The sequence below is a fragment of the Saccopteryx bilineata genome, chromosome X (assembly GCF_036850765.1).
Source record: "Saccopteryx bilineata isolate mSacBil1 chromosome X, mSacBil1_pri_phased_curated, whole genome shotgun sequence".
Lineage (NCBI taxonomy): Eukaryota > Metazoa > Chordata > Mammalia > Chiroptera > Emballonuridae > Saccopteryx > Saccopteryx bilineata.
The window spans coordinates 69,031,501-70,184,933 of NC_089502.1; the positions used below are offsets into that span (position 1 = coordinate 69,031,501).

The 1,153,433-nt window shown below is 40.4% G+C and overlaps 10 protein-coding genes, 1 long non-coding RNA gene, 6 other non-coding genes and 1 pseudogene across 30 annotated transcripts; 9 read left to right on the forward strand and 9 right to left on the reverse strand.

Annotated features, from left to right (window-relative positions):
• Window positions 1-36,415: 36,415 nt before the first annotated feature.
• Window positions 36,416-36,522, forward strand: LOC136317940 (U6 spliceosomal RNA). The gene has a single exon (XR_010727930.1). It is a non-coding gene; the product is annotated as a U6 spliceosomal RNA (small nuclear RNA).
• A 57,762-nt stretch (window positions 36,523-94,284) lies between these two features.
• CYSLTR1 (cysteinyl leukotriene receptor 1) lies at window positions 94,285-125,770 on the forward strand. The gene is made up of 3 exons (XM_066249042.1): window positions 94,285-94,699; window positions 119,469-119,554; window positions 123,391-125,770. Exon 3 carries the CDS (start codon window positions 123,418-123,420, stop codon window positions 124,435-124,437), a length of 1,020 nt encoding a protein of 339 aa, XP_066105139.1. The 5' UTR covers window positions 94,285-94,699; window positions 119,469-119,554; window positions 123,391-123,417; the 3' UTR covers window positions 124,438-125,770.
• A 15,260-nt stretch (window positions 125,771-141,030) lies between these two features.
• Window positions 141,031-222,442, forward strand: LOC136317589 (fibronectin type III domain containing protein 3C1-like). The gene is made up of 25 exons (XM_066250423.1): window positions 141,031-141,115; window positions 142,933-143,015; window positions 160,591-160,707; window positions 162,197-162,319; window positions 162,633-162,708; window positions 165,829-165,905; window positions 167,512-167,770; window positions 173,482-174,612; window positions 185,871-185,923; window positions 186,261-186,403; window positions 187,994-188,053; window positions 188,424-188,562; window positions 190,914-191,000; window positions 192,271-192,409; window positions 193,754-193,822; window positions 194,260-194,378; window positions 194,533-194,638; window positions 195,532-195,638; window positions 195,783-195,896; window positions 197,191-197,340; window positions 218,062-218,336; window positions 218,660-218,872; window positions 219,672-219,838; window positions 221,285-221,406; window positions 221,894-222,442. The coding sequence occupies exons 3-25, from the start codon at window positions 160,627-160,629 to the stop codon at window positions 222,221-222,223; spliced, it is 4,140 nt and encodes a 1,379-aa protein (XP_066106520.1). The 5' UTR covers window positions 141,031-141,115; window positions 142,933-143,015; window positions 160,591-160,626; the 3' UTR covers window positions 222,224-222,442.
• Window positions 222,443-226,094: 3,652 nt separating this feature from the next.
• TAF9B (TATA-box binding protein associated factor 9b) lies at window positions 226,095-240,680 on the forward strand. 3 transcript variants are annotated; one of them, XM_066249573.1, is made up of 8 exons: window positions 226,095-226,176; window positions 226,998-227,502; window positions 228,029-228,110; window positions 228,429-228,565; window positions 228,648-228,782; window positions 229,758-229,833; window positions 237,565-237,675; window positions 238,703-240,680. In XM_066249573.1, the coding sequence occupies exons 2-8, from the start codon at window positions 227,452-227,454 to the stop codon at window positions 238,864-238,866; spliced, it is 756 nt and encodes a 251-aa protein (XP_066105670.1). In that variant the 5' UTR covers window positions 226,095-226,176; window positions 226,998-227,451; the 3' UTR covers window positions 238,867-240,680. The 3 variants fall into 3 exon arrangements, with proteins under 3 accessions (XP_066105670.1, XP_066105671.1, XP_066105672.1); XM_066249574.1 differs by having other exon boundaries at window positions 228,702-228,782; XM_066249575.1 differs by lacking the exon at window positions 237,565-237,675.
• A 9,214-nt stretch (window positions 240,681-249,894) lies between these two features.
• PGK1 (phosphoglycerate kinase 1) lies at window positions 249,895-292,147 on the reverse strand. Of its 2 annotated transcripts, none has more exons than XM_066249742.1 (11): window positions 291,949-292,147; window positions 267,718-267,768; window positions 263,143-263,298; window positions 262,887-263,031; window positions 257,817-257,920; window positions 257,098-257,217; window positions 253,511-253,625; window positions 253,089-253,268; window positions 251,117-251,294; window positions 250,742-250,840; window positions 249,895-250,375 (listed from the first exon to the last, which is right to left on the reverse strand). In XM_066249742.1, exons 1-11 carry the CDS (start codon window positions 292,011-292,013, stop codon window positions 250,335-250,337), a joined length of 1,254 nt encoding a protein of 417 aa, XP_066105839.1. In that variant the 5' UTR covers window positions 292,014-292,147; the 3' UTR covers window positions 249,895-250,334. The 2 variants fall into 2 exon arrangements, with proteins under 2 accessions (XP_066105839.1, XP_066105840.1); XM_066249743.1 differs by lacking the exon at window positions 291,949-292,147 and adding an exon at window positions 291,586-291,603.
• Window positions 271,258-276,235, forward strand: LOC136317489 (uncharacterized). Its single transcript, XR_010727878.1, has 3 exons — window positions 271,258-271,311; window positions 273,626-273,726; window positions 275,763-276,235. It is a non-coding gene; the product is annotated as an uncharacterized lncRNA (long non-coding RNA).
• A 49,414-nt stretch (window positions 292,148-341,561) lies between the features above and the next one.
• On the reverse strand, window positions 341,562-343,413 carry LOC136317693 (toll-like receptor 13). The gene is given in 4 exon segments (XM_066250478.1): window positions 341,562-341,923; window positions 342,314-342,895; window positions 342,898-342,954; window positions 342,957-343,413. Coding segments are annotated over 4 exon segments (1,458 nt in total).
• Window positions 343,414-366,810: 23,397 nt separating this feature from the next.
• On the reverse strand, window positions 366,811-366,984 carry LOC136317905 (U2 spliceosomal RNA; annotated as a pseudogene).
• Window positions 366,985-400,331: 33,347 nt separating this feature from the next.
• On the reverse strand, window positions 400,332-954,904 carry ATP7A (ATPase copper transporting alpha). Of its 5 annotated transcripts, none has more exons than XM_066250421.1 (25): window positions 515,316-515,441; window positions 492,602-492,679; window positions 487,841-487,967; window positions 478,235-478,375; window positions 454,468-454,957; window positions 449,572-450,300; window positions 441,401-441,607; window positions 437,238-437,404; window positions 436,026-436,187; window positions 431,866-431,942; window positions 431,449-431,674; window positions 430,050-430,283; window positions 427,907-427,998; window positions 426,149-426,276; window positions 424,915-425,069; window positions 424,591-424,725; window positions 422,326-422,520; window positions 419,272-419,454; window positions 417,382-417,598; window positions 411,483-411,647; window positions 407,286-407,428; window positions 405,695-405,898; window positions 404,609-404,726; window positions 402,746-402,848; window positions 400,332-402,040 (listed from the first exon to the last, which is right to left on the reverse strand). In XM_066250421.1, exons 4-25 carry the CDS (start codon window positions 478,352-478,354, stop codon window positions 401,764-401,766), a joined length of 4,527 nt encoding a protein of 1,508 aa, XP_066106518.1. In that variant the 5' UTR covers window positions 478,355-478,375; window positions 487,841-487,967; window positions 492,602-492,679; window positions 515,316-515,441; the 3' UTR covers window positions 400,332-401,763. The 5 variants fall into 5 exon arrangements, with proteins under 5 accessions (XP_066106518.1, XP_066106517.1, XP_066106515.1 ...); XM_066250420.1 differs by having other exon boundaries at window positions 487,841-487,987; XM_066250418.1 differs by lacking the exon at window positions 487,841-487,967.
• Window positions 439,714-439,820, reverse strand: LOC136317944 (U6 spliceosomal RNA). The gene has a single exon (XR_010727933.1). It is a non-coding gene; the product is annotated as a U6 spliceosomal RNA (small nuclear RNA).
• Window positions 525,322-531,036, reverse strand: COX7B (cytochrome c oxidase subunit 7B). The gene is made up of 3 exons (XM_066250161.1): window positions 530,878-531,036; window positions 527,323-527,447; window positions 525,322-525,516 (listed from the first exon to the last, which is right to left on the reverse strand). The coding sequence occupies exons 1-3, from the start codon at window positions 530,915-530,917 to the stop codon at window positions 525,439-525,441; spliced, it is 243 nt and encodes an 80-aa protein (XP_066106258.1). The 5' UTR covers window positions 530,918-531,036; the 3' UTR covers window positions 525,322-525,438.
• On the forward strand, window positions 537,473-591,517 carry MAGT1 (magnesium transporter 1). Of its 2 annotated transcripts, none has more exons than XM_066249228.1 (10): window positions 537,473-537,670; window positions 554,741-554,910; window positions 560,250-560,367; window positions 577,059-577,199; window positions 577,894-578,034; window positions 578,549-578,638; window positions 579,421-579,484; window positions 583,164-583,238; window positions 585,967-586,057; window positions 588,876-591,517. In XM_066249228.1, exons 1-10 carry the CDS (start codon window positions 537,473-537,475, stop codon window positions 588,889-588,891), a joined length of 1,104 nt encoding a protein of 367 aa, XP_066105325.1. In that variant the 3' UTR covers window positions 588,892-591,517. The 2 variants fall into 2 exon arrangements, with proteins under 2 accessions (XP_066105325.1, XP_066105327.1); XM_066249230.1 differs by having other exon boundaries at window positions 537,531-537,670; window positions 554,741-554,758.
• TRNAI-AAU (transfer RNA isoleucine (anticodon AAU)) lies at window positions 588,586-588,661 on the reverse strand. Its single transcript has one exon. It is a non-coding gene; the product is annotated as a tRNA-Ile (tRNA).
• ATRX (ATRX chromatin remodeler) lies at window positions 619,567-833,946 on the forward strand. Of its 6 annotated transcripts, XM_066250415.1 has the most exons (37): window positions 619,567-619,828; window positions 631,662-631,751; window positions 652,951-652,988; window positions 657,900-658,012; window positions 662,687-662,742; window positions 664,159-664,211; window positions 672,692-672,816; window positions 675,516-675,629; window positions 680,862-680,989; window positions 685,053-685,120; window positions 685,433-688,503; window positions 692,238-692,310; window positions 708,914-709,047; window positions 710,433-710,609; window positions 722,089-722,182; window positions 725,764-725,866; window positions 727,190-727,411; window positions 732,469-732,610; window positions 733,532-733,641; window positions 735,459-735,605; window positions 735,755-735,932; window positions 745,097-745,234; window positions 746,452-746,627; window positions 748,515-748,632; window positions 751,219-751,349; window positions 751,849-751,937; window positions 752,059-752,231; window positions 760,210-760,363; window positions 771,048-771,154; window positions 777,183-777,291; window positions 797,116-797,293; window positions 798,571-798,765; window positions 824,767-824,916; window positions 826,153-826,278; window positions 827,536-827,631; window positions 828,153-828,281; window positions 830,194-833,946. In XM_066250415.1, the coding sequence occupies exons 4-37, from the start codon at window positions 657,997-657,999 to the stop codon at window positions 830,470-830,472; spliced, it is 7,359 nt and encodes a 2,452-aa protein (XP_066106512.1). In that variant the 5' UTR covers window positions 619,567-619,828; window positions 631,662-631,751; window positions 652,951-652,988; window positions 657,900-657,996; the 3' UTR covers window positions 830,473-833,946. The 6 variants fall into 6 exon arrangements, with proteins under 6 accessions (XP_066106512.1, XP_066106513.1, XP_066106511.1 ...); XM_066250416.1 differs by lacking the exon at window positions 652,951-652,988; XM_066250414.1 differs by lacking the exon at window positions 631,662-631,751.
• On the forward strand, window positions 839,985-840,060 carry TRNAA-UGC (transfer RNA alanine (anticodon UGC)). The gene has a single exon. It is a non-coding gene; the product is annotated as a tRNA-Ala (tRNA).
• FGF16 (fibroblast growth factor 16) lies at window positions 860,540-870,446 on the reverse strand. Its single transcript, XM_066249240.1, has 3 exons — window positions 869,941-870,446; window positions 862,975-863,078; window positions 860,540-861,537 (listed from the first exon to the last, which is right to left on the reverse strand). Exons 1-3 carry the CDS (start codon window positions 870,212-870,214, stop codon window positions 861,292-861,294), a joined length of 624 nt encoding a protein of 207 aa, XP_066105337.1. The 5' UTR covers window positions 870,215-870,446; the 3' UTR covers window positions 860,540-861,291.
• Window positions 954,905-1,078,116: 123,212 nt separating the features above from the next.
• LOC136318041 (small nucleolar RNA SNORA48) lies at window positions 1,078,117-1,078,260 on the reverse strand. The gene has a single exon (XR_010728008.1). It is a non-coding gene; the product is annotated as a small nucleolar RNA SNORA48 (small nucleolar RNA).
• A 68,949-nt stretch (window positions 1,078,261-1,147,209) lies between these two features.
• TRNAV-AAC (transfer RNA valine (anticodon AAC)) lies at window positions 1,147,210-1,147,285 on the forward strand. Its single transcript has one exon. It is a non-coding gene; the product is annotated as a tRNA-Val (tRNA).
• The last annotated feature ends 6,148 nt before the right edge of the window (window positions 1,147,286-1,153,433 follow it).

Sequence of the window (1,153,433 nt, forward strand, 5' to 3'; positions counted from 1 at the left end):
GTAGAATAACCTTTTAAATACTCTTATTATGCCAGTTAGGTGTCAATACCTTGCATGGCAGGGTCATTCTTCTCCAAAAGGCTTTATATGCTATAGATCAACATCCAACGTCTGATGCTGTTTCTCCCATAGCCAAAATTTAGGGATCCAGGATCAAGGGGTAGAAATTGGAGTGGTAACACTCACTATTACCCTTGGAAATTCACTGTCAATTTTTTTTTCTTTATGTCCCTGCAGTCCTATACTCTGTTGGCTTAGAGGTCTTAATTCCAAACAAAAGAAGTAGTCCACCAGAAAACACAACAATGATTATACAGAATATAAATTAAAACTGTCACACAGCCACTTTGGGCTACTTATGCCTCTGAATAAAGAAGCAAACAAGTATCTCTGGTGTGAGAAACACTCTACAGGCGTTATGGTGGCAGTCATCAAGATAAACAGTACTCAGGACATCTCCTTAAAATGTATGAATAAATAAGGTATGTAAAAACTAATGGACACTATATAATAAGTGACCCATAATCTAATAAAGTCACAAAAGTGAAAGAACAGTTTGCACTGGATTGGTTAACAAAGAGCTGGATAAATATGTGAGACTTTAGTTGTGTCATAAATATTAAGCTTATTCCCAGCTCTCCAAAATCTGAATTCTAGACTAATGAACAAGCTCTTTTTGGCCTAGAGAAACTGTATGAATGTTTATTATTTTTCATATATCTCTTGCATAATTCAGGGGATTTTGGCTCTCCCTAATAACACATATTTATAATCACTCGGGTGACTGAACTAAGCACAATCTATATGTAAGTACATGTTTTTGTACTCTCACTAGTTATATACATATTATGTGGTGAATCAGAGTAGAAGAATTAGTCCATATTTTTTATCAAAGGGCCTATCATAATGATTAAAAGACTGAAACCAAGTTCTTGAACTGGAATGTATTTGTAATTGCCATTTGGGGTCACAATTATTAAATCAAGCACAAAAAGTCTATGGGATTGGCAGAATAAGAAGGACATAAGAGAGTAGGAACATATGTAGGCAGAGTGTATACTATAAGATTTGGATTTTAAAAGTTCTGGGAAGAAGAATAAGACAGGGCTGGAGCTAAAAAGGGAGGGGACTTCAAACAGGTATCTTAAAACAGCTAAATCATTTTAGTGGTATTTTTATCATTATTTCCTTCTTTGCTTATCTTTCTGGCATGACCCTTCGGTTTGCTGACCCTTGCTCCTTCATTTATCTCTCGATTTGTCCCTGTGGAACATGGAAATTAAGTTTAAAAAAAAATGATCACAGCCAACAGACCCAAGTATTGTAGTTTTCCCCTTATGATGTTTTCATTCTTTACTGAACAAATAAAGGAACTGGAAACCTCCTTAGCATCCACAAAGAAGCTGTACTCAATCTAGGCAATTGTTTTTAAGAGTGGCTTTGTTGGTGGGCTCTTTGTGGTATCATGGGAAAAGAACTTCTAAGGGAACACACGTGGAAGAAGTTTAAATGGAGTGGTGAGTTTTATTCAGGTGAAGGGAAATAATACATCTTCGAGGATGTAGTGAGTCGACAGGCTCTAGCAGCAACTTCCCTGAGACTCCTGATAATCCTCCATATATTTTCTTGGTTCTTGGTAACAAGAACGTTGTCACTCAAACTATTCAACCCACTTCCTGATTTCTCCTAAATTTAAACTGTGCCCTCCCCCTAACCAATTCCTTTCCTGGGCCTACTGGGATTTGTACCTTTATGTAATCTGATTCTTTTTCCAGATTTTCCCAGATTAGGCTCGGCTCCTTATCGTCACTATCTTTGTTCCTACTGTGCAAGCTTCAAAGTAGAAGCACCTTCCCCATGCCACCTAGACTTCTATTGTGCATGTTCAAAGTTCTGCTGTCATCTGGTGTCTACTATACATGTACCCAACAGAAGAAATCCTCCCGCTGCCCCACTTTCCCTGATAATCCAGTACCAAGCAGGCAGTTCCCCAGGAAGATTTTTCCTGCCTGTTCCAAAGATTAAGTTCCCTTGGCAAGGGATGTGGTCATTTCCTGGAGTGTGTGACTAAATCTGTGAATACTAGAGCTTGCTAGGAAATCAAGCTTAATGGAATGCTGTGACTTCCTAATGAAGCAAGCCCAATACCAGATTCAGCTTGCCAGTTAATTAAGCTTACTATCTGATACCACTTGTTCTCTCCCTTTATCCATACTATCTACACTAACATATTTCTTCCCTGAAGAACCCTGGGTCCCTTGTCACCCTACAAGGGTAAATGGATGGAAGTTTCATCTTCTGGAACTTCTTCCTGCTGTCAAGAAGTGTGGTTCTGCCTATCCCTGGGCCCACGGCTTCTTACTATCTTACTATTCTTACTACCTGCCAAAGAAATAAAGGAGTGAAAGGGAACGGAAGCCTTTACGTAGGGAGAGGGGCTTGTGGTCAATTTATTGCTGTCCTTGGGAGGTAGCAAACGTGACATCAAGAGGATGTGCTGCTGAAAAGCTCGCATCCTTGTGGTGGAGTCATCTTCAGTGTGATAACTTCTAGATGGAAGGCTTTCTCTTTTTTAGAAGGAACTTCAAGCTCTTGGGGGCTTGGCAGTCAAAGGCATGTATATGGACTTCCTTTTCAGGACTTTTTGGAAATACTCAGAAGGAGCGGCTAGGAGGACCTAATAGGGGCCTTTCCATTTACGTTGTAGTTGATCGGTGGAAGAAACTTCCTTCAAGTTTTGAGAAGGACTAGGTCACCCGGTTAATTTGAGTGGGGAAGGAACTCTGGTTGAGCATAGGCAGAATTTTGTTGCCAAACTCAGTCAGAGCTGTTTGTACTTGCTTTAAGTTAGTTAAGTATTTGACAAGTTCATGAGTCTCAGTGCCTAATATAAATTTAGAAGTTAACAAAGGCCTCGTATATAAAATTTCAAAAGGGCTGAAATTAAGATTGGCTTTTGGGCCTGACTGGTGGTGGCTCAGGAGATAAAGTGTCAATCCTGAGTGCTGAGGTCTCTGGTTCGAAACCCCAAGGTGGTGCAGCTGGTATGGCTGTTGTGACTGGAGAATGGATTCAGCTTGAGCCTCCCTACCCCAGTCAAGGCACATAAAAGAAACCATCAAGTCATAACTAAAGTGAAACAACTAAGAGATGATGCTTCTCACCCTCTCTCTCTAACATCAATTTTTTTTTAAATGGTGCTGAAAACCTTGGAGATTTACATGCAAAAAGAAGAAGAAGAAAGAAGGATAAGGAAGAGAATCTTGACACAGAACAACTATCTTTCACAAAAAAAAATTTTGTTAAAAGATTAGTTTGGGGGGGATGCTCTTAGTCTAAGAAGAGCTGTGGGTAAGAGTTTCTTATGTCCCTTGATACAGCTTGGCTAGAATATTCTTGAGAGTCTAATTGACTCTTTAAACTTTTCCTGAGGATTGGGGTCTCCAACTAGTTTTGGAGATAATATTGGATGCCTAAGCAGAAGAAATTTGTTGGGTAATTCTAAAAACAAAGAACAGGACATTGTCACCTGTAAAGACTTAAGAAGTCCAAATAGGGGAATGATTTATTTTAGTTCTAGTAAAATATTCTTCTACCCAGCCTGTGAAAGTGTCAATAAACACTAGTAAATATTTCTGTGATAAGATGGCATTTGAGTCAAGTCTGTTTGCCAATCTTCTCTTGGGTATCTTTGGATATGGGCTAAGAGGCAGGAAGTCTGAGCCCTCCTCCCAGGGTATTAGTATAAGATAATTTGCAAGCCTTTCTAACTTCCTTGATAATCTTGTAGCCCAAGTCTCATAAAAATTCTATCAACTAGTGAGGTCATTGCATCTCTACTTAAATGAAAGGGATCGTGAAACCCCTAAATGATTTTCCACTTAGACATTTGAAGGAGGAATAGTTGGTGGTTTAGTCTCACCATCCCTCGAGATTTAACTGATATCTCTGTTTGTGAGCCTACTCATTTCCTTTTCCATGTATTGTGGCCTCTGTTGGGGACAGAGTTCTGTGGAAATGGGCCAGCCTGCAGCAGGGCCAATTATAAGGCAGCCCCTTTTGCTGCCATATCAGCTAGGTTACTTTCTTCAATAATATCTGTGTCTCCCTTTTGATGCTTTTTACAGTGAACTACAGCCTCCTCCACAGGTTTTAAAACTGTTGTCATTAAGGTGAGAATTTCCTGGTAATGCTGAATAGGGGAGTTCCTTGCTGTTAAGAGTCCCCATATTGCTGCATGGGCATGTAACATGAGGAAGTCACACTTTTTCTTTAATTTTTAAATTTTATTTAGAAAATTAACTTTAACAGGGTGACATTGATCAATAAAGTGTACATAGGTTTCTGGTGAACATTTCTATAGCACTTGAACTGTTAATTATGTTGTGTACCTATCACCCAAAGTCAAATCATTTTCTGTCACCTCATATTTGTCCCTCTTTACACCCTTCCCCCATCCCCACCCCCCTCCATCCACTCAAGTCCCCTTTCCCCCCTTTCCCCTTCCCCACGCTCCCTTCCTCATGATAACCACTTCACTTTTATCTGTGTCCATGAGTCTCAGTTTTATATCCCACCTCTGTGTGAAATCACACAATCCTTAGCCTTTTCTGATTTATACTTATATAGTCTGTGTAAATACTGACTCTTTGTCCCTCTCCCAGTTATAGGGCTCTAGTTAAGGCAATAAGCCAAGGTGTTAGGAAGCAATGGTCAGGCTTCAATTGATGGAGGTCTACGATCAAATATCCAGTGTTCTCAATTTCTTCCTTTCTAAAACTATTGCCATCAGTGAACCATATTTTACCTGGATTGTATAGTGGCTAGTCTATCAGATCAAGCCTACTTAAATAAACTTGTTCTATTACCTCTATGCAGAAGTGTAAAATCCCTCCTCTTTCCTCCACAGGCAGAGGGGTGGTTGGATTAACCATTTCGCATACTCTGGGAGTCACCTTAGAGGAATCTAGTAGTAAGGCCTGATATCTAGTGAGAGACCTTCTTGTTAAACATTGGCAACCCTTAATTTCTAAGACCCTCTGGACCTGGTGTGGGGTGAGGACTTCTAGTGGCTGTGCTAGCATTAATTTTGTGACTTTCTCTATGGACTGCAATGGCCCCTAAACATCCTGGCTATCCTCCTGCCACTGAGCATAATTGTTTTAAAAAGTAGGCCACTGGCTATGTTTCTGGCCCTAACTTCTGGGTAAGAACTCTTAAGGCTATTCTTTGTTTCTCAGCCACATGAAAGTAAAATGACTTCATAAGATTTGGAATCCCCAGTGCTGGGGCTGTTGTGAGTAAATCTTTAATTTTTTTTTTCTGAAGGCCTGCAGCTATGTGTTTGTTCATTCAATCAAGTCACTGTTAGAGCCTTTTAGGAACTCATATAGTGGGTTTGCAATGAGTCCAAATCCTGGTATCAAGATTCTACAGAAACTTGCCATGCCTAAAAAATGTCTTGAGGTGCTTTTTTGCTTGGGTTGGTCTCATATGTAAAGTAGCTTCTTTTCATTGGACTGAAAACTTTTGATGACCAAGGCTGACATGGCTAAGATAAGTTACTCTTTGTTTAAAAATTTAGGCTTTGGCAAAGGAGACTTTGTATCCCCACCCTCCCAAGAAATTGAGGACCTAAATGATGTACTGTTTGATTCCTTCAGGGTGAGGCTATAGATCAGTAATTATCTACCTATTGAAAACAGCCACAGAATTCAAAGTAAGTTTTCTGATTGCTTTTGCAACAATGTTGCCAAATAAATATGGGTTGTCCCTGAAGTCCTGCATCAAGACTGTCTATGTGATCTGTTGGGTTACCTTAGTGACTAGTTCAGTCCATTCAAAGGCACATAAAAATTGAGACTTTGGCTATAAAGAGATGGAAAAGAAAGTATCTGTAAGGTCTAAGACAGTAAACTTGGCCTTGCCATTTGTTATCTGGGTTAGAATAGTGTATGGATTAAGTACAATAGGGTACAAGGGAATGACTATCTCATTTATGACTCAAATGTCTTAAGCCATTTTATATTTATTATTTGGCCTCAAGATAGGTAGAATTGGGTATTGCAGGAAGATTGACATGGGATATGAGACCATGTTTTATCTACGTGGGGCTGGAACCTTGCTTGGCCTCTGGTCTAACAGGGCACCGACATTTACATGGGAATTTAGTCTGATTCTCGAAAGAAATTTTAACTGGTTGAGTGAACTTAATTCAACCTGGGATTCCCATGTCCCAAACCTGGGGGTCTAATTGGTCCCATATCTTAGGAAGATGGTGCGAGGCTAGGGTTCATCAATGGGACACAACCTAGCTAGAAATAAGCCATAGATTTCTTGTAGACTTAAAGTAGTTCCTAATATAGCCAAATACTGTGTGTGTGTATCTTCTTAACAACAGACATAGACATTAAGGCATAATTTAAAATCTACAATTCACTAAACTGTCTTCCCAAATACAAGGGAGAAGCTCAGTAAAGCAATTAGATGTGACCTTTTCCTCTACCCCATGATAGAGAATGTTTTTGAAGACAAAGGGAGAGAATAAGAAGTTAAAACAGAGCAAGTGGCTCCTTTATCAATTAAAAATTGAATAGGTCTGTCTACCATATCAAGGACTACCTGTGGCTCCTATTCTTTGATTTGGATGTTTCTTTGGAAAGCCTTCAAAAACTGCAGGCCATTTCAGTTCTCTAATACTAATACCATTTATGGAGATGAGCTTCCTCCGCATCCCCTTCAGAACAGAGGCATCTTCCAGTTCTCCTTTTTCTTATAGAAAGGTCAAAGTGCCATAGGTGTTTTGGAGCCATTGTTTTAGCAGCCCTTTTCATGACTCTCTCAACTCCTATGGTCTAGGCTCTCACAGGAAAAGCATACTCTCTCTCTTGGCAATTTCTGGGTAGGGCAACCAGTGGGCTGTCATTGAGGTGAATCTGCCATTCATAAAGCAACAGCCAAAAGTTTGGCATGCCTCCTTTTCTTGTCCTTCTCAACCCAATCTCAGTTATGGAAAACAGAGAAAGATAAGTCCATGTAGGATTAATGCTGGACATTGACCTTTCATACCTCTTGAAAGATGGTCCAGGGCCTGGGCCCATTCACTCTTGAATATGTGTCATGTTCTGCCAAAGAACCAAAGAACAAACAGACCTTGAAGAAGGCTTTAGTTCCCTGACTCCCAGCATTTACGCTTCTTGCCTTTGGTTTTTTGCCACAGTAGTCTACCTGCTTTATAAGTAAAACTGCCGCACATCCAATGTGGATTTTACTTGCTTGACCAGCCATCAGTGAGCCTCGAAAACATTGGTACATAAAGACACATGCACCCTCATGTTCATCACAGAATTATTCACAGGAGCCAAGACATAGAAACAACCAAAGTGTCCTTCAATAGAGAATTGAATAAAGAAGATGTGGTAATTATATACTACTCAGCCATAAGAAATGATGACATAGTGTCATTTATGACAATATAAATGGACCTTGAGAACATTATATTGAGTGAAATAAGTAAATCAGAAAAAGCTAAGAACTGTATGATTTTACACGTAAGTGGGATATAAAACTGAGACGCGTGGACATGGATAAAGGTGCAGTGGTTGCCAGGGGAAAGGGGTTATAGAGGAGGGGTGTTTGGTGGAGAGGAGCAAAGAGGAACAAGTATGAGGTGATGGAGAGTGATTTGACTTTGGGTGATGGGTATATGATATAATCAACAGTTCAAATGTTATAGAGATGTTTACTTGGAATCTATGTACTCTTATTGATCAATGTCACCCCATTAAAATTAAATTCCTAAATAAAAAAATAATCGTAAAAAGTAAAAGAGGACAAAGGAAGCTACTGTTCAATACAGGGCCTAGATCCCAAATGGTGAAGTTTTAGGCATTATGGAAGAATTATTTTGAAGTGGACCTTCCTGATCCATCCATCTATTACCAGGCTAAACATTAGTTCTCTGTATAGGTATATAGTTCTACAAAGATGATTTCCAATTTTAATCCAAAATTATATACCAGTTACCTAGAAGATGACATCTGAAACTAAATTGCTTAAAGCAACTATAGGAGTAACACTTTAGAAAGTGTGAAAAAATAAAAACCTTATTTTTTATATGGAATGTAACTCATTCAAAATCTTCATTTCAGAAAGCAATACTGAGGCTACAAAGCAAAACCACAGGTTCTTATTTCACTTCCCATAGAGCTTCCCATAGAGTAACCAGCCAACAGATTGTGAAGTTAATTTTTTAAAGGAACCGTACTTATTGGGTCACAGCCACAAGATCTTAAATATATGATTTCCATATTCACAGCTCAGTGAAAACAAAATCCTTATTTTTTGTGCTGATATGTGAGGCAAGTAGGAAATTTAGTGTTTAAAATGTCTCTGAGACTCATCCTACCACACCAAATCTATAAGAGTCACTAATTTCAGAATCATTTGAGAGTTCTGTCTTTGCCTGTTTGCGTGATATGTTGCTGAGCAGTTTTTTCTGGGAATTATAAATATGAGGGAGGAATAAAGTTGACATACAATAAACTTCTTATGTTTTTTTTTGTTTTTTGTTTGTTTGTTTTTTAATAAATTTTTATTAATGGTAATGGGATGACATTAATAAATCAGAATACATATATTCAAAGAAAACATGTCTAGGTTATTTTGTCATCAAATTATGTTGCAAACCCCTCGCCCAAAGTCAGATTGTCCTCCGTCACCCTCTATCTAGTTCTCTGTGCCCCTCCCCCTCCCCCTAACTCTCTCCCTCCCTCCCTCCCATGTCCTCCCTCCCCCCCAACCCTTGGTAACCACCACACTCTTGTCCATGTCTCTTAGTCTCATTTTTATGTTCCACCAATGTATGGAATCATGTAGTTCTTGTTTTTTTCTGATTTGCTTATTTCACTCCTTATAATGTTATCAAGATCCCACCATTTTGCTGTAAATGATCTGATGTCATCATTTCTTATGGCTGAGTAGTATTCCATAGTGTATATGTGCCACATCTTCTTTATCCAGTCTTCTATTGAAGGGCTTTTTGGTTGTTTCCATGTCTTGGCTACTGTGAACAGTGCTGCAATGAACATGGGGCTACATGTGTCTTCACGTATCAATGTTTCTGAGGTTTTGGGGTATATACCCAGTAGAGAGATTGCTGGGTCATAAGGTAGTTCTATTTGCAGTTTTTTGAGGAACCACCATACTTTCCTCCATAATGGTTGTACTACTTTACAGTCCCACCAACAGTGAATGAGGGTTCCTTTTTCTCCACAGCCTCTCCAACATTTGCTATTACCCATCTTGTTGATAATAGCTAATCTAACAGGAGTGAGGTGGTATCTCATTGTAGTTTTGATTTGCATTTCTCTAATAACTAATGAAGCTGAGCATCTTTTCATATATCTGTTGGCCATTTGTATCTCTTCCTGGAAGAAGTGTCTGTTCATGTCCTCTTCCCATTTTTTTATTGGATTGTTTGTTTGTTTGTTGTTGAGTTTTATGAGTTCTTTGTAAATTTTGGATATTAGGCCCTTATCTGAGCTGTCGTTTGAAAATATCAGTTCCCATATAGTTGGCTGTCTGTTTATTTTGATATCAGTTTCTCTTGCTGAGCAAAAACTTTTTTTTTTTATAATTTTATTTTTTTAATGGGGTGACATCAATAAATCAGGATACATATATTCAAAGATAACAAGTCCAGGTTATCTTGTTGTTCAATTATATTGCATACCCACCACCCAAAGTCAGATTGTCCTCTGTCACCTTCTATCTTGTTTTCTTTGTGCCCCTCCCCACCCCCTATCCCTCTCCCATTCCCCCCTCCCCCCCGTAACCACCACACTCTTGTCAATGTCTCTTAGTTTCATTATTATGTCCCACCTACGTATGGAATAATACAGTTCCTGGTTTTTTCTGATTTACTTATTTCGCTTCGTATCATGTTATCAAGATCCCACCATTTTGCTGTAAATGTTCCGATGTCATCATTTCTTATGGCTGAGTAGTATTCCATAGTGTATATGTGCCACATCTTCTTTATCCAGTCATCTGTTGATGGGCTTTCTGGTTGTTTCCATGTCCTGGCCACTGTGAACAATGCTGCAATAAACATGGGGCTGCATGTGTCTTTACATATCAATGTTTCTGAGTTTTGGGGATATATACCCAGTAGAGGGATTGCTGGGTCATAAGGTAGTTCTATTTTCAGTTTTTTGAGGAACCACCATACTTTCTTCCATAATGGTTGTACTACTTTACATTCCCACCAACAGTGGATGAGGGTTCCTTTTTCTCCACAGCCTCTCCAACATTTGCTATTACCTGACTTGCTAATAACAGCTAATCGAACAGGTGTGAGGTGGTATCTCATTGCCGTTTTGATTTGCATTTCTCTAATAGCTAAAGAAGATGAGCATCTTTTCATATATCTGTTGGCCATTTGTATTTCTTCCTGGGAGAAGTGTCTATTCATATCCTCTTCCCATTTTTTTATTGGATTGTTTGTTTGTTTGTTGTTGAGTTTTATGAGTTCTTTGTATATTTTGGATATTAGGCCCTTATCTGAGCTGTTGTTTGAAAATATCATTTCCCATTTAGTTGGCTTTCTGTTTATTTTGTTATCAGTTTCTCTTGCTGAGCAAAAACTTCTTAGTCTGATGTAGTCCCATTCATTAATTTTTGCCTTCACTTCTCTTGCCATTGGAGTCAAATTCATAAAATGCTCTTTAAAACCCAGGTCCATGAGTTGAGTACCTATGTCTTCTTCTATGTACTTAATTGTTTCGGTCTTATGTTTAGATCTTTGATCCATTTTGAGTTAATTTTTGTACAGGGAGAGAGACTGTAGTCCAGTTTCATTCTTTTGCATGTGGCTTTCCAGTTTTGCCAGCACCATTTATTGAAGAGGCTTTCTTTTCTCCATTGTGTGTTGTTGGCCCCTTTATCAAAAATTATTTGACTATATATATGTGGTTTTATTTCTGGACTTTCTATTCTGTTCCATTGGTCTGAGTGTCTATTTTTCTGCCAATACCATGCTGTTTTGATTGTCGTGGCCCTATAATAGAGTTTGAAGTCAGGTATTGTAATGCCCCCAGCTTCATTCTTTTTCTTTAGGATTGCTTTGGCTATTCGGGGTTTTTTATAGTTCCATATAAATCTGATGATTTTTTGCTCTATTTCTTTAAAAAACGTCATTGGAAGTTTGATGGGAATTGCATTAAATTTGTATATTGCTTTGGGTAATATAGCCATCTTGATTATATTTATTCTTCCTAGCCAAGAACAAGGTATATTCTTCCATCTCATTATATCTTTTTCGATTTCCCTTAACAATGGTTTATAGTTTTCATTATATAAGTCCTTTACATTCTTTGTTATGTTTATTCCTAAGTATTTTATTTTTTTTGTTGCAATCGTGAAGGGGATTATTCTTTTGAGTTCCTTCTCAGTTGTTTCATTGTTGCTATATAGAAAGGCTATTGACTTCTGTATGTTAATTTTGTATCCTGCGACCTTACTGTATTGGCTTATTGTTTCTAGTAGTCTTTTTGTGGATTCTTTGGGGTTTTCGATATATAGGATCATATCATCTGCAAAAAGTGATACCTTTACTTCTTCTTTTCCGATATGGATGCCTTTTATTTCTTTGTCTTGTCTGATTACTGTGGCGAGAACCTCTAGTACCACATTAAATAAGAGTGGAGAGAGTGGACAACCCTGTCTTGTTCCTGATTTAAGGGGGAAAGCCTTCAGTTTAGTGCCATTTAATATGATGTTAGCTGATGGTTTATCATATATGGCCTTTATCATGTTGAGATATTTTCCTTCTATACCCATTTTGTTGAGAGTCTTAAACATAAAATTGTGTTGTATTTTATCGAAAGCCTTTTCTGCATCTATTGATAAATCATGTGGTTTTTGTTCTTTGTTTTGTTGATATGGTGTATTACATTAACTGTTTTACGTATGTTGAACCATCCTTGAGATTCTGGGATGAATCCCACTTGATCATGATGTATTATTTTTTTAATATATTGTTGTATTCGATTTGCTAGTATTTTGTTTAGTATTTTAGCATCTGTATTCATTAGAGATATTGGTCTGTAGTTTTCTTTTTTTGTGCCATCCTTGCCTGGTTTTGGTATGAGGGTTATGTTGGCCTCATAAAATGTGTTTGGAAGTATTGCTTCTTCTTCAATTTTTTGGAAGACTTTGAGTAGAATAGGAACCAAGTCTTCTTTGAATGTTTGATAAAATTCGCTGGTATAGCCGTCAGGGCCTGGACTTTTATTTTTGGGGAGGTTTTTAATGGTTTTTTCTATTTCTTCTCTACTGATAGGTCTGTTTAGGCTTTCTGCTTCTTCTTGACTCAGTCTAGGAAGGTTGTATTTTTCTAGGAATTTATCCATTTCTTCAAGGTTGTTGAATTTAGTGGCATAAAGTTTTTCATAGTATTCTACAATAATTCTTTGTATATCTACGGTGTCCGTGGTGATTTCTCCTCTTTCATTTTGGATTTTGTTTATATGAGTTCTTTCTCTTTTTTCCTTGGTAAGTCTTGCCAAGGGTTTGTCAATTTTGTTGATCTTTTCAAAGAACCAGCTCCTTGTTCTATTAATTTTTTCTATAGTTTTTCTGTTCTCTAATTCATTTATTTCTGCTCTGATTTTTATTATTTCCTTTCTTCGGCTGGTTTTGGGTTGTCTTTGTTCTTCTTTTTCTAGCTCCTTAAGGTGGGAAGTTAAGTGGTTCACTTGGGCTCTCTCTTGTTTGTTCATAGATGCCTGAAGCGATATGAACTTCCCTCTTATCACTGCTTTTGCTGCATCCCATAGATTCTGATATGTCGTATTTTCATTTTCATTAGTCTGTATATATCTTTTGATCTCTGCACTTATTTCTTCTTTGACCCATTCATTTTTTAAAAGTATGTTGTTTAGTTTCCACATTTTTGTGGGATTTTTTTCCTCTTTTTTGCAGTTGAATTCTAGTTTCAAGGCTTTATGATCAGAAAATATGCTTGGTACAACTTCAATTTTTCTGAATTTGCTGATGTTCTTTTTGTGGCCCAACATATGGTCAATTCTTGAGAATGATCCATGTACACTGGAGAAAAATGTATACTCAGTCACTTTGAGATGAAATGTCCTGTAGATGTCTATCATATCCAGGTGCTCTAGTGTTTTGTTTAAGGCCACTATGTCTTTGTTGATTCTCTGTTTGGATGACCGATCTAGAGCCGTCAGCGGTGTATTGAGGTCTCCAAGTATGATTGTATTTTTGTCAGTTTTTGTTTTAAGATCAATAAGTAGCTGTCTTATATATTTTGGTGCTCCTTGGTTTGGTGCATATATATTAAGAATTGTTATGTCTTCTTGATTCAGTGTCCCCTTAGCCATTATGAAATGGCCATTTTTGTCTCTGAGTACTTTTCCTGTCTTGTAGTCAGCATTATCTGATATGAGTATTGCTACACCTGCTTTTTTTTGGATGTTATTTGCTTGGAGTATTGTTTTCCAGCCTTTCACTTTGAATTTGTTTTTATCCTTGTTACTTAGATGAGTTTCCTGTAGGCAGCATACAGTTGGATTTTCTTTTTTAATCCATTCTGCTACTCTGTGCCTTTTTATTGGTGAGTTTAATCCGTTTACATTTAGTGTAATTATTGATACTTGTGAGTTCCCTATTGCCATTTTATATCTTGCTTTCTGTTAGTTTTGTGTCTTGTTTGATCCTTCTCTTTCGTTTTTCTATCTTTTGTTTTTATTTGGTTGTATTCCATACATCTTTCCTCTGTTGCTATCTTTTTTATCTCATGTGCTTCTGTGGTGGTTTTTTCAATGGTGGTTACCTTTGAGTAATGAAAAGGGTCCCTACCCTGTTCATTGTAGCGAACTATTTTGTGAGTACTTTTGCACTCCATCGTCCTTTGCTACTGTTAATCTCCATCTTCTCCCCCTCTTTCTTTTTGTTGTTGTCACAGTTTAAATTTGGTATTATTGTGTTCTTCTTGGAGCTTTTACTTGTGGCTCTGTTTTTTTTTGTTCTTTGTATCTGATTGGAGAACCCACTTTAGTCATTCCTGGAGTGGGGGTTTTCTGATGATAAATTCCCTCATCTTTTCTGTATCTGTGAATGTTTTTATTTCTCCTTCATATTTGAAGGATAGCTTTGATGGGTATAGTATTCGTGGCTGAAAGTTCCTCTCTTTCAGGACTTTAAATATTGGGGTCCACTCTCTTCTAGCTTGTAGAGTTTCTGCTGAGAAATCTGATGATAATCTAATGGGCCTTCCTTTATATGTTGTATTCTTCTTTTCCCTGGCTGCCTTGAGAATTTTTTCTTTGCTGTTGGTTTGTGTCAATTTCATTATGATATGCCTTGGAGTAGGTTTGTTGGGGTTAAGAAAACTTGGAGTTCTGTTTGCTTCTTGAACTTGAGGCTTTGGTTCTTTCCACAGGCTTGGGAAGTTCTCATCTATTATTTGTTTGAGTATGTTCTCCATTCCATTTTCTCTCTCTTCTCCCTCTGATATACCTATTATTCTTATGTTATTCTTTTTGATGGAGTCAGATAATTCTTGTAGGGCTATCTCATTTTTTTTAATTTTTGAGTCTCTTTCTTCTTCTCTCTATTGTGCCTCAAGTTGCTTGTCTTCTATTTCACTAATCCTCTCTTCTATCTGACCTGTTCTATTAGCTAAGCTTATTACTTCGTTTTTCAGCTCGTGAATTGAGTTTTTCATCTCTGTTTGATTTGTTTTTATAGTTTCAATTTCCTTGGACATATATTCTTTGTGTTCATTGAGTTGTTTTCTGAGCTCCCTATATTGCCTTTCTGTGTTTTCTTGTATATCTCGGAGGACTTTTAAGATTTCTATCTTGAATTCTCTGTCATTTAGCTCCAAGGTTTCTAATATATTAAATTTTTTCTCCATAGATTTTTCCTCATCTAGCTGTGTTCCCTCTCTTTCTTTTGTATCCATGCTATTCGATTTTCTCTTCCTTAATGGCATCTGAGGGTGGTTTTGTTGATAGTATTAATGAGATTTAATAAAGAAAAAATAGTTAAAAAAATAAAAATAAATAAAAAATCGAAAAGAGTTGTTTTTTTTTTAAAAAAATTAATAATGAAATAAAGAAAAATAAAATAAAATAAAAATTTTTTAAAAAAGGAAATTATTCCCCCCCTCATTTTTCCTCTCCTCTCCTCTCCCCTCTTTCTTGAGAAAATCTTGTGGTGGAATGTGAGTTATAACAAACAATGCCTGTGATGGAGGGCCTGAATTGGGGAAAAGTAATAAAGGGGCAAAAAAGAAAAAAAGAAAAAAAAAAAAGAAAAAAAGAAAAAAAAAAGAGCATATGGACCCACAAAAAGCAAATAAGGAAAAAATTTGGGTCAAGAATAAAATGATTTGCTTTTAGGTGTTGGTTGTCTAAGAGTTATGATGAGAGGAATAAGAGGAAAACGGAAAAATGGGGAGACAAATTAAAAACTTACTATTGTATTTAGTGGAACAAGAACTAGATAATATGGAGAGCCAGGGATGGGAGCACTGCTAGTGAGTTAAAAAGGTGAAGTAAAAGCCCCCCAAAATGCCACAAACATAGGTTTGAGTCCCAGATAAGATAATTTGTTTGTTATTGAGGTTTGAATGAGAGGAGATTTAAAGGTGAAAGGAAGAAACTAATATAGAGGGAGAAAAGAAAGAGAGAGAGAGAAAAAAAAGAGGGAACCACTAAAAGAAGAAAAAAGAAAGGAGAGAGAGAGAGAGAGTTAAGGGTTTTGGAGTGCAATTCTCATAGAGAGAAAGGAAGAGAAGAGAAAAGATAATGGGAGATGTAACACTTATGGGTAGTGTAGTTCAAGGAGAGGAGAGAGTAAGACCAGTAGAGAGTTAATCGGCCAAATTGGAGGAAGAAAAAAAAGTATCAAGAATGAAGATAGAGATGACGTCAGAGTAATGGCGTAGTAGGAAGCGATACCGATAAATCTCCCCCAAAACTCAACAAGATCTTCAACCAGAAACAGAAAAACTTATACTTGGAGCTTCCAGATTCTTCGCAATACACCCAAAGGTATGATTGAGTGAAAAATTGGCTAAATATATAACCAAACCCCGAAGGAAATAGGGAGTAAGAAATGCTCCGCCTTCCTCACTAACCTAAACAGGGCGGCTTTCTCTGGTAACTGTGAATATAGAAACTGAGGCGGGCAAAGGGGGTGAATAGATCCAGGGCGCCGCAGCAAAAACGGCCGAACCAGGCTGTGGCTCAGAGATCCAAGCCGAGGAAAATCTGATCCTGTGGCAACCCGGGCAATACAAGCTAACACTCGCGCCAAACCCAAACAAAGAAAGACAAGCGGAGCGGCCATTTTACCCGGTCTCCTGGTCGGTGCGCAGTTAGTGGAAGAGAGATTTCTTCCTAAGCCGCGGAAGTGGGTGCCCGTGTTGCCCCACGGAGAGGCAGGGTCAGAGGCCTTTCTGTGGGCTGAGGGCAGAGTCTCTGGGCAGCCCCAGCGCCCTGGGAAAGCCACGCACGGGAAGGAGTGAGAACTAATCCCAACGGTGGAGATTTTCCGTGCTGGAGGCTGTTTCACTCAGAGGGAAGGAACCGCGGCCGGCCTCATATCCTGGTTTGCGCGCGCAGATAAGGAGTGAGCGATTCCTCCGAGTGCCTCGGCAGTGCGCGCCCGTGTTATCGCACAGAGGGGCAGAGTCAGGGGCCTTTGTGTGGGCCAAAGCGGAATCTCGGGCCGCCCCAGCGCCTTGCAAAAGCCGCACACGGGGAATGAGCGAGACTCAATTCCAACGCTGCAACTTTTCCCTGCGGTTGGGGGTTTCACTCAGAGCGTGAGACTGCTGGCCGGATATCCTGGTTGCAGACAGTGAGTGAGAGTTTCCTCCAAGCGCCCCCCAGAAGTGGGCGCCCGCTTGTGTTACCGGATAGAGTGGTAGAGCCAGAGGTCTTCGAGTGGGCGGAAAGCCCGCCTGATTATGCTAGCAGCTCTGACTGACTGAGCCTTACCCAGAGCCCTGTGCTGAGTGGAAATAGAGTGGGGAGTTGCCAGCAATTTGAGCCTCTTACTATCCAGGCAGAGGCAGCAGCAACCCCATACCTGGACTATCAGGCTACTAATTGAGGAAGGAAAGACTAGGAGAAAGGCTCCAGGAAGACGGACTCTCTCACTGTCGGAGCCTATAAATGCTAATGAGCCTCGAATCCCAACGAGAATAAAGCACAATACATGACATTGCCATAGAGACTTATCAACTGCAAACCTCTACCTGAGCGTGCCAAAGGGGCAGAACCCAGGGTACAGAGTCACCGACCAGGAAGAGGGAGAGAAAAGAAAAAGCAAGAAGATAACCTCTCAAAATCAAGAATAATCTGCAGACTTTATAACCTATCCCATTTTATTATATTTGTTCATTTGTTTCTCTTATCTTCATTCTTGAGACTTTTTTTTCCTCCTCCAATTTGGCCGATTAACTCTCTACCGGTCTTACTCTCTCCTCTCCTTGAACTACACTACCCATAAGTGTTACATCTCCCATTATCATTTCTCTTCTCTTCCTTTCTCTCTATGAGGGTTGCACTCCAAAACCCTTAACTCTCTCTCTCTCTCCTTTCTTTTTTCTTCTTTTAGTGGTTCCCTCTTTTTCTCTCTCTCTCTCTTTCTTTTCTCCCTCTATATTAGTTTCTTCCTTTCTCCTTTACATCTCCTCTCATTCAAACCTCAATAACAAACAAATTATCTTATCTGGGACTCAAACCTATGTTTGTGGCATTTTGGGGGGTTTTTACTTCACCTTTTTAACTCACTAGCAGTGCTCCCATCCCTGGCTCTCCATATTATCTAGTTCTTGTTCCACTAAATACAATAGTAGGTTTTTAATTTGTCCCCCCATTTTTCCATTTTCCTCTTATTCCTCTCATCATAACTCTTAGAAAACCAACACCTAAAAGCAAATCATTTTTTTCTTGACCCAAATTTTTTCCTTATTTGCTTTTTGTGGGTCCATACGCTCTTTTTTTTTTCTTTTTTCTTTTTTTTTTTCCTTTTTTTTTTTTTTCTTTCTCTCTTTTTTGCCCCTTTATTACTTTTCCCCAATTCAGGCCCTCCATCGCAGGCATTGTTTGTTATAACTCACAGTCCACCACAAGATTTTCTCAAGAAAGAGGGGAGAGGAGAGGAGAGAAAAAAAAGAGGGGGGGAATAATTTCCTTTTTTAAAAAATTTTTATTTTATTTTATTTTTCTTTATTTCATTATTAATTTTTTTAAAAAAAAAACAACTCTTTTCGATTTGTTATTTTTTTATTTTTTTTAACTTTTTATTCTTTATTAAATCTCATTAATACTATCAACAAAACCACCCACAGATGCCATTAAGAAAGAGAAAATCGAATATCATGGATACAAAAGAAAGAGAGGTAACACAGCTAGATGAGGAAAAATCTATGGAGAAAAAATTTAATATATTGGAAACCTTGGAGCTAAATGACAGAGAATTCAAGATAGAAATCCTAAAAATCCTCCGAGATATACAAGAAAACACAGAAAGGCAATATAGGGAGATCAGAAAACAACTCCATGAACACAAAGAATATATGTCCAAGGAAATTGAAACTATAAAAACAAATCAAACAGAGATGAAAAACTCAATTCACGAGCTGAAAAACGAAGTAACAAGCTTAGCTAATAGAACAGGTCAGATAGAAGAGAGGATTAGTGAAATAGAAGACAAGCAACTTGAGGCACAACAGAGAGAAGAAGAAAGAGACTCAAAAATTAAAAAAAATGAGATAGCCCTACAAGAATTATCTGATTCCATCAAAAAGAATAACATAAGAATAATAGGTATATCAGAGGGAGAAGAGAGAGAAAATGGAATGGAGAACATACTTAAACAAATAATTGATGAGAACTTCCCAAGCCTGTGGAAAGAACTAAAGCCTCAAGTTCAAGAAGCAAACAGAACTCCAAGTTTTCTTAACCCCAACAAACCTACTCCAAGGCATATCATAATGAAATTGACACAAACCAACAGCAAAGAAAAAATTCTCAAGGCAGCCAGGGAAAAGAAGAATACAACATATAAAGGAAGGCCCATTAGATTATCATCAGATTTCTCAGCAGAAACTCTACAAGCTAGAAGAGAGTGGACCCCAATATTTAAAGTCCTGAAAGAGAGGAACTTTCAGCCACGAATACTATACCCATCAAAGCTATCCTTCAAATACGAAGGAGAAATAAAAACATTCACAGATACAGAAAAGATGAGGGAATTTATCATCAGAAAACCCCCACTCCAGGAATTACTAAAGGGGGTTCTCCAATCAGATACAAAGAACAAAAAAAAAACAGAGCCACAAGTGAAAGCTCCAAGAAGAACACAATAAAACCAAATTTAAACTGTGACAACAACAAAAAGAAAGAGGGGGAGAAGACGGAGATTAACAGTAGCAAAGGACGATGGAGTGCAAAAGTACTCACAAAATAGTTCGCTACAATGAACAGGGTAGGGACCCTTTTCATTACTCAAAGGTAACCACCATTGAAAAAACCACCACAGAAGCACATGAGATAAAAAAGATAGCAACAGAGGAAAGATGTATGGAATACAACCAAATAAAAACAAAAGATAGAAAAACGAAAGAGAAGGATCAAACAAGACACAAAACTAACAGAAAGCAAGATATAAAATGGCAATAGGGAACTCACAAGTATCAATAATTACACTAAATGTAAATGGATTAAACTCACCAATAAAAAGGCACAGAGTAGCAGAATGGATTAAAAAAGAAAATCCAACTGTATGCTGCCTACAGGAAACTCATCTAAGTAACAAGGATAAAAACAAATTCAAAGTGAAAGGCTGGAAAACAATACTCCAAGCAAATAACATCCAAAAAAAAGCAGGTGTAGCAATACTCATATCGGATAATGCTGACTACAAGACAGGAAAAGTACTTAGAGACAAAAATGGCCATTTCATAATGGCTAAGGGGACACTGAATCAAGAAGACATAACAATTCTTAATATATATGCACCAAACCAAGGAGCACCAAAATATATAAGACAGCTACTTATTGATCTTAAAACAAAAACTGACAAAAATACAATCATACTTGGAGACCTCAATACACCGCTGACGGCTCTAGATCGGTCATCCAAACAGAGAATCAACAAAGACATAGTGGCCTTAAACAAAACACTAGAGCACCTGGATATGATAGACATCTACAGGACATTTCATCCCAAAGTGACTGAGTATACATTTTTCTCCAGTGTACATGGATCATTCTCAAGAATTGACCATATGTTGGGCCACAAAAAGAACATCAGCAAATTCAGAAAAATTGAAGTTGTACCAAGCATATTTTCTGATCATAAAGCCTTGAAACTAGAATTCAACTGCAAAAAAGAGGAAAAAAATCCCACAAAAATGTGGAAACTAAACAACATACTTTTAAAAAATGAATGGGTCAAAGAAGAAATAAGTGCAGAGATCAAAAGATATATACAGACAAATGAAAATGAAAATACGACATATCAGAATCTATGGGATGCAGCAAAAGCAGTGATAAGAGGGAAGTTCATATCGCTTCAGGCATCTATGAACAAACAAGAGAGAGCCCAAGTGAACCACTTAACTTCCCACCTTAAGGAACTAGAAAAAGAAGAACAAAGACAACCCAAAACCAGCCGAAGAAAGGAGATAATAAAAATCAGAGCAGAAATAAATGAATTAGAGAACAGAAAAACTATAGAAAAAATTAATAGAACAAGGAGCTGGTTCTTTGAAAAGATCAACAAAATTGACAAACCCTTGGCAAGACTTACCAAGGAAAAAAGAGAAAGAACTCATATAAACAAAATCCAAAATGAAAGAGGAGAAATCACCACGGACACCGTAGATATACAAAGAATTATTGTAGAATACTATGAAAAACTTTATGCCACTAAATTCAACAACCTAGAAGAAATGGATAAATTCCTAGAACAATACAAACTTCCTAGACTGAGTCAAGAAGAAGCAGAAAGCCTAAACAGACCTATCAGTAGAGAAGAAATAGAAAAAACCATTAAAAACCTCCCCAAAAATAAAAGTCTAGGCCCTGACGGCTATACCAGCGAATTTTATCAAACATTCAAAGAAGACTTGGTTCCTATTCTACTCAAAGTCTTCCAAAAAATTGAAGAAGAAGCAATACTTCCAAACACATTTTATGAGGCCAACATAACCCTCATACCAAAACCAGGCAAGGATGGCACAAAAAAAGAAAACTACAGACCAATATCTCTAATGAATACAGATGCTAAAATACTAAACAAAATACTAGCAAATCGAATACAACAACATATTAAAAAAATAATACATCATGATCAAGTGGGATTCATCCCAGAATCTCAAGGATGGTTCAACATACGTAAAACGGTTAATGTAATACACCATATCAACAAAATAAAGAACAAAAACCACATGATCTTATCAATAGACGCAGAAAAGGCTTTCGATAAAATACAACACAATTTTATGTTTAAGACTCTCAACAAAATGGGTATAGAAGGAAAATATCTCAACATGATAAAGGCCATATATGATAAACCATCAGCTAACATCATATTAAATGGCACTAAACTGAAGGCTTTCCCCCTTAAATCAGGAACAAGACAGGGTTGTCCACTCTCTCCACTCTTATTTAATGTGGTACTAGAGGTTCTAGCCAGAGCAATCAGACAAGACAAAGAAATAAAAGGCATCCATATCGGAAAAGAAGAAGTAAAGGTATCACTTTTTGCAGATGATATGATCCTATACATCGAAAACCCCAAAGAATCCACAAAAAGACTACTAGAAACAATAAGCCAATACAGTAAGGTCGCAGGATACAAAATTAACATACAGAAGTCAATAGCCTTTCTATATGCCAACAATGAAACAACTGAGAAGGAACTCAAAAGAATAATCCCCTTCACGATTGCAACAAAAAAAATAAAATACTTAGGAATAAACATAACAAAGAATGTAAAGGACTTATATAATGAAAACTATAAACCATTGTTAAGGGAAATTGAAAAAGATATAATGAGATGGAAGAATATACCTTGTTCTTGGCTAGGAAGAATAAATATAATCAAGATGGCTATATTACCCAAAGCAATATACAAATTTAATGCAATTCCCATCAAACTTCCAATGACATTTTTTAAAGAAATAGAGCAAAAAATCATCAGATTTATATGGAACTATAAAAAACCCCGAATAGCCAAAGCAATCCTAAAGAAAAAGAATGAAGCTGGGGGCATAACAATACCTGACTTCAAACTCTATTATAGGGCCACGACAATCAAAACAGCATGGTATTGGCAGAAAAATAGACACTCAGACCAATGGAACAGAATAGAAAGTCCAGAAATAAAACCACATATATATAGTCAAATAATTTTTGATAAAGGGGCCAACAACACACAATGGAGAAAAGAAAGCCTCTTCAATAAATGGTGCTGGGAAAACTGGAAAGCCACATGCAAAAGAATGAAACTGGACTACAGTCTCTCTCCCTGTACAAAAATTAACTCAAAATGGATCAAAGATCTAAACATAAGACCTGAAACAATTAAGTACATAGAAGAAGACATAGGTACTCAACTCATGGACCTGGGTTTTAAAGAGCATTTTATGAATTTGACTCCAATGGCAAGAGAAGTGAAGGCAAAAATTAATGAATGGGACTACATCAGACTAAGAAGTTTTTGCTCAGCAAGAGAAACTGATAACAAAATAAACAGAAAGCCAACTAAATGGGAAATGATATTTTCAAACAACAGCTCAGATAAGGGCCTAATATCCAAAATATACAAAGAACTCATAAAACTCAACAACAAACAAACAAACAATCCAATAAAAAAATGGGAAGAGGATATGAATAGACACTTCTCCCAGGAAGAAATACAAATGGCCAACAGATATATGAAAAGATGCTCATCTTCTTTAGCTATTAGAGAAATGCAAATCAAAACTGCAATGAGATACCACCTCACACCTGTTCGATTAGCTGTTATTAGCAAGTCAGGTAATAGCAAATGTTGGAGAGGCTGTGGAGAAAAAGGAACCCTCATACACTGTTGGTGGGAATGTAAAGTAGTACAACCATTATGGAAGAAAGTATGGTGGTTCCTCAAAAAACTGAAAATAGAACTACCTTATGACCCAGCAATCCCTCTACTGGGTATATATCCCCAAAACTCAGAAACATTGATATGTAAAGACACATGCAGCCCCATGTTTATTGCAGCATTGTTCACAGTGGCCAGGACATGGAAACAACCAAAAAGCCCATCAAGAGATGACTGGATAAAGAAGATGTGGCACATATACACTATGGAATACTACTCAGCCATAAGAAATGATGACATCGGAACATTTACAGCAAAATGGTGGGATCTTGATAACATGATACGAAGCGAAATAAGTAAATCAGAAAAAAACAGGAACTGTATTATTCCATACGTAGGTGGGACATAATAGTGAAACTAAGAGACATTGATAAGAGTGTGGTGGTTACGGGGGGGAGGGGGGAATGGGAGAGGGATAGGGGGTGGGAGGGGCACAAAGAAAACAAGATAGAAGGTGACAGAGGACAATCTGACTTTGGGTGGTGGGTATGCAACATAATTGAAAGACAAGATAACCTGGACTTGTTATCTTTGAATATATGTATCCTGATTTATTGATGTCACCCCATTAAAAAAATAAAATTATAAAATAAAAAAAAATAAAAAAATTTAAAAAAAATTAAAAAAAAAAAAAAAAAGAAATACAGACAGGGAGACATTAAAATACATATATATACCAAAAAAAAAAAAAAAAAAAAGAATGAAGATAAGAGAAACAAACGAACAAATATAATAAAATGGGATAGGTTATAAAGTCTGCAGATTATTCTTGATTTTGAGAGGTTATCTTCTTGCTTTTTCTTTTCTCTCCCTCTTCCTCGTCGGTGACTCTGTACCCCGGGTTCTGCCCCTTTGGCACGCTCAGGTAGAGGCTTGCAGTTGATAAGTCTCTATGGCAATGTCATGTATTGTGCTTTAGTCTCGTGGGAGTCGAGGCTCATTAGCATTTATAGGCTCCGACAGTGAGAGAGTCCGTGTTCCTGGAGCCTTTCTCCTAGTCTTTCCTTCCTCAATTAGTAGTCTGATAATCCAGCTATGGGGTTGCTGCTGCCTCTGCCTGGATAGTATCAGGCTCAAAGAGCTGGCAACTCCCCACTCTATTTCCACTCAGCACAGGGCTCTGGGTAAGGCTCAGTCAGTCAGAGCTGCTAGCATAATCAGGCGGGCTTTCCGCCCACTCAAAGACCACTGGCTCTGCCACTCTGTCAGGTAACACAAGCGGGCGCCCACTTCTGGGGGGCGCTTGGAGGAAACTCTCACTCACTGTCTGCGACCAGGATATCCAGCCAGCAGTCTCACGCTCTGAGTGAAACCCCCAACCGCAGGGAAAAGTTGCAGCGTTGGAATTGAGTCTCGCTCTGTCCCCGTGCGCGGCTTTTGCAAGGCGCTGGGGCGGCTCGAGATTCCGCTTTGGCCCACACAAAGGCCCCTGACTCTGCCCCTCTGTGCGATAACACGGGCGCGCACTGCGGAGGCACTCGGAGGAATCGCTCACTCCTTATCTGCGCGCGCACACCAGGATATGAGGCCGGCCGCGGTTCCCTCTGACTGAAACCCTCACCAGCACAGAAAATCTCCACCGTTGGAAGTAGTTCTCACTCCCTCCCGTGCGTGGCTTTCCCAGGGCGCTGGGGCTGCCCAGAGACTCTGTCCTCGGCCCACAGAAAGGCCTCTGACCCTGCCTCTCCGTGGGGCAACACGGGCACCCACTCTTGGGGCCTAGGAAGAAATTCTCGCCCACTAACTGCGCACCGACCAGGAGACCGGGTAAAATGGCCGCTCCGCTTGTCTTTCTTTGTTTGGGTTTGGCGCGAGTGTTAGCTTGTATTGCCCGGGTTGCCACAGGATCAGATTTTCCTCGGCTTGGATCTGTGTGCCACAGACTGGTTCGGCCATTTGTGCCGCGGCGGCCTGGATCTATTCACCCCCTTTGCCCGCCTCAGTTTCTATATTCACAGTTACCAGAGAAAGCCGCCCTGTTTAGGTTAGTGAGGAAGGCGGAGCATTTCTTACTCCCTTTTTCCTTCGGGGTTTGGTTATATATTTAGCCAATTTTTCACTCAATCATACCTTTGGGTGTATTGCGAAGCATCTGGAAGCTCCAAGTATAGGTTTTTCTGTTTCTGGTTGAAGATCTTGTTGAGTTTTGGGGGAGATTTATCGGTATCGCTTCCTACCCCGCCATTACTCTCAACTTCTTATGTTTAAAATGCACAATTTAACAAGACACATGTATATAGCCATGAAACTAATATGACAATCAAGTTAATAAATATATTCTCCATCACTAAAAGTTGTCTTATGCCCTTTGTAATAAATTCTTCCTTTCCCTCCCTCTATTCCTAGACAACCATAGAGCTGTTTTCTGTTTCTACAAATTAGTATGCATTTTCTAAAGTTTTCTACAAATGGACTCATATAAAATATATTCTTTTTATATGGCTTCTTTTATTTAGCATAATTACTCTGATATTCATTCATGTTGCTGAGTGTACATATAATTCATTTATTTTTATTACAGAGTAATATTTCTTCCTGAGCAGTTTTATTTGAGCTCCCTATATCTTGGTGACAGATTGAGATAATAGAATCCATGAAAGGCTCTCATTTACAAGCCCTTGTTCAGTTACACACACAGTGTAGTAAAGAATGTAGTTGTAGAGTCAGGCCTACTTAGCACTATCATTTTGTGTAACCTTAGACAAGTGGCATAAACTCTCTGAGTCTCTGCTTCCTTATAGAGTGGTATTGAAAAATACATTAGGTAATATAACTATGAGAACATGTAATATGCTTAGTCCAGGAGTTGTACATTATAAGGACTCAGTAAAGTATAGCTATTAAATTGCTCTGGAATACTGAGGACCCGTTCTGTCCTACCTCTACTCCAAGCATTGGCTCAAGTATAACAATTCCTTAAACTTTACTTCCACTCACACTTCTCAGCCCTATTGTCCTAGGCTCTTAGCTTCAAAATACTGAACCACTGCCATCCCTGGCTGAAGCAATGAAGGAATTGTTTCATTTGGTGATCCTTAGCCTGACATTGAAGTCCTTCCATGAATTGGCACTGATATACCTGTATCTTTTACCTGCTGTTATTTTCCTGCATCTGCATTATTGTCTCTGTCTACTCACAATGCTTCTTCATTTCACTCTATCTCTGCTTATCCAAATTTTGCCTGCACTTCAATGCAAGAAGTGAGACTGGAAAGATTCATATATCATAAGAAAACTTTAGTTGTACCTGACCAGGCAGTAGTGCAGTGGGTAGAGCATCAGCCTGGGACACTGAGATCCCAAGTTCGAGACCCCTAGGTGGCTGGTTTAAGCATGGGTTCAACAACTTGATCACAGGGTTACAAGTTTGAGTGGGATCATAGACATGATCCCATGGTCATTGGCTTGAAGCCCAAGGTCACCAGCTTGAGCTCAAGGTCACTGGATTGAGCAAGGGCCCACTGGCTCATCTGGAGTCCCCTGGTCAAGTTGCATATAAGAAAGCAATCAATGAACAGCTAATGTGTTCCAACTGTGAGTTGACGTTTCTCATCTCTCTCCCTTCCTGTCTATCTGTCCCTATCTTTCCCTACCACTCTCTCTCTCTTGCTAAATAATAAAAAGAAGAATAAGAAGAGGAGGAGGAGGAGGAAGAAGAAGAAGAAGAAGAAGAAAAGAGGAAGAGGAAGAAGAAGGAGGAGGAGGAAGGGGAGAAGAAAGAAAGAAAGAAAGAAAGAAAGAAAGAAAGAAAGAAAGAAAGAAAGAAAGAAAAAGAAAGAAAGAAACAAAGAAAGAAAAAAAGAAAGAAAGAACTTTACTTGATAAGTCATGGTGGTAAGACTCTTTTGTAACAGAGATTGTTTGATGCTATTACTTCTAATTCATTCTAATACCTTAACATTGAAGAGTTGAGTACTTATTGAAAGGAATTTTTATCTATTATTTTAGTTCTTTTTTGTAAGATTTCTTAACACTACCACTCTCAAATGCCATCAAAGAAGAAGAAATTAAACACCATGGCTACACACAAAAAAAGACATAGTTCAGGAAGAAATCTCTTAAAAACTTCCAGAAAGCAATCTGAATCACATGGAAAACTTGGAGGTAAATGATAGATAATTCAAAACTGAAGTTCTGGAACTACTCAATGAGATGTGAGAAAACACTAATAGGAAATTTAATGAGCTCAAAATATAAAACAAATTACTGAACAAAATGAATACAGTACTTCATCAAGGAGATTAAAACTTTTATAAAAAGAACCAAACAGAAATGAAGAAATTAATACATGAATTGAAAAATGAAGTAGCAAGTTTAGCTAATAAAACAGGCCAGATAGAGAAGAGAATCAGTGACATCAAAGATAGGCAACTACAAATGTTACAGAGAGAAGAAGAGAGACATTCACAAATTTTAAAAAATAATAGGGCTCTACCAGAATTGTCTGCCTCCATCAGAAACAGTAATATAATAATAATGGGTATATCATAAGAAGAGAGGGAGAAGGGAATGGAAAGCCTATTCAAACAAATAATTGATGAGAATTTTCTAAGCCTATGGAAAGAGTTAGAGCCTCAAATCCAAGAAGCAAACAGAACACCGAGTAACCTTAACCCAAACGAACCTTCTTCAAGGCACATCATAATAAAATTGTCAAAAATCAATGACAAAGAATCCTCAAGGCAGTTAAGGAAAAGAACATAACATATAAAGCAGGGGTCCCCAAACTACGGCCATTTATCTGGTCCCCGCTGCACTTCTGGAAGGGGCACCTCTTTCACTGGTGGTCAGTGAGAGGAGCATAGTGCCCATTGAAATACTGGTCAGTTTGTTGATTTAAATTTACTTGTTCTTTATTTTAAATATTGTATTTGTTCCCGTTTTGTTTTTTTACTTTAAAATAAGATATGTGCAGTGTGCATAGGGATTTTTTCATAGTTTTTTTTATAGTCCGGTCCTCCAACGGTCTGAGGGACAGTGAACTGGCCCCCTGTATAAAAAGTTTGGGGACCCCTGATATAAAGGAAGGCCCATTAGGTTTTCATCAGACTTCTCAGCAGAATCTCTACAAGCCAGAAGAGAGTGAACCCCAAACATTCAAAGTACTGAAAGACAGTAATTACCAGCCAAGAATACTATATCTAACAAAGTTATCTTTCAGATATGAAGGATAAATAAAAACATTTACAGACATATAGAAGCTAAGGAAATTTATCACCAGAAAACACCCACTGCAGGAAATACTCAGGGGGGGTTATTCAACCAGATATAAAGAACAAAACAAATGAAAATGACTGGCAAAAGATCCAACAATGTCACAATTTTAAAAAAGAATAATTTGGCCCTGGCTGGTTGGCTCAGCGGTAGAGCGTCGGCCTGGCGTGCGGGGGACCCGGGTTCGATTCCCAGCCAGGGCACATAGGAGAAGTGCCCATTTGCTTCTCCACCCCCCCTCCTTCCTCTCTGTCTCTCTCTTCCCCTCCTGCAGCCAAGGCTCCATTGGAGCAAAGATGGCCCAGGCGCTGGGGATGGCTCCTTGGCCTCTGCCCCAGGCGCTAGAGTGGCTCTGGTCGCGGAAAAGCAACGCCCCGGAGGGGCAGAGCATCGCCCCATGAGGGGCAGAGCATCGCCCCATGGTGGGCGTGCTGGGTGGATCCCGATCGGGCGCATGCGGGAGTCTGTCTGACTGTCTCTACCCGTTTCCAGCTTCAGAAAAATACAAAAATAAAAAATAAAAAAATAAAATAAAAAAGAATAATTTATGACAACAATAACACAAAAAGGGAAAGGATAAAGATATACGGTAGAAAAGGAAGACAGAGTGCAAAAGCACTAAGACAAAGGATTCTTGTACATATGAAAATTTTCCTCCTAATACCTTAATGGTAATTACCCACAAAAAAGCTACTACTAAAACACATAGCTTAAAAAAAAAGCAGAAACAGGAGAAAGAAGAATGGAATACTACCAGACAAAAACAACTAATAGAAACACAAAAGAAAAGAACCAAAGGAGACCCAGAGCTACCAGAAAACAAAAGATAAAATGGCTATAGGAAATCTTCAAACATCAATAATTACCCTAAATGTAAATAAAATGAACTCACCAATAAAGAGGCACAGAGTAGCAGATTGGATCACAAAAGAAAATCCAGCCATATGCTGCCTTGAAGAGACACATCTAAGCTGTAAGGACAAAAGTAGACTCAAAGTGAAAGATTAGAAAACAATCATTAAGCAAATAATACCAAAAGAAAATCAGGGATAGCCATATTAATATCTGACCATGCTGACTTCAAGACAACAATGTTAACAAGAGACAAAGACGGATATTTCATAATGATAAAGAAAACAGCGTATCAAGAAGACATAACACTTCTTAATATATATGCACCAAATCAGGGAGCAACAAAATATGTAAGACATCCCCTAGCTGCTCTAAATATAGATACAGACAAAAATACAATCATACTGAAACATCTCGACTCATCATTGATGGCTTTAGATAGATCATCCAAACATAAAATCAATGAAGAAATATTGGCCTAAAATGACACACTAGACCAAATTGACATAATAGACATTTAATGACATTTCATTCCAGAAGCCCAGAGTATATATATTCTTTCAAGTGTGCATGGAACTTTCTCAAGAATAGACCACATGTTGGGTCACAAAACTAACCTCAGGCCTGACCTGTGGTGGCACAGTGGATAAAGCGTCGACCTGGAAATGCTGAGGTCGCCGGTTCAAAACCCTGGGCTTGCCTGGTCAAGGCATATATGGGAGTTGATGCTTCCAGCTCCTCCCCCCTTCTCTCTCTCTGTCTCTCCTCTCTCTCTCTCTCTCTCTCTCTCTATCTCTCTCTCTCTCCTCTCTAAAAAAAAAATGAAAAAACCCCACAAAACTAACCTCAGCAAATTGAAAAAGACTGAAATTATACCAAACAAATTCTCTGACCATAAGTCTTTGAAATTTAGAATTCATCTGCAAAAAAGAATTAAAGAAACCCACAAAAATGTGGAAATTAAACAACATACTTCTAAAACATGGCTGGGTCAAAGAAGAAATAAAAGAAGAGATCAAAAGATAAATACAGACAAATGAGAATGACAACACATCATATCAAAACTTCTGAGATGCGGCCCTGGCTGGTTGGCTCAGTGGTAGAGCGCCGGCCTGGCGTGCAGGAGTCCCGGGTTCGATTCCCGGCCAGGGCACACAGGAGAAGCGCCCATCTGCTTCTCCACCCTTCCCCCTCTCCTTCCTCTCTGTCTCTCTTTTCTCCTTCCGCAGCGAGGCTCCATTGGACCAAAGATGGCCCAGGCGCTGGGGATGGCTCCTTGGCCTCTGCCCCAGGCGCTAGAGTGGCTCTGGTTGCAACAGAGCGACGCCCCGGAGGGGCAAAGCATCGCCCCCTGGTGGGCGTGCCGGGTGGTTCCTGGTCGGGCGCATGCAGGAGTCTGACTGTCTCTTCCCGTTTCAAAAAAAAAAAAAAAAACTTCTGAGATGCAATGAAAGCACTAATAAAAAAGGAACTTTATATCATTACAGGCTTATATCAAGAAACAAGAGATCCCAAGTAAATAATGTAGCATCACATCTCAAAGAACTAGATAAGAAGTACCAAAGAAACCCAAAGTCAGCAGAAAAAGGAAATAGTTAAAATTAGAGCAGAACTAAATGAAGTAAGAAGATAAAAATTATAAAATATTAATGCAATGAAGTATTGGTTTTTGAAACAATCAACAAAATTGAAAAAACCCTGGTTAGACTCACTAAAAAATTATATATATAAATGACTCATGTAAACAAAATCCAAAATGTAAGAGGAGAAATTACTACATACATCATAGATATACAAAGGATCATAGTAGAATATTATGAAAGATTATATACCCCCAAATTTAACAATGTTGAAGAAATGAATACATTTATAAAACTATACAATCTTCCTAGATAGAGTCACAAAGAAGTGGAATACCTAAATAGGTTCATAAGTGGGGAGGAAATAGAAACAACTATCAAAAACTTCTCCAGAAATAAAATTTGAGAACCAAATAGCTACACTAGTGAATTCTACCAAACATTCAAAGATTTGGTACCTATTGTTCTCAAAGTCTTCCAAAAAATAGAAAAAGAAGCAGTACTCTCCAACACATTTTATGAGGCTAACATACCTGATACCTGGCAAGGACAACACACACATACATACACACACACACACACACACACACAAAGATAACTACAGACTAATATCTCTAATGAATACAGATGCAAAAATCCTAAGCAAAATACTAGCAAATCTAATACAACAATGGTTTACAAAAAACAATACTTCATGATCAAGAAGGATTGATCCCGGGAATACAAGGATAGTTCAACATACAAAAATTGATCAAGGTAATACATACACCACATCAACAAAATAAAGAACAAAAATCATATGATCCTATCAATAGATGCAGAAAAAGCATTTGATATGATACAACATCCCTTTATGTTTAAAACAATAAAATCAAAATAAAAGGAAAGTACCTCAACATAATAAGGGCCATATATGACAAACCATCAGCTAATATTATACTAAATGGTGAAAAACTGAAGGCTTTTCTTCTAAAATCAGAAACAAGACAAGGCTGCTACTCTCTCCACTCTTATTCAACATAGTTCTGGAAGTTTTAGCCAGGAAAACAGGCAAGAGAAAGAAATCAAAGCATCCATATTGGGATAGAGGAAGTAAAGTTATCACTTTTTGCAGATGACATGATCCTGTAGATAGAAAACCCCAAGTCCACATTAAAGTATTAGAAACAAACCAATACAGTAAAGTTGCAGGAAACAAAATCAATATACAAAACTCTACAACTTTTCTATACACCAACAATGAAACTTCAAATAATAAACACAAAACAACAATTCCCTTTAGAATTGCAAAAAAAATAAAATAAAATTCCTAGAAATAAACTTAAAAAAGATGTGAAGACTTATATACTGAAAGCTACAAAGCATTATTGAAAGAAATTGAAAGGACAAAATGAAATGGGAAAATATGCCATGTTCATAAATTGGAAGAATCAACATAGGTAAAATGGCCATATTACCCAAAGCAATATACAAATTTAATGCAATCCCCATTAAAATCCCAATGCCATTTTTAATAAATAAAACAAAATATTACCAGGTGTGTATGAAGCCATAAAAAAACCACAAATATCAGAAGCAATCCTGAGAAAAAGGATGAAGCCAAAGGTATCAACACCCCCTGACTTCAAATTGTACTACAGAACCAAAATAATCAAAACAGGATGGTATTGGCAGAAAAACAGACATATAGGCCAAAGGAACAGAATTGAGAGTCCAGAAATAACACCACATATAAATGGACAAATAATCTTTGAGAACAACGCCAAGAAAATACAAGTGGAGCAAAGGAAGCTTTCTTTTAATAAACGGTGATAGGAAAACGGGAAACCCACATGTAAAAGAATGGCACTTGATTACAATTTGTCCTCCTGAACAAAAATTAATTCAAAATAAATCAAAGACTTAAATATAAGATCTGAAACAGTAATTTACATAGAAGAAAATATACATACTAAATTTATGGACCTTGGCCATAGAGAACAATTTATGAATTTGACCCCAAAGGCAAGGGAAGTAAAGGGAACAATAAATAAATAAGACTATATCAAGCAAAAAGCTTCTGCACAGCAAAATAAACCTACGGTAAACCAAAAAGGTAGCCAACTAAATGGGAGATAATATTTACAAACAACTGCTCTGATAAGGGATTAATATTCAAAATATATAAAGAACTGACAAAGCTCAGCAAAAAACAAACAAAAATAAAAGAAAATAATTCAATTTAAAAATAAAGATAGGACCTGAACAGATACTTCTCCCAAGAAGACATAGAAATGGCCAACAGATATATGAACTGATGCTCATCTCTGCCAGCTATTAAAGAGTTGCAAATCAAAACTACAATAAGAGAGCCTGACCTGTGGTGGCGCAGTGGATAAAGGGTCGACCTGGAAATGCTGAGGTCACCAGTTCAAAACCCTGGGCTTGCCTGGTCAAGGCACATATGGGAGTTGATGCTTCCAGCTCCTCCCCCTTTCTCTCTCTCTCTCTCTCTGTCTCTCCCTTTCCTCTCTAAAATGAATAAATAAAAAATAAAAATATTTAAAAAAAACTACAAAAAGATATCACCTCACACCTGTTAAGTTGGCTATTATCAACAAGACAGGTAATAACACATGTTGGAGAAGCTCTGGAGAAAAAGGAGCCTTCGTTCACTGCTGGTGAGAATGTAAATTGACCCAGCTATTATGGAGGAAGGTATGATGGTTCCTCAAAAAATTAAGACTAGAACTACCATTTGACCTAGCAATCCCTACAGTGTATCTCCTCAAAAAACTCGAAAACATTGGTTCGCAAAGACACATGCACCCCAATGGTCATCACAGCATTATTCACAGTGGCCAAGACATGGAAACAACCAAAGTGTCCCTCAATAGAGGATTGAAATACTACTCAGCCATAAGAAATGTTGAACTGTTGCCATTTAGGACAACATGAATGGACCTTGAGAATATTATACTGAGTGAAATAAGTAAATCAAAAAAAGCTAAGAACTGTATAATTTTACGCATAGGTGGGATATAAAACTGAGACTCGTGGACATAGATAAAAGTGAAGTGGTTACCCTGGGGAAGAGGTTGTGTGGGAGGAGTAGTGGAAGAGAGTACTGATGGATGAATATATGGTGACAAAAAATTATTTCACTTGGGTGATAGGTACAGAACATAATCAACAGTTCAAAAGCAATAGAAATGTTTACCCTTACGTAGGTGGGACATAAAAGTGAGACTAAGAGACATTGATAAGAGTGTGGTGGTTACGGGGAGAGGGGGGAGAGGGAGAGGGAAAGGGGGAGGGGGAGGGGCACAAAGAAAACTAGAAAGAAGGCGACAGAGGACAATCTGACTTTGGTTGATGGGTATGCAACATAATTGAACGACAAGATAACCTGGACATGTTATCTTTGAATATATGTATCCTGATTTATTGATGTCGCCCCATTAAAAAAATAAAATTATTTTTTTTAAAAAGAAATGTTTACCTTAAACTTATGTACTCTTATTGATCAATATTACCATGTTAATTTTAATTTTCTGAATAAAATTAAATAAAGAGGAAAAAAAAGATACTATAAATCATAATCAAGAGGGATTTATTCCAGAGAAGCAAGGCTAATACAATATTCACAAACCAAGAATGTATTTATCACAGAAACAAAATGAAGCGCAAAAATCACCTGATCATCTCAATAGATGCAGAAAAATGTTTTATAAAATCCAGTATCCATTTATGATCAAAACTCTCAGAAAAGTGGGAATTCAGGGAACATGCCTCAACATAATAAAGGCCATGTATGACAAACCAACAGGCAACCTCATACTCAGTAGGCAAAAAATAAAAGCTATTTCCTTGAGATCAGGAACAAGACAAAGTTTTTCCCTTTCACTACTCTTATTCAACATAGTTCTGGAAGTCCTAATCGCAGAAATAAGATAACAAGAAGAAATAAATGGCATCCAAATTGGAAAAGAAGTAAAACTGTCATTATTTCCTGATGACATGGTACTGTACATAGAATATCCTAAAATTTCAAGTCAAAAAACTACTAGACCTGATAAATAAATTTAGCAAGGTGACAGGGTATAAAATTAATATTCAGAAATGAGTGGAATTTTTATACAACAATAAACTGTGAGAAAGACAAATTATGGAAAAAATTATATTTACTATTGCAACAAATGTAAATAAGTAAAGTACCTAGGAATAAATTTAACCAAGGAATTAAAAGCCCTGTACTCAGAAAATTATAGGTCATTGAAAAAGTATATCAAGGAAGATGCAAACAAGTGGAAGCATATATCGTGTTCATGGATAAAAAGAATTAACATCATTAAATAGTCTATACTACCCAAAGCAATCTATAGATTCAATGCAATTCCTATTAAAATACTACTGGCATACTTCACAGATCTATAACTAATATTCCAAAAATTTATATGGAACCAAAAAAGAACTCAAATAACCTTAGCAATCTTGAAAATGAAGAATAAAGTGGGAGGTATCACACCTCCTGATATCAAGTTATACTACAAGGTCATTGTACTCAAAACAGCTTGATATTGGCATAAGAACAGGCATACAGATCAATGGAATGGAACAGAGATCCAAGAAATACACCTTTATGGTCAATTAATATTTGACAAGGAAGCAAGAGTATACAATAGAGTCAAGACAGTTTCTTTAATAAATGGTGTTGGGAAAACTGGACAGGCACATGCTATAAATGAAACTAGACTACCAACTTACATCATTCACAAAAACAAACTCAAAATGGATGAATGACTGAAATGTTAGACTCAAAACCAGGGGTCCCCAAACTGCGGCCCACAGGACGCATGTGGCCCCCTGAGGCCATTTATCCGGCCCCCTCCGCACTTCCGGAAGGGGCACCTCTTTCATTGGTGGTCAGTGAGAGGAGCATCCGCATCCTGTGCTCCTGGAGTACTGTATGTGGCGGCGGCGCAGCAAAGCGCTGAGTTGCTCACGTACAGTACTACTTCTGGTGACACAGGACGCACGCATTACGGCTCCGGAAGCACGTCATATCACTTGTTACGGCTAGCAGTGACAAATATGGAACCAGACAGTGACCATCTCATTAGCCAAAAGCAGGCCCATAGTTCACATTGAAATACTGGTCAGTTTGTTGATTTAAATTTACTTGTTCTTTATTTTAAATATTGTATTTGTCCCCGTTTTATTTTTTTACTTTAAAATAAGATATGTGCAGTGTGCATAGGGATTTGTTCATAATGTTTTTTATAGTCCGGCCCTCCAACGGTCTGAGAGACAGTGAACTGGCCCCCTGTGTAAAAAGTTTGGGGACCCCTGCTCAAAACCATAAAAATCTTGGAAGAAAACATAGGAAATAGACCCTCAGACATCTCTCATAGCTATATTTTTGCCAATTTACCTCTGTGGGTAACTGAAATACAGGACAAAATAAACAAATGGGACTATATCAAACTAAAAAGCTTTGCACAGTGAAAGACAATTAACAAAATAGAAGGACAACCCATTCAATGGGAGAAAATATTCACTAGTATATCTGATAAGGGGTTAAAATCCAACATTTAGTGCTCGCTTCAGCAGCACATATACTAAAATTGGAACGATACAGAGAAGATTAACATGGCCCCTGCGCAAGGATGACACGCAAATTCGTGAAGCGTTCCATATTTTAAAAAAAAAAAAAAAAAGAAAAAAATCCAACATTTATAAAGAAGTTATACAGCTCAACACCAAAATAACTAAAAATCTAATTAATACAAGAGCAAAGGATCTTAACAGACACTTTTCCAAAGACGATATACAGATGGCCAATAGACATATGTAAAGATGCTCAACATCACTAATCATCAGTGAAATGCAAATTAAAGCCACAATGAGATATCACTTCACCCAACAACAACTGTTAGTAAAGATATAGAGAAAAGGGAACTCTTTTGCACTAAAGGTGGGAATGCAAGTTGGTGCAGCCACTTTTGAAAATAGTATGGAGGGTCCTCAAAAAATTAAAAATAAAACTCTTTTATGACATAGCAACTCCTCTGGCATATGTTTGAAGAACCTGCAGCACTAAGTCAAAAAATGATATATATTTCTATGTTTATTGCAGCATTATTTACAATTACCAAGACATGAAAGCAATTCAAGTGACCATCAGTAAGCAAGGGGCTAATGAATTAGTGGTTTATATGAATAAATGGGATATTACTGGGTCATGAAAAATAATAAAATTGCCTGACCAGGTGGTGGTGCAGTGGATAAAGTGTCAGACTGGGATGCGGAAGGACCCAGGTTCAAGACCCCGAGGTCGCCAGCTTGAGCGCGGGCTCATCTGGCTTGAGCAAAGAGCTCATCAGCTTGGACCCAAGGTCGCTGGCTCCAGCAGGGGGTTACTCGGTCTGCTGAAGGCCCAAGGTCAAGGCACATGTGAGAAAGCAATCAATGAACAACTAAGAAGTCGCAACGCGCAACGAGAAACTGATGATTGATGCTTCTCATCTCTCTCCATTCTGTCTGTCTGTCCCTGTCTATCTCTGCCTCTGTTAAAAATAATAATAATAATAAAATCATAATTTCTGATAGTTTGGTTTGACATAGACAGTATAATGCTAAGTGAAATAAGTTAGAGAAATGCAAATACCTACTATTTTACTTATATTAAATAGCTGAAAAACAAAATAAAGAAACAAACAAAACAGAAATAGACTCATAGACACAAAGAACAGACTGATAGTTTCCAGATAGAAAGGGGTGGGGAACCTGGGTGAAAAAGGTCGTTTATGATGTACAAATTATTAGTTACAAAATAACCATGGGATATAAAGTCTAGCATAGGGAATATAGTCAATAATATTGTAATAACTAAGTATGGTGTTCAGTGGGTATTTGAAATATTTGGTGGATCACTTTGTAAAGTATATGATAGTCTAACCACAATGCTGTATACCTGAAATTAATATATTTCATGTAAACTGTAATTTAAAATAAAAGTTAAAAAGACTTTAAAATGTAAAAAACATTTAAATAGTAATAATTTTATCATACATGTTTAAGTTTATTTCCAGAGTCTCTATTCTATTCTATTGTTTTATTTTGTTTCTTTTTCTTAGCCTAATTTATCTGGCTAAGACTTCCAGTACTATGTTGAATTGTGGTGACTCTGTTATTCCTGATTTTAGAGGAAAAGCTTTCAGTCTTCTACCTTTAAGTATCATGTTAGATATAAGTTTTTGGTATATGGTATTTATTATGTTGTGGTGGTTTTCTTATATTTCTAGTTGGTTGAGTGTATTTATCATAAAATAGTACTGTATTTTGTTGAATTCTTTCTCTGCAAAAACTGAGAAAAATCATTTCTTTTCCCCCATTTTGTTAATGTAATGTTACATTGACTTATCTTCATGAGTTTAACCATCCTAGCATTCCAGGAGCAAATCCCACTTCGTCACAAAGTTTAATCTTTTAAATATTTGCTGAAATAAGTTTACTACTATTTTGTTAAGGATTGTTGCATCAATACTCTTAAAATATATTGGTCCTTTCTGTAGGGTCTTTATCTGGTTTTTGGTACCAAGGTAATACTGGCCTCATAAAATTCAGTTTGGAATTTTTCCCTTTTCTTCAATTTTTGAAAGAATTTCAGGAAGATAGTTATTAATTTTTTTAAATGTGCAGTAGAATTTATCATTTGATCCATCTGGTCTTGTACTTTCATTGTTGGGAAGTTTTTTATTAATAATCATATGGTACTTGTCTTTCTCTGACTAGCTTATTTCACTTAGCATGATACTTTCCAGGTTCATCCATGCTGTTGCAAAAGGTAAGATTTCCTTCTTTTTTGAAAGCATACTATTCCATTGTGTAGAACTATTACAGCTTTTTTATCCACTTATCTACTGATGGGCACTTGGGCTACTTCCAAATTTTGGCTATTGTAAATAACACTGTCATGAACATAGGGGTGCATATATTCTTTTGAATTAGTCTTTCAGATTTCTTAAGATAAATTCCCAGAAGTAGAATTCCTGGGTCATAAGGTAGTTCCATTTTTAATTTTTTTGAGGTAACTATACTGTTTTCCACAGTGGCTGCACCAATCTGCATTGCTACTAGCAGTGCACAAAATTCACTTTTCTTCACATTATCACCAACATTTGTTGTTTGTTGATTTATTGATAATAGACATTCTGGCACGTGTGAGGTAATATCTCACTGTGGTTTTAATTTGCATTTCTCTGATGATTAGTGACATTGAGCTTTTCTCATATGCCTATTGGCCATCTGTATGTCTTCTTTGTAGAAGTGTCTATTCAAGTTGTTTGCTCATTTTTTAATTGAATTGTTTATGTTTTTGGTGTTGAGTTTTATAAGTTCTTTAGAAATTTTAAATATTAACCCCTTCTCAGATGTATTGGTGAATATATTCTCTCATTCAGTGGATTGTCTTTTCACTTTGTTGATAGATTTCTTTGATGTACAAAACCTTTTTAGTTTAATGAAGTCTCACTTGTTTGTTTTATTTCTTGTTTAATTTGCCAAAGGAAGTATATCAGTAAAAATATTGCTATGATGAACATAGATGCTAAAATCTTTAACAAAATATTATCAAATCAGATCCAGCAATACATTAAAAAGATCATCCACAATGATCAAATGAGATTATTTCCAGGAAATTAAGGTTGGTACAATATCCCCAAAACATTGAACATGATACACGACATAAACAAAATGAAGGGTAAAAACCACATGATCATATCAATAGATGCAGAAAAGGCATCTGATAAAATCTAGCACCCATTTATGATAAAAACTCCCAGCAAAGTGGAAATAGAAGGAACTTCCTCAACAAAATAAAGGCCAACAAATCTACAGCAAACATGCTCAATGGGCAAAAACTATAAGCATTTCCTTTAATATATGTATTAATAATAAGACAGGGATGTCTGTTTTCATAACCTATTCATCATAGTACTGGAAGCCATAGCAATCAGAAAAGAATAAGATATAGAAAGCATCAAAATTGGAAAAAAGAAGTAAAACTGCCATTATTGGCAAATGACATAATAATAGAGAACCCTAAAGATTTCACCAGAAATCTACTAAAACTAATTAAAAATTCAGTAAAGTAGTAGAATACAAAATAAATACCAACAAATCACTGGCATTTTTATATAACAATAATGAACTATCAGAAAGGAAAACTAAAAAACAATTCCACCTATATTGCTTCAAAATGAACAAAATGCCTAGGAATAAATTTAACCAAACATGTAACAGACCTGTACTCAGAAATTTACAAAAAACTGAAGAAATTGAAGAAAATACAAATAAGTGGAAGTGTATATCATGTTTATGAATAAGAAAAATTAACATTATTAAAATATTTATAATACCCAAAGCAATCTACACATTTAATGCAATTCCTATTAAGATACCAATGGAATATTTCACAGAACTAGAATTAATATTCCAAAACTGTATATAGGCCACAAAAGACCCTAAATAACAACAGCAATCTTGAGAAAACAAAAACAAAGTTGGAGGAATCACACTACCTGATATCAAATTATATCACAAGACCATGGTAATAAAAACAGCATAGAACTGACATAAAAACAAAAACACAGGCCCTGGCCAGTTGGCTCAGTGGTAGAGCATCGGCCTGGCGTGCAGGAGTCCCGGGTTCGATTCCCAGCCAGGGCACACAGGAGAAGCGCCCATCTGCTTCTCCACCCCTCCCTCTCTCCTTCCTCTCTGTCTCTCTCTTCCCCTCCTACAGCAAAGGCTCCATTGGAGCAACGATGGCCTGGGCGCTGAGGATGGCTCCATGGCCTCTGCCTCAGGCGCTAGAATGGCTCTGGTTGCAACAGAGCAATGCCCCAGATGGGCAGAGCATCGCCCCCTGGTGGGCATGCCGGGTGGATCCCAGTCGGGCACATGCGGGAGTCTGTATGACTGCCTCTCCGTTTCCAACTTCAGAAAAATACAAAAAGAAAAAAATTTTTCTTTAAAAACAAAAACACAGATTAATGGAATGAAATAAACAACCCAGAAATAAACCTACAACTTAATAATCAATTAATATTTAAAAGAAGAGGCATAAATATACAATGGGGTAAAGATAGTTCAGTAAATAGTGTTGGAAAAATTGAACAGATATGTGCAAAAAAATGAAACCATACATAAGAATAAACTTAAAATGGATTAAAAAAATAAATATTAGACTTGAAACAATAAAAATCCTGGAATACATAGGCAGTAAAACCTCTTTTTATTTGTCAATCTGCTAATGTTTTATTAATTTTGTTGATCTTTCATTGATTTTCTATTCTCTATTTTGTTCATCTTCACTCTTATCATCATCATTTCTTTCTTTCTTCTTCTAGCTTTGAGTTTGTTTTTCATTTTCTAGTCCCGTTAAATATAAAGTAAAGTTGTTGATTTGAGTTATTCTTATTTTTAATGCCAACATTTACAGCTATAAATTTACTTTTAGCATTGCTTTTGCTGTATCTCTTAAGTTTTGGTATGTTGTATTTTTATTATTATTTGTTTCAAGATATTTTTTATAATCTTTTAATTAGTTGACACATAGGGTGATTCCTCAGGCATCCCACAGACAGGTTAGAAAGTTGAATATTCAGTCTGTTGTGCTCTTTTAAATTCAAGGAAGGAGATTAAGAATTTAGCATATGATTCCTCCAAACTATACTACACCAAGTTTAAGCATTTGGGAATGTGGTGAATAAGGGCTAAAATATTACCACAAAATTTCCTACCGTTTTTAATAGGGCTTTTTCCTCAATGGGCATTTGTTGCTTGCTGTATATCTTTTACTGATTTCCAGAAATCTTATACAATTATCTAATCAATTCTAATTGTTTTTTTAGTGTTTCCATTGGAGAACAAGAGCCTGATGTTTCCTACTCTGATTTCACTCTTATTAGGCATTTTTAAAATTAGAATTTACAAGTTCAGGATTGTAACTGACTGATTATTATGGTAGCTTTCTTATGTATCACCTACATTAAACTAAGTAATAATGAATTTTGGATTCAATTAATGATTCCTTTAGGAAAAATTCAATTGTTTTACACTCCATACAGAGGTATGCCTTTGTGTTTGTTGTAACGACAGCAGTTTGTTCAGGAGAAACCTCAAAGCTGCTAATTATTCTGTGTTAAACAATCCATTCTCCACATCTAATCCATAAATTTGCAGGCTGCCTATGAGATCTGTGGTCTGACTTAAAAATGTAATGAGAGAGCTGTTTCTCTACCCTGGTCAGCATATTATTCCTTTGCTGGTAATGATTTCCATTAAACTGTTTCTCTTACTATTCTCCTTTTCACTATTCCTAATTTGCCCTATCTGCTCATAATCAACATAATGCCTAGTTGATACAAAATGTGATTTAGTCTTGATTCCTCACAACAAAAACCTCATGAGGCTTAAATATATTTTATGCTTTTGTACAAAGTTTTTAGTTGTTCTCATTAAAGAAATGTTTGTCTCTACATAACATGGCTCCTTTTAGAAGGGTTATTTAATAAGTGAGATTTAAGTTTAGGCTTGTTTCATGGCTTGTGCCACATATACTAAAGTTGAATAAATTTTTTTAAACCATACTGAAGCCTTTGGAATTTACATTTAATTTAGGAGTTTTAAGGAAGTTTATTTTAAATATGTGTTTGACAGGCACATCTAGATTCTTTAATGGGGTTCAGGAAGTCCTTTTTTAAACAATATAAAACTCACATAAACTTTCTGACAACTATCAAGGTAACTGGCATCATTATTTAAAGAGTTCTATTTAATCACCAAAAAATAATAGTTTTCAGTTAGAATTTTGAGAGAGAATCAAGAACCCACAACTTGTATTTGATTGAAATGTTTTTTACAATATATTAAGATTTTGTGGTTTGTTTTTTCTTTGTCAAAGCTAAAGTCTCAGCCAAGGAGGAAGAAACTATTCATAACGACCCAAGAGTTGATTGTTGTTTTCACCACCCTCTTCCTTTTCCTTCCCAGAATCAAAGAGGCTCTGCAAGACCCAGAGTTGACCTAAGCCCATATGAGCTTATCTTAGGCAAGAGACAGACTGTACATTTCTTACGAGGCTTTACAACAGAACTGAACTTAAGGGAGGGAAAAATGCTGCTTTTTATTTCAAATTTGAGGAGGGATGGGTCCTCCTGCCTACTATGTACATTTTTCTTCCCCATTGTCTGAGGTCTCTATTCTCTTTCCAAGATACAAAACCTCAGAATGCAGACCCCTCTACTATCTCTGTTTGCCAGAGAGGGAACGAATAAACTAATAATTTGTTGCAAAAAGTGTCATTTACAAAAAGTCACTCTCACCAAAAGGTCCAATCCTTGCCTAAGACCTGCACGAAGGGGTGGAGGTGGGAAACCAAAATCAATAGAAGCCTCAGGAAAAAAATGGGATCATCAAAGTAAGATAGGTGGATTCTGGTAGAGGTATAAAGAATAGCCCTTCTCCCTCCTACTTTAGGACCTTCTTCTCTTCATTTAAAATCAGATTATACTTGAGAGCTCATGCAGTGACAAGAGTATCAGAGCAATCAGGCTGCTGAGGATATTGAACATACTCACAGTTAGAAAGATCTGTTGAGATCCAGGATCCAAAATGGCATTTCCAAAATATTTCTACATTGCAGCAGTTTCCAATTCAATATCATACACATACACACACACACACACACACACACACACAGGCAGCAACTGCAATATCAGCATCCAATGTAACTATGAGGACAAAAGATATGTGTCTTTGCACACTTCTTCCAAGCCCTTTGCAATTTAGCTTTTCTGGTTACTTTTGTGATGTTACCAACTTCTTCCCTTGATAGGAAACATGCATATACTCATGCACATACATACACAAGTGCCTCTCCAGTGGTCTACATCCCCTATTCATTAATTCTTGTTCCCATTGGGTTGTCAATTAATCCTTATTAATAATTAGTTGATTATAACAAGAGGTTCTTTCTTCTACAAGTAATTTGGTGGGGGATTGAAAAGACCAAAAATGTTTCACATTCGTTCCAAGAATGACTCTCTAATGATATACTGAAAGGTATTGGAAAGCAAAATCAGACACAGGCCAAAAAGTACCACCAGATTTATAAAAAAGACCTTGGTTCTCTGATGCAACCAATCTACTTTAGGGAAGTAATATTACTGTACTAAGCCTCAGTTTCCTCATCTGAAAAATGAAGATAAGAATAACTGTGCTTTGTAAAATTAAGCGTTGTTGATAATTTTTCTGCCAAGGATCAAAAGTATTGATGAAATATCCTTTGACCACATCACTTATCTATTTCCTCAGCTACCAGTAAGCATGGCTTTCCTTGATAAAAAAAAAAAAAAGCTATGGGATCATCTACCCATATATAGGAGACAACTCAAGATACACCCTGAGATTTATTTCAGAAAGTAAGAGCCTGAAACCATTTGCTTACTAGTTGAGAGTAAGATTGTAAATAGATGGCACATGGGATAAAGATGCTTCAATAACGGAATATGTCAAGAAAGCATTGAGAATAACAAGCAAGGAGGATCTGGCCTAACCAAAGTGTGAAGAAATAGAAGATTACTTAAATAAATTATGGTAAATCCAAGGAGTGAAACACCCTACCACTGTAAATAAAGATAAAAAACATTCTGTGTACTGATATAGTATGTTGTCATGAAATATTGTGTTTAAAAAAGCAGAGGAAAGAACAGTGTATGTAGTGTTACTTTTTGAAAAGTAAAAAATTTATTAAATAGAAACATACCTTAATATTTTCTTGTATTTGCACCAATAATTTCTGAACTATATTCAAGAAAACTAATACAAGTGATACTTGTGAGATGTCGTTGGAACTGAGCAGAGTGAGGGCAGAGATAAAAAGGAGAGTTTTCACAGTGTATATTTGTATGAGTATATATATTTATTTGATTATGTAAATATATTACCCATTGAAAACATTAAATAAAATAGTTCTTTGAAGTGAATAATGGTTTTCTTTTTTAAGATGACTTTTATTTTCTTCTTTGTATCTTTATACTATCTGTATTTCCCAAATCCTCTATAATGAGGATAGTTGGGAGAATGCTATCTGAGGAGGAGAGGCCTAGATAGATAGAACACAGCTCAACAGCCCTTACCAATATTACCAAAGATCAAACCATAACTTACCCCTTAAAATTATTTACCTTCAGAAGAGAGAAAAAGGTCCCAGAATATAATGGGAGGGGGAGGTCAACAGCCCCAAGGGTCCCCTATTACTTTGCATCAAAAAACCCATGTTCTTTAACCAACAAATATTTATCAAAAACAGCATCACTTTAAGTAGTGGCCATATAATTAGCAGATAAAATAGAGTATCTAGTCAAAACGGAATTTCAGATAAACAAATAATTTTATAATGAAATGGTATTAAAATTATTTCTATTTATCTATAATTCAAATTTAAGTGTTTGATTTAGTTGCTGACTATTGCTAAATCCCAAAACCCTGAAGTGGGCCAGATGTAAGCTAGATGCACAAGTTAATAAAGAACCATAGAGCCTCGTTGATAATGTTTATACAAATTAAGATAGTATGAATAGAAGACATTCTTTAATAAGTAGCCTGGGAAGGGAATAGAGATGAGAATGTTCAAGTAGCAAAAACAGAAGTTACATTTTTTTAAGAAGAGCAGGTACTGTTACTTTTAGAATTTTTGTCTTTGTTTTGCTGAGTTGGAGGTACAAGTTTCAAGATTGAGCTGAACGTAAGTGGTTCTTCCTTTTAAAGTATTTGCAATCTAGTTGTGGCGAAAAGGCTCACAATTACATATAGACAAATGCCAAACTGACATTATATCTAAAATGTATTGAGCACTTACTCTGTGCCAGACACTATTCCAGATGTTCAATTCATATTATCTTCATTAATAACTATAAGTAGAAGGGATTCAAGATGGCAGCAGAGTAGGTGGGAGTTACAATCACGTTTCAACTAAATTATAAAACAATCAACCTGAATGACCAACTAAAAACTAGCTAAACAGAAGTCTTATAACCAAGGTATACAGAAGAAACCACATTGTGACTGTTAGACAGGGCTGAAATCCAAAAAGGGCTGGCCTCGCACCCACATGCAGTAGCTGAGAATAGAGGTATATCCCAGGAACAAAGATCCCTATGAAGAAGGTAAGTTCTCAACCTCATGCCAGGCTCCCTACCCAGAGCAAGAGAGCCAAGAAGAGGAGCACCAATATTATCTGGCTGTGAAAATCGGTGAAGATTCTATCAATCAAGAAGAGACCAAAGTCTGCTAGAAACTTTGGTGCCCTCTTAGAAGGTTAAGGCACAAAATCTCAGCCCGGGCCAAATGGCTCAGTTGGTTAGAGCATCACCTTGATACATCAAGGTTGTGGGTTCGATCCTTGGTCGGGGCACATACAAGGCACAAAATCTCATTTGTAGCTACTCACTCTGGACTCCAGCAGGAGAGGAGCTCAGAGCAGACTGGAGTGGTACAAAGAGAGACAGGGTTTTGTGGCTCAAAGGATAGAGCTAAAGAGAAAACCACCAGGGACCCTGTCTGAGCCCTTCTCCAACAATACCCAAAGACCTGTTCTTCCCTGGGTCGAGCACTCACCTCGATACTCAGTCAGAGTGAAAGAATACACTAGCCCCATCCTCATGACTCCCTGTTGTCCAAGTCTTTCAAGCTCATGCTCTTCAGAGGAGTCAGCTGTCTGAGCCCATGGTGTAGACTTTCTTGAAGGGTCATTGAGGAGGTCCAGGCAGACTTGGGGGTTTTCAGAGAATGAGTAGTGCGGATGTGATGTGGGGGCCATTTTTCCCTACCACCACTTGCTTGAACAGCACCAGCTGCCCACAAGAAATCAATGAGCCCCACCCTCTCAAATACCAGTGGCTCTGCCTTTTCTACTTCATGTACTGCAAAAAAGTCAGCTGTTTGGCACAAACCTGGGCGTGTAGTGCAGCCTTTCTTGAAAGATTCTTGAGGAAGGCCTCACAAAGAGACTGACTTGTGTGGCTCTATGGCAAGATCATATTTCCTTTGCACACCTGACTGGCACCACCATTCCTGTGCAAAGCCCTCCATTAACATATCTACTCATGGTCTCTTTTGTTTTAGTCTGATGGACTCTGCTGGCCTCACTCTGATGATTCCATAAGACCTGCCACACCACCAATTTCCAAGAGCACCTGGCAGGTGACAGCATGCCTTGGTATAACCTAAAACTTTAGTGAATAGTCTCAGACCAACCACTGGCACTGAATTTGAATCTATCAATCTGGTGAAATTTACTCACCCCTACCTGGTGATTCACTAAGAATATACCTCTCACACAACACACATACTGCCAGAAGTTCTTTCAGTGACTGAGCCTAACAGGCAGCCAGCAAGTGGTGGTGAGTGTAAGAGTACTTTGGGCATTTTCTTACCTGGATCCAGGGTTAATGCTGATAGAAGTTTGCCTAGCTGCAAAGCTTGACAACTCTCATGCACACCCAGGCCCAGCAGAGGCAGCCACAAACTGTGGATTGCTTTGCAGCTCTGAAAAGATAGCCCAGAGTCAATCATAGGCAGTGGCTGGTATTGACCTGCACCAGAATTTCTTACAAGAGGCCCTAGAACCAATATAACTGATGGTAGGTTACAGACCACATCAAAGAATGACAAAATATGTGTTACAAGAAGCATACCCAAAGGGAGATCTTGGTAGGCACCAGATCTTGCTGGAATGCATTCTGCTTTGTTGGGCTAGCACCTATACAGCAGCTCCTACACTGTGGTCAAGTTTGATCATCATAGTCAGTCACCCAGAAAATCAGTCGCATCCACAGAAAGGCCAAACCAATCAAGACTCAACTACAACAAGAGGGTTCACATAATCAACAAATGAGATATTGTTGGAGCACTTAGCTCAGGTGATCTGGAAGAATGAACAACTGAGTTAAACAAGAAAACTATCACATAGTGCCACCAAACCAAGACTGAGAGATATAGCAAATACACTGAAAAATAAAGTAAAGAAGGGCAACAAAAATGAGGATGGAAAGAAACATGCTCCAAATAAAGGAGCAGGAAAAGTCCCCAGAAGAAAAGAACTAAACAAAATAGATGCAAGCAATCTAGCAGATACAATGATTAAAACAATGGTAAGAAGGTTGCTTAAGGAATTTAGGGAAATAATGGAAAAACTCAGTGAGAACTTAAACAAAGAGATAGTAAGCGTATAAATGACATAGAAATCATAGAAAAGACTAGTCTGAAATGAAAAAGACAATATTTGAAATAATGAATACATTACAACAAATCAACAGTAGGTTAGGTAAAGCAGAGGGTCAAACCAGCAATTTGAAAAACAAGGCAGCAGAAAACGTCCAATCAGAACAAAATGAAAAAAGAATGAATGTGAAGAGTTTAAGAAACCACTAAGAAAACATCAAGTATAACAATATCCAGCCTGACGAGGTGGTGGTGTTATCAATAGAACATCAACGTGGGATGCTGAGGACCCAGGTTCAAAACCCTGAGGTTGCCAGCTTAAGTACATGCTCATCTGGCTTGAGCGTGTGCTCACCAGCTTGAGCATGAGGTTGCTGGCTTGAACGTGGGATCATAGACATGACCTCATGGTCCTTGGCTTGAGGCCAAGGTCCGGGATAAAGCCCACCTGATCATGATGTATTATCTTTTTAATATGTTGTTGTATTCGATTTGCTAGTATTTTGTTTAGTATTTTAGCATCTGTATTCATTAGAGATATTGGTCTGTAGTTTTCTTTTTTTGTGCCATCCTTGCCTGGTTTTGGTATGAGGGTTATGTTGGCCTCATAAAATGTGTTTGGAAGTATTGCTTCTTCTTCAATTTTTTGGAAGACTTTGAGTAGAATAGGAACCAAGTCTTCTTTGAATGTTTGATAAAATTTGCTGGTATAGCCATCAGGGCCTGGACTTTTATTTTTGGGGAGGTTTTTAATGGTTTTTTTCTATTTCTTCTCTACTAATAGGCCTGTTTAGACTTTCTGCTTCTTCTTGACTCAGTCTAGGAAGGTTGTATTTGTTCTGGGAATTTATCCATTTCTTCTAGGTTGTTGAATTTAGTGGCATAAAGTTTTTCATAGTATTCTACAATAATTCTTTGTATATCTACGGTGTCCGTGGTGATTTCTCCTCTTTCATTTTGGATTTTGTTTATATGAGTTCTTTCTCTTTTTTTCTTGGTAAGTCTTGCCAAGGGTTTGTCAATTTTGTTGATCTTTTCAAAGAACCAGCTCCTTGTTTTATTAATTTTTTCTGTAGTTTTTCTGTTCTCTATTTCATTTATTTCTGCTCTGATTTTTATTATCTCCTTTCTTTGGCTGGTTTTGGGTTGTCTTTGTTCTTCTTTTTCTAGTTCCTTAAGGTGGGAAGTTAAGTGGTTCACTTGGGCTCTCTCTTGTTTGTTCATATATGCCTGAAGTGATATGAACTTCCCTCTTATCACTGCCTTTGCTGCATCCCATATTCTGATATGTCGTATTGTCATTTTCATTAGTCTGTATATATCTTTTGATCTCTGCACTTATTTCTTCTTTGACCCATTCACTTTTTAAAAATATGTTGTTTAGTTTCCACACTTTTGTGGGATTTTTTTCCTCTTTTTTGCAGTTGAATTCTAGTTTCAAGGCTTTATGATCAGAAAATATGCTTGGTACAACTTCGATTTTTCTGAATTTGCTGATGTTGTTTTTGTGGCCCAACATATGGTCAATTCTTGAGAATGATCCATGTACACTGGAGAAAAATGTATACTCAGTCACTTTGGGATGAAATGTCCTGTAGATGTCTATCATATCCAGGTGCTCTAGTGTTTTGTTTAAGGCCACTATATCTTTGTTGATACTCTGTTTGGATGACCAACCTAGAGCCGTCAGCAGTGTATTGAGGTCTCCAAGTATGACTGTATTTTTGTCAGTTTTTGTTTTAAGGTCAATAAGTAGCTGTCTTATATATTTTGGTGATCCTTGGTTTGGTGCATATATATTAAGAATTGTTATGTCTTCTTGATTCAGTGTCCCCTTAGCCATTATGAAATGGCCATTTTTGTCTCTGAGTACTTTTGCTGTCTTGTAGTCAGCATTATCAGATATGAGTATTGCTACGCCTGCTTTTATTTTGGATGTTATTTGCTTGGAGTATTGTTTTCCAGCCTTTCACTTTGAATTTGTTTTTATCCTTGATACTTAGATGAGTTTCCTGTAGGCAGCATACACTTGGATTTTCTTTTTTAATCCATTCTGCTACTCTGTGCCTTTTTATTGGTGAGTTTAATCCATTTACATTTAGTGTAATTATTGACACTTGTGGGTTCCCTATTTCCATTTTATAGATTGCTTTCTGTTAGTTTTGTGTCTTGTTTGATCCTTCTCTTTCGTTTTTCTATCTTTTGTTTTTATTTGGTTGTACTCCATACATCATTCCTCTGTTGCTACCTTTTTTATCTCATGTGCTTCCATGGTGGGTTTTTCAATGGTGGTTACCTTTAAGTAATGAAAAAGGGTTCCTACCCTGTTCATTGTAGCGAACTATTTTGTGAGTACTTTTGCACTCCATCGTCCTTTGCTACTGTTAATCTCCATCCTCTCCCCCCCTTTCTTTTTGTTGTTGTCACAGTTTAAATTTGGTTTTATTGTGTTCTTCCTGGAGCTTTTACTTGTGGCTTTGTTTTTATTTTTTTGTTCTTTGTATCTGATTGGAGAACCCCCTTTAGTAATTCCTGGAGTGGGGGTTTTTTGATGATAAATTCCCTCATCTTTTCTGTATCTGTGAATGTTTTTATTTCTCCTTCATATTTAAAGGGTAGCTTTGATGGGTATAGTATTCATGGCTGGAAGTTTCTCTCTTTCAGGACTTTAAATATTGGGGTCCACTCTCTTCTAGCTTGTAGAGTTTCTGGTGAGAAATCTGATGATAATCTAATGGACCTTCCTTTATATGTTTTATTCTTCTTTTCCCTGGCTGCGTTGAGAATTTTTTCTTTGCCATTGGTTTGTGCCAATTTCATTATGATATGCCTTGGAGTAGGTTTGTTGGGGTTAAGAAAACTTGGAGTTCTGTTTGCTTCTTGAATTTGAGGCTTTAGTTCTTTCCACAGGCTTGGGAAGTTCTCATCTATTATTTGTTTGAGTATGTTCTCCATTCCATTTTCTCTCTCTTCTCCCTCTGATATACCTACTATTCTTATGTTATTCTTTTTGATGGAGTCAGATAATTCTTGTAGGGCTATCTCATTTTTTTTAATTTTTGAGTCTCTTTCTTCTTCTCTCTGTTGTGCCTCAAGTTGCTTCTCTTCTATTTCACTAACCCTCTCTTCTATCTGACCTGTTCTATTAGCTAAGCTTGTTACCTCGTTTTTCAGCTTGTGAATTGAGTTTTTCATCTCTGTTTGATTTGTTTTTATAGTTTCAATTTCCTTGGAAATATATTCTTTATATTCATTGAGTTGTTTTCTGAGCTCCCTAAATTGCCTTTCTGTGTTTTCTTATATATCTCAGAGGATTTTTACAATTTCTATCTTAAATTCTCTGTCATTTAGCTCCAAGGTTTCCAATATATTAAATTTTTTCTCCTTAGATTTTTCCTCATCTAGCTGTGTTACCTCTCTTTCTTTTGTATCCATGATATTTGATTTTCTCTTTTAATGGCATCTGAGGGTGGTTTTGTTGATAGTATTAATGAGATTTAATAAAGAATAAAAAGTTAAAAAAATAAAAATAAAAGGGAGTTGTTTTTTTAAAAAAAATTAATAATGAAATAAAGAAAAATAAAATAAAAATTTTAAAAAGAAGGAAGTTATTCCCCCCCTCCATTTTTTCTCTCTGCTCCTCTCCCCTCTTTCTTGAGAAAATCTTGTGGTGAACTGTGAATTATATTGTACTAAATAGAACAAACAATGCCTGTAGTGGAGGGCCTGAATTGGAGAGAAGTAATAAAGGGGCAAAAAAAGAAAAAAAGAAAAAAAAAGAGCATATGGACCCACAAAAAGCAAATAAGAAAAAAAAAATTGGGTCAAGAATAAAATTATTTGCTTTTAGGTGTTGGTCGACTAAGAGTTATGATGAGGGGAATAAGATGGAAACAGGAAAATGGGGGATCAAATTAAAAAATTACTATTGTATTTAATGGAACAAGAACTAGATAAAATGGAGAGCCAGGGATGGGAGCACTGCTAGTGTGTTAAAAAGGTAAAGTAAAAACCTCCCAAAATGCCACAAACATAAGTTTGAGTCCCAGATCAGATATTGTTCATTATTGAGGTTTGAATGAGAGGAGATGTAAAGGAGAAAGGAAGAAACTAATATAGAGGGAGAAAAGAAAGAGAGAGAGAGAGAAAAAAGAGGGAACCACTAAAAGAAGAAAAAAAAAGAGGAGAGAGAGAGAGAGTTAAGGGTTTTGGAGTGCAACCCTCATAGAGAGAAAGGAAGAAGAAAGAAAAGATAATGAGAGATGTAACACTTATAGGTAGTGTAGTTCAAGGAGAGGAGAGAGTAAGACCGGCAGAGAGTTAAATGACCAAATTGTAGGAGGAATAAAAAATATCAAGAATGAAGATAAGAGAAACAAACAAACAAATATAATAAATTGGGATAGGCTATAAAGTCTGCGTATTACTCTTGATTTTGAGAGATTATCTTCTTGCTTTTTCTTTTCTCTCCCTCTTCCTGGTCAGTGACTCTGTACCCCAGGTTCTGCCCCTTTAGCACACTCAGGTAGAGGTTTGTAGTCGATAGGTCTCTATGGCGATGTCGTGTATTGTGCTTCAGTCTTGTTGGCAGTCGAGGCTCATTAGCATTTATAGGCTCCGCCAGTGAGAGAGTCCATGTTCCTGGAGCTTTTCTCCTAGTCTTTCCTTCCTCAATTAGTAGCCTGATAATCCAGCTATGGGGTTGCTGCTGCCTCTGCCTGGATAGTAAGAGGCTCAAAGAGCTGGCAACTCCCCACTCTATTCCCACTCAGCACAGGGCTCTGGGTAAAGCTCAGTCAGTCAGAGCTGCTAGCATAATCAGGCGGGGCTTCCACCCACTCAAAGACCTCTGGCTCTGCAACTCTGTGGGATAACATGGGCGTGCACTGCTGAGGCACTCGGAGGAATCTCTCTCTCACTATCTGCGCACGCAGACCAGGATATCAGGCCAGCAGTCTCATCTGAATGAAACCCCCACTCACACGTAAAAGTTCCGGCATTGGAATTGGCTCTCGCTCCGTCCCCGTGCGCGGCTTTCCCAGGGCGCTGGGGCGACCCAGAGATTCCACTTTTGGCCCACACAAAGGCCTCTGACTCTGCCTCTCTGTGGGACAACACGGGCGCACACTCTCGGGGCTTTAGAAGGAATCTCTCACCCACTATCTGCACACACCAACCTGGAGATTGGGGAAAATGGCTGCCCCGCTTGTCTTTCTTTGTCTGGGTTTGGCGCGAGAGTTAGCTTGTATTGGCCAGGTTGCCACAGGAACAGTTTTTCCTCGGCCTGGATGTCTGTGCCACAGCCTGGTTCAGCCGTTTGTGCTGCGGCCTGGATCTATTCACCCCCTTTGCCCGCCTCAGTTTCTATATTCTCAGTTCCCAGTGAAAGCCGTCCTGTTTAGGTTAGTGAGGAAGGAGGAGCATTTCTTACTCCCTATTTCCTTGGGGTTTGATTATATATTTAGCCAATTTTTTGCTCGACCATACCTTTGGGTGTATTGCAAAACACCTGGAGGCTCCAAGGATAGGTTTTTCTGTTTCTGGTTGAAGATCTTGTTGAGCCTGACCTGTGGTGGCGCAGTGGATAAAGAGTCGACCTGGAAACACTGAGGTCACCAGTTTGAAACCCTGGGCTTGCCTGGTCAAGGCACATATGGGAGTTGAGGCTTCCTGCTCCTCCTTTCTGTCTGTCTGTCTGTCTGTCTCTCTCTCTCTCTCTAAAATGAATAAATAAAAAATATTTTTTTTAAAAAAAAGATCTTGTTGAGTTTTGGGGGAGATTTATCGGTATCGCTTCCTACCGCGCCATTACTCTGAGTTTCATTTTTATGTATGAAATCATATACTTCTTAGTTTTTTCTGATTTACTTATTTCGATCAGTATAATGTTATCAAGGTCCATCCATGTTATTGTAAATGATCCGATGTCATCATTTCTTATGGATCAGTAGTATTCCATAGTATATATGTACCAAAGCTTTTTAATCTACTCGTCCACTGACAGACACTTGGGCTGTTTCCAGGTCTTCGTTATTGTGAACAACGCTGCCATAAACATGGGGGTGCATTTCTTCTTTCTAACAGTGCTATGATATTCTTGGGGTATATTCCTAACAGTGAAATAGCAGGGTTAAAAGGCAGTTTGATTTTTAATTTATTGAGGAATCTCCATACTGTTTTCCATAGTGGCTGGACCAGTCTGCATTCCCACCAGCAGTGCAGGAGGGTTCCGTTTTCTCCACATCCTCGTCAGCACTTACTCTGTGTTGTTTTGTTGGTGAGCGCCATTCTGACTGGTGTGAGGTGATATCTCATTGTGGTTTTAATTTGCACTTCTGTAATGATTAGTGATGTTGAGCATTTTTCCATATGCCTAATGGCCATCTGTATGTCCTCTTTAGAGAGTGTCTATTCATTTTTTTCACCCATTTTTGGATTGGATTGTTTGTCTTTCTGGTATTAAGTTTTACAAGTTCTTTATAAATTTTGTCTATTAACTCCTTATCAGGCGCACTGTCAAATATATTCTCCCATTGTGTAGTTTGTCTTTTTATTCTGTTCTTATTGTCTTTAGCTGTGCAGAAACTTTTTAGTTTGATATAGTCCCATTTGTTTACCCTGTCTTTTATTTCAGATGCCTGTGGAGACAAATCGGCAAATATATTGCTGCAAGAGATGTCAGAGAGCTTACTGCCTCTGTTTTCTGCTATGATGCTTATGGGTTCACTGCTTACATTTAAGTATTTTATCCATTTTGAGTTTATTTTTGTGAGTAGTGTAAGTTGGTGGTCTAGTTTCATTTTTTTGCTGGTAGCTGACCAATTTTCCCAACACCATTTGTTGAAGAGGCTGTCTTTACTCCAATGTATGCTCTTATTTCCTTTGTCAAATACCAGTTGTCCATAAAAGTGTGGGTTTATTTCTGGGTTCTCAGTTCTGTTCCATTGATCTATATGCCTGCTCTTATGCCAGTACCAGGCTGTTTGGAGTACAATGGCCTTATTGTATAACTTGATATCCAGAGGTGTGATACCTCCCACTTTATTCTTCCTTTTCAAGATTGCTGAGGCTATTCGTGTTCTCTTTTGGTTCCATATAAATTTTTGGAATATGTGTTCTATATCTTTGAAGTAAGTCATTGGTATTTTAATCGGTATTGCATTGAATTTATAAATTGCTTTGGGTAATATAGACATTTTAATGATGTTTATTCTTCCTAACCATGAGCTCGGTATATGCTTCCACTTGTTTGTATCCTCCCTCATTTGATCAATGTTTTATAATTTTCCAAGTACAAGTCTTTAATCTCCCTGGATAATTTATTCCTAGGTACTTTATTTTTTTGGTTGCAATGCTAAAGGGGATTGATTCCTTAATTTCTCTTTCTGACAGTTCATTGTTAGTGTATAAAAATGCCTCTGATTTCTAAATATTAATTTTATATCCTCCCACCTTGCCGAATTCATTTATTAGGTCTAGTAGTTTCGTGACTGCGACTTTAGGGTTTTCTATATAGAACATCATATCATCTGCAAATAATGATAGTTTTACTTTTTCTTTTCCCATTTGGATGCCTTTTATTTCTTTTTCTAGTCTGATTGCTGTGGCTAGAACTCCCAGAACTATGTTGAATAAGAGTGGTGAAAGGGGGCACCCCTGTCTTGTTCCTGATTTTAAGGGGATTGCTTTTAATTTTTGTCCTTTGAGTATGATGTTGGCTATGGGTTTGTCATAGATGGCTTTTATCATGTTGAGGTATGTTCCCTGTATTCCCACGTTGCTGAGAGTTTTGATCATGAATGGGTGCTGGATTTTATCAAATGCTTTTTCTGCATCTATTGAAATTATCATTTGGTTTTTGTCCTTCCTTTTGTTTATGTGATGAATCACATTGATTGATTTGCAAATATTGTACCAGCCTTGCCTCCCCAGAATAAATCCCACTTAATCATGGTGTATGATGTTTTTCATATATTGCTGGATCCGGTTTCCTAATGTTTTGTTGAGGATTTTAGCATCTAAATTCATCAGGGATATTGGCCTATAATTTTCTTTCTCTGTGTTGTCTTTGCCTAGTTTTGAAATCAGAATTATGCTCGCCTCATAAAAGGAGCTTGGAAGTCTTCCTTCCTCTTAAATTTTTTGAAATAGCTTGAGAAGGATAGGAGTTAGTTCTTCTTTGAATATTTGGTAGAATTCACTTAAGAAGCCATCAGGCCCAGAACTTTTCTTTTTGGGAGTTTTTTGATAACTGTTTATATCTCATTTGTTGTAATCGGTCTGTTTAGGTTTTCTGATTCTTCCAGATTAATTTTTGGAAGATTATATGTTTCAAGGAATTTGTCCATTTCATCTAGGTTGTCTAGTTTTTTGGCATACAGTTCTTCATAGTATTTTCTTACAATATTTTGTATTTCTGTTGTATCAGTTGTTATTTCTCCACTCTCATTTCTAATTTTATTTATTTGAGTCCTTTCTCTTTTTTTCTTGGTGATTCTGGTTAAAGGTTCATCGATCTTGTTTACCTTTTCAAAGAACCAGCTCCTGGTTTCATTGAGCCTCCGTATTGTTTCTTTAGCCTCTATGTCATTTATTTCTGTTCTGATCTTTATTATTTTCTTCCTTCTACTAGCTCTTGGCTTTACTTGATGTTCTTTTTCTAGTTCTTTTAGATGTAGGGTAAAGTTGTTTATTTGAGCTTTTTCTTGCTTCTTGAGGTATGCCTGTGATGCTATGAACTTCTCTCTCAGGACGGCTTTTGCAGTGTCCCATAAATTTTGAGTTGATTTATACTAATTTTTGTTCATTTCTAGGAATTTTTAATTCCTTCTTTGATCTCATTGTTAACCCATTCGTTATTTAATAACATGCTATTTAGTTTCCAAGTGTTTGAATATTTTTCAGTTTTTCTGTTGTGGTTGATTTCTACTTTCATGCCATTGTGATCAGAGAAAGTGCTCGATATAATTTCAATCTTCTTCAATTTGTGGAGACCTCCTTTGTGCCCTAACATGTGATCTATTCTAGAGAATGTACCATGAGCACTTGAAAACAATGTATATTCTGCTGCTTTAGGATGAAAGGTTCTGAAGGTATCTATTAGATCAAGTTGATCTAGTATGTCCTTTAAGTCTGCTGTTTCTTTGTTAATTTTCTTTCTTGAGAATCTATCTAGTGATGTTAGTGGGGTATTAAAATCCCCTACTATTACAGTATTGCTGTTGATCTCACCCTTTAAATCCATCAAACTCTGCTTTATATATTTAGGTGCTCCTATATTAGGTGCGTAGATATTTGGTTATCTCTTCCAAATATAGTTATAACCAATATAATAGTTATATCTTCCTATTGGATTGCTCCCTTTATCATTATGTATTGACCTTGTTTATCTCCTACTATAGTCTTTGTTTTAAAGTCCATTTTTTCTGATGTAAGTATTGCTACCCCAGCTTTTTTTTTCATTTCCATTTCCATGAAATATTTTTTTTTTCCATTCTTTTATCTTCAGTCTATGTGCATCTGTTGTTTTAAGGTGAGTCTCTTTTAAACAGTATATGTATGGGTCCTGTTTTCTTATCCATGCAGCTACCCTATGTCTTTTGATCGGATCATTTAATCCATTTACATTTAAGGTTATTATTGATATGTAGTTATCTATTGCCATTTTATTCTTTAAAACTGTATTCCTCTTTTGCTATATTCTTTTTCTCCTTTGATCTGTTTACAATAGGCCCCTTAGTAATTCTTGCAGCCTTGGTTTGGTTGTAGTGAATTCCTTGAGGTTTTTTTTGTCTGGAAAGCTTTTTATTTCTCCTTCAATTTTAAATGATAGCCTTGCTGGATAAAGTAGTCTTGGTTGTAGGCTCTTGTTGTTCTGCATTACTTTGAATATTTCTTGCCATTCCCTTCTGGCCTCAAGTGTTTCTGTTGAGAAGTCAGAAATCTTCCTTATGGGGGCTCCTTTGTAGGTGATAGTCTTTTTTTCTCTAGCAGCTTTTAATATTTTCTCTTTATCACTTAGCTTTGGTATTTTAATTATGTGTCTTGGTGTGGATTTCTTTGGGTTTCTCCTTAATGGAGTTCTCTGTGCTTCTTGAACATATGAGATGTTTTCGTGCCTTAATTGAGGAGTTTTCAGCTATGATATGCTTGAACAAAGTCTCTATCCCTTGTTCTTTCTCTTCTTCTTCAGGAACCCCTATGATGCGGATGTTATTTCTCTTCATGTTGTCACAAAGCTCTCTTAGATTTTCCTCAGAGTTTTTGAGTCTCTTTTCTTTTTTCTGCTCTGCTTCCATGCCTTTATTTATCTTGTCCTCTAACTCGCTGATTCCATTCTCAGCTTCATCCATCCTGCTTTTAATTCCTTTCATTGTGTTCTTCATTTCTGACATTGTATTTGTAATTTCTGACTGATTCTTTTTTTATTATTTTAATGTCCTTTTTTATATTTGCTATGTCTTTATTTAGGTATTCGTAATGACCATCTATTGTTGTTCTAATATCTTTGAGCATCCTATCAATCGTTATTTTCAACTCTGCATCTGGTAATTTGGTTATATCTGATTCATTCAGGTCCTTTTCTGGGGATTTCTCTTGATTCATTTGTGTTGCATTTCTCTGCCTTCACATTTTCTCTGTGTAAAAGAAGATTTTGGCCACTGGGGTCTACTGGGTGTGGCCTCTGTTCCCTAGCTATGGTCTGTCTGCAGGCCCGCCACCCCTTCTGCTGCTGCTGCCTAGGGCATTTGTGTATGAGTGTTGCCAGTGCCTGCCCACTGGGGTTGTTGCTGTGGTTTCTGCCTCTCCTTCACGAGAGTGGCTGTGATCACATGCTCGGGTGTACAAGCCTTAGTGGCCTTGGCCTTTGCCCCACCCCTGTGGGTGGCATTATGCTCAGCCCTGAGGGCAGTGGCGAGCACCTTTGTTCAACCACGGGTCTCTACCTGTTTCCAGGATTTTGCCCCACCCTTGTAGGAGGAGCCCACTCGTGGGATGGCTGCAATCTTTGGCTCCACAGGCCAGGCAGGACTGCATGCCCACACTCAGTAGCAGGACTCTGCCTGTTCTGGGCTTTTGGATTCACCCCCATGGGGGGAACCAGCTCCCAAGTCAGTCCACAAGCCTTGGTTCTGCAGGCGGGGCAGGGCTGTGCTCCTGCGCCCTTGCTCAAGGATGGGTCTCCACCCATTTTGGGGCTCCCGCCCTCCCCCCCCAAAGGCTGGATTACAGACAGCCCGCAGCTGGGCTTGACCACTTTTGCACGCCCCTTCCTCCCCAGCCAGGCAATATTGAGCTCACACCTGGGCCCAGTGGTGGCCAGCCAGCTTCCGCCCCTGCCAACTGAACTGCGCTTCCATGTCCCACCACTGCCCACCCTCCAGCAAGCCCTCAGCCATGTGGGTGGGGGCGCTGGAGCTCAGAACCTAAGACTCACTACTGTAGTCCCGAAAGCTCCCTCCTTCTAAGTGACTCTGCTCTGAGTGCTGCAGGAGAGCTTGTTTGGCTGGTGTCCTGCTTCCCTTTGCTGGTATTGCTGTTTCCAGGGGAAATATTCACTTCAGATTTGGTGAGTGACTCGTTTCAGGGGTTAGGGTGGCTGTCTCCCAAGTTGTTTCTCCGTGCCTCCTAGATTATACTCTCTTCCTCCTACTCTAATACTCTCCTCTCTCCCCATCCCCCGGAGCCCTGGGTAAGTGGTTATGAGAGAGGTGTTCTGCACGGTCCCTTTAAGAAGAATCCTAGGTCTGAGAAATCAGTCTCTTTCTCACAAACAGTATTGTGTCTTGTTTCCAGCTAAATACTGTCCATACGCCTCTTCTAGGCTCTGGGGCTGCAGGCTGGGGCTTTGTTCCTGGGATTCAGGACCCTCCCCTCTCTGCTAAACTCACTTCCCGCCACACAAGTCTCTCCTGGCTGCCGTTCACTTTAGGGAGCTGGGCAGCCCTCTCAGCATTTCTGCTTTTCCTACCAGTCTCGGTGTGGCTTCTTCAGTGTTCCTTGGTTGAAGAGTCCTCTTAGTTTAGTCCAAAGTTGGTTTTTCCAGATGATAGTTTTTAAAATTAGTTTGTAATCCACTTTGGTTCTGGGAGGTGGAGGTTGGTACGTCCGCCTATTCCATCACCATCTTGTCTTCTCCCCCTTTCCCCATTTTTTAATTGAATTGTTTGCTTGTTTGTCGGTGAGCTTTGTGAGTTCTTTATATACAGTACTGCTCACAAAATTTAGGGGATATTTTAAAATTAATATGCAATAAAAAAGAAGCATTTGATTTTTTATTAAACAAGAACATCAGAAAAGCAAAAGACAAGTCAAAGGAAGTTCAACTATGCAAATGAGATGCAAAACCATCTTTTATTTCATAGGCGAAAATGCACTATACAAAAGGCTGAAAAGACTGGATATCTGCACATTCCCTGATCCCATGATTTTTGTGACCAGTGTATATTTTGGATATTAACCCCTTATCAGAGCTGTTGTTTGCAAATATCTCCCATTTTGTTGGCTGTCTACTTTTTTTGTTGTCAGTTTCTTTTGCTGTGCAGAAGCTTTTCAGTTTAATATAGTCAGATTTATTTATTTTTACTTTATTTCCTTTGCCTTTGCGGTCAAATTCATAAATTGTTCTCTACAGCCAAGGTCCATAAATTTAGTGTTTATGTTTTCTTCTATGCAATTTGTTGTTTCAGATTTTATGTTTAAGTCTTTGATTCATTTTGAATTAATTTTTGTACATGGAGACAAACTGTAGTCAATTCTCATTCTTTTGCATGTGGCTTTCCAATTTTTCTAGCACCATTTATTGAAGATATTTTCTTCTCCCAATTGTGTGTTTTTGCCTCCTTTGTCAAAGGTGATTTGTCCACATATAAGTGGTTTTATTTCTGGGCTTTCAATTCTGTTCCATTGGTCTGTGTATGTCTCCTTTTCTGCCAATACTATGCTGGGTGTTTTTGTTTGTTTTCTTTTGTTTTGTTTTTTGTGGGATTTTTTATTCATTTTTAGAGAGGAGAGAGAGTGTGTGTAGGGGGAGCAGGAAGCATGAACTCCCATATGTGCCTTGACCAGGCAAGCCCAGAGTTTTGAACTGGTGACCTCAGCATTCCAGTCTGACACTTTATCCACTGCACCACCACAGATCAGGCCCCATGCTGTTTTGATTATAGTGGCTCCATAGTATAATTTGAAGTCAGGTATTGTAATACCTCCAACTTTGTTTTTGTTCCTCATGAGTGCTTTGGCTATTCAAGAGTTTTTTATGGTAAAAATAAAATTTAAAGAAAAAATTGTAAGCTGGATATTGAACCTCACAGGAATGCTTAGAGTAAGTCATCAGTGGAGATAAAGAACAATGACAGACAAAACAAGTGACAGAATAAAATGGCACAATCAACCAAGAAACTTGTAATTATATTTTGGAAGCCCCCCTAAGTTTACATTTTATATAACTTGATTACTGTTAATTGTCCAATGGCAGCATTCCAGCTTCCTCTTAGCATCATTTACAAGAAATGTCAGTTTGCCAAAAACACTTTGTTTCTTGTTTTGAATTCTTGAAGAACCTTTAATGTATTTGATTGTTCATTAGTCCTGAGATGTTTGAAAGCTGATTGTTCTGGGTCAGAAGCTCCATATGTCAGATAGTAAAAGTGATTCTAATCTTGGTAGCAATATTGGAACATAGTCAAACAGCAAGCACCTGGAGGAATATTCAACAAATAAAAGAGAAGCTCTATTGCAGGTTTACAACAGCCTATCCACCCCTCCCCCCTAGTAGTATATTGAAAGGGCACTTATTGGGATATTAAAGTCTGCAGAGGTTAAAACAGTTGTTAAGTAACCTTATCTGGTGTCCACAGTCTCAATCTGCAGAAATAGGGAAATTTGGTTATACACCTCTGGTGAAAAATAAAATCTAAGTTTCTCTGCCACTCTGACCTACATTGGGTTTCTTCATTTAGGGCATATAATACTTTGCTAGCTGAAGTTGAGTATTTTTTGCACAAACCTGTAAGAAGCAACATGTTTTACTATGTAGACTTCTCTCATGCTTATTCATCCTGTCTAATAATTTTTCCAGGATGCTCTTATCTTTATTATCATGTATCTGTCAAGGCATAAAAGCCTAAAAAACACTTGACCCATACTTTTCTATACCTTTTTGTAGGCGTACTCTGACATGTTATTGACATATTCCTACTACCTTTAGACCTAGATGCTTTTGATTGCTGGAGTGTACTGCTGCTAAGATATCAAGGTTTAATGCAACTATATGGTATCTTTTTCTATCATTTATATTTTAACCCCAGAAAACCACCTTTCAGGGATAAGTCAAAAGTCATAAACATAGAATAGTATCAGACATTCTCACAACTGAAGAAACAACTCTATGACCTGTTAATGGAGGGTCAAGGATATCATCTTTGTATATAGGGGAAGAGTCTTATTCAAACATTACCATATGCTTCATATTTTCTCTCCTCTAGTACCAAACTGGATATAGTGTTGTCCTTGGAAGAGGTGGGGAAAACTCCATGTTAGTTCTATCCACTGTTTGCCTGTATTCTTTGCCTTTAATTCAAGAGTATCTCAGCATGGTTGGCCAGGCTCTCAGCTTTCACTGCCCTCAGAAATAGGTATTTTCTTTATGGCAATAGTATAAGGAGTATAGTGACCCTTTTTATTTCTTATAGTAATTCAAGATAACAAAACTCTTGGACCAAAATTTGTTTTCACTTGATCTTAGCCAAAAGGCTGAGAAGTGATAAAAATTTGTCCTCACAGTCAATATATATTTATTTAACTCTTCTTAAGTATTATTGGGTAATGGCAAAATGTTCTATCCTTCAAAGTGATCACAATAAAACTATAGTAATAAATCATACAAAAGAGCATAATCTCTAAGAATTCAGTTCAATAAAATACAAATGTATACAAAGGTGTCAGTACAATCATGTAGACCAGTGGTAGTCAACCTGGTCCCTACCACCCACTAGTGGGCATTTCAGCTTTTATGGTGGTCAGTAGCGGAGCAACAAAAGTATAAATAAAAAGGTAGATTTAACTATAGTAAGTTGTTTTATAAAGATTTATTCTGCCAAACAGTGAAAATCTGACATAAAGTACTTGGTAAGTAATTATTATTATATGCTTTAACTGGCTGAAACTCTGCTTTATAAATTTTATAATGTTACTTCCCTACTTTATAAATCATCATTACTGTGGAACCGGTGGGCAGTTAGAAAATTTTACTACTAACAGAGATACAAAAGTGGGCGGTAGGTATAAAAAGGTTGACTACCCCTGATGTAGATTATATCATTGATTAATATAAAATAGCAAAAAATTCTAACTATTCAACAGTATGCAACTGTTTAAATAAATAGTGCAATAGGTATATAATAAAAATAAAACTATTATAATTATATTTTCCAGCATTACATGTAATATCTAAAGATTAAAAACAACCAAATGGCCACAAATGAAAGATTTGCTAATAGGAGACTCATTACATAACTTATGATATGATTCAAGATGGCAATGAAGTAGGGAGACAGAGGTTCAATTAACCTCCTTCCAGGACCAAACTAGAGTTATAGCTAAATTTAAAAACAATTATCCTTTAGCCTGACCTGTGGTGGCGCAGTGGATAAAAGCATCGACCTGGAAATGCTGAGGTCGCCAGTTCGAAACCCTGGGCTTGCCTGGTCAAGGCACATATGGGAGTTGATGCTTCCAGCTCCTCCCCCCTTCTCTCTCTCTGTCTCTCCTCTCTCTCTCTCTCTCTCTCTCTCTCTCTCTCTCCCTCTCCTCTCTAAAAAAAATATCCTTTATAAAAATGAGACTCATGGACATACATAAAAGTAAACTGGTTACCACGGAAACGGGAATGGGGGAAGGGGAGTAAAGAAGAACAAATATATGGTGATGGAAAATAATTTGAATTTGGGTGCTGGGCGCACAACACAATCAACAGTTCAAGTGCTATAGAAATATTTACCTGGAATCTATGTATTCCTACTGACCACTGTCACCCCATTAAATTTAATTTTCTAAATAAAACATTCAATAATTTTTTTAAAAGTTCTGACTGCCTCCGCGCTTCTAATTTTGTAAAAATACCCCCCAAAAAGAAAGAAAAGAATAATCATCCTGAAAAATCAGCTCAGAACTAAATAAAGAAGAACCTGCAACCAAGGATTCACAGAAGAAGCCACATTGAGACTGGTAGGAAGTGTGGAGATGTATAAAGGGCTACACTTTCTCCAAGCAAGTGGCGGCTGAGGGTGCTGAGGTCTCAGCTGCAGGGAAGATTTCCCTGAGAGGTGTGAGTACTAAGCCCCAGGCCAAGAACCACAGCCTAGAGCACCGGAGCTTAGAAGAGATGCTTATATTGCATTTGGTGGTGAAAAGAGGTGAGATTTCGGTCTGTGAGAAGGAGAGAGGAGATCTCAGAGATGCAGGCACCCTCTAAAAAGGCTGATGCAGAAAATCTCATTCATAGCCACTTACCATGGGCACAAGCAGAGAGTGGGTTGAGAAGACAGGTGTTAAGAGAAAAGAGTGTAAAGTTGGTGGCTTGGAAAGAGATATGGTAGAAGACAGCCACTGGAACCCATGTGTTGAATCATTCTCCAACAACACAGTCATCTTTCTGGAATGGAGCAATCCCCTCTGGTATGGCATCAGCCTGAGGTAAGGAAATAGCCCCACCCTTGGGAATTTCTCTTACCCCACCTTGTGGAAACTGGGCCTTCCTGAGAAGTAAGCAGTGTTGGCCAGGAAGTAAGGAGTTGAGAAGACTCAGGGGTGACAGTGACTCAGTTGTCTGGCATTGAGGCCAGAGTTGTTTCCTCCACTATCCTGAGAATATGACTGGTGCTTCTGCCTCATGGAGAATTTAGTAGAAAATCTCCACACTGTTGGCAGACCAAATCTCTGGGTTTCAGAGGCCAAACCCAATGGACTCCTAGTGGCCACACCCTACTGAGGTCTGTAAAATAATTCAGGACAGATCAACACAAGGAGCCCTCAGTTGGGAACCACACCCACCATCATTCCTGATGCCTGATTAGCCCCAGTCCCTATATTCTACCAGAGTGGGGTTTTTTCAGCGACCAAGCCTAACAAACAGACAGAGGCAACAGGGGACAGATCTCAAGGAACCTTGGGTCTTTTGCTGACTTGCTCCTAGGCCTCATGCCAGTAAAAGCCAGCTAGGTATGTAAGAAACTTGGTCTTTTCATGGGTACCTAAGCCCAGCAGAGGCAGCCACAAACTTTGAAATGAGTATAGCTCCAAAAGGTTGCTGAGAGCCAGTCATGAGAAGTATATTACACTGATCTGCACCAGGTATCTTCTTAAAAGACCCAGAACAAACACATCCAGTGGAAGACAACATCAGAGAAGGATCCAACTAGCATTATTAGCAGCATATCCAAAGTGAGAGCTCATCAGGCACCAAACCCAGCTGAGGCGAATTTCACATTCTGTGGTCAACACTTGTACAGCAGCTTGCACACATTGAACAAGATAGAACCTCAAAATCATCATAAATAAGCTTCAAATACCCTGCCACACTACACTAAGCTACACAGGGGGGAGGGAAAGAGACTTAGAGCTCAGACATTCAAAGTATGAGTTCCTTAGAGCCTATTGTTGAAGCCAGTTGAGGGACTTAGCCACCTCCTGAGAGAAGCATCACAATCAGCCCCAGTGGAGGACTCTCTCAATCTTTCTCCTGAGGTCAGGAACTCCTCAGCTGAAAGAACTTCTTCAAAGTGGACAATCATCCCTACCCAACCTGAACATGCTGTTCATCTCTCTGAGGAAAAATAATTGGAGTATCCAGCAGTGGCTGAAGGATGAGGCTCTGGACTGGGGCCAGTTACTCCATACCAAGAGACTTCACAGGTAGGGGGTCCAACTAATGTGTTCCTTCCAAGTTCAATTGCCCTAATCCACAAAGCTTGCAACCTTTGAAGAGGTTGGTGGGGTAAGGCCAGTCTGAGCTCATTCTATATTCTTTCTACAGAAGACTCTGCAGGAAGACCAGACAGCTACAAAAGTAAATGAAGCAGCTGAAAACTAGAGGCAACTCTTAAGGAATTTGGGCCATTTTATAAAGCTGTTGTCAGCTTTAAACAATATTAAATGGATCCTTATACACATGTTGGCCCTTCCTACACAAACCCAGGCACAGAAAATGCAAACACAATGAACAGAGTGGTAGCTCCAGACAGGTAGCCCACAGTGAGTTATAAACAACATCTGACATCAACCTGTACCCAAACCCTGCCCAAGACCCAAAACCAACATAACCAATAGTGGGTTGCAGACTATACTAATGCTAGAATCAAATAGCTACACAAATGGGAAGCCTAAGGGAGAGTCCAGCAGGCATGAGGCACTGCTGAGAATAACTATGCCCTATAGGAGAGATACTGCACAGCATTTAATACATGTGATCAAGGTTGAACCTTAGAGCCAGTCCACCTGAAAGGTTAACTCTACCCATGAAAATGCCAACAGCATTCAAGATTCACATACAACAAGAGGGTAACTGTAACCCTCAAGAAGCATTTCTAGAGCAAGGAGCTCAGGTGACCTGGGTATTAGTACCACTGAGCCCATCTTCCTCATAAATACAACACAACAAATTTGGAAGTCAAAGAAGAGCTACATAATACACAAACAAAATGGGCAGACAAGGAAATATGACCCAAAAGACAACAAGAGAAATCCCCAGAAAACAAATAAAATAAAATGGAAGTAACCAAATTACAAAACACAGAGATTAAAATAATGGTTATTAAGATGCTCAAAGTCTTAGAGTAACAATGGATGATCTCAGTAAAAACTTAAACAAAGAAATAGTAAGCATTAAAAAGAACATTGAAACCATTAAAAGACAACTAGACAGAAACTGCAAATACAGTAACTGAAATGAAGACTGCAAGGATTCAACAGCAGGTTGAATAAAGTGGAGAATCAACTCAGCAATGTAGAAAAAAAGACAAACTTTAACACAGAAGCAGAGCAGCAAAAAGACATGAGGCTCAAGAAGGCTGAGGAAAGAGTAAGAGACTTCTGTGAAACATAAAGAGAAATAACATCTGTGTCATAGGGGTTCCTGAAGAAAAGAATGAGCAAGGGATAGAAAGCTTGCTTGAAGAAATAATAGCTGAAAACTTACCTGATCTAATGGAGGAAAAACTCACACAAGTTCAAGGTGCACAAAGAGTTCCATTAAAGATGAATCCAGGCCCTAGCCGATTGGCTCAGTGGTAGAGCGTCAGCCCAGCATGTGGAAGTCCTGGGTCCGATTCCCAGCCATGGCACACAGGAGAAGCACCCATTTGCTTCTCCACCCTTGTCCCTCTCCTTTTTATTTATCTCTCTCTCTTCCCCTCCCACATCCAAGGCTCTGTTGGAGCAAAGTTTGCCCAGGCACTGAGCATGGCTTCATGGCCTCCACCTCAGGTACTGGAATGGCTCCAGAGCAATGGCCCAGATAGGCAGAGCATCGCCCCCTGGTGGGCATGCTGGGTGGATCCCGGTTGGGCGCATGTGGGAGTCTGTCTCTCTGCCCCCCCACTTCTCACTTCAGAAAAAAAAAACAAAAAAAAAAGATGAACACAAAGAAGCCCAACCCAACACACATCATAATTAAAATGCCAAAGATAAGAGAGAAAGAAAAAATCCTAGAAGCTGAAAGAGAAAAGTAATTACCTACAAAGGAGCCACCATAAGACTAACATCTGCCTACTCTACAGAAACACTTCAGGCCAGAAAGGGTTGGCAAGAAATATTCAAAGTAATGCAAAACAAGAACCTACAACCAAGACTATTCTATCCAGTAAAGCTATCTCTTAAAATTCAACAAGAAATAGAGTTTCCCAGAAAAAAAAATGGCTAAAGAATTTCATTAACACCAAACCAAGATTGCATGAAATGTTAAGGGCCTGCTTTAAAAAAAAGTAAAGAAAAAAATTAAGAGAAAAATGATTATAGGTTCAAAGAATAAAAGGGCAATAAATAAATACATATCAATAATAACCTTATATGTAAATGGATTAAATGTTCAAATCAAAAGATATAGGGCAACTACATGAATAAGGAAATAAGGTCTAATCTCAGGGATGACATTAGAGTAATGGCAGCATAAGAGATACTCCTGATCTATGCCTTTGAAATTTCAACAAATTGAACAACTGTAAAGCAGCAAAGGAAACCCAGCTGGGCTTGCAGGTGCACCAGAAAGATCCATGAACATAATGGACTAAAGGTGGGATGGGGTGAAAAGGAAGATGGAAGGTAAAATGCATTTGTGGTGGGCTGTGGAGAGGAGAGGAGACAAATCTGGAGTGACTGGGACGTTTTTTCTCTGCTGGACAATGGGGAGGAGGGAAGCTCAGGTTCTCTGGATTTTGTCTGAGGGGTACAAAGAAGGACACTCAAATTAACTGGGTCTCCTTCTCCTGAGAGGATCGGTAAAATAGAGGGGCAGAAGGGAAGATAAACCAAAGCCACCAGAATGCAAGGTCATGGCCAGTGTTTCTCTGGGCTCCTCACAGCCCACACTCCACAGAGAGAGATAAAGCTGAAGTGCAGCCCCAAGCCTCCCAAATCCTGCCTCCCTTATCTCATGGTACAGACACAAACCCCACAAGTAGCTCTCTAGAGCTGATCTCTCCCCTGAAGATGAGAGTGCTCCACGTCCTGTCCCTAGGTCTGTTCATATGTGAGAATGAGCAACAGAAAGTCTGAGATCATCATTGCTAGAGCCCTAAAGCCAGAAAGCTGAAGCCATAAAGCCAAAGCCAAAAAACCCTCAAAAGACACTCCACCCACTACAGCCCCGCCTACAACATGGCAACAGCAAAATCTCAGTGGAGGACAGTGCAGGAACTTCACAAAGCTAAAAGTTGTAATACAGTGACACCTACTGAAAGAAACTTCTGTCTTTTTTTATTTTTAAATTTTATTTAGAAAATTGACTTTAACAGGGTGATATTGATCAATAAAAGTATTATGCATAAGTTTTAAGTGAATATTTCTATAGCATTTGAACTGTTGATTATGTTGTATACCCATCACCCAAAGTCAAATCACTTTCCATCACTGTATAATTGTCCCTCTTTGCACTCTTCTTCTCACCCCCTAACCCCCTTTATTCACTCAAGTCCCCTTCCCCCTCCCCAACATTTCTTTCACCCTGATAACCACTTCACTTTTTTCTATGCCTGAGTCTCAGTTTTATATCCCATCTTCTCAAGGTCCATCCATTTTGTCATAAATGACACAATGTCATTGTTTCTTATGGCTGAGTACTATTTCATTGCATATATGTACAATTTCTTTATCTAATCCTCTATCGAGGGATACTTTTGTTGTTTCCATGTCTTGGCCACTGTGAATAATACTGTGATGAACATGGGGGTGCATGTGTCTTTACATACCAATGTTTTCCAGTTTTGGGAATAGATACCCCATAGAGAAATTGCTGAGTCATATGGTAATTCTATTCTTAATTTTTTGAGGATGAACCATATTTTCTTGCATAATGATTTTACTAATTTGCATTCCCACCAGCAGTGAATGAAGATTCCTTTTAATTCACAGTCTCTCCAAAACTTGTTATTATCTGTCTTGTTGATAATAACTCATCTAACAGGTGTGAGATGGTATCTAATTGTAGTTTTGATTGACATTTCCAAATAGCTAATAAAGATAACTATTTTTTTATACCAGTTGGCCATTTGTATGTTCTCACAGGGAAAAGTGTCTCTTCAGGTCCTCTCCCCATTTTTTAATTGGATTGTTTGCCTGTTTGTTGCTGAGATTTGTGAGTTCTTTATATATATTGGATATTAACCCCTTATTGGAGCTCTTTTCTGCAAATATCATCTCTCATTTACTTGGCTGCCTATTTGTTTTGTTATCAGGTTTTTTTGCAGTGCCGAAGCTTTTTGTTTGATACAGCCCAGTTTATTTATTTTGGCCTTTACTTCCCTTGCTTTGGTGTCAAATTCATAAATTGTTCTCTATGGCCAAGGTCTATGAGCTTAGTACCTATGTTTTATTCTATGTAATTTATACTTTCAGATCTTATATTTATGTCTTTGATACATTTTGAATGGATTTTTGTGCAGGGTGACAAACTGTATTCAGTTTTCATTCTTTTGCATGTGGCTTTCCAATTTTCCCAGTACCATTTATTGCAGAGGCTTTCTTTTCTTCATTGTGTGTTTTTCCCTCCTTTGTCAAAGATGAGTTGCCCATATATGTGTGGTTTTATTTCTGGATTCTCGATTCTGTTCAATTGGTCTGTATGTCTGTTTTTCTGGCAATACCATCCTGTTTTAATTATCATGGCCCTATAGTATAATTTGAAGTCCGGTAGTGTGATACCTCTGGCTTCATTCTTTTTCCTCAGCATTGCTTTGGCTATTCAGGGTTTTTTTATGGTTCCATACAAATCTGGTGATTTTTTGTTCTACTTCTTTAAAGAATAACATTGGGATTTTGATGGAGATTGCATTAAATTAGTATATTGCTTTGGGTATTATAGCCATTTTAACTATGTTAATTCTTCCAATCCATGAACATGGAATATTTTTTCATTTCATTGTGTCTTTTTCAATTTCTTTCAATAATGTTTTATAGTTTTCAGCATATAGGTCCTTCACATCCTTTATTAAGTTTATTCCTAAATATTTTATTTTGTTTGTTGCAACTGTAAAATGAAATGTTTTCTTTTTAATTCATTTTCTGAAGTTTCTTTGTTGGCATAAAGAAAAGCAATAGACTTTTGTATATTGATTTTTGTATCTTGTGACTTTTCTATATTGGTTTATTTTTTCTAATAGTTTTTTGGTGGACTCTCTGAGGTTTTCTATATACAGGATCGTGTCATCTGCAAAAAGTGATGCCTTTACTTCTTCTTTCCTAATATAAATACCTTTTGTTTTTTCTCTTGCCTGATCACTCTGGCTAAACCTTCCAGAACTATGTTGAATAAAAGTGAAGAGAGTAGGTAGCCTTGTCTTGTTCCTGATTTTAAAGCCTTCATTTTTATCATTTAGTAAAATATTACCAGATGGTTTGTTATATATGGCCTTTATTATGTTGAGGTACTTTCTTTCTATTCTGCTTTATTAAGTGTTTTAAACATAAAAAGATGTTGTATCTTATCAAATGTCTTTTCTGCATCTATTGATAAGATCATATGGTTTTGGGTTTTTGTTTTGTTGATGTGGTGTATTACATAGATTAATTCCCATATGTTGAATCATCCTTGAGCTCCTGGAATGAATCCCACTGGATCGTGATGTGTTATTTCTTTAATGTGTTGTTGTATTTGCTTTGCTAGTATTTTGTTTAGAAGTTTTACATCTGTATTCATTAGAGATATTGGTTTGTAGTTTTGTGTGTGTGTGTGTGTGTTGTTCTTGCCAGATTTTGGTATGAAGGTTATGTTGGCCTCATAAAATGATTGAAGAGTATTGCTTTTTATTCCAATTTTTGGAAGACTTTGAGAAAGATAGGAACCAAATCTTAAAATGTCTGGTAGAATTTACTAGTCTAATCATTTGGTCCTGGAAATTTGTTCTTGAGGAGGTTTTTGATAGTTGTTTCTATTTCCTCCCTGCTTATAGGTCTATTTTGGTTATCCACTTTTTTTCCTGGTTCAGTCTGGATGATTGTATAGTTCTAGGAATTTATCCATTCCTTCTAGGTTGTTGAATTTGGTGACATATAATCTTTCATAATATTCTACTATGATCTTTTGTATATCTATGATATCTGTGGTAATTTCTTTTCTTTAATTTCAGATTTTGTTTATATGAATCCTTCCGTTTTTTCCTTAATGAGTCTAATCAGTGGTTTTTTAATTTTATTGATCTTTTCAAAGATCCAGCTCTTTGTTGTATTACTTTTTTCTATAGTTATTTTTGTTGTTGTTGTTCTCTATTTCATTTAGTTCTGCTCTAATTTTTACTATTTCTTTTTTCTGTTGTATTTGGGTTGCCTTTGACCTTCTTTTTCTAGGTCCTTAAGGTGTGATGTTAGGTTTACTTGGGATCTCTCTTGTTTATTTTTTTATCTTATTTTTATTAATTTTAATGCAGTGGCATTGATAAATCAGGGTACATATGTTCTGAGAAAACATCTCCAGATTATTTTGACCTTTGATTATGCTGCATACCCCTCACTCAAAGTCAAATCGTCCTCCATCACCTTCTATCTGGTTTTCTTTGTGCCCCTATCCTCCCCCCACCCCCTCCCTCTCCTGTAATGATATAAGTCTATAATAAACTTCCCTTTAATTACTGTTTTCACTGCATCCCAGAAATTTGGATATGTCATGTCATCATTTTCATTTGTCTCTATATATCTTTTGGTCTCTGCTTTAATTTTTTTTTTGACCCAGTCATTTTTTAGAAGTATGTTGGTCAATTTTCACATTTTTCTGGGGGTTTTTTACTTCCTTTTTGCAGTTGAATTCTAATTTCAAAGCCTCTGGTCAGAAAATATGCTTGGTAACTAAGAGACATTGATAAGAGTGTGGTGGTTACGGGGGGGAGGGGGGAATGGGAGAGGGATAGGGGGTGGGAGGGGCACAAAGAAAACAATATAGAAGGTGACAGAGGACAATCTGACTTTGGGTGGTGGGTATGCAACATAATTGAATGACAAGATAACCTGGACTTGTTATATTTGAATATATGTATCCTGATTTATTGATGTCACCACATTAAAAAAATAAAATTATAAAAACAAAAAAAATAGCACAAAATAAAAAATAAAAAAAAAAAAAAAAAGAAAATATGCTTGGTATAATTTCAATCTTCTAGAATTTGTTGATGTTAGTTTTGTGGTCCAGCATATGGTCCATCCTTGAGAATGTTTCATGCACAAGAATATATAACCTGATGTTTTGAGATGAAATGTCTTATAAATATCTATTATGCCCATTTAATCAAGAATGTCATTTAAGGATGATATTTTTATTGATTTTCTGTTTGGATGATCTATCTAAAGTTATCAATGGTGTATTGAAATCTCCAAGTATGATCATGTTTTTGTTTGCTTTATATATTTTTAGATCAGTTAGTAGACATCATATATATATATATATATATATATATATATATATATATATATATGGGTTCCCTTTTTTGGTGCATATATATTAAGAAGTGTTCTGTCTTTTTGATACAAAGTCCCCTTTATCATTATGAAATGTCTATCTTTGTCTCTGGTTACCTTTGGTGTCTTGAAGTCAGTATTGTCAGACATGAGTATGGTTACACCTCCTTTTCTTTGGATATTATTTGCTTGGCAAGTGGTTTTCCAACCTTTTACTTTGAACCTACATTTGTCCTTGCAGTTTAGATGTGTCTATTGAAGGCATATATGGTTGGGTTTTGCTTTTTGATACAATTTGCTATTCTGTGCCTCTTTATTGGTGAGTTCAATCCATTTACATTTAGGGTAATTATTGATATTTGAGGATTTTCTATAGCCATTTTATGTTTTGTTTTTTGATAGCTCTGTGTCTTTTTTGGTTCTTCTCCTTTTCGTTTCTGTCAGTTGCTTTTGTTTAGAAGTATTCCATACTCCTTCCCACTGTTTCTTCTTTTTTAAGCTGTGCGTTTCAGTATTGGCTTTTCCTGGGTGGTTATCATTGGGTTAAGATATAAAGGTTTATATGTACAAAAGTCCTTTGTCATATGAGTGCATTCCATCCTTCTTTGCTATTAAGGATCTTTATCCTCTGTCCTTTTATGTTATTGTTGTCACAGATTGTACTTGTTTTTATTGTGACTTTGTTGGAAATTTTACTTGCAGTTTAATTTGTTCTGTTCTTTGTATCTGGTTGAATAACCCCCTTGAGTATTTCCTGCATTATGAAATTTTTAGTGATAAATTCTCTCAGCTTCTGTATGTTTGTAAAAGTTTTAATTTCTCCTTCATATTTGAAGGATAACTTTGATGGATATAGCATTCTTGGCTAGTAATTCCTCTCTTTTAGTACTTTGAATGGTTAGATTCAGTCTCTTCTAGCTTGTAGATTTTCTGCTGAGAAGTCTGATGATAACTTGATGAACTTTCCTTTATATGTTATGATCTTCTTTTCCTTAGCTGCCTTGAGGATTCTTTCTTTGTCATTGGTTTTCGTCAATTCTATTACAATTTACCTTGGAGTAGGTCTGTTTGGGTTGCAGTAACTTGGCTTTCTATTTCCTTCTTGGATTCAAGGCTCTAACTCTTTCCATAGGTTTGGGAATTTCTCATTATTTGTTTGAATAAGTCCTCCATTCTCTTATCTCTCTTATTTTTCTGATATACCTATTATTTTTCTACTATTCTTTCTGATGGAATCAGACAATTCTTGTAGCGCTCTCTCAATTTTTTTAATTCATGAGTCTCTCTACTCTTCTCTCTGTAACATCTCTAGTTGCCTGCCTTCAATGTCACTAATTCTTTCCTCTATTTGGCTTGTCTATTAGTTAAACTTGCTACCTCAATGTTAAATTCATGTATTGAGGTCTTCGTGTCTGTTTTTAAAGTTTCAGTCTCCTTGGTGAGGTATTTGTTTTGTTCATTAATTTGTTTTCTGAGCTTATTAAGTTGGTTATTGGTATTTTCTTGCAACTCATTGAGAATTTTAGAACTTCAATTTTGAATTTTCTATCATTTTACTTCAAACTTTCCTTGTGATTGAGATTTTTTGTTCTAGAATTTTTCATTTTTTTCTGAACTATGTCTTTGTCTTGTGTAACAATAGTATTTGATTTCTTCTTCCTTAATGGCATTTGAGAATGGTATTGTTAAGAACCGTAACAAAAGAACAAATAAAATAATGAAAAATTAAAATAAAAATATAAAAATTTAACAATTATGACAAGTAAAGTAGAAAAACCACAGGAAAAAAGATCTAAAGCAAAGGAAAAAGATCAACAGAAAAACACTCACAAAAAATAAGGATAAAAGTTTAAAAATTTTTAAAAATGAAATTCAAAAATGAAAAAGAGAAAAAAGAATCAGAAGAAAAAAATAAAAAAGGAAAAAAGAAGAAAAATAAATTTTATTTTGAGAAGTTTCTTTTAGTGAGAGATGAATGTTAAAAAAGAGTAAGGAAGGAAATGTGTCTTAGTGACATCAAATTAATGGCAATGTGAGAGAAGCCCTACTATCTATGATATCCCACCTATGTGTGAAATCATACAATTCTTAGTTTTCTCTGATTTACTTATTTCATTCAGTTTAATGTTCTCAAGGTTCATCTATGTTGTTATAAATAGTACTATGTCATCATTTCTTATAGTTGAATAGTAATCCACTGTATATATGTACTATATCTTCTTTATCTAATCCTCTATCAAGAGACTGGAATCATGTAATCTTAACATTAACAGAATTTCAGATATTCCACCAGTGGAAGTATTCTTTTTATTGCAAGCATGAAAGATATAGCTTTTAAACCCCTTAGGACAACTCTTATTGGACATTTACTTGTTAGGAAAATTTTTGTATTGTAAATTAGAACTGATTTCTGTTACTTTACCTTGTTGGTTCTAGTTCCACTCCACATAGATAGAATCATGTTTTTATTCTGTAGTGTACTCAATCTTGCTTGCTCATTTTTCTTCCCTGCAAAACGATACTTTTAGGTCAAGTACTATCATTGACCATACACAACTCAGTTTGCCAATATGTAAAATAAAAAAATCACAAGGATGGAGTAAAGATGAATGAGGTAGTATCTAATGATCTCTGAAAGAAATTATGAATCTATTAGAAGAATGGTGCTTCATCAAACCAATGTAATATTATATGTGGAAGTTGTTACACTTGTTTTAACAAGACTTTGTCTTAGGGAAAGAGGTCCCTTAGAATCTCATTCTTTTTCATTCTCTTGATTTGCTTGCTAGTGCATAATTCAATTTTCTCATGACTCATTTTGACTCTGTTATCATTTCAGAGTATATGACTTTAACATTAGATAAAACTCATGGTTTCTCAGAAACTGTTTAACCACACTCTTGGTTATATTTTTTAACTTTTGGGGGCCAGATAAAGATTTTTGGTGATAAGCTCACAAATAATACATTTTGAATCTAATTAAAACATCTGATGGCCTCCTATCTGTAAAGTAATTGCATCAATTAGATCCCTGTTTTTCAACTACAGGCCCACAGACTAGTGCCAGTCCACCAGAAATTTTCTACTGGTCTGCCAAAGAGTTAACTACCTGATGTTTTATGAACATTATAGACCAATGGTCTTGGTCAAATATGTGTATGCTCAGAGTGATTTCTGCACTCACAGTCTTTGAAATAATTATCCTATTTTCACCAGTCCCAAGTGTAAAAAAGTTGAAATGACTGATTTAGAGGACAAGATAGCAGAAAGTACCCAAGCGGAGCATCCAAAAGAAAAGTCTAATCATTGGGTCTATAATCTTCATACAGTGTCAGGTGGCTAACTATTTCGTTGACTGGCATGAAATTCCTGGTGGATTGTCACCAGTCTTCAGGCAGTGGTCTGGTCCTGGTTGGTTGTCTCAGTGGTAAAGCAACAGCCCACTGTGTGGATGTCCCATGTTTGAATCCCAGTCAGAGCACATAGGAGAAATGAACGTCTGCTTCTCCACCTCTCCACTTACACCTTCTCTCTCTTTCTTTCTTCCCCTCCTGCTGCCATGGCTCAACTGGTTGAAATGCATTGGCCTTGGGCACTGAGGATGGCTCCATGGAGCCTTAGCCTCAGGTGCTAAAAATAACTTGGTTGTGAGCATGGCACCAGATAGGCAAAGCATCAGCTCCAGATGGGAGTTTCTGGGTGAATTCCATTCAGGGTACATATGAGAGTCTGTCTCTCTATCTTCCCTCCTCTTTCTTGGAAAAAAGGAAAGAAAAACACTAGTCTATATATAGTATTGCAATAACTATGTATGGTGTCAGATGGGTACTAGATTTATCAGGGTGATCATTTCATAAGTATTAGAAATAGCTAATCATTGGGTTGTATACCTGAAACTAATATAATATTGTACAATAAAAAGTATTTTTAAAAGTAATTTAGTGGAGATATCTTTTTCTGCAATTCTCCCTCCCTTTATCATTTAACATTCTTGTGGTTTATTTATTTCTTCAACTTCTTTTACCTCTTGAATAACTTTGATATCATGGTATTAATATTTATAACCTGCAAATTAGTGACAGGGTTTGAATATACTAAAAAACAAAACAAAACAAATATATATATATATATATATATATATATATATATATATATATATATCTCCCAAAGCAGCATGGGTAAAAAATAAAAATAAATCATTAAATGTGATTGCAAAAAACTGAGAATGTTTCTGGTATTTTGGGAAAACAATACATAAGATTGTCTCACTGTAAGTGGTTTGCCAAAGATAATAATGAGCAACATTTTTGGTTTTGTGGTTGATTGTAAAGGGGACTGTAAAATGCCAGGCCAAGTTTAAACTTTACCCAAAAATTGTTAAAGATTTATTGAAAGTGTTTGAGCAGAAGTTGATTGACAGTAGCAGTGTTTTGGAGGGAAAAAAAATCATGAAACTAAGGACACACAAAATGGTTGAAAAAGGAAAGACATGGAAGATAGAGAAATTAAGAAGGTCATTGCAATGGCACAGGCAAACAGCAACTGAATTAGAAATGCAGAGTCAGTGGGTATGAATTAAAGAAGAAAAAAAATTTATGATGAAAAAAATCTTATCAGGTCCTGTGTACTGACATTTTCACATTTCTGAATGTACTCATAAAGATTGGTGCCCCTTCATATCTGAAGACCATGGAATAACTCTTAAGAGCTCAGTTAATCTAAAGATGCACTGTACAGGAAGAGCCCTAGGTGAATATTAACTGTTCAAATTAACTGGAAAGATGTGAAACACTCATAATCTCTTTAAGTCACTTAGGAGGTTATGTGGGTAATTGCTTTGGTTGTTAATGAAAAATAATAAATTTCTAATTGGGAACATTTTCTGTTCAATTATTGGTGTATCTGATAGATTTACCTCATTTGTGCTAGAAGAGAGCTTCTAGCTTCTGTCTTTACATCACCTCTTTTTGGGAGAGATAAACAAAAACATAGTCATTGGAAGAGCCTACAGGACATATATTCAAAGAGGAGAATTGACCTGGGAAACAGATAAGGTGATGCATTGGAGGTCTTATTGGTGGAAGGATTGCAAATTATCTGCTGATATTGTTCTCTATTTCATATATGCAAATTAATTGCCTTAGAAGTCTACAGGAACCTCCTTTCCAACCACTTAGGGTGAAAGATAATAGCAGTGGAGTTAGCTAACCCTGCACCTGAAATAACTAGAAAAAGAACAACAAACATAGCCCAGACAAAGTAGGAGAAAGGAAATAATAAAGATCAGAACAGAAAACCATGAGCTGGTTCTTCAAAAACATACAAGATTGACAAACCTTTAACCAGATTCATCAAGAAAAAAAGAGAGAGGACCCAAATAAATAAAATTAGAAATGAAAGAAGAAAAGTAACAACTGACATCACAGAAATACAAAGGATTGTAAGAAAATACTATGAAGAACTATATGTCAACAATTGGACAAACTAGGATCACTGGATAAATTCTTAGAAACATACAATTTTCCAAAACTGAATGTGAAAGAATCAGAAAACATAAGCAGACCAATTACAACAAATGAAATTACAACAGTTTTCAAAAAACTCCCAGCAAACATAAGTCCTGAATCAAATGGCATCACAGGAGAATTTTATCAAACATTCAGAGAAGAATTAACACCTATACTTCTCAAGATATTCCAAAAATTCAAGAAGAGTGAAGAATTCCAAGCTCATTTTACAAGACAAGCATTATCGTAATGCCAAAACTATGTAGAGACACTACAAAGAAAGAAAACTATAAGTCAATATCTCTGATAAACATAGATGCTAAAATTCTCAACAAAATATTAGGAAACCAGATCCAGCAATACATTAAAAGATTATACATCATGATCAAGTGGGATTTATTCTGGAGAGGCAAGGCTGATACAATATTCCCAAATCAATAAACATGATTCCTCACATAAACAAAATGAAGAATAAAAATCATATGATTATATCAATAGATTCAGAAAAAGCATTTGATAAAAATCCAGCACCTATATATGATCAAAACTCTCAACAAAGTGCAAATACAGGGAACATACCTCAACATGATAAAGGCCATCTATGACAAACCCACAGCCAACATCATACTCAATGGGCAAAAATTAAAAGCAATTCCCTTAAGATAAGGACCAAGGCAAGGGTATCTCCTTTCACCAATCTTATTCAACATAGTTCTGGAAGTTCTAGCCACAACAATCAGACAAGAAAAAGATATAAAAGGCATCAAAATTGGAAAAGAAGAAGTAAAACTGTCATTATTTGCTGATGACAGGGTACTGTACATAGAAAACACTAAAGCTTCAGTCAAAAAATCTACTAGACCTGATAAATAAACCCAAAAAGGTGCCAGGATATAAAATTAATATTCAGAATTTAGTGGTATTTGTATATACTAACAATAAACTGTCAGAAAGAGAAATTAAGGAAACAATTCCCTTCGCTATTGCAACAAAATAAAATAAAATAAAATATCTAGGAATAAATGTAACCAAGGAGATAAAAGACTTATACTCCGAAAATTATAAGACATTGAAAAAAGAAATAGAAGAAGATACAAACAAGTGGAAGCATATATCATGGTCATGGATAAAAAGAATTAACATTATTAAAATGCCCATACTACCCAAAGCAATATATAGAGTCAATGCAATTCTTATTAAAATACCAATGGCATACTTCACAGATCTAAACCAAATATATGTGGAACCAAAAAAAAAAAAGCCTGAATAGACTCAGCATTCTTGAAAATGAAGAACAAAGTGGAAAGTATCACATTTCCTGAAATCAAGTTATACTACAAGCCCACTATAATAAAAACATCTTGGTACTGGCATAAAACAGGCATAAAAATCAATAGAACAGAACATAGGACCCAGAAATAAACTCACACTTTTGTGGTCAATTCATATTAGACAAAGGAGGCAAGAGTATACAATCAAGTGAAGACAGTCTCTTTCATAAATGGTGTTGGAAAAATTGGACAGGTACATGCAAAAAAATAAAACTAGACTACCAACTTACACCATTCACAAAAGCAAACTCAAAATGGATGAAAGACTTAAATGTAAGTAGCAAAACCATAGAAATCCTTGAAGAAAACATGGGCAATAGACTTTCTGATATCTCTTGAAGTAATATTTTTGCCAATATATCTCTGCAGGCAAGTAAAATGAAGAACAAAATAAACAAATGGTACTATATCAAACTAAAAAGCTTTTGCATAGCAAAGAAAATCATCAACAAAATGAGAAAACAACCCACCGAATGGGAGAATATATTCGCCAATACATCTGATATGGGATTAATTTCTAAAATTTATAAAAATCTTATCAAACTCAACATCAAAAGAAAATGAACAATCCAATTAAAAAATAGCAAAGTATGTGAATAAACACTTTTCTAAAGAAGGCATTGTTATTTACAATAGCCAAGATTTGGAAGTAGCCCAGATGCCCATCAGTTATATGAGTGAGTAGAAAAGCTGTGGTACATTTATACAATGGAATACTATGTTGCCAAAAAAAGAAAATCTACCCTTTTTTAATTAAAAAAAATTAAAAGAATTTATTGATGTGACACTCATTAACAAAAACTTGAAACTATTGGTATGCAAAACCACACACCCTCATGTTTATTGCAGCATTACATTTTTTTACATTAGGTTTCTTCCTACAAAAAATTGTGTGGAAGTATAACTTTATTGTAGCATGGAAGTTGCTCTGTAGGTTAACCAGAATCATAATGTCCACAAATGGTTTAACATTACAATATTTTAATGATAAGAAACTGATAGAAAATACATTTAATATTATCAAAAGAAATTAGTAATATAACCTGACCTGTGATGGTGCAGTGGATAACACATCAACTTGGAATGCTGAAGTGAATGTTGAGGTCATCAATTCGAAACCCTGGGCATGTCTGATCTAGGCACATGTGAGAAGCAACTAGGAGCTCTTGCTTCCCGTTCCCACCCCCACCTTTCTCTCTCTTTCTCCTCTCTTTAAAATCAATAAATAAAATATTTTTAAAATAATAAAAAATAAATTTATAATATATTGCTAAATAAAAGTAGCAGGTTGATAATGCTAAATAGAAATAACAAGTTGATAAACATATAATGTAATCTCATTTTGATGAATATATCTATCTATCAGGATAGATATATCTCTCAAGATACATTTATCTATCAAAATAAGTGATAGAAGATGATAGATAGATGATAGATAGATAGATAGATAGATAGATAGATAGATGATAGATAGATAGATAGATAGATAGATAGATAGATAGATAGATAGACAGATAGAGTAAAATGTTATACCCATAGCCTGGTCTGTGGTAGTGCAGTCTGTGGATAGAGCCTGGTCTGTGGTAGTGCAGTCTGTGGATAGAGCACCGACTTGTAATGTTGAGGTTGTTGGTTCAAAACCCTGGGCTTGTCCATTCAAGACATATACAACAAGCAACCAATGAAAAGCTAGAGTGAAGCAACTCCTTCTTGTTCCCCACACTTTCCTCTCTCTGTAAAATTAATAAATAAAATCTTTTAAAAAATTATAAAGCTCTACACATAAATGTTAAAAGTGGGTTAATTCAAACATGGTGAGATCATGGTCTTTTTTGTTGTTGATTTTATTTTTGCTTACTAATATTTTGTAATTTCATATAACTATAATAAAATAGTCACTTCAGAAAAAAAGAGCAATTCTAATTAATTTACACTAAAATGTTAGTGATTGCTCAGATCCACTTTCCTTTAAAGAGTTAAAATGCTACCAGCATAAGAAGAGAAGCACTGGCCTGACCTGTGGTGGTGCAGTGGATAAAGCGTCGACCTGGAAATGCTGAGGTCGCCGGTTCGAAACCCTGGGCTTGCCTGGTCAAGGCACATATGGGAGTTGATGCTTCTAGCTCCTCCCCCCTTCTCTCTCTCTCTGTCTCTCCTCTCTCTCTCTGTCTCTCCCTCTCCTCTCCAAAATAAATAAATAATAAAAAAAAATTTTAAATGTTTAAAAAAGAAGAGAAGCACTGGATGCCTGGACAGAAGAAGAGAAACAAAAGAAAAAATGAGAGAGAGAGAGAAACAGAAAAGGGGTCTGTAAATAAAAAAAAGAAGTGAAGAATGCTCACTTCATTTGTTGCACAATTTTCCTCAAGGGTGACCCTGCTGTACTGACAACTTCAGAGTTAATTGCACATATTTTGCAGACAAATCATACCTCCAAGAAGACATACACAGAGTGGAAGATAAACTTCTGGATTTCTGAACCCTTTTCTTTTTGTTTAAAATGTTCTTCTGACTGGCTTTTCTGAGTACCAATTAAATACAAGACTAGCTGACACATTCTTAAAATCTGAAAGGAGACAACAGTTATGCAACATGGAGTGCTTATTTATATATAATGTTATCAGCACTTCCTGCCTAAAACAGGAAGAAGAAGAGAACTGACAGTTTACCCAAAATGAGTAAAATGAGAAGAACTCTTTATCTCAGGAACAAAAAGACAGACAATTACAGCAACCACTTGACTACTCATAACTGCTTGTTTGTTTGTTTATGTATTTGTTTAAATAATATTGGACTCAAGGCATCCTAGAGATTAAACAGTCATCATATTCAAGAATAGCCTTCATTTAAAAATATATCCCAAGAACATCATATCACTGACTGAAAAAAAGAAATGCACCCCCATGTTTGTGGCAGCATTGTTCACACTAGCGAAGATCTGGAAACAGCCCAAGTGTCCGTCAGTGGACAATTGGATTAAAAAGCAGTGGTACATATATACAATGAAATACTATGGGACCATGAAAAAGAAGGAAATATTACCTTTTGCAACAACATGGATGGACCTGGAAACTATTATGTTAAGTGAATAAGCCAGGCAGAGAAAGAAAAATATCATATGACCTCACTCATTTGAGGAATCCAAGGAACAATGTGAACTGAGGAACGGAATTAAACCTAAAGAGAAGGGGGGAGGGCGTGGTGGGGAGGGGGGCAAGGGAAATGTTGAAGGGAATACAGGGGAGGGGGGATGCAATCGGGGCAACACTAGAATTTATGTAAACACGATAAATTAAATTTAAAAATTCAATGTGGGCATTAGAACTATTTCAGAGGAGGAAGGATAGCAATAACATCTTTATGCAAAAATGGAAGTTCAACATTCTCTAACAAGAGCATTTCACAACCTAACACTAAATTAATAACAAATAATTTTAGGATGTTATAATGCATTTCCATTTTTAAGTGCTTTCTCATTTGATCAACAATGAGAAATTTAAAAAACAATAGCTCATGCTATATGTTAAGAAATATGACAAAAGTGAACAGCTTGAGTACTTGAGCATCAGATAAACATTTCCTTCTCATCCTGTTAGGTGTATTTTTCTTGTACAAAAATTTGTTTGTATCAAAGGAAAGTACCTCAACATAATGAAAGCCACATATGACAAACCACCAGCCAATATCATACTAAATGGTGAAAAACTGAAGGCTTTTCTCTCTAAAATCAAGAAGAAAAAGACAAGGCTGCCCTCTCCTTTCACTCTTATTCAACATAATTCTGGAAGTTTTAGTCAAAAAACAGGCAAGATAAAGGAATAAATGGCATCCATATTGGAAAAGAAAAATTAAAGGTATTATTTTTTGCAGATGACATGATCCTGTATGTAGAAAACCCCAAAGACTCTACCAAAAAACTATTAAAAATACTAAACCAATACCATAAAGTCACAGGATACAAAATCAATATATAAAAGTATACAGCTTTCTTATATGTCATCAACAAAACTTCAGAAAATGAACTCCAAAATACAATTCCATTTACAATTGCAACAAAAATTTATCTATCTAGGAATAAACTTAACAAAGGATGTGAAGGACCTATATACTGAAAACTACAAAAGCATTATTGAAAGATATTGAAAAAGATACAATGAAATAGAAAAATATTCCATGTCCATGGATTGGAAGAATCAACATGGTTAAAATGGCCATGTTACCCAAAGTAATATACAAATTTAATACAATCCCTATAAATATCCCAATGTCATTTTTTAAAGAAATAGAACAAAAAATCACCAGGTGTGTATGCAACCATAAATAACACAAATAGCAAAGCAATCCTGAAGAAAAAGAATGAAGCAGGAGGTATCACCCTACCTGACTTCAAATTATACTTCAGAGCCATGATAATCAAAACAGTATGGCATTAGCAGAAAAATAGACATACAGACCACTGGAACAGAATCAAGAGCGCAGAAATAAAACCACATATTTCTGGACAAATAATCTTCAACAAAGGAGGTAAAAATACACAATGGAGAAAAGAAAGCCTCTTCAATAAATGGTGCTAGGAAAATTGGAAAACCACATGCAAAAAGAATGAAATTTGACTAGACCTTGTCCCCCTGCACAAAAATTAATTCAAAATGGATCAAAGACCTACATGTAAGATCTGAAACAATAAAATACATAAAAGAAAATCTAGGTACTGAACTTATGGACCTTGGTCGTAGAAAGTATTTTATGAATTTGATTCCAAAAATAAGGGAAGCAAAGGCAAAAATAAATGAATAGAACTATTGAATATATCAAACTAAAAGGCTTCTGCACAGCCAAAGAAACTAACAGCAAAACAAAAAGGCAGCTAACTAAATGGGAGATAATATTTCCAAAAACAGCTTTAATAGGGGGTTAATATTCAAAATATATGAAGAACTCACAAAGCTAAGCAACAAACAAGCAACCAATCCAATTAAAAAATGAAGAGAGTATTTGAACAGACACTTCTCCCAAGAGGACATATAAATGGCTACCAGATATATGAAAAGATGCTTATCCTTGCTAGCTATTAGAGGAATGCAAATCAAAACTACAGTGAAATACCACCTCATATCTGTTAAATTGGTTATCATCAACAAGACAAGTAACAAGTGTTGGAGAGTCTGTGAAGAATAAGGAACCCTCATTTACTACTGGTGGGAATGCAGATTAGTACAGCCATTATGTAAGAAAATATGGTGGTTCCTCAAAAAATTAAGACTAGAACTACCATATGACCCAGCAATCACTCTACTGGATCTACCCAAAAACTGAAATATATTGGTATGCAAAGACTCATGCACCCCCATGTTCATCACAGCATTATTCACAGTGGCCAAGACATGGAAACAACCAAAGTGTCCCTCAATGGAGGATTTGATAAAGGAGATGTGATATATGTATATATAATGGAATACTACTCATATATATAATAGAATACTACTCAGCCATAAGAAATGATTATATATTGCCATTTACAACAACATGGATTGACCTTGAGAACATTATACTAAGTGAAACAAGTAAATCAGAAAAAAATCTAAGTAGTATATGATTTCACTCGTAGGTGAGATATAAAACTGAGACTTATAGACAAAGATAAAAGTGACGTGGTTACCCAAGTGAGGGGATTGTGGGGGAGGGTGGCAGTGGAGGAGAGGGGTGTAAAAAGGATCAAATATATGGTGACAGAAAATGATTTGACTTTGGGTGATGGGCACACAATGCAATCAACAGTTCAAATGCTATAGAGATATTTACCTGGAACCTATGTACTCTTATTTATCAATGTCACCCCATTAAACTTAATTTTCTAAATAAATTTTTAAAATATTTTTAAACCAATCAGTAACCATATATGTGTCCCCTTTTTACAATCTTGATCACAAATTTTCTCTGTTGATGAGAAATACATTGTTAGGTACAACTTCATGGAACCAAAGGAAGTGTGCAAATTGCCAAAGTGAATTTGAGGTTGATCCATAGAAGTGTGTTCCAAGTCAAAAATCATGAAATTAAACAAACTAGGCCCTTAGTTCCATTCCATACCTGTTGTAGTTCTAGTGATCCAGCCTAGACCTATGAGACATATACCGTCTTTTGTATTTCCTGAAGAACAGAAAAAAAAATCTTTATTTTTGTTAGTTTTAGTCAAGGTCAAAGCCTTGACCAGCCAATCTAAGCTCCAACCATCCAGTGGTCAGGGGGTTCCAAATAGAACAGTGATATACATATTTATTAGGAGATTATCAACAAGTAAAGCACTCTGATCATCTGTATGCAAAAGAAAAAAAACACACCAAAATAATGCAAATTGGGAAAGCTATGGACATATCATTGAAAAAATTTATATTCTATTTTGTGTTCAAATTTGTGCCCAATTTTGCCTGAGGACTGACTTGTACAGGCCATCAAACCAGTAAAGTTTCGATGTGGGAAAGTTTTTTAAACCCATATTTACTTGAAATATATATATATATTTGTTTATTTTCTTATTTTCTGGTCCAAATAGAATGCAAGACTCAAGTTTTTAATGCTCCAAACCAGAAGTTGTTCTTTGAGACAGTGCCTATTTCCTGGCTGATAACTTTAAACTATAAATAAATCTGAATTAGCAAAACCATAGTGTAAATAAAAATAAAGCTACATTTATTGAAAACATAATTTGTGCAAGATACTATTATATAAATATATATTTAAGGCTCATAACATTCCCATAAAGTAGTGTAGTCAATGGCCCCATTTTACAGACCAGGAAAATAAGTAGCTAAAAGATTTAATAACTTGTCCACAATCACAAATTGTAAATGCTAGAACCAAGACTCAGCCCAGATCTGTCTACCTCCAGAGCTTACACTACTGAACACTAGTACATACAACCTCTCAGTGTAGTTTCTTCTGCTACACTCTACTGCTTTTAGGAGGGGGTGCTGAAAAGTCAAAAGATAAAGGGGAGTTAGAAACATTAAAAACTTGCTTTATTTCCTTCCAAACTTTAGACCCAGTGCAGTTCTGTATGTATTTTTTTGAAAGTGAGGGTGGTGAAACTAGCATACAGCACTAGGCCTAAAATCAGATGTTTAAGTCAGTTTCCTACTTGTCTAGAGTGTTGGTTGGCCCTTGAGGAAATTTGCCGAAAACAGCTTCTGAGCAGGTCCCTGGGGGATTTCCCTTGATACTAGGAAATAATTATTAGGTTGTTTGTACAACTATTTCCAGTTCCCAAACATTTTCACATGCATTTGCTCACTTTGCTCTCTAGTGAAGTGACAGAGTGGTGATTATGAGCCCTTTACCATCAATTACAAATGGGACTTGCTCTCTCTCAGGTCACACCAAAAGGGAGGGAGCCATCATAAACCCAGGTCTTGGGACTCCACTTTCAAGTCAAATGAATATTTTCACCCTACCTATAGAGAGCTCCAACAGCTGAGGCAGTTTTACACATAGAATTTCATTAGCCCATACACACAGAAAATATTCCTGGCAGATGCTGTTATTGTGGCAAACCTAGCTCCAGATATAAAAGTGGGCTTTTGCAATAGAACTTCCCCTGTGCTGGAATTATAATACCCTACAGCAGTGGTCCCCAACCTTTTTTGGGCCATGGACCGGTTTAATGTCAGAAAATATTTTCACAGACCGGCCTTTAGGGTGGGACGGATAAATGTATCACGTGACCAAGACAAGCGTCAAGAGTGAGTCTTAGACGGATGTAACAGAGGGAATCTGGTCATTTTTTAAAAATAAAACATCGTTCAGCCTTAAATATAAATAAAACTGAAATAATGTAAGTTATTTACTCTTTCTCTGTGGACCGGTACCAAATGGCTCACAGACCAGTACCGGTCCACGGCCCAGGTGTTGGGGATGACTGCCCTTCAGGGTCCCAAATTATCTCAATGGTACTCAAATTTTTCTCTCAAAAAATTATAAGAACTTATGCAATATTTTGAGTGAGAAATAGCACTGTGAGGCTCTGGCTGGTTGGTTCAGGGGTAGAGCTTTGGCCCAGAGTGTGGAAGTCCTGGGCTCAATTCCCAGACAGGGTACACAGGAGAAGGCCCATCGGCTTCTCCACCCTTCCCCCTCTCCTTCCTCTCTATCTCTCTCTTCCCCTCCCGCAGCCAAGGCTCCATTGGAGCAAAGTTGACCCGGGCACTGAGGACAGTTCCATGGCCTTCACCTCAAGCGTTAGAATGGCTATGGCAGCATGGAAACAACGCCCCAGATGGGCAGAGCATCGCCCCCTGGTGGGCAAGCAGGGTGGATCCCAGTAGGGCACATGCAGTCTGTCCAACTGCCTCTCCACTTCTAACTTCAGAAAAATAAAAAATAAAAAAAAACAAAAAAAGAAATAGCACTGTGTAGGAGAGGAGGATGGAGAAACAAGGAATGAAATAATTTTACCTGCATATTATAATACTTTGAAATAGGCAGAGCTAATATTGCTATCATTTTTTTTTCTTTTTTTGGAGGGTTATTTTTTTGTTTTTGTTTTTTTTTTTACAGAGGCAGAAATAGACAGGGACAGACAGACAGGAATGGAGAGAGATGAAAAGCATCAATCATTAGCTTTTCGTTGCGCGTTGCGACTTCTTAGTTGTTCATTGATTGCTTTTTTTTTTTTTTTTTTTTACAGGGACAGAGAGAATCTGATAGAGGGATAGATAGGGACAGACAGACAGGAACGGAGAGAGACGAGAAGCATCAATCATCAGCCTTTCGTTCAGACACCGTAATTGTTCATTGATTGCTTTCTCACATGTGCCATAACCGTGGACCTTCAGCAGACCGAGCATCCCCCCGCTCAAGCCAGCGGCCTTGGGTCCACGCTAGTGAGCTTTTGCTCAAACCAGATGAGCCCGCACTCAAGCTGGCAACCCCGGGGTCTCGATCCTGGGTCCTTCCACATCCCAGTCCGACGCTCCATCCACTGTGCCACTGCCTGGTCAGGCTTATTGATTGCTTTCTCACATGTGCCTTGACCGTGGGCCTTCAGCAGACTGAGTAACCCCTTGCTGGAGCCAGCGACCTTGGGTCCAAGCTGGTGAGCTTTTTGCTCAAGCCAGATGAGCCCGCGCTCAAGCTGGCAACCTCAGGGTCTCAAACCTGGGTCCTTCCGCATCCCAGTCTGATGCTCTATCCACTGTGCCACCACCTGGTCAGGCTAGTTTTTATTCTTAATAAGAACACAAATATACCCCATCCATAGTGAATGACCTCTCCTAGAAGAGTCAGTCCTTGGGCTACTTCTCCTTAGTGGTTCTGAATTTAAAGATATCTAATAGAGAATTCTCATTGTGGAGTAAGTACCCTTAAAGGGATTTCAGGCTTCTGTGAGCAGGTTTGGAGTAGCAAAAGCTTTGAGGAGCTGTGGACTTCTTAGGAATACCTAAAATAACTTAGTAGATTATCTTCTAATTACAGAAGCGGAAGCATTTTTACCAGGAATTTATAACACAGGGATTTCTCAGGAAATTTTCATTTTCCTTGGAAAAACCTAAACAGCACACTTTTAAGTAGTTGTAGAAAGTCCCTTCAATTAAGGAAAAACCTAGTTCTCACTAAAGGCTTTTTTTACCTAATTCCTCCATTACTGATCCTCTCTGAGCAAAAATTGAGGGGGGGCAGTTCAAACTGGCCCAATTTGTAGTTTGTAAGCTATTAGCAGATTCCCTGACCACAAGGCACCAAGCAGACACTCTCTCACTTCAGTTGCCAAAATGACCATCAATCCTATTTCCTGATCCACACCCATCTCCAGCTATACTGAGGGACAAACACTATAGGAGGTAAAGCTCAAGTTTATCATCATTACTACACCTTGCATTTTAAACTTTTTTTTATTTTTTCACTGCAACTTTACATTTATTCTCTCTTTAGTCCTGTCAGGGGGGAAAGGCAAGTACTGTACAAATCTATGCAAAAATCTCCCCCATCCGTGCTAACCAGATGCCCTGCTCCTGAAACTTCAAAGCCCACACATAAAGTCACACACACTCACTGTGCCTCACTTATGCCTACAAAGCCACACTGAGATAGAAATAAATTCAAAGGGGGTGAAAATAAATCTGCCTACTCTTGACTGGAAATCCAAAAACCTGGGTTCTTTGCCCAATTTTGGCACCTAATTATATGTCCTTGTATTAACTATTATATTCCCTAATCCAAACACAGGATTAAATTTTTAAATATATTCTAAATCTGAGACATTAAATGCAGTAGCCACTATCCATATCTGAAATATAGCTGGTGTGATTGAAGGACATATTTTTTTAATTTTTTATTGAATTTATTAGGATGACATTGGTTGATAAAATTATATAAGTTTCAGGTGTACAATTCTATAATTCATCATCTGTATGTTGTACTATGTGTGTACCATCCCAAGTCAAGTCTCCTTCCATCACCATTTATCCCCCGTTACCCTCTTTGACCTACCCTTAACCTTTACCTCTGGAAATTGCAATATTGTTGTCTGTGTCTATAAAGTTTTGTGGGGAGAGGGGTTGTTTTTTTGTGTTGTTGCATTTTTTTTGTTTTTTGGGGTTTTTTGCTTAATCATTTCACCTTTTTCTCCTACCCCTAACTCTTCCCCCTTTGACAGCTGTCAGTCTGTTCTCTATATCTATGAGTCTGTTTCTATTTTTTAGTTTATTTTGTTTATTAGATCCCACATACATGTGAAATCATATGTCATTGTCTTTCTTCACCTGGCTTAGTCTCCCAGTCCATCCATGCTGTCACATAAGGTAAGACTTCTTTTTTACAACCACATAGTATCCATTGTGTAAATATACTATAGAATTTTTAATTTAATTTAAATTAGTTCACTTATATTTAAGTTTAAATAACCACATCCAGATAGTGGCTATTCCACTGGACAACACAAAATAATGAAGACATGTTGGCTTAAAGGATCTGCATCCCTTCTCATAGGTAGAGTAGTTACCCTGTTCAACAGAGTTCATTCAAACTCATCCAGAATTATCAAGTAAAGCATGTTTGCCTCACAAGAAATGGTAATCCAGTGTTGCATTATACCCCACTGAGTAAGACCTGGACCAGGAAGAGTGAAAGTGGCGAGAGCCATATTTCCACAGCTAGACTGATATGTTTCATTGCCTCTGGTTTTTATCAGCTGGAACTAAAGGTGAATCCAGGCAATACCAGTCTATGTGAATGAATGTACATGTGTGTATAGGACTAGGCTATGATTATAATAATACTTTTTATCCAACTTTCCAAAGTGCCATCAATATTGATTGTGGAAAATTTTCAGGTCTAGAAGAAAAAAAATAATTCTTCTTGATTCTGTGGTAAAACAAATACATCTTCAGAAAGTCTCTCTCTTTCTGGCCTGTCTCCTTATCTATTATATGAGATAGTTGGATTCAATTTATTAGACAAACCAAACAAGGCAATGAGCTAACAGCTAAGAACACAATGAGTTGGGGATCTGTCATAACGCAAGACCTCATTTTAATAAAGCGCCAAAACAAAATGATTTTTCAAGGCCCTTTTTCAGCTCTATGAGTTTATGTAAGCTATGAGTTCCACCACTAATAGTAATTTATGAAAATTGTATGAATGAAAATCCTTTAACTTTATATACCAATTGTACTTCACTAAGACAGTACCTATCAAATTACATGTTATTCACTCTCTCCCTCATCATTCCCTACTTGGAATTCTCTACACAATCATAAAGTAAGACCTGAAAGATTCTGAGAAAATGAGAAAGAGTGGAAAGATGGCAGCAGATAGGTATCCATCTAGACATTTCACCATTTGTTGAAATGACAGAAAATGTGAGAATACATATGTAAGGAAGATGTACAGAAAGGAAAAAAAAAGAAGAAGAGGTTAGGAAAGGAATTTTGTGTGTGTGTGTGTGTGTGTGTGTGTATGTGTGTGTGTGTGTGTGTGACAAAGACAGAGTGAGAGAGAGAGGAAAAGATAGGGACAGACAGACAGGAAGGGAGAGTGATGAAAAGCATCAATTTATGGTTGCAGCTCCTTAGTTGTTCAGTGACTGCTTTCTCACATATGCCTTGACTGAGGGGCTACAGCAGAGCGAGTGACCCCTTGCTCAAGCTAGCAACCTTGGGCTCAAGCCAGCGACCATGGGGTCACGTCTATGATCCCATGCTCAAGCCAGAGACCCCATGATCAAGCTGATGAGCCTGCGCTCAAACTAGTGAGTTTGCGCTCAAGCTGGCAACCTCGGGGTTTTGAACCTGGGTCCCCTGCATCCCACTCCAATGCTCTATCCACTGTACCACCACCTGGTCAGGCAGGAAAGGAAAAATTTTAAACCTGCTGTCAGTACACATGATATAAACTGATGTAGCTGTATGAGGCAGACCTAATTTGGGTAAGTGGAGTACTGCCCTTCCGATCACTCAGAAAGCAGAAAAGGAACTAAAGAAGAAAATGAATAGGGAAGGACACAGAAGCAACACAGGGTATCTCCTCTTGCCACAGCTGTTGTGGTACCATCTTGAAAGTCGAAAATCTAGCCCCTTATTCTTTTCTTCCTTACCTGAGCATGAACTACCACTCCACATAGCTCAAGATGGATATAACAGTCCAGATTGGAGAGGAAGTGATAGTTTACTTACTATCTCTCTTATGAACTTTCCCCTAGATATCTGGGGATCCAAATTTAGTTGAAGAAATTCTAGCTATGATGTAACTTTAGTTATCCCCAGGGATAATGAGAGTGTCTGGTCTTGGCTTCAAATGTTATCTACCCTTTTAATTTGGTTTGTTGGCCTTTTCCCCCAATCAACACCACAACCAATAATTCTGTGAACAAAGATGAATATTTCAGAAGCCTTAGAGCTTTGGCCTCAGTTTGGCTGTGAGATAATTCTGATATCTACAGATACAAAATTTGAGTAAATGGCTTTGTCCCTGCAGCACATAACAAGCCATAGGACTGTTGCTGGGCTCACATTTTACTAAGTACAGCCAAATTAGTTATTAGTTATTGGGCCATGTTTTTAAAGTGTTAAAATGAACATAAATATACTTATCTACCTGTAGACCATCCTATATAATATAAGTCCATGTAATTTATGTAACCAACTCTCATGAGGGTCTCTTCATTTGGTTCACTACATCAAGGAGCTACACCAAGCTTAAATTAGCACATAACAGATTGTCAGATTGTCATGTCCTTATTCTCCAGAAGCCAGACAGAGCATCCCATAGCTCCAATACTCCAGAGCCTAGCCAAAGTTCAAGAGCATTATCCTGGCTTCCAAACTCCTAACACAGGACTGCTGACAGCAAGCCCAGTCATTCCAGACCACTCTCAGTGGACAGAAAACAAACCATTCTTTTTGTTTGTTTGTTTGTTTGTTTGTTTGTGGGTTTTTTGTATTTTTCTGAAGCTGAAAACGGGGAGGCAGTCAGACTCTGCATGCGCCCGACCAGGATCCACCCGGCATGCCCACCAGGGGGCGATGCTCTGCACATCCTGGGGCACCGCTCTGCCGCAATCAGAGCCATTCTAGCGCCTGAGGCAGAGGCCACAGAGCCATCCTCAGCACCCCGGCAAACTTTGCTCCAGTGGAGCCTTGGCTGCCGAAGGGGAAGAGAGAGACAGAGAGGAAGGAGAGGGGGAGGGGTGGAGAAGCAGATGGGCGCTTTTCCTGTGTGCCCTGGCTGGGAATCGAAACCGGGACTCCTGCACACCAGGTGGACGCTCTACCACTGAGCCAACCGGCCAGGGCCAAAACAAACCATTCTTAATTCAGTGGAGGCAAATGTATTGTCATGAGGATTTCAGAAAATCAAGCTCAAACTAAAGTAATTATTTTCCAGAATGTAAGGCACCAGAAAGGAAAAGCCTTTTGGGAGTGTAGATAGAGCCACAAGCATAATTAAGTGAGAGAGAGAGAGAGAATATGAATAAATTTATCTTGCCTTAAATCATTTCACATAATGTCAGTTAGATTAGTCTATATGGTAAGATTATCTTTCTTCGCCTACAAATAATCTAACCACTCCCAAGTCAAAAATATCAGAGAGAACTAAGCTTGACAGAGTGTACTCCTTCCTGCTTCCCATCTCAGAGCAGCTGTGTGATTTCCTGAGGCTTCTGTTGCTAGAGCTAAGGATAAAAGCTCATTCACACACAATAACTTGCAAGTCTCCAGTTTCTATTTTTTCTCACTCCCTCTGCCTTCCCCTCACCCCATTCAGCACCAGAGAAGCCAAATTTAGGTATGCTTTTAAACCGTTTGAAGATTAATCTGAAAGAGGAAGAAGAATCTGTATACATTGTCTAGCATGCGCCCTAAACTCTCTGCTCTTAAAAACAGCAGAAGCCAGTCTTTTCAAAGAAGCTTGCCTAAAGAGCAGGCGCCCTGTGAATGAAGTGTGCTTTCAGGACTTCCAAATTATTTAGATTCACAGTGAAGACCATCAATAACGGCTTAGCTCTCCAAGAAACTGGTAGATTGGATTTACTGAAGACTTGGAACTTGCTTCTGAGACTGAATGCAACAGGACCCTAAAGTGTCAGCCTTGAACATAGCAGGTAAGAAGATTCAGTGTTTTAATGATAGGACCAGAACTGTATGTAGTAAAATTCTGCCGATTTTAGCAAATTCCTGAGAGTTTTGGGATCTGCCCTACCTGCTTTAAATTAGGCTGCCAGTATCAGTTCTTTCTGCTTTATTTATTGGTCAGAAATGTGATCTTCTAATCAGTCTGTCAAAAAGTATTGCTTGTGCTTCTACTAGGTAGGGGCTCAATGTGGCAAAATACAAAGGGGACATTCCCCAGCCTCTAGCATCTTTGAAATTTAGTCAAAAATGTACAACATATTTTAAAATTCTATTTTAAGGGCTTAACGGGTTTCTCTAATCTGTAGTGGCAATTGCCTTCAATATTGAAAAAAAATGTATAGTGACTGCTAAAGGTAAACCGGTGAAGAATTATCTGGTATTTTCATAAGGTAGTTTTATGTTCATTATCCCACTTGAATCTCTCAATATCCTGCAATTTAGACAGGGTAAATGTTGCTATCCCTGTTTTGCAAATAAGGAAATAGAGAGATTAAGAAATATTCTGCAAACACACCACACAACTAGAATTTGGCAAGTTATGACTATAAACTGCAAATAGAAAGCTTTCCGAACTATAAACAAATACAAAGAAATTTCATGATCTATTTAGCATTTTAGACATATCTGACATAGACCAGGTTTGCACAGAGCTAACACTTCATACATTTTAATCAAAATTGTTGACCTGGTGCATTCTTCTCTATTTAGCAGCAAAGAAGCTGTTTTCAAGGGTAAAAAAAAAATGGTTTTGTGGTTCCATCTATAGCTATAAAAAGAAAAATTCTTGAATTTTGAATTCAGTTGTTCTGCTTTCCAGTTCTCTGATTATTTCGAAATCTAGAGGGGAAACCATGACACTGTACATTTACCAGGTGATTATTCAAAAGAAAATATAATTAAACCTGGACTTGGGACTGCATTGTATGCCCATCAGTTCCTACAAATAAATAAATCAGCCTGGGAGCCAGTGAACCCAAAAAGAACGGTAAAGAAAGTTTGCAGATTGAGTCTAGTCTGAGTCCAGCATTTCTGCATCTTCCTAACCTAGAGCTATCCATTCCATTTTCTACTACCTTTTTCCTCCTTCTTTAATCAAACTTTTGATGTGCTTAGAAACTAGTTATCTGAGATAAAAATCAAGATATTTTCCATTGTGCAGGAAATCACACACAATGATGCCTTGACTGCATCATTTGGGTGATAATAAGGGAACAGCAGTGATCCTTAAGGTACATATCCAATCTTGTGATTTTAATGCCATGGAGGATAACTATCATAATCTTTCAAATAACATAGCTCTTTGTGGACCACTACTTTGATCTCTTTTGTTATTTCCCATGTTTTTTATTAAAAATCTCTCAAATACATTGTAATCCAGTTAAACAACTGTTAATTGAGCTCAATACAGTATGTGACACAAAGCAAGGTAAGTGGCAATTCTTGCTCTTGGGAAAGTTACAGGTGTGCCTGCAGGGTACACCAAGGAGCCTGATCTGGCTACATAAAGGGATTGAGTTGAGGAATAACAGAAAATTAATTTGGATAGAAATTTCAGACAAGATTTTTAGACATTAAATTCCAGGCACTTTTTAATCGGAAATCTTATCAGAAAACTTAGAATAACTAATGAAAGCATTTTGAGGAGATGAACCTGACAGAGTTTCATAGTCCTGACTACATTTGGAAAAAACTGGAGAACTGGAGATGGGAAACCACTTAACGAGTAGAATTTAATGAGGCTCTCAGTTAGGTTGATGGCAGTGGAAATGGATTTTAGGGGAACTCAAGAGACCTTTAAAAGGAATAGATGAAAGTTAGTAAGTGATGAGATACTGGCAGCATAGGAACAAAATAAGCCAGAGACATCTCTGAAATATTGAACATGTGATATTTGGGTAGTGGTGCTACTATTATTCCTAAAAAGAAGTAATTTGGGATAGAAATAAAGATAGGACATTATTAACTAAACTGAAAAGAGAGTGGCCCAATTTGATGAGTGTGATGTACTCCTTTTAAGTATGAATGAGCTACTAGAGAAGAAATGTGTTAGAACTATCAGCAATGCAGTATTAACTCCCCTGTAGTTTCCAATACCAGTGAGAATGTTGCTAAGCATGTCCCTGAAAATGCCAGATAAAAATTTATTTATTGTGATAGTAAGGCTACAGTGATGACAGGCCTCTCTGCTCCTTTCCCCAAGACCTTTTATTTCATGGATGAAAGCCCCTGGGATCATTAGTACAAGTCTGGTTGTTTACAGATTGAAAATCCATGACGGATGTATAGCTTTGCTTCAGTCAGTCAATACCAATCATTCAATTAACAGTTATTGCATCTTTTTTCTACGCGTGAAACACTGTGAGAGGCTAGGCTTTGGGTTCACAGGGCTTAAGAAGAAAAAAGATTTTTTCTCTCTGTCCTAGGGTAGTTCACAATCTACTTAGGGAGACAAGATTCTTACACATCAAAAAATACATACAAGATATTATAATGCTGACTTCCATACTGTCAGTATAAACAATAAACATAATACAGGTTCAAAAAATAGAGATGCAAGTGTAGAATGTGGTGGTCAAAGATAGTGTCAGCTTAGTATGAGCAGAAAAGAGAACCATAAAAATTTACATTTGTATAGTGCTTTATAGTTTAAAAAATACTCATATTTCCTGAATCTCCATTCATGTATCCATCCAGCAAATAACTGCTGTATCAAAAAAATAAAATAAAATAAAATATTGTCCCAGTAAATTAACTTGGAGAGAATCCCTTCACAACAGACGTGTATCAAATCATTATGTTGTACAGTTTAAATATCTTAAAATTGTATTCATCAATTATACCCCAATAAAGCTGGGGAGTGGGGCATTGTCCCTCACCTCCCTAAGCTCAGCCTTATAGGATAAACACCACAACTAACTTTTTTCATTTGACAATAATAAGATACACAGAGAATAGGGGAAAAAGGGCATTAGAGAGTTGACCAAATAAAAGTAGGGCCCCACTGAGCTGCACCCTCATGAAAATTAAGTTTCCTGCATCTTGCCACTGCTCAGTATAAGTGGAAGAAGTATGTGCCTTAGAAAGCTGAGACCTGAGTTGCAACTTCCCTCACTTCCTCTTCTGCCTTGGCCCTGCCTTCATCACACCAACCCTGTTGGCAGTCTTCCAACACACGTAGACCATCCGGTGCATGCTAACATTTACTAGAAAGATAAAGGAAGTCTTGGGGAGTCATTTAACTTAATAGAGTCATAAACCTACATCCAAATACTAATTTGATCTTTCAGTCTCTCCTGTGACTGAATTCAAAAACACCCATTGTCAGCTTCACTCAGACCTTACTGTCAGGGTCTTTAGGTTCTCGTCAATCTTTGGCCTAGACAACTTTTGAACTCTTCATCAGCCAGACCACTTTTGCCTTCCTTCTTTTTGTGTGTGTGTGTGTTAAGCTCTCTGGCTGTTGTTTCATCTTAAATGTGTGGATTTATCTGCCCACCCCTGTTCTTTTCTTCTTCAATGATTTGTAAGTTGTCCATTCACAAGGTATGGTCCACTATACTCTGATTTTTCACTTTTTTAATAGACTCTATCTTCTTAGAGGTGTCCACATTTCACTTCCACTTTATACTATTATCTAGATCATTGCACAATAGCGCCTGCATTTCCACACTAAAAAACATGATCTTCCCTTAACACCTTAGATGCCCCTACTCTGGGGAGTTAAATTATTTATTACTCAAAAGCACCTATTATCACAGTCACTCTTCCAAAGTTGCTCAATTAGAAGAGGAAGATCTGCATGAGTGACTGGAAGATTGTTCGTATCCATGAAAACAAGAAAAGAAAAATCAGTTGAAGAAGTTGATTTTGGAGGGAAAAGCTTATTTATCTATAAGTATTTGAAACTGAGAACAAGACATGTGATCCAAGAAAAGCAATATAATAGGCATTTAAAAATGAGAGACTCAAGTTTACATGAGTATTTTGTGACTAAGACAAAGATTTTGAGTCATTCACATGAAAGTGATCTTTTAATGCCATGGAAATTGATAGATTCTTGAAGGGAAATAAAGAAGCAAAAAAAACTATATATCAAACATTTGCATGTCACAGATTTTGGTTGCACTAACAACTCCAATTTACTGTCTAAAAAATCTGTCATTGATGAAGGGAAATCAAAAGGAAGAGCTGTTATTAGGGCAGCACTATGGTAGCACAAGTGGACTGATAACTGAAATGCCTGGGTTCTACTTCCAACCCTGTTCCTAGCTGTGTGCTATTGAGCAAGTCAACACCACTCTACTATCATCCCCAGGTTTCAGTTTTTTCACATGCAAAATTCCATGGGAACAGGATCTCAAAGATCACTTCTGGCTCAAACGGGCATCTATTTTTAAAATAACAAAGGGCACACTTTACTGACATGCGTCAATAATATTCTCTTATGTGCAGAAGGCATTATGTTGATCTGTACACTTGAAACCTTTATGGTTTTGCCAACAAATGTCATCCCAATAAATTCAAAGAGAAAGAGAGAGAATGGCATAGAATTTCACTACTCATTCGTTACATTCCTGATATGCAGAGCACAATGCTAACCACTCTAGAGGAAACATGGAAAAGTATAGTAAAAAAGAAAACATGAACATATAATCACTGTTTTCAAAGAACTTGAAATCTAGTTGATCCTACTGGACCCACTTTCAGCTGATCCACAGTAAATCATAACTCTGCTGCCATACTTGCATATCACTTTAGCTGAATAAGAAACAAGCAATTTAAAATTTAGCTTTCATACAAAGGTGTGCCTTTTTTGCTTTGGTAAGATGTTCTCAAAAAAACTCTGTTACTGTTTCAAAAGTTACACCAAAGGAAAAATTAAAAAGCAATATAATAAAAGAACTATAGATATCATATGCCTTAATAAAGCAATTCTGAAATAATTTAGTCTGGTTTTACACATTTACTGGACACCAAGCTTAATGCTCCTTGCCAGGTTCTACAAAAACTATTCATATTAATTAGATTCAGCTTTTGTCTTTAATAAGTTTATAATTTAGTAGTAGAGATTAGATAAATACAGATATTACTCTAAGAAAAAAGTAAAAAGAAATAGAAACAGCCTGACCTGTGGTGGTGCAGTGGATAAAGCGTCGACCTGGAAATGCTGAGGTCGCCAGTTCGAAACCCTGGGCTTGCCTGGTGAAGGCACATATGGGAGTTGATGCTTCCAGCTCCTTCCCCCCTTCTCTCTGTCTGTCTCTCCTCTCTCTCTCTCTCTCTCTCTCTCTCTCCCTCTCCTCTCTAAAATGAATTTTAAAAAAGCTTTTAAAAGCCTGACCAGGCAGTGGCACAGTGGATAGAGCGTTGGATTGGGACGCAGAGGGCCCAGGTTCGAGACCCCGAGGTCGCCAGCTTGAGCGCAGTCTCATCTGGTTTGAGCAAAAGCCCACCAGCTTGAACCCAAGGTCGCTGGCTCCAGCAAGGGGTTGCTCGGTCTGCTGAAGGCCCGCGGTCAAGGCACGTATGAGAAAGCAATCAATGAAAGACTGAGGTGTTGCAACACGCAATGAAAAACTAATGATTGATGTTTCTCATCTCTCTTCATTCCTGTCTGTCTGTCCCTGTCTATCCCTCTCTCTGACTCACTCTCTGTCTCTGTAAAAAATTAATTAATTAAAAAAGAAAAAGAAAAAGAAATAGAAACACAAAGTAAGAAGATACATAAAACTGAATTCTAGCCTGACCAGACAGTGGCGCAGTGGATAAAGTATCAGCCTGGCATGCTGGGGAACCAGATTCAAAACTCTGAGGTCACTGGCTTGAATATGAGCTCACCAGCTTGTGTACAGTGTCGCCGGCTTAAGTGTGGAATCATAGACATGACCCCATGGTCGCTGGCTTGAGCCCAAAGGTCACTGACTTGAACCCCAAGTTCACTGGCTTGAGCAAGGTGTCACTGGCTTGGCTGGAGCCCCCCGGTCTGAGCACATATGAGAAAGCAAAGAACAACTAAAGTGCTGCAACTGCCAATTGATGCTTCTCCTCTCTCTCCCTTCCTGTCTGTCCTTTTTTCTCTCTTTCTCTCTAAAAAATAATAATAAAATAAAATAAAATAAAAATGGAGTTCTGTAGTTGAACCACTGACCTCTGTGGTCAATTGTTTTTCAAGGTTCTAACATCGTGAGAAAACCTTGTACTTCCTCTGTCCTAGTTCTTCCTTACTCATCTTACCTTTCTACTAACCTTTTTTTCTCTTCACTCTCTGGAACCCTCTTTCTATTATAAGTAAGTTCTCCTACATCCTAAACCTTTTCAAATAATTTTCTCACCACCTCCTTGCCTTAAGAGAAACTTTGTCTTCCCCATCAAAAGTAGACTGCTTGAAAAAATGATTTTTGCCAGAGGAAAGGAGGGTTGGAGGGGTATAAAATGTGAAGGGATTAAGAAGTACAAATGGACAATTATAAAATAGTCACAGGGATGTAAAGTACAGTAAGGGGAATATAGTCAATAATACTGTAATAACTGGTGCCAAGGGGGTACTAGATTTATGGGGGAATCACTTTGTAATTTATATAAAGGTCTAACCACTATCTTGTATACCTGAAACTAATATAATACCAAATGTCAACTGTAACTGAAAGAAAGTGTTTGCTAAACACACAAAAAATAAGTTGCTTCTTTTTCTATGTTTCATGTACGGTGAGACCTAAAGAGTCTACTCTTTGTCTTCTAGATCCCTAGTGTCACTTTTTAAAACATTACTCTTTTGCCATAATGCAAAAGCCATTCATCTATGCCTCCCTATAATCTTCCTTATTAATGTCATCATCTATTGACCTCAGACATATTTTTCTCTAATTCACTGAATATTTTGGCATTTGGCTTGCAGTCTTCCTTTCTGCCCCAAATCCTGGTAATTTCATCTTCCGTGTGAACAACCACTAAACTGAGTTCACTTTTTTTTTTATCACCTTAACTGGAAAAATATTCATTTACATTCTACCTTGGTTAGTCATTCCATGGTCATTCTTGAGGCTTTATTTATCAGCAAACTTAAACCCCAGTGTACATACTCTGACTGTAAGCTCCTAGACTTTTGGTTCTTTCATTCCCTTATTGTTAGTACACCAGTTCTTAAATCTCAATGAATCTTCCAGTCTCCTGGTCCATCCCTTTTCTCCTAATCTGCTAAACTTCTTCATGGTTTTACTTTTAATCATTCTTTAGGTAGCATTCTCAGCTTTCTTTATCCCATTGTACTTCTATAACATTTGCTCTATGACACCCCTCCAACCTTAAATCAATTTAAGCATTTGCATTTTTTCTTTCTTATACCCATGCTTCTAAACACTATTGAAATAACTCATAAACCATGGAAAGTGACTCTATAAGGTTAAAATAGAATATCATTGCAGTTTTGAACAATGTTTTCAACTTAATAAGTCATTGGAGACCTTTGAAAGGGAAGTGATAAGATCACCACTGTGCTTTAAGATGAATAATTCGGTATATGTGATAAGGACCAACTCAACAGAAGAGAAACAAGAAAATTAATATGAAACCTAGAATTTCTAATGTTCAGTAAATAGTACTTCCATATTATTACCAAAGAAAGAACAAAATAATGCACCATTTCTTGGTTTATTGTGTAGTCTTTTACATACAGTTTATTCAACTTTCATGATTGGTACCAGTATGTGAGTATGTCTTACATCAGTGCTTAGTGACAGGTCTCGTAGAATCTGAAACTTAATAATGTGGTGTAATGAAAATAACACTGGATGTGAATCAGGCATCCTGGCTCTGCCACTAATTCTGTGTGTACTTTCTGGGTCATGAAGGGGGTGGGGCTGGATTAGATATCTTCTAAGTTTTCTTCTGGCTCTGACATTATATAAAATTAGGACATTCAATCCAAAACAGAGATTTTATAGCTACTTCTGAAAGCTTCTTTCAATGGAGTACCACTATTTTAAAATTGTTTTCAGTATCCTGGCACATACTTCCTTTTTACTGTATTGTCCACCTAACAGTTGTATAGAAACATATCTCTCAACCTTCTCATATGACTCACTCGGTGATCATGTCTAGTCTCAAATCTTCATGAAAACCTGAGCACTAGGACAGTACTTAGTTACTTTTTGTCCCAACATTTTGTGTTGTAAAGAGTTACCAGGTATCGCCAAAAACTTGAATATTGTTCAGAGAAGCAAATTTGATACTATGCTAACAGATTTACAGTAATAGAAAGGATTCAGAGAAGTAATTTAGTATAGACTAGTATGATTAAATTTATACTTTGTCCTATAGCCAATATGGAGATTCTGAGGTGGAAGTATTATCAAGGCAGTGCTCAGTCAAGACTACCTTCTCACTGCTAATTTATGAACAAGTTGAAACTTGCTTTCAACACTTATACCTAGTTTATTTGTTCTTTTTTTCCTTCCTCTTTCCCATACTCTCCTCCTTTCTTTTTTCTCTTTCTTTCATTTTAGCTGTACGTACAACAAAACAGTGTATTTCCTGACCTGGCATTTAACAAATTTATTGAGAGTTCATCTTCGTTACATCCTCCAATTTATTTAATTTTCCAAAATCATTTAGAGTTGTAACCCTCACCCACCAGTTTGAAACATCTGCATAAAATAATGATTCTGTTTCTTTGTCTGTTATCACAGATATTATTAACAGTGGAAAGTCAAGGTCAGCCTTGTGAAATACAATCATATCAGTACCAGAATAACACAGATGAATTATCATTCTCAAGTATAAGCTTGTCCAATTCAATGCCAGTCAGTAACACCTTTGAGGGCTTACCATTTCTCAAACTCGTAGCTAAGCTTACTGAGAACATGAAGGTGAGTGAAACAAGCTACTTGCCATAAAGAACTTCAGATAAGAAGAGGTAAGCCCAGGACATAAATAGAAATAAAAAAAGGCTTCAAAATATTCTGAGTGGATCAAGATAGTATAATATTGGGGATAAAGTAGTAAATTCTATAGTTATACCTTCTTTTTTTTGCTTTATTATTGAGTATGTTATGAAGTAGAGAATTTAAAGTTTTAAATCAGGTTGATGAGCTAGCTCTTCTGTTTACAAAACCAACTTAATTACTTTTTAACATTTCTTAGCACTTAATATAAACTGATATTGTATCTTTACTGATATCTTTCTAGATATAAAAGTTAAACTTAGTGATTTAGTTTTTAGACTTATCCTTTAAAAATTTCATTTTTTTTTTAAGCTGGAAACGGAGAGAGACAGTCAGTCAGACTCCCGCATGCGCCCGACCGGGATCCACCCGGCACGCCCACCAGGTTCGATGCTCTGCCCACCAGGGGGCGATGCTCTGCCCCTCCGGGCGTCGCTTCGCGACCAGAACCACTCTATCGCCTGGGGCAGAGGCCAAGGAGCCATCCCCAGCGCCCGGGCCATCTTTGCTCCAATGGAGCCTTGGCTGCGGGAGGGGAAGAGAGAGACAGAGAGTAAGGAGGGGGTGGGGGTGGAGAAACAAATGGGCGCCTCTCCTATGTGCCCTGGCCGGGAATCGAACCCGGGTCCCCCGCACACCAGGCCAATGCTCTACCGCTGAGCCAACCGGCCAGGGCTAAAAATTTCATTTTTAACCTCAGTAAGTTTGAAGCTAACTGAATATTTGATAGCTTGAGGTAACTTAAACAAGGTTCAGCAGACATTTCATTTTATTCTATTTATGACAGAACAATGAGCTGTTAATCATGTAATAAAAACCAGAAAAGGTGAAAAGGTATGTTCAATTAAATTAAATTAAATTTTAATGTGCCATTTACTTATATAGGCATAGACTGCTTTCAATTCTATTCACTTAGAATAGACATCTAGAGAGGTATTTGTCAAAGTCTCAGACCTATACGTATTCCTGAGAAGAATGTACATTACTGTTTCTGTAACATTCAAGGAAACAAGGTACAGTCTGCTCCTCCATACTAAAGGGAGACTGGATGGTCTGCTCTTTCCCCATGGGGTCTTTTTTTAGTGGCATATATGCCTTTTTAAGAGCTTCTTTCAACACTGCAAAACTCTACCTTTATCTGGAAACCTTCAGCTGCGTTTCCACATGTTGCTATATTTTAGCCTGCAGATTTCACCTGTACTCAAGGCAAGGATTTCTGACAATACCCTTCTGTTGGAGTATTTTAAAATTAAATTTATTGGGGTGACATTGGTTAATAAGATTATATAGGTTTCAAGTGTACAATTCTATCATACATGATTTGCAATATTGCATTGTGTGCCCACCGCCCAAAGTCAAATCATCTTCTGTCACCATATATTTGACCCCCTTTCCCCTTTCATATACTCCTTTCCTCTGGGAACCACCACACTGTTGTAGGTGTCTATGAATTTTTGTTTGCTTTTCTTTTTTGTTCATTTGTTGCTTTCAGTTTTACATCCCACATATGATTGAAATCCTATGGTTCTTAAGTTTTTCTGCACAACATTCTCAAGGTCTATTCATGTTGTCGCAAATGGCAGTATTTCCCTCTTTTCTTATGGCTGAGTAGTATCCTATTGTATTTTTGTATCATGTCTTCTTTATCCAATCCTCTATCAAAGGACACTGGTTGTTTCCATGTCTTGGTCACTGTGAATAAAGCTTCGGTGAACATAGGGGTTCATATATTCTTGCAAATGTTTTCAAATTTCTCAGGTAGGTATCCAGAAGAGGGGTTGCTGAGTCATATGGTAACTTTATTCTTAATTTTTTGAGGACATTCTATACTGTTTTTTATAGTGGCTATATCAGTTTACATTCCCACCAGCAGTGAATGAAGGTTCCTTTTTCTCCACAACCTCTCCAAAAATTGTTATTATCTGTCTTATTGATAACAGCCATACTAACAAGGATGAGGTGGTATCTTGTGGTAATTTTGATTTGCATTTCCCTAATAACTAGTGAAGCTGTACATCTTCTCATAAATCTGTTGGGAGAATTGTCTGTTCAGATCCTTTGCTTATTTTTTAATTAGATTGATTGTTTCATGTTGAGTTGTATGACTTCTTTATATATTTTGGATATTAACCCCTTGTCAGAGCTGTTGTTTGCAAGTATCTTGTCCTATTTGCTTGGTTGCCTTTTTGTTTTGTTCATAGTTTCTTTTGCTGTACAGAAGCTTTTTAGTTTGATATATAGTCCCATTCATTTATTTTTTCCTTTACTTCCCTTGTCTTTTGGGTCAAATTCATAAATCTTCTCTAAGACTATAAAGTACATAGTTTAGTACCTATGTTTTCTTTTATGTAATTGGTTGTTTCAGATTTTATATTTAGGTCTTTGATCCATTTTGAGTTAATTTTTTGTATATTGGGATAAACTGTAATCTAGTTTCACTAATTTCACTCTTTTGTATGCGGCTTTCCAATGTTCCCAGCACCATTTATTGAAAAGGCTTTTTTTCCTCCATTGTATGTTTTGGCTCCTTTGTCAAAAATTATTTGCTCATATATGTGTGGGTTTATTTCTGATACCAGGTTTTTTTATTGATTTTAATTTATTGTGTTTATATAGATTCTAGTGTTGCACCGAAGGCATCCCTCCTCCCTGTATTTCCCTCAACATCTCCTTTACCCCCCTCCCCATAGCGCCCTCCCCCCTTCCTTTCAGGTTTATCCCCTCCTATCATCCCCTTTCCCTCTGTCTTCTTTTCCTCTGGTCCCTTTGATCCCTCCTCTGTCTCAATTCCATTCCTCCGTTCACATTGCTCATTGGATTCCTCAAATGAGTGAGATCATATGATATTTTTCTTTCTCTGCCTGGCTTATTTCACTTAACATAATAGTTTCCAGATCCATCCATGTTGTTGCAAAAAATAATATTTCCTTCTTTTTCATGGCCCCATAGTATTCCATTGTATATATGTACCACTGCTTTTTAATCCACTCGTCCACTGACGGACACTTGGGCTGTTTCCATATCTTCACTATTGTGAACAATGCTGTCATAAACATGGGGGTGCATTTCTCCTCTAGAAACAGTGCTTTGGTGTTTTAGGGTATATTCCTAAAAGTGGGATGGTTGGGTCAAAAGACAGTTCCATTTTTAATTTCTTGAGGAATCTCCATACTGTTTTCCACAGTGGCTGCACCAGTCTGCATTCCCACCAGTAGTGCAGGAGGGTTCCCTTTTCTCCACATCCTCGCCAGCACTTATTCTGTGTTGTTTTGTTGATGAGCGTCATTCTGACTGGTGTGAGGTGATATCTCATTGTGGTTTTAATTTGCATTTCTCTAATGATTAGTGATGTTAAGCATTTTTTCATATGCCTATTGGCCATCTGTATGTCCTCTTTGGAGAAGTGTCTATTCATTTCTTTTGCCCATTTTTTGATTGGATTGTTTGTCTTCCTGGTGTTGAGTTTTACAAGCTCTTTATAAATTTTGGTTATTAACCCCTTATCAGATATATTGTCAAATATGTTCTCCCATTGTATATTTTGTCTTTTTATTCTGTTCTTATTGTCTTTAGCTGTGCAAAAGCTTTTTAGTTTGATATAGTCCCATTTTTTTATCCTGTCTTTTATTTCACTTGCCTGTGGAGACAAATCAGCAAATATATTGCTGCAAGAGATGTTGGAGAGCTTACTACCTATGTTTTTTTCTAAGATGCTTATGGTTTCACGGCTTACATTTAACTCTTTTATCCATTTGAGTATATTTTTGTGAATGGTGTAAGTTGGTGGTCCAGTTTCATTTTTTTGCAGGTAGCTGTCCAATTTTCCCAACACCATTTGTTAAAGAGGCTGTCTTTACTCCATTGTATGCTCTTACCTCCTTTGTCAAGTATTAGTTGTCCATAAAGGTGTGGGTTTATTTCTAGTTTCTCTGTTACACACAAAAAAAGGAAATTTAAGAAAGATTTGAAAAGAAAGATCTCTCTTCTGATGTATTGGAAGAAAGCAAACAGCTATGGTATGAGAGATGTGGGACATGTGTCAAGGACTCTAGTAGCTAAAAGTAGTTCCTGGCCAACAGTCAGCAAGAAAAAGGACCACAATCATACAATAACAATGAATGAATTCTGCTAACAACCAGTAATCTTGGAAGAGGATCCTTAGCCTCAAATGAGGTCACAGTTCTGAATGACTTGATTGCAGTCCTGTGGGAACCTAAACAGGGGACCCAGCTAACTTGTACCTGAACTCCTGACCCCTGGAAACTCTGAGGATGTGTGTGCTATTATAAATTAGTGATAATTTGTTACATGACAATAGAAAAATAATGTGTTTTCTTTCATTCTTTTTCTCTTCTTATTAATGACTAACTAAATGGAGACCAAAAAGTCTTATTAAAAGTTTTAACACTTGTATATTGATTTAAACTCAATATTTTATTGAAAATGTTTTCTCTAAGGTCAATACTAGCTTCCTAATTACCAAATGAAATTGCCATTTTTAAACTTCATTCTCTTTGGTCTTTTGGAAAAATTTAAAATCAGTGACCACATTAGTTCTTAAAACTGTTCTTAACTGTACACATTTTTTTTTTGTTTTCTTCTTGTGTCTCTGATACTCTTTTTCTGTCTCTTATCTTTTATAACCTTCATTTTACAGATAAGATAACTGAGTATCAGCAAGGTTAAGTAACACTTAACCTTACTTTTGGGCAAATGAGTTTGTAAAATCTGTATTTTCTGGTTTTGCTCACTTTTATTGTTAAAAATGGTGCTGCCCACGTGAATGGCCATAGCCCAGGTAAAACAGCTAATTACTTTCATGCTTGGGAAGGGGCTTGGTTATGCTAATGTGTGCTGGAGGAAGGACTTTTGCACCAAAAATTTTAAAAGAGGAGCTAGGAGGCCATTTTGGAGAGGAAACCACGTGGTTGCAGGGAATCAGGCAGCCAAGATGGCCATGTGTTGAAGGGGAACAGAGGTGAGGCGCTTTGTGACCTCCAGTGAGAACTGGTGGGGCCGTTGATTCTAGGAAAACTTGGAAAAGATTCTCCTGGTTGTGGTACTGGAGAATGTGTGATTGGGTTTTGGTGCCAATGTGTTTGTTTTTTTTTACTTGGTTGTCGAGTGCGAGGCTAGAAATAAAGAAAATGGCCCACCATTTCTTGGCTCCGTTGTTTCTCTACCATCTATCCAAATCAAATATGAACCTGCATGAGCCAGGCAGTTGTGATGGTGGCTGTAACCACTGGATTTACACTCACACAATTAGTAAGTGAAGAAACCACAAATGAAATTTAAACTTATCCTAACTTAAAGTCTATGATGTCTTTGTCATTATGCCCACATTGACCTTTATCTCAGAAAAAAAATTAAGCTGAATTCTTCTCCTTTCTTGTGGGGGGGTGGTTTAGTATAACCAAAAAGTTTTCATTTATAAAACAGAAAATTTGTGGTAAATAAGAGATGGTATAGAATATAATTAAAGTTAATCTCAAAATGAAATATAGAGATGATTGGTACATCAGGTAAACCAGGGGTAATCAACCATTTTATACCTACCGCCTACTTTTGTATCTCTGTTAGTAGTAAAATTTTCTAACCGCCCACCAGTTCCACAGTAATGGTGATTTATAAAGTAGGGAAGTAACTTTATTTTATAAAATTTATAAAGCAGAGTTACAGCAAGTTAAAGCATATAATAATAATTACTTACCAAGTACTTTATGTCGGATTTTTGCTAAGTTTAGCAGAATAAATCTTTATAAAACAACTTATTATAGTTAAATCTATCTTTTTATTTATACTTTGGTTGTTCTGCTACCGCCCACATTAAAAGCTGGAACGCCCACTAGTGGGCAGTAGGGACCAAGTTGACTACCACTGAGGTAAACAGAGTTGTTTTGCTTCATCTCTCACCAAGTCCTCCCATTCGCAGACAATGTCATTCTCAAATTCTCTCTATAACTACTCAGTGATTGTTGTCTGCTTGGCAATACCTGTCTACATAGATCTCTCAGATTGAAAATTTTAGTACTTTGTAAGAATTATGAGCAAGGAAAAGGACCAGACCATTAAAAATCACTGGATAGTCAGTTAATAAACAAGACAAGAAACAAGTTCTCTTTCTCTTTGCAAACTATTACGGAAGCAATTTGACCTAAGTACATAGTCTTCTGAAACTTATGTGGTTCTCATTCTTATTTTAAAAACTTAAACTAAGCATTTTTTATTTGGATCTATTTTTTAATCTTAAACTTTAAAATAACAAAAGTTTGTCATCTCAAGCAGAAGACCTGCATAGACAATTTTCCAAAGAGAACATACAGATGGTCAAAAGACATATGAAAAGATAATCAGTGTCACTAATCATTAGAGAAATGCAAATTAAGACCACAATGAGAAATCACCTCACACCTATCAACATGACTATCATCAATAAATCCACAAACAACAAGTGCTGTGGAAGATGTAGAGAAAAAGGGAGCCCTCATGCACTGTTGGTAGGAATGAAGATTGGTGCAGCCACTATGGAAAACAGTACAGAGCTTCCTCAAAAAATTAATAATGGAACTGCTTAATGACCCAGTGAGTCCTCTTCTTGGTATATATTCAAGAAAACCAAAGCAATAATTTGAAAAAATATATGCAACCTATGTTCATTGCAGTATTATTTACAATAGCCTAGACATGGAAGCAACCCAAATGCCTATCAGTAGATCAGTGGATAAAAAAAACTGAAATACATATATACAATGAAATATTACTTGACTGTATAAAAATAATAAAATCTTACCATTTGCAACTTCATAGATGGATCTAGATAGTATTATGCTAAGTAAAATAAGTCAGTCAGAAAAAGACAAATACTATATGATTTTACTTATATGCAGAATCTAAAGAACTAAATGAATGAACAAACAAAATTGAAAAAGACTCATAGGCACAGAGAACATACTGGTGATTGCCAGGAGAGAGATGGTTTTGGACTGGATGAAAGAGTCAGAGGAATTAAGAAGTACAAATGAATAGTTACAAAATAGTCCTAGGGATGTAAAGAACAACATAGGGAATATAGTCAATAATATTGCAATGACTGTGTATACTACCAGGTGGGTACTGGAAATATCAGGGGGGATACTTTGTAAAGTATATGATTGTCTAACAACTATGCTGTATACCTGAAACGAATACAAAATAACATTGAATGTAAACTGTGGTTAAAAACTAAAATTTTCAATAGTTTATCATCGCACTGTGAAATTTTGGGTGTTTTTATTTAGCAATATGTATTTATTTATTATTAAATTTTTAATTTATTATATTAACATGGATTTAAGTGTTCCACTCAATATAACACTCTCAACCCCCCACATCGTTCCCTCATTTCAACCCTTTGACTCCTCCTCCTACCTCCTACCTCCCTCCCTCCTCTCCTCTGGGAACTGCTGTCCTGTTATCTCTATCTATGTGTTATGTATATATAATTTGACTAATCCCTTCACCTTCTCTAATCCTGTCACAGATTTACATTCCTTACTCTTTTTAAAATTCTGCACAACAGCATATTCTAAGCGCCCATAGTAATGTTCATTCCATCCATAGGTGAAAAAAAATTGATGGAACTATGCTTGTAATATTTACTTATTCATTTCATAAAACTCATTATACCTTTGATTAAATACTACATTTTAATTCCTTTGCATTTGTTACTTCAGTAAACAACATAATGTAAAGATAAAAAGTGCCAAATAACCAGGGGGTGGCAAGCTGTCATTGGAAATACCTTAAGTAAAAGTTTTATTGGTTTTTTTCAGGTATTATTTAATATTTTTCATTAATATTTTAAAACTCTTTCTTATAACAATCTAGTTTTGTGTACCTCTTTTATTGTTCTTATTTAAGTATTAAATAAATGAAATAATAAACTATCTTTTGGTATATTGTTTTTTTATGCTTAAAACGGTCATTAGAGCAGAGAACTGGTTGTTAAATTATTTGAATCCCACTCCTGAATATATTCCTAGAAGATCTATATACTTGGGTCAAAAGGCAGATCCATTTTTAAGTTTTTGAGAAATTTCCATACTGTTTTCCACAGTGGCTGCACCAGTCTGAATTCCCACCAGCAGGGCAGGAAGGTTCCCTTTTCTCCACACTTGTTGTCTGTTGATTTGTTAATGAAAGCCATTCTAGTAGGTGTGAGGTGGTATGTGTTCCCTCTTGTTTTCCCATAATGTAAACTGAAGAGATTTCCTGTCGCCCCTTAATACCACATCTACCTTTTTTAAAAGTACATTTTTTAAACTTAACAAACTGACCTTAAAAAATACTATATTTTTCTTCTAATTTTGAATTTTTCCATTATCTTCCTATATTTTAGAAAACAAAGTAGGCTCAGTGTAAATTTTCACTTATCTCCTTGCCCCTTGTAGAAAATATATCTCTCCTATCATGCATACTATTTTGGCTCCTTGCACCTTTAATAACCCACAAGAGTGAGTTCTTTTTCCCAAGTAAAAATATTTGTAATTTGTTTTACTCGAACAAAGTGCAATCAGTAATGTAAAGTTATCAAATTTAGACTAACTCAGCAGCTCTTATTTGTCTATTTTTGGAATTTTTCTCAGTCTTCTGTGAACCAACTTTCAGAATTAATGTCATATCCTTACATCATGTTAGAGTCCAAGTGTTAGAAAGCAAACAAACTCCCACCTTTCACCCTGATAATCAAAGTTGTCCCTGGCATCTCCCTTGATTAAGGTTGTTAAAGATATCAAGTATACTTGACTACCTCCCAAGATCTTACTTTTAAGGAAACAAAAATGTTTACGATTTGTTTGGAATGGATAAATAACAAGGTCAAAATAGATGTTTCAGTATTCAAGAGATGATTCAGAGGCGGGATAAAAGGGACCAGAGGGACAGTGGTCAGAGAGAAAGGGGAGAAGAGGCTGGGATCAGAGAAGGGAAAGAGACTGGTGAAATTATATATACATAACACAGCGTTATAGAGAGCAGAGAGAGCAGGACAACAAATCCTAGAGGGAAGGGGGAAGGCATTGAGGGAGAGGGCAAGGGTGGTGTCGAGGGGAACACGGGGGTGGGGGGCAGATATATCCAGTTGGACACGTAAATCTATGTAAACACAATAAATTAAAATCAATAAAACTTTTTTTAAATGGTTAAAATAAGAAAGAAAGAGAGAGAGAAAGAAAAAGAAAGAAAGAAAGAAAGAAAGAAAGAAAGAAAGAAAGAAAGAAAGAAAGAAAGAAAGAAAGAAAGAAAGAAAGAAAGAAAGAAAGAAAGAAAGAAAGCAGGGGAGCGTGGGGGATGTGTTGGGTGGAAATCATGGATACCTTTAAATGATGATAGGATATCATAAAACAAAGTTTCCCTGTAAACTTTGGTACTTTAAGACATGGTATCAGTGTGTGGGGGGGAAGCATTGCTCTTAAAAGCAAGGATATTAGCGTACTTTAGTGAGTCACTATGTTAACATAGGCAGTTAGCTAATTACTAAGGGAGAAAAAGGTAGTCAGAAGGAGTCAAAATATTGAAGTTTAATAAAACTAAAGTGTCTGCTTCAGTAGGAAGCTTTAGTATCCCATTTTACTTAATTTGCTAGAAGGTTAAAGCATTCGTTGGTTCAATTGCACATTTTGGGAATCCACTGTGCCCTCACAGTTCATTGAGCCTCAGCCCTCCGGATCAGATTTGGAAGGTCTCCCTACGGCACTGCCTGTCAGGTGCTGTGGGGGAGGGGGTGTTTTCACTTTAAGCATGAGCAGTGAAAGCCAGTATGGTGACCACAGAGGCTTGTCAGTCTAGGCTAAAAGAAGGATCTGATTGGTTAGTGGGAGGAATCAGTGCAAACTTAAAATATTTTAAAGAAACTGATTGGTTAGCTTAAAGGGAAGGTAGTCCTTCCCAGCCCAAAAATATCAACACAGGTTTAGCAGAGATGCAGCCCTTTGTGCCCTTTTTGCACTTTTTGCACTTTTGTTCTCTCTGCGTTCCTGCTGGAAGAAGTGCACTAGGCACATTAGCAAGCATGCTGCGTGGACTAGGTGGGTTCTCAAGCACAGGCTTTGAGCCATGTCTGGACTGGACTAAACTGTGATATGGACTAAACCAAGGCACAGAATATCTGGACTTTTCCTTGGCAGGACAGATATAAGATATTTGGAACCTGTAGGCCATCTTCTACTTCATCTTCAAATAAATCTTACTGTAATAGCTTAAGCTTTTCCAAGTGAAAGTTTTATGAAAAGCTTTTTATATGACACCATACATAAACCCCATTAGAACTAGCATCAGAACCAATATCAACTATATCACACTCAAGGAATATACCTTGACATATCTCTTAACAATCAGAGTTTTAAACTACCATATAAAAGTAACTTTGTCCCTGAACCAAGTTTTCCTAAGAGTCACTATTCCAATAACTAAGGTGTCACTTTTGTTTTGCAGCATATGTTAGAGATAACTTGTACATCCAATAAAATGGCACAGATTGTTTCAGAGCTCTTTCTCAGGGCCTCAAGCTCTCCATAGTATTTACTAGTGGATTTCTTGTTTCTCCAGGTAGTAACCCTTGTTTGGCCTCTGCCATTAACACTTTTCTCTGTGAGACAGAAGGCTGGGTAAGATTCTAGGTCTAGCTTGTGGAGGGAATTTCCTGAATACAAGATTAGGACTTGATTTATAAGCATTTGTTAGCTTTTGAGTAACAAAAAGATGGCAAAACCAAAGACTAAGAATGATTAGTCTGGCAATAATGTGCAAGATGATCTTGAAAGAAAAGAAATTAATAGGGCATGAAAGGTATCTTCAGGAATTGCAAACAGTTCAGCATGACTAAAATACAAGGCACATTTGAAAAGTATAAGGTTATTATAAGTCATCTATGTCTGGGGTAATGAGAACCAGAGCTGAAGAAGCAGCAGTACTAATGAAGAATTAAAAGGAAAAATATCAAGATTTAGTATTAAATTAGATACAGTTTAGCGGAAACTGGAGTAAAATTGGAAAAGATTCAGATGTCTACTCCCTTCATCCCCAGCTTCCCAGATCTGTGCTATTTTCTCCATCCACAATTTTAATTTATTCATTTTTTAGAGAGGAGAGAGAGAGGGAGAGAGAGAAAGACAGAGAGGGAGAGAGAGGAGAGACAGAGAGAGAGAAGGGGGGAGGAGCTGGAAGCATCAACTCCCATATGTGCCTTGACCAGGCAAGCCCAGGGTTTCGAACCGGCGACCTCAGCATTTCCAGGTCGACGCTTTATCCACTGCGCTACCACAGGTCAGTCCATCCACAATTTTAACTGCAGTGTCTCAGTGCCTTTTCGCTCTTCCCTCTTGCCTTCAACAGACTCCTTCCATTTAACTGAGATGACAGGGTCTGATAAATTTATGACCTGATAGCCCTAAAGACAGTTATTTTAACAGGAAATCAAAGCTTGTTAGAAACTCTGCAGAATAGATTTTAGGCATCAGCTAAGATATGGATGGATAGATTGTTGGTTCTGGAATCCTGTATCCATATGATCAAGGAGGATGGTCATCTTATACAAGAGATATAAAAAGGAACCAAATAAGATGGCTTTAAAGATCTAAATAATGGTGACCATACTGCCACAGCCAGAGATGTTGTAACTTGTAAAACAAAAAGGGAAAGTCCAGGGAGTCCCAGGAAAAAAGGGAAAGTTCTGTGAACCCCAGAAAGTGGGACAGCTTTACACTTCATTGAAGCCATAGATCATTTTTACTGTTTGCTCTCTTTTTCCTAAGATCAAACCTATATAAAGGGGGAAAAAATACCCTGATCCTCATACATTTACAGAATGATGAACTACAAGGGAATTCAGACATTCTAGAATACAACCCCTTTGAATTGCAGATAAATGAAGAGATCATAGGGAAGAAGAAATTTACTCAAGATTATACAGTCAGTCATCCACCAGAGCCTGAGTCATGACCCAGGTTTTGTGTTGACCAGTCCTATGAATTTTTTTCTACTATGGCCATTGTTTTTCTTTATGCAAGGATTCCCTCTGCTATGATAAGCCATCAATGAAATAATATAGAAAACTAATTCATTCAAATCAACTAATGTTTAAAAGGCACAGTACTATGTACAGCATGAAACACAAAAAGAATACAACTTGGGCCTGATCAAGGGGGTGGCACCATGGCTAGAGCATCAACCTGGGAAGCTGAGGACCTAGGTTCAAAACCCTGAGAGGTCACTGCCTTGAGCACAACTTCATCCAGTTTGAGCACAGGCTCACCAGCTTGAGCACGGAGTTGCCGGCTTAAGCATGGGATCATAGACATGATCTCAAGGTTACTAGCTTTGAGCCCAAAAGTTACTGGTTTGAAGCCCAAGGTCACTGGTTTGAGCAAGGGGTCACTGGCTCAGCTAGAGCCTCCCCCCCCCCCCGTCAAGGCATGTATGAGAAGCAATCAATGAACAACTAAAGTGATGCAATTATAATTGATGCTTTTCATCTCTTTCTCTCTCTCTCTCTCTCTCTCCCTCTTTCTCTCTGTCTCTCTCTATCTGTATCTCACTTAAGAAAAAAGAATACAACTTGGTTATTGCCCTTTAATTCTAATGGAACTAGGGTAGAAAGAATTTAGAAGTTTAAATTGAACAACTGTAGAGATGAGTATAACAAAAAACAATAAATGAAAATTGTGAAGAATATTACAAACAAAATAGTACAAGACTTCAAAGGAGAGAAATATTAGATTGGGCTGAGAGAATTAGGAATGACTTTTTGTTTGACTAGAAACAAACAAAGTAGCACTACTATTTTCTTTCCTCACTTGTAGGTCACTCACTCTACCTGAACCACACTTAGAAAGCACAACAGTCCTTTTCATTCATAGGTAGTTCTAGTGCAGCAAAAATAAAGACTATCGTCTATGAATTGGGATTTTATATTCTTAGATTATCTCTGGGCTCTCTTATTTACATGATTAACTGGAGTTTAACCAAGTTACATGTTCAATGGAGGTTAAGGGATGATGGAAAGAGAGTATATATATCCAAATAAAAGATGTGAATAACTCCTAAATTAAATAATTGAAATCAAATTCTGCTGAAGCTGCTGTCAGAGACAAGAGTTCTCAAGGAAGCTAAAGAGAAAAGGAGTGAAAGTATTAAGTGTTTGCTAGGTGCAAAGCTCAAAATTACTAAAGGAAGCATAGGAAACACCTCATAACCTCAACCTTGAGGAAACACTATACTGTTGTTACCCAGACAATGGCAACATTTGCTCACATGTGTATGTAACGAGTGGGCCAAATTGTAATTGCATAGCTACCATGGAAATGGTTAACTAGTATATTAGCCTGGCAATATTCAACTTTTTATAGATGGATTTTAGAAATTTATTAGCTATCTTTCTCTTTCCATACTAGGGGTAAATATAGGTTTTGTCTAAACACAAAACTGTGAAAGAGCCAAAGTTAACTTTCTCCATATATAAGATGAGTGGAATCATACAATTTCAGGATTAGAAAGGATTTCCTTTATTCAACATTAAGTTATTATATCTTTATTGATTACAGAGACCTAGGACAAGCTAAACCAAAAAAAAAAAAAGTTTATTGCTTAAATAACAAAATATAAAAGCCAACTTCATTTCCCACCTTTTCCCACCTGCAACATATACTTCACCCTGATTGTTAGTGAAAGATTACCTATGTCAACTCCTTACCTGGCAAAGGAGGGAAAATTCAGAGAAGGAAAAGAAATTGAAGACGATACGAAAAATAATTATCAGAGTAGAGGGGAGACTCAAACATCAATAATGTAGCTGTAAGTTCAGGTTCCTAGTTTTAAAACTTACCTGTTTTATATTTTTGCATTTTTGTTATTTCCTTCTTTATTTCCATTTTTTCAATAGAGTTCCTTTGGAAAGTTCCAGGCTGTTGATACTTGCTAAGAATAAACTGAAGGGAGATGTTTAATTTGTTGGCACTTAGCACAGATAAATGAAAAGTGAAAAGCCTCTGGTGTCCTTGAAAACAGGGATAAAGTTGCCATAGGGCAAGACAAATTTAGAAGAAACATGTTCAAGTTGCTACTGTTCCAAGAAAGCCTTTCTTTATTCATTTCCTGAGGACTATATAAGGGGTCCTCAATTTACCACAATCTCTACATACAACGTTTCAAGTTTACGATGCTCAATCCCTTAAATACTTTTTAAAAATTGAGGCATATTTTCGATTATTCATTTGTTTTCATTTTCTGTTACTACAGTACAGTGTACAGTACAGTATAGTTATGCCCTTTTCCTTTTTCTGTGGTTTAGTTGTGTTTTATGTTCTAAACCAGGGGTAGTCAACTTTTTTATACCTACTGCCCACTTTTGTATCTCTGTTAGTAGTAAAATTTTCTAACCTCCCACCGGTTCCACAGTAATGGTGATTTATAAAATAGGGAAGTAACTTTACTTTATAAAATTTATAAAGCAGAGTTACAGCAAGTTAAAGCATATAATAATAATTACTTGCAAAGTACTTTATGTTGGATTTTTGCTAAGTTTAGCAGAATAAATCTTTATAGAACAACTTACTATAGTTAAATCTATCTTTTTATTTATACTTTGGTTGCTCCACTACCACCCACCATAAAAGCTGGAACTCCCACTAGTGGGTGGTAGGGGCCAGGTTGACTACCACTGTTCTAGACTATGAGTTTACAACTGTGTTAGAATAGGTAAGTGACTTAAGTCAGGGTTTGTTTCAACTTACACCAAAATTTGGGTTATATCACTGTCATAGGAACGAACTGTGTCATAACCTAAGGACCCCTGTACTGGCTTAGATTTTTATGATATAGTGTAATTGAAGAAAAGGGACATATACTCATGAAAAGTTAACTATATTAACTACAAAACCGCTGATCTCCAAAGGCATATAATATACACCAAATTAGTGATATAAACAATAATCGCCATTATGCGTTTCTAGGGATAAGAATCCAAGGTCCTCTAAACCAGTAGTCCCCAACCCCCGGGCCACGGACTGGTACCAGTCCATGGGCCATTTGGTACCAGTCCACAGAGAAAGACTAAATAACTTACATTATTTCCATTTTATTTATATTTAAGTCTGAACAATGTTTTATTTTTAAAAAATGACCAGATTCCCTCTGTTACATCTATCTAAGACTCACTCTTGATGCTTGTCTCGGTCACATGATACATTTATTCGTCCCACCCTAAAGGCCGGTCCGTGAAAATATTTTCTGACATTAAACTGGTCCATGGCCCAAAAAAGGTTGGAGACCACTGCTCTAAACCATCCTTATTCAGGAAAAACTATCCCTAAGCCACCCCACAAAGATATACTTGGTATTTTTTATATTTTAACTCTTTTTCCTAGGAAATTAGATCCTTGGACATAAACTCCTACATTGTTTTCCCTTTAAACTTTATAATGAACTATTTAGAAGAGAAAATAGGGAAAATACCATGATTTCATAGTGAAAAGAGTATTTTTTATATTACTGTGTTTATTTTTAGATACAGAAGCTACATGCACACAGAAGCAAACATCTGTAATCAGCCTTGGTCTGTATTCCAAGTTTGTCCCTGGGGATGTGAAACTGAATGACGAGAAAAGAATGAGTCGTGGAATTCAATAACTAGTCCTAAATTTGTCAGTAGAATTTTGATGTCCCATCATAAACTCTGGATCTGTTTCTAAGGTTGTTAAGCTCCCATGACCCTTCTGGACTGCTTCTAATATCATTCATTTTTATTTTAATCTTATAATTTCAGTTTAGACTTCATCTGATACTACATCATAAGAGGTACTGACCACAAACCAAGAACATCTGTGAACAGTACTGCAGTGCCACAAAGAGGTATGACTCCATTTTCTGAATGATTCTTATTTTTCGATTTGCAAAGTATCTTAACAAAGTAAATTCCTTCATCACCTCCACTAAAAATTAATTTCATTTATATTTATTGCTTGTTTACATTAATCAATTAATAACCCATTTATTTTGTGCTAATATATCTCTTACCTTACTGTACTGCAACCTCCCTACACTTCTGAGCCATCCCCTCTCTCTCTCACCAGACTATCAGCTGCATGAAGGCAGGGATGGGATAGTAGGCATCTCTGTACCACAAACTGTGGATTTCATTATTGGGGAATCACAGCAATTCTATAAAAATGAATTAAATGATGTTTAAGACAAGCAAAGCCATTCTCTGTGAAACGAGTGACTTGAACCAGGTGATTCCTACACCTTTAGAATTTATTTTTTGTTTGAGAGTTTTACAGTCTTTTTTAATGGCCTATTTTAAGTCATTGAATAATTAGTTACAAATAATCCATTGAATCTAAATATAGAAATTACTAGGAAAGCTTATTTTTGTCTATAAAGACTATAGAGTTTATTAAAAGGACTAAAGATGATGTTTCTTTGTCTGTTTTTTATTAATTACTTTATCAGTTTTATTTGGCATATTTCATTCAAAGATCAGAGAATTTCAAATGTACTTATAATACTTAACAAATAAACAAATGATCACTCTGTATCAAGATAAGGATTTGTTTGTTTGTTTTAATCTTACAGTTAATTTAGTGCAGGCTTAGTCAACCTTTTTTACCTACTGCCCACTTTTGTATCTCTGTTAGTAGTAAAATTTTCGAACTGCCCACCGGTTCCACAGTAATGGTGATTTATAAAGTAGAAAAGTAATTTTACTTTATAAAATTTATAAAGCAGAGTTACAGCAAGTTAAAGCATATAATAATAATTACTTACCAAGTACTTTATGTCGAATTTTTGCTAAGTTTGGCAGAATAAATCTTTATAAAACAACTTACTATAGTTAAATCTATCTTTTTATTTATACTTTGGTTGCTCTGTTACTGCCCACCATGAAAGCTGGAACGCCCAGTAGTGGGTGGTAGGGACCAGGTTGACTACCACTGATTTAGAGCTTCCTTAATACTTTAGGAAGCAATTTTACTTAACAGACCCACTTTAGGTTTTGAGGCTGGAAAGCTTTTTAATTACTGTAGAATGAAAAGATAACTGTAAGTGATTCTGAATGATAAATAATCCTTTCAAATGATAAACTTGTTTCATCATTCATTTACTCATTCACTCAATTAACATTTCCTGAGCACTTATGGACAAGGTATATGCGTGTTAGTCCTGTGTGTGACTCCTTTTTATATATTATCTAAAGAGTCTGTGAGGGAGGATAACATATGTATACAAATTGATGATCTGCAAAATATATTTAAAGTTCCTTAGGAGAAAAAAATAAAGAAATTACTTTGGATAGAGACTGAGGAAAAACTTTGTCAAGAAAGTATAATTTGAGCTGAAGGTAATTTTTGCACATACAGTAAGTATATGGAAGAAAGGACATTTCAAAAAAGAAATCCATGAAAAAATAGGCAGGTGGGAAAACATGTATAAAATCTCTAGTATAATAAAATAGTTGTTCTATTAAATATTAGGGTGTACAAAGAAGAGAAATGAGAAAGAAGCTAGGAAAGTTTAGTTGCAACCAGACTGTAGAGAGCCTTAATCAGGCCAAGGAACCTGTATTTTGTTCTGAAGACACATGGGAACCATTGAAGGTTTTACAGCAAGCACATGACATAATTGAAAGCTACAATGTATGGAAAATTATTCTGGAAAGAGTTTGTGGCAGAGCATAGTGAGTGGATGATGGTAGAAAGGACAAATGGTTATGATCTAATACCCTTCAAGTGCAATTCTTAAAACAAAGGCTATATCAAAAATGTCAATAACACTATCTAGTGCTTTACAACATAACAGTGCTCTATTTAGGGAAAACCTAATTCAAGACTAACATAATAAGACTAGATTAAGTTTAGGTAGTTTGCCTTTTTTCTACAAATAGTCAAAGAGGCAGGTACCTGGAAAGCAAACAGAAAGAATGCAGAGGTTGGGAATAGTGAACTCATTTTTCTCTATTTTCTTAAGCTATGCATCCTCAAAATGATGCATCTTTTTTTTTTATCATACACCAACAGTTCTTGGTGAAGATAAAGACTTTTTTAATGAAAGGGGAAAATGGAAAGAGTTTGGACAGATGAATGGGTGACACATCTTCGCAGCAAATATAATTGCTAGCAGTAGTAAATCTGGGAAGTTATATCCTACCAACAACCACTACCATAACTGTTTTTTTTTCCTTACTGCAGAGACAAGATTATTGCCCTTATTGCTGGCAGTTTTTACAAGCTCAAGTAGTTCTCTCACCTTACAAACTCTAACTTCTCTCCTATCATGGAACAAGAGATGTGTAAAAGGTCAACAAATTAGACTTCAATCAAAGGTTATCCACCATATTATAGTATATATTGATGACTTGCTCCCACCTTATTAAAGAATAAAGGAAAAGAATCTGAAAGAACACTAAAGAAACCACTGCTTCCGCACTATCTTACCCCAGTTTTAATCTGATCAGAGCTTGTTAATTGCCCTGATTAACTGCCCTGATATAGTTGAATTGGGCTAGATCAAGTAATAACTTCTTGCTGTAAGAGAAATCATGTATTTTTCAACAGTAAGGTTTTGAATGGGAGTCTAGGAAGAGAACAAGGATGAACAACTACAAAAATATCCTCACCCATAAAGTATATTCCAATGAGATACGCTAAGTCTTTCCTCAAAGCCTTAATTTATGGTACAAATTGTAGAAATGTATTTCACCTTTTTTTTAAGTATTTCCTCATTAAAATAATTGTATGGCTTCTATAATGTTTTCATCCTTGATGTTCTGTGGTTCTAAATAGAGTGAACCATATTCTAGATTAAGATTACCTCCCAGGGGAGTTAGTTCCATTAATAACAAATCCAATTATTTTCCCTAGGTGGGAGCATCACCCAGAAGATGTTACCTAGAAAGCCCTCTTCTTGAGAGACCCACACATTTTCACCAGATTTTATTCTCCAAGATAATTCAGTGTTTTTCCAATGGATGATAGATACATAGATTAATTTTTATGAAACTACTCTCTTTAGAGCTTTTCTCTAATTGAAAAACAAACTCACTTAAAAAGAAGCTGTACAGAATAGTACTGGAGTAATAAAACTCAAAATAAAACAGAGCGCCTGACCAGGCGGTGGTGCAGTGGATAGAGTGTTGGACTGGAATGCAGAAGACCCAGGTTCGAGACCCCGAGGTCGCCAGTTTGAGCACGGGCTCATCTGGTTTGAGCAAAGCTCACCAGCTTGGACCCAAGATCGCTGGCCTGAGCAAGGGGTTACTTGGTCTGCTGAAGGCCCAAGGTCAAGGCACATATGAGAAAGCAATCAATGAACAACTAAGGTGTCACAACGAAAAACTGATGATTGATGCTTCTCATCTCTCTTCGTTCCTGCCTGTCTGTCCGTATCTATCCCTCTTTCTGACTCTCTCTCTGTCTCTGTAAAAAATAATAATAATAAAATAAAACAGAGCTATTTTACCTAAGTCTTGAATATTAAGAGGAAGTTCATCAAGCAAACATGAATGGAAAAGGGGGGGAGTGCTTCTCCTAGGAACAAGGTGCAGTTGAATCCTTTATTGCTCCACCACCCTTGCTTCTTGCCTTTTTCAAAATATATACATAGTGACACTATAAAGTGAAACTTTAGTACTCTTGTTATTTATGGTCTGGTAAAAATTAACAAGATTTTTTTAAATCTATATATTGTAGGTACCAAGCAGACATTCCTAGAGAAACATGGATGGAGTTGGAAATCTAACCATATCTTCTACCAGTAACAACATATGTAACGACACTATTGATGACTTCCGCAATCAAGTGTACTCCACCTTGTACTCTCTGATCTCTGTTGTGGGCTTCTTTGGCAATAGCTTTGTGCTCTATGTCCTCATAAAAACATATCATGAGAAGTCAGCCTTCCAAATATACATGATTAATTTAGCAATATCAGATCTACTGTGTGTGTGCACACTTCCTCTTCGCGTGGTCTATTATGTTCATAAAGGCATTTGGTTTTTTGGTGATTTTTTGTGCCGTCTCAGCACCTATGCTTTATATGTCAACCTCTATTGTAGCATTTTCTTTATGACAGCCATGAGCTTTTTCCGGTGCATTGCAATTGTTTTCCCAGTCCAGAACATTAATTTGGTTACACAGAAAAAAGCCAGATTTGTGTGTGTTAGCATTTGGATTTTTGTGATTTTGACTAGTTCTCCATTTTTAATGTCGAAACCTTACAAAGATGAGAAAAACAATACCAAGTGCTTTGAGCCTCCACAAGACAGTCAAGCTAAAAATCATGTTTTGATCTTGCACTATGTAGCATTGTTTGTTGGATTTATCATTCCTTTTGTTATTATAATTGTCTGTTACACAATGATTATTTTGACCTTACTAAAAAATTCAATGAGGAAAAATGTACCAAGTCGTAAAAAGGCTATAGGAATGATTATAGTTGTGACAGCTGCCTTTTTGATCAGCTTCATGCCATATCATATTCAGCGTACCATCCACCTTCACTTATTACACAATGAAACTAAACCATGTGATTCTGTCCTTACAATGCAAAAGTCAGTGGTCATAACCTTGTCTCTGGCTGCATCAAATTGTTGTTTTGACCCTCTCCTGTATTTCTTTTCGGGCGGGAACTTTAGGAGAAGGCTGTCTACATTTAGAAAACATTCTTCATCCAGCATGACTTATGTGCCCAAAAAGAAGGCTTCATTGCCAGAAAAAGGAGATGAACTTCGTGAATAGTGTGCACCCATCTTCAATACAAATAAATGAAAAAGCATTTCCCGAGCAAGTATTTTTTCAAATAATTTACAATAAAAATAGCAAATTTCATTAATGATTTACATATATTCTGCTCATAAAAATTACGGGATATTTCAAAATGAATATGAAGCTATAAAATATCCCTAATTTTTGTAAGCAGTGTATTTAACTGAATATGTGCTTATAAACCTATTTCATTTATGCATCCACATTATTAGAGTTCTTAAAAGTATTTTAAGTGTTAAAATTTCAGTTCACAACTGCCAACTAAATTATAAATTTAATCATTTGCCAAAAGGTATATCTGTGTATTGGCACTCAAAAATTTGGTCCAAGATCAAGGTTTCTGCCTCAAATAAAAGCTTTACAGAAGATAAGAACTAGACTTTGAAGATAGAAAATTAGCAAATAGTTCTCAATCATACTAACCTATCCCTTTGCAGGCATGCCAACACATGAGAATGGGAATGACCCAGGAGCTACATAAAATGCACTGCCACCTTCTTCCTTTGAAGTATTGATTGGCTAGGGAAAGCAGGGCCATTTCTTCCAAAAGGGAATGTGCAAGTCTTACAACAGCCTAGTAGTCAGCCAAATTGCCATAAAGGCTCCATGCAATGTTCAATTTGGAAACTAAGGAAGATAAACTTGGTCCTTACTCAGGCCTCCAAAAGAGAGTGGTGGAGTTTTTGTTAATTACTGAGATTCTTATAGGGAATTCTCTCCCTACATGACACACAGACCTGCTATAAGAAAGCAGACAACTGTCATATTCATATATTTGACCAGAAGTAATTAAAATTTTAATTAAAAGAATATTAAAAAATATCTATTTTTCTACATGCTTATTACTGGGACCAAAATTAAGTAAAATGTATTTTTAAGTAAAATTTTGAATGTTGATATTACAAACTGTTTTCAAAAATACTTATTTTTATGCATATATGTACAACTACATGTAAGATATTTTGTTCTATGATATGCAGTTATGAATGGAAGTTAATTATAAGCTTTATTATTGTTTTGTACTCTTTACTTTTTATTGGCATGTTGACAGGAATATCAAGAATATGTTTACAGTGGTTTTTATATTACAGTGGAAACGTTGTTCTTAAAACAGCAAAAAGAACTTGCTTATAACTGAAATATAATATTCATGGATAAGCCTTAGACAAAGTGTGGACTGTTTCTTAATTCTGTGTTTCAAACAGTATATTACCTCAGAGTAACTAAATGATAATGGTAATGAAAAAGTAAAGTTATGAAAGGAGAAGTTCTTTCTAAATGTGTGTTATTTTTATTTCACATCTAATGCTGCAAACCTTTAAGAAAAAAATAAAAACATAAGCAAAAACATAGTAATAACTAATGCCCATTTTTTTCTTTCTTTTCATTAAATTTATAGGAGTGATATTGATTAATAAGATTATATAGGTTTCAAGTGTATATTTCTTCATGTGCCTGACCAGTATCCACCTGGCAACCCGTGTCTGGGGCCAATGCTCAATTCAACCAAGCTATCCTCACTGCCTGAGACCAACACTCAGACCAACCAAGCTATCCTCAGTGTCTGGGGCCAACACTCAAACCAATCAATCCACTAAGTATATATTATTATGATACATCATCTGTATATTGCATTCTGTGCTCTCTACCCGAAGTCAAATCATCTTCTGTCAACATATACAGGCAGTCCCCAGGTTACAAACAATATAGGTTCTCTAGGTTTGAAAATGTTTAAGTATTTATATTCATAGAAAGGTAAAAATAAATACTATGTTAAGACAAACATCTAAGTTGTATTTAATGGGAAAATGTACCTGTTCCAACTTACATACAAATTCAACTTAAGAGCAAACCTACAGAACCTATCTTATTTGTAACCCAGGAACTGCCTGTAGTTGACCCTTTACTCTCCTTCCACCCCTTCCCTCTAGTAACCACCATACTGTTTTTGTGTCTATGAGTTTTTGTTTGTTTGTTTTTATTGTTTGTTCATTTGTTGCTTAGTTTTATATTCCACATATGAGTGAAAGCATATAGTTTTTACCTTTTTCTGTCAGACTTATTTTGCTTTGCATGATATTCTCAAGATCCATCCGTCCATGTTGTTGCAAATGGCAGTATTTCATCTTTTCTTAAGGATGAGTAGTATTCCACTTTATATATGTATCATAAGGGCACTTTAGTTGTTTCCTTGTCTTGGCCACATCATCACTAGCTAGTAGGTTAATACAAATCAACCTACAATGAAATACCACCTCATACCTGTTAGAATAGCTATTATCAACAAGACAAATAATAACAAGTATTGGACAGGTTGTGAAGAAAAACTAATCCTCATTCACTTAAGATGGATATATAACCTGGCACAGCCACTATGGAGAACAGTATAAAGGTTCCTCAAAAAATTAACAATAGGCCCTGGCTGGTTGGTTCAGTGGTAGAGCATTGGCCTGGAGTGTCTGTCCTGGGTTTGCTTTCTGGTGAGGGCACATAGGAGAAGCACCAATCTGTTTCTCCACCCCTCCCCCCTCTTTTTCTCTCTCTTCCCCTCCCGAAGCCATGGCTCGATTGGTTCAAATGAGTTAGCCCTGAGCACTGAGGATGGCTTCATAGCCTCCACCTCAGGTGCTAAAATAGCTCAGTTGCTGAGCAACAGAGCAACTGCCCCAGATGGGCAGAGCATCAACCCCTAGTGGGCTTGCCAGGTGGATTCTGGTCTGGGTGCATGCGGGAGTCTGTCTCTCTACCTCCCCTCCTCTCACTACACTAAAAAAATTAAATAAATAAATAACAATAGATTTACCATATGACCCAGTAACTCCTTTTCTAGGTGTCTACTCAAAAAATTTAAAAACATTTACTTGCAAAAATATATACACCCCTATGTTCATTGCAGCATTATTCACTATGCTCATTTATTTTTGTTTAACAAACTTGAGATTTGGCAGAACCTATACTTTCATCCATACCACTTTTTCCTTGTTTCAGACAAAGATCAAATATAATATTTATCATAAATGTCAATCCTCATTTCTCATTTACTAAGTTTTCTGCTGTTCAGTAAGTATAGCATGGTAGAAGGTCACTACATTGGAAGCCAGAAGACCTTAATGTTCACTTAGTCTCTATTATTTATTAGTGATAGAACTTTAAGTAGGGACATAAATTCTGATCTTCACTTTTCTCATTTATAAAATGAAATAATACTTGTCTTTCTTACAGGGCATTTTTGAAATTCAAATGTGATCATAACATGCATGCATATGTTAAAGTGTTACCTTAAAAATATACAAGGTGGTCCTGGCTGGTTGGCTCAGTGGATAGAGTGTTGGCCCAGTGTATAGATGTCCTGGGTATGATTCCTGGTCAGGACACATATGAGGAGTGACCACCTGCTTCTCTCTCCCTTCCTCTCCCCTTCTCTCCCTTTTCCCCTCTTGCAGCCAGTGGCTTGATTGGTTCAAGGACAGCTTGGTTGGTCTAAACAGATCTGCCTCAGGTACTAAAAATAGCTCTGTTGATTCAAGCATTGGCCCAAGACAGGGGTCGCTGGATGGATCCCAGTTGTGGTGCAAGCGGGAGTCTGTCTTATTATCTCCCCTCCTCTTATATGGAAAGAGAAAAATAATAATAAAAATATATATATACAGTGTGTCCATAAAGTCATGGTGCACTTTTGACCGGTCACAGGAAAGCAACAAAAGATGATAGAAATGTGAAATCTGCACCAAATAAAAGAAAAACCCTCCCAGTTTCTTCAGGGTGATGTGGCAGCATGTGCGCATGCGCAGATGATGACGTAACACCGTGTATACAGCGGAGCAGCCCGCGGCCATGCCAGTCAAAATATGGACAGTACAGAGGAAAGTTCAGTGTGTTCTGTGGCTCACTAAATTCAAATCCGTGACCAAAGTGCAACATGAATGTCGGCACGTTTATAACGAAGCACCACCACATAGGAATAACATTACTTGGTGGGATAAGCAGTTGAAGGAAACCGGCAGTTTGGTGGAGAAACCCCATTCTGGTAGGCCATCAGTCAGTGACGAGTCTGTAGAGCAAGGGTCCCCAAACTTTTTACACAGGGGGCCAGTTCACTGTCCCTCAGACCATTGGAGGACCAGACTATAAAAAAAAACTATGAACAAATCCCTATGCACACTGCACAGATCTTATTTTAAATTAAAAAAAAAAAAAAAAAAAAAAAAACGGGAACAAATACAATATTTAAAATAAAGAACAAGTAAATTTAAATCAACCAACTGACCAGTATTTCAATGGGAACTATGCTCCTCTCACTGACCACCAATGAAAGAGATGCCCCTTCCGGAAGTGCGGCGGGGGCCGGATAAATGGCCTCAGGGGGCCACATGTGGCCCGCGGGCCGTAGTTTGGGGACCCCTGCTGTAGAGGCTATATGGGATAGCTACCTAAGGAGCCCTAAAAAATCTATGCATGAGCGCACATCGAACTGCATTGAATAGGTATAAAACTGGGAGAGTTTTCCTTTTATTTGGTGCAGATTTCACATTTCTATCGTCTTTTGTTGCTTTCCTGTGACCGGTCAAAAGTGCACCATGACTTTACGGACACACTGTATAAGATAATATCATTTTTAAGTATTTTTCTATGAATTTTTAAAATTAAATTTATTGGGATGACATTGGTTAATAAGGTTATATAGGTTTCAAGTGTACAATTCTATGATACTTCTTCTGTATATTGCATTGTGGTCCCACCATTTAAAGTCAAATCTCCTTCCACCACCATATATTTGACCTCCAATAAATTTACTTTTTTATTTATATAGAAGAAAGGGGTGAGGGAGAAAGAGAGAAAAAGAGAAAGGGAGTGAAAGAAAGAGAAGCATAAACTCATTGTTATATGTAGTTGTAGTTGTATGGCCATTGATTGCTTCTCATAAGTGCCTTGACCTGGGATCAAACCAATGACCTTGGGATCAAACCAGCAACACCAGGATCTAGCCGGTGACCTTGGATTTCAAACTGACAACCTTGACACTCCAGGTCAACACTCTATCCACTGTACAACCACTGCTCAGGCCCAATAAATTTAATTTTTTAAATTCATTGAAATAGCCTGACCAGGCGGTGGCGCAGTGGATAGAGCGTCGGATTCAGATGCAGAGGATCCAGGTTTGAGACCTTGAGGTCGCCAGCTTGAGTGTGGGCTCATCTGGTTTGAGTAGAGCTCACCAGCTTGGACTCAAGGTTGCTGGCTCGAGCAAGGGGTTACTTGGTCTGCTGAAGGCCCACGGTCAAGGCACATATGAGAAAGCAATCAATGAACAACTAAGGTGTCGCAACGAAAAACTGATGATTGATGCTTCTCATCTCTCTGCGTTCCTGTCTGTCTGTCCCTGTCTATACCTCTCTCTGACTCTCTCTGTCTCTGTAAAAAAAAAAAAAAAAAAAAAAAAAAAAAAAAAAAAAGATTAAATTCATTGAAATAATAAATAAATAAATAAATAAGGCAACAAAATTATTTAGAGATGGTTTTGTTACTTAAATATACTGATTCATATTTACTATACAAATTCTCAATTTTGAAATAATTAGAACAAAATATGGTAATGATTAAATTGTATTGCTTATACAAGAATCTGTTGTTTGCTTATTCTTATCTCAAGGCTTTTGCCTTTGTTCTCACTTTTATTCATTTTTCCACTTCCTCCCACATAAAAACATACCACACTTCAATCACCTGCAAGTTACCATGAATTTGTTCTTTAATGTCATATGTATTTATAGTCTATACCACATTGTTTAGTACTTTTTTCCCAATTTTCTATATGTGTTAATATTTTCTCCCAAAGTGGAATCACCACTTTGTGGAATTATCACTTACTTATGGATAAAAAGTATGCCTTTAAATCATGTTATCTAACATTTATTGAGCTTTTACTCTGTTTTAAGTACTTTACCTGTATCATTTAATGCTTACAACTTCCCTGTGAGATAGGGACCATTATTATCCCTATTTTGCTCATTTAAAACACTAAACCCATGCTAAATGAATAAGCCACCTAATTTATAAAAAATTTTAAAACTGACTTTAGGTGATGGGTACACAATGCAACAAATAGTTCACATGCCATAGAGATGAACAATTGAAATTTATGTGTTTTTACAGACCAATGTCATCCCATTAAATTTAATGACTTAAATTTTTTAAAAAGATTAAAAAATTAGCCCTATATCAGAACCAGGATTCTAACTTAGGCAGTCTGACTCTAGAACTCAATTTCTTAGTTCTCTATAATATCCTTCTGGACCATTTTCCAACTTCAAAATATAAATACTAGAAGCAAGATTTTTTTAAAATTTGGATTGATTGATGTGCTATTGATTAATAAATTATATAGGTTTCAACTATACAATTCTATAATACATCATCTGTATATTACACAATGTGTTGTTCGCCACCCCAAATCAAGTCTCCTTCCATCACCATTTATCCCCCCTTTACACTCTTCTACCTCCCCCCAACCCCCTTTCCCTCTGGTAATCACCATACTGTTGTCTATGAGGGTTTTTTTTCTTTGCTTAATCCCTTCACCTTTTTCACCCAGCCCCAAAACAACCCTCCTGTCTGACAGCTGTCAGTCTGTTCTCTGTATCTATGAGACTTGTTTCTATTTTTATGTGTTAATTTATTTTGTTCATTAGATTCCACATATAAGTGAAATGATATAATACTTATCCTTTTCTGACTGGCTTATTCATTTAGCAAGGGTCTAGTGTTTTATTTTTTAATGAGTAATTTGTTATTTTTAAAATCAAGTTTATTTAAACTATATGCTTGCTTAAGTTTTTTAATTGCATGAACACATGAACAATGACGTAATTTTATCTGGATGAACATCTTAAGAATATTGTATACTATCCTAGCACATTGACATTAGAAGGACCTTCATGCTTATAATTCCTAATGGCTATATAATACCCTGTGGCATTAACATGCCACAGTCTTCAAACACATTCCTCTGGTGTCTAACAGTCCTTTCAAACTTTATCAGCTATCAAAGCTCTCTTTCATTATACACATAGCTTTAAATAACAAATGGGTTAACAATGAGATCAAGGATGAGATAAAAAATTTCCTTGAAACAAATGAAAATGAACATACAACAACACAAAGTTTATGGGACACAGTAAAAGCTGTCCTGAGAGGGAAGGTCATAGCATACAGGCATATCTTAAGAAGCAAGAAAAATATGAAATAAATAATCTAATCCTGCACCTAAAAGAACTTGAAAAAGAACAACAAACATAGCTCAGAGGAAGTAGGAGGAAGAAAATAATAAAAATCAGAACAGAAATAAATGATATAGGGGTGAAAAAAAGTACAATACAAAAGACGAAGAAAATCAAGAGCCGGGCCTGGCTTGTGGTGGCGCAGTGGATAAAGAGTTGATCTGGAAAGCTGAGGTCGTGAGTTCAAAAGCCCGGGCTTGCCTAGTCAAGGCACATATGGGAGTTGATGCTTCTTGCTCCTCCCTACTTGTGTCTCTTCTCTCTCTCTCTCTCTCTCTCTCTCTCTCCCTCTATCCTTTCTCAAATGATTAAATAAAATCTTTTAAAAAATAAAGAGCCAGTTCTTTGAAAACATACAAGATTGATAAACCTTTAACCAGACTCATCAAGAAAAACAGAGACAAGACCCAAATAAAATTAGAAATGAAAGAGAAGTAGTAACAACTGACATCACAGAAATACAAAGGATTGTAAGAAAATACTATGAAGTAACTATATGGCAAAAAAATGGACAAACTAAGTAAAATAGATAAATTCCTAGAAACATACTGTGAAGGAACAATACATATATGAATTTGAACTCAGTTGAACATTAACAATAAGGGTCGCAAGAACGGTTACAGGAATAACTGAGTCATTTAGTCAGAGTGGAGTAAGACATCCTGCTTTCCACCAGGCTGCTCATGTGTGAAGTATCCCCTGAAACCAGGGAGGTAGTGGCAGGTTGTTCTTATCACTTGACTGCCGGCCCAGCTAACTATTCATAGCTCCAGAATATGGTGATCATTCTTCATTCCTAGAGGCTATGCCCAAAGGGCCCTTGCAGAGGACTACAGCCAAAATTTTCCCATAAAATGAGTAGGGTCCTATACTGCCCTGGAAGCTCTAGAGAACTCCTCCTAGTCGATGAGCAAAGGGAGCAGCCTACTTTGGAGCCCAGGCTGAGGCTTCCTGGTCTGGTGGTGTGTTCCTCCACAGTTTGGTGAAATTTATATATACTCATAATTCTTTTCTTCTTAGCCTATTGATTTAACTAGCTATTACTCTAAAGCCCAGGCTGATGTTTCTTCATCTGGTAATGCTGTGTAGCTTATTGATATGTTGATTATACTAAGCTTTTCCTTTACTCTTCCTTAGGTTACATAAGTTCAAACCCCTTTTTATTTTGCCTTGATTGTTTTTATTATTGTTATTAGTCATAATAAATTTCTCCCTAAATTCCATCTGTGAGTAATTGCATCTCTGTACCACACCTCTGGCACAGCACACATGCAATCTTCCAAAACTGAACCTGGAAGAATCAAAAACCTGACCAGACCAATTACAACAAATGAAATTGAAACAATTATCAATAAACTCCCAACAAACAGAAGTCCTAGACCAGGTATCTTTACAGGTGAATTTTACCAGATGTTCAAAAACTAACACCTATTATTCTCAAACTATTACAAAAAATTCAAGAGGAAGGAAGATTCCAAGCTCACTTTATGAGGCACACATTACCTTAATTGCAAAACCAGGTAAAGACACTACAAAGAAAGAAAACTATAGGCCAATATCCCTGATGAACACAGATGCTAAAATTCTCAACAAAATATTAGTAAACTGGATCCAGCAATACATTAAAAGATCATACATCAGCCTGACCAGGTGGTAGCACAGCAGATACAGTCAACCTAGGATGGTGAGGGCCCAGGTTCAAAACCCTGAGGTCGACAGAGGGCTCATCCGGCTTGACTGCGGGTTTGCCAGCTTGAGCATGGAATAATAGAAATGACCCCACAGTTGCTGGATTGAGCCCAAGGTCACTGGCTTGGGCAAAGGGTCACTAACTAAGCAAAAAAAAAACCCAGTCAAAGCATGTATGAGAAAGCAATCAATGAACGACTAAAATGCAGCTACTACGAGTTCATGCTTCTCATCTCTCTCTCTTCCTATCTGTCTCTCTCTCTCATTAAAAAGAAAGAAAGAAAGGCATCCAAATTGGGAAAGAAAAAGTAAAACTGTCATTATTTGCTGACAACATGATATTGTACATAGAAAATCCTAACATTTTAGCCAAAAAGCTACTAGACCTGATAAATGAATTCAGCAAGGTGGGAGGATATAAAATTAATATTCAGAAATCAGAGGCATTTTTATATACCAAAAATAGATTGTCAGAAATAGAAATTAAGGAAACAATCCCCTTCACTATGCAACAACAACAACAAAAATAAACTACCTAATAACAAATTTATCCAAGGAGGTAGAAGACTTGTACTCAGAAAATTATAAGACATTGAAAAAGAAATCAGGGAAGATACAAGCAAGTGGAAGCATATACTGTGTTCATGGATGTGAAGAATTAATATCATTAAAATATCCATACTGTTCAAAGCAATCTAAACCTTCTGTGCAATTCCTATTAAAATACCAATGGCATATTTCACAGATCTAAAACAAATATTCCAAAAATGTATATGAAACCAAATATCTCAGCAATCTTGAAAATGAAGAACCAAGTGGGAAGTATCACACTTCTTGATATCAAGCTATACTGCAAGGCCATTGTGATAAATAAATAAAAAGCCTAGTACTGGCATAAGAACAGGTATACAGATCAATGGAACAGAACAGGAAACCCAGGAGTAAACCTATGTCTTTACTTTCAATTAATATTTGACAAAGGAGGCAGGAGTATACAATAGAGTAAAGACAGTCTCTTTCATAAATGGTGATGGGAAAATTGGACAGGTACAGGCAAAAGAATGAAACTAGCCTAACCAAATGGTAGCACAGTGGACAGAGCATCCACCTGGAATTCTGAGGACCCAAGTTTGAAACCCCAAAGTCACCAGCTTGAATGTGGTGTTTCCAGCTTGAGTGTAGGACCATAAACATGACCCCATGGTTGCTGGCTTGAGCCCAATGGTTTCTGATCTGCAGCCCAAGGTTTCTGACTTGAGCCCAAGGTCGCTGGCTTGAGTAAGAGGTCACTGATTCAGCTTGAGCTCCCTGGTCAAGGATGAGAAGCAATAAATGAACAACTAGAATATTGCAACCACAAGTTGATCTTTCTCATCTGTCTGTCTGTCTATATGTATGTCTTTCTCTCTAAAAAGAAGAAAGAAAGAAAGAAAGGAAAGAAACCAGACTACCAACTTACACCATTCATAAAAACAAACTCAAAATGAGTAAAAGACTTACATGTAAGTCACTAAACCATAAAAATCTTGGAAGAAAACATAGGCGGTAAACTTTCAGCCATATCTAGTAACAATATTTTTGTCAATACAGCTCCATGGACAAGTGAAGTAAAGGAAAAAATAAACAAGTGGGACTATATTAAACTCAAAACCTTTTTGTACAGCAAAAGAAACTATTAACAAAATAAAAAGACAACCCACCCGATGAGAGAATATATTCACTAATACATATGACAAGAGGTTAATAACCAAAATTTATAAAGAACTTCTAAAACTCAAAACCAGGAAGACAAACAATCCAATCAAAAAATGGGCAAAAGAAATGAATAGACACTTCTCCAAAGAGGACATACAGATGGCCAATAGGCATATGAAAAAATACTCAACATCACTAATCATTAGAGAAATGCAAATTAAAACCACAATGAGATATCATCTCATACCAGTCAGAATGGCGCTCATCAACAAAACAACACAGAATAAGTGCTGGCAAGGATGTGGAGAAAAGGGAACCCTCCTGCACTGCTGGTGGGAATGCAGACTGGTGCAGCCACTGTGGAAAACAGTATGGAGATTCCTCAAAAAATTAAAAATCGAACTGCCTTTTGACCCAGCTATCCCATTTTTAGAAATATACCCCAAGAACACCATAGCACTGTTTGAAAGAAGAAATGCACCCCCATGTGTATGACAGCATTGTTCACAATAGCAAAGATCTGGAAACAGCCCAAGTGTCCGTCAGTGGACGAGTGGATTAAAAAGCTTTGGTACATATATACTATGGAATACTACTCAGCCATAAGAAATAATGACATCGGATCATTTACAACAACATGGATGGACCTTGATAACATTATACTGAGTGAAATAAGTAAATCAGAAAAAACTAAGAACTATATGATTCCATACATAGGTGGGACATAAAAATGAGACTCAGAGACATGGACAAGAGTGTGGGGCTTACAGGATGGTTTGGAGGAGAGGGAGGGGGTTGGGGAAGGGGAGGGGCACAAACCAGCTAGAAGGTGACGAAAGACAATTGGACTTTGGGTGATGCGAGTGCAGCATAATCAAATGTCAAAATAACCTAGAGGTGTTTTCTCTGAACATATTTACCTTGATTTATCAATGTCACCCCATTAAAATTAATTTTAAAAAAAACAGGCAAAAGACCTGAATAAACATTTCTCCAAAGAGGACATACAGATGGCCAATAAGCATATGAAAAAAATCCCAATGTCATAATCATTAGAGAAATCCAAATTAAAACCACAATGAGATATCACCTCACACCTACCCAAATGGCTTTCATTAACAAATCAACAAACAACAAAAGGGAACCCTCCTGCAGTGCTGGTGGGAATGCAGACTCCTGCAAACACTGGGGAAAACAGTATGACGTTTCTTCAAAAAATTAGAAATTAAACTGTCCTATGACCCAGCTATTCCACTTCTAGTAATATATCTTAATAATCCTAAAACACTAATTTAAAAGAAGATATGCACCCCCATGTTCACTGAAGCCAAGACCTGGAAACAACCCAAGTGTCTGGAGGTGGACGAGTGAATAAAAAAGCTATGCTACATTTGCACAATGGAATACTACATAAATACGAAAAAGAAGAAAATATTACCCTTTGCGATGGCATGGATGGACCTGGAGATTATTATGCTAAGTGAAATAAGCCAGGCAGAGAAAGATAAACAACATAGGATCTCACTTATATGTGGAATCTAATGGACAAAATAAAAAGTTGGACAAAATATAAACAGATGCATAGAAACATGGAACAAATTGACAGTTGTCAGCAGGGAGGTGGGTAGGAGGACTGGAGGATAAAGTAAAGGTAAAGAGGTTAGCCAAAAAAACATATTAATGTGTGGCTGAGTATATAACTATATTATACAAATAACACATAAACACAGATAACAATGCGTTGATAGCCAGAGGGAAAGGCAGGTGAGGATTGGGTGGAGGTGGGTAAAGGGGTGGGAAATTGGAATGCAAAGAGATTTTCCTTGGAGAAGTGGGCACACAATGTGGTTTGCAGATGGTGTTTTATTGAGTTGTACACTGGAAACATGTATGGTTTTACCAACCACTGTCATCCCAATAAATTCAATTAATAAAAAAATTTATTGAGATCTTCCCTGGAATCTCCATTTAAAATTAATTTCGCAAGGTGTAGGATTCAGTGAGGTGCTCCTTCTCTTGAGCAAGCCTGCAAATTTCCTCAACCACTTCTTTCCCCAGTGCATGCTTTCTCTCTCTGAAGCATACCTGTGCCTTTCCTTCTTTTCTTTCCCTAAGTGCGTTACCTCTGCTTTCCTTCTCCTAAGCACCTAGGTCCCTTCTTTTGCCTCTGTAACTTATTTCCTGGGCCCACATAGCCCAGCTGGGTCACTTCTTTCTACCTCTGTGACTTTCTAAAAAAAACTTTCTCTTATAATTTGAGTCTTGGATTTGAATTTTTTCTTAACCAGAACTCAAATACCAAGGTTCCCGAACTGAGAGGTTCAATCACTAGTAACGCCCTGGTGCCATTTCATCATTAACAGAGTTATTAAATTATTTGAAATACCTTGGCAGGTTTCAGGCAGAACAATCAAGAAATTTTAAAGTATCTGCTCAGATGGCCAGTTTCTTTTTTTTTTTTTTTTTTTGACAGAGACAGAGAGTCTGACAGACAGGAAGGGAGAGAGATAAGAAGCATTCATTCTTCATTGCAGCTCCTTAGTTGTTCAGTGCTTGCTTTCTCATATGTGCCTTGACCTGGGGGGCTCCAGCAGAGTGAGTGACCCCTTGCTCAGGCCAGTGACTTTGGGTTCAAGCCAGCAGCCATGGGGTTATGTCTATGATCCCACACTCAAGCCAGCAACTCCTCGCTCAAGCTGGTGAGCCTCCACTCAAGCCAGATGAGCTCAAATTCAAGCGACCTTAGGGTTTCGAACCTGGGTCCTCTGCATCCCAGTCCGATGCTCTACCACTGTGCCACTGCCTGGTCAGGCTGGCCAAAGTTTCTTTTTTTTTTTTTTTTTTGAAGGAAGTTTTTTTTTTAATGTTCTAGAATTATTATTTTATTTATTCATTTTAGAGAGGAGAGAGACAGAGAGAGAGAGAGAGAGAGAGAGAGAGAGAGAAGCAGGAAGCATCAACTCCCATATGTGCCTTGACCAGGCAAGCTCAGGGTTTCGAATCAGCAACCTCAGTGTTTCCAGGTAGATGCTTTATCCACTGCGCCACCACAGGTCAGGCAGTTTCTTTAGGCTTCAATTAGAAGTTATTTAGTCTCTAAGAAACTTTTGTTTATCAATTTAAAGTACATTTTATTATCTCTGAAAGGTTTGGATTCATCTTGTTATAAAATATTTTTTCTTATGATAAACAACGTAATATACAGAGACAAGAAGAGGGAACAATGAAGCACAACAAGTGAGTACTTCGCCATCAGGAGATGGCATCCTGTCGCTCCACGAGCATCCAATCACTTGTGCCACCCTGAGCTATTGCACCCATTGAGGGAAAAACTGCTCCCTTGAGGAAAAAAACCCTCCCAATTTCAAATAAAAGTATTTGACTTCTACCAAACAAGGAAAGAGGTCCATGAACCTAATAGAGCTTATGCGGTCAAGGAGAAACCATCCATGGAAGCAGTGAGTACAAAAGTCAGGGATGGGTGGGCTGTGAAGGTGAGGCCACTTTAGATTCTGTTTGACTGCATCAGATATGTTAACCTAAAAATAAAAAGGTCTTTCAAAATGAGAGGCAGCAAATTCTTACTAGAGATCAATAAGAATAGCTATTTGGGACTCACTGATTCAGGTAGAAGCCCAAATAGTGTTCTAATTTGAAGACAGAGGCAATGAGTAACTCTGAGAAAGGCAAGGGGCACAATTACATCAATAGAAGGTGCAGATAACGTAACAAAGTAATGTTAATTCTTTCTAAACAATGGTTCTAATTTTCAGTCTAAGTCAGGGGTCAGGAACCTATGGCTCACAAGCCAGATGTGGCTCTTTTGATGGCTGCATCTGGCTTGCAGACAAATCTTTAATAAAAAAAATAATAACATTAAAAATATAAAACATTCTCATGTATTACAATCCATTCATTTCCTACCGCTCATGTTCATGGTTGCGGGTAGCTGGAGCCAATCACAGCTGTTCTCCAGGATAACACCAAATTTTTATTGGATACCGTATAATGTACACGGGTTGTTGTATGGCTCTCACAGAATTACATTTTAAAATATGTGGCGTCTATGACTCTCTCAGCCAAAAAGGTTCCCAAACCCTGGTCTAAGTAGTCATCAATCCAGAAGTTCTAACTACTTCCTTGTTATTTTTGCAAACAATTTTTTGGGGACAAATGTCCTCTGTCCACTCCAAAGGTTATTTTGCCCTATTTTAACATTCTAAAGATTTGAGGCATGATATATGCAAGGCAGTTCCTCTGCTATTGCAGCTCTGGCTTCATTTTTAAAGTAGCTCTGTGTAAAGCCAGTTGCCTGATGTCTTCTGGCCTTGCCTCCTGTAGATACTCTCCAACTTTTCCAAACTTTTCATCAGGTTGCTCAGTTTAGGCAGTTGGGAAAACATCTCACCTTCCCTAGAAATGGTCTTCTTTCTCTGATGCCAGTACCAGTCAACTCTTAATAAAGGATGTTGAATTTCATTGAATTGACTGAATTCTCCTCTGAGAATCACCATTTCCCCCAACTCAGCTCCTGATACTTGTCTCCGGTTTAACATTAGCATCTCTATGACTCCTAAATAAGAGTTTGTTTACTCCTGCTTCAGCCAGGCTACAGAGACTCTCACACCAATTTACGGGAGAGCACAGGGGATTGGTAGGGAAGAGCACGCCTGGCCACACCGTCCATTGTGAGTTGTAGTATTTTTTAAGTGCCCTCGCCTTTTCCCCTCACAAATCCTTTTGTTAGCTAACACTTGTGTTCATTCCCTATGATTCAGCAATTTCCTCTTTCATTGGGGCCGCAGCTGCCGCAGACCCTTAAGGAACAAAATTCACACAATGAAACAGCTAAGGAGATAGGTTTGCAAATTGGGAGCGTTAATCTCAAGAGAACGGAAGAAAAGGTTGGCGGGTCCCACGATTGCTTGCGCAAATGAGTGAATAGATTGGTACACAATGAGGTAACGGCCCTCTTGTCAAAGCACTCGGGAGCAGGAACTCTCCACTCCCGGGCCTGAGCAGGCACACACTGAGGCCTTTCATGTCTCTCTTTAACAGGGCGAGGCCGCAGCGACTGGAATATGTGTTGGATATATCTGGGAAGGACCTGAAGGGACCTGTAAACTGGGAACTCTTACCCACAAGAAAGGGGGCCGCTCCACGGTCACTCCTAACTTCTGGGCTAAAAGGACTAGAGAAAAATGCAAAAGGACTATTTAGGGCCTGCAGAGAAATTTCCATCTGTTATAAAACCTTCCCAGGCGGGCAATGCTTTTCAAGAAACCCCTTTCATCCAACCTGGCACCCTGGGGGTTCACTTTGTCCTCCCTGCCCAGCGCTCAGAAGCAAAGGCATGAGGTGTCCAGGTCCTCCCCTGCCCACTGCTGGCCCCAGACGTTGAGGTCTGGGAGTTGCTCAGTCCACCAACCCACTTCTTTCCGAGGTAACTTGTTTCTTGGCCATCATAAAGATGATGATGATGTTCAAAGGACACTTAAGTTCTTAATGCGCAGAGACGGAGAAAATGGAAAAGAATAGGTTTTTTTCAGCACCCGGAGAGGGGAGACGGCCTAGCAGGGACCGCCATTCCCTTCCTACAGACCTGGTGACCTGTCAGTGCTCGCCCAAGCCGGCAGGGCCTGTGACCCCACTAAGGCCAATGCGGCCACTCTTTCTTTTCCTCTCACTTTTTCTTTCTTGCCCCTCCCCTCTCAGTTATTGGGCTAGGAACAGCTGCTGCTGTAGCTCCTAACTTTGTGCCTTTCTTCGGTCCCCAATGGCTGTTGGCGTGCTCGGAGATGCCAAGGCGGGGGTGGGGGTGGGGGGTGGCGGGTGGCGTGAACAGCCTCCGAGAGGACTTCTGCGCTGGGAGAGGACAGGGTCGAGGCGGTGACCCGATGAAATGCGCCGAGGAGCACGAGGCCCGGGGGGAGGGGCCCGGGGCCGCCAGGCTGAGGAGCCGAGCTCCTCTGTTGCCGGGATGCTGCTGGGTAAGGTTACAAGGCTGCTGGGCTGGCTCAAGTAGGTGAGGGGATATTTTCGGAGGGAAGAGTTTCCGAGTTGGGGGGCAGGGCGAGGGGAAACCAAAGGCTCCTTTTACATCTGGAGCCTCATTTAGATTGGGATCTTATAAAAGGAACGCTCCCTCGCCAGCCATTGGGTGCCGCGTGGAAGGACCTTCCTTCCACCTCCCCAAACTCCTCGCGTCCGCCACTGGGGCCACGTAGGTTCCTCCCGCGCCTCTCTCTTCGCTTAGCTTCCCTCCGCCGCTTGGCTTTGTATTTGGTGACTGCTTTTACAGCCTGCTCTTTTATCTTTCTTCATTTCGGAAAGGTCACTGGAGCTTGGTCTCTTTTCCTAAGGGGAGCTCACCGTCCCAACTGGGAAATAGCTGGGGTTTGGGCAGTCACCCTTTTTTCCTACTTTGTGTTCCTGAACTTTGCAACATCTCTATTTTTCTGTGCACTTTTACAATCTGGAGCTCCTAGGGTCGGAGGGCGGTTTTCAGAAAAATCTTGTCTATTTCTGCCCAGTGTTGACTTTAATCTGCCTTACCCCCCCCCTCCGCCGCCCCTTTTCCGTAGACATTGACTGGTAAGTGTTGGTTAGGTGCTTATTTTGTTGAAGGGAAAATTTTATTTCCTTGCGGAATGTACGCAAGAGCTTTGCCCAGTGCTGGCCTTTTTATTTTTATTTTTAACCACCTAAAGGATCTGTGTTTGTGGCTTAGGGTGGAGAGGTTGATTTGTTTGGAAATCATTGGGGATTTTTCTTTATTCTTTGCATCAAACCTTGAGGGTACCTGTTATTGTTTCTGTGAATCATTGACTTTTCGAACGCTAAAAAGAAAACTAATTAGTAACCTTTGCTTTTTCTACCTGTAATTTAGGAGTAGTAGTAGTAGTAATATTAAAGACCTATTTGAATGGGTGCCTTGTGAAATCCTTTGAATCAAGTTATCTTAGTTTCTCTCAGTGTTGTACTTGCAAGTTTTTTTCTTTCCCAAATTTGTCCAAATAAGCAATTCTTTGACAATAGTGTAATTGAAAACTGTTTTCAAGAAGTTTGGCTGATACTGACTCATTAAAGACAGTCATTATTTATAAGTATCTTGAAAATATTTAAAGGAATCAAGGACTATAAGCATTTATTCATGATTTACAATACCTTCCAGGGAGAGATTGACCCTTTCCTCCCTCCAGTCTGCACACACCACTACCCCCACTCCAGCCTGGCCTTGCTCCCGTCTCGTTGCCGCTCCTTTGACATGCCACTCTCTCTTAGAAGGCTGAAAGCATAATGCATATAAGTGAAACAATTCTTAAAATAACTATGTCATAAAGAGTGGGTGACAGAATACCAAGGAGCTTTCATGGTTTATGTTCGTAAGTTAAAACGACAATTTTAAAAATTGTTTTGTTACTTAAAAATTTGTTTTGCAAAAAATGAAAATTAAACTCTAATTTTTGGAAACTTTTATTTATATTTCCTTGGCAAATGATACTACAAATTGTTTTTAACTAAAGATAAAGAAATAAAGTAATCAGGCTCCTCATAAAGAACTTATAAAGATTCAATATACAGCTCATTTGTATCTTGAGAATACTTATAAATAACTCTCATTAACAAATTTTAAATGTTTACTTTATACTGCTTTTCAAGCTCAAAAATACATGACTTATTTTAAAAGTTTCTAATAACAATTCTTCATTAAACGCTAAATAGAAAGCTGAATGACAGAATTAGCAGCGCGCGGCTTTTTTTTTTTTTTTTTTTTTTAATTTCCCCACCTGTTTTTCTATCTCAGAGCAAGTCTGTGGTGAAACCTTTCGAGACTCGAGGTGACTCCATGCAGCTCATCACTGCTGAGTACCAGATTTTAGCCAAAGAGTAAGTACCTTTTCCAGCGCTAACTCCTTTTATTAAACTCTTTAAGTGCATATTGAAAAATCAGTTCCAGCTCCTAATTTAAATTGCTCTGCTCATCAGTATAAATCTAACAATCTCTAGGTCCCAAAATCAAGTTTTAAGATCTAGGCAATATTTCTTGTGTTTTATTACAGTAAAATTAAATTAGATTTGAATCTCAAACTTTCTACCATATTTCAATAGTGCTGTAAATGGAAATTGTAGCTCATAATGCAATTTGTTCTGGAAATACTTGAGGGAAGGTAAAAATATAATGATTTGCCACTTAAGGTCGCTAAAATCTTAACATTCTTTCTCTCTTTCTCTCTGTTGGGTTTTGTTTGTTTTGGCTGGTTTTGGTATTTTTGAGATTTAGAGTTTGGAGCTACCGCCAATATTTTATCTCTAAGTGAAAATAAAAATTTTCACAAATGTGTATTCTGTTTTAATGACACTACTTAGTAAATTAAATATGCTCTCTAAAAGGAAAAACATGGTGACTTTAAATTTATCAAACTTTCTTTCTAAAAGTAAGTAGGCAAGCTCTTCTTTCTACTTAAATCTCTCAGTCAATTAAAGATAATTCACCTACACTAAAATTTAAATGTTTGAAATGATAGAAATATAAAATGCCTTCTTTAAGATAATCTATTGCTATCACATTTTAAATATTCAGCATACTTCGATTTATATTGATAATATAAGATCACAAAGTTATTAGTAGCCTTTCTAAAATTAAATAATAAATGACATTTAAAATAAACCTTTTTTGGAGATTTTTTAAATTAAATTAACTCGGGTGACATTGGTTTGCAAAACCATATAGGTTTCAAGTGTCCAGCTTAGTAAAACATCATCTGCACACTGCATCAGGTGCCATTGCCCCAAGCAAAGTCTCTTTCCCCCCACCCCTCTCCCAATTTCCCCCCTTTTGCCACCTCCACTTAATCCCCCACCCTCTTTTCCCACTGGCTATCACCACACTGTTCTCAGAGTCTATGCTTTATATATATATATGTTTTTTACTTAATCCCCACATCTTTTTTTCATTCAGTCTTCCAACCACCGTCTCCTCGGACAACTGTCAGTCTGCTCCATGTATGCATGCCTTCATTTTTATTTTGCCCATCAGTTTATTTTGTTCAGTTCCACATGTAAATGAGATCATATGGCCCTTGTCTTTCTCTGACTTATTTCACTGAACATAATCATCTCCAGGTCCATCATGCTGTCACAAAAGTTAAGATTTCCTTTTTTACAGCCAACTAATAGTCCATTGTAGAGATAACCACAGCTTTTTTCGCTACTCATCTCTGCTGATGGGCACTTGGGCTGTTTCCAGATCTTGGCTACTATAAATAATGCTACAATGAACATAGGGGTGCATATGTTCTCTCCAATTAGTGTTCTGGGTTTCTTCAGATATATTCCCAGAGGTGGGATCACTGGGTCAAAAGGCAGTCTCATTTTTAATTTTTTGAGGAAACTCTATATACTGTTTTCCACAGTGGCTGCACCAGTCTGCATTCCCACCAGCAGGGCAACAAGGGTTCCCTTTTCTCCACATCCTCACCAGAACTTGTTGTTTGTTCATTTATTGATGATAGCCATTCTGACAGGTTGAGGTGATATCTCATTGTGGTCTTAATTTGCATTGTTTAATGATTACTGACATTAAGAATTTTTTCATATGTCTTTTGGCCATCTGCATGTTCTCTTTGGAAAAGTGTCTATTCAGGTCCTTTGCTCACTTTTTAATTGAGGTGTTTATGTTCTTGGTGTTGTTTTATAAGTTCTTTATAACTTTTGAATATTAACCCCATATCAGATGGATCATCGACAAATATGTTCTCCCATTCAGTGAGTTATCTTTTAATTTTGTTGGTTTCTTTTGTTGTGCGAAAGCTTTTTAGTTTGATGTAGTCTCAATTGTATTATTTTTCCTTTATTTCCCTTACTCGAGGAGATATACTGGCAAAAATATTACTATGAAAAATGCCTGAAATTTTACTGCTTATGTTTTCTTCTATGATTTTTATGGTTCAATACTTAAATTAAGAGTTTAATCCTTTTTTATTATGGTATAATTTGGTTGTCTATTTTCAATTTTTTTTGCACATATCTGTTTAATTTTCCCAACACTATTTATTGAAGGACTTTTTTTTATCCCACTGTATGTACTTGCCTCCTTTGTATTAATTAACCATAAAGGCATGGGTTAATTCTGTTGCATTGATCCATTCTGTTCTTTTATTATTACTACATTTATTGGAGTGACATTGGCTACTAAGATCATATTGATTTCAAGTGTACATTTCTGTAATACATGATCTGTATATTGCATTGTGTGTGTGTGCCTGTTCTTTTGCCAATATTATGCTACTTTGATTGCTATGTACTTGCAGTGAAGTTTGATATCAGGCAGTGTGACACCTCCCAACTTTTTCTTTCTTTCTCAATGTTGCTGAGGCTATTCAGTGTATTTTGTTGTTCCACATAAATACTTGGAATATATGTTCTATATCTGTGAATATGTTAATTTTTTCATTTAGATGTCCATAGTTTGTATCTTCCTCAATTCTTTTCTTCAGTATCTTTCAGTTTTCTGAGTACAGGTCTTCTTTTACCTCCTTGGTTGAATTTATTCCTAAGTGCCTTATTTTTTTGTGGTTGCAATAGTAAAAGGGATTGTTTCTTTAATTTATTGTTCTGATAGTTCATTATCGGTGTATAAAAGTGCCACCGTGTTCTGAATATTAAATTTTATCCTGCTATTTGCCAAATTTATTTTTTAGATTTGATAGGTTTTTGGTGGAGTCTTTAGTGTTTCCTATGTGCAATATCATGAAATCTGTGAATGATGACACTTTTCTTCTTCCTCTTTTGCCATTTGATGCATTTTATTTCTTTTTGTCTAATTGCTGTGACTAGACATCCAGTACTAGTACTATGTTGAATAAGAATGTTGAAAGTGAGCCTAACCGGGTGGTGGCGCACTGGATAGAGCATCGGACTAGAATACGGAGGACCCAGGTTCAAGACCTCAAGGTCGCCTGACCAGGCGGTGGCACAGTGGATAGAGCATCGGACTGGGATGCGGAAGGACCCAGATTTGAGACTCTGAGGTCACTGGGTCAAGCAAGGGGTTACTCGGTCTGCTGAAGGCCCACGGTCAAGGCACATATGAGAAAGCAATCAATGAACAACTAAGGTGTCACAAAGAAAAACTGATGATTGATGTTTCTCATCTCTCTCTCTGTTCCTGTCTGTCTGTCCCTATCTATCCCTCTCTCTGACTCTCTCTCTGTTTCTGGAAAAAAAAAAAGACCTCAAAGTCGCCAGCTTGAGCGTGGGCTCATCTGGTTTGAGCAAAGCTCACCAACTGGAGCCCAAGGTCGCTGATTTGAACAAGGGGTTACTTGGTCTGCTGTAGCCCCACGGTCAAGGCACATATGAGAAAACAATCAATGAACAACTAAGGTGTCGCAACGAAAAACTGATGATTGATGCTTCTCATCTCTCTGCGTTCCTGTCTGTCTGTCCCTATCTATCCCTCTCTCTGACTCTTGCTCTGTCTCTGTAAAAAAAAAAAAAAATGTTGAAAGTGGGCATCCTTGTCTTGTTTCTGATATTAAGGGAAACACTTTTTGGTTCTTGCCCATTGAGTATGATGTTGGCTGTGTTTCATATATGGTCTTTATTACGTTGATGTATGATCCCTTTATTCCCACTTTGTTGAGAGTATTAATCATAAATGGGAGCTGGATTTTTAAAAACTCTTTTTCTGCATCTGTTGATATGATCATGTGACCTTTAGCTTTCATTTTGTTTATGTGATGATGTATCACATTTATTGGTTTGTGAATATTGTACCAACCTTGCATCCCCAGAATAAGTCCCACTTGATCGTGGTGTATGATCTTCTTAATGTATTGCTGCCTCTGATTTGCTAATATTTTGTTGAGGATTTTAGCATCTAAGATTATCAGGGATATTGTTCTATAACTTCCTTTCTTTGTAGTGTCTTTATCTAGTTTTGGAATTTGGATAATGCTGGCCTCATAAAAAGAGTTTGGAAGTCCTCTCTTCTCTTGACTTTTTTTTTTAATAGTTGGAAAAGAATAGGTATTAGTTCTTCTTTGAATGTATAGTAATGCCTGACCTGTGGTGGCGCAGTGGATAAAGTGTTGACCTGGAACACTGAGGTCGCCAGTTCGAAACCCTGGGCTTGCCTGGTCAAGGCACATATAGGAGTTGATGCTTCCAGCTCCTCCCACCTTCTCTCTATCTCTCTCTCCTCTCTAAAGTGAATTAAATAAAATTTTTTAAAAATTACCCATGAAGCCATTGATTCAGGACTTATGTTTGCTGGGATTTTTTTGTTTGCTGCTTCAGTTTTATTAGTGGTAATCAGTCTATTCAGGTTTTCTGATTCAGCTTTGGAAGATTGCATGTTTCTAGGAATTTATCCTTTCACCCAGATTGTCCAATATTTTGGCATATAGTTCTTCATAGTATTTTCTTAGGGTCCTTAGTATTTCTGTGGTATCAGTTGTTACTTTTTCATTTCTAATTTTATTTATTTGGATCCTGTCCCTATTTTTCTTGATGAATTTGGTTAAAGGTCCGTTAATCTTGTTTAACTTTTCAAAGAACCAGCTCTTGATTTTATTGATCTTATGTATTGTTTTTTAAGTCTCTATGTCATTTATTCCCACTCTTATCTTTATTATTTCCTTGCTTCGACCTGTGGACTTTATTTGTTGTTCTTTTTCTACTTTTTTTAAGGCAGGGTTAGATTGTTTATTTCATACTTTTCTAGCTTCTTCAGGTATGCTTGTAAGGCTATGCACTTCCCCCCCAGGACTGCTTTTGCTGTGGCCCATAGATTTGGGATTGTTGTATGTTCATTTTCATTTGTTTCCAGGTAACTTTTGATTTCTTCCTTTTCTCATTGTTAACACATTTATTGTTTAATAATATGTTATTTAGCCCCTCCATGTGTTGGACTGATTTTCAGGGTTTTTTTAAAATATATATTTTAAATTCATTTTAGAGAGGAGAGGGAGAGAGAAAGAGAGAGAGAGGAGAGACAGAGAGAGAGAAGGGGGGGAGCTGGAAGTATCAACTCCCATATGTGCCTTGACCAGGCAAGCCCAGGGTTTTGAACTGGGGACCTCAGCATTTCCAGGTCGACGCTTTATCCACTGCGCCACCACAGGTCAGGCTGCTTTTCAGGTTTTTATTGTAATTGATATCTAGTTTCATACCATTTGGTCAGAGAAAATGGTTAATGTGATTTCAATCTTCTTGAATTTATTAAGACTTATTTTGTGTCCTAACATGTTGTCTATATTTGAGAATGTTCCATGTTTACTTAAGAAGAATATATGTGTTGCTGCTTTAGGATGAAATGTTTTGTAAATATCAATTAAATCCATCCAACCAAGTGTGTCATTAAGGTCACTGTTGCTTGTTCATTTTTTGTCTGAAAGATCTACCCATTGTTTATCTATTTAACACCACACACACTGATGTGTGGTGTTAAAATCCTTTACTATGACTATGTTGATGTTGAACTTTCCCTTAATGTCCACCATGATTTTATTTATATATTTAGGTGCTCTTCTGTTGGGTGCATATATGTTTACAAGGGTTATATCCTCTTGTTGGATCCATCTCTTTAGTATTATGTAGTGACCTTCTTTGTCTCTTGTTATGGCCTTTGTTTTGAAGTTTATTTTGTCTGATAAAGAATACTGCTACCTCAGCTTGACCTGTGGTGGCACAATGGATAAAGCCTCAACCTGAAATGCTGAAGTTGCTGGTTCAAACCCTAGGCTTTCCTGGTTAAAGCACATACAAGAAGCAGCTACTATGAGTTGGTGCTTCCTGTTCCTACACCCCTCCTCTCTCTCTAAAATCAATAAAGTAAGTCTTTTTGCTTATTGCTACCCCAGCTTTTCTTTTTCATTTCCATTTGCATAGTATATTTGTTTCCATTCCTCCACTTTCAGTCTGTGTGTATCCTTTGTTCTGAGGTAGGTCTCTTGTAGACAGCATATACATTGATTATGTTTATCCATTAAGCTACCCTATGTCTTTTGATTGGAGCATTTAATCCATTTACATTTATGGTAATTAGTGGGTACTTATTTATTGCCATTTTATTCTCTTTACTTATGATCCTTTCTATTTCTTTTCTTTTCTTCTTAAAGGAAGCCCTTTAACATTTCTAACAATACTCGTTTGATGGTAATAAACTCTTTTAGGTTTTTTTCTGGGAAGGTATTTATTTCACCTTTAATTTTACATGATAGCCTTGAAGGGATAGAGTAGTCTTGGTTGTAGATCCTTGCTTTTCATCACTTTGAATATTTTCTTTCAATCCCTTCTGTCCTGAAGTGCTTCTGTTGAGAATCAGCTGACTGCCTTGTGGGAGCACCCTTTTAGGTAACTAACTGTCTCCCTTGTAGCTTTTAAGATTCTCTCTTTGTCTTTAATATTTGGCATTTTAAAGATGTATGTGGGTCTTCATCTTCATTGGGAATTTCTGTGCTTTCTGAACTTGTGTGACTTTTTCTTTTATTAAGTTAGGGAACTTTTCAGCCATTATTTCTAAAAACAGATTCTCTATCCCTTGCTTACTCTCTTTTCCTTCAATACTCCTATGATGTAGAAGTTGTTACACTTGATATTGTCTCAGAGGTCTCTTAGAATTTCCTTATTTTTTAAAATTCTCTTTTCTTTTGGATGCTCTACTTGAGTGCTTACTGCTATCTTCACTAATTCCAACCTAAGTTTCATCTAACCTGCTGTTGATTTCTTATATTCTTCATTTCAGATATGGTATTCTTTATTTCTGACTGGTTCTTTTTTATGATTTCTATATCCTTATTAATGCTTTCTATCTCTTTAAGTTCTCACTGAAATCATCCATTCTTCCCCTGTGGTCCTTGAGCATCTTTATAACTTATTTTAAACTCTGCATCTGGAGTTATGGTAGCTTTTATTTTATTTAATTATTTTCTGAGGGTTTCTCTTGTTCTTTCATTTTGGGGCATATTTGTCTCCCCATTTTATCCCCATGTATTAGGTCAATCTTCTATGACTCGCAAATTTGTTGTGATGTCTTTATGAGGAAAGTGTCCTTTTGGGCTCAGTGGTACAAACCTGACTACCTGAGCTCTTGGCTCTAGGAATGTTTCTTGTGGGTTATGTACAACCTCCTGTTGTGTGTGGGTCTTGATGTTGGCTTTTTCAACAAGGTGGAGTTAACCCTTCAGGCTGGCTAGCTCTAAGGGTCAGTCTTGATCATTCTCTGTAAAACACTGTGTTATAGCTGTTCCCTGGGGCATAGTTATTATCAACATGGTCTAGTCCCACTAGACTCCTCCTTCAGGTGTGCTGCTTGGGTGACTAATTCTAGCACTTGTGCACTGTGCAACCCACCACTGGTTGTGTTGGTTCTGGGTTCTCTTGGGCAGGGTTTGGTTACGGATTGATGTCAGACATTGTTTGTAACGAGCATGGGCTACCTATCTGGAGCTACCATTTGTGTTCACTGTTTGTGTCTACATTTTCTGTGCCTGGGTATGTGTGGGAGGGGCCAACCTTTTTATAAGGCTTGTCTTTCGCTTTCTCAGAGATGACAGCAATTCTGTTAAAAAGCTCAAAATCTTTAAGATTTGTTTCCACTTTTCAGCTGCTCTACCTCTCCTGTGGCTGCTTAGTCTTTCCACAGAGCCTTCAGTAGAAAAATTGTAGAGTGGACTCAGACTGGCCTTACTCTACCAACAGCTTCACAGTTTGCAAACTTTGGAGAGTAGGGCAACTGAAGTCGTGAGGACAGTGTTAGTGGGATACCCTACTTTGGGGGGCTATCTTGGTCAGGACTTGAGGCAGGAAAAGTGGCCTCTACTCTAAAGCCTAATCATTCAGCCACTGTTAAATACTATGATTTTATTTCTCCCTCAAGGTATGAGCAGTTCGTTCAATTTGTGTTGGCTGATAGTCCTTTCTGCAGAAGTTCTTTGAGCTGAGGAGCCACTGGTCTCAGGGAGGAAGATTGAGAGAGTCTTTCACTGGGGTTGAATACGGCCCAGCCCCCAGAAGGTAGTTAAGTCCTTCATCCTGTCTCAACACTAAGCTCTAAGGAACTCACACTTTGAATATCTATGCTCTAAGCCTCTCATGCTTCCCCTTGTGGAACTGAGCTCAGTGAGGCAGGATATGCAGGGCTTGGCAGGGCTAATCCATACAGTTTCCCCTTGGGGTTTTGCCTGCAATTCTGTAAAAAGGGAGGAGGCACTTCTCTGCCTTCCCAGAGTAGCTTAGGTTGAGCTCACAGGGGTGGCAAGAGTCAACACCCCCACTATGAAGCTTCCACACACCCCTGCACGTGCCCATGTGGCTCTCAGACCAAAGTTTCCTTGGGGTGACAAGCTTAGAAGTACTGGCTCTCTGTGCAGCTTTGTGTTTTCTCAGCATTCCGTGCACTTCCCAACAATACTCCCACACTCTACAGCTTCTGTTTGTCTGACTCTGGGTTCAAAGCTTCCCCAGGATGATGGGCACAGAAGGCATAGAAAGTTCTGGCTCTGCAGGGATCTCTGCTCTCCTCGCATGCTGCATTCTTTTTCTAAGGCTCCTTCAACTTTCCCCCATGGGGATGGTGCCTGCCAACCTATAGGAGAGCTGAAACCTCTTCCCTTCTCTAGGATAGCAGGCACTGTGCTCACCTGGGAGGTAAGAGGTGTGTTCCCACAACAACTCCATACACCCCTGTTCTTGCCCATCTGGTTCTCAGACAAAAGTTTCTCTAGAGACAGCTGTGTAATTGGGGTGGGGGAGGCTGATTCTCTTTTGCGGATCTCACAGTTTAGTCACTTTCTGAGTCTCTTCCCAAAGCTTCGCCGGTAAAAGGGCATTGCAACGAACACTGCTAGGACTGAACACAGCAGAGCGGCCCTGCTGGCAGTCAGGAACAGGATGTGCACTCCACTGGCTGCGACAATAAGAGTGCTGGTAACTGGGAAGGTAGGGTCTGGGACTCTGATTTTCACCTTCAGATGCTATATGAGCTCTTCTTCCCATCTCTCATGTTCTGGGTTGTGAATTTTTGCATGGGTTTGAAACCTCCCACTCTCCTGGGGGGAATAAGCTTTGTGGACCCCATATCCTTCTATCTAGTCAGCAACTGCATGTGGGTTGCAGGGGTGAGCCTTTTCCATGCCTTTGTCTTCCTTACCAGTCTATATGTGGTTTATTCTATAAATCCTTGATTGTAATTTCTCAGTTCAGCTATCATTGAGTTTATTATTCCAGTTGAATGCATGATGTTTTAGCTATGAATCAGGTTTGCAGTCAGGAGCACGTTAAGTGAGTATAGCATTCACCTACTCTGCAGCTATCTTGGAAAATACAGTCTTGAACTGGATTCTTCTATGAATCCTTGCTTATAAGATTTCTTTTCATTCTGTCTTGAGTTGATTTTTCAGGATAATTGTTTTTAATTTAGTTATAATTTCAGTTTGGTCCTGGGAGGAAGCGAGTGGAACCATTCATCTACTCTATAATCATCTTGGATCTAATCAGAACTTACTCATCTTATAGCTGGAAGTTTATACCCTTTGACTAACATTTCCCCAGTTTCCATACCTCCTCAGTACCTGGAAACCACCAATCTACTCTGCAGTTCCTATGAATTTGGCTTTTTTAGATTACACAAATAAGTGAAATTATATGGTATTTGGCTTTCTCTTGTCTGAGTTACTTCACTTAGCATAATGCCCACATGGTTCATCCATTTTCACAAATGACAGATTTCCTTTGTTTTTATGAATGAATTATATTCCATTGTGTTGTGGATGAAAAAGGGACCACATGCTGACCCTGAGGAGCTCAGGGGAGGCCTGCATGGAGGCCTTATAGATTCAGGGACCTAAGTAACCACAACAGGATGCTCTGAAACTAAAACTTTCTAACTAAAAGCAGTTCACCATGGGTAGACAAGTCTTAGGGAGTTATTTTTCTTTAACAGAGGTAAATAATTACTTTAATCCAGCTTGTCTGTTGTCTTTTGCATCTATAATAACATACCTGATAACATACAGGTAATCTTTTCTAGCCCCCCCCCCAGAGCAGACATCCCACCACAGCAGGAACCAACAAACCTCCTCATTATATAGTGTCATTTTAATTAACTATTAACTATCTTATTCCTGCCTATTTAAAAGAAGTTTCAGTATACACATTTTTACTTTTTATCCAATTCCAGAGATTCCCCCCACACTTTGCTTTCTCCTGCTTCCCTAGTCTGTCAGCAGTCTATTTCATGTAACTTCCTTACATCTTTCCATCTCTACCTTTGGTTCCTATGTATTAAAATAAGTGGTGAAATCGCCATTTTCTGGAGAACTTTCTTAATCCCTTGAGACATTGCTTCCCAGCAATTGTCAACAGTTTGGCTCAAATAAATATATCTGTTGGATATTTGTATATCTTCTTGGGAAAAGTGTCTGTTTAGGTCCTCTGCCCATTTTTTAATTGGATTGTTTATTGTTTGATATTGAGTTGTTTGATGGAGGTTCCTCAAAAAATTAATAGAGTTGCCATATGATCCAAAAATCCCTCTTCTGGGTATCTACCCCAAATTTTTGAAAACATTTATTCATAAAGATATATGCATCCCTGTGTTTACTGAAACATTATTCACGGTGGCCAAGACATGGAAACAATTAAAGTGCCCTTTGATAGATGATAAGATAAAAAAAAGTATGTGGTGCATATATACAATGGAATACTACTCAGCCATAAGAACAGATAAAATGCTGCCATTTGCTATAACATAGTTGGATCTTGAAAGTATCATGCTAAGCGAAATAAGTCACTCAGAAAAAGTTAAAAACTATATGATTTTACTCATGTGGGATATAAAACTGAAAGCAACAAATGGACAAACAAAAACTCATAGACACAGACAACAGTATGATGGTTACCAGAGGGAAGTGGCATAGAAAATAGTAAAGGATAAAGGACAATCAAATATATGGTGATGGAAGGAGATTTGACTTTGGGTGGTGGGCACATAATGCAATATACAGACCATGTATTATAGAAATGTATACTTTGAAACCTATATAATATTTTTAATTCTTTTTTCTTTTTTATTGAATTTATTGGGGTGACATTGGGAACTTATATAATCTTATTGACCAATGTCACCCCAATAAATTCAATTTAAAAATTTTTTAAATGTACTTAATAGGGTTTTGAAGAGTACAGTTTAACTTTGGCATCTATATAATTAGATGTCAAAGTAATTATTTAAATATGTCCATTTTCTTACTATATGATAAATTTTAATATTGACACTTGACCAATAATTAAATTAAATATACTCTATAACAATTAATAAAGCAGGGTACATCCTTGTAGTCCTTGCCCTAATGATACACTTGCTTTTAGTGTTACTTCTACATAGTCATATAATTTAGCTTGGGCTTTATGCAGTGAGTCACAAAAACCCTATATTGAAACATGAAATAGGGCATGAGCACTTCTTAACTGTAGCATTCTCTATGTATATATGGAACCAGGAAGGTACTTACAAAATTAGTCTCAGCTTGAAATGAAAACATCAAAGCTATTAAGAAGCATGAATATATATTTTATCACTTTCCTTCCTGGCTTCATAAGATTTTTTTCTTCTCCTAAGGAAGCTATTGTTTTTTTTGTGTTCTATAATTCCTTGTTTCAACTGAAGTTAATGATTTTTGTTTGTTCATATGCATAGTTTATTAAGACAAAATTTGAGGATTTGAAGATTTGTGTTTCACTTGTTTTTTTTTCTTTGTTTTGTTTTGTTTTTCTGGTGCCAGAGACAGTCAGAAAGACAGATAGGGACAGACAGACAGGAAGGGAGAGATGAGAAGCATAAATTCTTTGTTGTGGCACCTCAGTTGTTCATTGATTGCTTTCTCATTTGTGCCTTGACCTGAGGGCTACAGCAAAACCAGTGACTCCTTGCTCAAGCCAGCAACCCAATGCCCAAACTGGTGAGCATGCACTAAAGCCAGTGACTTCTGAGTTTTGAACCTGGGTCTTCTGTGTCCCAGTCCAGTGCTCTACCCACTGCACCATTGCTGGTTTGGCTTGTGTTTCACTAGCAATGCCACTCAACATTTTACTTTTCTTTACATAGTATGTTCTTTTATTAGAGCTATTTCATGTTAAAACATTACATTTATAATCCAGCATCAGTGCAAAGTAGCAGAAAAGTAATGGTAAATTTGTTAAGAAAATAGAACAGCAAAATGGAAGCTTCAGTAGGATTTTATCAAGAGATTTATTTCAAGAGCCTCAAAAGCACAATTATTAAAGCTGCATTGATAAAGATACTTCACCTGGTAGAGTAGTTTATTGACCTAATTAATGAGATTAAAAAATAGATTTCGGCCTGACCTGTGGTGATGCAGTGGATAAAGTGTTGACTGAGAACACTGAGGTCACCAGTTCAAAACCCTGGGCTTGCTTGGTCAAGGCACATACAGAAAGCAACTACTATGAGTTGATGCTTCCTGTTTTTCCCTCCTCTTTCTCTCTCCTTCTTTATCTCTCTTTTTCCTCTCTCTTTAAAAATCAATAAATAAAATATAAATAAATAAATAAACAAAATATATTTTATTGAGGAGAGATATTTAAAGTAACCCTAGAAATTCTCTACACTGAAAAAAATCCTTGGCAACTAAGCCTTTGTTAAATTGTCCTTATATGCACCCCTATATTCACTGCAGTGTTCTTTGCAATAGCTAAGTTGTAGAAGCAACACAAGTATTTATCAATAGATGAGTAGATAAATAAACTTTGATACATATATACAATAGAAAATTACCTAACCTTAAAAATGAAATTTGGCCATTTGTGACAACAAGGGTGGATGTAGAGGGTATTATGTTAAGTTGATATAAGTCAGATAAAAAAAAAAAGACAAACACCATATGATTTCACTTGTATGTGGAATCTAAAGAATAAAATAAATGAACAAATAAAATTAAAACAGACTCAAATACAAAAGGAGAAATGGTAGTTACCACAGTGGAGGGGGTTGGGGTACTGGATGGAAGAGGTGAAGGAATTAAGAAGCACAAACTGTAGCTACAAAATAGTCACAAGGAAGTAAAGCATAGGGAATATATCAATAATATTGTGGGGAAATAAAGGCGAAAGATTTATACGATCTGAAGAGAAACCAGAGGATTAATATTGTGATAACTCTGTATGAAACCAGTTAGGGTAATGAAAATATTGAGGGAAACACTATGTAAAGTGTATGATTGTCTAACCATTAAGCTCTACACCTAAAATAGATAATAAAATTTGAAAAAATTGTCTCCTTAAAATCTATATAATTTTTCGTTCCTTTTTGTATTTTTCCAAAGTGAGAAGCAGGGGAAGGCAGTCAGACTCCCGCATGTGCTAGACCAGGATCTATAGGGCATGCCTGCCAGGGGGTGATGCTCTGCCCATCTGAGGCGTTACCCCATTGAGGCATTCTAGTGCCTGAGGCAGAGGACATGGAGCCATCCTCAATGCCTCGGCAAACTTTGCTCCAATGGAGCCTTGGCTGCAGGAGGGAAAGAGAGAGACAGAGAGAAAGGACAGGAGGAACGGTGGAGAAACAGATGGGTGCTTCTTCTGTGTGCCCTGGCTGGGAATCGAACCCAGGACCTCCATAAGCTGGGCCAATGCTCTACTGCTGAGCTAACCAACCAGGGCCAAAATCTATATAACTTTATTAACCAATTATCACACTAATAATTCAAGTAAAATAAATAAAATTTGACTTTCATTATGTAGTTATTTATCATTAATGTAATTAATGAAAGCTGTACTTAAAGATATTAAATTAGTTTCTAAATAAAAAAATTATATGTTGCCTTTACTCTACTTTTTCTTGTAATTATACCAGTATCTCTATACACGTTACTAAGTTCCATAGTTTCTGCATTTTGATTATTCAACTTTTTGCATATACTGAAAAGGATAAATGTATCTTTGTGAAAAAGTAATTGTAACTGTGATGCTATTCTTACTCTTAAGTTGCTGTTTTCTTATATAAATAATTGGTCATATCATTAATAGAAATTAAAGATCTAAACATGAATTTAGCATTTAACTTTAAAATAATAGAAGTGATGGCCAAAATATAAGGGGCAAGAACAAGAAGTTTTCCAAGTGCTAAAAGGAAATTTGAGTCCTTATATAGTAGAGGTAATTTTTAATAGGAACCATTTAAACTGCAAAATTGAAATAGTAAAATGTCTCTATATGGAGCACTTAATTGTCCATAACATTGATTGTTAACAGATAAGAATTTTTTTAAAAAACATCTTATTTATTGATTTTAGGGATAGGGGATGCAGAGAGAAGGGGGGAGGAGCCAGAAATATCAACTCATAGCTGCTTCTTATATGTGTTTTGACCAGCAAACCCAGAGTTTCGAACTGGCAACCTCAGCATTCCAGGTCAATACTTTATCTAATGTGCCACTACAGGTCAGACAACAGATAGGAATTTTTTTAACATTTATATTTTAGAGAATCTAATACCAATGAAATCTAACATCATTCAAAACAATTAAAACACCCTTCTCAATTTTTACTTAGGGGAGTTATCTACCTCAAGCTGTCTACTTAAGTGCTGATGTATGACTATCACCCATGATTGAATGAATGATTAAATTAATTCTAGTTCTAAGTTGGTGTACAGTTATAGAAAAGATACAGAATGAACAACAAAGTTAGAAAATTTAAAGGAAAGGTGACACCAATTTTTATATTGGATGCTTTAAAAATTGGAGGTGTAAGTCATCATTTGCATGCAGTAATTTTATCACTTTTTTTTTAATAAATTTTTATTAATGTTAATGGGATGACATTAATAATTCAGGGTACATATATTCAAAGAAAACATGTCTAGATTATCTTCTCATTAAATTATGTTGCATACCCCTCGCCCAGAGTCAGATTGTCCTCTGTCACCCTCTATCTAGTTTTCTCTGTGCCCCTCCCCCTCCCCCTAAATCTCTCCCTCCCTCCCTCCTGCATCCTCCCTCCCCCCACCCCTGGTAACCACCACACTCTTGTCCATGTCTCTTAGTCTCGTTTTTATGTTCCACCAATGTATGGAATCATGTAGTTCTTGTTTTTTTCTGATTTACTTATTTCACTCCGTATAATGTTATCAAGATCCCACCATTTTGCTATAAATGATCTAATGTCATCATTTCTTATGGCTGAGTAGTATTCCATAGTGTATATGTGCCACATCTTCTTTATCCAATCTTCTATTGAAGGGCTTTTTGGTTGTTTCCATGTCTTGGCCACTGTGAACAGTGCTGCTATCAACATGGGGCTACATGTGTCTTTACGTATCAATGATTCTGAGGTTTTGGGGTATATACCCAGTAGAGGGATTGCTGGGTCAATTAGATCTTTATCTGGCAAATCCATCCGTTTTAAATCATTGTGAATTTTTGTCAATTCTTTGTCAGCATTTAATTCATACAGAAATGTACAGAACATTTGGCAAAGTCCAATTAATAAACTAAATTATCCACCACCAAAAAAAAAGGAAAAGAAAGAAAAAGAAAAGATAAAGAGGTGAGGCAGTAACTTAATAATTTGACATACTATGTGCACCAATTATTGGCAGTAAATTAACCAAGGGATCAAGTCTCTACTTTTCAAATGTCATTGCAGGTTGTTTTAAATCTTGATCAATCCAGTTGTTAGAATGAGCTACACAGCAATGACTTTTGCAATGAATAAACAAATTTTGTGGTGATAAAAGAGAAATTTAATAACTTAGCCAAAGCACTTTTCACTGTTGATCAGATATTTAAAAACATTACATTTTCAGCTATTTCCTATATCCCTACCTTAAGACAACATATGTATTTTCCTGCTAGACACACTCCATACTTCTTTATAACTCTCAACAGTTTTCTTTTCAAAAGTATTAAGTCTTTCACTTATGAAAAGTTATATTCATAAGTAAAAAGTCTCTTCAGACTGCATCCAAAACTTGGTAAGGAAATGAAGTAATTGATGACTAGAATTTTGACATACTAACATTCCTCTGCATCGGCATTACCAAGGAGATGTGGAACCATAGCTGTACACTGAATTTGGAGGGCTTACCTACCTCCATGAAGCTCCTTTTTAAAAAAAAATTTTTAATTTATTCATTTTAGAGAGGAAAGGGAGAGACAGAAGGAGAGAGAGAGAGGAGAGACAGAGAGAGAGAAGGAGGGAGGAGCTGGAAGCATCAACTCCCATATGTGCCTTGACCAGACAAGCCCAGGGTTTCGAAACAGCGACCTCAGCATTTTCAGGTCGACGTTTTATCCACTACGCCACCACAGGTCAGGCCTGAAGATCCTTTTTAAGTATCCTTTCCTCCATCTTAAAAACAAACAAACATATTTTCCATTCTGACTTTTATGTAAGTATTTATGGAATCAAGTATCTGGACTAATACACTATCTACACATGAAGTATTTGAACCTAGAAAGTATTGCCTGACCTGTGGTGGCGCAGTGGATAAAGCATTGACCTGGAAATGCTGAGGTCACTGGTTCAAAACCCTGGGCTTGCCTGGTCAAGGCACATATGGGAGTTGATGCTTCCAGCTCCTCCCACCTTCTCTCTCTCTGTGTCTCTCTCTCCCTCTCTGTCTCTTTCTTGCCCTCTCTCTCTCCTCTCTAAAAATGAATAAATAAAAAAAAATGAACCTAGAAAGTATTTTAAGTTTAAGAGTTTGGATTTGAAGCTTTGGGTTCAATGTTTAAAATATTTAGTTTTAGTACCTGAAAGGGTTAAGGTAAATACCTATGTTCCTATAATTTTTAAAAGTATCTAGTTAATTCTTACAGCCTTCTAAACAAGGTAACATCATAGATTGGAAATTAATTGAACTTGATCTGAGTGGATCAAATGATCAATGACGTGTTTAAACCATTTTTTTAACTAAACCATTTTTACACTGTGAAATGGAGCTATCTTTGTCTTCATGAATAGTGAACAAGTCAAAACTGTTGACTCCAAATTTTATATTCTTTTATTTATGACAGTCAACAATTATTATTGAACTGTTGCCATGAAAATTTTCAGTTAATTGAACATTTCTGTGTTCTTCTATTCCTCTGGTCCCTTTGATCCCTCCTCTATCTCAATTCTGTTCCTCAGTTCTCATTATTCCTTGGATTCCTCAAATGAGTGAGAGGAAAAGAGGACAGAGGGAAAGGGGATGATAGGATGGGATAAACCTGAAGGGAAGGGGGGAGGGTACTGGAGAAGGGGGTTAGGGGAGTGTTGAGGGGAATAGGAGAAAGGGGGTGACCCTAGAATCTATATAAACAATTAAATAAAAAATAATTGAACATTTCTAAAGAGAAATATTACTTAAGATGGTTTTTCTTAGGAGTAATACATCAGGTTTTGTCACTACTTTGACTTCATTGGATTAATCTAAGATTTGACTTTCTTCTTAGAAACATCACTTGTTGTGAAAGCCAATATTTTTAAATATGACGGAATATGGGCTTGCATTTACTCTTAATGGAAGACCTCCTTTAGCTCCAGTTATCAATGGCAATCCCATGTATCAGGTAAGAATAACTTTACTTTTGTTTATCATAACTGGTCTTTTTTTTTTCTTCTTAAATTTAGTATTAGCTTTTCTCTGAAAAAGTATGTGACATTTTATGATTGGTCATTTAGTTGGAAGTTTTTAGCTTTTTCACCAACATTGATTTATGTTTCTTATAATCCTTTTAAAATTGTTTGAGAGATATTTAACACTCTAGCTTAGGCCACATAAAACCTGGCCTAAGGTTTTTTTGTGTTGATTTAGCTGCTTTTTCAGCCTCCTTTGATTGGCTTAAAAGCCTTACTGTCGTGTCTCTTTTTTTTTTTTTTTTTTGTATTTTTTTTTCTTCTGAAGCTGGAAACGGGGAGAGACAGACAGACTCCCGCATGCGCCCGACCGGGATCCACCCGGCACGCCCACCAGGGGCTACGCTCTGCCCATCAGGGGGCGATGCTCTGCCCCTACGGGCTTCGCTGGGTTGAGACCAGAGCCACTCTAGCGCCTGGGGCAGAGGCCAAGGAGCCATCCCCAGCGCCCGGGCCATCTTTGCTCCAATGGAGCCTCGGCTGCGGGAGGGGAAGAGAGAGACAGAGAGGAAGGAAGGGGGGTGGAGAAGCAAATGGGCGCTTCTCCTATGTGCCCTGGCCGGGATTCAAACCCAGGTCCCCTGCACGCCAGGCCGACGCCCTACCGCTGAGCCAACCGGCCGGGGCCAGTGTCGTGTCTTAAAGTTTATACTATCCACAGTTTCTTCTAATGAATGGTTTAAAAATATAACTTTAATGCATACTAAAGTTTCCTTATACTCATAGCTGCGAGTTCAACTATCCAATATTTAAAAGTATGGTTTTAAGCAACAATGACTTCTACCTATAGGATTGGTATCCAGAAAGAAAAAGAGGGTATAGTTTAGATTTAGCATTTACTCATTTAAAATAACCTATTCAAGAAGTCTTTATTGGCCCTGGCTGGTTGGCTCAGCAGTAGAGCATCAGCCTGCCGTGTGGAAGTCCCGGGTTCAATTCCCAGGTTCAATACCCAGCCAGGCACACAGGAGAGGCGCCCATCTGCTTCTCCACCCTTCCTCCTCTCCTTTTCCTCTATCTCTCTCTTCCCATCCTGCAACCAAGGCTTCACTGGAGCAAAGTTGGCCCGGGTGCTTGAGGATGGCTTCATGGCCTCCACCTCAGGTGCTAGAATGGGTCCGATTGCAGCAAAGCAACAACCCAGAGGGACCAAGCATCGCCCCCTGGTGGGCATGTCCTGTGGATCCCAGTCGGGCATATGTGGGAGTCTGTCTCTCTGCCTCTCCAGACCCTGCTTCTCACTTGGGGCGGGGGGGAGAAATCTTATTTACATATGTATGTAAAAAGATCACTTAACTTTTCTTTGGAGTTTAAAAATGAGCAAATATTACTTCCTGCTTATATATTTTTTCCATCATGTCAAAAGGCACTGAGATTTTTTTTAATGACCTTATTTAAATTAAAATTATTTTTTTTTACTAGATGGGAAGTTATCATCTGAACACCACTAATGGAACACAGTATACAACTAATTGTTCACAAATAATGACTCATCCCAAAAGATATACCAGATGGAATCATTGTCCTCAATACTGGATACAACAAGTATGTATGAATTTTATCGGAAGATGTTTTCTCTTTTCATATTTTGCAGGGTTTATTTTGGGGAGGGGACTTGGTCTTTCCATCTCAATGTACCCATTTTTTATGAACTTACTACATAAGTTTTACATGGGTGGGGAAGACCTGTTCTTACTTTGAATTTCTCCTATGGGCCCATTAACCCAATTGTAGTCTTCTCCATGAGCATTTAAAGTTCTCAATAATTACTGAGTCTGAATATTTATCAAAAGAAAAATAAAGATTTTTATAAATTAAAAAACAGGAAAGTATACATCAAAGAATGATTTCTTTCCAGATTGTGTTGGTGCAAGTTAATGCTGGGGAGACTCTCACCATCAAGTCTGATGATGGGAACATTCAGAATATTCAAGGTCAGTGAAAGTATAATTAAATATGTGCTGTTTGATAACAAATAGAGTGAATTCAAATATTAGTGTAATATTACTTTACTAGTAATCCATTTCACTAATATTCTTTCTTGTTTGAGCCAGATGGAATGCTCTTAAATTTATACTTTCCTCGGCCTGACCAGGCAGTGGCGCAGTGGTTAGAGCATTGGACTGGGATGCAGAGGACCCAGGTTCGAGACCCCGAGGTTGCCAACTTGAGCGTGGGCTCATCTGGTTTGAGCAAAAGCCCACCAGCTTGAACCCAAGGTCGCTGGCTCCAGTGGGGGGTTGTTCGGTCTGCTGAAGGCCTGCGGTCAGGGCACATATGAGAGAGCAATCAATGAACAGCTAAGGTGTTACAACGCTCAATGAAAAACTAATTATCGATGCTTCTCGTCTCTCTTTGTTCCTGTCTGTCTGTCCCTGTCTGTCCCTCTGTCTGACTCTCTCTCTGTCTCTGCAAAAAAAATAAAATAAAATAAATTTATGCATTCCTCATAGAAAGATTGTATCAATAGAACAACCAGAACTCACCTTGGTGTTCTTATTAGTAATCTCCTTGTAAGGTATTTTTTAAAGATTTTATTTATTCATTTTAGAGGAGAGAGAGAGAGAGAGAAGGAGAGAGAGAGAGAGAAGGGGGGGAGCAGGAAGCATCAACTCCCATATGTGCCTTGACCAGGCAAGCCCAGGGTTTTGAACCGGCGACCTCAGCATTCCAGGTTGACGCTTTATCCACTACGCCACCACAGGTGAGGCTCCTTGTAAGGTATTTTTAAAAATTGAAGAACTAACTCAAGAATTCCATTTGAAAAAACCCAGATAGTAACAGCCACTGATAGTTTCAGAGTGTTCTATGAGAGATGACTTCTGAGGCCTTCAGATGGCTTATTCATTCAAAAAGTACTTCTTTACAGCTAGTGCTCGACTTACCACCACGATTGATTTTGACAGACCAGTCATAACACAATTTGGTCATAAGTTGAGTAGGTGATATGTACAGTTCTGTGAAATGATGTTATAAAAATCTTTAAGTCATATTTTATCAATTTTCTTTCATTATTGTTATATATCATAATTTTCTTTGTTCATTTTATGCCATTTGTATCATCTCTACACCATTTTGTTTCTTATTTTTACATTTGTCAGGTTTAAGTAAAACACTGCATTACCAGTACAACTGGTTTAATATTTGCAAAGACAATTTCCTCTTGGTAGATATCTTGGGAGGGGTTTGATGAAAAATATCCAAGACACAAAACACAAATTGGTGTACCGAGTCTGGAATAACAGTTGAAATGGTGCATGTGGAGATGGTAGTGCCGCCAGAAGCTGGTCTGCTGTCGTATGCCCAGTTGGGTAATGCTTGCTCTGCCAGACACGGAGCAATCATGGCTAGCAATTGTGGTCGTAAAGTTGAATGGTTGTAAGTTGCATAGGTCATAAGTCGATCAATATTTGTAGTATTTTACACTGTAGTAGACATTTAAGATGTATAAGAGGGGAGGAATTATTTATATATATATATAATTTTATCCATATATTTATACATACATGTATATATAGCAAATGCATAACATATATAATTTAGTAGTGATATAAAATTAACAATATTAATTTTATATAAGATTTACTATTAATTATTTCCAAGTGAGACAATTGTTTTTGTTTTATGCCAATTATTTTGTATCCTAAAAGGATTTTGAGCTATGTTTCAAAATGCCTTAAAATATTATAATTTACCCAATAGATGTGAGTTTATTTCTGGGCTCTCAATTCTATTCCATTGGTCTGTGTGTCTGTTTTTCTGTCAATGCCATGCTCTTTTGATTATTGTCACTTTGTAGTATAATTTTAAGTCAGAGAATGTGATACCTCCAGCTTTGTTCTTTTTTATTTCTTCAGGATTGTTTTGGCTATTTGAGGTTTTGAGGGTAATAAAGGGTAAAGGGGGTCAAATATATGATGACAAAAGAATTTTTGACTTTGGGTGGTAGGCACAAAATGCAATATATACAGATGATGTATCATAGAATTGTAAACATGGAAACTATATAATCTTATTAACCAATGTCACCCAATAAATTTAATTAAACTTATCATTTAGTGATAAATTCCATGTGATTACAATATAAAGTTTATCATGGACTCATATTTATTATTTTCCCGATTAATAAAAGTAAGTTAGCATTCTAGACTTGAAAGCCCATATATTTTTAGAACTAAGCGCTAACTATAATAATTTCAAATAAACAAAAGAATTATGATATGTGTCTCCATCCTGTGTTGGATTTTTATTTCCTATGCAATTGTATGTTTAAGGTGTAAGAATACTAGAATAAATGCTAGGTACTGTATGAATGGCATTGGGGTTCTAAACTGTTTCACTTTAATATGTATTATTGGTGAAAAAGCCTTAAAATGAAAATTGATTTGTTTTATTATGTAAGATTACTATAAGAAATATATTTTAGCCTGACCAGGCAGTGGCACAGTGGATAGAGCGTCAGCTGAGGACCCAGAAACCCTGAGGTCACCGACCTGAGTGTGGGCTCACTAGCTTGAGCACAGAGTTGAGCATGGGATCATTGACATGACCCCCATGGCCACAGACTTGAGCCCAAGGTTGCTAGCTTGAGCAAGGGGTCACTCAGTCTGCTGTAGCTCCCCAGTCAAGGCACATATGAGGAAGCAATCAATGAACAACTTAAGAAGCTGCAATGAAGAATAGATGCTATTTTATGGTACAGAGTAAAAGTCTTATCACTCAATGTATAAATATTTCAGGTGAAAAAGAACAAGTAAGTAAAGTACAATTATACTGGATGACTGCTAGTTAATTTCTATTGGCAGTAAAATATGCCAACATTTTTATAATATCGATTTTACCCAGTTCTCATTATATGCCTTGGTTATTTTTCATCAGTCATGACGAATCTGCATTGATTCAGCTGCATCATTACCTATTCTCCTTTCAAGTAAGCAACATAACACTTTCCAAATGGCTGCCTGTTAAAGCTTGGAACTGGTTTTCACTGTGCAGAATGAAATGGACTTGGCTTAAAGTTATTAAATAATGCATTAATAATAATTTTCTTTTAGGACCCGCTGATGTACCTCTGATATCACCAAGTGGTACTTTGCCACCAATTCATCTTCCCCCTGGCTATATGTCTCAGGTATACTAGTGTGGTTTTACTTGGTGCTTACCACTAAGTCATTGTTTAATAATTTTCATTATGTTAATATATGCTAGGACTCTATTTATTTATTTACTTTATTATTATCATCATTACTAAAAAGCAATCACAGTGATGTTTAACCAAACCTCCCTTAGATTGCCTTCAAGATTGTATTGCTAAGTGTGAAAAGCAAAGTACAGAATAGTACAGATAATACTACCTCTGTTAATAAAAAGGAGGGAAAATAAGAACCCACCTTATGATTTGCTTGTAAAAGCAAAATAAATTCTGGGAGGATTCATAAGAAACTAATAACGGTAGCTATCTACTGGGAAACATAGAACAAAAAAAGGTTAAGAGGGAAACTTTCCATGTACATTTTTATACCTTGTGGTTTTGAACCATGTCAATATATTATCTATTATCAGAAACTACCTTTCTGAGGCCCTGGCCAGGTAGCTCAGTTGTTCAGAGCATTGTCCCGATATGCCTAAGTTTGGGTTCAATCTCCGGTCAGGGCACACATAAGAATAAACCAAAGAATACAAAAATAAGTAGAATAACAAATATCTATCTATCTCTCTTTCTCTCTCTCTCTCTCTCTCCCTCAAGTCAATAAATATATTTTTAAATTACCTTTTTAAGCCTGACCAGTGGTGGTGCAGTGAATAAAGTATTGATCCAGAACACTGCCGTCACTGTTTCAAAGCCCCGAGGTCAACAGTTCTGAATGTGGGCTCGTCAGCGGGGGGTCACCGGCTTGAACCTGGGAATCATCCACAGGATCCCAAAGCTCACAATCTTGAGCTCAGAGGTCTCTGGCATAAAAAGCCCAAGGTCAATGGCTTGAACAGGAGTCACTGGCTCAGCCAGTCAAGGCACTTATGAGAAGTAATCAACGCACAACTGAACTGAAAGCAACTACAAGTTGATACTTCTCACCCTCTCTTTCCCTTCCTGTCTCTCTCTCACTTTCTAAAACAAAAAACAAAAACAAAAATTACCTTTTTGAAAGCTACGCCCTGGCCGCTTGGCTCAGCGGTAGAACATAGGCCTGGAGTGCAGGGGACCCGGGTTCGAATCCCAGCCAGGGCACATAGGAGAAGCGCCCATTTGCTTCTCCACCCCCACCCCCTCCTTCCTCTCTGTCTCTCTCTTCCCCTCCCGCAGCCAAGGCTCCATTGGAGCAAGGATGGCCCGGGCGCTGGGGATGGCTCCTTGGCCTCTGCCCCAGGCGCTGGAGTGGCTCTGGTTGCTGGAGTGGCTCTGGTCACGGCAGAGCGACGCCCCGGAGGGGCAGAGCATCGCCCCCTGGTGGGCAGAGCTTCGCCCCTGGTGGGCGTGCCAGGTGGATCCCGGTCGGGCGCATGCGGGAGTCTGTCTGTCTCTCCCCATTTCCAGCTTCAGAAAAATACAAAAAAAAAAAAAAGAAAGCTACATGTGGGGGGGAAAGAATTACCTGTCTCCTGCTTGACATAGTTTCACTTGCTTATTGATTTTTGATCCTTTAGGTTTTCTAAATTGAAAGAAAAGGATTTAAATCTAAAACTTAGGAAAAATGCTAGTTTTATGGGTTCTGATATGATTCTGTATTTCATTTTAGGTGGTGGAGGAAAATGGAATTCACAAAATTATCATTGTGCCCCAGACAATTGACTATAACATCGCCATACCTGCTCCTATACCACAAATACCACACTTCATTGCACCATCCATTGCTATGTATCAACAAGCCCCTCAGCTGATGTATCCTCCAACTCAAGGAGAATTTCTACCACCTTACATCCAAGAGCCTGTGCCACAGCAGCTGCCGCCACCACCTCCACCACTACCACCAACATTCATATACCACGAGCAGTATGGTAGTATCTAATTTTCTTAACCAAGATATATTTTCTATTTGTTAAAATTAAAAGCTTTCAGCGGCCCTGGCCAGTTGGCTCAGCAGTAGAGTGTCGGCCCGGCATGTGGAAGTCCTGGGTTCAATTCCCAGCCAGCGCACATAGGAGAAGCGCCCATCTGCTTCTCCACCCCTTCCCCCACTCCTTTCTCTCTCTCTCTCTCTCTCTCTCTCTCTCTCTCTCTCTCTCCCCTCCCCCCACTCCTGCAGCTATGGCTCAAATGGTTCAAGCAGTTTGGCCCCAGGTACTGAGTATGGCTCCATGGCCTCACCTCAGGCACTAAAATAACTCAGTTGCTGAGCAACGGAGCAGTGGCCCCAGATAGGTAGAGCATCACTTTGTAGGGGGCTTGCTGGGTAGGTCTTGGTTGGGGCACATGTAGAAGTATGTTTCTGCTCCCTGCCTCCTGCCTTTCACTTAATTAAAAAAAACAGCTTTAGCAATTATAAAAATGATAAAAGTAGAGGTAGTAACATTTCTCTGAATGATTGCATTTTATGCATGTTTATTAGGATTAATGAAAATAAGTGCTGCTTTATGTCTTAGGCAAAATGTTCATAAACAGAATTTTATATAAATATTTATTTGTTTGTTTGTTTATTGTGTTTACATAGATTCTACTGTCTCCCTGAATGCATCCCCCCTCCCCCGTATTCCCCTCAACATCTCCCTTGCCCCCCTCTCAGCACCTCCCTCCCCCCTTCCCTTCAGGTTTAATTCTGTCCCTCAATTCACATTGTTCCTTGCATTCCTCAAATGAGTGAGGTCATATGATGGTTTTTTTCCTCTGCCTGGCTTATTTCACTTAACATAATAGTTTCTAGGTCCATCCATGTTGTTGCAAAAGGTAATATTTCCTTCTCTTTCATGACTCCATAGTATTCCATTGTATATATGTACTACTGCCTTTTTTTTTTTGTATTTTTTTTTTTTTTTTGTATTTTTCTGAAGCTGGAAACGGGGAGAGACAGTCAGACAGACTCCCGCATGCGCCTGTCCGGGATCCACCCGGCACGCCCACCAGGGGCAACCGCTCTGCCCACCAGGGAGCGATGCTCTGCCCCTCCGGGGTGTCGCTCTGCCGCGACCAGAGCCACTCTAGCGCCTGGGGCAGAGGCCAAGGAGCCATCCCCAGCGCCCGGGCCATCTTTGCTCCAATGGAGCCTTGGCTGCGGGAGGGGAAGAGAGAGACAGAGAGGAAGGAGGGGTGGGGTGGAGAAGCAAATGGGCACTTCTCCTATGCGCCCTGGCTGGGAATCGAACCCAGGTCCCCCACACGCCAGGCCGACGCTCTACCGCTGAGCCAACCGGCCAGGGCCTGTACTACTGCTTTTTAATCCACTTCTCCACTGACGGACACTTGGGCTGTTTCCAGATCTTTGCTATTATGAACAATGCTGACATAAACATGGGGGTGCATTTTTTTTTTCAGTCAATGATATGGTGTTCTTGGGATATATTCCTAAAAGTGGGATAGCTAAGTCAAAAGGCAGTTCAATTTTTAGTTTTTTGAGGAATCTCCATACTGTTTTCCACAGTGACTGCACCAGTCTGCATTCCCACCAGCAATGCAAGAGGGTTCCCCTTTCTCCACATCCTCGCCAGCACCTATCATGTGTTGTTTGGTTAATGAGCGCTATTCTGATTGGTGTGAGGTGGTATCTCATTGTGGTTTTAATTTCCATTTCTCTAATGATTACTGATGTTAAACATTTATTCATCTGTCTATTGACCATCTGTATGTCCTCTTTGGAGAAGTGTCTATTCATTTCTTATGCCCATTTGTTGATTGGATTGTTTGTCTTCCTGGTGCTGAGTTTTACAAGTTCTTTATAAATTTTGGCTATTAACCCCTTATCAGACGTATTGTCAAATATGTTCTCACATTGTGTGGTTTGTCTTTTTAATCTGTTCATATTGTCTTTAGCTGTACAAAAGTTTTTAGTTTGATATAGTCCATTTGTTTATCCAGCCTTTTATTTCACTTTCCCATGGAGATAAATCAGCAAATATATTGCTGCGAGAGATGTCGGAGAGCTTACTGCCTATGTTTTCTTCTAAGATGCTTATGGTTTCACGACTTACATTTAAGTCTTTTATCCATTTTGAGTTTATTTTTGTGAATGGTGTAAATTGGTGGTCTAGATTCATTTTTTCCCCCAGGTAGCTGTCCAATTATTCAAACACCATTTGTTAAAGAGACTGTCTTTACTCCATTGAATGCTCTTTCCTCCTTTGTCAAATATCAATTGTCCATAAAGGTGTGGGTTTATTTCTGGGTTCTCTGTTCTGTTCCATCGATCAATATGCCTATTCTTACACAGTACTAAGCTGTTTTGAGTACAATGGCCTTGTAGTATAACTTGATATCAGGAAGTGTAATATCTCCCACTTTATTCTTCTTTCTAAAGATTGCTGAGGCTATTCGTGTTCTTTTTTGGTTCCATATAAATTTTTGGAAAATGTGTTCTATGTCTTTGAAAACTGTCATTGGTATTTTAATTGGTATTGCATTGAATTTATAAATTGCTTTGGGTAATATAGACATTTTAATGATGTTTATTCTTCCTAACCATGAGCTTCCACTTGTTTGTATCTCCCTTGATTTATTTTTTCAATGTTTTATAATTTTCCAAGTACAAATCCTTAACCTCCTCAGTTAAATTGACTCCTAGGTACTTTATTTTTTTGTTGTTGCAATAGTGAAGGGGATTGTTTCCTTAATTTTTTTTCTGAGAGTTCATTGTTGGTGTATAAAAATGCCTCTGATTTCTGTGTATTAATTTTATATCCTGCCACCTTGCTGAATTCATTAATCAAGTCTAGTAGTTTTCTGACTGTGACTTTAGGGGTTTCTATATACAGTATCATACCATCTGCAAATAATGATAGTTTTACTTCTTCTTTTCCAATTTGGATGCTTTTTATTTCTTCTTCTTGTATAATTGCTGTGGCTAGGACTTCCAGGACTATGTTGAATAAAAGTGATGAAAGGAGGCACCCCTGCCTTATTCCTGATCTTAAGGGGATTGCTTTTAATTTTTGCCCATTAATTATGGTGTTGGCTGTGGGCTTGTCATAGATGGCTTTTATCATGTTGAGGTATGTTCCCTGTATTCCCACTTTGCTGAGAGTTTTGATCATAAATGGGTACTGGATTTTATCAAGTGCTTTTTCTTCATCTATTGAAATTATCATGTGGTTTTTCTCCTTCCTTTTGTTTATATGATGAATCACATTGATTGATTTAAGAATATTGCACCATCCTTGCCTTCCCAGAATAAATCCCACTTGCTCATGATATATGATTTTTTTTCATGTATTGCTGGATCCAGTTTGCTAATATTTTGTTGAGGAGTGTAGCATCTAAATTCATCAGGGATATTAGCCTATAATTTTCTTTCTTTGTGTTGTCTTTGCCTGGTTTTGGAATCAGAATTATGCTCACCTAACAAAAGGAGCTTGGAAGTCTTCCTTCCTCTTGAATTTTTTGAAATAGCTTGAGAAGAATAGGAGTTCGTTCTTCTTTGAATGTTTGGTAGAATTCACCAGTGAAGCCATCTGGCCCAGGGCTTTCGTTTTTTGGGAGTTTTTTGATAACTGTTTCTATCTCATTTGTTTTAATCGGTCTCTTTAGATTTTCTGATTCTTCTAGATTGATTTTTGGAAGATTATATATTTCTTTTTTTTAATTATTTTTATTTATTCATTTTAGAGGAGAGAGAGAGAGAGAGAGAGAGAGGGAGAGGGAGGGAGAGGGAGGGAGAGAAGGGGGAGGAGCAGGAAGCTTCAACTGCCATATGTGCCTTGACCGGGCAAGCCCAGGGATTTGAACCGGCAACCTCAGCATTTCCAGGTCGAGCGAGGCTTTATCCACTGCACCACCACAGGTCAGGCAACAATTATTTTCTCTGTAAAATTTCAGGCTGACCTTTGCTGAGAAGCTGCTGTGGGGATGATGGAGGTGGGACTGCAATCACAATGATGGGTGGGGCATACTGTGAGGTTTACAATGTTAACAATGGTGATCTCAAGCCTCTGGGTTATCCTCTCAGCATCTCAACAGACCAGAGGACCAGACAAAGAGCATCTTGTTCTTCTGGGGAAAGAGTGGTCCTGTATAACTAGCTGTGTAGTATGTCTCTTCTACTCTCCATATCATGTGAGGGGAGGGAGGCAGGATCTCAGAGGCTGGGTTTCTGTACTTAGAAATTTTTATGTCTCTGACCCCAGTGCAGGCTGCCCACAGAACATGGGAACACTAGCAGTAACCCCATATTCTGTAGCCACTTTAGTTCAGTATCTCTCCAAATCCCGAATCTTTGCTTCTCCTGACAGAGGACCTAACCACTCCAGTTTTCTCCCTCTCAAATTGAGTCAGAAAATGTTGGATAATACCTGTTTTTTCTAATTTTACTATATACCTGTATTAATATTCCACCATCTCTGTATTTGTTTGTTTCTTTTGAAATTGATCATAAGTCCATGGCTTGACTTTGTTCAGCTTTGCTTGGTGATGGGAAGATAACACTGAGATTGGTCTCAGTCACTCATGGTAAATTCTGAGCTACTAGGGAGAGGCACCACTATACTGTGACTCTTAGTTGAAGCTTCAAGGAGACCACAAGGGTTGCAATTTTCTGGATAGGTGGTATGAGCCAAAATCCTTATGTACAATTCTAGGAGGAGTGTTCTTCATTCTTCCTCTCATTTCTTAACTGTCATACGTGGGTGTGGGACTAGCCTGTTTTATACCTCTGCCTCTCCTACCAGTCTCCATGTGGCTTATCTTTATATCCTTAGTTATAGGAGTTCTCTTTAGCTAGTCTTCAGGTAGTGGTTCTCAATGGTGATTGTTTTATATATAACTTAGTTGTAATTTTGGTAAGGTAATGGGAGAGGTGAGCAGTGTTTAACATTTTTGTCACCTGACCAGAAGTCTTAAAAGAATGTGGGTTTTGGGTTTTTTTTTTTGTTGTTGTTTTTTTGTATTTTTCTGAAGCTGGAAACGGGGAGGCAGTCAGACAGACTCCCGCATGTGCCCGACCAGGATCCACCTGGCACGTCCATCAGGGGGCGACGATCTGCCCATCCGGGGCGTCACTCTGTTGCGACCAGAGCCACTCTAGTGCCTGAGGCAGAGGCCATGGAGCCATCCCCAGGGCCCGGGCCATCTCTGCTCCAATGGAGCCTTGGCTCCAGGAGGGGAAGAGAGAGACAGAGAGGAAGGAGAGGGAGAGGGGTGGAGAAGCAGATGGGCGCTTCTCCTGTGTGCCCTGGCCAGGAATCGAACCCGGGACTTCCACATGCCAGGCCGATGCTCCACCACTGAGCAAACCGGCCAGGGCAAAGAATGTTTTGATCATTAATGCCTACAGTGTGAATATAAAGGATCTGAGGGATCAACATTACAACCATCTTAGGACATTAAAATCTGAAAGTAGACTTATTCCCTAGGAAAACACTGCCTATATTTGCTCATGTTTTTCTTTCTGTACATATGAATTCATAAAAATACACACACATGTCTAATATCTATATTAAAGCAAAGTAGGAAAAAATTTGAAGTAAAACATGGTTTTTAGTGCTTTTTGTTGGTTTAAAAAGATTTAAAAGATCTTCATGTATGTAATTATTATAATTATTAAACAGCATTTCATTGTCTCCTTTAGAAACCTATTCCCACGGAAGAGCGAATTATAACCAACTTGATGAAAGGGCTGCAAAAATGGAAGAATATATGAAGAAAAATATGAGAGAACATCAAGTTGATGGACATAGGAATAGCTATATGCTTAACAATACCTCTTTGCTTGTAAGCAAAACTAATGATTTTTCTAGTATTCCTGGTACTCCAAGTACTTACACTGTGGACTATACTCTAAGCACCTACACTGTTGATAATACTTCAAGCATTTACACTGTGAACAATGCTCCAAGCACCTATACTGTTGACAATACTTTGAGCACCTACACTGTGGACAATGCTCTGAGTACCTACACTGTGGACAACAGTCAACACACCTACACTATTGACAGTACTTCAAGAACCTACACTGTGGACAATGTTCCAAGAACCTACACTGTTGACAATACTTTGAGCGCCTACACTATGGACAATGCTCTGAGTACCTATACTGTTGACAATACTTCAAGAACTTACACTGTGGACAATACTCCGAAAACCTACACAGTTAACAATACTTTGAGCACGAGCACGAGCACCTACACTGTGAACAATGCTTCATGCACCTACGCTGTGGACAATACTCCGAGTACCTACACTGTGAACAATGCTCCAAGCACCTATACTGTGAATAATAATGTGAACATTCACACTGCTGACAATACTCACAGTATTTACACTGTTGATAACCCTCCAAGCATTTATTTTGCTGACAATACTCCCAGGAATTCTACTGACCATGTTCCTAGTACTTCCACCACAGATAATGCTCTACATTCTTCTACTATTGATAGAATCTCCATCCCTTCCAGCATGAATTATGCCCCCCAAACTTCCACCTTTGACAGTACTCCCAGATCATCACCTATTGTCAATATTACAAGATCTTCCATTTCTGACAGTGCTCCCAACACAACCATCTTTGACAATTCTCCCAGCATGGCTGCCTCTGATGGAGCTCTCACTACTTCCAGTACTGCCACCATGTCCAACACTGCTAGTGCTCATGTTGAAATTAATCATACAAAAAAACGGAGTGCTATGAGAAGCAGAGATATCAAGCAGAAACTAGGTGGAAAACAAAACAAGAGCCCATCATCAAATGCAGCAGAAAAAGGTAAAGTCAGGAGATTCTTTTGTTGCCAATGAATAAGCATTTAATATTTACAAATCTCAGGATATTTTAAACATGTAGTTGCCATGTTCTGTGTCCATTTCCCCTTTTCTTCTTTGTACCCCATCTTTAAATTCTTAATGAGAACACAATTAAGATGCCTTTTCAAATCATGAAGAAATTTCAGTCTTTATGCAAAATGTGTCTGGTAACTCATGTGCACAACACATAGTTTTTTCTAGTTGTCTTCAGTGAAACATTGCAAATTACTCTACAGTCCTAACAAGTTCACATAATTTTATTTAAATTGAGAACTTCTACATCTTTTGTTTGAGTTTGTTTAATAGTATATACTTTAAATCATTTTTCTTTTTCATTTTTTAAAGTTTATTGAGGTGACACTGGTTAACATAATTATATAAGTCTCAGATGTCCATTTCTACAAATCATCTCTGTTTTTAGTGAAATACAGGGGAAAAGAGGGACAGACAGACAGACAGGAAAGAAGAGAGATGAGCAGCATCAACTTCTACTGTCTCTTTAGTTGTTCATTGATTGCTTTCTCATGTGTGCCTTGACTGGGGTGTTCCAGCTGAGCCAGTGACCTTGGGCTCAAGCTAACAACCTTGGGCTTCAAGCCAGTGACCACTGAGCTCAAGCTAGCAACCATGGGGTCAAGTCTATGATCCCATGCTCAAGCCAGCGACCCCGTGCTCAAACCAGCCATCTCAGGGTTTCAAACCTGGGTCCTCAGCGTCCCAAGCCAATGCTCTATCAACTGGACCCCTGCCTGGTCAGGCTTTATAATACATCTTTTTATGCCATATTGTGTGTTCAGAACCCCAAGTCAAGTCTTCGTCCATTACTATTTGTCTACCATATAATCTCTACCTCTCCCCCCTAGATAATCATCATACTGTTTTTTATGTCCACGATTGTTTCTTTTATTTTTTTTCTGCCCTTTTTGTTCAATCCCTACACCCCCTCACCCAGTCCCACCCCGACAGCTGTGAGACTGGTCCCTATGTATGAATCTGTCTTTAGTTTCTTTATTAGTTCATTTTGTTTAGATTTTACGTATATGTTAAGTCATGAGATACTTGTCTTTCTCTGACTGGCTGATTTCACTGAGCATATTGCTGTCCAGGTCCATCCATGCTATTGCAAAAGGTAAGAATTCCTTCTTTATTATAGCTGCATAGAATTCCATTGTGTAAATATACCACAGCTTTTTTATGCACTCCTCTACTGATGGACACTTGAGCTATTTCCACATCTTGGCTACTGTAAATAATGCTGCAATGAACATAGGGGTGCATATACTCTTTCAAATTGGTGTTTTGGGATACTTATAATATTTTCCCACAACTGGGATTGTTAGGTCAACAGGCACTTTCATTTTTAATTTTTTAAAGTTTATTTTATTTTATTTTATTTTATTTATTTTTAGAGAGGAGAGACAGAGAGGGAGAGAGAGGAGAGAGAGACAGAGAGAGAGAAGGGGGGAGGAGCAGGAAGCATCAACTCCCATATGTGCCTTGACCAGGCAAGCCCAGGGTTTCGAACTGGCGACCTCAGCATTTCCAGGTCGACACTTTATCCACTGCGCCACCACAGGTCAGGCTCATTTTTAATTTTTTGAGGTAACTCTATATTGCTTTCTACAGTGGTTGTACCAATTTGAATTTCCACCAATTGCATAAGGGTTCCTTTTGCTCCACACTCTTGACAGCACTAGTTGTGGATTTATTGATGATAGCCATTCTGACCTGTTTGAGCAATATCTCATTGTGGTTTTAATTTTCATTTCTCTGATAATTAGTGACATTCAGCATCTTTTCATATGTCTATTGACTCATCTGTATGTCATCTAGAAAACTGTCTATTCTGTTCCTTTGTCCTTTCTTTCTTTTTCAAGAGAGACAGAGAAAGACAGAGAGGGACAGATAGAGATGAACAGACAGGAATGGAGAGAGATGAGAAGCATCAATTCTTTGTTGCATCAGGTTAGTGTTAGGATTAGGGTTAAGGTTGACTACTTTCTCATATGTGCCTTGACTGGGGGCTACAAAAGAGTGAGTGACACCTTGCTTAAGCCAGCAACCTTGGGGTCATGTCCATGATCCCATACTCAAGCCAACAACCCTGTGCACAAGCTGATGAGCCCATGCTCAAGGCTGGCAACCTCAGGTTTTGAACCTAGGTCCTCTGCATCCTAGTCTGACGCTCTATCCACTGTGCCACCACCTGGCCAGGTTGTCCATTTTTAAATTGGATTGTTTGGGGGTTTTTTGGTGTTGATATTTTTAAGTTCTTTATAAATTTTGGATATTAATCCCTTATCAGATGTATTGGCAAATATATTATATTATCCCATGCCGTGGGTTGTCTTTTCATTTTTGTTGATGATTTTCTTTGCTGTGTACAAACTCTTTAGTTTGATATAGTCCCATTTGTTATTTGTTTATTTTTTCTTTTGTATCCTTTATCCAAGAAGATATATCAGAAAAAAATTTGCTATGAGAAATGCCCAAGATTATGCTGCTTATGTTTTTTCTATGATTTTTATAGTTTTGAGTCTAATATTTATATCTTTATTCCATTTTGAGTTTGAGTTTATTCTTGTATATGGTGTAAGAAGGTGGACCAGCTTCATTTTTTTGCACATATCTGTCCAATTTTCTGAACATTTATTGAATGGACTATCTTTACCCCATCGCGTGTTCTTCCCTCTTTTGTCAAATATTAATTGACTGCATCATATCTGGGCTCTTGATTCTGTTCCATCAATCTATATGTCTCTTTCTATGCCACTACCATGCTTTTTGATTAATATGTCCTTGTGAAATAGTTTGATATCAGGTAGTGTGATTCCTCAAACTCTGTTCTTCTTTCTCAAGATTGCTGTGGCTATTCAGGGCATCTGGGGTTCCATATAAATTTTTAGAACATTTGTTATAGTTCTGTGAAATATACCTTTGGTATCTTAATAGGAATTGCATTGAATCTATAGATTGTTTGAATAATATGGACATTTTAATGTTGTTGATTCTGCCTATCCATAAACCTGATATATGCTTTCACTTGTTTGTATCTTCTTCCATTTATTTCTTCAGTGTCTTATAATTTCTTGAGTACAGACCTTGTACATACTTGGTTAAATTTATTCCTTGGTATATATATTTTTTGAGGCAATTGTGAATGGTACTGTTCTCTTAGTTTCCCTTTCAGATAGTTCATTTTATGTGTATAAAAATGCAACTGATTGCTGGATATATATTTTGTATTCTGCCACTTTACAGAATTCATTTATCAGTTCTAGTAGTTTTTTATGGAATCTTTAGGGGTCTCTGTATACAATATCATGTCCTCTTAAATAATAACAATTTTATTTTGGCCCTGGTTGGTTGGCTCAGTAGTAGAGCATCAGCCTGGCATGTGGATGTCCTAGGTTCAATTCCTGGTTAGGAAACACAGGAGAAGTGACTATCTGCTTCTCCACCCTTCTCTCCCTCCCCCTTCTTCCACTCTCTCTCTCTTTTACCCTTCTGCAGCCATTACTTGATTGGTTCAAGTGCATTGGCCCAGGCACTGAGGATGGCTCCATGGAGCCTCTGCCTCAGGCACTAAAAATAGCTCTGTTGAGAGCATGGCCCCAGATGGGCAGAATATTGGCCCCAGATGGGGATTGCCAGGTAGTGAGGGAGCATGTGGAAATCTGTCTCTATCTCCCCTCCTTTCACTTGGAAAAGAAGAAAAAAAAACAGTTTTACTTCTTCCCTTCAAGTTTGAATGCCTTTTGTTTCTTCTTCTTGACTGATTTCTATGGCTAGGAATTTCAGTATTATATTGAATATTAGTGGTAAAAGTGGACATCCCTGGCTTGTTCCTGATCATAAGGAAAACAATTGTAGTTTTAGGCCATTCAGTATGATGTTGGCTCTGGGTTTGTCATATATGGCCTTTATTATGTTGAGGTACATTCCTTGTATTCCCACTTCACTCAGTTTTTAACACAAATGGGTGTGGATTTTATCAAATGCATTTTTTGTATCTATTAATATAATCATGATTTTTATCTTTCATTTTTTTTACATGGTGTATCACATTTATTGATTTGAGGTTGTTATACCAACTTGCATATCCTGAATAAATCCCACTTGATCATATGTATAATCTTTTTAGTGTATTGCTGGATCCAGTTTGCTAATATTTTGTTGAGGATTTTAACATTTATGTTCACCATGGATACTGACCTATAATTTTCATTCTTTGTGTAGTGTCTTTTTCGGGTTTTGGAATTAGGATAATGCTGACCTCATTAAATAAGTTTGGGAGTCCTCCCTCCTCTTGAATTATTTGTAATAGTTTGAGAATAATAAGTTTTCATTCTCCTTTTAATGTTCGGTAAAAGTCACCTGTGAAGCCATTCAGTCTGGGATTTTTGTTTGTTGGGAGTCGTTTTGTTTTGTTTTGACAGACAGAGTCACAGAGATGGACAGATAGGAACAGACAGGAAAGGAGAAAGAGATGAGAAGCATCAGTTCATCATTGGGGCTCCTTAGTCTTTCATTGATTGCTTTCTCATATGTGCCTTGACCCAGAAACTACAGCAGAGTGAGTGACTCCTTGCTCAAGCCAGCGACCTTGGGCTTCAAGCCAGAGACCTTGGGCTCAAGCCAGTGACCTTGGAGTCATGTCTGTGATCCCAAGCTCAAGCCAGCAACCCCACGCTCAAGCTAGTGAGCTCCTGCTCAAGCCAGACAAGCCCTCACTCAAGCCAGTGACCTTGGGGTTTCTAACCTGGGTCCTCTGCATCCCAGTCCAATGCTCTATCCATTGCACCACTGCCTGGTCAGGCTCCTGCATATTCTTGATATCAGATATTATATTCTTCATTTCTGACTAGTTGCTGTTTATGGTTTCTGTCTCATTTTTATGTTTACTATCTTTTTGTTGACATTCTTTCTTCCTTAAGCATCCCTTTAACCATTACTTTGAACTGCATATCTGATAACTGCTTATCTCTATTTCATTTAGTTCTTTTTATGGAGATTTCTCCTCTACTGTCATTAGGGAACTGTTTCTTTTTCTTCCCACTTTGGCTGCCTCTTTGTGTTTGTTTCTATGTATTATATAGATCTCTATTATTCCTCATTTTGTGGAGTGGCCTTAAGTAGTAGGTATTCTGGTGGGTCTGGTGGTATAGTCTCCTTTATCATCTGAGCTGGATGATCCAGGGATGTGCTTTATGTGGGTTATGTAACCTCCTGTTATAACTGAATCTTGATTACTATTGGCCTGTAGTTAATGGGATCAACCTTCAGGCTGGTTGACTGTACCTTGACCAAAGCATGCGAGTTGCTGTACAAAAGAAGTGGAATTTGCCTCAGCTGGGTTTGGTGCCTTATATGCTGATTGTGAAGTTAACTGGATTGCTCTGATGTTGTCTGAAGCTGGCTACTGGTTGTGTCAGTTCTGGGCCTCTTAGGAGGGAACCTGGTGCAAGCCAATGTAAGACACTGGCTGTGACTGGCCCTTAGCAACCTGTTGGTGCTACAAGTGATTCACAGATTGTTGCTGCCTCTTCTAAGCATAGGTATTTATAGGAAGGACCAAACTGAACACCAAGGCCAGCTTTTACCAGCACCAGGCTTAGGGGCAGGTCAACAAAAGTCCCAGGGCATCCTGAGATCCACCTCCAGCTCCTTTTGACTGCTGGTTGCCTATTAAGCTGTCTCTGAAAGAGCCCTCTGCTAGAGTCAGGAGGATGGAACTAGTGGATCTCTCCTGAGGGGGACATACAGGTCAGGTTTCAGGAAAGGTGGTGGATTTTCCCCCGCCCCAGAGCCACAGGTCTCAGTCTATCTGGGATTTTGGCTCAAACTCAACAGGGCAGAGCCAATAGGAATTGAGAAGATGAGGTCTCTGGAGCCTGAAAGGTAGGTCTGCCACTAGCCAGGAGTGTGGTTTGACTTAATCTCCCAAGAGGGGAATGCACCAGTCAAATTTTTTTTGGAAAGCGGGGTGAATGGTCCCTTCCTGAAAGCCAATCATCTGAGTTTCTGTCACCCCCTATGACTATCCAGACCTCTACTCCCTGGCCAAGGCTGCTGACTCCTCAGCAGGATCCTATCTCTGCAGGGTGGGGTGAGAGGGAGTCCACAGTGTGGGGCAATTGCTTCCCTCCAGGCTGATACTATATGCTACACCTAAAAGTGATGGTGACTGTGGTGTTGGAGAATGACTCAGAACAGGGATCCTGGTTTGTTTGTTTGTTTTTAACCTCATGTCTTTCCAGAGCTTTAAGCCTCATACTCTTCATGTGACTTTAGTCTACTCAGCCCTTCCTATGCCAGAACGCAGAGTAAGTAGCTATGAATGAGATTTTTATGTATTGACCCTTTAAGAGGGTGCCCACATCTCCACAGACTTCAGTCTCTGGCAGACAGAAACCTCACTCCTTTTCACAGCTGAATGCTATGTGGCTTCCACTTCCCAGCTTTGGTGCTCTGAGATGAGGAGCCTGGCTTAAGGTTTAGGCTGCACCTTCTCAGTGGGACCCCTTACACCTGAGATATGCCTCAGGAACCTCAGCTGCCACTTAATGAGAGTAAGGCCAGACTTTTAATGTGTCCACCCTTCCTACCAGTCTTCATGTGAATTCTTCTGTGAACCTTTGGTTATAAGACTCCTCTTCATTTAGTCCTGATTTGGTTATTTAGGATGATTGTTCTTAATTTAGTTATAACTGCAGTTTGTTCCTGAGAAAAGGTGAGTGTAAGTAACATCCACCTACTCTACTGCCATCTTGGATTTCCCTCATTTTTCAATGATAGTTGACATACACTACTATTATAGTTTCAGTAATATACCCCAGGGATTAACCATTATATAACTTACTAAGTGGAACTAGTGGATCTCTCAGCCCAGTAAAGCTCAAATTCATCTGAAACAATACATAGTTATTAGAGTATTATTGACTATATTCACTATGCTGTACTTTATATCCTCATGACTACTCTGTAACAACCACTTTGTACTTCTTAATCCCTTCACCGTTTTCACCCATTATCCCAACTCCCCTTACATCTGGCAACCATCAAAATAACCGTTGTATCTACGAGTCCATTTCAGTCTGCTTGTTCATTTATTTTGTTAGATTAAATTGTTGATACATATGTATTAATTGATATTTTATTTTTCATGTTTTTTATATATTTTTTTCTTCTTAAAAAAGACTAACGTTTTATCTAATACTGGTTTGGTGGTGATGAACTCCTTTGTCTTTTTCTTGTCTGGGAAGCTCTTTATATGTTCAATTCTCAATGCTGGGTGAAGCAGTCTTGTTTGTAGGACCTTGCTTTTTATTACTTTGACTATTTCTTGCCACTTCCTTCTGGCCTGCAAAGTTTCTGTTGAAAAATCAGTTGACAGTTTTTTTTTTTCTTTTTTGGCATGAGAGACAGACAGACAGGAAGAGAGATGAGAAACATCAACTCATAGTTGTGGCTCTTTAGTTCATTTATTGCTTCTCATATATGCCTTGGCTGGGAGACTCAAACCAAGCCAATGAACCCTTGATCAAGCCAGTGACCTTTGGAGCTCAAGCCAGAGACCTTGGGATTATTGCAATGATCCTGTACTCCAGCTGGCAAGCTTTCACTCAAGCTGGATGAGCCCACACTCAAGCTGGTGACTTTAGGGTTTCAAACCTGGGACCTCAGTGTCCCAGGTTGATGTTCTATCCACTGTGCCAACCACCAGTGAGGCAATCAGCTGACAGTCTTATGGGTGCTCCCTTGTGAAACTGGAAAAATGATCCACAGTTTTGGCTACCTGCTGTGATGAACAGTCAGTAATTGTGGGAGAGGCTCTGATGCAAAAGAAAGAGGGTTATTCAAGTGTGGACCACCTGAGGGAGCCCTGTCCTCAAAACTCCATCTTCCCCTTCTGCTCTGTGCAAGGGTTTTATAAGAAAAGAAAGGGGAATGAACAAAAAAGAACAAAGGAATCAAAGGAGAGAGTTGAAAATTTTTTGCTGCGGGGTGTCTATTGGGAGCTATCCCAGTATGTTTAAATAACTGATTGAAGGTCAACACATCTCTGGGAGCTGGCACATCTGAAGGTTGGAGTCTGTTCTGTTGGTTGTCAGGAACTAAAGCTAGCAAGTAACTTATAAATTAGGGTTTTTGTTTCATGTAAGAAGTGTCCAAAGATTTCCACAATTAGGCTGTCCTCTTGGCCTTGAACAAAAATCAGAAGTGTGCAAGCCTCAGCGTGGTGGGATTATTAAGGAAAAGGAAGAGGTGGCTGAGGTGCATGTAGCTCCTGCTTCTGTTTACTCACCTTGCTTGGATGTTACCCTTTATGTGCTTCAGCTGGAGGGTAACAGGGCTTTCAACTGTAACAACAGCTTGCCCAGTAGTGAAAGTACAGGATTGATTATATACCTTTGATTTCATACAGAATACATAACTGTGATCACTAAACTAGTAATTTTGAATCATGTTTATAAGAACAACAAACTGGATTTAACATTTTACAAATTTTTTTTTATAAACTTGCTTTGTTAGTAGATTCTTATTTAGCTCTATTTTATAGCGTGGTAGAGTAATATCAATAAATTGGTGATACAGCATATTTACTCCCAGTTACACTTGTAGGTAACTAGCTGCTTTTCTCTTGCTGCTTTTAATATTCTCTTTTTGTCTTTAATATTTTACATTTTAATTATGATGAGTCTTGGTTTGACCCTCTTTGGGTTCATCTTGTTTGAGACTCTCTGAGCTTCCGGGACTTGTATATTTGTATCTTTCATGAGGTATGGGAAGTTTTCTCTCATTATTTTTTCAAATAGGTTTTCAATTTCTTGCTCTGTCTCTTCTTATTCTGGCCACCCCATGATGTGAATATTGGTACATTTGAATTTGTCTCCGAGGGATAGTGTCCTTGTACTGTTCTCATTTTGGGGAGGGGGGATTCTTTTTTCTTTTTGTTCCAATTGGGTGTTTTTTGCTTCCTTATATTCCAAATTGTTGACTTGATTCTCAGCTTCATCTACTCTACTGTTGATTCCCTGTAAATTATTCTTTTATTTTGGACATATTTCTTTGTCTCATTTTGGCAGCCTCCGTGTGTTTGTTTCTATGTATTAGGTAGAGCTGCTACATCTCCTGGGCTTGGTCGAGTGGCTTAACATAGTAAGTGTTCTGTAGGCCCAGTGGCACAGCCTCTCCAGTAACCTCAGCTGGGTGCTCCAGGCACATCCTTTCCTCTATGTATGCTGAGCACACCCTCCTGTTATATATAGTTGAGCTTTCATTGCTGTTGGCATATTAATGGGAGGTATTTACCCCCAGGCCAGCTGGATGCCAAGGACTGGCTGTAACTGCCTACTTTACAGAGCAGGAATTACTTCAGTGGCTCTCTGGTGCCTGCTGAGTCCACTCCTTGAGTGTGCCATTTGTGGAGATATTTGGGTGGTACTTTTATGTGGTCTGAAGCTGTCCATTTGGTGCATTGGTTCTGGGGCCTCCCAAGAGATGAAGACCAAGATCAGTTACCACTTGTGTTTTGTCCAGGGCCACTGGCCATGAGCTAAAAAGTGATCTGCATATAGCTGCTTTTGTTCTGTACATGGAGGTATTCAGACCAAGATGTGAAGCAAGGCCAGCTGCTGCTAGTGTCAGTCCTGGAACCACTTATGAAGAGATACAGAGCACACTGAGGCCAGATGCTACTTGTTTTAAGAGATTTTAGGAAAGTCTGAAGCATGAGCCAAAACTGGCCATTCATATGGAAAAGTCACTGCAAACAGCTTATGTAGGCCCACAATTTGGGTGGGGCAGGCTCCTAGGGAATCACCAGGATGGAGCAAATAGTGTGAGACATGTTGGGAGTCTCAGATATGGCATACACCATCTGGCTCTGTGGGGGTGGGATGGTCTCAGAAAAGAAACAATGGCTTCTATCAGCACTTTTTTCTGGCAAGAAGCTGTCCTCCCAGCTCTCATTCTGATGCTGGACAATTCAGTTACTCCCTGCATGTTTCTGATGCCTTTCAAGCTGCTGTCCCAGTGCTGGAGCTCAGAGGAAGTGAGTCTTATTATGCCCATGTACAGGCCCTTTAAGAGGAACTACCTGGAACTCCACTCCAGTAGCCTTCCAATCGCACTCAGCTACAATCCCTGCTGGGGTTTTTAACAACTTTTTAAAAATTCATTTTAGAGAAGGGAAACAGAGAGAGAGAGAGAGAGAGAGAGAGAGAGAGAGAAGGGGGGCAGGAGCAGGAAGCATCAACTCCCATATGTGCCTTCACCAGGAAAGCGTGGGGTTTTGAACTGGTGACCTCAGTGTTCCAGGTCGACACTTTATCCACTGCGCCACCACAGGTCAGGCCCTGCTGGTTTTTACAGCCAGAAGGTATAGGAACTTCTCTTCCTGTCACTGGAACACTAGGCTGGGGGAGTCTGGGTATGAGGCTGGGATCCCTGGCTCCTCAGGGAGGATTTGCAAAGCCTAGATATCCTTCCTGATTTTTATCTGCCACACATAGGTGTGGGACCGGCTAGTTCCACATCTCTGCCCTTCTTACGAGACTCAATTTGGCTTTTTAAAAATCTTTAGTTGTAGGACTTCTGTTCACCTTGATTTTCATGCAGCTTTGCATGATGGTTTTCCTGTAGTTTCATTGTTATTTTGATGTGATTGTGGGAAGATGTGAGTACTTCATTTACTATGCCACCATCTTGACCAGAAATCCTTAACGGTATACACTTTAGACGGCTCTTTTAAAACTTTTTTTTTTTTTGTATTTTTCTGAAGCTGGAAACGGGAAGAGACAGTCAGACAGACTCCCGCATGCGCCCGACCGGGATCCACCGGGCATGCCCACCGGGGGTGATGCTCTGCCCACCAGGGGGCGATGCTCTGCCTCTCCGGGGCGGGGCGTCGCTCTGCCGCGACCAGAGCCACTCTAGCTCCTGGGGCAGAGGCCAAGGAGCCATCCCCAGCACTCGGGCCATCTTTGCTCCAATGGAGCCTTGGCTATGGGGGGGGGGGGGAGACAGAGAGGAAGGAGGGGAAGGCGGGGGTGGAGAAGCAAATGGGCGCTTCTCCTATGTGCCCTGTAAATTGCTACTAAGTGTTTAGAAGGTCTCTTGAAGATGATGTATTTGTAATTGTATAATAGCCATCTAACTTCTTTCCCTTGTTTTTTGCCAATGTAATTTTGTTTTTGTTTTTATTTTTACTTTTAGAATGCAGAACAGGACATGGGAAGTCATGCTGTTTTAGCGTTGAGAAACCTGTAGTAAGTAACTGAAGTGAATAATTAAATATTCCTTTTAATTTACTTTGTCATTTTTAAACATGCAAATTCCATGATATTTTTCTCTAGCAAAGTTATAATTTGAAGCTGTTATCTGGTTAAAATTTTATAATCTCTTTTAGCTATTTAATATATAACAATCCAGTGTGGCATTGCTAAAGATAATATTAATGGCTCATTGTCTAATCACAATATTTAAGCACCTAATATGAAGAGCAGGATATACTTAGCATCGTGTGAGACTTAGGAAAAGATTATATCATAAATTACAGATTATAATTTTTAGATACGCTACTCAAATTTTTATTATTTATTTTAGGTGTCTGATATTCGAACAAGATCTGCTATTATTTCATGGAAACCACATGGTTCTGAGAAATGTAATCATACTAAATCTCCTGTAACGTTTGAATTGGCAATATCTAAGAGCAGTAAAAATGGAAAATATAAAAATGTGTACAGGTAAATCTCTTTTTAATCATTTCTTCTTCAATTTAAATATGTGAGCTAAACATACGGATCTCAACTTAAATCTAGGCTAAGTCCTAAAGATTTTTCTGCATTTTTTCCAAGCTTTGAATGCAATTTTCTATAAAACTAGTTTTATTAAATGATACGTTGCCAGGCCAATCAACAAATTTTATTGAATCATAAGTATGTTAGAGCTAAGGAACATTTAAATATTAACTGGTCTGTTCTCCTAGTTTACAGTTTTTCTATTTAAAAAGTTTAGACTAAGGGAAGAAAAATTCCCCCTCAATTCTTAATTATCTTTTTTTTTCACTTATATCATTGTAGAGCAGCAGAAAGTTTCACATGATGATAGGGCTTGGGCATATAAGCGAGATAATTTGCATTGCATAGGAAATGTAAGACTTTGGTCTCCTGAAAATTTCATTATATGAGTTAGCTATCAAGTGGAGCAAGATGAGCTTAAGAATGTGTTCAGAAGATAGAACCAGGACTAGAGAAGATACAGTGGAGGACACAGCAAGAACATAGCCAACCTCTTCCAATAGCTTCTCAACTGGATAGGGACATGCAATCTAAAGGAGAAAAAGCTGAGAGAGGCACAGTAGAAAGGAACCCCTAAGTGGGGAAGAAAAGAGAAATTCCTTTGTACACCAAACAGCCAGGCAAGACAGAGAAGTGGATTTGTCTGTTCAATACTTTAAATATCATAACACGTTTTAAACTTTATTTGCTAGAATTTGTCATCTTTATTCAGATACTCAAAGGAAAGATTTGAATTCAGTTAGTTACTATGTAAAGTTTTGTTTATTTTATAAATAGTGACTAGAATTTTTAAATTTAAGTTATAATGTACAATCTTTTATATTGACTAAAGAAATAGGAATTGTAAAATATGATGAAAAATTATTTATAAAATTAAATTTTGCTTTAATTTACATGGTGGTCTTTTTCTGGTGTTATATACTTCACAGGAGTCATTTTTTAAAATAAAATATATACTTGCCTATATATCTGATTACCCTACAATTTTGAGCTGACTTTGCTTAGCAGTGACAAAATTTTAGCTCTTTTTGGAGGCTATTGCAGGGTTTAGAGCCTTAAGGAGCTCAATCAGGTGGTAGTGTATACCTAGGTACTTATGACTATTAATTAGCTCAGGAAAATGTAGGTGTGGGAGCATAGCTACTTTACTCACTATAGCAGGTACATGCCCACCCTAGAAATATTGCTCTATGTGGCTTCATGAACAAATTACATGATTTATGGTGTCTTTAAAACTTTTCACATCAACGTTATTTAAAGTAAGCCAGTTAAAGACAAATTTGTGTTATTACAATGTGAAGAAGTTGCAGTGATAAGATGATCAAGTTTCATTTCCTAAAGCTTTATTAATTTGGCATGAAAATGACAAATTTTAATTATTAATATCACTTTTTTGCATTCATATAAAATTGGTTAAAGTTACCTAAACTTCAAAGAGAATTGTGCTTCTTGATCCATTGACTACATAAGATTAAGAATGTTACTTAACTTTGAAATATGTGCAAAATCTATTATAAATAGAGATTATCTTCACAGTGGCAATGGAATTACATTTACTCTACTTGAGCTACAACCATCCATGGCCTATTTTGTAAGGTAAGAACTCCATCCTACACAACTCCCCCACACACACTGTAGCCAGCCAGATTCCGCAGTCTGTATCAGTTCACAGCTCACTACTTATGATTCCTGTAGTCAGCCTTGCTACTCTAGCAGGGTGGTCTTTCCTTCAAGCTTCAAAACAACCTCCCCCAATTCCAGCATTAAAGAAGTTCACTTTTGTTCATTCAGAACAGGTGATAGGGCCATTTGGGAACCATTATTCACAACAATCCAGCTTGATCTTATTAGAAAATATTTTATAATTATTTCCCAAGTAATGGATCTGGAAATTCAAATGTGCAATTTAATACATATATTAGGATAAATAGTTGAAAGCTTACAACAATTATCATTACATTTTTAGAATTACAACCATCAGAGGATCAGCACATAAAACTGTGTCTGAAGTGGTGAGCTTCACAACTCCAGGGTGCGAACCAAACCCTCCATTGGCACCTGCACTGATTAACCAATCCAAGAGCAGCCTGAATTTACAATGGAAAGTAAGAATTTTACTGCCAAAAACTCCTCAAACATGTTTTTTTTTCCATTTAAAAATGTTCTTTCTACTGTATCCTGAATTTTAAATATGAAAATATGCATGTCTTATCTGACCTATTTCCTTAACACTTTTCCTTCTCCAGGCTATGTTTCTCTTCTTTCTATATCAAGCATCAAGTAAATTGAGAAATGTCCATCAGAATTTCAATAATTTAAAAGTTGAAGTGTCAGTTTCTACAACTTAAATGTATTTATAATTGTAGCTACCAATAACTGTACCTCCCTATTTACTAAGTACCAACTTTCTTTTTTCTTTTTTTTTTTTTTTGTATTTTTCCGAAGCTGGAAACGGGGAGAGACAGACAGACTCCCGCATGCGCCCAACCGGGATCCACCCGGCACGCCCACCAGGGGCAACGCTCTGCCCACCAGGGGGCGATGCTCTGCCCCTCTGGAGCGTCGCTCTGCCACGACCAGAGCCACTCTAGCGCCTGGGGCAGAGGCCCAAGGAGCCATCCCCAGCGCCCGGGCCATCTTTGCTCCAATGGAGCCTCGGCTGCGGGAGGGGAAGAGAGAGACAGAGAGGAAGGAGGGAGGGGGGTGGAGAAGCAAATGGGCGCTTCTATGTGCCCTGGCCAGGAATCGAACCTGGGTCCCCCGCACGCCAGGCCAACGCTCTACTGCTGAGCCAACCGGCCAGGGCAGTACCAACTTTCTTTATTGCACAAAATTTGGAAGACACCAGAACAGAATTTGGGTGTGACTTATAAACTATAAAAAATGCATTTTAGTTTTAATATTTGTATTGCTTCAATAATAAAATTTAAGCAGATAATTTTTACAGTAATTTCTATCACTTTATAAGTATAGTATATATATTTATACACATACATAATTTATGTGAAAAAACAGCCCATCATAATCTTATCTTCCTAATATTTTTAGGGTTCCAATAATAATGGTTCCAAAATAAACAGCTTATTTTTGGAAATGGATGAGGTAAAAAAAATTATTTTAAAATTTGTTTTATTTTTATCTATTTATTGGGGTGACATTAGTTAATACAATTATATAGGTTTCAGGTGTACAATTCTATAATGCATCATCTGTATATTGTATTGTCTACTCACCACCCAAAGTCACATCTCCTTTCATCACCATTTATCACCCCTTTGCCTCCTAACAGTTTTATTTTTTAAATAATTTGGTTGTAAATGATTACTAATATAAATTTTTGTTATTTATAGCATCTTATAACATTCTAATATTTGTGTATACCATTAAGGCCAAAGGTAAAGACTTCAAAAGTTGCTATATGAGTACCAGGAAACAGCACAAGATCCTTAAACTGACTTCTACAAAATATTCAAATTATCTGGCAAAAAACTGTCTTGAGGTACACTGAATTAATGCAATATTGAAAATCTATACTTCAATAAGAACCTGAAACTCATTTCTCATCTTAATTTATTTCTGTGATTCTAGCAGTCTTCCATACATCAGAAATTATGCCTCCAACACCTTTATCCCCTAAGCTAAAAGAAGCAGGAATCTGCAAACTGTCACTAGAATGGTGTGCCCCAACTAACACAAACCTAAATGGCAGCCTTACTTATGTACTAAAAATGAAGGAATCGGGATCTGTAAGTTTTCTTTTCATCTGCTTTAATCTCCAGCCTCAGTCTTAGTTACATTTTTATATGCATTTTACACTGAAAAAAATAAATTTGATTAATTTCTACTCAATCAAACCGCGTGATTCCTTAGTGCCTGCGTTTTCGATAGGACCAATGGAGAGCCAACGTTAGCCAGATCTGCACAGGGAGATCTGAAGGTACCCAAGTCCTTGCAAATTAGCTAAAAGCAGCAGTAGCCGTAACACCAAATAGAGACTCAAATAAGTGTGTTAGTTCTTCAGTGTTGGGCCTCTACCAGATGTCCTTGTAAAAATTACACAGATTTTCTGCATACTTCTACCAGGGCAAACCCCTTCCTTATTTCCCTGGTAAACTAACTGTTTCATTCCATTCTGAACTTTCAAGTCCATATCTAACAGGTTAATCAACTTTAAAAGCTAGTATAAATTTTCTGTTATGTACATATTTTAACCACATTTTAAATAAAGCAACTAACAAGAAATGTTCTGCATAATATGCTAAGTGCTTTCACATATATTACATCCTGAAAAAAAGGAGATCCTTAAAGTAGAAACTACCTCCATTTTTTTATATAGAGAAACCAATGTTCAGAGAGATTAAGGGATTTGCCCAGGACCACCCAGATGGACAATAAGCTTAAATTGGAACTTGAACTCAGACCTGCCTGGTTCTTATACATTATCTTTCATTTCTAGGGGTTGAATTTTAAACCTAAATACAATGGAGAAGACCTCTCATGCAGTGTAAGAAATCTTCAGAGAAGTGCTACATACAAGTTCAGGGTAGGTGGCTATAATTTATTAATTTGTATCATTTTTTTATTATTTTTCTTCTTTTTTATTATTAATTTAAATGAGGTGACATTGATAAATCATGGTACATATGTTCAGAGAAAACATCTCTAGGTTATTTTGACATTTCATTATGTTGCATACTCATCACCCAAAGTCAAATTGTCTTCCATCACCTTCTATCTGGTTTTCTTTGTGCCCTTCCCTTTCACCTCCCCTCACCCTATCCTTCTCCTTCTTCCCACCCCCCCAGTAACCACCACACTCTTGTCCATGTCTTTGAGTCTCATTTTTATGTCCCATCTATGCATGGAATCATATAGTTCTTAGTTTTTTCTGATTTACTTATTTCACTCAGTATATTGTTATCAAGATCCCACCATTTTGCTGTAAATGATCCGATGTCATCATTTCTTATGGCTGAGTAGTATTCCATAGTGTATATGTACCCCATCTTCTTTATCCAGTCAACTATTAAAGGGTTTTTTGGTTGTTTCCATGTCTTGGCCACTGTGAACAATGCTGCATGAACATGGGGCTGCATGTGTCTTTACGTACCAATGTTTTTGAGTTTGGGGGGTATATATCCAGTAGAGGGATTGCTGGGTCATATGGTAGCTTTATTTTTAATTTTTTGAGGAACCACCATACCTTCTTCTATAATGGTTGTACGACTTTACATTCCCACCAACAGTGGATGAGAGTTCCTTTTTCTCCACAGCCTCTCCAACATTTGCTATTACCTGTCTTGTTAATAATAGCTAATCTAACAGGTGTGAGGTGGTGTCTCATTGCAGTTTTGATTTGCATTTCTCTAATAACTAATGAAGATGAGCATCTTTTCATATATCTGTTGGCCATTTGTATTTCTTCCTGGGAGAAGTGTCTGCTCATGCCCTCTTCCCATTTTTTATTGGATTGTTTGTTTGTTGTTGAGTTTTATGAGTTCTTTGTATATTTTGGATATTAGGCCCTTATCTGAGCTGTTGTTTAAAAATATCATCTTCCATTTAGTTGGCCTTCTGTTTGTTAATTTGTATCATTTTAATATAAAATTACACTCTTCACTCAAGATAAAAATGAGTGTGTTTTAGTTGAAATTAAACTATATTTTGCATTTAGTTCTCAGAAACTTTCAGTCAAATAACTTACTTTATATAATTTGCAAACTATAATGCATTTTCAAATCAGACATTTGTTTCCAGTGGTCAACCAATGTTTTTTTCTTCTTCTTCTTTGATATTCCTTTTTACTCAAACAGATATTTGCCTACAATGTGGAAGAAAGAAGTAACTCCAGTAGAGAAGTGAAATATACCACCTATCCACATAAGCCTGGATCCCCTAAAAAACCATATGTAAAAGGAAAGATCCATGCACATAGAGTAAAAATTGGATGGGGTAAGTAATGGTTTTGTATTTAAAATTTACTATCTGTGTCTTAATATTAACTATTAAGAAGAAATTTCTCTCCAATTGCCCTCAGTTTTATAAAATACTCCCTCAATTATTTGTATATCAATATTTCACCATATAAATCAGTTTAGTTGTAAACTAAATTGTTTTTTCTGGTTTTCTTTTGAGTTCTCTATTACTGCTTTTTTTTTAATTCATACATGAACAAATTACTGACCTTTATATGCATCCTTGAAATTATGATAATTCCAGGTAAGACTATATCTAATATAGAAGCCACAATTAGAATGATACATCAATGATAACATCAATGATAAATGTCAACTTGACATAAATTATATTCATGCAAATTATTTTGCCTCTAAACTAGCAAAATCAACAATATACAGCCTGAACAGGTGGTGGCACAGTGGATAGAGTGTAGAACTGTGATGTGGAAGACCCAGGATTGAAACCCCAAGGTCTCTGGCTTGAGAGCGGACTCATCTTGTTTGAGCGAAGCTCACCAGTCTGAGTCCAAGGTCACTGGCTTGAACAAGGGGTCACTCAGTCTGCTGTAGCTCCCAGGTCAAGGCACATTTAAGATAGCAATCAATGAACAACTAAGGCGTCACAACGAAGAATTGATGCTTCTCATCTCTCTCTGTCCCTCTCTGTCTCTCTCTGTCTCTGTCACACACACAAAAATATACATATATTTATAGCATGTCAGTCTCTTTCAAAGAACTTTAAAATATTAATTAAATAATTCATGTCCAAGATTCCAAGCATGTAACTTGGATTTTGTTTTTATAATCTTTATTAATATGTGAAAATTAATACTCTATTAAATTTCATGTTTGCCCTGGCCGGTTGGCTCAGCGGTAGAGCGTCGGCCTAGCGTGCGGAGGACCCGGGTTCGATTCCCGGCCAGGGCACACAGGAGAAGCGCCCATTTGCTTCTTCACCCCTCCGCCGCGCTTTCCTCTCTGTCTCTCTCTTCCCCTCCCGCAGCCAAGGCTCCATTGGAGCAAAGATGGCCCGGGCGCTGGGGATGGCTCTGTGGCCTCTACCTCAGGCGCTAGAGTGGCTCTGGTCGCAACATGGCGATGCCCAGGATGGGCAGAGCATCGCCCCCTGGTGGGCAGAGCGTCATCCCTGGTGGGCGTGCCGGGTGGATCCCGGTCGGGCGCATGCAGGAGTCTGTCTGACTGTCTCTCCTCGTTTCCAGCTTCAGAAAAAAGAAAAAAGAAAAAAAAATTTCATGTTTATCTATTTCCACATGAAAAAAATTTAAGATAACTTTTAAGGTTATTCTCAAGATAATTTTAATATTTTTTCTCTTTTCAGAACCACCCAAAGATGATGGTGGGACATACATTTCAAGTTACAGTTTAGAAGTTAGTGAAAATTCAAATGGTAAGTTAAGATATTGTATTTTTTTGTTTTTACTTTGAAATAATTTTAATTTTCCTAAAAGTCAAAAAATGGTATAGAGAATTCCCATATATAACCTTCACTCTGTGTCTCCAAATATTAATATCTTATATAACCACAATGCAGTTATCAAAACCAGGAAACTGGCATTGGTATAATACTATTAACTAAACCCCAGAACTTACCTGGATTTCTCCATTTCCAGTTTTTGGTAACAAATCACATTTACTTACTAATCTCTTATAATTGTATGATTAGTTCTATAGGGAATATAAATATTTACCTATTGTAAATAGGTAATTGAACCACAGCTAATTTACAAAATGGTTATTTCTATATCCATGGGATAACAGCGAGGACCCATAAAATTTTCAAGCTCCCTATAAATACATTGGATGAGTTTACTTTTATCCCTTCAGGGAATTCCTGGAATATAATCTACAATGGAACTGCAAAGGAATTTCTATATGATCGTCTGCAGCCTGGTACTACATATAATCTGAGAGTCTTTTGCACTTCTTATATAGGCCAAAGCCAGGTGAGGAAACAGGTAGAAAAGTTTTCAATTGAGAATTGAAATTAACTATGTCATACTAAATGAACTGTATCATACTAAACTGTAAAAACTAAATGTTTTTTGAAAACTGAACTTGAATTTGTTATCGTCATAAGGTATTTTGCATTTTTCTTAGCCTTCAGACATATTGACTATTCAAACACCTGCTCTTTCTCCTGCATCTTGCCGTCCCCCACCCTTGAATGGTAAAACGAAGTCCAGGCAAAACAACATCCAATCTGGTAAAGCTTCTTGTATGATTTGCATGACAATACCTAAATTTCCTGCATCGTAACCTCTGGTTTTTATGTATTAAATGTTATTAGAGCAGAGTAAATGGTTTTGTTTTGCTACAAAATCAAATGTTTAGAAAATTATTTCTGGCTGACCTGCGGTGACTCAGGGGATAAAGTGTCGACCTGGAACACTGAGGTCTCTGCTCCGAAACCCTGGTCTTGCCTGATCAAGGCACATATAGGAGTTGATGCTTCCTGCTCCTCCCCTTGTCTCTTTTCTCTCTTTCTGTTTTGCTCTCTCTCTCTCTCCTTTTTAAATAAATTTAAAAAATAATTTTTTTAAAAAATAAAATTATTTCTTGGTATTTAAAATATAATTTTTTTAAATGTCTGGAAATAAAATTTAAAAGTAAATTGAGTCTGACTAGGTGATGATGCAGTGCATAGAGCATCGGACTGGGATGTAGAGGACCCAGGTTCGAGACCCCGAGGTTGTCAGCTTGAGTGCGGGCTCATCTGGTTTGAGCAAAAATCTTACCAGCTTGGACCCAAGGTCGCTGGCTCAAGCAAGGGGTTACTTGGTCCGCTGAAGGCCCGCGGTCAAGGCACATATGAGAAAGCAATCAATGAACAACTAAGGTGTCGCAACGTGCAATGAAAAACTAATGATTGATGGTTCTCATCTCTCTCCGTTCCTGTCTGTCTGTCCTTTGTCTATCCCTCTGACTCTCTCTCTGTCTCTGTAAAAAAAAAAAAAAAAGTAAATTGACACAAATTAATAAAAGTTGATTTCTGTTACATTATTTTTACATAGTCTTAAATTATTTTCTATTATTTTGAAGAAGTACCCTTAAAATCATTTGAAAAAATTTTTACGTTTATTTTGTATATTTTTATAGACAACCTTCCCACTAATGGAAACTCTGAAGCATTTAGACATTTCAAAGAAGCAAAAGAGAACCAAAATGCCACACAACGGCATGCTGGCTGCAGAATGAAATACACAGTGAGTAAACAGGACTGGGGTAGTTATATTGTTCAGTTGATCCATTTGTAGTTCATTTTACTTTGGATGAATATATGCTTCTACTTTTTATCAAATTGGGGAGTGACTATGCTTGCACAATAATTTGTGTTTGCTTATTTTTAGTTTGGACCACATTCAACAAAGTATGTAACTATGCCAAGCCCAAGCCCTCCTTCTCAATGTGGTACACCTATGCTGGCCTGCAAAGGTTCAACATGTGTTGTTGTTACTTGGGAAGTATGTTATCAATTTACTTTTTTTTCAATTATGGTTTATATTCAATATTATTTTGCATTAGTATCAGGTGTACAGCAGAGTGCTCAGACAACCATATATTTTACGAAGTGTTCTTTTGGATATTGTCAGTGCCCAAATGGCACCATGCATAGTTATTACAATATTACTGACTATATTCCCTATGTGCACTTTACATCCTCATGATTATTTTGTAACTACCATTCTGTACTTCTTAATCTCTGAACCTTTTTCACCCAATCCTCCAGCTCCCTCCCCTCTGGAAACCATGCTGATCTCTGTATCAATGAGTTTATTTCAGTTAATTTAATTTTATTAATTTTGGTGATATAAAAGCACAGCAATTGGTTTACAATTTTTCTGAAAGACTAGAACTCTCCAAGAAGTCAGAGTTTAGATTAAGCTTCCACGAATTTTGACCACGGTACTAGAACACACTAGTGGTAGACCAGATACTAGTGCTATTAGGAAGGCGAAGGCCATGGTGATCCTTTTTTTTTATGGAGAATAATAAACTTGGAAAACCAAATATACTATTAACAGGTAACACAACAAACTTTTAAAATCAAAACAAGAGATAATAAAATTACATCAATTTATAGAAATTAGTATTATTTTAAAAGCATCACTGAGAAATCTCTGGCAGTGTTTGGATGTAACTCTATAATATGACACATAAGAGATAAGACTATTGAGGCTTTTAAAAAACAATTTTTATATCCATGTGTCTTTCTTCCCATTCAAACTTATCAAGCTCAAAAAATAAGAATTGGTTAGTTATTAAGCCACCTATGTATCTTTAAATTTTCCTTCCCTTCTTATCATTCTCTAGCAGAAGTTTTGTGACATTGACACAAAAGCTTTAATCTGTTAATAATAATGAATGACAAGTCTGACTACATCACTGTAAAAAAGCTAGAGTACTGGGCTTTGTGTTTGATCTAACTAATCAGTAGCAATATTAATCAACATTAATATAACTAAGTTTGCTCTTTTTTAAGTAACCTATTTGAAAATAATTTTAATTAATTAAAAATAGTAATTCATCAAATATGTGGGGTTAGTCAGTGCTTTATTTCAATTTCATTTGAGCCTTTTGATGTCAATTATAGTTTTGTAATTTTATGTTTAATAATTTCTATACTTGTCCATATTTTATACCACTTAATAAATTATAAACTATGACATTGAAATTAACATGTCATAACTCTCCACAGCATCTCGTAGAGTAAACACTTATAGAAAAAGCTCAATTTATTTTTGTTACATCTTTCAGATTCCTGTATGTAATGGTGCTGAAATCACTGAGTACAGACTAAAGTGGGGACAAACTGAAGAATCGATGCATTTAATCTACACTGGCCCTTGTCCGAATTATGAAGTTAAAGGTCTCATTCCGGCAACTACATACTTTTGCAGAGTTCAGGTAATCCTAAAAGTTCTTCCAATATATGTAAGACATTAGCTATTAACCTATGTTATCCACATTCATAATGAGTGAATTTCCATTTCTCTGAAACCTTGATAAGTTTTTCTTTGCCCTTTGTTTTCAGAAAATAGTTATGATGTGTTTTGGTGGCTGAGTCCATTTCCAATTTAGATACCAGAAGGGAGTCACACACTTCTAAATCTTAAATATTTCCAATATTTACAACAATATTCTGAGCTCTTTTAACTGGCACTCAACGGCCCACATAATCTGGCACCCACATTCTATTCTAACTCGATCTGCCATTTTTTTCTCTACAGTTCTGTTTCCCAAATTTCCTTGAACTTAACAGCTACTTAAAATGCTTATTTAAAAACACTGCTTCTCACACCTCCACTCAGACCCATTGAATCAAAATTTCTAATCCAAAGATTTGCTAATCTGTATATTTAAAAAGCACTCAAAGTGGCCCTGACCAGTTGGGTCAGTGATAGAGTGTCAGCCCAGAGTGTGGATGTGCCCAGTTCAATTCAGGGTCAGGGCACACAGGAAAAGTGATCAACTCCATCTCCACACCTCTCCCTGTTTATCTCCCTCTCCTGCAGCCATAGTTTGATTGATTTGAGTGTGTTGGCCTCTGGGACTGAGGATGGCTCTGTGGAGCCCCCACCCTCCCACCTGAGGCATTAAGAATACAGTGGTTGTAAACATGGTCCAGATGGGCCATGCATCGACCCTAGATGAGGGTTGCCAGATGAGCCCAATCAGGGAGTATGCGAGAATCTGTCTCTCTATCTCTCCTCCTCTCACTTGGAAAAGAAGAAGAAAAGAGAAAAAAGAAAGATAATGCATACTAAACAAAAAGATTAAATACAATACAGAATTTTATAATATAATATAAAAATGTCTAGAATAATCATTTATCATAATAAGAACCAGGAAAATCATTACTTAAATGATAAAACACAAACTCCATGATGAATCAGAGATGTGAATTATCTGACAAGAATTTAAGCAGCTATCAAAAAAATGCTTCAGCAAGCAATTATGAGTCATCTTGAAACCAATGAAAAATATTTTAAAATCTTAGCAAGGAAGTATAAATTATATAAAAGAAATAAAAAATACAATACCATATTTAAAACCTTACTGGATGGGCTTAATAGTATAATGGAGAGCACAGAAGATTTAGTCAGTGAACTTAAGGATAGATTAATCAAATTTACCCATTTGAACACAGAAAAGGAATTAGAAAGAAAGGAAAATGAGAAGAGTCTCAGGGACATATAGGATAATAACAAAAGAGCTAATATTCCTGTCATTAAATTTGCAGAAAGAATGGGAATGAAAAATTATCCAAAGAAATAAGAAAAACATCCTAATTTGCAGAAAAACATAATACCTTAGATTCAAAAAAGCTGAGACAATCTAAAATAAGAAAAACCTAAAAAAAAATCCATACCACCAAAACACATCATAACTATTTTCTGAAAACAAAGGGCAAAGAAAAACTTATCAAGGTTTCAGAGAAGATAAGGAGCTAGGGCCAGGCTGAACAATAAGGTTCAACTCCTATATGAGGCCACTCATTCAATACCTGGAGAGGTAGATGATTTCCCTAATGCCCAGAAAACAGCACAGAAAGTCAGAGAAAATGAAGAAATAGAGGAATATGGTCCAAAAACAAAACAAAAATATAAAAACTCCAGGAATAGTCCTGCATGAAATATGAAGATAAGCATTTTATATGATAAAGGGTTCAAAGTAATTATCAAAAACATGCACATAAAGGTCAGGAGAACAATGCATGAAATAAGTGACAATTTTGTCAAAGAAAAATTTTAAAAACCAAACAGAAATCACAAAAGTGAACAATATAACAACAAAGCTGAAAAAAATCAATAAAAGATTGAAAAGTAGATAAGATCAAGAGGAAAAGAGGCTCAGAAAACTTGAAACAAAGCAGTGGAATTCATCCGATCAGAAGAGCAAAAATAAAATGATAAAAAAGAAGAAAGAAAGCACAGAGGACTTATGAGGTAACATCAAGCAAACAAATATTTCTGTGTTATGAATACCACAAGAAGGAAGAGAAAAAGGCAGAAAGAGAAAAAGACTTCAAAGAAATAATGGTGGAAATGTCCTTAAACTGAGAAAGAAAAAAAAAAAAACAGACGTCCACAACCAGGAAGCCCAGAGCATTTCAATGTACAAAAATCCATAGAAATACAAGATGGCAGCAGAGTTGGTAGAAGCAACACTCTCCTCCTCCCAGGACCAAATTGGAATTACAACTAAATTATAGAACAATCATTCTGAATAGCCAACTGAATACTAGCTGAAGTCTCATAACCAAGGATGTACAAAAGAAGCCACATTGAGACTACTTCAAACAGGTTACCTAGGACCAGTCATAGGCAGTGTCTGACATTAGCCTGCACCAGATCCCAAGAGACACTCTCCCGAGAGACTCTCTCCCAAGAGACTCAGAATAAGCACATCCAGTGGCCAGCTTCAGACAAGATTAGAGCAGGACCCAGTAAGCTTCATAAGTGGCATATCCAAAGGAAGATTTCAACAGGAACCAAAATCTGCTGAGGTGAATTATGCTTCATGTGTTCAGCACCTGCAAAAGCTCACATTCTGTGGTCAGGGTTGAGTCTCACAGTCAGCATCCTGAGGATCAATCCCAAACATAAACAGGCCAATAGCTATCAAGACTCCTATACAAGAGGGCCCACTTAATTCCTGGAGTCCCTAGTGATCAATGAGACTGCACCAATGGAGCCCACAAGACACCAACTTCATAAGGTCACCCCACAAATACTGAGAGTTATAGCAGAACTAACACATAAAAACAATCACAAAGAGGCAGCCAAAATGGGGAGATAAAGAAACAGGCCCCAAATGATAAAAACAGAAGAAATCTCTAGAAAAGGAGTTAAATGAAATGCTTGCAAGCTATTAATATCAGCTCTCAAGTCCAAAGTAATGGTTATAAGGATGGTCAACAGCATGAAAAAGGACATCTTCAGAGCATTTCATACCAAAGCAGCAGAACATACATTCTTTTCAAGTACACATGAAACATTTTCTAGGATAGACCAAGTTAGGACACAAAAAAAGACTCAATAAGATTGAAATGATGTCAAGCATTTTCTCTGACCATAATGGTGTAAAATTATAAATAAATCACTATAAAATAGCCAAAAACACAGACAAAGACATGGAGGCTAAATAACATGTTACTTAACAATGAATAGGTTAAGATCAAGTAAGAAATCAAAAGATACCTTGAAACAAATTAAATAAACACAATAACCGAGAATTGATGGGACAGAGCAAAAGCAGTCTTAAGAGGGAACTTCAAAGCATGACAGACCTATCTCAGGAAACAAGAAAAACCTCAAATAACCTATCTAATTTTACACTTAAAGGAACTTGAAGAAGAACAAGGCAAAACACAAGAGAATAGAAGGAAAGAAATAATAAAGATCAGAACAGAAAAAATAAAATAGTTTAAAAAATACAATACAGAAAATGCATGAAACCGAGAGCTTGTTCTTTGAAAAGATAAACAAGATTGACAAACCTTTAATCAGATTCATCAAGAAAAAATAAGAGAGAAGACCCAGATAAATAAAATCATAAATGAAAGAGATGAAGTAACAAGTGACTCCATGGAAATCCAAAGGATTAAGAAAATATTATAAAATACTATATGCCAACAAATTGGATAACCTGGGGGGTAAAATGGATAATTCCTAAAAACATACAGTCTTCCAAAACTGAATTAGGAAGAATCAGAGGATATGAATAGATCACAACTTTTTTTTTTTGAAGCAGTAATAAAAATAAAAAAACACCAACAAACAAGTCTTAAACAAAATGGCTTTACAAGTGAATTTTACCAAACACTCCAAAAAAAATAACACATATCCTTCTCAAACTAATATTTCAAGAGGAGGGAAAACTCTCAAGCCATTTTATGAGGCAAGCAATATCTTAATTCCAAAACCGAGAAAGACCTATTAAGAAAAAAAGTTATGAATCTATGTACCCTAATTAATCGATGTCACCCCATTAAAATTAATTTAAAAATAAAAATTTTTTAAAAATCAAAAAAGAAAGTTATAGTCCAATATCCCTGATGAACATAGATACTAATCTCCTCAACAAAATATTAGCAAACCAGATCCAGCAATATCTGAAAAAGATTATACACCATGATCAAGTGGGCTTTATTCCTGGAAATTCAAGGTTGGTACAATGTTTGCTAAAAAATAAATATGATACACCACATGAACAAAATGATTAAAAGCACATAATTATAGCAATAGATGCAGAAAAGGCATTTGATAAAATCCAGCACCCATTTATGTTAAAAGCTCTCAGCAAAGTGGGAATAAAGGGAACATATCTCAACGTAATAAAGGCTATAAGTATAACAAATCCACAGCCAACATCATACTTAACGGACAAGAACTACAAGCATTTCCCTTAAGATCAGGAACAAGACAAAGATGTCCACTTTTCACCACTCTTAGTCAAGTTAGTACAGAAGGCCTAGCCACAGCAATCAATCGGACAAGAAGAACAAACAAAAAGCCTCCAAATTGGAAAGAAAGAAGTAAAGATGTCAGTAATTGCAGATGACATGATACTGCATGTAGAGAACCTTATAGATTCCATGAAAAAATTACTAGAATGGATAAATAAATTCAGTAAAGTAGCAGGATAAAAATAAATAAATATCCAGAAATCAGTTGTATTTTTATACATCAATAATGAACTATCAGAAAGGAAACTACGAAAACAATCCCACTGATGATTGCTTCAAAAAATAAATAAAAGGCCCTGGCCGGTTGGCTCAGTGGTAGAGCATCGGCCTGGCATGCAGAAGTCCCGGGTTCGATTCCCGGCCAGGGCACACAGGAGAAGCGCCCATCTGCTTCCTCTCTGTCTCTCTCTTCCCCTCCCGCAGCCGAGGCTCCATTGGAGCAGAGATGGCCCGGGTGCTGGGGATGGCTCCTTGGCCTCTGCCCCAGGCGCTAGAGTGGCTCTGGTCACAACAGAGCGGCACCCCAGAGGGGCAGAGCATCGCCCCCTGGTGGGCAGAGCATCGCCCCCTGGTGGGCGTGCCTGGTAGATCCCGGTCGGGCACATGCGGGAGTCTGTCTGATTGTCTCTCCCCATTTCCAGCTTCAGAAAAATACAAAATAAATAAATAAATAAATAAATAATAAATAAAATATCTAGGAAAAAATTAACTAAGGATATAAAGCACCTATATTCAGAAAATTATAACACACTGAAGAAAGAAATTTAAGAAGATACAAAAATATGGAAACATACCGTGGTCTTGGTTAGGAAGAATTAACATCAATAAAATATCCATACAACTCAAAGCAATCTATAAATTTAGTGAAATTCTTACCCAAATACCAATGACATAATTTTACAAATCTAAAAAAATAATCCAAAAATTTATATGGAATTACAAAAGACACCAAATAACCACAGCAATCTTGAGAAAGAAGAAAGTTGAAGGAATCACACTACTTGATATAGAATTATAATATAAGGCCATAGTAATCAAAACAGCACAATCAAAACATGCATGGTACATGCATAAAAGTAGACATATTGCTCAATGGAACAAAATAGAGACCCCCAAAATAAACCCACACATTTATAGTCAATTAATACTTGACAAAAGAGAGAAAAACATACAGTGGGGTAAAATAGTCTATTCAATAAATGATATTAGGAAAATTAGACAGATACATACAAAAATGTGAAAGTAGACCACTTCATTATACAAAAAAATAAACTAAAAATGGCTAAAGACTAAAATTTAAGACTCAATACCATAAAAATCTTAGAAGAAAACATAAGCAGTAAAATCTCAGACCTCATAGCAGCATTTTTTCAGATATATTACCCCAAGCAAGGGAAACAAACAAAAAAATAAAACAGTTGTGACTACATCAAAACTAAAAAGTTTTTGCACACAAAGAAACCATCAAGAAAATGAAAAGACAATCCACTAATAGGATAATGTATTTGCCAGTGATACGTCTGATAAGGGGTTAATATCTAAAATTTATAAAAACTCTTACAACTAAAAAAAAAAAAAAAAAACTTGTACAACTCAACACCAGAAAACCAAAAGTCCAATTAAAAACTGGGCAAAGGACCTGAACAGACACTTAATCGGAAGCAGACATACAAATGGACAACAGATTTATGAAAAGATGCTCAACTTCAGTAGCTCTCAGGGAAATACACATCAAAAGTACATTGAGATACCACTTCACACCTGGTAAAATGGCTATTATCAATAAGACAAGTAATAAGTGTTGCAGAAGTTGTGGAGGAAAAGGAAACCTCATATACTGCTGGTGGGAATGTAAAATGGTAGAGCCACTATGGAGAACAGAGTGGCAGTTTCTCAAAAAATTAAGAATAGGCCCTGGCCGGTTGGCTCAGCGGTAGAGCGTCGGCCTGGCATGCGGGGGACCCGGGTTCGATTCCCGGCCAGGGCACATAGGAGAAGCGCCCATTTGCTTCTCCACCCCCACCCCTTCCTTCCTCTCTGTCTCTCTCTTCCCCTCCCGCAGCCAAGGCTCCATTGGAGCAAAGATGGCCCGGGCTCTGGGGATGGCTCCTTGGCCTCTGCCCCAGGCGCTAGAGTGGCTCTGGTCGCTGCAGAGCGACGCCCTGGAGGGGCAGAGCATCGCCCCTGGTGGGCGTGCCGGGTGGATCCCGGTCGGGCGCATGCGGGAGTCTGTCTGACTGTCTCTCCCCGTTTCCAGCTTCAGAAAAATACAAAAAAAAAAAAAAATTAAGAATAGAGTTACCATACGACCCAGCAACCCCTCTACTGGGTCTCTTCCCAAAAATTTTTTAAAACATTTACATAGATATGTGCACCCTTGTGTTCATTGCAGCATTATTCATAGAGGCCAAGATATGGAAACAATAGAAGCGTCTTTTGAGAGATAACTGGATAAAGAAAATGTTTACCTGTATACAATGGAATAATTCTCAGCCATAAGAAACAATGAAATACTGCCATTTGCAACAAAATGAATGGACCTTGAGCATATCATGCTAAGTGAAATAAGTCCAACAGAAAAAATTAAGAACCATATGATTTCAGTCATGGGGGATATAAAACTGAAAGCAACAAGTGAAGAAAATGGCCTGACCAGGTGGTTGCACAGTGGTTAGAGCGTAGAACTGGGACACAATAGACCCATGTTTGAAACCCCAGGGTCAGCAGCTTGAACATGGGCTCATCTGGTTTGAGCAAGGCTCACCAGCTTGAGCCCAAGTTCACTGGCTTGAGCAGGGGTCACTCTATCTGCAGTAGCCCCCCAGTTAAGGCACATATGAGAAAGCAGTCAATGAACAACTAAGGTGCTGCAACAAAGAATGGACACTTCTCATCTCTCTTCCTTCCTGTTTGTCTGTTCCTATCTGTCCCTCTCTGTCTCTGTCACAAAAAGAAAAATTGAAACAAATAAAAACTCAGACACAGCCTGATCAGGTGGTGGCGCAGTGGATAGAGCATCGGACTGGGATGCGGAGGACCCAGGTTCAAGACCCCGAGGTCCCCAGCTTGAGTGCGGACTCATCTGGTTTAAGCAAAGCTCACCAGCTTGGACCCAAGGTCGCTGGCTCGAGCAAGGGTTACTCGGTCTGCTGAAGGCCCATGGTCAAGGCACATATGAGAAAACAATCAATGAACAACTAAGGTGTCACAACAAAAAACTAATGATTGATGCTTCTCATCTCTCTCCATTCCTGTCTGTCTGTCCGTATCTATCCCTCTCTCTGACTCTCTGTCTCTGTAAAAAAAAAAAAAATCAGACACAGACAACAGTATGGTGGTTACCAAAGAGAAGTAAGGTGGGGGAATAGGAAAAGATAAAGGAGGTCAAATATATAGCAGCAGAAGATAATCTGACTTTGAGTGGTGGGTCCACAATGTAATATAGAGATCTTGCATCATATAAGTATACACTTGAAACCTATATAATCTTTTTTGTGTGAGAGAGAGACAGATAGGGAGGGAGAGAGAAGAGATGAGAAGCATCAACTTATAGTTGTGGCACTTAAAACTTTTTTTGTATTTAAGTGAGGGGGGGATATAGAAAGACAGACTCCTGCATGTGCCCCAACAAGGATCTACCTGGTGACCCCCATCTGGGGACAATGCTCTGCCCATCTGGGGCTATGCTCACAACTGAGCTTATTTTAGCACCTGAGTCACGGGCTCCATGGTGCTATCAGTGCCTGGGGCCAACATACTCAAATCAATCAAGCCATGGCTGCAGGAGTGAAAGAGAGAGAGAGAAGGGGAGGGGGAAAGATAGAAAATCAGATATATGGTTGCTTCTTCGGTTTGCCCTGACCGGGAATCGAACCTGGAACTTCCTCACACAGGGTTAATGCTCTACCACTGAGCCAACCAGCCAGGGCCAGCTGAGCCAGTGACCCCTTACTGAAGCGAGTGACCTTTGGGCTCAAGCCAGTGACCTTGGGGTCATTTCTATGATCCTATAAAGAAATCGATGACCTCATGCTCAAGCTGGTGAGCCTGCACTCAAGTAGGCAACCTTAGGGTTTCAAACCTAGGTCCTCAGCTTCCCAGGTCAACACCCCATCCACTGCATCACCACTTGGTCAGGGAAAACCAATATAATCTTATTAACTAATGTTGCCCCAATACATTTAATAAAAAGGATAATACTAAAAGAGGACAGAATTAAATTCTATAAAGACAAGAAAAGAATCTTAAAGCAGGAACAGAAAAACTTTTTGCATACAAGAGAACCCCCTCCCTCCTCATGACTATCAGCAAATTTTTCAACAGAAACTTTGCAGGACAAAGATATGTTCAAAAAGCTGACAGAAAAGAACTGCCAATCGGGAATACTCTACCCAGCAAAGTTGTTCTTCATAGTTGAAGGAGAGACCAAGAGTTGGCCCAGGCACTTAGGATAGCTCGGTCAGTCCAAGCATCAGCCTCAGTCCTTGAGGATAGCTCTGATGATTCAAGCATCTGCCTCAGTCAGGAGTTGCTGGGTGGATCTCAGTCAGGGTGCATGTGGAAGAGTGTTTCTCTGTATCCCATCCTCTCACTTAATTAAAACAAATAAATAAAGTTAAAAACTTAAGGAGTTCATTACACTAGACTGTCCTTATAATAAATGTCAAAAGAAACTTCTTTAAGCTGAATGAAAGGACACTGATTTGTAACAGGAAAACATGAAAGTGTAAATCTCACTTGTAAAGGTAAATATAGTAGTTAAATCAGGTATATTCTAATGTAATGCTGGTGGGTAAGTCACTTACAAATCTAGTATGAATGTTAAAAAACAAAATTACTAAAAATCACTGTAAATTACAGTATACAAAATTACAACAATTCTTTAATGGATACCAAGTTAAAAAGATGTAAATCATGACATCAAAGACATAAAACAGGAGCAGAGTAAAAATACAACCCTTAAGTATACATTCAAGCTTAAGTTACCAACAGCTTTAAATAGATTATAAATGTATTTTAAATAAAGTTCAAAGTAATCACAAAGCAAAATCCTATAACAGACACCCTAAAGATAAAAATAAAGGATTCTAAAAATACAACTAGAGAAAACCACCAAATCATACAGTATGAGAGCAAGGGAAGAAAGGAACAAAAGAATTTTAAAGCAGCCAGAAAACAATTAATACAATGGCAGCAGTAAGTCCAAACCTATCACTAATTACAAGAGAAAAAACTGGAAAGCTCATAAATATAAGGAGATTAACATGATAATGAACAGCCAAAATGTCAAAGAAAAAGTCAAAGAAAATTCAAAGAACATCTTTAAACAAATTAAAATAGAAATACAACATACTAAAACTTAAAGAATGCAACAGAAGTAGTTATAAGAGGGAAATTGATAGTAATATATGCCTTCAATTAAAAAAGAGCCCAAGTAAACAACTTAACTTTACAACTCAAAGAATTAGAAAAATAAAAACAAACTAAGCCCAATAGAAGGATGGAAATAACAAAATAAACTAATAATAAGTTTCTGAAAGAAAGGAGATAATGATCACAGTGGAAATAAATTAGAGATTATAAAAATAATAGAAGAGATCAATAAAACAAAAATAAAAAACAGACAAACTCAAACCTAGACTTACCAAGAAAATAAGAATGAAGACTCAAATAAAAAATTAAAGATTATCACTGATACCACAGAAATTCAAAGTGTTATAAAAGACTATGAACAATTATATGCCAATAAGTTGAACAATGTAGAAGAAATGGATAAATTCCTAAAAAACATAAAACATAACCAGATTAAATCATAAAGAAATAGAAAATCAGAACAGACCAATAATGAATAGCAAATTAAATCCATAATCAAAAACCTTCCAGCAAAGTCCAGGACCTGACCACTTCACTAGTGAATTGCACCAAACATTTAAAGAAGAATTAATCCACCTGACCAGGCAGTAGCACAGTGCATAGAGCATCAACTGGGACACAGTCAGCCAGGTTCAAAACCCAGAGGTTGCCACCTTCAGCATGGAATAATTGACATGACCCTATGTTCACTGGCTTGAGCCTAAAGATCGCCGCTGGCTTGAGAAAGAGATACCTCCCTCTGCTGTAGCCCCCCCAGTCAAGACACATGTGAGAAAGCAATCAATGAACAACTAAGAAGTCACAACAAAGAATTGATGCTTCTCATCTCTCTTATCCTCAACAAAATGTTAGCAAACTGAATTTAAAGAATCATATACCATGATCAAGTGGTATTTACTACAGGATTGCAAGGAAGGTTCAACATCTGCAAATCAGCGTAATCCACCACATTAATAAAATAAAGAATAATAATCATATGATCCTTTCAATAGATGTAGAAAAAACTCTTGACCAAATCTGATGTTTATTCATGATTTAAAAAAACTCTCAGCCTGGCCTGTGGTGGTGCAGTGGATAAAGTGTAGACCGGGAACGTTGAGGTCGCCAGTCGAAAACCTGGACTTGCCTGGTCAAGGCATATATGGAAGTTGATGCTTTCTGCTCCTCCCCCTTTTCTCTCTCTCTCTCTTCTCTCTAAAACAAATAAATAATTTTTTTTAAATCTACAGAGTGTGTAGAGAGGGAACATAACTCAATATAATAAATGTCATACCGTATAACAAGTATAGATTTAATATACTGAATTGTGAAAAGCTAAAAGATTTTTCTGGTAAAATCAGAAACAAGACAAGGATGTCTACTCTTACCATTTGTATTCAACATCGTAAGTACTTACTACAAGTCCTAGCCAGATCAATGAGGCAAGAAAAAGAAAAGGTATTCAATCAGAAAGTATGAAGTTAGAAACAGCATACTTAAAGGACACACTAGATCAACTCGATTTAATAGATATCTTCAGAGCCTTTCACCCTAAAGCAGCAGAATATACATTCTTTTCAAGTGCTCATGGTACATTCTCTAGGATAGACCACATGTTAGGGCACAAAAGTGGTCGTCTCAACAAATTTAAGAAAACAGAAAGGAAGAAGTAAAACTGCCTCTAGTTACATGTTATTATATAGAGACCATCCTAAAGACTCCACCAAAAAAACTGTTAAAAGTAATCATTAAATTCAATAAAGTTGCATAATATAAAATCAATATAAAAATATCATTTGTGTTTCTATATGCTAATACATACTATCAGAAAGAGAAATTAAGAAAACGATCCCATTTACAATTGCATAAAAGAATAAAATACCTACATATAAAATAAATTTAACTGATATGAAAGGTCTGTACACTGAAATTATAAGACATTGATAAAAGAAATTAAGGAAAAGACAAATTAATGGATAGGTGTTTCATGATCATGGATTGGAAGAATTAATATTGTTAAAATGTCCAGCCTGACCAGGCAGTGGCGCAGTGGATAGAGAGTCGGACTGGTATGCAGAGTACCCAGGTTCCAGACCCTGAGGTCACCAGCTTGAGCGCAGGCTCATCTGGCTGAGCAAAGCTCACCAACTTGGACCCAAGGTTGCTGGCTCAAGCAAGGGGTTACTCAGTCTGCTAAAGGTCTGTGGTCAAGGCACATATGAGAAAGCAATCAATGAACAACTAAGGTCTCTCAATGAAAAACTGATGATTGATGCTTCTCATCTCTCTCCATTCCTGTCTGTCTGTCCCTGTCTATCCCTCTCTCCGACTCTCTCTTTGTCTGTGTAAAAAAAAAAAAAGTCCATACTACCCAAAGCAATCTACAGATTCAGTGCAATCCCTATCAAAATTCCAAAGGCGTTTTTCACAGAAATAGAACAAATAATACTAAAATTTATATGGAACCGCAAAATACCTAAGGCAATATTGACAAACAATAAAGTGAAGGAATCGCACTGCCTAATCTCAAACTATATTACAAAGGTATAATTATCTAAACTGTATAGTATTAGTATACAAACAGACATAAATGACTAGAACAGAATAGAGTGCCCAGAAATAAACCCATGTACATATGGTCAATTTGTTTTTGACAGAAGAGCCAATAATACACAAGGGGAGAGTGGATCCCCTTTTCTAAATGATAAACTGGGCAGCCACATGCAAAAGAATGAAATAGGACCTCTATCTTATACACAAAAAGGAATTAATTACTTGAACATAAGACTTGAAACTATAAGACTACTAGGAGAAAACAGGTGGTAAGCTCCTTAACAAGAGTCTTGGCAATGATTTTTTTTGTATTTGACACCAAAAGCAAAGGAAACAAATGCAAAAATAAACCAGTAGGAATACATCAAAAAGCTTCAGCACAGCAGGGGAAGCCATAAAAAAAATTCAAAGGCAACCTGTGAAGTGGCAGAAAATATTTGCAAATAATATATCTAATAGGGATTAATATCCAAAATACACAAAGTAACTCATACAACTCAATAGCAAAAAAACAAATAACTCAATTTTTAAATGGGCAGAGAAATTGAGTAGAAAACTTGTTTTCCAAAGTAAACAAAAATTGTCAACAGGTACATGAAAAGGTGCTCAACGTCACTAATTCTGAAGAAAATGCAAATCAAAACCACATGAGTTACTGGCAGGACTCTCAGCAGTACCCCGGATCTGTCTTGTTTCAACAGCATTTGAACAGAACAGACCCAGGGACACTGTACCTTCTTCCAGCCTCTGGCCACCCTCCAAACTCTTGTCCAGTCACCACCTTCAGAACCACCTCAGCTTCTGAGATCAGCACACAAAACTTTTTTGAGCTTAACTCCTATCGACAAGCAACATGAGCTCCCAAATTCATCAGAATAATTCCCTCCAGGTGGGGTCACCATCAAGCACCTGGTCAACCTGTATTGGTGGGCCTCCTACATGTACAGTACCTCTTGTCTTCTATTTCATCCAAGATAACGCAGCTCTGGAAGGCATGGGAGCCTGCTTCCACAGATTGTCCAAAAAGAAGCAGGAGGGTACCCAGCATCTCTTGACAATGTAAAACCAACCTGGCAGCCACACCCTCTCCAAGCACATGCAGATGGGTGAGGCAAAACTCAGGATGCCAGGTGTAATGCCAGTGGGTGAGGCCAAGCAGGTCCACACTGGATTCTGGCAGACAGTAGAGGAACCACGGAGCCAGAAAGCTGTGAGCCATTCCCATTTAATAGAGTCTTGCAACGGCAAACAAGCAGAGAGGCGGGGGAAAGCACTTCTCAAGCAAATGAACAGCAAAATGGCCACTCACAGTAGCAGGCAGGCCATCTGCCATCCACTGCCCTGAGCGCAAGCACCCTATGCGTTACATAGACTATACACATGTTGTGCTGATACGTGATCATCCACTAATCAAACAAAGTACAAGAAAGCAAGCCTAACACAGCTATTTTCCCAACACCAGGGAAGCTGCCGTGGTCATGGAGAAGAACCTGAACCAGACCCTTTTGGATCTGCATAGGTTCTGCCTACACAGACCCCAATCTCTTTGACTTCCTGAAAAGCCACTTCCTAGATGAGGAGGTGAAATTCATCAAGAAGGTGGCCAACATCCTGACTAACCACTGCAGGATGGCTGGCCCCTAGGCTGGGCTAGGTGAGTATTGCTTTGAAAGGCTCACCTTAGAGCACAACTGGGAGCTTTTGGAGCCCAAATGCTTTTGAGGGGCCCCTCTGCAATCCCTGATGTTGTGCTTCTTCCTGAGCCTCTCCCTAAAACCACTAGGCAGCCTTTTAACTACTTTGGAGTTCTCTCCCATGCCTTGGACCAAATAAAAACAATAAAGCATTTTGCAACAGCTATAAACAAAACCATAGGAGTTATCACCTCACACTTGTTAGAATGGCTGTCATCCAAGATACAAGAGATAACTAGTGTTGTCAAGGATGAGGAGAAACGGGAACCAATTTGCACTATTGGTAGAAATACAAAAGTCGGTGCAGTCACTATAGAAAACAGTATGGAGGCTCTTCAAAAAATTAAAAATAGAACTTCTGTATGATCTAGCAATCCCACTTCTGGATATATATCCAAAGGAAATGAAAACAGGAAATTGAAGAAACATCTGCATTCCACATTCATTGCAAAATTATTCACAATAAGCAAGATGTGAAAATACCTATGTGTTTTATTCAGCCATGAGAAAGGAAATACTGCATTTGCAACAATATGGATTGACCCTGAGAACACTATGTTAAGTGAAACTATCCAGACAGAGAGACAAATATTTATTTGTAGTATCTTTTTTTTAAAAAAAGTCAAACTCCTAAAAACAGATTGTAGAAAATTGATTGTCAGGACCTGGTGGTGGGGGACATAAGGAGAGATTGGTAAAAGGGCACAAAATTGTAGCTATAAGATTAATAAGTTCTGAAGATCTAATGTAAAATGTGGCTATTATAGCCTGACCAGGCAGTTGCGCAGTGGATAGAGCGTCAGACTGGGATGCGGAGGACCCAGGTTCGAGACCCCGAGGTCTCCAGCCTCAGTGTGGGTTTATCTGGTTTGGGCAAAGCTCGCCAGCTTGGACCCAAGGTCGCTGGCTTGAGCAAGGGGCTACTCGGTCTGCTGAAGGCCCGCGGTCAAGACACATATGAGAAAGCAATCAATGAACAACTAAGGTGTCGCAACAAAAAACTGATGATTGATGCTTCTCATCTCTCTCTATTCCTGTCTGTCCCTATCTATCCCTCTCTCTGACTCTCTGTCTCTGTAAAAAAAAAAAAAAAATGTAGCTATTACATAATAGAAATTTGCTAAGATAGAGAAATGTAAATGTTCTCTCCAAAAAGAAAAAAAAATATGTGAGGTTATGGTTGTGTTAATTCACTAGCTGGTGGTAATGTAGATTTATATAAAATCACCACAGTTTACTTTTTTAAAAATATCTGAGAATTTTATTTGTCATTTATACCTCAGTAAAGCTATAAAAATAAAATAAATTAGAATGGGTAAAAATAGGCATAAATATATAACAGACTATCTTTTTATAGGTTATTAAAATGTATTTGATGATTGATGTAAAAATTATAACACCATCTAATATGGTGTTCAATATATAGAGAGGAAATATATGGCTCACAAAAATTAGGGGATATTTCAAAATAAATACAAAGCTATAAAATATCCCTTAATTTTTGTGAGCCTTGTACTTAAGATAATCCTTTTTTAAATGGGATAAGTAAAGTTACCTACATTGAAGTAAAGTATCTAGATTTCACTCAGAGTGGTAAACTATCAATAACAGTAAAGTATAATAAAAGGGATACACACACACACACATATATATATATTTTAATACCTGGGAAACAACTAATAAAACTATATGAAGCAATATGATTAATATAAATAAATCCAATCAAATTAGTTTCCCAAAAAGTATTCAAAGTATACCACAGAAAGGTAAGAAATGAGCCAGAAGAGATATAGCAGGAGACCCCAGCAGTGACCAGGGAAAGGGGACGTAGCCTTTGTTGTCCAGGCCTTAATTTCACAGGTCCATGCCCTCAGACCTTGCCAGGAAGGAAACTGCTGGGGCCAGAGACACACATGCAATAAATTATCCTCAGCCTATGGGGAGGTGTCTTTTGGGGATGAGGTCATCATTGCCAGATTAGAAATGGAAGAGAAAGAAACAGAAGAAATGGGGAGAAATGGAAGGGCAGACATAATCCCTAGCATATCAACTATTTTACCTTAAATGTAAAATGGCCTAAATATACTAATTAAAATATTAAATATACTAATTAAAAGACAAAGATAAGCCTGACCAGCTGGTGGCACAATGGAAAGAGCATCGGAATGGGATGCGGGAGACCCAGGTTTGAAACCCCAAGGTTGCCAGCTTGAGTGTGGGCTAATCCAGCTTGAGCACAGGCTCACCAGCTTGAGCGTGGGGTCACTGGCTTGAGCCTAAGGTCTCTGGCTTGAGAAAGGGATCACTCACTCTGCTGTAGCCCCCTGGTCAAGGCACATGAGAAAGCAATCAATGAACAACTAAGGTGCTGCAATGAAGAATTGATGCTTCTCATCTCTCTCCCTTCCTGTCTGTTCCTATCTGTCCCTTTCTTTGACTCTCTCTATCTGTATTAAAAAAAAAAAAAGATAAAAATAGCCTGATCTGTGGTGGCGCAGTGGGTAAAAGTGTCGACCTGGAACGCTGAGGTCGCCAGTTTGAAACCCCAGGCTTGCCTGGTCAAGGCACATATGGGAGTTGATGCTTCCTGCTCCTCCCTCTGTTCTTTCTGTCTCTTTCCTCTCTCTATCTCTTTCTCTCTCTGTGTCTCCTCTCTCTAAAAAAATATGAATAAATAAAATGTAAAAAATATAAATAAGCCTGACCTGTGGTGGCGCAGTGGGTAAAGCGTTGACCTGGAACCCTGAGGTCGCCGGTTCGAAACCCCGGGCTTACCCGGTCAAGGCACATATGGGAGTTGATGCTTCCTGCTCCTCCTCTGTTCTCTCTATCTCTTTCCTCTCTCTCTCTTTATCTCTCTCTCTCTCTCTCTCTCTAATAATAAAAATGAATAAATAAAATTTTTAAAAAAAGAAAAAAATATAAATAAAAAAAGACAAATAAAAGAATGGATCAAAAATATAATAGAATGAATCTGTCTGTCTACAAGAAAATTACTTCAAATAAAATAACATAGGAAAGTTAGAAGTAAAAGGATGGGGAAAAGATATACCACGCATTAATAAAACCAAAAAGCAAGAATGGCTACATATATGTAGAATTTAAAACCAAGAAATCACTAAAGACAAAGAGGAACAAACATTACATAATGATAAAAGAACCAAGACACCTAAGCATCTCTCTCTTTTTTTTTTTTTTTTTTTTAGATTTTACTTATGGATTTTAGAGAGAAAAAATAAAAACAAGTGGGGAGAGAGAAGCAGAAAGCATCAATTTGCAGTTGCTTCCCATATGTGCCTTGACTGGGCAAGCCTGGGGTCTCAAACTGGTGACCTCAGCATTATCCACTGCACCATCTCAAGTCAAGCCAGCAGCTTAAATGTGACTCACCGATCAGCATAGCCTTAGAATATATGAAGCATAGACTTATACAGCAGAAAGGAAAAATAAATCCACATTTTTACTTGGGGATTTCAACACCCCTCTCAGCAACCGATAAAATTACTATACAGAAAATGATCAAGGATATTTAACAACTGAACAACAATCAATCAACAAGATCTAATACCATTATTTTAATATAACACCTGACAACAGCAGATTATATATTCTTTTCAAGCATCTATACACAGCACTTACATCCAAATAAGGCATATCCTGGGCCATAGTGCAAACCTCAACAAATGCAAAAAAAATTGAAATCATACAGAATCAAACTAAAAGATTACAAGAATATATGTGGAAACAGGCAGAAATTAAACTGCACTTTTAAATAATCTAGGTCAAAAAGGAAGTATCAAAGAAAAATATTTTAAATACATAGAACTGAATAAATATAGGTAGGATTCAGCCAGACCTGTGGTGGTGTGGTCAGTAAAGCATGGACCTGGAATGCTGAGGTCACTGGTTCCAAACCCCAGGCTTGCCTGGTCAAGGCATATATGGGAGTTGATGCTTCTTGCTCCTCCCCTCCTCTCTCTTCTCTCTCCCTTCTCTTTAAAGTGAATACATTTTTTAAATATTAAAAATTAATTAATTAATTAAAAGTTTTTAAAATAGGTGGGATTTACCTAAAGCAGTACCAAGAGAAATTTATAGCACTATATACTTACATTACAAAAAAGGGGGACTCAAATCAATAACTTATGCTTCTGCCTAATTAGTAGATATAAGAGCAAAATGAACCCAGAACAAGCAGAAAGAAATAAAAAAGTGTAAGTAGAAATCAATTAATTGAAAACAGAACAGTAAAGAAAATCAAAGAAACGAAAAAGCTGGTCTTTGAACAAAATCAACAAAATTGATAAACTACTTGAAATACTGGCAAAGATTTTTAAAAAGCTCATACAAATTATAAATTTCAGGAACAAAACAGGATATCACTATAGAGTATTCAATCATTAAGAGGATAATAAGGAAACACTATAAACAACTGTGTACTCATAAATGCAATAATACATTAGAAATGGACCCATACCTCAAAACTACAAACTACTACAACTCAGCCAAGATAAAATGAACCATCTGAATAGCTCCATAGTCATCAAATAAATTGAAATAATAAATTAAAAACCCTGAAATAGTTTCACTTAGAGAATTCCACAAAGCATTTAAAGAAAACTTAACACAATTTTAAATAATCTCTTAATCAAAATAGAGGATGAGAGAGCTTCCATTTCATTTTATGAAGACAGTAATATCCTAAAACCTAAATCAAAGATAGTATAAAAGAAAACTTCAAACAAATAAATCATTAATTTAGATGCAAAAATAATGCACAATAAAATATTGGCATGTACAATCCAGCATTGTAAAAAAAAGAATTCTACATCATGACCAAGTGGGATTTATTTTAGGTATGCAAGCCTGGTTCAAAATTAGAAACTCAACCAATGTAATCTACTGTACAAACTGGAAAAGAAAACCATATGATCATATCACTTAACATACATCTAATTCTAAAATTTCTTTGAATTATCACAGGACCTAGAATAGACTTAATAAATATTGAAACAAAAATAAAGTGAAAAAAATCACTCTACCTAATGTTAAAGCTTACTTTATAACTACACTAATCAAGACAGTGTAGTAATGGTTCTGGCTGGTTGGCCCAAAGGTAGAGCATCGGCCCGGCGTGTGGAAGTCTTTGGTTCGATTCCCGACCAGGGCAAACAGGAGAAACGCCCATCTCCTCCACCCATTCCCTTGTCCTTTCTCTATCTCTTCCCCTTACACAGCCAAGGTTCCATCCATTGGAGCAAAGTTGGCCCAGGTACTGAGGATGGCTCTGTGGTCTCCACCTCAGGTGCTAGAATGGCTCCAGTCACAACGGAGCAACGCCCCAGATGGGCAGAGCATCGCCCCCTGGTAGGCATGCCAGGTGGATCCCCGTCGGGCGCATGCGGGAGCCTTTCTCTCTGCCTTCCCACTTCTAACTTCAGAAAAATACCCCCCCCAAAAAAGACAGTAATACTGATGGAGGACAAACATATAACCCCCCCAAAAAAAGAATAAAGAAACCAGAAATCAACCCACAGAAATATGTTCAACTAATTTTTAACATGATACAAATGAGTTGCTGATCTCCTTTTAAACAAATGATGCTGGAGAAACTGGATATCTAAAATCAAAAAATTTTAAATTGGCCTGACCTGTGGTGGCGCCGTGGATGAAGCGTTGACCTGGAACACTGAGATCGCCGGTTCGAAACCCTGGGCTTGCCCAGTCAAGGCACATATGGGAGTTGAAGCTTCCTGCTCCTCCCCTCCCTCTCTCCCCCCTTCTCTAAAATAAATAAATAAAATAAAAAAAAAAGACTCTAAAAAAAATTTAAATTGACTTAAGCTTCATACCTTATACAAAAATTAACTCAAAATAGACCATAGAAAACTGAAAATTAAAACAAAACTTTTTTTTTAGATTTTATTTATTCATTTTTAGAGAGAGAGGAGGGAAGGGAGCAGGAAGCATTAACTCCCATTTGTGCCTTGACAGGGCAAGCCCAGGGTTTTGAACTGGCAACCTCAGCATTCCAGGTCCATGCTTTATCCAATGTGCCACCACAGGTTGGGCTAAAACATAGAACTTTTATTTAAAAATATTGCAGGAGAAAATCTTCAGAATCTAGGCTAAGCAAAGAATTCTTAACTTGTTACCAAAAGTACAAGCCATAAAACGAAAAATTGATAATTTGACCTCCCTAAATTTTAAAGCTTTTACTCTCCATGAGACCTTGTGGAGAGAACGAAAAGACAGCTATGGACTGAGAAAGAATCTTTATAGAACACATATCTGACAAACTACTAATATCTAAAATATATAAAGAACCCTCAAAACTCAACAGTTAAAAATTCAAACAACCCAGTTTAAAAAATGGGCAAAAGATATGAACAGACAACTCACAGAATAATACATACAGATGGCAAATAAGCACATGAAAAGATCTTCCATATCATTAGCCATTAGGGAAAATTTTTAAAAGAATTTTTTTTTGCAACACAATGGTTTCTGCACAAAAACAAGGTGATAATGAATCTCTAATATGGTATACTGTTTCAGGCTGTAAATATAGTTGGAGTTGGAATGTTTGGAGGAACTGGCAGGGTAACCACACCAGCAACTGTACCAGCGATAGTACCAATGATACATGAAGTTAAACACAAAGTTTCTGCTAAATTGGCCTCATCGTGCATTGCTATTCAATGGAAGGAACCAGACTGCCATGGCTCTCCAATCACTGGGTATAACATTGACTACGGAGACAAAAAAATGTTGACTGTTGGTAAAGTAACTGAATGTCTTCTGAAAAATCTCCAGGCTGATACCACATACAAGTAAGTTGCTTGTATCTTATTTTGGGTAGGTGGGAAGCTTTTTGAGAATTCTGAATGAATCTACATTTGTATTTTTCATATATTCTATATATTTCTTTTGAAAGAGAGTTTTGATGTTTAAAAAAAATAGCATTACTGAGAGCCAGTTTCTCCTCATAAAGAATTGTCAATAGTGAGTATGCAAATTGAAGATTTTTGTCTCTAATAATTAGTGTAATATGTCAATATTCTACATAGGCTTACAAGGGGCTTAGCTTAAATAAATTTATTTTCTTTTCTAAATAGAAATTAATATAGTTTAATTATTTCCTCCTCACCTCTAGAATCAGAATTCAAGCTATCAATCACTGTGGACTAAGCCCTTTTAGCCAATCAATAAGAACCAAAACCAAGCCACTTCCACCTGAGCCTCCACATCTTGACTGTGTGGTCTGTGGGCACCAGAGCCTCAAATTGAAGTGGGGTAACTCTTCAAGCAAAGGGTTACTTTCAAACCTTGTAAGCTACAACTTATTAATGGAAGATCAATCTGGGAGGTAAACTATTTTCATTATTTAACATGTAGTCTAATAAAAATGTTTACAAAATACCTTTTAGGCCCTGACCAGTTGGCTTAGTGGTAGAGCATCGGCCTGGTGTGTGGAAGTCCCAGGTTCAATTCACGGCCATGGCACACAAGAGAGGCACCCATCTGCTTCTCCACCCTTCCCTCTCTTCTTTCTCTCTGTCTCTCTCTTCCCCTTCCACAGCCAAGGTTCCATTGGAGCAAAGTTGGCCAGGTGCTGAGGATGGCTCCATGGCATCCACTTGAGGTGCTAAAATGGCTCTAGTTTCAATGGAGCGACGCTTCAGATGGGCAGAGCATTGCCCCCTAGCGGGCATGCCTGGTGGATCCCAGTCAGGCACATGTGGGGATCTGTCTCTCTGCCTTCACGCTTCTCACTTTAGAAAAAAAATACAAAACAATACCTTTTAATCTTATAATCGAAGTGGTTTCAATGAACTAATACATGTGAAAGCAGCCCATTATCATGTTAGATATACGTTCTTCAATTCCTACTGATAATTTAGCTCTCTATTTTTGCGTCTTTCAAAAGACTTCTTCCCTCTTACACCATACATTAATACCAAGGAATAGAAGTTACCAAGAAATATGAAAGTTAGCACCTTGCCATTATGATATTTAAAACCTGATTTTTTTTTTCTTTTGTGTTTTACCAATCTGGCCTTACTGAGGTTTTATAACCATTTTTAAGTCAGTTATATAGAGTTATTTGTATCTATATGACTGCTGATTAATAATACTACTTTTCCCTTCTGTACTTCCACTCCCAGATTTTCTGTCATTTACCATGGACCTCGTCAGACTCACAGAGTGCAAAGATTGAGTGAATATACTCCATACAAATTTAAAATCCAGGCATGTAATGAAGCTGGTGAGGGACCATTGTCTGATATCTATATTTTCACTACAACCAAAACACCACCAGCCACACTTAAAGGTAAGTGTTACAAACTATGGCAATAAAGATTACATTAAATTGAGTTCCAACAGCACAAATATAAAGTTCCACAGTAAAATTTCTTAAACATATTCAACGATATGATACAAAAATAAACAATTAAGGATTCAAAGGACAATGTAGAATTAATGAGACTCCCAGAATCATATTATTCTTTAAAATATCTTTCTAGGCTCCTTATTTCCATTGCAGTTCTCATTCCACTTTTTCATGATATTCTTTCCTTGCTATATCTCATATTTTCTCAAATGTACACAAAACTCATCAACTGAGAGGTGTGATTATACTAATTAATGCTGAAAAAATAAGACTGTAATCTTGGTACTTGACATATATTGAATATAAATTTGTAGTCTCATATTTGGTAATTTTTGAAACTCTGAATTTTTTCTCCTTATTTGAACAGTAAAATAAACTTGTTTGTAATATATAATGAAACCAATTTACAGTCATGAAAGCTTGAGTTCTGAGAATTTTTTCTTCCCAAATAAGAAATTCAGTTGTTCCTGTCCATCTATATGAATTCAATCACTATTTTAAAACCATTTGTTTTCAGGTAAAGTTAACTGTAACACATTAGAATTAAGCATGACAAACCACAATAATGCCTTGTTCTCTTCCTACATATTTATGCCCCATTTTCCTGAAATGTAGAGAGATTAATAACATTAAATAAATATCTTAGACTACTTCATCCACACAGTTGCTGTAATCCTAAAATAAAATAGGATTTTAATTAATTAATATAAATTTAATTAATAAATGAATATAGAAATGCTTCCAAACATATGGTGCACCATATAAACACAATGCAAGAGATTATACCAGTAGGGATTAAACAATAATAATAAAAGTTGTAATAAAATCTTACTAGATAAACAAAAATGATTCTAAAAATTTTGTTAACAGCCTGACTGGTTGATGGCACAATGGATAGATCTAGCTTCAACCTGGGACATTAAGGTTCCCTTTTTGAAACCCCAAGGTCGCCAGCTTGAGCATGGCCTTGCCAGTTTGAACATGAGGTTGTTGGCTTGAGCGCAGGATCATCAACATGATCCCAAGGTTGCTGGCTTGAGCCCAAGGCTGCTGGATTGAGTAAGGGGTCACTGACTCAACTTGAAACCCTCAAGGATGAGAAGCAATCAATGAACAACTAAAGTGAAGCAACTATGAAGTTGATGCTTCTCATCTCTCTCTCTCTCTCTCTCATCAGTTAAAAAAAATTATTTTATTACAATCCTTAAGATGCCTGATGGTATATAGCAAAGGCTTTACTGTAAGAACTATAACTATATATTTCTTAAATTAAACCTACATGGACTGTAATTTAATGGCCATGGAAAATTATACGAGATATTTCAATATGTTCAAGATCATCTAGGAAAAAATGGAACCCTCTAAACTGAAATTCTCTTTTTATAGCACCGAAATTACATCAAGTGAATAGCAGTATTTGTGAAGTCAAATGGGAATCTTTGGAGCCAATAAAAGGAGATCCCATTATTTACAATCTTCAACTCATCAGTGAGAAAGAAACTGTCCTGGTAAATTTTTGCAATTTTAGTCTTTAAAATGTTATGCTTTTATATCCTGCTGGGTATTGAGTATTTATATACTTATAGGATGTTTAAAATAACTAAATTCTATCCAGAAGTCATATCTGTTCCCTAAAGTTTTATGTACTTAATATTTATTATGGAACAATTTATTTATTTAATTAACTTACTATTATATTCAATGATTTGGTATTTCTAGATTCCACTGACCACATGCACAACTCATTGCAAACCAAATGCAATTAAATTTTAACAATTATAAGTCTTTGTTATTTCCTACAATGAACAAAATTACCTAATCAGTACTGGATCATCTCAGGACATTAGAGACTATAAAAGTAAACTTTTATTTTTTGTGTGAACATATTCATGAAATGAATGGATTAATTCATATTTTTCCTGCTATCAAAAAACCACACTATGCTATTTTTTTGGTAATAAAATATAATTTTCATTTTTATTTTCTTCCCATTAGATTTACAAGGGACCAGACACTTCATTCTTCTTTTCCAACTTTCTTACAAATTCACATTATCGCTTCAAGGTCTGTGCCGGACGCCAATATCAGAATTCTGCTGGGTTACAACAGATCTGGGGATCATATAGCCCCAGTGCTCTTTTCTCAACTCAAAAGCAACAACCAGGGACTGGCAAAGGTGGTGGAAGAAAGGGGAGAAGTTGCCCTAGCAAAGAAAAGCCCATGATAGAGATGAGCAATGATACATTTGTTCTAATCCTTATGATAGGATTTGCACTAGTTGCCATTCTGTGTGCTGTCACAATTCAATACTTCCTGATAAACTAATCTGTATTTATGGATATTTGTCATCTTAGGAAGTTCTAAAACAACTACATCAAATATAGAAATTGCTAGATACATTTCAGTTCTTACTGAGAAGTAAATCAGTAAGAAGGATTTCATTTGGTAGAAATCCTTACATTTACTTGATAGCAAAAGAACTGCTTTACATTCACGAAATTCATTGTGCCAGTAGAAGAGATTTTGTGGTTTTTTTTTTTTTTAGAAAATAGGTATATTTTAAATTTGAGAATTTTAGAAAGAAAAGAAAAAACACTTTCACTATTATGTAAAATTACCTAAAACCTCTCAGGAAAACTATTCCCTGCCTTAATTTTTCAAATGAATATTTTTTAAACTTTCTAGAACTATGAGAATAACCATATTTTGGGATTTTATTTAGAACAAAGTGGGGAAATCAGTTCTACATGTGAATTTACATTTATATGAAATAAAATATATCTACCAACCTTCTGTACTGTAATTTTTTTTATTTTTTTTATTTTTAATTTTTTTACAGGGACAGAGAGAGTCAGATAGAAGGATAGATAGGGACAGACAGACAGGAACGGAGAGAGATGAGAAGCATCAATCATCAGTTTTTCATTGCAACACCATAGTTGTTCATTAATTGCTTTCTCATATGTGCCATGACCGTGGGCCTTCAGCAGACTGAGTAACACCCCGCTCGAGTCAGTGACCTTGGGTCCATGCTAGTGAGCTTTTTGCTCAAGCCAGATGAGCCCGTGCTCAAGCTGGCAACCCCAGGGTCTCGAACCTAGGTCCTTCCACATCCCAGTCCGATGCTCTATCCACTGCGCCACCGCCTGGTCAGGCTGTACTGTAATTTTTTAAAGTAACATGCAGCTGTTTGGCTTATGCTTTGATTGCTTTAATAGTGGGAAGTAGAAGTAGGGGTGTGGGGAGTCATACCATTCTAAACTATTTAAAATATACCCAGTGTTGATTAACCTCTACCTAGAATGATTAAACATTACACATACAATGATTCACCTTTACATGCATATGAAAATGATTTCTTCTCAAAAGTGATGACTTCATATCCATTTCTAGTTACAAATGAAGAATCTCTTCTTTATTCACATAACCCATCCACCAGGAAAGGTTTTAGCAACCTTACAAGGAAGCTATTTCTCACTCCAAAAGGCTGTCTTTATTGAAAATCTTATCTTTATTGAAAATATTTAGGGCCTGACCAGGCAGTGGCACAGTGGATAGACTGTCTGCCTCAGACGTTGAGGACCCAGATTTGAAGCCATGAGGCTGCCAACTTGAGCACAGGCTCACCAGCTTGAGTGTGGGGGGTAACTGGCTTGAGTGGGATCATCAATATGATCCCATGCTTGCTGGCTTGAAATCCAAGGCACTGGCTTGAGCAAGGGGTTGTTTGTTCTACTATACCTCCCCAGTCAAGGCACATATGAGAAAGCAATCAAAAAACAGCTAAGATGCTGCAACAAAGAGTTGATATTTCTCATCTTTCCTGTCTGTCCTTATCTGTCCCTCTATATCTCTTTCTGTTTCTGTCACACCAAAATAAAATAAAACAGATATGTGCTTCCAGAATTCAGTTATTGATGCTTTGCAGGAAGAAGGTGGAGGTCTATCTAGTAGGCTATTCAAACACAAACTCTATGGGCTATCTATGCCAAGCAGGTAACAATTATAGCAAAATACATCCCCTAGTATGCCACTGTGTAGAGAACTTGTTTGAAATCCATTCTAATGGGAAACATTTCATTCTCAAAAAATATATGTGTGTGTATGTGTGTGTGTGTGTGTGTGTGTGTTACTTTTATTGGTAGGTCAAAATGTTAGATTTCTTTTTCACCATGGAGTCAAATGTACCTAAGTTTATGGTAGTGATTGAAAAAATTAGGTAAAGAAACAAGTATTGGCAAATTTTCTAAACTTCTATTTTTATGTGAATTTTAAATATAAATATGGGACATAAATTATTAATGCAAGACAAAATGATGCACTGAATAAGGTTATTCCATTGAACATCATACAATTATAAAGAATCCCTTAAATGTTCTGAATTTAATATCAAGCCCTGGCCAGTTTGCTCAGTGGTAGAGCGTCAGCCCAGAATGTAAAAGTCTCGGGTTCAATTTCCAGCCAGGGCACACAGGAAAAGTGCCCATTTGTTTCTCCACCCTTCTCCCTCTCCTTTCTCGTTATCTCTCTCTTCCCCTCCCCAGCCAAGGTTCCATTGGAGCAAAGCTATCCGGGCACTGAGGATGGCTCCATGGCCTCCTCCTCAGGTGCTAGAATGGCTCCAGTTGCAACAGAGCAACTCCCCAGATGGGCAGAGTATTGCCCCCTGGTGGGCATGCTGGGTAGATCCGGGTCCAGCATATGTGGGAGTCTGTCTCTGCCTCCCTGCTTCTCACTTCAGAAAAATAAAAAAAAAAATCATTTTTTAAATTATGACAATGTATACACAATAATTTCTCAACATTATCAGGTCCTAAATTGCTCCTGTGGTCACTATACTGTATATTTTGAATACTAAATTGTAGGGAATCACCTATCTAACCTTGGACCCTCTATGACTTGGATTGGGGCACTTTAGTTTAAAGCCCTGAATGAATGTCTCTTGGATACAAACACCAAGAAACTGAGTGAGTGACCTTTGTGCAGACACAAAGGAATGCATGTGGACAGGCTTTAGAAAATTAGCCTAGAAGTTCTAGATTTATGGATTATGAGTCATCTAGTACAGCTGTGTCCTGAGTTGCTCTCAAGAGGTCGGTCACCCAATGATTTAGTACCATTTGGGTAAGGGAACAAGATACAGATATTTGTAAATTACATACACAAAAGATTGGTAAAATGTAGTGCCTCTTGGGGATTAGCCAAATTTTATATACGTTACATATACAGTTCACAGGGCATCAAGTCCCACAGGGAAACGGGAGGGGGTGAGTGTAGGGGGAGGGTGGTCAGGGGGATGAAGTGGAAACAGAAAGACTGCCTGGGGCATGGGGGTAATGATGCCTGGTTCGAGGGTGTGATACTGAATGAAACATGTCAAACCACAATAAATTAATTTTAAAAAATAAATTTAAGGTCTGACCTGTGGTGGTGCAGGGGATAAAGCATTGACCTGGAATGCTGAGGTCGCCGGTACAAAACCCTGGGCTTGCTTGGTCAAGGCACATACGGGAAGCAACTACTACAAGTTGGTGCTTCCCATTTGTCTCTCCTCTGTCTAAAAATTAATAAATAAAATTTTAAGAAAATAAATAAAAATAACTTAAAAATAAAAAACAAAGAAAATGTGCAATGTGAGCATAAATTTAGAAATTTAAAAATACTTCTATATCTATCTAACCTAGAAGTGAGATGAAGAGTATTTGTGGGATGATCTAATGAGAACAAAAACAAATGTGAGAGAAAAATAAAAGTGGTACCTTCTATAAAAAAAAAGAAATGAGGCTCCGGCCGGTTGGCTCAGTGGTAGAGCATCCGCCCAGTGTGTGGAAGTCCCTGGTTCAATTCCTGGTCAGGGCACACAGGAGAAGCACCCATCTGCTTCTCCACCTTCCCCTTGTCCTTCCTCTCTCTCTCTCTCGCTAGAGCGAGAAATGAGTGGCTTGGACAAGCCAGAGATACTTTTTTGTTTTATGATATGAATTTTTTTAATTCTGTACCCTGTGCATAGGGGTCTTCAAACTTTTTATAAAAACCGCCCACTTTTGCAGTGCAGGTCAACCTGGTCCCTACCGCGCAACCAAACAGTGCTGCGATTGGCCCACCATGAAAGCTGGACCGCCCACTAGTGGGCGGTAGGGACTAGGTTGACCAGCACTGCAAAAGTGGGCGGTTTTTATAAAAAGTTTGACCCCTCCAAGAATATAAAGTTCTTGGGGAACCTGTGCAGAGTTCAAGATGGATGCCTGGCAGATGATATTTCAGATCCGTCCGATGAGGTCAGCTAGTGCCAAAATCTGAAGGGCCCGGTAAACCCAGAAATCAGTATGAATTTGTGTGTGTGAAGAAAGCCATTAGAGGACTTTTAAGGAAAGGGATAAAATTATTGATTAATGACTAAGAGACACTTCTGGTTGTATGTATAAGGGGGCACAGTTTGGGGACCTACTTCTGTAGTCTTGGTGAGGAGGCTGTTGGCTGGCACTGTTAGTGTGCTAATAATGCTTGATGGAAATATGGAGACAGATTTTGAGAGGTCATCCCAGACAGGACTTGTTGCCAGATTGAGTGTGGATTGTACGGGGAAAGAGCACAGCATGGCTGACTACAGGGTCAGAGTGCCTTTCCCTGTGATGGAGAATTCTAGGGCATTGGTGGATTGTGGAAGAGGTACCGAGTTCATTGGTGCCCATTTTTCTGACGTTGCTTAGGCCGTTCTGTGGAGACTGGGGAACTGGGGTGCATCGGGAACGCAAGTGAGGGCTGTGGAACAGAGAAAATTACTCAGGGCCAAGGAGCGAGGCCCAGCGGGGAGTCCTGCGGCGGTACAACACTTTAGCTTTTCATCAGTATACAATGGGCAGCCACGGCAGGGCTTTAAGTGTGACCACAGCTACCAAACGTCTGCTGTTTGGAAAACAGGGTATAGAATTGTCAAATTTAGCAAATGAAAACACAAAACATCGTGTTGCATTTGAATGTCACATCAACAACAAATAATTTTTGTGTAACATTTGGGATCTACTTATGCTAAAAATGTAGTTGCTTATCTGAGAGTCAAATTTTAACTGGTTTTCTGTTTCGTTTTTTTTATTCTTAGAAAGGTAGAGTAAGAGAGACATAAACTTCCGGGGGCGACCCTCGAACCAACTGAGCTACCCGGCTAGGACCGCGTGTTCCGCTACCGAGCAGGCAGCGCGGCCCCGGGAAGGGGGAGGCACCCCTGCAGCAGCTCCAGGAAAACCGCGGGGCCCGAGAGGCGGCGGGGAGGCCGGGGAGGGGCCCCAGAAAAGACAAGCGTGGCCCTTTTCGGTGCACTTTTGCGAAGCGCGGCTCTGGAAAGAGCTGGTTTCTTCAAAGTGTAGGCCTGGGCCTTGGGGAGGAAGTTGGACCTGCACCAGCGGAACCGGCCGCCCCCGGCTCAGTCCCCAGCGAAGAGCGCGCAGGACACCGCGCTAACCCCGCCCCCTGCCGGCGGGGGCGGAGCCTGAGCGGGGTTGTCGGGGTGGCGGGGGAGCAGCCTCCGCTCCGGGGTTGACTAGTGGCCGGAGAACATGGAGTCGGGCAAGATGGCGCCTCCCAAGAATGCTCCGAGAGATGCCCAGGTAAGTGCGAAGGCCGAGAGGCGGGGCACAAGGCCGTTGCAGCCGGGGAGCGGGGAGGCGGGCCGCGGCACGGGGCCTGCGCGTGGTCCGAGGGGCTGGCTCCCGTCCCGCCGGGATGCCCGGAAGGGCTGCGGGGGGTCCGGCCCCAGGGCGCTGTCCGCCCTCCCCGCGCCCCGCTAGGGCGCGCAGGCCGCCAGCTCGCCTTTGTTTCCGGGGCCCGGCCGCCCCGTCCTTCCGCCGAGTCTGCGCGCCCGGGCTTCTGATGCTTCTTCCCCCACGCCACATCCGAAAATGACAGCCAGCTGTGGGCACCCCTCCTCCCTCACCCACGCCCCACACTCCCCACCGCCCCAAAATAAGTTTTCACGGCGAGGGTGCGACGGCACATGGTGTGTTCTCGACACTCGCACTTGGGAAGAGGACAGTGAGTGCAAGTTCGCATCATGAAAACAAATGTTACCTGGGGTCTGGTCCCGAGTTCCAACACCTGGATTATGCAACTGGCCTTTTTTATGTGAATCCACAGGTGATGGCACAGATCCTGAAGGATATGGGAATTACAGAGTATGAACCAAGGGTTATAAACCAAATGTTGGAATTTGCTTTCCGTAAGTTAACAAAACACCAAGGAATGTGCCTATCTTGTGAATTTCAAAGGGTTGTTTTATTGTAAAAACATTTTTAACTAAATTATTTAACAGTTAATATCAGAATTTGGCCTAAAGCAGTAAAAATGAGCTCAAAATAGGGGGAAATAGTACTTATACTGTGATATATTTTCTTAAATTGCTCATATAAATAGGACAATTAGGTATTTAAAATGCCTAAAAATTTCTAGAAGTTAATGGAATCGTCCATTAAGAAAAGTGGCCATAACTACAAATCTATTTTCATACGTTTAAGAAAATAATGGTTTGTTCTTAAAGGATACGTGACTACAATTCTGGATGATGCAAAAATTTATTCAAGCCATGCTAAGAAACCTAATGTTGATGCAGATGATGTCAGACTCGCAATCCAGTGTCGTGCTGACCAATCTTTTACTTCTCCTCCCCCGAGAGATGTGAGCAAACTTTTATTGAAACTTCATTTTACTTATAATTTTTTCATTGTAGTTCTAATAAGGAGTTTTTTTCTTTCTTTAGTTTTTACTGGATATCGCAAGGCAGAAAAACCAAACCCCTTTACCTCTGATTAAGCCCTATGCAGGACCCAGACTGCCACCAGACAGATACTGCTTAACAGCTCCAAACTATAGACTGAAGTCCTTAATTAAAAAGGTAAAAATTTTGGGTCACTTTATCTTTTAAAAATATAAGATGTGAAGGGGAATTTGTAAAAAGCAAGTGTCTGTAGATAGTACAGTAGATTAAAAGCTAAAATAATTTACTAGGATTCTTTTAAAATTTACTGCTTTAAAAATACCATGTCTGCAGTTAGATGCTATGTTAAAATATAACATATAAGATCTAAGATTTTTAGCACTAAAAGGACCTGCATTGTTCAACTAACCCCACACTTACTTTTCACATTAGGAAAGTGAGCCTAAATTTATCTATGGAGTTAGTAGCAACACTAGGACTGGTTCTCAGGTCTCCTAACTCCAAGTCTTTCCATTATACCATTATACTAAAAACATAGTTTTTTAGTAATGTTCAATAACAGAGTAAATGATACACCATCAGGAATTGGACCTCCTTTCTGATATATGGCCTACAGATCTCCCACCACTGAAATATTTCTCCTCTCATTGGGCTGTGATTGATGTCTGAAATTCCACTATAGGAGAGTTTATTTTGGGGGTTAAGATGTTGACTAGTTATGATATCCCCAAATAAGACTCTACCTTAAACCAAAATACATAGTGAAACAAAAGTAGGATTATAATTTTTCATATGGAAAATGATACAGTAATTCATAAATTATAATACAAGACTAAACTAGTTCATGTACTCACAACTGTGAAGGTACCTTTGCCCCACCCTATATGTAGAATTTATATATATATATATATATATATATATATATATATATATATACACACACACACACACACACATACATATACTCATATCCGTTTATGAAAACCCTGGTTTTAATGTTAGACTAAGAACACAAAGAGATCAAAAACAGGACGTTCTTGCCATGGACATCCATTAATAATTCACATCAACAATCCTAATTTCATTCCTGGTAAATTTAGTAGGTACCAATCTGAACAACATTAAAGCTAATGCGTTCATTAAATCCTCTAGGGACCTAACCAAGGAAGACTAATTCCACGGTTAAGTGTTGGTGCAGTTAGTAGCAGACCTACCACCCCTACTATAGGTAAGTGAGAAAGGGAAATTCTTTTTCTGGCTGGTAAAGTGCCTCGGCACCTGGTTTTGAACTATAATCAAAGTCAAAAGGCGAGTCAGAAATCCCCATGTGTGCTGACATCGTTACATTTACTTGTCCTCTAGTAAATCTGTAAACATATATTTGATCAGATTTCAAAATCAAAGCCACAAGGAATAGATCATCCTAAATGAGTATAAATTTGGGCATTACTCAACCTTGTTGTACAACTATAATACCAAAGACACAAGTTTAAGCTGTCTTCTTTCTGCCTTCTATACAAAGAATTTGCCAAATACACTCATGGAATTAGCCAACTTATTATCAGAAATTCCTAAATAAAATGGCAACAGAATGCAGTAAAAAAAAAGTGTACAAAAAGCTTAAGGATATCAAAGAAAAAAATTAAGTTTTTAATACTAACCTTTTCAAAAGTTGTATTGGTTGTGCTATATAGAGCCTGTGGAGATAAATCGGCAAATATATTGCTGCAAGAGATGTCAGAGAGCTTACTGCCTCTTTTTCTTCTAAGATGCTTATGGTTTCACAGCTTACATTTAAGTATTTTATCCATTTTGAGTTTATTTTTGTGAATGGTGTAAGTTGGAGGTCTAGTTTCATTTTTTGCAGGTAGATGTCCAATTTTCCCAACACCATTTCTTAAAGAGGCTATCTTGACTCCATTGTATGCTCTTACCTCCTTTGTCAAATATCTGTTGTCCATAAAGTTCTGGGTTTCTTTCTGTGTTCTCTGTTCTGTTCCATTGATCTATACGCCTGTTCTTATGCCAGTACCAGGCTGTTTTGAGTACAATGGCCTTAAGTATAACTTGGTATCAGGAAGTGTGATACCTCCAACTTTATTCTTCCTTTTCAAGATTGCTGAGGCTATTTGTGTTCTCTTTTGGTTCCATATAAATTTTTGGAATATGTGTTCTATATCTTTAAAGTAAGTCATTGGTATTTTAATCAGGATTGCATTAAATTTATAAATTGCTTTGGGTAATATAGACATTTTAATGATGTTTATTCCTCCTAACTATGAGCATGGTATATATGCTTCCACTTGTTTGTATCTTCCTTGATTTCTTTGATCAATGTTTTATAATTTTCCAAGTACAAGTCTTTAATCTCCTTGGTTAAATTTACTCCTAGGTACTTTATTTTCTGGTTGCAATAGTGAAAGGGATTGTTTCCTTAATTTCTTTCAGACAGTTCATTGTTGGTTTATAAAGATGCCTCTGATTTCTGAGTACTAATTTTATATCCTGCCACCTTGCTAAATTCATTTATTAGGTCTAGTAGTTTTTAGACTGTGACTTTAGGGTTTTCTATATACAATATATCATTTGCAAATAATGAGTTTTACTTCTTCTTTTCCAATTTGCATGCCTTTTATTTCTTTTTCTTGTCTTCTTGCTGTGGCTAGGACATCCAGCACTGTGTTGAATAAGAGTGGTAAAAGGAGGCACCCCTGCCTTGTTCCTGATCTTAAGGGGATTGCTTTTAATTTTTGCCCATTGAGTATGATGTTGGCTGTGGGTTTGTCATAGATGGCCTTTATCATGTTGAGGTATGTTCCCTGTATTCCCACTTTGCTGAGAGTTTTGATCATGAATGGGTGCTGGATTTTAGCAAATGAGTTTTCTGCGTTTATTGAAATTATCATATGGTTTTTCTCCTTCCTTTTGTTTATGTGATAAATCACATTGATTGATTTGCAAATATTATACCGGCCTTGCCTCCCAAGAATAAATCCCACTTGGTCATGGTGCATGATTATTTTCATATATTGCTGGATCTGATTAGCTAATATTTTGTTGAGGAGTTTAGCATCTATATTCATCAGGGATATTGGCCTGTAACTTTTTTTGTGTTGTGTTTGCCTGGTTTTGGACTCAGAATTATGCTCGCCTCATAATAGGAACTTGGAGGTCTTCCTTCCTCTTGAATTTTTTGAAATAGCTTGAGAAGGATAGGCATTAGTTCTTCTTTGAATATTTGGTAGAATTCACTTGTGAAGCCATCAGGCCCAGGACTTTTCTTTGTTGAGTTTATTGATAATTTTTTCAATCTCATTTGTTGTAATCAGTCTGTTTAGGTTTTTTGATTCTTCCAAATTGATTTTTGGAAGATTGTGTGTTTCAAGGAATTTGTCCATTTCATCTAGGTTGTCTAGTTTTTTGACATACAATTCATCATAATATTTTCTTACAATATTTTGTATTTCTGTTGTGTCAGTTGTTATTTCTCCACTCTCATTTATAATTTTATTTATTTGAGTGCTCTCTTTTTTTCTTGGTGAGTCTAGTTAAAGGTTCATCGATCTTGATTACCTTTTCAAAGAACCAGCTCCTGGTTTCATTGATCCTCTGTATTGTTTCTTTAGCCTCTATGTAATTTACTTCCACTCTGATCTTTATTATTTCATTCCTTCTACTACGTCTAGGCTTTACTTGCTTTTCTTTTTCTAGTTTTTTTAGATGCAGGGTTGTTTATTTGAGCTGTTTCTAGCTTCGTAAAATATGCCTGTAGTGCTATGAACTTCCCTCTCAGGACTACTTTTGCTGTGTCCCTTATATTTTGAGTTTTATGCTCATTATTATTCATTTATAATTTTTTTATTTCTTCTTTGATCTCATTGTTAATCCATTAGTTATTTAACAGCCTGCTATTTAGTTTCCATGTGTTTGAGAATTTTTGACTTTTTCTGTTTTAGTTGATTTCTAGTTTCATGCCATTATGGTCAGAGAAAGTGCTTGATATGATTTATCTTCGTAAATTTGTTGAGACCACTATTTTGCCCTAACGTGGTCTATCCTAGAGAATGTACCATGAGCATTTGAAAAGAATGTATATTCTGCTGCTTTAGGGTGAAAGGTTCCAAAGATATATATTAAACCCAGTTGATCTAGTGTGTCCTTTAAGTCTGCTGTTTCTTTGTTAATTTTCTTTCTTGAGGATCTATCTAGTGATGTTAATTGGGTATTGAAATCCCGTACTATCATAGTATTGCTGTTGATCTCGCCCTTTATGTCCATCAAAGCCTGCTTTATATATTTAGGTGCTCCTATATTAGGTGCGTAGATAGTTATAATGGTTATATCTTCCTGTTGGATTGCTCCCTTTATCGTTATGTAGTGTCCTTCTTTACCTCTTACTATAGCCTTTGTTTTAAAGTCCATTTTGGCCTGACCAGGCGGTGGCGCAGTGGATAAAGCATCGGACTGGGATGCAAAGGACCCGGGTTCGAGACTCTGAGGTTGCCAGCTTGAGTGCAGGCTCATCTTGTTTGAGGAAAAGCCCACCAGCTTGAACCCAAGGTCGCTGGCTCCAGCAAAGGTTTACTCGGTCTGCTGAAGGCCCGCGGTCAAGGCACATATGAGAAAGCAATCAATGAACAACTAAGGTGTTGCAATGCACAGTGAATAATTTATGCTTCTCATCTGTCCGTTCCCTATCTGTCTGTCCCTGTCTATCCCCTCTCTGTGACTCACTCTCTGTCTCTGTATAAAATAAATAAATAAAAATTAAAAAAAAATTAAAGTCCATTTTGTCTGATGTAAATATTGCTACCCCAGCTTTTTTTTCGTTTCCATTTGCATGAAATATTTTATTCCATCCTTTTACTTTCAGTATAGGTCGTATTTTCTTATCCACGCAGCTACCCTATGTCTTTTTTTTTTTTTTTTACAGAGGCAGAGATAGGGACAGACAGACAGGAACGGAGAGAGATGAGAAGCATCAATCATCAGTTTCTAGTTGCGTGTTGTGAATTCTTAGTTGTTCATTGATTGTTTTCTCACATGTGCCTTGATCGTGGGCCTTCAGCAGACTGAGTAACCCCTTGCTGGAGCCAGCGACCTTGGGTCTAAGCTGGTGAGCTCTTTGCTCAAGCCAGATGAGCCCGCGCTCAAGCTGGTGACCTCGGGGTCTCGAACCTGGGTCCTTCTGCATCCCAGTCCGATGCTCTAGCCACTGCGCCACCACTTGGTCAGGCACCCTATGTCTTTTGATTGTATCATTTAATCCATTTACATTTAAGATTATTATTGATATGTAGTTGTTTATTGCCATTTTATTCTTTAAAGCTGTATTCCTCTTTTACTATATTCTTTTCCCTCTTTGATCTGTTTACAACAGGCCCCTTAGCCTTTCTTGCAGCATTGTTTTGGTTGTAGTGAATTTCTGGAGATTTTTTTTGTCTGGGAAGCTTTTTTTTTCTTTTTCAATTTTAAATGATAGCCTTGCTGGATAATGTGTCTTGGTTGTAGGTTCTTGTTCTACATTACTTTGAATATTTCTTGCCATTTCCTTCTGGCCTCAAGTGTTTCTGTTGAGAAGTCAGATGTCATCCTTATGGGGGCTCCTTTGTAGGTGATAGCCTTTTGTTTCTAGCAGCTTTTAATATTTTCTCTTTATCACTTAGCTTTGGTATTTTAATTATGATGTGTCTTGGTGTAGATTTCTTTGGGTTTCTCTTTAATGGAGTACTCTGTGCTTCTTGAACTTGTAAGAGTTTTTCCTGCATTAATTTAAGGGAAGGTTTCAGCTATGATATGCTTTAACAAAATCTCTATCCCTTGTTCTTTCTCTTCTTCTTTAGGAACCCCTATGATGCGGATGTTATTTCTCTTCATGTTGTCACAGAGTTCTCTAAATTTCCTCAAACTTTTTGAGTCTTTTCTTTTTTCTGCTCTGCTTCCATGCCTTCATTCAACTTGTCCTCCAACTCGCTGATTTGATCCTCAGCTTCATCCATCCTGTTTTTAATTCCTTCCATTGTGGTCTTCATTTCTGATACTGTATTTGTCATCTCCGACAGTTTCTTTTTTAATATTTCAATGTCCTTTTTTATACTTGCTATTTCTCTATTTAGGTGTTTATAATGAGCATCCATTGTTGTTTTAAGATCCCTAAGCATCCTTACAATCATTATTTTAAACTCTGCATTCGTAAGTTTGGTTATTTCCATATCACTCAATTCATTTCCTGGAGGTTTCTCTTGTTGATTCCTTTGGATTGCACTTCTCTGTCTCCTCATTATGTCTGTGTGTTTCGGTGTATTGTTTGTAGAGCTGGTTGAGTCTAGGCGTTGTCTGCCTCCATTTTTCAGTTTTGTTCTTTCTAGGTCTTCTTGGGTTGGCATCAGCTGTTGTTTTTAATCCACTTTCGGATTTGGCTTTTCTAGTAGAGCTGCTTTGAAGTCTTGATTTGTTTTCTTCTTAGTTTTCCTAACACGTGGTAGTCTTGTTTACTGATCTCAGCAGGGTCTTATTTGAAACTGTATCCAGGAATGCTTGGGGTAATCTGAGACTCTGATGGCCTGATCTGCCAGTTAGTCTCTCTGGGGGCAGGGTGCTTTCCCTGCTTCAGTAGGGGGAGATGTATCTCAGATCTCCATGGAGACCTGAGTTACTGCCCCTCCTCCCTACTTCTTGTTTTCAGCTGTTTCTTGTTGTGCTGGTTGGAGCTGGAGAGATATCTTGAGATGGGTGACCCAGAACCACTTTAGTCTTGTGTTATGTGGAAGGATCAACCCCTCCCCCGGCTATGGCCACCTCCAGCACTGGATGAGTCAGCTTCTCAGGTCTTCCCATGCATTCCTCTGCCCATCACCGTCTGTCTCTGTCTCCCTCCTTTCCTTTTGGAAGATAAGCCATCCCTTTCAACACACCTCATTCCCAGGTCCCCAGGCAAGTAGCTGTGAGCAATATTTTCTACTCTTTTCCTTGGAATGAGAGCCATTCTGGGCTCTCAACCTCACCCCCCCCCCCTCCGTTCCTGTAACCTGGAGACCCACTTCTCCTCAGCGCTCCTATCAGGCTCGGTGTGGCTTCATCTTTGCTCCTTGGTTTTTGAGAGCTCTTCTTGTAGTCCAGAGTTGGTTTTTCACACTGATTGTTCCTAAATAATTTGTGATCTGGTTTGGCAGTGTGAGCTGGGAGTCTATACATCTGCCTACTCCGCAGCCATCTTGGAATCTCCCTAAAGGTACAAGTTTTTAACTAAAATTTTTTCAATGTGTTTCATAACACATAAGACTTGAGCATCTATAAAAAAATTTTTTTAAAAAGCCTGACCAGTCGGTGGCGCAGTGGATAGAGCATCAGACTGGGATGCAGAGGACCCAGGTTCGAGACCCCGAGGTCGCCAGCTTGAGCGCGGGCTCATCTGGTTTGAGCAAAGCTCACCAGCTTGGACCCAAGGTCACTGGCTCGAGCAAGGGGTTACTTGGTCTGCTGAAGGCCCACGGTCAAGGCACATATGAGAAAGCAATCAATGAACAACTAAAGTACCACAACGAGAAACTGATGATTGATGCCTCTCATCTCCGTTCCTGTCTGTCTGTCCCTATCTATCCCTCTCTCTCTCTCTCTGTTAAAAAAAAAAGACTTGAGCATCTACTCTGTTGAATTTTAAAGCCTGACCTCCATACTTACTTAAATGTTAACAATTTCTCATAGTAATGGCCAAAAAAACACCTACCAACTGAATTTTCTTGACAAAATAAAATATGTCTTGACAAAATAATATGTCTTCATTAAGCTTCACAAATTCTTTGGACCACTTTCTAATACACGAGAAAACTTGCCTAAGGCCTGGGTTTGTGAGTCAAAGCAGTAGAACCCAGATTCCTGGGTACTTTTGGTCTTTCTTCCCTCAGATAGGCCTTCTTCTCCTTTGTCCCTGGAAATGATGATAGTTATAGTTTTTTTTTTAAATGATTGTTGTAGTCCTTTTTTGTTGTTTTTTAGTAACTCTGTCCCTGGGAAGATTGCTGGTTCCAGGGGAAAGGGATGTATAAAAAGCCTGCATCCCTGAAAAACTAGGAACATACGTTTCCAAAAATGCATTTTTTGAGATCTGTGACATCAATATGCATGCTGAGTCTTTGTGTCTTGCAAAATTCATTCTTTAAGCCAGTATTTGTTGAGTGCCTGCTAGGAGCTATGTGCTCATAAGGATAAAAAAGGTTACCTGAGACTTGTAATTTAGTGAACAATGTAATAAGACACTAATAATAAGGCTCCTATAATCTTTTTAGGAGATTTAAGAGGCAGGCAACAACTTCTGAACAAATAAAAAATTTTATAAAATGGGGTAGTATTTGAAATTTACCTTGGATTTAAAGGGTAGAGTTTAAATGACGGGGGTTGTACTACACTATCTTCAAGATCCCCTTCTACTTAAAAAAAATCTGGATATAGAAAAAGAATATTTTTGTGTCCACCTGAGTACACCAAATGGTATTATTTGAAAGGCTTTTGTTAGATGCATGTTGATTTCACTTCATGGGCATAGTAGATATCAAATTCTCAGCAAGTGACAGAGATGATGAAAGGTGCCACATAGGGTAATAGAAATCCTATGAAATATGTACTGTTGTTTCCCCATTTAACAGATGAGAAAACAGAGGTACATATTAAGTGACTTGCCCAAGGACACTCAGCTAGTAAATGATAAAAGCCTGGATTCAGACACAAACAGGAAGGCTCCAGAGCTGATATTCTTTACCACTCCCACTATCCGGAAGTTTTAGCATCTAGACTACTGAGCTTGTAAACACCTTTGAATTTACTTCACTCTTGTTTCTAATGATTTTTTCCTCACATTAGTTTCCTGTGCTTTGAAGGTAGTTTCTGGTAAGCTAAGGTGGGCAGAGTATGAACCTATAGGATAAGTCATCTAACTAACATGGTCTGTTGATTACAACTGTAGCAACCCCACAAACAGCGTCTGTCCCAACTAAAGTTGCACCTCCAGTGTCAGTGACAAGCCAAAGGTTTACAGTGCAGATTCCACCTTCTCAGTCCACTCCCGTCAAGCCAGGTAACGTCATGGGTGGGGGTGGTGATGTAAGTGGTTCTTTAAAAACATTTTTTCCTGGCCTGACCTGTGGTGGTGCAGTGGATAAAGCGTCGACCTGGAAATGCTGAGGTCGCCAGTTCGAAACCCTGGGCTTGCCTGGTCAAGGCACATATGGGAGTTGATGCTTCCTGCTCCTCCCCCCTTCTCTCTCTCTCTCTCCTTTCTAAAAAAAACAACAACATTTTTTTCTGGATTTTAAGTTTTCTGAATGATTTGTGACCATAGGACAGTCTGTGTTCCTCTAAGAAGAGTTAAATTGTTTCAGTATCCTAACATGAAGGTGGCAGTAGCCCTGCAAATCTCCAGAGGGGTTCTATGAGCCCACTAAAAATGTATGAAATTTTAAATATATGTAATGTTTGGAGGGGAGAGAGAGTATCCAGTGAGATCATCAGATTCTCAAAACACAGTTAACTAAAATCAACTAGGGCTCACAAATCTAAGGCATCTTCAGGGAAAAGCACTTGGAATTAAAGCTCAAGAAAATAATACAACTTGGTGTACACCAAATTAAAATTACACCTTTACTCACTTCGTGGAAGGAGACATACTAAAGTTGGAGTAATATAAGTAGCATTCTGTTATGGCCTAGTTTATTAATGCATAGTTTAGATTTGCATCTGAAACTTAACCACACACAGTAAATTACTTATATAAATAATGGCCTATAAGGGAAGCACGTTTCCTTACCTTGAGCATAAATGTCTTTGGTGTGTGCCATTATGAACTTAGTGTCCTGCTTCCCATGGCTAAGTATGTACTAAGTAAAATTTTAGGCAGTTAAAATAACTAATAGCACTGCTTTAAACCTTATACTAGATACTAATTCAACTTTTAATGCAGTATAATTACCTGAGTTTCTTCTATGATGTAGTTGGACTTCATGCTACTGAAATTATTAGAATTACACTCAGCTCTGTTGAATACTTTTTACCATGTTTCTGATCCTGGAAAATTCATAGCTTGTGTGTGTTTTCTCTGTTTACAGTTCCTGCAACAACTACAGTGCAAAATGTTTTGCTTAATCCTTCAATGATTGGGTCCAAAAATATTCTTATAACTGCCAACACGGTGTCATCACAGAACACGACCAGTGAATCAAACCCATTGAAGAGAAAACATGATGATGACGATGACAATAACACCATGTAAAGAACATAGTCAGGATGCATTTCAGATGCATAGTTGGTTTTGAGCCCAATATACTGTACTAGAACATTCTAGATCTTCTCAAGTTTATCTTAGAAAACTTAAGGTAGCTGTAATATTTTTCATATTCATGTAAGGCTGACAGTTTGTTTGTTTTTCCATTAGACTTCAATTAGGAAAAGTTAGGCTTTGTTTCTTAATGGTTTCACTAATGTTGAGTCCTGATGGCAATTCGAGTTTCAGAAGCAGTTTCCTGCCCCATATCAGCAACAGCAGCACTGAAGTTTCTATTTCTGCAGCCTGATCAGGGGACTCATCTTGAACAGCGTTAAGTTCTAATCTACATTCAATTTTTACTTTCTTTCGTCAAGTTCAATAGCCACTTTCATTGTCACCAACTTCTTTAACCAAATCTCTCAATTTAGGCAACATTTTTAGAGAAGATGGATGTAGAGGGATTCTGAATCCATTTGTGAATGTGTTGAAGTGGTTTCATGGTGTTCCCTAACCTCCTACCACCTCAACCCCGCTTCTACTTCGTTTCTGGCACCATCTCCTCCCCACAGGCTAAAGCTTCTCCCCATTGCTCCTAAATGTGAAAGGCCAAAGCTGGAATTTAAACAGTATCATTCCTGATAATACAGCTTAGTGTCACTTTCCTATTTTTAAAACCTACTGTATACGCCTGCTGTTGTACAGCTCACTGAACCCCAATGTCTCTCTTTGTCCTCTCCCCACACCAGAGCAGTGCGGTTTGATCCCTGACACGGCTTTTGGACAGGGAGTTTTGGGTCATTCACATTTTTTGTCTTAGGACATTACCACCACGTTTCACATCTCTAAATTTAACACAGATGATGCTATAGCTTAAAATCTGCCTTGATAAGTATATTTACACTGGACCTAGGCAAAACCACTACAGAGCAAGTGTTTTTCTTCCTTTTTCTACCACATGCATATGTGCTTTGATCGCTATTGCATGACCCGTCCTCCTACTGGTCTAAGACCACTTTTCTAGCTTGTTGCTGAAGATGTCACACTTAAGATGGTATCACACCTGAAAAGTTTATAGTGATCTTCCTTCCTCTAGAAGGCCAACAACAAAAACAAATTAGTGTGACATGAACTGCATTTCGATGCACTCAGCATAGGTTTCCAGTAATGTTACTAAACACCTTCACCTTTCTCCATTTGCATACATCTAAACACCTTATTGCGAAAGATTGCACAACTTTCTCAAGAATATAAGCAGGCTTGTGCACTTTTTGTTTTAGGTTTGATACGTATAGTCAACATAGGAGTACTTTTGCAGAATTTTCTAAAATAAATTATATTTGGGGATCCTCAAAATTTAAAACAACAAGTAAATTTCATCTTAGGATGCTGCTTGATGCATCAGAGAGAAGTAATCCAGTAACGGAAGAAATGTATCATCATGCTTTTAGTGTTTTTGGATGTTTGGAAAAGGTGGTAGCAAACTTACACAAACAGATCTGATCAACATTGTAGGAGAGAAATGTTCACTGTATATACCATACGATATCATTACTTGAATATTCTCAGGGAGGCAGCATGTCAAAAGGCCTAGGTTCTAGTCCTGACCCCATCATTTACCAACTGTGTGACCTTACTTCACCTCTGAGCTTTGTTCTCCTCACTAGGAATAGGAAGATAACACCGACCCTGCCTACCTCACAGGGATGTTGTGAGGGGTTAATTGATATATGTGAAAGTTCTTTCAAAATTGTAAAATGCTATATAACTAAAGAATTGTTAATGTATTTGTTCAAAGATTATTAATTTAAAAAAATAACCATCTCATTTGTATTTCCTTTTTGTCTTAAGAGATTCAAGGATGAACAAAGCCCAGCAGTTCTGAGTTCTAAAAAGCAATTAAGATTTGTTTAACCAGCCCTGGCCGGTTGGCTCAGCGGTCAAGTGTCGGCCTGGCATGCATGAGTCCCGGGTTCGATTCCCGGTTAGGGCACACAGGAGAGGCGCCCATCTGCTTCTCCACCCCTCCCCCTCTCCTCCCTCTCTGTCTCTCTCTTCCCCTCCCACAGCCAAGGCTCCATTGGAGCAAAGATGGCCCGGGCACTGAGAATGGCTCTGTGGCCTCTGCCTCAGGCGCTAGAATGGCTCTGGATGCAACGGAGCAACGCCCCAGAGGGGCAGAACATCGCCCTCTGGTGGGCATGCCGGGTGGACCCCGGTCAAGCGCATGCGGGAGTCTGTCTGACTGCCTTCCTGTTTCCAGCTTCGGAAAAATGAAAAAAAAAAATCTGTTTAACCCTTTGAGTAGCGCGAATGTTCGTTCATGTACGTCCTCATGCCTCCTGACCATCCAGAATACAATTTTTAAAATCAGTGGCGCAATGGATAAAGCGTCGACTTGTAACACTGAGGTCGCCAGTTCAAAAAAAACCTTGTGCTTGCCCAGTCAAGGCACGTATGGGAATTGATGCTTCCTGCTCCTCCCCCTTCTCTTTCTCTCACCCCCCTCTCTAAAATGAATAAAGTCTTAAAAAAATAAAAATGACCTCTTTAAAAAAAACAAAAAACATGTAAGGCAACATTAAAACAATCAAATATATGTTCTTCGTTTCCATTAATTGGTTATCAAACAAACATGACTTTAAGTGAATAAAACTAGAACTGGAACTAATTTCATTTTTTGAAAAAAAAACTCACTACTCAAAGGGTTAATGGATAAATTAATTATAAATCAGGGAATGGCTTGCTTTTATTTAGAATCAGCATGACTCATAAAATAAAAATGAAAGAATATAGGTTTAAATCTGTTAAAATCCTAACATGCTCTGGCTTTGGTGGAAATTTGCACATGTAATTGAGTGTTACTTACTAGGTCAGCCAGCGAGGCGGTTTGCTCTTTCCCATGAATACGGCCCTACCTCACAGACCTCCCTCCCTCCCTCTCCGTTCCTCTCCTTTCTTTCCGTCCCCTCCCTTCCCCTCCCTCCTTCCTCCGGTACTCCAGCTTATAGGTGGCATTTTTAAAAAGAGGTACTGATGATAATTGGGGTGAGGACATTGCTGTCTCAAATTCTTTTATGAGACAGATGTCTGATCTCAGTTTGAATACAGGAATACAGCCAGTCAGCGGGGGAACGGAAGCTATAATGCACACTGCAGTCTAAGGCATCCAGTGTGCAGGGAAAGACTCAGGAGGTAAGGAAGAAAACACTAATCAGAACAGCAGGTACAAAGTCATGTGTAAAATATGCCACTATATATATATTTAACATATCTATATGTACATACACACGGGTATGCTTTTTATATGCATTAAGTAGCTCCAGATTGAAGGGAACAGGTCTTAAGAGTAGTGGTTTCTAAGGAGGCTAGGGGCTCTGAGGTAGGAAGGAGTCTTCTCAATCTGTACCTCTTTTTGAGGTTTTGATCAGTGCTACCGGGAATGTTTGGACATGAAAAAAGAGAAGCAGAAAACACTGATCCAAAGAAGAGATTCAATTAGTTTATGACATGAAGATTATAACTTCTTCTATATACAGGCATGCATGTATTGTCTAGGGATTAAAAGTGAACTGGCTACACTTAAACCTAAACATTTCCCATGTTTTATCAGTAATTCATAATTCCATATTAAATCGGGAAACAGAGCCTTACACTAGCATTATATGCTCAAATTGTCCTCAGTAGGTTTAAATCACTTTAGGGCAAAAATGCTATCTTATATTCTCTCCATTATGTCTTAAGCATAAAGCAGGGACTCAAATATTTGACTATTTGCATTTCCCCATGCATTCTCTAGATTAATTAATAACCCAACATTATAAATGGGGGGAAACCCTGGAAGCAGAGTCTAGTAGAAAGTCCTTACAAGATACAATCGGATCGATAGATGGGTGAATGGGCAGTTGTAGAGTCTTAAGTGCTAGGTTTACAGTGTTTATAATTTTTTCAATTACTCTACATTTGAAATAATAAAATATTAGGGGAAAGGTAATCAGAAGGGGAGAAAAATCAGTATGCTAAACTTCTGGCCCAGTGGTGACATGAATTTTCTGGATCCACAGGGAGTATTGCTGGGTCTCATCTATGAAAAGAAAACTGACTAGAATTTCTGCTCAGACCAGGGTCCAGTGTACATTGGAGGTACGCAGAACATGGTGCATTTTAAAATTAACTACAGCTGTAGGGACAGTACTAATTCAAATAAAGGCATTTTTTTGTGACAAAGAGGGACAGATAGGAACAGACAGGAAGGGAGAGAGATGAGAAGCATCAATTCTTTGTTGCAGCATCTTAGTTGTTCATTGATTACTTTCTCTTATGTGCCTTGACTGGGGGGCTAACAGCAGAGCAGAGTGACTGACCCCTTGCTCAAGCCCGCAACCTTGGGGTTTTGAACCTGGGTCCTCCGTGTCCCAGTCCGATGCTCTATCCACTGCACTACCACCTGGTCAGGCCAAATGCATTTATTATTATTATTAATTTTAATGGGGTGACATTGATAAATCAGGGTACATATGTTAGAGAAAACATCTCCAGGTTATTTTGACATTTGATTATGTTGCGTATCCATCACCCACCAAATGCATTTTTAAGAAAATATTTGAGCCCTAAAATTTTTTGTTTAAAGCAGCCACCAAAATTTTCTTTTGTGATTTTCTGCAGAACTAAACAAGTCATAGTCTAAAAGCACCATTTCAGAGAGGCACAGTGAAGAACACCAGCCTGTGGAGTCTGCCAATCCGGGACCTCACTCCCTTGCTGTTACTTACTAGCTCTGTGATCGTGTACAAGAGTTCAAATATTTCTTTATCCATAAAAGTGGAATTCATATTTAGTATGTAAATGCCCAGCAGAAAAATTCTGGTTAAACAAGGGCTTTTGATATAGCCTATTTACCTCTGCTAAACCCAGAGCCAGGAAAGGGAAAGGAAGGAAAAATTACGAAGACAATAAAAGAGTCATTAGAATCACTTCTTGGCCTTTTTGGATAAAATCAAGTACAGAACCTGACCAGGCAGTGGCGCAGTGGATAGAGCATCAGACTGTGACGCAAAAGGACCCAGGTCCGAGACCCTGAGGTCGCCAGCTTGAGCACAGGCTTATCTGGTTTGAGCAAAGCTCACCAGCTTGGATCCAAGGTCACTGGCTCGAGCAAGGGATTACTCGGTCTGCTGAAGGCCCGCGGTCAAGGCACATATGAGAAAGCAATCAATGAACTAAGATGTCGCAACAAAAAACTGATGATTGATGCTTCTCATCTCTCTCCATTCCTGTCTGTCCCTATCTATCCCCCCCCCCCGTCTCTGTAAAAAAAAAATTAAAAAATCAAGTGCAGAATGTCATTAGATTTTCAGCAATGCCAATGAAATAAGCCTTCAATCTGAGAAATTGATATATAAGCTAAAATTCTAGACAGACAAGTATAAGGGTTGAAGACAAATTTTCAGACATGTAAGGCCTGAAAATTTTTGCTTCACAGGCACTCGATCTCAGGAAGCTAGTTGGAGACTTGTTTCCTAGAGAGAGTAAACCTAGGAGTAAGGGGGAAAAGGGTCCGGGAAATGGGAGGTCCAATGCAGGTGGAAGGAACCCCCAGGGTTGTGACCTACAGGGCAGCCAGGACAAACTGCAACAGGAGCCCACAGAACTCCTGCGGGGCCCTCCCTAAGAAAAGCGAACAGACTCTTCCATGTGTTTTAATATATCAGGAATGAATTAGGTACAGAGAAAAATAAAACAACTTTCAAACTATCAAGAACCATAAAAAGGTCTGCTAAACATGAGAGATCCCTTTGGTCTCTCCCCTTGAAGTTGCACCAAGTTGAACAGCTATAACTCAACAAAGGATTCCCTGCTCCACACACAAACACGCCTGAGAGATCTGTGCACTGAATCATCTACAGGTGGCCAAGTGGGAGCGACCCATGGATTCGAGAAGGGAGCAAAGCTAGGAAGAGCCATGGGTGCACCCCTCTAGCCAGGAACTGACAGTAGGGATCAGCCCTGAGAGGGAAGCAATCCTGTTGTGGGTGACTTTCCACTCAGCCAGGAATAGCAGAGATACTCAGCAAGCATTCCTGCAGAGTGGGGAATACGAGCTGCAGCGGAGCCCCAAGACTTGGACAAAGGCACAGAGATGCAGCCCCATTGGGCAGTGGTATTGCAGACAGAAACAAAGCCACAGAGCCTGGCTACCTCATAACTCCAGAGCTCACCTCCCTTCATCCCTGTGGTCAGACTGCAGAGCACATGATCTGAAAACCCAAGAACTGATACTACAGAACCACTGTTTTACTCGAGCCAAGGGTACACTCTGTGGCTGGACTGGGGTCAGGAGTCGGGTACGCCATGGAGGTCCAAGGTCATGATTACTGGGAGCGCAAAACAACACAGAAGCCTGCCAGGTCCCCGTCCCCCCCCCCCCATGCTCTGTGGCTACACCAACTGTAGCATCTAGCTATGAAGGACGGCACTGTGATTTCATGGATCTGGAGCCCATTGTCCACAGCCTTCCCCTCTGCACTTGGACCCGAGACCGGGTAACCAGATCTGAGCAAGGGCATTATCCCACCAGGGAACATGACCCCAGAGTATGGGAAAGCCAGACAAGTGAAAGACAGCTAAAACACGGGATGAAGCACCACCTACTAGAAAATATTACAGACATCTTCATATTAATCTTCTAGAGAGGTGCCACTCATAAACAGATACCTACCCAGAGAAGGAGTCCGCCAGATACCATGAGTAACAAAGACAACAAGGCAGCTCAGGAAACATTAAAAAACCCCAAGAAACAAACTGAAAGACATGGACATATGGGATATAAATGACAGAACTCAAGATTGCAGTTCTGAAAAAAATGAGAAAATACAATTTAATGACCTCAGAAGGCAAATCAACAAACAAAACTAGTACTTTGCCAGATAAAAACTTAAACCTGAGGTCACACAGACTCATCTGGCTTGAGCGCAGGCTCACCAGCTTGAGTGTGGAATCATAGACACGACCCCATGGTCGCTGCCTTGAGCAAGGGGTCACTGGCTCAACTGGAGCCCCCTGGTCAAGGCACAAATGGGAAAAGCAATCAATCAACTACTATAAGTTGATGCTTCTCATCTCTCTCCCTTCCAGTCTGTCCCTCTTGCTTTAAAAAAACAAAAACCCTCAATAAAAGAGGTCAAGAATGAACTTGCAAGCATAGGGAACAGAGCAGACCAGGTGAAATGATGCAGAGGGTAAGAGACTTGAGCATAAAAGAAAGTGAAAGAGGCCCTGGCCGGTTGGCTCAGCGGTAGAGCGTCGGCCTGGCGTGTGGAGGACCCGGATTCGATTCCCGGCCAGGGCACACAGGAGAAGCGCCCATTTGCTTCTCCACCCCCCCCTCCTTCCTCTCTGTCTCTCTCTTCCCCTCCTGCAGCCAAGGCTCCATTGGAGCAAAGATGGCCTGGGCGCTGGGGATGGCTCCTTGGCCTCTGCCCCAGGCGCTAGAGTGGCTCTGGTCGCAGCAAAGCGACCCCCCCGGAGGGGCAGAGCGACCCCCCGGAGGGGCAGAGCATCGCCCCTGGTGGGCGTGCCGGGTGGATCCCGGTCGGGCGCATGTGGGAGTCTGTCTGACTGTCTCTCCCCGTTTCCAGCTTCAGAAAAATACCAAAAAAAAAAAAGAAGAAGAAAGAAATCTATGAAATAAACTATCTGACTTTACCAGAAAAACAATATAAGAATAATAGGCACACCAGAAGAAGAAGAGGGGAGGAAGAGAACAGAGAGCCTATTCAAACAAATAACGGATAAGAACTTCCCAAGCCTATAGAAAGAGCTAGATCCCAAATCCAAGAAGCAAATAAGAACACCTAATTACCTCAATCCACAAAGGCCTTCTCCAAGGCACATTAAATTAAAACTGTCACCAACCAGGCAGTGACGCAGTGGATAGTGTCAGATTGGGATGTAGAGGATCCAAGGTTGCCAGCTTGAGCAAGGGGTCACTCAGTCTGCTGTAGCGCCGCCCCTTCCCCGTCAAGGCACATATGAGAGAGCAATCAATGAACAACTAAGGTGCCACAAGAAAGAATTGATGCTTCTCATCTGTCTCCCTTCCTGTCTGTCCCTCTCTGTCTCACACACACACACATACACACATATAAAACCTCATACAACTCAACACCAAACAAATACTCCAATTAAAATGGGCAGCCTGACCAGGCAGTGGCGCAGTAGATAGAGCATCAGACTGGGATGCAGAGGACCCAGGTTCGAAACCCCGAAGTTGCCAGCTTGAGCACAGGTTCATCCGGCTTGAGCAGACTCACCAGCTTGAGAACAGGATCCTAGACATGACCTCTCAGTCACTGGCATGATAAGGGGTCACTGGCTCTGCTGTAGCCCCACAGTCAAGACATATGAGAAAGCAATCGATGAACTACTAAGGCATAACAACGAAGAATTGATGCTTCTCATCTCCCTTCCTGCATGTCTGTCCCTCTCACTAAATAATAATGATAATAATAATAATAATAATAATAATAATAATTTGGCAGAGGGCCTAATCAGTGATGGCAGAGTGGACAGTGTCATCCTGGGATGCTGAGGTACTTGGTCCGAAACCCCAAGGTCGCCATCTTGAGGACAGGCTCATCTGGCTTGAGCATGGGCTCACCAGCTTCAGTGTGGGATCATAGACATGACCCCATGGTCACTGACTTGAGCCTAAAGGTCGCTGGCTAGAAGCCCAAGGTCACTGGCTTGAGCAAGGTGTCACTGGCTCGGCTAGAGGCCCCCTAATCAAGGCACATATGAAAAACAATCAATGAACAACTAAAATGCCACAATGAGTTGATATTTCTCATTTCTCTCCCTTACTATCTCTTTCTCACTAAAAAAAAATGAGTAGGGGGCAGAGGACCTCAACAAACACCTCTCCCCCAAGAAGACATACAAATGGCCAACAGATAAATGAAAAGACGCTCAACTTTACTAGCTATTAGGGAAATACAAATCTGAACCACAATGAGATACAACCTCATACCTGTTAAAATTAGCTATTATCAACAAGACAGGTAATAGCAAGTGTTGGAGAGGCTGTGGAGAAAAAAGAACCCTCATTCACTGCTGGTGGGAACATAAATGGACACATGCACTAAAGAACTTATGACAGTTCCTCAAACAATTAAGAATACTGTATGATACAGCAACCCTTGTACTTTGTGTCTACCCGAAAAAAAAAAATTTGCCAAGATATGCACCCTCATATTTATCGCAGCATTATTCATGATAGCCAAGACATGGAAACAACCCAAATGTCCTTTGATAGAAGACTGAATGAAGATTTGGTACATATGTACAATGGAATACTACTCAGCCATAAGAGGACATATTGCCATTTACAACAACACAGATGGACTTTGACACTATTATGCTAAGCAAAATGGGTCAGTCAAAAAAAGCTAAGAACTATATGATTTTACTCAAAAGTGGGATATAAAACTGAAACTCATAGCCTGGCCTGTGGTGGCAAAGCGGATAAAGCGTCAACCTGGAACACTGACTAGTTCAAAACCCTGGGCTTGCTTGGTCAAGGCACATACCTGCTCCTACTCCACCGCCTTCCTCAGTCTCTCCTCTCTCTAAAATCAATAAATAAAATCTTAAAAAAAAAACAAAAAACTGAAACTCATAAACACAGACAACAGTATAGTGGTTACCAGAGGGAGGGGGTGGGGGTCAGGTAAAGAAGGCCAAATATATGATGCAGGAGAAGGACCTGACTTTCCATGCTGGGCACACAATATAATATATAGATCGTGTACCAGAGAAATATATACTTGAAACCTAATGATCTTATAAACCAAAGTTACCCCAATAAATTTAATTTTTAAAAAGTACATACGTAACTATAATCATATGACATAGCTCAGATGTGAAAAGTATTTATAATCACAATGTAATCTAATCTAGAATCATGACAAAACTATGTTAGGAGAATGAAGATAGGAAGTATTATGGAACAGAGGTTATAAGAGAGCTAATTCATCCCATGTATGAAATTAACAGATAACATATTTTTTAAAAGTCGAGAAGTTAAAAGCATAAGCATGTTACTTACAAACATGGAGGGAAATATCACAAAAAAGCTAAGAGTTGGCCCTGGCCAGTTAGCTCAGTGGTAGAGTGTCAATGCAACATATAGACATCCTGGGTTCAATTCCTGGTCAGGGCATACAGGAGAAGCTACCATCCGCTTCTCATCTCCTCCCTTCTCTCTCTCTTCTCCTCCCGCAGCCATGGCTTGATTGGTTCAAGCGCATTGACCCTGGGCACTGAGGATGGTTCCTGTAGAGCCTCTGCCTCAAACACTAAAAATAGCTCAGTGTGAACAGCAGCCCCAGTTGGGCAGAGCATCGAGCCCAGATGGGGTTGCTGTGTGGATCCCGGTCAGGGTGCATGTGGGAATGAATCTGTCTCCTATCTCCCTTCCTCTCACTTAAAAAAAAAAAAAAAGGCTGAGAATTCTAAGTGGTCACCTCTGGGGAGTAGAAATCGTAAGTGGAAGGAATGAGATGAGGCCTATTTTTTTTGTCTTAAGCCTTGACTTTTTAAATTATGTTCATGTGTAACAGATAAAAATAAAATTTAAAGTATCTAACACAATATCTGCCATAAAGTAGGACCTCAATAAAAGCATAGACATTTATCTTATTCCCCCTACCTCCCAACACTGCTGACCCATTTCTGCCATTCAGAAATACAGGTAATTTTTAAAAAAAAAATTCTTCCATTGGTTTGAGAGAGAGAGCAGAAAGAAGGGGGGGAAGAGAGAGAAGCATCAATTCATTGTTTTCACTCACTGTTCCATTTAATTGTGTACTCATTAATTGCTTCTCAAACGTGCCCTGACTAGGGGTCAAACCCATGACCTCCGGTGCACCGAGTCAACACTATATTCACTGAAACCCGGCCAGGGCTGAAATGTAGATGATGTAATCATTTGAAGAGTCTGTTCTCGCCTTAACTAACAAAGTATGACAGGAAAAAAAATCCCAGTTTCAATGAATACTTTTATTATTTATTTGATAGATCACCAGCTTGGTCTCCCTCCTTCCCAACAATTGGAATTTCATCTTGTTTTCATGCTTGGTAACAAAACAATGACAAAGCTAATCAGAATAAGTGACTTTAGGAAGAGAAGCTAACAGCTTACTTTCTTTTAACAGGCAAAATATAAATATATGCACGCTAGAATGCACAATGGTTTAGTCACTAAGAAATTCAAAAGGGATGCTGATAAACGTAGGCAAGTCCAGGGTGCAGGTACAGATGGGCTGAGAGGAACAGTTTATGTGTTCCTGGGCTGCATCTCTTGGCCACTAGCTAAATCCTGACACAGAAGGACGATTTTAGCTAATCCCAAGTAGAGATGTGGAAAGCACTAGGTTGGCTTAGGGGATGTGCGCAGGAACCGAAAGGCAGGGAAAGCACTAAACATTGCTGAGCGCATCCACCCCAGGAAGGACTTTACCTGTTTTTGAGAGAGCACACACAGAGACAACATTACTATAGTGTCCACTAAGCCAGGTCTGTCGCTTTCTATCGTCCCAATAATGTCAGCTACTCTATGGGATGTACGCCCAGGAGTTGGGTATCTTCTACATTTCGGGTCCCAGGTCTACCAGGGCATAACATCTTAGAGAAGAAGTCTTCCTACCAGCTCCTTCCTACCTCAAATGAATGCCAGGAGTTTTGTCCGACATTCCTCCATTTGTACCACCCAGCTAAACATGACTGCTCATGACAACAACTGCTGTCTCCCCTCAGTCCTACCTATCTCGCTCTGCATAACCCCCGACCTTCCCCTGAAAAAGCCAAAAAAAGGAGAGAACCTCACCTTCCAGGAGCTCTAAGCTGGCGCCGCCCCCGGTGCTCACGTGGCTGACTTTATCTTCCGTGTTCCACTTGGCGCAGCAAGTGGCAGTGTCTCCACCACCTGGTGAATGAAAGCCAAGTAGAAATGAGAAAGGAGGAAAAAGAAAAGACTGTCACCAAAATGTCAGGGCAATGTCCTCTCAAGCCCAAACAGAAGCTGAAGAACTCCCAACGCCATCTTCCTAAGAGGCTCCTCCAGGAATTCCAGACCTGTTTTGCTCTCTGGACTCACCCAGTGCCAAGAAACATAGGAAAACTTACCCATTTCCCTTCTGCTTTCCTCTGATCAGAATTCTGACAGCTCACATGGCTATCGACTTTGTCCAGGCCCCCTTACCTATGATGGTGATGCAGCCCCTGGAAGTAGCTTTCACTACGTCATCCATGAGGGCCTTGGTCCCTCGGGCAAAAGCTTCCCACTCAAACACACCCACAGGCCCATTCCACACAATCTGCTTGGCCCTGGCCACTGCCTCGGCGTACTTCTTGCTGCTCTCAGGACCACAGTCCAAGCCCTACGGAGTAAACAGAGAGAATGAGCTACCAAGAGAAGCCTCTGACAGCAGCAAAGACCATCTCCACCCACCAAGACCAGAGCTCAAGGCTGGACACCGGAGTTTCTTCCAGAACCAAGATACCCTCCAGTCTTTTAAAATTATAACATTGTTCATGCTCTTTATGGAAGATCAAGTGGAGAGGGAAACCTCAAAAGTTATTTGATAAAAACATTCTCAGCCACACCGTTGTTATTGTGTATTATTGTAAAGAACTAGATTGGTGTTTCCAACCAGGGTCAGGTCAGCCCCTCCCCAGGGGACAGGCGGCAATGTCAGAGACATTTCTGGCTGTCACAACCGGGGCAGGGGAAGGTGCTGCTACTGGACCTAGTGGCCAAAGATGCCTTAAACATCCTACAATTCACCAACAGCCCTCCACAACAAAAACTACCTGAGATGTCAACAGGACCAAGACCAAGAAACAGTGTTTCTCAACCTCTGGCATGTGTCACCATCTCCAGGACGGCTGTCTGAGCACAATTACCGGGCTCCAGCTGGCCTTCAAACTCAGCAGGTCTGGGGGAGGCCCCAGGAACTTTCATTTTGTGTGTGTGTGTGTGTGTGTGACAGAGACAGAGAGAGAGACAGACAGAGACAACAGACTGGAAGGCAGAGATGAGAAGCATCAATTATCTGCTGCAGCATCTTAGTTGTTCATTGATTGCATCCTCAGACATGCCTTGACTGGGGGGGCTACATCAGACCCCTTGCTCAAGCCAGCGAACTTGGGCTCAAGCAGGCGACCTCAGGGCCTCGAACCTGGGTTCTCTGCGTCCCAGTCTGACGCTCTATCCACTGTGCCACCACCTGGTCAGGCGAACTTGCATTTTTTTTAAACAAATTCCAAAATGATGCTGATGCTATTGTTCTTGGGACCACTTTATGAAACACTGAACTAAATAAAACCTACATGCCTAACAGAAGAAAATTATGAAGCAAATTAGTGTGTCAACATGATACAGTTTTATACAGCTACTAAAACTGAGAACAGTGCAATCAACTAAATCAGTGTTCAGTCTTGGATATATACATACATTTTTCCCTGCTTGTAATCAGTATACTTTTACTATCTTTATGTTTTCATAGACGATTTCTTATACAGGTTTCCGGGTAGCAACATAATTCAGAACAGCCCAAACGCCAAACCAAGAATATACATAGCACCACCCCAGCATAGGTAAATACTTAATAAAAAATAAATTAATGAAGAAACAAAACATGATTTTGTCCCCACATTACTTATGAAGACAACAGCAATCTGAAACCACTGCTTTTCCCCCATGGATTCTCCAAGGAGGCTCATACTGCAATGTCTGGAGCCCTCTCTGACCGGTCCCCTGTACAGATTCTTTTAAAATGCTTGCTAGTTGGTCGAATGAATGCCAAAATATTTTTGTTCGATTCCCAGCCAGGGCACACAGGAGAAGCATCCATCTGCTTTTCCACCCTTCCCTCTCTCCTCTCTCCCTCTTCCCTTCCCACAGCCAAGGCTCCATTGAAGCAAAGTTGGCCTGGGCACTGAGGATGGCTCCATGGCCTCCACCTCAGGCACTAGAATGGCTCCAGTTGAAACAGAGCAACACCCCAGATGGGCAGAGCATCACCCCCTGGTGGGCATGCCGGGCGGATCCCGGTCCGGCACATGTGAAAGTGTCTCTCTGCCTCCCTGCTTCTCTCTTCAGAAAAATACAAAAAATATATGTATATATTTTTGTTCACTCATGCTACCTCCCAACAATCCAGGTAACTCACCATCCACCCAGCGGGTATGCCAGAGGCCACAGTGGCTTGGCCAGTCTTGGCATTCTCATCAAACTTGTCAGCAGTGACAAAGTCAACTGGCAAGGTAATCTTCACGCCATTCTTCTCAGCCTTGGACATCAGGTCTTTGACGATCTTGGCTCCCTCTTCGTCAAACAGAGAAGTGCCAATCTGCACAGGGGATCAATATGATAAAGAACAGCCTCTATACTAAGAACACGATTCCTTCACAAGGCAGACAGGAAGATACACCATGATAAAGGAATAATTCCAAGATAAAAGAAAAACAACTTGCCAAAATAACAAGGAGAGTTTTTAGGGCTCATGTCAAAAGCTGGTTTCTTTTTAAATGTTCACAGATTCCTATTTCTCACCAAGAACCAGTTCCCATGCACTTGGCATTGCTTTCCTACCTCCATGTTGTTGAGCACCTTAAGGAAGGTAAAAGCCATTCCACCACCAATAATCATCTCGTTGACTTTGTCCAGCATGTTATTGATCAGCTGGATCTTGTCCGCAACTTTAGCTCTAGAAGGGAAAACAAGATTTATCACCAAAAGAACAATGGACTAAAAAAAGTGATATTACATACAGCCTGAGTTTTTATATCAACGCACAGGAACAGAGAACTAGCTCACAATGTGACAAAAGTACTGGCTAACTTTGTGTATGTTTCACTAACCCAAAAGGTCAATTCATTACTAAGAAATCCTTTCGAGGTGTGGCCGTACACCAAAAAAGGCTAAAACCTACTATCACCTAAAGGAACCATGAGTTGCAAATAAGTCTCCTTTGCCTCTTCTCCCTACCCCCAAAAAATCAGAGGATGAACAATGCTAATTATACCTGAGTAAGATTGCTAATTATGGGATTCCCAGAGCCCACTCAGAACTGTCTTCACCCTAGAACATGGATCAGATTATATACCAAATGAATACATACTAAGCAAAAATAGAAAGATTCACATTTTTAAGTCTATTCTCAGTGCCTGGAACATCTGCTTTATGACCTTTATTATGCTCTTGGACCACCTGATTCAACATATTTATTGAGTCCCTACTCTGTGCCAAGCACTGTTCTAGGTCTCTGAGAAAAATCAACTGACAAAAACAAAGATCCCAACCCCTTTGGAGCTTATATTCTAGTAGGGGGAAATAAGACAATAAATACTGATGTCCTTTCACCTCCTTGTGAAAGAAAAAATATCTAAATTAAAGAAAAGCTAGGTCACTTGAAGCACAACCTTTAAAATCCCTCACACAAGTAACAGCTTGCCTTCCAAACATATTCCTATATATCCTATATATTTAAATCCCACTTAAATGAAGAAATCACCTTGGGCCTGCCTGCTCTTCATTCAGTAAACAAGATGGTAGCTACCCTGTGAGAGGCACTACACTAGGATTTGTGAAATGGGGGTTCAAAACAACAACGATATGGGGGAATGGATGACAAGAGACTTTATCTCACTGGTCACCATGAAGGCTAAGAATGTAGGAACTGTTATACAGAGACGGGAGGGACGGAGGGAGAGAGGGAGGTGGGTGGGTAGAAGAAAGGAGACTCAACCCCTTCTAAAGAATGTGGGATATTCTAAAGCTCAAATTCCCTATTTCTTCAATAAATCAATGGGATGAAAATACTAGAGATGACTATTACAGAATAAAAAGTATCTAACAAAATGTAGTGCATAGAGTTCATTTGGATCCTTATTCAAACAAACTGTAAAAAGACATTTCTGAGGCCTGACCTGTGGTGGCACAGAGGATAAAGCGTCGACCTGGAAATGCTGAGGTCACCAGTTTGAAACCCTGGGCTTGCCTGGTCAAGGCACATATGGGAGTTGATGCCTCCAGCTCCTCCCCCCTTCTCTCTCTCTGTCTCTTCTCTCTCTCTCTCTCTCTCTCTCCTCTCTAAAAATGTATAAATTAAAAAAAAAAGACATTTCTGAGACAATCGATGACTTCTGAATACACACTAGATAGTATCAGATGAAACTGTTAAATTTTATTAGGTGTGCCCTGGCCGGTTGGCTCAGCGGTAGAGCGTCGGCCTAGCGTGCGGAGGACCCGGGTTCGATTCCCGGCCAGGGCACACAGGAGAAGCGCCCATTTGCTTCTCCACCCCTCCGCCGCGCTTTCCTCTCTGTCTCTCTCTTCCCCTCCCGCAGCCAAGGCTCCATTGGAGCAAAGATGGCCCGAGCGCTGGGGATGGCTCTGTGGCCTCTGCCCCAGGCGCTAGAGTGGCTCTGGTCGCAACATGGCGACGCCCAGGATGGGCAGAGCATCGCCCCTGGTGGGCGTGCCGGGTGGATCCCGGTCGGGCGCATGCGGGAGTCTGTCTGACTGTCTCTCCCTGTTTCCAGCTTCAGAAAAATGAAAAAAAAAATTTTATTAGGTGCTTATTTAAAAGAAATCTCCATATCAGTTCTGAGATGCATAAAGAAGTAATATAAATAAAATTATATGATGTCTAAGGCTTGCTTTAAAATGCTTCTGATAAAAAAGTAGGAGGTGGTAGATGAAAGAAGATTGGCAAAAACACCAAAATTTGTTGAAGTAGGGTGACAGGGACCTGGGGGTTTGTTAATACCATTCTCTCAACCTCTGTACATGTTTGACTGCTTGCACAATAAATTTTTAAATAAAAATGTAAGATGGTCCCCAAAATTTTTATTGATCTAAGGAGATTACACTGCAAGAAAGGTGGTAAAGAGGAAAAAAGTGGCAAGGAAAAACAAAACAAAACATGCATATCAACTTCCCCAAAACGGTGATTTAAGGTTGATTCTAAAATCTAATCATAACCACTAGGTGGCGCTCGCTGCCAAATTCCAGGTCCACAGAAAGCTGGAGAACCAATCAGCTCAAATCTTAACCTCCAGGGAAGGAAAGAGAAGTCTGACCTTTATAACCCAGTGCAGAGGGGTGATGCTTCCAGGACCCAGCTAACCTGTACCCAACCTGAATTATTTTTAGGGCCCTGAAACTGGGCTCACAGAGCCTTGAGAGCAATATGCTCTGTGAAACTGACACCCAACTATGGAGTCAGCTTTCCTAGGGAAATGCTGAGTATGTCCTTTACCATGGTGGGGGGGGGGCTCCTCATAGAAGGGTCAGAGACACAGTCATAAAGAGACTGATGCCTAGATACCCATGCCAAGTGACAAGAAGTTATCTTTGCTAAGCAATTCCGGGGCCCTGTCCCTACTCTCTCACCTAAAATTTACCCTGCGAGCCTCTTGACCCACAACTCTGAAATTTCTATTTTTAACTAAGTCATCACAATGTGGTACTTTCACCCATAGGAGAAAATATAAAATGGTCTGTGACCTGGAGAAATGGGTTCTAAATGGTTTACGAAACACAAATGTGGAGATTCCCCTAGTTATTCCGTGCCAGGTTGTATGTATGTGAAAAGCTCAAATGCTTCAAAACTTGTTAGATGAGTGCCTATGGTGGATCTTTGCCCATCCACCCCTCCAGAACCATCTTTTATTCCTTCTTGACCCTATTCTCTGTGCCCAGAGGCTGGCCTGCATGGACTTCATCAGGGGACTCCCTTGCCCTCCGGCTTCCAGCTGGGTGGCAGCCAACTGGGGGAGGGAGGAGCACACTGGTATGAGCTTGAAGGGACATCAGGATATTTATTTCCCTGGCTCCCTCTCTGCCAGATGACTATCCTTGGGTTCCTTGACCAAAGGCTACAGTTTCTATCAGAGAGCCCTCTCCACACAACTACCCTCTCTTGAGTCTGGTAACCATTCCCTACCTTTGTCCCTTTAGGCCTAGAGATGGTGACACCTGTTACTAGCCCCAGATTCCTGCACTGTCCCTTGTGAGTTTCTCTAAATTATCTCCACCTTTGTATCCAGTCCCTTGGTTCAATCTGCCTCTGTTACCCACTTTGATTGTGCTACCTGACAATAAACCACCCATGTGACAGCCTCCTACTAGGCAAACATGCTATTGAAAGCCTAATCTTAAGGAGTTCTTCATACCCGCCCAGGATGGCAAGAAAAGGTCGCTCCGGGCTCTCCAGGGCCTTGGCAAAGTAGTTCAGCTCCTTCTTCATCAGAAAGCCTCCAGCTTTCTGCGGCAGACTGACTCCCACCATAGAGCTGGAAAAGACCAGAGACATTCAAACAGTAGTCAGTGCCCACTGATTCTACCATACAGGTTGTCTCCTCATCACTGAAATACTTCAAGGATTCCAGACTATGATATTTCATCCCTAAATGGACACAAAAAACAGACACCAGATAGGATTTTTTACTAATACTGCAGTATTAAGGGGAATAAAAAGTGATGACCTTAAGTAGAATTTAACATAATTTAACATGCCCAACTATTAGTAATCTTCAGGCCAAGGATTTAACCCCAGTAAATAATCCGCCAGTTGACAAAAAGAAAGGATTCCTCCATTTTCTTCCTACTGACAGCGTAAGAGTCCAATCCCCAGTGTGCACAGAGGGTGAGCTTTACAGGAAAACTGCCGCCGACTGACGCTCTACACAGGGCCCCACCTTTCTCAACTTCTACTTCCTCTCTGGATCAAACACTCAGCAAGAGCCACTGTCTAACTGGGAGCCCCAGTTAGGACAGGGCCAACAGGGTCACGGTAAAATAGAGACGGTTCCAACAGCAAGCCAGAGCTAGGGCCGCTAAAGGAAACGGAGGAACACTGCTGCCTGCGCAGCATAAACAAGATCCATAGTACCTGTGGGCGCGGTGAGCAGTGCCGAAGGCGTCATTGACGTACACATCCCCTAGCTTGGAAAGTGAGGCCCGGAACGCCTCTATTTTAGCTGGCTCGGCTTTAATCTGCAGAGAAAACCAAACAACGGAAAAGTCCAACAACAGTGAAGGTTAATGGCTGCAAACATAACTAACTGCAAAAGCACTGTATACCTGGAGTCCTCTTGAACAGGTCTAAAGACCCTCAGTTGGTGGGACATTAACTTTTATAAGTAGCGGCAGGGTCTTTTCTTTCTCCCAACTACTCTAGACTTTTTGGTCATTTTTGCATGTTGCAGAAAATTGCCAACTTCAAATTCCTGAGCCGTGGCTTAACCTCTCATCACATAAAGCTAACCACGTCCTAGTTTTCATTAGCTTCTCACCAACTCCTAAAACAAGATTCTGGCCTGATTGGGTGGTGGCGCAGTGGATAGAGCGTTGGACTGGGATGCGGAAGACCCAGGTTCGAGACCCCAAGGTCGCCAGCTTGAGCGAGGGCTCATCTGGTTTGAACAAAAGCTCACCAGCTTGAGCCCAAGGTCACTGGCTCGAGCAAGGGGTTACTCGGTCTGCTGAAGGCCCACGGTCAAGGCACATATGAGAAAGCAATCAATGAACAACTAAGATGTTGCAATGCACAACGAAAAACTAATGATTGATGCTTCTCATCTCTCCGTTCCTGTCTGTCTCTGTCTATCCCTCTCTCTGACTCTCTCTCTGTTTCTGTAAAAAAAAACAAAAAAAAAAACAAGATTCTGATTATTGTTCCCTCTCCTCATCTTGACAAGTTTCCCTGTTTTTAACATATTCCCCTTGTAAAAGAGAGGCAAGAATCCTGGCTACCAAGGCCTCTCTGCAGTTTGAGAGGGGACCTCACACACATGCCTCGTGAAAGCAACCAGGGCAGGCTGGGAGAGAGAAGACCGATAGAAAACAGGAGAAGAGAAAAAAGGACCTCAGAAACATTCACGTTGATTAAAAGGAGGTATGTTATATGGCCTTTCCTGAAGTTGGGCATCCGAGTAAACAAATAAATACATTTCTAGCCTGACCAGGCGGTGGAACAGTGGATAGAGCATCAGACTGGGACTCAGAGGATCAGAGGACCCAGGTTCGAGAACCCGAGGTCGCTAGCTTGAGCACAGGCTCATCGAGTTTCAGCAAGATTCACCAGCTTGAGCCCAAAGTCACCGGCTTGAGCAAGGGGTCACTCGGTCTGCTGTAGCCCCACGGTCAAGGCACATATGAGAAAGCAATCAATGAACAACTAAGGTGCTGCAACAAAGAATTGATGCTTCTCATCTCTCTCCCTTCCTGTCTGTCTGTCCCCATCTGTCCCTCTCTCTGTCGTTCTCTGTCACAAAAAAAAAATTAAAAAATAAAAAAAGAAATACACTTCTACAAAAAAGAGAGCATAAAGCTTTGACATGGCAGTTCACTACCCAGGGAGCCCCCAAAGGGTCCAGACGCAGGACGCAGGTAGAACTAAAGGGTCCGCGGGGGACTAAACGCAGATGTACAGACCCCAATGAAAGCGCCATGTCATGGAGGGGTCCACGGCCCAGAGCAGCTGCTCACTGGAATCACTGCTCACTCCCATCTTCTGACGTAACCAGAGAGACGGGGCTGCCACAGAGAACAAGGGCTTTCCTCTCATGACCCGAAGACTGCAGGGACACTAATGGTGAACCTGAAGACTGCACAGCCCCCATGGTCTCCCTAGAATGGAGTCCCATCTGCCACTGGCGAATGGAAGATGAGTCATAGAACAATGAAAACGGCGCCTGGATGGCAGGAGACCTGGGTTCTATGCCCAGCTCGGACACTATTCACAGTGTACCCTTTGACAACTTGCTCTCCATCCCTGAAATCTTCCCATATATTAAAAAGGCATAATAACCCCTTTTTACAAGAATTGTTTGAGAAGAAATGGCAAATTGAAAGCTCTTCATGAAAAAGTTGCTCATTTTTCATCTACCAATAACTAGAAAGCCTGACTAGGCGGTGGTGCAGTAAATAGAGCGTCAGGCTGGGATGCAGAGGACCCAGGTTTGAGACCCCGAGGTCACCAGCTTGAGCATGGGCTCATCTGGTTTGAGCAAAAGCTCACCAGCTTGAGCCCAAGATCACTGGCTCGAGCAAGGGGTTACTCGGTCTGCTGTAGCCCCACGGTCAAGGCACCTATGAGAAAGCAATGAATGAACAACTAAGGTGTTGCAACACGCAACGAAAAACTAATGATTGATGCTTCTCATCTCTCCGTTCCTGTCTGTCTGTCCTTGTCTATCCCTCTCTCTGACTCTCTCTGTCAAAAAAAAAAAAAAAAGAAACCTAGAAAGAAGAGAATGTTTTCATAAGACCAAGGCAGGGACACTGGATAGAGGAAATATTTTATATCCTCACTTTATTTACCCATTTAACTCATGCTCATGACTGCCTCCAGAAATGTCAAGCCTTGAAAGATACTGAATACCATAAAAACTCAGACTAGCAGAGCTATTTCATCACTTCCTGAATAAAAGGTTGTGCCTCAGTTTGCCAGTTGCCTCCTGTCTAAGTCCTAGAGTCTGTGCAGCTTGAGTTTCAGTCTGAAAGGGCACCGCATTTTAGATCAGCATTTGACTCCTGCTACAGCCAGACCATGCTAAAGGCAGGCCAAGGCAAGACCAGCCCCTTCAGTGCTAAGAAAAGAAACTGCGTGAAAGCAGGCACGCCCATGACCTTAAGAAATGTCAGAAGAACAGATTGAGACACTTGCCTCAGAGCACCTTGTTCCCTGAGAAACTAAAGACCTTAAGAGTGCAAGGTACTCGGAGGGTGACTTCAACTTCCCTCCTAGCAATAAGGAAAACTCCTAATCATCCTCAAAGGGTCAGCTGTACCATTTACTATTTAAATTCCAGTTGTCAGCTCACAGTGATCTGCTTTATGGGTTATCTATACAGTTGCTTTCAGAATTTGTTGTTTTATTGTTTTTTCCCCTATGGTTGTTTTGCATGACAAGGGCACAGTTGAGTAATTCCAACAGAGACCATGCACAGTCGTGACTGACTGTATGGTCCACAAAGCCTAAAATATTCACTGTCCAGCCTTTTACAGAAAAAGTCTGCTTATCTAATGGACTGAGCTATAAAGTCCACAACAGAACCACTGTCTCTAACGTTAGTCAAAGTCAAATGACTGCCTTTGAAAGTCTTAGTTTCTTCATAAAAGGATGACACTTGCACTTCCTTATCTTAAAGAGAAATTCGAAAGAAAATGCTTTACACTTCTTAGGAAGAAGACCTTAGAGCCAATGCAGTGTCATTACATTTACCTAACTACAATCAATCGTCTCTTTCCACTTGGCTTACAAAAGTACTTTTTCTGCTCACGAAATTCTTTTATAAGAAAATCAGAATTATATCAAATTCAATTTACTGTTTTAAAGATACTAAGCTCAAGCTTTAAGTTAATTCCCCTTCTAACTAAGATTGTCCCCCAATAACACACTAGAGTCTATTGCTTAGATTAACTTTCAGTCGTGACAAACAAAAAAAATCTAACAGTGGCTCAGCTGGAGGAACAGCTGGAGCAGCATAGACACTCACCCCAAACCCACCTGCCACGTCTGCTCTCAGCACTTCAGAACCACAGCCTACCCTTCAACAGGATGATCACACACTTCAGGAAGAAAATTCTTATGTACCACAGGCTAGGTGTATAACAAACGGACAATCACAAGTAGCATGTCCACTGAATACTTAATAGCCAAATGGGGCCCTGGCTGTTTGGCTCAGTGGTAGAGCGTTGGCCAGGCACATGGAAGTCCCGGGTTTGATTCCCAGACAGGGCACACAGGAGAAGCGCCCATCTGCTTCTCCACCCTTCCCCCTCAACCTTCTCTCTATCTCTCTCTTCCCCTCCTGCAGCCAAGGCTCCATGGGAGCAAAGCTGGCCTGGGTGCTGATGATGGCTCCATGGCCTCCGCCTCTGGTGCTAGAATGATTACAGTTGCAACAGAGCAACGTCCCAGATGGGCAGAGCATCGCCCCCTGATGGGAATGTCATGTGGATCCCATTCGGGTGCATGCAGGAGTCTGTCTCTGCCTCCGTTTCTCACTTCAGAAAAATACAAAAAAAATACACACACACACACAGTGTGTCCATAAAGTCATGGTGCACTTTTGACCAGTCACAGGAAAGCAACAAAAGATGATAGAAATGTGAAATCTGCACCAAATAAAAGGAAAACCCTCCCAGTTTCTGTAGGATGATGTGGCAGCATGTACGCATGCACAGATAATGACGTAACACCGTGTATACAGCGGGGCAGCCCACGGCCATGCCAGTCAAGATATGGACGGTACAGAGGAAAGTTCAGTGTGTTCTGTGGCTCGCTAAATTCGAATCCGTGACCAAAGTGCAATGTGAATATCGGTGCGTTTATAACGAAGCGCCACCACATAGGAATAACATTACTCGGTGGGATAAGCAGTTGAAGGAAACCGGCAGTTTGGTGGAGAAACCCCGTTCTGGTAGGCCATCAGTCAGTGACGAGTCTGTAGGCTATACAGGATAGCTACATAAGGAGCCCTAAAAAATCTGTGCGTGAGCCCACATTGAACTGCACTGAATAAGTATGAAACTGGGAGAGTTTTCCTTTTATTTGGTGCAGATTTCACATTTCTATCATCTTTTGTTGCTTTCCTGTGACTGGTCAAAAGTGCACCATGACTTTATGGAGTGTGTGTTTGTGTGTGTGCGTGCCAACGTATGTGTATCTCCAAATGGTATTCACCTATATTTCAAAACCATCTGAGTACAAGGAGGGCTTCTAAGATGCTGGCAGTATCTAATCCTTGAGCTAGGAGCTGGTTGCACAGGCTAGTTCACTTTTTGATAATCCATCAAGCCACGCAGCTGTGCATTTGTGTGTTCTTATATGTATGTTACACTTCAGTAAAATGGTGTCTGAAGAGAAAGAAACAAGAGCTTCCGGTATTCTTCAATCACAGTCTCACAGCCTCTACCCTCCTCACACCACTAGTGCCAGAGACCACAGGCCTACCTTGTTCCCGGAAGCATCTTTTCCCTTCCCTTCTTCCTCCACATGAAAGCGAAGGTTCTCCAGCAGGATGACAGACCCAGGGGTGGGGTCAGCGCAGGCCTTCTCCACGTCAGGGCCCACACAGTCCTTCAGGAACAGCACGTCCCTGAGGAGGGCAGGCAATGCAGAGACTTGAGCGGTCGGACAATTAGGAAGTGGTAACAATACGCTGGACAGTGCCTTGCATCCGCGTCCACCCACAGGAGCTGGCACTTACTTGCCCAGCAGGGATTTCAGTTCTGCGGCAACAGGCTCCAAGGAGTACTTGTTAGGCATGGGAACACCATCAGGCCGGCCCAGGTGGCTCATAAGAACAACTGACTTGGCTCCATTGTCCAAGCAGAATTTGATGCTTGGGATGGCAGCCTTGATCCTGCAACGAAAAAGAGACAGAGAAAGATCACTCCTAGGAATGAGTGAGGATTATATCATTCATGGCTTCATAAAACAGATAGCTCTTCCTCCAAAGTTCTTTGAATCTCCTTTTGGCAATTCAGTGATGGTACCTTCAGGTACATGCTCAGGGGAAGAAGTTAATCACAATGCCATCCCTCCACCTGGGATTGTACGTTCTCACCATGTCTGCCCCTTGTGCAGAAAACACCAATGACCAGGCCTGAAGCTGTTATCTTTAGAAGGACCTTCTTGCAAGGTCGACCCTTAGCTGGTATCTAGAACTTGGCTTCAAAGTGGTCCCTCGGGTTTCTGACTGACAAGAGCCCTTCCCTATTCCTAGACTGTGTATAAAAACATGGTGATTTACGCCCTGGCCAGTTGGCTCAGTGGTAGAGCATCAGCCTGGCATGTGTTAGCCCCAGGTTTGATTCCCCGTCATAGCACACAGGAGAAGCACCCATCTGCTTCTCCACCCTTCCCTCTCTTCTTCCTCTCTGTCTCTCTCTTCCCCTCCCACATGTAAGGCTCCAATGAAGCAAAGTTGACCTGGGCACTGAGGATGGCTCTGTGGCCTCTGCCTCAGGTGCTAGAATGGCTCTGGCTGCAACGGAGCAATGCCCCAGATGGGCAGAGCATCACTCCGTGATGGGCATGCTGGGTGGATCCCAGTCAGGCACATGCAGGAGTCTGTCTCTCTGCCTTTCTTCTAATCACTTCAGAACAAAGTGATTTATGCTGAACACCTGCTTCCCTCTAGGAATCTGGAATTTTGATAGATGCTAGGCAGATGGTAACTACATTACTGGCTCCCAATAAAAATCTTGGGGGCCAAGTCTCTACTGGGCTTTTCTGGGCAATAACACCACATAAGATCACATTTCTCAGTACTGGAAAGAGGAACACACTTGGTATGTCCTCAGGGGAGGGAGAGAGCATCAGAAGCCGATGCATGGATTTTTCCAAACTGTGCTGGTCTCTTCCCACCGTCGATCTTGCCGTGCTTCCTTTCAATGTAATAAACGTTAGCAGCAGGACCATACGCTGTCTCTTGAGTCCTAGCGAATCACCAAACATCTGAATGGTCTTGGAGACACTGAAACACCACTCTTATACAACTGTGGAAGAAATCTAAGATTCCTAAATCTTGAAACCATTAAAGCAGGGGTCCCCAAACTACAGCCCGTGGGCCGCATGCAGCCCCCTGAGGCCATTTATCCAGCCCCCCGCCGCACTTCCGGAAGGGGCTTCTCTTTCATTGGTGGTCAGTGAGAGGAGCATAGTTCCCATTGAAATACTGGTCAGTTTGTTGATTTAAATTTACTTGTTCTTTATTTTAAATATTGCATTTGTTCCCATTTTGTTTTTTCACTTTAGAATAAGATATGTGCAGTGTGCATAGGGATTTGTTCATAATTTTTTTTTATAGTCTGGCCCTCCAACAGTCTGAGGGGCAGTGAACTGACCCCCTGTGTAAAAAGTTTGGGGACCTCTGCATTAAAGGATATTTGGAGAGAATTGTAGTGACTTTTCTGTGCCCATTATAGATCTCAAGTCACTTTTTTGTTTAGGAAAAAATATATGCATTATACAGAGTGTGGTTTACATAATGTATCACATTTACTACATAATACATAGTTTAGATAAGTTATTAAATTCATTTTAACACTTCAAATTTGTTACAAACCTAATACTAACTTTCCATTGTTGCCAGTCTTTAGGAAATTAAAATTGATAATTAAGAATCATTTATTGCCTGGCCTGTGGTAGCACAGTGGATAGAGCACCGACCTGGAACACTGAGGTTGCCAGTTCGAAACCCAGGGCTTGCCTGGTCAAGGCACATATGACAAGCAACCAATGAACAAGCTAGAGTGAAGCAACTATTTCTTGCCCCCAAAACCCCATAAAATCAGTAAATAAAATCTTTTTTAAGAAAAGAAAATCTGCCCCAGGCGCTAGAGTGGCTCTGGTCGCGGCAAAGCGATGCCCGGAGGGGCAGAGCATCGCCCCTGGTGGGCGTGCCAGGTGGATCCCGGTCGGGCGCATGCGGGAGTCTGTCTGACTGTCTCTCCCCGTTTCCAGCTTCGGAAAAATACAAAAAAAAAAAAAAAAAAAAAAAGAAAAGAAAATCATTTTTTAACAAATATTTATCAAATACTTATTTTATATCAGGTACTGTTCCAGATTCTGAGACTATAACAGGAAATAAAATAGTCTCTGCTCTCATAGAAGTGAAATTCTAATAATGGGAGAGAAAAAAATAAAGTAAAATATATCTATCTCAGATGACGATAAGAACTATGAAAAAAATAAAAGCAATGAAAAGGGACAAGAATGACTGGGAAATAATGGTGGAGGGGAGTTTAAATATGGTAGCCATGAAAAGTCTCTGATAAGGTGACATTTCAGCAGCGTATGGAGTAATAAAAAAAGTTAGGACCCAGGTTCAAGACCCCGAGGTCGCCAGCTTAAGCACAGGCTCATCTGGTTTGAACAAAGCTCACCAGCTTGGACACAAGGTCGCTGGCTCAAGCAAGAGGTCACTCGCTCTGCTGTAGCCCCACGGTCAAGGCACGTATCAGAAAGCAATCAATGAAAAACTAAGGTACCGCAACGAAAAACTGATGATTGATGCTTCTCATCTCTCTGCATTCCTGTCTGTCTGTCCCTATCTATCCCTCTCTCTGACTCTCACTCTCTGTCAAAAAAAAAAAAAAAAAAAAAAAGAAAGAAAAAAAGTTATGGTTCTAAAATATCGTATGCTATTTGGCAGATATAAAAACTCATTTATAGCCCTGGCCAGTTGGTTGGCTCAGTGGTAGAGAGCAGGCCCAGGTGTGGATGTCCTAGGTTCAATTCCTGGTCAGGGCACACAAGAAATACAACCATTGCTTCCTCCACCCCTGCCCCTCCTACTTTTTTTCTTTTTTTTTCTCTCTCTCCTCCTCCCATAGCCATGGCTGATTGGTTCAAGTGAGTTGACCCCAGGCACTGAGGATGGCTCCACCGGCTCTACCTCAGGCTAAGAATAGTTTGGTTGCCAAGTAATGGAGCAATGGCCCCAGATGGGCTGAGTATCACCAGGTAGGGGACTTGCCAGGTGGATCCCAGTCAGTCAGGGCACATGTGAGGAGTCTGTCTCTGTCTTCCCTCCTCTCACTTAATAAAAAAAAAATCATTTTTATCAAATAAAGAAGAAACCTTGATCCGGTATCAAGTCTGACCAATGAAAACAAATTCATCTTCAGGCCTAACTTTCATTGGCAAGTTCCATTATTTCTAATACTTCATTTTGTTAATCAACTCATGAATTTCTGAAAATGAAAAGATCTACTCAGACATGCTTTTCTGCTTTTTATTCATAAAATACCTTCATAGGCAGGCATCCTTCCAATCTTTTCTACGTGCTGCACAAAATAATATAAACCAAGAAGGGGGAGAGCTGCCTTATACAAAGACCTCCCACTATGGTGCTGCAGAAGTGTGCTTGGCAGACTGCCAGGCTCTGTTCTGGGGCTAATACATGAAAATGTTCTGGGTCTGGACCAGCATTGACCAGCATGGTTAGCAATCAGCCACTTGTGCCTCTTGAATACTAGAAATGTGACTGGCCTAGACTGACTCTGCTATAGTGTGAAATGCATGCCAGATCTGAAAGACTTAATACCAAAAAGTTAAATGCCCCTTTGTTCTATCGTTTTACATATTAAAATGATTACTTTGGACTTACTAGAGTAAATAAAATATATTAAATTTTTAAGTTCACACATTTTTTTTTAATCTTTTTTTAAAATTTTTTATTTATTCATTTTAGAGAGGAGAGAGAAAGGGAGAGAGAGAGAGTCAGAGAGGGAGAGAGAAAGAGAGAAGGTGGGGAGGAGCTGGAAGCATCAACTCCCATATGTGCCTTGACCAGGCAAGCCCAGGGTTTCGAACCGGCGACCTCAGCATACGCATTTCTTTTTACTTTAACATGGCAATTAGATTTTTTTAAGCAAGTGAAAGAGACAGAGAGAGAGAGAGAAAGAGATGGAAGGACAGACAGGAACAGAGACATGAGAAACATCACTTCATAGTTGCAGCACCTTAATTATTCATTGATTGCTTCCTCAGATGTGCCTTGATGGGGGGGGGGTGCTGCAACCAAGCCTGTGACTTTGGGCTACAGGCCAGCAACCTTGGGGCTCAAGTCAGCATCCATGGGGTCATATCTATGATCCAACGATCAAGTCAGCGATCCCACACTCAAGCCGGATGAGGTCACACTTAAGCCAGCAACCTCAGGGTTTTAAACCTGAGTCCTCAGTGTCTCCGGCCAATGCTCTATCCACTGTGGCATCACCTGGTCAGGCAATGCACAACTTAAACCTAGATCAATGCTTAGCAGGAACCTTACCTCTGGTTGTTTGTTATCTGGTTATTCTTCATGGGAACATTGAAGTCCACTCTAAAAAACAAACAAAAGTTTCAGGTTCAGAGCTTTGATCAATGTACTGTTCCCTCAAAGATTAGAGAGGCAAATTCAGTGAACCAGCCAAATAAACTTTAAGTTCAAAAATCACCTTAACAATAATCAGTGGTGTTAGATATGGTTAGCCATAGGCAGGACGGTGGAGGAGTGCTAAGACAGGACACCTGAGTGGGCTCCCAGCATTCTATGGTTTGACCTGGGTGATTGTACAAATACTGAATGCTTCATTTGTGATCATTCTCTGAGCTCATGATTTGTGCCCTTTTTCAGTGTTTATCTCATACTTTAAAAAAGAAACTTTTTAAAAATTAAAAATAAAACCTAATTTAATCACAGAAACTAGCCCTGAAGACCTGGGCAGCTAAAACCTGTTCTATCGAAACAGATTTCTATGTGAACCTAGCATGACAGTATCTAAGAACAGTGGCAGCTGGAGATGTGAGGAATAAAAAGGAACGCATCTTGATTCTGATTCCTTTGACATTATTTCTGGGTCCTAATGAACTAACGTCACTCAAAAGAAAACCAAATTATCTGGAAAAATAAAACACACATCAAGACAAAATCATCTTTTGAAAAAAGCATAGGGCCTTGAGACCAAAAGAAACCCAGTGTCCAAGACCAAGCTTACACAGTATCCTTCAAGCAAAACACAGACAATAAAAATAAGATAGGCTCTTTCAAAAAGCCTGAGAGGAGTGAGGGGGACACATGACTCTGCCCACCAGACACACAGGCCATGAAAGAAGTGATCAGGACACTGAAGCAAAAATTTACTGCAGTCTCTCCTTTGTGACCCAACAGATTACTGCTTTACCATTTTAAAAAATCAGTACTTCCCTCCTTCTTGTGAACTCCTTGGAATCTCAGCCTGCTTCAATCTGACTGAAAACAACATGTGGTAGCTATTTGTAAGGTCTAAGTTTTGCCTGCCAATTTCCTTTTTAGGTGATTTCTTCCTATGTCTATAGAATGTGGATGATAGTATCTATCTCACAGTTGTTTTGGGAATTAAATGAAATAGGGGAATTAAATAAATTAGTGATTTGCAAAGTGCTTAGAAGAATACCTGGTAAGTAATATAAAAGTGGTAACTATTATTATATATGTTAATGTTTCTCCCAAATCATAATTCTGTGATTTAAAAGGCAGATCAGCCATTACTCATTTTAATCCAAAAATAAGAGGCCTTTCAAAGTGAAAGGCAACAAGCATTTACAGAGATCACTAGAAATGCTATTCAGGACTCACTAATTCAGGCAAAAGCCCAACCACTGTTTCGATTAGGGGACAGAGGAAATGGGTACTTATAAGAAACAGAAAAGGACCAATTACAACAATAGAAGGAATGTATCTCCATCCATGCGGATATTTAGTGACATTAATTCTAAGCAATGTTTTTCATTTTCATTTCAGTAGTCATTAATCCCTAGTTACTGATAACTGTTTTCCTGTTAACTTTGCAAACAGTTTCTTGGGACAAAATGTCCTCCTAGAGCCAGTCCAAAGGTTAGTTTGCCCTGTTTTGACACTGTAAAGATTTGAGGCAAAAAGTGCAAGGCAGTTCCTCTGGGATGGCAGGTCCGGCTCCGTGTTAAAATGGCTCCGTTTATATTACTCTTTACTAAAAACAGCTGCCACCACATGCTAAGGGACTACAGGAAAAGTATGACCAAGACAAGAAAACTGCTCCCATGCTTGACCATAAAGCCCCATTCCTAGGTCTTCCTCTCAAATACTAAGATCCGGCAGACGAATGTAAGACCCCAGACCTCCTTAGACCACCAATATCCTATCCCCTAGTCTTGCAGAGGCATACCTCAGAGATAATGCAAGTTCAGTTCCCAAGCCATCATAATAAAGTGAATATCAAAATAAAACGAGTCTCACAAACTGCTTGGTTTCCCACTGAATACAAAAGTATGTTTACATTATACTGTAATCTATTAAGAGTACAACAGCATTGTCTTAAGAAACAATGTACAAACCTCAATTAAAAATACTTTACTAAAAAAATACTTTACTGACAAAAAAAGAAAGTAGTAAACATCATCTGAGCCTTCAGCAAAGTCATCTTTCTGCTGGTGGAAGGCTTTGCCTCAATGTTAGTGGCTGAAGGCTGATAGATATATGAAATTCCAACTGCCCTCTTTTATTTATTGATTTTTTTTTTAGAGAGAGAGGAGTGAGAGAGAGAAAGAGACAGAGAGAGAGAGAAGGGGGAGGAGCAGGAAGCATCAACTCCTATATGTGCCTTGACCAGGCAAGCCCAAGGTTTCGAACCGGCGACCTCAGTGTTGCAGGTCGACGCTTTATCCCACTGCGCCACCACAGGTCAGGCTCCAACTGCCCTCTTGTTGTTCCGCCTGGCTGACTGACCTCACCCTTACTTACTGGATAATCGCCCCTGAGGCAGAAGAGTTCCAGAAAGCTAATCAACCGCCCAACCAGAGCATTCCAGAAAGCTGAAATCCTAAAACCATAAAAGGGAACATAACAGAATTTTTGACTCAGTACCCCCTCAGGCTCTCCCAAAGGGCTATAAAATTTGCTCATAGTCTGTAACCAGTGCGCTTCTCCCCTGCAGAAGTGCCTGGCAGGGTTCCTTTCATTCCTTTCAATAAAGCCTGTTACTCTGGTCTTTTCAGACTCCCATGGATTCCAACAAAGGCTGGGATGGCTGTGACAATTTGGATGGCTGTGACAATTTCTTAAAATAAGGCAACAAGGTGTGCCCCATTGATCGATTCTTCCTTGCATGAACTATTTCTCTGTAACATGCAATGCTGTTTAACAGCATTTTACCCAGAAGTATAACTTCCTTCAAAATTGGAATTAATCCTTGCAAACCCTACTGCTACTTTATCAACTAAGTTTATGTAATATTCTAGATCATTTGTTGTCATTTCAACAATCTTCACAGCATCTTTACCAAGGAGGAGATTTCATCTCAAGAAAGCACTTTGTGGGGTTACTGATAGATATATGAATTTACCAGAACTTCCAACTGCCCTTTGGTTGTCCCACCTGGCTGCCTGACCTCACCCTTACCTACTGGATAATCGCCCCTGAGGCAGAAAAGTTCCAGAAAGCTGATCAACCGCCCAAGGAGGAGCATTCCAGAAAGCTGAAATCCTAAAACCACAGAAGGGAACATAAAAAACTTCTGACTCAGTACCCCTTCAGGCTCTCCCAAGCCCTTTAAATTCACCCTTTAAGTCTGTAACCGGTACCCTTCTCCCCAGGAGAAGTGCCCGGCAGGGTTCCTTTCTTCCTTTCAATAAAGCCTGTTACTCTGGTCTTTCGGACTCCCATGGATTCCAACATTTGGTGCTGAAACCCCAGACAAGGTACTAACTGACTGCACAATCCCTCTTTGCCGTCCAAACTTACAACCAGGGAAGCAATGGGCAGTGGCAGCTCGTCCCAGGCTTACTCCCTGATTCTGTTGGGACGTGTAATTGTAGGTTGATTGGCTGGCAGTCTAACCCTGTCCTGAATCCCTGTGGGACCAGAAAGGTAAGGAGTTTCTCCCCCCCCTTCCCAGGTTGGCCTCCAAATTTCTCTCTAAAAACACCCCTTCCTGGTTGTACGGTTTTGACTTCAGACCCCATATCTACGGGTGGTCTACCTCTACTCCTTTATGGACTTCTACGAAAGTCTAGGCGTGCCTAGCCAGGCCCCTCTCCTATGTCCCGGGATCTCGGCCTTGGGGTGACGACCTCCTGTCTGAGACTCTCTTCCTATGGAGATATTTCTCCTCTCAGAACTGTGACTGAAGACGGAGACACCCCCCCCCTTTCTCACCAGTGTCCTCTACTGTGGGCTCCTCCCAGTCCAAACCGTCCAGCCAGACTCCCCTCGGAACATGGGCTCCTCCAAATCTCAGGCCTCAGAGACTACTCCTCTACCCCTTCGGGACTACTCCTTCGAGACTCACTCTACTCTCTGAGGTTCACAGTTTGGGAGGTTTCTACTCCGAGCGGCTAGCTTCTATGGACTTCCTCGAAAGTCTAGGCACCTAGCCAGGTTGCTTTCTACTACCATTGCAATATCCTAAGAGATCTTGACAATTTCTGCCACCAGACAGGGAAGGCATCAGAAATTCCTTACATGCAGGCTTTCTTCTCCTTTCGCTCGCTCCTGTCCTTAATTTCTGTGCCGCCTGTTCTACACGTAGGACATTTTTGGCCAGAGAAACCTCACCTAAAACCCCCACTCCTAATCTTTCCTTCTCTGCGGACTCCCAACTCTCTTCCCCTCCTGCCTGACCCTCGGGGGCACCCCTCTTTCGGGACTCCTATCTGGTCCCTCTGCAAATTTTTCGCTTGAGACTCTTCCCTCCAAAAAGCTCCCTCCCCTCTCTTCACTGAATCCTCTTCATTCACCTGCAAATACCATTCTCTCTTTCCTCTCCCCTGCTGGCCAGTGGCCCCTCCCTTCTCCACTGTGTTCTTAAACCCCTCCTGCCTCCTTACAGATGGGGCAGCTCTGTCTCTTTTTCTTCTTCAACCCATCCTTCTCCCTCCTCAGAGGCTGACTGTGCCTTCCACTACCCCTCACCCTCTCCCCTCTCCTCAGAGCTCTAAATCTTTTTGACTCCTCTGACCACGTGGAGTCACCATCAGCACTTTAATCCCCTCCTCCTCCTCCTGCAAATTCTGACCCTCCTTCTTTCCATCCAGCTGTTCACACTGTCCATCCATCTGCTTTCTCTCTTCCTCCCCTCTATGCTGACAACTCCTTGCCATCTCAAAAAACTTAAAAAAGCAGAGTTGTCTATTAAGCTGTGTGAATAATCTGTTTTGTCTTTTTGTTTGTCAGAAAATATCTCTAGTATAATTTTAACGGAAACAAGTAAAGCGCGCTCAGTTAAATTCCTTAATTCATACTTTGTGTGTGAAATCTTTAATGTATAACTGTGTCTATTTCTAAGGCAGTAATTACCCCACCTCTTAAATCAAGGCTTACTCATCCCCATGGACTGTCCCGGCAATACCCCCATCCCTCCTGTTCAAAAACCTTCAGGGCTTATCGCCTTGTACAAGCCTTACACCTAATCAATAAGGCAGTAATTCCCCTCCATCCAGTACAAGTTACTAATCTCTACAAGTTACTGTCACACATTCCCTCAAACACCACTTACTTCATGATCCTAGACCTCAAGAATGCCTTCTTTACCATTCCTCTACACCCTGACTCTTACTTTCTGTTCGCATTCACCTGGACTGACCCGGAAACTAATGCAGCCCAGCATTTACGGGGACTGTCTTACCCCAGGGGTTCAAAAACAGCCCACACCTGTTTGGGCAGGCACTAGCTCAGGATTTAACAGCATGCAATCTCAAAACTAGTACTCTCTTATAATATGTAAATAACCTACTCCTCTGCAGCCCCTCCCTGCCTGCCTCAAGGAAACACACCACCACCCTTCTTAACTTCCTCGCTATGAAATGATATCACGTCTTCTCCGCTAAGGCTCAAATTCACTCTTAGTCCATAGTCTATCTGGGCATCACTTTAACCCCCACCACCTGAGGTCTCACACTAAATCGAACTCAGACCCTCCGCAGTCTCCAACCACATACCATCACATATCAAATCCCTTTTTTTTCCTTAGTCTAATAGGCTTCTCTAAACACTGGATTCCCAATTTTACTCTCTTAGTCAAGCCCCTCAGTGAGATCTTCTGAGCATGGCTCTTAAGGTCTATAATGGCCAAGGAAGTAACAGAAAAGGCAAATAAGGCCCAAAAGAAGTCAGAAAATACCAGCTTTTGGCATACGCTCTTAAAGGCTCCAGCGCCCTAAAGAGCTTCATAGAATTCCATCAGGATCCTGCTCCAAAGTGGAAAGGTCATTGAACTGAACCCTGCCAAGCTTCCCAGCCCCACTGGTTTACACGTCTTTGCTGTGGAAAGAGGGACATGAGAAGGTAAGCTGCCCTCTTGCTCCATGGAGGAAGGGTTCAGTCTCTTCTAGCCCTGCTCCAGCTACCTGTGACCTGACCTTGCCCAGCATGCTGGGAATTGCCACTGAAGGCCCAAGGACATTGTTCACGAGCCTAAGGTATTTCTTCCAAGTAGCAGATAAACTGATCTCATTTCTGTAAACACAAGGGCCATCTACTATGCCTTGTCTGAATATTTGAGTTTTATTTATCCCTCGAAGATCTCTACTGTGGGTATTCACAGTCTGATTTTGTTACTTTATTGAATGTATAGCATCTCCTTTATTCCTCTTGTCTCAATGCCCCATGCCTATTATAGTCTGAGACCTGCTGCTAATTCCAGCTAGAAGCAGAAGCAGCGGTCACTAGGACTGAAAATCTAACTGCAAAGTGTAGAAATGTAACCACCCTTTTCCTAAGTACTTGTAGGATTTACAGGTTACTCAGCAAACTGTTCAAAGACTGTCCAAAAGGCGCTTCCAGCATTACATCACCCAAGGACTGACTTTCATGTGGACAGGTCCACACACCGTGATCCTGACAACTTCCACTGCTGCTAAAGTAGAAAAACAGCATAACACTTATATGTGTCTCCCTACTAATTAGACAGAAACCTGTACCCTAGTCTATCTCACCCCAAATATCAACCTAATCCCACCCTATGAGCCTCTTTCAGTTCCTAGTACAATACTCATCAACCTAAGGACCATACGAGCTATATAGATAATACCTGTACTTGTTGCTTTAAAAAATATCTATAGGCCCTGGCCTGTTGCCTCAGTGGTAGAGCGTCGGCCTGGCATGCAGGAGTTCCGGGTTTGATTCCCGGCTAGTGCACACAGGAGAAGCACCCATCTGCTTCTCCACCCCACCCCCTCTTCTTCCTCTCTGTCTCTCTCTTCCCCTCCCGCAGCCAAGGCTTGATTGGAGCAAAGTTGGCCCGGGCACTGAGGATGGCTCCATAGCCTCTGCCTCAGGCGCTAGAATGGCTCTGGTTGCAACAGAGTGACGACCTGGATGGGCAGAACATCGCCCCCTGGTGGGCGTGCCGGGTGGATCCCGGTTGGGCGCATGCGGGAGTCTGTCTGACTGCCTCCCCGCTTCCTACTTCGGAAAAATACAAAAAAAAAACTATAAAAATAGGTCTAGGGCCTGACCAGGCGGTGGCGCAGTGGATAGAGCATCAGATTGGCATGCAGAGGACCCAGGTTCGAGATCCTGAGGTCACTAGCTTGAGCGTGGCTCATCTGGTTTGAGCAAAAAGCTCACCAGCTTGGACCTAAGGTCCCTGGCTCCAGCAAGGGGTTACTCGGTCTGCTGAAGGCCCACGGTCAAGGCACATATGAGAAAGCAATTAATGAACAACTAAGGTGTCACAACGAAAAACTGATGATTGATGCTTCTGACCTCTCTCCGTTCCTGTCTGTCTGTCCCTATCTATCCCTCTCTCTGACTCTCTCTCTGTCTCTGTAAAAAAATTAAATTAAGCCCTGGCCATTTGGCTCAGCGGTAGAGTGTTGGCCTGGCGTGTGGAAGTCCCAGGTTCAATTCCCGGCCAGGGCACACAGGAGTAAGCACCCATCTGCTTCTCCACCCCCCTCCCTCTTCTTTCTCTCTCTCTCTTCCCCTCAAAAAGAAAAAAAAAGACAGAAAAAAAAAAGTATCTGAAAAATTAAATTAAATAAAAAAAATAGGTCTAGGCGCAGGGCAACTGGCCACTTCCCTGTATTATTCCTACTCTCTCTCTCTCTGAAGCCCAACGAATTCATAAACATGAAATGAGTGGTTTCACACAAACTGGGTGTCTTGACTATTGCCTTTCATTGGTTCACTCACTCTCCTACTTATTTTTCCAACTTTTGGACCCTGCCTGTTATGTTTGTTCACTAGTTTCTTACAGAACCACATTCAGACCTTCACCAATAAGAAAATTGGAAAAACCCCTTGTTCCTGATGCACCAATTATAGGATCAATCCTAATTTTGTGCCTAATTTTAATGCTTGCCCCTTTCTTTATCAAGTTCCTGCAGGCTCGAATGAGGGAAATATTCAGGATTACCTACAATCAAATGCTTTTACACCCCTACTCCAACAACCCCTGGGGGGGTCATGAAGGAGGCCCCCAATAGTGATAACAGCAGGAAGTAGCTCCAGAAGATGGCCAGTCTGAGACAAACCTCCTTCCTGAACCCCATACCCTTTCCTTCCCCCACCTGTTTTCCTTTTTATCACATCACAGAGTTGAGAAATGATAGATATATGAATTTACCAGAACTTCCAACTGCCCTTGTTGTCCCACCTGGCTGCCTGACCTCACCCTTACTTACTGGATAATCGCCCCTGAGGCAGAAAAGTTCCAGAAAGCTGACCAACCTCCCAAGGAGGAGCATTCCAGAAAGCTGAAATCCTAAAACCATAAAAGGGAACGTACTAGAACTTTTGACTCAGTACCCCCTCAGGCTCTCCCAAGCCCTATAAAATTCACCCTTTAGTCTGTAACCGGTACCCTTCTCCCCAAGAGAAGTGCCTGGCAGGGTTCCTTTATTCCTTTCAATAAAGCATGTTACTCGGGTCTTTTTGGACTCTCATGGATTGCAATAGATACCAAGATGGCAGAGGAATAGGCAGATACACAGACTCCCAGCTCACACCACCAAACTAGATTACAAATTAATTCAGGAACAATCAGCGTGAAAAAACAACTTTGGATTACAAGAACAGGTCTCAAAAACCAAGGAGCAAAGAAGAAGCCACACCAAGCTTGGTAGGGTGTGTGCAGGCACAGTGAGGCTCCCCTGCTTCCAGGAGCAAAGGGGGGTGAGGCTGAGAGCACAGAAGGGCTCTCGTTACAAGGAAAAGAGCAGAAAATATCGCTCACAGCCACTTGCCTGGGGACCTGGGAATGAGGTGTGCTAAGAGGGCTGGCTTGTCTTCCAAAAGGAAAGTGGAAAGAGAGAGACAGACGGTTAGAGGCAGAGGAATGCATGGGAGGACCTGAGAAGCTGACTCATCCACTGCAGAGGCAGCCATAGCTGGGGGAGGGGTTGATCTCTCCACACAGCAGAAGCCTAAAGTGGTTCTCCGTGACCCACCTCCAGAAAGCTCTCAAGCTCCAATCAGCCCAAGACACAGCTGAAAACAGGAAGTGGGGAGGAGGGGCAGTAACACAGGTCTCCATGGAGATCTGAGATACACCTTCCCCTACTGAACAGTGGAGAAAGTCCCAGGCCCCTGAGAGAAGTTGGCAGATCACACCTTCAGAGTCTCAGATTACACACACACACACACACACAGCATTGCTGGATACAAATAAGCCCCCTTCTGAGATCAGTAAACAAGATTACCACCCAGTTAAAAAAAAACTGAGAAGAAAACAAACAAATCAAGACTTCTCCAGGCAAGGGGACCAAAACTGGAAGGTAATGGGAAGACAGAGAAGCATAAGTCATATGCTTCAACAAGATAAATCCTCTGAAAAAGTCTTGGACGAATCAGAAGTAATCAAATTACCAGATGCAGAGTATAAAATAATGATTGTTAGGATGCTTAAGGATCTCAAAGCTACAATGGATGGTCTTAGTGAACATCTCAATAAAGAAATTGTAAGCATCAAAAAGGACACAGAAATCATAAAGAACCAGACAGAAATGACAAACAAAATATCAGAAATGAAGACTACACTAGAAGGAATTAAAAGCAGCCTGGATGAAACAGAGGATCAAATCAGCGACTTAGAGGACAAGATAAGCAAAAGCATGGAAGCAGAAAAGCAAGAAGAGGATTAAAAAGTCTGAGGAAACTCTAAGAGAGCTCTGTGACAACATGAAGAAAAACAGTATCTGCATCATAGGGGTTCCTGAAGGAAAGAGAAAGAATAAGGCCTAGAGAAGCTCTTTGAAGAAATTATACCTGAAAATATCCCTAAATTGATGCAGGAAAGAGTCACACAAGTTCAAGAAGCAGACAGAACCCCATTAAAAAAGAACCCAAAGAGACCCACCCACACCAAGACATATCATAATCAAAATACCAAAGCTAAGAGATAAAGAAAGAATATTAAAGGTTGTAAGAGAAAAACAGTCAATCACCTACCAAGGAACACCCATAAGGATGACATCCGACTTCTCAACAGAAACACTTGAGGCCAGAAGGGAATGTCAAGAAATATTCAAAGTAATGCAGAACAAGAACCAAGACTTCTTTATCCAGCAAGACTATCATTTAAAATTGAAGAAGAAATAAAAAGCTTCCAAGACAAAACAAAAAACTCAAGGAATTCATCACAACCAAACCAATGCTGCAAGAAATGTTGAGAGGTCTGCTGTACACAGAACAAAGCAAGGAAAACAAATACACACACACACACACACACACACACACACACGAAAGCCCGGTGGTCATATGAAATGACTGCTGTTCTAGATATTATAAATTGTAATTAAAATGATTTGTGCAAAGGTGTCTGCTAATTCAAACTAAATTACCCAGGACAGGCCGCGAGGATGCCCCTTTGCTTAGTGCCCCACGGGGTTTCCCCCTTCTACTTGCTTAATTGCTTAAAGTAGAGTGCAATGAAGGAAACCACTGGCAGTACATTTCTTAAGAGTCCCCGCTAGCTCAATAAATAAAGGTGATTTAAATAATAAAATGTTAATTCACATGTCAAAGATCTCTTTGTACACAACATTTCTTGTGTAGATCTTTCCATCATTTTCAAGCTCGCCTTGCAGAGGGCCATCAATTTTTTTCTTTTTTTTTTTTCTTTTTCCGAAGCCGGAAACCGGTGGAGACAGTCAGACAGACTCCCGCATGCGACCGGGATCCACCCGGCACGCCCACCAGGGGGCATACTCTGCCCCTCCGGGGCGTCACTCTGTTGCGACCAGAGCCACTCTAGCGCCTGGGGCAGAGGCCGAGTAGCCATCCCCAGCGCCTGGGCCATCTTCACTCCAGTGGAGCCTCGGCTGCGGGAGGGGAAGAGAGAGACAGAGAGGAAGGAGAGGGGGAGGGGTGGAGAAGCAGATGGGTGCCTCTCTTGTGTGCCCCGGCCAGGAATCAAACCCCGGACTTCTGTACGCCAGGCCAACGCTCCACCACTGAGCCAACCGGCCAGGGCCCATCAATTATTTTTAATTTTACGTCCGTTCTTTCACGAACTCTTGAATAGGCAACATAAAGTTGACCGTGTCCAAATGCAGGCTCAGGTAAAAAAATGCCAACACGCTTAAGCGTTTGGCCCTGAGAATTATTGATGGTCATAGCAAAGGCAAGTTTTACAGGAAATTGTCTACGTCTCAATTGAAACGGCAACCCTGTTTGAGATGGAGCCAAATCAATTCTTGGAATGACATGTATTTCACCTTTAGAGGAGCCAGTCAAAGACTTAGCTATTATGACATTATTTTTCAATTGGAGAACCTCTAGTCTTGTACCACTGAAAAGACACCTTCTGGTGTTAAGATTTCTTAACAGCATAAAAATTGCTCCAATCTTTAACCTCAATTTGTGAGGTGGCATGCCAGAAGGTGGGACTATTTGAATGCCGTGGCAACTTCACCCCATTGGCTAGTACAGTTACGCAAGCAACCAATAAGCTATTGGTGACAAACAGACACTTAAGCCGCATATAATAAAGATATATATAGTAAAAGAGAAATATAGACTTTTTTAAATGGCAATAAACAACTACATATCAATAATAACCTTAAATTTAAATGGATTAAATGATACAATCAAAAGACATAGGGTAGCTGAATGGATAAGAAAACGGACTGAAAGTAAACGAATGGAAAAAATATTTCATGCAAATGGAAATGAAAAAAAAAGCTGGGGTAGCAATACTTATATCTGAAAAAATAGACTTTAAAACAAAGACTATAGTAAGGGATACAGAAGCTCACTACATAATGATAAAGGAAGCAATCCAACAGGAAGAGATAACCATTATAAATATCTATGCAACTAATATAGGAGTACCTAAATATATAAAGCAGATTTTGATGGATATAAAGGGTGAGATCAACAGCAATACTATATTAGAGGATTTCAGTACCCCACTAACATCACTAGATAGATCCTCAAGAAAGAAAATTAACAAAGAAACAGCAGCCTTAAAGGACATACTAGATGAACAGGATTTAATAGATATCTTCAGAAACTTTCACCCCAAAGCAACAGAATATACATTCTTTTCAAGTGCACATGGTACATTCTCTAGAGTAGACCACATATTATAGCATAAAACAAGTCTCAACAAATTTAAGAAGACTGAAACCATATCAAGCATCTTCTCTAAGCACAATGGCATGAAACTAGCAATCAACTACAATAGGAAAATTGAAAAACACTCAAACACTTGGAAACTAAACTGCATGTTATTAAACACCAAATGGGTCAACAATGAGATCAAGGAAGAAATAAAATATTTCCTTGAAACAAATGAAAATGAGCAGACAACAACTCAAATCTGTGGTACACAGTAAATACAATCCTGAGAGGGAGGTTCATAGCATTACAGTCATACCTTAAGCTAGAAAAGGCTCAAATAAACAACTTAATCCTACAACTAAAAGAACTAGCCTGACCAGTGGTGGTGCAGTGGATAAAGCGTTGACCTGGAAATGCTGAGGTCATCGGTTCAAAACCCTGGGCTTGCCTGGTCAAGGCACATATGGGAGTTGATGCTTCCTGCTCCTCCCCCCTTCTCTTTCTCTCTCCTTTCTAAAATGAATTAAAAAATAAATAAATAAAAAATAAAAGAACTAGAAAAAGAACAGCAAGTAAAGCCTCGAGGAACTGAAAAGAAGGAAATAATAAAGATCAGAGCAGAAATAAATGACATAGAGGCTAAAGAAACAATACAAAGGATCAATGAAACCAAGAGCTGGTTCTTTGAAAAAGTAAACAAGATCGATGAACCCTTAGCCAGACTCACCAAGAAAAAAAAAGAACTCAAGTAAATAAAATTAGAAATGAGGGTGGAGAAGTAACAATGGACACAGCAGAAATACAAAGGATTGTAAGAAAATACTATGAAGAACTGTATGCCAAAAAATTAGACAACCTAGGTGACATGGCCAAATTCCTTGAAAAATATAATCTTTCAAAAATCAATCTGGAAGAATTAGAAAGCCTAAATACACCAATTACAACAAATGAGATCAAAACAGTTATCAAAAATCTCCCAACAGCTTGACCATGTTGTGGCAAGGTGGATAGAGCATCAGACTGGGATGCAGAGGACCCAGGTCAAAGACCCCGAGGTTGCCAGCTTGAGCGTGGACTCATCTGGTTTGAGCAAAGCTCACCAGTTTGGACCCAAGGTCGCTGTCTCAAGCAAAGGGTTACTTGGTCTTCTGTAGCCCCACGGTCAAGGCACATATGAGAAAGCAATCAATGAACAACTAAGGTGTTGCAACAAAAAAACTAATGATTGATGCTTCTCATCTCTCACCGTTTCTGTCTGTCTGTCCCTATCTGTCCCTTCTGTGACTCTCTCTTTCTCTCTCTCTCTGTAAAAAAAAAAAAAAAAAAAAAAAAAAATCCCAAGAAACAAAAGCCCTGGGCCAGATGGCTTCACAGGCAAATTTTACCAAACATTCAAAGAACTAACTCCTATTCTTCTCAAGCTATTTCAAAAAATTCAAGAGGAGGGAAAACTTCCAAGCTCCTTTTACGAGGTGAGCATAATTCTGATTCCAAAACCAGGCAAAGACAACACAAAGAAAGAAAACTATAGGCCAATATCCCTGATGAATTTAGATGCTAAAATTCTCAACAAAATATTAGCAAACCTGATCCAGCAATATATGAAAAAAAATCATACACCATGATCAAGTGGGATTTATTCTTGGGAGGCATGGCTGGTACAATATTTGCAAATCAATCAATGTGATTCAACACATAAACAAAAGGAAGGAGAAAAACCATGATAATATCAATAGATGCAGAAAAAGCATTCAATAAAATCCAGCACCCATTTATGATCAAAACTCTCAGCAAAGTGGGAATACAGGGAACATACCTCAACATGATAAAGGCCATCTATGACAAACCCACAGCCAACATCATACTCAATGGGCAAAAGTTAAAAAAAATCCCCTTACGATCATGAACAAGGCAGGGGTGCCCCCTTTCACCACTCTTATTCAACATAGTTCCGGAAGTCCTAGCCAAAGCAATCAGAAATGAAGAAGAAATAAAAGGCATCCAAATTGGAAAAGAAGTAAAATGATCATTATTTGCTGATGATATGATACTGTACATAGAAAACCCTAAAGTCACAGTCAAAAAACTACTGGACCTGATAAAGAAATTCAGCAAGGTGTCAGGATATAAAATTAATACTCAAAAATCAGAGGCATTTTTATACACCAACAATGATCTGTCTGAAAGAGAAATTAAGAAAACAATCCCCTTCACTATTGCAACAAAAAAATAAAATAAAATACCTAGGAGTAAATTTAACCAAGGAGGTTAAAGACTTGTACTCGGAAAATTATAAAACATTGATAAAAGAAATCAAGGAACATACAAACAAGTAGAAGCATATACCGTGTTCATGGCTAGGAAGAATAAACATTATTAAAATGTCTATATTACCCAAAACAATGTATAAATTCAATGCAATTCCTATTAAAATACCAAGGACATACTTCAAAGATATAGAACACATATTCCAAAAATTTATATGGAACCAAAAAGAACATGAATAACCTCAGCAATCTTGAAAAAGAATAAAGTGGGTGGTATCACACTTCTGGACGTCAAGTTATACTACGAGGCCATTGTACTCAAAACAGCTTGGTACTGGCATAAGAACAGGCATATATATAAATAATGGAACAGAACAGAGAACCCAGAAATAAACCCGCACCTTTATGAACAATTGATATTTGACAAGAGTGGTAATAGCATACAATGGAGTAAACACAGTCTCTTTAACAAATAGTGTTGGGAAAATTGGACAGCTACCTGCAAAAAAATTAAACTAGACCACCAACTTACACCATTCACAAAAATAAACTCAAAATGGATAAAAGACTTAAATGTAAGTCATGAAACCATAAGCATCCTAGAGAAAAACATAGGTAATAAACTCTCCAACATCACTAGCAGCAATATATTTGATTTATCTCCATGGGCAAGGGAAATAAAGGACAGGATAAATAAATGGGACTGTATCAAACTAAAAAGCTTTTGCACAGCTAAAGATAATATGAACAAAATAAAAAGGCAAACCACACAATGAGAGAACATATTTGACAATACGTCTGATAAAGGGTTAATAACCAAAATTTATAAAGAACTTGTAAAACTCAACACCAGGAAGAGAAACAACCCAATCAAAAAATGGGCAAATGAATAGACACTTATCCAAAGAGGACATACAGATGGCCAATAGGCATATGAAAAAATGCTCAACATCACTAATCATTAGAGAAATGCAAATTAAAACCACAATGAGATAACAGCTCACACCAGTCAGAATGACGCTCATCAACAAAACAACACAGAATAAGTGCTGGCGAGGATGTGGAGAAAAGGGAACCCTCCTGCACTGCTGGTGGGAATGCAGACTGGTGCAGCCACTGTGGAAAACAGTATGGAGATTCCTCAAAAAATTAAAAATCGAACTGCCGCCTGACCTGGTGGTGGCGCAGTGGATAGAGCATCGGACTGGGATGTGGAAGGACCCAGGTTCGAGACCCCGAGGTCCCCAGCTTGAGTGCGGGCTCATCTGGTTTGAACGAGGCTCACCAGCTTGGACCCAAGGTCGCTGGCTCCAGCAAGGGGTTGCTCAGCCTGCTGAAGGCCCGCGGTCAAGGCACATGTGAGAAAGCAATCAATGAACAACTAAGGTGTTGCAACGCGCAATGAAAAACTAATGATTGATGCTTCTCATCTCTCTCTGTTACTGTCTGTCTATCCCTCTCTCTGACTCACTCTCTGTCTCTGTAAAAAATAAATAAATTAATTAATTAAAAAAAAATCGAACTGCCTTTTGACCCAGCTATTCCACTTTTAGGAATATATTCCAAAAACACATTATCGAATCAAAAGGAGAAATGCACCCCCATGTTTATGGCAGCATTGTTCACAATCGCGAAGATCTGGAAACACCCCAAGTGTCCATCAGTGGACAAGTGGATTAAAAAGCCGTGGTACATACACAATGGAATACTATGGGGCCTGAAAAAGAAGGAAATATTATTTTTTGCGACGACATGGATGAAACTATTATATTAAGTGAAATAAGCCAGGCAGAGAACGAAAAATATCATATGACCTCACTCATCTGAAGAATCCAATGAACAATATGAACTGAGGAGTGGAGTAGAGACAGAGTCCGGATCAAAGGATCTAGAAGGAAAGGGGACAGAGGGAAAGAGAATGATAGGGTGATAGGATGGGATGAGAGCAAAAACGCAAATCTTAGAGGAAGGCGGGAGGGCGTTATGGGGATGGGGGCAGGGGGGATGTATTGGGGAACACAGGGGAGGGGAGGATGTATTCGGGGGGACACTAGAATCTATGTAAACACAGTAAATTAATTAAAAAAAAAGAAAAAAGAAGAAACCACTTTGTTGGCTCATCCATAAAAAGAAACTCCTTATTCATTAAAGTTTTATCATGAGGCTGCAGCAATTTGGTCCCATCTTCAAGGCTCCACTTCTAATTCTTGTTCACTTGCTATTTCCACCATAGTCGGTATTTTCTTTTTCCTGAAGTGAGAAACAGGGAGGTGGAGAGACAGATTCCTCCATGCGTCTGATGGGGATCCACCCAGCATGCCTACCAGGGGGTGATTCTCTGCCCATCTGGGACGTTGCTCTGATGCAACCGGAGCCATTCTAGCACCTGAGGCGGAGGTCATGGAGCCATCCTCAGCGCCCGGGCCAACTTTGCTCCCATGGAGCCTTGGCCGTGGGGGGGGGGGGTGGAGAGAAAGGAGAGGGGGAAGGGTAGAGAAGTAGATGGGTGCTTTTCCTGTGTGCCCTGACCGGGAATCGAAACTGGGACTTCCACACACCGGGCCGATGCTGTATCGCTGAGCTAGCCGGCCAGGGCTCCTCCAGCGAAGTCCTGAACCCTCAGAGTCATCCACGAGGGCTGCAATACACTTCCAAATTCCTGCCAAAGTTTGTATTTTGACCGCTTCTACTGAATCACGAATGTTAATGGCATCTAGAATGCTGGATCCTGTCCAGAGGGTTTCCAGATGACAGAGGAATCACTATCTACGGCAGCTACAGCCTTACAAAATGTATTCTTAAATAAAGCAGGAAAGTTGAAACTGCTCCTGGACCCACAGGCTGCAAAATGGGTGTTGTGCTAGCAGGAATGAGAGCCACACAGATCTCACTGTCTATCTCCATCCGAGCTCTTGGGTGACCAGCTGCATTATCAATGAACCATAATACTTTGTAAGGAATATTATTTTTTCTGAGAAGTGGGTCTCAACAGTAGGCTTAAAATATTTAGTAAACCATGCTGTAAATAGATGTGCTGTCATCCAGACTTTGTTGTTCCATTTAGCATAATTCTGAAGGGCCTTCGGATTTTCCTAATAACTGAGTATTGGCTTCAACTTCAAGTCACCAGTTGTGTTAACCCCTAACAAGAGGGTCAGCCTGTCCTTTGATGTTTTGAAACCAAGGCACTGATCTCTCTCTCCTCTCTAGCTATAACAGTCCTACAAATCCTGGCTGGACAGTCCGGTTGGTTAGAGCATCATCTTGAAGGACAGAGGTTGCTGGTTCGATCCCTGGTCAAGGCACATATGGGAACAGATGTTTCTGTCTGTCTCCTGCTCTCTCCCTTCCTCTCTCTAAAATCAATGAAATAAACATTTAAAAAGTCCTGGACAGCATCTTCCAGTATCAGGCTGTTTCTTCTACACTGAAACTGTTGTGTAGTGCAGCCACCATCATGAATTATCTTAGCTAGATGTGGATAACCCACGACAGCTTCTCTGTCAGCAAGTACTACTGCCCCTTGCTCTTTTATGTTATGAAGACGGCTTCTTTCCTTCAATCTCATGAACCAACTTCTGCTAGCTTCCAACTTTTCTCCTGCAGCTTCCTCACCTCCCAAACCCTTCAAAGAACTGAGGAGAGTCAGGGCCTTGCTCTGGACTAGGCTTTGGCTGAAGGGATGTTGTGTTGTGGCTGATTTGATCTTCCACCCAGACTACTACAACTTTCTACGAAGCAGCAATAACGCTGTTTCACTTTCCCTCCATCCATGTGCTCACTGGAATGGCACCTATAATTTTCTTTAAGAACTTTTCCTTTGCATTTAGCACTTGGCTAACTGTTTGGCACAGGAAACCTAGTATTTGGCCTGTCTCAGCTTTCATCACGCCTTCCTTGCTAAGTTTAATCGTTCCTAGCTTTTGATTTAAAGTGAGAGATGTGTGACTCCTCTTTTCACTTGAACGCTGTGCATTATAGACTTATTAACTGGCCTAATTTCAATACTGTTGTGTCTCAAGGAATAGGGAGGCCCAAGGAGAGAAAGAGAGATGGGGGAACAGTCAGCTGGTGGGGCAGTCAGAACACACACAATACTTATTAAGCCTGAATATGGAGAGTTCATGGTACCCCAAAACAATTACAATAGCAATGTCAAAGATCATTGATCACAGGTCACCATGACAAATTATAAAGAAAAACTTTGAAACATTGCAAGAATTACCAAAATGTGACAGGGAACTAAGTGAACAAATGCTGTTGGGAGATGGTGCCTATAGGCTTGCTCAATGCAGGACTGCAGACCTTCAACTGGTAACAAAAACACAGTATTTATTAGTGCAATAAGGCAAAAGACAATCAAAAGAGGTATGCCTGTACCCCAATCTACCTTACTGAAGAACAGCCTCTCCAAAGGTGGGTTGAGGGAATAAGTCTATATTCAAATATTTTAATTAAATAAAGCCTTCAAAAATAAAGGCAGTACATATGCCTGTGAAGAAAGAAATACCTTCTCCTTAGTTTCAGGTTACTTGATTCTGATTCGAAACTTCTTCTTTAAATATCCTGAAGAAGGTCCAGGCCCTTGCCAGCCATTCCAAAGAGGCCAGAGCGTCCAGTTACCACGGGTAATCCTCTCAGTCTGCAGCCTCCCAGAAAGCTCTGGTCAAAAGGGCTAAGGGCAGGAGTCCCAGCACAAGCCACCCTTCAGTGCTGCTCCTGGTCCCCAGCCCTCACAAGGGGGACACTCTCTGGACAGCAACGCTCATTCTGTCTCACCTCTCCAGGCTCACACAGCTTCCTGAAGGGACCTGGACTTGACCTCTCTTCTCACTGCCTGTGAATGACGTCCCCTCACCACCTTCGACTCTCAAAGACAGCTCTCCTCTCAGCGCCGTCTCTCTGCAGATGCCACCAAAGGAAAGGAGCTGCTCTTGCTGACACATTCCACTTGCTTGTTCTATGTACAGTCTGCACCCCTTCCTTTTCCACTTCCCTGAAATGCTCAGACATGAAATCAGGTATCACTACACACCTACCAGAATGGCTAAAATAAAAATGACAACACCGCCCTGGCCGCATGGCTCAGTTGGTGGAGCGTCATCCCGAAGCACAGAGGTTGCCAGTTTGATCCCCTGTCAAGGTACATACAGGAACAGCTTGATGTTCCTGTCTCTTCCCACCTTACTAAATTCAATAAATAATTTAAAAACAAATAAAAATCACAACAACAGGTACTGGCGAGGATGCGGAGAGACTGATCACTCATACACTGTGGACGGAAATGTGCCACGGTGTGGCTGCTCTGAAAACAGTACGGGAATTCCTCAAAAGGTCAAGCGTATAGCCCAGCAGTCCCACTCCTAGGTGTTTCCCCAACAGAAATGATGGTATATGCCCATACTAAGACTTGCGTATGAATGAATGTTCAATGGTCACGACAGTTTTATTTGGAGTGGCCCCAACTGGAAACCACCTAGACATCCTTTAACTGGCTAAGCACAGGGTAGACCATCCATACCCTAGAATGCGCTTCAGCAATACCAGGACTGAACGGATGCGCGCAACAACTTGGAGAAACCTCAGGGGCCTTACGCTGAATGAAAAAGCCAATGCTGCCCTGGCCGGTTGGCTCAGTGGTAGAGCGTTGGCCTGGCGTGCAGGGTCCCGGGTTCGATTCCCGGCCAGGGCACACAGGAGAAGCGCCCATCTGCTTCTCCACCCCCACCCTCTCTCCTTCCTCTCTGTCTCTCTCTTCCCCTCCCGCAGCCGAAGCTCCATTGGAGCAAAGATGGCCCGGGCACTGGGGATGGCTCCTTGGCCTCTGCCCCAGGCGCTAGAGTGGCTCTGGTCGCAATAGAGCGACGCCCCGGAGGGGCAGAGCATCGCCCCCTAGTGGGAAGAGCCTCGACCCTGGTGGGCTTGCCAGGTGGATCCCGGTCAGGCGCATGCGGGAGTCTGTCTGACTGTCTCTCCCCGTTTCCAGCTTCAGAAAAATACAAAAAAAGAAAAAAAAAGAAAAAGAAAAAGCCAACGCCAAAAGGTAATATACTGTGTAATCCCCCTTTTATTAAAATGTTTGAAATGACAATATTTTAGACATGGAAGATAGATTAGTAGTTACCAGACGTTAGGAACAAGGGAGAGGTCCCATGACTCCACAGGGGTAGCACAATGGAGATCTTCGTGGTGATCAAACAAAACAAATCTCGTATCTTGATTATGGTGCGAGTTACACAAATCTACACATTTGTTTTTTTGTGGTTTTATTTTTAACTTTACTCAGTTTTTTTAGAGACACACACACACAGAGAGAGAGAGAGAGAGAGAGAAGGGAGAGGAGCAGAAAGCATCAACTCTCATATGTGCCTTGACCAGGCAAGCCCAGGGTTTTGAACCGGTGACCTCAACGTTTCCAGGTCGATACTTTATCCACTGCGCCACCACAGGTCAGGCTACACATTTGTTAAGACAGCAGAGAAAGGCCCTGGCCGGTTGGCTCAGTGGTAGAGCGTTGGCCTGGCGTGCAGAAGTCCTGGGTTTGATTCCCGGCCAGGGCACACAGGAGAAGCGCCCATCTGCTTCTCCACCCCTCCCCCTCTCCTTCCTCTCTGTCTCTCTCTTCCCCTCCTGCAGCCGAAGCTCCATTGGAGCAAAGATGGCCCAGGCGCTGGGGATGGCTCCTTGGCCTCTGCCCCAGGCGCTACAGTGGCTCTGGTCGCAACAGAGCGACACTCCCCCCCCCAGGGGCAGAGCATCGCCCCCTGGTGGGCAGAGCGCCACCCCCTGGTGGGTGTGCCGGGTGGGTGGTCGGGCGCATGCGGGAGTCTGTCTGACTGCCTCCTTGTTTCCCGCTTCAGGAAAAAAAAAAAAAAAGACAGCAGAGAACTACACACTTTATTCTGAAGTCAACCTTCTCCTTTTGCTACTGTCCTATAAATATAAAAGAAATATCCAATGGGGGAAATTGGGTGAACACAGGACTTCTCTACTGTCTTTGCAACCTCCTATAAATCTATAACTATTTCAAAATAAAGTGTTAAAAATATTGATTTAATAGAAATATCAAGTCTCTATCACCTGAAATCTCAGGAGTCCAGGCCCAGGTCCATTAAGAGCTCTCAAACGAACCCTGTCCACCCTTGCTTCACTGCCTCTAACAAGAAAATCGGAATATTAGGGTTGTCTTAGAGACTTTATCTGCTCTGTTTTTCCTCTCCATTTATTTTTCCACTACTTCAAGCCTGTTGCTTTACAAGTTACAACAGGTCAGAGAAAAACCGCAAGGTTTTAAAAAAAAGGTGGAGGGCAGAGTAACAAAGGGGAAGTGTTTCACAGTCAGCAAGGGAGTGTGACTGGCATCCTATGACAGGAAGAAAGAAAATGACATTGCAAAAATATGCAGGAAGTTTATTCAAAGGTAAGGCAACTGGTGTCCTAAGAAACTGAGGTGGAATCTGGTAATTATTCAGTCATGTTTCTGGCTCTCTTCCCTCAACAACAACAAAAAAAGTCCTTTGACCATCATCAACACAGAAGATGCAACAAACATCAGAGTTCTCTTTTGCAAGACAAAGAGAGGAGGTAAGTGAAGCAGCCATAACTCAGGAGGCCCCACTTCCAAAACACTGCCAGCAAGGGCCACATAGCAACCACATAGCAACACTGAAACAAAAAGAAATGGGAGCTGACAAAGCATGGCTGCCTGGGCTCTTCCAAAAAGTAGTGCCATGATGTGACTCTCTCTCTGTTCAAAAGAGATACATTAATAATAAGGGAACAAAGTAACTTCCTGCCCTCAGCCCAAATAAATAGAACTTCTCCAGATTACAGGGGCAAAATTATAGATTGCAACCATCAGCAAACAAAAGGTCTATTTTAACCTTTGATCACTGTGTCCCAGTATTCAGAGGAGCTGGTTGGTAGCTAAGGAGACCCAATTCTAGTTCTGGCTCTGCCACCATCTTACCAGTTCAGTGACCTTGGACAGGTCACTTTCCATCAACCAATCAGGACTAGCCAATCATTTCAAGGCACAGGGTTAATTTGTGTTGAATGACACTTTGACTACTTGTGCAGAAAGATATTACATATTAGATCCACAGGGAGAAAAGATAAGTGCCTTCCCTAGTCCCACTCGCAGCCAGCCCAGTTAACTTCCCAAGCCAGTTTTCCAGAGGAGATAAAGCCCCAAACCAAAATTGTAGGAGGGTGACCTGCATAATGGCCCACCACTTGTCTTTCAGTTGCATCATCTGGAAAGGTCAAGCTTGAGCACAGAGAAGATGGGATCCAATAATTAAAATCTAGTTGCCAGTGTCCACCTGTTCTGTTTTTAAGCTTAAACATATAAGGCACTATGAATTAGAGAACTGTGGGTGCCCTAAAATTCATGTAGCTCTCCCCTCTAATTTTACAATGGTCACTACAAGTGGCCTTCTGTGTCTTTCTGTGGAAACAGAAAAACTCAGTAGCTTGTGACAGTGAAAAACACCCAGTGTCTACATTTCTCTGAATGACCTGGCCTTTGCAATCTGGAAAAAGTAGGAATTACAGTCATCCTGGTATTAGATAAAGGTCCTTTCTACCTCTCAGATGATGTTATGGAAGGTGATAGAGCCTCTTAAAAGATGCCCTCACTTGAACGAACCCAAATTAGGGAATAGGCTAAATCACATCCTTCACATGCCTGCCCATCAATCACCTCCCCAAAAGGTCAATCCCACCCGTTATCAAAGTAAGTCCTTATGGCACCCCCAAAACACCACCGTTGTACCATCTCAAGGTATGTAAGTCATGTGTGTCAGTTACATACCTACCTGTCTCATGCAGTTTGCCCCAACACGCACAAATGTAGCACACGTTACAAAAAGAATCAATGTAAAAGCTCCATACACCCTATTAGAAATGGGGGCAAATCCGGGAGAAGTCATATTTGTAAGTGAGCAGGGAGCAGGGATCCACATGTGCTGAGTAAGAGACAGCAAAGTGCATGGGGACTCCCCTACTTCTACTATCCCGGTTCTCTAGCCACCTCTGGGGCTGAGGCCAGAGAAATGCAGGAATGAGGAACCACACCCTGCTCTTCCTTTCCCCAGCATGTGTCACAACTCTGATGCAAATCCCACCGCCCCGAGTCCAAAGACCAGGTAGGGCGGCAGAGGTCTGTTACATAAGCTCTGCAGGGCCGTCTTTGGGGCGCCCCACCCCACTTCACCCTCCGACCCCCGCTGCTCGAGGGGGTTCAACTCCTGATCATCTAAATCAACACCCACTGGACCTTTGAAATGTGGGCTGTTTCTCATCTGCCTGGGATGGCGCAGGGCGGCAGGGAGGGGAGACTAACCGAATGACCTTTCAAGGTCCCTACCTTGGGGCCTAGAGATTTGCTGCTTAAGCCTTAGGTCCCATCCCACTTCATTGCCTGGGCACCGGAGGCATGGCAGGAATAGCAAACAGGGCAGAATGGGTCCGCAATCTGAGCTGCTATCGGTGGATCCGCCCTAAAAGGGCAACTCCAGCTCGCTCACTAGGCTGGGAGACATGAGATCAGGAACCATCAACTCCCGGCAAAGCCTCAGCCACAATGCTCGGCAGCCTCGCCCAGACGGCGAGACGCCGTAGAACCGAGTCCAGGACTAAAAGCAACTTTACCCACGCGGGAAAGCGCGTTGGCCCCGGCTATAGGCTGTGGCAGAGCCCCGAAGGCGCGTGGGCAGACGTACACAATTACCTCATGATGACCCGCTTCCCCTTCACGTCCAGCTTGTCCAGAGTCAGCTTGTTAGAAAGCGACATTTTGGCAATTCAGCAGCAGCGAGAGGCCCGGCAAGCACACAGCAGCGGAGACAGAAGCGAACGTCTGCCAGGGTATGCGTGCCGACCACTGAGCTGTGCGCCCGCCGTACCTCCCTGCCCCGCCCCTTCCTGGCCGGCACGCTGCGCGTGGCTCACGGCAGCTGCTATTGGACGAGGACCAGAGGCACCGGAGCGCTCCCATTGCCCGAAATCGCTGTCAGTCTGTCGAGGGCGCGGGTGGGACGTGCGGCTAGCGTTTGTCACGTAGCGCACGCGTCGACCCACTGGGAACTTGAGTGACTGAGGGCAGGACCCTGGGGTGGTGTCGCCGGTCCGCTGGCAGAGGAGAAAGAAGCGAGGTGGCGTCCCCAAGAGACGTGAAGGGCGTGAGAGGCCCAAGGTCGCAGCTCGCGTTCCCACCGCCGTCCCCACAGCAGCTGCAACGGAGCCGCGACATCCTGGGTTTTCCTCTCCACCCCTTTCCGCCCCTCCCAACGGATTCCCGGCAACCCTACCAGGGTCCATGCAAATGGAACTTCCCTTTGGAAAACTCTGGTTTCCTGGCTCCCTAAGATGGAATTCTCCATAAGGCTGCTAAGTGCAGTCAGTAATGGAGATTTCTTAGAAGTCCCAGGTCCCTTCCTCATCCCTACTTTTTTTATAATAAGAAGTGCTATGTAACTTCTGGTTCTGACACAATGCTTATGGCAAACATACAACATTTTTAATGTGTTAATGCTCACAAAACTCGGAAGTACTGTCATCCTGATTTCACAAATCAAGTAACTGATTCATGAAGAAGTTTACTGACTTACTTATGGTTTCAGATCTTATAATCAGGGGTCGGGAACCTATTTGGCTGAGAGAGCCATGCACACCACATATTTTAAAATGTAATTCCATGAGAGCCATACAACGACCCGGGTACATTACGCATATTCCAATAAAAATTTGGTGTTATCCCGGAGGACAGCTGTGATTGGCTTCAGCCACCCGCAACCGTGAACATGAGCAGTAGGAAATGAATGGATTGTAATACATGAGAATGTTTTATATTTTTAACATTATTATTATTATTATTGTATTTTTCTGAAGTTGGAAAGGGGGAGGCAGTCAGATAGACTCCTGCATGTGCCCGACTGGGATCCACTGGGCATGCCCACCAGGGGGTGATGCTCTGCCCATCTGGGGCATTGCTCTGCCGCAACCAGAGCCATTCTAGCGCCCAGGCCAATTTTGCTCCAATGGAGCCTTGGCTGCAGGAGGGGAAGAGAGAGACAGGCAGGAAGGAGAGGGGGAGGGGTGGAGAAGCAGATGGGTGCTTCTCCTGTGTTCCCTGGCCAGGAATCGAACCAGGGACTCTTGCACGGCAGGCCGACGCTCTACCACTGAGCCAACCGGCCAGGGCCCATTATTATTTTTTTTATTAAAGATTTGTCTGCAAGCCAGATGCAGCCATCAAAAGAGCCACATCTGGCTCATGAGCCATAGGTTCCCAACCCCTGTTATAAGTGGTGAATTCAAACCTAGGCAGGCAAGATGTAGAGTCCACACGCTTACCTATACTATATATCCAATACAGTCACCAATGCTGGAATCTAAGTACTTGGGTGTCCAACATGCTTACAGTTAGCTAAAATGAAGTAATTTTAGTCAGAAACATAAAAAGTTCCCACATATAGTACTCAAGGTCCAGATAAGATGTAGGAAATATTAATTCATAGTGCATTGGTGTAAAGCAGTAACCATGGCCACCATGACGGCCGCCTGGCCAGTGCAGGTTCGCATAGGATTTGGACAGACGGTAATGAAACAATGGAACCAAGAACTGATGGGCCATTAGCTTTAATCCTAGCTTGCACCCAGTGGGCAAGAAATACACACAGTGGGAAAACACTTCCCAGTCCATTCTTGGCTCCCAAAGCCACTGACTTATCTGAGTTTCCTAGAATCAAAGGTTTCTAGGTCACCAGCCTTATTCACCTCTGTTTCCCCATCTCCTTCTCTCTGCACAAACTCTGCACAAACTGGCTACTCCCTCAGCACTCCGCCATCTTGGCTGCTTCTCTTGGCCTCCTCTACGTGGCCTTTCTCTGCTCTCCTATCTAATGCTAATCTCAGGAACCTAAAGAGCAAGTTCCTGGTCTGCCCCATTTTATAGTATAGAAATCAAAACCTTTTTTTAAAATTTATTTATTTATTTTTACAGAGACAGAGAGAGAGTCAGATAGAGGGATAGATAGGGACAAACAGGAAGGAAGAGAGATGAGAAGCATCAATCAGTTTTTCGTTGCAACACCTTAGTTGTTCATTAGGGTCCAAGCTGGTGAGGTTTTTGCTCAAGCCAGATGAACCCACGCTCAAGCTGGCAACCTTGGGGTCTCAAACCTGGGTCCTTCCGCATCCCAGTCCGACGCTCAATCCACTGCGCTACCGCCTGGTCAGGCGAAATGAAAACCTTTAATCCAATACACAAACAAGGAAGTTCTGATACAAAGTCACTTCTCTGAGACATAATGGGATTCCTCATGAGAGTGCACCACCCTACATCAAAAAGGGTGGGAAAGGCTTAGTTTTAAGATTAAGCCTTTCCCACGCTTTTAATACTAAGATCTTCTCAACACTAAGTTTCTCCCTACACCTTTGACTGTTGCATGATCTGGGGTGGTGCACTTTTCTGATTTATTTAACACTTATTGTATGCCACACGCCCTTAAGGGCTGAACATACATGACTCAGTCCTGACAATGAGAACGTTGACTCTCATAAAGATCAGAAATCAGGCCCTGGCCAGTTGGCTCAGTGGTAGAGCGTTGGCCTGGCGTGCAGAAGTCCTGGGTTTGATTCCCGGCCAGGGCACACAGGAGAAGCGCCCATCTGCTTCTCCACCCCTCCCCCTCTCCTTCCTCTGTCTCTCTCTTCCCCTCCCACAGCCGAGGCTCCATTGGAGCAAAGATGGCCCGGGCGCTGGGGATGGCTCCTTGGCCTCTGCCCCAGGCGCTGGAGTGGCTCTGGTCGCAGCAGAGCGATGCCCCGGAGGGGCAGAGCATCGCCCCCTGGTGGGAAGAGTGTCGCCCCCTGGTGGGCGTGCCGGGTGGATCCCGGTTGGGCGCATGCGGGAGTCTGTCTGTCTCTCCCCGTTTCTAGCTTCAGAAAAATACAAAAAAAAAAAAAAGATCAGAAATCATTATCCACTACAGATCTGAAACAGCATCAGAGATGCAAAGATCCTGATGGGTGGGAAGTACCACAAAAAGTCCAGTGTTATCTCATTGTGGTTTTAATTTCCATTTCTCTAATGATTAGTTATGTTGAGCATTTTTTCATATGCCTATTGGCCATCTGTATGTCCTCTTTGGAGAAGTGTCTATTCATTTCTTTTGCCCATTTTTTGATTGGATTGTTTGTCTTCCTGGTGCTGAGATTTACAAGTTCTTTATAAATTTTGGTTATTAACCCCTTATCAGACCTATTGTCAAATATATTCTCCCATTATGTAGTTTGTCTTTTTATTCTGTTCTTATTATCTTTAGCTGTGCAAAAGCTTTTTAGTTTGATATAGTCTCATTTATTTATCCTGTCTTTTATTTCACTTGCCTGTGGAGACAAATCAGCAAATATATTGCTGCGAGAGATGTCAGAGAGCTTACTGCCTATGTTTTCTTCTAAGATGATGTTGGGCAGATAAAATATATTACGCTCACTTTATTAAAGATGGCGCTGCCCACATGGAAGCCCGACACACAGGTGATATTAATGTGTGTTGGGGGCAGGCTGTGGGCAGGCAGGATCCTTGTAGCCTGGGGCTTGGTTTTAGGACTAAGCCTTTCCCACTCTTTTTGATGTGGGGTGGTACAATCCCATCATGCCTCAGAGAAGTGACTTTGTATTAGAGACTTCCCTATGAGCAGAGAGGAGAGCAGAGAAAGGCCACGTGGAGGAGGCCAGGAGAAACAGCCAAGATGGAGGAGTGTTGAGTGAGAAGCCCGTTTGTGCAGTTTGTGCAGGGATAAGGAAGGAGATGGGGAACAGAGGTGGGGAATAAGGCTAGTGAGCTAGAAACCTTTGATTCTAGGAAACTCGGATAAAGTCAGTAGTTTTGTGAGCACTGACTGAGTGGGTTTTGGAGCCCAGTCTGTGTTTTACTTGCCTGCTGGGTGCAAGCTAGGATTAAAGATGATGGCCCACCAGTTTTTGGCTCCATTGTTTCTTTACTGACTGTCCGAATCCAATGCAAACCTGCATGGGCCAGGCAGCTGTGATGGTGGCCCTGGGTACTGGCTTTACAGATGCTTATGGTTTCACGGCTTACATTTAAGTCTTTTATCCATTTTTGAATTTATTTTTGTGAATGCTCATCAACAAAACAACACAGAATAAGTGCTGGCGAGTATGTGGAGAAAAGGGAACCCTCCTGCTCCACTGGTGCAGCCACTGTGGAAAACAGTATGGAGATTCCTCAAAAAATTAAAAATCGAACTGCCTTTTGACCCAGCTATCCCACTTTTAGGAATATACCCTAAGAACACCATAGAACTGTTCCAAAAGGAGAAATGCACCCCCATGTGTATGGCACTGTAAAGCCAGTAGCCAGGGCTAGGGCCACTATCACAGCAGCCTGGTCCATGCAGGTTCGCATTGGATTCGGACGGTCGGTAAAGAAACAACGGAGCTAAGAACTGATGGGCCGTCATCTTTAATTCTAGCTTGCATCCGGCGGGCAAGTAAAAACACACACTGGGCTCCAAAACCCAATCACATTCAGTGCTCACAAAGCCACTGACTTATCCAAGTTTCCTAGAATCAAAGATTTCTAGCTCACTAGCCTTATTCTCCTCAGTTCCCCATCTCCTTCCTTCTCCCTGCACAAGCTCTATACAAACTGGCATCTCACTCAGCACTCCACCATCTTGGCTGCTTTTCCTGGCCTCCTCCACGTGGCCTCCTTCCGCTGCTGGCTCTACTCTCTCTGCTCTCTCATGCTAACCTCAGGAACCAAGAGCACAAGCTCCCGTTCTACCCCTATTTTATAGTGTAGATTCAAAACCTTTAATCCAATATACAAAATAGGGAAGTCTCTAATACAAAGTCACTTTCTGAGGCATGATTGGATTGTACCACCCCGCATCAAAAAGGGTAGGAAAGGCTTAATCCCAAAACCAAGCCCCAGGCTACAAGGATTCTGCCTGCCTTTAGCCCACCCCAACACACATTAATATCACCTGGGCGAAGGCCTCCTCATGTTATCTTTAACAAAGTGAGCATAATACATTTTATCTGCCCAACAGGCAGCATTGTTCACAATAGCGAAGATCTGGAAACAGCCCAAGTGTCCGTCAGTAGATGAGTGGATTAAAAAGCTTTGATACATATATACTATGGAATACTACTCAGCCATAAGGAATGATGACATTGGATCATTTACAGTAACATGGATGGACCTTGATAACATTATACAGAGTGAAATAAGTAAATCAGAAAAAACTAAGAACAATATGAACCCATACATAGATGGGACATAAAAATGAGACTCAAAGACATGGACAAGAATGTGATGGTAATGAGGGGTGGGGGGGGCGAGGAAAAAGAGAGGGGGATGGGGGGATGGGAGGGGCACAAAGAAAATCAGTTAGAAGGTGACGGAAGACAATTTGACTTTTGGTGAGGGGTATGCAACATAATCAAATGTCAAAATAATCTGGAGTTGTTTTCTCTGATCATATGTACCCTGATTTATCAAGGTCACTGCATTAAAATTAATAATAATAATAAAAACACCACATTGCATTAAAAAAAAAGTCCAGTGTTGCTGGGAAATAGAATGGGAGAAAGAGAGAGCTAAAATTCTACTGAGGAGGCAAGGTTAGCAGGAACTATGAGGTCAGTTGGCAATGGGGGAATGTCACATGAGGAATCACCCATGCCCATGACTGCCAAAAGAAATGGCCCAGGAGCATTTTGAAACTGTCAGCCAATGAAATTTCGCCATGACCTATCACAGCCCCACCCTACCAACGCTATAAATCCCCCCTCCCCGCGGCAAGAGAAGCTGCACGCCTTTCCTGGCCCCTGTCTTGCAGACTAGTGAACCTCGTCCAGGAGCGTTCTAAATAAAGCTTTTGCTTGTCCACACTTGGTGGCTAGGTCCTTCTTTCTTCCTTGGCAGAAAATACCTTACATTTGGTGTCCAAAACTGGGAAGAGCTTGTGCCCACAAGGGCCACTCCTCTCCCCTTCCCTTCAGAGAAAGACCAGGGACTTTCCGACCTCCCACCCACTTTTGCACATGGTGCAGTAAGTCCCCTGCCTCCAGTCTCCTCTCAGATCTTGCCGACTCCGAGACTCCCTGTCCATAATCACAGCTGTGTCAGGGACCTCCTACCCTTTCTGAGTGTGTGTGTGTGCCCATGGAGATGTCCCGGACACTCCCACTCTGTCTCACTGTCCGGTGGCCAGAGATTGAGTTACGGGACACAAATTCTCATCTCTGATCACTCCAAGGCTGAGGGTGGCCAAGGGGGCACAAGAATCTAAACCTGACTCAAAAAGACCCCTTGGAGAGAGACAAGATGGTGCTGGAGTAGGTGGACGTACCAACATCTACCTCCCAGAACCAAAGTGGATTACAAACTAATTTTAAGAACTATCATCTGGAAAAACCAACTTTGGACTAAACTAAGAGGACTCTTCAACCAAAGAACACTGAAGAAGCCACACCGAGACTGGTAGGAAAAGCGGAAACGCGGAGAGGGCTGCCCAGCTCCCCGGAGCGAACAGCAGCAGGGAGAGACTTGTGTGGCGAGAAGTGAGTTTAGCAGAGGGGGAAGGGTCCTGAGCCCCAGGAACAAAGTCCCAGCCTGCAGCACCAGAGCCCAGAAGAGGCATAAGGATAGTATTTAGCTGGAAACAAGTAAGGATACTGTTTGTGAGAAAGAGTCTGATTTCTCAGACCCAGGATCCTTCTTAAAGGGACCACGCAGAACATCTCTCTCACAACCACTCACCTGGGGCTCCTGGGGACAGGGAGAGAGGAGAGGACCAGAGCAACAGGAAGAGAGTGTAATCTAGGAGGCACAGGGAGAAACTGTAAAGCCAGGAGCCACAGCCCGGCCCATGCAGGTTCACATTGGATTCGGACAGTCGGTAAAGAAACAGCGGAGCCAAAAACTGGTGGGCCATAGTCTTTAATTCTAGCTTGCACCCGGCGGGCAAGTAAAAATACACACTGGGCTCCAAAACCCAGTCACATTCAGTGCTCACAAAGCCACTGACTTATCCGAGTTTCCTAGAATCAAAGGTTTCTAGCTCACCAGACTTATTCACCTCTGTTCCCCATCTCCTTCCTTATCCCAAATACAAACTCTACACAAAATGGCATATCACTCAGCACTCCACCTTCTTGGCTGCTTCTCCTGGCCTCCTCCACATGGCCTTTCTCTGCTCTCCTCTGCTCTCTCTTCTAATGATAATCTCAGGAACCAAGAGCCCAAGCTCCTGCTCCATCCCCATTTTATAGTGTAGAAATCCAAACCCTTAATCCAATATACAAAATAGGGAAGTCTTTAATACAAAGTCACTTCTCTGAGGCATGATTGGATTGTACCACCCCACATCAAAAAGGGTAGGAAAGGCTTAATCCCAAAACCAAGCCCCAGGCTACAAGGATTCTGCCTGCCCACCGAGACACACATTAATATCACCTGGGCGATGGCCTCCTCGTGGGCAGCGCCGTCTTTAACAAAGTGAGCATAATATATTTTATCTGCCCGACAGAAACATTTTGAGAGCTAGCCACCCTAACCCCGGGGATGAGTCACTCCCCAAATCTGAAGTGAATATTTCCCCCTGAAACAGCAATACCAGCAATGGGAAGCAGGAGAGCAGCCAAACAAGCTCCCCTGCGGCATTCAGAGCAGAGTCGCTTTTTAGAAGGAGGGAGCTTTTGGGTCTACAGTAGTGAGTCTTAGGGTCCGAGCTGCAACGCTCCCACCCATGCAGCTGAGGGCTCGATGGAGGGCAGGCGGCAGCGGGAAACAAAAGCACGGTTCTGCTGGCAGGGGTGGAAGCCAGCTGGCCACCACTGGGCTCAGGTGTGAGCTCAATCTTGCCCAGCTGGGGAGAAGGGGGCGTGCAAAAGCGGGCAAGCTCAGCTGCCGGCAGCCTGTAATCCAGCCTGCGGGAGAAGGGCAGGAACCCCAGAAAGGGTGGAGACCAACCCCTGAGCAAGGGCACAGGAGCACAGCCTTGCCCCGCCCGTGCAACCCAGGCTTGCAGTCTGACTTGGTAGCTGGCTCCTCCCGTGGGATTGGAGCCAAAAGCCCAGAAGAGGTGGAGTTCCGCTACTGAGCTGAGCTTGGGCTCGCAGTCCTGCCTGGCGGTAGAGCCAAGGCTAGCAGCCGTTCCTCGAGCGGTCTTCTCCTGCAAGGGCAGGGCAAAAGCCCGGAAACAGGCAGAGACCCGCAGCTGAGTAAAGGTGCTCGCCAGTGCCCTCAGGACCGAGCATAACATCACACACGGGGGCGGGGCAAAGGCCAAGGCCACCAACACTTGTGCACCCAAGCACGTGATCACAGCCGCTCCCATGAAGAGAAAATGCGGAGGCAGAGAAATACAACACAAATAAACCAAGAGAAATCTCCAGAAAAGGACCTAAGTGAATCAGATATAACCAAATTACCAGATGCAGAGTTTAAAATAAAAATTGTTAGGATGCTCAAAGATATTAGAACAACCATAGATGGCCATTATGAAACCTAAATAAAGAGATAACAAATATAAAAAAGGACATTGAAATAATAAAAAAGAATCAGTCAGAAATGACAAATACAATATCTGAAATAAAGAATACAATGGAAGGAATTAAAAGCAGGACGGATGAAGCAGAGAATCGAATCAGCGAGTTAGAGGACATGATAAATAAAGGCACGGAAGCAGAGCAGAAAAAAGAAAAGAGACTCAAAAAGTCTGAGGAAACTCTAAGAGAGCTTTGTGACAACATGAAGAGAAATAAAATCCGCATCATAGGGGTTCCTGAAGAAGAAGAGAAAGAACAAGGGATAGAGACTTTGTTCAAACATATCATAGTGGAAAACTTCCCCCAATTAAGGGAGGAAAACATTTCACATGTTCAGGAAGCACAGAGAACTCCATTAAAGAGAAACCCAAAGAAACCAATACCAAGACACATCATAATTAAAATACCAAAGCTAAATGATAAAGAGAAAATATTAAAAGCTGTTAGAGAAAAAAAGACTATCACCTACAAAGGAACCCCCATAAGGATGACTTCTGACTTCTCAACAGAAACACTTGAAGCCAGAAGGGAATGGCAAGAAATATTCAAAGTAATGCAGAACAAGAACCTACAACCAAGACTACTTTATCCAGCAAGGCTATCATTTAAAATTGAAGGAGAAATAAAAAGCTTTACAGACAAAAAAGAAACTCAAGGAATTCACTGCAACCAAACCAAGCCTGCAAGAAATGCTAAGGGACCTGTTGTAAACAGATCAAAGGAAAAAAAGAATATAGCAAAAGAGGAATACAGTTTTAAAGAAAAAAATTAAATAAACAATTACATATCAGTAATAACCTTAAATGTTAATGGATTAAATGATCCGATAAAGAGACATAGGGTAGCTGCGTCGATAAGAAAACAGGACCCATACATATGCTGTCTACAAGAGACACACCTTAAATTAAAAGATGCACACAGACTGAAGATAAAAGGATGGAAAAAATATTTCATGCAAATGGAAATGAAAAAAAGCTGGGGTAGCAATACTTATATCAGACAAAATGGACTTTAAAATAAAGACCATAGATAGAGATAAAGAAGGTCATTACATAATGATAAAGGGAGCAATCCAAAAGGAAGATATAACCATTATAAATATCTACGCACCTAATAGAGGAGCACATAAATATATAAAGCAGACCTTGATGGACTTAAAGGATGAGATCAACAGCAATACTATAATAGTAGGGGATTTCAATACCCCATTAACATCATTAGATAGATCCTCAAGAAAGAAAATTAACAAAGAAAACGCAGACTTAAAGGACATATTAGATCAACTCGATTTAATAGATATCTTCAGAACCTTTCACCCTAAAACAGCAAAATATACGTTCTTTTCAAGCACTCATGGTACATTCTCTAGAATAGACCACATGTTAGGGCACAAAAGCGGTCTCAACAAATTTAAGAAGATTGAAATCATATCGAGCACTTTCTCTGATCACAATGGCATTAAACTAGAAATCACCCACAATAGAAAAATTGAAAAACATTCAAACACTTGGAAACTAAATAGCATGTTATTAAATAATAAATGGGTTAACATTGAGATCAAAGAAGAAATTAAAAAATTCCTAGAAACAAATGATAATGAGCATACATCAACTCAAAATTTATGGGACACAGCAAAAGCAGTCCTGAGAGGGAAGTTTATAGCATTACAGGCATACCTCAAGAAGCTAGAAAAAGCTCAAATAAACAACTTAACCCTGCATCTAAAAGAACTAGAAAAAGAACAGCAAGTAAAGCCCAGAGCTAGTAGAAGGAAGGAAATAATAAAGATCAGAGCAGAAATAAATGACATAGAGGCTAAAGAAACAATACAGAGGATCAATGAAACCAGAAGCTGGTTCTTTGAAAAGGTAAACAAGATCGATGAACTTTTAACGAAACTCACCAAGAAAAAAAGAGAGAGGACTCAAATAAATAAAATTAGAAACGAGAGTGGAGAAATAACAACTGACAGAACAGAAATACAAAATATTGTAAGAAAATACTATGAAGAACTATACGCCAAAAAACTAGACAACCTAGAAGAAATGGACAAATTCCTTGAATAATATAATCTTCCAAATATCAATCTGGAAGAATCAGAAAACCTAAACAGACCAATTACAACAAATGAGATTGAAACAGTTATCAAAAATCTCCCAAAAAAAAAAGTACTGGGCCTGATGGCTTCACAAGTGAATTCTACCAAATATTCAAAGAAGAACTAACTCCCATCCTTCTCAAGCTATTTCAAAAAATTCAAGAGGAAGGAAGACTTCCAAACTCCTTTTATGAGGCGAGCATAATTCTGATTCCAAAACCAGGCAAAAGACAACACAAAAAAAGAAAATTATAAGCCAATATCTCTGATGAACTTAGATGCAAAAATCCTCAACAAAATATTAGCAAACCGAATCCAGCAATATATGAAAAAAATCATACACCATGATCAAGTGGGATTTATTCTTGGTAGTCAAGGCTGGTACAATATTTGCAAATCAATCAATATGATTCATCACATAAACAAAAGAAAGGAGAAAAACCACATGATAATTTTAATAGATGCAGAAAAAGCATTTGATAACATCCAGCACCCATTCATGATCAAAACTCTCAGCAAAGTGGGAATACAAGGAACATACCTCAACATGATAAAGACCATCTATGACAAACCCACAGCCAACATCATACTCAATGGGCAAAAATTAAAAGCAATCCTCTTAAGATCAGGAACAAGGCAGGGGTGTCCCCTTTCACCACTCTTATTCAACATAGTTCTGGAAGTCCTAGCCACAGCAATCAGACAAGAAAAAGAAATAAAAGGCATCCAAATTGGAAAAGAAGAAATAAAACTATCATTATTTGCAGATGATATGATATTGTATATAGAAAACCCTAAAGTCTCAGTCAAAAAACTACTAGACCTGATAAATGAATTCAGCAAGGTGGCAGGATATAAAATCAATACTCAGAAATCAGAGGCACTTTTATATACTAATAATGAACTTTCAGAAAAAGAAATCAAGGAATCAATCCCCTTTACCGTTGCAACCAAAAAAATAAAGTACCTAGGAATAAATCTAACCAAGGAGATTAAAGACTTGTACTCGGAAAATTATAAAACATTGTTAAAGAAATCAGGGAAGATACGAATAAGTGGAGGCATATACCGTGCTCATGGTTAGGAAGAATAAACATCATTAAAATGTCTATATTACCCAAAGCAATTTATAAATTCAATGCAATACCGATTTAAATACCAATGACTTACCTCAAAGATATAGAACACATATTCCAAAAATTTATATTTGCCTGACCTGTGGTGGCACAGTGGATAAAGCGTCGACCTGGAAATGCTGAGGTCGCCGGTTCGAAACCCTGGGCTTGCCTGGTCAAGGCACATATGGGAGTTGATGCTTCCAGCTCCTCCCCCCTTCTCTCTGTCTCTCCTCTCTCTCTCTCCCCTCTGTCTCTCCCTCTCCTCTCTAAAAAATGAATAAATAAATAAAAAAAAATTAAAAAAATAAAATAAAATAAAAAGGCACATACGAGAAACAACTATGAGTTGATGCTTCCTGCTCCTCCCCACCCCCATCGCCACTTTCTCTATATATCTCTACTCTCTCTAAAATCAATACCTAAAAAAATCTAAAAACAAAAATTTATATGGAACCAAAAGAGAACATGAATAGCCTCAGCAGTCTTGAAAAGGAAGAATAAAGCGGGAGGTATCACACTTCCGAATATCAAGTTATATTATAAGGCCATTGTACTCAAAACAGCCTGGTACTGGAATAAGAACAGGCACATAGATCAATGGAACAGAATAGAGAACCCAGAAATAAACCCACAGCTTTATGGACAACTGATATTTGACAAAGGAGGTAAGGAAATACAATGGAGTAAAGACAGCCTCTTCAACAAATGGTGTTGGGAAAATTGGACAGCTACCTGCAAAAAAATGAAACTAGACCTCCAACTTACACCACTCACAAATGTAAACTCAAAATGGATAAAAGACTTAAATGTAAGCCATGAAACCATAAGCATCTTAGAAGAAAACATAGGCAGTAAGCTCTCTGACATCTCTTGCAGCAATATATTTGCTGATTTGTCTCCACAGGCAAGTGAAATAAAAGACAGGATAAACAAATGGGACTTTATCAAACTAAAAAGCTTCTGTACAGCTAAAGACAGTAAGAACAGAATAAAAAGATAAACTACACAATGGGAGAATATATTTGACGTTGCGTCTGATAAGGGGTTAATAACCAAATTTTTTAAAGAACTTGTAAAGATTAATATCAGGAAGACAAACAATCCAATCTAAAAATGGGAAAAAGAAATGAATAGACACTTCTCCAAAGAGGACACACAGATGGCCAATAGGCATATGAAAAAATACTCAACACACTAATCATTAGATAAATGCAAATTAAAACCACAATGAGATATCACCTCACACCAGTCAGAATGGCGCTCATCAATAAAACAACACAGAATAAGTGCTGGCAAGGATGTGGAGTAAAGGGAACCCTCCTGCACTGCTGGTGGGAATGCAGACTGGTGCAGCCACTGTGGAAAACAGTATGGAGATTCCTCAAGAAATTAAAAATCGAACTGACTTGTGACCCAGCTATACCACTGTTAGGAATATACCCCAAGAACACCATAGCACTGTTTGAAAAGAAGAAATGCACCCCCATGTTTATGGCAGCATTGTTCACAATAGCAAAGATCTGGAAACAGCCCAAGTGTCCATCAGAGGACGAGTGGATTACAAAACTTGCACATGTGAGAAAGCAATCAATGAACAACTAAGAAGTCGCAACGCGCAACGAGAAACTGATGATTGATGCTTCTCATCTCTCTCCGTTCCTATCTGTCTGTCCCTGTCTATCTCTGCCTATGTAAAAAAAAAAAAAAAAAAAAAAGAATTTTAAATTAAAAAAAAAAAAAAAAGAAATGATGACATAGGATCTTTTACAACAACATGGATGGGCCTTGATAACATTATACTGAGCGAAAGAAGTAATTAAGAAAAAACTAAGAACTATATGATTCTATACATAGGTGGGACATAAAGATGAGACTCAGAGACATGGACAACAGTATTAGGGTTACAGGGTGGGGGGAGGAGAGGGAGGAGGTTGGAGGAGGGGAGGGACACAAAGATCATGGCTTTTCAGCATTTGCCATATTCCCCCTTTAATCTATAGACAGACAGCAAATATTTACTTATGGTGTTTCCACTATAAAGACTGCTATCTTAGGGACAAATGCTGATGAATTATTTCAACAGTTCCTCCTTCTTCAAAGACTTATATGTCAACATAGAGCTCCATGTTTCATAGGACATACTCAAGCTCACTCCATGCTCCCTGGAGCTTTAGCACAAGGGAATGCCCCCTTTTTTTTTTTTTTTTTGGTTGTATTTTTTCTTTTATTTACTTATTTTTTGTATTTTTCTGAAGATGGAAATGGGGAGGCAGTCAGACAGACTCCCGCATGCGCCTGACCGGGATCCACCTGGCTTGCCTACTAGGGAAGAATGCTCTGCCCATCTGGGGTGTTGCTCTGTTGCAACCAGAGCCATTCTAGCGCCTGAGGCAGAGGCCATGGGGCCATCCTTAGTGCCTGGGGTGGCTTTGCTCCTGTGGAGCCTTGGCTGCGGAAGGGGAAGAGAGAGAAAGAGAGGAAGGAGAGGGGGAGGGGTGGAGAAGTAGATGGGTGCTTCTTCTGTGTGCTCTGACTGGGAATCGAACCCGGGAATCCTGCACACCAGGCCAATGCTCTACCACTGAGCCAACCGGCCAGGGCCTAGGAATGTCCTTGTTGATCAAGCTACCCAAAAGAAAATTATATGGAGCAACCATGACAGACCGCGCAAGTCAGTCTCATACTATTCATCACCAGAATGCTGCAGCCCGGTGTAAACAGTTTCAACTTTCTTGGGAAGCAGCACGGCAGATTGAGAAATCCTGTCCAAGGGGTCCTATACTGCCCCTTCATTTGGAGTTAACCCTCAAGGACCCCTACAGGACAACTTTCGCAAATGGATGTTACTCATATACCTTCATTTGGCAAACAGTCGTATGTCCACATTACAGTGGATACATATTCCGGATCTATAGTAACCTCTGTCAGAACAGGAGAGGCTGCTAAGCATGCTATAGCTCATTGTCTGTATGCATTGTTCTATTATTGGATTTCCTAAACTGGCTAAACTGAAAATGCTCCTGCATATGGAGCAAAAGCATTTACTGTATTTTGTCATGCTTACAATCTTTAAAGTTAAGGTATTATTAAAGTGTAGTCAGCAAACATTTTAAGGTCAATTTAAAAAAAAATTTAAGAGGGGTAGTCATATCCTGAAACTCCTACGGGTCTACCATATCATGTTTTTTACTTTAAAAAAATTTACATTTCTTTTGAATGCTGATGAACAGGAGACACCAAATCTTTTTCGCCTGCAAACTACTACCTTCTTTATTAGATCCAGCTAATAACACTGTTTTGTCTTTTTCCAAATAGCTCCAGATATATGGAAAAGATTTATATAGGCAGATGGGGATCCTCAAACCCCTCAGCGAGATCTTCTGAGCATGGCTTTTAAGATACCTAGAGGCAGAAAAAGCCCAATAGAGATCAGGGGAACTACCACCTTTTAGGATACACCCTTAAAGGCTCCAACGCCCCAAAGGGGTCTCATAGGATGCCATCTGGGTCCTGCTTCAATAGTGGAAAGGAAGGTCATTGAGCTAAAGCCTGCCAGGCTTACATGCCTCTGCTGTGAGGAAACGGGGACACTGGAAGGTAGGCTTCCCCCTTGCTCCTCTAAGGGAGGGTTCAGTCTCTTCCAGCCCTGCTCCAGCCACCTATGACCTAACCTTGCCCAGAAAGCTGGGGTTTCCCACTGAAGGCTGAAGGTGCCCAGGGCCATCGGCCCCATCTACGACACTATGGAGGAGCCTAGGGTATTTCTTCCAAGAAGCAGGTAAACTGATCTCATTTGCACAAGGGCCACTTAACTATGTTTTGCCTGAATAGTCAGGTTTTTTATTCTTCCCTCAAAGATCTCTGTTGTGGGTGTTGATAGTCCTATTATCTGCTGCTTTGCTTAATATATAGTGTTTCCTTTATCCCTCCTACCTCAATGACCCACTCATATTTCAGGCTGGGACCTACTCCTAATTTAGAGCTCTCTTTCCCCCTTTTGCCAACTTTTATTATGAATCTACCTTTGCCACAAAGCTTAGTATATCCCAAGGTTCTCTTTACCATGCTACAGTCACAGAGCTCCAGGGAAAAGCAACCTGGTCTCATCTCTCCAGGCAGAGGAGAACAGAAACTCCATATCCACGCATGCTGAAAATGGCTTTTCCAGTCTACCTGAACCATTACCAGCTAGAAGCAGCGGTCATTGGGACTTGGACATGAGCTGCAAAGTATAGAATGGTGACAACAATTCCAGTGCCATGAGGACTTTTCCTGGACTCCTGCTCCCTGTGACAGCTCCTAACAGACTGAACTGTGGTTGGGTTGCATTTTTCAGGGATTTGGCATGGTGATGGGGCCAACTTGGACTTGGTGAACATGTTAAGGACACTACTCTTTTATGGATTCTTGCTGTATTGACCAAGAGTTTGCTTAAAGGCTCTTAATCCCCTGGCCAGTTAGCTCAGTGGCAGAGCGTCGGCCTGGCGTGCAGGAGTCCTGGGTTCAATTCCTGGCCAGGGCACACAGGAGAAGTGCCCATCTGCTTCTCCACTCCTCCCCCTCTCCTTCCTCTCTGTCTTTCTCTTCCCCTCCCGCAGCCAAGGCTCCATTGGAGCAAAAGTTTGCCCGGGCGCTGAGGGTGGCTCCTTGGCCTCTGCCTCAGGCACTAGAATGGCTCTGGATGCAACAGAGTAATGCCCCAGATGGGCAGAGCATCGCCCGCTGGTGGGCATGCCGGGTGGATCCCGGTTGGGTGCATACGGGAGTCTTTCTGACTGCTTCCCCGTTTCCAACTTCAAAAAAATGCAAAAAAAAAAATTTTTTTTTAATGGCTCTTAATCATTGTAAAAAAATAGAAGACTGGATAAAGAAGATGGGACACATATACACCATAGTGTACTATTCAGCTAGAAGAAATGATGACATCGGATCAGTTACAGCAGAATGGTGGAATCTTGATAACATTATGCGGAGTGAAATAAGTGAATCAGAACAAAACAAGAACTGCAGGATTTCATACATTGGTGGGACATAAAAGCGAGACTAAGAGACATGGACAGGAGTGTGGTGGTTACGGAGGGTGGGGGGAGGGAAGGAGGGAGAGGGGGAGGGGGCGGGGGAGAGGTACAAAGAAAACTGGATAGAGAGTGACAGAGGACGATCTCTCTTTGGGTGATGGGTATGCAAGAGAACTAAATGACAAGATAACCTGGAAATGTTTTCTTTGAATATATGTACCCTGATTTATTGATGTCACCCCATTAAAATAAAAATTTATTTATAAAAAAAACACCCCTTAGGTGCCTTATCCGGGATCTCTCAAACACAGATCCCTCCCTAAAGAAGAATAAACTTATCTTCTCCACTGTGGCCTGGCCACAGTACCCATTGGATAACCAGAACAGGTGGCCTCCTCAAGGGACTTTCAACTTTAACACCCTCACTGATTTACGGAACTATTGCCAGAGAACTGGGAAATGGTCGGAGATCCCTTACATTCAGGGCTTCTGGTATTTGCACTCCCATCCTAATCTCTGCGCCACCTGCTCTATGCGCAGGTCCTTTTAGCCAGAGAAACCTCAGCTAAACCCTGCACTTCTGACCTTTCCTCCTTCAATGACCCCCTTGAGGAACTCTCTCCCCCTCCTGTATGACCCCTTCCATCCTATCAGGGTCCTCCTCTCCCTTCGCTGGATCCTGTTTCTCATTTGCCTGCAGATATCAGGTCCCTCTCTCTCCTCCCATCAGTGCTCACACCAGATATCGCTCTGAGCCACAAGAGGGAGACAACCTTCTCTGCCCTCTCTGTGAGGTGGCCAGAGTGGAAGAAGTTGTTCGGGTTCATGTTCCTTTTTCCCTCTCTGATCTGTCTGCGATCAAAAAGCATTTAGGCTCCTACTCTTCTAATCCCACCGCCTATACCCAGGAATTCCAATATCTCACTCAGGCACATGACCTCACTTGACATGATCTCTATGTTATCATGTCTTCTATTCTTACCCCCAATGAATGGGACCAAATCCAGATGGCGGCACAGACTCACGCCCATCAGGTTCACCTCACAAATGACCAAATTTCAGTTGGGATATAGGCGGTCCCCAACACGGGCCCCAACTGAGATTACCAGACGGGACAAACAGGTAGGAGGTGACAAGACCAAATGATTGAATGTCTCATATCTGGTATGCAGAAAGCAGCCCAAAAGGTAGTTAACTATGACAAATTGAAAGAAAACATTGAGAGACCTGAGGAAAACCCGGCCCTCTTCTTAAATCGCCTCACTGATGCTGTGGTCCTCCATACTCGTTCAGACCCTGCCTCCAATTCCAGGGCCACTGTTTTAGCTACTCACTTTATTTCCCAATCTGCCCCGGACATTCAGAAGAAACTAAAAAAGGCGGAAGAGGGCCCCCAAACCCCTATCCGAGACCTGATGAACATGGCATTTAAAGTTTTTAATGGTCAGGAGGAAAAGGCCAAGGCTGCTCTCCAGGCCCTTATGCAGCAGAAGGTAACACTCCAAACCCAGGTTCTTGTGGCAGCCCTGAGGCTGGCAAGGCATAGAGCAACAGGGGTAAGGCACAGGAGGTGCCTGACCCAAGTCCAGGCCACAAAGAGGAACCCCACCAGGAGCTTGCTTTAAATGTGGCAAAGAGGTAACTGGGCCCAGCAGTGCCCCTGCCCGAGGCCATCCACTAAACCGTGCCCTGACTGCAAGCAGCCTGGCCACTGGCGAAGCGATTGCCCCCTTCGGGTGACAGGCTTTTCCTCGGCGTCTCCACGTGGAGCACAAGCCACCCAAATGGAAGACCAAGCCAGCCAGGCCAGCCCATTGCTCGAACTTCTCGGACTCCTGGACAACTGACGTGGCCCAGACTCAATGACCCCCATCACCCTCTCCGAGCCCAGGGTAATGCTGCAACTAGCAGGTAAGTCCATCTCACTTCTTGTGGACATGGGGGCTACCTTCTCTGTTTTGCCATCACACTCTGGACCTCTAGTTCCCTCACAGGTCTCAGTTATGGGAATGGATGGGACCCCTTCTTTTCCTCTTCGCACACCACTCCTGACATGCAGTTTGGACGGATTCCCCTTTTCGCACTCCTTCTTAGTTATGCCCTCATGCCCTGTACCCCTCCTGTGTCTGGACATTCTACAAAGTCTCGGAGCCACTATCCAGTGACAACATGTTCCCACTTATTTCTACCACTCCTGACGAAGGCTCTCCCACTACCACAGATCACCCTAACCTGATCGCACCCCCTATTCCACCAGACGTTGTCAAGCCCCAAATTTGGGACACCTTGATCCCAGTGGTAGCTACCCACCACCCACCTGTTCACATCCGCTTGAAGAATCCCTCCCAATTCCCATCTAGACCCCAATTCCCCATTTCGGTGAATCATCAACAGGGCCTTAAACCCATAATTACCTGCCTCTTAAATCAAGGCCTACTCATCCCTACGGACTCCCCTGTAATACTCCCATCCTTCCTGTTCAAAAACTCTCAGGGGCCTACAGCCTCGTACAAGACTTACACCTAATTAATGAGGAGGTTGTACCCCTCCATCCGGTGATCCCTAATCCATACACGTTACTTTCACACATCCCCCCTGATACCACTCACTTCATGGTCTTAGACCTCAAGGATGCCTTCTTTACCATTCCTCATGACTCTTATTTTCTGTTTGCGTTCACCTGGACGGACCCGGACACTAACGCAGCCCAACAACTTATGTGGACCGTCCTGCCCCAGGGATTTAGGGACAGCCCACACCTGTTTGGGCAGGCGCTAGCTCGGGATCTAGCTGCATGCAATCTTGAGACAAGTACCCTCTTGCAACATGTAGATGACCTACTCCTCTGCAGACCCCCGCCCCCTCTGCCTCAAAGAAACACACCACCACCCTTCTTAACTTCCTCGCCGTGAAGGGGTATTGGGTTCCTCTACTAAGGCTCAACTTCACTCTCAGTCCATAGTCTATCTGGGCATTGCCTTAACCCCCACCACCCAAGGTCTCACCCTAGATCAAACTCAGACCCTCCACAGTCTCCAGCCACCTACCACTGCAGATCAAATTCTTTTTTTTTTTTTTTTTTTTTTTTTTTTTTTTACATAGGCAGAGATAGACAGGGACAGACAGATAGGAATGAAGAGAGAGATGAGAAGCATCAATCATTAGTTTTTCGTTGCGCGTTGCGACTTCTTAGTTGTTCATTGATTGCTTTCTCATATGTGCCTTGACCATGGGCCTTCAGCAGACCGAGTAACCCCTTGCTGGGGCCAGCGACCTTGGGTCCAAGCTCATGAGCTTTTTGCTCAAGCCAGATGAGCCCGCGCTCAAGCTGGTGACCTCGGGGTCTCGAACCTGGGTCCTTCCGCATCCCAGTCCGACGCTCTATCCACTGTGCCACCACCTGGTCAGGCCAGATCAAATTCTTTCCTCGGTCTAATAGGCTTCTTTAGACACTGGATTCCCAATTTTGCTCTCTTAGCTAGACCCCTCTACAAGGCTGTAAAACAGACTACCACGGGACCTCTCACATCCCCCAACACTATTAAAAGAGCTTTATCTACCCTTCGAGACGCCCTCGTCTCCTCTCCCCCTCTCGCTTTACCTGACCCCAGATGCCCCTTCTACCTTTTCACTGATGAAAAGCACGGTAATGCAATTGGAGTACTGACTCAACCTGTGGGGCCTACATACCGCCCCATGGCATACCTCTCTAAACAATTGGACACCAACATCAGAGGCTGGCAGCCCTGCCTCCAGACACTGGGCACAGCAGCAGAACTCACCAAGGAGACTACTAAACTCATCCTTTCCCAACCCATCACCGTCTTCTTCTCTCACAGGCTCACCGACCTCTTTCACACAAATCTCTTTCTCTATTGGGTCCTTCTACCTACAAGAATTTCACCTCCTGTTCATCGAAAACCCTTCAGTCACTCTTTTGCCCTCTCCTCGACTCAACCCAGCCACTCTACCGCCAGCTCCAATGACACTTCTGGAACCCACCCACTCTTGTACAGAGCTAATAGATTTCCTCAACAGACCCCGAGATGGATTATCAGATTCTCCTTTAAAAGATCCAGATCTAATACTCTTTGTAGATGGGAGCTCTGTACAGGGACCTGACAACAGGCAGCCTATGTGGTGGTCACCACCTCCTCCACCCTAGAAGCCCAACAGCTGCCAGAGGGCACCACCTCCCAGAAAGCAGAGTTAATTGCCCTCACGTGGCACTCACTCTGGCCCAGGAAAAATACGTAACCATACTGACTCTAAATATGCTTTTCTTATCACCCACAGCCACTCTGCCCTCTGGAAGGAAAGGGGCTTCCTCACTACCAAGGGCTCCCCCATAATCAATGCTACCATCATTTATAAGCTTTTGCAGGCATTACAACTTCCCGCTGAGGTGGCTATGGTACATTGTGGGGGCCATCAAACCTCTCAGGACCCCGTGGCCTTAGGAAATGCTTAGGCTGATGTGATGGCTCGAGACCTCACCAAAGGGACCTCCCCCACTCCTCTCATGTTTCTCTCCACCTCATTGAAACCTTCCTACACTCCTGAGGAAGAACAGGCCCTCTTCAGGAAAGGTGGAGACGTGTGCAACCAGGGATGGATATTTCTCAGAGATAGAATTGCCTTACCAAAAGGACAGGCTGAAACTCTCTTTTCTGATATCCACTGTTCCTTACACATAGGGCCAAAAGCTCTCTATTGATTCTCGCAACCACTCTTTTTCTTCCCAGGCCTCCAGCAGACTATTGAAAAGGTACATGCAGCATGCACTATCTGTTCCAAAGCCTCTACACAAGGGGGACTCTGTCCTTGCTTCCCCACTCATCAACTGAGGGGGCACAGCCTCTACACAAGGGGGACTCTGCCCCCACTTCCCCACTCATCAACTGAGGGGGCACGTGCCAGGCCAGGATTGGCAAATTGACTTCACTTATATGCCCCTCACAAAAAACTCCGTTATCTCTTAACTTTTGTTGATACCTTTTCAGGGTGGACAGAAGCTTTTCCCACTCTCGAGAAATGGCAGACATCGTTGCCTCCATTCTCGTTGAATGTATCATCCCGCAATTTGGACTGCAACTACCATCCAGTCAGACAACGTCCCAGCCTTCATTGCCCAAATAGTCCAGCAGGTCGCCACCTCTCTCAACATCACCTGGAGACTCCACATACCCTATCACCCTCAATCGTCGGGTAAGGTGGAAAGGCCCCATGGCATCCTGAAGGGTCAACTAACTAAACTCTCCATCCCTCTTGCACTCTCTAGAATCAGAGCAACTCTGCGAAACCCCACTGGACTCAGCCCCTTTGAGCTGGTTTACAATAGACCATTCCTAATCAATCACAACTTACCTGTCAGCCCCCCTCCTCTTGCCACATACCTCCGCTTTCTGTCTTTACTCCACCGTCTTCTTAGGGAACATGCGGACAGGACTCTCTCTCCCATAGGGGGTCCAAATGAAGCTCTTGCAGCAGTTCCCGTCCAACCAGGGGAGAAAGTTCTTCTAAGGGAACTACAACCGGCTCTCTACAGCCCAGGTGGACGGGACCCTGTATGGTAATATTGACTACTCCTACTGCAGCCAGGCTCCTAGGGCAAACACCTTGCTACCATGTTTCCCGCCTCAAGCTTGCCCCCATGCAGGACTGCTGGCAGTCGGAACACTGAGCCCTACCCATCTCTGGCTCACTAAAAAGTTGGGCCTTGCAGATCCTCCTGTTACTGCTGTCCCTCCCACAGGGAATTTGCCACCACCTTCTGACCTCCCTTCCCCACGAAGGCCCTAACCAGCAGGAAGTAGCCAGATGAATAGCTGTGCCCCTATCTAAGATAAAAGGTCAGGATATGAGCTTGGTTGGCAATGGGGGAATGTCACATGAGGAACTACTCAGGCACATGACCACCAAAAGAAACAGCCCGGGAGCATTTTAAAACTGTCTGTCAGACAATGAAATTTTGCCAAGACCTATCACACCACCACCACCTACCAACGCTATAAATTACCCCCCTCCCCCGGGCGGGGGAAGCTGTGCGACTTCCCTGGCCCCTGTCTTGCAAACCAGTGAACCTTGCCTGGGAGCTCTCTAAATAAAGCTTTTGCTTGTCCACACTTGGTGGCTACGTCCTTCTTACTTCCTCTGTGGAAAATACCTTACAGCAATGGTTCTCAACCTTTCTAATGCCGTGACCCCACAATACAGTTCCTCATGTTGCGGTGACCCCAAACCAAAAAATAATTTTGATGGCTACTTCATAACTGTAATTTTGCTACAGTTATGATTTGGAATGTAAATACCTGATATGCATATGTATTTTCTGATGGCTTTAGGCGAACCCGCCGGGGTCGCGACCCACAGTTTGAGAACCGCTGCCTTACAGGGACCTGATCCTGCAGCCTAATAAGCATGATAAAGAGGTGATTTTTATCCCAAGAGCAATGAGAAGCCGTTTGTTACATTCACTGTTGCCTACCCAATGGCCATTCCCCAGACACCACCTTTCTTACTAACAGAAACCTGATTTAATTATTGGGCCAGTGACAAGTATTCAGAGAAGATAGGCTTATTTCACAGCCACAAGGAAGATACATAATTTATCTAAATTAAGCATGGTTATCCTATTTTCCTTTGTCATGAATTGGTCTAAGAATGGGCATTGACTCATTCTAGCCAGTGATTATAAGGAAAAGGCCACTGACCCTTTCTGGCAAGAAATTTTCTCTCTAATAAAATAGCAGCTAGAGGCCTGACCTGATAGGTGGTGACTCAGTAGCTAGAGTGTTGTACTGGAATGCGGAGGACCCAGGTTCAAAACCCCAAGGTCGCCGGCTTGAGCCTGGGGTCACTGGCTTGAGTGTGGGATCATAGACGTGACCTCATTGTCCCTAATTTGAGCCCAAGGTTGCTGGCTTGAACAAGGGGTCACGAGCTCTGCTGGAGTCCCTCCCCATCAAGGCACATATGAGAAAGCAATCAGTGAACAACTAAAGTGCTGCAACGAAGTATTGATGCTTCTCATCTCTCTCCCTCCCTGTCTGTCTGTCTTTATCTGTCCCTCTCTCTGTCACACACACACACACACACACACAAATATATATATATATATATAAAATAAAATAGGCCTGACCAGGTGGTGGCGCAGTGGATAGAGTGTCAGACTGGGATGCGGAAGGACCCAGGTCCGAGACCCCGAAGTCGCCAGCTTGAGCGCGGGCTCATCTGGCTTGAGCAAAGAGCTCACCAGCTTAGACCCAAGGTCGCTGGCTCCAGCAGGGGGTTACTCAGTCTGCTGAAGGCCCGCGGTCAAGGCACATGTGAGAAAGCAATCAATGAACAACTAAGAAGCCTCAATGTGCAACGAGAAACTGATGATTGATGCATCTCACTCTCTCCATTCCTATCTGTACCTGTCTATCTCTGCCTCTGTAAAAATAATAATAATAATAAAATAAAATAAAATAGCAGCTAGAGGAGCAAGGTCTTGATTTGTTTGTTTGTTTGTTTGTTTGTTTTACTCCTACTCCAGACCTTCTTACTTGGGATGCTATCCTATGAGAACATTATGTTTGCAATTTATGATAGTTTTAAAATATGTCCACAAATTGTTTGATACTATGCTTTCAAATGGTGGAGGCTGATTCCCTCCCCTTGGGTGGGGCTATACTTACTGACTCAGTTCTGATGAATAGAATGTGGTAGAAATGACTATGCATGACTTCCCAGACTACATCATAAAAGGCATGGTGGATTCGCCTGACTTGTGGTGGTGCAGTGGGATAAAGTGTCAACCTGGGACACTGAGGTCGCCGGTTCAAAACCCTGGGCTTGCCTGGTCAAGGCACATATGGGAGTTGATACCTCCTGCTCCTTTCTTTCTCTCTCTCTCTCTCTCTCTCTCTCTCTCTCTCTCTCTCTCCTCTCTGAAAATTGAATAAATAAAGTCTTTTTAAAAAGGCATGGTGGATTCTTCCTTGCTCTCTCTCTCTTGGATCATTCACTCTGGGAAAGCCAGCTGCCATGGGTGAGGACACTCAAACAGCCTGATGAAGAGGTCCATGTGGTGAGGAACTGAGGCCTTAATTATTTCTTTGATTGCATCCCAGGTCGTAATTCAATTCAAAGATGTTATAATAATTATATCTATTCAAAAATGTAACTGTGTCCTTTAATGTAGTAAGTGGCCCATCATTGAATATTCAAATAGAACTAGATGCCTTAAAAGGCATTTTGTAGTACAGAAGGTAAAATTTGGGCCCTGTGGGACCTTCAAGATTGCTATCAACTGTCAAAATTTTTTTTAATTTTTAATTAATTAATTTATTTTTACAGGAACAGAGAGAGTCAGAGAGAAGGACAGACAGGGACAGACAGACAGGAACGGAGAGAGATCAGAAGCATCAATCATCAGCTTCTCGTTGCGACACCTTAGTTGTTCATTGATTGCTTTCTCATATGTGCCTTGACTGCGGGCCTTCAGCAGACTGAGTAACCTCTTGCTCGAGCTAGCGACCCTGAACACAAGCTGGGGAGCTTTTTGCTCAAGCCAGACGAACCCGTGCTCAAGCTGGAGACCTCAGGGTCTCGAACCTGGGTCCTTCTGCATCCAGTCTGATGCTCCATCCACTGTGCCACCACCTAGTGAGGCTGTGAAATTTTTATTACACAAAAATATCAGCACAGGCAAGACATGGTTATAAGTCTAGGTAGTGGCCACAATGGCTCAAATCTATTGTCTTTAATATTTGTCAAAGTTGGCCTGACCAGGCAGTAGCGCAGTGGACAGAGCATCAGACTGAGACGCAGAGGACCCATGTTTGAAACCCTGAGGTCGCCAGCTTGAGCACGGGCTCATGTAGTTTGAGCAAAGCTCACCAGCTTGGACCCAAGGTTACTGGCTTGAGCAAGGGGTTACTTGGTCTGCTGTAGCCCCCGGTCAAGGCACATATGAGAAAGCAATCAATGAACAACTAAGGAGCTGCAACAAAGAATTGATGTTTCTAATGTCTCTCCTTTCCTGTCTGTCCGTCCCTATCTGTTCCTCTTTCTGTCTCTGTCACACAAAAAAATAGTCATCAAAGTTGTTATGCCCATCTCTTCATGGACTAAGTAATGTATGTTATAAGAAATTACCAGGTCTATGCTTCAGCAAAATTAGGACCTAGGAAAAATATGTATGTTGGTTTTGATATGTGTCAATAAATTTCTCTATAATTTTTCTTTTCAAGAGGTGAAACCTAATTTCCCTTCCCCCAAGTGTGGGCTGGAGTTATTAGTTACTTCTAATGAATAGAATGTGGCTGGAATGATGGTGTGTGCTTTCTGAGACTAGGTCATAAAAGGCATTGTGGCTTCCTCCTTGTCCTCTCTCTTGAATCATGTATTCTGGAGGGAAGCTAGCTTCCATGTCATGAGGATATTCAAAAAGCCTTATAGGAAGGTCCATATGGTGAGGGACCGAGGCTCCTTTGTCAACAATCATGTGGATGTACCATTGATTTGTCTGATACTTTTTCATGATTCAACTCAGGCTATGTGTTTTGGGTGGGAATACTGTGTAAGTAATATTGTGTCCTCAATGCAATCATATTAGGAGACACATGATATTGCTTGGTATTATCAGTAATGTTAACTTTGATCATTTGGTAGAAGAATTGTCTGACAAGTTTTACTACTGTAAGGTTACTATTTTCCCCTTAGTGTAATCAGTAAGTAATTCATAGGGAGATATTTTGAGTACAGTGTATATGCAAACATCCGATTCCTTTAGTTTTAGCATCCACTGATGATTCTTTTTTTTTTTAAGATTTTGTTTATTGATTTTACAGAGAGAAGAGGAGGGAGACAAGAAGTATCAACTCATAGCTTCTTCACTTTAATTGTTCATTGCTAGCTTCTCGCATGTGCCTTGACTGGACAAGGCCAGGGTTTGGAACCGGCACCCTCAGCCTTTCAGGTCGCTGCTCTATCCAGTGTGCCACTGCAGGCCAGGCAACATCCATTGGTGATTCTTGCCTGAATTTAATGTTGCTATGATCACTGGAAATGAATTTATGACTACATCATTCCTTCTACATTTAGCAGTTGGCATACTACTGTGAGAAAAAGTTCCTTATTCCTTCCTTTATTTCCTGATTTATTATTCATATATACTTATGGATATTTATTTTATTCCACTATTTACAAGTCACTATTATCATTACTTTGTTGCTCAAATTACTCTTAATTTGACCCTCATGGGTTCTTTTGACATGTCTCCATCATTTTTTAAGTACTTCTTTAATTCTGGAATATCTTGTACTTTATCTTCCCTAGTCCTGGATCACCCATGACCCCCAAGAAGTCCTAGGTTTTTAAGGATGGAATAGTATTTAAAACTTAAGACATGGGTGGTAGGTGTGCTTACTGCCACTGGACACATCACTGCTTCTAGATCTTTTCAGCAAACAGAGATACTAAAATATTAGAAATTATATGATGTCTGGGATTTGCTTTAGAATATTGTAATAGGGATAAGAGGAAGTTGGTGGCGGTACATATGGAAAAATATTGGTCATATGTCTATATCATTGCTGAAGCAGAGTGATATGTATATGGCGTTTATTATTCAATTTCATCTACTTTTGTGTATGCTTGGAAAAGCCTTAAAATGTTTGAAGGTCGGCTAAGAGCTACTTCTTTTAACCCACCACTCCTGCCATTGATATTATTTTTATTATTGAATTTATTGAGGTGACATTGGTGAATAAAATTATACCTATCATTGATTTTAGTTCTGCCCTTTGAGGTCATACATAAACGCATGTGATCTTTCTGTGTTTCTGGTAGAAACAGAAATGTTTCTCCCAGATCCCCCTTTAAGGAATGACTTGCTATCCAGCTGTGGGGGAAGGATTAGCAGACAGCCTTGAGCTGTTAGCTCCTTCAGGATGGACCTCAACTGCAAGGAGCTGCTTCACCTGAGGCCACACATTTCCTGGGCCAGCCTGCATCTGATGACCGAGTGAGAATGGGATACACAGGCCTGGTGGCTTTGTCATGATGCAGGACACTCAAAGGCAGCACTGGTCCCAGAGTCTTTCACTGGGTTGAGCGAAGCTTTGCTGTACCTGCATAACAATTTGACTTCTTCTTCTGCCTAATTCTTTATTTTTATTCTTCTCTTACAGGCATGATTCCTGATAAAGAATGAACTGAAAATGGATCATAGCTCTACATGTAGATCTCTATCTACCTAAAACTATAAAACTTTTAGAAGAAAACATAAGAGAAAATCTTTGTGACCTGAGGTTAGAGAAAAAATTCTGAGACATGACACCAAAAGTATAACACATAAAAGAAAAAAATTAATAAATTAGACTTCAAAATTTAAAAACCACTGTTGGTAGAATACAGCAGCACATCGTATATCTGACAAAGGACTTGTACCCAGAATATATAAAGACTTCTCATAACTCAATGGCAAGAAAACAAACTCAATTTTTTTAAGCGATAGAGAGAAACAGACAGACAGACTGGAAGGGAGAGATGAGAAGCATCAACTCATAGTTGTGGCACCTTAATTGTTCATTGATTGCTTTCTCATATGTGCCTGACCAGGGGGCTCCAGCTGAGCTAGTGATCCCTTGCTTAAGCCAGTGACCTTGGGCTCAAGCCAGCAACCATGGGGTCATGTCTTTGATCTGACACTCAAGCCTGTGACCCCGTTGAGCCACATAAGAGAAAGCAATCACTGAACAACTAAGGTGCTGGAATGAAGAACTGATGTTTTTCATCTCTCTTCCTTCCTGTCTGTCTGTCCCTATCTGTCCCTCTCTGTGTCTCTCTCTGTCTGACTCTCTTGCTTAAAAAACAAACAAACAAACAAAAAACAATGAGATACAATTCTATACCTATTAAAATGGCTAAAATAAATATAAAAAATAATAATACAAATGTTGGCAAGGATACAGGGTCACTAGAACTCTCCTACATTGCTGGTGGAAATTCAAAGTGGTACAGCAAATCTGGAAAACAGCTTGGAAGTTTCTTATAAAATTAAACCTACCCTTACAATATGACTCAGCAGTCCACTCCTAGGTATTTACCCTAGAGAAATGAAGACTTATATTCATACACAAACATGTAGCCACATGTTTATAGCAGATCTATTCATAATTGGTGAAAACTAGAAGCAATCCAGATGTTCTTGAACAGATACTAACAATGAGGTACATTCTCAAGATGGAATACTGCTCAGCAATACAAAGAAATGAACCATTGTTAACAAAGAACAATTTGCATGGGAATCGTGTTGAATAAAAGAAGGCACATTTTAAGAGTTATATATTGGATAAGATTTCAAGTGTATGGCATTCTGGAAAAGGCAGAAACAGAAGGAGATCATTGGTTGCCAAGGACTAGGAATGGGGGGAATGTGTGACTACAAAGGAGATGCATGAAGAAAACTTTTGTGGTAATGGGACTATTCTGTATCCTGAGTGTAGTAAAGGTTGCATGAATCTATACATGTGTTAAAACTCATAGAACTATCCCCCAAATAAACATAGTGGAAAAAATGAGAAACCCCTATAAGCCAGTATTTTTTTATTATTATTATTATTATTATTATTATTATTATTATTATTGATTTTAGCAAGACAGGAAGGAAGAGAGAGAAAGAGAGAGAGAGAGAGAGAGAGAGAGAGAGAGACAAGAACATTGATCTCTTCTTGTATGTGTCCTGACCAGGGATTGAACTAGCAACCTCTGAACTTCAGGATGGTGCTTTAACCAACAAGCTATCCAGCCAGGGCTCTATAAGCCAGGATTGCATTAAGTGACTCAAACAGAACATGTCTAGCAGCTGGATTCAGCCCATGAGCCATGAGGTTGTAAATTCTTCTCTTTAGTTTATAGTGCTGGTATTAAAATACAAAATCTCAAAATAACCTATGGAGTTAGAAGTCAGGATAGTGGTTTCCTTTGGGGAACAGAATTGGGTAGAACTGACAATCCATAGAAGGGCTTCTAGGGTACTGGTAATGTTCTATTTCTTAATCTGGGTGGGTTAAACTATCTGGTTTGCCCAGGACCAAGGGGTTTGTGAGGATGCAAGATTTTCAGAGCTAAAACCAGGAGAGTCCTGGGGAAACTGGAACAGTTGGCCACCTTAGCAGTTTTATGGGTGCGTTCACTTTGTTAAGATTCATTGAGCTGTATATTTATAATTTGTGCACTTTTCAGTATGCATCATATACAATAATTTGCCTTGACTTGGGAACAGATGAGATCTGGTTAGCACAGGGTACCATAGACTGTTATTTACAATGACCTGGACTTCTATTAACTCTGCTTACAATTGCATTCTCATCTTCCTCAGTCATAAGGACTAAACCTTGTGGTAAATTAAACCTCTCAGATATTTTTCACATCAACTGCTATTTAGACATGGCTCCTCTCTCTCTCATTTAGACAAATAATTTCTAAACTTAGAGATGGCTTTTTAGATTTCTCCCTATTAAAGTTCATCCTGGTTCTGCCCTTATTCTATTATATTTTATTAAAATATATTTTTGGCTTTGAGGATTTAATGCCTTAGCCTAGACTCCCATGATCTTTTGCATGTTATTAAAAAGTATGAAAGAGATCTCAGCCACCCAACTCTCTCACCCTCATCCACCCTTGACATTATAGTCAATACCATCATTTTTTTCTAAACAACACCCCCTTCTCATTAACCGACCTGCCAATATAATCTCAAACACTTAGAATAATTTTATTGTTTGTTATAAGTTCAACTGAATTTTGTTTACAGTATTTGGAAAATATATGTACATATTAAGAAGATATTATTCTGGTTAACCAAGTATAGTGACAATGTGACATGTTACTCAGATCCTCTCTTCAGAATTTAGGCATTCATTTCTATCTACTGGGAATATCGGTGGTTGACAGCTCATAGCTGGCTCACTCCCTAGAAATTGCCTTGGGTTAAAGGGAGCTGCCTTCCCAGGGGCATCCACATGCAATGATTGCTCAGGGCGGGTCACAAAGGTTTGGATTTCTTGCTTCATTTTGGACATTTATGAAAAGATCATCTCAGATTCAGAGCTGACTGTGGCATTGGATGAGGCCTCTATTGGAACATCTCTCTATATATCCAGTCCTGATTTCCTCATACCTTTAAAAGTGTTATCAAAAGCAACCCCCAATAATCCACCTGCACATGAATCTCAAACACAGGGTCTATTTCCCAGGGTGATCTTGGGAAGAATTCTAAGATAGTGCCATAATTCTCAACCTCTGGTGTCCACCTTTTCATGTAATCCTTTGTGAGTGGGGCCTGTGATTTGATTCTAAACAATAAAATATGGGAAAAGTGATAGGATGTCATTCGCATGATTATATGATGTAGAGCTAAGACTCCCTCTGACTAGCATGCACTAGAGAGAGTCCCTTGCTGGCTTTGAAGTAAACTGCCATTTTGTAAAAGGGACTGTGGAGAGGGCCATATGTCAAGGAACTGAGTGACCTCTAGGAGCTGAGAGCAGTCACTGGCAAATAGCCAGCAAGAAGACAAGGCCCTCTGTCCTATTTTGTAAGGTGATGACGTCTGCCAGCATTCTGAGAAAAGTGGATCTTTCCCTGGTTGAACGTCTAATAAGACTGTGACACTGGCTGACATCTAGATTGTAGCATGATGAGATTTTTAGCAGATTACACAGCCAATATATACCCAGATTCCTAACCTACATAAACTGTGAGATAATAAATGTGTCCTGCTTTAAGCTGTTGTATTTGTTACACAGCAATGGAAAACTAATATACCAAACTATGACATCAAGAGTGAATACACTTGTAGAAAGAGGCAAGGAAGATTAGAGACTGCATAAGCCTTCATAGCAGACAACAATTTGATTTTGAAATTGTATAACGATATTTAGAGATATGTCAACATGTGAGCAAAATCTTCTCATGGGGATTCTGTTTGTTGATTTTTTTTTTTTTTTTTTAGAGAGAGAGGAGTGAGAGAGAGAGACAGAGAGAGAGATAAGGGGGAGGAGCAGGAAGCATCAACTCCCATATGTGCCTTAACCAGGCAAGCCCAGGGTTTCGAACCGGTGACCTCAGTGTTCCAGATCGACGCTTTATCCCACTGCGCCACCACAGGTCAGGCCATGGGGATTCTGTTTGTAATAAGGTAAATTGATAATTCTGCCCCAGAATGAAATGGAGACATCTTAAAATTTTGCAATATCTAGCCTGATCAGGTGGTGGTGCAGTGGATAGAGCATCGAACCGGGATGCGGAGGACCCAGGTTCAAGACCCCGAGGTCACCAGCTTGAGCGCGGGCTCATCTGGCTTGAGCAAAAAAAAAAAAAAAAAAAAAAAAAAAAAAAAAAAGCTCACCAGCTAGGACCCAAGGTTGCTGGCTCAGGCAAGGGGTTACTCAAGACACATATGAGAAAGCAATCAATGAACAAGTGAGGTGTTGAACAAAAAACTGATGATTGATGCTTCTCATCTCTCTCCATTTCTGTCTGTCTGTCCCTATCTATCCTTCTCTCTGTCTCTGTAAAAACAAACAAAAAAATTACAGTATCTAAATTTGTCAAAGTGCTCAAAAGAATTAAAAGTATAGATAACTCACTCTGGCCAGATAGCTCCGTTGGTTCGAGCATCGTCCCAAAGCACAGAGATTGCCGGTTCGATTCCCAGTCAGGGAACATACAGGAACAGATTGATGTTCCTGTCTATCTCTGTCTCCCTTACTATCTCTAAAATTAATAAAATAAACATTTTAAAGACTATAATTGGATCCTGGCCTGTGGTGGTGTACTGGACAGAAAGCCAACCTGGAACACTGAAATTGCCAGTTTGAAACCCTAGGCTTGCCCGGTCAAGGCAGATATGACAATCAATCAATGAAAATCTAGAATGAAGAAACTACGTCTCATCTTCTGCCCCCTCTCTCTGTAAAGTAAAAAAAAAAAAAAAGACTACATTGGAGAAAATACAGTAAAAGAAAAATGCTGGTAACATGGTGATAGAGATAGATGTGGCTAAGAAACTTATTAAAGTATATAAATATGGCCTGACCTGTGGTGGCGCAGTGGATAAAGCGTCGACCTGGAAATGCTGAGGTCGCCGGTTCGAAACCCTGGGCTTGCCTGGTCAAGGCACATATGGGAGTTGATGCTTCCAGCTCCTCCCCCTCTTCTCTCTCTCTGTCTCTCCTCTTTCTCTCTCTGTCTCTCCCTCTCCTCTCTAAAAAAAATGAATAAAAAAAGTATATAAATATGTTCCAAAAATATTCTGCATGTGTTATTTTTTGTTTTGTTTTTGTATTTTTCTGAAGTTCTGCATGTGTTATTTTTTAATGTTCAGGTAATTAATGTAAATAAGAGTATTGCTTTAATGTACAGAAATACATGTTGTTTTTATTTTTAGAAAAAAAATTTGTGATTAGTTTTCAAAAGAACTGTTTTATAGTCTACCAATATAATAAAGCCAATTTGTTGATCAATATGCAAATATTTCATGTACAATGAATTATTTTAGTGCTCCTTTCACTATTCAAATTACCCTTATTTAGGTGATATGGTCTCCCTAAGGCTTTAAGATCTGTCATTTTGGACTGTTCTGAGGGTTCCCTTTTCTCCACATCCTCGCCAACTCTTGTTGTTTGTTGACTTATTACTGATAGACATTCTGACAAGCATGAGGTGATAGCATGTTGTTGTTTTAATTTGAATTTCTCTGATGATTAATAATGTTGAGCATCTTTTCATATGTTTATTGGCCCTCTCTTTGGAGAAATGTCTATTCTGTTCTTTGCCCTTTTTTAAAAAATTTTCCCATTGATCTGGGAGAGACAGAAAGAAAAGGAGAAAGAGAGAGGAAGAGAAAGAGAAGCATCACTCATGTCACTTAGTTGTTCCATTTAGCTGTGTACTTACTGATTGCCTCTCATATGTGCCCGAACCAAGGGATGAACCTACAACCTTGTCACTTCATGCTACAGTTTATCCACTGAGTCACCTGGCCAGGGCCCCTTTGCCCATTTTTTTATTTTTATTATTTTTTTAAAGAAAGAGAGGGAGAGACGGGGACAGACAGGAAGGAGAGAGATAAGAAATATCAACTCATAGTTGTGGCATCTTAGTTGCTCATTGATTGCTTTCTCATATGTGGCTTGACTGGGGGGCTCCAGCCAAGCCAGTAATCCCTTGCTCAAGCCAGTGACCTTGGGGTCATATACATGATCCCACACTCAAGCCAAGGACCCTACACTCAAGCCAGATGAGCCTATGCTTAAGCTGGTGATCTCAGGGTTTCAAACCTGGGTCCTCAGTGTTGCAGACCAATGCTCCATCCAATGTGCCACTGCCTTGTCAGGACCATTTTTGTAATTGAGCAAGGGAAACAAACAAACAAAAAAATAAATAGATGGGACTACATTAAACTAAAAAGCTTTTGCACAGCAAAAGAAACCATCAACAAAATGAAAAGGGAACTCACTGAATGGGAGAACATATTTGCCAATGATACATCTGATAAGGGATTAATTCCAAAATATATAAAGAACTTACACTACTCAACACCAAGAAGATATACACACTTTTAAAATAAATTTATTATTAATATTTGTGTAAATATATATTCATAATTCCTACTTATTTCACTTAACATCTTACATAAGAGTATTCTTCATGTTATGTACACTCTTCATAAACATACTTTTCCATGATAAGATATTCCATCAGACAGATGAAACATAATTCACTCAACTTTTTTTTTTTTTTTTTTTTTTTTACAGAGACAGAGAGTCAGAGAGAGGGATAGACAGGAATGGAGAGAGATGAGAAGCATCAATCATTAGTTTTTCATTGTGCGTTGCAACACCTTAGTTGTTCATTGATTGCTTTCTCATATGTGCCTTGAACGCGGGCCTTCAGCAGACCAAGTAACCCCTTGTTGGACCTAGCGACCTTGGGTTCAAGCTGGTAGGCTTTTTGCTCAAACCAGTTGAGCCCGCGCTCAAGCTGGCGACCTCGGGGTCTCGAACCTGGGTCCTCTGCATCCCAGTCCGACGCTCTATCCACTGCGCCACCGCCTGCTCAGGCCAACTATTACTCTTTAAAAGTAGACATTTAAGGTGTTTCCAACACTCAAGAGTACCTTTTTTTTTAATTTATTTTTTTTTAATTTTTTATTTATTCATTTTAGAGAGGAGAGGGAGAGACAGACAGAGAGAGAGAGAGAGAGGAGAGACAGAGAGAAGGGGGGAGGAGCTGGAAGCATCAACTCCCATATGTGCCTTGACCAGGCAAGCCCAGGGTTTCGAACCGGCGACCTCAGCGTTTCCAGGTCGACGCTTTATCCACTGCGCCACCACAGGTCAGGCCAAGAGTACCTTTTTAAAAGAATGTGAACAATGTTTTTGTGCATAAAACTTTCAGTCTTCTGATTATTTCCTTAAAACAGACTCTTAAAGGTAGAATTACTGAAAAGAGGTGCATGATTGTTGAAGACTGCAAGCTGACAGGGTCTTTGCAGTTTAGATTTTTGGGGGACAAAGGTGTAGGGGATTGACAGTAAGCTGATAGTCTGCCCAACCCCCACCTCACTTGTTTGATTAGCTTGCTATAGGCAATTTACATGCCCTTCCTCTCACCCTTTGTTTGTACTGATGTTGGTTGATTTCAGTTATACAGGTTAAAGGGTTTTCTGCAACTTGGGAGAATTCTTGGGTTGCCTTGGAGATGTGTGATTTTGTATGGGAGACTTCCTTATTTGCATATGGCTCTGTACTATATAATAAAGCGGACGGGCCTTTGCTCTGCTGTGGCTTACCATCAGCTTGCAGAGACCTTCCTAACCCATCCTTTTTTTCTCTCTCTGAGTTTATTTCTTCATTCCGCACCATTTTCACTCAGGACCTGGACAATTATTAGCCACGCTGGTCCACAGCACATGATACATATGTAGAATTCTTCTCCAAAAAGATTTTACCAACTATACCAGTTTCACCAACAATGCTTGAGAGTGCCCATTTCCATAAAGTGTTTAGAGGGTAAGGACTACTCCCATTCATTTTATTAAAAACAAACAAAAGTTAAGTCTTGACTCAGCACCCCTTTCTTGCCTTTTCTTCCCCTTTCTTGCCTTTCTCCCACACTCATGTGCCCACAATCCTTCTGCTCTGCTTTCCGACCAACCAGGGCCTCTCACTGCACTTCCCCTCCCAGGCCTGCCTTCCCTAGAAGTTGACATTCAAGACATTTCTCGCAATATCCCATCCCCACACCCAAATGCAAAACTCAACATCCTGCATGCTATCCTCTCAGCCTACACTGGCAAATTGGGCATATATATTAATTACCAACAAGGAATAGAAAGATAATAAAGAATAGATGTGCATGTCAGGTTAAAACATGGTCCCCAAAAGATATCCATATCAAATCTCTAGAACCTGTGAATGTTACCCTATTACAAAGAGTCTTTGCAGACGTCAATTAAATTAAGCATCTTAAGATGAAGAGAAAATCCTGGATTTTCCATGTGGGCCCTAAATGCCATTACAAGTGTCCCTATAAGAGAGAAGTAGAGAAAGATCAGATACACAGAAGAGAAGGTCACGTGAACAAAGAGACAAAGATTGGAGTGATGCAGCAACGAGCTCAGGAGTCTAAACCAGCAGCCACCAGAAGTTGGAAAATGAAGGGGATGAACAGATTCTCCTCCAGAGCTTCTACAGGGACCACGATACTGCTCACACCTCGATTTTGAACTTCTGGCCTCCAGAACTGCAAGAGAATAAATTTCCATTATTTTAAGCCACAATTTTTGTAGTGATTTTTCACAGAAACCATAGGAAAAGAATACAATGCATCATCCTATTCTCTCAGTTAACACACTGGACTGGATCATGGCGGTGGGCAGGTTGGGGGTGGGAGAGTGAGGAGGTATTGTGATTTATTAAATAACCACCAGGTGGCAGTGCTATGCAGGGAATTGCATAAAAACCTGTTCTGTTACTTCACATTCTCCCTCTCCCCATGGAAATCAACTTCACTTTCATCACTCCAACCCACTGACCCAGAAACTAATTTCTGACCCTGAAAAGCTGCACACTTGAGCCCCGGTCACCCACAGGTAGCTTAGATATTAGGTTGAGCATGTCAGGGGTTGGTAAGCAATGAATGAAAAATTTGTCTTTTAGAACTCTACAAAGCTTCAAGCACTGTCAAAGCTGGAACCTTCTGTGGGCAACAGCCCAGGATTCCCTTTAAGGATGGCCCTCAGCAATAGTGAAATGGACAAAGCTAGCGATCCCTGTATTTCTGGCTGACTCTCTTCAGTAAGCTGGCTCATATGTCCGGTGCGCTTTCTCCCCAGACCCTTCAATCATGAGTTAGCTGAATTTCTTTCTTTCTTTATATAGAGATTTGTTTTTATGAAAGCTTGTTTTTTTAATTATTGATTTGAGAGAGAGACAGAGAGAGAGAGAGAGAGAGAGAGAGAGAGAGAAACATCAGTTTGTTGCTCTACTTATTTATGTACTCATCGGTTGATTCTTCTATGTACCTTGACCGGAATCAAACTGCAACCTTGGTGTATTTGAACAACTCCCTAACCCACTTTGCTATACAGTCAGGAGGAAGGTGAATTTCTTAGCTAACATCTATGGCCAGGCATCCTGCTAAGTCCTTTTATACATTATTTCATTCAATCCTTAAACAGCCTAGAAAAAGCTATTAAAATTATCCTGCTTCAAGTTTAGAGAGGTCAGGTGTAAAGCCAGTAGCCATAGCCACCATCACAGCCGCCTGGCCAATGCATGTTCACATTTGATTCGGACATATGGTGAAACAACAGAGCCAAGAATTAGTGGGCCATTAGCTTTAATCCTAGCTTGCACCCAGCGGGCAAGAAATACACAGTGGGAAAACATTTCCCTTTCCATTCAAGGCTCCCAAAGCCACTGACTTTTACGAATTTCCTAAAATCAAAGGTTCTACCTCACCAGCCTTATTCACCTTTGTTCCCCATCTCCTCTCTCTACACAAACTCTGAACAAACTGACTTCTCCTTCAGCACTCCACCGCCTTGGCTGCTTCTCTCCTCCACGTAGTCTTTCTCTGCTCTCCTCCAGCATGGACTCCACTGCCCCATTTTATAGTGTAGAAATCAAAACCTTTAATCCAATATACAAACAAGGAAATCCGTGATACAAAGTCACCTATCTAGGGCATAATGGGATTCCTCATGAGAGTGCACCACCCCACATCATGCAACAGTCAAGGATGTGGGGAAAAGCTTAGTCTTAAAACTAAGCTGTACGCTATAACCACCCTGCCTGCTTACAGCCTGTCTCCCACACCCAATGCAAACTATAAGCGAGCAAACATATATATCATATTTACAAACTTATTTGACCAACATCAGGTAACAGGGTTACAGTTCCTAAGAGGTTGAGTCAAGCTTCATACCTTGGTCAGCTAATATTAAAGGCCATACCTTAGTGCTACCTAGCTTCTATCTTTCCCTTCCCTAATTAACAGCATTTACTGTCTGTATTGCTCATTTGACACTTTAACCACATATTGCCTAGCATTTTATTTATCCTTTTACATAAATATGGTATCTACTCCTAATTAGATTGAAAACTCCATTAAGCTAGGGAACTTACCCAAGCTATGTTTATAGCTCACACAGCACCTGTGGCATTGAGCCTAAAAGTTGGAGCTTTTCACTAAATACTTGTTAACATCTCTCACCTTAGAAAACAGTTCCTTCAGTTAGAACTCCTGTTCATCTCACTTTATTTAATAATTATCCATTCAGAAAGATTCCATTGAGAACCTATTTGAAAACTACAAAGTTGTTAAGAGTGGACTTGCAGCTACCACAATGCACTACAGCTTTATCCCAGTTCCTCCTAAATGCTTTGGGTTGCAATAGGTCGCCTATAACAGGCTTACATTCCTCCTGGGGGTACAGTATAGGAAAATCAGAGGTTCGTAGTAAGTGACAGTATTGGGCAACTTCAACGTCTTCATACAAACCTTTACAGCAGTTCATGTTCAGACACATCTATAAACCTGTTTTTGTAGTTCCTAAGTTAAGAGGTTCTCTACACTGTACTTGTTTTTTGCATTGTGTATTTGCATTTTCTTAGGCTAACTCTAACTCACTCAAGTTAAGTTGCTCACTGTTTTCAATAAAGACACATGTAGCTTCTGCAGCCTCCACTTTTTTTTTTTTTTTACCTTAACAGGTAGTGAAATAGAGAAAAGAAAGGTTTGGTGTTGTTGTTGGGTTTTTTTTTTTAGCACATAGGTAATTTAAGGGATCTTAGCAAAAGTAACTCCATTTAGCTTCTCTCCTTATCTTAAACTGAACATTTCCCACTATTGTGGTGTCAGGGATAGGTTGTAAATCCTAGAATGTTGAGGAATGTTTTTTCTAGATAGGTGAAACATTTATCACTACTATGTTATCATCTTATGGTCTTAGTGTGTAGAAATGTTTGGGGTTTTTTCCTTTTAATGGGTCCTATAGAAAAACGTTGTAACAAGATGGTAAAATTCAATGAGCTTGTTAGTGAGATTAATGACTTTTGTACCATGCTCCCCCTCCTCCCCACCTCAACCAGTATGTGATTTTCTTTTTAAAAGCTGGCCCCAAACTGTTCGGGCTGCATGATTTGAAGACAGGTCTCAGAGTGGTCGCTGGCTTTAAAATAAAGACTCCTTAATTTGGCTTAATTGGTATGGCAAAACATCTGTTCCTCGCTGTTCTGATACAACAGTAGAATGAATGTTATTTTTAGAGAGAATAATTAAATCTCTCCAGTGATGAAAATTCCTTCTCAAAGTCTGTATATCATTTCATATTTTTATGCTTAAAACTATATCCTCACTATAATATCTTTATCTCATTATTTTTATATCTTATGTCAATTTGGCACTCAAAATTTATTTGAATTTCACTGTGTTTATATCTTATTCCTGGAATTTTTTTCCAGCTTTACTGAAATATAACTGACTCATAATATTGTGTAACTTTAAGGTGTACATGTTGATTTGATATACTTATATACTGCAAAATTATCTTTTTAAAGATTTTATTTATTGATTTTACAGAGAGGTGGGTAGTATGAACTATCAACTCATAGTTGCTTAACTTTAGTTGCTCACAGCTTGCTTGTTGCTTGTTATGTGATAAGGTGCCAAAGAACTGTAAAACTTAGTATTGGCAATGCCATTTTAATTATTTATTTATTCATTCATTTTAGAGGGGAGAGAGAGAGAGAGAATAGGGGAGGAGCAGGAAGTTTCAACTCCCATATGTGCCTTGACCAAGCAATCCCAGGGTTTTGAACTGGCGACCTCAGCATTCCAGGTCGACGCTTTATCCACTGCGCCACCACAGGTCAGGCCGGCAATGCCATTTTAAAGAGGAAAAGTCAGGCTTCCTGCCCCGGGAAAAGGATGTGGGAGCTTCCTGGCTTACAAGGACAACTGGGTCATCTAGTCACAGTTTAACTATAGTTCTCTGAAAGAATAAAGGTTATCTAAAGAACTTCCTTTGCCTTTCAATAAGAGACAATATTTATATACCCTACATTGATTTTAACTCTTCCTCCCTTCCTGGAGTCCTAAGAGTAATATATACCTCTAGACAAAGGGATAGGAGGTAGACACTAAAAGATTTGTGAATGTCTTTGATATGTAAAACAACATCACTATTGTGTTACCTTGTAGTTTTAATAAGTAGAAATGTTTTTTATAGATCCTATGGACAAATGTTGTAAGCTTGTTAATGATTGATTATTGTGTCATGCTCCCCCTCCTTTTCTCCCAACCTATACGTGATCAAGTCTATATAACTAGCTTTAGGGCTATTTTGGGGTCACATGATTTGGGTTAGCTATACCCCCTGTAAGTTATATGTAGCCAGCTTATAAATAAATCTCCAAAAATTCTTCTGTATCCTGCCTTGGTGTCTCTACGTAACCCGCAGAACTAAGGTATGCTACTTTATAACAGTTATATGTACCTTGACCAGGTAAGCCCAGGGTTTCAAACTGGTGGCCTCAGTATTCCGGTTGATACTCTGTCCACTGCACCACCACAGGCCAGGCTATACTGCAACATTATTACCACCATATTGGTCAAATAAGTTTGTAAATATGATATATATGTTTTTGTTCACTTATAGTTTGCATTGGGTGTGGAGAACAGGCTGTAAGCAGGCAGGGTCATTTTAGCCTAAGGCTTGGTTTTAAGACTAAGCTTTTCCCCACACCATTGACTGTTGCATGAAAGGGGTGGTGCACTTTCATGAGGAATCCTATTATGCCTCAGATAAGTGACTTTGTATCAGAGACTTTCTTGTTTGTATATTGGATTAAAGGTTTTGATTTCTATACTATAAAATGGGGCAGACCGGGAGCTTGCTCTCTCAGTTCCTGAGATTAGCATTAGAGAGGAGAGCAGTGAAAGGCCACATGGAGGAGATGAGAAGCAGCCAAGCCAAGATGGCAAAGTGCTGACGGAAAAGCCAGTTTGTGCAGAGAGGAGAGGGGGAACGAAGGTGTATAAGACTGGTGAGGTAGAAACCTTTGATTCTAGGAAATTCGGATAAGTCAGTGGCTTTGGGAGCCCTGAATGGAGAGGGAAGTGTTTTCCTACTGTGTGTATTTCTTGCCAGCCGGGTGCAAGCTAGGATAAAGATGATGGCCCACCAGTTCTTGGCTCCATTGTTTCATTACTCTCTGTCCGAATCAAATGCGAACCTGCATGGTCCAGGCAGCTGTGATGGTGGCCGTGACTAATGGCCATATACACCATAGTAATCTTGGAGTTTTTAATGGTCTTTATATAAAAGCAATACACTATTGACCTAACTTCATATTTATTGGTAAAATGATTAGGGTGCATTGATTTCATGGGTTACCCGTCATAGAAATATCAACTGAGATCATAGGTATATGTAAAGCCAGTGGTGACGGCCACCATCACAGCCACCTGGCCCATGCAGATTCGCATTAGATTCAGACCAACGGTGATGAAACAACGAAGCCAAGAACTGGTGGGCCATTACCTTTAATCCTAGCTTGCATTCGGTGGGCAAGTAAAAACAAACACTAGGCTCCAAAACCCACTCATTCAGTGCTCAAAAAGCTACTGACTTATCCGAGTTTCCTAGAATCAAAGGTTTTTAGCTCACTAGCCTTATTCACCTCTATTCCCCATCTCCTTCTCTCTGCACAAACTCTGCACAAACTGGCTTCTCCTTCAGCACTCTGCCATCTTGGCTGCTTCTTCTCTCCTCCATGTGGCCTTTCTCTGCTCTCCTCCCTGCTCTCTTCTCTCCTCCTAGAATGCAATCACTCTTCCCCTGGAACAATGTGATCTCTCTTCCATTTAAAATCTTTTGGAGTGAAAACCCTTCCCCAACACACATTAACATAATCACGGCCATCCCAAGCAATCACCTGGGTGACAGGCTTTCATGTGGGCAGTGCCATCTTTAACAAAGTGAGCATAATATATTTCATCTGCCCAACAATACACCACTATGCTCACTTTACTAGCCACAATCTATACCACCAGCTTCCCTATACAAGGAAATTAGGCACATTACACAAATTATAACAACATGACAAATCATACAATTTCAACAATTACAAAGGTACATTTCACCAGTCTCTGAGCACATTGCCAAAAGCATAAAATGTCCTTGGCCTTCTTTCTAGCCATTTTAAAGGCTTCCCAGGGCAGGGGAAGGGCCTCCAGCAAAGCCACCCCCCACCCCCATTAGGGTATTTCACATTGTCCAAAATCTATAAGTCCATCCAACAAAGGAGCCAGTGCTCACTCCGGTCATAGTCCAGGAATCAGTCAAAGCACATGGGGCCTCAGCCACCTCCTTCATTCCTGCCATCCTAGCAGGTCTTACATTGTCCTAAAGAAGAGCATGAGGTAATGGCAGTCAGTGTTTCCATCTCTGCTCTGGAGAGCATGATGGCATCCACCACTATGTCCCAAAATCACAGACCAACCAGGAGCGTAGTACATACTCCTTGCTGCTGGGCTCTCATCTTCTGGAGACTGCGGATTGCAACTCCTGCTTGATTCTCCTCATCCTCCAAAAGGAACTGAAAACATCAGCTCCTGCTGCCAGCCTTGCAGCCCCAGGCCCGGCCTCAGCCCTAGGCATGGCCTCAGCACTGGGCCTGGCCTCAGCCCCGGCCTCCTGCCACTGCTGACTCTCCACAAAGCCCAGGGAAATCTCCAACTCACGAACCTGTGATTCCTTCTCCAACAGCTGCTCCATTTCCAAGCGAATCTCATGAACCTGGAGAGCCTCTTGCAGTGCTTGCTCCAGCTCCAGGGTCAGCATCTCTTTCTTCCATGTTTGCTCAAGCTCCAGGGTTGGCATCTCTTTCTTCCATGTTTGCTCCAGCTCCTTCCACTGCTCGGTTTGTAGGTCCCAGGCATCCTCTTCCACAAAGTTCTTGGTTTCCTCACACATGGCTGTAAAAGTCAGCCAGCCTATGGCCACCAAAAGGACAGCCATGGGGAACAATAACAGCAACCAGTCCTCTACTCCACCACTGAAAGGTGGTGGTGGCTCCATACCAAACTGTATTGAATCCTGCCACAGACTACGCCAAATGTAAAGCCAGTAGCCATGGCCACCATCACAGCCGCCTGGCCCATGCAGGTTCACATTAGATTCAGACCGATGGTAATGAAACAATGGAGCAAAGAACTGGCGGGCAATCATCTTTATCCTATCTTATATCCAGCGGGCAAGAAATACACACAGTGGGAAAACACTTCCCTTTCCAATCAGGGCTCCAAAAGCCACTGACTTATCCAAGTTTCCTAGAATCAAATGTTTCTACCTCACCAGCCTTATTCACTTCTGTTCCCCATCTCCTTCTCTCTGGATAAACTCTGCACAAACTGGCTTCTCCCTCAGCACTCCACCATCTTGGATGCTTCTCCTCTCCTTCACATGGCCTTTCTCTGCTCTCCTCTCTAATGCTAATCTCAGGAACCGAGAGAGCAAGCTCCCAGTCTGTCCCATTTTATAGTGTAGAAATCAAAACCTTTAATCCAATATAAAACAAAGAAGTCTCTGATACAAAGTCACTTATCTGAGGCATAATGGGATTCCTCATGAGAGTGCACCACCCCCTATCATGCAACAGTCAAAGGTGTGGGGAAAAGTTTAGTCTTAAAACTAAGCCTTAGGCTATAACAACCCTACCTGCTTACAGCCTGTCCACCACACTGAATGCAAACTATAAGCGAGCAAACATATATTTCAAATTTACAAACTTATTTGACCAACAGGTCACTATATCAGATATTTTCTGATGGACCCCTGACTTCTTAATGGACTGTGCATACTAAAAGAAGCATCTCTGCTACTTGAGTTCCATAAGTCTTCATTTCACTATGCTCTCGAAGTCGGCTTAGGGCCATGATGACGAACCTTTTTATAAAAACTGCACACTTTTGGGAAGCCATAGCAACAGCCCCAGTGGGCTAGCACTGGCAACGCTCATACCCGAACATACTAGGCAGCAGCATCAGAGGGCGTGGTGGGTCTGCAGACAGACCACACAGAAGGAACACAGAAGCCACACTCAGCAGACCCCAGTGACTAAAACCTTCTTTTACACAGACAAAATGAGAAAGCAGAGAATTGCAACACAAATGAATCAAGAGAAATCCCCAGAAAAGGACCTGAATGAGTCAGATATAACCAAATTACCAGATGCAGAGTTTAAAATAAGGATTGTTAGGATGCTCAAAGATCTTAGAACAACAATAGATTGTCATTACGAACACCTAAGTAAAGAGATAGCAAATATAAAAAAGGATATTGAAATAATAAAAAAGAATTAGGCCCTGGCCGGTTGGCTCAGCGGTAGAGCGTCGGCCTGGCATGCGGGGGACCCGGGTTCGATTCCCAGCCAGGGCACATAGGAGAAGCGCCCATTTGTTTCTCCATCCCCCCTCCTTCCTCTCTATCTCTCTCTTCCCCTCCCGCAGCCAAGGCTCCATTGGAGCAAAGATGGCCTGGGCGCTGGGGATGGCTCCTTGGCCTCTGCCCCAGGTGCTAAAGTGGCTCTGGTAATGGCAGAACAATGCCCCAGGGGGCAGAGCATCGCCCCTTGGTGGGCAGAGTGTCGCCCCTGGTGGGCGTGCTGGGTGGATCCCGGTCGGGCGCATGTGGGAGTCTGTCTGACTGACTCTCCCCATTTCCAGTTTCAGAAAAATACAAAAAAGAAACCAAAACAGTCAGAAGTGACAAATACAATATCAGAAATGAAGAATACAATGGAAAAAATTAAAAGCAGGATGGATGAAGCTGAAGATCGAATCAGCAAGTTAGAGGACAAGATAAATGAAGGCAAAGAAGCAAAGCAAAAAAAAAGTAAAGAGACTCAAAAAATCTGAGGAAACTCTAAGGGAGCTCTGTGACAACATAAAGAGAAATAACATCCACATCATAGGGGTTCCTGAAGAAGAAGAGAAAGAACAAGGAATAAAGACTTTGTTCAATCATATCATAGCTGAAAACTTCCTAAATTAAAGCAGAAAAACATCTCACAAGTTCAAGAAGCACAGAGAATTCCATTAAAGAGAAACTCAAAGAAATCTACACCAAGACACATCATAATTAAAATACCAAAGCTAAGTGATAAAGAAAAAATATTAAAGCTGCTAGAGAAAAAAAGACTATCATCTACAAAGGAGCCCCCATAAGAATGACTTCTGACTTCACAACAGAAACACTTAAGGCCAGACGGGAATGGCAAGAAATATTCAAAGTAATGCAGAACAAGAGCCTACAACCAAGACTACTTTATCCAGCAAGGCTATCATTTAAAATTGAAGGAGAAATAAAAAGCTTTCCAGACAAAAAAAAAAACACAAAACACCTCAAAGAAATCACTTCAACCAAACTAATGCTATAAGAAATGCTAAGGGGCCTATTGTAAACAGATCAAAGGGGAAAAAGAATATAGCAAAAGAGGAATACAGCTTTAAAGAATAAAACGGCAATAAACAACTACATATCAATAATAACCTTAATGTAAATGGATTAAATGATCCAATCAAAAGACATAGGGTAGGTGCATGGATAAGAAAACAGGACCCATACATATGCTGTCTACAAGAGACACACTTTAAAAGAAAAGATGCACATAGACTGAAAATAAAAGTACGAAAAAAATTTTTTCACGCAAATGGAAACAAAAAAAAAGCTGGGGTAGCAATACTTATATCAAACAAGATGGGCTTTAAAACAACAGCTATAGTAAGAGATAAAGAAGGTCACTACATAATGATAAAGGGAGCAATCCAACAGGAAGATATAACCATTATAAATATCTACGCACCTAGTATAGGAGCACCTAAATATATAAAGCACACTTTGATGGATTTAAAGGGCGAGATCAACTGCAATACTATAATAGTAGGGGATTTCAATACCCCACTCACATCACTAGATCTTCAAGAAAGAAAATTAACAAAGAAACAGCAGACTAAAAGGACACACTAGATCAACTTGATTTAACAGATATCTTCAGAACCTTTCACCCTAAAGCAGCAGAATATACATTCTTTTCAAGTGCTCATGGTACATTCTGTAGGATAGACCACATGTTAGGGCACAAAAGCGGTCTCAACAAATTTAAGAAGATTGAAATCATATCAAGCACTTTCTCAATCACAATGGAATGAAACTAGAAATCAACCACAACAGAAAAACTGAAAAATACTCAAGCACTTGGAAACTAAATAGCCTGTTATTGAATAATGAATGGGTTAACAATGAGATCAAAGAAGAAATAAAAAAATTCCTAGAAACGAACAATAATGAGCATACATCCAGTCAAAATTTATGGGACACAGCAAAAGCAGTCCTGAGAGGGAAGTTCATAGCATTATAGTCATACCTTAAGAAGCTAGAAAAAGCTCAAATAAACAACTTGACCATGCATCTAAAAGAACTAGAATAAGAACAGCAAGTAAAGCCCAGAGGTAGTAGAAGGAAGGAAATAATAAAGATCTGAGTGGAAATAAATAACATAGAGGCTAAAGAAACAATACGGAAAATCAATGAAACAAGAAGCTGGTTCTTTGAAAAGGTAAACAAGATCGATGTACCTTTAACCAGACTCACCAAGAAAAAAAGAGAGAGGACTCAAATAAATAAAATTAGAAATGAGAGTGGAGAAATAACAACTGACAGAACAGAAATACAAAATATTGTAAGAAAATACTATGAAGAACTGTATGCCAAGAAACTAGACAACCTAGATGAAATGGACAAATTCCTTGAAACATATAATCTTCCAAAAATTAATCTGGAAGAATCAGAAAACCAAAACAGACCGATTACAACAAATGAGATCTAAACAGTTATCAAAAAATTCCCAAAAAAGAAAAGTCTTGGGCCTGATGGCTTCACAAGTGAATTCTACCAAATATTCAAAGAAGAACTAACTCCTATCCTCCTCAAGCTATTTAAAAAATTTCAAGAGGAAGGAAGACTTCCAAGCTCCTTTTATGAGGTGAGCATAATTCTGATTCCAAAACCAGGCAAAAAAACACAAAGAAAGAAAATTATAGGCCAATATCTCTGATGAATTTAGGTGCTAAAATCCTCAACAAAATATTAGCAAACCAGATCCAGCAATATATAAAAAAATCAGCCTGATCAGGTGGTGACACAGTGGATAGAGCTTCGGTCTGGAATGCGGAGGACCCAGGTTCAAAACCCTGAGGTTGCCAGCTTGAGCATGGGCTCATCTGGTTTGAGCAGGCTTACCATCTTGAGACCAAGGCCGCTGGCTTGAGCAAGAGGTCACTCGGTCTCCTGTAGTCCCCTGGTCAAGGCATATATGAGAAAGTAATCAATGAGCAACTAAAGTGCCACAACAAAAAATTGATGCTTCTCATCTCTCTCCCTTCCTGTCTGTTTAACCCTCTCTGATTCTCTGTCTCTGTCAAAAAAAAAAATCATACACCATGATCAAGTGGGATTTATTCTTGGGAGGCATGGCTGGTACAATATTTGCAAATCAAACAATGTGATTCATCACATAAACAAAAGAAAGGAGAAAAATCACATGATAATTTCAATAGATGCAGAAAAAGCATTTGATAACATCCAGCACCCATTCATGATCAAAACTCTCAGCAAAGTGGGAATACAAGGAACATACCTCAACATGATAAAGGCCATCTATGACAAACTCACAGCCAACATCATACTCAATGGGCAAAAATTAAAAGCAATCCCCTTAAGATCAGAAACAAGGCAGGGGTGCCCCCTTTCACCACTCTTATTCAACATAGTGCTGGAAGTCTTAGCCACAGCAATCAGACAAGAAAAAGTAATAAAAGGCATCCAAATTAGAAAAGAAGAAGTAAAACTATCATTATTTGTAGATGATATGATATTGTATATAGAAAATCCTAAAGTCTCAGTGAAAAAACTACTGGACCTGATAAATGAACTCAGCAAGGTGGCAAGATATAAAATTAATACTCAGAAATCAGAGGCATTTTTATATACCAACAATGAACTGTCAGAAAGAAATTAAGGAAGCAATCCCTTTCACCATTGCAAGCAAAGAAATAAAGTACCTAGGAATAAATTTAGCCAGGGAGATTAAAGACTTGTACTCGGAAAATTATAAAACATTGAAAAAAAGAAATCAGGGAAGATACAAACAAGTGGAAGCATATACCGTGCTCATAGTTAGGAAGAATAAGCATCATTAAAATGTCTATATTACCCAAAGCAATCTATGAATTCAATGCAATACCAATTAAAATACCAATGACATCCTTCAAAGATATAGAACACATATTCCAAAAATTTATATGGAACCAAAAGAGAACACGAATAGCCTCAGCAATCTTGAAAAGGAAGAATAAAGGGGGAGGTATCAGTTCTGGATATCAAGTTATACTACAAGGCCATTGTACTCAAAACAGCCTGGTACTGGCATGAGAACAAGCATATAGATCAATGGAACAGAACAGATAACCGAGAAATAAACCCACACCTTTATGGACAAATGATATTTGACAAAGGAGGTAAGAGCATACATTGGAGTAAAGAGAGCCTCTTCAACAAATGGTGTTGGGAAAATGGGACAGCTACCTGCAAAAAAATGAAACTAGACCACCAACTTACACCATTCACAAAAATAAACTCAAAATGGATAAAAGACTTAAATGTAAGCCGTAAAACCATAAGCATCTTTGAAGAAAACATAGGCAGTAAGCTCTCTGACATCTCTCACAGCAATATATTTGTCGATTCATCTCCACGGGCAAGTGAAATAAAAGACAGGTTAAACAAATGGGACTATATCAAACTAAAAAGCTTTTGCACAGCTAAAGACAGTAAGAACAGTATAAAAAAACTGCACAATGGGAGAACATGTTCGACAATACACTTGATAAGGGGTTAATAACCAAAATTTATAAAGAACTCGTAAAACTCTATACCAGGAAACTGAAAGGTTCTGCGTTTTAGAGTCCAAATATTGTTGTCTCCAAGTTCTAAACTCTCTAAATTTGGAAATTGAGCAAAGAAGTTTTTGTCAATTTCCACTATCCAGCACCCTGCCAAGTTGAGCTCCTTCAAAGACTACAGCCCATAGAAGGCCATGTCATTGAGTACTGTGATGGGATTTCTAGAGAGGAAGAGAGATTGTAGGTACCTCAAGGATGAAAATGCAAAATTTGGAAAACTTGTAAACCTGTTGTGGCTCAGATCTAGGGCTGTCAAGTTCTGGAGGGCACTCCAGGTCTCGTTGGTGACAAAGGAAAGTTGGCAGTTATTATTATTTTTTTTTTTTGTATTTTTCCAATGTGAGAAGCAGGGAGACAGTCAGACAGACTCCTGCATGCGCCTAACTGGGCAGGATCCACCCGGCATGCCCACCAGGGGGTGTAGCTCTACCCATCTGGGCTGTTGCTCTGCTGCAACCGGAGCCATTCTAGCACCTGAGGCAGAGACCATGGAGCCATCCTCAGTGCCCGGGCCAACTTTGCTCCAATAGAGGCTTGACTGTGGGAGGGGAAGAAAGAGAGAGAAAGGAGAGGGGAGGGGTAGAGAAGCAGATGGGCGCTTCTCCCATGTGCCCTGGCCAGGAACCGAACTCTGGACTTCCACACACAAGGCTGGTGCTCTACCACTGAGCCAACCAGCCAGGGCCAGTTGGCAGTTATTTAAATTCAGCCTTTGGAGGCTGGGCATAGCATTGAACTCACTGTCATTGAGGTAAACCAGATCATAGTTTTGACTCAGGTCAAGAGACAAAAGTCTGGTACAGTTGACAAGATGCTTTATGTCCTCTGCAACAGTGGCTTTTTTCCTAAAAACTAAAACCTCTAACATGGGCAAATGTCTGAGGAGGTGACACATGCTGGTCAAGTTTAAATGACCACCTCTAAACTCCTGGTCACTAAGGTCCATTTCCCTTAGATTCTGTAGGTGTTTGGCTGGAAGCATCTCCAGTTTCATCAGTGTTCCACTCAGATTCAAGCTCTTCAGGTGAGGCAAAGTTTCCAAAGCCACATTCTGGATGACTCCATGGCTATTCTGAGAGACATTTAGAGTGGTCAGATTAGGCAGTGACAAAGCAGAGAAATTTAATTCTATTAGGTTGTTCTTCCAAAGGCTGAGCTGGGTCAATGAGACTGATGACCTGGGGATACGGTCCAAGAAGGTGATGAAGTTGTTAGTAAGATTAAGATATTCCAAGCATGGAAGATGCTGGACTGCTTTAAGAATACTGAAAAATTGGAAATAAGGTTTCTAGATAAGCTTAAGTGTTTCAACTTGTAAAGAGGGCAAAGGCATTTTTGTGAATGCTGGTATTTTGATTATGGCTCAGTAGCAAAGTCTCCAAGTTGGACAGGCCCTCAAAAGAGTTGTTCACACTTTGAAGCTTATTTTCTACTAAGTTCAAAAGGGTCAGATTTGCAAGTCCCCAGAAGGCTCTCTCATCAATCTTCCAAATAGAATTCCACTCCAGTCTCAAGTCCACCAGAGCTGACAGATTAGTGAAGCAATAGAAAGGAAGGACCTGAATTTGGTTTTGTGTCAGATTGAGGTGAGTAGTGTATCCAGGAATGTCATCAATGGCATTTGTCAAGTTGGTGATCTTCTTCTGAATACAGAAAACATGGTGAATGTCCAATTCATACTGTGTGCATTTACTAAATCCGTATGTCTCTGCCAAAGACAGCAGAGAAAATACAATTAAAACGAACCAGAGCTCCTGAGGAGGCGGGAGGTTCTTTGACCCCATCCTGTCAGCCCAAGGCCTCAGAGTGACCATTAGAAAAAAGATCCTTTCACACGTACGATGTTCACTTTTGAAGAAAAGCCAATACATGTGATTTTGCTGCAAAGTAAAAAAGAAAGTGGTTTAAATTTCTCTCTCAATATTCCATAGCTGCGTTAAGAAAATTAAACAAAAATTCTCCCAAAGTTAAATTTCAAAGCAAATCCATTTCTAAAGCAACCTCTATATGTCTCAGCAAAGACCAGTGTTATTTCTCCTATAATCAGAATTGTTAGCACACAGAGGCATAGAAAGCAATTGCATATTTGATTTAATTTAGAGAATTAAGAAACTTCCCAAACTTCCTGTCACCCTGCTGAAATTTCACCACTGGAGATGCACTTTGGGGTCTATGGATCCCAGTCCAGTTAAAAAAATCATCCATGGTAGGGGAAAAACAAGGTTGATGGGTCACTTCTCTCTTAATGTGACTGAATACAGAGATTACAGAGTCCTTGCTTTATTTATTTTTGTTTTTTTAATTCATTTTAGAGAAGAGGGGGAGAGACAGAGAGAGAGGAGAGACAGAGAGAGAGAAGGGGGGGGAGGAGCTGGAAGCATCAACTCCCATATGTGCCCTGACCAGGCAAGCCCAGGGTTCCGAACCAGCGACATCAGCATTTCCAGGTCGATGCTTTATCCACTGCGCCACCACAGGTCAGGCCAGAGTCCTTGCTTTAAAACCACTCATTTCACCATAAATTGCAGTTACATCTCTCAGACAATTAAACCCATTACTAGCATATAGCATTCCTGGTAAGCAGAAAAAATGCAACGACAATAAACTTAGCTCTGTCGGTCTACCTTCTGATGTGTGTTGACCAAGTTTTCTCCAGCCTTGACTCGCAGTGTCCACTTGTTCCCACAGTCGTTCATAGTTATGTAGTAAAAAGAGCACCAGCCCAAACAGAACTAGACTCTAATCCTGTGCCTTTGACAAATTATATATTTAACCCCTCTGGACCTCTTTCCTTATCCATACAATGGGATCATAATACCTACTCCCTCATAATGTTATATAGATTCAAGAAGACAACTTAAAGTGCCCAGCTTGATGACTGGTACACCATGGTGCTCAATAAAAGGTATTCTCCCCTTGCCTAACTCGAGGCCAACACCAGCACACCTCTGTGTGGATCTCCTAGCTCTTGTCTCAAGAAAACTGCTAGTCAGAGGAAGAAAGGAAGTTCTGTTGGGTTGTTTTGTGTGTGTGTGTGTGTGTGTGTGTGTGTGTGTGTGTGTGTGTGTGTGTGTTAGCAAGAGAGAGACAGAGTAAGGGACAGACAGACAGGAAGGGAGAGAGATGAGAAGCATCAAGTCTTTGTTGCACCACCTTAGTTGTTCATTGGTTACTCTCTCATATGTGCCTTGACCGGGGGGCTACAGCAGAGCAAGTGTTCCCTTGCTCAAGCCAGCAACCTTGGGCTTTATGTCAGTGACCTTTGTGCTCAACCCAGTGACCATGAGGTCATGTCTATGATCCCACCCTCAAGCCAGCAACCCCACACTCAAGCTGTGAGCTTACACTCATGGTGATGAGCCCACACTCAACCCGGTGACCTTGAGGTTTTAAACCTGGGCCCTCAGTGTCCTAGGTCAACGCTCTATCCACTGTGCAACCATGTGGTCAGGCTATATGTATTTTCTTATGCACACAAAAATATATGACATTTTCTAGCACTATTTTTAATTCTAAGAATCACAAAACAAGTATCCATTATAAAAAATATACCTAATGAAATGGGAATTTTTTTTGAATGGTACAATGACGGTCATCATAGTATTACAATGAATAGAATCATAAAACATGACTTTAAAAAAGTTTTTATAAGTAAGCCACCTACTGCTTACAACATTAGTAACCCTTGGTATTATTAACTTATAATTTTTGTAATTCTTGTGATATTAAAGTAATATCTCATTGTCTTTTATTGACATATTTCTTAATATTTATGATTTTGAGAATCTTTCCATATATTTGGTAACCATTTGGACTTTTCTTTCAGTGACCTGCTTAGTTGTATTCTTTTTCCATTTATCAATTGGGTTTCTTATATATTCTATATATTAATCCCTTGTTGTTTTTTTAACATTTTTTATTATTATTAAATTTTATTTATATTACATATAAATATATGATTTATCCATGCAGTGACATGGATAAATCAGGGTACATATGTTGAGAAAAAACTTCTCCAGATTATTTTGACATTTGATTATACTGCATACCCCTCACCCAAAGTCAAATTGTCTTCCATCACCTTCTATCTGGTTTATTTGTGCCGTTCCCCTCCCCCACCCCCTCTCTCCTTCCTCACCCCATCCCCCCTCTTCTCCACCCTCCCACCCCGTTGCCATCACATCCTTGTTCATGTCCATGAGTCTCATTTTTATGTCCCATCTATGTATGGATTCATATAGTTCTTAGTTTTTTCTGATTTACTTATTTCACTCCGTATAATGTTATCAAGGTCCATCCATGTTATTATAAATGATCCGATTTATTTATTTATTTATTTATTCATTCATTTTTTAGAGAGGAGAGAGAGTGACAGAAAGAGAGAAAAAGAGAGGAAGGGAGCAGGAAGCATCAACTCCCATATGTGCCTTGACCAGGCAAGCCCAGGGTTTCGAACAAATGACCTCAACATTTCAGATTGAAGCTTTATTCACTGCACCACCACAGGTCAGAATTTTAAAAAAAATTTAATTGAATTTATTGGGGTGGCATTAGTCAACAAAATTATACAGGTTTCAGGTACATAACTCTACAGCACATCTCTGTATACTGTATTGTGTTCACCCCCCATGAACTGCCTTATTAGCTTTGAAAACATGACTGCATAGTCTATTAAGTTTATCTGTTAATGATTATAGTCTCTACAAGTAATGGATTTTATGTATTTCTTTTTAAAATTCATACATTTCCTATGCCTTTCCTTTATGTTGGTCTTATATTAGTCACAATCTCCAATACTATATTAAATTATAGCGATGATAAAAATGTTTTGGGATAGCCTGACCAGGTGGTGGCGCAGTGGATAGAGCGTCGGACTGGGATGCGGAAGGACCCAGGTTCAAGACCCCGAGGTCACCAGCTTGAGCGCGGGCTCATCTGGCTTGAGAAAAGAGCTCACCAGCTTAGACCCAAGGTCGCTGGCTCCAGCAGGGGGTTACTCCATCTGCTGAAGGCCCGCGGTCAAGGCACATGTGAGAAAGCAATCAATGAACAACTGAGAAGTCGCAACGCGCAACGAAAAACTAATGAGTGATGCTTCTCATCTCTCTCCGTTCCTGTCTGTCTGTCCCTGTCTATCTCTGCCTCTGTAAAAAAAAAAAAAAAAAATGTTTTGGGATAATCGGAAGGCATCTATAGATTTTCCATTAATTATTTTATTTGTTGTAGGCTTTGATATATATAAAGTCAGAAAAGTTCCCTCCATTTCCTAATTTTTATGTATAAATATTTTAAGACTGAATTCCTTATTTTTTATTTTTCTCAAAATTTATTTATTTATTTTTAATGGAATTTATTAAGGCATGGTTTCAGGTGTGCAACTCAATAAAATATGTGCACACTGTATCGTGTGCCTATTGCCCCAAACAAAATCCCTTTTGTCCCCATTTTGCCCTCTTTGCCCACCCTCATCTACCCTACCTCCTTTCCCTCTGGCTGTCACAACACTGTTGTCTGTGTCTAGGTGTTTTCTATGTGTTTTTCTATTCCTAATTTTTAAAGGAAGAATATAGTTGAGTTTGATAGAACACAAAAGAGGAAGGGGAAAACAGAGACATCAAGTAAGGGAGAGTGTATGGGGACAATAATTTTCTTGTGCTAATGATAAATTGACTCTAATATAGAAGCATCAAAATATCAAGCACTCACTATGGCCTGGCCCTTTCACAAACATTATTGATTCACTACAAAACTCAGCAAGACCAATAATCTTAACCTCATTTCATGTGGAGGGAACTAGAAGTTCTGAGACCAATACCTGACAACACTGCACAGCTAGTATGTGATTCAAAGAAAAGACAAATCTGCGGGCTTATCCAGCTTGAGCATGGGGTCTCCGGCTTGAGTATAGGATCATAGACATCACCTCATGGTCACTGGCTTGAAGTTCAAAGTCACTGGCTTGAGCCCAAGGTCGCTGGCTCTGCTGGAACCCCCAGGTCAAGGCACATATGAGAAAGCACTCAATGAAAAACTAAAGTGCCACAACTATGAGTTGATGCTTCTCATCTTTTTCTTCCTGTCCATCTGTCTGTCCCTCTCTCTCCCTCTCCTTCTCCCTCTCTCTCTAAAAAAAGAAAAAGAAAAAAAGGATGAATAAGAGCCTGACCAGGCGGTGGCACAGTGAATAGAGTGTCGAACTGGGATGCAGAGGACGCAGGTTTGAGACCCGGAGGTCGCCAGCTTGAGCGTGGGCTCATCTAGTTTGAGCAGAGCTCACCAGCTAGGACCCAAGGTTGCTGGCTCAGGCAAGGGGTTACTCGGTCTGCTGCAGCCCCCTGGTCAAGGCACATATAAGAAAGCAATGAATGAACAACTAAGGTCTCACAACAAAAAACTGATGATTGATGCTTCTCATCTCTCTCCGTTCCTGTCTGTCTGTCCCTGTCTATCCCTCTCTCTGACTCTCTCTCTATGTCCCTGTAAAAAACAAACAAACAAAAAAACAACAACAAAAAAAACAAAAACTGGATCACCTCATGTTCTTTCCACTATATTATGTCACCCCCTGATTTCAAAAGAGAAGTTGCCAAACATTTGTAGCAATGATTACATCATGGGATCTTTGTATTACTGTATCTTGGTGATTGCTTTGAAAAATGCTAATTTGTTGTATAAATTCTAGAATATTCCAGAAAAGGTGGTGTTATAAGTTTATGCTTTCATTTTATATCCATGTCCATGACAGATAAAATGTAAAAGCATGGTTTTAATGATAGTTTCCATTTTAAGGCAGTGCACTGGCATAATGACTGAGATGAATAGATTGACTCAATGCTTTAAGGCACTTTGATCTTGTTAGGCAACAAGAAACAAATGGGTCAGAGAAGAAGAGATTTCATTGTGAAAATAATTATGGGAAGCAGAAAGAGGAAGAGGGGTGAAAGAGGAAGAAGTAGTAGTATGAGTAACTATGTCTTGCATAAGGTGTTGCCTGTTGAGAGAAACTGGGTAGAATGAGACAGCACTGCCAGAGTAATGATGACAAGTGCTATTAATATGACCCCTACAGTCTATTCTGTTTGTTACAGGAAATTTTAGGTGAAGGAAAAATGTAAACATCCAAACTTGTCCAAACATCCAAATCCCCTGCCCTGACAAGGGACAGAAAGGGATAGAGAGGACTAGTAGAATTCGCTTCTTTTGCCGGAAGCTGCTGGTCTGGTTGGAATCAAAGAAGCATTGAGAGCCAACGCCAGAGCAGAAAGCAGAGACCTATGAGCCAGAGGAGAGAAGTTCTGAAAGGTGATCAAAGTGACGGGCTTCTAGAAACAGGTGTGGAACTAAGTTTAGCAAGCCTGAAAAGTGAGAGCAGGGAGCAAGCAAATAGCCAAAAGGTGAATAGGTAGGAATCTGTGAAGACCCAAAGAACACTGTTTCTTGCAGCTTGTTCTGAGGCCCATCACAGTAAGTGTGATGCATAGAACCTTTAAAAGGGCTGGAACAGGGCACAAAGCCAAACACTTCTGGTTACAGCATTCAAAATAAGGCAAGAATTGTGAAGAAAGAAGAATTTTTGGCCTGACCAGGCAGTGGCACAGTGGATAGAGCTTAGGACTGGAATGCGGAGGACCCAGGTTCAAGACCCCGAGGTCGCCAGCTTGAGCGCAGGCTCATCTGGTTTGAGCAAAGCTCACCAGCTTGGACCCAAGGTCACTGGCTCAAGCAAGGGGTTACTCAGTCTGCTGAAGGCCCGCGGTCAAGGCACATATGAGAAAGCAATCAATGAACAACTAAGGTGTCGCAAGGAAGAATTGATGCTTCTCATCTCTCCCCCTTCCTGTCTGTCTGCCCCTATCTTTCCCTCTCTTTGTCTCTGTCACACACAAAAAAAGATATTTCTCATAAAATTGGGAGGAGTGGATGCTTCCACTTCTCCCCTTAGCAGTTTTTTGGAAAGTGCTAGAAAATTTGGCTGGGAATGGGGAAGATGAGAGAGGAGGTAATGCACACAGCACATCCTTGAGTCTGTGGGCCATAGGGTAGAGTCCATGGAGCCTGATGCCCCCCCAATACTTCAAAATTGCTTAGTACTTTACAATTTACAATCCTGTCACATCATCTCTGTGGAGATCTACAGAGGAGGAAAGGAGGCCCGAAGTGGTAGCATGACTTGGCACCCAGGAAATGATATGTATGGTTGAGATTCAAATCCAGACCTCTCGACCTCACATCCAGTGTTCTTACCACTTCAACACAACTGCTACAGACACAGACCTTGAGGCCTGCTTCCCAACACTACGACATAGACTGTGGGGAATGTGTGCTCTTTCTTTCAACTGCTTACTTCTGGCATTTCTGAGGTATGATAAAATGCAATCAAGAATCACTGAAGTAGTTAACATAATTTTTAAATTTTAAAAAAATTGATTTTAGACAGAGAGGAAGGGACAGAGAGAGAGAGAGATCAATCTATTGTTCCACTTACTTATGAATTCATTGGCTTATTGTCGTATGCATCTTGACCAGGGATTGAACACGCAACCTTGTATTGAGACAATGCTCTAACCAACATGTCTACTCAGCCAGGGCAAAAAATGAACCCTAAATTTGCATGCTAAGAGAGTTTATTAGACTAAAAGTGAAAAAAATTTAAAGCAATGTGTTGATTTGCACAACATATTCTGTCCAGTAGTTACATCAGCAACTAACTTAGGATGTACAAGGGATCCCAAATTCTTTTTTTCTCCAGCTTTATTGAGATATAAATGACATATAACATTGTATTAGCTTAAGATGCGTAACACAATGATTTGGTATATGTATATGTTTTGAAATGATTACAATAGGTTTAGTTAACATCCATCACATCACTGTTACAAAAGTGTTTTTCCTTGTGATAAGAACTTTTTAAAAAAATTTTATTTATTTATTTTTTTGTGGCAGAGACAGAGAGAGTCAGAGAGAGGGACAGATAGGGACAGACAGACAGGAAGGAAGAGAGATGAGAAACATCCGTTCTTTGTTGCGGCTATTTAGTTGTTCATTCATTGATTTCTCACATGTGCCTTGACTGGCAGGCTACAGCAGAGTGAGTGACCACTTGCTTGAGCCAGCGACCTTGGGCTCAAGCTGGTGAGCCCTGCTCAAACCAGATGAGCCTGCGCTCAAGCTGGTGACCTCGGGGTCTTAAACTTGGGTGCTCCACATCCCAGTCTGATGCTCTATCCACTGTGCCACTGCCTGGTCAGGCTCGTGATAAGAACTTTTAAGATCTACTCTCTTGGCAACTTTCAAATATACAAAAGTGTATTGTTAATTATAGTCATCATGTTATATATTATATATCCAGACTTTATTTAAGGAAGTTTGTACCTTTTTACCCATTTCACCTCATTCTTTCACCTTCACCCCCACCTCTGGCAACCACAGATATAATCTCTGTTTCTATGTTTGTTTGTTTTCTTTTAGATTCCACATATAAGCAACATTATACAGTATTTTTCTGTCTCTGTTTAACTTATTGCACTTAGCATAATGTCTTCCAGGTCCATCCATGTTATTGCAAATGACAGGATTTCCTGATTTTTTATGGCTGAATAATATTCCATTGTACATATATATCACTTTGCTTTATCCATTCATCTGTTGTTGGACCCAGATTGTTTCTATAGCCTGGCTATTATGAATAATGCTATAATGAACACGCACAGCAATATCTTCAGATTCAAAATTCTTAAGAGCAGCTAAGTTACTGGTAGAGGTGGAAAGGTGTAATAAGTAAGGAGTTGTGGTAGGCAGTTAGCAGGCAAGAGCAGAGCAAGGACAATAGGCCAGGTACAGAAAGTCACCAGAGCCAAGATGAATGGGCTGCTCCAGACCCAGAAAAGCAGTAAAACTAGACAAGTGACACCACAGCTAACCTCAGGACCAGCTTCACTGACTAATGACCACCTGCCCTGGTGCCATCCAATCAATAAAGACCAGATCTTGAAAGGACACACCTGAACAGCTGATGAACATTCCACTGGGATCCTCTCCTGGAACCTCCCCAAAATCTTCACCCTTAAAAGTCTGTAGACCAGGCCCTGGCCGGTTGGCTCAGTGGTAGAGCATCAGCCCAGCGTGTGGAAATCCCAGCTTCAATTGCCGACCAGGGCACACAGGAGAAGTGCCCATCTGCTTCTCCACGTTCCCCCTCTCCTTTCTCTCTGTCTCTCTCTTCCCTTCCTACTGCCAAGGCTCCACTGGAGTAAAGTTGGCCCAGGTGCTGAGGATGGCTCCATGGCCTTCACCTCAGGTGCTAGAATGGCTCCAATTGCAGCAGAGCAAAGCCTCAAATGGGCAGAGCATCGCCCCCTGGTGGGCATGCCAGGTGGATCCCAGTTTGGCACATGCAGAAGTCTGTCTGTCTGCCTCCCTCTACTTCTCACTTGTGGGGGGGAAGTCCATAGACCAGAGACCCCCACATGCTCACCCTCCTGGAAGCATGGCCAAGCTTTTTCCCCCTCACGTTCCCCTCCCCCAGCACAATCCTCTCTCCTAAGCTCCCCTTCTTTTCCCTCTGTAATTTGTTTCCTAAAGCCAATTTCTTCTACCTCTGTGACTTTCTAAATTAACTTTCTCTTTTAAGTCTTATATCTGAATTCTTTTCTAGCCAGAACCCAAGTACTGATATCACTGAACCAAGGTCTGGCCAGCCTGCCCTGCTCTAACACCTGATGCCGTTCACGCTGCCGCCCACAGAACAAGGCTTGTTGATTGATATTAAAATAAGTGCTATGCCACCCCAATGTAATTCCATTGTCTATGGATGAAGTTTCTGAATGAGTTACTTTAAAGAAAAAGTATTTTCTTGATCCCTCACACTCTAGTAATGCCATCTATCTCTTGGTACAATTCTGGGAAAGGATTAATTCCCATAATTCCTTGTGTATTGCTGGGATGCTAACCAAAGGAGAGCTACATACCTGTGAGAAGCTCTCAGTACACATTCCTGTCGCTCATCTTTCTGTAGTCAAATTTTCTCTAAAATAAGAAACTTCTTTTTTGGGAAGCTTCCAAACTTCAAGATGAATGTTCTAAGCTCTTAGGATGTGAATAAACCTAAGAAGTATTTCTTCCTCTTCAAACCGCATGCTGCTTCTTTCTTTTTCTGATTTGCTCAGTTTGAGGTAATTAAGGGAGTTTCCTCAAAAATTATAAAATCCTGCTTGTGAAACAGATTTTTTTTCTATTTTGTGAAACAGATTTTTAGTGAGATTTTATCTTGTGCCCATCATGAGTTCCTCCAGATTTCTCCTTCCCTGGGAACTCTTGGGGTTGCCGAGCTGGTTCAAAGCCGGTTTTGGGAGCAGTTTCAGACAACACGCCTGGCATTGCACATGTGAATGAGTAGGAAGAGGCCTCTCTTCCCTTGTTTTCTCCTGGCAGTGGTGTGCTTCAGCTAGGTCTCAGCTGCTTGAGCCTTGTAGCTGTTTGAGCCGTGTAATCCCACTTCTGACTCCTCCTTTTCGCCACGAACTTGACTGTGTATTGAAGAGATTAACCATTTGTACTGTATTTTCTTTGGTTGGGATAAAGAATTTGTTTCTTTCCCCTGATAATAGCCAAGAGAAGCTTATGAGGAAATCTAATTCTTAAGAGATGGTATCCACTCTATGAAGAACTGATTCAAAACATTTACGAAAGGGTAGGAAGAAGAAACACCACAGAAACCCATTGACACGGCCCACCCTTGGCAGAACTGAGGAATTTCTAGCCAGGTTTTGGTACTTTAAATTTAGTTCTCTCGCCTGACCAGGTGGTGGTGCAGTGGATAGAGCGTCGGACTGGGATACGGAAGGACCCAGGTTCAAGACCCCGAGGTCGCCAGCTTGAGCGCGGGCTCATCTGGCTTGAGCAAAAAGCTCACCAGCTTGGACCCAAGATCGCTGGCTTGAGCAAGGAGTTACTCAGTCTGCTGAAGGCCCGCAGTCAAGGCACATATGAGAAAGCAATCAATAAACAACCAAGGTGTCGCAACGAAAAACTGATGATTGATGCTTCTCATCTCTCTCCATTCCTGTCTGTCTGTCCCTATCTATCCCTCTCCCTGATTCTCTCTCTGTCCCTGCAAAAAAAAAAAATAGTTCTCTCTCTTTCACACACCTGTATAGTATCAGGGTGCAAGATTGCCTTCTACTAGGTGTGTCACACTCTAGAAACTGGGGATCCACCCTCTTTTGACAGCCCAGTGCTCCTTACCTTTATATACTGAAACCCAGAGGTGGATCTGATGACGGGTGCACTGGGAGCGCGCCCTGGCCCTGACTTCTGAAGGGCCCCGCTAAACCCCAACTTGACACTTTTTTCTAATGTAAGGGGCCCAATATTTTCTTCTGTGCCTGGGGCCTCAACCAACCTTAATCCACCTCTGCTGAAACCACAACACTTCAGTAGAGATACAGCTCAGAAAAAGAAACAAAAGCAGCATAATATATTTTGCAATAACATCATAATGGAGAGGGGGTGGGATATACCTAGGTGTAATACTGGTGGCCGAGGCCAGGCAGGTTCACATTGGAGTCAAGCAGATGGTACAGAAACTGCGGAGCTAGAAAGCAGTGGACCATTCCCGTTTAATAAAGTCTCACAACAGCGGACAAGCAAACAGGCGGGGGAAACTGCTTCTCAGACCCTTCATAGTGGCGAGCAGGCCATCTACCATCTGCAGTCTGCCACCCGCCATCCACCATCCGTCTTGAGGGCAAGCACCCGTAGCCATACATAGACTATCCACACGGGGCACTGCCCCATGCTCACACACTAATCAGGGAAAGGGCTTGCAAGTAAACCACTGAGCAAGCCTAACACAGCTGTTTTCCTCACACTAGACAAAGTCCTTTGTCCTGGAGATGACGCGATATCCCCAGCAGGGTCTCTGAGACTTGTGGCCATGCCTTCTTTCGGGGAGGGTTCTTTTTTGGCATTTTCTTTTTTTTTTTAATATGTTTTTTTTAAAGATTTTATTTATTCATTATAGGGGGAGAGAGAGAGAGAGAGAGAGAGAGAGAGAGAGAGAGAGAGAGAGAAGGGGGAGGAGCAAGAAGTATCAACTCCCATATGTGCCTTGACCAGGCAAGCCCAGGGTTTTGAACCGGCAACCTCAGCGTTTCCAGGTTGACGCTTTATCCACTGCGCCACCACAGGTCAGGCTCTTTTGGCATTTTCGATGCTCTCACTCATACTATGTACCACCTCATTTAATAATAATGATTACTGGCAAAAAATTAGGGAACATTTATAATATCCCAGGTATTGTAATAAGTGTCTTACATGTATTTATACAGGTAACAAAAACCCTATGAGGTAAATATTATTACTTTCCCAGTTTTTAAATGAGGCGATTGAGACACAGAATCATTAAATAAGTAACCCAAGTTCACCCAGCCAGTAAGGAACAGAGCCATGATGGTGTTCCTCCACACACCCCTGTGGCTTCTCTGGAGCCTATGTACTTTCTACTGGTGGTTTGAGCTAGTGTCTTTTCCTTGGGACACTTGACCTCTCTTTCCCAAGGCACTGCCAGGTCTTCTGAACGCTCTAAATTTGCTCTGAGGCCTATACCTTTTAAAAATATATTTATTTTTGCTGAGATAATTTAGAAAACCACAAACGTTTTTTAAAATAGAAATTCATGCGAAGGAACACCACTCCTAAGATAGTCTTTGCATTCATCTTTCTAGGAGTACTATTTCCAGAAGATTTTTCTTAATAAAAAGGTCTTGGCCCTTGCTGGCTGGCTCAGCAGTAGAGCATCGGACCAGCATGTGGAAGTCCCAGGTTCAATTCCCATCTGCTTCTCCACCCTTCTCCCTCTCCTTCCTCTCTGTCTCTTTCTTCTTTTCCAGCAGCCAAGGCTCCATTAGAGCAAAGTTGGCCTGGGCACTGAGGATGGCTCCATGGCCTCCGCCTGAGGTGCTAGAATGGCTCTGGTTGCAGTGGAGCAACCCCCCAGATGGGCAGAGCATCACCTCCTAGTGGGCATGTGGGTGGATATCTCTCTCTCTCTCTGCCTCCCCACTTCTCACTTTGGAAAAATACAAACAAACAAACAAAAAAGAGGTCTTTATAAGGCTTCCAGCAAGACATCCTCCACTTCCTTGCCGCTCAGGGATGGCTCCTTCACATATTTCTTTCCAGAAACCATTTATGATTAGTTCTGTCAACTGAGCTGCCAGAAAGACAAGGTCAAAGCCACACTCTGGCTCATTGTGTAAGCAACTTAAAGAAGAAATTTATGGTACTAGTAAGTGCTGTTTTTGTGGGCAAATATAACAGAGTGCTGATCCGGATGCTTTCCAAATTACACAAGCACTTTCAACCAAATGGCCTATAAACTAATGCTACAAGCAAAGAACATTTATTTTTATGCGCTTTATTATGTACTTAAAATAATAAAAGGAACATGTCAGATGCTTTTTCTTAAATCAGTGCACAACTCCCTCTCACCTCTCTTGGGTCTGACATGAGAGTAGAATGCCAGTGGCCGAGGCCAGGTGGGTTCACATGGATTCAGGCAGATGGTAGAAAAACTGCAGAGCCAGAAGGGGTTGGGCCATTCAGTTTAATAATGTCTCACAATGGTGGACAAGCACACAGTCAGTGGAAACGTCTCTCAGGCAAACAAACAGCAAAATGATTCCTCACAGTGGCAAACAGGCAATTCGCCATCCACAACCCCCCACCTCTCTGAGCGCAAGCTAGCCTTATATAGGCCACACTCACGTGGTGCTGCCACATGCTCACACACTGATCAGGCAAAGAGCTTGCAGCCGGTACACCTGTGAGCAAGCCTCACACAGCTGCCCCACAATGAGGACATCCAATTTCTAAGTCTGCACTACTGGAAAAATACCTGGAAGCTTCAAGAAAGGAGAAGGGAAAATGGTATATAGAGGATTGATTTGCTTATGGTGCTGTGATAACTCCTCTTGAGAACAGAAACATAGGGAGTGAAACATAGGGAGTGAACAGAAACATTCTTGAGCTCTTCTGTACAAATCACAGGCAATGAAGATATCACTACATGATCTTTCAAAAACAGCATCAAAGTAAGCGGTTTCTTATACGTAATGCTTTTTGTTTTGTTTCATAAGAAAATATAGGGAAGATATAAAGAAGTTACAGAACATATATTTTGAAATCTCACACAGCAAGCACTCTTGATGACAAATGATAATTCCATTCTTTCTTGCTTTTGATTGATTTAGGAAAAGTCATGTGATGTAATTATGACCAATAATACTTGAGGTGGATTCTGCTTGGGGCATGCTGGAAATGTTTCTTCACTCTTAAAAAGTGGCACAAGTAAGCCTGACCTGTGGTGGCACAGTGAATAGTGATGACCTAGAACACTGAGTTACCAGGTTTGAAACCCTGGGCTTGCATGTTCGAAGTCCATATGGCAAACAATAAGCAAGCAGTGAGTAATTAAAGTGAAGCAACTATAAGTTCATACTTCTCGTTCCCCCACTCTTCTATCTGTAAAATTAAATTTAAAAATATTTTTTTAAAAAAGTGGCACAAGTGAGATACCACTACACACTGATTTAAATCATCCCAGTTTGCTGGTAAAAATATGGAGTAACTGGATTTTTTTTTTTTTTGAGACAGAGGGACAGACAGACAGGAAAGGAGAGAGATGAGAAGCATCAATTCTTTGTTGCAGCTCCTTAGTTGTTCATTGATTGCTTTCTCATATGTGCCTGACCGGGGGGTCTACAGCAGAGTTAGTTACCCCTTGCTCAAGCCAGCGACCTTAGGTTCAAGCTGGTGAGCTGTGCTCAAACCAGATGAGCCCATGCTCAAGCCAGTGACCATGAGGTCATGTCTATGATCCCACACTCAAGCTGAATGAGCCCATGCTCAAGCCTGCAACTTTGGGGTTTCAAACTTGGGTCCTTAGCATCCCAATCTGATGCTCTATCCACTGCGCAACTGCCTGGTCAGGTTCGAATTCTTCTGTACAGTATTACTGGTGGGAATGTAAAATGACACAGACAACCTGGAGAAGAGCTTAGGCATTGTTTAAAAATATGTATAAGAAACCCCTTTTTTTAAAAAAAAAGATTTTACTTATTGACTTTAGAGAGAAAAAAGAGAGAGAAAAATGGGGAGACGAGTGAAAAGCATCAACTCTTAGTTGTTACTTATCATATGTGCCTTGACCAGGCAAGCCCGGGGTTTCAAACTGGAAACTTCAGCAGTCAGGGTCGACGTTCTATCCACTGTGCCACCACAGATCAGGCTAGCCACTTCTTATATACATACACTTACCAGCAATTACAATTCTGGAAATTTATACTAAATCAAAGTTTCTCAAACTTGACACTATTGACATCTCGGGCCAGCTAATCCTTGGTTGCAAGGAAAACACAAGTAAAACCATAATAGGATCTGACTTCACACCCATCAGGATGGGTATTATAAATAAAAATAAATAACAAGTGTTGGCGAGGATGTGAAGAAATTAAAAATATTGGCCCTGGCCGGTTGGCTCAGCGGTAGAGTGTCGGCCTGGCTTGCAGAAGTCCTGGGTTCGATTCCCGGCCAGGGCACACAGGAGAAGCGCCCATTTGCTTCTCCACCCCCCCCTTCCTCTCTGTCTCTCTCTTCCCCTCCTGCAGCCGAGGCTCCATTGGAGCAAAGATGGCCCGGGCGCTGGGGATGGCTCCTTGGCCTCTGCCCCAGGCGCTAGAGTGGCTCTGGTTGCAAAAGAGCGACGCCCGGGAGGGGCAGAGCATCGTCCCCTGGTGGGCAGAGCGTCGCCCCCTGGTGGGCGTGCCAGGTGGATCCCGGTCGGGCGCATGCGGGAGTCTGTCTGACTGTCTCTCCCCGTTTCCAGCTTCAGAAAAATACACACACACACACACACACACACACACACACAAATATATATATATATATATATTGGTCACTGCTGGTGGAAATGTGAAGTGATGTAGCTACTATGGAAAATAGCATGGCAATTCTTCAAAAACTTAATATATGGTCCAGTAATTCTAGTTCTTGGTATATACTTCAAAGAATTGAAAACAAGGACTTAAACTCATACTTGCCCACCCATGTTCATAGCAATATTATTCACAATAGCCAAAAAGTGAAAGCAACACAAGTGTCCACTGATGGATGAACAGACACACAAAATGAGGCATGTACATACAATGCAATATCATTCAGCCTTTAAAAGGAAGAAAATTTTGCCTGTCCAGGCAGTATTGCAGTGGATAGAGCGTTGGAATGGGATGCTAAGGACCCAAGTTCAAAACCTTGAGGTCATGGGTTTGAGCACGGTCTCGAGCACGGTCTCATCTGGTTTGAGCAAGGAGTCCATCATTCTGCTGTAGCCCCCCCCTCAGTCAAAGCACATATGAGAAAGCAATCAATGAACAACTAAGGTGCCACAACAAAGAATTGATGCTTCTCATCTCTCTCCCTTCCTGTCTGTCTGTCCTTATCTGTCCCTCTCTCTGTCTCTATCTCAAAAAAAAAAAAGGAAGAAAATTTTGACATAGACTATAACATGGATGAACTTTGAGGACACTATCCTAAGTGAGCTAAGCCAGTTACAGCAAGACAAATACTGTATAATTCTATTTATATGAAGTGTATAAAGGAGTCAAATCCATAGAGACAGAAAGTATAATGACAGTTGCCAAGATCTAGGGGGAGGGAAGGGATGGGAGGAATTTGCTTAATGAATACAGTTTGTTTTGCAAGACAAAAAATAAAAGTTCTGGAGATGGTAGGTGGTGAGGGTTGCACAACAGTATGAATGTACTTAATGTCACTGGATTGTACACCTTAAAATTTTTAAAAGGGTGACTTTTTTTTACAGGGACAGAGAGAGGGATAGATAGGGACAGACAGACAGGAACGGAGCTAGATGAGAAGCATCAATCATTAGTTTTTCGTTGATTGCTTTCTCATATGTGCCTGGACCATGGGCCTTCAGCAGACTGAGTAACCCCTTGCTCGAGCCAGCGACCTTAGGTCCAAGCTGGTGAGCTTTGTTCAAACCAGATGAGCCCACGCTCAAGCTGGCAACCTTGGAGTCTCGAACCTGGGTCCTCCGCATCCCAGTCTGATGCTCTATCCTCTGCGCCACCGCCTGGTCAGGCGAAAAGGGTGAATTTTATGTTATGTATATTTTACCAAAAATTTTAAAAAGAAAAAAACCCAGGATTTAATTTCTTGGATTACGACTAATAACTGAAGGTTGATAAGCCCTAGGCATCTCACAAAGAACATCTTTGAGAATAAATGTTTGCCTCGTTTTATTTTCCTGGAATAGATTTCTAGAAATGGAACTTCTGGGTCAAAGAGTTTGAACACTGGTAACTTCTCATCTTGATATATATTGCCAAATTGCACTATATTAAAGGTACAGCAACTTAGACTATACCAACAAACAGAAAACCAGAGAAAATAGTTGAAAAATATAACAAAAAGTTAATAGTACTAATACAGAAATACAAATTGATATGGAAATACATTAAGACCAGAATAAGTAAACTGGCAAAGAAAATGAACAGGCATCCTACACACAAAGATACACACACTCACAGAGACAAAATATTTTTTAAATTATGAAATGGTTCACCCTGGCCAGGTAGCTCAGTTGGTTAGAGTGTTGTCCTGATATGCCAAGGTTGCAGGTTTAAGCCCCGGTCAGGGCACCTACAAGAATCAACCAATGATGACATGAATAATTGGAACAACAAATCGATGTTTCTCTCTTTTTCTCTTTTCCTTCCTCTTTGTCTCTAAAAACAATACATTAAAAAATTAAAAATTAAAAAAATTATGAAATGGTCCTATCTCATTGGCAATGAAAAATACAAATGAAAATAATGTTTTTTTAAATTAAACTGAAAACAACTTTCTCAAGAAAAATATAAAGGAAATGCCCATTCTAGGTTTTTGATCAGAAGAGAAAAAATGGGTAAAGATATGAAATTAGCTGAAAGCTTTGGGATAACATGGACATATTGACTTCAGAAGCCAAAGAAATGAATATTGGATTCATTTCTATATGTAATATTAATTTATGAAAGCAGATTTTTAAAAATTTAGAGAAAAGTTAGTTATATGTCTATTCTCCTAACCGAAGACTCTAAAATAGAAAATAACTGAAAAAGAATGTAAGGATAAAAAGAAACCCATGTCTGAAACAAGAGTCAAAAATTCTCCCAACGAAGAAAAACAATTGTGGGTAGTATATATATTATGCAATTAAAATCATATAGCCAACCTCTCTGAGCTCAATAAAAAATAAATAAAGTTAGGAGAGAAATGTAACCTGTGCTGAACATAAAAGGATGGCACAGAGACATATAAAGTGTGTCAGAAAAATGAAATTTCAGAATTACAGTCATGTGTCACTTAATGACAAGAGATATGTTCTGAGAAATGTTTCATTAGGCGATTCTGTCACTATGAAAACATCATATAGTTCACTTGCACCAAGACGGTATGGCCTACTATACACCCAGGCTAGATGGTGCAGCCCATATTGCTCCCAGGCTACCAACCTGTACAGCAGGGGTCCCAAAACTACGGGCCCACGGGCCACATGCGGCCCCCTGAGGCCATTTATCCGGTCCCCACCGCACTTCTGGAAGGGTACCTCTTTCATTGGTGGTCAGTGAGAGGAGCATAGTTCCCATTGAAATATTGGTCAGTTTGTTGATTTAAATTTACTTGTTCTTTATTTTAAATATTGTATTTGTTCCCATTTTGTTTTTTTACCTTAAAATAAGATATGTGCAGTGTGCATAGGAATTTGTTCATAGTTTTTTTTATAGTCCGGCCCTCCAACGGTCTGAGAGACAGTGAACTGGCCCTCTGTGTAAAAAGGTTGGGGACCCCTGCTGTATAGCATGCTGCTGTCCTAAATACTATAGGTAATGTAACATATGGAAGATAAAAAATGGTAACCTATAGAATAAAACTGGTAGGGCACTTACTATGAATGGAGTTTACAAGATTGGAGAATGCTCTGGGTGAGTCAGTGAGGATGTGGTGAGTGACTATGAAGGCCCAGAGCATGACTGTACACTACTGTAGCTTTTATAAATACTGTACATCTAGGCTACACTAAATTTATGGAAAAAATGTTTTTCAAAAATAAATTTACCTTAGCTTACTGTATTTTTTTTACATTATAAACCTTAATTTTTTTTAACTTTTTGACTCTTTCAGTTAGCTTAAAACACACATGTGTGTTCCTGACCTGTGGTGGCGCAGTGGATAAAGCGTTGATCTGGAACACTGAGGTCACTGCTTTGAAACCCTGGGCTTGCCTGGTCAAGGCACATATGGGAGTTGATGCTTCCTGTTCCTCCTCCCCTTCTCTTTGTCTCTCTCTCTTTTCCCTCTCTAAAGTCAAGAAGAAAATCTTTCTAAAAAACCCACACATTGGCCCTGGCGGTTGGCTCAGTGGTAGAACGTCGGCCTGGCGTGTGGAAGTCCTGGGTTCGATTCCCAGCCAAGGCACACAAGAGAAGCGCCCATCTGCTTCTACACCCCTCCCCCTCTCCTTCCTCTCTGTCTCTCTCTTCCCCTCCCGCAGCCAAGGCTCCACTGAAGCAAAGATGGCCCGGGCGCTTGGGATGGCTCTGTGGCCTCTGTCTCAGGCGCTAGAGTAGCTCTGGTCTCAACAGGGCGACGCCCCAGATGGGCAGAGCATCGCCCCCTGGTGGGCGTGCCGGGTAGATCCCAGTTGGGCACATGTGTGAGTCTGTCTGACTGCCTCCCCGTTTCTAGCTTCAGAAAAATACAAAAAAATTATATTAAAAAACCCACACATTGTACAGCTGCACATAAATATTTTTTCTTCTTTATTCTATAAACTTTTTTCTATTTAATATTTTACTTTTTAATTTTCTGTTAAAAACTAAGACACAGCCTGACCAGGTGGTGGCACAGTGGATAGAGCGTGGGTCTGGGACAGTGAGGACCCAGGTTCGAAACCCCAAGGTTGCCGGCTTGAGTACAGGCTCACCAGCTTGAGCACAGGGTTTCTGGCTTGAGTGTGGGATCATATACATGACTCCATGGTCACTGGCTTGAGCCCAAAGGTCACTAACTTGATCCCAAGGTCACTGGCTTGAACAAGGGGTCACTCGGTCTGCTGTAGCCCCCTGATCAAGGCACATATGAGAAAGCAATCAATGAACAACTGAGGTGCCACAAGGAAGAACTGATGCTTCTCATCTCTCTCCCATCTTGTCTGTCTGTCCCCGTCTGTCTCCCCACCTCTCACTTAAAAAACAAACAAAAAACTAAGACAAAACACAGGAGCTTAGGCCTACACAGGGTCAGCATCATCAACGTTACTGTCGCCCACCACCACATCTTGTCCCACCATAAGGTCTTCAGGGGCTACAACACTCGTAGAGCTGTCACCTCCATACCAATACCTTCTTCTGGAACACCTCCTGAAGGACCTACCTGTCTGAGGCTTTTCTTGAGAAAATGTCCTTCTTCTCAGAAATATGCCCATGGTAGTTTGCTTGGTTTGTTTTTCTTTCATCATAGATTTGCTTGTTAGCAGATAATACACCATGAACATTCTTCTCTATTCATGGAAATGTTTTGGTGTTGGGGTCCATGTTTTCAAACATCTAAAAGTCTTTTTTATTTATTTATTTACTTATATTTTTTTAATTAAAGTTGATATTCAATATAAGTTTGTATTAGCTCTGGGTGTGCAGCACAATGGTTAGACATTTATATAATTTACAAAGTGATCCCCCGATAATCCTAGAATCTACCTGGCAGCATATACAGATATTACAATATTATTGACTATTTTCCCTATGCTGAACTTCACATCCTCGTGACTATTTTGTACATGTTTTCAAACTTTTTAAAGAGCTGTTGAGGTCTGCAAAAGCTTCTGTTAATACCTGTACTGTAAATTTTTTTATGGGGAGTTTCTTTCCTTTTTCATCTGCAGTTGGCTTTTCTCTTGCCTTTTTACAGCTACGCATTCCTTTTCCAGTTTGAACAACTCATTAGTAATCGGGAATCACCCTAGGAGTTCCATAATGTCATTCTCATCCACGCTCAGGTTAAACTTGTTTGCCATCTAAACCACAGACACTTTTATTTTTGCAACTTCATTTTTGTCAAATCCTTTAACGTCATAGACAAACATCTCTAGTGTCTTTCTCCAGATACCATTTATACACCCTTTGGTGACATCACTCCAAACACAAGCAAGGTTGTTGTTGCAGTCATAAATGTTGTAATCCTCCAAGAAGGGCTCAGAGACTCCTTAGGTGTAGCAGTAGTTTGGGCCAAGGTCCTCCTCAGGTAGCAGACCATGAAAGCTGCTATAATTATTTGATTTATTGATTGCATCAAAAAGTGGTGTTTCGCCTGACCAGGCTGTGGCGCAGTGGATAGAGCATCAGACTGGAATGCTAAGGACCCAGGTTTGAAACCCCGAGGTTGCCAGCTTGAGCGCAGGTTCACAAGTTTGAGCACGGGTCACTGGCTTGAGCATGGGATCATAGACATGACCTCATGGTTGCTGGCTTGAGCCCAAAGGTCACTGGTTTGAAGCCTACGGTCACTAGCTTGAAGCCCAAGATTGCTGGCTTGAGCCCAAGGTCGCTGGCTTGAGCAAGGGGTCACTCAATCTACTGTAGCCCCCCCCACCCCAGTCAAGGCACATATGAAAAAGCAATCAATGAACAACTAAGGTGGCGCAACGAAGAATTGATGCTTCTTATCTCTCTCCTTCCTGTCTGTCCCTATCTGTCCCTCTCTCTGACTCTGTCTCTCTCTTTTACAAAACTACAAAAAAATTTTAAGTGGTGTTTGGAGTGATAATCACCACTTTGATACTGTGATGACAATCACTAACAAAGTGGGATAATTAGGAGCATTACTAGCCATAAGCAAAATCTTGAATGGCATATTATTCTCCCAAGAGTATTTCACCACTTCGCTGGTACAGCAATATAGAAGAGCGTATTGGAAGTGGAGCCTTCATTGCTTGGCCACTCATTGCTCCTGTAGGACACTGGCAGTGGGCTCACTGACATGCCTAAGGCCCTGGGGTTCTCACCAGGCCAGGTCATGAAGGGTTTCAGTTTGTAGCCAGCAACACTGACTCCGTTTCTGAAACAGTGAGGTTTTATCCATATTGAATATTTTCTCTGGCAGGTAATTTCTTTCCCACAATCAGCTAATCCAGAGTTTCCAAAAATTCGTCACTGCCTTCATGAGTCAACACTTGCAGACTCACACTCACTTTCACCTATGTAATGATTAACAGTTCTCTAATTGTTTCAACCACCTGAGGTAGCAGAAAATTCAACATCGGAGTTGGTCTAGTCTTTCCCTTCAACATTACATACTTTTTTGCATTGGCCGTGATTGTCACGGGGCAGAGAAGGATGTGCTTCTGTGTCTTATCTTCAATCCAAGTCATTAGAAGTTTCTCGAATATAGGCTCTTCACACATTATCGTTAGCTTCACTGCCTACAAAGAAGCAGCTCCTTTAACAGCTTCCAACACTCTGTTCTTGTTCCTCAGGATCATAGCTACGGTGGAATGAGGCATGCCTGACTGGTGAACAATAACCATCACTGATTTCTACCTTCATAGTCCTTAATCACTTCTAATTTAGTCCCCAATTCATTCCCTCCATGTGGCTTCTTACTGGTGACAATAGCTGTGAATTGTGAATTATGTTTGTTTAGGGGCTATGATGAACAAAATTAGATGAGATCAAATGAAGCACAAAAGAAAAAGATGCAATCAAGACACAAGTAAATATAAGTTGTATGAGGCTGTTGTTGGCAGCGTAACAGAGCAGACGATTTTATAGCAAACTTTTTTTGTAAGTAGAAATAGCACACTCTAAAATAACAATGGAAAGTTTAGTACAGTAATGCATAAACCATTAACATAGTTGTTTTTATGACATAACCCCCTTACATCTTCCCCTTTCATTCTGATGTATAAAATAGGTGATGGCCCTGGCCGGTTGGCTCAGCGGTAGAGTGTCGGCCTGGCGTGCGGGGGACCCGGGTTCGATTCCCGGCCAGGGCACATAGGAGAAGCGCCCATTTGCTTCTCCACCCCCACCCCCTCCTTCCTCTCTGTCTCTCTTTTCTCCTCCCGCAGCCAAGGCTCCATTGGAGCAAAGATGGCCCGGGCGCTGGGGATGGCTCCTTGGCCTCTGCCCCAGGCGCTAGAGTGGCTCTGGTCGCAACGAGCGATGCCCTGGAGGGGCAGAGCATCGCCCCCTGGTGGGCAGAGCATCGCCCCTGGTGGGCGTGCTGGAAGGATCCCGGTCGGGCGCATGCAGGAGTCTGTCTGACTGTCTCTCCCCGCTTCCAGCTTCAGAAAAATACAAAATAAATAAATAAATAAATAAAATAAAATAGGTGGTGAAACCATCCTTTTCTGAAGCATGTCCTCAATCCATTGAGATTTTGCTTCCTGGCAACTGCTGTTGACAGTTTGGCTCAAATTAATTCATAAAAATTTTCTACAGGTTTGGCTGTTGGCTCAGTAGTAGAGCGTCTGCCCGGCATGTGGTCCTGGGTTTGATTCCGTCAGGGCACACAGGAGAAGCACCCATCTGCTTCTTCACCCTTCCCCCTCTCCTTTCTCTCTATCTCTCTCTTCCCCTCCTGCAACCAAGGCTCCATTGGAGCAAAGTTGGCCCAGGTGCTAAGGACGGCTCCGTGGCCTCCACCTCAGGTGCTAGAAAGGCTCTGGTTGCAGTGGAGCAATGACTCCGAGGGACAGAGCATTGCCCCCTGGTGGGCTTGCCGAGTGGATCCTAGACGCTTCCCCCCTCCTTCCCCCGGCTTCTCACTTCGGAAAAACACAAAGAAAAATTCTCTACAGGTTTGGACATTTCTTACATCAACAATGTATACAATTCTTATGTTTTTCAATGTCTAAAAACAAAGCAGAATTAGCTGTTTATCATTTTCATCTCCCCCATCACTCAGCCACAGGTTAAAAAACCATCTTTGTTTAGCTTTATATTTCCACAAAAGAAAAATCTGAAAAGACACATACCATGATATTACTGTGCTTATCTCTAAGTGGTGAATTACCGGTGGCTTCATTTGAAAAAAGAAAAGCAATAAAAATCATCTATATACTTATGTAAATGTTATATACAAGTATTGAAATCTAATAGCAGCTTTAATAGAATGACCCCTGGATTCTGTCTTTTTTCAGAGATCAGAGTTAACATCTTCCTTTATACCAGCTTTGTTAAACTGATAAGAGCAGATACCTACATTTGATCATAGCCGAAAGGCCAAGAAACAATACACCAGCTTTTATAAACTTTATCTAAAGCTGAAAAGCTACAGTCCTCAAGTTACTCTGAGGTTGGCATACTTAAGAGAGATGTGACTAGCCTGGCCTGTGGTGGCGCAGTAAAGTGTTGACCTGGAACGCTGAGGTCGCCAGTTCAAAACCCTGGGCTTCCCTGGTCAAGGCACATATGGGAGATGATGCTTCCTGCTCCCCCCCCTTCTCTCTCCTCTCTAAAAAAAATGAATAAAGACAAAAGAGAGAGAGAGATGTGACTACACACGCAGACGCTGTGGGCTGTAGCATCCACCGGGCATGAGAACAAACATCGGAGACTTTCAGGAGTTAAGATGTTACTTTATTGGCCAGTTTAACCTGCGCAGGGGAGAAATCCCGAGATGTCCGGAGACACCGTGCCCACAAGGAGCTGCAAATGGGAGCCGCGCCTGGAGCTTACAGTCAGGTCCTTATATATCCTAAGTGAGCAAGCATAGGACAGAAGCAGATGTGGCAGTTTAGCTATTGGCTAGGGAGGTCACACGCAGCATAGCAACAGGGGCCGGCATAGCAACAGGGGCCGGTTTTAGCTTAGTGGCGAATTTCAAACATAAACTTCTGATAAGGGTCTCTGACCTTCTTTGTTCTCAGCCTCACGGGCCATATCAGTACTCCCTGTTCCTTCAATAGTTACACTCTTTGCAGCACTCCCTGAATCTAACATGGGCAATCAGCAGCCTCCGGTGAATATATCCTTTAGTATTATTGCTATTTCTAACCATGCTATCCTCAGTTTTTCTTCTTAGTTCAGTAGAAATACTCTGGAGAGAGCGTATCTGTTTGGGGTTTTACTCACTAAATCTCATTATGTCATTTTCTTCCTATTTTTTCTCCATCTGTATCAATCAGAGTTTATTCAGAGAAGCAGAACTGCTCTAAGGGGTAGACTACGGAATCTATCAGAGGAGTCAGCACTCACCCAGTTGTGGGAGCTGATGGAGCAGTTTACGCAGCTTGTCGCCTCTACATCTGGTGTTGACATTGCAATCGGGGAGGAAAGCTAGTTGTGAGAACCAAGGCGAACTGGAAACTGCGAGGAGGGATCGAAACCCACAAAGAAAACTGGAACCCGGGTACTTGTTTGTCTCTCGTGGCTCCAGTCTCGATCGTGTGGGTGACCGCAGTGTTAGCGAACTTCGCAAATTCACTTAGGGTATTCTACTCAGGAAGGAAATGTGGTGTTGTTGGGGAGTTGTATTTACTTGTAGCAAGTAAAGGAGGTGCAAGACTCACATCAAAAACTCCATCTCCCTGAAGGGAGGTGTAGCCATTGCCTATACACAGTGTTTGGTTAATTACATGTTGATTTCTTCTTGGCAGCTGGCTAAATTTATGTTGGGTTCTGATCCAGCTTATCAAGTTATAGCTGCATCTCCAAAATACTGTGCTACATTTTAACATTTAGGAAGAATAGCGTTTAGTAAAAACTGCCCAGACCTTGAGACTATTGTCCTACCTAACAATAGAAGCTGGTGCCCACATCACAGAGCTACATTTGCACTTGAAATCTGGCCTTAGAGAATCTAAAACAGGAAGCCCAGTAGTAGCCAGATGAGCCTCCAGTCCACGGGCTGCCCCATGCCAACATAAGCCAGCAGATGAGCAGTAACGTGAGCAAGCTACCACAGTGCCCAGGGCTCTGCACGGACTTTCTGAAGGTTTTATATATAGTGTATATATACTATGCAACTGCATTTCTGCCCAAATCTCATAGAAAATGTGTCTTGTAACTAATCCACAGCAAACAAACCTATATAGGGAGGGAAATTCTGTGAAATATAGTTCCAGTTTACCAAAGGTGACACAGTCCAAAGTCACCACTTTATCTATAAACCAAGGAATTTCATTTCCTTTAGCTACAAACTTCAGATTACATGCACTGTTGTGAGGATGACAGGAGATTTCACATGGGCATATGGGAAATAAAATCTCACGCATTAAAATTGAAAAAGTTTGCATTTTTGAAACACTGAAATTTGTAATTTTAGCCTAGACATTTTCCCTTAATTTGAATTTCATATATCCAGTTGCCTACTTGACATCTCCTCTTGGATACCTCATAGATATATCAAAATTATGTCTAAAACTGAAATTTTGATCTTTTTCTCTCTTGCGAAACCGTTCCATTTACTACCTTCCCCATTTTAGTCAATGGCAACTTGAGCCTTCTCAATGCTTAGGCCAAAAATCTTGCAGTCATGCTTGGTTTCTTTCTCATACCTCACAGCCAACCCACCAGGAGTCAGAAACTCCTGGTCTCTCCACATTCAAAATGTAACAACCTCCACTGCCGCCACCTTGGCTTAAGCCATCGCCACTGTCCCTCACATGGATTACCTGGCAGTCACCTACCTAGAGCTACCAGATAAAATACAGGCTCCCCAGTTACATTTGAATTTTAGATAAACGGCAGACCATTATTTAGTATAAGTATGTTTCATACAGCATCCTCTGCCTGTAATACCCTTCCGCTATCCTTCCATGTGGCAAACTCCCACTTCTTTCAGGCACTTCCTCAAATGTCAGCTTTTCAGGGACTTTTTCCCTGATCCCTATTTTATTAAAAAAGTTTAATAAAATAAACTTTTTCACTTTACTTTATTTTATTTTACTTTTTTATAAATAAATTTTTATTTTAATGGGGTGACATCAATAAATCAGGGCACATATATTCAAAGAAAACATCTCCAGGTTATCTTGTCATTTAGTTCTGTTGCATACCCATCACCCAAAGAGAGATCGTCCTCCGTCACCCTCCATCCAGTTTTCTTTGTACCCCTCCACCTCCACCTCCCCCTCACCCTCCTCCCCTCTCCCCACCCCCTGTAACCACCCAGTGCCTGTCCATGTCTCTTAGTCTCGTTTTTATGTCCCACCAATGTATGGAATCCTGCAGTTCCTGTTTTTTTTCTGATTCACTTATTTCACTCCGCACAATGTTATCAAGATTCCACCATTCTGCTGTAAGTGATCCGATATCATCATTTCTTCTAGCTGCATAGTATACCATGGTGTATATGTGCCCCATCTTCTTTATCCAGTCTTCTATTTTTTTTTACAGTGATTAAAAGCCTTTAAGCAAACTCTTGGCCAATACAGCAAGAATCCATAAAAGAGTAGTGTCCTTAACATGTTCACCAAGTCCAAGTTGGCCCCATCACCATGCCAAATTCTTGAAAAATGCAACCCAAACACAGTTCAGTCTGTTAGGAGCTGTCACAGGGAGCAGGAGTCCAGGAAAAGTCCACATCCAGGAAAAGTCCACATGGCACTGGAGTTGTCACCATTCTATACTTTGCAGCTCATGCCAAGTCCCAATGACTGCTGCTTCTAGCTGGTAATGATTCAGGTAGACTGGAAAAGCCATTTGCAGCATGCGTGGATATGGAGCTTCTGTTCTCCTCTGCCTGGAGAGTTGAGACCAGGTTGCTTTTCCCTGGAGCTCTGCGACTGTGGCATGGTAAAGAGAACCTTGGGATACACTAAATTAAGCTGGGTGGCAAAGGTAGATTCATAATAGAAGTGGGAAAAAGGGGGAAAGAGAGCTCTAAATTAGGAGTAGGTCCCAGCCTGAAATATGAGTGGGTCATTGAGGTAGGAGGGATAAAGGAAACACTATATATTAAGCAAAGCAGCAGAAAATAGGACTATCAACACCCACAACAGAGATCTTTGAGGGAAGAGTAAAAAACCTGACTATTCAGGCAAAACATAGTTAAGTGGCCCTTGTCAAATGAGATCAGTTTACCTGCTTCTTGGAAGAAATACCCTAGGCTCGTCCACAGTATCGTAGATGGGGCCAACGGCCCTGGGCACCTTCAGCCGTCAGTGGCTAACCCCAGCATTCTGGGCAAAGTTAGGTCATAGGTGGCTGGAGCAGGGCTGGAAGAGACTGAACCCTTCCTTAGAGGAGCGAGGGGGAAGCCTACCTTCCAGTGTCCCTGTTTCCTCACAACAGAGGCATGTAAGCCTGGCAGGCTTGAGTTCAATGGCCTTCCTTTCCACTATTGAAGCAGGACCCAGATGGCATCCTATGAGACCCCTTTGGGGCATTGGAGCCTTTAAGGGTGTATCCTAAAAGCTGGTAGCTCCCCTGATCTCTATTGTGCTTTTTCTGCCTCTAGGTATCTTAAAAGCCATGCTTAGAAGATCTCGCTGAGGGGTTTGAGGATCCCCATTCGCCTATATAAATCTTTTCCATATATCTGGAGCTATTTGGAAAAAGACAAAACAGTGTTATTAGCTGGATCTAATAAAGAAGGTAGTAGTTTGCAGGTGAAAAAGATTTGGTGTCTCCTGTTCATCAGCATTCAAAAGAAATGTAAAATTTTTTTTTTGTATTTTTCTGAAGCTGGAAACGGGGAGAGACAGTCAGACAGACTCCCGCATGCGCCCGACTGGAATCCACCTGGCACGCCCACCAGGGGCGACGCTCTGCCCACTAGGGGGCGATGCTCTTGCCCTCCAGGGCGTCACTCTGCCGTGACCAGAGTCACTCTAGCGCCTGGGGCAGAGGCCAAGGAGCCATCCCCAGCGCCCGGGCCATCTTTGCTCCAATGGAGCCCTGGCTGCGGGAAGGAAAGATAGAGGCAGAGAGGAAGGAGGTGGGGGTGGAGAAGCAAATGGGCGCTTCTCCTATGTGCCCTGGCTGGGAATCGAACCCAGATCCCCCCCACGCCAGACCAATGCTCTACCACTGAGCCAACCAGCCAGGGCCAATTTTTTTTTTTTTTAAGTAAGTAGCATGATATGGTAGACCCATAGGAGTTCCAGGATATGACTACCCCCTTTAAATTTTTTTTAATTGACCTTAAAATGTTTGCTGAGTACACTTTAATAATATGACCACTTTATTTTAAATTGCAGTGCCGGCCCAGGCCAGTTGGCTCAGTGGTAGAGCGTTGGCCCAGCGTGTGGAAGTCTCAGGTTCAATTCTTGGCTTAGAGTACACAGGAGAAGTGCCCATCTGCTTTTCCACCCTCCTCCTCTCCTTCCTCTCTCTTCCCCTCCCGCATCCAAGGCTCCATTGGAGAAAAGTTGGCCCAGGCACTGAGGATGGCTCCATGGCCTCTGCCTCAGGTGCTAGAATGGCTCCAGTTGCAGCAGAGCAATGGCCCAGTTGGGCAGATCATTGCCCCCTGGTGGGCATGCTGGGTGGATCCCGGTCAGGCGCATGCGGCAGTCTCTCTGCCTTCCTGCTTCTCACTTCAGAAAAATACAATAAATAAATAAACTGCAGCACCTTCCCCAATACCCATCTTCCCTGCTCTATTTTCTCCATAGAAATCATTACAATCTAATAGCCAAAATATTTTGTTTACTGTCTTCCCACAGTAGCTCTAAGCTCCCTGGGGGCAGTTTAGCTTTCTCATTTTTGTTTGTATGTTCTGTGCCCTGCTGGTATTGTAAGCACTGATAACAGTGCCTCAGCCACAGAAATACTCAATAAATATGTGTTTTTAATAATAAATATTTTTGAATGGATGAATGAATAAGAAAGCATATATTTGAAGAGATCATCTGGTCAAAATTTAACTATTGCCCTGAGCTTATTGGAGAAAGGAAGAAAGTCAAGTAGCTAGTAAGTGTGCGTCCTTCAGATTCTTGGGCATTTCCAACTCATCCCAAAGCAGAGTGAGAATAAATGTTTTAAGGCAGTGCTTTCTATATTTTCTTTTTTATTCTTTTATTCAGAAATTAAATTTAATGGGACGACATCAGTCCACTTTATATTTTAAAAAGCACATTTGAACCCCTTGGGGACCCTGTTAACATGCAGGTCTGGTTCAGCAGGTGCAAGGCGGGGCACGATAGTTGCATTTCCCACAAGCTCCCAGGTGATGTTGCTGATGGTGGCCTGCGAACCAGACTTTGAGCAGCAAGGATTTACGGCACTACTGAAGTCTGGTCTCAGACTATATAGCCAAAACCTGACCAGCCAGGAAGCAGTCACTGCCAGTGGTTCAACCTAATAGGAAACAAGTGATCTATTTTGAACAGAGGTCGGTGGTTCATTATGACTATTTGAAACAAGAACTTTGCCCATCAGCTGTGGTCCTAAATTTAAGAATGCACTTGGCTGTTTCAGTGTGGGAGTGTTATGTTAGTTGAACTGGCACAAACATAAAGAATGACAATGATGGAAGAAAAGGGAAGAATAACACTGCTAAGTTGCACGACTTAAAGTAATTGGTGTTGGGAATATTTGGGATGAGCAGACTGTTATTTTTGGTGCTCCCTAATTACGCCATACGGGCACTTTCCATTGGTAAAAGAAGCTCTCTTCAAAATACAAAATTAGCAGCTCAGACAGCTGCAGGCCAATAACTGACCTACACACCCTAGTGCCTGTGGCTGTCTTTTTACCCCTATTTGCTCAGGCCAAGAAAATAACAGAAACCACTTACCACTAGGTCTTCTTACTTTCTTTTCTTTGTTTGTTTTGAAAATATTACCTCTGTTACTACTAATTCTCACAATTTGGCAAGTTAGGTACTATTATCCTCAATGTGCACTTGAAGAAACCGAGGTTCAGTTAGGTTAAGCAACTCACCCATGGCCACTCAGGCACAGAGAATAACAGCCCCTCAAAGGTGCCCATGTCCTAATCCTCAGAACCTGTGAATATGTTCCCTTATCTGGTAAAGGGAATTTTAAAATGTGATTAAATACTTTTTTTAAATTTTTATTAATTTTAATGAGGTGATGTCAATAAATCAGGGTATAAATGTTCAAAGAAAACAAGTTCAGGTTATCTTGTCATTCAATTATGTTGCATACCCATCACCCAAAGTCAGATAGTCCTCTGTCACCTTCTATCTAGTTTTCTTTGTGCCCCTTCTCCTCCCCTCTCCCGCCTTCTCTCCCTCCCCGCCCCCCATAACCACCACACCCTTGTCCATGTCTCTTAGTCTCGTTTTTATGTCCCACCAATGTATGGAATCATGCAGTTCTTAGTTTTTACTGATTTACTTATTTCACTCCATATAATGTTATCAAGATCCAACCATTTTGTTGTAAATGATCCGATGTCATCATTTCTTATGGCTGAGTAGTATTCCATAGTGTATATGTGCCACATCTTCTTTATCCAGTCATCTATTGAAGGGCTTTCTGGTTGTTTCCATATCTTGGCCACTGTGAACAATGCTGCAATGAACATGGGGCTACATGTGTCTTCACGTATCAATGTTTCTGAGTTTTTGGGGTATATACCCAGTAGAGCGATTGCTGGGTCATAAGGTAGTTCTATTTTCAGTTTTTTGAGGAACCACTATACTTTCTTCCATAATGGTTGTACTACTTTACATTCCCACTAACAGTGAATGAGGGTTCCTTTTTCTCCACAGCCTCTCCAACATTTGCTATGACCTGTTTTGTTGATAATAGCTAATCTAACAGGTGTGAGGTGGTATCTCATTGTAGTTTTGATTTGCATTTCTCTAATAACTAATGAAGATGAGCATCTTTTCATATATCTGTTGGCCATTTGTATTTCTTCCTGGGAGAAGTGTCTGTTCATGTCCTCTCCCCATTTTTTAATTGGATTGTTTGTTTGTTTGTTGTTGAGTTTTATGAGTTCTTTGTATATTTTGGATATTAGGCCCTTATCTGAGCTGTTGTTTGAAAATATCATTTCCCATTTAGTTGGCTGTCTGTTTATTTTGTTGTCAGTTTCTCTTGCTGAGCAAAAACTTCTTAGTCTGATGTACTCCCATTTATTTATTTTTGCCTTCACTTCCCTTGCCTTTGGAGTCAAATTCATAAAATGTTCTTTAAAACCAGGGTCCATGAGTTTAGAACCTATGTCTTCTTCTATGTACTTTATTGTTTCAGGTCTTATATTTAGGTCTTTGATCCATTTTGAATTAATTTTAGTACAAGGGGACAAACTGTAGTCGAGTTTCATTCTTTTGCATGTGGCTTTCCAGTTTTCCCAGAACCATTTATTGAAGAGGCTTTCTTTTCTCCATTGTGTGTTGTTGGCCCCTTTATCGAAAATTATTTGACCATATATATGTGGTTTTATTTCTGGACTGTCTATTCTGTTGCATTGGTCTGAGTATCTATTTTTCTGCCAATACCATGCTGTTTTGATTGTCGTAGTTCTATAATATAGTTTGAAGTCAGGTGTTTTAATGCCCCCAGCTTCATTCTTTTTCTTTAGGATTGCTTTGGCTATTTGGGGTTTTTTTGTTTTGTTTTGTTTTTATGTTTTCTTGTGTGTTCTTTTTTTACAGGGAGAGAGAGTCAGATAGAGGGATAGACAGGGACAGACAGACAGGATTGGAGAGATGAGAAGCATCAATCATTAGTTTTTCGTTGTGTGTTGCAACACCTTAGTTGTTCACTGATTGCTTTCTTGTATGTGCCTTGGCCGTGGGCCTTCAGCAGACCGAATAACCCTTTGCTCGAGCTAGTGACATTGGGTTGACGCTGGTGAGCTTTTTGCTCAAACCAGATGAGCCCGTGCTCTAGCTGGTGACCTCGGGATCTCGAACCTGAGTCCTCTACATCCCAGTCCAATGCTCTATCCACTGCGCCACTGCCTGGTCAGGCTATTCCGGGTTTTTTATAGTTCCATATAAATCTGATGATTTTTTGTTCCATTTCTTTAAAAAATGTCATTGGAATTTTAATGGGAATTGCATTAAATTTGTATATTGCTTTGGGTAATATGGCCATTTTCATTATATTTATTCTTCCTATCCAAGAACAAGGAATATTTTTCCATTTCATTGTATCTTTTTCGATTTCCCTTAACAATGTTTTGTAGTTTTTGTTATATAAGTACATTACATTCTTTGTTATGTTTTGTTGGGGTTTTTTTTTTCGTTTGTTTGTTTGTTTGTATTTTTCTGAAGCTGGAAACAAGGAGAGACAGTCAGACAGACTCCCGCATGCGCCCGACCGGGATCCACCCGGCACGCCCACCAGGGGCGACGCTCTGCCCACCAGGGGGCGATGCTCTGCCCTTCCGGGGCGTGGCTCTGCCCCGACCAGAGTCACTCTAGTGCCTGGGGCAGAGGCCAAGGAGCCATCCCCAGGGCCATCTTTGCTCCAATGGAGCCTTGGCTGCGGGAGGGGAAGAGAGAGACAGAGAGGAAGGAGGGGGGGTGGAGAAGCAAATGGCGCCTCTCCTATGTGCCCTAGCTGGGAATCGAACCCGGGTCCCCTGCACGACAGGCCGACACTCTACCGCTGAGCCAATCGGCCAGGGCCAGTTATGTTTATTCCTAGGTATTTTGTTGTTGTTGTTGCAATCATGAAGGGGATTATTATTTTTTTTTCTTTTCATTTTTCTGAAGCTGGAAACAGGGAGAGACAGTCAAACAGACTCCCTCATGCGCCCGACCGGGATCCACCCGGCACGCCCACCAGGGGCGACGCTCTGCCCACCAGGGGGCGATGCTCTGCCCATCCTGGGCACCGCCATATTGCAACCAGAGCCACTCTAGCGCCTGAGGCAGAGGCCACAGAGCCATCCCCAGCGCCCAGGCCATCTTTGCTCCAATGGAGCCTTGGCTGCAGGAGGGGAAGACAGAGACAGAGAGGAAAGCGCGGCGGAGGGGTGGAGAAGCAAATGGGCGCTTCTCCTGTGTGCCCTGGCCGGGAATCGAACCCAGGTCCTCCGCACGCTAGGCCAATGCTCTACCGCTGAGCCAACCGGCCAGGGCTGAAGGGGATTATTTTTTTGAGTTCGTTTTCTAATATTTCATTGTTGGCATATAGAAAGGCTATGGACTTTTGTATGTTAATTTTGTATCCTGCGACCTTACTGTATTGGCTTATTGTTTCTAGTAATCTTTTTGGTGGAGTATTTGGGTTTTCAATGTATAGGATCATATCATCTGCAAAAAGTGATACCCTTACTTCTTCTTTTCCGATATGGATGCCTTTTATTTCTTTATCTTGTCTGATTGCTCTGGCTAGAACTTCTAGCACCACGTTAAATAAGAGTGGAGAGAGTGGACAACTCTGTCTTGTTCCTGATTTTAGGGGGAAAGCCTTCAGTTTTGTGCCATTTAATATGATGTTAGCTGATGGTTTATCATATATGGCCTTTATCATGTTGAGATATTTTCTATACTCATTTTGTTGAGTGTCTTAAACATAAAATGGTGTTGTATTTTATTGAATGCCTTTTCTGCATCTATTGATAAGATCATATGGTTTTAGTTTTTTGTTTTGTTGATATGGTGTATTACCTTAACTATTTTATGTATGTTGAACCATCCTTGAAATTCTGGGATGAATCCCACTTGATCATGATGTATTATTTTTTTAATATATTGTTGTATTCGATATGCTAGTATTTTGTTTAGTATTTTAGCATCTATATTCATTAGAGATATTGGTCTGTAGTTTTCTTTTTTTGTGCCATCCTTGCCAGGTTTCAGTATGAGTGTTATGTTGGCATCATAAGATGTGTTTGGACATATTGCTTCTTCCTCAATTTTTTGGAAGACTTTGAGTAGAATAGGAACCAAGTCTTTGAATGTTTGATAGAATTCACTAGTATAACCGCCTGGGCCTGGACTTTTATTTTTGGGGAGGTTTTTAATAGTTTTTTCTATTTCTTCCCTGCTAATTGGTCTGTTTAGGCTTTCTGCTTCTTTGTCACTCAGTCTAAGAAGGTTGTATTGTTCTAGGAATTTATGAACTTCTTCTAGATTGATGAATTTGGTAGCATATAGTTTTTCATAGTATTCTACAATAATTCTTTGTATATCTATGTCTGTGGTGATTTCTCCTCTTTCAATTTGGATTTTGTTTATATGAGTCCTTTCTCTTTTTTCCTTGGTGAGTCTTGCCAAGGGTTTGTCAATTTTGTTGATCTTTTCAAAGAACCAGCTCCTTGTTCTATTAATTTTTTCTAGAGTTTTTCTGTTCTCTATTTCATGTATTTCTGCTCTGATTTTTATTATCTCCTTTCTTCGGCTGGTTTTCGGTTGTCTTTGTTCTTCTTTTTCCAGTTCCTTAAGGTGTGAAGTTAAGTGGTTCACTTGGGCTCTCTCTTGTTTATTTATATAGGCCTGAAGTGATATGAACTTCCCTTTTATTACTGCTTTTGCTTCACCCCAGAGATTCTGATATGTCGTATTGTCATTTTCATTTGTGTGTATATATCTTTTGATCCCTGCGCTTATTTCTTCTTTGACCCATTCATTTTTTAAAAGTATGTTGTTTAGTTTCCACATTTCTGTGGGGTTTTTTCCTCTTTTTTGCAGTTGAATTCTAGTTTCAAGACTTTATGATCAGAAAATATGCTTGGTACAGTTTCAGTTTTTCTGAATTTGCTGATGTTATTTTTGTGTCCCAACATATGATCAATTCTTGAGAATGTTTCCTGTACACTAGAGAAAAATGTATACTCTGTCACTTTGGGATGAAATGTCCTGTAGATGTTTATCATATCTAGGTGCTCTAGTGTTTTATTTAAGGCCAGTATATCTTTATTGATTTTCTGTTTGGATGAACAATCTTTAGCCATCAGTGATGTATTGAGGTCTCCAAGTATGATTGTTTTTTTCTTAGTTTTTGTTTTAAAGTCAATAAGTAGCTGTCTTATATATTTTGGTGCTCCTTGGTTTGGTGCATATATATTAAGAATTGTTATGTCTTCTTAATTCAGTGTCCCCTTAATCATTATGAAATGACCTTTTTTTTCTCTGAGTACTTTTGCTGTCTTGTAGTCAGCATTGTTAGATATGAGTATTGCTACACCTGCTTTTTTTTTTTGGATGTTATTTTCTTGGAGTATTGTTTTCCAGGCTTTCACTTTGAATTTGTTTTTATCCTTGTTGCTTAGATGTGTTTCTTGTAGTCAGCATACAGTTGGATTTTCTTTTTTAATCCATTCTGCTACTCTGTGTCTTTTTATTGGTGAGTTTAATCCATTTACATTTAGTGTAATTATTTACACTTGTGGGTTCCCTATTGCCATTTTATAAATTGCTTTCTGTTAGTTTTGTATCTTGTTTGATTCTTCTCTTCTGTTTTTCTATCATTTGTTTTTGTTTGGTTGTATTCCATACTTCTTTCCTCTGTTGCTATCTTTTTTAAGTCATGTGCTCCTGTGGTGGTTTTTTCAAGGGTGGTTATCATTAAGTAATGAAAAGGGTACCTACCATGTTCATTGTAGTACACTATCTGATGAGTGCTTCTGCACTCCATCGTCCTTTGCTACTGTTAATCTCTGTCCTCTCCCCTTTCATTTTTTGTTTTTGTTGTCACAGTTTAAATTTGTTTTTATTGTGTTCTTGGTTGAGCTTTTACTTGTGGTTTTGTTTTGTTTTGTTCTTTGTATCTGGTTGGGAAACCCCTTTTAGTAATTCCTGGAGTGGGGGTTTTCTGATGATAAATTCTCTCATCTTTTCTGTATCTGTAAATGTTTTTATTTCTCCTTCATATGTGAAGAATAGCTTTGATGGGTATAGTATTCTTGGCTGAAAGTTCCTCTCTTTCAGGACTTTAAATATTGGGGTCCACTCTCTTCTAGCTTGTAGAGTTTCTGCTGAGAAATCCGTTGATAATCTAATAGGCCTTCCTTTATATATTCTATTCTTTGCCCTGGCTGCCTTGAGAATTTTTTCTTTGTCGTTGGTTTATGCCAATTTCATTATGATGTGCCTTGGAGTAGGTTTGTTGGGGTTAAGAAAACTCGGAGTTCTGTTTGCTTTTTGATTTTGAGGCTTTAGTTCTTTCCACAGGCTTGGGAAGTTCTCATCTATTATTTGTTTGAATATGTTCTCCATTCCATTTTCTCTCTCTTTTCCCTCTGATATGCCTATTATTCTTATGTTAGTCTTTTTGATGGAGTCAGACAATTCCTGTAGGGCTTTCTTATTTTTTTTCTTTGAAGCTAGAAACGGGAAGGCAGTCAAACAGACTCCCACATGCACTTGACCAGGATCCACCCGGCATGCCCACCAGGGGGCGATGCTCTGCCCATCTGGGGCATTGTTCTTTTGTGACCAGAGCCAGTCTAGTGCCTGAGGCAGAGGCCATAGAGCCATCTCCAGCACCCGGGCCATCTTTGCTCCAATGGAGCCTTGGCTATGGGAGGGGAAGAGAGAGACAGAGAGGAAGGAGAGGGGGAGGGGTGGAGAAGTAGATGGGCGCTTCTCCTGTGTGCCCTGGCCAGGAATTGAACCCAGGACTTCCGCACGCCAGGCCAACACTCTACCACTGAGCCAACCAGCCAGGGCTGCTTTCTCATTTTTTTAAATTTTTGAGTCTCTTTCTTCTTCTCTCTGTTGTGCCTCAAGTTGTTTGTCTTCTATGTCAGTAATCCTACCTTCTATCTGGCCTGTTGTATTAGCTAAGCTGTTACTTCGTTTTTCAGTTCATTAATTGAGTTTTTCATCTGTGTTTGATTTGTTTTTATAGTTTCAATTTCCTTGGTAATATATTCTTTGTGTTCGTTGAGTTGTTTTCTGAGCTCCCTAATTGCCTTTCTGTGTTTTCTTGTATATCTCTGAATATTTTTAGGATTTCTATTTTAAATTCTGTCATTTAGCTCCAAGGTTTCTAATATATTAAATTTTTTCTCCAAAGATTTTCCCTCATCTATCTGTGCTACATCTCTGTCTTTTGTATCCATGATATTCAACTATCTTTTCCTTAATGGCATCTGAGGGTGGTTTTGTTGATAGTATTAATGAGAATTAATAACGAATAAAAAGTAAAAAAAATGAAAAAAATTATTATTTCCCTTTTTTTTCTCCTCCCCTCTCCCCTCTTCCTTGAGAAAAAATTGTTATAAACTGTGAATTATATTGTGCTAAATGGAACAAAAACTACCTATAACAAAAGGCCTGAGTTGGAGAGAAGTGATAAAGGTGAAAAAAAGGAGGTAGGGACCCACAAAGTGCAAAAATAAAAAATTTGGGTCAAGAATAAAATTATTTGCTTGTAAGTGATGGTCTACTAAGAAATAGAATGAGAATGATAAGAGGGAAACAGAAAAAAGGAAAAAAAATTATTATTGTATTAAGTGGAGCAAAAACTAGATAGAATGGAGAGCCACGGTTGGGAGGAATGCTAATGAGTTACAAAGCGAAGTAAAAAGCACCCAAAATGCCACAAAGAAAAAATTTGAGTCCCAAATACAATAATTTGTTCATGATTGAGGATTGAATGAGAGGAAAAGTAAAGGAGAAAAGAAGAAACTAATATGGAGGGAGAAAAAGGAAAGAGGAAAAGAAGAATAAAGAATAAAAAGAGTGAGAGTTAAGTGTTTTGGAGTACAACCCTCATAGAGAGAAAGGAAGAAGAAAAGAAAGAAAATGGGAAATGTAAGACTTATGGGTAGTGTAGCTCAAGAAGAAGAAAGAATAAAATGGGCAGAGAATAAAACGACCAAAGTGGAAGAAGAAGAAAATAATCAAGACAAGAAGATGAAAGAAACAAAAAAAAAAAATGGAAAAGGTTTTAAAGTCTGTGGATTTTTCTTGATTTTGAGAGGCTTTTTCCTTTTTCTTTCCTCTCCTTCTTCCTTGTTGGTGACTCTGTACTCCAGGTCTGCCCCTGTGGCATGCTTAGGTCGAGATTTGCAGTTGATAAGTCTCTATGGCGATGTCATATATTAGGCTTCAGTCTCATTTGCAGTCGAGGCTCGTTAGCATTTGCAGGCTCTGACAATGAGAGTCTGTTTTCCCGGAGCCTCTCTCCTAGTCTCTCCTTCCTGATTTAGCAGCCTGATGATCCAGCTATGGGGTTCCTGCTGCCTCTGCCTGGAGACTAAGAGGCTCAAAGAGCTGGCATATCCCCACTCAGTGCAGGGCTCTGGGTAAGGCTCTGTCAGTCAGAGCTGCCAGTGTAATCAGGCAGGACTGGGAGCCAATTGCTCTCAAGGTGCCTTTCTATGCGCCTCCAGGAGTGTCTAGTATGCCCCAGCACTCTGTGGGATCACTCTCCCCAGGCTTTTTGCACTTTGTAACCTGTTTTGGCTGGGTAGAAGATGCCCTAGTTGCTGTTTGCAAAACAGGAGGTCTTACAAGCTGCCAAATCCCTCTTTTTAACATACAATCCTGAGTATGAAAGCTCTGCCAATCAGAAGTTGCCCCCACCCCTATGTGCATAGCAAGAGGCACTAAAAAATATCACGCTTCTTGTCTTAGATCACTGAACTGAGAGAGATCTTGTCAGTTAGAGCCACATAGGTCAGTTGGAGGTGAGCAGACTGTGGGTTAAGCTAATTTCAGTGATTGGATCTGCAGATCTGCTCCCGAGTCAGATTGCAAGCTGCTTGTGCGCCCCTTCTCCCAACACTTTCGTATTTTTTTTCCTTTCAGGGCTGTTAGCTTGAATGGTTGGGTGAGGCGCCCTGCCCGCCTGGAGAAGTTCGGGTGTAGGGAAGTTCACTTTCGTGCATTCCCTATGTGCTGTTCAGGGTGCAGGGACCACACTGAGACTCTGGTCAGAGCCCACGCAAAGGCCTCTGACCCTGACCCTCTGTCTGGTAACACAGGCGCCCACTCCCGGGGTGCTAGGAGGAAGCTCTCACACACTATCTGCACTTGCCGACCAGGATATCGGGGCTAATGGCAGTGCCACTCGCCCCTCTTTGTCAGGGTTCGTCCAGCGCGGGCGTTAGCTTGCGTTGGCTGAGTCACTGCAGGCACACTCTTTCCTTGGCTTGGATGTCTATGCCACAGCCTGGCTCGGACGACTGTGCCACCGCCCAGCTCCCTCCACACCCTTAGCCCTCTATCTCAGTTCCATGTGAAAGCAGCCCTTTCTTAGGTTAGTGAGGAAGGCGGAGTGTTCCTTTCTCCGTCTTATTTCCTTCAGGTTGATTATATATTGTCAATTTTTTGCTCGATCATACCTTCGTGTTAAGTGTGTGGGACTTCTAGATGCTCCAAGGATAGATTTTTCTGTCTCTGGTTGAAGAACTTGTTGAAATTTTGGGGAGATTTATCAGTATCACTCCTCACAGCACCATCTCCCTTGATCTTATTCTTTAACCTAATGCTGCTTTTCGTGATTAAAGATTTCAAGATGTAAAAATTACTCTGGATTACCTGAGTGGACCCAATATAATCACATGGGTCATTATAAGAAGTGTCAGAGGTAATAGCAGAAAATGTAATGAAGAGCCTGACCAGGTGGTGGTGCAGTTGATAGTGTCAGACTGGGACGTGGAGGGCCCCAGTTAGAAACCCTGAGGCCACCGCCTTGAGGGAGGGCTCATCAGTTTGAGCAAGGCTTACCAGCTTGAACCCAAGTTCGCTGGCTTGAGCAAGGGGTCACTCACTCTGCTGTAGCCCTCCAGTCAAGGAACATATGAGAAAACAATCAATGAACAACTAAGGTGCTGCAGTGAAAAATTGATGCTTCTCATCTCTCTCCCTTCCTGTCTGTCTGTCCCTATCTGTCCCTCTCTCTGTCTCTGTCACACACAAAAAAAGAAAAGAAAGTGTAATGAAGAAAACAAGAAGCTGGGGTGCTGAGGAAGGAGCCTTGAGCCAAGGAATGTAGGCAGCCTCTAGAAGCTGAAAAAGCCAAGGAACTGGCTTCCACCTACTGCCTAATCAAGGAATACAGCCATGTTAACACCTTGATTTTGACCCTAAGAACTATTTCATACTTCCTACCTCCAGAACTGTAAGATAATAAATTTGTTTTAAGACACTGTTTTGTTTGTTTGTATTACAACAGCAATAGAAAACTGATAACAGTCATCCACCTGGTAAATGGTAGAACGGAGATTTTGCAAATAGGTCTAATGGGTGACAAAATTAATGCTCTTCCCATTACTACAGGGATGTGAAATTTTTTTAAGTTTTATTTATTGATATTAAAGAGAGAGAAACATCAATTTGTTGTTCTACTTATTTATTTTTAAGAGTTTATTTTATTTATTGATTTTACAGAGATGGGGGAGTGAGAACTATCAACTCATAATTGCTTCACTTTAGTTGTTCATTGCTTTCTTGTTGCTTGTCATATGTGCCTTGACCAGGCACTCCTAGGGTTTCAAACCCATGACCTCAGCATTCTAGATCAATGCCTTATCCACTGTGCCACCACAAGTCAGGCTGTTCCACTTATTTATGCATTCATTGACTGATTCTTATATGGGCCCTGATCCACAACCTTGGGTACTAGGAAAATGCTCTTAACCATATGAGCTACTTAGCCAGGGTTGGGGACATGGTGTTATTTTTTTAATTGATTTTACAGAGGGGGGACAATGAGAAGTAGTTGCTTCACTCTAGCTGTTCATTGGCTGCTTGTTGTGCCTTAACCGGGCAAACCCAGGGTTTCTAACTGGAGACTTCAGTATTCCAGGTTGGCTCTCTATCCACTGCACCACTACAACCAGGCAGACATGACGTTTTTAAAGAAATAGCGGATGCAAAAGTGGAAGGTAAGAAGCTGCAAGAAGCCGGAGGAGCTCAGTAGAGCTGATCCTGGCATCTACTTGCCCCCAAATAACCTCTCCCATATGGACTGATATTTTTTTATTTCAATAATTATAAAGTTATTTGGATTTAAAAAAATTCTTTTAAAATAATTCCAAACACTTCTGGTCAGATCTAAAGATCATAGGCACTTTTGGATGAATTAAGTCAGTGGTTCTCAAAGTGTGTGCCAGGGCGCACTGGTGCACCCTAGATTTCCAGGTGCGTCCTATGGTATTCCAGAGAAATATGTGCCTGTTGGGGACCAAAAACCAACAGGGTTTTTGTAGTTTAGATTTTGGGGGACAAAGGTGTGGGGAATTGGCTGTAAGCTGACAGTCTGCCCCCCCACACCTGATTTGCCTGATTAGGTTGCAAAAGGCTGTTAAACTATGGTGCTGGATTGTTTACACTACTCCTCATGTTCCCTGGAAAGACTGGAGGCAAGTTTCTTCTATCTTTTTTTTTTTTTCACAGAGAGAGGGATAGATAGGGACAGACAGACAGGAAGGGAGAGATGAGAAGCATCAATCATTAGTTTTTCGTTGTGGCACCTTAGTTGTTCATTGGTTGCTTTCTCATATGTGCCTTGACCATGGGGCTACAGTAGACCTAGTAACCCCTTGCTCAAGCCAGCAACCTTGGGTCCAACCTGGTGAGCTTTGCTCAAACCAGATGAGCCCGCGCTCAAGCTGGCAACCTTGGGGTCTTGAACCTGGGTCCTCCGTGTCCTAGTCCAATGCTCTATCTACTGCGCCACCACCTGGTCAGGCAAGTTTCTTCTATCTTTTGTTTGGTGTCAAGTTAAGACAATATGTATGGTGGGGGTTTTCTGCACTCAACACAATTAAGAATAAAAAGAGAGAGATGACGTCAGAGTAATGGCGGGGTAAGAAGCGATACCGATAAATCTCCCCCAAAACTCAACAAGATCTTCAACCAGAAACAGAAAAACCTATACTTGGAGCTTCCAGATTCTCCGCAATACACCCAAAGGTATGATTGAGTGAAAAATTGGCTAAATATATAACCAAACCCCGAAGGAAATAGGGAGTAAGAAATGCTCCGCCTTCCTCACTAACCTAAACAGGGCGGCTTTCTCTGGTAACTGTGAATATAGAAACTGAGGCGGGCAAAGGGGGTGAATAGATCCAGGCCGCCGCAGCACAAACGGCCGAACCAGGCTGTGGCTCGGAGATCCAAGCCGAGGAAAATCTGATCCTGTGGCAACCCAGGCAATACAAGCTAACACTCGCACCAAACCCAAACAAAGAAAGACAAGCGGAGCGGCCATTTTACCCGGTCTCCTGGTCGGTGTGCAGTTAGTGGGAGAGAGATTTCTTCCTAAGCCCCGGAAGTGGGTGCCCGTGTTGCCCCACGGAGAGGCAGGGTCAGAGGCCTTTCTGTGGGCTGAGGGCAGAGTCTCTGGGCAGCCCCAGCGCCCTGGGAAAGCCACGCACGGGAGGGAGTGAGAACTAATTCCAAAGGTGGAGATTTTCCGTGCTGGAGGGTGTTTCACTCAGAGGGAACCGCGGCCGGCCTCATATCCTGGTTTGCGCGCGCAGATAAGGAGTGAGCGATTCCTCCGAGTGCCTCCGCAGTGCGCGCCCGTGTTATCGCACAGAGGGGCAGAGTCAGGGGCCTTTGTGTGGGCCAAAGTGGAATCTCGGGCCGCCCCAGCGCCTTGCAAAAGCCGCGCACGAAAACGGAGCGAGACTCAATTCCAACGCTGCAACTTTTCCCTGCGGTTGGGGGTTTCACTCAGAGCGTGAGACTGCTGGCCAGATATCCTGGTTGCAGACAGTGAGTGAGAGTTTCCTCCAAGCGCCCCGGAAGTGGGCGTCCGCTTGTGTTACCGGATAGAGTGGCAGAGCCAGAGGTCTTCGAGTGGGCGGAAAGCCCGCCTGATTATGCTAGCAGCTCTGACTGACTGAGCCTTACCCAGAGCCCTGTGCTGAGTGGAAATAGAGTGGGGAGTTGCCAGCTCTTTGAGCCTCTTACTATCCAGGCAGAGGCAGCAGCAACCCCATAGCTGGATTATCAGGCTACTAATTGAGGAAGGAAAGACTAGGAGAAAGGCTCCAGGAACACGGACTCTCTCACTGTCGGAGCCTATAAATGCTAATGAGCCTCGACTCCCAACGAGACTAAAGCACAATACATGACATTGCCATAGAGACTTATCAACTGCAAACCTCTACCTGAGCGTGCCAAAGGGGCAGAACCCGGGGTACAGAGTCACCGACCAGGAAGAGGGAGAGAAAAGAAAAAGCAAGAAGATAACCTCTCAAAATTAAGAATAATCTGCAGACTTTATAACCTATCCCATTTTATTATATTTGTTCGTTTGTTTCTCTTATCTTCATTCTTGAGACTTTTTTTTCCTCCTCCAATTTGGCCGATTAACTCTCTACCGGTCTTACTCTCTCCTCTCCTTGAACTACACTACCCATAAGTGTTACATCTCCCATTATCATTTCTCTTCTCTTCCTTTCTCTCTATGAGGGTTGCACTCCAAAACCCTTAACTCTCTCTCTCTCTCTCCTTTCTTTTTTCTTCTTTTAGTGGTTCCCTCTTTTTTTCTCTCTCTCTCTTTCTTTTCTCCCTCTATATTAGTTTCTTCCTTTCTCCTTTACATCTCCTCTCATTCAAACCTCAATAACAAACAAATTATCTTATCTGGGACTCAAACCTATGTTTGTGGCATTTTGGGGGGTTTTTACTTCACCTTTTTAACTCACTAGCAGTGCTCCCATCCCTGGCTCTCCATATTATCTAGTTCTTGTTCCACTAAATACAATAGTAAGTTTTTAATTTGTCCCCCCATTTTTCCGTTTTCCTCTTATTCCTCTCATCATAACTCTTAGAAAACCAACACCTAAAAGCAAATCATTTTATTCTTGACCCAAATTTTTTCCTTATTTGCTTTTTGTGGGTCCATACGCTTTTTTTTTCTTTTTTATTTTTTTTTCCTTTTTTTTTTTTCTTTCTCTCTTTTTTGCCCCTTTATTACTTTTCCCCAATTCAGGCCCTCCATCACAGGCATTGTTTGTTATAACTCACAGTCCACCACAAGATTTTCTCAAGAAAGAGGGGAGAGGAGAGGAGAGGAAAAAAGGAGGGGGGAATAATTTCCTTTTTTTTTAAATTTTTATTTTATTTTATTTTTCTTTATTTCATTATTAATTTTTTTTAAAAAAAAACAACTCTTTTCGATATGTTATTTTTTTATTTTTTTAACTTTTTATTCTTTATTAAATCTCATTAATACTATCAACAAAACCACCCTCAGATGCCATTAAGGAAGAGAAAATCGAATATCATGAATACAAAAGAAAGAGAGGTAACACAGCTAGATGAGGAAAAATCTATGGAGAAAAAATTTAATATATTGGAAACCTTGGAGCTAAATGACAGAGAATTCAAGATAGAAATCCTAAAAATCCTCCGAGATATACAAGAAAACACAGAAAGGCAATATAGGGAGCTCAGAAAACAACTCCATGAACACAAAGAATATATGTCCAAGGAAATTGAAACTATAAAAACAAATCAAACAGAGATGAAAAACTCAATTCACGAGCTGAAAAACGAAGTAACAAGCTTAGCTAATAGAACAGGTCAGATAGAAGAGAGGATTAGTGAAATAGAAGACAAGCAACTTGAGGCACAACAGAGAGAAGAAGAAAGAGACTCAAAAATTAAAAAAAATGAGATAGCCCTACAAGAATTATCTGACTCCATCAAAAAGAATAACATAAGAATAATAGGTATATCAGAGGGAGAAGAGAGAGAAAATGGAATGGAGAACATACTTAAACAAATAATTGATGAGAACTTCCCAAGCCTGTGGAAAGAACTAAAGCCTCAAGTTCAAGAAGCAAACAGAACTCCAAGTTTTCTTAACCCCAACAAACCTACTCCAAGGCATATCATAATGAAATTGACACAAACCAACAGCAAAGAAAAAATTCTCAAGGCAGCCAGGGAAAAGAAGAATACAACATATAAAGGAAGGCCCATTAGATTATCATCAGATTTCTCAGCAGAAACTCTACAAGCTAGAAGAGAGTGGACCCCAATATTTAAAGTCCTGAAAGAGAGGAACTTTCAGCCACGAATACTATACCCATCAAAGCTATCCTTCAAATACGAAGGAGAAATAAAAACATTCACAGATACAGAAAAGATGAGAGAATTTATCATCAGAAAACCCCCACTCCAGGAATTACTAAAGGGGGTTCTCCAATCAGATACAAAGAACAAAAAAAAACAGAGCCACAAGTAAAAGCTCCAAGAAGAACACAATAAAACCAAATTTAAACTGTGACAACAACAAAAAGAAAGAGGGGGAGAAGACGAAGATTAACAGTAGCAAAGGACGATGGAGTGCAAAAGTACTCACAAAATAGTTCGCTACAATGAACAGGGTAGGGACCCTTTTCATTACTCAAAGGTAACCACCATTGAAAAAACCACCACAGAAGCACATGAGATAAAAAAGATAGCAACAGAGGAAAGATGTATGGAATACAACCAAATAAAAACAAAAGATAGAAAAACGAAAGAGAAGGATCAAACAAGACATGAAACTAACAGAAAGCAACATATAAAATGGCAATAGGGAACTCACAAGTATCAATAATTACACTAAATGTAAACGGATTAAACTCACCAATAAAAAGGCACAGAGTAGCAGAATGGATTAAAAAAGAAAATCCAACTGTATGCTGCCTACAGGAAACTCATCTAAGTAACAAGGATAAAAACAAATTCAAAGTGAAAGGCTGGAAAACAATACTCCAAGCAAATAACATCCAAAAAAAAGCAGGTGTAGCAATACTCATATCGGATAATGCTGACTACAAGACAGGAAAAGTACTCAGAGACAAAAATGGCCATTTCATAATGGCTAAGGGGACACTGAATCAAGAAGACATAACAATTCTTAATATATATGCACCAAACCAAGGAGCACCAAAATATATAAGACAGCTACTTATTGATCTTAAAACAAAAACTGACAAAAATACAATCATACTTGGAGACCTCAATACACCGCTGACGGCTCTAGATCGGTCATCCAAACAGAGAATCAACAAAGACATAGTGGCCTTAAACAAAACACTAGAGCACCTGGATATGATAGACATCTACAGGACATTTCATCCCAAAGTGACTGAGTATACATTTTTCTCCAGTGTACATGGATCATTCTCAAGAATTGACCATATGTTGGGCCACAAAAACAACATCAGCAAATTCAGAAAAATTGAAGTTGTACCAAGCATATTTTCTGATCATAAAGCCTTGAAACTAGAATTCAACTGCAAAAAAGAGGAAAAAAATCCCACAAAAATGTGGAAACTAAACAACATACTTTTAAAAAATGAATGGGTCAAAGAAGAAATAAGTGCAGAGATCAAAAGATATATACAGACTAATGAAAATGACAATACGACATATCAGAATCTATGGGATGCAGCAAAAGCAGTGATAAGAGGGAAGTTCATATCGCTTCAGGCATATATGAACAAACAAGAGAGAGCCCAAGTGAACCACTTAACTTCCCACCTTAAGGAACTAGAAAAAGAAGAACAAAGACAACCCAAAACCAGCCGAAGAAAGGAGATAATAAAAATCAGAGCAGAAATAAATGAATTAGAGAACAGAAAAACTATAGAAAAAATTAATAGAACAAGGAGCTGGTTCTTTGAAAAGATCAACAAAATTGACAAACCCTTGGCAAGACTTACCAAGGAAAAAAGAGAAAGAACTCATATAAACAAAATCCAAAATGAAAGAGGAGAAATCACCATGGACACCGTAGATATACAAAGAATTATTGTAGAATACTATGAAAAACTTTATGCCACTAAATTCAACAACCTAGAAGAAATGGATAAATTCCTAGAACAATACAACCTTCCTAGACTGAGTCAAGAAGAAGCAGAAAGCCTAAACAGACCTATCAGTAGAGAAGAAATAGAAAAAACCATTAAAAACCTCCCCAAAAATAAAAGTCCAGGCCCTGACGGCTATACCAGCGAATTTTATCAAACATTCAAAGAAGACTTGGTTCCTATTCTACTCAAAGTCTTCCAAAAAATTGAAGAAGAAGCAATACTTCCAAACACATTTTATGAGGCCAACATAACCCTCATACCAAAACCAGGCAAGGATGGCACAAAAAAAGAAAACTACAGACCAATATCTCTAATGAATACAGATGCTAAAATACTAAACAAAATACTAGCAAATCGAATACAACAACATATTAAAAAAATAATACATCATGATCAAGTGGGATTCATCCCAGAATCTCAAGGATGGTTCAACATACGTAAAACGGTTAATGTAATACACCATATCAACAAAACAAAGAACAAAAACCACATGATCTTATCAATAGACGCAGAAAAGGCTTTCGATAAAATACAACACAATTTTATGTTTAAGACTCTCAACAAAATGGGTATAGAAGGAAAATATCTCAACATGATAAAGGCCATATATGATAAACCATCAGCTAACATCATATTAAATGGCACTAAACTGAAGGCTTTCCCCCTTAAATCAGGAACAAGACAGGGTTGTCCACTCTCTCCACTCTTATTTAATGTGGTACTAGAGGTTCTCGCCACAGCAATCAGACAAGACAAAGAAATAAAAGGCATCCATATCGGAAAAGAAGAAGTAAAGGTATCACTTTTTGCAGATGATATGATCCTATACATCGAAAACCCCAAAGAATCCACAAAAAGACTACTAGAAACAATAAGCCAATACAGTAAGGTCGCAGGATACAAAATTAACATACAGAAGTCAATAGCCTTTCTATATGCCAACAATGAAACAACTGAGAAGGAACTCAAAAGAATAATCCCCTTCACGATTGCAACAAAAAAAATAAAATACTTAGGAATAAACATAACAAAGAATGTAAAGGACTTATATAATGAAAACTATAAACCATTGTTAAGGGAAATTGAAAAAGATATAATGAGATGGAAGAATATACCTTGTTCTTGGCTAGGAAGAATAAATATAATCAAGATGGCTATATTACCCAAAGCAATATACAAATTTAATGCAATTCCCATCAAAATTCCAATGACATTTTTTAAAGAAATAGAGCAAAAAATCATCAGATTTATATGGAACTATAAAAAACCCTGAATAGCCAAAGCAATCCTAAAGAAAAAGAATGAAGCTGGGGGCATAACAATACCTGACTTCAAACTCTATTATAGGGCCACGACAATCAAAACAGCATGGTATTGGCAGAAAAATAGACACTCAGACCAATGGAACAGAATAGAAAGTCCAGAAATAAAACCACATATATATAGTCAAATAATTTTTGATAAAGGGGCCAACAACACACAATGGAGAAAAGAAAGCCTCTTCAATAAATGGTGCTGGGAAAACTGGAAAGCCACATGCAAAAGAATGAAACTGGACTACAGTCTCTCCCCCTGTACAAAAATTAACTCAAAATGGATCAAAGATCTAAACATAAGACCTGAAACAATTAAGTACATAGAAGAAGACATAGGTACTCAACTCATGGACCTGGGTTTTAAAGAGCATTTTATGAATTTGACTCCAATGGCAAGAGAAGTGAAGGCAAAAATTAATGAATGGGACTACATCAGACTAAGAAGTTTTTGCTCAGCAAGGGAAACTGATAACAAAATAAACAGAAAGCCAACTAAATGGGAAATGATATTTTCAAACAACAGCTCAGATAAGGGCCTAATATCCAAACTATACAAAGAACTCATAAAACTCAACAACAAACAAACAAACAATCCAATAAAAAAATGGGAAGAGGATATGAATAGACACTTCTCCCAGGAAGAAATACAAATGGCCAACAGATATATGAAAAGATGCTCATCTTCTTTAGCTATTAGAGAAATGCAACTCAAAACGGCAATGAGATACCACCTCACACCTGTTCGATTAGCTGTTATTAGCAAGTCAGGTAATAGCAAATGTTGGAGAGGCTGTGGAGAAAAAGGAACCCTCATCCACTGTTGGTGGGAATGTAAAGTAGTACAACCATTATGGAAGAAAGTATGGTGGTTCCTCAAAAAACTGAAAATAGAACTACCTTATGACCCAGCAATCCCTCTACTGGGTATATATCCCCAAAACTCAGAAACATTGATACGTAAAGACACATGCAGCCCCATGTTTATTGCAGCATTGTTCACAGTGGCCAGGACATGGAAACAACAAAAAAGCCCATCAATAGATGACTGGATAAAGAAGATGTGGCACATATACACTATGGAATACTATTCAGCCATAAGAAATGATGACATCGGAACATTTACAGCAAAATGGTGGGATCTTGATAACATGATACGAAGCGAAATAAGTAAATCAGAAAAAAACAGGAACTGTATTATTCCATACGTAGGTGGGACATAATAGTGAAACTAAGAGACATTGATAAGAGTGTGGTGGTTACGGGGGGGAGGGGGGAATGGGAGAGGGATAGGGGGTGGGGAGGGGCACAAAGAAAACAAGATAGAACGTGACAGAGGACAATCTGACTTTGGGTGGTGGGTATGCAACATAATTGAACGACAAGATAACCTGGACTTGTTATCTTTGAATATATGTATCCTGATTTATTGATGTCACCCCATTAAAAAAATAAAATTATAAAATATAATAAAAAGAAAAAAAAAAAACTAAAAAAAAAAAAAAAAGAATAAAAAGAGAGGAATTCTTCATTGTATTGATGAGGAAATGAGAGTTTGCCTTTCAAATAGATGACCAAACAATGAAGAAACCACTAGGACGCATCAGGCTCATGTTTCTCAGAAACAGAAGAATGAAAAAACACATTCACACCAGGACCTGCCCAATTTACTAAATCTTACTAAGATTGTATCTATATATATAAAAAGATAACTTTGTCATTTATTTTTAACCTCTCTTTTTTATGAATTCTAAAAAGCATAACTGAAAAAATATAACATAAAAGTTTTTTAGTGTCAGAATAAATTTAATTTTGTTGTATTTATTTTGTTTAATTACCATAAAAGTACATTTGTACTTTGTATTTTTTCCTTTAATATTTTACTTATTATTATAACATATTTCTCAAAAATTTGTATATAGTGCTCCTACAATTATTTGTAGGATTTTTAAATGCACCCCAACTTAAAAAAGTTTGAGAACCACTGGATTAAGTTAATCTCATTGTTTTCTATTACTTGTTGAGAACAACTGCAATGAAAAAAAAAATGAGGGTTTTTTTTTGCCTGACCTGGTGGTGGCGCAGTGAATAGAGTGTTGGACTGGGCCACAGAGGACCCAGGTTCGAAGCCCCGAAGTTTCCAGCTTGAGTGTGGGCTCACCAACTTGAGCGTGGGGTTGCTGGCTTGAGTGTGGGATCATAGATCAAGCCCCATGGTCACTGGCTTGAGCACAAAGGTCGCTGCCTTGAAGCCCAAGGTCACTGACTTGAGCAAAGAGTCACTCACTCTGCTGTAGCCCCCTGGTTAAGGCACATATGAGAAAGCAATCAATGAACAACTAAGAAGCCACAACGAAGAATTGATGCTTCTCATCTCTCTCCCTTTCTGTCTGTCTGCCCCTATCTGTCCCTCTGTCTCTCTCTGTCTGTCATAAAAAAAATATGAGGTTTTGATTGGGTGAGGTGAAGCTAGTAATGTTGAAGTAATGGGCACACTCAGTTTACAGACAGGCCAGGGGCCGGAGGACACGGTGCTGACAATGAAAAGCAGGGTCACTCAAGGGAAGAAGGTACGTTATGCTCAAGATTACTCAGCCTATTTTTTTAATTTTCCCCGAGAGAGAACCGACTGTATAGAAGTTTTCATATTTCTTAATGCAGGAGACCCTATTTACACTAGCAACTTCACTTAAACTTTCTCCAGATCAGTGCCTTATATCCCTCACTTGTAATTTATTTCCACAACTAATAGTCACACTCCCGAAGAGAAAGCTGTTAAGCACGTAGGATTGGCTGAGCCTAGACTAATTTGTGCGAGAGGCAGCTGTACCTCTCTCACCTCTATTTGCATTTTCTCAGGACCTTTGATGCCATAACCTAGCAAGTATTTCCCAACAGGAAGGTTTTGAAACCTCACCTGGGATGTTGCTATCACTGCACATCCTTCTTGCAGGTTAGTGAAGACACCCATAGAAAATGGAGGCTGAACCACTCTCCCCCCAGGAAGTTAAATTGAAATATTTTTAAAAGGAAAGGAAAAGAAGAATAAAGGAGGCTGGCCAGCTAAGTGGACACCTCAGAGATTTTACTCTTATGTTTCCATTTGCAATCCTAATATCATCACCCTGAATAATCCCAAGGATTCAGGGAGGGGGGATGAAAATTAGTTTTCCTTTACAAATAAGTTCAAAACCCTTTCCTTAACTCAAATAAGTTTTTCGTGTGGGGATGTAATTGGGGTGGGATCCTCAAACACACTGTATACAGGGCTCCCAAAATTAAGAAAATGTTCTTGCCTAACTGGTGGTGGCACAGTGGATAAAACATCAACCTGGAATACTGAGGTCATTGGCTCTAAGCACAGGCTCATCAGAAAGAAGTCACGGGCTTGAGCTGAGGATTGTCCACATGATCCCAAAGCTCACTCACTTAAGCCCAAGGCCACTGGCCTGGAAAGCCCAAGGTCACTGGATTGAGCAAGGGGACACTGCACAGCCCCCATCAAGGTATATATGAGAAGCTCAATGTACAACTAAAAGTGAAAGCAACTACAGAGTTGATGCTTCGCACCCTCTCCCTCCCTTCCTGTCTCTGTCACATACTTTTTCTTTCTCTCAAGAATAAAAATCAAACAGAAAACTGTTCTTGTCTCCATTTGAAGTAATGGGCACACTCAGTTTACAGACAGGCCAGGGGGCAGAGGACACGGTGCTGACAATGAAAAGCGGGGTCACTCAAGGGCAGAAGGTACACTATGCCCAAGATTACTCAGCCTATTTGGGGCTGAGTTACTCAGCCTATTTGAGGCAAGATTACTCAGTCTACCCCAGTTCATTTGGGGTAAACAATTTATTAAGAATATATTAGAGCCTGACCAGGTGGTGGCGCAGTGGATAGAGCATCAGACTGGGATGCAGAGGACCCAGGTTCGAGACCTCAAGGTCACCAGCTTGAGCGCGGGCTCATCTGGTTTGAGCAAAAAGCCCACCAGCTTGGACCCAAGGTCACTGGCTTGAGCAAGGGGTTACTCAGTCCGCTGAAGGCCCACAGTCAAGGCACATATGAGAAAGCAATCAATGAACAACTAAGGTGTTGCAACGCGCAATGAAAAACTAATGATAGATGCTTCTCATCTCTCTCCATTCCTGTCTGTCTGTCTGTCCCTGTCTATCCTTCTCTCTGACTCATTCTCTGTCTCTGTAAAAAATAAATAAATAAAAATTTAAAAAAAACTGAAAAAAAAATAAAAGAATATATTAGAGCCCTGGCTGGCTAGCTCAGCGATAGAGCTAGCATCGGCCTGGCATGTGGAAGTCCTGGGTTCTATTCCTTGCCAGGGCACACAGGAGAAATGCCATCTGCTTCTCCACCCTTCCCCCTCTCCTTTTTTTCTCTCTTTCTCTTCCCCTCCCACAGCCAAGGCTCCATTGGAGCAAAGTTGGCCCAGGAGCTGAGGACAGGTGCATGGCCTCCACCTCAGGCACTAGAATGGCTCTGGCTGCAATGGAGCAACACCCCAGATGGGCAGAGCATCGCCCCCTGGTGGGCTTGCCAGGAGGATCTCGGTCAGGTGCATGCAGGAGTCTGTCTCTCTGCCCTTCCCCCCTCCTCTGCTTCTCACTTCGGAAAAATACAAAAAAAAAAAAAAGAATGTATTAGAGACTGCAAAGGAAAAGAAGACAACTATAGTTCCTTTCTTTGTTTCTCATCTTTACTATATAACACAGCGAGTGGAGCCTGAAGGAAAAGAGATTTCTTTCCTCCCACTCTCAGGAACATTTGGTTTTGCCTCTAATCCTGCCGCACTGCTAACAGTAAAAACAAACAAAACAATAAAACATGATTGTTTGGAACTGCTGGTAGAGTAGTTGGATGATTTAACAAAAGACATTGACAAAAACCTTTTTTTTTACAGTACTATAATTATAAAGTTGAAGGCACATTGTTGGAGATCAAAACATGATCAATTACATGCTTACAGAAAATCAAACTACTAAATATCTTGATTGTAGTAGATGATTATTGCACAACATTGCCCACTGCTGTTTAGGTAGCAATGTTTAACAATGTCTAGCTAAACGTTTCTTGAACTAAAACATAAGGTTGAGACACCTGGTTTTGGCTACAAAAGGCATTACCAATGCCATTACAGAAACTTTTAATTGAAGAACAATAATTCTTGCTTTTTGTGCTTTATCTTGTTACTCATACCAGATAACTTGCAGAGGGACTACAGAAAGTCAGTGTAAAAATAGCTAATAATTTGACATGAATCTCTATATTTTTATATTTGGTAAAACAATATTTTAAATACAGAAAAGAACTAAAACAAAAAATCCAGAGGGAGTGATTCCAGGAATGTTTTTATTCTCATTAAAATAACCAGTAACCAGATGCCTCACCCAAAGAAAATAACAAAAGAGTAAAATAAATATTAAGAAAAATAATTTTAAAGCAAGATTCACAAGTAATGGAAATACTTTCTAAGAACATACATCCTTGATTTTAAGCTGTGTACAGAAAAGATATGTACACTTAAATTTCTAAAAACATCTGTCTACAGTGCTATTTAAGGATTCTGAACAATGAATACATCCAAACAGAGAATAATTTTTAAAAAGTTAAAGCACAATATAAAATTATTTGTTCACAAGGCATCAAATTTAACACTCTAAAATGTTGATACACTATACTAGGCAAAATAACATTTCTATTTTCACAAATGACAACCATCCTTCTTTAGACAACAACACTAAATACTTTAGTTGTTTTTTAACCTTTGAAATTCAAAAGGCATCTTTGGATATTTAAGACAAAAGGAGCCGCATACTTGAATCTGAACTAGCACTGGATAGCAAAACACCCTTGTTAACTACAGAGCAAGGGCACAGTTGCTCAGTGAATACAGAACAGTGATAAAGGAATAACAAATATAGAACTTCAAATATCAAATTCAAATATACAGTAGTTCCTCCTTATCTGTGGTTTCACTTTTCCCTATCAGTTTCCAAGGTCAACAGTGGTCCGAAGATCTTAAATGGAAAATTCCAAGAAAAAGACAATGCATAAAATGTGTGCACCACTCTGAGTACTGTGATGTAATGTCACACTGTCCCAATCTGTCTCGCCCATGATATGAATCATCCCAGCATATCCACACTGTACACATTCCCCAACCATTAGTCACTTAGTAGCTATCTCGGCAATCAGATTGACTGTCATGGTATCATAGCACTTGTGTTCAAGTAACCTTCATTTAACTTCATAATGGCCCAAAGCAGCAGAGTAATGATGCTGGCAATTGGATATGCCAAAGAGAAGCCGTAAAGTGCTCTTTTAAGTGAAAAGAACGTGTGTATAAGGAAAAACATAGTAAATATAGGGTTAGGTAGTATTCATGGTTTCAGGCAATCACTGGGGGTCTTGGAAGTATCCCCTGTGGGTAAGGGGACTGCTGTCAATCTATTTTCTTCTATATGGTAATACTTGTGTATACACATATGTGTATTTATATATATGTATATGAATAAACATACTCAAATACACACATTCACAAACTGTTCACACTTGTCACTAGGTATCTAACGCTAGTTACTAACTGAAAGCAATGTGTCTGATCCTCTCTGTGTACCACCTCTCTCCTGTGACTACAGTTGGTCTAGGAAGGTAACGGCAGTTCAGGACTGTGAAACAGACTTGTGGCAATGAATTCAAAGATGGCTACTGGGCCCTGGCCAGTTGGCTCAGTGGTAGAGCGTTAGCCTGGCGTGCAGAAGTCCCGGGTTCAATTCCTGGCCAGGGCACACAGGAGAAGCGCCCATCTGCTTCTCCACCCCTCCCCCACTCCTTCCTCTCTCTCTGTCTCTCTCTTCCCCTCCCGCAGCCAAGGCTCCATTGGAGCAAAGATAACCCGGGCGCTGGGGATGGCTCCTTGGCCTCTGCCCCAGGCGCTAGAGTGGCTCTGGTCGCAACAGAGCGACGCCCCGGAGGGGCAGAGCATCGCCCCCTGGTGGGCAGAGCGTCGCCCCTGGTGGGCGTGCCGGGTGGATCCCGGTCGGGCGCATGCAGGAGTCTGTCTGACTGTCTCTCCTCGTTTCTAGCTTCAGAAAAATAAAAAAAATAAATAAATAAAAATTAAAAAAAACAAAGATGGCTACTGATGTTCAAGCAGGACTCCTTCTAAACAGCATGTTTTCTGTTCTGGTAGTATAATATCCTTGATTTTCCCAGACTATAGGCTGCTCTTCTCATTATCCCATGATACAGGTTCCTTGGCAGGTTAGGCCAAGAGCTCAACTCACACACACACACACACACACACACACACACACACAATAATAAAAGTAGTGACTGCCTACACTCGAGTGCTTCAGAGAGAAAGAAAGTAAGAGAGTTAGAGAGACGTGCTTCTTTTTTCAAAAGTCTAATATTCACCTGTCATATTAACTGTTTCTTCTAGAACAAACAAGTTACAGTAGGATAAGCCACTGGAATTTAAATAAGAAACAAATACTAACATTCAAACCTGTGCCTGACCAGTGGTGACGCAGTAGATACAGCTTCGGCCTGGGATGCTGGGGACCCAGAACTTAGGCACCAAGGTCGCCGGCTTGAGCGCGGGCTCACCAGCTTGAGTGTAGGGTCTCCAGCTTAAGGGCGGGATCATAGATATGACCCCATGGTCGCTGACTTGAACCCAAGGTCATTGGCTTGAGCAAGGGGTCACTCACTCTGCTGTAGCCCCCTCCCCACCATCAAGGCAAACATGAGAAAGCAATCAGTGAACAACTAAAGTGCTGCAAAAAAGAATTGATGCTTCTCATCTCCCTCCCTTCCTGTCTGTCTGTCCCTATTGGCCCCTCTATCTCTCTCCGTCTCTCACTTAAAAAAAAAATTAAAACTGGTAGCATGGAACATGGCACAGCCATTGGTCTAAGAAAGAGCAGAAACATACCAACTCATTCTTATTTCTTTAAAATGGGTTTGCCTTTCTAGATAAATAGCACCTTCATCAAGTTTCAGTTCTCTCTTTAAAACTGCTGATATAAAAATGAGATCTTTTCCAAATCTAAAGACAACACAGAATAATGTTGTAAATGTTGTTTGTGTGTGTGTGTGTGCGCGCGCAAAGATAGAGAGAAAGGAAGGAAGCTGGAAAGAAAACCATCTCCCATTCCCACCTGATTTCACACTGCCCTATAAAAATGAATTTTCATATTTATTACGGACATCAAGAAAAAAAACTATATTTTCTAAGTACAAACCCTATGTGCTAGTAGGCATTGTGCTAGCAGCTTGACATATGGCAATGGGAACAATATATTGGAAATGTGTTTATGAGTTCTTTTCGCTTCCATAGTCTATATATGAAATCCAGCTTACAATTAACAAGGAAATTTAAATAGTGATACAAGTACCAGATCTCTGGACAGTGTATTAACTCCTGGGCACTCCTAGGGGAATTCCTAAATTTATATGGTAATGAGAACAAGCTCCTGAATTTTCCAATCACACTAATTAGCAATGCAAATGTTTTAAACTAATGCACAGATCTGCCTAAAAGGTATCACAACCTAGGGAAATTTTCATTTCTGTATGAAAATTCATTGCATTTTTGGTACAAAATTGTTTTGTGTTATAGCATTATTTTAAAGTCATTTTGACTGGATGATCATTAAAATCCATTAAGTTATACATACCAGCTAAGGTCTTATATTCTGTCCAAAAAAGGACAAATTTAGTGAATCCAAGTAATTTTATATGACCTGTGTGTGTTGAAGACAGTAAAAAAAAAAAATCTCTGTAAACTCTTTGATCTTTGAGAAAAGTCAATTGTGGAAGAGGCTCAAAATCTTCAGTTTCTGGACTGAGACTGATGGACTACAGTAAGAACCACCAGAGCCGGACTCAACGGGAGTGATCTGAAAGCTCACACCAAGCTAGGGAGTCTCTGAAGAATCTGATAGACCTTTTAAAACAATGGCAACATAGAAAGCAGGGAAGGTTATATGGACCTTTCAAGTCTTCTGAACTACAAGATAAAGAAAGGAACAAGATGTTGGAAAAATTGTGAGTTTTTCTCATCAATGAAAAATCACAAACTTGGCTTGCTCAAGAAAAACTACAATACAAAAGAAAACATCCTGGGTCATCTCGGAAAGCAAGTGCGAAATCAAAGATGCAGGGAGAACAGGGGAGGAAGAAAGTCCTTAATACATAAGGCACATAGATCTTTCAACAGTTTCTACTGCTTTCTTTCTAAAACACTAGATGCTTTATACAGTGCTTTGAAAGCTGCTGTTTCCCAATCAGGCAGGGATGAAGGCTCAAGAATCTCTTTAAGATGATGCTCTCAAGCCTTCACATTTTTAATTATGCTTTTCTTAAGCTTTTTTTTTTGTCAAATAAAAAATTCACCTATCACTTTAGCAGCAGTTTGGCAATCTTTAATTGTAGGGCTTCCTGTAAACCTCACTGGCCTACTTCATCTGTTGCTAGTGAAAAGAAAGAAAAACAAAATACTGGAAATGCATTTTAAATAAAGCTGGGTTCAGAGCTGATGTCTTAAAAAAGGTATTTTTGACATTATAAAAATGCAATTGGCCCTGGCTGGAGGCTCAGTGGCTAGAGTGTCGGCCTGGCATATGGACATTCCAGGTATGATTCACAGTCAGGGCACACAGGAGAAGTGACCATCTTCTTCTCTTCCCCCTACCCTCTCCCTTTTCTCTCTCTCTTCCTCTCCTGCAGCCAGTAGCTCAACTGGTTCGAGCATTGGCCCCAGGTGTTGAGGATAGCTTGGTTGGTCCAAGCATCAGCCCCAGGCACTAAAAATAGCTTGGTATTCAAGCATTGGCCCAAGACAAAGTTGCTAAGAGAGAAGAAAATACCCAGTCAGGGCGCATGTGGGAGTCTGCCTCACTATTTCCCCTCTTCTCATTTAAAAAAAATATGCAATTCAAATAGAATCCCTAATATAAGAACATGGGATCAACACAAAATCCTGCCACAATATTTTGCAAAACTAAACAAAACTAAAGTGACATCAGGAATGCTATCTCAGTGCATAACAACATGAGCTGGTAGCACTCTCTGTGACCTGTTACAATGTGGTGTCATCATCTTCCCTGCAGTCTCCCACCAGGAGTGAGTGTTTGTCAGGTTCACTGGTACCAACACTGTTTAGGGACCGTTTATCAGACAGTAGTGAGTTTATGGAAACTCTGCTATAATTAACAATCCGGTCCAGGAAACCCAGTTTAGGAGAATTTCTTGAGGCGTCATCTATTCCGACATGAACGCTGATTTCGGAGAGACTTTTCTGTCCCATCTGGCTTCGGGCATGCAGTTCGTAATTCTCATAAGTTGGTTTCCTATAACTGAACACATACAAAAGTATACTAGTTTGAAACAACCAAATGTGAACCAGATGCTTGCTACATTCAAAAATGAAAAAACACTTGCCTGGTATGAAATGTACAAAGGTGGTTCTACTAGGAAAGAAGTTCAAAAGGAATTGTATGTAGTCACATGATCAAATATCCTACCTCTCAGAGCCAATGTACTTGATTTACCCTGCTTGGTGCTGTGCTTGCTGTCTAGACTACATAAAGTAAAAATTACATAGCTAACATTTATTATTAAGACAGTTGGGCCTTGGCTGGCTAGCTCAGCTGTACAGCATCGGCCCAGTGTGTGGAAGTGCCCATCTGCTTCTCCACCCTTCCCCCTCTCCTTCCTCTATTTCTCTCTCTTCCTCTCCTGCAGCCAAGGCTCCATTGGAGCAAAGTTGGCCCAGGTGCTGAGGATGGCTCTGTGGCCTCTGCCTCAAGCGCTAGAATGGCTCCAGTTGCAACAGAGCAACGCCCCAGATGAGCAGAGCATCGCCCCCTGGTGGGGACGCTGGGTGGATCCCGGTCGGGTGCATGTAGGAGTCTCTCTCTGCCTCCCCGCTTCTCACTTCAGAAAAATACAAAAATAAAGTTTGGGCTTATCCTTAAACAATACAAGAATAAAATCTATCAAGACTGACTGGGTGACAGAAGGAATATAAAATATAAATGTGAGCAAGCCATCATACTTACAGTTTAAGGAAGAGAGAAGAAAGTACTACTGAAACAGATGAAGCAGCCATGGCAGCGGACCCCATCCAGGGCTGCAAAACTAAACCAATGGGCATAAACACTCCTAGAAAACAAGTACAGGTTGGTTACAGTGGATAGTACTGAAGAGATCACTGATTTGTTTCTAATACATATTTACAAAGACTTTCCTCATTTCTTATTTATTCAGCAATTTCTCTTCCTGTTGGTGGAGATTTATGTGGCTACCAATTTTTCCCCGAGTATTGATGTGAATGTTCTTGTGCATGTGCCCCTGTGTACGTGTTTGAGAACTACTCTAGCACACACTTAGAGGTGAAGCATTGGATTATAACACGGACACATTTTCTACTTTAGGTAGACATTCCTCAGTTGCTCTACAAAGTGGCTGTATCAGATCACAATGCCATCAACAGGGAATGAGAGTTCATTTCTACAAACTCATTCACACTTGGTTTTGACAGACATTTTAACATTTGTTCATGTGACGAGGATGAGGTAGACTTACTCTATTTTTAATTTTTTTATGTACTTATCTGTATTTTTTTTTTACAGGGACAGAGAGAGTCAGAGAGAGGGATAGATAGGGACAGACAGGAACAGAGAGAGATGAGAAGCATCAATCATCAGTTTTTCATTGCGACACCTTAGTTGCTCATTGATTGCTTTCTCATATGTGCCTTGACCGCGGGCCTTCAGCAGACTGAGTAACCCCTCGCTCGAGCCAGCGACCCTGGGTCCAAGCTGGTGAGCTTTTTGCTCAAGCCAGATGAGCCCGCACTCAAGCTGGTGACCTCCGGGTTTTGAACCTGGGTCCCCGCAACCCAGTCTGACGCTCTATCCACTGCGCCACCGCCTGGTCAGGTCTTGTCTGTATTTTTTACTTTTTCTACACTGATCAGATATTACTTACATATTAAAAAAAAACACAACATATGAGAATTATGAACTGCATGCCTGAGCAAGTGATTAAAAAAAATCACTTGCTCCATGAGTTAATCTCTCTGAATTGTGATTGTTCCTTTGTTCTTCATCCTCTTAGCATTTGTGTGTTCACAAACAGCTGTGCAATTGCTCTCTGGTCCTTTTATGTTTTTCTTTGGCTCTCAAACCAGACAGAACAAGAAGAAAATGACTACTGTTTCTCTTATGTTATTATTAACTTCTACCAAGCACCTAAGTACAGGAGATGATCAGATGTTTACTAAATTGCATTTTCTTAGGCATATTCCTTCATTCAATATTCCTCTCTTGTCTAGTCTAAAAACTCAAAAAGAAAAACACCTGTTGGCTATTATAACATCATGTGAAGAGCAGAAAATTCTTAGCATGCTATAATTACAAGTCTGTGACAAGACAAAAACAGATGCAGGGTAAAAAAGACCAGAAGTAAATAGACTAAAATACTAACAGTAGTTGTGTTTGGGTAGCGAGATTAATGGTAAATTTATTCTCTTAAGCAATGAATGAATGAGTGTATGAGAGTATATGGAGAAAGAGAAAGCAATGTAGCGAAATATTATTAATTGGTGGATTTAGGTCAAGGGAATACAGGCTTTTGTTTCATAATTTCACCCATGTCGATGTAGGTTTGGAATTTTTCAAAGTGTAAAGTTGGAATAAAATATAAAGTAAATTAAAATAAACCTGTCAGAATGCTTCTACATTCTAGACTATAAATGAACATTGCTGAAAATTAAAATTGACTTTAGGATTACCTCTCAGCACACCAGCAGGCTACATACAAAATTTGAGCTCCAAACTAATAAAAAAACTAAAACTTCCAAGATGATAGGTCTCTAATGACTTCAGAGGAAAAAGTGATACTAGTTAATAGTCACATACCAGCAGCTATGGGAATTCCAACCAGATTATAAATGAGAGCGAAGACAAAGTTTATCCGAATTCTCTTGACTGTCTTCCTTGATAAGTCAATACTTGCCACTACATCCAGAAGATCATTCTGAGAACAGAAATATTTCAGATGTTAGTGAAAGATTCTAACTTAACTAGTAACTTTTGCATTTGATACTGTGTGTATTGGAGCTGACATGTACCTTAGGGTAATATGAGAATTAATTATAAATCTCAGGTATTGTTAAAAATTTGAATCAGCCTTAGAAGATGTTTTTTGTTGTTTTTTTTGACAGAGACAGAGAGAGTCAGAGAGAGGGACAGATACAGACAGAGAGACATGACGGGAGAGAGATGAGAAGCATCAATTCTTCGTTGCAGCCCCTTAGTTATTCATTGATTGCTTTCTCATATGTGCCTTAACCAGGGGCTACAGCAGAACGAGTGACCCATTGCTCAAGCCAGTGACCTTACGCTAAAGCCAGTGACGCTAAAGCCAGCGACCTTAGGCTCAAGCCAGCGACCTTGGGCTTCAAGCTAGCAAACTTTGGGCTCAAGCCAGCGACCATGGGGTCATGTCTATGATCCCACACTCAAGCCAGCAACTCCACGCTCAAGCTGGTGAGCCCACGCTCAAGCTAAAAACCTCGGGGCTTTGAACCTGGCTCCTCTGCGTCCTAGTCCAACACTCTATCCACTCTACCACCACCTGCTTAGGCAGAAGATGTATTTTAAGAATTTTTCTCAGGGCTCTGAAAACAAATTTAGGTTTGTATGCTGGTAGCGAGATTAAATACAATTAAAATTACCTCAGTGTTTGTTGAAGATAATTTTACTCTATGTATGTTTCAAAATCTTGTTCTTCACTTTAGAAGCTTGTTTTTCTCATTTGCATCACTGGCTTGAGAAAGCCTGGAAGCATTTAATAAGACTTCCCATACGCCCATCTCCTAGTCTCAACAGCTGGGGGGATGGGAATTAGAAGAACAGAATTGTTGTGTCCGATATACTTTATGACATGACCCCTGACCATATAGAGCAGATTATACTCTGCAAAGTTCAGAGCACAGGACATACCCTTATCAAAACCACATCGGCTGCTTCAATGGCGACATCTGTGCCTGTGCCAATGGCAATTCCAACATTGGCCATCGCCAGAGCCGGGGAGTCATTGATTCCGTCTCCCACCATTGCTACCCATTTCCCCTCCTCTTGGAGCTGTTTCACCTTGGCAACCTTGTGGGAAGGCAGAACTTCAGCAAACACCTTAGTGATGCCAACCTATGTCAGGAAAAATAAACTCAACTCAAGAAATACTGCGGAGGACCTGAAATACAACTCAGCAATAATAAGCCATCATTGTCCACCCACCAGATGTCCCAATTTTAAAAGACTGATAATATCCAATCATCTTAAAGACAGGGAGAGATGAGTTCCCTCACACGCTGTCGGTGACTGTGTGAATCAGTACTGTCTTTCTGGAGGGTATGAGGCAGCATCTATCAAAGTACATACATCATTTGGCTCAGCTAATGCATGTCTAGCTATTATTTTGGACATAGATGTACATGCAAAAAAAGACATTTGTCCAGGGATACACACTGATACCCTGTGTTTGTAACAAAAATTTTCAAAACCACCTAAATGCCCATCATTAGAGGAACAGTTAAATAAATTATGATATATCCATACTATAAACTTCCATGCAGCAACGGAGAAAGAATAAATAACTTCGCATGTTCAGACATGGACAAAGCTCCAAGGCAAACTGCTCAGCAATCTATACAAAAATAATCCAATTTATGTTGAAAAATACCCAAACTATACATTTGTATATGAACATGGATACATATAAAGTATGGGGGACAGGACTTCACAGGGAGCTTTTGAAAGAGTGACCAACTTTTCACTTCATGACCTTCTGTATATTTGTACAAGAATACATTCCTATATTACTTGTATTATTTAACAGAAGAAGAGACAAGGCATTCCTAAGAAAAAAAGGATTCATGTGAGAAAAGTGCTGAAGGTAAGGCAAGTGTGGGGTCAGCAGCAAAACAATAATCTGTCAGGTGGTGATTTGGAAGATGGTTTCAGCAGTGGTGCCCGCGACGAGCAGGAGAGGGGAGCGCACAGAGCTAAGGCTAGATTTCAGGCAGAAGAAGGTTGGGGGCCTGCATAGGCCGGCAGCACTGGCAAAAAGTTGGAGCAATATTTCACAGAAAACATCAACAGAAACTGGTGCTCGATGTCACTTAAGCATCTCATGAACTAAGCAAATAACTTTTTATTTACCATATTTTTCACTCCATCAGACGCACATCTTTTCCCCTAAAAGTGGAGGGGAAATGCCCATGCATCCTATGGAGCAAAAAATACTGTATTTTGTTAAATATTTTAACACACCATTTGGTTCAGAATAGTTTTTTTCTTATTTTCCTCCTTAAAACCCTAAGTGTGTCTTATGGTCAGGTGCGTCTTATGGAGCGAAAAATACGGTATTATAGTAGCACACAAAACCCAAATTCTGCCTGAATAGTATGTCAACTCTTTTTGAAAATAATCGATACTACAATATTTTTTAGCATCTGAAGGAAAGAAAGGAAATGTATATGAAGAATTAGAAGTTATCACATACCCCAGCCCAGCAACTAAGTAAATCAGTTACCTGAGAAGCAATGGATCTAGCTGTTTTACTGTTGTCTCCGGTCATCAGAACTACTTCTAAGCCCATAGATTTCAGAATATGAACAGCGAGTTCTGCTTCAGGCTTCACAGTATCAGCAATAGCTACCAAGCCGCACAGCACATCTAATACCAGAAAAGAAGAGTTTGGAATATGAACAAAGCAGAATAATGTTCCAACTTAAAATTTCAAAAATAAAAGAATTTTGTGAAGAAAAATTGTTCAGGGCTTGGCTTAACTCAAAATATCACCAAAACTATACTGAGTTTATACCACAAACCCCACAACAAACTTCCATATTTAGTTATGAAAATTTCACAAAGTAAGGTAAAGGTTAATAATAAAGGTAGTAATAGGAAAATGAAAAAAGAAACCTTAGATTCTTTTTCTTTCCTTAGAGATGTATTGGCTGATTATCCAAACACTTTAGCTAATTTAAACGCAAGTGAAATTGAAAACTAATACTTTTTTCTTTTTAAGGTAAAGGGGTAGATAGAGATAAAACTGGAATTTTACTGGGGAAAAAAAGTCACTGCAAATACTTAATTTTTATTTTTAAAAAGAAAAGTAAATGATATTTTCTGCTTTTTCCTGTATCTCAAAAGACCATAATACTTTGACACTTAGCAAGAATTATAAATGTAGACAAATTAATCTCACAGCTAGAAATTTGCCCTAAGAAATAATTTAACAAAAAGCACCTGAAACCTAAGATGTTCATTGTAATTTTATTTACAATAATGAAATATCACAAATAGCTTAAATTTCTAACAGGGAAATTAAACTAATTACAGTACATAAGTGTGATAAATTATACAGTGGTTAAGATAAAGTTGGAGCCCTAGCGGTATAGAGCATGGTCCAGAAGCACAGAGGTTGCTGGTTCGATCCCTGGTCAGGGCAGATTAGTGTTCTTTTCTCTCTCTCCCTCTCTCCCTTCTCTCTCAAACTCAATAGATAAAAATTAAAAATTAAATTGGAGCCTGACCCAGCGGTGATGTAGTGGATAGAATGTCGAACTGGGACACGGAGGACCCAGGTTCGAGACCCCGAGGTCGCCAGTTTGAGCACGGGCTCATCTGGTTTGAGCAAGGCTCACCAGCTTGGACTCAAGGTCGCTGGCTCGAGCAAGGGGTTACTTAGTCTGCTATAGTCCCATGGTCAAGGCACATATGAGAAAGCAATCAATGAACAACTGAGGTGTTGCAATAAAGAATTGATGCTTCTCATCTCTCTCTCTTCCTGCCTGTCTGTCCCTATCTGTCCCTCTTTCTGACGCTGTCTCTGTCACAATAAATAAATAAATAAATAAATAAATAAATAAATAAATAAAATGGAAAACAGTATTTTCTTTTGAGAGAGAGCAAGAGACAGAAAGAAAAGGAGAGAGATGAGAAGCATCAAGTTGTAGTTGCATCATTTTTAAATGTTCATTGATTGCTTCTCATATGTGCCTTGACTGGGGGTCTCCAGACAGTGACCCTTTGCTCAAGCCAGTGACCATGGGGTCATATCCATGATCCCACACTCAAGTCAGCAACCCTGTGCTCAAGCCCGCATAATCAAATGTCAAAATAACCTGGAGATGTTTTCTCTGAACATATATACCCTGATTTATCGATGTCACCCCATTAAAATTAATTTTTAAAAAAGCTGGTGAGCCCACACTCAAAATAGTGACCTTGGGGTTTTGAACCTGGGACCTAGATGTCTTAGGTCAATGCTCTATTCAATGTGCCACCACTGCTCAGGTGGAAAACATTTAGTATTAAAATAAAGCAAAATAAAACAGTAGGTGTAAAAAAATTTTAATTTTTTATTCTCTTTTATTGAGGTAAAATTTACATACAATAAAGTGCAACCATTTAAAAATAGTATATGTACTGATTTGTAATTCTGTGTGTGAATGTCTATGTGTGTATGTACATATCCATATATAAACTAGAAATGGGATATATATAATTAAAACTGACATTGTGTTAGAATGATGAGACTACAAATATTATTTTACTTTGCTATCAGTTTAATGTTATGTTGTTTTTAGGGTTTTTAATTTTATTTATTTTTTTTTTGTATTTTTCTTAAGTGAAATGTAGAGAGGCAGAGACAGACTCCTGCATGCGCCCTACCAGGATCCAACCAGCAAGCCACTAGGGAGCAATGCTCTTCCCATCTGGGGTGTTGCTCTGTTGCAACCAGAGCCATTCTAGCACCTGAGGCGGAAGCCACAGAGATAACCTCAGTGCCCGGGGCCAACTTTGCTCCAATGGAACCTAGGCTGTGGGAGAGGAAGAGAGATAGAGAAAGGAGAGGGAGAAGGGTGGAGAAGTAGATGGGTACTTCTCCTGCATGCCCTGGCTGGGAATCAAACTCGGGACTTCCACACACTGTGCCAACGTTCTACCGCTGAGCCAACTGCCCAGGGTCTGTCTTTCGTGTTTATTTTAATTCACATTTGGGTTTTAATGTTTAGTCATCTTTCTTTTCAGAGAAACAAGTAATCCAAAATAAAATAAAACATAGAATTTTGCACCTTTCACTGACACGAAGCACCAGTGTTTATCTCTACTTTAAGATGTGACACAATGCCTGACCTGTGGTGGTGCAGTGGAAAAAGTGTCGACCTGGAAATGCTGAGGTCGCCGGTTCGAAACCCTGGGCTTGCCTGGTCAAGGCACATATGCGAGTTGATGCTTCCAGCTCCTCCCCCCTTCTCTCTCTCTGTCTCTCCCTCTCCTCTCTAAAAAAATGAATAAATAAATTTAAAAAAAAAGAAAGTACTGACTTAACATCACATAATAAACCTTCCTCTTTAAAAAAAAAAAAGAAAAAAAAGATGTGACACAAGGCCTGACCAGGTGGTGGTGCAGTGGATAGAGCATTGGACTGGGATGTGGAGGACCCAGGTTCGAGACCCCAAGGTCACCAGCTTGAGCACGGGCTCATCTGGTTTGAGCAAAAGCTCACCAGCTTGGACCCAAGGTCACTGGCTTGAGCAAGGGGTTATTCGGTCTGCTATAGCCCCCTGGTCAAGGCACATATGAGAAAGCAATCAATGAACAACTATGGTGGCACAACGAAAAACTGATAATTGATGCTTCTCATCTTTCTGTCCCTGTCTATCCCTCTCTCTGACTCTCTCTCTCTGTCTCTGTAAAAAAAAAAAAAAAGAAAAAAAAAAAAAGAAGTGACACAAAGAAATGGGAATCAAACACATTGTGAGGTCTGAAAGATTTGGAGACTTGAATGCTAATACTATGAAGCATTTCTTTTCCTCCACCCATTGTTCAGGGCTCTGGGTCTTTGTCCTATAGTCTACAGTACCTGTGTGAGCCGTCATCACACTGCACTGGGACAGTGTCACCACCGTGTGAGGGATTACTAGAACGTGTGCTTGTTCCGCCCATGGACAGTGTCCTCATTTCCTTTATTCTCTATTCATAAACACCATATTTGATACAACAATGATGTAACGTTGTTTATCCTTCCTGTTAGTTACTTTTTCTAATTTATTTCTATTGAGTTGAAATTTACTTATACTGAAATACACAGAATTTATTCTTTTGGATGAATAGGGGTTTTAAATTTTGATAAAGCTCAATTTATCAAAAATTTTAAACATTAGGTCCTTTGTAGAAAACATTGATTATCCTAAGGTTTGAAAAATATGTTCCTTTTATTCTAGAAGACTCATATAGTAACTGTCATTTTTTGGTCTAAATCTATCTGGTATTAATATTTTGCATGTCAGGATTTTGAGAAAAGAATTGTGGTTAATTTTCTCTCGTTTTGTGTATTTTTCGTGTTTTTCCATCCCAACTGATAAAAAAGACTTCTTTCTCATAAAAAATTTTTTAAATGACACAATAATAATAGTCACATGATGATCACGTTATTTATGGAGTGCTGCTCTCAATAATCCTCACAACCACCCAGGAAGTAGTGCTTCAAATCCTTAATTAGCTTATAAAAAAAGAAAAGACTACAGAGGAAAATAAGAAAGCCAGGCAAATGCAAGAGAATTTTAAATTAATCTAATAGTTACATACTGCTAACATCCTCACTTTGCATTCAGGCTGCTTTGAATAATCCTCCTAATTCAGGTGTCTCTCAGAAATACACACAAAACAGTAGCTAAAATCAAACACTGAGTCACAGGGTGCTTATAGGAAGGCTTACCGTCAACTGCCACCAATACAGCGGTGCGACCTCTTCTCTCGTGTTCGATCATGGAATCATCTACATCATTGTTAATGACAAGACCATTTCTAATCATCCACTCCCGGTTACCAATGAGGACTTTGTATTGCTGAGCATTAAGAGCATCTGAGTATGAAAGAGCATCTGAGAAAAAGTACAGAAATAACTCAGTAAGCTCATTTAATATTTATAACAACGCTATGAGGCACATTCTTCCTGGCTACCTTTGCAGTCACTACTTGCATGTTTGCTAGAATGCAGCTATGACACGGATTTCCAAATTTTCAAGAAACATACTCTGCTCTTCCATGCCTCAGAGCCTTTGCATATGTTGCTGCCTCCACCTGGACATCCTTACCCCCCCCCCTCATGACACCAAACTCCATCATATTCTTCAGGAGCCAGTTCAAATGTTACTTTCTTGATGAAGCTTTCCTTTTGGCTTTTCCCTTTGACTTTTGTTCCAAAGCAACTGAATTAATTTTAAAATATGTATTATGTATCAGTAGCTGAATGTGGTTGAACAAAAACACAACCATACTGATGCCTCGGTGTCAACATGTGACCATCAACTTCAAGTGAGCTCTGAGTGCTATCTGGCAATTCTACTATGTTCCCCTAGTGCCCTCATTCTCCATTCTATCTAGATCTCTTCTCCCATTCTCATACCAGAGAATGATTCGGCATCCTACTGCAGAAAAAAAAATAGCAACCAGAAGAGAACTTCTGCAAGCTCTCATAACCATACCTACTCAGCTACCCGCGCTTGTGTACACGTTAATCTCGCTTCCCTTCTGTTATAAAGTGTCCTGCTCCTACTTAAGAACAACCTCGCCACTTGTGCACTTACTCCCCTCCTTTGCCTATTCTATAACATCTGTCCAACATTCAGCCCTCTCTCCTACATCATCTAATTTTTTATCTCTAGTATACATAGTGTATCTTTTCTTAAAAAATCCCCTAGGCCCTGGCCGGTTGGCTCAGTGGTAGAGCGTCGGCCTGGCATGCAGGAGTCCCAGGTTCGATTCCCGGCCAGGGCACATAGGAGAAGCGCCCATCTGCTTCTTCACCCCTCCCTCTCTCCTTCCTCTCTGTCTCTCTATTCCCCTCCCGCAGCCAAGGCTCCATTGGAGCAAAAGATGGCCCGGGCGCTGGGGATGGCTCCTTGGCCTTTGCCCCAGGTACTAGAGTGGCTGTGGTCGCAACAGAGCAACGCCCCGGATGGGCAGAGCATCGCCCCCTGGTGGGCGTGCCAGGTGGGTCCCGGTCGGGCGCATGTGGGAGTCTGTCTGACTGCATCCCCGTTTCCAGCTTCAGAAAAATACAAAAAAAAAAAAATCCCTTGATCTCATGTAATTTTTTTTTGTTTTGTTTTTGTTTTTGTTTTTGTTTTTTTTTTTTGCAATTTTCTGAAGCTGGAAACAGGGAGAGACAGTCAGACAGTCTCCCGCATGCGCCCGACCAGGATCCACCCGGCACGCCCACCAGGGGCGATGCTCTGCCCACCAGGGGGCGATGCTCTGCCCATCCTGGGTGTCGCCATGTTGCGACCAGAGCCACTCCAGCGCCTGGGGCGGAGGCCACAGAGCCATCCCCAGCGCCCGGGCCATCTTTGCTCCAGTGGAGCCTTGGCTGCGGGAGGGGAAGAGAGAGACAGAGAGGAAGGCGCGGCGGAGGTGTGGAGAAGCAAATGGGCGCTTCTCCTGTGTGCCCTGGCCGGGAATCGAACCCGGGTCCTCCGCACGCTAGGCCGACGCTCTACCGCTGAGCCAACCGGCCAGGGCTCAAGTAATTTTTTTTTTAACAAGAAAGACAGACAAGCCCTGGCCGGTTGGTTCAGTGGTAGAGCATCGGCCTGGCGTGCAGAGATCCCGGGTTCGATTCCCGGCCAGGGCACACAGGAGAGGCGCCCATCTGCTTCTCCACCCCTCTCCCTCTCCTTCCTCTCTGTCTCTCTCTTCCCCTCCCGCAGCCGAGGCTCCATTGGAGCAGAGATGGCCTGGGCGCTGGGGATGGCTCCTTGGCCTCTGCCCCAGGCGCTAGAGTGGCTCTGGTCGCAGCAGAGCAACGCCCCAGAGGGGCAGAGCGTCGCCCCCTGGTGGGCAGAGCGTCGCCCCCTGGTGGGCGTGCCGGGTGGATCCTGGTTGGGCGCATGCGGGAGTCTGTCTGATTGTCTCTCCCCATTTCCAGCTTCAGAGAAAAAAAAAAAAGACAGACAGACAGACAGGAAGGGAGAGAGATGAGAAGCATCAATTCTTCAATGCAGCACCTTAGTTGTTCTTTGATTGCTTTCTCATATGTGCCCTGACGGGGGGGGGGGGGGGCTACAGTAGAGTGAGTGACCCCTTGCTCAAGTCAGTAACCTTGGGCTCAAGCCAGCGATCTTTGGGCTCAAGCCAGCGACCATGGGGTCATGTCTACGATCCCATGCTCAAGCTGGTAACTTCAGGGTTTCAAACCCGGGTCCTCAGCATCTCAGGCCAACACTATTCACTGCGCCACCGCCTGGTCAGGCTCACTAACCTTTTTAGCTACTGTCTCATTTCTCTGCTTCTACATATATAACAAAACTTCTCCAAAGTGTTGACTCTGTTAGCTATCTCCAATTGGTATCTTCTCATTCTCTTGTGAACGCACTGTGATAAAACTTCTGTTTCTACTACAATACTTCAGAGAATCACTCATACAATAAGTACACCAGCGACCTTTACTTTTCATTACCTAATGGCAAATTACCCATCCTCATTTTACTTGTCTTATTAGCAGCATTTTACCCAGTTCATCCAACACTCCTTGAAATACTTTTTCCACTTGGCTTCAAGGATACCACATTCTGAGGAGTTACCTCCTCACTCTGCACTTCTCCTTCTTTTCTGATTCTTCCTCATCTCACTGACCTGTCAGCAAGCTTTCAGACACATCTGGAAAACAACCACTTCTTATGACCTCCACTGTCACCACACTGGTCCCAGCAACCACTACCTTTCCCCTTGACTACAGCACTAACTCATCTCCCTGCTCCTGCCCTTCCCACAACAGTGCATCTTCACCAGAGCAGCCAGAGTAATCATTTTAAGACAGTAAATCATATTCTGTCACTGGTCCACAGAAAACTCTCCACTGGCTACATCTCAGGGCAGAAACCCAAGTTCTGTCAATGTCCTAACCTGACCTAATGCTGCACTGCCTCCCTCTCTGGTCTCATCTCTTACCTCACACCCACACATGTCCTCTGCTGCAGCCACATTCTTCTCCTTGATGTTCCTGAAACTAGTCAAGCAGGCTCCTGTCTCAAGGGTTTTTTTTCTTTTCTTCTTTTCGAAGTGAGAGGAGGAGAGATAGAGAGACAGACTCCCACATGCGCCCTGACCGGGATCTACCCGGCAACCCCCGTCTGCGGCCGATGCTCTGCCCATCTGGGGCCATGCTCACAAAATGAGCTATTTTTAGTTCCTGAGGTGGAGGCTCCATGGAGCCATCCTCAGCGCCCAGGCCAATGCGCTCAAGCCATGGCTGTGGGAGGGGAAGACAGACAGAGAGAAGAGAGAAGGGGAGGGGTGGAGAAGCAGATGGGCGCTTCTCTTGTGTGCCCTGACTGGGAATCAAATCCAGGACATCCACAAGCTGGGCCTACACTCTACCACTGAGCCAAATGGCCAGGACCAGCTCAAGGCTTTTATACTTAACACTCCTCCTGCCTGGGATGTTCTGATCACAAATATCTACGTAACTTTCTCCTTCCCCTTCCTCAGGTTTTTGCGCAAATACCATCTTCTCAATGAGGTCTCCCTTGATCATCCTATATAAAATAAGACCCACTACTCCCAGCATTCCTTACACCCCTTAAGCTTCTTTATTTTCCTCTATCAGACATTTTATAAATATACATAAATAAAATTATATATATAATAAAACTTTATTTACTATAATTATATATATATATATATATATATATATATATATATATATATAATTTATTTGTTTACTCTCTTGTGTTCCCCCACCAGAAATATAAGTTCCATGAGACAGGGACTTTGTCTACTCTATTCACTGCTGATTCTTTAGTGTCTTAAACAGTGCTTAATAAAATTCATCACATGAACAAAATACTCTGTACCAGTGTACTTGATACTAGAAGTTCATAAAAAAATAATACAGAAAAAAAGAAAAATAATACAGAAATTACAGTGTAGGAGAATCAGAAAGGTAAATAAAGACTTTTTATGCAGTGTGCCTTGTACAATAACAGAGACTGAGCACAGTTACAATTTACACAGAAGAGCAAACATCTCTGCCTATGTACGTCAGCCAGTGAGGGCTTGGTTGAAGAGAGATATGAGCAGAGTCTTAAAAGATGAAAATAAGTTCGTGAGGTAAATGCCACTGTGGACAAGGACACCACCCAGAGAAAACAGTAAGGGAAATGATCTAAAAGCATGAAAGGATAGGACATAAGGAGGGACTGTAAGTACCCCCCCAGAGACAGAACCCAAGGAGGCAGGACACACAGCATAGGGAACAGGCCGTGAACAAAGTCCAGAGAGACTGGACTTTGTCCTGCAGGAGACAGAGCCCACAAAGTTGGAATCATTAACGGAATTCCACAGGGGGGCTTCAGGCTGTCTGCCTGAAACAGAAATTTTCTGAGGAGTGAGCACATTCCTCCAAATGTTCATGATTCAACAGTAGGTTCTAAGCTACCATAATAAAAGGTATTAGCAAGTAACGTAATCAGATTTGCATGTTAGCAGAATCAGCCATGGCTGGGAGGTGCTGAACACTTAGATGGGTATATCCTGTTTTGGGGAAGGTGAATGGACCCACAAAAGACTAAAAAAAAAACAGGCCTTGGCTAGAGACAGGAATTTGGGAGTCGTGGTGGAAGTCCACACGTGGTAGAATAAGCGATAGGTACAAATTAGATTGTGCAAACAGAGCACGTAAAATGAGAAAAAGACAAAGAACAAAACTCTGAGCACAGGAGAAAAGAGGAATCAGAGGAGGATTGAAAAGAACAGCCAGGTTAGTGCTAAATGAGAGAAGAATCTAGAGAAAGCAGAGTCATGGAGACAAGAGCTTTCGGAAGGAAGAAATGGTCAGTGTTGTCAAATGCTTTAGTAAGGTCACGCAGACAAGACTAAGAAGTGCCATGGCAGAGGGTACTGAATAAGGCCATCAGTGGCCTTAAAGGGCAGTTTCAGTAGTATGGATGGGGCAGAAGCCAGATGACACAGTGAAAAGTGAACTCAGCAAGCCTAGGCTAGTATTTCAAGAGGCTTGGCTATAAAGTGAAAAATAGGACAAGATGCTGATGGAGATACACTGATTTTGATGGAAGACATGTTTATATGTTTAGGAGAAGGACCTACTACAGAAAGAGAGTTGAAAAATAAAGGAACAGGACACAAACAAGAGGGAGGTCCCTAAGGACTCAAGAGGCGGTGCGACTCAGAGCAGGGACAAGGGATTTGCTAGGACAAGATGAAGGATAGCTCTTCCCTTGAAGAAGGAATAAATCTGGGAGGAAAGAGTACGTGTCTGGGAACCTTGATTTTCTAAGTGAAAAATAATCCTCATAATGGCCTTAAAGGCCACAGGATTGTGTGAAGGATAGAAAAGGTTTGGAGTAGCTGCAATGATAAATAAAAGAAAACTGAAATAAGGTGGAAGGTCATCACCACATTGTGGAGTCACGGAGCCCAGATGGAAACTGTGCTCAAGTAACGAGCGAAGTGATTAGGGGCTGGCAGTAAAACTGATCCAACAGAATGATGCCATAACGCCAACCTTCGTTGCTTATAGAACAGTTCAGGATTCTGTAGTCAGACATCAGTTAGAAACTGCCCCACAATTGCAGCCACAAAGAAAATGAGCTTACTTGAGAGCTGGGCATCAATACTCATGGACGGCGATGCTGACGACTGTTCATTACTTGCATCAACCTGAATCAGGGATGCATTTTTAATATTATTTTCCTCTATCTTCCAGTCATTCTTATGTAGCAAGCCTTCGATATTGGTGACTTTACAGCTAATACCACAGCCGGGCACAACCTGGAAATCCTTGCAGGTACCCAAGGTTTCCGTGTCCAGCTCCTAGCGAAGAGAAACAGATGGCATTCCACTGTGGTTGTCATAATCCAAGGTCATCATTAGTGAGATCAAAGATGACTGTGGGCTAACTATAAATGTTTAGAATAAAATGATCACTCATCATTGCCTTTGAGAGTAGATTTTAATAAGGACAGAGAAACAGAGTGCTGAGTATAATGTTCAGTCACAGGAAGACTTCAGCATCCTTTGTTTTAATCCCACTTTCTAAAATGTATACCAAGCTTAGGGAAAGAAAACATGGCAAGTTTATCAATATCGTCTGCCCTTTCCACTAGAGAATCACAGTTAAATATCTAATTCTATCATCAAGTTAGATCTTCTGTTCGGTACAGGGCACAGAGTAACAAAGACAGGGCTTTCACTTCTCGAGTGCCTCTCTAGAATAATTCTGTGTCCTTAGTAAGCCAAGGACTTTGGGCTCTTTAGATCGGCATCCTCTCTGCTGCTCCATGTAGGTATAAAGAACCCAGGTCAATAACAGTGAAGAAGTAAAAAAGGAAAAACTGAATAAAGAAATGGCAACATCAATGGTAGAAACTGCCATGTTTTCACTGTAAAAGTAAGTGAGATAACTTACAAAGAACTTGTACAGAACATGGAGGAAAAGGTAAACAATCCTATGGAAAAACTGGCAGATGGGTTACAGAAAAAGAAATTCAAATGGCTAATACACATATAAAAAGATGCTCAACTCTTTTCATAATTTAAAAAATGAAAAACAAACCATCCCAAATGAGTTTACATTTTTGGCTTATTATATTGGAAAAAAATCAAGTGTTGGAAAGAATGTGGGGAAAGGGGAAGTGAGAACCTCCAGTGAAAGCACACACTGGTACAGCCTTCTGTGTGCGTGTTGGTCATGTTTGTCACGTAGGCACCGGTGATATTCATCAAAATTTAATTGCATGCATCCTTTGATCTAGCAATTGCATTTCTAGGCATTTAAAATAGAGTTGAGTTGAACTTGCAAAAGCTGATAAGGATGTTAACTGTACATTACAGGAGCCAAAACCTAATCATGCAATAGAACAGAATATAGCCATTATAAAAAATGAGGCACATTTATATGTTCTGATACAAAAAAAACATTTAATAAAATTTTAAAAACAAAGTACCAAAGACTGGTCATTGTGAGACCTTTCTATGTAAAGTTTAAAAATCAATAAATGTATATATTTTGTTATATGCATTAAAAGTAGTTAACAGACGCACACTAGTGAACACTGTAAAAATTATTGAATGGTAAACTTTATAGTATGGGAATTGTATCTCAATAAAGCTATTATCTGAAAAGACTGTTAGCAGGTTAACACGAGTTAAATTTTGGAGAGAGGACTTATGAAAGTGGGTAAGGAATGAGGCTTTCTCATTACATAACACTCTAAACTATCTGAGGTTTCTTACCATAAATATGTATTATTTCTATTTTAATTTTTTAGTCAACAAGGGTTATCTGTGTAGGGTTATAATTAATTTGTTATTTTTAGGTTTTTCTGTATGAATAATCTAAGACATTATAAAACAAAATAAGAAAATCCAAGTCTCTCCAAGCCTTATACCAACTATATATGTAAATCATAGTCAAACGCCAGTTTGATTTTGGTCTAATTGCAATAGGACATGATTATATTAATAAACAAGGGAAAAAAACATACCTGCTTGCAGTATTTGGTTATGGCTGCTCCCAGAGGGTGTTCGCTGTTGCTTTCAGCAGTTCCCACAATCGCCAGGATCTTATTGCATGATATTCTATTACTTTCTACCAGAACCTTTACTTGACTCACTACTGGGGTCCCATGGGTAATGGTTCCAGTTTTATCAAATACCACTACCTTTACCTGTAAGAAAAGTAAAATATAATGCACTTATATGACTTGATCATCGCTAATATGACTTTTCCAGAAATAAGAAAATGGTTTACTTCATTATTTAAAAAAATATTTTAGCTATTAATTTTATAGAAAGGAGAGACAAGGGAGAGAGAGAGAAAGGCGGGAGAGGAGCAAGAAGCATAAACTCATAGTAGTTGTTTGTTGTGTGTGTCTTGACCAGGCAAGTCCGGGGTTTTGAACTGAAGACCTCAGCATTCCTGGTTGATGCTTTATCCACTGAGCTACCACAGGTCAGGCAAAAAGGTTTACTGCTTAATAAACTTCGACTTAAACTGTCTTTGGGAAAATAAATGGAAGAAACAAGAAGGGAAGGAATTCTCTTAGTTACACCTAAACTCCCCCTACTGCAAATATTTACCCAGTATTGTGGATACCTGTTGAACAACTAAAACTAATTGTTTGCCTGACCAGGTGGTGGTGCAGTAGATAGAATGTTGGACTAGGATGCCCAGGACCCAGGTTCGAGACCCGAAGGTCACCAATTTGAGCACGGGCTCATCTGGTTTGAGCAAAAGCTCACCAGCTTGGACCCAAGGTCACTGGCTTGAGCAAGGGGTTACTCAGTCTGCTGAAGGCCCACGGTCAAGGCACATATGAGAAAGCAATCAATGAACAACTAAGGTGCTGCAACAAAAAACTGATGATTGATGCTTCTCATCTCTCCGTTCCTGTCTGTCTGTCCCTATCTATCCCTCTCTCTGACTCTCTCTCTCTGTCTCTTAAAAAAAAAACAAAAAAGCCCTGGCCGGTTTGCTCAGTGGTAGAGCGTCGGCCTGGCGTGCATAAGTCCCGGGTTCAATTCCCGGCCAGGGCACACAGGAGAAGCGCCCATCTGCTTCTCTACCCCTCCCCCTCTCCTTCCTCTCTGTCTTTCTCTTCCCCTCCCGCAACGAGGCTCCATTGGAGCAAAGATGGCCCGGGCGCTGGGGATGGCTCCTTGGCCTCTGCCCCAGGCGCTAGAGTGGCTCTGGTCGCAACAGAGCGACGCCCCAGAGGGGCAGAGCATCACCCCCTGGTGGGCAGAGCGTCGCCCCCTGGTGGGCGTGCCGGGTGAATCCCGGTAGGGCGCATGTGGGAGTCTGTCTGTCTCTCCCCATTTCCAGCTTCAGAAAAATACAAAAAAAATAACAAAAAAACCCCCACTAATTGTTAAAGGTTGACTCTTCATAGTTAATTAAGAGATGCCTCTAATGCCTGCAGGAAAAGATAAAGGCTTTAAATAGTGATGCATTACATATCTACAGGGGAAATCCAGGCATTAGGCAGACACACATATACATATATATTTATTTGTTATTTATTTATTTATTTTATTGATTTTTGGAGAGAGGGGAGAAGCAGGAAACATTTACTCAGAGTACATAGTTGCTTCCTGTACCAGCCTTAACCAGGCAAGCCCATGGATTCAAACCAGTGATCTCAGTGTTCCAGGTCACCGCTCTATCCACTGCGCTGCCACAGGTCAGAAGGAAGACACTTCTAAGAGAAAGGTAAGTAATGAAGTTGAACTGAGAGCCCCAGCTAAGTCCTGCTGGGCTGCTTTGACTTTATTGGATCTAGATGAGAAGCTTGGTCTGAGAAGAGACAGCACGGGGAACCAATGAGAAAAACACAGCCCCAACAGGAAAAAGAGTCTGGAATTAGAGAACACAGTCACCTCACGGTAAACTCGGGATACAAACCTTGAAAAATGAATAGCTTCAGGAACTGAGATGAAAAAATATGACAACTAACTACAAAGCATGACTCCTGACAAGACAAAAAAAATAGCTATAAAGGATATTATGGAGACGAGTAAACTGGAGGACAGACTATAGAAATAGAACTATTTCAGTATTCATTTCTTGATTTTGAACTTTGTGCTGTGGTTATGTAAGAAAATGTCCTCCTTAGGAAAAGAAGCTGATATCTGCAGGAAAGGGTATGCGGAAGTTCCTTATACTATTCTTGCAATTTTCCTTTAAGTTTAAAATTAAATCAAAATTTACAAAAATCCAAAAAAAAATTAAAAATCAGCCTGACCTGTCGTGGCGCAGTGGATAAAGCATCGACCTGGAACTCTGAGGTTGCCGGTTCAAAACCCTGGGTTTGCCTGGTCAGGGCAAGTGTGGGAGTTGATGTTTCCTGCTCCTCCCCCTTCTCCCCCACAAAATGAATAAATAAAATCTTTTTTAATTAATTAATTAAACCATTATAAAAACTAATAGGCTGTATTCACTGGCCAGACGGGGTTTCAATCTGTTCTAAACTGTTTTATGTGTTTACTACATGCATGCACCTGTATATAGTTTATATCCTTCTAGTAAGAACATAGAAGGAACATGGTCTCAGGTGAAGTCAAGTAGCCTTGATTGAGATTGCTATGAAAATCCTAATATGAGAGACCAGGGATAGAATTATATTCCTGAGGTCATAGTTGCAAACTCATCTGGTGGCAGAAAGGCCAAGAAACTGCAATGTCACCACAAGTACTATTTCACAGTGACGAACACAAACATGGAGTCGCACAAATAGTTTAGAAGCCTGAAATAACTGGACAAACACCTTTTCTATTTTCCTGCCCTAAAGACTGTTCTAGTCTGAGCTGCGATCAGACTCCGGCATTTCCACAGCAGCGTCTGCTCTGGAGAGTAGGACTCGAGTAGCTCTAGAGATATAACTAAGGCCAATATGGGCCAGAACCAAAAGAACACCTTTCCTCCCTCAACCCTCAGCTAGCTTAGGGACCAGGTGGAAATAATTTAGGACTCTGTTTCTCAGTCGGGGTACTCTTGCTGTTTTGGATGGGATCGTTTTTAGTTCTGGGGACTATCTTACCTTGTGAGCCATCTCCAGGGGCTCCCCACCTTTGATTAGTATGCCATTTTGAGCACCTACTCCTGTCCCCACCATCACAGCAGTTGGAGTCGCCAGACCCAGTGAGCAGGGGCATGCAATACACAGAACTGTGATAGAGGCTTGGAAAGCAAAGCGTATGATGGTTTCTGTTCGGGAGATACTCCTGTTGTAGCCCTTTAGAAGAAAGGCAGGAATTTTGGTTACTGGCTTAGAGCTGTACAAAAGAAAAGAAATAAAGCTTAACCCTATTATAAAAAAACTCAATTTTGAAGTCACACATATTCCTACTTAAGCTACCAACGTCTATCTATGTCTTAGTCACTCGTAAGAAAACACTTTTTTTAACTTTATGAATAAAAGAAAGTGTGACAAAACCGGTAAACAACTCATGGTCCCCAAATCAAGATTTCAATTTTACTGATTCAGGTACAAAATATGGAGTGAATATAAGGAACATAAAAGTTAGCTCTTTTTTCCCGTCATAATGAGAGTGTTTTTATTATTAGGGACTTTTAAAAAGAGCTTCAAACATGAGACCTAATTCTCAACAAATCTGATCCTAAACAACAGGAATTCTGAATCTCTGTATACTGAGACCACAAATCTGCCTTTCACACTATTCTCTGAAGACAATGAAAAAAACCATCCAGCATGCAAAAGCTTAATTATAATTCAATAAAATTATTTTGGACATAACAATGTGAACTGAGTATATCTGGTAGTATAGCTCTTAACGACAGTGAATATTTGCTTATGTGGGTAAATCTGATTGACTGCATTAGGGGAAATCCCCTAAGATTTCCTTGAATTTATGATACACACTCCAAAATGCCTCCAGCAATCCTCTTGTTCAATGTGTACTTAACCACCTGCATCACTTAAAGAAATTGTTTTATATTGTACTTAATCACCATATCATGGAATAGATACACAGTTGTGATGATTCTACTTGTTCTTTAATGGAGAGGACAAACTGCATAAAACACTGTACAGAACAGCATTTTTTAAAATAAAGAAACACAACAAAGTAAAACTTTCATAGTAGTAATGGTTTTACAGTGCTAGTTTCTTACTAAATTCTCAAATACTTAAAACTAAACATTCATCTAAGAATTGTATATCTATACAGTAAGAGTTGGAAGGGCCTGACCAGGAGGTGGCGCAGTGGATAGAATGTCGGACTGGGATGCGGAAGACCTAGGTTCAAGACCCCAAGGTTGCCAGCTTGAGCGTGGGCTCATCTGGTTTGAGCAAAGCTTGGACCCAAGGTCGCTGGCTTGAGCAGGGAGTTACTCAGTCTGCTGAAGGCCCATGGTCAATGCACATAAGAGAAAGCAATCAATGAGCAACTAAGGTGTCGCAACGAAAAATTGATGATTGATGCTTCTCATCTATCTCTGTTCCTGTCTGTCTGTCCCTATCTATCCCTCTCTCTGTCTCTGTAAAAAAAAGAAAAAAAAGAAAAAGAGTGTTGGAAGGGACTTTCATAAACATCTAAGCTTATGTCTTTGTATATGTCATATGTGCATGTTTTTACCTACACTAATCCCAATCCTTCTGTTAGGTATTATTATCATTCTGTTACAGATAACAAAGTTGAGGCCAAGAGAAGCTAAGTGACTTCAAGATTATCTCTAACACGAGGCACAGTGCAGGTCTACTTGACCATTTTATGACACCATATTTTAGAGATTACCATACAACTAGAGAGAAACAGGCACTAATACTACCTTTTATTTATAAAGCATTTAATAAATTACTAAGTGGTTGGTTTTTTACTTAGTGTTGCTAATATACCATCTTACTTAACTTTCACAACAACTACAAGTTATGCAGGATGGGATCATTAAAATCTCACTTTAGAGGTGAGGAAAATGAAGGTCAGAGAGAAATTTTAGTTGACCTAAGATCACACGGACGGTGTGTGGCAGAGTGGAGACCCCAAGGTTTTCCTTAATAAATCTACAGTATTTGTGAAAGCAAAATCAGGCTGGAAACGAGACTAGGTATAAGATATAAATGTTCAGTACTTGCTTTGGGAAAATCACAAGTCATAATAAAAAAAAACATTTCCAAAGTGAAATTTTTTATATTTATAGAAATGCAAATGTTATTCTTATCACCCTCTGACTCCAGTCCCTTAAAGATACTGGTTATTATTAAGGGTATTTTCCTATTCATTACTTACGCAAACAATTCACAAACCGTTTTACATATGGTAAAGAATTCTGGCATGTCACTTACAGGAAAGTAGGTTTCCACAACTTGAAATTTCAAAAATCCAATTATAATCCAAACCAAGAGGGTAGCGATGGAAATAATAACAATAAAAGGAACAAAGTAGCCACTGAGTTTGTCTGCAAATTGCTGGATAGGAGCCTGGAATTTAATAATAATAATAATAATAATAATATAATAAATAATAATAATACAGAAATCAAAGTCTCCTTTTCATAATAGAGCACAAACAAAACTATTCTAATAAACTCCATATTAATGCAAATAGAATTAATCAAAGGAAAATATGAAAACTAAATAAAGATTTATCCTGAGTGGGCTTTAACTTACCTTTGATGTTTGTGCCTCCTCCACGAGTTTGACAATTTGAGAAAGGGTTGTGTCTGCTCCAACATGGGTCGCACGGATAAGCAGTGACCCATTCTGGTTAATGGAACCTGCAATCACCGTGCTGCCAGGTTTCTTAGCTACAGGCATTGCCTCCCCTGTGTAAGTTATAAAGACAGATTTAGGGCCTGACTAGTGGTGGCTAAGTGGATAGAGCAGTAACCTGGGATGCTGAGGTCCCAGGTTCAAAACCTCGATGTTGCTGGCTTAAGCGTAGGCTTATCAGTATGATACCAAGGTCGCTAGATTGAGCAAGGGGTCACTGACTCAGATTGAGCCTCTCAATCAAGGCACATAATGATAAGCAATCAATGAACAATTAAAGTGATGCAACTAAGAGCTGATCTTTCTCATCAACTCTTCCTTCCTGTCTTTGTCTCTGTCTCTCTTTCAAAAATAAATAAATAAATAAAGAGCCTCTTGGAACTCCACCCTATTCTTCGGTCACTGGTTCTCAGCCTATTCCCAAGGAGCATTTAGAAATGTGGGAGGGATTTCCTGTTTGCAATAATTACTTGTGGGGCATGGGGTGCTGCTGTTCCAATTTAGTGGGACACGGTCATGGACACTAAATGTACTACACTGTGCAATAGAGTCCCCCACAACTAAGAACTGTCCCATTCAAATGGCAACAGCACCCCTACTGAGAAACACAGAGTCCTAAATCCCCCCGGTCCCTAGGCTGAGCCTCATCTGGCACTGTACAGATGGTCGAGGGAGGAAAGGTGTTCTTTTAGTTCTGGCCCAGGTTGGCCTTACTTGTATCAGATCTCTAGAGCTACTCAAGTCCTACTCTCCAGAGCAGATGCTGCTGTGGAAAAGCCAGAGTCCCATCCCAGCTCACACTACAACAGTCTTTAGGGCAGGAAGACAAAATAGGTAACTGGTCATCTAAATTTGCCAAAGCTTATTGAGTGCTGCCGCAGAATCAGACAATTCCCTTTGGTGATGCATTCTAGTGATTAACAATTCTCAGTGAAAAGAGCCTTCACTAGCATAACTAAAACCACATAGTAAATCCTCAGAAATTGACTTCATACAGTCTTAAAAGGAACTCATTCTCTTTGCTCATTATTTAGTCATTCTAGTTTCTATAAAAAGCTCTGCACCTTTCCTGCCTACTTTTCATTAACACTTCGGACTCATTTCACCTTCCTGACCCTCTGAGAGGACATACCTGTGATGAGCGACTCATCTACCATAGAATGTCCTTCAGTAACACGACCATCCACTGGGAATTTGCCTCCTGGAACCACTTTAATGATGTCTCCGCGTTGTACGAGTTCCACATCTACCTGTTCTTCACTGGATAGGAGTTAAAATAAAAAGCATTATGACAATATGCTTCTCACGGTCTTTTCCATGCGAGCTTTTTAGTTCATATCAAGTTTGTGGCTCCATAACTGTTAGCAATGGAAGCCAGAACCAGCATTTAAGCTAGGAACCACACGTCAGTCCTGTTCACTGGGAGGGAACAACTCAGTGCCTGGCACAAAGCAGGCACTCTAAATTTTTACTAAATTATCATTGTACAAATAAATGAAGACTTTAAAAATAAAAAAAATAAATGAAGACTTTAAAAAACAATGAAATGGGTTTTATTTAACTAAACAATTTATGTATTATATAAATTTGCCTAAATATTTTGAGTATACAAATGAGAAATACAAATCAAGCCTTTAGCTCTTCCAGTTAGAGGTAACACAGGAGTTATAAAACAAATTAAATGACACTACACGGAAGTACAGAGACAAACCCAGACTGTGGGATGTTAAACAGAACTGATGGGTATTTCTTTGACAAATCAACTGTATGAAGAGGGAGAAGGATAGGGAGAGGGAGAAGTAGGGAGGAAGGAGGTAAAAAGAGAAAGATGAGCTGTTCTAGATTAAAAGAAACATGCAGTCAGGCCCTGGCTAGTTGGCTAGTGGTAGAGTGTTGGCCAGTGTGTGAAGTCCTGGGTTCAATTCCCAAGCAGGGCGCACAGGAGAAGCGCCCATCTGCTTCTCCACCCCTCCCCCTCTCCTTCCTCTCTGTCCCTCTCTTCCCCTCCCGCAGCAGAGGCTCCATTGGAGCAAAGTTGGCCCAGGCGCTGAGGCGGCTCCCTGGCCTCCACCTCAGGTGCTAGAATGGCTCTAGGCGCAAAGGAGCAACGCCCCAAATGGGCAGAGCACTGCCCCCTGGTGGGCATGAGAGTGGATCCCGGTTGGACACATGCGGGAGTCTGTCTGTCTGCCACCCTCCACTTCTTACTTCGGAAAAATACAAAAAAAAATAAAAAAAGAAACATGTAGTCAAACCCATGGACCTTGTTTGAATTCCATTTCAAACAATGGATCTTAAAACACTTTGAAGATAACAGGAGAAATGTGAATATGGACTACATATTAGATGATGTTAAAAGAGTTTTTGTTCTTTTTTTTTAGCTACAAGATAGTATTGTATTATAGTTATATAAGGATATGTCATTTTTTTAAAGATACTATAGGAATATTTAGCAGTAAAATAATATGAATAGAATTTACTTTAAATTTAAAATACTATGCCAATAACAGAAAGAGAGAATGTACAGATGAAATAATGTGTGGCAAAATGTGAATACAGGCAGTCCCTGGGTTATGAACAAGATAGGTTCTGTAGGTTTGTTCTTAAGTTGAATTTGTATGTAAGTTGAAATAGGTACATCCACCTATTAAATGCAACTTAGATATTTGTCTTAATATAGTGTTTATTTTTACCTTTCTGTGCATACAAATACTTAAACACTTTCAAACCTACAGAACCTCTCTCGTTTGTAATCCGGTGTCTGCCTGTACTTGTTAAACCTGGGAGATGGAGCATGTGCACTCATTATACTCTTCTGTCTACTTCTGTGTATGTTTGATATTTTCATAAGGAGTTAAAAAGGAAAAGTGGGAAGAATGAAGATAAATACCTCAAGAGGATATTATCAGAGTCAAGAGTTACGATAGTTGCTTCTGTAGCTTGTAGTGAAATTAGCTTGGCAAGAGCTTCTGATGTTTTGCCCTATAAATTAAAAAAGATTGTCAACAATACAAAGGGAGAAAAAGCCCAGATCTTACCTAAAATAGATATAACTTTTAATATTTACCCAAAAGACAGAGTTAGGAATATTCAGAAAATATTTCAGCCCTGCCTGGGTAGCTCCATTGGTTAGAACATCATCCTGACACTCCAATGTTGTGGGTTCGATTCCCAGTCAGGGCACAGACAAGAATCAACCGATAGATGCATAAATAAATGCAATAACAAATGGATGTTTCTCCCTCTCCCTTCTTCCTTCTCAATAAAATCAATAAATAAACAAAAGAAAAGATTTCACTTCAAAAATATGAAGGACACAAAATATAAAATGTATAATCTATAATTTATAAATAAATAATATAAATTAATAAGAAAAACATCAGGATGCCAATAGGTACACAGGTAAAGGATGTAACTAGGCAACTCATTTAAGAAGAAATACAAACCTGGTGTGTGGGAAAATGTTTATCCCTGCTATTAATGGAATAAATGCAAACCAAAGAAATTCTATAGTACACCATTTCATGACAACTAACTTAGCAAGAATTTAGATAGAAGTCATGCTGATAAAATTTTAGCCCTGGCCGGTTGGCTCAGCGGTAGAGCGTCGGCCTGGCGTGCGGGGGACCCGGGTTCGATTCCCGGCCAGGGCACATAGGAGAAGCGCCTATTTGCTTCTCCACCCCCACCCCTCCTTCCTCTCTGTCTCTCTCTTCCCCTCCCACAGCCAAGGCTCCATTGGAGCAAAGATGGCCCGGGCGCTGGGGATGGCTCCTTGGCCTCTGCCCCAGGCGCTAGAGTGGCTCTGGTCGTGGCATAGCGACGCCCCAGAGGGGCAGAGCATCACCCCCTGGTGGGCAGAGCGTCGCCCCTGGTGGGCATGCCGGGTGGATCCCCGTCGGGCGCATGCGGGAGTCTGTTTGACTGTCTCTCCCCGTTTCCAGCTTCAGAAAAATACAAAGAAAAAAAAAAAGTAAAAAAAAAAAAATTTTAGTAAAATACTTTACTAACATACCCTTGCTGGCAAAAATTATTTCAACCTGGAGCATAAACCACAGAAAGAGTTATGTTTTTTAATCATATGCTTTGTAATTTATCCTAAAACACTAATTCAATAGAAATGGCATTAGATATGAATATGCTATCTAAAATTAAAAATTAAAAATAATTTGAGGACAAAACCAGAATGGTTTAGCAAATTAAAGATCATTGATTTGACAGAATATTATTCAGAAATGCCAAATAATAATTATCTAGGCTGCAAAAATGGGAAAAAACTTTACAGTGTTAAAGGTACAAAGTGGTATGTAATACTGTGCTTACCACTCTGGAAAATATAAATGTATATGTTGCCTGATGGTTGGTGGCACAGGAGACAGAGCATTGACATGGGATGCTGAGGTCCTAGGTTCAAAACCCTGAAGTCACTGGCTTGAGTGGGACATCATCGACATGATCCTATGGTCATTGGCTTGAGCCCAAGTTGCTGGCCTGAGCAAGGGGTCACTGGCTCAGCTGTAGCCCCCAGTCAAAGCACATATGAGAAGCAATCAGTGAACAACTAAAGTGCCACAATGAAAAATTGATGCTTCTCACCTCTCTTCTTTCCTGTCTATTCCTCTCTCTCATTAATTAAAATATATATATAGATATAGATATATAAACATATATGGAATATTATTAGAAAGTGATTTCCATTATAGCATGAGATTGTGGGTAAATTTTTCCATCATTTTAAATCCTGCAGTCACATCAATTTTTCCATCAAAAATGTGATATAAATAAATATTTCTCAAATGCCTCTCTCATGAAATAAACACAGATATACTCTACTATCTACAGTGTTAATTCCATAAATTTGGTAAATCTTCTAAGGAAATACTTAACTTAAAATATTGCCAAAAAAATAACTACTTCTTTCAGAAAATGATCAATGACATCAATCAATATATATTTCCAATAATTTGTCTAGAAAATATTATGGTCATTTATCCACCCAAGATTTTAACAAATGCCACCTTTTCTGACTTTACCTTTGCTATATGTTCCAGCCACCGACCTAGTGCAATAAACACAAATAGCATAGGAGGTGTGTCAAAGAAAGTAATCGGGTTCACTTTGGCTCTCTCATACATTGCGACCAGAAGAATGACTAAAGAGTAGGCGAACGCAATGGTGGTGGCCAGCACGATCAGGACGTCCATATTCGCAGTTTTATGTTTCAGTGCTTTGTAGGCCTGAATGTAGAAGTACCAGCCTCCGAAAAACTGCGATATAGAAACAATAACCATTGCTTTTTAAAAAAATACTGAAATTCACATACACAGCAATAACTAAGATATAGTATCAATGTTAACTTCCTTTGACTTTTACTTAATCCATAAACACTAAGGAGAGATTTTAAACTGAAACAATAGTTTGTATTTTAGCAGATTTGCCTGTGCAAAGATTCAAATTACTGTGCAAACCCTTGGAACTATCCTTTATGGTCCAATGGATATTCCATAATAAAAACTCAGATGTTTCTTAGAATATTCCCTTTATCCTAGCAAAAACGAGGACTAGGAAAAGAATTACATTCTTTTGACAAGGTTTTTTTTATAGCAAACTCATTTCCGCCTTTCCAAAATTCAACCTAAGTGGTACATCGCAAGCTATTAGATCTGTTGGATAGTTTCCTTGGTAAACATAACAAAAAGCTTCTTTTTCATTAGTATTGAGAAACATATTAAGAGTTTCAAAAAAAACATTATTGCCTATACAAGGATCAGAAAAATGAAAACATTAATTAGAAGTGTTCCACAGTAAGAATTTCCCTCAAAAGACAGTTTGAAAACATACAAAAAGTAATAAATTTAAGTGCCAGGGAAAAAGAATAAAATGAATAATATGTAATTATTATAATTATTTTATATAATAAATCAATAAAAAATAAAGTATATATTTAATATCACTGATAGAAATAAAACATTTAAAAATATTAAATATATAAACAAAATGTATTTATTAATTATAAGAGAAAGTTTCTTTAGAAAGTTACAGAGGTAGTAGACATGTGTCAGGTGGGCTGCATGAGTTCAGGATATTTTACTGTAATAATGATTTAAAATATAAAGTTATATACAGTAGCAGATATGAATACAAAATTCATATATGAATATAAATTAAACTCTTATTCGGTAAATCTTATATGGTAAACTTCTAAGGAAATACTTAACTTAAAATAATAAAAACCAAATCTGTTTTGTCATTAAACAATATCCTTAGGTGTTAAGTAAAATTTATTATCTACTTTAACTATTCAGTTTAAGATTATTTTTGTAAAGCAGCCAACATAAAATGATTGGCTCCTAACATCTGCTTTCCAAATGAAAATACCCTTGCCTGCCACATTTAACTACTTTTCATTATTAATCTGTTCGTTTCACTTGCCTGTACAGGAACACATAATACAAAGGAGAGCAGATTCATAATGGACAATCCGGGCAGGATCTGGCGCTCCAGGAACATGGAAGAATGAATGTTGATCATTTCTTCTTGACTAATGTTCTGATTATGGTGAAGAGTTGCAAGGTGGTGGTCCATAACCATCATATATATCATCAACCCCATTACAGGGATACAGAAAAACAGGCTCACAAGGAAGGACTGTCTCCATCTTATGTAGGAAAGAAAAACCATTTTAATAAGTAGCTAATGGTTGAAGAGTCTATGTCCACTAGGTAAATACAAGTTGTGACCACTCTACCAAGTATAAGATGATAGTGTAAAAACAAACATCTCAAAAGATGTTAGATTTGTAACAAGGAGTCCAAATCTGTTTTTCACTGACACTCCAAAAGTACTTACTGTCTTATTTCTCGTTTATGGTCTAGGTGGCTTGCCGACCGATCCTTCTTGACCAAAGAAGCTTCAAAACCTAAGCTCTAAAGGAAATTCATTAGAAAACAATTACTTCACTGAATGCATAAGTATTATGTAGAGAAATTCTAAGCTGTGGTATTGTCATTAAGAACAATTCAATTCAATTACTGAGTACACGTTAATCTAGAGAATACAAAGATGAAGACGTGTTTCCTTTCTTAATTACCTTTGTTTCTAATGTTTCATCAAAGAAATGAATATTTCCTCAACCCTAGTTAGTGTCTATCCTACTGATCTCAAACTAATAATTTAACCCAGGGAAGCTGTCCTAGGCAGAGGTTCTTGTTACATCAAAAGGCAAACTCAATCCTCCAATGAATTAATTTTACAAAGAAGCAGAATCTGTTAACTTGGCCATGCTGACAGTGTTTGATTACTCAACCAAGTCAGGATTCAGCAGTAAAATCATAAGTCTTACATTTATCATCTATTAGTATTGGTATATATTAATCAGTTTTTAAAAAAACAGTTAGCTGTGACATCTATGTATCTATCCATCCATCCCCTAGACAAATAGAGAAAACTGGGTCATTGGCCACAAAAGCTTGCACCATACTAAATATATTATTCAAGGCTTTCCATATGCAATCTTTATTCTTGTTCTATCAGGAAAAAAATGCAAAGTTGATGAACCTTTAGCCAGACTCAACAAGAAAAAAGAGATCCCAAATAAATCAGAAATAAAGAGAAAGTACAACTGACATCACAAAAATACTAAGGATCATAAAAGAACAATATGAAAAATTATATGCCAACAAATTGGACAACCGAGAAGAAATGAATAAATTTCTAGAGACATACAGTCTTCCAAAAATGAATGAGGAAGAAACAGAAAATATAAACAGATCAACTGCTAACAACAAAATTGAAGCAGTAACCAACAACCTGACAACAAATAAAAGTCCAGGATGAGAAAACTTCACAGGTGAATTCTGCCAAACAGTTAAAAAAGAATTAACATCTACCTTTCTCAAACTATACCAAAAATTTAAATAGGAAGGAACACTTCCAAACTCATTCTACAAGGTCACCATTATCCTGTAACTAAAACCAAAGACATGGCCCTGGCCGGCTGGCTAAGGTGTACAGCATCAGCCTGGCGTGTGAAACTCCTGGGTTCGATTCCTGGCCAGGGCACACAAGAGAAGCACCCATCTGCTTCTCCACCCCTCCCCCTCTCCTTCCTCTTTGTCTCTCTCTTTCCCTCCCCCAGTAAAGGCTCCATTGGAGCAAAGTTGGCTCAGGTGCTGAGGATGGCTCCTTGGCCTCCGCCTCAGGCACTAGAATGGCTCCTGCCACTACGGAGCAACACCCCAGATGGGCAGCATCACCCCCTGGTGGGCATGCTGGGTGGATCCTGGTTGGGCACATGTGGGAGTCTGTCTCTCTGCCTCCCTACTTCTCACTTCAGAAAAATACAAAAGCAAACAAACAAAAACCACCCAGACATTACCAAAAAAAAAAGTGTGTGTGTGGGGGTGTGTGTGTGTGTGTGTAAGGTCTACTGGAAATTTCTGTCCATTTTTGGAATAAAACAAAATACAAATTTTTCTTACTGTCAATAAACTTTATTAAATAACATAATTACCATTATTATTAGTGATTTCTTGCCAGCATGAGGGCAATTTGTATATCCCATTTTTGAAAAATGTTTTATCTTTTGATGCAAAAAATTGAACCAGTGCTTGTTTGATATCTTCTTCATTTTTGAATTTTCTGCCCTTCAAAAAATTTTGTAAGGACAAAAACAAGTGATAGTCAGAGGGTGCTAAGTCCGGGGAATATGGTGGCTGCGACAGACATGCTTTTCTGTAGCATTTCTTCCTTGTTGAAATTTGTAAAAATTACAGTGGCGTAAATGAACTTTATCAGTAGCCATGGGTACACTATCGCTTCACACATAAGACTAACGTGAATCAACTTTGTTTTTAGTTAATTTGCTACGTCAGTATGTATACATTAAGTGATAAAAATAGAGAGGCACACATGCACCAAATAAACATGTGCTTACTACGTGTTGAAACTTGTGATAGAAATGAACAGAACTTTCCGGTAGACCTTATATATATGCACCAATATCCATGCTATTTATCCCTGATAAACACAGATGCAAAATTTCTCAACAAAATATCTGAAAACTGAATTCAACAATACAGTAAAAGGATCATACACCATGATCAAGTGGAATTTATTCCTGGAACGCAAGGATGGTCCAATACCTACAAATCAATCAGTATGAAACACTACCTCAAAAATACCAAGCATAAAAATCATATCATCATTTCAATAGATGCAGAAAACGCATTTGACGAATTTCAACATCCATTTATAATAATAATAAAGAAACTCTCAACAACATGGGGCTAAAGGAAATATACCTCAACTTAATAAAGGTCATATATGACAAACCCACAGCTAACATCATACTCAATCGTGAAAAGCCGATAGCTATTCCTCTAAGATCAGGAACAAGAGAGGATGCCCCCGCTCACCAGTTTTATTCAATACAGTATTGGAAGTTTTAGCCACAGCAACCAGACAAGAAGAAAAAAATCAAAGGTATCCCGATTGGAAAAGGAAGAACTAAAACTGTCATTACTTGCAGAAGACAAGACACCATATATAAAAAGCCCTATAGACTCTACCAAAATCTATTACAAGTAATAAATGAACTCAGTCAAGCTGCAGGACACAAAATGAAAATAAAGAAATCTGTTGTGTTTCTGTACACTAGTCATGAGCTCAGGAAAAGAAATTAAGAAAAAAAGAACACAAACAAAAATTGTCCTAAATTGAAACAAAGTCTCAAAAGAAAACTCCACTTATGGAAGACAGTAACAACCTGTATTTTCAACTGATAAGGAAAACCCTGCAACTCACATTTGTTGGTATTGTAGCACTGTGATGAGAGCAGGTGTGAGTTTTGGAGTGGGAAAGATAAGGCTCAAATCTCAGCTGTGATACTTACTAGCTATTTGACTTTGGACAAGTAACTTAATTTTTCTTATCTTGAGGTTCCTCACCTCCAAAATTAAGATGACCACACCACTTGTGCGAGTTAACTTAAGAGCTGAGCCCTGGCTGGGTAGATCAGTTGGTTGGGCCTTGTCCTGATAGACCAAGGTTGCCGTTAGATCCCAGGTCAGGGCACATAAAAGTGTCAATCAATGAATGAAAAAATAAGTAGGACCAGTCATTTTCTCTCTCTCTCTCTCTGTCTCTCCCATCTTCCTTTCTCTCTCTAAAATAAAAAATAAAAGAGTTGAAGCTTGGCAATCTTGATAACCGACACACAATAGATAGTCAACAATTCTAGCTTCACAAAATGTTAAAGGTATTATTATCTATGCTAATTAGATCTTCTCTGAACTATTTTAAGATTTTATTCATTTTAGAGAGGAGAAAGGGGGGACAGAGAGAGAGAGAGAGAGAGAGAGAGATGGGAGGAGGAGCAGGAAGCATCAATTCCCATATGTGCCTTGACCAGGCAAGCCCAGGCTTTCGAACCCATGACCTCAGCATTACAGGTCAATGCTTTATCCACTGCGCCACCACAGACTTATCTGAACTACTAATATGCTTTCATTAGAACACCATTTCTATACCACATTGAAACTTTTAAAGTACTTTCACATGTACTACGACTTAAGATATACTGAAGAACACAAGATGAATTTATCACAAAGAAAAAAGTTTGGTTTTTAAATTTCCTTACTTTACCTTAAAAATATATCATCTGCTTCGACCTAACAAACAACAGAGCATCTAGCAGGATGCTTCAATTTCTTAGGGATTAACATAAACCTTACTCATAACAAATTGTATTTCACTTTCATTTTCTCAATATATTTTAAATTCCTTGTGTTTCTATTTTAAGTCTGTTCCTGATTTATAGTTCCAGTATGCCTTTACCTAACACTTCTGGAGAAATGAAAAAGGCAAACACATTTACATTAAATTTTCAGAAGGATGTTGTCTAGAGTAACCAAAGTGTCAGATTTTTTCATTGTCTCTATCTGATACAAACCAGAAGCAGTTCAAAGGAGTGCTGATTAAAAGACAAGAACACAGAAACTGGCACTTACTTCAATTGTATGGATAATATCTCTGGGACCAATAATTTCTGGATCATATTTAATATGTGCTTTGTTAGTAGCCAGGGCAACAGAGCAGTAGAAAATGCCTTTCTGCTTTGTGAGGGTAGACTCTATTTTATGTACACAGGAAGCACACGTCATTCCTCTCACCTGTTCAAGACAAATGCATTGTTATTCAGAAATACATCTTTTCTTTCATTAAATGTGAATTATTACTTTGAACTAAAATAACTCTTGTACTATGGGATTAACACACACGATCTTTCTGCACTATTGATATGCTTTATATATGACCACTGAAACACTATATATACATATATATATACATATATATGCATATATATGTATATATATATATATATATATATATATATATATATGAGAGAGAGAGAGAGAGATGGGGGGAGCAGGAAGCATTAACAGACTCCCACATACGCCTGACTGGGATCCACCCGGCATGTCCACTAGGAGGTGATGCTCTGCCCATCCAGGGCCTTGCTCAGCTGCAACCAGAGCCATTCTAGCACCTTGAGGCAGAGGCCATGGAGCCGTCCTCAGAGCCCGGGCCAACTTTGCTCCAATGGAGCCTTGGCTGTGGAGGGGTAGCGAGAGATAGAGAGGAAGGACAGAGGGAGGGGTGGAGAAGCAGATAGGCGCTTCTCCTGTGTGCCCTGACCAGGAATCAAACCTGGGACTTCCACACACTGGGCCAACCGGCCAAGGCCAATGCTATTTTTTTAAGTAAACACTTTTTTTTTTTTTTGCATGACCCTTTGCTTACACCGGCGACCTTGGGCTCAAGCCAGTCCCCATGGGATCATGTCTAGGATCCCACGCTCAAGCCAGTGAGCCTGCGCTCAAGCTGGTGAGCCTGCGCTCAAGTCGGATGTGCCTGTGCTCAAGCCAGTGACCTTGGGGTTTCGAACCTGGGTCCTCTGGGTCCTAGTCAGAGGCTTTATCCACTGCACCACTGCCTGATCAGGCTTCTTTTCTGTTTCTTAATAGAGATATGATTATCTTTTACATTCCATGCTTGAAGGTCCACCATTCAGTCATATCTTATCCTTCCATTTTCCAATTCCCTTCATTTTCCTTTGTATGTCTTATTTTCCCAACTTTAATTATCTTTGAAACTCTTTTCTGAACTGTCACTAAATTTTCCTGGAAATTGTATTAATTACATTAAAAAATCTTACTTACTACAAGTTCCAGAACACCATCCCCTTCAGCAGCAGCATTTTCTATCACTGAGGCCCCAAACCCAAGCTCTCGAATAAACTTGGCTATCATCAGGGGTTGTATAACAGCAGGATTGTATCTGACTTCAGCTTTCCCGGCCATCAGAGCCACAAGTACAGAATATATTCCTAGGAGCAGTAATAAGAAAAGCAGTTCAGACAGCACTCCTTATAAAAGAGAGTAATATTATATTATTTTTAGTTTTCATTTACCTGTGAAAGGATTAAAGTGAATGTGGAGAAATTTATTACTTAACTTTTATATAGTCTTAAACCCAAACCAAATAAAACCATTTGAAAAGGGTACCTTATTTTCTTAAAACTTTTATTATAGAAAATTTCAGTTGTATATTTTACACACACACACACACACACACGCACACACACACAAGAGTGCAACATAATAAACTTGACGGGCCGATTGCCCAGCTCCAACAATTATCAGTAAGACCAGGCTGATAATTATATTTATATTCCTACCCAAGTAATCCCTGCCCCCACCCTGATTATTTTCAGGAAAATCCCAGACATCATACCATTTCACATGTAAATATTTAAATATGCATTTCTAAAAGATAAAGACTGTTCTCCTTTAAAATAACCATACCATACCTAAAATAATTCTTCAATATCATCAAATATCCAGGCAGGCAATATTCACATTTCCACAAGTGTCTTATAAATGTTTGTTTTTTTTTAAGAGTTGAGGCTTCTTTTTTTTTTTAAGACTTTATTTATTCATTTTAGAGAGGAGAGAAGGAGGAGAGAGAGAGAGAGAGAGAGAGAGAGAGAGAGAGAGAGAAGAGGGGAGGAGCAGGAAGCATCAACTCCCACATGTGCCTTGACCAGGTAATCCCAGGGTTTTGAACCGGCGACCTCAGCATTCCAGGTCGATGCTTCATCCACTGCGCCACCACAGGTCAGGCTTATAAATGTTTATTAGTTCATTTAACAGTTTTTGTTTGTTTGTTTGAATTAGGATCCAAATAAGGCCCATGAATTTCAATCAGTTGAGACCTTCTCATGTAAACATAAAGCAGTTTTAGAAACTAATGAGACAGAGTCCTGGAATAAGGAACTCATGAACTTATTAAATCACTGCAATAGTAGCATAGAGTCCAAGAATGTACCAACATACACATTATATTATTATCAGATAATAGTACTTCTTAAAATTCTCAGGTTTTACTGTCTGGCACACACTGATCTAAAGCGCTCTTATTCCTAGAATGAAACAGTGCTGCACAACTTGTTGACAGAACAAAGGAGTTCATTTCACGGAAGGTGTGCTATGCTCTGGTGAGAACCTTGTTAACAAAGGCCACCTCATCCAGGTTGGCTACTGCCGGCATCACCAGGAAGCAAATGAATTCCACAGAGCAGAAATAGCAGCTCTGGTGAGGGATCTGGGGCCTGTGGTGACTACCTGACAGGGAGTGAGGATCAACAGTCAACAGGTCAGCTCTGGGCTTTGATGGAAAGAAACCAAGTATTAACTTAATAATTTTTAAAATACTTACTTCAAACTATTAAGTACAAGTCTTTCTATTCATTTTCAGAAATAGAATGAACCTAAATTATGGGAAGAACAGTGTTACTTAGTTTTAAAAAAAACAACTCAGTGTAGTCACCACAGCCAGGCCAATGATGTCCTGAATTGGGCTAAGAGGTGCTGACGGGGATAATATGGAATTGCTGTGAGAATCAGCTTAACAGATTTAAAAAGTGATTTGTAATGGGTATAGCCATTGCTTGTCTCATGAAATAGCCTATTTATGAATTGTACAAACATAGTTGATTATAAAATTAAACTTGGACCTCAGAAACTTCTTTTTGTTTTCATTTGCTTGTGACCTCCCTCCTTTTCTTTTTCAATCACAGTATAAGCTTTAGCCTTAACTGCCTTTTTTAATTTAGAAATTGAATTTAATGGGTGATATTGATTCATAGGAACACGTAGGTCTCAGGTATAATTCACTGCATTTTAATTAAGTGTAATGGAGGCTGAAAAAAAGAATGCAGAAATGACAGAATGCAGACAAGATAATATTGAAATAGACACAACTGCAATTCATATACATTTTATTATAATGTTTTGGCCTTTGTACATAAGGGGATTCTACTGGCCCCAGGCCTGCATTATTACCACGTCTACTCTGAATTATTTCCCCAATAGTGGGGATAAGCTTCTACTAATCTTACTTATTTGGCCCTTGTGACTAACAGCATGTATCTTTCAGACACCTGGTGACAGATGAGAACTTGATTTGGGGTGGGGGTAATTACACGATACAGTCAGTGTAGAGAGATGTGTTGTAGAACTGGGCACCTGAAACCTGTATAATTATATTAACCAGTGTCACCCCAAAAATTCAATGAAAAAAAGCCATCTGGGGCTGGGGCTGCCTGCATACTGAGCCTATGACTTTTTTTTTTTTTTTAATATGGAGCGCTTCACGAATTTGCGTGTCATCCTTGCGCAAGGGCCATGCTAATCTTCTCTGTATCGTTCCAATTTTAGTATATGTGCTGCCAAAGCGAGCACTATGACTTCAGTCTCATTAAACATAATCATGTATCTCTTTGGTTAACAAATATACTATGCCAAATTGTGAAGTGTAGTGATATAAATGTAAATTTATAAGCTAAAACATCTGAGTGTGACTAAATAAACAATATTGTTAAATTTCTAAGACTTTGTAACCTAAAATTAAAATTTGCACGCAATATTAAATAACTTCTGAACATTTTTACTGCAAACAAAGTCTAGTGATCAAACTACTGGAAAACTATACACAGGGGTTGGAAAAAGGAGGTTTACAGTTGTGAGTAGGCAAAACACAATTCATTCTTGTATTATTAATTTATTAATTTATATAATTTGTCTTATTATTACAATTATTGTTATTTTCTACCCTTACTTATGATTATCTTTTAGGTAATGATGGATGGTCATTTAACCGGCTATGTCCCACCTGTAATTCTAAAGGAACTTGGTTTTAGTCTCATGATTAGTCTGGGTATAGTAATACTGAAACTTATGGGTTCTAGTTGTTAGTTTTAGACATCATTTTATCAGGAAATCTGTATGTTTCTTTTTGTGTGTATGTGTGTGTGCCAGAGACAGAGAGAGTCACAGAGATGGACAGATAAGGACAGACAGACAGGAAGGGAGAGAGATGAGAAACATCAATTCTTTGTTGAGGTTCCTTAGTTGTTCATTGATTGATTTCTCATATGTGCCTTGAACAGGGGGCTACAGCAGACCAAGTGACCCCTGGCTGGAACCAGAGACCTTGGGCTCCAGTTGGTGAGCTTTGATCAAACCAGATGAGCCCACACTCAAGTTGGTGACCTCAGGGTCTCGAACCTGGGTCCTCCACATCCCAGTCCAGTGCTCTATCCACTGCGCCACCGCCTGGTCAGGCTGTATGTTTCTTATAATACATAACAACCAAGGTCTATAAAGAATAGTAACTTATGTATTTCTTTCTCTTTTTTTCCCACAAATTTCACTGATATTAAAATGTGATCATGAAGCAAACAAGATAGGAACTATATTTAAGGGAACAAAACACTAACAGTGGGCTGTCAGAAAGTCAACCTTATGAGGTCCTGGCAAGAATCATAAACATGGTGCCTGACCAGTAGTGGTAGAGTGAATAGAGCATTGACCTGGGATGCTGAGGACCCAGGTTCAAAACCCTGAGGTCGCCGGCTTGAGCACAGGGTGGCTGGCATGAGCGTGGGGTCACAGAGATGATTCCATGGTCACTGGCTAGAGCCCAAGGTCACTGGCTGAAGCCCAAGGTCACTGGCTTGAGCTCAAGGTCACTGGCTTGAGCCCAAGGTCACTGGCTTGAGCAAAGGGGTCACCTGCTCTGCTGTAGCCCCCGGTCAAGGCACATATGAGAAGCAATCAATGAACAACTGAAGTGCTGCAACTATGAGTTGATGCTTCTCATCTCTCTCCTTCCTGCCTGTCTGTGTCTTTCTATGTGTCTCTCTCATTAAAAACAATTAAAATTAAAATTATAAACATGGTAATAAAATACATACAAAGACAGAAAAAGGACAGAGTCGTCAAACTAGAACATAAAACAACAGGCTTCAAGAGTGTCTCACCTTCTTCTCGTCTTAAATTCCGTTCAATGTTTGCTACACAGGAAGCACAAGTCATACCTGTGACCTGTATGTAACACTTAGATGAAGTCTTTGCCTCCTCCTTGTTGTGAATCGGTGTCACCATTTTAGTATAAAATTCATTAGTTGAGGCCAAACGTGACATTTCTGATGAGGGGTCAGCAATTACTACCAACGGCTCACTTGTATCTGGTGGACAGGGAGAGAGTCTGGTCACTCCAGGTGCATCCGAGTCAGTTATCACCACCCATCTGTGGGCTCCCAATCCAGTCCTTTCAAACCAGAGTGGACCTAGAGCCCTCAGCAGTATTATCTGTGTACGTTCCAGGGAGACACACCTAATTTCAAAGCTTTCCATCCCAGTTCTATGCAAAATCTAACCTGAGTAAACAAAACTTGGGTTATAGCAAGTTCTTTCAGCCACTATTTCCAGCCCAAATCCTAGGTGGAAAGTAGTTTGGTAATGGACAGCTCTTATTTTTATAATGAATTTTTATCATGTTAATGATTTGGATACTGGTATTAAAGCAATTTGTAGTATAGTCAGTGGAACAAAAAGCAATTTATGAAACAGCATTGCAGTATGATGTTATTTAAAACTTTTTGAGTGTACATATATATATATGCGAACATTCCTGAGAAAGCCGGGGAGGCTACAATGCCACTCAATGAACAGTGCCTAGTTCTAGGGAATGGGGTTAGAGCAGGAACAGAATGACGAACAAATAAACAAATTTCCTCTGCAGACATTTTTATAATGTTTCAATTTTTTTTTTGTATTTTTCCAAAGTGAGAAGCAGGGAGGCAGAAAGACAGACTCCCACATGCACCTGACTGGATCTCCTGGCATGCCCACCAGGGGGCGATGCTCTGCCCATCTGGGGCGTTGCTCCGTTGCAACAGGAGTCATTCTAGAGTCTGAGGCGGAGGCCATGGAGTGATCCTCAGTGCCTGGGCCAAGTTTGCTCCAATGGAGCCTTGGCTGATGGAGGGGAAGAGACAGAGAGGAAGGAGAGGGGGAAGGTGAAGAAGTAGATGGATGCTTCTCCTGTGTACCCTGGCCAGGAATTGAACCCAAGACTTCCACACGCTGGGCCAACGCTGTACTGCTGTGCTAGCCGGCCAGGACCTATATTGTTTGAATTTTTAACACTAACACATGGTATTTTTAAAATTAAAATGTCTCTTGGACAAGGGAAGAAGAGGTAAGAAATAAGTCACCAGCAATCTTCATGTCACACAAAGGAGTATCTGGAGAATCTGTGGAGAATGCTTATGGTCCGTGGACCAGTGGAAAGTGCCTCTCATCCTAGGAGCTGCCCTGAAGTCTTAGCAAAGCTGCTTTTCTGTTTTGTTTTATTTTATCGAGTACAGTATTAATCACCTCCTGTCCCAATAGAGCCCAAGGGAGAAGTTATTCTCTCTATAGCCTATCCATGTTTCTGCCAAAAAAGTAAAGATTTGCTATTCTACTGCAGAAATAAGGAGAAAAAGAAGCGATGTGAAAATTTCCACTAACCTATCTAACTTGTTCTTTCTTCCCCTCTGTAAAAAACAACAACTGGTTCAGGTCTGTGAGGAGAGCCCACAGAGGACACCCTACAGACAGAGCTGGTTTTCAGGATGCTGAAGGGCAACTGTGAAGAAACCTGAACAAAAGACTGACCATTTTCCTAATGAATAATGATACAGACTCCTCAAGTTAGGATAATAATGGCTCTAAAATTGTAATGTGCATACAGTCACCATGGAAATCTTGTTAAAATGCACATTCTGATTCAGTCCTTGTTATGTAGGGCCTGAGAGATTTTTCTTTTCCACCAGCTTGGGGACAGCAAAGGACACTCTGAACAGCAAAGGACCAGATTCTCCAATTCTGAGGTTAGTCAGTCTCTGGTCTTCACTGAGATAATTAAGGCATCATCCAGAACACAGAGAGCAAAATATACAAAATATATAGTTTCGTAATGTTAAAGAACTCAAAACGGAGGCTGCTTTGCCCAAAAGAAATAACTTTGGCTTGGAAACCCCCCCCCCCATTATTTTAATCTAGCCAGGATCTTACTTAATGCTCTCATAATTATCAAGACTTAATTTTGAACCTGGACAAAAAAAAAAGTTTATACTGTGAATTACTGTCCATCTTATTCCAGAATAAGTTAGTTATTTCAGGTATAAGAGATAACCTTCAATTTTCACACTCTGTAAATAAAGCATTAAATTAAAAAAAAAGTCATGGAGGTAGTCCCTTTCAGTTACGCCTGGCATGACCTCTCAGCAAAGATCCATGAAATTGTGACTGTACCTCAGTAAGTACAGCAAGAAGAAGAGCAAAAACTTCCACCTTCCAGATACAGTGTGGGTGTGAAAAAGCCACAAATGGCCTGACCTGTGGTGGCGCAGTGGATAAAGCATCAACCTGGAATGCTGAGCTAACTCGCTGGTTTGAAGCTCTAAGCTTGCCTGGGCAAGGCACATACAAGAGGCAACTACTACAAGCTGATGCTTCCCGCTCCCCCATCCCCATCTTTTTCTCTCTTTAAAATCAATAAATAAAATCTAAAAAAATAAAAGAAAAAAAACCACAATGAATTAAATGGGTATAGTTTCTTAAAATTAGCTTTTCTAAAAGCTGTAGCAACACCACTTATCATTAAATAAATTCAAAAGGAAGATTAGCCTTACTGGTGGTGGCACACTGGGTAGTGCATTGACCTGAGACACTGAGGTCCCAGGCTCAAAACCCTAAGGTCACCAGCTTAAGCGTGGGATCATAAGACATGATCCCAAGGTTGCTGGCTTGAGCCCAAAGGCTGCTGCCTTGATTCCAAAGGTTGCTGGTTTGAAGCCCAAGGTCACTAGCTTGAGCCCAAGGTCACTGGCTTGGTTGGAGGCACATATGAGAAGGCAATCAATGAACAAACTAAAGTAATACAACTACAATTTGATGCCTCTGATCTCTCTCCCTTCCTATCTGTCTCTCTTTCTCTCTCTTTTAGTTAAAAAAATTTAAAAATGGATCTGCCTTTGACCCAGCTATACCACTTCTGGAAATATATCCTAAGAATACCAAATCACTGATTCAAAAGAAGACATGCACCCTCATGTTTACTGCAGCATTGTTTATAGCAGCAAAGATCTGGAAACAGCCCAGTGTCCACCAGTACATCAGTGGATAAAAAAGCTCTGGTACAGCCTGACCAGGCGGTGGCACAGTGGATAGAGCGTCGCGCTGGGATGCGGAGGATCCAGGTTGGAGACCCCGAGGTCGCCAGCTTAAGCACGGGATCATCTGGTTTGGGCAAAGCTCACTAGCTTGGACCCAAGGTCGCTGGCTCGAGCAAAGGGTTACTCAGTCTGCTGAAGGCCCACGGTCAAGGCACATATGAGAAAGCAATCAATGAACAACTAAGGTGTCACAATGAAAAATGATGATTGATGCTTCTCATCTCTCTCCATTCCTGTCTGTCTGTCCCTATCTATCCCTCTCTCTGTATCTCTAAAAAAAAAAAAAAAAAAGTTGTGGTACATATACACAATGAAATGCTATGTGGCTGTAAAAAAGGAAATCTTACCTTGTGCAACAGCATGGGTGGACCTGGATCATTATGTTAACAGAAATAAGCCAGTCAGAGAAAGACAAATAATTTATGATCTCACTTATATGCGGAATGTAATGAACAAAATACAAATAAAGACTTGAACACATGGAACAAAGACAGAAAGCTGTTTGACCAGAGGGCAGTTGAGGGCCTGGCTGAAAGAAGGTGAGGGGTGGGCGGAAAGATGGCGATGGAGTAGGCGGACGTACCAACTTCTACCTCCCACAACCAAAGTGGATTACAACTTAATTTTCAGAACCATCATCTGGAAAAACCAACTTTGGACTAAACTAAGAGGACTCTTTAACCAAGGAACACTGAAGAAGCCACACTAAGACTGGTAGGAAAAGCAGAAATGCGGAGAGGGCTGCCTAGCTCCCGGGAGCAAACGGCAGCCGGGAGAGACCCGTGTGGCGGGAAGTGAGTTTGGCAGAGAGGGGAGGGTCCTGAGTCCCAGGAACAAAGCCCCAGCCTACAGCCCCAGAACCTAGAAGAGGCGTATGGACAGTATTTAGCTACAAAACAGTCAGGATACTGTTTGTAAGAAAGAGACAGATTTCTCAGACCCAGGATTCTTCTTAAAGGGACCGCTCAGAAAATCTCTTTCACATCCACTCACCTGAGGCTCTGGGAAACGGGAGACAGGAGAGGACCGGAGTAGCAGAAAGAGAGTGTAATCTAGGAGGCACAGGAAGAAACACTTTGAGGGACAGTCACCCTAACCACTGGGCTAAGTCACTCCCCAAATCTGAAGTAAATATTTCCCCTTGAACCAGCAATACCGCAAAGGGAAGCAGGACACCAGCCAAACAAGCTCTCCCGTGGCACTCAGAGCAGAGTCACTTAGAAGGAGGAAGCCTTAAGGAATACAGTAATGAGTGCTAGGGTCTTAGCTGAAGCGCCCCCACCCACACTACTGAGGGATCGCTGGAGGGCAGGTGGAAGTGGGACGCGGAGGCACTGTCCCATCAGCGGGGGTGGAACCGGGCTAGCAATGACTGAGGCCCAGCGTGAGCTCAGTCTAGCCAAGCAGGGACAGAAAGGGTGCACAAAAGCAATCCAACCGGTTGTGGGCCCACCTGCAATCCCTCCCACAGGGGAAAGGTGAAAGCCTGGGAACTGCAGAGACCCGCGGCGGACCGTGGGCACACAGCCCCACCCCACTCACAGCACAGCTCCGCCCGTGGGGCAAAAGCCTAGGAACAGGAGGAGACCAGTGGCTGAGCAAAGGTGTGCTCACCCCTGCCCATGGTGCCAAGGCTTGTGGCCCAGGGCATGGCACACAGCCCCACCCGCGACGGCAGGGCGAAGGCCGAGGCTGCCCAGGCACATGAACACAGCCCCTCCCATGGAGGGGAGGCAGAAACCACAGCGACAACCTGTAGCCAGCTGGCGCCGCAACACCCATACCTTAATGCCTGAGGCAGAGGCCACTCCCATTGGACTCCAGTGGCCACACCCTCCTTATAAACAGACAAAATGAAAAGGCAGAAAAATGCAACACAATTGAATCAAGAGAAATCCCTAGAAAAGGGCTTGAATGTGTCAGATATAACAATGAGTCAGATATTACTGGATGCAGAGTTTAAAATAATGATTGTTAGGATGCTGAAAAATCTTAGAACAACAATAGTCATGAAGAACTAAATAAAGAGAGAGATAGTAAGTATAAAAAAGGACATTGAAATAATAAAAATCAGTCAGAAATGACAAATACAATATCAGAAATGAAGACCACAATGGAAGGAATTAAAAGCAGGATGGATGAAGCTGATAATCAAATCAGTGAGATAGAAGACAAAAATAATGAAGGAACAGAAGCAGAGCAGCAAAAAAGAAAACAGACTCAAAAAGCCTGAGAAAACTCAAAAAGAGCTCTGTGACAATCTGAAGAGAAATAACATTCGCATCATAGGGGTTCCTAAGAAGAGAAAGAAGAAGGGATAGAGACTTTGTTCAATCAAATCATAGCTGAAAACTTCCATAAACTGATGGAGGAAAAAGTCACACAAGTCCAAGAAGCACAGAGAATTCCATTAAAGAGAAATCCAAAGAAATCTACACCAAGACACATCATAATTAAAATACCAAAGCTAAGTGAAAAAGAGAAAATATTGAAAGCTGCTATAGAAAAAAGGCTATAACCTACAAAGAAGCCCCCATAAGGATGACATGCGACTTCTCAATAGAAACACTGAGGCAAGAAGGGAATGGCAAGAAATATTTAAAGTAATGCAGAACAAGAGCTTACAACCAAGACTACTTTATCCAGCAAGGCTATCGTTTAAAATTGAAGGAGAGCCCTGGCCAGTTGGCTCAGTGGTAGAGCATCGACCTGGCATGCAGGAGTCCCTGGTTCGATTCCCGGCCAGGGCACACAGGAGAAGCACCCATCTGCTTCTCCACCCCTCCCCCTCTCCTTCCTCTCTATCTCTCTTTTCCTCTCCTGTAGCCAAGGCTCCATTGGAGCAAAAAGTTGGCCCGGAAGCTGAAGATGGCTCTATGGCCTCTGCCTCAGGCACTGGAATGGCTCTGGTTGCAGCAGAGCAACGCTCCAGATGGGCAGAGCATTGCCTCCTGGTGGGCATGCCGGGTGGATCCTGGTTGGGCACATGCGGGAGTCTGTCTGACTGCCTCCCTGTTTCCAACTTCAGAAAAATACAAAAAAACAACAACAACAATAAAATTGAAGGAGAAATAAAAAGCTTCCTAGAAAAAATAAAACTCAAGGAATTCATTACAACCAAATGAATGCTGCAAGAAATGTTAAGGGGCTTGTTTTAAACAGATAAAAGGAGGAAAAGAATATAGCAAAAGAGGAGTACAGCTTTAAAGAATAAAATGGCAAAAGGAAGAATAAAGTGGGAGGTATCACACTTCCAGATATCAAGTTATACTACAAGGCCATTGTAATCAAAACAGCCTGGTACTGGCATAAGAATAGGCATATAGATCAATGGAACAGAATTGAGAACCCAGAAATAAACCCACACTTTTATGGACAACTGATATTTGACAAAGGAGGTAAGAGCATACATTTGAGTAAAGACAGCCTCTTCAACAAAAGGTGGTGTGAAAACTGGACAGCTACCTGCAAAAAAATGAAACTAGACCAACAACTTACACCACTCACAAAAATAAACTCAAAATGGATAAAAGACTTAAGTGTAAGCCGTAAAACTATAAGCATCTTAGAAGAAAACATAGGCAGTAAGCTCTCTGACATCTCTCGCAGCAATATATTTGCCAATTTATCTCCACGGGCAAGTGAAATAAAAGACAGGATAAACAAATGGGACTATATCAAACTAAAAAGCTTTTGTACAGCTAAAGACAATAAGAACAGAATAAAAAGACAAACTACACAATGGGAGAATATGTTTGACAATACATCTGATAAGGGTGAATAACCAAAATTTACAAAGAACTTATAAAACTCAACACCAGGAAGACAAACAATCCAATCAAAAAATGGGCAAAAGAGATGAATAGACACTTCTCCAAAGAGGACATACAGATGGCCAATAGGCATATGAAAAAATGCTCAACATCACTAATCATTAGAGAAATGCAAATTAAAACCACAATGTAATATCACTTCACACCAGTCAGAATGGCGCTCATCAACAAAACAACACAGAATAAGTGCTGGCGAGGATGTGGAGAAAAGGGAACCCTCCTGCACTGCTGGTGGGAATGCAGACTGGTGCAGCCACTGTGGAAAACAGTATGGAGATTCCTCAAAAAATTAAAAATCAAACTGCCTTTTGACCCAGCTATCCCACGTTTAGGAATATACTCCAAGAAAAGTATGCAGTGTTTCAAAAGGAGCAATGCACCCCCATGTTTATGGTAGCATTGTTCACAATAGCGAAGATCTGGAAACATCCCAAGTGTCCGTCAGTGGACGAGTGGATTAAAAAGATTTGGTACATATATACAATTGAACACTATGGGGCCATGAAAAAGAAGGAAATCTTACCTTTTGTGACAACATGGATGGACCTGGAAACTATTACGTTAAATGAAATAAGCCAGGCAGAAAAAAGAAAAACATCATATGACCTCACTCATTTGAGGAATCCAATGAACAATGTGAACTGAGGAACGGAATTGAGATAAAGGAGAGATTAAAGGGACCAGAGGAAAAGAGAACAGAGGGAAAGGGGATGATAGGATGGGATAAGCCTGAAGGGGAGGGGGGAGGGGTATACAGAGGGGGGGAAAGGAAAATGTTGAGGGGAATACGGGGAATACCCTCTCCTTCCTCTCTATCTCTCTTTTCCCCTCCCACAGCCAAGGCTTCATTGGAGCTAAGTTGGCCTGGGTGCTGAGGACGGCTCCATGGCCTCCACCTCAAGTGCTAGAATGGCTGTGGTTGTAATTGATCAATGCCTCAGATGGGCAGAGCATTGCCCCACGGTGGGAATGTCATGTGGATCCCAGTCCGGGCACATGTGGGAGTCCATCTCTGCTGCCCCACCCTCTCATAAATAAAGGAAAAAAAATTAATCTTTAAAAATTATTAAAAAGAGAAAAAGTGATAATTACCTGACAAGGTAGCATCAAATCCCATGTCTTCTACTGCTTTTCTCAAAATTTCTGGAGATGTTAGTAGAGGGTCATACTCAACAGTTCCATTGCCATTTGCAAGGGATACTAGTATGGATTTTACACCTGCCTTTTTTGATATGAGTCCCTCAATAGACTGCACACAAGAATTACAGGTCATGCCATCGATGTTTATCACGGTTTCTTGGGTTAGAGGCTGGCTAACCATGTTCAAAGGCGTCTTGTGAAGAGAAGAGCTGGTGGGAGAGGTTGAGGTACTCTCAATTCCACTTGTAATACTGACTCTATACTGTCCTGGGGATACGGCCTCTATTGCTTGTCTCAGCATTTCAGGAGTGACTAAGCTTGGATTGTACTTTACGATAGCCGATCTGTTCTCTAAAGAAACTGCTATGCTACTTACATACTGGAGTGTGGATAAAGTACTTTCAATATTTGACACGCATGATTTACAGTGCATGCCATTGATGAGGAAAGTAACTGTGACATCACTGGCATCTGATGGACGACTCCTTTGCTGTGATCCTTCTGAAGATTTGACCTGTGTGTTTTTCAGACGTTCTATATCAATAGCTCCTAATTTGAGGTACTTGGGCTGTTTTTTGACGAATGCTGGAAAGCCCACAGCTTCAATTTGCTTTTTTATTTCCTCTACTGTGATAAGATGAGGTTGATAAACAATAGTAGCTTCTTGGTTGTCCAGGGAGACTAATTAATAAAAAGAAATATAATTAAATTCAGTTTATTCCTGGGCTACTTCAGAAAACATTCTGCAGACCAAATCAATACCACACAAAATTGTTTCTCTCTCATTGTTGTTATTATCCTTTCCTGAAAATATTCTGTTCTTCTCAGAAAATGTTACTGACATAGACTGGAAAAAAGTAAAGATATGAAAACTGAATCTGTGGTCTCCAAGTTTCTGCATGCTTTTGTTGTAAAGCACCCAATTCACAATCCTGCGGGTATTTGTAGAGGCACGTAGTCCAAATAAGTTTTGAAAAGCTTTATTAGAGGAAGAGATTTATTAAATATGCCGGCCACATATGGCTGACACAGAGCAACAGTCCCAAACTATGTGTGAGCCCCTAAAATATTTCAGGGGCTGCTTATATACCCTTGATTACAACGGGCGGGGGGGGGGGGAGCATGACATCATAGCATGGGCTGACAACATTTGTTTAGGGGATACACAGAAACATTAAGACTTTTAAGGTAACACAATCAAAGATATTTACAAATCTTTCAGGGTTCATCTTCCCTCACTAGCCTAGAGGTATTTTACCCTCAAGATTCCAGAAAGGGGAGGAACTACAATCAATGCAAGGTGGTATGTAAATTCTGCCTCCTATTGAAAGAGAAGTTTCTTGGTTAACCTTTATTTTAGATTTAAAACTGAATGACCCATTGTTCTTGCAAGCCAGAAACTTCTATATTCTTCTCCCTCCCCTCCCTAAAGGAGGGATGGGACAGGAAAGCCTGATAGTAAAGCCTGACTTTTCCTATCAGAATATCAATATCAATTTTCAACTTTTTGGTATCTTACAACACTTTGAATAGAAATATATTGTTGGGCAGATAGAATATATATATTATGCTCACTTTGTTGAGGATGGCGCTGCCCACGTAAAAGCTGTCGCGCAGGTGATATTGATGTGTGTTGGGGGCGGGCTGTGGGCAGGCAGGATCCTTGTGGCCTGGGGCTTGGTTTTAGGACTGAGCCTTTCCCACCCTTTTTGATGTGGGTGGTACAATCCCATCATGCCCCAGATAAGTGACTTTGTATTAGAGACTTCCCTATTTTGTATATTGGATTAAAGGTTTGGATTTCTACACTATCAAATAGGGGCAGAATGGGAGATTGCACTCTCGGTTCCTGGGATTATTAGCATGAGAGAGCAGAGAGCAGAGAGCAGAGAGGAGAGGAGAGAGAGGCCACGTGGAGGATACCAGAAGAAACAGCCAAGATGGCACAGTGTTGAGTGAAAGGCCAGTTTGTGCAGAGTTTGTGCAGGGAGAAGGAAGGAGATGGGGAACAGAGGTGAATAAGGCTGGTGAGCTAGAAACTTTTGATTCGAGGAAACTCGGATAAGTCAGTAGCTTTGTGGGCACTGAATGAGTGGGTTTTGGAGCCCAGTGTGTATTTTTACTTGCCCGCCGGGTGCAAGCTAGGATTAAAGATGATGGCCCACCAGCTTTTAGCTCTGTTGTTTCTTTGCCAACTGTCTGAATCCAATGCGAACCTGCATGGGTCAGGCTGCTGTGGTAGTGGCCCTGACTACTGGCTTAACATATATTAAACATAAAGAAGCCCCCAGCCTGACCAGGTGGTAGTACAGTGCACAGCGCATGGACATGGGATGCTGAGGACCCAGGTTCAAAACCCTGAGGTCACTAACTTGAGCGCAGGCTCACCAGCTTGAGCGCAGGCTCACCAGCTTGAGCCCAAAGTTGCTGCCTTGAGCAAGGGGTCACTGGCTCGGCTGGAGCCCCCAGGTCGGGTCAAGGCACACATGAGAAAGCAATCAGTGAACAACTAAAGTGCCACAACCATGAATTGATGCTTCTCATCTCTCCCCCTTCCTGTCTGTCCCTGTCTGTTCCTCTCACTCTAAAAAAAAAAAAAAAAGTCCTGAACTCAGCCTGACCTGTGGTGGCGCAGTGGATAAAGCATCAACCTGGAACACTGAGGTCGCCAGTTCAAAACTCTGGGCTTGCCTGGTCAAGGCACATATGGGAGTTGATGCTTCCTGTTCTTCCCCACCTTATCTCTCTCTCTCTCTCACTCACTAAAATACATAAATAAAAATTAAAAAAAGAACCCTGAACTCAATGAATCACCACATCAACTGTCTGTGTAACTTTTAATCAGTAGCTTTACAGACAGTAACCCTGGGAACAGACTGTACCTCAGTGTGGGAGGCAGGCTGGAAGCTGACAAAGTCCTCACAGCCCTCCCCCACAGTCCTTGCTTAATTGAGTTGCTAAAGGCAATCTATATTCCCTTCCTCTTACCCTTTGTTTGAGGAACTGCTAGTTAAGATGTTATGCATAACTTTGTATAGGACACTTCCTTGCTAAAGTTCTCTGTAATACCCAAGCTGTAAACAGCTTTGTTCTGTGCATTATCAAATAAAGTTGTTGGTGGGTGCCTGGGCTTTTTGGTAGGTTATCAAGTCACCAGAAGAACCCATCCCATCCTTTTTCTCTCTGTGTTTATCTCTTCATCCCCCACTGTTTTCACTCAGGACTGGACCTGGTTTGTGACACCTCATACGTCAAATATCAATAAGCATTTGTTGGGCAGATAAAATATATTATGCTCACTTTGTTAAAGATGGTGCTGCCCACATGGAAGCTTGTTGCCCAGGTGATATTAATGTGTGTTGGGGGCAGGCTGTGGGCAGGCAGGATCCTTGTAGCCTGGGGCTTGGTTTTAGGACTAAGCCTTTCCTACCCTTTTTGATGTGGGGTGGTACAATCCCATTATGCCTCAGATAAGTGACTTTGTATCAGAGACTTCCTTATTTGTATATTGGATTAAAGGTTTTGATTTCTACACTATAAAATGGGGGCAGACCGGGAGCTTGCTCTCTCAGTTCCTGAGATTAGCAGCAGAGATCAGAGAGTAGAGCAGGGGTCTCAAACTCAACTCAGCGTGTGGGCCGCAGAGCAAGATCACAGCAGTTCGGCGGGCCGCACTAGGTCTACAAAAGGCAACTGTTACGCAACACTTTTCTCACTGCAGTTGAAAACAAAAAAAAAAATCAGTACAACAAGCACAATCGTACATGCAGTTTATTTACTCAGTGTCACAAAACGACCAGAAACTGTAGTTCGCATCACAACTGCTGTTAACTAAGCTAATATCTAGCTAGGATGCTAGAGAAATGAAAAATACAAGTAGGCCCCTAGGCTTACTTAATTTTATCCAAAATATTTTGAACTTCGTGGATTAGTCTGCAGGCCGCACAAAATTGTTCGGCGGGCCGCGAGTTTGAGACCCCTGGAGTAGAGTAAGGCCACGTGGAGGAAAGGAGAGGCAGCCAAGATGGTGGAGTGCTGAAAGAGAAGCCAGTTAGTGCAGAGTTTGTGTAGAGAGAAGGAGATGGGGAACAGAGGTGAGTAAGGCTGGTGAGCTAGAAACCTTTGATTCTAGGAAACTCGGATAAGTCAGTAGCTTTGTGAGCACTGAATAAGTGGGTTTTGGAGCCCAGTGTGTGTTTTTACTTGCCCGCCGGGAGCAAGCTAGGATTAAAGCTAATGGCCCACCAGTTTTTGGCTCCGTTGTTGCATTACCATCTGTCCGAATCCAATGCAAACCTGCATGGGCTAGGCAGCTGTGATGGTGGCCCTGGCTACTGGCCTCACAGCATTCCAGTCCCATGGATTCAAATCCCATGCTTAATAAGAAAGCAAAATGTTCAAAGGCCAAAACAGAAAACTGAGCCTTACAAAACAAATAAATAAGATCAGATACGCCCTGGCCTGCTGTCTCAGCGGCAGAGCGTCCACCCAGTGTATGGAAGTCTCAGGTTCAATTCCTGTCCAGGGCACACAAGAGAAGTGCCCATCTGCTTCTCTTCCCTTCCCCCTCTCCTTTCTCTCTCTCTCTCTCTTTTCCCCTACCACAGCCAAGGCTCCACTGAAGCAAAGTTGGCTCAGGCACTGAGGATGGTTCCATGGCCTCTGCCTCAGGTACTAGAATGGCTCCAGTTGCAGCAGAGCAATGGCTTAGATGGGCAGAGCATTGCCCCATGGTGGGCATACCGGGTGGATCCCAGTTGGGCACATGTGAGAGTCTGTCTCTCTGCCTCTCCGCTTCTCACTTCAGAAAACTACAAAAATAAAAAAAAAGAAGACCAGATATATTACCTTTAATCCGCTGAACACCTTGCAGTTTTCCTATTTTTCCTTCAATGGTGCTCGTGCAAGAATGGCAGGTCATCCCTTCCACTTTCATCTTCAACATGATTTCACCTGTCGGAGCCATATTATAGTCTTCACACGTTCCTGACTTTTTGTCCAGAGTCCCAGTATCTAAACTGAGATCTGGAACCAGTTCTATTATCTGATTGGCATTAACTAAAGAAGGGATTATTGTCACCACTGCAGTTCTTTGCTGATGGGAAATTTTAATGTCTGTGACACCCTTGGTCTTGAGCAAAGTACTTTGGATATGGTCCCATGGCGGAGTCTGTGGAGCAGGAACACTCAGAAACACAGTGTCAGTTAAAACAGGGAGAGGGTTAGGATTGTGGAGGATAGCATCAAAGCCCATGTCATCAATAGCTTCCTGTAAGGTCTTTGGAGTCTGTCGTTTAGCGTCATAAATAATAGTTGCATTTTTTTCTTCCAGTGAAACCTTTGGAAGAAAATGTCAGAAGTCAGTTTAATTAAATTGCATGACATGGAGCCTAAAAACAATCACTGCACCACATTTAAGAATGAAACAAATAGTTCAATCTAATGGAATTTCTCCATTATTTCTCATCACTACCATTATCTTGGGAACGAACACAAAATGTCCAGCAGGAATGGTAAGGTTATATGTAGATGTACGTGATTCAGGTACTGAGCAGATTGGAAATATAGTCATAGACAAACATACCCTAAACTACTACCATTGACTACATGCATCTCTTTGGCTGACATCTTACAAAAAATTATGATGTACCCCCCTCTTTCTCTCACATACACACACATTGGGTTGGAAGTTAGAATATTTGAGTTCTGATGTCAATTTTCCACTTATTAGCCAACCATACTAATTAGTTCTACCATCTGAGAAATGGAAAATACAGGAAGGCAGTCCTTTCCACCAGCAAGTTATATAAAAGTAAACACTGAACAACAAATATTTATCAAGCACTTATTATTTGTGCTAGGAACTGGGCTTCTCACAATACAAAGCTGATCATGACAGAGACACAAGGAACAATACTAGAAGAGAGGATACGGAAAATAGACACCCATTCATTCCCGGGAATATGGGTAAGAAAAGGCTTCTTAGTGGAGAGAATACTTGGCTGTTATAAGACAATCCAAAATCAGCAAGGATACATGAGGCAGGGAATTCCAGACAAATGGGTGCACGGAAGAAATAAAGATGACAGACTGGAAAATTCTTCAACTGCTCTATTATAAGGCCTCTTGTACACCAATGATGGTTTTTAATTTATCCTATAGGTAATAAGAGAGCCATGCAAAAGCTAAGGCAGGGGCAGGACATGATCACATCTGCATTATAGAAAAGAATCATTTTGGAGGCACTGCAGAAGATGATGCTGGAGAAGTAGAGCGACACAGAGAATGGCAGATCAGCTAGGAGGCTATTGGTTGTAACGGTGGCCCCATAGAAGGTCTGGGCTGAGGCACGAACACTGGGGGCAGAGAAAGGCACAGTGCCAAGAGCCATGCAAGACATAGTCGGGAAATCAGAGAGGAGAAGGAAGGTAACTAGGATGAGTTCAAGGTTTCCAGCCTGGGCCAGTGGACAGACAGTGATGCCTTTAACCAATATTAGAGGGAGGAGGGAAACCACGGGGAGTTAAAAGGTTGCAGTGGAGAGAAAAGAGATGATGAATTTAGTTTTAGACCCGTTGATTTTAAGTAGCAGTAGAGTATTAATGTTCAAAAAGCAGTTAAAGGATGGGTACTACTTTTTTTTTCAATTTTTATTTATTGACTTTAGTGAGAGAGAGAAAGGTGGGGGGGAGAGAGAGAGAGAGTGAGAGAGTGAGAAGAGAGAGGCAGGAATATTGTTCTGTTCCCGTATGTGCCCTGACCAGGGATCAAATTGGCATCCTCTGTGCTTTGGGACAACGCTCTAACCAACTGAGGTATCCAGTCAGGGCTATTCTTATTAGTGATTCCTGGTGAAAAGTTTTGTTTCATAAAATAAAAATAACACAAAATATAATTAAAAAGTAATTCAGAGTAGGATATCTTACTTTAATCATCTACAATCGTTATATAGTTAAATATTTCACTTGTTTTAATATATATCATATTTTTATTTCTCATTTAGCTTGGTAATCAGTGGTTAGGTATTTGGTAAAATCTTGTTACCCCGGCTGGATAACCCGGTTGATTAGAGCTTCATCCTGAAGTGCAGAGTTTGCCAGTTCAATCCTCGATCAGGGCACATACAGGAACAAATCTATGTTCCTGTTTCTCTCTCTCTCCCACCTCTCTCTTTCCCTCCCTCCCTCTCCCTCCCTCTCCCTCCCTCCCCCCCTCTCCTCCTTCAGTAAATAATTTTTTGTAAATCTTGAAATGTACCAATGGCATGAAATGTTTCTAATACTGACAGTAATAATTCATCAGTTTGCTCTTAGTTATGGAAGAGTTCATTAGCATAAGTTATTCAGAAGAGAAGTAGAAAAACAAATTATATTTTGTTTTAGAATACACTATTAGCCTGACCTGTGGTGGTGCAGTGCGATAAAGCATTGACCTGGAACGCTGAGGTTGCCAGTTCGAAACCCTGGACTTGCCAGGTCAAGGCATATATGGGAATTGAGGCTTCCTGCTCCTTCCCTTTCTTTCTCTCTCTCCCCCTCTCTCTCTCCTTTCTGAAAATTGAATAAAGTCTTTAAAAAAAGAAAAGAAGCCTCACTGGGCAGTGGCACAGTAGATAGAGCGTCGGACTGGGATGCGAAGACCCAGGTTCGAGACCCTGAGGTCGCCAGCTTGAGCAAGGGCTTAACTGGTTTGAGCAAAAGCTCACCAGCTTGAGCCCAAAGTCGCTGGCTCAAGCAAGGGGTCACTCGGTCTGCTGAAGGCCCACAGTCAAGGCACGTATGAGAAGGCAATCAATGAACAATTAAAGTGTTACGATGCGCAACAAACAACTAATGATTGATGCTTCTCGTCTCTCCGTTCCTGTCTGTCTGTCCCTGTCTATCCCTCTCTCTGACTCTCTCTGTCTCTGTAAAAAAAATAAAAATAAATTTAAAAAATTAAAAAAATTAAAAAAAGAAAATAGTCACTGTCCTTTCTCAGGAATATCACTAGAAAAAAATCAATAAATAGAATACACTATTACATTTTCCATGAAAAAGCTTCAGAAGAGCCAAACCACACACAGTTCAGACATATATACTGAAGGTTTTTGTGTCTTTGTATCTTTAAAGACATTCTCTTTTAAACTCTAATATCACTCTCCTGAAGTCAAATGATTTTTCTTGTTTTGTAAATAAAACTTTTTCTATGTATAAAATGCCTCAGGCAAGGGTACTCGGGGTCCTGTAGATGTATTTGTTCACTCATCCATAATCAACATGTCCATATATACTATATATCCATCCATCAATTTACCCACCCATCCATGCACCCAAGGGAAATTATCTTAAAAAATGTAAACATCGGCCCTGGCCGGCTGGCTCAGTGGTAGAGCATCGGCCTGGCGTGCAGAAGTCCCGGGTTCGATTCCTGGCCAGGGCACACAGGAGAAGCGCCCATCTGCTTCTCCACCCCTTCCCCTCTCCTTCCTCTCTGTCTCTCTCTTCCCCTCCCACAGCCGAGGCTCCATTGGAGCAAAGATGGCCTGGGCGCTGGGGATGGCTCCATGGCCTCTGCCCCAGGCGCTAGAGTGGCTCTGGTCGCAACAGAGCAACACCCCGGATGGGCAGAGCATCGTCCCCTGGTGGATGTGCTGGGTGGATCCCGGTCAGACGCATGCGGGAGTCTGTCTGACTGCCTCCCCGTTTCCAGCTTCAGAAAAATACATAAAAAAAAAAGTAAACATTTAAACTAACGGGAAAGAGGAAGAACAGATGACAGGTGGGGAAGGATGACTATAAAGGAACAGCACGAGGGAGTTTGGGGGGCAATGGGACCGTGCTGCTCTGGCTGTGATGGTACTTAAACAATTATCTATACTTGTGTCAAAATTCCACAATCTAAAAAAATACAGTGTGTCTGTAAAGTCATGGTGCACTTTTGACTAGTCACAGGAAAGCAACAAAAGACGATAGAAATGTGAAAGCTGCACCAAATAAAAGGAAAACTCTCCCAGTTTCATACCTATTCAGTGCAGTTCGATGTGGGCTCATGCACAGATTTTTTAGGGCTCCTTAGGTAGCTATCCCGTATAGCCTCTACAAACTCATCACTGACTGATGGCCTACCAGAATGGGGTTTCTCCACCAAACTGCCAGTTTCCTTCAAGTGCTTATCCCACTGAGTAATGTTATTCCTATGTGGTGGTGCATCATTATAAATGCGCTGATATTCACGTTGCACTTTGGTCACGGATTCGAATTTAGCAAGCCACAGAACACACTGAACTTTCCTCTGTACCATCCACATCTCGACGGGCATGGCCGTGGGCTGCTCTGCTGTATACATGGTGTTACATCATTATCTGCACGTGCACACATGCTGCCACATCATCCTACAGAAACTGGGAGGGTTTTCCTTTTATTTGGTGCAGATTTCACATTTCTGTCGTCTTCTGTTGCTTTCCTGTGACTGGTCAAAAGTGCACCATGACTTTATGGACACACTGTATATAGAACTGTATACACCAAGAGAAGTCAATTTTACTGTATGACAATTTTTTAAAACAAAAACTTAAATAAGAGTGTAATTCAGCCTGACCAGGTGGTGGCACAGTGGATAGAGCATCGGACTGGGATGCCGAGGACCCAGTTTCGAGACCCCGAGATCGCCAGCTTGAACGTGGGCTCATCTGGTTTAAACCAAAGCTCACCAACTTGGACCCAAGGTTGCTGGCTCAAGCAAGGGGTTACTCGGTCTGCTGAAGGCCCATGGTCAAGGCATATATGAGAGGGCAATCAATAAACAACTAAGGTGTCGCAATGCACAACAAAAAATTAATGATTGATGCTTCTCATCTCTCCATCCCTGTCTATCCCTCTCTCTGACTCTCTCTCTCTCTCTCTCTGTTAAAAGAAAAAGAGTATAATTCAGTTCCTCAGTTTCAACAGCCATATCTCAAGTGTTCAATGGCCAATGTGGCTGTCACACAGGACAGGGTAGATACAAGACATTTCCATCATTACAGAAAGCTCCATTGGACAGTACCACTCTAGATACTAATCCCTCAAATAATGCACCAAACTTTTTTTAGCCATTTTAGAGAGAGAGAGGGGGAGGGAGGGAAGGAGGGAGGGAGAGAGGGAGAGGGAGAGAGAGAGAGGGAGAGAGAGAGAGAGAGAGAGAGAGAGAGAGAGAGAGAGATAAGGGGGAAAGTGCAGGAAGCATCACCTTCCATATGTGCCTTGACCAGGGAAGCCAGAGTTTCAAACTAGCAACATGAACATTCCAGGTCGACACTTTATTCACTATGCCACCACAGGTTAGGCCTCAAATTTTTTAAAAAGGGGTTTTCTTTTCACTTTTGGATTAAATACATTGTATCTGATATCTATTAAAAAAAGACCTGGTTTTGAGATTTATTAATTTAATTAATTTTATTGGGGTAACATTGGTTAATATCATTCATTGTATGTTTCAGGTGTACAACTTTGTAATATATCATCTGTACACTGTGTTGTGTACTCATCCCCCGAAGTTCAGTCTCCTTCTGTCACCAGATATTTTGCTCCACTTTACCCTCTTCATCATGCTCCCACCCCTTAAGCTAATTTTCCCCCAAAAATGTCAATTTACCAACATACCCAATGAGAAATTGTTCTCAAAACTGAGTGTTTTTTCTTCTTTTCCAAATGAGAGGAGGGGAGATAGACAGACTCTCACATGCACACTACCAGAATCCAGCCAGCAACCCCGGTCTGGGGCCGATGCTTGCAACAAAGCGCTATTTTTTAGCACCTGAGGTGGATGTTCCACAGAGCCATCCTCACTGTCTGGGGCTGATGTGTTCAAATCAACTGAGCCATGACTGCAGGAAGAGAAGAGGGGAGAAGAGAAGCATGTCGTTGCTTCTCCTGTGTGCTCCAACCGGGAATCCAACCCAGGACAAATACACGCTGGGCCAACACTCTACCACTGAGCGAACCAGCCAAGGCTCAAAACTGATTTTTAAAAGCAAGCTTACTTTGTCACTAGATGGTTTGCTGTACTTTCTATTGCTTTAGCCTACCTTCTATTGATAAAAAGACAAGGAAATAAGAAAACTATGTGTATGAAATACTATATAAAAAGTTCTATCACCCTATTTTTTTTTCATACTGAAGACTAGAAAACATTTCCTTATTTAGTAACTTCTATGTGTGTGTTTTAAAACTGGCCAAACAAAAATAAATAAATAAATAAAACTGGCCAAACACACACAAGAATGTTCCCCTTTAGGGTAACAGGATTCAACTTTTCCTCTAAATGTTAAATATCAAAGAGACTTTTCAAGCTTAAGGTCTCAAAGGAACAAAAACAAGCAGCTACTTGTTTCTGTTAAGAGGAAATTCATATAGTAATTATCACATTACTGTTCCAGATGCCAAATCCTTGGGCAGGAAGCTAAAATAGCATTTATTTATTCAACAAATATTTACTGCACGCCTATTATGTGCCTGGTACTGTGCTCACTGCTAGGGATACAAAGATGAATAAAAAGAGGCACAGATTCCATAGGCAGATTGCTGGTAGCAGCACTTCATTCTGGGTCTGTCTAGCTCTAGTTTCACATGATTCCCACCAATGAAACACACCTCTGCCTTGTTCCCACATCATTCTGAAGTTTCAACAGCTTCTCTATTTCTAAGAATCTTTCATTAGGAACCAAAGCTGTTATTTTCATTTTTGGAGGAACTATTTTTCCACTATACCAATAGTTCCCCCGAAAATAAACATGTAACAGTCTACAAATTACGACTGTGGCCTGACCAGGCAGCGGTGCAGTGAATAGAGCGTCGGACTGGGATGCAGAGGACCCAGGTTTGAGACCCCGAGGTCACCAGTTTGAGTGAGGGCTCATCTGGCTTGAGCAAAAAAAAAAAAAAAGCTCACCACCTTGGACCCAAGGTCTCTGGCTAGAGCAAGGGGTTACTCGGTCTGCTGAAGGCCCACGGTCAAGGCACATATGAGAAAGCAATCAATGAACAACTAAGGTGTCGCAACAAAAAACTGATGATTGATGCTTCTCATCTCTCTCTGTTTCTGTCTGTCTGTCCCTATCTATCCCTCTCTCTGATTCTCTCTCTGTCCCTGTAAAAAGAACATAATTACGACTGTGGCTCATGGGAAGGACCAAGGTGGGGCACTATTCCCTGTATCTAGGTGAAGGCAGGAGAAAAGATATCAATTGTTCTCTGTGGCCTCAGTAGCATTAATAGTGGTAGAGAGGGTGCTAACTGTCCACATGGATTGCAAGATCCATTCTTTCAACGCATATGGTGTTCTTTATCTACTGAAACGTCTAAAACATGAAATTCCGGCACAGTATACTTTTTCTGCATGTGATTTCTGTATAGTTTGTATAAATATACAAAGGCTGCATCAGCTATTCTCAAGCAAAATAAAAGCTAGAATATTGGAGAAATCACCCTAATTCAAAGAACCACAGTTTCTTGAGACTGGACCAGATAACCTTTTTAGCTCTAACTTTCTATAAAACCTAAAATCTGTGTTGCTACCACATCTTGGGTTGTGCTTAGTACATTTTTCTCTTTTGTATTCCTTCTCATCCAGTTTCCTTTATGAAGCTTATGAAACTGCCCAGGAAACTCAGCAAGAAAATGAAAGTTTGGGTTTAAATGCAGATTTGTGGCACTCCAAAGTCCATATTCTTTCCATCTATAAATGATGAGGCCATATGAACCGTAACTTCCTTAAATAACTAAAACTCTATGCCTGTGATTTGAGCAATGTGTAGTTTATTTTAAAAACACTAGGGGCCCTGGCCGGTTGGCTCAGCGGTAGAGTGTCGGCCTGGCGTGTGGGGGACCCGGGTTCAATTCCTGGCCAGGGCACATAGGAGAGACACCCATCTGCTTCTCCACCCCCTCCCCCTCTCCTTCCTCTCTGTCTCTCTCTCTTCCCATCCCGCAGCCAAAGCTCCACTGGAGCAAAGATGGCCCGGGCGCTGGGGATGGCTCCTTGGCCTCTGCCCCAGGCGCTAGAGTGGCTCTGGTCGCGGCAGAGCGACGCCCCGGAGGGGCAGAGCATCGCCCCCTGGTGGGCAAAGCATCCCCCCTGGTGGGCGTGCCGGGTGGATCCCGGTCGGGTGCATGCGGGAGTCTGTCTGTCTCTCCCGGTTTCCAGCTTCAGAAAAATTAAAAAACACACACACACACAAAAAAAAACACTAGAAAGTTGTTTTCTAGGGTTGAACCAAATTTTGGTTCTATATTTGTCTTCCCCACTGCATTTCCTATCTTCCCTCCCACTGGTTTAAATTAAAAATTATTTAGAAAATATCTTTTTTTTTTTTAGGTGAGAGGAGCGGAGACAGTGAGGCAAATTCCTGCCAATGTTTGAGTACCTAGCTTCTATTTTTTAAATAAATTTTTATTAATGTTAATGGGATGACATTAATAATTCAGGGTACATATATTCAAAGAAAACATGTCTAGGTTATCTTGTCATTAAATTATGTTGCATACCCCTCACCCAGAGTCAGATTGTCCTCCGTCACCCTCTATCTAGTTTTCTCTGTGCCCCTCCCCCTCCCCCTAACTCTCTCCCTCCTTCCCTCCTGCGTCCTCCCTCCCCCCACCCCTGGTAACCACCACACTCTTGTCCATGTCTCTTAGTCTCGTTTTTATGTCCCACCAATGTATGGAATCATGTAGTTCTTGTTTTTTTCTGATTTACTTATTTCACTCCGTATAATGTTATCAAGATCCCACCATTTTGCTATAAATGATCTGATGTCATCATTTCTTATGGCTGAGTAGTATTCCATAGTGTATATGTGCCACATCTTCTTTATCCAATCTTCTATTGAAGGGCTTTTTGGTTGTTTCCATGTCTTGGCAACTGTGAACAATGCTGCAATGAACATGGGGCTACATGTGTCTTTACGTATCAATGATTCTGAGGTTTTGGGGTATATACCCAGTAGAGGGATTTCTAGCTTCTATTTTTAGCACCTGAGGCAAATGGTTGGACCAAGAGAGTCATCCTCAGTGCCTGGAGCCATGCTTGAACCAATCAAGCCACTGGCTGCGGGAGAAGAAGGAGAAGGGGAAGAGGGAAGGGGAGAGAAGCAAATGGTCACTTCTCCTTTGTGCCCTGACTGGGAATCAAACCCAGGATGTTCATACACCAAATATATTTCTTTGGATTTTTATCAGGATTGACAATCAGTATATCCTAAAATTTCCCCATTTTTAAGTTACTTTGGGAAAGGTCCTTGGCTAAAGTTTTAGCACTCTGAAATTCCTTTATATCCTCCAGGAATTAATTTATATAAGTCATCCCAACAAATTCAGGTTGGCATCTGCTCAGTCAGTGTGTGGCAGTCTTCAGACAGGATAAAACCCACTTTCTTACATTTTCATAACAACTCACCATAAAGGTAATCAGAGGCTTTTGAGAGTTTGAAAGGGTCATTTTACACAAAATGAAGTAAAAAAAAAGTGACATGATTCAGAGAATTATCCTGAATTTCTAACATTTGATTCACTAGCTATATTTTTGACTCTACTACAAACTATTTTAATACCTAATAGGAATCTCATTTGCTTTTTAATTTTTTTATTCTTTTCCAAGTGAGGGAAGGGGAGAGAGAGATAGACTTCTGTATGTGCCCCTGACTGGGATCCACCCAGCATGCCCACCAGGGGGCGATGCTCTGCCCATCTTGGGGCATCGCTCTGCCACAATCAGAGTCATTCTAGCGCCTGAGGAAAGGCCACAGAGCCGTCCCCAGCGCCCGGGCCATCTTTGCTCCAATGGAGCCTTGGCTGCAGGAGGGGAAGAGAGAGACAGAAAGGAAGGAGAGGGGCAGGGGTGGAGAAGCAGATGGGCGCTTCTCCTGTGTGCCCTGGCTGGGAATCGAACCCGGGACTCCCGCATGCCAGGCCGACGCTCTACCATTGAGCCAACCGGCCAGGGCCAAAACCACGTATTTTAAAATGAAAAAAGATACAGAGATTTTGTAAAACCTTTTAAGTTGTAATGCTGATTTTCACAAATTAAATCATCTGTAAACTAAGTGCTTTCTCAGATTTTTATTGCTAAATTTTTTTCATTTTACTTCAAAAATTATACAACTAATGTATAACCATTCATTATAAAAATTAAGTAAAAGTTATACAAAGGAAATAGTGAAAGTGTCTCTTCATATCATTCCTCCAGTGCTAGATTTTTACCTTGAGTTGGACCTTCTTTGATACTTGGGATAAAGTTCAACTAAATCAGAAACCTAAGCCTCTCTCAATAACTGATTCTACATCTTCATGGGTGGATGATTATTACCTCGGAATTTATATTAAGCAAAATGCCTATATTACTCTAATATAGTGTTTGTAAAAAAGGAACGTTTGCCTGACCAGGCGGTGGCGCAGTGGATAGAGCATCGGACTGGGATGCAGAAGACCCAGGTTCGAGACCCCGAGGTCGCCAGCTTGAGCGCGGGCTCATCTGGTTTGAGAAAAAAAAAAAAAAAGCCCACTAGCTTGAACCCAAGGTCGCTGGCTCCAGCAAGGGGTGACTCCATCTGCTGAAGGCCCGCGGTCAAGGCACATATGAGAAAGCAATCAATGAACAACTAAGGTGTTGCAATGCGCAATGAAAAACTAATGATTGATGCTTCTCATCTCACTCCGTTCCTGTCTGTCCCTGTCTATCCCTCTCTCTGACTCACTCTGTCTCTGTAAAAAAAAAAAAGGAACGTTTAATGTACTATCATTTGCCATAGCAAAAATTAGGAAACAAACAAAAAAAGTTTCAATTAGAAATCAAAAGACTGATCTCTACATGCTGATATGGAACAATAGCAAACATTTATTTTGCTAAGTGCAAAAAACAAGGTGCAGAACAATATGTATAGTATGATCCCATTTCCATAAAAAGGGGACATATATACACACATACACATATAAACCTTTTTATAGTCATTGTCTATTTCTGAAATGATACATACATAGCAAACTGATAACTGATTTCCTTTGAGAGGGATTTTACTGTGTACATGTGTTACTTTTTCAAGAATCAAAAATAAAAAATAGTTCACTTTAAGGGGAGCAAGACATATATTGACCCACAGGATGAATTTAGTTACTGCTGGCATCCTGTTGATCATTTTTTAAAAGGAAAGTCTATATGAGCACAGTGGACAGCAGCCTTTATCTGCATAAAGGGAAAAAAAAGGCCCTCAAAGAGTTAGCAGTTTCAAACTGTCTCAAGGGCAAAATGATTTCCTAATAGGGTATTAACCTTTGGAGTCATTCAGTACTTATATCTAATTAGATTTGTTTTTACATTTCCACTTTCAAAAAGGCCAACCAATCCCAGAGAAAGACCTTCACCTTATCCGCCCATTTCATTTTCCCCCTGAACAGACCACAGGGGTGATTAAATTAAACATCAGGTTAATCCCTTTAAAGTCTGCAGACTTGGACACTGGCAGGATAAACAAGAGTATTACACTCATTTACAAACTTTACATTTTATAACAAAATTCCCCAAAATGTATTTAAATGCTGAAGCTGCAAAGAAAAATAATCATCTATTTACTCTAAAATTAGAGACTTCTTGACTATTCACTCTCCTTGAATTTTGTTAAAGCTCTAATCTGTTCCATTGTACATATTTTCAATAAAGCTACCCCACTAAATTTAACATCACAACTACATTACTTCCTATGAGAGTTTTATTCTAAATACTACCAGAGCTACTTGACTTAGTTGAAACAATGTTTTCTCCAAATCTGGTTTCCAAATCAATTAGTTTTAATAAACATAATCTCAGAAACTATAATCTTCAAAATTTAAACCTTGACATTCTTTAAAAAGTGAGCAATATTTATACATTAATGTGTTGAGGTAAATTCTGACTACAAATTATGTTCGGATGTGGATAATTTTCTATATGATTTCTAAAAAGAGGTGACTCTACCTTTTGTGGCCCCTGAAAGTTAAATATTTGAGGGCAGATTCTATTTTTTTTATTATTTAGAAATTAAATTTAGCCCTGGTCAGTGGCTCAGTGGATAGAGTGTCAGCCCAGCATGCAGACATCCCGGATTTGATCCCGGATTTGATCCCGATCAGGGCACACATGAGCAGTGACCATCTGCTTCTCTTCCCTGTTCTCTCCCCCTTCTCTCCCTCTTCCCCTCCTGCAGCCAGTGCCTTGTTAGAGCATGGCCCTGGGTGCTGACAATAGCTCGTTTGGAGCACATCAGCCTCAGGTGCTAAAAATAGCTCAGTACTCGAGCATCCGCTCCAGATGGGGTTGCCTGGTGGATCCCAGTCAGGGCACATGCAGGGACCCTGCCTCACTATCTCCCCTCCTCTCATCTATAAAAAAAAAAGAAATTTAACTTAATGGGGTGACATTGATTAGTAAGAGTACATAGGTTTCAGGTGAATATATCTATAGCATTTGAACTGTTGATTGTGTTGTGTGCCCATCACCCAAAGTCAACTCATTTTATGTCACCGTATACTTGTCCCTCTTTACTCCCCTCCCCTCTATGCCCCCCACACCGCAACCACTTCACTTTTATCTGTGTTCATGAGTCTCAATTTTATATCCTACCTATGTGGGATATATATTTGTCCCTCTTTACTCTCTTTACCCCTCCTCACCTGGTAACCACAGCACATTTATCTATGTTGGGGGACCTTTCTTAAGAAAATAATCCAAGACTAAAAAAAACTAAAATTTTGTACAAAAGTAAATAATCTGAATAAGTAAAACAACACAATTTACAAAAATTTTGAAGCTACAAATACCATAAAATAACATACTTACCACTAAAGCATGATACACCTACCTCTAGGATATTTTATTTTCCTATATTTTTAGTTGTATGCTCCGCTGTTTCATTTCACAATGATTTTTTAAAAATATTTTTCAACATACAGGAAAGAAATATAATTGTCTTTCCCATTGGTTAATTTTTTTTTTTTTTTTTACTAATGAGAGTTTAGAAAAGTTGTCAAATTTAGAAAAACTGCTGATTTTCTTTCATATATGACCTTTAAGATTTCAGGGCGCTTCAGAAGAGTTTACTTGGTCAGTGATTAGTTTCAAATACTCTTTGCACTGATAACAGTCATTTACCAGTTTCCCACTGGGCCCTACAGCTTTACGCCATGATGTAATGCTGGTGGCCGAGGCCAGGTGGGTTCCCATTGGATTCGGGCAGATGGCAGAGAAACCAAGGAACTGGTAACAAAGGAAAACCTGCTATTGGCAGTAAGAGCAAGGGAGCAGGGAAAACCATACCTCACGGTGGCAGGAGAGCAATCTGGGAGACTTACCACCCAGGGGAACCACCCATAGCCTCATATAGGCTATGCACACTGTTGGGCAAATAAGTTTGAAAATTTGTAATATTTGAGTTTCCTCACTATTATTGTTGAAAATGGTGCTGCCAGGTGAAACTGCAAATTGCCTTCCTGCTTGGGAAGGGCTATTGTTATGCTAATGTGTGGTAGAGGCAGAGTCTTTGTAGGCCCAGGTAGTTTTTTAAAAGGAGGAGGGAGGAAGAAGGAAGAAGAAGAGGGAAGAAGAAGCAGGAAGAAGGAAGAAGAAGAGGGAAGAAGAAGAGGGAAGAAGAAGCAGGAAGAAGGAAGAAGAAGAGGGAAGAAGAAGCAGGAAGAAGGAAGAAGAAGAGGGAAGAATAAGCAGGAAGCAGGAAGAAGAAGAGGGAAGAAGAAGCAGAAGAAGAAGCAGAAGCAGCAGAAGCAGAAGAAGCAGAAGCAGAAGAAGCAGAAGAAGCAGAAGCAGAAGCAGAAGAAGCAGAAGAAGCAGAAGAAGAAGAAGAAGAAGAAGAAGAAGAAGAAGAAGAAGAAGCAGCAGCAGCAGCCACCAAGATGGAAGGGAAGGAGAGAGAAGCCAGTTTTGTAGAGTAAAAAGCCATGTTGGCAGATGGGGAACCAGAGGTGGCTGGGACTGGTGGGGGCCTTTGATTCTAGGAAAACCCAATGATTCAGTAGCTTTAGGAGCCCTAAATAGAAAGGGAAGTGTTTTCCCACTGTTTGTTTACTCGCCGGCCAAGTGTGAGGCTAGAATAAAGAAATAGCCCACCATTTTTTGGCTCAACTGTTTCTGTATTGTCTGCCTGAATCTAATGGGAACGTGCATGTGAATGGCCACATGGCGGTGACTACTGGCCATACACACACGTGCCTCTGCCACATGCTCACACACTAATCAAGCAAAGTGCTTGCAGCTGTTAAACCCACGAGCAAGTCTCACACAGCTGCCCCACATGTGACGCTGGACAAGTCGGTGGGTAGTAGGAGTATCACTATAAACCATTCCGACACCAGAATTTCTAGCAAAAATGTCATCATACACACAAGTGATGAACAACCACATATGGCCCAATATCCTACTGACACCAAACTAAACATATGCCCAGCTCAGCTTCCCCTTAGACCCTCAGAATGACCATGACACATCAAATGCCACCAAACACCAAGGGGAAGTCTGACAGAGGGGAGTCAAAGTGGCAGTAGAAGACAGACTTAAAGGATTGTGGTTAAAATAATTTACTTTTGCAAAAACACAATGACCATGTAAACACACTGCTGGGACTCCATCCGGGACCTCAGAAGGGGCCACTGTAAGTGAGGGGCTCAGAAACTGAAGCTTTATTAACTTCACAATAAATCTGTCTCTAGGCCTAGAAGATTTAACACATACTAAAATATTTGTAATAAATATATTGGGTAGCACTGATTGGTAACTGAGTTCGGTTAGCAATGGGAGAAGGTCACATGAGGAACCAGGTCCAGAGACTTTGGCTGGAACCACCCACATCCATGCCCACCAAAAGAAACAGCCCAGGAGCACCTTGAAAAAGAATGACTGTCAGTCAATGAAATTCTGCCATGTTATATCAACCCGCCACCCTACCAGCACTATAAATTACCCCCACACACACACACGCGATAGAATCTGCGCCACTTCTCTGGCCTGTCTGTCTTGGAAACCAGAGAACCTCATCCGGGAGCACTCTAAATAAAGCTTTTGCTTGTCCACACTTGGTGGCAACGTCCTTCTTTCTTCCTCAGCGGAAAATACAGAAACCCAGGAGGAGCTTGAAGCCCACGGGGGCCACTCTTCTCCCCTACCCTTCCAAGGAAGAACAGGACCTCCGACCTCCCACTCACTTCAACACATGCTGCGGTAAGTCCCCTGCCTCCGGCCTCCCCTCAGTTCTTTCCGCCTCAGAGACTCCCTGTCCGTAATCGCAGCTGCATCAGGGACCTCTCATTCGTTCGGAGTTGCATGTGTGAAGACTTCCTGGACACTCTCACTCTACCTGACTGTCTGGTGGCCAGAGATTGAGTTGCGAGATGCCAATTCTCATCTCTGATCACTCTGAGGCTGAGGGTAGCCATAGAGGCACAGGGATCTAAACCTGGCTCAAAAACACTCCTGGAGTGCCTTACCGGATCTCTCAAACATTGATCCCTCCCTAAAGAAGAAGAAACTGATCTTCTCCAATGTGGCTGGGCCACAATACCCACTGGATAATTGAACCAGGTGGTCTCCTGAAGGGACTTTTGATTTTAACATCCTCATTGATTTACAGAACTATTACTAGAGAACTGGGAAATGGTCGGAGGTCCCTTACACTCAGGGCTTCTAGTATTTGTGCTCCCGTCCTAATCTCTGTGCCGCCTGCTCTATGCGCAGGTCCTTTTAGCTAGAGAAACCTCCACTCCTGACCTTTCCTCCTTTGCCTACCCCGTTGAGGAACTCTCTCCTCCTCCTGCCTGACACCCGGGGGGTGCCCCTTTCTTGGGATCCCTCTCTGGTCCCTCTGCAGACCTCTTCCACTCGGGTCTCTTCCCTCCAGGAAGCCCCCTCCCCTGCCGGCCAGGAGCCCCTCCCTTCTCTGCTGTTTTCTTAAGCCCCTCCTTCATCAGGCCGCCCTCCACTGGCCATTGGCCCTCATGTGGGTTTGCAGGGGTCCGGACCCCATGGCCCAACCACAGTCTTCTTGTAATAAGGCCTGGCCCTGTCCTGCCTCTAGCTCCAGAGTTTTGGGCTAGATCTGGGTGCCGGGCTCCCCAGGAGCCCCCCTCCTCTTATTCTCAGGCCCAAAACCCCTATCCGAGACCTCATGAACATGGCATTTAAAGTATTTAATGGTCGGGAGGAAAAGGCTGAGGCTACTCACCAGACCTGCATGCAGCAGAAGGTAATGCTCCAAACTCAAGCTCTTGTGGCAGCCCTGAGGCCAGAAGATCAACAGGGGAAAGGCATAAGAGGTGCCCGACACAAGTCTGGGCCACAAAGAGGAACTCCACCAGGAGCTTGCTTTAAACGCAGCAAAGAGGGTCACTGGGCCCGACAGTGCCCCTGCATAAAGACTCCTACTAAGCGCTGCCCTGACTGCAAGCAGCCCCATCACTGGCAGAGCGATTGCCCCCTTTGGGCAACAGGCACTTCCTTGGCGCCTCTACATGGAGGACAAGGCACCCAAATGGGAGGCCAAGCCAGTCAGGCGGGCCCATCGCTTGAACTTCTTGGACTCATGGACGACTGACACGGTCTGGACTCGAAGACCCCCATCACCCTCGCTGAGCCCAGGGTAATGCTGCAACTAGCAGGTAAGTCCATCTCATTTCTTGTGGACATGGGGGCTACCTTCTCTGTTTTGCCATCACACTCTGGACCTCTAGTTCCCTCAGGGGTCTCGGTTATGGGAGTGGATGGGACCCCTTCTTTTCCTCTTTGCACACCACCCCTGACATGCAGTTTGGACGGATTCCCCTTTTTGCACTCCTTCTTAGTTATGACCTCATGCCCTGTACCCCTCCTGGGTCGGGACATTCTACAAAGTCTCAGAGCCACTATCCAGTGACAACATCTTCCCACTTATTTCTACCACTCCTGACTGAAGGCTCTCCCACTACCACAGATCACCCTAACCTGATCACACCCCCTATTCCACCTTTTTACTGACGAAAAACACGGCAATGCTGTTGGTGTGTTAACTCAACCTGTGAAGCCTACATACCGCCCCGTGGCATACCTCTCTAAATAATTGGACACCACCATCAAAGGCTAGCAGCCTCCAGACACTGGGCACGGCAGCTGAACTCACCAAGGAGGATACTAAATTCACCCTTTCCCAACCCATCACTGTCTTCTCCTCCCACAGGTTCACCGGCCTCCTTTCACACAAATCTCTTTCTCTATTAGGTCCTTCCCACCTACGAGAATTTCACCTCCTACCTGACCAGGCGGTGGCACAGTGGACAGAGTGTCAAACTGGGATGCAGAAGGACTCAGGTTTGAGACCCCAAGGTTGCCAGCTTGAGCGCGGGCTCATCTGTTTGGAGCAAAGCTCACCAGCTTGGACCCAAGGTCGCTGGCTCGAGCAAGGGGTCACTCGGTCTGCTGAAGGCCTGAGGTCAGGGCACATATGAGAAAGCAATCAATGAACAACTAAGGTGTCGCAACGAAAAACTGATGATTGATGCTTCTCATCTCTCTCCGTTCCTATCTGTCCCTGTCTATCCCTCTCTCTGACTCTCTGTCTCCGTAAAAAAACCAAAAAACAAACAAAAAAACTAATGATTGATGCTTCTCATCTCTCCGTTCCTGTCTGTCTGTCCCTGTCTATCCCTCTCTCTGACTCTCTCTCTGTCTCCGTAAAAAAACCAAAAAACAAACAAAAAAAAAAACTAATGATTGATGCTTCTCATCTCTCCGTTCCTGTTTGTCTGTCCCTGTCTATCCCTCTCTCTGACTCTCTCTCTGTCTCCGTAAAAAAAACAAAAAACAAACAAAAAAACTAATGATTGATGCTTCTCATCTCTCCGTTCCTGTCTGTCTGTCCCTGTCTATCCCTCTCTCTGACTCTCTCTCTGTCTCTGTAAAAAAATAATAATAATAAATAAAAAATATTTAAAAAGAAATAATTATTTTAAAAAAAAGAATTTCATACCCTGTTCATCGAAAATCCTTCAGTCACTCTTTCATCCTCTCCTCGACTCAACCCAGCCACTCTACTGCCAGCTCCAAGGACACTTCCAGAACCCACCCATTCTTGCACAGAGCTAATAGATTTCCTCAGCAGACCCCGAGATGGATTATCAGATTCTCCTTTAAAAGATCCAGATCTAGGCCTGACCTGTGGTGGCACAGTGGATAAAGTGTTGACCTGGAAATGCTGAGGTCGCCGGTTCGAAACCCTGGGCTTGCCTGGTCAAGGCACATATGGGAGTTGATGCTTCCAGCTCCTCCCCCCTTCTCTCTCTCTCCTCTCTAAAAATGAATAAAAGAAAAAAAACAACAACACACACACACACAAAAAAAAGATCCAGATCTAATACTCTTTGTAGATGGGAGCTCTGTACAGGGACCTGACGGACGATGATGGGCGGCCTATGTGGTGGTCACCACCTCCTCCACCCTAGAAGCCCAACAGCTGCCAGAGGGCACCACCTCCCAGAAAGCAGAGCTAATTGTCCTCACGTGGCACTCACTCTGGCCCAGGAAAAACACGTAACCATACTGACTCTAAATATGCTTTTCTTATCACTCACAGCCGCTCTGCCCTCTGGAAAGAAAGGGGCTTCCTCACTACCAAGGGCTCCCCCATAATCAATGCTACCCTCATTTCTAAGCTTTTGCAGGCATTACAGCTACCTGCTGAGGTGGCTGTGGTACATTGTAGGGGCCATCAAACCTCTCAGGACCCGGAGGCCTTGGGAAATGCTCGGGCCAACGCGGTGGCTCAAAACCTCACCAAGGGGACCTCCCCCACTCCTCTCATGTTTCTCTCCACCTCCTTGAAACCTTCCTACACTCCTGAGGAAGAACAGGCCCTCTTCAGGAAAGGTGGAGATGTGTGCAACCAGGGATGGATATTTCTCGGAGATAGAATTGCCTTACCAAAAGGACAGGCTGAAATTCTCCTTTCTGATATCCACTGTTCCTTACATATAGGGCCAAAATCTCTCTATCGGTTCTCGCAACCACTCTTTTTCTTCCCAGGCCTCCAGCAGACTATTGAAAAGGTATATGCAGCATGCACTATCTGTTCCAAGCCTCTACACAAAAGGGACTCCATCCCTGCTTCCCCACTCATCAACTGAGGGGGCACATGCCAGGCCAGGATTGGCAAATTGACTTCACTCATATGCCCCTAACAAAAAACTCACTATCTCCTAACTTTTGTAGATACCTTTTTAGGGTGGATAGAGAAGCCTTTCCCTCTCGAGAAATGGCAGACACCATTTCCCTTCTTCCTTCCTTAGCAGAAAATACCTTACAGTAACATTATATAAATTTCAAGTTACCACTTTATAATACAACATCTGTGTACATCATTGTGCGCTCACTACCCTAAGTCTAGTCTACTTTTGTCACCTTGTATTTGGCCTCCTTTAACCTCTTCACCCCCCACACCCAGGAAAATATTTAATTAAAAAAAAGAAGAAAGGTCAAAATGATACTCTATATCATATGGACCTTTGACTAAAGGAGAGATGAGCTGGAAAAGGCATACGGTGGGAGAAATAGCTGTGTTCGACTTGCTCACGGGTTTACCAGCTGCAAACACATTCCCTGATTAGTGTGTGAGCACGTGGCAGCACCCCGTGTGGATAGTCTCTGTACTCTATGGGTGCTTACCCTTGGGGTGGACTGGGGAGTGCTTATCCGCCTCCGTGAGGGGCCATTTTTGCTGTTCATTTGCCTAAGAAGCAGTTTCCCCTGCTGGTTTGCTCCTACAGGTTGTGAGAATCTATTAAACGTGGATGGCCCACCCCTTTCTGGCTCCACGGGTCCTCTACTACCTGCCCGAATCCAATGTGGACCTGCCTGGCCTCAGGCACCCGTATTACACAGAGAAAATGTGTTCCTTTTTTTTCAGCAATCACATTGTGAATGTGCCCTGGAAGGTACAGCTTTAAAGTATCTGTCACTAGGATATGGATAAATCACTGTTGATAACACAAAGTACTTTCATATTACATCACTGCTATTTTTCCTTTACACTTAATCCAATTCAAATGCACTTTTCTGACCTTAAACAGACTTTATTAAACAGAGGTGAATTCTTGGAAGATGTAGTAGAAACAGAAGCCTTACATACGAGTAGGGTGCAATGGGCTTTTTTGAGAAAATCTATACAGGAATGTACTTGCAAAACATCAAAGCAAAATGTAGTCCTTCATGTATAAATGGATACAATAGCAGAACAAACATTAATGTAAAATAGTTTGCCAGACAAAGAGTAAGTACCTAAGTCACTCAGGAAAAAATGCCTGACCTGTGGTGGTGCAGTGGGTAAAGCGTGGACCTGGAACGCTGAGCTCACTCGCTGGTTTCAAACCCTGGGCTTGCCTGGTTAAGGCACGTACAAGAGACAACTACTGTGAGTTGACATGCCCTGTTTCTCCCCCCCTCTTTCTCTCTCTCCCTCTCCTCCATTCTTTCACCCCCCTCTCTCTAAAAATCAATAAATAAAATCTAAACAAAAAAAATTATGTGAATTAGTTTCCTGATGGTTAAAGTAGCTTTGCTGCAATTAGCACAGACAACTCGTAAGACTTAGCTATTCTTGCCCCCGGCACCAGACACCTTAGATCAAGGGGAGGACGTTTAATTGCTTTCATTTGAGGACAAAACCAAGTGCAGGGGTCATACTATTCACTGAAATTAAACAACTCGTTTTTAAAGCTTTGGTACTGAAGGTTCTAGACTTACTTTTGTCATCTTTTCAAATAAAAAAACTGCAAATTATCCATCTAATTTTTGGAGAATTAAAAAATAGTAAAAAAATTACAAAATGATTTTATAAATTTGAATATTTTGAAGAGAAATTTGACAAAATCTGCAGTTTGGTAAACACTGTCACTTCTCAGCTTTTCCAACTTGGCTCTTTCCCCAAAGCAAATTAAACAAGCAGCATCCTTGCCCTGGCCAGTTGGCTCAGTGGTAGAGCGTCGGCCCGGCGTGTGGATGTCCCAGGTTCAATTCCCGGCCAGGGCACACAGGAGAAGCACCCATCCGCTTCTCCATCCCTCCCCCTCTCCTTCCTCTCTGTCTGTCTCTTCCCCTCCTGCAGCCAAGGCTCCATTGGAGCAAAGTTGGTCCGGGTGCTGAGGATGGCTCCATAGCCTACACCTGAGGCACTAGAATGGCTCCAGCCGCAATGGAGCAATGACCCAGATGGGCAGAGTATCGCCCCCTGGTGGTCATGCCGGGCAGATCCTGGTTGGGTGCATGCAGGAGTCTATCTGCCTCCCCGAAGGAAGGAAGGAAGGAAGGAAGGAAGGAAGGAAGGAAGGAAGGAAGGAAGGAAGGAAGGAAGGAAGGAACATCCTAGCAGAGGGGGCAGGGGAGAGAGGCAATGAGGAGTCTCTGACACTGGAGTTCTGTGAATGCAGATGGCGCACACAAAAGAAAATTCTACTTTTGGAGAATGCGCAAGTAGAAAAAATCATATCTAAATATTTCTATGGATGCCTACAGGGCAGAAAATTTAGCAGAAGGCCTCTTATACTATGTAAATAAAACTTTTTAGCCACAACCATCAACATAGTCAGTCACAGTATTTACTGTAGACAACAGATGAGAGAAACACTGCTTTCCCCCTATACGAATAATGAAAATGGATTAAGCCCTGGCCGGTTGGTTCAGTGGTAGAGAGTCGGCCTGGCGTGCGGGAGTCCCAGGTTCAATTCCTGGCCAGGGCACACAGGAGAAGCGCCCATCTGCTTCTCCACCTCTCCCCCTCTCCTTCCTCTCTGTCTCTCTCTTCCCCTCCCGCAGCCAAGGCTCTATTGGAGCAAAGTTGGCCTGGGCGCTGAGGATGGCTCTGTGGCCTCTGCCTCAGGCACTAGAATGGCTCTGGTTGCAACAGAGCAATGCCCCAGATGGGCAGAGCATCGCCCCCTGGTGGGCATGCCGGGTGGATCACAGTCTGGTGCATGCGGGAGTATGTCTGACTGCCTCCCCATTTCCAACTTCAGAAAAATACAAAAAAAAAAAGTTTCCTTTGCCCTCTCTACCCAAGATGAATATGAAACTTAGACATGGAAAAAAAAAAACACCTCCAGTTTCAGACATGGAAAAGAATTCTGCACATATTGCCACCACACTTCACATGACTCAAGTTAAAGAAATCTTGTACCAAATCTCATAAAGAATCACTACATGCCAATCAGCCAATTCTTTTTTTGTAATACAAACAAGGCAAACTGAAGTCAATTTATTCAAGATCTTTTAAGAAGTCTGAATCCCACCTATCCTGTGTTGTTTTGTTGATGAGCGCCATTCTGACTGGTGTGATGTGGTATCTCGTTGTGGTTTTAATTTGCATTTCTCTAATAATTAATGATGTTGAACATTTTTTCATCTATTGGCCATCTGTATGTCCTCTTTGAAGAAGTGTCTATTCATTTCTTTTGCCCATTTTTAATTGGATTGTTTGTCTTCCTGGTGTTGAGTTTTACAAGTTCTTTATAAATTTTGGTTATTAACCCCTTATCAGACGTATTGTCGAATATGTTCTCCCATTGTGTGGTTTGTCTTTTTATTCTATTCATATTCTCTTTAGCTGTGCAAAAGCTTTTTAATTTGACATAGTGCCATTTGTTTATCCTGTCTTTTCTTTCACTTGCCCAAGGATGTGGAGAAAGGGGAACCCTCCTGCACTGCTGGTGGGAATATAGACTGGTGCAGCCACTGTGGAAAACAGTATGGAGATTCCTCAAAAAATTAAAAATGGGCCTGGACTGTGGTGGCGCAGTGGATAAACCTTCAGCCTGGAATGCCAAGGTTGTCGGTTCAAAACCCTGAGCTTCCCTGGTCAAGGCACATGCAACAAGCAAGCAATGAACAACTAACATGAAGCAACTATGAGTTGATACTTCCCATTCCATATCCCCCTTTCTTTCCTGTCTCTGTAAAATCAATAAATAAAGTATTTTTAAAAAATTAAAAATGGAACTGCCTTTTGACCCAGCCATCCCACTTATTGGAATGTATCCCAAGAATACCATATCACTGACTCAAAAAAAGAAATGCACCCCCATGTTTATGGCAGCATTGTTCACAATAGCAAAGATCTGGAAACAGCCCAAATGTCCATCAGTAGACAAGTGGATTAATAAGCTGTGGTACATATACACAATAGAATACTATGGGGCCATGAAAAAGAAGGAAATCTTACCTTTTGCGACAACATGGATGGACCTGGAAACTATTATGTTAAGTGAAATAAGCTAGGCAGAGAAAGAAAAATATCATATGACCTCACTCATTTGAGAAATCCAAGGAACAATGTGAACTGAGAAATAGAATTAAACCTGAAGGGAAGGGGGGAGGGAGCTGTTGGGAGGGCAGTAAGAGAGATGTTGAGGGGAATACAGGGGAGGTGGGAATGAATGCATTCAGGAAGATACTAGAATATGTAAATGCAATAAATAAAAAAAAATTTTAAAGTCTGAATCCCAGATAAGAATATTGTAGAGACAAGAAGTATAAATCCTGTACTTCACTGAGAAGCCAAACCCATTTTGCAATCTCTGACTTCACTAATTCCCAAAAAGAAACTTACTTTAATGTGATGTACACCATTCAGCTTTCCAATTTGCTGCTCAATGGACCACACACAGGAACTGCACGTCATCCCCTCAACAGAGATGGTAATAGAATTCACACCCATAGTTGGATCCATTTTGATTTCTTCTTTACATTCCTATTAGAAACAATGAATTCATTAATTCCAGCCATGGAAACAATACTTCCTCAACATTCCCCCACCTCCTCAATTGAAAATAAACTAATAGCCTGACCAGGCGATGGCGCAGTGGATAGAGCGTTGGACTGGGATGCAGAGGACCCGGGTTCGAGACCCCGAGGTCACCAGCTTGAGCGCGGGCTCATTTGGTTTGAGCAAAAATCCCACCAGCTTGAACCCAAGGTCGCTGGCTCCAGCAAGGGGTTACTCGGTCTGCTGAAGGCCCACGGTCAGGGCACATATGAGAAAGCAATCAATGAACAGCTAAGGTGTTGCAACGCGCAATGAAAAACTAATGATTGATGCTTCTCATCTCTCTCCATTCCTGTCTGTCTGTCCGTCTATCCCTCTCTCTGACTCACTCTCTGTCTCTGTAAAAAAAAAAAAAACAACAAACAAAAAAACTAATAAAACATTGTCAGTATTCTTTTCTCTTACCTCATGTTATGCCCATGCCCAGACCTTTGCTTTAGCCATTCCCTTGGTTTCTTCCAGATAATCTTCTTGCTAACTTTCTTGTCTCTTTCTCGAGTCTTTACTCAAAGCTAACCTTCTTTCTTTTTAATTTTATTTATTCATTTTTGAGAGGTGGGGGAGAGATAGAGAGTGGTGGGGGCAGGGAGAGGAGCAGGAATCATCAACCCCCATACGTGCCTTGACCAGGCAAGCCCAGGGTTTCAAACTGGCAACCTCAGGGTTCCACACTGATGCTTTATCCACTGCGCCACCACAGGCCATGCCTCAAACCTAAGCTTCTTAATGAATCTTACATTGGCCACCCTGTTTAAAATTGCAAACCACACTCTTCCACAAACATACGCTCTGATTCACCTTACCTCTGCTCTATTTTTCTTTTTCCAGAGAACTTACAACCTTTTAATGTATTCTGTGATTTAAGTATTATGTTTATTGCATATTATGTCTTCCCGTGATGCTTTTAAAATATGTTCACAAATTCTGTTACTCCTTCCTTCAAGAGGTGGAATTTATGAGAAAGATAGAAATAAGTGGAAGTATATACTATCTTCATGGATTAGAAGAATTAACATATTAAAATGTCCATACTACCCAAAGCAATCTACAGATTCAATGCAATGCCTATGAAAATACCAATGACATATTTCACAGATCTAGAACAAACATTCCCAAACTTTATATGGAACCAAAAAAAAATCATATAGCCTCAGCAATCTTGAGGCAAAATGGGATGTATCACAATATCTGAAATCAAACTATACTACAAGGCCACTGTATTCAAAACAGTTTGGTATTGACATAAGAACAGGCACATAGATCAATGGAACTGAATAAAGAGCCCCGAAATAAATCCACACCTTTATGGTCAATTAATAGTTGACAAAAAAAGACAAGAGCATACAATGGAATAAAGATAGTCTCTTCAATAAATGGTATTGGAAAAACTGGACAGGTACATCCAAAAAAAAAAAAAAATGAAACTAGACCACCAACTTATGTTATATACAAGAATAAACTCAAAATAGATAAGACTTAAATTTAAGTCACAAACCATAAAAATCCTGGAAGAAAACATAGTAAAATCTCAGACATCACTCATAGTAATATTTTTATTATTTTATTTTTTTAAATATTTTTTAAAATATTTTATTTTGGGCCTTGGCTGGCTGGCTCAGTGGTAGTGTTGGCATGGCGTGTGGAAGTCCTGGGTTTGATTCCTGGCCAGGGTACACAGGAGAAGCACTTATCTGCTTCTCCATCCTTCCCCCTCTCCTTCCTCTCTGTCTCTCTCTTCCCCTCCTGCAGCCAAGGCTCCATTGGAGCAAAGTTGGCTCGGCGCTGAGGAAGGCTCCATGGCCTCTGCCTCAGGCACTAGATTGGCTTTGGTTACAACAGGGCAATGCCCCAGATGGGCCGAGCATTGCCCCTAGTAGGCATGCCGGGTGGATCTCGGTTGGGCACATGCAGGAGTCTGTCTCTCTGCCTCCACACTTCTCATTTCAGAAAAATACAAAAAAAATTTTAATAAATATTTTATTTTTAAAATATTTATTACTTTTTAAATATTTGTTATTTTTAAAATATTTAAAATATTTATTATTTTACTTTATTTATTGATTTGAGAGAGAGAAAAGAGGGTAAGGAGTGGGAGGCATCAACTCATAGTTGCTTCTCTTATGTGCCTTGACCAGCAAGCATGAGGCCTTAAACTGGGGACCTCAGCATTCCAGGTCAACATTTTATCCACTGTGCCACCACAAGTCATACATCCTGTAGCAACATTTTTATTGATATATCTCCATGGGTAAGAAAAATGAAGGAAAAAATAAACAAAATGCTTTTGCACAGAAAAAGAAACCATCAAAGAAATGTAGAGGAAACCCACTGAATGGAGAACATCATCTGCCAATAATATACTGTATCTGACAAGGGGTTTATTTCCAAAATATAAAGAAGTTACACAACTCAACAACATGAAGACAAACAATCCAATTTAAAAATGGGCAAAGGAGGCCCTGGCCGGTTGGCTCAGCGATAGAACGTCGGCCTGGCGTGTGGGGGAACCGGGTTCGATTCCCGGCCAGGGCACATAGGAGAAGCGCCCATTTGCTTCTCCACCCCCTCCTCCTTTCTCTCTGTCTCTCTCTTCCCCTCCCGCAGCCAAGGCTCCATTTGAGCAAAGATGGCCCGGGCACTGGGGATGGCTCCTTGGTTGCTGTCCCAGGCGCTAGAGTGGCTCTGGTCACGCAGAGCGACACCCCGGAGGGGCAGAGCATCGCCCCCTGGTGGGCAGAGCATTGCCCCTGGTGGGCGTGCCGGGTGGATCCCGGTCGGGCCCATGCGGGAGTCTGTCTGACGGTCTCTCCCCGTTTCCAGCTTCAGAAAAATACAAAAAAAAAAAATGGGCAAAGGAGCCTGGCCAGGTGTGGCACAGTGGATAAAACAATCTGGAATGCTTAGGTCACTGGTTCAAAACCCTAGGCTTGCCCAGTAAGGCACATATAACAAGCAACCAATGAACAACTAAAGTGATGCAACTATGAGTTTATACTTCTCATTTCGCACTCCTCCTCCTCTCCTCTTTCGGTAAAATCAATAAATAAAATCTTTAAAAAATATATTTTTAGCCTGATCAAGCAGTGACACAGTAGATAGAGCATTGGCCTGGGACACTGAGGATCCAAGCTCGAAACCCTGATGTCACTGGCTTGAGCACAGAATCATAGACATGACCCCATGGTCACTGGCTTGAGCCCAAGGATGCTGGCTTGAGCAAGGAGTCACACTGGCTCAGCTGAAGTCCCTCCGGTAAAAGCAGGTATGAGAAGCAATCAATGAACAACTAAACTGACGCAACTATCAGTTGATACTTCTCATCTCTCTCCCTTCTGGTTTGTCTCTCACTAAAAAAAAAAAAGGAAAAAAGTTATAAAGCATTTCCAAAAAATAAGGACTCCTGCATAATCACAGTACTATTATCATGTCTAAGAAAATAAATAATTATACATCATCTAACACACATTCTCTATTTAAATTATTTCAAATGGGCCCTGGCCAATTGGCTCAGTGGCTAGAGCATCGGCCCAATGTGTGAATGTCTAGGGTTCAATCCAGGTTAGGGCACACATGAGAGGTAACCATCTGCTTCTCTTTCCCTCCCTTCCCTACTTCTCTCTCTCTTCCTCTCTCACCGCCAGTGGCTCGGTTGGTCCAAGTGTCAGACTCCAGCACTGAGGTTAGCTCGGTTGATTGAGCATTGGCCCCAGATTGGGGTTGCCGGTGGGTCCTGGTCAGGGCGCATGCAGGAGTCTATCTCCCCTCCTCTCACTTAAAAAACAAGTAAATAGGCCCTGGCCGGTTGGCTCAGCGGTAGAGCGTCGGCCTAGCGTGCGGAGGACCCGGGTTCGATTCCCGGCCAGGGCACACAGGAGAAGCGCCCATTTGCTTCTCCACCCCTCCGCCGCGCTTTCCTCTCTGTCTCTCTCTTCCCCTCCCGCAGCCAAGGCTCCATTGGAGCAAAGATGGCCCGGGCGCTGGGGATGGCTCTGTGGCCTCTGCCTCGGGCGCTAGAGTGGCTCTGGTCGCCAACATGGCGACGCCCCGGAGGGGCAGAGCATCGCCCTCTGGTGGGCAGAGCGTCGCCCCTGGTGGGCGTGCCGGGTGGATCCCGGTCGGGCGCATGCGGGAGTCTGTCTGACTGTCTCTCCCTGTTTCCAGCTTCAGAAAAATGAAAAAAAAACAAAAACAAAAAAAAAAACAAGTAAATAAATAAAAAATAAATTATCTCAAATGTCCCAAGAACATCCTTTACAGCTCCTTCCCCCAGCACAAGATCCAGACAGAATTCACACACACCATTTGATGGTCTTTTTTTTTTTTTCATTTAATCTAGAACAGCCCTCCCCCACATTTGTTTTCCCCCATGTAGTGATTTTTCGAGTAATCCAGGTCAGTTATCTTAACAGATATAGTATCCTCTTTTTAAAATAAAAATTCCACTTTGACAGTTTAAGGGGCTGAGAGCTAGAATCATGCCAGCTAATACCTACACAAAGAGCAGAAGCCCAGATGGGTCAGGAAAGGCACGTAACTGTGAGCAAAGGATACCTGGGATGAAGGGAAGTCACAGGCCCAGCTGAAGAATCCCTGGTGGGGTACTTAAGGCAAGCAAGGGGCATTAGGGCATAGAGAGAGGGGCACTGGTAAGCAGGAATGGGTATGAAAAGGGAAGCAGAGCCTGACCAGGTGGTGGTGCAGTGGATACAACGTTGGACTGGGATGTGGAGGACCCAGATTTGAAACCTCGAGATCACCAGCTTAAGCATGGGCTCATCTGGTTTGAGCAAGACTCACCAGCTCGAACCCAAGGATGCTGGCTTGAGCAAGGGGTCATTCGGTCTGCTGTAGCCCCTGGTCAAGGCACATGTGAAAAAGCAATGAATGAACAACTAAGGGGCCGCAATGAAGAATTGATGCTTCTCATCTCTCTCTGTCCCTGTCTGTCTGTCTCTGACTCTGTCACACAAAAAAGAGAAGTAGAATAACATCTAAACAAACAAACGCTATTCAACTTTTGCCTACGGTTAGTCCTGTGCCTGAGGAAGGAAACCCTTCCTCTTCTCCAGGGCAGAACACTGGACTTAGTTCTGTATAGCTCAGATATTTTATGAGTCAAATAAGGCTTGTGAGGATTGATCTAGGTACACTACCAAAATGAATTGTTTTATGGGAAAATGTCAAGCTCAAACAACAGAACTGGTAACAAACTTTTGGAATACAATACGCTCAGCGAATGAAGGTTAGTTTACCTGATTACTTAGGAATGTAAAACTGTAATAGTTTTATTATAGGGTATGCACAGAAAAAAAAGTACTGGAGCATCTCTCAGGCTTATAGAGAAACTGAGAGACTATATATAAAGCACAAAGGCACTCTTAAAGTAACTGGATAATTCACCCTTCACCCTTAAGTATGTATTAAGGAGGAAAGAATTTCTAAGCATGAATGAAAGTTACATTAAAGCAACTCCATTTCTCACTACATATTAATTTATGCATGTCAAATTATCTATGAATATTTATTTATTTTTGCTTTCATAATTCACCTGTTCTTTTTCTGAACTCCACTTAAATTGGACCTTACACGTAAAACCTCAAAGGAATTCCATGTCCCTTGTACCACTCTAATACACACAAACATACACACACACACAACTCTAAATGATTTAAAATACATGTTTTGTCCATCTTAGGAATTTGAAATGTCTCAGAGATAGGTACAAAGTCAGGAACATTTTTTAACTTCCCATTCCATTTAGCAAAATGACTCAGAAAACAGAGTAAGAGCTCAAACAATTTCATACGCTGTGGGGAAAAATGTAGCATCTGGGAGCTCGCAATATCAAAGTACCAAATCGGCTAGGCAGCTATTAGTAATGAGATGACTCTGAGAACAAGAGCATCCAGCAACACTGAGGGAAATAACTTCGTTATTATTAAAGCATTTTGAGTCACTTCCTAAACAGAGATGATAATCACCATTGTTAGTAACATTTCCCAAAAGGAAGAAGTATTATGATGAGAGCATCATCCCTAGTTTGAAAACAGAAACTTCAGAAGTTGAGCACAAACATAACCTGTATTGTCTGACTGCTCAAAATCACTTCATAAAGCTGATCTCAGGGGTTCAAACATTTTTGCTCTGGCCAGACAGCTCAGTTGGTTACAGCAGTGGTCCCCAATCTTTTTTGGGCCACAGACCAGTTTAATGTCAGAAAATATTTTCACAGACCGGCCTTTAGGGTGGGATGGATAAATGTATCACGTGACCGAGACAAGAGTGAGTCGTAGACAGATGTAACAGAGGGAATCTGGTCATTTTTTTAAAAATAAAACATCGTGGCCTGACCTGTGGTGGCGCAGTGGATAAAGCGTCAACCTGGAAACCCTGAGGTTGCTGGTTCAAAACCCTGGGCTTGCCTGGTCAAGGCACATATGGGAGTTGATGCTTCCTGCTCCCCCCCCCTATAATGAATAAATAAAATCTTTAATAAAAAAATAAATAAACTAGCCACAATTAATATTAAAAAATAAAATAAAATAAAAAAATAAAACATCGTTCAGACCTAAATATAAATAAAACGGAAATAATGTAAGTTATTTATTCTTTCTCTGCAGACCGGTACCAAATGGCCCACGGACCGGTACCGGTCCACGGACCGGGGGTTGGGGACCACTGGGTTAGAGCATCGTCCCAAAGTGCCTGGTTCAATCCCTGGTCAGGACAAATACAAGAACAGATTGATGTTCCTGTCTCTCTCCCTTCCTCTCTAAAATCAACCAATAAAATTTCGTTTAAAAGTTCAAACAATATTTATAAAATCAACCTAAAGAACAGTTGCCATAATTTAAGAAAGGTCTCTGGATTCTCAATAAATTATAAAGTAAAATTCAATTATTTTTTGGATACAGTTCTACCTTGATAATTTTTTATTACTATGGTAATTAAGGAAATGCAAATTTAAAAAAACACAATATAATTTATACCCCTAAGGTAGACAAAATTTCTTTTCATTCCTTATTCCTTTTTATTGAATTTATTGGGGTAACATTGAGCATCTTTTCATCTGTCTATTAGCCAGTCACCTGTATGTTCTCCTAAGAGAAGGGTCCATTCATGTCCTTTACCTGTTTTTTTATTGGGTTGTTTGGGGTTTTCTTGGTGTTGACTTTTATCAGTTCTTTAAAAAATTTTGGATATTTACCCCTTATCAGATGTATCATTGGCAAATATGTCTTTTTATTTATTTTTGACAGTTCCCTTTGCTGTAAAAAGCCTCTTAATGTAGTTAAATTTGTTTATATTTTTGCTTGTTTCCCTTGACAGAGGAAATGTATCAGAAAAAATACTGCTTCAAGAAATGTCTGAGCCTGACCTGTGGTGGTGCAGTGGATAAAGCATCGACCTGGAAATGCTGAAGTCGCCAGTTCGAAACCCTGGGCTTGCCTGGTCAAGGCACATATGGGAGTTGATGCTTCCAGCTCCCCCCATTCTCTCTCTCTGTCTCTCTCTCTCCTCTCTCTCCCTCTCTCTTTCTCTCTCTCTCCTCTCTAAAAAAAAAAAAGAAAGAAATGTCTGAGATTTTATTGCCTATGTTTTCTTCTAAGATTTTTAGGTTTCAAGTCTAATACTAAAGTCTTTAATCCATTCTGAGTGTATTCTTGTTTATGGTATAAGGTGGTTCAGTTTCATTTTTTGCAGATATATGTCCAATTTTACTAACACCATTTATTGAAAAGACTATCTTGACCATATTGAAAGTTTCTGCCTCCTTTGTCAAATATTAACCATACAGGTGTGGGGTTTACTTCTGGATTCTCTATTCTGTTCCATTGATCTATATGTCTGTTTTTAGGCCAGTTCCATGCGGTTTTGATTACTATGGCTTTGTAGCATAGTTTAATATCAGGTAGAGTGATTCCTCCAACTGAATTCTTCTTTCTCAAGATCGCTGTGGATGCCTGACCTGTGGTGGCGCAGTGGGATAAAGCGTCAACCTGGAACACTGAAGTTGCCGGTTCGAAACCCTGGGCTTGCCCGGTCAAGGTACATATGGGAGTTGATGCTTCCTGCTCCTCCCCTTCCTGTCTCTCTGTCTCTCTCTCTCTCTCTCTTTCTCTCTACTCTCTCTCTAAAAATGAAATAAAAAAAGTGGACATCCCTGTCTTCTTCCTGATCTTAAGGAAATGCTTGTAGGTTTTGTCCACTGAGTATGATGTTGGCTATGGGTTTACCATATATGGCCTTTATTACGTTATGTTCCATTTAGTCCCATTTTGCTCAGAGGTTTTATCATAAATGAGTGCTAAATTTTATCAACTGTTTTAATACGACCATGTGATTTTTATCCTTCATTTTATTTATGTGGTGTATCAGATTTACTGATTTGCAGATATTGTATCAACCCTGCATTCCTGGAATAAATTCCACTTGATCATGGTGTATGATCTTTTTCATGTATTGCTGCATCCACCTTGCTAATATTTTGTTGAGTATTTTAGCATCTATATTCATTAGAAATATTGGCCTATAATTTTTTTTGGGGGGGGCGAGAGGGACAGACAAGAAAGGAGAGAGATGAGAAGAATCAATTCTTTGTTGCAGCACCTTACTTGTTCATTGATTGCTTTCTCATATGTGCCTTGACCAGGGGCTACAGCACAGTGAGTGACCTCTTGCTCAAGCCAGCAACCTTGGGCTCAAGCCAGCAACCTTTGGGCTCAAGCCAGCAACCCCGCACTCAAGCCACCAACGTTGGGGTTTCAAACCTGGGTCCTCTACATCCCAGTCCGATGCTCTAGCCAGGAGTCAAGAACCTTTTTGGCTGAGAGAGCCATGAACGCCACATATTTTAAAATGTAATCCTGTGAGAGCCATATAATGACCCATGTACGTTACACATTATCCAATAAAAATTTGGTGTTTTTCCAGAGGACAGCTGTGATTGGCTCCAGCCACCCACAACCATGAACATGAGCCTTAGAAAATGAATGGATTGTACTACATGAGAATGTTTTATATTTTTAACGTTATTATTTTTTTATTAAAAATTTGTCTGTGAGCCAGATGCAGCCATCAAAAGAGCCACGTCTGGCTCACAAGCCATAGGTTCCTGACCCCTGCTCTAGCCACTGTTCCACTGCCTAGTCAGGCTTAACCTGTTTTCAAAATACTGAGTGCTTAATCTCTTTTATCAGACAGCTATCATTATATAAACAGAGCACTAAGATTTCAAATGAAACAGCTGGAGAAGGCAAGTGTATGTTTTAACACATAATTGTTCTTTTCATTTGATCATTCTCAAAAGATTAGGAGCCAATACTTAAGACATATTAGTAATGTAAAAAAAAAAAACCCAGAACATTAAAATTAAGAAAATTGCCTGACCTGTGGTGGCGCAGTGGATAAAGCGTCAACCTGGAAATGCTGAGGTCGCCGGTTCAAAACCCTGGGCTTGCCTGGTCAAGGCACATATGGGAGTTGATGCTTCCTGCTCCTCTCCCACCTCCCTTCTCTATCATAAATAAATAAAATCTTAAAAAAAAAAGAAAAGAAAAGTAATGTGCTTTCCTGACCGTTTTTGTGGCTCTTAGTAATCACTGCCTTTCTAAAGAAAGAATTGTCCTGGTGATAATTATATATAATAAATATATACAATTTTATTTGTCAATCTTACCTCAATAAAGTGGAAAGAAAAATATTTTTAAAAACAAGAAATATATCAAATCATATTCCTAAAGAATTGCAGAGTTGCCTGACCAGGCGGTGGCGCAGTGGATAGAGCGTAGGACTGGGATGCCAAGAACCCAGGTTCGAGACCCCAAGGTCGCCAGCTTGAGCGTGGGCTCATCTGGTTTGAGCAAAAGCTCGTCATCTTGAATCCAGGGTTGCTGGCTCAAGGAAGGGGTTACTCGGTCTGCTGAAGGCCTGTGGTCAAGGCACATATGAGAAAGCAATCAATAAATAACTAAGGTGTCACAATGCGCAACGAAAAACTAATGATTGATGCTTCTCATCTCTCCATTCCTGTCTGTCTATCCCTCTCTCAAATTGCAGAGTTGACAAAATTTTCATATACATGAATATCATGACCATCTTTCCACATAAATAGGGCCAGAGCCTCCTTTTAAAATTGAGGAAGGTAACACTCTGACATCCCCATGCTCACACAGCTGATCCAGGCTGGAGTCCAGAGCTAACAATAGCCTCCAAGGGATGCACTTAATAATGTTTGCCAAAGGCATCAAATAAAACCAGCCAAAGGTGGGAGGAGGGTAGGAAAAAAATGCTTGAAAAATAATGGTCCTCTGCAATAAATAGGTGGGGTCAGGGACTCAGAAACTGAGAAATAGTCCGCCAGTTACCAGAGTATTTTCCCCCAGAGGCGGAGCACCTGCTGACATGTCAATTATCAGCTGGAGGGGGAAAGCGTACTTTTATTTTCTTTTTTATTTTAACTTATTAATTTCAGAGAGAGAAGAAGGGAGAGCGGGGGAGAGAAAGGGAGAGAGGGGGAGAGAGGGGGAGAGAGGGGGAGAAAGGGGGAGAGAAGGAGAAAGAGGGGGAGAGTGAGGTAAAGACGAAGAGAGGAGAAAAAGGGAGAGGGAGAGAAACACTGGCCTGTTTATGTATGTGCCTGACCAGGCTGTAATGGGCAACATTTGCATGTCCAGATGATGCTCTAACCAACCAAGCTATCCAGCCGGGGTGGAAAACACATGCTTCTAAATATGGGTGAAACTTGTCTTGCCTCAGACAAGGCCATTCTAATCTCTGGAAAGTAGAGGAATTCAAATATTTGACCCTGAAATGCGTTAGCTATTTTTCAACCATATTAGGGGTTATATATCATCTTGGTGCAGATGTCTATCTTAGATTCTAAGAAGACTGGTAGTTGAATGCTCCCCCCATTGCATCAAGACAATCATATACAGTAATTCAAGCTTGTCAGACAGAATCTGTAGATAAATCACAGACTGCTTCTAATGCTATGGCTTATTTCATAAGGAAAAATCAAGCTTACAATTTTAGCTCTAAGACAAATAGTGTCCCAACACACTGATTAAAGAAAAAACAAAACATTAAATACCTATAAAAACTAAAAACTGTCAGCCTGACCTATGGTGGCACAGTGGATAAAGCATCGACCTGGAACTCTGAGGTCACCGGTTCAAAAACCTCGGCCTTGCCTGGTCAGGGCACATATGGGAGTTGATGCTTTCTGCTCCTTCCCACCCCTTCTCTCTCTCTCTCTCTCTCTCTCTCTCTCTCTCTCTCTCTACCTTTCTCCTCTCTAAAAATGAATAAAGCCTTAAAAATAAAAAAAAACTATCAGTATTTAACTATTATATAAAGTAAGTTTAAAACAGTTATTTTACATTTGCTATAACTGATTAAGAACCAGTAAACTAGGCCCTGGCCGGTTGGCTCAGCGGTAGAGCATCGGCCTGGCGTGCAGGAGTCCCAGGTTCGATTCCCGGCCAGGGCACACAGGAGAAGTGCCCATCTGCTTCTGCACCCCTCCCCCTCTCCTTCCTCTCTGTCTCTCTCTTCCCCTCCTGCAGCGGAGGCTTCATTGGAGCAAAGATGGCCCGGGCGCTGGGGATGGCTCTGTGGCCTCTGCCTCAGGCGCTAGAATGGCTCTGGATACAACAGAGTGACGCCCCAGAGGGGCAGAACATCGCCCCCTGGTGGGCATGCCAGGTGGATCCCGGTCGGGCGCATGTGGGAGTCTATCTGACTGCCTCCCCGTTTCCAGCTTTGGAAAAATGGAAAAAAAAACAAAAACAAAAACAAAAAGAACCAGTAAACTATAAAATAAACAATAAAAGTTTGGTGAGGCTGAAAATGATAACTTCATTTGAGTAAACTTTTTAAGTACATCATTATTTTAAAAATTACTAAAAGGAGGCCCTGGGCCTGACCTGTGGTGGCGCAGTGGATAAAGCGTCGACCTGGAATGCTGAGGTCGCTGGTTCGAAACCCTGGGCTTTCCCAGTCAAGGCACATATGGGAGTTGATGCTTCCTGCTCCTCCCCCCTTTTCTCCCCCTTCTCTCTCTCTCTCTCTCTCTCTCTCCCTCCCTCCCTCCCTCCCTCCTCTAAAATGAATAAATAAAATCTTTAAAAAAATAAAATAAAATAAAAGGAGGCCCTGGCCGGTTGGCTCAGTAGTAGAGTGTCGTCTTCCCAGCGTATGGAAGTCCCAATTTCGATTCCAGATCAGGGCACACAGGAGAAGTGCCCATCTGCTTCTCCACCCTTCTCTCTCTCCTTTCTCTCTCTCTCTCTCTTCCCCTCTTGTAGCCAGGGCTCCATTGAAGCAAAGTGGGCCTGGGTGCTGAGGATGGCTCCATGGCCTCCACCTCAGGCGCTAGAATGGCTATGGTCGCAAGGGAGCAAGGCCCCAGATGGGCAGAGCATCGCCCCCTGGTGGGCATGCCAGGTGGATCCCGGTCAGGCACATGCAAGAGTCTGTCTGACTGGCTCCCCGCTTCTAACTTTGGAAAAATACAAAAAAAAATTACTAAAAGGATATTAATACTAATTACTCTATCATACATTAAAATGTCTTTAAAAGTATTATTAAAAAGTCTCATACTAATATAAAAAAAAACAGATCCCTGCAACAGAATAAAAAGTCCAAACCACAGACATATATGTGTATATAAGAATTTAGTATACACAGATAACATCATGGTGATCACCAGAGGGAAAGGGGTGGGAGAGGTAGAAGAAGGTAAAGGGGGGATAAATGGTGAGGGAAGGAGACCTGACTTGGCATGGTGAACACGCAACATACAGGTAATGTATTATAGAATTGTACACCTGAGACCTATGTAATTTTATTAAACAATGTCACCCCAGTAAAATTCAATAAAAATAAATAATGGATAGCTGTCAGAGCAAAGGAGGAAGAGAGGACAGGATCAAAGAAGATGATGGGATTAGCCAAAAACATGTATACATAACACACAGATACAGAAAACAGGGTACCAATAGCCAGAGGGAAGGGGGTGGAAGAGGGGGAGGGGGAAAAAGCAGGGAATGGGGGCAGAAAGAGACTTTGCTTGGTGCAGGGGTGGGCATCATAGAGTGTGTAGATGGTGTAATAGTGAGTTGTACACAGGAAACCTGCATGGTTTAGCCAACCATGTCAACACAATCAATTAAAAAATAAATGATAAATACATACATACATAAATATTTTTTTAATTTTAAATGAATTTAGTATATAATAAGGACAGCATTTCCAATCCACAGAGAAATCAAGAAGTGGTGTTGACATAATGTGCTAACCATTTGTTTCTCAGTGAAGAAAGAAAGTATTCAGTGCGAACAACTCAATTGTGATAGAGCAATCAGCATGAGCTAACCGTTTCAGATGAATACTTTTAGATTTTTTTCTTATGCCAAACTTAATTCCAACTGAGTTAAAGCCTGAAATGGAAAAATAAAATAGAAAATTCTACAAAGATATAAAAGTGAATATTAATTAACAACAGAAACAACAAAACTTGGGGTAGGGAAGGCCCTTCTAAGCATAAACCAAAAACAGAAACCACGTAGAAAAATATTTGAAAATTTCATTATGTAATTTTTTTAAATTTCATGTGGCAAAATACACCATGTAAACAAACTTCAAAAAATATATGGATAGATTTCTTTTGGGGTTGATGAAATGTTCTAGAATTAGATAGCAGTAGTGATTGTACAAATCTGTAACCATATTATAAACCACTGACTTATACACTTCAATAGGGTGAACCGTAGGATATGTAAGTTATATCTCAAAACACCGATAATATAACCCTTATCGTTGAAATATATATGTTAGGTAAATGACAAAATAAGAAATTCAAAACACCAATAAACACATGAAAATTTACATTTCAAAATTATATTTACTGAAATGGAAGGCTTGTCTTAATATTTATATATTCTTTAATGACTAAATCAAGTAGCTTACATTCAAAATTATAAATTAAAACAATTAAGATAAAACATATTCTCCGCCTACTAGATTAGTAAAATGTGCCTATTAACAAGAAGTATAAAACAGAACAAAATAGGTAGTAACCTACATTTCTACCGTGGGCATTACTGACCCACTCCTGAAGCCAGCGTGGGAGTGGGAGATAGTACCTACCCTTCATCCTTGAAGCTCAGATGCTGTTAAGTGATTCTAAACCCGGCGGGCCAGATGCTTCTGCCAGAATTTTGAATCCTGATGAATTGACACAAATACACAGTGATAGTTACAGAGAATTCACAGCGGGTGCAGCAGCAGAGTCACGATGCTAGCTATGGTGGTGGCAAAAGTGCCAAGAAAGCCAGCGCCACCGGAGAGGTCCTCACCAGACTGTTCCTGCGGGGTCACCGTGGCCTGTTTTAGCCTCACTGGACTCCTGCCTATTTTCCAAGTGTGGCTGACCATCTTCCTTGTTGACTCTATAAGCAATCTTCACAGCCTTCCAATAAATTCCTTGTCTGGGTGAGTCAGACTGTTTTTATATTGTTTGCAAGCAAGAGCATGGCCTAGTACATGGGTAATACCATGTGGCCATTAAAAACAATGATGGAGATCTCCATTTATAGACAGGAAAAATGTTTAGGAAACATTAAGTAAGAAAAACCAAATTTTCATTCCGCAAAAAAATTTCTCTTAACCTCCAATGGATTAACTGACGGTCTCCATTATATCACTGAAATATTCAGATACCCACATCACACTTATACACACCCTCTGTCCCACCACTGAATGTTGGCACACTTAGTTCAGCTGTATTTGCTGCCAGGCCGGTTTATGCCCACTGAACATCTGATGATCATACGATTTAATTAAATATTATGTAAACTGGTGAAATTTGAGTATAAAAGGGAGCTATTCTTTCTATGAAAACAAAGCTAAATGTTTTTAGAAACACTCAATAAAGGTAGGCAATAAACTGCTGAAATAGCTGTACACAAAACCACTTAAAGAGATTGGGGGAAATCATAAAAATCTAAAAAAATTGTTCTCTACTCGCAGGAAACTAAAACAGAAACTTGAAATCTAGGAATCTGGAACGAAGCAACATGGATGTGGTATATGCGAGAAAGAAAAGGAAGACTTCCAAAGGGCCCATATGAAAAAAAGGAGCTTTGACCCTACATATAAGTACTAGAGAATAAAAATATGTTCTAGGGATTTTTTTTAATGAATAAGTCGTGTATACATAGTTTTTATGGTTCTCTTCTTCAATTAGCCAACCACTGGATGATTAGGAAAGTTTCTACCAAGGTTCCATTTTCTGTGAGAGAAGATTCTGGAATATAACAATGAAAAAAGAGGAAAATAATCTGATTCAATTTTGTTTTAAAAGGGCTCTAGTTATTTAAACATTCAGCCTTGACTAAAACCTGTCAAAAACCAACTTTTATAAACAAGTGTCGACCTGGAACACTGAGGTCGCCGGTTCGAAACCCTGGGCTTGCCTGGTCAAGGCACATATGGGAGTTGATGCTTCCAGCTCCTCCCCCCTTCTCTCTCTCTGTCTCTCTCTCCTCTCTCTCCCTCTCTGTCTCTCTCTTTCCCTCTCTCTCTCCTCTCTAAAAATGAATAAAAACAAAAAACAAAAAACAAAAAACAAAACAAAAAAAAAACAGTGCAGCCATTTAAAAAATATATATATATTAAATTATGTATATACAATATTTTTTTATCCACTCATCTGTTGATGGACATTTGAATTGTTTTACTTTTGGGCTATTGTGAATAATGCAGGAATGAAGACTGTTATACAAATATCTGTTCAAGTCCCTGCTTTCAATTCTTTGGGGTATGTACTCAGAATTATAATATTGTGTGGTAATTCTATGTTTAATTTCTTTAGGAACCACCATATTGGCCTGACCTGTGGTGGCACAGTGGATAAAGCATCGACCTAGAATGCTGAGGTCATGGGTTTGAAATCCCGGGCTTGCCTGGTCAAGGCACACATGGGAGTTGATGCTTCCTGCTCCTCCCCCCTTCTCTCTCTCTCTCTCAAATTAATAAATAAAATCTAAAAAAAAAATAAAGGAACCACCATACTGTTTTCCACAACAATTGTACCATATTCAATTCCCTCCAGCAATGCACAAGGGTTCCAATTTATCTACATCTTTTCCAACACTTATTATTTTCTGGGTTTTGTAAAATAATACCTACCCTACTGAGTATGAAGTGGTAACACTTCTTTTTACATCTCAGAAATGTCAATGAAGAATTGGAGAATCAAGCTCTGGCCAGTTGGCTCAGTGGTAGTACATCAGTCAAGCATGTGGATGTCCTGGGTTAGATTCCCAGTCAGGGTACACAGAAGAAACGACCATCTGCTCCTCTAACCCTCCCCCTTCTTTGTCTCTCTTCCCCTCCCACAGTCATGGCTCAATTAGTCGAGCAAAGTTGACCCTGGGTGCTGAGGATGGCTCTGTGGTCTCTCCCTCAGGTGCTAAAAAAATGGTTCCATTCCTGAGCAATGGAGCAACAGCCCCAGATGGGCACAGCAACAGCCCCTAGTGAGCATGCTGGGTGGATCTCAGTCAGGGCACATGCAGGAGTCTGTCTCTCTGCCTCCCTTCCTCTCACTAAAATTTAAAAAGAGAGAGAGAGACTTAGAGAATCAAAACTAAAATGTGAAGTAAACAGAAAGCCATAACCCTTCATTGCCATTTTGTTGTAATTTTATTTCATTTAAAATGTAGTCTCATAATTTTTCATGAAAACTTTCTCTATATTCTGATTTTTGGCAAGAACTGGTAACAATATACTTTAATTATAAAGTATTCTTGCTCTCAGCTCTATATTATGAGTGAATAACTAAAAAAGTTAGTACAAAATCTTGGAATGAGTTCAAAGTGATCAAGATTAAAGGTCTGCCTGACCAGGCAGTGGTGCAGTGGATAGAGCACTGACCTGAAACACGGAGGACGCAGGTTCGGAACCCCAAGGTCACTGGCTTGAGCTCAGGGTCTCCAACTTGAGCACATGATCATCAACGTGATCCCAAGGTCACTAGCTTGAGCCCCAAGGTCACTGACTTGAGCAAGTGGTCACTGGGTGGGCTTGAGCCAACACCCCCAGGTCAAGGCACATAAAAGAAGCAATCAATGAAAAACTAAAGTGATGCAACTGTGAATTGATGCTTCTCATCTCTCTCCCTTCCTGTCTGTCTCTCTCAAGAAAAAAATTTTAAAAAGAGAAATAAGAAAACAATCCCATTTATAATGCATCAAAAAAATTAAATAACTTATAATAAATTTAACTCAGGAGGTAAAAAAAATAGTTCCTGTAAAATTATAAGACACTGAAGAAAATACAAATAAATGAAAGCACATACCATGTTCATGGATAGGAAGAATTAACATCATCAAACAAAATGTCCATACTCGGTTGGCTCAGTGGTAGAGCGTCGGCCTGGCGTGCAGGAGTTCCAGGTTCGATTCCCAGCCAGGACACACAGGAGAAGTGCCCATCTGCTTCTCCACCCCTCCCCCTCTCCTTCCTCTCTGTCTCTCTCTTCCCCTCCCACAGCCGAGGCTCCACTGGAGCAGAGATGGCCCGGGCGCTGGGGATGGCTCTGTGGCCTCTGCCTCAGGCGCTAGAGTGGCTCTGGTCGCAACAGAGCGATGCCCTGGATGGGCAGAGCATCGCCCTCTGGTGGGCATGCTGGGTGGATCCCAGTTGGGCGCATACGGGAGTCTGTCTGACTGCCTCCCTGTTTCCAGCTTCAGAAAAATACAAAATACCAAATAAAATTAAATGTCCATACTACCCAAAACGATCTATAGAGTCAATATAATTCCTATCAAAATACTACTGGAGTACTACACAAAAGTAGAACAATTATTCCAAAAACTTATATGGAATCACATAAGACCTCAAACAACCACAGCAATCTTGAGAAAGAAGAACAAAGTTAGAGGAATCACACTACCTGATATCAGAACATACTACAAGGCCATAATAATCAAAGCAACATAGGCTGACCTGTGGTGGCTCAGTGGACAGGGCATCAGCCAGAAATTCTGAGGTTACTGGTTCAAAACCCCTGCCTTGCCCGGTCAAAGCACATACAAGTTGATTCTTCCTGCTTCTAGCCCCCCCCCCTCCTCTCTCTTTTCTCTCTCTCCTCTCTCTAAAATTAACAAAAATTTTAATTAAAAAAAAACAGCATGGCACTAGCATAAAAACAGATTAATGGAACAAAATGGAGAGTCTAGAAACACACCCACATCTTTATGGTCAATTAATATTTGACAAAGGGGCCAAGAATATATAATGGGTAAAAGAGAGACTATTCAATAAATAGTGTTGCAAAAATTGAACAGCTAAGTTCAAAAAAAAAAAAAAAAAGAAATTAGACCACCTTTTCAAACCACACATAAGAGAAAACTCAAGCCTGACCAGATGGTGGTGCAATGAATACAGCATTGGCCAGGGATGCTGAGGACCCACGTTCAAAATCCCAGGGTCACCGGCTTCAGCACAGGCTCATGTGGCTTGAGCGCCATCTCATCATCTTGAACACGGGGTCACTGGCTTGAGTGTGGGATTATAGACATGACCCCATGGTCACTGACTTGAGCCCAAAGGTCACTGGCTTGAAGCCCAAGGTCACTGGCTTGAACCAAAGGTCACTGGCTAGAGCAAGGGGTCACTCGCTCTGCTGGAGCCCCCGCCCCCCGTCACGGCACATATGAGAAAGCAATCAATGAACAGCTAAGGTGCCGCAACTATGAGCTGATGCTTCTCATCTCTCTCCCTTCCTGTCTGTCTCTAAAATAAATAAATAAATAAATAAATCTCAAGGACAACTATTTAGCCAAGTATTTTTATACAGATGAATGAGAATGGATTCATACAAGGCCTACATCATTTCACACCCTTAAGAGTTTTTTTGTTTTGTTATGTTTTATTTTCTTTTTTCCAAAGCTGGAAACGGGGAGGCAGTCAGACAGACTCCCACATGCGCCCGACCAGGATCCACCCGGCATGCCCACCAGGGGGCGATGCTCTGCCCCTCTGGGGCGTCTCTCTGTTGCATCCAGAGCCATTCTAGCACCTGAGGCAGAGGCCACAGAGCCATCCTCAGCGCCCGGGCCATCTTTGCTCCAATGGAGCCTCGGCTGTGGGAGGGGAAGAGAGAGACAGAGAGGAAGGATAGGGGGAGGAGTGGAGAAGCAGATGGGCGCTTCTCCTGTGTGCCCTGGCCGGAAATCGAACCCGGGACTCCTGCACACCAGGCCGACACTCTACCGCTGAGCCAACCTGCCAGGGCCCTTAAGAGTTTTTAACTGGCAAGTTTCAAGAGCTTTGTTATCACAAGTAAGCAGAAGCCCTAATACTGATGGCTTTATCAAAGATACTGAATTGCTGGGAAAATGTTAATTTAAATTCATTGCACATCTGTTAAATAAAATCAAGACAAAGAGCCATCAACAGCATTTACTATTTTGGGAATTTAAAGTGCAAATTCATTATGATCTGCAGGAAAAATATTTTTTTCAAAATCCACTCCTCAGGTCTATGGTTCTGTACTTTTCTGGAAAGCACTAGGATGAATTTTGTCATCTCACAAAAACTAACACTCTAAAATAGGTTGTAATCTTTAGAAAGTGGTTCTGGTATAAAAAGTGTGCTTAATCTGTAAGGTAACTACCCCACCTCCCCATTTTAGACATTGTAATTTTCACAAAGTGGATGTGCCTCACAGTTAGTTTGCTTCATAGGGGGAGTTCACCTTTTTAATTCTGAAAAACCTACAAGGAGTCAAGCTAAAACTAAATTCTGAATTTCGGTTTAGTATATTCCGTCGGGTTTCTGAAATAAGTTATTAAAGTGCCTCATCTCTTACCTTATCTACCTTTTTTTCTCTACTTTTCATGAAGGGTTCATGGTTCACGTGTACAAACACATATACACACAAATAAATAAGACAGACTGAACTTACTAGTAAATATCTTCCAACTAAAAACTAATTCTGATGATACCTCCTTTTGAAAACCATATGACTGTGAATGTAGGAAATTAAGGTACACATAGCACAGAGAAAAGTAAATGGATCAAATTAGGAAAAGTGTAAGCGTCTATGTTCAAAGATGATACTGCCATAGTTTGGTGTGAAAAAAATTAGATCTGGTCAGATTCTTGTGAATCAGTCTCCTTCCTCAACATGCACACACAATAGTTAGTTTGATGAAAACGGCTGGATTAATCTGAGAAGCTTTGCGTCACAATTATGAGCCAAGTTCCTAGAAAATGGGTCAAACTGGGGCAATATAAAAAGACACATGGAGCCTGACCTGTGGTGGCGCAGTGGATAAAGCGTCGACCTGGAGTGCTGAGGTTGCCAGTTCAAAACCCTGGCCTTGCCTGGTCAAGGCACATATGGGAGTTGAAGCTTCCTGCTCCTCCCTCCTTTCTCTCTCTCTCTCTCTCTCTCTCTCTCTCTCTCTCTCCCCCCCCTCTAAAATAAATAAATAAAAATAAATAAATAAAAAAAGACACATGGAGGTCCTGGCCAGTTGGCTCAGTGGTAGAGTGTCGGCCTGGCATGCGGGAGTCCCAGGTTCGATTCCCGGCCAGGGCACACAGGAGAAGCACCCATCTGCTTCTCCACCCCTCCCCCTCTCCTTCCTCTCTGTCTCTCTCTTCCCCTCCTACAGCCAAGGCTCCATTGGAGCAAAGTTTGCCCAGGCGCTGAGGATGGCTCTGTGGCCTCTGACTCAGGTGCTAGAATGACTCTGATTGTGGCAGAGCGACGCCCCAAATGGGCAGAGTATCATCCCCTGGTGGGCATGCCGGGTGGATCCTGGTCGGGCGCATGCGGGAGTCTGTCTGACTGCCTCCCCATTTCTGGCTTTGGAAAAATACAAAAAAAAAAAAAAGACACATGGAGAACTAACACAGAAGTTGAATAGAGAGGAAATACTGTGCGTGGGAGCAGGAAAGCCAATTCGCCTTGTCAAGATCAAGGGTGTGGGTGGGAATACAGCAGGAAAGAAATAACAATAACACAGCTTTACATTCATAGAACATATTTCTGCTTACAAAAAAAAGTCTTTCATAAATTACTTCATTGAAGACAGCAGGTATGTTCATTACATAACTCACTAATTCAATATATAAAGAGAATATTTTTTGATAGACAAATTTAGACTTGAATCCAAATTCTGCCACATACTAGTTGTGTGGCCATTAGTAAACTGTCCTCTCCAATGCTCGGTTTCCTCACCTGAAAAAAACAGATTAACTCACTCACGGGACTGTTGAAAGAAATATGATAACATGTAAAGTGTGTGGCACATGATTCCATCTCCTCTTCACCTTACTAATATTGCTAGGAGGCTCACATCTTTCAGGTTCTATGCTAGTAGGCCCTACGGACACAAAGGTGAATGAATATGACATAGGCTCTGCCTTCAAAAAGGCTGAGGCTCTGACCAGTTGGCTCAGTGGCAGAGCATCAGCCTGGTATGTGGAAGTCCCAGGTTCAATTCCCGGCCAGGGCACACAGGAGAAGGGCCCATCTGCTTCTCCACCCCTCCCCCTCTCCTTTCTCTCTGTCTCTCTCTTTCCTTCCTGCAGCCAAGGCTCCATTAGAGCCAAGTTGGCCTGAGCACTGAGGACAGCTCCATGGCCTCTGCCTCAGGCGCTAGAATGGCTCCTGCCGCAATGGAGCATTGCCCCCGGTGGGCATGCTGGGTTGATCCTGGTCGGGCGCATGCGGGAGTTTTGTCTGACTGCCTTCCCGCTTCTAACTTCGGAAAAATACAAAAAAAGGGGGGGGGGGCTCAGGGTTGTATGGTATACTGTGTGACCTAAAAGATGCAGGGAAGTGAGCAAAGATTTCACAGACGAGATGCTTTAATTGTCTTTTTGCCCTTTAAAATATAAGAAAAAAGTCAACTGGAGAAAAACAGAATAAAGACAAGAAAATACACGCCTAACCGGGCAGTGGTGCAGTGTATAGAGCGTCAGACTGAGATGTGGAGGACCCAAGTTCGAGACCCCGAGGTCACCAGCTTGAGCACAGGCTCATCTTGTTTGAGCAGAGCTCACCAGCTTGGACCCAAGGTCGCTGGCTCAAGCAAGGGGTTACTTGGTCTGCTGAAGGCCCACGGTCAAGGCACATATGAGAAAGCAATCAATGAACAACTAAGGTGTCGCAATGAAAAACTGATGATTGATGCTTCTCATCTCTCTCCGTTCCTGTCTGTCTGTCCCTGTCTATCCCTCTCTCTGACTCTCTCTCTGTCTCTGAAAAAAAAAGAGAAGAAAATACAAAAAGAAACAACAAATAAGTGTGCTACCAAAAGATAACTAATGTTAACATTTTGAGGTAGGAGTGAACATGTGTTTTTATGTGTGTGTGCGTGCGCATGTGCATGTAAGTGAAGCAGGTTATTTTATATATGTATACACATAAACACACAGATTTTTAATAAAGTGATATACCACTGTTTTATAACACTTTTTTGTCATTCAACGCCATAATCAACATTTTCTTTTTTTTATTTTATTTATATTTTTATTTATTCATTTTTACTAGAGAGAGAGGGGAGAGAAAGAGAGAGGGAGAGATAGAGAGAGAACAAGGGGAGGAGCAGGAAGCATCAACTCCCATATGTGCCTTGAACAGGCAAGCCCAGGGTTTTGAACCGGCAACCTCAGCATTCTAGGTCAACACTTTATCCACTGCGCCACCACAGGTCAGGCAATCAACATTTTCTATGTCTGTAAATTGCAGTATATAATAATACATAATACTTTTTACTATTTTAACCTTTATAACCCAATGGGATGGTACCACTATTATCTCCATTTTACAGATGATGAAATTGAGACACAGAGAGGCTAAGGGACTTTCCCAAGGTCACACAGCTAATAAGTGACATAACTGAAATTTAAACTCAGTAAGTCCAGTCCACAGTTTGTGTTTTGAATCACTAATATATATGCCATAATTTAAAAAGGCAAGACCCTGGCTAGTTGGCTCAGTGGTAGAGAGTCAGCCCAGCATGTGGATGTCCCAGGTTCAATTCCTGATCAGGGCACACAGGAGAAGCAACCATCTGTTTCTCCATCCTTGCCACTTCCCCTCCTCTCCCTCTCTCTCTCTCTCTCTCTCTCTCTCTCTCTCTCTCTCTCTCTCTCTCTCCTCCTCCTCCTCCCACAGCCATGGTTCAAATGGTTCGAGTGTATCAGCCCCGGTTGCTGAGGATGGTTCCATGAAGCATTTGCCTCAGGCACTAAAAATAGCTCAGTTGCGAGCATGACCCCAGATGGGCAGAGCATCGGCCTCAGATGGGGTTGCTGGGTGGATCCTGGTCAGGGCACATGCAGGAGTCTATCTATCTCCCCTCTTCTCACTTGGAAAAGGTATAAAAGGCAAAACAGAAGTCCATTATATGACTGTACCATAACTTAACCAATTTATTGTTTTTAGGTAAACTGGGTCTTGAAGGTTGAGTAAGAGTTCTCCAGATGAACAGAAAGAAACAAGAGAGCCATGAACAAAATTACAGAGGTATCAAACAACATGGTACATTTGAAAGAACACTTTTGGTATTACTGTGAATACAACATGAGTGGGTAAAACAAGAAGATTGAAAAGGTAAATAAAGTGAAACCATGAAGGATAAACTGGAAAGGGCTAGGGACAGGAAGACCCATTAAAATCTACTGTCCAATAACAGAATATTATTCAATCAAAAAGGGCATGAGCCTGACCAGGTGGTGGCGCAGTGAATAAAGCGTCGGATTGGGATGCGGAGGACCCAGGTTCGAGACCCCGAGGTCACCAGCTTGAGCACGGGTTCATCTGGTTTGAGCAAAGCTCACCAGCTTGGACCAAGGTCACTGGCTTGAGCAAGGGGTTACTCGATCTACTGAAGGCCCACGGTCAAGGCACATATGAGAAAGCAATCAATGAACAACTAAAGTGTCACAACAAAAAACTGATGATTGATGCTTCTCATCCCTCCCTGTTCCTGTCTTTCTGTCCCTGTCTATCCCTCTCTCTGACTCTTCTCTGTCTCTGAAAAAAAAAAAGGGCATGAAGTTTTCACATATACTCCATCATGGATGAACCCTAATGACATTATGCTAAGTATTATAAGCCAGATAAAAATGAAAATTTTTGCATGATTCCAGTTATAAGATGTACCTAGAAGAGGTAAATTCATTGAGACAGAAATCAGAACAGATGCTACCAGGGGAGGGAGAAGGCAGAAGGAAAAGCCATTGTTTAATGGGTACAGAGTTTCCACTTAGGATGATGAAAAAATTTTGGAAGAAGACAGTGGTAATAGTTACACAACATTGTGAATGTACTTAATGCCGCTGAATTGTACATTTGAAATGGTTAAACAAGTAAATTTATTATATATATTTTACCACAATTTAAAGTAAAGACTTCATCCCAGGTTCGATTCCTGGCCAGGGCACACAGGAGAAGTACCCATCTGCTTCTCCACCCTTCCCCCTCTCCTTTCTCCTTGTCTCTCTCTTCCCCTCCCACAGCCGAGGCTCCATGGGAGCAAAGTTGGCCCGGGCACTGAGGACAGCTCCATGGTCACCGCCTCAGGTGCTAGAATGGCTCTGGCTGTGAAGGAGCAAGGCCCCAGATGGGCAGAGCATCGCCCCCTGGTGGGCATGCCAGGTGGATCCCGGTCGGGTGCATGCGAGAGTCTATCTGATGGCCTCCTCACTTCTCACTTAGGAAAAAAATTTTTAAATAAAAATAAATAAAGACTTCACAGAAGGGAAATAATTAGAGACTGCAGATAGAAGGAGGAAAATTTGAGAAATATCAAGAACTAAACAGATTTGCTGACTAACAACATGAGGTGAGAAAAAGAGTAACTTTTGGGTTTCTGGCTATATATAAGTGGTATTTTAAGATTACTTTTACAGGTAAGGAAACAAAGGCCCAGAAACACAAAGTAAGTTGTCCAAAGTTAGGTTGTTAATAGCAGAACTGGAACTTAAATGCCCGACTCCTGATTTACATTTGGTACTCTTTCCACCACAACACATCAAGAACATAATAAGAAATATTATCTTACATTTACATAGAACTCTATCATTTACGAAGTCCTTACACATACATTATTTTGTTTGCTACTCATCACAACCTATGAGTTAGAGAAAATAGATATAATCATTTCTGATGAGTACACTTAAATATAATAAGAAAATTGATGCAACTCCTTAAAATCCTCAGATAGAGATCTAAATTTCTTGTTTGATTACAGGAGAGCCTTAAGGTGGAAAGTGAAATGCAAGTAATGAACTTGGGACTACCATGGTGCTATATGTAGTAGGTACTAAGGAAAAAATTGGGGCTAAAAATCTAAGTGGTTTGGGTAGGTTTGGTGGCTGCAATACTGCATAACTCACGTCATAATTAGACTCATAATGCAACTGATGCCCCCTGGAGTTGTACAAGACAACAGCCCTGGATGAAATTAAGTATGAGTGTCCAACTTGCTTATCAGGATCTACTGGTAGGTCTAGTAAACCTCACCAGATGGAGCGCCAAGCCAGTTCCCAAAAATGTCTTCCGTCTGCTACACACCCTTTCTACCACAAGTCTCAGCTAACATTCCCAGAGTGAAGGGCAAAACAGCACAGCCAGCACCAACTTCTCAAGGACTGCAATGCTTCTATCTGCCCTGATCCCAAGACTCAGATTATAAGAAGCTCCTGCAGCCCTGGCTGAATAGCTCAGTTGGTTCGAGCTTCATCTCTAAGCAGAGGTTGTCAGTTCAATCCCCAGTCGGGGCACATTCAGGAACAGGTTTATGTTCCTATCTCTCTATCGATCTCTCTCCCTTCCTTTCTCTCTAAAATCAATCAATTTTTAAAATTATTAAAAAAAAAGAAGCTCCTCCATATAATGAGAGTGGAGATTGCCATAATAAAGGATTGGGAGAAGACAAAGGTAGTCTTGTGTGATCATTTCTACTTGTCTTGTGGGAAAAAACTTCTAGAAAGTGCCAGGATTATTACTGCTAAACCTTTTTAGAACATGATCATAATAACATTAACCCTTTAAGTATTATGAACGTTCATGCACGTCCTCGTGCCTCCTGACCATCCAGAGTACAATCGATTTATTTTAAAAATGTGGAAGGCAACATTAAAAAAAGGCAAATGTGTGTTCTTGTTTCCAAAAATTGGTTATCAAACAAACATGATTTTAAGTTAATAAAACTGTAAATGTAACTAATTTCATTTTTTGAAAATAAGAACAACTCACTCCAGGGGGTCAGCGAGCATGAAAAAACTCACTACTCAAAGGGTTAAATCCAAAGGTAACAAGAGGGAATAAAGCAGGTCACAGGAGACATTCATTTTGCAATCCACTCATGCCTTAAGCCAAATTGAGAGAATACTAACACAGATTACAAAAAAAATTTACTACATAGGCTTGTGACCAAGGTGTATTCAGGTACCACACAAAACTAGGACAGAAATGGTCTACCTTGATGTTTCAAACATAACAGAATCTAAAACTACCAGATACTTCAAACGTACAAGAGACCCTAAAATGACCATTTGTCACCCTTAAGTGTCCCAGTAAAATAACTAGTTACATTTCCCTTCCTATTCTTAAACAAACACAACTGAAAACAAAGGTTAGACAAATGTAGCCTGTTTTGCTCGAAGACATGGCTGATGGCATTCCACCAACCAACACAGAATGGATTTCTTCCCTTGTCTAATCTCCTCCTACTTCTCCCAACTTCTTGGACTTCCTGCTGGGACTTCGTGTGGACATTGCTCTCCAGTGTTACCTGGTGCCACCCCAGCTGGTCTGTATAAATAGCATTTTATTGCCTATATGGTTGTGTCACTAGGAAAAGTTAATAAAAACTCTAAACTCAGGAAACAAATTAGAGTGGAGGTAATATCAAGTTGAGACAGTCTGACTCCAAAGCACATGCTCCTAACCCTCTCCAAAACAGAGCATCCAAATGAATTTAGCGCAGATTGAAGAGCTGTTCAAAGCCTTCAAAAGATGACTGACTACTGGAAAAACCCAGCCTTCCCTCCCCCCATGTTGCTCCTTTACAATCATGCTCCTACCACACTCACAACACTTCTGACACTAGATGTGGGAGGGGTGGTTCCCCGCCAAGCAATCTCTGTGACACCAGTTGAGTGTCCTACAATTTAAGTCAAGTCTGACACTCTCTATCTAGAGATAGAGTTCAATCTCATGGGTTAAGAGCTTGGTCCCACAAGACTGCTATACCCCCTTCCCACAGACTTAAGTAGCTATTCCAATCATTCAAAAGATGGCCCAACATCCATCATTTTCAATACTCCCCGTTAACATGAAATCTCCACTATAATCAGGAGTGCCCTCACTGCTGCATGGTCCATGCTTGCTGTTTATTTTTATGAGTTTATTTAGATTGGTTTCCTCACCCAGAATGCTCTTTTCCTATCAAATCCTATCACATTACTCATCTACTCCACCAAAGCAGGACCATATCGGTAGTATTCACTAAAATAACGGTTGAGTTTTTTTAATCTTCTTTTTTTTCTTCATTGATTGATTTTAGAGAGACAGAAAGTGGGAGAGAGAGAGAGAGAATAATTCATTTGTTGTACCACTTAGTTGTGCATTTGTTGGTTGCTTGCTGTATGTGTCCCTACAGGGGATCAAATTGAAACCCGGGTATTTCTAGATGACACTCTTACCAACTGGAGCTAACCAGCCAGGGCTCTCAAGTAATTGTTCACCTCCTCCGTGAAAAGCATGTTAAATACTTGTACCCGCTTTCTTTTTCAATTCTAAATACCCTTGGAACAAGCATCACAGTTTAGTACCTACTTCCTCTGTAACTGTTTGGTATTCGACTTCTTTCTCCGGCTACACATTTGAGCATATGCCTTAGGCTTCTTTGCATACCACACAGAGTCAGAATAAACACTACATATACAACAAGAATATATTAAACATTCATTAACTGGCATGCTGATGTAATTCGATGTAAAAATTCAATCTGCACACAACTTTGGGAGACTGCAGCTATTCTGCAGAGTAAGTAAAACATGAAAAAAACCTTTTCCATTGCCAACATTTTATATTTCAGAAATCATTATGTGGAAGTATGGTTCAGCATTTGGCACTGAGAGAAATAATTGAGGAAATCTCAATAGCTCAGAGTCTGTGGCTCACAAATTCTACAAGCAGACTGGTGGAGAAGTAGAATGAGTTCATCAGGGTGACGTGACTTGAGAGCTGTCATAACGAGTTTAGCAATACCATGTCCGCATAGTATAGGTGTGTCGTAGGCCCTCCCATGGTGAGCTTCCATTTTCCATGGTGTAATGTAGAAATTAAATACTATATTGTGTGCAGGTACTGATTGATTACTATATTGTTCCTGTAGCCTACTAAATTTATAGTACAACAAAACTATAATTTTAACTTCTATTATATAGGTTGCTAAAATTACATTTACAGTAAATGATGTATTAAAGCAGGGGTCCCCAAACTTTTTACACAGGGGGCTAGTTCACTGTCCCTCAGACCATTGGAGGGCCACCACATACAGTGCTCCTCTCACTGACCACCAATGAAAGAGGTGCCACACTTCCCCTTCCGGAAGTGCGGCAGGGGGCCGGATAAATGGCCTCAGGGGGCTGCATGTGGCCGGGGCGTAGTTTGGGGATGCCTATATTAAAGTAATAATAGTAACTAGGTTTTGTGTGTTTACTACCTGCCAGGCACTGCTTTTAGGGCTTTATGTGTATTAAGTCACTGACAATCCTAAGAGGCCAGTACTGTAATTGCTCCCATTTCAGAAACTGGAAGGAACTGAGGCAAAAAAGGTAAGAAATCTGTATAGAATCATACAAGCAGAGGAGATGGATGAGATTCCAACCAGGCCGTCTGGTACCAGAGACCCCAATCTTAATCCCATGTTACAGTGCCTCTTCAGAACAGCACATCATGGCCCTGGCCATAGCTAAGCTGGTTAAAGCACTGTCCCCAAGTGCAGAGGCTGCCAGTTCAGTCCCAGTCAGGGCACATGCAGGGACAGATTGATGTTCCTTTCTCTCTCCCTTACTCTCTCACTAAAATCAATTAATTTTTAAAAAATTAGAAGAAAAAAAAACAGCACATGAAAATACAATGCTGAAGTTAAGACACCTTGAAGTTATCAAAAGGATATATCCAGTAGTCCAGAAAATGTAACCAGCAATGTTCCAATTTGTTAGTCAACTTTTTTTTCTTTTTTTATTGATTTTAGAGAGGAGGGAGGGAGGGAGGGAGGGAGGGAAAGAAGGGGAGAGGAGCAGGAAGCATCAACTCCTATATGTGCCTTGATCAGGCAAGCTCAGGGTTTCTAACCAGCGACCTCAGCATTCCAGGTCGATGCTTTACCCACTGCACCACCACAGGTCAGGCTGCTAATCAACTTTTACTGCATGATTTCTTAATACAGTTTAAATTCTAAACATATTACTGTAAATAATAAAATCTAACCAAGTTCAAAGATATACTTACTATAAAAATAATAAAACACATAAACCATTTATTTTCTCTTCCTGGGAGACTCTGAGAATGCACATAAGACTAATACCATTTTCAACGTTAGATGCTTTAGCCTATATTTAAATTAAAAAATACTAGCCCTGGCCGGTTGGCTCAGCGGTAGAGCGTCGGTCTGGCGTGCGGGGGACCCGGGTTCGATTCCCGGCCAGGGCACATAGGAGAAACGCCCATTTGCTTCTCCACCCCCCTCCTTCCTCTCTGTCTCTCTCTTCCCCTCCCACAGCCAAGGCTCCATTGGAGCAAAGATGACCCGGGCGCTGGGGATGGCTCCTTGGCCTTTGCCCCAGGCGCTAGAGTGGCTCTGGGCGGCAAAAGCGATGCCCCGGAGGGGCAGAACATCGCCCCCTGGTGGGCAGAGCTTCGCCCCTGGTGGGCGGGCCAGGTGGATCCCGGTCGGGCGCATGCGGGAGTCTGTCTGACTGTCTCTCCCCGTTTCCAGCTTCAGAAAAATAAAAAAATAAAAAATTAAGTTAAAAAATACTATGGGTCCTTACTTCTGAATTAGTTTTAAACTAACAATGAAATTCTGAGCTACCCATACTTTAGCTTTTCAACATCAAAGCATTTTGTTCATTCAGACTTGGGTGTTTTACTTAATTCATCAGACCTAATTTTTTCTCAAATGTCTATGTCCTTTAATGTGGGGAGGTTGTTTTCCATTTTTTTATTTTTTTATTTTTTAAGACTTTATTCATTTTAGATAGAACAGAGAAAGAGAGAGAGCAAAGGGGGGGGAGCTGGAAGCATCAAATCCCACTTGTGCTTTGACCAGGCAAGTCTGGGGTTTCGAACCAGGGACCTCAGCCTTCTAGGTCAACACTTCAACCACTGCACCACCACAGGTCAAGCTCCTCAAATGTCTACATGCTTTAAAAAATACAGTTCATGCCTGACCAGGTGGTGGCGCAGTGGATAGAGCGTCGGACTGGGATGCAGAAGGACCCAGGTTCGAGACCCCGAGGTAGCCAGCTTGAGCGCGGGCTCATCTGGCTTGAGCAAAGAGCTCACCAGCTTAGACCCAAGGTCGCTGGCTCCAGCAGGGGATTACTCGGTCTTCTGAAGGCCCGCGGTCAAGGCACATGTGAGAAAGCAATCAATAAACAACTAAGAAGTCGCAACGCGCAACGAGAAACTGAGATACTTCTCATCTCTCTCCATTCCTGTCTGTCTGTCCCTGTCTATCTCTGCCTCTGTAAAAAAAAAAAAATACAGTTCATTATTATTAGGTAGAGCACAGATTCTCAAGCCAGACTGACTAGCTAAATCTCAGTTTAGCCACTTACTGGGTCTAGAAATAATTTGCCCTACAAAACAGTATGTCAACCCTTACCAAAGTACAAATAATAAACAAAGTATCAGATTTATTTTTTCACACCAGACAAACTGTTCTGGTCTTCTTCACTTACCATATTTCCCTATGTATAAGATGCAGCCTTTCCAGAAATATCTGGGGTCTAAAAACTGGGTGTGTCTCACCTGACCAGGCAGTGGTGCAGTAGATAAGAGTGTTGGACCCAAGGTCGCTGGCTCGAGCAAGGGGTTACTTGGTCTGCTGAAGGCCCGTGGTCAAGGCACATATGAGAAAGTAATCAATGAACAACTAAGGTGCCACAACGCACAACGAAAAACTAATAATTGATGCTTCTCATCTCTCCGTTCCTGTCTGTCTGTCCCTATCTATCCCTCTCTCTGACTCTGTAAAAAAATTAATTAAAAAATAATAATTTTAAAAAACTGGGTGTGTCTTATACAGTGGTTATAGATTTTTTTTTTACTTGCATTTCCTGATTTTTCGTGCTTGTTTTTGCGCTCATTGTTGAAGACAGTGATTCCTCATCAGACACAGATGAGGATAAGCTAACGGATGGGAGGGTTTTTTTTTGTTTGTTTGTTTGTTTGTTTTTACAGGGACAGAGAGAGAGTCAGACAGAAGGATAGATAGGGATAGACAGGAATGGAGAGAGATGAGAAGCATCAATCATTAGTTTTTCGTTGCGACACCTTAGTTGTTCATTGATTGCTTTCTCATATGTGTCTTGACCGCGAGCCTTCAGCACACCGAGCAACCCCTTGCTTAAGCCAGTGACCTTGGGTCCAAGCTGGTGAGCTTTTTGCTCAAATCAGATGAACTCGCGCTCAAGCTGGTGACTTCAGAGTCTCGAACCTGGGTCCTTCTGCATCCCAGTCCGACGCTCTATCCACTGCGCCACCGCCTGGTCAGGCACGGATGGGAGTTTTAACAGTGATGAAGAGTTGTATGAATTTTATGATGAATAAAACTTGAGTTCAATAACTTTATGTACTACTTTTTTTTATTTCAGGCCCCAAAATTAAGGTGCATCTTATATATGAGGAAATACTGTATATGTAACAACTACAACAAAACAGTAAATGATTCAGGATCCCATGACTTACCACTTGCTCTAAAGTTAGGAACAGCAATTTGTGTGGGAGGGTTGTTTTCTTTGCTGTTTTTTTAGCTAGAGAGGAAAGGAGAGAAAGAGACAGGAACCCGGATCTGCTCCTATACGTGCCCTGACAGGGGATCAAACCTCTGTGCTTCAGGACGCCACTCTAATCAACTGAGCCAGGGCTATAGGTTATTTTTGTAATAACACAGTGGACAATCCTAATCATATATCCTGACACTCAAGGTCAAATAATACACTGTACTAATAAATTATTCCTTTATCCATCATCACACAATAAATTTAAGGCTTTAAAACTATCTGAAGACTACAAAGGTTTATCCTCTTATCACCTAGTGAGAAAAAGACGAGCAACACTGCTTCAGATGGACATTACTTGAAGATATATGATACCAGTATGATTGCTAATATATAAAAAGTAGTGATTCAACATATTGTGGCTATAAATCTGAACTAAAAAATGACATTTAGAATTAACAGTAAAATGATATAGTAAAACAAGAGAAGGCATTTATTGACCAAAACAAAACTAGTTGTATACAAATAATTTAATATTAATATTAGTGTTGTAATAATGAATATATCTATTAATAATCAATATGATACTTCATGTTAAATTAATAATAATATAATTAAATTAGAATTCTTAGGGTAAGTAATTCTAGCATCACTGAAAAAATTAGATACTTTTTTTCCTACCATTTTAAGGATCAACAAAGGAGAACACACTTAGAACTCTTTAACAACTAAGCTCTCTGTGATTGTTAGCTCAGTGATCAACACTTAAGAACAGTAGAAGTCAACTACAAACTTATCCTAAATCGATCTGAGAATTTTTTTTAAATTCCACTGTGGAATTCTTCCTCTCTATTCTTATGTCTCTGTTGACAGTTTTTCAGGTCTTAACAGAAATCCTCCTAATCTCCTGAGTGGCAGGTGGAGTTCTTCTGGTGAACACTCAGGAGGGCAGAAACCATTTTCCCCACAATTCCAAGAGGCCCACAGTGCTCTGTAAACTCTCAGGTGGGGCGAGGAGAGGGAAAAAATTCCAATGTTGCCTGACCGGGCGGTGGCGCAGTGGATAGAGCGTCAGAGTGGGATGCGGAAGACCCAGGTTCGAGACCCCGAGGTCACCAGCTTGAGTGAGGGATCATCTGGTTTGAGCAAAAAGCTCACCAGCACAACAAAAAACTAATGATTGATGCTTCTTATCTCTCTGTTCCTGGCTGTCTGTCCCTGTCTATCCTCTCTCTGACTCTCTCTCTCTGTCTTTGTAAAAAAAAAAAAAAATTCCAATGTTATTCCTTCCCGATCTGCCTAGGTTGGAACATTAAATGCACAAGCAGGATCAGAATCAGTTAAAACAACCTAAAACAAAATACTTTAATTTTTTTTTTTTTTACAGGGACAGAGAGTCAGAGAGAGGGATAGATAGGGACAGACAGACAGGAACGGAGAGAGATGAGAAGCATCAATCATCAGTTTCTCGTTGCGACACCTTAGTTGTTCATTGACTGCTTTCTCATATGTGCCTTGACCACCGGCCTTCAGCAGACCGAGTGACCCCTTGCTTGAGCCAGTGACCTTGGGTCCGAGCTGGTGAGCTTTTTTTTTTTTTGCTCAACCCAGATGAGCTTGTGCTCAAGCTGGTGACCGCAGGGTCTCGAACCTGGGTCTTCCACGTCCCAGTCCAATGCTCTATCCACTGCACCACCGCCTGGTCAGGCAAAACACTTTAATTTTTACAAACAAAAATCAACTAAGGTAAATGGCTTGTCTAAAACAATTTCCCTGCGATGTGAAATAATCCATTTCTTTCTATCAGTATATTGTCAAAATGCACTTCTGATAATAGATCTGGAAAAGTAGAATTCTACACTAGAGGATTATAAAGTAAAAATAGGTTAAAAAATTAAATCCTTGATCCATAGCTGTATAATTCTGAATGTGGGTGAAAAACATGGGACAAAGTACAATTAATTGGCTCAAAATGGAGATGTTTTATCACTATTTCCTTCAAGGAATGCAGTATCTGCGAAAACTGATCTAACCTATCTATATCACACATTTGAACCAAGGATGAGAAAATTACTTAAATTTTCTAACAGTGCTGGAGAAACTAGGAACATATTTATGAAACCAGAAACACTCTACCCTTTCACTCTAATGAAACACATTCCAAAGGTATTGTGATACATTTCCTGCTGTAGTATCTCAGCAAGTAAGCTATCAATATATCACATTAAATCGACCTGAAGACCAATTTTTAAGTGAAAAATGTGATTGCTAGGATGGTAAATGGAAATGAATAGGCCTGACTGTTGCCGGCCTCCCTGCCCCCATCTTGATTCTGTCCTGAAAAAGATCACTGTTTAAAAACAAAACCCTGTGAAACCTTTGAATGCGCTACTGTCCTTAAAAAAAAATGAGTAGAGGAAATTTTCCTAAATATTGTTCTCATCTATGTCAGTGCCTATATCACCTCAGGCAAATCTGAAAATTTACTTTACCAACTGGCAAATGAAGATTATTTTCAGTCATTGGGATGTCAAAAGTCTCTATTAAAGTTTGCTAAGTATTTTTAAATTATATATATATATATACACACACACACACAGTTATAACAAAGATTTATAAAAAGGAATGTATTGCCTTAAGAGAGCTCAGAGAAAAAAGGTTGTAATGTGTTATTTTTGCTCACTCTCTTGTTCTTGTTTTCAAACAAATTTTACTGCTTCTGCATGTATTTTAAAAGAAAAACAATCTTCTGCATTACTGACCAGAGATGTTAAACTAACTAGCTTCTAATCTAGAGGGATTACTGTTTAAGCTAACACTACCTAGAGGCCATAAATGGAGGCCATAAATTTTTTTAAGACTATGATTGGAAAAAAAGAGTTTCTATCAGGTTAAGAAGACCAGGAGAGAAATCAGTTTGGAGGAGAAAAGGAAATGCAGACATTCCTTGGGGAAAACCTGAAACAGCTTCTGGCTTCAGACAATGTTGTTATTCATTCCCAGAAATTTAAAAAATGATTCCAAATTACATTAGATACAATAATCAATCAGAATTAAAGTACCTATAGCAAGCTTCATTTTTCTTTTAGATTCGAGTTTACATCAGAAATAAATATCGTACATTAACACTGTTTTTGTCATTTCGTTTTTTTTTCTCTATATAAGCTTTTTAATGGATTAAATGCTCAACATTAACAGGCATAGAGAATCTCACCAATACGGAAAAACAAAACAAAACAACAACAAAACAGTGGTTATATTACGAAGTGATGGAATTATGTGGGATTTCTATTTATAGTTTTGATTTCTATTTATAGTTTTGATTTTTCAATTACAGTTGACAATCTACTCCACCATCTTAACTGGAAGTCTATAAGCTTTTTTATTGGCTGCAGGGTAGCTGGATATGGTTATAAGCTTACCATTTTTGTATTCTATATATTTTTTTCTTTTAATCAGTAAAATCTTAGCTGTGGCTGTGTCAGAAATAGGGATGTTGACATACAGTGTACTCCTGGATGTCCTACATCTTTCTAGCCCCCAAGCCTTGCTCACATTATTTTTTCTACCTGGCCTACCCTCTCCTACAAAGCTAAATACTATCCATTTTTCAAGGCCTAGTTCAAAAGCTCCTTTTCCTGAACTCTCATCACACTTTCTGTTTCCAATATACATTACTGAGACTAACAGGGTATATATCCTACTGCACTGTGAGACCCTCCAGTATAAATTTTTAAAAACCCTCTCAAGTCATGACTGTAGACATAAGAAAGTTGCAAAGATAAAAAAAATAAAACTGAAGTTCAAAATATTCTTGTTGTGGCTGGATAGCTTGGTCGGTTAGAGCATCATAACCGAAGCACAGAGGTTGAGGGTTCGATCCCTGGTCAGGGTACATATGGGAACAACTCAATGTTCCTGTATCTATCTATCTCTCTTTCTCTCTCTCTCCCTCCCTTCCTCTCTCGCTGAAATCAATAAATAATTTTTTAAGTCCTTTAGAAAGGATGATATAAGCAGCCTAGTTATTTAATCAATGGGACTGCTAGAATCCATTGTCATCATAACTAAATTCAACTACTTCAGTGCAAACTCTTTCGAGGCCAGAGGCTCTGGCCTATTTTTTGTGTGTGCCACCTACCACCCCCACATCTTAGTATCACCTAATTCAGTGTTCTGCACACACTCTTAATACAAAGCTATATTACTGTAGATGAAGAGGCTGTAATTAAAACAAAGATGAGATGTTGAGAAATACTGACTTGTGAAACTATAAGATTCGTCAGTGATTAAAATAATCTCACCATCTACAACAAAAGACGACAAAGATAAAGATGCCACAGGGTGCGACAAGGATGGCAAGGAACTTTACTGGGAAGGGGGAAGAATGAACAAAATGGAATGGAAACAAGAACGTCCTCTGTTTCGCTTATGCTCCCAGAGCGAGCGAAGAAGCAAAATAGTTTTTAATATTATTTCTTTAATGATGATGATCAGCCTATGTGACTTCCAATACCGGGCACAGACCTTCTTGTACCTTCAATTAATTAGGTAATAAGACAGGCCACGGATGAGCAGAACACTAGCCAGGGAGGGTAAAGATACTGACACGGGTCAGGACCTGATCTCCCACTCCCACTCCCTTGCAAAGGGCTGTACACAAGAGTGTGCTGAGCGGCGGAGTTAAGAAGTGAGAGTATGGAGACAGCCCCAGACTAGAATGACCTTCTGCCACACTCGGTTGTCCAGGCTGACAGTACAGAACACCCCTCTGGCAGGAGGGATCACGGGAAGCCCATACAGAACTTACCTGGTTTTTTGTCCCGTGGTTAAACCTCTGGAGCTACGCAGCCCGTGACCGCGACAAATCCACGCGAGGAGATTCCAACCTCACACAGCCGTCATAGTAGCTGTGGCGGAGGCGGCAGCAGCTCCTCCCCCCCGAGCTCCTCTCCCTCCACCCACAGCCGCCCGCCACCGCCTTCGCTCCGCCTCCCCGCCCTCCCCTCACTTCCGGCGATGTCCTGGCCGGAAAGAGGGCGGCCAAGGCGGGGCGAGGGGCGTGTCACGTGACGGGGGACGAGAAAGCCCCAGCCGAGTTTTCCGGTCTCCTGCTGCCCCCTGGCCGACGCGCAGCCTCACAGGAAGTCTTTTGGACGCTGTAGTGCGCCTTCTCCCCGCTTCACGGAAACAGAAACCGAACAAATTAAGTTTAAACAAAGAAAAACCCACCCAAATTTGTACCATCTGTAGTTCCCTAACCCCCAGCCAGAAAGCACCATTGGGCTCCATGTCCACCATCTTCCCAATAGTTCAGCCTTTGTCAGCGTAAAGTGAACGTTCTTCTGTTGGGTTGTGTAGCCTAACTCCAGATGTAAACAACTATGAATTTGCTCTCATTCCTCCACTAAAAAATGGTTTCCAAAAATTTTTTAATTCATAAATTTTATATATATTTAAATCATTCTTTTCAATTCCTACTCCTTTTTTTTAAGATTTTATTTATTGGTTTTAGAGAGGAGAGAGAGAGAAAGGGTGGGGAGGAGCAGGAAACATCCATTCATAGCTGCTTCCTAGTGTGCCTTGACCCGGCAAGCCAGAGTGTCTGAACAGGTGGCCTCAGCATTCTGGGCCCATGCTGTACCCACTGCACCACCACAGGCCAGGCTCCCACTTTTTTGATGCAATTGTAAATGACATTGCTTTCTTAGTTTCTCTTTCCGACAGTTCATTATTGTTGTATAAAAATGTGACCAATATTTGAATATTAATTTTGTATCCTGAGACAAACAGATTTTTTTTTCTGACATAGACAGTGAGAGAGAGGGACAGATAGGGACAGACAGACAGGAAGGGAGAGAGATAAGAAGCATCAATTCTTCATTGCAGCACTTCAGTTGTTCATTGATTGCTTTCTCATATGTGCCTTGACCAGGGGCCACAGCAGAGTTAGTGACCCCTTGCTCACGCCAGCAACCTTGGGCTCAACCTGGTGAGCCTTACTCAAACCAGATGAGCCCACGCTCAAGCCAGAGACCTCGGGATTTTGAACCTGGGTCCTCTGCGTCCCAGTCCAACACTCAATCCACTGTGCCAGCGTCTGGTCAGGCGACATATATATTTTTGACAGGGAGACTAATTTGACAACCTTCCCACTCTATGTATATTTAAAACTTTCAAAGTAATGTTTTCTTAGGGATAAATTGGGTGCATTTGTAAGAGGATATTATTTTGAGTCTGAGTTTTCCAGTTAAACTGCAAGGTCTATTGTGATGGTGTAAATAATTTAGACTGAAACTACTGCTTCATTTCCAGTAATGGACATGGTAGTTTTAGAATACTCATTAGGACAAGATTATCTACCAAATTAATCTTTAAGTTTGTTCAGAAAAGCCAACTATCACCTATAGGTTTTATCACACAAAGTAATATATAGGCTGGCAAATGGACAAACAGACATTTTAAAATGTCAAATGTATTTCTTTTTTTTTTTTTTTGTATCTTTCCGAAGCTGGAAACGGGGAGAGACAGTCAGACAGACTCCCGCATGCGCCCGACCGGGATCCACCCGGCACGCCCACCAGGGGCGATGCTCTGCCCACCAGGGGGCGGTGCTCTGCCCCTCCCGGGCATCGCTCTGCTGCGACCAGAGCCACTCTAGCGCCTGGGGCAGAGGCCAAGGAGCCATCCCCAGCGCCCGGGCCATCTTTGCTCCAATGGAGCCTCGGCTGTGGGAGGGGAAGAGAGAGACAGAGAGGAAGGAGAGGGGGAGGGGTGGAGAAGCAGATGGGCGCTTCTCCTGTGTGCCCTGGCCGGGAATCAAACCGGGACTCCTGCACACCAGGCCGACGCTCTACCACTGAGCCAACCGGCTAGGGCTGTATTTCTTTTAGCTTCTCAGAATAGCTGACAACAATCCCTTACCTGACAAGTGGTACAAATCACTGAAAATTACCTCCAGTCGTTAACAATTTTTATTGCCAATTCAGTAATAAAAGGTAAATAACCTAATGGAAGGTTGAAATTTCCTTAAAGACGTTTATTTTGTTTGATCATGTCTCAGGTTGACAACCATTTTAATATTTTAGTCCTTTTTAATATTCATTCTAAATATGATATACAGGGTTCATTTAAATTTTAGCAAATTGGCCCTGGCCGGTTGGCTCAGTGGTAGAGCATCAGCCTGGCGTGCAGGAGTCCCGGTTCGATTCCCGGCCAGGGCACACAGGAGAAGCGCCCATCTGCTTCTCCACCCCTCCCCCTCTCCTTCCTCTCTGTCTCTCTCTTCCCCTCCCACAGCCGAGGCTCCATTGGAGCAAAGATGGCCCGGGCGCTGGGAATGGCTCCTTGGCCTCTGCCCCAGGCGCTAGAGTGGCTCTGGTCGCAGCAGAGCGATGCCCGGGAGGGGCAGAGCACCGCCCCCTGGTGGGCAGAGCATCGCCCCTGGTGGGCTGAGGATGGCTCTGTGGCCTCTGCCTCAGGTGCTAGAATGGCTCTGGTTGCATCAGAGCGACGCCCCAGATGGGCAGAGCGTCGCCCCCTGGTGGACATGCCAGGTGGATCCCAGTAGGGCGCATGTGGGAGTTTGTTTGACTGCCTCCCCATTTCCAACTTCAGAAAAATAAAAAAGAGAAAAATAAAAAAAAAAATTTTAGCAAATAGTGGCTACACTATATAGTTATTCATCTTTTTTGAATTTTTATTTATTGACATCAACGAGAAAAAGAGAGAGGGAAAGAGAAGAGAAAGAGAGAGGCAGGAACATTGAGCTGTTCATGGATGTGCCCTGACCGTGGATTGAACCAGCAACCTCTGCACTTCTGGAGGGTGCTCCAACCAACCAAGCTATAGTTACTAATCTTGCACCCCATTTACTTTACAATGACATTCACATTTTTCCTACTCAAACCATGAATGACTGGCTTTGGCGTATGCAATGAGAAAACAGGCCCTATTGCCAAAGAAACATGATTCTAATACAGGCATACCTCATTTTATTGCACCTCACTTTATTGTGCTCCACAGATACAGTGTTTTTTACCAACTGAAGGTTTGTGACCACCCCTAAGTCAAGAAAGTCTATCAAATGCCATATTCTAACAGCATTTTCTCACTTCTTGCATCTGTGTCATACTTTGGTAATTCTCACAGTACTTCAAACTTTTTCATTATTTGTTATGGTGATCTGTGATTAGTGATCACCTTTGATGTATCTATGGTAATTGTCATGGGGCACTATGAACTATATCCAAATATGACAGGGAAATGAATAAATGTTTTTTTAAAAGATTTTTAAAACTCATTTTAGAGAGGAGGGAGAGAGAGAAAGGGGTGAGAAGCAAGAAGCAACAACTCCCATATGTGCCTTGATCAGGCAAGCCCAGGGTTTCAAACCAGTGACCTCAGCGTTCCAGGTTGATGCTTTATCCACTGTGCCACCACAGGCCAGGCATAAATGTTGTGTGTTCTGATTGCTCCATCAACCAGCCATTCCTATGTCTCTCTCCCTCTCTTTGGGGCTTCCCATTACCTGAGACAAAATATTGAAACTAAGACAATAACCCTAAAATGGCCTTTGAGTGTTCAAGTAAGAGTCACATGTCTCTCATTTTATTTATTTTTTACCATTGATTTGAGAGACAAAGTGTGAGGTGGGGGAAGAGATCAACTTTTTGTTTCACTTAGTTTGTTCCATTTAGTTGTGCACTCATTGATTGCTTCTCACATGTGCCCTGACCAGAGAAGTGAACCACAACCACCCAGCCAGGGCACGTCTCTCCATTTAAATCAAAGCTAAAAATTATTAAACTTAGTGAGGAAGGCATGTAGAAGGCCAAAATAAACCAAAATATAGGCCTTTTGCCCTGATAGTCGAGTTGTAAATACAGTACAAAGGAAAAGTTCTTGAAGGTAATTAAAAGCGCTACTCCCATGAACACGAAAAAAAAAAGCAAACAACCTTAATGCTGAAGTGGAGGAGGTTTTAGTGATCTGGACAGATCAAACCAGGCACAACATCTCCATAAATCAAATCATAATCCAGACCAAGGCCCTAATTCTTCAATTCTCTGAAGGCTGAATGAGGCGAGGAAGTTGCAGAAGAAAAGTTTGAAGCTAGCAGAAGTGGTTCATGTTTAAGGAAAGCTATTTCCATGACATTAATGTGCAGGGTGAAGCAGCAAGTGCTGATGGAGAAGCTGTACCAAGTTATCCCAATCTAGCTATGATGATTAATGAAGGTGGCTACACTAAATAACAGATTTTCAATGTAGATAAAATGGCCTTATGTTGGAAAATACCATCTAGGACTTTCATATTATTTTTTTCAAATTTTATTGATTGATTTTAGAGAGAGAAGAAGGGAGAAAGAGAGAAAGATGGCAACATCTATCTGTTTCTGTATGTGCTCTGACCAGGGATCGAACTCACAACCTCTGAGCTTTGGGACGATGCTCTAGCCAACCAAGCCATCCAGCCAGGGCAAGGACTTTCATATTTAGAGAGAAGTCAATCCTTGGCTTCAAAGGACAGGCCTTCTTGTTAGGGGCTAATGTACATGGTGACTTTAAATTGAAGCAAATGGGTCCTGGCCAGATAGATAGGTTGGTTAGAGCATCCTTCCAAAGCACGAAGGTTGCCAGTTCAATCCCTGGCCAGAGCACAAACAGGCACAGATATTCCTGTCTCTCTCCTGTTCTATCCCTTTCTCTCTCTAAAATCAATAAAATAAACACTAAAAATGAAGTTGAAGCCAATGGTCATTTATCATTCCAAAAATCCTAGGACCCTTAAGAATTATGCTGTCTACTCTGCCTTTGCTCTATAAACGTAACAAAGCCTGAATGACAGCACATCTCTTTAAAATATGACTTACCGCCTGACCTGTGGTGGTGCAGTGGATAAAGCATCAACCTGGAAATGCTGAGGTCGCCGGTTTGAAACCCTGGGTTTGCCTGGTCAAGGCACATATAGGAGTTGATGCTTCCAGCTCCTCCCCACCTTCTCTCTCTCTGTCTCTCCTCTCTCTCTCTCTCTCTCTGTCTCTCCCTCTCCTCTCTAAAAAAATGAATAGGCCCTGGCCGGTTGGCTCAGTGGTGGAGCGTCGGCCTAGCGTGTGGGGGACCCGGGTTCGATTCCCGGCCAGGGCACATAGGAGAAGCGCCCATTTGCTTCTCCACCGCCCCCTCTTCCTTCCTCTCTGTCTCTCTCTTCCCCTCCCGCAGCCAAGGCTCCATTGGAGAAAGGATGGCCCGGGCGCTGGTGATGGTTCTGTGGCCTCTGCCCCAGGCACTAGAGTGGCTCTGGTCGCGGCAGAGAGACGCCCTGGAGGGGCAGAGCATCGCCCCCTGGTGGGCAGAGCATCACCCACCGGGGCGTGCCGGGTGGATCCCGGTCGGGCGCATGCGGGAGTTTGTCTGACTGTCTCTCCCTGTTTCCAGCTTCAGAAAAATACAAAAAAAAAAAAAAAAGAATAAAAATAAATTAAAAAATAAAATAAAATATGACTTACCAAGTATTTTAAGCCCACTGTTACTGCTCAGAAAAAAAGACTCTTTTCAAAATATTATTGCTAATTGACAATGACTTTAGTCATCCAAGCTCAGATGTCTTCTAACACATCCATTCTGTAGCCCATAGATCAAGGAGTAATTTCAAGTCTTATTGCTTAAGAAATACCTTTTTTTTGCCCTGGCCCAATAGATCTGTTGGTTAAAGTATCGGCCCAAAGTGCAGAGGTTGACAGTTTGAACCCTGGTCACGGCACATACAGGAACAGATCGATGTTCCTGTCTTTCTCCCTTTCTCATGGCTAAAATAAATAAATAAATAATTTTTAAATTACATTTTGTAAGGCTATATCTGCTGTAGATAGTGATTCCTGTGATGTGTCTGGGCAAAGCCTATTGAAAACTCTCTGGAGCCTGACCTGTGGTGGCGCAGTGGATAAAGCGTCAGCCTGGAAATGCTGAGGTCGCCAGTTCGAAACCCTGGGCTTGCCTGGTCAAGGCACATATGGGAGTTGATGCTTCCTGCTCCTCTCCCCTTCTCTCTCTCTTCTCTCCCCCCCCCTCCTTTCTAAAGTGAATAAATTAAAAAATTTTTAAAAAAAATTCTTATTAAAAAAAAAAAAAAGGAAACTCTCTGGAAAGGACTCAGCCCTCTAGATGCCATTAACATTAAATTCAATAAGAAGTGGTCAAAATATCAACATTAACAGGAATTTGGAAGTGTATTGCAGCCCTTGTGGATGAGTTTGAGGGTTCTCAAGATTCCAGTGAAGGAAGTCACTAAATATTTGGAGAAAATAACAAGGGAACTGGAATCAAAAGCTGAACTTGAAGATGACCAAATCGCTGCAACCTCATAAAATTGTAACTGAAGAGGAGTTGCTTTCTTATGAATGAGCAAAGGTCTCTTGAGATGGCCTCTATTCCTGAAGGTGTGGCAACAAAGGATTTGGAACACTTCATAAACTTGGTTGATAAAGCCTTGGCACGATTTGAGAGGATTGACCCCAACTTTGAAAGAAGTTCTACTATGAGTAAAATGCTATCACAGTATTGTATGCTCCCAAGAAATCATTCATGAATAATCAATGTGGCAAACTTCATTTTTTCTTTTAGAAAGCAATTTTAAAGATTTTATTTATTGATTTTACAGTGAGAGAGGTGGAGGGGAGCAAGAAGTATCAACTCATAGTTGCCTCACTTTAAGTGTTCATTGATTTCTTGTTATGTCCCTTTATTGGGCAAGCCCAAGGTTCCAAAGCAGGGTCCTTAGCATTCCAGGTTGATGTTCTATCCACTGTACCACCACAGGCCAGGCTATTGTCTTATTTTTAAGAAATTGCTGCCCAAGCTGGATGACTCAGTTGGTTAGAATATTGTCCGGAAGTAGAGGTTGCTGGTTCAAGCCCTGGTCAGGGAACATACAGGAATGGATCAATGTTCCTGTCTCCCTCTCTTCCTTCCTCTCTCAAAAATCAATAAAATAAACATTAAAAAAAATTGCCACAGCCACCCCAACCTCAGCAACCACCTGATGAATTGACAGACATCAGCATTGAGGAAAGACAAGCAAAGATGATATGCTGAAGGGTCAGATGATGGTCAGCAATATTTTTTTTTTCTGAAGCTGGAAACGGGGATAGTCAGACTGACTCCCGCATGCGCCCGACCGGGATCCACCGGGCACGCCCACTAGGGGGCGACGCTCTGCCCACCAGGGGGAGATGCTCTGCACCTCTGGGGCGTCACTCTGTTGCGACCAGAGCCACTCTAGCGCCTGGGGCAGAGGCCAAGGAGCCACCCCCAGCACCCAGGCCATCTTTGCTCCAATGGAGCCTTGGCTGCGGGAGGGGAAGAGAGAGACAGAGAGGAAGGAGAGGGGGCAGGGTGGAGAAGCAGATGGGCGCTTCTCCTGTGCCCTGGCCGGGAATCGAACCCGGGACTTCTGCATGCCAGGCTGACGCTCTACCACTGAGCCAACTGGCCAGGGCGGTCAGCAATATTTTTAAGATATGTACATTGTTGGCCCTGGACAGCTGGCTCAGAGGTAGAGCATTGGCCCGGCGTGTGGAAGTCCCGGATTCAATTCCCAATCAGGGCACAGAGAAGCAACCATCTGTTTCTCCACCCCTCCCCCTCTTGCTTCTCTCCCCTCCTTCCCTCCTGCAGCCAAGGCTCAATTGGAGCATGTTGGCCCCAGGCACTGAGGACAGGTCCACAGCCTCAGCCTCAGGCTTTCGTTGCCAAAGGAGCAAGGGCTTCAGATGGACAGAGCATCGACCTCTAGTGAGCTTGTCAGGTGGATCCCTTTTGGGATGCATGCAGGAGCTTGTCTCTGCCTCCCTAATCACTAAATAAAAATTATTTTTTTTTGCATTTTTCCGAAGCTGGAAACGGGGAGGCAGTCAGACTCCCGCATGCGCCCGACCGGGATCCACCCGGCATGCCCACCAGGAGGCCATGCTCTGCCTCTCTGGGGCCTCACTCTGTTGCATCCAGAGTCATTCTAGCGCCTGAGGCAGAGGCCACAGAGCCATCCTCAGCGCCCGAGCCATCTTTGCTCCAATGGAGCCTTGGCTGCGGGAGGGGAAGAGAGAGACAGAGAGGAAGGAGGGGGAGGGGTGGAGAAGCAGATGGGCACTTCTCCTGTGTGCCCTGGCCGGGAATCAAACCCAGGACTCCTGCACACCAGGCTGACGCTCTACCGCTGAGCCAACCAACCAGGGCCACTAAATAAAATTTTTAAAAAGATATGTACATTGTTTTTAGACATAATGCTATTGCACTTTATATAGTATAAACAGGTCTTTTATATGCACTGGGAAACCAAAAAGTTCATGTGAGGCACTTGATTGTGGTGCTCTGCACTGAACCTGCAGTACCTCCAAGGTATGCTTCTTTTATATTAAATGGGAAATATTTCAAAGGATTGGTTAAGTGTAAATTCTTATCTACATCAGGGAAATTTGGAGATTCCTAAAAGCCACTTATCTGATAACAGTATCAGATAACTCGATTTTAGAAATCTCTAATTTAAATAGATTACTTAACTGAAACTCAATTTTATACTTACTTGAGCTCTATCAACAAACTACTACCACAGGCTTACTTTACAGTCTTCCGCCAAGAAGCAATAAAGCATATGGTGTAGGTATGTTTCCTTCAGTTAACAGCTCACATATAAAAGCCAGTGTCATAATGAATTCAGGGATAATCCAAACCCAAAACTTAGTATTAATTACAGAAAGCCAACAGCAGAGGTCACTAACAGTAAAGTGAAAAACTATATTCAACAGATCCTTTCTTCAGTAAATAAAATCTTAACATCTCAGGTAAATATAATAAAAAAAAGTCTAGGTCTAATTAAGATAAATGTGCCAAGGGAACCAAGGACCTAGCTAGTCTTCAGCCATCCCGAGTTCATTGATGGGACCACTCTCACCTTGGGTCCAGTGGGTCTTTTGGCAGAAGTGAAAAAGACTTAGTAGCAGTTTCAAATATAAATATAAACAGAAGGTACAAAGCAGTAGGCAGAACCAAGATCTGGGCATCAAATTTTTAGCTCCAAGATGACCTATAATAACTGTGACCACTTATTCATGAACTTGAATTCCAGCTGAAAGCCAAATTTTCCTTCCACACTGCCTCATGTAGAAAAAAAACTAAGTTGTATAGTGTTTTGATATTTAAAAAAATATATTTTGATTTTTTTAAAAAAAAATTTTTTTTAGAGACAGAGTAAGTCAGAGAGAGGGATAGACAGGGACAGACAGACAGGAACGGAGAGAGATGAGAAGCATCAATCATTAGTTTTTTATTGTACGTTGCAACACCTTAGTTATTCATTGATTGCTTTCTCATATGTGCCTTGACCATGGGCCTTCAGTAGACCGAGTAACCCCTTGCTGCAGCCAGCGACCTTGGGTCCAAGCTGGTGAGCTTTGCTCAAACCAGATGAGCCCACCCTCAAGCTGGTGACCTCGGGGTCTCGAACCTGGGTCCTCTGCATCCCAGTCCGACGCTCTATCCACTGCACCACCGCCTGGTCAGGCATATTTTGATTTTTTTTAGAGAGAAGAGAGAAAGGCATGGGGAGGCGGGAAGTAGCAACTTGTTGTCATTGCTTCTCGTACTTGCCTTGACCAGGCAGGCATAGGGTTTTGAGCAGGTGACCTCAGCATTCCAGGTCGACACTCAATCCAGTGCGCCACCACAGGCCGGGCAGTGCTTGATTTGTATTTACACAAAGGTTAAATAAATGAAAGGTGATCAAGCTTGGATCCATTCACAAAATGAACAAACCTACAATGAAGGTTTCAAATGTACTTTATTTCTTCAATCATGCCATGTTTTAATGGATACACAGTGCTTTCACTTGGTATCAATTTTGAATTGGTTTTCAGACAAGCACATCAGCTGCGATGATTACTGTTCTCTCCATTCCTTTGGGGTGACTCTGCCAACAGGGGACAAGTTCCATTCTATTCTAATTTGAGTTACTGTCTAAAAGAATTAAAATGCTGTCAGTTATACATGTTGAAAGCAGAGTTCACTCTCCCTTGCAGACAATTTCTTCAAAGCAACCAAGGTATTCTGCTCTATAGGTGAAAAACGAACTCACTAGGATATAGTACCCTCCATGGGTACTATAGAGGCAAATCTAATCACTGTCCTAATTGTCTAGAGCAGGGGTCCCCAAACTACGGCCCGCGGGCCACATGCGGCCCCGAGGCCATTTATCCGGCCCCCACTGCACTTCCGGAAGGGGCACCTCTTTCATTGGTGGTCAGTGAGAGGAGCATAGTTCCCATTGAAATATTGGTCAGTTTGTTGATTTAAATTTACTTGTTCTTTATTTTAAATATTGTATTTGTTCTCGTTTTGTTTTTTTACTTTAAAATAAAATATGTGCAGTGTGCATAGGGATTTGTTCATAGTTTTTTTATAGTCCGGCCCTCCAGTAGTCTGAGGGACAGTAAACTGGCCCCCTGTGTAAAAAGTTTGGGGACCCCTGGTCTAGAGCAATGTTGTTCAACAGAACTTCCTGAGCTGAAGGAAATGTTAACCACTAGCCATGTAGGTTATTAAAATGTGGCTAGTATGAACAAGGAATTGAATTTTATTGAATTAACTCAAGTTCATAGTTCCCATTTTATACTACTTCCTCAAAATGCTGCTTCACTCAACCTCAACTACCTAAAGACTGCCAAAGAGCACTTTTGTAATACCCTCTCATGAAGGAGCGCCTCAACTCCAAAGGTACCCTAATCACACCTTTGTTCTATGTCTGTTTACTCTTAATTAAACACACACACTTATTTTAACAGTATATTCGATTTCAGGAAGATCAAAACCACCATGAAAAAGGCATAGTAAAGTATCTTCATTAAGGCAAGTGTCGATTCATATCTTTTCAAATCAACTTCTGTATTTATCACTTCAAGACTACTACTTTTAACCAGCAAGTACAGTGACTATTAAATAGATTGTTAAATATAAGATGTAAAAACAACTAAAATATTGATAGCAAGTCACTTTATAACTCATCCATCAGAAATTTTAGAAGAAAAACTAAGGGAAGGAAGGTGGCCCAAGATAGTGAAAACCCTGGAAACCATATATATTAAAAAAAAAAAAAAAGACAGAAGGAGATTTAATCTGAAAGAGAACATCCAGGACACATGATATCAATTTTTCTAACATCTCATGGCTGATAAATGGAAATGAGATCAGAATCTCTGCGTTACAATGGAATGATTGGGAATATGAAGGAGGTAGATTTTAACTCAACATATGATCTTTTTTTTTTTTTGAGACAGAGGGACAGATAGGGACAGACAGAGAGAAGCATCAATTCTTCAATGCAGCACCTTAGTTGTTCAGTGATTGCTTTCTCATATGTGCCTTGACCAGGCGGCTCCAGCCGAGGCAGTGAACCCTTGCTTAAGACAGTGACCTCGGGTTCAAGCCGGTGATCTCAGGGGTTTTTTTGTTTGTTTGTTTTTGACCTCAGGGTTTTGAACCTGGGTCCTTGGCATCCCAGTCCAACGCTCTATCCACTGCGCCACCGCCTGGTCAGGATCAACATACGATCCTTTTAAAACAGCTATACAACATGGAAAGGGCTGCTTTGTGATAAATGAATGCTGAATTTTGAAATTCCTGCACTAGGTGAGTTATTACATTAGAAAATCTCAAAAGTCCCTCCTAAGTAGAAATGTATACTACTGCATGAAAACATTTTTAATGTAATAGCTAGATGGGAATGAAAAACATCTAAACCAGAAATTATCAATCAACCATACTTACATATGTCCATGTAGCAATACAGAAAGTAGCTCCACCAGCTAATATAGCATTACCATACTTGTCATGGAAATCAGGTGTCCATTTCTGGTGGCTGTGCCTTGCGACTGTTTGCTGAATGCTTCGAACTTAAAAAAATAATAATATATGAAAAAAAAAAGCATGTAATTGATACTGGCAAACAGGAAAGCCAAGGAAATTAACTTTACAGTATTATGCAGTTCATCAAAATTTTAAAACATATTGTTAAAAGTACCATACTTTGAAAAGCATCAAAACTAAGATGAATTAACAGATGAATAGATATGTTACAAAACAAATACAGCAAAATATTAATTGGATGTGAGGATGTTCATCATACAATTGTTCCAAATTTTCTGTAGGTCTGAAAGTTTTCATAATAAAATGTTGGGGAAGGGGCCTGACCAGGTGGTGGCACAGTGGATAGAGCACCAGATTGGGATGCGGACCACCCAGGTTTGAAACCCCAAAGTCACCAGCTTGAGCGCGGGCTTATCTGGTTTGAGCAAGGCTCACCAGCTTTAGCCCAAGGTCACTGGCTTCAGCCAGGGGTCACTCGCTCTGCTGTAGCCCCCCGGTCAAGGCACATATGAGAAATACATCAATGAACAACTAAGGTGCCGCAACAAAGAACTGGTGCTTCTCATCTCTCTCTTCCTGTGTGTCTGTGCCTCTCTCTGTCTCTGTCATACACAAAAAACAAAACACTAAAAAGATCATGAAGAGAGTACCACTATTTTGGTTGAGGTCAAGATTTTTCAACAGAATGAACACAAACTTTGCTTTTACTATCATTTTAGTAGAGTTTTTTCAAACTGCCTCTGGAGACACTTAGGAGAACCCAAGAAGAGCCAAGACTGGCAAATGCATATTCCCAGCCGTTTTTTTTTTCATTTATTTTTTATTATTTTTTTGTGTGTGTGACAGAGTCAGACAGAGGGACAGATGGGGACAGACTGCCAGGAAGGGAGAGAGATGAGAAGCATCAATTCTTTGTTGCGGCACCTTAGTTGTTCATTGATTGCTTTCTCATATATGCGGGGGGGGGGGGGGAGACTACAGCAGACCAAGTGACCCCTTGCTCGAGCCAGCGACCTTGGGCTCAAGCTGGTGAGCTTTCCTCAAACCAGAGGAGCCTGCTCTCAAGCTGGCGACCTCAGGGTCTCGAACCTGGGTCTTCTGCGTCCCAGTCTGATGCTCTGTCCACTGTGCCACCGCCTGGTCAGGCTCCCAGCTGTTTTTAAATCCTCCTCCAATCTAAGTGGCCAGACCTTATTGTTTTAAAGGTACTTATATACTAATGGAAAGCATTTTTTGTGTGTATGTGACAGAAACAGAGAGACAGAGAGATTGACAGACAGGAAGGGAGAGAGATGAGAAGCATCAGTCCTTCGTAGTGGCTCCTTAGTTGTTCATTAACTGCTTTCTCATATGTGTCTTGACAGGGGGGACATGGGACACACAACCTGCTACAGCAGAGCAAGTGACCCCTTGCTCAAGCCAGGGACCATGGAGTCATGTCTATGATCCCACATGCTAAAGCCAGTGAGCCCACACTCAAGTGGCGACCTTGGGTTTCGAATCTGCCCTCAGTGTCCCAGTTGGACACTATCCATATGTGACACCACATGGTCAGGCTGGAAAGCACATTTTAAAAAGACAAAACAAAAAAAGCACAAAACACCTAGCAATCTTGACCCCTCACCAGCACTTAATATAATTGTTTGCCTAATCAGGCGATGGTGCAGTGAATAGCTTTGACCTGGGATGCTGAGGATCCAGGTTCGACACCTTAAGGTATCTGGCTTCAGCCCAAAGATTGCTGACTTGAGCAAGAGGGTCACTGACTCAGCTGGAACCCCCCATGCCGTTCAAGCCATATGTGGGAAAGCAATCAATGAACTAAAGTGCCCCAACACGTTGATTCTTCTCAGATCTCTCCCTTCCTGTCTGCCTGTTCCCTCTCTATAATAAATAATTGCTTCTATACAATTCAACAGATTATTTAAGGATAGTTATTTTCAGTTAATGGTTTCTTCTCTGAACTGCCCTAGTTTTTTTCACCTTTACTCAGACTTGGATGAGCAAATTTTCCAATATTTCACAATATACCCTGTTCTAGAGCAGTTAAAAAGTCAGTTTGTGAATTCCACATTGGGGTGAGACTTTCCTTAATTAAAGGCCATACCAGCTCAAAGGGCAAAGAAATTAAGATTACCAAATAATTTTGCACACCTCATGACTTCAACCTTCAGGTTGTCCAATTGGATTTTTTTAGACTGCTCTGTGACAACAGTTGGTTTAGTTACTATCTATTAGTAATCTCATGCAGTCCTCAAGAACTTTGCGGTAATCTTTATTTACTAACCCATTTTAAAAAGGAGGAAAATGCAGTTCAGAGAGGTTTGCCCAATGTGAAACAGATAAAATATGGGAATTTTAGATGAAGAAATAAAACTGTCCGCCAACTACATTTTAGTTATCAAATCTGCTTGAGTGTTCAGAACAGAATCTAGTTATACATACAACTTCTCTGTACACTGAAAATAAAAAGATGGCTAAATAATTGCTTAACGTCACTTTCATTGTAAAAAAAAAACAGCCTGACCAGGCAGTGGCACAGTGGATAAAGCATTGGACTGGGATGCCGAGGACCCAGGTTCAAGACCCTGAAGTCGCCAGCTTGAGCAAGGGCTCATCTGGTTTGAGCAAAGCTCACCAGCTTGAACCCAAGGTCGCTGGCTCAAACAAGGGGTTACTCGGTCTGGTGTAGCCCCACGGTCAGTCAAGGCACATGAGAAAGCAATCAATGAACTAAAGTGTCGCAACAAAAAACTGACGATTGATGCTTCTCATCTCTCTCCGTTCCTGTCTGTCTATCCCTATCTATCCCTCTCTGACTCTGTCTCTTGAAGAAAAAAAAAAAAAACCCTACTTACTTAGTCAAGGTCACCTTCAGTGCATATCCATTCACGGAAATAACTTTCCTCTTTCCCATCTACTGCATTCTAAATACATAATGCTGGTCTCAAAATTTCCCAGTACCCTTCTAACTTTTAAATAAAAAATAAGCCACAAATAACAAAAGCTGCAGGGCTACCATTTAGGTTTTCTCCTTACGATGAAACCAGATGAAGAGCTGGATTTAGAGCTTCCCTCCATTACGCTTACAGGATTTGTAGAAAAGACTTCTATTTGGGGGTAAATACACCCCCAAACCTAAAATGAACGAAATTACTTAAGAAAAAAAAGGTATCCACCAAGCAGGTTCTTCTCTGAAATCATAGGTTACCAATGGTTAACAAGAAAGCAAGGCTAGGCTACGACTCCGGTAACAGAAGAGAGCTTCAAAAAGCAACAGAAACACTGGGTGATTAAGCTAATACTAAGGTCATCTTCCCAATTTAGAGCGAGGTGGGAGACGAAGCATTTAGAATTAGAGGTTGAGAATGTAGTTAGAGGGAAAGGGCAAGGAGCGCCCACGAAGAAAACGGATAAAAGGCCGCTGGAAAGGATTCAATCACAATTTCTGCTCACCTGGGAGACGACCCAGCGCGTTTTTGGCCAATGAAAACATGCTGATACTGAAGAGAGAACTGTAGCAACTGCCGCGACTGGTTAGTGGGAACTTCCCGTCAAGTATCCTTCCAAAGGAACCCTGAAAAACAAAATGGCTTTCGGAAGGGCGCTTTAATGAGATTTAATAAAACCTCGCGAGACATGTGAAAACCTATAGAAATTGTAATCTCTTCAAAACATGGAGGGCTGTGTCTTTTGGGAAATGTAGTTTCACGGTTTTTAAGTACAGTTTGTTGATAGGTTTGTGGATATTTACTGAAAAATGAGAGACATCCCACGCCCAACCCTGAAACACATCTTAGGATCCAACAGAGGAAAACTAGCACACTAATCTTTGACTGAGTTAGCAAAGGCAGCAGGTTCCACACTTAGTGTTTCAGAGGCTTGAGCTTTGTATCAGTCGTTACTAGTAGTTCTTACTGTTCTGCCCAAACTTCATTTCTTTGATTTTTTTTGTCTCCTATTGCTATATATTAAGTCCTTTAACTTTTACTTTTGAAACATTTTCTTTTTTTTTTTCTTTTTCATTTTTCCGAAGCTAGAAACGGGAAGGCAGTCATACAGACTCCCGCATGAACGCGACTGGGATCCACCTGTCATGCCCATCAGGGGGCGATGCTCTGCCCCTCTGGGGCGTCGCTCTGTTGCGTCCAGAGCCACTCCAGCGCCTGAGGCAGGGGCCACAGAGCCATCCCCAGCACCCGGGCCATCCCTGCTCCTATGGAGCCCCGCTGCAGGAGGGGAAGAGAGAGACAGAGAGGAAGGAGAGGGGGAGGGGTGGAGAAGCAGATGGGCGCCTCTCCTGTGTGCCCTGGCCGGGAATCGAACCCTGGACTCCCGCACGCCAGGCAGACACTCCACCGCTGAGCCAACCGGCCAGGGCCGAAACATTTTCAAATTTACAGAAAAGTTACAAGAATAATAAAAAGAATTCATAATATATGGACAAATATATGATGAAGCAAATTTAACAAATTGTTGATTATAGAATCTTGGTGGGTATCATAATCCATTATGGTTTTTTTAACTTGTGTATTGATTTGAGACAGAGAGAAAGAGAGAGAGAGAGGAATATCAATTTGTCATTCTACATATTTATGCATTCATTGGTTGATTCTTGAGACTTGTTTGGAGGTTCTAGCAGGGGAGCGCAGCCACTCATATACCCTTGACTGAAGAACGGTCCTCTCCTCTAGCGGGGAAGGTCGTCCTCTTTGACCGAGCGCGCAGCTTCGGGAGGGACGCACATGGAGCGGTGAGGGAGGAAGGGGACACCCGCCTAGCCAGCCAGATCAGCCGAATCAACCCTGGCGATCAATGGGGTGACAGATGTCCCAGCCAGATCGCCCTCACATCCCATTGGTTGATTCTTGTATGTGCCCTGATCAGGGATCAAACGTGCAACATTGGCATATCAGAAAGATTCTCTAACCAACTGAGTTACTTGGCCAAGGCCAGTCAGATTTTTTTTTTAAATGTTTATTGATTTGGAGGGGGGAGGGGGGAGAGAGAGAGAGTAACGTTGATCTGTTCCTGTATGTATACTGACCAGGGACTAAACCAGCAACCTCTGTGCTTCTGGACGATTTTCTAAGCAACCAAGCTATCCTGCCAGAGCCAGATTTTCTGACACTAGCTGTTCAAGGCTGAACCTGACACTAGATCAGTGGTTCTCAAACTTTTTGAAGTCGGGGCGCATTTAAAATCCTACAAATAGCCCTGGCCGGTTGGCTCAGTGGTAGAGCGTCGGCCTGGCGTGCAGAAGTCCCGGGTTCGATTCCCAGCCAGGGCACACAGGAGAAGTGCCCATCTGCTTCTCCACCCCTCCCCCTCTTCTTCCTCTCTGTCTCTCTCTTCCCCTCCCGCAGCCGAGGCTCCATTGGAGCAAAGATGGCCCGGGCACTGGGGATGGCTCCTTGGCCTCTACCCCAGGCGCTAGAGTGGCTCTGGTCGCAACAGAGCGACGCCCCGGAGGGGCAGAGCATCGCCCCCTGGTGGGCAGAGCGTCGCCCCCTGGTGGGCGTACCGGGTGGATCCCGGTCGGGCACATGCGGGAGTCTGTCTCTCCCTGTTTCTAGCTTCAGAAAAATACAAAAAGAAAAAAAGAAAAAAAAAGAAAAGAAAATCCTACAAATAATTGTAGATGCACTATATACAAATTTCTGAGAAATGTTATAATAATTAAGTCAAATATTAAAGAAAAAAATAAAGTCCAAGCGTGCTTTTATGGTAATTAAACAAAATAAAGATGACAAAATTAAATTTATTCTGACATTAAAAAACATTTTTGTTACATTTTTTGAGTTACGCTTTTTAGAATTCGTAAAAAAGGGGTTAAAAATAAAAAAAACAACAAAAATGTTATCTTATCTTTTTATTTATTTATTTATTTTGTATTTTTCTGAAGCTGGAAACGGGGAGAGACAGTCAGACAGACTCCCGCATGCGCCCCACCGGGATCCACCCGGCATGCCCACCAGGGGCAACGCTCTGCCCACCAGGGGGCGATGCTCTGCCCCTCCGGGGCGTCGCTCTGCCACAAGGAGAGCCACTCAAGCGCCTGGGGCAGAGGCCAAGGAGCCATCCCCAGCGCCCGGGCCATCTTTGCTCCAATGGAGCCTTGGCTGTGGGAGGGGAAGAGAGAGACAGAGAGGAAGGAGGGGGGGGTGGAGAAGCAAATGGCGCCTCTCCTATGTGCCCTGGCCGGGAATCGAACCCAGGTCCCCCGCATGCCAGGCCAACGCTTTACCGCCGAGCCAACCGGCCAGGGCCTCTTATCTTTCTTCTTTTTTTTTTTTTTGTATTTTTCTGAAGCTGGAAACAGGGAGAGACAGTCAGACAGACTCCCGCATGCGCCCGACCGGGATCCACCCAGCACGCCCACCAGGGGCGACGCTCTGCCCACCAGGGGGCGATGCTCTGCCCCTCCGGGGTGTCGCTCTGCCGCGACCAGAGCCACTCTAGCGCCTGGGGCAGAGGCCAAGGAGCCATCCCCAGCGCCCGGGCCATCTTTGCTCCAATGGAGCCTTGGCTGCGGGAGGGGAAGAGAGAGACAGAGGAAGGAGGGGGGGGTGGAGAAGCAAATGGGCGCTTCTCCTATGTGCCCTGGCTGGGAATCGAACCCGGGTCCCCCGCACGCCAGGCCAACGCTCTACCGCTGAGCCAACCGGCCAGGGCCATCTTTTTATATATATAGATACATTTTCAATAAGATTTAGTAAAATCGGCAGGTCCTTGCACAAATGTGTTTTTTCATTCTTGTGTTTCTGAGAAACATGAGCCTGATGTGTCCCAGCGATTTCTTCAATGTTTGGACATCTATTTGAAAGGAAAACTCTTGTTTCCTCATCAATACATTGAAGAATTCCTCTCTTTTTTTATTTATTCATTTTAGAGAGGAGAGGGAGAGACAGAGAGAGAAGTGGGGGGAGGAGCTGGAAGCATCAACTCCCATATGTGCCTTGACCAGGCAAGCCCAGGGTTTCAAACCAGCAACCTCAGCATTTCCAGGTCGACGCTTTATCCACTACGCCACCACATGTCAGGCCAAGAACTCCTCTCTTTTTACTCTTAATTGTGTTGAGTGCAGAAAACCCCCACCATACATATCATCTTAACTTGACACCAAACAAAGGATAGAAGAGACTTGCCTTCAGTCTCTCCAGGGAACATGGAGGGTAGTATAAAAAATCCAGCACCACAGCTTAATAGCCTTTTGCAACCTAATCAGGCAAGTGAGGTGGGGGGTTGGGCAGACTGTCAGCTTACAGCCAATTCCCCACACACCTCTGTCCCCAAAAATCTAAACTCCAAAAACCTTGTTGGTTTTTTGGTCCCCAACAGGCACATATTTCTCTGGAAATCCCTGGAGCACATTTTAAGAACCACTGCACTAGATGTTCAGGGCTGATCCTGGTCGGTGGCTCACTTGGTTAGAATGCCCTTCTGATACCTCAAGGTTGCAGGTTTGATCCCAGTCAGGGCACATACAAGAATCAACCAATGAATGCATAAATAAGTGGTACAACAAATCGATGCTTCTCTCTCTCTTTCTCTCCCATTTTATCTCTCTTTAAAGTCAATTACAATTTTTGTAATTAAATAAAAAGATGTTTCGCCCCATAGTGGGCATGCCAGGTGGGGTGGATCCTGGTTGGGCACATGCGGGAGTCTGTCTCTCTGCCTGTCCACCCCCCACTCCACCCCTGACTTCTTAAGTCAGAAAAAAAAAGATGTTTAATGTTCATCTTGTGCTTTGCCTCCCCCAGCACTAGAATCAGCCATTACTCTAGAAATTTTAGTTTAGTTTTGTTTTTTTTTTTTCAGGGACAGAGAGAGAGTCAGAGAGAGGGATAGACAGGGACAGACAGACAGGAACAGAGAGAGATGAGAAGCATCAATCATCAGTTTTTCATTGCAAGACCTCAGTTGTTCATTGATTGCTTTCTCATATGTGCCTTGACTGCGGGCCTTTAGCAGACTGAGTAACCCCTTGCTGGAGCCAGTGAGCTTGGGTCCAAGCTGGTGAGCTTTTTTTTTTTTTTTTTTTTTTTTTTTTGTTCAAACCAGATGTGCCCGCGCTCAAGCTGGTGACCTCGGGGTCTCGAACCTGGGTCCTCTGCATCCCAGTCCGATGCTCTATCCACTGCACCACTGCCTGGTCAGGCTAGACATTTTAGTTTTTTTATGGATGTCATTTAGCAACCTAGATTTGGCACTAAGTGTGCTCACTGATATTCAAGTGTCACTCACTGCTTTCTAGTCCTTTCAGTGAACAGAGCTAGGAATATATCTTATGAATGATAACTTTATACTAATATCTTCAACTCCAAAAGTTTTCTTTACTTTCCCTCACTTCCTATTTGTAGCCACTTCTTCCACAGTGAAAACCCTGGTTCTCAGCAAAATCAATGCTTTTACATATTATATTACACACAATATATCATCAGAATTGCTACACTTGGCATCACTAAAAAGCAAACCCACTTTGAGGAGTTTAAAATTTGCTTGTACTTATTTTTTTCTTAGATTAATGACATATAATCAAAGTAGTGTGTTCATAAATTATTTTTATTAGTTCTTTCTTTGTTTAATGTGATGTTTCTCATTTAAAATACCCAGGCTCCCATTTTTTTGTATTTATTTCCCCATTGTGGGTCAAATAAATTTGCAAATTGATATACATGTTTGCTCGCTTATAGTTTGTATTGGGTGTGGTGGACAGGCTGTAAGCCAGCAGGGTGGTTATAGCCTAAACGTTAGTTTTAAGACTAAGCTTTTCCCCACACCCTTAACTGATTTCATGATGTGGGGTGGTGCACTCTCATGAGGAATCTCATTATGCCTCAGATAAGTGACTTTATATCAGAGACTTCCTTGTTTGTATATTGGATTAAAGGTTTTGATTTCTACACTATAAAATGGGAGCAGACAAGCTTGCTCTCTATCGGTTCCTGAGATTAGCTTTAGAGGAGAGAGCAGAGAAAGGAGAGCAGATAAAGGCCACATGTAGGCGAGGAGAAGCAGCCAAGATGGTGGAGTGCTGAGGGAGAAGGCAGTTTGTACTGTTTGTGCAGGGAGAAAGAAACAGAGGTGAATAAGGCTGGTGAGCTAGAAACCTTTGATTCTAGGAAACTCGGATAAGTCAGTAGCTTTGTGAGCACTAAATGAGTGGGTTTCGGAGCCCGCTGTGTGTTTTTACTTGCCTGCCCGGTGCAAGCTAGGATAAAGATGATGGCCCACCAATTCTTGGCTCCATTGTTTCATTACTGCCTGTCCAAATCTAATGCGAACCTGCACTGGCCAGGAGGCTGTGATAGTGGCTGTGGCTAGGCTACTGGTTTTACACAAATTCTTACTGATTTGATTTCACAGGCGACCTCAGCATTTCAGGTCCACGATCAATCTACTGCACCAGCGCAGACCAGGCACTTTCCTGCTTTTTTAAAATTATTTTGATTTGAAATAACTTGGCAGCAGAATGAGGGATTAAGAAAGATCCTATCGGGCCTGACCTGTTGTGGCGCAGTGGATAAAGCGTCGACCTGGAACGACGCTGAGGTCGCTGGTTCATAACCCTGGGCTCGCCGGGTCAAGGCACATACGGGAATTGATGCTTCCTGCTCCTCCCCCTTCTCTCTCTGTCTCTTTCTCTCCTCTCTCTAAAATGAATAAATAATTTTTAAAAAGATCCTATCAATCACATGGCTAGACCCAATTTTTCCAGACTATTAAATGAAAGGAGTGGATATCAAAGACTTATATGAGCATCCGAGTAAAACATTCTGTTTTCTCGACCTTAAGCCATTTTGACTCAAAAAGCCGCAAAGCTTCACAACTACGCACGGAAGTTCGAAGAGCCCTGCAGGGCGACAGCTTTACGTTAATGAAGGGGGCGAGCCATCATCCATAGCGGACCAATAAAAAAAACCCAGACTATCCTTTTTCTATTGGCTAACGGCGACCAATTAGAAGTGAGCAGTCTTTGAGCGGGTGGCTCACAGTGACATGTCCTGACGTAATGTGAGAGGTCGCCCGAGGTTGAGCTAGGCCAATGAGGAACGCCAAGGGGCGGGTCTGCTTGTTCTCACGCCCAACCCGCAAACCCAGGCGGAGGAAAGTTTCACTTCCCGGAGGAAGAGGAGCAAACATGGCAGCGCGTTGGTGGCTTTGGTGTGTCTCTGTTGCCATTGCGGTGGCGCTGCTGCTCGTTTATGGGGTTCCTTCAGCCTCTGCCCAGAGAAAGAAGGAGGTGAGGACGTTGATTCCAGCAACACGGGCTTTTCCCGATGCATGGGGTTCAAGGGGTCTGTTTTCCCCTCACGATCCTCTCTCCCCGCCGCTTCTGGGTCTTGACTGCCTCCCATTCCGCGGTTTCTTGGAGTTGTGGCATTTCAGAGGAAGGAAAGTAACTCCTTGTCTTCTGGGGATGCGGAGTCTGAGAGGGAGTGTGTTATATTACAGCCTGGCGTTGCTGGGCCTGTGCATGTACATAACTACGTGTTTCGCCACTTCTTTGACTATGATCCCCATCAGATGGTGGTGGAAATTCGACTTTAGCACCAGCGGGTAGAACATCTGTGTCTTTTGCTGTCCGTAGATGTAACTCCGTCTTAGACGCGTAAGAGCAGTTTGTAGCATTTTCATTTCAGAAATGTCAAAATTCAACTGAAGAGCGAAATTGTACCAGGTTTATTACATTGTCCGAATAACTGATTCATAGCAATTTACAAGAGTGGAAACTATTAAACCATTTTCAGACATTTGCCACGTATCAAGCGTGCCACGTAGCTTGGTATTCATAAGTGAACCAAACTAAGATCCCTCCTGTGAAGTTTACTGGCTTTAGCAAGTGGAGGAGATAAACAGTATTCTTTACTCACAATTTAGGTAATCCAAACAGGAATTTTAACAGTGTTGAAACACTTGTGACTTAGACCCAAATGCTCTTGGAGCTTTAAAGATTGCTAGCAGTCAATTATGCTCTCGTTTTATTTTTGATAGATGAGCAAAACCGATTCCTGAACTTACGCAGTTAACTGTTGCAGAACAAGATCTAAAACCCTAGATCAGCCAGTGTTCCTGTACATTCCTGTGTACACAGTACCTGTACATGCGCTTTAAATATACCACTTAAACATCTCAGATGCTTGTCATCCTGAGCTGACTTAAAAAAGATCCCATTTTTTCTGTTTCTCAGTATTTTAACTATTCCATAAGAAAAATAAAGACAAGATAGCAATTTAAAACGAGTTACTAATTAGTATGGCAAAAAGTAAAATAAAAAGTACACAGTTTTTAAAGGTATGGTGAAATAAGCAGGCTTGTACCATGAAACTAGAGGTTGATGTGCTTTTTTAGGAGGGTTCCAAGCTATTTTTAAAAAAGATTTAATGTGTTGATCTTTGGAGAGGGGAGAGAGGGAGAATGAGGCACAGGAGGGAGAAGCGGGAAGAATCTATTAGTAGTAGTTGCTTCCCGTCTGTGCCTTGAACCGGGCAAGCCTGAGCATTTGAACCCGTGACCTCAGTGTTCCAGGTCAATGCTTTATCCAGTGGCCACACAGGTAAGACTTCTAAGCCGTTCTTATATGTAAAACAAGATATAGAGCCTGACCAGGTGGTGACACAGTGGATATAGAGCCTCATACTGGGACGCAGAGGATCCAGGTTCAAAACCCCAAGGTTGGCAACTTGAGCGTGGGCTCATCTGGTTTGATCAAGGCTCATAGCTTTAGCCCAAGGTCGCTGACTTGAGCAAGGGGTCACTCGGTCTGCTTTAGCCCCCCTGTCAAGGCACATATGAGAAAGCAATCAATGAAGTACTAAGGTTTGGCAATGAAGAGTTGATGCTTCTCATCTCTCTCTCTTCCTGTCTGTCCCTCTCTCTGTCTCTTTCTGTCTCTGTCACACACACAAATCAGATATAGAGCAATACAGACTTTTATATTCTAAATGCCCATTATATATTATCTATATATATTTTTTAATTTTTTTTTCCTGAAGTTTGAAACAGGGAGGCAATCAGACTGACTCCCGCATGCGCCCGACCGGGATCCACCCGGCATGCCCACCAGGGGACAATGCTCTGCCCATCTGGGGCGTTGCTCTGTTGCCACCAGGGCCATTCTAGCACCTGAGGCAAAGGCTGTGGAGCCATCCTCGGTGCCTGGGCCAACTTTTGCTCCAGTGGAGCCTTGGCTGCAGGAGGGGAAGAGAGAGACAATGAGGAAGGAGAAGAGGAAGGGTGGAGAAGCAGATGGGTGCTTCTCCTGTGTGCCCTGGCCGGGAATCGAACCCGGGACTCCTGCACACCAGACTGACGCTCTCCCACTGAGCCCACTGGCCAGGGCCAATCTATATATATTTTAAAAACCCTATATATATGTGTGTATTAATATGTAACGAAACTCTTCTTTTTTTTAATTTTTTAAAATTTATTTATTTATTTTTTTAGAGAGGAGAGGGAGAGACAGAGAGAGAGAGAGAGAGAGAGAGAGAGAGAGAAGGGGGGAGGAGCTGGAAGCATCAACTCCCATATGTATCTTGACCAGGCAAGCCCAGGGTTTTGAACCAGCGACCTCAGCATTTCCAGGTCAAAGCTTTATCCACTGCGCCACCACAGGTCAGGCAACGAAACTCTTCTAAGGCTATACATCAATCTGTTAACAGTGGCTATTTTGGGGTAGTTGGGATTGTTAGGGAAACACTTCCACTTTTTACTTGATATACCAGTATTGTCTGAATTTCTATAATGACCACTTACTCTCTTTTTAAGAGATTTTATTGATTTTAGAGAGAAGAGAGGTGATGGCAGGAGTGGAAAACATCAACTCACAGTACAGGGGGTCATCTGGTTACGACACAATTCCATTCCTATGACAGTGACATAACCCGAGTTTTGGTGTAAGTTGAAACACACCCTAGCATTATTTACCTATCCTAACAGTTGTAAAGTCATAATTGAGAACATAAAAACACAACTAAGCCACAAAAAAATGAAAAGGACAAAAATATGCAGTACTGTACTGTACTGGTTTGAGCAAGGCTCACCAGGTTGAGCCCAGGGTCACTGGCTTGAGCAAGGGGTCACTCGGTCTGCTGTAGCCCCTTGGTCAAGGCACATGTGAGAAAGCAAACAATGAACAACTAAGGAGCCTCAACGAAGAATTGATGCTTCTCATCTCTCTCCCTTCCTGTCTGTCTGTCCCTATCTGTCTCTCTCTGTCTTTGTCACACACACAAAAATAGATGAATGAAGGCTGATGGCCAGATGATATTTTCTATTCAAAGTCAGAACATTTTGTCACACAGAAAAAATATTTTTTAAAATTTATGTAGTTTTTACATTTTTTAATTGATTGATTTTTTAGGGGGGGAGAAGGCAGAGATAACGATTTTCTGTTGCACCCATTTCTGCATTCACTTGTTGACTCCTGTATGTGCCCTGACCCAGGATCATTGGCCCGCAACCTTGGCGTGTCAGGATGACATTCCAACCGAGTACCTGGCCAGGGCTTCTTTTATTTCCCCAAAATATTTTGAAAGGAACCAAATTCTAACTTTTTATCCATCATACCCATCACACCCTTATCCCTTTCACAAAGGTTGAGTGATCATCCGTGGCCCCTCCTTCATAGTGCAGTCAAAAATGGAAATGAAGGCCCTGGCCGGTTTGCTCAGTGGTAGAGCGTCGGCCTGGCGTGCGGGAGTCCCGGGTTCGATTCCTGGCCAGGGCACACAGGAGAGGTGCCCATCTGCTTCTCCACCCCTCCCCCTCTCCTTCCTCTCTGTCTCGCTCTTCCCTCCCGCAGCCAAGGCTCCATTGGAGCAAAGTTTACCCAGGTGCTGAGGATGGCTCTGTGGCCCCTGCCTCAGGCACTAAAATGGCTCTGATTGCAACAGAGCGACGCCCCAAGATGGGCAGAGCATCGCCCCCTGGTGGGCATGCCCGGTGGATCCCGGTTGGGCGCATGCAGGAGTCTGTCTGACTGCCTCCCCATTACCAACTTCAGAAAAATACAAAAAAATAAATAAATAAATAAAAATGGAAATGAAAATCTGAACCCCTTTTCACTTATTTTGGAAGAGATGAAAGTGCCTCTGTAGCCCGGCCCTGGTCCGCTTCCAGTCCCGTTTCATTTCCTGCTCTCCCTTGTACTGGTCGGACTGAATCACCTGCCTTCCTTCATCTTCTGCATGCTCCGGTGTCAGTGCTTGCTGGACTTCTGCTGGAATATTCCCTTCCTTGTCGACCTGGAAATGCTGAGGTCGCCAGTTCGAAACCCTGGGCTTGCCTGGTCAAGGCACATATGGGAGTTGATGCTTCCAACTCCTCCCCACCTTCTCTGTCTCTCTCTCCTCTCTCACTCCTTCTCTGTCTCTCTCTCTTCCTTTCTTTCTCCTCTCTAAAATGAATAAATAAAATTTAAAAAAATAAAAAAAAAATAAAGTAGAATTTAAAAAAAAAGGTCTTCAGTAAACATCCACTTAATTAATTAACTTTGTGCATATAGGTTTCATAACTTAAAATGAGGTTTTCTCATCAGTAAATAAGGGATTAATATAGGCTGGTAAAGGTGTTTTAGTTTTTACAAGTTTTCCTTCTAACTGAGGATGTTTTAGGCTTTAAAAGATTACTGTGCCTGACCTGTGGTGGCGCAGTGGATAAAGCGTTGACTTGGAATGCTGAGGTCGCTAGTTTGAAACCCTGGGCTTGCCCGGTCAAGGCACATACAACAAGCAATCGATGAACAACTAAAGTGAAGCAACTATGACTTGATATTTCTTGTTCTCTCCCCTCCTCTCTCTGTAAAATCAATAAATAAATTAAAAAAAAAAAAAAAGATTACTGTGATATTATTTGGAGACAGGGTTTTTTTGCATTTTTTTCTGTATTTTTCTGAAGCAGGAAACGGGGAGAGACAGACAGACTCCCGCATAGCCGGGATCCACCCGGCACGCCCACCAGGGGGCGACGCTCTGTCCCTCCGGGGCATCGCTCCGTTGCGACCAGAGCCACTCTAGCGCCTGGGGCAGAGGCCTAGGAGCCATCCCCAGCGCTCAGGCCATCTTTGCTCCAGTGGAGCCTCGGCTGCGGGAGGGGAAGAGAGAGACAGAGGAAGGAGAGGGGGAGGGGTGGAGAAGCAGATGGGCGCTTCTCCTGTGTGCCCTGGCCGGGAATCGAACCCAGGACTTCTGCATGCCAGGCTGACGCTCTACCACTGAACCAACCGGCCAGGGCCTTTTTTTTTTTTTTTTGCATTTTAATTTACTGATTTTAGAGAGATAAGAGAGTGAGAGAAAGAAAGGAGGGGCAAGAAGCATCAACCAATAGCAGTTGTTTCTTGTATGTGCCCTGATTGGGCAAGCCCGGGGTTTCGAACCAGTGATCTCAGTGTTCCAGGTCGACGCTTTACCCACTAAGCCACCACAAGCCAGGCTACTTACAGACAATTTAAAAATACAGGTGTTGGCCCTGGCCGGTTGGCTCAGTGGTAGAGCATCGGCCTGGTGTGCTGGAGTCCCGGGTTCGATTCTGGCCAGGGCACACAAGAGAAGCACCCATCTGCTTCTCTACCCCTCCCCCTCTCCTTCCTCTCTGTCTCTCTCTTCCCCTCCCACAGCCGAGGCTCCATTGGAGCAAAGTTGGCACGGGCGCTTAGGATGGCTCTGTGGACTCTGACTCAGGCACTAGAATGGCTCTGGTTGCAGCAGAGCGATGCCCCAGATGGGCAGAGCATCGCCCCCTGGTGGGCATGCCTGGTGGATCCCGGTCGGGCGCATGCGAGAGTCTGTCTGACTGCCTCCCCGTTTCCAACTTAAGCAAAATACAAAAATTTTTTTAAAAAAATACAGGTGTTCTGTTGCAGAACACTTGGGTTTCTTGTCAGTCTTTGAAATTTTTATTAAAGTAAAAAATCGAGGACTATCTACCATAGTAGATTTGGCACTTTTTTAAAAAAGATTTTATTTACTGATTTTATAAAAGAGAGTGGGGACGAGAAGTAGTTATTCTCCTCTAGCTGTTCATTGGTTGTTTGTAGTATGTGCTCTGACCGGGCAAGCACAGGGTCTTTTTTTTTTCTTTCTCTTTTTTTTTTTACAGAGACAGAGTCAGAGAAAGGGATAGATAGGGACAGAAGGGAATGGAAAGAGATGAGAAGCATCAATCATCAGTTTTTCGTTGCGACACCTTAGTTATTCATTGATTGCTTTCTCAAGTGTGGTGACCGTGGGCCTTCAGCAGACCAAGTAAGCCCTTGCTTGAGCCAGCGACCTTGGGTCCAAGCTGGTGAGCTTTTGCTCAAACCAGATGAGCCCATGCTCTAGTTGGTGACCTCGGGGTCTCGAACCTGGGTCCTCGGCATCCCAGTCTGACGCTCTATCCACTGCGCCACCGCCTGGTCAGGCAAGAAGCAAAATTTTAAAGGCTTCACTTCCCACTGCCTACCTCCTCTCTCCCTCCTCCCCTCCTTCTTTCCCCCCCACCTCCCTCCTCCACTCTTCTCTTTCCCACCTCTCTCTCTCCCCACTCATATGTTTCCCTTCCTGACTCTGTCTGTCTCTGTCTCTATCTCTCTCTAAAAAAAGAGAAACACTAAGCTTACTTAAATTTGATGGTGTTACATTTTCATTATTAATAATTTTTTTTACCTGAATAGTTGAAAATGTACTCCAAAAAGGGGGAACATCAATTGATTGTGAAAGTATTTGTGTGCTTATAAATTTAATGTCTTTCCACAGTAAATGTGTGTGTGTGTGTGTGTGTGTGTGTATATATATAATATTTTCTGTGTGTACTTTTATGAAGTGAGAAGCAAGGAGGCAGAGAGACTCTCGCATGTGCCCTACCGGGATCCACCCGGCATGCCCACCAGAGGGCGATGCTTTGCCCATCTGGGGTGTCGCTCCATTGCAACCTGAGTGATTCTAGCGCCTGAGGCGGAGGCCATGGAGCGATCCTCAGTGCCTGGGCCAACATTGTAGCTGCGGGAGGGGAAGAGAGAAATAGAGAGAAAGGAGAGGGGGAAGGGTGGAGATGCAGATGGGCGCTTGTCCTGTGTGCCCATTCTGGGAATCGACCCAGGACTTCCACACACCAAGCTGACACTCTACCTCAGAGCCAGCCGGCCAGGGCTGTATATTTTCCTTTGACTAAATATACTCAGTTCAAATTAGAAACTATATGGATAAATTTTCTTAAATATTTTTTTAAAAACTGTTAGTGGAAAAAGTACTGCAATAGTTTCCAAATCGATTGCGTGTATGTCTGAGTGTGTGACAGGCAGAGAGAGGGGAACAGATAGGGACAGATGGACAGGAAGGGAGATGAGAAGCATCAATTTTTCGTTGAGGATCCTTAGTTGTTCATTGATAGTTTTTGCGGGGGGCTACAGCAGAGCAAGTGGCCCCTTGCTTAAACCAGTAACCTTGTGCTCAAGCTGGTGAATCTTCTTCAAACAAGATGAGCCCACGTTCAAGCAGGCGACCTCAAAGCCTCAAACCTGGGTCCTCCTGTTCCAGTGCAATGCTCTATCCACTGCACCACCTCCTGGTCAGGCAACAGTTGCTTTTTTGAGGTACTGAGTAGTTTACTTGTTAAACCTCTTTCCTGGACCATAGTCCATGGAAAAAGTGTTTCTTGGTTTTTTTATGGCTTTTTTTTTTTTTTTTTTTTTTTACAGAGACAGAAAGAGAGTCAAAGAGAGGGATAGATAGGGACACAGACAGGAACAGAGAGAGATGAGAAGCATCAATCATCAGTTTTTCCTTGCAACACATTAGTTGTTTAAACTTTATTGATTGCTTTCTTATATGTACCATGACGGTGGGCCTTCAGCAGACCGAGTAACCCCTTGCTTGAGCCAGCAACTTTGGGTCCAAGCTGGTGAGATTTTTTTATTTTTATTTTTTTGCTAAAACCAGATGAACCCGCACTCGAGCTGGAGACCTTGGGGTCTCGAACCAGGGTCCTCCGCATCCCAGTCCGACGCTCTATCCACTGCGCCACCACCTGGTCAAGTGGGATCTATTTTTAAACTTTGAAAACCAGCTCCTTGGCTAAATTTCCGTATAAGTAATGGAAAATGTAACTGGTCAAATGCTTCAGAATAATGAACCACTTCATGATACACTGGCCTTTTAAAAACATATTCCTTTAAAGAAGAATAAAACAACAAATTAAGTCTGCATTGACATTCTTGTCTTCTGTACTTTCTTTTCTTTTTTTTTTAAATTAATTTTAATGGAGTAACATTGATAAATTAGGGTACATATGTTCAGAGAAAACAGCTCTAGGTTATTTTGACATTTGATTATGCTGCACTCACATCACCCAAAGTACAATCGTCTTCCGTCACCTTCTAACTGGTTTTCTTTGTACCCCTCCCCTCGCCTAACCCCCTCCCTCTCCTCCCTCCACCCCATAATCAACACACTCTTGTTCATGTCTCTGAGTCTCATTTTTATGTCCCACCTCTGTATAGAATCATATAGTTCTTAGTTTTTTCTGATTTACTTATTTCGCTCAGAATAATGTTATCAAGGTCCATCCATGTTGTTGTAAATAATCCGATGTCATTTCTATGGCTGAGTAGTATTCCATAGTATATATGTACCAAAGCTTTTTAATCCACTCGTCTACTGATGGACACTTGGGCTGTTTCCAGATCTTTGCTATTATGAACAATGCTGCCATAAACATGGGGGTGCATTTCTTCTTTTCAAACAATGCTATAGTGTTCTTGGGTATATTCCTAAAAGTGGGATAGCTGGGTCAAAAGGCAGTTCGATTTTCAATTTTTTGAGGAATTTCCATACTGTTTTCCACAGTGGCTGCACCAGTCTGCATTCCCACCAGCAGTGCAGGAGGGTTCCCTTTCCTCCACATCCTCGCCAGCACTTATTCTGTGTTGTTTTGTTGATGAGCGTCATTCTGACTGGTGTGAGGTGATATCATTGTGGTTTTAATTTGCACTTCTCTAATGAGTAGTGATGATGAGCATTTTTTCATATGCCTGTTAGCAATCTGTATGTCCTCTCTGGAGAAGTGTCTATTCATTTCTTTCGCTCATTTTTTGAGGGATTGTTTGTTTTCCTGGTATTGAGTTTTACAAGTTCTTTATAAATTTTTGTTATCAACCCCTTATCAGATGTATTACAAAATATATTCTCCCATTGTGTAGTTTTTTTTATTCTGTTCTTATTGTCTTTAGCTCCACAAAAATTTTTAGATTGATATAGTCCCATTTGTTTATTCTGTCTTTTATTTCATTTGCCCGTGGAGATAAATTGGCAAATGTATTGCTGCGCGAGATGTCAGAGAGCTTACTGCCTATGTTTTCTTCTAAGATGCTTCTGGTTTTACGGCTTACATTTAAGTCTTTTATCCATTTTGAGTTTATTTTTGTGAGTGGTGTAAGTTGTTGGTCTAGTTTCATTTTTTTTTTTTGCAGGTACCTATCCAATTTTCGTGACACCATTTGTTGAAGACGCTGTCTTTACTCCAATGTATGCTCTTACCTCCTTTGTCAAATATCAGTTGTCCATAAAAGTGTGGGTTTATTTCTGGGTTCTCTGTTCTGTTCCATTGATCTATATGCCTGTTCTTATACCATTACCAGGCTGTTTTGAGTACATTGGCCTTGGAGTATAACTTGATATCAGGAAGTGTGATACCTCCAACTTTATTCTTCCTTTTTAAGATTGCTGAGGCTATTCGTGTTCTCTTTTGGTTCCGTGTAAATATTTGGAATGTGTGTTTTATATCTTTGAAGTAAGTCATTGGTATTTTAATCAGTATTGCATTGAACTTATAAATTGCTTTGGGTAATATAGACATTTTAATGATGTTTATTCTTCCTAACCATGAGCAGGGTATATGCCTCCACTTGTTTGTATCTTCCCTGATTTCTTTTATCAATGTTTTATAATTTTCTGAGTAGAAGTCTTTAATCTCCCTGGTTAAATTTATTCCTAAGTACTTTATTTTTTTGGTTGAAATGGTGAAGGGGATTGCTTCCCTTAATTTCTCTTTCTGACAGTTCTTTGTTAGTATATAAAAATGCCTCTGATTTCTGAGTATTAATTTTATATCCTGCCACTTTGCTGAATTCATTTATCAGGTCCAGTAGTTTTTTGACTGAGACTTTAGGATTTTCTATATTCAACATCATATCATCTGCAAATAATGATAGTTTTAGTTCTTCTTTTCCAATTTGGATGCCTTTTATTTCTTTTTCTTGTCTGATTGCTGTGGCTAGGACTTCTAGAACTATGTTGAATTAGAATGGTGAAAGGGGTAACCCTGCCTTTTTCCTGAACTTAAGGGGATTGCTTTTAATTTTTTCCCATTGAGTATGATGTTGCCTGTGGGTTTGTAATAGATGGCTTTTATCATGTTGAGGTATGTTCCCTGTATTCCCACTTGGCTGAGGGTTTTGATCATGAATGGGTGCTGGATTTTATCAAATGCCTTTTCTGCATCTATTGAAATTATCATGTGGTTTTTCTCCTTCCTTTTGTCAATGTGATGAATCACATTGATTGATTTGCAAATATTGTACCAGCCTTGACTAACAAGAATAAATCCCACTTGATCATGGTGTATAATTTTTTTTCATATATTGCTGTATCCGGTTTGCTAATATTTTGTTGAGGATTCTAGCATCTGAATTCATCAGGGATATTGGCTTATAATTTTTTTTCTTTGGGTTGTCTTTGCCTGGTTTTGGAATCAGAATTATGCTCACCTTATAAAAGGAGCTTGGAAGTCTTCCTCTTGAATTCTTTGAAATAGATTGAGAAGGATAGGAGTTAGTTCTTCTTTGAATATTTGGTAGAATTTACTTGTGAAGCCATCAAGCCCAGGATATTTTTTTGTGGGGGGGGGGAGTTTTTTGATAACTGTTTCAATCTCATTTGTTGTAATTGGTCTGTTTAGGTCTTCTGATTCTTCCAGATTAATTTTTGGAAGATTGTATGTTTCAAGGAATTTGTCCATTTCATCTATGTTGTCTAGTTTTTTGGTGTACAGTTCTTCGTAGTTTTTTCTTAAAATATTTTGTATTTCTGTTATGTCAGTTGATATTTCTCCACTCTCATTTCTAATTTTATTTATTTGAGTCCTCTCTTTTTCTTGGGGAGTCTGGTTAAAGGCTTATTGATCTTGTTTACCTTTTCAAAGAACCAGCTCCTTGTTTCATTGATTCTCTGTATTGTTTCTTTAGCCTCTATGTCATTTATTTCTGCTCTGATCTTTATTATTTCCTTCCTTTTACTACCTCTGGGCTTTCCTTGCTGTTCTTTTAGATGCAAGGTCAAGTTGTTTATTTGAGCTTTTTCTAGCTTCTTAAGGTATGTCTGTAATGCTATGAACTTTCCTCACAGCAGGATTGCTTTTGCTGTGTCCCATAATTTTTTTTTTTAAACAGAGGCACAGATAGACAGGGACAGACAGACAGGAATGGAGAGAGACGAGAAGCATCAACCATTAATTTTTCATTGCACGTTGCGACTTCCTAGTTCTTTGTTGATTACTTTCTCATATGTGCCTTGACCGTGAGCCTTCAGCAGACTGAGTAACTCCCTGCTGGAGCCAGTGACTCTGGGTCCACGCTGGGGAGCTTTTGCTCAAACCAGATGAGCCCGCGCTCAAGCTGGCGACCTCGGGGTCTCGAACCTGGGTCCTTCTGCATCCCAGTCCGACGCTCCATCCACTGCGCCACCGCCTGGTCAGGCCCCATAAATTTTGAGTTGATGAATGCTTGTTATCGTTCGTTTCTGGGATTTTTTTTATTTCTTCTTTGATCTCATTGTTAACCCATTCGTTATTTAATAACATGCTATTTAGTTTCCAAGTGTTTGAGTACTTTTTAATTTTTCTGTTGTGGTTGATTTCTAGTTTCATGCCATTGTGATCAGAGAAAGTGCTTGATATGATTAAAATCTTCTTAAATTTGTTGAGACCACTTTTGTGCCCTAACATGTGGTCTATCCTAGAGAATGTACCATGAGCACTTGAAAAGAATGTATATTCTGTTTTTTTAGCATTAAAGGTTCTGAAGATCTCTATTAGATCGAGTTGATCCATTGTGTCCTTTAAGTCTGCTGTTTCTTTGAATATTTTATTTCTTGAGGATCTATCTAGTGATGTTAGTGGGGTATTGAAATCCCCTACTATCGATTTTAAACGATAGCCTTGCTGGATAAAGTAGTCTTGGTTGTAGGTTCTTGTTCTGCATTACTTTGAATATTTCTTGCCATTCCCTCCTGGCCTCAAGTGTTTCTGTTGAGAAGTCGGATGTCATCCTTATCGGGGCTCCTTTGTAGGTGATAACTTTTTTTTCTCTTGCAGCTTTTAATATTTTCTCTTTATCGCTTAGCTTTGGTATTTTAATTATGATGTGTCTTGGTGTAGGTTTCTTTGGGTTTCTCTTTAATGGAGTCCTCTATGCTTCTTGGACTTGTGAGAGTTTCTCTTGCATTAATTTAGGGAAGTTTTCAGCTATGATATGATCGAACAAAGTCTCTATCCCTTGTTCTTTTTCTTCTTCAGGAACCCCTATGATGCGGATGTTATTTCTCTTCATGTTGTCACAGAGCTCTCTAAGAGTTTCCTCTGACTTTTTGAGTCTCTTTTCTCTTTTCTTCTCTGCTTTCATGACTTCATTCCAGTTGCCTTCCAACTCGCTGATCGATCCTCAGCTCTATCCATCCTGTTTTTAATTCCTTCCATTGTGGTCTTTATTTCTGATATTGTATTTGTCATCTCCGACTGATTCTTTTTTATACTTGCTATTTCTTTATTTAGGTGTTCATAATGACCATCCATTGTTGTTCTAAGATCCCTAAGCATCCTTACAGTCATTATTTTGAACTCCGCATCTGGAAGTTTGATTATTTCCATATCACTCTGTTCATCTCCTGAAGGTGTCTCTTGTGGTTTCATTTGGATTGCACTTCTTTGTCTTCTCATTGTCTGTTTTTGGGTGTTTTATTTGTAGGGTTGTTTGAGTCTAGGTTTGGTGTTGTCTGCCTCCAGTTTTTTTTTTTTTTCATTTTTCTGAAGCTGGAAACAGGGAGAGACAGTCAGACAGACTCCCGCATGCGCCCGACCGGGATCCACCCGGCACGCCCACCAGGGGGCGACGCTCTGCCCACCAGGGGGCGATGCTCTGCCCATCCTGGGCGTCGCCATGTTGCGACCCTCCTGGGTGTCGCCATATTGCGACCAGAGCCACTCTAGCGCCTGGGGCAAAGGCCACAGAGCCATCCCCAGCGCCCGGGCCATCTTTTGCTCCAATGGAGCCTTGGCTGCGGGAGGGGAAGAGAGAGACAGAGAGGAAGGCGTGGCGGAGGGGTGGAGATGCAAATGGGCGCTTCTCCTATGTGCCCTGGCCGGGAATCGAACCCGGGTCCTCCGCACGCTAGGCCGACGCTCTACCGCTGAGCCAACCAGCCAGGGCCTGCCTCCAGTTTTGAGTTGTGTTATTTCTAGGTCTTCTTGAGTTGCTATCAGCTGTTATCTGTAATCCACTTTTGGATTTGGGCAGCTTTGAAGTCTTGATTTGTTTGTTTTCTTAACAGGTGATAGTCTTGTTAATGATCTCAGCAGGGGGCTTCCTTGAAACTGTATCCAGGAATGCGATGGGTGTAACCTGAGACTCTGAGGGCCTCTTTAGTCAACTAATCTCACTGGGGGCAGGGTGTTTTCTCAGCTTCAGTAGGGGGAGGTGTATCTCAGATCTTCATGGAGACCTGAGTTACTGCCCCTCCTCCCCACTTCTTGTTTTCAGCTGTGTCTTGTGCTGATTGGAGCTGGATAGATGTCCGGAGATTTCTGATCCGGAAGCAGTTCAGCTCTGTTTTGTGAAAGGTTCAGTCCCTCCCCCAGCTATGGCCACCTCCAGCACGGATGAGTCAGCTTTTTTAGGTTGTCTCCTTCATTCTTTAGCCCCTCACAGTCTGTCCTTCTCTCTTTCCTTTCCACTTGGGAGATAAGCTGGTCTTTTCAACACACCTCGCTCCCTGGTCGCAAGGCAAGTGGCTGTGAGCAGTAGTTTCTGCTCTTTTCCTTTGTGTGAGATCCCCTCTGGGCTCTCAGCCTCACCTCCCCTCCGTTCCTGTAAGCAGGGGAGATTCAGGCACTCCCTACCAGGTTTGTTGTGGCTTCTTCTTTGCTCCTAGGTTTTTGAGAGCTGTTCTTGCAGTTCAGAGTTGTTTTTTCATGCTGATTTTTCCTAAATTGATTTGTATTCCAGTTTGGTGGTGAGAGCTGGGTGTCTGTGCGTCCGCCTACTCTGCTGCCATCTTTTTCTCTGTTCTGGGGACACTTGGTAATTCAGTATCCAGTGCTGTCAACCTGGTGCCTTTCATGGTCACCACCATCTCCTCCCCCTCAGCTGTTTACCTCACATTTCCTCCGGCCTACAGGGCACCGCCATCTTGGACGTACAGCACCTCTCAGCTATGATATGTTTGAACAAAGTCTCTATCCCTTGTTCTTTCTCTTCTTCTTCAGGAACCACTGTGATGCGGATGTTATTTCTCTTCATGTTGTCACAGAGCTCTCTTAGAGTTTCCTCAGACTTTTTGAGTCTCTCTTCTTTTTGCTGCTCTGCTTTCGTGCCTTTATCTTGTCCTCTAACTTGCTGATTTGATTCTCAGCTTCATCCATCCTGCTTTTAATTCCTTCCATTGTGTTCTTCATTTCTGATATTGTATTTGTTATTTCTGACTGATTCTTTTTTATTATTTCAATGTCCTTTTTTTGCTATGTCTTTATTTGGTGTTAGTAATGACCATCTATTGTTGTTCTAAGATCTTTGAGCATTTTAACAATCATTATTTTAAACTCTGCATCTGGTAATTTAGTTATATCTGACTCATTCAGGTCCTTTCATGGGGATTTCTCTTGTTTAATTTCTGTTGCATACTTCTGCCTTCTCATTTTGTCTGTGTTCCCTAGGTGTGGTCTGTCTGCAGGCCCGCCACCCCCTCTGCTGTTGCTGCCTAGGATGTTTGGGTATGGCTGTTGCCGTGATTTCTCCCTCTCCTTTACGGGAGTGGCTGTGATTACATGCTCGGATGTACAAGCTTCGGTGGCCTTGGCTTTCACCCTGCCTCCGTGGGTGGCGTTATACTGAGCCCTGAGTGCAGGGGTGAGCACCTTTCCTCAGCTGTGGGTCTCTGCCTGATTCCAGGCTTTCGCCCTGCCCCTGCAGGATGAGCCCACTCGTGGAATGGCTGCAAGCCTTGGCTCCACAGCCCAGGTAGAACTGTATACTCAAGCTCAGTAGCAGGACTCCGCCAATTCTGGGCTTTTGGCTCCACCCCCCGAAGGAGGAGCCGGCTCCCAAGTCAGGCCACAAGCCCTGGTTACGCGGGCGGGGCAGGGCCTCACTCCTGCACCCTTGATCAAGGGCGGGTCTCCACCCCTTCCGGGGCTCCTACCCTTCCCCTGAAGGCTGGATTGCAGGCAGCGCAGCTGGCCTTGACCACTTTTGCTTGTCCCCTCCTCCCCAGCTGGGCAAGACTGAGCTCACACCTGGGCCTCAATTGTGGCCAGCTGGCCTCCGCCCTTGCTGACAGAACCGCCCTTCCACGTCCTACCACCGCCCGCCCTCGGGCAAGCCCTCAGCCGTGTGGGTGGGGGCACTGCAGATCAGACCCTAACACTCACTACTGTAGTCCCGAAAGTTCTCGCCTTGTAAATGACTCTGCTCTGAGTGCCGTGGGAGAGCTTGTTTGGCTGGCGTCCTGCTTCCCTTTGCTGGTATTGCTGTTTCCAGGGGAAATATTCACTTCAGATTTGGGGAGTGACTCATCCCAGAAGTTAGGGTGGCTGTCTCTCAAAATGTTTTTCCCTGTACCTCCTAGATTACACTCTCTTCCTTCTACTCCAGTCCTCTCTTCTCTCCTCCGTCCCCCGGAGCCCTGGATGAGTGGTTGTGAGAGAGGTTTTCTGTGTGGTCCCTTTAAGAAGAATCCTAGGTCTGAGAAATCAGTCTCTCACAAACAGTATCCTGTCTTGTTTCCAGCTAAATACTGTCCATACGCCTCTTCTAGGCTCTGGGGCTGCAGGCTGGGGCTTTGTTCCTGGGGCTCAGGACCCTCCCCTCTCTGCTAAACTCACCGCCCGCCACGAGAGTCTTTCCTGGCTGCCGTTTGCTCCGGGGAGCTGGGCAGCCCTCTCCGTGTTTCTGCTTTTCCTACTAGTCTCAGTGTGTCTTCTTCAGTGTTCCTTGGTTGAAGAGTCCTCTTAGTTTAGTCCAAAGTTGATTTTTCCAGATGATGGTTCTTAAAATTAGTTTATAGGCCCTGGCCGGTAGGCTCAGCGGTAGAGCATCGGCCTGGCTTGCGGGGGACCCAGGTTCGATTCCCAGCCAGGGCACATAGGAGAAGCGCCCATTTGCTTCTCCACCCCCCCCTCCTTCCTCTCTGTCTCTCTCTTCCCCTCCCGCAGCCAAGGCTCCTTTGGAGCGGGGATGGCCCAGGCGCTAGGGATGGCTCCTTGGCCTCTGCCCCAGGTGCTAGAGTGGCTCTGGTCACGGCATAGCGACGCCCCAGAGGGGCAGAGCATTGCCCCCTGGTGGGCAGAGTGTCGTCCCTGGTGGGCGTGCCGGGTGAATCCCGGTCAGGATCACGCGGGAGTCTGTCTGACTGTCTCTCCCCGTTTGCAGCTTCAGAAAAATACAAAAAAAAATTAGTTTATAATCCACTTTGGTTCTGGGAGGTGGAAGTTGGTATGTCCGCCTACTCCACCGCCATCTTTTCTTCCTCTTTTTTTTTTTTACAGGGACAGAGAGAGAGAGTCAGAGAGAGGGATAGATAGGGACAGACAGACAGGGATGGAGAAAGATGAGAAGCAGCAATCATTAGGTTTTTGTTGCGACACCTTAGTTGTTCATTGATTGCTTTCTCACATGTGCCTTGACCGTGGGCCTTCAGCAAACCGAGTAACCCCTTGCTGGAGCCGGTGACCTTGGGTTCAAGCTGGTGGGCTTTTGCTCAAACCAGATGAGCCCGTGCTCAAGCTTGCGACCTCGGGGTCTCAAACCTGGGTCCTCTGCATCCCAGTCCGACGCTCTATCCACTGCGCCACCGCCTGGCCAGGCTCTTCTGTACTTTTTATTTTATCTTTTCCTGTCTTATAATAGTCAAGGCACATAGGAAAAGCAAATATTACAAGCTAATGCTTCCTGTTCCCCCCTTCTTTTTCTCTGTTCTCGCTAAAAATCAATAAATCTTTAAAATTTTTTAAAAAAACTTTAAATGACAAGATCAGAGTATTAACAGTATGCTCCCTTTATCTTTTTTAGATGGTGTTATCTGAAAAGGTTAGTCAGCTGATGGAATGGACCAATAAAAGACCTGTAATAAGAATGAATGGAGACAAGTTCCGTCGCCTTGTTAAAGCCCCACCGAGAAACTACTCCGTTGTTGTCATGTTCACTGCTCTCCAACTTCATAGACAGTGTGTCGTGTGCAAGTATGAACCTTCAACTACATTTTCAAATGAAATAACTCGTACGGTTTTAACCATTTTACAACCCCAGAAGAATTACATTAATTTAGTGGGTACTACATAATTGGTAATGTGTACACCTGATTTAGGATAGCTGTAGTAACACGTTCTACTCTGACTCTTTTATAGCCATTTCTTGGTTGTCCATATTTGTCGGAGGATGAGATAACAAGGATAAAGGACTGTAGCTATCATAGGAATAAATCTAATAATTATTTTCTAAATTGGTTTCAGCTTATATAAATGTAGGCCCATAGCATAGATCTAGTGTTTTATTATTTGTAGGTGCTTTCAACTTCATACTCTTGTTTCATCACAGCATCCCCAGAAGGTAGTATGTAAAGCAAATATTCTCTCACTTTGGGGAGGAACAAATTTTAAAATTTGAACTGGTGTACCCAAAACTAGAGGTATTTATTAATGCAATAATAGTGGCTACATCCAAGTTTGGAGTTACAAAAAGAACTTTTTTAAAAACAAAGCTGTGCCTGACCTGTGATGGTACAGTGGGTAGAACATTGACCTAGAATGCTTAAGTCACTGGTTCGAAACCCCGGACTTGTCCTCTGAAGGCTTATGAGGAGCAACTATAGGTTGATGCTTCCTGTTCCTCCTACCCCCTTTATTTCTCTCTCCTCTCTAAAAATCAAAAACTAAAATCTAAAAGAAAAGGGGGCCTGGCCTGTGGTGGCTCAGTGGATAAAGCATTGACCAGGAAAGCTGAGGTCGCCTTTTCAAAACCCTGGGCTTGCCTGGTGAAGGCACATATGGGAGTTGATGATTCTTGCTCCTCCCCTTCTCTCTCTCTCTCTCTCTCTCTCTCTCTCTCTCCTGTCTAAAATGAATAGGTAAAATCTTAAAAATGAAGAATTGGGCTGTTTTGTTTTTTTTAAAAAAGAAAGACTCATGATTAGAGGTGATCATTTATTCTAGATTATTTTCTAGTGATTATAAACATTGAAAATGGAGATTAATTTCACTTAAACTTTTATCAAATAATAGTTGATTGATTTTATTTTGTTTCTAAATAATCTTAGGAATAAAGATTGCTATTTAAACAAAAACATTATGGATAGTTAAAAATAGTATATACTAAAAAATAAAATAGCTTTTGCATTTTGGTGGTTTTTTACATTTTACGTCAGTATATGTCATATAGGTATTTACTTTAAATGAAATAACATAGCTAAGCTGTGAGGAACTAATTTAGTAGGCACTGACTGCTTGGCTCAGTGGTAGAACATCAGCTCAGCGTGTGGAAGTCCTGGGTTTGGTTCCTGGTCAGAGTGCACAGGAGAAGCGAATTCTGCTTATCCACCCCACCCCTTCTATTGCCCTCCTTTCCTCCCCCCTTCCCCCTTCTTTCTTTCTCTCTCTTTTTTTTTCTTTTTTTTTTTCTTTACAGAGACAGAGAGTCAGAGCGAGGGATAGACAGGGACAGACAGACAGGAACGGAGAGATGAGAAGCATCAATCTTTAGTTTTTCGTTGCGCATTGCGACACCTTAGTTGTTCATTGATTGCTTTCTCATATGTGCCTTGACCATGGGCCTTCAGCAGACCGAGTAACCCCTTGCTGGAGCCAGCAACCTTGGGTCCAAGCTGGTAAATTCTTGCTCAAACCAGATGAGCCCATGCTCAAGCTGGTGACCTCGGGGTCTCGAACCTGGGACTTTCGCATCCCAGTCTGACGTTCTATCCACTGTGCCACCGCCTGGTCAGGCTCTTTCTCTCTCTTTTATCCTCCAGCATCCATGGCTTGAATGGTTCGAGCAAGTTGGCCTTGGGCACTGGGATTGGCTCCATGGACTCACTTCAGGCAGTAAAATAGCTCAGTAATAAAGCAACAGCCCCAGATGGGCAGAGCATCACCCCCTAGTGTCCTTGCCAGATGGATCCTGATCTGGGCAAATGCATGAAGAGTCTGTCTCTCTGCCTCCCCTCCTCTCACTTAATTAAAAAAAAATACTAATTTAGTAAAAGCTTGGAGGCTTTCCAAATTCTAACAGCCTGGATCCCTGCAGGGGTCCCCAAATTTTTTACACAGGGGGTCAGTTCACTGTCCCTCAGACCATTGGAGGGCCACCACATACGGTGCTTCTCTCACTGACCACCAGTGAAAGAGGTGCCCCTTCCAGAAGTGCGGCATTGGCCAGATAAATGGCCTCAGGGGGCTGCATGTGGCCCGCGTGCCGTAGTTTGGAGACGCCTGCGAGGATAGACAGCCTCCTTTCACAATATTGTTTTATGCTAACCCAAGCCTTGCTAACTCTTCTTAAAGGATCTTCTCCTTGGAGGTAGGAGATAGTTGATGTATTTGGTTCCAGAGTGCTTATTTTATGTGGTATATGCTAAATATAAATTAAAAGTAAATAGAAGAAGGAAAACGAATAGCAGATAATAACTATGAATAAACTTAAAATCTAGAGTTACTCATAATTCTGTGAGTTCACTCACTGGCAATCAACTATGAACCAAAATGTCATGGAACAAAGAAACTCCTTCATAATTCTGAATTATATGTAAATTAATGGAATTCTTATTAACCTAACTTTTTATTTCTTACTTTGTATAAGACCAAATTAAAATTAGCTCACATTTTCCCAAAGTCATTCAAAAAATAAAATTAGGCCCTGGCTGGTTGCCACAGTGGTAGAGCGTTGGCCTGGCGTGCAGAAGTCCCGGGTTCGATTCCCGGCCAGGGCACACAGGAGAAGCACCCATCTGCTTCTCCACCCCTCCCCCTGTCCTTCCTCTCTGTCTCTCTCTTCCCCTCCTGCAGCCGAGGCTCCATTGGAGCAAAGATGGCCTGGGCGCTGGGGATGGCTCCTTGGCCTCTGCCCCAGGCTCTAGAGTGGCTCTGGTCTCAACAGAGTGACGCCCCGGAGGGGCAGAGCATCGCCCCCTGGTGGGCAGAGCATCGCCCCCTGGTGGGTGTGCCGGGTGGATCCCGGTCGGGCGCAAGCGGGAGTCTGTCTGATGACTGTCTCTCCCCGTTTCTAGCTTCAGAAAAATACAAAAAAAATAAAATTAAATTAAGCAATAGCAGTATGTGTAATACTGTATGTTTGGTGCTGTCAGAACGAGAAGTATAAGAAAGATGCCCTTAGCCTGACCAGGCGGTGGGTCAGTGGATAGAGCATTGGACTGGGATGTGGAGGACCCAGGTTCAAAACCCTGAGGTCCCCTGACCAGGCGGTGGCACAGTAGATAAAGCATCGGACTGGGATGCAGAGGACCCAGGTTTGAGATCTCGATGTCGCCAGCTTGATCTTGGGCTCATCTGACTTGAGCAAAAAGCTCACCAGCTTGGACCCAAGGTCGCTGGCTTGAGCAAGGGTTTATTCAGTCTGCTGAAGGCCTGTGGTCAAGGCACATATGAGAAAGTATAATCAATGAACAACTAAGGTGTCGCAACGAAAAACTGATGATTGATGCTTCTCATCTCTCTTCGTTCCTGTCTGTCTGTCCCTATCTATCCCTCTCTCTGACTGTCTCTCTGTCTCTGTAAAAAAAAAGGCAAAATAAAACAAAACAAAAAAACCCTGAGATTGCTGTCTTGAACACAGGCTCATCAGCTTGAGTGTGGGTTTGCTGTCTTGAGTGTAGGATCATATACATGACCCCATGGTCACTGGCTTGAGCCCAAGGTCGCTGGCTTGAGCAAGGGTCACTTGCTCTGCTGTAGGCCCCTCCCCCATCAAGGCACTGATGAGAAAGCAATCAATGAACAACTAAGGAGACTAAGGAGCCAGAATGAAGAATTGATGCTTCTCATATGTCTTGCTGACTGTCTCTGCCTGTCTGTCCCTCTCTCTGACTCTCTCTCTGTCTCTGTCAAAAAGAATTCATGCAACTCCACTGTCAGAACTCCCATCCATTAGCTTGTCCTCACCTGTGTCTGATGACGAATTACTGTCTTCAACAATGAGCACCAAAACAAGTGCGAGAAAGTGGGAAATGCAAGTAAGAAAATCTACAACCACTGTATAAGATGCACCCAGCTTTTAGACCTCAAATTTTTTGGAAAAAAGATGCATCTTATACTTGGGGAAATACGGTACTATACTTACAATTTTTAAAATGGATTAATATTATCATCTACTTTACTGTAGAAAATACTTCACTTGTCTTTGAACTCTTAGAAGTATTTTAGGCTATTAAAAATTATTGTAGAGGCCCTGGCCGGTTGTCTCAGTGGTAGAGCATCGGCCTGGCATGCAGGAGTCCCGGGTTCGATTCCTGGCCATGGCACACAGGAGAAGCGCCCATCTGCTTCTCCACCCTTCCCCCTCTCCTTCCTCTCTGTCTCTCTTCCACTCCTGCAGCCAAGGCTCCATTGGAGCAAAGTTGGCCCGGGCGCTGAGGATGGCTCTGTGGCCTCCAGCTCAGGCGCTAGTATGACCCTGGTTGCAACAGAGCAGCGCCCCAAAAGGGCAGAGCATTGCCCCCAGATGGGCATGCCGGGTGGATCCTTGTTGGGTACATGCGGGAGTCTGTCTGACTGCCTCCCGCTTCTCACTTCAGAAAAATACAATAAAATAAAATAAAAGTAAAGTAAAAATTGTTGTACAGACATATTAGCTGGCCTTTCCAGTGACTGCTACAGGTTTTATGATAATAAATAGGCACAAACTATGAAGTATAAACAGGTAATTAATACTTTCAATTGAAATACCCACAACTTGGATTTAGGCTTCTTTTTTTTTAAGATTTTATTTATTGATTTTAGGGGGTGCAGGAAGCATCAACTCATAGTAATTGCTTCTCCTATGTGCCCTGACCGGGCAAGCCCACAGTTTTTTCTTTTTTGTTTTGTTTTGTTTTTTATTCATTTTAGAGAGGAGAGAGAAAGGGAGAGAGAGAGAGACAGAGAGGGAGGGAGAGAGAGAGAGAAGGTGGGGAGGAGCTGGAAGCATCAACTCCCATATGTGCCTTGACCAGGCAAGCCCAGGGTTTTGAACCGGTGACCTCAGCATTTCCAGGTCGACGCTTTATCCACTGCGCCACCACAGGTCAGGCGCAAGCCCAGGGTTTTAAACCAGTGACCTCAGCATTCCAGGTCGACGCTTTATCCACTGCACCAGCACAGGTCAGGTGGGGTCACGCTCCTCTTATGCCAAAATGATGGCAGAGTTTGCCAACATTTGTCCTAACTGTCATTGGAACCTGACTTGCTAGTCTCCCTCCCCCTACCAACTGGAAAAACTGCTCTTAAGTCTTTGGATTTGTTTTACTGCTGATAAACTAGATTGCTTTTTAAAATGTTTTCTATTTTATCTTCACAAATCTGATTGCATCCAGGCAAGCTGCTGAAGAGTTTGAGATCCTGGCAAACTCCTGGCGGTATTCCAGCGCATTTACCAACAGGGTATTTTTTGCTATGGTGGATTTTGATGAAGGCTCTGATGTATTTCAGATGGTAAGATATTTGTTTTATTCTATTAAGTAGAAGTAGGCAAACTATGGATAAAGTGGGATATATTTTTTTAATGTTATTGATTTTAGAGAGGAGATGGGAGGTGGAAAGAAAAAGAAGGGGGGCAGAGAGTAGCAAGAAGCAGTTGCTATTTGCATGTGCCTTGACCAGGCAAGCTCAGGGTTTCGAACTGGCGACCTCAGCATTCCATGCTTCATCTACTGTGTCACCACAGGCCAGGTGGAATACATCTTTTCAATGGCTATAAGAAGTTGAATGAGACTTGTCTTATATAAGATCTAGAGTAGTTAGTGAAATAAACTTAAACTTGAGCTAACCATGATATGTAAACCTACTAGAATATGGAAACTGGGTAGTCATCAATTAATTAATATATATAATATATAACTGGTAATTATACACAATAAAAGATACCATTTTCACCTGACCAGGCGGTGGCACAGTGGATAGAGCATTGGACTGGGATTTGGAGGACCCAGGTTCGAGACCCCAAGGTCACCAGCTTGAGCGCGGGCTCATATGGTTTGAGCAAAGCTCACCAGCTTGGACCCAAGGTCACTGGCTTGAGCAAGGGGTTACTCAGTCTGCTGAAGGCCCGTGGTCAAGGCACATATGAGAAAGCAATCAATGAACAACTAAGGTGTTGCAACGAAAAACTAATGATTGATGCTTCTCATCTCTCTCTGTTCCTGTCTGTCCCTATCTATCCCTCTCTGTCTCTTTAAAAAACAAACAAACAAAGATACCATTTTCAGTAAAGAATTTAAACAAGTAAACTTCTATGTGTGTGTGAAAGCGGAGGGGTGGTAAGTGAGAGACATGAGAAGCAGCAACTCGTAGTTGTGGCACTTTTTTATTGACTGCTTTCATACACAACGTAACTGAGGGGCTCAAGCTGAGCCAGCGACCCTGTGCTCCAGCTGGGTAAGTCTGTGCTGAAGGCAGTGACCTCAGGGTTTTGAATCTCAGACCTCAGAATCCCAGGTCGATGCTCTATCCACTGGTCAGGCAACATCTTTGTACAGGTTTTGTACAGATGAAGGTTCTCAACTCCTTTGGATAAATAGGAACATGATTTTTGGAGCATATGGCAAGAGTAAGTTTAGTCTTGTAAGAAACTGCCAACTTTCACCTGACCTGTGGTGGCGCAGTGGATAAAGTGTCAGCCTGGGACACTGCGGTCACCAGTTTGAAACCCTAGGCTTTCCTGCTCAGGGCACATATGGGAGTTGATTCTTCCTGCTTCTTTCTTTCTTTCTTTCTTTCTTTCTTTCTTTCTTTCTTTCTTTCTTTCTTTCTTTTCTTTCTTTCTTTCTTTCTTTCTTTCTTTCTTTCTTTCTTTCTTTCTTTCTTTCCCCTCTCTGTCTCTCTCTCTCTCTCTCTCTCTCTCCCTCTCTACCCACCCCTCCTTCTAAAATGAATAAAAATAAAAAGAAAGAAACTGCCAACTGTCTTGCAATGTGGCTGTGCCGCTTTGTGTTCCCAGCAGCAGTGAATGAGGATTCCCATTACTCAACACGCTCTCAACATTTGCTGTTGTCAGGGTTCTGCATTTTGGCCCTGCTAGTTGGAGTGTCATGGTATCTCACTGTTTTAATTTGCATTTCTTTGATAATATGTGGAGCATCTTTTCAAATGTTTGTTTGCCATCTGTATATTTACTTTGATGAGATATCCCTGCAGGTCTTGGGCCCATTTTTAAATTATTCTCTTATTGTTGAATCTTAAGAGTTCTTTGTATATTTTGGATAGCAGTTGTTTATCAGATATGTCTTTTGCAAATATTTTCTCCCAGTCTGTGGCTTGTGGTCTCACTCTCCTACACAGAGGGGAAGTTTATTTTTAAATACTTTATTTATTGATTTTACAGAGACAGGAGAGGAAGGGGAGCATGGAATGGGAAGTATCAACTCATAGTTGCTTCGTGTTAGTTATTTGTTCATTGCTTGCTTATTGTATGTGCCTTGACCAGGGCATCCCAAGGTTTCGAACCGGCAACCTTGGCATTCCAGGCCAAAGGTTTATCCACTGTACCACCACAGGCTAGGCAGGAAGTTTTTAGTTTTAATGAAGGGCTACTTATCAATTATTTTCATTGTGGATTATATCTTTAGTGTTATATCTAAAAAGTCATTATTAATCAAAGGTCATCTAGGCTTTGTTATTTTCTAAGAGTTTTATATTTCTGCCTTTTATATTTAGGTCTGTGATTCTTTTTTTAAATTGGATCATTGCTCTTTGTATTTTTGCCCTTATTCTTTCCTATTTTTGTCTTCCAATATTTTTCTGCCTTTTGTGATTTTATTTGAATATTTTATATGATCTGTTTCTCTCCCTTTTTAGCATATTTTTTCAGCTTTTTTTGCTGGTTAGCTTGGAGTTGCAATACACATATACAGCTAATGCAAGTCCACTTTAGGTAACAGTGTTATCACCTCATGAAAAGTGTGAGTACCTTATAATTGACCATAGATGAATCTCAATTTCCACAAGTATAATATTTATGTCTTGTTCTCCTTTATCTCCAGAAAGTAAAATGGAAATGAATGTAGACAGCTGTTATTTCTATGAATAATGCTAATCCCTCCTCCTCTACCTTGTATCATTCCTATTAATTAATTCCTATCATTAATTTCTCTTTTATATAAGGATACATAAGTGCTCACACATGCACACACACACACACACTATTGTAAACTTTGTTGGTGTTATTTTGGAAGCATTTACCTATTTGATTAATTAGGAATAAGAACAATTTTCACTTATTCCTTCATTACTATCCCTTTATATGGATCTGAGTTTGGACCTATTTTTTTATTAATTTATTGTGTTTACATAGATTCTAGTGTCCTCCCGAATACATCCTCTCCTCCCCCATGTTCACCAGTACATCCCCTCTGTCCCTGTCCTTGTAATGCCCTCCCCCCTTCCCTCCAGGATTTGCTTTTCTGCTCTCGTCCCATCTTTGGACCTATTTTTTTTCCTTCTCTCTTAAGAACTTATTTTACTATTTCCTTATTTTTTTAAGTTTTTTTTTTATTTATTGGTTTTAGCAAGAGAGGAAGGGTGAGAAAGAGTCAGGAGCATTAATCTGTCCTGTACGTGCCCTAATCCAGGATCGAAATGACAACTTCTGCGCTTCAAGACAATACCAACTGAGCTATCTGACCAGGGCAAGATTTTTTTATTCATTCATTTTAGATGCGTGGGGGAAATAGAGAGAGAGAGAGAAGGGGGGGAGGAGCAAGAAGCCTCAACTCCCATATGTTCCTTGACCAGGCAAGCCCAGGGATTGGAACTGGTGACCTCAGCGTTCCAAGTTGATGCTTTATTCACTGCGCCACCAGAAGTCAGGCATTTTCTTTAAGATTTTATTTGTAGATTTTTTTTCCTCACTTTTTTTTTTAAGATTTTATTTACTGATTTTACAGAGAGAGGAGGTAGGGAGAAGCGAAAAGTATCAGCTCTTAGTGGTTTCACTTTAGTTGTTCACTGCTTGCTTTTTTCTTTTTTTTTTTTCCTGAAGTATGAAGGGGGGGAAGGTAGAGAGACAGATTCCTGCGTGCGCCTGACCATGATCTACCTGGCATGCCCATTAGGGGGCAATGCTCTGCCCATCTGGGGCATTCATTGATCTGTTGCAACCAGAGCCATTTTAGTGCCTGTCATGGAGGCCATGAAGCCATCCACAGTGCTTGGGCCAACTTTGCTCCAGTGGAGCCTTGGCTGTGGGAGGGGAAGAGAGAGACAGAGAGAAAGGAGAGGGGGAAAGGTGGAGAAGCAAATGGGCGCTTCACCTGTGTGCCTTGGCTGGGAATCGAACCTGGGACTTCCACACACCGGGCCGATGCTCTACCACTGAGCCAACCAGCCAGGGTTGCTTGCTTCTTGTATGTGCCTTGACCGGGCAAGCCCGGGGCTTCAAACCAGCAACCTCAGCATTTCAGGTTGACACTATCCACTGTGACACCACAGGTGCCTGAATATAGTTTGTGTGTGTGTGTGTGTGTGTGTGTGTGTGTGTGTGTGTGTGTGACAGATACAGAGAGAAACAGAGAGAGGGACAGATAGGGACAGACAGGAATGGAGAGAGATGAGAAGCATCAATTCTTCATTGTGGCACTTTAGTTGTTCATTGATTGCTTTCTCATATGTGCCTTGATGGGGGGGGGGGCTACAGCAGACCGAGTGACCTCCTGCTCAAGCCAGTGACCTTGGGCTCAAGCTGGTGAGCCTTGCTCAAACCAGATGAGCCCGTGCTCATACCTCGGGGTCTCAAACCTGGGTCCTCTGTGTCCCAGTGTGATGCTCTGTCCACTGCAACACCCACCTGGTCAGGCTGGATATAATTTTCTTGGCATTTATCGTGCTTCATGTTCTCAGAGCTTCCTGGGCCTGTGATGTGAAGTCTGACATTAATTTGAGGAAGTTCTCAGTCATTTCTGTTTTAAATATTTCTTCTGTTCTTTTCTCTCTTCTGGTATTTCAGTTGTGTGTATGTAATATACATACAAACTTTTGTAATTGGCTCACAGTTATTGGATAGTCTGTTCTTTTGTGTTTGATTTCTTTGCTTTTTGGTTTTCGAAGATTCTACTGATGTATCCTAGCTCAGAGAGTCTTCCTCAGCCATGTCCAGTGTACGAATAACCCCATCAAAGGCATTATTCATTTCTGTTACAGTATTTTTCATCTCTGTTCTTTCTCTTTAGTTCTTTCTTTTCAAGTCTTTCTTAGGATTTCTATCTCTCTGCTTACTCTGCCCATCTGCTTTTGCATTCATGCAGTCTGTTTTATCTATTAGAGCCATTAGCATATTGATCATAATTTTTAAAAATTTCTAACCTGATCATTTCAACATTCCTACCTTGTGTAGTTCTGATACTTACTCTGTGTCTTCGAATTATGTGTGTGGTTTTTTTGTTTTTACTTTTGATATGTCTTGTAATTTTTTTTTCTTCCTGGCCGGATATGATGAACAGGGTTAAAGGAACTATTGTGAATAGGCCTTTAGTAATGTGGTGAGATGAGATGGGAATGTTCTATAGGCCTGTGATTAGGTCTCGGGCTTTTAGTCAGCTAGGCCTCTGGACTGGGAACTTCTCAAGAATTTCTCAGTTGTTTTCTTCCCCCTTAGGGGCAGGATAGATGAAGCAAACTAGAGTTGGGTATTTCCCTAGGTCAGTTAGTCTGTGGTAATACCCCAGCAGAGTACGTTCTGGTTAGCTAGTTTCCAGTGAGGACGGCAGTCTTCGTTAAGAAAAACAGAGTTCTCTGGAGTATTTCAAAACGGGTTTTTCCTCCCCCTGCCAGAAGCATGTGGGGATTTTTCTCCAATATTTACTGTGGGAACGTAGTAGAGTTCCTTTCTTTTTTAAAAAAATATATATGTTTTAATTCACTGAGAGGAGGGGAGGCAGAGGGACAGACTCCCACATGTGCCCAACTGGGATCCACCCGGCAAGCCCACCAGGGGGCGATGCTCTGCCCATCTGGGGTGTTGCTCCATTGCTCTGCAACTGAGCTCTTAGCACCTGAGGCGGAGGCCATGGAGCCATCCTGAGCGCCTCAGGCCAGCTCACTCCAAACAAGCCTTGGCTGCAAGTAGGGAAGAGAGAAGGAGGGGGTTGGGGAAGCAGATGGGCGTTTCTCCTGTGTGTCCTGACTGGGAATCAATCCCGGGATTTCCACACGTTGGGCTGATGCTCTACCCTTGAGCCAACCGGCCAGGGCCACCTAGTAAGTAGAGTTTCTGAGGTAAATCTTACCGTATTGTAGACAGTCTTCCCACCCCCCATTACTGTATGCCCCTGGAGTTTTTTAACTCTCGGAGTGGTCTACACTGAGTCTCCAGGAATTTGTCATTTAAAGGTCAGGTTTTTCTACCCTGACAAGGTTCCTGACACACTTTCTACCCATGGCTCTCTTCTTGTAAGCCCTGACTTCCTGTTTTTGCCTGATGTCTGAACTCCAGTTTTGAGGGCAGTTATTTGCCTTCTGTCCTCCCTGTCTTAGGGATCCAGGAAGAGTTGTTGATTTTTCAGTTCAGCTTTTTAGTTGTTTATACACAGTTGTACTTTCAAACTCTTTACATATGCACAACCAGAAATCATAACTTTCAACTGTATTTTTTTAAATAACTAAACTTTAAGATTATTTATTTATTTATTTATTTATTTTGTATTTTTCTGAAGCTGGAAACAGGGAGAGACAGTCAGACAGACTCCCGCATGCACGTGACCGGGATCTACCCGGCACGCCCACCAGGGGCGATGCTCTGCCCCTCCGGGGCGTCGCTCTGCCGCGACCAGAGCCACTCTAGCGCCTGGGGCAGAGGCCAAGGAGCCATCCCCAGCGCCCAGGCCATCTTTGCTCCAATGGAGCCTCGCTGAGGGAGGGGAAGAGAGAGACAGAGAGGAAGGAGAGGAGGAGGGGTGGAGAAGCAAATGGGCGCTTCTCCTATGTGCCCTGGCCGGGAATCGAACCCGGGTTCCCCGCACGCCAGGCCGACACTCTACCGCTGAGCCAACCGGCCAGGGCCTAAACTTTAAGATTTTTTAAAAAGAAGACTTTATTTATTGATTTTACAGAGAAGAGTGGGGGGAGCAAGAAGTATCAACTCATAGCTGCTTCATTGTAGTTGTTTATTTATTGGTTATGGTATGTGCCTTGACCGGGCAAGTGTAGGGTTTCAAACCAACGACCTCAGCATTCCAGCTCAATGCTTTATCCACTGGGCCACCACAGGCTAGACCAACTGTTTTTGGGGGTTTTTTTTGTGACAGACAGAGTTAGAGAGGGACAGATAGATAGGGACAGAGAAACAGGAAGGGAGAGAGATGAGAAGCACCAATTCTTCGTTACACCACCTTAGTTGTTCATTGATTGCTTTCTCATATGTGCCTTGACCAGGGACCTACAGCAGAGTGAGTGACCCCTTGCTCAAGCCAGCAACCTTGGGTTCATGCTGGTGAGTCTCCTCAAACCAGATGAACCCGTGCTCAAGCTGGCGACATCGGGGTTTCGAACCTGGGTCCTTCACATCCCAGTTCAATGGTCTATCTACTGTGCCACTGCCTGGTCAGGCTGTTTGATTTTTCTTTAACTTCAGCCTCTGTATTAGTTCTTTATTACCCTTTGCATATAAGAAGACATCGATTCAATCAGTATATTCAAAGACATATTCAATTTTGTCTGTTTATAAATGTGTCTAACTCACATATTCAGGCATGTTTTACTTGATTGTAAAGTATGGAAGGAAAGATTTGGATATAACTTTTTTTGACAGACAGGAAAGGAGAGAGAGGGAGCGGCATCAATTCGTAGTTGTTTCACTTTAGTTGTGCATTGATTACTTCTCATATGTGTCTTGTTGGGGGGGAAGGGGGTCTAGCTGAGCCAGTGACCACTTGCTCAAGCTGCCAACTTTGGGATCGTGTCAGTGGTCCCATAGTCAAGTTGGCAATCCCCGCCCTCAAGCTGGTGACCTTAGGGTTTCAAACCTGTGACCTCAGCATTCTGGGTTGAAGCTCTATCCACTGCACCACCACAGCTCAGGCTGGGTATAACTTCTTACTGCACAGCTTTACATGAATTATTTACCAATCCAAAAATTCATTGTCTCAAATGAAACTTACCTATTTTCCACTTCTACCCAAACGTGTCATTTTGTGTTCGATATCATTAGTGGTACTTCTTTTTTTGTGTGTGTGACAGAGACAGAGAGGGACAGAGAAAGGGACAGGACAGATAGGGACAGACAGACAGAAAGGGAGAGAGATGAGAAGCATCAATTCTTCTTTGCAGCACCTTAGTTCATTGATTGCTTTCTCAATTGTGCCTTGACTGAGGGGCTACAGCAGAATGAATGACCCCTTGCTCAAGCCAGTGACCTTGGGCTCAAGCCCATGAGCCTTACTCAAACCAGATGAGCCCGTGCTCAAGCCAGCGACCTCAGGGTTTCGAACCTAGGTCCTCCGCGTCCCAGTCCGATGCTCTATCCAAAGGGTCAGGAACCTATGGCTCGCGAGCCAGGTGTGGCTCTCTTGATGGCTGCATCTGGCTCACAGACAAATCTTTAATAAAAAAATAATAACGCTAAAAATATAAAACATTCTCATGTATTACAATCCATTCATTTCCTACCACTCATGTTCATGGTTGCGGGTGGCTGGAGCCAATCACAGCTGTCCTCCGGGACAACACTAAATTTTTATTGGATAATGCCAAACATACATGGGTCGTTGTTTGGCTCTCACGGAATTACATTTTAAAATATGTGGCGTTCATGTCTCTCTCAGCCAAAAAAGTTCCCGACCCCTGCTCTATCCCCTGCGCCACCACCTGGTCAGGCTAGTGGTACTTCTTTGTCATCTTCATCTTTTACAACCCAAGCCCTCATCTTCTCTCATTTGAACTAATGGCAGTGACCTTTTAACTGTTTCCTGTGCTGCCTATATATAGTGCTCTTCGCATGTTGTCTGCTCTAACAATTCCCAGGGTTTCTTATAGAGGGTGTTAATGCCAGTAGTTGGGGGAACATTAAAGTAGATAAACCTTAGTTTAAACAAAATTAAATTTTATCTTTTACTTCAGAACATGAGGAACTATGCCGGGTCTGAAGTTTTATTTTACTTGCAAGCTAACAGGTTAGCCTGCTGCAGTTTCGTAAATTCTGGCAGAACTAATGACATTTCTGGGTCAGAATTAAAGGACTTTATTACTCAGAGCAACAACAGAGTCTAAAATTATCAGCACTTTCTTGCACCAATTCCCCAGTGCCCTTTTCCTATAGTATTGCAATGCAAGGAGGGCCAGTGGGTTGCATTATAGTAAGGGAACGCTGAGATTTGGAAGCCCAAATCTTTTATAAAGGGTAATGAGCATGCATGCTCTTTATTTTGGAGGGAGACACTGTATCTTCTAATGCTGTATAAATAGCCTTGAGCAGACCATCCAAAACAAAGGCTGTCAGTGCCTCTGCTCTCAAAATGTGCAGAAACTCAAAGAGAATTATCTCCCAATACAGGACTTCTCATAGACTTTCATGTGCTGATATGATTTATGACTTTCATTCCAATAGTGAATTGTAATATGCAGTATTTCCCAAATTATTGAACCATTAATGGGTCCAATAATTTGACTAAATTCTATGGAACACACTTTTACTAATAGCAGTATATAGACTGAAGTCAAAATTTCTTAGTCCTCCTCACTTTATGCACTGTACTCCAAACACATAACCACTGTTTTTTTTTTTTTAAATTTTATTTATTTATTTATTTTTTACAGAGACAGAGAGTGAGTCAGAGAGAGGGATAGACAGGGACAGACAGACAGGAATGGAGAGAGATGAGAAGCATCAAACATTAGTTTTTCATTGCGCGTTGCAACATCTTAGTTGTTCATTGATTGCTTTCTCACATGTGCCTTAACCGCGGGCCTTCAGCAGACCGAGCAACCCCTTGATGGAGCCAGCGACCTTGGGTCCAAGCTGGTGAGCCTCGCTCAAACCAGATGAGCCCACACTCAAGCTGGCGACCTCGGGATCTCGAACCTGGGTCCTTCCGCATCCCAGTCCAACGCTCTATCCACTGTGCCACCGCCTGGTCAGGCATAACCACTGTTTTTTATAATTATGTCCTGTACTCTCCGAACTTTCTCAAAATTATGCTTACACTGAAAGCCTTGTTTGAGATACTCCCTTGAAGCCTTTTGAGATCCTCTAGATGAACAGTGAGTCATTCCTTTTCTTCTGTTGCTCCACTACTTTCCATATATTTCTATTATACATAAATATATTCACATTCAGTCTTATAGTAGAACTATATGCCCTATAGTTGTTAGTTCCTCTAAAAATATAGTTAATTTCTTGATGGCGGAGCCAACATTCTGTAGCTGTCACTGCTAAGCACACACTGGATAGTCAATAACTGCCGAGATGCTGGCTGGCTGGCTCAGCGGTAGAGTGTCTGCCCAGCGTGTGGAAGACTTGAGTTCGATTCCTGGCCAGGGCACACGGGAGAAGCTCCCATTTGCTTCTCCACCCCTCCCCCTCTCCTTCCTCTCTGTCTCTCTCTTCCCCTCCTGCAGCCAAGGCTCCACTGGAGCAAAGTTGACCTGGGAGCTGAGGATGGCTCCATGGCCTCCGCCTCAGGCGCTAGAATGACTCCAGTTGCAAGGGCGCAGTGCCCCACATGGGCAGAGCGTCGCCCCCTAGTGGGCATGCCAGGTGGATCCTGGTCAGGCACATGCGAGAGTCTGTCTCTCTGCCTCACCACTTCTCACTTCAGAAAAATACCCCCCCCAAAATTAAATAAGTGTCAAACAAGTGGCTTAATGTTTCCATTTTACAGTCTGCCATTGTACTAGTCATGTTCTGATGTCACACAGCTCCAACTATCAGAATCACTACATTTATAAAACATGTTACAGTCTAAAAGGTTAGTGCAGTGGTCGGCAAACTCATTAGTCAACAGAGCCAAATATCAACAGTACAACGATTGAAATTTCTTTTGAGAGCCAATTTTTTTTTAATTTATTCATTTTAGAAAGGGGGGTGGAGAGAGAGAGAGGAGAGAGAGAAGGGGGGGGGAGAGCAGGAGCATCAACTCCCATATGTGCCCTGACCAGGCAAGCCCAGGGTTTCGAACCGGCGACCTCAGCATTTCCAGGTCGACGCCCTATCCACTGCTCCACCACAGGTCAGGCGAGAGCCAAATTTTTTAAACTTAAACTATATAGCAGGGGTCCCCAAACTACGGCCCGCGGGCCACATGCGGCCCCCTGAGGCCATTTATCCGGCCCTCGCAGCACTTCCGGAAGGGGCACCTCTTTCATTGGTGGTCAGTGAGAGGAGCATATTTCCCATTGGAATACTGGTCAGTTTGTTGATTTAAATTTACTTGTTCTTTATTTTAAATATTGTATTTGTTCCCATTTTGTTTTTTACTTTTAAATAAGATATGTGCAGTGTGCATGGGGATTTGTTCATAGTTTTTTTTATAGTTCGGCCCTCCAACGGTCTGAGGGACAGTGAACTGGCCCCCTGTGTAAAAAGTTTGGGGACCCCTGCTATATAGGTAGGTACATTCCTTTTTTTTTTTTTTTTTTCTGAAGCTGGAAACAGGGAGAGACAGTCAGACAGGCTCCCGCATGCGCCCGACCGGGATCCACCAGGGGGCGACGCTCTGCCCACCAGGGGGCGATGCTCTGCCCCTCCGGGACTTCGCTCTGTTTCTACCAGAGCCACTCTAGCGTCTGGGGCAGAGGCCAAGGAGCCATCCCCAGCGCCCGGGCCATCTTTGCTCCAATGGAGCCTTGGCTGCGGGAGGGGAAGAGAGAGACAGAGAGGAAAGTGCGGCGGAGGGGTGGAGAAGCAGATGGGCGCTTCTCCTGTGTGCCCTGGCCGGGAATCAAACCCGAGACTTCTGCACGCCAGGCCGACACTCTACCACTGAGCCAACCAGCCAAGGCACATTCCTTATTGAGGTAGCGCCCACATGTGGTATTTTTTGGAAGAGCCACACTCAAGGGGCCAAAGAGCCGCATGTAGCTCGTGAGCCGCGGTTTACTGACCAAGAGGTTAGTGCGTTTAGGCTTCATGAGATGAGAGCAAACAATTTCTTGAGTTTAAAGCAGTTGCTTTATCCTCTACTATTCAAGCTGGGATTGTTTTGGAAACTAAAATTTATAATTCTGTTTATTTTAACAAGATTCATGGAAAGGATTTCTGTTAGCCTGACCAAGTGGTGACACAGTTGATATAGCATCAACCTGGGACGCCGAGGACCCAGGTTTGAAACCTGAGGTCACCTGCATGAGCACCATCTCACCAGCTTGAGCATGGTGTCATAGTCATGACCCCAAGGTCACTGGCTCAGCTGGAACCCCCTCCCCTGCTGTACTGTCAAGGCACATATGAGAAAGCAATCAATGAACAACTAAAGTGATGCAGCTGTGAGTTGATGATTTTCATCTCCTTTCCTTTCTGTTTGTCTCTCTCTCTTCCTCTCTTCTCTGTCTCGTTAAAATAAAAAGAATTTGTTAGTAATTTGTACAAATACAAAACCAATTAGCTTTTAATATCAATGCGCATTGTGGAGCTATAGTTAGACTTCACAGTACAAACCATGGTAGTGTGCCCATCTGTGCAAGAAATTCAAATCTTTCTCTAAATAACAGTGTTATGTGCCACAATATACAAAGCTAAATATGGGTGAAAAATGATACCTACCAAAATATTACATCTTTGGATTTTTTAATGTCCAAGGATTTTTTTGTGTGTGTGGCAGAGACAGAGTCAGAGAGAGGGACAGATAGGGACAGACAGACAGGAACGGAGAGAGATGAGAAACAACAATTCTTCCTTGTAGCTCCTTAGTTGTTCATTGATTGATTTCTCATATGTGCCTTGACCAGGGAGCTACAGCAGACCAAGTGACCCCTTGCTCGAGCCAGCGACCTTGGGTCCAAGCTGGTGAGCTTTGCTCAAACCAGATGAGCCCGCACTCAAGCTGGCGACCTCGGGGTCTCAAACCTGGGTTCTCCACATCCCAGTCTGACACTCTGTCCACTGTGCCACCGCCTGGTCAGGCCAAGGATTTTTTTTTAATGTTTACTTTATTGATTTGAGAGAGAGGAAGGGAGAGAGAGGGAGAAACAGGAACATCAATCTGTTCCTGTATGTGTCCTAACGGGGGATCAAATCAAACCAACAACCTCTGTGCTTTGGGACAGTGCTCCAACTGAGCTATCCAGCCAGGGCATGTTCAAGGATTTTTAAAACTTAAAAGGCCGTGGCTGGTTGGCTCAGTGGTAGAGCGTCGGCCTGGCGTGCAGAAATCCCGGGTTCGATTCCCGGCCAGGGCACACAGGAGAAGCGCCCATCTGCTTCTCCACCCCTCCCCCTCTCCTTCCTCTCTGTCTCTCTCTTCCCCTCCCGCAGCCAAGGCTCCATTGGAGCAAAGATGGCCCGGGTGCTGGGGATGGCTCCTTGGCCTCTGCCCCAGGCTCTAGAGTGGCTCTGGTCACAACAGAGAGACGCCCCAGAGGGGCAGAGCATTGCGCCCTGGTGGGCAGAGCGTCGCCCCCTGGTGGGTGTGCCGGGTGGATCCCGGTCGGGCGCATGCGGGAGCCTGTCTGAATGTCTTTCCCCATTTCCAGCTTCAGAAAAATACAAAAAAACAAAAAAAACTTAAAAGAATTTTTGCCTGACCAGGCAGTGGCGCAGTGGATAGAGCATCCGACTGGGATGCAGAAGACCCAAATTCGAGACCCTGAGGTCTCCAGCTTGAGCGCAGGCTCATCTGGTTTGAGCAAAAGCTCACCAGCTTGAACACAAGGTTGCTGGCTCGAGCAAGGGGTTACTTGGTCTGCTGAAGGCCTGCGGTCAAGGCACATATGAGAAAGCAATCAATGAACAACTAAGGTGTCACAACGAAAAACTGATGATTGATGCTTCTCATTTCTCTCCGTTCCTGTCTGTCTGTTCCTATCTATCCCTCTCTCTGACTCTCTGTTTCTGTTTAAAAAAAAAAAAAAAAGAATTTTTAAATATATATTTTAATTGTTGGAAAATAGGAAGTGTACTATTTTAACATTCTTAAATGTATATAGTACAGTAGTGTTACATACATTCACATCATTGCAACCAGTCTCCAGAACTTTTTTTTCATATTTTACTTATTGATTTTTACAGAGAGAGGAGAGAGGGGCAGTGAGAGGTAGAAGTATCAACTCACAGTTGCTTCACTTTAGTGGTTTATTGGTTGCTTTTCATAATATGCCTTGACCAGGCAAGCCTTGGGTTTCGAATCAGTGACCTCAGCATTCCAGGTGGATGCTTTTATCCACTGCGCAACCACAGGCCAGACCCAGAACTCTTTTTATCTTGTAAAATTGAAACTCTTTACACATGAAGTAATTCTCCATTTTCTCTTCCTCCATCTTCTGACAATTGCCATCTTACTCTGCCTCTGTGAATTTGAGGCTATACTTATCACACGTAAGTGGAAGCATACAGTATTTGTATTTTTGTAACTGACTTCTCTTCGCATAATGTTCTCAAAGTCCATTCATGCTGCAGCATGTGTCAGAGTTGTCTTCATTTTTTTTTTTTTGTATTTTTCTGAAGCTGGAAAGGGAGAGAGACAGACAGACAGACTTCCGCATGCGCCCGACCGGGATGCACCCAGCACGCCCACCAGGGGCGACGCTCTGCCCACCAGGGGGCGATGCTCTGCCCCTCCAGGGCGTCGCTCTGCCGCGACCAGAGCCACTCCAGCGCCTGGGGCAGAGGCCAAGGAGCCATCCCCAGCGCCTGGGCCATCCCTGCTCCAATGGAGCCCCGGCTGCGGGAGGGGAAGAGAGAGACAGAGAGGAAGGAGGGGGGGTGGAGAAGCAAATGGGCGCTTCCCCTTTGTGCCCCGGCCGGGAATCAAACCCGGGTCCCCCGCACACCAGGCCGACACTCTACCGCTGAGCCAACCGGCCAAGGCCAGTTGTCTTAATTTTTAAGGCTCAATAATGTTGCATTGTATGTATAAACCACATTTTACTTATCCAGTCATCTGTTGATGGACACTTGGGTGGTGAACACCTTTGGGCTCTCATGAATAATGCTGCTGGGGACATAGCTGTACAAATCTCTTCAAGACCCTGCTTTCAATTCTTTTAGATATATTCTTGGAAGCAGAATTTCTAGATCATACAGTTTTGGGGTTTTTTTGTTTCTTTGTTTTTTCATATTTTTCCGAAGTAAGAAGTGGAGAGTCAGGAAGACAGACTCCCATATGCGCCAGACTGGGATCCACTCGGCATGCCCACCAGGGGGTGATGCTCTGCCCATCTGGGCTGTTGCTCCATTGCAACCTGAGCGATTCTAGAGCCTGAGGTGGAGGCCATGGAGCCGTCCTCAGTGCCTGAGCCAACTTTGCTCCCGTGAAGCCTTGGCTGTAGGACGGGAAGAGAGAGACAGAGAGGAAGGAGAGGGAGAAGGGTGGAGAAGCAGATGGGTGCTTCTCATGTGTGCCCTGGCCAGGAATCGAACCTGGGACTTCCACACACCAAGCCGACACTCTACTGCTGAGCCAACCGGCCAGGGCTCACTTTTGTTTTTAAATTTGGGGGAACCTACATACTGTTTAGCATGGCAGCTGCCCCCCAGTGCACAGGGCTCCCAGACTGCCTGCATCCTCACCAACACTTTCTGGTTTTTATTTTTGCTGTTGTGTTTTGAGAGTAGCCACCCTAATAGGTGTGAGGTGATAGTTCATTGTGGTTTTTATTTGTATTTCCGTAATGATGAATGATGTAGGACATTTCTTCATGTACTATTGGCTATTTGTATATCTTTTTTGGAGAAATGTCTATTTGGGTTTTTTGCCCAGTTTTAATCAGTTTGTTTTTTGCTTGTGTTATAGTTTTTTATATATACTGGATATTATCCCCTTATCAAATACATGATTAGCAGATATTTTCTACCATTTCAGAGATTACCTTTTCTTTCTGTTGATTAGGTCTATATATAGCCTACAGTATAGTTTTTAAGGAGCTTACTTATTATTAAAATGTTACTTTAGTAATCATGGAAATACAAATTACAATAATAGTTATATACAATAATTTCCCAGTAGATCAACTTCTAGCAAGATTGTTGGGAAACAGGTAATTTCCTACAAAAATAGCTAAAAATCGAAATTGGTACAGCCAGTTTGGAAGGCAAGTTGCCTCTATCCATTTTATTATTTTTTAAAAGTTATTTTTGTTTGTTTGTTTGTTTTTAGCAAGAGTGAGACAAAGAGATGCAGATAGGCAGGAAGGGAGAGAGATGAGAAGCATAAAGACATAGCTGTGGCACCTTAGTTTATTGATTGCTTCTCATATGTGCTTTGACTGGGGGCGCCAGCCAAGCCAGTGACCCCTGACTCAAGCCAGCGACCTTGGGCTCAAGCCAGACACTCCACGCTCAAGTCAGATGAGCATGTGCTCAGGCTGATGAGCTGGCGACCTTGGGGTTTCACATTGGGGACTTCATCCCAGGTCAACACTATCTACTGTACCACCACTTGTCAGGCAAATATAGGTTTCTTGGGGGGGGGTTTACAGAGACAAGAGAGTGAGTCAGAGAGAGGGATAGACAGGGACAGACAGACAGGAACAGAGAGAGATGAGAAGCATCAATCATTGGTTTTTCATTGCGCGTTGCAACACCTTAGTTGTTCATTGATTGCTCTCTCATATGTGCCTTGACCGCAGGCCTTCAGCAGACCGAGCAACCCCTTGCTGGAGCCAGCAACCCTGGGTCCAAGCTGGTGAGCCTTGCTCAAACCAGATGAGCCCACACTCAAGCTGGCGACCTCGGGGTCTTGAACCTGGGTCCTTTCGCATCCCAGTCCGAGGCTCTATCCACTGCACCACTGCCTGGTCAGGCCAAATATAGGTTTCTTAACTAGGATTTATATTTGGTCAGTAAAGTGTACTGATTTACAGCACAGACAGCCTTGGATTTGCATCCTGGCTTCAGTATTTACCACTTTCCTTAGGCATATCGCTTAACCTACCTACACCTGGCCTTCCTCATCTTTATAAAATAAAATACTTGACTTTCAGGATGATACTTGTAAAGATTTATTTTTGATAACTTAGATTTTCATGCACTACTTTTTCTTCAGCTCAACATGAATTCAGCTCCAACTTTCATCAACTTTCCTGCAAAAGGGAAACCCAAAAGGGGTGATACATACGAGTTGCAGGTGCGTGGTTTCTCAGCCGAGCAGATTGCGCGGTGGATTGCTGACCGAACGGATGTCACTGTAAGTTTCCTTACTATGTAGGAAGGTTCTTTGTCGTTATCCACTTGGGATCTTACTGGGATGGTCCTAGTTTTCCTTGTATTATTATTATCACTGAGGTGGTTATAGTTGGGCAGTCCCTTCCTAAGTAGCTTTTAACAGAATCATCATGACGGAAGAATGAAATTACAAAACTTCCTCTTGTTACTGAATTCAGCATGGAAACCACTCTTTTGACTTTATTGAGCCCGTGGACTATCGAGTTGTACTTGGCAAATACTTCTTAATCTAAAAGATGTTATATTGTGCCTGACCTGTGGTGGCGCAGTGGATAAAGCGTCGACCTGGAAATGCTGAGGTCGCCGGTTCAAAACCCTGGGCTTGCCTGGTCAAGGCACATATGGGAGTTGATGCTTCCGGCTCCTCCCACCTGTCTCTCTCCTCTCCAAAAATGAATAAATAAATAAATAAAAATTTTAAAGAATAAAATAAAATAAAAAAGATGTTATATTGTGGGTTATACAATATTGTACCTATTCCACCCCATTTTAAGATATGTTACAGACTTTTGGTTAATATAAAAATTAAAAAGTGTATTTTTTCCTCTAGGTAACCACAGTGTTTTAGATTGCTTTCATTTTTAAGTTATTTTGACCTACATAATTGGTGAATTAATTTCATACTTGATAAAATGCTTTTCTCTTCTTTTCATTAGATTAGAGTAATAAGGCCCCCAAATTATGCTGGTCCACTTATGTTGGGATTGCTTTTAGCTGTTATTGGTGGACTTGTGTATCTTCGAAGAAGCAATATGGAATTTCTCTTTAATAAAACTGGATGGGCTTTTGCAGCTTTGGTGAGTGAATTCAGAAAGAAAATTGTATAAATAAAACTAACATTCTATCGTTAGGTAGCATTTTGCTCATTTCTTACCTGTGGCAAGGATTTTCTATTGTTCTATTTTATGCCTCAAAAGCAACTTATTTCCTCCACTGTCGCGTTAGGACGGCCAGAGCTGGCAGGAACGGCTTGTACCCTGTTTGTTCAACCTTAGTGATAGACTGTCACTTCTAGAAACTCTGCAGTTCTTTTGAACATATTCTTCTAAAAGACTTTTCAGTGTTCAATTTTAAAATTGTATCAGCTTATTTATAATTTTAAAATAGTGTTTTCCTTTCAAAGTAAATAGTGTTTTTATTCTTGTGATACTTGTGAAATAGACAAGCCTTAATTAGGAAATCTTTTATCTGAAAAAGTTGTTCTTCATGTATTTCTTGACCAGATGAGCTTTTCACATACCTATGAACCTAAGCAGGGTGAGAATAGCTGTACCATGTTATATGAGTATTTTGTTATTTTTTGTTTTCTAGTGTTTTGTGCTTGCAATGACATCGGGTCAAATGTGGAATCATATACGAGGACCACCGTATGCTCATAAGAATCCCCACACAGGACATGTGGTAAGGAAGTTCAGGAAGGTAACTTTAATGATTATTAGCCTGTGAGACCAGTGCCAGCATTTGGGGGGGGGGGTGTGGGAGAGAGTGAGAAAGAGAGAGAGAGAGACAGAAAGGCAAGGAGAGAGAGACAGAGACATTGCACTGTTCCAGTATGTGTCCTGACTCCAGATCAAACCGGCAACCTCTGCGCTTAAGGACAATGCTCCAACCAGCGGGTCTGTCTGGCCAGGGCTTTATTTTTTATTGATTGATTTCTTTTTTTTGGAGAGACAGTGAAAGGAAGGGAGAGAGCAGGAGGGGGAAGGGAAGCATTCATTTGTTGTTCCACTCAGTTGTGCATTTATTGTTGGCTTCCCATGTGTGCCCTGACTGGGGATCAGACCTACAACCTTGTCGTCTTGGGGCAATTCTGTAACCGACTGAGCTAACTGGCCAGGGTTTGCGAATCTTTCTGTTAACAAGCTTCAGTTGCTGAAAAGTAGATGCAGCACTCTTTAAAGTGAGAAGTTCCTTATCCAATTTGGTGAGTCCTTCTGAATAACCTAGCTAAGAATGAAAGTCAGCCTTCAGCTAAATATCTTATTTGGCTAAGTACTTGAGCATCTACTGTTTCTAGGCACTGTAGTAGGCACTGTTAATTTACCGAGGAATGCCATGGACCCAGTGCTTTCATCATAAGGCAAATTAATAATTTCATAGAGTCGGAAAGTAGCCAGTTTTAGGATTAGGATACCAAAATTTAATATATGTTTTAAGATTTAATTTTGTCTTTTTTTCCCCAGAATTATATTCATGGAAGCAGCCAAGCCCAGTTTGTAGCTGAAACACATATTGTTCTTCTGTTTAGTATCCTCTTTTTAATAAGTTTTGGGTGATGTGTTTTAATTTGTCTTTTTCTTATATTTTGGTATTCTCTCTACAGAGTTTGGTTGAGGTTACTCTCTTAGTAATGCAAGTCATAATATGTTCGGAATCATTATTACTATGTCATGTGTCTTATCCTAATCAACTAAAGAGCACCAAGGAGAAAGTTGCAGTCTGATAAAGCCAGGTTTATTAGATCTTGCTACAAGGCAGATTGCATATCGAGGAACCAACCAAGGGCCATCTTTTCTAAGGAAAGGTAGAGTTCTAGGAATTGAGGGAGCGGGGGCACTTAGGTGAGATGTAAATGAAGCAATGTTCTGATAAGGTCAAAGCAAAACCAGGTGAAGTGTAAAGGGGTCAGCAGCAAGTCGGGACTGTGAAGTTGCCAGGATTCTGTTTACTGGAAAATATAAAGTTTAGAAAAATGTGGGCCCGACCTGTGGTGGTGCAGTGGATAAAGCGTCGACCTGGAAATGCTGAGGTCGCCAGTTCGAAACCCTGGGCTTGCCTGGTCAAGGCACATATGGGAGTTGATGCTTCCAGCTCCTCCCCCCTTCTCTCTCTCCTCTCTCTCTCTCTCTCTCTCTGTCTCTCTCTCCTTTCTAAAATGAATAAATAAAATTAAATTTAAAAAAAAATGTGGGATTTTGTTTTCAGAAACTCCATAGTTGAAGCTCTGTACTTTGGTTGTAAATTGAGGCTACTTAAAATTGTACTTGTAAATTGAGTGACCTCTATTCCGTAGGCAAGAGTGGAATGTTTCATTTGAATCAATCTATGATTTTAATTTTTTTCATTTTAATTTTTTACTGAATTTCTTGGGATTACACTAGTTAACCCAGTTATTCAGGTTTCAGGTACACAATTCTGTAACATATCATCACCACTGCAAGTCAGGTCTCCATCCGTCACCATTTACTCCTCTACCCTTTTTCACTCCTCCCTGCAGTCACCATACTGTTGTCCCTGCCCATGATTTTTTTTTTTTTTTTTTTTTTTTTTTTTTTTTTTTTTTTTTTTTTTTTTTTACAGAGACAGAGAGTCAGACAGGGACAGACAGGAACGGAGAGAGATGAGAAGCATCAATCATCAGTTTTTCGTTGCAACACCTTAGTTGTTCATTGCTTGCTTTCTCATATGTGCCTTGACCGCGGGGCTACAGCAGACCAAGTAACCCCTTGCTTGAGCCAGCGACCTTGGATCCAAGCTGGTGAGCTTTTTGCTCAAGCCAGATGAGCCCGCGCTCAAGCTGGCGACCTAAGGATCTTGAACCTGGGTCCTCCACATCCCAGTCCGACACTCTATGCACTGCACCACCGCCTGGGCAGGCAATTTATTCTTTCTTTCTTTTTCTTTTCTCCTAGATTTTATTTATTGATTTTTAGAGAGAGTATAGAGAGAAGGGGAAGGAGCAGGAAGCATCAACTCCATATGTGTCTTGAACTGAACAAGCCCCCGGTTTCAAACTGGAGACCTCAGTGTTCCAGGTAGATGCTTTATCCACTGTGCCATCATCGGTCAGGCACTTCTATTTCCTATTCAGTTATCCCAGTAATACTAAATCATGATATTTAATCCTAATTATACTGGTTTTTAAAATTGATTTGAGAGAGGCCCTGGCCGGTTGGCTCAGTGGTAGAGCGTCGGCCTGGCGTGCAGAAGTCCCGGGTTCAATTCCCGGCCAGGGCACACAGGAGAAGTGCCCATCTGCTTCTCCACCCCCCCTCCTTCCTCTCTGTCTCTCTCTTCCCCTCCCGCAGCGAGGCTCCATTAGAGCAAAGATGGCCCGGGTGCTGGGGATGGCTCCTTGGCCTCTGCCCCAGGCGCTAGAGTGGCTCTGGTCACAACAGAGCGACGCCCCGGAGGGGCAGAGCATCGCCCCCTGGTGGGCAGAGCGTCGCCCCCTGGTGGGCGTGCCGGGTGGATCCCGGTCGGGCGCATGCGGGAGTCTGTCTGACTGTCTTTCCCCATTTCCAGCTTCAGAAAAATACAAAAAAAAAATTGATTTGAGAGAGAGAAAAACATCAATTGGTTTCTGTATGTGCCCTGACTGGGGATTCAACCCACATCCTTTGTGTATTGGGATGATGCTGTAATCAACTGAGCTACCTGGCTAGGGCTAATCCCAGTTATGTATTATTTATTTCATTGTGTCCCCCCCACTAGAGTATATAGTAAACTTGTCCAAGGAAGGGTCTATATTTCAGCCAACTTTGTAACTTCAACATATAGTAGACAATGCCTGTCGTATAGTAGGCAGTAATAGTAAAAGTTTAAAGAATCAAATGAAATGAACCAATACACAAGGAAGTGCATCATAGTTCTTTTGTGTGTGTGTGACAGAGACACAGACAGGGACAGACAGACAGGAAGGGAGAGAGATGAGAAGCATCAATTCTATGTTGCGGCATCTTAGTTGTTCATTGATTGCTCTCTCATATGTGCCTTGACCAGGAGGCTACAGCAGACTGAGTGACCCCTTGCTCAAGCTAGCAACCTTGGGCTCAAGCTGGTGAGCTTTTGCTCAAACCAGATGAGCCCATGCTCAAGCTGGCAACCTCGGGGCTTCAAACCTGGGTCCTCCATGTCCCAGTCTGATGCTTTATCCACTGCGCCACTGCCTGGTCAGGCTTGATAGGTCTATTTTGTATTTATGTACTTCTATATTAAGCTGAATAAAAGTCAGGTGATAGCATGTGGGGTTTTTTTTCTTTTAATTATAGGACAAAATTAGGTAGTGATTTATACTTTAAAGGCTAATTGTTGAAATTCTGGAGAATTTTTGAGAAATTATTTTTCAATAAGAATTAGTTTCGCCTGACCTGTGGTGGCGCAGTGGATAAAGCGTCGACCTGGAATGCTGAGGTCGCCGGTTCAAAACCCTGGGCTCGCCTGGTCAAGGCACATATGGGAGTTGATGCTTCCTGTTCTCTCTCTATCTCTCCCTCTCTCTCTCTCCTCTCTCTCTCTAATAAAAATGAATAAATTTAAAAAAATCTAAAAAGAAAAGTGAGCAAACTAAAAAAAAAAATACATTTAAAAAAGAATTAGTTTCTGTTCTCTTTTTTGGAGGGTGGTTGAAATATTCAAAATGTCTATTTAATATTTTAAACTATGTATGAGGCCTGACCTGTGGTGGCGCAGTGGATAAAGCGTCGACCTGGAAATGCTGAGGTCGCCGGTTCAAAACCCTGGGCTTGCCTGGTCAAGGCACATATGGGAGTTGATGCTTCCAGCTCCTCCCCCCTTCTCTCTCTCTGTCTCTCTCTCCTCTCCCTCTCTCTTCTTTCTATAAATGAATAAATAAAATAAAATAAATTTAAAACTATGTATGAGGTTGAAGCAAAAATGGGGAGGCTGTCTAGGAACGTTATATCAAAGTACAATTTCGGGAAAACTCATAGTTCGTTTTATGTTACAATGGGACAGTTGTTCAGAATATCAATTTTTATTTTTACACATAATTTTTCAACCTTAATATTTTTATTATATCTTCATAGTAAATAATCATGCTGTGTAGATATAAAATTACTTACAGTGTTTTCTAATTAAATGTAGATTTATATTTTCTAATTTTCTTTATGAAAAATTAGGAATATTAAAGTAATATGTCTTTAGCCGTCTATGTGAATTTTTCCTTAAACAATTTTTTTTTAAGATGGTGGGGTTACCTTAGGGATGGTGCTTTTATGTGAAGCTGCTACATCTGACATGGATATTGGAAAACGAAAGAGTAAGTTATGCCATATGCCGATTCTGCCTTTAATACAGATAAAAAGAATGTCCTATAATTGCTTCTTCTCTTATGTTATTTTATTTCTTTACTATAAAAATAATATATGCTAATTATTGAAATGTAGGGGGTGTGGAAGTATAAAACATTTGGTGGTAGAGTTACCCATTCCACCATTCTAAAACTAATAATTTTAATGTTGTGATATAGTTCCTTCCATTTGCAAAACATCTTTAAAACCAGTATAAAATTTTGATATTTTTATTTTTGAGAGAGACAGGAAGGGAGAGATGAGAAGCATCAACTTGTAGTTGTGGCACTTTTACTTCATTGATTGCTTTTCATATGGGCTTGATAGTGAGAGTGTGCTCCAACCATGCCAGTGACCCCTTGCTCAAGTCAGTGACCTTTGGCTTCAAGCCAGCATATAGGGGGTCATGTCTATGATCCCGTGCTCAATTCAGCCGCCATGGGATCATATCGATGATATTGCACTCAAGTCAGAGAACTTGGGGTTTCGAATCTGGGACCTCCGTGTCCCAGGTTGACGCTCTATCCACTACACCATCACCAGTGAGGCAAAATAAATTTTTGCATATTAGAAAAACATAACTAGGCCCTGGCTGGTTTGCTTAGTGGTGGAGCGTCAGCCTAGCATGTAGAAGTCCTGGGTTTGATTCCCGATGAGGACACATGAGAAGCGACCATCTGCTTCTCCCACCTTCTCCTTCCCCTTTCTTTCTTTCTTTCTCTCTCCCTCCCCACCACCCCCTTCCCCTCCCGCAGCCATGGCTCAATTTATTCAAGCATGTTGGCCCTAAGCACTGAGTATGGCTCCGTGGAGCCTCTTGCTCAGGTGCTAAAAATAGCTCAGTTGTGAGCATTGGCCACAAATGGACAGACATTTCCCCAGATGGAGATTGCCAAGTGGATCTCAGTCAGGGTACATGTGGAAGTCTGTCTATCTCCCCTCCTTTCACTTAAAGAAAAAAGTATCTGACCAGGTGGTGGCACCGTAGATAAAGTGTCAGCCCGGGATGCTGAGGACCCAGGTGTGAAATCCCAATTTCTCCAGCTTGAGTGCAAGCTCAGCAAGCGCAGAGTTGCCAGCTTGATTGTGACCCCATGGTCACTGGCTTGAGCTCAAGGTCACTGGCTCAGCTGGAGCCCCCTTTCTCCCCCTACCATGAAGGCATGCATGAGAAAGCCATCAGTGAACAACTAAGGTGCCTCAACTGAGTTGATGTTTCTCATCTCTCTCCCTGTCTGTGCCCCTGCCTCTTAAAAAATAAAAATATCACATATCAAATTTATATTCAGATGATATACATCTTTTAATTGCCTGACTAAAAATTGCCTATTTCAGAATTCATTACTGGGAAAAGACCATCTGAATACTACACTGCTGACATGAATTTAAATTGTAAAACATTTTTGAGACATTAAAATATTCACTGTTTGCTCTACTTCTAAGATTCTAACCTAATGAAATAATCACAAATAATAATAATAAAAATATCTTTAGCACTTACTGTGTACCAGGAACTGCCCTACATAGTTTTAGATATGTGAGAAATGTAGACTACAAACATGTAGAGTGATATTGTGTATATGCCTATATATATGCAGTTAATTAGGAAAAAAGAGTTTTCTTTGATGAACATGCATTAATACTCAGAAAAACATATGTTTAACTTTTACATTTTAGCCCATAATCACATTGTGTGAACATGACAAAGGGAAAAAGAATTGTTTCTTCACTGTAGGAAAACAAAAGTTTGTTTTTAGTATTGGCCGATAAGTATATTTTCCTAGAGCTTTGTGCCTGGTGTACATATGCTTTCCCACATTCCTGCTGTTGTGCTTCTTAGCCAGTCTTCGTCCAGGGACTTGAGGCGTATCAAGGTACGGGGATCATACAGAGTATTGTAGGATCAGTGTGTACAGTTAAGGTCCTTAATTGCTATGCTAAACCACAGAGTGTGGCATTAATGGAGAGGGCTGTGAATCCAGAGCTAGGAATCGGGTTGGTTTCCCCACATTTCAGTGAGGTATCTATGTTGAATGAGTTTCTCACAGAGGCAGTAGAGTCACTTGTGCATGGGTCAAGTACTTGGAAGTGAGACGATGTTACCAGATGTCTTTAAATCAGTGTTTATCAATAACGCAATAAGGCCACTCTTAAGGGTTTAAAAAGAGTTTAATAAGTCATTTTCTTGTCAGTAGTAAAACTGTTTTTAATGCTAAATTATTTTTTTAATTGATTTTAGAGAGAGAGAGAGAGAGTGGAAGGGAGCTAGAAAGAAAGAGAAACATCAATTTGTTGTTCCACTTATTTATGCACTCATTGGTTGGTTCTTGTCTGTTCCCTGACTGGGAATCAAACCCGCAACCTTGATGTATCAGGACAACAATCGTCAACTGTAATCAACTGAGCAGCCCGGCCAGGGCCTAATACTAAGTTCTTGACTGTCCTGGTTTTAAAGGAATTAATTGACACAATTAAATTGCACAACTCTGTAAATGAACAAATTAAATAGTAATGGAACAGATTACAGAAAATAAGAATCCTGAAGATAAAAGAGTGGGAATGAAGTGTTAGAAAGTTGAGATTTACCAATAAATTATAGCCCTTGTTTTTCACTCTTGGAAATGTAGGCTAAAATTTATTCCCTGTTTTTTATTATACTTAACATGCTCATTTTACTCTGCTTTTGTTTTTCTGCAGTAATGTGTGTGGCTGGTATTGGACTCGTTGTATTATTCTTCAGTTGGTTGCTCTCTATTTTCAGATCTAAATATCATGGATATCCATATAGGTATGATTATTGTTCCTTTATATAGTAATGACCTATACTTACAAAGATCAGAGTTGATATTTCTTTATAATACAGTATGTCCGTAAAGTCATGGTACACTTTTGACCGGTCATAGGAAAGCAACAAAAGGCGATAGAAATGTGAAATCTGCACCAAATAAAAGGAAAACTCTCCCAGTTTAATACCTATTCAGTGCAGTTCGATGTGGGCTCACGCACAGATTTTTTAGGGCTCCTTAGGTAGCTATCCCGTATAGCCTCTACAGACTCGTCACTGATTGATGGCCTACCAGAACGGGTTTCTCCACCAAACTGCCGGTTTCCTTCAACTGCTTATCCCACTGAGTAATGTTATTCCTATGTGGTGGCACATCATTATAAACGTGCCGATATTCATGTTGCACTTTGGTCACGGATTCTAATTTAGCGAGCCACAGAACACACTGAACTATGGGCTGCTCCACTGTATACACGGTGTTACGTCATCATCTGCACATGCGCACATGCTGCCACATCATCCTACAGAAACTGGGAGGGTTTTCCTTTTATTTGGTGCATATTTCACATTTCTGTCGTCTTTTGTTGCTTTCCTGTGACCGGTCAAAAGTGCACCATGACTTTATGGACACACTGTGTGTGTGTGTGTGTGTGTGTGTGTGTGTGTGTGTGTGTGTGTGTGTGTGTTTATATACACACATGTATATACATATGTATGTGTGTGTGTGTGTGTGTTTTGCTTTACCTCCAGACTATCCTAGCTTCTGAAAAAGAGATAGGCTTGAATTTAATTTAGGTGTGTTGCATATAAAAATTAATTTAAGATAATTATGACGTAATGGACAATAGTATGTAATTTCTCAGGAACAACTTTCTGGGTTATTCTAACATCACCTAATTTAATCTAGAAATCTATAAAACGCATAGTTAGAACCTTTTATACTATATCTACTCACACAGTTCCTTGTCTGTATGCTATACTACCTTGAGGACAAAATTATTTTTTAAATGTTTTTGTTGAAGACTTCTCACTTATACTTTTCAAGGCTCTTTATATGCCATAAATGGAACATTGGATTAAAATATAGTTTGTAGAAAGTATACAAAAGAGTGTTTGCAATGTTCATAGAGCTCTCTAAGGTTCAGGAACAAAATTACTCTCCTGGTTATAAAGTCTTGATTTTACTCTGTTAATAGCCAAGAAAAATATACCTACATAATTGGGGATATGACTTAGTTTACTTTTATAACCGGAGCCCCAGTTACTAAAATTCCTTTTCTATTAATACATAATTGTCCTGTTGTATAAAGGATTTTGAACACTAAAGGTAAAGTATAGCAAGTGATATTTTCTAAGCATATATTTATTCTTTATATATATTAGTGATTTTAGCAAGAAAGGAAGGGAAAGAGATAGGAACATCGATCTGTTCCTGTATGTGCCCTGACCGGGAATTGAACTGGCAACCTCTGTGCTTTGGGACAATGCTTTAACCAACTGACTATCTAACCAGGTCACATTCTTTATATAACACAAGTTTTTTAGTAGAGAATTTTGAACAACTCTCTGGTTGATTCACTATATTGTTAACATTTTTAGATGCCTTTTGATGAACATAAATTAATTTTGTACATTTTTCTTGCAAACTTAAGACTAAAACCTACTAGGACTTTGATTCTTTTTTTTTTTTTCTGTATTTTTCTGAAGCGAAATGGGGAGAGACAGTCAGACAGACTCCCGCATGCACCCGACCGGGATCCACCCGGCATGCCCATCAGGGGGCGACGCTCTGCCCCTCGGGGGGGGGTCACTCTGTTGCGACCAGAGCCATTCTAGCACCTGGGGCAGAGGCCGAGGAGCCATCCCTAGCGCCCGGGCCATCTTTGCTCCAGTGGAGCCTTGGCTGCGGGAGGGGAAGAGAGAGACAGAGAGGAAGGAGAGGGGGTGGGGTGGAGAAGCAGATGGGCACTTCTCCTGTGTGCCCTGGCTGGGAATCGAACCCGGGACTTCTGCACGCCAGGCCAACGCTCTACCACTGAGCCACTGGCCAGGGCGGACTTTGATTCTTGACTTATAATCTTCCAACTTTATACTTTTATTGTTCTGTGTAAGTATATTTTGAAATAATTTCTTCTGTGTAGAATACTAACTGGGATGCAAGGGTAATTTTGCTGGGACTTTTGTTACTTATTTGATCACCATGGTTATAATTCAATTATTAATTGGTATCTATCTTTAGGAGATACTTTGTTTTAATATTTTTTTGAAGGGAGAAGTGGGGAGGCAGAAAGACAGACTCCCACATGCACCTGACTGGGGTCCACCCGGCATGTCCACCAGGGGGAGATGCTTTTCCCATCTGGGCCATTGCAACCAGAGCCATTCTAGAGCCTGAGGCGGAGGCCGTGGAGCTGTCCTCAGCGCCAGGGCCATCGTTGCTCCAATGGAGCCTTGGCTGCAAGAGGGGAAGAGAGTGACAGAAAGAAGGGAAAGGGGGAAGGGTGGAGAAGCAGATGGGTGCTTCTCCTGTGTGCCCTGGCCGGGAATCAAACCCGGGACTTCCACACATTGGGCTGATGCTCTACCACTGAGCCAACCAGCCAGGGCCTCTCTTTAGGAGATATTTTAACTTTTCAGTTATGTCTATTTTTTCTTCCTAAAACTACCTCAGTATCTCAGGGTTTCTCACTTGTTGTTATCAATACTCAAAGTTTATTATAACCTGCATCTAAACACTCTTTGCTCTGTTAAAATCAAGATATTTATTAGAAGTAAAGCCTATTTTCTTTCAGAGACTGATTGGTCTGTGTTTTTGTTTTAGCTTTCTGATGAGCTGAAAAGGATCCCAGAGATACACAGACACTGAACTAATGGAAATTGAAAAATGAAAAAGATGTGTGTATGAAAAGAAGAATGCAATTTGTGTATTTTGTATTACCTCTTTTTTCAAGTGATTTAAATAGTTAATCATTTAACCAAAGAAGATGTGTAGTGCCTTAACAGCAATTTCTTGTCAAACTCATAAAGTATTTGGATACAATTTTCCTCTGTACCTTCCCTTCCCAGTGAACTTGATGGGACATTTAATTTAGTAGTATTAAGGATATTATAAAAATTTTTAGAAGTATAGCTCCATTTTCATTAAAACAAGGTTTAAAACTGCTTACTTAACTTTTGGCTGTATGATTTTATCTTAATGGTTGGGCAGAGGGAGTCCTGACCAGGTGTTCCTGCATATGCCAGTTACAGATAGTTACATCAGAAATCCATTCTTAGCTTTTGCATTTTTGCATGGATGTGGACATTTTGGCATATCATTCCTTTTGGGCAGAGAAATCATATGTTCTATGTGGTCTCATGAAAACAGAGCACCATTCTTCAGAGTACATGTCAAGCCTTTAGAAAAAAAGACTAGTCAGTCCTCTTCCTCCTCCTGCGTCTTTCCTACTCAGTCCCAGTGCAGTGCTGGCTGCCTGCGCTTCTTGGTAGCTGTAGATGTCTAAACAGAAGATTATGCTTTCTGCATGAGGATGAAAGTAACCACTTTGTATTTGGAAAGATTTCAGGTTCATTCTGTCTCCCTCATTTTATTTAAGGCAGGTCACTGTATAATAAAAATGTAGCTTAGTGCTAAAAATCTGTGCAAGTTCAAAATGTTCCTGCAAATTAGATATTATCACTTATTTCATTTATCCTAAGAGAAAAAAAAGATAGGCTCATCTGGTTAATTCGATTTCTGTATTATAGTTAGAACATATTTCAATAATCCTTGTGTTTAGCCTGACCTGTGGTGGTGCAGTGGATAAAGCGTTGACCTGGAAATGCTGAGGTCACCGGTTCGAAACCCTGGGCTTGCCTGGTCAAGGCACATATGGGAGTTGATGCTTCCAGCTCCTCCCCCCCTTCTGTCTCTCCTCTCCTCTCTGTCTCTTCCTCTCCTCTCTAAAATGAATAAATAGAAATTTAAAAAAAAAAGAATTATTAAAAAAAAATAATAATCCTTGTGTTTAGGAAAAGGACTGCCCTAGATTAGGAAAAGAAAATCATGAAATATTAAGTTGTTACTTGTGATTAGAAAGTAAATGTTTCTTGAAATCTATTCTGGTTTTGGTATTATTTTAGCCTTTTCTATTTACATTAAGTAGAGAAACAAAGTAAACAATTAAAGAGGTTCTTTGGAATTTTGTCTTTTTCTTTCTGTCTGTGGAAGTAACCATGTGTGCTAACCAAATTTCTGTGAAGAATTAAAGTTGATGGTTACATGTAGCTGTAACCTCCCCATTGTTATGAAGAGTGTACTGAAATGCCACTGTTATAGAAATATGAGAATTATGATATAAAAATGTAAAGATATCAGACATATTGAATTAAAATAATACTGTGACTGCCTGTTATTATTTACTATTTAATAAGTCTTCATGTAATCTAGAAGTCTTACATAATACAAGTTTGCAGAAAGATATATAATTGTATAAGAAGGAATTTTTTTAAATATTTTTCTGAAGTGAGAAGTGGGGAGGCAGAGAGACAAACTCCCACATGCACCCAACCGGGATCCACCCGGCATGTCCAAGTGATGATGCTCTGCCCATCTGGACTCTTGCTTTGTTGCAACCAGAGCCATTCTAGCACCTGAGGCAGAGGCCATGGAGCATCCTCAGCACCTGGGCCAACTTTGCTCCAGTGGAGCCTTGGCTAAGGGAGAGAGAGAGAAAGAGATAGAGAGAAAGGAGAGGGGGAAGGGTGGAGAAGCAGATGTTTGCTTCTCCTGTGTGCCCTGACTGGGAATAGAACCCGGGACTTCCACACTCCAGGCTGACGCTCTACCATTGAGCCAACCCGCCAGGGCCTTAAGAAGAAATGTTTTATGTGAGGTTTTTTTGTGTGTGCGTTTTTTGTTAGACTTGGATGATGAAAGGATATAGTCAACCTTTTACTCTTTAATGGAGCCATTTTTTATTTACTTCCCCTTAAATTGTGTGATTCTGAATTCCCTATCTGCTGTTCTTGTACTTGTCTCAGGCCAAATAAATTCATGCTGTGATTCTTATGAGACTTGTATGAAGATGCCCTGATTTTTACAGACAGAACGGGAATTCTGCTGCCATGTAATCTGTATAGCTCCAATTTGCCCTGAGTATTGAAAAAATGACAGGGTTTCTACATTTGTTTTATCTCCCTGAAGAGCACATTCTTTTTCTCTAGTGAGAAAAGTTGCATTCTGGCTAAAATCTGTAAAAAGCAAATTTCTTACCCTGAGAATATTGTAACCTTTGTGGAAATTTTGAAATTAGCTTTTATCTTAAGTGCCTTAAGTAAACTCTTTACTTTCCTAGTAATGTTTAAATATTATTGGTTGAGCATTCTTACAATACTATTCAAAATGACACATTGTAGTGGCAAAGATGACCAATGTGTGGCTGTTTGCGTTTTGACCATATCAATAAACTTTTACAATCTAAATTCTGAGTTTTTGATTAACATCTAAAGAGCAGTGAATTTATAATACTAAACTGGTATTTCAATATAAGGATATTCCATTTTGAAATTATAATTAAATTTCTTACTATCCTAGTGACAGTGAATTTGATAGGCCAGTTTCCTTAAGTATTTCTAGGTTGAGATGCATTCTTCGAGGATTCCATATGTTATCCCGCACTAGTGTTGTCATCCATTAGATTTGTCAAAATAGCCAAGATAAATAGATGAAATGCAGTTTTCTTTCTTTTTCTTCTTCCTTTTTTAATTAAATGAGAGGCAGGGAGGCAGAGAGACAGACTCCCACATGTGCCCTAACCCAGGATCAACCCAGCAACCCCCTACAGGGTGATGCTCTGCCCATTTGGGGCCGCAGTTTCATTGCTTGGCAATCAAGCTGTTTCAGCACCTGAGGCGAAGCCATGGAGCCATCCTCAGTGCCCAAGGCTAACTTGCTCTAACCCAGTGGTTCTCAAACTTTCTGAAGTCAGGGCACATTTAAAATCCTACAAATTGTAGGCACACTATATACAAATTTCTGAGAAATGTGTTATAATAATTAAGTCAAATATTAAAGAAAAAATATAAAGTCCAAGTGTGCTTTTATGGTAATTAAATGAAATAAATATGACAAAATTAAATTTATTCTGACTTTAAAAACATTTTTATGTTACATTGTTTGAGTTATGCTTTTAGAATTCATAAAAAAGGGGTTAAAAAATTAAAAAACGACAAAAAACTTATCTTTTTATATATATAGATACATTCTTAGTAAGATTTAGTAAATTCAGCAGGTCCCGGAGCAAATGTTTTAAGTTTTTTCATTCTTGTGTTTATGAGAAACATGAGCTTGATGTGTCCTAGTGATTTCGTCAATGTTTGGGCATATATTTGAAAGGCAAACTCTCATTTCCTCATCAATACATTGAAGAATTCCTCTCTTTTTACCCTTGTGTTGAGTAAACACATATCACCTTAACTTGACACGAAACAAAGGATAGAAGAAACTTGCCTCCAGTCTCTCCAGGGAACATGAGGGATAGTGTAAACAATACAGCACCACAGCTTAACACCTTTTGCAACCTAATCAGGCAAGTGAGGTGGGCAGTTGGGCAGACTGTCAGCTTACAGCCAATTCCCCACACCTCTGTTCCCAAAAAATCTAAACTTCGTTGGTTTTTTGGTCCCCAACAGGCACATATTTCTCTGGAATACCATACAGTGCATTTGGGAATCTAGGGCGCACCAGTGCGCCCTGGCACACACTTTTAGAACCACTGCTCTAACCAAGCCATGGCTGTGGGAGGAGACCAAAAAAGGGGAGAGGGGTGGAGAAGCAGATAATCACTTCTCTTGTTTGCCCTGACCTTGAATGAAACCCAGGACTTCCATATGCTGGGCCAAGACTCTACTGCTGAGTCAACTGGCCAGGGCCTAAATGAAGTTTTCAATGGTTGATCTAGCTTTGTCCCAGGAAGTGAACACCGGGACTAGGTAATTCCCTTTTGGTACTAAATAAGTGGTTTGTGATAGATACGTGAATTCCAAACTGCCCTCTTGAGGTTCCACTTATCTGTCAGACCTCACCTTTACTGGACTAACCCCTGGGACAGAAGAATTCCAAGAAGCAGACAAGCTGCCCCAAGGAGGAGCTCTGGACATACCAGGGCTTTTGATTCAACACCGACATGCTCTAAATTCTTCCTGACCCCATATAATTTGTTGCCCTAGCTTGTACTGGCGCTCTTCTCCCTGGGAGAAGTGCCTGGCAGGGTTCCTTTCTTCTTTTCAATAAAGCCTGTTACACTGGTCTTTCGGACTCCCATGGATTACAACATTTGGTGCCGAAACCCGGGACAGGGTACTAACTGCCTGGACGATCCCTCTTTGCCATCCAAACTTACAACCAGGGAAGCAATGAGCAGTGGCAGCTTGTCCCAGGCTTACTCCCTGATTCTGTTTGGACGTGTAATTGTAGGTCGATTGGCCAGCAGTCTAACCTTGTCCTGAACCCCTGCCGGACCAGAGAAAGGTAAGGAATTTCTCCCTCCCCCTTCCCAGGTTGGCCTCCAAATTTTTCTCTAAAAACACCCCTTCCTGGTCAGACGGTTTTGACTTCAGACCCCATATCTACAAGTGGTCTACCTCTACTCCTTTATGGACTTCTACGAAAGTCTAGGCGCACCTAGCCAGGCCCATCTCCTACGTCCTGGGATCTCAGCCTTGGGGTGACGACCTCCTGTCTGAGACTCTACAGAGATTTTCTCCTCTTGGAACTGTGACTATAGGCGGGGACGCCCCCTTCTCTCACCAGTCTCCTCTACTGTGGGCTCCTCTCAGTGCAAACCATCCGGCCAGACTCCCCTCAGCTGTGTCCTGAAAAATCTCACCAAGCTTGGCCTGTCTGACCTCAAACCAAAAAAACCCAACAACTCATCTTCCTCTGTAATACAGCCTGGCCTCAATATAAATTATACAACGACTCCCCACTGGCCAGACAATGGAACCCTTGATTACAATATCCTAAGAAATCTTGACAATTTTTGCCACCGGATGGGGAGGGCAACAGAAATCTCTTATGTGCAGGCTTTTCTTCTCCCTTCTCTCTTGTCCTTAATTTCTGTGCCTTCTGTTCTATATGCAGGCTGTTTTTGGCCAAAGAAACCTCACCTAAAACCTCCACTCTTAATCCTTCCTTCTCTGTGGACTCCCAATTCTCTCCTTCTCCTGCCTGACCCCCGGGGGCACCCCTCTCTCGGGACCCTTGTTTGGTCCCTCTGCAAATCTTTTCCACTTGAGTTTCTCCTCTCCAGAAATCCCCCTCCTTTTGCAGAATCTTGTTTTCTCATTCACCTGCAAATCCAGTCTCTCTATCTCCTCCCCTGCAGGCTGGGGGCCCCTCCCTTCTCCATTGTTTTCTTCGTCCCCTCCCCTCTCCTTAGAAGCTGTGGCTCTGGCTAAGGTTTCTGTCTCTTCTCTGAACCCTCCTCCTTCCTTACAAACTGTGATTGTGCCTCTTTCCTCCTCGCCCCCTCCCCTCTCCTCAAAGCTCTAAATCTTTTTTGACTCCTCTGACCACATGGCACCACACCAATACTTTACCCTCCTCCTCCTCCTCCTGCAGATTCTGACCCTCCTTCTTTTCCATCCAGCTACTCACACTGTCCATCCATCTGCTTTCTCTCTTCCTCTCCTCTATGCTGACAACTCCCTGCCATCTCAAAAAGCTTAAAAAAACAGCCTAACCAGGCGGTGGCGCAGTAGATAGAGTGTCAGACTGGGATGCAGAGGACCCAGGTACGAGACCCTGAGGTTGCCAGCTTGAGCACAGACTCATCTGGTTTGAGCGAAGCTCACCAGCTTGAACCCAAGGTCGCTGGCTTGAGCAAGGGGTTACTCAGTCTGCTGAAGGTCCATGGTCAAGGCACATATGAGAAAGCAATCAATGAACAACTAAGTTGTCACAACGAAAAACTGATTGATGTTTCTCATCTCTCTCCGTTCCTGTCTGTCTGTCCCTATCTGTCCCTTTTTGTGACTCTCTCTCTGTCTCTGTTAAAAAAAAAAAGCTTAGGCCTGACCTGTGGTGGTGCAGTGGATAAAGTGTCGACCTGGAAATGCTGAGGTTGCCGGTTTGAAACCCTGGGCTTGCCTGGTCAAGGTACATATGGGAGTTGATGCTTCCAGCTCCTCCCCCCTATCTCTCTCTTCTCTCTCTCTCTCCCTCTCTCTCTCCTCTCTAAAATGAATAAATAAAATAAAATAATTTTTAAAAAAGCTTAAAAAAAACAGAATTGTCTATTGAGCTGTGTGAGTGAATAATCTGTTTTGTCTCTTTGTTTGTCAGAAAACACCTCTAGTATAATTTTAATTGAAACAAATAAAGCGTGCTCATTTAAATTCCTTAATTCAAAACGTGTATCTGAAGTCTCTGTTTAATGTGTAACTGTGTCTGTTTCTAAGACCTTAAACCAATAATTACCCACCTCTTTTTTTTTAATTTTTTTTTTGGCAGAGACAGAGAGAGGGACAGATAGGGACAGACAGACAGGAAGGGAGAGAGATGAGAAACATCAATTCCTCGTTTCGGTTCCTTAGTTGTTCATTGATTGCTTTCTCATATGTGCCTTGACCACTGGGGCTACAGCAGACCGAGTGACCCCTTGCTCGAGCCAGAGACCTTGGGCTCAAGCTGGTGAGCCTTTCTCAAACCAGATGAGCCTGCACTCAAGCTGAAGACCTCGGGGTCTCGAACCTGGGTTCTTCCACATCCCAGTTTGACGCTCTATCCACTGCACCACCACCTGGTCAGGCTAATTACCCACCTCTTAAACCAGGCTCACTCATCCCCATGGACTCTCCCTGCAATACCCCCATCCTTCCTGTTCAAAAACCTTCAGGGGCTTATCGCCTCGTACAAGCCTTACACCTAATCACTGAGGCAGTAATTCCCCTCCATCCAGTAGTCCCTAATCTCTACAGGTCCTAGATCTCAAGAATGCCTTCTTTACCATTTCTCTACACCCTGACTCTTACTTTCTGTTTGCCTTTACATGGACTGTCTTACCCCAGGGGTTCAGAAACAGCCCACACCTGTTTGGACAAGCACTAGCTCAGAATTTAGCAGCATGCAATCTCAAAACTACTATTCTCTTACAATATGTAGATAACCTACTCCTCTACAGCCCCTCCCTGCCTGCCTCAAGGAAACACACCACCACCCTTCTTAACTTCCTCGCTGTAAAGAGATATTGTGTCTTCTCTGCTAAGGCTCAACTTTATTCTCAGTCCGTAGTCTATCTAGGCATTGCCTTAACCCCCACCACCTGAAGTCTCACCCTAGATGGAAATCAGACCCTCTGCAGTCTCCAACCACATACCACCACAGATCAAATCTTCTCTTTCCTCAGCCTAATAGGCTTCCTTAGACACTGAATTCCCAATTTTGCTCTGTTAGTCAAGCCCCTCAATGAGATCTTCTGAGCATGGTTTTTAAGGTCTATAATGGCCAAGGAAGTAACAGAAAAGGCAAATAAGGCCCAAAAGAAGTCAGGAAATACCAGCTTTTGGCATACACTCTTAAAGGCTCCAGTGCCCTAAAGGGCTTCATAGAATTCCATCAGGGCCCTGCTCCAGAGTGGAAAGAAAAGTCATTGAACTGAAGCCTGCCAGGCTTCCTGACCCCACCGGTTGAAACATCTGTGCTGTGGAAAGAGGGACATGAGAAGGTAAGCTGCCCCCTTGCTCGATGGAGGAAGGGTTCAGTCTCTTCTAACCCTGCTCCAGCTACCTGTGACCTGACTTTGCCCAGCATGCTGGGAATTGTCACTGAAGGCCCAAGGACATCATTCATGAGGCTAAGGTATTTCTTCCAAGTAGCAGATAAACTGATCTCATTTCTTGTAAACACAAGGGCCATCTACTATGCCTTGCCTGAATATTTGAATTTTAATTATCCCTCAAAGATCTCTACTGTGGGTCTTGACAGTCTGATTTTGCTGCTTTATTTAATGTATAGTCTCTCCTTTATTCCTCTTGTCTCAATGCCCCATGCCTATGGTAGGCTGGGACCTGGTGCTAATTCCAGCTAGAAGCAGTGGTCACTAGGACTTAATCTCTAGCTGAAAGGTGCAGAAATGTAACCACCCTTTCCCTAAGTACTTGCAGGATTTACAGGTTACTCAGCAAACTATTTTTTTTTTTTGTTTTGTTTTGTTTTCATTTTTCTGAAGCTGGAAACGGGGAGAGACAGTCAGACAGACTCCCGCATGCGCCCGACCGGGATCCACCCGGCACGCCCACCAGGGGCGACGCTCTGCCCACCAGGGGGCGATGCTCTGCCCATCCTGGGCGTCGCCATGTTGCGACCAGAGCCACTCTAGCGCCTGAGGCAGAGGCCACAGAGCCATCCCCAGCGCCCGGGCCATCTTTGCTCCAATGGAGCCTTGGCTGCGGGAGGGGAAGAGAGAGACAGAGAGGAAAGCGCGGCGGAGGGGTGGAGAAGCAAATGGGCGCTTCTCCTGTGTGCCCTGGCCAGGAATCGAACCCGGGTCCTCCGCACGCTAGGCCGACGCTCTACCGCTGAGCCAACCGGCCAGGGCCTCAGCAAACTATTTAAAGACTGTCCAAGAGGCGCTTCCAGCATTACATCACCAAAGGACTGACTTTCATGTGGAAAGGTCCACACACCATGATCCTGACAACTTCCACTGCTTCTAAAGTAGAAAAACAGCATAACACCTATATGTGTCTCCCTACTAATTGTACCCTAATCTATCTCACCCCAAATGTCAACCTAATCCAACCCCATGAGCCTCTTCCAATTCCTAGTACACTACCTGTCAATCTAAGGACCAAATGAGCTATACAAGTAATTTCTCTTCTCGTTGCTTTAAAAATTTCTATAAAAGTAGGTCTAGGGGCAGGGGGACTAGCAACTTACCTGTCTTATTCCTACTCTCTCTCTCTCTCTCTCTCTCTCTTTCTCTCTCTCAAGCCCAGCGAATTCATAAACATGAAATCAGTGACTTCACACAAACTGGGTCTCTTGACTATTGCCTTTCATTAGTCCACTCACTTTCCTATTTATTTTTCTAAGTTTTGAACCCTGCCTCTTACGTTTGTTCACTAGTTTCTTACAGAACCACATGCAGACCTTTGCCAATCAGAAAATTGGAAAAATTTACCTAACCCTACACACCAACCCTGAAACCTGCCCTTGAGAAACAGAAAAATATGGAACCCTATAAATACACCCCTACTTTGAACAATGGTGGAAAAACTCCTTGTTCTCAATGCTAGCACCAATTATAGGACCAATCCTAATTTTGTACCTAATTTTTTTTTTTTTAGACAGAGAGAGAGTCAGAGAGAGGGATAGACAGGAATAGACAGACAGGAACGGAGAAATGAGAAGCATCAATCACTAGCCTTTCATTGTGCGTTGCAACACCTTAGTTGTTCATTGATTGCTTTCTCACATGTGCCCTGACTGCGGGCCATCAGCAGATTGAGCAACCACTTGCTCGAGCCAGTGACCTTGGGCTCAAGCTGGCGAGCTTCTGCTCAAACCAGATGAGCCCGCACTCAAGCTGGCGACCTCGAGGTCTCGAACCTGGGTCTTCTGCATCCCAGTCCAACGCTCTATCCACTGCGCCACCACCTGGTCAGGCTTTGTACCTAGTTTTAATGCTTGCCTCTTTCTTTATCAAGTTCCTACAGGCCCAGATGAGAGAAATCTCTAGAATTACCTACAATCAAATGCTTTTTTACACTCCTATTCCCCAATACCCCAAGGAGAACTTCACAAGGGAAATATCAAATAGGTAGGGATGACAGCAGGAAGAAGCTGCCCCTCAGCCTGAGAAGTTCCCTCCTGAATGTTCTCCAAACCCCCTTCTTTTTTTCATTTTATTTATTCATTTTTAGAGAGGAGAGAGAGAGGGAGAGAGAGAGACAGACAGAGAGAGAGATAGAGAAGAGAGAGAGACAGAGAGAGAGAAGGGGGGAGGAGCTGGGAGCATCAACTTCCATATGTACCTTGACTAGGCAAGCCCAGGGTTTCAAACCGGCGACCTCAGCATTTTCAAGTCGACACTTTATCCACTGTGCCACCACAGGTCAGGCAAACTCCCTTCCTTTTAAACCACACATATTCAGTCCTTCTAAAAACTTACACTAACAGATTCCCTGTCTCTGAAAATCTCCACATGTCCTCCCATTCAAGAGGAACCATACCAGCACGTCTCATGAGGCTCATCCAGGAGACCATGTATCACCATATCACTCTGTCCACTCGCCACTCACAGCAAGCAATTCACAATTATTACCTCGCAAATGTGAGTGTAGTGGACTAAATCACCCAATGTTTCTTCTAGCACTACTGTTCTATAATAATCTTCAAATTAATAAAGATGTATTTAAATTTGGAGTAGCTATCTGTTGGTCAAATAAGTTTGTAAATATGATGTATATGTTTGCTTGCTTTGGGTGTGGGGGATAGGCTATAAGCAGGCGAGGTCCTCATAGCATGAGGTTTAGTTTTAAGACTAAGCCTTTCCCTCCCTTCTAATACTAAGATCTTTTCAATCTTCTTCTAATAGTAAGATCTTCTCAAAATCAAGCTTTTCCCCACACCCTTGACTGTTGCATGATAGGAGGTTGTGTGCTCTTATGGGGAATCCCATTTATGCCTCAGATAAGTGACTTTCTATTAGAGACTTCCTTATTTGTATATTGGCTAAAGGTTTTGATTTCTACACTATAAAATGGGGCAGACCAGGGGCTCTCGCTCTCTCTGGGTTCCTGTTATCAGCATTGCAGAGGCCTCCCTGATCCCTTGCCTACCATGGAAAAACCAGGTTTTCTGCTTTTCCCTTGTCTTCTCTTGTGGCTTGCCTGTCTTGGTGAGACACTAATAAACAGAATGGCCCACCATCCTCCGACTCCTCCGTTTCTTTACTATCTGCCCGAATTCAATGAGAACCTGCATGTGAATGGCCACAATGGCAGCCCCTGGCCATATAATATCATTTGTAATTTTCAGGTTAGGTATTGAATTAAATGAATTGGAATGTAGACTGTTTTGTAATCAGATTTATGTGGAAGCTGTGAAATGCTTGTCAAGACCATTATAGCTGGAAATTGCTTAATAATATCCATTGAAATATGTTTTAGAAAGGATACACTTGAAACCAATATGTTTATATCACATCTTGATTTAAATTGGTTCTGCCCAATTGTAAGGAAGGATCAGATTAACAACTGTAATAATATGTTAATATTATAGAAAGTTAAAACCAAAGGGACCTTAATATCATTAAATCAGTCCCTTCATTTTGACTGCTTAAGAAAACCTGCCCTCCAGAGGTGAAACAATTTACTGAAAGTTATTCCAAGGAAATGTCTACACGTTTTCTATTTAGTGAAAATTCCCTATGGATTAAATTTTACTTAGAGATATAATGTACACCCTAGAGACATGGAAACCATAGTTAATCTTGATTGCTTCCTGGCATCTAGATTTTTGGAAGAAGTGTCCTTCTGAGAGAGGCATTATACAACAGGGGCTGAGGGAAGGCTTCAGAAGAAGAAAGGAGTTTAATCTTTTCATTCCATGAAAGTGGAAACTTGATAGGGAGACAGGAAGGCTTTTATTCACAACAAAGGCAGTGTCTTGTACATCCCTTTCATTCTGTGTTCTCAACTTTTCTTTCTTATAATTGAGGGCAAATATCAATGACTGTCAGTCATAAGAGAAATACAAATAAAAACTACAAAGAGGGCCTGACCAGGCAGTGGTGCAATGGATAGAGTGTCGGACTAGGATGCAGAGGACCCAGATTCGAGACCCTGAGGTCACCAGCTTGAACGTGGGTTCATCTGGTTTGAGCAAGGCTCACCAGCTTGGACCCAAGGTCGCTGGCTTGAGCAAGGGGTTACTTGTTCTGCTGTAGCCCCACGGTCAAGGCACAAATGAGAAAGCAATCAAAGAACAACTAAAGTGCCACAACGAAAAATTGATGCTTCTCATCTCTCTCCCTTCCTGTCTGTCTGTCCCTATCTATCCCTCTCTCTAAAAAACAAAACAAAACAAAAAAAAAAAAAAAAAAGAAAAGAAAAGAAAAAACTACAAAGAGGCTCTTCCCCAAAATGGCCAGAGGTGATCTCGGAAAATGGTTCACTATTCACTTGACCCAGAAAACCTCACAAAATCATGCAAATAAAGAGTTTAAAACTTCTGGGTTCACTTTAAGAACACTCGTGAGGCCCTGGCCGGTTGGCTCAGCGGTAGAGCGTCGGCCTGGCGTGCGGGGGACCCGGGTTCGATTCCCGGCCAGGGCACACAGGAGAAGCGCCCGTTTGCTTCTCCACCTCCCCTTTCCTCTCTGTCTCTCCCTTCCCCTCCCGCAGCCAAGGCTCCATTGGAGCAAAGATGGCCCGGGCGCTGGGGATGGCTCCTTGGCCTCTGCCCCAGGCGCTAGAGTGGCTCTGGTCGTGGCAGAGCGATGCCCTGGAGAGGCAGAGCATCGCCCCCTGGTGGGCAGAGCGTCGCCCCTGGTGGGCGTGCCGGGTGGATCCCGGTCGGGCGCATGCGGGAGTCTGTCTGACTGTCTCTCCCTGTTTCCAGCTTCAGAAAAATAAAAATAAATAAAAAAAATAAAATAAAAAAAACACTCGTGAAACTGCCCAAATGATGAAGGGTATGCTTTTTCGAAAAGCCACCAAGTGTCTGACAGATGTCACTTTACAGAGCTGTGTGTGCCATGCTGTAATTTAAATGGTGGAGTTGGTAGGTATGCCTAAGCCAAAAAGTGGGGCTGGACACAGGGTGGATAGCCCAAAAAGAGGGCTGAATTTTTGCTGCACATGCTTAAAAATGCAGAGAGTAATGCTGAACTTAAGGGTTTAGACATAGATTCTCTGGTCATTGAGCACATGTAGGTGAACAAAGCTCCCAAGATGCAACATGAAACTTATAGAGCTCATGGGCAGTTAACTCATACATGTGCTCTCCTTGCCACACTGAGATAATCCTTAATGAAAAAGCAGATTGTTCCTAAACCAGAAGAGGAGATTGCACAGAAGAAAAAGATATCCCAGAAGAAACTGAAGAAATAAAAACATGTCCTGGGAGTAAATTTAGCATAAAAAGTAATAAAGCTAGAAGCTGAGGACTAATGGGAGTCCTGTCATTTTCTTCTTTATCTAAGTGAGGGGAGAGGATGGACCTGGCCAATTGGTTCAGCACTAGAACATCGGCCCAGTGTATGGAAGTCCCAGGTTCAATTCCCAGTCAGAATACACAGAAGAAGCAACCATCTACTTTTCCACCCCTCCCCCTCTCCTTATCTCTCTCTCTCTCTCTCTCTCTTTTCTCTCTTCTCCTTCTACAATCATGGCTTGAATGATTCAAGTAAGTTGTCTCTGGGCTCTGAGGATGGCTCTATGTCCTCACCTCAGGCACTAAAATAGCCAGGTTGCCCGAGCAATGGAGCAGTGGCCCCAGATAAGCAGAGCATTGCCCCATAGGTGGCTTGCCAGGTGGATCCCAGTCAGGGCACATGCAGGAGTTTGTCTGTCTGCCACTCTGCCTCTCAATAAAAAAAGAAGAAAGAAAGAAAGAAAGAAAGAAAGAAAGAAAGAAAGAAAGAAAGAAAGAAAGAAAGAAAGAGGAAAGAAAGAAAGAAAAAGAAGGGCCTGACCAGGCAGTGACGCAGTGGATAGATCATCGAACTGGGATGCAGAGGAACCAGGTTTGAGACCCCAAAGTCGCCAGCTTGAGTGTGGGCTCATCTGGTTTGAGCAAAAACCTCACCAGCTTGGACCCAAGGTTGCTGGCTTGAGCAAGGGGTTACTCAGTCTGCTGAAGGCCCGTGGTCAAGGCACATATGAGAAAGCAATCAATGAACAACTAAGGTGTTGCAACGCACAACGAAAAACTAATGATTGATGCTTCTCATATTTCTGTTCCTGTTCATCTCTCCCTATCTATCCCTCTCTCTGACTCTTTCTCTGTCTCTGTAAAAAAAAAAAAAAAAAAAAAAGGGAAAATAAAAAAAAAAGAAAAAGAAGGAAGAAAAACTGAAAGAAAATAGTGAGAGGAGGGGAGATAGGCAGACTTCCCCATGTACCCTGACTGGGATCCACCTGACAAGCCCCATGTTGGGCCAATGCTTGACTCAACAGAGCTATCCTCAGTGCTCAAAGCTGACACTCGAACCATTCGAGCCCCTGGCTGTGAGAGGGGAAGAGACAAAACAGGGGGAGAGGAAGGAGAGGAAAAGCAGATGGTTACTTCTCCTGTGTGCCCTGACCAGGGATCAAACCCAGGATTTCCACATGCCAGGCCAACACTCTATCCACTGACCCAACCAGCCAAGGTGTAGAGCCTTGCCTTGATAGGCTAAGGTTGTAGGTTTGATTCCCACAACTATGTGGAGCCAAAGGATCCTGTGAGTGTCTCTTTCCCTTCCTCTCTGTCCAAAAATAAATTTTAAAAACTAAATAAAAGCTCCTGACCTGTGGTGGCACAGTGGATAAAGTGTCGACCTGGAAATGCTGAGGTCGCCGGTTCGAAACCTTGGGCTTGTCTGGTCAAGGCACATATGGGAGTTGATGCTTCTGGCTCCTCCCCCCTTCTTTCTCTCTGTCTCTCTCTCTCCTCTCTAAAAATAAATAAATAAAATTTAAAAAAATTAAAAAAAAAACTAAATAAAAGCAAAAAAAAGAACCAAAATAAAAACAAACAAAAAAATACAAAGAGATACTATCTCACACCCATTAGGATGGCTACTATGAAAATAAAACAGGAAGTAAGTGTTGGCAAGGATATAGAGAAATTGGCTTGACCAGGTGGTGGTGCAGTGGATAGAGCTTCCAACTGGGATGCAGACGACCCAAGTTCAAAACCCCGAGGTTGCTGGCATGAGTATGGGATCATAGACATGACTTCATGGTCACTGGCTTGAGCCCAAAGTTGCTGGATTAAGCCCAAGGTCACTGGCTCTGCTGGATCCCCCCAGTCAAGGCACATATGAGAAAGAAATCAATGAACAACTACGGTGCTTGTTGGTCAATAAGCTTGTAAATATGATATATTGTTTGCTTGCTTATAGTTTGCATTGGGTGTGGGAGACAGGCTGTAAGCAGGCAGTCTTTAAACCTTAAGACTTAGTTTTAAGACTAAGCCTTTCTCACGCTAAGTGACTTTGTATCAGAGAATTCTTTGTTTGTATATTGGACTAAAGGTTTTGATTTCTACACTATAAAATGGGGCAGAGGAGCCATGCTGGAAGAGAGCAGAGAAAGGCCACGTGGAGGAGAGGAGAAGCAGCCAAGATGGCGTGGTGCTGAAGGAGAAGGCAGTTTGTGCAGAGAGAAGGAGATGGGGAACAGAGACGAATAAGGCTGGTGAGGTACAAACCTTTGATTCTAGGAAAACTCAAATAAGTCAGTGGCTTTGGGAGCCCTGAATGGAAAGGGAAGTGTTTTCCCACTGTGTGTATTTCTTGCCCGCGGGGTGCAAGCTAGGATTAAAGCTAATGGCCCACTAGTCCTTGGCTCCATTGTTTCATTACCATCTGTCTGAATCAAATGCAAACCTGCACGGGCCAGGTGGCTGTGATGGTGGCTGTGTCTACTGGCTTTACAATGCTGCAACAAATAATTGATGCTTCTCATCTCTCTCCCTTCCTGTCTGTCCCTCTCTCTATCTCTCTCTCTGTCTCTCTCTCTGTGTCTCTCTCTATGTCCCTCTCTCTCTCACTAAATAAAATAAAATAAAATAAAGTAAAGTAAAATAAAATAAAATGAAAGCAAAGGAAAAAGGAGGGAATCAGTCTTCGAGGACCTATTCCAGGATCCCTGAAAACCCAACTACTCTTACTCCATGGTTCAACTTCCTCCTCTTTCTGTCCTTTCTTCCCTTTGAATGTCAAATTTATTGTCAAAATCCTGACCTCTTTTTACCTTAATCAAGATTTTCTAAAAAAAAAAAAAAGATTTTATTTGTTTTTTTAATGTTTTTTGTTAAGCAAGTAAGTTTATAATATCTGTATTTTCTGGTTTTGCTCACTTTTACTGTTGAAAATGGCCTCTGCATAGGTGAGAGGACTAATTACTTTCCAGCTTGGGAAGTGCCATTGTTATGCTAATTTTTACTGGACAGGAGATTCTGTCCCCACCAGTGAGAGCTGCAGGAGAATTTCCTTTTCTCTCCACCCTGATCCCTTGCCCTCCATGGGAAAAGCAGGTTTTCTGCTTTTCCCTTGGCTTTTCTGGTGGCCTGCCTGTCTTGGTGAGACACCAATAAAGAGAATGGCCCACCATCCTCTGACTCCACCATTTCTTTACTGTCTGCCCAAATTCAATGAGAACCTGCATGTGAATGGCCATGATGGCAGTCCCTGGCCTTACATTTTTAAAAAGGCTTTATTCATTGTAGAGCCAGTATCCACGGCCTCCATCACAGCCGCCTGGCCTGTGCAGGTTTGCATTGGATTCAGACAGACGGTAATGAAACAACAGAGCCAAGAACTGGTGGGCCATCATCTTTATACTAGCTTGCACCCGGCGGGCAAGAAATACACACAGTGGGAAAACACTTCCCTTTCCATTCAGGGCTCCCAAAGCCACTGACTTATCCAAGTTTCCTAGAATCAAAGTTTTCTACCTCACCTCTGTTCCCTGTAAGGTATTTTTCCCCGCTGAGAAGGAAGGAAGGAGCCAGAGCCACGAAGTGTGGAATAGTAAAAGGCTTTATTGAGTACACAGCGCATCCCGCCCGGTGAGGTTCCCTGGCCCTGAGGAAAGACGGAGGCCAGGGAAGTCGCAAGTGGTGACCTGTGTGGGAGATATTTAAAAGGTCCCTAGGGTGGTTGAGCTAATATGACGTAGTGAAATCTCACTGGCTGGCAGACGGTTGCTGTTTTCCAAAGGGTTCCTGGGAAGTTTCTTTTGGCGTGCTTGGTTGTGGGCGGTCCTAGCCAAAGTTCCCGGGCCTGAACTTTCCCCATTATCCACTGACCTTACATTCTGACCTTTTGTGTTAAATAGAAAAGGGGCACCGTTTATTCGTCTGGCTATTTCTTGCTGATTAGGGGCGTCATGGGGAGGGGGAGATTGAGGGGTGTCAGGAGGAACATCTGTGTGGCCATGTGTTGAGAAACTTCGCAGATGTGGTCCTGTAAGGATTTAAAAAAAAAGAGGAGTAATAGGGGGATTTGCAGGGTCCAGCCTTTTGGTAAGCTGGAGATGGATGGAGTCCAGTGGTTCCGACTGCCAGTGGTCCTGTAAGGAGGCAAGCTTGAGGCAAAACTGCATGTCAGGAGTGGCGTAAAAAGAGGAAAGGAAGGGGTCCCATCCATTCCCATAACCGAGACCTGTGACGGAATTAGAGGTTCAGAGGGTGATGGCAAAACAGAGAAGGTAGCTCCCGTGTCCACAAGAAATGAGATGGACTGCCTGACCTGTGGTGGCGCAGTGGATAAAGCGTCGACCTGGAAATGCTGAGGTCGCCGGTTCGAAACCCTGGGCTTGCCTGGTCAAGGCACATATGGGAGTTGATGCTTCCAGCTCCTCCCCCCCTTCTCTCTCTCTCTCTCTCTCTCTCTCTCTCTCTCTCTGTCTCTCCCTCTCCTCTCTAAAAATGAATAAATAAATAAAATAAAATAAAATAAAATAAAAAAAAAAAAAAAGAAATGAGATGGACTTACCCACTTGTTGCAGCATACCCTGGGTTCTCCGAGTCCAGGCCATGTCCTAAGAGGGTTTTTTTTTTTTTTTTTTGTATTTTTCTGAAGCTGGAAATGGGGAGAGACAGACAGACTCCCGCATGCGCCCGACCGGGATCCACCCGGCACGCCCACCAGGGGCGACGCTCTGCCCACCAGGGGGCGATGCTCTGCCCCTCCGGGGCGTCGCTCTGCCGCGACCAGAGCCACTCTAGCGCCTGGGGCAGAGGCCAAGGAGCCATCCCCAGCGCCCCAGCCATCTTTGCTCCAATGGAGCCTCGGCTGTGGGAGGGGAAGAGAGAGACAGAGAGGAAGGAGGGGGGGTGGAGAAGCAAATGGGCGCTTCTCCTATGTGCCCTGGCCGGGAATCGAACCTGGGTCCCCCGCATGCCAGGCTGACGCTCTACCGCTGAGCCAACCAGCCAGGGCCAGTGTCCTAGGAGTTTGAGTGATGCATCCACCTGGCTGGATTGGCCTTCCCATTTGGGCGGCTTGTTCTCCATATAGAGGCATTGAGGAAAAACTTGTTGCCCAAAGGGGCAATCACTCCGCCAGTGACTGGGCTGTTTGCAGTCAGGGCAGGGCTCAGTGGGCAGCCACCAGCAGGGGCCCTGCTGGGACCAGTGGTCCTGCTTGCCACACTTAAAGCAAGCTGCTGGTGGGGTTTCTCTTTGCAGCTTGGACTTGGGTTGGGGACTTCCTGTGCCTTGCTTCTGTTGTTCTACTGGCCTCAGGGTTGCCACAAGAGCCGGGGTTTGGAGCATTACCTTCTGCTGCATGTGGGCCTGGCGAACAGCCTTGGCCTGTTTCTACTAGTTGGGACCGTTAAAAACGTTAAATGCTGTGTTCACAGGTCCCGGATAGGGGTGTGGGGGTTGGGAATAAGAGGAAGGGGGCTCGTGGGGAGCCCGGCACCCAGATCTTGCAGGAAATGCTGGAGCTAGAGGAAGGACAGGGCCAGAACTTCCTGTAAGAAAATTGCAGTTGGGCCTTGGGGTCCTGCAAATCAGTGTAAGAGCCAATAGTAGGTGGAGAATGGCCTGATGGAGGAGGCACTTAAGAACACAATGGAGAAGGGAGGGGCCCCTGGCCAGCAGGGGAGGAGAAAGAGAGTGGTAGTGGTGAATAAGAAACAGAATTTTGTGAAGGGGGGAGGGGGCTCTCAGAGGGAAGAAACCCGAGCGAAAAGAGGTCCACAGAGGGACCAGAGAGAAGTCCCAAGAGAGAGAGGCGATCCCGGGGGTCAGGCAGGATGGGGAGAGAGTTGGGAGTCTGCGGAGAAGGGAGTGGAGGTTTTAGGTGAGGTTTCTCTGGCCAGAAAATGGCCTGCGCAGTGGAACAGGCAGCACAGAGATTAAGGACAGGTGCATGAATAATTAGAAGCCGTGAATGTAAGAGATCTCCAATCAGTTCCCAGCTTTTTTGGTGATACTTAAATTGGTGAGGGTGTTAACACCGAAAGTCCCTTCAGGAGGCTAATTCAGTGGGTTCTGTGGCCTGGCCACAGCGGAGAAGAACAGTTTCTTCTTCTTTAAGGAGTGAGATTCCTGTGCCCCCACAGCTGCGCTCAGTCCTCGGAGTGGTCAGATTTGAGTACCCAGCATTCTAAAACTCAAGGTCTGGCCATGGACAGAAAAGGTAAAGTGGATGTGCTCCAGACATCTCCAGAAGCACACTCACTCAGAATGGAAAAGACTTCCCTGACGTAGCTACGGTTTCGGACAGAGAGTCTCGGTGGAAAGAACTGAGGGGAAGGCTGGAGGCAGGGAACTTACAGCAACGTGCGCCGAAATGGGCGGAAGGTCGGAGATCCTGGTTCTTTCTCAGAGGGGAAAAGGAGAGGAGCAGTCCTTGCAGACTTCAAACTCCTCCTGGGTTTTTGGCACCAAAATGTAAGGTATTTTTCCCCGCCGAGAAGGAAGAAAGGGGCCAGAGCCATGAAGTGTGGAATAGTAAAAGGCTTTATTGAGTACAGAGCCATCCCACCCGGCATGGTTCCCTGGCCTGAAGGAAAGATGGAGGCCAGGGAAGTCGCAAGTGGTGACCTGTGTAGGAGATATTTAAAGGGTCCCTAGGGTGGTCGAGCTAATATGACGTGGTGAAATCTCACTGGCTGGCAGATGATCGTTGTTTTCCAAAGGGTTCCTGGGAAGTTTCCTTTGGCCTGCTTGGTTGTGGGCAGTCCTAGCCAAAGTTCCCGGGCCTGACCTTTCCCCATTATCCATCGACCTTACATTCCCCACTCCTTCTCCTTGCACAAACTCTGCACAAACTGGCTTCTCCTTCAGCACTCAGCCATCTTAGCTGCTTCTCCTCTCTTCCATGTGGCCTTTCTCTGCCCTCCTGTCTAATGCTAATCTCAGGAACCAAGAGAGAGCGAGCTCCTGGTCTACCCCATTTTATAGTGTAGAAATCAAATCCTTTAATTCAATATACAAACAAGGAAGTCTCTGATACACAGTCACTTAGGGTGAGAAAGGCTTAGTCTTTTTTTTTTTTTTTTTGAAGCTGGAAACGGGGAGGCAGTCAGACAGACTCCCACATGCGCCCGACCAGGATCCATCCGGCATGCCCACTAGGGGGCGATGCTTTGCCCCTCTGGGGCATCACTCTGTTGCATCCAGAGCTACTCTAGCGCCTGAGGCAGAGGCCACAGAGCTATCCCCAGCGCCCGGGCCATCCTTGCTCCAATGGAGCCTCGGCTGCGGGAGGGGAAGAGAGAGACAGAGAGGAAGGAGAGGGGGAGGGGTGGAGAGGCAAATGGGCGCCTCTCTTGTGTGCCCTGGCCGGGAATCGAACCCGGGACTCCTGCACACCAGGCTGACGCTATACCGCTGAGCCAACCGGCCAGGGCCGAGAAAGGCTTAGTCTTAAAACTAAGCCTTAGGGCAGGGGTCAGGAACCTATGGCTCATGAGCCAGATGTGGCTCTTTTGATGGCTGCATCTGGCTCGCAGGCAAATCTTTAATAAAAAAAATAACATTAAAAGTATAAAACATTCTCATGTATTACAATCCATTCATTTTCTACCACTCATATTCATGGTTTTGGGTGGCTGGAGCCAATCACAGCTGTCTTCTGGGACAACACCAAATTTTTATTGGATAATACATAACATACACGGGTCATTGTATGGCTCTCACGAAATTACATTTTATTTTATTATTTTTTTTTATTTATTTTTTATTTTTTGCATTTTTCTGAAGCTGGAAACAGGGAGAGACAGTCAGACAGACTCCCGCATGTGCCCGACCGGGATCCACCCAGCACGCCCACCAGGGGCGATGCTCTGCTCACCAGGGGGCGATGCTCTGCCCGTCCTGGGCGTCGCCATGTTGCGACCCTCCTGGGTGTCGCCATGTTGCGACCAGAGCCACTCTAGCACCTGGGGCAGAGGCCACAGAGCCATCCCCAGCGCCCGGGCCATCTTTGCTCCAATGGAGCCTTGGCTGCGGGAGGGGAAGAGAGAGACAGAGAGGAAGGCACGGCGGAGGGGTGGAGAAGCAAATGGGCGCTTCTCCTATGTGCCCTGGCCGGGAATCGAACCTGGGTCCTCCGCACGCTAGGCTGACGCTCTACCGCTGAGCCAACCGGCCAGGGCCTTATTTTATTTTTTAAAAAATTTTTATTTAGCCTGACCTGCAGTGGCTCAGTGGGTAAAAGCATCAACTTGGAACACTGAGGTCACCGGTTCAAAACCCTGGGCTTCCCTGGTCAAGGCACATATGGGAGTTGATGCTTTCTCCTCCTCCCTCCCTTCTTTCTCTCTCTCTCTCTGTCTCCTCTCTCTAAAATTAATAAATAAAATCTAAAAATAAATAAATAAATAAAATTTTAAAAATTTTATTTATTTACTTTTTTAGATTTCATTTATTCATTTTTATTATATATAGAGAGAGCAGGAGAGATAGAGAGAGAATGGGGAGGAGCATGAAGAATCAACTCCCATATGTGCCTTGACCAGGCAAGCCCAGGGTTTTGAACCAGCAACCTCAGCATTCCAGGTCGACGCTTTATCCACTGCGCCACCACAGGTCAGGACGGAATTACATTTTAAAATATGTGGTGTTCAACGCTCTCTCAGCCAAAAGGGTTCCCGACCCCTGCCTTAGCAGACTCTGCCTGCTTACAGCCTGTCCCCCACACCCAATGCAAACTATAAGTGAGCAAACCTATATATCATATTTACAAACTTATTTGACCAAAATTAATTTTAGAGGGAGAAAAGAGAGAAAGAGAGAAGTGGAGGAGCAGGAAGCATCAACTCCCATATGTGCCTTGACCAGGCAAGCCCAGGGTTTCAAATTTGTGACTCCAGTGTTCCAGATCGATATTTTACCCACTGTACCACCACAGGTCAGGCAAGATTTTCTTTCTTCATCACTCTAGTTGGAAAGACTCAAACCAGAATTACAAAGAATCCTTAATTCTGGTTCCTGGCCATTTTTCAGGTGTAACAACATCTGAGGACAACATGTAGATAACTAGGACAATCTTATCTCATTCAATTATAAAATGACAATATTTTGGTAATATACAAAATAAATACTAGAATAACAGCATTACCATTTTGCTATAGTGTTATACATATTAGATTATGCCAGACTGGTGGTATTGTAGTGGAGAAATCCTAGGATTGAAACCCTGAGGTCCCTGGCTTGAGCATGGAGTCATCTGTTTTGAGTGCAAGATCATCAACCTGATATCATGGTCGCTGGCTTGAGTCCAAATTCACTGCTTTAAGTAAGCAAGGGGTTAATGGCTTGGCTGGAGCCAGTTGCCTCCCCCTGGCGAAGGCTTGAATGAGAAGAAATCAATGAACAACTAAAATGACGCAACTATGAGTTGATGCTTCTTATCTCTCTCCCTTCTTATCTCTCTTTCTCTAAAAACAACAAAAATGTCCCAACAGCTTATCAGAAGAAAGGAAGACAGATTCCCTGATAATGACTACTTAGCTAGTTCTCTCAAATATTAATTCAGATGGAGATAGTATTAGAAATCAATGTAATAAAAGATATACAGGACATACACTGAGGACTACAAAACATTGTTAGAGAAATTAAAGAGCACATAAATTAAGGATCTACCCTGCTCATAGAATTTTAAAAACTCAGTATTGTAAAACTCTACATTTTCATATAAATTCCAATAAAATTCCAGCAGATATTTGTGTGTATGTGAAGATTGAAATACTGATTTTAAATTTTATATAGTAGTGTGAAGAGCCAAAAAGAGCCAAGTCAGTAAGTTGGCAGAGTAAACTGCTTGGAGGGTCTGTTCCATCTATAAAAGCACTGCCACCTGTGGTGGCGTAGTGGATAAAGCGTAGACCTGGAAGTGCTGAGGTCGCAGGTTCGAAACCCTGGGCTTGCCTGGTCAAGGCACATATGGGAGTTGATGCTTCCTGCTCCTCCCCCTTCTCTCTCTCTGTTTCTCTCTCTCTCTCCTCTCTAAAAATGAATAAATAAAATTTAAAAAATAAATAAACATCTTTAAAAAAAAAAGCACTTAAAAATGAATGAGCCTGACCTGTGGTGGCGCAGTGGATAAAGCATCGACCTGGAAATGCTGAGGTCATTGGTTCGAAACCACAGGCTTGCCTAGTCAAGGCACATATGGGAGTTAATGCTTCCTGCTCCTCCCCCTTCTCTCTCTCTCTTTCTCTCTCTTCTCTAAAAGCATAAAAAAATAAATAAATAAAGCAAGTGTGGTGTAGCCATTCTGCCTTCTCTTGTGTTCTAAAAAAAAAAGAACAAAAACTTTCAGAATCAACTTTGTTCGAACTCTGGGAAATAGTCAAAAGTTTAAAGCAAACAAGTGAAGAATAAGGAAACATAAACACGCATAGCAGAGCTCTGTGCTGTTGGAGCCTTGTCGCATCCTGTCTGCTTTGATGTGGCAGTCTTGAAGACGGCAGTCAGTGTTCCCAGTGTGGGTAGCTGGTTTCAGAGCAGAGCAGACCCTGTTCCCAACAAATTGTATTTCTCTCTTTTGATCCTGTCTGTGGGTTTCCTGGAGGAATGACACAAGGATACCCTCAGTTTCCCTAACTCAGTTAACCTCTCAGGGCAGAAAGGCAGCTGTGCACAGGGTGTTCTTGAAAATACTGAATGAGCCCTGGCCGGTTGGCTCAGCGGTAGAGCGTCGGCCTGGCGTGCGGGGGACCCAGGTTCGATTCCCGGCCAGGGCACATAGGAGAAGCGCCCATTTGCTTCTCCACGCCCCCTCCTCCTTCCTCTCTCTCTCTGTCTCTCTCTTCCCCTCCCACAGCCAAGGCTCCATTGGAGCAAAGATGGCCCAGGCGCTGGAGATGGCTCCTTGGCCTCTGCCCCAGGCGCTAGAGTGGCTCTGGTCGCGGCAGAGCAACGCCCCGGGGGGGGGGGCAGAGCATCGCCCCCTGGTGGGCAGAGCGTCGCCCCCTGGTGGGCGTGCCAGGTGGATCCCGGTCGGGTGCATGCGGGAGTCTGTCTGTCTCTCCCCGTTTCCAGCTTCAGAAAAATACAAAAAAAAAAAAAAAAAAAAAAAAAGGAAAATACTGAATGACAAATGAACTAGCCATTGCTCGCTGGGTGTTAGTTAGGGTCCAGCTTTACTCTTTTGAAGGTGGATATCAAGTTTTCTCACTATTTGTTGAAGAGACTGTCCTTTGCCCAGGGTGCACCAAAGAGACCGTCTCTTTTCCTTGGCATCCTTGTTGAAAATCATTTGGCCAAGTCAAATGAAGATCATTGTCACCGATTCAATGCCCATAGGAATCCTCAGTTTGGGATGCGGTGAAGAAGGAGACTTTATTCAGTAAAAACGGCTCAATTGTGTAAAAGCTCTGCTCTGGAATAGCATGGCTCTGAGATAGCTCAGGTGTGAAACAGCACAGCCCAAGTGGCTTCAGTTTGGGTAAGGAGGCTCAGGTGAAATGGCTTAGTCCAAGCAGTTAAGACCAAGCCCCTTCAGTATTTCAGCTCCAGTATTGCCATTCCAGTGTTACAGCTTCAGCCAATGTTGCAGCTCCAGCTGGGGAAACATAATCTTCCATGGAAATTTAAGACTGGGATGAAGCTGGTTTATATAAAGCTAGTCCCAACCCGGCCCCTGATTGGTACATTCTTATGCAAATGTGACTCCAAATACTCCCAGTGTTATTAATCCAAAAAGCATTGTCCTGATTGATTGGAATGGAGCCACTCCGTCAGTAAAAATGCATTGGTTGACTGGTGGATTGGGACCAGGATGCAACCAATTGAGCTCCTGGCCAGGGGTCCCTTAACTTAAAAACTGAACCAATGTAGACAGTGATCACTTCAGCAAACTTGAATTATAAATAATAATTCATCAGTTTGATGGTAAGAATTTACTGAACCTTTGTCAAGTTTAGTAAAAGGGATTGGGATTGTTTTCTTAATTTCCTTTTGGATTGATTATTGTTAGTGCATAGAAACACAACTGTTTTTTTTGTTTTTTTTTTTTTTCCATTTTTCTGAAGCTGGAAACAGGGAGAGACAGTCAGACAGACTCCCGCATGCGCCCGACCGGGATCCACCCGGCACGCCCACCAGGGGGCAACGCTCTGCCCACCAGGGGGTGATGCTCTGCCCATCCTGGGCGTCGCCATGTTGCGACCAGAGCCACTCTAGCGCCTGAGGCAGAGACCACAGAGCCATCCCCAGCGCCTGGGCCATCCCTGCTCCAATGGAGCCCTGGCTGCGGGAGGGGAAGAGAGAGACAGAGAGGAAAGCGCGGCGGAGGGGTGGAGAAGCAAATGGATGCTTCTCCTGTGTGCCCTGGCCGGGAATCGAACCCGGGTCCTCCGCATGCTAGGCCGACGCTCTACCGCTGAGCCAACCGGCCAGGGCCACAACTGGTTTTTTGAGAAATATTTATATTAAGGAGCTGTATGGGCCTGACCAGGCGGTGGCGCAGTGGATAGAGCGTCGGACTGGGATGTGGAAGGACCCAGGTTCGAGACCCCGGGGTTGCCAGCTTGAGCGCGGGCTCATCTGGTTTGAGCAAAAAGCTCACTAATATGGACCCAAGGTTACTGGCTCGAGCGGGGGGGGGGGGGGGTGTTACTCAGTCTGCTGAAGGCCCGCGGTTATGGCACATATGAGAAAGCAATCAATGAACAACTATGGTGTCGCAACGAAAAACTGATGGTTGATGCTTCTCATCTCTCTCCGTTCCTGTCTGTCTGTCCCTATCTATCCCTCTATCTGACTCTCTGTCCCTATAGAAAAAAAAAAAAAAAAAAGGAGCTGTATGGTATTCTGTTGCATGGATAGAATAATTTAATTAATCAGTCTCTAACTGAGAAACATCTATGTCACTTTGATTTTTTTAAAATTTTTATTTTTTATTTTTATTTTATTTATTAATTTTTTTTAGAGAGGAGAGAGAGAGACAGAGAGAGAGAAGGGGGGAGGAGCAGGAAGCATCAACTCCATATGTGCCTTGACCAGGCAAGCCCAGGGTTTCGAACCGGCAACCTCAGCATTTCCAGGTTGATGCTTTATCCACTGCGCCACCACAGGTCAGGCTAAAATTTTTATTTTTTAAAGACTTTATTTATTCAATTTTCAGAGAGGAGAGAGAGAGAGAGGAGGAGCTGGAAGCATCAACTCCCATATGTGCCTTGACCAGGCAAGCCCAGGGTTTCGAACCGGCGACCTCAGTGTTCCAGATTGAGGCTTTTTCTCACTGCACTAGCACAGGTCAGGCTGTCACTTTGATTTAACAAACAAGGCTGCAGTCAACAGTCTTGCAACCATCTAATTTTCACATGTAGAACATAATTGTTGGATAAATTTCTATTAGTAAATATCTGGATTAAGGATCTATGCATCTAAACACTTCATAGATATTTCCATGGCATTGTACATTTGACATAAAATAGAACTTGTGATGGTGCTTATTTAAAAATTATGAGAGTATCTATTTCTCACTTAACTTGTTCTCTTAAATGTAATTTACCTTGTCTTTCTTCCAAAGCAAATAAACAAAGTCACAAATTATACTCTTATGATAAAAAATTCAAGAAAGAATTCTATGTTGATTTCTGTGTCAATTTGACTTAAAAAATGTGAAAGAGATGTGTACCATTGATTTTTTTCCTAAAATACAGCTGAGTTGCCTCATCTGTGGTGGCACAGTGGATAAAGTGTCGGCCTGGAATGCTGAGGTCACTGATTCGAAATCCTGGGCTCATATGGTCTGGTCAGGGCACATGTGAGAAGTAACTACGAGTTGATGCTTCCTGCTACTTACCTCTTGCTCTCTCTCTCTCCTGTCTCTATAAAATCAGTACATAAAATCTTTAAAATACAGCTGAATGAAACTCATTGAGAATCATCAACTGAAAGTGATATATCACCTGACCAGGCAGTGGCTCAGTGGATAGAGCATCGGAATGGGATGTGGCGGACCCAGCTTCGAGACCCCAAGGTTGCCAGCTTGAGTGTGAGCTCATCTGGTTTGAGCAAGGGTCACCAGCTTGAGCCCAAGGTCACTGGCTCGAGCAAGGAGTCACTCGGTCTGCTGTAGCCTCCCGGTCAAGGCACATATGAGAAATCAATCAATGAACAACTAAGGAACCGCGACGAAGAATTGATGTTTCTCATCTCTCTCCCTTTCTGTCTGTCTGTCCCTCTCTCTGACTCTGCCACAAAAAAGTGATATATAAGTAAAACTTTGTTAGTCATCCTTTAATAGTAAAGAAATTCTCTTTCTTATAATAAATAAATATAGTGAGTTATTGTACATTTTAAAAATTCTGTGGTTAACATTTTGTTATTTTTTCTCTATTTGTGTGATTTGTCACTTAAAATTGCTTAGTGTTAAGAAGTCCTGTCACCAAGAGCTATTTTAAAATAGCTGTCTTATAATGAAGTGGATCTCCTTTCAAATTAATTGCATTTACTGGGGAGAAAAATAAAACTTCTGTGAATTGTATATTTAAGTGATATTTTAATGCATGGAAGACAAGAAGAAAATCAGTATACGAGACACAGAAGGCTGGTTTCTACAGTTGGCAATGGTACCTGAATATTTGAAAGATGACTTGAAATGTGTACAAGGTTCTCCAATTAATAAGTTGCCTGAGCCTGACCTGTGGTGGCGCAGTGGATAAAGCGTCAACCTGGAAACACTGAGGTTGCCGGTTCGAAACCCTGGGCTTGCCTGGTCAAGGCACATATGGGAGTTGATGCTTCCTGCTCCTCCCCCTTCTCTCTCTCTCTCTCTCTCCTCTCTATAATGAATAAATAAAATCTAAAAAAATAAAAAAAAAAAAAAAATAAGTTGCCTGAGCCTATCAGATTATCAAAGTATTCCATTCAAAAAAGGCTCATCACTTGTTATTCCAGTAGAAAGCAGCAACCCTGTCACCTAAACACAAAAGGGGTTATTATAGGGCTGTCTGGATAGTTCAGTTAGAGCATTATTGCAAAGCACAGAGGTGCCAGTTCAATCCCTAGTCAGGGCACATACAAGAACAGTTTGATGTTCTGGTCTCTCCTCCCTCCTCTCTTATTCTCTCTCCCCTTCCTCTGTATCTAATATCAATATTTTAAAAATGGAGTTTGTGCAAATTTCAAGAGAAGTAAACAGAGTGAACTAAAACATATATGGCAAAATACACTTGGAAAAATACTGGAACAATTCAATTTTATAGTACTGACTTGTGACTTGAAGAGATTACCAATAGACAATTAAATTATAAAACATAAAAGTAGAGATTATCCAGCCATATTTCTCTAATGAGGAAACAGACCTGGACTGGTTGGTTTGTAAGCTAAACATCACATTAGATTGTGGAAATTGTGTGTGTGTGTGTTTGTGTGTGTGTGTGTGTGTTCCAAGCCACAGTTTAGAGGTTATTTAATATTGAAAGAACTGTATGCAGATCTCAAGTTGGTATTATGTCACTTTTATGTACATATATGTGTGTGTGTGTACATATGGCATGCTGGAAATTATATATAAAACATCTAGGAAAGGTGGCACGCTGAATATTATACATAAAACAGCTAGGTAAGCAAAGCACTTGATGAGATCCCTGGCCAGGTTCTCAATAGGTTAGCGCATTCTCCCAGTAGGCCAAGGTTGCGGTTGATCCCAGTCAGGGCACATACAACAAGCAACCAACGATCGCATAAATAAGTGGAACAAGAAACTGATGTTTCTCTCTCTCACTCTCTCTTTCTTCAAAAATCAATAAATAAAACATTTAAAAAAATGTTCCAAGGAAAAATTAAAAAAAAAAATGTTCCATTTATTGATCTTTGAGAGAGTGTAATGCCAGTGACAGAGACCAGGCATTGGATTAGGGCAGATAGAGGAACCAGGAAGCAGAGCGGGAAAGCCCTGGGGCATCCCTGTTTAATAGAGTCTCGCAACCTGTAGGAGCAAACCCGCAGGGAAAACTGCTTCTCAGGCAAATGAACAGCAAAAATGGCCCTTCACAGGGGCGGATAAGCACTCCCCAGTCTACCCCAGGTAAGCACTAGTAGAGTACAGAGACTATCCACACTGGCGCGCTGCCACGTGCTCACGCATTAATCAGGGAAAGTACTAGTGAGCAAAGCCTAACACAGCTGTTTCCCCAGCAGAGACAGGGGATGGAACAAGAGAGACAGGAACATCAATGTGTTCTAGTCTGTGCCCTGACCAGGGATTGAACCCGCAACCTCCCTGCTTCCGGAGGATGCTCTAACCCAGTGGTCCCCAACCTTTTTTGGGCCACAGACCGGTTTAATGTCAGAAAATATTTTCACGGACTGACCTTCAGGGTGGGACGGATAAATGTACAAAATAAAATTATGCGACCGGTGTAAAAACTGTGGTATTTTAAAATATAATTGTCGAACTTACGAGACAAGCGTCAAGAGTGAGTCTTAGACGGATGTAACAGAGGGAATCTGATCATTTTTAAAAAATAAAACATCGTTCAGACTTAAATATAAATAAAACGGAAATAATGTAAGTTATTTATTCTTTTTCTGCGGACCGGTACTGGTACGTGGCCAGGGTGTTGGGGACCACTGCTCTAACCAACCGAGTTATCTGGCCAGGGCTCAATAAATACATTTATCAAGTAATCATAAAAAAGCATTTGATGATAATCTGGAACATCAAAAAAAAATATTTAAGATCAATGTACGGGATCAGTGGTTAAGAGTGTAGGGTGCCCTGGCCAGATAGCACCGTTGGTTACAAGGTTGGGTACAGGTTGCCTAGAAGGTTGCGGGTTGAATCCCCAGTCAGGGCAGGTACAGTAACAGATTGGTGTTTCTGCATCTCTCCTTTCCTTGAAATGAAGCAGCTGGTTTCGCTACACCTACTCTTTCTAAAATCAATAAAAAGAAAGAAAATAGAGTGCAGTGTCTGGTCAGATCTCCGCTCCACTCCTGTGGGATTTTGCGTCTTGGTTTCCTCACCTGGAAAATGTAGGTAACAAGCGTGTGTCTGCGTCAAAGGATTACATGAAATAATCCTGATAAAGCTTAGGCTGGCGCTGGGAAAATAGCAATTTCTCAGTAAGTGTAAGTTACTGTCACTGTTTTGTCAATACGTTACGAATAGAGGGTGCATCCAAAGGCGTTCTCAGAATCAAGTCAAAGGAGCTGCGAACACTTGCAGGTCAATGGGACTAAATTGGAATCCCTCGGAAAAGGTGGAGAGGATCAAATGACTTAGACCGCCTTAGCAACAGGCCCCCAAAGAATGTGAATTTCCGCAGCCAATCGGAGATCGCCCTGCGGCGGAGGCAGCCAATGGACGGCGGAAAGAGGAAGAGGGAGGACGCGCCAATTCTTCTGCCCGAGCCTCGGCCCAACAAAATGGCGGCAGCGGCAGCGTCGCTTTGTTTCCGCAGCTCCTGCAGCGGTGGTAGCGGCTGCGGCCTGTGAGCTGTCGAGGGGCGGGGGCACCCAGCGGCAGCAGCTCTCGTGACCACGGAGAGTCGGCGCGTTGCTGCCGTGACGGGGCGCCTGGGAGCGCGACGCGGCGCTCGACGGTCGCCGGAGCCCACAGCGCTGTGAAGCGAAAACATGACTGCTGAGCCCATGAGGTAAAAGCCCGGCCGTCGCGCGGGTCCCCGCGGCCTGGGCCTGCGTGCCTGCCCGTCCCGAGTCGGGGCCGGGTGGCCCGCGCCTGGGTGCTGTTGAAACGGGCGAGGCGCCGTGTTCCCTCCGGGGGAGAAGGGCCCCGGGTTCGGCGGCGGCGGGGGGGGGGGCGCGGCCCGGCCTCCCCAATCATCCCCGGGTGCTCGGGGGCGGAGCGGGCGGCCCCCTCGGCCCGATCTCGGGGCCTAGAAAGTGCGTGGGGAAGAGCTAGTGGGAGGGGCCGGCGGGCAGGCAGCGGGGGAGGGGCGGGTAGCGCGAGGGTGTCAGATCTCGGGACGACCTGGTGGCATGGAGACTGGCGGAGGGCGAAGCGCCACCAGTCTTTCTGCAGAACCCCGGGGGCGAGCCCTTTTTTCGGAGGGCGGTGAATGCATGAGCCCGGCCAGGTATTTCCATTCCTTCTCCACTTCCGATGCCTAAGGGTATCCTTGGGCTTGCGCCTGGGCAGAGGGGATACGAACGTGGGGCTTGCTTGGAGGGCCTCGCTCCACTCCTTCTTTTTGCGAGTCCGGCTTTAACGGGTGGTAAGGCAGATCTCAAATGTTTCTCCACTTTCTGAGCAAATTTCGAGCAAAAGTAATTAGACCTTATTTTCGTTTATTTCCTGACGGATGGGGCCAAGGCTCGGTGGAAAGGAAGATATATTGCAAGGGAAGCCGTGCGTACTAGGCCACCTCTTACAGATCACGCACACTTACTGGTAGAGGCTGTTTTCTTTTTCTTGTGCTTCCGATTTGCCTCATGATAGTATCTAAAAGTCTCGGTTAATACGAAATGTGTACCACTTTTACACAGGTGGCTGGCTTGCTTTTCAGACAGTTGGACATTTGACTTTTCATCCCTTCTGAATCAAGTAATTTTTCTATTGAGATGTGTTCTTGTTGCCTAGTGGTAAAATAAAGGAAATCACAAGGAGCATGGATCAGAATTGCATTCCTAGTTGGCAAAATGTGCCTTTGGGTAACGTTAAGATGGTAGATATTTATAGGGCTCTCGAGCTAGTATGTAGAATTTCGGTATGGGCCTGCAATACTTATGCCTGTTTTTTGCATTAACAAGCAGGAGATAGATGTGTTCCTTCCCTTGAGAAAACAAATACTCTTTAGTTCTTAAATTAGAGATCCCTAGTTCTGTAAGGATTGTGGCCTCTGTTTCTGAATTTGTGTTTATTGGCTTAAGTATGGTAAGCCTTTATATATGAGTTATTGGGCACATGGAGGTACCCAGTACAACTTGTTGGGTGGTTATTATCAGGTGCTCATGTACATCTACGTGAAGTGTTTACTTACAGTTAGATATGACCTTTACATTTTTTATGTCTCACAAACTGCATTTAAAACTATGGGGTTTTCTGATTTTGGATTTCTTCCTTTTTTTAGGGTGAACAAATTAACTATGTATAGACTTTCTGAATAGAGTTACTCATTTTATATCAGGGTTAATTTTAAAACAATATTTTATTTATTTGAGAGAGAGAGAGAGAGGGAGAGAAAGGAGCAGAAAGCATCAACTTCCAAATGTGCCTTGACCAGGCAAGCCCAGGGTTTCGAACTGGTAATCTCAGCATTCAAGGTTGATTCTTTATCCACTGTGCCACCACAGGTTAGGTGCCAGGGTTAATTTTCCTTACAAGTCTTGAATTTTTTGTAGATCATGGTAATAAGAGAGGAATTATAACTAAAATTGAGGGATTTTTTAAATCTTTACCAGAATAATCTTGATTAATTCCCAAAACAAGAAACAACCTTATGAGTTGGTACCTGGTATCTCCCATTTTACAGGTGAGGAGACTGAGGCACTGAAGTTATACAGCTTGTAATTGATGGAGCTGGAATTGAACCCAGTCTTGACTTCTGAGCTTATGTTCTTTTGTGTGTGTGTGTGTGTATTTTTCTGAAGTTAGAAGTGGGGAGGCAGAGAGACAGACTCCCCTATGCACCCTACTGGGATCCCCCTGGGTATGCCCACCAGGGGGCGATGCTCTGCCCATCTGGGGTGTTGCTTTGTTGGGGCCTGGAGCCATTCTAAGTGCCTGAGGCAGAGGCCATGGAGCTGTCTTCAGCCCTGGGGCCAACTTTGCGTCAATGGAGCCTTGGCTGTGGGAGAGGAAGAGAGAGAAAGGAAGGAGAGAGGTAAGGGTGGAGAAGCAGATGGGCCTTTGTCCTGTGTGCCCTGACCAGGAATCAAACCCGGGGCTTCTGCATGCTGGGCCTATGCTCTACCGATGAGCCAACCAACAGGCCAGAGCCTGAGCTAATGTTCTTTCTTTTCTTTTCTTTCTTTCTTTTTTTTTTTTTTTTTAACAGAGACAGAGTCACAGAGAGGGATAGACTGGGACAGAAAGACAGACAGGAACAGAGAGATGAGAAGCATCAATCATTAGTTTTTCGTTGTGTGTTGTGACACCTTAGTTGTTCATTGATTGCTTTCTCATATGTGCCTTGACCACGGGCCTTCAGCAGACTAACCCCTTGCTCGAGCCAGTGACCTTGGGTCCAAGCTGGTGGGCTTTGCTCAAACCAGATGAGTCCGCACTCAAGCTGGCGACCTCGGGGTCTGGAACCTGGGTCCTCCGCATCCTAGTCCGATGCTCTATCCACTGCGCCACCACCTGGTCAGGCTGAGCTTATATTCTTTTTTTTTTTTTCTTGCATTTTTCTGAAGCTGGAAACAGGGAGAGACAGTCAGACAGACTCCCGCATGCACCCGACCGGGATCCACCCGGCACACCCACCATGGGGCCATGCTCTGCCCACCAGGGGGCGATGCTCTGCCCATCCTGGGCTTCGCCATGTTGCGACCAGAGCCACTCTAGCGCCTGGGGCAGAGGCCACAGAGCCATCCCCAGCGCCCGGGCCATCTTTGCTCCAATGGAGCCTTGGCTGCGGGAGGGGAAGAGAGAGACAGAGAGGAAGGCCCGGCGGAGGGGTGGAGAAGCAAATGGGCGCTTCTCCTATATATGAACCCGGGTCGTCCGCAAGCTAGGCCGACGCTCTACCACTGAGCCAACCGGCCAGGGCCTTGAGCTTATGTTCTTAACAGGCATTAATACCTCCTTGAGCTGCCACATCTAATGTGATTATGACCATTTTGATTTAGCCCAAGTATTATAATGGAAGATCACATTAGTTGCTATTGTTATTTGTTGTAGCTTTGAGTTTATAGCTGCTTATAATATACTACTCACAAAAATTAGGGGATATTTCTAGCTTCATAATCATTTTGAAATATCCCCTAATTTTTGTGAGCAGTATATTTTGCCTCTTACATCCAGATGAGATAGTGAGATAACTGAAACATTTAATTCCAGAAGTGTCTTTAAGCTATGTGAAAAACCCCTTGTAAACAACCACATATGTAAAGGTAGAGAATTAATGTTAAAAAATATGATGCTCACTCTGTTCCTGTGTCCCTGTCTATCCATCTCTCTGACTCTCTCTCTGTCTCTGTTAAAAACAAAACAAACAAACAAAAAAAATGTGATGCTCCCTGATTATTTACTATGAAAGAGCTTTTTTTTTTTTTTTTTTTTTTTCATTTTTCTGAAGCTGGAAACAGGGAGAGACAGTCAGACAGACTCCCGCATGCGCCCGACCGGGATCCACCCGGCACGCCCACCAGGGGCAACGCTCTGCCAGGGGGCGATGCTCTGCCCATCCTGGGCGTCGCCATGTTGCGACCAGAGCCACTCTAGCGCCTGAGGCAGAGGCCACAGAGCCATCCCCAGCGCCCGGGCCATCTTTGCTCCAGTGGAGCCTTGGCTGCGGGAGTGGAAGAGAGAGACAGAGAGGAAAGCGCGACGGAGGGGTGGAGAAGCAAATGGGCGCTTCTCCTATGTGCCCTGGTCGGGAATCAAACCCGGGTCCTCCGCACGCTAGGCCGTGAAAGAGCTTTAAGTGAGTGTTTGGAACTGTCTCAGGCTGAAGTGTTATTCATCCCAAGTCATAATCATAATTAAAGGGTGTTCTGACAGGTAGTGCTTGAGTGAGTTGAACCTACAATACCCAATCACTCTTAATTCTCTTCTAATGTGAGACAAATAATACAAGCAATTCTATGCATAATCATTACTTTTGTTACACAGTAGTTCCAGATTTTTTCTTTGTCAGATCATCTGTTGAGTACTTGATTAGTGCTGATTTTTACTTGTGTTTATATAAAAAAATGTCTAGGATACTATGGTGAAAAAAGTACCCATAAGGCAATGGGGAGAAAAATAAACTGACAACTTGGCTAAATCATACATTGAAAAATCAGTGGCTCTGTTTTTAAAGGTTTTGATATTTTTAAATGGTTTTGTTCTTTTTTTTTTTTTTTTTTTTACAGAGAGAGTGATGATAGATAGGGACAGACAGACAGGAACGGAGAGAGATGAGAAGCATCAATCATCAGTTTTTCGTTGTGACATCTTTTTTTTTTTTTTTTTTTCATTTTTCTGAAGCTGGAAACGGGGAGAGACAGACTCCCGCATGCGCCTGACCGGGAGCCACCTGGCACGCCCACCAGGGGCGATGCTCTGCCCACCAGGGGGCGATGCTCTGCCCATCCTGGGCGTCGCCATATTGCGACCAGAGCCACTCTAGCGCCTGAGGCAGAGGCCACAGAGCCATCCCCAGCGCCTGGGCCATCTTTGCTTCAATGGAGCCTTGGCTGCGGGAGGGGAAGAGAGAGACAGAGAGGAAAGCGCGGCGGAGGGGTGGAGAAGCAAATGGGCGCTTCTCCTGTGTGCCCTGGCCGGGAATCAAACCTGGGTCCTCCGCACGCTAGGCCGACGCTGTACCGCTGAGTCAACCGGCCAGGGCTCGTTGTGACATCTTAGTTGTTCATTGATTGCTTTCTCATATGTGCCTTGACCGTGGGGCAACAGCAGACCGAGTAACCCCTTGTTTGAGCCAGCGACCTTGGGTCCAAGCTGGTTAGCTTTGCTTAAACCAGATGAGCCTGTGCTCAAGCTGGTGACCTTGGGTTCTTGAACCTGGGTCCTCCGCATCCCAGTCTGACGCTCTATCCACTGCGCCACCGCCTGGTCAGGCGGTTTTGTTCTGTTTTAAAAAATATTTTGTTTATTGATGTTACAGAGAGAAGGGAGAGGAGGGGATTGAGAAGTATAGTTGCTTCACTTTAGTTGTTCAATGCTTGCTTGTGCCTTGACCAGGCAAGTGCAGGGTTTCGAATCCACAACCTCAGATTTCAGGTTGATGCCTTTCCACTGTGCCACCACTGGCCAGGTGTTTTGTTTTAAATGTGATTGGCTTGTTTCTTCAGATTTTTAGCATTATGAAAGATTATCTTCTGATTGACAGATAAATTTTATTTTCATGTAAAGATCTTGAAGATTTGATGGGACTTGTCATTCTAATTCTTATGGCAACCAGATTGCTTGACAGCATTATAATTTGTTATTGGTCTTAAATTTTAAGTCAGAAGTTCTCTAGCTCTGGCTGGGTAGGTTGGTTGGTTAGAGCATAGTCCGGGAGTGCAGATGTTGCCAGTTTGATCCCCAGTCAGGGGACACACAGGAACAACTTGATGTTCCTGTCCCTCCCTCCCTCCCTTCCTTTTTTTAAAAAAAGGGCAGAAGTTTTTTAAATTGAGAGATGTTGGGAAAATGTCTTAGAAAGTCACTGTTAGGGCAGTAGTTCATCATCAGTTGCATATTAACCCAATTTTTGAAAAATGTTATCTGTGAAATGTGGGAAGCATTAAGCTAGGCCTATGGAGGGGGAGTAGATACATATGTTATAAAGGGTTTGAAAGCATTTCAGTACCAGTGGTTTGACTGTTATTATAGGTGGGGTGAAAAGAAAGATGTTTCTGACTTTAATTTTGATCAGGCTGTTCTCATTTTTGGCACCCCTTGGTATAGTTGTTCATGAGCTTTTAGTTATATATTGCATTTCTCGAGATAAGAAAAGTGTAGTACTTAAAGGGATTTCTATATAGAAATGGGTATGTGAAATAATTTTTTCCATAAGAAACTGTGTATTTATGTGCCTGTTTCACTTTTGGAGTCCAAATAAATTTATGGGTACAGGTAGTTCATTGGTTTGCATGAATTTTCCCCCCAAGATCTTTTTTTTTTTTTTTTGTATTTTTCTGAAGCTGGAAACGGGGAGGCAGTCAGACTCCCACATGCGCCCGACTGGGATCCACGACTGGGATCCACCCGGCACACCCACCAGGGGGCGATGCTCTGCCCATCCGAGGGCATTGCTCTGCCGCAACCAGAGCCACTCTAGCGCCACAAAGCTATCCCCAGCGCCCCCCCGGGCCATTCTTTGCTCCAACAGAGCCTCAGCTGCGGGAGGGGAAGAGAGAGAGAGAGGAAGGAAGGAGAGGGGGAGGGGTGGAGAAGCAGATGGGCGCTTCTGTGTGCCCTGGCCGGGAATCGAACCCGGGACTTCCGCACGCCAGGCCGACGCTCTACCACTGAGCCAACTGGCCAGGGCTTCCCCCCAAATCTTGAATGTTCTCTTGGACATTGGCAGAAGCTGTTCAAATGGTTTAAGTAAGCTATTGGAGAATGATGTATAGCCAGATCTTCCTTTAGGAGTCTTTAATATAGGAGGGCAGTGAAAGGAGTATATAAGTAGTAGGATCTCTCTGCCTGTATCCTGTTTGTCTTATGATTGCTTTAATGTAATGGTTCTCAAAGTATGTGCCCTAGAAGATTTTCAGGTATGCCCTATGGTATTCCGGAGAAATATGTACCTATTGGGGACCAAAAAACCAACAGGGTTTTTGGAGTTTGGATTTTTGGGGGACAGAGGTGTGGGGAATTGGCTGTAAGCTCTCAGTCTGCCCAACCCCCCACCTCACTTGCCTGATTAGGTTGCAAAAGGCTGTTAAACTTGGTGCTGGATTGTTTACACTACCCCCCATGTTCCCCAGAAAGATTGAGGCAAGTTTCTTCTATCCTTTGTTTGGTGTCAAGTTAAGATGATATGTATGGTGGGGGTTTTCTGCACTCAACACAATTAAGAGTAAAGAGAGAGGAATTCCTCAATGTATTGATGAGGAAATGAGAGTTTGCCTTTCAAATATATGCCCAAAAATTGAAGAAATCACTGGGACACTTCAAGCTCATGTTTCTCAGAAACACAAGAATGAAAAAACTTAACACATTTACACTGGGACCTGCGTAATTTACTAAATCTTACTAAGAATGTATCTATATATATAAAAAGATAACTTTTTTGTCTTTTTAAAAATTTTTAACCCCTCCCCCCCTTTTTTTTTATAGAGACAGAGTCTGAGAGAGGGATAGATAGGGACGGACAGACAGACAGGAACGGAGAGAGATGAGAAGCATCAATCATCAGTTTTTCGTTGTGACACCTTAGTTGTTCATTGATTGCTTTCTCATATGTGCCTTGACTGTGGGCCTTCAGCAGATGGAGTAACCCCTTGCTCGAGCCAGTGACCTTGGGTCCAAGCTGGTGAGCTTTGCTCAAACCAGATGAGCCCGTGCTCAAACTGGCGACCTTGGTGTCTCGAACCTGGGTCCTCGGCATCCCAGTCCGACGCTCTATACACTGCACTACCGCCTGGTCAGGCTTAACCACCTTTTTTAATTCTAAAAAGCATAATTCAAAAAATGTAACATAAAAATGTTTTTTAATGTCAGAATAAATTTAATATTGTCGTATTTATTTCGTTTAATTGCCATAAAAGCACACTTGGACTTCATAATTTTTTTCTTTAATATTTGACTTAATTATTATAACATTTCTCAGAAATTTGTATATAGTGCGCCTACAATTATTTGTAGGATTTTAAATGCGCCCTGACTTCAAAAAGTTTGAGAACCACTGCTTTAATGGTTGACATGAAAGATGTTTAACCTTCATCTGTAAAATGGGAGTAAGCTTAATAGATATTGCTAAAGCCTGCAGTTGTTCTGGAGGAGGTAACATAGTTATAGCATCAGTTCTTAAAAGACAATAAACTAAATTTGGGAGGGGTCTTTGTTAATTTTTAAGCACTTTAAGAGCAAAAAGAATGCCTAACACTAACAGTTTGAGAACTGCTGGTATAAAGGAATGAACCCTGAACTGTGAGCCAAATCAGGGTTTTCTGGTTATAGCTCTGTTGCTTAGCTGATTGTATGACCTTGTACAAATCTCTTATCCTTTTTAGGCCTCTGCTTTGTCATTTGCAAAATGAATTTGTACTGTGTACTATAAAAATTATTTAAAAATAATCCTGTTTATGTGAGTATAAATCATTTAAAATTTTTATTTGCCTTTTGGGGGACAGGGAGATTAGTGATGAGAAGTTTATTTATTGTATGCATTTTTTTTGCTTTAAAACTGTATAATTAGAGTATAGGTGTTTTGTTGCTAATATAATCTATCATAATACATACACATACTTGTACAAACACTGGAAAAGAAAAACATTTTGCTGGGAAGTTTGTTAATATGATTGAAAACATGTTCTGATTGGAAGATTACAATGTCTGGTTGTATTATATTTGTGCCCTTTTATGATTGGAGATAATACTTTTGAAAAGATCTACATTAGTTCTGGCCAGTTGTGGTTTTTGCCCTGGGAAATGGTTCTGTGAATTTTGCCCTGTAGCTACTATTTTCAGATACTGTTTCTGAGACTTTATCTCTCAGTTTTGGCTTGAAGTAGCCATTCTTGTTTCTGTAGTTCAGCTCCCACGGTAACTGTTTGATACAGTGCTTGTTTAAAAATTATTGGTATGACAGTGGTGTTTGTGTATATGCTCCATATTTTGGGGGACTGCTTTATTAGTTGATAAAATACATGAGTATCAACTACGGCCAGGCACTGTGCTGGGATACGCAAGGGCTGACGAGGTGGAGCCTTCTGTGAGTCTCCTGCCAGCCTCCTCTCAACCGCTTTCCCTCCACCACCTGACTCAGGGCGATGCTCCCGTTCTCAGATGGGGTCTCTCGCCATGGTATTGTCACTGCGGCCCCTCTGTCCCAACCCCAACCTTGTTTTTATGGCTGAACCGACTTTGAAACACAGTGAGCCTGCAGACCTTGTGTGTCTTAATTCTCAGGCCGGCTTCTGCTTGCTCAGCCTGGTCTGGTATGTGACAGTGCAGAGCAGGACCTCCTGCTGGAGCCTCTGTGACCTTGTAGCCCCTGCTGGCCCTGAGAAAGCTCCTATGCGCCTGGCCTGTTCCCACCGCCCCTTTCTCTTTTTGTGTAGAAGCCATCTCTGATAAATCGGGTAGTTGGGGGGGGGGGCTTTTATTTTAAGCTATAACTTGTTTCCCAAAGGACGTTTCCTCACTTCAGGAGACTTGTACCAGAAAGGAAGGGGGTAACCAGTGTAAGGAGAGTTAACTCTTTGCATTTAAAAGGCACCTCCCTGATGGGGGAGAGTCACTTAGCTTTTTTAATTTAATTAATTAATTAATTAATTTATTTATTTTTTACAGAGACAGTGAGTGAATCAGAGAGAGGGATAGACAGGGACAGACAGACAGGAACGGAGAGAGATGAGAAGCATTAATCATTAGTTTTTCATTGCGCGTTGCAACACCTTAGTTGTTCATTGATTGCTTTCTCATATGTGCCTTGACCGCGGGCCTTCAGCAGACCGAGTAACCCCTTGCTTGAGCTAGCGACCTTGGGTCCAAGCTGGTGAGCTTTGGTCAAACCAGATGAGTCTGCACTCAAGCTGGCGACCTCGGGGTCTCGAACCTGGGTCCTTCCACATCCCAGTCCGACGCTCTATCCACTGCACCACCTCCTGGTCAGGCTTAGCTTTTTTAATTTAAACTAATGTAGCTTTGCCACAGCTGGCAACAAAAGTAGTTTACTACCCTGGGATAGTAGTTGTTTTTTACCATCCACCTTTCCTGCTTTTAGATTGAGTGGAGTTTTTTTGTTCCTTTTTATTGAATTTATTGGGGTGACTGGTGATTAAAATTATCTAGGTTTCAGGTGCACAATTCTAAAAAACATCATCTGTGCTCTGGATTGTGTGTTCACCACCCCAAGTCAAGGCTCCACCTAGGCCGCTACCATTTAGCCCTCCTTCTACCCTTTGCGCCCTCCCACCCCCAGCAGTTGCCACACTGTTGTCATGCTCGTGAGTTTTTTTCTTTTCTTTTTTGCTCAATCTCTCTACCCTCTATCCACCACTGCTGTCAGCCTGCTTTCTGTGAGCCTATTTGTATTGTTAGTTCTTTTGTTCATTATATTCCACATATGCGCGAATCATGGAACTTGTTGTCTTTCTCTGCCTGGCTTATTTCACTTAGCATAATGCTCTCCAGGTTCACCCATGCTGTGGATAAGTAGGTGGAGTGGTTTTTAAGTCATATTCATTGAGTTAAGCATCACTAAAGGGAAACACCCAGCTTGCCCTGTCCAGGCATAATTGAGAAGCAACTACATAGTACGAGTTGATGTTTCCTGTTCCTCTTCCCTTTCTCTCTCTCTCCTCTCTCTAAAAAATAAAATAAAATAAAATAAAAATATTAAGAAAATAATTTTTTTAAGAAAAGAATTTTAAACTCAATTTTTAGATAAATATTATTTAACCATTGTGCAATTAGTATGTTTTTTTCCCCAGATTTATTAAGATATAATTCACATTTACCGCTGTGTAAGTTTAAGGTACACAGTATGATGATTTGATGTATGTATATATTTAACAATGATTACCATAATGTTACTTAACACATAATTACTTTTTTTGCTGTTGTGCCAAAAACATTTGAGATCTCTCTAGCAACTTTCTAATATATATTTATGGTATTGTTAACTGTAGTCACCATGCTGTACATTAGATATCTGGAACTTATTCCTTTTATAGTGCAGTTTCTGGGTTAACTTTGTGGCTTGATGATCTTGTAAAAGCCACATTTGCCCTTGTGAGTGAGCCTAATGATTTAGGTTCGGAACTGTCAAAAATATTACCTACTTAACCTGACCTGTGGTGGTGCAGTGGATAAAAACGTTGATCTGGAAAGACTGAGGTCACCAGTTCAAAACTCTGGACCTGCCTGGTCAAGGTACATATGGGAGTTGATGCTTCCTGCTCCTCCCTTCTTCTTGCTCTCCTCTCTAAAATGAATAAATAAATAAAAAATATAAAAAAATTTACCTACTTAAAGATTGTGTAGCATTTAATGTGCAGATCTTGAATGACAATGATTGTTTAAAATCTATCCTTGGTTTTCTTTATTTTGGTTATCTGAAGTGGTCTGTTGACTTTTGGGTGACATTTGATGTATAACATCCAAAATTAAAAATAATTTATTTTTCAGTAATACTGGATTTATTTTGCTTTTCTGAATTATGTTAGTTACACTTTGGTTTATTTGGTAGCATTTCAAACTTAGTTCTGATATAATGCTTGTTTTGAAAATGTGAATTTGTTCCAACAAGGGAATAGTTTGAGCATAAGACAATTTTCATTTGTTTATGCAGTGTTTTGTCTGCAAGGTCAGGGGTCAGCAAACTATGGCCACCAATCAGTAGCCCATTTATATAAATAAAGTTCTGTTGGAACACACCCAATCCCATTTGTTTACATTGTGGCTGCTTTTGTACTATAATCTCAGAGTTGAATCATTGCAACAGAGGCCTACAAAGCCTATAATACTTACTCTCTGGCCCTTTATAGAAAGATTTTGCAGAAAACTGTACCAAGCTGAACTGAGCTGCATTACAATACTTGCATATACATGCACACACCTCCTACATCTATCAGCTACCTCAGTTCACCCCTTATGTTATGAGACACACCCATCCACATCTGTTACGATTTTCCATCCAATTTCAGATAACCCTCCTTCCATCACTTCACAGTAATTCATGAGCTACAGCCCTTCCGATGCCTACTTCCACAAGAAAACTTAAGGTCTTTTACAAGGTAAAGTGCTATGTTTATTGTTGTATTTGTGTATTTCTTAATCATTTAATATGTGTAAACTGTGTAAGATTATGCTATCATTTTTATTAGGTTTTTGTCTTTAAAAAAATGTGTCACTGATGATGTTTTCGAATGTTGCGTTTCTAGCCCCATTTTTTCCTGAGTTCTATGGTGTTCATTGCACACTTCTGCATGACTGATTTTTTTAGGAAATTGTGTTTATATAATTGCAGAACTGACTATAATTGTCATCCTGCAAAACGTACTAATTCATTCATCAAATATTTCTTGGGCTGTATGAGAATTAGATGAGTTAATGGACACAAATCACTTAGATTAGTGTCTGGGACATAATAATTACTCAACTATTAGTTATTAATGATTACTGTTACCATGTGCCAAGAACTGTTCTAAGTATTGCTTATGTGAACAAGACAAATTAAGGCCCTGTCCCCATGAAGCTTACATTATACTTTGAAAAAATCTGTATTAATACATGTTTTGGCTATTCAGTCCTCTACCCCACAAAATTTTAGCGTTTTTATAAATGATACTTTAAAATCTATCCACATACCTGACCAGGCAGTGGTACAGTGGATACAGAGTCTACCTGGGGTTCTGAGGACCCAGGTTCGAAACCCTGAGATTGCCAACTTGAGCGTGGGTTCATCTGGCTTCAGCACGGGGTCGCTGACTTGAGCGTGGGATCGCAGACATGACCCCATGGTTGCTGGCTTGGGCCCAAGGTCGCTGGCTTGAACCCAAGGTTACTGGCTTGAGCAAGGGGTCACTGGCCCTCCTGCTTAAGGCATGTATGAAAAAGAAATCAATGAACAACTAAGGTGCTGCAACTATAAGTTGATGCTTCTCATCTTTCTCTTCCTGTCTGTCTGTCCGTGGATCTCTCTCTTTCTCTCCCGCCCTCCTCTCTCTCTTCTTCCCTCTTCCCCTCCCTCTTCCTCTTCCTTCTCCCTCCCCCCTCCCTCCCTCCTCTCCCTCCCTCCTCTCCCTCCCTCCCTCCTTTCCCTCCCTCCTGTCCTTCCCTCCTCTCCCTCCCTCTTTCCCCATCCTTCCTCTCCCTCTATCCTTCTCCCTCCCTCTCCCTTCTTCTCCTCTTTTGCTTAAAAAAATCTATCTACAGATCAAAGTGATTTACTTAAAATAACTTTCTTGTCAGTGTCTCATTGATCTCATGTAATACTTTGATTTTTAAAATATTTATTGATTTTACAGAGAGAGGAGGGGGGGATGAGAAGTATCAACTCATTGCTTTACTTCAGTTGTCCATTGATTGTTTTATGTGCCTTGACTGGCCAAGCCCAGGGTTTTGAAATGGTGACCTCACTTTATCCACTGTGCCACTGCAGGCCAGGCTCATAAAATGTTGTTGTTTTTTTTTTCCGAAGTTAGAAGCAGGGAGGCAGTCAGACTCCCGCATGTGCCTGACTGGGATCCACCTGGCATGCCCACCAGGGGGCGATGCTTCACCCCTCTGGGCCTTTGCTCTGCTGCAGTGGGAGCCATTCTAGAATCTGAGGTGGAGGCCATGGAGCCATCCTCAGCGCCTGGGCCAACTTTGCTTCAATGGAGCCTTGGCTGTGGGAGGGGAAGAGAGAGATAGAGAGGAAGAAGAGGGGGATGGGTGGAGAAGCAGATGGGCGCTTCTCTTGTGTGCCCTGGCCGGGAATCGAACCCAGGACCTCCACATGCCAGGCAGACGCTCTACCACTGAGCCAGCCGGCCTGTGTCTTGTAATACTTTATTGAATGATTTTTAGATTTTTTTTATAACTGTAACCTTAGGGGATGAATCTGATCTGCTTTCTTATTTTTTTAAGTGAGCGAGAGAGAAAGACAGAGACAGGAAGGGAGAGAGATGAGAAGCATCAATTCTTTGTTGCAGCTCCTTAGTTGTTTACTTATTGCTTTCTCATATGTGCCTTGACTGGTAGGCTCCAGCCGAGTCAGTGATCTTTGGGCTCAAGCCAGCGACCATGGGGTCATGTCTGTGATCCTACACTCAACCTGGCTATCTCAGGGTTTCGAATCTGGATCCTCAGCGTACCAGATCAATGCTCTATCCATTGAGTCACCACCTGGTCAGGTGAATCAGGCGTATCTGATCTTCTTTCAAGGACATAAAAAATAATCATCTCCTTTTTATTATATTTAAAAATAAAAAAGTTGTCTGACTTGTGGTTGCACAGTAGATAGAGCATTGGGCTGGAACACTGAGGTCGCCAGTTTGAAACCCTGGCCTTGCCTAGTCAAAGCACATATGAGAAGCAACTACTACGAGTTGGTTCTTCTTGATCTTCCACCTTTCTCTTTCTCTCTCTCTCTCTCTCTCTCTCTCTCTCTCTCTCTCCTCTCTAAAATTAATAAATAAAACCTAGCCCTGGCCGGTTGGCTCAGCGGTAGAGCGTCGGCCTAGCGTGCGGAGGACCCGGGTTCGATTCCCGGCCAGGGCACATAGGAGAAGCGCCCATTTGCTTCTCCACCCCTCCGCCGCGCCTTCCTCTCTGTCTCTCTCTTCCCCTCCCGCAGCCAGGGCTCCATTGGAGCAAAGATGGCCCGGGCGCTGGGGATGGCTCTGTGGCCTCTGCCCCAGGCGCTAGAGTGGCTCTGGTCGCAACATGGCGACACCCAGGAGGGTCGCAACATGGCGACGCCCAGGATGGGCAGAGCATCGCCCCCTGGTGGACAGAGCGTCGCCCCTGGTGGGCGTGCCGGGTGGATCCCGGTCGGGCGCATGCGGGAGTCTGTCTGACTGTCTCTCCCTGTTTCTAGCTTCAGAAAAATGCAAAAAAAAATAAAAATAAAAATAAATAAATAAATAAATAAAACCTAAAAAAATTTAAAAAGTTAAAAATACATAATTTCACACTTATAATTTGTAAAAATAGTACAAATGGTAACATTTACCACATTTACTTTATCATTCTTTATTATTATTTTTTGGAATAATTTGAGAATAAATTACAGACGTGAACCTCCTTTACTCTCAAATACTTCAATATGTGTTTTCCCAAAATAGAAATATTCCCTTATGTAACCTCAGTATAGTTAGCAAAATTAGAAATGAACATATACAGTACTGTCTGTACTCTATAGATCATCTTCACATTTTGCCAATTACATCATAATGTCCATTATAAGTGAAAGGAAAAAAAAATTTTTCTGGTCCAGGATTCAGTTCTGGAACACACATTCCATTTTATTGTCATGTTTCTTTAATCTTTAAGCTGGAACAGTTCGCCTTACTATTTTTTTCCTTCCAGTTTTTGATGAACGTGGGCCAGTTAATTTGGGTTTTTATGTTTTCTTGTGATTTCTGTATTTTTCTAGGAATAATATGATGTGATGTATCTTTCTCAGTGCATTTTATCAGGAAGTATATTGTATCTTTGCTTTCACTATACTGTATTTTAAAATGTTTTTGCTTAAAACAATTTATTTATTGATTTAAAAGAGGAAGGGAGAGAGAGAGGAACACACACAGAAATATAGACCTATTTTTATTTATTTTTAGACCTATTTTTATATATGCCCTGACCGGGGATCAAACTGGCAACCTCTGCACTTCAGGATGAAGCTCTATCCAACTGAGCTGTCAGGCGAGGGCTAAATTATTTTTGCTTTTAATACAGGATTATTAATCTGCTCATTCTCTGTCATTTAATTTAGAGATTTGAAGCTAGGCTTGGTTAATTTCTGTAGAGTTGGGAAGAACTTTTCCCACATCTTATTTTTCTTTCCTTTCTCCCTTCTACTTTCCTCAGATATGCCAAAATTTAAAACCAAACATTCTAGTCTGACCAGGCGGTGGCACAGTGGATAGACCGTAGGACTGGGACGTGGAGGACCCAGGTTCAAAATTCTGAGGTTGCTGGCTTGAGCGCAGGGTCACCAGCTTGCGTATGGGATTCTAGACATGACCCCATTGTCGCTGGCTTGAGCCCAAGGTCACTGGCGTGGCTGGAGCCCCCTGGTCGCCTTGAGAAAGCAGTCAATGAACAACTAAGGTGCCACAATGAAGAATTGATGCTTCTCATTTCTCTCCCTTCCTGTCTGTCTGTCCCTTTCTGTCCCTCTCTGTCTCTCTTTGTCTCTCTTTGTCTCTGTCACAAACAAAACAAAACAAAAACATTCTAACCTGACTGATGGTGGCACAGTGGATAGAGCATGGGTCCCCAAACTTTTTACACAGATGGCCAGTTCACTGTCCCTCAGACCGTTGGAGGTCCAGACTATAAAAAAAAACTATGGGCCCTAGCCGGTTGGCTCAGCGGTAGAGCGTCGGCCTGGCGTTTGGGAGACCCAGGTTTGATTCCTGGCCAGGGCACATGGGAGGGGCGCCCTTTTGCTTCTCCACCCCCCCCTCCTTCCTCTCTGTCTCTCTCTTCCCCTCCCGCAGCTGGGGCTCCATTGGAGCGGGGATGGCTCCTTGGCCTCTGCCCCAGGCGCTGGAGTGGCTCTGGTCCCGGCATAGCGACATAGCGACGCCCCGGAGGGGTGGGCAGAGCTTCGCCCCTGGTGGGCGTGCCGGGTGGTGAATCCCGGTCGGGCGCATGCGGGAGTCTGTCTGACTGTCTCTCCCCATTTCCAGCTTCAGAAAAATACAAAAACAAAACAAAACAAAACAAAAAACTATGAACAAATCCCTATGCACACTGCACATATCTTATTTTAAAGTAAAAAAACAAAACGGGAACAAATACAATATTTAAAATAAAGAACAAGTAAATTTAAATCAACAAACTGACCAGTATTTCAATGGGAACTATGGGCCTGCTTTTGGCTAATGAGACCGTCAATGTGCTCCTCTCACTGACCACCAATGAAAGAGGTGTCCCTTCTGGAAATGCGGTGGAGGCCGGATAAATGACCTCAGGGGGCCACATGCGGCCCACGCCGTAGCTTGGGGATCCCTGAGATAGAGCATTGACCTGGGACACCGAGGTCCCAGGTTTGAAACCCAGATATTGCTGTGTTGAGTGTGGACTCATCCAGCTTGAGCACAGGCTCGCCAATTTGAGTGAAGTGTTGGCAGCTTGATTGCTTGATTGTGGGATCACTAACTTGATCCCAAATGCGGTCCCAAAGTCGTAAGATTGAGCCCAACATTTTTGGTTTGTACAAGGGGTCACTGGCTATGCTTGACCACCCCGGTGAAGGCCTGTATGAGAAGCAATCAGTAGCCTGACCTGTGGTGGCGCAGTGGATAAAGCATCGACCTGGAAATGCTGAGGTCACTGGTTCGAAACCCTGAGCTTGCCTGGTCAAGGCACATATGGGAGTTGATGCTTCCAGCTCCTCCCCCCTTCTCTCTCTCTCTCTCTCTCTCTCTCTCTCCTCTATAAAAATGAATAAATTAAAAAAAAAGAGAAGCAATCAGTGAACGACTAAGAAATGTGGTACAACCATGAGTTGATGCTTCTCATCTCTTTCTCTTTCTCTTTTTCTTTTTCTTTCTCTTTCTCTTCTTTCTCTCCTCCTCCCTCTCCAAAAAAAAACCAAGGCAAAACAAAACAAAAACATTCTATTTATGAATCTTCATTGTGTATTCTGAGTATCTACTGAAAATAGAGAACTAAGGATGAGTGTTTCATATTAAAGTGATTAGACCTGTTGTTACTTGTTAAGTATGTCAAAGTTTGAATATAGTATATACAACACAGTGTACTGAATATATCAATTTAGAGACAAAAAGGAAAATAGTTCAGGGACCAAATGACTTAAGGTTTTGTTTTTTGTTTTTTTTTTCTTGTATTGAGGTTGGAAACGGGGAGGCAGTTAGACAGACTTCCGCATGCGCCCGACCGGAAACCACCCGGCACGCCCACCAGGGGGTGATGCTCTGCCCATTTGGGGCGTCGCTCTGTCGCAACCAGAGCCACTCCAGCGCCTGAGGCAGAGGCCACAGAGCCATCCCCAGCGCCCGGGCCAACTCTGCTCCAATGGTGCCTTGGCTGCGGGAGGGGAAGAGACAGAGAGGAAGGAGGGGGGGGAGGGGTGGAGAAGCAGATCGGCACCTCTCCTGTGTGCCCTGGCCGGGAATCGAACCCGGGACTCCCGCACGCCAGGCCGACGCTCTTGATACTGAGCCAACCGGCCAGGGCTGTTTTTTTTTTTTTTGTTTTTTTTTTGTTTTTTTTTTAATTTAATTTTTATTTTATTTATTCATTTTTAGAGGAGAGAGAGAGACAGAAAGGGAGAGAGAAGAGAGAGAGACAGAGAGAGAGAGAAGGGGGGAGGAGCTGGAAGCATCAACTTCCATATGTGCCTTGACCAGGCAAGCCCAGGGTTTCGAACCAGTGACCTCAGCATTTCCAGGTCAACGCTTTATCCACTGCGCCACCACAGGTCAGGCCAGGGCTGTTTTTTTTTAAATGTGTAACAAAGCACCACTGTTTTAAGGAATTCCTGAATAGGCATTATCTTCATTTTAATAAATGTTTATTAATCCTTTGTACATGGCAATTTGTTATTTTCCAAATGGGAAAAAACGGATGAGCCCAGACCAATTTCCACTTTCTGGGAGCTTACACTCCAGTTGAGAGTATTCTTGAGTTTTCAACAAGGAACTGGAAGCAGAATGTGGTGCTTATTTTAAGAGAAGTAAAGGAAAACTTAGTGGGGTAAGAGAGATGTGAAAGAGAACTTTCTTTGAGCTAAGACTTGTGGTAGGATAGTATTGGAATGCCATGTGTAAATTATCTTGCAGGGCTTTGTACTTGATCCTTATTTATAAACATGGGAAGCCTTTGAATATTGTGAGTGTGGCAGTGACGGATATATGCATGTATACTCAGTTATACCGGTTTTTGTAAATAGTGAGGTGGAACAGCCCTTCAGTCAAGTCCTTTAGACAGGAATATATTTAGAAGAATATAGGCATATACCAGGGATAGTCAACCTTTTTATACCTACCACCTACTTTTGTATCTCTGTTAGTAGTAAAATTTTCTAACTACCACCTACTTTTGTATCTCTGTTAGTAGTAAAATTTTCTAACCGCCCACCGTTTCCGCAGTAATGGTGATTTATAAAGTAGGAAAGTAACTTTACTTTATAAAATTTATAAAGCAGAGTTACAGCAAGTTAAAGCATATGATAATTACTTACCAAGTACTTTATGTCGGATTTTCACTATGTTTGGCAGAATAAATCTTTATAAAACAACTTACTGTAGTTAAATCTATCTTTTTATTTATACTTTGGTTGCTCTGCTATCGCCCACCATGAAAGCTGGAACGCTCACTAGTAGGTGGTAGGGACCAGGTTGACTACCACTGGCGTATACCTTCAATTGCCATCTCCTGCTTAAAAAAAACCAAAAAAACATATGCTAAGTACTGAGTGCTACAGACATATATGATATAATAATGTTTCAGTTTAGTACTTGTATTTGGGTAAAAGATGGTAATTTCAGGGCAGGTAAAGATGACTTTTGGGTACATCTTCCTTCTTCTTTCCACATTCCAAATATAGTATTAAAAGATTTAAGTAACTTGTATTTCTAAATACTGCCAACCTCTTCCTGCTGTTTTCCATGATTTGTCTCTGACATCTAATTCTAAATGTTTACCTGGTTCTTTTGCATGGAAAGTAGGGTTCCCCGCCTGACTTGAAGGATGAATTGTGGAAACAGTTGCCATTTTCTGCCTCTAAAACCTGCAGAGAAAATGAATCTTAGTTTTTCCCTAAAGACCCTTTCCATAACTCTTCACAGTAAGAATTTAAATTTTTGCTTTGCTTTCTTGCTCTTATCACATTTTTTGCCTCCTGTTTCTATTTGAAGACTCTGCCTTTGGTGTGGGGAGTGTATATTGATGAAATGAACTGTATTTTAGAAAGCAAAATCAGTATGTCTAATAAAATAAAACATTTCTTGATGTTCCCAGTAATTTGGCCCATATGAACATGATGATCCTTTTTTTTTTTTGTATTTTTCTGAAGCTGGAAACGGGGAAAGACATTCAGACAGGCTCCCGCATATGCCTGACCGGGATCCACCCGGCACACCCACCAGGGGGCGATGGTGGGCGATGCTTTGCCCATCTGCGGCGTTGCTCTGTTGAGACCAGAGCCACTCTAGCGCCTGAGGCAGAGGCCATAGAGCCATCCTTATCGCCTGGGCCATCTTTGCTCCAATGGAGCCTTGGCTGCGGGAGGGGAAGAGAGAGACAGAGAGGAAGGAGAGGGGGAGGGGTGGAGAAGCAAATGGGCGCTTCTCCTGTGTGCCCTGGCCAGGAATTTTTTTTTTTTTTTTTATAAATAAATTTTTATTTTAATGGGGTGACATCAATAAATCAGGGTACATACATTCAAAGAAAACATTTCCAGGTTATCTTGTTATTTAGTTCTGTTGCATACCCATCACCCGAAGAGAGATCGTCCTCCGCCACCCTCTATCCAGTTCTCTCTGTACCCCTCCCCCTCCCCTCTCCCTCCTTCCCTCCCCCCACCCCCCATAGCCAGCATACTCCTGTTCATGCCTCTTAGTCTCACTTTTATGTCCCACCAATGTATGGAATCCTGCAGTTCCTGTTTTTTTCTGATTCACCCATTTCACCCCACACAATGCTACCAAGACTCCACCATTCTGCTATAAGTGATCCGATGTCACCCTTTCTCCTAGCTGAATAATATACCATGGTGTATATGTGCCCTGTCTTCTTTATCCAGTCCTCTATTTTTTTTACAGTGATTAACAGCCTTTAAGCAAACTCTTGGCCAATACAGCAAGAATCCATGAATGAGTAGTGTCCTTAACATGTTCCCCAAGTCCAAGTTGGCCCCATCACCATGCCAAATCCCCGAAAAATGCAACCCAACCACAGTTCAGTCTGTTAGGAGCCGCCACAGGGAGCAGGATTCCAGGAAAGTTCCCCACAGGAAAAGTCCGCATGGCACTGGAATTGTTGTCACCATTCTATACTTTGCAGCTCATGTCCATGTCCCAATGACCGCTGCTTCTAGCTGGTAATGATTCAGGCAGACTGGAAAAAACCATTTGCAGCATGCGTGGATATGGAGCTTCTGTTCTCCTCTGCCTGGAGAGTTGAGACCAGGTTGCTTTTCCCTGGAGCTCTGTGACTGTGCCTGGCCAGGAATTGAACCCGGGACTTCTGCATGCCAGGCTGACACTCTACCACTGAGCCAACCGGCCAGGGCCGAACACGGTGATCTTCTAAAATTAGTTCCTGGTTTTTTTGTTTGTTTGTTTGTTTTTCTTTACAGAGACAGAGAGAGGGATAGACAGACAGGAACAGGGAGATGAGAAGCATCATTAGTTTTTCATTGCGCATTGCGACACCTTAGTTGTTCATTGATTGCTTTCTCATATGTGCCTTGACTGCGGGTCTTCAGCAGACCGAATAACCCCTTGCCAGGGACCTTGGGTCCAAGCTGGTGAGCTTTTGCTCAAACCTGATGAGCCCGCACTCAAGCTGGCAACCTCGGGGTCTTGAACCTGGGTCCTCTACATCCCAGTCCGACGCTCTATCCACTGCGCCACCGCCTGGTCAGGCCGAACATGGTGATCTTTATTGTAGTTTAACTCTGTTTTGAGTAATACCTAGAGACCACTATTTAAACATAGTAGGTGAAATGCAGATAGTATTCAAATATTGCTGCTTTATTACTCAAATTTTTAGTGTCTTGTTTCCAGTAAGATATTTCTATCTTTGTATTTAAAACAATAGACTGGAATTTGTTCAGTCTTCCGTTGTTATTTATTTTTATTGTTTTGAGAGAGAAAAACAAAGATAGGAGAGAGATGAAAAGCATCAGCTCGTAGTTGCATCACTTTTTTCAGTTGTTCACTGATTGCTTCTCATATGAGCCTTGATGGGGGACGGCTCAAGCTGAGCTAATGACCCCTCGCTCAAGCCAACGATCCTGGGCTTCAAGCCTGTGACCTTTGGGCTCAAGTCAGTGACCATGGGATCATGTTGATGATCCTACGCTCAACATAGTGACCCTACGCTCACGCTGGCTAACCTGCACTTAAGCCGGATGAGCCTATGCTCAAGCCGGCGACCTCAAGGTTTTGAACCTGGGACCTCTGTGTCTGAAGTTGACGCTCTGTTCACTACGCTACCATGGGTCAGGCATTTCTTTGTGGATTCTGTACAGTGATTTTCAATTGTGGTTTAAAACCACTGTAGGGTTTCTATATGTAAAATTATGTCATGACAGTTGGTTTTTAAAGTCCTTGTCTCCTAATTCCAATGTCTGGGTTTCCTTGGGAACAGTTCTGTTAATTTCTTTTTTATTCTAGAGAATGGGCCATATTCTGTTGTTTCTTTGCATACTTGTAACTTTTTGTTGAAAGTGGACATTTTGAATATATTCATGTGCAACATAATGATGTTTCACCCAACGAAGGTCTGCATATATGATGGTGGTTCTGTAAGAGGAGCCCCCAAGACAACTCACAGTGAATGTTTTAGCAGAAGCTTTTGCGGACCTCAGAAAGCTGCTTAAAAAGTTTGAAAACATGGGCCCCAACACTGAAAGGTTTTTATTATATAAAAAAGGTTTTTATTATAATACAATATAAGTAGAATGTAAATCTATGATGAAAAAAGAAACAAACCAAAACTACCACAGACATATTTCTGAAAAGAGTGACCCCATCTCAGGAAGTTCCATTTGGAATTATTCCAGAAGAAATCATTGTTATCACAGGAGATACAGGGAATGATAGCTCTGCATGTTATTGTTTTTAAAGACATTCCAGTGGGACAAGTTGTGGAGGTGTGATAGGTTCAAGCACATTGGCCTTGGTTACTGAGGATGGCTCCGTGGAGCCTTTGTCTCAGGCACTAAAAATAGCTCAGTTGCGAGCATGGCCCCAGATGGGCAGAGCATTGGCTCCAGATGGGGGTTGCTTGATGAATCCTAGTCAGGGCACATGCGGGAGTCTGTCTTTCTATCTCCCTTCCTCTCACTTGGAAAAGAAGGGAGAAAAATGATGTTGAGGTGAAAGGTAGTGATATTGATGATCCTGATCTTTTGTAGGCCTAGGCCAGGGGTCAGGAACCTTTTTGGCTGAGAGAGCCATGAACACCACATATTTTTTTTTTGTATTTTTCTGAAGCTGGAAACAGGGAGAGACAGACAGACTCCCGCATGCGCCCGACCAGGATCCACCCGGCATGCCCACCAGGGGGCGACGCTCTGCCCCTCTGGGGCATCGCTCTGCCGTGACTAGAGCCACTCTAGCGCCTGGGGCAGAGGCCAAGGAGCCATCCCCAGTGCCCGGGCCATCTTTGCTCCAATGGAGCCTCGCTGTGGGAGGGGAAGAGAGAGACAGAGAGGAAGGAGGGGAGGGGGGTGGAGAAGCAAATGGGCGCTTCTCCTATGTGCCCTGGCTGGGAATCGAACCCGGGTCCCCCGCACGCCAGGCTGACACTCTACCGCTGAGCCAATCGGCCAGGGCAACACCACATATTTTAAAATGTAATTCTGTGAGAGCCATACAACGACCTGTGTACATTAGGCATTATCCAATAAAAATTTGGTGTTGTCCCAGAGAATAGCTGTGATTGGCTCCAGCCACCCACAACCATGAACATGAGTGGTAGAAAATGAATGGATTGTAATACATGAGAATGTTTTATTTTTTTTTTAATTTTTTATTTATTTATTTTTATTTATTCATTTTTAGAGAGGAGAGGGAGAGACAGAGAGAGAGGAGAGAGAGACAGAGAGAGAGAGAAAGGGGAGGAGCTGGAAGCATCAACTCCCATATGTGCCTTGACCAGGCAAGCCCAGGGTTTCGAACTGGCGACCTCAGCATTTCCAGGTCGACGCTTTATCCACTGCGCCACCACAGGTCAGGCGAGAATGTTTTATATTTTTAACATTATTATTTTTATTAAAGATTTGTCTGCGAGCCAGATGCAGCCATCAAAAGATCCTCATCTGGCTCGTGAGCCATAGGTTTCTGACCCCTGGCCTAGGCTAATGTGTGTATTTGTATCTTAGTTTTTAACCAAAAAGTTTAAAAAGTGAAAAGAAAAGTAGAAAAAAAACTTATGGAATAAGGTTTTAAAGAAAGTGTACAGCTGTACAATGTGTTTGCATTTTAAGCTAAGTGTTATCACAAAAGACTCAAAAAGTTAGATTTTATAAGTTAATGAAGTAATAAAGGTACAGTAAAAGTTCACTTGTCAAAGAAAGATATTTATTTATTTATTTTTAGCAAGAGAGACAGGGACAGACAGGCAGGGAGAGAGATGAGAAGCATCAATTTTTTTTTTTATATATATAGAGAATCAGAGAGAGGGATAGAGAGGGATAGATAGGGATAGACACATGAACGGGGAGAGATAAGACGCATCAATCAGTTTTTTGTTGCAACACCTTAGTTGTTCATTGATTGCTTTCTCATATGTGCCTTGACCATGGGCTTTCAGCAGACCGAGTAAGCCCTTGCTCAAGCCAGCGACCTTGGGTCCAAGCTGGTGAGCTTTGCTCAAACCAGATGAGCCCGCGCTCAAGCTGACGACCTCGGGGTCTTGTACCTGGGTCGTCCGCATCCCAGTCAGATTTTTTATCCACTGCACCACCGCCTGGTCAGGTGAGAAGCATCAATTCTTAGTTGCAGCTCCTTAGTTGTTCATTGATTGCTTTCTCATATGTGACTTGGTGGGAGTGGGCTCTAGCCGAGCCAGTGATCCTTTGCTCAAGCCAGTGACCTTTGGGCTCAAGGCATCGATCTTGGGCTCAAGCCAGCGATCATGGGGTCATGTCTATGATACCATGCTCAAGACAGTGACCTCGGGGATTAGAACCTTGGTCCTGTGTCCCAGTCTGATGCTTTATCCACTGTGCCACCGCCTCATCAGGCAAGAATTTTTAAATATAAATATAGTTAGCCTAGGTTTACAGTGTTTATAAAGTTTAGTAGTGTACAGTCATGCTCTGGGTCTTCACAGTCAGTCACCACTTTCTCACTGACTCACCCAAATGCTGCTTACAGTCCTGCAAGCTCCATTAATGATAAGTACCCTATACAGGTTACCATTTTTTAAAATCTTTTATAGTGTTTTACTCTGTATTTCCTATGTTGAGATGTGATACACCGATCATTACCATTGTGTTACCATTGCCTGTAGATACACTGATCATTACCGTTGTATTACCGTTGCCTAGAGATAAACCAATCATTACCATTGTGTTACTATTGCCAATAGATATACCGAAAATCACAGTTGTGTTAGTATTACCTATAGCAGGGGTAGTCAACCTTTTTATACCTACTGCCCACTTTTGTATCTCTGTTTTAGTAAAATTTTCTAGCCACCCACTGGTTCCACAGTAATAGTGATTTATAAAGTAGAGAAGTAACTTTACTTTATAAAATTTAATTTTTTTAAATTTGTTTATTTTTATTTTTTTACAGAGACAGAGAGTGAATCAGAGAGAGGGATAGACAGAGACAGACAGACAGGAACGGAGAGAGATGAGAAGCATCAACCATTAGTTTTTCATTGCACATTGCAACACCTTAGTTGTTCATTGATTGCTCTTTCACATGTGCCTCGACTGTGGTCCTTCAGCAGACCCAGTAACCCCTTACTGGAGCCAGCGACCTTGGGTTCAAGCTGGTGGATTTTTTGCTCCAACCAGATGAGCCTGCGTTCAAGCTAGAGACCTCAGGGTCTCGAACCTGGGTCCTCTGCGTCCCAGTCCAATGCTCTATCCACTGCGCCACCGCCTGGTCAGGCTACTTTATAAAATTTATAAAGCAGAGTTACAGCAAGTTATAGCATATAATAATAATTACTTACCAAGTACTTTATATCGGATTTTCGCTAAGTTTGGCAGAATAAATCTTTATAAAACAACTTAATATAGTGAAATCTATCTTTTTCTTTATACTTTGGTTGCTCTGCTACCGCTCACCATGAGAGCTGGAACGCCCACTAGTGGGTGGTAGGGACCAGGTTGACTACCACTGGCCTATAGTATTCAGTACAGGAAGCTTTGGTACAGATTTGTAGCTTGAGAGCAATAGGCTATGCCGTGTAGTCTAGGTGTGTATGTGGTTACCATCTAGGTTTGTGTAAGTGCACTCTATGAGTTTTTACACAATGACAAAATCGCCTAACTGGATTTTTCAGAATGTTCCCCCATTGTTGAGTGAGACATGACTGTATTTAATGTAGTAATGCTGGAAAAATTTAATCCTCTCTAAGGTTTGTTGTTGATACTTGTTTTAGGTTGTAGTCTTTACTTGATGAACTTTCTAACCTATTTTTATAAAGACTGTATTCTTTGTCATGTACAGACACTGAATTGTTTGTTCTGGTAGCTTATTGGTCAGTTATGTCAGTTAGTGGTTTGACAGAACTTCCATTAAATGTCTAGAAGCATAAAAAAAATAAAAAAAATGTCTAGAAGCAAATTTAACAAAATAACTCTCAATTTTTGCGTATTGGCTCAGTTTTGGGCTATTTATCAGTTCTTAGCCAGTTCATTAATAACTCTTCTCTAGCCCTCACTTCCTGATGGTGTGGAGGCAGGAGGTCAGCCAGAAGTAAAGGCTTATGGCTTTTTCATGTCTTTTCTGATCATGTGTTCACCTCTGGGCACAGAGGTGGCCTCCAAGTTCCCTAGGCTATGCAGGAACTTTATAGAATCGTTATTTCCGCATGTATTTCTTTTTTCAGCCTCTTACAATGCTTTTAGGTCTTTCTGATGCCTCACCCATTCTTATCCCTTGACCTGTGGTGGTTGTGGGTAGTATATATATTTGCCTTGAAGTATTTTGGACAAACCCCACTCATCTGAGGAACTTGATCTTCCTGTCAAAGTTCTGAAGTGGGCGAAAGAAAGGCAAGCAACACAATTCATCAGATAACCACCGAACAGGTCAAAACACACAACCACAATTCTTTAAGGGTAAGGTCCATGTGCCAGCCTGTAGTGGCGCAGTGGATAAAGTGTTGACCTGGAATGCTGGCCTTGCCACGTCAAGGCACGTAATAGAAGCAGTCAATGAGCAAATCAAGTGAAGCAAGTATGAGTTGATACTTTCTTGCTCCCCTCTCCCTTCCCTGTCTCCCTTCTCCCTCCCCTCCTCACTCCCTCCTCTCCCTCCCCTTTCTCTCTTCTCTCTTTCCTTCCTCTGTAAAATCAATAAATAAAGTTGTTCTTGAAAATCTTATTTTAAAGAGAAAGGCCCGGGGGGGGGGGAGGGGCAGGAGGCATCAGTTTGAAATTGCTTTTTGTATGTGCCTTCACCAGGCAAGCCCAGGGTTTCGAACCAGTGACCTCAATATTCCAGGTCAATGCTTTATCTACTGCACCTCTGCAAGTCAGGCAATAAATAAAATCTTAAAAGAAGAAAAAGAATAAGGTCCACATTACTGCCTCTGCAAGTTGCAGCAGGAATGCAGGCCACTGTTCTGAGCTACCATCTAAGCTGGGGAGGGGTAGTAGATGCACTAGCTACAACAAACAGCACAGTGCTCTTCTGCTGACGTTCAACTTTTTTCTCCTAAGTGTTCCCCTGATGGCTGTAAGTTTTGATTAGATTCTAGAGTTTTCAAAGAGTTTATTCAAATCATTTGTACCAACATAACCATTGCTTCACTGGGGCTACACAATGTTGTATATGATGTCATTCCTGGTGTGTTAGTTTTACTTCCTATACCAGTTCCACAATTTTGTAATAACAGTAGCTTTTTAATAACATCTTGGTATCTGCTAGGGCATGAACGCTCCCATTGTTGTTTGTACTGTTTTAGCTATTTTTGAGTCTGTACTGGTCCATATTATCTATTCCTTTCTGTGTTCCTAAATTCCTTGATAATATTTTGTTCTGTTTAGATAAATCCTTTAAAGACCTAATGTGAGCCAAACATTGTTTTAGATCAAAGTTTCTTATCTTTGCATTATACAGGCATTTTCTTCCAGATAAGATTTTATTGCGGGAGGCTGTCTGTGTTACATTTATCGGTAAGGCTTCTACCCATTAGGGAGGTGCCAGTAGCACCCTCCCCCCAGTTGTGATGAACAGAAATACAGTGTCAAGTAGTTACTGTGTGTGTGTGGTGGGGTTTGGGGGAGTGGCACAGTTCTTCCATTTGAGAACCACTAATCTTAATAATAGGGATTCACTTATAATTAATACTTAGCTAAGGGAAGGAGTAAATGGCTGAAATACACTGTGGTGGGGTTACATCCAGTTACAGAATTATGAACCAAGAAATGTGGAATAACACCAAAAAATTGCCTTGGAGAGTTGGCGGCATGTATTCTCCAAAAGAGAAAGATCATAATTTTGAGTTGGGTCTTAAGGCAAGGTGGTGGAGTTGATTAGGAGGGGAATGTCCCAGGTGGTGAAAAGGGCAAGTCTGGAGACCTTTTGTTTCTTGAGAACACCAAGGCATTAAGTGTGATTGGAGAGGATATGGGAGGTAGAGTTGAAAAAAGGGAGGGTAGTTGGAGCCAGATTTGAAAAGGTTTTTCTTTGCTATGCTAAGATGTTTAATTTTTGCCTTTTCATTACAAAAACAATAAGTACTTTTAAAGTCTTTAGAGTGATATGTCCAGCTTTTCTAAAAAAGAATAATGATATACGAAAATGATAAAAAAAAACATAATGAATATCAATTTCAAGAAGATAACTAACCTGTAGAGTAGGAAAATAAGAAAGGGGGTGGCGGTTTATAAAAACAAACTAAATATCAGAGATGGCTCTGAAATCACATCACTCTGTAGACTTTTTCATTTTATGTTTGTCAAAATTCTTATATCAACACTGATGATGATTCTTGGTTATTTAAAGCAGGTGGGGGGAAAAAAGCAGGTGGGAAGTGTGCAGATGTACAAAGTTTTTGTGTTGTTTTTTTTTTTTTCATTTTTCTGAAGCTGGAAACAGGGAGAGACAGTCAGACAGACTCCCGCATGCGCCCGACCGGGATCCACCCGGCACGCCCACCAGGGGCTACGCTCTGCCCACCAGGGGGCGATGCTCTGCCCATCCTGGGCGTCGCCATGTTGGGACCAGAGCCACTCTAGCACCTGAGGCAGAGGCCACAGAGCCATATCCAGTGCCCGGGCCATCCTTGCTCCAATGGAGCCTTGGCTGCGGGGAGGGGAAGAGAGAGACAGAGAGGAAAGCGCGGCGGAGGGGTGGAGAAGCAAATGGTCGCTTCTGTGTGCCCTGGCCGGGAATCGAACCTGGGTCCTCCGCACGCTAGGCCGACGCTCTACCGCTGAGCCAACCGGCCAGGGCGTGTTCTTTTTTTTCAAGCAAATGATCCATGATAAATTTTTTTTTTAAAATTTTTATTTATTCATTTTTTTTTAGAGAGGAGAGGGAGAGACGGAGAGAGAGAAGGTGGGGGAGGAGCTGGAAGCATCAACTCCCATATGTGCCTTGACCAGGCAAGCCCAGGGTTTTGAACCGCGACGATCCATGATAAATTTTAAGCTGTTATCGGCTTTTTTGGATTTGACATGCAGTCTGATTAATTGAAACTGGACTTAGTAGTTCTGTGTCCTAAGAAAAGGAAGATACTTTTTTTTTATAGGGGGGGGAAGAGAGAGAGAAAGAGAGAGAGAGAGAGAGAGATATGAGATGACAAGCATCAATCATCTGTTTTTCCTTGCGACACCTTCCTTGTTCATTGATTGCTTTCTCATATGTGCCTTGACTGTGGGCCTTCAGCAGACCGAGTAACCCCTCGCTCAAGCCAGCAACCTTGGGTCCAAGCTGGTGAGCTTTGCTCAAAGCAGATGAGCCCGTGCTCAAGCTGGCGACCTCAGGGTCTCGAATCTGGGTCTTTCCGCATTCCAGTCCAATGCTCTATCCACTGCGCCACCACCTGGTCAGGCAAAAAGGAAGCTACTTGAAGAGTTAAATACTACAGTTCTTTATTTGTGGTGATTTTGGTTTTGATATTATTTCAAATTTATAGAAGAGTTACAAGACTAGTAAAAGAACTACTCACCTGTTATGTATAGTCTTTTTTTTTTTAAGCAAGCAGGAGAGGGACAGACAGGAACAGACAGACAGGAAGGAAAAGAGATGACAAGCATCAACTCATAGTTGTCTCACCTAAAGTTGTTCATTGATTGCTTTCTAATCTGTGCCTTGACCTGGGGGTGGGCTCTAGCTAAGCCAGTGACCCCTTGCTCAAGGCAGTGACCTTTGTGCTCAAGCCACACGATCCTGTGCTCAAGCCAGCTAGCTACCTTGGGGGGTTTTGAACCTGGATCCTCTGCATCCCAGTTCGACACTCTATCCACTGCACCACTACACCACTGCCTAGTCCGGTGCCATGAACAGTCTTAAAAATGTCTCCTTAGTTTGTATGCCAGAGTTTGTTTATTTAGGACATCTTTATTTTTATTTATTTAATTGAATATTTTGTGTGGCATTGGTTAACCACATCATACAGGTTTCAGGTGCTCAGTTCTAGAACACATTTTTGTATACTGTTTCATCTTCTCACCCACCTAAGTCAGGTCTCACCATTTATTCTCTCTATGGCCCCCCTACCCGGGTAGTCACCAAAGTGTTGTCCTTGTCCATGAATTTTTTTTTTTTTGATCACAAACAGAGAGAGACAGAGAGGGGCAGACGGGCAGACAGACAGGAATGGAGGAAAGACAGTGAGAGGGGGAGGAGAGACATGAAAAGCATCAATTTTTTGTTGCAGCATCTTTGTTCTTTGATTTCTTTCTCTTATGTGCCTTGACCAGGGTGACTCTTAACAAAGCCAGTGACCTCTTGCTCAAGCCAGCAACCTTGGGCTTAAACTAGTGACCTTGGGCTTCAAGCCAGTGACCTTTGGGCTCAAGCCAGCAACCATGGGATCATGCTGATGATCCCACGCCCAAGCTGGTGATCTTGAGGTTTTAAACCTGCAGGGGTCCCCAAACTACCGCCCTTGGGCCACATGCGGCCCCCTGAGGCCATTTATCCGGCCCCCGCTGCACCTCCGATAGGGGCACCTCTTTCATTGGTGGTCAGTGAGAGGAGCACAGGATCCATCCTCATCCTGTGCTCCAGGAGTACTGTATGTGGCGGCACCACAAAGCGCAGCATGGCTCACGTACATACTACTCCGGTGATGTGGGATGCACGCATCATGGCTCCGGAAGCACGTCATATCACCTGTTATGGCTAGCAGTGACAAATATGGAACCGGACATTGCCATATCATTAGCCAAAAGCAGGCCCATAGTTGCCAGTGAAATACTGGTCAGTTTGTTGATTTAAATTTACTTGTTCTTTATTTTAAATATTGTATTTGTTCCCATTTTTTTTTTTTTACTTTAAAATGAGATATGTGCAGTGTGCATAGGGATTTGTTCATAGTTTTTTTTATAGTCCGACCCTCCAACGGACTGAGGGACAGTGAACTGGCCCCCTGTGTAAAAAGTTTGGGGACCCCTGTAAACCTAGGTCCTCTGCGTTCCAGTCCGACGCTCTATCCACTCTACCACTGCCTGGTGAGGCTGCGTCCATGAATTATTTTGTCCTTCTTTGCTCTATCCTTCCACCTCTCTCAACATTTTAATATTTTATAATTGCCACATTGCTCTCCATATGATTTTACTAATTTACACTTCTACTGGCAGTTCTTGTTCTACAACTTTTCATCCTGGCCAATATGATTGTGGAGACAAATATAACAGCACAAAGAAGCATAGTTAATTGTTTTCTCTTTTTTTTACTAGGCCTTGTTAATTTTTTAAGTGAAAATAAAATAAGTCTCAACTTATTTTTTCTCAGTTAATCTTTTGTGATAGTGCACACAGTAGCCCTTTTTGGTAGTACTTAAGATCTGAATGAGTAAAAATTGGTTATAAAATGTAACAGCCATGCTAAGCATATGCTATTAGTAGACAGCTGCATTGTTTGCAAGAAAAGCAAACTGATTTTTTAAGTTCTGTGAGCTTGAAAAAAGAAACAACTTATTGCATCTTTACCTGATGAATACAGTGCTGCTGTAAAATGTTTTAGAGGAGTATTTTACGATGCAGGCAAATATTCACAGTATATTTTAATTAATGGAGGAAAATTTTACAAAGCAGTGAAGTAACAAACAGTTCAATTTTGTTAAAACTGGAGATGTTTTCTCTAAATCTATGTACTCCAGTTGACCAATGTCACCTTGTTAAATTTAATTGTCTAAATGAAAATAAATAAAAAAAATAAACGAGTTAACATTTTCCCATAGTTGTCTCTGGATCGTGGAATTTTAGGTGACAATGTTTGGTAGTTCACTCTTTTTTTTATATCCCACTGTCTGTAGTGGATTTTTTTTTTTTTTAACTACAGAGACACAGAGTCAGAGAGGGATAGATAGGGACAGACAGACAGGAACGGAGAAAGATGAGAAGCATCAATCATTAGTTTTTCGTTGCACATTGCGACACCTTAGTTGTTCATTGATTGCTTTCTCATATGTGCCTTGACCAGGGGGCTACAGCAGACCGAGTAACCCCTTGCTCAAGCCATCAAGCCAGCGACCTTGGGTCCAAGTTGGTGAGCTTTGCTCAAACCAGATGAACCCGCGCTCAAACTGGCGACCTCTGGGTTTTGAACCTGGGTCCTCCGCATCCTAGTCCGATGTTCTATCCACTGCGCCACCGCCTGGTCAGGCTGTAGTGGACTTCTTATTGAAGAGGGGAGGATGTTAAGAAACAATAAGCGAAAAGTTTCACACCTGGAATATTATAGTGAAAAAAGAAGTAAATAAGCTGTAATTATTCTCATTTTAAAAGACAAGTTAATGTTTTCCTTCAGATACAAGTGGAAGCAAACTGTATTATTGTTTTTCCAGTATTAGAGGAATTTTTTAAAGAATGTCACAAAATATCTAGGGATTGTCTTTTAACTTTTACTGAGAGGGCCCTTTGCAATTTGATGTTTTCTACCCTTGGGGGAAGGAAATAGGAGACAATGGGCTCATCTCTAGTCCTTTGTAATAAAGTTCAGCAGTTTGAGCTCTCCTCTCAGCTTGCTTCCATTTGGAATTACATGATGTGTTGTGATTTGAGTTTAAATCCAGATTTCTTGCTTTTGTAACCTTTGGAAAGTTGCCATCCAAGTTGTCTTTTCATTCATGCAATGAAGACAATGACCCCTAAATTATAATCTTTATGATATGTCTAGCATAGTGTAAGCCCTTAACAAAATTTCCTCTTCTGTTTTTCAGAGTGGATGCATTTAATAGCTGGAGACAGAATTTATTAGGTATGAATTTCATGAAAAGAGCAATGAAAAGCTCTGATGTACATATCAAAAGTGTAAAAGTTACTTTACCATATAAGTTGATCCTTATTTTTCATACCTTTTCCTGCAGGTATCTGTCACCTGGCACACTGAGGTCACTACATTCTCCAAATAAGCTCCACACTGTATTTTCAAAGCTGATCTATTTAATTTGTTTATATATCTTTTATTTCTGGCATGATAGTTTTATTGCCTGTGTAAAAATGGTAATACTATTTAAGACCTCAGTTAGCATTTGGAAAACTCCATTTAGCCAGTATTTACAGTGCAGATTTTATCTGAATCTTTTTTTTTTTTTTTTTACAGGGACAGAGAGAGAGTCAGAGAGAAGGATAGACAGGGACAGACAGACAAGAACGGAGAGATATGAGACGCATCAATCATCAGTTTTTCGTTGTGACACCTTAGTTCATTGATTACTTTCTTATATGTGCCTTGACCACGGGCCTTTAGCAGACTGAGTAACCCCCTTGCTGGAGCCAGTGACCTTGGGTCCAAGCTGGTGAGCTTTGGTCAAACCAGATGAGTCCACACTCAAGCTGGTGACCTTGGAGTCTCGAACCTGGGGCCTCCGCATCCCAGTCCGACGCTTTATCCACTGTGCGAACGCCTGGTCAGGCTGAATTGGTTTTTATTGATTTGAGAAATAACCTTTAATTCTATCTGGAAATATTTGCTTTTAGGACTTCTCTCAGGATCTCAAGTAGTGGTCTACAAATTAAATGATAGCCCTAATGGTTTGTAGATAGGCTTAGTTAAAACTTTGAATATTTAGCTATAGATATAGGAATGTATGACTCTGTCTTCTTTCAGCAAACCTAGATTTTGTTTTTCTCCATTTATTTTTACGGAAAGATAAATGAGGCTCTTCTTTAAACTGGATTTAAGCACTCTTTGCATTACATTGTATAGTGATAAAGATTCACTCTGAATCGAGTTCTAGTGGAAAACAGGTTTTGGTATAATGGGCAAAATAAAATTGCATTTATGCTTCATCTGTAGTTTGCCTTTTAAATTACTTAAATCTAACTAAATACATTCCCTTTAAGCTAAAATATACTTGATCATGGTAAACCTTTTAAAGATTTCTTTTTTGAAAGAATTTAGTATACTTTTGTTAGAAAATAAAGTCAGTAATATTTGTACTTACTCTTTGTGTTAGAGTGAATAAAATGTATGTTGAATTTAGACTTGTCTCCAATGGAACAGTAGATCTAAGCTTTTCAAATATTTACTGCACTTTTCTCACCTGAGTTCTTTTTCTTTCTTTTTTTTTTTTTTAAAGCTGGAAACAGGGAGAGATAGTCAGACAGACTCCCGCATGCGCCCGACCGGGATCCACCCAGCACACCCACCAGGGGGCAACACTCTGCCCATCCTGGGCGTAGCCATGTTGCGACCAGAGCCACTCTAGCGCCTGAGGCAGAGGCCACAGAGCCATCCCCAGCGCCCGGGCCATCTTTGCTCCACTGGAGCCTTGGCTGGGGGAGGGGAAGAGAGAGACAGAGAGGAAAGCGCGGTGGAGGGGTGGAGCAGCAAATGGGCGCTTCTCCTGTGTGCCCTGGCCGGGAATTGAACCCGGGTCCTCCGCACGCTAGGCCGACGCTCTACCGCTGAGCCAACCGGCCAGGGCCTCACCTGAGTTCTTTAATGGATCCCAATATAAGTTAATTATTTTCAGTTTGTTCATCTTTCATTCTTATTAGCATAGGAGTGGGGACTTCTCACCTCCTTACCTGTCGTAGCTCACTGGTTAGGTTTTCTTTTTTCTTTTGTTTGCTTGCTTGCTTGTTTGTTTATTTATTTATTTTTACAGAGACAGAATGAATCAGAGAGAGGGGTAGACAGGAATGGAGAGAGATGAGAAGTATCAATCATTAGTTTTTCATTGCGCGTTGTAACACCTTAGTTGTTTATTGATTGCTTCCTCATATGTGCCTTGACCACGGGCCTTCAGCAGACCGAGTAACCCCTTGCTCGAGCCAGCGACTTTGAGTTCAAGCTGATGGGCTTTTGCTCAAACCAGATGAGCCCCTGTTCAAGCTGGTGACCTCGGAATCTCGAACCTGGGTCCTCTGCATCCCAGTCTGGCACTCTATCCACTGCGCCACCGCCTGGTCAGGCTGCTTGTTTAATATATGGACCTATGTGAAATGCCATAGCTCTTTGTGGCTTTATTTTTGATGCTTTTCGTTGTTTCAAATGTTTGTGTGATGCCTTGGAGATCTTGGTCTTGGTGAGGATCAGGGTCTAATTTCAGTCTTAGGAATTGATTTAAAATGATTTTTTTTTCTTTCTTTTTTTTTTTTTCTTTTCATTTTTCTGAAGCTGGAAACAGGGAGAGACAGTCAGACAGACTCCTGCATGCGCCCGACCGGGATCCACCCGGCACGCCCACCAGGGGCGACGCTCTGCCCACCAGGGGGCGATGCTCTGCCCATCCTGGACGTCGCCATGTTGCGACCAGAGCTACTTTAGCGCCTGAGGCAAAGGCCACAGAGCCATCCCCAGCGCCCGGGCCATCTTTGCTCCAATGGAGCCTTGGCTGCGGGAGGGGGAGAGAAAGACAGAGAAGAAAGCGCGGCGGAGGGGTGGAGAAGCAAATGGGCGCTTCTCCTGTGTGCCCTGGCCGGGAATCGAACCCGGGTCCTCCGCACGCTAGGCTGACGCTCTACCGCTGAGCCAACCGGCCAGGGCTTAAACTGATTTTTTAAAATTGATTTTAATTTATTGTGTTTACATAAATTCTAGTGTTGCCCTGAATGCATCCTCCCTCCTCCGTATTCCCCTTGATTTGTTTTTCTTATTGTTATGCTTCTGCATTCAAATAAAGATAGTGTGGTAAGCACAGGTCTTAAGCATGAGCATTAAAACTAGAAAACTTGGGTAATTTCATTTTTTTCCCCGGGTAATTTCATTTTTAAGTAAAGTGCTATATTTTAAAAAAATCAATGAGTATAAAATAGTAATGATGACAGTAGTGAACAAAAATAAAAACTTTGAAAAAGTATGCTGTAGAAACTGAAAGTACTTTTATGGACCTCTTAGTTCTTTTAAATATTCTGGGTTTTTAGAATTACCTATCAGGATAACTACTTTTTTTTTTTCTTGTGAAACTGAGGGAGAGACAGACAGGATCAGGCAGATAGGAAGGGAGAGAGATTTGAAGCATAAACTCAGTTGCAATGCCTTAGTTGTTCATTGATTGCTTTCTCATATGTGCCTTGACCAGGGGCCTCCAGTAGAGCCGGTGACCTCTTGCTCAAAGACAGTGATCTTTGGTCTCAAGCCAATGACCATGAGGTCATGTCTATGATCCCACACTCCACCTGCCTACCCTGCGCTCAGGCTGGTGACCTCGGGGTTCTATTCAACCCGGTCCTCTGCGTTGCAGTCCTGACACTATCTACTGCGCCACTGCTTGGTCAGGCCCATTTTGCATTTTTAGCAACAATATGTCTACATCCTTGCAAACCTTTATTTTTCAGTTTTAAAGTTATTGTATCCATTCTAATGAGTGTAAAATAGTATTTCTTGGTTTTCATATGCATTTTCCTATTGAATAATACTCTTGTGCACTTATGTGCTTTCTGTCCATTTGTATATGTTTGGGGAAATATATAACTAAGTCTTTCCAAGTTTTAAATTGGTTGTTCTTTTATTATTATAAGAATTCTTTATTATTAAAACTGGAAAAGGATATATATTATAAAAAGGCTATTAATATATTTACATTTATATGATTTGAAAATAATTTTCTCCAGCCTGACCTGGTGGTGGCGTAGTGGATATAGTGTCGGGTTGGGATTCAGAAGACCCAGGTGTGAAACCCCGAGGTCTTCAACTGGAGTGTTGGCTCATTTGGCTTGAGTGCAGGGCAACCTGCTTGAGCACGGGGTCGCTGGCTTGAGCATGTGGTCGTAGACATGACCCAGTCATTACTGGCTTGAGCCCAAGGGTGCTGGGTTTTGAAACCCCAGGTCTCTGGCTTGAGCAAGGGGTCACTCACTGGCTTGGCTGGAGCCCTCCCCGGTCAAGGCACATATGAAAAAGCAACCAATGAATAATTAAGGTGCCACAACAAAGAATTCATGCTTCTCGTCTCTCTTTTTCCTGTCTGTTCCTCTCTTTATCTCTTGCTAAAAATACAAAAAATAAAGGAAATAGTTTTCTCCAGATATGTCGGTTGTCTTTTAATTTAATTGATGGTATCTTTTGATAAATAAAATGTTTGAATGTGGATGAAGTCAATGTTACCTATTTTCCATCTTTTAAGTTTAGGAAATATTGTATTAGAAATAAGGTATATGTTTATTTTCTGCATTTGAAGTTTTAATTTTTTTATAATCCTGTTGAGTTACAGATATATCTATTATATAAGTTAACAGAATATGCTATAATAATTTAGTTACATAAATATTTCTCTGGGAATCTGTGAGCTCTTTTAAGGCCTCTTCTATGCTTTATTTATCCTTGTATAAGTCATTTATTCAATTATTCTATGCCAAGCAGCAGATAGAGTAATAAACAAAAAGAAAAACAAAGACTACTGAAACCTTCCAGAGAGTAAGTGCTCAGTAAATACATTTTATAAGTTACTGAATTATTATTTTAAATGATATAAAGCAAAATCTCATATCAGCATTTTACATAAAAACATTTTGATCCTAGGTTACTGTACAAGTAGCTTATATTACTCATTTTCATATCCTCAGAATTAAAGAAAATTCATTTCCTTTAAATTTTATTTTGAATATACATTCTTTCAGACCACTTATGGTATAGATATTGATTCTGTTTATTAGAACTTTTACATTTAATGAAATGAATGACAAGCTCATTAAGGAATATCATTATCTTTTGTTTTGATAGTGAAAGCAAGTTGAACACATTGGTACAGAAGCTGCATGACTTTCTGGCCCATTCATCAGAAGAGTCCGAAGAAACAAATTCTCCTCCAAGACTTACGATGAATCAAAGCACAGGTAGGTTGAAAAAGAATGTGTCATATCTTCTAGACCAGGGGTCCCCAAACTTTTTACACAGGGGGCCAGTTCACTGTCCCTCAAGACTGTTGGAGGACCAGACTATAAAAAAAATACTATGAACAAATCCCTGTTCACACTGCATATATCTTATTTTAAAGTAAAAAAAACAAAACGGGACAAATACAATATTTAAAATAAAGAACAAGTAAATTTAAATCAACAAACTGACCAGTATTTCAATGGAAACTATGGGCCTGCTTTTGGCTAATGAGATGGTCAATGTCCGGTTCCATATTTGTCACTGCTAGCCATAACAAGTGATATGACACGCTTCTGGAGCCGGGACGCGTGCATCCCGCGTCACCGGAAGTAGTACTGTACGTGAGCGATGCTGCTACATACAGTACTCCAGGAGCACAGGATATGGATGCTGACCACCAATGAAATTAGGTGCCCCTTCCAGAAGTGTGGCGGGGGCCGGAAAAATGACCTCAGGGGGCCGCATGTGGCCCGTGGGCCATAGTTTGGGGACCCCTATTCTAGACTATATTTCACTTAATTTTTGGAGGGAGCAGCTATGAAAGGTGTTTTTTTTTTAATCTTATTTTTTTTATAGAGACAGAGTGAGAGTCAGAGAGAGGGATAGATAAGGACAGAGAGACAGGAATGCAGAGAGATGAGAAGCATCAATCATCAGTTTTTCATTTTGGCACTTTAGTTGTTCATTGATTGCTTTCTCATATGTGCCTTGACCGCAGGGCTACAGCAGACCAAGTAACCCCTTGCTCGAGCCAGCGACCTTGGGTTTAAGCTGGTGAGCTTTGCTCAAACCAGATTAGCCCGTGCTTAAGCTGGTGACCTTAAGGTCTTGAACCTGGGTCCTCCGCATCCTAGTCCGACGCTCTATCCACTGCGCCATCTTCTGGTCAGACAAAAATGAATGAATGGGACTGTATCAAATCAAAAAGCTTCATCTGCACAACAGTAGAAACTGTCAGTAAAACAGAAAGGTAGCTAGCTGAATGGGAGATGACATTTGCAAACAACAGCTGTGACAAGGGGTTAATATCCAAAATACATAAAGAAATCATACAACTCAACAATAGAGAAACCCCAAACAACCAAAATAAAAAATGGGCAGAGGACCTGAACACTTCTCCTAAGAAGGTATATACATGGCAAGCAGATATATGAAAAGATGCTCAACTTCCTTTCTCCTCTTTTAATATATCCTCTGTCTTGTGGTGACTACCGTTATTTGTTCTGATGATTTCAAGGATAGCTACATATGTAAGAGCTGAATGCACACACATAACATGTATGTGCACACCCACAAACACAGTATGTATAAAAAGTAAAAGATGGATAGATCACAATGAAAAGTGCAAGCATATGTGTAATTAGAGTTGCAGAAAGAGAAGAGATAGAATGGGTAAGAGGCTGAATTATTTTCTAAAAGTGATGAAAGACATTAAGCTATAGATACATAAAACTCTGTGAATAACAATCGGAATAAATATAAGGAAAGGTACAACTAGGCATATCATAATTGAACTCTTAAAGAACAAAAACCAAGCCTGATGTGGTGGCGCAGTGGATAGAGGATCAGCCTGTGATGCTGAGGACCCAAGTTCGAAAACCCCAGGATACCGTCTTGACGCGGGCTTAACAGCTTGGGTGTGGGGTTGCTGGCTTAAGTGTGGGATCATAGACATGACCTCATGGTCACTGGCTTGAGCCCAAAGGTTGCTGGCTTGAATTCCAAGGTCACTGGCTTGAGTCCAAAGGTCACTGGCTTGAGGGAAGGGGTCACTATCTTAGCTGGAGCCCCTGGGTCAAGGCACATATGAGAAGCAATCAGTGAACAGCCAAGGAGCCTCAACTGTGAGTTGATGTTTCTAATCTCCTTTCCTCTCTGTCTCTTTCTATAGCTAAAAATTACTAGAATTTTAAAATTTCAAATCTGAAAAATATAATTTCTAAATAATCATTGTACTTATCAGATTAGAGGTAACAATAGAATTTAATGATAGGCTAATAGAAATTATCCAATCTGAGAATAGAAAACATGAAAAAAAGATATTTCCTCCTGAAATTTTTTCCCCAATAAAACTGAATAGTTATCAACTGAGCACATGCAAAGAATAAGTGTTTGACTCCTATTCAGCACAAAAAAATTCAATAGAAATTCTGAGTGGGCCCAATGTTTTGTAGGTATTCACATATTAATCATGCATGTATTTTGTTAGATTTTTACCTCAGTGCTTCAGGTTTTTTGGGTGCTATTTTATTTTTATTTTTTTACAAAGACAGAGAGTCAGAGAGAGGGATAGACAGACAGGAACAGAGAAATGAGAAGCATCAATCAATCAGTTTTTCGTTGCAACAACTTAGGTGTTCATTGATTGCTTTCTCATATGTGCCTTGATCATGGGCCTTCAGCAGACTGAGTAACCCCTTGCTCAAGCCAGCAACCTTGGATCCAAGCTGGCGAGCTTTACTCAAAACTAGATGAGCCCGCACTCAAGCTGGCAACGCTGGCGACCTCGGGGTCTCGAACCTGGGTCCTCTGCATCCCAGTCCTACATTTTATCCACTGCGCCACCACCCAGTCAGGCTTTAGGGTGCTATTTTAAATTTTCTTGCTTTTAAAATTTCAGACAGAAAAAGTCAAGAACCATATGATTTTACTCATGTGGGATAGAAAACTGAAAGCAACAAATAAACAAATGAGAAAAGAAAAAACCTCATAGACACAGACAACAGCATGTTGGTTACCAGAGGGAAGGGGGTAGGGAGTTGTAAAGTGTGAAGGGGTCAAGTATAAGATGGCTAAAATAGATTTGACTTTGGGTGGTGGGGACACAATGCAATATCAGATGATGTATCATAGAATCGTACACTTAAAGACTATATAATTTTATTAAATAATGTTACCCCATTAAAAGTTAATTAAAAATATAAACAAATTTTGAGATTACAGTTGTTCATTGCAGGTATATAGGAATTAAGTTTCCTTAAATTTTTTTTTATTTGTTGATTTTAGAGAGGAAGGGAAAGACAGAAAGAGAGACAGGAACATCAGTCTGTTCCTGTGTGTGCCCTGACGGGGGACTGCATGGCAACCTCTGTGCTTCAGAGCAAAGCTCAAACAGCCGAGTCATCCAACCAGGGCCAGTTTTCTTTTTTTTTCAGTTGACCTGTATCCAGTGAAATTGCTCTAGGAAATTTTTTTTTCTCTTCACCTTCTGGATTCATTGGGATTTTGTTCTTAATTTTGTCATCTGCAAATAGGATCAGTTTTATTTTGTCCTTCCCATCTAATTTCTTTTCTTGCCTCATTATGCTAGGCAGAACTTTCTGGATTTTTCAGTATTATGTTTTAGAAGAATGGTGATAGCAGACATCCTCTTGTTGTTTCTGATCTTTCACCATTAATGTGATGGTTTCTGTATGTGTATTTTGTGTATCCTCTATCAAATTGAGGAAGTTCTCTTCTATCCCTAATTTTCTTACTTTTGTTTGTTTTGTTTTTTTTCAGGGACAGAGAGAGAGGGATAGATAGGGACAGACAGACAGGAACGGAGAGAGATGAGAAGCATCAATCATCGGTTTTTCGTTGCGACACCGTAGTTGTTCATTGATTACTTTCTCATATGTACCTTGGTCACAGGCCTTCAGCAGACCGAGTAACCCCTTGCTCGAGCCAGCGACCTTGGGTCCAAGCTGGTGAGCTTTTTGCTCAAGCCAAATGAGCCCGTGCTCAAACTGGCGACCTCGGGGTCTCGAACCTGGGTCCTCCACATCCCAGACTGACACTCTATCCACTGCGCCACCACCTGGTCAGGCTGACTTTTTTTTTTTAAGCGAGAGAGAGACAGGGACAGAAAGACAGGAAGGGAGAGAGATGAGAAGCATTAGCTCATACTTGCAGCTCCTTAGTTGTTCATTGATTGTTTCCTCATATGTGCCTTGACTAGGGGCGGCAGGGGCTCCAGCTGAGTCAGTGAACCCTTGCTCAAGAGAGTGACCTTGGGCTTCAAATGCCAGCAACCATGGGGTCATGTCTATGATCGCACAGTCAAGCCCGCGGCTCCGCGCTCAAACTGCTGAGCCCACACTCAAGCCAGCGACCTTGGGGTTTCGAACCTGGGTCTTCTGCATCCCACTCCGATGCTCTATACCAGGGGTCAGGAACCTATGCCTCGCAAGCCAGATGTGGCTCTTTTGATGGCTGCATCTGGCTCGCAGAAAAATCTCTAATAAAAAAATAATAACATTAAAAATGTAAAACATTCTCATGTATTACAATCAATTCATTTCCTACCACTCATGTTCATGGTTGCGGGTGGCTGGAGCCAATCACACCAAATTTTTATTGGGTAATGCCTAACGTACACGGGTCGATGTATGGCTTTAACGGAATTACACATTTTAAAATATGTGGTGTTCATGGCTCTCTCAGCCAAAAAGGTTCTTGACCCCTGCTCTATCCCCTGCACCTCCACCTGGTCAGGCAGAAAAATCTTTTAGAAATACTCTAATGTGCATAATGTATTACCAATGCTGTAATGTTTCAAAGATTGAAAAATGGGTTTATAGAGTTGTAGGTTTTGATGTTCTGTTTGATTATGTATTGAGGAGGTAAATGTTTTTATTTCTTCTTTTAAGATAAAACCAGTGGTTCTGGAAGTAACTCTGATATGATGGAAAGCAGCAAGGAAGAGGTAAGAATAATTTGAAACATTTAAAAGGATCGCTTATAACAGCTATAATATGTCTCATCAGATTCTTTTTATTTAATACGTGCATGTGTTAAGTTTACTGTTATAGCTAACTATTATTATAATACTTCATTTTGGGTAGTTATCCATTTTTAGAAGATGTTTAATGATTTTTTTATTTTTTATTTATTCATTTTAGAAAGGAGAGAGAGAGGGGGAGAGAGAGAGGGGAGAGAGAGAAGGGGAGGGAGGAGCAGGAAGCATCAACTCCCATATGTGCCTTGACTAGGCAAGCCCAGGGTTTCGAACAGGCGACCTCAGCATTTCCAGGTCGACGCTTTATCCACTGCGCCACCACAGGTCAGGCAGAAGATGTTTAATGATTTTGTTATCATTGTAGTTTGCTCCAGCAGTGTAGCAAAAGTCAGACAACCGAAGGCTTGCTCACAGATAGGTTTTGGAATGTTGTTATATTGGGAAAGTGGTATGCCAGGCTGTTAAGGGCTAGACTCTGTGGTTCTGAGCCCCTCAGAATTGGTATTCCGAATGTCTTAAGCACTGTCATAGAGACCTGTCCTGAGGTTCTTCATGTGATACCCAGGTCTACACTGTGGCTTTGAGATTATTTCCACCATTGTAAAATACTTAATCCCATAAAATAGACTTGTACTGGAAAAATAAAGGTGATTTTAGTATCTCAAAGCAAATTTTAGAAGGTACTCTGCCATAATTAGGATAGAGAAAAAGACACATTTTTAGATCCTTAAAATTCTCTACCTCTTTTGGGATCTGATTACTTCTACATCTTTATATTTTCTTGTCAGCTTGGGCCAAGATCAAGTGTATCCTCTCCCACCTCCTAAAATTTAACAGTAACAATTTTTGTTTTGGTGACAGAGACAGAGAGAGGGACAGATAGGGACAGACAGACAAGAAGAGAGAGAGATGAGAAGCATCAATTCTCTGTTGTGGCACCTTAGTTGTTCATTGATTGCTTTCTTATATGTGCCTTGACTGGGGGGCTACAGCAGAGTGAGTGACTCTTGATCAAGCCAGCGACCTTGGGCTCAAGCTGGTGAGCCTGTTAAGCTGGATGAGCCCATGCTCAAGCTGGCAACCTCGGGTTTTTGAACCTGTGTCCTCTGCATCCCAGTCCGATGTTCTATCCACTGCGCCACCTCCTGGTCAGACAGTAACAATTTAAGAAAACAGAAAATTATCTTAAGTTCAGGAAGCCTGAGAGTAATGAGAATTAATTTTTCAAGTTTCTTTTAGAAAAACATTTCAGGCATGCATATCTATAAAATATATAATCTCATTATATCATTGTATGATAGATCTTGGCATAGAGAACTAGATAATTGAAGGGTTGTTTCTTTCAAAGATTTACTCACCTCTATATTTATTTCTCACATTTAGGGAGCTAGTTCTTCAGAAAAATCCAAATCGTCAGGATCATCACGATCAAAAAGGTTGGTTGTTGTTGATGGGAAAACGATATTTTCTTTTTCAGGTCATTTTATTTTTTTCCAAGAATAATAATCTTGTTTTCTAAACTTAGTTCAAGCACTCTTATTCAAAGTAAACTACTTTATAGAAGCATGCATATTATAAAATGGGCAGTATAATATAATAAATTCTCTTGCATGTATTACTTGGCTTCAACAATTATTATTTTTTTTTTCATTTTTCTGAAGCTGGAAACAGAGAGAGACAGTCAGACAGACTCCCGCATGCGCCCGACCGGGATCCACCCGGCACGCCCACCAGGGGGCGACTCTCTGCCCATCCTGGGCGTCGCCATGTTGCGACCCTCCTGGGTGTCGCCATATTGCGACCAGAGCCACTCCCAGCGCCTGGGGCAGAGGCCACAGAGCCATCCCCAGCGCCCGGGCCATCTTTTGCTCCAATGGAGCCTTGGCTGCGGGAGGGGAAGAGAGAGACAGAGAGGAAGGCGCGGCGGAGGGGTGGAGAAGCAAATGGGCGCTTCTCCTATGTGCCCTGGCCGGGAATCGAACCCGGGTCCTCCGCACGCTAGGCCGACGCTCTACCGCTGAGCCAACCGGCCAGGGCCTTCAACAATTATTAATTCATTCTTATATTGGCTTTTCCAGGGAGGATTTATTATGTACTCGAGGCCCTTGCAATATGTAGATTGCTTCTTTTAGATCATATGTGTGCTTTGAAAAAGGTGAAAAAGTGAAATGAAATATGAAAGCCTTATTAGGCAGTATGAGTTTTTAAAAAATGTTTTTACTATAACAGCACTGTGGTAATTGCTTTTTTCAAATTTTTTTATTTATTGATTTTAGAGAGAGAGAGGAAGGACAGAGAGAGACAGACAGGAACATTGATGTGTTCCTGTATGTGCCCTGGCCAGGGATCAAACTGGCAACTTTAGGTAGTATGGGTTTTTTAGGGTTATGTGAAATTGTCTAGGGTGGGGATTGGAAGCCATTATAATTATAAGAAAATTATAAGGCGATCAGAGAGTGGTAAAAATACCTTTCTGTGCGAAATGTCAGTGAATTGTTCATAATGACTGAAACTACTTCTAAGCACATGAATGCATACTGTACTGTGTAATATAGTTGTTATAAGAAGTTTACAATTTAGTGCAGCGGTTCTCAACCTGTGGGTCGCGACCCCGGTGGGGGTCGAACGACCAAAACACAGGGATCGCCCGCCGGGGTCGCGACCCACAGGTTGAGAACCGCTGATTTAGTGGTTCTTTTGTTGTTTTTAACCAGTACAAAACAAATTTTTTTTAGGATGTATGGGTAATAATTTTATTTTGGCTTAATATTTCTTTTTTTTTTAATTAATTTTAATGGAGTGATATTGATAAATCAGGGTACATATGTTCAGAGAAAACATCCCTAGGTTATTTTGACATTTGATTATGCTACATTTCCATAACCCAAAGTCCAGTTGTCTTCCGTCACCTTCTAACAGGTTTTCTTTGTGCCCCTCACCTCCCCAAACCCCTTCCCTCCCCACCCATCCCCCGTAACCACCACACTCTTGTCCATGTCTCTGAGTCTCATTTTTATGTCCCACCTATGTATGGAATCATATAGTTCTTAGTTTTTTCTGATTTACTTATTTTGCTCAGTATAATGTTATCAAGGTCCATCCATGTTGTTGTAAATGATCCGATGTCATCATTTATATGGCCGAGTAGTATTACATAGTATATATGTACCAAAGCCTTTTAATCCACTCATCCTCTGAAGGACACTTGGGCTATTTCCAGATCTTTGCTATTGTGAACAATGCAGCCATAAACATGGGGGTACATTTCTTCTTTTCAAGCAGTGTTATGGTGTTCTTGGGGTATATTCCTAAAAGTGGGATAGCTGGGTCAAAAGGCAGTTCGATTTTTAATTTCTTGAGGAATCTCCATACTGTTTTCCACAGTGGCTGCACCAGTCTGCATTCCCACCAGCAGTGCAGGAGGGTTCCCTGTTCTCCACATCCTCGCCAGCACTTATTCTGTGTTGTTTTGTTGATGGGCGCTATTCTCACTGGTGTGAGATGATATCTCATTGTGGTTTTAATTTGCATTTCTCTAATGATTAGTGATGTTGAGCATTTTTTCATATGCCTGTTGGCCATCTGTATGTCCTCTTTGGAGAAGTGTCTATTCATTTCTTTTTCCCATTTTTTGATTGGATTGTTTGTCTACCTGGTATTGAGTTTTACAAGTTCTTTATAAATTTTGTTTATCTACCCCTTATCAGATGTATTATCAATTATATTCTCCCATTGTATAGTTTGTCTTTTTATTTTGTTCTTATTGTCCTTAGATGTGCAAAAGCTTTTTAGTTTGATATAGTCCCATTTGTTTATCCTGTCTTTTATTTCACTTGCCCGTGGAGATAAATCGGCAAATATATTGCTGCGAGAGATGTCAGAGAGCTTACTGCCTATGTTTTCTTCTAAGATGCTTATGGTTTTACGGCTTACATTTAAGTCTTTTATCCATTTTGAGTTTATTTTTGTGAATGGTGTAAGTTGGTGGTCTAGTTTCATTTTTTTTTGCAGGTAGCTGTCCAGTTTTTGCAATACCATTTGTTGGAGAGGCTGTCTTTACTCCAATATATGCTCTTAACCTCCATTGTCAAATATCAGTTGTCCATAAAATGTGGGTTTATTTCTGGGTTTTCAGTTCTGTTCCATTGATCTATATGCCTGTTCTTATGCCAGTACCAGGCTGTTTTGAGTAAAATGGCCTTGTAGTATAACTTTATTCTTCCTTTTCAAGATTGCTGAGGCTGGCTATTCGTGTTCTCTTTTGGTTCCATATAAATTTTTGGAATATGTGTTCTATGACTTTGAATTAAGTTATTGGTATTTTAATTGATATTGCATTGAATTTATAAATTGTTTTGAGTAATATAGACATTTTAATGATGTTTATTCTTCCTAACCATGGGCATGTTATATGCTTCCACTTGTTTGTATCTTTCTTGATTTCTTTTATCAATGTTTTGTAATTTTCTGAGTAGAAGTCTTTAATCTCCCTGGTTAAATTTATTCCTAGGTACTTTATTTTTTTGGTTGTAATTGTGAAGGGGATTGCTTCTTTAATTTCTCTTTCTGACTGTTCATTGTTAGTGTATAAAAATGCCTCTGATTTCTGAGTATTAATTTTATATCCTGTTACTTTTCTGAATTCATTTATCAGGTCCAGTAGTTTTTTGACTGAGAGTTTAGGGTTTTCTATATAAAATATCATATCATCTGCAAATAATGATAGTTTTACTTCTTGTTTTCCAATTTGGATGCCTTTTATTTCTTTTTCTTGTCTGATTGCTGTGGCTAGGATTTCTAGAATTATGTTGAATAAGAATGGTGAGAGGGGGCACCCCTGCCTTGTTCCTGATCTTAAGGGGATTGCTTTTAATTTTTGCTCATTGAGTCTGATGTTGGCTGTGTGTTTGTCATAGACGGCTTTTATCATGTGAGGTATGTTCCCTGTATTCCCACTTTGCTGAGAGTTTTGATCATGAATGGGTGCTGGATTTTATCGAATGATTTTTCTGCATGTATTGAAATTATCATGTGGTTTTTGTCCTTCCTTTTGTTTGTGTGATGAATCACATTGATTTGTGAATATTGTACCAGACTTGCCTCCCAAGAATAAATCCCACTTGATCATGGTGTATGATTTTTTTCATATATTGCTGGATCTGGTTTGTTAATATTTTGTTGATGATTTTAGCATCTAAATTCATCAGGGATATTGGCCTATACTTTTCTTTCTTTGTGTTGTCTTTGCCTGGTTTTGGAATCAGAGTTATACTCGCCTCATTAAAGGAACTTGGAAATCTTCCTTCCTCTTGAATTTTTTGCAATAGCTTGAGAAGGATAGGAGTTAGTTCTTTGAATATTTGGTAGAATTCACTTGTGAAGCCATCGGGCCCAGGATTTTTATTTTTTGGGAGTTTTTTGATAACTGTTTTGATCTCATTTGGTGTAATTGGTCTGTTGAGGTTTTCTGATTCTTCCAGATTGATTTTTGGAAGATTATATGTTACTAGGAATTTGTCCATTTCATCTAGGTTGTCTAGTTTTTTGGCATACAGTTCTTCATAGTATTTTCTTACAATATTTTGTATTTCTGTTGTGTCAGTTGTTATTTCTCCACTCTCATTTCTAATATTATTTATTTGAGTCCTCTCTCTCTTTTTCTTGGTGAGTCTGGTTAAAGGTTTATCAATCTTGTTTACCTTTTCAAAGAACTAGCTCCTCGTTTCATTGATCCTCTGTATTATTATTAATATTATTTTTTCTTTTGTATTTTTCTGAAGTTAGAAACGGGGAGGCAGTCAGACAGACTACCGCATGTGCCCGACCGGAATCCACCTGGCATGCCCACCAGGGGTCGATGCTCTGCCCATCTGGGGCATCCCTCTGCTGCAACCAGAGCCATTTTAGCGCCCGAGGCAGAGGCCACAGAGCCATCCTCAGCGCTGGGGCCTTGGCTGCGGGAAGGGAAGAGAGAGACAGAGAGGAAGGAGAGGGGGAGGGGTGGAGAAGCAGATGGGCGCTTCCCGTGTGTGCCCTGGTCTGGAATCTAACTCGGGACTCCCGCATGCCAGGCCCACGCTCTACCACTGAGCCAACCAGTCAGGGCCTTTCGGAATTTTTAAATTTCTTCTTTGAACACAGTGTTTACCCATTCGTTATTTAATAACATGCTATTTAGTTTCTACGTGCTTGAGTATTTTTCAGTTTTTCTGTTGTGGTTGATTTCTAGTTTCATGCCATTGTGATTAGAGAAAGTGCTGAATATGATTTCAATCTTCTTAAATTTGTTGAGACCGCTTTTGTGCCTTAAGATGTAGTCTATTCTAGAGAATGTACCATGAACACTTGAAAAGAATGTATATTCTGCTGTTTTAGGGTGAAAGGTTCTAAAGATATCTATTAAATCGAGTTGATCTAGTATGTCCTTTAAGTCTGCTGTTTCTTTGTTAATTTTCTTTCTTGGGGATCTATCTAGTGATGTTAGTGGTGTATTGAAATTCCCTGCTATTATAGTATTGCGGTTGATCTCGCCCTTTAAATCTATCAAAGTCTGCTTTATATATTTATGTGCTCCTCTACTAGGTGTGTAGATATTTATAACGGTTATATCTTCCTGTTGGATTGCTCCCTTTATCATTATGCAGTGACCTTCTTTATCTCTAACTATAGTCTTTGTTTTAAAGTCCATTTTGTCTGATATAAGTATTCCTACCCCAGCTTTTTTTTCATTTTCATTTGCATGAAATAGTTTTTTCACCCTTTTACCTTCAGTCTATGTGCATTTTTTGTTTTAAGGTGTGTTTCTTGTAGACAGCATATGTATGGGTCCTGTTTTCTTATCCACACAGCTACCCTATGTCTTTTGATCGGAACATTTAACCATTTACATTTAACGTTATTATTGATATGTAATTATTGCCATTTTATTCTTTAAAACTGTATTCCTCTTTTGCTATATTCTTTTTCTCCTTTGATCTGTTTACAAGAGGCCCCTTAGCATTTCTTGCAGCCTTGGTTTGGTTGTAGTGAATTCCTTGAGGTTTTTTTTTGTCTGTAAAGCTTTTTATTTCTCCTTCAATTTTAAATGATAGCCTTGCTGGATAAAGTAGTCTTGGTTGTAGGCTCTTGTTCTGCATTACTTTGAATATTTCTTGCCATTCCCTTCTGGCCTCAAGTGTTTCTGTTGAGAATTCGAAAGTCATCCTTATGGGGGGGTTCCTTTGTAGGTGATATTCTTTTTTTCTCTAGCAGCTTTTAATATTTTCTCTTTATCACTTAGCTTTTGTATTTTAATTATGATGTGTCTTGGTGTTGATTTCTTTGGTTTTCTCTTTAATGGAGTTCTCTGTGCTTAAACATGTGAAATGATTTCCTGCCTTAACTGAGGGAAGTTTTCAGCTATGATATGCTTGAACAAAGTCTGTATCCCTTGTTCTTTCTCTTCTTCTTCAGGAACCACTGTGATGTGGATGTTATTTCTCTTCATGTTGTCACAGAGCTCTCTTTGAGTTTCCTCAGACTTTTTGAGTCTCTTTTCTTTTTTCTGCTCTGCTGCCGTGCCTTTATTTATCTTGTTCTCTAACTCACTGATTCGATTTTTGGCTTCATCCATCCTGCTTTTAATTCGTTCTATTGTGTTCTTCATTTCTGATATTGTAGTTGTCATTTCTGACTGATTCTTTTTTATTATTTCAATGTCCTTTTTTATATTTGCTATGTCTTCATTTAGTTGTTCGTAATGACCATCTATGTTTGTTCTAAGATCTTTGAGCATCCTAACAATCGTTACTTTAAACTCTGCATCTGGTAATTTAGTTATATTTGACTTATTCAGGTCCTTTTCTGGGGATTTCTCTTGATTCATTTCTGTTACATTTCTCTGCTTCTCATTTTGTCTGTGTAAAGGAAGGTTTTTACCACTGGACTCCACTGGGTATGGCCTCTGTTCCCTAGGTATGGTCTGTCTGCAGGCCCGCCACCCCCTCTGCTGTTTCTGCCTAGGGCATTTGGGTATGGGCGTTGCTGGTGCCTGCCCTCTGGGGCTGTTGCTGTGGTTTCCACCTCTCCTTCACGGTAGTGGCTGTGATCTCTTGCTCGGGTGCACAACCCTTGGTGGCCTTGACCTTTTCTCCATCTCCGTGGGCGGTGTTATGCTCGGCCCTGAGTGCAGTGGCGAGTGCCTTTGCTCAACTGCAGGTCTCCGCCTGTTTCCGGGCTTTCGCCCTGCTTTTGCAGGAGGAACCCACTTGTGGGACTGCTACAAACCTTGGCTTCACAAGGTAGGCGGGACGGCATGCCCATGCTCAGTAGCAGGACTCTTCCTGTTTTGGGCTTTTGGGTCCATCCTCTTAGGAGGAGCTGGCTCCCAAGTCAGGCCACAAGCCTAGGTTCTACAGGCGGGGCAGGGCTGTGCTCCTATGCCGTTGCTCAAGAGCGGGTATCCACCCCTTCTGGAGCTCCTGCCCTTCCCCAGCAGGCTGGATTCAGGCAGCCTACAGTTGGCCTTGACCACTTTTGCATGTCCCCTCTACCCCAGCCGGGCAAGACTGAGCTCACACCTGGGCATCAGTTGTGGCCAGCCGTCTTCCGTGTCCTCTGCGCCCCCCCTCGGGTGAGCCCGCAGCCGTGTGTGTGTGTGGGGGGGGGCGCTGCAGCTCAGACCCTAAGACTCACTACTGTAGTCCCGAAAGCTCCCTCCTTCTAAGCGACTCTCCTCTGAATGCCTCGGCAGAGCTTGTTTGGCTGGTGTTCTGCTTCCCTTAGCTGGTATTGCTGTTTCCAGGGAAAATATTCACTTCAGATTTGGGGAGTGACCCGTCCCAGAAGTTAGGGTGGCTGTCTCTCAAAGTGTTTCTCCCTGTGCCTCCTAGATTACACTCTCTTCCTGTTGCTCTGGTCCTCTCCTCTCTCCCTGTCCCCCGGAGCCCCGGGTGAGTGGTTGTGAGAAAGGTGTTCTGTATGGTCCCTTTAAGAAGAATCCTGGGTCTGAGAAATCAGTGTCTTTCTCATGAACAGTATCCTGTCTTGTTTACAGCTAAATACTGTCCATACACCTCTTCTAGGCTCTGGGGCTGCAGGTGGGATTTTGTTCCTGGGACTCAGGATCCTTTCCTCTCTGCTAAAGTCACTTTCCGCCACGCGAGTCTCTCCCAGGTACCGTTAGCTCCGGGGAGCTGGGCAGCCCTCTCCGCGTTTCTGCTTTTCCTACTAGTCTTAGTGTGGCTTCTTCAGTGTTCCTTGGTTGAAGAGTCCTTTTAGTTTAGTCCAAAGTTGATTTTTCCAGATGATGGTTCGTAAAATTAGTTTGCAATCCACTTTGGTTCTGGGAGGTGAAAGTTTGTACGTAGGCCTAATCCATCGCTATCTTGTCTAGGTCTTGGCTTAATATTTCAAGTGATGTTTTATTTTGCACCTGAGTTCAGAATTCATCTCAAGATTCTTTACAAGCTTAGAAAACGATGGTTTTATAGATCATGTTCTAGCTCAGCAAAATTCACATTTTAGTGCGGACTTTGCCCTTCATTCTCATATTTATGGCATTCGCTTCACACAAAATAACTGGATGAAAATTCCCCACACACTCAAGTGCTGGTCCATTACAAACGTGCACGACCCTGTCCGGTAAATATTTCTTGATAAATATAGCTTGGTTGTTATTAAATTACTGTAGTGATTCTCAACCTGGTGTTCCTTTCATAATCCCTAGGTAGCTTTTCCTAATGTATATGTCCTAGTCCTTCCTATTAAATTCTGTTCTTCAATAATATTGAATAGAGATATATGCTTTCCTAGGTCATTTTGATGTGCATCCTTGCTTAAGAGCTACTGCTCAGTCTAAACATGTTATTTATATTCTTTGGGTCATGTTCCAATTGTCAGAAATGCCCATAATTCTATGGATGTAATTCTTTCATAGGAAACCTTCCATTGTTACAAAGTATGTAGAATCTGATGATGAAAAACCTTTGGATGACACTGTAAATGAAGATGCCTCTAATGAGAATTCAGAAAATGATATTACTATGCAAAGCTTGCCAAAAGGTAATGTGTTTTAATTTTCATATGAAGTTAAAGTTAAAATGCATTTTCAAAAATAATTATTTTAAAATTTGAACTTGATTATTGTTAGCTGTGTGTAAAGGACCAACCTGATACTTTAATAGTGATAGTCTGGAAATTTATTAATATAGTAATGATAATGTATGTTATTGAGGTTGAAAATTCAGAATATTCATGTCAGCTTTGAAAGGAACAAAACTTTCTGTTGTGTTCTGGAAAGGGGATTTTAGTTTTCATTATACTTGATTGTAGAAATTGGTTTAAAAGTTTAATATATTAAGTTTTGGTTCAGTAAATTTTAATGTGCTTGCTTTGTAGAAAAACTTAATGAATATTCTGAAAACTTTTAAACAACAGCATTTAAAGTTTAGTTTTACTGCATTCTTAAATTCCCTGAGACTCAAAGCTGAAGTTAACTATTATAGATGGACTTAGGTATATTTCTTACTATTATCCCTTTAAAAAGCCTTGTCACATACTTCTCAACTGTTACAGTTCTAACTTTAAAACTTCATTAATTAGATTGGGACAAAAGAGCCAGATGAAAATCTTGGCACTTTTTATAATCCAAGTCTGAGATCAGAAGGCTTACCTGATGGGAGAATAACAAGGGTCTTGGTAATTTCACGGTGTTTCAGTCAAAAGTTTATATTTTTTTCTTTATTAAATAGTTTAAGGCTCTTAGAAGATACTTCAAATTTATTCTGAGAGCAGTGCTTACTAAGTTTTGTGTTCTGCCTATACTTGTGTTTTTATGACACATTATTGATTATGGAAAATTTTCAAAATGGTGGGTAAGAGGGTAAGACATTGCTTGACCAGGACAAATTAGAAGTTACAGTAGATAAGGGGTGAAATGAGGAAAAAGGAGTAAATGAGAGAAAGAAGAGAAAGAGAAGGAAAATTGATGGACCTACTGTTTACTTGGATTTACAAATCATCTATGGTAATATTATGTGATGGTTTTGGTGGCCAAGGTCAGACAACTAACATGTGAGTCTGCATCTTATAGGCAGTGACTCACCTTGTATAGCTTTATTCTCACTGGGCGTCTCTGTTATGGCCACAGGGTAAGAGCTAAGAACTAGGAATTCCAATCTTTGTTTTAGTGATGTTATGGAAGAAAGTTGGTGTGGGATGTTACCAACAAACTAAGCATAATGCTCTCCCATCAAACCAAAAATAAACTCTTTCGATAAGGTTAAATTTGGGTGATTATAATTATGGTTAAGAATTCTATATTGAATATGTACAGATACGAGACTCTTACAAAATTAACTCATTTAATCCTCAAAACAGTGCTGTAAGGTAGTTATTGTTTCTACTTGTAGAGATGAAGGAACAAATTCAGAGCTCAAGGAACTTTTTCAGCTTTAAATTGAGAAGCTAAGATTTGAACCCAGGTCTGCCTGAATCCAAAGCTAGTGAGTGCTCTTTCCACTCTGCTGCTTTGCTTCCGTTTAGAGGAGAGTCTTCAGAAAGAATTCTATTATTTTTTTAGCTATAAATCTTTACCTTTTTTTCAAATGCTGGGGCTTCTCTAGAATCTATATGTGAACTGTTTGTTGTGGATTAAGTATTTATTTGTGGAGATGATATAAATTCAGCAGTTTGTGTAAACGCAGTCCTCTGTAACCTCTTTCCCCCTTTTCTCAGACATTCATAAATTCATCGAACTAGATTGCCCCTGACTATGAGGTTTTCCTTTCTTAAATGTTGCCAGTAATGCCCAGTGACTAAGCCCAGCAATAGAGATATATGTTAGACCTGGATACTTTTTCTATACCCCTGCTTTATTTGATCTTGAGAGATTATAATGAAACCATAAATTAACTTCTGTCTTCAATTCACATTTTATAGCTAAGAAAGTATATTCTTTCTAAAATATTTCCATAGAAACTAACCACTAATGTCATTCTATAGTTTATTGTTTGAGCACTAGAACTTAAAGCAATCTTCTGTGTAAAACTCTTTATAGACATTGCAGGGTAGTGAAACTTTGCTATATTAGTTGGGAAATACTTCAGAATAGGTACTGCAATAATAGCAGAATTAACTTCTCACATTGCCCCCTATTATTCTCCTCCAAGGCGATATAAAACCACTCTTAAAAATCTTTTTCTCACTTTGTAAGTTATATAAATGTCTAACCACTGTATTGTATACCTGCAAATAATATAATATTGAACGTTAGCTAAGATTGAGAAGTAAACGAAAAAATAGAGAAAAAAACCTCAAAAATATTTTTTTTTGTTTGTAATTTGCATTTTGAGAAAAATAAGATGTCTTTAAAATTTTTTCTCTTCTGGTCATTTTGCTTTATAAATTCTTTATGAAACTTAGCATGGATGTTCATATTCAAAATAGCTCTTGTGATAGGTACTATAAAAATTCAGAACTGGGCTGAGGTTTTCTGCTTTATTCACACATTTAGTTATAATTAGTTCATAATACCTCCCTCCCCCATTTTCATGAGCTATATTCCAAAAAGTAATCTGAGTGTTGACACCTGGCCCTTTTACTATTTCCCTGTTTTATTTTCTCTGTAGAGGTCCTTATACAAGTATTGAAAACTTGAAAGAAATAAAACTATGTACCAGCAATGTTGGCTTTATCTGAAGTCTTGTACTTCACTTGCACATTTAATATGTGTAATGGTTTTTTAAATGAAATCATTCTAGGTACAGTGATTGTACAGCCAGAGCCAGTGCTGAATGAAGACAAAGATGATTTTAAAGGGCCTGAATTTAGAAGCAGAAGTAAAATGAAAACTGAAAATCTCAAAAAACGCGGAGGTAAATACAAGTGAAAATGAAAACATGAGTTTAAATTGCTGTTGATGACCATATTGGAAAATTTGATGCACTTACTAAAAATACCTCCACTTTTCTGCCCATTGTTTATTCAAAGCACTACTTAAAAATAACTTCTGTTTCTCTCTGAGCTCTGAAGCAGAAAAGGTTAACACCATTTATCAAAACACCTTTGCCTTCAGTGGCTATTAAGTTATCTCCAGAAGCTCAGCATTTCCTTCTTGCGCATGTTAGTTCTGCATTGCCTATATGCCAGAGTACTGTGTGTGCCCTCAACCCGAAAGAGTTTCATATGGGACAGAATCTGGCCTGTGGCCTTCAGGTAACTGTATACGTATCTCAAATACTGTTTTAAGGAGTGATGGACATCTGTAGTAGTGTTACCTGGGGTGCTTTTTAAAAATTTAAGTCCCTTGACTCCATTCTAAACAAATTAGAATTTCTGGGGGTGATGTCAAAAATATGCCCCAGGTTCTTCTTATGTACATTAAAGTTGGAGATCTATTGATCTAAGGATAGCAATGCTGAAATGAGTAGGAAAGAGAAGGGAGCTTGACCTAGGAACCATTTGTACATCTGTCTGAGCTGTCTCTCCTTTGTCTGTCTACTCTCACCTATACACACAATTACATTGGCTTATCATCTATAAAAAGTTGGCACAAGGAGGATTCATTTAGAAATTTATGACAGTGGAGTATGTATCCCATTTGTTTGTGATTTTTAGTTTCTATATGTATTTTTTGGGCACATTAACAGCCAGAATCTGTGACTCTAAAAGGAGCAAATCTCTAGAAGATTGGACTGACACTATGTTTCTTAGAAGTGTAATGGAAGTTTGTCTATTTAACATTTATTATGTTCATTGTGAGATTATAGCATAGTTCTTTTATTATTGGTGAAATTTTTTGTAGATTTTTATTTCAGTGCTATATGATTATCTTGATGGAACTGGTAAAATATATCTGTATTCTTAAAATACATATTACCAGTTTTCAGTTTAAATAAGATATTAGTTGTTGGAGAATATCAAGGAAAAGTTGTTTGTCTTTTGTCCACAGTGTGGTGTTCTACCCCTATCAAGCATAAGGAAGATTTAACAAGAATCTAGTTTGTAGTGGGGTGTCATTGAGCAACAAAGCTCACCAAAGCTAAATCGTATTCTTTTTTTTTTTTTTTTTACAGAGACACAGAGAGAGAGTCAGAGAGAGGGATAGATAGGGACAGACAGACAGCAACGGAGAGAGATGAGAAGCATCAGTCATCAGTTTTTCGTTGTGACACCTTAGTTGTTCATTGATTGCTTTCTCATATGTGCCTTGACCGTGGGCAACAGCAGACCGAGTAACCCCTTGTTTGAGCCAGCGACCTTGGGTCCAAGCTGTTGAGCTTTGCTCAAACCAGATGAGCCTGTGCTCAAGCTGGCGACCTCGGGTTCTTGAACCTGGGTCCTCTGCATCCCAGTCCGATGCTTTATCCACTGTGCCACCGCCTGGTCAGGCCTAAGTCGTATTCTTAATGGAATCAGCAAGTAGAAGGTGATGGCAAAGATCTTTTTTTTTTTTTGATCATGGGTCCTCTAGAGAAGAAAGATCATTAAGTGTATTGCATTGTGTTAAAATTAATATAGAAATGGTGTCTTCTGGGAGGTACTCTGGAGCAGTCAGTGTTTGAACTGTGAATAAGGGCTGAAAGGAGAATTAAAAAGAACAAAAGTGGTTGGGAAGGGTGTCCTAGTTGCCACTTTGCTATGCTGTTGGTCTGAGCTGATAAGTTTCGGAATATTTTACTGAGTGTTCTGTGTAGGAATGTTTATATTGTGCTTAAGGAAATACCTGTTTATAGCCATATAGTAGCCCTTAAATGTTAATGTTGTTTGTCTTAATGATTTTCCACATCTTTAAGCTGTCAGAAATCACACAGGAAATTTAACTATGTTTATTTATATACACTTGTATGAATTAACTAGTGATCTGAGGTACTGTATTGCTAGTTAATGGTCAGACTTCTAAGGAAAGTTAGTTCTAAAATTGAAGCCTAATTTAGTAAACCGTCAGAAGGTAAACTTTATATATAAAATATTCATATTAATTTTTTCCTTTTTTTTGTGGCAGAGACAGAGAGTCAGAGAGAGGGACAGATAGGGACAGACAGGAAGGGAGAGAGATGAGAAACATCAATTCTTTGTTGCAGCTCCCTAGTTGTTCATTGATTGATTTTTCATATGTGCCTTGATGGGGGGGGGGGTTGTTACAGCAGAACGAGGGATCCCTATCTCAAGCCAGCGACTTTGGGCTCAAGCTGGTGAGCCTTGCTCAAACTAGATGAGCCCACACTTAAGCTGGCGACCTCGAAGTCTCGAACCTGGGTCCTCCACATTGCAGTCCGACACTCTATCCACTGTGCAACTGCCTGGTCAGGCTCATATTAATTTCAAACAAAATTAAACTAAAAGATAAAGCTATATTGAACATTTTAGCAGGCACTATTTTAAATACCATAGCCTGTTTGACAGCCTTTTCCCAGTGTAACTGTTAGAAAATATAGTTTAGACCTGATTTTTTCTGTATGACACAATAAATTTGTTTTCTCTTTAAAATTGTTAAAATATATTGAACTTAGAAACAATAATGCCTCTTTTTAATTTACATATTGTATTATCATTAAGATACAACAAAAATAAAAATTTAAAACACATATAGAAACAAGTACATAAAGCAAAGGAACATTTCAGTATTTTATAATAGGTCCTTCAGATTTCACTTAAATAAAATACTGGTTCAGTCCTACTCATCAATTTCCCTTTTCTACCATTGTCAAGTAGTAATTATCCTGATGTTTGTATGCATGTTTGTGTGTGTGTGTGTGTGTGTGTGTGTGTGTGTGTGTTTTCATGCATGTTTTTTATATTTTTCTATACATATATTTAGAGAGCATTTATTTTCCATTTAAACATATACAAAATAGTATCCTGTATACATCCTATTGCAACATTTTTCATTTAACATTGTTTTTGAAATTTATCCATATCAATAAATGTACATCTAGTTTTTTTTTTCACTGTTCTATAGAATTCTGTTGTGTGAGTAAACACTATCCATTTCCCAAATGTGAAGTTATTTTCAGTTTTCTTTCTTTCAAATTTTCTAGTTAGTGCTACAGTGACTGTCCTCTGTATCAGTGGTTTTCAACCTTTTTAAATTGGGGACTGGTGAAAATAGAATTACTTCAAGGATCATTAAGGCAGAAATTACACTGAGCATAAGTGAATTAGACTCACATCATTGGGTCTGCAGTCTTCATACAGCATCAGGGGTGGTTAACTTTTTCATGGACCAGCACGAAAATTCTGGCAGACTGGTCTGCGGTCTTGTGATTAAAAACCGCTTCTCTATACAATTCCTTGTGCACATGTGGGAAAAATTCTTCAGTATATTATCTAGTTTTAATTATTAAGTGATACATGTGCAAAAAGCACCTAGAACAATGGTTCTCAACCTGTGGGTTGCGATCCACAGGTTGAGAACCGCTGACCTAGAGTATGCTTAATAGATATCATTCAAACTCTAGCTTTTATTTATGTTGTTAGTTTTTCTGAATGCAATCATTTTAAATGAAAAAGCATACTTTATATTTGTTTAACAGAAACATGTTTGTTTCTGTTAAAACAGATACAGAATATATGACTGACCACTCAAGATCAAACACTAATGCAGGACAGTACTATTTAAAATACAATATTAGTAGCTTGTATAGTAAGACTTCAAGTTCTCTAGATTTTCTGTCAAGAAAATATAAGATGGTGCCCTTGTGCCTTGGATAAATGTTTTTAATCTCTGCAAATAAAAGTAATTGTGATAATGTTTGGGTCCATAGCGCTTAGACCTTAAAGTAAGAAAAAAGAATAGGAAATTAAAGAGTGAAAAGTGTTACATTGTTTTGTCTTTTATTTAGGGAAAGAGACAGTTTGTATTCTTTGTTTTTGCGATCTCCCTTTTATTTACAAATGTGGACATTTCACCAGCTTCTTTTGAATCATAATCTGCCTTCTTACTTCGATCAAGGTCTTGGTTGCATATCAGAATCATGCGTAAAACTTAAAAAGAATGTTTAGGAGATTTTGGTTCAGTGGTTTAGGGTGGGGATTCTATCTTTGTTTTTCAAACAAATTTATCAGATGATTCTTATGTTCAGCTCAGACTGAAGCATTTAGGTAGAGCTAGGGATGAGATTGAGGCAGGAGATATTTCCTCTTATTCTTCATTGCTTACATTAATTCAGTCTGTTTTTCTGCAGACAGTGATGAATGGGGCTGCTGTCCTTTTGTTCTCTCTCTCTACCCTTCTGAGATTTTGCTGCCAAGATAGATGTACATACAAGTATTATTTGGAAATAGTGCCAATATGGAGTAGATAATGTAATAGATATAGAAAGAAGACAGATTAATGGGAACTGTGGATAGTGCTGAAGTAAATTTTAGGAACAAATTAACAGTATAATATCAGGTTTTCACATAATATATTGAGAAGATCTGTGTTGACAGTTTTGTTTTGAGAATAATAACTTTATGACATATCTAACTTAAGTATAGGGTTGAAAGAGAAGGAATGAGTTCCACATATATCACTTACTTCTAAATTCTTTAACATCAGATATTGAATTTATTTGCCCAGCAATAGCAAACTAAAAAAGAGCTCTTGACCCCTATTCTTAGAACTTTAAAAAAATTTTTAATTGATTTTTTTGTTTTATTTTTGTGAAAGAGGAAAGGAGAGAAAGGAACAGAATGAGAGGGAGGGAGGGAGAAACATCGATTTGTTGTTCCACATTTTTATGCCTTCATTTGTTGATTTTTGGTTGATTTTTGTATGTGCCCTGATAGGAGATCAAAACCAAAAATTTGGTGTATTGGGATGACACTCTAAACAACTGAACAACCTGGCCAGAGCTTAGAACTTCTTTTATGGAGTCTCTTTATGTTATATCAAGTTGTTGTGAGAAATAGGTCTTGTATTTGTAAAGGGAAACAAGTTAGGATTTGTAGCTTTGAGATTTGCTAAGGTCATGTTTTTAGTAAGTTCATAACATTATTAATTTTTTTACTTGTATGCAAAAGACATTTTTCCATAGATTGTGAGGCTTTTAATTTCCAATAAGAAAGTTACAAATTATGACTAATGTTAATACCTATGTGTGTGTGTGTATGTGTTAATAAAGGTCACTCCTTTCTCCTAGAAGATGGGCTTCATGGGATTGTGAGCTGCACAGCTTGTGGACAACAGGTCAATCATTTTCAAAAAGATTCCATTTATAGACATCCGTCACTGCAAGTCCTTATTTGTAAGGTATGTAATGATCTTTGATAATTCATTCCACGAATAATTGAATGCTTGCCGTGTGTCAGATTCAATGCACAGTGATGAAGAAGATGGAAATGGTCTCTGCCCTCTAGTGGGGAACACTGATAAAAGCCTTATTAGGGCCCTGGCTGTTTGGCTCAGCAGTAGAGCATCGGCCGGCATGTGGAAGTCTCAGGTTTGATTCTGGCCAGGGCACACAGGAGAAGCGCCTACCCATTTGCTTCTCCACCCTTCCCCCTCTCCTTTCTCTCTATGTCTCTCTTCCCCTCCCGTAGCCAGGGCTCCATTGGAGCAAAGTAGGCCCAGGTGCTGAGGATGGCTCCATGGCTTCTGCCTCAGGCACTAGAATGTCTCCGGTTGCAGTGGAGCAATGCCTCAGATGGACAGAGCATTGCCCTGTAGTGGGCATGCCGGGTGGATCTTGGTCGAGCACATGCAGGAGTCTGTCTCTCTGCCTCCCTATTTCTCACTTCAGAAAACACACACACACCCAAAAAAAACCCCCAAACCCTATTAGTGCCATGATAAGGGTGATACTGTGCACTGTGAGCACATATAGGAAACCTGTGTACTTTGAAGTTGGATGGGGGGCTCTATAATGAAGATGATATAAAATGGCATCTGAAATATAAATAGGAATTAATTTGGTGAAGTGGGATTGGTTCAGCATATCCTAGGCATAGGCTAGGGCCGTGATGGTGAACCTTTTTATAAAAACCACCCACTTTTGCAGTGCTGGTCAACCTGGTCCCTACTGCCCACTAGTGGGCAGTTCAGCTTTCTTGGTGGGCGGTAGCAGAGCAACCAAAGTATAAATAAAAAGATAAATTTAACTATAGTAAGTTGTTTTATAAAGATTTATTCTACCAAACTTAGTGAAAATTCAACATAAAGTACTTGGTAAGTAATTATTATTATATGCTTTAACTTGCTGTAACTCTGCTTTATAAATTTTATAAAGTAAAATTACTTCCCTACTTTATAAATCACCATTACTGTGGAACCGGTGGGTGGTTAGAAAATTTTATTACTAACATACAAAAGTGGGCGATAGGTATAAAAAGGTTGACTACCTGTGGCATAGTGTGTTAGAAAATCTGAAGAGTATATTTATGTGCACACATATGTTTTATAACCTTCCCTTTTCTTCATGCATAAACATTAGTTTATTTCCGTTTATTTTTTTCTAAAAGGGCATATTTATATAGTTGAGATCAGACTGAATATAAAATTTTATATCCGAACTATTTTTTTCTTATTATAAACATTTTATTTTTTATTGGATTTATTGGGGTTATGTTGGTTAATAAAATTATATAGGCTTCAAATGTACAATTCTGTAACATATCATTTGTCAATTATATCATGTGTTTACCATCCAAAGTCAAGTCTCCTGTCACCATTTTACCCTCTTCTAACTGCCTCTATTTCCACTTTTCTCTGGTGATCACCGTACCGTTGTCAATGTCTGTGAAGTTTTTTTTCTTTCTTTTTACTTGTTCCACCTAACCTCTGAGTCCCATTCCTTTCTGAGAACTGTCAGGTTATTCTCTGTATCTCTGAATCGATTTCTGTTTTGTTTATTTTGTTCATTAGATTCCATGTATAAGTGAGATCACATATTTGTCATTCTCTGACTGGCTTATTTCACTTAGCATAATGTCCTCTAGGTCCATCCATTCTGTCTCAAAAGGTAAGATTTCCTTCTTTTGTATGGATGAGTAGTATTCTATTGTGTGAATGCACCACAGCTTTTTTTTTTATCCACTTATCTACTGATGGGCAATTGGGCTGCTTCTAGATCTTGGCTATTGTAAATAATGCTGCAGTGAATTTGGGGTGTATATACTCTTTTGAATCAGTGTTTCAGGTTTCCTTGAATATATTCCCAGAAGTGGAATTGCTGGGTCATAAGGCAATCACAATTTTTTTTGTGTGTGTGTGTGTGTGTGTGTGTGTGACAGGGACAGAGAGAGACAAAGGAACAGATAGGGACAGACAGACAGGAAGGGAGAGAGATGAGAAGCATCAATTCTTCATTGCAGCTCCTGAGCCTGGGAGCTACAGCAGAGCGAGTGACCACTTGCTCAAGCCAGCGACCCTTGGGCTCAAGCCAGCGTCCTTGGGGTCATGTCTCTTTATCCCACTCTTAAGCTGGCGACCTTGGGGTTTTGAACCTGGGCCCTCAGCATTCCAGACTGATGCTCTATATACTGTGCTACCGCCTAGTCCAGCTCAAAGTTAAATTTTCTTATCACCTTATATTTACCCTCCTTTATTGTCGCTATGCCCATTTACCTTCCTTCTGGTAACCACAAGTTTTTATATGTGTCTATGAGTTTTTGTTTTCCTTATTTGTTCATATGTTGCTTTTAATTTTATACCCACATATGAGTGCAATTATATGGTTCTTGAGATTTATTGTCTGACTTGTTTTTCTTAGCATGGTATTCTCAAGATGCATTCATATTGTCACAAATGGCAGTAATTTGCCCTTTTTAAAAATTTTATCTTTTCTTTTGGCTGAGTAGTATTCCACTGTATATATATTGCTCACAAAAATTAGGAGATTTCAAAATTAACATGCAGCAATAAAAAGAAGTATTTAACTTTTTTTATTAAATAAGAACATCAGAAAAGCAAACGACAAGTCAAAGAAAGTTGTTTGATTATGCAAATGAGACGCAAGACCAACTTTTATTTCTTTGGTGAAAGTGCACTATACAAAAGGCTTGAAGTACTGGAGTATCTGCATGTTCCCTGATCACCTAATTTTCGTGAGCAGTGTTTGTACCACAACTTCTACAATGTGTCCATAAGTCATGGTGCACTTTTGACTGGTCAAAGGAAAGCACAAAAGATGATAGAAATGTGAAATATGCACCAAATAAAAGAAAATCTCTCCCAGTTTCATACCTATTCAGTGCAGTTCGATGTGGGCTCATGCACAGATATTTTAGGGCTCCTTAGGTAGCTATATCCCTTGTAGCTTCTACAGACTCGTCACTGACTGATGGCCTACCAGAACGGGGTTTCTCCACCAAACTGCCGGTTTCCTTCAACTGCTTATCCCACTGAGTAATGTTATTCCTATGTGGTGGCGCATCGTTATAAATGCGCCGATATTCACGTTGCACTTTGGTCACAGATTCGAATTTAGCGATCCACAGAACACACTGAACTTTCCTCTGTACCGTCCACATCTTGACTGGCATGGCCATGGGCTGCTCCACTGTATACATGGTGTGATGTCATCATCTGCGCATGCGCACATGCTGCCACTTCATCCTACAGAAACTGAGAGGGTTTTCCTTTTATTTGGTGCAGATTTCACATTTCTATTGTATTTTGTTGCTTTCCTGTGACCGGTCAAAAGTGCACCATGACTTTACCGACACACTGTATATTCAGTCTATTAAAACTATAAATCAAAACTGCAAATCAGAATTACAATAAGATACTGCCTCATGTGTGCTAGAATGACTGTTATGAACAAGACATTACATTATTAAGTAATAAATGTTTGAGAGGTTGTATATATGAATGACATCCTCACTTTCTGCTGGTGGGAATGAGACTGGTATAGTCACTATGGAAAGCAGTATGGAGGTTTTTAAATATTAAGAATATAGTTACTATATGACCCAACAATTCCTGTTCTGCATACATTCCGGAAAAATTTTTACATTTATTCACAAAGATATATGCACCCCAGTGTTCACTGCAGCATTATTGATAGTGACCAAGACATGGAAACAACCAAAGTGTCTCTCCACATCTAATGTAGAGCTTTAGTAACCAGTCATATGAGATCAGAAATTTACTTTAGCAAAATGTTTTATAAACTTTTATATATGGAATATATATAGGTGTTCCTATGTCTAGAAAGTACCAGTATTGATAGTTCAGTGTTTTTGTTTTGATTGTCTAAAGTACACACACACACACACACACACTCACTCCCTTATTAATGACTTAAAATGTAAAGTTTTCTTTATTGATGTTACCAATTTTGAATAAAATTTCCTCTTTTTCTTTTCTTTTATAGAATTGCTTTAAATATTACATGAGTGATGATATTAGTCGTGACTCAGATGGAATGGATGAACAATGTCGGTAGGTAGTACGTACGTCAAGATGAACTAAAATTCAGTTTATTTATTTATTTTGGGTCAGGAAATTTCTTACATAATGTTATTAGATTCATTTTTTGTAGTTTTTGGTCATTGATACCCTTAAAGGAAGATGTGCTTTTCCTCAAAGCTTTAGGTTTATGTCTGCTTTAAGTTTCTAATAAAGAATAAGCGAATGACATAAATTGCGTTACTATTAAAATTGTTGTCAGGAAAAGTTAAGTTGCTTTAACAGTGAAAAGATTTAAAATGAGCTTTGTTTGGGAATAATATTTTAATCTTTAAATAATTTCAGATGGTGTGCAGAAGGTGGAAACTTGATTTGTTGTGATTTTTGCCATAATGCCTTCTGTAAGAAATGCATTCTGCGGAACCTTGGCCGAAAAGAGCTTTCTACCATATTGGATGAGAACAACCAATGGTATTGCTACATTTGTCACCCGGAGCCTTTGTTGGACTTGGTTACTGCATGTAACAGTGTATTTGAAAATTTAGAGCAGTTGTTGCAACAAAATAAGAAGAAGATAAAAGTTGACAATGAAAAGAATAATAAAGCGTGTGACCATACTCCCAAATTTTCTCCAAAGAAAAATAGTTCGAATTGTAATGGAGAAGAAAAGAAATTAGATGATTCATGTTCTGGTTCTGTAACCTACTCTTATTCAGCACTAATTGTGCCCAAAGAGATGGTTAAGAAGGCAAAAAAATTAATTGAGACCACAGCCAACATGAACTCTAGTTATGTTAAATTTTTGAAGCAGGCAACAGATAATTCAGAAATCGATTCTGCTACAAAGTTGCGTCAACTTAAGGCTTTTAAATCTGTGTTGGCTGATATCAGGAAAGCTCATCTTGCATTAGAAGAAGATTTGAATTTAGAGATTCGAGGTTTGGAAGCTGTAAACAAAGAGAAAAATACCAAAGAGCATAAAGTCATAGTTGCTAAGTTTGAAACCAAACTACGCAAAGGAGAAAAACCCTGTGTTTTGGAAAGGAAGGATTTTTCAGAATCAGAAGCCAAACTGCCAAGAAAGCAGCTAGATACTGAGCACATGGATCAGAGTGTTCAAGGACAAGAAGAAAGAGCAAATAAAAGTACCAGTGGTGAGCATGAGAAATCTGATAAAAAAGAGGAACGTCAGTATGAACCTGCTAACACTTCTGAAGACCTAGACATGGATATTGTGTCTGTTCCATCCTCAGTTCCAGAGGACATTTTTGAGAATCTTGAGACTGCCATGGAAGTTCAGAGTTCAGCTGATCATCAGGGCGATGGCAACAGTGGCACCGAGCAAGAACTGGAGAATTCTGTAAAATTAAATACTACTTCAAAAGACAACAGAGGAGGTATTAAATCAAAAACTACAGCTAAAGTAACAAAAGAATTATATGTTAAACTTACCCCTGTCTCCCTTTCTAATTCCCCAATTAAAGGTGCTGATTGTCAGGAAGTTCTACAAGATAAGGATGACTGTAAAAGTTCTGGTTTGAGCCCCAAGCCGGAGAACTGTGGACTTGGACAGGAAAAAAGTGATAGTGCTCTTTTATTGGAATGTGATGTTTCATTACCTTCAGAAGAATCTGATCTTCGAAGATCTCCACGTGTAAAGACTACACCCTTAAGGCGACAGACAGAAACCAACCCTGCAACATCTAATTCAGATGAAGAAAGTAATGAAACAATTAAGGAGAAGAAAAAACTGTCAGGTCCAATGAGAAAAAAAAATAAGCGAAATTCTTCTGGTAGGGTTATAGATAGCCCTGAAACCAGTAAGTTGCCTAAATCTAAGCAGCCGGAGATTGTGGATCAAAATTCAGATTCTGATGAAATGCTAGCAATCCTCAAAGAGGTATCTAGAATGAGTCACAGTTCTTCAGATACTGACATTAATGAAATTCATACAAATCATGAGAAAACTTTGTGTGATTTCAAGACTCAAACAAGGAAAGATGATAAAGGAAAGAGAAAACGAAAAAGTTCTACTTCTGGCTCAGATTTTGATGTTAAAAAAGGCAAATCAGCTAAAAGGTCTATAATTTATAAAAAGAAACGAGAAAACCAGTCTGAATCTTCTAATTATGACTCAGAATTAGAAAAAGAGATAAAGAGTATGAGTAAAATCGGGGCTGCTAGAATACCTAAAAGAAGAGTTTCAAATACAAAAGATTATGATTCTTCTGAAGATGAAAAACACAGCAAAAATGGAACAGGTAATCAAGGGCAGCCAAACTTGAAGGCTGCACAGGAAGGATCATCTGCTGATGTCGAAAGGAAACCAGAGCGAGGCCATTTTTCTTCGGCAAGAGGCACTGTTGATAATGCCAAGGCTGTCTGGGAGTTAAGAGATAGACTCTGTAAGAAGCAGCAGTCCAGTGTTTCCTCAGATAGTACCGATAAGCCTTCTTCTGGGAAGGAGGAGGGTGGGAGTTCTCCCGAGTACCAAAAGGTGGCTGAAACTAAAGCAAAGAGTAAGCACCTGAAAAGCAAAACTCGCAAGAAAGTCCGAGGTCGCTTATCTGATACTGCGGAGATGTTCTCAAAGAAAGAGCACATTTACGATTCCTCTGAAGATGATAAAAAGCAGAGAAAAAAGGGAAGGGCAGAAAAAGGAAAAACTGCAGACTTGAAGAGAAAAGTTATTAAGGTGGAACAACAGGATGAATCATCATCCGAAGGCAACGAGAAATTACCAGAGGTAGAAGAAATTTGTCATTTTCCTGAAGGCATAAAAGAAAAGAATGACACAATGGAAAGGGGGAAGAAAAGTGAAAAGATAAAGGCTAAACCTTCTAAAAAGAAGGAGGAATTATTTGATAGAGCTGAGAAATTCCAGAGGAAAAGAGAGAGCTGTGGTTCTTCGGAAGAAAAAAGGAGTAGAAATGTAGCATCCGGAAGGGAGAAGAAAAGGTGTGACTTGCCTGAAAAGAATTCAAGGAAGAGACAAGATTGTTCATCATCTGATACTGAGAAATACGCTGTGAAAAAAGATGATTGTGATTCTTCTGATAAGAGACTGAAAAGAATAGAATTGAGGGAAAGACGAAATTTAAATTCAAAGAGAAATAACAAGGAAGTACAAAGTCGGTCGTCTTCAGATGCTGATGAAAGTTCTGAAGACAATAAAAAGCTGAAGAAGCAAAGAACTTCAGCTAAAAAGAAGACAGGCAATGCCAAGGAGCAAATGAGAAACTCTCTAAGAACAAGCACTAAAAGGAAACAAGCAAAAATTACTTCCTCATCTTCCTCTGATATAGGAGAGGACGATCAGAATTCTGTAGGCGAGGGCAGCAGCGATGAGCAGAGAATTAAGCCTGTGTCTGAAAATGTAGTGCTGTCTTCACATACTGGATTTTGTCAATCTTCAGGTATGCAAAAATACATTTTCAAATGTAGAATTTGTAGTTTCCCTTGCTTGAATAACTACATTATTTTCCCTGAAGCCAATCAATTTTAGGGTTACTAGGGAAAGACCATTGAAAAATTCTTAACACTAGAAAACCTTTTCCCCATTTATTTTTATGCCATCATTGGAAAATATTTCAAACATTGTTAATATTACATACCAGGTATACCAAGTTTGTTAAGTAAATAAATTGTTTTCCTCAATGTTTAATGCTTTTCTCTAAAGTAATAAACAGGACTTTATCAAGGAAAATTGGACAGGTGCCAGTAGTTCAGTAGGTATTTATTAATATGTGGATGAGTACTCAGTAGTGGTAAAATGATGAGTGAAAGTTTTACCTCTTTTACCATGCATATGATATTTTATTTGTCCAGTGTAACATTGTATCCATTAAGTCCTCTGAAAAAATTAAATATACCTCATTGAAATTCTTTGCACATGCTCATTTTTTTTCCTAATGATGTGCATAGATGTTTCTGTCTTTAGTAATAACAAATTAAAGGAAAAAAGATATCCAAAAAGTAGATAGGTCACCCTACCCTGTGGTGATAGAGCATTAGGACCATTAGGGTTTGGGTCAACTGGTCAATGATACTTTACCCCTGCTTCCTCCTAATACTTAAAAAATAAGTTTTATCATTACTGCAGCATGCTCACATTTATTTATTTATTAAGTCAGTCAGTCATTTATTTATTTATTAATTATATAGTATATCCTGCTTCCTCCTAATACTGAAAAATAAGTTTTATCATTACTGCAGTATTTTTATATTATTTATTTAGGGACAGAGAAAGGGACAGATGGACAGGAAGGGAGAGAAATGAGAAGCCTCAGTTCTTCTTTGCGGAACCTTAGTTGTTCATCAATTGCATCCTCCTATGTGCCTTGACTGGAGGGGGGGCTATAGCAAAGTGAGTGACCCATTGTTCAAGCCAGTGACCTTTGGGCTCAAGCCAGCGAACATGGGGTCATATCTACTATCCCACGCTTAAGCCAATGACCCTGTGCTCAAGCCAGATCAGCCAACGCTAAAACCGGTGACCTCGGAGTCTAATACCTGGGTCCTCCCGGGCTTGTCTGATGCGCTATCCACTGCACCACCAACTGATTAGGCCCATTTTGACTTGTAATTTTATTCTGAGGGACCAGTGTGCTAATGGAGAGGTGAACCCTTTCTCATGTATATACCCAGAGAAGCCTTGAGAATTTAGCACTTCAGCAGATGCCAGTCTCAACTATTTGGTAGAACAAGTCCTCAGATTTTATTTACCCTGGATATTTCTTTGGAATGATTACTTTAGATAATAAAAGGTAAATTTTAGAGTTAACATCTAAAAATTGGACTTTGCCAGTAGAAATACTGAAGCAGTAAAGAATATGAAGGACATTGAAAATAAGTACTATGTAAAACATACTGTTTTTCAAGGTAAGTTTGGATGTAAAACAATGATAAAAGTAGCATTCCCTAAGAAGTTGCTTGCAAGCTAAGTTTATTTATTCCCCTAATATATTCAACTTAATTTAGGTGACAGTTTTTATGAGCTCTTAATAATCCTCCCCTGCTCATGAATTTAGAGGATTCCACTTTATTCAGCATTAGATTTTCTTATAATTTGGGGCTTGTAGAGGGCAGAAGAATTAAGCAACCAAGATTAAGAACATGGTCCTTGGAGATTGCAGTCTAATGAGCAAGATAGACATAGATAAATAATTTAAAAAATACAAGAAGAAAGATAAAATAGAACTGTGATAAATAGCAAGGGAGCCACTTATTCTCACAGTTTGAGGAAGACAAGGACAGGTAGCACTTGAACACAATTTTGAAGGATGGGTAAAACTTTTGAAGGTATAGTAAAGAAGAATGATTAATATTGCTCATAATATTTCCTTTGAAGATTGGTCTGTTTAAATGAAGTATTATGAGTTTGCTAGGATATTCTGAGGTTTATTTTTTGCCTTTCTATGTTTAGATTTTTTTTATGCTGAACATTTAGCTGTCTGCATACTTTGGATTATTTTTCTGCAACGTTTTTTTTCAAATATTTTATTATGAAACAACTTTAATATGAAGAAAAGTTTCTTTCATTAACATTGTACTGCATTTGTGTATGTAAAGAGTACTGCTTTTCAGGATATCTGTATCCTTCATCAGTGTCACTTTTTTTCCTTTTAAACTTTTTTTTTTTTTGTATTTTTCTGAAGTTGGAAACAGAGGCAGACAGACTCCCTCCCGCATGCGCCCGACCTGGATACACCCAGCATGCCCACCAGGGGATGATGCTCTGCCCATCTGGGGCATCGCTCTGCTGCAACCAGAGCCATTCCAGCACCTGAGGCAGAGGCCATGGAGCCATCCTCAGAGCCCGGGCCAACCCTGCTCCAATGGAGCCTTGGCTGCGGGAGGGGAAGAGAGAGACAGAGAGGAAGGAGAGGGGGAAGGGGTGGAGAAGCAGATGGGCACTTCTCCTGTGTGTGCTGGCCGGGAATTGAACCCAGGACTCCTGCACGCCAGGCCGATGCTCTACCACTGAGCGAACCGGCCAGGGCCCCTTTTAAACTTTTTTTAAAGGTTATAAACTCACAGGACTTTGCAATGAAAAGATGTACAGGGAGGTCTTGGATACCCCACCATTCCTCTGCTGGTAACTTGTTGCGTAACTATAATACAATGTCAAATCAGGAAAAAGAAGATTTTCTCAGATTCACCAATTTTATATGCATTTGTTCCTTTATGTGTGTGTATGTATGTATGTGTGTATAAATATAGTTCTATGAAACTGTGTCATGTGTAGCTTTGTGAATCACCATAACCAAGATATTGAACTGTTCCATTACCACAAGTTTCCCTTGTGCTATACCTTATGCACAGCTCCCTTGCTTATGCCAATTCTTAGTCCCTAGCAACTGTAAATCTGACTTTTATATTTGTTATTTTGTGATGTTATCTTTAATTATATAACCTTTTAAGATTGGCTTTTTGCCACTCAGTGTACTGCTCTTGAAATTTTAGATACATTTCAAAGTAAATAAATACCAGCATACTTCTCCCTAATTACTTCAGCATATTTAGTATTAATAAGAGTTCAATATTTAAGTTTGGTTTTGAGACACAGTTTACATATAAGGAAATATTAAATTTTAATGTCTATAGAGTTTTAATAAAAGTATAGGAAAGTAGTTTTCTATAAGGAAATAACTTTTTTGTACTTTAATATATCTGTGTAATTCTACTCATTAATACTATACAGATTCAAGTATATTTTGAAATTACTTGGTACTACCAACATATTAGTAGTGATTTTGGTGTTCTTCAATTATATGGGAAAAAGTATACATCTGTTAGCTTATTTAAACTTAAAATGGATCACTATGAGTCTTATTTCAGCAAGAAACTTACACTAATGTGGTAGTGAATTAGAAAGTCTTGCTACGTGAAGGTTGAGCCTTGAAACCCTTGTGCTTTGGGAAGTAATTTTGAAATATAATGAGATCCAACTTCTCTGTCATTTTACTACTGGTACTTCTTAAATGATCCATGTGCTTTTCTTATAAATTCTTTTTAATCATGTTTTGGATCCCAGAATACAGTTTAGAACCCTCTGTTATTAAAATTTTAGTTTTCAATTTTATTTTACATGGTTTTACTTATATAGATAATTTAAAACTAATTTTAAGCATACTTTTTTTCCTTCAAGGAGATGAAGCCTTATCTAAGTCAGTGCCTGTCACAGTGGATGATGATGACGATGACAATGATCCTGAGAATAGGTATGGTTCCATCTGTAAGGACTTTAAAAGGATTATAACACACCCTAGGCGTGGGCCCAGACAACAGCAGCACAACCGCAAACTGGTTGTAAAAACCAGGAGCGCCTGTCTCAGGAGTGCCTGCCTTAGAAAGACTTGCTCATGGTGTTCTTGTCAGTTTGAAGGAAAGGCCAGAAAATGGGCTAAAATGCAGAAACTCTAATACATATTAAATATACATATTAACACACCTAGCATAGGGTATGTTATAAATACAGCACTGTCAATTTTATGTTTTCATGTACACTGTGCTAATTTTTGATACTAGTTTAATTTTGACAGATTATTTTATTGATGAAAGTAAATCATAACTCACATTGGTGACAACTGACATCTTTCTCCTTAATATTTGATTATTGTTTTTAATTGTCATCCAGTATTAGGGTTCTGTTTATTAAAACCCACCCACTCAAAGTGAAAAAAAGATTTTGCTCAGATATTTAAGATTAAGAAATTGCTTTCAGAATTAGTATCTATTTACACAGTATCCAGATTTTTACAGGTTTTAACCATTAAAAATAACAAATTCAAGTAGACAGTATGATACAATTAACTTTAATAAAACTTACACAGTAGATGTAAATGTAAACACTGCAGCCGAACAGATATATTTAACGGATGGCTGGGAGAAGAATTTACAAAGGCATACCCACATCCCAGCAGTGGAAAATAAAGAATATAACCATAAAGGTTTTATGTATCTTTTAAACATTTCCTTACACTATAGTATACCCCACATTCATAATCTCTTTTTTTTTCTTTTTTTTTTTCAGAGAGAGGGATAGATAGGGACAGACAGACAGAAAAGGAAATAAATGAGAAGCATCAATCAATCATCAGTTTTTCGTTGTGGCACTTTAGTAGTTCATTGATTGCTTTCTCATGTGCCTTGATGGGGGGGGGCTACAGCAGACCGAGTGACTCCTTGCTCGAGCCAGTGATCTTGGGTTTAAGCCGGTGAGCTTTGCTCAAACCAGATGAGCCCACGCTTAAGCTGGCGACTTCAGGGTTTTGAACCTGGGTCCTCCGTATCCCAGTCTGATGCTCTATCCATTGTGCCACCGCCTGGTCAGGCACATTCATAATCTTCAATCAAGCATAGTGTATTGGGTAACATCTTGGAATGATGGGAAAAGAATATTTAACTTCTAGTTCTATTTTTTTTTTTGTAATTTAGTGAGAGAAGGGGAGGCAGAGAGACAGACTTCGCATATGCCCTGACTGGGATCCACTCGGCAAACCCATTAGGGGGTGATGCTCTGTTGTTCAGCAACTGAACTCTTTTTTTTTTTTTTACAGAGACAGAGAGAGAGTCAGAGAGAGGGATAGATAGGGACAGACAGGAACGAAGAGAGATGAGAAGCATCAATCATTGTTTTTTTTTGAGACTTGAGTTGTTCATTAATTGCTTTCTCATATGTGCTTGATCGTGAGGCTACAGCAGACCGAGTAACCCCTTGCTCAGGCCAGCGACCTTGAGTCCAAACTGGTGAGCTTTTGCTCAAACCAGATGAACCCGTGCTCAAGCTGTCGGCCTTGGGGTCTTGAACCTGGGTCCTCCGCATCCCAGTCCGACACTCTATCCATTGCGCCACCACCTGGTCAGGTGCAACCGAACTCTTTTTAGCACCTAAGGAAGCGGCCATGGAGTCATCCTCAGTGCCTGGGGCCAACCTGCTCCAATCGAGCCATGGCTGCAGGGGGAAAGAGAGAGAGAGAGAGAAGCGAGAGGGGATGGGGTGGAGAAGCAGATGGCCACTGCTCCTTTTTACCCTGACCAGGAATTGAACCCGGGATATGCACATGCTTGGTTGTAGTTCTGCCACTGAGCCAACATGCCTAGTTCTAACTTTTTTAACCCTTTGAGTCATGTACATCCTCAGCGCTGGGGCCAACTTTGTTCCAATGAAGCCTTGGCTGTGGGAGGGAAAGAGACAGAGAGAGAGAAAGGAGAGGGAGGGGAAGGTGGAGAAGCAGGTGGGCACTTCTGTGTGCCCTGGCTAGGAATTGAATTTGGGACTTCCACATACCGGGCCGATGCTCTACTGCTGAGCTAACTGGCCAGGGCCAAAAATTTTTATTTTAAAAATGTATAAGGCAACATTAAAAGGCAAATGTATGTTCTTCTTGTTCCCATAAGTTGGTTATCAAACATGATTTTAAGTTAATAAAACTGTAACTGGAACTAATTCATTTTTTGAGAAAAAAAACCTCACTCCCGGGGTTAGCGAGAATGAAAAAAACTCACTACTCAAAGGGCTGACAACGGTCTCTGTAATCTTGGGCAAGTGACTTAACTACTATTTGCCAAAATTTTCTGATCTCTAAAATGAAAATGTTGGATGAAGTTTTCTCTGATTAATTCTAGCCCCCAAAATCTATGATAGACTTGATAGGATTTATTGAAGAGTACTGTATTAACCACTTATTCCTAATATTAAGCTCTAATATTAAGAAAACATGAAAAATAACTTGTAATATTTGTGTCATGATTTTGTAAGGCGTTCACTTTGAGTTAGTAAATGCTGTAGGAAGAGCTGTTATTCAATCCCTGGTTTCTTATCTTGCTGATGCTAATAGGATTTTTTGTTGCAAAGGTCAGCATTCTCCTAATAAGAAAACATTTTTATTAGAATGAATGAACAAGTTTATTTTGCATTTTTTAAAAAAGACTATTGATTTTATGGAGAGTGGAGAGAGGGGCGGGGGTGCAAGAAGTAAGTATCAACTCTTGGCTGCTTCCCCTTAGTTCTTTATTGATTGGTTATCACCTGTGCCTTGGCTGGGCAAGTCCTGGGTTTCGAACTGGTGACCTCAGCATGCCAGGTTGATGCCGTTTCTACTGCACCGCTACAGGCCAGGTTACTTTGTACTTTTGAAAAGAGCTTAATCATGGATACAAAGATAGATGCTGTTTGCCTACCTATTTTTTGATTAAATATATATGTGTGTATATACATATACACACACACAGAGTTATTTTATGTATGAGTGGGATCCAGAATGGAATGGTAAGGACATACATTTTATTCATCAGGGATTTTATATATAGTATATTATCACAGAGAGATTATAAAAGCAATAAAAATTTGTTCTCTTTTAAAATTATTTAATTTCTTTTCACTTATTTGTGCTATTTTCCTATAAAACACGAGGCCTCAAATGTTATTGCAAGGCTAATATAGAATGCTATATTCTCATTTAATTATGAGTGATTAGCCATAATTTCATATTTAGCAACCATATAAGAGTCATAAGGTTGGATAGTTTTTTATTTGTGTTAGAACTTGTCAAAATATAAGCATAATTTTCTCACATCTCTCTGTTACTGGCAAGTATTTTATTTGAAGGTATCCATAATTCCATCTTGTGTTTGTGATGAAAAAATACAACTCCATTGGGTACTTTGAGAAGAATTGAATTTTATCTTGGGCATGTTTTTTGTTATACTCAGTGTAATAATGCACTTTAATAGTATATACCAGTAATTTTCAACCAGTGTGCCATAAGAATTTTTAAAACATGCAATACCTGACTTTTAGGTTGGGGCACTGATCTCTTCTCTGAGATTGTCAAATAAAAAAATAATCAACAGGCCCTGGCCGGTTGGCTCAGCGGTAGAGCGTCAGCCTAGCGTGCGGAGGACCCGGGTTCGATTCCCGGCCAGGGCACACAGGAGAAGCGCCCATTTGCTTCTCCGCCCCTCCACCGCGCCTTCCTCTCTGTCTCTCTCTTCCCCTCCCGCAGCCAAGGCTCCATTGGAGCAAAAATGGCCCGGGCGCTGGGGATGGCTCTGTGGCCTCTGCCTCAGGCGCTAGAGTGGCTCTGGTCGCAACATGGCGACGCCCAGGATGCCCCCTGGTGGGCAGAGCTTCGCCCCTGGTGGGCGTGCCGGGTGGATCCCGGTCGGGCGCATGCGGGAGTCTGTCTGACTGTCTCTCCCTGTTTCCAGCTTCGGAAAAAATGCAAAAAAAAAAAATAAATAAACAGCCAACACAATAGTTTTCAGTGTGAATGAATCAAAATTATACCTATTTTGCTGTGAGATTGGCAAAAAATACATTTTTTCCATGTGCAGCAGTAGTTAATGTGTGCCACGAAATGAAAAAGGTTGAAAATCGCTGATAAAGATCATTAATAAGTTGCCCTGGCTGGTTGGCTCAGCGGTAGAGCGTCGGCCTAGCGTGCGGAGGACCCGGGTTCGATTCCCAGCCAGGGCACACAGGAGAAGCGCCCATTTGCTTCTCCACCCCTCCGCCGCGCTTTCCTCTCTGTCTCTCTCTTCCCCTCCCGCAGCCAAGGCTCCATTGGAGCAAGGATGGCCCGGGCGCTGGGGATGGCTCTGTGGCCTCTGCTTCAGGCGCTAGAGTGGCTCTGGTCGCAACATGGCGACGCCCATGATGGGCAGAGCATCGCCCCCTGGTGGGCAGAGCGTAGCCCCTGGTGGGCGTGCCTGGTGGATCCCGGTCAGGCACATGCAGGAGTCTGTCTGACTGTCTCTCCCTGTTTCCAGCTTCAGAAAAATGAAAAAAAAAAAAAAAGATCATCAATAAGTTGTTTCATATCCAATATACCAAAGAGGTATTTATTACATGTGGGTTATCTAATGATGGGGATACAAATAGCTTCTTGAATTATTTCAGTATAGGCAGTGTACCTGAGCATATTTGAATATTCATTAAGTAGCTTATATAATTTGTTTGTATATACTAAGTCTTAGAATTTTACCATTTTTATGTTTTGTAGTAAGCATGTGTTTTGGTCGATAGCATCTTGTACTTGTGTGTAAATTTGTACAGTTGTATAATTGTATGTGAATTGTATATAAATTTCATATGACTTGCTTTTTAGAAGTATTGTAATACGGTTTTAGTATTGATGTTATGGAGAGGTAAATAGTGTATTAATGTAATGCTTAACTAATTGGGTTCAATAAATTTCTGTAAGCCTTTTTTCTTGTTCGAGCATTTGATTTTAATTATTATGCATCTTTTCATGAGACTTGAAATAATGTTAGAATTGAGATATACAGGCTAATTTTTAACCAAATAAATTTTGATATTTGTGAAATTGAGGAAGTAAATACTTTATAATTCCTAAAATACTTATATATAGTATATATTAAAATATAATCTATATACTTATATATTTGTGTAAAAGTTTTACAACAGATTTCACTGTTAATTTTTTCTATGTTAAAGCTATAATAGCTTTTGATGTCATTAAAAAATTTTTGCCATGTCCTGAATATTTTAGTAGTTCTGAATAAATAAGTTTCTGTTACTTTAGCATAGTATTAGGTAGCATCATTCATATTTGATAGTAAATGTATGCTATGGTGAGATACAGTGGTCTAACATAAATTACTTCTATATAATTGCATTTATTCAATGATTAATGATAAAATATAGCTTGATCAACAGTTTAACGTTCACTACTTTTTTGGTTGAGTCTTTAAAAATATAAATAGTAGACTAACTTTATTTTTTGAACTTTCTTTAAAGAGAATTCAATTCTTACTGGTTAGGCTTAATGTACTTTTTGAAAGAGAGAATAATACTACTAAACAGTTTGTTAGGTTATTAAAATTCTACATATAATTTATAATCACTTATTGTAATGTACCATTATTTTAATGTTGCTTTTCAAATACTTGTGTTTTAAATAGTTTTTTTCCATTGAAAAGACATTTATTTACATAATTTTTAATATGGTTGCAGTTCTACAGTAAAGCTGGCATTGAAATACATAATGAATGGTAAAATTCATTATGATTTCTTTTTTTTTTTTTTTTTTTTTGTATTTTTCTGAAGCTGGAAGCCGGGAGAGACAGTCAGACAGACTCCCGCATGCGCCCGATCGGGTTCCACCCGGCACGCCCACCAGGGGCGAAGCTCTGCCCACCAGGGGGCGATGCTCTGCCCCTCTGCCCCTCCAGGGCGTCACTCTGTTGCGACCAGAGTCACTCTAGCGCCTGGGGCAGAGGCCAAGGAGCCATCCCCAGCGCCCGGGCCATCTTTGCTCCAATGGAGCCTCGGCTGCGGGAGGGGAAGAGAGAGACAGAGAGAGACAGAGAGGAAGGAGAGGGGGAGGGGTGGAGAAGCAGATGGGCACTTCTCCTGTGTGCCCTGGCCGGGAATCGAACCTGGGACTTCTGCACGCCAGGCTGAAGCTCTACCACTGAGCCAACCGGCCAGGGCCGCATTATGATTTCTTAATGTTTTCAATATATATAGGTAAATTTTGACCAAAAATTTTCAAATAATGTTCTACGTTCTAATATTTGCACTGTCAATTCGCCTCAGTGATAAGATGCTATATAGTGTTCTAGTTTAACAGTGTTAGTGATGAGGATCATTAAACCATACTTTGTTTTTAGAGGTTGCTTACTGAAACAGTCACTGAAGAGTCCATTACCCCTGAAAAAAGAAGTATTTTTGTAATATTCTTTTCTTTATTTTTTGTGTGCCAGAGACAGAGAAAGGAACAGACAAGGACAGACAGAAAGGGAGAGATATGAGAAACATCAGTTCTTCATGTGGCTCCTTAGTTGTTCATTGACTGCTTTCTCATTTGATGGGAGGTGGTGGTGGTGGAGGGCTACAGCAGATCAAGTGACCCCTTCCTCAAGGCAGTAACCTTGGGCTCAAGCTGGTGAGCCTTGCTCAAACCAAATGAGCCCATGCTCAAGCTGGCGACCTCGGGGTCTCGAACCTGGGTCCTCTGCATCCCAGTCCAACGCTCTCTCCACTGTGTCACCGCCTGGTCAGATAAAGGTAGCATTTTAAATGAAGCAATTTACTTTTTTCTAAATTTGCGTAAGAGTTTTAAACAGCAATTTTAAGGCAATTCTTTCTTAATTTACTTTGTCATTATAGGATAGCTAAATATTTTAAAGTCATTTAAGTATAACCCAGGAGTCCAGGCAGTAGATAGGATATATTTGCAGATATCTAAAGTGGTTGCAGTTGCTGCCAGCTTTCTTTTAGCTAGAATTCTCAGCAAGGAAGGAAATACGGTCAATATTAGTGATTTCTCTGCTTAATATATAATATAAACATTATACCTAGCCTTCCTTTCCTGTCTGTGTTCTTTGGTGATATTTTGATTTTGGAAAATGAGAAATATAGTGTCCCCATACCTGGAAAAGAGTTTGTATTTTCAACTTTTCAGAAAAATAATTTTTCTCAATTTATATATGCCTCCTTGTCTTCTTTTTTTTTCTTTTTTTACAGAGACAGAGAGTGAGTCAGAGAGAGGGATAGATAGGAACAGACAAACAGGAATGGAGAGAGATGAGAAGCATCAATCATCAGTTTTTCATTATGACACCTTAGTTGTTCATTAATTGCTATCTCATATGTGCCTGGAGGAGGCGGCGGCGGGGGGGGCTACAGCAGACCGAGTAACCCCCTGCTAAAGCCAGCGACCTTGGGTCTAATCTGATGAGCTTTGCTTAAACCAGATGAGCCTGTGCTCAAGCTGGCGACCTCGGGGTCTCGAACCTGGGTCCTCCGCATCCCAGTCCTACGCTCTATGCACTGCACCACTAGCCTGGTCAGGCTCTCCTTGTCTTAAACTTTGAAATTTAAAGATAAAATTGGAGAGTAAATTCTGTTTTTAATTTTTTTTTTTTTTTTTTTTTTTTTTTTTTTTTTTTTACAGAGACAGGGATAGACAGGGACAGACAGGAACGGATAGATGAGAAGCATCAATCAGTTTTTTGTTGCGCGTTGCGACCCCTTAGTTGTTCAGTGACTGCTCTCTCATATGTGCCTTGGCCGTGGGCCTTCAGTAGACCGAGTAACCCCTTGCCTGAGCCAGCGACTTTGGGTTCAAGCTGGTGAGCTTTGCTCAAACGAGATGAGCCTGCGCTCAAGCAGGCAACCTTAGGGTCTCAAACCTGGGTCCTCCGCATCCCAGTCTAACACTCTCCACTGCACCACCACATCGTCAGGCTGTTTTTACATTTTTTAATTAAAAATTTTTTTTGTTTTTTCTTAAGTATAAAAAACTAATTATTTAATATTGTCCAATTTTTTAAATACAGTGTGTCGGTAAAGTCATGGTACACTTTTGACCGGTCACAGGAAAGCAACAAAAGATGATAGAAATGTGAAATCTGCACTAACTAAAAGGAAAACTCACTCAGTTTCATACCTATTCAGTGCAGTTCAATGTGGGCTCACGCACAGAATTTTTAGGGCTCCTTAGGTAGCTATCCCATATAGCAGGGGTCCCCAAACTACAGCCCGCAGGCCACATGCGGCCCCCTGAAGCCATTTATCTAGCCCCCGCCGCACTTCTGGAAGGGGCACCTCTTTCATTGGTGGTCAGTGAGAGGAGCACTGTATGTGGCGGCACCGCAAAGCACGGCGTCACTCACGTACAGTACTACTTCCGGTGACGCAGGACGCACGCCTCACGACTCTGAAAGTGCGTCATATCACTTGATATGGCTAGCAGTGACAAATATGGAACCAGACATTGACCATTTCATTAGCCAAAAGCAGGCCCAAAGTTTCCAATGAAATACTGGTCAGTTTGTTGATTTAAATTTACTTGTTCTTTATGTTAAATACTGTATTTGTTCCCGTTTTGTTTTTTTACTTTAAAATAAGATATGTGCAGTGTGCATAGGGATTTGTTCATAGTTTTTTTTATAGTCCGGCCCTTCAACGGTCTGAGGGACAGTGAACTGGCCCCCTCTGTAAAAAGTTTGGGGACCCCTGCCGTATAGCCTCTACAGACTTGTCACTGACTGATGGCCTACCAGAATGGGGTTTCTCCACCAAACTGCCGGTTTCCTTCAACTGCTTATCCCACTGAGTAATGTTATTCCTATGTGGTGGTGCTTTGTTATAAACGTGCCGACATTCACATTGTATTTTGGTCATAGATTTGAATTTAGCAAGCCACAGAACACACTGAACTTTCCTCTGTAGCATCCACATCTCTACTGGCATGGCCGTTGGCTGCTCCGCTGTATACACTGTTTTACGTCATCTGTGCATGCCCACATGCTGCCACATCATCCTTCAGAAACTGAGAGGGTTTTCCTTTTATTTGGTGCAGATTTCACATTTCTGTCATCTTTAGTTGCTTTCTATGACTGGTCTAAAGTGCACCATGACTTTACGGACACACTGTATATGTTAATGTTGGTAAGTTCTGTGTTAAAATTTCCTCTATAACTGGCTTACATTTTTTCATAAAATCAGTGAATACACATTTTGTAATTTATTATCAATTGTTAATAAACTATGAGCTCTTTATATCATATAGCTTTTATTTTTCTATTAGGCATTTTTTAAAACGTTATTTTTTTCTTATTTTTCTGATATCCTCACTACAAAGAAATCAGTTCTGTTTTTCATTAACTGCAAACATTGTAGAATATGTGACTAAAAAAGTTTCAAACCATTATTTAACCTTATGATTATTTTGTGAGTTCATCATTATCTCACAGATTCCACAATATTTGCTTACATATTATGCCATACTCATTTTTTATAGAAATATTCATATCAGGATACTGATTTTTTTTTTTTTTTTTAGCACACAAAAGAGATATAGTCAAGCACAGATAGAGAGGGAGAGAGATGAGAAGCATCAGTGCGTTGTTGTGGGACTTTAGTTGTTCATTGATTATTTTCTTATATATACCTTGACCAGAGGCTCTAGCTGAGCCAGTGACCCCTTGCTCAAGGCAGACCTTGGGTTCAAGCCAGTGACGTTTGGCCTCAGTCCAGCGACCATGGGGTCATATCTCTGATCCCACACGTAAGCTGGCTACCTCAGGGTTTTGAACCTGGATCTTTGGTGTCCCAGGTCGACACACTATCCAGTGTGCCGCTACCTGGTCAATCACAAGATACTAATATTGAACCAGAGTTAAAAATTGCTGATGCCCTGGCCGGTTGGCTCAGCGGTAGAGCGTCGGCCTAGCGTGCGGAGGACCCGGGTTCGATTCCCGGCCAAGGCACACAGGAGAAGCGCCCATTTGCTTCTCCACCCCTCCGCCGCGCTTTCCCTCTCTGTCTCTCTCTTCCCCTCCCGCAGCCAAGGCTCCATTGAAGCAAAGATGGCCCGGGCGCTGGGGATGGCTCTGTGGCCTCTGCCCCAGGCGCTAGAGTGGCTCTGGTCGCAACATGGCGATGCCCAGGATGGGCAGAGCATCGCCCCCTGGTGGGCAGAGTGTCGCCCCTGGTGGGCGTGCCGGGTGGATCCCGGTCGGGCGCATGCGGGAGTCTGTCTGACTGTCTCTCCCTGTTTCCAGCTTCAGAAAAAAAAAAAATTGCTGATATAGATTTTGAAGATCAGAAATTCTATAATTCTATGATTTTTTTTATGTTTTTATTCCTGATAACATTTTTAAAGCATCAGAGTCTACCAAGAGGATATTTGTTCACCACCCTGTTCTCACACAAAAATATTTCCAACATTCTTTGGCTGTAGTCATTTTAATTGTTTTGCATATTGGCCTTTTAAATGTATTTTTATGTTTTAGTACTACATAGACAGTTGTTTTGTAACGGCATATTTGAACCTATAATCTTACTCAGAATTCTGTTTTAACTGATTGTTTTTATTTTGCACAAAATGTAAAAACAGTTTTTTTAAAAAATGAAACTTTTTGTATGTTTGCACCATAGTTTGACCTACTAAAACTGTAGTTTTTATTTTATATTTTGTTTATTTTATTTTTGATAGACAGAGGGACAGACAGGCAGGAAGGGAGAGAGATGAGAAGCATCAACTCAATGGTGGCACCTTAGTTGTTCATTGATTGCTTTATCATATGTGCCTTGATGGGGGAGGGGGGCTACTGCTGAGCGAGTGACCCCTTGCTCAAGTCAGCAACCTTGGGCTCAAGCCAGCGACCATAGGGTCATGTCTGTGATCCTACGCTCAAGCTTGTGAGCCCATGTTCAAGCTGGTGACTTCAAAGTTTTGAACCTGGGTCCCAGTTCGATGCTTTATCCAATGTGCCACTGCCTCATCAGGCAAACTTTTTTATTTAACAGTTTTCTTAACCTGTATTTAGAACCTCTTAAAAGTTAAAACAGTAGATTGTAGGATATTCCTGAGATGTCCTGTCAGCACATTATAGAGATTGATCATACTGAAGTAATGATGTTTAGAACACCTTTTAAAAATTTCATTAAAAATAAAGCTTGAAGTAGTTCATTTCTAAATACATATATTAGAAATCTGTGAAATACAGATATCTTTAAGAATGTGACTATCATTAAGGCAGAAGAAGTAGTGATGAGTAGAGAGTATAGCACTGACATAGTTAATTAATAGCAGATTAGTGCCCTGGCGGTTGGCTCAGCGGTAGAGTATCTGCCCGGTGTGTGGAAGTCCTGGGTTCGATTCCTGGTCAGGGCACACAGGAGAAGCATCCATCTGCTTCTCCATCCCTTCTCCTCTCCATTCTCTCCCCCCCTCTCTCTTCCCATCCCACAGCCAAGGCTCCATTGGAACAAGGTTGGCCCAGGCACTGAGGATGGTGGCACGACCTCCACCTCAGGCGCTAGAATGGCTCTGGTTGCAGGGGAGCACAGCCCTGGATGGGCCTAGCATCGCCCCCTGGTGGGCATGCTGGGTGGATCCTGGCAATGCGCATGTGGGAGTCTTGTCTGTCTGCCTCCCCTGCTTCTCACCTCGGAAAAATACAAAAAAAAAATAGATTAGGAGTCAGGATCTTAGGTGCTACTCCTGGCTTTGTAACTAACTTTGTTTCTCTGATCGAGTCATTTACCCTTCTCTGTGCCTGATTCCTTATCTGGAAAATGACAGAATTGGACTCTGAGGTTTCTTCCTTGAGTTCTAACATTTTTTGTTGCTTTTCTAATAGCTGTTTCTCTAAAGCTTCCTGGTGCAAGAGGACCTTCTCTTGATCATTCTTAGTTTTTAATTTATTTTTTTTTAGAAAGAGATTTAGAGAGAAAGAGAGACAGATAGGAACAGACAGGAACAGACAGGAAGGGAGGGAGACGAGAATCTTCAACTTGTAGTTGAAGCACCTTAGTTGTTCATTGATTGCTTTCTCGTATGTGCCTTGATCAGGGGGCTACAGCCAAGCTAGTGACTCCTTGCTTGAGCCAGTGACCCTTGGGCTTCCAGCCATATGTATGATCCCACACTCAAGCCAGTAACCCCATGCTCAAGCTAGATGAGCCTGCGCTCAAGCCAGTAACCTCGGGCTTTCAAACCTGGCTCCTCTGTGTCCCAGGCCCATGCTCTATCCAGTGCACCACTGCCTGGTCAGGTTGGCTCATTTCTTATTTTTGCTTTCTTTTAGTAGTGAAGGTAAAAAGTGTAATAAGGCATTATTTTGATTTTTATTATGTGATTTAGAAGGCTTAGCTTTTTTGGTTTTGGAATTCTCTTATTTATCTCTCAAGTACCACTTCCCAACTTTGTTTTGGGTTTTTACCCTCCCTCCCATATTTTTTGCTTTCTCCCCTCCTTCCTTTTCTACCTTTCAGGTAAGTGGAGAGATGGCTCCATTACTTCCAGCTCTGCCCAGGCTTTTCTCCACAAGAGTGGTACTGCCCATCTCTAGTGCTTCGGATAGAGTTATGACTGCTTTGAATTGTACACTTCTTCAAGATAGAATATTGAGTGTTGAGATTTCCAGGGCACTACCTCGTTGCTTGGATGATTTTCTCAGAAATATCCTGAAAATCTTCAAGAATGGAAAACTTCAGAGTGAACAGTCAAATAGGGCTAATGACTAGACTTCTGTCACATGAATGCCAGCACGGGCCCAGCTGAGGCCTCCAAAATGATGTTTTGCCAGCCTCAGCTGGTTCTCAGGTGATGTCCTTGAAGTCTCTGTGGCCTGTGACTCAAGAGTTAATTAAGGTAGTGGAGTTTCCCTTAAATTGTCTCACAACAGGCTTTGTACATGGGACACATCTCACCTCAACATGTTTGCTGACTACTGAGGTTGAAGGTCAGTGTCAGCCCTTAGGTTCTTCTAATTCAGTTCTACTTTTGAGGTGTAGGTTATGTGATAGTCTGGCTTTGTGATACAGTATGTCTTGAACATAGTGGACTTTAGCCATCAGTCATTCATACAAAATGATTTAGCTTTATTATCCTTTTTACAGCTTAATGTACATTGCTGTACATGAGGTTTCCCTTTGGTCAGAGGGTGCTAGAGAGCAAATCTAAAACATAGATAAATCTTAAGGAGTCTCCATTACTCTGTGTATAACTTTCAACTTGGAGAAAAATGACCATTCTTTGAAGTTTGTAATTTTTTTCTGCTTTTAAAGTGACTGTGATTGTTATGTGTATTATGGTTTTACTGAAGGTTGATGATAAATGTGTAATTCTTCAGTGTGTGGCTCTCATTTGATTATCCATGATTTGTTATGTGACTTGCTGATATAGTATACTCTTATTATCATGTATATTATATTTCTTAGTTTATGACAAAAACTTGAATATGAAGTAGGTTTACACATTTTGGCCTATTTAGTAGACATATTCTTAGGAGTCTGGAATTTAAATGAAGAAAAATTATGTGTTTTCTTAAAATTAACAACCAAGTCTTTATAGGTAAAATTAACAACCAAGGCCTGAACAGGCGGTGGCACAGTGGATAGAGCGTCAGACTGGGAAATGAAGAACCTAGGTTTGAAATCTTGAGGTTGCTGGCTTAAGCACAGGCTCACCAGCTCAGTATGGGATCACTGGCTTGAGCGTGAGTTCATAGACATAGCCCCATGGTAACTGGCTTGAAGCCCAAAGTCGCTGGCTTAAACGAGGGGTCACTCGCTCTGCTGTAGCGCCCCCCCCATCAAGGCACATATGAGAAAGCAATCAGTGAACAAATAAGGTGCCACAACAAAGAATTGATGCTTCTCATTTCTCCTTATCTATCGCTGGCTGTCCCTCTCTGTTTCTTTGTCTCTGTGGAATAAAAAAAGAATAACCAAATTTTTATAGGTAATATGGCATGTAACACATTTTTTGAACTTGTAAATACAAATTGAAATCAGGTGACTGAACTTAACGATAGAGTAACTAAATTTTATACTTCTTTTTTATTATTGTCCCACCCAAATAGTGCTATAAATATCTTATAAGTGCAGGTTAACTATGTTTTATAAATTTGTAATTTAGTTTCTAACACTACAAACTGTATACACGTATATTCGCGTGTATTTATTCCAAAACGGTGATTTTACCCAAATTATCTTGAGTTTTTTTTTTTTTTTTTTGCAGAGACAGAGAGAGAGGGATAGATAGGGACAGACAGGAATGAAGAGAGATGAGAAGCATCAATCATTAGTTTTTCGTTGCAAAACCTTAGTTGTTCAATGATTACTTTCTCATATGTGCCTTGACCATGGGGCTACAGCAGACCAAGAAATCCCTTGCCCGAGCTGGCGACCTTGGGTCCAAGCTGGTGAGCTTTGCTCAAACCAGATGAGCCCGCACTCAAGCTGGCGACCTACAAGTCTCGAACCTGGGTCCCCCGCATCCCAGTTCGACACTCTATCCACTGCACCACCGCCTGGTCAGGCTTGAGAAAGATTTTCCTTGTCCATGGAAAAAGTCAATGTGATATGTATTAAAGATGTTTTTAGAGAGTTTTCCCATAAAGATGATTTTATTACATTTAAACACCCACCCTTTATTCTGAAGCTGTTTTTCAAATTGTGTACCGTGTGTTTAAATAATTCCTTGTTTTCTAAAATGCTGAAAGTAATTGATATTTGGATTTTATTTATTTTTTTGGCAAAATGAAAAGTTGGAAGTCCTTTATTCCCTATTTAAAAAGTTTATTGTAGCCTGACCAGGCGTTGGCGCAGTGGATAGAGCATCGGGCTAGGATGTGGAGGACCCAGGTTCGAGACTCGGAGGTCACTAGCTTGAGCGTGAGCTCATCTGCTTTGAGCAAGGCTCACTGGCTTGAGCCCAAAGTCACTGGCTCAAGCAAGGGGTGACTTGGTCTGCTGTAGCCCCCCAGTCAAGGCACATATGAGAAATCAATCAATGAACAACTAAGGAACTGCAACAAAGAATTGATGCTTCTCATCTCTCTCCCTGTCTGTCTGTCCCTATCTGTCCCTCTCTCTGACTCTCTTTTGTCTCTCCCACAAAAAAAAAAAAGTTTATTGTATGCAATTGAAGTCAGCAAACCATGTATCTAGAAGTTTAAGAGCAACATTTTATAACTCAGATCCAATGGGATTTAAACTGGCATGAGCTAATCTCCTCTTAATTAAAATGCAATTAGGGCAGAAAACCTCAGAAATGCAAAATTATCTCTGTTTTCCTTTTAGCTCCTAGTAACCCTCTGTGTTGTCTTACAGAACAGCCCTGAATTGCATATAATAATAAGCATTTGAGAAAGTGATCACCTGTTTTGCTTCACTCTGTTTAGGTGCCTTTGCTATATACCTTTGAATATAAATAGCAATGAACAGTCTATCTTTTATATAAAATTAAGACATTAAAGTGAATTAACATCTATTATGAAATGAATTTGTGATTGAAATATGAGTGCATGTTAATTTTAATGCTTGGTTTCAAATACAAAAATAACAGAAGTTCCATAATTCCACCTGCAAGTTTTTGACTAGGCTAGAGAGTCAATTGCAGAGTAGATGTTTATTCATTAAAAGTTATTTCATGAAAAACTGAGAAATATGCCACCTTGTCTTGCATAAAAGCTACATGATTGCTTTTATATTTAAAGATGTCTTCCTTTAGAGCAAACATGGAAATTTATTAAGCATATTTTTATTTTAACATAAGATGGTATTAAAGAAGTACTTTCTTTTGCTTTTAGTAGTTGAATTTCCATTAGCAGGTTGTTCTTTGAGGAACATTTTTAGAAATTTTGTTATGAGTGCAGCTCTTGAACTGTCTGCATTTTTGCAAAGCGAAAACATTTATGATAATTTGTTTTTTTTTACCATGTGTGTAATTAACAGCACTCATGTCCCTTCTCTGCCCTAGCTTGAATAATATTAGGGCTTTCTGATTGCTCCAATACCTAATATTTAGTGTATGCTTTAATTATGTTAACGTAATTTATGAAGTAAATTGAAATTTAAGGGCCAAAATATTATCCCTGTTTGAGGTACTGTTTCATATTGAAGTAGTTTATCACACATTGATTTTCTAAGAATATGTTTTGCTGTTGAATAAATCATCTCATGTGGCATCTTGTCTTGGAATGCTACCTGTCGGAATAAGTGAATTTATCTATCATTGTGGACCTGTGTGCTATTGTAGTTATTGGTTGATGACGACAGAGCAAGTATAGAATGGGAAGGTTATCAGGTATGGACTTGAAATTGGTCAAAATAGTCGAAATGTCCTTCAAATTTTTCAAGATATTGTAGCATTTGGAAAATATCAATGTTAAGAGTATTTTTAAAATTTTTGATTGGTAACTTAGGTTAAAACAGATTTTATGTGTGATATAAAATCTCTTAACATATTTGACTCTTTTGAAACAATTGTTTTTGTTTTTAATTTGTTATACTTCATCACCAAATATAATTTTTATTGTATTTTTACTCTCAAGAATTGCCAAGAAGATGCTTTTAGAGGAAATTAAAGCCAATATTTCCTCTGAGGAGGATGAATCTTCAGATGATGAACCACAAGAAGGGAAGAAAAGAACTGGAAAACATAATGAAGTGAATGCAGGAGATGAGGGTGAGCACCCCAAAGAAAAGTATAGTATATGATACCATAGCTTGCTTTTTTGACCAGTTTAGTATTTGAAGACTGACTGTGGCATTTCTTTTTTTTTTTTTTTTTTTGTATTTTTCCAAAGTGAGAAGCAGGGAGGCAGAGAGACAGACGCCAGTATGTACCTGACAGGGATCCTCCTGGCATGCCCACCAAGGGGCAATGCTCTGCCCATCTGGGGTGTTGCTCCTTTGCAACCAGAGCCATTCTAGCGCCTGAGGTGGAGGCCATGGAGCCATCCTCAGTGCCTGGGCCAACTTAGCTCCAATGTGGAGCCTTGGCTGCAGGAGGGGAAGAGAGAGACAGAGAGGAAGGAGAGGGGGAGGGGTGGAGAAGCAGATGGGCGCTTCTCCTGTGTGCCCTGACTGGGAATCGAACCCAGGACTTCCACATGCCAGGCTGACGCGCTACCGCTGAGCCAACCGGCCAGGACCTGACCGTGGCATTTCTTAATGTATGAATTTAAAATGTTTGAAATTTTACTACCTTTACTCCTTTTTTTTTTTTTAACAGAGAGAGAGTCAGAGAGAGGGATAGATAGGGACAGACAGACAGGAACAGAGAGAGATGAGAAGCATCAATTATCAGTTGTTTTTTTTTTTAAGATTTTATTTATTCATTATAGAGAGGGGAGAGAGAGAGAGAGAGAGAGAGAAGGGGGGAGGAGCAGGACGCATCAACTCCCATATGTGCCTTGACCAGGCAAGCCCAGGGTTTTGAACCGGCAACCTCAGTGTTTCCAGGTTGATGCTTTATCCACTGCGCCACCACAGGTCAGGCAATCATAAGTTTTTCATTGTGACACCTTAGTTTTTCATTGATTGCTTTCTCATATGTGCCTTGACCATGGGCCTTCCGTAGACTGAGTAACCCTTTGCTCAAGCCAGTGACCTTGGGTCCAAACTGGTGAGCTTTGCTCAAACCAGATGAGCCCGTGCTCAAGCTGGCAACCTCGGGGTCTCGAACCTGGGTCCTCCGCATCCTAGTCTGACGCTCTATCCAGTGTGCCACCGCCTGGTTAGTCCCTTTACTTCTTTTGAATATCTGATAATAATTGTGAGTGTTTTATTAGTTACTGTCAATAAACATGATTTTTAAAGCAGAGTTTTTTTACCTTATAAAAATGTAAAAATATGTATTGGTAGTATTTTATCGATATGTAATAATAGGAATAGATCAGGTCTGATTTTTGAGGTTGCCTGGTCTCACCAATGATACTCAGGCAAGTATACAACTCTGATCTTTTCCATAAATCATGAGAATTGTCAATGAGCAAAATAGTTTTAAAAAACATTTTAATGAAAAGAAGTCTGAAGGTTTTTACTGATTTATTAATTTTTTCTATTTAGGAGCAAAAAATCAAGTTAATTCAGAATCAGATTCAGAGTTTGAAGAATCTAAGAAGCCAAGATACAGACATAGGCTTTTGAGGCACAAACTGACTGTGAGTGATGGGGACTCTGGAGAAGAAAAGAAGACGAAGCCTAAAGAGCACAAAGAAGCCAAAGGCAGAAGTAGAAGGAAGGGTAAGACATTTTAGTTCTGAACGGAAAGAACACACTGGTTTCCTAAACTAGTTACTGTAATGAAATGTAAGCATATCTGCTGCAACCTATGTATTAAGTGAGTGAATATCTCTTACATGAGAGTGAAATAAAGGATGTGGAATGGGAAGATAACCTATAAACTTGAGAGAGATAACAAAAATAATATTTTTAACCTTTAGTAATCATACATTTAGATTAAAAAGATAAATATGACAACAAATAAAATATAGTTAAAAGCTATGTAGACAATATAGAATTGCCTGTAACTGCAGGAGGAAATAATACTTTTCTAAGAAAAGATTGACGATGCAGTTAGTTTGGTAGATTTATCCCAACTTATATGCAAAACCTATATGTAGTCAGATTATATTTTCATGGTATTAAAAATCTGAATCCTTTTGCATTGAGTGCTTACATGTTTCACAAATCATGTTGAACACTGAGGATACAAAAATGAGTTAGAAGACCATTGTCTTATATGGTGGTTTTCAACCTGGCTCCACATGCAGATTACTTGGAGGATTTGAAAATATACCTATGACAGAGCCCCAGCCCAAGCCATTATAGCATGATTGGTGGTGGTGGGACCTAGGTATTCATGTATTTGAAAGGTTTTATTTTATTGACTTTACAGAGAAAGTAGAGAGAGGGCAGAGGGAGCGAGAAGTGTTGACTCATAGTTGCTTCCCTTTAGTTGTTCATTGCATGCTTGCTGCTTGTCACATGTGCCTTTACTGGGCAAGCCCAGTGTTTTGCACCAGTGACCCCAGCGTTCTAGGTCAATGCTCTATCCACTGTGCTACCACAGTTCAGGCAGATACATGTTTTAAAAGCCTCTCTGTAAGATTCTGGTAAGTAGCTGATTGGGCAGTCATTGGTTTAGTAAGAACTATTGATCTTAGTATCATAGGACGTTATAGCACCATGGGGAATGCCATGTGTAGGAGAAGTACTGAATAGTGTGGCAGGCACAAAGGATTTCTGTAGCTTCTTGTGGGGTGGCAGTTATCTCCAGAGAAGACTTTATAAAGATGAGGAGGTTCACCTAATACACCTGGTTGTAAATGGGGAGCAGGGAGGTGTGTTGTGGAGGTTTCTAACATAAGCAAGGAAAAGTTTTGAAAAGCCTCTGCTAAATGTCTGGTAAATGGTGAAGAGGAAGCAGTTAATGCGGCAGGGCTGGACTGTGGGAGGGAGCAGGGAGAAAGCAGTAGGATGGGAAGCTGGGCCAGTGAGACAGAGACCAGGTACTGGAGGCCCTGGGATATCTGTGCTTCTCACACTGGAGTACTTGGCCGGTGGTCTCATGGATACTCTCGAGAGTTGGTGGAGAGAATTCTTATATTAAGTAATCACATGTATATTCAGCAATTGAATGTTAAATTTAATTTGCCCAAGACTTTTGGCTAACAAAGTTCAAAGGAGGGTTTTTGCTTCTTAGAGGTAGACTGTGAAGCCTTTACTACCCAACTTCTTTAGGGCAGATGAACTCATCTTTGCCACTAGGATAGGAAAGCATTTTTAAATGTGACTTAGAAGTACAATATATGCTGGAGAACCATTGAAAGGTTTTCTTTTATTTTTTAATTTTAAAAAGAATATAGTTATTTTTTATATCATAGCTGTCCAATTTACCTGTTTACACTGTACAATTTAGTTATTTTAGTATATTCACAGAGTAATGCTGCCACTTATATATAAATTTTTATTTGAAGTATACTATATATACAGAGAACTGTGCATTTCATAAAGTGACATCTTGATGAATACATGTGTCACCTAGATAAAAGCACAGGACATTCATTATTGGCACTCAAGAATCAACCTCAACACAACCCACTAAGGAAAATATGAGATAGTTGCCTGTTATTCTGTGAGACTAAGGCTTTGAATATCTTCGGGGGATACTGATATGGTTGATGCCTAGTGCAGTTGTCGGAGAACAGTTGGGCTGACTTGAATTATGCAGGAGGTCAGCCCTGGCTGGTTGGCTCAGTGGTGGAGCATTGGCCTGGTGTGCAAGAGTCCCGGGTTTGATTTCCGGCCAGGGCACACAGGAGAAGCGCCCATCTGCTTCTCCAACCCTCCCCCTCTCCTTCCTCTCTGTCTCTCTCTCTCCCCCTCCTGCAGCCAAGGCTCCACTGGAGCAAGATTGGCCCGGGCGCTGAGGATGGCTCCATGGCCTCTGCCTCAGGCGCTAGAATGGCTCTGGTTGCAACAGAGCAATGCCCCAGATGGGCAGAGCATTGCCCCCTGGTGGGCGTGCCAGGTAGATCCCGGTCAGGTGCATGCGGGAGTCTGACTGCTTCCCCGTTTCCAACTTCAGAAAAATACAAAAAAAAAAAATACCTCCCTGTGTAAGTTATATGTTGAAATGATAATATTTTGGATATGAGTTAAATAAAATATTAACTTTTTTTAAAATTATGCAGGAGGTTGAATTGTTAGGCCTTATTAGCTGATATTAAAGATAAAAGTTGGATGACTGTCAGGTCTTTGGATTTATTGTGGTGTATTTTAAAAATTACATCTATATATTTGAGATTGCCTAGTGACACAGTATTGTTGGCACAAATGGAGGGCTGGGGGAATAGTCTTGAAATGCTAAACTTTCAAAGGTCCATTGAGCTATGGTTATTTATCCATTAGAGAAGAAAAGGAGAAAGTTTCCCTTCCACATCCACATATGCTTAAGGTGTCACGGATATTTTTTTATTTTTATTTTTATTTTTTTATTTTATTTTTTTATTTTATTTTTTTTTATTTTTCATTTTTTCTGAAGCTGGAAATGGGGAGAGACAGTCAGACAGACTCCCGCATGCGCCCGACCGGGATCCACCCGGCACGCCCACCAGGGGCAACGCTCTGCCCACCAGGGGGCGATAATCTGCCCATCCTGGGCGTCGCTATGTTGCTACCAGAGCCACTCTAGCGCCTGAGGCAAAGGCCACAGAGCCATCCCCAGCGCCCGGGGCATCTTTGCTTTATTGGAAACTTGGCTGCCAGAAAGGAAGGGAGAGACAGTGAGGAGGGCACGGCGGAGGGGTGGAGAAGCAAATGGGCGCTTCTCCTGTGTGCCCTAGCTGGGAATCGAACCCGGGTCCTCCGCACGCTAGTCCGACGCTCTACCGCTGAGCCAACCGGCCAGGGCTGTCACGGATATTTTCATGTTAATAATTTTGTGAATGCTTATCATAAACTTCTTTGCAGTATGACTACAGACTTGTTTTTAGCCTCTACAAAGGAATTGAACAATTTACCAGGTTACATAACAACATGAATTTCGGTGCATCTTAAATAAATGGAGAAATACTGATTTTGTCTCAGAGGCTCAGCTTAGGATAGAGTCCTTTAGTGGGCACAATTACATTTGAAATGTTTTATTAAAACCTAGGTTTTCTGTGGACTTATGTTTTCCCTGTCTTCTGTAGGCAATTTATTAGCCTAGTGATTTTTGTTTGTATAGGAGCGAGTTAATTAAGATCCCATCATTTATGTTCTTACTATGGATTACAATTGTAGTGATTGATACAATATTGGAAATTGAATGGTTTTCCAAGTTTAGCATACTCCTGTGTCCCTATATAGTTTGAAAACTTAAGTTAGGCAATGGGGAGAAATTAAAAGAGAATAGTTTACATATTAAATCAAGTGCAACATGTGAACTTTATTTTTTTTCTTTCTTCTTTTCCAAGAGGAGGTGAGATAGAGAGACTCCCACATGTGCCCCGACCAGGATCCACCTGGCAATGCCCATGTAGGGCTGATGCTCTGCCTATCTGGGGCCATGCTTGCAACTGGGCTCAAAATTTTTAGCACCTGAGGCAGAGGCTCCACGGAGCCATTCTCAGAGCCCAGGGCTGGTAGGCTAAAATTAATCGAGCTATGGTTCTGGGAGGGGAAGAGGAAGGGAATGGGGGTCAGGGAGAAGCAGATGGTCACTTCTCTTGTATGTCCTTACTGGGAATTGAACAGAGGATGTCCATACGCCAGGCCTATGCCCTACCACTGAATCACCGGCCAGGGCCATTTTGAAGACTTGATCAGTTATTTACTGTCCCTCTGTATGTATTAGTCTAATATCTTCACATAATTAGATTGAAGTTATTATGCATTATGACAGTAATAACACAAAAATTATATTAAATCCTTTTTATTGTATCATACCAAGAGTATTGTGTTATTAATGGTGATGTTAATATTGATTTCTTGGTTAAATTGGTGTCTGTTGTAGTTTTCCACTGTAAAAAATATTTCTCTATTTATATTTAATGAATATCTTGTGAGAAAACACTTTAAGACTATGCAAATCTCTTGTTTCTCATCATATTTAAACCCAAAAGTTTTAGCATCCATGTCTGGAGTCATTATTAGTATGGTGTTTGTGTAGGAGTGATTTTCTATTTCTTTTATTACTTTTTTTTTTAGTTTTTATTTTTATTTATTTTCTTTTATTCTACACTTAGTAATTTTAAGGAAGAGTTGTCTGTTTTGCTCTATTTCCCCCCTTTTTTTGAATTAAATTTAATTCAGTGATATTGATAAATCAGGGTACATATGTTGAGAGAAAACATCTCCAGATTATTTTGACATTTGATTATGCTGTATACCCCTTACCCAAAGTCACATTGTCTTCTGTCACCTTCTATCTGGTTTTCTTTGTGGCCCTCCCCTCCCCCACACCCTCTCATTCCTCGCCCCATCCCCCCCTCCCCTCACCCCCTCACCTCAGTGGCCATCACATTCTTGTCCATGTCTCTGAGTCTCATTTTTATGTCCCATCTATGTATGGATTCATATAGTTCTTAGTTTTTTCTGATTTACTCATTTCACTCTGTATAATGTTATCAAGGTCCATGCATGTTATTGTAAATGATCCGATGTCATCATTTCTTATGGCTGAGTAATATTCCATAGTATATATGTACCAAAGCATTTTAATCCACTCGTCCTCTGACGGACACTTTGTCTGCCATAAACATGGGGGTGCATTTCTCCTTTTGGAGCCGTTCTATGGTGTTCTTGGGGTATATTCCTAAAAGTGGGATAGCTCGGTCAAAAGGCAGTTTGAGGCCCTGGCCGGTTGGCTCAGCGGTAGAGCGTCGACCTGGCGTGCGGGGGACCCGGGTTCGATTCCCAGACAGGGCACATAGGAAAAGCGCCCATTTGCTTCTCCACCTCCCCCCTCCTTCCTCTCTGTCTCTCTCTTTCCCTCCCGCAGCGAGGCTCCATTGGAGCAAATATGGCCTGGGCTCTGGGGATGGCTCCTTGACCTCTGCCCCAGGCGCTACAGGCGCTAGAGTGGATCTGGTCATGGCAGAGCGACGCCCCGGAGGGGCACAGCATCGTCCCCTGGTGGGCGTGCCGGGTGGATCCCGGTCGGGCGCATGCGGGAGTCTGTCTGACTGTCTCTCCCTGTTTCCAGCTTCAGAAAAAAAAAAAAAAAAGCAGTTTGATTTTAAAATTTTTGAGGAATCTCCTCCATACTGTTTTCTGCAGTGGCTGCACACAGTCTGCATTCCCACCAGCAGTGCAAGAGGGTTCACTTTTCTCCACATCCTCGCCAGCACTTATTCTGTGTTGTTTTGTTGATGAGCGCCATTCTGGCTGGTGTGAGCTGATATCTCATTGTGGTTTTAATTTGCATTTCTCTAATGATTAGTGACGTTGAGCATTTTTTCATATGCCTATTGGCCATCTGTATGTCCTCTTTGGAGAAGTGTCTATTCATTTCTTTTGCCCATTTTTTTTATTGGATTGTTTGTCTTCCTGGTGTTGAGATTTACAAGTTCTTTATAAATTTTGGTTATTAACCCCTTATCAGATGTATTGTCAAATATGTTCTCCCATTGTGTAGTTTGTCTTTTTATTCTTTTCTTTTTGGCTTTGGCTGTGCAAAAGCTTTTTAGTTTGATACAGTCCCATTTGTTTATCCTGTCTTTTATTGCACTTCCCCGTGGAGATAAATCAGCAAATATATTGCTCCGAGAGATGTCAGAGAGCTTACTGCCTATGTTTTCTTCTAAGATGCTTATGGTTTCACGCCTTACATTTAAGTCTTTTATCCATTTTGAGTTTATTTTTGTGAGTGCTGTAAGCTGGTGATCTAGTTTCATTTTTTTGCAGGTAGCTGTCCAATTTTCCCAACACAATTTGTTAAAGAGGCTGTCTTTACTCCATTGTATTTCCTTACCACCCTTGTCAAATATCAGTTGTCCATAAAGGTGCGGGTTTATTTCTGGGTTCTCTATTCTGTTCCATTGATCTATATGCCTGTTCTTATGCCAGTATCAGGCTGTTTTGAGTACAATGGCCTTGTCGTATAACTTGATATCGGGAAGTGTGATACCTCCCACTGTATTCTTCTTTTTCAAGATTGCTGTGGCTATTCGTGTTCTTTTTTGGTTCCATATGAATTTTTGGAATATTTGTTCTTTATCTTTGGAAGGAAGGAAGTCCTTGCTATTTTAATAGGAATTGCATTAAATTTATAAATTGCTTTGGGTAATATGGACATTTTAGTGATGTTTATTCTTCCTAGCCATGAACACGGTATATGCTTCCACTTGTTTGTATCTTCCTTGATTTTTTTTTTATCAATTTTTTATAATTTTACAAGTACAAGTCTTTAACCTCCTTGGTTAAATTTACTCCTAGGTATTTTATTTTTGTTGTTATAATAGTGAAGGAGTTCTCTATTTGTCTTTCAGACAGTTAATTTGTCTTTCAGACAGCTCATTATTGGTGTATAAAATGCCTCTGATTTCTGAGTATTAATTTTATATCTTGCCACTTTGCTGAATTCATTTATCCGGTCCAGTAGTTTCTTGACTGCGAATTTCAGGTTTTCTATGTACAGTATCATATCATCAGGAAATATTGATAGTTTTACTTTTTCTTTTCCAATTTGCATGCCTTTTATTTTTTTTTCTTGTCTGATTGCTGTTGCTAGGACTTTTAGAACTATATTGAATTAGAGTGGTGAAAGGGGGCCCCCCTGCCTTGTTCCTGATCTTAAGGGGATTGCTTTTAACTTTTGCCCATTGAGTATGATGTTGAGTGTGGATTTGTCATAGATGGCCTTTATCATGTTGAGGTATGTTCCCTGTATTCTTACTTTGCTGAGAATTTTGATCATAAATGTGTACTGAATTTTATCAAATGCTTTTTCTGCATCTATTAAAATTTATCATGTGGTTTTTGTCGTTTCTTTTTTTTATGTGATGAATTACATTGATTGATTGTGAATATTGTACCAGCCTTGCCACAAAATAAATCCTACTTGAGTATTATGTATGATTTTTTTCATATATTGCTGAATCTGGTTTGCTTATGTTTTGTTTAAAATTTTAGCATCTAAATTCATCAGGGATATTGGCCTATAGTTTTCTTTCTTTGTGTTGTCTTTGCCTGGTTTTGATATCAGAATTATACATGCCTCATAAAAGGAACTTGGAAGTTTTCTCTCCTCTTGAATTTTTTGAAATAGCTTGGGAAGGATAGAAGTTAGTTCTTCTTTGAATGTTGGTAGAATTTGCCTGTGAAGCTATCTGGCCCAGGGCTTTTGTTTGTTGGGAGGTTTTTGATAACTGTTTTGATCTCATTTGTTGTAATTGGTTTATTTAGGCTTTTTGATTATTCCAGATTGATTTTTGAAAGATTATATTTTTCAAGGAATTTGTCCATTTCACCTAGGTTGTATAATTTTTTGACATATAGTTCCTCATAGTATTTTCTTATAATCCTTTTTATTTTTGCTATTTGTTGTTACTTCTCCATTCTCATTTCTAATTTTATTTATTTGAGTCCTTTCTCTTTTTTTCTTGGTGAGTCGGGCTAAGGGCTCATTGATCTTGTTTACTTTTTTAAAGAACCAGCTCTTGGTTTCATTGATCCTCTATTGTTTTTTTAATCTCTATGTGTTTATTTCTGCTCTGCTCTTTATTATTTCCTTTCTTCTACTTCCTCTAGGCTTTATGTGCTGTTCTTTTTCTACTTCTTTTAGTTGCAGGATTAAGTCGTTTATTTGAGCTTTCTCTAGCTTTTTAAGGTATGCTTGTAATGCTGTGAACTTCCCTCTCAGAACTGCTTTTGCTGTGTCCCACCGATTTTGAGTTGTATGCTCATTTTCATTTGTTTTCAGGAAGTTTTTTATTTATTCCTTGATCTCATTGTTGACCCATTCATTGTTTAATAACATGCTGTTTAGTTTGCAAGTGTTTGAGTATTTTTCAGTTTTCCTATTGTAGATGATTTCTGTTTCATGCCATTGTGGTCAGAGAAGATCCATCTTCTTAAATTTGTTGTGACTCGTTTTATGCCCTAAAATGTCTATTCTAGAGAATGTACCATGCACACTTGAAAAGAATGTATATTCTGCTGCTTTGGGTTGAAAGGTTCTGAATATATCTATTAAATACAGTTGATTTAGTGTGTCCCTTAATTCTGCTGTTTCTTTGTTAATTTTCTTTCTTGAGAATCTGTCCATTGATGTTAGTGGGGTATTAATTCTCCTACTATTATAGTATTGCTCTTGATCTTCCCTTTTAAGTCCATCAATATCTGCTTTATATATTTAGGTGCTCCTATATTAGGTGCGTAAATATTTATAATGGTTATCTCTTCCTGTTGGATTGCTCCCTTTATCATTATGTAGTGACCGTCTTTATCCCTTATGTTAGTCTTTGTTTTCAAGTCCATTTTGTCAGATATAAGCATTGGTACCCCAGCTTTTCTTTCATTTCCATTTGATTGAAATATTTTTTCCATCCTTTTACCTTCAATTTATGTGTATCTTTTGTTTTGAGGTGCGTCTCCTATAGACAGCATATGTACGGGTCCTGTTTTCTTATCTATTCAGCTACCCTGTGTCTTTTAATTGGAACATTTAATCCATTTACATTTAAGGTTATTATTCATGTGTAGTTGTTTATTGCCATTTTTTAAAATATACATTCCTTTTTTCTCTATAAATAAATAAATAAATAAATAAATAAATATATTTTTTCTTTTCCTGCTTTGTTCTGTCTACAGCAGGCCCGTCAACATTTCTTACAGCATTGGTTTGGTTGTGATGAATTCCTTAAGTTTTTTTTGTCTAGAAAGTTTTTTATTTCTCCTTCAATTTTTAACGATAGTCTTGGTGGATAAAGAAGTCTTGGTTGTAGGTTCTTGTTCTGCATTACTTTGAATATTTTTTCCTAATCCCTTCGGGCCTCAAGTGTTTCTGTTGAGAAGTCGGATGCCATCCTTATGGATGTTCCTTTGTTGATGATTGACTGTTTTTCTCTTCCAACTTTTAATATTCTTTCTTTATCTCTTTGCTTTGGTATTTTGATTATGATGTGTCTTTTTGTTTTTTTTTTTTGTTTTTTTTTTGTATTTTTCTGAAGCTGGAAATGGGGAGAGACAGTCAGATAGACTCCCGCATGCGCCCGACCTGGATCCACCTGGCACGCGCCCACCGGGGCGATGCTCTGCCCACCAGGGGGCGATGCTTGCCCCTCCGGGGGGTCGCTCTGCCGCGACCAGAGCCACTCTAGCGCCTGGGGCAGAGGCCAAGGAGCCATCCCCAGCGCCTGGGTCATCTTTGCTCCAATTGAGCCTTGGCTGCGGGAGGGGAAGAGAGAGACAGAGAGGAAGGAGGGGGGGTGGAGAAGCAATTGGGCGCTTCTCCTGTGTGCCCTGGCTGGGAATCGAACCCGGGTCCCCCACACGCCAGGCCGATGCTCTACCGCTGAGCCAACCAGCCAGGGCCATATGATGTGTCTTAATGTGGGTCTCTTGGGTTATTTTTTAATGGGGTTCTCTCTGCTTCTTGAACTTGTGTGACTCTTTCCTGCATCAATTTAGGAAAATTTACATCTATAATTTCTTCAAAGAGCTTCTCTAGTCCTTGTTCTTTCTTTTTTCCTTCAGGAACCCCTATGATGTGGATGTTATTTCTCTTCATGTTGTCACAGAGCTCTCTTAGAGTTTTCTCAGACTTTTTTGTTTTTTAAAACTCACTTTTAATTCATTCATTTTTAGAGATAAAGCAGAGGAGAACAAAAGAGAGAGGAAGAACAGGAAGCATCAACTCCCATATGTGTCCTGACCAGGCAAACCCAGTGTTTTGAACAGTGACCTCAGCATTTGAGGTCGAGGCTTTTTATCTACTGTATCACCACAGGCCAGACTCCTCAGACTTTTTTGGCTTTTATTTATTTATTTATTCATTTTAGAGAGGAGAGGGAGAGACAGAGAGAGAGAGAGAGAGAGTAGAGACAGAGAGAAGGGGGGGAGGAGCTGGAATCATCAACTCCCATATGTGCCTTGACCAGCCAAGCCCAGGGTTTCGAACCGGCGACCTCAGCATTTCCAGGTCGACACTTTATCTACTGCACCACCAAAGGTCTCCTCAGACTTTTTATTTATTTATTTTTTTGGTTTTCTGCTTCTGTGCTTTCATTTATCTTTTCTTCTAAGTCGCTGATTCTATTCTCTGCTTCATCCAGCCTGCTTTTATTTCGTTCTAGTGTAGTCTTCATTTCTGATATTGTGTTTTTCATTTCTGTCTGGTTCTTCTTTATGATTTCTGTGTTCTTTTTGACGCTTACCATTTTTTTTTTATTGAGGTGCTCATGAAGTCCATCCATTGTAGCTTTGAGATCCTTAAGCATCCTAACAATCATTGCTTTATACTCTGATTCCGGTAATTTGATTACTTCTGATTCGTCCAAGAATTTTTCAGAGGATTTATCTTTTTTTTTTTTTTTTTTTTTTTTTTTTACAGAGGCAGAGGTAGACAGGGACAGACAGACAGGAACAGAGAGAGATGAGAAGCATCAATCATCAGTTTCTCGTTGCGTGTTGCGACTTCTTAGTTGTTCATTGATTGCTTTCTCATATGTGCTTTGACCGTGGGCCTTCAGCAGACCGAGTAACCCCTTGCTGGAGCCAGCGACCTTGGGTCCAAGCTGGTGAGCTTTTTGCTCAAGCCAAATGAGCCCGCGCTCAAGCTGGCGACCTCGGGGTCTCGAACCTGGGTCCTTGCGCATCCCAGTCCGACGCTCTATCCACTGCGCCACCACCTGGTCAGGCCAGAGGATTTATCTTATTGAAGCATATTACTTGTACTTCTCTGCTTTACCGTTATCTTTCAGTTGTGTTCTCCTTACCTAGTAGAGCTGCTTTGAAGTCCCTGACAAGTAAATTCTTATCTTTTTAATTCATATACTATTAAATACTTGTATTTCAATGTACAGCCATAGTTTTATGATCATAGTTGGAATGTTGTTGAATTATTTTTATAAATACCATTTGAATCATTAACTGGCCTAATCTGTATGATACAGTGCCCACTTATGTAATATAACAGATACTCTTATGGTGGTCTAAGTTTTAATGGAAAGTTATTGACAAATTAAGTAAATTACATGTTTTCGGAACTATTTAACAACTTTATTTTTTGTTCAAGTGAGCAGTGAAGATTCTGAAGATTCAAATTTCCTGGAATCAGGGGTTAGTGAAGAAGTTAGTGAATCTGAGGATGAGCAACGGCCCAGAACAAGGTAATTATTTTATTGCTTTTTAAAAAATATTTAGGAATTAATCTGAATGCGTATGTTCAAATTATTTGTACAAATGTTTCTGTTACTAAAGTTAAATATTTAATATTTGGATTTGAACCTAATTGTTAGACTTCTTAATTTACAAAGAATTTATAAAAACGTGTGATTGAATTATGTGTTCTAATGTTCTAAACGAGGTGGACTGAGTGTGCAGAAGTCCCTCTTGACTGTAATTTTTGGTTTTTGTGGGAGCAAATTCTATCGTAGTTGAGATACTGCATAGACAAATTCCTTCAGTCCAACTCCTGACTTTACTAATTTCTATTTGTGTGAATATCTAGCGTTTGGGATTAATTTGTAAATTGGGAGATTATAAAAGTATGTACATTATTATTGTGGACATTATATGAGACATTGCATTTAAAGGGCTTACAATAGTGCTTGGAAAATAGTAAGTGCTCCTTGAATGCTATGATTGGTCTTATACTAGTATTACTAGTATTATAGTAAGTAAGATGTGTTTGTTCTCTTAATGCACAAAGGTTCTGATCTAGATTAATTATTTAGAATATTGCTTTATAGCATAGTATTTTAAAATAACATTCACCGATCTAGGATTTTTTTATTTCTTTCAGAATAATATGATCTTTCTATAGTTTATCAAATAGGCAGTCTGTGTTTGTGTGAGTGTGTATATGTAGGGTTACATAGGTGTGTACACTTGTAAAGTTTGAAACGTGAGATTTTTTTTTTAGATTAATACTTACTGGGTTGTGCTTGGAATTTAGCAGCTTAATGTATTTTAGGGAAATATAAAATAAAAGCAGGATACAACGTCAATTTTTAAAACTGAGATAGACTTCACGTAACACAATATGTACTATAGTGTGTCTGTAAAGACATGGTGCACTTTTGACCGGTCACAGGAAAGCAGCAAAAAATGATAGAAATGTGAAATCTGCACCAAATTAAAGGAAAACTCTCCCAGTTTCATACCTATTCAGTGCAGTTCGATGTGGGCTCATGCACAGATTTTTTAGGGCTTCTTATGTAGCTATGCCGTATATAGCCTCTACAGACTCGTCACTGACTGATGGCCTACCAGAACGGGGTTTCTCCACCAATCTGCCGGTTTCCTTCAACTGCTTATCCCACCGAGTAATGTTATTCCTATGTGGTGGCGCTTTGTTATAAATGCGCTGATATTCACGTTGCACTTTGGTCATAGATTTGAAATTAGCGAGCCACAGAACACACTGAACTTTCCACTGTACCGTCCATATCTCGACTGGCATGGCCGTGGGCTGCTCCTCTGTATACATGGTGTTACGTCATCATCTGCGCATGCGCATATGCTGCCACATCATCCTACAGAAACTGGGAGGGTTTTCCTTTTATTTGGTGCAGATTTCACATTTCTGTTGTCTTTTGTTGTTTTCCTGTGACTGGTCAAAAGTGCACCATGACTTTACGGACACACTGTAGTTTAAAGTGTAGAATACAGTGGTTTTTTGAGTATTCACCAAGTTGGGCAAGCTACAGAACTATAATTTCAGAACATTCCCATCACCCCTGCCTCTCAAACATACCTGTACCCGTTAGCAATCACTTCGCATCCTTCCTGTCTCCTATCCCCTGCCAAAACCTATTGAATCTACTTTCTGTATGGATTTGCCCATTCTGGACATTTTATGTGAATGGATTCATAGAATATTTGGTGTTTGGTGACCATATTCTTCAGTTAGCATCTTTTCAAGGTTCATCTAGGCCAGAGGTAGTCAACATTTTTATACCTACTGCCCACTTTTGTATCTCTGTTAGTAGTAAAATTTTCTAACTGCCCACCAGTTCCACAGTAATGGTGATTTATAAAGTAGGGAAGTAACTTTACTTTATAAAATTTATAAAGCAGAGTTACAGCAAGTTAAAGCATATAATAATAATTACTTACCAAGTACTTTATGTCGGATTTTTGCTAAGTATGGCAGAATAAATCTTTTTAAAACAACTTACTATAGTTAAATCTATCTTTTTATTTATACTTTGCTCCACTACCACCCACCATGAAAGCTGGAATGCCCAGTATTGGGCGGGCAGGACCAGGTTGACTACCACTGATGTAGGTTGTAGTGTATACTTTATTGAATTATTGTTTATTGAATAATTCTTTTTGAATTATTATTATTAATATTTTTGAAAGAGAGAGTCAGAGAGAGAGACAGATAGGTACAGACAAACAGGAAGGGAGAGAGATGAGAAGCATCAATTCTTTGTTGCAGCACCGTAGTTGTTCATTGATTGCTTTCTCATATGTGCCTTGACTGGGGCCGGTAGGGAAGCTACAGTAGAGCGAGTGACCTCTTGCTCAAGCCAGTGACCTTTAGGCTCAAGTCAGTGAGCATGGGGTCATATCTATGATCTGACGCTCAAGCTAGCAACCCTGTGCTCAAGCCAGCGACCCTGGCATTTTGAACCTGGGTCCTCTGCATCCCAGTCTGACACTCTATCCACTGTGTCACTGCCTGGCCAGGCTAGATTTCTAACTTTTTATATCACTCACTCTCTCTTCCATGTGGCCTGCCCTATATATAATTCATTCTTCGTCCATTTATTGAATTCTTCAGCTTTTGAATTTCTATTTGGTTCTTTCATAGTTTCAATTTCTAAAGTATTCCTTTTGTTTGTTATTTTTATTCCAAAGGTCACTGAACTGCATTTCTGGTTTTCTTATATCTTTCTGAGTTTTTTTTTTTTTTTTGAGAACTACAAACCTGAATCTTCTGTCATTTAAATCAGCCTTCCATGTCTTTTAGTTTGTATTCTGGAGACTTCACTTTATTTCTGAGCTACCTTGTTAACATGGTTATTCATAGTACTTGATGGGTTATTCCTCTGTCTGGTTGAGATATTAAAATCTTTTAAGTTACTGTTTTGTTTTTAATAATTTAGCAGGTTGATAATTAGAGGTTTTCCTTTTGTTTTCCTGTCAATGGGCCAGTAACGCTAGTTTTGTTTCATCTGTACTTCTGGGACTTGTGGGGTCTCAGTAGGGTTGTGTCTACTCGGAGATGGATGTTGAACATCTTTTCATGTGCTTTTATGGGTTCTGAGAGAGATTTCACTTTTTTTTTTTTTTTTTAGTGAGAGATAAAGGCAAACAGGAATGGAGAAAGATGAGAAGAATGAACTTGTAGTTGCGGCAGTTGAGTTGTTCAGTGATTGCTTCTCATTCGTGCCTTGATGACTCATCTACTGATGGGTACTTGGTCTGCTTCCAAATCTTGGCTATTGTAACTGCAGTGAACATAAGGGCACATATATTCTTTTGAATTAATTTTTTTGGTTTCTTTGAATATATTCTCAAAGAAGGATCACTGGGTTAAAAGACAGTTTCATTTTTAATTTTTTGAGGAAACGCCATACTTGTTTCTACGGTTGCTGCACCAGTCTACATTCCCACCAACAGTACAGGAGGGTTCCCTTTTCTTCACATTCTTGAAAGCACTTCTAAAACCGTAGATAATTTAAGAAATTTTATCATGGAGTATTTTATTTTACATTAAATAATTTTTTTTTTTTAGGTCTGCAAAGAAAGCTGAGTTGGAAGAAAATCAGCGGAGTTATAAACAGAAAAAGAAAAGGCGACGCATTAAGGTTCAAGAAGATTCATCCAGTGAAAACAAGGTAATAGTGACATTTCCCAAGTGCTTGAATTGTAACTAGTATGAGTATGTTATTACCTCTTTAACCTTCCATTTATTTCTCAGATTCTACTGGCTTCTTTCTTTTTTTTACTTTTGTGTAACAATTGACTTAATTGAATATGTAAATATGTAGAATTATTAATTTTGACATATCAATTTTTTTCTTCTATAAATCTAAATGATAAACTGTAATAATTCATTATTTCACATTCTGAGGGCTATAGAATTGATATGAAGTGTTCTACTTTCTGAAGACTTATTTTATCCTGAATAATAATTCACATGGAATAAATTTGTTCTAGCAAGGTAATTAGCCAATTTGAATTTCTTGTATTATAAACAAAGTTATGTAAAGTATGAGTTCTATGAAATGTGTTTTATTATGTCAGCAGTATTCTCTATTGGTGGGGTTCATTTTTTTAAAATCAGCCTGTTAACCATTTCTAGGTATACAATGAAGTCGCCCTTATTGCGTTCAGAATCGGAAACTGTGTACCCATTAGACAATGACTCCCCATTTCTGACTATCCTTAGCCCTTCAGAACCTCCATTCTCATATCTGTGTCTAGGAATTTACCTGTTTTGAGGTAGTTCATATAATTGTAATCATATAGTATTTTGTCCTTTTGTGTCTTGCTTATGGTCATTGACATAATGATTTCAAGGCTCATCCATGGGGTAGCATGTATCATAATTTCTTCTTAGGGCTGGGTAATAATATTACATTGTATGTATATAGCACATTGTTTATTCATTTATTTGATGATTATATTTGGGTTGTTTCCATCTATGGTTGTTTTGAATAATACTGCTATCCACGTGGATGTGCTCATAATCTGTTTGAGTTCGTGCTTTTGATTCTTTTGACTATGATCTGAGAAGTGGAGTGGCCAGATCTTGTGGTAATATTATGTTTAACTTTTTAAGAAACTGTCATGGTGTTTTCCTAATGCACCAGGCTTCCAATTTCTCTACATCTTCACCAATACTTGTTATATTCTATTTTTTAAAATTAACTATCTTAATAATATTTCATTTGTGGTCTTGATTTAAATTTTTCTAATGAAAGTTAATGTTGAGTATCTATCCATGTACTTAACATTTTATAAGTTTCTTCGAGAAAATTCTGTGCCAGTTCCTTTTGGAGGTTATTTGTGTTTTGGTACTCTACTTTATTGCAAAGTGTAATTTTGAAGCTTTTTATTCTGTTTTTGCCCACCTTTTCTTTGTATATTATTTTTATATGAAATGTATAAATTAGGAAATTTTTCTGTATTGACATCTGATCATTTGATTTCCATAGAGTAATTCTGAAGAAGGAGATAAAGATGATGAGGAAGAGGATGAGGAAGAAGAAGAAGATGAAAACGATGATTCCAAGTCTCCTGGCAAAGGCAGAAAGAAAATTCGAAAAATTCTTAAAGATGATAAACTAAGAACAGAAACACAAAATGCTCTCAAGGAAGAGGAAGAGAGGCGAAAGCGGATTGCCGAGAGGGAGCGGGAGCGAGAGAAATTGAGAGAGGTAAGTGAATTTTTATTTATGATTCTTTTTTTAGATGTTATTTATTGATTTTTAGAGAGGGAGGTGGGAGCGAGAGGGAGAGAGAGAGAGGAGAGGAGAGAGAGAAAGGGAGGTGGGAAGTAGCGGGAAGCATCAGTTCATTGCAGTTGCTTCTCACGTACTATGACTGAGCAAGCCCAGGGTTTTGAACCGGAGACCTCAGCATTCCAGGTCGAATGCTTTACCCATTGTGCCACCACAGGTGAGCATTATGATTTCTTTTTACATATATGACTTTCCTAGATTTATAGTTATATTTCAGTATAACAAACGTAGAATGTTGTAATCAGCTGCAGAGTTTTAGTGACAGTTGTTTCTTTTTTTTACCAGCAGTGTTTTATGCAACTTAAAAATTTTCATTAGCCTTTATTAATATAATTTGGCACATGGAAAGAGTTGAGATTCTTGAATAATGACCAGTGTGATTGTGTTTTGTCTGGAATATAAAAATGTTAAAATAAATTTTTTACAGGGACAGAGAGAGAGTCAGAGAGAGGGATAGACAGGGACAGACAGGCAAGAACGGAGAGAGATGAGAAGCACCAATCATCAGTTTTTCATTGTGACACCTTAGTTATTCACTGATTGCTTTCTCACATGTGCCTTGACCGTGGGCCTTCAGCAGACCGAGTAACCCCTTGCTTGAGCCAGCAACCTTGGGTCCAAGCTGGTGAGCCTTGCTCAAACCAGAGGAGCCTGAGCTCAAGCTGGTGACCTCGGGGTCTTGAACCTGGGTCCTCCGCATCCTAGTCCAATGCTCTATCCACTGCACCACCACCTGGTCAGGCAAAAAATAAACTTTTTTTTTTTTTTTTTTTTGCATTTTTCTGAAGCTGGAAACAGGGAGAGACAGTCAGACAGACTCCCGCATGCGCCCGACCGGGATCCACCCGGCACGCCCACCAGGGGCGACGCTCTGCCCACCAGGGGGCGATGCTCTGCCCATCCTGGGCGTCGCCATGTTGCGACCCTCCTGGGTGTCGCCATGTTGCGACCAGAGCCACTCTAGCGCCTGGGGCAGAGGCCACAGAGCCATCCCCAGCGCCCGGGCCATCTTTGCTCCAATGGAGCCTTGGCTGCGGGAGGGGAAGAGAGAGACAGAGAGGAAGGCGCGGCGGAGGGGTGGAGAAGCAAATGGGCGCTTCTCCCATGTGCCCTGGCCGGGAATCGAACCCGGGTCCTCCGCACGCTAGGCCGACGCTCTACCGCTGAGCCAACCGGCCAGGGCTAAAAATAAACTTTTTATTGTAAAGAATTTCAAGCACATGTATGGATGGAGGGAATAGTTTTGTAGATCTCTTTGTATCCATTATCCAGATTTAACAATTAACACATTGCCAATCCTGTTTTATATATTCTTTCTCCTTCAGATTATTTTGTTGAAGTCTCAGACATCATATTCTGTCTGTGTATGATTCAGAATATTTTGTGAAAAGATATACCTTTTAAATATTACAATATTATCACACTAAACCATTAACAAAAATTCCATAATATTAAATATGAAGTTATTTAAAATTCCTTCATTGTCTTCCAAGTAATGGTTTTTAAAAATATTTGGTGCGTGCTAGAATCCTGAGAAGGTCTCACTACATGTTATGTTACATTTGGGTGCTATATATTTTAAATCTATTTTAACCATAAGTTTTCCTTATAAGTACATTTGTTTAAGAAAGCAAATTATTTGCATCATTTTCTATATTTTGAGTTTTGCTGGTCCCATCCCTGTGTTGTATTTTCTTTTTTTTCCCCTGTGTTGTATTTTCATTGACTCCTGTATGTCCTATAAACTGACCAAAAAGCCTGATCTTATTTAGATTCACTTATTTTTTTTGACGAAAATACTTATGGTTGGTAATATATTCTTCCTTTTGCATTTCACATATAGGTACCTTAAATCTAGTTGTTTGTTATTTTTTTAATTATTTTTATTTTTAAATGAGAGTACGGTAGATACAGAAACGGACTCCTGCATATGCCCCAACCAGGATCCACCTGGTAACCCCCATCTGGGGCCACTCTCAACAGACCTATTTGTAGTGCCTGAGGTGGAGGCTCAAGGGAGCCATCCTCAGTACCCAGAATGATGTGCTCGAATCATTTGAGCCATGGCTGTGGGAGGGGGAGAGAGAGAAAGAGAGAGAATAGAAAGGAGGAAGGAGCAGGGGGAGAAGCAGATGGTCGCCTCTCCTGTGTGCCCTGACCAGGAATCAAATTCAGAATTTCCACATGCTAGGTTGATGCTCTACCACTGAGCCCACTGGCCAGGGCCTAGTTGTCAGTTTTTGTGGTATTAATTTTATTTAAAAAATTAAACAATAGTTTGGTAAATAGACAGTAAAATCCTATATTATTATAATTTTAGAATTCTGATTTCTATCTGTATACATACATATGTTTCACATAATCACAGTAACTTTATGTGGCATATTGTGTATTTTCTTCTCTGGTTTGTTTTTTTTTTTTTTTGTATTTTTCTTAAGTGAGAGACAGGGAGGCAAAAAGACAGACTCACACATGCGCCTGACTGGGATCCACCTGGCGTGCCTACCAGAGTGCAATGCTCTACCCATCTGGGGCGTTGCTCTATTGCAACTGGAGCCATTCTAGCACCTGAGGTGGCGGCCATGGAGCTGTCCTCAGCACCCGGGCCAACTTTGCTCCAATGGAGCCTTGGCTGTGGGAGAGGAAGAGAAAGAGAGGAAGGAGAGGTGGAAGGGTGGAGAAGCAGATGGGTGCTTCTCCTGTCTGCCCTGTCTGAGAATTGAACCCGGGACTTCCACATGCCAGGCCTACGCTCTACTGCTGAGCCAACTGGTTAGGGCCTTCCCTATTTTCTGTTTCTTTCCTTTTTTTGTGATAGAGAAAGATAAAGAGAGGGACAGATAGAAACAGATAGACGGGAAGGGAGAGAGAGGAGAAGTATCAATTTTTCGTTGCAGCACCTTAATTGTTCATTGATTGCTTTCTCATATGTGCCTTGACAGGGTGTCTAGAGCAGACCCAGTGACCCCTTCTTTAAGCCAGTGACCTTGTGCTCAAGCTGGTGTGCCTTGCTCAAACCAGATGAGCCTATGCTCAAGCTGGCGACTGTGGGGTTTCAAACCTGTGTCCTCTGCGTCCCAATGTGACAGTCTGTCCACTGTGCCACTGCCTGGTCAGGCTGTGATTATAGTTTTTAAAAGAAGATTGTGTCCTTTTAAAGGGAATTCTAAAACATTTAGTAGTGAAACTTCATACTTTATATGGTTTGCTCAAAAATTATTTGTGGGATTTGAGCAGTTGAAGATTGGGTGGTAGTGTGTCTGTGAAATAAAACTGGCCAGAAGTTGGTAATTTTTGAAGCTGGTAATAGGCAATAGGGTTTATTATACTGTTGTCTACTTTTATGTTAGAAAATTTCTATCATTACTATTTTAAAAAAATATTTTGTTTTTTGAGGATCTGACAGCAATTATGTCTAATTTTAATTCAGTCACACCAGATTTATTGATTTTAGTGAGAGAGAGGAAGGTTAACAGAGAGAGAGAGAGAGTCAGGAACAATGAGCTGTTCTTGTGTGTGCCCTGACTGGGGATCGAAACAGAAACTTTGATGCATATCCGACAATCTTCACAGAGTTAACTGGCCAGGGCGGGTCTATCATTACTTTTTTTTTTTTTTTTTTAACAGAGTCAGAGTGAGGGATAGACAGGGACAGACAGACAGGAACAGAGAGATGAGAAGCATCAATCATTAGTTTTTCGTTGCTCATTGCGACACCTTAGTTGTTCATTGATTGCCTTCTTCTATGTGCCTTGACCGCAGGCCTTCAGCAGACTGAGTAACCCCTTGCTTGAGCCAGTGACCTTGAGTCTAAGCTGGTGAGCTTTTGCTCATACCAGATGAGCCCGCGCTCAAGCTGGTGACCTCGGGGTCTCGAACCTGGGTCCTCCGCATCCCAGTCCGATGCTCTATCCACTGCGCCACCACCTGGTCAGGCTATCATTACTATTAAATAATCCATTTCTTCCTATGTACAGTTCTAAATAAGAACAATACTGATAAAATTTTATTCCTTATACATCATAATATCTATAATTTTAAAGTTATGAATTTGTACTTTTATGGAACCATGAAGGTGTATATACAAACATTTTAAAAAATGAAAATAGTATTGCATGGTAAGTAGTTAAGAGCATGGACTCTAGAGCCCAAACCTCTGGGTATAAATGTGAGTGTTGTAATACTTAGTAGTTGTGTGACCTTGTATAAGTTATTTTAGTGCTTTGTTCTTCAGGTGTTTTTTTTAATTTGTAAAATGAGAATACTTGTGTGTACGTTGTACAGTTCATGAGAATAATGTGTAATGGGTAGACATTGGGATAAGTCAGCAAAGAATAAATGCACACATGTTCCTGTATTTGTGTCTACATTTTTTTTTTTACCTAACTTGTCCATTTGAAATTAGAGGGTAGTATAGGTTTCTGTTATACTTTTGAGTATATGACTCTCAAACCAGTGTTTCTAGATTTTTTTTTTCCTTTCACAACACATTTTCAGTGGGAGTGTTTTGGCAACTTGAGTAAGACAGTTCTTGTTTTGGACTGCGTTTCCTATTGTGGAACATTTATGTTTACCTTCTTCACCTATAGGAAATGCCAGTTATAACCAGTCATTGTGACAACAGTAAGTGCCCTTGTACATTTCCAAATGTCCTTTAGAAGAATACAATCATACCTGTTTGGGTGTCATGTTTTTATTCAAATTTTAATGGTGACATCATATATTAGTTTAGAGTACTTCTTTTCTCTCAGCTCTACCTGTACCATGTATTGATTCAAATTCTTGTGCAGGTTTTTGACTCTTGAAGGTGTGTAAACCTAATATCTGTCCTGGTCTTACTAAACCAAATTATTGGATGTGTGGTTTTGAAGTAGATGTGTTTATATTTTGAAAATCATTCTTTTAGTAGGAGTAGTACTACACCTTTGTTTGAAAGATTTCTGTTGAGTTAACGGTATTTCCCTTTCTTCTAGGTGATAGAAATTGAAGACGCTTCACCCACCAAGTGTCCGATAACAACCAAGCTGGTTTTAGACGAAGATGAAGAAACCAAAGAACCATTAGTGCAGGTTCATAGAAATATGGTGATCAAATTGAAACCCCATCAAGTAGACGGTATGAAACTCTGAGATGATTAAAGCATTTTATGTTTTACTAATACATGGTGTCTTCTGTGTGCCTTGCGTTCTGCTAAGCGTTGGAGGCACACTGGTGAACAGAACAGACATGATCCCATCCCTTATGGAGTGTATAAGTCAGTAATGAAGAACAAAATTGAATGATTGCAAGATGATGAGTGTTACAAAAAAGGGATGTAATTGCCACTTAAAAATTGGTATATGTGTCAGGTGGATTTCTCCTAGTCTGCATTGATTGACTAAGGTCAGCTGTGGGGTAGGGAGAGTTACAGTTAGCTAAAAAAGCCGTCTTCAGGCAATGCTATTTCAGTATTTTGAGGTATGTTTGTTAAAATTTTTATGTTGGTATTGGAAAGATACCAAATTATCTTTATCCCCTGCTTTGTGAGAGTGGGATCAGTAGGTAAGTTTCGAATGTGTAATAAATTCGTAAGGGAAATTCTACAGTTGCTACTCCTTGGGTATCAAGCCTACTCTCTTGTTCAGTCTTTACTAATGACTAAAAGGAGAAATGATAAATTATCTCCTGCTTTCATCTGAATTGACTCAATAAACTTGAAACTATGTTTATAGACATCTCTTTCTTCTTTGGATGAAGTTTCTGTTTTACATTATTCGAATGTCTCTTTGGACCTTCCCAGGTATTGGAGAACTTCTGCTGTGATAGCTTAGGAAAGTCACCTTGTTGTGTGCTTGTTTTCACTGTTTTTTTTTCCTAGTTGAGGCAGCAGGGATGGGGGTGGGGTGGGGAGAGGTCCTCATTGACATTTAGGAGATTCTTTATTTAGTTTTTTAAATTCTACTTCTTAGATATTTTGATAATGTTTCCGATATGTTTATGAATGAAGATTTTAAATTTGGGCCTTTGAATCGAATTTAATGAAGCTTTTATTTTTAGGTGTTCAATTCATGTGGGATTGCTGCTGTGAGTCTGTAAAAAAAACAAAAAAATCTCCAGGTTCAGGATGCATTCTTGCCCACTGCATGGGTCTTGGTAAGACTTTACAGGTAAGTGCATGTAGGTATCCCATTCTTGTGCATTTATTAATTCAAGAATGGAAGATTCTGTTACATTCCAGGCACAGTTAGAGAGGCTGGAGAGAAAGCAATGAAGAATAATAAGATCCCTCCCCTAAGAAGCTTACCATATTTTTTGCTCCATAAGGCATACCTGACCATAAGACACACCTAGGGTTTTAAGGAGGAAAATAAGAAAATAAAATATTCTGAACCAGATGGTGTGATAAAATATTTCATAAAATACCATATTTTTTGCTCCATAAGACGCATGGGCATTTTCTCCTCCACTTTTGGGGGGGGGGGTGGAGGGAAGTGTGTCTTATGTAGTGAAAAATACGGTATATTCTGGTGTGGAGAGAGGTTTTTAACAAAATAAGAATATCTATTTTCAGAGAATAAGTGTTTAGAGAGAATAGAGGGGAAAAGCCTCATTTAGAAGAAGATATTTGAGGCTCTGGCTGGCTAGCTCAGTGGTAGAGCATTGGCCCGGAATGTGGAAGTCCTAGATTGGATTCCCAGTCAGGGAACACAGGAGAAGCGCCCATCTGCTTCTCCACCCCTCCCCCTCTCCTTCCTATCTGTCTCTTTCTTCCCCTCACGCAGCCAAGGCTTCATTGGAGCAAAGTTGGCCCAGGCACTGAGGACGGCTCCATGGCCTCCACCTCAGGCGCTGGAATGGCTCCAGTTGCAAAGGAGCAGCGCCTCAGATGGGCTGAGCATTGCCCCCTGGTGGGCATGCTGGGTGGATCCCGTTTGGGCACATGCTGGAGTCTGTCTCTGCCTCCCCACTTCTCACTTCAGAAAAATACAAAAAAAAAAGTGGTATTTGAGCAGAGATGCTAATGAAGTGAAGGAATGTTCTTAATAGGCATAGGCAGTGAAAACTGCAGAGTCTGAGGTAGAAATTAGCTTTCCTTACAACTTTTTAAGACTGCCAGCCTGTAGTAATGAGAACATAAGGTATTTTTCACTATTAAAGTACTACATTTCTGAATGGCAGAAATTGTAACAGAGATGTGAAATTAGTAAATATATGTGTAATTTTTTAAATTTATTTTTCATTTTTACTTCTTAGATGAGAAGAGCCAGATAGTGAGGCAGAGTCCTCCATGTGCCCCTATTGGGATCCACCTGGCAACCCCGTCTGATCCTGATGCTCAGTACTGAGCTATTTTTAGTGCCTGAGGCACCTAGGACCATGCTCGAACCAATGAAGCCACTGGTTGCAGGAGGGGAAGAGAGGGAAGGGGGAGGCGGGAGAAGCAAATAGTTGCTTCTGTGTGTCTTGACTGGGAATCGGACCCAGGACATCCATATAACAGGCCGATGCTCTGTCAACGAAGGCACTGGCCAGGGCCAATATAGGTATAATTTTAAACCATAAGATAATTATTATAGGTTCAGAACATTTTAAAATGAAAAAGTACTCTCTGACACAATTCTTTCCTAAGTGGGCAATGATATTTTCTGAAAAGTTTTGTGACTTTCTGTGGAGATCAGCAATTTAGTAGCTGTTTTCATGTGGTTACTTCTTATATTATTATTATTGATCAAAGAATCATGGAGCTTTAGATTTGGTGTAGGGTCTTATACATCATCTAGTTGAATACCCTCTTTTTACATGTAGTATTTTTTTCCCCTGTTCTTTACCTGGTTTAGAAATTGTGAGCTTTGGTTGGCTGCTTTATTGTTTAAAGCCAAAACAAAAATAAAACAGTAACAAAATGACTATTGTGAGATTGCTTGATTTATTAAAACTTGTGGATATTGAAATGAAGCTGGCAACTTAATTTGTTTTCTTGTAGGTGGTTAGTTTTCTTCATACAGTTCTTCTGTGTGAGAAATTGGATTTCAGTACAGCTTTGGTGGTTTGTCCTCTTAATACTGCTTTGAATTGGATGAATGAATTTGAGAAGTGGCAAGAGGGATTAAATGATGACGAGAAGCTTGAGGTATTATATTTTAATGTTTTTATTAAAATAGCTGCATTAAATTAGTATAGTAAAAAGATTTTATTACAGATGACCCATTTCAGTGGGGATATTTAGTATTTGTACATTACGAATATCTACATTTAAAAATCTTTATTTCCCCACCAAAGGTCTCTGAATTAGCAACTGTGAAACGTCCTCAAGAGAGGAGCTACATGCTTCAGAGGTGGCAAGAAGACGGTGGTGTTATGATCATCGGTTATGAGATGTACAGAAATCTTGCTCAAGGAAGGAATGTGAAGAGTAGGAAACTTAAAGAAATATTTAACAAAGCTTTGGTTGATCCAGGTAAGATACTGATAGGCACTGAGATAGAGAAGCAAGTTGAATAAAAAATGTGCTTTATATTTTATTTAGCAAATACTAATTAATCAGCAGCTACTAAGTTGCTGATTTTTGTTTCATTTATCTTTCAGGTTTTCACCTTTTTAATTGTTTCTTAGCATAATTTCTTGAAAATGAAATCACCCTTAATGTTGCCAGCTATTTAGAATGCACTTGTGGAGTCTGGTGGTGTTGGAAGCTTTTTTTCTTTTTTTTTTTTAATATATATAAATTTTTATTAATTTTAATGAGGTGACATCAATAAATCAGGGTACATATGTTCAAAGAAAACATGTCCAGTTATCTTGTCATTCACTTATGTTGCATACCCATCACCCAAAGTCAGATTGTCCTCCGTCACCTTCCATCTAGTTTTTTTTTTTTTAATAAATAAATTTTTATTTAAATGGGGTGACATCAATAAATCAGGGTACATATATTCAAAGAAAACATTTCCAGGTTATTTTGTCATTTAGTTCTGTTGCATACCCATCACCCAAAGAGAGATCGTCCTCCATCACCCTCTATCCAGTTTTCTTTGTACTCCTCCCCCTCCCCCCCCCTCCGGCCCTCCCCCCACCCCCCCGTAACCACCACACTCCTGTCCATGTCTCTTAGTCTCACTTTTATGTCCCACCAATGTATGGAATCCTGCAGTTCTTGTTTTTTTCTGATTCGCTTATTTCACTCTGCCTGTTGGAAGTTTTCAGTGGACACTTTGTAAATAATTAAAAATGAGTCATGTGCCTGTGTCACATTTGCAGATGTTTCCAGCTGTCAATATTAGATGATAGCAGGAGCTGTCTATACTCTGAAAACAGATTAAAAAAAATTTTGGCCATTGCCAGGTTGTTCAATGGTTAGAGTGTCATCCCAGCACTGAGATGGTTGGTTTGATCCCTGGTCAGGCAACATAAAAGAAGTAATCAGTGAGTATACAGCTGAATGGAACAGCTACGTGGAACAACGAGCTGATGCTTCTCTTTCTCTTTTACTCCCTCACTCACTACCTCCCCCTCCTTCCCCCCCTTAAAAATTAAAAAAATAAGTTTTCCATTGCTTAGAGAGAAAGAGAAACATGAATTTGTTGTTCCACTTATTGGTGCATTCATTGGTTGATATTTTTATGTGCCCTACTGGGAGTCAAACCCTCAAAACCCTCAACCTTGGTATATCAGGATGACGCTCTAACCAACTGAATGACCAGGCCAGGGCCTAAAAACAGTTCTTAACTTCCTTTCCCAACTTTATATCATTGGAAGAATTGCTGCATGGTTTTCACTTTTTTAAAGAGTCAACACTATGGAAGGTTATTATTTGCAATACTGTTGAACCTTATGACAGTTATTGTCATGATGTGAGATCCAATTATTTGACTTTTCTTGTCACTTGGAAAAGCAGCAGCATGTACTATTCACAAAATTAATTTGCATCTATAATTTATCCTTTCAATCTTATCTTGTTATATCTAATTACTTAAAGACACTATTGAGGCTTTAGATGTTTGTTGAGAAAGTCTAATTTTCACTCCAAAAAACAACACTGTTCTTTAGAGTCCATGGCTTGCACTTTTTTATTACTTTAATTTAATTTTTTTTCATTTTTATTGAGGTATAATTGGTAAATTAAATTGTAAGATATTTAAAGTGTACATGAGGATTTGATATACATTGTGAAAGGATTCCCCCTTCAAGTTACACATCTAGCACCTCACACACATATTTACACTTTTTTTTTTTTTTCTGAAGCTGGAAACAGGGAGAGACAGTCAGATAGACTCCCGCATGCACCCGACCGGGATCCACCCGGCACGCCCACCAGGGGCGACCGCTCTGCCCACCAGGGGGCGATGCTCTGCCCATCCTGGGCGTCGCCATGTTGTGACCAGAGCCACTCTAGCGCCTGGGGCAGAGGCCACAGAGCCATCCCCAGCGCCCGGGCCATCTTTGCTCCAATGGAGCCTTGGCTGCGGGAGAGGAAGAGAGAGACAGAGAGGGAAAGCGCGGCGGAGGGGTGGAGAAGCAAATGGGCGCTTCTCCTGTGTGCCCTGGCCGGGAATCGAACCCGGGTCCTCCGCACGCTAGGCCGACGCTCTACCGCTGAGCCAACCAGCCAGGGCCATATTTACACATTTTTGTGAGAACATTTACGTTCTGCTCTTAGCAAATTTCAGTTATATAATACAATCACCAAGTTTTACATTTAGATCTTCAGACCTTGTTCATCTTATAACTGAAATTTTTGTACTCATTTGCATCTTTTTTAGATGATGATATAATTAAAAAGTACCAAAGTAACTTGACCATTGTAAATCTAAGGCCTAGTAACATGTTTATCTTTTTATGATTAAAATAATTATCTAATGCTGAGGTTACCCGTTTGAAACCCTGGGCTTGTGCGCTCAAGGCAAAGTGCATACAGGAAGAAACTACTATGAGTTGATGCTTTCTGTTTCTCCCCCCCCTTCTTTCTCTCCTCTAAGAATCAATAAGTAAAATTAAAAAAATAAAAAAAATTCTAAAAGTATTGTTTTATTGTTGGATAACTATAAGCTAGTGAATAGTGTTGGAGCGTATTCTCCACAAGATTTCCTTGGGACAGTTTAAAACAGTTGTTTCCAAAATAAATAAAACAACTGTTTCAGATGCTTAATGTGTTAAATTGTTCTTTAGGAAATAAAAGAGAAATTAAAGCTCCTAACATGAAGAGTAATATTTATTGTTCCATATAAATTAGCTAGGGACATTTAATTTTATTTTGGAATAATTTTTTTTATTTACAGAAAATTGAAATGATAGTAATAAAAGCTTCCGTGTACCCTACACCCAGATCCCCCACTAATATCTCACATTGCTATGATAGTTTTGTCAAAAGTAAGAAATTAATACATTGTTGGCATATTGTTAACTAAATCCCAAAATATATTTGAATCTCACCAATTTTTCTATTAGTGTCCACATTCTCTTTCAGGATCTGATCACATTGCTTTTAATTGTATTGTCTTTACAGTCTCTTCTGGTCTATGACAGTTTCTCAGTCTTTCTTTATTTTTCATTATCTTGTCCGTCTTGAGAGGTACTGTTCAGGTATCCTGTGGAGTGTTTAGTAGTCTATACTGTATATCTTTCTTTGTTCTTTTAAAGAATTTATTGTATTGATTTTACAGAGAGGGCGAAGGGAGCAAGAAGTATTGACTCATAGTTCTTTCACTTCAGTTGTTCATTGATTGCTTGCTTGTCATATGTGCTTTGACAGGTCAAGCACAGGGTTTTCAACCAGCGACCTCAGTGTTTTCTGTTGACACTCTATGCACTGCACCACCACAGAGCAGGCACTTAGTGTTTTTCTTGTGATTTGACTAGTATTATAGGTTTTTGAACTAATATACCAGAGGTGAAGTAACCTCATGACATTGTATCATGGGGACATTAGATCCACATGACATCATTGCAGTGTGAATTTGCATCACTTGATTAAGGTAGTATTGGCTAGGGTCCCGTATTACAGAGTTACTGTTTTCATCTTTCTTTGGAAGCCAGTCACTAAGTCTAGGCCACCCAAGTAACAAAAGCTCCATCTCTTGTAGTGGGCAGTATTTACACATAAAATTTAGATTTTTTCTTTAGGAAAGATTTGTTTCTTCTTGCCAATTTATTTAATCAGTAATTGACATATTAGTGTAGACTAATTATTTATTATTAGTTTGTGTGTTAGATTATAAACTAATACTATGTTTATTTTGTTGTTAAAATTGTTCCAGTTTGGCTTTGGTGGGGAGCTTTTTCAGGTTGGTTTCTGCATCCCTTTGATATTTCATCCTTTTGGTTATTTTTTTTTAAAGCACTTTATTTCTTTCTGGTAGTGTAAGGTGCTTCAGCTCGTGTTATATTGTTCCTGCCACAGAACCATTCATTTCAACAAGCAGCCATGGTTCCCTTTATAGAAAGCAGCCATGGTTCCCTTTACAGACTAAGGTCTGGGCACTGAGTATGTTTTTTACTACTAGAGTGTTATTACTTCTAGGTCCTCTCAGCAGACAGAACTAGGTGAAATGCATAGAAATCCATGTATACATACAAATTCATCCTTTTGTGTGTGTCTGTGTATAAATATAATCCTGGCTCTAACATGTACCATCTATTTGCTTATTTGTAATAGCTTCATTATATATGTAAGGTAGTTCCAGAATTGTTCGCCTGTGCCACCATGAGAAACAAATTCACCAACTAGCATTTGGTGTTTATGCATGGTTGCTTTTTTTTAAAGCTTCATGATTTCCAGTTAAAACATTTTTTCAAGTTACTTAGGTCAGTTTCTTTATTTTGTTACTTATGCATACATTAAAATTTATTCTTTGTAATGTAGAGTTTAATGGGTTTTTACGAATAAATAGAGTCATCTGTTTATAACCTCATTACTATAATTGTGGGTTTTTTGTTAATTTCATAAAACAACTTAATCACCTTGTCATTCACTGTGGTAACTTGTGTGTTAGTTTACATTTTCCCACATTTTAATCTAATGGCTGGATTTTATTGTGGTAAAATACAGATAACATAAACTTAACCATTAAAAATTCTTCATAGACACAGACAACGAACAGTATGGTGAGTGCCACAAGAAAAAAGGGAAGAGGGAGGTAGAAGAAGATAAAGGGGGAATAAATGATAGAAGGAGAAAAGAAATACTTAACCATTTTAAAGTGTACAATTCAGTGGCTTTCAGTATATTCACAGTGGTGTGCAACCACAACTATTCCATTGACTTTCCCATTTCCATCACTTCATAAACAAGTTCTGCACACGTTAGCAATCACTCCCAAGTGTTCCCTCCACCCTCCCCTGGAAGCCACCAGTCTTACTTTTTGTCTCAAAGGATTTGCCTATTCTGGATATTTTGTGAAAATGGAATCTTCCAATACTGTATCTGGCTTCTTTCACTTAGCATGATGTTTTCAAGGTTTATCTGCATCGTAGCATGAATCCATACTTTATTCTTTTGCACACACAAACACAAAATATTAATTTGAGGTACGTTTGATTTAAACAATGAGATAGTTCTGTGTTATTTTATAAAATAGTGGCACGTTTTCAGAGTGCACTGAACACTATGAAACAAGCTTGAGTTTTTAAACAGGAGAACTTTTCTCCAAGCCTCTCTCTTGGTCCCCTTTCTTCGTCCGTCCAGAGCCTCCCTGCTGTTTTCTCCCCATACTTGCTCTCAATGATGTCCGAGTGCAGCTGTTTTCAAACCCAGCCATGTCCTTTATGTGTCCCTGGAATGAGGTTCTCTGGAAAATATAATTCCAAGATAATTAAAGCTGTTTATTTTAAACATCAAAGATTTACGAACATTTTTAGTGTTAGAAAATGCTATATACAATCCTATCTTAGTAAGTAAAATATGAATAATGTTATCTAACTTTTTGTTGACTTGGGGTTATTGATGAATGTATTTACCTCTAGTCTTTTCTATTTATATTTCCTCAGATAGCTTTCCTAAGGATGGGGCTCCCTCTCCTTGCATCGTCATATTAATAAATTGTGTTTCTAAGTTAAATTACAAAAGCAATATATGTTCTTAAGCAAAATACAAGCAGAATAAGAAGGTGTATATTGAAAAGTAAAAGATGTCTTCCTCCCTGTCTCACTGTTGTGTCATGTATATCCTTTCATAAGTTTTTTGTGCTTATGCAAGCTTGTATTGCATTATTTTTAATTAGATATAATTACATGAAACATTATATTAGTTTCAGGTATACAACATAATGATTTGATACATGTATTTATTGCAAAATGATCACCACAGTAAGTCTAATTTTAAACATCCATTACCACACAGCTACAATTTTTTTTCTTGTGATAAGGACTTTTAAGATTTACTCTCAGCAACTTTCAAATATAAAATACAGTGTTGTAGACTTTAGTTATGATGCTATATAGTACATCCCGAGAATTATTTATTTTATAACTGGAAAATTGTGCTGTTTGACTACCTTCATCCATTATCTACACACACACACCTCTGGCAATTACCTGTCCTTTCTCTATGACTGTTAGTTTCTTTCCTTTTTAGATTTCATAAAACTGAGTTCTTACAGTGTTTTTCTTTCTTTGTCTCACTTATTTCACTTGGTGTAATGCCCTCAAGGTACACCCATGTTCTCACAAATGGTAGAATTGCTTTTCTTTTTTTATGGCTGACTAATATTCTGTTGTATATATACCCCACATTTTCTTTACCCATCCATTCATCAGTAGCATTTAGGTATTTTCCATGTCTTGGCTATTGTAAGGAATGCTACAAGGAGCATGGGAGTAGTTACTTACCTCTTTGAGGTAATGATTGTGTTTCCTTTGGACATGCACCCAAAAATAAAATTGCTGGGTCCTAAGGTGGTTCTATTTTTAACTTTTTGAGGAATCTCTATACTGTTTTCCATGGAAGCTGCACTGGTATACATTTTTACCAGCAGTGCACAAGGATTCTCTTTTCCTCAGAGTCTTACCAACACTAGTTATCTGATAATAGCCATTCTAATGTATAAGGCGATGTTGTTGTACTTTTGATTTGTTCTTTCCCATGGCTTAGCGATGTTGAGGACATTTCTGTGTATCTCTTCGACATTTGTATGTCTTCTCTGTAAAAATGTCTATTCAGATTCTCTGCCCATCTTTTAATCAGATTTTTTTCCTAGTGTGTGTTTTCTATTACATTGTTTGCAGTTTCCTAAGGTCACCCTCTGGTTCAGTAATTCACTAGGACTTAGAACTCAGAGAAGCTGTTATACTCATGACTATGATTTATTACAGTAAAAGGTTTCAAATCAAAATCAGCAACAGGAAAAGACATACAGGGTGGGGTCCAGGGGAGTTCCAGGGCTGATCTGTCAGTGGAATCGTGCAGGTAGCACTTACTTCTTTCAGCAACGACAGTATCTGTGCAATATTGTCAAACAGTCATGCTTGTCTGAGCCTTGGTATCTCGAGTTGGGACTTAATAATGTAGGCATGGTTGACGACCCATGTGGATGATCGAAGTCTCAGCCCCTCCAGAGGTCAAAGATGCCACATTGCCCAAAGGTGCCGTGTTTGCCCTCTGTCATATTGTTAGCATAGACTACCTGCTATCCCAAGCCATTCAAGTAAACAAAGAAATTCTTACTAGGTAGGATATTCCAAGGGTTCAGATGTTACCTCCCAAGAGCTAGAGGCAAAGGCCACACCTTTCTTAGGGCAGGTTTAATCTTCAATCCTTTACATTCCTGTATATATGTATACATAGATAAAATTACCCTTTTTGAGGTGGTTGTTTAAGTACAAATGGGATTATAACATAGATTATTTAACTTGCTCCTTTTTTTTTTTTTTTTTTTTTGTACTTTTCTGAAGTTGGAAACGGGGAGGCAGTCAGACTCCCGCATGTGCCCAACCGGGATCCACCCGGCATGCCCATCAGGGGGCAGTGCTCTGCCCATCTGGGGCTTTGCTCTGTGGCAACCAGAGCCATTCTAGCACCTGAGGCAGAGGCCACAAAGCCATCCTCAGCGCCTGGCCAACTTTGCTTCAATGGAGCCTTGGCTGCGGGAGGGGAAGAGAGAGACAGAGAGGAAGGAGAGGGGGAGGGTTGGAGAAGCAGATGGGCGCTTCTCCTGTGTGCCCTGGCCGGGAATCGAACCGGGACTCCTGCACGCCAGGCCGACGCTCTACCACGGAGCCAACCAGCCAGGGCTTTGCTCCTTTTTATTTAGTAATATATTTGACATACCTTTCAAGGTTACTACATAGAGATCTACATCATTAATTTTAGTTCTGCTATGTTCATTCATTATGCCATAGCTTTATTATATCCCTTTGACAAGCTTTTAGATTGTTTTCAGTTTTCTACCATAACAAACAATGTTTCAGAAAATATATATTGAGTGCTTATGGAAGTATATCTTTAGGATAAATTCCTGGATACTGAAATATGAGTTAAAGGGTGCACACATTTTACGTTTTAATAGACTTAGGTTAATTTGATTCCTGCAAAGAATGTAGGAGTGTGCCTGTTTCACCACACTCATAAACACTGAATATTATTAGGTGGAGGAAATCATTTAAATCACTTATGAAAGGCATTTGCTCTCTTTAGAAAAATTTTTAGGATTCAAAATAAACAATATGTAGTCTTTTAATACAAAACTAGCTACAGATTTTAGCTGTTAGAATGTATATAATAATTAAAAATGTTTTTACTGTTTGTGTACTCCCATTGGAATATTAAATAACAATTACATTATTTAATCAATCATACTGAAGCAGTTATAGTACTTTTGAAATCATGTGGAGGATGAATTTTCTCTAATGGCTAACAGATAGGGGCTAATTAGATAACTGCTATTTTTGAAAGTCAGTATTTAAGTGATGAGTATATGTTAACCAGCAAGCATTTTTGTATCTGGGGTACTTTAGCAAATAATACATGTTATTTTAGTAAAATACACACACACACACACACACATCATATATTTCAGAGAGTCACTCATCTGTGTGATCTTCTAGAGCTCAGAAAGTGCTCTCCCCACCCTCATACCAATGTAACAAGAGGCTTAGCTGTCTTTTTCAGTTAATTTCCCCCTCAGCAATGACTGTTGTTTGGCATAAGTTAAATGGGAAATACTACATGGCCTATTGTGGTTTATATATTATTTCTTAAAATGTAACTGTTGAAATTTTTTTCATGTATACATATAAATTTTTCTTAGTCTTAGGTGATAATTTTAACTTGATGCACTTGTGCTGAAATGCATCTTTAGATTCTGTTTTTCATTTGTAAAAGATACTTGTATTTTCAAATACCTTAAATCTGTTGGTGGGATCTTTTCACCCTTGTGATTATCTTTATTCTTCCCTGTTTTTAATTAACATCTGTAGTATTATTTTCAGACTCTACTATTGGGATATAATTAGCACTAGTTTGTGCCGCACGAACCCAATACAGCAGATAAAATATGACTATTCTTATAAGAATATTGTTTATCTTCTCACAGAAGCAGCACAGTAACAGGATTAACTGTATTTACTTACACTTATTACATTTTCACATTTGTTATATATTAAATGTTGTTTTTCTGTACATTTTTATAGGCCCTGACTTTGTTGTTTGTGATGAAGGCCATATTCTAAAAAATGAAGCATCTGCTGTTTCAAAAGCTATGAATTCTATACGATCACGGAGAAGAATTATTTTAACAGGAACGCCCCTGCAAAATAATCTAATGGAGTGTGAGTTATTATCTGCAGTTATGCTGTAGAGCATTAGCTTTGCCACCTTGCCATTTGCCTTTTTTACTCACTCTAGTATAGTTTCTGACCATGATCTGTGTGCCTTCTTGCTCTACTGGGAAAAAATATCTTATACTCAACCTGAATGCTTTATAAATGTGATTGGTCAGCCATAGTTAAGAGGTGTGCCATTGTGAGGGCGTAAAATATAAACAGAGAGTTTGAGATATATAAAACGTATCAGAAGTCTTCATGATTGCTTTAAAAGTGAAAGTATGGGAGATACTGTAACAAAATATATCCAGTTGGGGGGGAAGTACTGATAGGAAGTAGAAAAGAAAGTGCAAGTGTGAATATTTTAGGAAGGTGGTGATGGGCAAGGAGAGTTGTGTTGAACCTATGTCAGGATAGTTTGTGGAGGCGGCTAATAGATGATGTGAACCCAGGGATGTGACTTGTGAATTTCTGTCATTTTAATTTGTGTGTAGTGACATTAAATAGGGAACATGAGTTATGCAGCAGTTAACAAATTAAAATTTTCTATTATAATCCATTGTAGTAGTAGCTTTTTGTTATTTTTACATAGTTTCTGTTCGTTTAGTGTATTTATAGTAATTTAACTGCTGTTTTCTTATTTATAATACTGGTTATTGGTTTACTTTGGCCTGTATTTTCTTTATTTTTGTGTGTTCTGGTTTCTCCCTTTTCTGTTATCCTACTTAAAAGACACGTGCTTTCTCATTATGGTCTGATTTGAGGGTAACTAACTGCTAATTCTGTTAAGGACTTCTGGAACTAAATCTCTAATAAAAAATTTGATATAGTAGCCTATTACCTGATTTTATTTTGATTCACTATTTTTCCCCCCACAAAATACTCCTGTTGACCATGGTTAGAATTATAGAATATTTGTTTTATACTTCATATGTATTGTAAAGAATACTGAGAATAAAATGTTCTTAGGTATGTTTTTTTTTTAACATTCATGTCTAGAGTTTTTCATTTGGTTTAGGTAACTCAGTTCTAGATCAGAGTTATAACCAGTGTTTATAACCAGTGAGAACCAGAGTTATAACCAGTGAGAACACTCAGTTTGGTGTTCTCTCTTTATAGATTAATTCTAATGCTTCTGTGGCATGCATTTTTTGACATTAGATAATTTTTGTGAGTCCTTTTTGCCATTACTGTTGTTAATAAACTAATGTCTTCTCTCTTAGATCATTGCATGGTTAACTTTATCAAGGAAAATTTGCTTGGATCCATTAAGGAGTTCAGAAATCGATTTATAAATCCAATCCAAAATGGTCAGTGTGCAGATTCTACCATGGTTGATGTCAGAGTGATGAAAAAACGCGCTCACATTCTCTATGAGATGTTAGCTGGATGTGTTCAGGTACTAGTACATCCACAGTAATAGGATATTGTTGTTTCATGAGATTGCAATCGCAAAATGTTTTCTAAATTGCAACTTTGTTTTCCTTTTTCTGTATATAGTTTTACAGTTAAATCTCCTTGCATTGTCTTTGAAAGTTTATGCAACACTGACTTTAAAAAAGTGTCATTGAGGCCTGACCTGTGGTGGTGCAGTGGATAAAGCGTCGACCTGGAAATGCTGAGGTCGCCGGTTCGAAACCCTGGGCTTGCCTGGTCAAGGCACATATGGGAGTTGATGCTTCCAGCTCCTCCCCCCTTCTCTCTCTCTGTATCTCTCTCTCTCTCTCTCTCTCCTCTCTAAAAATGAATAAATAAAATTATAAAAAACAAAACAAAACAAAAAACAACATATTTAAAAAAAAAGTGTCATTGAGAAGTTTAGAACCTAATTGATTAATTTATTTGCCAAGTATATGGCTTCATATTTTAATGTGTAAATGTTTAGATTCCTCATCCTTAGGGTAGAGAATATGTAAAAGGAACACAGCTATTATGATTAACCTGTGCTCATTCTAAATTAATAAGATATTATTCTAAACGTCACTTACTTGAAATGACTGTAGGGTAGGCATTTGGGACTTAAGAGAGGTGCCATTTTCAACGTAATCCTTGAGAAACATTTTCACTGTTGTCAAGTACAAACAAAAACCCTGAATGGTCTAGTAGTGTTGTTTGTATACACATTATTAATGAACCTATATTAATGAGTAGATATGTATGTAGAGACTGAACCGGCAGTGTATAGATCTCAAGATCTGCTCTTTTTCTTCCAACACTAGAAACTAATGGTAGCCACAAAGATGTAACCAATGAGACAGGCTGTCCTTCTGCCTGCATGCACTACCGTCTTATAACACAAAACCATCCTGTTTGTTTTTGGTTGGTCACAGGTACTGGCAAGTGCTCTGTTTCACTGCTACTACGTGGACAGCATTTTTTTTCTGGTTTAGGTAGTCATTTGTATCTTGCACATTAATATTCTTTCTTTTCTATTTCTATAATCAAATGTCTTCAAGAGTACTTATAGCCTGACCAGGCGGTGGCGCAGTGGATAGAGCGTTGGACTGGGATGCAGAGGACCCAGGTTTGAAACCCTGAGGTTGCCGGCTTGAGTGGAGGCTCACCAGATTGAGCCCAAGGTCACTGGCTTGAGCAAGGGGTCACTCACTCTGCGGTAGCCTCCTGGTCAAGGCACATATGAGAAAGCAATCAATGAACAACTAAGGTGCCAGAACAAAGAATTGATGCTTCTCATCTCTCTCCCTGTCTGTCCCTCTCTCTGTCTCTGTCACAAAAAAAAAAAAAAAAAAAAAAAAAAAATAAGAGTGCTTACACATGGCTTGGTTTCTCATTCCAGCAAAGATTCTCTCTGTAGTTCTATGTTATCCTCATTGGTGCATCTTATACAAAGGACAATGTGGAGTGTATCTGACTTTGAGTCATCTGTTTTACTGTATGATTAAAACAAGTCTTTTTGCCAGCACCACCTGGTACATTCCCTACCCACCTTTTCCTCTTTTTTCTTTTATATATGGAGAGGATACCCTTTGAAAACCTTAATTGCTCACTTGGTAATCTGATTGCTTCCATTTAAAACCTATGTTGCAGTGGTAGCTTTTTACCAGTGCGTCATATGTGTGGTCATATAAAATAACATTGACTGCAGTCATAGGGGGATCATTGTGGGATTAAAGAGAGTGAATATGTTTAAGAAGATATTTTCTTTTATGTTTGGTGCTTATTTATGTGTATCATTTAGTTACAAGCAATGATAATTCTTAGAGCATTTAATTCCTGACATATATTTAGGTTAACTAATTTTCATTATGTTTCTTGTTAATTACAGAGGAAAGATTATACAGCGTTAACCAAGTTCTTGCCTCCAAAACATGAATATGTGTTAGCAGTGAGAATGACTCTTATTCAGTGCAAGCTCTATCAGTACTACTTAGATCACTTAACAGGTAACAAATGCAATTAGTTTATTATTATTATTTTTGTCTTCTCTGTAAAGGCATTCTTTGTCTGTAGACTACTGTCTTGGTAATTTTGCCGAGTCAGTTCTTTTTCAGTTTTGCATTTGAATAAAATGTACATGCTTATTTTGTAAAAGTACAAAAAATTTCTAATTAAAAATCACTAATCTTGTCAAAATAAAATTGGGGAGTAAACTGGTGAAAAGCCATACTGAGCATATATGAATACTTCCCTTAATTTGTATAAAGCTCTTCAGAAAAATTTTAATTTGAATACATTCATAAAATTTCAGTGTATTATTTAAAAAATTTCAACCATATTAATAAAAAGCATGTAAATCAAATCCATGAAATTATTTCTCAGTTACCAAATTGGCAAAGTTGAAGAACAGGAAAAAGGCAAAATCCAAGGCAGAGCGTATTGTTATTTCCCCAATATTACAATAAAAATATATACAAATGCCTAAAGTATTCCAAAATGTTAACAGAGATTGCTTTTTGGGAGGTTTTATTATCATGAGCTTTTAGTTGTTATTCTTTTCTATGGGCCTTTAAAAATACAATGATTTGGTATTGAAATATCATTACTGTAATAAACCCTTTGTATATGCTTGTCTGTGGCTATGTGCCAAAGGCTGTCACTGTCCAGTGATCAAAACCTAGTCTCTGTCCTTGAGTGAAATTACTTGTTGGTCACTTTATTCTACTACTTTACCCAAGTGATATGTCAGGTTTATTTAGGGGAGATGATTCCCTTCAACCATTGTGGATAAATATTTGACCAGAAAATAATGGAAGGTGGAAGTGTGCACGTATATTAAAACGATTATGTTGTGTCAGTAGTTAAAGTAATGTTGTTCATAACAGTAGTGCATTTTATAGAGCAGAATAATGAAAATGGTCCACAGGAATTGTTCTGTTTCAGAGAAGATAGGATTTAAATAGCATTCTGTAGAACTGCTTTGTTGCTGTATTGTAAAAACAGAATTTTCTTATTGACTTTTGGAAGACAATAACTTCTAATAAAGCACATGTATTCATTTGTGTATTAGTCAGAAGCTGTAAAATTTATTATACCATCCTGTTTTATTTTTCTTTTTTGTGTGACAGACAGAAAGAGGGACAGATATGGACAGACAGACAGGAAGGGAGAGAGATGAGAAGCATCAATTCTTCATTGCAGCACCTTAGTTGTTCATTGATTGCTTTCTCATATGTGCCTAACTAGGGTGCTACAGCAGATCGAGTGACCCCTGGCTCAAGCTAGCGACCTTGGGTTCAAGCTGGTGAGCCTTGCTTAAACCAGATGAGCCTGCAATCAAGCCAGTGACCTTGGGGTTTCGAACTTGGGTCCTCTGTGTCCCAGTCTGACGCTCTATCCACTGCGCCACCACCTAGTCAGGCTATACCATCCTATTTTGAGTGACAATAATTGTAGACATAATTACGTGTCCAAATATAGACATCCTATGAGAGAGTTACTTTGTAGTTTAAGAAAGGAAGGGCTATGTTCATATCTCTCATTCGTTAATCTCTGAGTAATAAAGGATGCTAAATTTGGTCATTTAATATTTTTATACTTAAAAATTTTTTTAAGGAAAGTTCTAGCTACAGTTTTTAAAAAAATATTAGAGAATCAGTTTTTAATTACCAATAGCACCATGTTAAAGGTTCATATATAGATGTTGAAATGTACTCTTTTGAAAGCAATGAAATATTTAAGAATTAAGGTGTCTTGATTCTTTGTGACTTTAATTGATAGGAGCAAATGCATAAAGTACTAATTGCCAAAGCTTCGAAACTGGGAAAGGTATGATTGTTAAATTACAATTTGATGCCATGGGTCTTGCAGTTCTGAAAAAGTCTGGGGGTATTTCTTACTAATTTTCACGAACCTCCAACCAAATTGTAGCATTTGTTTCCAGTTATGAAGGTTGACAAGAAAACTTAGTAGAATTAGTGATAGCTGACTTTGTTACCAATAGAAATCAGATATATTTTTATATATTATTGTTAATGACATCTCAAAATTATTTACCTTTATCAACACCTCAAAATTTCAGGTTATTTTTAGACTTACTGCTATTTTTCTTATTTAATTCATTAATAAAGTACATATATTAATATACCACAGATTTGTGTTTTAGAAAATTTTGACAATTTCTATAGAATAGGTTTCTCTCTCTTTTTTTGTATTTTTCTGAAGTGAGAAGAGGGGAGGCAGACAGACTCCTGCATGTGCCCGACCAGGATCCACCCAGCATGCCCACCAGGGGGCGATGCTCTGCTGGGACCTGAGTCATTCTAGCACCTGAGGCAGAGGCCATGGAACTATTCTCAGTGTCTGGGCCAGCTTTGCTCCAATGGAGCCTTGTCTGCGGGAGGGGAAGAGAGAGACAGAAAGAAAAGAGAGGGGGAAGGGTGGAGAAGCAGATGGGTGCTTCTTCTGTGTGCCCTGACCAAGAATTGAACCTGGTACCCCACACTCCGAGCCAATGCTGTACCGCTGAGGCAACCGGCCAGGGCAAATGGGTTTCTTTTTCAATCCTATTTAACTGTTTTTCTTTTGATCAGGTGTAGGTAATAGCAGCGAAGGTGGAAGAGGAAAGGCAGGTGCCAAACTTTTCCAAGATTTTCAGATGTTAAGTAGAATTTGGACTCATCCTTGGTGTTTACAGCTGGACTATATCAGCAAAGAAAATAAGGTAATCAGATAACCAGTGCTTGATTAAATGGTATCTTTCGTAAGAAGAATAATTAGGTAAAAGATTGCTATATATAGACTTAGTGTATATTCAAATTTTCTTTTGCATTGTGGTATAGTAACTCAACCTACTTTATTTCTAGTTAATTCCTATATGTTTGAATGCATTGTGATTATGGAATGAATATTAAATGTTAACCTTAACATCTTAATCATAGTAAAATGATGAAAAGTAAGAAATTAACATCATGCCAATACTGTTATTTAAAACAGTAAAATTTTAATTGGACTTCCTTAGATTTTGTACTTTTATATGATCAATTTAAGACTGTATATTGCATCTAGAAGTCATCTATCATGTTGCTTATTTTTCTAATTGATGACAGTTCCTCAGTTCTTCCTTATCTCATGCCATTTTACTTATCCTTAAGAAATAAACATTATAATTTCCAATGTAAATTGAAATAAACTATTAAAACATTTATCTTTTTTATCTCTAGGGATATTTTGATGAAGACAGTATGGATGACTTTATAGCTTCAGATTCTGATGAAACCTCCATGAGTTTAAGCTCCGATGATTTTACAAAGTAAATTGAATACTTTTTTTGCCCTGTGTTGACACACTAAAACGCCCTACTTGCTCATTGTCCTGATAATTGACACTTGTATCTTTACTTTTCTAATAGTTTGAATTTGTTGTTGTTTTAGGAAAAAGAAAACAAAGGGAAAGAAAGGGAAAAAGGACAGTAGCTCCAGTGGAAGCAGCAGTGACAATGATGTTGAAGTTATTAAAGTCTGGAATTCAAGATCTCGAGGAGGTGGGGAAGGAAGTGTGGATGAAACAGGAAACAACCCCTCAGTTTCTTTAAAGGCAGAAGAAAGTAAGTCTAATGAATTTTGCCTTTGTCATGGAACATTGTTAAGAAATATGCCATTATCGCCTGACCAGGCAGTGGCGCAGTGGATAGAGCATTGGATTGGGATGCCGAAGACCCAGGTTCGAGATCCCGAGGTCGCCAGCTTGAGTTCGGGCTCATCTGGTTTGAGCAAAGCTCACCAGCTTGGATCCAAGGTCTCTGGCTCGAGCAAGGGGTTACTCAGTCTGCTGTAGCCCCACGGTCAAGGCACATATGAGAAAGCAGTCAATGAACAACTAAGTGTCACAACGAAAAACTAATGATTGATGCTTTTCATCTCTCTCCATTCCTGTCTGTCTGTCCCTCTCTCTGATTCTCTCTCTGTCTCTGTAAAAAAAAAAAACACAAAAAAAACCAAACCAAGAAATATGCCATTATCATGTCAGCACTTTTTTCAGTTATTAATTATCCCGTTTCGTTGGCTCAAGGAAATATCTTTTCTCAAGTGGTAAGCATGTAGGATAATCAGGTACACATAATAATAAATGTGTGATGACTGTTTAATTATAAGCAAGCATTAGGCTCTCTGATATTTCAGAGGAAAGCAGAAAGGAAAAGTAAAGTTTATTTACATGTATAAATATAAACTGTGTATTACTTTTCCTCCATGTGTTAGCTAATTTAATTCCTGAGTAGCCTTGTTAAGTTGATATCTTTATTTTTATAAGTGATTGGTCAAAGTGGGATTCAGCCCTAGATAAGGTCAGTCTCAAAGCCACTGTGGTAATTGCTCTTAACTGTATAGAAATAACTGGAAAAATTCCAGGGAATCGAGTATTATTGTAATTAATACAGTGAAAGTATTTTTAATGGTTTAATCTTTTTCCTTTGTAACTTTTAAAAATTTATAATGATTGCCCACTTCAGATTTCCTCTGCATCTTGTACAGTTTGTGTCACCTCTATTACTTTACTTTTTTTCTCTTGTGCATGAGTATACATACAATGAAAGTTTTTGATTGAACTTCAGTAGCTGGAGTCGTCTTGACCTGTTGTCTACAGTTGCAGAGTCAGTATTCAAGCTCCTCATCCTTCTGGTATAGCCTGAGTGGGTGTCTATTTTAAAGCTGGGACCAAATATCTGAATATATGAAATTTCAAATATCTGAAGACAGAACAGTGTAAATGGTTCTAAATGTAGTTGACATTTGGAAGTCATGGAGCAAAGCAACTGACTGTGAAGAGAAGAGAGATATAGGTGGTAATTAGGTGAATGACCCCATTCTCAAATAAGCTTGGCTGGTCTCGGGCCTGTCTCTGAACTAATGTGGTTATTCCTTGATAAACCTTTCTCTCTTCAGTGCCTCCTTTGAACAGATAGATGGCAGCCCAACCACAGACTGTCTTACTTCTCTGAGAAATCGAGAATAGTAAAAATTAAATCCCAAAATTTCCCTCCTTGCTTTTTTCTCTTTTTACTCCATAAAGACAGTTTGTTATCAGGGTTCAACTTCCAATTTTAAAATATTTTCTTCTAAGAACAGTAAGAAAATGATTATTACAGTTTAAGATAGTAGGAGCCTCCTCTGCTCTCCCAGTGTGCCTTTTCACATTAAAGTCTTCTCAGTCTCTCATTTCATAATTAGAAATAAATAGCTTAGAGTTTATATGTTTCCAGGAATTATGTTCTTTAAACACACCTGTTGAAAGTTTTCTTATAACTTACGGTTAAGAAAAGAGAGAGTAAGACTTACCAGTTTGTCTCCTTATATGCTGTAATGGGTCCATAACAGTATGCTGAGGTATTGGTTCCGTCACTACTTGGAAGTCCAGGTAGGGGCTGAGGCCGCTGAGTCACCTCCAGGAATGAGTAGACTCTTCCATTTTTCCGGGTGTGCTATGTATTATCACTTCTCTGTTTAGGCCATACTATAAAAGCGGTTGGAAAGAACTGGGTAAAGAATAAGTGGTTACATGTTGTCAACTTCAAAGTAGACAGGAAAGGCTGTGGGTTCTAATTGACAAACGATTTGTCTGAGGTCTTAGTTTATTTTCGGCTGTGTGCAGTCAAATATAAGTGAATCATATTTGGATGTATTTTATATTTTTGCAATGATGTACATGCTTATCAGAAACATTCTTCAGAACAAATATATGGAAAAATCTATTTTTGTCTTATGTATCTAGATTAACTCCATATAGGGCTGAGTAGGTAGATCATAGTAAAATATACGAACATACATAGCTGGTACTGTAACTTTAAAACATACTTTTTTATAGTAAATACAAGAAAACCTGAATAGGAGCTATTAAAGGGCCAAAATGTTGCACCTGGAATTTGACGTAGCTATTAAATAAGTAGATAGCTGTAATATGATTTTCACTGCATATTGATCTTTTGCAGCAAAGAGTTGCTGTTTTATTCTTTTGCAGTAGTTTTATGCATTTTCTGACAAGCAGAATCTTAAGTTATTTAAGCTTACCTTACAGTATCCCCATTTCTGTTTTAGTATTGTACTAGGTCAGTTTGGTGATGTGGAATTGCCTATGTATACTAAAATATTAAGTTTATAATTATTTCAGTATTTTTAGAGTAAGCTTTATTGTGAGCATTTACATTTTAAAATATATGTAATCTGTTCTATTGCTATCAACTTTTGCAAAAAAAAAAAAAACAAAAAAAAAACTTTTGCACTACAATCCTCATATGTAATGTAAGACCATTTTATTAGCACTAATATATGACACTTGCTGATTCAACAAATATTTATTGAGTGCTTACTCTGTGCCAGGCACTGCTGTAGAAATGTGGTTTGTGCAGTGGACGAAATATACTCCTGGAGCTTACCATTCACCATTCTACCAGTACTACCGTGTGTACACATAATATTTTACTGATATGCTACTTTTCTTTTCAAAACTATGGTGGATCTTGCTGTAAATATGGTAGTTAAAAATATATTTAGAATGCTTCAAGAAATGATAGGGTACTGCTGTCTGTACCCTACAGCATGGTGATCACCAGAGGGGAAGGGACGTGAGGAGAGGTAGAAGAAGGTAAAGGGGATAAATGGAGATGGAAGGAGACTTGACTTGGGGTGGTCAACACACAGTACAGTCTACAGATGATGCATTATAGAACTGTACACCTGAAACCTATATAATTTTATTAACCAGTGTCACCTTAATAAATTCACTTGAAAATAAGTAAATAAAATAGAATGTATGCACCCCTATGTTCATTTCAGTGTTATTTACATTGGCCAAGATTTGGAAACAGCTCAAGTGCCCATCAATGGATGAGTGGATAAAAAAGCTGTGGTACATTTACACAGTGGAGTACTACACGGCAATACAAAGGAAGGAAATCTTACCTTTTGCGACAGCATGGATGGACCTGGAGAGTATTATGCTAAGTCAAATAAGCCAGTCAGAGAAAGACAAATACCATATGATCTCACTTATATGTAGGATCTAATAAATTAAGTAACAAACAAAATAGAAATAAACCAATTGATACAGAGAACAAACTAACAGCTGTCAGTGGGGAGGGGGTTGTGGGGCTGGGTGTAAAAAATGAAGGGACTAAGCATAAAAGAAACTCATAGACAACAGAAAACAAAAATTAGGGTTAAGGTGTTGCCTCCTATTTGTTTGTATTTTCTTTATGTCTTCTGAACATTTTGTGATATCCATAGTGGGTATTAAGGAGTGGCTTTGATTGGCTGATTGATTAAGTTACTGTTGTCATGTATGTATATACAATACAAGTTATAATAAAAGTAATGATTAATCCATGAGAATAATAAAATAAGGATATTCAGCATAAAATATCTACACTGCTCACAAAAATTAGGGGATATTTTATTGCTTCATATTCATTTTGAAATACCCCCTAATTTTTGTGAGCAATATATTTATAGGTTCTAATTACATATTCAGAATGTTTCCTAATTGGAGTAGCCCATATATTTCTGGGTCACTTTATTTTTTATACATTACTGTAAGGTATTAGGATTATATATAAGAGGATCAAAATTAGGATGGAATCTATTGAGTTTGCACAGAAATCATTACCTGTCCTAAGCTTTTTTAAAAAACTGGTATGAGAGAGAGATCAGTTTATTGTTCCACTTACTTATACATTCATTGGGTGAATTTTGTGGGTGCCCTGGCTGGGCATCCAACACCCAACTTTGGTATATTGGGAGCGCTGCACTAACCAATTGAGCTACTTGGCCAGGTTGCCTGTCTTAAGCTTTGATTTGTGACTTCTTATCTAGCTGGCACATTTTTTAAACTTTCTGCCAGCATTTTCTTATCCTTGAGGTAAGTTACCTTTAGTCAGTGTGGATAAGAACCGCTGACGCTGTGTGTGATGTGTGGCGCTGCACACACCGGCAGTCGCACTGCTTGTTGGCCAGCTGACGAATTGTCAAAAGTAATTCAGTCACCATTTGCCTGACAGGCTATATGGCAGGGGTCCCCAATACCACCCCTGGCTTTGGTGATTCACAGGACTCAGCATGTGGTCCTGTGTGGGACTGTGATTTATTATAACAAAAAGGTACAAAGCAAAATCAGCAAAGGGAAAAGGCACATGAGATAAAGTTCGGAGGAAACCCAGGTATGATCTTCCAGTGGAGTCACACAGGATGTACTGATTTTTCCTGCAACAGGTTATGACAAGCTATATGAAGTGTCGTCTACCAGAGAAACTCAATTCTGAGACTAAGTGCCTGGGGGTTTTATTGGAGAGTGATTACACAGGCACTGTATGCCTGGCTGTTACCAAATGCCAGACTCCCAGCAAGAAAATAGGTGTTCCGAATAAAACCACATTGTTTGTACAAACAATCTAGGCACATTGAGCCTCTCTTATCAGGGCTATCCTTACAAGAAAGCTTTTCTAAACTTAAACTTTTGTTTACTTTTGAAGGATAGTAAAGCATAGATAGAAGTTTATTGGGCAAAGAGGGGAACGAAGTAGTATGAGACATTCAAGGGTAGGCATGGAATCTGGCAAATATGAGAAATGTTTAGGCAGTAGTTCATTGTGGTTTCAGTATAAATGCGTAATCACTTTCTAAAGATAATGAAAATCACTAGGACCCCTAAACAAAAGAAGGAGCTGTTAACTTATACAGTAAGCTTGAGAAGGTGGGCTCATGGGATATACTAGTCTTTTTTTTTTTTTTTTTGCACTTTTCCAAAGTCAGAAGCAGGGAGGGCAGTCTGACTCCCACATGCACACTGCCGGGATCCACCCGGCATGTTCACCAGGGGGCGATGCTCTGCCCATCTGAGGCATTGCTTCATTGCAACTAGAGCCATTCTAGTGCCTGAGGCGGAGGCCACAGAGCCAACCTCAGTGCCCAGGCCAACTTTGCACCAGTGGAGCCTTGGCTGCAGGAGGGGAAGGAGAGAAGAAAGGGTGGACAAAAAGATGGGTGTTTCTCCTGTATGCCTTGGCCGAGAATTGAACCCGGGACTTCCACATGCCTGACCGATGCTCTACCACTGAGCCAACTGGCCAGCGCCGGATATGCTAGTCTTGAGACTAGCAATTTTGGTTTTTACATAACCAGGGATAGGATACTAGGCCTTGAACCATTTGTAAGGTAGAAAGTTCTTAGAACCTAGATTGAAGCTAAATCTCTCTATAGAGGGTACATACTCCATGGAAGAATAGGATAGAAAAAAAAATTGCCTTTCAATTTTGCAAGAAAGCTTATTTGTTTTACCCTGGGTTCTGGGCTTGGAAAAATAGTTTCCTTGGATTCGTGATCATGGCCTTTTCCTCACATAGCTTATGGTTTGAATTTACGGTACTTCCATGGTCTAAAAATCTCAAGCCAAAATGCTAACCTCAAAGTCATTTGGGGTTGGTAGTCCCCTGGAGCACCACAGAAGCAGGTCCAGGGTCACTGTGGAGATGAAGGAACTCAACCTGAGCGACCCAAGATCCTCCCATGTTACAGCTGTACTGAAAGTGAACCGACAATAAACAACACGGGGTATGTGAGGAAACCACTCACCCTAGATGAAGATTACTGAGCAGTCAGCCGGAGGGAAGTTAATACGAATGAAACAACATGATTTGATTCGCAAGAACCTCAGATGATAGACCTATTTTATAAAGACTATACGTATGTTCAAAGGGATATTTAAAAATTATAAGCATAACTTTATGCTGGGCAGTTTAAAACTTAGATGATGAAGCATTCTAGAAAAATATAACAGCCTTTAATGTTTATTTCAGTTATTTTACAGTAGCCAAAAATTAGAAGTAACCTAAATGTCTATGAACAGAAGTAATAAATGATGGTATATTTATGCAGTGGAAAACTACGTGTCAGAATGACTGAATAAGTCTTACTTTGAGTGAAGAATGAAAAACTACATTGAATTAACAAATTACCGTATCTCCCATGTATAAGACATACCTTAATTTTGGGGTTGGAAATTTGAAAAAAATGTATTACATAAAGTTATAGAACTCAAGTTTATTCTTCATAAAATTCATACAACTCCTCATCACTGTCAAAACTCCCATCCATTAGCTTGTCCTCACCAGTGTATGATGATGAATCAGTCTACAATAATGAGCACAAAAACAAGCACAAAAAAGTTAGAAATGCAAGTAAAAATATCTACAACCACTGTATAAGACACACCCAGTTTTTAGACCCTAAGTTTTTCGAAAAAAAGTGTGTCTTATGCATGGGGAAATACGGTAGTATGTACAGTTATACAAATAGTATGGTATATATAAGTCCTCACTTAACGCTGTCAATAGGTTTTGCAACTTTAAGCCAAATGATGTATAATGAAACCAGTTTTACCATAGGCTGATTTTGTAAACAAGTGTTAAGTTGCTGTGGCATCTCATCAATGATATAAAAAAACAACAAAACAGCATTATTTGACAACCTGCAATAGTTGAGAAACGTGAAAGATGATGAACAGTTTAGGGATATACATGTAGTGAAAACATACACAGAAATAATAAGTACAGAATTTAAGGTTTTAGTTACTTCTCCAAAAGTTTGGGAGGAATGAAGAATGTGATTGGCTAGGCTACGGTGATGTATTAGGCTGCAAGTGCATCAGAAGCAGATTTAACAAGTGTTAAAATTCAGTAACAGGATGTGGGAGCAAAGCTGTTCATTATATTCTCTCTACATTTGTCGATATGTAAAAAATAAAAATATATAAAAATAAAATACTTCACATTAAAAAGCAATTGAGAGTGTACAAAACAAGTGAACCCTGTTTATTCCTCATTTTGAACTGAATTGTTTGTTTAGATCTTAATAAATTATATTGTGTCACTTTCTTCTTACACCTTTTATAGTTAAAGTTTATGGTGAAAAATAAGAAAAAAATTAATATGATATGACGATTCTGGAGTTAGTATTTGTTTGACTTTTCCAGAATTCTAGCAGCACAGTGAAATGTTTCCTGCCCCTGCCCCTAAGACCTTTCTTGATCTCTGAGTCAGTCAGACTTCCCTCTCTTCCTCCCTCCTTTCATTTCTCTCTGTCTCTTTTTGGGCCTTTTTCTCTCCTAGTCCTTGGCTCTTGGGATGTGTTTTGGGGTTATTATCTCTCAGGGCCTGGGGAGGCCTCGGTCTCTTAGCATCTCTGTCTTTCTGTGTACCCTATCTCAAGTCTTTCTTTCACGGTATAGACCTCTCTTTCCCTTCCTCCATCCTTCTCCCTCTTCCCCTCTCTCCCTACCTCCCTCCATCTCTCTCTCTCTCTTTCTCTCTCTCTCTTTTTTCTGTGGTGATCTTTTTCTTCTCTGGCATGATTGCAAACGTGTGTGTTTCGCTGTCCTCTCTCAAACCGCCATCAGTCTCTTTCTTTCTTACTCTCCCCTGGGTTGGTTTTTATATGGTTCTCTTGGTCTCTTTCTTAACCCCTCTCTTAGGGTCGTTAAGTTTCTTTCCCCCCCCTTTTTTTTTGCCTACTTATTTATGTTTCATTTATTTTATTTAGGTAAAGCTGCTTCCTCTTCTAATCCAAGCAGCCCAGCTCCAGACTGGTACAAAGATTTTGTTACAGATGCTGATGCCGAGATTTTAGAGCATTCTGGCAAAATGGTACTTCTCTTTGAAATTCTTCGAATGGCAGAGGAAATTGGGGATAAAGTGTAAGTTCTTTCCTATTTTATTATATAAATTAACTTTTTGATAACCTTTCTATTGTTTAAAAGTTTTAAAGATGTTATTACTTTGGTTAGTGTAGCGATAGACAACTGTCTTCCTTCTAAGCCACTAGTTCTGAATGTGTGTTCTAGTTATTTCTCTAGTGCTGTTCTCTCCTTCTGGCTATTGAATATCAAAATTATTTCCTTGATCAAAACCTCTAGTTGCTACGTATAGTTACCATCTTCAAAATAATTTTTCCGTCCATGCAGCATGACTTTTACTTTGTCACTTCACTGAGCCTTTTCCCACCTAAAATTACTTAGTCACATTTTAATCCCCAAATCTAGTAGATACCTCAGACTTTATTTCAACTCTTGGACTGTTTTTTTGTTTTTTTGGGTTTTTTTTGACAGAGACAGAGAGTCAGAGAGAGGGATAGACAGACAGGAAGGGAGAGAGATGAGAAGCATCAATTCTTCATTGCAGCACCTTAGTTGTTCGTTGATTGCTTTTTCATATGTGCCTTGACTGTGGGGCTACAGTAGACCGAGTAACCCCTTGCTCAAGCCAGTGACCTTGGGTCCAAGCTGGTGAATTTTGCTCAAACCAGATGAGCCCTCACTCAAGCTGGTGACCTCGGGGTCTCGAACCTGGGTCCTCCACATCCCAGTCCGACGCTCTATCCACTGTGCCACCGCCTGGTCAGGCATTGGACTGTTTTTTTTTTATCATGTCTCCTTTGTTTTTTGTTCCTGTTTGTTTTACTTAGAGCTTTTGTGCGCCCATTTCCTTTCCTTCATCCCCAGCCCTCAGTCTCATCCTTCAAATTATTATTCAAAAAACATACTTTTTTTTTTTAAACAGAGAGAGAGTCAGAGAGAGGGATAGACAGGGACAGACAGACAGGAACAGAGAGATGAGAAGCATCAATTCTTCATTGCAGCACCTTAATTGTTCATTGATTGCTTTCTCATATGTGCCTTGACCATGGGCCTTCAGCAGACCGAGTAACCCCTTGCTCGAGCCAACGAGTTTGGGCTCAAGCTGGTGAGCTTTCTGCTCAAACCAGATGAGCCCTCACTCAAGCTGGTGACCTTGGGGTCTTGAACCTAGGTTTTCCGCATCCCAGTCTGACGCTCTATCCACTGCGCCACTGTCCGGTCAGTCCAAAAAAACGTACTTTTATACGTGTGAGCTAGGCTTATTTTTTAGGCCATTAGAAGGTTTCAACATCTTGTCACAAAATATATATATTTTAAATGAGATGAGGGCAGATAGTGAGACAGACTTCTGCATGTGCCCCAGCTGGGATTTACCTAGCAACCCCCCTCCTCCCATCTTGGGCTGATGCTGGAATCAACTGAACTATTATTAGCACCTGAGGCTGATGCTCTGACCAACCTAGCCATCCTCAGCTCACAGGTCTGATGTTTGAAACAATCGAGCCACTGGCTGCAGGAGGGGAAGAGGGAGAGAAGAGGGCATGGGGGAGAGAAGCAGATGGTTGCTTTTTTTTGTGTGCCCTGACCGGGAACCTTGCCTGGGACATCTGCATACCAGGCTGAGGCTCTATCCACTGAGCCAACTGCCTAGCACCAAAATATTTAATACATATCTGTGATGCTTTTATTTATTTATTAGTTTTTAAATGTTTACTGTATTGATTTTAGAGATGTGGGGAGAGAGAGATAGGAACTTCAATCTGTTCCTGTATGTGTCCTGACTGGGGATTGAACTGGAAACCTTTGTGCTTTGCAATGATGCTCTAACCAGTGGAGCTATATGGCCAGGGCTGTGATGCTTTTAATAACAATTTAACATAAGGCTAAACAACACTTCCAGATTTAGTGGCTCGTGGATTATGGTGTTATTTACTAAAAAGGACAATATTAGGGGAGAACTAGGTTCACTAGAGATATTAAAGCATTGCTCTGGCTATGTTATGTTTGAGTGGTCTATCCAGCAGAGATGTCAAGTAGAAACTGGATATTTGAGTTCAGAGTTTCTGAAAGGTAAAGAGAGATTATTGCTGTAGACATGTTCATGCTTTATTTTTTCTATTATCAACTACTGTAGTCTAAAATTAATTTTTATTTGGGTGCCATACAAGAATGTTAAGAGTAATCATCATACTTATCTTCCATAATGGCTCTGCCAATTTATATTCCCAGCAGCAGTGAATGAGGGTTCCTTTTTTTCCATAACTTCTCCACCTTGTTATTACCTGTTTTGTTGATAATAGCCAGTCTAACTGGTATAAGGTATTATCTCATTGTAGTTTTGATTTGCATTTCTGTATTAGCTAGTGAGGATGAGCATCTTTTCATGTCTCTGTTGACCATTTGTATGTCTTCTTGGGAGAAGTGTCTGTTCAAGTCCTGTTCCCATTTTTTTTTAAGTGTAAGGTGGGGAGGCAGAGAGACAGACTCCCACATGCACCCCAACTGGGATCCACCTAGCATGCCCCCTACCGGGTGTTGCTCTGCCCATCTGGGGCCGCTGCTCTTTTGCTTGGCAACTGAAGTATTAGTACCTGAGGCGAGGTCATGGAGCCATCCTCAGTGCTGGGGCCAACTTGCTTGAACTATTCGAGCCATGGCTGAGGGAGGGGAAGAGGCATGGGGTGAAGAAGCAGATGGTTGCTTCTCCTGTGTGCCCTGATTGGGAATCAAACCCGAGACTTCCACATGCTGGGCAGGTGCTCTACCACTGAGCTAACCGGCTAGGGCAGGGGTCAGGAACCTATGGCTCGCGAGCCAGATGTGGCTCTTTTGATGGCTGCATCTGGCTCGCAGACAGATCTTTAATAAAAAAAGTAATAACGTTAAAAATATAAAACATTCTCATGTATTACAATCCTTTCATTTCCTACCGCTCATGTTCACGGGTCGTTGTATGGCTGTCACGGAATTACATTTTAAAATATGTGGCATTCATGGCTCTCTCAGCCAAAAGTGTTCCCGACCCCTGGGCTAGGGCCCTCCCCCCATTTTTTAATTGGACTGTTTGCTTGTTTGTTGCTGAGCTTTGTAAATTCTTGATATATTTTGTATATTAACTCCTTGTCAGAGCTGTTGTCTATAAATATCCTCTCTCATTTTATTGGCTGCCTTTTTGTTTTGTTGTTGGTTTCTTTTGCTGTGTAGAAGCTTTTTAGTTTGATATGGCCCTATTTATTTTTGCCTTTGGGGTCAAATTCATAAAATGTTCTCTATGACCAAGGTCCATAAGTTTAGTATCTATGTTTTCTTTTTTTTTTTCTTTTTTTTTTTGTATTTTTCTGAAGCTGGAAATGGGGAGAGACAGTCAGACAGACTCCCGCATGTGCCCGACTGGGATCCACCCAGTACGCCCACCAGGGGCGATATTCTGCCCCTCCGGTGCGTCGCTCTGTCGCGACCAGAGCCACTCTAGCACCTGGGGCAGAGGCCAAGGAGCCATCCCCAGCGCCCGGGCCATCTTTGCTCCAATGGAGCCTCGGCTGCGGGAGGGGGAGAGACAGAGAGGAAGGAGAGGGGGAGGGGTGGAGAAGCAGATGGGTGCTTCTCCTGTGTGCCCTGGCCGGGAATCGAACCTGGGACTTCTGCATGCCAGGCTGACGCTCTACCACTGAGCCAACCTGCCAGGGCCTATGTTTTCTTCTATGTAATTTATTGTTTCGAATCTTATCTTTAGGACTTTGATCCATTTTGAATTAATTTTTGTGCAGGGGAGAGTGATTTGACTTTGGGCGATGGGCATACAACACCACCAGCAGTTCAAATGCTGTAGAAATGTTTACTTGAAACCTATGAACTCCTGTCGATCAACGTCACCTTGTTAAATTTAATTTCTAAATAAATAAAAAACAAATGTTAAGATTGTAGAAGAGATTTTGGTGGTCTTTTAATTTACAAATGAATTCAAGAATCTCTTACCATGTTCATCACAGATATTCTCCTACTCTTTCCTGTGGTAGAATATTTGTAATCTCATATGACTACCTGTAATTGAATACTTCATATTGTTAGAAAATGTATCCTTATCTTTACTTTACACATGATTCCTATAGCTGTTTCCGCTCTTGTCTAAAATAGAATATGTCTACTGCTTTTTTTTAACACTGTTATTAATGATCATTTTTAGTTATAAGCCCAACTGATACATGTAATTAGTGGTAAGATTAGGAAACTATGCATTTCTGGCCCTGGCCAGTTGTTTGAGCAGTAGAGCATCGTCCTGGTGTGTGGGAGTCCTGGGTTCGATTTCCGGCCAGGGCACACAGAAGTGCCCATCTGCTTCTCCACCTTTCCCCCTCTCCTTTCTCTCTATCTCTCTGTTCCCTTCCTGTAGCCAAGGCTCCATGGGAGCAAAGTTGGCCCAGGCGCTGAGGATGGCTTCATGGCCTCTGCCTGAGGGACTAGAATGGCTCTGGTTGCAATGGAGCAACACTCCAGGTGGGCAGAGCATCACCCCCTAGTGGGCATGCTGAGTGGATCCCCATCGGGCGTATGCGGGAGCCTGTCTCTCTGCTTCCCCACTTCTCACTTCAGAAAAAAAAAATACAAAAAATATAATGTATTTTTAGAATTGTGATTATTATTATTCTTTATCTGTCTAACATTTAATTTTAATTTTCATACATACTGAAAAGTGGAAAGAATTTTATAGTGAATACCCATCCATATACCTGTCACCTATAATCAGTTCTATAGTTTATATATACTGTATTTCGTTTTTATTCTTTTTATTTCTTTTTCTTTTTATTTTTTTACAGGATCAGAGAGATATATAGGGGCAGACAGGAACGTAGAGAGATGAGAAGCATCAATCATCAGTTTTTTGTTGTAACACCTTAGTTGTTCATTGGTTGCTTTCTCACATGTGCCTTGACTGGGCCTTCAGCAGACCGAGTAACCCCTTGCTCGAGGTAGCGACCTTGGGTCCAAGCTGGTGAGCCCTTTGCTCAAGCCAGAAGAGCCCACGCTTAAGCTGGCGACCTCGGGGTCTCGAACCTGGGTCCTCTGCATCCCAGTCCGATGCTCTATCCATTGTGCCACCACCTGGTCAGGCTATACTGTGTTTCTTTTTCTTTTTTTCTTTTTCCGAAGCTGGAAACAGGGAGAGACAGCCAGACAGACTCCCGCATGCGCCCGACCGGGATCCACCCGGCACACCCACCAGTGGCTGGACGCTCTGTCCACCAGGGGGCGATGCTCTGCCCCTCAGGGCGTCGCCCTGCTGCGACCAGAGCCACTCCAGCGCCTGGGGCAGAGGCCAAGGAGCCATCCCCAGCTCCCGGGCCATCCCCGCTCCAATGGAGCCTTGGCTGCGGGAGGGGAAGAGAGAGACAGAGAGGAAGGAGGGAGGGGAGTGGAGAAGCAAATGGGTGCCTCCCCCATGCGCCCTGGCTGGGAATCGAACCCGGGTCCCCCGCACGCCAGGCCGACGCTCTACCGCTGAGCCAACCGGCCAGGGCCCTGTGTTTCTTTATTACCTATCTATCTAGTCATTCCTTTATTGATCTTGTTTTTCTAATGCCTTTTAAAGTAGGTTGCAGACATCACTGCTATTGTTTCAGTTGTGTTATCTTCAAATAATGGTGGGTTTATCTTTTGGCGATTTTTTTAGCTTCTCCTTTCAGTTTATTGATCTATTTTTTGTATGGCAAATTTCAATTCTGAGCACATGGTCTTGAATATACTTCAGTTTCAATACTCATCTAAAAATATGGTTGCAGTAAACAAACTCTTCAGCTGAGAGTTGTTTTTTTTTTTCAGAGAGAGAGAGAGAGAGAGAGAGAGGGACAGACAGGAACAGAAAGAGATGAGAAGCATCAATCATCAGTTTTTCGTTGCGACACCTTAGTTGTTCATTGATTGCTCTCTCTTATGTGCCTTGACCATGGGCCTTCAGCAGACCGAGTAACCCCTTGCTTGAGCCAGCGACCTTGGGTCCAAGCTGGTGAGCTTTGCTCAAACCAGATGAGCCCGCGCTCAAGCTGGCGAACTCGGGGTCTCAAAACTGGGTCCCCCGCATCCCAGTCCGATGTTCTGTCCACTGTGCCACTGCCTGGTCAGGCAGCTGAGAGTTTTTATTAACTGAGTTTTAGTGAGGCTGGTCCTTGTTTACTCAGGACCCTATACATCCATCCATGTAATCCTAGAGTTTTTAACTTTGAGGGAGGAAGACAATTTACCCTTATAGGTTCTTTTAACTGGTCAAATGATTAAATCAACATAAGGCAGATCAAAAGAAAATAAAATTTAATTACATATGTACGTATCGGGGCTGTAACACATATGGCAGAATGAGAGATCACACATACAAGAGAGGTTCAGAAACAGAAAGGTAATATGAGGTATCTTTGATATCCTTAGCTGAGTGTCGGGTAAAATACTCTGAAACTTCAGATAGAAAGAGGATAATTTGCATGATAAATGCAAGTATTTAGTAAATTTAAATTTACTCTGCCCTATAGATAAGGTCATAGAAAGTTATTTCTGATAAAAGTTTCTCTTGAGCCTTCAGGGTATCAATTACCTTCAGCTCAAAATAATCCACATTCCATATTACCACATTTTGGAGAGGCTTGTTCTGAACCTCTTTACAACCTCTAATTAACACTTGGTTCATGTTGAAACCTGTGGTCCATGAAGACACTTAAAAAAAAAAGAACTGCTCTTAAACCAGATTCCCCTATTTTCTATTTGTGAGTCTTTTTTTTTGTATTTTTCTGAAGCTGGAAACGGGGAGAGACAGTCAGACAAGACTCCGGCATGTGCCCTACCGGGATCCACCCGGCACGCCCACCAGGGGTTACACTCTGCCCACCAGGGGGCGTCGCTCTGCCCCTCCGGGGCGTCGCTCTGCCATGACCAGAGCCACTCTAGCGCCTGGGGCAGAGGCCATAGAGCCATCCCCAGCGCCCGGGCCATCTTTGCTCCAATGGAGCCTTGGCTGCAGGAGGGGAAGAGAGAGACAGAGAGGAAGGAGGGAGGGTGGAGAAGCAAATGGGCGCTTCTCCTATGTGCCCTGGCCGGGAATCGAACCTGGGTCCCCCGCACGCCAGGCTGATGCTCTACCGCTGAGCAAACCGGCCAGGGCCCTATTTGTGAGTCTTTTGATCCAACTATAATTAGAAGCTTGATATTTTCAAAGAGTGAGAAATACAGCTAGTGCTCGACAGACCAGTCGTAACACGATTTGGTCATAAGTTGAGTAGGCTATATGTACAGTACTGTGAGATGATGTTATAAAAATCTTTGTCATATTTTATCATAATTTTCTTTCATTATTGTTATATATCATAATTTTCTTTGTTCATTTTATGCCATTTGTATCATCTCTACACCCTTTTGTTTCTTATTTTTATATTAATCAGGTTTAAGTAAAACACTGCATTACCAGTACAACTGGTTTAATATTTACAAAGACAATTTCCTCTTGGTAGACATCTTGGGAGGGGTTTGATGAAAAATACCCAAGACACAAAACACAAATTGCCGTACCTAGTCTGGGATAACATTTGAAATAGTGCACGCGGAGATGGTAGTGCTGCCGGAAGCTGGTCCGCACTGTCCTACGCCCAGCTGGGCAACGCTTGCGCTGCCAGATGTGGAGCAGTCGTGGCTAGCTATTGTGGTCATAAAGTCGAATAGTCGTCAGTTGCATAGGTCATAAGTCGATCAATATTTGTAATTGAATTTCAGTTATTTTAGCTGGTGATAAGTTGATAAAAGCTTACCAGCTGACATTCCAAATGAATGAATGAATAAATTTATATATGTTAAGAAAGCAAAGAAATAAGAAAGAAAAGTTCTGGCTTGTATAATATTTGCTGATTTCTATGGTATAAGTGCTACCACCATGGCCAATTTAAGCTACCAACATGATGTCGGAGGTGGGAAGATATGTTAACAATCCACTTTTCTGTTTCAAGACAGTTACAACCACTGGTTTCAGTTCATCCCTTCTGATTAATTTGTTTTCTTTCATTTAAATATTAAATTTTGATTGACTCTTTATTCCCAGATTGGTTTTTTTTTTTTTGTATTTTTCTGAAGTTGGAAACGGGGAGGCAGTCAGATAGACTCCCGCATGTGCCCTACCGGGATCCATCCCAGCATGCCCACCAGGGGTTGGTGCTCTGCCCATCTGGGACGTTGCTCTGTTGCAACCAGAGTCATTCTAGCGCCTGAGGCAGAGGCCATAAAGCCATCCCCAGCGCCCGGGCCAACTTTGCTCCAATGGAGCCTTGGCTGCGGGAGGGGAAGAGAGAGACAGAGAGGAAGGAGAGGGGGAGGGGTGGAGAAGCAGATGGGCGCTTCTCCTGTGTGCCCTGGCCGGGAATCGAACCCGGGACTTTTGCACGCCAGGCCGATGCTCTACCACTGAGCCAACTGGCCAGGGCCTATTCCCAGATTTTTGGTGTGTGCAAATTTGACAAGTATTGCCTTTATATTTTCATGTGGGTCATTTATAAAATAGATAAAGCCAAAATAGATAAAGCCAAAATAGTTTATGTAAATATGTTATTACTAATCAGAGCAATAATTCTTCATGTTGTCTGCAACTAGGAAAGATGAACAGAGATAACCATTAGTTTATAGTTACTTGGTCCTAATAACACTGCCTTTTTCATGGTGAGACTTACCTGAGCTCAGTGGTTCCCAGAACCAGCCTTAATGATGACTCAAGTGAACTGTTTTCCCAAGTATAGCCCAAATTCCAGATTAGTTTCCATTAAATAATTAGTATTTCTAAGAGTTTATGTTTCCCAATTATAGGAACTGTCAAAAACTTAATTTATAGTTCAGAAAGAATTGATTCAATTAAGTTTTTTATTCTAGTTAAGATAACCAGTCTACTGAGGGATCAAGGTTTGGGGGTCCTCTGGTTACAACAGTCTCAACATACAACCTTTCAAGTTTAGGATGCTAACTCCTGTAAAACCATAAAAAAATTGAAATGTGAGCGTTTTGGCTTATGCCATCAGCGTCGTACTTACAGACTACGTAGACAAACTATTTTGGTTGTGCAGGGCGGAAGAATACACAGTGGCATGGGGTATGAGTGAGGGAGTTGGTATCACTCATTTTTTGTCATTTTTTTCTGTTACTGCAGTGCAGTATATTTATGTCCTTTTACGTTTTTTGTGGCTTAGTTTTATTTTTATGTTCTAGATTATGATTTTATAACTGTTAAGATAGATAAGTGACTTAGGCTAGTGTGTGTTTCGACTTACACCACAATTCGGTTTAAGTCACTGGTAGGAACTGTGGAAGGAACAGAACTGTGTCGTATGGAAGGAACAGAACTGTGTCGTAACCAGAGGACCCCCTGTATAACCCCTGGTGATTTACATTGAGCACCAGGAGTCAATTCATTTACTTCCCACTGATAGATAGTAGAATCCCACAGTGCAGCGTTCAGGAAGCCATGCAGTAGTTAATGGGTATGTTATTACCTCCCAACAACTGTTGCATACTTTGGATTCTTTTTAGTTCTACTAGGATTGAAGACATATAGCCATGAGCATGAGTGATCTAGAATAATAAGCACCTCTCTCTCCTACATTACAGCTTTCAGAATCCAAACAAAAAGCATGCTTGCTGCAGGCCTCTAGTTCCTTTGATACTGAATTTCTTTGTTTGCATGAATAAGGGAGAAAATTAGTTCTCCTATATTCTTTCTAGAGGTTTTTTTTTTTACACTTCCAGGTGTATAATTATGTTCACTTCTCACCAGCAGTGGTTTTCCAACTGTTTCTCAGACACCTTGTAAGTTGATGACCTAGAACATAGGGTTAGGGGCCATTAACACTTTTATTCCTTCTTCCTCAGTGCCTAAAACACCTTGCTTATTATTTTTTTGTTTTAATAATACATATGACTTTATGTGAACAAATAGTTTTCATGGCTAAAAAGGAGTTAGAAAACTACTGGGATAGAGAAATGGGAATTTTGCAGACATTTGAAATAGAATGATCAAGTATTTAGAACGTGTACAATCTAAAATTACTCAAATATTTTTAGTAAGAAGACATTTTCTCATATTCTCTAAACTGTGAGGTTTGCAAAAGTAAAAGTATTTTATTTTGATCAAGTCTAGTTTATCAACTTTTATAGATTATACTTTGTATCATGTCTAATTATTTGTCTAACCCAAGTTACAAAGATTTTCTTTTTTCTGTTGTAACCATTCTGTTTTATATTTTACATTTAGATTTATGCTCTTTCAATTAATTTTTATGTAAATTATGACGTTTAAACTGTCTTTGTTTATTTGAATATGGATGCATGCCCAGTGTTGCCAAGACCATGGAATTGTGTTTACCTCTTTGTCAAAAAAAAAAAAAAGAGTTAACTATGTAGTGTGGCTTTCTATAAGTTGACTCTGGATTTTGTTTTATTGATTTTTGCCTGTCTGTTTGTCAGCATTACTCTGCGTTGGTTACTATAGCTTTTTAAGTGTTGAAACACCCTGCGGCGTTAGGCCTCTAACTTTTTCTCTTTCAGCTTTGGTTTGGTTACTCTATGTGCTTGGCATTCCCATATAAGCTTTAGATTCAGCTTGCTAATTTCTATTAAAAAATCCTACTGGGGTTTTGATTAGTATTGTATTGAATTTGTAGAACAGCTTGGGAATAGTGATATTTTTACTACATGAATCTTCTAATCTAAGAACACTCATCTGTTTTTTCAGACTTGTTTTCAGCCAGTCTCTCATATCTCTTGACTTGATTGAAGATTTTCTTGAATTGGCTAGTAGGGAGAAGACAGAAGAAAAAGACAAACCTCTTATTTATAAAGGTGAGTTGCAAACATTTCTGTAACACATTTTGAAACATATCTTGTATAAACATTTTAACAAAAGAAAAATATTACCCAGACCAACAACCCTAATATATTTGTGTTTTTCTCTACTTTATTCTTATTCTTATCCAAGTTGTTATGGTCTTTGTTGTAATTTTAGCATAAATGAAAAAAAAGTATTTTGAAACAGCTTTATTGAGGTATAATTCACATAGTATACAATTGAACCATTTAAAATGTACAATTCAGTGGTTTAGTATATCCACAGAGTTGTGAAATTATCACCACAGTTTTTTGAAAATTTTATTTACCACCAAAGAAACCTTTGAGCTCTGACTGTTCTGTCTCCACCTTCCAGTGCTTCTATTTCTAAGCAATCACTAATAGACTTTTATTTCTATACATTAACCTTTGCTGCACCTTTTATATAAATGGATTCATATTCATAACATGTGGTCTTTTGTGACTGGCTTCTTTCACATAGCATGTTTTCAGGGTTCATTTATGTTATAGCGTGTGTCAGTAATTCATTTGTTTTTATGGTTTAATAAAATTTCATTGTGTGGATAAAATCCAACATTTGATTATCCATCTGTTCGTTCATTCATTGATATTTAGGTTGTTTTCGCCTTTTGTCTATTTTGAATGGTACTGCTATGAACATTTGCATGCAAGTTTTTATCTATTTAAACATGTTTTCAATTCTTTTGGATATATACTTAGAAATGGAATTATTGGATCATATGATAATTGTGTTTAACTTATTGAGGAACCACCAAACTGTTTTCCACACTCACAACACTATTTTACATTTTCACAAGCAGTGTACAAGGGTTCTGATTTCTCCACATCTTTGTCAACACTTTAGTTCCTATTTAATTAATTAATTTTTCTTTTTAAGAGACAGTGAGGGAGAGACAGGAAGGGAGATAGAGATTGAGAAGTGTCGACTCATACTTTCACTTTAGTTGTACATTGAGCTTCTTGTATGTGCCTTGACCAGGGTTGCACCATTGTTCCCTTGCTCAAGCCAGTGGGTTTGGGCTCAAGGTGGCGAGGTTTGGGATTCTGTTGACAATACCTCGCTCAAGCCCGTGACCCTGTGCTGGGAGCCACGAGCTCAGGGTTTCAAACTTGCAACCTTAGCATTCTGGGTCGGTCAATGCTTTATCCACTGAGCCACCATGAGTCAGGCCCCTTATTATTATTATCATTATTTATTTATAGTGATCCTACTGGCTGTGAAGTGGTATTTCATTGTGATTTTGATTTTTGTTTCTCTAATGACTAGTAATGTTTAGTATCAGTTCATGTCATTGTTGGCAATTTGTATATCTTCTTTGAAAAAAAATGTTTATTCAAGTCTTTTGGCAGTCTTTTCATGGGGTCATTTGTTTGTTATTGATTACAGGCCTTTTTTTAAAAAAAAATTCTGCTTACCAGTCTCTTGTCAGATATACAATTTATAAATGTCTTATTCTGTGGGTGATCTTTTCAGTTTTTTGAGAGAGAAGCATCAAATAGTTGTGCCAGTGATTGCTTCTCATATGTGCCCTGCCCAAGGCTGGAGTCAGTGACCTCGATTGTGAGCTGGCGTCCTTGGCACTCGGGTATGAAGTTCTGTCCACTGTGCCGTTGGCCAGATCTTGCGTTCTTGATAGTATCTTTTGAAGCACAAACTTTTTTTGTCTTTTCCAAGTCAGAGGAGGGGAGATACATTTTTCATTTTAATGAAGTCCCATTTATCTATTTTTTGTTACTTGTTCTTTTAGTATATCTAACAAACCATTGTGAAATGCAAGTTCATGAAGATTAACCCTCATGTTTCCTTCAAAGAATTACATAGTTTTAGTTATTACATTTTAAGTCTTTAATTCATTTTGAATTTATTCCATTAATCTGGTGTAGGAAACTAGTCTAGTTTCACTTTTTCTGTGTATCTGTCCAGTGTTCCCAATAATATTTACTTGAAGATACTGTATTTACCCCATTGTATATTCTTACCTCCTTTGTCATATTTTAATTGACCATATAGGCACGGGTTTAAATTTTTTTTTTAATTTTATTTGTTCATTTTTAGAGAGGAGAGAGAGAGGGAGAGAGAGAGGGAGAGAGAGGAGAGACAGAGAGAGAGAAGGGGGGAGGAGCTGGAAGCATCAACTCCCATATGTGCCTTGACCAGGCAAGCTCAGGGTTTCGAACCGGCGACCTCAGCACTTCTAGGTCGAGGCTTTATCCGCTGCGCCACCACAGGTCAGGCTAGGCACGGGTTTATTTCTGGGAACTCTATCTGTTCTATCTATTTATGTGCCTGTTTTAATGCCAGAACCATGTTGTTGGTTACTATAACCTTGGTAGTATACATTCATATTAGATAGAATGATACCTCCAAGTTTGTTCTTCTTTCCTAAGATTGCTTTGGTTATCTGTGATCTTTTGTGGTGCCATATAAATTTTAGGATTATATGTTCTAGTTCTAGTTCATTGGTATTTTGAGAGGGATTACATAGAATGTGTAGATTGCTTAGGGTAATATAAACATTTTAATAATAAACATGTTAATTCTTCCTATCCATGGGCATGTTATCTGCTTCTATTTGTATCTTCTTTCTTTTTTCAGTGTCTTACAATTTTGCAAGTACAGGTCTTTTACTTCCTTGATTAAATTTATTCATACATATTTAATTTTTTGATGCAGTTGTAAGTGAGATTTTCTTATTTTTCTGTCTGGTAGTTCATTACTGCTATAAAAAACACAATGGATTTTTGAATATTGATTTTGTATTCTACTATTTTACTGAATTAATTTATCAGATCTAATAGTTTTCTGGTAGAATCATTATGGTTCTCTATATATACCGTATTTTTCTCTCCATAGGCACATCTAGGGTTTTAAGGAGGAAAATAAGAAAAAAATATTCTGTACCAAATGGTGTGTTAAAATATGTAATAAAATATACCACAATAATATGTCAACAATGTAAACTTAACAGCAGCATTAACAACCATTAGCACTGTTACTAACAAATGAGAAGAGACTTTAATGTTCAAGTATTCTTCTAGTTGTCCGGGAACCCGCAGCAGCTAAAGAAAAAATGAATATTCACTCCGTAAGACACATGAGCATTTCTCCCTCCACTTTTGGGGGAAAAAAGTGCGTTTTATGGAGTGAAAAATACAGTAGTATTATGCCGACCACAAATAATGTGTTTTGCTTCTTCCTTTCCGATTTGGATGCCTTTTATTTATTTTTTCTGTCTGATTGCTGTGGCTAGGACTTTCAATACTATGCTAAAGAAGAGTGGAAAAGGCAGACATCCCTGTGTTGTTTCTGATCTTGAGGGAAACACTTAATTTTTGCCCGTTGAGTATGATGTTAGCTGTGGGTTTGGCATATATGATCTTTAGTATGTTGAAGTATATTTTCTATATTCCCACTTTGCTGTAAGTATAATATTTATCATAAGTGGGTGCTAGATTTTGTCACATACTTTTTCTGGATCTATTGAAATCATGATTTTTATCCTTTATTTTGTGTATGTGGTGTATCACATTAATTGATTTGTGAATGTTGAATCAAACTTGCATTCTAGGAATAAATCCCATTTCATCATGGTGTATGATTTTTTTAAATGTATTGCTAAATTCGGTTTGCTACTGTTTTATTAAGCAGTTTTACATCTATTTTTTTTATTATCACTATGTATTAGTTTTGTTAGATTTTATGTTCTGACAGTGCTTTGTTATCTTAAAGGCTATATTACAAAAGAAATAATATCAATTTACTTTTACCACCATGAAAAATTGAAAAATGCCCATTTTACTCTCTCTATATAATACTATAATTACATTTTCTTCATTTTTTGTTGGTAAAAACAGTTGTTTTTGTTTAACTTATATTTTTCTGACTTATAAGGTTTATTATTTTTTCCATTTGCGTGCTAGTTCATATCTGATTTTGTGAAATGTCTTCAGCAAATATGTTTTAACCATCAATTAGTTCATTTTATCCTTTGAGTGCCTATTCCTATTGCTGTTGCTGCTGTCCTATTATTACTACTACTTCTGTGACTACTAGTACTGTGTGTTGGGTACTGAACTAGGTTCAAAATGCATTTTAAGAAATCATGTTATACAGAGGGGTCAAACACATATGAGTGTCATAATACAGACAGCTATAATTTGCTGTGGAATCTTGGGTGATAATATTACGTACTCAGTAAGTTTATTTACTGCCTGACAAGCACTGTTCTAAGTGGTCTTTTTTCTTATATATATTAATCCATCTAATGAATAGTAATTCATGCTTTGGGTACTCTAGTTATCCCCCATTTCTAAAGAGAAACACACTGAGGCACAAGAAGGTTAATTAGTTTTCCCTCAGTGAAAATGCTAGTAAATAATGAAACTGGGGTTAAGCTCAGGGAATCTGACTCCAAAGTGATATTTTTGATTACTAACCTATACTGACTCTATTGCAATTTTTGTATGTTGGATTCACAAAAGTGGTAGCATAAATTGTTCATTTGTATTGTACTCACAGAAAGGTAAGTATCTTGAAATACTTATTTATTAAGTATTTAGATATTTTATTCAGCTTTGATATGCATATTTATTTTAATGATGTGGTTGAAGTGAACGATTAATGCAAATGTCACTCCAATGTTTTACATTGTTAAATCAAACCATCTGTCTCAAATTCTTTTTTTCTTAGATGTGTATACCTTTTTTCCAGTTGAAAGAAATAAACTTAAATAAATAAATTATCTTTCTTAGCCATTACTGAATTTTCAGTAAGGAAGTTCTAGGTTGACCATATAGGTGAGTAATGAACATGTCAAAAAGCATGTTTTAAACTAATGACCTAATTTTAAGTAAAAATGTTTGCCAGAAGATCTAAATCACAGGTTTGCCAACTTTTTTTTATGTTAAGTCTCTAGGGTGTGACGTCAGTCTTTCTTGGAGGTGAAATAGTATTACATTGAAAGTTAAAGAATTGGAATCAGAATTATGTATGAGAAAATATAAAAATGTCATAAGCATTTAATCCCTTGGTATTTTAGTCTCGATATAAATATTCGGTAAAATTTTACCTCATTGTACAGAAGGTGATGTGTCTGATCACTATTTATTTATTTTTTTATTCAGTGAGAGGAGAGGAGGCAGAGACAGACTTCATGTGCACCTTGACCAGGATCTACCTGGCAAGCCCACTAGTGGGCGATGCTCTGCCCATTTAAAGGATTGCTCTGTTGCTCAGCAACTGAGCTCTTCTTAGCACCTGAGGTTGAGTCCATAGCAGCAGGAGGGGAAGAGAGAAAGAGAGCAAGAGAAACAGAGAAGCAAGAGGGGTAAGGGTAGAGAAGCAGATGGGCGCTTCTCCTGTGTGCCCTGACCAGGAATAGATCCTGGGACTTCTGCATGCCAGGCCGTCGCTCTACCAATCAGCCAACTGGCCAGGGCCTCCTGATCACTATTTAACTTACAAAGTTGCAGTCCTTAAACACATACACACAAACACACTATTGACATAAAATAGGAACTTATGCTGGTATTTGTTGCTAGGCTATAGACTAGCTTTGGCACAAAATAGGCACTCAGTAAGTATTTATTCAGTTAATGAATGAATGCATTATATGTCTTTTTTTATCTGATCAGTATCAACTTGTTAAGGGGGAAAGCTGGATGTTTACAAATTTAATTAAACGCAAGCTTCATGGGCATAATGCAACTTAACATTCTTTTGACTGCTCTAAAGGATTCTAATCAAGGAAGTCTTTTAAGAAATTTACATGTAGATGATCTACCTTTTAAAAATACCTTTGTTATTCAATATCTATATATTAGAAGGAAATTGTGGTGAATTTATTTGTAATACAATGAATTACCCGTTGATTAAAACATTTGTTTTGCTATGCAAATAGAATATATATAACCAGCTTTTAAATGGTAAGCAAGGGAGAAAATTTATTATTACTTGCAGAACAGTATATATGAAATCTCTTTTTTCTTGTTACATTTTCAGGAGAAGGGAAGTGGATCCGAAACATTGATTATTACCGTTTAGATGGTTCCACTACTGCACAGTCAAGGAAAAAATGGGCTGAAGAATTTAATGATGAAACTAATGTCAGGTAGGAAACATCTTCTGTTTGTATGGAGTTAAAATCTACATATAGTAAAATTCACTCTTTTTAGTTCATACTTCTATTTTTTTTAACAATTTTAAGATACAGTCAAGATATAAAATGGCTTCATCACCACTCAACGAATTCACTCATAGAATCATGAAATTTGTAGCCCTTGGAGTCTCACTTCTTTCACAAAGCAAAACACATTTGAGATTTATTTATAGTATTATATGTCAATAGTTTGTTTCTTTTTACCAAGTAAGATTTCATTGTGTGGATAATTTATTTGTACTTGAGAGACATTTAAGTTGTTTCTAGCTTTTGGATTTAAAATTGAAGTTGTTCTAAGCATACCAAGCTTTTGTGTGAGCCTTCGACATTTACCCAAATGAAGTAAAAATCCAGAGTGTGGTGCCTGGGTAGTATGGTAAGTTTATATATAGCTTTGTAAGAAACTGACAACTTTTAAAGTGGTTGTACAATTTTTCATTCTCACCAGCATGTAAGATTGATTTTTCCAGTTGCTCTGCATTCTTGGTAGCACTTGGTATTACTGTGTTGTTGTTGTTTTTTAATTCAGTGAGAGGAGGGGAGGCAGATACGGACTTCTGCATATGCCTAGACCAGGATCCACCCTGCAAGCCCACTAGGGGGTAGTGCTTTGCCCATCCGGGGCATTGCTCCATTGCTCAGCAACTGAGCCCTTCCTAGTGCCTCCTGGCGTCTGAAGCAGAGGACATGGAGCCATCCTCAGCACCGGGGCGGGGGGGCACGGGATGGGACCTGCTCCAATTGAGCCATGGCTGTAGGAGGGGAAGAGAGAGAGAGAGAGAAGTGAGAAGGGAAGGGGTGGAGAAGCAGATGGTCACTTCTGTGTGCCTTAATTGGGAATTAAATCCAGGACATCCACATGCCGGGGTGCTGCTCTACCACTGAGCCAGCCGGCCAGGGCCGGTATTACCGTGTTTTTTAAAAACTTTATTTTCATCTCTTCTCATGGGTATGTAATGGTATCTCATGTGATTTTAATTTTTATTTACCTAATGATAATTGATGTTGGGCATCTTTTCATGTGCTTATTAGCTAACTTTTATCATCTTTGGTGACAAATTTGTTACAGGGTTTTAAAGTTAGCAAAGTATTTCTGATTTCTTTGTTTATTGTAGATTTTAGTCATATACAGTTGGTTCTTGAGCAGTACAGGGGTTAGGGGTGCTGATCTCCCTACTCAAGAGTTGAAAATCCACATATAACTTTTGAGTCTCCCAAAACTTAACTGCTAATAGCTTACTGTTGACTGGAAGCCTTACTGATAACACAAAAGTCAATTAAAACACATTTAGTATGTAATATGTATTATATACTACATTCTTAAAGTAAGCTAGGGAAAAGAAAATGTTATTAAGAAAATAATAAAACCCTGGCCAGTTTGCTCAGTGGTAGAGCGTCGGCCTGGCGTGCAGGAGTCCCAGGTTCGATTCCCGGCCAGGGCACACAGGAGAAGCATCCATTTGCTTCTCCACCCCTCCCCCTCTCCTTCCTATCTGTCTCTCTCTTCCCCTCCTGCAGCCAAGGCTCCGTTAGAGCAAAGTTGGCCCAGGCGCTGAGGATGGCTCTGTGGCCTCTGCCTCAGGCGCTTGAATGGCTCTAGTTGCAGCAGAGCGATGCCCCAGATGGGCAGAGCATCGCCCCCTGGTGGGCATGCCAGGTGGATCCTGGTCGGGCGCATGCGGGAGTCTGTCTGACTGTCTCCCCGTTTCCAACTTCAGAAAAATACAAAAAAAAAGTGAAAATAATAAAGAAGCAAAAATACATGTAAAAAATTCGCATATAAGTGGTCTCATGCAGTCCAAACCCATGTTGTTTAGGGGTCAACTGTATTTTGTTTTTTGGTGATAGAGACAGAGAGGGGGACAGATAGGGACAGACAGACAGGAAGGGAGAGATATGAGAAGCATTAATTTTTCGTTGCGGCTCCTTATTTTTCATTGCTTGCTTTTTCATGTACTTTGATGGAGTGGGGGACTATGGCACAGTTAGTGACCTGAGTCCTCTGCGTACCAGTCTGACCCACTATCCTACACCACTGCCTAGTCAGGCAGGGGGTCTACTGTATTTTGAGCCACTGCAGTTACAGGGTATGTTGTATTGTATATGTGTTATTGATGTTATTTCTGTTAACAATCAACAGACTTGAACTTCATTTGGAAGATAAAAAATATATACACATACATTTAAACATACACACACATACACGTGTGTGAAAGCATGACCTTTAAGGAAAGGACTAGGTGATGGAGTTAGTTTAATGACAGGGTGGCTGAAGAATGCCTTCATAAATGTTTTATTTTATTTTCTTTTTTTCCAAGTGAGAGGAGGGGAGATAGACAGACTCTCGCATGAGCCCCGATTCAGATCCACTTGGCAACTCCTGTCTGGGGCCATGCTCACAACTGAGCTGTTTTAGTGCCTGAGGCAGAGGCTCCATGGAGCCATCCTCAGCTTCCAGGGCCAATGCACTCAAACCAATTGGGCCATGGCTGAGGGAGAAGAAGACAGAGAGAGAAAGAGAGAGAGAGAAGGGGGAAGGGAAAGGTAGAGAAGCAGATGGTTGCTTCTCCTGTGTGCCCTGACAGGGAATCAAACCCGGGACATCCACACACTGGGCTGATGCTCTACCACTGAGCCAACCGGCCAGGCCATAAATGTTTTAAAGTATGAAAGATATTACACTGTGTGTATAAAATGTGTTTAATTCTAGCAGAGTCCTGAACTATACCTAGGTTTAAGGGAAGGTATATTTTTAACTGTTTAAAGAACGAATATACCTTTATGTTCTGTTTAACAAATGTTTTTTAAAATTAACATTTGTGTGAAGAAGTAATTTCGTTAACTGAATAACCCTAATCTAATTTGTCAAACTTAAGCGAAACCTTTTCCCAAATTTATAAATATCACAGTAGCATAATTGCTTCTATAACATTTCATATTTTATGACCAGTAAGGAACAGCACTGAACTGTGAATGGTGAGCTGTCAGCTCGGCTTTACTCTGATTCAAATTTATTTTATATATATATATATATATACACACACACACACACACACACACACATATGTATATATATACACATATATATATATGCATATTATAGGTTTGAGGGGTTACTCTTCAGTAGCTGATAACTAAGTTGTTCTCCATCATTATGACTTTGTCTAATTGAGACTGTTGTGTAACAGTCTTCCTACATGTGATTTTAGAGATTGGTGTTTTTCACTCTGCATAAAGTCCTTTAGTTCCATCCAAGTTGTGTATATCAGTAGTCTGTTTTTTTTTTATTTTATTATAGAGTAGTATTCCATGGCAGGGATATACCAGTTTGTTTAATACAAAGTGTGCACATATTGCAGGGCATTTTAATTGGTCTCAGGTTTAACTACTACAAATAAAGCTGCTATGAGCATTATGTCCAGGTTTTGTGTGGACCTACGGTTTTATTTCTCGAGGATAAATGCCAAGGGGTACAATTGCTAGGTTGCATGGTAAGTTGACTTAGGTGTTTTGTGGGTTTTTTTTTTTGTATTTTTCTGAAGCTTGAAATGGGGAGGCAGTCAGACAGACTCCCACATGCACCCGACCGGGATTCATCCGGCACGCCCACCAGGGGGCGATGCTCTGCCCATCGGGGTGTCGCTCTGTCGCAACCATAGCCACTCTTGCACCTGGGGCAGAGGCCAAAGAGCCATCCCCAGCGCCCGGGCCATCTTTTGCTCCAATGGAGCCTCGGCTGCGGGAGGGGAAGAGAGAGACAGAGAGGAAGGAGAGGGGGAGGGGTGGAGAAGCAGATGGGCGCTTCTCCTGTGTGCCCTGGCCGGAAATTGAACCCGGGACTTCCACACGCCAGGCCGACGCTCTACCACTGAGCCAACCGGCCAGGGCCAGTTGACTTAGGTTTTTTTTAAAGAAACTTCTAAACTGTTTTTCCAGAGTAGCTGTACCATTTTATATTCCCACTAGTAAAGTGTGAAAGATCATTTTTCTGCATTCTCACCAACATTTCCTGTTACCAGCATTTTTTGTTTCAGCTGTTCTAAAAGGTGTGCAGTGAGTGGTATCATTGTGGTCTTAATTTGCATTTCCCTGGTGACTGGTTATATTGAACTATCCTCTCGTGTTTATTTGCCATCTGTATATCATCTTCTTTGGTGAAATGTCTTTGCCCATTTTACAATTGGATTGCTTGCATTTTTTATTGTTGAGTTTTAAAAGTTTTTTATGTAATTTAGATATGAGTCATTGTCAGATATGTGGTTTGCAAATATTTTCTTCCAGTGTATGGTTTGTCTTTTCATCCCTTCATGAGGTTTTTCACAGAGCAAACATTTTTAATTTTGATGAAGCCTAATTTGTCAATTTGTTTTTACATGCTTTTGGTGTTAAGTCTAAGAACTCTGACCAAAGCTATAGGTCCTAAAAATCTTCTTCTGAGTTATTGTCTAAAAATTTTATGGTCTTACATTTTATATTTAAGTTTGAGGTTCATTTAAATTTTTGTAAAAGCTGTTGAGATTCAGCTTAAGTTTTTTTTTTTGGACTATTGATGTCTGATAACTTTAACACCATTTGTTGAAAAAGCCATCTTTCGTCCACCAAATTGCTTTTCTGCTTTTGTGAAAAATCAGTTATTTATACTTGTGTTGGGGCTCTTTCCTGCTTTGCTATTTGACTCCATTGGTCCATATGACTGTTCCTCTGCCGTTACCTCAGTATTATAGCGATATAGTAAGTCTTAATATTAGGACAAGTGATATCTTCCACTTGAGTCTACTTCTCCCTAATTGTTTTTAGCCAGTCTTATATCTTTGCATTTATATATAAATTTTAGAATTATCTAATCTGTATCTTCAAAAATCTTGCAAGGATTTTAATAAAAATTGTATTAAACCGGTTACAATTAGGGAAGAATTGATATTTTTACTATAATGAATGTCCTGTGAACACAGTATCTCCATATAGCTCTTTGATTTCTTTGATCAGTGTTTCACTTTTAAGTGATTGTAAATGATACTGTATTTTTATTTTTTTATTTTCATTTTATTTTTTTGGTATTTTTCTGAAGTTGGAAATGGGGAGGCAGTCAGACAGACTCCCGCATGCGCCCGACCAGGATCCACCCGGCACGCACCAGGGGGCGATGCTTTGCCCCTCTGGGGCGTTGTTCTGTTGCAACCATGGCCATCCTAGTGCCTGAGGCAGAGGCCATGGAGCTATCCTCAGCACCCGGGCCAACCTTGCTCCAATGGAGCCTTGGCTGCGGGAGGGGAAGAGAGAGACAGATAGGAAGGGGAGGGGGAGGGGTGGAGAAGCAGAAGGGCACTTCTCCTGTGTGCCCTGGCCGGGAATCGAACCTGGGACTCCTGCACGCCAGGCCGACGTGCTGCCACTGAGCCAACCGGTCAGGGCCTGATACTGTGTTTTTAATTTTGGTTTTCACACATTCATTGCTGGTATGGAGAAATTTAAATGGATTCTAATGTTGATCTTTTACCTGGAATCTTGCTGAACTCACTTATTTGTTCTAGGAGTTTGTTTCATAGATTCTTTGAGATTTTCTACTAGACCATTATGTCATCTGCAAGTAAGGATAGCTTTATTTCTTCCTATCCAATCTGTATGCTGTTTATTTCCTTTTCTAGCCCCTATTGCACTGGGTAGAACTTCAGTAATATGTTTGAATAGCTGTGGTGAGAGTGAGCATTTTGCCTTCTGCTTGATCTTAAGAGAAGATCATTCAGTGTTGATGAACTATAATGTTATTTGTGTATTTATTCTAGATACTCTTTATCAAGTTGAGGAAGTTACCCTCTATTCCCCTTTATTCCTAGTTTGCTAAGAGATTTTATTATGAACTGGTGCTTAATTTGTCATAACTTTACTGTCTCATTTATATTTTGCCTTGATTGGGGGTTCAACGAGTCAGTGACCCCTTGTTCAAGCCAGCAACCTTGGGCTTCAAGCCAGTGTGACCTTTGGGCTCCAGTCAGCAACCTTGGGATTATGTTGATGATCATGCAAGCTGGTGACCCTGAGGTCAAGTTGACAAGCCTGTGCTCAAGCCGGTTGAGCCCACGCTCAAGCTGGTGATCTCGGGGTTTTGAACCTGGGACCTCAGTGTCCCAGGTCGATGATCTAGCCACTGTGTCACCGCCTGGTGAGACTTTTTTTTTCGTTTACTTTCAATCTACCTATTTTGTTATACATGAAGTGAACCTCTTGAAGACAGCATATGATTTGGTCATTATTTTTACTAACTTTGTTAATCTCTTTATTTTACATGGTTTGTAGAGACTATTTGCATGTTTTATTGAGGTATAATTGATATCATATTAGTGTCAGGTGTACAACTATATATTTACATTTAATACAGAGCTTAAGGCTATTTTATTATTTGTTCAGTTTTTTCTTTTTTGTTGTTTTGGATTTTTTCACCCTTCCTGTGAATTACTTTCCATTTTGATTCATATGTACTGTGTTTAGGGTATCTTTGTATAACTTTTATTGTGGTTGTCTAAGCATTACATTAAATATACATGATATCATAGTGTACTGGTGCCATCATTTTACCATTTTGATTTTTTAAAAACTATTTACTGGGCTGACACAGGTTAACAAAGTTACACAGGTTTCAGGTGCCCGATTCTACAACACATCTTTTGTGCACTGTATTGTGTGTTTACCCTCCCTACAAGTCAAGTCATTTTGATTGAAATAGGGAAACTTTTCCATTTTATTTCCTTTGTCTCCCTCATTTATAATTGCCTTAAGCGTTTTCTCTGCATAAATATATTATACATCAGACAGTATAAATATTTTTTCTTTAACCATCTAACAATTTTGAGAACTTTGAAAGAAGGAAGCTATTTTATTCATTCATATATTTTGTTCTATTTATTGTTGTTTCCTCCTTCCTGATGTTTTAGCATTTTTCAAAATCATTTCCTTTCTTTTTTGAGAACTTTTTTAGTCATTCTTTGAGTGCAGGTCTACTAGCAACAAAATCTATGAGTACCACCACTTGAGAATTTTGAGCAGCAGCTCTTCTTCCAGCACTTGAAATAACTAACTAAATAAATAAATAAATTTATATTGCAATGATATTTACGATACCCAAGAAATGCAAGCAACCCAGGTGCCCATCTGTAAATGAGTGGATGAAGAAGTGATGCATTTACCCAGTGGATTATTACTTGGCCATAAAAAATGAAATTTAGTATTTAGTATTTACCCTGAATAGCCCTACAGGGTATTATGCTAAGTGAAGTACGTCAGAGAGAGGGAGACAAATGCTGTATGATTTCACTTATATGTACAATCTTTTTTTTTTTTTTTACAGAGATAGAGTCAGAGAGAGGGACAGATAGGGACAGACAGACAGACAGGAAGGGAGAGAGATGAGAAGCATCAATCATTAGTTTTTCATTGCGACACCTTAGTTGTTCATTGATTGCTTTTTCATATGTACCTTGACCTTGGGCCTTCAGCAGACCGAGTAACCCCTTGCTCAAGCCAGCGACCTTGGGTCCAAGCTGGTGAGCTTTGCTCAAACCAGATGAGCCCGCGCTCAAACTGGCGACCTCGGGGTCTTGAACCTGGGTCCTTCAGGTCCCAGTTCGATGCTCTGTCACTGCGCCACTGCCTGGTCAGGCTATATGTACAATCTTGAAAAACAAAAGAACCAAACATACAAAACAGACTCATAGATAGAGAATACCAACTGAAGGTTCCCAGATGGGAGGGTGGTTTTCAAGTCTGAGTGAAAAAGGTGAAGGGATTAGAAATACAAATTGGTAGTTACAAAACAGTCATGGGATGTCAAGTATAGCACAGGGAATATAGTCAACAATATTGCCATAACCATGTATGATAGGTGCTAGAATTATTGGGAGGGTCACTTCATAAATTATATATTTCTACTCTGGTGCTGTATACCTGAAACTGCTATAAAATAATATTGAATGTTGGATGTAATTGGAAAAAAAAGTTAAACAAACAGATGGTAGTGAAGCAACCGTTATTCATAGGCTGAAAAGGAATCTTGACCCTAAGCCTCACTCTACTTTGAAAAGGTGAACATGGGTCATAAATGTAAATGTAAATCACTATACTTGTTAAGATAATATAGAAGAAAATCCTCAGGAAGTAAGGTTGGACAAAATGTTCTTAGTCATGACACCAAAAGCATGTAATTCATTAAAACTAAATCAATAATTGGGCAATCAAAATTATAAACTTTTATCTCTGAGAGACCCTATAAGAGGAAGAAAAGAAAAGCCACAAACTTGGAGAAAATTTTTGCAAATAGCTTATCTAACAAAGGACTCATAAAGAATTCTTTAAATGTATCAATAAGAAAACGTCAGTGTTCACTTGGAAAAGGCCAAGGACTTAAACTGACACTTCACTGAACAGGATCTATGTATGGCAGATAACCACGTGAAAAGATGTTCAACATTATTAGGCAATTGGGAAATTGAAATTACCCACCAGGTGATACTGCTTTATGTCTATCTGAATAGCTGAAATAAAAAAAATACTGACAATAACAAATGCTAGCAGGGATATAGAAAAACTGGGTATACCATTCAGTTAAGTTCGTTCATAGTATTTCAGAAAATGTAAAATGGTACAACTACTCTTTCTGGAAAACAAATTAGTAGTTAGGAAAAAAACAACTAAACAAACATATGCTTAGTATGCAGTCTTGCACTCACCCTTTAATATTTATGCCAGAGAATTGAAAATTTATTTTCACATAGAAACCCATTCACAGATGTTCAGCACCTTTATTTATAATCATTAAAATCTAGAAACAAGCCAGTTAACCTTGAACATGTGAATGGATAAACAAATAGTGGTACATACATATAATGAAATATATGTATGTGTAATATTTACTGCTCATTAATAAAAAGGAATGAACTACAGATACTAATCCAGTCAACAACTTGGGGAGATCTAATGGACTTTATGCTGAGTGAATAAATGCCAGTCTTTAGGGTTATGTACAACATTATCCTTTCATGTGGCCTTGATGTGACAAAATTATAGTGATAGAAAATAGATTAGTGGTTGCCAGGTATTAGGACTAAGGGTAGATTGTGTAAATACTAAGGGATAGCGCAAATTGTGTGTGTGTGTGTGTGTGTGTGTGTGTGTGTGTGGTGAAGGAATAGTTCTGTATCCTGCTTGTGGTCATGGTTACATGATTCTACATACATGGTAAAATTTTACAGAACTATGTACCAAAGAAAAAGGTACATATAAACACTGGTGAAATTTAAATCATCTCTGTGTCTGAGCTCTTGGTATTATATTCATACATGTCAGTCTCCTGGTTTTGACAGTGTACTGTAGTTATGCAAGTTGTTAACATTGGGGAAAGCTGTGTATGTGAGGGTACATGGATCTCTTTACTATTACTGTTGCACATTTGTGTGATCCTTAAAATATTTTTTTAATTTTATTTTTTTAATGGAGTGACCTCAATAAATCAGAATACATATATTCAAAGATAACATGTCCAGGTTATCTTGTCATTCAATTATGTTGCATACCCATCACCCAAAGTCAGATTGTCCTTGTCACCTTCTATCTAGTCTTCTTTGTGCCCCTCCCCTCCCCCTCCCCCTTTCCCTCTCCTTCTCCCCCTCCCCCCATAACCACCACACTCTTATCAATGTCTCTTAGTCTCAATTTTATGTCCCACCTACGTATGGAATAATGCAGTACCTGTTTTTTTTCTGATTTACTTATTTCACTTCGTATAATGTTATCAGGATCCCACCATTTTGCTGTAAATGATCCGACGTCATCATTTCTTATGGCTGAGTAGTATTCCATAGTTTATATGTGCCACATCTTCTTTATCCAGTCATCTATTGATGGGCTTTTTGGTTGTTTCCATGTCCTGGCCACTGTGAACAATGCTGCAATGAACATGGGGCTGCTTGTGTCTTTACGTATCAATGTTTCTGAGTTTTTGGGGTATATACCCAGTAGAGGGATTGCTGGGTCATAAGGTAGTTCTATTTTCAGTTTTTTGAGGAACCACCATACTTTCTTCCATAATGGTTGTACTACTTTACATTCCCACCAACAGTGTATGAGGGTTCCTTTTTCTCCACAGCCTCTCCAACATTTGCTATTACCTGTCTTGTTAATAATAGCTAATCGAACAGGTGTGAGGTGGTATCTCATTGCAGTTTTGATTTGCATTTCTCTAATAACTAAAGAAGATGAGCATCTTTTCATATATCTGTTGGCCATTTGTATTTCTTCCTGGGAGAAGTGTCTGTTCATGTCCTCTTCCCACTTTTTTATTGGATTGTTTGTTTGTTTGTTGTTGAGTTTTATGAGTTCTTTGTATATTTTGGATATTAGGCCCTTATCTGAGCTGTTGTTTGAAAGTTTCATTTCCCACTTAGTTGGTTGTCTGTTTATTTTGTTATCAGTTTCTCTTGCTGAGCAAAAACTTCTTAGTCTGATGTAGTCCCATTCATTAATTTTTGCCTTCACTTCTCTTGCCTTTGGAGTCAAATTCATAAAATGCTCTTTAAAACCCAGGTCCATGAGTTTAGTACCTATGTTTTCTTCTATGTACTTAATTGTTTCAGGTCTTATGTTTAGATCTTTGATGCATTTTGAGTTAATTTTAGTACAGGGGGACAAACTGTAGTCCAGTTTCATTCTTTTGCATGCGGCTTTCCAGTTTTCCCAGCACCATTTGTTGAAGAGGCTTTCTTTTCTCCATTGTGTGTTGTTGGCCCCTTTATCAAAAATTATTTGACTATATATATGTGGTTTTATTTCTGGACTTTCTATTCTGTTCCATTGGTCTGAGTGTCTATTTTTCTGCCAATACCATGCTGTTTTGATTGTCGTGGCCCTATAATATAGTTTGAAGTCAGGTATTGTAATACCCCCGGCTTCATTCTTTTTTCTTTAGGATTGCTTTGGGTATTCGGGGTTTTTTATAGTTCCATATAAATCTGATGATTTTTTGCTCCATTTCTTTAAAAAACGTCATTGAAATTTTGATGGGAATTGCATTAAATTTGTATATTGCTTTGGGTAACCTTAAAATATTTTTTAAAGGTTATAATAAAAAAAAACAAAACAGCAATACCGTGAGTTGTCAAGGATCTGGAACAACTGCAATTCTCATATACTGCTGGTGGGAATGTAAATTGGAATAATCTCTTTGGAGAATTAGTTGTTCAGCGTTAACAGTACCATACACATACTATGTGACCCAGCAATTCTACTTTTAGGTATATGCTTAATAAAGTACATGTTTTTACCAACAGATCTAAAAAGTAACACTGTGCGAATAGTGGTTCACATTTTAATTGTTTTTGCTTTTAGTGTGTACTGATGCTTAGTATTTTTTTTGTATTTTTTCTGAAGTGAGAAGCAGAGAGTCAGAGAGACAGACTCCTACATTTGCCCAACCAGGATCCACCCGGCATGCCCACTAGGGGATGATGCTCTGCCCATCTGGGGCGTTGCTCCGCTGCATCCGAAACCATTCTAACACCTGAGGTGGAGGCCATGGAGCCGTCCAATTTTGTGTGTGTCTGTGTGGTGGAGACTGGGCCAATTTTGCTCCCATGGAGCCTTGGCTGTGGGAGGAGAAGAGAGAGACAGAGGGAAAGGAGAGGGGGAAGGGTGGAGAAGCAAATGGGCACTTCTTCTGTGTGCTCTGGCCGAGAATCGAATCCGGGACTCCCACATGTTGGACCGATGCTCTACCGCTGAGCCAAACAGCCAGGGCCCTGATGTTTAGTATTTTTTAAAAATCTAAATATATCCTGGTTAAGTTCTTTCACTATAGACTTACATATTTCTTCCTGAATAATATTGAAAGTTAAATAGTAGTAAACTAAATCTTAACAGTTTAGTCACTTACCTCTGTTTCTTTTCTTTTTTAAGGGGGCAAGATTAAACAGTTTTGCCTTCCCACTTGTGTGCTTTTGAAACCAAAAAATGTTTATGGAACATATATATACCTTATAAATAAATGCCTCTATTATTGTATAGTAGACTATATTGCAATTGTTTATATGTCTGTTGTCTTGTAGTTGGCAGTCTCCTTTAGTGCAATGACCAGATATTTTCTTCAGCATTTGTATTTCCAGAGTAGTTTAGTATTTGGGATGCCTAACAATTTGATAAACATACTTATTAAATTACCCACTAAACTCTTCATTAGTGGATGGATACCAAAGAGTTTTGAAGTTCTCTACAGAGTTTCTTGGGTTTTGTGTGTATGTGCTTTTTTAACCTATATATTTTATACTGTTCTATATGCTGCATTATTTAGCTGGTGTGGACCAGATGTAAATAAGTAGAATACTTTCGGGGCAATATTTTCCGGTAAACACTTATATATGTCCACTAATTAAAGAAAGCACAATTTGTTCTCTGTAATGAATATGTATTATTAGAGAAATACTAAGAAGAAAATCCTAGTGACCAGGGATAACCACTGTTAACATTGTGTGTCAGTATGTTTGTTCGTTTTTTATCGTATTTTTTTAATTTATTAATTTTAATGGGGTGACATTAATAAATCAGGGTACATATGTTCAGAGAAAACAGCTTCAGGTTATTTTGACATTCAGTTATGTTGTATACCCTTCACCCAAAGTCAGATTGTCTTCTGTCACCTTCTATCTATTTTATTTGTACCCCTCCCCCCGAACCACCACACTTATCCATGTCTCTTAGTCTCGTTTTTATGTCCCACCTATGTATGGAATCATGCAGTCCTTAGTTTTTTCTGATTTACTTATTTCACTCTGTATAATGTTATTAAGATCCATCCATGTTGTAAATGATTCATTGTCATTTGTTATCAAGATCCATCCATGTTGTAAATGATCCATTGCCATCATTTCTTATGGCTGAGTAGTATTCCATAGTGTATATGTGTCACATCTTCTTTATCCAGTCTTCTATTGAAGGGATTTTTGGTTGTTTCCATGTCTTGGCTACTGCAAACAATGCTGCAGTGAACATGGGGCTGCATGTGTCTTTACGTACCAATGTTTTTGAGTTTGGGGGCGTATATACCCAGTAGAGGGATTGCTGGGTCATATGGTAGTTCTACTTTCTTCCATAGTGGTTGTACTACTTTACATTCCCACCAACAGTATATGAGGGTTCCTTTTTCTCCACAGCCACTCCAACATTTGCTATTACCTGTCTTGTTGATAATAGCTAATCTAACAGGTATGAGGTAGTATCTCCTTGTAGTTTTGATTTGCATTTCTCTAATAGCTAATGAAGATGAGCATCTTTTCATATATCTGTTGGCCATTTGTATTTCTTCCTGGGAGAAGTGTCTGTTCATGTCCTCTTCCCATTTTTTTATTGGATTGTTTGTTGTTGAGTTTTATGAGTTCTTTGTTTATTTTGGATATTAGGCCCTTATCTGAGCTATTGTTTGAAAATATCATCTCCGGCCTGACCTGTGGTGGCGCAGTGGATAAAGCACCGACCTGGAACGCTGAGGTTGCTGGTTTGAAACTCTGGGCTTGCCTGGTCAAGGCACATATAGGAGTTGATGCTTCCTGTCCTCTCCATCCCTTCTCTATGCTCTCTAAAATGAATAAATAAAATATTTTTTTTTAAAAAGAAAGAAAATATCATCTCCCATTTAGTTGGCTGTCTGTTTATTTTGTTGTCAGTTTCTCTTGCTGTGCAAAAACTTCTTAGTTTTATGCGGTCCCATTCATTTATCTTTGCCTTCACTTCCCTTGCCTTTGGAGTAAAATTCATAAAATGCTCGTTAAAATCAAGGTCCATGAGTTTAGTACCTATGTTTTCTTCTGTGTATTTTATTGTTTCAGGTCTTATATTTAGGTCTTTGATCCATTTTGAATTAATTTTAGTACAAGGGGACAAACTGTAGTCAAGTTTCATTCTTTTGCATGTGACTTTCCAGTTTTCCCAGCACCCATTGTTGAAGAGGCTTTCTTTTCTCCATTGTATGTTTTGGCCCCTTTATCAAAAATTATTTGGTCTACAGCCATACTACCCTGAATGCACCTGATCTCGTCTGATCAAAAATTATTTGACCATATATATGTTTTATTTCTGGGCTTTCTATTCTGTTCCATTGGTCTGAGTGTCTGTTTTTCTGCCAATACCATGCTGTTTTGATTGTTGTGGCTCTATAATATAATTTGAAGTCAGGTATTGTAATGCCCCCAGCTTCGTTCTTTTTCCTTAGGATTGATTTGGCTATTCAAGGTTTTTTATAGTTCCATATAAATCTGATGATTTTTTGCTCCATTTCTTTAGAAAACATCATTGGAATTTTGATGGGAATTGCATTGAATTTGTATATTGCTTTGGGTAATGTGGTCATTTTAATTATATTTATTCTTCCTTCCATGAACAAGGAATATTTTTCCATTTCATTGTATCTTTTTCGATTTCCCTTAACAATGCTTTGTAGTTTTCATTATACAGGTCCTTTACATTCTTGGTTATTTTTATTCCTAGGTACTTTATTGTTTTTGTTGCGACCATGAAGAGGATTATTTTTTTGAGTTCATTTTCTGATGTTTCGTTGTAGGCATATAGTAAGGCAATGGACTTTTGTATATTAATCTTGTATCCTGTTACCCTATTGTATTTGTTGTTTCTAGTAATCTTTTTTTTTCCTACTTTATTTATTTTTTCTTTTTTCTTTTTTTTACAGAGACACAGAGAGAGAGAGTCAGACAGAGGGATAGACAGGAACAGAGAGATGAGAAGCATCAATCATTAGTTTTTCGTTGCGTGTTGCGATACCTTAGTTGTTTATTGATTGCTTTCTCATATGTTCCTTGACCGGGGGCCTTCAGCAGACCTAGTAACCCCTTGCTTGAGCCACCGACCTTGGGCTCAAGCTGGTGAGCTTTTTGCTCAAACCAGATGAGCCTCCTCTCAAGCTGGTGAGCTCGGGGTCTCAAACCTGGATTTTTCGCATCCCAGTCGGACACTCTATCCACTGCACCACAGCCTAGTCAGGCTCTAGTAATCTTTTTGTGGAATCTTTGGGGTTTTCGATGTATAGGATCATATGATCTGCAAAAAGTGAAATCTTTACCTCTACTTTTCCAATATGAATGCCTTTATTTCTTTATCTTGTCCGATTGCTCTGGCTAGCACCACGTTAAATAAGAGTGGATAGGCCCTGGCCGGTTGGCTTAGTGGTAGAGCGTTGGCCTGGTATGCAGGAGTCCCGGGTTCGATTCCCGGCCAGGGCACACAGGAGAAGCGCCCATCTGCTTCTCCACCCTTCCCCCTCTCCTTCCTCTCTGTCTTTCTCTTTCCCTCTGGCAGTCAGGGCTCCATTGGAGCAAAGTTGGCCCGGGCACTGGGTATGGCTCTATGGCCCTTGCCTCAGGCGCTTGAATGGCTCTGGTTGCAACAGAACAACAGCCCAGATTGGCGGAGCATGGCCCCCTGGTAGGCATGCCGGGTGGATCCCTGTCAGGCGCATGCGGGAATCTGTCTTAGTGCCTCCCTGTTGCCAACTTCAGAAAAAGAAAAAAAAAGAATGGAGAGAGTGGACAACCCTGTCTTGTTTCTGATTTAAGGGGGAAAGTCCTCAGTTTTATGCCATTTAATATGATGTTAGCTGATGGTTTATCATAAATGGTCTTTATCATGTTGAGATATTTTCCTTCTATACCCATTTTGTTCAGTGTTTTAAACATAAAATTGTGTTGTATTTTATCAAATGCCTTTTCTGTATCTATTGATAAGATCATGTTATTTTTGTTCTTTGTTTTGTTAATATGGTGTATTACATTAACCATTTTAAGTATGTTGAACCATCCTTGAAATTCTGGGATGAATCCCACTTGATCATGATGTATTATATTTTTAATATGTTGTTGTATTCGATTTGGTAGTATTTTGTTTAGTATTTTAGCATCTGTATTCATTAGAGATATTGGTCTGTAGTTGTTTTTTTTTTTTTCAGGCTGTTCTTGCCAGGTTTCGTTATGAGAGTTATGTTGGCCTCATAAAATGTGTTTGGAAGTATTGCTTCTTCAATTTTTTGGAAGACTGTGAGTAGAATAGAAACCAAGTCTTCTTTGAATGTTCGATAGAATTCACTAGTATAGCCGTCTGGCCCTGGACTTTTATTTTTGGGGAGATTTTTAATAGTTTTTTCAGTTTCCTCCCTGCTTATTGGTCTGTTTAGGCTTTCTGCTTCTTCATGTCAGTCTAGGAAGATTGTATTGTTCTGGAATTTATCCATTTCTTCTAGATTGTTGAATTTGGTGGCATATAGTTTTTCGTAGTGTTCTACAATAATTTTTTGTATATCTATGATATCTGTGGTGATTTCTCCTCTTTTGTTTTGGATTTTGTTTATATGAGTCCTTTCTCTTTTTTCCTTGGTGAGTCTTGCCAAGGGTTTGTCAATTTTGTTGATATTTTCAAAGAACCAGCTTCTTGTTTTATTAATTCTTTCTATAGTTTTTCTGATCTCTATTTCATTTATTTCTGCTGTGATTTTTATTATTTCCTTTCTTCGGCTGGTTTTGGGTTGTTTTTGTTCTTCTTTTTATAGTTTCTTAAAATGTGAAGTTAAGTGGTTTACTTGGGCTCTCCCTTGTTTGTTCATATAGGCCTGTAGTGATACGAACTTCACTCTTATTACTGCTTTTGCTTCATCCCATAGATTCTGATATGTCGTATTGTCATTTTCATTTGTCTGTATGTATCTTTTGATCTCTGCACTTACTTCTTCTTTGACCCACTCATTTTTTAAAAGTATGTTGTTTAGTTTCCACATTTTTGTGGGCTTTTCCCCCTGTCTTTTGCAGTTGAATTATAGTTTCAAGGCTTTATGATCAGAAAATATGCTTGGTATAATTTAAATTTTTCTGAATTTGCTTATGTTATTTTTGTGGCCCAACATATGGTCAATTCTTGAGAATGTGCCATGTACACTAGAGAAAAATGTATACTCTTTTGCTTTGGGATGAAATGTCCTGTAGATGTCTATCATATACAGGTGCTCTAGTGTTTTGTTTAAGGCCAATATTTCTTTATTGATTTTTTGTTTGGATGACCGATCTAGAGCCGTCAGCAGCGTATTGAGGTCTCCAAGTATGATTGTATTTTTGTCAGTTTTTGTTTTTAGGTCAGTCAGTAGCTATCTTACATATTTTGGTGCTCTTTGGTTTGGTGCATATATATTAAGAAATGTTATGTCTTCTTGATTCAGTGTCCCCTTAATCATTATGAAATGACCATTTTTGTCTCTGAGTACTTTTGTTGTCTTATAGTCAGCATTATTAGATATGAGTATTGCTACACCTGCATGTTTTTTGGATGTTATTCGCTTGGAGTATTGTTTTCCAGCCTTTTACTTTGAATTTGTTTTTATCCTTGTAGCTTAGATGTGTTTCTTGTAGGCAGCATACAGTTGGATTTTCCTTTTTAATCCATTCTGCTACTCTGTGTCTTTTTATTGGTGAGTTCAATCCATTTACATTTAGTGTAATTATTGAAACTTGAGGGTTTCCTATTGTCATTTTATATATTGCTTTCTGTTAGTTATGTATCTTGTTTGATTCTTCTCTTTTGTTTTTCTATCATTTGTTTTTGTTTGGTTGTAATCCATACTTCTTTCCTCTATTACTTCTTTTTTCAAGTCATGTGCTTCTGTGGTGGTTTTTTCAGGAGTGGTTACCATTAAGTAATGGAAAGGGTACCTACCATGCTCATTGTAGTACACTATCTTATGAGTGCTTCTGCACTCCATCCTCCTTTGTTACTGTTAATCTTCATCCTCCCCTTTTTTGTTTTTATTGTCACAGTTTATATTTGATTTTATTGTGTTCTTGGTGGAGCTTTTACTTGTGGTTTTGTTTTGTTTTGTTCTTTGTATCTGGTTGCAAAACCTCCTTTAGTATTTCCTGAAGTGGGGGTTTTCTGATGATAAATTCCCTCATCTTTTCTGTATCTGTGCTCAGTTCCAAATGAAAGCAGCCCTTGCTCAGGTCAGTGAGGAAGGCGGAGTGTTCTGTTCTCCTTCTTAATTCCTTCAGGGTAGATTATATATTCAGCCACCTTTTCGCCCAGTTGTACCTTTGTTCAGTATGTGGGTCTTATAGACGCTCCTGGGATCAGTTTTCTGTCTCTAGTTGTTGAAGTCGTTGAAATTTTGGGGAGAGGTATCAGGAACCCTTCTTATGGAGCCATTTCTCTGACATCACTATGTTTCGTCTTTTAATGGAGTTCCAGTTATACTTAATAAGGTACTATAACCTGTTTTTTTCACATACCATATATCATAGAGGTTTCAAGCCAGAGTATAGTTTATTTCTCTGTTAAACATTTTTGTTGTTGTTGTTTTCAACCATTTGTTCTTATAAGGTTTGGTGTATAAAGGCATTTTATAGATATATTCCAGGGGTTTTCTCACTCAAAGTTGCCAACAGCAAACAAATGATATAGTCATCCAGTGGAATATTATGCAGCTTCCAAGATGATGTTGATCAAGAAATTTGAGGCTCTGTCCTGACCAGGTGGTGGTGCAGTGGATAGGGCATCTGCCTGGGATGCAGCAGACCCAAGTTTGAAACCCTGAGGTCATGGGCTTGAGTGCAGGCATATCCAACTTGAGCGTGGGATCAAACATGACCCCATGTTCTCTGGCTTGAGCCCAAAGGTCGCTGGCTTGAGCAATGGGTCACTGGCTTGGCTGTAGCCCCCTGTTCAAGGCACATATGAGAAAGCAATCAATGAACAACAAAAGTGCCATAATGAAAAATTGATGCTTCTCATCTCTCTCCTTTACTCGTCTGTCCCTATCTGTCCCTCTTTCTGTCTTTCTCTGTGTCTCTGTCACTCTCACTAAAAAAAAAAAGGTTATTGAGGATTTGCTCATAGTCTCCCCCCCCCCTCATATTCCCTTAACCCTTCATAGCCATGATTTCTAGTGTTAGCAGATAACCAGTATCAGCTCTTGACAATTTTTCTGGTGTTTTCTTACATATGTCATTTCTACAATCTTCAGTGGGAATTTACCCACATGCGTACAGTTATTTTTCTTCATTCATTTTCTCAGTATATTTTTTCATATTTACCTAAATCAGTTTGAAGTATTTTTGCTTTATTGTAAGTATGTAAATACACTGACACCATTTTAAATACTGTAATTACTTTTTTTGTCATTCCTTTTCTGCACATCTATTTTATTTTGTTGAAGCAATAGTTTGTTTTTAACACTTGCTTATTTTTCTGTGAACCTATCACTCATTCCCAAATTCTTCTACAGAAAGATAAACTCTTGTGTTCTGACACAGCTGGTAATCTGTTTCATTTTTCTCCCTCTTGAACACATTCTTACTGGACCTCTCTTCTTGATCGTATTTTAACTTCCTCAGTGCCTTGCATCTATTTAGTGTTTCTCCTTTCCTTGCCTTCATTATGCTGTTTTGTAATTGCATTATCAATTACCCTACTACATTCAGCTCAGAAATCTTTAAATACTTTGGACACATTATAAACATGTGGTTTTTGTATTTATCTTTTTTCCTAATTCAGACTAATTGATTTTCCAGCAGTTTGACTCCTTCTGGGCACATATATCAAACTGTTTAGACATGTCTTCTTCAGTAAGTGAGAAATGAATTCTCTGACCTCCCATTTGTTAAAAAAAAAAATCATCGTGGGATTAAAAAGTCTTATTGTAAAGAAAATATCTGAAACACTCCTAAAGCATTTATTCTTTATTTTCATTTTCAGGGGACGATTGTTTATCATTTCCACCAAAGCAGGATCTCTTGGCATTAACCTGGTAGCTGCTAATCGAGTGATTATATTTGATGCTTCTTGGAACCCATCCTATGATATCCAGAGTATATTCAGAGTTTATCGCTTTGGACAAACTAAACCTGTGTATGTGTATAGGTTCTTAGCTCAGGTAGGTTTGTTGTAATTTCTTCTTAGTCTTTTTTCATATTGAAATGTTGGATGAAACTGATAATAATTTTGGAGTGCAGAACATATTAGAGAGACAAAGTTGAAAACATCTTTTCTATACATAAAGCAGCAGAAGTCAGTTTTGTACTCTCATAATTTTCTGTTTTGTAGTTTGTCCATATCTATAATGTCAACTTTCTCACAGTGAGAAGGATTTGCATGAGTAAACAGATTTATCATTTTCTTTCTGGTTCAGGAAAGTTAAAAATTTATAGTTCTTTTATGTAGCATACATAGAAAAGCCAATAACTACATATAATTTGGTTATAGACATAAAGATCAAATGGTCATTGTTTTTAGTGGCCACTAGAGTCTCTTAATTTGAAGAGTGTGGATAAAGAATAAGAAAAAGTTAACTTATAATAACAAAGAATATATAATACGTTCTAGGTAAGAATATTAAAGAATATTACCTTTAAATATAAGTTCAGGTATTAAAAAACAGGCAGATACTAAAATTGAAGAAAAATAGTAAAATGAAAGAGGTGGATGCAGTTTAAGGTGATACCAGTTTGTAGAATCAAGTTGCTGTTTTAACTGGTGCACCTGATTTGGTTGGGTTCAGATGCTGCCCTTTTCACCTGCCTACAAACCTGGGATTCTCAACCAGAGACTTGATTTTTATTACTAGGATCCTTGCTCATTTGATCTTCTTTAGTATTGTAGATGATATAATTGCTAAACTACACTGTAAAATCTTTCCTATTTTTTTTAAATTCAGAACTCCTGTACTAGTTTAGAATGCTAAATATGTAATAGATAAGACATTTTAGCTATATGATTTTCTGTTTTGATATTATATAAAGCAACACCTGCTCTAAAGGCAGTTTATTGTGATTACTGGGAGCTTATTATAGTCCACTGAAAAGGAATTAATGTACTCTCTTGCATTCTTACTTCAATAACCCCCTAAAATCTTATTATATGTATTTATTTCTGTTTACCTTGTAGCTACTACTTTCTTCTGTCAAATTCATAAATATATAAAGCAACACATGAATTATATTAGTAAGATAATAATGATTTTTTCCAAGGTAAAGTACACTGAACAAACGAAATCTCTCATGACTTAAGTAGCATTCGTGATAAAATTTGCTTTATGGCAGATATTACTATGAAGTTTTGCCTTTTCTTATTAACCAATAACTGTTTCTACTTGATTAAGTTTTATGTTTACAAAATTTATATATTTATATATTGTTTCTTCTTCTTACAAAGGGAACCATGGAAGATAAGATTTATGATCGGCAAGTAACCAAGCAGTCACTGTCCTTTAGAGTTGTTGATCAACAGCAGGTTGAGCGTCATTTTACCATGAACGAGCTTACTGAACTTTATACCTTTGAGCCAGACTTGTTAGATGACCCTAATTCAGAAAAAAAGAAGAAAAGGGATACTCCCATGCTGCCAAAGGTAAACATCTTTAGATTATTAGCTCAAAGAAAGTCCAACATGGACAAAGGAAATTTTACTACTACTATAAAAGTTAATCATCTGATTAAGGCTGTATATTTCAGAATTTTCAAAGGAACATAAAATTGTGTTTAAATGAAAGAGTGCTTGGTTAGTTCTTTACATAACAACACAAAAAGATAGTGTAATCTCAATACCGAAGATCTGGAAACAGCCCAAGTGTCTGTCAGTGGACGAGTGGGTTAAAAAGCTTTGGTATATATATACTATGGAATACTGCTCAGCCATAAGAAATGGTGACATCGGATCATTTACAACAAAATGGATGGTCCTTAATAACATTATACTGAGCGAAATAAGTAAATCAGAAAAAACTAAGAACTGTATGATTCCATACATAGGTGGGACATAAAAATGACACTCAGAGACATGGACAAGAGTGGGGGTTACGGAGTGGGGTGGAGGAGAGGGAGGAGGTGGGGGGGGAGAGGCACAAAGAAAACTAGTTAGAACGTGACAGAAGACAATTTGACTTTGTATGATGGGAATGCAGCATAATCAAATGTCAAAATAACCTAGAGATGTTTTCTCTGAACATATGTACCCTGATTTATCAATGTCACCCCATTAAAATTAATTTAAAAAAAGATAATGTAACCTGAAATACATATTTTGTGTCAAAGAAAACATTCAGCCCTGCATATAAAGGTTTCTGTGTAGAAACCTTAAAGGAAATAAAGGGATGGGCAAAAGTAGGTTTACTGTTGTTTCTATAGAAAAATACTAATTAGTAAATAATAATGAAAAAATAAACTATGCTTTGCATACTTACAACTGTAAACCTACTTTTGCCCACCTCTGTAATATCCTTAATAACCTCCAGTAGAGGGCGTACAGAATTTTAAAATTGTATATGAAATTTAACTGTGTTGTATAGCAATTAAGAATCAGAAAATATTTTATTTTTAATTTATTAATTTTAATGCAGTGACATTGATAAATCAGGGTACATATGTTCAGAGAAAACATCTCAAGATTATTTTGACATTTGATTATGTTGCATACCCCTCACCCAAAGTCAAATTGTCTTCCGTCACCTTCTATCTGGTTTTCTTTGTACCTCTCCTAAAATAAAATAAATACAAGAGAATGAACAATATTATAAAAAAAATTGGAATTCACACAAAATCAAGTAAGGAAATTAAAATAGCCTATATGTCTTAATTACTTTACTCTTAGCATCTTAGACTTTATTAATATTTAATATAAATATTTTTTAATTAAAATTAGGATCATACAATAAAAAAAAGAATCAGAAAATAAAAGTGTCTCTTACTTGATATTTTTCACTGCCATAAATAGCAAATAAGACTTGGAAAAGGACCTTAATGGTAATCTAGTTGTGCCTTCTTATTTTATTAGTAGAGAAGCTTTGGGTCAGAGACATTCATTTGGTCAGATCCAGGACCAGCTTCTATCCGTCTTCTGGTCCATTGTCCTTGGATAAGAAAACTTTTTTTTTTTTTGTATTTTTCTGAAGCTAGAAATGGGGAGAGACAGTCAGACAGACTCCTGCATGCGCCCGACCGGGATCCACCCAGCACGCCCACCAGGGGGGGACGCTCTGCCCCTCCGGGGCGTTGCTCTGTTGTGACCAGAGCCACTCTAGCGCCTGGGGCAGAGGCCAAGGAGCCATCCCCAGCGCCCGGGCCATCTTTGCTCCAATGGAGCCTCGGCTGCAGGAGGGGAAGAGAGAGACAGAGAGGAAGGAGAGGGGGAGGGGGTGGAGAAGCAGATGGGCGCTTTTCCTGTGTGACCTGGCTGGGAATCGAACCCGGGACTTCTGCACGCCAGGCCGATGCTCTACCACTGAGCCAACCGGCCAGGGCCAATAAGAAAACATTTTTTAATATTAATATAGAAATCTAATATGATAGTAGATATCATTTTGACCCTTTTTGAACATAAGAAAAAAACTATATATTCTCTGATAAATAAGGAGTTTATATATTTAAACCTATTCTATTTATCTAAAAAGTAATTTTGGGAGGAATTGTTAAAGGGATGCTTTTCCTGTTACCTTGATTTCAAATTTGAGCACTTAAGGTTCCATTATTTGTTAAGGGAATTGGGAAAGCAGCTACCAGGTTACGGTTTCATTATACCAAAGTCACTTTAGTCACTTGTGAAAAAACAAACTCTATCAAAAGTATATTAGTTCTTCATTTGGTTGAGTAATAATTAAAGTAAAATTTAATAGGATTAATTACTAATGCTGAGATAAATCATTGATTTTTCCACTTAATATTTAATGTACATACATGTCAATTAAAGTAACATGAATGTTGTGTTTAGAATTTTTTAAGTCCTTTGCCTATGTAAGCAAATATATATATATATATATATATTTTGTATTTTTCCGAAGCTGGAAACGGGGAGAGACAGTCAGACAGACTCCCGCATGCGCCCGACCGGGATCCACCCGGCACGCCCACCAGGGGCGACGCTTTGCCCACCAGGGGGCGATGCTCTGCCCCTCCGGGGTGTCGCTCTGCCGCGACCAGAGCCACTCTAGCGCCTGGGGCAGAGGCCAAGGAGCCATCCCCAGCGCCCGGGCCATCCTTGCTCCAGTGGAGCCTTGGCTGCAGGAGGGGAAGAGAGAGACAGAGAGGAAGGAGGGAGGGGGGTGGAGAAGCAAATGGGCACTTCTCCTATGTGCCCTGGCTGGGAATCGAACCCGGGTCCCCCGCATGCCAGGCCGATGCTCTACCGCTGAGCCAAGTGGCCAGGGCCTATTTTGCTTTTTTTAATCGTTGAACTTTTCTTCCATTTAAAGTTCACTATCAGAACATTTAGGAAAGAGTTTTCATGACAACCTTTTATCAAATCTTTTTGATAATGGCTTAGGCATATTAATATTTAAATCTACAATTTGTATATTACATTTAAAACACTTTTAAAAACAATCACTTTAGTTTCCATGTTGTGAAATAGTGAAATTGATAATGATCTGACTTTCTTTCTTAATTATATTATTACAAAATGTCAGTAGGACTTAAATAGTCTTTGGGAAGTTTTTGTGTAGGCAAACAAATTTGTATACCTTTAAAAACATACAAGCACAAATGGAATCATACCATACACTCTTTTCACCTAGTTGTTTCTTGGACATCTTTCCATATTGGTACATATACATGTACCTTTTAAAAAACAACTTCCTAGTGTTCATTTGCCTTATTTTAACTCTTTGTATCTGTAATGCCTTTCCTACCAGTTACTTAATTCCACAAATGTTTATGTTTATAATTTTAAGGATAGTGAAATCCCTTTTCAGTTTGAGAAAGATCATATATCTGAACTACATCTTTCCTGAAATTTCACTTTAAACTTTAACTTTTATGAGAAATAGCTCATGATTAGTAATATTTGTGATAGGAAACAAACATTTCTGATTTGTAAAGTTATAATTGACTTGAAGTTATTCATAATATGGTAAATTTCTGATTATATGAAATCTGTTTAAGTTGATAAACATTTACTGGCTATTGGCTAGCTTTGAGGTCTACTGTCAGGGTACACTAACAAGAACAAGACATTGTGCTTTAAAGAAGATTTTAAAAAATCAGGAAATAAATGCTATGCAATTATTATAGGATGTCTGGAAAGAAGCTATCTGTTTTATAACTTGGCACTTGAATCATTAAAGATGTTGTGCTTTTTTATTTATAGTCTTTACTGTATTTTGATTTTGGTGCTATTTTTTTAAGTGAGAGGAGGGAAGATAGTGAGACAGACTCCCATGTGTGCCCCAACTGTGATTCATCAGGCAACCCCATTTAGGGCCAGTGCTCAAGTACCAAGCTATTTTTAGTGCCTGAGGCCAACACTTGGAATTACCAAGCTATCCCCGGTGGCAGGGGCTACGCTTGAACCAGTCGGACCACTAGCTGTAGTAGGGGGAGAGGGAGAGAAGGTGGAGGGAGGAGAAGTAGATGGGAGCTTCTGCTGTGTGCCGTGACCAGGAATCAACCCAGGACTTCTACACGCTGGGCTGACACTCTACTACTGAGCCAATGGGCCAGGGCCGTGATACCTTTTTAACTGTCACAGTAACTACAACCTGTCAAGGTTGTAAAAGGGAATACAGTAAGATATATAGGATATTTTATCTGAAGGAGCTGATAGTTCACTTTTGAAAGAACAGTAACATTTTTATTTATTTATTTATTTATTTTTGTATTTTTCTGAAGCTGGAAACGGGGAGAGACAGTCAGACAGACTCCCGCATGCGCCCGACCGGGATCCACCCGGCACGCCCACCAGGGGCAACGCTCTGCCCACCAGGGGGCGATGCTCTGCCCCTCTGGGGCGTTGCTCTGTTGCGACCAGAGCCACTCTAGTGCCTGGGGCAGAGGCTAAGGAGCCATCCCCAGCGCCCGGGCCATCTCTGCTCCAGTGGAGCCTCGGCTGCGGGAGGGGAAGTGAGAGACAGAGAGGAAGGAGAGGGGGAGGGGTGGAGAAGCAGATGGGCACTTCTCCTATGTGCCCTGGCTGGGAATTGAACCCAGGACTTCTGCATGCCAGGCCGACGCTCTACTACTGAGCAACCGGCCAGGGCCAAGAACAGTAAGATTTTTAAAAATCAAAGAATGAAGGTGTGTGACTGCTGGTGCAGTGGGTAAAGCAATGACCTGGAATGCTGAGGTGGCCAGTTGGAAAGCCTGGGCTTCCCTGGTCAAGGCACACACAGGGAAGTAGCACTACTACAGTTGATGCTTCCCGCTTGTTTCCTCTCCCTTTCTCTCTTATCATCTCTCCTCTCTCTCAAAACCCAATAAACAACATCTTTACCAAAAAAAGAAAAAGAAAAATAATGAAAGTACAGACTATTCTTGCCATAGAACTGTAGCCCTCCTTTTTCTTGGTTTTGCTTTCCGCAATTTGTTGCCTGCAGTCAACCACAGTCAGAAAATATTAAATTTCCCCAAACATCACCATCATCATGATTCGATGATCCAGGATTACCCAAAGCAGATGCTTCTCCCTCTGACATATGATCAGCTGACTAGTAGCCTAACACTACATCACAGTGCCCGTGCCACTCATCTCACTTTATTTCAGCACGTAGGCACTGTGTCATCTCACATCATCACAGGAACGGTTAACTACTGTACACTAAGATATTTTGAGAGTGACCAACCATAGTCACATAAGATTTATTACAGTAAATTGTAATTGTTCTATTTTATTATTGTTAATCTGTTCCTGTGCCTATTTTATAAGTTAAACTTTATCATAGGCATGCACGTGTAGGAAAAACATAGCATATATAGGTTTTGGTACTATTTATGGTTTCGGGCATCCATTGGGGTATTGGAACATCTTCCCTGTGGATAAGCTGGACTATTGATATGGTTAAAAGCATTCAAGTATGGTTTTCAGGCTGGCCTGTGTTGGTGCAGTGGATAAAGCGTCAACCTGGAATGCTGAAGTCACTAGTTCGAAACCCCAGGCTTCCTGGTCAAGGCACATATGGGAATTGATGCTTCCTGCTCCTCCCTTCTTTCTCCCTCTCTCTCTCCTCTCTCTCCTGTCTCTTCTCTCCCTTCTCTAAAATAAATTTTAAAAATCTATAATTTTGATGGAAAAAGTTATATTAATTGGTCTCTAAAGAATGGTTAATTAGTGTTTAATTGTATTAATGAAGAATGAGGAGTGAAAGGAAGATAAAACAATTTGGGCGAAAGGAAAGGTAAAAATTTATATACCAGACTTGGGTATAATGAATAAATCTGCCAGATGTGTAGAAATTGGGTAGGTAAGGTGGGGCCAGCTTATGGAGAGCCATGAAAGATATATGGGGGTATTTGAATTAAAAATAGTGTTTTTGAGAAATTTTATTTATTGATTTGAGTGGGGGACATCAAGCTATTTCTGTATGTGCCCTGACTGGGTACAGCAACCTCTGTGCTTTGGGATGGTGCTCCAACCAACCTAGCTATCCAGCCAGAGCAAAAATAGTATTCATTATAAGTTTCTGAATGGTCCTGTTATATGGTGTATGTGGCCTTTTGGAAAATTAGCCTGGCAGTAAAATGCAAGATGAAGACATATAATAGTCTAATTTGGAGTAAATCAGACATTTCAAGAAAATAATGATAGAATTCAATAACTGATAATATAATGTAGTTTTTAACCTGTAGAAAGTGAAAAATTTTAATAGCGAAGCTTATTTTTTATTTATTAAAAGTTTTTCAAGTATCCATGATGTGCCCATCATTATGCTGATTACTAAGTGTACGTTGATAAATAAAACTTGGTTCCTGCTCCTAAGAAACCTGTAGTCTCACAAGCGTACTCTAAGCAAGTAAATATAATAAAAGTTATGGTTTCTTTCACAGCTATCTGTTCAGGCACCAAGAAAGTAATACTTGGTTTTTTCTTGGCAAAGTCTGGGATGGGGAATTGAGAGAAAGAATTGAACTGATGTTGGAAATAGAAGTGGGTAGCTGTTTGCATTGCTATGAGGGCAGAAGGTGAAGCCCTTTCAGAGGCAGAAGCAGAGAAAACACGGGGGCATACAACAGCAGGGCAAGTTTTAGAGGAGTCTCCATTAGTTCAAAATAAATAGTGGAGTGTGAAGAAGTAGTGGTGGAGTCACAGTGGGTGTGGGAAGAGGTGAGAACAAAGACTGACCAAAGAAGTTGAATAGTTTGGATATTGTGTTTTATATTCTTTGGGATCAGTTTAAACTTTTTAAGCACAGACCAACATCAAATTTTCGTTTTAGAAAAGTCACTTTTGGTATTAGTATGCAGGATGGATTGGAGAGAAGAAAATGGATGTAGGGGGAAGGGAGTAAAGAGGGACAAATATAAGGTGACGGAAATGACTTGACTTTGGGTGATGGACATACAACATGATCAACACTTGAAATACTCCAGAAATGTTTACGTGAAACCTATGTACTCTTATTGATCAATGTCACCATCAAATTTAATTTTCTAAAAAAAAATCAGAATTGTAAAAACAAAATCTTCCATTTTCTGTAGTAGCTAATAATACATAAATTTGCCAGGTTCTTTAAAAAAAAACCAAAAACGCAAAACATTAAATAAATGCTGATTACCATCCTGGAAAAAAAATGGATGTTGAGATGCTTGTTGGGATGCTATTCTAATTATTCAGGTGAAACAGGGAGTGCAGACCTGAAGTCAGGTGGTGGCAGTGGGGCAGAGAAGCCCATGCCCGATGTAACTGCCCTGATGTTAACTGTGTTCCCTAGGCTGAGCGTTAGAATGTTATGTAACTGCCTGCTACTGCTTGTTTATTTCATTTAAGAAGAACTTGAAAATTGACCCTCTCTGAAAATGGGTACAAGTGGGTGTTTTTGATGCTCATAGTGTGTTATTTATTTCTTGGTATGTGAAGCTGCTCTTAAAGACATTTCCAAGTTGGTTCCTGTTATTATAGTAAAATTGCAAACACCTTCCTTTTGATACATAATTTTTAAGATGAAAGACTGTTTAAAATGATACATTTTCACTCCCTCTCAAATAGCTATTATTGAAATGATTAAATTGCATGCCTTTTTGAGTTAATTTTTCTTTGTCTTTTGGTAGTTTTGACAGTGTTTCTTTCTTCTTTCTTTCTTTCTTTCTTTCTTTCTTTCTTTCTTTCTTTCTTTCTTTCTTTCTTTTTTTTTTTTTTTTTTTTTGAGAAAGAGAGACCAGAAGGGATAGAGATGAGAAGCATCAACTGTAATTGAGTCACTTTAGTTGTTCATTGATTGCTTCTCATATGTGCCTTGAAGGGGTGGCGGTCCAGCTGAGCCATTGACCCCTTTGCACAAGCCAACAACATTGGGCTTCAAGCCAGTGACCATGGCCATGTCGATGATCCTATGATCAAACCAGCACCCTCGGGGTTTCGAACCTGGGACCCCAGTGCCTAGGTCGATGCTCTATCCGCTGCACTGTCACCAGTCAGGCTGAAAGTGTTTATTTTCACCTTACTTGATATGCAATTATCGTATTATTTTTCTTTTATCAGTTCCTCTTTAAGTCATTAATATTCAATAGAATTACTCTTCCTGTATTTGTGTTTTTGTTTACTTCTACTTTCCTTTTAATTAAATTTAATATCTCAGGCTCAATTTATTAACCAACTGACTTTCTTATCTTTTTATTTTTGCAGCTCTAGAGGCAAGAATGATATGATATTCTTTGCTCCTTTTCTTTAATCCATGGTGAATTATACAATGCTAGCACATTTACTTAGCCTTTTTTGAAATTCTAGTCACCTTTACAGTGATACTTAACTGAGCTTTTTATTGTTTCTTAATGATCCATATCATTAAAAAGTGGTGTTAGACTTCCTTTTCCAAGCAGCAAAATTGAAATGAAGAGTGATTTTTCTTTCACAGCAGGTGTGTAAAAGGTAGAAAAGTGGAGCTTTTTAGTGCTTGTCCTCAGTTCTGTGTACTGAACCAGCTATTGTAGCTCTATTCACCATTCCATTCCATGGGTTATATTTTGTTAAATCTCCTCATTGTTTTTTGTTTTATTGTTTTTCTTGCTGTTGTTGGTGCTGCTGATTTTCTTTTTTTTATATTTATTTATTTATTTTTCAGAGACAGAGTCAGAGAGAGGGATAGATAGGGACAGACATGCAGGAACGGAGAGAGATGAGAAGCATCAATCATCAGTTTTTCGTTGCGACACTTAGTTGTTCAGTGATTGCTTTCTCATATGTGCCTTGACCGCAGGCCTTCAGCAGACCGAGTGACCCCTTGCTCAAGCCAGCGACCTTGGGTCCAAGCTGGTGAGCTTTTGCTCAAACCAGATGAGCCTGCGCTCATACTGGCGACCTCAGGGTTTTGAACCTGGGTCTTCTGCATCCCAGTCTGACGCTCTATCCACTGTGCTACCACCTGGTCAGGCATTCTGTGAATCTTTAACATGTTTCTATATTTCTGTTCACTGACATAAAAATGATTATTCATCTAAATAAGAATAGATCACCAGAAATCAATAAATTCTAGAGTAATTGTTTTATTTCTACCATTTCTTTATAGGTCCTAAAAAGAGTCCTATTCAGTGTTTGCTAGGGTGGCGATGCCCAGTAAAAACAGCAATGGTTTAAGCTGTGTCCCTCTCCCAGAAAACTGACTGCCACCCTTTGTAGGGTGTAATCTTGGGCAAGCCTCATAAGCTTTCTAAGCCGCACTTTCTTCAATAAGATAAGGAAATAATAGGACCCACTTCACAGAGAAGATATCCCTATCAAGTACACAAAGGAAGGACTCAATTGTTAGCTGTTTTGTTTTCATAATTATTATTAACGTTGCCGTCACACTCCGTTAATTTCTCTGAAACCAGTGTAGACTTACCTTTCACAGGAGTCCTATGAGGTCCTGATCCACCATACGATATTAAGCTTAGCATGACATACGGGGTTCAGACTAGCCAGGTCCAGAGTTCTGTGGTCCTTGGGCACAGGCCCAGCTACAACAGACACACAAGGAAATGGGCAAAGGAGGGGAGGGAGTTAACAGATTTGATCTTGAACTTGGGGGGTACGGTGGAAAAGTGGTGATTCTTGGGCCCTGGGGTGAGGACCAGCAGGAAGAATGCTGTCTGAGGGGGGCTTAGGGCGGCCCGAAGCGCTGCGCCACTACTCCGGGGACTCAGAGTTGAGCGGGAAGGACACTGAAGGCCCTCCGCTGAGGACCAGGTGCTCTGCTCCATCTCCTTCCGCCCCACCCCAAAGACGGGGCCCCCATCCCCTCGCTCTTCTCGGGCTGGGCCAGGTTGAGCCCCTAAAAGGAGCTTCTTCCCAACTCAGACGTGCTGATCCTGGTGGTGCGGGAGCGGGCAGCTGGGATGGACCTGGGCCAGAAGTCTGCAGAGTCTCTGATGCTGGCTCAGCCTGGGCCACTGCAGTCGCCAGGTGGGGTACACGTGCAGGGCCACAATCCCAGCCTCTGGCACCTCCAGTGCAGCCTGGCACCGAGTCCTCGCCACATCACAGGGTACATTCAGGATGGCCTTCAGGTCTCTGAGGTGCCACCAGCCGCAAAGCTGATGTTCACTGCCATCTGGTCCTTTGGCTTGAGCCCACTCAGCCAGCTCTTCATTGGATCCAAGTTGAGCCCAGTCCAGGGCTGAAAGGGGCACATCCCTAAGGGCAATGGGCCTGGCCCAGCCACAGTGGGTGCCAGAATCCAGTTGCCAATGCGACACATTGTGAGCCTGCTGCACTGGGGGGCTGATCACAGTCCCAGAGCCCAACCAGCACACGGGAAGGCCTTGAGTTGGTCTGAGGTGGTGAAGTACTGTATTTCCCCATGTGGAAGACACTCCCATCTATAAGACGCATCTTCATTTGGGGGCCCAAAATGTGAAAAAACATGTATTGCATAAAGTTACTGAACTCAAGTGTTACTCATCATAGAATTCATACAAGTCCTCATCCACGTGAAAAAGCGGGAAATGCAAGTAAAAAACCTACAGCTGCTGTATAAGATGCGCCCAGTTTGTAAACCCCAAAATTTTCAGAAGAGGTATGTCCTATAGATGGGGAAATATGGTAGATGGTAGTAACTGGCACTGTCATCACCAGGTGGCTGGGAGGCCATTCCATAGGGTTCCTCTGCCCTTGTGTCTCATGGTCATCACAGAGGCATCTATGGTACCAGGGAAGCCAAGTATACTCCTGAGAAAGGATCCAGTGGGCATCACTTAGGCACAGGTGCCGGGTCCCCAGGGCACCACTGCAATATGGGAGGTAGGAGGGCATTCTGGTATAAAAGAGGCCTGGGGATCTGGAGGGAGGCATCGGCTAGCTGGACACTGAAGGGGCATTGAGACTGCAGGTGGACTGTCACCACATCCAAGGGGGTCATGAAGAGCGAGGTGACCACGGCCCCAGCACCTGAAGCCATCATTTATTGGAGGGGATTCATGCCCCAAGGATCCTGATCAGCCATCATGTAGCTTCAGTTCTGACTCAAGGCCAGCACTGCTGCAGAGCCCAGGGCCGCAGGCCCCTGGCGGCTCTGATCTCAGTGCAGAGTCGCTGGAGGAATTCTTTAAAGGGCTGCTCCTGGTGTCTCTCCACAAGCAACAAAACAAATACTTGTTAACAGACGACCATGCTTTATATAAAGTGCTGCTCTGTATCTTATTTTGATTATAACACACAAAAAAAACTAAGGAGCCAAAGTCAGCAAACATTTTAAGGAAAACATATCAGTTAAACAGACCACAGTGCCAGTGATACCCCTAATATTAGCTTTCCTAACCTTTGGCAAGCTCTTACAAATCACTGCTAATGGAAATATCAACATACTATATGAGACCTCCTTGTTGACAGAGTAGGGGGTGGAATGCAATATTTAACTAGGGAAACTTTGGGGTAAACTTCAGGAAGTGTATCCTTTTTATTTTCAATTTACTGGGATGACACTGGTTAATAAAATTATATAGGTGTCAGGTATACAGTTCTATAATATCTCATCTGTATATTGTATTGTGTGTTCAGCATCCCATCTATAATATCTCATCTGTATATTGTATTGTGTGTTCAGCATCCCAAATGTATCTTTTTTTTTTTTTTTTTTTTTGGTATTTTTCTGAAGTGAAGCAGGGAGGCAGAGAAACAGACTCCTGCATGCTCCTGACCGGGATCTACCCAGCATGCTCACTAGGGAGTGGTGCTCTGCCCATCTGGGGCGTTGCTCCATTGCAACCGGAACCATTCTAGCGCCTGAGGCGGAGGCCATGGAGCCATCCTCAGCGCCCAGGCCAACTTTACTCCAGTGGAGCCTTGGCTGTGGGAAGGGAAGAAAGAGGTAGAGAGAAAGTAGAGGGGGAAGAGTGGAGAAGCAGATGGGCACTTCTCCTGTGTGCCCTGGCCGGGAATCAAACCCGGGACTTCCACACACTGGGCTGACGCTCTACCGCTGAGCCAACCTGCCAGGGCTCAAGTCTCTTTTTATTACCATTTAACCCCCTTACACTCTTAAACCTCCTACCACCTCCTTTGCCTCTGCTGAACCCCATACTACTGTATATTTCTGTAAGTTTCTTTGTTCTTAGCTTAATCCCTTCACCTTTTCCGCCCAGCCCCGCAATGCCCTTCCCTTGGAGACAACTGTTAAGTCTGTTCTCTTACCTATGAATCTGTTTCTGTTTTGTTTATTTTGCTCATTAGATTGCACATATATGTGAAATGTATTTGTCTTTCTCTGCCTGGCTTATTTCACTTAGCATAATAATCTCCAGATCTATCCATGCTGCTGCCAAGGGTAAAATTTCCTTTTTTTTTGCTTAGTAGTATTCCATTGAGTAAATATACCACAATTTTTTTATTCATCTACTGGTGGGCACTTGGGCTGCTTCCAAATCTTGGCTATTGTAAATAGTGCTGCAGTGAACATAAGGGTGCGTATATTCAGTTTGCTTTGGGTGTATTCCTAGAAGTGGGATGGCTGGGTCAAAAGGCAGTTCCATTTTAAAGTTTTTGAGGAATCTCCATACTGCTTTTAACAGTGGCTGCATCAATCTGCACTCCCACCAGCAGTGCAAGAGGGTTCCCTTTTCTCCACACCCTTGCCAGCACTTGTTGTTTATTGATATTCATTCTGACAGGTATGAGGTGGTATCTGATTGTGGTTTTAATTTACATTTCTCTGATGATTAGTGACATTGAGCATATTTTCATATGTCTATTTGCAATCTATATATCCTCTTTGGAGAAGTGTCTATTCAGGTTCTTTGGCCATTTTTTTTTCTTTTTTTTTTAAAGCATCAACTTCCATATGTGCCTTGACCAGGGAAGCCCGGGGTTTCAAACCCACAACCTCAGTGTTCCAGGTTGACACTTTTACCCACTGCGCCACCGCAGGTCAGGCTGGCCATTTTTTTTTTTTTAACAGAGAAAGAGTCAGAGATGGATAGACAGGGACAGACACAGGAACGGAGAGATGAGAAGCATCAATCATTAGTTTTTTGTTGCTTGTTGCAACATGTTAGTTGTTCATTGATTGCTCTTTTTTTTTTTTTTTTTGTATTTTTCTGAAGCTGGAAACGGGGAGAGACAGTCAGACAGAATCCCACATGCGCCCGACCGGGATCCACCCGGCACGCCCACCAGGGGCGACGCTCTGCCCACCAGGGGGTGATGCTCTGCCGCGACCAGAGCCACTCTAGCACCTGGGGCAGAGGCCAAGGAGCCAACCCCAGCGCCCGGGCCATCTTTGCTCCAATGGAGCCTTGGCTGCGGGAGGGGAAGAGAGAGACAGAGAGGAAGGGGGGGGTGGTGAAGCAAATGGGCGCTTCTCCTATGTGCCCTGGCCGGGAATCAAACCCGGGTCCCCCACACGCCAGGCCGACGCTCTACTGCTGAGCCAACCGGCCAGGGCCTGATTGCTCTTTCATATGTGCCTTGACCGTGGGCCTTCAGCAGATCGAGTAACCCCTTGCTCGAGCTAGCAACCTTGGGTCCAAGCTGATGAACTTTTGCTCAAACCAGATGAGCCCGTGCTCAAGCTGGCGACCTCGGGGTCTTGAACCTGAGTCCTCTGCATCCCAGTCCGACGTTCTATCTACTGTGCCACCGCCTGGTCAGGCTCTTTGGCCATTTTTAATTGGATTATTTGGGGGGGTGTTTTGAATGTTATAAATTCTTTATGAATTTTGGATACTAACCCCATATTACATGTATCATTGGCAAATACCATTCAGCAGAGTTGTCTTTTCATTTTCTTGATGGTTTCCTTTGCTGTGCAAAAACATTTTAGTTTGATGTAGTCCCATTTGTTTTTCTTTTCTTTTGTTTCCCTTAACCAAGGAGATATATCAGAAAAAAATATTGCTATGAGAAATTCCTGAAATTTTACTGCCTATATTTCTTTCAAGGATTTTCATGGTTTTTAGTTTAACACTTAAGTCTTTAATTTATTTTGTGCTTATTCCTGTGTATGGTGTAAGAAGGTGGTCTAGTTTCATTTTTTGCATGTATTTAATTTTTCCATCACCATTTATTGCATAGATTATCTTTTTACCCCACTGTATATTTTTTACTCCTTTGTCAAATATTCATGGACCATAAAGATATGGGTTTATTTCTGGGCTCTCTATTCTTTTCCATTGGTCTATATGTCTTTTTATTTTTATTTTTTTATGCTAATACCATACTGTTTTGATTACAATGGCCTTGTAATATAGTTTGATAGTAGGTAGTGTGATTATTTCAGCTTTGTTCTTTATCAAGATTCATCTGGCTATTTTGGGTCTTTTGTGTTTCCATATAAATTTTTGTAATATTTGTTCTAGTTCTGTGGAATATGCTGTTGGTATCTTGATAGGAATTGCATTGAATCTGTAGATTGCTTTTGGTACTGTGGACACTTTAATGATAATCCTTTTTATGTATGAACATGGTATGTACTTCCACTTATTTGTACTTTTTCAGTTTCTTATAATTTTCTGGGTATAGGTCTTTTAACCCTTTGAGTAGTAAGAATGTTCATGTATGCCCTTGTGCCCCTAACCATCCAAAGTATGATCGATTTATTTTAAAAATGTGTAAGGCAACATTAAAAAAAAAGGCAAATGTATGTTCTTGTTTCTATAAATTGGTTGTCAGACAAACATTATTTTAAGTTAATAAAACTGGAACTAATTTCAGTTTTTGAAAAAAAAAATACTCCCGGGGTCAGTGAGCATGAAAAAACTCACTACTCAAAGGGTTAACCACTATACTATTGCACTGACATTAATATTTTATATGATTAAAAATTTGAAAGAAATAAATCGATCCTGACCAGAAGGTTGTACGGTGGATAGAATATTGACTGAGAACACTGAGGTCCCCAGTTCAAAAACCCAATTTCACTGGCTTGAGTGTGGGATTACTGGCTTGAGCATAGGATCATCAACCTGATCCCAAGGTCGCTGGCTGGAAGCCAAAGGTCGCTGGCTTGAGCTCCCTGGATGCTATCAGTCAAGAACTAAAGTGAAGCAATTAGGGATTGATGCTTCTTGTTCTCTTCTCTCTTTCTCTCTCAAATCAATAAATTAAAAAAATAATGGAAGAACTGATGTTTGATATGACTTAACAATTTTTTCTTTTCAGCTGTATTTATTGAGATAAAATTAACTTATGAGTATAATATAATGATTCTATGTAGCTATATATTATTAAATGATCACAAATAGTCTGGTGAACATCTATCACCACATGTTCTTGTAATGAGAACTTTTGAGATTACTTTCTTAGTAACTTTCAAATAGGTAATACAGTATTGTTATCTAGTCACCATGCTGTACATTACATCACTGGAACTTATAATGGGAAGTTTGGACTCTGACAAACATTTCTTCTTCATTTCACACATAAACTCCCAGCTCCTGATAACTACCACTCTAATTTTTGTTTCTGTAAGTTTAGCTTTTTAAGATTTCATATATGAGAGATCATATGATGTCTTTCTCAACCTGACTTACTTCACTTAGCATAATATACAACAGGTGCATTCATGTTGTTGATCGAGTAATATTTATTTGTGTGTGTGTGTGATTTTCTTTATCCATTCGCTCATCAATGGACACTTAGGTTATTTCCATGTTTTTGCTATTGTAAATAATACTCTGATGAATATGATGGTGCAGATATCTTTTCAAGTTAGTATTTTCATTTCTTTTGGATAAATACTCAGAAGTGGAATTGCTGGCTCATATAGTAGCTCTAGTCTTAATTTTTTGAGGGATTTCCATACTATTTTCCATAGTGGCTGCACTAATTTACATTCCCATTAACAGTGCACAAGAATTCTCTTCTCTTCACATCCTTACACTTTCTTTTTAATACTGTGGGTTTATGGAAAGGCATTTTCAGCCTGACCAGATGGTGGTGCAGTGGATAGAGCATTGGCCTGGGATGCTGAGGACCCAGGTTCAAAACCCTGAGGTGCCAGCTTGAGCATGGGATCATAGACATGACCTCATGGTCGCTGGCTTGAGCCCAAAGGTTGCTGACTTGAGCAAGGGGTCACTGGCTCAGGTGGAACTCCCCCCACCCACCCTCCAATCAGGGCACATGTGAGAAAGCAATCAGTGAACAACTAAGCTGTCGCAACTATGAGTAGATGCTTCTCATCTCCCTTCCTGTTTGTCTCTCTCTCTGTCTCCCTCTCTCTCACTTAAAAAAAAAAAAGGCATTTTCAGTGTTATCAAGGTATGTAATATTGGAGAGTATAGATTTCATCCTTTAATTGCTGCAAAAACTTAGGGTAACATGGCTGATCCCGTCCTCCTTAATTGTCTTTGATTCTGAACATACAGGTCTTTAGCCCTCGGTCAGTATAGTATAGTGGTTACAGCAGGAGCCTTTGGGCAAGGGCACTTGGGTGTCAATCTTGACCTTACTCAAGTCATTTGGCATTTCTGTGTCTCAGGTTCTTGATCTGTAATTCTGAAAATTTTATGTCTCTTCACTAAAAATCTCATTCTTTTTTATTTTTTATCTCCTTTTCATACTGTTATTACTTAAAGCCCTTCTGCTTTTATCTTTGAAATCTTTTAGCTTTGTTTTGCATTTCCTATCTCTTTATCCTTTTCTACTGTCTTCTGGAAGAGTGCCTTAGTCTAATCTCCTAACTAATTTATTTATTCTTATGCTGTACTTCTACTGTTTATACTATGCATTGAATTATTTACTTAAGTGATTGCTTTTTATCCCTAATATCTCATTTTGACTTAGATATTCCAAATTAGATATTCCATGTGAATGCAATGTTTTGTTGGGGAGGATTTTAAATACATTTAAATTTAATTAAATGCCAATGGCCACATACAGCTACTGGCTCCTGTATTAGTGCAGATCTAAAGCCTTACTGAGTGTAAATCCCAGTCTTAACCCTTGCTAGCCCTATGTCCTTAAGCAAGTTATCTCTCTCAGTCTCGGTCTTCTGGTCTATAAAATGGGCCTCATAAGTATCTGTTTCCCAGGATGACTGTAGAGATGAAATATTACTCGTGAAGTGCTTAGCACAGTACCTGGTTTATCAATGACCTTTGCATTGCTAAATGAAGTGGTCAGTTCTTAGACTGGACTTTACCCACTCACCGATAGCATGACAGAATTTAATCACTCTCTTCACCAAAATGCTTGCTTGCTTCTCTTGTTCAGCTGGCTGGGAGAACTCTGTGGGATTACTTAGCACTGTCACTTATTTCCAACATCTTTCCCAAAGGTTTAAAGCATATCTTCACTTTAAAGAACAAACAATGTATTCCCATGCAGGGAGAAGGGTTTTACACCTTAATTAAATTTTTCTAATGAAAAGTCCAGGAAATATATCAGAATTGTCTTAGGAAATCTTAGCTATATACTCATCATAGTTAAAGAAGGACCAGTAGGGCCTGTCAATGTTATGTATGTTAAACATTTTTAGCTATGACTAGTTATGCTTAAAGGATAACCCTCATTACCTAACATGAAAGCATGATCAGCCCAAGCAATTTATTTATGTGAGAGTCAATTTGTTGCTCTTATTTTACCAGAAACTGAAGCATAGAGAACAAGGGATCTGTTAGTAAAATTTTCATGTTTATATAATGATAAACAACCTTGTTTGAGTTTTTTTCCTTTTCTTTTTGAATTCTAAGTATGTTTCTTAATACTTAGGTGATCTCCCAAAACCAATTCCCTTACTTCAAAGGGACAATACCACCTGTAACTCATAGGGTTACGTAAGGATTCAATGAGAAAATGTGTTTAAAGGAACATAGCACAAGCACTCAGTATGTGTTATTCCTATTCCCTCATACCCTGTCTTATCCTGTTTGTTTAAAAAATATTAACCTCTTTTTACACATCATCTATAAAACATTCTTACCAGATATATTTGCCAGAAATCTAATTAAGCCTTTGGATTTAATTTCCAGTGTACAGAATATATAAGAGATAGAGATTCAAACACACCATTGGGAAATAAATCCAGAATGAAGGAAGAGGTGACTGGATTAAATAAAAGAAACATTACAAAGAGACACAATCAAATGCAGTTTGTGTTCCTTGAGTGGATCCTTATTTGAAACAAAGCACCCAGTAAGACTCTAGATCTGCACTGTCTCATACAAGAGCCAGTAGCTATGTGTGGCTACTGGCATTTAAATTAATTAAATGTAATTAAATAAATTAAGATTTTAGTTTTTCAGTCAAGCTAGTCCCATTTTCATGTGCTCAGTAGCGGACACAGAACATTTCCATCATTGTCCAGTGTCCTGTTGGATGGCAATACTCTGGAGCCTGTGATCCTAACTGCTACACGTAAAGCCTCCCAATTTTCACAGTTAAAAATATATTTACTGTATTTTTTGCTCTATAAGAAGCACCTGACCATAAGACACATGTAGGGTTTTAAGGAGGAAAATAAGAAAAAAAATATTCTGAGCCAAATGATGTGTTAAAATATTTAATAAAACACCATATTTTTCGCTCCATGAGACACACGGGCATTTCCCCTCCACTTTTGAGGGGGAAAAGTGCATCTTATGGAGCAAAAAATACATATATCTATAAATATAGATAGATAAATCTATATGTTTTTTTCATTTAAACTAAATCTTACCATTAAACTTTCCTCTGTAATTCAGAAGACTGACACAGATCTTCTTTTTACTAAATTGGTTGATTCCAGCAAAATTATATTGGTGTCTATATTTTAAGCAGTCTCTTTACGAAAGGGTTGTAGAGAAGAAACCTGGGAAGCAAGACTGTATGTCCTTTCGCTTTTGCCATTTTCATTTAGGGAAATTCAGAGGGACATAACTCACGTGTAGGAATGATCAGTGCTCCTAAATTAATATAGGTGTCATGGTAATCTGTATATTAATATCATACTGTATGTTACTTGGTTAGTTTGGTTTGCGCAAATATGTCTTACAATATTTCTAAGAGTAGGAGCAGAAAATTGAAACTGATACTTTTAGGGGAATTAAGTAGGAGAATGCCTCAGTTTTGTTGCTTCATTTATTGATATTTCCATGACCAAGTTTTTTACATCAAATTTAATAGTTTGGGCCCTTGGAGGAATATAAATTGTGAGAGAGAGGTAATCAATGTACACATAACTACATGATCTCGTTTGTGTTATTATTTACCCCTCTACCTTTTATCCTTTATTGTTTTCCTTAAGATGTAATTTGGACTGCCAGATAGCTGCTTTTCATTCCTATTTTGTATATCTTCTATTTCCTTTCTGTAGCACACATAGAGGATGTAACAGTGTGTATGAAGTGTAGAGATGATACAAACTCTGGATTGAATAGCCTGAGAACTGAGTTCCCGTTCAGGCTTTGCTTGACAGGCTCTGTAACCTCCAGGAAGTTGCTACAGTCATTTAAAATAGAGACTGACACTACTTCATAGTGACTGGCATATGGCATGTGTTGTAATAATAGATAATTTTAAAGGTTAAATCCTAAATATAGTATCAAGTTCTTTAAATGTGAAATTGAATAGAAAGCATTCTTATCAAAGGAGACTTTTACCCTTCACTAAAGTCAGTCCTGCCTTTAATTTCCTTTAAATAACAAGTTCTATAGTTTGTCACTATCTTATTCATATCTACAATTTTGTAATCTGGATATATTTATAAATGCTCTTTGGCAAAGGTTATGTGCTCTTGACCTGAAAATCTGATATAGGGTGGTATGTGAACTTCATTCAACAGCTCTCTAGTTACTTATCAAATGTGTTGCAATTTTTTTCCAGTGCAGTTGGGAAGAAACAGACTTGAAATTTGAAAGCAGATACTTTTTTCACCAGGAATATGGAATATTAAGGTGTTGGGTTTTTTTTTGGTAAGCATCTAGACTTATTTAGGTAATAAAAGGAATTTTTCATAGTTTTTTGAGTGGGTCCTATGGCACTTAAGTATTCTAGTGACATTTTATTCCCAGATATTATAAAACTGAAATTCAAAGTGATGGCAAGCAAAATATTTTGAAATATGGCAAAGCCCTACTCCCGCCCCCAGGCAAAGCCTTGATTGTTTTTTAAAAATTTTATTTTCAAGGTTGAATTTCAGAATTAATTAGATGGGAATTTTTGTCAGCCTGCCAAATACTTTAAACTTCTAAATAAATTAACTTCAACTTTTAATTTATCATTAACTTTGTTTTATTAATTGAACTAGTCATTTTTAAAGCTTAAACTAATTTAGTTGTTAGCTAGAATATATAGCCCTTGCTTTTCCCAGCTTGTTAGCCTTCTCACTTATTTAAGGAAAAATAAAGTTTAGACAAAGAAAAGTAAAGGTACACATTTGGATGTAATTTAAACCTCATTTTGATGACTGTTGGCCTAGTGATTATAGATTCTGTTCCACTATTGTTTTCAATAATAGTGTTACTATAGCAACTAATACAAATGCATGCTTCAAGGGAAAAAAACAAAAAAACCTCACCACCGATTGTGTTGTATATTAGGATGGAATTTTTCTTTATTAACTTTTGTAACTTGCTCTAGACTTTTCAAAACTTTTTTCCAAAGAAATATTCAGAGGATCCTGTTACAAATACTCTTTTGCCCTCTTAATCACATCATCTCTTTTCTTGTATTGACAGTATGCTGCAGTTCATTTAAAGGGGAAAAGATGTAGAAGGAGTTTGTTTCAGAAATCCTGTATCTTCTTTCTCTTATTTGTGCTTCACGCAGTACTCTGGAGGAATCACAACTTTCTGCTTGCCTGTTTCTGAACTGTATAAATGAACCGTGTTCCTGTAAAAGTCAGTTAACTTTCATGTGATGTTTTTTTCTTTGTTGAAATCAAGATTGTGGTAAACATACTTGTCTAAGTTGTTGAGTATTACTGGCATAATTATTGTACGAACAAGTGGTTGAAATACATTAAAGTTTATCCATTACCCTGTTTATTGCAGATTTGGTAATTTAAAAAATGGCCTTAATGTCTCAATAAAATAGATATTAAGTGCATTTATTAAAAATGATGAAGGTTGCATTTGAGGTAAAATGATGTCCATGGAAAGATATTAAGGCAGAAAATATTTCAAAACTGTATAGTACAATCACATTTTTATGTGTTTGTGTATGTGTAAGTGTAAATGTGTAGAGGAATATACAACAGATGTTACCACTAGTTATCTATAGCTTTTATAATAGAATATTAGCAATGTTTTTTTATTAAAGTTTTTTTTTTTAATTTCTTTGAAAAGAACTAAGTGTTGTAGCCAGTAGAAGCAATATGAGTGGTTTTTGAATTGATGTTAGAAAGGAGGTAATAGTTAGGAAAAGGATCCAAAAGTTTTTAGTGATCAAAATGAAGTCACATGCACTTTTCCTGACTTATTTTAGTTTACTGTGGGCTAAAAGGAAATCTATTGTATGGGCAGAAGTTGAATCTCTACTATAATGTCTTAATTGGGTAATCATGTTTGATTAGATACGATAGATCTTAAATATGGAATTGTTGGGACAAAGACATTAAAAAGTTTTAGAAATGGATTTCCTAAGATGAATATCTCCTGAAGATGAAAATGGTAAAATAGTTCATGTCAGATTTAGGCTAAGCATGAACTGATCTTTCACAGATTTGTGTCTGAGAATTGTGTTTGTTTCAATTTTTATATATATTTTTAAATTAAAAGTGGATATATGCTTTGTTAGTAAAACTTCAGAAGGTAAAAAGAAGACCTACTTAGGTTTCTCCCTCACCCAGAATCTTCCAGGGGATTGTCTTTTATCTAAGAGAGCAGATCTGGTAAATGAGTGTGATAGAATGATCACTGGATAGGAATCAGGAAATTTAGTTTCTAGTCTTAGCTATTCCTTAGCTGTGTTGATTAGAAGAAAGTTGCTTGGCATCTTTGGACATCAGTTTCTACCAATTCTAAGATAAGATTGGACTTAAAATTATTGGATGCTAATGACTGACTTGGTAAAGCTCCCTAATATCGCAGACATTTTTTAAAAGTATGTATCAGTTATATCTACTATTCTCAGTCATTCTGTTACAGATGAGAGCAGAGAGTATTTAATGTTTACAGTCGTAGCTAGATGAAGTTATTATCCAGTGTCACAGAAAGAATCAGCAGTGAAGCTGAAAATAAATTTAGTTCTAGCACATGGTCCTGTGGTCTTTCTCTTAGGTTGCTTTCTTAGAGAAATAAAGTGATTTGTTTTTACTATGTTAAAGAGCATCACATTGCCAAACGAGAGTAAAATTAGGGATTGTCCATAGAACATTTCTACCTTGTGATTTATTTGGTATTTTGGAAAGTAGCTAACTTGTCTAATTGTATTTGGCATGATCACTTGCTAAAAATATTGGTCAATGTTATTTGGTTTTATTATATATCTCTTTTTTGAGTTATGCTTGGGGAGTGAGCATAGGAAACACATGCCTAAAGAAGCATATATATATATATATATATAATATATATAATATATTATATATATATTTTAGTGAGAGAGACAGAAAGAGAGAAAAACAGGAAGGGAGAGAAGCATCAACTCATAGTTGGGTCACTTTAGTTGTTTATTGACTGCTGCTTATACGTGCCTTGACCAGGGGACTCCAGTTGAGCCAGTGACCCCTTGCTTAAGCCAGCGATCATAGGATCATATCTGTGATCCCATGCTCAAGCCGGCGACCCTGTGCTTAAGCCAGATGAGCTGTGCTTAAGCCAGTGACCTTGGAGTTTTGAACCTGGGACCTTAGCATTCCAGGTCAATGCTCTATCCACTACACCAACACCAGTCCTGCTAGGGAAGAATTATTTTTTAATATAATTCAATTCAGACTGGCCTAGCCTGACCTGTGGTGGCGCAGTGGGTAAAGCGTCGACCTGGAAATGCTGAGGTTGCCAGTTCGAAACCCTGGGCTTGCCTGGTCAAGGCACATATGGGAGTTGATGCTTCCAGCTCCTCCCCCCTTCTCTCTCTCTGTCTCTCCTCTCTCTCTATCTCTCCCTCTCCTGTCTAAAATGAATAAATAAAAAAAATAAATAAATAAATAAAAAAAAATTAAAAAAAAAAAAATTCAGACTGGCCTATATCCATGCCTGCCTGCTCAGTAACTGAATTTTGGAGATCTGTCTAGTGGTGATAAACCTATTCTATGTGGCATAGTCCAGAGAGTTAGCTTTGATGATAGATTTCTCCACTGGTGTTCAAGAGATCTGTTTAGTTAACGTTTCAAGAGAGCTATACCTGTTAGCATCTATGTATTCCACCAGGAGGCTTTCTGGAGCGCTGTCATTTGTACGGTCTTTTAATATTTTCTGTTTTCAACAAAAGAAATAGCTCATGCATGTAAAAATGAGTTATAAAGTCTTAACAGCAATATTCATTGAGAAAATCAGTTCATTTTCTTTCATGAGATTATAAAATAATTTTTTCAGGTGTATATTGGGATAGCAAGACAAAAAGTTGTTAACATGATATCAAATATCAGAATATTTGGAATTAGTGTTTAGCACTTGCTGTTGTACAGAAAAACTTAGGGCCTCATGATTTAAATTTTTATTTTGAGTTGTTTAACAGACATTTAATTTCCTACCATGTGTTGGACCCTTATACTCTAGATGTGGTTAAAGTTACAAAAAAAATTCTTTTCAAGTGTGGATTTTGTGCTAAAACTTATGGGGACATTAAGAAGCACTAGATACAAATTAAATTTAATGTGCTGTATTCCTTCCTATACCTTCCTTTGACTTATTATTTATGTTCCTTCACTAAATTCACACTTAATTTAGAAAGCATGTTCTAAGGGAACTTGCTGTTGGAAGCTGTGGAAAATCATTTTTTGAAGTGGAATCATTTGTCTTTTATACTGGTTTTCATCTGTGGTTTATTAATAATTAACAACTTGTGAATATTTTAATTATTTATTAACAAGTAACATACCCGTAGCTCACTTTAATTCCCTCTCCTTAGTGTCTCTTTATGTGTGTCTTTCTCATAATCATAATTACACAGAGGAGCCTGACCTGTAGTGGCGCAGTGGATCAAGCATCGACCTGGAACGCTGATGTCACTGGTTCAAAACCCTGGGCTTGCTCGGTCAGGGCACAAATGGGAGTTGTTGCTCCTCCCTCCTTTTCTCTCTCTCTCTCTCTCTCTCTTCTCTAAAATGAATGAATAAATTAATTAATTAAAAAAATAATTACAGTGAGGAGGAATTTGGTGTTCTTATTGAATATACAGTGTGTCCTTAAAGTCGTGGTGCACTTTTGACCGGTCACAGGAAAGCAACAAAAGATGATAGAAATGTGAAATCTGCACCAAATAAAAGGAAAACTCTCGGCCCTGGCCGGTTGGCTCAGAGGTAGAGCGTTGGCCTGGTGTGCGGGGGACCCGGGTTCGATTCCTGGCCAGGGCACATAGGAGAAGTGCCCATTTGCTTCTCCACTCTCCTCATCCTATCTGTCTCTTTCTTCCCCTTCCACAGCCAAGTCTAGGTTGGAGCATATATGGCCCAGGCACAGGTTATGGCTTCTTGGCCTCTGCCCCAGGCACTAGAGTGGCTCTGGTCGCAGCAGAGCGACCCCCTGGAGGTGCAGAGCATCGCCCCCTGGTGGGCAGAGTGTCGCCCCTGGTGGGCGTGCCGGGTGGATCCCGGTCGGGCGCATGTGGGAGTCTGTCTGACTGTCTCTCCCCGTTTCCAGCTTCAGAAAAATACAAAAAAATAAAAAAAATAAAAAAATAAAAGGAAAACTCTCCCAGTTTCATACTTATTCAGTGCAGTTCGATGTGGGCTCATGCACAGATTTTTTAGGGCTCCTTAGGTAGCTATCCCGTATAGCCTCAACAGACTCGTCACTGACTGATGGCCTACCAGAATGGGGTTTCTCCACCAAACTGCCAGTTTCCTTCAACTGCTTATCCCACCGAGTAATGTTATTCCTATGTGGTGGCGCATCGTTATAAACGCGCCAATATTCACATTGCACTTTGGTCACGGATTCGAATTTAGCGAGCCACAGAACACACTGAACTTTCCTCTGTACCGTCCACATCTCGACTGGCATGGCCATGGGCTACTCCGCTGTATACACGGTGTTACGTCATCATCTGTGCATGCACACATGCTGCCACATCATCCTACAGAAACTGGGAGGGTTTTCCTTTTATTTGGTGCAGATTTCACATTTCTATCGTCTTTTGTTGCTTTCCTGTGACTGGTCAAAAGTGCACCATGACTTTATGGACACACTGTATAAATGATCCCAATTTTTTAGCTTTTAAGTTACTTACTTTCAAAGACTGATTTAAGACACCATGACTTTGAAAAAAAGGCACTGTGATAATAAATTGATAAACAATGTATATCAGTTTAAAGTTGAACCATGGGTCCTTAAAATGTAATTTATATTTGACTTTTCTACAATTGAAATAGAAGGACTGTATGTTCTAGTTAAACTGTTTTGTAGCTGTTTAATTTAGATTTCTTTTAGTATAATATAGTTGGTAACTAAACTGATAATGAAAATAAAGTTGTTAAATATGTATAAACAGGAGTAGCCATGATTTTTAGCACAAGAATCCACTGTAATTTCTGATTTAAGAAGACTTACATTAGCATTTATTATCAACTCTTAGAACAAAGCACAAAATATGTGTGAAAAATTACAGATTATGTATTGCAGAATTTTATACCTGAAACCTATAATTAACCATTGTCACCTCAATAAATTCAATAAAAATTAAATTAGAAAATAGGAAAAAGTTGGAGATAAAACCCTACACGCTGAAAGTAGTCATTTAAAAATTGAATCCCTCAAACATGTTATATAAACATGAAATTTTTATGTAAGAGGCTAGTGTTGCATGTTTAGCAACTATTTTCTAGGCAATTTGTCATATATATATATGTATATGTATAACAGCCAGTTTCTACTCTAACAGTAGACCAAATATGATTCATAGGATGGAAATAATTCTGTGTTATTTCAATCCCTATAACAGGACACCATACTTGCAGAACTTCTTCAAATACATAAGGAGCACATTGTAGGATATCACGAACATGATTCTCTTTTGGACCACAAAGAAGAGGAAGAGTTGACTGAAGAAGAAAGAAAGGCAGCTTGGGCTGAGTATGAAGCAGAGAAGAAGGTAGCTCACATGAAAGGCTTTTTGGGTTTTGTTTTGATGTTGGTCATTTGAAAGGGCAGTGGGGAAGAAAAGGGTCATATTTGGAACAGGTGTTTAGGAACAGGGTCCCCAGATATGCGAGTCTGTTTACAGGCTTTGGCTACCTTTAGTGGCAGAGTGGGAAGAGAGAAGAAAATATTTTCCACTTAAAGAGTAGTGATCCCGTTTCTGCTTAGCACTTGCTGAATTTCAAGATTAGTGGAAAGGTATATATTTAGCATCACTTAACTCCCATCAACACTCACACTGTAGTAACAGACACACAGGAGCTTAGAGGTGGGCAAGAGTAAATGTTGTTTTAGCATGTGTGCTCTGAAATCTGAATTTTAATTTTTTTAAAGATTTTATTTATTCATTATAGAGAGGGGAGAGACAGAGAGAGAGAGAAGGGGGGATGAGCTGGAAGTATCAGCTCTCATATTGCCTTGACCAAGCAAACCCAGGGATTTGAACTGGCGACCTCAGCGTTTCCAGTTTGACACTTTATCCACTGCACCACCACTGGTCAGGCTGAAATCTGAATTTTAACTGAATATGTATCATAACACAAAAATACTTCATTATTTAAAAATTTTATTGATTTCTTTAGAGAAATAAAGTGGAGGTAGAGAGAGAGAGAGACAGGGAAGCATTGATTTGTTGTTCCACTCAGTTGTGCACCCATTGGTTGCTCCCTCGATGTACCCGGACCAGGGATCAAACTCATAACCCTGGCATCTCAGGGTGTGATGCTCCAAACAACTGCGCTAACCGTCCAGGGCAAAAACTGTTTCTTTCCTGGACCTTAATGTCATCTCCAGCACCAACTTGATTTAGAATAGTTCCATGTCTGTTTCAAACACCAACCCACTTGAACAAAAATGTGCCTGAGCATGGGAAACCTTATTCTAATACATGAATTCTAAGTTCCTAACTCGTACCAAATTTCTTTAATGTTTATGTGATGTTAGGAGTCTCATCAGAATCGAGCTGCCCCATTCTGTGGGAATGATCATAAAAAGCGCACAACTTTAGAGGTTAAAGCTTTCTGTGTAACAAGATCTTGGTTTGGGGTGAAAAGGGTGTTTTGTTTGTGTGTGGAAGAGTGTTAATAATTCTCTAGATTTGAGAATATGGATTCTTTTCTAAACCAGTAGGTGATGTAGAATTTCAAGTTTTAAATCACAGTGTGGAAAGTGCATATTTTTTTGTTTTTAGGGACTGACCATGCGTTTCAACATACCAACTGGGACCAATTTACCCCCTGTCAATTTCAACTCTCAAACTCCTTATATTCCTTTCAATTTGGGAGCTCTGTCAGCAATGAGTAATCAACAGCTGGAGGTAAGTTGTGAAGTACAAAAGTAGTTGAACTTGAATTAAAAGCAATTTCAAGTGCCCCGCTGTTGAGGGTTCTCTATGCAGGAATAAATATCACATTCTCCAAAAGATTACTTCTGAATAGACCAAGAACATTTTCTTTTATTTGTTGACCTTTTTGAACCAGCACAGTTTAGTAAAATATGGTTTGTTCAGAGCACAAGGGAATCAGACCTTGAAATAATGTATTTTGAATTATTTTATTTAAGGAACTATAGGTGGCTGACTGGGTAGAGAAATAGCATTTTCTTCAGTTATCAAATATTTTAAATAAAAAAATTTCTTGCTTGATGTTTGAAAGCAGAATACACACATTGACTTACAATCTAATGCCATGTAGATGCACTACTAAGTATAAGATAATACCCAGTATTAAGAAATAATTGATTTACAATTTGAATCAATTATGAAGAAAGACTAGATTTTTTTTTAATTTCTTTTTTTTTAATTCTTTTTTTTTTTTAGAGAGGAGAGGGAGAGACAGAGAGGAGAGACAGAGAGAAGCGGGTAAGAGAGAGAGAAGGGAGACAGAGAGAGAAGGGGGGAGGAGCTGGAAGCGTCAACTCCTATATGTGCCTTGACCAGGCAAGCCCAGGGTTTTGAACCGGCAACCTCAGCATTTCCAGGTCGAAATGCTTTATCCACTGCGCCACCACAGGTCAGGCCAGAAAAACCAGATTTTTTTTTTTCTTTTCCATTTTTCTGAAGCTGGAAACAGGGAGAGACAGTCAGACAGACTCCTGCATGCGCCCGACCGGGATCCACCCGGCATGCCCACCAGGGGCGACGCTCTGCCCATCCTGGGCGTCGCCATGTTGTGACCAGAGCCACTCTAGCGCCCGGGCCATCTTTGCTCCAATGGAGCCTTGGCTGCGGGAGGGGAAGAGAGAGACAGAGAGGGAAAGCGCGGCGGAGGGGTGGAGAAGCAAATGGACGCTTCTCCTGTGTGCCCTGGCCGGGAATCGAACCCGGGTTCTTCGCACGCTAGGCCGACGCTCTACCGCTGCAGAAAAACCAGATTTTTATGGACCAATAATTTAATCACTTAATTGAATCTGACTTCCTTTTAAAAATGTGCTTATAGATTATTTAAATTATTAAATTATTGCTTCAATGAAACCCAATTTTTTTCCTAACAGACTCACTGATGAGTTTTATTCCACTTTAAAACTAGACTGTGTTTTACTTGCCCTTTGTAACTTATTTCTTACATTCTTCTAGGACCTCATAAATCAAGGAAGAGAAAAAGTTGTGGAAGCAACAAACAGCGTGGCAGCAGTGAGGATTCAGCCTCTTGAAGACATAATTTCAGCTGTAGTAAGTTAACTCTCAGTTGTCTTACTCCAACTTGAAATCTGTGTCCTTCCCCCACCATTTGTTTTCATTTTTAATTGTTTTGGCTTTGCTATGTATGCCTGTGGGGAAAAGCAGATAATTCTTAGAACTTGATTTGCAATAGAAAAATACTAGTAAACTGGATAATATTGGCAAGCTCTAATTCAGCAGTTTTACCCGAATGTTGGCACAAGAGAGAAATAGGTAAAATCTAAAAGTGGAGAAATCAGTCAATCATAGGAATGTATGCATTGTTTACATAAACACATTTTAAGGACCAGTTGCACACATGAAATAGAAATAGTTGTATTCCAGAGAAATAGTTTTATTCCCTTGTACCACAGTGGAAAACTAAATACCCTGCTTTTACTTCATTTTCTTTTAAAAAGAATAAAGGCAAAGGGAGAAAAAAAACCTCTGAATATCTCAAATATCTTCAAGTAGTTGAATTATTTTTCCCCAATTCCACTGCAATAGGAGTAAACAAAAGCCTTGTTTTTCAGTGGAAGGAAAACATGAACCTGTCAGAGGCCCAAGTACAGGCATTAGCACTGAGTCGGCAGGCCAGCCAGGAGCTTGATGTGAAACGGAGAGAAGCGATCTACAATGACGTCCTGACGAAACAGCAGATGGTAAGAATTCGGACTATCTCTCAGTTAAGTTTACTGTGCTTGAATTTATAATAATAGGTTTGTGAGACATCTGTGTTAATAACCATCCTTCATATGGATGATGGATGGTCACTGGTTATTTCTGGAAGAAAATTTTGTCAAAAAACCTAGTAATGTCAAGGAAAGGTAATGTCTTTTATTACAAAGCAGCAATATCTTCCCAGATGGGTCCCATTGAATTTTATATAGCTGTCTTCCATATAATTTTATTTTATTTATTGTTTTTTAGTGAGAGAGAGAGAGAGAGAAATAACAGTTTGTCGTTCTACTTATTTATGCATTCATTGGTTGATTATTGTATGTACCCTGACCTGGGATCGAACCTGCAATCTTGATGTATCCAGATGCTGCTTTAAACAGTTGAACTGCCCGGCCAGGGCTCAATTTTACTTTTTTTGTGTGTGTGTATTTTTCTGAAGTTGGAAACAGGGAAGCAGTCAGACAGACTCCCGCATGCACCTGACCGGGATCCACCCGGCGTGCCCACCAGGGGGCGATGCTCTGCCCATCTGGGGCATTGCTCTGTTGCAACCAGAGCCATTCTAGTGCCTGAGGCAGAGGCCATAGAGCCATCCTCAGTGCCTGGGCCAACTTTGCTCCAATCAAGCCTTGGCTGCGGGAGGGGAAGAGAGAGACAGAGAGGAAGGAGAGGGGGAGGGGTGGAGAAGCAGATGGGCACTTCTCCTGTGTGCCCTGGCCGGGAATCGAACCCGAGACGCCTGCACGCCAGGCTGACACTCTACCACTGAGCCAACCGGCCAGGGCCTAATTTTACTTTTTATATATCCTGGACATCTAAAATGTAATTTTTCCTAAACTTTTTTTTTTTTAATTTTAGACAATTTTAACGGGGTGACATTGATCAATTAGAGTACGTAGATTTAGAGAAAATATCTCCATATCATTTTGACATTTGATTATGTCGCATACCCATCACCCAAAGTCAAATTGTCTTCCATCACGTTCTATCTGGTTTTCTTTTATGCTCCTCCCCTACCACCACCCCCTTCCTGTCCTCCCATCCCCTCCCTCTGGTAACCACCACATTCTTGTCCATGTCCACAGACTTTTTTTTTACACTACATTTTCCATTTGTAAACATTTTCCCAAAATAAGTATACTTTTTAATATATTTAATTTGAGAGTAAAGAGTGGAGCTCTAGATGATATGACACAGGTTCCTACTAAATTATATTATTCTTTAAAAGATTGGCATTATTTTATCAGAACAAAAGTAAAATGTTGATTTGTCTGAACCAAAAAAAGAGAGAAGAGGCTAGCATGTTCCAGGGACCTTAATCATTTTTCCCAGCAGTCATTTGCCAGCTGTCTGCTTTGCATGGGAAATTTCAACTCTTGACACCAGGGAATCAATTTCTGTGGCATGAATTTTACTTAGAAAGCACTGGAGAGTTGTGTGGTTTTCCATTATCTTAGGAAATTTCAGGCATTCCAGGTAGGAATTATTCCCACTGTGAGTGCTCTTTCCTTTTGGTGTATGTCACTAAAAATGTTTGTCTGTCATAATGTGAACTATTCAAAAAATGACAAGGAAAGGAGACTTGACACAAAGTGCTGTAACTAATACTTGAGATTAATCACAGCACAAGACATGTTACTATGGTAACCAACCTAAATGCTGCTTGCAATACAATAGTCAAGTCATTAGGAGAATTTAGCCCTAAATGGTGTTAGTAACTGGTTTCTACAGTAATGGTCCTGTGAATGCCATTCAATTAGTAATGGTGATAACAATAATGTGTTTTCCTTTTGGTATGGTCCCCCCCCCCAACAAATTGATTTTAACTCAGAACTTGATACTTGCCTCTTTGAGACAGGCCATGCACTTCTAACAGCTCCCTTTTCTCTCTAGTTAATCAGCTGTGTTCAGCGGATACTTATGAACCGAAGGCTGCAGCAGCAGTACAATCAGCAGCAACAGCAACAAATGACTTATCAGCAAGCAACACTAAGTCATCTCATGATGCCAAAGCCTCCGAATTTAATCATGAATCCTCCTAACTACCAGCAGATTGATATGAGAGGAATGTATCAGTCAGTGGCCGGTGCTATGCAGCCACCACCGTTACAGCGTGCACCACCCCCAATGAGAAGCAAAAATCCGGGACCTTCCCAAGGGAAATCAATGTGATTTTGCACTAAAAGCTTAAAGGATTGTTAAAATCATAGAAAGAACTTTTATTTTTTTAGGAATCAATGACTTAACAGAACTCAACTGTATAAATAGTTTGGTCCCCTTAAATGCCACTCTTCCATATTAGTTTAAAATTTTTTTAAAAATAGGGCATACCGTTTCTTCCTGACATTTGTCAGTGATGTTGCCTAGAATCTTCTTACACACATTGAGTACAGAAGATATTTCAAATTGTTTTCAGTGAAAACAAGTCGTTCCATAACAGTAACAACTCCACAGATTTCCTCTCTAAAATTTTTATGCCTGCTTTTAGCGACCATAAAATTGTCATAAAATTAATAAATTTAGGAAAGAATACAGATTTATATATTCATTCTTTACATATAAAAACACACAGCTGAGTTCTTAGAGTTGATTCCTCGATACTTTTGTACTTAATCCATTTCTTGATTCAAGTGATTGAAATGGTTTTAATGTTCTTTTGACTGAAGTCTGAAACTGGGCTCCCGCTATATCTTGTCTGTGGCTGAAAGTTAGAAACTAAGGGTTGTCTTTGACACAGAATTGTGTGCAATATTCTTAAATACTACTGCTCTAAAACTTGGAGGAGTCTTGCAGTTATCTTAGCATTGTATAAATAGCCTTAAGTACAGCCTAAGAAGAGAACTCCTTTTTTTTAGTCTTTCTGCCATTTTTTGTTTTCAGTTATACGTGCTGAAATAATTACTGGTAAAATTTCAGGGCTGTGGATTGTCTTCCACACATGAATTTTCTCTCTCCTGGCACTGATATAAAGCACATCTTTGAACTGTCTGGTGCCGGTGCTAGTGCTCCATCCTGTTGCTGGCAATGGGATGTGGACTAACAAAATCAGCTTCTAGCATTTAAGGAGGTTAAGGATGACATTGTGGTTGTTGAGTTCACACCCTGTTTTATAAACAACATTAAAATGGCAGAACCTTTGCTGACTTTATAAGTTCACGGGAGGAATGTGTTTTAACAGTTCCCAGTACTGTCAGTATTGTGAATTAATTGCTTTGAAGATAAAGGTCATGGTTTCTATGCTCTTTTCTAGTCATGTTCTTTTCCCCTAACTTCCCAATTAAATCACATTCTTTTCCCCTGCCTTCCCAATTAAATCATATCACAAAGTTTGAATATTTTAAAGTTTAGGTTTGTGAGACAATTTTCTGACCCAAATTAATTCATCTAATACCCTTTTGTGAACTTTTACTAGAAATTCATGGCATTATTGTTTTCCTTAATCCAGGCCTGTAAAAATGACCTATATGTTTATTCGTGTACAATTTCATTGCTTGAGGTTTTTTTTAAAGAAGATTGTTAGACTATGAGAAGTCAACTCAATGTGGCAAAAACACTTGAGATGATGATGTAACAGGTAATGGATACAGCTAAGGAATTTTAGACTAATGAAAGCTGGGCGGAGGATTAATTTGCTCTAGGTATCACTGGATTTGGATGAAGTTAACATTAGCTAAAACTGTTTTGAGATGTTTGGATAACCAAGAGATTTTTATTTTTTCTTGCAAGAACTAGTGGAAAACATCCAAGTGCACTAGGTTGGTGACAATAAAATTGGTGAGGTCTGGTGGATCCACCCCTCACCTTCCCATGTTGAATGATCACTAATAAATTTCATATATTTGCTTATTATGCCAGTCATATAATCAGATATATTTAATTGGTGGGGGCGGGGGAGGTATGTGTTTAGGAGAAATGAAAAAGACAAGATTTATGAGATAAATATTTGAAGACAGTACACTCTGGCCAACTTATTGGTTGGTATTTCTACAAGTCTGGAATACTTTAAACCTGATTTATTAGACCTGGGAACTTTCAACATGGTCTAATTACTTGCTCAAGGCATAGATGTGAAAATTTTATGCAGCCTTCTAAACTGTTTTACCATAGATGAAACTATGACATAAAGAATAATGTATAGAAGGATTAATTGGAAATCAGAGTTTTAAATAAAACTTGGACCACTTTGCATACACTCTTCTCACTTGACATTTTAGCTACATAATATGTACTTTGAGTATAACATCAAGCTTTAACAAATATTTAAGGACAAAAATCACATCAGTAAGATACTAAAAGGCTCATTTTTATATTTGTTTTAGATGTTTTAAATAGTTGCAATGGCTTAAAAAATAACGATTTAAAATGTTGCTTGTAATACAGTTTTGCCTGCTAAATTCTCCACATTTTGTAACCTGTTTTATTTCTTTGGGTGTAAAGCGTTTTTGCTTAGTATTGTGGTATTGTATATGTTTTGTCCCAGTTGTATAGTCATGTTTCAGTCCGTCACCCAGCTTTGGCTGCTGAAATCATACAGCTGTGAAGACCTGCCTTCGTTTCTGTTAGACTGCTTTTCAGTTCCGTATTGAGATTCTTAAGTACTGTAGAAAAGATGTCACTTCTTCCTTTAAGGCTGTTTTGTAATATATATAAGGACTGGAATTGTGTTTTTAAAGAAAAGCATTCAAGTATGACAATAATACTATCTGTGTTTTCACCATTCAAAGTGCTGTTGAGTAGTTGAAATTTAAACTATTTAATGTCATTTAATAAAGTGACCAAAATGTGTTGTGCTCTTTATTGCATTTTCACAGCTTTGAAAATCTGTGCATATATTGTTTCATAGAAAATGTATAGCTTTTGATGCTTTATTTAATGGTGGTTCTTTTGCACATTTAGTTATTAAATATTGGGAGGTCAAGAAGTTTGCTTTTTTAATTTGTTATATACTAAATTCTGTAAAAGGAGATCTTTAACCTCAAGAATAATTGACGTACCAGGAAGCCTATGTGTGTGTGTGTTGGTTTTGGTTGTCTTTGCTGTCATCCAGCACCACGTTCTGCTTCCTGAGAGCCACATCTCTCACTAAGTCAAGCACGGCTATGGACCCACACTTTATACAAACGCAGCTGCCCATCCTGAAGCCATAGGAGGTGGATGGAAGACCTCATTGTCTGGCCTCCAGAGAAGTTGAATATTTTGTAGTTTTCTCTTAGTTATGCCCGCTCTCCCTTTAGTGTCATCAAACCCGACCCATATTTCCATGCCCCAAACAAAACTTTAAAAAACAATTACTTATTTATCCCAGTAACCATTGTTTCTTTTGGAGGGTGGCATGTTGTGAGGCTTGTAGATACTTACACAAATAGTAAGATAGGTCATCCTTTTACATCCTTATTTCACTAAAATCTATGTTCAGATTATTACCCACCTTATTTTACCAGACTTAATGCCGAGTGACTTTTGGCTATCTCCAAATCAAATCTGCTCTTAGAGATGAAAATTCTTCTACCATTGGTTTTTTTTTCAAAACTGTATTCTGTGCCAATCCCAAAGGAGTGACCAAGTTTCTGAAATGCGTTTTGTCTGTGCAACATTTTATATATGCTGTTATATTGAGGTGAATAAAATTTAAAAATCCAAAATATATACTGTTTCTAAGCTCAATATCTGCCAGGTAACCAGACTGCCCACATCACTCATGTTGGATCTAATAATGGGATGGCCCTTCCCACGCTATCTAAGAGTTTTACTCCCTTGAGTATTTACCCTAGATGCACCGTGCACTGTAATGCTGCCACCCTCTTTTTGGAATAACCTTCCCGACACCATTGTGCATACTTGCTAATTGAAGCAATTGTCCTTTATTTTCTTGCTCTAGGATCTTTTTGATGGTGGCCACTACCACGCCTTCACCCAGGGAGACAGCCTATGAATTAACGCTTTTATAAAAGATAAAGCGTTAATTGAATGAGGTGTGTTCTAAAATCCTGCAGACCCTCTTTTTAATGCTTGAGGCTAACCGCCCACATTCCAGGCAGTCTCCACCCAGAAGCACTTGGCCACATTCTGCTCCAGACCCTTCTCCCTGATAGAAATATGTAAGAGTGAGCCTGGCTCCAATCTTCTTTAGCTAATCCTATCTGATGACGACCAAGAGACTTCTACCTCTTAAATAGACTCGGTCCCCTTTGTATAGTCCTCACATCAAATACGAGTTGGTTTTCAAGGAAGGTGAAGAGAGATGACTTATCAGATGCAAGAATGGGATTTGTTTCAGGGGTACAAGGAGGAAATGTGCCATTGAAAGAAAGGGGACATAAAAGGATCAGGAAAGAGACTAAATTGGAGTGGATTGATAGAGGGCCTTGAAATCATGAATGAGTAATTCAATACCAAGGACAGCGAGGGTTTATGGGGTGGCTGATGTGTTCAAAGTAGCTGGTAAAGATAGCAATTCAGGCAGGGGTAGTTTGAATGGTTTAGACAAGGTGAGGAAAGATTGGAGACAGGAAGATAGATAATGAGTCCAGGCATTCAGTGACCAGACTACAGATCATAAGGACAAAAGGCAGAAAATCATTAGAGGTTGCATAGGATTCTTAAAATTGTAAGGGAACCCTCTTACTTACTTTTACCCTTCCCCAAGGAGCCTACTTTATCAGTAGTTTCTATTTTACATGGAAAATTTCATTGACTCTTACTCTCAAATCTGATAAATTCATTAATGGCATCCGGTTCTTTCTCAATTTTTCATTACTCCTAATAATAACACTCTTAGACATTTGCAGAAAGTGAGTTCGGACCCTTAGTAACTAAGTTGAGTGTAATTCTCTTGCCTTCCTCAAATTCTTCAAAAGGCTAAAGCAGTTCTGTTACTTTTCCCTGAGACCCAACTATTTCGAGTACTGGGATCTCTGTTGATAATATGATGTTTATAAGCTTTCCTTGGTATTTTCAAAGTGCTTTGTGATTATGTATTAACCTGTGTACAACATCTGGGAGAAAAGTGAGGAAAAGAATTACATTCTCCTCATGACAAGCTGTAAGACCAAAATCAAATCCATTGCAGGAGGCAGCAAGCATTCTCTAGGTCTTTCATGTCTCGTTTGGAAAATGGGACTATAATAATGACTTAATTTCCTGAAGGCAAGAGACTGGACCAGATGATTTCCTGAGATTCTTTTCAGCTCGAAGAGTTAGGGTGAGCTGTGAGCAAAGCCCAGTTTGAAGCCAAAAGGCAATGCGTTTGTCAGATTACACGGTACATTTGTGGATGGAATTAGAAAGTCTTTCCTGTTGGCTAACCATCTCCCTCCACTAAGCTATACCTTTCTTTTCCTCAGTTTAGAAAATGAGAGGTCTGACAGACATTTTAATGACAAAGCAGATAAGTCAAGTTGTAATTGGCTCTAATTACCACTTCCACAAGCTGTAACCTCCTTTATCTTGGCCCAGAGGCACTGCAAACTGGGTTTTTTACCACCCATGGAAGTGCACAAAAGGAAAACATGTTTAAGAGTCTGACTCATATCTCGATTGCCTGATTGGGTTATATACATGACAAAACATCAAGGTAAATATAGTCACCTTTTGTAAAGTCAATTTTTAGCAAATAATTGGTAATTTCCCATTCTGTTGTTCATAACTGTAAAGCCCACGTTGAGGCAATATTTAAATTGTCTGGTCTAGATAAAGTTTATGGTGAGCTGCACTTTATATTTCTTTATGTTGACTCATGTAACAACACACATGGCATGCTTTTTGAGCTGGAGGCTTTATAATCAAATCTTGTGACAAAAACTGAAAACTAGAAGAAGAAAGGAGTGAAATAGTAATTTTTTTTCTGTAGCTGCCTGTCCCCACATGCCAGTAGCAAAGCAGGTAGGAGCCTGTGTCTCCCCTGCTGAATACATTTCAATGAAAACAAAACCGAACTTAAGAGAAAGGAAACGTGGTTAATATAATCATCTGAGGTCTTGTTAGTTCATTCCCAGCTCTTGGTAGGTTTTCAACAATACAGCATGGAGGTTGGGCGTCAAAGGCATTAATGATGCAGGCTTGTTTGGACCCTATCCTTAGTCAAAGTAAACATTTGACTCTATTAGCAAGTTTTCCTGCCCTCTCTTCCCATACCTCGCATAGTCTACAAGATGTGCTAAGATCAAATGCAGTTACTGCCTGCAATTTTTTTCTCTTCTCCAAACTATGTTCTGCAACCCCACCACACATGTATTTTTATATTCTAATACCTCAGTGGGGGTTGGGGGGGTGCGGGGAGGTTTAGAATCAGAATGCTGAAGGTGCTAGCAAGGGTCCCCAAACTTTTTACACAGAGGGCCGGTTCACTGTCCCTCAGACTGTTGAAGGGCAGCCACATACAGTGCTCCTCTACTGACCACCAATGAAAGAGGTGCCCCTTCCGGAAGTGTGGGGGGGGGCAGACAAATGGCCTCAGGGGGCCGCATGCAGCCCCGCTTGCAGGGGCCGTAGTTTGGGGACACCTGTCAGCTAGGGCGTCTTTCCGACCCTGTAACCCAGCTCTCTTCCTTTACAATTGGGGGGAAAGGGCCTGAGGAGAAGAGACGCCCAAGGGCGCCTATGTCTTCTAGTTTCTAGTCCACTTCTCATTCCACTCCATTAAAATGCTTCCTGTTACTCTTGAATTCCAATTCATTTTTTTTCAATCTGCCAGAACACATTAAACAAAGTTTCAGAATAGTTGGTATTGAATTAAAATGAGAACTGTTAGGCTCAGGCAGGTTGGCTCAGTGGTAGAGCGTTGGCCTGGCGTGCGGGAGTCCCAGGTTAGATTCCCGGCCAGGGCACACAGGAGAAGTGCCCATCTGCTTCTCCACCCTTCCCTCTTTCCTCTCTGTCTCTCTCTTCCCCTCTCACAGCCAAGGCTCCATTGGAGCAAAGTTGGCCCGGGCGCTGAGGATGACTCTATGGCCTCTACCTCAGACACTAGAATGGCTCTGGATGCAACAGAGCAATGCCCCATATGGGCAGAGCATCGCCCCTTGTGGGCATGCCGGGTGGATCCCAGTCGGGCGCATGCGAGAGTCTGTCTGACTGCCTCCCCATTTCCAAATTCAGAAAAATAAAAAATAAAAATAATAATAAGTAAAATAAAATACCTTAAAAAATAAAATGAGAACTGTTTGTGGGAATTAGAGGAGTATGTGGACGAAAATGAAGAGAAGAAATTTCTGTGTGCCAACTAAAAAAAGAAGACCTCTGATATATCCCCAACATGTTAATTTGGTATCAAAGGCATTAGCTTTAGGATTTTGTTTCGGAGGGATATTTCATTTGTTTAGAACAGAGGTAATCAACCTTTTTATACCTACTGCCCACTATTGTATCTCTGTTAGTAGTAAAATTTTCTAACAGCCCACCGGTTCCACAGTAATGGTGATTTATAAAGTAGGGAAGTAACTTTACTTTATAAAATTTATAAAGCAGAGTTACAGCAAGTTAAAGCATATAATAATACTTACTTCCTGTAAAGCCAGTATCCAGGGCCACCATCACAGCTGCTTGTCCCATGCAGGGTCGCATTGGATTCGGACAGTCGGTAAAGAAACAACGGAGCCAAAAACTGATGGGCCATCATCTGTAATCCTAGCTTGCACCCGGAGGACAAGTAAAAACACACACTGGGCTCCAAAACCCACTCATTCAGTGCTCACAAAGCTACTGACTTATCCGAGTTTCCTAGAATCAAAGGTTTCTAGCTCACCAGACTTATTCACCTCTGTTCCCCATCTCCTTCCTTCTCCCTGCACAAACTCTGCACAAACTCGCTTCTCCCTCAGCACTGCACCATCTTGGCTGCTTCTCCTGGCCTCCTCCACATGGCCTTTCTCTGCTCTGCTCTCTAATGCTAATCTCAGGAACTGAGAGAGCAAGCTCCCGTTCTGCCCCCATTTTATAGTGTAGAAATCAAAACCTTTAATCCAATATACAAAATAGGGAAGTCTCTAATACAAGTCACTTATCTGAGGCATGATGGGATTGCACCACCTCACATCAAAAAGAATGGGAAAGGCTTAGTCCTAAAACCAAGCCCCAGGCTACAAGCATCCTGCTGCCCACAGCCCACCCCCAACACACATTAATATCACCTGGGCAATGGGCTTCCATTTGGGCAGCACCATCATGAAAGTGAGCATAATATATTTTATCTGCCCAACACTTACCAAGTACTTTATGTCAGATTTTCACTAAGTTTGGCAGAATAAATCTTTGTAAAACAACTTACTATAGTTAAATCTATCTTTTTATTTATACTTTGGTTGCTCTGCTACCGCCCACCATGAAAGTTGAAATACCCACTAGTGGGCGGTAGGGACCAGGTTGACTACCACTGGTTTAGAAGGTTCTTTTTCTCCACACTCAGCACAGTTTAGACCAGTAAAATCACTTTCTGGATCTCAGTGCCCTTGAATGCCAAGAATAAAATCATGCAGCCTTCCTTAGGCGGATTGATGAAACAAGTATCAAAAATCCTCTATTTCAACTGTGCACTTAAAACTTGTATGGTTTGTGAATCAATGTCATCACAATAAATTTTTAAAAAATGCTTCTATATTCAAAAGGAAACAGAGTTCTGTGTTATGTAGTGAATATTCTTGAGTTAGATGTGCTAAAAGGACCACAGATAGTTTATATGTTTCTAAAGAATTAAAAAGTAACAAAATTATTTTACTATGCTAGAATTTAGGAGCCTGATTCTATCTGTATAATCTTCCACAAATTACTTCACCTCTTTTTTTTTTTTTTTTTTTTTTTTTTACAGAGACAGAGAGTGAGTCAGAGAGAGGGATAGACAGACAGAAACGGAGAGAGATGAGAAGCATCAATCATTAGTTTTTTCATTGCATGTTGCAACACCTTAGTTGTTCATTGATTGCTTTCTCATATGTGCCTTGACCGCGGGCCTTCAGCAGACCGAGTAGCCCCATGCTAGAGCCAGTGACCTTGGGTTCAAGCTGGTGAGCTTTTGCTCAAATCAGATGAGCCCGTGCTCAAACTGGCGACCTCGGGGTCTTGAACCTGGGTCCTCTGCATCCCAGTCCGACGCTCTATCTACTGCACCACCGCCTGGTCAGGCAAATTACTTCACCTCTTAATCTTCTCTCATAGTGCAGTATTTATTGAATCCTATTATGTGTGAGGTTGTGTGACTAATCTTTTGTAATTCCTGTTTTATACATAAGGAAATAGGTTGAAAATAATGAAATTAGCCTGGCCTGGGGTGGTGCAGTGGATACAGTGTTGACCTGGAACACCGAGGTCACAGGTATGAAACCCTGGCCTTGTCCGGTCAAGGCAGGTATGATACGCAATCAATGAACAACTAAAATGAAGCAATTTGATACTTCTCACTCCACCCCCTTCTTTCATCTCTCATAAAATCAATAAATAAAATCTTTTTTTTTTTTAATTTTTTATTTATTCACTTTAGAGAGGAGAGGGAGAGAGAGAGAGAGAGAGAGAGAGAGAGGAGAGACAGAGAGAGAGAAGGGGGAGGAGCTGGAAGCATCAACTCCCATATGTGCCTTGACCAGGCAAGCCCAGGGTTTCGAACCGGCGACCTCAGCATTTCTAGGTCGATGTTTTATCCACTGCGCCACCACAGGTCAGGCAATAAATAAAATCTTTAAAAAATAATGAAATAGGCCCTGGCCGGTTGGCTCAGTGGTAGAGCGTCGGCCTTGCATGCAGAAGTCCCGGGTTTGATTCCCGGCCAGGGCACACAGGAGAAGCACCCCTCCCCCTCTCCTTCCTCTCTCTCTCTCTCTCTTTCCCTCCCACAGCCAAGGCTCCACTGGAGCAAGGATGGCCTGGGCGCTGGGGATGGCTCCTCGGCCTCTGCCCCGGGCGCTGGAGTGGCTCTTGTTGCAACAGAGAGACGCCCCGGAGGGGCAGAGCATCGCCCCCTAGTGGGCAGAGCGTCGCCCCCTGGTGGGCGTGCCGGGTGGATCCCGGTCGGGCGCATGCGGGAATCTGTCTGACTGTCTCTCCCCGTTTCCGGCTTCAGAAAAATACAGAAAAAAAAAAAAATGAAATAATAATTCATCCAGTGTCACATGAGCTAATTGAAAGAGGCAGGATTCAAAAGTATGTATCTGATTCTATGTTTTGCCACAAGCTTGCAACTCTTCGTAGAACCACAATTTATTTTTATTTTTATTATTATTTTTTTCCTTTTCTTTTTCTGAAGCTGGAAATGGGCAGAGACAGTCAGACAGACTCCCGCATGCGCCCGACCGGGATCCACCGGCACGCCCACCAGGGGGCGACGCTCTGCCCACCAAGGGACGATGCTCTGCCCCTCCGGGGCGTCGCTCTGTTGCGACCAGAGCCACTCTAGCGCCTGGGGCAGAGGCCAAGGAGCCATCCCCAGCACCCGGGCCATCTTTGCTCCAATGGAGCCTCGGCTGCGGGAGAGGAAGAGAGAGACAGAGAGGAAGGAGAGGGGGAGGGGTGGAGAAGCAAATGTGCGCTTCTCCTGTGTGCCCTGGCCGGTAATCGAACCCGGGACCCCTGCACGCCAGGCTGACGCTCTACCACTGAGCCAACCGGCCAGGGCCCATAGAACCACAATTTAATCCAAGCCTTTTACAAACCACAGATTACTGTTATTTTTTTTTCTTTTGTTTATCAGCTCTCACTTGTCTGCTTTTGCTTTAAGCAAGGCCTAAAATCCTCCCCCTTGGTGTTTTCCAAACACATCTTTCTGTTCGCCTTCAGTGCTGTCTAGAGAGTTTGGTTTTTCATTTCCTTCTGTGATCCAAACAGAAGTGTCTGGAAAATCCGGTGTGAATATTTTAAAATATGTTTTAAGATAGCAGAACTGATTTTTAACATAGTGGCTTTCTCTCAAGTTCGATTACACAGCAACTGTGAATCCTGAAGAGAAAAAAAAAGTATTCTGAACTCAGTTTATTTCTCATTTTCTTCACCTGATGAAGTCTAGGTACCATCTGAGTAAGTCCTAAAATAACTAGAATATGGACATGTAGTGACTAAGGAGGAAGGATCTTAGAGAAGACAGCAAATACAACACATTTGGCAGCAAAGAACAGAACTCTGAATAGGATAGTTGCAAGAATACCATGCTTCTCTACTTGTGCACTGAAAAGTCACAGGTCTGTTTAAGCCAATAGCATTTGTAACGCACAATTTGTATTTAAATGGTGTGGTAGGCAGGATAATGGTCCCTGGTGTCCTAATCCTCAGTACCTGTGAATATGTTAAATAAGTTTCATGGCAATGGAGAATTAAGGTTGCAGGAATTAGGGAATTTGGGGTGCTAATCAGATGACCAGGAGATGGAGGGAGTTTCCTGGATTATGGGGTGGGCTCAATGTAATCACAGCATACTTATAAGCAGAAGAGGGAGGCAGAGGGACAGTCACAGGCAGACGGCACTAGGAGTGAAGGCCTCAGAGAGCTGCAGCACCGCTGGCTTGGAAGATGGAGGAAGAGGGTCATGAGGCAAGGAATGTGGTTGATCCTCTAGAATAGTGGTGTCAACCTGGTCCCTATCACCCACTAGTGGGCGTTCCAGTTTTCATGATGGGCGGAAACGGAGCAACCAAAGTATAAATAAAAAGATAGATTTAACTATAGTACATTGTTTTATAAAAATTTATTCTGCCAAACTTAGCGAAAATCCTACATAAAGTACTGGTAAGTAATTATTATTATTATTATTATTATTTTAGTAATTATTATTATATGCTTTAACTTGCTATAACTCTGCTTTATAAATTTTATAAAGTAAAGTTATTTCCCTACTTTATAAATCACCATTACTGTGGAACCGGTGAGCAGTTAGAAAATTTTACTACTAACAGAGATACAAAAGTGGGCAGTAGGTATAAAAAGGTTGACTACCCCTGCTCTAGAAGCTTGAAAGGGTAAGGAAAGAATTCTCTAGAACCTACAAAGAGAATGCAGCTTTGTTTACTACCTTGATTTTAGCCCCATGAGACTACTGTCAGACTTCTACGTCCATAACTGTAAGAGAATAAATGGGTGTTGTTGTAAGCCACTTAATTAGTAGTAATTTGTTACAACAGCAATAGGAAACTAATACAAGTGGTTATTTGTGTGATTACTTGATTAATGTCTTGCAGCCTGCTATGTATGTGAGCTCCCGAAGGGCAGAAACCCTGTCGGTTTTGCTTATTTTAATGTCCTCAGCACCTGACAGAAAAGCGTGGGATCAATGTTTGATAAACTTCTGTGGAAGTGTCTTAGCAGTCATCTGTTACCTGAGAACATTCTGGCAATGTCACTACCATTGAAGTCTGCTCCCTAAATGTACATGCTCTTGATCCTTTTCTTTGGATCCCTTTGTCTTTCCCCTTCTTTATTCTCTCTTATCTCTTCCTTATTTTTATCCCTATTTATTTTTAAATTAAATTTACTGGGTTGACATTGGTTAATTAAATTATATAGCTTTCAAGTGTACAATTCTATGATACATCATCTGTATATTGCATTGTGTGCCCACCACCCAAAGTCAAGTCATCTTCTGTCACCTTATATTTGAACCTCTTTGCCCTTTGCTCCCCCTTACTCGCCTTCCCTCTGGCAAACACCCTACCGTTGTCTGTGTCTGTTTCGTTTTTCTTGTTTGTTAATTTGTTGCTTTCAGTTTTATATCCCACAGATAGGTGAAATTGTATGGTTCTTAACTTTTTCTGTCTGATTTATTTCTGTTAGCATGATATTCTCAAGACCTATCTATGTTGTCACAAATTCTGTCTCTATTTCTTTTTTTCTTTATTTTTTTTATTTTTCTGAAGCTGGAAACGGGGAGAGACAGTCAGACAGACTCCCGCATGCGCCCGACCGGGATCCACCCGGCACGCCCACCAGGGGGCGAGGCTCTGCCCACCAGGGGGCAATGCTCTACCCCTCCGGGGTGTCGCTCTGTTGCGACCAGAGCCACTCCAGCGCCCGGGGCAGAGGCCAAGGAGCCATCCCCAGTGCCCGGGCCATCTTTGCTCCAATGGAGCTTCGACTGCGGGAGGGGAAGAGAGAGACAGAGAGGAAGGAAAAGGGGAGGGGTGGGTGGAGAAGCAGATGGGCACTTCTCCTGTGTGCCCTGGCTGGGAATCGAACCCGGGACTTCTGCACGCCAGGCCAACGCTCTACCAATGAGCCAACCGGCCAGGGCCCCTATTTCGTTTTTAAAAGATGTTACTTACTGATTTTAGAGAGAGGAGAGAGAGAGGCAGTGACGCTTTGGGGGAGCAGTGGGAAGCCTCAGCTCATGGTGGCCTTGACCGTTGAACCTGAAACCTTGGCATTCCAGATAGAGGCTTTATCCACAGTTCCAGCACAGGTCGAGCTGTTCCTATCTCTTAATTGGCTGTAACTGGGGACTAAAGTACATCTTGTAGTTCTCGATTATGTTTGTGCAATAAGGTTTTATATATTCTTAAAATATTTATTTTTTGTTTTGGAGAGAGAGGAGAGAGAGAGAGAGAGAGAGAGAGAGAGAGAGAGAGAAGGAAGGAGGAGCAGGAAGCATCAATTCCCATATGTACCTTGACCAGGGTTTCGAACCAGTGACCTCAGCGTTACAGGTAGACGCCTTATCCACTGTGCCACACAGGTCAGGCCTATTTATGTTATTTTAAAAGAAGTAATATAGTTTATTTTGCTGAAAAAAAATTGCTATATTCTGAAGGGTCCTTCACTTACTACCCCATTTAATTCACATCAATGGGCAAGGGATCCTTGAGAGAACTTTCTCATTTCTGGTTTTGGGTGAGACAGAAGTATATTGCAGAAGCTGTCCCTTTGTACCTACCGCTGGGTCCTGGGGCCCCGACTATATGGCCCACATTGCCCCGATGACATAAGTTCTTCTCTTCTGAGGGGAAATTGTTTGGTGGTGTCTATTCAGGAGAAATCAAATCCCCATTAGGACCAGGGCTATTCAGTCCACTGCTCCCCTCGGCTTCCTCCTCTTGTAACTCAGTTTGATCCTAAAGATGTGTAATGTTTCAGTGGGATGCACTAGAATCCTGAGGAAGGCGTATCTCAGCCTGGTCCATTAAACATAATGACCTAATGAAAGAGGGGACTTCTGGTGAGGAAGTGTTTGAGGTTTCTAGTGTGCAAGAATATTTAGAGAAATCTTTATTCCTAGAATTAGAAGGACTTTTGCCAGTCAGTTCCATGCTTCTCAAACTTTAAAGTATGGAGATCTCGTTAAACTTTTAATTCTGATATAGTAGGTCTGACGTGGGGCACTATAATTTACATTTTTTTAAAACATTACTTTGATTTTTAAGAGAAAAAAGCATCAACTCGTTTCACTTAGTTGTACACTCATTGGTTACTTCTTCTACATGTACTGACTGGGGATGGAACCTAGGACCTCAACACGTGGGGATGGTACTCTCTCCACTGAGCAAACCTGGCCAGGGCCCATAATTTTCATTTCTAACAAGCTCTCTTGTGATGTTAATGCTGCTGCTCAGGAGACCAGACTTTGAGGAACAAGAGGATAGTGGACCAAGGGCAGTCTGCACACTGGAGTCAGAAGGTAGGATCTTCTGGAACCAGCGCCTCAGGGAAGGTGTCCGAGCTCCACTCTCCTTTCAGGCAGATGGAGGGCCTTGGTCTCTCATTTGTTTGGCTTCCAAGAACCGGGGGCTAGGGCAGAATATAGTGGGTTTGGCCTCCCCTGGGGGTGCTGTGGGGTCAAGGCAAATGAGGCAGGCGTATGTATTAGGGTAATTAACCCTAGCTGCCAGAGACAAAACCCAAAAGCTCAGAGGAAGTACTTTCTTGGCCTCCCTGTTGTATGTGCACACCTATACCAAAACACAATTTGGAAACTATTGCTGGATGAATAGAAGAAACAGCTGGACTGATATACACCAGAATGTTAAAGATGATAGAAAATGAAGATACAGCTGTTTTTTTTTCTTCTTTTTGCTTGTCTTTATTTTTTGGGTTTCTTTTCCTTTAGTAAAAAAAAATACTTGTATAATATTACAAAAGCTACTTTAAAAGGCACCCTTATAAACTTTTACAATAAGGAAAAAAGCTTGCTGAAATAAAAACAAACCCAATAATATCCTGCATGTGATTTTTGTTTAAATAATGATAATATATCTAACACTTATCAAGCACTTACTATATGCCAGTTACTGTCCTGAGTGTTTTCCAAATTACTTCCAGTAATCCAGAGATAGGTACTGTAACACCCCCCCCCCGTTTCATTGTGAAAACAAGCACAGAGAGGTTAAGTGACTTACTTCATTTTAAGGTGGCAAAGCAAGAATTTGAACCCAGGCACTGATGGCGCCAGAACCTATGCTCTTTTTTTTTTTTTTAACTGAGATGCAGGGAGGCAGAGAGACAGGATTACACAAGTGCCCCAACTGAGATCCACCCAGGCCGAGGCTCTGCCCATCTGGGGTTGTTGCTGCGTTGCTCCGTAACTGAGCTATTTTAGTGCATGATGTGAGGCTATAGAACCACCGTCAGCACCCGGGGCCAATTTGCTCCAAATGAGCCATGGCTGTAGGAGAGGGAGAGAGAGAGAGAGAGAGAGAAAGAGAGAGAGAGAGAGAGAGAGAGAGAGAGAAGGGAGAGGGGGAGGGGTGGAGAAGCAGATGGTTGCTTCTCCTGTGTACCCTGACTGGGAATCGAACCCAAGACATCCACACAGTGGGCCGATGCTCTACCACTGAGCCAACCAGCCAGGGCCTAGAGCCTATGATCTTAAACACTATTTTATATTATCTCCATTAGAGTGTGTATATAGCATCTTTTTTAGGTCTCAAAGTCTCTCCTATCCTGAAAACAAATGAAAAATATCCTTCCTCTACTTCTTCCTTAAGCCATTGTCCTATCTTTCCCTTTCTTTTTTCTGCTAAACTTCTCAAAAGTGTGGTCTATACTTGCTGCCTGGAGTTCCCTTCACCCTCCTCTTCACTCTTCAGGCCCAGCAACATGCCTTTAGCTCCTACTTCTCCACAGAAGATACTTTTTGTCAGTAATACACGGTATCCTTCCTAATCATCAAAATTCAGAAAGAAAATTCCACAGCTCTATGGACTGGAGCCACAACAAAGTCATGGTCTCTAAACTTAGCTGTCTAGAACCCCTTCTCAGTGTCCCTAGTCAGCAGCCTGCTATCCTCCTCTACTCAGGAGATGGCCTTACCTCCTAATTCACTGAGAATACTGAAGAGCATCATCCAGTCAGAACCTCTCAACCCCTTTCCCACCCAGTGCCCTGCTCCAACTTACCCTTCCTTTCCCTTCTTTCGTGTTTCATGTCCTTTTTTCCCTCTGGCAATAGGTAGATTCTCCCACCTATACTGTACAGCCAAATCCCTCTCTCTTTAAAGCTCTGGCTCTATCCATCCCCCTCCCTCCCCCACCATATACAATACTTCTGATCTCCATCTACCCAACCCCTATTCCTTCATGATTGGATAACTGAAATAGCCTTTTTAATTGGTTTTCCCACCTTCATCTAACCATCATCCTCACTGCAGTCAGAAGGATCTTGTTAAAATACAAATCTGATCACGTTAACTTCTTTTTTTTTTTTTTTTTTTTTTTTTTTTTTTTTTTTTTTTTACAGAAGCAGAGATAGACAGGGACAGACAGACAGGAACGGAGAGAGATGAGAAGCATCAATCATCAGTTTCTCGTTGCGTGTTGCGACTTCTTAGTTGTTCATTGATTGCTTTCTCATATGTGCCTTGACCGTGGGCCTTCAGCAGACCGAGTAACCCCTTGCTGGAGCCAGCGACCTTGGGTCCAAGCTGGTGAGCTTTTTGCTCAAGCCAGATGAGCCCGCGCTCAAGCTGGCGACCTCGGGGTCTCGAACCTGGGTCCTTCCGCATCCCAGTCCGACGCTCTATCCACTGCGCCACCACCTGGTCAGGCTCACGTTAACTTCTTTTAGGTTGTTTGTTTCCCACTATACAGCAGCTCATGTAACAGGAAATGTAACGAAACATTCTGATGCATTTTCCCCTGAACTCACAAAAGTTATCAAAACTGCTAGAGGGTTTGTTCTCCTTAGCCTCTGAATTCTGCTCCCATCCTACGCCTGCCCCTAAATTTGATTTGCCTGTGTGGAGGGTTAGGGACTTTTGGTTGTTTTCTCTGTCAGTTGGATGCAAGGTTTTGAATAATTACTGTGCAGTCAATCACTGTACATGGGGACCAGAGACCCCAGGGCAGGAGGGTGGCACACTGCAGGGCAGAATTCCTCTCAGCTCTTTGAACTTCTGTTATATTGTAAGACTCTCCTCAAGTCAAGACAGTGAACATTCACTAGCACTTCCTGAGATCCTTGCACTGTGTGACCAGTAATGATAAAGAAATCATAGAGAACTTGTTGGTCTGGATCCTGGTATTAAGAAGCTCTGTATCTCTCATTTATAAAGTACCTTCTGTGTGCTAGCCACTATTCTGGGTTATTTACACCCACTATGTCATTTAGTCCTGTATTGTTGCTACCATTTTATAGATGAGGAAACAGAGGCTTGCCAAAGGGTCACAAAAGTAGAACGTGGAACGTCCAGGTTGCTGTTCTTGATGAAGGACAGCATGTTGGAACAGTGTATGATCAGATGGTAATTTGTGTTATAAGTAAAGACGAAATGATGGTTATGAATAGGCCATAATCAAAGTTCAGTAAAGTATGGGGCTAATTTTGATTCTGCCGCTAATTAGGTGTGTACCCTTCAATATATTACCCCTTTGGCTGTCAGTCTCCCTATTTTTAAAATAAGGAAGTTGAAGCAAAGCAAATAGCTTTTTTTTTTTTTTTTTTTTTTTTTTCATTTTTCTGAAGCTGGAAACAGGGAGAGACAGTCAGACAGACTCCCGCATGCGCCCGACCGGGATCCACCCGGCACGCCCACCAGGGGCGATGCTCTGCCCACCAGGGGGCGATGCTCTGCCCATCCTGGGCGTCGCCATGTTGCGACCAGAGCCACTCCAGCGCCTGAGGCAGAGGCCACAGAGCCATCCCCAGCGCCCGGGCCATCTTTGCTCCAATGGAGCCTTGGCTGCGGGAGGGGAAGAGAGAGACAGAGAGGAAAGCGCGGCGGAGGGGTGGAGAAGCAAATGGGCGCTTCTCCTGTGTGCCCTGGCCGGGAATCGAACCCGGGTCCTCCGCACGCTAGGCCGACGCTCTACCGCTGAGCCAACCGGCCAGGGCGCAAATAGCTTTTAAAAAAATTCATTTATTGATTTTAGAGAGAGAGGAAGGGAGAGAGAGGAAGAGAGAAATATTGATTTGTTGTTCCACTTATTTATACATCTATTGTTTTTTTTTTTTTTTTGTTTTGTTTTTTTAGCAAGAGAGGGGGCAGGACAGACAAACAGAAAGGAAGAGAGATGAGAAACATCAATTCTTTGTTGCGGCTCCTTAGTTGTTCATTGATTGCTTTCTCATATGTGCCTTGACTGGGGATGGGGGGCTACAGCACAGTGAGTGATCCCCTTGCTCAAGCCAGCAACCTTGAACTCAAGGCAGCGACCATAGGCTTCAAGCCAGCAACCTTTGGGTTCAAGTTGGTGAGCCTGCACTCAAGCCAGTGACCTTAGGGTTTCAAACTTGGGTTCTCTGCATCCCAGTCTGATGCTCTACCCACTGCGCTACAGCCTGATTAGGCTCATTGGTTGATTCTTGTATGCACTCTGACTGGGGATGGAACCGACAACTTTGGCATATGGGGAGGATGCTCTAGCCAAATGAGCTATCTGGCCAAGATCAAAAGCAAATGCCTTTTAAACAAATTGTAAGATGATTAATCTCAGTCATAAAATGCAAATGAAACTAAAATAAATAAATTTTTATCTATCTCTCAGTAAACATCAAAAACATTTAAAAATTTTTGTTGACAAGGGTATGGAGAAACAGGCACCCTTGCAAATTATTGGCAGTAGTATAAGTTAGCACACCTTTGATGAAGGATAATTTGACACATCTATCAAAATTAAAAATACTTATTCCATTGACCCCAGAACATTTCACTTCTATTAATTTATCTTACAGATAAATTCACATGTCTCCACAAAAATATATGTATAAAGATATTCACTTGAATGTTGGTTGTAGTAGCAGAAGACTACAAACAACCTAAATGCCCATTGATGGGGATTGATTAAATACTGTAATGGCATTAAAGCAGTCAACTATATAGCTAATTATACATGCTCACTGTAGAAGAGTTAGCAAAGTACAGGAAAATATAGAAGTGAAAGATAAAAACCTACTACTCAGAGATAAGCACTCAACATTTTAGCTCATTTACCTCTATCCTTTTTTTCTATTCAAACGTATGGTAATATTTTACATATTTGTGTGGTCCTGTATTCAGTGTAACATTTAAAATTTTGTGAAAATTATTCCCCAGGGTTTTTATCTTTTAATTTTAATATTTTTATATTTAAGGGTTTACAAAATTCTTGATATTTTTTTTAATGGTTTTATCCTTCCCTTGCATGTTTAGGAAGCTCTTCAACAAAGAGAGCAATTTGAACACGTTTCAAGGACAAGGCTGTTGATCTTGAGATCAACTGTGCAGAAAAGGACAGCATTCAGAGAGGGAGGAACACTCTCTGAAAGAGGAGGAAAGGAAAAATGAGTCTAAAGCCTACTTGAAATAAATTAAAGCGGACCTATATAAGTGGAAAAACATCCCTCCCATGTTCAAGTACTGGAAGACTAAATATTTTTAAAATGGTAAATACTCCACAAATTGATTTACAGATTCAATACAATCTCTATCAAAATCCCATAGGGTTTCCTTGTATAAACTGACAAACTGGTCCTAAAATTCACATGGAATTTCAAGGAATCCAGAATAGCTAAAACAGTCCTGAAAAAGAAGAACAAATCTGGAGGATTCCCACTTCCTAATTTAAAAACGTATTACAAATCTACATTAATAATGACTGTGTGGTAATAGGATAAGGGATAGACATACAGATCAATAAATAGAATTGAGAATGCAGAAGTAAACCCACACATCAATGGGAAATGACTAGTTTTCAACAAATGGTGCCAAGTCTTCTGGGCGCACACATACAAAATAATGAAATTGAATCTCTGACTCACCATATATTTGTGTTCATAATTAAGAAGTATTTTAACGCAATAATAAAAAAGACATATTTAAAAATGGACAAAGAATCTGAATAGACATTTCTCCAAGGAAGATATACAATGGCCAAAAGCACATGAAAAGATGTTCAACATTATTGTCATCAGGAAAATTCAAATAAAAACTACAGTGAGATACCACTTATACCCACCAGGATGGCTACAATAAAAAAAAAGCAATAGTGAGGATATACAGAAATTGGAACCCTCATATATCATTGGCAGAAATGTAAAATGGTACAGCCTCTTTGAAAAGGTGTTTGGCAGTTTCTCAAATGGTTGACCAAAGAAGTACCATATAACCCAGCAAGTATACACCTAGGTACATACTGAAGAGAAATGAAAACATGTATTCACACAAAGAGTTGTATACAAATGTTTATAGCAGCATTATTCACAATAGCCCCAAACTGCAAACAACCCAAATGCCCGTAAACTGATGACTGGATGAACAAAATATGGTGCATACATACAATGGAATACTGCTCAACTGCAAAAAGAAATGCAGTATACATGCTACACTATAGATGAGCCTTAAAAACATTATGCTGAAAGAATCCAATCACTAAAGACCACATGTTGTATGATTCCATTTATAGAAATTGTCCAGGATAGGAAAATCCATACAGACAAAGTAGAATAGGGGTCAGCAGAGACTGGGAAGGGGAAGGAATGGGGAGTTACAGCTTCATGGTTTCAGAATTTTTGCGGTGATAATAACGTTTTGGAAGTAGATAGTGGCAATGGTTGTACAATATTGTGAATATAATTAATGTCCCTGAATCGTATACTTAAAAATGGTTCAAATGGCAATTTTTATTATATATATTTTATCATGATAAAATTTTTTAAAAAATATTTTCTTTAAAAGAACAAAAAAGCAAAACTAAACAGTATCAGAAGTGGCCAAGACATGGAAACAACCAAAAAGCCCTTCAATAGAAGATTGGATAAAGAAGATGTGGCACATATACACTATGGAATACTACTCAGCCATAAGAAATGATGACATCGGATCATTTACAACAAAATGGTGGGATCTTGATAACATTATACAGAGTGAAATAAGTAAATCAGAAAAAGCCAAGAACTACATGATTCCATACATTGGTGGGATATAAAAACGAGACTAAGAGACATGGACAAGAGTGTGGTGGTTACCGGGGGTGGGGAGAGGGGGGGCACGGGAGGGAAGGAGGGAGAGGGGAATGGGGAGGGGGAAGGGCACAAAGAAAACTAGATAGAGGGTGATGGAGGACAATCTGACTTTGGGTGATGGGTATGCAACATAATTGAATGACAAGATAACCTGGACATGTTTCCTTTGAATATATGTACCCTGATTTATTTATGTCACCCCATTAACATTAATAAAAATTTACTTATAATAAAAAAAATACAAAAAAACCCCTACACTTAAAAAAAAAAGATTGATAGGAAGTCACTACTAGATGGTTTGGGTATTAGTAAAATATGAGGAAGATTTCGTCTACAGAGAGCGTCTGACCCAGAGCTGACTGAAACTTAGAGCTGGAGATAAATGGAGATTTGAAACATCTCACATGAACTAATGCAGTGTTTACCACCTATTCTCAGGAAAAGAATTCCTTGAAGACTTGTTAAATATACAGATTGGTGATTCTCAAGTGTGGTTTAAGAACTTGTGAGGTCCATGAGATCTTTTCTTTTCTTATTACGGATCTAAGAGAGGCCAGATTTTCTTACTTTATCTCAACCAAAAGAACATGTAGCAACAGATTGAATGCAGAAGCAAATCTAAGAATCCAGCTGTCTTCTATTAAGGCAAATATCAAAGAGGTTTGGAAAAATGAAAAAAGAAACAGTCACTAAATTTTTGGCAATATAGTTATTTTTCATAAAAATGTGATTTATATCAATGTTAATGGGTTTATTGTTATTTTAAATGATTTACTAGATAACAAAAATTCTGAATTTTAATTTCTAATATAGTAAAAACCAATAGCTATAATTCACACAAACAAAAGCTCTTTGAGGTCTTCAATAATTTTTAAGTGTGGAACGTAAGGGTTCCTCAGGTAAAAAATTTTGAGAACCACTGATATACACAACCAAGCCTCTCAGTTGGAATTCTGACTTAAGGAGTCCCAGTAGAACTCATGAGTGTGTATTTTTAGACCATACACCAAGTGCTTACCAGAGAAGTTTAGTTAACACTGAGCCAATACAAAGTTGTTTTAGACATTAGGCATATTTATGATGAGCTATAGTGAATGGCAGATGGAATAAAAGCTAAATGAATGAAAGGGCTGTCAAGCAGAAAAGAGCTGATCCAGTTGCAGTCGATGAGACTGTATTTGTAGTGGAGACAGTTGATGACCCAATTTTCAAAGCTTGACCGAGTTCTGTTGACAATCCAGGAACAGAAGCAGAGAAAGTGGGCACTTGAAACTAGCGTTGAATGGGACTTTGGGTGGGGGCTTTTAAAGTCACCCTGTGCTAGATACATACATAACATTCAAATTGTATGTTGAGGAGGCAATGCCCTGGGTTTCTATGAAAGGAGAGTTTTAGGACCTACTGTGTGCTGATATAACAGATCAAGAGGGAAGCCTTGGGAGACCTGTAGAATGTAGTGTTAGATAAGGTTAGGATAGCATGATGGGTTTGGAAACTTGAAGCATTTACAACCGGTGGGACATAGCGAAATGGAAACTGAGAGGGCAAGTGGCATATGCCAGCAGGGGTTTATTAGGAGTCTGGTGTATGGCGTGTTACAGGGGCTCAAAGGGCACAACTGTAAGGAAGAGAAGTTAGAGTGGTATGTGGTATCCAGGTGACACTGTCCATTCTTGGTAGGGTTATGAGAGCCGGTACAGGGGAGAATCCTGGGAGCCCGAGACGCATGGCCAAAATAGAACCAAAATAGAGGTTGGGTGAAGGCTGAAAGAGTCTGTTGGTTTGCTTTATACCAAGTACAGGAGAAGATGGAGTTTCCAAGTTGGTGCGCTCATGTGTTCTTAGTAAGAGGCCAGCATTTGTATGGCGTGCCTGCCCCTTGCTTTCTGGTACCTGGCCTTTGTAAAGCCCCGGCAGAATCATATGTGAAGAAGAAGGGATGGAGTAATGCATATGTTCATTCAGAGATATGTCTTCAAATTAATACTACTACTACTACTAAATAATGAACTAAAGATAATAGCAATAGCTGACATTTACTGAGTGCTTACTACGCCCCAGGTGCTGTGTTAAGCACTTTATACTTTCCATACATTATCTCATTTAATCTTCACAGCAACAGTTCTTGAGGTAGTAGGTCCATCCCCACCTCACAGGTAAAAGACTATGGTTTACTCAAATTCACCCTTACCACTTTCTTGTATTTTTTTAATCATACCTAACTCCTTCCTGCCTCTGGACTTATATATTCCTGTTTCTCCCTGGAAAGCTATTCCTACCCCCAACCAACTCCTACTCACTCTTCAGGGCTCACCCTAAGCATCCCTTTTTCAGGAAGCCTTACACTAATGCCCTTAATAGGTTTTGTTCCCTGATAAACACTATCATAGCTTATTACAATATGTAGGTTTACTTGTTTATGTCTGTCTTTCTGATTATATAATGTCATAAGGAGAGAAACCACATCTGTCTTATTCATCACTATATCTGTAAAGATATAACAGGTGCTCAATAAATAATTATTGAATTCATGAATTTATTCATGGTCAAATAGTTGGGAAGTAAAGTAATCTGGATGTAAACAAGGTTGGCCTGACTCCAGGACCTGAAGAACATGTTATCTGCATGTCTTTTGCTCCATTGCCAAAAAGAAAGAACAGAGCTTGTCTGGGAATCGGAAAGAGATGCAGAGGGAAAACAGCCTAGGCTGAAATGGAGGAGTGGAGACTATTAAGTGTCAAGGAGACAGCTGGGCATCTCTGCAGTGGTCACCAGAGCCCTGTCATGCAGACCTATTAGAAGAGCCTTCCATTTTCTGTTGAGTACGGGGAGCTCTAGGAATGACAACCTAAATTGTGTCCTGGTCCTTCTACTGAGCAAGAGACTTAAATGACTGATGGTGCGCATATCTTTTTCTTTCTAGTCCCTTCCTCCCTAACTGCACGTGCTCCTCAACAGATTCCTTTTTGTGAACTTCTGGAGAAAGGCAATGGAGCTCCAACTACCCCACAGGAAGGAAAAACAGTCTCAAGGGCCAGACTTTTTTTTTTTTTTTGCATTTTTTCTGCAGCTGGAAACGGGGAGAGACAGTCAGACAGACTCCCGCATGCGCCCGGCAATGGAGCTCCAACTACCCCAGAAGAAGGAAAAACAGTCTCAAGGGCCAGACTTTTTTTTTTTTTTTTTGCATTTTTTCTGAAATGGAGCTCCAACTACCCCAGAAGAAGGAAAAACAGTCTCAAGGGCCAGACTTTTTTTTTTTTTTTGCATTTTTTCTGAAGCTGGAAACAGGGAGAGACAGACAGACTCCCGCATGCGCCCGACCGGGATCCACCCAGCACGCCCACCATGGGGCGACGCTCTGCCCACCAGGGGGCGATGCTCTGCCCATCCTGGGCGTCGCCATGTTGCGACCAGAGCCACTCTAGCGCCTGAGGCAGAGACCATAGAGCCATCCCCAGCGCCCGGGCCATCTTTGCTCCAATGGAGCCCCGGCTGCGGGAGGGGGAGAGAGAGACAGAGAGGAAGGCGCGGCGGAGGGGTGGAGAAGCAAATGGGCGCTTCTCCTGTGTGCCCTGGCCTGGAATCGGACCCGGGTCCTCCGCACGCTAGGCCGACGCTCTACCGCTGAGCCAACTGGCCAGGGCCTCAAGGGCCAGACTTTTTGGGAGGAAGAAAGCTAGCCCTGAACTTCAGGCAACTTGGACCAAGCCTGTGGCCCAAATAGAGCCATGATGAGGCTGATAGCTTTCTGACTGTTCAGCCAGGGATTCGGTGGCTGAGCGCTGCAGTGACTTGAAGGTAAGATAAAATCATGCTTATTATTATTATTATTATTATTATTTTACTTTTGAAATTTTAAGCCTTTGATTACATCCCTTTTGGGAAGGAGCCTGCTTTGATGGTGGGATCAGTCTCTGTCTGGTTTTTGCACATGAGCGACATTGGGCTGTGGCAGCAGGAGTGAAAAGGGGGGGTGTAGGGAGGGGGAGGAGAGTCTTGTGGACATCAGGGCTGCTGTTGGGGCCGGCCCTGGTGTGAGTTTTGTTCAGAACCACTGAGCAGTGAAGCTATCCCAGCTTCTCCCTCCTCTCCCACCCACCCCCTTGTTGCCAAACTTAAAGCTATGTCTTCGAGGACAGGAGTCAAAGGTTTCACATATAAAATCTATATCTTTGGGAAACAAGCAAACAAACAAACAACTAAAGACTCTGTCAAGTTTTTCATATAGGATCACAGTGGCTACCAGTTCTTTTTTTTTTTTGTTCTTTTTTTTACTTTCTTTCTGAAGCTGGAAACGGGGAGAGACAGTCAGACAGACTCCCGCATGCGCCCGACCGGGATCCACCCGGCCCGCCCACCAGGGGACGACGCTCTGCCCACCAGGGGGCGATGCTCTGCCCCTCTGGGGCGTCGCTCTGTTGTGACCAGGGCCACTCTAGCGCCTGGGGCAGAGGCCAAGGAGCCATCTCCAGCGCCCGGGCCATCTTTGCTTCAATGGAGCTTTGGCTGCGGGAGGGGAAGAGAGAGACAGAGAGGAAGGCGAGGCGGAGGGGTGGAGAAGCAGATGGGCGCTTCTCCTGTGTGCCCTGGCCGGGAATCGAACCCGGTACTTCTGCACACCAGGCCGACGCTCCACCGCTGAGCCAACCGGCCAGGGCTACCAGTTCTTATACCAGATGCTTTGAGGCCATGGAATCTCCTAAGATAGCTGTTCTAACATTTTGGGGGATACTTTGAGAACAGTGAGGGGTCAAATGTACATAGACATAAAAATTTACATACTATTTTGGGAGTTCAGGCCCAGGAAGTCTCCCATGGACCATTAAGGCCCTTGTGAACCCCAAGTTAGGAACCTCTGGTCTACAGTGTTTTCCTTGGACAAAGTAGCAGTTGGGTAGCACTTAGGACTTATGTATTCTTTATTGGAACAGTGTCAGTGCAAAGTAGAAATCTGGTGGTCCCACAGAGTAGTTAGAAAAGTAATGCCACATTCTGCCATTTTCATCTAGTATTTATTCTGTCCCTTATCAATGATGTAATATCCATGTGAAGAGGATGTCTAGCCTCTGCTTAAACACTTCCAGTGACAGGGAACTCAGTCTTTCATGAGACACACTCTAGCTTGTCATTGTGCCTAGTTAAGAATACTTAGGGCCCTGGCCCGTTGGCTCAGTGATAAAGCATTGACCTGGCATGTGAAAGTCCCAGGTTTGATTCCTGTGTCAGGGCACACAGGAAAAGTGACCATCTGCTTCTCCTCTCTTCCCCCTGCTCTCTCTCTCTCTTTTTGTTTTCCTCCACAGCCATGGCTTGATTCGAGTGTGTTGGCCCCGGGCACTGAGGATGGCTTCGCGGAGCCTCCACCTTAGGTGCTAAAAATAGCTCAGTTGTGCCTGACCTGTGGTGGTGCAGTGGATAAAGCATCGACCTGGAAATGCTGAGGTCACTGGTTCAAAACCCTGGGCTTGCCTGGTCAAGGCACATATAAGAGTTGATGCTTCCTGCTCCTCCCACCTTCTCTCTCTCTCTCTCTCTCTCTCTCTTTTTCTCTATCCCTCTCTCTCTCCTCTCTAAAATGAATAAAAAATAAATAAAAAATAAAATAAAATAAAAATAGCTCGGTTGTGACTGTGGTCCCAGATGAGCAAAGCATCAGCTCAAGACGAGGGTCACTGGGTAGATCCTGGTTGGGGCTCATGCGGGAGTCTGTCTCTCTATCTCCCCTTCTCTCACTTAAATGAAAAGAAAATGTATTTACTCTTTTTCAACCAGCATCCATATCATGTACATATTTGCTAAAGGTGTCTATGTTTTTATCCATTCATTTACTCACTTGTTCAACCAACCATTTGTTTATCTAACAAACATTTCCTAAGTGTTTGTTTTGTTTCAGGAATACTCCAAGCACTGGGAGGGGATGCAAATACGAATAAGAAATTTTCTTCGTACATGTTTTCACCGAAAACCAGAGACCCAGAGCGTACTGCTCTAAAATTCCCTCTAGGTTGGCATGAAATCTTTTACTTTAGCTCTTTGGGGATATGCTATCAATCAGCTATCGATTGATCTTGTGGTACTAGGTCATCTATCTCACATTCCCATTTCCAGAATCTTTCCCCCTCTTTTTGAAAATGAAAACAGCTGCTTATTGACATATTCTGGTCATGTTCGCCTCTCATTGTTTTTCTTATAGTTCAATACCAAACAGTGCCTCCCCCACTCCTAATGAACTCCTCCTGCCTTCCTTGGGCCCTAAACCATTGTTCTAGTCTTTCCCCTCTATTTCCACCCAGAGAAAACAGGTGGGGCCTCACCTTAGGACTAGGAGTCTTTCCCATTTTCATTACAGTGGCATTTTTCTTGTAAATCCTGCCCTGCAGTATGGTGCTGTGGTCGTGTCAGGTCCATGTCAAGTGCCTCTCTAGTGTAACACTGGCCCTACTCACAGAAAGTGCCAGTTTCCTAATGGTTAAGATAGATCTCATTTATCTCACAAGCCCTCAGAAGTTGTGGCTGTAAGTGCAGCATAGGGAACACGGTCAATAATATTGCAATAACTATGGTGCCACATGGGTACTACATGTATTGGGGGAATCACTTTGTAAATTACACGAATGTCTAACTGCTATTCTGTACACCTGAAAACAATATATTGACTGTCAACTGTAATCAAAAAAGAAAAAAAGAACTTGTGGCTATGTATCACAAGTTGTAAGTAGCTGACCATAACGTAGGCAAAATTTTGACTTTAATATAAAGGTATAATGTTGCATTAAAAATGTGATAAAGCCTGACCAGGCAGTGGCACAGTGGATAGAGCGTCAGACTGGGATGCAGAGGACCCAGGTTCGAGATCCTGAGGTCGCCAGCTTAAGTGCTGGCTTATCTGGTTTGAGCAAAGCTCACCAGCTTGGACCCAAGTTCGCTGGCTTGAGCAAGGGGTTACTCGGTCTGCTGAAGGCCCGCGGTCAAGGCACATATGAGAAAGCAATCAATGAACAACTAAGATGTCACAACGAAAAACTAATGATTGATGTTTCTCATCTCTCTATGTTCCTGTCTGTCTGTCCCTATCTATCCCTCTCTCTGACTCTCTGTCTCTGAAAAAATAAAATAAAGAATACTTCTTAAAAAACATCTATTTCATTTAAAAATTGTGATAAAAATATTGCACAGCTGATTTTTATTCTTTTCCCAGAGACCTCGAGAGGTGATATCTCTTCCCTGTAGTCTAATATAGACATTGTCCTTAGCCTCTTTGCATTTCCAAATCCCGTTGGTTTTTCACAGCAGGCATTACCTGTTTCAGAAACGTCCCCTACCCATCTAACCTTGTGAGGTCTCTGCCTTAGTGGTCTCACTGTTGTGCATTCTATGATCACACACATTATGCAACTTAGCATTTTTAACTTTATAGTCGTGTTTGCTATCTCACATATATATTCTTATATGTGTGGTTTTCCTGTTAGGTACTTAGATTTGGATAAGCTTTTATATACTTTTTGGTTTTTATTTTTTTTATTGATTGCTTTTTAAAGAGGGAGAGAGAGATCAATTTGTTGTTCTGTTTATTTACACATTCATTGATTGAGTCTTGTCTGTGTCCTCACCAGGGATCGAACCCACCACAACCTCGACACTCGAAACAATTGAGCCAGGGTGGTTTTGAATTTTAAGTGAGCTGCAATTTAAGCTATTTGTTTCACCCTTACAATCACTTGGAAAAAAGAGCAGATGCTTATATGATGTGAATGAGGAACACTGGGAGGAACTATCTTAAACCGCCAAACTTTTCCCACCAACCCTTCATGGTGCCGGAGTTATCAATGAAACTTTAACTCCTTTGATTGTTTCCTAACAGTATTCACTTTGAAAATGCAGATAATTGTATGTTCCAACGTCAGTAAATATCAATAAAGATAGCAGTGATTTTAAACCAAGATCTCAGGTGCTGCTCTGGAGAAGAGGGAGGTCCAGGAATGTCACCCCAACTTCAGCTGGAGCCACTCTACTTTCTTTTTTTAATTTTTATTTTTTTTAAAATTGATTTTAAAGTCAGAGGAAGGGATAGAGAGACAGGAACATCAATCTGTTCCTATTTGTGCCTGATTGGGGATCAACCTGGCAACCTCTGCACTTTGGGGCAGTTTGAACCAACTGAGCTCCCTAGCCAGGGCTAAGCCACTCTCCTTTTGTTTTATGGACTGACATTATCCTATAACTTTATTTATAAGCCATTCAGCTGCACAAATAATTATTTTTGAAAACTATTCCTTTATGACATTAAGTTTCAAACTTGATCATGCACAGGAATCCTCACTGGGTCCCACCACTCGTTTCCAATTTGACAGGTCTAGGACAGGACATATTTTCCTAACATGTGCGTTTCTAACATGTTCCCAGAATTCTCTAGGAAAAACACTGGCAAGAATGGAGGGTAAGGGTTGGACAGGAAGTGGTAGAATAAATACCTCCAGAAGGTAATTTGGCTAGTTCCGAAAGTCAGTTTCCCTGTTGATTGCTGCTTATTTTTAATCCCGTCATCAACTTCATATGTAAATTAATAAGCCATCAATTAGGTTTTCTGACCTCCAAGTTCTGTGCCCTAACCAAATCCCAAAGGAGGGTTTCTTTATGCCTAGTCCTAAGGACAAATGGGAACTTCTGTAAGAGCTCTTGAATCCAGGCCTTCTGGAAGCTTTGGTTTACCACCAAGTTTAATGTTGTAGAATCAGAAAGGACTTCAGATGGGGCCCCCAGATAATGCTAATATGATGAATGATGGATCATCGAACCTAGCCCGTGTGATGCTGACATCAACAGATTCTAAGGAGCTGGAGAGAAAGAAGCTAACCAACTAACCCTACTAAATGTACAAATCAATAGAATTAGATTGTGGTTACAATATAAAGACAATTTTATTGCCAATAAAAACCTTTAGTAACTCATTTATCCCATTTCAGTAGGACCTTATTCTTTCTGATGAAAATCCAGTCATAGCATCTCTCATTAAAAATAAAATTATTTTGAAATAAATAAATATATAAAATAAATAGCATATACATTTTATAAATAGTTTGTCCTTATGCACAGTATCCATGCTTACATTTTAATAGCATTTTCTTGCAACCTACCCCATCTCCCACTTCCAATGGCAGGAAGACTGCATATCAGGACAGATGAGAAGTCTGCAGAGCCAGTGCAGGGGTGGCTTGCAGCAGGGCTGTAACCCTGAGGATTTTCTGAATGAGAATTTTCCAAAGCTCTGTAGGTAGTGTCTACGACAGATGTTCTGGTCTTTCATTTACCTATTGTCAAGGTATCTGGGTAGATTGTGGGCAAGATACCCCTGGCCATTGGCAGGGGCTCCCATTTTTTCTCATACCTCCTCAGGGGAAAGAAGATGAGTAAAGAAAAAAGTATATACAAGATTCCCTCTCACCCACCCCTCCCCTTACACCCCTCCCTCAAATAACCCAACCTTGATATACACTTTGAACAACAAGGGAACAGCTGGGTCAAGTTGAACAGTAAGTGCTTCTCTGCTATCTAAATTGATAGGAAAGAGAATTGAAAAGTGATGAGTATAGTGCTTGCAGAGACAACTGTGGCCCCAGAATACATGGGTTACAGAGGTCACACTAGGGTCCGTTACCTATGGCGGAAGACGTCTCTGGACATGGAGGGCAGCTTAGAAGGATCTACTGGCCTGGGTAAAAAATGAGTGAATTTCTGGTGTCGTTTAGTCCTGTATCCCTCCCGGGGTGAGCCGTCTTTATTCAGGGCCACATAATATTGTCTCTCCGAGTCTGAGTGTTTGTACAAGGTGGAGGCGTAGGTGTTGTACCAGTTTTCTTCAAACTGTTCCCGGAAAACACATTCTCGCGTGAGTTTCTTCTGTGAGGGTGAGAAAATAAAGCAGAGCCCATTATATGACCATTTCTCCTATCCCAGCTTGCTGGTGGGAAACCCTGAAATAGCAGTAGCACACTGACATTAGAAAATGTCTATCCTATCTCCTGATATTATTGAAGTATCTTCTTCCCAAATAGCCAAAAATGGTCCTGTCTGTTTCACTTTCATCCTCTTTCATGAACCACACAAAAATGTTTTAGGGGAGATCTTTTCTGAAGGCAGGAAACTGGAGGACAGGCCCTCATCTGGCCCTTTGAGATTGAGATTTTTCTTTTTTACATTATTTGTATTGAATTTATCGGGGTGACGTTGGTTAATAAAATTATATAGGTTTCAGGGGTACAATTCTACAATAGAGCCTGACAATTTGTGCTGTGGCTGCCCAACACCCCACAGGCACCCTTGAGTTTTCTCCCTACTTAGGACTAATGATGTTCAAATCCACTGAGATTACAGTCAGCCATGTCAGCTGATAGGCAAAGGCTTCGCAACTATATAAAGTCCCACGAGAGGTGAGCCGTGATCTCTCCTGATGAAGGGTGTAAGGCCTGTCAGTTGGAAAGCTTAGAGAAGGTCCTGAAAAGTTCCTCCAATCTGGCTATTTCAAGCTAGCAGCTCCTGGGTCTCTTGCCTCTGTCCATTCTCACACTTGATCCAGCCGCCATCGTACTTGCTGTGGTTGCCGATACTGAGTGCTGGGGACAGGCCTATCGCTTAGGTGTCAGGGAAAAATGTGCTCTGATTTCAAGGGGTGCAGGCAGCCAGAAAGCAAGCTATATGACTCAAAAGCCAAAGCCACAAGTTGGGATCCCCTGCAAAGGTTAAGGTCAGCAGAGTCACTCACCATTTCCCAGCTCTTGGCTAGCTCCTAGAATAGAGAATATGTACTGCGGCCAACCCAGTCCTAGCAGGAGACTTAGGGTTGTCACCAGACCCTAGAATCCTCACTCTTCATTTATTATCTCATCTGACCTTTGGAATTGTATTTAAGCAATCTGGAAATCAGGGACTGTGTTGTTAATCTCAGAATCCTCAATGTGAAGGCCAATTCTTCCATGGCCTATTTTTGTGCCAGCCAATGTGCTACTCCATTAAAATTCAGATGTGTTCCTCAGGGAGGCAAACACCCCAACCCCTTACCAACTACTAGCAAACCAGCATGGCTTACTATTGCCATCAGACTAGGTGGAAAAGGCAAAAACAAATACATCGCGGTCAAGCTTATGTTCTGATGGGGGCTGAGTAAGTGAAAGCATTATGCAGCAACTTCCTGGGCAGCCACACATGAGTAGAAGACACTAATCTTTTACAGTTGACAAAAATGCTTTCAAGTGCTAGCTAAGTCTTTAGACTTTTGCCTTACATCCTCCAAACATGGGTGGGTAATAACCTCAGATGAAAAGAAAACCTTCAACTTACCGACCCATAGAGCTCTCCTCGCTCATTCATTCCTAAGTATAAGCCAGAGTCCACTCCCCGTATGCTGATCAGCCCCACTGCCAGGCTGATGAACTCCAGGATGCCTAGAGCAAAGAGAGGGAATACCGTTTCCATTACTAACATTAAGCAAGGAGGCTGTTCAGGTACCAGTCATTTACCCACAGCTGGAGGCCTGCCATAGGTATGGTTCATGAATGACCTGACAAAACCATCTTTTGCAACAAGAGTGGAACCAGAGAAGACATGGTCTCTCTGGACGTCAGTTTTCCGTAAGTAAATTGGGGGAGACAATCTCTGCCTCTACTCAACACTCTTAGTCATATGAGGAAAAGACACTGAAGAGGCTTTGGCTATAACAGTTCCTAATTACAAGGTACTATTATTGTTAAATATCACTATTTCAAGAAATGGGAGGGCAGCCTGACCTGGGTGGCGCAGTGGATAGAGCATTGATTTGGGATGCTAGAGGTTGCCAGTTCAAAACCCCAGGTTTGTCCAGTCAGGGCACATATGGGAAGAGACTACTGTGAGTTAATACTTCCCACTCCTCCCCTCACTCCTCTCTAAAAAATCAATAAATAAAACCTTAAATAAAAGAAAAAAGAAATGAGAGGGCAGCTTCCAAAATGGGAGATACATAATTACCTTGCTGTCCTCTAGGCTGAACTTGTTTTGTACCCTCTTAGCTCCCCTGTCCGTAAAACCACATGAGGCTGTCAACTGCCTGTAGCTGACTCTAACAAAGGCCACACCCGCTGCTCGCTGAGTTTGTTTCTCCTGCCACAGGCAGGACCCCAAACTTGGCCTGGTAAGAACTTCCTCCTGAACAGTGCTCTCAGCCAGAGCTGCCCCAGGCTGACAAGCCTGTCACTCCCCTTCTCTCTTGAGAATTTCAGGTTTCTCCATGGCAAAGTGTTGGCAGGTACTACTGGACTTACTACTGATTTGAGATATTGCAACTCTAAGGGCAAAGGGAAGACAATCAGAAGTGTCTTTCTAATTGACAAAGATAGAGGTGAGGATTTGAAAACCTCTGCATTTTCTGAGTAGAAGAAAGGAAAAAACAAAGCAACCACTCAGTGAGAAAAAGGACCAAGAACTGACATGCTAGGGACATTGAGGAGTTTAAACTTTTGTCCTGAGATAGCACATCTATTATATGGAAGCAGATATAATGGGCGACTAGATTTCTCTGTGATATTCCTGCCTCTAGTCTGTACTTTTCAATGTACAGACTAAAACTTGATACAATTGACTTACAGAGGCATCCAAAGGTATGAAATGAGCTCATATTTGGCTTTCTTATCCAAAAATGCAATTCTTAAGGGTAATAATATTCTATGTAATATACATAGCAAATGAGACTAATTCCTTAAAGATCACTGAAAAAATATAAGTGGCTAGTTTTGAAATCAGGTTCAGAACTCCAGTGGGAAGTCTGAAGAGCCCCCGTGACTTGGGCTGGTCAGTGTCCAAGTGTGGCAGCTTTGGGGCACATGTATCCACAGCCCATTTGAAGAATGTCAAGGTCTCTGCCTGTCATTGTACAGAACACTTAGTGTAGCCGTTAGTTCCTAGCACTGAAATTCTCTGAGTTTTATTTTCAGTACAGTTGTTACTTTTACAGTACAAAGAAAGGAGTTTGGGGGAAAGAGAGCAATATAATATGGTAGAAGGGCCTGACCAGGCGGTGGCGCAGTGGATAGAGCGTCAGACTGGGATGCGGAAGACCCAGGTTCGAGACCCCGAGGTTGCCAGTTTGAGCGCGGTCTCATCTGGCTTGAGCAAAAAGCTCGCCAGCTTGGACCCAAGGTCACTGGCTCGAGCAAGGGGTTATTCGGTCTGCTGAAGGCCCACGGTCAAGGCACATATGAGAAAGCAATCAGTGAACAACTAAGGTGTCGCAATACGCAACGAAAAACTAATGATTGATGCTTCTCATCTCTCTGTTCCTGTCTGTCTGTCCCTGTCTATCCCCCACTCTGACTCTCTCTCTGTCTCTGTAAAAAAGTAAAAACAAATAAATAAAAATAATTAAAATATGGTAGAAGGAAGAAGAATATCTCTGGTGCTAAGTAATGGCTCTGCAGATACTGATTTAATGGACAAAATCCTTTAGCTGTACCGCACAATGTTCTGATGTTGGTTCTGCCCTGTTTAACAGTTTAATAAATGACTTATAAGAGGACATAGAGGGACTGCTTACCCTAGTTCCAGAAGACATGCAGCTGTGAAGGTGACACAAACAGAATTCAAAGAGAGTTTAAGAGAATGGAAAAGCAGGCTGATTCCAACAATATAAGCTTTAATTAGAATAAAATGTAAAGTCTTGCACTTTGGTCTCCAAAGCAATTACTCGAGATGGTTTGTATTTGGGCTTTTTGGGGGGTTGGGGGAGGGAGAGCCTCAAGTCCAGACAGTGGAGTAAATTTGTCTCCTCCTTTTTTGGCCCATTATCATAATTGGTCCATGCAAGGGCTTTTTATTTACCTTTTTGTTTCTTTTTATTTCCATACTGCGTTCCCATCCTCCTCCCCATTTCAGGCAACCACATATATTTTCTTGAAAACATGTACTTTTGTTTTTTCATGCATTTTTATCAAATACAAATCTGCCCATATTTGGAATGGGGGATGTGTCTTAGCAAAACATACACAATAATGCCTTAGGGGATTTGATTGAATAAGGTAGGCTTAGTATGGATGAGATGAGATTCATGAGATGATTAAAAAGCTAATGTAAAACTAGTCATGTAAAAATGAAAAATGATTAAAAAGCTGATGTAGCCCTGGCTGGGTTGCTCAGTTGGTTAGAGCATCATCCTGATACGCCAAGGTTGTGGGTTTGATACCTGATCAGGGCACATACAAGAATCAACCAATGAATGCATGAGTAAGTTTTTTTTTTTTTTTTTAGTTTTTGTATTTTTCTGAAGTGAGAAGTGGGGAGGCAGAGAGACTCCCACATGTGCCTGACTGGGATCTACCCAGCATTCCCACCAGGGGGCAATGCTCTGCCCATCTGGGGCATTGCTCTGTTGCAACTGGAGGCACCTCTAGCGCCTGAGGTGGAGGCCATGGAGCCGTCCTCAGCGCCCGGGCCAACTTTGCTCCAATGGAGCCTTGGCTGCGGGAGGGGGAAGAGAGAGACAGAGAGGAAGGAGAGCTGAAAGGTGGGCGCTTCTCCTGTATGCCCTGGCCAGGTATCAAACCCGGGACCTCCACATACTGGGCTGATGCTCAACTGCTGAGCAAGCTGGCCAGGGCTTATGCATAAGTAAGTTGAACAACAAATTGATGTTTCTCTTTCTCTCTCCCTCCCTCTTTAGCTTTCAAATCAATAATAATAATAAAGCTAATGTAAAACATAGAAAAAAGGGGAAAGTGTTAATGTGATTTAAGGCTGCACTGATAAAGTTCTAGTAACTGGCTTCCGGAAGGGGACTGCCTCACTATGCTTGTAGTTTGGCCACACTGTTTCTTGTTTCTGTTTTGTTTTGACTTCTACTGTGTTGAAAGAGGGCTACAGAAAAACAGGAGTGTATTCAAAGGAGAATCCAGTGTGGCAAGAAAATGCGAAAGCAGGCTCTGGGTGCTAAACTTTGAGGGATACCAACACTGGAGCCTTCAGTCCTTGCTTTGCTTATGCAGATTACTTCTAAGCTTTAAGTCTTAGTTCCCTCATTTTCTAAGTATCTCATGTCTCTAACCACCCTGAGCTCATTAAGCAGCAGAGGTCAGCTTGTGATCTCACCATCCAAGACCTGGTATGAGAACAAACCATGAAACCCAAGAGGTGTGGCCATTTGAGTCACCACAGTTTTTCTCCAATTCTCTGTTAACATGAATGCCAAAGGACAGATCATACAGGAAGTCACTTGGGTTGTGTCCAGTAACAGGGGTCTCCGACAGCTGGAACCATCCTTGCCCAGCTGTCTTTGGGCATCATTTCCCTCTGCCAACTTTCCTATTAGCTGGATTCAAACTGTGGGATCCCGTGGCACCCGATGATAGAACAGATATTCCTAAACCTTCCCCTGGACCCCAGCCAGCCTGAAGGGAGAGAAAACAAGCAGTTTTCCCATTTTCCCAGCTACAGCTGGAGAGGGGTGTTAACAGCAAAGTGTGGAGGCAAAGTATTAAGTAGACAAAGTTTGTCCTCACTAGTCTCACCCCGTTCAAAGCCCAGGGCCTCCCTCTGCTCTGCCACGCCACGACCTGTACACCTCAGCTCTGGCCTTCCGCTCTCCTCACACCGTTGCCCCCGTGGCCTCAGTCAAAACGGATCTGTTCCGGGTCCCACTGCTTCAGAATCTAGCTAGACGACTGGCTAATGTGTCATTTAATCTGGTTCCATAACTTGCCTGAGTTCCCTCAGACATCCTTGCAGACCTTCATGGCCAAGACAGTGCTGCCTTGGCCTCCTGCCAAATAAGAACCGGATCGCTCCCACCCCAAAGCAGATGTAGGCGCCTGCTCTGTCCCACCTGGCTGGCGGCCTCTCCTCCAGCCTGGCTCCCGAGCCCTGCTCTGCCAGTCCACAGGTGCCCCTCAAGAATGTCGCTGTTCCTGTGAACCTCACGTAAATGCCACCAGTCAGGCAGAGGTGGGAATATCCCTGGCTACTGACTGCAGAATGGGGGGCGGGGAGGGGGCAGAACAGACCGTGCTAACAGGTTATTATTTGGAGTGGGGGCTGCTCTTGGGCTCAGTCTGACTCGTTCTGAACACATGGATTCCAGGGTAATCCTTGGGGGCCCTGCTCTCCAATTACAACAAATAGCTATTTACTTTACATGGCCTTTGGAGACTGCCCCCCCCCAAGCAGAAATCTATAATATTTTATATCTTAAGTCTGGCCTACTTTACCCTGCTGGAATGCTGACTGCTAAAGCACTTATGGAATGTTAAAGTTTCGATTTATTGAATACCCTGGCTGATTAACTCAAATGTGGAGGGAGGAGTTAGCAAACTCAAACGCCACCTCTTTCTTTGCCAAAAACTAAACTGAGAAAGAGTAAATGTGTTTGAAAGTTGGCAGGGGAGGTTACAAAGAGACAGCTTTGAGCAGTTATCATTTTCTTTACAGGAAATACACGGGACTGTCAGGAAACCGAGGGAGGAAGAAAGAGAAAAGGTGATGGAGGTGGTCTCAGGCAGTGTTTTTTGGTTTGTTTCGTTTTGTTTTGTTTTAAGGCAAAACCAAAAATGAAGCAGTCAGTTAAGCGGCAGTGAAAACATCCCTTCCTCCTGCCAGTTTTATTTCCTTTGGTTTTTCCTTAAACTTAACACCCTTAGCAGGCCTGAGAGATGAAAAGAAATCAAGATGTGTCCTTAGGGAGGTAATTAAAGACCACTTATCCCAAGAGCCTATTACTGATTTACGTTGACCTTGTAGGTTATTGGGCTCCGCTTAGGCACAGAGTCAGACTAACACTTTTAGCTGCAGGAAGCCAAGCTCATAGTTTCCCCGCCTCCACTGCCCTCCACCCAACATTTCTCGACCGTGTCTTGATTTTTCTATTACATATCAGGAATGAGCTACTCCAATGTTTTCAGGCCATTCTGGGGAGGTTTTGGGGTGCTCTGAGGCCAGGGTGGGAGTCCCATTACTTCTGCAGAGGAACATAAGGGGGACTGCAAAGTCATAAGCAATGCAAGGAAAAGGAGCCAGCTGAACAATCCTCTTCCACCCCAGCTTATCGCCCTTCTGAGGACATGCTGCAAGTTTATACAGACACCTGCAGCCCTCCACCGCCCCCACCCCACGCACAACCCACTGCACTCCAGCTCTGTGAGTGCATTTTTCCAAGATGACATAGACCTCACTTGGGTTTCTGCTTGCTCCCAGCAAGGAAGACCAGCCCTGGCCCTACGTTGTTTGCTAGACTTGGCCTCTGTGCACCCCCCCCCTTTTTTTACTGTGCACTCCAGCTGCAGCGCTAGCAAGGAATGGGGAATAGGAGCACGGGGCGGCTTCAGGGGGACGCGAGGGGGTGGGAAAAGGAAGGAAACTTATCACGCCGAAGGTAGGTAGGCAGAACCGCTGCGTGCTCAGGTAGAGAAGGTGTTCTTGGGCCACAGGGTCCTTGGGAGGAAGCAGAGGCACTGGTGTTAGGGGGCCCAGGGAAGGGTAGCTGCTGCTGCACCCGAATAATGGTTTAGTAGGGAATAGGAAATTGAAAATAAAAATGGCCAAATTACTGAGGAGTGACCACACCCGGCTTAGAAACCTAATGATCTCTGTTTCACTCAGATTGAGGTTTATATTAATCATGTTTTGTACGTGAGACAGGCAGCTGTGCCCTTTGAGCACTGCGGAACTTCAGGCAGAGAGGATCCTGGACGGAGGTTGGACGTTTCCCGTCCTAGGCCCACAAGACACCTGTTTCTGTAGCTGGGAGTGGGCCCGGGGCCGTTTCCTCACCGAGGCTAGGAGTCCTGGGACAGCCCGGTGCTCTAGGGCCTGAGCCTTTGCACAGCGGGCACCAGCAGGCTAGTTTCTCCATAACCAGCTCCTGCCCTGCTGCCTGGATCGGCCCCCACCCCGGGGAGAACCCAGGGGCAGGCAGGGTCCGGCCAAGAGCGACCTGGGTGTGAGGTGCCCTGTCACCGCGTCCGTGGTCCGCGGAGACTCCTGCTCCTGGCCGTCGCCCCGGACAACCCTGCCCCCGGGGTCCGGCCCTGCGCTGCGGCCACGGCCGCCCCCGACCTTCTCGGCGGCGGTCCTGTCCTTTCCCGGCGTCACCTGCTTGCGGCCTGGTCCCAGAACGGTCCCCTCGCCCCCCGGGCGGGGTGGGGAGAGGAGAGACCGCACCCCAGGGTGCCCCCGCCCGCGCCCCCCGAGCGTCTCGGGGTGCCAGGCGCCTTGACGCCCGGCGGCTCGGGCCCGCGCCCTGACAGCAGCTGCCGGGGCCCCCCGCGCGCCCCCCGGCCGCGCCCTCACCGAAGCGGCTGTGGTCGTGGCGGGTGCCGTGCACCGTGCCGTTGGGGAAGAGCTCCAGGTGGAAGCCGGTGCGGCAGTAGAGCTGGCGGCGCCGCAGGACGCCCTTCAGGTGGCCGAAGTCGCTGGGTGAGCCGCGCTGCAGCTTGCCCTCGATCTGGCCCAGGCGCTCGCTCAGGAAGCCCGGGGAGTCGGCGAGGGGTGCGCTCCCCAGGGCCGAAGAGAGCCCATGCAGGTCCCAGTCCAGGGATGCGAGGACGTCCCCCAGCTCCGCCATGGCGCCCCGCCGCGCTCGCTCCGCGCCCGCGGCGCCGTCCGCCCGCCCGCGGCCGGGGAAACCTCTCAGCGGCGGGGAGCGTGGGGCCGCGCGCGCCTGGCCGTGATCCCGGTGCCGGTGCCGGTGCCGGTGCCGCGCTCCGTCCGCGGCCGCCTCCGCGGGCCGCTCATCGCTGGCTCCGTCGGGCCGCTGACCGCCGACGGCACTTTATATAAGTACCCACTCCCCTTACATTGACATATCGGATATTTAAATACAGGCCACACCTCACCGGCATCCCCTCGGAGATTGGTGTGTGGGTTCTGTTTTTTTCTCTCTCCTCATATCCATTTGGCTCTTTTTGGGAGGGGGGAGGAGGGGGGAGAGAACGGGCGAGCTGCACTCCCTCTTTTATTATGAAAAAATGGCAGGAAAAAGCTACACATTGCAGTGAGGCGTAACTGCTCTTGGCAGGTTTTTCTTTAACTGCTTATGAAATAACGGAGCCCAGTGTGTGGAGGCTGCTGGCGCCCACGGCCACTCGGGCCTGTCGCGTGGACGTCTGTCTGCCGCGCGGGGCAGTCCCCGGCTTCCACGCGCGTCCTCGAGCTGCTGGCCCTAGGCGAGGGTGCCCGAGACGGAGCCCGGGGCGTTCTCGCGGCCCCGAGCCCCTCGTGTTCCCTGGATGGTCGGAGGGTGCAGAAGGGGCGCACGGCCAGGGACGGGGGCGCCCCAGTGTCTTCTGTCCTGCCCCCCATCCCCCTCTCCACCTGCAGGTCGGCAGGGGACCGAGGAAGTGAAAAGTCCGGAAGCGAATGCAGTTGCAAAATTGGGGATCGGGGTGGCAGCGGTCCCTGCAGACCAAGGCGGGGCCTTGAGGGCACAGGGAGGAGCGGGAAACCCCACGGAGGAAAGAAGACATTTATTTTTTAAGGGACGTTACAGTTTAGGAGAAGGGGGGGGGTAAGAAATCTTTTTGAAAAATTATCTCCACGGGCTTTCTGGGCGCGCTTTTACAAGGCTCTGGAGAGCAGGCTCGAGAAGGGGCCATTGGAAGCCTGGTTGGGGCTTCCCCCCACCTTGTTCTTGTTGGAAACAGGTGTTTCCTCGCTGTGTCTCGTGCCCTCGTGTCCTGCTCGGAGATATTCGATCAGAAAGAGCGTCAGTTGGGGTGGGAACTGGCGGCGGTCCGGGCAACAGGCAGCGTCGAGGAGAACTGGGAGCAGGTGCCCAGCCTGCCCCAGGCCCCAGGCCCCCGCGCCCCCACCCGGCACCTGAGCCGGGGCCCCTCGCCAGTCCTGGGGCTCGGCGTACTGCTCATCCACTGAACTGCGTTGTCGCTCGCAGTTTGCAGCCACCGCGGGCTCTGGTCGCCTTCTCCGGCCCCTACGGGAGAAACAACAGAGTAAGCATCCCCCGCCCCGCCTTCGCAGCGCCTCCTGCTGGGGAATCCCATGTCTCGCGGCGAGTTCGAACTCAGAGTCTCCATTAGAGGAGAAAACAGGTCCACCTCAGTTCAGTTAGTGCAATTTGAGGTCCCGGTGCTGGTCCACGTGCACCCCACGCTCTCACTCTCTTAATACCGCAGCAATTCTTGGTTCAGAACATCATTAGCTTGGTTGTAGTGTGTCTTCCTAGTTCAGCCCGAGCCTCCAGAGCCTACCAGTAGTAAGGAACACAGATGCAAATGGTTTTCCAACTGTAAGGGACACACAAATGCAAAAGATGGCATCTGTATTGTAGTATTTACAGATGAAATAGCAGGCGACCTGGGATTTGCTTTAAAATCATCCAGAGTGAGAAGGTGGGAGTGGAGGTATTGATGTGACAACATTGTTCATGTGTTACTAGTTGTTGAAGCTGGGTGATGGGTACATGGGTGTTGATTATATATTTCTTCTACTCTCTATATGAAAACACACACATGCATTTTTTTCATAATGAAAACTTTTAAAATGGGATGCCATATACAACAAAGAAATCCTTCCTTCCTTCTTTTTTCTTCCCTTCCAGAGTTTGTAGATTTAGTGAGCAGGTGGCGGAGGAGGGACAGAGGTTAAGATAAATAGGTAAATGACTAGAATACAGGGCAGTATAAGGTGGGCAGTGCTGTGTGAATTCAGAAAGCAGACAGAAGACTGAACTAGGGGTTTGGGGCTGGACTCTGTCTCACAGTGGCCTTTGTAATGGGAAGGATTTGACAAATTTGGGTGGGCCACTTCAGGAAGGGAAGATGGTAACCAAGCAAGTGGAACAATTTTAATTGGTAAAGACTAATTCTGGCCCTGGCCGGTTGGCTCAGCGGTACAGCGTCGGCCTGGCGTGCGGGGGACCTGGGTTCGATTCCCGGCCTGGGCACATAGGAGAAGCACCCATTTGCTTCTCCACCCCACCCCTTCCTCTCTGTCTCTCTCTTCCCCTCCCGCAGCCAAGGCTCCATTGGAGCAAAGATGGCCCGGGCGCTGGGGATGGCTCCTTGGCCTCTGCCCCAGGCGCTAGAGTGGCTCTGGTCCCGGCAGAGCGTCGCCCCCTGGTGGGCAGAGCCTCGCCCCTGGTGGGCGTGCCGGGTGGATCCCGGTCGGGCGCATGCAGGAGTCTGTCTGACTGTCTCTCCCCGTTTCCAGCTTCAGAAAAATCCAAAAAAAAAAAAAAAAAAAAAAAAAGCAAGTGGTGTAAAGTATTGAGATGCCTCTATGATAAGATAAATCATGAATTGATAATGGTGAAAGGCTGTTTCTCCACTAAGGTGACTAATGATTGTATTTTAAATAACGTTTTCATGAAGTGTCCCAGTGACAGAGCACTTCCACAGAAGTGTTTTAGTTTCCAGAACGTTGTGGAGTAGAAGGTGCCATTATTTATATTTTAGAGGTGAGTTTAAGTGACTAGCACAGAGTCATATCATTAATAAGGAGCAGAGTAGTAATTTGATCTCAGATCCACTGAGGGCAAAATACTCTAGATTTATAAATCCTGGGATTATAAAGACCCACATTTTTAGAATTGTGGGATTGTAGAATTCTTTGGTTTACAGAGAATCCTCAGCAGGACACCACCTCAACCCAGGGTTGTACTGTATATGTGGAATGAGAGAAAAAAGTACCAAAAAGAAGCAATACTCACTGCATTCAGGATGTCACTTGTAAAGTGTAGATAACTATACCCGTTCACAGTGGTATTGTGAGGAGAAAATAAAAGTCAGTGATGGAAAGTGTCCAGCATTCTGCATGGCACATGAAAGACACAATGCACCTCAATTCTGTCCACCTTTCCCGATACCTCACAGGACTAATGTGAAAAATAAAACAAGCTCTGTGAAAAGGACACAGAAAAACAAAATTCTTTAAGGAAAAGAATAGTTCTGATTCAGGCTATAGTGACCAGAAGCTGGGGGTAACCTGCTAAGATTTGTTCTTTGAGGAAGGAGAGACAGATGCTTATTAGCTGGTGTTCCCCTGATACAGCACACACCCAGGACGGGGGAAGGGATATCTGGAATTGTTGCTCTCTTTAGTTCTTCATTTTCCTGACAACTTATAACTGCTTTTGCCTTCCTAATTTATTTTCCCTGAGAAGGGGCAAGAGCAGCTGTACTGCTGAGCATATCCTGTGGGGAGCACGATGAACAGACATCACTTGCTCCTGGTTACTGCACACTTACTTTGGGTTAAGCATCGCCCTGTGTGCTTTGCATGCATGATCGCCATAAGCCTGATCACAGCTCTGAGAAGGCGTTTTATTCCTATTCTGTAGACAACAAAGCTAAGGCTGAAAGATATTCAATAAGTAGTAGAGAAGTGGAACTTATACACTGATTTTAAGCTAGGACCTGATTACAACACTACACAGCCTCAGTCTATTCAAAAAGAACTTGCATTGTTCCTTGGTCATATAGTCCTGCTTTCCCTCTTCTCCTGCTTTCCTTGTGGACAGCGATATAGTCCAGTGGGTGTGCCTCATCTCTGTTGGCAGACTGCCTGGTTCAAGTCCCAAGTTGAAGTCATTGCAGCCTCAGTTTCCTCTTCCATATGATACAGATGATGATGGTGATGGTAGTCATAACTTCCTGGGGTTGTTGCTGTGAAATTAAAAAAAAATACACAGCCTTACCAGGCGGTGGCACAGTGGATAGAGCGTCGGACTGGGACGCGGAGGACCCAGGTTCGAGACCCCGAGGTCGCCAGCTTGAGCACAGGCTTATATGGCTTGAGCAAAAAGCTCACTAGCTTGGTTGGACTCAAGGTCACTGGCTCAAGCAAGGGGTTACTCGGTCTGCTGAAGGCCTGCGGTCAAGGTACATATGAGAAAGCAATCAATGAACAACTAAGTTGTTGCAATGAAAAACTGATGATTGATGCTTCTCATCTCTCTCCGTCCCTCTCTATCCCTCTCTCTGACTCTCACTCTGTCCCTGAAAAAAAATACACAGAATGCACTTAACCTGTGCCTGGCACATATTAAGTGATCATTGTTCTTTTTTTTTATTTTTTATTTTTTTATTTTTAGAATGAGAGAGAGAGAGAGGGATAGATGGACGGGAAGGGAGAGACATGAGAAGCAACAACTCATAGTTGAGGTACCTCAGTTGTTCATTGATTGCTTTTCACACGTGCCTTGATAGGGGGGAGCCCCAGCTGAGCCAGGGACTCCTTACTCAAGTCAGCGACCCCATGCTAAAGCTGGTGAGCCCTTCACCTGACCAAGCGGTGGCACAGTGGATAGAGCGTCGGATTGGGATGCAAAGGACCCAGGTTCGAGACCCCGAGGTCGCCAGCTTGAGCGCGGGCTCATCTGGTTTGAGCAGAGCTCATCAGCTTGGACCCAAGGTTGCTGGCTCGAGCAAGGGGTTACTCGGTCTGCTGAAGGCCCACAGTCAAGGCACATATGAGAAAGCAATTGATGAACAACTAAGGTGTTGCAATGAAAAACTGATGATTGATGCTTCTCGTCTCTCTCCGTTCCTGTCTGTCTGTCCCTGTCTATCCCTCTCTCTGACTCTCTCTCTGTCTCTGTAAAAAAAAAAAAAAAAAAAAAAGCTGGTGAGCGCACTCAGGGTTTCTAACCTGGGTCCTTGGGATTCCAGGTAAACACTCTATCCACTGTGCCACTGCCTGGTCAGGCTTATCATTGTTCTTTTAAAAAAAAAAACTTAAAAAATTTATTGATTTTAGAGAGAGAGGAAGGGAAAGAGAGAGACAGGAGCATCGAACTGTTCCTGTATGTGCCCTGACCAGGGATCAAACTGGCAACCTCTGTAATTTTGGACAAAGCTCTAACTAACTGAGCTATCTGGCCTAGGTGTCATTGTTCTTTTTTTTTTTTTTTTTTGCATTTTTCTGAAGCTGGAAACAGAGAGAGACAGTCAGACAGACTCCCGCATGCGCCCGACCGGGATCCACCCCGCACGCCCACCATGGGGCGACGCTCTGCCCACCAGGGGGCGATGCTCTGCCCATCCTGGGCATCGCCATGTTGCAACCAGAGCCACTCTAGCGCCTGAGGCAGAGGCCACAGAGCCATCCCCAGCGCCCGGGCCATCTTTGCTCCAATGGAGCCTTGGCTGCGGGAGGGGAAGAGAGAGACAGAGAGGAAGGCGAGGCGGAGGGGTGGAGAAGCAAATGGGCGCTTCTCCTATGTGCCCTGGCCGGGAATCGAACCCGGGTCCTCTGCAGGCTAGGCCGACGCTCTACCGCTGAGCCAACCGGCCAGGGCCGGTGTCATTGTTCTTAATATTATTTACATCCTGCCTGGATCCAGTTGTATTTCCTGCCTGGGTTTTCTCAAACTCTGCTCATTCTTTTTTCCTAAGGGAGAAAGGAAGTAGATGGAGAACACTGTGCAAGGTAGCCCAGAGCAATCAGTTCTAATCCTGTGGTTCTTTCTGTGTGGTACTGGGTCAGTCTGGTTCTCTCTGGGCTTTCGAAGTTCTGTCTCAGAAACCAGATGACTCAACTGTCACCTCTGTGTGGGCAAGCAGGTAGTAAGGGAGCAGAGGCCAGAGAAAAGCAGGAAATCACTCATTTGTGTAATTCCATTTACTGAGCATCCTTAATACCAGGCACTACAATAGTCCTTCCTTATCTGGGGGGGATATATTCCAAGGCCCCCAGTTGGTGCCTGAAACCATGGATAGCACCAAACTCTAGATTTACTATACCCACACACCTTTAATAAATTTTAATTTGTAAATTAGGCAAGTGAGGGATTAACAACAATAGCTAACAATAAAGTAGAACAATAACGATATAAGTAAAATAAGGGTCACTTGAAAAAAAGCACTGCCATGTTGCAACAGTTGATCTGATAACCCAGCGGACTTCTAAGTGACTAATGGGTGGGCGGGGAGCGGATCCCCTGGACAGAGGGATGATTCACATCCCAGGCAGGACAGAATGGGACAGGGGGAGATTTCATCACGCTACTTAGAACAGCTTGCAATTGAAAACTTATGAATTGTTTATTTCTGAAAATTTTCATTTAATATTTTCAGACAAGTGTTGATTGCAGGAAACTAAAAGCAGAAAACAAAACTGTAGTTAGAGGAGAACTGCTGTATTTAATTGTCTTGCATTTAAATCACGTCACACCACCATGAAGTAGATGTTATTATTCTAGTTTTTAGTAGGTGGCAAAACTGAGGGCCAGGGAAGTTAAGTAACTTGCTCAAAGTCACACAGCTTGCATATGATGAGGCTGAAATTCAGACCAGGAGAGACTACGCTCTTAGTCACTACAAAAGTGTTCTACTACTACTCCAAAAAGTGTTGGGGCTTGTTCAAAGGAGAAAATATTATAACACAACCTAATCCTCTTCCAGAGAAGGAAAACCCAGGTTAAGGGAACAGTCTTTGCCCCCATACATGATTTGTAGCTAGAGTTTGAGAAAGCTGCAAAAGGTAAGACTACCTTCTGACCTCCCCACCCCCAACTCTGGGGTGCAGAGAGGAAAGGAAATCTCTTTGACTGGAATGAGCCCCCATCTTACCTGTCTGGTCAGTCTCCTCCAGTGACACAGAGCCACAAGTCTCCTTTGTCTCTGCTGTCATTCTCCTGTGGGCCTACCTGTAATGGGGGTGGGTAATGGACCATTTATTCTGGCTGTAACTTGCCATTAGTAGTCAGGTGATGACATTTTTGTCAAATGATCTGTTAGTTCTCTGAGGGGAACGGGACACCGTGGAATGTGGCTCTAACCCTGGCAGCCGGGTCACTTCTCAGCCCAGTGTTTGTGACCGTTAATGTGGGTCACTGGTGGCTCTGCATGTCTGAGGCTGGGTGTCGGGTAGAAGTGTGGGCAGAGATTACTATTGTGCTGGTTTCCCCAACACAAATGGGTGCTTATGTTTGTATTTGTGACAGTGTGCAGAAGAATTTGCATGTCTGTAACGGGCAAGTGCTGTGGGTTTAAGGTGTGAATAAGTGGAGATAAATATGTGAATCGACAGGTGGAGAATATACATGAGAGTTGTGAAACGGAGTTCATTTAAATCCAAAGTCTTTCTTTAAAAAAATAAAACAATAAAACAACTTGTGGTGTTAATTTAGTCCTACAGTCTGAGAGCAGATTCACCTCAGGAGATAAGGAAGCTGGTTTTGGGGGGTGGCTCTTCTGACGGCCAGTGTCCTTGCAGCCTGGCTGTGGGGGCCTTAGAGCAGTGGTTCTCAACCTTTCTAGTGCCGTGACCTCATGTTGCGGTGACCCCAAACCAAAAAATAATTTTGGTGGCTACTTCATAACTGTAATTTTGCTACAGTTATGATTCGGAATGTAAATACGTGATATGCATTATGTATTTTCCGATGGCTTTAGGCAACCCCGCCGGGGTCGCGACCCACAGGTTGAGAACCGCTGACTTAGAGCATCTTTCTTACATCAACAAAGGGAAAAAGCAGAGTCTCCGGATGGGCTGTTTGTTCCCTGGCTCTGGCCTCAGATGTGCAGGACCTCCTCCTTGCACTGCCCCTCCCCCTCCCGAAAGCTGTCCACTTCATCCTCTTTCTGTGAGGGGTTCATATTTATCATTTACACTGATTTCTGGGAAATACAGTATTATTCACTGTGTTTGAAGCTATAGAAAGGAACTAATGGTCCTGGCCTATTCTCTGAGCAGCTGGTGCCACAAGCTGCCCTAAGGATAGGTCGCATGATCCTTGACAAACAAACAAACAGAAACAATGCTACAGGGTAGATACACGGGGTGCAACAGAGTTAGTAAGCAAGTCTGGTTTTCAGTCAGCAGTCACCTGAACAAGTCACTAGAAATAAATATCTATCTGATGAGGTTGGATTGTGGTTCTTCCTAGCTCTCACTGTACTCAATGTCTGAGGTTTTGGTCAAATTATTTCTCATCCGTGGGCCTCAGTTTTCCTAACTGTGAAAATAGGAGGCTGCACTGGATGAATTTTCTCAAACTTTTATTTATTTTTTAACAGAAGTAACCTGAATGATCGAGGAGAGGGAAGATGAAATCCCAGCCCGGGTACAGGAGAAGGGTGGGTGTGGGTCGCGGAAGGCAGCCTACTGCGTGTTCCAGTGTCCTTAAAGTCTCATGGTTTATGCTAAAAATGTGTGCAAAGTTTGCATTCTTCTCTATGATACAGACATATTTCTTTTAACATAAAGATGTTTTAAATTTCTTATACTCGAGTAAAACTAACGCTGTAAGAAAGCATGCCACATTGATTCTGTGGTTTTGTGGACCCTCTTGGCACACTGCCACGGACCCCCCCCCCCAGAGGTATGCATACCCCAGTTTAAAAGTTTGGGAGCAAATGATTAAGATTCTTTTCCGCTCTAACACTCTGTGGTTCAACAACCTGGGGATACCTGTGGTGTCTTTGGTAGCTGCTCCCCAGGATGCTGGAATGTTTTTTTTTTTTCCCAGTGGCTGCATCTGAGCACTCCATTTTCTTTCTCTTTTTAAGAGTTTAAAGTGAAAGAGAGCTTATTAGTGAAGTGGTGAGATGGAGTGGGCCACTCGACAGACAGGGCAGCAAGAAAGCTCCATTTTCTAGCCGGTTACTCAAAAAGAATGGAAACCCCTGAATTTGTTTCTAGAACAAGCATCTCCGGTGTGTCTTTGCTGAGCCCCAACTACAGGCTCAGTTTTATGCAAAGTGCCCCAGGGGAGGTCAAGAAGGAAATCTGATGGCACTGACCTGGAGTCTAAACTACCTCACAGGAAGCAACAGGGCTTAAGAGTTTGATGAGTTAAGTAAATTGTGTGGTGTGGATTTTTAAGTCCTGCGGAAGGTTGAGAATCAGAACACCATTGTGCTTTCTGCAGGAGGTGATAGGAGAGAAAATAGGCAGAAATGAATACGTGCTCATTTTTTTAAAACCACTTTGAGGCATGATTAACATACAAAATGCTATACATACTTAATATATACAATTTGATATGCCTGGGGATAACATATATGCATGAAACCATCACCACAAAATATGCTACAAATATATTCATCACATGCAAAAGTTCTCTCTCATCCCCTTTTTAAAAATTATTATTGCTATTATTTTTTGTGGTTACATTTAACATATAATATCTACCCCCTCAGCAAAATATTAAGTATATACCATAGTATTATTAACCATACGTACTATGCTGTACAGTAGATCTCTAGAACTAATACATCTAGCATAATTAAGTGCTGATTTCTTCATATTTTCTACTGGAGACCAATTGGTAACATCTAAAATTGAAATATATGTATTTTAAAGTTCCAAAAGACTCCAATTGCCAGAGAGAACCGTGTTGAGTAGGGATTGAAAGGGTTGGAAAGGACACCCCCTTTCTCCTCAATGCTGAAATAATTTGAATACCTAGCAAAATATTAGGGCCTTAGATATGGAGTGAATAAGACAGAAACCCAATCATGGGAGCTGGGTTCAAGGCAGGTACCTGTACATAAGGGAAGGGATGATAGCCCAGTTACTGGAACTGGAATTGTGACATCAGAACAGGGCCAGACGCCACTTCCTTGAGCCTCAGCTGGTGAAGTATGGATGAAGATACCTTATATTTCTCCCTGATTCAGGACAGGATGAATCCCAGAATGCAGGTTTCATAGAAATTGGGGTGGGGAGAATCCATCATTGTGGGTTAAAGGCCTTAGACGCAGCATGAAGCTGGACAGGTCATCCAAGTGCCACCCAGACAAGCTCACAGAGCCGTACTACTGTCCCAGATTTCTATCGCAGCATCAGAGGCCTATGTCTCCTCGCCTCCACCCCCCACTCCTTGCCAGCACCTCAAAAAAAGGGCACAGAATTGTCCTTTCAGGGCATGGGCTTCACTGCCTCTTGACTGTCTGGACCTCCCCAAACCCAGACCTTTCTTGATTAGCATCTAAGGCCCACAGTGGAAGATGAGGTCACCGTGGTGTGAGATGAGATGACAGTATCATGACTTGGCTGGCCATAAAACAACCGCTTTTAAAGATATTTTGTAATCTCATAGTTTATCCAAGGGATTGCGCAATTCAAAGCAATGACCACAGAACTATTTGTAAAATTCTGACCTTCTCCTGAACTAAGTGTGGATTAGGGGATGGTTTGTGGTAGTGTGGGCAAAGGAAGAGTTGAGAGCTGGGGAAGCATCCAGAGGGAGACCCATACTCACAGTTTATCTTCACAGGACAGAGGTCTCCTCTTCTGCAAATATAAAAGGCTTTGTCTTTTCAAGTGCCTTGAAGATTTCCAAAACAGAGGGTAACCTACTGAGGCCAACCCAAAGACAAGCTTGAGAGAGAGGAAATCCCAGCAAGAACTGCTCAACATCCTAAAGTATAATGGGACAGCTGGCTGCTTGTGTGGGGTAGGATGACTAGCCCTCCATTAAGAGTTTGGGACTGAGCCATCGAGAGGCTGATAGTCTTGGAGTTATATACACACCATAACTGGTGGGTTTCAGGCTCTCTCTGAGTCCAAGTGAATTTATAGAAGGTGTGAAATATCATGTAAAGGTTTGATAAATACTGGAGTGTGCTAGACATGGAATCTGACAGATCTGATTTTGACTCCTACCTCTATCATTGGCTCTGTGACCTTAGGCAAGGCATTTAATCTTCTCCAATTCTGTCTCTTCTGCTGTAAATCGAAACTACCTCTTAGGTGACTGTGGGACTAAAATGTGAATACACACATATCTGTATCTATGTGTATCTATGTCTATCTTTAGCTATATATCTACATTTATATCTATATATCTCTATCTGAAGGTCTCACAGTGAATAACACAGTTCCATGGTGTTATGTATACCAGGGACCCTGTGTTTCACCATTAGTGGGTCTTTTGATTCTTTTTTTTTTTTTTTTTTTGCAAGAGAGAGAGATAGAGGGGCAGACAAGGACACTCAGGAAGAAAGAGAGGCGAGAAACATTAACTCATAGTTGCATCACATTAGTTTTTCATTGATTCCTTTCTCACATGTGCCTTGACTGGGGGCTCCACCTGAGCTAGTGACCCCTTGCTCAAGCCAGTGAACATGGGATCATGTCAATGATTCCACACTTAAGCCGGTGAGCCTGCGCTCAAGCTGGTGAGCTGTGTGACCTTAGGCAAGGCATTTAATCTTCTCCAATTCTGTCCAAGCCAGATGAGCCCATGCCCGTGCCAACGACCTCGGGGTTTCAAACCTGGGTCCTCAGCATCCCAGGTCAATGCTCTATCCACTGCACCACCACCTGGTCAGGCTTGATTCTTTTATATTTTCATGATTGCAAACTTTTTGAGAGGTGACTTAAAGTGACTTTGCAGATATGACTGTTTTGTGAATGCATGTTCCTTTCTTGTCTGACTTTTCTTTTCGAAGGATGAGAGGCAGCGTGGTATGGAGCAGTGAGAGTCAGACAAATGGTGTTTGGACCCCAGCTGTGTAACTTAAAGACCATAGAACCCTAGATGAATCATGTTAACTTTTCTGAGCTTTACTTCCTCAAAGTTTTTTTCTTTCTTTGAAATGAAAAGATATAGTGTGTGTTACGTGCTTGGTACTTAAATATGCACAGAAGTTTTTATTCTATTGATCGTTGTTCAGAGATTTTAGATTTTTAAATATGTGTAGGTTGGCTAAGGCTGTGAAAAGCTTATTAATACTCCATGATTTCAAGGATTTGAAATGTAGGTTTTTCAAGAAAATTTTTCTTGCGAGATTATGCCATAGAAAAGTTCTTCCTAATGCAGACCCAGAACCACAAATTATGCGTCTCCTCACCTGAAACCTTTGTTGCTCATGTGACAAAGACCGCTGTTTGCTAGTGAGTTCAGTGTCCTCCCTGCTGAAATTTTGTGGCTTTTGGGTTTTTTCAGAGCTTTGTGAAGATCCTGTTATTGGGACTCTTTTTTTTTACATTCTTAAGGAGCTGTGGCAAACTGACCAAAACTAATTTGGTCAGAACAACTATTAGGTTTTATGGGTGGTCACTGATATTTGGAGGAATTTGAGGGGGTTAGCCTCTTCCCCATGACCTTGCTACTATTTTGGAGTAAAAGCAAGTATCAGCCCAAAATCTGCTACACATATAAACATTTTTTAGCAAGCAGGCACAAACACAGCCATATAACCTGTTTTAGAAGGTCAGTGATATTTCAGATCTCTGTACTTTCTGGTTCTTTTTGCACAAAAAAAGTTCACCTGAGACAAATAGTGATAATATTCCAGCAACAGATGCAATTAACCATTTATTGGGGTCAGAGGACCAATAATGATCTGGAAATAGCAGCAGGTCTCAGCATCCTTTAGGAATCAGGTCAAGAGTACTATCCTTAAATAAAGACTGGTAGATTTTGTAATCCTGTTTAAGTTAAAACTAATTTCACCAATAAGAATCCATTTTACTAACCATTGTTTAAGTTAAATTCATGTTTTCTTCAATGAAAACTTATTTCTAACATTTATTTTGCTAATTAGCATAGCCTCTGGTGTTAAGAGGAAGTAATGACAACTGAAACTGGTCTCCATAGTAGTCATCTCTGGATTGTGGCTTTGGAGTGAGAGGTCCTGTTAGTGCCTACACATAGTGTGTGTAGACTAATTACACAGAATATCACACTGTCTCTGCTTTACGTTTTTTTTTAAAGTAAATTACAGACAACATAACACAGGGGTCGGGAACCTATGGCTTGCTAGCCAGATGTGGCTCTTTTGCATCTGGCTCACAGACAAATCTTTAATAAAAAAATAATAACATTGAAAATATAAAACATTCTTTTATTTATTTATTTATTTTATTTTTCTGAAGCTGGAAACGGGGAGAGACAGTCAGACAGACTCCCGTATGCGCCCAACCGGGATCCACACGGCATGCCCACCAGGGGCGATGCTCTGCCCACCAGGGGGCGATGCTCTGCCCCTCCGGGGCGTGGCTCTGCTGCGACCAGAGACACTCTAGCACCTGGGGCAGCAGCCAAGGAGCCATCCCCAGCGCCCGGGCCATCTTTGCTCCAATGGAGCCTTGGCTGTGGGAGGGGAAGAGAGAGACAGAGAGGAAGGGGGGGGTTGGAGAAGCAAATGGGCGCTTCTCCTATGTGCCTGGCCGGGAATCGAACCCGGGTCCCCCGCACGCCAGGCCGATGCTCTACCACTGAGCCAACCGGCCAGGGCCAAAACATTCTTATGTATTACACTCCATTCATTTCCTAACGCTAATGTTCATGGTTGCGGGTGGCTGGAGCCAATTACAGCTGTCCTCCGTGACAACACCAAATTTTTATTGGATAATGCCTAAGGTACACAGGTCATTGTATGGCTTTCATGGAATTACATTTTAAAATATGTGGCATTCATGGCTCTCTCAGCCAAAAAAGTTCCCGACCTCTGACATAACAGATACTTCATTGTGATGATCCTGGGATCAACAGAAGTTGAAGAAGCAGAAAGTCTAAGTTTTCAATATTAGTGAAAGATGAGAAGTATGAAATCACTGCCAACCAAGACGGCTGAAATATATCCTCCTAAAGATAACTTTACTCTAAAAATCAAGCAAGGGACTTTGGCTTTCCTGAGGCTCCATGGCTTCTGCCATAGTTTTTCTTCCTCCAAAGACATCTATTATTCAGTATGTGGACAGTTTCTGGAGCATTAAGCACTCAGTGGTTGGACTCTGCTAGGATTAATAATTTCTCACCTCTGAGGCTTCTCCTGTAGAGAGTGGGGTCTGATATGGGTGGAAATCTCAAATGCCAGATGTCTTGTGGTGACAACTGCTGGTGGCTGTTTGCTCGAGAACAGAGCTGAACCCTTTTCAACTAAAAGAGGGAGGATGTGTTTACATGCAGTTCAAGACTCTAGGAATGTCTCCAGGGTGGTAAGAATTGTGCTGAGGCCCATGCCCTCTGCTTCTGAAGTTCCTTTACTGTGCTGTCATGTCATCTCCAGGGCATCCTCTTCAGTGTTATTAAGCCACTGGCAGAACTCCTTGACTTAAGTGTGGGTGTAAGATAAAAATAAATGAACTATGGAAATATGAAACAACTAGGATGAACTTCAAGGGCATTATGTTGAGTGAAAATAGTCAGTCTCCAAAGATTGCATACTGTATGATTCCATTTCTATAACATTCTTTTTTTTTTTTTTTTTTTTTTTGTATTTTTCTGAAGCTGGAAACAGGGAGAGACAGTCAGACAGACTCCCGCATGCGCCCAACTGGGATCCACCCGGCATGCCCACCAGGGGCGACGCTCTGCCCACCAGGGGGCAATGCTCTGCCCCTCTGGGGCGTCGCTCTGCCGCGACCAGAGCCACTCTAGCGCCTGGGGCAGAGGCCAAGGAGCCATCCCCAGAGCCCGGGCCATCTTTGCTCCAATGGAGCCTCGGCGGCTGCGGGAGGGGAAGAGAGAGAGACAGAGAGGAAGGAGAGGGGGAGGTGTGGAGAAGCAAATGGGCGCTTCTCCTATGTGCCCTGGCCGGGAATCGAACCCGGGACTTCTGCACGCCGGGCCGACACTCTACCGCTGAGCCAACCGGCCAGGGCTCTATAACGTTCTTGAAATGACAAAATTATAAACTTGGAGAAGAGATTAGTGGTTGTCAGGTTTCAAGGGAAGAAGGGGGAGAGAGGCAGGTGTGGAGGATGAGGGCACCATGAGGGATCTGTGTGGAGTTGGGATTGTACAGCGTCTTGACTGGTGGTGGATACACGAACCCACACAGGTAATAAAATAGCACAGAATAAAATGTGTGCATATGCAAATAAATACAGCAGACCCTTGAACAATGTCTTTTCATTTAATGTCCTTTTGGTGCAGTGTTAATGAGATGCCTTAGGAACTTAACTCTTATTTATATCAAGTAGGCTATGGTAAAATTGGTTTTGTTATGCATTGTTTTGCTTAAAGTCACAGAACCTACCAATGACATCAGTGAGAACTTACTGTGCAAGTAAAAGTGGGGAAATCTGAAGAAGATGGGAGGATTGTATCAATGTCAATATCTTGGTTGTGATAGCATACTATAGTTTTGCAAGATGTTACTGTTGGGAGAATCTGGACAAAGTATACAAGAGAGCTCTGTATTATTTCTTACAACTACATGTGAATGTACAATGTTCTCAAAATATATCTATATATTTTTAGGTGAGAGGAGGAGAGATAGTGAGGCAGACTCCTGCATGTGCCCGACCGGGGTCTACCTGGCAATCTCATCTGGGGCAGATGCTTAAGTACCGAGCTATTTTTAGTACCTGGGGCTGATGCACTCCAACAGAACTATGCTCAGCACCCAGGCCCATGATCAAACCAATAAAGCCACTGGCCACAGGAGGGTAAGAAGGAGAGAAGGGAGAGGGGGGAGAAGCAGATGGCCGCTTCTTCTGTGTGCCCTGATCCTGAATCAAACCCAGGACATTCACATGTTGGGCCGACATTATCCATTGAGCTACCTACTGGCCAAGGCCAAAATAAGAATTTTAATAACAAAACGAGTGATTGTGGCCATGGTTGCATGACCCTGTGTTATACTTAAAAACATTGAATGGTACACTTTTAATGGGTGAATTGTATGGTATGTGAAATATATCTCAAAAAAGCTGTTTTAAAAATTGGGTGTAGGGATCTTCAGAGAAAATAAGGAATCCAAACCCATAAAGGATAACCATAATAATGGAGTCGTTATGTTGTTCGAGAGGACTACAAGCCCCTGCCTTCCCTGACCTTTCCTAGTTCCCCACCCTGAGCTCATCCTGTATAGGCTGCATCAGCTGCATCAGCCCATTGGTGACTGAGTGAGACGTAAGGAAGACCCAGGTACCTTGCAGCCCTCTTGTCACAGCCTTTTCCTATCCCCAACTGTGTGGTCTAGTTCATCTGCCTGGGTTTGACTCTCTTCTTGGACTTAAGATCCACTTGGTGGTGCCTTGGATTCCCTGCCTAGCCCTTGCCAAATTCCTCCCCCAGAGGCTAAATGTTTTTCCATGTCCTCCCCTGCCGGAGTCTGAGTTTAAGCGACTCAATGTGAATAGACTCAATGCTACCATCTGTCTGATCTGGAGGATTATTGCCTGCTACGTGCATTCTCTGCCTGTGGTGGTAGGGGGCTGCTGCTGGGCCTGCCTGCCCTCTGGGACCCTGCACCCTAACAAATCCCAGAGATCCACATGCCCCTTAGCCAGGGTACATTGTTCTGTTCCATTGCTTCCTCCCTTAGGACCCAGCCTAAGAAGTCAGGGGAGTGACTCCCAGCTCTCTTCTCACCTGGGACTAATGCCTTCTTCCTCCCCACTGATCCATAGTGCATGCCCCACTGCCAAATCCACTCAGGGACTGTGGAGTTCGTAATCCTGTTATCTTGCCCATACTACAAAAAGCACACCCAGGAACTATTGATACTAACTGAATCTGGTGGCCCTGGGTGGGATTCTGATGCTAAAAGCAATATAGGCAGAGGAGTGTAAAGCAGGTGCAGCTGCTTATCCCAGGCTTCCAATGGCACCTATCTTTCCAGACTGCCTGAGGGGCCTCAGTCAAGAATCTACAATGGTTTGACAAGACTAGTCCAGGGAAGAGACTCTTGTCTATGGTAACTCCGTCTTCAGTGGGAGCCTGATGCTCTGAATCCTGTCCCAGGTATCCTGCAACCACACCTCTAGGCTCCATCATTTCTGACGTGGGGCTGAGGTTTACACTATTTGGGCTTAAGGAGTAGTTTCTAAAAAGAAGAAATAAAATTAAGAAAGGAAACTTAGTTGAGCTCTTACCATGATAACTCATCACCCTCAAGCAAATGGTCAGGCTGAAGGGATGGTCCAGAGACATTCTTTTCCTGTCCCCAACTGTGTGGCCCAGTTCATTGGAGAACTAACAATGCCCTAAAGGGACAATAGGATTCAGTCCTTCTGTATTAGTAAGAGGAAAAAATCTTAAGACTTTGATTCACCATCTCCATTTACTTGCATCCATCACTTCTGCTGTTATCAGTATTTCTGCCTCCTCATAATTTGCTACTCACTCTCATTTTTTGTGGCCACAAAAAACAATAAATACACTTGTAAGGATTAGTCTGAAGTAAAGTAAATTGTCTCTGAGAGAGATTATTTTATGAGTAAAGCCTTTAAACTTTATTGTGTGGATGCTGAAATCTATTTTGACTTCCTGGAGGCCCATCCTCCCCCTTCTAACTGCTTTTTATGCTGCTTTGTTCCAGATATATGAGGTTGCCAGAGAAGTAACCTCTGAATGAGTGAGCTATTATTCAGTTGGGTTCTGAAGAGTGGTTCTCACTGTGCTTCAGCAGTTTCATGGTTGGCTTGGGCTCCCTTCTCCTCTGGGGCCAGTGAAGCCCATTGCTATAGGTCAAAAGTGGCGGTCATATTGTAGAGGGGTGGATATACACTTAGCCCTACTCTGTGTAGGTAGACTCTAGGGACATTGAGAAAAGACTTTTTGTTTTGGTGGTAAATGGGGGTTAGAAAATGTGATTTTTTTTCTTTAGAATATAATGAAACCGTTTGGAATAGGTATTCCTGCTAAATTATCTTTGCTCAGGTCCCCTGTAGAATGGCAGAGGGAACTAATGTCTGTGAAATATATAGATCAAGCAGCATATAGGCAGAACTGGCCGAGCAATTGCTTCACAACAGTTGAAGCCTAAGGCTCTAGAGCCTGGCCAGCACATCTGGGAAAGAAATAGGAGCAGGCCCAGGGGAGACTAATGAGTGTGTGCACACATGTGCACCCAAGACAGTGCAGAATAGGGGGAGAGGAGAGAAGAAAAAGGAACCAACCTGTACTATAACTTAGGGCCCCAAAGCATCTTGGAATGGTATTCATTCAGCCATCCTCTTTTCTCCCAAATATTTTTTTTACCAGCTTCTTTCCTTTCTCTTCTCCCCTACATCTTCCTATTCTTCTCTCTCCTTCCCTTTCCTCACTCCCCATCCTTCCCTCTCTCTAGGATAGGGAAGGGCAGCTGGACAGTTGGAGTGGCCTAATGCTGGGGCAGCATCTTTGAAAACAGGGGAAACTATCATTTCTTTGCCCTTCCCCTCTACAATTCAGGGATTTCTAATTCATCCATTCTGGCCCTGTTTGTGTCTCTAATCTTTTTGGATGGAGCACTTGGTTGGAGGCAGAGGACCTGGCTCCTGTTCCCAAGCTGTACTCTACACATTTGGTGTGATGTTGGGCAAGTTCCCGCCCTCTTTGGTTCTTAGTTTTTCTGTTAATAAGTATGATGAGTGGAAAAGAAAATCTTTGGAGCCCACAGTCAAAAGTGATGCCAATTAGAATACTTGTGCTCTTCCTAGCCCCTACTCTACCCCACTCCTTCCTACCCCTCATCCTCCCAGGAAGCAGTTTACTTAACTAAAAAGCCACACCAAAGGATATAGTCTGAGTAGAGAGAATGAGTTATTTTTTTCACTTTCTAGTATAAAAGATATAATCACAAAGAGTCCCCAAGCAAGAAGGGGACAGGATTAAGGTTCTGAAAGTGTAGGAATTTTGTGGATAAAGGCAAAAGTCATCCTCTGACCTTGCTCAGGCCCTCCCAGTCAAAGGTCCAGAATGAGGTGTTTAGATCACTGTTAAATAGCGACTTTGGCCTAGAAGCAGCCCACTGCCCAGGCAGTTGTTGAAGGTGAGAAAACTGTTGGTCTGAACAGGACATACTTGATTATACTGTTTGGGGATTTGTGAGCACAGTCTCTTTCTCGATGACTGAGCACCTAGCAACAGGGTTGTGGGTCTGCTTTAGTTTGTCCAACTATGATAAAAGAAAGAATGGGAGCCTCCATGAAGGCCTGCAGCTGCCTTCCAAGGAATTTCAGTGTATCTGGGAGCACAGAGGCTGAGTCATATTTTGGGAAGGATTGTGTTTTTATACCCGCAATGCAGGGTGTTGCCATATATTAATCATTATTATGGTTAAAAACAAATAAACTCATCCTGAAGTTATGACAAATCTGTGTCTTGGCTCTTTCCTGCCCCTGCATTGTCTTTCTTTTAGTGTTTGCCTTAGGGAACCAGAGTTTAACTCTGTATTGTCAGACTAGGCATCTATCTAATATCATTTTTAGGGAAGCACCCCCCAAAAAGCCTTCTACATCTATTTGCTAAGACCTTCAATTCCCTTCCACTAAAAGTTAAATACGCCTTAAATCTCATTAGTTCCTTCAATATGAATATTAATGGTCTTTTAAGGTTGTTTCCTGAGAGAAGGCAATTGGGTTAAAGGAGACCATGAGAGTCCTGAACATCTGCCCAGGGAAAGATTTTCTTCAAGGAAAGAGAAAGACAAAGAAAGGGAATGTGAGGGTATTATAGACAAATCACCAACCTGATGGGTTTTCCATGGACTGTTTGTAGACACAGGTCATGGCTACTGCTGCAGGGGATCTTTGACTGTGGAAGAAGCTATGGGAGAGGTAAAAGGAAGATTCACTGAAGTTTAATTAACCATTTTCCCAGCATGGGCCTCAGGAGCACCCTAGAGCAACAGACTGGCCTCCAAAAAGGAGATAGATGACTACCTACTCATGCATTTGGGCCATTTTTTGGCTGAGCCCCCAGTCATAGGGCAATTTCTGTGGGTCAGACCTTGGCTGCAGGGCCTCTGATACCACAGAGTTGAGAGGACTGAACCAGCTTGGGAACTGCTGGGCATTTGAGGGGAGAAGAGTGTGTGAGGATTTAGGCTTAGTGAAAGATGTGAATGTTAGGACAAAGTGTGCCCTTAGATGTAGCCCATGCTATCTGAATAGGCCCTCAACCTGTTTTTACCCAGTGACCCAAAATTACATTTTGCCTTTTTCCATACCCCATCCTATCTTAAACAAATTAAAAACAGGCTCAATTATGCCTTACTTGTCTTTCACCTGGGCTTAGATGGAAGCAGATAATATAGGATGAAGAGTCTCCAGTTACGGTCTTAACAACCATCTTTTTTGTCATATTTTCCACTGCTCTTCTGTATCTACCCTCATTTGGGTTGTAGCAAATATTGCACCTCCTCAGAGTTGGGTCCTTACTCCCCTAGTTAGATGCTCCTCCCACTTCCAGTCATACTGTTAGAAGCAAAACAGCACCAGAAGTTAACTGGCCAAATTGGACCTTAGTTTAGCAACCTTGGTTCTTGAGTTCGGCTGGGAAAGAATTCAGAGCCAAGAACTCAAATTATAAGAGAAAGGTTTATTTAGAAAGTCACAGGTAGAATAAGTGATCCAGCTGGGCTGTGTGAGCTCAGAAAACAAGCCATAGAAACAAAAGAAGGGCCCTTGGAGCTTAGAAAGAAAACAAGGGTATATGTTCCTGGGGGAAAAGAGCCCTTTGTTTTAAGGGGTTTTATCTTGAGGTCACAGGGGAGGATCTCAACAGAATAGTCATCAGATTTCCAGGTGTGTCCCCTCAGGGTTGTGGTCTCCACTGATTGTTTAGAGCCAAGGCAGGGAGTCATTAGTTATTGCAGCTGGTCTATCGTTCCCACTCTGCTTATGTCTGCATAACTGCCTACTGTATCAATATCATTCTTGTCTTTATAGCACCACACACTATCTTAAATATCTTTTTGGTTATTTGGTTGTTTTTTGTCCCTCCCCATGCCACTGACCCCTGTATGCTCCATGAGAGGAGGAGCTGATTGTGTTTGGTTCCCTATTATATCCTCAGAATCTGATAGAACAGGGTAGGCTTCTTCTCTGTCTCTCAAATATAGCCTTCATGTCCTCACTTTGTACTTTTTAAAATATTTTCCTCCCTGGAATGTCTCTCCCTTGTCCACCCAATCTTTCTTGTCCTGTAATGCTGTGCTCAAGTCCTGCCTCCTCCAGCAAGGCCTCTTGGATCACCTCAGCCCACAAAGAGCTTTTCCTTCTCTGACTGCTATAACCTCAACTGTCTTTGCTGTGTATTTTGCTCATTCTTTCTTTATTGTCATGTATTTCTTCCCAGATTGTTTCCTTTGCATTAGTCTTACCTCCCTCAGTAGATTATATTATATCCATAATACTTTCCTGCTTTTGATTAGGGTTAGCTCTTCTGTCTCACCTCAGGGTAAACATGAGTTGGACTGTGTTCATTCAGTGATACAGATGATATAGCAGGACACAGGGAATAGTCTTTCTTTGTGTGTTCTGAGGACCACATTCAGCCCTTCTTTTTTTTTAATAATTTTATTTTTTTAATGGGGTGACATCAATAAATCAGGATACATATATTCAAAGATAACAAGTCCAGGGTATCTTGTCGTTCAATTATGATGTATACCCGTCACCCAAAGTCAGATTGTCCTCTGTCACCTTCTATCTTGTTTTCTTTGTGCCCCTCCCCCTCCCCCTTTCCCTCCCCCATTCCCCCCTCCCCCCCGTAACCACCACACTCTTATCAATGTCTCTTAGTTTCACTTTTATGTCCTACCTACGTATGGAATAATGCAGTACCTGGTTTTTTCTGATTTACTTATTTCACTTCGTATCATGTTATCAAGATCCCACCATTTTGCTGTAAATGTTCCGATGTCATCATTTCTTATGGCTGAGTAGTATTCCATAGTGTATATGTGCCACATCTTCTTTATCCAGTCATCTATTGACGGGCTTTTTGGTTGTTTCCATGTCCTGGCCACTGTGAACAATGCTGCAATAAACATGGGACAGCCCTTTTTAAAATGCAGTTTCGATAAAAAAGGTCAAGGGGGAGATGACGTCAGAGTAATGGCGGGGTAGGAAGCGATACCGACAAATCTCCCCCAAAACTCAACAAGATCTTCAACCAGAAACAGAAAAACCTATACTTGGAGCTTCCAGATGCTTCGCAATACACCCAAAGGTATGATTGAGTGAAAAATTGGCTAAATATATAACCAAACCCCGAAGGAAATAGGGAGTAAGAAATGCTCCGTCTTCCTCACTAACCTAAACAGGGCGGCTTTCTCTGGTAACTGTGAATATAGAAACTGAGGCGGGCAAAGGGGGTGAATAGATCCAGGCCACGACACAAACGGCCAAACCAGGCTGTGGCACGGAGATGCAAGCCGAGGAAAATTTGATCCTGTGGCAAGCCGGGCAATACAAGCTAACACTCGCGCCAAACCCAAACAAAGAAAGACAAGCGGAGCGGCCATTTTACCCGGTCTCCTGGTCGGTGCGCAGTTAGTGGGCGAGAATTTCTTCCTAGGCCCTGAGAGTGGGTGCCCGTGTTGCTCCACGGAGAGGCAGGGTCAGAGGCCTTTCTGTGGGCCGAGGGCAGAGTCTCTGGGCAGCCCCAGCACCCTGGGAAAGCCACGCATGGGAGGGAGTGAGAACTAATTCCAACGGTGGAGATTTTCCGTGCGGTTGGGGGTTTCACTCAGAGGGAAACGCGGCCGGCCTCATATCCTGGTTTGCGCGCGCAGTTAGTGAATGAGAGATTCCTCCGAGTGCCTCAGCAGTGCGTGCCCGTGTTATCGCACAGAGGGGCAGAGTCAGGGGCCTTTGTGTGGGCCAAAGCGGAATCTCGGGCCACCCCAGCGCCTTGCAAAAGCCGCGCACGGGGACGGAGCGAGACTGAATTCCAATGCTGCAATTTTTCCCTGCAGTTGGGGGTTTCACTCAGAGCGTGAGACTGCTGGCCGGATATCCTGGTCGCAGACAGTGCGTGAGAGTTTCCTCCAAGCGCCCCGAAAGTGGGCACCCGCTTGTGTTACCGGACAGAGTGGCAGAGCCAGAGGTCTTTGAGTGGGCGGAAAGCCCGCCTGATTATGCTAGCAGCTCTGACTGACTGAGCCTTACCCAGAGCCCTGTGCTAAGTGGAAATAGAGTGGGGAGTTGCCAGTTCTTTGAGCCTCTTACTATCCAGGCAGAGGCAGCAGCAACCCCATAGCTGGATTATCAGGCTACTAATTGAGGAAGGAAAGACTAGGAGAAAGGCTCCAGGAACACGGACTCTCTCACTGTCGGAGCCTATAAATGCTAATGAGCTTCGACTGTCAACGAGACTAAAGCACAATACATGACATTGCCATAGAGACTTATCAGCTGCAAACCTCTACCTGAGCGTGCCAAAGGGGCAGAACCCGGGGTACAGAGTCACCGACCAAGAAGAGGGAGAGAAAAGAAAAAGCAAGAAGATAACCTCTCAAAATCAAGAATAATCTGCAGACTTTATAACCTATCCCATTTTATTATATTTGTTTGTTTGTTTCTCTTATCTTCATTCTTGATACTTTTTTTTCCTCCTCCAATTTGGCCGATTAACTCTCTACCGGTCTTACTCTCTCCTCTCCTTGAACTACACTACCCATAAGTGTTACATCTCCCATTATCTTTTCTCTTCTCTTCCTTTCTCTCTATGAGGGTTGCACTCTAAAACCCTTACTCTCTCTCTATCTCTCTCTCTCCTTTCTTTTTTCTTCTTTTAGTGGTTCCCTCTTTTTTTCTCTCTCTCTCTTTCTTTTCTCCCTCTATATTAGTTTCTTCCTTTCTCCTTTACATCTCCTCTCATTCAAACCTCAATAACAAACAAATTATCTTATCTAGGACTCAAACTTATGTTTGTGGCATTTTGGGGGGTTTTTACTTCACCTTTTTAACTCACTAGCAGTGCTCCCATCCCTGGCTCTCCATATTATCTAGTTCTTGTTCCACTAAATACAATAGTAATTTTTTAATTTGTCCCCCCATTTTTCCGTTTTCCTCTTATTCCTCTCATCATAACTCTTAGACAACCAACACCTAAAAGCAAATCATTTTATTCATGACCCCAAATTTTTCCTTATTTGCTTTTTGTGGGTCCATACGCTCTTTTTTTTTCTTTTTTCTTTCTTTTTTTTTTTTGCCCCTTTATTACTTTTCCCCAATTCAGGCCCTCCATCACAGGCATTGTTTGTTATAATTCACAGTCCACCACAAGATTTTCTCAAGAAAGAGGGGAGAGGAGAGGAGAGGAAAAAAGGAGGGGGGGAATAATTTCCTTTTTTTAAAATTTTTATTTTATTTTATTTTTCTTTATTTCATTATTAATTTTTTTTTAAAAAAAACAACTTCGATTTTTTATTTTTTTATTATTATTTTTAACTTTTTATTCTTTATTAAATCTCATTAATACTATCAACAAAACCACCCTCAGATGCCATTAAGGAAGAGAAAATCGAATATCATGGATACAAAAGAAAGAGAGGTAACACAGCTAGATGAGGAAAAATCTATGGAGAAAAATTTAATATATTGGAAACCTTGGAGCTAAATGACAGAGAATGCAAGATAGAAATCCTAAAAATCCTCCGAGATATACAAGAAAACACAGAAAGGCAATTTAGGGAGCTCAGAAAACAACTCAATGAACACAAAGAATATATGTCCAAGGAAATTGAAACTATAAAAACAAATCAAACAGAGATGAAAAACTCAATTCACGAGCTGAAAAACGAAGTAACAAGCTTAGCTAATAGAACAGGTCAGATAGAAGAGAGGATTAGTGAAATAGAAGACAAGCAACTTGAGGCACAACAGAGAGAAGAAGAAAGAGACTCAAAAATTTAAAAATATGAGATAGCCCTACAAGAATTATCTGACTCCATCAAAAAGAATAACATAAGAATAATAGGTATATCAGAGGGAGAAGAGAGAGAAAATGGAATGGAGAACATACTCAAACAAATAATAGATGAGAACTTCCTAAGCCTGTGGAAAGAACTAAAGCCTCAAGTTCAAGAAGCAAACAGAACTCCAAGTTTTCTTAACCCCAACAAACCTACTCCAAGGCATATCATAATGAAATTGACACAAACAAACAGCAAAGAAAAAATCCTCAAGGCAGCCAGGGAAAAGAAGAACACAACATATAAAGGAAGGCCCATTAGATTATCATCAGATTTCTCAGCAGAAACTCTACAAGCTAGAAGAGAGTGGACCCCAATATTTAAAGTCCTGAAAGAGAGGAACTTTCAGCCACGAATACTATACCCATCAAAGCTATCCTTCAAATATGAAGGAGAAATAAAAACATTCACAGATACAGAAAAGATGAGGGAATTTATCATCAGAAAACCCCCACTCCAGGAATGACTAAAGGGGGTTCTCCAATCAGATACAAAGAACAAAAAAAAACAGAGCCACAAGTAAAAGCTCCAAGAAGAACACAATAAAACCAAATTTAAACTGTGACAACAACAAAAAGTAAGAGGGGGAGAAGATGGAGATTAACAGTAGCAAAGGACGATGGAGTGCAAAAGTACTCACAAAATAGTTCACTACAATGAACAGAGTAGGGACCCTTTTCATTACTCAAAGGTAACCACCATTGAAAAAACCACCACAGAAGCACATGAGATAAAAAAGATAGCAACAGAGGAAAGATGTATGGAATACAACCAAATAAAAACAAAAGATAGAAAAACAAAAGAGAAGGATCAAAAAAGACACAAAACTAACAGAAAGCAAGATATAAAATGGCAATAGGGAACTCACAAGTATCAATAATTACACTAAATGTAAACGGATTAAACTCACCAATAAAAAGGCACAGAGTAGCAGAATGGATTAAAAAAGAAAATCCAACTGTATGCTGCCTACAGGAAACTCATCTAAGTAACAAGGATAAAAACAAATTCAAAGTGAAAGGCTGGAAAACAATACTCCAAGCAAATAACATCCAAAAAAAAAGCAGGTGTAGCAATACTCATATCGGATAATGCTGACTACAAGACAGGAAAAGTACTCAGAGACAAAAATGGCCATTTCATAATGACTAAGGGGACACTCAATCAAGAAGACATAACAATTCTTAATATATATGCACCAAACCAAGGAGCACCAAAATATATAAGACAGCTACTTATTGACCTTAATACATTTTTCTCCAGTGTACATGGATCATTCTCAAGAATTGACCATATGTTGGGCCACAAAAACAACATCAGCAAATTCAGAAAAATTGAAGTTGTACCAAGCATATTTTCTGATCATAAAGCCTTGAAACTAGAATTCAACTGCAAAAAAGAGGAAAAAAATCCCACAAAAATGTGGAAACTAAACAACATACTTTTAAAAAATGAATGGGTCAAAGAAGAAATAAGTGCAGAGATCAAATGATATATACAGACTAATGAAAATGACAATACGACATATCAGAATCTATGGGATGCAGCAAAAGCAGTGATAAGAGGGAAGTTCATATCACTTCAGGCATATATGAACAAACAAGAGAGACCCCAAGTGAACCACTTAACTTCACACCTTAAGGAACTAGAAAAAGAAGAACAAAGACAACCCAAAACCAGCCGAAGAAAGGAGATAATAAAAATCAGAGCAGAAATAAATGAATTAGAGAACAGAAAAACTATAGAAAAAATTAATAGAACAAGGAGCTGGTTCTTTGAAAAGATCAACAAAATTGACAAACCCTTGGCAAGACTTACCAAGGAAAAAAGAGAAAGAACTCATATAAACAAAATTCAAAATGAAAGAGGAGAAATCACCACGGACACCGTAGATATACAAAGAATTATTGTAGAATACTATGAAAAACTTTATGCCACTAAATTCAACAACCTAGAAGAAATGGATAAATTCCTAGAACAATACAACCTTCCTAGACTGAGTCAAGAAGAAGCAGAAAGCCTAAACAGACCTATCAGTAGAGAAGAAATAGAAAAACCATTAAAAACCTCCCCAAAAATAAAAGTCCAGGCCCTGACGGCTATACCAGCGAATTTTATCAAACATTCAAAGAAGACTTGGTTCCTATTCTACTCAAAGTCTTCCAAAAAATTGAAGAAGAAGCAATACTTCCAAACACATTTTATGAGGCCAACATAACCCTCATACCAAAACCAGGCAAGGATGGCACAAAAAAAGAAAACTACAGACCAATATCTCTAATGAATACAGATGCTAAAATACTAAACAAAATACTAGCAAATCGAATACAACAACATATTAAAAAAATAATACATCATGATCAAGTGGGATTCATCCCAGAATCTCAAGGATGGTTCAACATACGTAAAACGGTTAACGTAATACACCATATCAGCAAAACAAAGAACAAAAACCACATGATCTTATCAATAGACGCAGAAAAGGCTTTCGATAAAATACAACACAATTTTATGTTTAAGACTCTCAACAAAATGGGTATAGAAGGAAAATATCTCAAGAGTGACGTCACGGAAATGGCGCCGTGAGCAGCGCGTCCGACAGCTCTCCCCTAAATCACAACAAATTTATCAACTAGAAACAGAAAAATTTATCCTTGGAGCATTCTGGAGTTCCACACAAACTGATAGCGAAAGGACTGTTATCACTTGAATCTGAGAGACGAGGGTGTGGAGGAATCGACCACAGGGACGTTCTTTCAAACCGCAAGGAAGTGCGCCTGTGGTGATTCAGCCCATATACTTGGGAACCGCGAGCGGCCGCCACGAGCAGCCGGTTGAGCACCGCTGACGTTCCCAGCGGCCCGCACACTGCGAGTGGGGGTCGCCGGCCACCGGTGCCCGGAGCGCCCCATTCACGCGCGTGCCTTGGGCATTCTACGCGCCCAGGGCACCCTGCTGGCCCGCACACCCAGGGGGCTCCATTATCCTGCGCCTGGTGCGGTCCAGCCGCCAGCAGCGGGGCGAGCAGGAGAGGCTTGGGAGATTCTCTCCGTGGGTGGGGCACCTCACCCAGCCATTCAAGCTAACAATCAAGCGTTGGGGGAGGGGCACGCGCAGGCAGCCTAAAATACCTTCGGAAGCACAGCTGCGACCCAATCACTGAAATTAGCTTAACCCATAAAATCTGCGCACCCTCGGTTCTAATTGATAAAATCTCTCTCAGTTCAGCGATCCAAGACAAGAGGCGTGATATTTTTTAGTGCCTCTTGCTAAAGGGGCAGGGGCAACTTCTGATTGATAGAGCCTCCATATTCAGGGATAAACGCTAACAAGAAGGACTTGGCAGATAATAAGGTCTATACTACACTAGTCGTAAGCAGAGACTAGTGCCTCTTCTTCCCTGCAAAAACAGGCTACAAAGTGTGGAAAGCCTGGGTTGAGAGGTCCAACTAAATGATAGGCGCTGAACAGTCACCTTGACAACAATTGACTCCCACCCCTGCCTGATTACACTGGAGGCCCTGACTCTCAAAGCCTTTCCCAAAGCCTTGCACTGAGTGGAGATAGAGTGGGGATTTCCCAGCTCTTTGAGCCTCTTACTCCCCAGGCAGAAGCAGTTGCAGCCTTATAGCTGGATCACCAGGCTGCTAATTCAGAAAGGGGGGACTAGGAGAGAGAATCCAGGAAAGCAAGCTCTCTCATCGTTGGACCCTGCAAACGCCAACAAGCCTTTACTTCCAGCAAGACTAAAGCCAATTATATGACATTGCCATAGAATCCCATCAACTGCAAATCCCTACCTAAGAGTGACACAGGGGCAGAGCCTGGGGTACAGAGTCACCAACCAGGAAGAGGGAGAGAAAAGAAAAAGGAAGAAGTTAACCTCTCAAAATCAAGAAAAACCCACAGACTTTACAACTTGATCCACTAATTTTTTTTTGTTGTTGTTGTTTGTTTCTTCTATCTTTTTGCCTTTATTTCCTCCACCTCGGTCCTTCTATTCTCTGCCCATCTTATGCTTCCCCTTTCTTGAACTACACTACCCATGAGTGTTACATTTTATTTTTCTTCTTCATCCTCACCCTCCTTTAAGGTTATACTCCAAAACACTTAACTCTCACTCTCTCCTCTTTTGTTTTTTTTTTTTTGTCTTGCTTTATTTTGTTTTTTTCTCTTCCTATTTTATTTCTTCCTTCGTTTTTCTCTTTTTCTTATTTTTTCCTTTCTATTCATTTTTTCTTTTCTCATTTTACTTTCCTCCTATATAATCCTCAATCACGAACAAATTAGTTAATTTGGGACTCAAGGCTTTTTTTTGGCTTTATTTCTCTTTTTTGATTTTGTTTTTATTTTTTTTCTTGTTTGTTTATTTTTGTGGCATTTTGGGTCCTCCCAACCCAAGGTCTCCATTGTATTTAGTCTTCGCTCCACTTAATACAACAGATTTTTACTTATTATTTTTATTTTTTCTTCTTTATTATTCTTTTTTGGTCCTTTTTTCTGGTTCCCTCTTATCCCTCTCATTATATCTCTTAGTTGACCATCACTTACAAGCAAATCATCTTATGCTTGTCTAAGATTTTCTTCCTTTTTTTTTTTTTTGCATTTAGTAGGTCCCTACTCCCTTTTTTTGCCCCTTGAACTCTTCACCCCAAATCAGGCCCTCCATTATAGGCACGATATTTCCCTGAGGAGGGGAGAGGAGGGAAAGAGAAGAGAGAAAAAAAGGGGGAAATAATAAATTATTACTGTTTTTTTTTTGTGGGGTGTTTTACCTTTTTTTTTTTTTTTTTTTTACTTTTTACTCTTTATTAATTCTAATTAGTGCTATCAATAAGACCACCCTCAGATGCCGATAAGAAAGAGGAAATCGAATATTATGGATACAAAAGAAAGAGAGGTAACACAAATAGATGTGGAAAAATCTATGGAGAAAAGACTTAACATATTGGAAGCCTTGGAGCTAAATGACAGAGAATTTAAAATAGAAATCTTAAAAATACTCAGAGATATACAAGAAAACACAGAAAGGCAATATAGGGAGATCAGAAAACAACTCAATGAACACAAAGAATATATTACCAAGGAAATTGAAACTATAAAAACAAATCAAACAGAAATGAAAAACTCAATTCACGAGCTGAAAAACGAGGTAACAAGCTTAGCTAACAGAGCAGCCCAGATTGAAGATAGGATTAGTGAAATAGAAGACAAACAACTTGAGGCACAACAGAGAGAAGAAGAAAGAGACTCAAAAATAATAAAAACGAGAAAGCCCTACAGGAATTGTCTGACTCCATCAGAAAGAATAACATAAGAATAATAGGTATATCAGAGGGAGAACAGAAAAAAAATGGAATGGAGAATATACTCAAACAAATAATAGACGAGAACTTCCCAAGCCTGTGGAAGGAACTAAAGCCTCAAATTCAAGAAGCAAACAGAACACCAAGTTTTCTTAACCCCAACAAACCCACTCCAAGGCACATCATAATAAAGATGACACAAACCAATGACAAAGAAAAAATTCTCAAGGCAGCCAGGGAAAAGAAGAGTACAACATATAAAGGAAGGCCTATTAGATTATCATCAGATTTCTCAGCAGAAACTCTACAAGCTAGAAGAGAGTGGACCCCAATATTTAAAGCCCTGAAAGAGAGGAACTTTCAGCCAAGAATACTATACCCATCAAAGCTATCCTTCAAGTATGAAGGAGATATAAAAACATTCACAAATACAGAAAAGATGAGAGAATTTATCAACAGAAAGCCCCCACTCCAGGAAATACTAAGGGGGGTTTTCCAACCAGATTCAAAGAACAAAAGAAAACAACACCACAAGTAACAGCTCCACCAAGAACACAATAAAACCAAACTTAAACTGTGACAACAAAGGAAAAAAAGGGGGGAGAGGATGGAGATTAACAGTAGCAAAGGATGATGAAGTGCAGAAATACTTATAAGATAGGGTACTACAATGAATATGGTAGGTACCCTTTTCATTACTTAATGGTAACCACCCTTAAAATAACCACCACAAAAACAGTTGACTTAAAAAAGGTAGCAACAGAGGAAAGAAGTATGGAACACAAACAAACAAAAACAAATGATAGAAAAACAAAAGAGAAGAATCAAACTAGATACAAAACTAACAGAAAGCAATTTATAAAATGGCAGTAGGGAACCCACAAGTGTCAATAATTACACTAAATGTAAATGGATTAAACTTACCAATAAAAAGACACAGAGTAGCAGAATGGATTAAAAAAGAAAATCCAACTATATGCTGCCTACAAGAAACACATCTAAGCAACAAGGATAAAAACAAATTCAAAGTGAAAGGCTGGAAAACAATACTCCAAGCAAACAACACCCAAAAAAAGGCAGGTGTAGCAATTCTCATATCTAATAATGCTGACTACAAGACAGAAAAAGTACTCAGAGACAAAAATGGTCATTTCATAATGATTAAGGGGAAGTTGAATCAAGAAGACATAACAATCCTTAATATATATGCACCAAACCAAGGAGCACCAAAATATATAAGACAGCTACTTATTGACCTCAAAACAAAAACTAACAAAAATACAATCATACTTGGAGACCTCAATACACCGCTGACGGCTCTAGATCGGTCATCCAAACAGAGAATCAACAAAGACATAGTGGCCTTAAACGAAATACTAGAACACCTGGATATGATAGACATCTACAGGACACTTCATCCCAAAGCGACAGAGTATACATTTTTCTCTAGTGTACATGGAACATTCTCAAGAATTGACCATATGTTGGGCCACAAAGACAATATCAGCAAATTTAGAAAAATTGAAATTGTACCAAGCATATTTTCTGATCATAAAGCCTTGAAACTAGAATTCAACTGCAAAAAAGAGCGGGAAAAACCCACAAAAATGTGGAAACTAAACAACATACTTCTAAAAAATGAATGGGTCAAAGAAGAAATAAGCGCAGAAATCAAAAGATACATACAGACAAATGAAAATGAAAATACGACATATCAGAATCTCTGGGATGCAGCAAAAGCAGTAATAAGAGGAAAGTTCATATCACTTCAGGCCTATATGAACAAACAAGAGAGAGCCGAAGTAAACCACTTAACTTCACACCTTAAGGAACTAGAAAAAGAAGAACAAAGACAACCCAAAACCAGCCGAAGAAAGGAGATAATAAAAATCAGAGCAGAAATAAATGAAATACAGAACAGAAAAACTATAGAAAAAATCAATAAAACAAGGAGCTGGTTCTTTGAAAAGATCAACAAAATTGACAAACCCTTGGCAAGACTCACCAAGGAAAAAAGACACAGGACTCAAATAAATAAAATCCAAACTGAAAGAGGAGAGATCACCACAGACATCATAGATATACAAAGAATTATTGTAGAATACTATGAAAAATTATATGCCACCAAATACAACAATCTAGAAGAAATGGATAAATTCCTAGAACAATACAACCTTCCTAGACTGAGTCATGAAGAAGCAGAAAGCCTAAACAGACCAATCAGCAGGGAGGAAATAGAAAAAACTATTAAAAATCTCCCCAAAAATAAAAGTCCAGGCCCAGACGGTTATACTAGTGAATTCTATCAAACATTCAAAGAAGACTTGGTTCCTATTCTACTTAAAGTCTTCCAAAAAATTGAAGAAGAAGCAATACTTCCAAACACATTTTATGAGGCCAACATAACCCTCATACCAAAACCTGGCAAGGATGGCACAAAGAAAGAAAACTACAGACCAATATCTCTAATGAATACAGATGCTAAAATACTAAACAAAATACTGGCAAACCGAATACAACAACATATTAAAAAAATAATACATCATGATCAAGTGGGATTCATCCCAGAATCTCAAGGATGGTTCAACATACGCAAAACGGTTAACGTAATACACCATATCAACAAAACAAAGAACAAAAACCACATGATCTTATCAATAGATGCAGAAAAGGCTTTTGATAAAATACAACACAATTTTATGTTTAAGACTCTCAACAAAATGGGTATAGAAGGAAAATATCTCAACATGATAAAGGCCATATATGATAAACCATCAGCCAACATCCTATTAAACGGCATAACACTGAGGACTTTTTACCTTAAATCAGGAACAAGACAGGGTTGTCCACTCTCTCCACTCTTATTCAACGTGGTGCTAGAAGTTCTGGCCAGAGCAATCAGACAAGACAAAGAAATAAAAGGCATCCATATCGGAAAAGAAGAAGTAAAGCTATCACTTTTTGCTGATGATATGATCCTATACATCGAAAACCCGAAGGACTCCACAAAAAGATTATTAGAAACAATAAACCAATACAGTAAGGTCACAGGATACAAAATTAACATACAAAAGTCCATAGCCTTTCTATATGCCAACAATGAAATATTAGAAAACGAACTCAAAAAAATAATCCCCTTCACGATTGCAACAAAAAAAATAAAATACCTAGGAATAAACATAACAAAGAACGTAAAGGACCTATATAATGAAAATTAGAAAGCATTGTTAAGGGAAATCGAAAAAGATACAATGAGATGGAAAAATATTCCTTGTTCTTGGATAGGAAGAATAAATATAATCAAAATGGCCATATTACCCAAAGCAATATACAAATTTAATGCAATTCCCATCAAAATCCCTATGAGATTTTTTAAAGAAATGGAACAAAAAATCATCAGATTTATATGGAACTATAAAAAACCCCGAATAGCCAAAACAATCCTAAGGAAAAAGAATGAAGCTGGGGGCATTACAATACCTGACTTTAAACTATATTATAGGGCCACGATAATCAAAACAGCATGGTATTTGCAAAAAAATAGACACTCAGACCAATGGAACAGAATAGAAAGCCCAGAAATAAAACCACATATATATGGTCAAATAATCTTTGATAAAGGGGCCAACAACACACAATGGAGAAAAGAAAGCCTCTTCAACAAATGGTGTTGGGAAATCTGGAAAGCCACATGCAAAAGAATGAAACTCGACTACAGCCTGTCCCCGTGTACTAAAATTAATTCAAAATGGATCAAAGACCTAAATATAAGACCTGAAACAATAAAGTACATAGAAGAAGACATAGGTACTAAAATCATGGACCTGGGTTTTAAAAAACATTTTATGAACTTGACTGTAATGGCAAGAGAAGTGAAGGCAAAGATAAATGAATGGGACTACATCAGAATTAAAAGTTTTTGCTCAGCAAGAGAAACTGATATCAAAATAAACAGACAGCCAACTATATGGGAACTGATATTTTTAAACGACAGCTCAGATAAGGGCCTAATATCCAAAATTTACAAAGAACTCATAAAACTCAACAACAAACAAACAAACAATCCAATAAAAAAATGGGAAGAGGACATGAACAGACACTTCTCCCAGGAAGAGATACAAATGGCCAACAGATATATGAAAAGATGCTCAGCTTCATTAGTTATTAGAGAAATGCAAATCAAAACTACAATGAGATACCACCTCACTCCTGTTAGATTAGCTATTATCAACAAGACGGGTAATAGCAAATGTTGGAGAGGCTGTGGAGAAAAAGGAACCCTCATTCACTGTTGGTGGGACTGTAAAGTAGTACAACCATTATGGAGGAAAGTATGGTGGTTCCTCAAAAAACTACAAATAGAACTACCTTATGACCCAGCAATCCCTCTACTGGGTATATACCCCAAAACCTCAGAAACTTTGATACGTGAAGACACATGTAGCCCCATGTTCATTGCAGCACTGTTCACAGTGGCCAAGACATGGAAACAACCAAAAAGCCCTTCAATAGAAGACTGGATAAAGAAGATGTGGCACATATACACTATGGAATACTACTCAGCCATAAGAAATGATGACATCGGATCATTTACAGCAAAATGGTGGGATCTTGATAACATTATAAGGAGTGAAATAAGTAAATCAGAAAAAAACAAGAACTACATGATTCCATACATTGGTGGAACATAAAAATGAGACTAAGAGACATGGACAAGAGTGTGGTGGTTACCAAGGGTGGGGGGGAGGGAGGACATGGGAGGGAGGGAGGGAGAGAGTTAGGGGGAGGGGGAGGGGCACAGAGAACTAGATAGAGGGTGACGGAGGACAATCTGACTTTGGGCGAGGGGTTTGCAAAATAATTTGATGACAAAATAACCTAGACATGTTTTCTTCGAATATATGTACCCTGATTTATTAATGTCATCCCATTACCATTAATAAAAATTTATTGAACAAAAAAAAAAAGAAGGAAAATATCTCAACATGATAAAGACCATATATGATAAACCATCAGCTAACATCATATTAAATGGCACTAAACTGAAGGCTTTCCTCCTTAAATCAGGAACAAGACAGGGTTGTCCACTCTCTCCACTCTTATTTAATGTGGTACTAGAGGTTCTAGCCAGAGCAATCAGACAAGACAAAGAAATAAAAGGCATCCATATCGGAAAAGAAGAAGTAAAGGTATCACTTTTTGCAGATGATATGATCCTATACATCGAAAACCCCAAAGAATCCACAAAAAGACTACTAGAAACAATAAGCCAATACAGTAAGGTCGCAGGATACAAAATTAACATACAGAAGTCAATAGCCTTTCTATATGCCAACAATGAAACAACTGAGAAGGAACTCAAAAGAATAATCCCCTTCATGATTGCAACAAAAAAAATAAAATACTTAGGAATAAACATAACAAAGAATGTAAAGGACTTATATAATGAAAACTATAAACCATTGTTAAGGGAAATCGAAAAAGATATAATGAGATGGAAGAATATACCTTGTTCTTGGCTAGGAAGAATAAATATAATCAAGATGGCTATATTACCCAAAGCAATATACAAATTTAATGCAATTCCCATCAAACTTCCAATGACATTTTTTAAAGAAATAGAGCAAAAAATCATCAGATTTATATGGAACTATAAAAAACCCCGAATAGCCAAAGCAATCCTAAAGAAAAAGAATGAAGCTGGGGGCATTACAATACCTGACTTCAAACTCTATTATAGGGCCACGACAATCAAAACAGCATGGTATTGGCAGAAAAATAGACACTCAGACCAATGGAACAGAATAGAAAGTCCAGAAATAAAACCACATATATATAGTCAAATAATTTTTGATAAAGGGGCCAACAACACACAATGGAGAAAAGAAAGCCTCTTCAATAAATGGTGCTGGGAAAACTGGAAAGCCACATGCAAAAGAATGAAACTGGACTAGTCTCTCCCCCTGTACAAAAATTAACTCAAAATGGATCAAAGACCTAAACATAAGACCTGAAACAATTAAGTACATAGAAGAAGACATAGGTACTCAACTCATGGACCTGGGTTTTAAAGAGCATTTTATGAATTTGACTCCAATGGCAAGAGAAGTGAAGGCAAAAATTAATGAATGGGACTACATCAGACTAAGAAGTTTTTGCTCAGCAAGAGGAACTGATAACAAAATAAACAGAAAGCCAACTAAATGGGAAATGATTTTTTCAAACAACAGCTCAGATAAGGGCCTAATATCCAAAATATACAAAGAACTCATAAAACTCAACAACAAACAAACAAACAATCCAATAAAAAAATGGGAAGAGGATATGAATAGACACTTCTCCCAGGAAGAAATACAAATGGCCAACAGATATATGAAAAGATGCTCATCTTCTTTAGCTATTAGAGAAATGCAAATCAAAACTACAATGAGATACCACCTCACACCTGTTCGATTAGCTGCTATTAGCAAGTCAGGTAATAGCAAATGTTGGAGAGGCTGTGGAGAAAAAGGAACCCTCATCCACTGTTGGTGGGACTGTAAAGTAGTACAACCATTATGGAAGAAAGTATGGTGGTTCCTCAAAAAACTGAAAATAGAACTACCTTATGACCCAGCAATCCCTCTACTGGGTATATATCCCAAAAACTCAGAAATATTGATACGTAAAGACACATGCAGCCCCATGTTTATTGCAGCATTGTTCACAGTGGCCAGGATATGGAAACAACCAAAAAGCCTGTCAATAGATGACTGGATAAAGAAGATGTGGCACATATACACTATGGAATACTACTCAGCCATAAGAAATGATGACATCGGAACATTTACAGCAAAATGGTGGGATCTTGATAACATGATACGAAGCGAAATAAGTATATCAGAAAAAAACAGGAACTGTATTATTCCATACGTAGGTGGGACATAATAGTGAAACTAAGAGACATTGATAAGAGTGTGGTGGTTACGGGGGGGGAGGGGGGAATGGGAGAGGGATAGGGGGTGGGGAGGGGCACAAAGAAAATAAGATAGAAGGTGACAGAGGACAATCTGACTTTGGGTGGTGGGTATGCAACATAATTGAACGACAAGATAACCTGGACTTGTTATCTTTGAATATATGTATCCTGATTTATTGATGTCACCCCATTAAAAAAATAAAATTATTAAAAAAAATGCAGTTTCCCTGGTACTATCTCTCCAAATTCAGGATGTGTATTCTGGGGTGGGATTCTGGAATCTACATTTGAAAGAAAATCCTTCTGATACACAAAGTTTGAGAACCAGGGATTTAGATTGACCTATTTTTGTTCTGATGCAGCCACTAACCTATGTGACTTTTGGTGACTCACTTGTCCTCTCTGGGTTTCTATTTCCTCATTTTAACATAAAGGTGTTGGGCAATATGACTTTTCCATTTTAAAAATCAGCAAGTTTATGTTCTGTGAAATCCTGGAAGGTAAATTCCTTGGCTTACATATCTTAGAATTTAAATTACAGTATTTTCAAGTACCTTAAAGTATAGTAGGTTCTTAATAGACACCAATAAGTGAATTAGAATATCTGAGGGGCAAGGGATGGATGGGGGAGCTTACAATAATTCAAGGACAGTGGTGTAGTGGATCACATTACACAGGTCTGGGTTAGAATCCCAGGCTCTGCCAAGTCATGTGATCTCTCTTACTCTCCATTTCCTCATCTCTAAATCAGAGGTGTTAATAGTACCTACTACATAGGACTGTTGGAGGATGAAATGAGATAATGTCTACAAAAAGCTTAGCACAGTGTCTAGCACATAGTAAACAGTTAATATCTTTGTTTTTAATTAGGTCACCCCAATGAGGAGCAAATGATTGATTTTCAATGAGGCAGAACCTGAACTTAACCCATGTCCCAGACTCCTCAAGTTTCCCCCTTTCCTTCTAGCCCACAAGTTAAAGGGAAAGAACAATCAATGTTGTGGGAAGCCCATAAAGGCCCTATGACAGCAAGGCCTGGAAGCCTGACTGATCTGACAGCCACAGCTGTCAGGACCCGAAGTTAGGACTTGTGAGTGATGAGCTGGAATCCTGGACCATGATATACCATACCTATGGGCTGAGAAAACCAGTGGTAAAGCACCATGAAGCTTATTATCAGGGGTGTAGAGAGGATATGGTATTTAGAGTGAGAATATTTTAGTTCAAGTCTAAGTTCTTGGAGGAAGCTTTCCTTGACCCTTGAGTCAGCCCTACTTCTTTCTCTGGGTGAGGTGCCCCCCAATTTTTGGGGTGTTCTCACAGTGCATACTATTTCCCTTATCATGGAATTTGCCTCTGTTTTCACTACCTCCTGACTGTCATCTACAGTAGACTAAGCTTCTAGAGAGTGACGGGAGTGTCTTTACCATCTCCGTATCCTGGACAAAAAACGTATTGCTTGAGTGGAGCAGATGTGCAGAAAATGTTTATAGAGCTCAACTCAAATGATGAGTTGATGTACGTACTGTTGAGTTTAGCCACTGCTTAACTTTTGGGCAAATCAATTAATCTCTTTAAACCTATAAGAGAAGGATGGACACACAATTTACCAGGATTATTGCTGAGACCCAAGTACTTTTTAACTTCTAAGAGAGTCATAATTACTGCTTTATAGGCCTCTTTTCCACCCCATCCCACCCTGCCTTGCAACCTTTGCCAAAACCTATTTACCATCCCTTTAGGACTCTACTTTCTGTTCTCTAGGCTATTTTTATCACTAAAACTGAATAAAGAATCCATGCTAATATGTTCATGGGTGTTAATTAGACAATATATTTACATTTCAAGAGGGTGCTTTCCCTGATTCAGGTGCAGTGAGTAGTGGTGGATTCCAGGTGCTTGGGCAGGGGAAGGCTGGGTTTTGTTGTTGTTGTTAGGGGGCCTTTTAAGCCATTTCTCAAACTTTCTTTGTAGAACGTTGTTGGTCAAATAAGTTTATAAATATGATATATATGTTTGCTCGCTTATAGTTTGCATTGGGTGTGGGGAATAAGCTGTAAGCAGGTAGGGTCCTTATATCCTAAGGCTTAGTTTTAAGACTAAGCTTTTCCCCACACCCTTGACTGTTTCATGATAGGGGGTGGTGCACTCTTATGAAGAATCCCATCATGCCTTAGATAAGTGACTTTGTATCAGAGACTTCCTTGTTTGTATATTGGATTAAAGGTTTTGATTTCTACACTATAAAATGGGGCAGAGGAGCCCATGCTGGAGGAGAGCAGAGAAAGGCCATATGGAGGAGAGGAGAAGCAGCCAAGATGGTGGAATGCTGAAAGAGAAGACAGTTTGTGCAGAGTATGTTCAGAGAGGAGATGGGGAACAGAGATGAATAAGGCTGGTGAGGTAGAAACCTTTGATTCTAGGAAACTTGAATAAGTCAGTGGCTTTGAGAGCCCTGAATGGAAAAGGAAGTGTTTTCCCACTGTGTGTATTTCTTGCCCACCAGGTGCAAGCTAGGATTAAAGCTAATGGCCCACCAGTTCTTGGTTCTGTTATTTCATTACCGTCTGTCCAAATCAAATGCGAACCTGCATAGGCCAGGCAGCTGTAATGGTGGCCGTGGCTACTGGCTTTACAAGCGTCATCTACTTTTTGTCCACACAGGCTTTCCATGCTGCACACACTATGTGTTTACATGTAGGGAATGTCTGAGGTATATAGTAACACAACGAGGGCTTCTCTTATGAGGCCTCTATGAACACACAAAACCAATCTCTAGCTATTTCCCTGCTCCTTCTGGGTTCTGAGTCACACTGATTCAAGAGGCCTGATGAATTCTGTTCCAGGCTTGGATATCAGATCTGGGGCCCAGAAAAGCTATTAGTCTGTAAAGATTATTTCTGCTAATCCCCCCAAGCAGCTCCTAAGGCTTTCACAGGCTCACTGAATAGCCTGGGGCCTTTGCTGGGGTCCAGTGTTAAACTCGTTTGGAAAGAGGTGTAATTCCCAGTTAAAAGTTCCTCTGGCACTAGTAATGTTAAGCAAAAATAAGTTTTGTGCCTGAAATATCAATGCCAAGGATTTCGTGTGTGTTGAAGACTGGGAGGGGAAGGTAAAGGGTTTACTGGCTGGGGCTAGTTTGAGTTTGCAAATATGAGCAGGGTTGGGGGAGGGTGTTCCTGTGTGGGCTGTGAGCATGAATGTATATTTTGAGTGTGCATGGCCAGTATGCATACTCTGTGAATTTGTTCTTTGGGTAAGAATTCTCTGGTGCAAGAGTTGTCTTGTTGCTGGTAGGTTATCACAGGGCTTGTCTGATATTTCTGCTCCTTTGCCTCTTGCCTACTTTTTCAGAGGAAGACACCTTCCTTCAGTTGGAAAAGACCTTGTTTCCCAGCTTTTGTAGTATTAGTGGCCACCGGTTTGCCCCACACTCCAGTCCCTGCCAGGAGTGCTGATGAAGCCTCCACTCTGTGTGTATTGCAATTTCACCTGTTCTCTGTGGTAGACTCAGATGGATCAATTCCCTGAATGGGGCTGGCTTAATGTGTAAATGTGGATACTAATATTATTCATAGGCCAAGTGGTGGCAGACAGGTGATTTGTTTTTAGTGTAGTGGAATTTCAGGTTAATTCTTTTTTGGGTTACAGGCATCTGAACATGGGTTCAGAAGCTCTGCTGGCAGCAGGGATGCAGTGAGGAGCAGGCTGAGAGGGGCAGGATCTCCTTAAGGAATCTGAAGGCCAAGTTCAGCATTCATACTTATATGACTTGAACAGTATTTTAAAACATTTCAATTGGTTGCCAATATTTAAAAATTCATAAACTTGGAAATAAAATGATCCAATAACACTGGGAAAGTTGCCTGCTTGATAACAATTATAGTTATACTGAGTAGTGGCTGCCACATTTGGGCAGGATCTGTAGTTTCCAGTTTTTCACAGTACACCATTTCCTTGTTGGTTGGTTGCATTATGCCAGGTATGCTGCTTTGATTTAGACTACCTATCTGGCTCTTGTAGAACAGTGTGTGATCCCTAGACAGTCAATACTTATCATGGTGGGCTAGGCTTATGGGGAGATTCTACAGCAGGATGTGTGAGACAAGATGAATGGTAAGGCTTGAACATAGAGAGGAAGAGGCAATCTGAAGTCACCATTGGCCATGATGTGAGGCAGAGGAATCACAGCAATAGGAAACTCAGAATCCAGCATCTTGTGAAGACCTGGACAGGAAGCATGGAGGGAAAGAATATTCTGCAAGTAAGAAGATAAAACTAGACTGTCTGAAGGGAACTGGCCTTGCCATATTCCTCAATGACTTCCCATCGTTGTTAGGATGAAGACAAACAAACTTCATCAGCAAACCTGACAATGTTGAACTTTATTTTGAGCCGTGTATTTCTGAAAAACCCCTTACTCTTTTATTTAAAAGAATTTTTTTTAAGTTTTACTTATTTTTATTTTTTTATTTCTTTGTGGCAGAGACAGAGAGAGTCAGAGAGAAAGGCAGATAGGGACAGACAGGCAGGAAGGGAGAGAGATGAGAAACATCAATTCTTCGCTGTGGCTCCTTAGTTGTTCATTGATTGATTTCTCATATGTGCCTTGACCAGGGGGCTACAGCAGACCAAGTGACCCCTTGCTTGAGCCAGCAATCTTGGGCTCAAGCTGGTGAGCCTTGCTCATACCAGATGAGCCCACACTCAAACTGATGACCTTGGAGTCTTGAACCTGGGTCCTCCGCATCCCAGTCCGACGCTCTATCCACTGTGCCACTGCCTGGTCAGGCCCCTTTACTCTTTTATGAATGACCCTTTTGTGATCATAGAAGTGGCTAACTGCAAAGGACCACCCTGCTCTCATAAATTATAAGACAAGCCTGAGCAGGCAGTGGTGCAGTGGATAGAGCATAGGACTGGGATGCAGAGGACCCAGGTTTGAAACCCCGAGGTCTCTGGCTTGAGTGTGGGCTCATCTGGTTTGAGCAAGGCTCACCAGCTGGAGCCCAATGTGCTGGCTTGAGCAAGGGGTCACTCGCTCTGCTGTAGCCCCCCCCCCCCGTCAAGGCACACATGCACATATGAAAAAGCAATCAATAAACAACTTAGGTGCCACATCGAAAAATTGATGCTTCTCATCTCTCTCCTTTCCTGTTTGTCTGTCCCTTTTTGTCCCTCTCTCTGTCTCTGTCACACACACACACACACACACACACACACACACACACACACACACACACAAATTATAAGACCCACCTCCACCCTTCCTAATGACTAAGATAAGATCCACTCCAAGTTTTTTCCTTCTTTTTTGATAAATTCTTCATTCATGAACTTTTTCACTATTACAGTAGTCTGGATCCATTTTATCTTTCATGGTTTTGTTGTCATGACTGGAATGGATTGGATCTGACCTTCAGATGAATATTAACCTACACAGGTTACAAGGTCTTTTAGAGAGTTAGTGTTCCTCTCTTGAGTGGTAATCTAGGGATCCAACAATTAATGTAACTCTAGACACTGTGTTCTGGACTCACTGTTACCCACTGTTAGCACTGTAAGGATTTGATTTTGATGACTTTTTAGTACTTGCTTGACTTGTGGTGTTGCTTTGTTTAGGTTTTCATGGTCTGACCATTCACTGATCTCAGTAATTGGATTAATGGTTAATAGAGTTCTTGTCACTGTTACATGAAAGGTGACAGGATCTGTTTTTTTCTTCTATTTTGAGCTTAAATTAATTAAGTATCCCATGCCCATTAGAAAAAGAACAGTTTTTTAAAACAGAACAGTGAATTTTATAATTTTGTGTTTACACTTGACCCATGGTTAAAATTTTAGAATTAAAGCTATAAGTTGTCTGTCTGCCTGTATATTTACATGTAATTCAGAAAGGCCTTTACCTTTTACTGTGTGATTGTGTTACATTTTCCTACCTCTGGATGATAAAAAATTAGATTATAAAATGTTTTAAAGGAGATCTATCTTGACTGGTTTAGAGATAAATAAGTGCTTGTATAAATGGAATGTTTCTAAAATTTAAAAAATTAAGGAACTTGTACTGAATATTTTCAATGTATTAAACAAAAGTTTTTATATAAACTGATTGAAATATTTTAAGAATTCAATATCACATAATTCTAGCAAATGAGAGTAATTTAATATTTTTGATTTAAGAAAAAAAACATACTTTTTCTGATTTATCAGTGTTGACTACAAGCTTATGTTTTTATTCAACTTCAATATGTTCTAGTTTTAGAGTATGTTCACCTTAAAAGTGTACAAACTTATTGATCAAATAAGCTAGCATTACTTTCACTAAATGTTTAAGATTATGAGAAAATTAATTTGTGTTTAACCAAATCAAATCATTACTCTGGAAAACACTATTTAAATGGTAATTATGTTGTATCCAACACAATCTACAAACTTAATGCAATTTCTATCAAAATACCAATAGCATTTTTCACAGAACTGGAACAAATAATCCAAAATTTTATATGGAACTACAATAGATTCCAAATAGCCATCACAATCTTTAGAAAGAACAAAGTTGCAGTTACATGATAGCAAAGTGTATTCCCTGATATTAAACTATACTACAAGGCTATAGTAATCAAAACAGAATGGTACTGGTGTCTGACCTGTGGTGGCTCAGTGAAGAGAGCATTGACCTGGAACGCTGAGGTCACCGGTTCGAAACCCTGGACTTGCCCGGTCAGGGCACATACGAGAAGCAATCAATAAACAACTAAAATGAAACAACTACAATATCACTCCCCCTCCCTCTCCCTCCCTCTCTCTCTAAAATCAATAAATAAAATCTAAAAAAAACCCCAAAACAACAACAACAACAACAACAAAAAACCCATCATGGCACTGACAGAAAAACAGACACATAGTTCAGTGGAACTGAACAGGAAGCCCAAAAGTAAACTTACACCTATATGATCAATTAATCTATGGCAAAGGAGGCAAGAATATAGAATGGGGTAAAGACAGTCCCTTCAGTAAATGGTGTTGGGAAAATTAGGGAGACAAATGCAGAAGAATTAAACTGAATCACTGTTTTATATCATAACCTCAAAATGGATTAAAGACTTAAATTTAAGAGCCAAAACCATAAAAATTCTAGAAGAAAACATAGGCAGTAAACTCTCTGACATTGTTCTTAGTAATATGATATATATATATATAGTATTTGTATATGTCTCCTCGGTCAAGGTAAACAAACAAAAATAATCAAATGGGGCCCTGGCTGGTTGGCTCAGTGGTAGAGCATCAGCCTGGCGTGCAGGGGTCCAGGGTACGATTCCCGGCCTGGGCACACAGGGGAAGCGCCCATCTGCTTCTCCACCCCTCCCCCTCTCCTTCTTCTCTGTCTCTCTCTTCCCCTCCCACAGCCAAGGCTCCATTGAAGCAAAGATGGCCCGGGTGCTGGGGATGGCTCCTTGGCCTCTGCCCCAGGCGCTAGAGTGGCTCTGGTCGCGACAGAGCGACGCCCCAGAAGGGCAGAGCATCGCCCCCTGGTGGGCAGAGCGTCGCCCCCTGGTGGGCGTGCTGGGTGGATCCCGGTTGGGCGCATGTGGGAGTCTGACTGTCTCTCCCCGTTTCCAGCTTCAGAAGAATACAAAAAAAAAAGTAAAAAAAAAAAATCAAATGGGACTATACCAAACTAAAAAATTTTTGCACAGTAAAGGAAATCATCAACCAAATGAAAAGACAACCTACTAAATGGGAGAAAATATTCAACAATGATCCATCCAATAAGGGGTTTAAATCCAAAAGACATAAGAAACTCATGCAGCTTAACACCAAAAACAAACAAACAAACAAACTACACCCCAAATAAACAAAAACAAACAAACAAAAAAACCAAACAAACCACAGTCTAATTAAGGACCTGGCAGATAGACTGAATAAACGTTTCTCTAAAGAGAATATTTTGAGGAGAATAGGTGCTAGTTCTTCTTTGAAGATTTGGTAATATTTACCTGTAAAACCATCCAGTCCAGGACTTTTGTTTCCTGGGAGTTTTTTTTTTTTTTCTTTTCTGACAGAGACAGAGAGAGACAGAGAGAGGGACAGATAGGGGCAGACAGACAGGAAGGGAGAGGGATGAGAAGCATCAACTCTTCATGTGGCACCTTAGTTCATTGATTGCTTTCTCATATGTGCCTTGATGGGGGGCTACAGCAGAGTGATTGACCCCTTGCTCAAGCCAGCGACCTTGGGTTTAATCAAGCTGGTGAGCATTGCTCAAACCAGGTAAGCCCATGCTCAAGCTGGCAACCTCGTGGTTTCAAACCTGTGTCCTCTACATCCCAGTCTGATGCCCTATCCACTGCACCACCACCTGGTTAGGCTTGGGAGATTTTTGATTATGGCTTCAATTTCAGTACTTGTAAACTATTTAGATTTTCTGATTCTTCCTGATTCAGTTTTGAACAATTGTATCTTTGTAGAAATTTATCTATTTCATCCAGATTGTCCAATTTGTTGATAATAGTGTTCATAATATTTTCTTACAATTCTTTGTATCACTTTGTTGTCAGTTGTTACTTCTCCTCTTTCATTTCTTCTTTTATTTATTTGGGTCCCCTCTCTTTTTATCTTAATGAATCTGGTTAAAAGTGTGTTAATTTTGTCTATCTTTTCAAAGATTGGGCTCTTGGTTTCATTGATCTTTTGTATTTTTTTTACTCTATTTCATTTATTTATGGTCTTTATTAATTTCATTCTATTCACTTTGGGTTTTGTTTGTTTTTCTTTCTCATTTTTTAAAGAAATTAAATTTAATGAAGTGACATTGATCAATAAGAATACATAGCCTTCAGGTAAACATCTCCACAGCATTTTAACTGTTGACTTCATTGTGTACCCATCATCCAAAGACAGATCATTCTCTGTCACTACATATCTGTCTCTCTTTACTCCCTTCCTCCCAGTCCCCTCTCCTTGGTAACACTACACTTTTATCTACATTATATTGTTTATTTGAATTTTATCTTGTTTTTTGAGATACGCTTGTTGTAAAGCCAGGAGCCAAGGCCAGGGCCACTATCAGAGGAGCCCAGCCCATGCAGGTTCGCATTGGATTCGGACAGTTGGTAAAGAAACCATGGAGCCAAAAACTGGTGGGCCATAGTCTTTAATCTAGCTTGCACCCAGCGGGCAAGTAAAAATACACACTGGGCTCCAAAACCCAGTCACATTCAGTGCTCACAAAGCTACTGATTTATCCGAGTTTCCTAGAATCAAAGGTTTCTAGCTCAACAGCCTTATTCTCCTCAGTTCCCCATTTCCTTCCTTATCCCAGATACAAACTCTGTACAAACTGGCATCTCACTCAGTACTCCGCCATCTTGGCTGCTTTTCCTGGCCTTCTCCACGTGGCCTCCTCCCGCTGCTGGCTCTATTCTTTCTGCTCTCTCATGCTAACCTCAGGAACCAAGAGAGCAAACTCCCGCTCCGTTCCCATTTTATAGTGTAGAAATCCAAACCCTTAATCCAATATACATAATGGGGAAGTCTCTAATACAAAATCACTTCTATGAGGCATGATAGGATTGTACCACCTCACACCAAAAAGGGTGGGACAGGCTTAATCCCAAAACCAAGCCTCAGGCTACAACAATTCTCAACACACATTAATATCACCTGGGCAACGGCCTCTTTAACAAAGTGAGCATAATACATTTTATCTGCCCAACACTTGTAAAGCTAAGAATTTCCATTTTAGGACTGATCTTGCTGTGTCTCATAAATCTTGGATTGTTCTGTTTTCATTTTCATTTGTTTCATGGTAAATTTTGATTTCTTCCTTGATCTCATTGGTAACCTATTTATTGTTTAGTAACATGATATTTAGCCTGTATGTTTTTATTTGTGTTTTAGTTTTTTTCTTGTGATTTTTAGTTTTATACCATTATGGTCAGAGAAGATGCTTGATATGATTTTAATCTTTTAAAAATAATTGAGACTTGTTTTGAATTCTAACATGTGGTCTATCCAATAAAATATTTCATGTGCACTTGAAAAGAATGTATATTCTCCTCCTTTGGGGTGAAATGCTCTAATGATATCAATTAAATGCATCTGATCTAGTGTATCATTTAAGGCTGATATTTCCTTGTTAATTTTCTGTCTGAAAAATCTCCCCATTGATGTTAAAGGGGTGGTAAAATCTCCTACTATGACTGTGTGTAAAGCCAGTAGCCACCATCATGGCCATTCACATGTTGGTTCCCATTAGATTTGGACAGACAGTAATGAAACAATAGAGCCAAGAACTGGTGGGCCATTACCTTTAATCCTAGCTTGCACCCAGCAGGCAAGTAAAAACACACATTGGGCTCCAAAACCCTCTCATTCAGTGCTCACAAAGCTACTGACTTATCCGAGTTTCCTAGAATCAAAGGTTCCTAGCTCACCAGATTTATTCACCTCTGTTCCCCATCTCCTTCCTTCTCCCTGCAAAAACTCTGCACAAACTGGCTTCTCACTCAACACTCCGCCATCTTGGCTGCTTCTCCTGGCCTCCTCCACGTGGCCTTTCTGTGCTCTCCTCTCTGCTCTCTGCTCTCTAATGCTAATAATCCCAGGAACCGAGAGAGCAAGCTCCCGTTCTGCCTCCATTTTATAGTGTAGAAATCAAAACATTTAATCCAATATACAAACAAGGAAGTCTCTGATACAAAGTCACTTATCTGAGGCATAATGGGATTCCTCATGAGAGTGCACCACCCCACATCAAAAAGGGTGGGAGGATGACGTCAGAGTAATGGCGGAGTAGGAAGCGATACCGATAAATCTCCCCCAAAACTCAACAAGATCTTCAACCAGAAACAGAAAAACCTATACTTGGAGCTTCGAGATTCTTCGCAATACACCCAAAGGTATGATTGAGTGAAAAATTGGCTAAATATATAACCAAACCCCGAAGGAAATAGGGAGTAAGAAATGCTCCGCCTTCCTCACTAACCTAAACAGGGCGGCTTTCTCTGGTAACTGTGAATATAGAAACTGAGGCGGGCAAAGGGGGTGAATAGATCCAGGCCGCCGCAGCAAAAACGGCCGAACCAGGCTGTGGCTCAGAGATCCAAGCCGAGGAAAATCTGATCCTGTGGCAACCCGGGCAATACAAGCTAACACTTGCGCCAAACCCAAACAAAGAAAGACAAGCTGAGCGGCCATTTTACCCGGTCTCCTGGTCGGTGCGCAGTTAGTGGAAGAGAGATTTCTTCCTAAGCTGCGGAAGTGGGTGCCCGTGTTGCCCCACGGAGAGGCAGGGTCAGAGGCCTTTATGTGGGCTGAGGGCAGAGTCTCTGGGCAGCCCCAGCGCCCTGGGAAAGCCACGCACGGGAGGGAGTGAGAACTAATCCCAACGGTGGAGATTTTCCGTGCTGGAGGCTGTTTCACTCAGAGGGAACCACGGCTGGCCTCATATCCTGGTTTGCGCGCGCAGATAAGGAGTGAGCGATTCCTCCGAGTGCCTCGGCAGTGCGCGCCCGTGTTATCGCAGAGAGGGGCAGAGTCAGGGGCCTTTGTGTGGGCCAAAGCGGAATCTCGGGCCGCCCCAGCGCCTTGCAAAAGCCGCACACGGGGACAGAGCGAGACTCAATTCCAACGCTGCAACTTTTCCCTGCGGTTGGGGGTTTCACTCAGAGCGTGAGACTGCTGGCCGGATATCCTGGTTGCAGACAGTGAGTGAGAGTTTCCTCCAAGCGCCCCCCAGAAGTGGGCGCCCGCTTGTGTTACCGGATAGAGTGGCAGAGCCAGAGGTCTTCGAGTGGGCGGAAAGCCCGCCTGATTATGCTAGCAGCTCTGACTGACTGAGCCTTACCCAGAGCCCTGTGCTGAGTGGAAATAGAGTGGGGAGTTGCCAGCAATTTGAGCCTCTTACTATCCAGGCAGAGGCAGCAGCAACCCCATACCTGGACTATCAGGCTACTAATTGAGGAAGGAAAGACTAGGAGAAAGGCTCCAGGAACACGGACTCTCTCACTGTCGGAGCCTATAAATGCTAATGAGCCTCGACTCCCAACGAGAATAAAGCACAATACATGACATTGCCAGAGACTTATCAACTGCAAACCTCTACCTGAGCGTGCCAAAGGGGCAGAACCCGGGGTACAGAGTCACCGACCAGGAAGAGGGACAGAAAAGAAAAAGCAAGAAGATAACCTCTCAAAATCAAGAATAATCTGCAGACTTTATAACCTATCCCATTTTATTATATTTGTTCGTTTGTTTCTCTTATCTTCATTCTTGATACTTTTTTTTCCTCCTCCAATTTGGCCGATTAACTCTCTACCGGTCTTACTCTCTCCTCTCCTTGAACTACACTACCCATAAGTGTTACATCTCCCATTATCATTTCTCTTCTCTTCCTTTCTCTCTATGAGGGTTGCACTCCAAAACCCTTAACTCTCTCTCTCTCTCTCTCCTTTCTTTTTTCTTCTTTTAGTGGTTCCCTCTTTTTTTCTCTCTCTCTCTTTCTTTTCTCCCTCTATATTAGTTTCTTCCTTTCTCCTTTACATCTCCTCTCATTCAAACCTCAATAAGAAACAAATTCTCTTATCTGGGACTCAAACCTATGTTTGTGGCATTTTGGGGGTTTTTTACCTCACCTTTTTAACTCACTAGCAGTGCTCCCATCCCTGGCTCTCCATATTATCTAGTTCTTGTTCCACTAAATACAATAGTAAGTTTTTAATTTGTCCCCCCATTTTTCCATTTTCCTCTTATTCCTCTCATCATAACTCTTAGAAAACCAACACCTAAAAGCAAATCATTTTATTCTTGACCCAAATTTTTTCCTTATTTGCTTTTTGTGGGTCCATACGCTCTTTTTTTTTTTTTTTCCTTTTTTTTTTCTCTCTTTTTTGCCCCTTTATTACTTTTCCCCAATTCAGGCCCTCCATCACAGGCATTGTTTGTTATAACTCACAGTCCACCACAAGATTTTCTCAAGAAAGAGGGGAGAGGAGAGGAGAGGAAAAAAAGAGGGGGGGAATAATTTCCTTTTTTAAAAAATTTTTATTTTATTTTATTTTTTTTATTTCATTATTAATTTTTTTTTAAAAAAAACAACTCTTTTCGATTTGTTATTTTTTTATTTTTTTTAACTTTTTATTCTTTATTAAATCTCATTAATACTATCAACAAAACCACCCTCAGATGCCATTAAGAAAGAGAAAATCGAATATCATGGATACAAAAGAAAGAGAGGTAACACAGCTAGATGAGGAAAAATCTATGGAGAAAAAATTTAATATATTGGAAACCTTGGAGCTAAATGACAGAGAATTCAAGATAGAAATCCTAAAAATCCTCCGAGATATACAAGAAAACACAGAAAGGCAATTTAGGGAGCTCAGAAAACAACTCAATGAACACAAAGAATATATGTCCAAGGAAATTGAAACTATAAAAACAAATCAAACAGAGATGAAAAACTCAATTCACGAGCTGAAAAACGAAGTAACAAGCTTAGCTAATAGAACAGGTCAGATAGAAGAGAGGATTAGTGAAATAGAAGACAAGCAACTTGAGGCACAACAGAGAGAAGAAGAAAGAGACTCAAAAATTAAAAAAAATGAGATAGCCCTACAAGAATTATCTGACTCCATCAAAAAGAATAACATAAGAATAATAGGTATATCAGAGGGAGAAGAGACAGAAAATGGAATGGAGAACATACTTAAACAAATAATTGATGAGAACTTCCCAAGCCTGTGGAAAGAACTAAAGCCTCAAGTTCAAGAAGCAAACAGAACTCCAAGTTTTCTTAACCCCAACAAACCTACTCCAAGGCATATCATAGTGAAATTGACACAAACCAACAGCAAAGAAAAAATTCTCAAGGCAGCCAGGGAAAAGAAGAATACAACATATAAAGGAAGGCCCATTAGATTATCATCAGATTTCTCAGCAGAAACTCTACAAGCTAGAAGAGAGTGGACCCCAATATTTAAAGTCCTGAAAGAGAGGAACTTTCAGCCACGAATACTATACCCATCAAAGCTATCCTTCAAATATGAAGGAGAAATAAAAACATTCACAGATACAGAAAAGATGAGGGAATTTATCATCAGAAAACCCCCACTCCAGGAATGACTAAAGGGGGTTCTCCAATCCGATACAAAGAACAAAAAAAAACCAGAGCCACAAGTAAAAGCTCCAAGAAGAACACAATAAAACTAAATTTAAACTGTGACAACAACAAAAAGAAAGAGGGGGAGAAGACGGAGATTAACAGTAGCAAAGGACGATGGAGTGCAAAAGTACTCACAAAATAGTTCGCTACAATGAACAGGGTAGGGACCCTTTTCATTACTCAAAGGTAACCACCATTGAAAAAACCACCACAGAAGCACATGAGATAAAAAAGATAGCAACAGAGGAAAGATGTATGGAATACAACCAAATAAAAACAAAAGATAGAAAAACGAAAGAGAAGGATCAAACAAGACACAAAACTAACAGAAAGCAAGATATAAAATGGCAATAGGGAACTCACAAGTATCAATAATTACACTAAATGTAAATGGATTAAACTCACCAATAAAAAGGCACAGAGTAGCAGAATGGATTAAAAACGAAAATCCAACTGTATGCTGCCTACAGGAAACTCATCTAAGTAACAAGGATAAAAACAAATTCAAAGTGAAAGGCTGGAAAACAATACTCCAAGCAAATAACATCCAAAAAAAAGCAGGTGTAGCAATACTCATATCGGATAATGCTGACTACAAGACAGGAAAAGTACTCAGAGACAAAAATGGCCATTTCATAATGGCTAAGGGGACACTGAATCAAGAAGACATAACAATTCTTAATATATATGCACCAAACCAAGGAGCACCAAAATATATAAGACAGCTACTTATTGATCTTAAAACAAAAACTGACAAAAACACAATCATACTTGGAGACCTCAATACACCGCTGACGGCTCTAGATCGGTCATCCAAACAGAGAATCAACAAAGACATAGTGGCCTTAAACAAAACACTAGAGCACCTGGATATGATAGACATCTACAGGACATTTCATCCCAAAGTGACTGAGTATACATTTTTCTCCAGTGTACATGGATCATTCTCAAGAATTGACCATATGTTGGGCCAAAAAAACAATATCAGCAAATTCAGAAAAATTGAAGTTGTACCAAGCATATTTTCTGATCATAAAGCCTTGAAACTAGAATTCAACTGCAAAAAAGAGGAAAAAAATCCCACAAAAATGTGGAAACTAAACAACATACTTTTAGAAAATGAATGGGTCAAAGAAGAAATAAGTGCAGAGATCAAAAGATATATACAGACTAATGAAAATGACAATACGACATATCAGAATCTATGGGATGCAGCAAAAGCAGTGATAAGAGGGAAGTTCATATCGCTTCAGGCATATATGAACAAACAAGAGAGAGCCCAAGTGAACCACTTAACTTCCCACCTTAAGGAACTAGAAAAAGAAGAACAAAGACAACCCAAAACCAGCCGAAGAAAGGAGATAATAAAAATCAGAGCAGAAATAAATGAATTAGAGAACAGAAAAACTATAGAAAAAATTAATAGAACAAGGAGCTGGTTCTTTGAAAAGATCAACAAAATTGACAAACCCTTGGCAAGACTTACCAAGGAAAAAAGAGAAAGAACTCATATAAACAAAATACAAAATGAAAGAGGAGAAATCACCACGGACACCGTAGATATACAAAGAATTATTGTAGAATACTATGAAAAACTTTATGCCACTAAATTCAACAACCTAGAAGAAATGGATAAATTCCTAGAACAATACAACCTTCCTAGACTGAGTCAAGAAGAAGCAGAAAGCCTAAACAGACCTATCAGTAGAGAAGAAATAGAAAAAACCATTAAAAACCTCCACAAAAATAAAAGTCCAGGCCCTGACGGCTATACCAGCGAATTTTATCAAACATTCAAAGAAGACTTGGTTCCTATTCTACTCAAAGTCTTCCAAAAAATTGAAGAAGAAGCAATACTTCCAAACACATTTTATGAGGCCAACATAACCCTCATACCAAAACCAGGCAAGGATGGCACAAAAAAAGAAAACTACAGACCAATATCTCTAATGAATACAGATGCTAAAATACTAAACAAAATACTGGCAAACCGAATACAACAACATATTAAAAAAATAATACATCATGATCAAGTGGGATTCATCCCAGAATCTCAAGGATGGTTCAACATACGTAAAACGGTTAATGTAATACACCATATCAACAAAACAAAGAACAAAAACCACATGATCTTATCAATAGACGCAGAAAAGGCTTTCGATAAAATACAACACAATTTTATGTTTAAGACTCTCAACAAAATGGGTATAGAAGGAAAATATCTCAACATGATAAAGGCCATATATGAGAAACCATCAGCTAACATCATATTAAATGGCACTAAACTGAAGGCTTTCCCCCTTAAATCAGGAACAAGACAGGGTTGTCCACTCTCTCCACTCTTATTTAATGTGGTACTAGAGGTTCTAGCCAGAGCAATCAGACACGACAAAGAAATAAAAGGCATCCATATCGGAAAAGAAGAAGTAAAGGTATCACTTTTTGCAGATGATATGATCCTATACATCGAAAACCCCAAAGAATCCACAAAAAGACTACTAGAAACAATAAGCCAATACAGTAAGGTCGCAGGATACAAAATTAACATACAGAAGTCAATAGCCTTTCTATATGCCAACAATGAAACAACTGAGAAGGAACTCAAAAGAATAATCCCCTTCACGATTGCAACAAAAAAAATAAAATACTTAGGAATAAACATAACAAAGAATGTAAAGGACTTATATAATGAAAACTATAAACCATTGTTAAGGGAAATCGAAAAAGATATAATGAGATGGAAGAATATACCTTGTTCTTGGCTAGGAAGAATAAATATAATCAAGATGGCTATATTACCCAAAGCAATATACAAATTTAATGCAATTCCCATCAAAATTCCAATGACATTTTTTAAAGAAATAGAGCAAAAAATCATCAGATTTATATGGAACTATAAAAAACCCCGAATAGCCAAAGCAATCCTAAAGAAAAAGAATGAAGCTGGGGGCATAACAATACCTGACTTCAAACTCTATTATAGGGCCACGACAATCAAAACAGCATGGTATTGGCAGAAAAATAGACACTCAGACCAATGGAACAGAATAGAAAGTCCAGAAATAAAACCACATATATATAGTCAAATAATTTTTGATAAAGGGGCCAACAACACACAATGGAGAAAAGAAAGCCTCTTCAATAAATGGTGCTGGGAAAACTGGAAAGCCACATGCAAAAGAATGAAACTGGACTACAGTCTCTCTCCCTGTACAAAAATTAACTCAAAATGGATCAAAGATCTAAACATAAGACCTGAAACAATTAAGTACATAGAAGAAGACATAGGTACTCAACTCATGGACCTGGGTTTTAAAGAGCATTTTATGAATTTGACTCCAATGGCAAGAGAAGTGAAGGCAAAAATTAATGAATGGGACTACATCAGACTAAGAAGTTTTTGCTCAGCAAGAGGAACTGATAACAAAATAAACAGAAAGCCAACTAAATGGGAAATGATATTTTCAAACAACAGCTCAGATAAGGGCCTAATATCCAAAATATACAAAGAACTCATAAAACTCAACAACAAACAAACAAACAATCCAATAAAAAAATGGGAAGAGGATATGAATAGACACTTCTCCCAGGAAGAAATACAAATGGCCAACAGATATATGAAAAGATGCTCATCTTCTTTAGCTATTAGAGAAATGCAAATCAAAACGGCAATGAGATACCACCTCACACCTGTTCGATTAGCTGTTATTAGCAAGTCAGGTAATAGCAAATGTTGGAGAGGTTGTGGAGAAAAAGGAACCCTCATACACTGTTGGTGGGAATGTAAAGTAGTACAACCATTATGGAAGAAAGTATGGTGGTTCCTCAAAAAACTGAAAATAGAACTACCTTATGACCCAGCAATCCCTCTACTGGGTATATATCCCCAAAACTCAGAAACATTGATACGTAAAGACACATGCAGCCCCATGTTTATTGCAGCATTGTTCACAGTGGCCAGGACATGGAAACAACCAAAAAGCCCATCAATAGATGACTGGATAAAGAAGATGTGGCACATATACACTATGGAATACTACTCAGCCATAAGAAATGATGACATCGGAACATTTACAGCAAAATGGTGGGATCTTGATAACATGATACGAAGCGAAATAAGTATATCAGAAAAAAACAGGAACTGTATTATTCCATACGTAGGTGGGACATAATAGTGAAACTAAGAGACATTGATAAGAGTGTGGTGGTTACGGGGGGGAGGGGGGAATGGGAGAGGGATAGGGGGTGGGAGGGGCACAAAGAAAACAAGATAGAAGGTGACAGAGGACAATCTGACTTTGGGTGGTGGGTATGCAACATAATTGAAAGACAAGATAACCTGGACTTGTTATCTTTGAATATATGTATCCTGATTTATTGATGTCACCCCATTAAAAAAATAAAATTAAAAAAAAAAAAAAAAAAAAGGGTGGGAAAGGCTTAGTCCTAAAACCATGCCCCAGGCTACAAGGATCCTGCCTGCCCACCACCTGCCCCCAACACACATTAAAATAATCATGCCCATCCCAAGCAAGAAGGACAACCAATACCATCACCTGGGTGACAGGCTTCCATGTGGGCAGCACCATCTGTAACAAAGTGAGCATAATGTATTTTATCTGCCCAACACTGTGTTACTGTTCATTTCTCCCTTTATGTCCACCTAGATTTGCTTTACATATTTAGGTGCTCTTACAATGTGTACATACATGTTTACATGGGTTATATCCTCTTGTTGGATTGCTTCTTCTTTTTGGGGGGATTTTTTTCTTTATTATTAATTTTAATGGGGTGACATTGATTAACCAGGGTACATAGATTCAGAGAAAACATCTTCAGGTTATTTTGGATTGATCCTTTAATCATTATGTAGTGTACAGCTTTGTCTGTTACTATAGCCTTTGTTTTAAAGTTTATTTTGCCAGGTATAAGTATTGCTACCCCAGATTTTATCCCCTTTCATTTGCATAAAATATCTTTTCCCATCATTCACTTTATTTTTACTTTGTGTGTCTTTCATTCTGAGCTGGGCCTCTTGTAGACAGCATATATATGGGTTTTATTTCCTTATCCATTCAGCTACCATATGGCTTTTTAATGGAGCATTTCAGCCATTTACATTTGAAGTGATTATTGATAGGTACATATTTACTGCCATTATAGTCTTTTAACTATGTTTCTGTTTCTTCTCTTCCTCTTCTTCATCCTCCCCCCTTCTTCCTCTTTCTTCTCCCCCTTCTTCTTCAAGCAGGCATTTAAACATTTTTTTAAAATATTGATTTGTTGCCTGACCTGTGGTGGCGCAGTGGATAAAGCGTCGACCTGGAAATGCTGAGGTTGCTGGTTCGAAACCCTGGGCTTGCCTGGTCAAGGCACCTATGGGAGTTGATGCTTCCAGCTCCTCCTTCCTTCTCTCTCTCTGTCTCTCCTCTCTCTCTCTCTCTCTCTCTCTCTCTGTCTCTCCCTCTCCTCTCTAAAATGAATAAATAAAAAAAATAAAAATAAAAAAAAGAAAAGTATCATTTAAAAAAATAAAATAAAATATTGATTTGTTTGCAACAAACTCTTTTCGCTGAGGAGAAGATGGTGGTGGAGTAGGTAAATGGACATTCCATTCATCTCCTGCCAGGACCAAACTGGAGTTATAACTAAATTAAAAAAAAATCATCCTGGAAAACTAACTTAGGACTAAAAGAAGAGAAGTCTATAACCAAGGATTCACAGAAGAAGTCACATCAAGACTAGTAGAAAAGGCAGAGACACAAAATAGGCTGCCCCTGCTCCCAGGAATGAACAGCCACTGGTAGGTTTTTTCCTGAGAACTTAGGGTCCTAGACCCCAGGCTGGGCACTCCATCCTGGAGCACCAGAGCCTACAAGAGGTGCCACATAGCATTTGGTGATGAAAGAGGTGAAGCTTCTGTCTGTGAGAAAGAGATAGGAGTTCTCAAAGATGCAACCACATTCTTAAAGGGCCAGTGCAGAAAATCTCTTTCATAACCACTTTCCCTGGGCTTCAGCAGAGGGAGGGCTGAGAGGACTAGAATTGCATGAGGAAAGTATGAAATTGGCAGCCCAAGGAGACACAAGGCAGGGGACAGCTACCAGAACCCCTGTGCTGAATCATTCTCCAATATTGCAGTTGCCATCTTTCTTGGGTGAAGTAATCCCCTCTGTGCAGCATCAGCTTGGGGGAAGGCAACTGTCCCACCCTCAGAATCTCTTTTGCTCCACCCTATGGAGATTGGGACATGCTAAGAAGTAAGCAGCCTTGAATAGAGAGCACAGAGGACAGCTCAACAGACTCCAGGTGACAGTGACTCAGCTTCTGGCGTTGAAGCTGGAGCTTTCTCCCCTCTTTCCCAAGACTATGACTGGTGTTTCCACCCCATGGAAGATTCAGTAGAAACTGTCTGGACTGTTGGAAGACAAAATCTCTGGGTTTCAGAGACCACACCCTTCAGACTCCTAGTGGCCACACCCTACTAAAGTTTGTGGAAAAAATACCTAGGGCCCTGGGGTAGAAGCCACACCTACCAACTTTCATAATCCCTGAATTACCCCAGCCTCTAGACCAGGGGTAGTCAACCTTTTTATACCTACCACCCACTTTTGTATCTCTGTTAGTAGTAAAATTTTCTAACTTCTCACCAGTTCCACAGTAATGGTGATTTATAAAGTAGGGAAGTAACTTTACTTTATAAAATTTATAAAGCAGAGTTACAGCAAATTAAAGCACATAATAATTACTTACCAAGTACTTTATATTGGATTTTCACTAAGTTTGGCAGAATAAATCTTTATAAGACAACTTACTATAGTTAAATCTATCTTTTTATTTATACTTTGGTTGCTCCGCTACTGCCCATCATGAAAGCTGGAACGCCTACTAATGGGCGGTAGAAACCAGGTTGACTACCACTGGTCTAGACTCTACCAGAGGTTATTTCAGGGGTTGAACTCAATAAGCAGCCAGCAGACAGAAGCAGCAGAAGGTGGTTCTCAGGGAACCTTAAGCCTTTTGCTGACTCGTCCCAGGGCCAGGGATGGTAAAAGCTAGCCTTGGTGTGAAGCTTGGTCCTCCCATGTGCACTTAAGCCCAGCCGAGGGAGCCACAAACTCCGGATTGCTTATGGCTCCAAAAAGGTTGCTGAGGGTTAGTCACAGGCAGCGTCTTACACTAGTCTGCACCAGGTTTCTTCTTATGAGGTCCAGAATCAACACATCCAGTGGCAAGTTGAAGACTATATCAGAACAGAACCCATCTGCCCTTACTGGCAGCATATGTAAAGGCAGAGCTTCTTAGGCACCCAAACCAGCTGAGGTAAATTCTGTTCTTTTTTTTTTTAAATATACTTTTTAGATTTTATTTATTCATTTTTAGAGAGAGGAAAGAGAGAGAAAGAGAGAAAGAAGGGGGAGGAGCAGAAAGCATCAACTCATAGTTGCTTCTCATATATGCCTTGACCAGGCAAGCCTGGGGTTTTGAACAGGCAACCTCAGCATTCCAGGTTGATGCTTTATCTACTGCACCACCACAGGTCAGGTGGATATGTTTTCTTGAAAGGCATTACATGCTATTGGAGAAGAAGGACCATGTCCAGCATTTCCTTAGTATTTCCAACATTTCCCAATCTTCTGCACACTTTGGCTCTTACTAAAGATTTGTTTAATAAATGGAGTCAGGCACCCAAGCTTTGTGAAAACTTTTCTGCCTATCTTACCTGGAAGGGTCCTTTCTATTCTCAGAGTATTATATTGCCTTGAGAATTGACTATATTCCAGAGACAATACTGGGTTAAAAAACTTGTAGGGGCTAATACAAATATGATCACGACCTTGGCCTTACCTTCTCCACCGACCAAGCAAGAGTGGTTCTTAGCACCCATGGTTAACCCAAAAACATATGAAATGCAGGTAGAGATGGTCTTAAGTGTCCTGAATTTCTTTTTTGGTTCCTTCACTGCTGAGATTCAGTACCTTCTTTCCCATGATCTCCCCACACTCACCCCTGCGCATTCCCTTTAACTGTATTTACTCAGACCAAATATATGCAGGTTGCTACCATTTCATTTCTCAGTCTTGCTCTACTCCAGATTTAGTTTCTTTCATCTATCTTTATCAATCATACTGGCTAATTCTCCAGGATCTGATTTCAAGATCTTCTCTAGGCCTCTCACTGCCAGTCTGCCCAAGGTATTGCTCAGAGTATTTTTCCTAATGACTAGAACCTTGGATAGAGGGCCACATCTTCCTGTGACCCAGGTGGATCTTGGAACACTCCAGGCTTCCCAGAATGACCTTTGTAGTTCAACAAGTTAAGGTTAAGATGGCTCATTGGTTAACAAGATCAGGTATCTCTTAGCCCTGATGTTCTTTAGCTTACTGTTACCTCAGAAACTTTTTTTAAAAATTGATTTTAATTTATTGTGTTTACATAGATTCTAGTATTGCGCCGAATGCATCCTCCCTCCCCCGTATTCCCCTCAACACCTCCTTTGACCCCCTTCCCATAGCGCTCTCCCCCTTCCATTCAGGTTTATCCCATCCTATCATTCCCTTTCCCTCTGTCCTCTTTTCCTCTGGTCCCTTTGATCTCTCCTCTGTCTCAATTCTGCTCCTCAGTTCACATTGTTCATTGGATTCCTCAAATGAGTGACGTCATATGATATTTTTCTTTTTCTGCCTGGCTTATTTCACTTAACATAATAGTTTCCAGGTCCATCCATGTTATCGCAAAAGGTAATATTTCCTTCTTTTTCATGGCCCCATAGTATTCCACTGTATATATGTACCAGGGCTTTATAATCCACTCGTCCACTGACGAATACTTGGGCTGTTTCCAGATTTTTGCTATTGTGAACAATGCTGCCATAAACATGGGGGTGCATTTCTCCTTTTGAAACAGTGCTATGGTGTTCTTGGGGTATATTTCAAAAAGTGGGATAGCTGGGTCAAAAGGCAGTTCAATTTTTAATATTTTGAGGAATCTCCATACTGTTTTCCACAGTGGCTGCACCAGTCTGCATTCCCACCAGCATTGCAGAAGGGTTGCCTTTTCTCCACATCCTCGCCAGCACTTATTCTGTGTTGTTTTGTTGATGAGCGCCATTCTGACTAGTGTGAGGTGATATCTCATTGTGGTTTTAATTTGCATTTCTCTAATGATTAGTGATGTTGAGCATTTTTTCATATGCCTATTGGCCATCTGTATGTCCACTTTGGAGAAATGTCTATTCATTGCTTTTGCCCATTTTAAAAAAATTTTTAAAAATAATTTTATTTTTTTAATGGGGCAACATCAATAAATCAGGATACATATATTCAAAGATAACAAGTCCAGGTTATCTTGTCGTTCAATTATGTCTTTTGCCCATTTTTGATTGGATTGTTTATCTTCCTAGTGTTGAGTTTTACAAGTTCTTTATAAATTTTGGTTATTAACCCCTTATCAGATGTATTGTTGAATATGTTCTCCCATTGTGTAGTTTGTTTTTTTATTCTGTTCTTATTTTCTTTAGCTGTGCAAAAGCTTTTTAGTTTGATATAGTCCCATTTGTTTATCCTGTCTTCTATTTCACTTGCCTGTGGAGATTAATCGGCAAATATATTGCTGTGAGAGATGTCGGAGAGCTTACTGCCTATGTTTTCTTTTAAGATGCTTATGGTTTCACAGCTTATATTTAAGTCTTTTTATCCATTTTGAGTTTATTTTTGTAAATGGTGTAAGTTGGTGGTCTAGTTTCATTTTTTTGCAGGTAGCTGTCCAATTTTCCCAACACCATTTGTTGAAGAGGCTGTCTTTACTCCATTGTATGCTCTTACCTCCTTTGTCAAATATCAGTTGTCCATAAAAGTGTGGGTTTATTTCTGGGTTCTCTGTTCTGTTTCATTGATCTACATGCCTGTTCTTATGCCAGTACCAAGCTGATTTGAGTAAAATGTCCTTGTAGTATAACTTGATATCAGGAAGTATGATGCCTCCCATTTTATTCTTCCTTTTCAAGATTGCTGAGGCTATTCGTGTTCTGTTTTGGTTCCATATAAATTTTTGGAATATGTATTCTATATCTTTGAAGTATGTCATTGGTATTTTAATTGATATTGCATTGAATTTATAAATTGCTTTGGGTAATATAGACATTTTTTTCTTTTTTACTTTTTTTCTTTCTCTCTCTCTTTTTTTTTTTTTCTGAAGCTGGAAACAGGGAGAGACAGTCAGACAGACTCCCGCATGCGCCCGACTGGGATCCACCCGGCATGCCCATCAGGGCGATGCTCTGCCCACCAGGGGGCGATGCTCTGCCCCTCCGGGGCATCGCTCTTCTGGGACCGGAGCCACTCTAGCGCCTGGGGCAGAGGCCAAGGAGCCATCCCCAGCGCCCGGGCCATCTTTGCTCCAATGGAGCCTCGGCTGCGGGAGGGGAAGAGAGAGACAGAGAGGAAGGAAGGGGGATGGAGAAGCAAATGGGCGCTTCTCCTATGTGCCCTTGCCGGGAATCGAACCCGGGTCCCCCACACGCCAGGCCAACGCTCTACCGCTGAGCCAACCGGCCAGGGCCAATATAGACATTTTAATGATGTTTATTCTTTCTAACCATGAGCACGGTATATGCTTCCATTTGTTTATGTCTTCCTTGATTTATTTTATCAATGTTTTATAATTTTCCGAGTACAAGTCGTTAATCTCCCTGGTTAAATTTACTCCTAGCTACTTTATTTTTTTGTTGCAATAGTGAAGGGGATTGTTTCCATAATTTATCTTTCAGACAGTTCATTGTTTGTGTATAAAAATGCCTCTGATTTCTGAGTATTAATTTTATATCCTGCCACCTTGCTGAATTCATTTATCAGGTCCAGTATTTTTTAGACTGAGACTTTAGGGTTTTCTATATACAATATCATATCATCTGAAAATAATGATAGGTTTACTACTTCTTTTCCAATTTGGATGCCTTTTATTTCTTCTTCTTGTCTGATTGCTGTGGCTAGGACTTCCAGAACTATGTTGAATAAGAGTGGTGAAAGGGGCACCTCTGCCTTGTTCCTGATATTAAGGGGAATGCTTTTAATTTGTGCCCATTGAGTATGTTGTTGGCTGTGGGTTTGTCATAGATGGCCTTTATCATGTTGAGGTATGTTCCCTGTATTCCCACTTTGCTGAGAGTTTTGATCAAGAATGGGTGCTGGATTTTATCAAATGCTTTCTCTGCATTTATTGAAATTATCATATGATTTTTCTTTTTCCTTTTGTTTATGTGATGAATCACATTGATTGATCTGTGAATATGGTACCAGCCTTGACTCCCCAGAATAAATCCCACTTGATCATGGTGTATGATTTTTTTCATATGTTGCTGGATCCAGTTTGCTAATATTTTGTTGAGGATTTTAGTATCTAAATTCATCAGGGACATTGGCCTATAATTTTTTTTTCCTTTGTGTTGTCTTTGCTTGGTTTTGGAATCAGAATAATGCTCGCCTCATAAAAGGTGCTTAGAAGTCTTCCTTCCTCTTGAATTTTTTGAAATAGCTTGAGAAGGATAGGAGTTACTTCTATGAATATTTGCTAAAATTCATCTGTGAAGCCATCTGGCCAAGGGCTTTTGTTTGTTGGGAGTTTTTTGATAACTGTTTTGATCTCATTTGTTGTAAACGGTTTGTTTAGGTTTTCTGATTCTTCCTGATTGATTTTTAAAAGATTATATGTTTCAAGAAATTTGTCCATTTTATCTAGGTTGTTTAATTTTTTGGTATTCAGTTCTTCATAGTATTTTCTTAAAATATTTTGTATTTCTGTTGTGTCAATTGTTATTTCTCCACTCTTATTTCTAATTTTATTTATTTGAGTCATCTCTCTTCTTGGTGAGTCTGGCTAAAGGTTCATCAATCTTGTTTACCTTTTCAGAGAACCAGGTCCTGGTTTTGTTGATCCTATGTATTGTTTCTTTAGATTCTATGTCATTTATTTTCACTCTGATCTTTATTATTTTCTTTCTTCTGCTACCTCTGGGCTTTACTTGCTGTTCTTTTTCTAGTTCTTTAGATGCGGGGTTAAGTTGTTTATTTGAGCTTTTTTCTAGTTTCTTAAGGTATGCCTGTAATGCTATAATCGTCCCTCTCAGTACTTCTTTTGCTGTGTCCCTTAAATTTTGAGTTGTTTTATGCTCACTATCATTCATTTCTAGGAATGTTTTTTATTTCTTCTTTGATCTCATTGTTAACCCATTTGTTATTTAATAACATGCTATTTAGTTTCCAAGTGTTTGAGTATTTTTCAGTTTTTCTGTTGTGGTTAATTTCTATTTTCATGCCATTGTGATCAGAGAAAATGCTTGATATGATTTAAGTCTTCTTAAATTTATTGAGACCACTTTTGTGCCCTAACTTGTGGTCTATCCTAGAGAATGTACCATGAGCACTTGAAAAGAATGTATATTCTGCTGCTTTAGGGTGAAAGGTTCTGAAGATATCTATTAAATACAGTTGATCTAATGTGTCCTTTAAGTCTGCTGTTTCTTTGTTAATTTTCTTTCTGAGGATCTATCTAGTGATGTTCGTGGGGTATTAAAATCCCCTACTATTATAGTGTTGCTATTGATCTCACCCTTTATATTTATCAAAGTCTGCTTTATATATTTAGGTGCTCCTGTATTAGGTGAATGGATATTTATAATGGTTATATATCTTCCTTTTGGATTGCTTCCTTTATCACTATGTAGTGACCTTCTTTATCTCTTACTATAGCTTTTGTTTTAAAGTCCATTTTGTCCGATATAAGTATTGCTACCCTAGCTTTTTTTTCATTTCCATTTGCATAAAATATTTTTTTCCATTCTTTTACCTTCAGTCTATGTGCATCTTTTGTTTTGAGGTGTGCCTCTTGTAGACAGCATATGTATGGGTCTTGTTTTCTTATCCATGCAGCTACCCTATGTCTTTTTTTTTTTTTTTTCATTTTCTTTTGCATTTTTCTGAAGCTGGAAACAGGGAGAGACAGTCAGACAGACTCCCGCATGCGCCCGACCGGGATCCACCCGGCACGCCCACCATGGGGCAACGCTCTGCCCACCAGGGGGCGATGCTCTGCCCATCCTGGGCGTCGCCATGTTGCGACCAGAGCCACTCTAGCACCTGAGGCAGAGGCCACAGAGCCATCCCCAGTGCCCGGGCCATTTTTGCTCCAATGGAGCCTCTGCTGCGGGAGGGGAAGAGCGAGACAGAGAGGAAGGTGCGGCGGAGGGGTGGAGAAGCAAATGGGCGCTTCTCCTGTGTGCCCTGGCCAGGAATCAAACCCAGGTCCTCCGCACGCTAGGCTGACGCTCTACCGCTGAGCCAACCGGCCAGGGCCCCCTATGTCTTTTGATCGGATCATTTAATCCATTTACCTTTAAGGTTATTATTGACATGTAGTTGTTTATTAACATTTTTTTCTTTAAATCTACATTCCTCTTTTACTAGATTCCTGCACCTTTTTTCTGTCTAGAGCAGGCTCCTTAACATTTCTTGCAGCACTGGTTTGGTTGTGATGAATTTTTTGATGTTTTTTGTTTTTGTTTTTTGTCTGGGATGCTTTTTATTTATCCTTCAATATTAAATGATAGCCTTGCTGGATAAAAAAGTCTTGGTTGTCAGGTCTTGTTCTGCATTACTTTGAATATTTTTTGCCATTTCCTCTGGCCTCAAGTGTTTCTGTTGAGAAGTTGGATGTCATCCTTATGGGGGCTACTTTGTAAGTGATAGCTTTTTTTCTCTAGCAGCTTTTAATATTTTCTCTTTATCTCTTAGCTTTGGTATTTTATTTATGATGTGTCTTGGTGTAGATTTCTTTGAGTTTCTCTTTAATGGAGTTTTCTGTGCTTCTCGAACTTATGAGAGTTTTTCCTGCATTAATTTAGGGAAATTTTCAGCTATGATATGATTGAACAAAGTCTCTATCCCTTGTTCTTTCTCGTCTTCTACAGGAGCCCTTATGATGCAGATGTTATTTCTCTTCATGTTCTCACAGAGCTCTCTAGGAGTTTCCTCAGACTATTTGAGTCTCTTCTTTTTTGCTCTGCTTCCATGCCTTTGTTCATCTTGTTCTCTAACTCGTTGATTCTATCCTCAGCTTCATCCATCCTGCTTTTAATTCCTTCCATTGTGTTCTTCATTTCTGATATTGTATTTGTCATTTATGATTGATTCTTTTTTATTATTTCAATGTCCTTTTTTATACTTGCTATCTCTTTATCTAGGTGTTCGTTATGTCCATCTATTGTTGTTCTAAAATCTTTGAGTGTTCTAACAATCATTATTTTAAACTCTGCTTCTGGTAATTTGGTTATACCTGACTCATTCAAGTACATTTTTTGGGGATTTCTCTTGATTCATTTGGGTTGCATTTCTCTGCTTTCCCTCCGTCTGTGTATAACAGTGGTTCTCAACCTGTGGGTCGCGACACCGGTGGGGGTCAAATGACCAAAACACAAGGTCGCCTAAAGCCATCAGAAATACATATTTTATTTAAAAATGTATTGTATAATAAATATGTATTTTCCGATGGCTTTAGGCGACCCTGTGTTTTGGTCGTTTGACCCCCGCCAGGGTCGCGACCTACATGTTGAGAACCGCTGGTGTATAAGAAGTCCAATGGGTTTGGCTTCTGTGTTCCCTAGGTGTGGTCTGTCTGCAGGCCCACCACCCCCTCTGCCGCTGCCTCTGGTGTTTGGGTATGGGCGTTGCTGGCGCCAGCCTACTGCGGTAGTCGCTGTGGTTTCCACCTCTTCTTCATGAGAGGGGCTGTGTTCACATGCCCAGTCTACAAGCTTTGGTGGGCCTTGGCCTTCATCCCACCCCCTGCGGGTGGGGCTGTGCACCCTGCCGGGGCTGCAAGCCTTGGCACTGCAGACAGAGCTGCACACCTATGCTCAGTGATGGGTCTCCGCCTGTTCCCTGGCTTTCACCCTGCCCCCACAGGCAGAGTCACACTCACCCCATGGGCTGAGTGGGGCTACACATCTGTGCTCAGTGGCAGGTCTCTGCAGTTCCTTGGCTTTCACTTTTCCCCTGTGGGTGGGATTGCAGACAGGACCACTCTTGCTCACCCAACCCACAGCCGGGTTGGACTGCTTTCGTGTGCCCCTGCTGCTCTTGGCGGGTGAGACTGAGCTCACACCAGGCCTTTGTCATGTCTGGGACAGGCTTCCGCCCCCGCTGACTGGACTGTGCTTCTGTGTCCTGCCACCATCCATCCTCTGGTGAGCCCTCAGCAGTGTCGTTGGGGGCGCTGCAGGTCAGACCCTAACAGTCCATACTGTAGTCCCGAAAGCTCCCTCCTTCTAAGCGACTCTGCTCTGAATGCCATGGGAGAGCTTGTTTGGCTGGTGTCCTACTTCTCTTTGCTGGTATTGCTGGTTCCAGGGGAAATATTCACTTTAGATTTGAGGGGTGGCTCTGCCCAGGGGTTAGGGTGGCTGTCCCTCAAAGTGTTTCTCCCTGTGCCTCCTAGATTATACTCTCTTCCTGCTACTCTGGTCCTCTCAACTCTACCAGTCTCCCAGAGCCCCAGGTTAGTAGTAGTGAAAGAGGTTTTCTGCACTGTCCCTTTAAGAAGAATCCTGGGTCTGAGAAATCTGTTTCTTTTTCACAAACAGTATCCTGACTTGTTTTGCAGCTAAACACTGTCCCTATGCTTCTTCTAGGCTCTGAGGCTGCAGGCTGGGGCTTTGTTCCTGGCCCAGGACCCTTCTCTCTCTGCTAAACTTGCTTCCTGCCACGTGAGTCCCTCCAGGCTGCCATTCGCTTCTGGGAGCTGGGCAGCCCTCTCCGTGTTCCCACTTTTCCTGCCAGTCTCAGTGTGGCTTCTTAAGTGTTCCTTGGTTAAAGAGTCCTCTTAGTTTATTCCAGAGAAACTTTTGTTTTTTAGATTTTTTTTTCAGTTACAGAATTTATTTTGTGAGTGTTCAAGTGGAATCTCTTCTGGCTATTCTTTTGCATATTCTGAAGCTTGTTCTCTCTGCATGCTGCCCATGTCTCTGTTTCCATTTTCCTGCTTTTGTATCTATATCCTTTCTACTGAATCTTATCTTCTTTGTGAAGGTAAGTTACTCAGAGTAGTTGTGGACAATGCTTCTAGAACTGTAATGGGGACTGTTGTTCTAAAGTCCCCTTTCAAATGTTCTTGGTGGGGTGAGAATTGGAATACTGATTTTAAGGCTCTTAAGAAAAATACCTCCATGTTTTATCTGAAACCTCTTTGGGTAGGACCTGGAAACTGTAGTGCCTGGGTCCTGGCATTTGTCCCTTGCCTTATTTTCTACCTCATTTCCTATTTTTAAGTCAAAAAATCACATTTCCTCATCTTCAGCCAATTCTCTACATTCTAGGTCAAGCTTTCTCATTCTTGGCATACTTGAAATTTTGGGCCAGATAATTCTTTAGTGTATGTGGGCTGACCTGTGCATTGTAAGATGTTACAGAAAATGAGCTGGGTCTGCACTGGTTTTTGTTTTATTTGCCCTTAGTGTTTTGGTAAAATCTGTTCTTGACAAATTCCAACCTTGTTTTCACTGAACTAGAGGAAAAGAGGAATTTTCAACACAATATTAGTTTTCTATTTCTGTGTAACAAATTACTACAAATTCAATGATTTAAAACAACACAGATTTATCATCTCACAGTTTCTATGGATCAAGATCCAGGTATAGATTATCTGGGTCCTCTGCTCAAGGTTGAACTAGGCTGAAATCAAGCTGTCTACAGGACTACAATTTCACCTGAGTCTTGAGCTCCTTTTCTAAGCTCACTGAATTTTGACAGATTTTATTTCCTTGTTTTTGTAGGAATGAGGTCTCTGTTTTCTCTCTGGCTGTTGGCTGAGGACCACATGTGGCCCATTCACAAGCATTTAACAAATGGTGTTTGCCTCTCCAAAGCCAATAAAGAGAACCTCTGCTGATTTGAATGTCTCTGACTTATTTTAAGTGCTTGCCTGATTAAGTTAGGTCCATCCAGGTTAATTTCCCTAAAATAAATTGATTATGGGCTTTAATTGATTCTTCAATATTCCTTCATGTCAGCACCTAAATTCTTTCAAGTTTGTATCTGTTTGGAAATTTGAAAAAACTGAATTGTCTAAGATTACACAGTTAAATGGTAGAGCCAGAATTCTAATCTTAGCAGTTTAGCTCCAAAACATTTACTGTTAACAACTATGCTAAACTGCTTCTCAGAAGCTGGTTTTTCAAAGATGTATAGTACTATATATTGAATGCTTGAAATCAGTTCGCTCTCTCAAGTTAATTTGTCTTTATAGGCTTTTCCATATAAACTATGAAACAGTGCTTGACTGTTGGTGGCATAGTGGATAGAGCATTGATCTGGAATGCTGAAGTCTCAGGTTTGAAACCCCAAGGTCACTGGCTTAAGCATGGGCTCATCTAGCTGGAGTGCAGGCTCACCAGCTTGAGCACAGGGTTGCTGGCTTGAGGGTGGAATCATCTACATGATCCCATGGTTGCTAGTTTGAGCCCAGAGGTCTCTGGCTTGAGCAAAGGGTCACTGGTTTGGCTATAGCCTCCCGGTCAAGGCACATATGAGAAAGCAATCAATGAATAACTAAGGTGCTGCAATGAAGAATTGATGCTTCTCACCTCTCTCCCTTCCTGTCTTGTCTAAGTTGTCTGAGTTGGTGTTTCTTATTGTTCTTCCTTACTTCTTTCTTGTCTGTCTGTCTCTTTCTCTGTCTCTCTCTCTCAAAAACGAAGCAAAACAGAACAAAACAAAACAAAACTATGAAACAGCGTAACACAGTTTTTGCCACATGGAGTTCAGGGTCTTGTTGGAGTGACAAGATACATACATATTAATAAATCTGAGAGGAGATAAAATGAGGGAGCAGAGCTCTGGAGGGTACTCATGGGAACTGAATCAAAGGCATGGATTGGGTCACTGGAGTTCTCAAAGACAAGAGAAATGAAGAGAGTGAGAGCAAGGGTGCAGAGTTTGAGATATTTGAGGTACAGTAGAAGGAGCTTGGTCCTAATAAGACTATCTTATACATATAGCAGGAAATAAGGTCATCTTCCAAGAAAGAGTATGTGGAGGCCAGTACATTAAGGAACATGGACAAGAATTGAAACCACTTATTTGGGGAGTGAACATGAGATGACTAGAAATTATGTTAGACTGTTGGCAGATCCCAGTAGGAGTCAAAGAGTAAATATTTGCAGTGGTTCTATATTTCTTTAGTCAATTTTATTGCAGCCTATTAGAATTAGGGTTAGGACAAGGCAGCAAATGGAAACCACCTTGCTCAGAAGAAGATAGGAAAGAAATCACAGAGTCTAAGGTGATTTTAATAGGGGAATAATAGCAAGGACAGAAAGTCCAGCTCTCCTTCACCATGAAAGTCCTCTGCTTGAACTTGATGTCCATGTAAGAATGTGGCTGCTCCCTCCATCCTGTCATTGACCCGCCAAACTTTCAAACCAGGGTACCAGCTCTGGCAACCCTGCCTCTTAGGCCTTAGTTTTCTGCTGTCTAGATGTCACCCTCAAGGCTTATTTGTAACTACTATTTGAAAGGTCACCAAATCAAATAGCCTTCATTCTGTCCTCATTTTCTTGAGTACTTTTCTCTGTGCTCACTCTCTTTCTGGTAACTTCCCTCCCTTGATTTTCTTAATGTTCTCCTTTTGGTTCTCCTTCTATTTCCTGACTTCTATTTCTTAGTCTCCCTGGTTGAACCATTGTACTTTTTCTTAAATTAATTGGACCCAGGAGTCCATTATTTGGCCCTCTTCAATTCTTGCTTTAAAAGGTATCTCTCAGATTACTGAGAGACTGTATTAACTACCATGGCTTTTTACAATGATCTCTTTCAAGATGATTCTCAAATGCTTACCTCTAGACTCTACCTTTTTCTGGAGCCTAAGATCCATTTCAGTTGGCTGGTAAAACCTCAAATTTGATAGCTCAAATTAAACATTTCTTACCTGACCAGGTGGCGGCACAGTGGATAGAGCGTTGGATTGGGGTGCAAAGGACCTAGGTTCAAAACCCCAAGGTCGCCGGCTTGAGTGTGGGTTCATCTGGTTTAAGCAAGGCTCACCAGCTTGAACCCAAGGTTGCTGGCTTGAGCAAGGGGTTACTCAGTCTGCTGTAGCCTCCCAGTCAAGGCACATATGAGAAAGCAATCAATGAATAACTAAGGTGCTGCAATGAAGAATTGATGCTTCTCACCTCTCTCCCTTCCTGTCTTGTCTGTCCCTATCTGTCCCTCTCTCTGACTTTCTGACTCTTTCTTTGTCTGTGAACAACAACAACACATCTCTTAAAAAGCAAGTTACTTCTGCAAGTCTGTGGGTATCTCTTTTCTTCATTATAGGAATGAGTTTCTGGAGGGCAGAGCCTGGTCTCCTCAGTTGTCTTCATAGACTGGAGCTAAGCTAGGATTGCAGTGAGAAGGGATCTAATCCTTGCACAAGCCTTTGTGCATGGATATGACCCACACTTTGGGTACATTAGCTGTTATGCCTCTTGGCATCCCTAGTCCCCCTACTACAATGTTTGCTCATACATATAGGGACTCATGCCTGGGCCTTTCTCATGTCTGCTGGGGATCACCCCCCAAACCCCCAAACACATTCTTCACATGCCACCCACATTACCTTCATTTAGATAACCTTCAAAATCAAGGAATGGTAGAGAATGAAGCTTGGGAAGACAAGACATATTTTAACTGCTCCTTCGTCCTTCAAGTAACACTCTTATTCTCTAAGCAGGGACTCACTGTGCCCTGGGATTGGGGCTGAGAGACTGTGGGATGAACAAATTTATACCATATTTTCTGCCATTTATTTATTTATTTAATTATTTTTTTAAGGATGACTGTTATTTATTTTTTTACAGAGACAGAGAGAATCAGAGAGAGGGACAGACAGACAGGAACAGAGAGAGATGAGAAGCATCAATCATCAGCCCCTCATTGCAACACCTTAGTTGTTCATTGATTGCTTTCTCACATGTGCCCTGACCGTGGGCCTGCAGCAGACCGATCAACCCCCTGCTCAAGCCAGCGACCCTGGGTCCAAGCTGGTAAGCTTTTGCTCAAACCAGATGAGTCCATGCTCAAGCTGGTGACCTCGGGGTCTCGAACCTGGGTCCTCAGCATCCCAGTCTGGTGCTCTATCCACTGTGACACTGCCTGGTCAGGCCCTTCTACCAATCTTGATGAGTCTTTTTTTTTTTTTTTTTACAGAGACAGAGTCAGAGAGAGGTATAGACAGGGACAGACAGACAGGAACAGAGATGAGAAGCATCAATTATTAGTTTTTCGTTGTGCGTTGCAACACCTTAGTTGTTCATTGATTGCTTTCTCATATGTGCCTTGACCATGGGCCTTCAGCAGACTGAGTAACCCCTTGCTTGAGCCAGTGACCTTGGGCTCAAGCTGGTGAGCTTTTTCCAAACCAGATGAAACTGCGCTCAAGCTGGCGACCTCGGAGTCTCGAACCTGGGTCTTCCGCATCCCAGTCCGACACTTTATCCACTGCGCCACCACCAGGTCAGGCATGTTATTTATTTTTGAATAGGGCTTTTCAATTTCTATACAAAACCCTGTGAAGGCTGGCTAGGAAGCCACTATATTTTTTACTCTCTAGCTGAGAAAGCTTAGGCCTCAAAGGAAGTGATTTGAGACAGCGGTGGGCCTAAGAGTCTTGGGCTGCTTATTTCCAGCTCAGAACACTTGTCAGTGTCCCACAGAACTAAGCTCAATCAGTTCCTGGAGGTTTATGTTCCTAATTCAGGTAAGCAACAAAGACTTAAGGGAGATGCTGCCAGGGCCAGGCTGAGCTGGAATTATGTTTGCTTTGCTTGGGAGATAGTGGGGCAATCACAGATTAGGAGTCTGTGAACTGCTGTGAGAAGAGGGAGGGTCTTGGGTTTGGGCCCAGGGATTTTCATCAGGAATGAAACACTTTTCACCTGCTGCACCTAAAGCACCTAACTCCATCATGAAATTTGTGGGCAGACAAATCAGATTTTGGAAACAGGATGAAAAACGGGTTTCCTTCTTTCTGTTCACAAAGGCCAGCCAAGAGCCAGAGTTGGAGCCAGGCCTCTGGTCGTAAACTAAACAGAACCAGTTATCAATTTCAAGTCTGACTTCCTGTTCTTGTAAGGACTTTGGAACTTGGAGAGGCTCCCTTACCCTTTATAAACCAGCAGAAAGGTGTCCGGTTGTTGGGAAAACAGCTGTGTTAGGCTTGAGCGCTGCTTTCCCAGCTGCAAACACTTTGTAAGATTAGTGTGTGAACATGTGGCAGAAAGAAAGCCACGTGTGTGTCTCTATGAAAAGCTATGAGTGCTTTATCTCAGTGACGATTCTCCCAGATTGCTCTCCTGCCACTGAGGTACAGTTTTCTTATTTCTTCATCCACCACTGTGAGGTGAGGTTTTCCTGATCCCTTGCCCTCCACTGTAAAAAGCAGGTTTTCCTTTGTTTATTCACCCTGCCTGTTTATGCGAGCCTCCAATAAATGGATGTGGCCCTACACTTTCCAGTTCTGCAGTTTCTCTACCCTCTGCCTGAATTCAGTGCGAATCCGTCTGGCCTCAGCCACCAGTATTACATACAGTTGTCAAGAACCCAGAAAGAATAGCAGGTGTACTGGAAGGTGGGTAGGGAGGCTGAAAGTGCTGCTTAGAAGGTATTTAATAATTTTATTACTTTAATTCTTCCTTTATGTCTATGAAAAACTTGCTGGGAAAGACCTAATTTGGGGATAGGTTTGTGGAGGTGGGGATTAAGTAGACAATGTCAAGGCACTGAGTGCCTTGAAATTAGGACCTAGGAGCTTAGATAGATATTAATTTCCTGGGGTCTAGGAACATGATTATTGGTGACATTGAGCATTTTTTCATATGACTATTGACCATCTATTTGTCCTCTTTGGAGATGTCTCTATTTAGGTCCTTTGCCCATTTTTAAAATTGGATTGTTTACCTTCCTGGTGTTGAGTTTTATAAGTTCTTTATAAATTTTGGTTATTAATCTCTTATCAGATGTAACAGCAAATATATTCTCCCATTGAGTGGGATGTCTTTTTATTTTGTTAATGCTGTGCAAAAGCTTTTTACTTTGGTATAGTCCTATTTGTTTATTTTGTCCTTTATTTCACTTGCCCGAGGAAATATGTCAGCAAAAATATTGCTTCAAGAGATGTCTGAAGAGTCTACTGCCTATTCTCTTCTAGGAATTTTATAGATTCACGACTTACATTTAAGTCTTTTATCCATTTTGAGTTTATTTTTGTGAGTGATGAAAGTTTGTGGTCGACCATCCCTGGCCAGTTGGCTCAATGGTAGATCATCGGCTTGGCATGTGGAAGTCCTGGGTTTGATTCCCAGTCAGCGCACACAGGAGAAGTGACCATCTGCTTCTTCACACCTCCCCTTTTGCCTTCTCTCTCTTTCTTCATCTCCCAGAATTGGTTTGAGCAAGTTGGCCCTGGGCACTGAGAATGGCTCCATGGCCTCACCTCAGGTGCTAAAATAGCTCAGTTTCTGAGCAACAGAGCAAAGGCTCCAGATGGGCAGAACATCACCCAGTAGGGGGCTTGCTGGGTGGATCCTGGTTGGGGGTGTATGAAGAAGTCTGTCTCCTTGCCTCCTTGCCTCTCACTTAATAAAAATAGAAAAAGTTGGTGGTCTAATTTTATTGTTTGCATGTACCTATCCAATTTTCCCAATACCATTTATTAAAGAGACTATCTTTACTCCATTGTATACTATTGCCTCCTTTGTTAAATATTAATTGGCCATATAGGTGTGAGTTTATTTCTGGGTTCTCTGTTCTGTTCCATTGATCTGTACACCTGTTCTTATGCCAGTACCAAGCTGTTTTTTTTTTTTTTTGGTATTTTTCTGAAGCTGGAAATGGGGAGAGACAGTCAGACAGACTCCCGCATGCGCCCGACTGGGATCCACCCGGCATGCCCACCAGGGGCGACGCTCTGCCCACCAGGGGGCGATGCTCTGCCCCTCCGGGGCGTCGCTCTGTCGCGACCAGAGCCACTCTAGCGCCTGGGGCAGAGGCCAAGGAGCCATCCCCAGCGCCCGGGCCATCTTTGCTCCAATGGAGCCTTGGCTGCGGGAGGGGAAGAGAGAGACAGAGAGGAAGGAGGGGGGGTGGAGAAGCAAATGGGCGCTTCTCCTATGTGCCCTGGCTGGGAATCGAACCCGGGTCCCCCGCACGCCAGGCCGACGCTCTACGCTGAGCCAACCGGCCAGGGCCCCAAGCTGTTTTGAATACAATGGCCTGTAGTATAACTTGATATTGGGAAGTGTGATACCTTTCACTTTTATCTTCATTTTCAAGATTGCTGAAGCTTTTTGGGTTCTTTTTTGGTTCCATATAAATTTTTTGAATATTTTTTCTAGATCTGTAAAGTATACCATTGGTATTTCAATAGGAATTGCATTGAATCTATAGGTTGCTTTGGGTAGTATGGACATTTTATTTTTTTTATTTTTATTTTTTTTTACAGGGACAGAGAGAGAGAGAGTCAGAGAGAGGGATAGATAGGGACAGGCAGACAGGACGGAGAGAGATGAGAAGCATCAATTATCAGTTTTTCATTGGGACTCCTTAGTTGTTCATTGATTGCTTTCTCATATGTGCCTTGACCGCGGGCCTTCAGCAGACTGAGTAACCCCTTGCTCAAGCCAGCGACCTTGGGTCCAAGTTGGTGAGCATTTTTTTTTTTCAAGCCAGATGAGCCCACGCTCAAGCTGGCAACCTCAGGATCTCGAACCTGAGTCCTTCCGCATCCCGGTCTGATGCTCTATCCACTGCGCCACCACCTGGCCAGGCTAGTATGAACATTTTAATGATGTTAATTCTTCCTATCCATAAACACAGTATATGCCTCCACTTGTTTGTATCTTCCTCGATTTCTTTTTTTCAATGTCTTATAATTTTCTGAATATAAGTCTTTTACCCCCTTGGTAAAATTTATCCCTACATACTTTATTTTTGTTATTGCATAGTGAAGGGAATTGTTTCCTTAATCTCTCTTTCTGGCAGTTTATTGTTAGTGTATAAAAATGCCAATGATTTCTGAATATTGATTTTATATCCTAGCCCTGGCCGATTGGCTCAGTGGTAGAGTGTCGGCCTGACATGTGGATGTCCTGGGTTTGATTACCAGTCAGGGCACACAAGAGAAGAGTCCATCTTCTTCTCCATCCTGCCCCCTCTTGCTTATGTCTCTCTTTCCCTCTCTTCCTCTCCTCCTCTCCTCCTGCAGCCATGGCTTGATTGGAGCAAGTTGGCCCCAGACACTGAGGATAGCTTCATGGCCTCTGCCTCAGGCACTAAAAAATGGCTCCAGTGCAACAGAGCAAGGGCCCCAGATGGGCAGAGCATTGTTCCCTAGTGGACTTGCCAAATGGGTCCCAGTAGGGGTGCATGCAGGAGTCTGTTTCTGCCTCCCCTCCTCTCACTAAAATGAATAAAAAATTTATATCCTGTAACCTTGCTTAATTCATGTATCAAGTCTAGTAGTTTTTTGGCTGAGACTTGAGGGTTTTCTATGTACAGTATCATGTCATGAGCAAATAATGGCAGTTTTACTTCTTTTCCAATTTGGATGCCTTTCATTTATTTTTCTTGTGACTGCTGTGGCTAGGACTTCCAGAACTATGTTGAAAAAGTGCGGTGAAAGGGGCCACCCCTGCCTTATTCCTGATCTTAAGGGGATTGCTTTTAATTTTTGCCCATTGAGTATGATGTTGGCTGTCAGTTTATCATATATGGTCTTTATTATGTTAAGGTATGTGCCCAGTATTCCCACTTTGCTGAGAGTTTTGATCGTAAATGGGTGCTGGATTTTATCAAATGCTTTTTCTGCATCTATTGATATTATCATGTGATTTTTTTATCTTCATTTTGTTATGTGAGGAGTCATGTTTATTGATTTGTGAATATTGTACCAGCCTTGCCTTCCTGGAATAAATCCTACTTGATAATGAGTTGTGATCTTTTTAATATATTGCTGCTTCTTATGGTGTGATCTGTGTACTTGTGAGAGATAGGGGAGTCTTCTGAGTGTTGTGTGTGAGAGAGACAGAATACTTAGACAAAAGAGCAATATATCACAGAAACAGTCAAGATGGAGTAGCACTGATAATGGATGTGGAAATTATGGTTCCAGTGTGGTTTTTGTGAATCTTGAATGAAGAGTCCCTATTGGCTTCAGGGATGCATAGCCTACATTTACTTATCTGAGTGGAAAGGGAACTAGTTACTGTTGTAAGTGCAAATTTAGGTTAACCAAGAACTCTGGTTTGCCCAGAGCTGAGGGCTTTCCTGAGATGTGGGGACAGTCTTTTAAATTTTTTCTGAAATACTTATTTTTTTCTAGCTTTATTGAAATATAATTGCCAAATAAAAATTTTATATGTTTAAGTTGTACAATGAAATTGTTTAAGATATACATGATAATTTTATACACCTATACGTTGTATGAGCATTACCACAATAAAATTGATCAACACATTACTCACCTCACATAATTACCATTGTTTTTGTATGTGGTGAGAATACTTAATATCTATTCTTTTAGCTATTTCAAGTATGCAAAACAGTACTATTAGGTATAATCACAATGCTGTCTATAATATCCCAATAACTTATTTATTTTATAACTTAAAATGCTTTATTCTTTGACCAATAGTCTAAGTGTTTTTCAATGGATTAATGAATGAAGAAAGTGTAGGGTATATATACAATGGAATATTATTCACCTATGAGAAAGGAAGAAATCCTTCTATTTGTGAAAACATGAATGAACCTGCAAAACATTATGCTAAGTGAAATAAGCTGTACACAGGAAGACAAATACTGTATGACATCACTTGTATGTGGAATCTATAAAAGTCAAATTCACAGAAACAGAGAGTAGAATGGTGGTGGTCAGGGTCTGGGAGGTGGGGGTAAAGGAGATTGGGGACTTCCAATGTTAAAAGTAGGAATGTCCTGGGCAAACCAGATTGCCCTAAAACTGCCATCCTTGTTAGCAGATGGGGTAAAAGGTGAAATGGCATGAAGAATGCTTTACAACCCTCTCATTTAGAGGAAAGTAAAATGTCCTCCCCAGTTGGGGTAGCAGAACATTTTTCAGAAATGAAGCCAGAAGAAAAATAATACCTGAGGAATACTGGACAATGAAAGCCATTGTTAAGATGCTGGTGAATAGGAAACTGTCAGGGATGACAAAGAACATCTTTTGGTGTATCCCTGGGCCTTAGGAATACTAAGGGGTGCCATCTACAGAGGATACAATTTTTGGAAGCAGTAGCAGCAGTTTTACTACAAAGTACAAAGAATGCTCATACAAATTAGAAATTGGATTCCTGGATCTCTGAGTCTAAAAGTAGATTGACAATTTTTTGTCTTTTGAGGCTGACAGATGTTATCATATGTAGATCTTAAATCCTCAATTGAAGTTCGGTTTCCTTGGGGATCTGTATTCAAGATAAGGCATTAATTTGAATGTTTAAATGACTATAATGAATTGTGTCATGTGATCAAGTATGTTAGGGATAAAATAGTAAACAAGATTGACATGATTTCTGCCTTGATGGTAGGTAATTATTTAAGTGCTAAAAGAGAAAGAAGTATGGAGTTTCAGAGAGAATATAGTAGGAATACCTGACATGTATTGGGAGTCAGAGAAAACTTTCCAGAGGAAAAGAGGTTTAAACATAGGCCTGAAGGACAAATAATGATTAGCTAGGTGATCAGTTGGGGGAAAGGCATTCCAGCCACAGGGAACTACATGGACAAAGACAAGGGAGAGAGCATGTGCATATGAAGAATTACAGTATGGCCCAGGATAGCTAGAGTAGGCTGTAAGTCTCCAAATACGGTCCACAGACCATCTACCTTCATTAAAGTTACACAGGCTAGATCTTAAAAATGCAGATCCCCAGTCTTGCTGTATTGCTGTGGTGGGATCTATGAATCTGTATAAGTACCGCGCGCTAACCGATTGCGCCACTGGAGCTCCGGGATCTATGAATCTGCACTTTAAGTTTTTTCCTTGATAATTCAGATGCAATATAAAGTTCTATATAATCTATAGATTATATGTAATCTACATGCAATAATGCATTCATGTACCAAGAAATAGCCTGAGCAGGTGGTGGTGCAGTGGATAGAGCATTGGCCTGGGATGCTTAGGACCTAGGTTTGAAACCCCAAGGTCACTGGCTTGAGCATGAAGTCATCTGGCTTGAGCATGGCTCACCACCTTGAGCATGGGGTGGCTGGCTTGAATGTGAGATCATAGCCATGACCCCATGGTCTTTGGCTTGAACCCAAAGGTCACTATCTTGAAGCCCAAGGTTGCTGGCTTGAGCAAGGGGTCACTGGCTCGTCTGGAGCCCCCTGGTCAAGGCACATATGAGAAAGCAATCAATGAACAACTAAGGTGCTGTAACTATGAGTTGATGCTTCTCATCTCTCTCCCTTCCTGTCTCTCTGTCCCTCTCTCGCTTGGTCTCTCTCTCTCTCTCTCTCTCACACACACACACACATACATACATACAATAATAAATAAAAAGGACATCAGAGTAATGATGGCATCAGAGATACTCCTGATCTCTCATCTTGAAATTTCAACAAAATTTACAATTATAATGTAGCAAAGTAACCCCAGCTGGGCTCACAGGCATGTCTGAAAGATCCACGCACTGGATGGACTGAAAGTAGGATGGGGTGTAAAGGGAGGTTGAAGATAAAATGCCTTTGTGGGGGGCTTTGGAGAGGCGACAAACCTGGAGTGACTGGGATTTTTTTTCTCTGCTGGACTATGGAGAAAGGCAAACTTGGTCTTTTTGGATTTTGTCTGAAGGGTATGGAGAGGGAAACTTGGAGTGACTGGGTCTCCTTCTGCTGGGAGGAATAGTGAGATAGAAGGGTAGAGGGGGAGATTAAACAAAATAGCCAGAGCGCAGGATCATGGCCAGTGTTCCCACAGTCTGCCTACAGCCTGTACTCAGCAGAGACAGAGAAAGCTAAAGTGTGACCTACCAGATTCACAGATCCTGCCTCCCTCACCTCACGGTATGGAGAGTGGCAGAGATAAACGCCACAGCTAACTCTCCAGAGCCACTCTCTCCCCTGAAGAACAGAGGTGCTCCATGTCTGGTCTCCAAGTCTTTTGATATGTGGGAAGGAGTGCCCAGAAGCCTGGGATCACCATTGTTAGAGCTGTAAAGTCATAAAGCTGAAGACATGAAGCCGAAGATATAAGGTCAAAGCCATAAAGCCCTCACAACATGACCTACCCAACAATGTGACTGAAGCCCTGTCTACATCATTGCAACAGCAATATCTCAGTGAGGGACAGCCCAGGAACTTTACAGAGCTAAAAGTTGTAATACAGCGACACCTACTGGATGAAACCTCTTAAGGTGGAAATTTATTTTTTCCCTTTTGTTCTTATTCTTTTTTCTCTTTTAAATTTTTTTCTAATTTTATTTTTATTTTTATTTTTTTATAAATAAATTTTTATTAATGTTAATGGGGTGACACCAATAAATCAGGGTACATATATTCAAAGAAAACATGTCCAGGTTATCTTGTCATTCAATTATGTTGCATACCCATCACCCAAAGTCAGATTGTTCTCCGTCACCTTCTATCTAGTAATTTTTCTTTTTTTTAATTTTATTTTTTTGTATTTTTCTGAAGTTGGAAATGGGGAGGCAGTCAGACAGACTCCCGCATGTGCCCAACCGGCATCCACCCAGCACGCCCACCAGGGGGCGATGCTCTGCCCATCTGGGACGTTGCTCTGTTGTGACCAGAGCCATTCTAGTGCCTGAGGCAGAGGCCATGGAGCCATCCCCAGTGCCCGGGCAAACTTTTGCTCCAATGGAGCCTCAGCTGCGGGAGGGGAAGAGAGAGACAGAGAGGAAGGAAGGGGGGAAGGGGTGGAGTAGCAGATGGGTGCTTCTCCTGTATGCCCTGGCTGGAAATCGAAGCCAGGACTCCTGCACACCAGGCCGACACTCTACCACTGAGCCAACCGGCCAAGGCCCCAATTTTTATTTTTTAATTTTAATTTTTTTAATTTAAATTTTATTCTTATTCATTATGGGTCTTTTTGATTTTCTTGTTTGCTTTTGATCTAATTTACTGTAGTTTTTCTTCTTGTCATAATTTTTATATTTTTATTGTATTTTTTATTTTAATTTCTCATTTTTGTAGTTGAATTTTTATTAGGGTTTTTAACAATACCACTTTTTTTTGTAGTTTTCTGAAGCTGGAAACGGGGAGAGACAGTCAGACAGACTCCCGCATGCGCCCAACCGGGATCCACCCGGCACGCCCACCAGGGGGCGACGCTCTGCCCACCAGGGGGCGATGCTCTGCCCCTCCGGGGCGTCACTCTATCGTGACCAGAGCCACTCTAGCGCCTGGGGCTGAGGCCAAGGAGCCATCCCCAGCACCCGGGCCATCTTTGCTCCAATGGAGCCTCGCTGCGGGAGGGGAAGAGGGAGATAGAGAGGAAAGAGAGGGGGAGGGGTGGAGAAGCAGATGGGCGCTTCTCCTGTGTGCCCTGGCTGGGAATCGAACCCGGGACTTCTGCACGCCAGGCCGACGCTCTACCACTGAGCAAACCAGCCAGGGCCTAACAATACCACTTTCAACTGCCATCAAGGAAGAAGAAATCAAATACTATGGCTACACAAGACAGAGATGTACTTCAGAAAGAAAATGAAAAATCTCCAGAAAAAAAATCTGTCACATGGAAACTTTGGAGTTAAATAATAGAGAATTGAAATTCTGAAAGTACTTAATGAGATGCAAGAAGATATCAATAGGCAACTTAATGAGCTCAGAAAACAAATAAAAAACAAAGTGAATATCTAACCAAGGAGATTGAAACTTGAAAAACAGAAATGAACCTGACCAGGTGGTGGTGCAGTGGATAGAGCATTTGACTGGGAAGCCAAGGACCCAGGTTTGAGACCCCGAGGTTGCCAGCTTGAGTGCGTGTTCATCTGGTTTGAGCAAAAAGCTCACCAGCTTGGACCCAGGGTCACTGGCTCAAGCAAGGGGTTACTCGGTCTGCTGAAGGCCTACAGTCAAAGCACATATGAGAAAGCAATCAATGAACAACTAGGGTGTTGCAATGTGGAACAAATAACTAATGACTGACGCTTCTCATCTCTCCATTCCTGTCTGTCTGTCCCTGTCTATCCCTCTCTCTGACTCTCTCTCTGTCTCTGTAAAAAATTAAAAAATTAAAAAAATAATTTAAAAACAAATGAAGAACTCAATACATGAAGACTGAGGTAGTAGTTTAGCTAATAGAACAAGCTTGATTGAGAAAAGAAGCAATGACATCAAAGACAGCCAACTAGAGATGCTACAGAGAGAAGAGAAGACTTACAAATTAAAAAAAAAAATGAAAGAGCTCTGTAAGAACTGTTTGACTCCGCCAAAAAGAGCAATATAAGAATAATGCAAAGTCAGAAGAGGAAGAGAGATAAAAAGGAATGAAGAGCCTATTTGAACAAATGGTTGATGAGAATTTCCCAAGCCTATGCAAAGAGTTAGAGCCTCAAATCAAAAAAGCAAACAATGCTGAGTTACCACAACCCAAACAAACCTACTCCAAGGCACATCATAATAAAATTGTCCAATATCAATGACAAAGAAAGAATCCTCAAGGCAGCTAGGGAGAAGAACCTAACATATAAAGGAAAGCTCATTAGCTTATCATCAGACTTCTCAGCAGAAACTATAAGCGAGAAGAAAGTGGACCTAAACAATCAAAGTACTGAAAGACGGGAATTACCAGCCAAGAATACTATATCCATCAAAGTTATCCTTTAAGTATGAAGGAGAAATAAAAACTTTTACAGACACATAGAAGCTGAGAAATTTATCACCAGAAAACCCCCACTACAGGAAATACTCAAGGGGGTTATTTGACCAGATATAAAGAACAAACCAAATCCAAACTACAAGTAAAAGCTCAAACAAGGTCACAATAAAAGCAAGGAAAATCTGTGACAACAAAAACATAAAAGGCGAGAGGATAAAGATGTGTAGTAGCAAAGGAGGATGGAGTGCATAAGCACTCATAAGACAAAGGACTCTTGTAAATATGAACATTTTTTTCTTAATAATGTAGTGATAACCACCCACAAAAAAGCCACCAATGAAACACACAGCTTAAAAAAAAGAAGGAACAGGAGAAAAAGTATGGAACACCGCTAAACAGAAACAACTGACAGAAAAAAAAAGAGAAGAACCAAACACGACAGAGAGCTACCAGAAAACAAAATATAAAATGGCTATAGGAAATCCTCAAGTGTCAATAATTACCCTAAATGTAAATGAACTGAACCCAGCAATGAAGATGCACAGAGTAGCAGATTGGATCAAAAACCATATCCTGCCTTCAAGAGACACATCTAAGCTGCAAGAACAAAAGAAGATTCAAAGTAAAAGGTTGGAAAATGATTCTCCAAGCAAATAATATCTGGGGAAAAGCACGTGTAGCCCTACTCATATCTGACAATGCTGACTTCAGGACAACAAAGGTAAACAGAGAAAAAAATGGACAGTCCATAATGATAATGGGGACATTATATCAAGAAGACAGAACACTTCTTTTTTTTTATTTTTTATTTTTTTAAATAAATTTTTATTAATGGTAATGGGATGACATTAATAAATAAGGGTACATATATTCAAAGAAAACATGTCTAGGTTATTTTGTCATTAAATTATGTTGCGTACCCCTTGCCCAAAGTCAGATTGTCCTCCGCCACCCTCTATCTAGTTCTCTGTGCCCCTCCCCCTCCCCCTAACTCTCTCCCTCCCTCCCTCCCGTGTCCTCCCTCCCCCCACCCCTGGTAACCACCACACTCTTGTCCATGTCTCTTAGTCTCATTTTTATGTTCCACCAATGTATGGAATTATGTAGTTCTTGTTTTTTTCTGATTTACTTATTTCACTCCTTATAATGTTATCAAGATCCCACCATTTTGCTGTAAATGATCTGATGTCATCATTTCTTATGGCTGAGTAGTATTCCATAGTGTATATGTGCCACATCTTCTTTATCCAGTCTTCTATTGAAGGGCTTTTTGGTTGTTTCCATGTCTTGGCCACTGTGAACAGTGCTGCAATGAACATGGGGCTACATGTGTCTTCACGTATCAATGTTTCTGAGGTTTTGGGGTATATACCCAGTAGAGGGATTGCTGGGTCATCAGGTAGCAGAACACTTCTTAATATATATGCACTGCATTGGACTGGCATATGGATGTCCTAGGTTTGATTCCCAGTTGGGGCACATAGAAATACCCATCTGCTTTTCTATCCCCCCCTTATTTTTCTCTGTCTGTCTTTTCCCCTCTCCTCCTGCAACCATGGCTCAATTAGAATGAGTTGGCCTGGGTGCTGAGGATGGCTCCATGGCCTCCACCACAGGTGCTAAATAATGGCTCTGGTTACAACAGAGCAAGGGCCCCAGATGGGCACAGCATCGCTCCCTAGTGGGATAGCCAGGTGGATCCTGGTGGGGATGCAAACGGGAGCCTGTCTCTGCCTCTACTCCTCTCACTAAATTAAAAAATAAATAAAAATAAAATAAAATTTATATAAAAAGAAAAAATATGCACTGAACCAGGGAGCAGCAAAATATATGACATCTACTAACTAATCTAAAAATAGAAGCAGAGAAGAACATGATCATACTTGAAGATTTCAACACACTATTGATGGCTTTAGATGGATCATCCAAACAAAAAATCAATAAAGAAATATCAGCTTTAAATGACACTCTGAACCAAAAGGACATTTATAGGACATTTCATTCCAGAACATCAGATTATATATTCTTCTCTGGTGTGCATGGAACATTCTCAAGGATAGACCATAAGTTGGACCAAAAACTAACATCAACAAATTTGGGAAGATTCAAATTATACCAAGCATATTTTTTTGATCCTAAGGCTTTGAAGTTAGAATTCAACTGTAAAAAGAAAGTAAACCCACAAAAATGTGTAAATTAAATAACATACTTCTAAAAAATGACTAGCTGCCTGACCAGGCGGTGGCGCAGTGGATAGAGCATCGGACTGGGATGCAGAGGACCCAGGTTCGAGACCCTGAGGTCACCAGCTTGAGCGTGGGCTCATCTGGTTTAAGCAAAAGCTCACCCGCTTGGACCCAAGATCACTGGCTCGAGCAAGGGGTTACTCAGTCTGCTGAAGGCCAGCAGTCAAGGCACATATGAGAAAGCAATCAATGAACAACTAAGATGTCACAACGAAAAACTGAGGATTGATGCTTCTCATCTCTCTCCATTCCCATCTGTCTGTCTGTCCCTATCTATCCCTCTCTCTGACTCTCTCTGTCTCTGTAAAAAAAAAAAAAAGACTGGCTAAAAGAAGAAATAAAAGAGATCAAAAGATGTACACAGACAAATGAAAATGACAACATAACATATCAAAATTTCTGGGATGCAGTGAAAGCAGTAATAAGAGGGAAATTTATATCATCATAGGCTTATTTAAAGAAACAAGAGAGATTCCAAGTAAACTATCTAATATCACACCTTAAGGAACTATAAAAAGAAGAACAAGGTAACCCAAAGTCGGCAGAAGAGGGAAATAGTAAAAATTAGAGCAGAACTAAATGAAATACAGAACAAAGAAAGTATAAAAAAATTAATACAACAAAGAGTTGGTTCTTTCAAAAGATCAATAAAATCAACAAACCAGTCATTACATTCGCTAAGGAAAATAAAAGAAGGATTCATATAAGCAAAATCCAAAATGAAAGAGGAGAAATTACCACAGACATCATAGATATACAAAGGATCATAATAGAGTATTATGAAAGATTATATGCCACCAAATGCAACAACCTAGAGGAAATGGATAAATTCTTAGAACTATAAAATCTTCCTAGACTGAGTCACAAAGAAGTGGAAGACCTAAATAGACCTATAATCAGGGAGGAAATAGAAACAACTCTCAAAAACCTCCCCAGAAACAAAAGTTCAGGACCACATGGCTACACTAGTGAATTTTACCAAACATTCAAAGATTTGGTACTTATTCTTCTCAAAGTCTTCCAAAAAATAGAAGAAGTAATACTCTCAAACACATTTTATGAAGCCAACATAACCCTTATACCAAAACCCGGAAAGGACAACACAAAAAAAGGAAACTACAGATCAATATTTCTAGTGAATACAGATGCAAAAACCTGAAACAAATACTAGCAAATGGAATACAACACATTCAGAAAATAATTCATCACGCTCAGGTAGGATTCATTCCAGGAGCACAAGGATGGTTTAATATATGGAAATCAGTCAACGTCATACACCACATCAACAAAACAAAGAACAAAAACCATATGATCCTATCAATAGATGCAGAAAAAGCATTTGATAAGATACAACATCCCTTTATGTTTTAAGCACTCAACAAAATTGGAGTAGAAAGAAAGTACCTCAACATAATAAAGGCCATATATGACAAACTGTCAGCTAATATCATACTAAATGGAAAAATGAAGGTGTTTCTTCTAAAATCAGGAACAAGAGAAGGCTGTCCACTCTCTCCACTCTTATTCAACATAGTTCTGGAAGTCTTAGCTAGAGTGATCAGGCAAAAGAAATAAATAAAAGGCTTCCATATCTGGAAATAAGAAGCAAAGGTATTACTTTTTGCAGATGACATGATTCTATATATAGAAAATCCCACAGACTCTACCAAAAAACGATTAGAAACAATAATCCAATACAGTGGGGTTGCAGGTTACAAAATCAATATGCAAAAAGTCCACTGCTTTTTTATACTCCAAGAATGAAACATCAGAAAATGAACTAAAAAACCCAATATTTTTTACAAATGCAAAAACAACAACAACAGCCTGACCAGGCGGTGGCGCAGTGGATAGAGCATCGGACTGGGATATGGAGGACCCAGGTTCCAGACCCTGAGGTCGCCAGCTTGAGCGCGGGCTCAACTGGTTTGAGCAAAAGCCTACCAGCTTGAACCCAAGGTCGCTGGGTCCAACAAGGGGTTACTTGGTCTGCTGAAGGCCTGTGGTCACGGCATATATGAGAAAGCAATCAATGAACAACTAAGGTGTTGCAACACGCAATGAAAAACTAATGATTGATGCTTCTTATCTCTCTTCGTTCCTGTCTGTCTGTCCCTATCTATCCCTCTCTCTGACTCTCTGTCTCTGTAAAAACAAAAAACAAACAAAAGAAAAAAACAGGCCCTGGCTGGTTGGCTCAGTGGTAGAGCATCGGCCTGGCGTGCAGGAGTCCCAGGTTCGATTCCCGGCCAGGGCACACAGGAGAAGCACCCATCTGCTTCTCCACCCCTCCCCCTCTCCTTCCTCTCTGTCTCTCTCTTCCCCTCCCGCAGCCGAGGCTCCACTGGAGCAAAGATGGCCCGGGTGCTGGGGATGGCTCCTTGGCCTCTGCCCCAGGCGCTAGAGTGGCTCTGGTTGCAACAGAGTGATGCCCCGGAGGGGCAGAGCATTGCCCCCTGGTGGGCAGAGCATCGCCACCTGGTGGGCATGCTGGGTGGATCCCGGTCGGGCGCATGCGGGAGTCTGTCTGACTGTCTCTCCCTGTTTCCAGCTTCAGAAAAATACAGAAAAGAACAACAACCAACAAACAAAAAAACCCAACAAAATACCTACATATAAACTTAACAAGGGATGTGATGGGCTTATATACTGAAAACTATAAAACATTACTGAAAGAAATTGAAAAAAGCACAATGAAATGCAAAAATATTCCATGTTCATGAACTGGAAGAATCCACGTAGTTAAAATGGACCTATTAACCAAAGCAATATACAAATTTAATGTAATCCCCATCAAAATCTCAATGTCATTCTTTAAAAAAAGAAATAGAACAAAAAACAAAACAAAACCAGGTTTGTAAGGAATCATTAGAAACCCTGAATAGCCAAAGCAATCCTGAGGAAAAAGAATGAAGCCATTGTTATTACATTACCTACTTCAAATTATACTATAGAGCCATGATAATCAAAACAGCATGGTATTGGCAGAAAAACAAACAAACAGTCCAATAGAACAGAACTGAGAACCCAGAAATAAAACCATGTATATATGGATAAATCATCCTCAACAAAGGAGCCAAAAACACACAATGGAGAAAAGAAAGCCTCTTTAATAAATGGTGCTGGGAAAATTGGAAAAGAATGAAACTTGACTACAATTTGTCCCTCTGCACAAAAATCAATTCAAAATGAATCAAAGACTTAAATATTAAGATCTAAAACAATAAATTACATAGAAAAAAGCACAGATACTAAACTCATGGACCTTAGCTGTAGAGAACAGTTTATGAATTTGACCCCAAAGGTAAGGGAAGTAAAGGCAATGATAAGTGAATGGGACTATATCAAAATAAAAAGCTTCTGCACAGCAAAAGAAACTAACAACAAAACAAATAGCCAACTAAATGGGAGATGATATTTGCAAACAGCAGCTCTGATAAGGGGTTAATATCCAAAATATATAAAGAACTCACAAAGCTCAACAATGAACAAGTAAACAATCCAGTTAAAAAAATGGGGAGGGGGCCCTGGCCAGTTGGCTCAGTGGTAGAGCGTCGGCCTGGCATGCAGGAGTCCTGGGTTTGATTCCCGGCCAGGGCATACAGGAAAAGCGCCCATCTGCTTCTCCACCCCTCCCCCTCTCCTTCCTCTCTGTCTCTCTCTCTTCCCCTCCCGCAGCCAAGGCTCCACTGGAGCAAGATTTGCCCGGGCGCTGAGGATGGCTCTGTGGCCTCTGCCTCAGGAGCTAGAATGGCTCTGATTGCGGCAGAACATCACCCCCTGGTGGGCATGCTGGGTGGATCCTGGTCGGGTGCATGCAGGAGTCTGTCTGACTGCCTCCCCGTTTCCAGATTCAGAAAAATACAAAAAAAAAAAAAATGGGGAGAGGCCCTGGCTGGTTGGATCAGTGGTAGAGTGTTGGCCCTGCATGTGGATGTCCTGGGTTTGATTCCTGCTCAGGGAACACAGGAGAGGTGCCCATCTGCTCCTTTAGCCCTCCCCCTCTTGCTTCTCTCTCTTTTCCTCTTGTATCCATGGCTCGATTGAAATGAGTTGACCCCAGGTGCTGAGGATGGATTGATGGCCTTGGCCTCAGGTGCTGAGAAGAACTAGGTTGCTGAGCAGTGGAGCAATGCTCCAAATGGGCAGAGCATCCCACCTAGTGAGCTGGCTAGGGAGGATCCCATTTGGGGTACATGTAGGTGTCTGTTTTCTGCCTCCCCTCCTTTCACTGAGTTAAAAAAAAGTGGGGAGAGGACTGAATAGGCACTCCTCCCAAGAGGACATAAATGGCCAACAGATATATGAAAGCTCATTGTCACATGCTGATTGAGAAATGCAAATCAAAGCTTCAGTAAGATATCACCTCATACCTGTTAGATTGGCTATTATCAACAAGACAGGTAACAACAAGTGTTGGAGAGGCTGTGGAGAAAATGGAACCCTCATTCACTGTTGGTGGGAATCAAATTAGTACAACCATTATGGAAGAAAGTATGGTGGTTACTCAAAGAATTAAGAATAAAATTACCATATGACCCAGCAATCCCTCTACTGTATATCTACCCCCAAATCTCGAAAACAATGGTATGTAAGGACACATGCACCCCCATGTTCATTGTAGCATTATTCACAGTGGCCAAGACATGGAAACAACCAAAGTGTCCCTCTATAGAGGACTGAATAAAGAAGATGTGGTACATATATACAATGGATACTACTCAGCCATAAGAAATGATGACATAGTGACATTTATGACAACATGGATTGACCTTGAGAACATTATACTGAGTGAAATAAGTAAATCAGAAAAAGCCAAGAACTATATGATTTCACACATAGGTGGGATACAAAACTGAGACTCATGCACATAGAAAAATGTGAAGTGGTTACCAGGGGGAGGAGTATATGGGGTAAGTGTCAGGGTTAGCAGTGTAAAAAGGGACAAATAAAAGGTGACAGGTGATATGACGTTGGGTGATGGCTATACAACATAATCAACAGTTCTAATGCTACAGAAATGTTTACCTGAAACCTATGTACTCTTTTTGATCAATGTCACCTATTAATTTTCTAAGTAAAATTTAAAAATTAAAAAAAAGAAAAAGAATATGTGTGAGTGTATGTGTGTATGTGCATATTATTAGGAGCTGAAAGATTAGAAAGGAAGGGAGAGACCAAATTTTTGAAAGGTATCTTTTCCACAAGTAAAATGACTGCTCTTCCTAAGGCAAGGTATCTTCAGCCCAGCTACTTTTCTGCAAGGATGAGGGGATCAATATCTGGGTATACCTGTTATTTAAGGCACAGTGGTTGGGAAGCTGTGCTGTTGACAATGATTATGAGTATAGACTTTGCCCAATAAGCAATGAGGATCTACTGAAAGTTTTTAGAAAGAAAGGACTTGAACTGATTTTTTGTTTAAGAAAATTATTCAGTTCACAGAGGGGAACTGGACTAGAGTGGAGCAAGATTAAAGATGCAGAGATTAGCTAGGAGACTATTGCAATAGCCAAATTCTTCAACTCCTTTGACATGATAAAGAAAACATATTTTCTTCAATTATTATGGGTTAATAACATTCTCCTCATCCTTATTTTTTTTTATACCTGTTATAATGAGGCACTGACATGAGAGTTAGAAACTGCAAGGAGAAGATTCTGTGCCTTATTTGAATTTAACTGACTATTATGGCAAAAATACACCCTCACACTTGAAGTTTTTTAATTTGGAAATATGGGAAGCAGAAGTTAATAGAAGTCTTTCCTTATGGTTGGCTCTGGGTTCTGTCCATGGGACCCCCTCATTGAATGGGGGAGGTGGGATTTGAATCCAAGATGGAGTGCAAAAACAAAGCCAGGAAGATGCCAATCGTTGCACAAACCAGAAGAAGCAGAAGTAACAGAAAGCCATGATAGCTGACAATGGGCAACAAAGTGCCCAAGGTAAACAGGGCACGTTCTGTCTGACCCAAGTTTCACTCTTCCTGTTCCTTTGGGATCTGTGGACAGGGATGCCTTGCCTCCAAGGATGGTAACCCAGACTAAAATAATCTTAAAGACACCAAGGTATCTGCAGAGGGCAGTGGCATGTGAGCATGGGGACTTGAAAAACGACTTGGCTATGAAGCATTTCTCATTGGGGGAGGGACTGATTTATCTAGGGAGGAACCTAGCCCTGGAGATGTGTGGTGTGTTCTGAACCTGAATGCTCAGCCTTCCCACCCTAATGAAGCCTGGATGGTCAGCCTTCCCACCCTATGGTAGACTTTGCTGCAGGTAAAAGAAACAGCTGCTGCCTCCAGAGTAAATTAGTCACAAAGAAACCTGCTCCTCATTCTGTCTCCTGGCTTCCCATAAATGTCTGAAGCCCAGCCTTGGGGTTGGTATGTACTTTTAATTATTTCAAGAGCTGGCATTGCTTGCCTCATAGTAAAAGTGTCATGAAATTACTCTAAGGTTGCATGAGTTTGGGCCATAAATCTTATTCACTTTGGCTGCATCTCATACCTTAATTCACTGGAGTATAAAATGCCATTTACACTGGTTCTTAGTTCACTTAATTATAATTAAATGACCTCAGAGGGCAGTAATTCGTTGAGGCTCTGGCTTTGATGTGACACAAATAATAAACTTGGTTTGCCATGTGGACGGGTTCCTCCACACTTTAACATTGGCCACAGACCTTGTGGAGCATATAATGTCAGCTTTTTGGTGTGGGCATATGCTCTGGTTTCATGGAACATCTGGGCCACAGATGTGGTTGAGAGGACCAGTTCAATGGTCCCCTTTGGAATTTTGTTGCACCATCTTCGGCCCCTCTAAGCCTTCCATTGGTTCCTTTCAGTTCTTTAAAGAATGAGTATTTGCCTGACCAGGTGGTGGCGCAGTGGATAGAGCGTCGGACTGGGATGCGGGGGACCCAGGTTTGAGACCCCAAGGTCACCAGCTTGAGCACGGGCTCATCTGGTTTGAGCAAAGCTCACCGGCGTGGACCCAAGGTTGCTGGCTCAAGCAAGGGGTTACTCCGTCTGCTGAAGGCCCACGGTCAAGGCACATATGAGAAAGCAATCAATGAACAACTAAGGTGTTGCAATGAAAAACTGATGATTGATGCTTCTCATCTCTCTCCATTCCTGTTTGTCTGTCCCTATCTATCCCTCTCTCTCTCTCTCTATGTCTTTGTGAAAAAAAAAAGAATGAGTATTTGTCCCATATTGAACCTAGGTAAGCGGTGATGAGGGCACTTCTTTTACAGCTTCTCATTCTTTTGTTATTTTACTTCTACAGTGACTAAGGCATCAATGGCTCAAGGGCCTTCCAGGTATAAGCTTCCCTAAGATCATGTCCCTAATCATAATGTGTTTCCTGGGATCTAGATCCCCAAGAAAAACATCTCTAGGGACAACTGTTATTTGCACACTGCATTTAACTTGGCAAAAACTATTGTCTTCCCATCCAAATGGATTCGTCTCAGCTTCTCTGTCATCACAAATAGCACTACCTACCATCCTGTGATCTTCCAAGTTCTAACCCCTAAAGCTTGTGGTAGGCAGAATAGTACCCCCACATTCTAATCCCCAGTACCTGTGACTATATGTTAAGTTTCATGACAATGGAGAATTAAGGTTGCAGGAATTAGAGAATTTGGGGTGCTAATCAGATGACCAGGAGATGGGGAGTCTCCTGGATTATGGGATGGACCCAGTGTAATTAAAGAATGCTTAAAAGCAGAAGAGGGAGGCAGAGGGACAGTCACAGGCAGATGGGACTAGGAGTGAAGGCCTCAGAGAGATGCAGTTCCACTGGTTTGGAAGATGGAGGAAGAGGGTCATGAGGCAAGGAATGTGGGCATCCTATAGAAGCTGGAAAGGGTAAGGAAAAGAATTCTCTAGAACCTACAAAGAGAATGCAGCTTTGCTTACTACCTTGATTTTAGCCCCATGAGACTAGTCAGAATTTTAACCTACAGAAATGTAGCATAATACATTTGTGTTATTTTAAGCCACCAAATTTTTGGTAAATTCTTTTTGTTTTGTTTTGTTTAGTGAGAGAGGCAGAGAGAGAAACACAGAGAGAGGGACAGATAGGCAGGAAGGGAGAGAGATGAGAAGCATCAATTCTTTATTGCAGCCCCTTAGTTATTCATTGATTGTTTTCTCATATGTGCCTTGACCTTGGGTCTCCAGCTGAGTCAGTGACCCCTTGCTCAAGCCAGCCACATTGGGCTCAAATCAATAAGCTTGGGCTTCAAGCCAGCAAACTTGAGCTCAAGTCAGGGACCATGCAGTTATGTCTATGATCCCACGCTCAAGCCGGTGATCCTGCATTCAAGCTGGTGAGCCTGCACTCAAGCTGATGACCTCGGGATTTCGACCTGGTTCCTCTGCATCCCAGGCCAACACTCTATCCAACGTGACTGAACTGAATAGAGACTGGAAATCCCTTATTGTTTTTTTTTCTTTTTCCCTTTTTTTTTGTTTAGAAGTTAAATTTAATGGGAGACATTGATTAATAAGAGTACATAGGTTTGCCTGACTAGGCAGTGGTGCAGTGGGCAGAGCATTGGACTGGGACACAGAGGACCCAGGTTTGGCCCCAAGGTTGCCAGCTTCAGTGCAGGCTTACTGGTTAGAGCGTGGGGTCGCTGGCTTGAGCATGGGATCATAGACATGACCCCGTGGTCTCTGGCTTTAGCCCAAAGGTCCCTGGCTTGAAGCCCAAGGTCACTGGCTTGAGCCCAAGGTCGCTGGCTTGAGCAAGGGATTACTCGGTCTGCTGTAACCCCCCCCCCCCGTCAAGGCACATATGAGAAAGCAATCAATGAACAACTAAGGTGCCGCAATGAAAAATTGATGCTTCTCATCTCTCTCCCTTCCTGCCTGTCTGTCCCTATGTGTCTCTCTCTCTCTGTCTCTATCTCTCTCACTAAAAAAAAAAAAAAAAGATACATAGGTTTAAGGAAATCCCTTATTGTTAATAGTAGTTCCTTACATTTATGTGGTAGGAAAAAAGTAGGTTTACTGTTGCTCATATAGAAATTATACAATAATTAAAAATAATGATATAAGAATAAGCATTATGTTTTTGAGTGCTCACAACTGTAAACTTACTTTTGTCCCATGTTGTATGTAGATGATTTATAGATAGCAAGATGGATGCTTTACTATGAACTTCATATTCTAAAGGTGAAACCTGAGAGGCCAGAATAAGAATTTGGAGTTGATATAATATAATGCCATAACCTATTCTTGAGGAAGAATAATTTGAACAAATATTTTAGAATAATTATTCCATTGTTCCATATAAAATCATTTAGAGTAAAAAATTTTGGTGTCCATAAAAGAAGCCTAGTTGTAATCAGGTGGAAAATATCAAGAAAAGTGATAGAATCTGAAAGATGTGGCTAAAAAGGGATCCACAAGATTTATCATTTGATTAGATACAGTGAAAAAGAAAAGTAAAAAATGGGTTTTATATTTGTTTTCTATTATTGCTATAACAAATTACCACAGCTTGACCAGGCAGTGGCACAGTGGATAGAGTATTGGCCTGGGATGAAGAGGAACCAGGTTCAAAATCCCAAGGTCATCAGCTTGAGCGCGGGATCATAGAAGGTCTTGCTAATGAGACCAATATCTTGCTTTCTTCCCTGTTCAGTCAAGTTGGATTCAGACAGGGAAAAAATCTAAGACACACACTGTGCTTACATCCCATCATATTATTATTTTGTTAAGTGCTATTAAGAGCTCAATTTTTAAGAGTTTTTTATTTTTATTATTTTTATTAATTTATTTTTTAGTGAGAGAGACAGACAGACAGGAAGGAAGAGAGATGATAGGCATCAACTTTTAGCTTCAGCACCTTAGTTGTTCATTGATTGCTTTCTCATATGTGCCTTGACCAGGGGGCTCCAGTGAGCCAGTGACCCCTTGCTGAAGTCAGTGACCTTGGGCTCAAGCCAGCAATCTTGGGCTTCAAGCCATCAACCTTTGGGCTCAAGCCAGTGACCATGGGATCATGTCAGTGATTCGACACGTAAGCTGGTGAGCCCATGCTCAAGCTGGTGAGCCTGTGCTCAATACAGATGAGCCTATGCTCATGCTGACAACCTTGGGGTTTCAAACCTGGGTCCTCAGCACCCCAGGTCAATGCTCTATCTACTGTGCCACTACCAGTCAGGCAAAGAGTTTTTTTTTTTTTTTAAATAGAAGTTTCCTGTTTCATTTATCTATTGCTACATAGTAAACTACCCAACATTTAGTGACTTGAAACAACACTTTATTTCTCATGATAGTGTGGGTTGTCTGGGAAAATCTTCTATTCCAGTGATAATTTGTTAATGTCACTCTGTGTCTGAGGTCAGCTGGTGGCGAAGATGGAATGCCTGAGTTCTCCTCCATGTGTTTTGTCTCTCTGTATGATGATCTTCCAGGGCTTTCTAAGTAGCCTTTCTTTATCCAGCAAGATTAACCTAGGCCATGTTATAGTTTTGGCAGCAGGGCTCCAAAAAGGAGCATTCCAAGAAGACAAGCCTCTATATCAGTGGTTCTCAACCTTTCTAATGCCGTGACCCCGCAATACAGTTCCTCATGTTGCGGTGACCCCAAACCAAAAAATAATTTTGGTAGCTACTTCATAACTGTAATTTTGCTACAGTTATGATTCGGAATGTAAATACCTGATATGTATTATGTATTTTCTGATGGCTTTAGGCGACCCCGCTGGGGTCGCAACCCACAAGTTGGGAACCGCTGCTCTATATGAATAATTCTTGCTAATATACTGTTGGCCAAAACAAGTCACAAGCCAAGCCTAGACCCAATGTGGGAGGGATCTACACAGGGGCATAAACACTGGAAGAAATGATTAATTGGGAGTCACCAATTTGTCTACCGAAAGACTCTCCCTCTCTCTCTCTTTTTTTTTTTTTTTACAATTTTTAAAAGTCAATAGACTATTTTTTAGAGAATCTTTAGGTTTACAGAAAAACTGATCAGACAGTGAAGAAAGATTTTTGTATCCCCCACAGTTTCTCTTAGTCTTATTTTTTGTTTTTATTTATTTTTGACAACTAAAAATTGTATACATTTAAGGTCTACAATATGATGTTTTGGTATATGTATATACTGTGAAATGATTATTACTATCTAATTAACATATCCATCACTTCCCATACTTATGATTTTTTTTTTTGTGTGTGTATCTGGTGAGAATACTTCAGATCTACTCTCTTAGCAAATTTCATGTGTACAATGGAGTACAGATGGTCTCCGACCTATGATGTTTCCATTTATAATTTTTTGACTTTATGATGGTGTGAATGTTGTATGAATTCATTAGAAACTGTACTTTGAGTTTTGATCTTTTCTCAGGCTAGAAATATATTCTCTCATGATGTTGGGCAGCTGCAGTGAGCTACAGCTCCTGGTCAGCCACATGATTATGAGGGTGAACAACCAATATTCTACAGTGTATTCATTATGCTAGATGATATTGCTCAACTGGAGGATAACATAAGTATTCTGAGCACATAAACGGAAGCTAGGCTAAGCTATGACTTTTGGTAAGTCAGGTGTATTAAATACATTTTCAATGTATGATATTTTCAACTTACAATGGGTTTATTAGGCTGTAACCCAGGGGTCCCCAAACTACAGCCTGCGTGCCACATGTGGGACCCTGAGGCCATTTTTCCAGCTTCCGCCACACTTCTGGAAGGGGTATCTCTTTCATTGGTGGCCAGTGAGAGGAGCATAGTTCCCATTGAAATACTGGTCACTTTGTTGATTTCAATGTACTTGTTCTTTATTTTAAATATTGTATTTGTTCCATTTTTTATTAATCTTTTTAAAATTAATTTTAATGCAGTGGCATTGATAAATCAGGGTACATATGTTGAGAGAAAACATCTCCAGATTATTTTGACATTTGATTATGCTGTATTTCCCTCACTCAAAGCCAAATTGTCTTCCGTCATCTTCTATCTGGTTTTCTTTGTGCCCCTTCCCTCCCCTACCCCCTCTCTCCTTCCTCGTCCCATCCCTCCCTCCCCCCATCCCTGTTACCATCACATTCTTGTTCATGTCTCTGAGTCTCATTTTTATGTCCCATCTATGTATAGATATATTTATATAGTTCTTAATTTTTCCTGATTTACTTATTTCACTCTGTATAATGTTATCAAGGTCCATCCATGTTATTGTAAATGATCCAATGTCATCATTTCTTATGGCTGAGTAGCATTCCATAGTATATATGTACCAAGGCTTTTTAATCCACTCGTCCACTGACGGACACTTGGGCTGTTTCCAGATCTTTGCTATTGTGAACAATGCGGCCACAAACATGGGGGTGCATTTCTTCTTTTCAAACAGTGCTATGGTGTTCTTGGAGTATATTCCTAAAAGTAGTATAGCTGGGTCAAAAGGCAGTTCAATTTTCAATTTCTTGAGGAATCTCCCTAATGTTTTCTACCGTGGCTGCACCAGTCTGCATTCCCACCAGCAGTGCAGGAGGGTTCCCTTTTCTCCACATCCTCACCAGCACTTATTCTGTGTTGTTTTGTTGATGAGTGCCATTCTGACTGGTGTGAGGTGATATCTCATTGTGGTTTTAATTTGCATTTCTCTAATGATTAGTGATGTTGAGGAGCATTTTTTCTTATGCCTATTGGCCATCTGTATGTCCTCTTTGGAGAAGTGTCTATTCATTTCTTTTTTCCATTATTCGATTGGATTGTTTGTCTTCCTGGTGTTGAGATTTACAAGTTCTTTATAAACTTTGGTTATTAACCTCTTATCAGACGTATTGTCAAATATGTTCTCCCATTGTGTAGTTTGTCTTTTTATTCTGTTCTTATTGTCTTTAGCTGTGCAAAAGTTTTTTAGTTTGATATAGTCCCATTTGTTTATCCTGTCTTTTATTTCACTTCCCTGTGTAGATAAATCAGCAAATATATTTCTGCGAGAGATGTAGGAGAGCTTACCGCCTATGTTTTCTTCTAAGATGCTTATGGTTTCACACCTTACATTTAAGTCTTTTATCCATTTTGAGTTTATTTTTGTGAATGGTGTAAGCTGGTGGTCTAGTTTCATTTTTTTGCAGGTTGCTGTCCAATTTTCCCAACACCATTTGTTGAAGAGGCTGTCTTTACTCCATTGTATTTCCTTACCTCCTTTGTCAAATATCAGTTGTCCATAGAGCTGTGGGTTTATTTCTGGGTTCTCTGTTCTGTTCCATTGATATATGTGCCTGTTCTTATGCAAGTACCATGCTGTTTTGAGTACAATGGCCTTGTAGTATAGCTTGATATGAGGAAGTGTGATACCTTCCCCCTTTATTCTTCTTTTATTAAGATTGCTGAGGCTATTCGTGTTCTTTTTTGGTTCCATATAAATTTTTGGAATATCTGATCTATATCTTTGAAGTGTGTCATTGGTATTATATTGCATTGAATTTGTAGATTGCTTTGGGTAAAATAGACATTTTAATAGTGATTTTTCTTCCTAACCATAAGCACGGTATATGCTTCCACTTGTTTGTATCTTCCTTGAGTTCTTTTATCAATGCTTTATAATTTTCCGAGTACAAGTCTTTAGTCTCCTTGGTTAAATTTATTCCTCGGTATTTATTTTTTTGGTTGTAAAGGTGAAGGGGATTGTTTTCTTAATTTGTCCTTCTGACTGTTCATTGTTGGTGTATAAAAATGCCTCTGATTTCTGAGTATTGATTTTATATGCTGCCACTGTGCTGAATTCATTTATCGGGTCCAGTGGTTTTTTGACTGAGACTTTAGGGTTTTCTATATACAATATCATATCATCTGCAAATAATAACAGTTTTACTTCTTTTTTTCCAACTTGAATGCCTTTTATTTCTTCTTCTTGTCTGATTGCTGTGGCTAGGAGTTCCAGGACTATGTTGAATAAGAGTGGTGAAAGGGGGCACCCCTGCCTTTTTCTTGATTTTAAGGGGATTTCTTTTAATTTTTGCCCATTGAGTATGATGTTGGCTGTGGGTTTGTCATAGATGGACTTTATCATGTTGATGTATGTTCCCTGTATTCCCACTTTGCTGAGAGTTTTGATCATGAATGGGTGCTGGATTTTATCAAATGCTTTTTCTGCATCTATTCAAATTATCATGTGGTTTTTCTCCTTCTTTTTGTTTATGTGATGAATCACATTGATTGATTTATGAATATTGTACCAGCCTTGCCTCTCCAGAATAAATCCCACTTGATCATGGAGTATGATTTTTTCCATATATTGTTGGATTCGATTTGCTAATATTTTATTGAGGATTTTAGCATCTATGTTCATCAGAGATATTGGCCTATAATTTTCTTTCTTTGTGTTGTCTTTGCCTGGTTTTGGAATCAGAATTATGCTTGCCTCATAAAAGGAGCTTGGAAGACTTCCTTCCTCTTGAATTTTTTGAAATAGCTTGAGAAGGATAGGAGTTAGTTCTTCTTTGAGTATTTGGTAGAATTCAGTTGTGAAGCCATCAGGCCCTGGACTTTTCTTTGTTGGGAGTTTTTTGATAACTGTTTCAATCTCATTTGTTGTAATCGGTCTGTTTAGGTTTTCTGATTCTTCCAGATTGATTTTTGGAAGATTGTATGTTTCAAGGAATTTGTCCATTTCATCTAGGTTGTCTAGTTTTTTGGCATACAGTTCTTCATAGTATTTTCTTACAATATTTTATATTTCTGTTGTGTCAGTTGTTATTTCTCCACTCTCATTTCTAATTTTATTTATTTGAGTCCTCTCTCTCTTTTTTTTTTGGTGAGTCTAGTTAAAGGTTCATTGATCTTGTTTACCTTTTCTAAGAAACAGCTCCTAGTTTCATTGATCCTTTGTATTGTTTCTTTAGCCTCTATGTCATTTATTTCTGCTCTGATCTTTATTATTTCCTTCCTTCTACTAGCTCTGGGCTTTACTTGCTCTTCTTTTTCTAGTTCTTTTAGATGTACAGTTAAGTTGTTTATTTGAGCTTTTTCTAGTTTCTTAAGATGTGCCTGTAGTGCTATGAACTTCCCTCTCAGTACTGCTTTTGCTGTGTCCCATAAATTTTGAGTTGTTGTATGCTCATTGTCATTCGTTTCCAGGAATTTTTTTATTTCTTCTTTGATCTCATTCTTAATCCATTTGTTATTTAACAACCTGCTATTTAGTTTCCATGTGTTTGAGAATTTTTTGAGCTCTTCTGTTGTGGTTCATTTCTAGTTTCATGCCGTTGTGAATGGAGAAAGTGCTTGATATGATTTCCATCTTCTTAAATTTGTTGAGACCACTTTTGTGCCCTAACGTGTGGTCTACCCTAGAGAATGTACCATGAACACTTGAAAAGAGTGTATATTCTGCTGCTTTAGGGTCAAAGGTTCTGAAGATATCTATTAAATTGGGTTGATCTAGTGTGTCCTTTAAGTCTGCTGTTTCTTTGTTAATTTTCTTTCTTGAAGATTTATCTAGTGATGTTAGTGGGGTATCAAAATCCCCTACTATTATAGTATTGCTGTTGATTTCACCCTTTAAATCCATCAAAGTCTGCTTTATATATTTAGGTGCTCCTATATTAGGTGCATAGATATTTATAATAGTTATATCTTCCTGTTTGACTACTTCCTTTATCATTATGTAGTGGCCTTCTTTATCTCTTACTATATTCTTTGTTTTAAAGTCCATTTTGTCTGATATAAGTATTGCTACCCCAGTTTTTTTTTCATTTCCATTTGCATGAAATGTTTTTTTCCATCCTTTTACCTTCAGTCTATGTGCATGTTTTGTTTTAAGGTGTGTCTTTGTAGATAGTATATGTACGGGTTCTGTTTTCTTATCCATGCAGCTACCCTATGTCTTTTGATTGGATCATTTAAACCATTTACATTTAAGGTTATTTTTTTTCTTTTAATAATTTTATTTTTTTAATGGAGTGACATCAATAAATCAGGATACATATATTCAAAGATAACATGTCCAGGTTATCTTGTCGTTCAATTATGTTGCATACCCATCACTCAAAGTCAGATTGTCCTCTGTCACCTTCTATCTAGTTTTCTCTGTTTTCCTCCCCCTCCCCCTTTCCCTCTCCTTCTCCCCCCTCCCTCCGTAACCACCACACTCTTATCAATGTCTCTTAGTCTCACTTTTATGTCCCACCTATGTATGGAATAATGCAGTTCCTGTTTTTTTCTGATTTACTTATTTCACTTCGTATAATGTTATCAAGATCCCACCATTTTGCTGTAAATGATTCGATGTCATCATTTCTTATGGCTGAGTAGTATTCCATAGTGTATATGTGCCACATCTTCTTTATCCAGTCATCTTTTGACGGGCTTTTTGGTTGTTTCCATGTCCTGGCCACTGTGAACAAGGCTGCAATGAACATGGGGCTGCATGTGTCTTTATGTATCAATGTTTCTGAATTTTTGGGTATATACCCAATAGAGGGATTGCTGGGTCATAAGGTAGTTCTATTTTTAGTTTTTTGAGGAACCACCATACTTTCTTCCATAATGGTTGTATTACTTTACATTCCCACCAACAGTGTATGAGGGTTCCTTTTTCTCCACAACCTCTCCAACATTTGCTATTACCTGTCTTGTTAATAATAGCTAATCTAACAGGTGTGAGGTGGTATCTCATTGCAGTTTTGATTTGCATTTCTCTAATAACTAAAGAAGATGAGCATCTTTTCATATATCTGTTGGCCATTTGTACTTCCTCCTGGGAGAAGTGTCTGTTCATGTCCTCTTCCCATTTTTTTATTGGATTGTTTGTTTGTTATTGAGTTTTATGAGTTCTTTGTATATTTTGGATATTAGGCCCTTATCTGAGCTGTTGTTTGAAAATATCATTTCCCATTTAGTTGGTTGTCTGTTTATTTTGTTATCAGTTTCTCTTGCTGAGCAAAAACTTCTTAGTCTGATGTATTCCCATTCATTAATTTTTGCCTTCACTTCTATTGCCTTTGGAGTCAAATTTATAAAATGCTCTTTAAAACCCAGGTCCATGAGTTGAGTACCTATGTCTTCTTCTATGTATTTAATTGTTTCAGGTCTTATATTTAAGTCTTTGATCCATTTTGAATTAATTTTAGTACACGGGGACAGGCTGTAGTCGAGTTTCATTCTTTTGCATGTGGCTTTCCAGTTTTGCCAGCACCATTTATTGAAGAGGCTTTCTTTTCTCCATTGTGTGTTGTTGGCCCCTTTATCAAAAATTATTTGACTATATATATGTGGTTTTATTTCTGGGTTTTCTATTCTGTTCCATTGGTCTGAATGTCTATTTTTCTGCCAATACCATGCTGTTTTGATTGTCGTGGCCCTATAATATAGTTTGAAGTTAGGTATTGTAATGCCCCCAGCTTCATTCTTTTTCTTTAGGATTGCTTTGACTATTCAGGGTTTTTTATAGTTCCATATAAATCTGATGATTTTTTGCTCCATTTCTTTAAAAAATGTCATTGGAGTTTTGATGGGAATTGCATTAAATTTGTATATTGCTTTGGGTAATATGGCCATCTTGATTATATTTATTCTTCCTAACCAAGAACAAGGAATATTCTTCCATCTCATTATATCTTTTTCGATTTCCCTTACAATGGTTTATAGTTTTCATTATATAAGTCCTTTACATTCTTTGTTATGTTTATTCCTAGGTATTTAATTTTTTGTTGCAATCATGAAGGGGATTATTCTTTTGAGTTGGTTCTCAATAGTTTCATTGTTGGCATATAGAAAGGCTATTGACTTCTGTATGTTAATTTTGTATCCTGCGACCTTACTGTATTGGCTTTTTGTTTCTAGTAGTCTTTTTGTGGATTCTTTGGGGTTTTTGATGTATAGAATCATATCATCTGCAAAAAGTGATACCTTTACTTCTTCTTTTCTGATATGGATGCCTTTTATTTCTTTGTGTTGTCTGATTGCTCTGGCTAGAACCTCTAGTACTACATTAAATAAGAGTGGATAAGGTTATTGATATGTAGTTGTTTATTGCCATTTTATTCTTTAAAGCTGTATTCCTTTTTTGCCATATTCTTTTTCCACTTTGATCTGTTTACAACAGGCCCCTTAACATTTCCTGCAGCATTGGTTTGGTTGTAATGAATTCCTTGAGTTCTTTTTTGTCTGGGAATCTTTTTATTTCTCCTTTGATTTTAAATGATAGCCTTGTTGGATAAAGTAGTCTTGGTTGTAGGTTCTTGTTCTGCATTACTTTGAATATTTCTCACCATTCCCTTCTGTCCTCAAGTGTTTCTGTTGAGAAGTCGGATGTCATTCTTACGGGGGCTCTTTTGTAGGTGATAGCTTTTTTTTTCTTTAGCAGCTTTTAATATTTTCTCTTTATCACTTAGCTTTGGTATTTTAATTATGATTTGTCTTGGTGTACGTTTCTTTGGGTTTCTCTTTAATGGAGTTCTCTATGCTTCTTGAACTTGTGAGAGATTCTCCTTCATTAATTTAGGGAAGTTTTCAGCTATGATATGATTGAACAAAGTCTCCATCCCTTGTTCTTTCTCTTCTTCTTCAGGAACCCCTATGATGTGGATGTTATTTCTCTTCATGTTGTCACAGAGCTCTCTAAAAGTTTCCTCAGACTTTTTGAGTCTCTTTTCTTTTTTCTTCTCTGCTTTCTTGCCTTCATTGAAGTTGTCCTCCAACTCACTGATTCGATCCTCAGCTCTATCCATCCTGTTTTTAATTCCTTCCATTGTGGTCTTCATTTCTGATATTGTATTTGTCATCTCCAACTGATTCTTTTTTAATATTTCAATATCCTTTTTTATAGTTGCTATTTCTTTATTTAGGTGTTCATAATAACCATCCATTGTTGTTCTAAGATCCCTAAGCATACTTACAATCATTATTTTGAATTCTGCACCTGGAAGTTTGATTATTTTCATTTCATTCAGTTCATCTCCTGAAGGTTTCTCTTGTGGTTTCATTTGGATTGCACTTCTTTGTCTTCTCATTATCTGTCTTTGGGTGTTTTGTTTGTAGAGTTGGTTTTGTATAGGCTTGGTGTTGTCCGCCTCCAATTTTCAATTGTGTTATTTCTAGGTCTTCTTGGCTTGGTATCAGCTATTATTTGTAATCCACTTTTGGATTTGGGCCACTTTGAAGTCTTGATTTGTTTGTTTTCTTAACAGGTGATTGTCTTGTTTGCTGATCTCAGCAGGGGGCTTCCTTGAAACTGTATCCAGGAATGTGGTGGGTGTAACCTGAGATTCTGAAGGCCTCTTCCACCAACTAATCTGTCTGGGGTCAGGGTGTTTTCTCAGCTTCAGTAGGGGGAGGTGTATCTCAGATCTCCATGGAGACCTGAGTTACTGCCTATCCTCCCCACTTCTTGTTTTCAGCTGTGTCTTGTTGCACTGATTGAAGTTGGAGAGATGTCTGGAGATCTGTGATCTGGAAGCAATTTAGTTGTTTTGTGGAAGGATCAGTCCCTCCCCCAGCTATGGCTACCTCCAGCACAGATGAGTCAGCTTTTTAGGTTGTCTCCTGCATTCCTTTGCCTCTCACAGTCTGTCCCTCCCTCTCTCCTTTCCACTTGGGAGATAAGCCAGTCCTTTCCACACACCTTGCTCCCTGGTTGCCAGGCAGGTGGCTCTGAGCAATATTTTCTGCTCTTTTCCCTGGAGTGAGGTCCCCTATGGGCTCTCTGCCTCACCCCCCCCACCTGTGTTCCTGTGAGCAGGGGGAATTCAGGCGCTCTCTACCAAGTTTGTTGTGGCTTCTTCTTTGCTCCTTGGTTTTTGATAGCTGTTCTTGTAGTCCGGAGTTGGTTTTACATGCTGACTTTTCCTAAATTGATTTGTATTCCAGTTTGGTGTTGAGAGCTGGTTGTCTGTGTGTCCGCTTACTCCGCTGCCATCTTCAGGTCCCCCTACTCGAATTCTATTTGTTCCCATTTTGTTTTTTTATTTTAAAAAAGATGTGTGCAGTGTGCATAAGGGTTTGTTCAGTTTTTTTTTTATAGTTCGGCCCTCCAACACTCTGAGGGACAGTGAACTGGCCCCCTGTGTAAAAAGTTTGGGGACCCCTGCTGTAACCCCATGTAAGTCAAGGAGCATTCGTATTACTAATTATAGTCACCATGTGGTACATTAAGTCTCTAAAACTTACTAATCTTATAACTTAAAATGTGTACCCTTTGATCAATATTTTCCTCTTTTTCCTACCCCCATCATCTTGTAATGACCATTTTACTCTCTGTCACTGTAAATTCACTTAAATTTTTTTCTTAGTTTCTATACATAAACAAAATCATATGATATTTGTATCCTGTGTCTGGCCTATTTCACTTAGCACATTGTTCTTCATGGTAGGATTTCCTTCATTTTAAAGGCTGAATAATATTGCATCAGTGTGGTATATTTGTTATAAATGAAGCACTAATATTGGTACATTATTATTAATTGAAATCCATATGTACCTTATATTAGTTTTAGGTGTACAATTCAGTGATTAGACATTTATATAACTTACAAAGTGATCATCCAAAGAAAACTAGTACCCATCTGACGCCATACAGAGTTATTACAATGTTATTGAGTAAATTCCCTGTGCTGTACTTTTTACATCCCCATGACTATTCTGTAACTACCAATTTGTGCTTCTTAATCCCTTCACCACCACTGATATTTTTAAACTGTTTTCACAGGTTTGCATTTTCCAGAATGCCATATACTTACAATCGTACAATACAAACCTTTTCCAGATTGCCTTGTTTTACTTAACAATATGCATTTAAGATTCCCTTTCTTTTTTGTTAGCATTTGGTGGCAAAAGTAGGCCAGAAGTAGACCTGACTGTATATCCTCAAGGCCTTCTCCCATTTGGGATTTCTGCCAAGCCTTTTTTTGGGGTAAGATATTTAAACAATTTTTCACAGGGAACTCAAGATGGCAAAATAAGCAGACAACTGTGCCAGCTACTAGATGTGTCTGGCTAAATTCTGAAAACAGCTGTGGTAGATTTTTAAAGTAATTGTCCCTAATGAATCATGCCTCCTGGGATTGATGCATTTTTATGGTTCCTTCCCACATTGACGCTTGGCCAAGTAACTTGCTTTGACCACTGAAATATTAGCAAATGTGACACAAATAGAAACTTTAAAAGTCTTTATGATTTGTGGTTTTCTTGTCTTGCTCCTGGAAATTCTTCTGCCACCATATAAAAAAGACCAGGTTGAGCACTTAGAGGGTCAGAGACCACGCTGGGAAGTCCAACTGACAGACAACACTGACTGCCACACAGATGAGTGAGGCTATCTTTCAGGTATAGCCACATGAGTGACCCAAGAGAGTCCAGTGGAAGAACCCAGTTGAGTCGAGCCCAAATTCCTGATTCTCAATATTTGTGAGCATAATGAATTTTTGTTTTGCTATCTAGTTTTGAAGTGATTTGTTATAAAGCAATAATCATAATAGCCAATTAAATTTAAGTTATCTGTTATGGGTCATTGGCTACCACTGGCCTTCCTGTAAATATGCTTCCAGGACCCATCCAAGTACAAAGAAGAATAATTTAGCACTTTGAGAAAACAAAAAATTACATTATTTTGAAACTAAGATGTTCTTAAAGCCATCTTACTTTTTTGAACTCTGAAAACATCTTGTTACTTTTTTTTTGACATTTACTAGTCATTTGATTTAAATCTCCCCTTCTACATTAAAGAACATTTCTTGTTGAAAACTCTTCTTCTAAGCAGCTGGAAATAGTTCCCACTCCCCCTAGAATCAACAAGAATTTCTCAGATGAGACAGCAGCATATGTACACTTATCCATATGGTTCTGACTTGTTTCTATGACAAGGTTGGTTGTGTTGTCAACCTTTCTTTTTAAACCTATATCCTTTAGATTCTTTCATTTAAAGTTCTGATTATAATTATTTGTAGACATTGTCCTTATGCTTCTAAGTAAGGGTAGCACTATAGCATAGTGGTTAAAAGAACATACCCTGGAGTCAGACTTCTTGGTTTTTACCAAAGCTCTCCTACTGACTAATTGTGTGACCATATACAAGTTAACTTCATTGTGCTTTACTTTCCTCATCTGTAAAATGAGCATTATAATCTATCTCCTGAGGCTGAGATGATAAATGATGTAACTCATATTTACACTTACAATAGTACCTAGCACATATTCTCAATCAATACTAGCTGTTATTAAATAATACAGAGTCTTAGAACTTGAAGGGCCAAGCCTCTCTTAGAGAGAACTTTTTAAAAGTGAGTCTTTATTAAGGCCCTGTCATGGGCAAAATTCTCTGCTAGGGGTACAAAAACAAAGTTTCTGTAAGGGAGCATGGCCACCAGGCATTCTGCCCCAACACCAAGTCCCTTTTTCAATTAGTTGGTGAATGTCTCTATATTACCTATTGTTTGCTATGGGCCTGCTGTGGAGAAAGAAACTTCTAGGAAAAATTAAGTAACTGACCACAATGAAAGTACAGGATATGTTAGAGGACAATTCATGCTAGGTGCCAAATGACAGTAAGTGTTGCACAAAATCAGGAAAGGAATAGATCTGTGACACAAAAAGAGGCAAAGCAAGATTCCTAGGAGAACTAATGCTTGAGCCAGGCCTTGAAGGATTTATTAGGTAGAAAGAATGAAGAAAGCCATGTTGGCACGGCATACAATCTAAGCAAAGCCAGAGGCTGATGTAGGTAAGTGAATTCAGGAAACTGTGAAGAGACCTGATTAAGGGATGTGCTAAGGGGCCTTCAATGCGTGGTGTTTGAGTTCTCTCCATATTTAGCCCCTGCCTTTGCTCTTCTCTTCTTCTTCCCTTACTTCTAGTACAACTGGTTTACTCCAGAGCCTCTACCTAATATGACAGCACTGTGGAAGTTTATTTGGCCTGGAAGGTAGAAAGGTGGTTCAACCTATGTCCAGGCTCCCTAAGGGTTGTTACAAAGTTGCTCTCTGGTTGACACTATTCTGTGCATATTTAAGCATGTATTAGTTGTTCATTATATAAAATGAAATGTTCTAGGGAAGAATAAAGGCATTGCTTTTGTAAGAAGTTTGTGGCAGAAGTCAAGTTCTATAGCTGCTAAAAAACTGCTGGATTCTTTAAGAGATCATTTTGAGTAGCTCAAGACAAATTAAATCTAGCACAACTTTGTTCTCTAAATATCAGGGAAATTTGATAGCAGAGGAATCAGGTAGAGAAAAGATTCTCTAACAACAACAACAAAAAAGCAAAATAAGGCCTGACCAGGCAGTGGTGCAGTGGATAGAGTGTCAGACTGGGATGCGGAGGACCCAGGTTCAAAACCCCGAGGTCACCAGCTTGAGCGTAGGCTTATCTTGCTTGTGCGTGGGCTTACCAGCTTGAGCATGGGGTAGCTGGCTTGGGCGTGGTATCATAGACATGATCCCATGGTCACTGGCTTGAGCCCAAAGGTTGCTGGCTTGAAGCCCAAGGTTGCTGGCTTGAGCCCAAGGTCACTGGCTTCAGCAAGGGGTCACTCACTCTGCTGTAGTCCCCCAGTCAAGGCACATATGAGAAAGCAATCAATGGACAACTAAGGTACTGCAAGAAAGAACTGATGCTCTTCATCTCTCTCCCTTCCTGTCTGTCTGTCTGTCTCTCTGACCCTCTGTCTCTGTCTCTGTCAAAAAAAAGGCAAAATCATGGGGCTTTATTTATAGACATTCTGAAGCATCCAGGCTGAGTAAACATATGGAATTGTGATGTGGTGCAAGTTTTTCTTTATCCATCTGAGACAGGGTAAAAGGAAAGAAGAGTCACGTGGAACTGAAAGCAGTTTTGTCCTCTGTGTTAAAAGGGTGCAGGGCAAGTACTTGAAATCTAAATGGGAGCATACTAAGAAGGCCACTCATCTTTCTCTCTTGTATTTTCTAAGAATATGGAGCAATAAAAACTGAACAGTACGGCCCTGGCCTGTTGGCTCAGTGGTAGAGCATTGGCCTGGCGAGCAGGAGTCCCAGGTTCAATTCCTGGGCAGGACACACAGGAGAAGCGCCCATCTGCTTCTCCACTCCTCTCCCTCTCCTTCCTCTCTGTCTCTCTCTTCCCCTCCCGCAGCCAAGGCTCCACTGGAGCTAAGTTGGCCCAGGCACTGAGGATGGCTCCATGGCCTCTGCCTCAGGCGCTAGAATGGCTCTGGTTGCAACAGAGCGATGCTCCCTGGTGGGCATGTCGGGTGGATCCCGATCGGGCGCATGCAGGAGTCTGTCTGACTGCCTCTCCGTTTCCAACTTTAGAAAAATACAACCCCCCCCAAAAAACTGAACAGCCACAGAGCAGATTGTGCAAAAATGTAATGTTGTTTTGTTTCTATTAAAGAGCTCAGTTTTGCTCTGAACCCAGCTCAGACCCATATATTGATTTTTTTCAGCCATTATTATAATATCAGGCCACTGGGTCTTTTGGGTATAGTGTGTTCACTTGCTGCTGAAGACTGTAGATGTTGCCAAACACTTCTCTGGTCAGGAGGTCCTTATAATTTGGTACCTTATCTTCTAGCTAATTATTATTTTAAAAATATTTCTATGGCCTGACCTGTGGTGGTGCAGTGGATAAAGTGTCGACCTGGAACGTAGAAGTCGCCGGTTCAAAACCCTGGGCTTGCCTGGTCAAGGCACATATGGGAGTTGATGCTTCCTGCTCCTCCCCCCTTCTCTCTCTCTCTCTCTCTCTCTTCTCTAAAAAAATGAATAAATAAATAAAATAATTTAAAAAATATTTCTATACTCCCTTTCTTCCATTGGGAGCTTAAGAACCCTGTGCTTTTTTCTCTACACCTTGTAAGATTGTGCAGGCTCCTGCAACACTGCCCTCCGGTCCACCTGCCTTGCCTCCTCTTTTAGTTCTAACTGCTTCGTAGCCTTTGTATTAGATTCTTCAAAGCACTAGGAGTTGAGGGTACTTTCTTGAGACTTGCAGTTTCCCTAAGCTATGGCTGGGGAAGGAGAGCACAATCCTTAGATGCTCTTTCATTCCCCCAAATCTACCCGACCCCCTGCAACCCCATGTGGGGATTTTGATTCTGTGAAGCAAATCAAGAAACTCAAGTCTCAATTCCTTTCCTTCCCTCTGTCCCTATCTTTTCCTTCTCCAGCCCCAGAAGGCCTCTCTTTTTCCTGTGGGGTAGGAAATTCTCATATGTTATAACTTGCATTCTCATTCTACATTTTATTTTATGGAGAGCACTCCAAGTTTGGTTATTGAAATTTAAAAGCTCAGCCTATGGCCTGACCTGTGGTGGTGCAGTGGGATAAAGCGTCGACCTGGAACATTGAAGTTGCCGGTTCAAAACCTTGGGCTTGCCTGGTCAAGGCACATATAGGAGTTGATGCTTCCTGCTCCTCCCCCTTCTCTCTCTCTCTCTCTTTCTCTCTCACTCCTTTCTCTATAAAAATCAATAAATAAAATAAAAAAATCTTTATAAAAAATAAATAAAAGCTCAGCCTTTACAGTTCTGAGAATAATGTTTTTTCTCTTTAAAATGATGAGTTTCAAGGTTATTGTCTTCATATGGATTTTCAAAAGTCTATTTAGAAACTGAAAGCTGAGCAATGACTTTTGTCTTAAGCACTATCCGTCCTTTTTCAGAAGAAGTTATGATCTCTGGGATTTAGGCTTAAGCACAGAAGATCTAGGCCAGTGGTATTCAACTGGGGTTGATGTTACACTCTAGGGACCATCTGAGCATATCTGAAGACACTTTTGATTGTCACACATGGGGGTTGATGCTATTGAAATCTAGTGGGTAGAGGCCAAGGATGCTGGTAAACATCCTATAATACACAGGATACCCTTCAACCCTACTACAATGTGAAGATTGCTTAGGTGGAGAAACTTTAATATAGGCTCATAACATTAATAACCAAGAAAGTAAAACCTATTGAGTGATATTTTAAAATGTTACCTTGCTGCTTCTACCTTGAAAGGTCTAATCTTCTAAGAAGGGACTGCAGTTCTAGCATAAAGTCATTTGTGTTAAACAAATAGTGCAGTCAAGCTGTAGATGTTGAGATCTAATCAATTTGATACTAGTACTTTTTTTAAACCTCATTTTCACAGTAGCCTTTAAACTGATGAAACTGTAATGAATGATTAGTATTTAAACATTTCAATTTAACAAATATTATGCCACAAATATTATATGTGTTCTAAGTTATATACACCTACTACCACCTGCTTGAAAGTTTTCTCATAAAGCCACACACAGGCAGCACTGTCCATTTAGTGAGAGCTTTTTGAGTTATAAGCATAATTTCTAGAAATAACTAATCAGCCTCAACAGTTCTGGACTTGGTAAATTGAAATGTATAATGTGATAACAAATATATGGCTAAGATGATTTATCTCTCATGAGAATGTAAAGTACAGCATAGAGAATACAGCCAATAACATTGTAATAACTCTGTATGGTGCCAGGTGGATACTAGATTTACCAAAGGAACCATTTCGTAAATTATATAAATGTCTAACCACTATACTGTACACCTGAAGCTAATATAATATTGAATGTCAACTGTAATGGAAAAAAATAAAATGGAAAAAAAATACTTGAAAACAAGTTGTACCTTTCTTTCTTTTTTTTTTTTTTTTCATTTTTCTGAAGCTGGAAACAGGGAGAGACAGTCAGACAGACTCCTGCATGCGCCTGACCGGGATCCACCCGGCACGCCCACCAGGGGCGACGCTCTGCCCACCAGGGGGCGATGCTCTGCCCATCCTGGGCGTCGCCATGTTGCGACCAGAGCCACTCTAGCGCCTGAGGCAGAGGCCACAGAGCCATCCCCAGCGCCCGGGCCATCTTTGCTCCAATGGAGCCTTGTCTGCGGGAGGGGAAGAGAGAGACAGAGAGGAAAGCGCGGCGGAGGGGTGGAGAAGCAAATGGGCGCTTCTCCTGTGTGCCCTGGCCGGGAATCGAACCCCGGTCCTCCACACGCTAGGCCGACGCTCTACCGTTGAGCCAACCAGCCAGGGCTGTACCTTTCTATAATGCTTAAGTTTTTCTTATATTTAATAGTAGAGATGCAGTTGAAAAAAAACCCAGACACATTTGAGAGTAAATGATGTAGATTAAATAATGATATTAGGACAATAGGTGTAAACTGGGACTATCCAAAGCAAATCCTAGTCATAGCGCTCTTGAGGTTGATACTCATTCCCAATGAGTATCCAATTAATTCCTTATAAAGTGTTAGCTGCTAACAGCTTACAATGTATCTCTTTCTAGAAGGAGTTATATTTTCAAATGGGGCTTTAGGAAACCAAACAACCTTTAAGATGTAAAATAACACAGTTGTGGCTATACTAGGGTTGAATAGCAGTGGGGAAATTAGGGATAGGACATAGCCTAGAGCTCCTCAAATTATACTTGGCAGGTGGTCACCTTCTCTGGCAAACTTTATGTGGAATCAATAGTTCTGGGCTCCTATGGAACCTGCATTTTATGACAAATTTCTTCCTTATAAGTAAAACATTCAAAGAGACCATATGACTAAAACAGGCAAGTCACCTTGACTAATTAGTGCGAGAAGATTCACAGTTTGCAAGTAAGGTAAGTAGTTAATGTTTGGTTTCCAGAACCAGCTTAACCAGCAGATGGTGCTAAAATGTACCATTTCTCCCTCTTTTTGTATTTTTTTTTAGTTCTTTTCTTTAAAATTAATTTTAATGGGGTGACATTGACAAATCAGGGTACATATGCTCAGAAAAAACATCTCTAGGTTATTTTGACATTTGATTATGCTGCATTCCCATCACCCAAAGTCCAATTGTCTTCCGTCACCTTCTAACCAGTTTTCTTTGTGCCCCTCCCCTCCCCAAACCCCTCCCTATCCTCCCTCCCTCCCCGTAACCTACACACTCTTGTCCATGTTTCTGAGTCTCATTTTCATGTCCCACCGATGTATGGAATCATATACTTCTTAGTTTTTTCTGATTTACTTATTTTGCTTAGTATAATGTTATCAAGGTCCATCCATGTTATTGTAAATGATCCCATGTCATCATTTCTTATGGCTGAGTAGTATTCCATAGTATATATGTACCAAAGCTTTTTAATCCACTCGTCCACTGACGGACACTTGAGCTGTTTCCAGATCTTTGCTATTGTGAACAATGCTGCCATAAACATGAGGGAGGGTGCATTTCTTCTTTTCAAACAGTGCTATGGAGTTCTTGGAGTATATTCCTAAAACTGGTATAGCTGGGTCAAAAGGCAGTTTGATTTTTAATTTCTTGAGGAATCTCCATACTGTTTTCCATAGTGGCTACACCAGTCTGGATTCCCACCAGCAGTGCAGGAGGGTTCCTTTTTCTCCACATCATCGCCAGCACTTATTCTGTGTTGTTTTGTTGATGAGCGCCATTCTGACTGGTGTGAGGTGATATCTCATTGTGGTTTTAATTTGCATTTCTCTAATGATTAGTGATGTTGAGCATTTTTCATATACCTATTGGCCATCTGTATGACCGCTTTGGAAAAGTGTCTATTCATTTCTTTTGCCCATTCTTTGATCGGATTGTTTGTCTTCCTGGTATTGAATTTTACAAGTTCTTTATAAATTTTGGTTATTAACAAAATTATTAACCCCTTATCAGACGTATTGTCAAAGATAATCTCTCATTGTGTAGTTTGTCTTTTTATTCTGTTCTTATTGTCTTTAGCTGTGCAAAAGCTTTTTAGTTTGATATAGTCCCATTTGTTTATCCTGTCTTTTATTTCACTTGCCCTTGGAGATAAATCGGCAAATATATTGCAGCGAAAGATGTAGGAGAGCTTACTGCCTATGTTTTCTTCTAAGATGCTTATGGTTTCATGCCTTACATTTAAGTCTTTTATCCATTTTGAGTTTATTTTTGTGAATGGTGTAAGTTGGTGGTCTAGTTTCATTTTTTTGCAGGTAGCTGTCCAATTTTCCCAACACCATTTGTTAAAGAGGCTGTCTTTACTCCAGTGTATGCTCTTACCTCCTTTGTCAAATATCAGTTGTCCACAAAGCTGTAGGTTTATTTCTGGATTATCAGTACAGTTCCATTGATCTATTTGCCTGTTCTTATGCAAGTACCAGGCTGTTTTGAGTACAATGGCCTTGTAATATAACTTGATATCTAGAAGTGTGATACCTCCCACTTTATTCTTCCTTTTCAAGATTCCTGAGGCTATTTGTGTTCTCTTTTGGTTCCATATAAATTTTTGGAGTATGTGTTCTATATCTTTGAAGTAAGTCATTGGTATTTTAATTGGTATTGCACTGAATTTATAGATTGCTTTGGGTAATATAGACATTTTATTTTTGTATTTTTCTGAAGCTGGAAACGGGGATAGACAGTCAGACAGACTTCCGCATGCGCCCGACCAGGATCCACCCGGCACGCCCACCAGGGGGTGACGCTCTGCCCACCAGGGGGCGATGCTCTGCCCCTCCGGGGCGTCGCTCTGTTGCGACCATAGCCACTCCAGTGCCTGGGGCAGAGGCCAAGGAGCCATCCCCAGCACCTGGGCCATCTTTGCTCCAGTGGAGCCTCGGCTGCAGGAGGGGAAGAGAAAGACAGAGAGGAAGGAGAGAGGGAGGGGTGGAGAAGCAGATGGGCGCTTCTCCTGAGTGCTCTGGCCGGGAATCAAACTCAGGACTTCTGCACACCAGGCCGACGCTCTACCACTGAGCAAACCGGCCAGGGCAATATAGACATTTTAATGATGTTTATTCTTCCAAACCATGAGCACGGTATATGCTTCCACTTGTTTGTATCTTCCCTAATTTCTTTTATCAATGTTTTATAATTTTCTGAGTACAAGTCTTTAATCTCCCTGGTTAAATTTATTCCTAGGTACTTTATTTTTTTGGTTTCAATAGTAAAGGGGATTGCTTTGTTAATTTCTCTTTCTGACTGTTCATTGTTAGTGTATAAAAATGCTTCTGATTTCTGAGTATTTATTTTATATCCTGACACCTTGCTGAATTCATTTGTCAGGTCCAGTAGTTTTTTGACTGAGACTAGGGATTTCTATATACAATATCATATCTGCACATAATGATAGTTTTACTTCTTATTTTCCAACTTGAATGCCTTTTATTTCTTTTTCTTGTCTGATTGCTGTGTTTAGGACTTCTAGAACTATGTTGAATAAGAATGGTGAAAGGGGGCACCCCTGCCTTGTTCCTGATTTAAGGGGATTGCTTTTAATTTTTGCCCATTGAGTATGATGTTGAGTGTGGATTTGTCATAGATGGCCTTTATCATGTTGAGGTATGTTCCCTGTATTCCCACTTTGCTGACAGTTTTGATTATGAATGGGTGCTGGATTTTATCAAATGCTTTTTCTGCATCTATCTAAAAACCAAATTATCATGTGGTTTTTCTCTTTCCTTTTGTTTATGTGATGAATCACAGTGATTGATTTGTGAATATTGTACCAGCCTTGCCTCTCCAGAATAAGTCCCACTTGATCATGGTGTATGATTTTTTTCACATATTGCTGGATCTGGTTTGCTAATATTTTGTTGAGGATTTTTGCATCTACATTCATTAGGGATATTGGCCTATAATTTTCTTTCTTTGTGTTGTCTTTGCCTGGTTTTGGAATCAGAATTATACTCGCCTCATAAAAGGAGCTTGAAGTCTTCCTTCCTCTTGAATTTTTTGAAATAGCTTGAGAAGGATAGGAGTTAGTTCTTCTTTGAATATTTGATAGAATTCACATGTGAAGCCATCAGGCCCAGGACTTTTCTTTGTTGGGAGTTTTTTGATAACTGTTTCAATCTCATTTGTTGTAATCGGTCTGTTTAGGTTTTCTGATTCTTCCAGATTAATTTTTGGAAGATTATATGTTTCAAGGAATTTGTCCATTTCATCTATGTTGTCTAGTTTTTTGGTGTACAGTTCTACATAGTATTTTCTTACAATATTTTGTATTTCTGTTGTGTCAGTTGTTATTTTTCCACTCTCATTTCTAATTTTATTTATTTGAGTTCTCTCTCTTTTTTTCTTGGTGAGTCTGGTTAAAGGTATATCGATCTTGTTTACCTTTTCAAAGAACCAGCTCCTTGTTTCATTGATCCTCTGTATTGTTTCTTTAGCCTCTATGTCATTTATTTCCACTCTGGTCTTTATTATTTTTTTCCTTCTACTAGCTCTGGGCTTTACTTGCTGTTCTTTTTCTAGTTCTTTTAGATGCAGTGTCAAGTTGTTTATCTGAGCTTTTTCTAGCTTCTTGAGGTATGCCTGTCATGCTGTGAACTTCCCTCTCAGGACTGCTTTTGCTGTGTCCCATAAATTTTGAGTTGATGTATACGCATGATTGTTCATTTCTAGGAATTTTTAAATTTCTTCTTTGATCTTATTGTTAACCCATTCATTATTTATTAACATGCTATTTAGTTTCCAAGTGTTTGAGTATTTTTCAGTTTTTCTGTTGTGGTTGATTTCTAGTTTCATGCCATTGTGATCAGAGAAAATGCTTGATATGATTTCAATCTTCTTAAATTTGTTGAGACTACTTTTGTGCCTTAACATGTGGTCTATCCTAGAGAATGTACCATGAGCATTTGAAAAGAATGTATATTCTGCTGCTTTAGGGTGAAAGGTTCTCAAGATATCTATTAAATCGAGTTGATCTAGTATGTCTTTAAGTCTGCTGTTTCTTTGTTAATTTTCTTTCTTGAGGATCTATCTAGTGATGTTAGTGAGGTATTGAAATCCCCTACTATTATATCAATAGTATTGCTGTTGATCTTGCCCCTTAAATCCATCAAAGTCTGCTTTATAAATTTAGGTGTTCCTATATTAGGTGCGTAGATATTTATAACAGTTATATTTCCTGTTGAATTGCTCCCTTTATCATTATGTAGTGACCTTCTTTATCTCTTACTATAGTTTTGTTTTAAAGTCCATTTTGTCTGATATAAGAAATGCTACCCCAACTTTTCTTTCATTTCCATTTGCGTGAAATATTTTTTCCATCTTTTTACCTTCAGTCTATGTGCATCTTTTGTTTTAAGGTGTGTCTCTTTTACACAGCATATGTATTGGTCCTGTTTTCTTATCCACACAGCTACCCTATGTCTTTTAATCGGATCATTTAATCCATTTACATTTAAGGTTATTATTGATATGTAATTGTTTATTGCCATTTTATTCTTTAAAACTGTATTCCTCATTTGCTATATTCTTTTTCTCCTTTGATCTGTTTACAACAGGCCTCTGAGCATTTCTTGTAGCCTTGGTTTGGTTGTAGTGAATTTCTTGAGTTTTTTTTTTTTTTTGTCTGGAAAGCTTTTTATTTCTCCTTCAATTTTTTTTTTAATAAATTTTTATTAATGGTAATGGGATGACATTAATAAATCAGGGTACATATATTCAAAGAAAACATGTCTAGGTTATTTTGTCATTAAATTATGTTGCATACCCCTCGCCCAAAGTCAGATTGTCCTCCGCCACCCTCTATCTAGTTCTCTGTGCCCCTCCCCCTCCCCCTAACTCTCTCCCTCCCTCCCTCCCATGTCCTCCCTCCCCCCACCCCTGGTAACCACCACACTCTTGTCCATGTCTCTTAGTCTCATTTTTATGTTCCACCAATGTATGGAATCATGTAGTTCTTGTTTTTTTCTGATTTACTTATTTCACTCCTTATAATGTTATCAAGATCCCACCATTTTGCTGTAAATGATCTGATGTCATCATTTCTTATGGCTGAGTAGTATTCCGTAGTGTATATGTGCCACATCTTCTTTATCCAGTCTTCTATTGAAGGGCTTTTTGGTTGTTTCCATGTCTTGGCCACTGTGAACAGTGCTGCAATGAACATGGGGCTACATGTGTCTTCACGTATCAATGTTTCTGAGGTTTTGGGGTATATACCCAGTAGAGGGATTGCTGGGTCATAAGGTAGTTCTATTTGCAGTTTTTTGAGGAACCACCATACTTTCTTCCATAATGGTTGTACTACTTTACAGTCCCACCAACAGTGAATGAGGGTTCCTTTTTCTCCACAGCCTCTCCAACATTTGCTATTACCCATCTTGTTGATAATAGCTAATCTAACAGGGGTGAGGTGGTATCTCATTGTAGTTTTGATTTGCATTTCTCTAATAACTAATGAAGCTGAGCATCTTTTCATATATCTGTTGGCCATTTGTATCTCTTCCTGGGAGAAGTGTCTGTTCATGTCTTCTTCCCATTTTTTTATTGGATTATTTGTTTGTTGTTGAGTTTTATGCGTTCTTTGTAAATTTTGGATATTAGGTCCTTATCTGAGCTGTTGTTTGAAAATATCATTTCCCATTTAGTTGGCTGTCTGTTTATTTTGATATCAGTTTCTCTTGCTGAGCAAAAACTTTTTATTCTGATGTAGTCCCATTCATTTATCTTTGCCTTCACTTCTCTTGCCATTGGAGTCAAGTTCATAAAATGTTCTTTAAAACCCAGGTCCATGATTTTAGTACCTATGTCTTCTTCTATGTACTTTATTGTTTCAGGTCTTATATTTAGGTCTTTGATCCATTTTGAATTAATTTTAGTACACGGGGACAGGCTGTAGTCGAGTTTCATTCTTTTGCATGTGGCTTTCCAGTTTTCCCAACACCATTTGTTGAAGAGGCTTTCTTTTCTCCATTGTGTGTTGTTGGCCCCTTTATCAAAGATTATTTGACCATATATATGTGGTTTTATTTCTGGGCTTTCTATTCTGTTCCATTGGTCTGAGTGTCTATTTTTCTGCCAATACCATGCTGTTTTGATTATCGTGGCCCTATAATATAGTTTAAAGTCAGGTATTGTAATGCCCCCAGTTTCATTCTTTTTCCTTAGGATTGTTTTGGCTATTCGGGGTTTTTTATAGTTCCATATAAATCTGATGATTTTTTGTTCCATTTCTTTAAAAAATCTCATAGGGATTTTGATGGGAATTGCATTAAATTTGTATATTGCTTTGGGTAATATGGCCATTTTGATTATATTTATTCTTCCTATCCAAGAACAAGGAATATTTTTCCATCTCATTGTATCTTTTTCAATTTCCCTTAACAATGCTTTGTAATTTTCATTATATATGTCCTTTACATTCTTGGAAATGTTTATTCCTAGGTATTTTATTTTTTTTGTTACAATCGTGAAGGGGATTATTTTTTTGAGTTCGTTTTCTAATATTTCATTGTTGGCATATAGAAAGGCTATGGACTTTTGTATGTTAATTTTGTATCCTGCGACCTTACTGTATTGGTTTATTGTTTCTAATAATCTTTTTGTGGAGTCCTTCGGGTTTTCGATGTATAGGATCATATCATCAGCAAAAAGTGATACCTTTACTTCTTCTTTTCCGATATGGATGCCTTTTATTTCTTTGTCTTGTCTGATTGCTCTGGCCAGAACTTCTAGCACCACGTTAAATAAGAGTGGAGAGAGTGGACAACCCTGTCTTGTTCCTGATTTAAGGTAGAAAGTCCTCAGTTTTATGCCGTTTAATAGGATGTTGGCTGATGGTTTATCATATATGGCCTTTATCATGTTGAGATATTTTCCTTCTATACCCATTTTGTTGAGAGTCTTAAACATAAAATTGTGTTGTATTTTATCAAAAGCCTTTTCTGCATCTATTGATAAGATCATGTGGTTTTTGTTCTTTGTTTTGTTGATATGGTGTATTACGTTAACCGTTTTGCGTATGTTGAACCATCCTTGAGATTCTGGGATGAATCCCACTTGATCATGATGTATTATTTTTTTAATATGTTGTTGTATTCGGTTTGCCAGTATTTTGTTTAGTATTTTGGCATCTGTATTCATTAGAGATATTGGTCTGTAGTTTTCTTTCTTTGTGCCATCCTTGCCAGGTTTTGGTATGAGGGTTATGTTGGCCTCATAAAATGTGTTTGGAAGTATTGCTTCTTCTTCAATTTTTTGGAAGACTTTGAGTAGAATAGGAACCAAGTCTTCTTTGAATGTTTGATAGAATTCACTAGTATAACCGTCTGGGCCTGGACTTTTATTTTTGGGGAGGTTTTTAATAGTTTTTTCTATTTCCTCCCTGCTGATTGGTCTGTTTAGGCTTTCTGCTTCTTCATGACTCAGTCTAGGAAGGTTGTATTGTTCTAGGAATTTATCCATTTCTTCTAGATTGTTGTATTTGGTGGCATATAATTTTTCATAGTATTCTACAATAATTCTTTGTATATCTATGATGTCTGTGGTGATCTCTCCTCTTTCATTTTGGATTTTATTTATTTGAGTCCTGTGCCTTTTTTCCTTGGTGAGTCTTGCCAAGGGTTTGTCAATTTTGTTGATCTTTTCAAAGAACCAGCTCCTTGTTTTATTGATTTTTTCTATAGTTTTTCTGTTCTGTATTTCATTTATTTCTGCTCTGATTTTTATTATCTCCTTTCTTCGGCTGGTTTTGGGTTGTCTTTGTTCTTTTTCTAGTTCCTTAAGGTGTGAAGTTAAGTGGTTTACTTCGGCTCTCTCTTGTTTGTTCATATAGGCCTGTAGTGATATGAACTTTCCTCTTATTACTGCTTTTGCTGCATCCCAGAGATTCTGATATGTCGTATTTTCATTTTCATTTGTCTGTATATATCTTTTCATCTCTGCGCTTATTCCTTCTTTGACCCATTCATTTTTTAGAAGTATGTTGTTTAGTTTCCACATTTTTGTGGGTTTTCCCCCCTCTTTTTTGCAGTTGAATTCTAGTTTCAAGGCTTTATGATCAGAAAATATGCTTGGTACAATTTCAATTTTTCTAAATTTGCTGATATTGTCTTTGTGGCCCAACATATGGTCAATTCTTGAGAATGTTCCATGTACACTAGAGAAAAATGTATACTCTGTCGCTTTGGGATGAAGTGTCCTGTAGATGTCTATCATATCCAGGTGTTCTAGTATTTCGTTTAAGGCCACTATATCTTTATTGATTCTCTGTTTGGATGACCGATCTAGAGCCGTCAGCGGTGTATTGAGGTCTCCAAGTATGATTGTATTTTTGTTAGTTTTTGTTTTAAGGTCAATAAGTAGCTGTCTTATATATTTTGGTGCTCCTTGGTTTGGTGCATATATATTAAGGATTGTTATGTCTTCTTGATTCAACTTCCCCTTAATCATTATGAAATGACCATTTTTGTTTCTGAATACTTTTTCTGTCTTGTAGTCAGCATTATTAGATATGAGTATTGCTACACCTGCTTTTTTTGGGGTGTTGTTTGCTTGGAGTGTTGTTTTCCAGCCTTTCACTTTGAATTTGTTTTTATCCTTGTTGCTTAGATGTGTTTCTTGTAGGCAGCATATAGTTGGATTTTCTTTTTTAATCCATTCTGCTACTCTGTGTCTTTTTATTGGTAAGTTTAATCCATTTACATTTAGTGTAATTATTGACACTTGTGGGTTCCCTACTGCCATTTTATAAATTGCTTTCTGTTAGTTTTGTATCTAGTTTGATTCTTCTCTTTTGTTTTTCTATCATTTGTTTTTGTTTGTGTTCCATACTTCTTTCCTCTGTTGCTACCTTTTTTAAGTCAAGTGTTTTTGTGGTGGTTTTTTCAAGGGTGGTTAACATTAAATAATGAAAAGGGTACCTACCATATTCATTGTAGTACCCTATCTTATAAGTATTTCTGCACTTCATCGTCCTTTGCTACTGTTAATCTCCATCCTCTCCCCCCTTTTTTTCCTTTGTTGTCACAGTTTAAGTTTGGTTTTATTGTGTTCTTGGTGGAGCTGTTACTTGTGGTGTTGTTTTCTTTTGTTCTTTGAATCTGGTTGGAAAACCCCCTTTAGTATTTCCTGGAGTGGGGGCTTTCTGTTGATAAATTTTCTCATCTTTTCTGTATTTGTGAATGTTTTTATATCTCCTTCATACTTGAAGGATAGCTTTGATGGGTATAGTGTTCTTGGCTGAAAGTTCCTCTCTTTCAGGGCTTTAAATATTGGGGTCCACTCTCTTCTAGCTTGTAGAGTTTCTGCTGAGAAATCTGATGATAATCTAATAGGCCTTCCTTTATATGTTGTACTCTTCTTTTCCCTGGCTGCCTTGAGAATTTTTTCTTTGTCATTGGTTTGTGTCATCTTTATTATGATGTGCCTTGGAGTGGGTTTGTTGGGGTTAAGAAAACTCGGTGTTCTGTTTGCTTCTTGAATTTGAGGCTTTAGTTCCTTCCACAGGCTTGGGAAATTCTCGTCTATTATTTGTTTGAGTATATTCTCCATTCCATTTTCTTTCTCTTCTCCCTCTGATATACCTATTATTCTTATGTTATTCTTTCTGATGGAGTCAGACAATTCCTGTAGGGCTTTCTCGTTTTTTATTATTTTTGAGTCTCTTTCTTCTTCTCTCTGTTGTGCCTCAAGTTGTTTGTCTTCTATTTCACTAATCCTATCTTCAATCTGGGCTGTTCTGTTAGCTAAGCTTGTTACCTCGTTTTTCAGCTCGTGAATTGAGTTTTTCATTTCTGTTTGATTTGTTTTTATAGTTTCAATTTCCTTGGTAATATATTCTTTGTGTTCATCGAGTTGTTTTCTGATCTCCCTATATTGCCTTTCTGTGTTTTCTTGTATATCTCTGAGTATTTTTAAGATTTCTATTTTAAATTCTCTGTCATTTAGCTCCAAGGCTTCCAATATGTTAAGTCTTTTCTCCATAGATTTTTCCACATTTATTTGTGTTACCTCTCTTTCTTTTGTATCCATAATATTCGATTTCCTCTTTCTTATCGGCATCTGAGGGTGGTCTTGTTGATAGCACTAATTAGAATTAATAAAGAGTAAAAAGAAAAAAAAAAAAAAGGTAAAACACCCCACAAAAAAAACAGTAATAATTTATTATTTCCCCCTTTTTTTTTTCTTCTCTTTCCCTCCTCTCCCCTCCTCAGGGAAATATCGTGCCTATAATGGAGGGCCTGATTTGAGGTGAAGAGTTCAAGGGGCAAAAAAAAGGGAGTAGGGACCTATTAAATGCAAAAAAAAAAAAAGGAAGAAAATCTTAGACAAGCATAAGATGATTTGCTTGTAAGTGATGGTCAACTAAGAGATATAATGAGAGGGATAAGAGGGAACCAGAAAAAAGGACCAAAAAAGAATAATAAAGAAGAGAAAAATAAAAATAATAAGTAAAAATCTGTTGTATTAAGTGGAGCGAAGACTAAATACAATGGAGACCTTGGGCTGCGAGGACCCAAAATGCCACAAAAATAAACAAACAAGAAAAAAATAAAAACAAAAGCAAATAAGAAAAATAAAGCCAATAAAAGCCTTGAGTCCCAAATTAACTAATTTGTTCGTGATTGAGGATTAAATGGGAGGAAAGTAAAATGAGAGAAGAAAAAACGAATAGAAAGGAAAAAATAAGAAAAATAGAAAAACGAAGGAAGAAATAAAAAAGGAAAAGAAAAAAACAAAATAAAGCAAAACAAACAAAAAAAAACAAAAGAGGAGAGAGTGAGAGTTAAGTGTTTTGGAGTATAACCTTAAAGGAGGGTGAGGATGAAGAAGAGAAATAAAATGTAACACTCATGGGTAGTGTAGTTCAAGAAAAGGGAAGCATAAGATGGGCAGAGAATAGAAGGACCGAGGTGGAGGAAATAAAGGCAATAAGATAGAAGAAACAAACAACAACAACCAAAAAAATTAGTGGAACAAGTTGTAAAGTCTGCATTTTTCTTGATTTTGAGAGGTTAACTTCTTCCTTTTTCTTTTCCCTCCCTCTTCCTGGTCGGTGACTCTGTACCCCAGGCTCTGCCCCTGTGTCACACTTAGGTAGGGATTTACAGTTGATGGGATTCTATGGCAATGTCCTATAATTGGCTTTAGTCTTGCTGGTAGTCAAGGCTTGTTGGCGTTTGCAGGGTCCAACGATGAGAAAGTTTGCTTTCCTGGATTCTCTCTCCTAGTCCCCCCCTTTCTGAATTAGCAGCCTGGTGATCCAGCTATAAGGCTGCAACTGCTTCTGCCTGGGGAGTAAGAGGCTCAAAGAGCTGGGAAACCCCACTCTATCCCCACTCAGTGCAAGGCTTTGGGAAAGGCTCTGGCAGTCAGGGCCTCCAGTGTAATCAGGTGGGGGTGGGAGTCAATTGTTGTCAAGGTGACTGTTCAGTGCCTATCATTCAGTTGGACCTCTCAACCCAGGCTTTCCACACTTTGTAGCCTGTTTTTGCAGGGAAGAAGAGGCACTAGTCTCTGCTTGCGACTAGTGTAGTATAGATCTTATTATCTGCCAAGTCCTTCTTGTTAGCGTTTATCCCTGAATATGGAGGCTCTATCAATCAGAAGTTGCCCCCGCCCCTTTAGCGAGAGGCACTAAAAAATATCACGCCTCTTGTCTTGGGTCGCTGAACTGAGAGAGATCTTATCAATTAGAACCGAGGGTGCACAGATATCATGGGTTTAGCTAATTTCAGTGATTGGGTCACAGCTGTGCTCCCAAAGGTATTTTAGGCTGCCTGCGCGTGCCCCTCCCCCAACGCTTGATTGTTAGATTGAATGGCTGGGTGAGGTGCCCCGCCCATGGAGAGAATCTCCCAAGTAGGGAAGACCACCCTGGTGCCTCTCCCGCTCGCCCTGCCGCTGGCGGCTGGATCGCACCAGGCGCAGGATAATGGGGCACCCTGGGTGTGCGGGCCAGTAGGGCGCTCTGGGCGCGTGGAATGCCCAGGGCACGTGCGCGAATGGGGTGTTCCGGGCACCGGTGGCTGGCGACTCTCACTCGCAGTGCGCGGGCCGCTGGGAACGTTAGCGGTGCTCGCTCTGCAACCGTACCGGGCGCGCGCCCGCGGCGGCTCGCGGCGGCGGCTCGCTGCGGTGGCTCGCGGCTCCCGAGTGTGGGCTGACTCACCACAGGCGCACAACCTCGCGGCTTGAATGAATGTCCCTGTGGTAGCTTCCTCCACACCCTCATCTTTCAGATTCAAGTGATAACAGTCCTTTCGCTATCAGTTTGTGTGGAACTCCGGAATGCTCCGAGGATAAATTTTTCTGTTTCTAGTTGATAGATTTGTTGTGATTTAGGGGAGAGCTGTCGGACGCGCTGCTCATGGCGCCATTTCCGTGACGTCACTCTCTCCTTCAATTTTAAACGATAGTCTTGCTGGATAAAGTAGTCTTGGTTGTAGGCTCTTGTTCTGCGTTACTTTGAATATTTCTTGCCTTTCCCTTCTGGCCTCAAGTGTTTCTGTTGAGAAGTCGAAAGTCATCCTTATGGGGGCTCCCTTGTAGGTGATAGTCTTTTTTTCTCTAGCAGCTTTTAATATGTTCTCTTTATCACTTAGCTTTGGTATTTTAATTATGATGTGTCTTGTTGTAGAATTTTTTGGATTTCTCTTTAATGGAGTTCTCTGTGCTTCTTGAACTTGTTAGATGTTTTCCTGCCTTAATTGTGGGAAGTTTTCAGCTATGGTATGTTTGAACAAAGTCTATCCCTTATTCTTTCTTTTCTTCTTCAAGAACCCCTATGATGTGAATGTTATTTCTCTTCATGTTGTCACAGAGCTTTCTTAGAAACTCCTCAGACCTTTTGAGTCTCTTTTCTTTTTTCTACTCTGCTTTTATGCCTTCATTTATCGTGTCCTCTAACTCGCTGATTCGATTCTCAGCTTCATCCACCTGCTTTTAATTCCTTCTGTTGTATTCTTCATTTCTGATATTGTATTTGTCAGTTTTGACTGATTGTTTTTTATTATTTCAATGTCCTTTTTTTATTTGCTATCTCTTTATTTAGGTGTTTGTAATGACCATCTATTGTTGGTCTAATATCTTTGAGCATCCTAACAGTTGTTATTTTAAACTGTGCATCTGGTATTTGGTTATATCTGACTCATTCAGGTCATTTTCTGGGGATTTCTCTTAATTCATTTGTGTTGCATTTCTCTGCCTTCTCATTCTGTCTGTGTAAAAGTAGGTTTTAGCCACTGGCGTTCACTGGGTGTGGCCTCTCTGTTCCCTAGGTGTGGTCTGTCTGCAGGCCCACCACCCCGTCTGCTGTTGCTGCCTATGGTGTTCGGGTATGGGTGTTGCCAGTGCCTTCCCACTGGGGCTGTTGCTGTGGTCTCCTCCTCTCCTTCATGGGAATGGCTGTGATTACGTGCTCGGGTATACAAGCCTGGGTGGCCTTGGCCTTTTCCCTGCCCCTGCAGGTGGCGTTATGCTCAGCTCTGAGGGTAGGGGTGAGCACCTTTGCTCAGCTGTGGGTCTCAACCTGATTCCAGGCTTTCTCCTGCCCTTACAGGAGGAGCCTGCTCATGGGACAGCTGGAAGCCTTGGCTCCACAGGCTGGGTGGGACTCCATGCCCATGCTCGGTAGTGGGACTCCACCTGTTCTGGGCTTCTGGCTCCACCCCCGCGGGAGGAGGCCGCTCCCAAGTCAGGCCACAAGCCTCAGTTCTGTGCAGGCAGAGCCCTTGCTCAAGGGCAGGTCTCCACCTTTTTTGGGGATCCTGCCCTTCCCCTTCAGGCTGGATTACAGATGGCCCACAGCTGTGCTTGACCACTTTTTTGCACCCCCTCCTCCCCAGCTGTGCAAGACTGAGCTCACACCTGGGCCCAGTGTTGGCGAGCCGGCTTCCGCCCTTGCTGAAAGAACTGTGGTTCCACGTCCTGCCACCGCCCACCCTCAGGCGAGCCCTCAGCCATGTGTGTGGGGGTGCTGCAGGTCACACCCTGACAGTCACTACTGTAGTCCCAAAAGCTCCCTCCTTCTAAGCGACTCTGTTCTGAGTGCCGTGGGAGAGCTTGTTTGGCTGTTGTCCTGCTTCCCTTTGCTGGTATTGCTGTTTCCAGGGGAAATATTCGCTTCATGTTTGGGGAGTGACTCGTCCCAGAGGTTAGGGTGGCTGTCTCTCAAAATGTTTCTCCCTGTGCCTCCTAGATTACACTCTCTTTCTGCTACTCCGGTCCTCTCCTCTCTCCCTGTCCCCCGGAGCCCTGGGTGAGTGGTTGTGAGAGAGGTGTTCTGTGTGGTTCTTTTAAGAAGAATCCTGGGTCTGAGAAATCAGTCCCTTTCTCACAAAGAGTATCTTGTTGTTTCCAGCTAAATACTGTCCATACACCTCTTCTAGGCTCTGGGGCTGCAGGGTGAGGCTTTGTTCCTGGGACTCAGGACCCTCTCCTTTCTGCTAAACTCACTTCCCGCCACACGAGTCTCTCCCGGCTGCTGTTCGCTCCAGGGAGCTGGGCAGCCTTCTCTGCGTTTCCGCTTTTCCTACCAGTCTCGGTGTGGCTTCTTTAGTGTTCCTTGGTTGAAGAATCCTCTTAGTTTAGTCCAAAGTTGGTTTTTTCATATGATGATTCTTAAAATTAGTTTGTAGTCCACTTTGGTTCTGGGAGGTGGAAGTTGGTACGTCTGCCTACTCCATCGTCATCCCCATTTCTCCCTCTTAAAACAAGTATAAAAAAAATTTTCCCTCAGTATGGAGATTCCTCAAAAAACTGAAAATCACACTGCCTTTTGACCCAGCTATCCCACTTATACGAATATACCCCAAGGACACCATAGAACGGCTCCAAAAGGAGAAATCCACCCCCATGTTTGTGGCAGCATTGTTCACAATAGCGAAGATCTGGAAACAGCCCAAGTGTCCATCAGAGGAGGAGTGGATTAAAAAGCTTTGGTACATATATACTATGGAATACTACTCAGCCATAAGAAATGATGACATCGGATCATTTACAATAACATGGATGGACCTTGATAACATTATACGGAGTGAAATAAGTAAATCAGAAAAAAAACTAAGAACTATATGAATCCATACATAGAAGGGACATAAAAATGAGACTCAGAGACATGAACAAGAATGTGATGGCAACAGGGTTGGGGGGTGGGGGGGGTGGGGATGGGGTGAAGAAGGAGACAGGGGTTGGGGGAGGGGAGGGGCACAAAGAAAACCAGATAGAAGGTGACAGAAGACAATTTAACTTTGGGAGAGAGGTATACAGCACAATCAAATGTCAAAATAATCTAGAGATGTTTTCTCTCAACATATGTACCCTGATTTATCAATGTCACTGCATTAAATTTAATAAATAAATTTAAATTAAAAAAAAGAAAAAAATTTTCCCCTAAAAATGATAGACTAGCTAAATGTTGGTATATTAACTAATTTATCTGGAAAACTCAGATGCAGGCAACTCTCATTACCATTTAACTTTCTTGAACAGAGCTCTACCTGAAGCCTTGGGGGCCCTTCCACCCATACATCCTGGCTCCTTTCAAGCTAAATCAGTTTTCTTTCAGTTGGAATGTCACCCCTAGGAAAGGATAGAATGTTTTTACCTCATGCTCCAAATGGACAGCAACTGAATATCTATCTAAATAACTCAGTGAAAGATTATTGTTGGCTACTTTTGGGGGGCTTTAGTACCATTTCTTCCTAGCAGAGGACCAGTCTCACAAAAAGAGAATAGTCCTTAATTTATGACTCTTTCCTCATAGACATGTAGAACATTAGTATTTGTAAGCACTTAGCAAGCATGTAAACAGTAACTTTCCAACTGTTTTTTGCATTGGAACATTTCCCTCCTGTTGGGCAGATAAAATGTATTATGCTCACTTTGTTAAAGATAACAGGAGGAGGCCATCGCCCAGGTAATATTAATGTGTGTTGAGAATTGTTGTACCCTGAGGCTTGGTTTTGGGATTAAGCCTGTCCCACCCTTTTTGGTGTGAGGTGGTACAATCCTATCATACCTCAGAGAAGTGACTTTGTATTAGAGACTTCCCTATTATGTATATTGGATTAAGGGTTTGGATTTCTACACTACAAAATGGGAACGGAGTGGGAGTTTGTCGCTCTTGGTTCCTGAGATTAGCATGAGAGAGCAGAGAAAGTAGAGCCAGCAGCAGAAGGAGGCCACGTGGAGGAGGCCAGGAGAAGCAGCCAAGATGGTGGAGTGCTGAGTGAGATGCCAGTTTGTGTAGAGTTTGTATCTGGGATAAGGAAGGAGATGGGGAACTGAGGAGAGTAAGGCTGGTGAGCTAGAAACCTTTGATTCTAGGAAACTCGGATAAGTCAGTAGCTTTGTGAGCACTGAATGTGACTGGGTTTTGGAGCCCAGTGTGTATTTTTACTTGCCCGCCGGGTGCAAAGCTAGAATTAAAGACTATGGCCCACCAGTTTTTGGCTCCGCTGTTTCTTTGCCGACTGTCTGAATCCAATGCGAACCTGCATGGGCCAGGCGGCTGCTGTGATAGTAGCCCTGGCCCTGGCTCCTGGCTTTACATTTGGCGTAGTCAGCAGGATTCGATACAGATCGGCAAGGAGCCTTTGAGTGGTGGAGTAGAGGACTGGCTAGTGTTAGGGTTCCCCATGGCTGTCCTTTTGGGGATTGTAGGCTGGCTGACTTTTACAGCCATGCGTGAGGAAACTGAGAGCTCTGTGGAAGAGGCTGCCTGGGACCTGCAAACCGAGCAGTGGAAGGAGTTGGAGCAAACACAGGAGAAACCGATGCTGACCCTGGAGCTGGAGGAAGCGCTGGAGGAGGAGGCCAACCAGGTGTTCGAGATTCGCCTGGAAATGAAGCAAACGCTGGAGGAGGATTCAGAGGTTCGTGAGTTGCAGCTTGCCCTGGATGTTGCAGAGAGCCAGCAGCGGCAGGAGGTCGGGGCTGAGGCTGAGACTGAAGCTGAGGCCGGGTCCGGAGCTGCAAGGTCTGCGGAGCAGAAGGCGGCAGTGGATGGAGGCTCGAGCCCGGCAGCTGGAGCTGGTGTTTTCAGTTCCTCTTTGGAGGATGAGGAGAATCGGGCTGGAGTTGCAATCCGCAGTCTCCAGAAGGTAAAAGCGCAGCTGGAAGCAGCACCTACTACGGCCCTGGTAGGTCTGCAATTTGGGGACATAGGGCTGGACGCCATGTGCCCCTCTTTGGGACAGTGTAAGACCTGCCAGGATGGCAGGGATGAAGGGGGTGGCTGACGCCCCATGTGCGTGGACTGATTTCCTGGACTACGACCGGAGTGGGCATTGGCTCCTTTGTTGGATGGATTTACGGATTACGGATTTTGGACAATGTGAAATACCCTGATGGGGGTTGGGGGTGGCTTTGCTGGAAGCACTCCCCTGCCCCGGGAAGCTTTTCCCATAGGCCGAGGACATTTTGCGCTTTGGGCAAAGTGCTCAGAGACTGGTGAAGTGTACCTTTGTAATTGTTGAAACTATTATTTTTGCTGTTGTAATTTGTGTAATGTTCTAATTTCCTTGCACAGGGATGCTGGTGGTATAGATTGTGGGTAGTAAAGTGAGCATAGGGGTGGATTGTTGGGCAGATAAAATGTATTATGCTCACTTTGTTAAAGATAACAGGAGGAGGCCATCGCCCAGGTGATATTAATGTGTGTTGAGAATTGTTGTACCCTGAGGCTTGGTTTTGGGATTAAGCCTGTCCCACCCTTTTTGGTGTGAGGTGGTACAATCTTATCATGCCTCAGAGAAGTGACTTTGTATTAGAGACTTCCCTATTATGTATATTGGATTAAGGGTTTGGATTTCTACACTACAAAATGGGAACGGAGTGGGAGTTTGTCGCTCTTGGTTCCTGAGATTAGCATGAGAGAGCAGAGAAAGTAGAGCCAGCAGCAGAAGGAGGCCACGTGGAGGAGGCCAGGAGAAGCAGCCAAGATGGTGGAGTGCTGAGTGAGATGCCAGTTTGTGTAGAGTTTGTATCTGGGATAAGGAAGGAGATGGGGAACTGAGGAGAGTAAGGCTGGTGAGCTAGAAACCTTTGATTCTAGGAAACTCGGATAAGTCAGTGGCTTTGTGAGCACTGAGTGTGACTGGGTTTTGGAGCCCAGTGTGTATTTTTACTTGCCCGCCGGGTGCAAGCTAGGATTAAAGGCTATGGCCCACCAGTTTTTGGCTCCATGGTTTCTGTAAAGCCAAGAGGCACGGCCAGGGCCAGCATCAGAGCAGCCCAGCCCATGCAGGTTCGCATTGGATTCGGACAGTCGGTAAAGAAACCATGGAGCCAAAAACTGGTGGGCCATAGTCTTTAATCTAGCTTGCACCCGGTGGGCAAGTAAAAATACACACTGGGCTCCAAAACCCAGTCACACTCAGTGCTCACAAAGCCACTGACTTATCCGAGTTTCCTAGAATCAAAGGTTTCTAGCTCACCAGACTTATTCTCCTCAGTTCCCCATTTCCTTCCTTATCCCAGATACAAAGTCTACATAAACTGGCATCTCACTCAGCACTCCGCCATCTTGGCTGCTTCTCCTGGCCTCCTCCACGTGGCCTTTCTCTGTTCTCCTCTGCTCTCTCTTGCTAATCTCAGGAACCAAGAGACAAGTTCCCGTTCTACCCCTATTTTATAGTGTAGCTTTACAACCTCTAATCCAATATACAAAATAGGGAAGTCTCTAATACAAAGTCACTTCTCTGAGGCATGATTGGATTGTACCACCCCTCATCAAAAAGGATGGGAAAGGCTTAATCCCAAAACCAAGCCTCATGCTACAATTCTCAACACACATTAATATCACCTGGGCAATGGCCTCTTTAACAAAGTGAGCATAATACATTTTATCTGCCCAACAGTTTCTTTACCGACTGTCCGAATCCAATGCGAACCTGCATGGGCCGGGCGGCTGCTGTGGTGGCAGCCCTGGATACTGGCCTTACATGTCCCCAACCTCAAATATAATCTTTTGTGAAAGCGCAGTATATAAAACAGATAGAAGCAAAAACAAACAAACAAACAAACAAACAAAAAACAAACAAAAAACAGCTGGATATTTCTGTTGAAATGCATGTTGGGGGAGTGGTGGTTCTAGCTATCTGCCTTCCTGACCTCTCCTTGTCTTTCTCATTTATGACATAGCCCTTGAGGCACATGCTCATGTCATGCCTTTGAGTCTGAACCCTAGGGCTCCACAATACAGTTTGAAGGCTATGATTGCATTCAAGCTCCTTCACTTACTGAGAAACCGAATCCAGTGGGGGAAAGTTCTCAAGGGTATAAAAATATGGGGAGAAAGGCCGGTTAGTCTGGTCAGCAGGGTCAGAGACCATATGCATGTAGACAGCATGTAGTAGAGCTCTTGTTCTTTAGAGCCTCCTGTAAATGGATGTAGATGTGCACACAAGCCCTCTCCTACTTATAACTACATTTGATGTTTCAATAGAGCTCACTCAGTTCATTCCACTGGAAGACATATAAGCTCTGCACCTCTGGCAAAGATGCACTTGGGAAAATACCACATGGCTTGCTGATATAACCCCTGGCTAGGTATAGATAGTACACTCTTGGTTTGGCCCAAGGAAATTTGAGGAATCTTCCACTTAGCTTAAAACATCTAAATCTTGCCTTTTTGTGACCTTCTTCCCCCCTAGGCACTTGGGCTTTCATGCTAGGGAGAAAAAACCTGCTGATCTTGTTCAGGACAATATACACTACTACTTTCATATGTTTTATCTTCAACCAAATTGAACCTCTTTGTTTTTTGGGTTTTTTTTTTTTTTTTGTATTTTTCTGAAGCTGGAAATGGGGAGGCAGTCAGACAGACTCCTGCATGCGCCTGACCGGGATCCACCTGGCATGCCCACCAGGGGGCGATGCTCTGTGCATCTGGGGCGTTGCTCTGTTGCAAACAGATCCATTCTAGCGCCTGAGGCAGAGGCCACAGAGCCATCCTCAGCACCTGGGTCAACTTTGCTCCAATGGAGCCTTGGCTGTGGGAGGGGAAGAGAGAGACAGAGAGGAAGGAGATGGGGTGGGGTGGAGAAGCAGATGGGGGCTCCTCCTGTATGCCCTGGCCAGTAATCGAACCTGGGACTCCTGCACACCAGGCCGATGCTCTACCACTGAGCCAACCGGCCAGGGCCCTCTTTGGTTTTTTTTTATATGATGTAAGCTATCTTTCCTTTGAACATAAGTGTCACCCTCAATGGGCTCTACAATTTTTTGGAAGGATACCAAGTCAGATATCTAGAGATGGGTGGTTTCTTAGTGAAGAGGGAATGTGAGGTTTTGTAGCGAGGGACTTCTGTGCTGAAGATTAGTAGGAAACAGACTTTAACCTGGCCCAAGACATACATATGCCATGGCAGCAGGTATCATACTCAAAAAGCCTTTCTTTTTCTTTTTTTTTTTTTTGTATTTTTGTGAAGCTGGAAACGGGGAGGCAGTCAGACAGACTCCCGCATGCACCTGACCGGGATCCACCCGGCACGCCCACCAGGGGGCAATGCTCTGCCCATCCGGGGCATCGCTCTGTTGCAACCCGAGCCAGTCTAGCGCCTGAGGCAGAGGCCATGAAGCCATCCCCAGCACCTGGGCCATCTTTGCTCCAATGGAGCCTTGGCTTCAGGAGGGGAAGAGAGAGACAGAGAGGAAGGAGAGGGGGAGGGGTGGAGAGGCAGATGGGCACTTCTCCTGTGTGCCCTGGCAGGGAATCGAACCCGTGACTTCCACACACCAGGCCGATGCTCTACCACTGAGCAAACCGGTCAGGGCCTCAAAAAGCCTTTCTTATGTTCCCTTAAACATGATGTCAGATGATCTGAGGGCATCAGGTGAGTGATACCCCCCACAATGTGAATGGTATCCCTTGAAGTTGTGTAACCCTGAGGTACTATATTTGTCTCTTCTACATATGTAAGGGCCATGAGGTCAGCTCCCCAGTGGGAAGGAAAGTTCCACAAATGGCACTAAAGGATTTTCAAATCCTCATTTGTCTTTTGAGGGCAAGATGAGGGAATTGTTGAAAAAGCTAGGGTACTCATAAGGGCTTGAAAACACCATCTGGGTTAACACAGGAAGACTTAGGCCGAGGTGAGTGCTGAAGCCTTTGCTAAGAATACAGTCAATGAAAAATAGGCTTGAAAACTTAATAGAAAGAATGTGAATATTTTAAAAATCTATCTCATTGCTCAGCAAATTCTAAGACCACCCTCACAGCTGGTGGATAAAACCCTAACACTGGCAAATTTTCTTCTCATCACAGTCAGACTTGAGTGTAAAGCCAGTAGTCACGGCCACTATCACAGCCACCTGGTCCAAGCAGGTTCGGATTGGATTTGGACAGATGGTAATGAAACAACAGAGCCAAGAACTGGTGGGCCATTAGCTTTAATCCTAGCTTGCACCCAGTGGGCAAGTAAAAACACACACTGGGCTCCAAAACCCACTCATTCAGTGCTCACAAAGCTACTGACTTATCCGAATTTCCTAGAATCAAAGGTTTCTAGCTCACTAGACTTATTCACCTCTGTTCACCATCGCCTTCTCTCTGCACAAATTCTGCACTAACTGGCTTCTCTCTCAGCACTCCTCCATCTTGGCTGCTTCTCTTGGCCTCCTCCACGTGGCCTTTCTCCGCTTTCCTCTCTAATGTTAATCTCAGGAACCAAGAGAGCAAGCTCTGGGTCTGCCCCAATTTATAGTGTAGAAATCAAAACCTTTAATCCAGTATCCAAAAAGGGAAGTCTCTGATACAAAGTCACTTATCTGAGGTATGAAAGGATTCCTCATGAGAGTGCACCACCCCACATCATGCAATCAGTTAAGGGTGTGGGAAAAAGCTTAGTCTTAAAACTAAGCCTTAGGCTATAACAACCTGGCCTGCTTATAGCCTGTCCCCCATACCCAGTACAAACTATAAGTGAGCAAACATATATATATCATATTTAAAAACTTATTTGACCAACACTTGAGCATCTGAGATAACTTAATATACTGAAATAATGCAATTAAGCAGATTCCTCAGACCCAGCTTCCGGTCTCCCTCACTTTAATGAATATAATTTGGTTGACATAAAAAACAACATTCTTCTTGTGAGTGGATGTAGATTACAAGAAAAATGATCACATGATTTAGCCTTGGCAAGCAGAGAGAAAGCACTAAATTTGGCCGTTATGAAAATATGTTCTGTAAATGGCTGGTGCTTACACAAGTGATAGGGCTTATTCAATTGTATGAGTGTGTGTGTGCGCATGTTTTTTTATGCATCTGTCCATGCATGTGACTTTGACCAGCATCCTCTTAATTCTAGGCTATAGATATCTAGATGTCAGTATGCAAAGGAACCTTATTTATCTTTAGCTCCTTGTCCTATGGATGATAAACACTGAGAATGAGAACTGAGCAGTGACTTATCCAAGTGTTACTGGTAGAAATGTGGTTTCTGTATGGAGATGCATGTAAAGCCAGTATCCATGGCCACCATCACAGCTGTTTGGCCCATGCAGGTTCGCATTGGATTCGGACAGATGGTAATGAAACAACAGAGCCAAGAACTGGTGGGCCATTAGCTTTAATCCTAGCTTGCACCCAGTGGGCAAGTAAAAACACACACTGGACTCCAAAACCCACTCATTCAGTGCTCACAAAGCCACTGACTTATCCGAGTTTTCTAGAATCAAAGGTTTCTAGCTCACTAGCCTTATTCACCTCTGTTCCCCGTCTCCTTCTCTCTGCACAAACTCTGCACTAACTGGTTTCTCTCTCAGTGCTCCACCATCTTGGCTGCTTCTCCTGGTGTCTTCCACGTGGCCTTTCTCTGCTTTCCTCTCTAATGTTAATCTCAGGAACCAAGAGAGCAAGCTCTGGGTCTGCCCCACTTTATAGTGTAGAAATCCAGACCTTTAATCCAATATACAAATAGGGAAGTCTCTAATACAAAGTCACTTCTCTGAGGCATGAAAGAATTCCTCATGAGAGTGCACCACCCCACATCAAAAAGGTTGCAAAGGGCTTAGTCCTAAAACCAAGCCCCAACCTACAAGGATCCTGCCTGTCCACAGCCCACCCCCAACACATATTAATATAATCACTCCCATCCCAGGCAAGAAGGGCAACTAATATCACTTGGGCGATGGGCTTCCACTTGGGCACGCCATCTTTAACAAAGCGAGTATAATATATTTTATCTGCCCAACAATGCAGAAAAGGCATTTTACAGGATCAAGATTTGGAGAAGATTAGTGTTGGGCAAATGAGTTTGTAAAATTTGTATTTTTTTAGTTTGCTCACTTTTATTGTTACAAAATGGTGCTGGGCATCACCAGATATATGTGGTCTGTGAAATTGCAAATTACTTTCCTGCTTGAGAAGGGCCATTGTTTTGCTAATGTTTGCTGGAGGAGAGGTTTTCACATGCCAGAAAGTTTTAAAAAGAGAGAGCAGAAGGAGAAGGAGAAAGAAGCCATGTTTGCAGAGTGAGAGAGAAGAGAATGCAGAGTGTTGAAGAAGAAGCCATATTGGCAGGGAAAGAGAAGGTGAGCAGATGGGGAACCAGAGGTGAAGTGTTTTGGGAGCTCTACTGAGGCTTGTGGGAGCCTTTGATTTTGGGAGAAACCGAAGAAGATTTTCCTGGTTGTGGAAATGGATAACGTGTCTGTGGCTTTGGGAGTCCTGAGTGAAAGGGAAGTGTTTTCCTGTGTGTTTGCTCGTCGGCTGGTGCAATATTTTAATAAAAGAACGGCCCACCATTTTTTGGCTCCACTGTTTCTTTACCATCTGTCCAAATTCAATGAGAACCTGCATGTGTATGGCCATGACGGTTGTGGTCCCTGGCCGTACAATTAGGCTCTTGCAGTAAGATTTATGCAGGTTTGAAATAGGAGACTGCCCATAGGTTTCCAGTGTCTCGTCTCCATCTGTCCTGCCAAGGAAAAAGTTCAGTCTAGTCTTCATTAAGCCTTGTATAAAGATCATAGTGCAGATATTCTGTGCCATGTTTTAGCACATATTGAAGTTTAGTCCAATCCAGGTGCTTCTGAAAGCCTGTACATGGGAGACCACTTGGCCCCTGAGCTGCAGATGGCTGCAAGCCCATGCACCATGGGAACAAATGAGGCCAGCATGCCTCTCCAAGCAGAAGGGCAGAGAGAAGGACTGGATCTTTGGCCTCTGTTTATATTTTTGGACTAGAAAAGGCTAGTTTTACCTTAAGCCAGCCAATCAATTAAAATTATTTTTTTTCCATGGGCTTGCATTGTTCCTCCAAGTAACCAATCTGAATCTTCTTCTAAGCTAGACTGATAGACCTCTTGGCCACTATCTTGGCTTCCACTGTACATGCCTTAAAGTGAAAGCACAAAAGCAACCCCCTCCCACCCGTCCACAGTGTGGGCTGGGATAGTTTTTCCCTGGGGAACTGGAAAATCCAGTTCTTCCTCTGTGCATGGGAGGGGAAGGGAGTGTTAATGTCTTTAGCTGGGCAATCCCCTGGGTTGTCTCATACTGTGAATGCTAAAAGCTGTCTATTAAAGCAGGCTTTCCAGTTTTATTATACAATGTGTACGTAAAGTCATGGTGCACTTCTGACCAGTAACAGGAAAGCAACAAAAGAGGATAGAAATGTGAAATCTGCACCAAATAAAAGGAAAACTCTCCCAGTTTCATACCTATTAGTGCAGTTTGATGTGGGCTCACGCACAGATTTTTTAGGGCTCCTTAGGTAGCTATCCCATATAGCCTCTACAGACTCGTCACTGACTGATGGCCTACCAGAATGGGGTTTCTCCACCAAACTGCTGGTTTCCTTCAACTGCTTATCCCACCGAGTAATGTTATTGCTATGTGGTGGCGCATCGTTATAAACACGCCGATATTCACGTTGCACTTTGGTCACGGATTCAAATTTAGCGAGCCACAGAACACACTGAACTTTCCTCTGTACTGTCCACATCTCAACTGGCATGGCCATGGGCTGCTCCACTGTATACACGGTGTTACGCCATCATGTGCGCATGCGCACATGCTGCCACATCGTCCTACAGAAACTGGGAGAGTTTTCCTTTTATTTGGTGCAGATTTCACATTTCTATCGTCTTTTGTTGCTTTCCTGTGACTGGTCAAAAGTGCACCATCACTTTACGGACACATTGTATAATGTCTAACTCCATTTACTTCCTTTCCCTATCAATACCTAGCTACCTACCTACTTAACATAAGGTCATGCAGTGCATCAATGACAAAACCTGGACTAGGACATAAGACCTGTACTTTCCCCTCCCCACCCTTACTTAGCAGTGGGCTGATGTATTTGGGAAACCCCTCCCAGGAACCATCATGGTCAACCTTGCTCATAACTCAAAAAAATAGTTCTCTAATTTCTTTGCTTTAAACAGTGTTTTCTGCCTGTTGTCCTTAAAGAAAACGTCTTGCAACATAGTAACAGGAATTGACTTGTACCTGGAGTTGGCCTGTAGTAAGATGCAAAAACCTCTACTGCTCTGGAGACAAATCCTTGGTGGAGCAGAAAGGTAGACAGGAGAGCAGTGTGTATATGGCCACAAGAAGCTGTATGAAAAGTATCCCTAAATATGAAGGCATATGATCCTTTGAAATAGGTTACCCAGGTAGAAAGGGAGTTTGGTGTGACCATTGCAATTTATTTATTTATTTTAAAGGTTAGATAAAGTTGACTTTATTTGAACAGGTTTTTTGCCATTCACAAATTTTAGTCAGATATATTAATCCTTTCCATTAAGACTTTTATTAAAATTTTTTTCTATTATTTGTCAAACGCCTCTGTTTGTGTTATAAAAGTTATGTGTGCCATTTACATTTAGTATTTTTACACACATGGAGAGCCAGTGCTCCTATTTATTTATTTAATTATTAAATTTTATTTAGAAAATTAACTTTAAAGTGGTGACATTGATCAATAAGAGTACATAGGTTTCAGGTAAACATTTCTATAGCATTTGAACTGTTGATTAGGTTGTATACCCATCACCCAAAGTCAGATAATTTTCCGTCACCTTATATTTGTTCCTCTTTACTCTCTTCCTTCCCACCACTCCCTCTCCCATGTTCCTTCCCCCACATCCCCCTGGTAACCACTGCACCCCTGTCTATGTCCACAAGTTTCAGTTTTATATACCATCTTTGTGTGAAATCATACAGTTCTCAGCCTTTTCTGATTTACTTATTTCATTCAGTATAATGTTCTCAATGTTCATTCTTGTTGTAAATGTCACTATGCCATCATTTCTTATGGCTGAGTAGTATCCATTGTGCATATGTGCCACATCTTCTTTATTCAGTCCTCTATCAGGGGAACTTTGGTTGTTTCCATGTACTGGTCACTGTGAATAATGCTGTGATGAACATGGGGATGCATGTGTCTTTATGTACCAATGTTTTTGTGGTTTTGGGGTAGATACCCAGGAAAGATTGCTGAGTCATTTGGTAATTCTGTTCTTTTGTGTGTGTGTGTGACAGAGATAGAGAGAGACAGAGAGAGGGACAGAAAGGGACAGACAGACAGGAAGGGAGAGAGATGAGAAGCATAAATTCTTTGTTGCGGCACCTCAGTTGTTCATTGATTGCTTTCTCATATGTGCCTTGATGGGGGAGGGGCGAGCTACAGCAGATCAAGTGACCCCTTGCTCAAGCCAGTGACCTTGGGCTCAAGCTAGTAAGCCTTGCCCAAACAAGATGAACTTGCTCTCAAGCCGGCGACCTCAGAATTTCAAACCTGGGTCCTCTGCATTCCAGTCTGACACTCTATTCACTTTGCCACCACCTGGTCAGGCTGGTAATTCTATTCTTAAGTTTTTGAGGAACCATCATACTTTCTCCCATAATGGTTGCATTAATTTGCATTCTCACAAGCAATGAGTGAGGGTCCTTTTTTCTCCACAACCTTTCCAACACTTGTTATTACCTGTCTTGTTGATAATAGCCAATCTAAGAGATGTAAGGTGGTATTTCATTGTAGTTTTGTTTTTTTTTTGCATTTTTCCAAAGCTGGAAATGGGGAGGCAGTCAGACAGACTCCCACATGTGCCTGACCGGGATCCACATGGCATGCCCACCAGGGGGCGATGCTCTGCCCCTCTGGGGCGTTGCTCTGTTGCATCCAGAGCCATTCTAGTGCCTGAGGCAAAGGCCACAGAGCCATTCTCAGCGCCCGGGCCATCTTTGCTCCAGTGGAGCCTTGGCTGTGGGAGGGGAAGAGAGAGACAGAGAGGAAGGAGGGGGGAAGGGGTGGAGAAGCAGATGGGCACTTTTCCTGTGTGCCCTGGCCGGGAATCGAACCCAGGACTCCCGCACACCAGGCCAATGCTCTACCACTGAGCCAACCGGCCAGGGCTTCATTGTAGTTTTGATTTGCATTTCTTGAATAGCTAATGAAGTTGAGCATTTTTCATATACCTATTGGCCATTTGTATGTCCTCTTTGGAAAATTGTCTGTTCAGATCCTCTCCCCATTTTTTTTTTTATGTGCCTTTGACCACAGGCCTTCAGCAGACAGAGTAACCCCTTGCTTGAGCCAGCGATGTTAGGCTCAAGCTGGTGAGCTTTTGCTCAAACCAGATGAGCCCTAGCTCAAGCTGGCGACCTCGGGGTCTCGAACCTGGGTCTTCCGCATCCCAGTCCGATGCTCTATCCACTGCGCCACCGCCTGGTCAGGCCTCTCCCCATTTTTTAATTGGATTGTTTGCTTATTTGTTGCTGAGCTTTGTGAGTTCTTTATATATTTTGGATATTAATCCCTTATTGGAGCTGTTGTTTGCAAATATCTCCCATTTAGTTGGCTGCCTGTTTGTTTTGTCTGTTTATTTTTTGCTGTGCAGAAGCTTTTTAGTTTGATTTAGTCCCATTTATTTATTTTTGCCTTTACTTCTCTTGCCTTTGAGGTCAAATTCATAAATTGTTCTCTATGGCCAAGGTCCATGAGTTTAGTACCTGTTTTCTTCTATGTAATTTATTGTTTCAGATCTTATGTTTAGGTCTTTGATTCATTTTGAATTAATTTTTGTGCAGAGGGACAAACTATAGTCAAGTTTCATTCTTTTGCATATGGCTTTCCATTTTTTCCCAGCACCATTTATTGAAGAGGCTTTCTTTTCTTGATTGTGTGTTTTTGGCTTCTTTGTCAAAGACAATTTCTCCATATATATGTGATTTTATTTCTGTCTCTCGATTCTGTTCTATTGGTCCGTGTGTCTGTTTTTCTGTCAATACCATGCTGCTTTGATTATTGTGGCTCTGTAGTACAATTTGAAGTTAGGTAGTGTGGTAACTTTGGTTTCATTCTTTTTCCTCAGGATTGCTTTGGCTATTAAGGTTTTTTTATGGTTCCATATAAACCTGGTTATTTTTTTTCTATTTCTTTTTTTAAAAATGCCATTGGGATTTTGAAGTGGGATTGCATTAAATTTGTATATTGCTCTGGTTAATAGGTCCATTTTATTCTTCGAATTCATGAACATGGAATATTTTTGCATTTCATTGTGTCCTTTTCAATTTCTTTCATAATGTTTTGTAGTTTTCAGTATATAAGCCCGTCACATCCTTCGTTAAGTTTATTCATAGGTATTTTATTCTTTTTTTGTTGTAATTGTAATAGGAATTTTTTTTTTAGTTCATTTTCCAACATTTTATTGTTGGCATGTAGGAAAGCAGTGGGTTTTGTATATTGATTTTGTGTCCTGCGACATTACTGTATTGGTTTATTGTTTCTAATAGTTTTTTGGTGAAGTCTTTGGGTGTGTTTTTTTTTATAGAGGATCACATCATGTGCAAAAAGTGATACCTTTAGTTCTTCTTTCCCAGTATAGATATCTTTCATTTCTCTCTCTTGCCTGATCACTCTGGCTAAGACTTTCATTACTATGTTGAATAAGAGTGAAGAGAATGGGCATTCTTGTCTTGTTCCTGATTTTAGAGGAAAAGATTTTCAACATTTAGTATGATATTGGCTGATGGTTTGTCATATATGTTCTTCATTATGTTGAGGTACTTTCCTTTTATACCCATTTTATTGAGTGTTTTAAATATACATGGATGTTGTATCTTTTCAAATGCTTTTTCTGCATCTATTGAGTGAATCATGATTTTTGATCTTTGTTTTGTTCTTTGTATTAAATTGATTGATTTGAATATGTTGAACCATTCTTGTGCTCCTGGAATGAATCCAACTTGATGGTGATGTATAATTTTTTTTTAAAAGAAACTTTATTGAGTTAGAATTGACATATAATAAAGTGGACATATTAAAGTGTACAATTTGATAAGTTTTGATATATTGCAAACTCCATGAAACCATCATCACAATCAAGATGGTGAATGTGTCCATCATACCCCAAAGTTTCCTTATCCTGCTTTATAATCTCTTCCTCTCACTTATCTGTTTTTTTACATGAAAAATATTTTTAATTAAAAATTTAAATTTATTATGTTAATATTGATTTTAGTGTCCCACTCAATATAACACCCTCAAGCCTCAACAACGTGCCCCTCATTACACCCCTCTTACCCCCTTCACCTGATTCCCTTCCCCCTTCCCTCTGGGATTTGCTGTCCTGTTATCTGTATCTATGTGTTATGTATATATAATTTTACTAATCCCTTCACCTTTCCTGGTCCCATGCTCTCATTTCCCTTCCCTCTGACAGCTGTTTCTCTTGTCCCTGTGACCCTGTCTCTGCCTCTATTCCGTTCCTCAGTTCACTTTGTTCATTAGATTCCACATATAAGTGAGATCATCTGATATTTGTCTTTCTCTGCCTGGCTTATTTTACTCAGCATACTAATCTCCAGGTTCATCTATGCCATTACAAAAGGTAAGATTTCCTTCTTTTTCATGTCCATGTAATATTCCATTGTGTATATGTATCACAGCTTTTTTTTATCCATTCACCCACTGATGGACACATGGTTTGTTTTCAGATCTTGGCTATTGTAAACAATGCTGCAATAAACATGGAGGTGCATATCTTCTTTTGAATTAGTGTTTTGGGCTTCTTAGGATATATTCCTAAAAGTGGGATAGCTGGGTCAAACGGCAGTTTCATTTTTAATTTTTTGAGGAAACACCATACTGTTTTTCACAATGACTACATAAGTCTGCATTCCTACCAGCAGTGCAGGAGGGTTCTCTTTTCTCCACACCCTCTCCAGCACTTGTGTATTATTTTGTTAATGAGTACCATTCTGACAGGTGTGAGGTGGTATCTCATTGGCATTTTAATTTGCATTTATTTTATGATTAGTGATGTTGAGCATTTATTTATATGCTTATTGGCCATATGTATGTCCTCTTTGGAGAAGTATCTACTCAGATCCTTTGCCTATTTTTTAATTGGATTGTTTACCTTCCTGGTATTGAGTTTTAGGAGTTCTTTAAGTTTTGACTATTAACCCCTTATGAGATCTATCAGTGAATATGTTCTCCCATTGTGTGGGTTGTCTTTTTATTTTGTTAATGGTTTCTTTTGCTGTGCCATAGCTTTTTAGTTTGATATAGTCCCATTTGTTTATTTTGTCTTTTATTTCATTTGCCTGTGGACATATATTGGCAAAAGTATTGCTATGAGAGATATTGGACAGTTTTTTTTTTTTTTTTTTTTTTTTTTTTACAGAGGCAGAGATAGACAGGGACAGACAGACAGGAACGGAGAGAGATGAGAAGCATCAATCATCAGTTTCTCGTTGTGCGCGTTGCGACTTCTCAGTTGTTCACTGATTGCTTTCTCACATGTGCCTTGACCGTGGGCCTTCAGCAGACCGAGTAACCCCCTGCTGGAGCCAGCGACCCTGGGTCCAAGCTGGTGAGCTCTTTGCTCAAGCCAGATGAGCCCGCGCTCAAGCTGGCGACCTCGGGGTCTCGAACCTGGGTCCTTCCGCATCCCAGTCCGACGCTCTATCCACTGCGCCACCACCTGGTCAGGCAATATTGGACAGTTTTATAGGCTATGTTTTCTTTCAAGATTTTTATAGTTTCATGAGTTACATTTAAGTCTTTTATCCATTTTTAGTTTGTTTTTTTGTGAATGGTGTAAGTTGGTAGTCTAGTTTTATTTTTTTGCATGTACCTGTCTAACTTTCCCAACACCATATATTAAAGAGACTGTCTTTATGCCATTGTATACTCTTGCCTCCTTTGTCATATATCAATTGACTATAAAGACATGGGTTTAGTTCTGGGGTCTCTGTTCTGTTCCATTCATCTATATGTCTATTCTTATGCCAATACAAAACTGTTTTGACTACAATGGTTTTGTATATAATTTGATATTGGAAAGTGTGATATCTCCCACTTTGTTCTTCATTTTTAAGATTGCTTAAGCTATTTGGGTTTTTTCTTTTCTTTTTGGTTCCTTATAAATTTTTTGAATATTTGTTATAGATCTGTGAATTATGCTATTGGTATTTTAATAGGAATTGCACTGAATCTCTAGATTGCTTTGGGTAGTATAGACATTTTAATGATGTTAATTTTTCCTATCCATGAACACGGTATATACTTCCAGTTCTTTGCATCTTCCTTGGCTTCTTTTTTCAATGTCATATAATCTTTTAAGTATAATTCTTTTACTTCCTTAGTTAAATTTATTCCTAGGTACTTTATTTTATATTTTTTTGTTGCAAGAGTGAAAGAGATTGTTTCCTTATTTTCTCTTTCTGACAGTTTATTATTGGTGTATAAAAATGCCACTGATTTATGAATATTAACTTTATATCCTGCCATCTTGCTGAACTCATTTATCAGATCTAGTAGCTTTTTTTTTTTTTACTGAGACTTAACAGTTTTCCATGAACAGTATCATGTCGTCAGCAAATAATGACAGTGTAACTTCTTCTTTTCCAGTTTGGATGCCTTTTCTTCTTCTTGTTGATTGCTGTGGCTAGGACTTCCAGGACTAAGTTGAATAAGGGTGTTGAAAGGGGAAACCCCTGTCTTGTTCTTGATATAAGATGATTGATTTTAATTTTTTCCCATTGAGTATGATGTTGGTTGCCATGTATGGCCTCTATTATTTTGAGATATGTTTTCTGTATTCCCACTTTGCTGTGAGTTTTTATCATAAATGAGTGCTAGATTTTATCAAGTGCCTTTTCTTCATCTATTGATATAATCATGTGATTTTTATCTTTTTTATGTGATGAATCACTTTTATTGATTTGGGAATATTGTATCAGCCTTGCCTCCCTGGAATAAATCCCACTTGATCATGATGTATGATCCTTTTAATTTATTGCTGGATCTGGTTTGCTAATATTTTGTTGAAAATTTTAGCATATATGTTCATGAGGGATATATGCTTATAGCTTTCTTTCTTTGGACTGTCTTTACCTGTTTTTTTTAAATGTATTGTTTTCTTTTTTTTTTTTTTTTACAGGGACAGAGAGAGTCAGAGGAAGGATAGATAGGGACAGACAGGAACGAAGAGAGATGAGAAGCATCAATCATCATTTTTTTGTTGCGACACCTTAGTTGTTCATTGATTGCTTTCTCATATGTGCCTTGACCCCAGGCCTTCAGCAGACTGAGTAACCTCTTGCTTGAGCCAGCGGCCTTGGGTCCAAGATGGTGAACTTTTTGCTCAAGCCAGATGAGCCCATGCTCAAGCTGGCGACCTCAGGGTCTCGAACCTGGGTCCTTCCGCATCTCAGTCCGAAGCTCTATCCACTGTGCCACCGCCTGGTCAGGCTTTACCTGGTTTTGAAATGAAGATAATATTTGCCTCATAAAATGAGCTTGGAAGTCTTTCCTCCTCTTGAATTTTTGGAATACCTTGATAAGGATAGGTGTTAGTTCTTCTTTGAATTTTTGGTAAAATTCGCCTGTGGATCATGATATATTATTTTTAAATGTATTGTTGTATTCAATTTACTAGTATTTTGTTGAGAATATTTGCATCTGTATTTATGAGGGATATTGGTGTGTATTTTTTTGTGTGTGTGTGTGTGTGTTGTCCTTATCAGGTTTTAGTATCAGAGTTATGTAGACCTTATAAAATGTATTAGTAAGTATTGCTTGTTATTCAATTTTTTGGAACATTTGGAGAAGTATAAATACCAAATATTTTTTGAATGTTTGATAGAATTAACTAGTGAAGCCATCTGATACTGTACTTTTATTTTTGGGGAAGTTTTTTCTTTTACCTCACTGCTTATCAGTGCTATTTATATTTTCCACCACTTTGTGTCTCAGTCTAGGAAGATTGTGTAATTGTAGGAACTCATGATTTTATTGTAGATTGTTAAATTTGGTGGCATATAGTCTTAGTATTATCATATGATCCTTTGTCATGTATCATATGATACATGTCTCTGGTAATTTCTCCTCTATCATTTCAAATTTTGTTTATATGAGTCCTTTTTCTTTTTTCCATAGTGAGTCTAGCCAGGGCATTTTATTTACTTTTCAAAGAACCAGCTCTTTGTTGTATTTATTTTTCATTTAGTTTTTCTCTAATTGTTATTATTATTATTATTTTGCAACAGAGATAGTTACAGAGAGAGGGATAGACAGGGACAGACAGAAATGAAGGGAGAGAGATGAGAAGCATCAAGTCTTTGTTGTGGCACAATAGTTGTTCACTGATTGCTTTCTCATATGTGCCTTTACCAGGGGGCTCCAGCAGAGCAAGTGACTCCTTCCTTAAGCCAGTGACCTTGGGGTCAAGCCAATGACCTTGGGCTTTAAGCTAGCAACTTTGGGCTCAAGCCAGTGACCATGGGGTCATGTCTATGATCTCATGCTCAAGCCAGCAACCTCATGCTCAAGCTGGTGAGCCTGTGCTCAATCCAGATGAGCCCACACTCAAGCCTGTGACCTTGGGCTTTCGAGCCTGTGTCCTCTGCATCTCAGTCCGATGCTCTATTTACTGTGCCACTGCCTGGTCAGGCAAGAGTCATTTTTCTTATGAGTGCTTCTGCACTCCATCTTCCTTTACTAATTCAGAACTCTTTTCTTTCCCCTCTTATGTTTTTATTGTCACCGATGATCCTTGATTATATTTAAGCTTGTTGGAGCTTTTATTTGTAGTTTTGTGTTTTTTTAAAAAAATAAATTTTTATTGATTTTAATGGGGTGACATCAATAAATCAGGGTACATATGTTCAAAGAAAACATCTCCAGGTTATCTTGTCATTCAGTTATGTTGAATACCCATCTCCCAAAGTCAGATTGTCCTCTGTCACCTTCTATCTGGTTTTCTTTGTGCCCCTCCCCCTCCCCCTTCCCCTTTCCCTCCCTCTCATCCCCGCCCCATAACCACCACACTTTTGTCCATGTCTCTTAGTCTCGTTTTTATGTCCCACCTATGTATGGAATCATGCAGTTCTTAGTTTTTTTCTGATTTACTTATTTCACTCCATATAATGTTATCAAGATCCAACCATTTTGTGGTAAATGATCCGATGTCATCATTTCTTATGGCTGAGTAGTATTCCATAGTGTATATATGCCACATCTTCTTTATCCAGTCATCTATTGAAGGGCATTTTGGTTGTTTCCATGCCTTGGCCACTGTGAAAAATGCTGCAATGAACATGAGGCTACATGTGTCTTTACATATCAATGTCTTTGAGTTTTGGGGGTATATAACCAATAGAGGGATTGCTGGATCATAAGGTAGTTCTATTTTCAGTTTTTTGAGGAACCACCATACTTTCTTCCATAATGGTTGTACTACTTTACATTCCCACCAACAGTGGCTGAGGGTTCATTTTTCTCCACAGCCTCTCCAACACTTCCTATTATCTGTCTTGTTGATAATAGCTAATCTAACAGGTGTGAGGTGGTATCTCATTGTAGTTTTGATTTGCATTTTTCTAGTAACTAATGAAGATGAGCATCTTTTCATATATCTGTTGGCCATTTGCATTTCTTTCTGAGAGAAGTGTCTGTTCATGTCCTCTTCCTTTTTTTTTATTGGATTATTTGTTTGTTTGTTGTTGAGTTTTATGAGTTCTTTGTATATTTTGGATATTAGGCCCCTATCTGAACTGTTGTTTGAAAATATCATCTCCCATTTAGTTGGCTGTCTATTTATTTTGTTGTCAGTTTCTCTTGCTGAGCAAAAACTTCATCATCTGATGTAGTCCCATTCATTTATCTTTGCTTTTACTTCTCTTGCCTTTGGAGTCAAATTCATAAAATGCTCTTTAAAATCAAGGTCCATGAGTTTAGTACCTATGTTTTCTTCTATGTACTCTATTGTTTCAGGTCTTATATTTAGGTCTTTGATCCATTTTGAAATAATTTTAGTACAAGGGGACAAACTGTAGTCGAGTTTCATTCTTTGCATGTGGCTTTCCAGTTTTCCCAGCACCATTTGTTGAATAGGCTTTCTTTTCTCCATTGTGTGTTGTTGGTCCCTTTATCGAAAATTATTTGACCATATATATGTGGTTTTATTTATGGACTTTCTATTCTGTTCCATTGGTCTGAGTGTCTATTTTTCTGCCAATACCATGCTGTTTTGATTGTTGTGGCTCCATATTATAATTTGAAGTCAGGTATTGTAATGCCTCCAACTTCATTCTTTTTCCTTAGGATTGCTTTGGCTATTTGGGGTTTTTTATAGTTTCATATAAATCTGATGATTTTTTGTTCCATTTCTTTAAAATATGTCATTGGAATTTTGATGGAAATTGCATTAAATTTGTATATTGCTTTGGGTAATATGGCCATCTTGATTATATTTACAATTTTTTTATTTTTATTTTATTTATTCATTTTTAGAGAGGAGAGAGAGAGAGACAGAGGGGGGGGGAGAGAGAGAGAGAGAGAGAGAGAGAGAAGGGGAGAGGAGATGGAAGCATCAACTCCCATATGTGCCTTGACCATGCAAGCCCAGGGTTTCGAACCGGCGACCTCAGCATTTCCAGGTCAATGCTTTATCCACTGTACCACCACAGGTCAGGCCCATCTTCATTATATTTATTCTTCCTGTCCAAGAACCAGGAATATTTTTCCATCTCATTGTATCTTTTTCCATTTCCCTTAACAGTGTTTTGTAGTTTTCATTATATAGGTCTTTTACATTCTTTGTTATGTTTATTCCTAGATATTTTTTTTTTTCTGCAATCGTGAAGGGGATTATCTTTTTGAGTTCGTTGTCTAATGTTTCATTGTTGGCATATAGAAAGGTTATGAACTTTTGTATATTAATTTTGTATCCTGTGACTTTACTGTATCGGCTTATTGTTTCTAGTAGTCTTTTTGTAGATTCTTTGGGGATTTCAATGTATAGGATCATATTATCTGCAAAAAGTGATACCTTTACATCTTCTTTTCTGATATGGATGCCTTTAATTTCTTTATCCTGTCTGATTGCTCTGGCTAGAACCTCTAGCACCACGTTAAATAAGAGTGGAGAGAGTAGACAACCCTGTCTTGTTCCTGATTTAAGGGGGAAAACCTTCAGTTTAGTGCCATTTAATATGATGTTAGCTGATGGTTTATCATATATGGCCTTTATCATGTTGAGATATTTTCCTTCTATACCCATTTTTTGAGTGGCTTAAACATAAAATTGTGTTGTATTTTATCAAATGCCTTTCTGCATTTATTGATAAGATCATGTCGTTTTTGTTCTTTGTTTTGTTGATATGGTGTATTATGTTAACCGTTTTATGTTTGTTGAACCATCCTTGAGATTCTAAATGAATTCCACTTGATCATGATGTATTATTTTTTAAATATGTTATTGTATTCAATTTGGTAGTATTTTGTTTAGTATTTTAGCATCTGTACTCATTAGAGATATTAGTCTGTAGTTTTCTTTTTTTGTGCTGTTCTTGCCAGGTTTCAGTATGAGGGTTATGTTGGCCTCATAAAATGTATTTGGAAGTATTGCTTCTTCTTCAATTTTTTTGGAAGACTTTGAGTAGAATAGGAACCAAGTTTTCTTTGAATGTTTGATAGAATTCACTAGAATAACCGTCTGGGCCTGGACTTTTATTTTTGGGGAGGTTTTTAATAGTTTTTTCTATTTCCTCCCTGCTGATTGGTCTGTTTAGGCTTTCTGCTTCTTCTTGACTCAGTCTAGGAAGGTTGTATTGTTCTAGTAATGTATCCATTTCTTCTATATTGTTGAATTTGGTGGCATATAGTTTTTCCTAGTATTCTACAATAATTCTTTCTATACCTATAATGTCTGCGGTGATTTCTCCTCTTTCATTTTGGATTTTGTTTATATGAGTCCTTTCTCTTTTTTCCTTTGTAAGTCTTGCCAAGGGTTTGTCAATTTTGTTGATCTTTTCTAAGATCCAGCTCCTTGTTTTATTAATTTTTTCTATAGCTTTTCTGTTCTCTATTTTATTTATTTCTGCTCTGATTTTTATTTTATTTATTTCTTCTTCCATCTATGTCACTGATTTTATCCTCTCTCCCTGTTCTAGTATCTAAAGTTGCTTGCTCATTTTTCAATTTATATATTTAGTTCTTCACCTCTATTTGGTTCTTTTTGAAAGGTTCAGTCTGTTTGGTGAAGTACTCATTTTGCTCATTAATCATTTTCTGAGTATAGTAAATTGCCTATCACTTTTTCTCTCATCTTGTATATTTTCAAAACATTAACTTTGAATTCTCTGTCATTTAACTCCAAAGTTTCCATTGATTGAAATTGCTTTCTGGATATTTTCCATTTTCTTTCTGAACTGCATCTTATTTTTCATTAGTCATGGTATTAGTTTTTCTCTGCCCAGATGTTATTTGAGAATGGTATTGCACTTGCAAGTTGATTTTCTATTATTTTCCATTAGGTGGCACTGGATTACAAGTTTTAGCTTTGTAAAATTTTTAGGTTGACCTGTGCTGAGATGCTACAGGTTGACCTCTGCTGTGATAGTGGAGGTGGGGCTGCAGCCATAATGATGGGGCCAGGCTTGCTGTCAGGGATTTACAGCATTCTTCCTTCTTTCTCCCAGCTATGGCGATCTCAGCCCTCTGTGTGTCCTTCCCTTTGTTGCAACAGCCCAGGGACCAGATAGAGAGTACCACTGTTCTTCAAGCGAAACAGTGGTTTTGCAGTTAGTTTTGAGGTATACCACTATTACTCTTTGTACCCTGCGTGGGGAGGGAGGTGGGATCTATGAGTTTGGATTGCCACACTTTGTGTGTCTCTGTCCCCAGTGCAGGCTGCTGGTAGACCTGAGGAGCACTGCCAGTGTCACAGAGTTTCATCTTCTTCCCTGTCACTGAACTCATTTTATGCTTTAATTTAGCACTTATCTCAGTGTCCCCCCTCATCTCTCTGCTCTTCCTGGCAGATGAAACCCAGATAAACTTGATTTCTCCCCCTCTCTACAGCCCATCCATGAGTATTTCTTATTTTCATCCCCAAGTCTCTACTCTTCCCACCTTTAGTTGATTTGATGTGCAGATATTTCAGCAAACTATGAGTCCAACTAGGTTTCCTTCACTGAGTTATGGCTGTTCAATTTGTTGAACTTTCAAGGAGAGAGATTAAGGGTATCTCTTATGCCACCATTACTCTGATGTCATCCTAATTGTTCTATAATTTAGTTGTAATCCTAGTTTGGTACTGGGAGGAGTTAAGTTTAACTTTCACCTACTCCACTGCCATCTTGGACACCCCTAATTGATTTTTTTTTCCAGTAAACCATTTTGGTTCACCTCTCATTTTCTCTTGTGTATTTATTTAAAAGGAGTTTTCTTTGTGGCTACCATGGGGTTCTATATTTAACATTCTAAATTTATAGAAATTTATGTCAAATTGATAATAACTTTTCTTCAGTAAAACACAAAAATTATGCTCCTACATATTTCTCCCCCCTCTTTTTTTGTTGTCATGAATTAAATATTTATATATTGTTTTCCTAAAACCCAAGATATATAATTATTTTCATGCATTTGTTTTTTTAAGTCCTGTAGAATATAAAAAGTAGAGTTGCTAACCCAAAATATAATACTACTGGCTTTAAAAAATTCCTTTTATATTTCTTTACTGGAGTTCTTTTTATCTTCAAAGAGCTTTGAATTACTGTTTAGCTTGCATTTTAATCTGAAAGACTTTCTTTAGCCCTTTTTTTGGCAGGTTTAATATTAATAAATTGAGCTTTTGTTTATCTGAGAATGTATTAATTTATTCATTTTGAAGTACATTTTTGACATATAAATAATTCATAGTTGAAAAGGGTTTATCTTTCTGCAGTTTAATTATATAACCTCCTGTTTTCTGGCCTCAGTAATTTCTAGTGAAAAATCAATAGTTAATATTTTTGAATATCTCTTTGTGTGCCTTGTTGTTTCTCCCTAGCTGCTTTTAATGTTCTCTTTTTAGCTTTGTCTTTCTGCATTTTGATTATAATGTTTCCCAATGTGGATCTTCCTGAATTTATTTTACTCAGAGCTTTGTGATTTTTGGGGATGTGTATGTTCATATCTTTCATCAAGTTTTGGAAGTTTATGGCTATTATTTATTAGAACATTTTTTCTGTCCCTTTCTCTCTCCTCCCCACATGTGATCTTATAAGGCATATGTTAGTTTATTAAATAGTGTCCCACAAGTATCTTTGGCTGTGTTCACTTTGCTTCATTTTTTTCTCTTTATACTCCTGCATTCAACTTCAATTGTTTTATTTGTACTGACTCTTTATTCTGTCTGCTCAAATCTTCTGATGAATTTCTGCAGTAAATTTTTTATTTCCGGTTTTTGTACTTTTTAGCTCCAGAATTTTGTTTGGTTTCTTTCTATAATTTCTATTTCTATATTGATAGTCTCAGTTTGTTCATATATATCAATTTTCTAATTTTATTTATTTTTTTGTTTATGTTTTCTTTATCATTTAAAATATAATAATGTCAATTGTTTAAAGTCTTTGTGCATAAGTCTGATATCTGAACTTTTGCTGTTTACTATCAAGTTATTTTATTGTCCTGAATGGGCTATACCCCTGGTTGGCAAACTGTGGCTTGCAAGCTGCATGTGGCTCTTTGTCCCCTTGAATGTGGTTCTTCCACAAAATACCATGTGCAGGCGCTACCTTGATAAGGAATATACCTATCTATATAGTTTAAGTTTAAAAAATTTGGCTCTCAAAACATTTCAAATTCAATCATTGTACCGTTGATATTTGGCTCTGTTGACTAATGAGTTTGCTGACCACTGGGCTATACAATCCTGTTTCTTTGTATGCCTGGATGTTTTAATTATATAATGTGTTATCTCTGGATACCAGTTCCTCTTTCTTCTCAAGGTTCTACTACTTTGATTGTTGAAAATTATATGAGTTTCTTTATAGCGACTTTTCCCCCAAAGTTTCTACCACTGGCCATAGATGGTGTGGGGAAGGGTAAGTAAAAATACCACAAAATTTCCTATCATTTTTATGGTGACAATTTTTTAACCCAGTGTTAAGCATTGTTAACTTTTAACTGTTTTCCAAAGTTCTGACCAAATTTGTTCAGACAGTATCTGCTTGTTTTTTTTTTAATTTTTTTTAGAGATAACCTATTTTCCCATTTTGCTGATGTCATTTCCTTAAGTTGACTTAGTTGTCCTTCCTTTATGGTTTTTAAACACTTGATGTATAACTTTATAATAGCATTTGTTTTTGCACTGTATAACAGTGTGATATACTGTATTTCTCCATGTGTAAGACACTCCCATGTATAAGACAGATCTTAATTTTGGGGCCCAAAATTTGAAAAAATAAATGTATCATATAAAGTTGTTGAACTCAAGTTTTATTCATCATAAAATTCATACAAGTCCTCATCACTGTCAAAACTCCCATCCATTAGCTTGTCCTCACCTGTGTCTGATGATGAATCACTGTCTTCATATATTGCCTCATCCTCAGTTCCATCTATGACATTTGAAATGCCACACTTAAATGACTTGACAATGATCTCAATCTTGATATTATCCCAGGATCTTTTCACCCAGGTACAAACTTCTCCTATAGTTGGTTTCCTCACTTTTCCTGCTGGTGTCAAATTGTCCCAAGAAGACTTCATCCCATTGGTTCCATTCATCTCTCATGGCAGTTTTGAAGGGTTTGTTAATGCTGACATCAAGTGGTTGGTGCTGGCATGTTAAGTCTCCAGGTATGACAGCAAGGTTTGTTTTTTGCTCAGCAGTAATCTTCTTTGTGTTTTTTGTTATGTGTGCCCTGAACTGATCAATCACCAATAAGGCAGGTTTGTGTAAGAGCCCACCTGGTCTCCTCCCTCAAACTTTCTCAAACCAGATCTTCATTCCATTCTGATCCATCCAACCCTTTTCATGAACATGGACAATCACTCCTTGAGGGATGTCTTCTTTTGGCATTGTTTTGCATTTGAAAACTATCATAGGAGGCAGCTTGGTTTCTTTGGCACAACAAGCTAGAACAACTGTATGATGTCCACTTGTCTTTTCATGTCCACTTGTCTTCACATTTACAGTGTTCATCCCCTTCTTATCAACAGTTCTGTTACTTGGGACATCAAATTGAAGGAGGACTTCATCCATATTTACAATCTGTCCCAACTCAAACTGCTGTGTCTTCCGACATTGAATGACAAAACAATGAAATTCAAGGACCTTCTGCTCATAACTTTCAGGCATCTTTCGGGCAAGTCTGGTGCATGTTCACATGCTCAGTACACTCCATTTCATGAACCTGAAGCACCAATTGTGTTCTCCTTTGAAATCAATAACTTCTTTTTCATCAGCAATTCTTTTTGCCTCATGTTGAACCATCTTTGTGGACACAGGAATTCCAACTGCCCTTTGCTCTTCAATCCATATCTTCAATTCTCTCTCTAAATCAGGCCATTTTGCTGACTTACCTCTCATGGCCTTCTGCTGTGGCGTTTTCAGTAGGGTTTCTTCTTCCCGTAGCCAGTCTCAGATTGATTTCTCAGTTGGAGGAGGACCAAACTTACGTTCAGCAGCACGATTTCCATTCACTTTTGCAAACTGGATCACTTTTAACTTGAATTCAGCACTGTACAAAAATCTTTCCTGAGCCATTTCTGGGCAGAATGTGGCAAAATGAAACCTACTGTAAAATACCATTAACAAGTGTAAAACAATGAGCACAAAGACAACAAGAATGAAAAAGCAGGAAATGCAAGACGGGAGTAAAAAAACTACAATAAAGAGTACAAAAATCAGCATGAAAAGGCGGAAAATGCAAGTAAAATTCTACAACCACCGTGTAAGACGCACCTAGTTTTTAGACTCTAAATTTTTTGAAAAAGGGTGCTTTTTATACACGGGGAAATATGATACATTTGTTTCTTTATCCCATTATATTGTAGTTTCTTTAGAGCAGAGATAATGTCTTATTAGACTCTGTATTGATTATGACTTGCTTGGTACTTGGTATAAAAGTAGGTGTTCAATGTTTGTGAATTGGATGAAAAAATGACTGAATGGAAGCTTATTGTACAGTGAAGACAGAGAAGGACATTGCAAGCAATTGAAGAGTAGAAGTAAATTTATATGTATTTGGATGGTAGAGGCTAGATTGGTGCGATGTAGAACAGAGTATGAAGGGCACGTGAAAGGGAGTGGTGAGAGGTGGGGCTGGATATATATGCAGGAGCTACATCATAAAAGAGCTTCTGTGACTTGTAAAGAAGCAGAGACTTGGGTGTATGAGTAAAGTGAAACCATTGAAAGGTTTTACAGAGTTGAGTGACAAGATCAGATTTCTGTTCTAGAAGTATCACTCTGGCTATTTTGTGAGAATGGACTGAATGGGTTGGATGGCTAGAATGGAGACAGGGTCTTCTGTTTGGAAGCAATGTTTCTAGTTATTTTTAGAGATGGTGGTGACCAAGACAAGGATAGTGGCAATAATTATGGAGGAGAATGGACAAATAACATGAGGGGGAGATTTCTATGGAGAGAGAATAATATATTTGAGTGTTCAGTAGTATGAGAGATCATGGTACCTTCAAGGAACTGAAAAATATTTATTGTGGTGGAAATAGTGAATATTAAGTGTAATAGGCAAGAGATGAATTATTGTATGCTATGTGAGAGAGTATGAACTTGATTCTGTGAGTAATGGAGAGTGATTGAAGTGCCTCAAGCATAGTGCAATGTAATCAGAACATACAGGATGGGGAAACACTAGGTTTATAGTTATTCATATGCAAAATAATGTAATAATAAATAATAATACAAATAAGCTGTTTTACATACTCACAACTGTAAACCTACTTTTGTCCCATCTTGTATTTTAGTAAAATCACTCTGGTTGTGGCAGATACTAAAAATTTCAATAACTCAGGCCACAAAACATAACCAGGAATCTAAGCCAAGAGATTCTTCTTGCTCCTAATATAAAATATCAAGCAAACAGATTAGACTTCATTGATTCTGATCTCCTCTTGGAAGTGAAGGTCTTTCTTGGTCTCTGGAATGAATAACACTGGTCCCAATATTGGTCATCTTTCTCCTCTGACTCCCTATGCATGTGAGGCAAGGATGTAAAAGCTTCCAGGGGTAAATGCAGAGAGGAGAGAGAAATAGGATTTGTGTGCTTCTTGTCTTGCCTTATCAATGTCCTGTCTACTGACAGTTGCTATTTTCAAATATTATGAGCTACCCAGACAATAGAAATGGATAGCCTTGTCAGTTGTGGTAGGTGCCAACAGGGTTGGGGAGACTGAAGGATTTAGAGAGTTTAGGGAAAGGGAGGGAAAGAGCAGGTCTCTGAGAATATAAGTTAGAGTCTGACAGCTCCGATGCTCTCAGTTTCCTACTGATGTGCCCCAGAGGCCTATAGCTCCCTTGTTGTCCTTCACTGTTCTTTTCATATCTTTGCTCCTTCCTCTACCATTTTGATTATCTTTCTTATGAATTATCAGTTAGTACAATACAGCCTCTCCTACTGTTGTCTCCTTTATTTTTTTCTCTTCATGGAACATGGAATCAGTCAATCTCAGGACAAAAAAGTCATCAAATGCTTATGTCCAACTTCTCCATTTGATGCCAGAATCTTCTTTCTAAACTGTGCCTACCAAAGAGTCATCCAGAAGGTGCTTTAAGACCGCCTATGATGGTAAACTCAGTGCAACACTTTTTGTCTCTGCCCATTGTTGATCAATCTTATTTTCACCTGTAATCTACTCTTTTCTAACTTAGTTCTACTAGTTAGAACTGAACAGAATAATTGTTCAGTTGCAGACATTCATTTAAATTTTGATTACATTTTTATTACTTTTAGATCTGACCACTCCTATGGTGTATTAAGATATTTTTGAATCCCGATTTTACCTTTTCCATCATTCTTCCCCCTCTTTTCTCTTTCTTTCCCCTAATTCCTCTGCCTCTCCTTTTTTCTAGAACAGGGCTTCTCACTTAGTGATGCACCTAAAAACTGTTAGCTTATAGAAAGGAGAGTTTACTAGGATTGTCAGGTAGAGCTTTGGGAAGAGAGTTCTGAGCTAACTCATGTTGAAAGCTTTATTATATGGTTAGAAAAAGGGGAAGCTATTCCAAGCATAGGTAACAGTCTGAACATCCATTGATATGACAATGAAGAAACCATACATGACTTGTGGGATGACAATTTTAGTTGAGTATTTGGGACGGATGCAAGATTCAAACAAAGAAAAAGTCCAACATATATTTGGTGCTTGCTTGTTAACTTTTAGGCTATGTACTAGGTGTCGCAGATTCAAAGATGAACCTGACAACCTAAGTCCTTAAAGAGTGTACTTTGTAGAAACAAAGAAGCAAGCAAGTCATTAGAATTTAGGGTTATTGTAGAGATCTGTGAAAAGAATTATGAATTCTTTGAGAACAAAATAATTAAATTTTTACCTTGGAAAGAGGGAGGGACACTAACTTTTATGGAGGGCCCAAAATGTGTCAGAGACTGTGTCAACCACTTTAAAGATTTATCTCATCTATTTTTCACAAAAACCCTATGGAAGTAGATATTATTATACCCATTTTAAATATAAGAATATTATAGTTCATGAAGGTTAATAACTTTCTCAAGTTTGCACAACTAGGGAATAATAGTCAGGTTCTGTACTCTGGTATTTCTATTATGTATGCCATCCTTTTTCAATTACACTGTGTTAATCAGTGGTGCTTTTCTTTGGAGTTGACAGTTGAGTTGAGTTATGATGGTCAAGTTCATCCAGAAAAGTGAGCAAAGGGTATTCCAGAAGACTGGAATGGTATGTGTAAAGGCATAGAGGTGGTAGTGAGAATGGTTGGCATATTTGGGGAGCAACAAATTGTTTGAAGTGGCTAAAGTGAAGAATGTTTGTTGGAGAGTGGCTAAAGATAAGACTGAAAAGAAAAAAGATCCAGAGCATGCAAGCCCTTATAACCCTTTAAGAAAATTTCTGTATTTCATTCCAGAGGCAGGTATGGCCTAACTGACCTATATTTAATTTAATTTAATTTATTATTATTTTTAAATTTAAAATTATTTATTTCCTTTTTTTAAACTGACTTATATTTAAAAATCATCACTCTGTTTGTTCTGTGGAGGATGATTTGAAGAGAGGAAAGTATTAAGACAGGTCCATCCATTGACCTGAAGATTATTATGCTAAATGAAATAAGCCAGTCCGAGAAAGAAAAGTACCATTGATCTCACTTATTTGTGGAATCCAATGAACAGAATAAACTGATGTACAAAATAGAAACAGAGGTATGGATACATGGAATAGACTAATAGCTGTTGGAGAGGAGGAGGGCTGAGGGGGCTGGATGAAAGAAGATGCAGGTATTAAGCAAAAAAAAAAAAAAAAAAGTAACACATAGATACAGTCACCAGTGTGGTGATAGAGGGAAAGGGAGTGGAGGTAGTTAGAGGTGGGCAAAGGGGTGGGGAAATGGGGATGGAAAGAGACTTTGCTTGGGGCAATGGACACACAATGCAGTGTGCAGATGATGTTTTATTGAGCTGTACACTTGAAACCTGTATGGTTTTGCAAACCAATGTAACCGCAATAAATTCAACCAAAAAATAAAAATTTAAAAGTGCAGACAGGGAGATCAGTTATCAGGTTGTGACAGTGATTCAGGGAAGGATGGTGGTGGATTGAGATTGTGGCAGTGCAAGTGGTGAAGATTTGTTGGATTTCTGTATCTATTTTGAATAGTGAATGGAGAGGATTGCTGGGAGTTGTATGTAAATAATGAGGGACAAGGATTTTATGTTTTGAGTGAATTTACAGTGAGGAAGTTGAAAAAAGAAGTACTAAATTTTGACTGATTGGAGGAATCTTCAACTGAAGGAAATGAATAAAGGTCAGGGGCAATTGAATAAACGTGGAAGATTTTGTGGGATAGGTGAAGACTCAGTGTGGAAGGAATCAATGAAGTTTGATTTTGGAAGATAATGGATGAATCAAGAACCTAAAAAAGATAATAGATAGATGAAGAACTAGAGAAGATGAGAGGAGATGAGATCTACAAACCCAGTATAAGGTTCAAATTTTAAAAAGAAGAAGATCACTTTTTCCTCTGAGACTGCAGAAAAAGAGTGAGTATAAAATGAGTATATGAATAAATATATAAATATTAATATTTTAACTGCATATTACCTAACAGTATATATTATATACATATATACACATATATGGTCATATATACTATTTACTATTTCTGTATTATTGCTGTATATTACTATTACATATATTATATATGGTCATGCATACTATATACTACATGTATATATGACATAAATATATACTATTATATAACAATGAATATTTTATATACACATATAGTATATGTGATCATTTATATAAAAGATATTAGATATATACTATATTATATATACACTGTGCTATAGTATATACATATATACTATGCTGAAGTATATGTGTACATACTATACTTTTAACCTTTTTATTTTGTAAATATTTCAATTTACAGAATGTTGCAATAGTGCAATGAATCCTGTATATCCTTTATATCTATTAACTGTTAACATTCTGCCATATTAACACTAGTTCTGTCTTATTACCTTATTCTTTTTAATTTTTATTATTGCTAAGCCATCTGAGAGTTAATTGCAACTTCTCTGATGTTTTACTCTAAATACCTTAGAGTATTTAAAGCATTTTTTTATATCACTACAGTACAATTTTTAAATTCAGGATATTTAACGTTGATAGAATACTCTTACCTAATATACTGTTCATATTCAAATTTTGCCAATTGTCTCAATAATGTCCTTTTTAGCAATCTCCCTTTCTAAGTCAGGATCCAATTGAGGATCATACTTTCACCTTCAGGCTCCCTTAACCTGGAAAAGTTCCTTAGGTTTTCTTTTTCTTTCAAGATACTGTCACTTCTGAAGAGTTCAGGCCAGTTATTTTATAGAATGTTCCTTGGCTCTGGCCGGTGGTTCAGTGAATAGAGCATCAGCCCAGCATAGACGTCCTGGGTTTGATTCCTGGTCAGGGTACACAGGAGAAGTGACCATCTGTGTCTCTCCCCTTCTCCCTTCTCTCCCTTTTTACCTCTGGTAGCCAGTGGCTCAACTGGTTCCAAGGTGGTCCCGGTGCTGAGGCACATCAGCATCAGCACTAAAAATAGCTTGGTACTTGAGTATCAGCCCTAGATGGTGTAACCAGGTGGATACTGGTTGCGGTGCATGTGGGAATCTGTCTATCTTTGTTCCTCTCACTTAAAAAAATGATGTTCCTCAATTTGAGTTTGTCTCATATTTTCTTATGATTATTTTAAGATTATGCACAAAAGGGATGCTGTATCCTTTTCAGTGCATCATAGCAGAAGCCACATGATATTGGTTTTAGAAGAACTAATAGAGTTAGAAAAATCACTATTTTACAACCATCATAATAATCACTGACTCAGACAAGAACCATCTATAAGTGCTAAAAGTAGTGGGGGAAAGTTTGATGGGAACAGGGAATTTAAATGTACTCATGGATTACTTATTATTATAAAGGAGAAAATAAACACTTTATAGTGGAAAACCTGGTGCACAATCCATCTTAGCCAAGAGACAGATAGTTTTGAGACAGATATGGAAACATGAAGACTCCTTCAAATTTCTGATGGTTGTTGACTTAATATTCATGTCAAATTTCATGAATAATTTCATGGGTCATAGTGGTGGTGGTGTAGCAGAGGGTGGAGTGGGAAGGGCTCCTTATTTACATATATGTCTGTTCACATTATCCACAAGGCAGTGGGTGTGGATCTGAAACCAGAGGTATTTGAAAATTAATAGGTTGTCAGGCTCTTTAACCCCACTTGCCATGAATTCTCTGAACCTAGAAGGGAAATTAGTACAAAATATTGGGCAGATAGATTAGGAGTGAAGGAGCCAGTGTAGTTCTTACTTTCACTGAAAGTTGCCTGCCATTTCCTAGCCTTTTAAGTTGTATGGAAGAGTTTGGCTGGGACTACAAGCCATGCATGGAGTCTCCTTTTTCTTTTATAGTAGCTCTTTTTGCATAGTAGAGGATGACTCAAAAGGGTGATAAAAACTTAAGGGCATGGGTGTGAGGCCTTCTAACAAAGCCCCATTTTCTGTTATCAGAAATTTCCTCTTAAGAAATACAAATGGCCAACAGATATATGAAAAAATGCTCATCTTCTTTAGTTATTAGAGAAATGCAAATCAAAACTGCAATGAGATATCACTGCACACCTGTTAGATTAGCTATTATTAACAAGACAGAGGCCTGACCTGTGGTGGCGCAGTAGATAAAGCGTTGACCTGGAAACGCTGAGGTAGCCGGTTTGAAACCCTGGGCTTGCCTGGTCAAGGCACATATGGGAGTTGATGCTTCCAGCTCCTCCCCCCTTCTCTCTCTCTGTCTCTCTCTCTACCTCTCTAAAAAAAATGGATTAAAAAAAAGATTGTTAACAAGACAGGAAATAGCAAATGTTGGAGAGGCTGTGGAGAAAAAGGAACCCTCATCTACTGTTGGTGGGAATGTAAAGTAGTACAACCATTATGGAAGAAAGTATGGTGGTTCCTCAAAAAACTGAAAATAGAACTACCTTATGACCCAGAAATCCCTCTACTGGGTATATACCCCCAAAACTCAGAAACATTAATACGTAAAGACACATGCAGCCCCATGTTCATTGCAGCATTGTTCACAGTGGCCAGGACATGGAAACAACCAAAAAGCCCATCAATAGATGACTGGATAAAGAAGATATGGCACATATACACTATGGAATACTACTCAGCCATAAGAAATGATGACATCGGATCATTTACAGCAAAATGGTGGGATCTTGATAACATTATACAAAGTGAAATAAGTAAATCAGAAAAAACCAGGAACTGCATTATTCCATATGTAGGTGGGACATAAAAGTGAGACTAAGAGACATTGATAAGAGTGTGGTGGTTACGGGGGGAGGGGGGAGAGGGAGAGGGAAAGGGGGAGGGGAAGGGGCACAAAGAAAACTAGATAGAAGGTGCCAGAGGACAATCTGACTTTGGGTGATGGGTATGCAACGTAATTGAACGACAAGATAACCTCGACATGTTATCTTTGAATATATGTATCCTGATTTATTGATGTCACCCCCCCCAAAATAAAATTATTTAAAAAATAAATAAAGAAAGAAAGAAATTTCCTCTTGCCAGTTTATGTGTTGAGCTGTCTTTTACCACATTCACTTTCATATTTTCTTCCCTACTCCCATTTCTTTCTAATCCTTTTTCACAGGTCAAGCGGGGAACAGTAGTCTCTAATTAGCAAAGTCAATAGGTAAGAAGTTATTATCTTTGTTTGGCTGTTTCAGCCCTCCTCAATCTTTCAGCAGGAACAGACCAGTTGAGCTGTGTGTGGAGACCTCAGAGGGAGTTCCCTAAGGCCTTTTCAAAGCCTCCTCTGTTCTGGGGAGGCAAGGTATGAAGACCCAAAGATGACTATAGTACAGTCTGCAACTGCTTCACTATAGCTGGGCAGTGGGGAATCATATTAGCAGCTGGGGCGGATAGTGGTTTGTATGTTATGATTGGGGCAGAGCAAAAATGTCTGGAGTATCATAATATCTTCATTAGGGGGAGGGAGAAAGGAATGGATGTTTGCACTGAGGTAATACTTAAAAGAAAATTTTGAGGTTGTCAGAGAGACAATGGGATGCCATGAAAAATCATAAGTTTGCTTTCTCTTGAGGTCTCATGAACCTGTCATGGTGCTTTGAGTCTTTTAATCTGACCATCAAGTTAATGCCCAAATTTGACTGTCATGAGCCCAGTGCTTATATGGGTTTGCTTTTGGCTATAACTCTCTGTAAAGTTAAAACTTTTTTGTCTACCCTCTGGACCTGACTTCCTTTTATTTTTTTATTTTTTGACTTCTTTAGTGAGAGGAGGGCAGGGAGAGACAGACTCCTACAAGCACCCCAAGTGGGATCCACCCAGCAAGCCCACCAGGGGGCAATGCTCTGCCCATCTGAGGCCCTTGCTCCTTTGCAACCAGAGCCATTTTGTAGTGCCTGAGGCAGAGACCATGGAGCCATGGCTGCAGGAGGAGAAGAGAGAGAGAGAGAGAGAGAGAGAGAGAGAGAGAGAGAGAGAGAGAGAAGTGAGAGAGGGAGGGTTGGAGAAGCAGATCGTTGCTTCTCCTGTGTGCCCTGATCGGGAATGAAACCTGGGACTCCCACACACCAGGCCAACACTCTACCACTGAGCCAACTGGCCAGGGCCAACAACTTGACTTACTTGGTCGGAGTTATATTTTTTTGCCATAGGCCCTGTTTTCTTTACAAAAGAGAAAATGTAGATAAAAGATAGAGAAAAAGAATCAGTTGCTCCACATAAAAGATGATTGACAAAAGGTCAAATTGGTGTATTTACTGAGGTCTGACATTATCTTGGTAACCCATATTTCACTATTTGTAAGGTGCAAACCTTTGCTCCTCAACAAGAAGCTGGGAGTTTGAGGTTCTCTCCTGACTGTATGGCTCTGTGCTGGGGGTGGGATTTATGGTGAGAGTGTGTCTCAGCCTTTCTTACTTGTGTTTATATAGATACTTCTTCATTTGTTCAATGTGTAAGAGTTGGCATTCTGGCACGTGTGAGTTGATATCTTATTGTAGGGTTTGTTTTTTTTTTTTAAAGTGAAAAGAGGGGAGATAGTGAGGCAGACTTCCGCCTGTACCTAGACTGGGATCCACCCAGCAACCCCCATCTGGGGCTGATGCTTGAATCAACTGAGCTATTTTTAGTGTCTGAGGCTGATGTGCTCAGACCAACCTAGTCATCCTCAGCACCTGTGGCTGATGCTTAAACCAATTGAGCCACTGGCTATGAGAGGGTAAGAGAGAGTAAAGGGGGAGAGGAAGGGAAAGAGAAGCAAATTTTCACTTCTCATGTGTGCCCTGATCAGGGATTGAACCCTGGACATCCGCACACTGGGCTGATGCTTTATTCACTGAGTCAGCTGTCCAAGGCTCAGGATGATTGTTCTTAAATTTGGTTGTAACTCCAGTTTTATCCTGAAAGGGGGTGAGTATAACAATCACTTACTCCACTGCCATCTTGATTTTCTTGCTTAGTGTCTTTTATGTAAATTGTTCTATGTCAGTTTTTGTTGAAATTAATTGAAATAACTATATTTGATACCAGAATAAATTTTATAGCTCTACATTTATTTAACAATATCCCAAATTATTGATAGAATATTCAATTCAGTGGTTTAATTTTGCAAGCCCTGTTGAAACTTACTGCATACTAAGTGTTGGGCATATCAAATTCAATGACAATTCTTGAGTATCCCACAATCTAGTGGAAAAAATAGGCCCATAGCAGATAATTAAAATACAGTGCAGTTAGTGGAAGCCATAGAATTTTATGTAAGGTACACAGAGAAAGTAGAGATGAACTTTGTCTGGAGATGAGGCAAAAGAGATATGAATACACTCTCACAGATCATCTTTATAAATATTTTATTTTGATTATGAGTGATGGGCAAACAACATCACATGTCATGGAGATGTACATCTAAAACCTGTGTGTTCCTATGGACCAATGTCACTGTATTAAATTTAATTTCTAATTAAAAAAATTAAAAAACCACTTTGTTGAGGTATAATTACATACAAATAGCTGTATATATTTAATGTACACAACTTGATGAGTTTGTAGATAAGTATACATGTGTGAAATCATCACAACACTCTTTGCCATAAACTTTTCTATTATCTTCTAAAGTTTTCTCCTGTCCTTTTTTACTTATTATTTTTGTGATAATAGTGCTTAATATACGATTAACTTTATTAGCAAAATTTTTAGTATTGACACAGTATTGTTAACTACAAACACTAAGCTATACAATGGATTGCTAGGACTTATTCTTGCAAACTCAAAGTTCATACACTTTGACTAATACATCCCCATTTTCCCTTCCCCAAAGTCCCTGGCAACCACCATTCTACTCTATGCTTCTTGGAGTTTGACTATTTCAGACTACTCATATAAGTGGTATCATGTAGTATTTGTCCTTAAGTCTCTCAGCATAATATCTTCCAGGTTTATTGATGTTGTTACAAATGGCAGGGATTCTTCTTTATTTAAGACCGAATAATATTCCATTGTATGTATACACTACATTTTCTTTATCTAGTTGTCTGTTGATGGATACTTAGATTGCTTCCATGTCTTGGATATTGTGACTAATGCTACAATATACAATATATGGGACTGAAAGTATCTCTTTGAGACACTAATTTTAATTCCTTTGGATATGTAACCAGAAGTAAGATTGCTGGATTGTTTGGTGGTTCCATTTAAAAAATTTGAGGTACCTTTATAATGTTTTCTATAGTAGTTGCACCAATTTACATTCTAACAGTGTACAAGTTTCTAATAGAATATCTTTAGCAAAGATTCAGAGGGTCTCAAATAATTAAATGATTGGTTCCAGATGTACTCTTTCCTAAGTAGGAGAGATTTGAGACTAATTACCCTCAAAGATTAAAATACTGCAGCCAGGGCTGACAGATACCTGATGCTTGAAACCTGTTGGGATCTCCTACATGCTTTGTTTTTATCTGTTGCACTCTTCACAAAAATCCCGCTATGTCATTGTGATAGGGAACTTTTTAAATTGTCAATTAAAGTTGACATTCAATATTATTTTATATTAATTTCAGGTGTACAGCATAGTGGTTAGATTTTACGTAATTTATAAAGTCATCCCCATCGTGGAATTTATTATCCACATTTAACAGAGGAAGACATTAAAGTTCAGGGAAGTTGGGTGAATTTCTTTTCAAGATACACAGCCCATTAATAGGAATGTGAGTTCTTGAACCTAGGTATCATGACTGTGAGTCCAATGCTGTTTATGAAGTTGTCGATACATTTATCTCATTTCGTGGATCTCAGACACAATCAGGGAGAAGGTTGGAAGGCAGGTTTGGACCAGCTTACTGAGGACCTTCCAGTCATCACAAAGGATTTGGATTTTTCCTAGGAGATAGTGGGAAGCCATAGAAAGATTTTGAACAGTGGGTCTGACTGTGCTTGTTGACTGGTCTTCCTTGCCACTTCAGCACTCACTGTTTGGCACTTAAAACCAAGCTGACAAATTAGTTTTACACCCCTATCAGCAAGTCAGAACCTGGTAGTTTGTGGTCAAACTGTTTATGTACTTTCTTTTAACAGTTTTTCTCTAAGTTGCTTTCTGCTTTATTTAAGGGCATTCCAGTCATTTCCATCTGTCCTTTATTAGAGGCCAATCATTGGGGAGCCCTGGTCTGTTCCTCCACCCACCCCCCTGCCCCATCTTGCCTTAATGAGAAAGTTGGTTTCTCTAATTCTGAAATCAGACCCAGCCAAACAAGCAAAGACACAATCACTTTGGACATGGAACACTGAAATGGTGATTAATCTTCTTTCTAAACATTCTTGTCAAACGCTTACTTCACCTCACACTTTCTTCATTTCTCAAAAAACATCTGGCGTGCAGCTTTTTTTCCTCTTCCTTTCTACATGTTGCCTAATCCCCCCAACCCCCCCACCACCTTCTACCTTCCATCTTTGATTTTTTTTCTAATTGAAGAAGAAAATGCTAAAGGCTAGACGAGGATGTCAATGAGGCAGAAACCTGATGTTGCCACTCTAGACCCCCACGACAGTTTTGTGAGAGAGAACAGGTTAGATATTATCTTCAGTTTACTAAACTATAAGAAGAAATATTTCAAAAATACCCAGAAATCAATGGGAGAAAATATATGGGTGAAGATCCAGGGTTCTTGATGCCCTGGGCAGTGCTCTGCCCTGCATGTCATGTTTTTTTTTTTTTTTTTTTTTTTTTCCATTTTTCTGAAGCTGGAAACAGGGAGAGACAGTCAGACAGACTCCCGCATGCGCCCGACCGGGATCCACCCGGCACGCCCACCAGGGGCGACGCTCTGCCCACCAGGGGGCGATGCTCTGCCCATCCGGGGCGTCGCCATGTTGCGACCAGAGCCACTCTAGCGCCTGAGGCAGAGGCCACAGAGCCATCCCCAGCGCCCGGGCCATCTTTGCTCCAATGGAGCCTTGGCTGTGGGAGGGGAAGAGAGAGACAGAGAGGAAAGCGCGGCGGAAGGGTGGAGAAGCAAATGGGCGCTTCTCCTGTGTGCCCTGGCCGGGAATCGAACCCGGGTCCTCCGCACGCTAGGCCGACGCTCTACCGCTGAGCCAACCGGCCAGGGCCTGCATGTCATGTTTTTAAAGACATAGACACTGAGGCTCAGAAAGCTTGGGGAATTGATGAAGGTTGCACAGCCAGTAACTTGTAAAGTCAGGATATAACCTGCCTTGCTTCCTCTGTGGTATGCAGAGAATTAAGACAAGAAATCCTGTATACTGCAGGGCTTCTTAGAATACTGCTTTCTTTTGTTTGTTATTTTAAACTTATTTTGAAATAATTTTAGACTCATGAGATGTTGCAAAAACAGTACAGAGTGTTTCTGTGTATACTTGACCTAGTTTCTCCAATGATAACATTATCTTATGTTACCACGGTACCTTTCAAATCCAAGAAATTGACATAGTATTGAAATTGACATTCAATACTATGAACGAAACTATATAACTTTGTTATAAAGTGATTTATGTCCCTTCCCCAATTTATATATTGAAGGCCAAACCCACAATGCAACTCTATTTTGAGATAGAACTTTTAGGGGGATAATTAAGGTTAAATAAAGTCATAAGTGTAAGGCACTAATCTGACAGAATCGGTGTCCTTATAAGAAGAGGAAGAAACATCAGCTTTCTCTATCTCTTTTCATGTGCACACAGAGGAAAAGGCCATGTGAGGACACTCAGAGAATATGGCTGTCTACAAGCTAAGAAAAGAGGTCTCAGAAGTAATCAACCCTGGGACCTTGATTTTGAACTTCTAGCCTACAGAACTGTGAGAAAATAAATTTATGTTATTTAAACTTCCCAAATCTGTGATATCTTGTTATGGCAGCTTGACCAGACTAATATAATCTTATTTTATTTCACCATTTTTTATTTGCACTAAATTGCATTTCTGGTGTATTATGCTAGAGCTTCCATAACAAAATACCAAAGATTGGGTGGTATTTGTTTTCTTACAGTTCTGGAGGCTAGAAGTACAAAATCAAGGTGTTGGAAGGTTTGATTTCATTTTGATGCCTCTCTTCTTGGCTTGCAGATAGATACTCTCTTGCTGGCTCTTTCCATGGTCATCTGTCTGTGGACATATGCCCCTTGCAACTCTCAGTGTGTCATAATCTCATATTCTTATAAAAACGTCAGCCAGATTAGATAGAGGTACATTCTAATGGCCTCATTCTAACATAATCAACTCTTCAAGGGGCCTGTCTCCAACTAGAGTCACATTCTAAGGTCAACATAGATTTATTTATCTTCAGAATAAATACCCAAAAGTGCAATTGCTGTGTCATATGGTAGTTAAATGTTTAGTTTTTAAAGAAGCTACCAAACCATTTTACAGAGTGGCTATACCATTTTGCATGTCAAAAATGATGTATGAGAGATCCAGTTTTTCACATCTTCAGCAGCATTTTGTGTAGTCACTTTAAAAAAAAATTTAGCCACTTTGATAGATATGAAGTGATATCTCATTGTGGTTTTAATTTGCATTTCCCTAATGGCTAGTGATGTTGACCAAATATCTCTTCATACCTTTACCAATTTTTATTTTTTTATTTTTAATCTTAGTTTTATTAATTTTAATGCAGTGACATTGGTAAATCAGGGTACATATGTTCCGAGAAAACATCTCCAGATTATTTTGATATTTGGTTATGCTGCATAACCCTCACCCAAAGTCAAATGGTCTTCCATCACCTTCTATCTGGTTTTCTTTGTGCCCCTCCCCTCCCCTCTCCTACCCCCTCCCTCTCCTTCCTCACCCCTCCCCGCCCCTCCAACCCACCCCCTGTTACCATTACATTCTTGTCCATGTCTCTGAGTCTCATTTTTATGTCGCTTCTATGTATGGATTCATATAGTTCTTAGTTTTTTTTCTGATTTCCTTATTTCACTCCGTATAATGTTATCAAGGTTCATCCATGTTATTGTAAATGATCTGATGTCATCATTTCTTATGGCTGAGTAGTACTCCATAGTATATATGTACCAAAGCTTTTTAATCCACTCGTCCTCTGACGGACACTTGGGTTGTTTCCAGATCTTCGCTATTGTGAACAATGCTGCCACAAACATGGGGGTGCATTTCTCCTTTTCGAGCCATTCTATGGTGTCCTTGGGGTATATTCCTAAAAGTGGGATAGCTGGGTCAAAAGGCAGTTCAATTTTCAGTTTTTTGAGGAATCTCCATACTGTTTTCCACAGTGGCTGCACCAGTCTGCATTCCCACCAGCAGTGCAGGAGGGTTCCCTTTTCTCCACATCCTCACCAGCACTTATTCTGTGTTGTTTTGTTGATGAGCGCCATTCTGACTGGTGTGAGGTGATATCTCATTGTGGTTTTAATTTGCATTTCTCTAATGATTAATGATGTTGAGCATTTTTTCATATGCCTATTGGCCATCTGTACGTCCTCTTTGGAGAAGTGTCGATTCATTTCTTTTGCCCATTTTTTGATTGTATTGTTTGTCTTCCTGGTGTTGAGTTTTACAAGTTCTTTATAAATTTTGGTTATTAACCCCTTATCAGACGTACTGTCAAATATATTTTTCCATTGTGTAATTTGTCTTTTTATTCTGTTCTTATTGTCTTTGGCTGTACAAAAGCTTTTTAGTTTGATATAGTCCCATTTGTATACCCTGTCTTTTATTTCACTTGCCCGTGGAGATAAATAGGCAAATATATTGCTTCGAGAGATGTCGAAGAGCTTACTGCCTATATTTTCTTCTGTGATGCTTATGGTTTTATGGCTTACATTTAAGTCTTTTATCCATTTTGAGTTTATTTTTGTGAATGGTGTAAGTTGGTGGTCTAGTTTCATTTTTTTTCAGGTTGCTGTCCAATTTTCCAAACACCATTTGTTGAAGAGGCTGTCTTTATTCCATTGTATGCCCTTACCTCCTCTGTCAAATATCAGTTGTCCATAGAGCTGTGGGTTTATTTCTGGGTTCTCCGTTCTGTTCCATTGCTTTATATGCCTGTTCTTATGACAGTACCAGGCTGTTTTGAGTACAATGGCCTTGTAGTATAGCTTGATATCAGGAAGTGTGATACCTTCCACTTTATTCTTCTTTTTTTAAGATTGCTGAGGTTATTTGTGTTCCCTTTTGGTTCCATATAAATTTTTGGAATATCTGATCTATATCTTTGAAGTATGTCATTGGTATTTTAATTGGTATTGCATTGAATTTATAGATTGTTTTGGATAATATAGACATTTTAATGATGTTTACTCTTCCTAACCATGAGCACGGTATATGCTTCCACTTGTTTGTATCTTCCTTGATTTCTTTTATCAATGTTTTATAATTTTCTGAGTACAAGTCTTTAGTCTCCTTGGTTAAATGTACTCCTAGGTACTTTATTTTTTTGGTTGTAATAGTGAAGGGGATTGTTTCCTTAATTTCTCTTTCTGACTGTTCATTGTTGTTGTATAAAAATGCCTCTGATTTCTGAGTATTAATTTTATATCCTGCCACTTTGCTGAATTCATTTTTCAGGTTCAGTAGTTTTTGACTGAGACTTTAGGGTTTTCTATATACAATATCATATCATCTGCAAATAATGATAGCTTTACTCCTTCTTTTCCAACTTGATTGCTTTTTATTTCTTCTTCTTGTCTGATTGCTGTGGCTAGGACTTCCAGAACTCTGTTGAATAAGAGTGGTGAAAGAGGGCACCCCTGCCTTGTTCCTCATCTTAAGGGGGTTGCTTTTAATTTTTGCCCATTGAGTATGATGTTGGCTGTGGGTTTTTCATAGATGGCTTTTATCATGTTGAGGTATGTTCCCTGTATTCCCACTTTGTTGAGAGTTTTGATCATGAATGGGTGCTGGATGTTATCAAATGCTTTTTCTGCATCTATTGAAATTATCATGTAGTTTTTCTCCTTCCTTTTGTTTATATGATGAATAGCATTGCTTGATTTGTGAATATTGTACCAGCCTTACCTCCCCAGAATAAATCCCACTTGATCATGGTGTATGATTTTTTTCTATATGTTGTTGGATCTGGTTTGCTAATATTTTGTTGAGGATTTTAGCATCTATATTCATCAGAAATATTGGCCTATAGTTTTCTTTTTTTGTGTAGTCTTTGCCCAGTTTTGGAAACAGAATTATGCTCATCTCATAAAAGGAGCTTGGAAGTCTTCTTTCCTCTTGAATTTTTTGAAATAGCTTGACAAGGATAGGAGTTAGTTCTTTAGTTCTTCTTTGAATATTTGGTAGAATTCACTTGTGAAGCCATCTGGCCCAGGACTTTTCTTTGTTGGGAGATTTTTGATAACTGTTTTGATCTCATTTGGTGTAACTGGTCTGTTTAGGTTTTCTGATTCTTCCAGATTGATTTTTGGAAGATTGTATATTTCAAGGAATTTGTCCATTTCATCTAGGTTGTCTGATTTTTTGGCATACAGTTCTTCATAGTATTTTCTTACAATATTTTGTATTTCTGTTGTGTCAGTTGTTATTTCTCCTCTCTCATTTCTAATTTTATTTGAGTCCTCCCTCTCTTTTTCTTGGTGAATCTAGTTAAAAGTTCATTAATCTTGTTTACCTTTTCAAAGAGCCAGCTCCTAGTTTCATTGATCCTCTTTATTGTTTCTTTAGCCTCTATGTCATTTATTTCTGCTCTGATCTTTATTATTTCCTTTCTTCCACTACATTTGGGCTTTAATTGCTTTTCTTTTTCTAGTTCTTTTAGATGCAGGGTTAAGTTGTTTATTTGAGCTTTTTCTAGCTTCTTAAAGTGTGCCTGTAGTGCTATGAACTTCCGTCTCAGTAATGCTTTTGCTATGTCCCATAAATTTTGAGTTGTTCTATACTCATTATCATTCATTTCTAGAAATTTTTAAATTTCTTTTTTGATCTCATTCTTAATCCATTCATTATTTAACAACCTGCTATTTAGTTTCCATGTGTTTGAGAATTTTTTAGCTTTTCTGTTGTGGTTGATTTCTAGTGTCATGCCATTGTGATCAGAGAAAGCGCTTGATATGATTTCCATCTTCTTAAATTTGTTGAGACCACTTTTGTGCTCTACCATGTGGTCTATCCTAGAGAGTGTACCATGAGCACTTGAAAAGAATGTATATCCTGCTGCTTTAGGGTGAAAGGTTCTGAAGATATCTATTAAATCGAGTTGATCTAGTGTGTCCTTTAAGTCTGCTGTTTCTTTGTTAAATTTCTTTCTTGAGGATCTATCTAGTGATGTTAGTGGGGTATTAAAATCCCCTACTATTATAGTATTGCTGTTGATCTCGCTCTTTATATCCATCAAAGTCTGCTTTATATATTTAGGTACTCCTATATTAGGTGCGTAGATATTTATAATAGTTATAACTTCCTGTTGGATTGCTTCTTTTATCATTATGTAGTGGCCTTCTTTATCTCTTACTATATTCTTTATTTTAAAGTCCATTTTGTCTGATATAAGCATTGCTACTCCAGCTTTTTTTTTTCATTTCCATTTGCATGAAATGTTTTTCTCCATCCTTTTACCTTCAGTCTGTGTGCATGTTTTGTTTTAAGATGTGTCTCTTTTAGACAGCATATGTATGGGTCCTGTTTTTTATCCATGCAGCTACCCTATGTCTTTTGATCAGATCATTTAATCTATTTACATTTAAGGTTATTATTGATATGTAGTTGTTTAATTCCATTTTATTCTTTAAAGCTGTATTCCTCTTTTGTTATATTCTTTTTTGACTTTAATCTGTTTACACCATGCCCCTTAACATTTCCTGCAGCATTGGTTTGGTTGTAATGAATTCCTTGATTTTTTTGGGGGGAAGCTTTTTATTTCTCCTTCAATTTTAAATGATAACCTTGCTGGATAAAGTAATCAGGGTTGTAGGTTCTTGTTCTGCATTACTTTGAATATTTTTTCCATTCCCTTCTGGCCTCAAGTGTTTGTGTTGAGAAGTCTGATGTCATCTTTATGGGAGCTCCTTTGTAGGTGATAGCTTTTTTTTCTCTAACAGCTTTTAATATTTTCTCTTTATCACTTAGCTTTGGTATTTTAATTATGTTGTGTCTTGGTGTAGTTTTCTTTGGGTTTCTCTTTAGTGGAATTCTCTGTGCTTCTTGAACTTGTAAGAGTTTCTCCTGTATTAATTTAGGGAAGTTTTCAGCTATGCTATGATTGAACAAAGTTTCTATCCCTTGTTCTTTCTCTTCTTCTTCAGGAATCCCTATAATGCGGATTTTATTTCTCTTTATGTTGTCACAGAGCTCTCTTAGAATTTCCTCAGATTTTTTGATTCTCTTTACTTTTTTTCTTCTCTGCTTTCATGCCTTCATTCCACTTGTCCTTCAAGTCACTGATTTGATCATCAGCTCTATCCATCCTGTTTTTTTTTTTTTAAATAATTTTATTTTTTTAATGGGGTGACATCAATAAATCAGGATACATATATTCAAAGATAACAAGTCCAGGGTATCTTGTCGTTCAATTATGATGCATACCCATCACCCCCATCCTGTTTTTAAATCCTTCCATTGTGGTCTTTATTTCTGATATTTTATTTGTCATCTCCGACTGATTCTTTTTTAATATTTCAATATCCTTTTTTATACTTGCTATTTCTTTATGTAGGTGTTTGTGATGACCACCCATTTTTGTTCTAAGATCCCTAAGCATCCTTACAATCATTATTTTGAACTCTGCATCCGGAAGTTTGATTATTTTTATATCACTTAGTTCATCTCCTGAAGGTTTCTCTTGTGGTTTCATTTGGATTGCACTTCTTTGTCTTCTCATTATGTCTGTATGTTTAGGTGTTTTATTTGTAGAGCTGGTAGAGTCTAGGCTTGGTGTTGTCTTCCTCCAGTTTTCACTTGTGTTGTTTCTAGGTCTTCTTGGGTTGGCATCAGCTATTATTTGTAATCCACTTTCAGATTTGGGCCTCTTTGAAGTCTTGATTTGCTTGTTTTCTTAACAGGTGATTGTCTTGTTTGCTCATCTCAGCAGGTGGCTTATTTGAAACTGTATCCAGAAATGCAGTGGGAGTGACCTGAGGCTCTGAAGGCCTCTTCTGCCAGTTAATCTCTCTGAGGGCGGGTTGCTTTCTTAGCTTCAGTAGGGGGAGGTGTATCTCAGTTCTCCATGGAGACCTGATTTACTTCCTCTCCTTCCCAGTTCTTGTTTTCAGCTGTGTCTTGTTGCGCTGATTGGAGCTGGAGAGATATCTGTATCTCTGTGACCTGGAAATACTTTTGTATTTTGCTTTGTGGAAGGATCAGCCCCTCCCCCAGTTATGGCCACCTCCAGCACTAAATGAGTCAGCTTTTCAGGTCCTCCCCTGCATTTTTCTTCCTCTCACCATCTGTTTCTCTCTCTCTCTCTTTCTTTTTGGAAGACAAGCGGGCCCTATCAACACACCTCATTCCCTGGTTGCTAGGCAAGTGGCTGTGAGCAGTGTTTTTTGTTGTTGTTGTTGTGAGATTTCTTTAATCCAACTTAGATTCTAGAATTACAGGCATAGCTGAATAAAAGATCACATAATAAACTTATGTAAGGAATGTGTTACTGTCATTGCTTTAACATCACTTCAAATAATGGAGGAAGGGAATGTGTGTGGGGGGAGTGACTGTGGCAGGACGGATGATGGAAAGACGCTTCCTAATAACAAGGAAAATGACTTATTTACTAATAATTAGCAGCCCGAGAAAAAGAATAGATGTAGCATTTTCAGGTAGCACCCTGGAAAACAGAATCCACTGGGTTCATCACAGAGGTCAGCATTGTGGTGTGTATCATTTATAACCAGCATCGACTCCAATCTAGTAAATCTGAGGCTCTCAAATTTTCTTTCAGAAACATAACAGAAATAAAGACACTACCTGTAACAGACAAATAGCCTAATGGAGCTACGAGAGTAATGGGGGCGAATCCGTAGGCTGTGCAGTTTCCTGCCTCCCCCACAGCCATCAGTACAGCCCTGCCCCACCACAGCGGGCTCTGGAAGAATGGCCTTGGGGGTTCTTGGTGCGCCAGCCGAAGGTGAGAATACTTCTGAATGTTTAGGGAAACACTGATTACCAAGTTTCCTAAAATGGCCAGCAAAACTCCAAAAAGGTGAATCTGGTTCCTGTGGTACCACACGCCCGACAGGGAGCCATTGTCGCCGCCCTGTGCCCCGTACATTAAGTTCCAGGACAGCTCATCCAGGGTGGCCCTGCTGGCGTCCCCAGAGTCTCCGAGCGCCAGTGCCGCCATTGGCTCTGGCTCCCCGTGCTTGAGCTTGGGTGTGGCTGCCTCCCTCAGGGCTGTTCCTCAAGGCCCCGCCGAAGCCACGCCCGAGCCGTGCTGCAGCAACGTCCTGCCTGTGAGCAGTGTTTACTGCTGTTTTCCTTGGAGTGGGAGCCCAGCCTCACCCCCTCTACTGTTCCTGTAAGCAGGAGAGATTCAGGCGCTCCCTACCAGGTTTGTTGTGGCTTCTTCTTTGCTTCTTGGTTTTTGAGAGCTGTTCTTGTAGTCCAGATTTGGTTTTTCATGCTGATTTTTCATAAATTAGTTTATAATCCAGTTCGGTGGTGTGACCTGGGAGTCTGTGCGACTGCCTACTCAGCTGCCATCTTCAGATCAATGTCCAATTTTATTTTTTTATTTATTTTTAAGGGAGTGACATTGATAAATCAGGGTATATATGTTTAGAGAAAATATCTCCAGATTGTTTTGACATTTGATTATGTTGCATACCCCTCTCCCAAAGTCAAATTGTCTTCCATCACCTTCTATCTGGTTTTCTTGTGCCCCTCCCCTCCCCCTACCCCCTCTCTCTCCTTCCTTGCCTCCTCCCCACCCCCTTACCCCACCCCTCATTACCATCACATTCTTGTCCATGTCTCTGAGTCTCATTTTTATGTCCTATCTATGTATGAAATCATATAGTTCTTAGTTTTTTTTGATTTACATATTTCACTCAGTATAATGTTATCAAGGTCCATCTATGTTATTGTAAATGATCCAATGTCATCATTTCTTATGGCTGAGTAGTATTCCATAGTATATATATACCAAAGGTTTTTAATCCACTCGTCCACTGATGGACACTTGGGCTGTTTCCAGATCTTTGCAATTGTGAACAATGCTGCCATAATCATGGGGGTGCATTTCTCCTTTTTAAACTGTGCTATTGTTCTTAGGGTATATTCCTAAAAGTGGGATAGCTGGGTCAAAAGGCAGTTCGATTTTCAGTTTTTTGAGGAATCTCCATACTGTTTTCCACAGTGGCTGCACCAGTCTACATTCCCACTAGCAATGCAGGAGGGTTCCCTTTTCTCCACATCCTCACCAGCACTTATTCTGTGTTGTTTTGTTGATGAATGCCATTCGGACTTGTGTGAGGTGATATCTCATTGTGGTTTTAATTTGCATTTCTCTAATGATTAGTGATGTTGAGCATTTTTTAATATGCCAATTGGCCATCTGTATTTCCTCTTTGGAGAAGTGTCTATTAATTTCTTTTTCCCATTTTTTGATTGGATTGTTTGTGTTCCTGGTGTTGAGATTTACGAGTTCTTTATAAATTTTGGTTACTAAGCCCTTATCAGATGTATTGTCGAATATGTTCTCCCATTGAGTATTTTGTCTTTTTATTTTGTTCTTATTGTCTTTAGCTGTGCAAAAGCTTTTTAGTTTGATATAGTCCCATTTGTTTATCCTGTCTTTTATTTCACTTGCCTGTGGAGATAAATCGGCAAATATATTGCTGTGAGAGATGTCGGAGAGCTTACTGCCTATGTTTTCTTTTAAGATGCTTATGGTTTCATGGCTTACATTTAAGTCTTTTATTCATTTTGAATTTTTAAAAATTTATTTTTACAAGTAAAGTTGATATTCAATATTATATTAGTTTCAGGTGTACAATATAGTGATTAGGCAAATATATGTACTTATGAAATAATTTCCACGAATAAGTCAAGTACCCATCTGACGCCATATATAATTATTACAACATAACTTACTATATTCCCTATGCCGTACAGTGGTCCTCATCTATTATGGGGGTTAGGTTCTAGAACCTCCTGCGATAGGTGAAAATCTGTGAAGTAGAAACCTTATATTCATTTCATTATTTATATATTTTTAAGCCTTTATAAATCCTCCCCACACTCTTATAAACTTTTCCCACACTGTTATTAACCTTTCCCACACTTATTTTGCTTATTTTACCACAAAAGTAATTAAAATTATAAATATATAAAAATACCTATATACCACAAAATCCTGTGATATAGTGAAAAATTCATGGTACAAAATTAGATATATACAATTTAAAAATTTGTGATACAGTGAGACCACAAAAAGTGAACTGTGATATGGCAAGGGATGACTGTACTTTACATCTCCATGACTGTTTTTGTAATTGGTAATTTGTACTTAATACCTTTCACCCTTTTCACCCATCCACTCTAACTCGTTTTCAATCTGGCAACTATCAATTTGTTCTCTGTATCTATGGATTAGTTTTGATTGGTCTTTTATTTTCCTTTTTAGACTCTACACATTAAGTGATATTTGTGGTATTTGTCTTTCTCTGACTGTTTCACTTAACACAATACTCTCTATGTTCATCTACGTTGTTGCAAAAGTTAAGATTTCAATCCTTTTTATGGCTAATTCCATTGTATATATGTACCACTCCTTCTTTATCCATTTATCTATCAACAGACAGTTAGGTTGCTTCAATAACTTGGGTATGGTATATAATGCAGTACATATCTTTTCAAAACAGGGTTTTGGATTTCTTTGAATATATGTCCAGAAGTGGATAAATGTTTTTAACATTTTCAGGTAGATTTACAGAATAAAGGTTGCTGGGAAATGTGGTAACTCTATTCTAAATATTTTGAGGAACTTCCATATTATTTTTCATAGTGGCAGCAAAAATTTACAATCCCACCAACAGTGCATGAGGGGTGCCTTTTCTTTACATTATCACCAACTCTTGTTTCTTTATTCATTTTCTTTTTATTTATTTATTTATTTTTTTTATTATTCGTTTTTAGAAGCTGGAAACAGGGAGAGACAGTCAGACAGACTCCCGCATGCGCCCGACCGGGATCCACCCGGCACGCCCACCAGGGGCAACGCTCTGCCCACCAGGGGGCGATGCTCTGCCCATCCTGAGCGTCGCCATGTTGCGACCAGAGCCACTCTAGCGCCTGAGGCAGAGGCCACAGAGCCATCCCCAGCGCCCGGGCCATCTTTGCTCCAATGGAGCCTTGGCTGCGGGAGGGGAAGAGAGAGACAGAGAGGAAAGCGCGGCGGAGAGGTGGAGAAGCAAATGGGCGCTTCTCCTGTGTGCCCTGGCCGGGAATCGAACTCGGGTCCTCCGCATGCTAGGCCGATGCTCTACCGCTGAGCCAACCGGCCAGGGCCTCTTTATTCATTTTCTAAATGAATTTGTATGTGTATGTGTTTTACTGTTTAGTTTGATAGTTCTTTATATATTTTAGATACAAGTCCTTTGTTAGATACATGATTTGCCAATGTTGTTTTGTGTCTGTGGCCTGTCTTTTAATTTTATTAACAAGATGTTTTACAAAGCAAAGTATTTTATCAAAGTAGACTTATCAAAGTTTTTATGGCTCATGCTTTGGTGTCATATCTAAGAACACTCATCAAACCCTAGGTCCAGAATATTTTCTCTTATGTTATCTTTTTAAAGTTTTATAGTTTCATTTTTTATATCTAAATCTGTGATACATTTTTTAGTTGATTTTTGTATAAGGTATAAAGTTGAGGTTGAGGCTCAACCTATAATCAAAGGCCTCTGAATGTTTCTCATGACTTTAAAGGTAGTCTAAGTTCTTCACACTGGAATTCAAGGTTTACCTTGCCATCTATCTGTTCTCCTTTCATTTCCTACCATGGCATGTTGTCTATGTGCACGGGCTCTAGAACCAGACCACCTGTATTAAAATCTTGGGGCTGCCATTTATTAACTGTTATCTATTACTCAGTTTTCTCATTTGTAAAATAGCTTTACTAACAGTACCTACTTTATAGGGTTGTTGTAACAATAAAAATGAATTTATGTAAGTAACAAAGTACCTGGCAAAATAGCACTCAACAAATACTAGCTCTTACCATTATTACAAAAAATATTTACTTCAGACAAACTTTCCATTCTCATTTTCTCTTTTATCTTTGATCACTGTAGTCTTTATATATCAAATTCCTACCTGTTTGGTTTTTTTTTTTTTTTGGTTGCCACTGAGGGTGGTATGGCAGTCAAGATTGACTGGAAAGAAGAGATTTCTGGGATAATCATAAGGTTCTTTATCTTGATAGAGATTTGAGTTAAATAGGTATAGTATTTGTTGAAACTTATGTTTCCTTAATATTTGTGTTTTATAAATGTATGTAAAGTTTACCTCAGAACAACCGTATACCTATATTAACCATTAGTTAATGATATGCATGTTGAAGTATTTAGTGATAAGTTGTACTGATGTCTGCTACTTACTGTGAAATGCAACAAATTTTAGATAGCTTAATGCATGAGTAGAAGGATGGATCAATAGGTAGTTATGCAATAAAGCAAGATAAGTAAAATGTAAATGCTAGAATCTACGTGGTGGGTATATGCATGTTCACTATAAAATTCTTTTTTTTTGGTAGAGGGAGAGAAGGAGTGAGAGAGGGAGAGAAAGAGAAGCATGAACTTATTGTTCTGTTAAGGGTCAACTTCATGAATGTATGTCCTGTACAGTCAAACAGGGCCCTATGCTCAGAAGGGCTTTGAACATGAGTTAATTCTCTACTTTAACTCTTTTGAAATTTTTAATAATTTCATCTTTGCTTTTTACATTATTTTTAATTTTTAATTGAATTTATTGGGGTGACATTGCTTATGAAATTACATAGGTTTCAGATGTACTATAATACATCATTTGTACACTGCACTGCACATTCTTCACACCAAGTCAAGTCTCTTTTTGTCACCATTTATCTCTCTTTACCCTCTTCTACCTTCCTCACCCCATTTCCTGCCTGTATCACCACACTGCTGTATGTGTCTATGAGCTTTTTTCTTTTTTCTTAATCCCTTCACCTTCTTCACTCAGCCCCTACCCCCCTTCTCCTCTGACAGCTGTCAGCCTGTTCTCTGTATCTAAAGGTCTGTTTCTGTAAGTTTGTTAGTTTATTTTGTTCGTTAGATTCCACATATAAGTGAAATCATGTGGTACTTGTCTTTCTCTGACTGGCTTATTACAGGTTGACATGCAATATTAGTTTCAGGTATAAAACATAGTGATTAGACATTTATATAACTTAAATAGCTTATTCACTTAGCATAATAATCTCCAGATCCATTTGTGCTGTCACAAATGTTAAGATTTCCTTCTTCTTTATGGCTGAGTGGTGTTTCATTGTATAAATATACCACAGCTTTTTATCTACTCGTCTACTCATGGGCACTTGGGCTGCTTCCAGATCTTGGCTATTGTAAAAACAATGCAGTGAACATGGGTTGCATATCTTTTCTTGAATTGATGTTTTGGAATTCTTTGGATATATTCCCAGAAGTGTAATTGCTGGGTCATAAGGCAGTTACATTTTGAATTTTTTGAGGTAACTCCATACTGCTTTCCACAATGGCTGTACCAATCTGCATTCTTACCAAGAGTACATAAGAGTTCTATTTTCTCCACATTCTTGCCCTCACTTATTGTTTGTTGATGTATTGATGATAGCCATTCTGACAGGTATGAGGTGATATCTTATTGTGGTTTTAAATTGCATTTTTCTGATGACTAGTAACATTGAGCATTTTTTCATATGTCTATTGGTTGTCTGTATGACCTCTTTGGAGAGTGTCTTTTTAGGGCCTTTGCCTATTTTTAAAACATTGGATTGTTTATTTTTTTGGTGTTGAGTTAGTTTATAAGATACTTGTAAATTTTGGATATTAAGCCCTTTTCAGATGTATCAGTGAATATATTAGAAAAAATGTTGCTATAAAAAATGTTCAAGATTTTACTGCCTATGTTTACTTCTAGGATTTTTTTGTGTGTGACAGAGACAGAGAGAGGAACAGATAAGGACAGACAGACAAGAAGTGAGAGAGATAAGAAGCATCAATTTTTTGTTGCAGCTCCTTAGTTGTTTATTGATTGCTTTCTCATATGTGCCTTGACAGGTGGGGTGGGGCTACAGCAGAGTAAGTGACCCCTTGTTCAAGTCAGCAACCTTGAGCTCAAGCTGGTGAAACTTGCTCAAACCAGATGAGCCCACGCTCAAGCTGGCGACCTTGGGATTTTGAAGCTGGGTCCTCCACATTCCAGTCCAATGCTCTAGCAACTGTGCCGCCACCTGGTCAGGCAGGATTTTTATGATTTTAAGTCTAACATTTAAGTTTTAAATCCATTTTGAGTTTATTTATTTATTTTCAATTTATTTAGAAAATTAATTTTAACAGGGTGACATTGATCAATAACTGTGCATAGATTTCAGACAAACATGTCTCCATCATTTGATTAGTCATTCATGTTGTATATCCGTCACCTAATGTCAAATCATTTTCTGTCACCTTAAATTTCTCCTTCTTGGAGAAAAAAAGATGGCAGCAGAGTAGGCGGATGCACAGATGCCCAGCTCTCACCACCAAACTGGAATACAAATCAATTTAGGAAAAATCAGCATGAAAAACCAACTTTGAACTGCAAGAATGGCTCTCAAAAACCAAGGAGCAAAGAAGAAATCACAGGAGTACTGGTAGGGAGCGCCTGAACCTCCTCTGCTTGCCAGAACGGAGGGGTGGGGTGGGGTTGAGAGCCCAGAGAGGATCTCAGAGGGAGGGAAGCAGAAACTACTGCTCACAGCCACTTGTTTGGCGACCAGGGAGTGAGGAACATTGAAAGGACCAGCTTATCTCCCAGGTGGAGAGGACAGGGAGAGAGACAGACTGTGAGGGGCTAAGGAATAAAGGAGATGAACTAAAAGGGCTGACTCATCCATGCTGGAGGCGGCCATAGCTGGGGGAGGGACTGAACCTTTCACAAAACAGAGCTGAAGTGTTTCCGGACCAGAGATCTCTGGACATCTCTCCAGCTCCAATCAGCGCAACAAGACACAGCTGAAAACAAGAAGTGGGGAGGAGGGGCAGTAACTCAGGTCTCCATGGAGATCTGAGATACACCTCCCCCTACTGAAGCTGAGAAAACACCCTGCCCCCAGTGAGATTAGCTGGCTAAAGAGGCCTTCAGAGTCTCAGGTTACACCCATCGCATTCCTGGATACAGTTTCAAGGAAGCCCCCTGCTGAGATCAGTAAACAAGACTATCACCTAGATGAAATGGACAAATTCCTTGAAACATACAATCTTCCAAAAATCAATCTGGAATAATCAGAAAACCTAAACAGACCGATTACAACAAAGGAGATCGAAACAGTTATCAAAAAACTCCCAACAAAGAAAAGTCCGGGGCCCGATGGCTTCACAACAGAATTCTACCAAATATTCAAAGAAGAACTAACTCCTATCCTTCTCAAACTATTTCAAAAAATTCAAGAGGAAGGAAGACTTCCAAGCTCCTTTTATGAGGCACGCATAATTCTGATTCCAAAACCAGGCAAAGACAACACAAAGAAAGAAAATTATAGGCAATATCTCTGGTGAATATAGATGCTAAAATCTTCAACAAAATGTTAGCAAACCGGATCCAGCAATATATGGAAAATGTCATACACCATGATCAAGTGGGATTTATTCTGGGCAGGCAAGGATGGTACAATATTCGTAAATCAATCAATGTGATTCATCACATAAACAAAAAGAAGGAGAAAAACCATATGATAATTTGAATAGATGCAGAAAAAGCATTTGATAAAATCCAGCACCCATTCATGATCAAAACTCTCAGCAAAGTGGGAATACAGGGAACATACCTCAACATGATAAAGGCCATCTATGACAAACCCACAGCCAACATCATACTCAATGGGCAAAAATTAAAAGCAATCCCCTTAAGATCAGGAACAAGGCAGGGGTGCCCCCTTTCACCACTGTTATTTAACATGGTCCTGGAAGTCCTAGCCACAGCTATCAGACAAAAAGAAGAAATAAAAGGAATTCAAGTTGTAAAAGAAGAAGTAAAACTATCATTATTTGCAGATGATACGATATTGTATATGGAAAACCATAAAGTCTCAGTCGAAAAGCTACTGGACCTGATAAATGAATTCAGCAAAGTGGCAGGATATAAAATCAATACTCAGAAATCAGAGGCATTTTTATACACCAAAAATGAACAGTCAGAAAGAGAAATTAAGGAAACAATACCCTTCACAATTACAACCAAAAAAATAAAGTACCTAGGAATAAACTTAACCAAGGAGACTAAAGACTTGTACTCGGAAAACTACAAAGCATTGATAAAAGAAATCAAGGAAGATACAAACAAGTGGAAGCATATACCGTGCTCATGGCTAGGAAGAATAAACATCATTAAAATGTCTATATTACCCAAAGCAATCTATAAATTCAATGCAATACCAATTAAAATACCAATGACATACTTCAAAGATATAGATCACATATTCCAAAAATTTATATGGAACCAAAAGAGAACACGAATAGCCTCAGCAATCTTAAAAAAGAAGAATAAAGTGGGAGGTATATCACACTTCCTGATATCAAGTTATACTACAAGGCCATTGTACTCAAAACAGCCTGGTACTGGCATAAGAACAGGCATATAGATCAATGGAACAGAACAGAGAACCCAAAAATAAACCCACAGTTCTATGGACAACTGGTATTTGACAAAGGAGGCAAGGAAATACAATGGAGTAAAGACAGCCTCTTTAACAAATGGTGTTGGGAAAATTGGACAGCTTCCTGCAAAAAAATGAAACTAGATCACCAGCTTACACCACTCACAAAAATATACTCAAAATGGATAAAAGACTTAAATGTAGGCCATGAAACCATAAGCATCTTAGAAGAAAACATAGGCAGTAAGCTCTCCTACATCTCTCGCTGCAATATATTTGCCGATTTATCTCCAAGGGCAAGTGAAATAAAAGACAGGATAAACAAATGGGACTATATCAAACTAAAAAGCTTTTGCACAGCTAAAGACAACAAGAACAGAATAAAAAGACAAACTACACAATGGGAGAAGATATTTGACAATACATCTGATAAGGGGTTAATAACCAAAATTTATAAAGAACTCGTAAATCTCAACACCAGGAAGACAAACAATCCAATCCAAAAATGGGCAAAAGAGATGAATAGACACTTCTCCAAAGAGGACATACAAATGGCCAACAGGCATATGAAAAAATGCTCAACATCACTAATCATTAGAGAAATGCAAATTAAAACCACAATGAGATATCACCTCACACCAGTCAGAATGGCGCTCATCAACAAAACAACACAGAATAAGTGCTGGCGAGGATGTGGAGAAAAGGGAACCCTCCTGCACTGCTGGTGGGAATGCAGACTGGTGCAGCCACTGTGGAAAACAGTATGGAGATTCCTCAAAAAACTGAAAATTGAACTGCCTTTTGACCCAGCTATCCCACTTATACGAATATACCCCAAGGACACCATAGAATGGCTCGAAAAGGAGAAATGCACCCCCATGTTTGTGGCAGCATTGTTCACAATAGCGAAGATCTGGAAACAACCCAAGTGTCCGTCAGAGGACGAGTGGATTAAAAAGCTTTGGTACATATATACTATGGAGTACTACTCAGCCATAAAAAATGATGACATCAGATCATTTACAATAACATAGATGGACCTTGATAACATTATACGGAGTGAAATAAGTAAATCAGAAAAAAAACTAAGAACTATATGAATCCATATATAGAAGGGACATAAAAATGAGACTCAGAGACATGAACAAGAATGTGATGGCAACAGGGGTGGGGGGTGGGGGGAGGGCGGATGGGGTGAAGAAGGAGAGAGGGGTTAGGGGAGGGGAGGGGCACAAAGAAAACAGATAGAAGGTGACAGAAGACAATTTAACTTTGGAGGAGGGGTATACAGCACAATCAAATGTCAAAATAATCTAGAGATGTTTTCTCTCAACATATGTACCCTGATTTATCAATGTCACTGCATTAAATTTAATAAATAAATTTAAAAAAATTTGTCCTTGTTTACATCCTACCACAACCCCTAACCTCTCCCCTACATTTTTCTTCCCCTGGTAACCACTGAACTCTTATCTATATCCATGAGTCTCAGCTTTGTATCCCACTTATGTATGAAATCATACAATTTTTAGCTTTTTCTGATATACTTATTTCACTCAGTATGATGTTCTCAAGGTCCATCCATGTTGCCATGAACAACTCTGCACAAAAATCAATTCAAAATGTATCAAGACCTAAACATACGATCTGAAACAATAAATTACATAGAAGAAAACATAGGTACTAAACTCATGGGCCTTGGCCGTGAGAACAATTTATGAATTTGACCCCAAAGGCAAGGGAAGTAAAGGTAAAAATAAATGAATAGGACTAAATTAAACTAAAAAAACTTCTGCACAGCAAATGAAACTGACAACAAAACAAATAGACAACCATCAAAATGGAAGATGATATTTGCAAACAACAGCTCTGGTAAGGGGTTAATATCCAAAATATACAAAGGGCTCACAAAGCTCAGCAACAAAAAAACAAGAGATCCAATTAAAAAATGAGGAGAGGATATGAACTGACACTTTTCCCGAGAAGAAATACAAATGGCCAACAGATATATGAAAAGATGCTCATCCTCACTAGCTATTTGAGAAATACAAATCAAAACTACAATGATATGCCACCTCTCACCTGTTAGATTGGCTATTATCAACATGACAGGTAATAACAAGTATTGAAGAGGCTGTGGAGAAAAAGGAACCCTCATTCACTGCTGGTGGGAATGCAAATTAGTATAACCACTCTGGAAGAAAGTATGGTGGTTTAATTTGCATTTCTCTAATGATTAGTGATGTTGAGCATTTTTTCATATGCCTATCGGCCATCAGTATGTCCTTTTTGGAGAAGTGTCTATTCATTTCTTTTGCCCATTTTTTGATTGGATTGTTTGTCTTTCTGGTGTTAAGATTTACAAGTTCTTTATAAATTTTGGTTATTAACCCCTAATCAGATTTAACATCAACTACGTTCTCACATTGTGTAGTTTGTCTTTTTATTCTGTTCTTATTGTCTTTGGCTGTACAAAAGCTTTTTAGTTTGATATAGTTCCATTTGTTTATCCTGTCTTTTATTTCACTTGCCCATGGAGATAAATCAGCAAATATATCGCTGTGAGAGATGTTGGAGAGCTTACAGCCTGTTTTCTTCTAAGATGCTTATGGTTTCATGCCTTACATTTAAGTCTTTTATCCATTTTAAGTTTATTTTTGTGAATGGTGTAAGTTGGTGGTCGAGTTTTATTTTTTTACAGGTTGCTGTCCAAATTTCCCAGCACCATTTGTTGAAGAGGCTGTCTTTACTCCATTGTATGCCCTTACCTCCTTTGACAAATATCAGTTGTCCATAGAGCTGTGGGTTTATTTCTGTGTTCTCCGTTCTATTCCACTGATTTATGTGCCTGTTCTTTTGCCAGTACCAGGCCGTTTTCAGTACAATGTCCTTGTAGTATAGCTTGATATCAGGAAGTGTGATACCTCCCTCTTTAATCTTCTTTTTTAAGATTGCTGAGGCTATTCATGTTCTCTTTTGGTTCCATATAAATTTTTGGAATATGTGATCTATATCTTTAAAGTATGTCATTAGTATTTTAATTGGTATTGCATTGAATTTATAAATTGCTTTGGGTAATATAGACATTTTAATGATGTTTGTTCTTCCTAACTATGAGCATGGTACATGCTTCCACTTGTTTGTATCTTCCTTGATTACTTTTATCAATGTTTTATAATTTTCTGAGCACTAATCTTTAGTCTCCTTGGTTAAATGTACTCCTAGGTACTTTATATTATTGGTTGTAATAGTGAAAGGGATAGTTTCCTTAATTTCTCTTTCTGACTATTCATTGTTGGTGTATAAAAATGCCTCTGATTTCTGAGTATTAATTTCATATCCTACCACTTTGCTAAATTCACTTTTCAGGTTCAGTAGTTTTTCGACTGAGACTTTATGGTTTTCTATATACAATATCATATCATCTGCAAATAATGATAGCTTTAATTCTTCTTTTCCAACTTGAATGCCTTTTATTTCTTCTTTTTGTCTGATAGCTGTGGCTAGGACTTCCAGGACTCTGTTTAATAAGAGTGGTGAAAGGGGGCACCCCTGCTTTTTCCCAATCTTAAGGGGGTTGCTTTTAATTTTTGCCCATTGAGTATGATGTTGGCTGTGGGTTTGTCATAGATGGCTTTTATCATGTTGAGGTATGTTCCCTGTATTCCCACTTTGTTGAGAGTTTTGATCATGAATGGGTGCTAGATTTTATCAAATGCTTTTTCTGCATCTATTGAAATTAACATGTGGTTTTTCTCCTTCCTTTTTTTTATGTGATGAATCTCATTGCTTGATTTGTGAATATTGTACCAGCCTTGCCTGCCCAGAATAAATCCCACTTGATCATGGTGTATGACTTTTTCCATATATTGCTGGATCCGGTTTACTAATATTTTGTTGAAGATTTTAGCATCTATATTCATCAGGAATATTGGCCTATAGTTTTCTTTTTTTGTGTTGTCTTTGCCTGGTTTTGGAATCAGAATTATGCGTGCCTCATAAAAGGAGCTTGGAAGTCTTCCTTCCTCTTGAATTTTTTGAAATAGTTTGAGAAGGATAGGAGTTAGTTCTTTGAATATTTGGTAGAATTCACTTGTGAAGCCATCTGGCCCAGGACTTTTCTTTGTTGTGAGTTTTTTGATAACTCTTTCGATCTCCTTTGGTGTAACTGGTCTGTTTAGGTTTTCTGATTCTTCAGATTCATCTTTGGAAGATTGTATGTTTCAAGGAATTTGTCCATTTCATTTAGGTTGTCTAGTCTTTTGGCGTACAGTTCTTCATAGTATTTTCTTACAATATTTTGTATTTCTGTTGTGCCTGTTGTTATTTCTCCACTCTCATTTCTAATTTTATTTATTTGAGTCCTCCCTCTCTTTTTCTTGTTGAGTCTAGTTAAAGGTTCATCAATCTTGTTTACCTTTTCAAAGAACCAGCTCCTAGTTTCATTGATCCTCTGTATTGTTTCTTTAGCTTCTATGTTATTTATTTATGCTCTGGTATTTACTGTTTCCTTCCTTCTACTACATTTGGGCTTTACTTGCTGTTCTTTTTGTAGTTCTTTTAGATGCAGGGTTAAGTTGTTTATTTGAACTTTTTCTAGCTTCTTAAAGTGTGCTTGTAGTGCTCTGAACTTCCCTCTCAGTACTGCTTTTGCTGTGTCCCATAAATTTTGAGTTGTTGTATGCTCATTATCATTTGTTTCTAGAATTTTTTTATTTCCTCTTTGATATCATTCTTAATCCATTCATTATTTAACAACCTGCTATTTAATTTCCATATGTTTGAGAATTTTTTAGCTTTTCTGTTGTGGTTTATTTCTAGTTTCATTCCATTGTGGTTAGAGAATGTGCTTGATATGATTTCAATCTTCTTAAATTTATTGAGACCATTTTTGTGCCCTAACGTATGGTCTATCCTAGAGAATGTACCATGAGCACTTGAAAAGAATGTATATTCTGCTGCTTTAGGGTGAAAGGTTCTGAAGATATCTATTAAATCGAGTTCATCTAGTGTGTCCTTTAAGTCTACTGTTTCTTTGTTAATTTTGTTTCTTGAGGATCTATCTAGTGATGTTTGTGGGGTATTGAAATCCACTATTATTATAGTATTGCTGTTGATCCTGCCTTTTATATCCATCAAAGTCTGCTCTATATATTTAAGTGCTCCTATATTAGGTGCATAGATATTTATAATAGTTATATCTTCCTGTTGGATTGCTCCCTTTATCATTATGTAGTGGCCTTCTTTATACCTTACTATAGCTTTTGTTTTAAAGTCCATTTTGTCTTTTATAAGTATTGCTATCCTAGTTTTTTTTTATTTCTATTTGCATGAAATGTTTTTTTCCTCCTTTTACCTTTAGTCTATTGTTTTAAGTCTTTTACCTTTAGTCTTTTATTTTAAGGTGTGTCTCTTGTAGACAGCATATGTACTGGTCCTGTTTTCTTATCCATGCAGCTACCCTATGTCTTTTGATTGGATCATTTAATCCATTTTTATTTAAGATTATTATTGATATGTAGTTTTTATTGCTATTTTATTCTTTAAAACTGTATTTCTCTTTTGCTATATTCTTTTCCCACTTTGATCTGTTTATACCATGTCCCTTAACATTTCCTGTAACATTGGTTTGGTTGTAATGAATTTCTTGAGTGTTTTTTTTTGTCTGGGAAGCTTTTTATTTCTTCTTCGATTTTATCCTTGCTGGATAAGGTAGTCTTGGTTGTAGGTTCTTGTTCTGCATTACTTTGAATATTTCTTGCTATTCCCTTCTGGCCTCAAGTGTTTCTGTTGAGAAGTCGGATGTTATCCTTATGGAGGCTCCTTTGTAGGTAGGTGATAGCCTTTCTTTCTCTAGTGGCTTTTAATATTTTCTCTTTATCACTTACCTTTGGTATTTTAATTATGAAGTGTCTTGGTGTAGGTTTCTTTGGGTTTCTCTTTAGTGGAGTTTTCTGTACTTCTTGAACTTGTGAAAGTTTCTCCTGCATTAATTTAGGGAAGTTTTCAGCTATGATATGATTCAACAAAGTCTCTATCCCTTGTTCTTTCTCTTCTTCAGGAACCCCTATAATGCAAATGTTATTTCTCTTTATGTTGTCACAGAGCTCCCTAAGAGGTTCCTCAGACTTTTTGATTCTCTTTCCTTTTTTCTTCTCTGCTTTCTTGCCTTCATTGAAGTTGTCCTCCAACTCGTTGATTCGATCCTCAGCTGTATCCATCCTGTTTTTAATTCCTTCCATTGTGGTCTTCATTTTTGATATTGTATTTGTCATCTCTGACTGATTCTTTTTTAATATTTCAATATCCTTTTTTATACTTGCTATTTTTTTTTATTTAGGTGTTCATGATGACCATCCATTGTTGTTCTAAGATCCCTAAGCATCTTTACAATCATTATTTTGAACTCCGCATCAGGAAGTTTGATTATATCCATATCACTCAGTTCATCTCCTGAAGGTTTCTCTTGTGGTTTCATTTGGATTGCACTTCTTTGTCTTCTCATTATGTCTGTGTGTTTGGGTGTATTGTTTGTAGAGCTTGTTGAGTCTAGGCTTGGTGTTGTCTTCCTCCAGTTTTCACTTGTGTTGTTTCTAGGTCTTCTTGAGTTGGCATCAGCTATTATTTGTAATGCACTTTTAGATTTGGGCAACTTTGAAGTCTTGATTTGTTTGTTTTTTTAACAGGTGATTGTCTTGTTTGCTGATCTCAGAAAGGGGCTTATTTGAAACTGTATCCAGGAATGCGGTGTGTGTGACCTGAGGCTCTGAAGTCCTCTTCTGCCAGTTAATCTCTCTGGGGGTGGGTTGCTTTCTCAGCTTCAGTAGGGGGAGGTGTATCGCAGATCTCCATGAAGACCTGAGTTACTGCCCCTCCTCCCCACTTCTTGTTTTCAGCTGTGTCTTGTTGCGCTGATTGGAGCTGGAGAGATATCTGTATCTCTGTGACCTGGAAATACTTTTGTATTTTGCTTTGTGGAAGGATCAGCCCCTCCCTTAGTTATGGCCGCTTCCAGCACTGAAGAGTCAGCTTTTCAGGTCCTCCCGTTCATTCCTTTCCCCCTCACCATCCATCTCTCTCTCTCTCTCTGTCCTTTCTTTTTTGAAGACAAGTGGGCCCTTTCAACACACCTCGTTCCCTGGTTGCCAGGCAAGTGGCTGTGAGCAGTATTTACTGCTCTTTTCCTTGGAGTGAGAGCCCAGCCTCACCCCCCCCTTCGTTCCTGTAAGCAGCAGAAATTCAGGTGCTTTCTACCAGGTTTGTTGTGGTTTCTTCTTTGCTTCTTGTTTTTTGAGAACTGTTCTTGTAGTCCAGATTTGGTTTTTTATGCTGATTGTTCATACATTAGTTTATAATCCAGTTCAGTGGTGTGAGCTGTGAGTGTGTGAGTCTGCCTACTCTGCTGCCATCTTCAGGTCTCTGTACTAATTTTTTATACATTCATCTATTGAAGGACACTTAGGTTGCTTTCATATCATGGCTATTGTAAAATATAACACCACTGCAATGAACATAGTGGTGTATATGTCATTTTGAATTGACGTTTTGGGTGTCTTTATATAAATACCCAGATTTGGGATTGCTTGGTCATATTATTGTTCTATTTTTAATTTTTTGAGGAAACTTCATTCTATTTTCCACAGTAGCTGCACCAATTTACCATCCCATCAACAGTACACTAGGGTTTCCTTTTTTCTACATCCTTGCCAACTCTTGCTGTTTGTTGATTTATTGTATTTTTAACTTGCCCATTTCCTGATGATTTGTGATTAGTGCATTTTCATATGTTATTGGCCATCCATATGTCCTCTTTGAGAAACTTTGCCCACTTTTTGAACCAGATTGTTTCTTTCAGGTGTTAAGTTGTATAAGTTCCTTATTTATTTTGGATATTAACCCTTATTAGATGTATCATGGGTGAATATCTTCTTCCACTCAGTAGGTTTTAAAAGAGTGTTTATTTTATTGATTTGAAAGAGAGAGAGAGAGAGAGACAGGAACATCAATATATTCCTGTATGTGCCTTGACTGGGGATAGAACCAGCAACCTTTGCTCTCTAGTAGGTTGTTTTTTAAATTTTTTTAAAAGAGGTAGTTAAGTTTGTTTTTTAAAAATACTTCATTTATTCATTATAGAGAGGAAAGAGAGAGAGAGAGAGAGAGACAGAGAAAGAGAAAGAGAGAAGGGGGAGGAGCAGGAAGCATCAACTCCCACACGTGCCTTGACCAGGCAAGCCCAGGGCCTTGAACCGGCAACCTCAGCATTTCCAGGTTGACGCCCCATCTACTGTGCTACCACAGGTCAGGCTGTTTTTTAATTTTGCTTTTGGTTTCCTCTATTGTGCAGAAACATTTTAGTTTGATATAATCCCATTTGTTTACTTTTTTCTTGTTTTCCTTGCTGAAGGAGACATATCCCCCCAAAATACTACTAAGTTCAAGATCAATCCATTTTTTCATGTGGCAACTTAACTACTTACTTTAACAACTCAGCTTAATACAGACACACTGTAGTCTGAATTTCTGGAGGACCTGTACTCCACAACATCTAGTATTTACAATGTTTTTCAAAGATATGCATATAATAATTACTCTCTATATATATGCAAATGTGTACATATATACACACACATATAATATGATATTGTGTACTGATTGTGTATATATATAATATACTCTCTCTCTCTCTCTATATATATATATATATATTGAGACAGAGAGAGACAGAGAGAGGGACAGATAGGGACAGACAGGAAGGAGGAGAGATGAGAAGCATCAATTCTTTGTTATGGCACCTTAGTTGTTCATTGATTGTTTTCTCATATGTGCCTTGACCAGGGGGCTACAGTAGACTGAGTGACCCCTTGCTCAAGCCAGCGACCTTGGGTTCAAGCTAGTGAGCTGTGCTCAAACCAGATGAGCCTGTGTTCAAGCTGGCGACCTTGAGGTTTCAGACCTGGCTCCTCTGCATCCCAGCCCAATGCTCTATCCACTGTGGAACTATCTGTCCAGGCAAGAAAATGTTTATTTTATTGATTTTAGAGAGAAATGAGGGGAGATAGACAAAGACAGGAACATTGATCTGTTCCTGTATGTGCCCTGACCAGGGATTAGACTGGCAACCTCTGTGCTTATTTTCTGGAGATTTTTAAGTTTTATAATCAATAACCTTGGTTATTCATTTGTCTTTGATGGATTATTTTTCTTCCTGGGCATTTGTGGTAATAATAATCTGCTTATGGAAATATTTGATACTTCACTGTTGAGCAGATTGATAAGTAGACGTCTCTCTATTGTTTTCCAGTAGATGGTGCTGAAGTGCAAGTTTTTATTTTCTCTTACTTGCACTGCTGGGGCTCCCAGGATCTCTGTAGAGTGATGTTGCCTTGGCTGTGGAAAATGCCCTGTATTCCATGAAGAAGTGGTTGTCACCATTATTATTTATTTGCCTTGCTCTTAGGGCACCTTTTGTGTGCATTGAAAGTGGCAGGCTCTGCATATTCTTTGTGTTTCCAAAGACACCTTTCTGTAGCCAGAAGTTGTCAGCTCAGTCATTCTGCCTGAGTCGACTCATCTACCTCTACCAGGCTACACTGCAATCAATGGGGTAGGGTTGGATGTGAGGAAGTAAATTTGCATGTCCACAGTCTGTTCCTCTCATAGGTTTAGCCACAATGACTTCAGACTACAGACTACTTAGGCTGGAAAGTATTTTCCAGCCTTTTAGTGATCTGTTGGATAAGGATTTTACTGCCAGGCAGGACACAGGGAAATGAGCTAGGTGGGTTTCTGCATCTACAGAATTCTTTGTTTTCTGCTGGCTGGCTATGGAGCACTGTGATTTTCTTTTGTTTTGCAACACTCTCTACGCCTGACTATGAGACTGGCCTCAATGTGAGCCAGCTACCCATACCTGATTGCTGTCTCTTACTCTCCTGTTTTCCCCATGTGGGGTGCATACCAACTATTCTCTGCTATTGTGTCTGTTGGACACACAGTGAGTGCAGGACTTTTTCATTTTTTTGTCTCTGTTCTTCTCCATCCCAGTTCCATCTCTGCTGTTTACTCAGATATACCCACTTTAAGATATCTCAATGTGTGATGTGTCAGATCTCTGTATATGTTGAGCAGGGAGTCTTTTGTTAAATTGTATTTGTCCAACTCATTATAACTTGGAAATCTTCTCATGCTATTATGTTGCTGATGTCACACCTGCAACTTCATTCAATTCCATTTGGCTTCTTAATTTCTCCAATACCACTTGTTGAAGAGACTGTTCTTTCCCATAGAATGGTCTTGCCACCCTTGTCAAAATTGATTAACTTTATTTGTCCATAAAGTAGGAAATCCTGCCATTTGGACCTTGAGCACATCAGGCTAAGTGAAATAAGACATATGGGAGAAGACAAATACTGCATGACCTTACTTATTTGTGGGACCTTAAAAATATCAATCTCATAGATATAAAGATTAGTGGTTGCTAGAGGTGGGTGGTGAGAAGTTGGAAAAATGTGTGAAGGTGGTCAAAAGATTCAAAATTTCAGTTATAAAATAAATTCTGAAAATGTACAGCATGGTGACCATAGTTGATAATACTGTGTTGTATATTTTAAAGTTGTTAAGAGAATAGTATATCTTTTTTTATTATTACAGAGACAGAGAGAGGGTCAGAGAGAGGGATAGACAGGGACAGACAGGAACGGAGAGATGAGAAGCATCAATTATTAGTTTTTTGTTGCGTGTTGTAACACCTTAGTTGTTCATTGATTGCTTTCTCATATGTGCCTTGACTGCGGGCCTTCAGCAGACTGAGTAACCCCTTGCTCAAGCCAGTGACCTTGGATCCAAGCTGGTGAGCTTTGCTCAAACCAGATAAGCCTGCGCTCAAGCTGGCGACCTCAGGGTCTCAAACCTGGGTCCTGTGCATCCCAGTTCCAATGCTCTATTCACTGCGCCACTGCCTGGTCAGGCAAGAATAGTGTATCTTAAAAGTTCTCAGCATACACAAAAAAATGAAATTATATGTGGTCATGGATGTTAACTAGATTTATTGTGTTATTTCATAATATACACATATAGTGAATCATTATGTGTTCACCATAAACTAATATATTGTTATAAGTCAATTATATCTTAATCAAATACCTTAAAATCAATTAAACATAGGGGTATGAGTTGATATATCTCTCTGAGGTATATTGCAATTTGAACAATTTTAAGTCTTGTATATAGCAATACAACTGATTTTCTGAAGCATGTTGTTTATATATTCTACAACTTTGATGAATTTATTAACACAAGTTATTTATTTTATGGGTTCTGTAAGATTTTAAAAATAATATGAGGAGAGAGAGGGGGTTAGGGGAGGGGAAGGGCACAAAGAAAACCAATTAGAAGGTGACAGAAGACAATTGGACTTTGGGTGATGGGAATGCAGCATAATCAAATGTCAAAATAACCTAGAGATGTTTTCTCTGAACATATATACCCTGATTTATCAATGTCATCCCAATAAAATTAATTAAAAATAATAAAAATAAATAAGTAAATAAAAATAATAATATGCTATCTGCAAATAGAAATAGTTTTATTTCTTCATTTCCAATTTGGATGCTTCTTTTTTCTTCCTGCTTAATTACTGTGTATAGAGCTACTCAGTACAATACAGAATAGCAGTGGGGAAATCAAAATCCTCTCTTGGTTTTAATTTAGAGAAAAAGCTTTCAGTCTTTCACCTTTGAGTAAAGTGTTAGCTGTGTGTTTTTATATATGGCCTTTACCATGTGAAGAATTTTCTTTCTATTCATAGTTTGTAGATTTTTTTTTAATCAGGAAAGGGTGTTGGGTTTTGTCAAGTGATTTTCCTACATCAATTGAAATGATCATGTGAGTTTTTCTTTTTCTCTCTTAATGCTCTTTATTACATTGATTGATTTCTTAAAAATATTGAGCCAAGGATCAAGATGGTGGCAGAGTATGTGAAAGTTACACTGACCTCTTCCCAGGACCGAAGTGGAATTACAACTAAATTAAAGGTCAATCATCCTGAACAAACAACTTAAGACTCAAGGAAGAGGAGTCTTATAACTAAGGATTCACAGAAGAAACCACATCAAAATCAGTAGGAAAGGTGAAGATGCAAAAAAGCCTTCTATGGGTGGTAACTGAGGTCCCTTAGAGATATTTCAGCTGCATGGTGGTTCCACTTGAAAAGTGTAGTGCCAAAATGTCACTTGTAGTGACCAAGGCAGGCTCCCCAGCAAAGAGCATCAGAGCCTGAAAGAGGCACCCACATAATATTTAGCTTTAAAAACAGGGGTTCTGTCTGCCCGGGATAGATGGATAGAAGCACAGGAACCCTCCTAATGGGCTAACACACAGAATTTTATTTGCATCCACTCACCCTGAGCTCTGATGAAGGGAGGGCAAAGTGGATGAGAGTCACATGAAGACAGTCTTGGGTTCGTGGCTCTGGGGAGAGACATGGGGGGTTCAACCACCAGGATGCCTTGGCTGAGTAATTCTCCAATACCATAGATGCCATCTTTCTTGGGTGGAGCGTTCCATTTTGTGTGGCATCAGGCTGGGGGAAAGCAGTAGCCTTACCCTCTCTACACTGAAAAGCTTAGGACCCACTGAGGAGTCAGCTGCCTCAGGTTGTAGAGATTTAGAGAGACTCAAGGGGTGTCAGTGACTCAGTTGTCTGAATTTGAAGCAAAGACCATTCCTCTCACTTTCTTGTGAACTGGACTCATGCTTCCCCCTCATTGGAGATCTGGTAGAATAACTCCCTGGCTTCAGGCAGACCTACACTCCTGCCTCCAAAGTCTCCATCCACCTGAATTCTAGTGTCTCTGCCCTGCTAAAGCTGGGGAAAAATCCAGGTCAGGCTGAGTCATGCGGCTCTAGGTTGGGGGTCACACCTACCACCTTCCATGAAGCCAGATTAGCACCTCTCCCTCATGGGAAAGCCACTAGCCACACCCTTCTTACTCAACAAGAGGCTTTTTCAGTGACTGAGCATAATAGGCAGCTGGCAGGTGGAAGCAGCTGGAAGTGGATCTAGGGATACCTTGGGACTTTTGCTGACTTGTCCCTCTGCCTGGTGCTGATAAAGCCAGTGTTGGTGCACCGCTTGGTCTTTCCCACATGCACCTAAGTGTAGCAGAGGCAGCCACAAACTTTAGATTGCTTTCAGAACCAAACAGATTGCTAAGAGTCAGGCACAGACAGTGGCTCACATTGACCTGCAGCAGAGTCCTTTTTAAGAGGCCAGAACTAACATACCCAGTGACCAGATTCAGATAACATCAGAGCAGGATATAATGATCTTAAAAAGAAACATATTTAAATGGTGATATTGGTAAGCACCAAACCCTGCTGAAGTGAATTCTGATTCTTGAGGTCAGCACCTGCACAGGAGCATGAATGCTGTGGTGGTGGCTGAGCCTCACAGTCAGACAACCTAAAGGTTGATTACATGCACAAATGAGCCAACAACAATCAAAACCCAATTACAACAGGAGAGCCTATATAACTCACACAAGGAATATGCCTGTAGCATCCAGCTCAGGTAATCAAGAAGACAATGCTGCTGTGTCCCACAGAATACCTACTACATAAGGCCACTAACCAAAGACTGGGAGACATAGAAGATCTATCTAGTACACAGAAACAAACAGAAAGAAACATCCAAAATGGGAAGAAAAATAAACAGATCCCAAGTGACAGAAGAAATATCCAGAAAAGAGCTAAATCAAGTGGAAGTAACTTATCAGATATAGAAGTCAATATAATGGTTATAAGGATGTTCAAGGAATTCAGTGAGTATAGCGGCATGAAAAATGACATAGAAACCATAAAAAAGGACCACTCAGATAAGAAGAATACAATATCTGACCAGGAATACACTAGAAGTAATAAACAGTAGGTTGGATGAAGCAAAGGATCAAATCAATGATTTGTCAGATACGGTAGAAAAAGAACACCTAATCAGTGCAACAAAAAGAACCTTTGGAAACCACGAGGCATAACAACATCTATATCATAGGGGTACCAGAAGGGGAAGAGAGAAAGCAAGAAATTGAAAACCTATTTGAAGAAATAATGACAAATATTTTCCTAATTCGGTGAAGGAAAAAGACAAGTCCTGGTAGTACAGAAAATCTCAAACAAAATGGACCAAAAGAGGCTTACATTAAGACACAACATAAAATAGCAAAGGTTAAAGACAAATAAGAATTTTTAAAACAGCAAGAGAAAAGCTGTTAGTTACCTACAAGGGACTCCCATAAAACTGTCAGCTGATTTCTCAACAGAAACATTTCAGACCAATAAGGATTGGTATGAAATATTCAAACTGATGAATAACAAGGACCTACAACCAAGACTACTTTACCCAGTAATATTATAATTTACAATTAAAGGAGAAACAAAGAGTTTCCAGGACAAGCCTGACCAAGCAGTGGCGCAGTGGATAGAGCATCAGAGTGGGATGCATAGGACCCAGGTTCGAAACCCCAAGGTCACTGGCTTGAGCGCAGGCTCATCTGGTTTGAGCAAGGGGTAATTCGTTCTGCTGTCAGTCCTTGGTCAAGGCACATATGAGAAGGCAATCAATGGACAACTAAGGTGCCACAAAAAGAATTGATGCTTTTCATCTCTCTCACTTCCTGTCTGTCCATCCTATCTGTCCCTCTCTTTATCTCTCTCTCTGTCTCTGTCACACACCCACACACAAAGAGTTTCCAGGACAAGAAAAAGCTAAAGGAGGTTGTTACCATCAAACCAGCACTAGCTTTTAGAAGGAGGAGGAGGATGACGAGGAGAAAAATAACAATAAGGAGAAGAATAAAGGAATATAGTTAAAATAAATTGGCAATAAATATGTACCTATCAATAATCACTTTACATGTAAGTGGCTTAAGTGCTCCAAAAAAACAAAAACAAAAAAACAACCCCCCAAAATCCCCCCAAATCATAAAGTAGCTGAATGGATAAGAAAGCAAGACACACACACATACACAAAAATATGTTGTCTACAGGAGATTCACCTCAGAATGAAACATACATACAAACTAGAAGAAAAAGAATGGAAAAAGATATTTCATGCAAATGGAAATAAAAAAAAACCTGAGGTAATAATACTTAAATTTGACAAAATAGATTTTAAAACAAAGATTATAAAGACTAGATTCCAAGATGGACACAGAGTTGGTGGATGTTCCAACTACCTCCTCCCATGACCAAATTGGATTACAACTTAATTTAAGAACAGTCATCTTAAAAAACCAACTTTGGACTAAACAAAGAGGAGTCTACAACCAAGGATCACAGAAGACGCCATACTGAGACTGGTAGGAAGGGCAGAGATGTGGAAAGGGCTGCCCCACTCCCAGGAGCAAGTGGTGGCTGAGGGTTCGGAGGGACTCTCACTGCAGGATCTCCCTTAGAGGTGTGGGTGCTCAACCCCAGGCACATCACCCCAGAATAGAGTCCCAGAATCTAGAAGAGATGCCCACAAAGCATCTGAAGGTGCAAATATTTGGGTTTCTGTCTGCAAGAAAGTGACAGAGCTTTTGGAGATGCAGACTCTGTCTTAAAGGACCTGTGCAGAAAATCTTGTTCACAACCACTTACCCAGGGCTCTGGTGGCAGGAGGGCTGAGAGGACTAGAGTTTCATGAGGAGAATGTAAAATTGGAGGCCCAGGGAGAGACACTGTGGAGGACAGCCACTGGAACCACTGGAACCCTTGTGCTGAGTTATTCTCTAATATTGCAGTTGCCATCTTTCTTGGGTAGATCAGTCCACTCTGAGAAGTATCAGCCTGGGGAGAAGCAACTGCTCTGTCCTTGGGAGTCTCTCCTGCCTCCGTCCTGAAGATTGATTTTGCTGAGAAGCCAAGAAGCAGGGGTGTGTCAGTGACGCAGTTTTCTAGTGTGTAGGCCAGAGATTTTCCCCACACTCTTCTGAGACTAGGACTGGTGCTTCTGTTCACTGGAGACTCAGTAGAAACTGTCCAGACTGTGGGCAGACCACACCTCTGGGTCTCAGAGGTCACACTCACCAGGCTCCTGGAGTCACACCCTGCTGAAGTCTGTGAAAAAAGTCTGGACAGACTGACACCTAGGGTGTAGGGTTGGAGCCACACCTACTACCCTTCCTAATCCCTGAATTGCCGCAGGCTCGAGACTCTATCTGATGTCTTTTCAGTGGCTAAGCCCAGCCAGCAGAGAGAGGCTATAGGAGGTGGGACTCAGGGAACCTTGGCCTTTTAAGAGGAGTTTCCCCCAGGCCCAGAGTGGGTAAAAGCCAGCCTATGTGTGCATCTTGGTATTTCCATGTGCACCTGGGCCCAGCAGAGGCAGCCACCACTCTGGATTGCTTGTAGCTCCAGGAAGGTTGCTGAAGGCCAGTCATGGGCAGTGTCTCCCACTGGTCTGTGCCGGGTTCCCATCAGGAAGGCTCAGAGCTGGCACATCCAGTGGCCAGATGCGAAGAGCATTGGTTCAGGACCTAACAATCTTTGTACTGCAGTATCCTAAGGAAGGGCTTCTCACACCTGGCTCAGCTGAGATGAATTCTACTCTCTGTGATCAGCACCTGCACAGTGGCTCATGTGCACTGGATAGGGTGGAACTTCACAGTCATCTGGGCTGGGTGCTCTGCTGAGCTAGACTCCACTAGGGGAAGGGAGAGAGGCTTGGAGCATGGACATTTAAAATGTGGGTCCTTGTGAGCCTATTGTTCGATTTGGTCAAGGAGCTTAGCCACTTTCTGAGGGGGGGGCACAGTCAGCCCCAGGAGAAGACTCTTTCAATCTTCTTTCCTGAAACCAGGGTCCCACCAGAGGTAAGGAATTCTGCAGGGGGAACTGTCAGCCCTATTTGATCTGAACCTGCTGCTCACCTTGTTGGGGAGAAATAAAATTTGAGTAACCAGCAGTAGCTGAGGGATTAGGCTCCGGAGTAGGGGCCACATTCTCTGTACTGAGTTCCTGACCAAGAGACCCCTGAAGTAAGGGGTCCTACTAATGTTATATTCCTAACCTCAGCTTCTGTAACCCAACAAGCTTGCAACCTATAGAGGGGTTGGTTGGGTGAGGCCAGTCTGAGCCCACACTACAGTCTTACTTCAGAAGACTCTGTGAGAAGACCAGGCAGCTGCAAGAGAAAGGGGAGCTGCTGAAAAGTGGAGGCAAATCTTAAAGAGCTTGTGACTTTTATGGAGATTCTGTCATCTTTAAGCAAGAGGAAGCTGATCCTTATACACAGGTTGGCCCCTCCCACACTACTCAGGCACAGAAAATGCAGACACAAACAGCAAAAAGGCAGTAGCTGCAGACAGGTAGCCAACAACAGATTACAAACAACAGCTGACACCAATCCAAGAATATTCAGAACCAGCGCACTGATAGTGGGTATCAGACAGCTCCAACCCTAGACTCAGCTAGCTACACAAGCAGCACACCCAAAGGAGGAGTCTAACAAGCACCAGACACTGTGAAGAATAAATACACCCAACAGTACAAACAATGCACAGTGTGTAATACACATGATCAAGGTTGACTCTTAGAGCCAGCCAGCCTGAAGGAATAACTATACCCATGAAAGGACCAACTGCATTCATTACTCACATACAACAGGAAGGAAAATAGTATCCTCAAGAAGCATTCCTAAAACAAGAAAAACAGGTGGCCTTGGAGGGCAGTACCACCGAGCCCATCTTCCTCATAAAGACAACACAAAATTTCAAAGTCAAACAGTGCTACCTATTACACAGGCAAAATGGGCAAAGAAATATGACCCAAATGAATAACAAGAGAAATCCTGAGCAAAATAACTAAATGAAATGGAAGTAACCAAACTGCCAGATGCAGAGTTTTTTAATCTTATTTTTATTAATTTTAATACAGTGACATTGATAAATCAGGGTACATATGTTCCGAGAAAACATTTCCAGATTATTTTGACATTTAATTATGTTGCATACTCCTCACCCGAAGTCAAATTGTCTTCCGTCACCTTCTATCTGGTTTTCTTTGTGCCCCTCCCCTCCCCTACCCCCTTCTTCTCATTCCTCGCCCCTTCCCCACCCCCCCACCCAACCCCTGTTACCATCACATTCTTGTTCATGTCTCTGAGTCTCATTTTTATGTCCCATCTACATATGGGTTCATATAGTTCTTAGTTTTTTCTGATTTACTTCTTTCACTCCGTATAATGTTATCAAGGTCCATCCATGTTATTGTAAATGATCCGATGTCATCATTTCTTATGGCTGAGTAGTATTCCATGGTATATATGTACCAAAGCTTTTTAATCCACTCGTCCACTGATGGACACTTGGGCTGTTTCCAGATCTTCGCTATTGTGAACAACGCTGCCATAAACATGGAGGTGCATTTCTCCTTCTGGAACAGTTCTATGGTGTTCTTGGGGTATATTCCTAAAAGTGGGATAGCTGGGTGAAAAGGCAGTTCAATTTTCAATTTTCTGAGGAATCTCCATACTGTTTTCCACAGAGGCTGCACCAGTCTGCATTCCCACCAGCAGTGCAGGAGGGTTTCCTTTTCTCCACACCCTCGCCAGCACTTACTCTGTGTTGTTTTGTTGATGAGCGCCATTCTGACCAGTGTGAGGTGATATCTTATTGTGGTTTTAATTTGCATTTCTCTAATAGCGATGTTGAGCATTTTTTCATATACCTATTGGCCATCTGTATGTCCTCTTTGGAGAACTGTCTATTCATTTATTTTGCCCGTTTTTTGATTGAATTGTTTATCTTTCTGGTGTTGAGATTTACAAGTTCTTTATAAATTTTGGTTATTAACCCCTTATCAGACGTATTGTCAAATATGTTCTCCCATTGTGTAGTTTGTCTTTTTATTCTGTTCTTTTTTTTTTTTTCTGTATTTTTCTGAAGCCGGAAACGGAGAGAGACAGTCAGACAGACTCCCACATGCGCCCGACCGGGATCCACCTGGCACGCCCACCAGGGGGCGATGCTCTGCCCCTCCGGGGCATCGCTCTGTTGCGACCAGAGCCACTCTAGCACCTGGGGCAGAGGCCAAGGAGCCATCCCCAGCGCCCGGGCCATCTTTGCTCCAGTGGAGCCTGGGCTGCGGGAGAGGAAGAGAGAGACAGAGAGGAAGGAGAGGGGGAGGGGTGGAGAAGCAGATGGGCGCTTCTCCTGTGTGCCCTGGCCGGGAATCGAACCCGGGACTTCTGCACGCCAGGCCGACGCTCTACCACTGAGCGAACGGGCCAGGGCCTTTATTCTGTTCTTATTGTCTTTGGCTGTGCAAAAGCTTTTCAGTTTGATATAGTCCCATTTGTTTATCCTGTCTTTTATTTCACTTACCCTTGGAGATAAATCAGTGAATATATCACTGTGAGAGATGTTGGAGAGCTTACAGCCTATGTTTTCTTCTAAGATGCTTATGGTTTCACAGCTTACATTTAAGTCTTTTATCCATTTTGAGTTTATTTTTGTGAATGGTTTAGGTTTGTGGTCTAGTTTCATTTTTTTGCAGGTAGCTGTCCAATTTTCCCAACACCATTTATTAAAGAGGCTGTCTTTACTCCATTGTTTTCCCTTACCTCCTTTGTCAAATATCAGTTGTCCATATTGCTGTGGGTTTATTTCTGGGTTCTCAGTTCTGTTCCTTTGATCTATATGCCTGTTCTTATGTCAGTACCAGGCTGTTTTGAGTAAAATGGCCTTGTAGTATAACTTGATATCAGGAAGTATGATACCTCCTACTTTTTTCTTCTTTTTTATAATTGCTGAGGCTATTTGTGTTCTTTTTTGGTTCCATATAAATTTTTGGAATATGTGATCTATATCGTTAACGTACATCATTGGTATTTTAATTGGTATTGCATTGAATTTATAAATTGCTTTGGGTAATATGGACATTTTAATGATGTTTATTCTTCCTAACCATGAGCATGGTATATGCATCCACTTGTTTGTATCTTCCTTGATTTCTTTTATCAATGTTTTATAATTTTCCGAGTACAAGTCATTAGTCTGCTTGGTTAAATGTTCACCTAGGTACTTTATTTTTTTGGTTGTAATAGTGAAGGGGATTGTTTTCTTAATTTATCTTTCTGACTGTTCATTGCTTGTGTATAAAAATGCCTCTGATTTCTGAGTATTAATTTTATATCCTGCCACTTTGCTGAATTCATTTTTCAGGTCCAGTAGTTTTTTGACTGAGACTTTAGGGTTTTCTATATACAATATCATATCATCTGCAAGTAATGATAGTTTTACTTCTTCTTTTCCAACTTGAATGCCTTTTATTTCTTCTTCTTGTCTAATTGCTGTGGCTAGGACTTCCAGAACTCTGTTGAATAAGAGTGGTGAAAGGGGGCACCCTTGCCTTGTTCCTGATCTTAAGAGGATTGCTTTTAATTTTTACCCATTGAGTATGATGTTGGCTGTGGGTTTGTCATAGATGGCTTTTTATCATGTTGAGTTATGTTCCCTGTATTCCTACTTTGCTGAGAGTTTTGATTGTGAATGGGTGCTGGATTTTATCAAATGCTTTTTCTGCATCTATTGAAATTATCATGTGGTTTTTCTCCTTCCTTTTGTTTATGTGAGGAATCACATTGATTAATTTGCAAATATTGTATCAGCCTTGCCTGCCCAGAATAAATCCCACTTGATCATGATGTATGATTTTTTCCATATATTGTTGGATCTGGTTTGCTAATATTTTTTTGAGGATTTTAGCATCTATATTCATCAGGAATATTAGCCTATAATTTTCTTTCTTTGTGTTATCTTTGCCTGGTTTTGGAATCAGAATTATGCTTGCCTCATAAAAGGAGCTTAGAAGTCTTCCTTCCTTTTGAATTTTTTGAAATAGCTTGAGAAGGATAGGAGTTAGTTCTTTCAATATTTGGTAGAATTCACTTGTGAATCCATCAGGCCCAGGACTTTTCTATGCTGGGAGTTTTTTTTTGTTTTTTTTTTGCATTTTTCTGAAGCTGGAAACAGGGAGAGACAGTCAGACAGACTCCCGCATGCGCCCGACCGGGATCCACCCGGCATGCCCACCAGGGGGCGATGCTCTGCCCACCAGGGGGCGATGCTCTGCCCATCCTGGGCGTCACCATGTTGTGACCAGAGCCACTCTAGCGCCTGGGGCAGAGGCCACAGAGCCATCCCCAGCGCCCGGGCCATCTTTGCTCCAATGGAGCCTTGGCTGCGGGAGGGGAAGAGAGAGACAGAGAGGAAGGCGCGGCGGAGGGGTGGAGAAGCAAATGGGTGCTTCTCCTATGTGCCCTGGCCGGGAATCGAACCCGGGTCCTCCACACGCTAGGCCGACGCTCTACCGCTGAGCCAACCGGCCAGGGCTAATGCTGGGAGTTTTTTGATAACTGTTTTGATCTCATTTGGTGTAATCGGTCTGTTTAGGTTTTCTGATTCTTCTAGATTGATTTTTGGAAGATTGTATATTTCAAGGAATTTGTCCATTTCATCTCGGTTGTCTAGTTTTTTGGCATATAGTTCTTCATAGTATTTTTTTTTACAATATTTTGTATTTCTGTTGTGTCAGTTGTTATTTCTCCACTCTCATTTCTAATTTTATTTATTTGAGTCTTCTCTCTTTTTTTCTTGGTGAGTCTAGTTAAAGGTTCATCAATCTTGTTTACCTTTTCAAAGAACCAGCTCCTAGTTTAATTGATCTTCTGTATTATTTCTTTAGCCTCTATGTCATTTATTTTTGCTCTGATCTTTATTATTTCCTTCCTTCTACTACATTTGGGCTTTACTTGCTGTTCTTTTTCTAGTTATTTTAGATGAAGCATTAAGTTGTTTATTTGAGCTTTCTCTAGCTTCTTAAAGTGTGCCTGTTGTGCTCTGAACTTCCCTCTCAGTACTGCTTTCACTGTGTCCCATAAATTTTGAGTTGTTGTATGCTCATTATCATTCATTTCTAGGAATTTTTTATTTCTTTTTTGATCTCATTCTTAATTCATTGGTCATTTAACAACCTTCTATTTAGTTTCCATGTGTTTGAGAATTTTTTAGCTTTTATGTTGTGGTTGATTTCTAGTGTCATGCCATTGTGATCAGAGAAAGTGCTTGATATTATTTCAATCTTCTTAAATTTGTTGAGACCAGTTTTGTGCCCTAACATGTGGTCTATCCTAGAGAATGTACCATGAGAACTTGAAAAGAATGTATATTCTGCTGCTTTAGAGTGAAAGGTTCTGAAGATATCTATTAAATCGAGTTGATCTAGTGTGTCCTTTAAGTCTGCTGTTCCTTTGTTAATTTTCTTTTTTGAGGCTCTATCTAGTGATGTTAGTGGGGTATTAAAATCCCCTACTATTATAGTATTGCTGTTGATCTCACCCTTTATATCCATCAAAGTCTGCTTTATATATTTAGGTGCTCCTATATTAGGTGCGTAGATATTTATTTATAATAGTTATATCTTCCTGTTGGATTGCTCCCTTTATCATTATGTAGTAGTGACCTTCTTTATCTCTTACTATATTCTTTGTTTTAAAGTCCATTTTATCTGATATAAGTATTGCTACCCTTGTTTATTTTCATTCCCATTTGCATGAAATGTTTTTTTCTATCCTTTTACCTTCAGTCTATGTGTATCTTTTGTTTTAAGACGTTTCTCTTGTAGACAGCGTATGTATGGGTCCTGTTTTCTTATCCATGAAGCTACTGTATGTCTTTTGATTGGATCATTTAATCCATTTACATTTAATGTTATTATTGATATGTAGTTGTTTATTACCATTTTATTTTTTCAAGCTGTATTCCTCTTTTGCTATATTCTTTTCCCACTTTGATCTCTTTACACCATGCCCCTTAACATTTCCTGCAGCATTGGTTTGGTTGTAATAAATTTCTTGAGTTTTTTTTTTGTCTGGGAAGCTTTTTATTTTTCCTTCAATTTTTAATGATAGCCTTGCTGGACAGATGCAGAGTTTAAAACAATGATTTTTAGGATGCTCAAGCATCTTAGAGCAACAATGGATGGACATAATTAGCACCTAAATGAAGAGATAACAAACGTCAAAAAGGACATAGAAATCATAAAAACGAACCAGTAAGTCCTGCTCCATAATGCCTACTAATTGTACAGTGTAATCATTGTTCTTGACTTGCTCAACCAACATTTTACTATTACCAATTTTGAAAAACTAGTACTTTTGGGGAAAATAGTGTTATTCGTGAACTTGTAAGATGGTATGCTAGATCAAATACAGACACTGTGGATATACGTAGATTCATAATATCTGGTCTGTACAATATTCTACATGTATGTCTGTGACTAAAGTTTTCTGTATTTTGTAACTTAATAAAAAGATATTTATCTAGATGATAATAGTTACCATTCATTGGTTGCTTACTATTTGCCAAATATTACACTAAGTGGTATGTGTGTATGTATATATATATTATATATAATACATATGTGTATATATATGTATATATAAAGTACATATAAGGCATAATATATGCATATATATACATATTTATAATTTATATATATTGTTGTATTTAGTCCTTACAACAAACTTGTTAAATTGGTACTATCATTATCACCATAGTGCAAATTAGGAACCTGGGACATAGAAAGGTTAAGTACCTTAGAGTGTGTCATATATCAAAGAAGCTAATGCCCAGGTCTGTTTGACTATGAAATGCATACACTTAATCACTGGAATATGCCCTGGCTGGTTGGCTCTGTGGTAGAGTATTGGCCCAGTGTGTGGATGTCTTAGGTTTGATTCCCAGTCAGGGCACACAGAAGAAGCATCCATCTGCTTCTCCATCCCTCCCCATCTCTTTTCTCTCTTCCTCTTCTCCTCCTGAAGCCATGGCTCAATTGGAGCAAATTGGCCCCAGGCACCGAGGATGGCTTCATGGCTTCACCTCAGGTACTGAAGAGCTTGGTTGCTGAGCAATGTTGCAATGTCCTAGATGGGCAGAGCATCACCTCCTGGTGGGCTTGCCAGGTGGATCCTGGTCAAATGCAGAAGTCTATCTCTGCCTCCCCTCCTCTCACTGAATAAAAAATAAAGAAAGAAAAAAGAAAAAAAATCACTGGAACATATTGCTTAATTTATTTTAAGAGATTGACTGAGCTGAGAACATGCATGGCAATTTCAAACTTTAACTAAATCCATAAAATGCAAATTTGATTAGGCCACGGTTGAGGTTTGGTAAGTGCTATCTCCCCATGGGTTATTTTGATGGACTCCCACTCAACAAAGTTGATACATATTAGAGTTGGTATGCTAGCAAGCCTCAAGGACATCTAACATTTCTTTTGATTTTCATGTAATTTTGGAAGGCTTATCTTATACTTTCTTTTCTAATGTGCTCCAGGCATGAAACACCTCTGATCATCAACCCAGGCATCAAGCTAGGACGAATGAAGGACTGTATGATTGTTTTGCCTCTGACTGATATAAGACCAACACCACCAATCAGGTGTTCCTTTGACCATTGCTAAGGCATTCCTTATGCTTGTTTAAGATAGATATGATCATTAAAGTTCTATAGAAATTTTTTTTTTAAGTTGTCTCCTAAAGTCCAGAAAGCTGAAGAACCAACACCAGCTTAATTTGATCTTTTTTTGGTTTTGAATTAATCCTTAAGACAACCATTAGCTGGACTTTGTTTGGTTCTCAGGCTCCTGATTACAGACCCATGTATTCTTAAGTGAAAATGCATTCCTGTATTATGCCACTAAGACATTTCTTTTGACATCTCTATTGTCATCTCCTGGAATGGGGTGGCCCTACCTCAGCTAGATAATGGGTTGAACATCATCAACAGCTGGAGGGCAAAATCCTTTTAGCAGCAGAGCATGCAATGCACATAAAGTATGGACCAGAAAGTAGCCCATTCACTTCTTACACTGAAAGGCTATTGTCTACTATGCAATTAGTTCTGAGCTTTGTAGCTGGGTGGGGTGTCTATGGCACTGCTATATTGGAAGGGCTGGTGAGGCAATTGCTTGGTGGAGAGTCAACAAAGATAGTGGTCCAGGTAGTGAAGCAATAAGGAATATATCATCTCCAGAGTTTAGAGTACAGTGGTACCTTGACACACGAGTTTAATTCATTTCACGGCTGAGCTTGTGACTCAATTTACTTGTGTGTCAAATTGAATTTCCCCATTTAATTTAATGGGAATGCAATTAATCCATTCCAATCCCCCAAAACCACACAAATTTTTTGTTTTATATGCTTTTTAAATAAGAAAATGTACTTTATAAATAACACACACATAATAAGGGAGAATGTAAAGAAATAAACTGGTTTATGAACTGTATTTACCTTCAAGGTCAGGCAAAGATGCTGGTAAAGGGGCAGGAGACATTAGCATAAAAATGACCCTTCACAAGCAGGAAGGTAATTAGCAATTTCACAGACAGCTGCCCGGCACCATTTTTAACAATAAAAGTGAGCAAACTTGGAAAATACAAATTTTACAAACTCATTTGCCCAACACTTTTTTTCTTCACTGACTTTTGGCTTTTTCACCACACTTTCCTTGCTTTCACTTAGAGGCCATTTCAACAACCACCTTTCCATGGAAGTTTGTTCCTTTCTCTCTTTCAGAATGTTTGGCAGGCTATTTAGTGGAGGGTGGCAGAAGCTCGTTGATTCAAATATCCACTTGTGACTGAAAGCAAAAAATCCTGCAAGTGACTGCTCGTCTCTCAAATTGCTTGTGATTTAAATGCTCGTGTGTCAAGGTACTGCTATAATTCTATGGCTCTTCAGGAAAGGCAAGTTAGGCAAGGAGGTGAGAATGAGGGGATAGAAGTTGAGGTCAAATACTGAACAATGGAGATTGCTTTTCTCTCATTGTTGCACTTTAGAGTGACCTCTGGTTAAGTCTGGAGAGCAGTGAGCCAGTCACATAGCTGGGATTCCAAGATGTTTCTGTCGTTCTTGTACCCTAGCTAATCCAATTCTCAGCCACTGGGATCTGGGTGTCCTTCAGTCCCTTTCTTTCAGGCTTAAGAGTCTTAGGGAAAACCAAATGGAACATTCATGTGCAAGGTTCATGATATAAATCAAGTAAGAAAAAAATCCATTTTGATGTGGTCATTGTGTCAACTCTTATTATTTCAGTTCATCGTGGCCACATATGTAAATCTCATTTAAGGAACCATAAAAAGGATATGTGAAATAACATTTCTAAGAAGCATGGTCACTTGTTTCTATTAATAATTACTACTTGCAAAGCCTGGAAGTGCTTAAGATGTTCATATTTTTGAACGATTGACTGGCTCCTTTATTTATAAAAATAAGAAAAAAAGCCAAGTGGGAATAGGAAATCATCTGTTGCTGTGATGTGAAAGTCACATTTCTGGCACTATTCCCTGGTTGATGTCATTTTGGGGAATGTGCTAAAGCAGGGGTCAGGAACCTATGGCTCACGAGCCATATGTGACTCTTTTGATGGCTGCATCTGGCTCACAGACAAATCTGTAATAAAAAAATAATAACGTTAAAAATATAAAACATTCTCGTGTATTACAATCCATTCATTTTCTACCACTCATGTTCATGGTTGTGGTGGCTGGAGCCAATCACAACTGTCCTCCGGGACAACACCAAATTTTTATTGGATAATGAGTAATGTGCACTGGTTGTTGTATGGCTCTCACGGAATTACATTTCAAAATATGTGGCTCTCTCAGCCAAAAAGTTTCGTGACCCCTGTTTTAAAGGCCATGATTTTCCAGAGGGAGCATATATATATATATATATATATTCATAGTAGGCTGTTTGTGGCAATTATTACCCCCTCTGAAGTTAGGCCCAAACTAAGCTAGACCTTTTTTTTTTTTTTTTTTTTTTTTTTTTGCCTTGTTTGGCTGTACCAGGTCAAGCCCAGTTTAAAGCAGGAGTTCAAAAATTTTTTTTAAATATTTTTTATAATTTTATTTTTTTAATGGGGTGACATCAATAAATCAGGATACATATATTCAAAGATAACAAGTCCAGGTTATCTTGTCGTTCAATTATGTTGCATACCCACCACCCAAAGTCAGATTGTCCTCCGTCACCCTCTATCTTGTTCTCTCTGTTCCCCTCCCCCTCCCACTTTCCCTCCCCCACTCCCCCCTCCCCCCCCGTAACCACCACACTCTTATCAATGTCTCTTAGTTTCACTATTATGTCCCACCTACGTATGGAATAATACAGTTCCTGTTTTTTTCTGATTTACTTATTTTGCTTCGTATCATGTTATCAAGATCCCACCATTTTGCTGTAATTGTTCCGATGTCATCATTTCTTATGGCTGAGTAGTATTCCATAGTGTATATGTGCCACATCTTCTTTATCCAGTCATCTATTGATGGGCTTTTTGGTTGTTTCCATGTCCTGGCCACTGTGAACAATGCTGCAATAAACATGGGGCTGCATGTGTCTTTACGTATCAATGTTTCTGAGTTTTGGGGATATATACCCAGTAGAGGAATTGCTGGGTCATAAGGTAGTTCTATTTTCAGTTTTTTGAGGAACCACCATACTTTCTTCCATAATGGTTGTACTACTTTACATTCCCACCAACAGTGTATGAGGGTTCCTTTTTCTCCACAGCCTCTCCAACATTTGCTATTACCTGACTTGCTAATAACAGCTAATCGAACAGGTGTGAGGTGGTATCTCATTGCCGTTTTGATTTGCATTTCTCTAATAGCTAAAGAAGATGAGCATCTTTTCATATATCTGTTGGCCATTTGTATTTCACCTGGGAGAAGTTTCTATTCATATCCTCTTCCCATTTTTTTATGGGATTGTTTGTTTGTTTGTTGTTGAGTTTTATGAGTTCTTCGTATATTTTGGATATTAAGCCCTTATCTGAGCTGTTGTTTGAAAATATCATTTCCCATTTAGTTGGCTTTCTGTTTATTTTTTATCAGTTTCTCTTGCTGAGCAAAAACTTCTTAGTCTGATGTAGTCCCATTCATTAATTTTTGCCTTCACTTCTCTTGCCATTGGAGTCAAATTCATAAAATGCTCTTTAAAACCCAGGTCCATGAGTTGAGTACCTATGTCTTCTTCTATGTACTTAATTGTTTCAGGTCTTATGTTTAGATCTTTGATCCATTTTGAGTTAATTTTTGTACAGGGGGAGAGACTGTAGTCCAGTTTCATTCTTTTGCATGTGGCTTTCCAGTTTTCCCAGCACCATTTATTGAAGAGGCTTTCTTTTCTCCATTGTGTGTTGTTGGCCCCTTTATCAAAAATTATTTGACTATATATATGTGGTTTTATTTCTGGACTTTCTATTCTGTTCCATTGGTCTGAGTGTCTATTTTTCTGCCAATACCATGCTGTTTTGATTGTCGTGGCCCTATAATAGAGTTTGAAGTCAGGTATTGTTATGCCCCCAGCTTCATTCTTTTTCTTTAGGATTGCTTTGGCTATTCGGGGTTTTTTATAGTTCCATATAAATCTGATGATTTTTTGCTCTATTTCTTTAAAAAACGTCATTGGAAGTTTGATGGGAATTGCATTGAATTTGTATATTGCTTTGGGTAATATAGCCATCTTGATTATATTTATTCTTCCTAGCCAAGAACAAGGTATATTCTTCCATCTCATTATATCTTTTTCAATTTCCCTTAACAATGGTTTATAGTTTTCATTATATAAGTCCTTTACATTCTTTGTTATGTTTATTCCTAAGTATTTTATTTTTTTTGTTGCAATCGTGAAGGGGATTATTCTTTTGAGTTCCTTCTCAGTTGTTTCATTGTTGGCATATAGAAAGGCTATTGACTTCTGAATGTTAATTTTGTATCCTGCGACCTTAGTGTATTGGCTTATTGTTTCTAGTAGTCTTTTTGTGGATTCTTTGGGGTTTTCGATGTATAGGATCATATCATCTGCAAAAAGTGATACCTTTACTTCTTCTTTTCCGATATGGATGCCTTTTATTTCTTTGTCTTGTCTGATTGCTCTGGCTAGAACCTCTAGTACCACATTAAATAAGAGTGGAGAGAGTGGACAACCCTGTCTTGTTCCTGATTTAAGGGGGAAAGCCTTCAGTTTAGTGCCATTTAATACGATGTTAGCTGATGGTTTATCATATATGGCCTTTATCATGTTGAGATATTTTCCTTCTATACCCATTTTGTTGAGAGTCTTAAACATAAAATTGTGTTGTATTTTATCGAAAGCCTTTTCTGCATCTATTGATAAGATCATGTGGTTTTTGTTCTTTGTTTTGTTGATATGGTGTATTACATTAACCGTTTTACGTATGTTGAACCATCCTTGAGAATCTGGGATGAATCCCACTTGATCATGATGTATTATTTTTTTAATATGTTGTTGTATTCGATTTGCTAGTATTTTGTTTAGTATTTTGGCATCTGTATTCATTAGAGATATTGGTCTGTAGTTTTCTTTTTTTGTGCCATCCTTGCCTGGTTTTGGTATGAGGGTTATGTTGGCCTCATAAAATGTGTTTGGAAGTATTGCTTCTTCTTCAATTTTTTGGAAGACTTTGAGTAGAATAGGAAACAAGTCTTCTTTGAATGTTTGATAAAATTCGCTGGTATAGCCGTCAGGGCCTGGACTTTTATTTTTGGGGAGGTTTTTAATGGTTTTTTCTATTTCTTCTCTACTGATAGGTCTGTTTAGGCTTTCTGCTTCTTCTTGACTCAGTCTAGGAAGGTTGTATTTTTCTAGGAATTTATCCATTTCTTCTAGGTTGTTGAATTTAGTGGCATAAAGTTTTTCATAGTATTCTACAATAATTCTTTGTATATCTACGGTGTCCGTGGTGAAATCTCCTCTTTCATTTTGGATTTTGTTTATATGAGTTCTTTCTCTTTTTTCCTTGGTAAGTCTTGCCAAGGGTTTGTCAATTTTGTTGATCTTTTCAAAGAACCAGCTCCTTGTTCTATTAATTTTTTCTATAGTTTTTCTGTTCTCTAATTCATTTATTTCTGCTCTGATTTTTATTATCTCCTTTCTTCGGCTGGCTTTGGGTTGTCTTTGTTCTTCTTTTTCTAGTTCCTTAAGGTGAGAAGTTAAGTGGTTCACTTGGGTTCTCTCTTGTTTGTTCATATATGCCTGAAGCGATATGAACTTCCGTCTTATCACTGCTTTTGCTGCATCCCATAGATTCTGATATGTCGTATTGTCATTTTCATTAGTCTGTATATATCTTTTGATCTCTGCACTTATTTCTTCTTTGACCCATTCATTTTTTAAAAGTATGTTGTTTAGTTTCCACATGTTTGTGGGATTTTTTTCCTCTTTTTTGCAGTTGAATTCTAGTTTCAAGGCTTTATGATCAGAAAATATGCTTGGTACAACTTCAATTTTTCTGAATTTGCTGATGTTGTTTTTGTGGCCCAACATATGGTCAATTCTGGAGAATGATCCATGTACACTGGAGAAAAATGTATGCTCAGTCACTTTGGGATGAAATGTCCTGTAGATGTCTATCATATCCAGGTGCTCTAGTGTTTTGTTTAAGGCCACTATGTCTTTGTTGATTCTCTGTTTGGATGACCGGTCTAGAGCCATCAGCGGTGTATTGAGGTCTCCAAGTATGATTGTATTTTTGTCAGTTTTTGTTTTAAGATCAATAAGTAGCTGTCTTATATATTTTGGTGCTCCTTGGTTTGGTGCATATATATTAAGAATTGTTATGTCTTCTTGATTCAGTGTCCCCTTAGCCATTATGAAATGGCCATTTTTGTCTCTGAGTACTTTTCCTGTCTTGTAGTCAGCATTATCCGATATGAGTATTGCTACACCTGCTTTTTTTTGGATGTTATTTGCTTGGAGTATTGTTTTCCAGCCTTTCACTTTGAATTTGTTTTTATCCTTGTTACTTAGATGAGTTTCCTGTAGGCAGCATACAGTTGGATTTTCTTTTTTAATCCATTCTGCTACTCTGTGCCTTTTTATTGGTGAGTTTAATCCGTTTACATTTAGTGTAATTATTAATACTTGTGAGTTCCCTATTGCCATTTTATATCTTGCTTTCTGTTAGTTTTGTGTCTTGTTTGATCCTTCTCTTTCGTTTTTCTATCTTTTGTTTTTATTTGGTTGTATTCCATACATCTTTCCTCTGTTGCTATCTTTTTTATCTCATGTGCTTCTGTGGTGGTTTTTTCAATGGTGGTTACCTTTGAGTAATGAAAAGGGTCCCTACCCTGTTCATTGTAGCGAACTATTTTGTGAGTACTTTTGCACTCCATCGTCCTTTGCTACTGTTAATCTCCATCTTCTCCCCCTCTTTCTTTTTGTTGTTGTCACAGTTTAAATTTGGTTTTATTGTGTTCTTCTTGGAGCTTTTACTTGTGGCTCTGTTTTTTTTTTTTTGTTCTTTGTATCTGATTGGAGAACCCCCTTTAGTAATTCCTGGAGTGGGGGTTTTCTGATGATAAATTCCCTCATCTTTTCTGTATCTGTGAATGTTTTTATTTCTCCTTCATATTTGAAGGATAGCTTTGATGGGTATAGTATTCGTGGCTGAAAGTTCCTCTCTTTCAGGACTTTAAATATTGGGGTCCACTCTCTTCTAGCTTGTAGAGTTTCTGCTGAGAAATCTTATGATAATCTAATGGGCCTTCCTTTATATGTTGTATTCTTCTTTTCCCTGGCTGCCTTGAGAATTTTTTCTTTGCTGTTTGTTTGTGTCAATTTCATTATGATATGCCTTGGAGTAGGTTTGTTGGGGTTAAGAAAACTCGGGGTACTGTTTGCTTCTTGAACTTGAGGCTTTAGTTCTTTCCACAGGCTTGGGAAGTTCTCATCTATTATTTGTTTGAGTATGTTCTCCATTCCATTTTCTCTCTCTTCTCCCTCTGATATACCTATTATTCTTATGTTATTCTTTTTGATGGAGTCAGATAATTCTTGTAGGGCTATCTCATATTTTTAAATTTTTGAGTCTCTTTCTTCTTCTCTCTGTTGTGCCTCAAGTTGCTTGTCTTCTATTTCACTAATCCTCTCTTCTATCTGACCTGTTCTATTAGCTAAGCTTGTTACTTCGTTTTTCAGCTCGTGAATTGAGTTTTTCATCTCTGTTTGATTTGTTTTTATAGTTTCAATTTCCTTGGACATATATTCTTTGTGTTCATTGAGTTGTTTTCTGAGCTCCCTAAATTGCCTTTCTGTGTTTTCTTGTATATCTCGGAGGATTTTTAGGATTTCTATCTTGCATTCTCTGTCATTTAGCTCCAAGGTTTCCAATATATTAAATTTTTTCTCCATAGATTTTTCCTCATCTAGCTGTGTTACCTCTCTTTCTTTTGTATCCATGATATTCGATTTTCTCTTCCTTAATGGCATCTGAGGGTGGTTTTGTTGATAGTATTAATGAGATTTAATAAAGAATAAAAAGTTAAAAAAATAACAATAAAAAAAATAAAAAATCGAAAAGAGTTCTTTTTTTAAAAAAAATTAATAATGAAATAAAGTAAAAGAAAATAAAAATTAAAGAAAAGGAAATTATTCCCCCCTCCTTTTTTCCTCTCCTTACCTCTCCCCTCTTTTTTGAGAAAATCTTGTGGTGGACTGTGAATTATAACAAACAATGCCTGTGATGGAGGGCCTGAATTGGGGAAAAGTAATAAAGGGGCAAAAAAAAAAAACAGAAAAAAAAAAAGGAAAGAAAAAAGAAAAAAAAAGAGCGTATGGACCCACAAAAAGCAAATAAGGAAACAATTTGGGTCAAGAATGAAATGATTTGCTTTTAGGTGTTGGTTGTCTAAGAATTATGATGAGAGGAATAAGAGGAAAACAGAAAAATGGGGGGACAAATTAAAAAATTACTATTGTATTTAGTGGAACAAGAACTAGATAATATGGAGAGCCAGGGATGAGAGCACTGCTAGTGAGTTAAAAAGGTGAAGTAAAAACCCCCCAAAATGCCACAAACATAGGTTTTAGTCCCAGATAACATAATTTGTTTGTTATTGAGGTTTGAATGAGAGGAGATGTAAAGGAGAAAGGAAGAAACTAATATAGAGGGAGAAAAGAAAGAGAGAGAAAAAAAGAGGTAACCACTAAAAGAAGAAAAAAGAAAGGAGAGAGAGAGAGAGAGAGAGAGTTAAGGGTTTTGGAGTGCAACCCTCATAGAGAGAAAGGAAGAGAAGAGAAAAGATAATGGGAGATGTAACACTTATGGTTAGTGTAGTTCAAGGAGAGGAGAGAGTAAGACCAGTAGAGAGTTAATCGGCCAAATTGGAGGAGGAAAAAAAAGTATCAAGAATGAAGATAAGAGAAACAAACGAACAAATATAATAAAATGGGATAGGTTATAAAGTCTGCAGATTATTCTTGATTTTGAGAGGTTATCTTCTTGCTTTTTCTTTTCTCTCCCTCTTCCTGGTCGGTGACTCTGTACCCCGGGTTCTGCCCCTTTGGCATGCTCAGGTAGAGGTTTGCAGTTGATAAGTCTCTATGGCAATGTCATGTAATTTGCTTTAGTCTCGTTGGCAGTCGAAGCTCAATAGCATTTATAGGCTCCGACAGTGAGAGAGTCCGTGTTCCTGGAGCCTTTCTCCTAGTCTTTCCTTCCTTAATTAGTAGCCTGATAATCCAGCTATGGGGTTGCTGCTACCTCTGCCTGGATAGTAAGAGGCTCAAAGAGCTGGCAACTCCCCACTCTATTTCCACTCAGCACAGGGCTCTGGGTAAGGCTCAGTCAGTCAGAGCTGCTAGCATAATCAGGCGGGCTTTCTGCCCACTCAAAGACCTCTGGCTCTGCCACTCTGTCCGATAACACAAGCAGGCGCCCACTTCCGGGGCGCTTGGAGGAAACTCTCACTCACTGTCTGCGACCAGGATATCCGGCCAGCAGTCTCACGCTCTGAGTGAAACCCCCAACCGCAGGGAAAATTTGTAGCGTTGGAATTGAGTCTCAGTCCGTCCCCCTGCGCGGCTTTTGCAAGGCGCTGGGGCGGCTCGAGATTCCGCTTTGGCCCACACAAAGGCCCCTGACTCTGCCCCTCTGTGCGATAACACGTGCGCGCACTGCCGAGGCACTCGGAGGAATCGCTCACTCCTTATCTGCGCGCGCAAACCAGGATATGAGGCCGGCCGCGGTTCCCTCTGAGTGAAACACCCTCCAGCACGGAAAATCTCCACCGTTGGAATTGAGTCTCGCTGCGTCCCCGTGCGCGGCTTTTGCAAGGAGCTGGGGCGGCTCGAGATTCCGCTTTGGCCCACACAAAGGCCCCTGACTCTGTCCCTCTGTGCGATAACACGGGCGCGCACTGCCGAGGCACTTGGAGGAATTGCTCACTCCTTATCTGCTTGCGCAAACCAGGATATGAGGCCGGCCGCGGTTCCCTCTGAGTGAAACACCCTCCAGCACGGAAAATCTCCACCGTTGGAATTAGTTCTCACTCCCTCCCGTGCGTGGCTTTCCCAGGAAGAAATTCTCGCCCACTAACTGCGCACCGACCAGGAGACCGGGTAAAATGGCCGCTCTGCTTTTCTTTCTTTGTTTGGGTTTGGCGCGAGTGTTAGCTTGTATTGCCCGGGTTGCCACAGGATCAGATTTTCCTCGGCTCGGATCTCTATGCCACAGCCTGGTTTGGCCGTTTGTGCTGCGGCGGCCTGGATCTATTCACCCCCTTTGCCCACCTCAGTTTCTATATTCACAGTTACCAGAGAAAGCCGCCCTGTTTAGGTTAGTGAGGAAGGAGGAGCATTTCTTACTCCCTATTTCCTTCAGGGTTTGGTTATATATTTAGCCAATTTTTCACTCAATCATACCTTTGGGTGTATTGCGAAGCATCTGGAAGCTCCAAGTATAGGTTTTTCTGTTTCTGGTTGAAGATCTTGTTGAGTTTTGGGGGAGATTTATCGGTATCGCTTCCTACCCCGCCATTACTCTGACGTCATCTTCATGGGTTCGAGTTCAAAATTTTTGCTGATCACTTTGCCCAGACACTCCCTGTACCCCCTTATACTTTCTGAATCTTCTCTTTAGGGACCTCTCAACTGCTTGGCATTTGCATAAGCTGCTGGGAAGGTTGGTTTTCTCCTGCTGTGTTGAAGCACTAAGGACTGCCAAGGGTGTGTGAGTGTATGAGGGCTGTCCCTGAGCTGAGTTCTGAGGTAAACCACAGTACCCTGTGGGTTGAGGCTTGAACCCTGCTGTTCCCATTCCCTCTTATCTCCTAAATAGGCCCAAAGTTTAATGGGCTATAGACCGTACTGCCAGCTGGCAGTAGTCTTATACCTACCACCTTCTCCTTTGCCCATCCTAATCTTCATGCTCCTATATAGAACTAACTACCCAGACATCCTTCAATAACCACTGGTCATGGTCCAGATGACCTTACTTGGATCTATATAACATCAAAGAAAGAGGTCTTTGCATCATGAAATTGGCCAGAAGTTTGCTGAGGGCCACATATAGTTGGGCTTGGGTTGTTATTATTTCCCCACCCACTCAGCATATAAGCAGACACTTGAACTTCTGGATCCTTCCCACATCCATGCCTTTTCTCTCACCTCACTCACCTGTTTCACCATGTGCCTTGCACAAAACTAGATTGCTATCATGACTAAATTGCTATTGCACCCTCATCTGGTTTAGGCCTCTTTGCTTAGTTTTGGGTTTTTTTTGTATTTTTTTGTATTTTTCTGAAGCTGGAAACGGGGAGAGACAGTCAGACAGACTCCCGCATGCACCCGACCGGGATCCACCCGGCACGCCCACCAGGGGCTATGCTCTGCCCACCAGGGGGCGATGCTCTGCCCCTCCGGGGCATAGCTCTGTTGCAACCAGAGCCACTCTAGCACCTGGGGCAGAGGCCAAGGAGCCATCCCCAGCGCCCGGGCCATTTTTGCTCCAATGGAGCCTCGGCTGCGGGAGGGGAAGAGAGAGACAGAGAGGAAGGAGAGGGGGAGGGGTGGAGAATCAGATGGACGCTTCTCCTGTGTGCCCTGGCCGGGAATAGAACCCGGGACTTCTGCACGCCAGGCCAATGCTCTACCACTGAGCCAACCGGCCAGGGCCCTCTCTGCTTAGTTTTTATTGCCCTCTTAACACTTGACTCCAACTTTTAGCTCCTGTTTCCCAACACTCATTTTTTACTGTATTTATAGCCATTTATTCATTTCATAAATGAAATGCTAATTCAGAAAGATTAATACTTCAAATGAAGGCATTTATATAAAGCATAATGATGGCCCAAAAGAAACTGTGATCAGTTCTGCTTTGGAGAGTCAGAAAAGACCTCACAGATGGGATGATGCTTAAAGCTGGGTCTCTGTGGTTCAGAAGGAGTCCACCAGGAATACATGGTTCAGTGAGAAGGAGAAGGACTGTTTTTTTCAGATATTAGCAAGCCCCAGATCCTTCTCTTGGTAGTGGTGGCTAGAATTTTTCTCACAGTCTCATTATCCTTATATCCTGCTTTAAGTGTCCTGGGGTCAACCACATCAAGAGGTCAAGCTTAGAGAAAGGAGCTCAGTGTAGAATCATATCTTATAAAGTATTAACAGTAGGAGATAGTTCCTTAGAGAATGTCTAGTTCAATTCATTTATTTTACTGATGAAGAGTCTGAAACCATTAAAGGTGAAGGGACCTGCTCAAGGCCATACAGCTAGTTAGTGACAGAGGTAGTACTAGAGTTAGGACTCTTATCTCCAGGGATCTTTCTACAAGATTGCTTTGTGAACTTAACATCTTCCAGTTTCCCATTTTATCTCCTATGAGAGCTCCCCGCAGCCTCAGTTCACTTCAGAGTGGTCCCTTTCAAATCTGGGCAGCAATGTTTGTTGCTACTAGTTCTGTCTGTGACTTCAGACAATTAAATTCCTTCCCTGGGTTTTAGTTTTTAGTTTCCCCACCTTAAAATGAGTATTAACTAAGTTTTTAAATGTAGGCCTTATTTAGAGGGGCACACAGCCAGTAGTTTGTATGAGAGCTTCACTTTTTTTTTACTATATGTTGAAGTGGAGTACAGGAATCTAAATGGGGCTGACTGAAAGTTGTGAAAAAAACATGGTAGAGATGAACTGTGAAGGCTGCCTACTGATTTGGAAACACACAGATGCTCTAAGTGTAGAGTGCTTATTTTTAATATGATAAAACTGAGACCCAAGATGGGTGTAGGGGAAGTTCTCATAGGAAATTAGTGAAGATCTGAACTGGAAACCCAAGTTCTCTGACACCAAGTTCAGTAATTTCTACCAACCCTCAATACTACCTAACTGAGCTGGTTGTGTCCCACCCAGGGCAATTAAAATCAAAACGAAACTAACGAACAACCCTTAAGAGCTCAGGAGTCTGTTATAAATAGAATTAAATTGCAACATGGGCCAGAGTTTTGGCAGCTGGACATTATGAAGGAAGAGATACCAGAACTTTGAGGTTGGGGGGAGGTGCAGTTGCCTCCTCAGACTCTGCTTGGGGATATTGGAGATTTCCTTGGGTCCAAGCCCTAACATGTATGGAATTCAGGGAATGGTGATCCCCACTTTCCTCCCTTCTAACTGCTTCCTATCCATGCTGTTTTTCCTCTCATTTCCTGTCACCATTATATGAGTAGCTCACCCTCTTCTAGTCATAAACAGAGATCATTAGTTTCTGGGTTAGTTTACCTCCATTTTTCATTATTCTTCATAGTAACTTTCAAAGAAGCAAAACATGTCACAAAACACTTTTGAATTTGCTTTTAATTTTATGCTGTTCAAGATTCATTGATTTTGTGCTCTCCCAGAATATTTTGGGGGGAAAAGTGGACAGTTAAAGTCCAGCTTCTTCCTTTTTCGAACAGGACTTGGCTTATACCATATAGGCAGTGTCTTACTCATTACTATTCTTACCAATACCTTTTATTCTTTGGGTTGGTTTAAGTGGTCTGCAAAGCACAAATCACTGGTGCTTTTTCACTGTGGGTAGAGCAGTTGCTTTTATTGAAGATGGGAAGGATCAAACATTTAGTTCTGGACATGTTGAGTTTGAGAGGTCTATTGAATATCTGAATGAAGACATTAAATGAGCAGTTGGATTTATGAGTCTGTAATGTGAGAAACAGTTGTGGCTAGAGATATAATTTGGGAGTCATCAGCAAACCAATGACATTTTTTTTTGGTGGGCCATTACTTTAATCATATCTCATACCCAGTGGGCAAGTAAATACACACAGCGGGAAAACACTTCCCTTTCCATTCAGAGATCCCAAAGCCACTGACTCACCCGAGTATTCCTAGAATCAAAGGCCCCACCAGCCTTATTCACCTCTGTTCCCATCTCCTTCTCTTTTCACAGACTCTGCACAAACTGGCTTCATCTTCAGCACTCCGTCATCTTGGCTGCTTCTCCTCTGCAATGCTGATGGCATTATACCCCTGGTCTGCCTCATTTTATAGTGTAGAAATTAAAGCCTTTAAGCCAATATACAAATAAGGAAGTCTCTGATACAAAGCCACTCATCTGAGGCATAAATGGGATTCCTCATAAGAATGCACCACCCCACATCATGCAACAGTCAAGGGTGTGTGGAAAAAGCTCAGTTTTGAGAAGATCTTAGTATTAAAAGGGTGGGAATGGCTTAGTCTTCTTTTTCTATAAATAAATTTTTTAATGGGGTGACATCAATAAATCAGGGTACATATATTCAAAGAAAACATTTCCAGGTTATCTTGTCATTTAGTTCTGTTGCATACCCATCACCCAAAGAGAGATCGTTCTCCGCCACCCTCTATCCAGTTTTCTTTGTACCCGTCCCCCTCCCCCTCTCCCTCATTCCCTCCCCCCACCCCCCATAACCACCACCCTCCTGTCCATGTCTCTTAGTCTCGTTTTTATGTCCCACCAATGTATGGAATCCTGCAGGTTCTTGTTTTTTTCTGATTCACTTATTTCACTCTGCATAATGTTATCAAGATTCCACCATTCTGCTGTAAGTGATCCGATGTCATCATTTCTTCTAGCTGAATAGTATACCATGGTGTATATGTGCCCAATCTTCTTTATCCAGTCTTCTATATTTTTTTACAGTGATTAAAAGCCTTTAAGCAAACTCTTGGCCAATACAGCAAGAATCCATAAAAGAGTAGTGTCCTTAACATGTTCACCAAGTCCAAGTTGGCCCCATCACCATGCCAAATCCCTGAAAAATGCAACCCAACCACAGTTCAGTCTGTTAGGAGCTGTCACAGGGAGCAGGAGTCCAGGAAAAGTCCACATCCAGGAAAAGTCCACATGGCACTGGAGTTGTCACCATTCTATAGTTTGCAGCTCATGTCCAAGTCCCAATGACCGCTGCTTCTAGCTGGTAATGATTCAGGTAGACTGGAAAAGCCATTTGCAGCATGTGTGGATATGGATCTTCTGTTCTCCTCTGCCTGGAGAGATGAGACCAGGTTGCTTTCCCCTGGAGCTCTGCGACTGTGGCATGGTAAAGAGAACCTTGGGATACACTAATCTGGGTAGCAAAGGTAGATTCATAATAGAAGTTGGCAAAAGGGGGAAAGAGACCTCTAAATTAGGAGTAGGTCCCAGCCTTAAATATGAGTGGGGCATTGAGGTAGGAGGGATAAAGGAAACACTATATATTAAGCAAAGCAGCAGAAAATAGCACTATCAACACCCACAACAGAGATCTTTGAGGGAAGAATAAAAAACCTGACTATTCAGGCAAAACATAGTTAAGTGGCCCTTGTGCAAATGAGATCAGTTTACCTGCTTCTTGGAAGAAAGAAGCAGGTAAACTGCTACCCTAGGCTCGTCCACAGTGTTGTAGATGGGGCCAACGGCTCTGGGCACCTTCAGCCTTCAGTGGCAAACCCCAGCTTTCTGGGCAAGGTTAGGTCATAGGTGGCTGGAGCAAGGCTGGAAGATACCGAACCCTCCTTTAGAGGAGCGAGGGGGAAGCCTACCTTCCAGTGTCCCTGTTTCCTCACAGCAGAGGCATGTAAGCCTGGCAGGCTTTAGCTCAAAGACCTTCCTTTCCTCTATTGAAGCAGGACCCAGATGGCATCCTATGAGACCCCTTTGGGGCGTTGGAGCCTTTAAGGTTGTATCCTAAAAGCTGGTAGTTCCCCTGATCTCTATTGGGCTTTTTCTGCCTCTAGGTATCTTAAAAGCCATGCTCAGAAGATCTCGCTGAGGGGTTTGAGGATCCCCATCTGCCTATATAAATCTTTTCCATATATCTGGAGCTATTTGGAAAAAGACAAAACAGTGTTATTAGCTGGATCTAATAAAGAAGGTAGTAGTTCACAGGCAAAAAAGATTTGGTGTCTCCTGTTCACCAGCATTCAAAAGAAATGTAAATTTTTTTAAGTAAAAAGTATGATATGGTAGACCCGTAGGAGTTCCAGGATATGAGTATGCCCTTTAAAATTTTTTTTTTTTAAATTGACCTTAAAATGTTTGCTGAGTACACTTTAATAATACCTTAACTTTAAAGATTGTAAGCATGACAAAATACAGTGAATGCTTTTGCTCCATATACAGGAGCATTTACAGTTTATCCAGTTTAGGATATCCAATAATAGAACAATGCATACAGACAATGAGTTATAACATGCTTAGCAGCCTCTCCTGTTCTGACAGAGGTTACTATAGATCCAGAATATGTATCCACTGTAGTGTGGACATACGACTGTTTGCCAAATGAAGGTATATGGGTAACATCCATCTGCCAAAGTTGTCCTGTAGGGGTCCTTGAGGGTTAACTCTAAATGAAGGGGCAGTATAAGACCCCTTGGACAGGATTTCCCAATCTGCCGTGCTACTTCCCGAGAAAGTTGAAACTGTTTACACCGGGCTGCAGCGTTCTGGTGATGAATAGTATGAGACTGACTTGCTCGGTCTGTCATGGTTGCTCTATATAATTTTCTTTTGGGTAGCTTGATCAACCAGGGCATTCCTAGGCCCTGGCCAGTTGGGTCAGTGGTAGAGCCTTGGCCTGGTGTGCAGGATTCCTGGGTTCGATTCCCAGTCAGAGCACACAGAAGAAGCGCCCATCTATTTCTCCACCCCTCCCCCTTTCCTTCCTCTCTATCTCTCTCTTCCCCTCCCGCAGCCAAGGCTCCACCGGAGCAAAGCCACCCCGGGCACTAAGGATGGCCCTATGGCCTCTGCCTCAGTCACTAGAATGGCTCTGGTTGCAACAGAGCAACACCCCAGATGGGCAGAGCATTTCCTCTGGTAGGCATGCCAGGTGGATCCCGGTCAGGCACATGCGGGAGTCTGTCTGACTGCCTCCCCATTTCCATCTTCAGAAAAATACAAAAAATAAATAAATAAAAGAAAAAATACAACAATAAAAAAATAAAGAAAAGAAAAGAGAAAAAAAAAGAAAAAAAAAGGGCATTCCCTTGTGCTAAAGCTCCAGGGAGCATGAAGTGAACTTGAGTATGTCCTATGAAACATGGAGCTCTATGTTGACATATAAGTCTTTGAAGAAGGAGGAACTGCTAAATAGTTCATCAGCATTTGTCCCTAAGACTGCAGTCTTTTTTTTTTTTTTTCATTTTTCTGAAGCTGGAAACAGGGAGAGACAGACAGACTCCCGCATGCGCCCGACCGGGATCCACCCGGCACGCCCACTATGGGGCGACGCTCTGCCCACCAGGGGGCGATGCTCTGCCCCTCCGGGGCGTCGCCATGTTGCGACCAGAGCCACTCTAGCGCCTGAGGCAGCGGCCACAGAGCCATCCCCAGCGCCTGGCCATCTTTGCTCCAATGGAGCCTTGGCTGCGGGAGGGGAAGAGAGAGACAGAGAGGAAAGCGCGGCGGAGGGGTGGAGAAGCAAATGGGCGCTTCTCCTGTGTGCCCTGGCCGGGAATCGAACCCGGGTCCTCCGCACGCTAGGCCGACGCTCTACCGCTGAGCCAACCAGCCAGGGCCAAGACTGCAGTCTTTATAGTGGAAACACCATAAGTAAATATTTGCTGTCTGTCTATACATTAAAGGGGGAATATGGCAAATGCTAAAAAGCCATGATCTTTGTGCCCCTCCTCTCCCCAACCCCCTCCCTCTCCTCCCCCTCCCTGTAACCCCAACCCTGTTGTCCATGTCTCTGAGTCTCATCTTTATGTCCCACCTATGTATGGAATTCTATAGTTCTTAGTTTTTTCTGACTTACTCCTTTCACTCAGTATAATGTTATCAAGGCCCATCCATGTTCTTGTAAAAGATCCTAAGTCATCATTTCTTATGGCTGAGTAGTATTCCATAGTGTGTGTGTGTGTGTGTGTGTGTGTGTGTGTGTGTGTATATATATATATATATATATATCAAAGCATTTTAATCCACTCATCCTCTGATGGACACTTGGGCTGTTTCCAGATCTTTGCTATTGTGAACAATGCTGCCGTAAACATGGGGGTGCATTTCTTCTTTTGAAACAGTGCTATGGTGTTAGTGGGGTATATTCCTAACAGTGGTATAGCTGGGTCAAAAGGCAGTTCGATTTTTATTTTCTTGAGGAATCTCCATACTGTTTTCCACAGTGGCTGCACCAGTCTGCATTCCCACCAGCAGTGCAGGAGGGTTCCCTTTTCTCCACATCCTCGCCAGCACTTATTCTGTGTTGTTTTATTGATGAGCGCCATTCTGACTGGTGTGAGGTGATATCATATTGTGGTTTTAATTTGCATTTCTCTAATCATTAGTGAAGTTGAACATTTTTTCATATGCCTATTGGCCATCTGTGTGTCCTCTTTGGAGAAGTGTCTATTCATTTCTTTTGCCCATTTTAGGATTGGATTGTTTGTCTTCCTGGTATTAAGTTTTACAAGTCCTTTATAAATTTTGGTTATTAACCCCTTATCAGACACAATGTCAAATATATTCTCCAATTGTGTAGTTTGTCTTTTTATTCTGTTCTTATTTTCTTTAGCTGTGCAAAAGCTTTTTAATTTGATAAAGTCCCATTTGTTTATCCTCTCTTTTATTTCACTTGCCTGTGGAGACAAATCAACAAATATATTGGTCCGAGAGATGTCCGAGAGCTTACTGCCTATGTTTTCTTCTAAGATGCTTATAGTTTCATGCCTTACATTTAAGTCTTTTATCCATTTTGAGTTTATTTTTGTGAGTGGTGTGAGTTGGTGGTCTAGTTTCATTTTTTTCCAGGTAGCTGTCCAATTTTCCCAACACCATTTGTTGAAGAGGCTGTCTTTACTCCATTGTATTTCCTTACCTTCTTTGTCAAATATCAGTTGTCCATAGAGCTGTGGGTTTATTTCTGGGTTCTCTGTTCTGTTCCATTGATCTATGTGCCTGTACTTATTCCAGTACCAGGCTGTTTTGAGTACAATGGCCTTATAATATAACTTGATATCCGGAAGTGTGATACCTCCCATTTTATTCTTCCTTTTCAAGATTGCTGAGGCTATTCGTGTTCTCTTTTGGTTCCATATAAATTTTTGGAATATGTGTTCTATATCTTTGAAGTAAGTCATTCGTATTTTAATCGGTATTGCATTGAATTTATAAATTGCTATGGGTAATATAGACATTTTAATGATGTTTATTCTTCCTAACCATGAGCACGGTATATGCCTCCACTTGTTTGTATCTTCCTTGATTTCTTTTTTTTGAAATGCAAAACCAACTTTTATTTATTTTATTTTATTTTTTAATAAATTTTTATTAATGGTAATGGGATGACATTAATAAATCAGGGTACATATATTCAAAGAAAACATGTCTAGGTTATTTTGTCATCAAATTATGTTGCAAACCCCTCGCCCAAAGTCAGATTGTCCTCCGTCACCCTCTATCTAGTTCTCTGTGCCCCTCCCCCTCCCCTTAACTCTCTCCCTCCCTCCCTCCCATGTCCTCCCTCCCCCCCCCACCCTTGGTAACCACCACACTCTTGTCCATGTCTCTTAGTCTCATTTTTATGTTCCACCAATGTATGGAATCATGTAGTTCTTGTTTTTTTCTGATTTACTTATTTCACTCCTTATAATGTTATCAATATCCCACCATTTTGCTGTAAATGATCTGATGTCATCATTTCTTATGGCTGAGTAGTATTCCATAGTGTATATGTGCCACATCTTCTTTATCCAGTCTTCTATTGAAGGGCTTTTTGGTTGTTTCCATGTCTTGGCCACTGTGAACAGTGCTGCAATGAACATGGGGCTACATGTGTCTTCACGTATTAATGTTTCTGAGGTTTTGGGGTATATACCCAGTAGAGGGATTGCTGGGTCATAAGGTAGTTCTATTTGCAGTTTTTTGAGGAACCACCATACTTTCCTCCATAATGGTTGTACTACTTTACAGTCCCACCAACAGTGAATGAGGGTTCCTTTTTCTCCACAGCCTCTCCAACATTTGCTATTACCCGTCTTGTTGATAATAGCTAATCTAACAGGAGTGAGGTGGTATCTCATTGTAGTTTTGATTTGCATTTCTCTAATAACTAATGAAGCTGAGCATCTTTTCATATATCTGTTGGCCATTTGTATCTCTTCCTGGGAGAAGTGTCTGTTCATGTCCTCTTCCCATTTTTTTATGGGATTGTTTATTTGTTTGTTGTTGAGTTTTATGAGTTCTTTTTATATTTTGGATATTAGGCCCTTATCTGAGCTGTCGTTTGAAAATATCATTTCCCATATAGTTGGCTGTCTGTTTATTTTGATATCAGTTTCTCTTGCTGAGCAAAAACTTTTAATTCTGATGTAGTCCCATTCATTTATCTTTGCCTTCACTTCTCTTGCCATTGGAGTCAAGTTCATAAAATGTTCTTTAAAACCCAGGTCCATGATTTTAGTACCTATGTCTTCTTCTATGTACTTTATTGTTTCAGGTCTTATATTTAGGTCTTTGATCCATTTTGAATTAATTTTAGTACACGGGGACAGGCTGTAGTCGAGTTTCATTCTTTTGCATGTGGCTTTCCAGTTTTCCCAACACCATTTGTTGAAGAGGCTTTCTTTTCTCCATTGTGTGTTGTTGGCCCCTTTATCAAAGATTATTTGACCATATATATGTGGTTTTATTTCTGGGCTTTCTATTCTGTTCCATTGGTCTGAGTGTCTATTTTTCTGCCAATACCATGCTGTTTTGATTGTTGTGGCCCTATAATATATTTTTAAGTCAGGTATTGTAATGCCCCCAGCTTCATTCTTTTTCCTTAGGATTGTTTTGGCTATTCGGGGTTTTTTATAGTTCCATATAAATCTGATGATTTTTTGTTCCATTTCTTTAAAAAATCTCATAGGGATTTTGATGGGAATTGCATTAAATTTGTATATTGCTTTGAGTAATATGGCCATTTTGATTATATTTATTCTTCCTATCCAAGAACAAGGAATATTTTTCCATCTCATTGTATCTTTTTCGATTTCCCTTAACAATGCTTTGTAATTTTCATTATATAGGTCCTTTACGTTCTTTGTTATGTTTATTCCTAGGTATTTTATTTTTTTTTGTTGCAATCGTGAAGGGGATTATTTTTTTGAGTTCGTTTTCTAATATTTCATTGTTGGCATATAGAAAGGCTATGGACTTTTGTATGTTAATTTTGTATCCTGCGACCTTACTGTATTGGTTTATTGTTTCTAATAATCTTTTTGTGTAGTCCTTCGGGTTTTCGATGTATAGGATCATATCATCAGCAAAAAGTGATAGCTTTACTTCTTCTTTTCCGATATGGATGCCTTTTATTTCTTTGTCTTTTCTGATTGCTCTGGCCAGAACTTCTAGCACCACGTTGAATAAGAGTGGAGAGAGTGGACAACCCTGTCTTGTTCCTGATTTAAGGTAGAAAGTCCTCATTTTTATGCCGTTTAATAGGATGTTGGCTGATGGTTTATCATATATGGCCTTTATCATGTTGAGATATTTTCCTTCTATACCCATTTTGTTGAGAGTCTTAAACATAAAATTGTGTTGTATTTTATCAAAAGCCTTTTCTGCGTCTATTGATAAGATCATGTGGTTTTTGTTCTTTGTTTTGTTGATATGGTGTATTACGTTAACCGTTTTGCATATGTTGAACCATCCTTGAGATTCTGGGATGAATCCCACTTGATCACGATGTATTATTTTTTTAATATGTTATTGTATTCGGTTTGCCAGTATTTTGTTTCGTATTTTAGCATCTGTATTCATTAGAGATATTGGTCTGTAGTTTTCTTTCTTTGTGCCATCCTTGCCAGGTTTTGGTATGAGGGTTATGTTGGCCTCATAAAATGTGTTTGGAAGTATTGCTTCTTCTTCAATTTTTTGGAAGACTTTGAGTAGAATAGGAACCAAGTCTTCTTTGAATGTTTGATAGAATTCACTAGTATAACCGTCTGGGCCTGGACTTTTATTTTTGGGGAGATTTTTAATAGTTTTTTCTATTTCCTCCCTGCTGATTGGTCTGTTTAGGCTTTCTGCTTCTTCATGACTCAGTCTAGGAAGGTTGTATTGTTCTAGGAATTTATCCATTTCTTCTAGATTGTTGTATTTGGTGGCATATAATTTTTCATAGTATTCTACAATAATTCTTTGTATATCTATGATGTCTGTGGTGATCTCTCCTCTTTCATTTTGGATTTTATTTATTTGAGTCCTGTGTCTTTTTTCCTTGGTAAGTCTTGCCAAGGGTTTGTCAATTTTGTTGATCTTTTCAAAGAACCAGCTCCTTGTTTTACTGATTTTTTCTATAGTTTTTCTGTTCTGTATTTCATTTATTTCTGCTCTGATTTTTATTATCTCCTTTCTTCGGCTGGTTTTGGGTTGTCTTTGTTCTTCTTTTTCTAGTTCCTTAAGGTGTGAAGTTAAGTGGTTTACTTCGGCTCTCTCTTGTTTGTTCATATAGGCCTGAAGTGATATGAACTTTCCTCTTATTACTGCTTTTGCTGCATCCCAGAGATTCTGATATGTCGTATTTTCATTTTCATTTGTCTGTATATATCTTTTGATTTCTGCGCTTATTCCTTCTTTGACCCATTCATTTTTTAGAAGTATGTTGTTTAGTTTCCACATTTTTGTGGGTTTTCCCCCCTCTTTTTTGCAGTTGAATTCTAGTTTCAAGGCTTTATGATCAGAAAATATGCTTGGTACAATTTCAATTTTTCTAAATTTGCTGATATTGTCTTTGTGGCCCAACATATGGTCAATTCTTGAGAATGTTCCATGTACACTAGAGAAATATGTATACTCTGTCGCTTTGGGATGAAGTGTCCTGTAGATGTCTATCATATCTAGGTGTTCTAGTATTTCGTTTAAGGCCACTATATCTTTATTGATTCTCTGTTTGGATGACCGATCTAGAGCCGTCAGCGGTGTATTGAGGTCTCCAAGTATGATTGTATTTTTGTTAGTTTTTGTTTTAAGGTCAATAAGTAGCTGTCTTATATATTTTGGTGCTCCTTGGTTTGGTGCATATATATTAAGGATTGTTATGTCTTCTTGATTCAACTTCCCCTTAATCATTATGAAATGACCATTTTTGTCTCTGAGTACTTTTTCTGTCTTGTAGTCAGCATTAGTAGATATGAGTATTGCTACGACTGCTTTTTTTTGGGTGTTGTTTGCTTGGAGTATTGTTTTCCAGCCTTTCACTTTGAATTTGTTTTTATCCTTGTTGCTTAGATGTGTTTCTTGTAGGCAGCATATAGTTGGATTTTCTTTTTTAATCCATTCTGCTACTCTGTGTCTTTTTATTGGTAAGTTGAATCCATTTACATTTAGTGTAATTATTGACACTTGTGGGTTCCCTACTGCCATTTTATAACTTGCTTTCTGTTAGTTTTGTATCTAGTTTGATTCTTCTCTTTTGTTTTTCTATCATTTGTTTTTGTTTGTGTTCCATACTTCTTTCCTCTGTTGCTACCTTTTTTAAGTCAAGTGTTTTTGTGGTGGTTTTTTCAAGGGTGGTAACCATTAAGTAATGAAAAGGGTACCTACCATATTCATTGTAGTACCCTATCTTATAAGTATTTCTGCACTTCATCATCCTTTGCTACTGTTAATCTCCATCCTCTCCCCCCTTTTTTTCCTTTGTTGTCACAGTTTAAGTTTGGTTTTATTGTGTTCTTGGTGGAGCTGTTACTTGTGGTGTTGTTTTCTTTTGTTCTTTGAATCTGGTTGGAAAACCCCCCTTAGTATTTCCTGGAGTTGGGGCTTTCTGCTGATAAATTCTCTCATCTTTTCTGTATTTGTGAATGTTTTTATATCTCCTTCATACTTGAAGGATAGCTTCGATGGGTATAGTATTCTTGGCTGAAAGTTCCTCTCTTTCAGGGCTTTAAATATTGGGGTCCAATCTCTTCTAGCTTGTAGAGTTTCTGCTGAGAAATCTGATGATAATCTAATAGGCCTTCCTTTATATGTTGTACTCTTCTTTTCCCTGGCTGCCTTGAGAATTTTTTCTTTGTCATTGGTTTGTGTCATCTTTATTATGATGTGCCTTGGAGTGGGTTTGTTGGGATTAAGAAAACTTGGTGTTCTGTTTGCTTCTTTAATTTGAGGCTTTAGTTCCTTCCACAGGCTTGGGAAGTTCTCGTCTATTATTTGTTTGAGTATATTCTCCATTCCATTTTCTTTCTCTTCTCCCTCTGATATACCTATTATTCTTATGTTATTCTTTCTGATGGAGTCAGACAATTCCTGTAGGGCTTTCTCGTTTTTTATTATTTTTGAGTCTCTTTCTTCTTCTCTCTGTTGTGCCTCAAGTTGTTTGTCTTCTATTTCACTAATCCTATCTTCAATCTGGGCTGTTCTGTTAGCTAAGCTTGTTACCTCGTTTTTCAGCTCGTGAATTGAGTTTTTCATTTCTGTTTGATTTGTTTTTATAGTTTCAATTTTCTTGGTAATATATTCTTTGTGTTCATTGAGTTGTTTTCTGATCTCCCTATATTGCCTTTCTGTGTTTTCTTGTATCTCTCTGAGTATTTTTAAGATTTCTATTTTAAATTCTCTGTCATTTAGCTCCAAGGCTTCCAATATGTTAAGTCTTTTCTCCATAGATTTTTCCACTTCTATTTGTGTTACCTCTCTTTCTTTTGTATCCATAATATTCGATTTCCTCTTTCTTATCGGCATCTGAGGGTGGTCTTATTGATAGCACTAATTAGAATTAATAAAGAGTGAAAAGTAAAAAAAAAAAAAATGTAAAACACCCCACAAAACAAAACCAGTAATAATTTATTATTTCCCCCTTTTTTTCTCTCTTCTCTTTCCCTCCTCTCCCCTCCTCAGGGAAATATCGTGCCTATAATGGAGGGCCTGATTTGGGGTGAAGAGTTCAAGGGGCAAAAAAAAGGAAGTAGGGGTCTACTAAATGCAAAAAAAAAAAAAAAAAGGAAGAAAATCTTAGACAAGCATAAGATGATTTGCTTGTAAGTGATAGTCAACTAAGAGATATAATGAGAGGGATAAGAGGGAACCAGAAAAAAGGATTAAAAAAGAATAATAAAGAAGAAAAAATAAAAATAATAAGTAAAAATCTGTTGTATTAAGTGGAGCGAAGACTAAATACAATGGAGACCTTGGGTTGGGAGGACCCAAAATGCCACAAAAATAAACAAACAAGAAAAAAGAAAAAAAAATAAAAACAAAAGCAAAAAAGAGAAATAAAGCCAAAAAAAAGCCTTGAGTCCCAAATTAACTTATTTGTTCGTGATTGAGGATTATATGGGATGAAAGTAAAATGAGAAAAGAAAAAACGAATATAAAGGAAAAAATAAGAAAAAGAGAACAACGAAGGAAGAAATAAAATAGGAAGTGAAAAAAACAAAATAAAGCAAGACAAAAAAAAAACAAAACAAAAGAGGAGAGAGTGAGAGTTAAGTGTTTTGGAGTATAACCTTAAAGGAGGGTGAGGATGAAGAAGAAAAATAAAATGCAACACTCATGGGTAGTGTAGTTCAAGAAAGGGGAAGCATGAGATGGGCAGAGAATAGAAGGACCGAGGTGGAGGATATAAAGGCAAAAAGATAGAAGAAACAAACAACAACAACAACAACAAAAAAAAACTTAGTGGATCAAGTTGTAAAGTCTGTGGGTTTTTCTTGATTTTGAGAGGTTAACTTCTTCCTTTTTCTTTTCTCTCCCTTTTCCTAGTCGGTGACTCTGTACCCCAGGCTCTGCCCCTGTGTCACTCTTAGTTAGGGATTTGCAGTTGATGGGATTCTATGGCAATGTCATATAATTGGCTTTAGTCTTGCTGGAAGTAAAGGCTTGTTGGCGTTTGCAGGGTCCAACGATGAGAGAGTTTGCTTTCCTGGATTCTCTCTCCTAGTCCCCCCTTTCTGAATTAGCAGCCTGGTGATCCAGCTATAAGGCTGCAACTGCTTCTGCCTGGGGAGTAAGAGGCTCAAAGAGCTGGGAAATCCCCACTCTATCCCCACTCAGTGCAAGGCTTTGGGAAAGGCTCTGAGAGTCAGGGCCTCCAGTGTAATCAGGCGGGGGTGGGAGTCAATTGTTGTCAAGGTGACTTTTCAGCGCCTATCATTTAGTTGGACCTCTCAACCCAGGCTTTCCACACTTTGTAGCCTGTTTTTGCAGGGAAGAAGAGGCACTAGTCTCTGCTTACGACTAGTGTAGTATAGACCTTAATATCTGCCAAGTCCTTCTTGTTAGCGTTTATCCCTGAATATGGAGGCTCTATCAATCAGAAGTTGCCCCCGCCCCTTTAGCGAGAGGCACTAAAAAATATCACGCCTATTGTCTTGGATCGCTGAACTGAGAGAGATCTTATCAAATAGAACTGAGGGTGCGCAGATTTCATGGGTTAAGCTAATTTCAGTGATTGGGACGCAGCTGTGCTTCCGAAGGTATTTTAGGCTGCCTGCACGCGCCCCTCCCCCAACGCTTGATTGTTAGCTTGAATGGCTGGGTGTGGTGCCCCGCCCACGGAGAGAATCTCCCAAGCCTCTCCTGCTCGCCCGCCGCTGGCGGCTGGACCGCACCAGGCGCAGGATAATGGAGCCCCCTGGGTGTGCGGGCCAGCAGGGCGCCCTGGGCGCGTGGAATGCCCAAGGCACGCACGCGAATGGGGCGCTCCGGGCACCGGTGGCCAGCGACCCCCACTCGTAGTGTGCGGGCCGCTGGGAACGTCAGCGGTGCTCAACCGGACCAGGCCCGCGCGCGCGCGGCTGCTCGCGGCGGCAGCTCGTGGCGGCAGCTCGTGGCGGCTTCTCGCGGCGGCGGCTCGTGGCGGCTGCTCACGGTGGTGGTTCGCGGCGGCCGCTCGCAGCGGCCACTCGCAGCGGCTCGCGGTTCCCAAGTATATGGGCTGACTCACCACAGGTGCACTTCCTTGCGGTTTGAAAGAATGTCCCTGTGGTAGATTCCTCCACACCCTCGTCTCTCAGATTCAAGTGATAACAGTCCTTTCGCTATCAGTTTGTGTGGAACTCCGGAATGCTCCGAGGATAAATTTTTCTGTTTCTAGTTGATAAATTTGTTGTGATTTAGGGGAGAGCTGTCGGACGCGCTACTCACAGCTCCATTTCCGTGACGTCACTCTTCCTTCCTTGATTTCTTTTATCAATGTTTTATAATTTTATGAGTACAAGTCTTTAATCTCCTTGGTTAGATTTATTCCTAGGTACTTTATTTTTTTGGTTGCAATGGTAAAGGGGATTGATTCCTTGATTTCTCTTGCTTACAGTTCATTATTAGTGTATAAATATGCCTCTGATTTCTGAGTATTGATTTTGTATCCTGCCACCTTGCCAAATTCATTTATCAGGTTTAGTAGTTTTTTTACTGAGATTTTAGGGTTTTCTATATACAATATCATGTCATCTGCAAATAATGATAGTTTTACTTCTTCTTTTCCAATTTGGATGCCTTTTATTTCTTTTTCTTGTCTGATTGCTGTGGCTAGGACTTCCAGAACTCTGTTGAATAAGAGTGGTGAAAGGGAGCACCCCTGCCTTGTTCCTGATCTTAAGAAGATTGTTTTTAATTTTTGCCCATTGAGTATGATGTTGGCTGTGGGTTTGTCATAGATGGCCTTTATCATGTTGAGGTATATTCCCTGTATTCCCACTTTGCTGAGAGTTTTGATCATGAATGGGTGCTGGATTTTATCAAATGCTTTTTCTGCATCTATTGAAATTATCATGTGGTTTTTCTCCTTTCTTTTGTTTATGTAATGAATCACATTGATTGATTTGCAAATATTGTACCAGCCTTGCCTCCCAAGAATAAATCCCACTTGATCATGGTGTATGATTTTTTTCGTATATTGCTGGATCTGGTTTGCCAATATTTGGTTGAGGATTTTTGTATCTGAGTTCATCAGGGATATTGGCCTATAATTTTTTTTTTTTGTGTTGTCTTTGCCTGGTTTTGGAATCAGAATTATGCTCACTTCATAAAAGGAGCTTGGAAGTCTTCCTTCCTCTTGAATTTTTTGAAATAGCTTGAGAAGGATAGGAGTTAGTTCTTTGAATATTTTTTAGAATTCACTTGTGAAGTCATCAGGCCCAGGACTTTTCTTTTTTGGGAGTTTTTTGATAGCTGTTTCAATCTCATTTGTTGTAATTGGTCTGTTTAGGTTTTCTGATTCTTCCAGATTGATTTTTGGAAGATTATATGATTCAAGGAATTTGTCCATTTCATCTAGGTTGTTTAGTTTTTTGGCGTACAGTTCTTCATAGTATTTTCTTACAGTATTTTGTATTTCTGTTGTGTCAGTTATTATTTCTCCACTCTCATTTCTAATTTTATTTATTTGAGTCCTCTCTCTTTTTTTCTTGGTGAGTCTCGTTAAAGGTTCATCGATCTAGCCTGACCAGGCGGTGGCGCAGTGGATAGAGCGTCGGACTGGGATGCTGAGGACCCAGGTTCGAGACCCTGAGGTCGCCAGCTTGAGCGTGGGCTCATCTGGTTTGAGCAAAAATTCACCAGCTTGGACCCAAGGTCGCTGGCTCAAGCAAGGAGTTACTCAGTCTGCAGAAGGCCTGCGGTCAAGGCACATACGAGAAAGCAATCAATGAACAACTAAGGTGTCACAGTGCGCAACAACAACAACAAAAAACTGATGGTTGATGCTTCTCATCTCTCTGTTCCTGTTTGTCTGTCCCTGTCTATCTCTCTCTCTGACTCTCTCTCTGTCTCTGTAAAAAGAAAAAAAAAGTTATTTAAAAAAAAAAAGGTTCATCAATCTTGTTTACCTTTTCAAAGAAACAGCTCCTGGTTTCATTGATCCTCTGTATTGTTTCTTTAGCCTCTATGTCATTTATTTCTGCTCTGATCTTTATTATTTCCTTCCTTCTACTAGCTCTGGGCTTTACTTGCTATTCTTTTTCTAGTTCTTTTAGATGCAGGGTTAAGTTGTTTATTTGAGCTTTTTCTAGCTTCTTGAGGTATGCTTGTAATGCTATAAACTTCCCTCTCAGGACTGCTTTTGCTGTGTCCCATAAATTTTGAGTTGATGTATGCTCATAATTGTTTGTTTCTAGGAATTTTTTAATTCCTTCTTTGATCTCAGTGTTAACCCATTTGTTATTTAATAACATGCTATTTAGTTTCCAAGTGTTTGAATGTTTTTCAGTTTTTCTATTGTGGTTATTTTCTAGCTTAATGCCATTGTGATCAGAGAAAGTGCTCGATATGATTTCAATCTTCTTAAATTTGTTGAGACTGCATTTGTGCCTTAACATGTGGTCTATTCTCGAGAATGTACCATGAGCGCTTGAAAAGAATGTATATTCTGCTGTTTTAGGGTGAAAGGTTCTGAAGATATCTATTAAATCGAGTTCATCTAATATGTCCTTTAAGTCTGCTGTTTCTTTGTTAATTTTCTTTCTTGAGGATCTATTTAATGATGTTAATGGGGTATTGAAATTTCCTATTATTATATTATTGCTGTTGATCTCGCCCTTTAAGTCCATCAAAGTCTGCTTTATATATTTATGTGCTCCTATATTAGGTGCATAGATATTTATAATGGTTATATCTTCCTGTTGGATTGCTCCCTTTATCATTATGTAGTGACCTTCTTTATCTCTAACTATGGTCTTTGTTTTAAAGTCCATTTTATCTGATATAAGTATTGCTACCCCAGCTTTTTTTTTCATTTCCATTTGCGTGAAATATATTTTTACATCCTTTTATCTTCAGTTTGTGTGTATCTTTTGATTTAAGGTGTGTCTCCTGTAGACAGAATATGTATGGGTCCTGTTTTCTTTTCCACGCAGCTACCCTATGTCTCTTGATCGGATCATTTAATCCATTAACATTTAAGGTTATTACTGATATGTAATTGTTTATTTCCATTTTTTTTTAAAACTGTTTTCCTCTTTTGCTATATTCTTTTTTTCCTTTGATCTGTTTACAACAGGTCCCTTAACATTTCTTGCAGCCTTGATTTGGTTGCAGTGAATTCCTTGAGTTTTTTTTTTTGTAAAGCTTTTTATTTCTCCTTCAACTTTAAATGATAGCCTTGCTGGATACAGTAGTCTTGGTTGTAGGTTCTTGTTCTGCATTACTTTGAATATTTCTTGCCATTCCCTTCTGGCCTGAAGTGTTTCTGTGGAGAAGTCAGAAGTCATCCTTATGGGGGCTCCCTTGTAGGTGATAGTCTTTTTTTCTCTAGCAGCTTTTAATATCTTCTCTTTATCATTTAGCTTTGGTATTTTAATTATGATGTGTCTTGGTGTTGGTTTCTTTGGGTTTCTCCTTAATGGAGTTCTCTGTGCTTCCTGAACATGTGAAATGTTTTCCTGCCTTAATTGGGGGAAGTTTTCCGCTATGATATGTTTGAACAAAGTCTCTATCCCTTGTTCTTTCTCTTCTTCTTCAGGAACCCCTATGATGCAGATGTTATTTCTCTTCATGTTGTCACAGAGCTCTCTTAGAGTTTCCTCAGACTTTTTGAGTCTCTTTTCTTTTTTCTGCTCTGCTTCCATGCCTTTATTTATCGTGTCCTCTAACTCGCTGATTCGATTCTCTGCTTCATCCATCCTGCTTTTAATTCCTTCCATTGTATTCTTTATTTCAGATATTGTATTTGTCATTTCTGACTGATTCTTTTTTATTATTTCAATGGCCTTTTTTATATTTGTTATCTCTTTATTTAGGTTTTCGTAATGGCCATCTATGGTTGTTCTAATATCTTTGAGCATCCTAACAATCGTTATTTTAAACTCTGCATCTGGTAATTTGGTTATATCTGATTCACTTAGGTCCTTTTCTGGGGATTTCTCTTGGTTTATTTGTGTTGTATTTCTCTGCCTCCGCATTTTCTCTTCACGAGAGTGGCTGTGATCACGTGCTCGGGTGTACAAGCGTTGATGTCCTTGGCCTTTGCCCCGCCTCTGTGTGTGACGTTATGCTCAGTCCTGAGGGCACTGGCGAGCACCTTTGCTCAGCTGCGGGTCTCCGCCTGTTTCTGGGCTTTCGCCCTGCCCTTGCAGGAGGAGCCCATTCAAGGGACGGCTGCTAGCCTTGGTTCTACCACTGGGCAGGACTGCGTGACCAAGCTCAGCTCAGTAGCGGAACTCCGCCTCTTCTGGGCTTTTGGCTCCACCCCTGTGGGAGGAACCGGCTACCAAGTCAGACCGCAAGCCTGGGTTGCACAGGCGGGGCAAGGCTGTACTCCTGTGCCCTTGCTCAGGGTCTGGTCTCCACCATTTCCAGGGTTCCTGCCCTTCTCCCGCAGGCTGGATTACAGGCTGCTGGCAGCTGAGCTGGATCCCTTTTGCATGGCCCCTTCTCCCTTGCCGGGCAAGATTGAGCTCACACCTGAGCCCAGTGGTGGCCAGCTGGCTTTTGCTCCTGCCAGCAGAACTGCGCTTTTGTCTCCTGCTGCTGCCCGCCCTCCGGGGAGCCCTCAGCCGAGTGGGTGGGGGCATTGCCGCTCGGAGCCTAAGACTCACTACTGTAGACCCAAAAGCTCCCTCCTTCTATGCGACTCTGCTCTGAGTGCCACGGGGGAACTTGTTTGGCTGTTCTCCTGCTTCCCTTTGCTGGTATTGCTGTTTCCGGGGGAAATATTCACTTCAGCTTTGGGGAGTGACTTGTCCCAGGGGTTAGAGTGACTATCTCCCAAAATGTTTCTCCCTGTGCCTCCTAGATTACACTCTCTTCCTGTTACTCTGGTCCTCTCCTTTCTCCCCATCCCCAGCAGCCCCGGGTGAGTGGTTGTGAGAGAGTTCTGTGTGATTTCTTTAAGAAGGATCCTGGGTCTGAGAAATCAGACTCTTTCTCACAAACAGTATCCTGACTTGTTTCCTGCTAAATACTGTCCTTACACCTCTTCTGGGCTCTGGGGCTGCAGGCTGGGGCTTTGTTCCTGGGGGTCAGGACCCTTCCCCCTCTGCTAAACTCACTTCCCGCCATGCGAGTCTCTCCCTGCTGCCGTTTGCTCCGGGGAGCTGGGCAGCCCTCTCCGCATTTCTGCTTTTCCTACCAGTCTCGGTGTGGCTTCTTCAGTGTTCCTTGGTTGAAGAGTCCTCTTAGTTTAGTCCAAAGTTGGTTTTTCCAGATGCTAGATCTTAAAATTAATTTGTAATCCACTTTGGTTCTGGGAGGTAGATGGTGGTATGTCTGCCTACTCCAGCGCCATCTTGTCTAATACCTTCCCAATGACATTTTAAGCCATCAGAATTGACGAGATAAGTCAGGGATTAAATGTAGATAGAAAAAGAGTGTTCCATGAAAGTTCTCAGGCAACATTTATCAAGGATCTGGGAAGCACTTGAAGCTCATTCTCAAGGAGAAACAACTTTGTTCTTTTTCTCAGATTGCTGTTATTTGATTTCTAAGTGTGATGTAGTGGAGAGTGAGGCCACTGGTTCCTTGTATACCTTGGGTAAGTCACTCATATTTTGTGGACCTCAGTGTTCTTATCGGTATAATGAGAGGATTAGATAAGATGATGTGATGTTCTACCTGTTTGAATGACAAGCATGTGAAGGCACTTTTTAAAGTGACAATTCTTATGCAAATAATAATTGACAGTGATATGGTTATGCCTCCTTTTATTTTTGAAGTGGTGATGTGTAAATGTCATTGACCTGAGGAGTCAGCACATCCAGGGTTTTCTTTTGGGTCTGACTGAGTCATTATGTGATCTTGAATATGACCCTTACCTTCCCTGGTCCTCAGTTTCCACATTTATAAAATAAGGGGCTTTGTTTTCTGCCAGTTATTTTCTATTTTTTTGAAGGAGTAGAAACTCATTTAAATCCTCAACTAACTGAGCTCTCAAGGCCCTTCCAATTCTGACATTCTGTAATTTAAGGGTCCCTTTGGCATCCTTATAAAGTCCAAGGTCAGCAAACTCTTTCTGTAAAGATAACATGTATTGACAATAACGATTAGATAGCAGTTTAGGCTTTGTAAGCTACTGTGGTCTCTGATTCTGTCTTTTCCTCTTCTTCCTACCTTCTTCCTCTTCTCTTTTTTTCCTCCTTATTTTTCTTCCCCATTTAAAATGTAAAAACCATTCTTAGGTCATGGACAATACAAAAAGAGGTCATGGGTAAAATCCTACATGTAGACCATAGGTTGCCAGGTACTGAAAAAAATCTATGGTGTGATCCCAGCACTGAGCCCCTACACATGTGATCAGGTGCACTGTGGAAAGTGTATAGATTATCCTCCTTCCTGAATAAGACCTGTGTACTGCCTATGATTTCCAGGTTGCTCTTGGAAGGGCCTAGGGAGGCTGAGAGAAGGTGCAGGTCATAGGTGGAACCTGAGGCTCAGGCCTATCTGGGGTCCTACTTGAAGCAAACCAGCCCCCCATCGCCTTGTCTGAGCTGGGCCATTCCATGTGCATACAGCCTCAGGGAAGGCATAGCTAGTAACAGTGGCCCAAACTGGCTCAAAGCCAAGAAGGGTGACTATTTGTTGCAGACACAGATGTGACAGGGTAGGGGCAAAAAGAATCATCCAAACATCGGAGTCTGGGCAGAGAAGAGGGGAGGCCTAATTGAGATCAGATGTCTCTGTAGGGCAATAATACTGCCACCTGGCTATGAACATCTTAGCTTTGCAGAACTCAAAGGGCTTTTCCAGACTACATTTAATTCATCTTCACTGCACTCTTGGGAAGGAAGGAAGAAAGAAGGCGATGAGGTTTAGCTGTGGTAATAAAGAAAGAGCTCTGGCTTAGGAATCATGAGCCATAGTGTGGGTCAAATAAATTTGTAAATATGATGTATATGTTTATTCACTTATAGTTTGCATGGGGTGTGGGAGACAGGCTGTAAGGTTGCAAGGTCCTTATAGCCTAAGGCTTAGTTTTAAGACTAAGCCTTTGCCACCCTTTTAAAACTAAGATCTTTTCAACTTCCTTCTAATACTAAGATCTTCTCAAAACTAAGCTTTTCCCCACACCCTTGACTGTTGCATGATAGGAGGTGGTGCACCCTTATGAGGAATCCCATTTATGCCTCAGATAAGTGGCTTTGTATCAGAGACTTCCTTATTTGTATATTTGGATTAAAGGCTTTAATTTCTACACTATAAAATGAAGCAGACGGGGGGGGGGCCTCTCTCTCTTGCTCAGATTCTGCCATCAGCATTGCAGAGGAGAGGCAGCCAAGATAGCAGAGTGCTGAAGGAGAAGCCAGTTTGTGCAGAGTTTTTGCAGAGAGAAGGAGGTGGGGAACAGAGGTGAATAAAGCTGGTGAGGCATTTGATTCTAGGAATACTTGGATGAGTCAGTGGCTTTGGGAGCCCTGAATGGAAAGGGAAGTGTTTTCCTACTGAGTATATTTTCTCGCCCACTGAGTTTGAGCTAGGATTAAAGGTAATGGCCCACCAATTCTTGTCTCTATTGTTTCATTACCATCTGTCTGAATCAAATGCGAACCTGCATCGGCCAGGTGGCTGTGTTGGTGACCGTGGCTATTGGCCTTACAGAGAAAAAGTAAGAAAAGAAAGAAAGGAAGGAAGGAAGGAAGGAAGGAAGGAAGGAAGGAAGGGAGGAAGGGAGGGAGGGAGGGAGGAAGAAAGAAAGAACCAACATGTGACCTCAACTTGTTATAGCATTAAAACTGGAAGGATTCTTATATTTTCTCTGGGTTCTGGGTATTCTCTGGGAGCTGGTTGTAACATGAGTCATTTCCTTTTTGTTCTGGGAAACATATTTTAAAACATAATACCTGAATGGTATTATGTAGAGGACCAAGACTGTTCTAGAATATAAAAATTATACTTTAATTTAGTAACAAATTGATTTTAATATACTTTTCAAATGATCTAAACATGCCAGACATTCTGGTTGAATACATGATTTATACAAGGTCACCCAGAAAATTAATGTGACTGAAACTCAGTTCTTGTAACTCCCAGTCCTGTGTGTTTTCCTTGTAATTTATATTCTGAGGCTTCTAGAATGGAGCAGTTTTGTTGAAATAAAGTTGAAAAGCCATGTGTTTGAGGTACATCTGTGAGACTAGACAAGACTGAAGAGAACTTAGAATGCCAGACTAAACTTTTGAATTTTCTCCTGTAAGTAATGGCATACTGCAGAAGGTTCTAAAGCTGTGGTGTGACATCACCTATAATTTAGGGAGGTTACTTGATTGGCTTAGTGCAGCAATATTTTGTGGATTGAAGTGCAAGAGTACTTGGAGGGAGTAAAACTATGAAGTAGCCCTAAATGTAGGCTAAGAGTGTCACAGACCCACCTCTTTCCTATGCTGTGAATACATTTGCATTTTTAACAGAAAAAAATGATTTAGTGCTAAAAACCCTCAGCTTTTCTTCTGGGATTTCAGCCATTAGTGATGGAGATGTTTGGGAGCTGCAGACTTCCTGGCTCTGGAACATAATGCTGTTGATATCTCCCTGGACTGTACTCAGATCAACCCCTGCTAAAGCTCAGTGCTGCTATTGCCTCTCTGGTTTCATTTGTATTCATATTTCTATATATTATGAGCTAAGGAGCCAGAGTTTAATAAGGTATTTCACTTTTCCTTTCATTCTTCTTTCAAAGGCCCAGGAGAGCTACTTGTACATGTCACCATGCCAGCTGCATCACTGGGTCAGCTTCAGAGACTAGCTATAAGCTTCATGGTTTATAACTTCTAAAGCTCACTCATACTCACTATCACATTTGGTTCTCAGAGGAGCCTTGTGAGGTGAACAGGACTTATTATACTTATAAATTAATGGGATGAAACTGAAGATCAAAGTGGGGGGAGTGGCATCTTATGAAGCCAGGAGTGGCACAGCCCAATTCTTTTGCCTTCCAGGCAATATTCCATTCTTCCAAAAGGTGCTGATTGGATTGTGATGGACATTTTTATGCTACTAAGAAACCTCTAAAATCCCAGAGCATACTGAAAACCCTCTAAGATTTCAGACAAGGCACAGGCTGGGGTGTAGAAAGATACAGAAAGTCAGGAAACCAACTTTCTCTTTATTTACAGTCCAAGTCCTCTCCCTCAGTATGATACTGCCTGCTATGTGTGTACTGAAAAACCTTGGTGGGAGAATCCTTGGCTGTACCTACTCAGAGTCCTGTATTCTTCCCCTGTCTGATACCAGTAATATTCTGGTGAGAATGTGCCACTTTTCCCTGCAGATTGCCACATTTCCTTTTTGCCACTCTCTCTCCTCACCTTGGTTTGCTGGAACAAAGGCACAGCCAGAGGGCTCCCCTTCTCTAGGCTACCCTAAGTAGAGAAGCTCATAACTCCAGATCTTCTTTGAAAAATACATACAAAAAGCCAATCATTGACTGAGAGACCAGGTCACCACTACTCACAGACAGCCTTTAAAATATGGATGGAACAAAGTGTTTGGCTTAAGCTGCTTTAGCCAGACCTTTCCAGGCTTCTGACTGGGTCCTCAGTGTGAGCCAAAGGCAACACCAATGAGAGTAGCATCAGCCCAGCTTTAAGAGTTCATGCAATTTTGCGCTGTCTAGATTTTCATCATGAATGTTCCCAAGACTCAAACGCAAAGGGAATTGAATTGATTTCAGTTGGAAAATATTCCTGCCATCTCAGTGTTCTCTGGAATAACCTGCTTGCAGCTGTCATGGGGCGGCCCCCTTTCTGTAGTACATGGCTTTTCCAAGGCTCAAGCTCCAGGGATCTGGAGGAGAAAAGGAGGAGACAAGATTCTGTATACCCCCTCACCAAGCCTGGCGAGTGCTTATATTTTTCTGGCCTGAAATTGGCTCTCTGGAGTTGGGGTCAAGGGCAAGGTAGAGGTTTGTGGAACAGACCCCTTTTGGGTGGGTGTCTGATTGCAGCTGGTTACATTTCTTTAACTGACTGGCTTCCAGCAGGAAGAAGTCATCTTCTGATGGAGAAGCACATTGACAAATGTGCTAAGGGAAATGAAGAAATGATAGGGATTTTTTTGTATCTCCTCTAGACCCAGGGAACCAAACTAGTTACTCTTCTCTCCTTCCTCTATCCCATGATGTTAGTAGAATAGCAAGATAAGGGAAAATCTCCAAAGATTTAGGTAGTCATAAGGCCAAGGTTAGCATAATCTGATGTGAAAGTGAGGATACCCTAAGATCTTATCAAGGAGATGTTGAAAGCCAGCTGGAAGCAAAATCCTGTGATAATGGGGAACAAAATGTTGGGATCAGGGGTAAGATATAGGGTTCCATAAAGGTAAAGTGCCCAAGACAAAGTTTATTGCTTCTTATCATTATGCCTTGGACTGGTGCAGTGCTGTTACATAAATTATTTCATTGGCTGCCTGGATTGTAAGACCCATGGCTTAGCTTTGGTATCTCCAAGCCTCTTTTATTCTTTGAATCAGGATGGTACTTTGGCTGCATATACCTGGGAGGGGGTATAAGAGAGTACAGAGAAGAAACAGCCTCAGCCCTGGCATCAGAGCTCACTTTGGTTTTACCTGTGCTCAAATGCTCAGTCCTGTCCTTGACTTACTGACCTCCTAAAAATCTATATATGTGCTGTCCATTATGGTAGCCACTAGCCAGATTAACAGCCCTGCATTGCTCTGGTCAAGGCCTGGATAAAAGTATGGATGATTTAGAGGCAACCCAGCTCTGATACAAGACATTAGGGCTCATAATCTCCTGAGAGGAGAGTAAAGATCTTTCCTTTACAAGGGTTATTGTGTATGGAGCATTTACAAAAAGGAAAAAGAATGAAGCTGGGGGAAATAAAATGCATGACTTCAAACTATATTATAGGGCCATGACAATCAAAACAGCATGGTATTGGCAGAAAAATAGACACTCAGACCAATGGAACAGAATAGAAAGTCCAGAAATAAAACTACATATATATGGTCAAATAATTTTTGATAAAGGGGCCAACAACACACAATGGAGAAAAGAAAGCCTCTTCAACAAATGCTGCTGGGGAAACTGGAAAGCCACATACAAAAGAATGAAACTCGACTACAGCTTGTCTCCTTGTACTAAAATTAATTCAAAATGGATCAAAGACCTAAATATAAGACCTGAAACAATAAAGTACATAGAAGAAGACATAGGTACTAAACTCATGGACCTTGGTTTTAAAGAGCATTTTTTTTGGTTTTTATTTTATTTTATTTTTTCATTTTAGAGAGGAGAGAGAGAGAGAGAGAGAGAGAGAGAGAAGAGAGAGACAGGGGGGAGGAGCTGGAAGCATCAACTCCCATATGTGCCTTGACCAGGCAAGCCCAGGGTTTTGAACCGGCGACCTCAGCATTTCCAGGTCGACGCTTTATCCACTGCGCCACCACAGGTCAGGCCTTTAAAGAGCATTTTATGAATTTGACTTCAAAGGCAAGAGAAGTGAAGGCAAAGATAAATGAATGGGACTACATCAGACTAAAAAGTTTTTGCTCAGCAAGAGAAACTGATAACAAAATAAAGAGACAGCCAACTAAATGGGAAATGATACTTTCAAACAACAGCTCAGATAGGGGCCTAATATCCAAAATAAACAAAGAACTCATAAAACTCAACAACAAACAAACAATTCAATAAAAAAATGGGAAGAGGACAAGAACAGACACTTCTCCCAGGAAGAAATACAAATGGCCAACAGATATATGAAAAGATGCTCAGCTTCATTAGTTATTAGAGAAATGCAAATCAAAACTACAATGAGATACCACCTCACACCTGTTAGATTAGCTATTATCAACAAGACAGGTAATAGGAAGTGTTGGAGAGGCTGTGGAGAAAAAGGAACCTTCATTCACTGTTGGTGGGAATATAAAGTAGTACAACCATTATGGAAGAAAGTATGGTGGTTCCTCAAAAAACTAAAAATAGAACGACCTTATGACCCAGCAAACCCTCTACTGGGTATATACCCCCCAAACTCAGAAACATTGATATGTAAAGACACATGCAACCCCATGTTCATTGCAGCATTGTTCACAGTGGCCAAGACATGGAAACAACCAAAAAGCCCTTCAACAGAAGACTGGATAAAGAAGATGTGGCACATATACACTATGGAATACTACTCAGCCATTAGAAATGATGACATCGGATCATTTACAACAAAATGGTGGGATCTTGATAACATTATATGGAGTGAAATAAGTAAATTGGAAAAAACCAAGAACTACATGATACCATACATTGGTGGGACATAAAAACAAGACTAAGAGACATGGACAAGAGTGTGGTGGTTACCAGGGGTGAGGGGGAGGGGCTGCGGAAGGGAAGGAGGGAGAGGGGAAGGGGGATGGGGAAGGGCACAAAGAAAACTAGATAGAAGGTGATGGAGGACAATCTGACTTTGGGTGATGGGTATGCAACATAATTGAATGACAAGATAACATGGACATGTTTTCTTTGAATATATGTACCCTGATTTATTGATGTCACTCCATTAACATTAATAAAAATTTATTTATAAAAAAAACAAAAAGGAAAGAAAATATGGGAAAATCTGATTTGACTAGACATCTTATCACCTTTTGACCCCACACTTGCATTGTCAGTGCGGCTAAACCCATGGGTTGTCCTCAGGCCTCCTGTTTCATAGCCCTTTGTACCTTAAAAAGAGCATTCACAGTCATTAATTTAATTTGAGTCTTCCTAATATGTTGGACATAGGTACATCAAGAGTTATTATATTGATTTGTCATAGAAAGAAACCGATTTGGGTGAGTAACATGAAGTGATGGCCAAGGGTCTCTAGTTATTAACTGATAGCATCAGGCTAAGAATGGTAAAACTTGGCCCTGGCCGGTTGGCTCAGTGGTAGAGCGTCGGCCTAGCGTGCGGAGGACCCGGGTTCGATTCCAGCCAGGGCACACAGGAGAAGCGCCCATTTGCTTCTCCACCCCTCCGCCGCGCTTTCCTCTCTGTCTCTCTCTTCCCCTCCCGCAGCCGAGGCTCTATTGGAGCAAAGATGGCCCGGGCGCTGGGGATGGCTCTGTGGCCTCTGCCTCAGGCGCTAGAGTGGCTCTGGTCGCAATATGGCGACGCCCAGGATGGGCAGAGCATCGCCCCCTGGTGGGCAGAGCGTCGCCCCTGGTGGGCGTGCCGGGTGGATCCCGGTCGGGCGCATGCGGGAGTCTGTCTGGCTGTCTCTCCCTGTTTCCAGCTTCAGAAAAATGAAAAAAAAAAAAAAAAAAAAAAAAAAAAAAAAAAAAAAAAAAAAAAAAAAGAATGGTAAAACTCTTGAGCAGTATACTTTACTTCTTTCTATTTCCAGTCAACTGCAAAATCTGGATGATTTTCTTCCTTACTATTTCTTGATCTGTTCATTTCTCTCTTTCATCATTGTTATCACTGTAGTCCAAGTCCTCTAGTCCATCCTCCAGTCTATCTTCTACATAGCAGTTAGTCTTTCTAGTGTATTAAACTGATCATAATAGTCTCCTGTTTAAAGCCCTTTCTAGGGTTCTAAGATGGCTACAGAGTGAGTAAATGCTTCCCTCACCTGGTCCTAGCCCCAAAGAAGATTTACAGCTAAATTATAGTGCAACCAGCCTGAATAACCAAGTGAAGGATAGCTGAATTGATACATTATAACCAAGGATTTGCAGAAGAAGCCATGTAGAGACTGATAAGAAGGTTGGAGATGCCAAAAGGGCTGACCCCTTCACCCAGATGCAGCAGTTTCAGGAGCAGGGCTCTTTCCTCCAAGGAGTGGGGGCTCTCAACCCCAAACAGAGATCCCTGGCCCAGGGCAGCAAAGATGAGAAGAGGAGTCCACAAAACAATTGCTGTTGAAAACTAGATTGAGACTTTTTGGCCTGGGTCACCCAGACACCATCTACATAGGGGCAAGCCCTTCTGTTGTTATAGTACCAGCAGGGGTTACTCCTCCCGCCCTCATGCCCTACTGCTGCTGTAGCCATTCTGCAGTGTGGTCCTGCAGAGGATCTGGAGGCTGCAACTAACAGTGACTTTTGGGACACTCTCAGGGAAGGCTGGTGGAGGAAGATATGGACAATGACTGGGCAGGAAGGTTTGGGAAAGAAGATTTGTCTTCCCCATCTTGAGTGCACAGCTGGTGCCCTTACCCCCCACCCCACCTGGCAGGATACTCAACTGAATTCTGAATTCGCTGTGTGTAGGGAAATAGGAGAAGGGCACAGAGCTGGGACTTTCTGTGGTTTTGGAAGAGAGCTTCTTGACTAGAGGCATGGGTAGACTCTGGGGTTTGTGGCTCTGGGGACAGTTATGGCAGGAGGATGACCAGTGGGATTCCTGTGCTCAATCATTCTCCAATGTCACAGTTGACATCTTTTTTTGGGGTGGAATACTCCCCTCCTTATGGCATCAGCCTTAGGGAAACCAATTTTCTTTTTTTTTCTTTTTTTTTCTGAGGGAAACCAATTTTCTCATCCTCTGGATTCCCTCTCACCCCACCCTGCACAGATTAGACCCTGCTGAGGAGTCAGCAACTTGAGCCAGAAAATAGAGGTCTGGACAGACTCAGGGGTGACAGTTATCGGGTGGTAAGGTGAAGGGATATCCCTCCTCCCCACTTTCCTGTGAATATGACTGGTATTCCCCCTCACAAAAGATTCAGTAAAACTACTCTCCTGGTTGCAAAGGGGCAGCCTAAGACTAGAGGTGCTGGAGTGGGGACTGCATCCACTAACTTCCCTGAAGCTTGACAGGTACCTTTCCCTCAGGGGAAAGACACTAGCCCCATCCTCCCAACTCCACCAGAGGCTCTTTAGTGACTAAGCCTAACAGGAAACCAGCAGGAGAAGATAACTGGAAGTAGACTTAGGAGTGCCAGGGAACTTTTGCTGACCTTCCCCCTGGGCCTGGTGCTGGCAAAAGCCAAACTCAGTGTGTTGCTTGGACCTTCCCACATGCACCTAAGCTTAGCGGAGGCAGTCACAAAATGTGGATCACTTGTAGCTTCAAACAGGTTCACAGGGTCAGTCACAGGCAGCATCTCACATTGGTCTGCACCAGGATCCCTCCTAAGAAGCCCAGAACCAACACACCCAGTGGACAACTTCAGATGACATCAAAGCAGGATCCAATTATCATCACAAAAAGCATATCCAAAGGGAGATCTTGTCAGACACCAAACCCAGATGAGGTGAATTCTGCTTTCTGTGGTTAGCACCTGCACTGTAGCTCTCACACATTGGTTGAGGCAGAGCCTAACAGGCTGCCAGCCTGAGGCACAAACTGACACACAGTGGGCCAGTAGCAATCAAATCTCTATAACAACAGGAGGATCCACATAACCCACACAAGGGTAATTCCTAGAACACCTAGCTCAAATGATCAAGGAGACTGCACCACTAGACCCAACAGAACACATACTAGATAAGGCCACCCTACAAAAACTGGAAATCATAGTTGATCTATATAATACATAGAAACAAACACAGAGAGACAACCAAGATAGAGAGAAAAAGAAACAGGACCCAAATGACATAACAGGAGAAATCTCCAGAAAAAGAGCTAACTGAAATGGATATAAGCCATTTATTAGATATAGAATTCAAAGTAATATTATACAAATGCTCAAGGAACAAAGTGAGAACTTCAACAGATAGTAAGCATAAAAAAGGACATAGAAACCATACAAAGAAACCAGTTAAGAATGAAGAATACAATATCTGACATCAAGAATACACTGGAAAGAATAAATGGTAGGTTGAATGAAGCAAATGATTGAATCAGTGATTTGGAAGACAAGGTAAAAAAGACAATTAGAGCAGTGAACAGAATAAAAAGAATTAAAAAAATGAGAGTTTAAGGGACCTTTGGCACAACATGAAGCACAAAGCATTCCTATCAAAGGAGTACCAGAAGAAGAGAGAGAGCAACAGATTGAGAACCTATCTGAAGAAATAATGACTAAAAATTTTCCTAACCTGGTGAAGGAAAGACACTTAAGTCAATGAAGTTTATAGAGTTCCAAACAAGATAGACCCAGAGACCCACACCAAGACACATCATAATTAAGATGGCAAAGCTAAAGACAAAGAAACAATCTTAAAAGGAGTAAGAGAAAAGCAGTTAGTTACTTACAAGGGAGGTCTCATTAGACTGTTAGTTGATCTCTCAACAGAAACATTTCAGGCCAGAAGGATTGGCATGAAATATTTAAACTGATGTAAAGAAAGAACCTACAACCAAGACTACTTTACCCAGCAAGATTATTATTTAGAATTTAAGAAGAAATAAAGAGCTTTCCAGACAAGAAATAGCTAAAAGAGTTTGTTATCACCAAATCAACATTACATGAAATGACAAAGGGCCTTCTTTAAGGAAAAAAAAGGAGGAGGAAAACCCCAGAGAACATAGTTAAAAGGAAAAAAAAAGACAATAAGTGCATATTTATCAGTAATCAGCTTAGATGTAAATAGCTTAAACACTTCAATCAAAAGATGTAGGGTAGCTGAATGGATAAAAAGCAAGGCTCATATATATGTTGTATACAAACGACCCTCTCCTCAGAATAAAAGGAACACACAGACTAAAAGTAAGGAATATAAAAAGATATTTTATGGAAATGCAGATGAAAAATATAAAAAAGCTGGTGTAGCAATACTAATACCTGACAAAATAACTTTAAAGCAAAGGCTAAGTCCAAAGTCAGTAGAATAAAGGAAATAATAAAGATAAATACAATAGAGACTAAAAACAGAATACAAAAGATCAATGAAATGAAGAGCTGTTTTTTTTTGAAAAGATAAAGAAGACTGGCAAACCTATAACCTGACTCATCAAGAAAAAAAGAAGAGGACTCAAATAGAGGTGGAAGAGGAAAAGTAACAACAGACACCAAAGAAATACAAAGCCTTGTAAGAAAACATTATGAACAAATATATGGCAATGAATTGGACAATATGAATGAAATGGATATATTCCTATAAACATACAATCTTCCAAAACTGAATTCAGAAGATTCAGAGAATCTGAATCGAGAGATTACAAGTGAAATTGAAGCAATAATTAATAATAATAATAAATAATAATAAAATTACCAACAAACAAAAGTACTGAACCCTATGGCTTCATAGGTGAATTTTGCCAAACATTCAAAGAATAACTAACACATATTCTCAACCATCTCCAAAAAATTCAAGAGGAAGGATGACTCTTAAGCTAATTTCACAAGGCCAGCATTATCCTAATTCCAAAATCAGATAAAAACACTACAAAGAAAGGAAATTATTTCTAATAAACAGATGCTAAAATTCTCAACAAAATATTAGCAAATCATATTCAACAATGCATTAGGAAAGTTCATCAAAATCACAGTCACATTTAAAAAAAAATTAATAAAAAAAATCACAATCACACATTGTGATCAATGGGATTTATTCTATGGATGCAAGGTTGGTACAACATCCACAAAATGATAAATATGATATACCACATAAACAATTTGAAGGATAAAAATCACATGATCATATAAATAAATGCAAAAAAAACATTTGATAAAATTCAGCACCCATTTATGTTAAAAACTATCAGCAAATTGGGAATAGGGGGAATATACCTCAGTGTAATAAAGGCCATATATAACAAACCCATAGCCAACATTATACTCAATGGACAAAACCCACAAGTGCTTACCTTAGTATAAGGAACAAGATAAGGATGTCTGCTATTACCATTCTTATTTAATATAGTACTGGGAATCCTAGCCACAGTAATCAGACAACAAGAAGAAATAAAGAGCATCCAAATTGGAAAAGAAGTAAAACTATCATTATTTGCAGATGATGTAATACTGTATATAGAGAACCCTAAATATTCCACCAAAAAAAAAAAGACACAACACAACCCACAGAAATGATAAATGAATTCAGTAAAGTAGGATACAAAATAAATATCCAGAAAAAAGTTGAATTTTTATACACCAATAATGATCTATCAGAAAGGGAAACCAAGAAAACAATAGCATTTGGGAAATGGCGCTGTGAGCAGCGCGTCCAACAGATCTCCCCTAAATCACAACAAATTTATCAACTAGAAACAGAAAAATTTATCCTTGGAGCATTCCGGAGTTCCACACAAACTGAAAGCGAAAGGACTGTTATCACTTGAATCTGAGAGACAAGGGTGTGGAGGAAGCTACCACAGTGACGTTCATTCAAGCCGCCAGGGAGTGCGCCTGTGTGCTATCAACAAGACCACCCTCAGATGCCAATAAGAAAGAGGAAATCGAATATTATGGATACAAAAGAAAGAGAGGTAACACAAATAGATGTGGAAAAATCTATGGAGAAAAGACAACATATTGGAAGCCTTGGAGCTAAATGACAGAGAATTTAAAATAGAAATCTTAAAAATACTCAGAGATATACAAGAAAACACAGAAAGGCAATATAGGGAGATCAGAAAACAACTCAATGAACACAAAGAATATATTACCAAGGAAATTGAAACTATTAAAACAAATCAAACAGAAATGAAAAACTCAATTCACGAGCTGAAAAACGAGGTAACAAGCTTAGCTAACAGAACAGCCCAGATTGAAGATAGGACTAGTGAAACAGAAGAAAAACAACTTGAGGCACAACAGAGAGAAGAAGAAAGAGACTAAAAAAAAATAAAAAACGAGAAAGCCCTACAGGAATTGTCTGACTCCATCAGAAAGAATAACATAAGAATAATAGGTATATCAGAGGGAGAAGAGAAAGAAAATGGAATGGAGAATATACTCAAACAAATAATAGACGAGAACTTCCCAAGCCTGTGGAAGGAACTAAAGCCTCAAATTAAAGAAGCAAACAGAACACCGAGTTTTCTTAACCTCAACAAACCCACTCCAAGGCACATCATAATAAAGATGACACAAACCAATGACAAAGAAAAAATTCTCAAGGCAGCCAGGGAAAAGAAGAGTACAACATATAAAGGAAGGCCTATTAGATTATCATCAGATTTCTCAGCAGAAACTCTACAAGCTAGAAGAGAGTGGACCCCAATATTTAAAGCCCTGAAAGAGAGGAACTTTCAGCCAAGAATACTATACCCATCAAAGCTATCCTTCAAGTATGAAGGAGATATAAAAACATTCACAAATACAGAAAAGATGAGAGAATTTATCAACAGAAAGCCCCCACTCCAGGAAATACTAAAGGGGGTTTTCCAACCAGATTCAAAGAACAAAAGAAAACAACACCACAAGTAACAGCTCCACCAAGAACACAATAAAACCAAACTTAAACTGTGACAACAAAGGAAAAAAAGGGGGGAGAGGATGGAGATTAACAGTAGCAAAGGACGATGAAGTGCAGAAATACTTATAAGATAGGGTACTACAATGAATATGGTAGGTACCCTTTTCATTACTTAATGGTTACCACCCTTGAAAAAACCACCACAAAAACACTTGACTTAAAAAAGGTAGCAACAGAGGAAAGAAGTATGGAACACAAACAAACAAAAACAAATGATAGAAAAACAAAAGAGAAGAATCAAACTAGATACAAAACTAACAGAAAGCAAGTTATAAAATGGCAGTAGGGAACCCACAAGTGTCAATAATTACACTAAATGTAAATGGATTCAACTTACCAATAAAAAGACACAGCGTAGCAGAATGGATTAAAAAAGAAAATCCAACTATATGCTGCCTACAAGAAACACATCTAAGCAACAAGGATAAAAACAAATTCAAAGTGAAAGGCTGGAAAACAATACTCCAAGCAAACAACACCCAAAAAAAAGCAGGCGTAGCAATACTCATATCTAATAATGCTGACTACAAGACAGAAAAAGTACTCAGAGACAAAAATGGTCATTTCATAATGATTAAGGGGAAGTTGAATCAAGAAGACATAACAATCCTTAATATATATGCACCAAACCAAGGAGCACCAAAATATATAAGACAGCTACTTATTGACCTTAAAACAAAAACTGACAAAAATACAATCATACTTGGAGACCTCAATACACCGCTGACGGCTCTAGATAGGTCATCCAAACAGAGAATCAATAAAGATATAGTGGCCTTAAACGAAATACTAGAACACCTGTATATGATAGACATCTACAGGACACTTCATCCCAAAGCGACAGAGTATACATTTTTCTCTAGTGTACATGGAACATTCTCAAGAATTGACCACAAAGACAATATCAGCAAATTTAGAAAAATTGAAATTGTACCAAGCATATTTTCTGATCATAAAGCCTTGAAACTAGAATTCAACTGCAAAAAAGAGGGGGAAAAACCCACAAAAATGTGGAAACTAAACAACATACTTCTAAAAAATGAATGGGTCAAAGAAGAAATAAGTGCAGAGATCAAAAGATATATACAGAAAATTAAAATTAAAATACGACATATCAGAATCTCTGGGATGCAGCAAAAGCAGTAATAAGAGGAAAGTTCATATCACTTCAGGCCTATATGAACAAACAAGAGAGAGCCGAAGTAAACCACTTAACTTCACACCTTAAGAAACTAGAAAAAGAAGAACAAAGACAACCCAAAACCAGCCGAAGAAAGGAGATAATAAAAATCAGAGCAGAAATAAATGAAATAGAGAACAGAAAAACTATAGAAAAAATCAATAAAACAAGGAGCTGGTTCTTTGAAAAGATCAACAAAATTGACAAACCCTTGGCAAGACTCACCAAGGAAAAAAGGCACAGGACTCAAATAAATAAAATCCAAAATGAAAGAGGAGAGATCACCACAGACATCATAGATATACAAAGAATTATTGTAGAATACTATGAAAAATTATATGCCACCAAATACAACAATCTAGAAGAAATGGATAAATTCCTAGAACAATACAACCTTCCTAGACTGAGTCATGAAGAAGCAGAAAGCCTAAACAGACCAATCAGCAGGGAGGAAATAGAAAAAACTATTAAAAACCTCCCCAAGGCCTGACCTGTGGTGGCGCAGTGGATAAAGCGTCAACCTGGAAATGCTGAGGTTGCCGGTTCAAGGCCCTGGGCTTGCCTGGTCAAGGCACATATGGGAGTTGATGCTTCCTGCTCCTCCCCCCTTCTCTCTCTCTCTCACTCTCTCTCCCCTCTCTATAATAAATAAATAAATAAATCTGAAAAAAAAATTAAAAACCTCCCCAAAAATAAAAGTCCAGGCCCAGACGGTTATACTAGTGAATTCTATCAAACATTCAAAGAAGACTTGGTTCCTATTCTACTCAAAGTCTTCCAAAAAATTGAAGAAGAAGCAATACTTCCAAACACATTTTATGAGGCCAACATAACCCTCATACCAAACCTGGCAAGGATGGCACAAAGACAGAAAACTACAGACCAATATCTCTAATGAACACAGATGCTAAAATGCTAAACAAAATACTGGCAAACCGAATACAACAACATATTAAAAAAATAATACATCATGATCAAGTGGGATTCATCCCAGAATCTCAAGGATGGTTCAACATACGCAAAACGGTTAACGTAATACACCATATCAACAAAACAAAGAACAAAAACCACATGATCTTATCAATAGATGCAGAAAAGGCTTTTGATAAAATACAATACAATTTTATGTTTAATACTCTCAACAAAATGGGTATAGAAGGAAAATATCTCAACATGATAAAGGCCATATATGATAAACCATCAGCCAACATCCTATTAAATGGCATAAAACTGAGGACTTTCTACCTTAAATCAGGAACAAGACAGGGTTGTCCACTCTCTCCACTCTTATTTAACATGGTGCTAGAAGTTCTGGCCAGAGCAATCAGACACGACAAAGAAATAAAAGGCATCCATATCGGAAAAGAAGAAGTAAAGGTATCACTTTTTGCTGATGATATCATCCTATACATCAAAAACCCGAAGGACTCCACAAAAAGATTATTAGAAACAATAAACCAATACAGTAAGGTCGCAGGATACAAAATTAACATACAAAAGTCCATAGCCTTTCTATATGCCAACAATGAAATATTAGAAAACGAACTCAAAAAAATAATCCCCTTCACGATTGCAACAACAAAAAAAAATACCTAGGAATAAACATAACCAAGAATGTAAAGGACCTATATAATGAAAATTACAAAGCATTGTTAAGGGAAATCGAAAAAGATACAATGAGATGGAAAAATATTCCTTGTTTTTGGATAGGAAGAATAAATATAATCAAAATGGCCATATTACCCAAAGCAATATACAAATTTAATGCCATTCCCACCAAAATCCGTATGAGATTTTTTAAAGAAATGGAACAAAAAATCATCAGATTTATATGGAACTATAAAAAACCCTGAATAGCCAAAACAACCCTAAGGAAAAAGAATGAAGCTGGGGGCATTACAATACCTGACTTTAAACTATATTATAGGGCCACGATAATCAAAACAGCATGGTATTGGCAGAAAAATAGACACTCAGACCAATGGAACAGAATAGAAAGCCCAGAAATAAAACCACATATATATGGTCAAATAATCTTTGATAAAGGGGCCAACAACATACAATGGAGAAAAGAAAGCCTCTTCAACAAATGGTGTTGGGAAAACTGGAAAGCCACATGCAAAAGAATGAAACTCGACTATAGCCTGTCCCCGTGTACTAAAATTAATTCAAAATGGATCAAAGACCTAAATATAAGACCTGAAACAATAAAGTACATAGAAGAAGACATAGGTACTAAAATCATGGACCTGGGTTTTAAAGAACATTTTATGAACTTGACTCCAATGGCAAGAGAAGTGAAGGCAAAGATAAATGAATGGGACTACATCAGAATAAAAAGTTTTTGCTCAGCAAGAGAAACTGATATAAAAATAAACAGACAGCCAACTAAATGGGAAATGATATTTTCAAACAACAGCTCAGATAAGGGCCTAATATCCAAAATTTAAAGAACTCATAAAACTCAACAACAAACAAACAAACAATCCCATAAAAAAATGGGAAGAGGACATGAACAGACACTTCTCCCAGGAAGAGATACAAATGGCCAACAGATGTATGAAAAGATGCTCAGCTTCATTAGTTATTAGAGAAATGCAAATCAAAACTACAATGAGATACCACCTCACTCCTGTTAGATTAGCTATTATCAACAAGACGGGTAATAGCAAATGTTGGAGAGGCTGTGGAGAAAAAGGAACCCTCATTCACTGTTGGTGGGACTGTAAAGTAGTACAACCATTACGGAGGAAAGTATGGTGGTTCCTCAAAAAACTGGAAATAGAACTACCTTATGACCCAGCAATCCCTCTACTGGGTATATACCCCCAAACCTCAGAAACATTGATACGTGAAGACACATGTAGCCCCATGTTCATTGCAGCACTGTTCACAGTGGCCAAGACATGGAAACAACCAAAAAGCCCTTCAATAGAAGACTGGATAAAGAAGATGTGGCACATATACACTATGGAATACTACTCAGCCATAAGAAATGATGACATCAGATCATTTACAGCAAAATGGTGGGATCTTGATAACATTATAAGGAGTGAAATAAGCAAATCGGAAAAAAACAAGAACTACATGATTCCATACATTGGTGGAACATAAAAATGAGACTAAGAGACATGGACAAGAGTGTGGTGGTTACCAGGGGTGGGAGGAGGGAGGACATGGGAGGGATGGAGGACATGGGAGGGAGGGAGGGAGAGAGTTAGGTGGAGGGGGAAGGGCACAGAGAACTAAATAGAGGGTGGCGGAGGACAATCTGACTTTGGGCGAGGGGTATGCAACATAATTTAATGACAAAATAACCTAGACATGTTTTCTTTGAATATATGTACCCTGATTTATTAATGTCATCCCATTACCATTAATAAAAATTTATTAAAAAAAAAAAAGAAAACAATAGCATTCACAATTGCTTCAAAAAGAATAAAATACCTAGGAATAAATCTAACCAAGGAAGTAAAGGACCTGTACTCAGAAAATTATAAGACACTGAAGAAAGAAATTGAAGAAGATACAAACAAATGGAAGCACATATCATGTTTATGGATAGGAAGAATTAACATCATCAAAATGTCTATATTTCCCCAAACAATATATAACTTCAATACAATTCCTATGAAGATACCAATGGTCTATTTCACAGAACTAGACCAAATATTTAAAACATTTATTTGGAACCACAAAAGACCCCACATAAGCGCAGCAATATTGAGAAAAAAGAAGAGAGTTAGAGGAATCATTCTGCCTGATATCAAACTATACTACAAGGCCATAGTAACCAAAACAGCATGGTACTGACATAAAAAACAGACATATAGACCAATGGAACAGAATAGAGAGTCTAGAAATAAACCCAAACAATTATATAAATTATATTTTGAGTATACTCTATTATAGTAGAAACTATTTTCATCCTCATTTCATTGATTAAAAAATAGAAGATCAGTCTGACCTCTGGTGGCGCAGTGGATAAAGCGTCGACCTGGGAACACTGAGGTCGCCGGTTCAAAACCCTGCACTTGTGTGGTCAAGGCATATATGGGAGTTGATGCTTCCTGCTCCTCCCTCCCCCCTTCTCCTCTCTAAAAATGAATTAAAAAAATAGAAGATCAGAGAGGCTAAATCTCTTGCCTAAGACCACACAGCTTATAAGTGGTAGAGCTAGTATTTTCTCCTAAACTTGTATGACTAAACCATATGTGCTATATTTCAATGACTCAGACCGTCATTACTTTTTTAAGCCTGGCAACTTGGTGATTCATATAGCAAAGACAGATAGCATAATTTGATTGTTTCAGATGAGGCCTCCCAGTATGGAAACAGTCCTTAAAATGTATCTAAGGTTAAAAAATGGGCCCTAGCCGGTTGGCTCAGTGGTAGAGTGTCAGCCTGGCGTGCAGAAGTCCTGGGTTCGATTCCCGGCCAGGGCACACAGGAGAAGCGCCCATCTGCTTCTCCACCCCTCCCCCTCTCCTTCCTCTCTGTCTCTCTCTTCCCCTCCCGCAGCCAAGATTACATTGGAGCAAGGATGGCCCGGGCACTGGGGATGGCTCCATGGCCTTTGCCTCAGGCGCTAGAATGGCTCTGTTCGCAACAGAGCGACGCCCCAGAGGGGCAGAGCATCACCCCCTGGTGGGCGTGCTGGGTGGATCTCGGCCGGGCGCATGCGGGAGTCTGTCTGACTGCCTCCCCGTTTCCAGCTTCAGAAAGACACACACAAAAAAATGATTGAAGGGTCCAGATTATGCCTTTGAGTTGTGCATACATATGTATCTATAGGAGCACATGATGAGCATCTGAAAAAAATGAATATGCAAACCTATGTAAAACTAGGCGGTTTGATTACAGCAAAAAGGGCATGGAGCAGAGAGGGCACCTGTGTGCAGTCTACCTCTTCTGTGAACTAAGTTTGTGACTGGACAATTTTCCCCTCTCTGACCCCTAGTACCCTCATGCATGAATGTAGATACTTGATTATATAGATAAGTGGCTTTCAAACTCTGTTCTATGGTACACAAGAGGTGTGGAGAGCCCTTTTAGGGCCTGTTGAAGTGGATATGGAGAGCAGAAAAATAGCCAGAGCTAATGGTTACCTCTTTGCTTCTGACAGAGTCAAGCATTGGACTAGATAGTATCTAAATTCCAGCTAGCTCAGATACTGTAACTCTGCTTGCTTGGTAACAGCACTGGGAAACTCTGTTAACCCCTCCTTATAGCTGTTCAAGAATTTGGGAAGGTTTCCTGATTTATATAGATGTGAACATGGTTGAGAATGGAGCAAAAGGAAAGGGACTAGAGGTCAAAGAAGGCATCATGGAAGGCATAGTGCCATTTACCCCTATTTCAGGCTGCATTCCTGTCAGCAATTTGTCTTCATTCACAAATGTTCACTTTAACTTCTCCATGATTCTTCGGGGAAGGGTGATGTGTTCAATGTAGTCACCAGGTCTCTTGCTTTTCATCTCCCCACTCCATCCAAATGAAGTCAACTCTCTGTTTAATACATGTTTACCAAGAACCCTATGGATACTAGGCACTGAGCCAGGGGCTTAAAATAAAAAGATACATATGCTACAGTCACTTACCTCTAGTACAGCGGTTCTCAACCTGTGGGTTGTGACCCCGGCGGGGGTCGAATGACCAAAACACAGGGGTCGCCGAAAGCCATCGGAAAATACATATTTATTATACAATACATTTTTAAATAAAATAGAATATCATGCAAAGGTGAGGGTTGTCTGGTTTGTTTAGGGAATACCTATTTTTTTCTGTGTCTATACACAGTATCCCAAATGGTTACTTGCATTTAATTTTTTAAAAAATTATTTAGAAAATTAAATTTAACAGAGTGACACTCATCAGTAAAAGTGTATAGGTTTCAGTAAACATTTCTATAGCATTTGAACTGTTGATTAATTTGTATACCCATCACTCAAAGTGAAATAATTTTCCATCACCATATATTTGTCCCTCTTTGCTCCCTTTCCCTACCTCTCTCCCTCTCCCTGGTAACCACTTCATTTTTGTCTATGTCCATGAGTCTCATTTTTATATGTATGTGTGAAATCATACAGTTCTTAGTTTTTTTCTGATTTACTTATTTCATTCAGTATAACGTCCTCAAGGTTCATCCATGTTGTCATAAATGTTCCTATGTCATCATTTCTTATGGCTGAGTAGAATTCCATTGCATGTATGTACCACCTCTTCTTTAGCCAATTCTCTATCGAGGGACACTTTGGTTATTTCTATGTCTTGGCCACATGAAATGAAATATATTTACCCTCCTTAGCTGACGTACAATGCTTTTAAAGTTGTAGATTTTCAGGAAACGGTAATCTCATTTTTTAAAAATTTTATTTATTTATTTATTTTTTACAGAGACAGTGAGTCAGAGAGAGGGATAGACAGGGACAGACAGACAGGAACGAAGAGAGATGAGAAGCATCAATCATCATTTTTTCGTTGTGACACCTTAGTTGTTCATTGATTGTTTTCTCATATGTGCCTTGACCGTGGGCCTTCAGCAGACCAAGTAACCTCTTGCTGGAGCCAGTGACCTTCGGTTCAAGCTGGTGGGCTTTTGCTCAAACCAGATGAGCCCATGCTCAAGCTGGCGACCTCAGGGTCTCGAACCTGGGTCCTCTGCATCCCAGTTCTAAGCTCTATCCACTGTGCTACCACCTGGTCAGGCAGGAATCTAAATTTTTAACAAACTACCCTTGCCATGATTTTGATGTAGTGAGTTCATGAATCTGTATTGGGTACATACTATGCTATATCATATTAATCAAATTAAAATTTTCACCTGCCATCAGAAACCTTAAATCAGAGGAGTGGTCCAGATTTCAGAAAGCTGCCTTTGGCAATAACATGGAATGTAGATTGAAGGAAAGAAAAGCCAATGGCAGGGAGACTCCTTAGTATTTACCTGTAATATTTCAGACCAGAGATGATGAGTGACTAGGAGGAGAGAATAAATTGAAGAGACAACTGAGATAGATAACAGACATATAATAAGTGCCAGATGCCAGTGCTTGGGGGAATATCAAAGAGGAAAAAACAACTTGCAGGTGAAGGGCAGGGTTTGATGTTCAGGGAAAGATCCATAAAGATAGATTTTTAAAGATTAAATTTAATGGGGTGACATTGGTTAATAAGATCTTATAAATTTCAGGTGTATATCCCCATGATATATTATATATATATATATTGCATTGTGTGCCCACCACCTAAAGTCAACCATCTTCTGTCACCATATATTTGGCCCCCTTTACCTCCCACCGCCCTACTCTTTTCCCTCTGGTAACAAAAATTATACTATACTATTATCTATGTCTATGAGTCTCAGTTTCATATCTCACATATGAGTGAAATAATTTGTGACAACATAGATGGATCTTGAGAATATTATGCTAAGCAAAATAAAAGTCAGTCAGAAATAAAAAAGATAAAGATAGAATTTGAGCCAGGCTTTGAAAGAGCACTCAAAATTGAGAAAGGGATGAAAGGATCTCTGGAGCACAAAAACAAAAATTCAAAGGCAGAAAAATTCACAGGGCATGGATGAGGAGCAGTGAGTACAATTTTGCAGGCTTTAGTTTGGCATTCAGAGGCGACTTTCTACCCACCATCGTCCCTGATCCTGGATCGTTTTTCTCACCATCCAGCCTGCAGGTGCTCAAGAAACATAAATTGGTGTTAATATTAACTTGCAGTGCTCCAGCCCACTGGAAACTACCATTGTTGTGTGGGAAAAACTACTCAAGACACAAACTTATGTCAAGAGGAAGAGAGGGGGAGGCCTGCAATCTCCTTCTCCCTTAGCTTTTATTGAGCAGAAGCAGAACAAAGGTAACAGGATTACAAGGGAGGGAGGTCAGGTGACAAAGGGAAAGAATGACTAATGGCTGTTTTGCTGACATGGAGAGAAGGCTAAATTGATCACAAGATTCTTTCCTTTTGCTAATTGACAAACAGGAAGGAAGAGGCAATTTAGAACCTCTAGGCTAATTTTGTCCACATGCATTCCTTTGTGTTTGCACAAAGGTCACTCACTCACACTTTCGTGGTGTTTGCATCCAAGAGACATTCACTCAGGGCTTTTAACCAAAGTTCCCCAAACCAAGGCATAGAGGGTTCAAGATTAGATGAGTGATTCCCTACATTAACAAAAGTGTAGCTGAATGCGGAAGGACTTTCTTCTGCAAGGATATTATTTTAGTGCTGATTCTAAGAGCCAGTTCTAGGTTGTTCCCACTGCCACTTGTCATCCTTGAACACTGCTGAGAGAGGATAGCTAAGGTAGGTTAAAGCTGTTTATTTTCTAATGGGGGTGGGAAGGACAGGCCTACAGCCATGAAAGACCCCAGAGGTCACATCCAGCACATACAATGGCAATCACTTCAGTTCTCTGAAGTAGGCTCCTTCTATCCCCAGGCAAAAATAATTATTAAAAGAAATCCTTTCTTAAGTAAATTACATTATATAACAACTCAACTTTCTCACAAGATAGTGCACTCACAAAGTACTGTCTTACACAGTACATTTTCTCCTTACAACAATCTTTTGAGCCTGTTTATTTTATTTTATTTTTTTTAATTTTTTTTCCATTAGGTGATTTTTTAAAATTAAATTTAATGCAATGACATTAATAAATCAGGGTACACGTGTTGAGAGAAAACATCTCCAGATTATTTTGACATTTGATTATGCTGCATACCCCTCACCCAAAGTCAAATTGTTTTCCGTCACCTTCTATCTGGTTTTCTTTGTGCCCCTCCCCTCCCCTCACCCCCTCCCTCTCCTTCCTTGCCCCCTCCCCACCCCTCCACCCCACCTCCTGTTACCATCACATTCTTGTTCATGTCTCTGAGTCTCATTTTTATGTCCCATCTATGTATGGATTCGTATAGTTCTTAGTTTTTTCTGATTTACTTCTTTCACTCCGTATAATGTTATCAAGGTCCATTCATGTTATTGTAAATGATCTGATGTCATCATTTCTTATGGCTGAGTAGTATTCCATAGTATATATGTACCAAAGCTTTTTAATCCACTCGTCCTCTGATGGACACTTGGGCTGTTTCCAGATCTTTGCAATTGTGAACAATGCTGCCACAAACATGGAGGTGCATTTCTCCTTTTGGAGCAGTTCTATGGTGTTCTTGGGGTATATTCCTAAAAGTGGGATAGCTGGGTCAAAAGGCAGTTCAATTTTCAATTTTTTGAGGAATCTCCATACTGTTTTCCACAGTGGCTGCACCAGTCTGCATTCCCACCAGCAGTGCAGGAGGGTTCCCTTTTCTCCACATCCTCGCCAGCACTTATTCTGTGTTGTTTTGTTGATGAGCGCCATTCTGACTGGTGTGAGGTGATAACTCATTGTGGTTTTAATTTGCATTTCTCTAATGATTAGTGATGTTGAGCATTTTTTTCATATGCCTATTGGCCATCTGTATGTCCTCTGTGGATAAGTGTCTATTCATCTCTTTTGCCCATTTTTGGATTAGATTCTTTGTCTTCCTGGTGTTGAGATTTACAAGTTCATTAAAAATTTTGGTTATTAACCCCTTATCAGATGTATTGTCAAATATCTTCTCCCATTGTGTAGTTTGTCTTTTTATTCAGTTCTTATTGTCTTCGGCTGTGCAAATGCTTTTTAGTTTGATATAATCCCATTTGTTTATCCTGTCTTTTATTTCACTTCCCCGTGGAGATAAATCAGCAAATATATTGGTCCGAGAGATGTCAGAGAGCTTACTGCCTATGTTTTCTTCTAATATGCTTATGGTTTCATGGCCTACATTTAAGTCTTTTATCTATTTTGAGTTTATTTTTGTGAATGGTGTAAGCTGGTGGTCTAGTTTCATTTTTTTGCAGGTAGCTGTCCAATTTTCCCAACACCATTTATTAAAGAGGCTGTCTTCACTCCATTGTATTTCCTTACCTCCTTTGTCAAATATCAGTTGTCCATAGAGCTGTGGGTTTATTTCTGGGTTCTCTGTTCTGTTCCATTGATCTATATGCCTGTTCTTATGCCAGTACCAGGCTGTTTTGAGTACAATGGCCTTGTAGTATAACTTGATATCAGGAAGTGTGATATCTCCCACTTTATTCTTCTTTTTTAAGATTGCTGAGGCTATTCGTGTTCTTTTTTGGTTCCATATAAATTTTTGGAATATGCGATCTATATCTTTGAAGTATGTCATTGGTATTCTAATTGGTATTGCGTTGAATTTATAGATTGCTTTGGGTAATATAGACATTTTATTCCTACTTTTTTTTTTTTTTTTTACAGAGACACAGAGAGAGAGTCAGAGAGAGGGATAGATAGGGACAGACAGACAGGAATGGAGAGAGATGAGAAGCATCAATCATCAGTTTTTTGTTGCAACACCTTAGTTGTTCATTGATCGCTCTCTCATATGTGCCTTGACCGCGGGTCCTCAGCAGACCGAGTAACCCCTTGCTCGAGCCAGCAACCTTGGGTTCAAGCTGGTGAGCTTTTTGCTCAAATCAGATGAGCCCGTGCTCAAGCTGGCGACCCTGGGGTCTCGAACCTGGGTCCTCGGCATCCCAGTCTGACGCTCTATCCACTGCGCCACCACCCGGCCAGGCAATATAGACATTTTAATGATGTTTATTCTTCCTAACCATGAGCACGGTATATGCTTCCACTTGTTTGTATCTTCCTTGATTTCTTTTATCAATGCTTTGTAATATTTCGAGTACAAGTCTTTATTCTCCTTGGTTAGATGTACTCCTAGGTACTTTATTTTTTTGGTTTTAATAGTGAAGGGGATTGTTTCCTTAATTTCTCTTTCTGACTGTTCATTTTTGGCATATAAAAATGCCTCTGATTTTTGAGTATTGATTTTAAATCCTGACACTTTGCTGAATTCATTTATCAGGTCCAGTAGTTTTTTTTGACTAAGACTTTATGGTTTTCTATATACAATATCATATCAACTGCAAATAATGATAGTTTTACTTCTTCTTTTCCAACTTGAATGCCTTTTATTTCTTCTTGTTGTCTGATTGCTGTGGCTAGGACTTCCAGGACTATGTTGAATAAGACTGGTGAAAGGGGGCACCCCTGCCTTGTTCCTGATCTTAAGGGGATTGCTTTTAATTTTTGCCCATTGAGTATGATGTTGGCTGTGGGTTTGTCATAGATGGTTTTTATCATGTTGAGGTATGTTCCCTGTACTCCCACTTTGCTGAGAGTTTTGATCATGAATGGGTGCTGGATTTCATCAAATGCTTTTTCTGCATCTATTGAAATTATCATGTGGTTTTTCTCCTTGTGGTTTATGTGATGAATCACATTGATTGATTTACGCGTATTGTACCAGCCTTGCCTCCCCAGAATAAATCCCACTTGATCATGGTGTATGATTTTTTCCATATATTGCTGGATCCGGTTTGCTAATGTTTTGTTGAGGATTTTAGCATCTATATTCATCAGGGATATAGGCCTATAATTTTCTTTCTTTGCGTTGTCTTTGCCTGGTTTTTGAATCAGAATTATGCTTGCCTCATAAAAGGAGCTTGGAAGTCTTCCTTCCTCTTGAAGTTTTTGAAGTAGCTTGAGAAAGATAGTAACCCTACTTTCACAATACAAAAGCATTCAATTGTCAAAGCATTCTTCACAGCCTGATTATGAAATGAGCACAGTAGATAAAATTGATTATAAGAAGATAGTTGCAACTGGTCTAAGAGCACAGTCTATGAAGTCTGTCACATCTAGGTTCTTACTTCTGCTTTGCTATCATTTAGCTGGGTACCCTGGGCAAATTATTTCATCTTTTGGAGACTTAGTTTCTTTTTCTATGAAAGAAAAACAATATTAAGACCTACCCCACTAGGTTTGAGAATGAGATAATTAATGTAATGCATATAACAAAGATTCCCCTAGTTTTTTGTTTTTTTTGTGCCCTTAGTGTTTCAGTAATTTTTTTCTGAAGTACCACTGAGCTGAAAGAAATACTTAACACTTCTGTTTATTAAGTAATTGAGTTGAAAAAAGTTAATAGCAACTCACACTATGTTCTACAGATGCCTCTGTGTTTCCCTCAGAAATTAAAAATCTCTTATAGTGCGCCTGTGAGTTGGTTATGGTACCCTGGGGTGCCTTGGCACACAGTTTGGGAATAAAATATTTTCAGGCACATAGTTGGTGTTAAGCACATGGTATTTATTATTATTTTTAAATGTCTGCAATTTTTATTAAAAGGAACCTGTATACCAATGAAAATGCTGATTTCGTAGTTTGACTTGGATGTTAAATATCCCTGAGTAAGTTTGATTACCTTTTAGTAGTAATCCCTTCTAGTCCCAGGTTTCATCTATGTCAACATCAACTCACCCCAGCCTGGAGGTAGAGTGATTTCTTTTTTTTTTATTATAAATTTTTATTAATGTTAATGGGATGACATTAATAATTCAGGGTACATATATTCAAAGAAAACATGTCTAGGTTATCTTGTCATTAAATTATGTTGCATACCCCTCGCCCAGAGTCAGATTGTCCTCTGTCACCCTCTATCTAGTTTTCTCTGTGCCCCTCCCCCTCCCCCTAAATCTCTCCCTCCCTCCCTCCTGCATCCTCCCTCCCCCCACCCCTGGTAACCACCACACTCTTGTCTATGTCTCTTAGTCTCGTTTTTATGTTCCACCAATGTATGGAATCATGTAGTTCTTGTTTTTTTCTGATTTACTTATTTCACTCCGTATAATGTTATCAAGATCCCACCATTTTGCTATAAATGATCTAATGTCATCATTTCTTATGACTGAGTAGTATTCCATAGTGTATATGTGCCACATCTTCTTTATCCAATCTTCTATTGAAGGGCTTTTTGGTTGTTTTCATCTCTTGGCCACTGTGAACAGTGCTGCTATGAACATGGGGCTACATGTGTCTTTACGTATCAATGATTCTGAGGTTTTGGGGTATATACCCAGTAGAGGGATTGCTGGGTCATAAGGTAGTTCTATTTGCAGTTTTTTGAGGAACCACCATACTTTCCTCCATAGTGGTTGTACTACTTTACATTCCCACCAACAGTGTATGAGGGTTCCTTTTTCTCCACAGCCTCTCCAACATTTGTTATTACCCGTCTTGTTGATAATAGCTAATCTAACAGGGGTGAGGTGGTATCTCATTGTAGTTTTGATTTGCATTTCTCTAATAACTAATGAAGCTGAGCATCTTTTCATATATCTGTTGGCCCTTTGTATTTCTTCCTGGGAGAAGTGTCTGTTCATGTCCTCTTCCCATTTTTTTATTGGATTGTTTGTTTGTTTGTTGTTGAGTTTTATGAGTTCTTTGTAAATTTTGGATATTAGGCCCTTATCTGAGCTGTCGTTTGAAAATATCAGTTCCCATTTAGTTGGCTGTCTGTTTATTTTGATATCAGTTTCTCTTGCTGAGCAAAAATTTCTTAGTCTGATGTAGTCCCATTCATTTATCTTTGCCTTCACTTCTCTTGCCATTGGAGTCAAGTTCATAAAATGTTCTTTAAAACCCAGATCCATGAGTTTAGTACCTATGTCTTCTTCTATGTACTTTATTGTTTCAGATCTTATATTTAGGTCTTTGATCCATTTTGAATTAATTTAGTACACGGGGACAGGCTGTAGTCGAGTTTCATTCTTTTGCATGTGGCTTTCCAGTTTTCCCAACATCATTTGTTGAAGAGGCTTTCTTTTCTCCATTTTGTGTTGTTGGCCCCTTTATCAAAGATTATTTGACCATATATATGTGGTTTTATTTCTGGGCTTTCTATTCTGTTCCATTGGTCTGAGTGTCTATTTTTCTGCCAATACCATGCAGTTTTGATTATTGTGGCCCTATAATATAATTTAAAGCTAGAGTGATTTCTATGTGCATACAAAAGAAAACATTCTCAAAGCGGTGAAATTTTTTAGCTTTACCCCTGTTAAGATACTCCAACTCTTCCACTCTCAATCATCAGACAATTTACACTTTCAGAGACATTTCTGTACATTAGATAAACAAATATTTCCTCTTGTCTCTGTCTGGAGTTTCCCACTCTCTTTTTCCTTCTCCTCTTCCTGTCTCAATGTCCCTCTCAGCCAGTGTCTGAAATCTGGCCCCTGCCCCACCATAATGAAGGGAGGCTGGCTACTTAATTCAGGAAAAACAATTGGTTGAGCTCTGTTTCGACTCTCAGCTGGGCCTGTAATAGCAAGAATGGTGAGTACTAATAGCATTCTTGCATTTCCCCTCCCTCTCCCCTAAAGGATCACAGAAAAAACACAAACTATCTATATGCTGCTTACAAGAGACTTAATTCAAATTAAAAAACCCATTCAGACTGAAAGTGAAGGATGGAAAAAATATTCCATGCATATAGAAATCAAAAGAAAGCTGGGGTAGCAGTACTCAGACAAAATAAACTTTCATACAAAGAATAAAAAAAAGACAAATAAGAGCACTGCATCATTTTAAAAGGGTCAATCCAATAAGAGGATATAATAATCACAAATATCTATATACCTAACATAGGAGCACCTAAATATATAAAACAGATATTAATTGACAAAAAAGGAGAAATTCACAGTAATACAATATTCGTAGAGGATTATAATTCCTACTCACGTAAAGGGATAGATCATCTAGATAGAACCTAAGGAAATAATTGTTTTAAATATAACATTATATCATATTTACTTAATAGACATGTATAGAACTTTTCATCCAAAACCTGCAAAATACACATTTTTTTTAAAATTCAAGTGCACATGGAACATTCTCCAGGATATGTCACATATTAGGGCACAAAACAATCTTCAATAAATTCAACAAGATTGAGATCATATTAAACACCTTTTTTGACCACAATGGCATGAAACTAGAAATCAACTATAGGAAGAAAACTGAAAAACAAAACAAAACAAAACAAATATGTGAGACCAGCTCCTTTCTAAATAACCAATAGATCAAAGAGAAAAATCAATTTAAACAGACTCTGAAAGGTGACCTGTGGGTTTGGGCGTGCTTGAGAAACTGAGGAAAGTGCAGATGGGGGCCGTGTTGAATCTCTCACTTTCAACAATTGAAGGCCATGGGGGATCTTTGACATTTTTCTAGAGGCTATAGCTAATATTACTTTCATTTGGTTGTTTAGATTCACTGATGGGATTTCTGATGTTTGAAGAATGACATAGAAGACCTGTTCACGCACTGTTGACTCTGGGCCTCCTTGGTGCTGGCCAACAGAGGTCAGGGGCAGCTGGCTGGCTGTTAGCCTTGGCTGGCAGCTTTTGCTTTGGCCGTTGGGGGAAAGAACACTTTGTGGAAAGCCAGCCCTCTCAGCCAAGGGCCTATTTTCATCCTAAATCTGTTGAGTTCAACCTGAAGGTTGGTTCCAGGATCAACATAGGCTATGGAAAATGGGACTGGGTGCTTGGAGCCAGAATTGTAGGCTTTGTCTTCCTGAGCAGGGCATTCATCCCTGAGCCCATGAAGGCAGGAGTGATGGATATAGTGTTTTGCGGCATCAGAAACAGAGAAAAGTTAGCTGTTATTTGCATGGCCATTGTAGCCAAGGACTAACTAGAATATATTTCTAGGTTTCACCTCTTCCTTGTCTATCCAGTTTAAAACAGGTGATGTGTGGCTAGAGCTGACACAGTTCCCAAACTGAACAGACACCATGGGAAACAGCGATATTACTTAGGACCTCTTTCTTCTAGAAACTGAAGGTGCTACTGGAGAAACAGGCCATTTTCACAAAGAAATAATTGTAGTACTACATATGGTAGAGTGAGTACCATGTGAGTGGCAAAAGTTGTCTAGGAGTTCAGAGGAGAGCAAGAAACTGGGGAGAGAGATGGTTGCATTGTATCCTGAAAAGCGAGTAAGAATCAGATAAAGATGTGATGAAAGACCTCTTATGCTTCTAAGGAATAAATCCTTTGAAACTGACTCAACATATTTCTTTTATTTATTGTAGGATCCTAAGTTCCATCCAGATTTTATTCAGACTAGGGTACTTGTATTGAAATGTTTCTGAACCTGAATGACCAGAATGACCTGAAGGTCTCAGATTGCTGCAACTTGTCTATAACTAGAATAGAACTAGGGTGATGTATGGAAGCATGAATCATATTCCTCAAGTCCTTCTTCTACTCTGTCACTCAACCCTATCCCAATTTAAAACCTAATAATGGATCAGAGATTTCAAGATGGCAGCGGAGTAGGCAGATGAACAAACTCCCAGCTCACACCATCAAACTGGATTAAAAATTAATTTAGGAACAATCAGTGTGAAAAACCAACTCTGGACTATAAGAACAGCTCTCAAAAACCAAGGAGAAAAAAAGAAGCCACGCTGAGCCTGATAAGGCATGACGAGGAGAAGTAGGTCTCTCCAGGTTACAGGAAAGGAGGGGGAATGAGGCTGAGAGCCCAGAATGGCTCTCATTCCAAGGGAAAGAGTAGAAAATATTGCTCACAGCTACTTGCCTGGGGACCTGGGAATGAGGTTTGTTGAAAGGCTGGTTTATCTTCCAAAAGGAAAGGAGAGAGAGAGAGACAGATAGTGATGAGCAGAGGAATGCATGGGAGGACCTGAGAAGCTGATTCATCCAGTGCTGAAGGCAGCCATAGCTGTGGGAAGGGCTGATCCTTCTACACAACACAAGACTAAAGTATTTCAGGGTCACAGATCTCAAGATATCTCTCCAGCTCCAATCAGCGCAACAAGAAACAGCTGAAAACAAGAAATGGGGAAGAGGGGCAGTAACTCAGGTCTCCATGGAGATCTGAGATACATCTCCCCTACTGAAGCAGGGAAAGCACCCTGCCCTCAGAGAGAATAACTGGCAGATCAGGCCTTGAGAGTCTCAGGTTACACCCACCCAATTCCTGGATAGAGTTTCAAATAAGCCCCCTGCTGAGATCAGTAAACAAGACTACCACATGTTAAAAAAACTGAGAAGAAAACAAACAAATCAAGACTTCAAAGCTGCTCTGCTAGAAAAGCCAAATCCTAAAGTGGATTACAAATAACAGCTGAAGCCAACCCAAGAAGACCTAGAAAGAACACAACTGAAAACTGGAGGCAGACAACACCAAGCCTAGACTCAACCAGCTCTACAAACAATACACCCAAACACACAGACATAATGAGAAGACAGAGAAGTGCAATCCAAATGAAACCACAAGAGAAACCTCCAAAAAATGAATAGAGTGATATGGAAATAACCAAACTTCCAGATGCAGAGTTTAAAACAATGGTTGTAAGGATGCTTAGGGATCTTAGAACAACAATGGATGGTCATTAAGAACACCTAAATAAAGAAATAGCAAGAATAAAAAAGGACATTGAGATATTAAAAAAGAATCAGTCAGAGATGACAAATAAAATATTAGAAATGAAGATCACAATGGAAGGAATTAAAAACAGGATGGATGAAGCTGAGGACTGAACCAGTGAGTTGAAGGACAAGTGGAAAGAAGTCATGAAAGCAGAGAAGAAAAAAGAAGAGACTCAAAAAGTCTGAGGAAACTCTTAGAGAGCTCCCTCACAATATGAAGAAAAATAACATTTGCATCATAGTTGTTCCTGAAGAAGAAGAGAAAGAACAAGGGATAGAGACTTTGTTCAATCATATCATAGCTGAAAACGTCCCTAAATTAATGCAGGAAAATCTCTCACAAGTTCAAGAAGCACAGAGAACTTCATTAAAGAGAAACTCAAAGAAATCTACACCAAGACACATCATAATTAAAATACCAAAGCTAAGTGATAAAGAGAAAATATTAAAAGCTGCTAGAGTAAAAAGGCTACACCTACAAATGAGCCCCCATAAAGATGACATCCGACTTCTCAACAGAAACACTTGAGGCCAGAACAGAATGGCAAAAATATTCAAAGTAATGCAGAACAAGAACCTACAACCAAGACTACTTTATCCAGCATAGCTATCATTTAAAATTAAAAGAGAAATAAAAAGCTTCCTAGACAAAAACAAACAAACAAACAAACAAAAAAACCTCAAGGAATTCATTACAACCAAACCAATGCTGAAGGAAATGTTAAGAGGCCAGTTGTAAACAGATCAAAGTGGGAAAAGAATATAGCAAAAGAGGAATACAGCTTTAAAAAATAAAATGGCAATAAACAATTACATATCAATAATAACCTTAAACGTGAATGGATTAAATGATCCAATCAAAAGACATAGGGTAGCTGCATGGATAAGAAAATAGGACCCATACATATGCTGTCTACAAGAGACACACCTTAAAACAAAAGATGCACATAGACTGAGAGAAAAAGCATGGAAAAAATATTTCATGCAAATGAAAAAGAAAAAGAAGCTGGGGTAGCAATACTTATATCAGAAAAAATGGACTTTAAAACAAAGGCTATAGGAGGGAAGATTATAGCATTACAAGCATACTTTATGAAGCTAGAAAAAGCTCAAATAAACAACTTAACCCCGCATCTAAGAGAACTAGAAAAAGAATAGCAAGTAAAACTCAGATGTAGTAGAAGGAAGGAAATAATAAAGATCAGAGTGGAAATAAATGACATAGAGGCTAAAGAAACAATACAGAGGATTAGTGAAATCAGAAGCTGGTTCTTTGAAAAGGTAAACAAGGTCGATAAACCTTTAACCAGACTCACCAAGAAAAAAAGAGAGAGAGGACTCAAATAAATAAAATTAGAAATGAAAGTGGAGAAATAACAACTGACACAACAGAAATACAAAATATTGTAAGAAAATACTATGAAGAACTGTATGCCAAGAAACTAGACAACCTAGATGAAATGGACAAATTCCTTGAAACATACAATCTTCCAAAAATCAATCTGGAAGAATCAGAAAACCTAAACAGACCGATTACAACAAATGAGATCAAAACAATTATCAAAAAAACTTGCAACAAAGAAAAGTCCTGGGCCTGATGGCTTCACAAGTGAATCCTAACAAATTTTCAAAGAAAAACTAACTCCTATCCTAATCAAACTATTTCAAAAATTTCAAGAGGAAGGAAGACTTTCAAGCTCCTTTTATGAGGTGAGCATAAATCTGATTCCAAAACCAGGAAATGACAACACAAAGAAAGAAAATTATAGGCCAATATCCCTGATGAATTTAGATGCTAAAATCCTCAACAAAACATTAGCAAACCGGATCCAGCAATATATGAAAAAAATCATACACCATGATCAAGTGGGGTTTATTCTGGGGAGGCAAGGCTGGTACAATATTCACAAATCAATCAATGTGATTCATCACATAAACAAAAGGAATAAGAAAAACCACATTATAATTTCAATAGAAGCAAAGAAAGCGTTTGATAAAATCCAGCACCCATTCATGTTCAAAACTCTCAGCAAAGTGGGAGTACAGGGAACATATCTCAACCTGATAAAGGCACAGGTTGCCTTTGACAAACCCACAGCCAACATTATACTCAATGGGCAAAAGTTAAAAGCAATTCCCTTAAGATCAGGAACAAGGCAGGGGTGCCCCCTTTCACCAGTCTTATTCAACATAGTCCTCGAAGTCCTAGCCGCAGCAATCAGACAACAAGAAGAAATAAAAGGCATCCAAATTGGAAAAGAAGAAGTAAAACTATCATTATTTGCAGATGATATGATATTGTATATAGAAAACCCTAAAGTCTCAGTCAAAAAACTACTGGACCGGATAAATGAATTCATCAAGGTGGCAGGATATAAAATTAATACTAAAAAATCAGAGGCATTTTTATACACCAACAATGAACTGTCTAAAAGAGAAATTAAGGAAACAATCCCCTTTAGTATTGCAACCAAAAAAATAAAGTAACTAGGAGCAAATTTAACCAAGGAGACTAAAGACTTGTACTCGGAAAATTATAAAATATTGATAAAACAAATCAAGAAAGATATAAACAAGTGGAAGCATATACCATGCTCATGATTAGGAAGAATAAACATAATTAAAATATCTATATTACCCAAAGCAATTTATAAATTTAATGCAATACTAATTAAAATACCAATGACATACTTCAAAGATATGGAACACATATTCCAAAAATTTATATGGAACCAAAAGAGAACACGAATAGCCTCAGCACTCTTGAAAAGGAAGAATAAAGCAGTTAGTATCACACTTCCCGATATCAATTTATACTACAAGGCCATTGTACTCAGAATAGCCTGGTACTGGCATAAGAACAGTCATATAGATCAATGGAACAGAACAGAGAACCTAGAAATAAACCCACAGCTTTATGGACAACTGATATTTGACAAAGGAGGTAAGATCATACAATGGAGTGAAGACAGCTTCTTTAATAAATGGTGTTGGGAAAATTGGATATCTACCTGCAAAAAAGATGAAACTAGACCACCAACTTACACCATTCACAAAAATAAACTCAAAATGGATAAAAGACTTAAATGTAAGCTGTAAAACCACAAGTATCTTAGAAGAAAGCATAGGCTGTAAGCTCTCTGACATCTCTTGCAGGAATATATTTGCCAATTTATCTCCACGGGCAAGTGACATAAAAGAAAGGATAAACAAATGGGACTATATCAAACTAAAAAGCTTTTGCACAGCTAAAGACAGTAAAACAGAATAAAAAGTGCAACTACACAATGGGAGAACATATTTGACAATATGTTTGATAAGGGGTTAATAACCAAAATTTATAAAGAACTTGTAAAACTCAACACCAGAAAGAGAAATAATCCAATCAAAAAATGGCAAAAGAAATTAATAGACAGTTCTCCGAAGAAGACATACAGATGGCCAATAGGCATTTGGAAAAATGTTCAACATCACTAATCATTAGAGAAATGCAAATTAAAAGCACAATGAGAGCCTGACCAGGCGTGGCTCAGTGGATAGTGCATCGGACTGTGATGCAGAGGACCCAGGTTCGAGACTCCGAGGTCGCCAGCTTGAACGTGGGCTCTTCTGGTTTGAAGAAAAGCTCACTAGCTTGAACCCAAGGTCACTGGCTTGAGCAAGGGGTTACTCAGTCTGCTGAAGGCCCATAGTCAAGTCACATATAAGAAAGCAATCAATGAACAACTAAGGTGTTGCAACATGCAATGAAAAACTAATGATTGATGCTTCTCATCTCTGTCTGCTCCTGTTTGTCTGTCCCTGTCTACTTCTCTGTCTGACTCTCTCTCTGTCTCTGAAGAAAACCCCACAACACAATGAGATATCACCTCACACCTGTCAGAATGGCACTCAACAACAAAACAACACAGAATGAGTGCTGGTGAGGATGTGGAGAAAAGGGAACCCTCCTGCACTGCTATTGGGAATGCAGACTGGTGCAGCCTCTGTGGAAAACAGTATGGAGATTCCTCAAAAAATTAAAAATCGAACTGCCTTTTGACCCAGCTATCCCACTTTTAGGAATATACCCTAAGAACACCATAGCACAGTTTGAAATGGAGAAATGCACCCTCATGTTTATGGCAGCATGTTCACAGTAGCGAGGATCTGGAAACAGCCAAGTGTCTGTCAGTGGAAGAGTGGATTACAAATCTTTGGTACATATATACTATGAAATACTACTCAGCCATAAGAAATGATGACATTGGATCATTTACAAGAACATGGATGGACCTTGATAACATTATACGGAGTGAAATAAGTAAATCAGAAAAAAGTAATAACTATATGATTCCATATATAGATGGGACATAAAAATGAGACTCAGAGTAATGGACAAGAATGTGATGGTAGGCCCTGGCCGGTTGGCTCAGCGGTAGAGCGTCGGCCTAACGTGCGGAGGACCCGGGTTCGATTCCCGGCCAGGGCACATAGGAGAAGCGCCCATTTGCTTCTCCACCCCTCCGCCGCGCTTTCCTCTCTGTCTCTCTCTTCCCCTCCTGCAGCCAAGGCTCCATTGGAGCAAAGATGGCCCGGGTGCGGCTCTGTGGCCTCTGCCTCAGGCGCTAGAGTGGCTCTGGTTGCAATATGGCGACACCCAGGATGGGCAGAGCATCGCCCCCTGGGGGGCAGAGCACCGCCCCTGGTGGGCGTGCTGGGTGGATCCCGGTCGGGCGCATGCGGGAGTCTGTCTGACTGTCTCTCCCTGTTTCCAGCTTCAGAAAAATGAAGAAAAAAAAACAAAAACAAACAAACAAACAAAAAAGAATGTGATGGTAATTGGGGGGTGAGGAAGGAGAGAGAGGGGGTGGGGGAGGGAAGGGGCACAAGGAAAACCAGATAGAAGGTGACTGAAGATAATTTGACTTTGGGTGAGTGGTATGCAACATAATCAAATGTCAAAATAATCTGGACATGTTTTCTCTGAACATATGTACCCTGATTTATCAATGCTGCCCCATTAAAATTAATTAGTACAATAAAAAATAAAACCTAATAATGGCTCTTCCATTGCTTTCAGGATGGCCAAATATTGGTATTAAAGGTCTTCCACACTCTGATCCCAATCTTCTTTTCTAGCTCATCTCTCATTCTTCTTGTTGAATCCCAGGAATTTCATAGAAACTAAATCTAGTCATAGCCCCCAAAGTACATGAGAAGTGGCTGAAAGTTATTTGTCTGCTCAGAGGGCTTTGGCACGAGTCCCCTCCCTCCCTTTGAGAATTTGGGATTTTTTGTGAGATATCTGAACTCTTTTTCATATTTAGCATTTCCATTGCATTCTTACACAAGCAGAGTTATTCAAAATTGATTTTTTGTTGCAATAGATCAGGGATCAGCAAACTTACTCTGTAAAATGATATATAGTAAATATTTTAGGCACTGAGAGCCATAAGGTTTTTGATTCATCTACTCTAATCTGTTGTGGTAGCAGGAAAACAGCAATAGACAATATATAAATGAATAAACATGGCTGTATTCCAACAAAATTTTATAAATAAACTAAAATTTGAATTTTATATAATATTTATATTTCACAAGATATTTTTCTTTTGATGTTTTCAACTATTTAACAATGTACAAACCTCTCTTAGCTCTGTCAAAAAATAGTCAGTGAAGTAGGAATGGCCTGCAAGCCCTTGTTTGCCAACCTGTGCTCTAGAAGATAGAACTTGGACTACTGGGTGGAAAATATGGGGGGGGTTAACTCAAAATAAAAATAAAACCCTCCAGAATTATAGGAAAATGGAATAGATTTCCCAGGAAGTTAGAACTACTCATTTTTCACCAAATGTAATCTTTAAAAAAAATATGCATTTAAAAATTACATTAAAACAGGTGACATTGACCAAAAAGTTATTTCAAGTAAACATTTCTATAGCATTTGAGCTGTTAATTATGTTTTGTACCCATCACCCAAAGTCAAATCATTATCAGTCACCACAAAGAGATGATTATTTGAAAAGATCAATAAAATTGACAACTCCCTGGCTTGACTCACTAAGGAAAAAAGAGGAAGAATTCATATAAACAAAATCTAAAATGAAAGAGGAGAAATTACCAGACATCATGGATATACAAAAGATAATACTAGAATACTATGAAAGATTACATGCCACCAAATTCAACAATTTAGAAGAAATGAGTAAATCCTAGAACTACACAATCTTCCTAGACTGAAGCATGAAGAAGTGCAAAACCTAAGTAGACCTATAAACATGGAGGAAATAAGTACAACTATCAAAAACCTCCTCAAAAATAAAAGTTTAGGTCAAAATGGCTATACTAGTGAATTCTACAAAACATTCAAAGAAGATTTGGTACCTAACCTTCTCAAAGTCTTCCAAAAAATAGAAGAAGAAGCAATACTCCCCATCACATTTTATGAGGCCAACATAACCCTCATTCCTGGCAAGTAGAACACAAAAAAGAAAACTACAGACCAATATCTTTAACGAATTAAGATTCAAAAATCCTAAACAAAATACTAGGGAATAAAATACAACAATATTTTAAAAAATAATAAATCACAATCAGTGGGATTCGCTACAGGAGCACAAGGATAGTTCAATATATGTAAATTGATCAACATAATACACTACATTGACAAAACAAAGGACAAAAATCATATGGTCCTATCAATAAATGCAGAAAATCCATTTAATAAGATACAACATCCATGTATGTTTAAAACACTCAAAATGGTATAGAAGGAAAATACTTCAACCTAATAAAGGCAGTATATGCCAAATCATCAGTCGATATCATACTAAATGGTGAAACATGAAGGTTTTTCCTCTAAAATCAGGATGCCCTCTCTCTCCATTCTTATTCAACATAGTATTGGAAGCCCTAATTAGAGCAAACAGGCAAGAGAGAAATATATATATATATATATTTGGCAGAGACAGAGAGAGAGACAGATAGGGACAGACAGACAGGAAGGGAGAGAGATGAAAAGCATCAGTTCTTTGTTGCAGCTCCTTAGTTGTTCAGTGATTTCTTTCTTATATGTGCCTTGACTGGGGTGCTACAGCAGAGCGAGTGACCCCTTGCTCAAGCCAGCCACCTTGGGCTTCAAGCTAGCGACCTTGGGCTCAAGCCAGCGACCTTGGGCTCAAGCCAGCGACCATGGGGTCATGTCTATGATCTCATGCTCAAGCCAGGGACCCTGCATTCAAGCTGGTGAACCTGTGCTCAAGCCAGATGAGCCTGCGCTCAAGCTGGCGACTTCTGAGATCTCTGGGTTTCGAACCTGGGTCCTCTGCATCCCAATGCAACACTCTATCCACTGCACCACCGCCTGGTCAGGCAATTTACTGTATATTATTTGATTAAATTGCTTCTCCATTTTCTTCAGTTACTTCATCCCTAGAATAGGGGCAATTAGATTAAATGAGATGTAAAGTACTTTCTAGCTCTAATGTTCAGGATACTGTAATTGTAGGGCTTCTTTCTAGTCCTTGACACCTGAGTTTGTGCTTTAAAAAAGAGACATATTTCCAGAACTTAAAGTCAAGTAGTAAGCAATTCACATTGCTGGCATGCATATAAGAAAGAACATTTGCATTAGCCATAATGCAAGACATTAGGCCTTTACTTTTCACATTGTGAGGGAAGTTCATTTCTTTGGGGTCAAATTGTTGTTTCTCTAACATTCCTTAGAGTCACTGAGTTCTTGTGTTTTGCTTCACTTTCACTCCTCAAATAATAAAAACTCAAAGCCTCCAGGCCTTCATCTGGTATGTGTGTCTGTTTGGGGTTGATTGCTATATTGTCTTTTTTTCCTTTTCTGCCCCTATGCTCTCATATGTACTTTTCATAAATCTTTCCCTATTAATTTTTTATTATTTACCCTTTAGACAGAAAGTATCTACTCAGCTGTTGGCATGGTCCATAAATGGCATTATCTGAATTCTTGGCAAAATCTCAACTGGAGAATGTTGGGTTGCAGTTGGTTCTAGGTAGCTGGAGGAAATGTAAAATTAATTAGCAACATAATTCTGGGCTTTACCTGAGTTATAAAAGTGCACAAGTGTTTGTACTAGAAAGCACTCTTTGGCCAAAATCCTACTCTGCTGTTTTAAGAAGACTTGGATTTTAAATGCAACATTTGAGAAAAGTGGTCACTTTATTGGCAACCCCAACTTTACTAGTCCTGGGCAAGAAGTACAAGAGCAAATTCTGGACTCAAGGCTACTGTCTTGGAGTTTAACGAGAGTTCAGCCTGCACTTTTCTTAACAGAGCCTAGGTTTCCAAAGATGAAGTTCTGTTGTCTTGCCTTCACTCCATGTCCAGTGCCTCTCTTCATAGATTCTTGTCATCTATGTTTGTGATATCTGAAGAGTGGATCACTGAAAATAAATAGCACCCTAGGCATCCCGAATTATAGTGGATTCTTTTTTTTTTAGAAATAAAATTTATTTAAATAATAGCCAAAATGATATAATCTAAAATTCAATTTGGATTCAATTTCTCCAGTTGTTCATTGTTGAGGGTGATACATTGTTTTGTCTATGGGAAGGCCTGAGCTGAGGCTATTTCCCTGCAATCCACAGCCTGTCCTTCCCCCTGCCCACCTTCTAGCCCCAGCTTTCTTCATTGCCTTAGACTTGGGCTTTTACATCCTGGGGTAGTGGGAGTGTGGTACAGTACACATCTGGATTCTTCCAGCTGTACTCTCACTGGGGAAAATTGACTTTGAAGTAAAGCTGGGGGCCTGCCAGGAAACTGGAAAGAGGTTATTAAAATGGTATTTTTCAAACCATGAATGATGTTTTACTAACAGAGGGTAACAGGTTACTTGGAATCTGAACTGCTTTGGGTTTTGGATTAAATTGCAAAGTTGGCTGAGATTTCAGACCCCCACGGTCTTGAGGGCTGAGTCCACAATTGAAGGCATATTAAATGCTGACTGCATCTATACGATACTAATCAACTAGTTAGAGGGAAAATTTACTGAAATCTGTTTACTTAGTGTGATGAACAAAAAAACATTAGTTTGAGCTTAGCCTTAATTTTTATTTAATTTTACTTTTGATTTATTTCTCTAGTTTTATGTTAATAAATTCAGATTAAAATATTTTGAGTATGAAAATAACCTGTATTTTTACTGTATCGTATTGCTTAGAATTCCACTATGTTCTCCCTCATATTTCTACCCACAACAGCTTTCAGTTGTGATGATGCTATATCCTAAGAACAAAAACTAGTTCTTTGGAATTTTTTATATTACTACCCTATTCTATTTTCCCTAGCACACTATGACAGTATCTTAAATTTCATGATTAGCACTTTAATCTTTTGTTCATTTAGGTTCATAAAGGAGTTTTAGTTTCTAAGAGTCCTCATTCCAATATTCATCTGTGATTTATCCAGGCCTTTGGCATCATCTATTCTAATCTGGCACATAGCTGATGAAACCTGAAGCATGAAAGGGCTTTCTGTCTTTATATCCTTTTATTGGGGTCTTAGAGGTGTTTTATTCTCTAATTTTGTCCCCAGTAACTCTCCTGGCCTGTATTCCCTGATTCCACTTCACTGAACCACTTGCTCTTCCCTTTAAATGCTTGGGATGCATTAGCTGTGGCCCTAGCCTAAAACTTGGATATGGTAGTTTTGAGCTATATTTTCCAGGTTACCTCTCTAACATCTAACAAGCTTTCCTTGGTAAAATTCTTAGGGAAAAGTTGCTAGTACCTTATTATCAGCTCATAAACTGGTATTTCTGATGTGGAAACTTGTATTTTTAAGCTGCTGTTACTTTAAATATAGCCACTTGGACTTTTGCTGTGAACTTAGTCTTGCATTGGCTACTCCTTCTTCCCATTCCTAGGCCTGTAGCCCCCTCCCAAAATGACTTGGAAAACTATGGACAAAACCTGTTGAGGTTTGTGGAGGTTGGTGACTACATGAACCATAACTTTCAATTGTCTAATACCTCTTGGGTGTTTTCCAAAATCAGGACCCCAGACGTGACTTAAACTGTTTTACTTGAAGAGATCCTTAAAAATATTTTAGTGCAACCTCCTCATTTTGTAATGGGGACACCATGGTTGGAATACTGATTTGGCCAAGGTCACAGAGCTAATCAGTGGAAGAACTGGTGTGAGAGCCTTGCTCTGTAAAGTAAGTTGTCTAATGTCACATTCAGTAAGCACTGGTACTGAGATTCAGTCCCTAGGCATTTCAATTCCCAGTCAACTCTCTACTTTTTCCTGCAAGTCTACTTAATAAGAGAAAATATAACTAAAAGAAAATTAGTAAGCATGTGGGTGGAGTGCAGAGCGCATTCCTAGCAGCTATGGCTGATGCATTGCTGTGAGAATACTCCAGCTCCCAGAACCCTCCTGGGCATACCCAGGAAAGAAGCTCGCCTGCTTTAAGGAAGTGACTTAGCATCAACCATGTAGCTCCCTATCTTTTAAGCCATTGGCTTTGAGGAACATGCTGTAACACCCTATAGGCTGAACCTGTATATATAAGCTAGCTTACTTCCTAAATAAAGTGGATCTGCATCACTGAACCTGGTCCCCGGAGTCAGGTCTTTGCGTCTCCATCATCCTCACCCCCAACA

Excerpts from the sequence above, each read along its gene's own strand:
- CYSLTR1 (XM_066249042.1), top strand. The coding sequence starts at position 123,418 with ATGGATGGAGTTGGAAATCTAACCATATCTTCTACCAGTAACAACATA.
- LOC136317589 (XM_066250423.1), top strand. The coding sequence starts at position 160,627 with ATGACGGAATATGGGCTTGCATTTACTCTTAATGGAAGACCTCCTTTA. Across the intron at positions 165,906-167,511 it reads CCCCTGGCTATATGTCTCAG|GTGGTGGAGGAAAATGGAAT; the intron begins GTATACTAGTGT and ends ATTTCATTTTAG. Across the intron at positions 218,873-219,671 it reads ATGGAAGATCAATCTGGGAG|ATTTTCTGTCATTTACCATG; the intron begins GTAAACTATTTT and ends TTCCACTCCCAG.
- TAF9B (XM_066249573.1), top strand. The coding sequence starts at position 227,452 with ATGGAGTCGGGCAAGATGGCGCCTCCCAAGAATGCTCCGAGAGATGCC. Across the intron at positions 227,503-228,028 it reads ATGCTCCGAGAGATGCCCAG|GTGATGGCACAGATCCTGAA; the intron begins GTAAGTGCGAAG and ends GTGAATCCACAG. Across the intron at positions 228,566-228,647 it reads CTTCTCCTCCCCCGAGAGAT|TTTTTACTGGATATCGCAAG; the intron begins GTGAGCAAACTT and ends TTCTTTCTTTAG.
- PGK1 (XM_066249742.1), bottom strand. The coding sequence starts at position 292,013 with ATGTCGCTTTCTAACAAGCTGACTCTGGACAAGCTGGACGTGAAGGGG. Across the intron at positions 250,841-251,116 it reads GGGCTGCATCACCATCATAG|GTGGTGGAGACACTGCCACT; the intron begins GTAAGGGGGCCT and ends TTCATTCACCAG. Across the intron at positions 250,376-250,741 it reads CAGCTTAGAGCTCCTGGAAG|GTAAAGTCCTTCCTGGGGTG; the intron begins GTGAGGTTCTCT and ends TCTCAAAAACAG.
- ATP7A (XM_066250422.1), bottom strand. The coding sequence starts at position 478,354 with ATGGATCCAACTATGGGTGTGAATTCTATTACCATCTCTGTTGAGGGG. Across the intron at positions 407,429-411,482 it reads TGTATTGGTGGCAGTTGACG|ATGTGCTGTGCGGCTTGGTA; the intron begins GTAAGCCTTCCT and ends TTCTGGTATTAG. Across the intron at positions 402,041-402,745 it reads TCTTCTCTCTTCCTTAAACT|TTATAGGAAACCAACTTATG; the intron begins GTAAGTATGATG and ends GTATGTGTTCAG.
- COX7B (XM_066250161.1), bottom strand. The coding sequence starts at position 530,917 with ATGTTTTCATTGGCCAAAAACGCGCTGGGTCGTCTCCCAG. Across the intron at positions 527,448-530,877 it reads CGCGCTGGGTCGTCTCCCAG|TTCGAAGCATTCAGCAAACA; the intron begins GTGAGCAGAAAT and ends TATTTTTTTAAG. Across the intron at positions 525,517-527,322 it reads GTATTGCTACATGGACATAT|ACAGTAACTCAAATTAGAAT; the intron begins GTAAGTATGGTT and ends TAATTCTTTTAG.
- MAGT1 (XM_066249228.1), top strand. The coding sequence starts at position 537,473 with ATGAGGAACGCCAAGGGGCGGGTCTGCTTGTTCTCACGCCCAACCCGC. Across the intron at positions 537,671-554,740 it reads CTGCCCAGAGAAAGAAGGAG|ATGGTGTTATCTGAAAAGGT; the intron begins GTGAGGACGTTG and ends TATCTTTTTTAG. Across the intron at positions 578,639-579,420 it reads ATCCCCACACAGGACATGTG|AATTATATTCATGGAAGCAG; the intron begins GTAAGGAAGTTC and ends TTTTTTCCCCAG.
- ATRX (XM_066250411.1), top strand. The coding sequence starts at position 620,172 with ATGGAGACTGGCGGAGGGCGAAGCGCCACCAGTCTTTCTGCAGAACCC. Across the intron at positions 692,311-708,913 it reads GACAATGATCCTGAGAATAG|AATTGCCAAGAAGATGCTTT; the intron begins GTATGGTTCCAT and ends TTTACTCTCAAG. Across the intron at positions 751,938-752,058 it reads AGCTCCGATGATTTTACAAA|GAAAAAGAAAACAAAGGGAA; the intron begins GTAAATTGAATA and ends TTGTTGTTTTAG.
- FGF16 (XM_066249240.1), bottom strand. The coding sequence starts at position 870,214 with ATGGCGGAGCTGGGGGACGTCCTCGCATCCCTGGACTGGGACCTGCAT. Across the intron at positions 863,079-869,940 it reads CCACGACCACAGCCGCTTCG|GCATCCTGGAGTTCATCAGC; the intron begins GTGAGGGCGCGG and ends TCTTTGCTCTAG. Across the intron at positions 861,538-862,974 it reads GAGGAGAGCTCTATGGGTCG|AAGAAACTCACGCGAGAATG; the intron begins GTAAGTTGAAGG and ends TCACCCTCACAG.